Below are 1,058,671 nucleotides of genomic sequence, written 5' to 3' on the forward strand. Positions count from 1 at the left end.
CTGATATTCCATCCTGAGGACAGCAAAACAGTATTTTCCCAGCCCTTAGGAATCCTTTCTATTTGTGTAAGTCTTATTCGATAAGATGGTCCCCCGGTTTTACAAACGAGAAACGAGCTGTCGTTTGCCTAAAAAAAAATAGCAACGTCCAGTCTGATTTTTTAGACTCGGAGACCCAAGCCCTCTGCGGTACAGCTGCCTTGAACATTAATTTTTTCAAAGGTGCTTTTGCCTAATCCAACAGCTTGCTCTGAGCTCTCAGCTGAAGAAGGGGAGAATTTGCCTACCAGAAGTTATTTGGCTAAGCAAGACCTACATGGAAGCTTAAAAAACAGGAGAGCTGAGTATCTGCAAGAATTAATTTGTGCGATTCCCTCTGAGTAGAAGAGAGACACGGTGTTATAAGTTTTGCTCAACGAATAGATTTAAGGTGTCCCTTTAGCTAAGAGCAGTGTGGTCTAGTGTGTAGCGAGAAAAAAGGATAAGGTTTTTAATGGTTTGTCCAAAGTAGCCCCACTTTTATGTTCCACCCGAGTCTCCATAGGAAACGCAACCAGTAGTGAAAATGAACACAGCTGTGAAAACCAGGGTGGAACCGAATATTCCCATTCCCAGACCTTTGTGATCAAATTTATCTCTGAATTGGCCCCCATGGACTCTTCTAAAAATTAAACATTATTCCCATCCCATTTATTTTGACATTTATTTACTACCTTGCTTTAATTAAAATCTTGGCTCTATTTGTAAGGGATTTTTTGTCCCAACAAAACTAAAGAATTTCCAGAATGGAATGCTAAGATGTCTTTCCAGGAGTTCCGAGATCTTCTGAAGCGCCTTCTAAATAAGAATCATTCTCAGATCTCACCGTAGGTCTGCCATCTATATTTAAACTAGGATTTCAGAACTGTCTCTTGTCCAAAAGATGAAGTCATTTTCTTTCTTTGTGCTGTTGGAGCACATCTAAATTATTTGCAATCAACTATATTGAGTAACTTGCGTTCCTATCAGTAGCAATAATCATAGTGCAGAAAAAGCAAAGATTTTAGAAATCAAGAGTTCATTGATACAATGAATTTTTAAGTTTATTTCGTTGCTAAATGGTTTCCTTTCAAGATGCTGAGATTTTTATCATGCTTATGTTTTACTGCTATCTTCTTGACTGCAAACAGCATCTGTAAATGGTCATGCATTTCTTTTTTATATGTAATGAACAGACACAACTGAGCACTTGGGTGATGAAAACTTACCCCATTTTTTGTACCCAGATTGCCAGCTGCAGAACTAAAAAATGCTCTTAAGTGAAGGTGGACCTACTCAAAAAAATTATCTTGTGGCTTTAGTCTTACCCAACCTTTAGATTTATTTAATATGATTTTGGACAGTCGCTAATCTCCTGTAAAAATCAAGTTCCCTCAAAACCAAGTTTTACCACCTTGAAATCTTTTTCTGTATGCCTTCTCAAAATGGTACTCAGCCACACCGCTCAGCAACTCGACTTGAAATGAAGCGCTGCCAGCCCCATTTCCACAACTTCTTTGCTTCCAGGCCTTCTCTGCCTACCCTAACACCCAAACTGAAACTTTAAAAGGGGACATCACAATTGGAATGGGGTGTGATTCTTTTTTTTTTTTTTTTCTTTTTTTTTTTTGAAACGGAGTTTTGCTGTTTCGCCCTGGCTGGAGTGAAGTGGCGTCATCTCGACTCACTGCAACCTCCACCTCCTGGGTTCAAGTGATTCTCCTGCCTCAGCCTTTTGAGTAGCTGGGATTACAGGCGTGCACCACCACGCCCCGCTAATTTTTGTAATTTTAGTAGAGACGGGATTTCACCATGTTGGCCAGGCTGGTCTGGAACTCTTGACCTCAGGTGATGAATGGAGTATGATCGTTAAACACTAGAAGAAACATGTATACTGTTTAGTACACAAACCCATTTTGTCAGCTGGAGTTAAAAAGTTAACAATCGAGGGTTCTCTGAGAACTAAGGCCCTGTATACATCTGACAAAACTGAGGATCAAAATGTGTTCCTGAAACGAAACAATTTCTTCATAAAATGCTAAATTCTAAAGTCCATAAACTTACTTAGGGTGTTAAGAGTAAGGAAAGCAGTTTTCTGTTTCCGGTGTTGATCAGCGTATCCAGTTTCACAAAAATAACACAAATGGGTCTTAGTAGCATGATGCACTTTCACCCCTGGCAGGCACTATCCTTTAGCGTGGATCAAGAGGAGTCTCTGATTATCACATATTACACTTGGGTCAAAGCTCGTTATCCTTTGGCCACTCGTTCACATAAAATCATTAAAACCTGTGGCCCTGGAAAAAGGTTATACTGAATAGGTTTGCTGAAACCTTGTTAAGCTAATAATAGGGTTCCTACTAGTCTTCATACTGTCATAAAAACCTACAAACTGAAAATTTCTAAAGCTTTGTTCTTGCACCCACCAAAATGTGCCCTGCATTGAACGCTTAGTTGGGCAAAGTATGCACCAAGTACTGTGTAGAGATTTATTTTCCCCCAACGGTACCAAACTGACGGCTGCTAAACTCAATGCAAGGAGAAGCAACTCCCTTGCAAGAGATTTTAAAAAGAAATGGTTTAAATCCAGGAAATGTTTACAAATCCTGGGCAAATAAATGCTATATTAGTTCATGGCAGAATTACTAAGAAAGCTGTGCAAGGTCTAGCGAGTGACTGGGGTCCTCCCCAAAGGCTTTAACATGGTGGTCCCTGGGAATCTCCCAAGAAAAGTAAAGGCGTGGGGAGAAGCGCCATGAACTTTGACCCGAGAGCAGCACATACAAGACTGACCGCACCCCAGGCGGGCCCGTGGGTTACTAAAGTTGCAAAGTCTTCCGCGTCTGAGGAGACCCCGCCCTGCCCTGGCCCGCCCACCGACAACTCCGCCAATCTTCGGGCTCCATCGACCGCTCGGCTTCCCAGGCTCTATCAATCAAATACCTATATACGGCCCCGGCCCTGTGCCCCGCGATCAGGGAAGGTCAGTAGATTGCCTATTGGAGCTGAGCTGGGGGCGTGGTCCGGGGGCAGGGGGCGGGCGGACTGAGTCGGTGGGGCGGGGCGTGCTCGGCGCAGTCGGGTGCGATTGGCCACCCCTGGCAGGAGCCGCACCTCGGACAGCAGCAGCTGCGGCCGCGGGAGGGTCCGTGTGGCGCCGGGCGGCGGGGTCCTGCGTGTAGAGTGGGGCGCAACGCGGAGCTCGCGAGCAGAGGCTCTGCACAGCCTGATCCGGCACTCAGCGACCGGACCCAAGGATCCGCCGGGGAACAAGCCACAGGAGACCGACTCAGGAACAAGTGTGGGAGAGGAAGCGGCGGCGGCGGCGCCGGGCCCGGGGGTGGTGACAGCAGGTCTGAGGTGAGAGCACCGGGGCGCCGGGCGGTGACAGTGGGAGCCGAAGCGGCGGGACCCCAGGCGGAGTGAGGGCGCGGGGGACCCGAGTGAGAGGAGTTCCGGGAGAGGGCTCGACAGTGCAGACTGTGGAGAGGAGACCCCGGGAGGGACCGGGACTGCGGGTGAGGAGAGGGGACTCCGAGAGGTACCGAGGCAGTGGCTTTGAGTGGAGAGGACTCCGAGAGGATCCCAGACTGAAAGTCTGAAGGGAGAGGTCTCCAAGAGGGGCCGGGACAGTGCGCTTGAGAGGAGGGGACCCGGAGAGGGGCTGGGGTAGCGGGGTGAGGGGTGGGTGCCTCAGGAGGCACTAGGATAGGGGAATGGGAGGGGTCCCCCGAGGGACCAGGTCCCGGAAAGGGTCCGGGACAGCCCGGAGAGGAGAAGGGTCCTCGAGAGGAGCCGGCACTGAGAGTCTGAGAGATGGGGACCCCGAGAGGGGCTGCCCAGCACTCGGGGAGAGGAGACCCTGAGTTGAGGGGAGGGGACCCAGAGAGAAGCCGGGACAGAGTGAAGAGAGGGGACCGATCAGGGGATGTGAAGACAGGGGACCCCCCCCAAGAGGGCTTAGAACAGAGTTGAGAAGACCCCAGGAAAGGCCAGGACAGCGGGAGAAGAGGAGGGGTCCCGGAGAGGGGCTGGGCTGGGACAGCGGAACTGACAGCAGGACACCCCGAGAGAGGCAGGGACAGCGGGTGTGAGGAGAGAGACCCCGAGAGGGGCCAGGACGGCGGGGTAAGAGGAGGGGACCCCCAGAGGGCACGGGACAGCGCATGCGAGCGTGGGACCCCGAGAGAGGCTTTGAGCGTCGGTTGCAGGCGCGGACCCCGAGGGAGGAGCAGTGCGCCAGGGCTGTGGGTCGGGCCCCCAGTCAGCACAGCGGGGGCCCGGCGTGAGCAGCGAGGGAGCGGGCGGGGGGTCGCGCCCCCTAAGTTGCGGGAGCCCCCCAGGAACGGCCGCGGCGGGGAGCCTGGGTCGCGGTCGCGGCGTCGAGCAAGTAGGAGCCGGCGGCAGCGCAGACCAGTGGGCTGGGAGGTGCTCCCAGGGTCTGGCATCAGCGACCTCCCTGAGGGTGGAGAGTGAGCCCCCAGGACTCCGGGGGGACTCTGGAGCCGGATTATGTAATGAAACATCTCCGAAGTGGAATGCACGGGCTGGAGGAGCTGGAGGGGCTGGTGGGGCTGGCCGCAGGACGAAGATCTTGGAATGATCAAGAGACCTGCGCGGCCTTACTACCTCTTCTCACTGGCCCGCTGGCTTCGCATTCGTTCCTTAGAGTTTGATGTGGACGCCTTGAAAGCGAGGGGCTTCCTGATCTTAATGAAAAGGTCAGGTGAAAAGTTGGAAGGGGCTTCTTGAAACCTCCCCCACTTCCCCCACCGCAAGAAGTTGAAAGGGACAGGGATCCTTTTGGAGACCCGTGTTCTAGATGAATGAGAATGTTTCTTTGATAGACCACTGTGTTTTCCTGGACTACTGGTTTTTCATTTTAGCTCAAGGAGCTAAGAAACTTTTTCAGATTTGGCAGCATATCAGTATCAATGTTTATTTACCATGCAGATTTAAAGGAACTATACTAGTTTTGGAATCCGGACTGATTAGCTTTGATCTGTTGGAGATAGTTGGAAGGTCAAACTAAATTTTCAAAAGAGGTTTCGGAGTCGCATAACTAAGAGCTCTTTCCAGTTAGATTTCTTATCCTAAAAGCTGCCAGGATTGAGCTTAAGGCGTAATTCCAGGACAAGCTAAGGAGAGAGATAAACCTATTTAAACCAGACACAGTGTGTCCTGGTGGGAGGCAAATGTGTGTCTATTAAAAGGCTGAAACAAATAGTGGAAAGCAATAGGGGGTGGGAGTTAAGGGACAGCCTCCTACTCTGAGGGATGTGAAAATTAAACTAATGATCAGGCTAGTCGTTCACAGTACTTAGGATATGTTAATACTGCCCTACCTACTTTTCAAACTCAAATGCACATGCCTTATTATGGTTGTACCAGCAGTTTTGTATTTGAATTTTTAAAACCTCCTTTTCAATGTTTATAGATTGTGTCTCCTCACCTCTTCTCTTGGACTGGGTTCTTTTTTATAGACGCAGACATCGAAAATGATGGTTTCAGGAAAATAGTGAGGAATATAATTATTATATAATGTCAGTTATTTAGATATTACCTTTGTTTCAGGTTTAGAATATGTTTTATTAGAAGTCTTTTGCCAATGTTCCATATGGGCAGTTTCAACTAAGAGGAATAAAGGAATGTTGTATTATTTTCTGAAGATATAATGTAGATGCCTTACATATAACTGCTATGTAAATCCAAGACAAAAATTACTGAAGTTATTTTTATCAGAGTGATAATAAGTAGAGGAGATGCAGTGTTTAGGGATTTTATTTGACATTATCTGATACAGAGCCATTCTTATATGGCTTCAGAGATTGTGGAGCTTGATGTGGTTATGAAAATTCCACTAACATGGCCGGGCACAGTGGCTGACACCTGCGATTACAAATACCAGCACTTTGGGAGGCCGAGGCAGGCGGATCACAAGGTAAGGAGATGGAGACCATCTTGGCCAACATGGTGAAACCCCATCTGTACCAAAATACAAAAAATTAGACGGCCATGGTGGTGTGTGCCTGTAGTCCCAGCTACTTGGGAGGCTGAGGCAGAGGAATCTCTTGAACCCAGGAGTCAGAGCTTGCAGTAAGTCAAGATCACGCCACTGCACTCCAGCCTGGCGACAGAGCAAGATTCCATCTCTAAAAGAAAAAAAGAAAATTCCACTAACTAGAAGTCCTCTCCTGAGTTACAGAAATTATACAGATGAGAGGAACAGCAACAGCAAATATAGATTTAAAATATGAGACACTATATTTAAGATGTATTGAGTGTAATTTTTTTACATTAAATTTATTTTTTCAGAATGCTAGGTTGAATTCAAGTAAAAATAAGGTCAGTTAACTCGAAAGGGTATTTAGAACAGGCATATATTCATTTTGCAATGCATACAATGTATGAAATGGTCTATGGAAGGATTGAGAATCTTAACACCGATAATTCTACAAAGTAATGGAAATATTTGAGCAGATGCGCTGCCACCATATTTCTTAGCTCATTTCTGACTGGTACAAATGATCGTTTCTTAAGACAAAACATTAAATTTATTTCCTTGCAAGAAAAGAAGGTGCTCTGATACTCCCCTAAGTGATGACTAAAGCAGTCATTTCAACCACATGACGTTATGGTATTGATCCAGAGACGTTAAAGAGAGATTCTTTGCAGTAGAAGTTGTAGTGATAGTAAAGGCCTGTAATAACTACATTCCCTGGGGGTTATGAGAGTAGGGATTCTGTGAAAATTGTTTTCATTTGTTTCAAAAAACTAAAGCTATACTACGAGAAGCTATAAATATATGAAATCATTATACCTTTACTTGTTTATTTATTAATTTATTTGAGACAGGGTGTAGCTCTCTGTCACCCAGGTTGGAGTGCAGTGACAGGATGTCCTCTCACTGCAGCCTCTGCCTCCCAAGATCAAGCGATCCTCTTGCCTCAGCCTCCTGAGTAGCTGGGACCACAGGCAAATACCATCACGCCTGGCTTTTTTTTTTCTCCTTCTTCTTCTTTTTTTTTTTTTTTTTTTTTTTTTTTTTTTTGTATTTTTAGTAGAGATGGGGTTTCACAACCTTGCCCAGGACGGTCTCAAACTCCTGAGTTCAAGTGATCCACCCCCCTCCACCTCCCAAAATGCTGGGACTACAGGCATAAACCCACTATGCCCAGCCCCTTTGTTCATTTAAACTTTTTATTTTCTTTTTATTTCATTTTATTTTATTTTATCTTATTTATTTATTTTTTTGAGACGGAGTCTCACTCTGTCACTCAGGTTGGAGTGCAGGGGCACGATTTCGGCTCACTGCAACCTCTGCCTCCCAGATTCAAGCGATTCTCCTGCCTCAGCCTCCCAAGTAGCTGGGATTACAGGTGCCCGCCACCACGCCCGGCTAATGTTTGTATATTTAGTAGAGACGGGTTTTCACCATGTTGGCCAGGCTGGTCTAGAACTCCTGACCTCAAATGATCCACCCACTTCGGCTTCCCAAAGTGCTGGGATTACAGGCACGAGCCAACGCGCCCAGACATGTTATTTTTTTAATAGAAAAATAGGCATGGTGGCTTACGCCTGTAATCCCACCACCTTGGGAGGCCAAGGCGGATGAATCACCTGAAGTCGGATGAATCACCTGAAGTCAGATGAATCACCTGAAATCAGGAATTCGAGACTAGCCTAACCAACAAAGTGAAAACCCTTCTCTACTAAACATACAAACGTTAGCTGGGTGTGGTGGCGCGCCTGTAATCCTAGCCACTCCGGAGACTGAGGCAGGAGCATCGCTTGAATCCGGAAGGCGGGGCTTGCAGCGAGCTGAAATAGCGCCTTCGCACTCCAGCCTGGGCGACACAGCTAGACTCCGTCTCAAAATATAGTAATAAAATACATTAAGATGGAGCCTTACAGTTCCATATGAAGGCTTACAGCAACCACACATTGCAAGTTCTTTTTAATTCTCAAACTGTTTTCAGTCTTTGTTTAGCAGGATGCAAATACTGCCCAGTATATACAATAACACATTTTACACTTTCTATACTACTGGAGTCAGATACAGGCAAACTATTGTAATCTTAGAGACTACCTTGATATCTAATTTGGTGTAATGTTTAAGCCAACCTGAATAAACATTCTCATTGCCTGCCAGTATTCACATTTGTTGATATCAGTAGCATAGGGGAATAGATGAAAACTGTTGGTACTTTTTAAAAAAATAGATTCTTAGTTAAATGCCTCTTTTTTAAAAATAATTTTTTCCCTAGTTTTAATTTCTTCCCTCGCTGCGCCCCCCACCCCACCCCACCCCCCCCAGAAAAAAGACAGAAGGGAGAGAGGGAGGGAGGATTTTGTGACTCTCCGAAAAAAGACGACTTTTCAGTAATGGATAGTTTTTGAATTTGTACTTTTAAGTTGTGGGATATTATAAGATTGCATATCAGCATAGGGAATTTAATTTGTGACAATTTAGCTTTGTCACCCATTTAATTGGTTGCTTTATTATTTGTAAGCTGTATTAAAAGTTTTTTTTACTGTTTCTTAGGCTCAGCTAAGTAAAAGAAACATAAGTGATATTATCTATACACCTCTAATTATACATCAGTTATGTTGAATTTATGGGCCAAATGTGATCTCCCTCATTTCCAAGGTACAAGCACCAAATTAAAGAAAATAAAATATTTCAAATTTGTGTAATAACTGATAGAATTTAATTGATCAATTTTGTTCCAGACATATGTTGTTAAAGTTACCTGCTTTATAAATCAACTTAATATTTTTTTTTCCTGTCTGACTTTAGCTTTGTTAGGGATATTGAAGTATATTTAAAATCTTTCTAAGTTATTTCTACTTTTCTAGTTAAAGGGCTAATTCTCTGGCAAAAAGAATGACTTAGGGGCCAATTTCTTTATTTGTTATCGGAAAGTAGTCTCCTAACCATTTGTCAGCCTGTCTCACAAATAAACATTTTTAATCCCTAGAGTGTGTAAAAAAAGGAAGATGGCCTGGAATAAACATTTTTTTGTTGTTGTTTTCGAGATAGCCTCACTCTGGCGCCCAGACGAGTTCAGTGGCGCCATCTCGGCTTACTGCAACCTCCACCTCTCTCATAGCTGGGATTACAGGCACCCACCACCTCACCCAGATAATTTTGGTAATTTTAGTAGAGATGGGGATTTCATCGTGTTGATCAGGCTGGTCTCAAACTGCTGGCCTCAAGTGATCCGCCCACCTCCGCCTCCCAGAGTGCTGGGACTACCAGCGTGAGCCACCTTACCTAGCCTGGAGTAAACATTTTATACTTAGAAAAACCTAGTTCCATTAAACAAAGAGGTGTGGTCCACGTGACTTTAACTCCTAGCAGTAGGAGTTTACATGCTGGAGTCTAGTGTTCTGGGCCCTTTCACTTCACCTCTGGCCTCAGTGAAATGATGGGTGGTGAAATCAACCTCACATTGTATACTTTATATTAATGTTTTAGTCAGTTATCAAAGTACTCATTGAACGGATCAATTTTACTTTCTTCCACTATTTTTGAGTGTCAGTAAGAGAACCTTTTATTTCCAGTCAAATAGGGATGCTGTGCAGTACATATTTAATTTTATGTGTTTCACTTTCTAATATTGGCTTATGTCCATGGCAATCAAGGCTATGTATGACAATTCAAATATATTTTATTTACCCATTACAATAGATGGCACTAATCAAGACAGGATGCATTAGTCTTGGTAGTAGGCACACTAAACAGAATCATAGTTCGTGGCCTATTTTCTCTATTTTTTTTTTGTTTTTAATTTATTTTTTGAGATCAAGTCTCACTCTTTTGCCCAGGCGGGAGTGCAGTGGTACAATCTTGGTTCACTGTAACTTCCACCTTGTGGGTTCAAGCGTTTCTCCTGCCTCAGCCTCCACTGGGATTACAGGCGCCAACCACCACGCCCGGCTAATTTTTGTATTTTCAGTAGAGACGGGGTTTCACCATGTTGGCTAGGCTGGTCTGGAACTCCTGACCTCAGGTGATCACCCGCCTCAGGCTTCCAAAGTGCTGGGATTACAGGTGTGAGCCACTGTGCCCAGCCCATGGCCAATTTTCTATTCTGTTCTGAACATTAGCTTTTAGTTTCAGGGTCTGTATGTGTAAATACACAAATACTTTCAAAACCATATACATACAGTTTTTAAATGACCTAGGTCAAGATTTAAAGCCGAGATTTAATATTATAGTAACATGCCTCCATCGTCTCTTGGCAAAATTCTCTTCTGTTGTTTTATACCAGTTTCCTGTTTCTGCATGTTATTTACTAGCTGGTGAGGACAGAGATGGATTTTATTCATCTTTGCATCCCCCATGCTTAGTACGAAGCACAGGGTATGAAGGATGCTCAGTCAATGGGAATTGCATGAATTAATGAATGATCAAGCAAACTAGTAGGTTATATTTATATCCACACTTTGTTTCTTATCCTCATTGAGTGCTTTTTAAAATACGTATATCTAAAAGGTATTAAAGAGACGATGGGCACACCTGTAATCCCAGCACTTTGGGAGGCTAATGCGGGAGGATTGCTTTAGCCCAGGAGTTCAAGACCAGCCTGGGCAACACAGTGGAAATCCTCTCCCAACCCCCACCCCCCACTCCGTCTCTACAAAAAGTACAAAAATTAGCTGGGCATGGCATTGCATGCCTCTAATCCCAGCTCCTCAGGAGGCTGAGGTGGGAGGATCACTTGAACCTGGGAGATGGAGGTTGCATGAGCCATGATCACCCCTCTGCATTCCAGCCTGGGTGATAGAGCAAGACCCTATCTAATAAAAATAAAATAAAACGTGAGAGAGATAATGATTCCTTTGGAATGTAAGAATAAATGTTAGCATTATTCATCTGCTACATAAAAAACAGCAAGAGACAGTGGAAGGAGAGAGGGCCTTAGACTGGGAAAGATCTGGGCAGCTAAAGATTTTGGCTCCATTACTATGTCTGCTGCCTGACCCTGGGCAGTTACTTAAGTCTTCACTAAAGCTCTCAGTTCTCTGAACTGTAAAATAAGAATCCATACCTCTCGGGATCTGTGAAAAGAATAAATGAAGTGATTTTTTTAAAGTGCCAAGCACAGTGACACATAGGAAGTGTGCTTAATGGTAGCTGTTTATTGTGTTTTTTTGTTTGTTTGTTTGTTTTTTGTTTTTTTGTTTTTTTTTTTTGAGACGGAGTCTTGCTCTACCGCCCAGGCTGGAGTGCAGTGGCCGGCTCTCAGCTCACTGCAAGCTCCGCCTCCCGGGTTCACGCCATTCTCCTGTCTCAGCCTCCCGAGTAGCTGGGACTACAGGCGCCCGCCTCGTCACCCGGCTAGTTTTTTGTATTTTTTAGTAGAGACGGGGTTTCACCGAGTTAGCCAGGATGGTCTCGATCTCCTGACCTCGTGATCCGCCCGCCTCGGCCTCCCAAAGTGCTGGGATTACAGGCTTGAGCCACCGCGCCTGGCCTGTGTTTTTGAAATAGAGTCTTGCTCTGTCACCCAGGCTGGCGTGCAGTGGTGTGATCTTGGCTCACTGTAATATCCGCCTCCCAGGTTCAAGCAGTTCTCCTGCCTCAGCCTCTGGAGTAGCTGCGATTACAGGCACCCGCCACCACGCCTGGCTAATTTTTGTATTTTTAGTAGGAGAGTTTCACCATGTTGGCCAGGCTGGTCTCAAACTCCCGGGCTCAAGCGATCCTCCTGCCTTGGCCTCCCAAAGTGCCAGGATTACAGGCATTAGCCACTGTGCCTGGCCTCTTTATTATTTTAATCACTTGAAACAATTTTGTATTGTGTATGTGTGTGTTCTACTCCTACTATCTAATCATTTGCTGAATCTCATAGCTGGCTCCTGACTTTTTTCAAAAAGAATAATTAATAGATTCATACATAAGAAAATTGAAACTCAGAAAGGATAAATGACTTCCAAAGGTCACAGAGACAAGGTAAGGACAGCCGTGACAATTTTCCAGTCTCCTTTTCATTTTCATTCTTCCTAAATACACTGTTACTCTCCTATTCTCCCTAAAGTATGGCTCTGATTTTGACACTCACGTTTTCAAAACCTTTAGTAATTCCCCATGACCTACCAAACTCAGTACAGATTTATAAACTTGTTTTTTGTTTGTTTTTTGAGATGAAATTTTGCTCTTGTTGCCCAGGCTGGAGTGCAATGGCGCGATCTCGGCTCACTGCAACCTCTGCCTCCCGGGTTCAAGTGATTCTCCTGCCTCAGCCTCCCGAGTAACTGGGATTACAGGCATGCATCACCACACCCAGCTGATTTTGTATTTTTAGTAGAGACAGGATTTCTCCACGTTGGTCAGGCTGGTCTCAAACTCCCGACCTCAGGTGATCTGCCCATCTCGGCCTCCCAAAGTGTTGAGATTACAGGCATGAGCCACCGCACCCAGCCTATAAACCTGTTTTTAGGCTCCTATCAGCCTGTTTCTGTCTGTCTGTCTGTCTGTTCTCTCTCTCTCTCCCTCTCTCTCTCTCTCTGTCTCTCTCTCACACACACACACACACACACACACACAGAGTGCCTTGACCAGACTGGTCTTACTAGCCGAGTGCTTACTGATGTGCCCCATTCAGGATTTTGTTCCATTTCTTTTGCCTAGTATGCCTTCTGTTCCTCATTTTCCAGAACCACCTCTAATGCCATCTTTCATGAATCCTTCTCTGCTTATCCTCCTTGCTACTCTCTCCTTTGAATTCCCTAAGTACTTGATTTGTACTTTTTCTTATTATATAATATTCTCTCTAATACTAAATTATAGGATCCTTCTTAGATGTCCATATTCTTAATTTTAAAAGGACAGTGTTTTATACATCTAACCTAGTGTCTTGCAACTAGTATCTCGTCAAATTGTATGAAATTTAAATACTTTAGGTTCAAAATAATATTTAAATATAATTATACATACAATTCTGTGTTCTATTATAAGATATAATTATTGCTGCCAGTGGAGATAATGTGGATTCCTAGAGAAGAATTCACTTGTGATCCTGACAGTTGGTGAATTTGATGCCATTGGTAACAAGGATATGGAAACTTGTATGTTTGTTTTTAACATTGATAATATTCTCTAAAGTGGCCTTTGACTCAGTGTTTCGTATTTGTTATTTTATTTCCTTAAGTGGTATTTTTATCAGATTGGTATTTGGAAGTTTGTTTTCCTGTCTCTTTCTTTCTTTTTTTATTTGATACAGAGTCTTTCTCTGTTACCCAGGCTGGAGTGCAGTGGCACAATTCGGCTCACTGCCACCTCTGCCTCCCGGGTTCAAGCAATTCTCCTGCCTCAGCTTCCCAAGTAGCTGGGATAACAGGCACATGCCACTACACCCAGCTAGTGTTTTGTATTTTTAGTAGAGATGGGGTTTTGCCATGTTGGGCAGGCTGGTCTCGAACTCCTAACCTCAGGTGATCCATCCACCTTGGCATTCCAAAGTGCTGGGATTACAGGCATGAGCCGCCGCACATCTGGCCTGTTTTCCTTTCTCTAGCTATTAGCAACAATTGAAATAAGACTGTCATTTTCAACAGAAGGTAGATGTTCACTTGAGTCAGAGGTAGAACCTGGGAGAGGGAGGCTTAGCACTCTGGTCTTCCAAAGCAATTTTTCTTACTGTGTGATCTAGGCAATTTGCAACTATGAACAAATAAACTTATTGTTCCATCTTTCCTACCGGATCCTTCTCCATAGCACTTGCCACCTTCTCACATGCCAGATATTTTGCTTGTTTGTCTTATATTCCTACGTGCAAACTTGTCCAACCCGTAGCCCGCAGGCTGCATGCACCCCAGGATGGCTTTCAATGGGGCACAACACAAATTTGTAAACTTTCTTAAAACATTATGAGATTTATGTGAGATTTATGCACAGACTTTTTTTTTTTTAAGCCCATCAGCTGTTGTTACTGTTGGTGTATTTTATGTGTGGCCCAAGACAATTCTTCATCTTCCAGTGTGGCCCAGGGAAGCCAAAAGATGGGACACCCCTAAATTTTAGGGTGTATGAAAGCGAGGATTTTTGTTTTATTAATCGCTATATCTCCAACTCATAGAACAGTGCCTAGCAGTTGGCAGTTACACAATAAATATTTCTTGACTGACTAAACTAGAGAAATTTGGCTTTGAGAGTTCCTCCGATTTGTTGGCTAAAAAGGTTTCATTATTTTAAAAATAAGGAAGTCTCCAGACTGCTTTCCACAGTGGCTGGACTAATTTACATTCACGGCATCAGTGCATAAGCAGGCCCTTTTCGCTGAAGCCTCACCGGCATGTTTATTATTATTATTATTATTATTATTTATTAATAGTTTGAAAAACTACCTTTTGATGACTATGTCACTACCTGGGTGATGGGATCCATACCCCAAACCTCAGCATCATGCAATATTCCCATGTAGTAAACCTGTACATGTACCCCCGTATCTAAATAAAAGTTGAAATTAAAAAAAAATAATAAGGAAATAAAATCCTAGCCAGGTGCAGTGGCTCACACCTGTAATCCCACCACTTTGGGAGGCTGAGGCAGGTAGATCACTTGAGATCAGGAGTTCAAGACCAGCCTGGCCAACATGGTGAAACCCCATCTCTACTAAAAATACAAAAATTAGCTGGATGTGGTGGTGCACGCCTGTAATCCCAGCTACGTAGAGGCTGAGGCATGAGAATCGCTTGAACCCGGGAGGCAGAGGTTACAGTAATCCAAGATTGTGTCACTGCACTCCAGCCTGGGTGACAGAGTGAGACTCCGTCTCAAAAACAAAAAACAAACAAACAAACAAAAAAAAAACTAAGTAAGTGAATGATAGTTTGGAAGAATAGTATTCATCTGCAAACTCTGCTTTCGGGGTTTTACATTTGTCTGTGAGCAGCCTTGAATTTACTATATTTTTATTTCATTGAATACAAACGCAAGCCATTCCTACCACCACACCATACATCCAAGATGACTGTATCTCATTCTGGCTAAAACCTAAGAAAACTGTTCACTGTAATGAAGTCTAGTGGAAGCTTGATGACATGGCTTTTAGGCATTAAAGTCAATAAGATCAAAATAATAATAAAATTCAGTACAGGGGCATTATCCCTTGATAAGAAAACTTCACTACTTGTTTTGCTTAGATGCTGATATTGACCCTGAAAATTGGTGAAATCAAGCTTCTGATGTTAATTTAGGGTTGTTATCAGTTTTCTGCATGTACATGTAATTGGGTTTGAAATGTGTTTTAAGCCTGAATTAAAAGAACTTAGTCACTGATGACTCATAGTGAGAAGTTTTTCCTTTTCCCCGCTGGAACATATGCTTTTACCTCCAACATGCCCTTTTACAAACAATTAAAACATAAAGAATGCTACTTTTGTGTGACAGTTTCTGGAAAAGTTCTGTTTAGGTTTAAAGTGGTGACCACTTATTACAATGCTTCTTAGTAACTACACTAACTACAATTGAGTTTCCAAATTAACATACAAATTTCTTAGTCTCTGCCTTTATGGAAGTTTCCTCATTATGTATGAAATCCTCAGAAAGTATACACTAGATAGTATATGGATGACCACAGGGACTTTATTTTGTTCATTATTGTATTCCTACCTAGTGCCTAGAACAGTACCCTGCACATAGAAGCCAATTAGTAAATATTTGTTGAATGAAATCACATAATTTTTTTTTTTGAGACAGTCTAGCTCTGTCACCCAGGCTGGAGTGCAGTGGTGTGATCCTGGCTCACTGCAGCCTCCGCCTCCCGGGTTCAAGTGATTCTCCTGCCTCAGCCTCCCGAGTACCTGGGATTACAGGCGCCTGCCACCATGCCCAGCCATTTTTGTATTTTTAGTAAAGATGGGGTTTCACCATGTTGGCCAGGCTGGTGTCAAACTCCTGACCTCAAGTGATCCGCCTGCCTCGGCCTCCCAAGGTGCTGGGATTACAGGCATGAGCCACTGCATCCAGCCCCATGCATTCTTAATAAACATGCATCTTAGAAAAATAATGAAAGTATTGAAATCAATTTTCTCCAGCTTTTTTGCATTAGGTAATCATCAATTCACAATCAGTCTAGTTTGGGTGTCTCTCGGTATTAGCCCAAGGTAGTTCTGTTCGAATAGTTCCTAGCATTGCTTGTGCCAATCTTAAATCTCCTTTAGTGGATCTCTAACAAAAGGAAGGGTGAATTGCCGCCACCCATAGGCACTTGCACCTGTGGGAACCAATGGGCGTTGTAACAGGAAATACTTCAGCTTGCAATACTGATAGTAATGTGTGGCACCCAGGTCACGCTGTTTTTATCTGCAGTTCCTTTTTAGTATTGTACAAAGTTTCTTGATAATTTTTTAATATATAAGTTTAAAAGAGAATTAACTTTCAATTTGCAAATTAAAATGAGAATGGTTGCCTTTTCTTATCAAGAAATGGTGAGTTGTCCTCCTGTAAGTAAATTGGCTCTTTTCTTTCTAATATTGTATTCCATGAAACCTTACTCTGGTATGCAGGGAGAGTGGAGGGTGCCTAAGTTGTAAAATAATTAAAACTTAAGCTGATATAATTATCAATAATAGTAACCAGTTCTGATATCTACTTGATACCATAACGGTGAGCATTGATAGACTTTCGTATATTTTTTATATAAGATTAGCTTGAGCAAGTTTTCCTCTTTTGTAGGTACTGGGGGGAAATTCTGGAAGAATTTTTAGAGAGTTCTTTCTAAAATGTCGAAATGCAAAGCTGTATAAATTGCTGTTGACGTTAGCTGTCTGACCAGGAAGTACTCTCTTTAAGCCTCACTTATAAAACTAAGTGTCTGTAATAACTTCCTTTCTCGGGATGAAGGTGCTGATAGCCTGGGGTGTTCTTATAACTTAAGTTCAGTTTTTCCTGTGAGGAAGAGGCAGTTTTTTAAATGAAGCCATCTCTGGGGAAATCGTATTGATTGTTGCAGCTAAATACGGAATTTGTAAAGTCTTAATTTGTTGAACTGGAAATATAGGACATGCACTTGAGATCTACTGTGAGTAAGTGTCATTGGTATTTTATTTTACATTTAATGTTTTATTTTAAATATGGTTTGTGTCTAAACACTGTTAAAAAATGAGTAAACTCTGTTGAATTTCATGTGAAATATTTATGGCCTTAGCTCAAAATCCAGCTGAGAGTAATCAACCTCAAAAGTCATTGGATTCATGTGCTCTATTTAATTTGTAGTTTGATATTCTACAAATAAAAGTGGCATTTTTGCTTTCTCCTGATTAGGCAAGGTAAATGCTGAGCATCAAATAAAATACCAAAATTTTGTCAGAAGAGTCTTTTAAACAAAAAACTTGAAATATGTTAAAGGTCATCTTAAATGGATGCAGTTTATGCTAATGGATGATATTATTACTTTAAAACAATATTTCACAATCAAGTTACTCAAAGTGGCAAACTATTCATGCTAGAGATCTTTAAAAGTAACAAGCCTGCCTCCTGTTTTTCTTCATTCACAGAAAGGGAAAATAGTATAGAAAGCAGAGCAGTTTCTTGAATGTAACACTAAATTTAGAGACAGAAAAGTCAGAGGGTTTAGTCACATTTATTTTGTTTTGTAACTTTTAAAATCAATTTAATACATAGGATTAGCTACTTATTACAGTATAAAAATAAAACATGTTGGCCATTAGGTTATTAACAATTTACATGATTACTTTAGTCCCATAAAATGAATTTAGTTAAAGTAGGAAAACAGATACTTTTTTTTTTGACATGTCATCATTTGTATGTTAAACAGTTAATGCAAAATATGTTATAAATCAGGAAAGCTACCTTAATAATTTCTTTACCAACTTCACTAGTCTCTTGGAATGAGGTTTAAATGAAATGCATAGGCTAACATGTGACTGTGATATCCAAACTCATAATACTGTGCAGGTTAAATGCGTAAATTAAGTCTTATAATTATACATAGGATGTTTTCATTTAAGAAGCATTGCAGTGGATATTACTAATGGGGGCGCTATTCTTTCTAATGTATGAGAAAGGAAATTTTAAGTGTCAGATAATCTTTAAAATGTGATGTCTTATAGCATGTGCTTTTTCCTTAAGATGAATGTTTAGAACTTAAAAGTACAAATTATGTAAATTTCAGCTTTCATAGAGAGGCCTTTTATGATTGTCTGAATGTTATATTAGCAGTCCAGAAATATCCCAGTCATAGCCTGGATGGGGGTGAAGCAGAGGAAGTGGGTGGTGCTTCATGATGACAGATTATTGCAGATTATATGGCTGCCTGCCAAAATGACACTCGTTGAAGGAAAAAGTAGAAGTTACAAACTGCATCCTATTAATTTGTACATGTTTATTTAACCACTTATAACTGTTTGCTTGTTTTATACACAGATGACAAGTTTTAAACTCCTGAATTACTTAAAATGTGCTTAACCTTCTATAGTTTATCGTGGCCATATTCCTTATATCTGATCTGCAGAGATCACACTGACCCTTTTGTGGAAAGCCACGTGTTAGCAGAAAAAAAGACGGGGGAAGGATGACAGAATTTAAAACTACAACTGCTTTATTTTCTAGTTAAAAATAGTTCTGAGTTAAAATGTAAGGATGTCCCATCACATGTGGACAATTTATATAAAATATAGCATACTAATACAAATAATCATGTCTTATGAAAAAGTTTATAGTTCTCGATTGTTCTGGTTTAGCTTGAAATTGAGATTCTTACTGTTGCAACATAAAAGGAAGCTTTGTGAAGGAAATATGACATCTCTGCCCAGATGCATAAGGAGGGAATTACAGTGGGGAGTTATTTTTAGAAGTATCTTATGAATACATTTCATGTACTAAGAACATTTTTTAAAGGTTAGTTTCACTGGTAGGAGTTACGCAAGTTGCTCGGGTCACTGGATATTCTATTAAGAAATCATTTTTATGTCACCAACCTAGTTAGTCTTAAACTGGCTGATCTATAGTAGCTTGCTTATTTATTTATTTGAGACAGTCTCACTCTGTCACCCAGGTTGGAGTGCAGCAGCACAGTCATAGCTCACTTCAGCCTTGTACTCCTGAGCTCAAGTAATCCTCCTGCCTCAGCCTCCCCAGTAGCCAAGACTACAGGCATGTGCCACCATGCCTGGCTAATTTTTTAAAGTTTCTTTTTTTTTGAAAAGAGGGAGTCTTGCTGTGTTGCCCAGGCTGGTCTCAAAATCCTGGCCTCAAGAGATCCTCCTGCCTCTGCCTCCCAAAGCTCTGGGATTACAGGTGCGAGCCACTGCACATGGCCATAGCATTTTTTTAAATGTGACCAAATTGAGGCTGGGCATGGTTGCTGACGCCTGTAATCCCAGCACTTTGGGAGGCCGAGATGAGTGTATCACTTGAGGCCAGGAGTTTGAGACCACCCTGGCCAACATGGTGAAGCCCCGTCTTTACTGAAAATACAAAAATTAGCTGGGTGTGGTGGTGTAAGTCTGTAATCCCAGTTACTCAGAAGGCTGAGGCATGAGAATCACTTGAACCCGGGAGGTGGAGGTTGCAGTGAGCCAAGATCGAGCCACTGTACTCCAGCCTGGGCGACAGAGCGGCACTCCCATCTCAAAAAAAAAAAAAAGGGACCACATTGAGAAGATATTGAGGTCCTGTCAATACCATCAAATAGTAATGCAAGTTATCCTACTAAAAGAGGGGAAGGGACAGTTAAATTCCCAGTGCATAGTAGTGTCCCATTCTCCTTCAGGCATAGAATGCCATGTTTTCAGTTCAAGGAAAGGTTGGAAGTGAGTCAAGGAATCTATCATTTGTATCTCACAATTCTTAGAATTGATGCCCTTCCCTAATCCTTTTACACGATCAGCAGCATGTCCAGGTTTCTTATATTTCTTACTTTCGGTTTCTGTCACATAGGTTTGGGATTGGCAGGGTAGTTTAATGTTTAATAAGAGTGTGGCAGATAAACATGTCTGCCACCTACTAGCTTTGTGACTTTGCACAAATCCCTTAACCTCCCCGAAACCTCAGTTTCTTCTTCTGTAAAATGGATATAATTATAGTACCTACCACACAGGATTGTTGTGAGGATTAAATGAAATAATGTATGAAAAGCATAATTTTGGCCGCACACTGTAAAGGAGGAGCTCAGTGTGCAAGAATAGTTATGCTTATTTTTGCCATTTTTGGATATTTCAGTTCTCATTCATAACTTCACCAGAAAATGATCCTGGAAAGAGATACAACAACACATGGCATTATGTATAGATAATAAAATCAACATTATAATAATAGAAGTATTTAGAAAGTACCAGAAGAAGGAGGCAGGGATTGACTGTAGATTTAATAATTATTCATCAAAATGATTATATACTCTGACAAATTTCACTTTAGTAACATTTTTCATTTTGTTTCAAGTGAGATAATTTCCTCCCAATTTGATGGAACAACTCAGGAAACAACATGGTGAAGTGTTGATTTCTTAAAATGTCATTTTCTCAGTAGAGTGTGTTTGTTTTCTTCTGAGTGCACCCCTCAGATAAAGTTAGGACTATGTCTTAATATTTTAGATCAGCTAAAAAAATTTTTTTTTGTTTTGGTGACAATAAAACATGGATATTTACATGTATATTTGAATACGATAGTCCCCTCTTATCCTCAGTCTTGCTTTCTGTGGTTTTAATTACTCATGGTGAACTGTGGTCTGAAAATACTAAAGTGGAAAATTGCAGAAATAAACTATTCATGAGTTTTATTTTATTTTATTTTATTTTATTTTATTTTATTTTATTTATTTATTTTGGGACAGAGTCTCACTTTGCCACCTAGGCTGGTGTGCAGTGGTGCGATCGTAGCTCACTGCAGCCTCAGACTCAAACTCCTGGACTCAAGGGGCCCTCCTGCCTCAACCTCCCAGATAGCTAATTAAAAAAAAAAAAAAAAATTGTAGAGATGGGGTGTATTAGTCTGTTTTCATGCTGCTAATAAAGACATATCTGAGGCTGGGTAATTTATACAGGAAAGAGGTTTAATGGACTTACAGTTCCATATGGCTGGGGAGGCCTCACAATCATGGTGGAAGGCAAGGAGGAGCAAGTCACGTCTTACATGGACAGCAGCAGGCAGAAAAGAGAGCTTGTGTGGAGAAACTCCCCCTGATAAAACCATCAGATCTCATGAGAACAGCACAGGAAAGACCCCCATGATTCACTCACCTCCCACCGAGTTCCTCCAACAATGCTTGGGAATTGTGGGAGCTACAATTCAAGATGAGATTTGGGTAGGGACGTAGCCAAACCATATCACAGGGTCTTGTTATGTTGCCCAGGCTGGCCTCAAGCGATCCTCTGACCTTGGCCTCCCAAAGTGCTGGGATTACAGGCGTGAGCCACTGTGCCTGGCCCCATTCATGAGTTTTAAATTGCTTACCCTTTTGAGTAGTGCGATGAAATCTCCTGCTGACCTACTCCTAGCCAGGGAAATGAATTATCCCTTTGTCCAGCCTATCCACACTGTAGATGCTACCTGCCTGTTCGTCACTTAGTAGCTGGTTGTCTTGGTTATCAGATTGACTGTTGTGGTACCTCAGTGCTTGTGTTCAAGTAACCCTGATTTTACTTAATAATGGCCCCAAAGTGCAAGAGTATTGTGGCTAATTTATAAATTAAGCTTCATCATAGTTATGTATGTATAGGAAAGGAAATAGTATATATAGAGTTCTGTACTATCTATGGTTCATAAATCCACTGGGTGTTCTAGAACATATTCCCCACACATAAGGGCAACTACTATATAAAGAATGTTTTCTGTTCTCACCATCTGAGACTCTAGGGTTCGTATCTTGTAATGGGTTAACTTTGTTGATGTATTGAAAATATTAAAACTAATTCTTACAGAAGCAGATTTTCATGGGGATGTGTTAGCAAAACAGATGTGAAATTTAGGGGACACCCGCAGTAAATTCACTAAACCAAACAGGGAAACTCCTTATAGGATACTTGAAAAAAAATGTTTAGCCGTTGTGAATATACTTCTAGTGTTTAAAATTTCAGGGCGTTAATCTGTGGTGTAACCCCTTTGTCTCCTAGCCAACTCCTGGATTATTCCATGTTTTTCCTTGTTTCTGAGAATTCCTAACATTATAGTCTCAAGGCTCATTACATCGCTGCTAAAATGCATTGTACCTCTGCACCTATCCTATTCAGACCCTTGTTGCCTCATTCCTGGACTACCACAGTGGCCTGCCTTCATTTCAGTCTCTTTTCCAACTCATCATGATGAATCTTTAAATGCTACTTCTAGCATGTCACTCCCTTTTCAGAGAGCTTCAGTGGCTCCCTGTTTTCCACTATGTTAAATCTAACTTCTCCTTAACTTTCAACACCCTTTCTAATTTGCCCGTACACTGTTTATCCAGCTTCATTTCCTATGATCTTGGGCCTATTCTTTCTGTTCTGTTGAAGTCAGTCTCTCAAACACAACAAACTCATTCAAGTCTGTGCCTTTTACTTCACCAAAAAAGCCCTTGCTTGGAGCTTGTCGCTGCCTACTCAGATTTTACCATTCCTTCAAGATCCTGTGTAAAGTGTACTTCCTGTTGGATGCTTTTCCTACTCCTACTATTTTCCTGCAAATTCTCAGGTGACTTTTAATTTAGCAAACCAACGAACAAAAATGTGTGTAGTGTCTTATATCACACACTCTTGTACCTTCACTAATGTAAACATTTTGAATACAAACACCATATCTTTTAGCTAAATCTTTCACAGTTCCTAGCATAATGTGGAAGAAACTGATTTTGAAGAGAAAGAACAAATAGTAAATGTATTTCATCATGCTTGTCTAAAGTCAACTCAGGCCAGGCATGGTGGCTCCCTCCTGTAATCCCAACACTTTGGGAGGTTGAGGTAGATGGATCACCTGAGGTCAGGAGTTCAAGACCAGCCTGGCCAACATGGTGAAACTGTTTCTCTACTAAAAATACAAAACTAGCTAGGCATAGTGGCGCACGCCTGTAATCCCAGCTATTTGGGAGGCTGAGGCAGGAGAATTGCTTGAACCCTGGTGGTGGAAGTTGTAATGAGCCGAGAATGAGCCAAGATCGTGCCACAGCACTTCAGCCTGGGCAACAGAGCGAGACTCTGTCTCAAAAAATAAATAAAATAAAAATAAATAAAATAAAATCAGTAACCCTAGTAATATGGTAATGTTGAAGGTACCTGAATAGTTTTCCTATTTGTGTCCAGTCTGTCACCTCATTTACAGAAAAATGTGAGACAAATGAAGACAGTTTTGTAATTGGTTACAGATTGATATGTTTGCTTTTCTTTTTGAGAAACTATATATGTGTGTGTATCTATACAGATACACATACATACATATATTTGTATATATGATTTTTTTTTTTTTTGAGACAGAGTCTCGCTCTGTTACCCAGGCTAGAGTGCAGTGGTGCAATCTGCAGAGGCTCACTGCAACCTCTGCCTCCCGGGATCAAGTGATTCTCCCTGCCTCGGCCTCCTGAGTAGCTGGGATTACAGGCGCATGCCACCACACCCAGCTAATTTTTGTATTTTTAGTAGAGACGGGGTTTCACCGTGTTGGTCAGGCTGGTCTCAAACACCTGACCTTGTGATCCACCTGCCTTGACCTCCCAAAGTGCTGGGATTAAAGTGATATAGCCAGCTGCCATTGGAGAGGTGTAGTTTTGATATTAACAGCTTTTCATCTTTAACTATAGATTAAATAAAATCATTTAATTTTACACAACCAAGAAGCATTTTTACCCAATTCTTCAAGTAACCTAAGTACAATTAAGTGCCTGTTGTGTTATAAGGTGAGGCTCTGTGAAGGTGTGCCCTGCAAAAACTATTAGGGAATTCTGTTAGGCAAGATGAAGTATTATTCAGATGCTTAAAGATAGGAATACTTATTACTTCAATTGGGTGTTATAATCAGTCTCCTATCTTTTTAAATAATATATACTTTGCTTTGTATTAATGCCAAGGAGCTTATAGGACACCGAAATGAAAACTTTTAAAATGTTAAATGTTTTATATATGTAAGAGTATGGATATTTGATAATGTCTGCTTAATGCTTTGAGTTTGCTTTGATGCTTGGCTGTAAATATTCTCTGTCCATTTATTTACTCAAATATTTGCTGAGCATCTACTCGGGTCAGGCCTTGGACTAGTGCTGAATAGGACTATGTTTCTTCCTTAACTAATAAGGAAACAATTAAACTATTTAGGTACAGCAATGCTGCAGAGACCCATATGATACTAGAAAAACACAAAGGAAGGGCACTGAATCATCCCCTGTTCCAGTTACCTAAACAAGTATACAAACTACTTCTCGATTCCTAGTTATGCCTCAGATTTCCTTTTTTTTTTTTTTTTTTTTTTTAATTTCTTTTCTTGAGGCAGAGTTTCACTCTGTCACCTAGACTGGAGTGCAATGGTGCAATCTCAGTTCGCTGCAGTCTCCGCCTCCCGGGTTCAAGCGATTCTCGTGCCTCAGCCTCCCAAGTAGCTGGGATTATAGGCATGTGCCACCACGCCTGGCCAATTTTTGTATTTTTAGTAGAAACAGAGTTTCACCATGTTGACCAGGCTGATCTCGAACTCCTGACCTCAAGGGATCCGCCCGCCTTGGCCTCCCAAGGTGCTGGGATTATAGGTGTGAATCACCACACCCAGCCTTTTTTTTTTTTTTTTTTTAAGATGGAGTTTTGGTCTTGTTGCTCAGGCTGGAGTACAATGGCACGACCTCGGCTCACTGCAACTTCTACCTCCCAGGTTCAAGCGATTCTCCTGCCTCAGCCTCCCGAGTAACTGGGATTACAGGTGCCCACCACCATACCCAGCTAATTTTTTGTATTTTTAGTAGAGACAGAGTTTCACCATGTTGGCCAAGCTGGTCTCGAACTCCTGACCTCAGGTGATCCACCCTCCTCGGCCTCCCAAAGTGCTGGGATTACAGGGGTGAGTCACCATTCCTGGCCTCAAACTTTTCTTGTAGCTGAAGACCAGTCATTTAAACTTGTTGCTTCACAGGATGGACTACAGCAGTAACAATTACTGAATGAGTGCTTGTTAGGTGCTAGGTATTACAATATATGCTTTATATAATGAGTATCTCGACGAACTTCTATAATGGATATTTTTGTAGATTCACACACATATTCTTACATAGACTTTACAGGGGTGTATACTAATGTTCAGAGAAGTTAAGTGGTTTGTTCAAGATCTGTGGCAGAACCTGGACTTAAACTCAGTTCTATGCCTGTGTTTATAACTGTTGTGCCATGCTACCTCTCATTGTGAAGATTAGAATTAAATAACTCTCTACTGTTCTATTAGTGCCTACAGGATAAGTGCTACATAGCCCCAAGATGTCATTCATATATGACAATAAAAAAGCTGGTTAGATAACATAGCAACAATAAAAAGTTGTGGACTATTCAGTGAAGTTACGGGCTATTCAATACAGTTTAGGATTTTTAAAAAATCATTTTAGGCATACGAAATAACTAAAAGGTTTTGTTCATTTGAAATAATAATTTTATGTTATATTGTGAGTCTCACAGTGACTTTGTAAGGCATTATGTCCTCACTTCGTAGATGAGGTTATGAAGGCTTAGAGAAGTTTAGCCACATCCTAAAGATGCCACAGTTAAGTAAGAGAGTTAAGTGGCAGATTTGGCTTAAACCTAGATTTGCTGATTGAAAAGGTCAGAGCTCTTTTCCATTATACCACAAATTGAAGCTGTCATATGGGGGGTGAAACTCATAACTGTGTTTTTGTTTTGTTTTGTTTTTGTTTTTGTTTTAGATAAAATTGTATGGTATAAAATGTACCTTTTTAAAGTATAAAATTCATATTTTTAGCATATTTGTGATGTTATTACAACCCTCACCACTATCTAACTCTAGAACATTTTCATTATACCAAAAAGAATTTTGTACCTGTTACCAGCCACTCGCAGTTATCCCCAACCCCTGGTAAGCACTAATTTACTTTGTGTCTCTATGGATTTGCCTATTCTGGATATTTTGTATAAATGGAACAAGACAATACATGTCTTTTTGTGTCTGACATCTTCACTTAGCACAATGTTTCAAGATTCATCCACATTGTAGCGTACATCAGTGATGATTCCTTTTTATGGCCAAATAATATTTCATTATATCTGTATGCTACATTCTGATTATTCAAGAGTTGATGGATATTTTGGTTGCTTCCACTTTTTGGCTATTAATAATGCTTCTTTGACTGTAAATATACAAGTTTTTACATGAACGTATTTTTCCATTCTCTTGGGTATATACCTAGAGTGGAATTGCTCATAATTACTTTTTGTAAAATAACTAAAATGAAACTGCTTTGAAATGATTTGAATCAGCCAGCGTAGTGGCTCATGCCTGTAATCCCAGCACTTTGGGAGGCCAAGGCGGGCAGTCACCTGAGGTCAGGAGTTTGAGACCAGCCTGGGCAACGTGGTGAAACCCTGACTCTACTACAAATACAAAAATTAGCTGGGTGTGGTGGTGAGCACCTGTAATCCCAGCTACTTGAGAGCCTGAGGCAGGAGAATTGCTTGAACCTGGGAGGCAGAGGTTGCAGTGAGCCAAAAACATGCCACTGCACTCCAGCCTGGGCGACAAGAGTGAGACATGTTTTTTTTTTTTTTTGAGACGGAGTCTCGCTCTGTCGCCCAGGCTGGAGTGCAGTGGCCGGATCTCAGCTCACTGCAAGCTCTGCCTCCCGGGTTTATGCCATTCTCCTGCCTTAGCCTCCCGAGTAGCTGGGACTACAGGTGCCCGCCACCTCGCCCGGCTAGTTTTTTGTATTTTTTTAGTAGAGACGGGGTTTCACCGTGTTAGCCAGGATGGTCTCGATCTCCTGACCTCGTGATCCGCCCGTCTCGGCCTCCCAAAGTGCTGGGATTACAGGCTTGAGCCACTGCGCCCGGCCGTGAGACATGTTCTAAAAAAAAAAAAAAGAAATTATTTGAGTCATTTATTTAGCACTTATCCCTCCCCCACCCCTCACAAAAACACATATAATACTGTGTATTTAGCTAATTTGTTATCCCATATCTCTTCTTCAGAAATAAGACAGAAGCAGACTTTAGCTCAGATGCTGGACAAGTAGTCTTTAATTCCAGATGAACAGTCTGTGTTTAATACTTCCTCCTCCATTGAAGGCAGTATGGAAAGCAAATAATCCTGATGCAAGTTGTGTTCAATTAATGGAATTAAGAAAGGTCCATGTCCTTTAAAAGCAAGACAGAATAACATCAAGGTCAACAAGAAGTTGTCAGGTACTTTCTATACATGAAGAAGGAAGAGATTACTTCCGTACTAGGGAGATGGGGTAATATGGAGATGGAGTTTGAACTGAGTCTTGAATGCTGGATACTTTTTCAGCAGGTGTGGTGGACATAATGTATTTTTTGGCCTAGTTCAGACATTGTGAACAAAATGTAGGATACTCAGGGATAGTGGCAAATCAAAAGCCTTAGAGCCACATAACAAGAGGTTTGAACTTTGAACAGTAGGTAGTGAGGAACCATTTAAGATATCTGAATAGAAAAGACTGATGCAATCAGAGCCTTTGAAAGATTACTCCATCAATAGTTTGTAGAATGACTTAAAGGAAGAAAGAAATTGAGAATGAGAACTTGGACTAGTAGTGAGGTTCTGGAAGTAGGACAGCCTCAATGGAAAAGGAGAAAAGCAGCTTGTGAGAGATTTATTGAGGGCATTAACGACTTGGCATAGAGAGCTAAAAGAATAGGAGTGAATCAGATAAATGAGAGAAAGTGTAGGGTAGAGAGAGGAAGCTCAGCACAGTTTTGTGCTAAGAGGTCGAGAGAAGTAGGATAAGCCAGAAGAGGTGGGTTGGAAAGAAACTCCTAGAGGACAGTGCCACACAAACCAAGAAACAACCTTGTAAGGAGATGCTGCATAGGGGTTATGGAAGGATATGACCTGAGAGGCCTCCTGTTGGATTTGGAAATGAGGAGGCTGGAGCTAGTGAGTTGCCAGAGCATCTTCCTGTCAGGAAAAGCTCCCTCTCCTTGAGCACGCTATAGGCCAAAAAGAGGATTTGGGAGAGAGGAGGCAACTGTGGATTAAAGACAAATGGGAGGGGTGCATTAATGAAGTAAGAAGGTAGTAGGATAAAGAATTAAGAGCCTTGTGGCTCATACCTGTAATCCCAGCACTTGGGAAGGCCTAAGTAGGAGGAATGCGGGAGCCCACCTAGCCTGGGCAATAAAGTGAGACCTCATCTCTACAAATGATAATTTTTTTAAAAAAAATTAGCTGGGTGTGGTGACACATGCCTGTGATCCCAGCTACTCAGGAGGCTGAGGTGGAGGATCACTTGAGCACGAGCAGTCAAGGCTTCAGTGAGCCAGGATCATGATCATGCCACTGTACCCTAGCCTGGGTGACAGAGCAAGACCTGGTCTAAAAAAAGAAAAAAGGCCTATTGTTGGAGAGAAGTGCTTGACCTGATAAAGGAAAACTGAAGGATGAAGACAAATGCATATACAAAGAGATTTTAAAATTGAGGAAGCTTACATAATGGCTTCAATGTAAAATTTATAGTAGTATTGCTTATTAGGAGTACCTCCAGATAGAATAGTAACTACATACACATAGACAAGTTAGAATTAGAAAATACCGTGAGTTATCTCAGGCATATGTAGAAAGATGAAACTTTCTGTTCTGTATAAATGTTTCATTCTTTTAGCTATGTATTGAACATATCTTTTCCTGTGCTTTTAAGTGCATTTGCCTGCCAAAAACATAGCGATGTGATGTAATTATATAGGCTACCAGTTAGGCCTGTTGAGTCCACATTTCAGCTAATTATTCAAGCTGTGTATTTTGAGTGTTAATAATAGTGGGAACTCAAGTACAGTATTTTGTTTAAAAATTAGTTTATAACCCTCAGTTTGAAATTTTTATTTAAATGTTTTATTCTTTCTAAAAGATGCCAAAAAACAATATTTTGTATTTTCTATAGGATAGAAATTTATTAGTAATATGTTCTATAGCTTAGCAGGCACACTGTACAATTATTCATTTCACTCAAAGTAATGACAAATATATGTCACTTTGAAGTTATAATTTCCCTATTTTAAGATGTTGCCAAATCAGTTCTTTATCAGTCCTGATCCTGGGAGTTTCCAACTAGAAGTCTTATTAGTAAATGAGTAGATATGGAAGCTAAGACCTCCTTCGTTACCCTTAACACTTTCTCCTCTTCCCAACAAAGTGGTGAGAAGTCCCTGACCCAAGACAGTTCTTTTCATATATTTTTAATAGCTATATAAGTAATACATACTTTTGGCTTTAATAAATAAAAAATACATGTGAGTAGTTAGAACAAAATAAAATTTATATTCTATACCTAGATATATTTTGACAGCCTTTCAGACTTTTTTTTCAGGTAAAGTATTTTTAGAAATAGTAATTAGGACAGTTACAGTACATATATTGTTTTTTATGCTGCTTTTTTTTTTTTTTTACTTTAACAGTATATCATTACCATATCAATATTCATCTGTCTCTAACTATACTTCTTCCACTTCATTTTCAAGCCTGCATTGTTGCATGGATTTTTCAAGGTGGATTTTTTTTCTTAGTTTTTATTCTTATAAAGTGTTCTAAGTCGCTCCTTAATCAATATCTCTGTCTCCAATACAACTCTTGGTTTCTTTCCAGTTAGAAGGAGATTCTACAGCAGGTAGACCATAAGAACTTGGTTTCCAGGAACATAAGTTCATTTTTTTTTTTTTTTTCTTCAAGCAGAATGGGTGAGCAGCATTATTATATTGTATGTCCTAACAAAGACACTCATGGCTTGAGAACATGTCTGTTTTTTTCTCCACCAGAAACATAAGCCAATGTCTGACATTTCTTTCGAGCGGCCAGGGCTTGAAAGCATGCACACTTATCTCACCAAACACATGGCTTTTTCCTTGGTCTTCATCTGCTCTACAGGAGCTCCTGCTACAAATCTTCTCTTAGACTATCACCAGCCTTCCTTCCTCTTCTATTCCTGCCTATTCAGGATTTTTTTACTTTGTTCGTTTTGCATTCAAACGTCTTGGTTACGAACCCTTTTAAGATCATCCTTAAGAAAGGAGAAATGTTGAATTTGTCCAAAGTAGCCTGTTATTACAGGAATTAATGAATATTTCTTGTCCATTCTAAGGACTATATTTCAGCCTTCTTAATCTATTCTACTTTGTATTATTTTTAAAGTTTCTATCCTGATCTGGCCTTAAAAAATAGACATTTTCATTCCCATCTTAGTAAAAGTCTTCAAATTTATGTCGCTACACTAAATATAAATACAAGTTTAGTGGAAGCTGCTTCGAGAAAGTGGATATGGTTCAGTAAGATTGGTTTTTTAACACTTTACTAAATAAGTAAGTGATTCAGTAGACTAACCTCATGAAATTTGCTAGTGATCCTTTAACTGGCTAACACCTTGGAAAAACAGATTAAGGTTCTAATTAGCATTGACAAGGTGAAGAGGGGCATGGGTATTAACAGGAGGAAGTTAACCAAAGGCATGCTGGGTGATTCAATAAAGAACTGAAGAAATAAAGTGTAAATATAACAGGGGGCACCAGACTTTGAAAAAGCATGAGAAAAAGAAAAATAAATGTTATTAATTATCAGAAAATAAAGTACTATTATTTTTAAAGCCATAATACTGTTAATAGCATTTTTAACAGTGATATTATTCATTGGTCATGATTTATTTTGCAGTTAAGAGGAAGCTTTTTTTGTTGTTGTTACTTTTGCAAAAGTTTTCCCATTCGTTTCAAATATGAATTGAGACAGTGGAGAGAGAGGCAGATGCAAGTGATTAAAAAACAGGACTGTGAAATCAAAAAGTTCCAATTGCCGTGTATTTTTTGCATTATCGAACATGCCATAAAGTGGTATCGTTGATGTCACAGTTTCTTAGGTGGGATTTCCATCATTCTCAAAATATGAATAGGTATTGTTGATATGAACACTGCTTCTCCCCTGTGAGCCAGGCAAGATGAATGGATGTGTTACAATGTAGTCTTCTGTCTGTTCTGTATATTAACAGAGATTTACACCTGCACTTTTATATAGTAACTGAACACATCAACTCTGTAATTGCCTTACCTGAATCAGGTGGAATGTATTTACTATGACACATGCTTTTGCCTTGTTTTAAAATAATCAAGAGCTTGAATCTTTGTATTTTGGTAAATCAGGAAAAATATTCAGGCAGCATACAAAATAAAGGAGTCTTAGTACATTAGGGGCTCTGGGAGAAAATGAATGGAGTCAATCTAAACAATAAAAGAAACAGGATTGAAGTCAGACCATTGTCAATGTTCTAAATTTGCAAAATCCACACAGGGTTTTGTTTCTTAATCTTGTAGAGCTTGGAACAAATAAATTCTAGTGGATTATTACTATTATTTTTCTTTTTCGAGACAGAGGCTTGCTCTGTCGCCCAGGCTGGAGTGCAGTGGCACCATCTCAGCTCACTGCAGGCTCCACCTCCCGGGTTCACGCCATTCTCCTGCCTCAACCTCCCGAGTAGCTGGGACTACAGGTGCCTGCCACCATGCCCGGCTAATTTTTTGTATTTTTAGTAGAGACGGGGTTTCACTGTGTTAGCCAGGATGGTCTCGATCTCTAGCGGATTTTTTATAAGACTCATAGAGTTAAAAATTAAATCTCAAAAATTCTCGTATTTAAATTACTGACTTTAAGTACTTCCTTTCAACTAAATGTATTAATGATTTAATTTAGTATCAGTCTGATACTTTATTCTGCAGTTTGCAGATGCACCCCATACAGTTCCCTGTACATATCAAACACTCAACTAGTATCTTAAATTGTTTTACTGGGCATTCTGATTTCTAGGTTTAATGTAAAGGGTCACTTACATAGACTGCACTGAAACTTATGAATTTCTTTTTTTTTTTTTTTTGGAGAAAGGGTCTCACTCTCACCCAGGCTGGAGTGCAGTGGTGTAATCTGAGCTCACTGCTATCTCCGCCTCCTGGGTTCAAGCGATTCTCCCACCCCACCCTCTGAGTAGCTGGGATTACAGGCATCTGCCATCATGCCTGGCTAATTTTTGTATTTTTGTAGAGACGGGGTTTCACCATGTTGGCCAGGCTGGTCTTGAACTCCTGACCTCAGGTGATCTGCCCGTCTCAGCCTCCCAAAGTGCTGGGATTACAGGCATGAGCCACTGCACTTGGCCATGAATTTCTATTAAAATTTTTCATTTTGATTGATAAAGTTACTCCACAATGAAATGCTATCTAGAAGTCGCCTGCCGATAATGTAGCAGGAACCACTGATAATTTTTTTTTAAGCCTAAGAAACACCATCTGAAGTTGATATGCAAATATTGGAAGACTTCTTAATTTCTTTCTTTCTTTTTTTTTTTTTTTGAGACAGAGGCTTACTCTGTGGCCCAGGCTGGAGTGCAATGGCGGGATCGCCACTCACTACAGCCTTGACCTCCCAGATGCAAGTGATCCTCCTGCCTCAGCCTCCCCAGTACCTGGGACTACAGGCACGTGCCACCTTGCCTGGCTAGTTTTTGTATTTTTTGTAGAGGCAGGGTGTCTCCATGTTGCCCTGGCTGCTCTCGAACTCCTGAGCTCAGGCAATCTGCTTGCCTCAGCTGTGAAAATTGCTGGGATTACAGGCATGAGCCATAGAGCCCAGATGACCTTTTTTCTAGTTAATTTCTAACTGGAGTTTCGAATGTCCCGAAACAGAGTACCATGAGATATTTTATACTGCATGTTTTATTTATGGATAGTACACAATTGTATATTATCTCATCATGGCATAGTGAAAAGTCTGACTTTAACTAGTGTTGATTCCTGCATGCTTCTGTGGATGACAGGTTTCTAACCTTTATTGTTTCAAATTTTAAATGAAATGTGCTACTTTATTACTTGTATAACAAGGTATTTTCAACATGTCAAAGGAAATATTAGCTTTACCAACCTTTATGAAAGGATCAAATTCAAGGTTATTCCATGTTGTGCTAATAAAACTTTTCCTGATCATACTTACATAGTAGTATCTGTTAACAAATTAGAACACAGCCTGTAGCTGTGAGCAGATTGCTTCCTCATGGTAGCTTTCTCACTGAAAACACCAATATTGCAATAATACCAAAGCTGCCTACTCTCTGAGATTAGGAAGCCACGTAATTGCTCCCAACTCTGAAATCCTATGATTTCAAGTTAATTTCAAATGATGGAGAAAGTAGTTGGTCAAAGTAAAATAGTGAAAATGTTAAAAAAAAAAAAAAAAAAGAATGAGAGATCACATAAGGTTTTGGTTTTTTTGTTTTGTTTTGTTTTTTGAGACAGAGTGTCACTCTGTTGTCCAGGAAGTAGTGCAGCGGTACAATCATAACTCACTGCAACCTTGACCTCTGGGCTCAAGCAATCCTCCTGCCTCAGCCTCCCAAGTAGCTGGGACTACAAGGTATGCCAGCCACACCTGGTTAATTTTTTAATTTTTGTAGATATTAGACCTCGCTATATTGCCCAGGCTGCTCTCCAACTCCAGGGCTCAGACAGTCCACCTGCATGGGCTCCCAAAGTGCTGGGGTTATTACAGGCATTAGCCACCACACCTAACCAACACAGAAGGGTTTTGTTAGCATGGTTTAGTGGACTTCCTTGATAAAAATCATACTAAAATTTGTGAATGAAGGAAGTGTTTTGATAAAAGGCAAAAATGCAGTCAACCCTCCCCTCCTTTTCTCCTAAGTGCTTAACTTGATCATGTCCATACATTTGTAGTACACACGATCAACACTGCTCTGCTAGGGCAACTTAATCTGGTTATTCACCCTTTTTATATTAGATTTAATTATTTAAATTTATTAAAACTTCTAAGTTTAATTTTTAAAATACATTGCATTATTTCCATTAAAATAAAATTTGGACAGAACAACTGATCACAATGTATGGACCTAATTTGGACTTATATGGAAAAAAATAGAATAAAAGAAATTTATGGGACGATTTAGGAAATTTGAAAATTTGACCTTGTATTTTATGGCATTAAAAATTATTGTTAAATTTTTAGGTTAAAAAAAAAAATTTAGGCTAGTGCTGTGGCTCACTCCTGTAATCCCAGCACTTTGGGAAGCCGAGGCAGGCAGATTACTTGAAGTCAGAAGTTTGAAACCAGTCTAGCCAACATTGCAAAACCCTGTCTCTACTAAAAATACAAAAATTAGCCAGGCGTGGTGGCGGGTGCCTGTATTCCCAGCTACTTGGGAGGCTGAGACACAACACAAGAATCACTCGAACCTGGGGCAGGGCAGCAGAGGTTGCAGTCAGCTGAGATGGCGCCACTGCACTCCAGCCTGGGCAGCAGAGTGAGACTCTGTTTCAAAAAAAAAAAAAAAAAAAAGTAGGTATACTAATGGTATAATTCATGTTTTTTTGTTTCTTTTTGTGCTTTCGAGACAGGGTCTCACTTGTTGCCCAGGCTGGAGTGCAGTGGTGTGATGTGGCTCACTGCAGCCTTGACTACATGTGCTCGAGCAGTCCTGCTTCATTGGCCTCCCAAAGCACTGGGATTACAGGCATGAGCCACCATGTGCAGCCAATTTTTTTTTTTTTAATAGTTCTTATCTTTTAGACATACATTCTGAATATTTATAGATGAAATGATTTATTTACGATTTGTTTCAAAATAACAGAGTGCTGTGGGAAGTAGGTGGGTATGAGGCAGTTTATTATATTCTTGATATAATTGATAACCGTTAAAGCTGGGTATGAGGCAGTTTATTATATTCTTCTGTTACTTTTTTATTTAACATTTTCCATAATTAGAAAGTCCAAAAAATAATATTTAATAACCATCTATGAGGTTTATAAAAACCATTTAGATGTCTTTATTCCTTGTAAAATGATACAAAAGCATTACCTACAATAAATTCCACCCCATTTTCTTTTTATAAAAAATTTTTCTTTTCATAATCCATATTCCTTATTCTCTACTGTGAGAAAAGAGCTATTAAAATTGTCGAATGATGTCAAAAGAAAACAAGGCGGAGAACGAGTCACTTTACTGTGCCTACAATGAATTTTCTGTAATGCCTTTACTTTTCTTCCCTTTCCAACCTGATTAAATTTTTTTTTTGCTCTTGGGAGGGAAGGTGGGGTGGCCATAGGCAAGTTATTGTTATATTATAGTTAACATCCAACTGTATCTGCAGCTTATCACAAACAAATACATGTATATATACAGAGAAATATATGGAAAGTACTTAGTTACTCTCTGTATTTCAGGCATATGGTTTATTCTCTCCAGAGATCAATATCTCAGTTACTGAAGCTCTATCTAACTTTTTGCTAAAAGAGTTATTTTGTGTTTTAAGAGAAATAAGTGTAATTACTCAATAGCTGGAATGTTATCTGGAAGTGATCGTTTTTTGGTGGTTAAGATATTAATAATTTGACACTAACATGCAAGATTTTGTGAGGTATGAATAGTAGTTTATTATTTCAAACTTATAAAAGTTGGGAAAAGAGGAATTTCAAATTAAAATCTATAAAGTAGCATGCTCATATTGGAAGAATCTATAGAAAAGAGCAACTAAAGCCGGGCGCGGTGGCTCACGTCTGTAACCCCAGCGCTTTGGGAAGCCGAGGCGGGACTATCCTGGCCAACATGGTGAAACCCCGTCTCTACTAAAAATACAAGAATTAGCTAGGCATGGTGGCCCGTGCCTGTAGTCCCAGCTACTTGGGAGGCTGAGGCAGGTAGAATCGCTTGAACCCGGGAGGCAGAGTTGCAGTGAGCCGAACGCACCACTGCACTCCAGCCTGGTGACAGAGCAAGATCCCGTCTCAAAAAAAAGAAAAAAGAGCAACTGAAATGCTCAATAAATATCTCTCTTTCACAGCCCTCTGATATGATTCATTACACAGATTTAAAGATAACAATGTTATAAACCGTTCGGGACAGTAGTTTTGAAGACTTAACTTCCGTTAACGCAGTGTATTTGGGAATTAAGTTTTCTGGAAAGTTGAGGCTGAGGCAGGAGAATCGCCCGAACCCGGGAGGCAGAGGTTGCGGTGAGCCGAGATCGCGCTACTGCACTCCAGCCTGGGCAACAAGAGCAAAACTCCGTCTCAAAAAAAAAAAGAAAAAAGAAAAAAAAAAAGTACAATGAAGAACTGAGAATTTTCATTCACTTCCTACTCTTGTGTTGGCTTCTCAGCTTGTCTCTTCTCCCTGCTCTGAATCCTATCACTGCCTTTAGAGTTAACTTACTGACAAATCTGATTATCATTCACTGGCTTCAAAAGTCTAGTGTCACCATGTTGTTCATGTGAAAGTCCAAATCTCCTTCCGCATCCACAGTCAAACTTCTAGCTTCATCCTTTGCCTCTCTCAGCAAAGAACTCAAGCAGCACACCAGACTCTTTGCTGGGCCCAGGGTACGCAATGCTTTTCTTATCACATTGTGCATTTGAATGTTCTATTCTCTTTGCTTGGAGTGGTTTTTCTCCACTTCCCATCTCCTGTCTTGTAAGACCCAGCTAAAAGAACACATCTTTGAAGCCTCATCAGTTCCCTCAGACAGGGCTAGTTCTTCACTTGCTCTGTTTTCTCGTTTGTTTTTTTTTGTTTTTTTTTTTTTTTTTGAGACGGAGTCTCACTCTGTCGCCCAGACTGGAGTGCAGTGGCACAATCTCGGCTGACTGCAACCTCTGCCTCCCAGGTTCAAGCGATTCTCCTGCCTCAGCCTCCTGAGGCACGTGGCCACCACGCCCGGCTAGTTTTTGTATTTTTAGTAGAGGTTTTAGTAGGTTTCACCACATTGGCCAGGCTCGTCTCGAACTCCTGACCTTGTGATCTGCCCACCTCAGCCTCCAAAACTGCTGGGATTACAGGCGTGAGCCATGGTGCCCGGCCCACTTCTCTGTTTTCATAAACACTTTTTGTACTGTATTGTAACCATTTGGTGGTAATCATCCCTTCTATTGATTGATGCAATCATTCATTCATTTGGAGGTATTAATCTAAAAGGTACTATGTTCTAGACACTGTTTGGTACTGGAATAGAGTTATTAAAACAGTCACTGTCTCTTCCCTCTGTTAGTGGAGGACACATATGTCAAAGAATGACAAAAACATCCATATAATCACAATTGTGACATCTGTGAAGGTGGGGTCTCTGTTCAGGATCTCTTTGTGTATTGCCCACCTTCCATCTTCCCACCCCCATCCCACCAGCACATAAGCTAATGCTTCACACAAAAGAGCAACTCAATAAATGCTTGAAGAAGTGAATGATGAATATATAACTGTACATGAGCTACATGGATTTTTTTTTAACTTTTTATTTTGAAATAATTGTAGATTCACACACACTTGTAAGAAATAATACAGAGAGGTCCGGTGTACCCTTTACCTAATTTCCCTTAATAATAAGAACATACAAAACTGTAAGATGGTATCACAGCCAGAATATTGATATTGATACCATTCCCCATCCTTGTTCAGATTTCCTCAGTTTTACATGTGTGTGTGTGTATTTAGGTCTATGAAATTTTCCCATGTCGGTTTATATATCCACCACAATGGTCAAGATTAAAGAAGTGTTATCACGAGGCTACATTATCACACCTACTTCCCTCCCATCCCCCTTCCACCACCCTCTATCCTAAATCCCTGGCAACCACTAATCTGTTCTTCATGTCTATAATTTTGTGATTTCGAGAATGTTATACAAATGAAATCATTCAGTATGTAACCTTTGCGGATTTTTTTTCCACCCAGTGTAATTCTCTGACGATTTGACCAAGTTGTGTGTGTCAATAGTTAATACCTTTTTGTTGTTGAGTACTTTTCCATGGTATGGATGTATTATAGTTTGTTTAATCCTTTATCCATTAAGAATATCTGGGTTGTTTCCAGCGTTTGGTGATTAGGAATAAAGCTGCTATGAACATTCTCGTACAAGTTTTTATGTAAACATAATTCTCCATTTCCCTGGGACAAATGCCCAGGAATGCAACTGCTGCGTTGTATGGTAATTATGTGTTTGGTTTTATAAGAAACTGTCACACTATTTTCCAGAGTGGCTGTACCATTTTACATGTAAGAGAGTAGTTGGGCACTGGAAACATCCAGTTTCTCCATATCCTCACCAGCATTTGGTTTTGTCATTATTTTTTATTTTAATCATTCTGATAGGTAGGTAGTAATGTTGTCTTGTGGGTTTAATTTACATTTCCCTAATAGTTAGCAAAATTGAACATCTTTTCATATGTTTATTTGCCATTTCCATTTGTAAATCCTCTTTAGTGAAATTCCTGTTTTATGTCTTTTGCCCATTTTCTTTTTTCTTTATTTTTTGAAACAGAGTCTCCTTCTGTTGCCCAGGCTAGAGTGCAGTGGTGGGGTCTTGGCTTACTGCAACCTCTGCCTCCCAGGTTGAAGTGATTCTCATGCCTCCACCTCCCCAGTAGTTGTAATTATAGGCGGGCAGCTAATTTTTATATATTTAGTAGAGACAGGGTTTCACCATGTTGGCCAGGCTGGTCACGAGCTCCTGGCCTCAAGTGATCCTCCTGCCTTGGCTTCCCAAAGTGCTGGTATTATAGGTGTGAGCCACTGCCCCCAGCCTCTTAGCCCTTTTTGTAATTGGAGTTTTTTCCTTTTATTTACTGTTGGATTTTGAGTTTTTGATATTTTTTACATACTAGTCCTTTGTCAGATATGTGGTTTGCAAATGCTTTCTGTCTATAGCTTGCCTTTTCATATTTTTAATGGGTCTTTTGCAGAGCAGTGGCTTTAAATTTTGATTAGGTACAATTTATCAATTTTTTTTCTTTCCCTGAGTCATGCTTTTGGTGTCTCAGAATTCTTTGCCTATTCCTAGATCCCCAAATTTCCTCCTGTACTTTTTTCCTAAATGTTTTATAGTTTTGTGTTTATATGTAAATCTGTAAATCTGTAAATTGAGTTAATTTTTGTATAAGATAAGAGGTTTAGGTCATGGTTTATTGTTTTGCCTATGTTTATCCCATTCTTCCAGCACCATTTGTTGAAAAGGAATTTTTTCTCCGTTGAATCACTTTGTAAATAATAATCTTTGTAAATAAATCAGATGGACATATCTGTGTATGTCTGTTTCTGGGTTCTTTCTTCATTCTGTTCAGTAGACCTGTATTTTTATCTTTCTATCAGCACAAACTGCCTTGATTACTGTAGCTACATAGGAAGCCTTAATATTGAGTAAAGTACGCCTGTAATCCCAGCACTTTGGGAGGCCGAGGAGGGTGGATCACAAGGTCAGGAAATTGAGACCATCCTGGCTAACATGGTGAAACCCTGTCTCTACTAAAAATACAAAATATTAGCCGGGCATGGTGGTGGGTGCCCTGTAGTCCCAGCTACTCCGGAGGCTGAGGCAGGAGAATGGCGTGAACCCAGGAGGCAGAGCTTGCAGTGAGCCGAGATCGCACCACTGCACTCCAACCTGGGCAAGAGAGCGAGACTCCGTCTCAAAAAAAAAAAAAAAAAAAAAAAAAAAAAAAAAAAATTGAGTAAGCTGATTCCTCATATTCTTCCTTTTCAAGATTGTTGAGTCATTCTAACTCTTTTGCCTTTCCATGTAAACGTTAGATTAAGCTTGCCTATGTCTACAAAAATCCGTGCTGGGATTTTGATAGGAATTGTACTAAAACTATATACAATTTGGGGAGAATTGATGTCTTTTCTATGTTGAGCTTTCAATCTATGAATATGGTATGTCTCTTCATTTACTTAGATTTCTTTAATCAACATTTTGGAATTATCAGCATGAATATTTATAGACATGTTTTTAAAGTTTATACCAAAGTATTTTATTTTGCTTAGAGTAATTATAAGTGATAGTTTTTGTTGTATTTTTGAGGTAAAGTCTCACTCTGCCGCCCAGACTGGAGTGCAATGGCACCATCTCTGCTCACTGCAGCCTCTGCCTCCTGGGTCCAAGCAATTCTCCTGCCTCAGCCTTCCAAGTAGCTGGGATTACAGGTGCGCAACACCACGTCCGGATAATTTTTTGTATTTTTAGTAGACATGGGGTTTCACCATGTTGACCAGGCTAGTCTTGAACGCCTGACCTCAAGTTGATCTACCCAGCTCGGCCTCCCAAAGTGCTGGGATTACAGGTGTGAGACACCATGCCTGGCTGTGTTAATTCTTCTTTAATATTTGGTAAAAATTTTCAAGGAAGTCTCTGGGCTTTGTGAATTCTTTTCCAGGAGGCTTTTCATTACAAAGTCAGTATCTTTCATGGTTAAAGAACTACTCAAGATACTAGTTTGTGGTTTTAGAGAAACTGAGAAATTGGTCGATTTCTTCTAAGTTGTCAAATTTGTGAGCATAAAGTTGTTCATAGTATTCCCTTACTATCCTTTTAATAGCTACGAGATCTGTAATACCTCCTGTCTCACTTCTGATATTAGTGATTTATCTCTTCTTTTTTTTTTTTTTGAGACGGAGTCTCGCTCTGTCGCCTAGACTGGAGTGCAGTGGCCGGATCTCAGATCACTGCAAGCTCCGCCTCCCGGGTTCACGCCATTCTCCTGCCTCAGCCTCCCGAGTAGCTGGGACTACAGACGCCCACCACCTCGCCTGCCTAGTTTTTTGTATTTTTTTTTTTTAGTAGAGACGGGGTTTCACCGTGTTAGCCAGGATGGTCTCGATCTCCTGACCTCGTGATCCGCCCGTCTCGGCCTCCCAGAGTGCTGGGATTACAGGCTTGAGCCACCGCGCTCGGCCATCTCTTCTTTTTTTATGTTACTGTGGTAAGAACATTTAACTAACATGTGATTTACTCTTGAAACAGATTTTTTTTTTTTTTTTTTTTTTTTGAGACAGAGTTTTTGCTCTTGTTGCCCAGGCTGAAGAGGGATGGCGCAACCTTGGCTCACTGAAACCTCCACCTCCCAGATTCAGGTGATTCTCCTGCCTCAGCCTTCTGAGTAGCTGGGATTACAGGCATATACCACCACACCACACCTGGCTACTTTTTTGTATTTTTAGTAGAGACAGGGTTTTACTATATTGGCCAGGCAGGTCTCGAGCTCCTGACCTCAGGTGATCCAGCTGCTTCAGCCTCCCAAAGTGCTAGGATTACAGGCATGAACCACCTAGCCCAGCCTTTGAAACAGAATTTTTTTTTTTTTTTTCCTTTGGAGACGGAGTCTTGTTCTGTCACCCAAGCTGGACTGCAAGGGTGCAATCTCTGCTCACCGTAACCTCTGCCTGCTGGGTTCAAGCGATTCGCCCGCCTCAGCCTCCATAGTAGCTGGGATTACAGGCTCGCACCACCACGCCCAGCTAATTTTTTGTATGTTTAGTAGAGACGGGGGTTTCACCATGTTGGCCAGGCTGGTCTCGAACTTCTGACCTCATGATACGCCCACCTCAGCCTCTCAAAGTGCTGGGATTACAGGCGTGAGCCACTGCGCCCAGCCTCAATTGTTTGTTCATTTGTTTGTTTGTTTTGATAAATACCCAGAACTGGACTGATGAATCATATGGTAGTTCTATTTTTAATTTTTTGAGGAAAAAATATTACCTCTGTCTTTATTTTTGTCAGTCTTCCTGAAGGTTTACCAATTTTATTGATTTTTTTTTTCAAATAACTAGTTTTGGTTTCATTGATTTTTCTCATGTTTTCAATTTAATAGATTTATGCTCTTTATTTTTTCTTTCTTTCTGCTTACTTTGGGTTATGTTGCTCTTCCTGTTCTAGGTTCTTATGGTAGGAACTTAGGTTATTAATTTGAGGCCATTTCTCTCTCCTAACGTAAGTATTTAATAGTATGCATTTCCCTCCTGGCATTGCTTTAGTTGCATTGCACAAAGTTTGATATGCTGATTTTCACCTCCATTCAGATCTATGCATCATTCTTATTTCCTTTGAAACTTCTTTTTTAACTCATGCGTTGTTTAGAAATATGTTAATTTCCAAATGTTTGAAGATTTTCCTGTTGTCTTTCTGTCATTGATTTCTAGTTTGATTTCATTATGATCAGAAGACATATTCAGTATGATATTTAGTTGTTTTAGATTTGTTGGAGTTACTTTTCTGACCCAGAATCTGCTTTATTTTGGTGAATATTCCATGGCACTTGAGAAGAATGTATATTCTACTGTTGTTGGAAGGAGTGTTTATTAAATATCAGTTAGATCCTGTTGATTGATAGCATTGTTCAATTCTTTTGTCTTTGTTAATTTTCTGTCTAGTAATTCTATCAGTTGCAGAGAGTGGAGCGTTCAAACCCCCAAGCATAACTATAGCTTTGTCTAATTTCTCTTTTAGCGCACACACTCGCTCTCTCTCTCTCGCTCTCTCTCGCTCTCTCTCGCTCTCTCTCGCTCTGTGTGTGTGTGTGTGTGTGTGTGTGTGTGTGTGTGTGTGGAAACTGTTGTTTGGTGCATGTACATTTAAGTTTACTATATCATCTTGGTAGATTGGTTCTTTTATCACTATGTGATGTCTCTTTTTCTTGCTAATAATTTTCTTTTCTCTGAAGTCTACTTTATCTGATATTAATATGGCTACTCAAGTATCTATATTTTTAAGAGATAAGGTCTCCCATGATTTCAGATGGTTAATTTAAATAAAGGAACTGCTTTAAGTTGATTACGTGATCTACTTCTACACCACCAACCCACACTATTGTGTATGAGACTGTTTATGGAAAATTATGTCATCCTGCAGTTGGGAATGGCTAATTGACTTAATGAATGTCAGGACAGTAACATGGCTTCTTTCTGTGTATCCTAAGGAAAGAATGCAGCAAAATAAAGATTTAATCTTCTTTATTTATTCTTATGTAACTTATTCTATCTTCTTTATTTATTCTTATCTAACTTTTTTAGTACTTCCTACTAAAAAAGAAGTATAAGATATAGGTGCTATGGAGATGTCCGTTAGCCTGCAAAAAGAAGAAAAAGATTTCTGTATTGGTACTTTTAGAAAATGATGAATTCTTAAAAAAAAAAAAAAGACTGAGAAAAAAGAGAAGCTTCAGGATAGGTTTATTAATGAAAAACAAAAGTGGAACAAGAGAAGAGTATCTGAGAAAAGATAGCTTTATATTTAAGTACAAAAAAATAATGTAATGGAAACTGAAGGCTGGAAAGTGGATGTGGGTGGGGGTTGGGGGAAGGGTGGAGGTGGATAGGGAGAAGAAAATACATAAAGACTGTCTGTCTTTCTTAAGAAACAAACTATTAGTATAAACTCTAGAAATACTTCCTAATTTTCTGGCCTATTCAGAGGTATCATAGGTGTTAAAAACAAATTCATATCTGGGCGTGGTGGCTCATACCTGTAATCCCAGCACTGTTGGAGGCCAAGGCGGGAGGATCACCTGAGGTCAGGTGGTCGAGAACAGCCTGGCCAACATGGTGAAACCCCTCCTCTACTAAAAAAACAAAAATTAGTAGGGCATGGTGGTGCACGCCTGTAATCCCAGCCTCTAAGGGGACTGAGGCAGAAGAATTGCTGGAACCCATGAGGCGGAGGTTGCAGTGAGCTGAGATCGTGCCATTGCACTCCAGCCTGGGCGACAGAGCAAGACTCCATCTCAAAAAAAAAAAAAAAATTCATGTATTTGTAGTGTGATAATCATACTTTACCTTCATAGGTTTCAAAATGCTTTTATTTATTAATACTAATAGTATTTTTATAGCAATTTGCAAAGCACTTTTACATGCGTTTTTAAATTTCATTCTTAAGACTATTGTAAAGTCAGATATTATTCTTTTTTTTTTTTTTTTTTTTTTTTGAGACAAGAGTCTCGTTCTTCTGTCACCCAGGCTGGAGTGCAGTGGGCAGTGGAGTGTTCTTGGATCACTGCAACCTCAACCTCACCAGTTCAAATGATTCTTCTGCCTCAGCCCCTCAAGTAGCCGGGATTACAGGCGTGTGCCACCATGTCCAGCTAATTTTTGTATTTTTAGTAGAAATGGGGTTTCACCATGTTGGCGAGGCTGGTCTCAAACCTCTGGCCTCAAGCAATCCACCCACCTCAGCCTCCCAAAGTGCTGGGATTACAGGTGTGAGTCACCATGCCTGGCCATTATTCTCATTGTAGAGTAAGCAGTGGCCAAAGTCACAGGGTTGGCAAATGGTGCAGCTGGGGGCAGAACCTAGCTCCTTACTTCCTGATTCAGCATGGTGTTAGCATTTTCTGGGACTCTATGCTGTCTGCCTCTTACATTCATTCCCTCTCTAAGTTGATTCAGTAATCAAAGGTTAAGCATTATAGATCTTGTTCTAGAGGAAATGGAATTGAATTCCAAATTATATTTATTTTCTCTAGTAATTAGTCACTGTTTAAAAGTACTAATCATATGTAGTATATGTTGTTCTAGAATTTCTGCCCTCTAATATAAAATGAGACTGCAGACCTGTGTGTGCCATAATCTGGAGTTTTGTGTTACTTGTTTTTCTTTTGATTGTTTTTGGTAGGTGGCAGTTGGGCATAGATGAAATAAATTCTATATTCTTGTTCTTCATACCAAAGGAAACAGATGTCTCACATTTTCACACAGTTTATGGCAGTTTCAGACTTATGAACCTCATAAAGATAAATGGGTACTGTCAAGGATCATCGTTCACTGAGATTGCGTTTGTAACTTCTTTCTGCCACTGTCTGGCTGCTTCTTGTTCTTCTTCTTGTTCTTCTTCTTGTTCTTCTTCTTCTTCCTTCTTCTTCCTTCTTCTTCCTTCTTCTTCTCTTCCTTCTCCTTCCTTCTTCTTTCTTCTTTCTTCTTCTTTCTTTCCCTCCTCTTTCTTCTTCTTTTTCTTTTCCCTTTCCTCTTTACCTCTTTTTTTGAATTATTTTTTTCTTTTTTTTTTTTTTTTTTTTTTTTTTTTTTTTTTTTTTTTTTTTTTTGAGACGGAGTCTCGCTCTGTCGCCCAGGCTGGAGTGCAGTGGCCGGATCTCAGCTCACTGCAAGCTCCGCCTCCCGGGTTCACGCCATTCTCCTGCCTCAGCCTCCCGAGTAGCTGGGACTACAGGCGCCCGCCAGGTCGCCCGGCTAGTTTTTTGTATTTTTAGTAGAGACGGGGTTTCACCATGTTAGCCAGGATGGTCTCGATCTCCTGACCTCGTGATCCGCCCGTCTCGGCCTCCCAAAGTGCTGGGATTACAGGCTTGAGCCACCGCGCCCGGCCTGAATTATTTTTTTCTTGGTTTCTTTTTCTTCTCTTTTTTAATCAGTCAACACATTTAAAGTTTTATTAGCAGCTATCTTCTTTTGTAACCTAAAGGAGCTGCCATGCAGTATACTTCCTCTTTGTGATGGTTTCCTCTTTACCCAACTATCAACTGCAGCCAGACACACACATACACTTACACCATATCTTAACCATCTGGAGAGTGCCTGAGGCCTGAGTTATGATAATGTAGTTTGGGTCAGGAATCTGAACACTATCTAAAAATATACAAAGCTGCTTTTGCACATTTTAAAACTCGCTTAGAAATGAGACTTTTGTTTCTACCACCAATAGATATACTTATATTGGCATATATAAAAACACAACTGTTCATACAGACAAAAGAGGTAAAGACCTGTCAGACCTCACTGTTCTAATATAACTTAAGCAAACAACTTTGAAACAATTTCATTTATAGACTTGAATGGAATCTTAACTTTTATTTTCTCATCTGTCACTTTGACTTTTTATAGTGAGGGTTCTATTTTGTTTCTCATCCTCACATCTCCAGATATAAATAAATTGTGAAAAAAGAAGACAGGAAACGAGAGGTCAGATTTTAGGACTTCTGCCATTATTTTCTAGAAAGCATACATCATTGAACCCCTGATATATTTTTCCTCCAAAATATTGAAGATATCCACATGTTTTGTGTGTGTTGTTGTTGATACGTAGTTCTGACTGAATGGAAAGATTGATGGTATATTATCATTCTCTTGTCATCACTTATGAAACTTAAAAGGCAAATAACCAATGTTTTACCTTATGTTTTTGGTTATACCAGAGTTTCATTTCTAAGTCATGGCAGAAGTGGCTATATACAAATCTTTATGCAAATCTTAAGTTTTTATCACTATTATATCAGAAGTTATCATGGATCTATATATGAAATAATCAGAATTAAGGGAGTATTTTGTGTTCCGTGTCCCTTGTTTTTATTTAGCTTTGCAGTAGTTAATTCAATGTTACTTTCCATTTTAAGAAGAGGGCAGAGAGAATGACCTTCCTAGAAAAAACCAAAGTCATAGAATATAACATGTTTTATATTTTGATATAAATCTTGCTCTTCCAACCCCCCCATAAGTATGGGACATATGGAAGATAACTCATGATATAAAATATAGTCCTTTTTCTCATGATGGTTTTGACAGATGTTTAATACTAATTTTAATAAATTATTCCTTTTCTCCATTTTATCTTTCCTAATTAGACTTCTGAAATGGATATAATATTTTTGACATTTTGTTGGATTTTAAAAGTTTGAGAATCAATTTGAATTGCTTTGCAATTCATATCCTTCATTCAGGACACAAATCCTGGCGTGTTCTCATGTTAATTCTGGAGAAAATAATCCAAACTCTAGCAACCAAGTCGCCATTCCTAGTAGAATGGGCTATCATGCCTTTTCTTTCAGGAAACATCATGTAGAGTTTAAAGGAAGTTTAAAGAGCCAAACATCTATAGTCTCTTATCCAGTCTGTCCATCGTGTTTATTAGTCGTGAAGCATGTTTCTATCCTTTTGCATTAACTGCCCCCCTTCCTCAAAGATCTTTTGGCTTCTCTAGTACTTCTTTACTTCCTTTCCCTAAGAGACTGGGTTAAATACCCTTTAAGTGTGCTACATTATTCTGTTATTGCCTGTATTTCAGGCCTGCTTTCTCACTACATGTAATCTCTTTAGGGACAGAGACCTTAACATGTTCAAGGTAATATCTTTGCTGCCTGTCATGAAGCCTGGCACGTAATAGATTTGCCAAATGAATGAGTAGAATTACAGGCAAAATAGTTACTTTCATATTTCAGATTTAAAAACCATTATAAATCCCTCATGCCAAAATATCCACTTGTTATGTTGATTAACATTGCACTTTATACAAGTGGAAAGTTTCAATTATTTGGTTAGATTTTAAATTTGGGACTGGCAAAATGAATTCTTTAGTAAGAGATCCCAGTTCTACTTGAAGAAAAATTGTAACTCATATCCCAGAGGAAATAATTAGCATAAAATGTTACCATTAATGTGAATTTCTGAAATAACTGTGGTTTTTGTTTTTTTAATAGTAAAATACAGTTTGCTATACTCTAATTGTAGAGTTTTGAGCTTGAGAGTGCAGTAAGATTGTGTTCTCCATTGCCATGTAAGTTGGGGTAGAGGATTAAATTTATTAAATGTATGTTTCTTTAATACATTTGTTCTATAGACTGCAAGCTCCCTGAAAGTAGCGTTTGTGTTACTCATGTTTCTGTCTACTACCTAGCACAAACTCTGGTCATTTTAAGAACTCAATAAGTATTTGTTAGGCCAGGCGCAGTGGCTCATGCCTGTAATCCCAACACTTTGGGAGGCCAAGGATCACTAGAGGTCAGGAGTTCGAGACCAGCCTGGCCAACATGGCGAAATCCCATCTCTACTAAAAATACAAAAATTAGCCAGGCGTGGTGGCAGGTGGCTGTAATCCCAGCTACTCGGGAGGCTGAGGTAGGAGAATTGCTTGAACCCAGGAGGCAGAGGTTGCAGTGAGCCAAGATTGCACCACTACACTCCAGCCTGGGCAACAGAGTGAGATTCTGTCTCAAAAAAACAAACAAACAAAACAAAACAAGTATGTGTTGAATAAACTCGTGAAAGGGAAAACACGGTGGAGATCTTAGTTCTGCATATGAACGCTATGTGGTACAATACATTTATGACTGATTTAATAAGTGGAAGTTACTATCTAAACATAATATGCTTTCTGAAAATAAGAAAAAGGGTCCTATTGGGATTCAGAATATTATAACTTTGTAATCAGTTTTATATAATAGTGTCACTGTTTCAGTCAAAATGGGTCTAAAATTAATTGATACAGAGCAAGTGGACCTTTCAAATTTTATTTAGCAATAGGAATTAAGAAGGATTGTGTTTGTGGTCTGTAAGTAGATCTTTTTCAGGAAGACATAAAATGGAAACTCTACATGCCAATAATCCTAAGGCTTATTTATGAACATTATATTTTAGGATTTTTATAGAAGTTCCTCTTCTGCCAGAAAGGAAACTTGAGTTTAAGAACCAGTCTCCAAGGACTTGATATTGAATGAACTTAACTCTGTCTAACACAGATTGATTTTAGTATTTCTGGCAGAAGATCAAAATAGCTTACACATAGCGTTTATAAGAATATTTGAACATTTTCCTTCACTATTATTATTTCTTAACATATGTGTTTTTCTTTCAAAGTGAATATACTTACATTATATAAATAAGTGTTTCAAACTTGTTTCAACTTTAGCTTTCATACTATGATTAGAAAGTTAAGAAATTGAACTTTTCACTAGTTCTAGTTCTTAACATTTTCAGAACTTCAGCTTCTTCATCTGTAAAAGTAGGATAATAGTGCCTACATCTTGGGATTCTCGTGAGAATTACTCAACATAATATACATAAAGCCTCCAGCACAAAGTAAGCATATTGTAGATCGTGGTGATAGGGTGGAGTCAGTAGTGGCTTTTATTATTAAAACCAGATGCAGGGATTAACTTTGTTATTTTGCTTCCTTGCTTATTTTTTATCACTGTGATCCCAAATTAGCTCAAATGTGTCTTTTAAATAAGAACATTGAGATATTTTGCAATAATCGTGTAGTTATTTAGACTGATATATACAGATGTATGTCAGCAAGTTGCAGATTGGTATTAAAGTGTGACTCCATTTGGGTAACAAAAAGGGAATGATCATTATACATAGTTATAGAAAAATTTCTGAAGAATACACAATAGTTTCTTAGGAGTAATTACCTTTGAGAAGTCAGAATGGGGAGGCTAAGTGCAGAAGAAAACTTTCTATCTCTACCCCTTTGTATCACTGGAATGTTGTTGAACATGTATTACCTTTATAATAAAAAAAACAGAGCACTGAATGTTTTACCAGTAACTGATATGGTGACAACTGTAAGTGGAACTAATAAACTGCCTAGTGTGCTGGTAAAATTCAAGAGGAAGTTATTTTTTATCATTACCAATAAGTAGAATTATATCCATGATTACAAAAATTAATTAACGTAGAGGGGTTGCTATTAAAATTATAATTAATCCTAAGTGCCTGACAATGCTAGATACATTAAAAATGTATCTCTGATAATTTTTAATTCAGAGTCATTTCTTTTCTATAAAAAATGCAAACAATTTATATGGAGCCACTAAAGATCCAGAATAGCAAAAGCCATCCTGAGCAAAAAGAACAAAACTGGAGGAATCACATTACCTGACTTCGAATTATACTACAGAACTATAGTAACCAAAACAGCATGGTATTGCCATAAAAATAGACACGTAGACCAATAGAACCCAGAAATAAATTCACATATCCACAGTCAACTTATTTTCAACAAAGGTGGCAAGAACATACATTGGGGAAAGGACAGTCTCTTCAATAAATGGGAAAACTGGATATCCATATGCAAAAGAATGAAACTAGATCCTTATCTCTCAACCATATACAAAAAATAAAATCAAGATGGATTAAATATTTAAATCTAAGACCTGAAACTATGAAACTACTAAAAGAAAACATTGGGGAAACTTTGAGTCTAGGACATTGGTCTGGCAGAAGCACAGGCAACCAAAGCAAAAATGGACAAATGGGATCACATCAAGCTAAACGGCTTCTGCACGGCAAAAGAAACAATCAACAAAGTGAAGAGACAGGCTGGGCGTGGTGGCTCACACTTGTAATCCCAGCACTTTGGGAGGCCAAGGCCTGCAGATCACTTGAAGTCAGGAGTTCGAGACCAGCCTGGCCAACATAGTGAAACCCCTGCCTCTACTAAAAATACAAAAATTAGCTGACATGGTGGTGGGCATCTGTAGTCCCAGCTACTCAGGAGGCTGAGGCAGGAGAATTGCTTGAACCTGGAAGGCAGAGGTTGCAGTGAGCCGAGATCATGCCACTGCACTCCAGCCTGGGCGAGAGAGCGAGACTCCATCTCAAAATAAATAAATAAATAAATAAATAAATAAAGAGACAATCCACAGAATGGGAGAAAATATCGGCAAACTACCTATCTGACAAGGATTAATGCCCAGAATATATAAGGAGCTCAAAAAACTCGAGAAAAAAAAAATCTGATTCTAAAATGGGCAAAAGATCTGAATAGACATTTCTCAAAAGAAGACATAAAAATGGCCAACAGGTATATGAAAAAATGCCCAGCATCATTAATCATCAGAGAAATGCAGATCAAAACTACAGTGAGATATCATTTCACCCCAGTTAAAATGACTTTCACCCAAAAGACAGGCAATAATGAATGCGGGCAAGAATGTAAAGAAAGGAGAACCCTCGTACACTGTTGATGGAAATATAAATTAGTACAGCCACTATGGAGAATAGTATGGAGATTCCTCAAACAACTAAAAACAGAACTACCATACGATCCAGCAATCCCACTCTTATTATAGTCCAAAAGAAAGGAAATCAGTAATCAGAGATACTTGTACTCCTATGCCTGTTGCAGCACTATTCACAATAGCCAGGATTTGGAAGCAATGTTAAGTGTCTATCAGCAGATGAATGGATAAAGAAAATGCAGCACATTAGCACAGTGGATTATTATTGAACCATAAAAAAGAATGAAATTCTGTCATTTGCAGCAACGTGGATGAGAGTGGAGGACATTATGTTAAGTGAAATAAGCCAGGCACAGAAAGACAAATTTTGCGTGTTCTCGCTCATGTGGGAACTAAAAATTAAAACAATTGAACTCATGCAGATAGAAACTAAAATGATGTTTACCAGAGGCTGGGAAGGATAGCAGGGAAGGCAGGTGAGGAGGAAGAAGTATGACCCGTGGTTGGTTAATAGATACAAAAATGTAGTTACATGGAATGAATAAGATCTAGTATTTGATAGCACAACAGAGTGATTCCAGTCAACAATAACCTGTTGTATATTTTTAAATGATTAAAAGAGTGGAATTGGAATGTTCCTAACACAAATGATAGATGCTTGATCTGTGTATGTATTACATATTTCTACAGTTTAAAAAGTCAAAATTTTCAAGTCTTATAATGAAAAATGACTGTCTTCTGCCTCTTATCTACATTCCTGCACCCAATTACTGTTTCTCAGAAGCAATCACTTTAAAGTTATATAGATTTTTAAAAATTTTTTCTCCATATTTCGAAACACCATATTTATACTGCTATCTGAATATTTCCATTTTTGATGAAAGATGAGAAATTGACTTTTACACATACACATTTCCCCTCCATCTTTCAGATATAGTTATATCATAATTTTTTGTTAGTTCAGCAGTCAGTGCTTACATTATTATGACTGTATTATTCACAGCTGTGATTTTTAGTGGACTATTGTACTTTCTCTGTGTAGCATTTTGTTTTCCCCAGGGTAAACAATTGCTTCATTTCTTTTATTAATTTGTATTAATTCATTCCCATAAGTTATTCCTCTTAATTTGTTCAGATGTATCAGGTAGTCTATTAATCTCATCTTTTTCATGAAGACCTCCCTATAAGATCCCTGTGATCTCCTACTCCAGACCACAGTGAAATACTACATCACCTACATAAACCCATATACGATTATATGCATATCATATCTTAAATAAAAATGAGATTTTATGACATATACTGTTCTGCAACATGCTTTTTCCACTTAATATTATATAAGGTCAGTACATATATACCTATCCTATTCTATTTGAGTACTAAACTGTTGTTCTCTGCACTTCTGCTGAAGTTATCATCTTATTTCCCCCCAACATCATCCTAGAGGTTTACATTTTTTTATAGCAAAATTAATAAGTATTTCTTTGGGTTTCTGCATTTTGTGTTATACTTAAAATCTGAAATTCTAAAAATATTCCCCCATATTTTTAGTGGCTTAATGGTTTTATTTTTTTCCTATGTAAAAATCAAAATTATTTTGGTGTGGAGAAGGAGTGTACATTTTTTTACTTTGACTACTCACCTGTCCTTATGCCATTTTATTTAATAATTAATTTATCCTTACCCTGATTTGAAAGGCAATATATATATTAAATATCTGTATGTATTTGGTTCTGTTTTTGAGACCCTGTTCTGTTTCATTGATCTTTCTCTCTATTTCATTGCCAGATGTCAATATTTGATATGTTGTTGGTTTACAATTTGTTTTACTACCCAATAGGACAAGACCTTCTTCATGACACATGTTTTCTTTTTACCTGAATTTACCTGGCTGTTTATGGGATGTTTATTCTTCCAGATCAGGAGTTGGCAAACTATAATCTGCAGACTAAATCTGTTGTGCTGCCTGTTTTAGTATCACCTGGATGCTTAAAATGGTTTTTAAGGCCAGGCGGGGTGGCTCATGCCTGTAATCCCAGTACTTTGGGAGGCTGAGGCAGGTGGATCACCTGAGGTCAGTAGTTCGAGACCAGCCTGGCCAACATGGTGAAACCCCATCTCTACTAAAAATACTAAAATGGCTTACACCTGTAATCCTAGCTACTGGGGAGGCTGAGGCAGGAGAGTTGCTTGAACCTGGGAGGCGGAGGTTGCAGTTAGCCGAGATCATGCCACTGCACTCAGCCTGGGCAACAGAGCGAGACTCCATCTCAAAAAAAAAAAAAAGAATTTAAAATTTTTTAATGTTTGGGGGGAGAAAATCACAAGAACGACAGTTCTTGACATGGGAAAATTATATGAAATTCACATTTCAATGTTCATAAGTAATGTTTTATTGGAACACACACTCATTTATTATTATTACCTATGGCTGCCTCTCACACCACAACACAGAGTTGAATAGTTATATCAGAGACTGTGTGGCCCACAAAGCCTAAAGGATTACAGGAGCTTTATAGAAAAGTTTTCTGACCTCTGTTCTGTATCAAATTTTAAGCAGTTTAAAAGGAAATCTATTGGAATTTCATATAATATATAGATTAATTTAAGGAGAAATAATTATTCAGTATTGAGTAATCATCAAAGAACAAAAGCAATGTCTTCAATTTTTTTTTTTTTTTTGAGACAGAGTTTCACTCTGCTGCCCAGGATGGAGTGTAGTGGCGCAATCTCAGCTCATTGCAACCTCTGCCTCCCAGGTTCAAGTAATTGTCCTGCCTCAGCCTCCGGAGTAGCTGAGATTATAGGCATGAGCCACCACACCCAGCTAATTTTTGTATTTTTAGTAGAGACGGGGTTTTGCCATGTTGGCTGGGCTGGTCTTGAACTCCTGGCTTCAAGTGATCCGCTTGCCTGAGCCTCCCAAAGGGCTAGGATTACAGGCATGAGCCACCACACCGGCCCAAATTTTCTATTATATCTTTTGTGACATTTTGTAATTTTCTTCCATCCCAGTTCTTACACATTGCTTTTAAATTTATTCCTGGATTTTTTGGGTTGGTTGTTGTTAATGCAATTGTTAATGGTATCTTTTCCACCACCATATACGTGTGTGTCTGTGTGTGTGTGTGTTTTTCTTTTTTAAAACTTACGGCCGAGCATGGTGGCTCACACCTGTAATCCCAGCACTTTGGAAGGCTGCGGCAGGCGGATCACAAGGTCAGGAGATCGAGACCTGGCTTACAAAATATTTTGTATTTGTATTTGTATTTTGTATTGCAAAATACAAAAAATTAGCCGGGCTTAGTGGCGGGCACCTGTAGTCCAGCTACTCGGGAGGCTGAGGCAGGAGAATGGCGTGAACCCGGGAGGCGGACCTTGCAGTGAGTGGAGATCGCACCACTGCACGCCAGCCTGGGAGACAGTGAGACTCCGTCTAAAAAATAAAAAAAATACACAAAAATAAAATATACTCACAAAAATAGCGATGACATATTATAAGGTCCTTTTGTAGCAACACTGCCATCTCAAATAAGTGAAACAACAAAAAAATGGAAATTATGTACTTGGTAAAAATATACATGGTGGTAGAAAAATTATTTTTCTGAAATTTTAGGTTCTCTTTTTTTGAAATGTCTTGTAATCTAACTTCATTCCTGAAGCATACATTTTAATTATGAGTCGAAGGCAAAATGATTAGTTTTCTTTTGTTTGAACTTTTTTGTGAAAAACATACTTGCAGCCAGGCGTGGTGGCTGTAATCCCAGCACTTTGGGAAACCGAGGTAGGAGGATTGCTTGAGCCCAGGAGTTCAGGACTAGCCTGGGCAACATGGCAAAACTCCATCTCTGCAAAAAATATGAAAACTAGCCAGATGTGGTGGCGTGCACCTGTAGCCCCAGCTACTCAGAGTGCTTAGTTGGGAGGATAGCTTGAGCCCGTCTGGTCGAGGTTGCAGTGAGCCGTGATTGTGCCACTGCACTCCAGCCTGGGCGAAAGAGTGAGACCCTCTCTCAAAAAAAAATGTGTGTGTGTGTGTTTGTGTGTGTGTGTGTATTTGCATGTATACATGTTAAACAATAACAGTGTTAAACAATGTAGTAATATACAACATAGAAAGGAGATGTCCCCAATCAAATATAAAAGTTAGAAACCATACCAACCTTTTCCCTAACATATAGCCACTATAAGCAGTTTGGGTATGTTCTTCTAGATTTTTCCATGATCTTTTTTAATGTTGTTTATATTAGTAAAATTATTTTAAAACATAATCACAATGTGCATATACATATGCACATTACATACTGCTTAATAGTACTTTAGTAGGACTTACTATAGATCTGCTTCTTGTTATATTAGCTACACATTAGAAAACTGTGTAATTGTGCCAGTTCCTTTTTGATGGACATTTGGGTTGTTTCCAGTTGTTTTCTATTACAAACCATGCTGTAATTATCATTATAAATAGCAGCATGATTCATTTTCAATTATTCTACTCTGACTCTAAAATATTCAGCTTGGGGACCTTCTTTTTTCACAAACTTCTAGCGGTGTAAAGGTTCTTTTAGTTTAAACAGCATTGTTTAAGCAGTTGTATAAAGCAGCAGGCTAACCAGAAGTCCTTTTTGTTTTTTGTTTCTTTAATAATAAAATAACCCTGGTCTCAATAGCTTGTAGTCCAGTGTGACTGGCCAGTATGTATCCAATCAATTATAACTATTACTAATTAATTATTTTGTTTGTAAAATGTTAGTAGTGACTATAAACTGATACATTTATTTGCCTTGGACTTTCAGCAAATTACCCAGAGATGGATTGATAATCAAGTACATTAGAGTATTGTTCAGTATCTTAATTATTATATACTTTTTTTTTTTTTTTTTTTTTTTTTTAAGAAATGAGTTCTTGCTACATTGCCCAGGCTTGTCTCAAATACCTGGGGCTCAAGCGATCCTCCCAACGTGCGAGGGTTACAGACAAGAGCCACCATACCCAGCTACTTGTAGGAACTTGTCATAAGGAAATAATTATGAGAACGTCACCACTATCTATTTCCAGAACTTTTTCATCATCCCAAGCAGAAATTCCGTACCTATTAAGCACTTACTCCCCATTTCCTCCTCTCTGCCTAGCCCCTGATAACCTTTTATCTATTTTCTGTGTGTATGAATTTTGCCTATTCTAAATATTTCATACAAGTGGAATCATATAATATTTGTCCTTTTTTGGTCTGGCTTTTTTCACTTAGCCACCATGGTTCATGCATGTTGTGACATCTATCAGTACTTTATTCCTTTTTATGACTAAGTAATATTTTGCTGTATCTATTGCCCCCATTTTGTTCATCTGTGTATCTGTCTGCTGATGGACACTTAACTTTGTTTCCACCTTTTGGCTATTGTGAATAATGCTGGTATGAACACTGGCATACAAGTATCTGTTTGAGTTCCTGTTTTCAATTCTTTGGGGTATATAAATGGGAGTAGAGTTGCTGAGTCATGGTAATTCTATGTATAACTTTTCGAGGAGCTGCTCAACTGTTTTCCATAGAGGCTGCATCCTTTTATATTCCCACCAGTAGTGTGCGAAAGGGTTCCAGTGTCTTCACATCCTCACCAACACTAAGTATTTTCTGGTTTTTAAAAAAATTATAGTCATCTTAATGAGTATAAAATGATATTGTGGTTTTGCATTTCCCTAATAATTAATGATAAGCATTTTTTCATGTGTTTATTGGCCATTTGTACATCTTCGTTGAGTAAATGTCTATTCAAGTCCTTGACAATGTTAAGTTTTCTAGTTCTCATTTCAAAATTGGGTCGTTTGTCTTTTTGTTGTTAAGTTACAGACGTTCTTTTTTTTTTTTTTTTTTTGAGACGGAGTCTCGCTCTGTCGCCCAGGCTGGAGTGCAGTGGCGCGATCTCGGCTCACTGCAAGCTCCGCCTCCCGGGTTCCCGCCATTCTCCCGCCTCAGCCTCCGAGTAGCTGGGACTACAGGCGCCCGCCACCGCGCCCGGCTAGTTTTTTGTATTTTTAGTAGAGACGGGGTTTCACCGTGTTAGCCAGGAGGGTCTCGATCTCCTGACCTCGTGATCCACCCACCTCGGCCTCCCAAAGTGCTGGGATTACAGGCTTGAGCCACCGCGCCCGGCCCAGACGTTCTTTATATGTTCTAGATTCTTGTCAGGTTTCTAATATAATAATTTTAGATTATTATCTAAATTCTTATCAGGTTTATGATTTGCAAATATTTTCTCTCTCACTCTTGATAGCGTCCTTTGATACATAAAAGTTCTTAATTTTAGTGAAGTCCAATTTATTTTTCTTTTGTTTCTTTCCTGTAAAAGCTTTTGGTGTCATTTGATTGTTGAGGGGTTTTTTGCTTTTAAAATAGTTATTTTATAATTGACAAATGAAAAATTGTATTTGTGGTACACAATGTGATGTTTTGATACATGCATATATTGTAGAATGAATACATCAAGCTAGTTAACATATCCATCACCAGATTTCAGCTGATAATTTGTATCTTCTGACCAATAATTCTCCAATTCCTCACCTCTCCAGGCCCTGGAAAGCACCATTGTATTCTCTGCTTCTGAGTTGTGTTTTTTTTAGACACCACATATAAATGAGATCATACAATTTCTGTCTCTCTGTGCCTGCCTTATTTTATTTAGTGTAATGTTCTCTATGTTCATCCATGTTGTTGCAAATGACAGTATCTCCTTCTTTTTTAAGGCTGAATAGTATTCCATTGTGTACATACGCCACATTTTCCATTCATCCACTGATGGACACTTGGACTGATTCCTTATCTTAGCTGTTGTGAATAATGTTGCAATTAACATGGAAAAGTAGATACCTTTTTCACATATTCATTTCATTTCCTTTGGATGTGTATCATTAGTGGGATTACCAGGTCATATGGTAGTTCTAATTTTAATTTTTTGAGAAACTTCCATACTGCTTCCCATAATGGCTGTGCTAATTTACATTCCCACTAACAGTGTACAAGGGTTCCCTTTTTTCTACATGCTCACCAAAGCTTATCTTTTGTCATTTTGATAAAAACTATTCTTACAGGTGTGAGGTGGTATCTCCTTGTGGTTTTAATTAAGAAATCATTGCCAAATCCATGGTCTTGCAGAGTTTTGGCCGGTCGTGATGACTCACACCTGTAATCCCAGCACTTTAGGAGGCTGAGTCAGGCAGATCACGAGGTCAAGAGATGGAGATCATCCTGGCCAACCTGGTGAAACCCCGTCTCTACTAAAAATACAAAAATTAGCTAGGCTTGGTGGCGCATGCCTGTAGTTCCAGCTACTCGGGGGGCTGAGGCAGGAGAACCGCTTGAACCCGGGAGATGGAGGTTGCAGTGAGCCGAGATCGCGTCATTGCACTCCAGCCTGGTGACAGAGCGAGACTCCATCTAAAAGAGAGAAAAAAAAGAGTTTTATAGCTTTATCTCTTATTTAGGTCTTTGATCTATTTTGAGTTAATTTTTGTATATAGTATAAAGTAAGGGCCCAACTTCATTTTTTTGCCTATGGATATCCAGTTATCCCAGTACCATTTGGTGAAAAGACTGACCTTTCCCTGTTGTCTTGGCACCCCTGTTGAAAATCAATTTGCTGTAGATATGAGTGTTTATTTCTGGGCTGTTAATTCTATTCCGTTGGTCTGTATATGTCTATCCTTAGTCCAGTAGTAAGCTGCAGGAAATGTGAGTCCTCCAACTGCTTTTTATTTTTATTTGTTTTTTAGATTATTTTTGCTATTCTGGGTCCTTTGAAATTTCATATGAATTTTAGGACAGGTTTTTCCATTTCTGTACAAAACACCATTGGGATTTTGATACAAATTGTGTTGGATCTGTATATTGTTTGGAGTCGTATTGTTACCTCGACAATAAGTTTTCCAGTTCTTGAACACATAATGTCTTTCTGTTTATTTAGGTCTTTAAAAAATTTCTGGCTGGGCGCAGTGGCTCATGCCTGTAATCCCAGCACTTTGGGAGGCCGAGGTGGGCGGATCACGAGTTCAGGAGATCGAGACCATCCTGGCTAACACAGTGAAACCCCGTCTCTACTAAAAATACAAAAAATTAGCCGGGCATGGTGGCAGGCGCCTGTAGTCCCAGCTACTCAAGAGGCTGAGGCAGGAGAATGGCGTGAACCTGGGAGGCGGAGCTTGTCGTGAGCCGAGACTGCGCCACTGCACTCCAGCCTGGGCGGCAGAGCGATACTCCGTCTTAAAAAAAAAAAAAAAAAAAAAAAAAAAAAAAAAAAAAAAAAAAAAAATTCTCCCAGCAGTTGTTTTTGTTTTTTTTTTTTTTTTTTTTTGAGACAACTTTCACTTTGTTGCCCAGGCCGGAGTGCAGTGACACAATCTCGGCTCACTGCAACCTCTGCTTCCCAATTTCAAGCAATTCTCCTGCCTCAAGCCTCCCAAGTAGCTGGAATTACAGGCGTGCACCACCACACCCAGCTAATTTTTGTGTTTTTAGTAGAGACGGGGCTTCGCCATGTTGGCCAGGCTGATCTCGAACTCCTGAGCTCTAGCAATCCGCCCACGTTGGCCTCCCAAATGCTGAGATTACAGGCGTGAGCCACCGCACCCGGCCCCAGCAATGTTTTGTAGTTTTCATTGTGCACGTTTTTATGCTTCCTTGGTTAAACTTGTTCTAAGGAGGAATAATTATTCTTTTTGCTCTTATTATAGATTGTTTTCTTAATTTCCTTTTCAGATTGTTCATATAGTATGAACAGTATATAGAAATACAACTGATGTTGTTATTTGTACCCTGCAACTTTGCTAAATTTATTTAATAGCTCTAACAGTTTGTATGTGTGAGTTATTTAGGGTTTTCTAGATATAAGATCATGTCATTGGCCAGCCACGATGGCTCATGCCTGTAATCCCAGCACTTTGGGAGGCGGAACCAGGAGGATTGCTTGAGCCAGAAGTTCGAGACCAGCCTGGACAACATTGTAAGAGCTTGTCTTTACTAACAATCTAAAAAAAACCCAAAAAACTAGCCAGGCAGGGTGGCACACGACTGTGGTCCCAGCTACTCAGGAGGCTGAGGGTAGGAGGCTGCAGTGGTCCGAGAATGCACAACTGCAATCCAGCCTGGATGACGGAGCAAGACCCCATCTCTAAGAGAGAGTTAAAAAAAATGATGTCGGGCCGGGCGCGGTGGCTCAAGCCTGTAATCCCAGCACTTTGGGAGGCCGAGGTGGGCGGATCACGAGGTCAGGAGATCAAGACCATCCTGGCTAACACGGTGAAACCCCGTCTCTACTAAAAATACAAAAAAAAAAAAATTAGCCGGGCGTGGTGGTGCGCGCCTGTAGTCCCAGCTACTTGGAGGCTGAGGCAGGAGAATGGCGTGAACCTGGGAGGCGGAGCTTGCAGTGAGCCAAGATCGCGCCACTGCACTCCAACCTGGGTAACACAGCGAGACTCCGTCTCAAAAAAAAAAAAAAAAAAAAAAAAAAAGATGTCATTGAGGCAAAATATTTTTTTACCATCCCATCTTTTATGAATAAGACCAGAGAAAATAATTTATGCCAAATAGAGTAGGAGCTCTTTCAGTAGGGCAGTATGTAAACTAGTATATTTAACCAGACTCTTATGAGTAGCATGTATGCTATGGTTAAAGGGAAGTTAAAAGGTAAGATTTACATTAACAAATCCATGATCATTAGGCCATTTTTTAGATTACTTTACTTGAACATTTTTAAACCAGACACTGCGCATAAATATATTTAAGAAGGCAGAATCACCCATTATTAGGAATAAATTGAAGGGAGATATAAGAAATCAAATAATTAGAGGCAGTCTCTAAGTCACATGTACATGATGTCCCATTACATAAATTCCCCTTGGGATCTTTGCCAGTATACCTCTTGGTATCAGTACCTCCTGATAACCTCCCTACTCCTTTTCGCATTGTAAAAATATCCCAGCAGCAACCAAGCTGTCTTGAGTCAATGCCATTTACCTCATGGTGAGCCTGGAGAACTATCTGATCCAAAATTCACAATCTCCTTTATTTACTATCTGTTTCAATTTTCCTTTGTCGTTTATACTTGCATTTGACTCCTTTTACCCCAATCAATTTTTTTCTCTCATGTGCGTGTATGTATTCCCTCTTTCCCAAGACTGTCGTAATTACTTCAAACAATTGTTCAATCCTATCGCTTTTATTTTTAGATTTTCCTTTTTAGGGGGAGGAGGATTATTTTATTTTTAAAAATATTAACAAAATATTTTGAACTTGCAGAATATAAGCAATATCTATGATCCCATCTCTCAGAATTAATTTTTTAAAGAAATAAAAACGTACATTTGGAGTCTCCTTTGTACTTCTTTGCAATCCCATTCTTTTCCATCCACCCCAAATCCATCTACTCTCCTGAAGGTGATGCATGTTGTTCTTTTTACCATTTGTACTCTTATTTATGTGCACTACAAACAATACATTTTTGTGGGTGTGTTAAAATTTGCATCAATTTGAATATATCCTGCATATGATTCTTCAACTTGGTTTTTCCTTTATTGTGTTTTTGAGATATGTCTATACAGATAGATTTAGCTCATTGATTTCAATTACAACATGGCATTACCTCAGATGATTATATCAGTTATCCTTTCCCCCAATGATGGATGTTTAATACATTGCTCATTTTTTACCATTATGAAAAAACTCCTGCTGGGTGTGGTGGTTCATGCTGTAATCCCAGCACTTTGGGAGGCCAAGGCAGGTGGATCACTTGAGGTCAGGAGTTCAATACCAGCCTGACCAACATGGTGAAACCCCATCTCTGCTAAAAGTATAAAAGTTAGCCAGGGATGGTGGCACATGCATGTAATCCCAGCTACTAGGGAGGGTGAGGCAGGAGAATTGCTTGAATCTGGGAGGCAGAGGTCGCAGCAAGCTTAGGTCATGCCACTGCACTCCAGCCAGGGCCACGGAGAGAGACTACATCTTAAAAAAAAAAAAAAAAAAAAAAAAAAAAAAAAAAAGAAGAAAAAACTTCATGTGCCCGTGCAATAGTCATGCACATCTTCAACTTCACTAGATATTGCTAAATTATGCTGATAACACGGTTGTAGTAATTTTTTTCACCTAATTCTGAGCAAAAACCTGGTCTTGATAATAACTGATAAGCATTGTTATGGTGGAAGAGACACAGGATGGGATTTCAGCTCCAGAACTAATTAGTTGGATAACTTCTGTCAGGTTAGTCCATCCATATGAGTCTCAGTTTCTCCATCTCCAAGTTAAGGTCAGATTGAATATGATCTCTGAAGTCTTTTCCAACCTTGGATGTTCTGTGGTTTTAGTGCTAATGATTTATTGTATTTCAAGAGAAATAAGAGTCATACATTTTAAAATGAAATTAGATCTAATAAAGAACTAATAATAAAGGACTAATGTCCCCAAATCCTCAAATAATCCAAAAGTTAAGTTCAGGATATCCTCAAGTCTCCATTTACCATGTCATTTTTATGCACTCCATCTTAATTCACGATAGTGTTTTAAGAGTTATTACTCAATATTTTTTGATTTGCATAATTAGTTGTATCTCAATAGTATTTTTAAAAGATCTTTTAAAATGCAAAATAAGATAATGAATTTGCTTGAAGGACAAACCCTTTGTGGACTAACCTGAAAACCTAAATTCCATATGAAACATTGATTTTGGATAAAAGCATATTCAGAGTTACAAATACTTAGCTGAGAAGTGAACTTTTGGAACCCAACTCTTTTGCAAGTTGGAGGCTTCCTGTAATGTTAATTTCAGGAAATCCTAGCAAATATGCAGTTACTGCTCTGGAAGATACATAGGTAGTGTGTACTGTGATGGAAATTAAAATGTCACTGTTAAAAGATTTGCATTTTGTGGCCTTGGAAAGGCCTAGGACTTCCTTGTTAGGCTTTTGTTCTCTTCACTAATGGGCTCTTGCATTTTACTACTTCCAGAGAAAGGCAGGCAGGATTAGAGGCATGGCAAGGAGAACAATTTGAGAAATACTGTACTGTGCAAAAGAGCAAAGACGACTTCAATGGCGATAAGGATAAATTAACTTCTTTGACTCAGTCGCCAAATAAGATAAATCCATAATTACTTATTCCACTTTGACTTTTACATAAGAAGTTCTTCTGGTTATTCTTTAATATAGATTTGATTTTCTTTTTCCTAAATTTTAGCCTTAGATTACTGGACAGTTTGGTCATTTCTGTAATGTAAAAGTGTACTATTCAGGTGTCTTGTACAACCTTACCATGAGGTTACTTTTGACAAAATAAAACCCTTTTAAATATTAGACGGTCTCAGTCTTAGGTGAAGTTATAAGAACAGCCTTTCTCGGCCTGTGCAGTGGCTCACGCCTGTAATCTTAGCACTTTGGGAGGCTGAGGCGGGTGGATCACCTGAGATCAGGAGTTTGAGACCAGCCTGGCCAACATGGTGAAACCTCATTTCTACTAAAAATACAAAAATTAGCCAAGCGTGGTGTCAGGTGCCTGTAATCCCATCTACTTGGGAGGCTGAGGCAGGAGAATCACTTGAACCCAGGAGGCAGAGGTTGCAGTGAGCCAAGATCATGCCATTGCACTCCAGCCAGAGCAAAAACTCCATCTCAAAAAAAAATAAAAAATAAAATAAAAAATAAAAAAGAAGAGAAAAGAAAATAAACAACCATTCTCTTTCTTTGTAAAAGAGTTGAAAATGTCTGTCTTCTGTAATGTCTTGCCTGACTGTCCTACTAGGATCTAGCATTATCCCTAGTTGGATAGCTGTCTCTTTATATATGATTTTTAAATTTTCAGTTTTTAAAGATTTCATTTTGTTTGCTTTTAACTCTTTTAAAATAGCTCTTTAGCCTGTTTTCTGCATTTTTCCCTCTTTAGTGTTAGGGATTTTTGGTTCAGTTTTATTTTCACTCCAGACTTTAATACAGGGCTCAGCAGAATAGAGCCTCAGCAGCAGATTAGCATTTTTGATTGATGGAATTCACATCTGTTGTGTTTCCCCAAATGTATTTTTTTCTCCACAGTCTTTCAACATTCATTATAGTTTTGTTGTGTTAGATCATGATACTACAGGCCCCTAGTTAAGATCGGTGTTACCCAGTAGCCAAAAATAATGTCAGAGTGCAAGGTTGTGACAAAAGCTGTTAAAGACAAACAAAAAATTGTACTAGAAGTGATACTCTCCTGTTTCTGATGATTCAACGTGCAACTGTGGACAATTAATTTCCTTTAGCTTTGCTTTCATTTCTTCATGTGTAAAATCAGGCTAACATAAGCTGTCTTGTGGATTTTGTGAATAATTCTATTATAAAACATTTGTAGGTTGTGATGCTTATTGAATTAAATATTAGTAATAAGCCTTTAATAAATAATTTCAAGAAATATCCTCGCTACCTCGCTACCGTCTACTTCCCCAGACCAAGAAAAATCTTAATTTATTTTAATTGTCCAATGTATGGTTAGTTGTAGGTTATAGGAACATTATGGATAACTGTTATCTAAAATCTTAGCATTGTTTATTTTAAAAATTATACTTGCTTATATAATTTAGCCATATTTTTTCTATAGGCTTTAAAGTAGTCTTAAATTAAGAGACTAGAATTTTTTTAATGTTGAGCCCTTATTTTAATCTTTGGAATTTAGTAACTTAATTCGGCTATGTCTCAATGTTTAAGTATTCTGTGCCCATTTCCCCTGGGTTCTGTGTGCCTTTTCAGTCTGTAGCTTCAAGTTTATTTTCATTTCTAGAAAGTTTTTTAAAATTATAGATTTAAAATTATATTTCTGTTTTTCAAGGATACTGATTTTGAATATATTCATCTTTCAAATCTATAATTTACTCTAGTTTTTAAAAACTTTATTCAAGGTGCTATTGTTGTGCTACTTTCCTCAATTCTCCACCCATGTCCTTTACCACGTCTTCTTCACCACTGCCAGTTCTTTGTGCTGCTTCTTGCCAGCTTCATTTCATTAGTGGTTTTATTTTTCTCCCCACATCTCTCTTGACTTCTGCCAAATCATGTTTTATTCCCTGTTTTGGCTCACGATATCTTCCATTAACTCTTACATCCCTGCTATGAGCTCCTGTTTTGTATAACAGTAACTTCATTGAGTTCCTTTTTTCTTAAAGTTTATTGGCAGTATGTTCTGACACAGCATCCATTGCTATATGACAACTTTTATTCTCTGAAAAGAGTTCTTCACCTGCCATTTCTTTTTCCTATTTCTTAGTTTTGTTTGGTTTTTAAATACTATCTTTACATAGCTGTAATGCTGTTTTTTTTAAAAAAAATTATTATTCAACTCAAAATGAGATTTATTCTTTGTCTCTTGGGATTCCTATGAGGAAGGGCCGAAGGCTATGTTTCAGGCTAATAAGAGTTTTCCCTATCTCATGGTGGAAATCCTTATAACAAACTTATTTATGAATTCTTTCTTTTTTTTCTTTTTTTCTGAGACAGAGTCTCTCTCTGTCACCCAGGCTGGAGTACAATGGCACAACCTCGGCTTATGGCAACTCTGCCTCCCAAGTTCAAGTGATTCTCCTGCCTCAGCCTCCCGAGTAGCTGGGATTACAGGCGCCCACTACCACATCCAGCTAATTTTTGTATTTTCACCATGTTTGTTAGGCTGGTCTCGAACTCCTGACCTCAGGTGATCCACCTGCCTTGGGTGCTGGGATTACAGGCATGAGCCATCGTGCCCGGCCCCTATTTGTGAGTTCTTTATGCCTTTATTTTTACTGAGACAACAATGTATAGTTTTATTGCATTAATTTTGAAGGAAAGGCCAGTACAAGCCTTTGCTGGACACAGTTCATTAATTGTACTTTAAAAGTACTACATGAATACCTATGAAACACTTGTAAGAAAAAGTTGGGCCATAGAATCTGTAGATATCTACACAAACTTTGTAGATATAGCCAGTAACTATTATTTGTAGATATAGATTAAAATAACTATTATTTGTGGGGGAATAATGTAGTTGCAAAATATCTTATGAATGTGATTAGTTTTCCCACTGCCCTAAAACTCTAAGTCCAGAATATATTAAGGCTATCTATACTATACAGTTTATACATTCTTGACTCCATTCGACCTCCTGTACTTTAAATCCTTCCTCCATATTCTCCCTTAGAAGAAAAAAGCTACCAACATCACCAAGCAGATGTGGTAAACCTATTTATATAATAGAAGGATGATTATAAACATTTAATAAATTATATAAAATAGATATTATATATTAAATGGGCAGATAATAGAAATCTGTCCAAGCAAAACTGTGGATAATTTTTATGTTGCTTTTTTTTGTTTTCTGTGAACTCCAAGAAAAATGAGATACCAGTTTGGAACAGATGTAATATTGCTGATTTAACAGTATAGGGATACTCCCCAAGTTCAATAATTTTGCCAAGATACAAATTTAAATGGAACCTTTTGTGAAGCTTCATAGTGTGTGAAGAACTTACCTTATTTATACATTTGAAGATGTACATATTTCACATTTCAGAAGAATCTATACATATATCACCAAATATCAAAACCACCTTGTTAGAAAATGTTAAGGTCTGTCTTATTTATTTATGAGACACAATCTCACTCAGTTACAGAGGTTAGAGTGCAGTGGCACAATCAGGGCTCACTGCAACCTCCACCTTCCTGACTCAAGGAATCCTCCCACCTCAGCCTTCCAAGTAGCAGGGACCACATGTGCACGCCGCTATGCCCAGCTAATTTTTATATTTTATTGTAGAAATTGGGTTTTGCCGTGTTACTCAGGCAGATCTTGTGGCCTCAGATTCCTGGGCTCAAGCAATCCTCCCACCTCAGCCTCCCAAAATGCTGTGATTACAGGTGTGAGCACCACGCCCAGCCAACATTAAGGTCTTAAGCTAATTATGAGAAGGGAGGGAGGTGCCCATGGGGGGAAAGAATAAGAAAATGGTAAAAGAAGAGAAACAGGAAAACTCAGGTTTTGAGCTACAATAATAATTGTGGATAATCAGCTACCCAGCACATAGCCAGGAGGAAGATAAGGAAAACCACCATGTGGCCAGGCGCGGTGACTCACGCCTGTAATCCCAGCACTTTGGGAGACCAAGGCAGGCGGATCACCTGAGGTCAGGAGTTTGAGACCAGCCTGGACAACATGGTGAAACCCCGTCTCTACTAAAAGTGCAAAAATTAGCCAGGCGTGGTAGCAGGCGCCTGTAATCCCAGCTACTTGGGAAGCTGAGGCAGGAGAATCACTTGAACCCGTGAGGCGGAGGTTGCAGTGAGCCAAGATCACACCATTGCACTCCAGCCTGGGGGACAAGAGCAAGACTTCATTCAAAAAAAAAAAAAAAAAACACGATTTGAGCCAAGAAGGGAGGGTAGATTGGCAGGGAGGAGGGCAGTTGTTTCAAGAAATAAAATTGAAGAGATGCAACTTAGAGCTATAACTTGTTTATATATCTGAGAACTTAGGATGTCCGTATTTTGGTTTTTACAGAATCTACCCTAGAAGGTTGGGTTTTTGTTTTTTGTTTTTGTTTTTTGTTTTGTTTTGTTTTTTTGCTACAGAGTCTCACTCTGTCGCCCAGTCTGGAATGCAGTGGCCCAATCTTGGCTCATTGCAACCTCTACTTCTGGGTTCAAGCAATTCTCCCTGCCTCAGCCTCCTGAGTAGCTGGGATTACAGTCACGCACCACCATGCCCAGCTTATTTTTGTCTTTTTAGAAGAGATGGGGTTTTGCCATGTTGGCCAGGCTGGTCTCAAACTCCTGACCTCAGGTCATCCACCCACCTTGGCCTCCCAAAGTGCTGGGATTACAGGATTGAGCCACCGTGCCCGGTAACATTTAAAATAATATAATTCAAAGAGTGGAAAGAAAAAGTTTTAGGAACTAAGTTTGAGAACTCAATTAATTACAACCAAACAAATATTATAAAGAAGTAAATTACAGACTTTTTTTTTTTTTTTTTTTTTTTTTGGAGACGGCGTTTCGCTCTTGTTCCCCAGGCTGGAGTGCAGTGGCGTGATCTCAGGTCACTGCAACCTCCACCTCCCGGGTTCAAATGATACTCCTGCCTCAGCCTCCCAAGTAGCTGGGATTACAGGCGCGTGCCACCACACCTGGCTAATTTTTGTATTTTTAGTAGAGACGGGGATTCACCATGTTAGTCAGGCTGGTCTCGAACTCCTGACCTCAGGTAATCCACCTGCCTCGGCCTCCTAAAATGCTGCCATTACAGGTGTGAGCCACCGTGCCTGGCCAAATTATAGACTTTTCTACACTGTCTACTTTCTCCCCAGACCATTTTTGGGTGGCACCCTTGCCAGGTAGAAGTACTGGCATACTGGGAAACATGCTGCTATCCTAGGAGTCAGATGGCACTCATAAGAAATCAGAATAATAATAACTGATTTTCCTGCCTTACTGGGTTGTTAAAATAATTGAATTTGATTAGGTATGTGAAAGTACTTGATACAAATGTAAATGTTTAATTTTTTTTTTTTTAAGTGAAAGCAAGTTTATTAAGAAAGTAAAGGAATAAAACAATGGCTGCTCCACAGACAGAGCAGCCCCGGGGGGCTGCTGGTTACCCATTTTTATGGTTATTTCTTGATAATATGCTAAACAAAGGGTCTATTATTCATGCTTCCCCTTTTTAGACCATAGAGTAGATTCCTGATGTTGCCGTGGCATCTGTAAACTGTCATGGCTTCGGAGGGAGTGTAGCAGTGAGGACGACCAGAGGTCACTCTCGTTGCCATCTTGGTTTTGGTGGGTTTTGGTTTCGGCTTCTTTACTGCAACCTGTTTTATCAGCAAAGTCTTTATGTCCTATATCTTGTGCCTACCTCCTGTCTCATCCTGTGACTTAGAATGCCTTAACCTTCTTACATTTGCAAATATAAGTGTTTAATGTTGTTATTTTTTAAATGTAAAAAAAAAAAAAAAAAAAGGCGGTCAAACTTGCCAACAGCTTCTTTTAAGCAGCTATTGGGAACAAGTACCAGTAACTATCATGTAGTGTCAAACCCTTTTTCACTATGGCCGGTACAAATGGTAACAAGTCTGCAGACTACTCTTTGGAGCAGTATGCAGCTTAACATTTTTAGTGTTTTGGTAATAAGATACCATTTCCGTGGTTAGAGAGTCAGCATTCAGAACTTTTGTTTTTTAAGGAAAGAACTTCCGGAACTTCATTAACAGTTCATAGAGGATACCATGACCTCTAGCTAGCTAGCTAGTGGTATAACTCTACTATCCAGTGCTTGGAAATTTGTCTGACAGTGGGAGGAAAGAAGGGGTAGCTACAGCTGCTGTCCTAAACCCTGAGAAAACACTTAACACATACACAGTCTCATTTTTCCCATTGCGACCTGATAACTTCATGCAACAGTTTCTGTTTCCAGTTGTGGTTCTCTTTCATTCCTGTTTAAAACAAAGGCAGCAGGTCAAGAAACTAACTAAATGTGACTAGTCACAGGAGAAGATGTGAGGGCGGGAGGGGGAGTCAGGGAAGAAGGAGGACACAGAGATAGCAAATCCATCATCCCTTGGAGGTTAGGCCAACAAAAATAATTGAATTCCCATGGGAGCCTAAGGTCAGCGTTAGACTACTGGTTAGATCTGAGATCTTTGCTTTCTGTTTTACAAATGATTTTAAAGAGAAAACTATGAGGACTCCAGAGATGGGGGGGAAGAGGAGGTGGGAAAGTTGATTCATAAAGTGGTAAAAAACAGTGCTCAAAACCTCATTGCTTCTTGCACAATTAGTCAAGAGATGTGTCAGCAATTCCTGAGGCAATGATATAACCTGTGTAGTTTAGTTATGCGAATCATTATTATTCGATTTCCACATAATTACTGATGTTTTTTGAACTATCTAGAACTGTGTTGTCCCACATGGTAGTTGCTAGCCGAATAGCTATTTAAATGAAAATTAATTAAAATTAAACACTTATACATTCAGTTCTTCTGTTGCACTAGCCACATTTCAAGTGCTTAAGAGCCACATGTTGTTAATGGCTACCATTATTGGATAGTGCAAATGAAGTGATAGACAATTTTCTTCATTATGGAGCATTCTATTTGAGTGCACTGATGAAGTAGAACAAACTCTGAGAGCAAAAGTTTAATGTTACAACTTTACAATGGAATGATTACTTTAAGTCCAAAGTAACATATGTAAAATTATCTTTTAACTGTGGAACCTACCATTGTGGCTTAGTTACTCTAAGTATCAGTAATATTTCTTCAGTGAACATGAAGGTCCACTAAATAAAAGTAAGGATAGATCTGTGTTAATTTTAGACTCAAGAACTTGAGGGAAACATGTATGGATTTATTTATTTATTTTATTTTATTTTTTTCTTTGAGACAGGGTCTCGCTCTGTCGCCCAGGCTGGAGTGCAATGGTGCGGTCTCGGCTCACTGCAAGCTCCGCCTCCCGGGTTCACGCCATTCTCCTGCCTCAGCCTCCCGAGTAGCTGGGACTACAGGCGCTCGCCACCACGCCCGGCTAATTTTTTTATATTTTTGGTAGAGACGGGGTTTCACCATGTTAGTCAGGATGGTCTCGATCTTCTGACCTCGTGATTCACCCGCCTCCGCCTCCCAAAGGGCTGGGATTACAGGCGTGAGCCACCACGCCCGGCCATGTATGGATTTTTATAAAAATTATGAAAAATTTCACATCCACTTCCAGTCATGAAGAATATAAGTCAAAAAGAAAAATTTAGACCAGGTGTTGATATAATTAAAGTTATCAGCTGGGTGAGGTGGCTCACCCCTGTAATCCCAGTACTTTGGGAGGCCGAGACAGGAGGATCGCTTGAGCCCAGGAGTTCAACACCAGTCTGGGCAACATAGTGAGACCCTGTCTAAATTCTAAAAAAAATTAAATAAAAACATAAAAAATAAAGTTATCAGTAAATAGGAAAAGAATAAGAAAACTCCAAATGGAGGGAGAGGGTCAGAAAAAATAACTATCAGGTACTATACTTAGTACCTGGGTGACAAAATAATCTATACACCAAAACCCCATGACACCAGTTTACCTATATAATAAACTTGTATGTGTACCCCAAACTTAAAAATAAAAGTTAAAAAACAAAAACTAGCAGTGATCGAGCTTTGAGAGAAAATAAATTACTCTGTCTAAGTATCCAGAAAAAATGACACAAAATACTTTCTACATTCTTTATTATTTTATGAAACATGGTGTCCTCTTGTAAATATCTGAAAAGTGACTTCTATCCTATGATAGAAGACTAACCTCTCCAAAGCAGCAGAGGAGAAAATCAAATGGCAGTTGAGCCAACTTTTTTTTTTTTTTTTTTTGAGACGGACTCTCATACTGTTGCCCAGGCTGGAATACAGTGGTGTGATCTCAGCTCATGCAACCTCTGCCTTCCAGATTCAAGCAGTGCTCCTTCCTCAGCCTCCCAAGTAGCTGGGATTATAGGCACCCGCCACCACCCCCTGCTAATTTTTGTATTTTTAGTAGAGATGGGGTTTCACCATATTGGCCAGGCTAGTCTTGAACTCCTGACCTCAAGTGATCTGCCCGCCAAAGTGCTGAGATTACAGGCATGAGCCACCACGCCCAGCCACCAACTTTTTTTTTTTTTTTTTTTTTGAGACGGAGTCTCGCTCTGTTGCCCAAGCTGGAGTGCAGTGGCCGGATCTCAGCTCACTGCAAGCTCCACCTCCCGAGTTTACGCCATTCTCCTGCCTTAGCCTCCCGAGTAGCTGGGACTATAGGTGCTGCCACCTCGCCCAGCTAGTTTTTTTGTATTTTTTTAGTAGAGACGGGGTTTCACCGTGTTAGCCAGGATGGTCTCGATCTCCTGACCTCGTGATCCGCCCGTCTTGGCCTCCCACAGTGCTGGGATTACAGGCCAACTTTTTTGACATACATAAAATAGTAAAAAATTAACAGTTAAATACTTGACAATTGATCTATATATTCTCTATAGAATATCACATTTAATTATGTCATTTGTTAGTAGTTGTGGATTAAGTTTATTTTTATCATTTTTTTGTTTTTTGAGACAGAGTCTTGCTTTGTCGCCCAGGCTGGAGTGCAGTAGCACAATCTCAGCTCACTGCAACCTCCACCTCCCGGGTTAAAGGGATTCTTCTGCCTCAGCCTCCCTAATAGCTAGAATAACAGATGCATGCCACTGCGCCCAGCTAATTTTTGTATTTTTAGTAGAGACAGGATTTTACCACGTTGATCAGGCTGGTCTCGAACTCCTGACCTCAAACGATCCACCTGCCTCAGCCTCCGAAAGTGCTGCGATTATAGGCATAAACCACTAAGCCCGGCGGATTAAGTTTATTGAATGCTTATTCTATGCATGCCACCTTGTTTAACACAATTACATATACTATCTTATTAAATCCTGACAATAAACAATCCTGTGTTCGACACATTTGTATATATATATATGTATATATGTATTTTTGTTTGTTTGTTTGTTTTTTGAGACAGAGTCTCGCTCTGTCGCTCAGGCTGGAGTGCAGTGGCACCATCTCGGCTCGCTGCAAGCTCTGCCTCCCGGGTTCACGCCATTCTCCTGCCTCAGCCTTCCGAGTAGCTGGGACTACAGGCGCCCGGCACTGTGCCAGGCTAACTTTTGTATTTTTAGTAGAGATGGGGTTTCACTGTGGTCTCAATCTCCTCACCTCGTGATCCGCCCACCTCGGCCTCCCAAAGTGCTGAGATTACAGGCGTGAGCCGCCACGCCCGGCCACGTTTATTATATTATGTCCTTTGTACAGATGAGGAAACTGAACCTTAGATTTGAAACTTGCCTTATGGTTAGTTAGGATTAGATCTGGGATTTGAACACAGTTCTACTTTAATCATAACCCATGTTCTTAACCATGGTTGCTTTTCCAGGTAGCAGGCTAAAGACTACACTATTAAGCAGAGGACTGCAAGCTCCGCCTCCCGGGTTCCCGCCATTCTCCTGCCTCAGCCTCCCGAGTAGCTGGGACTACAGGTGCCCGCCACCTCGCCCGGCTAGTTTTTTGTATTTTTTAGTAGAGACAGGGTTTCACTGGGTTAGCCAGGATGGTCTCGATCTCCTGACCTTGTGATCTGCCCGTCTCGGCCTCCCAAAGTGCTGGGATTACAGGCTTGAGCCACCGCGCCCAGCCGCCATTTGCCTTTCATAGCAATGGAAAATGAGGGAATAACTGTAATTTTATAATATCTAATGAAATTATTGACATCCCTATAAGCACAGTCGATTTTCCTAAGTTTAGTTCATACCAAGATTTAGGAACATTATCTGAAAAAATTGCTAAAAACACCACAAATGAAGACAAACTCAAATACAAGTTGTACACATATAACATTCAAAAATCAAAAGCCTTAAAGCAGTATAGATAATATTTATCAGTGACTTATTTCAGATTACATTTTTTTTTTTTTTTAGAGAACATTGTAGCCATACAAACTTGTTGAAGAATATTTAGGGATTTCCTTAGTGTAAGCATAAATTGTGGTAATTTTTCTAAACTGCGGTATGAAGAAATAATCAAATATCATATGAAGAAGTCTAGGAAGAGGTAATTAATAATTCAGCACCAATTGGTGAAGGCTTCTTTTTGGTTACTATTATATATTTTGTAGTTGGCCTAGTTCAAACAGCCTGTGTCTCCTCCCTGAGACCTTTGAGGGTTGTAGTGCTCGGTATGAGAAATATCACTAAATGAGAAATTTCTAGAGAGCCAAAATTAAAGGGGGGAAGTATGTGCTCTTTAGTTTTCTTTAGTGGAATTTACCTCTGAGTGAATGAAATGTAATTCAGCCAGTTGAATCACTGAGCTATTTTACTGCATTGGAACTCATAAAAGAATTTCTTCTGCAAAACACTGCTTGCCTTTTCAACAACTTAAAACCATAGTCTATTCATTCACTCATAACCAAGTAGTATAGAAAATGACTTCACTGAAACAGTGCCAGACTCTCTTCAGCAAAGTGTTGTTGGCATGAGGGAGGCAAAAGGAAGGGCAAGACCAGGAGTGTAAAGAGAGAAGTTAACTGAACTTTATTTATTAGTATTTCAAATATGGGACCAGGCATGGTGGCTCACACCTGTAATCCCAACACTTTGGGAGGCCAAGGCAGGTGGATCACCTGAGGTCAGGAGTTAAAGACCAGCCTGGCCAACATGGTGAAACCCCATCTCTACTAAAAATACAAAAATTAGCTGGGTGTGGTGGCGCCTATAATCCCAACTACTCAGGAGGTTGAGGCAGGAGAATAGCTTGAACCCGGGAGGCAGAGGTTGTAGTGAGCCGAGATCATGCCATTGCACTCCAGCCCGGGCGAGAAGAACAAAACTCCATCTCTAAAATATAAAATAGGAGAGCAGTAAGGGAAAAATTAAAGAATAATATGGAGTATTCCCCTTCAAGAAAGTTATGGCCTAGAGAGAAACCAATTCTTAGGACATAATATGAAGTTTGTAAATGGACATTAACATGGGGAAAACAGTGCACAGATAAAAGTCAGTGCAAAAGAAATGTCTCATAGCATTGTTCTATTGTAATGGAGTTGATTAGTTTATTCAGGCTTTTGGCAAGTGCTCTTTGCACACGTACAATCTGCCAAACATTGTTTCAGGCATTGAAGATGCAACAGTGAACAAAACAGACTGAAAATCCTGTCCTCATAGAGTTTACATACTAGCAGGGAGAGAGAGAAAATATGCAAATTAAGTGAAATACCTGTTTTATTAAAAGGTGGCAAATGCTGTGAAGCAAAAAAACAGAGAAGGAAGATAAGGAATGGGGACTGGTTTCAATTTTAAGAAGGGTAAGTAGGGTTTATAATACATCTTTTATTAAAATCATAGTAATCTATAGAAACTGAAGTTGAAATAGGGCCAAGCTGAAATAGGGCCACTTAATTTCTCTAGTGACATAATAAGTGAAAGGAATTCAGTAAAGGAAGAGAGTGGTGTCAGGTACTTTATTTATCCATTTCCTGGTCTGGAGATTTTGATTGTTTGGGTGGGTGTTGAGTAGTATATTTGGTTTTTGGGTAGGGTCAAAATAAAGTGGCGGTACTAAAGACAGAATAGTGCACGGTTCCACTCATCTTTCCCTGAGATCTGTGTGCATTTATGAAGTTCACAAAATGGTAGTTGTAATGTTGGAATTTTCACTTGTAGAAAAAAATGCTCTGTTTTCCAAATATTTTGAGAGGTCATCATAGTTAAGGAAAATTGATCTGTTCCCATATCTCCTTTTAATACCAAATTTATCAGTTATTAGCATTGAATAGTTGTTCTTCCATTTTTTAATTCATTTATCCAACATGCCTTGAGTGACTAATATTCTGCACTGGTATGTGCAGAAGATTTTTTAAACATACCTAAATATTTTTTGCTTTGTCACAGTTAAAAACAGTGCCTATTAGCTGTTCTGTCTCTTTCTTACCTTTGACCTCTTACCTCTCTCCAGCAAAGACCTCTTCTTTATTTTATTTTATTTTATTTTTTTTGAGACGGAGTCTAGCTCTCTTGCCCGGGCTGGAGTGCAGTGGCCGGATCTCAGCTCACTGCAAGCTCTGCCTCCCGGGTTCACGCCATTCTCCTGCCTCAGCCTCCCGAGTAGCTGGGACTACAGGCGCCCGCCACCTCGCCCGGCTAGTTTTTTGTATTTTTTAGTAGAGACGGGGGTTTCACCGTGTTAGCAAGGATGGTCTCGATCTCCTGACCTCGTGATCCGCCCATCTCGGCCTCCCAAAGTGCTGGGATTACAGGCTTGTGCCACCGCGCCCGGCCTAGATCTCTTCTTTATAAAAAACTTGTACCTGACCCTGCTATTCTCACTTTATTTTATTTTCCCTATTATACCCGTAAGAAAACTGAGCCTTAGAGAGGTTAAGTTACTTGACCAAAATACCACAAGTCAGAGGCAGAAGCAAAATTCAAACACAGATAATCTTGCATCTGAGTAATGTTCTTACCTAGCACGCTAGACTGCCTTCAGCAGTTGGCGAGAGAGATGAGGCAGTGCCAAAACCCTCCAGGCTGTACTATCGTTCATTCTGAGCACCTGGGGCTCTTGACCTAATTTTCCCTCTTGCCAACCTTTTTGCTCTGCCTCCTGTTACTGCCAACAGAGTATGGATGTGGTCAGTATGGTATGGATAGTACAGGTCACCCTGATTTCCTTCCTTGATCTTTGTAGAAATGCATGCTGTACTTTCCCCACTTAAAGATGAGTGGATAGGGACAGAGAAAGACAAAAAAAACAAAACAGACCAAAAACCCCACCATACTGGACAAGTATCTGAAGCATACAAATATTCTAAAAGAGGCATTTTGAATTAAATTTTCTTCACAGTTAATGTAATTCTGCAAAAGTTAAAGGGGAATAGTCTGAGAAAAAATATGATCATAATTTGATAACCCCCAGCCTTTCTTGCTTTTGATGCACTTAACCCTTATCATGCTTTGAAGTTTGCTTTTTTTTTTTTTTTTTGAGATGGAGTCTTGCTGTGTCGCCCAGGCTGGAGTGCAGTGGCACGATCTCAGCTCGCTGCAACCTCCACCTCCCAGGTTCAAGTGATCCTCCTGCCTCAGCCTCCTGAGTAGCTGGGACTACATGCAAGCGTTAATTTTTGTATTTAGTGGAGACGGGGTTTCTCCATGTTGGTCAGGCTGGTCTTGAACTGACTAATTTTTGTATTTAGTAGAGACGGGGTTTCTCCATGTTGGTCAGGCTGGTCTTAAACTCCTGACCTCGTGATCCACCTGCCTTGGCCTCCCAAAGGGCTGGGATTACAGGAGAAAGCCACCATGCCCGGCCGAGGTTTGAATATTTTGACTATTACTTCAGGCTTTAATGACTGCAAATGTAAATGGAAAAAAAAGAAAGTATCTTTGTTGGATCTTCATTCATGAATTCTTCTAGTTTTGAGGAGGAGAGTAGCTACAAAATACCGGGCTCCTTGAGAAAGGTCCTTAAAATTTCAACAAACACTTAAGCAAACTTTTATTATCAAGTTCCCTGTGTACCGGGAACTGTGCTAAGTTCTAGAGATTTTGGTTTTGTTTTTAGCCTCCCTTAACTATTTTGCTTGATGTTTCCACCTCTTTGCAGCTTTAAAGGAGCCTTGCTTGACGGTGACATTTGCAGCTGCTTATGGCATTACACTGTCTAACATTTATTAAACACCAAGGAAACCCAGGCAGGTATGTGTAGAGAGGGCAAAAATTGTAGAACTAAATTATCACTATTTGAAAGCGAACCAAATTTGATATTTCTGGCTGTATTAGGGAGGTAAAAATTTTAAAAATAGGCAAGACGCAGTGGCTCACGCCTGTAATCCCAACACTTTGGGAGGCTGAGGCAGGCAGATCATTTGAGGTCAGGAGTTCGAGATCAGCCTGGCCAACGTGGTGAAACCCCGTCTCTACTAAAGATACAAAAATTAACCAGGCGTGGTGGCACATGCCTATAGTCCCAGTTACCTGAGAGGCTGAGGCAGGAGAATCATTTGAACCCAGCAGAGGTGGTAGTGAGCCGAAATTGTGCCACTGCACTCCAGCCTGGACAATAGAGCAAGACTCCGTCTCAAAAAATAAAAATAAATAAAGGCCGGGTGCGGTGACTCACGCCTGTAATCCCAGCACTTTGGGAGGCCGAGGTGGACAGATCATGAGGTCAGGAGATGGAGACCATCCTGGCTAACACGGTGAAACCCTGTCTCTACTAAAAAAATACAAAAAATTAGCCAGGCACGGTGGCGGGCGCCTGTAGTCCCAGCTACTTGGGACGCTGAGGCAGGAGAATGGCGTGAACCCCGGAGGCAGAGTTTGAAGTGAGCCGAGATTGTGCCACTGCACTCCAGCCTGGGCGACAGAGTAGACTCCGTCTCTAAATAAATAAATAAACAAATAAATAAATAAATAAAATTAAAATTAAAAAAATTAAAAAGGAAGGGAAAGGAAGGTCCTAAGAAAGGAGAGAGATGAGCAAAGAATAAGGAAATAATTAGGCGATAGACATATACAACTGTTGAAGAACAGAAAGAACAATAGAATTCAGGAAGAAAAGAGTACTTTGCAAAATATCCTTCAGTATACTAAAGAGTATGTGTGTGTGTATGCGCGCATGTGTGTGTGTGCATGATATAGTGAGATTATTTAGAAAACTTGCCCTGAGTTCATTTTCTTTCACTTAGGGTTGATTTTAGATTTGTGAGCTTTCTTGACTATGCTAATCCTCGCCTCTTTGGTACTCAACACCCAACCCTCCCACACAAACAGAGTCTGTCAGAATTATCTGTTTTATCGCTTGATATTCAGCTCACATTTACTTTCTCAGACTTTTGGAAGTTACCACTCAGACAGATGCAAATTCAGTGCGATGCCTGCCAAAGTGCTGAGCAGAAAAGAGACTTTCTTTTACACCTTCCATCTTTTGAGCTTTTGGTCCTAGTCTTTCAATTTTTGCTAAATAGTAAATGGGGATATTGTTGTTTTTCAGATGAACACGCGAGTACATTTGCATTACTGAGCTTGCTGTCTCTAGTTCTAAAGAGATTCTTTACAATTTCCGTATCAGCAAAAGAATCACCTTTATTTCCTTTGATGATGTTTCCCTGCTGATATTCGAGACCTAGCACAGAAGCAATTCGTACCCTTGTGAAAATGGCTCTTGCCCAGTAGTCCTGCTTTATTTGTACATATTCAGCTTTAATTCCAGGGGTAAGGGGGTGGATGGAGAAGAAAGCAAAAAATACCCACTGCCCCCAAGTGGAAGAAGAAGCTTGACTCCCCCAACTTACAGGAATACAATTATATTGTAACTGAGGTTGTTTTCCTAGATGTCAGCCAGAAAGATAAACACTCAAAGTTGTTTTTTTGTTTTTTGTTTTTTTTTTTTTTTTTGAGACGGAGTCTCGCTCTGTCGCCCAGGCTGGAGTGCAATGGCCGGATCTCAGCTCACTGCAAGCTCCGCCTCCCAGGTTCACGCCATTCTCCTGCCTCAGCCTCCCGAGTAGCTGGGACTACAGGCGCCCGCCACCTCGCCCGGCTAGTTTTTTGTATTTTTTAGTAGAGATGGGGTTTCACTGTGTTAGCCAGGATGGTCTCGATCTCCTGACCTCGTGATCCGCCCGTCTCAGCCTCCCAAAGTGCTGGGATTACAGGCTTGAGCCACCGCGCCCGGCCAATCAAAGTTTTTTTTAAAAAAAATAACCTTTAGTGGCTGGACATGGTGACTCACGCCTGTAATTCCAGCACTATGGGAGACTGAGACGGGTGGATCACCTGAGATCAGGGGTTCGAGACCAGCCTGACCAATATGGTGAAACCCCGTCTCTACTAGAAATACAAAAATTAGCCGGGCGTGGTGGTGTGCACCTGTAGTCCCAGCTACTGGGGAGGCCGAGACAGGAGGATTGCTTGAACCTGGGAGGCAGAGGTTGCAGTGAGCCGAGATCAAGCCACTACACTCCATCCTGGGTGACAGAGCAAGACTCCGTCTCAAAAAATAAATAAATAAATTTTAGTAATTTAAACAGACCACAAATAGAACTCTGTTAATAATTCACAAAATTATCAGAAACCTTAAGTACCATAGACCCATAAAAAACATCTCAAAACACACTTTGTGTCTTCAAAGGGTATAATTTACTGATTTTTTTGAAAGTACTATATTTGAACTCAAGATAGCTATAAATGGCAAAAGGTGATATGAGTTTGCTGAATGTTTTTTGCAAAATTGAGAGAAGTTTATATAGGGAAGAAAAACAGTGTTGAAACAAGTGAATGTTATTCAAAAGTTTGGAAGATTTTAATATTTTGTGTATTTGAGGAATCCTAAATTTTGTTTAACTTTTTTTGTATAATTATCTTTTCAATTTAATCTTGTATTTTTAATTAACTGGTCTTAAAGAGTTTAGGACCAGTGTAACTTATGTATTTGTCATTGCATAGATTGTGCAAGTACAAGAGGAACCCAAGAACCATGGAAGAAATTTGCCAGCTTAGATATCAAAGAGAAGTATGAAAACAAATGGCTTTCTTTCTAACAAATACGAAAGCTAGGGAAGTAGTAGTTTCTGGGATATAGATTATGGGCTCTGGCACAGATTTAGGTTAGAACAATGAAGCCCATCTGCCTGAATATAAGGTGATGACAAGTACAAGGATAACCTCAACTTTTCATAACAAGATTATTATTATTATTATGGTTTTTTTTTTTTTTTTTTTTTTGAGACGGAGTCTCGCTCTGTCGCCCAGGCTGGAGTGCAGTGGCCGGATCTCAGCTCACTGCAAGCTCCGCCTCCCAGGTTTACACCATTCTCTCGCCTCAGCCTCCCAAGTAGCTGGGACTACAGGCGCCCGCCATCTCGCCCGGCTAATTTTTTTTGTATTTTTTTAGTAGAGACGGGGTTTCACCGTGTTAGCCAGGATGGTCTCGATCTCCTGACCTCGTGATCCGCCCGTCTCGGCCTCCCAAAGTGCTGGGATTACAGGCTTGAGCCACTGCGCCCGGCCAACAAGATTATTTTTTAAAGTTTATTAGCCACCTTGAATATACCAACTTCTGGAAATGTAAACAAAAAAGTCAAATATCTATATGGAATATTTAATGTGTTGGTTTATATCCAAGTTTATAGTAACAATTTAGAAACATTGCATGTTTCATTCTCATTTTATTTTCTTCATAGGTATCTTCAATATTGGTATCTTTGTCTTCATTATTGTTACTTTTTTCCCCCATAACATATCATCACTTCTATCCAGCTCTTTTTGAACCTGTATATAATGCTGTCACAGAAATTTTTATCTCAAAACACAAGAATCCATTCTCATAACATTAGGACAGGTGTGTGTTTTTATTTGTTAGTTTTTTGTCTATATGAGTCTTTATTTGTGATCTTGACAATATAACTTACTATTTTGCTCTCGGTGATTTTCTAAAGGTTATTTACAGCTTCATCTTGAGCCTGGCAATTCAATATAGTCCATAGACCAGCAGCAGTGGTGTTACCTGGAAGCTTGTTAGGAATGTAGGATCTCTGGTGTCAGACCTATTGAAACTAAGAATCTACATTTTAACAAGATACCCAGGTGATGCATATACCTTAAAGTCTGAGAACTTCTGATTTGTTACTTACAATTTGGAGTTGATACTGTCAAGATTAATTGTTAAATCTCCCCTTTGTTTTTAGTGACCTCTATAAGCATCCAAAAGTAGAATCAACTAGGTCATTTCAGACTAATATGTCTTCTCCAATTGGTAACTTATTGTTCAAAAGAAATTGTAGCTAGGCATGATGGCTCATGCCTGTAATCCTAGTAGTTTGGGAGGCCAAGACAGAAGGATCACATGAAGTCAAGAGTTTGAGACCAGCCTGGGCAACATAGTGAGAGCCTATCTCTACAAAAAATTTAAAAATTAGCTGGGTGTGGCAGTGCATGCTTATAGTCATTATTGTTACTATTTTCCCCCCATAACATATCGGGAGGATTGCTTCAGCCTCCTGAGAAGCTGGGAGTACTACTAATATTCAGTGTAAATACTATTATCTGAATAGATACTAGTTCTTTTGGATTCTTAGGAAGACTTTGCAGATTACTTTTTACCATGTAATTGATTTTAGTACAGAAACGTAATTTGGATATCTCCTTTTATTCTTTTAAAAAATATTTGCGATTTCCTATGATGTATGAGGGGATATAGCAGTGAATAGGACAGACAGGAGAGAAACAACAAACATATAAGGAACATATGAATAAAATAATTTTAGATAAATTCAGGTGCTATGATGAAAACATCTGGTGCTGGTCGCTACAAGGGAGAAAAGGCACTCTAGATAAGGGTAGTCCCGGAAGGCCTCTCTGAGGTGGTGACGTTCAAACACAGATCTGCAAGTAAAGAAGGAGCCAGCCCTGTGAAGCTCTGAGGAATGAAAAGAAAGCCGGTGTAGCTAAAGTATGACAAAAGGTAGCAGAGAATGACATAGAAAGCAGTGGTGAAATTAAGTAAGGAAGGGCCAGATTACATAAAATTTAACACTGTAACATTTGACTAATAGTTGTCATAGTATATCTCTGTATTTGGCTATTGACTGGTATCTGGGGTTTCAAAACCTCTTTGCTTAAGCCCTTAAGCCCTTCATCTTGCATTCTAATTCTCAGAGCACCTTTTACCTTGATCTCTTCTGATATGACTGAGGCCTATATCCATCCTTTAAAAAATTCTTATTAATCATGAGAAAGAAGAAATCTTTCTAGGAGTAGCAAACTCAGGACCGGAGAGATAAGATAAAGATGTAAAGCTTCAGGGTATGAAGCCATACACATAGTAGAAACTGAAGCAAAGGAAAGAGTTCATGTCCCACCTAAAGGCAGTCAAATCAGGTAGTTGTTTGTCTATTTTCTATAACTATAGTAGCCAGTGGCTCTATTGGTTGGTAAGTTTTGCCTTTTATATTATGGTTGTTTAAAATCCATATACCTATACAATGACCCAGTTCCACCTACCTATGTTATGTGAGGTTTATTGCAGCTGCTCAATAGCTAGATGTAACAAGCTAAATGTGATTTGAAATATTGATTCTTTTTAAACATTTTAGGTGAAAATACTTTGGCTTTGGTAAAAGTTTGAGAATGCACATATATCAATTAAATGTCATGTAGCTTAACTGTTAAGACAACGAAAATATCACCCACGCTACAGGAAAATAAAATGAGGTACAGAGGTTACATGGACGGCCTAGGTGTTACATTGTCAGTCAAAAATTATACTCTTTAATTAAAGAGAGGTGACTGCCAGTCTCCCCGTCCCATTCTTTTTTCACAAAACTTACAGAAGTTATAAGAATAATTCAGAAAAGCTGTGTTCATATTGTTCTGTCCATTAGAAAAAACTCAGGCCAGACCTGGTGGCTCATGCCTATAATCTCAGCATTTTGGGAGGCCAAGGTGGGTGGATCACCTGAGCTCAGGAGTTTGAGACCAGCCTGGCCAATACAGTGAAACCCTGTCTCTAAGAAAAATACAAAAAAGGTAGCTGAGCGTGGTGGTGCATGCCTGTAATCCCAGCTACTCAGGAGACTGAGTCAAGAGAATCACTTGAATCCCGGAGATGGAGGTTGCAGTGAGTTGTGATCGCACTGTTGCACAAAGAAAAGAAAAAAAAAATCAGAAAAATCCCACATATGTTTTACCTATATTGATCAAATTTTAAGTGTTTGCCACATTTAACGTTTTATTTCTTCCCCACTCCCTGGATCTAACTCACTCAGATACACACATATGCATACACATACACACGGGTGATCTAGTCATTTGTCAGTGTATCATCCTAGGACTTTCTAGGGGATTTGAATAATTGGCACATGAGTATTATGTATTAGCTACTGCCTGCTCTAACCATAGCTTGCCCATTCTTCCTATTTTTTATACTAGAACAATGATTCCTAATGCCTAGTAAATGCAGTGTTGCACTCAGAATGGATGTGGGTGAGATATTTTGAAATTTTATATCATTTATAAAGAGAAGATTTTTATGTTTATCAGAAATGGGTACAGATTTTTTAAAAGATTGACAAACAGGACTAAAACATAGAGACTGGACAGAATTATTCACATTTTTGACAATTTGTAGAGGTTTCTTCTGATATTATTGAAACAAATTAATAGAGTGTTTATTGAGAAACTGTTTCAGTCAAGAACCTTGTGCTAAGGAGCATAAGGCCAAAAGACCATTATTGCCTTCAAGAAGTTTATAATTGAGAAAGAAAACATGTACATTTTTAAATATTACAGATGAAATGTGGTTACTTTCATTTTAAGAGTTATAGATGAAGAGAGGAAAGAGAGGGCAGCTAACCTGTAATGAGTATATTGACCAAGGTTAGACACATGTTTTCTAGTTTCATCCTCTCTGAAACACATTTTCAATCTTCATTGTCAAACAAGGAAACCAAGGCTTAAAGGGACTAAGTAATAAAAAGCTAGTAGAGGCCGGGCGCAGTGGCTCACGCCTGTAATCCCAGCACTTTGGGAGGCCGAAGCAGACAGATCACGAGGTTAAGAGATTGAGACCAGCCTGGCCAACATGGTAAGACCCCATCTGTACTAAAAATACAAAAATTAGCTGAGCGTGGTGGTGTGCACCTGTAACTCCAGCTACTCAGGAGGCTGAGGCAGGAGAATCGCTTGAACCCAGGAAGCAGAGGTTGCAGTGAGCCGAGATTGTGCCACTGCACTCCAACCTGGCAACAGAACAAGACTCCCTCTCACAAAAAAAAAAAAAAAAAAAAAAAAAAAAAAAAAACGCTAGTAGTTAACTTTCTATGCCTCCTTCAAAAGCTAATCCTTTATTGGTACACTGGCTCCCACCCTCTCTGGTCCGCTCAAGGACATTGCTTCAGCAATTCTGCCTTTTCTCCTACACCAATTTTTCTTCCTCCTGGTTCACTCCTATCAACCTACAAACATGTTCTTATTTTTCCCATCTTAAAAACAAGCTAAAACCTTCTCTTAGCTCTTCTTTTCCTCCCAGCTACATCTCCCTTTCTTTGCTCCCGTTTACAGGTTAACTCACCAAACTATGCTTGCTGCCTCCAATTTCTTTTCTGCCAATGGCTCCTTAGCATAGCCCAGAAAGCATGTGTCCCTGCCACTTCACCAAATTTTCTTTTATCAAGGTCAACTTTTATCTCTAATTTGACCTATCAGCAGCATTTGACACAGTTACCGCTCCTCTTCCTTGAGACTTTACACTTGACTTTCAGGATACCGCAATGTCTTCATTTTCCTTTTATCTTACTGGAGGTTTCTTCTTGGCCTCCTTTGGTTCTTCCTCTTATCCCCAATCTCTTAAAGTTGGAATGTTTCAGAGATTGGACCTTGGTCTTCTCTTTTGACCACGTGTCCTTGGTGATCTCATTCAGTACTGTGACTTTAATAGCATTAACAATATGCTTGGCCTGGAGTGGTGGCTCACACCTGTAATCCCAGCACTTTGGGAGGCCAAGGGGGGCGGATCATCTGAGGTTGGGAGTTCGAGACTAGCCTGACCAACATGGAGAAACCCCATCTCTACTAAAAATACAAAATTAGTCGGGCATGGTGGCACACGCCTATAATCCCAGCTACTCGGGAGGCTGCGGCAGGAGAATCACTTGAACCCAGTAGGCGGAGGTTGCCATGAGCTGAGATCACGCCACTGCACTCCAGCCTGGGCAACAAGAGTGAAACTCCATCTCAAAAAAAAAAAAAAGAAGAAATATGCTGACCATTCCCAAATTCATATTTCCAGTCTACACCTCACTTTTGAACTCCAGATTTATATCTAGCATGCAACTCAATATGTCCACCTGGATCATCAATATATCAAAAGCTTAATTCCTAATCTTCTTTCCCCAGCTTCTTCACCTGGATCATTCTCTATCTCACTTGATGTTAGCTCCGTTTTTCCAGTCACTCTGACCAAAAACCTTAAGGAATCATCCTCAGTTACGTTTTTTCAAACTCGAAATCTACTCTGTCCACAAATTCAGTATCTTTCCTACAACCATGTGCATGAATCTCAGAATCTTTTTTTTTTTTTTTTTTTTTGAGACGGAGTCTCGCTCTGTCGCCCAGGCTGGAGTGCAGTGGCCGGATCTCAGCTCACTGCAAGCTCCGCCTCCCAGGTATACGCCATTCTCCTGCCTCAGCCTCCTGAATAGCTGGGACTACAGGCGCCCGCCACGTCGCCCGGCTAGTTTTTTGTATTTTTAGTAGAGATGGGGTTTCACCGTGTTAGCCAGGATGGTCTCGATCTCCTGACCTCGTGATCCGCCCGTCTCGGCCTCCCAAAGTGCTGGGATTACAGGCTTGAGACACCGCGCCTGGCCAATCTCAGAATCTTAATACTGAATGACCAAAAGCCAGATACAAAGAAGTATATATAGTGTATGCTGTGTAATTGTATTCATATGAAATTCTAGGCCAGGTGCAGTGGCTGGCGCCTGTAATCCCAACACTTTGGGAGGACGAGGTAGGTGAATCACCAGAGGTCAGGAGTTTAAGACCAGCCTGGTCAACATGGTGAAACCCCATCTCTAGTAGAAATACAAAAATTAGCTGGGCATGATGGCGCATGCCTGTAGTCCAAGCTACCAGGGAGACTGAGACTGGAGGATCGCCTGAACCCAGGAGGCAGAGGTTGGAGTGAGCCGAGATTGTACCACTGCACTCTAGTCAGGGCCACAAAGCGAGACTCTGTCTCAAAAAAAGAAAAAAAAAGAAAAGAAAAGAAATTCTGGAAAACGCAAGCTAATCTGTAGTGAAAAAGAGTGTATCAGTGTTTGCCTAGGAAATGGATTTAGAGAGAGAGACATTTACTGACTGCAGAGGAGCAAAAGGGAAGTTTGCGGGGGGTGAAAATCTTCCTTTGATTGTGTTGATGGTTTCATGAGTACATACATCTGACAAAACTCATCAGGTTGTACATTTTATATGGGTATAGTTTATTATGTAAATTATACCTCAATAAAATTGATACACATATATAAATATAAATACATAAAATAGATTCTGTACACCTCCACTGCTGTCTACTTGGTTCGTGACACTACCTCAGTTACTATAACAGCCTTCTTTTTTTATTTTTATTTTTGAGATGGAGTTTCACTCTTGTTGCCCAGGCTGGAGTGCAATGGCGTGATCTCGGCTCACCACAACCTCCGCCTCCCGGGTTCAAGCGATTCTCCTACCTCAGCCTCCCGAATAGCTAGGATTACAGGTGCTCACCACCACACATGGCTAATTTATGTATTTTTAGTAGAGATGGGGTTTCTCCGTGTGGGTCAGGCTGGTCTCCAACTCCCAACCTCAGGTGATCCGCCCACCTCAGGCTCCCAGCGTGCTGGGATTACAGGTATGAGCTACCATGCACCTCCTATAACAGCCTTCTACCTGGACTCCCTGCTGCAGTTTACTCTCAACATAACAGAGTGACCCTTTAAAATACGTGGATTGTGATGCTTCTCCCCTGAAGCCCTGCAATGGCTCCCTGTCTCAGAGGAAGAGCTGAAATCCTTACAAGAGGATTCTATAAGGCTCTATATGACCCACACTTTCCATTTTTCACTCTGGCCTATTCACCTGCTCACCCCTGTGCTCACTCTGATTCAGCCACAGGGTCCTCCTTCACATGTTCATCTTGGAGCCTTTGCACTAGCTGTTCCATCTTCCCAAAAAACTCTTCCCCTAGATATTAGTACCTCCCTCACCTCCTTCCAAATTTGAGGAGGGTCAAAGTTCACCCTTTTTTCGTAAGCTCTATCCTGACTGCCCTGTTTAAAATTGTAACTTGACCCCACACTAGTGACATTCTTTTTTTCTTTCTTTCTTTCTTTTGAGACAGAGTCTTGCTCTGTCTCCCAGGCTGGAATGCAGTGGCACAATCTCGGCTCACTGCAACCTCCGCGTCCCAAGCTCAAGCGATTCTCCTGCCTCAGCCTCCCGAGTAGCTGGGATTATAGGCATGCGCCACCACACCCTGCTAATTTTTTGTATTTTTTGTAGAGACAGGGTTTCTCCATGTTGGTCAGGCTGGTCTCGAACTCCCGACCTCAGGTGATTTGCCCCCTTCGGCCTCCCAAAGTGCTGGGATTACAGGCATGAGCCACCACACCCATCAGAAGAATCACTTTTGTATGAAGGAAAGATATTTTTCAGTTGAGGGAACAAATATCTCCATAGTAAACTATTAATATAGTTCAGGAGCTGGGCGTGGTGGCTCATGCCTGTAATCCCAGCACTTTGGGAGGCTGAGGCAGGCGAATCACAAGGTCAAGAGTTCGAGACCAGCCTGGCCAATATGGTGAAACCCCATCTCTACTAAAAATACAAAAAAAAATTAGTTGGGCGTAATGGCAAGTGCCTGTAATCTCAGCTACTCAGGAGGCTGAGGCAGGAGAATAGCTTGAACCTGGGATGCAGAGGCTGCAGTGAGCCAAGATCACTCCACTGCACTCCAGACTGGGCAACAGAGCGAGACTCCATCTAAAAAAAAAATATATATATATATATATATTTAAATATATTTTTATTTATATATATTTATATATATTATATATTTTTATATATAATACATATATATTTATATATTTTTTTATTTATATATATTATATATATATAGTATCAGGTAAGGATGAGCCATGTTATAATAAGAATACAAATAAAGTGCCATAGTAACTGAATTCTGACTATCAGAGGTAGGGAAATGAGGTGGAATGTAACATCTTTTTTTTTTTTTTTTTTTTTGAGACGGAGTCTCGCTCTGTCGCCCGGGCTGGAGTGCAGTGGCCGGATCTCAGCTCACTGCAAGCTCCGCCTCCCGGGTTTACGCCATTCTCCTGCCTCAGCCTCCCGAGTAGCTGGGACTACAGGCGCCCGCCACCTCGCCCGGCTAGTTTTTTGTATTTTTTAGTAGAGACGGGGTTTCACCGTGTTAGCCAGGATGGTCTCGATCTCCTGACCTCGTGATCCGCCCATCTCGGCCTCCCAAAGTGCTGGGATTACAGGCTTGAGCCACCGCGCCCGGCCGGAATGTAACATCTTAAAGGAGCATTAGGATTTTGACTTCTAACAAAGGGATAAAATATTTTAAGGTAAGTATAAGACCCAAGCAGAGAGCCCAGAGGCTATGAAAGTATCCAACACATTCAAGGAATTAACTAAAAAAAGTTGGTAAACTTGAATGTAAACTACGTCTTAGCAGCCTAGAATACCTGGCTATTGAGTTTAGATGACTCCGTCAAATATTTTTAAATAGTAAATTGATATTATTAGAGTGCTATGTGTTAAGAAGTTGACATTTTGAGCCATGTGTGGGAGAGGTTGGAAGCCAAACGATTAGGAGGTGATTGAATTTACTATAGGTATCATTATTTGCTTATGTGGCTCGTTTCCTTTTTTTTTTGAGATGGAGTCTCACTATGTCACCCAGGCTAGAGTGCAATGGCGTGATCTCGGCTCACTGCAACCTCTGCCTCCCGGGTTCAAGCGATTCTCCTGCCTCAGCCTCCTGAGTAGCTGGGATTACAGGTGTGTGTCACCACGCCCAGCTAACTGTTGTATTTTTATTAGAAACGGGGTTTCACCTCGTTGGTCAGGCTGGTCTCGAACTCCTCACGTTGTGATCCACCTGCCTCATCCTCCCAAAGTGCTGGGATTACAGGCATGAGTCACTGCACCTGGCCAAGTGGCTCGTCTCTCCTTCTATGCAGTAAACACCTTAAGCATAAAACTTGACTGTGTGGATTGCTAACATTCGTCTGCATATTAATTAAGCTTCCTACTTTTTACACTTTAACCCCTCAAAGTCATTTTAAGAACTTAGAGGCATCCCAAGTCAGTTGTTATAGGACTGTTTACTTTTTAAAAGCAATGAAATATTGACTTGTATATTAGCTGGAATAGATACAGTCTCATATGCTTTTGAAAAAGGCAGTTTCTCCAGTTCCTGTGAGAGAATTGCTGAAGCAGTGTGAAGCAACTTTCAATAGGAGTAAACTGCTCTAACATGCATTGTGTCAGCATGTATGGATGCTTGCCATATCTGCTAGTGGCAAAGCAAAATTGAAAGTAAGTAAGAATGCTGAATTGTCCTTTCGACATTAGAAATTAGGCAAGAGTTTCAAGTTTTAAATGCTTTCTAGGGTATAAAAGCATCCCCAAAAGTCCCATTACAGGATTACTTGAAAAGATTTTGGAATAAATACTTAGGCTTCCCTTGTCTTGAATTGGTACACCACTCTTCATCGAACAGAAATTCCCAATGACGACATTGCCTTTTATTAAAGCACAAAATGAAAAGAAAGTTTTAGATGCAGGGGCTTAGTATTCAACAGGCTTGGAGGCTAGATGGAGTTCTTTATAATTTATCAAGCCACTATTTTCTGAAATCCTTCATGTCATGATTTAGCTGAAAGCTATACCATAGTTGTTAAAAAGACTGGGCTTGAGATTAGACAGCTTAGATTTGCATCCAGCTCTACTGTACACGCTCTGTGAAGTTGGGCGTCAGATTTTTATCTGTAATAAGAGATCAGGAATAGTAATTCTTTCATAGTGTTAAGGGTAAAATGAGATAATGTATAGTGCCTGGCTCAGAGTGAACATTCAGTAAATGTTAGTATGGTGATGATGATGTTGATTACATTAAACTAGGCACAACTGAGAAAAGTAACTCTTAGTTCTTTCTGTCTTCAGTGCCTATAATAGTCTAAGATAAATGCTTATGGATTTTCCCTTTTCTATTCCAAGATTAGTTCACTTACCAAAGGCAACAATAAGTGAATATTCCAAAAAAAAAATCCTGAGAAAAGACTGAATGAAGCCATATAAATCAATATAAGTGATATTTTAGACTTGTCGATGGAAGGCAGGCCCAAGTAATGGGTTCTAAACTACTTAGCACGAGGCCAGCATGTATTATGACTGTCCATGGGAAAAAATGTCATATAGCAGGATTAAATTTTTGTTTCATGGGGCTGGGCTCAGTGGCTCACGCATGTTCCCAGCACTTTGGGAGGCCAAGGAGGGCAAATCACAAGGTCAGGAGATCGAGACTATCCTGACTAACACGGTGAAACCCCGTCTTCACTAAAAATACAAAAAATCGGACCGGGTGCAGTAGCTCACGCCTGTAATCCCTGTATTTTGGGAGGCCGAGGCGGGCAGATCACAAGGTCAGGAGATCGAGACCATTTTGGCTAACACAGTGAAACACCATCTCTACTAAAAATACAAAAAATTAGCCGGGCATGGTGGTGGGCACCTGTAGTCCCAGCTACTGGGGAGGCTGAGGCAGGAGAATGGCGTGAACCTGGGAGGCGGAGCTTGCAGTGAGCCGAGATTGTGCCACTGCACTCCAGCCTGGGCGACAGAGCGAGACTCCATCTCAAAAAAAAAAAAAAAAAAAAAAAAAAATCAGCCAGGTGTGGTGGCATGTGCCTGTAGTCCCAGCTACTCGGGAGGCTGAGGCAAGAGAATTGCTTGAACCCGGGAGGCAGAGCTTGTAGTGAACTGAGATCATGCCACTGCACTCCAGCCTGGGCAACAGAGCAAGACTCTCAAAAAAAAAAAAAAAATTCATTTCATATGTAGTATACATTTTATTTCACTTTTTAAAAATAACATAGACTAGACTCTGACTGCAAGGGGGTTTATAAATGTTTAAATCAAATGATCTCAAATGCCAGGTCCTTAAGATGTCCATTTAAATAGATTCTTGAACAAATTAGTTGAGAGTGCTGATAATTCTGAGATTATTGGCATTTGGATATCATGTAGTTTAATAACATAATGAACTTCCAGAATAAAGGTCAAGTTACTTTTAAGTAAAACAATGTATGGAAATAGTAATTCAAAACACCACATGAAGTAGTAATGGTTACTTGGTTTACAAAAACATTTAGTATAATTCCTTTAAAAAAGTAAAAACCCCACTGGGCACGGTGGCTCACACCTGCCCAGCATTTTGGGAGGTCGAGGCAGGCAAATCACCTAAGGTCAGGAGTTCAAGACCAGCCTGGCCAACATGGTGAAACCCTGTCTCTGCTAAAACTACAAAAGAAATTAGCTGGGCATGGTGGCGGATGCCTGTCATCCCAGGTACTAGGGAGGCTGAGGCAGGAGAATTGCTTGAACCCAGGAGGAAGAGGATACAGTGAACTGAGATCGTGCCATTGCACCCCAGCCTGGGAGACAAGAGCAAAACTCCCTCTCAAAAAAAAGTTAAAACCTGACTGGGCACAGTGGCTCACTCCTGTAATCCCAGCACTTTGGGATGCCGAGGCAGGCGGATTACCTGAGGTCAGGAGTTCAAGACCAGCCTGGCCAACATGGCGAAACCCCATCTGTACTAAAAATACAAAAATTAGCCGGGCATGGTGGCAGGCACCTGTAATCCCCGCTACTCGAGAGGTGGAGGTTGCAGTGAGCCGAGATCACGCCACTGCACTCCAGCCTGGGCGACAGACTCCGTCTCAGAAAAAAAAAAGTAAACACCCTAATACATTTGACATATGACGGTATAGTTCAACAAGCATTTCTTAACCACAGGCAATGTATCAGCCACTGTGTTAAGTAGTGGTAATATAAATAGAATTCCTCCAGCCTGGCCAACATGGCAAAACCCCATCTCTACTAAAAATACAAAAATTAGCCAGGCGTGGTGGCATGCCCCTGTAGTGCCAGCTACTTGGGAGGCTGAGGCAAGAAAATCGCTTGAACCCAGGAGGCAGAGGTTGTAGTGAGCTGAGATCTGGCCACTGTACTGTAGCCTGGGTGGCAGAAATAAATAAATAAATAAATAAATAAATAAATAAATAAATAAATAAATAAATAAATAAAGATTCCTGACCTTAAGCAGCTTATGGTCCTAATGGAGAGATAACTTAACCTAAAATAACCTAAATCTTGTGTGGTGAATTCCTGTGTCTGAAATAAATGTTTACAGTACACTTCTACAGGAGCATAAAGGAAAAAAAAACCTGCCCTAGCTTAGGGGACAGTCAGGAAGATTTCCCTGAAGGAAAGCAGATTCTTGAACAGATTCTGGTTAGCTAGGAAGGCAGATAACTTTTCTTCCTTTCTTGCCAACTGGTGTTACTTGATATCTCAGGGAAGTAGCTGGAGATAGCTGAAGCATCCAGTGTGAGGCCCTGGAGTTGCTAAGGACAAGATCCAAGAGTAGACAAGGAACAGATTGCAGAGGATTTCATATGCCCTCTACAAGGAGTTTGGATCTTACATCCTGTACATGATGAGGATTAAAGGGTTTTAAGTTAGCGAGTGGCATGGTCAGATTTTACTTTCAGGTTGATAACACTGGCAGTAGTATAGAGGATGGGTTCCATTAACAGCTTTAAAGAGTATTTAAAATCAGATGGTATATAAGGACAGATAAGATTAATGTTTCTTTTTTTTTTTTTTTTTTTTTTTGATGGACAGTCGCTGTTTTTTCCCAGGCTGGAGTGCAATGGTGCGATCTTGGTTCACTGCAACCTACACTCCCAGGTTTCAGTAATTCTCCTGCCTCAGCCTCCCAAGGAGCTGGGATTCCAGGCACCAGCTCATTTTGTACTTTTAATAGAGACGTAGTTTCGCCATGTTTGCCAGGCAGGTCTCGAACTCCAGACCTCAGGTGATCTGCCTGCCTCAGCCTCCCAAAATGCTGGGATTCCAGGTGTGAGCCACCATGCCCAGCCAGGTTCATTCTATTTCTAAATTTTAAATAAATCTTTGAAGGATAAAAAAACTGCCTTAAATATCTAAACAGGAAAGTACTTGTAATTACTTGTATCTTGAGGAATGTAAACATCTGTGTTTGTATTTAGAGGAAGTATTGTTGAAAGATCAAATAAATTTACAGTCTTTGGAAACATATTTTAGGTCAAGATTTTATACTTAAGAAGGACGTATACTCTTTTTTTTAAGTTATTGGGTATAGACAAATATAATTGTAAACTTTTTCCCTCTATTTCAAAGAATAATTTTTACCCAATTCTTGGAATTATCAGAATGTATTTTTGAAAGAAAAAGGATCATCAAAAGATTGGTTACTCCAAATACCTGAATAAGAATAACACTCTTTTTTTTTTTGAGACAGTCTTGCTGTGTCACCCAGGCTTAAGTGCGGTGGCGCAATCTCAGATCATTGCAGCCTCAACCTCCTGTGTTCAAGATTTTCCTGCCTTAGCCTCCTGAGTAGCTGGGATTACAGGCGCATGCCACCGCAACCAGCTAATTTTTGTATTTTTAGTATTGACAGGGTTTCACCATGTTGGCCAAACTGTTTCTTGAGCTCCTGACCTCAAGTGATCTACCCACCTTGGTCTTCCAAAGTGCTGGGATTACAGGTGTGAGCCACCATGCCCGGCCAAATTTTGACTTCTAAATTAGTAGCCATATGAAAATTGTCCAAATAGTTCCTAAGCATGCTGTTTTTCTTTTTCTTTCTTTCTTTCTTTCTTTTTTTTTTTTTTTTTTTTGAGACGGAGTCTTGCTCTGTTGCCCAGGCTAGAGTACAATGGTGTAATCTTGGTTCACTGCAACTTCCACTTTCCAGATTCATGCAGTTCTCCTGTATGAGCCCCCCATGTAGCTGGGATTACAGGTGCACGCTGCCACACTCAGATAATTTTTCGTATTTTAGTAGAGACAGGGTTTCACCGTATTGCCCAGGCTGGTCTTGAACACGTGAGCTCAGGCAATCCACCCACCTCGGCCTCCCAAAGCACTGGGATTACAGGCATGAGCCACCGTGCCTGGCTTAAGCATTCTATCTTAGTCCGCTTGGGCCACTCTAACAAAATACCACAGATCGAATGTCTTACAGTTCTGTGGTGAAATACAATTTACTTTCTCACAGTTTTGGAGGTTGGGGAGTCTAAGATCAAGGTGCCAGCCAGTTCAGCTTCTGGTGTGGGCTCTCTCCCTGGCTTGCAGATCTTCACCTTCCCACCGTGAGCCCATATGGGCTTTTCTTACCACTACCTATTCCTCTACTTACAAGGCCACCAGTTCTACCAGATTAGGGCCCCACCCATATGACCTCATTTCACCTTAATTATGTCATATTGTATCTCCAAATACAGTCGTATTGGAGGGTTCGAGTTTCTACATATGAATTGGGGGAGGGAGGGAGATACAATTCAGTCCATAGCAGAAGCTGAGCAAAACTTTTCCCAAAGAAGTAAATATAAATGTATAAATTTAAGTATATACATTATAATTTTGAAGTTTTTGATTCTCTAAATCTGATAATACTTATGGGAAACTTTTCAAGGCAACAAAGTAGAGACGGGAGAAACAGTCCCAAACAAAAAAATAACTTGCTAATAGCTGTGACGTTTTAGAAAAATTGCGCACTACATAATCCTTCATTAGCTGTAAGAAGGTTTATTTTCAAAGCTTTTATTTCTGCATGTTCTATTATCTCCAGTGCCTGGCATTGTAATCCTGTAGGAGGGAGTCAAAAGTTATCAATACAGAGCTCTTACAGTGCTGTTGTATATTTGGTGATCAGTGGTGGGTAAAATTTGTAGAGGCTAAAGGTGTTTACATCTTGGATTTTTCTTTTATTTGGCTTTGGAACGATTAAACTGAAGAATGCTGGGAATTTTGGTTATATATTGAACTCAGGGTGTGTTATGTGTCTGTGTGTATCTGAATAAAAGATTTTTAAACTAAGTAACATGGCAAAATCATAGACTTTTAGATTTGAAATGAAACTTAGAAATTGTCTTGACTAACTCCAAGACCAGGAAAACTGAGGCTTAGAGAAGTTAAACAACTTGATCAATACCACAGAGCCACTCAGAGCTGCTGTGAGACTCGGACCCAAGACTTCTGTTTTCCAGTTTAGGGTTGTTTCCACTATGTCATGATGCTACCCAATGGCAAGTGTTTTTTGATGAGGAATTCAGTTCGTGACCCCCCTGGCCAACATGGTGAAACCCTATCTCCACTAAAAATACAAAGATTATCCGGGCATAGTTGTGTGCATCTGTAATCCTAGCTACTTGGGAGGCTGAGGCAGGAGAATTGCTTGAACCTGGGAGGTGGAGGCTGCAGTGAGCAGAGATTGCACCACTGCACTCCAGCCTGAGCAGCTCCAGTTCAAAAAAAAAAAAAAAAAAAAAGGAATTCAACCTAGGTTTTTTTGTTTTTGTTTTTGTTTTTGTTTTCGTTTTAATTTTCATAGGTTATTGGGAGCAGGTGGTGTTTGGTTACATGAGTAAGTTCTTTAGTGGTAATTTGTGAGATTTTGGTGCACCCATTACCTGAGCAGTATACACTGCACACAATTTGTAGTCTTTTATCCCTCACCCCCTTCCCATCCTTTCCTCCTGAGTCCCCAAAGTCCATTGTGTCATTCTCATGCTTTTGCATCCTCTTAGCTTAGCTCCCACTTATGAGTGAGAACATACTATATTCAGTTTTCCATTCCTGAGTTACTTCACTTAGAATAATTGTTTCCAGTCTCATCCAGGTCACTGCAAATGCCATTAATTCATTCCCTTTTATGGCTGAGTAGTATCCCATTGTGTATATATACCACAGTTTCTTTATCCACTCATTGATTGATGGGCATTTGGGTTGGTTGCACGTTTTTGCAATTGCGAATTCTGCTGCTATAAACATGCATGGGCAAATATCTTTTTGTATAATGACTTCTTTTCCTCTGGGTAGATTACCAGTACTGGGATGGCTGGATCAAATGGTAGTTTTACTTTTCGTTCTTTAAGGAGTTTGCACACTGTTTTCCACAGTGGTTGTATTAGTTTACATTCCCACCAGCGATGTAGAAGTGTTCCCTGTTCACTGCATCCATGCCCGCATCTATTTTTTTTATTATGGCCATTCTTGCAGGAGTAGGGTGATACTGCATCGTGGTTTTGATTTGCAGTATCATTATGATGTTGAGCATTTTTCGTATGTTTGTTGGCTATTTGTACATCTTTTGAGAACCGTCCATTCATGTCCTTAGCCCACTTTTTGATTGGGATTGTTTGTTTCTTTCTTGTTAATTTGTTTGAGTTTGTTGTAGATTCTAGATATTAGTCCTTTGTCAGAGGTATAGATTGTGAAGATTTTCTCACACTCTGTGGGTAGGAATTCAACCTAGGTTCTAATGGCACAAGTACTAAGTCATTACTATTAAACTACTTTGAAGCAACTTAACCTCCTTGAGCCTCTCTTAGATTCATTCAAAATCTAAAATTCGAATTATAAAGACCGTGAAAGGAAAATGTATCTTGGGGCCCCCAAATCACTAAGCTAAAGGGAAAAGTCAAGCTGGGAACTCCTTAGGGCCAATTTGCCTCCTATTCTATTCAGGGTCACTCCTCTGCTCACTGAGGTAAATGCATATCTGATTGCCTTCTTTGGACAGACTAATGAGAAACTCAAAAGAATGCAACAATTAGTCTCTTATCTACCTATGACCTGGAAGCCACCTTCCCGCTTGGAGTCTTTCTGCTTTTTGCTTAGAGTTGCCCCACCTTTCCAGGCCAAACCAATGTTCATCTTGTGTATGTTGATTGATGTCTCATGTCTCCCTAGAATGTACAAAACCAAACTGTGCTCTGACCACCTTGGGCACATGTTGCCAGGACCTCCTGAGGCAGTGTCATGGGCGTACATCCTCAACTTTGGAAAAATAAACTTTCTAAATTAACTGAAACCTGTCTCAGATTTTCGGGGTTCACAAGAGAATATTTTAAAGTTATATAACATACATAGATTATGGCCGAGCACAGTGGCTCACGCCTGTAATCCCAGCACTTTGGGAGGCCAAGGCGAGTGGATCACCTGAGGTCAGGAGTTTGAGACAAGCCTGGCCAACATGGTGAAAACCCATCTCTACTAAAAATACAAAAATTAGCCAGGTGTAGTGACGGGTGCCTGTAATCCCAGCTACTTGGGAGGCTGAGGCAGGAGAATCACTTGAACCCGGGAGGTGGAGGTTGCAGTGAGCCAAGATCGTGCCATTGCACTCCAGCCTGGGGGAAAAGAATGAGACTTGGTCTCAAAAAATAAAATAAATAGGCCAGGCGCAGTGGCTCAAGCCTGTAATCCCAGCACTTTGGGAGGCCGAGACGGGTGGATCACGAGGTCAGGAGATCGAGACCATCCTGGCTAACACGGTGAAACCCCGTCTCTACTAAAAATACAAAAAACTAGCCGGGCGAGGTGGTGGCGCCTGTAGTCCCAGCTACTCGGGAGGCTGAGGCAGGAGAATGGCGTGAACCCGGGAGGCGGAGCTTGCAATGAGCTGAGATCTGGCCACTGCACTCCAGCTTGGGTGACAGAGCGAGCCTCCGTCTCAAACAAAAAATAAATAAATAAATAAATAAAATAAATAGATTAGGCCTGGCACAGTGGCTCACACCTGTAATCCTAGCACTTTGGGAGGCCGAGATGGGCAGATCATTTGAGGTCAGGAGTTCGTGACCGGCTTGGACAATATGAATAAACCCCGTCTCTACAAAAATATAAAAATTAGCCGGGTATGGTGGTGTGCACCTGTAATCCCAGCTACTCAGGAGGCTGAGGCACGAGAATCTATATATAAAGATATAGATAGATAGATAGATAGATAGATAGATAGATTAGGTTAGTTTGTTCATTTTATTACTGTACTGCACAGATTTCCCCTTTAAAAATATATATTTCCATAGACAGAAAGACAAGGGGCTTTCTTTCTTTCTTTTTTTTTTTTTCTTTTTTTACAATGAAAAAAGCAGAGTAATCTTTAAAAAATATAATAATCTAAATTTTATTTCTGGTAGTAATCTTTTGACTACTCATCTCAATTTGTTGCTATTAAGGAAGTCATTTTAACCTTTTGACTATATATTTAATAGGTGAATGTGAATGCCTAATTATAGAATTATATTATTATACTTAGCATTCATCTGACATTCGCTAAGAATTCAACTTACCCTCAAAGTTGAATTCTTAGTTTTGTTCTTAGCCTTCTCTTTTGTCTGCAGTCTTTGCCTGAGTTACCATAGCTGCTGCTTGAGCTTCCTGTCTACCTGATACAAATGACTCCCAGATCCGACCTTGCGCCAACATTTCTCCTGCACACCAGTCTCCGTTTCTTTCTACTTTCTGTACATCTCTACCTGGATGTCCATCTATCACCTTCAATACAGTTTTACTAGAAAACAGTCATTATCTTTCTCCCATTAAACTTAGTTTCTTCTACTAAATTCCCCATTTTTATTTCAGAGAACAAACATCTTCCCTGTCTCTTGCTCTTAGGGCCTCAGAGCTAATACTCCCATGTGTTTTCTAGGCTCTGTAGTCAATCAACTGCTGACTCTTCACTGTGTTACTACCGTGTTTCTCTTGACATCTACACTCAAGGAATCATGGTATGGTAACTGCCTTCTGCTTTCAATTTTATTGCCAACATTCTAGAATAAGATTATCATTCTTTCTTATTTGGTAGCCCTAACCTGACCTCCCTGCTCTAGTCTCCTTCTATTCCAATTCAGTCTTTAAAAAATATTTTTAATTTATTTTTTCATTACAAAAGTGATACATGTTCAATGTAGAAAATATCAAAAACAAAGATAAACAGAAAATGTCTTTATACCCAAAGATAATCATTATTAACATTTTGGTTTATATTCTTTCAATTCTTTTTCTGTGATGTGTGCACAATATTTTTAAACAAAATGTTCTTAGTCCAGCCTGTATATTACTCCAGGCAACTATAGTATTAGTCTTAAAGATGAAATGTAATTGAAAATGTTTTCATCAGTAGAAAAAAGGCTTAAAAACCTTTCTGTGGTATTAAAGTTCCTTGACAGTCTAGACCTGATAGACTGTTCCAGCTTTGTTTCCCAAATCTGCAGAACAGACATTTAAGTAATATGCCATTTCCTAATATGCTACAACCTCCAAATCTTTGTGCACACCGTTTCCTATAAAAAATTCTGCCTGTTCTTTTTTTTTTTTTTTGAGACCGAGTCTCGCTCTGTCACCAGGCTGGAGTGCAGTGGCGCAGTCTCAACTGACCGCAACCAGTGCCTCCCAAGTTCAAGCGATTCTCCTGCCTCAGCCTCCCGAGTAGCTGGGACTACAGGTGTGCACCACCACACCCAACTAATTTTTGTATTTTTAGGAGAGACGGGTTTTCACCATGTTGGCCAGGATGGTCTCGATCTCTTAACCTTGTGATCTGCCCTCCTCGGCCTCCAAAGTGCTGGAATTACAGGTATGAGCCACTGCGCTTGGCCGATTCTGCTTGTTCTTTACAGAACAATCAAAATGCTGTCTCTTCCATTAAAGCATTAATCGGCCGGGCGCAGTGGCTCACGCTTGTAATCCCAGCACTTTGGGAGGCCAGAGCGGGCAGATCACCTGAGGTCCGGAGTTCAAGACCAGCCTGGCCAACATGGAGAAACCCTGTCTCTACTAAAAATGCAAAATTAGCCAGGCATGGTGGCGTGTGCTTGTAATCCCAGCTGCTTGGGAGGCTGAGGCAGGAGAATCACTTGCACCCGGGAAACAGAGGTTGCGGTGAGCTGGGATCACGCCATTGCACTCCAGCCTATGCAACAAGAGCAAAACTCCATCTCAAATAAATAAATAAATAAAGCTTTAATCACCTACCCATCTCCATCCCCTGCTTCTTAGAGAGTGAGAAATGCTCCCTATTTTGAACTTTCATAGTACTTGCAACACTCACTGATTCTAGGTAATGAGTTTCTGGTGAACACATATCCGTGTATGTATTTTATGTGTTACATATCTTTCAGCACCTAACACAATATCTCAAGCATAGCAGGTATCCAATAAATGTTGAAAGAATGAATGAATACGTGAGCACTGCTTCAGCTACTGCACCTCTTATAAAACTCATGAGAAGAATAATATTTTGTAGATATGGAAGAAGCTTAAACAGGTTATAAAACTTACTCAGGCTGCAGGGAAATAAGGAGACAGAATTAGAAACTGGAACACTGTAAATCCAACTTTGTCACTTATCCTTTGAGCTGTGCTGTGACTCTTGATCATTAATAAGTTATATATCGTGTGGTTGCCTATTGCTTGAACACTATCCTGTTTGGGATAGGTGCAAGCCAGTGTTCTTCCTTCTGCTGTGGAAACAGCGAAAGGAGTACAGGTCAATATTCCATCTTCAGTTACCGGCAACTTGCATGCGGGCATGTGACTTTGGTCAATCAGATACTGCTACCCAGAACTTTGAATCTTGCAAGCTCAGGGCACAGCAGAGATTATTGTGGCAGTTGTGAAGATGATAAGAATCCAATAGAGCAGAATCGAGTGATGATGGCATCAACAGCATCCTAAGCAAATGACATGACCTTGATTGTGCCTTTCCTCCCTAGGGGCCTGCCCATTTTTTGAGCTTCCCAATTCATTCTATGAGATATCTTAAGAATACAATTATTTTCTGCCTAAGTTAGCCAGGGTTGGTTTCTATTATTTGCAAATAAAAACCGTAACAGTGATGATTTTCATTAGTACTTACAGTGGAACAGCCTCATCAGTACATTTCAATGAACTTCCACAACATAAGATGAAATTCTATAGTAAGGGAACTACCAATGCCAAAAGGCATAGGACTGGAATCACAGCAGGAAATGCCAAGGTAATTCTCTGTAACTTTTTAAATAACAATGTGTATTATATCAATGTGATCAAGTAAGATTAGATTCACATCTAGCAGAGGTTTTGTTCTGTACCTACTACATACTTGGAGTATATTATCTCATTTAATCCTCACATTTTATGAGTTTCTACCAAAAGAGGTTATAGAGGTTTGGTAGAAAACAGAATGGAATATACTCTACATGTAAGAAGAGCTTTTAGAATTCCTCACCAATACCCATTTATACTGGTTATCTGAAAGAGTGAGTGGTTTGTATGCCCAGGTTTCTGTAGATCAAGGAAGCTGTTAGAAAACATTCCATTTTTGTTTTTACTAAACTCTGACTGAAATTTAGCATTTTCTATAATTATAAATGTTGGCAACAAACCGCAAGAGTATTAGCAATACCTATAACTTTGTCACCAATACAAATCACAAATATTTTATATCATTAGTTGTTACATGTACATTAAAATATTTCTTATGCTCATCATTCATTGAAGTTATTGTAGTCATTAGACTCCTATCCCTTATTACTAAATGCATTAATAAAGAAACACATATATTACTATGTGACAAATTTGCTTTTTAATTTTAATTTTATTTATTTATTTATTTAGTTTTTTTTTGAGACAGAGTCTCGCTCTTGTTGCCCAGGCCGGAGTACAGTGGTGCAATCTTGGTTCACTGCAGCCTCAGCCTCCTGAGTATCTGGGATTACACGTACCCGCCACCACGCCCGGCTATTTTTGTACTTTTAGTAGAGACGGGGTTTCGCCATGTTGGCCAAGCTGGTCTCGAACTCCTGACCTCAGGTGATTTGCCTGCCTCAACCTCCCAAAGTGCTGGGATTACAGGCATGAACCACCGCGCCTGGATGCTTTTTAATATTTTTATAACTTTATTTCAGTATAACTAGTTGCCTTCATAATTCTAAGTGGTTAATGTTTTCATGTAAAACGTTATTCTGAGAAGGTGTCAATAGGCATCCTTGAACTGCCAGAGAGGTCAATGTCACATAAAAGGTGACAAATCCCTTTTATAGGGCCAACTATAACAAACCCACAACCAGCATCATACTGAGTAGGTAAAAGCCAAAGCATTCCCCTTGAAAACCAGAACAAGACCCTATCAGCACTCCTATTCAACATAGCACTGGAAGTCCTGACCAGAGAAGTCAGGCAAAAGAAAGAAATAAAAGGTATCCAAATAGGAAGAGAGAAAGTCAAAGTATCCCTGTTTGCAGGCAACTTGATTCTATACCTAGAAAACTGCATAGTCTCTGCTCATAGTCTCAAAACCAAATGCTCTTTGATCTAATAAATAACTTCAGCAGTTTCGGGATACAAAATCAATGTAGAAAAATCAGTAACATACCTATATATCAAGAGCATCCAAGCCGAGAGCCAAATGAAGAATGCAATCCCATTCAAAATAGCCACAAAAAGAATAAAATACCTAGGAATACAGCTAACCGGGGAGGTGAAAGATCTCTGCAATGAGAACTAGTAAACACTGCTTAAAGAAATCAGAGATGACAAAAACAAATGGAAAAACATTTCATGCTCATGGATAGGAAGACTTAATGTTGTTAAAATGGCCATACTGCCCAAAGCAATTTACAGATTCAGTGCTATTCCTGTCAAACTACCAATGACATTCTCCACAGAAGTAGAAACTGCTATTTTAAAATTCATATGCAACCAAACAAGACCTTGAAAAGACAAAGTAATTCTAAGCAAAAAGAACAAAACTAAAAGCATCACGTTACCTGTTACCAGACTTCAAACTATACTGCAAGGATATAGTAACCAAAAGAGCACGGTACCCGTACAAAAACAGACACATAGACCAGTGGAACAGAACAGAGAGCCCAAAAATAATGCCGCACACCTGCAACCATCTGATCTTTGACCAAGTCGACAGAAACAAGCAATAGGGGATGGACTTCCTATTCCACAAATAATACTGGGATAACTGGCTAGCCATATGCAGAAGAGTGAAACTGGACCCCTTCCTTACATCATATACAAAAATCACACCAGGCACAGTGGTTCACACCTGTAATCCCAGCACTTTGGGAGGCCGAGGCAGGTGGGTCACTTGAGGTCAGGAGTTCTAGACCAGCATGGCCAATGTGGCGAAACCCTGTCTCTACTAAAAATACAAAAATTCGCTGGATGTAGTGGTGCATGCCTGTAGTCCCAGCTACTCGGGAAGCTGAGGCAGGAGAATCACTTGAACCCGGGAGATGGAGGTTGCAGTGAGCCGAGATGGCGCCACTGCACTCCAGCCTGGCGACAGAGCGAGACTACATCTCAAAAAGAAAAAAAAAAAGCATTCCCCTTGAAAACCAGATAATCCCTCACGCCTATAATCCCAGCACTTTGGGAGGCCAAAGCGGGTGGATCACGAGGTCAGGGGTTCAAGACCAGCTTGGCCAACATAGTGAAACCCCATCTCTACTAAAAATACAAAAAATTAGCCGGGCATGGTGGTGGGTGCCTGTGATCCCAGCTACTCAGGAGGCTGAGGCAGGAAAATTGCTTGAACCCCAGGAGGCGGAGATTGCAGTGAGCAGAGATCAAGCCACTGCACTCCAGCCTGGGTGACAGTGCAAGACTCTGTCTCAAAAGCAAAAATAAAAACAAAAGTTAGCTGGGCATGGTGTTGCATGCTTGTAACCCCAGCTACTTAGGAGGCTGAGGCAGGAGAATCACTTGAACCCCGGAGGCAGAGGTTGCAGTGACCCAAGATTGCACCACTGCACTTCAGCTTGGGTGACAGAGCAAGACTCCCTCTCAAAAATATCAACTCAAGATGGATTAAAGACTTACATGTAAAACCTAAAACGATAAAAACACTGGAAGGTAACCTGAGAAATACCATTCTGGACATAGGACCTAGCAAAGATTACGTGATAAAGACACCTAAAGCAATTGCAACAAAAATAAAAACTGACCAATTTAGACTTAATTAAACTACAGAGCTTCTGTACAGCAACAGAAACTATCAACCAAATAAACATCCTACAGAAAGAGAAAATGTTTGCAGGCTATGCATCCAATAAAGATCTATTAACAATATCCAGAATCTATAAGGAACTCAAATCAACAAGCAAAAAACAATCCCATTAAAAAGTGGGCAAAGGACATGAACAGACACTTTTCAAAAGAAGACATGCACACAACCAACAAGCATAGGAAAAAATGCTCAACATCACTAATCATTAGAGAAATACAAATCCAAACCACAATGAGATGCCATCTCACACCAATCAGAATGACTGTTGGTGGCTTATAAGTGAGAGCTGATACTGAGTACATAGGGATACAAAGAAGGGAATCGCAGACACCAGGGCCTACTTGAGGTTGGAAAGAAGGAGGAGGGTGAAGATCAAAAAACTGCCATATTGGGTACTATGCTTATTACCTGGGTGGTGAAATAATCTGTACACCAAACCCCATGCAATGTGCCTATATAACAAACCTGCACATGTACCCCGAACCTAAAATAAATGATTTTTTTGTTGTTGTTGTTTGTTTTTTGTTTTGAGATGGAGTCTGGCTCTGTCACCAAGGCTGGAGTGCAGTGGCACCATCTCAGCTCACGGCAAGCTCCGCCTTCTGGGTTCACACCATTCTCCTGCCTCAGCCTCCCGAGTAGCTGGGACTACAGGTGCCCACCACCAGGCCTGGCTGATTTTTTTGTGTTTTTTAGTAGAGATGAGGTTTCATCATGTTAGCCAGGATGGTCTCGATCTCCTGACCTCGTGATCCGCCCATCTCAGCCTCCCAAAGTGTTGGGATTACAGGTATGAGCCACCACTCCGGCCCTAAAATAAATATTAAAAAATAAATTCAAATTCTACTTTTTTAATTGCTGGGTGAAAAAAAAAAATCCCTTTTTATACATAGGCTTTTGGGGTGGGGGCAGGTTTGACTTGCTCAGTGGTTCCCAAACTTGACTGTGTGTGAAAATTACTTTAAAGAGTTTTGTAAACAAAACTATAAACACTGGAATTTTCTAGGGTAATTAGAGCTGAATGCAGTTTTGGCCTTGGGTGTTGACTGTTGTACCCAGCCACCTTGGGTAAGATAAGATTCTATTCCCTAGTGTTTTCAAGTAAATCTATAGACCCCTGGGAACTTAAAGGTATGAAAATAGGTCTAAAAGTTCTCCACAACTTTTTTAATGTTATGTTTTCATTTTTATGATGATCTTTTAAAAAATACATGGTGGACCCTGGCATGGTGGCTCACACCTGTAATCCCAGCACTTTGATCACAAAGTCTGGAGTTTGAGACCAGCCTGGCCAATATGGTGACACCTCGTCTCTACTTAAAAATTCAAAAATTAGCTGGGCGTGGTGGTGCACGCCTGTACTCCCAGCAACTCGGGAGGCTGAGGCAGAAGAATCGCTTGAACCCAGGAGGCAGAGGTTGCAGTGAGCCGAGATTGCACCACTGCACTCTAGCCTGGGCGACAGAACAAGATGCCGTCTAAAAAAATAAATAAATAAATACATGGAGGATCATCTGGATGACCGCATTATCACTAAAGAGTCCTTTGGTTTGCTGGGATTTCAGGGCCTGTGTTTGTGTTTACCATAATGCCAAGTGGTGCCACTTGAATTGTCTTAGACAAATGAGAAAAGAATAGAAACGGAAGTGGAATTAATGTGTAACTGTTAAACTCGCACCTTGTGAAGGCCAGATGATACCAAGCCAGGTTATACAAATGAAGTATTCCTAGGAGTACAGGTACAGAAAAGTGGTCTAATGGTGAGTGAGCATGCCACACTGAAACATAAGAAACACAGTAGAATGGGCCATATTTGTTTTGGAAGTTATTGTATCAACAAAATAATAACATCTGTACTATCAAAGCAATTGTTGAGTTTGGTTTGGAGAGAGGTTGTGAATTTGTTTCATATAAGTTATATAAAAGCCATAAGAGGTTTATTACAGTTTTGTTTATTTGAGACCCAGTCTCTCACTCTGTTGCCCAGGCTGGAGTACAGTAGCATGATCTCAGCTCACTACAACCTCCGTCTCCTGGGTTCAAGTGATTCTCCTGTCTCAGTCTCCTGAGTAGCTGGGACTATAGGCGTGAGCCACCATGCCCAGCCAATTTTTGTATTTTTAGTGTTTTGCCTTGTTGGCCAGGCTGGTCTCGAACTCCTGACCTCAGGTGATCCACCCGCCTTGGCCTCCCAAAGTGCTGGGATTACAGGCATGAGCCACTGCGCCCAGCCTATTACAGTGTTATAAATGGGCAATTTCATCTTTCGGTAGCTCAGGCCCTAAGGCTTGGAGTCATCTTTGACTCCTCTCTTTCTTTCATATTCCAATCAAAGCAGCAAAGCTCATTTGATTGTTCCTTCTCAATTATTCTGGAATTCTACCAATTCTTATTACCTCTACCACCAGCACCTTGGTGCTGGCTGCCATCATTTCTTTCTGAGAGTTTTGCAATGGCTTCTTTCCGGTCTCAGTGTTTTTAACCTTGCTTCTGTACAGTCTGTTTCCCACAGAATAGTCAGAGTGATCCTTTTAAACACAGAAGTGGCATCTCTCATGAAATGCTTCAGTGGCTTCCCATCTCACTTATAATAAAATCCAAAATCTTCATCCTGTTATGAAAGGCCCTATCTCTTCTCCTAGTACATCCCCATTGTTCACTTTCCCTTACCCACGCTGGCCTTCTGGCGTTTTCTGGAGTACACAAAACAATCTTGCTTTTCCCTCTGCCTGTACCACTCTTCCTTGCCAGGACCTTCAGGGCATACTCCTTCACTTCCTTCATCCTTCAGGTCTCTGCTCAACTCTTACCTTATCAGAGAGCTCTATCCTGCCTGCTGGCCCTGTTTCATTTTATATTTCTCTTTATATTTATTAATACTTCCTGTATAAATATTTCTATCTCTCTCTACTAGAATATAAGCTGTATGAGAACAGGAAAGAACCCAAAGCCTTGTTCAGTGCTGGACGAATATTAGGTACTTAATAAATATTTTCCAAATGAATGATAGATGAATAAATGAGTAAAGTAAATGACTTAAAGTGACTTCCGAAAATGTTAGGGATCTGTGAGGATTTTTAAAATAAGAGATATGAATGATTATTAATCATGTTTGAGAATTCGTAAGAGCAAATTACTGCATATTACAGTTACGCAAAGTTTTCACATTATGTATTCAATACATAACAGAATATTGGGGCATAAGATTGAATAATGGGCTGGGCGCGGTGGCTTATGCCTGTAATCCCAGCACTTTGGGAAGCCGAGGTGGGTGAATCACAAGGTCAGGAGATTGAGACCATCCTGGCTAACATGGTGAAACCCCATCTCTACTAAAAATACAACAAATTAGCTGGGCGTGGTGGCAGGTGCCTATAGTCCCAGCAACTCGGGAGGCTGAGGCAGAAGAATGGTGTGAACCCGGGAGTCAGAGCTTGCAGTGAGCTGAGATGGTGCCACTGCACTCCAGCCTGGGCGACAGAGCAAGACTCCGTCTCAAAAAAAAAAAAGACTGAATAATGGGGCAGCCGGGCACAATGGCTCATGCCTGTAATCCCAGCGCTTTGGAAGGCTGAGGCAGGAGGATTGCTTGACCCAGGAGTTGGAGACCAGCCTGGGCAACATAGCAAGACCCTATCTCTACAAAAAATAAGTTAGCTGGGCATGATGACACATGCCTGTAGTCCCAGCTAATTGGGAGGCTGAGACAAGAGAGCTGCTTAAACCCCAGAGGTTGAGGCTACAGTGAACTGTGGTCACACTACTGCACTCCAGCTTGGGTGACAGAGTAATACCCTGTCTCTCTAAAACATAAAACATTTTTTAAAATGAAAAAAAAAAAAGTTATAGTGCAAAATGAAGACTTTAAAAACCTGGTCAAATATTTTAGAATAATTTGGGATTTATATAGACACATCACCACCATTTTTATACTGGTCTTAATTTTCAGATTCATGTGAGGTGCCATTTTTTCTGAAGTAGATGGATAATTGATTTCAAATTACTGGCCTCATATCAAAGTATCAGACAGAACAAAGATATTCAGTGTTGCTGGATGTGGTGGCTCACGCCTGTAATTCCAGCACTTTGGGAGGCCAGGAGTTTGAGACCAGCCTGGCCAACATGGTGAAACCCCGTCTCTACTAAAACAAAAAAAAATTTACGGGGTGTGGTGGCATGCACCTCTAGTCCCAGCTACTTGGGACATTGAGGCACTAGACTCTCTGGAACCTGAGAGGCAGAGGTTGTAGAGAGCTGACATGGTGTCACCGTACTCCAGCCTAGGCAACAGAGCGAGACTGTCTTAAAAAAAAATAAAAGAGATATTCAGTGTTAAAGTTAAGAGATCCAATGGGGCCTCTACTTTCTCATCTGTCTCTTATCCTAAACTTCTTTTTTTTAAGGGAAGAAGAAAATAATACTCCATGAGAAATCAAAATAATTTGCTTTTGAGCCTACATAGATAAAGTCTTAAAGAGTGACTAGAAGAATCTTCATATAATGTCAGTTGACCCAGGAGTAGTCTGAAGGTTATCATTATTATGATCCTCAAAACCCCAGCTACTTCTGCATTATTTGCCAAGTAGAAATTAGATGATCACTACAGTCCTTTTTCAGCTCTTAAACGTGAGGATATATGTTCACAGTTGGGCTATAGAATCATAGTGGCATAAAAAGCAACTATCATCTAGTTTCATTTTCAACGTGAAAGTAGCTTAAAAGCAGTTTTCTTACCTCAGGATAATAGTTAAATATTGGTGGCAAACAGGAACAACAACTAAAACAAAATTTGCTAGTTTTTTTTTTTTTTTTTTTTTTTTTTGGACAATTCTCTTCAAGTCTTATGGGAAGTCATGTGGAAGGAAGCGGGGGAAGAAACCAAATACTCAACTAGTCCTAACTATGGGACTTCGACTGTGAAGCATGTTTCAGAGCTTTGTACCAGCTTCATCTAAGGCTCTATACTTAATTTTAAGTGAGAAATTTATTTATTTATTTAGAGACAAAGTCTTGCTCTGTCACCCAGGCTGGAATGCAATGTCACAATCTTGGCTCACTGCAAACTCCACCTCCTGGGTTCAAGTTGTTCTCCTGTCTCAGCCTCCTGAGTAGCTAGAATTACAAGCATGCACCACCATGCCCAGCTAATTTTTTGTATTTTTAGTAGAGACAGGTTTTACCATGTTGGCCAGGCTGGTCTTGAACTGCTAACATCAAGTGATCTACCTGCCTCGGCCTCCCAAAGTGCTGAGATTATAGGCATGAGCCACCATGCCTGACCTATTTTTTTTTTTTTTTTTTTTTTTTTTTGAGACGGAGTCTCACTCTGTTGCCCAGGCTGGAGTGCAGTGGTGCCGATCTCGGCTCACTGCATCTTCTGCCTCCTGGGTTCAAGCGATTCTCCTGTCTCAGCCTCCCGAGTAGCTGGGACTATAGGCGTGTGCCACCATGCCCGGCTAATTTTTTGTATTTTTAGTAGAGATGGGGTTTCACCGTGTTAGCCAGGATGGTCTGGATCTCCTGACCTCAAGTGATCCACCCGCCTCAGACTCCCAAAGTGCTGGGATTACAGGCATAAGCCACCGTGCTGGCCCTGTTTTTTTCTTTTCTTTTTTTTCTTTTTTTTTTTTTTGAGACGGAGTCTTGCTCTGCCGCCCAGGCTGGAGTGCAGTGGCCGGATCTCAGCTCACTGCAAGCTCCGCCTCCCGGGTTCACGCCATTCTCCTGTCTCAGCCTCCCGAGTAGCTGGGACTACAGGCACCCGCCTCGTCGCCCGGCTAGTTTTTTGTATTTTTTAGTAGAGACGGGGTTTCACCGTATTAGCCAGGATGGTCTCGATCTCCTGACCTCGTGATCCGCCCGTCTCGGCCTCCCAAAGTGCTGGGATTACAGGCTTGAGCCACCGCGCCCGGCCTTCTGTTTTTTTCTTAAACAGGCCCTCAAATTTGTTTACTCTGCAGTCCCATAAGAACCGAATCTAGCACCATATATTTAAGTGTTCTGAGATCCTTGGGAGGAATAATAACAGAAGTTCAATCTTACATTAAATTTAAAATTTTCTTGATTACCCTCCAAAATAATAAAGTGTGACTTAGGGCAGCATGGTTCAGGAGAATGTTTCCTGTAATGGAAAATCAGAAGTCCTGAATTTTTTTTTTTTTTTTCAGACAGAGTTTTACTTTGTCACCCAGGTTGGAGTGCAGTGGCACAATCTCAGCTCACTGTAGCCTCAGCTTCCTGGACTCAAGCAGTCCTCCCACCTCAACACCCAAGTAGCTGGGACTACAGGCACGTGCTACCACGCCCAGCTAATTATTATTTTGTATTTTATTTCATAGAGACGGGGGTCTCACTGTGTTGCCCAGGCTGTTCTCGAACTCCTGGACTCAAGCAACACTCCCATCTCAGCCTCCCAAAGTACTAGGATTACAGGCGTGAGCCACTGCACCTGGCCAGAAGTCCGGGATTTTCATTTGGGGATAATGCTGCCACATAGGTGTCATGTGATGCTTCACTTTTCTGAGATTGAATATAAAAAGAAAGGAGTTGAAATGATGTATCTTTAAAATTCTTTCCAGTATGAAACATTCTAATTCTTATTTACTTTATTAATACTGAAATATTGTGGAGTTTTCAAATTCACTGGCTCCAGGATAGTGCTGCTAGAGAAAAACATTGTTGAGAAGAACATTATTGTTGAGAAAAATATTGAAACACAACTAAGATCTTCCATGAGTCATCTTTCTTGAAGTTTCTGGGAACGGAAAAATTATTTAAAATATTTATATTTCCACTCTCTATCAAGTGTTTCTTTCTTTCTTTCTTTCTTCCTTTCTTTCTTTCTCTTTTTTTTAAATTATATTATTATTATACTTTAAGTTCTAGGGTACATGTGCACAATGTGCAGGTTTGTTACATATGTATACATGTGCCATGTTGGTGTGCTGCACCCATCAACTCATTTTCTTCCTTCCTTCCTTCCTTCCTTCCTTCCTTCCTTCCTTCCTTCCTTCCTTCCTTCCCTTCCTTCCTTCCTTCCTTCCTTCCTTCCTTCTTTCTTTCTTTCCTTCTTTCTTTCTTTTCTTTCTATCTTTCTTTCTTTCTTTCTCTTTTCTTTCCTTTCCTTTTCTTTTCTTTTCTTTCGCTTTCTCTTTCTTTCCCTCTCTCTTCTTTCCTCTCTCTTTCTTTCTCATTTTTTTTTAATGGAGTCTTGCTCTGTCACCCAGGCTGGAGTGCAGTGGCGTGAGTGACTCGGCTCACTGCAACCTCTGCCTCCTGGGCTCAAGTGATTCTCATGCCTCAGCCTCCCAAGTAGCTGGGACTACAGGCATGCGCCACCAGTGTTCTTTCTTATGCTAAGTTAGAATGTCTGTGAGAAATAATTTGCTTGATTACCATTGTTAGAAGGTTTCCATTTCTTAGAATAAAGAAGTGTTTGTGAAGATAATTATTTCAATTGCACATCTCTGATGAAATCTTCTACTCCAAGCTAGTTGGATTGTTTATTTGGCCCAAGGGCCTAAAACCTGAAATACTACATTCTTGGCGCAGTTCTGCATTCTCACTATAAATGTAATACTTGAGGTTGCAGGAGGTCAAGGAAGAGGGAAAAACTTATTTTATGCCTGTTATTTCATCTTATCCTCTTAGAAGAAAAAATGTTCTTGTTTATCTTTTGGGGAAAGGATTAATTTGAATGATCATTTTAATTCTAAGATTGAAATGGAAAAGGGAAGGTGATTTCATCAGATTTTTATGGAATATCTGCTACTTAAAGAAGCCGTAGGGCCCAGCATTTCCACTCGTAGGTATATGCTCAAGAAAAATGAAAACATATATCTGCATAAAAACTTATACATGAATAATTGTAGTAGCACTATTCATAATGGCCAAAAGGTAAGGCAGTCCAAATGTCCATCACCTGATAAAATGTGATATATCCATACAATGGACTATTATCTGGTAATAAAAAGAAATACTGATTCATGCTATGCGTTGGATTTGAAAACATGCTGAGTGAAAAAAGCCAGTCATGAAAGACCACATATTGTTTGATTGTTAATTCCCAGAACAAGGAAATCTATAAAGATGGAAAGTATGTTAGTAAATTGCTTAGGAATGGAGGAAATGGGGTGGGGCGAGGGTGGGGTAATAGCTAAAGGGTATGGTTTTGTGTGTGTATGTATGGTGATGAAAATGTTCTAAAAATAACTGGTTGGTAATGGTTGTACATATCTGTGAATATCCTAAAAACCACTGAATTGTACACTTTAAATGGGTGGAGTGTATGTAGGTGAATTATATTTCAATAATGCTGTTTTTATTTTTAAAACTGTCAGGGGTTACTATGATTAATCCAAATGTGGACTTAGACAATTATCCTTCTCTGAAGAAGCACTTGCCATCCAGTTTTAGAGTACTATGTGTGTTGAAAACTGAATCAAAGGGAGAAAATAGTAGGTTTTATAGAGGTGACATTGAACTGGACTGTGAGAATAGTTGGGATTTGGGCCTTATAAGCAGAGGAAACAACTTGGACAAAGACCAAGTGAGAAATGAAATACAAAGTATATATAAAAATGTAACTGAATGGAATTTATTTTTTCCTGATTTTATAAAGTTTAAAAATTTAGGTTAGACTAGTGGTTTGAAGCCAGCTTTGAATGTTCATTAGGTAAAGTTATTATTATTATTATTATTATTATTATTCTTTATCCCATAGTAAGTAGTGAGATTTTGAAGGATTTTGAGCAGAGCTATGATATTATCTGAACCATGCTTTAGAAAGATGATTATGGTAATAGTGTTTTTCGAATTCCAGAAAAGATAGAGGCTGTAAGAGGAGGAGAAAAGGAGAGAGCATATGATGCCAGAGAAATGGAAAAACAGGCCAAAAGAAATATTTGAAGCAGAAATTGGGGATTAATTGAATGTAAGGGACGGGGAAAGAGAACAGAGTTAATGGGAGGTGTATGTGAGCCATTTAGGGGAGAAGCCAAATAGATATTTGAAAATATGGGACTGGGGCTTAGAATAATTGTCAGTACTGTCTAGTGACACAGTATTACTTAAAACCATTAAATGGGCAGAAATTAAGATAGCAGCTTGCAGTCACACAGGGGACTTGGGAAATCCTTAGAGGAACACATTCATTTAGACATCAGAAAGAAGAGGAAGTGTAACCAGAATAATTTGGAAAAACAGAAGACAGTTTCATGGGATCCAAGAGACATTTATAAAGAAGGAAGTGGGGGTAGTAAAATGGAAGAAAATTGAAAATATCCTTTAGGTTTAATGGATGAACTTCAAGAATACTATCTTCAGCCTCAATAGCAATGTAATATTGTAGCAGAAAAGCAAACAAAGAAAAGATAAAACTGAGAAGGCTTAATTCCTAGAAGTCTTAGATAATTTTAGAACATATATAGAGCTTGGCAACCAAAGATGAAGAGAGTATGCATGCATTTTAAGAAAATTATGTAAAAGTGGGCCGGGCGCACTGGCTCACGCCTGTAATCCCAGCACTTTGGAAGGCCAAGGCAGGTGGGTCATCTCAAGTAAGGAGTTCGAGACCAGCCTGGCCAATATAACAAAACCCCATCTCTACTAAAAATCCAAAATTAGGCGTGGTGGCACATGCCTGTAATCCCAGCTACTTGGAAGGCTGAGGCAGGAGAGTCGCTTGAACCCGGAAGGCAGAGGTTGCAGTGAGCCAAGATTGTATCACTGCACTCCAGCCTGAGTCTCAAAAAAAAAAAAAAAAAAAAAAAAGAGAGAGAGAGAGAGAAAGAAAATTAATTATGTAAGAAGAGTTAGTAACTATTTAGACTATTTAGAGAGAGGATAATTAGCCCAGCATGGTGGCATGAACCTGTCATTCCAGCTACTCAGGAGGCTGAGGCATGAGAATCGTTTGAACCTGGGAAGGTTGCAGTGAGCTGAAATCTTGCCACTGCGCTCCAGCCTGGGCGACAGAGCCAGACTCTGTCTCAAAAACTAAAAAAAGAAAGGAGAGAGGGAGAGAGAGAGACAGAGAGAGAGAAAGAGAGAAAGAGAGAAGGAAGGGAGGGAGGTAGGGAAAGAAAGAAAGAAAACTATTTTATAGGAATGAATGTTTCCTGATTTGTAAGATACCTTATTTGAAACTACTTTATTTTTTCTGAGATGGAGTTTTGCTCTTGTTGCCAGGCTGGAGTGCAATGGTGTGATCTCGGCTCACTGCAATCTCCGCCTCCCAGGTTCAAGCGATTCTCCTGCCTCAGCTGCCCGAGTAGCTGGGATTACAGGCATGTGCCACCGCACCTGGCTAATTTTGTATTTTTAGTAGAGACGGGGTTTCTCCATGTTGGTCAGGCTGGTCTCGAACTCCTGACCTCAGGTGATCCACCCACCTTGGCCTCCCAAAGTGCTAGGATTACAGACGTGAGCCACCGCACCCGGCTGAAACTACTTTCTTAGAAATTTAGCAACTAGTGTTCATATGATGTCATAAGGAATATTTTAGTTTATTGGTGCTATAGTCAGACTACATTAGCAGAGTAGACATGCAAACATTGCAGTTATTGATTGTTTAGAGGTTAGGTGAAATGTGATGCTGAATTCAAGCAAGTTTTAGCTACCAATTAATCTAAAGCATTCCACAGCCACAGACAGAATTGGAAGGAGTAACAAAAATAATGAAAACGTTCAGTTTATAAGTATAGGCATGAGACAAGAGTGGGATATTCTCAGCAAGAAAAATGTGAAAACGGAAGTCCATAGTTTTTTTCTAGTTTTTTCCTGTAAGGCCTTCATCTACAATGTTAGTCAAGCATCTAAAAATTATTCCAATAGATGTAGGTTTTAAATTGTTATATTCTTTGACCCAATAATTCTACTTCTAGAAAGCCATTCTCAAGAAAGCCCCCAAAATGTAGATAAGTAATAGGCACCAAGATCTTCCAGACACGATAATTTTCAATAGTTCAACACAAGGTTGAATATAGCCTTGGTTTCTGATTGTGGAGAAATGGTTGTGAATGAATTACAGCTCTTCCATAAGGCAGACATTAAGCAGTCATTAAAATGACCTTTGTGAACAGTATTTGGTGACATGGCAAAATAGTCATAGGGTTAGATAAAAGAGGTGAACTATGAAATTATACATATAATGTGATCTTAGCTGCATTTTAAAAATGCAGGCAGAAATAAATACGTGCATGGAGAAAAGTATGCCAGATTGTTAATGGAGTTTTGCCTGGATAGGATTATGGATTTTTTTCTTCCCTTTTTTTTTTTTTTTTTTTTTTTTTCTTTGAGATGGAGTCTCACTCTGTCACCAAGGCTGGAGTGCAGTGGTGCGATCTTGGCTAACTGCAACCTCTGCCTCCCGGGTTCAAGCGATTCTCCTGCCTCACCCTTGTGAGTAGCTGGGATTATAGGTGCCGGAATTTTTTCTTAATAGTGTGTATTTCCCAGGTTTTTACATTGGGCATGTACTTCTTTAATAGATAATTTAAAAATAATCATGCTCATGCCTATAATCCCAGCACTTTGGGAGGCCAAGGTGGGCGGGTCACTTGAGATCAGGAGTTCAAGACCAGCCTGGCCAACATGGTGAAACCCCATCTCTACTGAAAATACAAACATTAGCCAGGCGTAGTGGCAGACACCTATAATCCCACTACTCGGGAGACTGAGGCAGGAGAATTGCTTGAACCTGGGAGGTGGAGGTTGCAGTGAGCTGAGATCACGCCACTGCACTCCAGCCTGGGCAACAGAGCGAGACTCCGTCTCAAAAAAAAAATAATCATCATCATCACCCGGAAAATGTGGAAGATTGGTTATAGGAGAGCCTAGGAAAGGAAAGGTAGAGTAATCAATGCTAATCATCATGTCTATTGGAAAAGCAATTCAAAATAGAAGCCTTACTGACAGAGAATCGGTAGCATTACCGCATGCTATCAGATTAGTGCTGTCTACTGGTAGCCTCTATTAGGTTACCCTGGACACAAACAAACCAGTGGAAGCCTCAGTATAGATTCTTAAATCTAACAACACATTTGTTTCCCAGATACTGCCTGTGGAAGAGTAGTTTGCGTCTTTGTTTTGAGCATCTTACCTTTTAAATTTGCCATCCACTAACAGATGAAGATAAAATTTTAACTTTGTAATATTACATTTGTAAATATGTAAAAATACCACATGAGCAATTATTGATTCTTTAATTTTGCTGGTAATTATGTATTTTGTTCTTCTTTTTCCATAGGTTGCATCATAAATACAAAGGACTGAAGTTATAAAAGAGAAAAAGGAAGATTGCTGCTAAAATGAATCTGAGCAATATGGAATATTTTGTGCCACACACAAAAAGGTATTGTCCATACAACTTAGCTTTCTCCTAAGAAATGGAAAAAAATAATATTTTCTGGGTTTTTGGATGAATTTTTATCTTTGAAAGAAAAATAAAAGGGAAAGTAAAAATATTAATAAAATTGGGATAAAATATTCTTTTATAAAAATCTTTGGCCAGGCACGGTGGCTCACGCCTGTAATCCCAGCACTTTGGGAGGCCAAGGCGGGTGGATCACCTGAGGTCAGGAGTTTGAGACCAGCCTGATCAAAATGGAGAAGGCCCGTCTCTACTAAAAATGCAAAAAAAAAAAAAGATTAGCCGGGCATGGTGGCGCATGTCTGTAGTCCCAGCTACTGGGGAGGCTGAGGCAGGAGAATCTCTTGAACCCAGGAGGTGGAGGTTGTGGTGACCTGAGATCATGCATTACACTCCAGCCTGGGCAACAAGAGCGAAACTCCGTCTCAAAAAAAATAAATAAAATAAAATAAAAATAATAATCTTTGAGCTTCTATTTATTTCCTACAATTTTTTTTCTTCTCAGTTATAGTTTACAATATGGAGAATTATTTGGTTAAAAGAAATGAGCTTACTTAAACTTTCTTGATTCCTATTGTCAAATTATTTTCTGGAAATATATATATTGCGATTTTTTTTTTTTTTTTTTGCAGTACTTTATAGTTAGATTTGAAATTACCTAAAAGGTTTTGTATCACTTTTCTTCTAATTACAGAAGTAACAGACTTTGAAAAAAATGTTTTAGAAAATACATAGAAACAAAAAGAAGGAAATAAAAAATTACCCAAAATTTCAACACCTAATTTCAGATAAAACACAAGCTACAAAGAAACCCAAACTTATGGGTCAAAGAAGTCACGTTTCCCATATGCACTGTCGTATTCCCTCTGTGCTTTCCCTAATTATGCCTCGCCTCTTTTGCTAAAACAAAACAAACAAACAAGAAACTGCCTTGTATGAATTCCCAAAAGTGTATTACTAGGTCAAAGGGCATACCCATCCTGTTCTTCAAGCAATGTATAAAAAACTATTTCCTTATACCCTTACCAAAAAAAAAGTATCTTTTTTCCTCTTATTTTGCCAATTTGGTTGGTGAAATGAGGTGTCATATTATTTCCGTTTTTACTTATTTGATCATTAGTGAAGTTACATGTTTCATATTTTAAATGGACACTACTGTTTTTTTTTTTAATTTCCTACCTATCTCTTTTGAGTTTGTAGGTAAGTGTATGTGTGTGTGTGTTTACCCTTCTGATATTCAGAATACCTTTTTTTTTTTTCTTCCTGAGACGGTGTTTCATTCTGTCCAGGCTGGAGTGGAGTGGAGTGGTGGCGCGACCTCAGCTCACTACAACCTCCACCACCTGGGTTCAAGCAATTCTCCTGCCTCAGCCTCCTGAGTGGCTAGGATTACAGGTGAGCGCCACCATGCCCGGCTAATTTTTGTATTTTTAGTAGAGACGAGGTTTCACCATGTTGGCCAGGCTGGTCTCGAACTCCTGACCCCGTGATCTGCCCTCCTCAGCTCCCAAAGTGCTGGGATTACAGATGTGAGCCACCGTGCCTGGCCCTGAATAGCTTTTAACTGGCAAATATTTTGCAAAAATTTTCTCTACTTCTTTTAATTTCTTTTTTTTTTTTTTTTTTTCCTTTGAGATGGAGTCTCGCTCTGTTTCCCAGTCCAGAGTGAAGTGGCACGATGATGGCTCACTGCAACTTCTGCCTCCCGGGTTAAAGGAATTCTCCCACTTTAGGCTCCCAAGTAGCTGGGATTATAGGCGTGTGCCACCACACCCAGCTGATTTTTGTGTTTTTAGTAGAGACAGGGTTTTACAATGTTGGCAAGGCTGGCCTGGAACTCCTGACCTCAAATGATCCTCCTGCTTCTGCCTCCCAAGTGCTGGGATTACAAGCATGATCTACCACACCAAGACTCATTTCAATTTGGTACATTACATCTTTCTACAACAATAATGTGAACATATTTAAAGAGCATAATTTGTTTTGACAGGTATATATCTATGAAACCACCAACATAGTGGAAATAAACATATCCACTATCACTCTCAAAAAGCCTCATCATGCCCCTTTTTAACCCCTCCTACCTACTCCTTTTTACCTGCCATTGCCACCCGCATCCCCCAGGTAACATTTGATGTGATTTCTATCTCTTTAAATTAGTTTGCAGTTTCTAGAATTCCATATAAATGAAATCATAAAGTATGTACTATTTTTGTCTGACTTGTTTTACACGGCATAATTATTTGAGATTCATTCATATTGTAGTGTATATCTATAGTTTATTTTATTGCTGAGTTACAGTCCGTTGTATTCATCACAGATTATCCATTTATTTGTTGAGGTACATTTGGGTTGTTTCCAATTTTGGCTATTAAAGCTACTGTGAACATTTGCATACAGGGCTTTGTATTGATGTATGCTTTCATTTTTCTTGGGTAAATACTTGAGTATAATGGCTACATCATATGATAGGTGTATGTTTAACTTTTTAAGAAACTCCCCAATGTTTTCCAAAGTGTTTTACCATTTTACATTCCCACCAGCAGTGTATGAAAGTTACAGTCACTCCATATGTTAATGGCTAACATTAAAAAGACTGAGTTTTGAGACAGAGTTTCACTCTTGTTGCCCAGACTGGAGTGCAATGGTGCAATCTTGGCTCACTGCAACCTCCACCTCCCGGGTTCAAGTGATTCTCCTACCTTAACCTCCCAAGTAGCTGGGATTACAGGCGCTGACCACCACACACGACTAATTTATGTATTGTGGTAGAGATGAGGTTTCACCATGTTGGCCAGGCTGGTCTTGAACTCCAGACCTCAGGTGATCTGCCCACCTCACATGGGTTTTAATTTGCATCTCCCTAATGAGTAGTGATAGTATGCATCTTTCTTTTGCCATCCATCCATCTCACTTGGTAAAGTGCTTGTGTTCAAATCTTTTGTCCATTAAAAAATTTGGGTTTTCTTATTTTCTTATTATTAAGTTTTGACAATTCTTTATGTTTTCTGGATCCAGGGGTCCCATTATGAGACATAATTTGCAAAGATTTTCTCCCAATATGTTGCTTGTCTTTTGATTTTCTCAAGTATCTTTCAAAAAGCAGACATTGTTAATTTATGAATTTTTCCTTTGATGGATTGTGCTTTGGGTTATTAACTAAGAAATTTTTATCTAATCCGGGGTCACAAATATTTTCTCCTGTACCTTCTTCTAAAAGTTTTATTATTGTAGATTTGCATTTAATTCTATAATCTATTTGGAGTCAGTTTTTATACAGGTTGTTAGTATGGACCAAATATATCTGTTTTCTTGCATATTTGCATGCAATTTTTCCAGTACCATTCATTGAAGACAATTATTTCTTCATCGGATTGCCATTTGTCTATCTCTGTGCCAGTAATGCACAGTCTTGATAACTGTAACTTTATAATAAAGTTTGAGATTATTTTATGCTAGCTCTCCAACTTTGTCCTCCTCCTTTTTCAAAGTTGCTTTGGTTATTCTGGGTCCTTTGAATTCTCATATGAATTTTAGATTAAACTTCTCAACTTCTATTTCTAAAGAAAAATGTTAGAGTCTTCTGATTTATAAACACTGTATATCCCTTCATTATGTCTTTATGTCATTATTATTTTGTCATTTTCAGTGTACAGGTCTTATATATCATTTGTTGGATTTATCCCTAAGTATTTTCCTTTTTTTTTTCTTTTCGAGATGGAGTTTTGCTCTGTCACCCAGGCTGGAGTGCAGTGACACGATCTCAGCTCACTACAACTTCTGCCTCCCAGTTTCAAGCGATTCTGCTGCCTCAGCCTCCCAAGTAACTGGGATTACAGGCATGTGACACCACACCTGGCTAATTTTTGTATTTTTAGTGGAGACAGGGTTTCCCCACGTTGGCCAGGCTGGTCTCGAACTCCCGACCTCAAATGATCCACCCACCTCAGCCTCCCAAAGTGCTGGGATTATAGGCGTGAGCCACTGCACCCGGCCCTATTTCACATTTTTTATGCTACTATGATATTTAAATTTGATTTTCTTTTTCCTTTTTTTTGAGATGGAGTCTCGCCCTGTCGCCCCAGCTGGAGTGCAGTGGCACGATCTCAGCTCACTGCAACCTCCACCTCCCAGGTTCAAGCAGTTCTCTGCCTCAGCCTCCCAAGTAGCTGGGACTACAGGCACCCACCACCATGCCTGGCTAATTATTTGTACTTTTAATAGAGATGGGGTTTCACCATCTTGGCCAGCTGGTCATGAACTCCTGACCTCTTGATCCACCTGCCTTAGCCTCCCGAAGTGGTAGGATTACAGACATGAGCCACCATGCCCGGCCTTGATTTTCATTTATTCATACACAGAGACATAATCATTTCAGGCCAGGCACAGTGGCTCACACCTGTCATCCCAGCACTTTGGGAGGCCAAGGTGTGTGGATCGCTTGAGGCCAGGAATTTGAGACCAGCCTGGCCAACGTGGCAAAATCCCGTCTCTACTGAAAATATAAAAATTAGCCAGACATGGTGGTGCATGCCTGTAATCCTAGCTACTTGGGTGACTGAGGCACGAGAATTGCTAGAACCCGGGAGGCAGAGGTTCCAGTAAGCCAAGATCGTGCCACTGCACTCCAGCCCAGGTGACAGAGGGCAGAGTGAGACTCTGTCGCAAAAAAAATAAAAAAGAAATGTAATCATTTTATGCATTGATCTTCTGTACTTTTTAATAAACTAATAAGTTCTAGTAGCTTTTGTAGATCCCATTGAATTTTTTTACAGATGATTATGTTGTTTGACAGTAAAAAGTCTTACTTCTTCCTTTTCAGTCTTTATGCTTTTTTGTTTCTTTTTTGTTTACTGCACCTGTACGGCATCTGGCACAATGTTTTTGTTTGGTTTGGTTTGGTGTTGTAAAGAGAGAGGATCTTGCTATATTGGTCAGGCTGGTCTCAAACTCCTGGTCTCAAGTCATCCTCCCGCCTTGGCCTCCCAAAGCATTAGGATTACAGACATGAGACATCACACCCAGCCCCAGCACAATGTTGAATGTAAGTGTTGTTAGTAAACATCCTTGCCTCCTTCCTGATTCTATATTTAACATGCCTTTTTTCTCTGGTTACTTTTATGATTTTCTCTTTATCACAAGTTTTGAGCAGTTTATTATGATGTACCTTGATATAATTTTCTTCGTATTTCTTGTGCTTGAGGTTCAGAGACCTTCTTGGATCTGTGGGTTTATACTTTTCATCAAATTCATAATTTTCTCCACTATTACTTCCTCAAATAATTTTTTTTGTCCTGATATCTTTCCTCCCCTTCAGGGGCTCCACTTAGACATACAGTAGGCCACTTGAAGATGTTCCACAGCTCACTGTTTTGGTTTCTTTTTGTTCTTTGTCACAGGTTTGGTTTTTTTGTTTTTTGTTTTTTGTTTTTTGTTGTTGTTGTTGTTGTTAGTCTTTTTTCTGTTTTATTTTGGATAGTTTCTGTTGTTGTGTCTTCAAGTTCAGTAGCCCCTTTTTTGGCAGTCTCCTCTGCTATGCTTCCCATGCAGAGGATTTTTAAATCTCAGACATTATAGCTTTCACCTCTAAAGGTCTAATTTGAGGGTCAGGTGTGGTGGCTCGCACTTGTAATCTCAGGACTTTGGGAAGCCGAGGCGGGTGGATAACTTGAGGTCAGAAGTTTGAGACCAGCCTGGTCAACATGGTGAAACCCTGTCTCTACTAAAAATACAAAAATTAGCTGGATGTGGTGGTGCATGCCTGTAATTCCAGCTACTTGGGAGACTGAGGCAGGAGAACTGCTTAAACCTGGGCGGCAGAGGTTGCAGTGAGCTGAGATTGCACCACTGCACTCCAGCCTGGGCGACAGAACGAGACTCCATCTCAAAATGAATACATATATATATGCATAAAATAAGGGTTTACTTTGAATCTGTCTCTGCTTTATATTTTGTCTGTGTCTGCTTTACATGTTTGATATTTTCCCCAACCTTTTCACTGTATGGAATACAACTATATTAAATGTTTTAATGTCCTTGACCACTAATTTTAACATATATCATCTACATCAATTATGGTTTGGTTTCAATTATTTTTCTCCTCATTATGAATTATATTTGCCTGCTTTTCTGCATACCTGGTAATTTTTTGTGGAGTGTTAGATATTATGAATTTTACCTTTTTAGATACTGGATATTTTTATATTCCTTTAAGTATCCTTGGACTTTGTTCTGGAACACAGTTAAGTTACTTGGAAATAATTTCATCCTTTTAGGTCTTGCTTTCAAAATTTGTTAGAGCCAGGCACAGTTGGTCATGCCTGTAATCCCAGCACTTTGGGAGGCAGAGCCGGGAGGATCGCTTGAGTCCAGGAGGTTGAGGCTGCAATGAGCCGTGATTGTACCCTTGCACTCCAGCCTGGGCAACAGAGCAAGACCCTGTCTCACAAATAAAAAACAGATAAAATAAAATTTGTTAGGCATCACAGACCAGCATTTAGTCTAGGGTCCCTACTATGAAGGCAAGACTCTTGTGAGTAGCCTCCAGAATGCTCTGTGAATTATGAGATTTTTTATCCTGGCTAGGGGGAACGAGTGCTATTCACAGCCCTTTTTGAGCTGTAGGTACTGCAGTCTCTATTCCTTTCAGATCGTTTTTTCCCCTGGTCTAAGGTAGCTTTCTCATATGCATACACTTATCAGTGCTCAGCTGAAGACTTGAGGGGAACCCTATGCAAATCTCCATATCCCGTTTCTGTGCTGCTCTCTTCTACTTGGCAACTCTACCCACCTTGGTCAACCCAGACTATCATCTTTGTCTCCTCAACTCAGGGAGTTCACCAGGCTCTAACTGGATTTCCCCTCTTGGCACCATGGCCTAGAAATTCTCCCGGGGCCTTAAGCTCAAACATTTGATGGCTTACATCATTTGCTTGTCTTCTGTCAGGGATCATTGTCTTTCTTTGCCTGATATCCATTGTCTTCAAATACCATCATTTATATGTTCTATCCAATGTTTTTTTGTTTGTTTGTTTTTTGAGATAGGGTCTTATTCTGTTGCCTGCGCTGGAGTGCAGTGGCATGATTTTGACTCACTGCAACTTTGACCTCCGGGCTCCGGTGGTCCCTCCACCTCAGCATCCTGAGTAGCTGGGACTACAGGCGTACACCACCATAGCCAGCTGCTAAGGTTTTGTATCTTTTATAGAGATGCAGATTGTTGCCCCAGCTGGTCTCGAACTCCTGGGCTCAAGCCACCTGCCCACTTCGGCTTTCCAAAGTGCTAGGATTACAGACATGAGCCACCGTGCCTGGCCTTGTCCAGTGTTTTAATTGTTCCCGGTGGCAGGTAATAAATCCAGCCCCTGTTACTCCATCTTGGCTAGAAGCAGAATTCCCTTCATTACATGTTTAAGATAAAGAAGTTATTAATTATATATAGTCAAGCTTATTGATTTTTAGTTTATGGGTTTGCCTCTGGTACCTTGCTAAGTAATTAAATATTCACGTGTAATTTATTCTACAAGTTTTTATGGTCTCATTTTTACATTTAAATATTTATTTCTTCATAAAATGATTTTAGTCTGTAATCCGTGTTTTCCCCCAAATCCATAGCACTTAGCTTTATTCACATGGAAGCCAAAATATTCTAAAGTTTATAATGTGTTTTGGTGATTGAAAATATTTTAATTATCATAAGTTTAGTTCATAGATCTTTTTGGTTTTCTTAAACACAGTCTCATAATTTGCGTTTTATGCATAGTCTCCAAAAAGGCGTATCTTTGATTTAATCCATTGTGTCTTTTTTTTGTTGTTCTCAGACATAAGCAATAAAATCAAAACACTTTTTGAACTTTTTGTTTTTTGAGATGGAATCTCGCTCTGTCCTCAACAGGCTTGAGTACAGTGGCACGATCTCGGCTCACTACAACCTCCGCTTCCCGGATTCAAGCAATTCTCCTGCCTCAGCCTCCCTAGTAGCTGGGGCCACAGGAACACCACCACACCCAGCTAATTTTTGTATATTTTTAGTAGAGATGGGGTTTTACCATGTTGACCAGGATGGTCTTGATCTCTTGACCTCATGACCTCATGATGTACCTGCCTTGGCCTCCCAAATTGCTGGGATTACAAGCGTGAGCCGCCACTCTCGGCCAATTTTTGAGTTCTTATTTTGTGCTTTCCTTCACCTGATTGACAAATAGCTGGATTTCAGTTACTTTCCCAGTAGTATTGATGTAGTAACTTCATGCTTGATTATTGGCATCCATGGATTGGCAGGATGACTGCCTAGGACAGGTGCTTTGTTGGCGGAGGGATCCTTTTTCCCATATAAACCTTCAGTGGTTCCCCTTTCCCTCAGGATAAAGTCTAAACTTCTTAATATGGTTTAAAGGGCCTTTTGCAGTTTTTCTTGGCTCAACACCAGCTTCATGTGTTCTCCTTCCAGCTCTCCTGTACAATTCATATTGAAGGAACTAATTTTATTTTCCCTAAAAAGGCATGCTTTTTCACGTCTAAGTCAAAAATAGTCTGGGTCACCCTATAATATCCTTATATTAAAAAATAATTGCTTTCCCCTCATAATCCAATCAGTTGCAACCATTTTACCATTTGTGTCCTTATAATTTAGTGTCTATAAGTCCATTTGACTCCTAAGCCCTTTAAGGACAGGGACCACATCCCCTTCTACCTCCAAAACTCAGTACAGGGTATGGCAGATAGTGAACATTCAACAGTATTTGTTGAATGAAAGAATGAGTTGGGGAAAGGGGTAGATCCTTAGGTTGATGATCTATGTATACTAGTGAAATGACTAGACTAACTCTATGAAGTAATGTATGTTGTCACCTATGGCTGCTGTGTCTCAAGAAAAAAATACCTCTTATTACTATCAGTTTTACTTCTTTAATTAATTACTTTCTTTTTCCTCTTCTCCTAGCATGAGACCCACTGGCCCATGTTTTGAAAAATAGTTTTATTGACCAAAGCCAAATTTCTATCTTGGTTATCTAGCTGGTCAAGGAAGAAATACAGACTATCCTGTGATAAGTTGAAATGTTGGCGTAAATAAATGATTATCTGGGTATGAGGGCAGAGGTTATTTAAAATGAAAAATATAGATGATTTTTAACATTTCTATATTTTTCAAAAAATAAAAAATCTATGTCAAATAAATGTATGTAACTATTGGCAGATCAATATGAACATGTCAAAATGATACCCTTTTATTAATAGAAACTTTGATTTCAGAATGTTTTATGTAGCAGCAGAATAGCTTGCCTCTTTACATGGGCATTTAGCCTAGCCTACAAGTGATAGTAATTTCTTCTAGTAGTCAGTAAAGAATTGTTTAATTGCCTGTATTTCTATATGAATATACCACATGTCAATCAAGAGCATGGGCTTTGCTGTTAGATCTGAGTTTTAATTGCGGTCCTGACAAATACTGGCTTTCTGACCATGTGGAAGTAGTTTAGCCCATGAAAGTCTTAGCTGGTTCTATAAAATTAAGATAATAAAGTCATTATATTATGAAGCTATTGTAGGGATTAAAGGAGATAATATATGTAAGGATTTAGTGCTGTCTGGCACATAGTATCAAGTAATAAATACCAACCATTATTATTTCGACATTAATTACACCAAAATGAATTTTAGTAATATCTCTATAATATAATTTACATTCTATACCCTTCACTCACTTAAAATGTATAATTGAATGAGTTTTAGTATAGTCACAGTTATGCAGTCATCACCACAGTCAATTTTAGGACATTTTCATCACCCTGAAAAGAAAGCCTGTACCTTTTAGTTATCACCCTCCAAACCCCCCATCTCTAAGTAACCAATAATCTACTTTCTGTCTTTATAGATTTGCCTATTCTGGAAATTATATGTGTGTGTGTGTGTATGTGTATGGAATCATACAATATGTGGTCTTTTGTGACTGCTACTTTCATTTGGCATAATTTTTACAAGATTCATTCATGTTGCAGCCTGTACCAATACTTCATTCCTTTTTATTGCTGAATAATATTCCATTATATGGATATACCACATTTTGTTTATTCTTCCACCAGTTAATGGACATTTGGGCTTTTTCCACCTTCTGGTTATTATGAATAATGGTGCTATGAACATTTGTGCACAAGTTTTTGTGTGAACATATGTTTTCATTTCTCTCAGGTGTGGAAACTGGGTCAAATGGTAACTCGATATTTAAGTTTGTTATGAACTGCAGGGCTGTTTCTAAAATGGCACAGCCACCAGTAGTGTTGGAGGGTTCTACTTCTCAGCATTTTCATGAATACTTATCTTACTTTTTGACTATCACTATCCTAGTGAGTATGCAATGGTATCTCACTGTGGTTTTAATTTTCGTTTCTCTAATAACTAATGATGTTTGAGGATCTTATCATATGTTAATGGTCATTTGTGTATCTTTTTGGAGAAATGTCTATTCAAATCCTATGTCCTTTTTTTTGTGTGTGTGTGTGACAGAGTTTCGCTCTTGTTACCCAGGCTTGAGTGCAGTGGCGCAATCTTGGTTCACCGCAACCTCCGCCTCCCAGGTTGAATCAGGTTCAAGTGATTCTCCTGCCTCAGCCTCCCAAGTAGCTGGGATTACAGGCATGCGCCACCACACTCGGCTAATTTTTTGTATTTTTAGTAGAGATGGGGTTTCTCCATGTTGGTCAGGCTGGTCTCAAACTCCCAACCTCAGGTGATCTGCCTGCCTCAGCCTCCCAAAGTGCTGGGATTACGGGCATGAGCCACCGTGCCTGGCCGTTGTCCATTCTTTATTTGGGTTTTTTTGTCCTTTTGTTATTGAGTTGTGAGATCAAGAGGCTTTTTAACATTTGCATGTATTTGTATTGCCATCAAGTAAAACGTGTTAGAAATAATTTAATGGCAAATCTTATTTTTCTACAGGTACTGAAGATTTACGCCCCCCCAAAAAAAATTGTCAATGAGAAATAAAGCTAACTGTGATATCAAAAAGCAGAGTGCCTGCTCTACTGGCCATCATGCGTAAAGGGGTGCTGAAGGACCCAGAGATTGCCGATCTATTCTACAAAGATGATCCTGAGGAACTTTTTATTGGTTTGCATGAAATTGGACATGGAAGTTTTGGCGCAGTTTATTTTGTAAGTACTTAAAAGAGTTGTTTAGATAGATCAGATTAAGAAAGGTTGGACTCTAGGCCTGGCATGGTGACTCACACCTGTAATCCTAGCACTTTGCAAGACCAAGGTGGGAGGATCGCTTGAGGTCAGGAGTTCAAGACCAGCCTAGGCAACATAGCAAGACCCCGTCTCTACAAAAAACTAAAATAAAATAAATTTTGAACTCAACATGTTCTGTATACATAGCTATTGCTCGTAAAATAAGCTTGGTTTCAGTGATTTTTCTATAAATTAAATGATATCTACAGTAGAAGCAAATAGTCATTGCTGAAAAGCCAGTTCCAGAATCCTAGGCTTTATTCAATTCAGTGGTATTTATATCAACTGACTCACCTATTAAAGTAGTATAAGAAAGTTAAGAGCTTTGGTCAGGCGTGGTGGCTCATGCCTGTAATCCCACCACTTTGGAAGACCGAGGTGGGCAGATCATGAGGTCAGGAGATCAAGACCATCCTGGCTAACACAGTGAAACCCCATCTCCACTAAAAATACAAAAAAAAAAAAAAAAATTAGCCAGGCGTGGTGGCGGGCGCCTGTAGTCCCAGTTACTCAGGAGGCTGAGGCAGGAGAATGGCATGAACCCGGGAGGTGGAGCTTGCAGTGAGCCGAGATAGTGCCATTGCACTCCAGCCTAGGCAACAGAGTGAGACTATGTCTCAAAAAAAAAAAAAAAAAAAAATGTTAAGAGCTTGAAGTTGAGTTTTGTGCATTTCCACTGTATGCTAAGTTCTTTCCTGCCTCAGAGCCTTGTATATGCTATTCCCCCCACCTAGGAAACTCTGCACATTACATCCCCATCCCTGTCAGTTCATCCTACAAGTTTTACCTTAAGTGTTACTTTTGCAAGATACCCTTTACTCTTCAAGCCTCCACCCCTAAATCAATACGTTATGATTTCATAACATTTTGTGCTTATATTTTGTTGCATTTATCACAGTTGTAATAAAACAATTACATATATGATTTTTTGCTTTATATATGTCTTTTTCCCTAAATGACAAGTGTCATGAGGACAGGGGTTATGTCTATCTTGTTCATCGTTATATTCTCAAGAACTAGTATATGCTTACTACCTAAAAACAGTAGTAGGAATTTGATAAATACTGGGTGGCTGGGTGGATGGATGGATGGATGGATGGATAGATGGATAGACAGATAAACAGGTGAACAGACAACTATTCAGAGAAAGGAACTAACTATGATTTTTAGTGGCAATCATGTCAAGTCAGTATTTTCGGTTAAGGGGTACAAGGCTGTCCCCCTGGAATCAGTTTTAGTTACAAGAATGTGACTGTCTTCTGATGAGAAAAACAAATAGCCAAAATTTTAACACAGCTTATTCACCTGAAATTCATTACATAAAATATAATTGTTTGTTTGTTTGAGACAAGAGTCTCGCTCTGTAGCCCAGGCTGGAGTACAGTGGCACGATCTCGGCTCACTGCAACCTCCACCTCCTGGATCCCGGTTCAAACAATTCTCCTGCCTCAGCCTTCCGAGTAGCTGGGATTACAGGCATGTACCACCATGCCCAGCTTATTTTTGTATTTTTAGTAGAGACCAGGTTTCACCATGTTGGCCAGGCTGGTCTTGAACTCCTGACCTCGTGATCTGCCCACCTCGGCCTCCCAAAGTGGTGGGATTACAGGTGTGAGCCATTGCGCCGGGCCCTGTTTTTTGCTGTTGTTGTTGTTTTTAAGACAGTCTTGCTTTTTAAGGAGTCTTGCTCTGTCGCCCAGGCTGGAATGTGGTGGCGCAATCTCGGCTCACTACAACCTCCACCTCCCAAGTTCAAGTAATTCTCCAACCTCAGCCTCCTGAGTAGCTGGGATTACAGGCACCCGCCATCATGCCAAGCTAATTTTTGTATTTTTGTAGAGAGGGGGTTTTACCATGTTGGTCAGGCTGGTCTGGAATTCCCGACCTCAGGTGATCCACCCGCCTCAGCCTCCCCAAAGTGCTGGGATTACAGGCATGAGCCACCGTGCCCGGCCAGAATATATAGTTATTTAATTTAATCTTGATAACCTTAGTTGCTTTATTAAAGTAACAGATACTTCCTTAAGCATAATAGTCCATTAAAACAAATAATAAGTTAAGTACTAATTATTGCCTACTTCTCCAAACTTGTAATCAAATAATTTCTTTGTAATCAAACAGTATTGCCTCTTCCTTTTAAGTCGTCCTTTATGTTCTGCCATCTGGATAGGGCTTATCTTTAGTTGTCCTTCCAAATGAGATTTTATGAATTGCATCTTTACTTTGTCCTTTTGCTTCTAGCCAAATCTTCATCCTGGATTTTCTCTAAACTGTTTCTTAACCGTTGTGTCTATGCTCAGCCCTACCATTACTTCTGCTTCCCTCACTGCCATCAATAACTTGGCTCCCACTGAAGTATATTTTGTCATTAAATACGATAAAAGATTGTTTTGGCTGGAAAGGGTGCTAATTTCCTAGTTAACACTCCCATGTTAGTGTGTAGTCAGGATAGCATTTAAGGCCCAAAGTTCTGTCTTCTTTAGTCACAGACCCTCTTGTTACAAAGCGTTTGTATCATAAGTATACATAAAGAAGTATACACAATATACATATATATTTTAATATATAGCTTAAGAAAGAATTTAAAGGTAAATCTCTATGTAAAAACACCACCCAGGTCAAGAAATAGAATACTGCCAGCATCCCAAAAGCCCCTCTTTATGTCCTCTTCAGTCAGAACCCTCTCCCTCCCCTTAGGAGTATCCACTATTCTGATTTTTATGGTGATTATTTTCTTACTTTTCTTTATATTTATAACCCACTTACTCTGTACTCCTAAACAATGTGAATTGGTTTTGCTTAGCTTTGGAACTTTTTAAAAATGTAAACATTCTGTATATATTCATTTGTGACCTGTTTGTTTTGCTTACAGATGTATTCTTCAGTCATCTTTGCTTTCTTTTCTTCTATTACTTTAAATCTAATTCATCTTCTCAGAATCTCTCCTGGCAAAAGTCAGTCTCTATTCGACTCTTCTCATTTAAAAAGCAGCCAAACCCTTCTTAAAGTGCTAATACTTCAGAATGACTACAATAAACCACACATGCTTTGAAACTTACTAAAAGCCATTTATAATAGTGGCAAAATGAAACCTACCTTGTAGTAGGCTGCAGAAGACCTAGTGATTTATTTGCTTTTTGGGCTAAGCCCTGTCTATTTAGCTAGAATATGTGCTTTTTTGAAGATGAGGACTATTTCTAATGTTTCTTTACAACTCTAAAGGCTGGCATGATCCCATTTACAGTGGGCACTAAATATATATTATTTGTTGCTAATGATAGACTAGAGAAATGATACAGGTACCAGGGTGGCATTGATAAACGTAATCATTAACTGTATAGGGCCCGTATATAAATGTGAAAGGTACAGGCCTATGTATACCCATAAAGCACTAAAAAACAGATTAAAAGGGAATTAACTGACACTGTACTATAAAACTTACAAAAAGCTTTAACGTTTTATCTGTAGTGGTCACATCGGCAGTATCCTAAAAATGGATTTTCCTGTTGGCCAAAGTAATATTTATATATGTTGCTTCTTACTCCCTGCTAATAGATTTTTCCTTTTGTTACTTTTACCATTACAAACAGGAAGAACTCTGTTATCTTTTTTTTTTTTTTTTTTTTTTTTTTGAGACAGAGTCTCGCTCTGTCTCCCAGGCTGGAGTGCAGTGACGGGATCTCAGCTCACTGCAAGCTCCGCCTCCCGGGTTCACGCCATTCTCCTGCCTCAGCCTCGGGAAAAGCTGGGACTACAGGCGCCCACCACCACGCCTGGCTAATTTTTTTGTATTTTTAGTAGAAACGGGGTTTCACCGTGTTTGCCAGGATGGTCTCCATCTCCTGACCTTGTGATCCGCCCGTCTCGGCCTCCCAAAGTGCTGGGATTACAGGCGTGAGCCACCGCGCCCAGCCGAACTCTGTTATCTCTTATTTGGACAACTATGGTTGCCTGCTTTGGTGTCTCTTTAGTCTGTTGTGCATACCTCAATGGCTTGAAAAAAAAAATGTAAATCTGACCACATCCCCTTTCCCTATAAAGCCTTTAGGGGCTCTCCCTCGCTCTTAGGCCAAGATCAAAATCCCTACTATAGCCAGCCCACAAGGTCCTTCATAGACCCTATCTCTACCTGAACTATCTTCTCTCTCATTCTCATTGCTATAGCTCTGATTGCTTTCTTCTGATCATCCTTCCTGGAATCTTGCATAAACTGTTCTCTCTCGAACAATTTCTCCCTTCTATTTTCACCTTCTTAACTCCTGTTCATCATTTAGCTCTCAGCCTAAACCTCATTTCTTCAGGGAAGGCTTTCCTGACCTCCCTAAGTCACATCCACCATTGTTGGTTCTCAAAGTAACACATACCCTTCTTTGTGGCACATATCACAAATGCAGTTTTACATTTTGTCTTTTATCATTTTATTTTTGTTACTGTCTATCCTCCTAGAGGAGAGATAGGTACTGGGCATATTAACTCACTATCTTAGCCCTAGCACTTAACCCAATTCCTGATAAATTGTGGGCAGCTAGTAAGTATTTGTTGAATGAATGAATGATGAAGAACTCTGAGAACTTGGTACTGCTAATTAGTGCTTTTCATAAGTCATAGTCATGCTGGCCATAAACACGAGAGTCTGGCTGCTTGTATTTTTATACCTAAACACTGTAATTCTGTTAGCCTCCGTAGGTCACAGCTTTTACACTAAATGCTGCCAGGTAATAAACTTAGTGTGAATTGTAAACTGGAACAGCTCTTGTAAAATCAATCAGCTGAGAGTATATGTTATGTTCAGAGAAAATATAAATTATTAACTTGATGAAATATTTCTGTGTGTTTGGATTTACATAAGTAATTTTGAATTTGCATCATTGGCTGGGCGTTGTGGCTCACGCATGTAATCCCAGCACTTTGGGAGGCCGAGATGGGAGAATCACTTTAGCCCAGGAGTTTGAGACCAGCCCGGGCAACATAGTGGGAACCCATCTCTAAAAAAAAATTAAAAAAATAAAAAATAAATTAGCAGCATTAACACATGAAATAGTAAGAAACTGTACTAAAGGAAAACAAACCAAAAAAGGACTGAGCATATTCATTTTTGTATTCACCTAAACACAACTCTAAAGTTTGTAGGTTTCTAGATCACCTTTTTTGAACTCAGTATATTATGCCGTAACCCACCTAAAGCAAATAGTTTAGTTCTGTCTTTCTAGATATAATTACCTTTTAGTTGGGGATCAAAAAATAGGGCAAAAAGAAAAGCTTTTTCACTTTTTAAATTTTTATTTATTCATTTATTTAGAGACAGGGTCTCTTACTCTGTCACCCAGGCTGGAGTGCAGTGGTGTGATCATAGCTCACTATTACCTTGAACCCTTGGGCTCAAGCAATCCTACTGCCTCTGCCTTCTGAGGAGGTAGCTAGGACTACAAACGTGTGCCACCACACCCAGCTAATTTTGGTTTTAATTTTTTTGTAGAGACGGTTTTGCTGTGTTGCCCAGGCTGGTTCCAAACTCCTGGGCTCAAATGATCCTCCTGCCTCAGCCTCCTTTTTTTTTTTTTTTTCTTAGACAAAGTCTCACTCTGTCACCGAGGCTGGAGTACAGTGGTGCAAACTTGGCTCACGGCAACCTCTCCCTCCTGGGTACAAGCAATTCTCCTGCCTCAGCCTCCCAAGTAGCTGGGATTACAGACGTGTGCTACCACGCCCTGCTGATTTTTGTATTTTTAGTAGAGACAGGCTTTCACCATGTTGGCCAGACTGGTCTCGAACTCCTGACCTCAGGTGATCCACCCACCTTGGCCTCCCAAAGTGCTGGGATTACGGGAGTGAGCCACCACGCCTGACCTGCCTCCTAAATTAACATAATTTTTTATATTTGTGTATAAAATAGCAAAAGGTATAGCTATAAAATGTTTAAAAATATCAACACATAATAGTAAGTTCTTAATAAGTATTTCTTGCATCAATGACCTTGGTAATAGTTACTGAGACCATTGAGACTATTGGAATAGTTACTGAGACCATGACTGTCAGTTTCAAGAAGAAAACTTGAAATGATAGAGGCTGTAGTCATTCATAATACTATATGCAGTGGAAAGCTGAGACCCCATTGATACTTTCCTTTTTCTGTACTAAAACACTGATTTTTTTTGTTTTTTAAGTTTCAATCTAGCATGTTTTGACTTTTAGCCAGTATAAAAAGTTCACATCTATAGCATAATCAACATTTGCACTAAAAAGTTCACATCTATAGAATAATCAACATGGAAATGTTTTTCAAATTTCAAGTCTCTGCCTATACATTAGGATGTATAAGTGAGTGGAAACGTTAAGTTCTAGTCAGTGATTATCCTATAAATGTAAGAAATATATTTTCATTTTAGGGTGGTTATTTTTTCATGTTTTTAGGTCCAAATATAGCATTGATTATAAATAATCTTAATAAGCAATTAAATAATACTATCTGATTTTATTTCATGGGCTTTTCTTTTTTTTTAGTAATGGTTAATTATTTTTTAAAACCTCACAAGGTAAAATTTCTCATTGCCTCAATATTTCCTAAATCTTTCCCAGGCTCCTTAAGCTGCACTATATATATTGATGCCTCAAATATCTACTTTTCAGATATAGTCCCTCTAACCTTCATTGTAATACTGAATTTACATCAGCTTTTATTTGTGATTGCTGTATAAGCACAGTTTGGTGTTAAAGTTTAAAAGCCAGAACAGTGTGAGAGATTTTTATTTTTAACAAAAGTCAGTCTGTACTTTCTAAATCCATAAAATATCTAAAATATGCTTTTGTGGAGTTCTGCATATCTGAAAATTATGACTAGTGGATAACTCATTAATATATAATAGGTACTTTTAATGCTTGTTTAAAAAAATGTCTTGTAGTATGTTATTGTGGGTTTTTTTTTTCATTTTGACATTCCATAAGAATCTGTGGTCAAATTATTTTTACATAGTACATTATTGTTTATTGTTTGAATTAACCGTTTTTAAAAATCATAAATCATTGTTATATCTGAGGAGGTTCATTTTAAATTAGTCGTATTTAAGAAAATGATTATGAATTTTTCTCTAAAATTGTTAACCTGACTTTATCAGTGAATGAATTCCAATCTTTTACTTCAGAACCACTGCGATAGCTTTATTGGTCCACAATGATAATAATATCACAGAAGCAAAATAGCTTACCTACATTAGGGTTATGGCACTGATGCAGGGGTAGTCTTTTAATGTCTTGTATTTATTTTTATGAAAATTTTAAGAAAACTAATAGTTTTAAATATTTTAAATAAGTTGAGGCTGGGAGCAGTAGCTCACGCCTATAATGCCAGTACTTTGGGAGGCTGAGACGGGCAGATTACTTGAGGCTAGGAGTTTGAGCCTGGCCGATATGGTGAAACCCTGTCTCTACTACATATATAAAAATTAGCCTGGCGTGATGGTGGGTGCCTGTAATCCCAGCTACTCAAGAGGCTGTGGTGGGAGGATTGCTTGAGCCTGGGAGGCAGAGGTTGCAGTGAGCTGAGATTGTACCACTGCACTCCAGCCTAGATGACAGAGCAAGATCCTATCTTAAAAAAAAAAAAAAAAAAGTGTGTGTGTGTGTGTGTATATACATACGTATGTATATCTTGAGTAAGTTGAGAGGAAAAGACTATTACTTGAATTATTAATGGTTTTCATGTGTACTTTCAATGAAGTTATATTTGGAGTATGAAGAAGACAAGTAGACATAATTGTGAGACAAGGCAACCTCTATAGATAAAAAATACATATATATACATACATAAATGTAGATATGTTTATATGTAATATAGTCTTATTATAAAATGTAAGTAATCCTGAAAACGAGAGTCCCCCTTAGGATTAATCTTACTTTCTGCTATACTGTTCAATACAGTAGCAAGTAGGCACATTATTCAAATTTAAGTTAATTAAAATTAAATAAAATTTTAAATTTATTTTCTCAGTCACGCTGGCCACATTTCACATGTTACTCTGTTGGACAATCTAGAAACAGAACTGTTCCATCATCATAGAAAGTTCTATCGGCCGGGCGCGGTGGCTCAAGCCTGTAATCCCAGCACTTTGGGAGGCCGAGACGGGCGGATCACGAGGTCAGGAGATCAAGACCATCCTGGCTAACACGGTGAAACCCTGTCTCTACTAAAAACTACAAAAAAAACTAGCCGGGCGAGGTGGCGGGCGCCTGTAGTCCCAGCTACTCGGGAGGCTGAGGCAGGAGAATGGCGTGAGCCCGGGAGGCGGAGCTTGCAGTGAGCTGAGATCCGGCCACTGCACTCCAGCCTGGGCGACAGAGCGAGACTCCGTCTCAAAAAAAAAAAAAAAAAAAAAAAGAAAGTTCTATCAGATAGCACTGCTCCAGGGATTATCATTGATATATATTCTGGTATAAATTCTTTTATGATTTTTTCTACACATATACTCACATTATTACTATTTTGCAAAAATTGAATTCTACTTTATAGCTTGTTTATGACAAAAACGTTTTTAACATCCTTTCATATTACATTGCACATAGATTACCTCATTCCTTAAGTGGTTATTTCATTATATGGTCATATCATATTTATTTATTTAACTGGTTCTCCATTTATGGACAGTCTACAAGGTGAAACCAGTATGGATAATTTGGGAATATGACATTTTTTGTTTGGTTTGATATATTAAACCCTGATCATTTTTTATATTACAATCTTTGCATGTATCCAGAAAAGGATACAGAAAAACTATACATTAAAATGGGAGTGGAAATGTCTATTTAGCCTATCAAAAATTGAAGCATCTTTGAACTGTGATACTGCAGTATGGAGATATTATTTTAAATAATAGTATCAGGCCAGTTACAGTAGCTCACGTCTGTAATCCAAGCACTTTGGGAGGCTGAGGCAGGTGGATCATGTGAGGTCAGGAGTTTGAGACCAGCCTAGCCAACATGGTGAAACCCTGTCTCTACTAAAAATACAAAAGTTAGCCAGGCGTGGTGGTGGGTGCCTGTAATCCCAGCTATTTGAGAGACTGAAGCAGGAAAATAGCTTGAACCCGGGAGGCGGAGGCTGCAGTGAGCCGAGATTGTGCCAGTACACTCAAGCATGAGCGACACAGCTAGACTCCCTTCTCCAAAAATAAAATAAAACAAAAAAGTCTCTAGCTGCCAGGTGCAGTGGCTCACACCTGTAATCAATCCCAGCACTTTGGGAGGCCGAGGCAGGTAGATCATTTGAGGCCAGGAGTTCAAGACCAGCCTGATCAACATGGTGAAACCCCCTTTCTACTAAAAATACAAAAAACATTAGCTTGGCATGGTGGTGCGTGCCTGTAATCCCAGCTACTTGGGAGGCTGAAACAGGAGAATCGCTTGAACCCAAGAGGTGTAGGTTGCAGTGAGCTGCACTCCAGCCTGAGGGACAGAGTGAGACTGTCAATAAATAAATATATAAATAAATAGTCTCTAGTCAAATATTTAAGTTAAATTGGCTGAAACATCACTAATTCTTTTTCTTTTTCTTCTACCCTCTTAACACAGGCTACAAATGCTCACACCAATGAGGTGGTGGCAATTAAGAAGATGTCCTATAGTGGGAAGCAGACCCATGAGGTAAGATAGAGACAGTTGTATACCTAAACTGAAATAAGCAAGTTAGTATGAAATTAACAAAATTCTTTAAACCTTTTTTGAAGCAATTTTTTTTTCCTTCTTGTGGAGCATATAATAAAAGATTCTGGAGTTTTTCATACAAATGTGTGAACATTCATAATTATTTTTAAAAAGGCTAATGTTCTAGCTCAATTAACTATTTTGCAGGCTGGTTGAGGTGGCTCAGGCCTGTAATCCCAGCACTTTGGGAAGCCAAGGCTGGAGGATTGCTTGAGCCCAGGAGCTCAAGACAAGCCTGAGCAATGTGGTGAGACCCCACCTCTACAAAACATCAAAAAAACTAGCTGGGTGTGGTGGTGTGTGACTATAGTCCAGCCATTCGGGAGGCTGAAGTGGGAGGATTACTTGAGCCTGGGACATGAAGGCTTCAGTGAGCCATGATTGCAACACTGTACTCTAGCCTGGGTGCCTGAAAAGAGAAAAAAAAACTGTTTTGCGGACCAGAACATAGGTATGTGTAATGGCTTTTTGTAATGTTTTTGGTGATAGGCTTGTGTTTACATGTATTCAAACTAAAGAAATAGCATGTTTAGGCCAGGCACAGTGTCTCAAGTTTGTGATCCCAGCACTTTGGGAGGCTGAGGCAGGCAGATCACCTGAGGTCAGTAGTTCGAGACCAACCTGGCCAACACAGAGAAACCTCGTCTCTACTAAAAATACAAAAAAATTACTTCGGTCTGGTGGTGCACGCCTGTAGTCCCAGCTACTTGGGAGGCACGAGAATCACTTGAACCTTGAACCAGGCAGCAGAGGTTGCAGTGAGCCGAGATCACGCCACTGCACTCCAGCCTGGGCAACAGAGCAAGACACTGTCTCAATTAAAAAAAAAAAAAAAAAGGCCGGGCGCGGTGGCTCAAGCCTGTAATCCCAGCACTTTGGGAGGCCGAGACGGGCGGATCACGAGGTCAGGAGATCGAGACCATCCTGGCTAACACGGTGAAACCCCGTCTCTACTAAAAATACAAAAACTAGCCGGGCGAGGTGGCGGGCGCCTGTAGTTCCAGCTACTCGGGAGGCTGAGGCAGGAGAATGGCGTGAGCCCGGGAGGCGGAGCTTGCAGTGAGCTGAGATCCGGCCACTGCACTCCAGCCCGGGCGACAGAGCGAGACTCCGCCTCAAAAAAAAAAAAAAAAAAAAAAAGAAAGAGAGAGAGAGAGAGAGAAAGAAATAGCATGTTTAAATAGCTTCTTCATTTATTAAACGTTTACTTTATGTCCATTTATAATAATATAAATAATATATATGTATGCTTGATAGGAAATACTATTTTCCTATCAAAAATTAAATTAAAATGTTTCCTTTCTGACTTCAATAGAAATGGCAAGATATTCTTAAGGAAGTTAAATTTTTACGACAATTGAAGCATCCTAATACTATTGAGTACAAAGGCTGTTACTTGAAAGAGCACACTGCTTGGGTAAGTCGAAAGACCTCTGTTATCTTTCTTTTACTGTTACATTGTTTTTCTTTTTTTCTATTATCTATTTGATAATAGAACTATTAATTTCTGTTCCATTTAACTTTTGTTATCAGTATTTAATGTTTGTTAATACCTTAGTGTGTCATATGGTATACATTCCATAAGATTAAATGATATCTAGCCTATGGAAATTCCATTCTATAAACACTCAAAAAGAGATGGTGAAAAGTTGACATCATTTTATAATTATATGTTTGTAAAAGCAAAAGGCCCAGCCTTATATTCTCATCCTAGAATTTTTATCTTTGTCATTTCTCATCCTCCACTCCAGTTCCCCCATATTTGGAATTGTCCTTGATGTTTTAATTGCTATGTGATTTTTACCAAACAGGGGCCACCATATGATTAAAATAAGACTTTTGTTCCACTCTGTCATCTTAGTGTGATATATATATGTGTGTGTGTATGTGTATATATATGCATGCGCACGCACACACACACACACACATATATTTTTTTTTCTTTTTCTTTCTTTTTTCTTTTTTGAGACAAAGTTTCACTCTTGTTGCCCAGGCTGGAGTACAGTGGTGCTATCTCAGCTGACTACAACCTCTGCCTCCCGAGTTCAAGTGATTCTTGAACCTCAGCCTCCCAAGTAGTTGGCACTACAGGCACACGCTACCACACCCAGCTAATTTTTTGTATTTTTAGTAGAGACAGGGTGTCACCATGTTGGACAGGCTTGTCTTGAACTCCTAACCCCAGGTGATCCACCTGCCTCAGCCTCCCAAAATGCTGGGATTACAGGCATGAGCCATTGTGCTCGGCCCTTAGTATATTTTTATACGATTGTATTTCTGGCTTTAGGTTGGCACATTAGGCACATTTAGGACATGAAAATGTTATGTTTTCTACTTTATCAAATTGTACATTCCTACTTAAACTCCAATTTAACTAACATTTATTGTTTACCATGTACCAACTCCTTTCCTGTATGTGATCTCTAATTATGGAATGGAATTTTTGTTCCTAAATAGACTATCAAACAGTATACAAACATACACATTTCTGTTCAAGCAACTCTTATGTAGAGCTATTGCTTCCATTCCGAAAATAAGAAATTAATCAAAGAAGTATCTCGTTATCTAGAAATCAGTTCTCTGGCAATCTCAGCTGTCTTGAAGGAGTTAAGAAAGGGATTTCAAGCAGGCAGAATAAATGTTACAAAATCCAAGTGCTAAAATCTCATGTATTTCAAGTCTTCAGAAAATCCTCCACACTGTTACTTGAAGCTTGTTTTCTCTCTTTTTTTTTTTTTTCTTTTTTTGAGACAGAGTTTTTGCTTTTGTTGCCCGGGCTGGAGTGCAATGGCGCGATCTCAGCTGACCACAACCTCCACCTCCTGGGTTCCAGTGATTCTCCTTTCTCAGCCACCCGAGTACCATGCCTGGCTAATTTTGTATTTTTAGTAGAGACGGGGTTTCTCCATGTTGGTCAGGCTGGTCTCGAACTCCCGACCTCAAGTGATCCACCCACCTTGACCTCCCAAACTGCTGGGATTACAGGTCTGAGCCACTGCACCCAGCCACCCATTTATTCTTAGATTATATAGACTGCTAATAAGCTTGGCTACCTGGTTTCTGTCTACAACTGATCTGATAGACCAATCAGAAACAGCTCTGAGGAACTGAGCTGTTAGATACATGCATACAAGCAGGCACAAGAATAATTTGACCATACGGAAAAAGTCAGGGGAGCTAGAAAGCAGACCTAATAATTTAAAGGCAGAGCAGCCAGAGCTGTTTAGTGTCAGGAGCAAACAACCAGCTCAGGTGCCTTTGTGTTATAGAATAATAGGGGAAAAAATATTTGTGACAAAAATGCTGAGTTTTTAAACATGTAATTTAAAAAATTTAATGCAGCTAGAAACATATTCATTCTATTCAGTTTTAAAGTTCTATATTCACATTTCATATACTCGGTTTAAGGAGGTTACATATGCATATTCCGTTACTTTTAAAAATTAGAAAATTATGTGATAAAATTTAGAAATGCTTCCATCAAAATTGATTAAAGAAAAAGTAGGGCACATAAAGGCTAGTGTTCATTATAACATTTACTCATGTGGAATCTTCCATTTCATAATAAGAAATAAGTTTAATGTTTCTGAATCTGTTTAATGTCAAGCCGAAAACTATATATGGTTTCTAAATTTTAAACTTCTAAACCTTTCATTGTTCTAAATTATTCCAGAAATGCAAGGTACATACTACATAAATATATAACTGTAAAACTATAACATATAAGACATAATTTTATGTAATATGTAACTATTATAGTATTATAAGTATGTTATATCTAATTTAATTGCATTCCATATAATATAGAGATAGTACACTTATATTTATAATATTAATATGTTCATATTATGTATTGATATTGATATTTATAATATATAACTGCAAAAGTATAATCGTTTCTAAATTTTAAACTTCTAGACTTCTCATATTCTAAATTATCTCAGTAATGCAAGGTACATAATATAAATATATTTTCACATTAATTTTTTTAATGAAAGGAACCAATATGTTGATATTGGTTTTGTCTAGTTTATTATAGGAAATTTATATTGCATAATAAGCATGTACTATTCTTTTAAATAATAAAGTAATAATTTGTAGGAGTGTGAATGCTTGCATGTGTGTGTGGAGATTGGTTGCTGAGCCATGATAGTTTTGACCTTGACTACAAATCAGTAGTCTTGGACACCTAAAAATCTAGGATAAGAGTAAAGAAAGAGGCCAGGCGCAGTGGCTCATGTCTGTAATCCCAACACTTTGGGAGGCCAAGGCGGGCAGATCACCTGAGGTCAGGAGTTTGAGACCAACCTGGCTAACATGGAGAAACCCTGTCTCTACTAAAAATACAAAATTAGCCAGGCGTGGTGGTGCATGCCTGTAGTCCCAGCTACTCAGGAGGCTGAGGCAGGAGAAGTACTTGAACCCAGGAGGCGGAGGTTGCGGTGAGCCGAGATTGTGCCATTGCACTCCAACCTGGGCAACAAGAGTGAACTCCGTCTCAAAAAAAAAAAGAGTAAAGAAAGAGGTTTCTCATTTTTACTTTTAGAAAACCTCCACAGATTGCAAACCCAGTAACTATCGATAACCTCCACCTCTTGAGTTCCAGCGACTCTCTGGCCTTAGCCTCCCAAGTAGCTGGGACTACAGGTGCAAGCCACCACACCAAGCTAATTTTTAGTATTTTTAGTAGAGATGGGATTTCACCATGTTGACTAGGCTGGTCTTGAACTCTCGACCTCAGGTGATCCGCCTGCCTCAGCCTCCCAAAGTGCTGGGATTACAGGTGTAAGCTGCTGCACCCAGCCTATCAATAGTATTATAATATTATTCTGGAAATATTTTAAGATCTAAATTTAAATAACACATATATCTCAGGGATTCAAGGTAATGTAATGATACATAGCAGGCTACATCTTCAGATTAAGTTAAAAATTATATCTGTTTCTTGTTTAAAACTTTTTAAAGTGTGAGAAAAAGGAATTTACTACTTACTGGTTTGTTTTATGTAACTGGTATAACCCCAATATAGATTTTACTGGCTCACGTATTTGTTTGCCACTTTCTGAGTTACAAATTTTTAGTACAACATAGTCACCTGAATCCTTTTTGAAATACAGTAGTGAAAGAGTTAATAAATAAATTGGCAATCTTGGCTTCACCATTTATAGTAAATATTTCTATATCTAGTCCCCCAATAATCTTTAGGCCAATTTCAAGCAAGAAATAATAAAAAGTGGGATGATGAAAATTATAAAAATCAATTAGTGTCAGATGATGAAAATTCAGTCCAAGTGGAGGTAGATCAGAATATTTATTCACCTAGTATTCTTAGTTCCTTGGTTGGTTGGTTAGTTGGTTTCAGCGGTTTTTTAATTAACTTTCATTATTCTGAATATTATTTTAATCTCTTATAGTTGGTGATGGAATATTGCTTAGGCTCAGCCTCTGATTTATTAGAAGGTAAGAAAGAAGGAATTAAACTCTCCTTTCTGTTTTACTTTTATCAGAATATTACCTACCACCATACTAAAGTGTAGTTTGGGCAGACTAATTGAACGATGGCTTGGGCTTTAGGGTTGTGTGGATAAGCTGTGCACACTTCATCTCTTCAATGCCACTGAAAGTGTCTGAGTGATGTTAGCAGTCTTCCTGCTGTTTTAGTTCATGGCCCATCCAGGGCAGGTCCTACCAAAATGTTTGGCTAATGTGATACGGTATGTGTAGCCAAAAACATCATATTCATGGATATATATGAAAGAGAGACAGTCTCACATTATATTGATATTACTCCCTTTCAGAAATCTTTACTGACCCAGTTCCTCCCTGCAGATGCTGCTATAACCAGAGGCTGTGTTAAAAATTTACTTAAAAAAAAAATATCTTGAGCCAGGCACAGAGGCTAACACCTGTAATACCAGCTACTTAGGAGTCTGAGCCAGGAGGATCACTTGAGCCCAGAAGTTCAAGGCTGCAGTGAGCTTTGATTGGAACCCTGCACTCCAGCCTGGGTAACAGAGTGAGACCCCTGTCTCAAAAAAAAAAAGAAAAAAAATTAAATCACTGTTGATCTCTGAATAGAAATTGCTTATTAGCTGCTTTCACAAATAATGAAAACCTGTAGTTTGAAGGGGTAATTAAAGATGGCTTTGAGGCAGGGGAGAATAATGTAACTTAGAACACTCCAGACATTTAAAATGTTGGAAGGAACTGGTTAATTTGGGCCTGGTTAATTGGAATCAGTGTGACTTGGCTTGCAACTGATAAGTAAATTAACAATACATCATTTAAGGAATATCAGGCTTTGTTTTATTTTTGTTTTGAAGGGTCATTTGTGTTGATGCACTTGGGTTTCCTGTTGTCTGATCACTTATTCTCTTCTGTAGAAAATCTGTATCCTATATATTTAGGTGAATGTGTTCCCAAATTGTCATGTGAGAAAGTATGTAACTCAGTCTGGTATAGCTGTATAAAATAATAAAATGAGGAATGAAACTGATCATCTACTGACTTTTTTTTTTTTCCCCCTTCTTCAGTTCATAAAAAACCACTTCAGGAAGTGGAGATCGCTGCCATTACTCATGGAGCCTTGCATGGACTAGCCTACCTACATTCTCATGCATTGATTCACAGGTAAGATTAGAGACCAGTTATGTTTCATTTCAGTTACAGGACTGTCTATTCCAGGAACCTTGAAAATTAGTGCATGCTCCAATTTAAGTTGCCTAAGCATTTATGGGAAGCAAATAGATTGCTGCTTCTGGATATAAAGGATAAAGTTGCCAGAATTCAGCTTCTGTCTCTTATTCTCTCCTATGTATCCACAATTATATCATCTTTGTTCAGTAGGTAACTGTTCTCCAGGCTGAGTGTTGCAGAGAAATTTGAAAAGGGGCCCAGCGATCTTCAGATACTGTGTCATGAAGAAAAGAAAAGAAAATTAACCTTCCCTGCGTATATTTATCTCCTAGCAGAGTTATTGTTCCTTCCTACTACAAATAACAAGCTAATCTTACATAAATATATGCTATTTTGTAACTTTAAAATATTTCATATTTCTGTATAGTTCATATGGATACTTAGGAAGATATTATCCTTACTGTATTTTGGCAGATGAAGAGACCAGGGCTCAGAAAGACTGAACTTGCCCAGAGTTTCACAGAATTTAAGTAATATGTTAAGAATTGAAACTCAAGTTTCTTAACTCCTATTCTAGGGCTTTTCTCTGCCTTGTATTTTCTCTACCACAACACCATTCTCCTCCCTGCAACCTGCCTCCCTCCATTAACTTCTAGAGAAAGATGTTACCAATCTTTCCTCCTCTCAGTAATGAACTTTTAGTACAGTTACATTAGTGAATGAGGGGAGGAGCAGTGAAATAATAGGTAGGTATAAAGAATCTGAGATGCCTCACAAATGAAAGAAAACAACTGGCATTTACTAGGAAGAAGTGAAACTATTGGGTTATGGTTCCTCTTTTGCTTCTGTTTTAATCACCCCAGTGTAGCCATGACCACTTTACTGGTACCACAAAAGCAGAACTTCCTAAAGATAGGCAGACTGAAATCCTGCTGGGAATTAAGGACAAAGAGTGAACCTAATCATGTTAATAAATACTGATGAAATAAAATTATCATATTGTCTATGGATCTGACAACTTTTTGTAAATATATGTCTTTGGTACCAAGGTGTTAATACTACTGCCAACTTGCTTGTGATTAGTTTGCCTGCTCTTTTTTCTTTTTTTTTTTTTTTTATATACTTTAAGTTCTAGGGTACACGTGCATAACGTGCAGGTTTGTTACTTATGTATACTTGTGCCATGTTGGTGTGCTGCACCCATCAACTCGTCAGCACCCTGCCTGCTCTTATTTAAAGCTACAGTTCAGTTTTTTGTGCCATTACCTTAATCTACACATTAACTTCATGTTTTAGTCTCTATTATACTTTATCTTCTTTAGTATGTAAAATAATTTGTTGGCCGGGCGCGGTGGCTCAAGCCTGTAATCCCAGCACTTTGGGAGGCCGAGACGGGCGGATCATGAGGTCAGGAGATCAAGACCATCCTGGCTAACACGGTGAAACCCCGTCTCTACTAAAAAAAATACAAAAACTAGCCGGGCGAGGTGGCGGGCGCCTGTAGTCCCAGCTACTCGGGAGTCTGAGGCAGGAGAATGGCGTAAACCCGGGAGGCGGAGCTTGCAGTGAGCAGAGATCTGGCCACTGCACTCCAGTCCGGGCGACAGAGCGAGACTCCGCCTCAAAAAAAAAAAAAAAAAAAAAAAAAAAAAAAAAAAAAAAAAAAAAAATTTGTTGAAGAGTCAAAATACTTATAAAGAATGTTTTTTAAAATTGAAAGTAAATACTATGTCTCAGATTTTTATTGTTTTGATTTAAAAGGCAATTCGATCTCCTAATTAAAGATAAGTAAATACATGTTTCTGTTGTGAAGAAAAATAAATAATGCATTTTTTTTTAGTTCTGTCTGCCAATGCCTAATGTCACCATGAGGAAGGAAACTGAATTTTCAAGGGAAGTTTTTACAAAAGTTATTTTGAAGCATTTGAACCTTATCATTTTCAGCTTGACATAAATTTTCCTCATCTTCTCTGTTTTATCTTTTCACTGACCATCAACTTCCAATTCATGGTTTCTAGTGCTCGCTACACCTCATGCCTTTTTTTAAAAGAATAAGGAATCCATCCACACCTTCTCATTCTCAATTACCATACTGAAAAATGAATTTTTTCAATTATATTTTTAAAACTTTTTACTATATAATACCTGTATTAGCTTTAGTAGTAAGCACGTGCAATTCTTTGTGGTAATTACAATAGACATGCAATTTCCTAACCCCTAATCCTTGTTTGTTTTGATCTGTCAGGGTCTTCTTTTTACTATACAGAGTAATTTTTAAAATATCACCTTCTATATAACATGTACCTCAAATGCCTTAGAATTGCAGTTACAATTAAAGGCAGAGAGAAAGGGTCACAGGCAAGAAAGAAAAGGTACGTGTGTAGTTGAGGTTTATTGGTAGGTGGTCAATACGGAATCACTGCAGGTTTGTTTAGGCTCCAAAAATGTCCCATAATTTGGAAAAGCAGAAAAAGCAGTTACAATTGGCACCGATTTTCTCAGCACAGGGAATACTATTGATAACTGGATTTAGCCTTTAAGAATATGCCTTTGTAAGTATAGCAGCTGAATAGGTTTCCTTGTTCCCCACGTCTGCCTTTTTTCTCATTGTATTCCCTCCCTCTGAAGAAAGCTCTACCGTTAAGTAATTACTGTGACCTACCTGCAAGTACAACCAGGAATCTGGGCCCCTTACGACATACAGTAATTACTAAATCTCCTGGCCATCTGAGCAAGGTGTTTTTTTGTTTTTTGTTTTTTGTTTTTTAATAAACTTTTTGTCTTATTAATTGCATGCTCTGACCTATTCCATAATCAAAATTGAAAAGTAATTTTCTAACCCTTTTATTTTTTCCTATAGGGATATTAAAGCAGGAAATATTCTTCTAACAGAGCCAGGTCAGGTAAAACTAGCTGATTTTGGATCTGCCTCAATGGCTTCTCCTGCCAACTCCTTCGTGGGCACACCTTACTGGTATGTAGAATTAGGCTGTATGACATAGTTTTAAAATCTGCATACATGAACTCATGGTACTGGTTTGGCTCGATTTTGTGACAGTGTCTTACCAATGTGCCTCAAAATGAGATTTCATTTGAGAAGGATAGAAAACCCACTGGCATAAAAAGAAACACTCTGGCTTAGTATAAAATTTACAGTGACTTTACATTGTGTCATTAAGGTTGGTGTCACTGTGTGTAAACTGAGCAGGATTATCAATTCGCTGACCAAGTTCAGGTTTTCGATTTCATTTGCAGTTTCTTTTGAACTTTTCTCTTGAGGCAAAAGCCTCCAGGTAAGGACAGGGCAGCTTCTTTCACCTTCCCTCATTAGCCAACAAGCAGAGATGGTACCTTTCAGTGAAAGAAATCCAAGTTCTTGTCTTTGTTGAGTTCTCTGATAGGTTACCTAGCTTGTCAGTCTGGCTCAAGAGTTTTTCACCCTATTCTTTTCCAGATTCTTTTCCTTCCTTTCCTAGACACGTTGGAATTTCATTATGCCTTACAGAATGACTTAGACCTCTGCAAAATTACTTGCCTACTAAAAATAGTCAGTCTTTCAATTTTTTTTCTATCACCAAATAACATTTACCAAGCAACTGCTTACACATCATAATAGAGTACAGTTCTGTTCAAAGCATATTAAACGGATAGGGCCCCTGCCCCCCCTAATGAAGATGCATTATAGACAAACAAGTAAAGTAAAATCCATTACCACAACCTGGGGTTTTTGTAGGTTTTAGTATCTTTGGAACAGCTGATTATATTGCTTTATATGACTCCATAAAGTATTTTTCATGTTGTTTAATTATTTTAAAAGAATATGGCCAGGCATGGTGGCGCATGCCTGTAATCCCAGCTACTCGGGAGGCTGAGGCATGAGAATCACTTGAACCTAGGAGGCAGAGGCTGCAGTAAGCCAAGATGGCGCCACTGCACCCCAGCCTGGGCTACAAAGTGAAACTCTCAACAACAACAACAAAAAAGAGGCCAGGCGCAGTGGCTCACGCCTGTAATCCCAGCACTTTGGGAGGGCGAGGCAGGTGGATCACGAGGTTAGGAGATTGAGACCATCCTGGTTAACATGGTGAAACCCTGTCTCTACTAAAAATACAAAAAATTAGCCAGGCATGGTGGCAGGCACCTGTAGTCCCAGCTACTCATAGTCCCAGCTACTTCGGAGGCTGAGGCAGGAGAATGGCCTGAACCCAGGAGTCGGAGCTTGCAGTGAGCTGAGATCGCACCACTGCACTCCAGCCTGGGCAACAGAGCCAGACTCCATCTCCAAAAAAAAAAAAAAAAATTCCTGCTTTATTTAATTACTTTAAACAATATGAAAAATACTTTATGGAACTATATAAAGCAATATAATCAGATTTTGCAAAGTAATTATTTAAGTATTTTATGTATATTCATCCTTCACAAATATCTGTAAAGTTGCTATGAGAATTATCTCCATTTTACAGAAGAGGAAACTGATGTACAGATAGGTTAAGTAACTTGCCTGAGATCAAACTGATAGTAAGGGGTGGAGCCAGTCTTTACTGAAAATAATGTATTGTGTCATGTAAATCACCAAGTAGATTATACTTTGAATAATGGTTTTCAAAATTATTTGTGTAAGGAAATAATCTCTCTAGCAGATACAATTTCAGAATACCCTTAAGAACAGCTGTTTCTGGCCGGGCGCGGTGGCTCAAGCCTGTAATCCCAGCACTTTGGGAGGCCGAGACGGGCGGATCACGAGGTCAGGAGATCGAGGCCATCCTGGCTAACACGGTGAAACCCCGTCTCTACTAAAAACTACAAAAAAAAAAACTAGCCGGGCGACGTGGCGGCGCCTGTAGTCCCAGCTACCCGGGAGGCTGAGGCAGGAGAATGGCGTGAACCCGGGAGGCGGAGCTTGCAGTGAGCTGAGATCCGGCCACAGCACTCCAGCCTGGGTGACAGAGCGAGACTCCGTCTCCAAAAAAAAAAAAACAAAAGAACAGCTGTTTCATTGAATCACTTTACTGGAGAAATTTTTATTTTCAATCTACAACTTGAGTTTTGTACCTTATGTTTGGTAGGATGGCTCCAGAGGTGATCTTAGCTATGGATGAAGGACAGTATGATGGGAAAGTTGATATTTGGTCACTTGGCATCACTTGTATTGAATTGGGTGAGTAAAGAGTTATTTGTTTTCATTGTATTTTTAAAAATTATATTTTGCAGATTAATTTTCGTTGTATTTTTAAGAATCATTATAATTAGGAGTTATTCATCTGGCTATTACTTAATGAGTTACTGGTATATGTGTGCTAGGCAATGAATTTATTACATTTTTTATACTCTATAACACAGAAAATTGCTTTCTCTCTGCTACATTTTCATGTTATTAATTTTTTTTTTCTTTTTTTTTTTTTTGAGACAGAGCCTTGCTCTGTTACCCAGACTGGAGAGCAGTGGCGCAATCTCTGCTCATTGCAACCTCTACCTCCCAAGTTCAAGCAATTCTCCTGCTTTAGCCTCCTGAGTGCAGGATTATAGGGATTATAGGCGCCTGCCACCAAGCCTGGCTAATTTTTGTATTTTTTTTAGTAGAGACAGGGTTTTGCTGTGTTGGCCAGGCTGGTCTCAAACTCCTGAGCTCAAATGATCTGCCTACCTCTACCTCCCAAAGCACTGAAATTACAGATTTGAGACACCACGCCCAGCCTCATGTTATTAATTTAATTGAAGGAGTTGAAGCAGATATGGCAGTTAACGAATGAAATACAAAATAGTACACAGTAATATATGAAAAATACCCATTCTCCATACTATGAGTGATAATATATGTCCTACCTTTATGGGAGTTTCCATTACCTTAATTTATACTCCAACTTGTATTAGAGAAATCTGAAAAAGTAATAGAAAGCTTATCAGGGATCTGACTCTAAAATTATATTTGACCCATGTAGAGCACAATTGTGAAGAAAACCTTGTGTTAGAAGATAAACCTCAGCCATGAAGTTATTCCCCAAATATTGTTGCAGTTATCTAAAATTGCCTAAAGTGCCACAGAATCTCTCCTTTGGTTGTATATTTTGAACTTTAATATATCTTAAACTTACTTCTATCCAGTGGTATACTGGTAAATTTAACAAATGAATCTCTTGTGGAGAGGGGGAAAGGCCTTGATTTGTAGCTTTGCCAATTTCTAGGGTGTAGATACTCTACTATAGCCAATGCTATCCACTAAATGTGAAACTGGGGAAAGATGTGCACAATGGGCCTTCCAAAGACAGTATGAGCTAGCTACAGCATAATACTGCCTTTATCTACATATTTTTGTAAATTTTAAATCAAAAATGTTAAAACTTTTTTTAAAATCTGTTTTTTAAAAATTCTTTTTTTTCTTTTTTTTTTGAGACAGAGTCTTGCTCTGTCACCCAGGCTGGATTGCAGTGGCACAATCGGCTCTGTCTCCTGGGTTCAAGCAGTTCTTCTGCCTTAGCCTCCCAAGTAGCTGGGATCACAGACATGCACCACCACACCTGGCTAATTTTGTATTTTTAGTAGAGATGGGGTTTTGCCATGTTGGCCAGGCTGGTCTCGAACTCCTGACTTCAGATGATCCACCTGCCTCAGCCTCCCAAAGTGCTGGGATTACAGGCATGAGCCACTGTGCCTGGCCTACAAAAATTATTCATCTAATTTTTGAAGATATTAATTTCATGTAATTCTATTCAGGTTTCCAAATTGATCCTATAAGAATTTCTGAGTTCTAGTTTGATTCACAGACTACAGTTTTCTCTCTTCCTAAAATGTTAGGCCAACTTTGGATACTTTATATTACATTGCCAATGTTTCATTGACCCCTTCCAACAAAAACAACATATGATAAAAATGCACAATTTGTCTGGATTTTTTTTTTTTTACATTAAGGAAGTATTAATTTACAAAAAAAACAAACAAAGAATTCCTGGAGGAAAATTTGAATATTTACTTATTTTTTTCAATTAGGTAGCAGAATCACAAGGTTTGTAAATCAAAAAACATAAAAAGACATACAGTGAAAGGTATTCTTCCACCCCTGCCCTATCTACACAGTTCCTACCCCACCCCTGCCAACATACATAGGGAACCACTTTATTAACTTGTGTGTCCTTCCAGATCTTCTTAGTCAATATACAAACAAACATGAACATACACTTCCTATATTCCTTTTCACACCCAAGGTAACGTATATATGTGGTTCTGTACTTTGGTTTTTCACTTAATAATATCTTGGAGATCTGTTTTATAGGACTAACTTAGACATGTTTTTCATCATTTTAATAGCATCATATTATTCCATTACATGGATATACCATAGTTTATTTAACTCGTCTTGTATTGATGGATATTGAGGTGATTAATTTCTTTTTTAGGTTATAATATGGTGCTACTCTTTATTTCACTCCAAAGGAAATTGATCAAAGTTATTCATATTGATTTTGGGGGCCACTCAGCAGAAATATTTGCATGTTTTAAAAAGGGCTTATAACGAACTGCCAGCAATACTATGTAAAACTTCACAAGGCAGGCCGGATGCGGTGGTTCACGCCTGTAATCCCAGCACTTTGGGAGGCTGAGGAGGGCAGATCACGAAGTCAGAAGATGGAGACCATCCTGGCTAACACGGTGAAACCCTGTCTCTACTGAAAATACAAAACGAATTAGCCGGGCATGGTGGCGGGCGACTGTAGTCCCAGCTACTCGGCAGGCTGAGGCAGGAGAATATGCATGGCGTGAATTCAAGACGCGGAGCTTGCAGTGAGCTGAGATCGCGCCACTGCCCTCCAGCCTGGGCGACACAGCGAGACTCAGTCTCAAATAGATAGATAGATAGATAGATAGATAGATAGATAGATAGATAGATAGATAGATAGATAGATAATAAAAAAGAACTTCACAAGGTAATCCCAGAAGTCATAGGACCAAAATTAGCTAAAACAACTTTGAAGAAATAGAATTTGGACAGAAGAATCACTGCCCCAAAACCCATACCATAATAATTAAATCCATATGGTATTGGTGTGGGAAAAGACTAGTATCCAATAAACAGACTGGGAAACTCTAGTATGAGTCAGATTTTGAAACTCTAGTATGAGTCAGAAAAGCCATTACAGATCAATGGGGAAAGGATGGCTCATTTGATAAATAATACTGAGAAATTTGTTAATTATATGATAAAACTAAAACTGGATTCCTAGCTATGTCATACACAAAAATAAATTTTAGATTGATTAAATGCCTGAAAGTAAAACTTTAAAACATTTAGAAGAAGCCCCCCAATGCCTCAGTTTCCTCATCTGTAAAATAGAAATAATGATAGTACCCACTTTGTGGGGTTGTTATGAAGATTAATTCGTATCTATAATATGCTTAGAACATGGCCTGGCATATAGTGTTATTATTATTATTATTTTTTTTTTTTTTTTTTGAGACAGAGTCTCACTGTGTCTCCCAGGCTAGAGTGCAGCGGCGTGATCTTGGCTCATGGCAACCTTCGCCTTCCAGGTTCAAGTGATTCTCCTGCCTCAGCATCCCTAGTAGCTGGGACTACAGGTGCATGCCGCCACGCCTGGCTAATTTTTGGTATTTTTAGTAGAGATGGGGTTTCATTGTGTTAGCCAGGATGGTCTTGATCTCCTGACCTCGTGATTCACCCACCTCAGCTTCCCAAAGTGCTGGGATTACAGGCGTGAGCCACCACTCTGGGCCTAGTTTTGTTATTATTATTACTCTAAAATACCTTTACAAGTATAATGAAGAACTTTTCTAATCAGTGTTTTTTAAAACATAATGACAAATATGATAACTTTTCCTACTTTAAAATATAAAACCATGTAAAGCACAAACATTAAAAGATAAGCCATGGACTAGGAGAAGGTAGTTGAAATACATTTAACCAACAAAGTATTGGTCCAAAATTTATAAAGAACTCCTACAATTTCTTTCTGAAAAAGAAAAAGCCGGCCAGATGCGCTGGCTCATGCCTGTAATTTCAGCACTTTGGGAGGCCAAGGTGGGCAGATCACCTGAGGTCGAGTTTGAGACCAGCGTGGCCAACATGGTGAAATCTTGTCTCTACTAAAAATACAAAATTAGCTGTGTGTAGTGGTGCATGCCTATAATCCCAGCTGCTAGGGAGGCTGAGGCAGGAGAATCACTTGAACCTGGGAGGTGGAGGTTGCAGTGAGCCTAGATCGCGCCACTGCACTCCAGCCTGAGTGACAAGAGCAAAACTCTGTCTCAAAAAAATAGGAAAAAAAAAGAAAAAGGAAAAGAAACAGTAGAGAAATGGGTAAGGAATATCATTAAGTGACGCTAAGGTAGGAGAATCACCTGAACCCAGGAAGTCAAGGCTGCAGTGAGCCATGATCACACCACTGCACTGTAGCCTGGGTGATGGGAGTAAGACCCTATCTCAAATAAAAATAAAAAGGAATATGATTAAGTAATTCATTGAAGAGGAAACCTAAATGGACAACAAATATCAGAAGACACTAAGCCTCATTAGTAATTAGAGAAATGCAATTTGAAACAATTTCACATTGATGAGATTGGCAAGAGTTTCAAGTCTTCAAATACTAAATTTGGAGAAACTGCTAAGGAAGCAAGAACTCCATATGCATACACACTGGAAAGTGCGTACAAGGGTGCAATTGTTTTTATAGTAGCCAGAAAAGGTAGAACTAGCCTAAATTCTTATCCAAAAGAGAATGTATAAATAAATCATGGAATACTGTATCATAGTTAAGAATGAACTGGATCTACATGTTTCATCATGGATAAATCTCAAAACCATAACATTGAATATTTAGTGAACAAATAAAATTGCAAAAGTAAAGGTACGGTATGATGCCAGTTATGAAAATTTTATAAGTTCTTTTATATACTGTTAGAACTATTTATATACTGGCCAGGTACAGTGGCTCACGCTTGTAATCCCAGCACTTTGGGAGGCCAAGGCAGATAGATCACCAGAGGTCGGGAGTTTGAGACCAGCCTGACCAACATGGTAAAATCCCATCTCTACTAAAAATACAAAAATTAACTGGGCAGTGGTGGTGCTTGCCTGTAATCCCAGCTCCTTGGGAAGCTGAGATAGGAGAATTGCTTGAACCCAGAAGGTGGAGGTTGCAGTGAGCCGAGACCGTACCATTGCACTCCGGCTGGGCGACAAGAGCAAAACTCCATCTCAAAAAAAAAAAGAAAAAAAGGTATATATACTAATAAAACATAAGAATACAGTTGTAAAGATATAATTCTAGAACAGTAAACTCTCTGGAGAAAGGAAGGCAAATAGAGCTATATCTACTTTCTTATTTTTTTAAGAAGAAAAAGGACCCGAAACAAATATGACAAGATTATAGTAAATCTAAGTGATAGGTGTCTGTTATAATATTCTGCAAAATTTTATGTATTTTAAATATTGAATAATTGAACTTTTCAAGAATTAGAAATAAATATATATTCCTTTGGGGGAACAAAACTATTCTGTGCATAGCATAGAGTTAGCAGTATGGAGTAAGTTTTAGAATTAGACACCCTGGATGTGAATCTTGGCTTTACCAGCACTTAGCTGGCAGGACCACCATGTGTGGCTGTAACATAATGCCATCAGGCATTCACATAGTCTAGGATGCAAATGATCCCTCCTGGAGCTGTGTAGCATGTTGATTCTGGCTGTGTGATGCAGATCATTTTGTTAACTTCCCTAATCCTCAGTTTCTCATCTAAGTAAAAATAACAATGAATATATCATAGATATTTACAGACTTCAATAAGATAACTTAGGTAAAGTATTTAACATAGTGCCTGGCATATAGCAAGTGCTCAGTAACAGCTACTTGTATTCATATATAGGATTATTTTTGGTTTTTGTAATTTATATTTTAGGCCATATAAAATTATGCTTTTAGAGGTCACAGTACCTCTAAAGGGCCATAACTGAGGAGTTCCTACGATGTCTCAGTGTTATAGTAAAATATAAAGTAAGTAATATTTTATAAAAATAAACCAAAATTGGCCGGGTGCGGTGGCTCAAGCCTGTAATCCCAGCACTTTGGGAGGCCGAGACGGGCGGATCACGAGGTCAGCAGATCAAGACCATCCTGGCTAACACGGTGAAACCCCGTCTCTACTAAAAAATACAAAAAACTAGCCAGGTGAGGTGGCGGGCGCCTGTAGTCCCAGCTACTCGGGAGGCTGAGGCAGGAGAATGGCGTAAACCTAGGAGGCGGATGTTGCAGTGAGCTGAGATCCGGCCACTGCACTCCAGCCTGGGCGACAGAGCGAGACTCCATCTCAAAAAATAAATAAATAAATAAATAAATAAATAAATAAATAAGTAAATAAACCAAAATTTTACTTATAACACTGAGACCATCGTAGCAACACCTCCATTATGACCCTTTAAAAGAATGTGCCACCTGCGTTGAACTTTACAGTTAGTGCCTACCCGTGGTTTTAACCAGATTTTTCTTACCAAAATCTTTCTGAAATTTGACATGGATTCTTCCCTTTCCAATCTTCTTCAATGGAACAAGCTACATATACCCTTTTAAGATGATTCAAGATCATCAGCACATCAGGTTTTGTACCATGTAGGTGTAAATGACTAAAATGTCAACAGCAATTGACACTGGACACAGGTACAGACCCCATGAGATACCTTAGTACTTCTCTTAAGACAGCCCCTTATATGTGCTTTCTGATTTTACCTTCTTATAAAAATGAATTGAAATATGTATAACTACATGTTCTCTATATCAGCCTAACTTTGATTGCATTTTGTAAAATGATTTACTGAATTAAAGGACAAAGTAGCCTTCTCCCAAATTGTCTAATCCTCTATGACAGCTATTTCTGCAAATTGATCAAAGTGGTAGTATCAAACTGTGCTAAAGAGCATAGACTCTGCAGTCAGATAAACTTCAGTTCTTGTTTTGCCATTTTGTAGTTGTCTGACTTTGGTCAAATTATCTCAAGTCTGTAAATTTTTTTTTTCTTTTTTTTTTTTAGACGGAGTCTTGCTCTGTCACCAGGCTGGAGTGCAGTGGCACAATCTTGGCTCACTGCAACCTCTGGTTCCTGAGTTCAAGCGATTCTTCTGCCTCAGCCTCCCAAATAGCTGGTACTACAGGTGCCTGCCACCACACCCAGCTAATTTTTTTTTTTTTTTTTTTTTTTTGAGATGGAGTCTCACTCTGTCACCCAGGCTGGAATGCAGTGGCGTGATCTCAGCTCACTGCAAGCTCTGTCTCCTGGGTTCATGCTATTCTCCTGCCTTAGCCTCCCAAGTAGCTGGGACTACAGGTACCTGCCACCATGCCCGGCTAATTTTTTTGTATTTTTAGTAGAGATGGGGTTTCACCGTGTTAGTGAGGATGGTCTCGATCTCCTGACCTCGTGATCCGTCTGCCTCAGCCTCCCAAAGTGCTGGGATTACAGGCATGAGCCACCATGCCTGGCCTAATTTTTGTATTTTTAGTAGAGATGGAGTTTCACCTTATTGGCCACGCTGGTCTTGAACTCCTGATCTCAAATGATCCACCCACCTCGGCCTCCCAAAGTGCTGGGATTATAGGCATGAGCCATCGTGCCCAGCCCATTTTAACATCTCTTTAACACTAGGAGGCAACATGGTAAAATGCATTGAAAGTTGAAATTGCCGAGAGAGTAAATGATGTTAAATGTTCTTACAACAACAAAAAAATAGTAAATCTTATAGTTGGCAGCATTTTTTCTGTTAATACATATTATGAAATAGTGGTGAATATTAAATAGTAGTACACCTTACAGTCAGTGACATCTCGAACTCAAAGAAATGTGATAGTAGATGCTTAGTAAATATTCACAAAATAAAATTATTACCAAGAACATTTAATTTATCTGCAATTTCTTGAAAATTATTATATCTGTAATGTTATAAGTCATACAAGTACCTCTTTGACAGCTTTACCATACATTTTCATCTCCCTAGTATTAATTTTGCTAATGGACATGTAAAAGAAGGGTTGTTTTTTTTTTTTTTTAACATGCAAGATGAAGGTTAAACTGTTTCAGATATTCCGTAAGCAATGATTTTGCTATTTTCTTTATATTTGGGGCATAATGAAATTCTAAACGTTAATACAAATAGTATATTTTTAAGTTGTACTTTTTTTTTTTTTTTTTTGAGATGGAGTCTCCCACTTGTCACCCAGGCTAGAGTGCAATGGCGCCATCTAAGCTCACTGCAACCTCCACCTCCCAGACTCAAGTGATTCTCCTGCCTCAGCCTCCCGAGTAGCTGGGATTACAGGCACCCACCACCACACCCGGCTAATTTTTATATTTTTAGTAGAGACAGAATTTCACCATGTTGCCCAGGCTGGTCTCAACCTTCTGACCTTAGGCGATCCACCCACCTCAGCCTCCCAAAGTGATGGGATTACAGGCATGAGCCACCTCGCCCAGCCCAAGCTGTACTTTTAATATCGAAATTACATGGAAAGTTGTGGATAGTCCTGTCCCCTTCTGTTCTGGTATCTATCTCTTACATAATAGCCCATTATCCCCTTTTGTTATGGTGTCTATCTCTTCTACAATAGTATATATATTTTTAAAAACACCCTAATCTAGAAGTTGAATTGCTGGGATGGCATCAAAAAGCAGGATGATAATGTTACTGACACTGTCCCTCTTTCCTAAAGATCAAACTCTACAGCTCCTAAGTGGTTAATCCTGTTTAAGAAATTATCTTTGGGTAAAGGATTATAAATCATGCTGCTATGAAGACACATGCACATGTATGTTTATTGTGGCACTATTCACAATAGCAAAGACTTGGAACCAACCCAAATGTCCACCAATGATAGACTGAATTAAGAAAGTGTTGCACATATACACCATGGACTACTGTGCAGCCATAAAAAAGGATGAGTTAATGTCCTTTGTAGGGACATGGATGAAGCTGGAAACCATCATTCTGAGCAAACTATCTCAAGGACAGAAAACCAAACACTGCATGTTCTCACTCATAGGTGGGAATTGAACAATGAGAACACTTGGACACAGGGTGGGAACACCACACATCGGGGCCTGTCGTGGGGTGCAGGGAACAGGGAGGGACAACATTAGGAGATATACCTAATGTAAATGATGAGTTAATGGGTGCAGCACACCAACATGGCACATGTATACATATGTAACAAACTTGCACATTGTGCACATGTACCCTAGAACTTAAAGTATAATTAAAAAAAAAAAAAAGAAAGAAATTATCTTTGGGTAAATTGATCTCCTGTTGACAGAACTAGTTAAAACTCTTGGAGGCTGAAGTTGTCCAGTCACCAGATAGTTTATTTTTCAGGATTATATTCAGGAGAAGTTAATCTTGGTTCTCTTCTGTTTAAATTACAGGCATTTAATTCACCAGCAAAGGTCATGGTAGAAAGTGGCAAATAGTCTGTCGGCACTGTCAGGGAATGAACTGTGTCCAGAAATAAGTTCTTCAGGAAAAAACAAAACACAAATATAAATGTTATAGGTTCTCTGCCTGGAATTTTCTTCTTATACATTAGCCCCTTATAGTTTATCTATTAATAAATGAATATTGTGATCGCCGTTGGGGAGAAGGGGTTATATATAGTCTTCTAAAGCTTTTTCATTTTGAAATACTAGTGCTATCTACCTTAAATGTACAGAGTTATTGAAGAGGTACCATGACCTAGTAAAAAGAACACAGGCCTTGGAGTCTGATAGGATTGGGTTGAAATTTCAGTGTAAACACTATGTGATTTGGTTTCATTATTTAGCCTAGCTGAGCCTCAGTTTCTTCAGTTGGGAAATTGGAAAAATCATACCTATCTTGCCAAGCTACTATTTTGAGAACTATGAATAACATATATAACATGCCTAAGGCAGTGAGTGCCTGGCATACAGTAGGAATTCAGTAAATGGTAGCGATTATTTTGTTATCATTAGTTACTATGGTTGTCAACCATATTTGTTCATAAGAAACCTTATGGGCTGGGCGCGGCAGCTCATGCCTATAATTCCAGGACTATAGGAGGCCAAAGTGGCCAGATCGCTTGAGGTCAGGAGTTCTAGAGCAGACTGGCCAACATGGCAAAACCCTGTCTCTATTAAAAATGCAAAAATTAGTCAGGTGTGGTGGCACACACCTGTAGTCCCAGCTACTTGGGGGGCTGAGGCATGGGAATTGCTTGAACCCAGGAGGTGGAGGTTGCGGTGAGCCAAGATTATACCACTGCACTCCAGCCTGGGAGACAAAGTGAGACTCTATCTCAAAGGAAAAAAAAAAAAAGGCCAGGCATTTTGGCTCACGCCTGTAATCTCAGCACTTTAGGAGGCCGAGGTAGGCGAATCACGAGGTCAGGAGATCGAGGCCATCCTGGCTAACACGGTGAAACCCCATCTCTGCTAAAAATACAAAAAACTAGCCGGGTAGGGTGGCGGGCGCCTGTAGTCCCAGCTACTCGGGAAGCTGAGGCAGGAGAATGGCGTGAACCCGGGAGGCGGAGCTTGCAGTGAGCCGAAATGCCACTGCACTCCAGCCTGGGCGACAGAGCGAGACTCCGTCTCAAAAAAAAATAAAGAAAAAGAAAAGAACCCTTATGCTTTTTCAGGTAGTGTTTGTCTAAAGATAGGTGTACTCTTTGATTTTTCTTAGTAAAATTAAGCCCATTAGACACTGATTTATTTTATTTTGTTTTTTAAATTTTTTTATTTCAATAGCTTTTGTAGTACAAGTGTTTTTTGTTTACATGGATGAATTATATAGTGATGAATTCTGAGATTTTAGTGTACTTGTCACCTGAGTATTGTACATTGTACCCAATATGTAGTTTTTTATCCCACACCTGCTCCTACCCTTACTCTTCTGAGTCTCCAAAGTCCATTTTATTACACTGTATGCCTTTGCGTATTCATAGCTTAGCACCCACTTATAAGTGAGAACATAAATTATGTTTGGTTTTCCAATCCTGAGTTACTTCTCAGAATAATTGCCTCCAGCTCCATTCAAGTTACTGCGAAAGGCATTATTTCATTACTTTTTCTGTCTGAGTAGTACTCCATGGTGTATATATACCACATTTCTTTCCTTCCTTCCTTCCTTCCTTCTTTCCTTCCTTCCTTCCTTCCTTCCTTCCTTCCTTCCTTCCTTCCTTCCTTCCTTCCTTCCTTCCTTCCTTCCTTCTTTCCTTCCTTCCTTCCTTCCTTTAGTTCGTTTTTTTTTTTTTTTTTTTTTCCCCGAGAGGGAGTCTCGCTCTGTCACCAGGCTGGGGTACAGTGGCGTGATCTCAGTTCAGTGCAACCACCGCCTCCCGAGTTTAAGCACTTCTCCTGCCTCAGCCTCCCGAGTAGCTGGGACTACAGGCACGTGCCACCACACCCAGCTAATTTTTTTATTTTTAGTAGAGACGGAGTTTCACCCTGTTGGCAAGGATGATCTCGATCTCTTGATCTCATGATCCTCCCGCCTTGGCCTCTCAAAGTGCTGGGATTATAGGCGTGAGCCACCACGCCTGGCCACCACATTTTCTTTATTTACTCATTGGTCAGTGGACACTTAGGTTCATTCCATATCTTTCTGATTGTAAATTGGGCTGCAATAAACATATGTAGGCACTCTAATTTAGTTTAATCTTTACCAAGCAGAACAGTATCCACAAACTTGATTGAACTGACCTTCCTGAACCTTGATCTTACATAACAGATTGATCATACACAAAAACTTGATCATTGTCTCTAAGTTATAAGGGAAACTACTGTTTTTTCTTTTAATGTAGCTAGCTCAGCATTTTTATGCTTCTACCTTTTTCCTTTCATTTAAAATATATTTATTCCACTGGGCGCAGTGGCTCACGCCTGTAATCCCAGCACTTTAGGAGGCAGAGGCGGGCAGATCATGAGGTCAGGAGATCGAGACCATCCTGGCTAACATGGTGAAACCCGGTCTCTACTAAAAATACAAAAAAATTAGCCAGGTGTGGTGGCTTGTACCTGTAGTCCCAGCTACTTGAGAGGCTGAGGCAGGAGAATGGCGTGAACCTGGGAGGCGGAGCTTGCAGTGAGCTGAGATCACACCACTGCACTCCAGCCGGGGTGAGAGAGCCAGACTCCGTCTCAAAAAAAAAAAAAAAAAAATATATATATATATATATATAGTATATGTATTTCATATCACAAGGTGACTTCAGAAGCACTCCCAATACCTATTCTGCTGTGTATGTAGAAGAAGCTTTATTCAAACTACTGTATTTGACCAGGCACAGTGGCTCACGCCTGTAATGCCAGCACTTTGGGAGGCCGAGGCAGGTGGTTCACCTGAGGTGAGGAGTTTGAGACCAGCCGCCTGGCCAACATGGTGAAACCCCTTCTCTACTAAAAATGCAAAAATTAGTCAGGCATGGTGGCATGTACCTGTAATCCCTGCTACTCAGGAGGCTGAGGCAGGAGAATCTCTTGAACCTGGGAGTCAGAGGTTGCAGTGAGCCCAGATCATGCCTCTTCACTCTAGTCTTGGCGACAGAGTGAGACTCTGTCTCAAAAAAAAAAAAAGAAGAAGAAGAAGAAAACTATATTCTACAATAAGTATTGAAAAACTTTCTGTGAGGGAACATATAATAAGCATTTTAGGCTTTGGAGAATATTCAATGTCTATCATAACTACTCAACTTTGCCATTGGAGCATGAAAGCAGTCATAGACAAACATTACTGAACAGGCATGGCTGTGTTCCAATAAACTTACAAAAGCAGGAGCTGATAGCTGAATTTGGCCCGTGGGCCATAGTTTGCCAGCCCTTACTCTGTAGTGTTCTGGCTCAGCAGTGAGCCTTGTCACCACTGCTCAGAGGATTTATTTGTTACATCTAGCAAAGACTTGAACATAGATGAGATCACTTGAAGCTAATACTCAGAGAATGCTCCCCAGACTATGGAGCTGTTCTATGGTAAGAGTACCTTTAGTCATGTGCTTCTCTATTAGAATTATTTCTTCTACCATCACATGGTCAGCCATCTTTTCTGCTTGTTCCTGGGCAGAACGCTTGCTACTTATAGGCTTTCTCATTCCTGCTTCAAATCCAAGCTACTGCCTTTTATTGAACTGAGTTGTTTTTTTGTTTTTGTTTTTGTTCTTTCGTCCTTTTCTTTTCAAATTTGGTTTTCTCTTGCTTCAGTCTCCTTTCCCTGCCGTTTCACTGTTTCTCCTATGCAACTCAATGTTCTGAGAAGCTGGGATTTTTTTTTTTTTTAACCTTTTGCCAGTAAGTGGGAGGGTTCCAGTCCTTCTAATAGTGAATGAAGCCATCACATAGTATCTTTCATGAGCCCCGAGACTCAGTGTCTTCTCAGTCATTTTTGTAATGACTTGCTGAACAAAGATTCTTTGTTGACAGAGTTTATTGTGTGCTTTAATTTGCCTCACCTTCATTTATTTATTTAAAAGTATTTGGGGCCACCTGCTGTGTACCAGATACTGTTCTCAGCACTGAGAATGCGGAGATGAACATAATAGATGTTGCTCCTGCCCTCATGAAGTTTAGCAAAGAAGACACACATTAAATAAAGAATTAGGCTAAGCACAATGGCTCATGCCTCTAATCCCAGCACTTTAGGAGGTGGGAGGATCGCCTGAGCCCGGGAGTTTGAGACAAGCTTGGGCAATATAATGAGACCTCATCTCTACAAAAACCTTTAAAAAATTAACCAAGCTTGGTGACATGTGCCTGTAGTCTCAGCTACTAGGGAGGGTGAGGTAGAAGGATGGCTTGAATGAGAGAGAGAGAAGGAGGAAAGGAAGGAAGGAAGGAGGGAGGGATGGAGGTAGGAAGAAAGAAAGGAAGGAAGAAAATAATTATGCAAATAGGCCAGGCATGGTGGCTCACGCCTATAATCCCAGCACTTTGGGAGGTTGGAGCGGGCAGATCGCTTCAGCCCAGGAGTTTGAGACCAGCCTAGGCAACATGGCAAAACCACATCTCTATAAAAAAAAAAAAAAAGGCAAAAAAATTAGCTGGACTTGATGACCCATGCCTATAATCCCAGCTACTCAGGAGGCAGAAGTGGGAGCATCACGTGAGCCCAGGAGGTCAAGGCTGCAGTAAGCCCAGATGCACTCCCTCCAGCCTGGGTGACAGAGTAAGAGTCTGTCTCAAAAAAATTACACAAATAATTAGGGCTGTGATATGTGGAAGAAAGGAAAAAATATAATTTGCAATGACAAAATCTAATAGGAGACCTAGTCTGAGAGGTCAGGGAAGGCTTCCCTGAGGAAGTGATTATAAACATATAATAAATCCTGAATACATACTTATTAAATTCATGTAGAAATGAAATTATATTCGAGATGAAACCTGAAAGGATTGTCGATAATTAGCCTGTAATACCAGCACTTTGGGAGGCTGAGGGAGGAGAATCTCTTGATCCCAGGAGTTTGAGGTTAGTGAGCTGATTGCGCCACTGCGCTCCAGCCTGGGCAACAGAGCAAGACCCTGACACATACACACATACACAAAAAGATTTACCCAGATAAAGTTTAGGGAGCAAAAGGGAAAGGGGTGTCCAGATCAAGAAAACAGCGTTTGTGAAAAACACCAAGCTTGGTTCTTTGAGTGAAGCACTCGTAAAGCATGAGAGAGGGAAAAATTGGGTACTTCTCAGAATTGGGCTCCGGAGGTAGCCAGACCCATGATAATGAAGTCCAAGAGACTGAACGTTTTCTTGTCACAAATGTTTAAGGATTCGGACTTTGTCCTAAGAATGATGGGAAGCCATTAATGGTTACATGATGAGTTCCTAGTTCCACATGGTTTTATTTATTTATGAGATAAGGTCTCACTCTGTCACCCAGTCTGGAGTGCAGTGGCGTGATCTTGGCTCACTGCAACCTTCACCTCCCAGGTTCAAGTGATTCTCCTGCCTCAGCCTCCCGAGTAGCTGGGACTACCGGCACAAGCCACCATGTCTGGCTAATTTTGTATTTTTAGTAGAGACGGGGTTTCACCATGTTGGCCAGGCTGCCATGTGGTTTTAAGTATGGTTGGTCCTCCCAATCTGTGGTTCCACATCCATAAATTCAATCAACCACAGATCAGAAATATACAGGAAAAAAAAAAAAGGAGAGTTGAGTCTATATAGGAAGTTGTTTAGGAAAGAATGACAAGAAAACTATACAAGTCTGAACATGCGTAGACTTTTTTTCTTCTCATTATTTTCTAAACAATGTGGTATAACAACTATTTACATAGAATTTACGTTATACTAGATATCATAAGTAATCTAGAGATGATTTAAAGTATACGGACAGAAGTATGTGTGCAGGTTACATGCAAATACTATGCCATTTTATATAAGAAAGTTGAGATCCATGGATTTTGGTATATGCAGGGGAGAATGGGAACCAGTCCCCCACAGATACCTAGGGATGACTATACTTGAAGTTGCCAGAAATCCAAGCTCTACAAACTTCCTAAAATCTGCCCCCTGAAAAATAAACCCAAACCAGATTTTTTTTTTATCTTTTGCATTTGAAACAGAAATCCATTTGTCCACACAGCAACTTCCAAATTTCCACTTGTTAACAGTTCATATCACTGTAATACCAGTATCTGTTTGATAAGTATAAAGTATCCTATTGAGAGGTCAATAAAAAATACTTGGGAGGCTGAGGCGGGCAGATCACGAGGTCAGGAGATCGAGACCATCCTGGCTAATATGGTGAAACCCTGTCTCTACTAAAAATACAAAAAATTAGCTGGGCATGGTGGCATGCGCATGTAGTCCCAGCTATTCGGGAGGCTGAGGCATGCTGCACTCCAGCCTGGTGACAGAGTGAGACTCCGTCTCAAATATACACACACACACACACACACACACATATACACATATATATACACACACACACACAATATATATATACATAAAATACATATATATACACAATAAAGTAACTGTCTAGATATATATATATAGACTACTATATTTCAATTTTTTAAATTTATTTTTGAAACAGAGCCTCACTCCATCACCCAGGCTGGAGTGCAGTGGCGTGATCTCAGCTCACTGCAATCTCCGCCTTCCGGGTTCAAGCAATTCTCCTGCCTCAGCCTCCCAAGTAGCTGGGATTACAGGCGCACGCCACCACTCCTGGCTTTTGTATTTTTAGTAGAGACAAGGTTTCACCCTGTGGGCCAGGCTGGTCTCGAACTCCTGACCTCAGGTGATCCACCGACTTGGTCTCCCAAAGTTCTGGGATTATAGGCATAAACCACCTTGCCTGGCCTAGACTACTATATTTCAGAGATGCAGAAATCACTTAGTCAAGACTATAAGATGCCCCTCCAAAACATAACAAATGAATAGGTATAGCTGTCATCTGTTTAAGTGCTACAAATGACTCAAAGTTTACTACTTTTCAACCTTGTCCATTCTGATTTCTTGTTTTGTTTTTTAACTACTCTGGCTGTGCACAAATTTTTCCTTCTGTGAGTGAAAATGTCTTTTCTGTAACTTCACTTCTTAGCCTTGTTCTGTTTTTTGAACTGCACAGAATAAGCCCAATTTGTCATTTTAGAAGTGGTTAATAGAAGAGCCTTTACCTAAAAACTAAGGTGCTCTGATGAAACTAGAGATCAGATTATGAATTAGAAAGTGGGACTAGATAAAAAATCCATTAGGGTAAGCACAGTAGTAAGAGATAGTGATTCTTCTTTCTTCTTTCTTCCTCCTCCTCCACCTCCTCCTCCTCCTCTTCTTCTCCTTCTCCTTCTTCTTCTTCTTCTTTCTTCTTCTTTCTTCTTTCTTCTTCTGTTTCTTCTTCTGTTTCTTGAGATGGAGTCTCACTGTGTTGCCCAGACTAGAGTGCAGTGGCACGATCTCGGCTTGCTGCAAGTTCCGCCTCGCAGGTTCACGCCATTCTCTTGCCTCAGCCTCCCAAGTAGCTGGGACTACAGGGGCCGGCCACCATGCCCAGCTAATTTTTTTTTTTTTTTTTTTTTTTTTTTTTTTTATTTTTAGTAGAGACAGGGTTTCACTATGTTAGCCAGGATGGTCTCAATCTCCTGACCTCGTGATCCACCCGCCTCGGCCTCCCAAAGTGCTGGGATTACAGGTGTGAGCCTCCACGCCTGGCCTGGTAGTGATTTATCTTCTATTCCATAACAACTAATAAATAGCATAAAATTAACTGTACTCAGAACTAGAGACTTGTTTCTTTCCTTTGATCCACAAATGGAACCCCTAATGTGTGAATCGCATTTTATTACAAATTCTGGGGGAATAAGTAAAAGAAAAAGAATATTCAGGTTATAAGATCTTGTGCTCTTAGAGCATATGATTTCTTTTGAGAGAAAAGATTTGTATGATGATGTAGATGTAATAGGTGAACACATGCCAAATGACCAGTATGCCAAGGGAGAGTTGGAGGAGTTCCAATAAAGAGATCATGGTGGGCTGCGGAGGAATAAATCCTCTACCAAGAAATACCTGGCCAGATGCAGTGCATCATGCCTGTAATCCCAGCACTGTGGAAGGCTGAGGCAGGAGGATAGCTTGAGCCCAGGAGTTCAATACCAGTCTGGTTTAAGACGGGGTCTCACTCTGTTGCCCAGGCTGGAGTGCAGGGGTACGATCTCAGCCCACTGCAACCTCCACCTCCTGGGTTTAAGCAATTCCTCTGTATCAGTCTCCCAAGTAGCTGGGATTACAGGCTTGTGCCAACATGCCTGGTTAATTTTGTATTTCTAGTAGAGACAAGTTTCACTATATTGCCCAGGCTGGTCTCGAACTCCTGGCCTCAGGTCATCCGCCTGCCTCGGCCTCCCAAAGTATTGGGATTACAGATGTGATTCAATGCGCCCAACTGCTATACAAAAAAAAAAAAAAAAAAAATTGTTTAAATTAGTCCAGCGTGGTGGCACACACCTGTAGTCTCAGCTACTCAAGAGGTTGAGGATCTCATGAGCCTGGAAGGTCAATCCTATAGTGAGCCATGATTGTGCCACTGCACTCCAGCCTGGGCAACAGAGCAAGTCCTCATCTCAAAAAGTAAATAATTAAAAAATCAATGCCTGACTCACTGAGTTTCTCTTTAGAGTGGGATGGACCAGACTTTATTTATAATTTATACTCTTCTTCCTCCTTCCCATTTCTCTCTCTACTGTCACTCTTAGCAATTATTTGGCCTGAATGAGAAGTCAAACAGTATTTACTGAATAGAATTGGCTTATCTCCCCTGCTCTGTTAGTAATTTTATTTATTTATTTATTTATTTATTTATTTATTTATTTATTTATTTATTTGAGATGGAGTCTCACTCTGTCGCCCAGGCTGGAATGCAGTGGTGTGATCTTGGCTCACTGCAAGCTCCACCTCCCGGGTTCACTTCATTCTCCTACCTCAGCCTCCTGAGTAGCTGGGACTACAGGCACCTGCCACCACGCCCAGCTAATTTTTTTAAATTTTTATTTATTTATTTTTTGTAGAGACGGGGTTTCACTGTGTTAGCCAGGATGGTCTCAATCTCCTGACCTTGTGATCTTCCTGCCTCGGCCTCCCAAAGTGCTGGGATTACAAGCGTGAGCCACCGCGCCCAGCCACTCTGTTAGTGATGTTTAAGATGTTTCATTTTGGGGCTGGGCACAGTGGCTTATACCTGTAATCCCAGCACTTTGGGGGGCCAAGGCAGGTGGATCACGAGGTCAGGAATTCGAGACCAGCCTGGCCAATATGGTGAAACCCCATCTCTACTAAAAATACAAAAATTAGGCCGTGCGCAATGGCTCAAGCCTATAATCCCAGCACTTTGGGAGGCCGAGACGGGCGGATCACGAGGTCAGGAGATCAAGACCATCCTGGCTAACATGGTGAAACCCCGTCTCTACTAAAAAAATAAAAAAACTAGCCGGGCATGGTGGCGGGCGCCTATAGTCGCAACTACTTGGGAGGCTGAGGCAGGAGAATGGTGTAAACCCAGGAGGCGGAGCTTGCAGTGAGCTGAGATCTGGCCACTGCACTCCAGCCTGGGCAACAGAGCGAGACTCCATCTCAAAAAATATATATATATATATATTGCATTTTATAGTAATCTTTTTTCCTTATTCAATGTTACTTTACTTTCTGAATTTTTTAAGTGAATATGAATTTTTTCTTTTTCTTTTTTACCAAATACCCAGACTTCAAGGAGAGAATACATATTTTTGAGCTAAAACGCACATACAAAAATCTTCACACCTATTGTGGGAAAATATGCAAAAGCCAATTTTTTCAAGATATGTGAAAAAAAAAAGAAAGAAACTTTTCTTTCACTCTTTTGAAATGGGTTCTGTTAGGAGCTTTGCCAATGTACATTTAATGTCCAGCAGCTTCTGAATGGCTATCTTGGGCCAACCTTAGAGATTAAAATAAGTGGATTATGTGGCATGATGACAGTAATGAGCTATTGATTTAGCAGCAAAGCTTTGCTTATCATTTCTTATTTCTCTGTCTGCCTGATTTCCTTCAAGAACTACTTTATCGTGTTTCTTTCCTCTTCCAGCGGAACGGAAGCCCCCCCTTTTCAACATGAATGCAATGAGTGCCTTATATCACATTGCTCAGAATGACTCCCCAACGTTACAGTCTAATGAATGGTAAGATTCTGCTATCATTTTAAATCTCTAAGAAAATCATCATATGTATTTGGCATTTTTATTACCTTACATTTTAAATATCTGACCTAGAAAGCATTTCTTTCCTTCACTGTATGTTGTTATAGGTGACACTGATGCCTCACAAGCATCAACTGTCTACACATGAACACATGCATAGATTTACTTATTTTTGCCTTCATCATGGCTTGCACTGTGTTCTTAGTGTGACTAGTAACCGAAATCCTGCAGGGAAGATGCCCTGCTACCCTCCTAACAAGTCTACTGTCCTAGGCCGTGATGGTCTTGTATTGATCATCTCAGCTGATACCACTTCTCAGCAGAGATAAGGGGCCCTCTATGATGTCATTATTTCTCCAGTTGTCTTTTGTTTTTTTAAACTACATGTACACTTAAATGTGTTGAGACAGAACATGCATTATCTATTCAGATACATTGTGCCTTGCTGAAAAGTATGATATTTGTATAACTATTTGGGCCACAAGAGTTATTTTAAAAGGGGCAATATTAAAGAAGAGTGGATAAAATGGAACTTTTAAGATAGGAAGTGTTTTTATTCAGGCAGCCTACTCCTAGGTTCTGCATCGCTCATGCTCCAAATTGTACTACTTTGTTATAGATTGTGGGTAATAGAGGAATTAACAATTGGTAATTAAGAATATAGAGTTGAGGCCGGGCGCGGTGGCTCAAGCCTGTAATCCCAGCACTTTGGGAGGCCGAGACGGGCGGATCACGAGGTCAGGAGATCGAGACCATCCTGGCTAACACGGTGAAACCCCGTCTCTACTAAAAAAATACAAAAAATTAGCCGGGCGAGATGGCGGGCGCCTGTAGTCCCAGCTACTTGGGAGGCTGAGGCAGGAGAATGGCGGGAACCCGGGGGGCGGAGCTTGCAGTGAGCTGAGATCCGGCCACTGCACTCCAGCCTGGGCGACAGAGCGAGACTCTGTCTCAAAAAAAAAAAAAAAGAATATAGAGTTGAGACTATAAGAATTGTTGTCTTTGGAGAGAAAAATGTGCATAAAACTATTTTGTATAAATGTAGTATTTTTGTTTTCTGGTATATATTATGAGTTGACCTTCCTTGTATGTTAAGATGTGTTTGTATGTTGACTGACTTGAAACTTGTCCTTACTCATTATCCAAAAGAATTAATTTTAGATATCGTAACTTGAAAATGCTCCAGTTCTCCTGATATTCCAAAGTGTTTATTTTTTAAAATCTCCTTAAATGCAAAATTTTCTCTTGAATGAACATTGTTTTAAGTAATCAGTGTGCTCTGCAGACCCTGAGTTTATTTTCTTTTGTGTATTTGCACACACAGGACAGACTCCTTTAGGAGATTTGTTGATTACTGCTTGCAGAAAATACCTCAGGAAAGGCCGACATCAGCGGAACTATTAAGGGTAATTTTTCAAATTTATATTTGAGGAGGGGGATTTAAAGTCGTGTTATAGTGGAATATAATAAATCATTGCTGTGGCAGCTCATCATGACAAAGTGGTTTAGAACGTGCTGTCTTGTCATTTATCCAGAGATAAGTAGCTAGGCATAGAAATAACAAGATTATTGCAACGTATGTGCTATGTATTCCCTGTGGATAGTTTTTCCCCCTATCTTTTCCATTTTTTTCCCTTCCCTCCCTGTTCCTTTTTTGCCTTATAACAAATAATATTTCTCCTCCTTGCTCTAGTCATCATTGCGATGTTCCTGGGCCTAACATCTGCATAAATATTAATCCCGTGGTCTCAGGACAGAGCTGGCCAGTAGTTCAAACACCAGCTCTGGGATTTTCAGTTACGTTGTTGCCAAATCCTCAGGCAGTGAAGGTATATGATAACTATATAGAGTAGACATTTACATAGTATTATGACATGTTAGTGATAAGAGTATCACGTTAACCACATTTATTTGATTTAACTGTCACCAAGCATCTCTTGTCATGTAATATTTTACTGTGGACTTTATACATAGGCAGTGTGTTGCATCAATATCAGTGTAGTATGTGGAAATCTTTTACAGTAGAAATGTTTTATTTGGCACACAATAGTCCAGATTTCTTTAATCCTTTTTTTGCATGTATGTTTTTCAACCCTTTCTGTTTCTTCCATCTCTAGAATGGCTGACTTTTATTGTGTAGCAATTTTGTTTGTTCGTTTTTAAGAAAAACTCAGAAGAGTCGTATTGTCTCAATTTGTAAAGCTTTAAAATGTCTGCCTTTATAATTGAAGAACACCTTGGCTAGGTGACAAGTAAGTTTTTTCTTCTTGTGAGCGGTAGGCCATAGGAGTATGGTAAGAGAAGCAACAGGACAAAGGGCTTGATCTTGTTCTCCTTTGTTGTGGAGCCCTTACATGTTTTAAACATGAACTACGTAGCAACATTTCCATGTTTCTTTAGGGGAAAATAGCAACCAGAACGAAACACCAGAAACACACAATAATATCTTTATTACCTTGAAATACACGAAGATCTTAAAAACAAACAAACAAAAAACCAAGACATAAAAATTACTACCATAAAAGGGAAAAAAATGTGGAGCTGGGTTTGGTGACTCATACCTATAACCCCAGCATCTCAGGAGGCTGAGGCAGGAGGATCACGTGAGCCCAGGAGGATTTTGAGGTTATAATGAGTTATGATTTTGCCACTGCACTCCAACCTGGGCAATAGAGTGAAAATACCATTTCTTTTAAAAGAAAGAAAGAAAGAAAAAAGTGAATAAATTTGGGCTGTGTTAAAGTTAAGGATTACAGACAGCAAAAGGATATAAAAAGCAAATGGGTAGAGGTAAAGAAAAAAATGGAAGAGAAAAAACATAACAATTTAAAAAATCATGTTATAAGCAATGAACATGTAGTAAACCAACCCATTTAGGATGTTTTCAGTGGTGAATAGGCTTAAGGAAATAAAATAGAATTAAGTGCAAATAATAAAAGTTATAAAGATGAGTATAAAGAAAACAATACATTTGGAAGACACAGGAGATCTAATATATGCCAACCTATTATTCCTGAAAAAGAAAACAAAACACATGGAACAGAAGATATTTAAAGATATCCTTGAAGAAAACTTTTCTGGAAATAAATGTTTTGATCTTTCTTTGATTTGATTCCATCTTGATTTGATGGGCCAAATCAAATGAGCCAACTATTCATCAAATATGTACTGATTGTCTGCTGGGTGTCAAGTACTATTCTAAGCACAGAGAATACAGTAGTACACAATAAAAACATAGTGCCTACCCTTATGCAACTTACAAGAAAGGGCCAGGCGTGGTGGCTCATGTCTGTAATCTCAGCACTTTGGGAGGCTGAGGCGGGCGGATCACGAGGTCAGGAGATCGAGACCATCCTGGCTAACACGGTGAAACCCCATCTCTACTAAAAATACAAAAAATTAGCCGGGCGTGTTGGCAGGCACCTGTAGTCCCAGCTATTTGGGAGACTGAGGCAGGAGAATGGCGTGAACCCAGGAGGCGGAGCTTGCAGTGAGCTGAGATTGTGCCACTGCACTGCAGCCTGGGCAACAGAGCAAGACTCCGTCTCAAAAAAACAAAAAAGAAACTTACAAGAAGGAGTAAGAAATCAGTAGGCTGGGCATGGTGGCTCACACCCGTAATCCCAGCGCTTTGGGAGGCCAAGGTGGGAGGATCACGAGGTCACCAGTTCGAGACCAGCCTGGCCAACATGGTGAAACACATCTCTACTAAAAATACAAAAATTAGCTGGGTGTGGTGGCAGGTGCCTATAATCCCAGCTACATGGGAGGCTGAGGCAGGAGAATTGCTTGAAACCGGAAGACAGAGGTTACAGTGAGCAGATTGCGCCACTGCACTCCAGCCTGGGCAACAGGGCGACACTAAGTCTCAAAAAAAATAAAAAGAAAAAAGAAAAGAAATAAATATATGTTATAGTGCCAGTTGATGGTAAGTGTTGTGTAGAAAAATAAATTAGACAAGCATCAAGATTGACAGGTGCTGCTGTTTTAGGTAAGGAGAAGGCCATTCAAGCAGGTGACATTTAAGCAGATCCCTGAAGAGTGGGGACCATGAAACTGATCTTCGTTGACCAATAAATCATGTCCTGGTGAAGTCCCTGAACTCCAAGAATAAAGATTCATACAAACAGACTGAAAAAGTTTATTTTGGGGTGGATAAACCAGCTGGCTCCAGACCTACCTCTTCAGGAACAGTCAAAGCCAGAAAACAATAGAAAAATGTTTGCAGAGTTCTAAGGGAAGTAAAATAAAAGCCAAGAATTGTGAGCCAGCCAAGGTGTTCTTAAATTATAAAGGCAGCTGACATCTTCAAACCCCACAAATTTAGGCAATGCAACCTTCCAGTGCTTTCCTTTTAAAAACTCATCAATAACAGAATCTAGCCAATATAGAGATGAAGCAAAAAGAAGAAAAAGAGGGAGGAAGGCAGGGAGGAAGAATGAATGAGGGACTACAGAACTGGTTAAAGGGCTGGCGGTAAATATTGAATTTAAAGAGGCCCCTTCCCAAATACTTATTTATTTATTTATTTTGCATGGCTAAAGAAGCTGTATGTTCTTCATTTTGAATAGGTCATACAAATTTCCAAAAGGAAAAATATAGTAGAAGGTAGAACATGGAGCTGGGCACAGTGCCTCACACCTGTAATCCCAGCACTTTGGGAGGCTGAGGCAGGCAGATCACTTGAACCTAGGTATTCAAGACCAGCCTGGACATGACGAAACCCCGTCTCTGCAAAAATTAGCCAGGTGCAGTGGCATGCGCCTGTAGTCCCAGCTGCTTGGAAGGCTCAAGCAGGAGAATGACTTGAGCCTGGGAGGCAGAGGTTGCCGTGAGCTAAGATCCTGCCATTGCACTTCAGCCTGGGTGACAGGAATGAAACCCTGTCTCAAAAAAAAAAAAAAGAAGAAGAAGAGCCGGGTGCAATGGCTCACACCTATAATCCCAGCACTTTAGGAGGCTGAAGTGGGCAGATCACCTGAGGCCAGAAGTTCAAGACCAGCCTGGCCAACATGCAGAAACCCCATTTCTACTAAAAATACAAGTATTAGCCAGGCATGGTGGTTCACACCTGTAGTCCCAGCTAATCAGGTGGCTGAGGCAGGAGAATCGCTTGAACCTGGGAGGTTGCAGTGAGCCAGGATCGTGCCCCTGCACTCCAGCCTGGGCAACAGCGAGACTCTGTCTCGAAAAATAACAAGAGAAGGTAGAACAGGAAAAAGAAATCTCCCTCCCATTTCAGGCCCCCTCACTAGCAACCACTGCACCTATTTTGTACCTCTCCTTCTAGAGATATTTTATGCATATAAAAGTAAATATTGTTTTTATTTTTTGCACAAATGACAGCAAACCATTAAAACCGTTCCACCCTGATTTTTCTTTTTACTTTACAGTATGCTTAGGATATTGTTTTGTATTACTACATGCAAAGCTACCTCATTCTTTTTAATGGCTCCATAATATTCTCAGATGGACCATAATTTGTTTAACCAACCCATTTAGGATGTTTCCAATCTTTTGATATTACAAACTGTGCTGCAATTAATGTCCTCATGTATATGGCATTTTGTACCTGTGTAAGAATATCTTAAGAATAAATTTCAGGGCCGGGCGCGGTGGCTCAAGCCTGTAATCCCAGCACTTTGGGAGGCCAAGGCAGATGGATCACGAGGTCAGGAGATCGAGACCCTCCTGGCTAACACGGTGAAACCCCGTCTCTACTAAAAATACAAAAAACTAGCCGGGCGCGGTGGCGGGCGCCTGTAGTCCCAGCTACTCGGAGGCTGAGGCGGGAGAATGGCGGGAACCCTGGAGTCAGAGCTTGCAGTGAGCCGAGATGGCGCCACTGCACTCCAGCCTGGGCGACACAGGGAGACTCCGTCTCAAAAAAATAAAAAAAGAATAAATTTCAGCCGGGCACGGTGGCTCATGCCTGTAATCCCAGCACACTTTGGGGGGCCAAGGTGGGCAGACCACGAGGTCAGCAGTTCAAGACCAACCTGGCAAACATGGTGAAACCCTGTCTCTACTAAAAATACAAAAATTAGCTGGGCATGGTGGCATGCATCAGTAATCCCAGCTACTCGGGAAGCCAAGGCAGGAGAATCACTTGAACCTAGGAGGCAGAGTTTGCAGTGAGCCAAGATCGTGCCACTGCACTCCAGCCTAGGCAATAGAGCAAGACTCCATCTCAAAAAAAAAAAAACAAATAAAAATAAAAATAAATAAATTCCTAGAAGTGGAATTGCTCATCAATGTAGATTTTAAATTTACATAGATATTGCCCATTTGTCCTTCAAAGCATTTGCACCAAGTTATAGTCCCACTGTGAAAGTATGAAGACTGATACTTTTTGAACTTTGTCAGATCAGTGAAAACTTTTCTCACTATAGTTTTAATTGGTATTTCTCATTATGGGAGATGTCGATCATCTCTCTCATATGTTGAAAAGCCATTTGTATTTCCTTTTTAATTTATAGTAGATCTTGTTTTTTTTTTTTTTTTTTTTTCCTATTTCTCTTTTGACATTCTTTACGCTGATGTTTTGTGGAGAAGAGGTGAGGAGAGTTATGCAAAAATTTGTTACGAGGAGTAAGGTAAAAATCTACCTTTTCCCCCCCCAGTTAAGCTATCTACTTACTCCCAAATATTTTTCAATAATCCATCTTTTCCACACATTTTTGCCCTGACATTAAAACATCACTTTCACACTTAATCCATTTAAATAAACAACTGAGGTAAAATTATTGAAATGGTTGAAGGACAGATGTAAATGTTATAAACATTTGCAATGTAAAAATAATGTAATTAGAAAAATCTAAGGCAGGAAAAACATATGTATACTAATTTCCTTATCTTTAGGAGTAGATGGACAGTAATATTTCTTAAAATATATAGGACAAAAGAACTAAAGTAACTTCAATCTCATAAAGCCTTTAATACTTTTTTTTAACTTTAAAAGATCTTTTAGGAACAGATAACTCTTTTAGTGAAGAAATTACAACTAAAGTTAAGCAGTTGTTTCATTTTTTAATTTGTGTGTGTGTGTATGTGTGTGTGTGAGTGTGTGTGACAGAGTCTCATGCCATTGCGCAGGCTGGAGTGCAGTGGTGAGATCTCGGCTCACTGCAATGTCCGCCTCTCAGGTTCAAGCGATTCTCCTGCCTCAGCCTCCTGAGCAGCTGGGATTACAGGCACATGCCACCATGTCTGGCTAGTTTTTCTATTTTTAGTGGACAGAGGGTTTCACCCTGTTGTCTGGGCTGGTCTCAAACTCCTGACCTCAAGTAATCCACCCGCCTCAGCCTTCCACAGTGCTGGGATTACAGGCATGAGCCACCATGCCCAGCCTACGCAATTGTTTTAATTCAGTCTCTTCTAATTCTGTTAAATACAAGTATACCTTAATTTAATCGATTATACTTAAAATTAGCTTGTATAATAAGATTCCCATGTAAAGCGATTTATAGTTATTCGTTGTTCTGAGAGAAAGAGAGGGACATGTCTAAAATGATATTCTGTAACTTAATATTTATGTATTTATTTTGAGATGGTAGAATTTCAGGTGATTTTTTTTTTTTTTTTTTTTTTTTTTTTTGGAGACGGAGTTTTGGTCTTGTTGCCCAGGCTGGAGTGCAATGGCACAGTCTTAGCTCACTGCAACCTCCGCCTCCCAGGTTCAAGCGATTCTCCTGCCTCACCCTCCCTAGTAGCTGGGATTACAGGCATGTGCCACCCTGCCTGGCTAATTTTGTATTTTTAGTAGAGACAGGGTTTCTCCATGTTAATTCAGGCTGGTCTCGAACTCCTGACCTCAGGTGATCCGCCCTCCTCGGCCTCCCAAAGTGCTGGGATTACAGGCGTGAGCTACCACGCCCGGCTGATTTACTTTTTTTTTTTTTTTTTGCATTTTTCTGTGTTATTTTAATGTGGAAAGTAAACATATTTTTGAGAACAATAAAATCGTCCTTTTAAAAGAGTCTGAGGACATTCCAGTTGTAGGGGTTTGGAGAACAGTGGGCTTTTAAAAACAATGAGGAGGCCGGGTGCAGTGGCTCACGTCTGTAATCCCAGCACTTTTGGAGGCCAAGGGGGGCAGATCACAAGGTCAGGAGATTGAGACCATCTTGGCCAACATGGTGAAACCTCGTCTCTACTAAAATATGAAAAATTAGCTGGGCATGGTGGCGCATGCCTGTAATCCCAGCTACTTGGGAGGCTGAGGCGGGGGAATCGCTTGAATCCAGGAGGTGGAGGTTGCGGTGAGCTGAGATCATGCCACTGCACTCCAGCCTGGCGACAGAGCAAGACTCTGTCTCAAAAAATAAAAATTAAAAAAAAAAATTGAGGAGATGAGATTGCAGGCAGAGAGAACATAGAGATGTGAAGGCAAAGGCCTAGAGGTGTGAAAGGTATGCACGGGTTTAGAACTACCTGGAATGTACTATTGTATAGGAAGGAGGAGTAGCAATGGCTAGATTTAAACCTAAAAATACAAGCAGGAACCTGGTTATAAAAGGCTACACTTTATCTAAGGGACAGTGAGATATTAAGATGTAGAGTGTATCTGTTTGTAAAAGGCTTAAACAGGTAAGAGTTTATCTCATGTAATAGGAAGTCCAGGACGTTGGAAAAGGAAGTGGAGTAAGCAGTCCAAAGCTGTAAGCAGCTCAACAATGTCATCATCGACCCAAGCTCTTTCTTTCTACTTCACCATGCTTAGCATGTACCTTTTATTGTCTTTGTTATAAAATGGCTGCTACATTGCCAGGACTCAAGTTTTAATTCCAGGCAGGAAGAAGGAGAGAGAACAAAGAGTAAAACACCTTCTCCTTATGTGTCTTGCCTTTTTATTCTAGAAAATAAAACCTTCCTCAAGAACATCTGCCTACCTCTCACTGGCCAGAACATAGTCACTTTGTAATCTGTAACCACAAAGGAGGCTTGGGTTCAGTTCCTTTACTTTCTCATGTTTAAAGTAAGGCAAAAAAAAAAAAGAGAGAGAGAGAGAGATTTGGGCTGAAAGCTGTGGCTCATGCCTGGAATACCAGCGCTTTGGGAGACCGAGGTGGGCGGATCACCTAAGGTCAGGAGTTTGAGACCAGCCTGGCCAACACAGTGAAACCCCATCTCTACTAAAAATACAAAAAGTAGCCAGGCGTAGTGGCGCACGCCTGTAATCCCAGCTACTGGGGAGGCTGAGGCACAAGAATCGCTTGAACCTGGGAGGCGGAGGTTGCAGTGAACTGAGATTGCGCCACTGCCCTCTAGCCTGGGTGATAGAGTGAGACTTTGTCTCAGATTAAAAAAAAAGAGGTTGGAATGGGGGATTAGTGGCATGTGGTATCTGTTGCAATGAATGATCATACCTGTATTTTAGAAAGATAATTATGGTAGCAGGACACCAGAAAATCACCACCACCACCCACACCCCCTGCAGAAAAAAAGTTTTAAAGCCTGAGTTGCAACTGTAGCTCTTCCACTAATTAGCTGTGGAAATCACCTAACTTCTCAGGGCCCAAATTTCCTCACTTGAAAAAGAAAAATTTTCTTTTCTCTTTTTTTTTTTTGAGACAGAGTCTTTCTGTGTCACCCAGGCTCAATTGATTCTCATGACTCAGCCTCCCGAGTACCTGGGACTATAGGCGGGCACCACCACACCTGGATAATTTTGGTATTTTTTATTTTTATTTATTATTTATTTATTTATTTTGAAACAGAGTCTCTATCACCTAGGCTGGAGTGCAGTGGCATGATCTAGGCTCACTTCAGCCTCCGCCTCCCAAGTTCAAGCAATTCTCCTGCCTCAGCCTCCTGAGTAGCTGGGACTACAGGGACGTGCCAACACGCCCTGGTAATTTTTGTATTTTTAGTAGAGATGGAGTTTCACCATGTTGGCCAGGCTGGTCTTGAACTCCTGACCTCATGTGATCCCCCTGCCTCAGCTTCCCCAAGTGCTGGAATTACAATTGTGAGCCACCATGCCCAGTCCCTAATTTTGGTGTTTTTAGTAGAGATGGGGTTTCGCCATGTTGGCCAGGCAGCTCTTGAACTCTTAGCCTCAGGTGATCTGCCTGCCTTGGCCTCCCAAAGTGCTGAGATCACAGGCATGAGCCACCATGCCCAGCCTTGAAACAGAAAATTTTCTAAGAGGCATTCCCATTAGAAAATTCTGTGACGTTAAGTCATATCTTTAAAAGTTTACTAAAACCCTATTCGCTCTTTATAATTGTAAGCACTGGAGGAGTGAAACGAGGTTTCACTATGTTGCCCAGGCTGGTCTTAAACTCCTGAGCTCAAGTGATCCACCCGCCTCAGCCTCCCAAAGTGATGGGATTACAGGCGTGAGCCACCGCACCGCACCTTGGTCTATTCTTATTATAACTTGCCTCAATCCTCACCCCCATATGCATTAGCCCTTGAAAAACAGACTTGTGAATATTTTATTTTCTATTTCTGTGGTCATATAGCGTATGCTTGAAAATATGCCAGCTGTTCAATTTATCCAGAGGTCAAAATTCTGGCAACTTCATTTCCCCAATAAGAAAAAGGGTCTCTGAGGAGTGAAAACAACTGCTCTAAAGTACATAAATTATTCTTGATACAAACGTCCCTCACTTTCAATATTATTAATGATTGTTACATAATCTGGTTTCCTAGTTTCTCAGCCCATAGCAGGTTAGACAGAGAATAACAGTGGAGAAGTAGGCCTGGCGTGGTGGCTCACGCCTATAATCTAGCACTTTGGGAGGCTGAGGCAGGTGGATTGCTGGAGATCAGGAGTTCAAGACCAGCCTGGCCAACATGGTGAAACCCTGTCTCTACTAAAAATACAAAATTAGCTGGGTGTGGTAGCGCGCATCTGTAATCCCAGCTACTCGGGAGGCTGAGGCAGGAGAATCGCTTGAACCCAGGACTTGGAGCTTGCGGTGAGCCGAGATCGCGCCACTGCACTCCAGCCTGGGCGACAGAGCGAGACTCCATTTCAAAAAAAAAAATTTAAACAGATAGGCTGGGCGCGGTGGCTCACGCCTGTAATCCCAGTACTTTGGGAGGCTGAGGCGGTCGGATCACAAGGTCAGGAGATCGAGACCACGGTGAAACCCCGTCTCTACTAAACATACAAAAATTAGCCAGGCGTGGTGGTGCATGCCTGTAATCCCAGCTACTCGGGAGACTAAGTCAGGAGAATTGTTTGAACCCAGGAGGTGGAGGTTGCAGTGAGCAAAGATCGCACCACCGCACTCCAGCCTGGGCAACAGAGTGAGGCTCCATCTCAAAAGAAAAAAAAGAATAGACTATACTCTGCATTGCTTTGGCTTATTATATAGTTTCAGATTTAAAAGTTACAAGCCTACCTACTACTTTTTAAAGTTCTGGTGATTTTTTTATTACTTATATGATAAAGTAAACCTCAAGAATTCTCGTATGAAAAGATACTCAACATTCACTAATCATTAGGGACATGGAAATGAAAACCACAATGAGCTGTCACCTCACACCTGTTAGAAAGGCTATTATCAAAAAAGATAAGCGATAACAAGTGGCAAGGGTGTAGAGAAAAGGGAATCCTTAATATGCTGTTGGTGGGAATGTAGATTGGGGTTGCCATTAAGGAAAACAGTATGGAGGTTCCTCCGAAACCCAAAAATCAGAATGTTATTCATTCCAGTAATCTCGCTGCTGGTTATACACCTGAAGAAAATGAAGTCAGCACCTCATAAATATATCTGTGCCCCCATGTTCATCACAGCATTTTTCACTATATCCAAAATAAGGAAACAGCCTATGTGTTCATCAGTGGATGAAAGGATAGAAGAAATTATGGTGCATGTGATATAGATATTTAAGACTCAATCATATATATGACTGAATAATATTATATTTATTACATATTTATTTATTTATAATATTTATTACATATATAGTCTTTAAAAAGAAAGTGGTCCTGCCATTTGCAGCAATACATGTAAACCCAGAAGACATTATTCTAAGTGAGATCAACCAGACACACAAAAAAATAGTGTACAGTCTCACTTATATGAGGAAACTAAACAAAAGAATAAAACACAAAATTAAAGGTGGTTGAAAGAGATGGGGAATGGAAAGATAAAAGTCAAACGGTACAAAGTTTTAGTTACGTGGGATAAATAAGTGTAGAGATCCAGTGTACAGCATGAGGACCATAGTTGATAATACTGTATTATATCTGAGAAATTTGCTAAGACTAAAGATTTTCGGTACTTTCGCCACCAAAAAGTAACTGTATGAGATCACAGATATGTTAATTTGCTTAACTGTAAAAATCATTTCACTATTTGTATGTGTATCAAAACATCTTGCCATATACTTTAAATATAAACAATTTTTTTTTTTTTTTTTTGGAGACCAAGTCTTGCTCTGTCACCCAGGCTGGAGTGCAGTGGCGGGATGTGGGCTCACTGGAAGCTCCGCCCCTCCAGGTTTAAGCAGTTCTCTGCCTCAGCCTCCGGAGTAGCTGGGACTACAGGCACGTGCCACCACACCTGGCTAATTTTTTGTATTTTTAGTAGAGATAGGGTTTCACTATCTTGGTCAGGCCGGTCTTGAACTCCTGACCTCGTGATCCACCCGCCTCGGCCTCCCAAAGCTCAGGGATCACAGGCATGAGCCACCATGCCTCGCAATGTGTACAATTTTTAAAAAGAATTCTCATATCCGCAAAACGGGGCTTAAGGAAGAAGAAAAAAAAGCATAGCTATCTCTTTATGAGATTTACAAGATACGAAAGGGCACATGACATGAAAATCATATTTTGTTATTTCTGTAATATCCATAGAACTATTTTATGATTCTCTATTTCCTTTGATATCTGTACCTTGCACCTAAGGATGTTTCTTCATTATCAATTTATTTTTTTCTCCTCCCTCAATCAGCATGACTTTGTTCGACGAGACCGGCCAATACGTGTCCTCATTGACCTCATACAGCGGACAAAAGATGCTGTTCGTGAGCTAGATAACCTACAGTACCGAAAAATGAAAAAAATACTTTTCCAAGAGACACGAAATGGACCCTTGAATGAGTCACAGGAGGATGAGGAAGTAGGTTTAATTTATTTTAGCAGGTACTTTTAGAATGCCCACTATGTGAAAAAGTTCTAGACTGGGCACTCTGAAAAACTTTTGAGGATAAAAATTAATTGATGCTGTCTGCCTTAAGAGACATGAAGGGTTTTACAAGAGATGTTCATAAAATAACACTTATATAAGGCAAAGTATGAAAAGTGCTACAGAGGTGTTCCCCATTGCAGGGGTCCATCATGGGGAGAAAATAAGTCTGCTGGTGGGATTAGTGAAGGTTTCCTGGAGGACATAATGTGGGTGGTTTCTGACAAATGGGCATAGAATATTCTAGACTCAGAAAGGTGTGGTGCTTTAGGAAGATTATTCTGGCAACAGAGTGTAACATGGATTTGAATGGGCAACATCCTGGCTAATAGTCCATGCAAGAGGTAATGAGGGCAGTGTCAATGCGAATGGGGAAAGGGGAACACTTTTGAGAAGCATCGTAGAGGTAGATTTGATAATCCATGGCTTCCCATTGACAGTGACAGATGAGGAGAAGTTTAAGGTGACTCTGAGCATTTGAGCCTGGGTGGCTAGGAGCATGTCAATACCAAGAACAGAGAAAATGAACCAGGGAGAAAGAGTAGGTTTAGGATGATTTCAGTTTCGTGCCTTTTGAGTTTAAGGTCCTGGCATTATATACTCTTGCTGGTATACAGATGAAGTTTTCAATTAGAGAATCCTTAATGACCTTAGTAAAAGCAGTTTTACAGGACTAGGTAGAATGAATAGTAGATTACTGGGGTTGTATAATTCATGGGATTTGATAAGGGGGAGACAGCAAAAAAAGTAATTATGTTAAGATTCCGAAATTGGGTTAAAAAGGAAAAGTAAGAGTGGGCAGCATGTAGAGAGGTCGATAAATATAAGACAGGCTTCTGGCCGGGCGCGGTGGCTCAAGCCTGTAATCCCAGCACTTTGGGAGGCCGAGACGGGCGGATCACAAGGTCAGGAGATCGAGACCATCCTGGCTAATACGGTGAAACCCCGTCTCTACTAAAGAATACAAAAAACTAGCCGGGCGACGAGGCGGGCGCCTGTAGTCCCAGCTACTTGGGAGGCGGAGGCAGGAGAATGGCGTGAACCTGGGAGGCGGAGCTTGCAGTGAGCTGAGATCCAGCCACCGCACTCCAGCCTGGGCGACAGAGCCAGACTCCGTCTCAAAAAAAAAAAAAAAAAAAAAAAAAAAGACAGGCTTCTTCATCTTTAAATGCAGTAGAGATGGAGCCAGGGCAGAGTCAGAAGGTAGAAGAAAGGGATGTAGTTAAAGAGGCAGGATTTCAGAACGTAGACAGAATAAGAACAAGAGTATTAGTGGAGGAATTAGCCTTGAATGAGAGAAAGGACTCTTCTCTCTCTAAGTTGAAATACAAAGGAAGACAAGAATGAAGAAGGAATGTATTTTAGCTTTTTAATAGAAAATAAAACATAAAAGTATTTTATCAATAGTTCTAAAAATGAAGCTCAGAAAGTTGCATTGAACTATAAAATTTCTTGATTGCATATTTAGAAATGATCCCCTTTAATTGGGAAAATAAGCCTATTAAAAATATAATGTATTATCTTCCATTTTATATTACCCAGTAATTTTTTATATTGCCATGGCTAAGTAACAGTTTATTGAAGTTATATGTGTACAGTATGGTTCTTTGAGAACAAGGTTTATTTGTAGCTAAATGGATTTAATTATATTATTCAATCTTATATCAAAAGATATCCCACTGTGATGGATAAATTATATGTTCTGATTATTTTACCACTTTTCAAATAGTAGTCTTTGGGCCAGTAGTGATGAATACCAGTATTATTTAACAGATACATTTAATAAGATTACAGAGATAAGCATGATAGAATTGCTTGAGGGAGGCAGACTAATTACCTGTCCAGGAAAGTAGAATTAATATCCCTGCTTAGATATGAAGTTACTCAATAATAACTTGCCGAGGAAGCATATTGCTTGTCAAATATCTGAAAACTCTTTCCACTCTACTTGTTCAAGTCACCACTGCTGTATTTGCAGATATCCTAGAACTCACCTGTGTAGTGGCCGGCAGTCTTCCTCTAGCTCCTTGATGTTCTAGAAAGTCCCTTACAAACCTGGCTTGATTTTGCTGACTGAATAGCAACACGATAATATGGTAGTGTGTATGACAGGGGAAAGCCCTGGGATGGCAGCATTTGGAGCCTTATGACCAGATGTCCAGAATGGCCCCTGGGGAAGGTATAAGAAGCGAATTTGAGATGTCTGAAAACGGTGGAGGAGTAGTGGAGCCAGTACATAAAAAGTTCATCTTTGCAGATTTGGCAGAAAAGCAACTTGACACTACAAAATTGAGTGTGCTTGATACTTTAGTCAACGGATTGACTCTTTATCTTCAGTCTTTTCTAACCTCAATGCCCCATTTTTATAGGACAGTGAACATGGAACCAGCCTGAACAGGGAAATGGACAGCCTGGACAGCAACCATTCCATTCCAAGCATGTCCGTGAGCACAGGCAGCCAGAGCAGCAGTGTGAATAGCATGCAGGAGGTCATGGATGAGAGCAGTTCTGAACTTGTCATGATGCACGACGATGAAAGCACAATCAATTCCAGCTCCTCTGTCGTGCACAAGAAGGTACGTTTCATGATACCCTCCACAGAGGTGAGCTTTGTCAATCATAGTGAATCCAGTTCAAGTCACTTAGTTTCCAGATGTTTCAGTTACCTTTTTGCAACTGCAGTATGGGACCACACCTGGCATGAGACAGTTTTCTTACAGTCAAAAAGTAACAAAGGACTACACAGCCTACATCTGTGCCTGTTTCTTCATATCCCTCTCTCATTACTCTGATGTCCATCATCATCAATATATAAGTTGAAGAATTTGGTAAGTCCTTCTCTAAACCAGTAATCTTAATACTGTAGACCTTAAGTCTTCCTGAGCGTAACCTGTTGGTTGTGCCCTTTTAGAAGTACGTTCTTTCAAAAGTATGTTTCTTGGCTGGGCGCGGTGGCTCATGCCTGTAATCCCAGCCCTTTGGGAGACCGAAGCAGGCCGATCACCTGAGGTCAGGAGTTCGAGACCAGCCTGGCCAACATGGCAAAACCCCATCTCTACTAAAAATACAAAAACTTAGCCAGGCACGGTGGCACACGCCTATAATCCCAGCTACTCGGGAGGCTGAGGCAGGAGAATCACTTGAACCCAAGAGGCGGAGGTTGCAGTGAGCCAAGATCGCGCCATTACACTCCAGCCTGGGTGACAAGCGAAATTCCATCTCGAAACCAAAAAAGTATGTTTCTTAATCTTTATTCCCAACATACCATTTGTTTTAGAGTCAGTTTCTACTATTTTCTACCATTTCTTGGATTGACGGTTTATAGTTCTTCTAAGGCTAGCTCTCTACCAGCTTAAATAATTTTTATTTTTTATCATGATGCACAATGACAAAAGCATCATGATAGGGTCTTGTTCTGTCACCTAGGCTGGAGTGCAGTGGCATGATCATAGTGCATTATAACCTCAAACTCCTGGCTCAAGCCATCCTCCCCACTCAGCCTCTCAACTAATTAGGACTACTGGTGTGTGCCACCACACTTGGCTAATTTTTTAAATTTTTTTGTAGAGATGGGGGTTTCACTATGTTGCCCAGGCTGGTCTTGAACTCCTGGCCTCAAGCAGTTCTTCCACCTTGGCTTCCCATGCCTGGGGTTACAGGCATTCACCACCATACCCAACCTTAAATTCTGACTTGTGAGTGAATTATTCTGTTTTTTATTTTTGTGCTCTTTTCCAATTAAAAATTCTCATTTCATACAAGGCTATGAGGATTCATAAGTTGAAATACTTTATGAAAAATATAATTCTTTGTAGGAATTCTTCAAAGATATTTTGAGAGACCTTAGATAAACAGTCCATAATATGGAATTATAGAAGAGAATCCCTTATAATCTTTTTTATTAAGTATATGTAAGAAATGTATGCACTTGTTTTAATGAGTGCCAGTGATCACATTCTAACTCCAGTGAGACAGCATGTTTAAGAATTATTTTCACTTCTGTTGGCTGTACTTTTTTTTTTTTTGAGATGGAGTCTTGCTCTGTTGCCCAGGCTGGAGTGCAATGGCATGATCTCGGCTCACTGCAACCTCCGCCTCCCACGTTCAAGCGATTCTCCTGCCTCAGCCTCCCGAGTAGCCCTAATTATAGGCACATGCCACCAGTCTCGGCTAATTTTTGTATTTTTAGTAGAGACGGGGTTTCACGACGTTGGTCAGGCTGGTCTCGAACTCCTGACCTCGTGATCCACCCACCTCAGCCTCCCAAAGTGCTGGGATTACAGGCGTGAGCCATCGCGCCTGGCTGTAGTTTTTTCTTAGGAGAAAAAGTAAAAAAGGAAAGGTAGGAAACAATATATTGATGCCCAGTCATGAATAATGGAAGACACATGTTTATTTTCTGGAACCAAGTAACTTATTCATTTATTCAACAAATAAAGGGAGGGAACCTCTACTATCTGCCAGGAAATATGGTGGACCCTGCAGATCCAGAGGAAATGAAACAGACATTGTGCCTGCATGGAGCTTATTGTCTGCAGGGGAGATTAAGCAAGTAAACACACACGTAACTATATACAATATGTAATTCTGAAACTTGTAGCCGGGCATGGTGGCTCCTGCCTGTAATTCCAGCCCTTTGGTAGGCCTAGGAGGGTGGATCACTTGAGGTCAGGAGTTCAAGACCAGCTTGGCCAACATGGCAAAACCCTGTCTCTACTAAAAATACAAAAAAATAGCCGAGTATGGTGGCATGTGCCTGTAATCCCAGCTACTTGAGAGGCTGAGGCAGGAGAATTGCTTGAACCCAGGAGGCGGAGGTTGCAGTGAGCTGAGATCGTTCCATTGCACTCTAGCCTGGGCAACAGAGCAAGACTCCGTCTCAGAAAAAAAAAAAGAAAAGAAACTTGCTTCAGGTAAGAGGACTTACTCCAGCAGAGAGTAAGGAAAGCCTACCTGATGAGGTGACATTTAAGCAGAAATTTCAAAAACAAATAGAAGCTAGCCAGCTGGTGCAAGAGATGGGAATGAGTGAGAAAGCAACAAGTACAAGAGCACTGAGACAGAGAGAACTTTATATGTTCAAGGAAAAGGGGAAGGCCATAGAAGCTATGGCTGGTGTGCTACGTGGACAGTGCATCAGGACCAGAGAGACAGCAAAGGATGCAGATTACCGGGAATGCATGGAAACAATTTGAGGAAAGCAAAGATAGCAGACAGATGCAGAAATCTACCAAGAGATCGCATTATCAGCTGGTGTCCTTTCAACATGGGCAAGTGATCATGTGTTTGAAGATTGAAAAAGAAGGTTTTGCTGGGCTGTCTTTTCGGAGGAAGCGATCATGAGTGCTGACAGGTCTGGCACTTTCCTTTCTATTACCCCTGGGGCTCTATGAGTATAGGGAGCAAAAAAGAGGAATTCAGTTGGATCTTTTTGCTCCAGGATTTCTCAGATAGGCAACCAGAATTAGAAGAAAGACACCACTGGCATAATCAACAAGAAAGAAAACCCTGGTCTGGAACTCATGGGATTTTAATTTTATTTTTGGCATGCTGCCACAGACCTACCTTGTAATAATATGAGTGTTTCAATACTTTTCTCTCCCTGATGTGATGAACAGATCAGATAGAACAAGAAGAACAGATAAAATTTATATTCTGAAGTAGAAGATAATTGTATTTGATGCACAAAAAATACATAGGTCAGAAAGAATTTAAGTTATATCTTTCTATTTTATTATGAAATATGTAGAGGAAATATGATGGAAGAAAATCAAAACACATTTGCAAATAAAACTTTGGATGAGTTACCTTTAAAATGTAAGAGAGCTCAAAAAATAGAATATTTATGAAAACTTAATGTTAAATATGGTATCTTTTCATGAACTCTATTGAGTTCTTATACCTGAGCTTTAAAATATGTTATCTTTAAAAACAATAGAAATAAAAATTATTCATAAAGTTTATAATGGGTGGTTTACTCAAATTCCTAACACTTTTTCACTTGGGAACATAAATAGGTTTTTTAACTCTCAATAGAAAATTTTGTGTATTAAACTTAGGAATGAGGAAATTAATTTATAGTTATATCTGCCTCTGTTAGTTTTATTTTACTTTGGACAAGTAACAAACCCAATACCTAGAATAGTGCCTGGCACAGCATAGACACTCAGTAAATAACTGTGGAATGAATGAATAGACCAACAAAACCAAAAAAAAGGCAGGGAATAAATTAATTACCAAATATTAAATATCATACTCTACCGGTTCATTGAACATAATGGATCAAAAGGGTTAAATAATCTTACTATCTTTACAGTTTGAAAAAGTTAAATGAAAGTTAAATGAGGGCCGGGCGCGGTGGCTCAAGCCTGTAATCCCAGCACTTTGGGAGGCCGAGACGGGCGGATCACGAGGTCAGGAAATCGAGACCATCCTGGCTAATACGCTGAAACCCCGTCTCTACTAAAAAATACAAAAAAACTAGCCGGGCGACGAGGCGGGCACCTGTAGTCCCAGCTACTCGGGAGGCTGAGACAGGAGAATAGCGTGAACCCGGGAGGCGGAGCTTGCAGTGAGCTGAGAGCCGGCCACAGCACTCCAGCCTGGGCGGCAGAGCAAGACTCCGTCTCAAAAAAAAAAAAAAAGAAAGAAAGTTAAATGAATACCCAACACAATAAGAATGTGCTTAATGAATGCCAATATATATGAATATGGGAGAAGGAATCTTTTGTCCCTTGATTGTTATAATCAAGCAGACATATCTTTTCTTTTCTTTTTTTAATTTTTTGAGACAGAGTCTCACTCTGTTGCCCAGGCTGGAAGTGCAGTGGCGCAATCTCGACTCACAAGCAGACATATCTTAAATTAGTCAAATTAATTTGACTAATCAAATAGTCAAAACAGATCTGAAACAGATTACCATTTTAGATAGGAAGTAAATTTGCTTTATCAAAGAAGAACCTTAAAAAAATAAATAAAATGAAATCCATGAGTAGCTAGTGAGAGCATGACTTGCAGTTAACTGCTCTGCATCCAGAATAAAGATGGCCTGATTTTAGCAGGACGGTTCTACCACAGATAAGCCCCCAAAATGTAAAGTGGGACAATGAAAATTTTCCTTTGACATCAGAATGCCAGGTTACTTACTCTCCAGTCCTTGCCTCTGCTCTGGTCTTTCCCGGGCCCTGAGGGGATTCTAATCCAATCTTTTTTTTTTTTTTTTTTTTTTGAGACAGAGCCTTGCCCTGTTGCTCTGTTGCCCAGGCTGGAGTGCAGTGGCGCGATCTCGGCTCACTGCAAGCTCGGCCTCCGGGGTTCACACCATTCTCCTGCCTCAGCTTCCTGAGTAGCTGGGACTATAGGCGCCCGCCACCACGCCCGGCTAATTTTTTGTATTTTTAGTAGAGACGGGGTTTTACCATGTTAGCCAGGATGGTCTCTATCTCCTGACCTCGTGATCCGCCTCTGCCTCCCAAAGTGCTGGGGTTACAGGCGTGCGCCACCACGGCCAGCCCAATCCAGTCTTCTTTTTGAGCAAGAATGATGATTTGATAAGGCTAAAAGCATATTCTGACAAAGTAAACTTCAGGTACTTATTTTCCCCCTGGCTAGTGTTGCCACGCTACTTCTTTCAATAACAAGAACATCGCCACATCTCTAGACTAGTAGTTCTTCAGGAACCTTTTTTTTCACCTACCATGTAGCACAGTGTCTGTTACATAGTAAATGCTCAATAAATGTTCTGTGAACTAAATTGAAAAAATTGGCCTAGGACACAACTCCACACCTCAATTCTTGATTATTCACAAGTGACTCTGGTACAAATTTTTAATCCAGATTGTTTCCTTGTTGCCATCTAACCTGCTTCTGAGCCTCCATCCATTCCTTTTTTTTTTTTTTTTTTTTTCCTGAGACGGAGTCTCGCTCTGTCGCCCAGGCTGGAGTGCAGTGGCCGGACTCACCTCACTGCAAGCTCCGCCTCCCGGGTTCGCACCATTCTCCTGCCTCAGCCTCCCGAGTAGCTGGGACTACAGGCGCCCGCCACCTCGCCCGGCTAATTTTTTGTATTTTTAGTAGAGACGGGGTTTCACCGTGTTAGCCAGGATGGTCTCGATCTCCTGACCTCGTGATCCGCCCGTCTCGGCCTCCCAAAGTGCTGGGATTACAGGCTTGAGCCACCGCGCCCGGCACATCCCATTCCTTAAAATCATTGTGTATAGAGCCATAGCAAATAATATTTTAATATTGTCCTAAGCAACAAAGTCTGTCTTTTAAATTTGTTAATCAAAAGGTGTATTTTTATTTTACTAAAGTATAAAATTAATTCCCTTTGCCTGTTGCTGCCTTCTATTAGCATAGATCATAAGACTTTAATATATTAAAAGCATTGTTCTTGAATCAGTGTTATTTTAGGTATGCTTATTGAACTCCAGTCATAAGGGTCTCTTTCTAGGGATTATTTAGAGAACATAGAGAACATTTTTTCCTTTTCTTTTCTTTTTTTTTTTTAAATGGGGCAACACTTCATTCTATAAAATATAATAAGTGTTCCAAAAACTATTGTTTTAAAAAGTCATTCTACTGGCCAGGCACGGTGGCTCACACCTTTAATCTCAGCACTTTGGGAGGCCAAGGCAGGTAGATCAAGAGTTCGGGAGTTCGAGACAAGCCTGGCCAATATAGTGAAAACCTGTCTGCTAAAAATACAAAAATTAGCTAGGCGTGGTGGCACGCGCCTGTAATCTCAGCTGCTCTGGAGTCTAAGGCAGGAGAACTGCTTAAACCTGGAGAGGACGGAGGTTGCAGTGAACCAAGATGATGCCAGTGCACTTAAGCCTGGGCGACAGAGCAAGACTCTGTCTGGTTGTGGGGGAAAAAAGGCCATTCTACCCTGACTCCTAAAGCTTTATTTGACCCTTCCTATTGCCAGTGTTAGTTCTTTCCCGCTCCTCTCTTTTAAAAAAGGAACAGCTTTCACCATCTTTGCGGGATTAAAAAAAAGAAAGAAATGTCCTTGAGGGAATAGGATATTCTGGTTTATTTTCACTTGCTTCAGTAGCCTTTCCTATTATTTTTGCTGAATAGAGGGGTGGGTTCTTTGACTCTTCAACTCACATTTGGCAAAGTAGAAGTAAATTAACAGATGAAGGTAATGTTTCTTAAATGGAGCTGTTACTTCTCTTTCTTTCTCCTCAGCCTTTTGCTAGTCATCTTTTCTCTCCAACTATCCTTCCAAGTTAAAAGACGCTTTTTCATCTCCTCCCCTTCCTCCAGCCCCAGCTTTTGATAGCTACACCTGCTTTGGCAATTATTTAATAATTTTGAAATGAACAAAACAAAGGAGAGTGGTGGGTCTGCTGATCCCTTCTCCACAGCGTAAAAAGTGTGGGAGTCTATAAAAAGGTTTCTCATCATCGGATAAAAGCCATTTTTAGATACATCCCCACACACCCCGCTGTGTAAAGGTGTGCTTATGTGTGTGTCACTATTTTACGACTTTCTTAGAGTACAGAGTGGCAGGTTTTTATGAAATACAAATTTGAATTCTGTTAAATAATCCAAAAGAAAATGTCATTTGCTCAAAATCTCCTCAGACCTATATTCTTGTGTTTGTTTATTCAGCAAACATTTACTGAATGCCTACTAAGTATCAAGCACTATGCCAGGTGCTAGGGAGACTGAGATTTTTCAAACGACATTTACTCTGCCTTCAAAAAGCCCACAGCCTTATGCAGAGGCAGACAAGTAAGTGTGATGAGTACTGTGATAAAGGTAAACCCAAAGCACAACTCAGTCCAGAGGAGTGACTTCCTAGGTTAAAGTCAAGTTCATTTAGAAACTATAGGCAAGTGGCTGGGCGCTATGGCTCACGCCTGTAATTCCAGCACTTTGGGAGGCCAGGGCGAGCAGATCGCTTGAGCCCAGGAGTTCAAGACTAGCCTGGGCAACATAGTGAGACACCGGCTCTATTAAGGAAGAAAATATATTTAGAAAAAGAAACTCTAGGCAAATGCCTACACCAGGAGCCTTCATTTCAGAAGTGAAGTGAAGGTCAGACACCTAAAGGAAAGACTTCCAAATAAAAGAAAAGCCCCTTGTCTAGGGTATAATAGTAAAGTTTGTGCCTCATGCTTCACATATTTCATTCTTCTACAGAAATTCAATTCTTTTACCAAAGATTTTGAACAAACATTATGACAGCTTCCTTTTCAATCTGAAGACATTTATTTTTCATGATGAAACAGTGTTGTGGGCTGGGCACAGGAGCTCGTGCCTGCAATCCGAGCACTTTGAAAGGCCAAGGCAGGCAGATTGCCTGAGTTCAAGAGTTTGAGACCAGCCCGGGCAACATGTGAAACCCCGTCCCTACTAAAATACAAAAAAATTAACTGAGTATGGTGGTACGTGCCTGTAGTCCCAGCTACTCAGGAGGCTGAGCACGAGAATCACTTGAACCCAGGAGGTGGAGAGGTAGCAGTAAGCCAAGATAGTGCCACTACACTCCAGCCTAGGCAACAGAGCAATACTGTCTCAAAAACAAAAACAAAAACAACGTGGTAAATTTACCAGGTTAACATAGGTTTACTTAAAACTGGTATTTCAAGGACTTATTTTTGTTTGTTCCTGGACGATTATGTTTTAAAGATAAATTATAACCATGCCATATATTTTGCCTTGGCAAAGTAGATTTATTCTTCTTAATCATCTAAAATCATTCTTTGAAGATTTCAGCCTTATCATTTGTAAATAATCTGTATCTAGTGCATAACTGCATAAAAATAGAAATTAACCCTTTCCGTTGTTAAATCTTAGGATGTGTGCAGTTCAGAAACTCTGGAAGCCAGGTATAGTGGTCTTTTACAAAGGCACTGTTACTTAAAGGGGCAGTATAACCAACAGAAAATACTTCCAGTAAAGTTGATACTTTAATTTCTTTGAGCTTACTTCTCAAGTTACATTCTCCCATTTTTAAATAGCTTCATAAGCTGTCTTTGGAGTTTTGAACCTGTTTTATGCAGTGGAATTGAATATTTTAAAATTCATTTCCTAATGTACTTGAAATGACTATCCACTGTTAGACTAAAATTTTGTTCCATTTTGTGGTCTCTTGTATAATATTTGAAGACTTTTACTGATGGTGATCTCTATTATGAAAATGATCTGGAAAACTGAGAATGATTTTATAAAAGGAAAAAAATTTAGGGGAAGCAAAGAGTTATACTATTAGCATTATTATATTTAAAGTGAGTTAAAAATTTGAAACTATTCTTTGGACTACAAAAATAGCATTATTTTAAAATATATTGAGTTATTAATTATATATGTGTCAACGAAAATCAATGTCATTTCAAGTTGTTTTTTTTTTTTTTTTTTTTTTTTGAGACGGAGTCTCGCTCTGTCGCCCAGGCTGGAGTGCAGTGGCCTGATCTCGGCTCACTGCAAGCTCCGCCTCCCGGGTTTATGCCATTCTCCTGGCTCAGCCTCCCGAGTAGCTGGGACTACAGGCGCCGGCCACCTCGCCCGGCTAGTTTTTTGTATTTTTTAGTAGAGACCAGGTTTCACCGGGTTAGCTAGGATGGTCTCGATCTCCTGACCTCGTGATCCGCCCGTCTCGGCCTCCCAAAGTGCTGGGATTGTCATTTCAAGTTTTAATTTTTCCAGTGTACTTCAACTTCCTCAAGTTTAGTAAACTTAGAAAATATATTGTGGTTTTTAATTGGAGAAGCAGAACCCTAAACCATGTTTCTAAGGAGTTAATTTTTATCAGAGATAAAATAATAAAATTGCACCTATTTGTACATGAATAAATTTTGTTCTGGTCTGTCATGTGGAGAATGTGGATTCTAGTGTCGTTGGTTATCCTTATAAATCAAGTTATTACAATGTGAAACTGAGTTGTTGCCCACATATTTGAGGTCTCCCTCTCAATCAATATACTTGATAAGTTAACCAATTCACCAAAACTTGGTAAGTTAGCATATTCACCAAAACTATGACTTGTTAAGACCTCATATAAAATCACAGGCCTCTACCTAGCATATCTCTTCTGATTACTGGCATTTAAGAGCTGCTTGCTTTTCTGGCACTGTAATATTAAGTTAAATTTTGGACATAAATTTATTAGCAAATATGCAGTAATGTAAATGGTAGCAGGTCTCAGTGCCTTCCTCTTTAGAACCTTAAACCTAGTGCATGAATCCCAATTACACACGTTCTCACTCTTCCCTGTAAAATAAGAGTTCAAATTTCACAAGAAATCATGTAGAATAATTTTAACTGACCCTTCAAATATTTTCTTTTACGTTTTAAAAACTTGTAAGTTTTATAAGCCACCAATATGGCACCACTAACTATGGCTGCTAAGTGCTTGAAACATAGCTAGTAAGACTTAGGAACTGAATTTTGCACTTAATTTTGTTTTCATTAATTTTAATTGAATTGAATTTTTAGCTAAAATAGTCATATGTGGCTGGTCACTGTCTTGTTGGACAGCATGGCTGTAGAATATACTTGAATTTGATATATATGCCCTCAATGGCAAGTTTATTAAAGATCCCTTCGTTATTTGAGCTATAATACATAAATTTTAAAAAATTCTCCAGAGAGGTGTAATGGTAGATACCTTCTCAATACATCGAAGCATTTTAAATGTATAAAAGGAAAAAGAAAATCAGCCCAATTTAATCTTGGGTCTTGGCTTTTACATAAAAATCTGGATGTAAAATTTAATTTCTCCCAAAATTTTAGACTATAATAAAATGTTGTATTTTCTAAACCTCTTTAATTTTTGTTTCCTGATGAAGAAAAGAGCCATTATAAAAAATTTCAAGTGGTCATGGATAAAATGCAATACTGACTTCTCACAAATGGTTTCTCCTAAAACCCTAGGGAAATAAGGAATTAATTTCTCCTTTTCCACCCTGAACATGTACTATTTTAAAATCCCCCATGGTTGTACATGTTTTTGAGGTACAAATTACTATAGTGTCCTTTTTTCTGAAGGGTTATAGCCACTTAATGACTGACCACTTCATCTTTATAGAGAGGAACATCGTCCTTTGATAGCATTTTCCCCTTTAAAAGTCATTTCAGTTGCATTTAAGAAACATCCATTATTATCCTTCCAGGGAATGCTATTTTTTCACTGGGCGTTAGAACAAGATTAATTATCTTTGCCTATCAAGAAGCACAGGCTTGATTAAATCAGTCAAGGACATTAAATTCCAGCTTTACTCAGTCTGGTGACCATACCAATGCTGAGTTGAAGAAGAATTTGTGAAAGTGGCATTTGGTTAAAATTGTACGCCTGTCGCTTTAAATCTAAAAAAAAAAATCCTTTCAGAAGCTGTAGAGAGAAGGTGCTAGAACTGTGTACGATCATGACTGGAAAGCAGGATCCCTCAGTGACTGCCGAATCTTCCCAGCACAAGATAGAGAGGCAGTTCAGCACAAGCCTACATTGGTTCTAGGCAGAACGATGATCCTACCGAACAGATCTCAAATAAAATTAAATTGAGAAAGCAGATCTTTCAAGGGAATGAGGCGGAGGCTCGCTTTTATGTTAAAAGCCACCAGCATCCTCCTTGCTAGACATGGACATGACATTTTTAAAGGAATTATCTGGTTACAGCGTTTTAAGCAAACTGTTCTAAGGAGTCTGTACATTGCATTATTTTTTCTATTCTTTTTTTCTTTTGCATATATGTAATTCTGGAGGTAAAGAAAAAGCCTGCCAGGGATTCAGAAGGCATCCCACTAGCGATCAGCTGACATTCCTAACTGAAGGCTGCAATGTGTTGCTTATTCATTTTGTACCGTGGGAGCTGCGGGGACTAGCAGAGAGCTAAACTATGCATTTCAAACAGCAGTGCTTGTGCAGAAAGAGGGGTGAGAGAGAGGCAGCCGGCGAGGAAAGAGCACAGCTGGACTTTCTCCTTGTTTTTATCCATTTCTGCAGGATCATGTATTCATAAGGGATGAGGCGGGCCACGGCGATCCCAGGCCTGAGCCGCGGCCTACCCAGTCAGTTCAGAGCCAGGCCCTCCACTACCGGAACAGAGAGCGCTTTGCCACGATCAAATCAGCATCTTTGGTAAGCAAACACCCCTCTACCCACCTTCCCTTCCTTCCCCTCCTCCCCATCTGGCAGCCTCTCGCCCTCCCTGAGCCTCTCTCGGCTTCATGGATGGGAGGGAAGGAGTCAAGAATGTTTTCTCTCTCCTAATAATTTTATTCATTTTAGGAAAAAAATCTGTTGGCATAGCAACCTGATTTCAGATATTTTAGCATTGTCTATGGCATGGAAAAAAAAAAACCTTTGTGTGTGTGTGTGTCTGTGTGCGTGTGTGTCTGTGTGTGTGTTTGTATATGCTGTATGTGCAAAATATAAGGCCTTTGAGATGAAGTTGCTAGCCTGTCCGGTTTTTTAAAAGCTATTTATCTTTTCATTGAAATAAATAATGCTAAAATTTTTTTAAGGTATTGATGTATATGTATGCAGGGCACTGTGCTTCTTTTTGTATAGATGCATGTGTGTCTATAATGTATACACACACATCAAAAGATAAAATATAATTTTTAAAAATATATGGTTACCAGCTAATGTATATAATTGTAGAAAATAAGATACTTGTTTCTCAGGGATGGATTGCTGGTTTGTTCTGGTTCATTCATTTATTTATTGCAACAATGGTAGTGGCTGCACTTCCCCATTTAACCCCTGAAGAATTTCCTGGCACCAATAAAGCAAGAAGGGCTTTGTAGGAGAGGATAGGGCTGATTGTGGAAGAAAAGAGACTGTAGGATTCTTCAGCATTTTTACTATTGCAAATGTGATTGCTGGATGCCCTTGTAGTAGCAAAAGGGGTGTGTGCTGGAAGAGTTAGTTTTCATGCCTCCTCCCCTCGGCCCCCCACGCGTGCGCGTGCGCGCTCACGCTCACACACACACACACACACTCACATCGTTTCATCCTTGGCACTCTAAACTCTCTTTAATCTTTTGCTTCTGAATCTCACTTCTCAACCAAAAAATTATTGAAATATTAGTTGTTTTGCCCAAATGGATGTTAGAGGTCACATGGGCAGGAAGAGTTAGTGTACACTGCTTGGCTATTACATTTAGAACCTATGATGACATCATCCGAGGCCGACCCAGAAATGATCATTTTTCTTGTCCTATTTTTCAAACCTGATTTCTACTTTTATTTCTCAAGTCTTTTAAAGGCTTCGATTATACTTGAAATTTACAATGGATTATAACCTTTAAAAACCCAAATACAAGGAAAAATGGAAGTTAAAGCACCTACATATTGCTATGCCTGCTGCTGTCCAAAAGCAAGCAATTTAATTTAAACTGCTTATAAATAAGCCCACTTTTAAGTTCCTTTATATAGAAGTTTCTTATGATCTCTTTGATGAGCAATTTTTCATTTTAAAGGAATGCTACACTATGTAATGGAGATCTTAAAATGTCCACTATGTACTTGCTAATGATTGTTAAGCACCTAAAAATATGCTTTTGCGTCTGGATAAAGCATCATGAGATTACCAAATAATCATTATTTTCATGCCATGATATCTGACAAAAGAAGAAATATGGTGCTTTAGAGAACTATGACTACTTACCATCGACTCTGGTGAGACTTGTACCTTTATCCAGACCCGTTCATGTTGAAATGAGTGGAGATATAATAACAAGCTCTGAGCATCCGAGCACCATCAGCGGTTTTACATGTGAAGCAGACATTACACCAAGTGGCTTTCCCCCTCTGGGACAGGTTCTCTTTTCTCTCTTGCCACACCCTCATTCCCACATCATATATTCATGACCCTCTCCTACCTCCCAGCTAGAGATTACTACAGCCATGCCAGAATAATCTCACGCTCGCATCTGTGAACTCACCCAGGGCTACTCTGTGTGTATATCAGCCATCACAGTCTTCTTTTCTGTGGATGATAAAAGCTGCTTCCCTACTAGGCCACCTCAGGGCTTCGGGCAGTGTCCTCAGGAACCCTCTGAATCCTACAGGCTTCCTAGTGCCCATCCAGAGAACAGCTGCAACCAGTCTCTCGAATGAAGTTTTGATTTGCTAAAAGGCCCCTGCCCCTATATTAAGTTAAAAACAGAGTAGCTGATATGCTGTTGCTTTAGCCGCAAAATGAGTCGTTTTTTGTGGTGCGCCCTCTCTAAACGTAGTGCTTTGGGAGTCATGGTTGGGATTGACGGAAGTTTACCAGAGTTCAGTGGTATTTGTATCTAATGGCTTTTAGGGAGGGAAAAAAAATGGAAGGCAAAAGGTATGGTGTTTTGTGGTTCCATGTCCCATTTTGAACAATCTAACTATTGGTATGGATTTTTTAATGTATATTACCAAGTACTACAATTCTACCCACTATATTGTTTTAAAGCCTAATGCCAATAGCAGTATATAAATCAGGACACTGGAATATCATAAAATATTTAATTTTTAAAAATATATTATGAATTCTGTTGTGTTTTATGGATCCCAGCTCAAACGCAAATGACTAACATGACATAAAAGTAAGAGCAAGATCATGGGAAAGTGAAAGTCCAGTATAATAAAGAATCAAGTCATTGTTGAAATCTTGCCTTCTCATAGTTGGTGGCAATACTATATTTATTTATTCATTTATTTTGATTTTACTCTTTCTTTAACATCTTCTAGTAGAGGCGCTAACAAGTCACAAAGAGGTCCAAAGGTCAACAGGAAGGAAAAAGGAAATTAGAAATTAGTTTTTCAGGCCGGGCGCGGTGGCTCAAGCCTGTAATCCCAGCACTTTGGGAGGCCGAGACGGGTGGATCACGAGGTCAGGAGATCGAGACCATCCTGGCTAACACGGTGAAACCCCGTCTCTACTAAAAATACAAAAACTAGCCGGGCGTGGTGGCGGGCGCCTGTAGTCCCAGCTACTCGGGAGGCTGAGGCAGGAGAATGGCGTGAACCCGGGAGGCGGAGCTTGCTGTGAGCTGAGATCCGGCCACTATACTCCAGCCTGGGTGACAGCGAGACTCCGTCTCAAAAAAAAAAAAAAAAAGAAATTAGTTTTTCGATAACTACATAAATAAATGATGAAATGCATATTTTAAATTGACTTGCAAACTGACAAAGATATTAGTTTTCCTAAAATTTGTTTATGAGCCTACCTCTTCAACATGAGCCTAAAAGAGGCCTGGCTTTGTGCTTTTCCCCCTTAGTATTACTTTCAACATTGTACTTTTGAATGAGGTTACTGACAAGTGTATGAAGAAGCCCATGGGCTTTGGGCCTGTATTGCTACATGCCTTTATTGTTTTGGCACCTTCTAACTGAGATTTTTGTATTACGCACTGCTGCACAGTTGCATTTGTAACAAAGGATAAGGAACGACTATAAACTTTGATACCAGATGAAATCCTGAGAAAACTTTAGCATTGTAACTTTTTATTACAATTGTACAATTTTTATTATAATTTTCTAAGGACAGAGATTATTGCCCTTATGTTGAAGAATTAGGAAAAGGAAGGGTATTTCACGGCATCTTTATTTTAACCTTTCTTTTCCTTCTTCTGTAAGGAAGTTCATATTGAGCTCATGTGTTATCTGGAAAAAGGAGTTGTTTATGTAGTTCTGCAGAATCACTAATCTGATTTCTTGGGCCCTTGAGATGTGCCTTCCTTGAGTTTTTATGGAGAGCCTCATGTTTTAATTATATTAGTGATTCATGAGGGTGTTTTCAGCTGTTGCTACATCTGATGTCATTTCTTCTGAAAACTTTGTAATGTCCGGAGCTCTTGGCTGTTTCCATGGTAGAGATATTCATATAAAGAGCGCTGTATCTATTAGAGTTCAGCTTTTGACTTTGTGAAGGAATTCTCACTGCCCCTCTTCACCTGTGACTGCATTACATAGGCGAATTTATGTTAGAACACATGTCGGGGAGAAGGGCATGAGAGGGGAATTCCCAAGGAGGCATGTAGGAGAAAAGTATTATTGTTCTATTAATGCAAATATCGATTCTTTTACTTCGCTTTGCCAGATTATAGAAAAACCCATAAAAAGAGAATCTTTATTTGGAGTTTTTAAAATGCACCCTAATAATTCAGCTAATTGTGAAATTGGATACCTGGATACCTGAATGAATTTGGTACATAAGAATAAAACTATGAGAGCCTCATCAGTAAGTGCTACTGTTTCAGCTCTCATGAGCCCAGTCCTATTTGTAAATGCTTGAAAATGTGTTCTCTTCCTGGGCAGTATACCAGAGAATGCTTATCAAAATATTGCATATCTCTTCACTTATTCTTGACTTCTTAACTCACTAAGGTCATTGCTGATACCATTTCTCACTTATGCTGTCCAATCTACATGCCCAACCCATATGGTCAAAGTCTCTCAATAAATGTGTGTTGAATAAATGAATGAACGAATGAATGAGGTCACCTCCAGCCCTGCTATCAGATGAGAATTTGGATTTATAAGTTTGCATTTCAGAATTCTTCATGTAACATATTCTTTTCTAAATGCAGAATTGCCTGTTATCAGTCATTACTTTTAGCAAAAACTTAAAAACAGTTTTTCCTTAGGTATTCTAAAGAATAGAATGTTAAGTTTCTAATGCCAAAATGTGACTCACTGTATTCTTTTTAAGAACTTGCTATAAATTTCATTTGTTCTAAGTGCTAAGGTGGCCACTTTTATCATATGCATCATTTTGATTCTTACATATTATTAATCTTGTAAGTTGGCTTTGATCACTTCAGAGGGTAACGTTATCTGCCACCATGCTCTTGTTTTGTGTTCAGGAAGTTGCTTATTATTTGTGTTCAGGAAGTGCGGTGTTTTGTACACGGGAGGGACACTCTGCACTTCGGATGAAGTGGTTTGTTTTAGGGCTGAATTTTGCTGGAATTAAATAAAGTAGCATTGAACAGCTGTAGGAACCTTTAGAAAACAAGTTTTGGTCTTCCTTTTCATGGTACATTATTTATTATTTATTTGTTTATTTTACATATTCTAGATACATGAAATGAGTAATAATTCAGATTCAGAAATTATACATAATCTTATAATCCACAACCTGGATACAGATACAGTTGTTTTTGTTTTTTTTCTTTCCCTTAAATGTGCCCTTTCTTCTGGATCCACTTCTTCTGATCTATGTCTCCATCACCAGAAATACTAAGTGGAGGGCAAAGGGACATGCTTCGCAGAGCCTGGCATCAGAAGGAAAGAAACCAGCATACGTTGAGTATTTCCTAGGAGTCAGACACCCTGCTAGGCACTTTCACATGAGAAAGTCCTCTGACCCTGAGGAAGATAATAGTAGTTGCTCTCCCTTTACACATTAAGAAACTGAGAGACTTTAAGAGGTTAAGTAATTTGCCCAAGGTCAGTTATATAGTAAGAGATAGATGAGGTTTTTCTCCACGCAGTCCACTGGGTACAGCAGGGTGGTACTGCCCACTTTTAGTTGACTACATTTTCGAGACTGCCATTGTAAAAACTACATTCACTACATCTTTATAACTTTCTCCCATTTCAGACTTACTCGATTTGTAATTTAGACTTACCACTCTCTCTAGCTTTGACTTTTTTGAGTGTTGATTCCCTTTATTACTTTATAACAGAAAATAGTCATTCTTTTTCTGCCTTGGTGATAAGAATTTCCTCAGGCAATTCAAGAACCCTAGGAATCCAAGGCCTTATAAAAATTAAAGAGGTAAATTATATGTGAAAGCACTTTTTAAACCATATGCACTGAAAAAGTTGTGGGCTCTTATTTTTTATTTTATTGACCAAAAAATGTATTCTTAAAACTCATAGTGTACACTTAAGACACAGACACACATAACTCTAAATATCACATTTTTTGTATATTTCATGTTACACTTTACAGCTGAAATATCTGGTTATACTTTTATTTAAATTCATCTATCCAGCTTGAGCATGGAATTATAAAGCTTAGTATCTCTCTATATACCCAAAAAGACAATTTGAAACTTAGAAAGTTTAGTTGTGACAAATGAAAGGTGATATTAGGAGTTTAAGAAGGTAATTATCCACATTATGGGAAGCATTCAAAAGCAAAATGTCTCTCCTGGAATCCAGTGATGTACAATGATAGCAGATCGAGCTCTGTAAATATTCTTTGCCCCATCCTTGTACCAGGTGTGATCTGGTACAAGTAGAAAGCCACCCTCTTTACAGAGACCCACACACCAATTAAAATAGAAAATTTTCTTGACACAACTCATTTCCCTTTTATCTTTAGGCCTCCTGGTTTAGGAAAATGACCATCCTGAGAATATTTTATTGGCTGTAAGCCAATGCTTATGGCAAGTTTTAAATGTGTCATGATAGCTTAGAGTGTGCCATGCCTCCGCTTTGGGAATCTGATTAAAGAAGGAATGCTAAAATAAGAAAAAGTATCTAGCTAAAACATATCTAAAATGCATTACCCTAGCCCTGATACTTTACTGCCATATTTTTCTGAAAAACAGTTGAATTCAGAAAGGGCTAAATAGTATCCTTTCTATTGATTAGAGTTGTTTCTTCCTTAAAGTTGTACTTCAGAAACATATAAGCATGAAGAAGTAAAATTGACACATATATGTCAAACTACGTCTTTTCCTCCTTTTATCTTGACGTATGTCCATTAAAAAACACATTTTCTGATAACAAAATAGATCATTTATTTTCTTTAGAGGGTTAGGTGCCTTTTGGGTGATGCTATCCTTTTTTGGTCTTAAAATATCCTCTGCTCTTATTCTTAATACTTTAAAGAGTATTATCCTTCAGAAAAGAGAAATGAATATGAAACCCAGTATTAGTGTCAGCTGGAAAGGTTTCAAAGTTTGGCTAATGTTTAATGGTGCACTTTGATAATACTGTCTTGTAACAGAACAGCACTCTCTTGATAGTAAGGACTCAATTTAGTATGCAGGGCCACCTTCTGAAAAGAGCAGAGAAACAAACTCTTCTTTGTATAAAATGTATTTTAACCCATAAACTGAAAATAGTACAGACAATTAATAGCAGTATGAGAATGTCCTGTGTAAAACTTGTTTGGGTGGTAGGCTGGAGAGATGGGCCTTACAGTAGATAGGAGTGACCAAGTCACTTAGTGAAGAACAAGACTAAAGTTAAAATCCTGGAATTAAGATTTTTTTTCTAAAATAGGAAAAATTAGGAGGAAGTGATCAGGAAAATAAAGAGAGAAGATAAATTGAAGGAAGGGCTGGAAAATCACAAAGGATTTAATAGAAAGAAGCAAGAGGTGCTGAAATGTACATATTTACAAGCTTTAATTTGTTGGATGTTTACTTGAAAATGAGTTAAGGAAAAGTTACTAAGAACAGTAGCCTTCCAAAAATCATAGCAATGCTTTATCCTTTATCCTTTAGGAGAGCAAGTGAATGTATTATAATTTGGTAACTTTTTTTTTTGTAGAGAAGGGGCTGGGGGAGACATGATTTAAGAGATCTCTTGATCTCATACTCACCTCTTCATATTAGGAATAGGAAATAAATCTTGTTCAGACTAGTTTAAAAAGTCCATGACTGTTAGAGACATGACCCTTAACAAAATAAATATACGTATGTATACACACACACACACACACACACACACACACACACACACACAAAACAAACCAGTGTAGTAGTTCTCAACTAGAGGAATTTTTTTCCTAAGGGAACATTTGGCAATATCTGGAGATACTTTTCATTGTCATGTCGTGGGAGATGCTACTGGCATCTAGTGGGTAGAGGCCAGGGATGCTGCTAAACATCCTGCAATGCACAGGATGGCCCCCACAACAGGTAATTAGCTGGCTCATTGTTGGTAGTGTTGGTGAGAAATCTTGGTATAGTAGAAATAACATGGCTCTGGAATTATAGAGATGGGCCTGATTCCCAATCCAGTCCTTATTAGCTATGTTACTGTGAACATATAATATGTGTGATGGTATATCAAAAATACGTAAACATATTTTGACTGAATAATTAATTTCTTTTTTTCTCTTTTTTTTTATTTTATTTTATTTTATTTTATTTTTTTTTTTGAGACGGAGTCTTTGTCGCCCAGGCTGGAGTGCAGTGGAGTGATCTTAGCTCACTGCAGCCTCTGCCCCGCCTCTCGGGTTCCAGCAATTCTCCTGCCTCAACCTCCTTTGTAACTCCTTAGATTACAGGTGCCCACCACCATGCCTGGCTAATTTTTGTATTTTTAGTAGAGATGGGGTATTACCATGTTGGCCAGGCTGGTCTCCAACTCCTGACCTCAAGTGATCTGCCCGCCTCAGCCTCCCAAAGTACTGGGATTACAGGCATGAGCCACCGTGCCCGGCCTGAATAAATAGTTTCTTTCAAGACTCAATTTCTTCAACTATAAAACTGAGATGTTATCGCCTACCTCATGAATGAAATGAATGAGTGAATGAGATGGTTTTGAGGACTAGGGATAAAATACATAGAGTATCTATCTAGCACGGTGCCCCGTACAGGTGAGCATTCACTAAACAGTAGGTAAATTGATGGTGAAGGTGATGGATAAAATTATGCCACAGGGCCCTTCTACTTCGCCTGAAAGCTTGTCTCCCATGAACCTGGTTACCTGAGTTCTGTTTCCTAACCCAATTCAGGTTACACGACAGATCCATGAGCATGAGCAGGAGAACGAGTTGCGGGAACAGATGTCAGGTTATAAGCGGATGCGGCGCCAGCACCAGAAGCAGCTGATCGCCCTGGAGAACAAGCTGAAGGCTGAGATGGACGAGCACCGCCTCAAGCTGCAGAAGGAGGTGGAGACACATGCCAACAACTCGTCCATCGAGCTGGAGAAGCTGGCCAAGAAGCAAGTGGCTATCATAGAAAAGGAGGTCAGTATGTGCACACACGCCTTCATGCCACAACCAAGCCCAACCTTTGGGGTCAGTGGCAGGATGTTAGCAGGAGGCAGGAGTTGGGGATGGAGGAAAATTGTTGTTTGAGGGGTGGCAAAATTGGGTTTCTAGATTTTATGGGGCTATGTAAAATTATTGTTCAGAGTTCAAATAGCAACTGAAAATGTATGTTACATTCTTGTCCATTCAAATATATTCTGCGGCCAGGCGTGGTGGCTCACGCCTGTAATCCCAGCACTTTGGGAGGCCGAGGCGGGCAGATTACCTGAGGTCAGGAGTTCGAGACCAGCCTGGCCAACATGGTGAAACCTCATCTCTACTAAAAATACTAAAATTAGCCGGGCTTGGTGGCACATGCCTGTAATCCCAGCTACTCAAGAGGCTGAGGCAGGACAATCACTTGAACCTTGAAGGCAGAGGTTACAGTGAGCCAAGATCGTGCCATTGCACTCCAGCCTGGGCAACAAAGCAAGACTCTGTCTCAAAAAAAAAAAATATATATATATATATATATGTGTGTGTGTGTGTGTGTGTGTGTGTGTGTGTGTGTGTGTGTGTGTGTATGTGTGTATATATGTGTGTGTATATATATATATATTCTGACTATCCGTCTCTTGATGGTGGCCTGGGTACAAGTAAAGGGAAACAAGATGCTGCCATCTTCTGAGAAAGTGCACAACACAAGTTTGTTACTGTATCTGCCACACCCACAGTCCTCTTCAAAAGAAAACTGCTCTACAAATAGTCTGTTATAGTGGTGATAATCCCTGCCTACAGCTGATGGGCCCCTGAGCAAAGGGAGCAAATAATGAGTCCAGCAATTGTTTGGGTTTTCTAGGGAATGTGTGTCTTCCTCATCCAGGTTCTAAGCTAATTTTAAAAGCAGACAAGGCCAGGTGTGGTAGCTTACACCTATGATCCCAGCACTTCAGGAGGCCAAGGTGGGTGGATCTCTTGAGCCCAGGAGTTCAAGACCAGCCTGGGCAATGTGGCAAAACCCCATCTCTACAAAAAATGCAAAAATTAGCTGGGTGTGGTGGCACGTGCCTGTAGTCCCAGCTACTTGGGAGGCTGAGGCGGGAGGATTGCTTGACCCCAGGAGGCAGAGGTTACGGTGAGCCAAGATTGTGCCACTGCACTCTAGCCTGGGTGACAGAGTGAGACCCTGTCTCAAAAAAAAAAAAAAAAAAATGCCAAGCACGATGGCTCACGCCTGTAATCCCAACACTTTGGGAGGCCGAGGCGGGCGGATCATCTGAGGTCAGGAGTTCAAGACCAGCCTGGTCAACATGGTGAAACCCCGACTCTACTAAAAATACAAAAATTATCCAGGCGTGGTGGCAGGTGCCTGTGAGGCAGGAGAATTGCTTGAACCTGGGAGGTGGAGATTGCAGTGAACTAAGATCATGCCATTGCACTCCAGCCTAGGTGACAAGAGTGAGACTTCCTCTCAAAAAAAAAAAAAAAAAAAAAAAAACAGCCGGGCATGATGGCTTATGCCTGTAATCCCAGAAGTTTGGGAGGCTGAGGTGGGTGGATCACCTGAGGTCAAGAGTTCGAGACCAGCCTGGCCAACATGGTGAAACCCCATCTCTACTAAAAATACAAAAAATTAGCTGGGTGTGGTGACAGGTCCCTGTAATCCCAGCTACTTGAGAGGCTGAGACAAGAGAATCACTTGAACCCGGGAGGCAGAGGTTGCAGTGAGCCAAGGTTGCACCATTGCATTCCAGCCTGAGCAACAAGAACGAGACTCCATCTCAAAAAAAAAAAAAAAAACAAAAAAAACAGCAGAAGGGTAAGGCAAATAGTCATAATATCATCTTTATTACTAATACATGTTAGGTACAAAAGGTAATTTATGTCTGCAGGAAAACAAAATTAAGCACACTTGCCTGCTCAGGCAGTGCTAAAACTGAGTCACCTTTCCTGCCACCCCCATGAGACTTCCATAGTGTTGAAAAATGTGGTGGACATGTGCTCCCTGGGGATGCAGTGACTGGGGACCCGGTTCCAGGGTGTTTCCATAATTGAGCTCACTCGCTCGCTCTCTCTGTCTCTCTGTCTCTCTATCTGTCTCTGTCTCCACATGGAAGGAACCATCAGGTTGTAGAAAGATTTCCCCAACAGCCATCAATCTGTGAGGCAGTCTGGCATGAAAACCTCTGCCCAGACAAGGATGATGTTGATTAAATCGATCAGTCAGATTCTTTCTTGAGATTTGACTTGGTAAATATGTTATGAGAATTGTTCATAATGGAAGAATTGTCCATAATGGAAGTTGCAGGTGAAAAAGATACATAAAAAGAGCCATGAGCCATGAAGCATAATTCCCTCTCTATCTCCCAAGTCACTTGTCTTACATATATCCTTCACCCAATGGTTACCAGAAAGAGATTTGGTCACTTTCAGGAGCCAGTATTTATTGGGTTACCTTTTATATAGTATGTGTTTTATTCATTTAGGACCCCCAAAAATGTCATGACGTGTGACTGTTGTGGATTGCAGCAGGTGCCTAAGAGAACAAAATGGCTCACGCCTATAATCCCAGTACTTTGGGAGGCTGAGGCAGGTGGATCACTTGAATTCAAGAATTGGAGACCAGCCTGACCAATATGTTGAAACCCCGTCTCTACTAAAAATACAAAAATTTGCTGGATGTGGTGGCGTGTGCCTGTAATCCCAGTTACTGGGGAGACTGAGGCTTGAGAATCACTTGAACGCGGGAAGTGGAGGTTGCAGTGAGCTGAAATCATGCCACCGCACTCCAGCCTGTGTGGCAAAGGGAGTGTCTCAAAAAAAAAGAAAAGAAAACAAAATGTCATTAGCTTTCCAATTACACTTGGGATGATACCACTGGAAAACGAGATAGCTGGAATAATTAATCAGTTAGAGTTTGATTCTTGGACTATAACTGGCCAGGCATGGTTGTTTATACATTTTTACAACTTAACCTTTGGCCTATCAACAATATGATTTTAAAACCTTTATTATAATCCTTAGTTCTGACCAGGCATTGGTGGTTCATGCCTGTAGTCTCAGCACTTTGGGAAGCTGAGGAGAGGATAGCTTGAGGCCAAGCATTTGAGATGACCCTAGGCATCATAGTGCGACCCAGTCTGTATGATCATTTTTTAAAAATACTTAGCCAGGACTGGTGTTGCATGCCTGTGGTCCCAGCAACTCAGGAGGCTGAGGCAGGAGGATCACTGGATCCTGGGATTTTTAGGCTGCAGTGAGCTAAGCTCGTGCCACTGCACTCCAGCCTGAGCGACACAGCGAGACCCCATCTCAAAATAAAAAGAAAATTCTTAGGTCTCCTTTCATCCCATGAATGTTTTTGTGTTCGATAAAGTATGTTTATGGTTTACCTTCGTATTTTTCCCATAATTCAGAATGTATTTTTCTTTTTCTTTCTTTTTTTTTTTTTTTTTTTTTTTTTTTTTTTGAGACAGAGTTCTGCTCTCGTTGCCCAGGCTGGAGTACAGTGGTGCGATCTCAGCTCACCACAACCTCCGCCTCCCAGGTTCAAGCAAATCTCCTGCCTCAGCCTCCCAGGTAGCTGGGATTTCAGGCATGCACGACCATGCCCGGCTAATTTTGTATTTTTAGTAGAGACCAGGTTTCACCATGTTGGTCAGGCTGGTCTTGAACTCCCTACCTCAGGTGATCTGCCTGCTTCAACCTCCCAAAGTGCTGGGATTATAGGCATGAGCCACCGTGCCCGCCCCAGAATGTATTTTTCAATGGTGAAAATTTCTGTTTTGTTTTTTGTTTGTTTGTTTAAGATACAAAAAATTCAGAAAACAATTATCTTTTATTATTTGTTCAAAAATGTCACTTTATTAGCACTTATAGACTCTCTTATTGCATTGGAGTATATAAACCACTGAATTCTGTGTAAAGAACAGATTCATCTTACATTTGTTATTTTATCAGGCAAAGGTAGCTGCAGCAGATGAGAAGAAGTTCCAGCAACAGATCTTGGCCCAGCAGAAGAAAGATTTGACAACTTTCTTAGAAAGTCAGAAGAAGCAGTATAAGATTTGTAAGGAAAAAATAAAAGAGGTAAGGATACCAATGTTTGTTCTCACCAAGTTGCCATTAGAATGGTTGGAACGTAACATTCACTCATACTGCATTGTGATCAATATTCTAGTCCAGCGAGTCTCAAACTTTACGTTAGAATAACCTAAAATGCTGGCTGGGCACAGTGACTCACACCTGTAATCCCAGCACTTTGGGAGGCCGAGGCGGGCAGATCACCTGAGATCAGGAGTTGGAGACCAGCCTGGCCAACATGGTGAAACCTCGTCTCTACTAAAAATACAAAAATTAACTAGGCATGGTGGCGCGCACTTGTAATCCCAGCAACTCAGGAGGCTGAGGCAGGAGAATCATCTGAACCCAAGAGGCAGAGGTTGCAGTGAGCTGAGACCACGCCACTGCACTCCAGCCTGGGAGGCAACAGCCAAACTCTGTCTGAAAAAACAAAAAAATTGGCCGGGCGCGGTGGCTCAAGCCTGTAATCCCAGCACTTTGGGGGGCCAAGACGGGCGGATCACGAGGTCAGGAGATCGAGACCATCCGGGCTAACAAGGGGAAACCCCGTCTCTACTAAAAATACAAAAAACTAGCCAGGCGAGGTGGCGGGCGCCTGTAGTCCCAGCTACTCGGGAGGCTGAGGCAGGAGAATGGCGTAAACCCAGGAGGCGGAGCTTGCAGTGAGCTGAGATCCGGCCGCTGTACTCCAGCCTGGGCGACAGAGCGAGACTCCGTCTCAAAAAAACAACAACAACAACAACAAAAAAATTACCTAAAATGCTATTAAAACAGATCGCTAACCCACCCCCAGATTTTCAGATTTTAAAAATCTATCTGTAGATTTTCTGGGGTAGAGTTTGAAAATGTGTGTTTCTAACAAGTTCCCAGATGACGCTGCTGCTGCTGCTTCAGGGACCACATTTCAAAAACCATTGATAGAACTCTAAACCATTCTTGTCTTCTTCCTGTGTATTTTCCACACATCAGTCAAAGTGATCTTTTCAAACCATAAATCTGGTCATTCTACTGCATAGTTTTGAAATCCATTGTCTTCTCTTTGCTTTTAGGACAAGTCAAAATCCTAGAAGTCCCTACACAGTCTTTTCCTAGCCTACTCGTTCAGTGGCATCTCACACTAATGCTGCCCCCACCCTCAACCCACTCTTCGCTGCACCAGCCACCATAGTCACCTTTCAGTTCCTCAAATTTATCATATCAAGCTCCACCCTTCCCCAAGGTCTTTCCACATACTGTTTCTTCCGCCAAGATGTTCTCCCTACCCCCAAGCCCTCCCTGACCACAATTCTGCTCGGTTAATTCCTACTTCTTCTCTTCGTATGACATGGGATCGGTTATTAGAATCTTAACTTAAATATCACTTCCCTAGGGAAGCCTCTTCTAACTGCCTCAACCAAGACAGATGTCTCTGGTTTCCTAACACTAGAGCTTTTAATTATACATTTGTTTAATGATTATTTGAGCTACTTACTCTACTAACTGGTCAGCATCATAAGAGCACATACCATGTTTTTGTTTGCTCACAACTGTATCCCTGTGTCCTGTACATGTCAATATTTGATAAATGAATGATTGATTCTGGAATATTTGGTTGAAGACCACTAGTGGACTTAAGAAGTTCTTGAAGAACTGCACTTTGATCTGAAAGCTCAAATTTCTTCAGTTCTCCTTTTACCAGTACTTACAGGTGAATCGTCTGCAGCTCCATGGACTTTTCTTCTCATAAACCTTAGTATTTCTAATTTGTAGACTTACTAAGTGTATTAAGGTTTAATAAAATTCAATATGGGGCATTGTTTTAGTATATATAAAATCATGTGTTTGAGCTCATGTTCTTTTTTTTTTCTTTTGAGACGGAGTTTCACTGTTGTTACCCAAGCTGGAGTGCAATGTCACAATCTCAGCTCACTGCAGCCTCCGCCTCCCGGGTTCAAGAGACTTTCCTGCCTCAGCCTCCCAAGTAGCCGGGATTACAGGAGTACGCCACCATGCCCGGCTAATTTTTTGTATTCTTAGTAGAAACAGGGTTTCACCATATTAGCCAGGCTGGTCTTGAATTTCTGACCTCAGGTGATCCACCCACCTCAGCCTCCCAAAGTGCTGAGATTACAGGCGTGAGCCACCCCGCCTGGCCTGAGCTCATATTCTGATTTGTAGGTTAGCAGTAGAGGACTTAGCAAGGTTCTCCTCCAATTCTTTTTTACTTAGGAAGTGAAACCAAGGACGATGGGGTGGGCCTAGGGGTTTTTTGCCCTGCCCAGGTAAGCCACTGGTAATTGTTAGACCTAATAGAAAATTGTATTTGATTTACACTGGCTGAATGGGTAGAATCTCTGACACCATAAAGTCTAGAAAACCTGGGTGTAGAGAGAATAGTCCAACTCAGAAGGTTCACATTCTTTCCATTTACTCTGAGTTATTGGCTTGAGCTTAGTTTTTATATCATAATAGGATGTTGCTGGATCAGAGATAGCCTAAGAAATTTTGAGATTTTTCTCCACTCTAAATACCTTCCTTGGCTGGGCACAGTGGCTCATGCCTATAATCCCAGCACAGAATGATAGATGGTCCAGAACTAATTTATTCTTGCTTTTATTTTTTTTATTTTTTATTTTTTTTTTTTTGAGATGGAGTCTTGCTCTCTCACCCAGGCTGGAGTGCAGTGGCACGGTTTCGGCTCACTGCAAGCTCTGCCTCCCGGGTTCACACCATTCTCCTGCCTCAGCCTCCTGAGTAGCTAGGACTACAGGTGCCCACCACTATGTCCGGCTAATTTTTTTGTATTTTCAGTAGAGACGGGGTTTCACCGTGTTAGCCAGGATGGTCTCGATCTCCCGACCTCGTGATCCACCCTCCTCAGCCAGAGTGCTGGGATTACAGGCGTGAGCCACTACGCCTGGCCTATTCTTGATTTTGGAGTAAATTTTTGTGATTATATTTGAATCGGGGTCTGCAGGCTAGTGGTTAATGGCAGACCAAGTAGTGACATCACGGCATGAAGAGATGAATGACCCAGCCTTCCTCTTGTGATCCCAGCTTACTCCAGCTTACTCTGAAAACAACACTTTCTCTTGTCGATTCTAAGATTTCACTTACAGCTTCACTGGAACAGAATAGTTGAAAATTGATTTATAGAGACTTCTTGGCTAAGAGATAAAATAGTCTATGATATCTGCATCACAAAACATTAAGTAAAATAGGTGTTAGCAATTGAAGGAGATTTTAGCTGAGTGAGTAGCTAATCAAATGAAGAAAGAAGAGTAGACTGTACTTTTTTTTTTTTTTTTTTTTTTTTTTTTTTTGAGACGGAGTCTCGCTCTGTCGCCCAAGCTGGAGTGCAGTGGCCAGATCTCCGCTCACTGCAAGCTCCGCCTCCTGGATTCACGCCATTCTCCTGCCTCAGCCTCCCGAGTAGCTGGGACTACAGGTGCCCGCCACCTCGCCCGGCTAGTTTTTTGTATTTTTTAGTGGAGACGGGGTTTCACCGTGTTAGCCAGGATGGTCTCGATCTCCTGACCTTGTGATCTGCCCACCTCGGCCTCCCAAAGTGCTGGGATTACAGGCTTGAGCCACCGCACCCGGCCGACTGTACTTTCTTAACAAGTAGTCTTTTTCTTTTCACCATCGTTTAGTGTCTTAACTATCTGATTCACTGCTTTGTTTCCTTTGCTCAGATATTCTGGAAAAATTGTGAGTTTTGTCCTTTTGAAAATATAGATGGTTTATTTACTCTGTAATCCCAAGTGAAGAATGCTTTGTCCTAAAATTCAAACTAGTGACATTTGCATAGTCACCTCTTCTCTTTGGAATCTGTCTACTTCTCTCAGTCTTGTCACTACTTCCTTTGTCCAAGCTATTATCATCTCTCTTGCCTGGACCTTTCCAGCAGCCTCCCAACTATCTTCATATGTTCTTGCCTCCTTCATTCTCTTCTCCCCATGGCAGCCAGAGTAATCATTTTGAAATGCATCTCATTATGACACTCTCACATACATGAAATCCATTTCTCCTATACTAAAGATCAGTGTCCTTATATTGGCCTGTAAAGCCTCAATGGTCCCACCTACCTGGTCAGACTCATCTCATGTTACATTACACCAGCCACTCTGACCTTCTTTCAACCCTTGATGGCACCATGTTTCCTCCCCCACCCCTAGGGCTTTACACATGCTGGTTGCTCTACTGAGAGTATTCTTCCCTCTCCTTTTCCACTGGTTAACTCCTACTAATTTTTCTTAGTTGTTACCAAGATTAAATCTTGTCTATTAAATTCTTATAGGACCCAGTACATCCTCTTCAAAGCAGTGATCACAGTAATTTTTAGTTCATTTCTGCGGTTCTTTAATTTTTGATTCTATAATGTAAAGACACATGGTGGCAAATATGATGGCCTTTTACTCACCTTTGTATTGTGTATCTTGCACACTGCCTGTCACATGATAGGAGCTTATTAAGTTTGTGTTGAGTGAATGAGTGAACAAATAATTTCTGAGAGTGAGAAGCCAAAGATACGGAAACTCACAAGTGTCCCTCTCACTTAATACTCAATTAAAGGGCAAATAAAAAAAAAATGGGGGAAGGATATACAACACCAAGTTTTTCTGTGCTTACATTTGCATTGGCTTTCCAAATAACTTAATCTTCAGTTGCAGTAAGCTGTTACAGTCCCTTTCATTTAGTGAGACCGGCTCGGTTTTTGTCTTTTCTTTTTAGGAAATGAATGAGGACCATAGCACACCCAAGAAAGAGAAGCAAGAGCGGATCTCCAAACATAAAGAGAACTTGCAGCACACGCAGGCTGAAGAGGAAGCCCACCTTCTCACTCAACAGAGACTGTACTACGACAAAAATTGTCGTTTCTTCAAGCGGAAAATAATGATCAAGCGGCACGAGGTGGAGCAGCAGAACATTCGGGAGGTATTTATTACGCTCATAACTATTGTCATTGACATAGGAGACAATAAGCTATGTGAGGCTTGTGACCACGTCTGCCTGGTCCATTCCTATATCCCTAGCCTTTATAGCCTTTAGCACAGTGGCTAACACAGAGTAGGTATACAAAAAAAGTCAGGGAATGATAAAGGAAGCCCCCTCACAGAACAAAGAATCAACTCCATCTAAATACATGTAATAGAATTTTATTGAACTCCCGTTATAAGCCATATCACACAATGAAGAATCAAAAGAAGTAGAATCGAGAATTTTTGTTTTCAGCCTGCTTGTCAAGGACTTGTGTTTTTGTGACTCCACATAAAGCATTTAAGTGACATTATGATGCTCTATAACTAAGTTTATTTATTCAGTCATCCAGCACTCTCAGAGTGAGTGCTAGACACCAGGGATACCAAGCAGCTGTACTCCCTGCCTTCAAATGGCTGCGAGTCTAAGAGCAATAAAAACATGTAACAGACTAATTATAATACAATATGTTAGGTAACATGTTAGACATAGAAATAAAGTATCATTGGCATACAATCATGAGAGGGCTTAGAGGACTCTGCGATTAATAAAAAGATGAGTGTGACCAGAGTTCTGTGTATATGGAGTGGAGGGCAGAACAATATTAGTTGGAAGCAGAATGTAGAGACCCTTGTTTAAGGCAAGGCATTTCACTTTTAGCCTGAAGGCAGTGGCTATCAGAGATTTCTAAGCAGGGTAATGACATGATGAGGCATTTCTTTATTTTGAAGACTTAGTATATCAGCCGGGCATGGTGGCTCACACCTGTAATCCCAGCACTTTGGGAGGCCAAGGCAGAAGGATCACTTGAGGTCAGGAGTTTGAAACCAACCTGGCCAACATGGTGAAACCCCATCTCTATTAAAAATATAAAAATTAGCTGGGCGTGATAGTGCACACCTATAATCCCAGCTACTTAGGAGGCAAGGCAGGAGAATCACTTGAGCCCAGGAGGCACAAGTTACAGTGAGCCAGGATCATGCCACTGCACTCCAGCCTGGGTAATAAACTGAGACTTACCTCAAAAAAAAAAAGGAATTAGTGCTTCAGTATGAGAGAGAGGTGGAAGTCATGAAAAGCAAAGTGCAGTGAGGTCAACCAGGATGCTCTTTCTCCAGTTGTAACCTGGAAGAGGCTGTGGGGATAGAGACAATTAGATCTGAGTGACTATTTCTTACTCAGAACTGATAGTTAATCCTGACCAAATAGATACGGGAATTTCAGAAGAGGAAGTCAAAAGTGACTTCCAAGTTTCTACTTTGGGAGGTTGGAGGGATATGCTGGCGTTCACTGAGATGAGGAATACAGAATACTGTGTTCAACAGAAAATCATTGTGACCTGGAGTAAGCAGAGAAAACTTTATAAATGATCTAGCACAGTGATAACAATATCAAAATCCGAGAAAAGCCCAGTGCTGGCCTACATGAGGGAAACGAGCACTTCCGGCACAGTTAATACAAAAGTGAATTGATAGAATCTTGTTAGAGAACTGCATTGAAATGAGAAGGAAAAGGAGTGAAGCAGACTAAAATGTATTGAACACATGTAGGCCAGGCTCGGGCTCTTTATGCATGCTCTCTTATTAGAAGAGGGAGAGCTGTGAGCTGCTGAACATTTTTTTTGGAGACAGAGTCTCGCTCTGTTGCCCAGACTGGAGTACAGTGGCGCAGTCTCAGCTCACTGCAACCTCAGCCTCCCAGGTTCAAGCGGTCCTCCCACTTCAGCCCCCCCAGGTAGCTTGGATTACAGGCACACACCACCAAGCCCGGTTAATTTTTATATTTTTAGTAGAGATGGGTTTTTACCATGTTGCCCAGGCTGGTCTCAAACTCCTGAGCTCAAGTGACCTGCCTGCCTCAGCCTCCCAAAGTGTGGGGATTACAGGCATGAGCCACCGCATCCAGCCTGCTGAACATTTTTGAGAAGGGCAGTGATATGGGGGGGGGAAATGGTACTTTAAAGAGATTAGCCCAGGTTGACAGTAATACCCAGAATGATTTGAACATGAATTCTCAGTGGGGGTGATAACACCCCCAGTGGGTGAAAGTGAATTCTTGTTGGGGTGGGGTGACTTAGATATTATTACAGTTTCAAAGGACAACAGTGCATAAACAGATACACAGTCTACCTGTGGTATTAATATTTCAGTGATGGGGATGATTAAGGGAGAAAAAGCCTAAAAAGTCTCCTTATAGGGGCAATAATGAAAAAAAAAAACAAGATTTTTTGCTTGCTTGAGAAGCACAAGATTAGAGAGAAAAGACTAGAAGCAGGAAATAGGGTATGGACAAGGCTGGTGGTAGTAGCTGTCAGAGCAGTAGATTCGAAACGCAACTTGAAGTTTAAAGTAAACAGGACTTGACATATACTAAGATATGAGAAAAAAAGATGAAGACAGAATCAAAATTATTTCTAGGGCTTAACACTAGGGAAAATGAAGATGTGGTAGAAACAGAGAAGAGATTAGAGAGAGGTTTTGGTAAGAAGCTGATTCAGGCCGGGCATGCTGGCTCATACCTATAATCCCAGCACTTTGGAAGACTGAGGCAGGCGGATCACTTGAGGTCAGGAGTTCGAGACCAGCCTGGCCAACGTGGTGAAACCCCATCTCTACTAAAAATACAAAAATTAGCCAGGCATGGTGGCAGGCGCCTGTAATCCCAGCTACTTGGGAGGCTGAGGTGGGAGGATGGTTTGAACCCAGGAGGCAGAGTTTGCAGTAAGCTGAGATCATGTCATTCCATTCCAGCCTGGGCGACAGAATGAGACTTTAAAAAAAAAAAAGGCGGGGGTGGTGAGGGGTGGGCATGGCGGCTCACGCCTATAATCCCAGCACATTGGGAGGCCAAGGTGGGTGGATCATCTGAGGTCAGTAGTTCAAGACCAGCCTGGCCAACATGGTGAAACCCCGTCTCTACTAAAAATACAAAAATTAGCCGATGTGGTGGTGGGTGCCTGTAATCCCAGTTACTTGGGAGGCTGAGGAGGGAGAATTGCTTGAACCTGGGAGGCAGAGGTTGCAGTGAGCCAAGATTGCACCATTGCACTCCAACTGGGCAACAAGAATGAAATTCAATCTCAAAAAATATATAAATAAATTAAAAAATAAAGAAGCTGATTCAGTACTGCACATTTTGCATTTATCAGAAGTCAAAAACTCAAAATGAAAAAGGCTAATGGCCAGTTGGAAATAAGTCATTTGGGAGTCTTTTCATGTAGCATTTATTGTTATTCTAATAATAGATATTTGGAGGAAGTCTGAGGCTAAGAGGACAATTCGTGTCAATAAAAGTTACAGAAGATAATTACTCCCCAAAAATGATAGAAACTATATTGGTGACTTCATTAGTATAAGGTTCTAGCCAGTTGAGCAAAGAATAACTCTGTGAGAGTATTTTTCGTAAAAGTCTAGATTTTCCTTTGTTTAGTCTTATTCCAGAGCCCACCTTCATGAAAATGTTCAAAGCTTTTTTATTTACAAAAGTAACTCAAGAACATTGAAAATAAACAAAAACAGAAAAACATAAAGCTAAGTAGTGAAAGTTCTTTTTTTTTTGAGACGGAGTCTCGCTGTGTCACCCAGGCTGGAGTGCAGTGGCCAGATCTCAGCTCACTGCAAGCTCTGCCTTCTGGGTTTATGCCATTCTCCTGCCTCAGCCTCCCGAGTAGCTGGGACTACAGGCGCCCGCCACCTCGCCCGGCTAGTTTTTTGTATTTTTTAGTAGAGATGGGGTTTCACCGTGTTAGCCAGGATGGTCTTGATCTCCTGACCTCGTGATCCGCCCGTCTCGGCCTCCCAAAGTGCTGGGATTACAGGCTTGAGCCACTGTGCCCGGCCTGAAAGTTCTTTTTAACAGCTTTATTGAAATATCAACATATAAAAATTGTATGTATTTAAGGTATACAACTTGATGTTTTGATATATGTATATACTGTGAAATAATCACATGAAAGCTAACATATCTGTTACCTCCACATAGTTACATTTGTGTGCATGTGTGCATAGGGATGGGTAGGGAGATTTAATTTAGGAATTGTCCTCTTAGCAAATTACAAGCATGCAATACAACATTGTTAACTGTCGTCACCATGCAGTGAGTGCATTAGATCTCCAGTAATTATTCATCTTACATAACTGAAACTTTCTACCATTTGACCAGCATCAGCCCATTTTCACCTTTTCGATAATCCCATTCCACCCAATCTCTACCCTCAGTCTCCATTAATCTGGCATATATATTTCTAGATTTTTTAATATACATATGTACAGCTGTATTATATATGACTATAAAAAATGAGATTACTTTTGTATCAGTAGGGTTATTTGATTTGCAAGCAATAGAGATAAACTCTGGCTGACTTAAGCCTGGAAAGGAATTTATTGGAAGGAAATGAGGTAGGTACAGAGCTGAAGAACCCAGCTGGAAAACATGAAGAGCCATGCTGGTGAAGCAACTTCCATGACAGAGACAGCAAGAGCTCATGTGCCGTTTTCCAGGCACTGCCATTTGGATGTACCTCTTCCGACCACTTTTTGTCTTTGTATCATTTCTGTTCAAGATTAAAATTCCTAGGAGAGATAGAACTTGATTGGGTCATGTGCCTATACTTACTCAACACTCTCTCTGATTCCAGATAAGGGGGAGTCATTTTGCAAAAAAAGGAAAAAAAAAAAAAAGAGCCTATAAAGAGAAGCAGGAAAAATGGATGCTGAGTTTACAAAAAGTAACAGATGTCCACTCTACTGTTTTGTAACTCTTCTTTCCATTTACCTTCTAGCACATACAGCTCTGCTTCATTCTTTTTCATCTGATAGTATTTTGTTATATGGCCTCAATACCATTTATTTAATGAGACGCTTCTCAGTGGACATTTTGTTTAAGTTTTACAGTATTATTAATAATATAAGAACATTTTTGTACATAGATATTTTTACATGTAAACAAGTATTTTGGGGGATATATTTTCAGAAGTGGAATTCCTGGGTCAAAGAATGCATACATCGAGCCCGGTGCTGTGGCTCACGCCTGTGATCGCAGCACTTTGGGAGGCCAAGGCAAGCAGATGACGAGGTCAGGAGATCGAAACCATCCTGGCCAACATGGAGAAATCCCTTCTCTACTAAAATACAAAAAATTAGCCAGGTGTGGTGGCGCATGCCTATAATCCCAGCCACTTGGGAGACTGAGGCAGGGGAATTGTTTGAACCCGGGAGGTGGGGGTTGCAGTGAGCTGAGATCACGCCACTGCACTCCAGCCTGGTGACAGAGCAAGACCCTGTCTCAAAAAGAAAAAAAAAAAAAAAAAGAATGGGTACATCTACATTTTTAAAATAAATATCGCCAAATTGCCCCCTAAAGGAGTTTATACTCCCACCAACAAAGCATAAGAATGCCCGGTTTCCTATGTCTTTGCCTGAAGGATTGAATATTAGCAATCCTTTTAATTAGTAAAAACACTTAAGAGGATCACTGAAACTGGGTTGAGCCTCTTTCTCTATCACCAACACATACAGACACTCAGCATTTTCTGACCAGTGTTGAAACTAAGAACTGAACTAAGATGGCATTAAATAGCATCTCTATTTAAAAGTTAGAATTCTCGTTTTTACTCAACCTCAGTGAGCCTCAGCATAAAAATTTGGCATGAGTGAAATCAGCTGCTTTTAAGGAAGTCAATACTACTTCCATTGGAAGTTAGAACGCTTGGAACACACTGGACATTGACTCAGGGAAAGGAAACTGCATGTCTCTTCCTTCCTGCACTCCAGGGCCTATACGTATGTGTATGTATATGTGTGTACATATGTACACATATGTACACATATACTTTCTACCATTTGACCAGCATCAGCCCATTTTCACCTTTTCGATAATCCCATTCCACCCAATCTCTACCCTCAGTCTCCATTAATTTGGCATATATATTTCTAGATTTTTTAATATACATATGTACAGCTGTATTATATATGACTATAAAAAATGAGATTACTTTTGTATCAGTAGGGTTATCAGATGAAAAAGAATGAAGCAGAGCTGTATGTGCTAGAAGGTAAATGGAAAGAAGAGTTACAAAACAGTAGAGTGGACATCTGTTACTTTTTGTAAACTCAGCATCCATTTTTCCTGCTTCTCTTTATAGGCTATATACATATGTACATATGTACACACATATACATACATTGAGTACATGGGTGGGCAGAATGACCTGTACCATTAAAATTGGTTTTTTAATTTTTGCTCAGCTTATTTTGTTAAATTCGTATAAGCTGAAGGTACACATGATGTGGCTCTAGTATGTATATTGTGTCATTTGTACAAATAAATTAACCATTGTATCATGTCTAGCTAGAGCAGAATTCTTCAAAATATTATATCACAGACTGAAAAAGTATAAAACAGGAAAGTATGCATTTATTAGAACATTTCTTCTTTTTATTTATTTATTTATTTTATTTTTTTTTTTTTTTTGAGACGGAGTTTGGCTCTTGTTGCCCAGGCTGGAGTGCAGTGGCGCGATCTCAGCTCACTACAACCTCCGCCTCCCGAGTTCAAGCAATTCTCCTGCCTCAGCCTCCCAAGTAGCTGGGACTACAGGCATGTGCCACCACACCTGGCTAATTTTGTCTTTTTAGTAGAGACAGGGTTTCACCATGTTGGCCAGGCTGATCTCGAACTCTTGACCTCAGCTGATCCACCTGCCTCGGCCTCCCTAAGTGCTAGGATTATAGGCGTGAGCCACCGTGCCTGGCCTCATTTATTGGAACATTTCTAATGGAAAATACTGAGAAGCTAAATACCTGAGTTTTAGCCTTAGTTCTCTTTATAGATGTTGTATCACTTTATGTTAGTCCTTCAATTTCCAAATGCTTACTAACACATATAAACGGGGGAAATCCTTACAGTCTTACCACCTCATAGGGTGGCAATTTGGATTGAATGAGATGTATGGAATAACTTTTAAAAATGGAAAGCGCATTATACATTATTATGTAGGCACAGCACTGGCCTCATAATAAGGTGAATAATTTTTCCCCCATGTCTCAAATATTAAAGGTAGCTTACCATCTTACACCTCAGCAACTCAGATGTACAAATTAAAGGTAAAGGCAACAACTTGTAACAGAAAAGCCATTTCAGTATCATGTTTTTCTTACTCTTCTAATAGTTTATAAAAACTAGATTTAAGATATATGCCACATATTCACTTCTGAATGGAGAAAAATAATGACATTTATGTATTCTGAAACACTTTCCTATGGTCTTTCATTTTATCTTTACAATTACAATAGTTCACAATGCGTACTGCTATCCTTATTTTACACCCGAAATATAGATTGAGAGACTTGCCCCAAGCCATACATGAGACTTATAGAGGAGCTGAAACTGACTCGTGCCCTTAGCACTTTTCCATTGATTCTCAAACTTTCATATATATCAGAATTAGCTGCGTAGCTTGTTATACAGACCAGTCGCTTATAACACAGGTAATTCAGATGTAGGTATTCTGTGGACAATATCGTGAAGCATTTCATCAAGCATGAAGAGAAGCACTTGATTTCTTCTGAAGGTGTTTGCTTGCTTTGTGTCAAGAACCCATGAGTTTCAGGGCTCTTAGTAACTCAGACTCAGTTTGCATTTCTCAATTTAGGAAAGTGTGGGATGAATAAATGCCCGGTATTGGGACTCCTGGACCCCAATTAAAACCCTCATTTGAAGGGCTTTCCTTGGCCTGGGAGAGCTTTCATCTGTGGGAAGGGCTCTCTGTCCTTTGGTGCCACCTAGGGGTCAGTTACTGATTTGTAAAAAAGAAATTTGATGGTCTAAGAGCAAAAATAAAGGAAAACACAGGAGGAGATGAGAGAGATAACTCTAGGGGCTTATTTTTTATTCCTTAAAACAAATTTAAATTGTATTTATACTTTGGGTTTATTCTCCTTATAAGGTCCCTAAGGGGGTGTACGTGTTCACTGTTGTATCCCTAGTTCCTACAACAGTGCCCAGCACATAGTAGGTGCTCAGTAACTACTTGTTGAATGAATAAGTGAATGATTAGTGAATATGCTCTAGTACTAGATGCTGTGCTATTAAAAGGATTTCTCTTCAAATCAATAGGGAGCCCAAGTGTACAAGATATTTCCAACCACGCCAGTATACAAATGTTATCAATATATCTATTAAAATAAATAATTTGCATTTTCTCCCATAGTGGATGCCATCAGAGAAGAGAGCACTCTATTGTTCTAATTTAAAGTACAGCTGAAGCTGGGGCATGGTGGCTTACGCTTGTAGTCCCAGCATTTTGAGAGGCTGAGACAGGTGGATCACCTGTGGTCAGGAGTTTGAGACCAGCCTGGCCAACATGGTGAAACCCCGTCTATACTAAAAATACAAAAATTATCCAGCCGTGGCGGTGGGTGCCTGTAATCCCAGCTATTCGGGAGGCTGAGGCAGGACAATTGCTTGAACCCTGGAGGCGGAGGTTGCAGTGAGCCAAGATCACACCATTGAACTCCAGCCTGGGCAACAAAGTAGAAACTCCGTCTCAAAAATTTAATAGATAAAAATAAAGTACAGCTCAAAAGCGTTCACCTTTCCCTGACCTTCTTAATAGTAATACCGCTAGGTTGAGCACAGTGGCTCACGCCTGTAATCCTAACACTTTGGGAGGCCAAGGCAGGCAGATCACCTGAGGTCAGGAGTTCGAGACCAGCCTGACCAGCATGGAGAAACTCTGTCTCTACTGAAAATACAAAAGTTAGCCAGGCGTGGTGGCATGTGCCTGTAGTCCCAGCTACTCTGGAGGCTGAGGCAGGAGAACTGCTTGAACCTAGGAGGCAGAGGTTGTGGTGAGCCGAAGTCACACCATTGCGCTCCAGCCTGGGGGACAAGAGCGAAATTCTGTCTCAAAAAAAAAAAGTAATACACCCTTTTCAGAAATCTTACAGCATAAAATCTTTTATAGCATTCATCACTTATCCAACCTCACTCACTCTCTTTTTTTTTTTAATTTGCACGTAAAACTTATTTCCTGGCTAAGCATGGTGGGGTGGCTCATGCCTATAATCCCAGCATTTTGGGAGGTTGAGATGGGAGGATCGCTTGAGTCCAGGAGTTCGAGACCAACCTAGGCAACATAGTGAGACCCCCATCTCTACCCGCCCCCCCCAAAAAAAAGGTATGTCCCTGTATTAATTAAGATTTTTTTGTTTGCATGTTAACTGAAATTTATTTGAGCTAGCTTAAGCCAAAACCAGGGAAATTACTATAGAAATATGGGAATGTCTTATAAAATCAAATAGCAGTAATACAGCTGGACCTACTGGAGGGCTCAGAAGCAGTAAGCAACTTAGGCATCAGTATATTCCCTGCACTTCTCTCTTTTTCATTTCTTCCTGGTCTGAAGCCCAGCTTTCTCTAATCCTCAGCCCTCATAGCAGCAGATGACTACCATATATGCGGTTTTTATATGCCTCAATTCCAGCCACACATAGAGATTAACTGGTTCTGAATATCAATTTCAAATTCCGAGTAGAGAAAATAAATTGACCCAGGTTGGGCCTTGTATCTAAATCTGATTCAGTGAGCTTTGAGCAGAGCATATACTTCATTAAATGTTTAGCGCACTTCCCTATTGGAGTGTCAGTTGAGGACAGAAGTCATGGTTTAATAAATATTTTTATGTATTGAGAGCACATTGTTCAGATCTTCATATATAGTGCTATTTAAGAAATATTCTTCAGGCCGGGCGCGGTGGCTCAAGCCTGTAATCCCAGCACTTTGGGAGGCCGAGACGGGCGGATCACGAGGTCAGGAGATCGAGACCATCCTGGCTAATATGGTGAAACCCTGTCTCTACTTAAAAATACAAAAAAAACTAGCCGGGCGACGAGGCGGGCGCCTGTAGTCCCAGCTACTCGGGAGGAGGCTGAGGCAGGAGAATGGCGTAAACCCATGAGGCGGAGCTTGCAGTGAGCCACTGCACTCCAGCCTGGGTGGCAGAGTGAGACTCCGTCTCAAAAAAAAAAAAAAATATTCTTCAATTGAGGAATGAAAAGATTTCACCCAACTTCCCCTTTTTTTCTAGTTTGCTTTCCTTTCCTCCTTCAACAACAAAGAAAGAAAGAAAAGGAAGAAAGAAAGACACGAGTAGAACGGAAAAGAACAGAGTGATTAGATCTATAAATGATTAAACAGATTGTGATGTGGAAGATGAAAGAGGATAGATGTCATCTGTTTTTTTTTCCCCAACATGCCTTGAACTCTGAGATTTTAAAAAATAGATAATTGGCCTACTTCTGATTCGTGCAAAAACAAGGTATTTCCCAGAAAGCTAAGAACATTGCAGATATTATCAATTTAATTCTCAATCTTGATTGCATATTGGAACCACCTGGAGAACTCTTACCACTACTGACATCAGGCTTCCACCCCAGACAGTTATGAGAATTTCACCCTGTGAGATTCAAGCATCTTATGTTTGAAAAGTTTCCTCACATGATTTTTATGGGCAGTCAGGGTGTAGAACCACTAGCTTCACTGAAGAAATATTTATGTAGACCTATGCATAGCACATCACCTAACTAAGGTTCACAGCAGCTCTGTGAGGTAAAAGGGAGTCAGGCAAAATTAATCCCATTTTACAGATAGTGCAGTAGTGATTGCTGTGAAGTTGCCCATTTTGTAAGTGGTGGACCTAGGAACAGAATCTAAACCTGAAGAGATTTTTAATTTAATCTCATTAAGTCCTGCTGCCAAACACTAATGGGTTTAATTAAGAGATGGTTAGCAGTGCCATTCCTTGCCATCCCTCATTAGTTGTGCATTCCTTCCAGTTCCTCTCCATTCACCTCTCTCTGTTTATCTTTTGTTCCTGGACGCAGGAACTAAATAAAAAGAGGACCCAGAAGGAGATGGAGCATGCCATGCTAATCCGGCACGACGAGTCCACCCGAGAGCTAGAGTACAGGCAGCTGCACACGTTACAGAAGCTACGCATGGATCTGATCCGTTTACAGCACCAGACTGAACTGGAAAACCAGCTGGAGTACAATAAGAGGCGAGAAAGGGAACTGCACAGAAAGCATGTCATGGAACTTCGGCAACAGCCAAAAAACTTAAAGGTAAGAGGAGATAGCATTTCCCTATTTGTGCTTCTGGACAGTGTTGGACCAGATCAGTGGTTTCTCTCCCTGAAGTGTCAGAGTCACCTGAGCAACTTTTCAGAATCACAAATTTCTGCGCCCCACACCTATTGCATCAGAATCTCCAATTGTAAAGCACAGAGTCTGTATTTAGGCTCCCGAAAAGGAGATGTTGGGCAAGCTGGTTTGGAAACTATTAGTATACTACATTATCTATCAATTTGTCCTCATATCCATTACGGAATTTCTCTGAGCACTTCATGACCTGCCCTCTTCAAAACTGGACTAATAGCAGTTTATGGTTCTAATCCCAGGAAATAAGGAAGTTATATTGGTGTTAGATACTTTGAGCACCGCTGTATTGAGAAAGACTCTAAAGCCACATCCAAGCTTAGGAGGAAAGAGTGTCATTTATTAGTGATGTCTGTCATGGTCATCAGGAATGAATCTACAAGTGCCTGACATTTACCGCTTCTGCACTAGAGATGCAGAGATGTGAAGGAACTCCTGTGGCCCTCACTGCCTCCAGCTAATTTTAGCTGACTGCTAATTAACGAGTTCTGTGTACTAAGCCATTGCTATATATCCAGGAGGACATTGTCAGTGTTGGCACAGATGTGAGGCCAACCTCGATCACCCTGGCTGTTCATCTCTTCAGTCAAATCCTAAGCTAAGCAGTGATTTCTGTCACCATTAGTCCTCAGAGTGTTTGTGAAGTGCACACATGACTATGGGGCAACCTGATGGAATGCCTTCTGGGCTTAAAATGATATATTCTACCTTCTCTTTGCCCAAATGCTTATTTGATATTGCTACATGCAAGCACAACCTCTTAATGGGGAAAAAATTCTAAATCACTTTTCTCTTTCAGTTTACGCTGAAATCCAGTGGAAATGGGTTAGGATATGAGGTACTATCCATATGCTCTCCTTTATGGAGTTGATAAGAAATTGCTATAAACCAGAGCAGTGAGAGCTGGCTTATATAATGCTATCCCCTCTCTCACTTGGAAGCAGGGTGAAACACAGAAGAAAAAAAAAGGAAAAAAATAATGAACAGTGGAAGACACTGAAGTGTCTATCTGACTAGGAAAGCATGAAAAGAGTTGCCACTCTTTCAGCAAGCTAAGCTACATAATATCCCTCAATCTGCTTAGAGTTGTCATCCCCTTGTAACAGTCCATATTTTCTTTGGAGCCATTTGTAAATTCAAAATTACTTACAGTCATTCAATATGAAACCAAAAGTATAGATGGAGTTAACTTTTGCTGTGTCATACATACTGCTTGATTTTTATTGATTAGCAATGTGGGTCACTGCACCAAAAAACAGATGCTCTCAGCACTTGTATTATATCATTATGGTAGAAGGCTTTCTGCATTTACTGATGTGCCTTTATTTTTCCTTTGTCACTTTTTCTACCCAGGCCATGGAAATGCAAATTAAAAAACAGTTTCAGGACACTTGCAAAGTACAGACCAAACAGTATAAAGCACTCAAGAATCACCAGTTGGAAGTTACTCCAAAGAATGAGCACAAAACAATCTTAAAGACACTGAAAGATGAGCAGACAAGAAAACTTGCCATTTTGGCAGAGCAGTATGAACAGAGTATAAATGAAATGATGGCCTCTCAAGCGGTAAGTGGTTAGGTTTGGTGCCACGGCTTCAAGAGCTTTGGGAATCGAGAAAATCCAAGATCCAGCCTGTTGTTCCCAAGATGATTCTTGCACAAATTTAGGATATTGATGTTTTTCTGCCCAAAGGACTGAGGAAAGGACGACGCTGAATAAAGCCAAGCCAATGTGGATACTTGCTGGAGTGCCTTATAAGATGGAACTCAAGGAGTGACATGCCACATCAGACCTGTGGCACATAGGGACTTTGAGGGCAAATGTGATAGATACCACATATGATATCATGTGTTCATTTATCAAAGATTTTACTGACTGCCCTCTCCCCAACTAATATCAGGCACAAATGAATAAGACAGTCCCTGTCCTTAGGGAGCCCACAGTCAAGTGAGGAAGACAGACACACAGACACACTCATGCATTAAACTTATAAAGCATCAGTGTTCAGCATTCTGCTGGACTCAGGGTGAGCTAGACAGACAATTTGTCAGTCAAGCCAGGTGGTCAGATAATGAAGCGGTAATAGTAAAACATGGTAAGTGGGGCCGGGCGCGGTGGCTCAGGCCTGTAATCCTAGCACTTTGGGAGGCCAAGGCAGGTGGATCACAAGGTCAGGAGTTCAAAACCAGGCTGACCAACATGGTGAAACCCCATCTCTACTAAAAATACAAAAATTAGCTGGGCGTGGTGGCCGGCACCTGTAGTCCCAGCTACTCAGGAGTCTGAGGCAGGAGAATCGCTTGAACCCGGGAGGCGGAGGTTGCAGTGAGCCGAGATCATGCCACTGCACTCCAGCCTGGGTGAGAGAGCGAGACTCCATCTCAAAAAAAAAAAAAGTAAGTGGTTTGAAATGGGAGGTACTGGGGGTCAGGGGAGAACAAGTAGGACTAACTAAGCTGGTCTAGGGAAATCTTCCTGGAGGGAGCCAAGAAACTTTAAGGAATTGATTGACATAAACCGATTCCTTGAAACTGGAACCTACATAGGCAAAGGTTCAAACAAAGGAAAGTATATGGAGACAGAAAGAACTTTGGTGTGAGCCCAAAGTTCAAGAAGGAAGATTGCAGGAACCTAGAATGGAGAGGTCAGAAAGGGAGCTTGGGATGGAAGCTTGCCTGGTAATTCGGTGAAGATTTCCCAAGGAGATGAGTCTTAAAGAGTAATAGTTTACCAAATAGGCATAAGAGAAAAAGTTATTCCTGACAGAGGATACAATATATGCAAAGACTCTGAGGCCTGAAAGAGGATGACACATTAGAGAAACAATGAGTAATTGCTATGGCAAGAGTATAGGATGCTTGCTGAGGGAAAGTGGGAGAATAGTCAGGGTCAGAGCCTCAGAAGCCAGGAGTTTGGACGTTATTTTGTAAGCAATGGAGAGCTGTTGAACCCTGTTTTAAGAAGGAAAGTGTAACTGGATCAGATTTGTGTTACAGAAAGATGTTGGCAGAAATGTGGCAAATATAGGTAAAAGGACCTGTTAGGAAGCCATTATAATAGTCCAGGAAAAAGATGATGAGAGAACATGCTAATGGAGATGGAGAGGAGTAGGGAAGGTTTTAAGAAATATTTAGGAGGCCGGATGCAGTGGCTCACGCCTGTAATCCCAGCCCTTTGGGAAGCTGAGGTGGGTGGATCATGAGGTCAGGAGATCGAGACCATCCTGGCAAACACGATGAAACCCTGTCTCTACTAAAAATACAAAAAAATTAGACTGGGTGTGGTGGCTCACACCTGTAATCCCAGCATTTTGGGAGGCTGAGGCAGGCAGATCATGAGGTCGAACGCCTGTAGCCCCAGCTGCTCGGGGGGCTGAGGCAGGAGAATGGCATGAACCCGGGAGGCAGCGTTTGCATTGGCCTAGATCACGCTGCTGCACTCCAGCCTGGGCGACAGAGCAAGACTCTGTCTCAAAAAAAAATTTAGCCAGGCGTGGTAGCAGGCACCTGTAGTCCCAGCTACTTGGGAGGCTGAGGCAGGAGAATGGCGTGAACCCAGGATTCGGAGCTTGCAGTGGAGCTTGCGAGACCACACCACTGTACTCCAGCCTGGGTGATAGAGCGAGACTCCGTCTCAAAAAAAAAAAAAAAAAAAAATTAGGCGGCAAGAATGGAAATAACTTAGTGACCAATTTGAGAGGTTTGACAACAGAGTAGAATAGGTCATTATCTTGCCAAGCTAGAACAATAAAATAGTGAGTTTGTATGCCTGCAAGGATAATTGACTAAGCTGTAGACATGCTATCTGAGTTTCGTGATTGTCCAGGTAGAGAGGTACAGAGGTACAGATAATGGAAACCTGTAGTTTAGGAGCAATTTCAAGATTAAAGGCAAAAAGCTAGACTTCATTGTTATGTGGGTACACTTGTGGCTGGTAGGAATAGATGAGATCTGCTGGGGATGGGAGATATTCTTAGAGAGGAAAGAGCTAAGGACAGAGTCTGGTAGGCACCAACATTTGAGGGCTGAGTAGAAGTAGAACAAAAATGAATAATCAGAGACACAGGAAGGGAACCCGAAGACAGCGTGTCACAGGAGCCGGAGCAGGGGTTTCTAACTGGCAGCGTCACATGTTGCAGAGATCAATTAGAAGAATAAACTTGGAGGTGTCCATTGGACCTAGCACTGGATTCGTCCATTGCTTGTCTCAGAGAATCAGTGGAGTGGTGGGACTGGGAAACATTATAGAGCATTGGATGAGGGATTATAAAGTGAAATCCAAATGGTAGGTGAGACCGCTTTTCCCAGATCCTCATCAATGAAGGAAAAGAGAACAAGAGCTGTAGCAAAAGGAGGAGATAGTTGAAGGAAGACTTCTGTTAGTTGGGAGAGGCTTAAGCATGCATGTTCTTAGGTGGAGGATGGAAGCTAGTGCATTCATCTATTCATCCATCCAGCAAGTATTCATTGAGTGCCTACATGATGTACCAGGCATCTGGAGATACTGTGGTGGATAAGACAGTCATGGATCACGTCTTCATGGAGTTTATGGAAGCATGGAGGAAACAGACATTGGAAAAGTCTACTCCATGTAATGGCAGAGCAAGAGCAAGGTGCCAACAGAGTACAAACAGGAGAGCTCACCTGGTCTGGAGAGTCAGGAGAGGCCTCCCTGGCACAATGGCTGTGTAGGCTGAGGAACCTACACATGAGGAACACATGTGTGAACATGGGGAAGGCAGTGGCACTTCGGAATAATTCACAGAAATCTATTATGTTTGGGATGTAGGGAACTAGGAGAGGACCAACGTGAGAACAAGACTGGAGGGGTAAACAGGCTGGGTCATGTAGGGGCTTTCAGGCTTTGGTAAGAATATTTGTCTTTATCCGAAACAGTGAAAAACCGTTGGAGAGTTTTAAGCAGGGAGTGACATCAGATTTGTGTTTTTGAACCATCACTCTGGTGACATGGAGAATGGCCTGGGAGATGGGAAGATTGGATATTAGGAGATGATTTGTGAAGTTACTTTTACCCGGGGTACGAGGCAGTGGGAGCTAGACTAGAAAAGGGGCAGTCGGGATGAAGGGGAAAGTTACTAAATTTGGTGGGAGGTAGAATTGAGAGTACTTAATGACAGGCTGAATGTAGAGAGTCCAGTATTCCGGATGACTTCCAGTCTCTGGTTTGAACAAAACAGTAGATGATGGGTGGGGCATGGTGGCTCACGCCTATAATCCTAGCACTTTGGGAGGCCAAGGCTGGCAGATCACCTGAGGTCAGGAGCTCGAGACCAGCCTGGCCAACATGGCGAAACCCAGTCTCTACTAAAAATACAAAAATTAGCCGGGCATGGTAGTGCACACTTGTGTAATCCCAGCTACTTGGGAGACTGAGGCAGGAGAATTGCTTGTACCCAGGAGGCAGAGGTTGCAGTGAGCCAAGATCATGCCACTGCACTCCAGCCTGGGTGACAGAGTGAGACTCTGTCTCAAAAAAACCAAAAATGCCGGGCGCAGTGGCTCACACCTGTAATCCCAGCACGTTGGGAGGCCGAGGCAGGTGGATCATGAGGTTAGGAGATCGAGACCATCCTAGCTAACACGGCAAAACCCTGTCCCTACTAAAAATACAAAAAATTAGCTGGACGTGGTGGCGGGCACCTGTAGTCCCAGCTACTTGGGAGGCTGAGGCAGAAGAATGCCGTGAACCCGGGAGGTAGAGCTTGCAGTGAGCCAAGATCACTCCAGTGCACTCCAGCCTGGGTGACAGAGCGAGACTCTGTCTCTTAAAAAAAAAAAAAAAAAAAAAAAAAAACAGTAGATGATGGTCTACCTATATTTACCTATATGGTAAAAAAAGGAAGTGGAACAGATTGGGGAGTGGGAAGGAAAAGGTGATGTGTTGGCTGTGTGGAGCCTGAGAGCCTGGGAAACATCCAGGGGAGGATGTCTCTAGTAGACTAGAGGAGCTCGTCTGGACCTCAGAAGGAAAGTCTGAAATAGAGGTTTAGTGTGGGAGTCATTTGCACATATGTAGATGGTAAATGAGGCTTTTGAAATAGATGAGATTCTTAGGAAGAGCGGTTAGAGGAAGAAGAGGGTCCAAGACAAAGACCTTAGGAACCCCCGCATTTAAGGGCCAGGTAGGTAAGGACTACTGGCAAGGGAATAGTCAGGGAAGACAAAAACCAAGAAGTTATGGTATCTCAGAAGACAAAGATTTCAAGAAGGAAGGGGCAGTCGGCAATACCAAATGCTGCTGGAAGGTCAGGTAACGGGCCACTTCCAGACCATCATGGGTCACCTTAACGTGAGCGGTAGAAGTAGAGGGTTAGGATCAGAATGAGTGCAAGGAAAGGAGTGGAAAGAGAGGTGAAAGGCAAAGAGAAGGAAGAAGTTGATAAGAGACGTAGAGGTTGATAGGGTTTTTGTCTTGTTACTCTTTATATTCTCAGCATCTGCAACAATGCGTGGCATACAGCCAGCATTCAGTGAATGTTTGTTATATAAAATGGGAGAGACCAGGCATGGTGGCTCATGCCTGTAATCCCAACACTTTGTGGGAAAGGTCACCTGAGGCTAAGAATTCTTGACCAGCCTGGGCAACATAGCAAGACCCCGTCTCTACAAAAAATACAAAAGTTAGCCAGGCATGGTGGCACATGCCTGTAGTCCCAGTGACTTGGGAGGCTCAAGCCCAATAGTTCAAAGCTGCAGTGAGCTATGATCACACCACTGCACTCCAGCCTGGGCAACACAACAAGACTGGGACTCTTAAAAAAAATAAATAAGATGAGAGAGAACAGGATCAGAAATAGAGGTCAATGATTACCCTCGAATAAAAGGAGAGAAATGCCCTTTCTTCTGAGACAGGGAGAAGATAAGTGTGTGACCATTACAGTGTCCTTCACTGACTACTTACCATGTGGCAAGTACAATGGTAAATATCTCATAAGTGTTATCTCATTTCATGTTTGTGAAACCCCTTTGAAGTAGTTACTGTTTTGACCCTAATTTACCTGTGAGGAAACTGAAGTTCATTGAAGTAAAGCAACTTGCTTAGAACAGGAGTTGGCAAACTTTGTCTGTAAAGGGACAGATAGTAATCAACTTTGTGGACCACAGGGTCTCTGTCACAGCTACTCAGCTTTGCCATTGTAGCACAAACGCAGCCATAGACAAAATATAAATTAATGAGTATTATCAGTGTCCAATAAAACTTTATTTACGGCCGGGCGAAGTGGCTCATGCCTGTATTCCCAGCACTTTGGGAGGCTGAGGCAGGGGGATCGCCTGAGGTCAGGAGTTCGAGACCAGCCTGGCCAACTGGTGAAACCTCGTCTCTACTAAAAATACAAAAAAATTAGCTGGGCATGGTGGCACATGCCTGTAATCCCACCTACTCAGGAGGCTGAGGCAGGAGAGTCCCTTCAACCAGGGAGTTGGAGGTTGCAGTGAGCCAAGATCATGCCACAGCACTCCAGCCTGGCGACAGAGCAAGACTCCATCTCAAAATATATATGTATATTTACAAAAAGAGGCACCAGGCTAGATTTGGCCCATGGGCTGTAGTGTGCCAACCCCTGGCTTGTGGGTAAGGGGGAAGGTCACATAGCTAACTAGTGGTGGAGCTAGGATTTGAACCCATCTTGAGGGGAATCCTGTACGCCTGTATGCTTGGCTGCTACTATGTTATATTGCCTCTTCTATCTTTTTCCTCAGTGTAAGCCACTGTAAAGAACAGAAATATTTACCTATACTCTTATAAAACTTTTTAATGGAGCCAGGCACGGTGGCTCACACCTATAATCCCAGTATTTTGGGAGGCCGAGGCAGGCGGATCACCTGAGTTCAGGAGTTTGAGACCAGCCTGGCCAACATGGTGAAATGCCATCTCTATTAAAAATACAAAAATTTAGCTGGGCCTGGTGGCACTTACCTGTAATCCTACTCAGGAGGCTGAGGCAGGAGAATCACTTGAACCTGGGAGACAGAGGTTGCAGTGAGCTGAGATCACACCACTGCACTCAGCCTGGGCAACAGAGTGAGACTGTCTCAAAAACCAAGAAAAAACAACTTTTTAATGGATTTGATGTGTGTAACCTTGGGTGATAAATACTAAATGCTGGAATATCTGATTTCTAGCACTGGGCCATCAGAGTCAGAGCTGGTACAGAACAATGGTACCAGTTACTGATAATAATAATAGCATGCCAGAAATAAAAGGAAATGGAGATGTTCTGAATGTTTAAAAATATTTCGATGGTCTAAACTGACCACAGAATGAACCTCTCACCCACTTAGCCGGGGCGTACAGCAACTAATGCAGACAAGTGGAATAGGACTTTCACTTCCTTTACTGATAAGGAACCTCCCATATCAAGAAGGAATCGATAACAGCCCTCACTGGGAGCCAGTAAATCCTTTGGCATTTACCTGTGAGTCTGTTCCTGCCAAAGACTATGTATTGTGTCTAATGTCTCTTATCCCTTCATTCCTTACTGGGAAAATGAGAACTATCTGTCCTCTTTAAGGGTTTTAATGAAACCTAGTTAGGATTAATTTTTAGATGGTACCTTGGAAATATTACATAATTTATTTTATGTTCCTTTAATCTCTATAGTATGTTTCTACAGAAGTATTAAAAGAAGACACATGCAAATAACTATCTAAAACTATTTTCTTTTTTTTTTCTTTTTTTTTTTTTGAGGCAGAGTCTCTCTCTGTTGCCCAGGTTGGAGTGCACTGGCACTATCTGGGCTCACTGCAAGCTCCGCCTCCCAGGTTCACACCATTCTCCTGCCTCAGCCTCCCGAGTAGATGGGACTACAGGCACCCGCCAGCACACCCGGCTAATTCTTTGTATTTTTGGTAGAGATGGGGTTTCACCATGTTAGCCAGGATGGTCTCGATCTCCTGACCTCGTGTTCCACCGGCCTCGGCCTCCCAAAGTGCTGGAATTACAGGCTTGAGTCACCACGCCCGGCCCCTCTAAAACTGTTTTAATATAACATTTCAAAAAGTAATTTTTCAATCAAGATATGTATATTGTCACAAACTGTACATAAGGTGGAGAGTAAGTATCTTGGAAAAGTGGTCAATATGGAAACCCAGATAAGCTTAGGGTAGATGGACTGATTCAAGGGTTCTAATCTCAGTTCTCAGCCAAACTGAGGGCCTGCCAAAATTGGACCAAACCAAGCCTGTGACCAGGGGTCATCATTCCTAAACACTGTCCTGCTGATGGTCCGAAGCCTTCAACTCGGCTTTGAGAAGTTGGCACTTCTACTTGGTTCATTCTCCATGCAGGATCTGGGTATCTTGTATAAGACAAAGTTCAGGCATTGCTTCAAAGCAGTTATGCCTCTTAAAATTATCAAGGGTACCTACCCTCTGTGGGGAAAAGATTTTTTCTTTTTATGAGACAAAGTCTCTGTCTCCCAAGCTGGAGTGCAGTGGTGTGATCATAGCCCACTGCAGCCTCGAACTCCTGGGTTCAAGAGATTCTTCTGCCTCAGCCTCCCAAAGTAGCTGGGACTACAGGCACATGCCACCATGCCTGGCTAGTTTTTTAAAAAATCTTTGTATAGATGGGACTCTCACAATATTGCCTAGGCTAGTATTGAACGCCGGGCCTCAAGCAATCCTCACACCCTGGCTTCCCAAAGCAGTGAGATAACAGAGGTGAGCCACCAGCCAGGGAAGAGATTTTGAACCACTTGGAGTTTTGGATTGGCTGGCTAGCAAGGTAACTTTTATAGCCGACAATAGGTGCCAACATTACTACTTGGAGCGTTAACAGTACTGTGGTATATTCCTCAAGTTTTATGGAAATTGGATTCATTTTTTTACAGTTAAGCATATCTAAATGATTTTAGGGTTAAAGATCTTGAAATAAGGACATGATCAGTTGAAACCAAAATAATGATAACTGCTACTATTTCTTTTTTGTTGTTGTTGTTGTTTTTTGTTTTTTTTTTTGAGGCGGAGTCTCGCTCTGTCGCCCGGACTGGAGTGCAGTGGCCGGATCTCAGCTCACTGCAAGCTCCGCCTCTCGGGTTTACGCCATTCTCCTGCCTCAGCCTCCCGAGTAGCTGGGACTACAGGCGCCCGCCACCTCGCCCGGCTAGTTTTTGTATTTTTAGTAGAGACGGGGTTTCACCGTGTTAGCCAGGATGGTCTCGATCTCCTGACCTCGTGATCCACCCGTCTCGGCCTCCCAAAGTGCTGGGATTACAGGCTTGAGCCACCGCGCCCGGCCAACTGCTACTATTTCTTGAACACTTGTAATGCATTGAGAACTGTGCCTAGGATTTTACATGAATTCTTTCATTTAATCTTCCCACCAATCTCAAACAATAGGAACTATTCTTGTTATTTTCTTGAGGATGAAACACATGAGATCTAGAGAGGTAGGTGATGTGCCAAGGTGTAACACACACAAGTGGATGGTACAGCTGTAATTCAAGCCCAGGAGCCTACCTCCAAAGCCCATAGTCGTAGCCTTCCTGACACCTGCTGCTGCTGTGGTTTCAGACCGTACTGAAAGGAATGGGTTTAGTACATTGTAGCCCATTGGGCAGACTTGACTGTTTTTGATTCCTAACTCTGAATGCACCCAGAGCATCTGTGTTTTTGAGGGGGGAACCAATTGCAATCCAAGTGAGGAAGCCTCTTCCAGTGGTCACCAGGGGCTGTAGGCCACCAAGGGCTGTAGGCAAGGGTGCATGACCGTGTGTGTCTTCTGTGCCCGCAGTTACGGCTAGATGAGGCTCAAGAAGCAGAATGCCAGGCCTTGAGGCTACAGCTCCAGCAGGAAATGGAGCTGCTCAACGCCTACCAGAGCAAAATCAAGATGCAAACAGAGGCACAACATGAACGTGAGCTCCAGAAGCTAGAGCAGAGGGTGTCTCTGCGCAGAGCACATCTTGAGCAGAAGGTATGAGAGCATTACCGGGGGTGCCATGCCACTGGGTGGAAGGGGGCGTGGCTGAGGGAACTGCCGTATACGCAGCCTTCCTTAGTTGGAGATGAAACTGGGCACTTTTCACTTATCTGCTTTTTGCTACTGGTACCTTGCGAGGTGGGCATTGTTCCCATTCTGCAGGCCGAAACACCAAGACACGCATGTCTGACCCCACATCCTAAGTCTTTCTGCTACTCTGCTAGGAAACCCTCAACGTTCCCAGCCAGAGGAATGACGTGGGTTGCTGGGGGGATTGATGTGACACCTGAAAGTTACTGTGAGCTGGTAGCAGGGCTGCCAAATGGCACGAGGAAGCCAAATGTATAATAGATTTGACTTTTCAGCTATTTTTAAACCGAGAGAAATCACCAGCAGGGCTCTTTAAAAAAAAAATTAAAATGATGATAGACTGATATTGCCATGCATAATAAATGTTATCCCAACTGAAATATGCATTGCTTTAGATATTCTAAGGAATATGAAGTAGAAAAGATTTCATAAGGCATCTCAAAGCTGTTAAGCATTTATTTGCTTAACCAGTTATTTGCACTTTCTTCCAGTAGTTCCCTGAGACCAACATAACAGACTATTTTCCCAGCTCCTGTTCTAGAACTAAATTACTAATGACCCAGGAGGCATTTGGCTCTTTGTGGGAAAGCAGCACAATCCAATTGTGCTTGAGTGTCTTTTAGCTTCTCCTGAGCCATCCCTTAACACAGGACACTGACCTAGATCCACCCAGCTGCTGGGCTTGCTAGAATGGCATTGCCAGACCCAGGTGGACCCCAAACATTTTTATTCTTGTGAGCAAGTTTTAAATATAATGATTTGCCGGGCGCGGTGGCTCAAGCCTGTAATCCCAGCACTTTGGGAGGCCGAGACGGGCGGATCACGAGGTCAGGAGATCGAGACCATCCTGGCTAATACGCTGAAACCCCGTCTCTACTAAAAAATACAAAAAAACTAGCCGGGCGACGAGGCGGGCGCCTGTAGTCCCAGCTACTCGGGAGGCTGAGACAGGAGAATGGCGTGAACCCGGGAGGCGGAGCTTGCAGTGAGCTGAGAGCCGGCCACAGCACTCCAGCCTGGGCCGCAGAGCAAAACTCCGTCTCAAAAAAAAAAAAAAAGAAAAAGAAAAAATAAATATAATGATTTAAATGCATTGATCACAGGACTCGGCCAGCCTTCCTCGGTCCTCCCTTAGTTCCTGTGTGTGTGTGCACTTCATATGTGTGCCTATATGTGTGTGCATGTCATGTGGGTGCCTGTTAGGAGATGCTTTCCATTAAGAACTGCATTGTGCTTGTTTCAGATTGAAGAGGAGCTGGCTGCCCTTCAGAAGGAACGCAGCGAGAGAATAAAGAACCTATTGGAAAGGCAAGAGCGAGAGATTGAAACTTTTGACATGGAGAGCCTCAGAATGGGATTTGGGAATTTGGTTACATTAGATTTTCCTAAGGAGGACTATAGATGAGATTAAATTTTTTGCCATTTACAAAAAAAAAAAAAAAAAGAAAACAGAAAAAAATTCAGACCCTGCAAAACCACATTCCCCATTTTAACGGGCGTTGCTCTCACTCTCTCTCTCTCTTACTCTTACTGACATCGTGTCGGACTAGTGCCTGTTTATTCTTACTCCATCAGGGGCCCCTTCCTCCCCCCGTGTCAACTTTCAGTGCTGGCCAAAACCTGGCCTCTCTTCTATTCATAGTACACGTCACAGTATTGATGTGATTCAAAATGTTTCAGTGAAAACTTTGGAGACAGTTTTAACAAAACCAATAAACCAACAAGAAAAGTGGATGTATATTGCTTTAAGCAATCACTCATTACCACCAATCTGTGAAAGTAAAGCAAAAAAATATAATAATAAATGCCAAGGGGGAGAGAGACACAATATCCGCAGCCTTACACCTTAACTAGCTGCTGCATTATTTTATTTTATTTTATTTTTTTGGTATTTATTCATCAGGAATAAAAAAAAACAAAGTTTTATTAAAGATTGAAAATTTGATACATTTTACAGAAACTAATTGTGATGTACATATCAGTGGTGACATATTATTACTTTTTGGGGGATGGGGGGTGGGTGGGGTGAAGAGATCTTGTGATTTTTAAGAACCTGCTGGCAAGAGTTTAACTTGTCTTCAGCATATTCTGATTGTATCATAATCATTTTCTGCTGTTGCAGAGGATGTGAATACACTTAAAGGAGCTCACAGAATCCCAGTAGCACAAATTGGGCTTTGGCAAATCGTGTATTTTGTGTATAGAAGGAATTTAAGGAGAGGTATTACTTATTTTCATATTGTATTTTAACTGTTTCTCTGATCAAATTTTTTTACTTCCTCCTCCTGTTCCTCCCCACCTCCCTCCTTTTCCAATTCAGTATTTGGAGTTCAACACTGTCTCTCAATCAGATCATCTTGATCTTTTTCTTTACTTCCCTTCCCCTTCCTAAGTCCCATTTCTTGGTCATAAATATTGCATTATTCACACTTTCAAACTGTGTATTTTCTTACAATAAAAAATGATGAAAAAAAAAAAAGGCTTTACTTCTTTTGCATGCACTTTAAAAACAAAACAAAACATTTTTCAGGTTCCAAGGAAGAGCATGATTAACTGTCAGAGCTTTTAATTATATTTGTAAATAAAAGTGTTCATCACATCGCCTTGCTGTGTTATTGTAGCAGGAGGTTTCCCTTCTAGGTTCCCCAGTTCACAATTCAGAGGGACAGCCACCCTCCTGAAACTGTTCTCCATAGCCTCGGTCACTCAAAGAAGAGCCATTCAAGACTTTCAGGTAAAGCTGCGTCTTCCAAGTTCTTCTATGGGGCCGAAGATAGCATTGCACCATTCGATGTGGGTTCATGGTCAACTGCACCTTTCTGTCCTAAAGAATAGAAGGCATCCATGCACACACATACACACACAAAACCCCCCACGTGCCAGTTGTGCATAGAAGCGTGCATTGCTGAAGAGAGAAATTGGGCACCCTTAAAGGAAAGCAGGCTGTGGAGAAGGCACCATAACCAAATATTTGAAATGATCCCATGTAATATTAGACCCCCCTCCCCTCATATTCTGCTTGTATTAGTATAATTTTACATGTAAAACAATGAGATAGTAAAAAATACAAAATTTCAGGGATATGATTTGGGGGTCAGGACAATCTCAGTAAGATCCCATATGCTTAAGGCTGTATCAGGCTTGTCCAACCCACCTTATTTTGTTGTTACTCTGTTTTGTTTTAGGCTTTTGGCAGCCTGAGGCTATGGTTTTTGGTTTCCGTGTCTGGTGATACATGGAAAAGGGGGATGAGGAAGGGGCTTTACTGGCCCAACCAGAAACAGAAGCCAAGAACCCATGACTGTGTTCTCTCCCTTGGACACCCCTGGAAATTGCTCTTTAGAATATGATGACCTGGGGTGGGCCCAGCACTTTGGGCGGCCGAGGCGGGTGGATCACCTGAGGTCAGGAGTTCAAGACCAGCCTGGCCAACATGGTGAAACCCCCGTCTCTACTAAAAATACAAAAAATAAGCTGGGCGTGGTGATGGGCGCCTGTAGTGCCAGCTACTTGGGAGGCTGAGGCTGGAGAATCACTTGAACCCGGGAGGCGGAGGCTGCAGTGAGCCAAGATCGCGCCATTGCACATCAGCCCGGGCAACAAGAGTGAAACTCCATCTCAAAAAAAAAGAAGTGGCCGGGCGCGGTGGCTCAAGCCTGTAATCCCAGCACTTTGGGAGGCCGAGACGGGCGGATCACGAGGTCAGGAGATCGAGACCATCCTGGCTAACACGGTGAAACCCCCGTCTCTACTAAAAGTACAAAAACTAGCCGGGCGAGGTGGCGGGCGCCTGTAGTCCCAGCTACTCGGGAGGCTGAGGCAGGAGAATGGCGTAAACCCGGGAGGCGGAGCTTGCAGTGAGCTGAGATCTAGCCACTGCAGTCCAGACCGGGGCGACAGAGCGAGACTCCGCCTCAAAAAAAAAAAGAAAAGAAGTGCGATGACCTGAAGATCATTCTTGTTTCCTACAGGATGTTCATGTGTCAGAGACAAATGTGACCAGTCATGTTCACAATGATAGGCTAAAGCAGAAAGGTATACTCATAAAATTAAAAAATAATTACCAACATGGGTTCATCCCAACCGTAAAACCTTTTGTAACTCACACTCAGTGATAATTGTGTTTCCTAAATAGCTCTGTTCATTGGAGTTTCTATATTAGGTACATCTGAAAATAATACTGGAAAGGGCTAGAAAGAAGACATGTAATTAAGAGAAACAGATACCGTGGATGGCGTGCTTATGCTTGCCACGGGACAGAACACTAGGATTGCACAGATGAAGGAATAAGCTCACGCCAGAGTAAGTGGCAGGGTGGGGTCTGAATCGAGACCTGTCTGATCTACATCCAAAGGGGTATTCCATCTTGAGTAGGGTAGGAAAGCTTCCTGTAGCCTATTTCATCCATTTCTCACTGTGGTGAAAAAGTCTAGCTAGTTTGGGAAAGGGCCCTGTGTCTGAGATTGTAGGTGCTATCTTTAGAAAAGGTCTCGGTGGGCCGGGCGCGGTGGCTCAAGCCTGTAATCCCAGCACTTTGGGAGGCCGAGACGGGCGGATCACGAGGTCAGGAGATCGAGACCATCCTGGCTAATACGGTGAAACCCCGTCTCTACTAAAAATACAAAAAAAAACTAGCCGGGCGAAGTGGCGGGCGCCTGTAGTCCCAGCTACTGGGGAGGCTGAGGCAGGAGAATGGCGTAAACTCGGGAGGCGGAGCTTGCAGTGAGCTGAGATCTGGCCACTGCACTCCAGTCCGGGCGACAGAGCGAGACTCCGCCTCAAAAAAAAAAAAAAAAAAAAAAAAAAAAAAAAAAAAAAAAAGAAAAGGTCTCGGTGGCTCACAGCTGTAATCCCAGCACTTTGGGAGACTGAGGTGGGTGGATCACCTGGGGTCAGGAGTTTCAGACCAGCCTGGCCAACACGGTGAAACCCTGTCACTACTAAAAATACAAAAATCAGCCGGGCGTGGTGGTGGGTGCCTATAATCCCAGCTACTCGGGAGGCTGAGATGGGAGAATTGCTTGAACCTGGGAGACAGAGATTGCAGTGAGCCAAGACTGTAGCACTGCACTCCAGCCTGGGCAACAGAGCGAGACTCGGTTTCAAAAAAAGAAAGGTCCCACTGCACAGTTGTCAGGGATGTGTCCCAGGGCAGTTACAGGAAGTAAGGATGTGGGTCCCTGTTCCTAACACCTGCTATGGACAGAGTTGTTCAACTCCTCCTAGTACTTGCCTGAGGAGGCAGTAAGGAAGGCAGGGGGACTAGGAAGGCTGAGGCAGGAGAATCGCTTGAACCCAGGAGGTAGAGGCTGCAGTGAGGAAACAGGCCTGAGGAAACTGGGCTTTTGTACTTTATTCTTATATGACAATCAGGCCAAGTTTAGTCATTTACATACATTAACTATTAATCCCAACAAAAGATTATTTTGTCCTCCAACAACCCTGTGAGATACATAAGGCAGACTGACAACCCCCTGCAACCCTGATTTTTTTTGAAATGAGGAAGCTGGAATTTGTGACCCAGTGGGCCTGGTGGTTATAAGCTGGACTTGAGGACAGAGCTGAGTTCAGAATGGGGGTCACCCACTTCCTAGCCACCCTTGGGCAAGTTCGCATCACATACCAGTTGAAGAAGGGAAACGTGGCATCACCTTTCTTTCTAAGATGACTATTGCCTTCTCATATATACGCATTTTTTTTCTCTTTAGTACCATGTTAGTATTAATGTTTTTCTTTTTTTCTTTTCTTTTTTTTTAGATGGAGTCTCACTCTGTCACCCAGGTTGGAGTGCAGTGATGCGATCTTGGCTCACTGCAACCTCCACCTCCCAGGTTTAAGCAATTCTGCCTCCGCCTCCCATGTAGCTGGAATTACAGGCACCCACCACCATGCCAGGCTAACTTTTGTATTTTTAGTAGAGATGGGGTTTCACCACGTCGGCCAGACTGGTCTTGAACTCCTGGCCTCAAGTGATTCACTCGCCTCAGCTTCCCAAAGTGCTGGGATTACAAGTGTGAGTCACCGTGCCGGGCCAGTATTGGTAGATTTTTCTTTTTGTGTTAATTTCTTTTGCATTTACCTTCTTTGGTTGGTTTGTTCACCTTATTCTGAATCATTTGAGTCTGTACCTGTTTTAGACAAGGAAGCAAACAGATCCTTATAGTTCCTCATTAATCTGCAGACTTCGAAACAAAAAGGGCTTGTGGTTATCAAAATGTCTCGTTAAAGCAGAAGCTTAGAGAAAAACTGTATGATTTTAAATATGCATAAATATCGAATTGTCAAAATGTTTAAGTTTGAGAAGACTGAAAAGAATATGAAAAAGTAGGTATTTTCTTTTTTTTTTTTTTTTGAGACAGAGTCTCGCTCTGTCGCCCAGGCTGGGGTGCAATGGCGCCATCTCAGCTCACTGCAAGCTCCGCCTCCCGGGTTCACGCCATTCTCCCGCCTCAGCCTCTCGAGTAGCTGGGATTACAGGCGCCCGCCACCTCGCCCGGCTAGTTTTTTGTATTTTTAGTAGAGATGGGGTTTCTCAGTGTTAGCCAGGATGGTCTCAATCTCCTGACCTCATGATCCACCCGCCTCGGCCTCCCAAAGTGCTGGGATTACAGGCGCACGCCACCACGCCCGGCCAATTTCTGTATTTTTCAGTAAAGAAGGGGTTTCATCATATTGATCAAGCTGGCCTCGAGCTCCTGACCTCAGGTGATCCACCTGCCTCAGCCTCTCAAGTGCTAGGATTACAGGCGTGAGCCACCGCGCCCGGCCAAAAGTAGGTACTTTCATACGCCACTGACATGAATATAATCAGTGTGATCTTTGCAAAGAATGGTTTCTCAGTATCAGAATTGAAAATGAGCCTGGGCAACACAGGGAGATTCCATATCTACAAAAAAAAAAAAAAAAAAAAAATGAACTGTATATGGTGGCACAGACCTGTAGTCCCAGCTACTTGGATGGCTGAGGTGGGAGGATCCCCTGAGCCCAGGAAGCAGAAGCTGCAGTGAGCTGTGAGCCACTGCACTCCAGCCTGAGCAACAGAAGAGACCCTGTCTCAAAAAAAAAAAAAAAAAAACTGAAAATGTATATATCCTTTGACCTAATTATTTCAATACTTGGAATTCGCTCTACAAAATTACTTGAAAAAGCATTGTATACATATAAATGGTCACTGAAGCACTGTTTATAATAGCAAATAACCAGAAATAACCTATCACCCAAGGGGGCTGGTTAAATATATCATAGAACATTCATAAGATCAAATATTTGTTTCAAATAACATTTGTAGTGAATGCCAGGTAGAGTGACTCACACCTGTAATCCCAGCACTTTGGGAGGCCCAGGCGGGCAGATCACTTGAGGTCAGGAGTTCTAAGCCAGCCTGGCCAACATGGCAAAACCCCGTCTCTATTAAAAATACAAAACAAATTAGCCAGGCATGGTGGTGCAAGCCTGTAGGAGAATTGCTTAAACCCAGGAGGTGGGGGTTGCAGTGAGCCGAGATCGTGCCATTGCACTCCAGCCTCAGTGACAGAGCGAGATTCTGTTTCAAAACAAACAAAACAAAACATTTGTGGTGACTTGTTAACTTAAGATTCATTAGTTTGGGGAAAAAAAATTAAAAAGGCAGAACAATGTAAGCCAGTATGTAGAGTAAGACTTATTTTTTAGAATAAATATGTAGATATATGCTGATACATATATTTTTATTTACCAATAACTAAATGGAAGGTAGGAGACATTTTCTTCCTATAGCGCACAACTTGTCTAACCATGTACGTGTATTACACTTTACTTTTTTTTTTTTTTGAGACAGGCTCTTGCTGTGTTGCCCAGGATGGAGTGCAGTGGTGCAATCACAGCTCACTGCAGCCTTGACCTCCTCACCTCAAGTGATCCTCCCACCTCAGCCTCCCTAGTAGCTGGGACTATAGGAGCAAGTCCACACATCGGGCTAACTTTTGCATTTTTTAGAGACAGGGGTTTCACCATGTTGCCCAGGCTGGTGATCTGCCCCACCCTGGCCTCACAAAGTGCTGGGATTACAGGTGTGAGCCTCCATGCCCAGTCTTTACATTTATTTTCAAGGTCGAGGTCAACAGGACAGTTGTTTTTTTCTTTTTTCTTTTTTTTTTTTGAGATGGAGTTCCACTCTGTCGCCCAGGCTGGAGTGCAATGGCGTGATCACAGCTCACTGCAACCTCGCCTCCCAGGTTCAAGTGATTCTCCTGCCTCAGCCTCCTCAGTAGCTGGGATTACAAGCGCCCACCACCATGTCCAGCTAATGTTTGTATTTTTAGTAGAGACAGTGTTTTACCATGTTGGCCAGGCTGGTCTTGAACTCCTGACCTCAGCTGATCCACCCACCTCGGCCTCCCGAAGTGCTGGGATAACAAGTGTGAGGCACGGCGCCCGGCTGACAGTTGTTTTCTTTATAACTTGTGTTCAGCAAAATCTTATTATGTAAAAAATGAATTTTAAAACTCTAAAGTCAAAAAAAAAAAAAGAAAAAACTTCCAGGCTTGGCATGGTGGCTCACACCTGTAATCCCAGCACTTTCGAAGGCCAAAGCAGGTCAGGAGGTCAGGAGTTCGAGAGCCACCTGGCCAACATGGCAAAACCCCTTTTCTACTAAAAATACAAAATTAGCTGGGCATGGTGGCACATGCCAGCTACTCAGGAGGCTGAGGCAGGAGAATCACTTGAACCCACCCAGGAGATGGAGGTTGCGGTGAGCCGAGATCCGCCTGGGTGACAGGGCAAGACTCCATCTCAAAAAACTAAAAAAACAAGAAAACTTACATCTACCTTATGTGCTTCCAGCGAGGCAACATTTCCAAGTTTTTTCAGAAAAAAAAGTACTACAGTAAAAGATGGGGAAGGGCCAGTCATTAGCACCTGTCAGGCCTGATTCAGGATACCCCCTGTCCATTGCAGAGACCAAATCAGTGATTTGCACCTTCAAACACCTCCTTTCCTTTCTTTTGGTACATCAGATGGCATGAGACCATGACCTTCTCACCCTCCTACCCTGCGCACCTCTTTGGTGCTGGTCCTCTGTGGATAACACATAAGAACGGAAAGTGCAGGCTACTTCTTAGGCATTGTTACAGTGTCCGCACCAGACTTCACCAAGGGGGAAGGTATTCAGCCGGCTTCTTCAGAACATCCTACTCAGGTCAAAAGGACCACTTGAAGCAAAGGTGCTTTTTGGGCAACATGACTCAGCCTCACGTTTTATGATTTTTTTTTTTTAGAAACCTCAAGTCTAACGGTTTGCTCCTACTGTGGGCTAATGGCACATGTAGAGGCACTGACCCTCTGTATGGCCCCTGAAACAAGTCCCAGCCATTACTTGCTGGTCACGGAGACGACTCACCCTGAGAGACTTTGACTTCCCAGGCTTATGAAACCCACACCCAACAGGACAAAACATCCGGGGACTCGGGTCCTTCATTCAGGTTTCTATTTTTATTCAACTATAAGCAAACAGCACAATTAATGCAACACTCAGCAGTTCCAGACCAGCTTTTCTGACCCCCAAGAAGAACGATCAATTTAACAGACAAAGATGTAAGGATTCCTCCTAAGCTCTCAGCGAGCGCTGCTGCTGGTCTCGATGGCCACGTCCCAACAGCAGCAAAGCCACTCTTCCTCCTGCCTCTTCCAGGACTGCTCTTTAAAGGGGTCACAGCAGCATGCTGATGCCTGTTGAGGCATCTGAGATGTACCGTGTTGGGGGTCAGCCTCAATGCCAGCCTCTGCTTGTCTAGGTGAGCAACATCACCATAAAAACACATTGTGTACCATTCTGGACTCAGGATCACAAAGGCAGAGGCAACCAATCTTTTTTTTTTTTTTTTTAACTTCCCTTAAAGATTATTTGATGCTTTGCTCTGTCACTGTACAACTGGTCTTTCCCCACCCCCCCGATTTTTTCTTTTTTACATTCTGGGTTGCTATTTTCAGATGAACAATTTGATGACCCCCTCACAGTACCAAAATATCCCCCAAAATGAAGTTCAAATTTGATCAAAACATACATCAGAGTGAGTGAGTAAAATTATACAGGTCAGGCAGCAGGAAAAGTCACCCTCAAACACCATCTGACTGGTCAGGTGTCGTCTGTGCCAAGGGGGCAGGAAGAGGAGAAATCTATTATACATGCAACACTGAACTGGCGAACAGGGCTTGGGGCCTCCAGGACACTTCAGATCCCCAAGCTAACCCCCTACTTCCCAGACAGCTGCTCGTACAGTTTGGGCACATAGTCGTCCCACTCGGCCTGGTAACACGAGCCGGCCACCGGGGCCCCAAGCTCGTACTTTTTACGGAAGGACGCCACCTTGAATTTGCCACGGTGGTCTCCAGATCGGTTGCTGAGGATGGGCTCGTCACACTTTAGTGGCCTGGCCTGCTCGTAAACCAGCCAGACATAGCGGTGGAGGCCTGTGGGGAGAGGCAGAGGGAAGATGTACACACAGCCCAGCACTTGAGATGGGGACATCATTGGATTTTATAAAATGTAAGACCAGGTGTGGTACAGAAATTTCTGGAGTTGGACAGGCACGGTGGCTCACGCCTGTAATCCCAGCACTTTGGGAGGCCAAGGCGGGCGGGTCACCTGAGGTCAGGAGTTTGAGACCAGCCTGACCAACATGAAGAAACCCCGTCTCTACTAAAAATACAAAATTAGCCGGGCATGGTGGCACATGCCTGTAATCCCGCCTACTCAGGAGGCTGAGGCAGGAGAATCGCTTGAACCTGGGAGGCAGAGGTTGTAGTGAGCCGAGATGGCCCCACTGCACTCCAGCCTGGGCAATAAGAGTGAAATTCTGTCTCAAAAACCAAACAAATAAACACAAAGATGGTAAATTTTATATGTTTTTATGAGAGTTAAAAAAAATAGCTTTCAAAAAGCAAGTAAAGCAAGTTACAAAACAAGAATGGTCATAAGGACATTAAAACCTCATTAGTCATCAGGGTGATGAACAGTAAAACCACAAAATGGTTTTTTTTTTTTTGAGAAGGACTCTCACTGCCGCCCAGGCTGGAGTGCGGTGGCGCGATCTTAGCTCACTGCAAGCTCCGCCTCCCCGGTCACACCATTCTCTGCCTCAGCTTCCTGAGTAGCTGGGATTACAGGCGCCCGCCACCACGGCTAGCTAATTTTTTGTATTTTTAGTAGAGACAGGGTTTCACCGTGTTAGCCAGGATGGTCTCGATCTCCTGACCTCGTTATTCGCCCACTTCGGCCTCCTGAAGTGCTGGGATTACAGGTGTGAGCCACTGCGCTCGGCCTAAATGGCACCATTTTACACACACTTAAGTGTTTAAAGTCAAAAAGACCAGGCCGGGCACAGTGGCTCACACCTGTAATCCCAGCACTTTGGGAGGCCAAGGCGGGCGGATCACGAGGTCAGGAGATCAAGACCATCCTGGCTAACACAGTGAAATCTTGTCTCTACTAAAAATACAAAAAATTAGCCGGGCACGGTGCCCGGCGCCTGTAGCCTCAGCTACTCGGGAGGCTAAGGCAGGAGAATAGTGTGAACCCGGGAGGCGGAGCTTGAGGTGAGCTGAGATGGCACCACTGCACTCCAGCCTGGGCGACAGTGCGAGACTCTGTCTCAAAAAAAAAAAAAAAAAAAGAAAGACTGACAACACCTCAACACCTAATGCTGGCATGAAGCTACAAAGATGTTATATGCTCTACTGAAACTTTCAGATATTGCTGATCAGAGTATAAAGTTTTCGTTTTCTTTTTTCTTTGAGACAGGATCTCTATCACCAAGCCCCGAATGCAGTGGTGTGATCACAGCTCACTGCAGCTAGAGTGTAACATTTTCAACCATTTGGAGAACCTTGGGGAAATTTCCATGACTAACAATTCTACTCTTCAGTATTCACCCAAGAAAAATGGAAACACCTGCCTACAAAATGACAAGAATTTATACATACAAGAATATACGGCGGGCCAGGCACAGTGGCTCAGCACTCTGGGAGGCCGAGCCAGACAGATCATCTGAGGTCAGGAGTTCAAGACCAGCCTGGAACATGGAGAAACCCCGTCTCTACTAAAAATACAAAACTTAGCTGGGCGTGGTGGCATGCGCCTGTCATCCCAGCTACTCAGGAGGCTAAGGCAGGAGAATCATTTGAACCCGGGAGGTGGAGGTTGCAGTGAGCTGAGATCGTGCCATTGCAATACAGCCTGGGAGACAGAGTGAGACTCCATCTCAGACAAAAAAAAAAAAAGAAAAAGAGTAGTGAAAGTGATTTATGGAGACAGGAGTCAGAATATGGTTAGCTCTGGGGGAATTTAAGTAAAAAGGTCACGTGAGAACTTGTTGGGCGATGGAAATGTCATCTATCTTTCCAATGGCTGGTACCTTCCATGGGTGTAGGCATTGATCACATTTGCTGACTGAACCCTTCTGATCTGTGCATTTTGTTACATGTAAATTACACCATACTACAAGAATATGGAAAAAGCAACAACAAGAAAATGAGTTACTGAGGCTTTTTTTAAAAATGAGAATACAGCTCTTACTTGAGAGAACTGCTTTATTCTCATGGGTAAGCTTCCCATAATTAAGCTGCCTAATTTTATAACTGCCCTAAACAACTTAATAGGTCCCTGGGAAATCGGTCCCTTTACCGTCTACTATGCATACGTGAGAGGGTTTAAAGGTATCTGAAGCTTCCGGGTCTACAGAGAAAACATGAGCCCGTGACCAACTGTCCATGTCAGGGATGTTCTTGTACCTCTTCATGTTAACTCCTGGCTGGATAAGCTGTACGAAAGCTAGAATTGTGACAGCTCCACCCAATGGAAACATCCTGAACTGAACACCAGGCAATAAGAATGCATCTCTCACCATCAGCTTAGGCAGCTACCCAACCTGGAAAATTTCAACATGGTGGTCTTTCTCTTTCTGTCTCTAGATGTCTACATGTGTTTTATATGTAATAGCTATAACACGATACAACACAATACAATGTGTGTGTGTGTCTGTGTCTTCAATATAGTTCTGCTGAAGTCTTCCAAATCTTTTTTCAATATACCAAGCTCGACTTTTTCAGAAAGAGGGAGCAAAAAATAAATGCAGAAGACAACCTTATATAGCTAATTTGGAAACTGATCATTTCTGAAATTTTTTATAGAATTAGCAACTCAAAGATCACCCCGGGCAAAGGCTTGAGATAGTTTAACTGTGTATTCCACCCAGTGCAGCCCCAAAAGGCCATGCTAAGCTTTCCGCAACAGTGATTCCCTCTCACCGACTTCCCTGCTTGCTAAAGGGCTTGGGATGCAGAGGCAATTCCACACAGAGGGTCCATCTGTCCAGAACCCAAGGCTCTAGCCACCTGACACTCCTGCAGGTGTGAATGTGTGCCCTGAAAGCAGCTGCCCTACAGGTGAGCTGAGATGCTATTTCCAGCAGGGTTAAGGACTTTCAAAAGAAAAGTAAAGAGGCCGGGCGCGGTGGCTCACGCCTGTAATCCCTGCTCTTTGGGAAGCCGGGGCAGGCAGATCATGAGGTCAGGAGATCAAGACCATCCTGGCTAACACGGTGAAACCCCATGTCAACTAAAAGTACAAAAATTAGCCGGACGTGGTGGCGGCGCCTGTAGTCCCAGCTACTTGGGAGGCTGAGGCTTCAGAATGGCGTGAACCCGGGAGGTGGAGCTTGCAGTGAGCTGAGATGGCGCCACTGCACTCCAGCCTGGGCGATAGAGTGAGACTCCGTCCCAAAAAAGAAAAGAAAAGAAAAGAAAAAAGCACTGAGCCAATCCGAATGTGCACCCGAGCTCCCTCCCAACCTCCCACCAAAAACAACCTTTACTAACCTGTTCCCTTGGGAGGTCCTGAGCCCACATAATCGGAGAGGACTGTGCCACTGCTGATGTCATTGCCCTTCATGTTGACCACCAGGAAATGATGCCATTCCCTGCATGAAGAAACACGGGATGTCAGCACCACAGAAGATCAGCAACACTCACTGCACAGCCAGCAACTGGGCATCGAGAACATGCTGGGTGCCAGAACACAGCCACAAACAATAGTCCTCACTTTCTTAGAGGCTGGCACGAACCTCATGGGTTTGCAGAAGAGCAGCCCCAGCCCCTCCCACCCTCTTTTTCTAGAGCAAAGGTCAGCAAACTTTCCATTAAAAGCCCAGAGAATAAATGTGTTAAGCTTTGGGGGCCGCAGTCTCTGTTGCAACTATTCAACTTGGCCTTGGCAGCACGAAAGCAGCCACAGATGACACATAGCTGTGCTCCAATAAAACATAACTGATGGACACTGACACGTAAATTTTGTATAATTTCCACATCATAAAGTACTATTCTTCTTTCAATTTTTCACCAATCATTTAAAAATGGTAAAACCAGGCCGGGCGCGGTGGCTCACACCTGTAATCCCAGCACTTTGGGAGACTGAGGCGGGCAGATCACCTGAGGTCAGGAGTTCGAGACCAGCCTGGCCAACATGGTGAAACCCTGTCTGTACTAAAAATACAAAAATTAACCAGGCATGGTGGTGGGTGCCTGTAATTCCAGCTACTCAGGAGGCTGAGGCATGAGAATCACTTGAACCCGGGAGGTGGAGGTTGCAGTGAGCCAAGATCATGCCACTGCACTGCAGCCTGGGTGACTGAGTGAGACTCTGTCTCAAAAAAATAAAAAATAAAAATGTAAAAACCATTCTTAGCTCATGCGGCTGTACAGAAACAAGCCACAGGTAGATATGGCTCTCGGCTGTGAGTTACAGACACCCGCTGTAGGCGGCGAAAGGGCAGGAAAGGCACTCTCTGGCTTAAGCATGGGTGGGGGGATCCCAAACCAAGTCTATCTCTCCATGTCCAGCAAGGGACTTACACCGGAAAAGTCATGTCTGCATGACCTGCTCTTCCTCGTCTTTCCCAACTCTCACCTGTATTTGGGATCCTTCCTGCTGGGAGCATCCGGGTCTGTCAGGACCAAGGTGTAGAGCTTCCCTGAATCAACACCATCCCACGAAATGCTGGTGGGTCTATTCTTAACCTGTATGAAGGAACCAGTTTGGAGTAAAGTCAGAAATGCTGAAGAAACTGGCTGGGTGTGGTGGCTCACGCCTGTAATCCCAGCACTTTGGGAGGCCCAGAAGAGAGGATCACTTGAGGTCAGGGGTTCGAGACCAGCCTGGCCAACACGGTGAAACCCGTCTCTACTAAAAATTCAAAAATTAGCTGGGCGTGGTGGCGGGCACCTGTAATCCCAGCTACTCGGGAGGCCGAGGTGGTGGGAGGATCGCTTGAGCTGGGGAGGCAGAGGCTGCAGTGAGCCAAGATCACCCCACTGCACTCCAGACTGGGCGACAGAGTGAGACTCTGTCTCAAAAAAAAGATAAATCCTGAAGAAACCGATACTCGTTCTTTGATCTCAGACTCTTCAAAGACAAAACAGAATAGATTTTTAATAAAATCAATGACCCTGTATTGACTCTTAAGAGCCAGGAGCTGGAGTTTTATATACATCATTTATCTTATTTATTTATTTTGAGACTAGGTCTCCTTCTGTCCCCCAGGCCGCAGTGTAGTGACGCTATCAAGGCTCACTGTAGCCTCAACCTCCAGGGAGGGCTCAATCGATCCTCCCACCTCAGCCGCCTAAGTAGCTGGGAACTACAGGCTCACATCATCATGCCTGGCCAATTTTTTTTTAGAGTTGGGGTCTTGCGATGTTGCCTAGGCTGTATATTATTTCAGTCCCAACACCATGGGGCTAGTGTCCCAGCACACTATTAACAGAAACAGATGAGGCTGGGATTCCAACCCTGGCACTGAGTCCCCCTCCCAAGGACACCCTTACATTGTCTGTCCGGAATTACAGGGTTTCTGGATTTGGTGATCACGAGCCTACCTGGGGCCTGCTAAAGTGAAATCTGCATTAATGTTTCAAAGTGCAACGTTTCAAACTGCATTAACGTTTCAAAGTACAAAGAAAAGGAGAAAGCCAAGGTGGTGAGAGGGGTGCAGGGAAAGGGAGGCTGTATTAGATGGCCACTTCATATGTAAACATCCAAAAAATTTAAATTCTGTGAACATCAAAAACAATGTAAGGTCGGGACAGTTTATTTAACACTGTTGCCCGGAGCTTCATAACCAACTAGCAGTGGCGTCTGAAAATCTATTTTCTTCACTTTCAGCAGCCCCAGCCGTGGGCGTGGGAGGTCAAACAGCAAAACTAAACCGTCGCCCTCCAGCGTTCCGGCTGCACGCTGTTGACCGGCTGCACGCTGTTGACCGATTTAACAAAAGAAATCGGCCGGCGCGCTCATCGCCAGTTACATAATGCGTCACAGGCTCTCAGCCCTCCAAAACGAGGCCTAAAATGCTGACGCCCTAGGGGAAGCTCTGGGGGCGTCCGAGCGGCCAGTCTACTCCGTCTCGGGGACGTCCCTCTCCAGCGCCCTGCCCCGTTGAGGGAGAGGGGGATCCGGCCTGTTTCCTGACCTAGACCCCTCTCGGGCCCGAAGCCCGGGAAAAGTGAATGAATTTCTGCTGCAGGCCGAACCCGCCTGGCCACGCCACAGGCCAGGTTCCCCGTGCTCGAGGTGGCCCCCAGGCATGGGACACGGACCCCGGTACCTCTGCCCTGGGGGGCCTCGACACACGCAGGCTGAACCTCCCCACCGCCCCTGGCCCTGTCTCCGCTGGGTCCCACCCAGGCGGCTGGCACAGGCCTCCGCGCCAGGCCGCTCCCTGCACGCCCGCCACCCGGTGTACCTGAGTGGGCGTCAGCACTTTGCCCAGCTCGTCCAACACCGCCCCGGCGTAGGTGACATGCAGCGGGTGCTGCGGCTGCTCGTCCACTTCTTGCAGGCTCAAGGGCCCGGACCACTTGCTGACGTCCACCGGCATGGCAAGGCCAAGCAAAGCGTGCAGCCGGGAGTGCCGCGGCAGGCTAGGCGCGGGCGGCAGCGGCGACACGGAGGCCTCAGCGCACTGGCCCGGGAAGGCGCAGACCAGCAACTAGGCGAGAGCACGCGCCCCAGCCACCGCCCACCCCGCGCAGGGCCCCACGCCACGCCCACCGCTGCGTGGTCTCTGATTGGCCGAAGCTGGCAGAGCAGGGCCGCTCGCGCTCCTGGGTCCATGCAACCTGCTCCGGGTGGCAGCCGAGTTCTTCGGAACCGCGGCTTGGCTGTTGTTTCGAGAAATGAAAATGAAGGGCGCCCTGGAATAGGTCCGCCTAAGAGAGAGGTTCGTGCCTTACAAAGTGTCGCAGTGAAAAAAAAAAAAATGCAATTGAGTTCGCCTTGGTTTCGTTTTGGTTTTCTTAATTTTTTGCATGATTCTTTGCTCCACTTTCCAAGTTCAGCAATGTGGCCTGGCTCATACCTATATCGTCAGCACTTCGGGAGGCCAAAGCAGGAGGATCGCTTGAGCCCAGGAGTTTGAGACCATCCTGGACAATGTAGCAAGACCCCATCTTTACAGAAAACTAAAAAAAAAAAAAAAAAAGCCAGACATAGTGGTGCATGTCTGTAGTCCTAGCTACTCCGGAGGCTGGGGCGGGAGGATCACTTTTTTTTTTTTTTTTTTTCCTGAGATGGAGTCTTGCTCTGTTGCCCAGGCTGGAGTGCAATGGCACTATCTCGGCTCACTGCAAGCTCCGCCTCCCAGGTTCATACCATTCTCCTGCCTCAGCCTCCCAAGTAGCTGGGACTACAGGCACCCGCCACCATGCTTGGCTAATTTTTTGTATTTTCAGTAGAGACGGGGTTTCACCGTGTTAGCCAGGATGGTCTGAATCTCCTGACCTCGTGATCCACCCGCCTCGGCCTTCCAAAGTGCTATGATTACAGGCGTGAGCCACAGCGCCCGGCCGATCACTTCTTGAATCCGGGAGTTTGAGGCCACGGTGAGCTACGATCTTGCAACTGCACTCCTGTCTGCGCTTCAGAGTGAAACCACATCTTCACACACACCCCAAATTCAGAAACTGTAAGGCCTTGCTTTTCTCTTGCACTTCTTAAAACGAGCCAGAGTCTCTGTATTTTCACACGTGATCACTTGTCATGGTAATTGCCTGGTTGAGATCACCTGAGTGAACTTTTGAGCATTTAAATATATGGGGAAATGTATTTGTCCGTTTTCTCCACACAAAATTCGTCCTCACAAAAGTCCTGAGAAATGTTTGGGTTTTATTAAAAAAAAAAAATTTTTTTAAACCGTATTTATTCCTACCAAAACTGCTCTTATTGTGACCACCAACTGCTTGCTTTTTGGTTTTTGCTTTTTGCTGAATATGATAAGCACTATTTTTTTTTCTTTCTTTCTTTCTTTTTGTTTGTTTTTTGTTTTTTGAGACGGAGTCTCGCTCTGTCATCCAGGCTGGAGTGCAGTGGCCGGATCTCGGCTCACTGCAAGCTCCGCCTCCCGGGTTCAAGCAATTCTCCTGTCTCAACCTTCTGAGTGGATGGGACTACAGGCATGCGCCACCGCGCCCAGCTAATTTTTGTATTTTTGGTAGAGACAGAGTTTCACCATGTTCGGCAGGCTGGTCTCAAACTCCTGACCTCGTGATCCGCCTGCCTCAGCCTCCCAAAGTGCTGGGATTACAGGCGTAAACCACCGTGCCTGGCCAATAAGCACTATTTAATAGTTCTTATCTATTTTGACGCTTGACATTGATAATTCCTCCAATGGAATAAAAAGTCTCTTGATTTCCATTCTTACTAGGAAATAATACGAGTTCATTGTAGAAAATCAAAGGAAAAAACTCAAAGAAGTAAAAATCCCCTTCTGTCCCACTACTTTGATATAAATGTCAGTAATCATTTAGGGTATATCTTTCCTACGTAAAAATAATATGAGTATAGATCATTTTGTTGTTTATTCACCAAAAGATTGCATTCTATCCTACCATTATAAAATAGCCATATCAAAAATTGGTCATCAGGCCAGGTGCGGTGGCTAAGGCCTCTAATCCTAGCACTTTGGGAGGCTGAGGCAGGAGGATCACTTGAGTCCAGGAGTTCGAGACCAGTCAGGACAACATGGTGAAACCCCATCTCTACAAAAAAATACAAAAATTAGCCCGGTATGGAGGGATGCGCCAGTAATCACAGCTACAACCAAGGTTGAGGCAGGAGGATCACCTGAGCCTGGGAGTTTGAGGCTGCAGTGAGGCGTGATTGTGCCATTGCACTCCAACCTGGGGGACAGAGTGAGACCCTATCTCTACAAAAACAAAACTAAACAAAAAAGTCTTCAACATTTTAATGACTTATTCTTCTATAGATGCACCACCATTTATTCAACCATCATTTATTCAACAAGCCTCTTGATGTACTCTGTTTTGTTCATTGTTTTCCTTTTACAGTATCACTGAAGTGAACCTCCTTATACATATATCTTTAAAAACTTGAAAGACTGTTTTTGGAAAATTTTATTACATGGGAGCTTTTATTAGGTCAAAAAATACACACTTTATTTTTTGTTTGTTTGTTTTGAGACAGAGTCTTGCTCTGTCGCCCAGGCTGGGATGCAGTGGTACAACATGGTGAAACCCCATCTCTACTAAAAATATAAAAATTAGCCAGGCGTGATGGCACACACCTATAATCCCAGCTACTCAGGAGGCTGAAGCAGGAGAATCACTTGAACCTGGGAGACGGAGGTTGCAGTGAGCCAAGATCGCACCACTGCACTCCAGCCTGGGTGACAGAGGGAGACTCTGTCTCAAAAAAAAAAAAAAGAAAGAAAAAGAAAAAAGAAAGAAATGTTTACAATACAATATTAAATGTTAAAATCCTACTTGGAGGTTTTTTTTTGGTGGGGGTCTCCACAACTCCTTATTATAACCCAGACGTTCCTTTCTATTGATAATAACTCTTTTAACCAATTGTGAATCAGAAAATTTAAAAATCTACCTATAGGCCGGGCGCGGTGGCTCAAGCCTGTAATCCCAGCACTTTGGGAGGCTGAGACGGGCGGATCACGAGGTCAGGAGATCGAGACCATCCTGGCTAACATGGTGAAACCCCGTCTCTACTAAAAAATACAAAAAAAAAAACCTAGCCGGGCGAGGTGGCAGGCGCCTGTAGTCCCAGCTACTGGGGAGGCTGAGGTAGGAGAAAGGCGTAAACCCGGGAGGCGGAGCTTGCAGTGAGCCGAGATCCGGCCACTGCACTCCAAGCTGGGCGACAGAGCGAGACTCCAACTCAAAAAAAAAAAAAAAAAAAAAATCTACCTATAACCTGAAAGCCCTCCCACTTCAAGTTATCCTACCTTTCTGAACCAATGTATTTTTTTTTTTTTTTTTTTTTTTTTGAGACAGGGTCTCGCTCTGTCACCCAGGCTGGAAAGCAGTGATGCAATCACAGCTCACTGCAGCCTCAACTTCCCAGCTCCAGCAATCCTCCCACCTCCCACAGGTGTGTGCCACCACACCTGGCTACGTTTTGTATTTTTAGTAGAGACAGGGTTTTGCCACGTTGCCCAGGCTGGTCTCGAACTCCTGAGCTCAAGTGATCCACTGGCCTCCGCCTCCCAAAGTGCTGGGATTACAGATGTGAGCCACCACAGCTGGCCCCAATATAGATCTTAAATGTATTTAATTGCTGTCTCATGTTTCCCTGAAATGTATAAATCCCAGCTGTGTCCAACCACCTTGGGCACATGTTCTCTGGGTCTCCTGAGGGCTGGGCCACAGGCCATGGTCACTCATATTTGACTCGGAATGAATCTCTTCAAATGTTTTACAAAGTTTGACTCTTTTCATTGATGCTATTTATTCTGCTGTCCTCTTGTATTTCTGCCACGTGTGCCTCTTCTAGGCCAGGAGCTTGGGCAGGTGCTGGTTGAGGATAGACTCAAATGAACCAGCCTGGAAAACCACGAGTTGTTTTTGTTTGTTGAAAGAGGACCAGGAAATTCACTGATGTGGTTATTCAATGGAATGGCTTCACGCCAGTTTCACTCATTGTGCTTCTGCAAGAGAAATCATTTAATAAGGAAATTTGGGGCTGGGGGCGGTGGCTCATGCCTGTAGTCCCAGCACTCTGGGAGGCTGAAGCAGGTGGTTCACCTGAGGTCAGCAGTTAGAGACCAGCCTGGCCAACACGGTGAAACCCCTGTCTGTGAAAAATACGAAAATTACCCGGGCGTGGTGGTGAGCGCCTCTAATCCCAGCTACTCAGGAGGCTGGAGCGGAAGCATCATCGCTTGGACCTAGGAGGCGGAGGCTGCAGTGAGCCAACATCGTGCCACTGCACTCCAGGCTGGGCGACACAGCAAGACTCCGTCTCAAAAAACAACAAAACAAAACAAAAATAATTATGAGGGAATTTTGGACAAAAACAAAGTTCTGTCCTTAGCTCGAGTTCAGAAACTGTTATGGCCATGCTGGTGACTTGCAACTGCCACTCCAGGGGACTGAGGTGCTGGCTGCTGGCCAAGGATATGCACGGAGACACTGTTCTGAGAATTAACCATTAACAGGTCACCAGGATTCCACTTGTCAGATTTTTCCTATTGAGACTTTTTTTTTTTTTTTTTTTGCCTTTTCTCTTTGAGAATTTTTTTGCCTTTTCTCTTTGAGAAAGCATTTGAAAATACCCTCTATGGCCGGGCGTGGTGGCTTACGCCTGTAATCCCAGCACTTTGGGAGGCCGAGGTAGGTGTATCACGAGGTCAGGAGATCAAGACCATCCTGGCTAACATGGTGAAACCCCATCTCTACTAAAAATACAAACAAATTAGCCGGGCGTGGTGGCGGGCTCCTGTAGTCCCAGCTAATCAGGACGCTGAGGCAGGAGAATGGCTTGAACCCGGGAGGTGGAGCTTGCAGTGAGCTGAGATTGTGCCACTGCACTCCAGCCTGGGTGTCAGAGGGAGACTCCGTCTCAAAAAATGAAAAAAAAAGAAAATACCCTCTATGTTCTCACTTAATCTCCTGCAGTCCTGAGTCGATGCAGACAACCACACATCCAAAAGGAAACCAGGTATGTCAAATCATGTGTAAACTTGGGGAAGCCTCATCATGCAGACTTTAGCAATATTATAGTAGTTATCATTCAGGCCAGGCGCAGTGGCTCATGCCTGTAATCCCAGCACTTTGGGAGGCCAAGGCGGGCAGATCGCTTGAGGCCAGAAGTTCAAGACCGGCCTGACCAACATGGTGAAATCCCGTCTCTACTAAAAATAGAAAAATTAGCCAGGAGTGGTGGAGAGCACCTGTAATCCCAACTACTCAGGAAGCTGAGGCAGGAGAATGGTGTGAACCCAGGTATGGTGGCAGTGAGCCGAGATCACGCCACTACACTCCAGCCTGGGCAACAGAGTGAGAACCTCTCTCAAGAAAAGTAAAATAATTAGTGATCATTCAAACCAGAATCCTGACCATCTTTGTGAAGAATGGCTTGCTTTGTGTCTTAGAATACCTGCCACACCCATAGCTCCTAGGACATCCTCAGGGGCCCATCCACTGACACTCCTCCCACCTTCAGCCAATTCAAAGGCTTCTCAAACCACTTATGAAATGGCCTGACTCAACAGCCTGACCTGGACCAATCAGATTTGAGCTACTGCGGCTGTACAAACTGGTATTTTAAAAGAAGAAGGCTGGGTGTGGTGGCTCATGCTTATAACCTCAGCACTTTGGGAGGCCAAGGCAGGAGATCACTTGAGCTCAGGAATTTGAGACCATTAAGAGCCTAGTGGCCCATGCCCAAGCTCAGGAGTTTGAGACCAGCCTGGCCACATGGTGAAACTCCGTCTCTACTAAAAATACAAAAATTAGCCGGGTGTGGTGGTGGGTGCCTGTAATCCCAGCTACTTTGGAGGCTGAGTCAGAACTGCTTGAACCTGGGAGGCGGAGGTTGCAGTGAGCTGGTATCATGCCACTGCACTCCAGTCTGGGCAACAAGAGCAAGACTCAGTCTCAAAAAAAAAAAAGAAGAAAACTAATTTGTTCATGTACTGAGATGCTGGTAGGTGATTGACTTCAGGAGTGTCTGGATCCAGGGACTTAACTAATACCTTAGGTATCTGTCTTCCGTGTTTCCACCTGTGGGGTGGTTTCAATTTCAAGTAGACTCCCCCTTCACGTTTCCAGATAACCATTCTGGTAAGCAGTTTCTAAGATGGACCCAGTGAACCCCACGTATTCATGGCCCCACATGCTTCCCTCCCTTTGAGTAACTTGCTTCTAATCAATAACATGACATGTAAACGGGATGCCCCTTCTGATTAAGTTATGTAAGGCTGGGTCAGGTGCACTGGCTCACGTCTATAATCCTAGCACTTTGGGAGGCCGAGGCAGGAGAATTGCTTAAGCCCAGTAGCTCAAGACCAACCTGGGCAACATGGTAAGACCCCCATCTCTCCAAAAAATTTAAAAATTAGCCAGGTATGGTGGCACACCTGTAGTCCCAACTACTAAGGAGGCTGGAGGATAGCTTGAGCCTAAGAGTTCAGGGCTGCAGTAAACCATCATCATGCCACTGCACCCCAGCCTGGGTGACAGAGCAAGACCCTATCTCAAACAACATATGACGTGCAGACAGGATGTCACTTCCGATTGAGTTGTATTAGGCTGTGGCTTCCGTCTTGCTAGCTCGCGCTGTCCATTGCTTTCTCAGCTCGCAGGCCTCTGGGAAGCAAGCCATCGTGTGGCAGCAGGCCCATGTGGCAAGAAACCAAGGGCAGCTTCTGGCCAAGAGCCAGCCAGGACTTGAGGCCCTAGCCCAACAACCCCTCCAGGAACTGAATTTTGCCAACAACCACTGAGTGACCTTGAAAGCGGATCCTTCCCCCAAAAGCCCAGCTTTCGGGTAAGTGTGGAGTACAGGTCCTGGCTGAAAACCTAAGTGAGATTCTTCAGGCCTGCCTGACTGTGGGCAACGACGAAGGCTTTCCCTGGCTGGCTTTGGGGAAAGCTGCCCTCCCCACACCACATTGGGTGCCCAGCCTATGCACTGCAGTGTCTGAAGGGAGCTGGAGTCAGGAGCTCCAGCGGTCCTGGCCAGCCATGCTTTTGAACACATATGCATTCCTAACCAGGCAGCACCTTTGATCCTAGGTCTCTTTATCTGGGGCCTCCGGCAGAGGTCCTGGGGCTTCTGCCAAGACCTCCTTCTGGGGATGGGAGGGGAAACCTTGAACCCACTGTTTCCCACTCTGATTTCATATCCAGTACTTTTCCACTCCTGGCCCTTATACCATCACAATCAAGTGATAAAGCCTTACCTCTTTCATTTTGGCTTATTGCTTTTTTTTTTTTTTTCCTTTGAGACAGGGCCTTGCTTTGTCACCCAGGCTGGAATGCAGTGGTGCAATCATGGCTCACTGCAGCCTCAGCCACATGGGCTCAAGTGATCCTCCCACCTTGACCTCTTGAGTAGCTGGGACTACAGGTGTGCACCACCATGCCCTGCTAATTTTTCTTTCTTTTTTTTTTTTTTAGAGACAGGGTCTCACTATGTTGTTGAGGCTGGTCTCAAACTCCTGGGCTCAAGTGATCCTCCTGCCTTGGCCTCTCAAAGCGCTTGGATTACAGGTGTGAGCCCAGTGCACCTGGCCGATGGCTTATTGCTTAATTGTCTACTTGGACACCTGACACCTCAGCTCGCTCTCCCAGCTTGAGTAAGGTTTTGACAATGAGACGCGAGACCTGGCTGACACTTATTGAAGCCTCGTGAGACCCTGGGTCAGCAGAAGACCCAGCTCTGGTATCCCCAAACCCCTGATCTATAGAAATTATAAGATAATAAAGTCCAGGTGCGGTGACTCACGCCTGTAATCTCAACACTTTGAGAGGCAGAGGCAGGCAGATTACCTGAGGTCGGGAGTTCCAGACCAGCCTGACCAACATGGAGAAACCCCATCTCTACTAAAAATACAAAATTACAGCTGGGCATGGTGGCTCACGCCTGTAATCCCAGCATTTTGGGAGGCCAAGGCAGGCGGATCACGAGGTCAGGAGCTCAAGACCATCCTGGCCAACAGGGTGAAACCCCGTCTCTACTGAAAATACAAAACAATTAGCTGGGCATGGTGGCAGGTGCCTATAATCCCAACTACTCGGGAGGCTGAGGCAGAATTGCTTAAACCTGGGAGGCAGAGGTGGCAGTGAGCCGAGATCATGCCTCTGTACTCCAGCCGGGGAGACAGAGCTAAACTCCCTGGGCGGCAGATCGAGATTTTGTCTCAAAAAAAAGAAATAAAGAAAGAAAGAAAAGAAAAAGAAATACAGGTAGGAACCGTAAAAGCAAAAGATGTCTTCTGCAAGTAGCAAATGAGTGATGCACACACCAATGCAGAGATCTTGTTAATCAGCTTGAGAGAGCACCATCTAAGCAGCAGGTGAGTAAGCCCCTTGCATGTGTACACAGCTCGTATTAATTATGTATGATATTGGCCACTTAATTAAAACAGATTCCATCTCTACTTATCAAAATGTTATGAGTTTCTGCAAGCTCCAGAATTTTCTGCAAGCTCCAGAAATTGAGAAACTGTATTCATTAAAACACATCAACCTGGAACTTATTTCTACTTCCCCAACTGTTTTGACTTAGAGTCATGTTTATCTGTAGTGAACATTTGACCAAAATTTCAAGGTAAGTAAAGAAAGAGATTCGATTAAAAAGGGTTGCCAAGCCAATTCCCTAGAGTTGGATCAAAGTTCTAGAAGGGCAAATGTCACATATACAGAAATGTGACTGGGCACCATGGCTCACACCTGTAATCCAGCACTTTGGGAGGCTGAGGCAGTTGGATCATTTGAGGTCAGGAGTTTGAGACCAGCCTGGCCAACATGGTGAAACCCTGTCTCTAGTAAAAATACAAAAAAGCCGGGCATGGTGACACACACCTGGAACCCCAGCTACTCGGGAGGCTGAGGCAGGAGAATCGCTTGAACCTGGGAGGCGGAGGTTGCAGTGAGCAGAGATCGCGCCACTGCACTCCAGCCTGGGTGACAGAGTGAGACTCCGTGACCAAAAAAAAAAAAAAAAATTCAAAAATTAGCTGGTGGGGTGACGGGTGCCTGTTGTTCCAACTGCTTAAGAGGCTGAGGTGGGCCGGTCGTGGTGGCTCATGCCTGTAATCTCAGTACTTTGGGAGGCCCAGGAGGGTGGATCACCTGAGGTCGGGAGTTCGAGACCAGCCTGACCAACATGGAGAAACCCCATGTCTACCAATAATACAAAATTAGCCGGGCGTGGTGGTGCATGCCTGTAATCGCAGCTACTCGGGAGGCTGAGGCAGGAGAATCGCTTGAACCCAGGAGGGGTGGAGGTTGCGGTGAGCCCAGATCGTGCCATTGCACTCCAGTCTGGGCAACAGGAACAAAACGCCATCTCAAACAAGACAAAACAAACAAACAAACAAAAAAAATATATATATATACGCACATACATACACACACATACATGCCTGGTGCAGTGGCTCACACCTATAATCCCAGCACTTTTGGGAGGCCAAGGAGGCCAGATTGCTTGAACCCAGGAGTTTGAGACCAGCTGAGCAACATGGCGAAACCCCATCTCTACAAAAAATGCAAAACTTAGCCAGGTGTGGTGGCCCTCACCTGTGGTCCCAGCTACTCCAGGCTGAGGTAGGAGGGTCACTTGAGCCTAGGAGGTGGAGGTTTCACTAAGCCAAGATCACGCCACTGCACTCCAGCCTGGGCAACAGAGAGAGGCTCAAAAAACAACAATAACATACAGTATGTGACCTTATTTATGTCTTTAAAAATATATGTATGGGCTGGGCACAGTGGCTCATGCCTGTAATCCCAGCACTTTGAGAGGCTGAGGTGGGTGGATCACCTGAGGCTGGGAGTTTGAGACCAGCTTCCACATGGAGAAACCCCATCTCTACTAAAAATACAAAATTAGCCGGGTGTAGTGGTGCATGCCTGTAATCCCAGCTACTCGGGAGGCTGAGGCAGGAGAATTGCTTGAACCCGGGAGGCGGAGGTTGTGGTGAGCCAAGATCGTGCCATTGCACTCCAGCCTGGGCAACAAGAGCGAAACTCTGTCTCAAAAAAATATATATATATATGTTAATATGTCATATATAATGCATATAAATGCATATCTGGAAGAATAAACAACAAATAGTTAACTGTGATATTTCTTTAGAGTGAGATTAAAAAATGTAGAAAGATTTTTTTTTTTTTTTTTTGAGGCGGAGTCTTGCTCTGTCGCCCAGGCTGGAGTGCAGTGGCCGGATCTCAGCTCACTGCAAGCTCCGCCTCCCGGGTTCCCGCCATTCTCCTGCCTCAGCCTCCCAAGTAGCTGGGACTACAGGCGCCCGCCTCGTCACCCGGCTAGTTTTTTGTATTTTTAGTAGAGACGGGGTTTCACTGTGTTCGCCAGGATGGTCTCGATCTCCTGACCTTGTGATCCGCCCGTCTCGGCCTCCCAAAGTGCTGGGATTACAGGCTTGAGCCACCGCGCCCGGCGAAAGATTTTTTTTTTTATTTGGAGACAGAGTTTCGCTCTTGTTGCCCAGGTTGGAGTGCAGTGGCGCGATCTCGGCTCACCGCAACTGCCACCTCCCAGGTTCAAGGGATTCTTCTGCCTCAGCCTCCCGAGTAGCTGGGATTACAGGCATGCACCACCATGCCTGACTAATTTTGTATTTTTAGTAGAGACAGGGTTTCTCCATGTTGATCAGGCTGGTCTCAAACTCCCAACCTCAGGTGATCCGCCCACCTCGGCCTCCCAAAGTGCACAGATTACAGGCCTGAGCCACAGCGCCTGGCCTGCTGGGAGCTTTTTTGAGTAAAGTATGCAGAAAGAGAGAGCCCTGGTGATCAAAGCTGCTTGGGTTTCTGGGCCGATCAAACTTCTGGGTGCCATCAAGAAACTAAGAATCGGCTGGGCACGGGGGCTCACGCCTGGAAGGCACAGACAGGTGAATCGCTTGAGCCCAGGAGTTCGAGACCCACCTGGGCAACATAGTGAGACCACATCTCTACAAAAAATACAAAACATTAGCCGGGCATAAGGGCACTCACTTGTGGTCCCAGATACTCGTGAGGCTGAAGTAGGAGGGTGGCTTGAGCCAGGGAGGTCCAGGCTGCAGTGAGCCGTGATCACACCAATGAATTCCAGCTGGGTGACAGAGTGAGCCCCTGTCTCAAACAAACAAAAACTTTAACAACTGCCAGGCGCAGTGGCTCACGCCTGTAATCCCAGCACTTTGGGAGGCGGAGGCGGAGGCGGGCGGATCACCTGAGGTTCGGAGTTTGAGACCAGCCTGACCAACATGGAGAAACCCTGTCTCCACTAAAAATACAAAATTGGCTGGGCCTGGTGGCACATGCCTATAATCCCAGCTACTAGGGAGGCTGAGGCAGGAGAATCGCTTGAACCTGGGAGGTGGAGGTTGCAGTGAGCCATGATCGTGCCATTGCACTCCAGCCTGGGCAAACAAGAGTGAAAGTCCGTCAAAAAAAAAAAAAAAAACCTTAACAACTGTTCATCCTGAAGTAATTTAGTGTGCTACCTCCTCCAGAGACTTCCTCTTTAAAAAAATAAAAATACGCCAGGCATGGTGGCTCATGCCTGTAATCCTAGCACTTTGGTAGACCAACGCAGACGGACCGCTTGGGGTCAGGAGTTTGGGACCAGCCTGAGCAACATGGCAAAAATCCATCTCTACCAAAAATACAAAAATTAGCTGGGCATGATGGAGGGCGCCTGTAATCCCAGCTACTCGGGAGGCTGAGGCAGGAGGATCACTTGAAACTGGGAGGTGGAGGTTGCAGTGAGCTGAGATCACACCACTGGACTCCAGCCTGGGTAACAGAGCGAGACCCTGTCTCAAAAAAAAAAAAAAAAACTAAATAATTAATTAAAAATAAAAATAAAATAAAATAAAAATAAATCCAGGAAGCACAATGTTTAGCCAAAAGAATAAATCTACAGCTGCAGAATTTTGAACAGAAATAGGCCAGCAATAAAAGTTATTTGCGGCCGGGAGCAGTGAATCATGCCTGTAATCAACACTTTGGAAGGCCGAGGCAGGTGGATCACAAGGTCAGGAGTTCAAGACCAGCCTGGTCAATATGGAGAAACCCCATCTCTACTGAAAATACAAAAATTAGCCGGGCATGGTGGCGGGTGCCTGTAATCCCAGCTACTCGGGATGTTGAGGCAGGAGAATCCCTCGAACCCGGGAGGCAGAGGTTGTGGTGAGCTGAGATTGCGCCACTGCACTCCAGCCTGGTGACAGAGCTTTTGTCAAAATGGGGGTCTCACTATGTTGCCCAGGATGTTCTCAAATTCCTGGCCTCAAACCTTCCTCCCACCCCAGCCTCCCAAAGTGCCAGGATTACAGGTGTGAGCCAGCCAGCCTTATTGCAGTTTTGATTTACATTTCTCTGATGATTAATGATGTTGAGCATTTTTTCATGTTTGTTGGCTGCTAACATGTCAAGAAGTGTATTTATATTAATAATTACCAATTATTGGCCGGGCGCGGTGGCTCAAGCCTGTAATCCCAGCACTTTGGGAGGCCGAGACGGGCGGATCACGAGGTCAGGAGATCGAGACCATCCTGGCTAACCTGGTGAAACCCCGTCTCTACTAAAAAATACAAAAAATTAGCCGGGCGAGGTGGCGGGCGCCTATAGTCCCCGCTACTCGGGAGGCTAAGGCAGGAGAATGGCGTAAACCCGGGAGGCGGAGCTTGCAGTGAGCTGAGATCCGGCCACTGCACTCCAGCCTGGGCGACAGAGCGAGACTCCGTCTCAAAAAAAAAAAAAAATAATAATAATAATAATAATTACCAATTATTGATTATCTCCTTCCTGCTGGCAACTTTTATTGACTGCCATAAACTAAAGTTCAGAGAAGGGAAAAATATCTCTTCCTAAAGACACAGAGATACATAAACAAACCTGACAAATAGGAGGACCAAAACCTATGCACAGTGCCTCACCCCTTGGAGGAATTAACAAAAATGTAGGTAGCTGTTGGAACAAAGAAACAGTCCAGGGTCATTTTGTGTGTGGGATAAAGGTCCTCTAATCTATCTGGTTCCCACAGATAGCACAGCACAGACACCGGTGTTCATACACAAAAGTCCATTCTTTGATTTATCACAAGAAAATATTGCATTGTGCATACTGTGCTCTGTTGAAAGGGTCAGGGAGCTATATGTGATACATTTTAGAAATATCAGGATTAGACAAGCGGGAGAACCCTGCCTTTGTCCATGAGCTGTGACCTTAAGCAATCTGTTTAACAACTCTGGGACACTTTTCCTCGCTTGGAAGGTGAAGGCTATTGGTTGAACCAATAATCTCTGAAATTTTTGGAGTTCCATGAAGCTTGAGCCAACTATTATCTTTGAGATGACCTTGGCTGTGGAACCCAGGTTCTGTTGAGGGCCGAGAGCGCCACCTGGTGATTCCAGTTTGTAAGTGAGTTATTATTACTATTTTTTTTCCCACTTCCTGGGCCAGACCCACCCATTTTAGAATTCCAGTTTAGACCAGCAGGATTGGCTTTTTTGTTTTGTTGGGGCTCAGAAACGGAGGCTTGGATACACTGAACTGAAGAAGGATCTCTCTGATTTTCCCTCCCCTCCAAAAGCACAGGAAGTTCCTTTATCTACCTAAAATCCAGACACCCCCAATTAGAAACAATTGTCCTTTCTTTCCCTCCCTGTTATCTCTTTATCTGTTGCAGGAAGGAAGACCCAGAAGGTAACCACACCTGAACAGATCCTTTCACAAGATAATGTCAGGCTCATTCACATTTCAAAGACATCTATTTACAAGTTAATTTCTCTTCTAGTTCCTGACCCATTCATTTCCCTAGTAATCCTTTATTTCCCCCTAAATTTCGTTTTTCCCTCCAGTAACCCATTTTGCCAGGATGGAAATCCCTGTCTTTCTGTCATCTCAAAATGATATTTAGTGTTCCAAATTCCCTTGAGTTGTGGGTAATTCCTCTGTAGTTTCCCCGCTTGTTCACGTTAATAAATCTACATGCCTTTTCTCCAATTAGTCTGCCTTTTGTTGAGTTGATCGTTCTTCCGTTCTTTCTTTCTTCCTATTTATTTTCTTTTTATTTATTTTTTAATCTAAAGCTGGCATCTGGTTCCAGGCTTCTTTCCTCAAAAAATTTGTAACCAGAATTTCATTTCTTTTCTTTTCTTTCTTTCTTTCTTTCTTTTTTTTTTTCTGAGTGAGAGCCTCTCTCTCTGTCACCTAGGCTAGAGTGACAATCCAGTGAACTCCTGACCTCAGTTCAGGACCTGATCTCAGGTCACGATCTTGGCTCACTGCAACCTCCATCTCCTGGGTTCAAGCAATTCTCCTGCCTCGGCCTCCCAGGTAGCTGGGAATACAGGCGTGCACCACATGCCCAGCTAATTTTTATATTCTTAGTAGAGACAGTGTTTCACCATGTTGGCCAGGCTGGTCTGCTGACCTCAAGTGATCTGCCCACCTCAGCCTCCCAAAGTGCTGTGATTACAGGCATGAGCCACCGTGCCTGGCCTGTAACTAGAATTCCTATACATCTCTGAAATGCATGCATATCAAAACTCATTGTGCAAACCCTGGCTGACATTAAGGGATCAAAATGTCTACAAGTGTAATCATGTATCGTGACCTGCACAGCTAATGTGGTCCAAATTACCCTTAAGCTCCCGCTTTTAGGTCCATAAATACCTGGAAGGAAAATTCACCGCAGGGCACTCAGTCCTCTCGTGCTGAGGAGCCCCGCTGCACTTTTATGCAGTGTTCTTTCTAATAAATTTTTTTCTTTTTCAAACCTATACTGACATCAGTAAATTCTTTTTACTAACCTACGACCTGCGAGCCCACCACTTGCCAATGCCGGGCTCTGACATCTTGTCCAGCAGAGATGGTCTCGCTCTGTTGCCCAGCTAGAGGGCAGTGGTGCAATTATAGCTCACTGCAGCCTCGAATTTCTGGGCTCAAGTGATCCTCCCATCTCAGCCTCCTGAACAGCTGGGACCACAGGAAAGCATCACCACACCCAGCTAATTTTTTTATTCGTTGTAAAGATGGGTCTAACCATGTTGCCCAGGCTTATCACAAAGTTGTTTTTTTTGTTTTTGTTTTTTTTTTTGTTTTTTTTGAGACGGAGTCTCACTCTGTCGCCCGGGCTGGAGTGCAGTGGCCGGATCTCAGCTCACTGCAAGCTCCGCCTCCCGGGTTTACACCATTCTCCTGCCTTAGCCTCCAGAGTAGCTGGGACTACAGGCGCCCGCCACCACGCCCGGCTAGTTTTTTGTATTTTTTAGTAGAGACGGGGTTTCACCGTGTTAGCCAGGATGGTCTTGATCTCCTGACCTCGTGATCCACCCGTCTCGGCCTCCCAAAGTGCTGGGATTACAGGCTTGAGCCACCGCGCCCGGCCTTATCACAAAGTTCTTAATGTCCCCACCCCCCTACCCAAGTTTAAGAACAACTACTGGCCAGGCATGGTGGTTTATGCCTGTAATCCCAGCACTTTGGGAGTCTGAGGCAGGTGGATCACCTGAGGTCAGGAGTTCAAGACCAGCCTGGCCAACATGGTGTAACCCCGTCTCTACTAAAAATACAAAAATTAGCCAGGCATGGTGGTGGGTGCCTGTAATCCCAGCTACTTGGGAGGCTGAGGCAGGGGAGAATCGCTTCAATCCAGGAGGCAGAGGTATCAGTGAGCCGAGATCGCGCCACTGCACTCCAGCCTCGGAGACAGAGTGAGATTTCTTCTCAACAAAAAAAAACAAACAAACAAACAAAAAAATCACTACTGTAGGGAATGCTATAACCCAGGGCAGCATTTTTTTTTTTTTTTTTTTTTTGAGACGGAGTCTCGCTCTGTCGCCCAGGCTGGAGTGCAGTGGCCGGATCTCAGCTCACTGCAAGCTCCGCCTCCCGGGTTTACGCCATTCTCCTGCCTTAGCCTCCCGAGTAGCTGGGACTACAGGCGCCCGCCACCTCGCCCGGCTAGTTTTTTTGTATTTTTTAGTAGAGACGGGGTTTCACCGTGTTAGCCAGGATGGTCTCGATCTCCTGACCTCGTGATCCGCCCGTCTTGGCCTCCCAAAGTGCTGGGATTACAGGCTTGAGCCACCGCACCCGGCCTATCTTTTTTATTTTTTATTTTTTTGAGACAGGGTGTCGCTCTGTCACTCAGCCTGGAGTGCCATCACGCCATCTCTGCTCACTACGACCTTCATCCCCCAGGCTCAAACAGTCCTCCCACCTCAGCCTCCTGAGTAGCTGGGACCACAGGCGCACCCCACCATGCCCGGCTAGTTTTTTTGTATTTTTGGTAGATATGGAGATTCACCATGTTGCCCAGGCTGCTGTCGAACTCCTGAGCTCAAGTGATCTGCCTGCCTCAGCCTCCCAATGTGCTGGGATTACAGGCCTGAGCCGCCGCGTCCGGCCAGAAAACCCACTGTAAATAAAGAGAGGTAGGCTTTTTAAAGTGTCAATCTGTTCACAGTAAAGGAAGGCAAGCAAGGGAAGCAAAAATCAATGTCTTTCTAGAGGTGGAATGATGGGTAGGGAAGGGAGGACTTTAGGAAAGAGGTGCCCCAGGTTCTGAGTCACTTCATGGCTTAAATATTAATTGAATATCAATCAACAGATGAATGGATATAAAAAAAGGTAGTATCTCTGTTGCAGTAGGTAGTCAGACCTAAGCAGGGAAGGAGAGGCCCCTCCGCCCCGTCAGGAGATGGTCAGGCAGTTGTTAAACTGTCTCTCTAAAATAATCATTGGTTGCAGCCGATACCAGGGAAAAACAGTCTCCCAATAGTTAGAAATGCCAGAAACTGGTGGTCAGCAACTTCCCAGTAAGATCTCAGGAGCTGGGTGAGTGGGCTTAAGCATGTGCATGAAAAGGGAAAATGGTGGAGTTTAACTGGTACATGACCTTTCTCTAGGAACACTCAACTGATAAGGGAAGAACACCTCAAGGGAGCACGCATATCGCTTCGGTAAACATTCAAAGGCAGCCCCTCCCAAGCGCTGGCAGGCCATTGTACATGCAGACGGCCAACATATAAAACCCCAAGTCAAAGGTCAAACCACACACTTGAATCTCTCAAGTTCCCTACTGGCCCTCTTCCAAGTGTACTTTATTTCCTTGCATTCCTGCTCTAAAACTTTTTAATAAACTTTCACTCCTGCTGTGAAACTTGCCTTAGTTTCTCACTCTGCCTTATGCCCCTTGGTTGAATTCTCTCTTCTGAGGAGGCGAGGATTCAGGTTGCCGCAGACCCATATGGATTCACTGCTACCAACATCTCCATACAATGGAATCTAATTTGGCCGTAAAATGAAATGAAGTACTGATACAAGCTACAATGTAGATGAACCTTGAGAACATTGTGCTAAGTGAAAGAAGCCAGTCACAACATATATTGCTTGCTTCTGTTAATATGAAATGTCTGGAATAGGCAAAACCATAGAGACAGAAAGTAGATTGATGATTGCTGGGGGGTTGGAGGGGGTAAGGAAATTGGGAATGTGTCTTAGTCCGTTTTCTGTTGCATATATACCACAGACTGGGTAGGGTAATTTATAAAGAAAAAAAGTATATTTAGCTCATGGTTCTGGAGATGGAGAAGTCCAAGAGCATGGAACAAGCATCTGGTGAGGTATGCTTCTTGACGTATCATAACATCGCAGAGGACATCACATGGCAAGGGGACAAAAGCAAGAGAGCCAGAGGCTGCTTGCTTTTATGACAAAACCACTCCCACAATGGCAACATTAATCCATTCTTGAGGATAGAGGGACTGAGTTTCCAACACATGAATTTTGGAGGACACATTCAAACCATAGCAAGGTGATAGCTAAAGGGTGTGGGGTGTCTTTTTGGAGTGATGAAAATCTAAAATTGATGGTAGTAATGGTTGTACAACCTTGTGACTATACTAAAAGCCATTGAATTGTACACTTTGAGATAATTCTGTGGTATGAATTATATCTCAATAAAGCTGTTATCAGTGGGGGGTGATGGCTCATCCCTGTAATCCCAGCAATTTGGGAGGCCAGGGCAGGTTGATCACCTGAGGTCAGGAGTTCAAGACCAGCCTGGCCTATATGGTGAAACCCTGTCTCTAATTAAAAAAATACAAAAATTAGCCAGGTATGGTGTTGGGCACCTGTAATCCCAGCTACTCGAGAGGCTGAGGCAGGAGAATCACTTGAACCTGGGAAGCGGAGGTTGCAGTAAGCCAAGATAGAGCCACTGCACTCCAGCCTGGGCTACGAAGCAAGACTCTGTCTCAAAATAAAAATAAAGCTGCTATCAAAAAAACTTACTGAATGTTCCAGATCTGAATAATCACAATAGAGGGATCTTTATTCTTATATAAACTTTAAAAATACAAGTTGCCAGGCGCAGTGTCTCATCCCTGTAATCCCAACAGTTTGGGAGGCTGAGGTAGGATTACTGCTTGACCTAGGAGTTTGAGAGCAGCCTGGGCAACATACTGAGACTCCATCTCTACAAATTTTTTTTTTTTTTTTTTTTTTTGAGACGGAGTCTTGCTCTGCCGCCCAGGCTGGAGTGCAGTGGCCGGGTCTCAGCTCACTGCAAGCTCCGCCTCCTGGGTTTATGCCATTCTCCTGCCTCAGCCTCCCAAGCAGCTGGGACTACAGGCGCCTGCCACGTCGCCGGGATAGTTTTTTGTATTTTTTAGTAGAGACGGGGTTTCATCATGTTAGCCAGGATGGTCTCGATCTCCTGACCTCGTGATCCGCCCGTCTCGGCCTCCCAAAGTGCTGGGATTACAGGCTTGAGCCACCGCGCCCGGCCTACAAATTTAAAAAATTGGCCAGGCATTGTGATGACGGTCTGTAGTCTCAGCTACTCAGGAGGCTGACGTGGGAAGATCATTTGAGCCCAGAAGTTTGATAAGTGTGCCATGGCACTCCAGCCTAGGCAACAGAGTGAGACCCCATCTCTCTCTAAAAAAAAAAAAAAAGGGAAAACCCAAGTGTTAATGGCTGTATAATATTCTGACGGGGGCATATTAGGTAACCAGTAAAGACTGTAGTCTACAGAAGTTGGTGAGACAGCTCGTCCATGGGGAAGAAGACTAGGGGTCTGGGGTGGGCAAAAGGGTTTCTTTCTCTCTCTTTTTTTTTTTTCTTTTTCTTTTTGAGACAGAGTTTCACTCTTGTCACCCAGGCTGGAGTGCAATGGCACATTCTTGGCTCACTGCAACCTCCGCCTCTCAGGTTCAAGCGATTCTCCTGCCTCACCCTCCCGAGTAGCTGGGATTACAGGCACCCGCCACCACGCCCAGCTAATTTTTTTGTATTTTTAGTCGAGACAGCATTTCATCATGTTGGCCAGGCTGGTTTCACACTCCTGTACCTCAGGTGATCCTCCCGCCTTGGTCTCCCAAAGTGCTGGGATTACAGGTGTGAGCCACTGCACCCAGCCAAAAGGCTTTCTTTCAAGGAGAATTTCACTATAAATTGCTTGGATTTGTTTGTTTGTTTGTTTGCTTCACTTACTGTTTTTTGTCTTTTGAGACAGAGTCTCACTCTATTGCCTAGGCTGGAGTGTGGTAGTATGATCATGGCTCACTGAAGCCTTGAACTTGTGGGCTCAAGTGAGCCTCCTGATTCAGCTTCCAGAGTAGTCAGGGCTACAAGCATGCACCACTATGCCTGGCTAATTTTTAAATTTTTTAATAATCTATTTATTTATTGGCTTATGAACAACATAAATGTATTTCTTACAGGTCCGGAGGCTGGGAAGTCCACGATCAAGGCACTGGCAAACTTGGTATCTGGTGGGGGTCCACTCTCTGGTTCACAGGTGGCTGTCTTTTCGCTGTGTCTTCACATGGTGGAAGAAGTGAACAAGCTCCTTTGGGTGACTTTTATAAAGGTACTAATCCCATTCATGAGGGTTCCACACTCATAACCTTATCGCCTTCCAAAGGCCCCTCTAACTAATACCATTAACTTGGGGATTTGAATTTCAACATATGAGTTTTGAGAGGACACAAATATTCAGATCATAACACCGTACACAAAAAATAATTTGGCCGGGTGCGGTGGCTCATGACTGTAATCCCAGCACTTTGGGACACCGAGGCAGGTGGATCACCTGAGTTCAAGAGTTTGAGACTAGCCTGACCAACATGGTGAAACCCCACCTCTATTAAAAATACAAAATTAGGCCAGGTGTGGTGGTTCACGCCTGTAATCCTAGCACTTTGGGAGGCCGAGGCGGGTGGATCACCTGGGGTCAGGAGTTCGAGACCAGCCTGGCCAACACGGTGAAACCCCATCTCTACTAAAAATACAAAAATTAGCTGTGCATGGTGGTGGGGGCCTGTAATCCCAGCTACTTGGGAGGCTGAGGCAGGAAAATCACTTGAACCTAGGAGGCAGAGGTTGCAGTGAGCCGAGATCACGCCATTGCACTCCAGCCTGGGTGACAGAGAAAGACTCCTTCTCAAAAAAAAAAAAAAAAAAAAGCCGGGGGTGGTGGCACATGCCTGTAATCCCAGCTACTCAGCAGGCTGAGGCAGGAGAATCACTTGAACCCAGGAGGTGGAGGTTGCAGGGAGCTGAGATTGCACTACCACACTCCAGCCTGGGCAACAAGAATGAAACTCCATCTCAAAAAAAAATTTTTTTTTGTATAGGATTACCTACCTAATGATAAAACTTAAGCCATATGGTCCGGTGCAGTGGCTCGCGCCTGTAATCCCAGCACTTTGGGAGGTCAAGGTAGGTGGATCACGAGGTCAAGAGATCAAGACCATCCTGGCCAACATGGTGAAACCCCGTCTCTACTAAAAATACAAAAATTAGCTGGGCGTAGTGGCATGTGCCTGTAGTCCCAGCTACTCGGGAAGCTGAGGCAGGAGAATTGCTTGAACCCAGAAGGTGGAGGTTGTAGTGAGCCAAAATCGTGCACTGCACTCCAGCCTGGCAACAGACTAATCTGTCTCAAAAAAAAAAAAAAAAAAAAAAAACTTAAGCCATACAAATTTTAGAAAAACACAGGAGCATATCTCTATGACCTGCAGGTGGGCAAAAGTTTCTTAGACAGGACACAGAAGTAATCATCTAATAAAAAAATATTTATTTATTTTTTGAGGCGGAGTCTTGCTCTTGTCGCCAGGCTGGAGTGCAGTGGCGCAATCTTGGCTCACTGCAACCTCTCCTTCCTGGGTTCAAGCTATTCTCCTGCCTCAGCCTCCTGAGTAACTGGGATTACAGGTGCCCGCTACCATGCCTGGCTAATTTGTGTACTCTTAGTAGAGATGGGGTTTCACCATGTTGGCCAGGCCGGTTGTCGAACTCCTGACCCAGGTGATCTGCCCACTTTGGCCTCCCAAAGGGCTGGGATTACAGGCGTGAGCCACTGCACCTGGCCTATTGATTTTTTTGAGATGGAGTCTCACTGTGTCGCCCAGCCTGGAGTGCAGTGGCATGATCTCGGCTCACTGCAACCTCTGCCTCCTGGGTTCAAGTAATTCTCCTGCCTCAGCCTCCCGAGTAGCTGGGACTACAGGCACATGCCACTGTGCCCCGCTAATTTTTGTATCTTTAGTAGAGACAGGGTTTTACTATGTTGGTCAGGCTGGTCTTGAACTCCTGACCTCATGATCCACCTACCTTGGCCTCCCAAAGTGCTGGGATTACAGGCGTGAGCCACCGCATCTGGCCCTTTTTTTTTTTTAAGTAGAGACAGGGTTTAGTCGTGTTGCCCAGGCTGGTTTTGAACTCCTGATGACTGGCTCAGTTTCCTGAAGTGCTGAGATTACAGGCATTAGCCAATGTGCCCAGCCTACATTAATTCTTTTACAGACATACATTTTCCCACCAATTCTTTGTTCTCCTCCTCTTTAAGAAGTGGGCTTGGCTGGAAGCAGTGGCTCCCACCGGTAATCCCAGCATTTTCGGAGGCTGAGGTGGGTGGATCACCTGAGGTCAGGAGTTCGAGACCAGTCTGGCTAACACGACAAAACCCCATCTCTACTAAAAATACAAAAATTAACCGGCTGTGGTGCGGCGGGGTGCGCCTGTCATCCCAGCTACTTGGGAGGCTGAGACAGGGAGAATCGTTGAACCTGGGAGGCGGAGGTTGCAGTGATCCGAGATCACGCCATTGCACTGCAACCTGAGTGACAGAGCGAGATTCAGTCTCAAAAAAAAAAAATCATTTAGATGATAGATTTTATGTTATGTTAATGTTACCACAATTAAAAATTGTTTTAGGGCCAGGCATGGTGGCTCACACCTGTAATCCCAGCACTTTGGGAGGCTGAGGCAGGTGGATCAGGAGGTCAGGGGTTCAAGACCAGCCTGGCCAACATAGTGAAACCCTGTCTGTACTAAAAATATAAAAATTAGCCGGGCATGGTGGTAGGCGCCTGCAGTCCCAGGTACTTGGGAGGCTGAGGCAGAATTGCTTGAACCCGGGAGGCAGAGGTTGCAGTAAGCTGAGATTTCACCACTGCACCCCAGCCTCGGCAACAGAGTGAGACTCCGTAAAAAAAAAAAAAAAAAAAGTTTTAATGCAGAAGAAAACTGTAAAGTGAAAGAATAATGAGAGACACATTTAGAAAACAGAGACTGGAGATACTTCATTGGCTGGGTGCAGTGGCTCAGCCCTATAATCCCAGCACTTTGGGAAGCCAAGGCAAGAGGGTTGCTTGAGCCCAGGAATTTCAGACCAGCCTGGGCAACATAGTGAGACCCCCCCTACCACATCACTACAAAAAATAATTAACTGAGGTAGTAATGTGTGCCTGTAGTCCCATCTCTACTAAACAAACAAACAAACAAAAAATACAAAAATTACCTGTGTGTGGTGGCACGTGCCTGTAGTCTCAGCTACTCCAGAGGCTGTGGCAGGAGAATTGCTTGAACCTGGGAGGTGGAGGTTGCAGTGAACCGAGATTGTGCCACTGTACTCCAGGCTGGGAGACAGAGTGAGACTCTGTCTCCAAAAAAATAAAAATAAAATAATAAAATAAATAAATAATACAAATACAAAAAAGTTATCCATGTGTGGTGGCTGTGCCTGTAGTCCCAGCTTCTCTGGGGGCTGAAGTGGGAAGATCATTTGGGCCCAGGAGGCAGGTGCAGTGAGCTCTGTTCATACCACTGCACTCCAGCTTGGGTGACAGGGGAAAACCCATCTAAAAGGAAAAAAAAAAAAGCTACATGTAGCACCCTGGAAAAAAAAAAAAAAAAAAACTACATGTAGCACCCTGAACAGAGAAGTGTTTGAGCCCCATGGTCCCGACAGGACTGTGGGATCAGTGGCATATCAAATGACAGGCTCCAAAACCATGCCTTAAGTCTATAAAGATTTTTGTTGACTCTCTTCATACAAGTCAATCCAGTTTATCCTAATTATTTTTGTTATTATTTTCTCAGAGACAGGTCTTGCTGTGTTGCTCAGGCTGGAGTACAGTGGCATGATCAAAGTTTACTACAGCCTCCACCTCCTAGGTTCAAGCAATCCTCCCACCTCAGCCTCCTGAGTAGCTAGGACTATAGGCGTGCCACTATGCCCGGCTAATTTTAAAAAATCTGTAGAGACAAGGTTTCACTATGTTGCTTAGGGTGATCTTGAACTCCTGGGCTCAAGTGATCCTCCAGACTCAGCCTCCCAAAGTGCGGAGATTATGGGTGTGAGCTACAGCATCTGGCCCTGGCTAATTAAAAAAAAATTTTTTTTTTTTGTAGACATGGGGGTCTTGCTGTGTTGCCCCATGGTGGTCTTAAGCTCTTGGCCTCAAGAAGTCTTCCAGCCTAGGCCTCAAAACCCAACCTAGTTTATCTTTACAACATCCCATGTGATAAATATTAGGTCTATTTTGCTGATAGGGAAACTTATGCTTTAAAAGGACCCTACATTGCTGGGGACCCCATGCCAAACTCCCAACTCACTGAACGTTGTTCTAGGCAGGGTACTTTGTCCAGAGTGGCCTGAAATGCAAGTGGACATCAGGGCAGCTCCTTACACAGCTTCTGACTCAGGGCTGGCCTGAGACCCTGCAGTCAAAACAAAGAGGGTGGTGCTTTCCAGGCCAGCTCTGCTCAGGTGAAGGCTGGTGTCTGATCATCCAGTGACACACAGAACATTCAGATGCATGTCCCCTTAGCCCTGGCAGCCTTTGCACATGTGACAAGGTTGCAACTTTGTGGGGCTGGAGTTGCAGTCAGTCAGTCAGTCGGTGGCTTTACCACCAGCCAGCTGTGTGACTCGGAGCTAACCTCGCAGAGCTGTAGGTTTGTCACTTATAAAACCGGATGGCTGGCCAGGTGCGGTGGCTCACACCTGTAATCCCAGCACTTTGGGAGGCTGAGGCAGGCGGATCACTTGAGGTCAGGAGTTCAAGACCAATCTGGCCAACATGGTGAAACCCCATCTCGACTAAAAATACAAAAATTATCCAGGTGTGGTGGAGTTAGCCTGTAATCCCAGCTACTTGGTAGGCGGAAGCAGCAGAATAGCTTGAACCCGGGAGGCGGAGGTTGCAGTGAGCTGGAATCATGCTACTGCACTCCAGCCTGGGGGACAGAGCAAGACTCCATCTCAAAAATAAATAAATAAATAAATAAAACCGGATGGTGTGTGGCACTGCACCTTAGGTCCAAGGGTTGCAGGGAGGGTCCAGTGAGATTAGAACTATGAGTCGACTTGGCCGCTATGTCAGGAAGGCTGGCCTGTGCAATCCACCATGAGACCATGGAGAATTCCAGGCCCTCTGCTGAAAACTGGCCAGTTATTGGTTTTATTTTTTTAATTAAAAATATTTATTTATTTATTTAGAGCAGGGTCTCTCTGTGTTATCCAGGCTGGAGTGCAGTGGCACAATCTCAGCTCACTACAACCTCCGTCTCCCGGGTTCCAGCAACCCTCCTGCCTCAGGCTTTCAAGTAGCTGGGATTATGAGCTGGGATTACGTGCGCCACCACGCCCAGCTAATTTTTCATTTTTAGTAGAGATGGAGGTTCACTATGTTGGCTAGGCTGCTCTCGAACTCCTGACCTCAAGGGATCCGCCCACCTTGGCCTTCCTGAGTGCTGGGATTACAGGCATGAGCCACCTTGCCTGGCCCAGTTACTGATTTTGTTTATAGCTTGTTGAGGTGAGGATGTAAGGTGTTTGCCAGAAAAGCTGAGGAACTACAGTATCAAAACCAATTAACTCATTTGTTTACTCAACAAATGTATGTTAGAATGGCAACTAGCTGGCAGGTACTGAGGACATAGGAAACAGGTCTGGTAAGTATAGGATCTGCCGCAAGGTCAAACATGAAAAGCAAGAACCAAGCTGAGTGCAGTGGCTCATGCCTGTAATTCCAGCACTCTGGGAGGATCGACTTAACCCTAGGAGGTCGAGGCTGCAGTGAGGTATGACTGTACCACTGCACTTCAGCCTGGGTGATACAGGGAGACTCTGTCTCAAAAAAAAAAAAAAAAAATCCTATCAAGAATCTGATGAACAGTTATTTTATTTTATTTTATTTTTTTTATTTATTTTTGAGAGTAAGTCTCACTCTTCTCCCCGAGGCTGGAGTGCAGTGGCACAATCTTGGCTCACTGCAACCCCCGCTTCCTGGGTTCAAGCGATTCTCCTGCCTCAGCCTCCTGAGTAGCTGGGATTACAGGTGCTTGCCACCACACCTGGCTAATTTTTGTATTTTTAGTAGAGACGGTGTTTCACCATGTCGGCCAGGCTAGTCTCGAACTCCTTACCTCAGGTGATCCGCCTGCCTTGGCCTCCCAAAGTGCTGGGATTACAGGCGTGAGCCACCATGCCCAGCCAATGAACAGTTATTTTAAAATATTTGAGCAAAGAATAAAAAAGGGCTGGGCGCAGTGGCTCACACCTGTAATCCCAACACTTTGGCAAGCCAAGGCGGGTGGATCACTTGAGGTCAGGAGCTCAAGACCAGCCTGGGTAACAGAGCAAAACGCTGTCTTTACTAAAAATATAAAAATCAGCTGGGCGTGGTGGTGCACACCTGTAGTCCCAGCTACTCGGGAGGCTGAGGTGGGAGGATCACTTGAGACTGGTAGTTTGAGGCTGCAGCGAGGTATGGTTGTGCCACTGCACTCCAACCTGGGCAATTGGAGTGAGACCCTGTCTCAAAAAAAAAAAAAAAAAAAAAAAAAAAGTAAAAAAGGCAGAACTGTTCAGCTTCATGGCACAGTTCACCAGGAGAAACACTTTTTTTTTTTTTTAAGTGGTTTCAAGAGGATTTCCTCATGGAAGAAGCATTTCAATAAGGGGGCCGTTGGACAACAGAAAGAATGATTTTATTATTTTAATTTTAATATTTATTTTGAGACGAGTCTCGCTCAGTCACCTAGGCTGGAGTGCAATGGCAGGATCTCGGCTCACTGCAACCTCTGCCTGTCGGGTTCAAGAGATTCTCATGCCTCAGCCTACCCAGTAGTTGGGATTGCAGGCGCCAGCCATCATGCCCAGCTAATTTTTTTATTTTTAGTAGAGACCGGGTTCCACCATGTTGGCCAGGCTGGTCTTGAACTCCTGACCTCGTGATCCGCCCACCTGGGCCTCCCAAAGTGCTGGGATTACAGGCGTGAGCCACCATGCCCGGCCATGTTATTATTATTTTAAACAGGAAGTTTCTCCTAGGGCTGTTTTATGGATGGCTCTTCCTGAGGATATCAAAGCCGCATTTCCCCCAGGACAGAATGGGATGAGGGCATGGCAAGGAAGAGAGGAGCTTAGCTTGGGAATCTGACTGGGTAGGGGATGGGAGAACGAAAAGGGGAAAAGCAAAAACAAAACTCTTGAGAAACAGATCCTGGGGACTCCTTGGCGCTCGCTCTCACTGTGTGGTCCCAGCCAGTTCACTGGAGAACCGGAGTCTCGTGGCTGCTTTGGCTGAAGGTCAGGGGATCATCTTTCTCCGGCTCTCTTTTGCAAAGGGTAGAGAAAGGAAGCGATGGAGGCCTTGGCGCCCGCCCCGCGCCCAGGGACACAGACGGGAATCCCTCGAGACCCTCAGCGGGGACTGCCGGGGGGGGGGGGTCCTGCGTTCTGCAGCTTGGCAACCGCCTCCTCCGTGTTCTGCAGCTCGGGGCAGTGGCGGGGGGTGCGTCCTGCGGCAGCTGCAGGGCTCCGTCCCGCCCGCTGTCCCCGCCACTCCGTACTGCTGTCCCGGGCAGAGTGGACTCGGGGAGGGCCCAGCCTCCGTGCTCCGCCCCTGGCCCGGCAGGACCCGGCTCGGCGCGCCCTCGGCAGAAAGCCCTCCTCCCCGGCCAAGGTAGAGGAAGTTGGGCTCCCGCCTGGCTGGGAGGCGGGAGGGAGCCCGCTCCTGTTGTTTTCCGCCGGCGGGAGTGGGCAGGCAGGCGCAGGGGGCGGGGTGCGCCCTCCCTCGCCGGCCAGGGCGCTCGGGAGCCGGGACCCGAGCCTGCAGCCGAGCGCCGCTCCCGGCCGCGGACACCCGGCTCAGCCAAGCATCCTTCCTGGGGGCTGAGAAAGTGGGGCCACTCTGCCGTTCCGAGGACCTGAGAGGAGCCCTTGGTCCCCCGGGCCCCGGTGTCCTGGGGCGCACACGTCCAGCCCAGCCTGAGCCTGCATTTCCTGAGCCGGGATCTGGGGCGAGATGGCCGCAGGCGGCGGTGCGCCAGAGCCCCGCGTCCTCGTCTGCCTCGGGGCGCTCCTGGCCGCCTGGGTCGCCGTAGGTAAGGGGCCGCGATCTGGAGGGAAAAGTTGAGTTTTCCCAGTCAGCGGTGGGGAGGGGACAGCGAGGGACCGAATTCCCTCCGACTCCGCTTGGATCGGTGGTGGCCGCAGCCTAGAAGCCGCCCCAGGAGGGTCTTGGTTTCCTGCTTGCAGCTCGGCTGTCTTTGCAGGAAGGAATTTTCCCGGGCCCCGGTGCGGGGCGAGATACCCCTGGCCTCCTGGGGTGGGCAGCTGGTGAGGCTGCAGAGGACCCGAGCCGAGGTGCAGGGGAAAATAAAGAGGCACGTGTGCCGGCAAAATGATTTTTTTTTTTAAGCGTCGGATGTAAATTCGCTTTCTGGTTTTATCAATACCTGATACGCTGGTGCTCAAACTCGAGACTCCCACTTTACTTTTCTCCTCCCTCTGCCCGAGGTTGAACTCGCCTTACACCTGTAGCCGGTGGACCTCCCTACACACCTTTGCAAGTCTTCCTGTGCTGACCAGCGCCTTCAAAGCGGGGTCTTCCGACTTTACTTTTGGAAAAACTTTTTATTTTGAAATACTTGGCAGACTTACAAAAGACTTCCCCTCACACTTGACATGATTGACAAAAGGTCTGAAATGCTTCATCTATGGTCTGCTTTGCTACGAAAAAAGAATTGGGGGGTGCTTACAAAAATATGTAGAATGTAAAAAGATTGAAATATATATATATATATGAATTTAATTCACCAGCATGCCTACTGTGCATGCCTACTGTGTGCTGGGAGTGTGACAAGCTGGGAGGTGGCTGGGGTGCAGGGAGAGGAGGTGGAGCCAGGAGGTGGTGAAGTTTGCCAGGATGCAGGCAGAGCCCTACTTTTTGTGTTCCCGGGTCTGCTCCACCCAACTGGTCTCCTCTTGCACGTTTCTGGAGATGAGTTGTAAATTATGCTGGAGCTTCCTAGCAGCAAGTACCAAAAGTTCCTAATTGTTAGGCTCCTACAATTTTATTTTGCTTTTTTTTTTTAAACCAACCGTTTAAAAACAATAACATCTCTAGGTTTCCAGTTTATCTGGAAAAATCTGAAGGTCTGACAACATGGGGCCTGCCTTCCCAGTTGGAACTGGGCAGTGGTCATCCTTTTATCTAGGGCACGTGAGCCCAAATTTGTTCCACCTCTCCCTGTTGTAATATTTGCCCCCCCACCTTCAGTCATGGGTGTTACCTGCTGGCCCTCCAGGAATTTGGCTGAGTAATCACTGTGCTGGGGTGTGTGTGGCAGGGGAGAAGGACAGTTCCCAGTTGGTCATCTCTGGACGTGAAAGGTGGTCATCAAGTATTCCCATCTCCCCAGCTGTTGGCACTGTTTCCTGCAAGATGAACACCAGGAACCTGGGAAGACAGAAGAACCCTGGGATTAAGTCATCCTGCTGGAATGACCTGGCATTCAGGCTGACTGCCGCCCGCCCCATGGGGAACCTATCTCCACTGCTATGGCCAGCTATTTTTTTCGAGCCAGGCTCTCTGTTGCCCAGGCTGGAGTGCAGTGGCGCAATCACTGCAGTGATCCTCCCACCTTAGCCTACAAGTAGCTGGGACTACAGGCATGCGCCACCACGCCTAGCTAATTTATAAAATTTTGTTGTAGAGATAGGGTCTCTATAATTGCTTGAGCCCAGGCTGGTCTTAAGCTCCTGGACTCAGGCGATCCTCCTGTCTCCGCCTCCCGAAGTGTTAGGATTACGGATGTGAGCCACCATGTTGGGCCTTTGCCCAGCTATTTTGATGCCCAGACCTGCTTCACCTTTGTGTATGGTGCCAGGGGGCTTCCTGAGCTTGGTGTATTTTTGTTGTGTGTGTGTTTTTTAAGTTGGGAGTTGTTTGGGGTGGGGGGGAATTGTCCTTCTCCTGACATTCAACGCCAGACAACTTATATGCATCCACTAGCTACCTTGGATTGTAAATCCTAGGTTATTCTTGGGAAAAATTGCTTAAAAGAAATAAATAAATGTTTGGGTATAACTCTTACTCTGTAAATAATAATACATGGGCAGCATCAGGGAGTTTATATTACTCCCTCTTCTGTTCCCTATTATGCATTTAAGGTTGGGGGCAAGAAGGACCCTCTGGACACCGTATGAATGATCTCTAAAATTGTTACTATATTTTATCATTGCATCCTATCTGGAGACCAGAGTAAAGTGACCTGAGTGACAATCCCACATCTCCCCGTGATTTGCTTGGGACTTGAAGTGAATAATTTAATCTTCCTAAATCTCAGTTTTTTCAATGGTAAAGTGAGGAGGTATAGGATTGCCAGGCAAGAACTACCCCTTCCATGTCTATGTCAGACATCACTAATCGATGACTGTGTTCTTTTCCACTGAGCCAGGACTCAAACTCATCTTCAACCCAGCCCATAGGACAGCCACAGATCTGGACTAGATGATCTCCAAAGGCACCTTCAGATACAGTGGTTTAAAAAAGAATGGAGTAAGCCAAGCCAGGAGAAGTGAATGGTTTCTTTTGTGATCATGTCATTCTATGCGTTGGAGGAGAAGACAATGTTAGCTGAAGTTCCAAGACTAAAGTTTCACCAGGGCTTTTTTCCAAGCCCCTGTTCCTGTATTTCCTTGCCAAGGAGTTAGGCAAGGGGCAGGTCTGCAGGTCTCATGTTGCATCTGTAACTCTAAAGTTCATCTTCCTTTCTATCGTGGGGGTTGCCACTGGAAAATTTGAGTTCTCAGTCCTAATAATTTTTTTTTCTGTTTGTTTGTTTGTTTTTTTTTTTTTGAGATGGAGTCTCGCTCTGTCGCCCAGGCTGGAGTGCAGTGGCCGGATCTCAGCTCACTGCAAGCTCCGCCTCCCAGGTTTATGCCATTCTCCTGCCTCAGCCTCCCAAGTAGTTGGGACTACAGGCGCCCGCCACCTCGCCCGGCTAGTTTTTTTGTATTTTTAGTAGAGACGGGGTTTCACCGTGTTAGCCAGGATGGTCTCGATCTCCTGACCTCGTGATCCGCCCGTCTCGGCCTCCCAAAGTGCTGGGATTACAGGCTTGAGCCACCGCACCCGGCCAGTCCTAATAATTTAAAAAGAATTCTTGGCCGGGTGCCGTGGCTCCCGCCTGTAATCCCAGCACTTTGGGAGGCTGAGGCGGGCGGATTACCTGAGGTCAAGAGTTCAAGACCGGCCTGGCTAACATGGTGAAACCCATCTCTACAAAAATTCAAAAAATTAGCGGGGCATGATGGCGGGTACCTGTAATCCCAGCTACTCAGGAGACTGAGGTGGGAGAATTGCTTGAACCCGGAAGGCAGAGGTTGCAGTAAGCCGAGATTGAGCCATTGCACTCCAACCTGGGCAACAGAGTGAGACTTCATCTCAAAAAATAAATGAAGACATAAAAAGAATTCTTACCTGCTCTTTTTTTTTTTTTTTTTTTTTTTTTTGAGACAGAGTCTTGTTCTGTTACCCAGGCTGGAATGCAGTGGGGTGATCTTGGCTCACTGCAACCACCGCCTCCCTGGTACAAGCGATTCTCCGGCCTCAGCCTCCCGAGTAGGTGGGATTACAGGCATGTGCCACCACGCCTGGCTAATTTTTTGTATTTTTAGTAGAAACTGGGTTTCACCATATTAGCCAGGCTGGTCTTGAGCTCCTGACCTCAGGTGATCTGCCGCCTCGGCCTCCCAAAGTGCTGGGATTATAGGCGGGAGCCACCGCACTCAGCCATTCAGCTAATATTTGTGTTTTTAGTAGTGATGAGGTTTCACCATGTTGGCTAGGCTGGTCTCGAACTCCTGACCTCAAATGATCCACCTGCCTCGGCCTCCCAAAGCGCTGGGATTACAGGTGTGAGCCATCGCCCCCGGCCCTCACCTGCTTTTTAAAGTGATTGTTCAGAAGCATTTCTTGCTGTTTTGGAATCTCTATCATTAGATGACATTCTCCACCTTTCAGCAAGTGGCTTAGTTTTTAAAATTTGTTTTTTTTTCTCCATCCTGACTTGGCTCAAAAGTCTTTTGGGAATGGTGTGGCCAAAATGGTGAGAGAATCAGAACTTCTTGGGGTCCAGGCTGGCTTCAGATCTCTCAAAGGGAGCCCTTCTAACCAGACAAGAGGCCAAATACAGATAATGATTACTCTTTCACTTAAACGGGAAGGATTGCCAGGGGCAGGTGGCAGTTTATTTTTTCTATAACAGCTGTATTCAGATACAATTTACATGCCACAAAATTCACCCTTTTAAAGTGTACGACTCAGGGGATTTTAGTGTATTCCACGGTTACATGGCCATCACCACTAATTCATCATTTTTATCACCCCAACAGGTTCTGCCCGTCTTCCTATTCTTGCAGCCTCTTTGTATTTGGGTCTTGATTGTGGAGGGGGCTGGACAATTGTGAAACTTCTCAGCAAAATGGGTTGCATTTGCTTCTTGTTACCTAGTGACAGTCTAATGCCTGTTAGCACCTGTCAGTCTTTTTTTATGAGACAGAGTCGGTTGGAAGTGGTGGCTCACGCCTGTAATCCCAGCACTTTGGGAGCCCGAAGTGGGTCCGAGTGGAATGCTTGAGTTCAGGAGTTCAAGACCAGCCTGGGCAACATAGTGAGACCCGCCCCCCCACCCCCCGCCCCATCTCTAAAAAAGAAAAAAAAAATTATTTTTATTATTTTTTTATTTTTTTTTATTTTTTATTTTTTTTTTTGAGGCGGAGTCTCGCTCTGTCGCCCGGACTGGAGTGCAGTGGCCAGATCTCAGCTCACTGCAAGCTCCGCCTCCTGGGTTTACGCCATTCTCCTGCCTCAGCCTCCCGAGTAGCTGGGACCACAGGCGCCCGCCACCTCGCCCGGCTAGTTTTTGTATTTTTAGTAGAGACGGGGTTTCACCGTGTTAGCCAGGATGGTCTCGATCTCCTGACCTCGTGATCCGCCCGTCTCGGCCTCCCAAAGTGCTGGGATTACAGGCTTGAGCCACCGCGCCCGGCCAAAAAAAAATTATTTACATTAAACAAACATAAAAGAGACAGGGTATCTCTCTGTTGCCCAGGCTGGAGTGCAGTGTCACAATCGTGGCTCACTGCAGCTTCAGTCTCCTGGATTCAAGTGATCCTCCCACCTCAGCCTCCCAAAGCCCCGGGATTATAGGCCTGAGCCACCACACCCGGACACCTGTCAGTCTTGAGTGGTCGTCAGAATCACCTGGAGGGCTTGTTAAACCACAGATGCTGGACCAGGTGTAGTGGATCACTCCTGTAATCCCAGCACTTTGGGAGGCTGAGGTGGGAGGATTGCTTGAAGTCAGGAGTTCAAGAGTGTCTAGGACAACAGAGTGAGACGCACCCCACCCCCCATCTCTTTAAAAAAAAAAAGTTAAACAATTGCTGATTTGTTCAAAATAAATAAATAAAACAAAAAGGGCTGCTGCTCTCCCACAGTTTCTGATTTGGGTGTTTTGGGGTGAGGTTTGATCATTTGTATTTCTAACACTCTGCGGCCGCTGATCTGGGCTTTTGAACATGTTCCGTTTGCCTGGGAACCCATCCTCACCTTTCCTTGGCAGATTCTACTTGTCCATCAGATCTCAGTTTGGCTTCCTGGGGGAAATGTTTCCTGACATTTGTCCTAGTTGGACTAAGGAGCCCTTTCTCTGAGGCCTTATCTTGGTGTTTATCACACTGCATTGTAATTGCCAGTTTATTGTCTCTTTTCTTCACTAGACTGTGAACTCTTGGAGGTTTCTGTGTGTTGTGTCTACCATGGGGTTCCCAGTGCCTTGCCCAATGTGGGCACACAGTCCCTACTGCCAGCCCATTCTTGCATGGAGCTTCTGAGAGAACTTGAACTCTAGGGCCGTTTGAGATGTGGGGAGAGGCAGAGAGACCAGCAGGACAGTGGAAACAAAGCCAAAGTCCTCTTCTTTCTACCCCTTCTAGGTTTCTAGGCAAATAAAGCCACTTGGGTTCTGTATGAATTATTTATCACCACAGTAATGCTGTGTAAGAAACAATCCCCAAAATGACACTAGTGCTTATTACCCACAGGCCTGGGTGGTTGGTTAGGTGGTTCTGCTGATCCGCCTGGGGATCGATGACTAGCTGAAGGCTGATCTAGAATGGGCCAAGCTGGAGCCACTGAGACAACTTGGGTCTGTACCATGTAGTTTATTTATTTATTTATTTGAGACAGAGTTTCGCTCTTGTCACCCAGGCTGGAGTGCAGTGGCACGATACCGGCTCACTGCAACCTCTGCCTCCTGGGTTCAAGTGATTCCACTGCCTCAGCCTTCCGAGTAGCTGGGATTACAGGTACCTGCCACCACGCCGAGCTAAGTTTTTGTGTTTTTAGTAGAGATGAGGTTTCACCACGTTGGCCAGGCTGGTCTGAAACTCCTGAGCTCAGGTGATCCGCCCGCCTCGGCCTCCCAAAGTGCTGGGATTACAGGCATGGAGCCCGGCCTTTTGTTGTTGTTTTTTTCTTGTTTTTGAGACAGTCTTGCCCTGTCAACCAGGCTGCAGTGCAGTGGCACAATCTTGGCTCACTGTAATCTCTGCCTCCTGGGTTCAAGTGATTCTCGTGCCTCAGCCTCCTGAGTAGCTGGGACTACAGGTGTGCGCCACCATGCCTGGCTAATTTTTGCATTTTTAGCAGAGACGAGGTTTCACCGTGTTGACCAGGCTAGTCTCAAACTCCTAGCCTCAAGTGAAACCATCTCCCTTGGCTTCCCAGAGTGCTGGAATTACAGGCATGAGCCACTGCTCCCGGCCTCATTGTAGTTTTGATTTGCATTTCTCTAGTGATTATAGACAAGCACTTTAAAGCCTCTGCTTGTGTCACATTCCCCAACATCCCATTGGCCAAAACAGGTCTCGTGGCTGAGTCCTCACTAAGAATGGGATGGCCCCCCCCAGTGATGTGGGGCATGGATGGTGAGGGGCATGGATGGTGAGGGGCATGGATGGTGGGCAGGCTGGGTGGGCAACTGGGGCTATATTTGTTACCTACTACAAGTTCATTATTGTCAGTGACTGGCCAAGAGTCAACATACCAGAGGTTCTGTATGTGTTTTTTGTTTGTTTTTGTTTTGAGACAGAGTCTCGCTTTGTCACCCAGCCTGGAGTGCATTGGCACAATCTCGGCTCACTGCAACCTCCGCCTCCCAGGTTGAAACAATTCTCCCACCATAGCTTCCCGAGTAGCTGGGATTACAAGCATGCACCACCACACCTGGCTGATTTTGTATTTTTAGTAGAAACGGGGTTTTGCCATGTTGGCCAGGCTGGTCTGGAACTCCTGACCTCAGGAGATCTGCCTGTCTTGGACTCCCAAAGTACTGGGATTACAGGTGTGAGCCGCTATGCCCAGCTGCTCTGTATGTGTTACTGCATCTTAAGAACACGTACGGTCAGGTGTGGTGGCTCATGCCTATAATCCCAGCACTTTGGGAGGCTGAGGCGGGCGGATCAAGCAATTCTCCTGCCTCAACTCCCAAATAGCTGGGACTACAGGTGCACGCCACCACGCGCAGCTAATTTTTTGTTTTTGTTTTTGTTTTTGAGACAGAGTTTCCCTCTTGTTGCCCAGGCTGGAGTGCAATGGTGCAATCTCAGCTCACCACAACCTCCGCCTCACAGTTTCAAGTGATGTTCCTGCCTCAGCCTCTCTAGTAGCTGGGATTACAGGCATATGCCACTATGCCCAGCTAATTTTGTATTTTGAGTAGAGGCAGGGTTTCTCCATGTTGGTCAGGCTGGTCTCGAACTCCCAACCTGAGGTGAAACACCCGCCTCGGCCTCCCAAAGTGCTGGGATTACAGGCGTGGGGCACCGCGCCCAGTCACAATTTTTTGTATTTTTAATAGAGATGGGGTTTCACCATGTTGGCCAGGATGGTCTCGATGTCTTGACCTTGTGATCTGCCCACCTCGGTCTCCCAAAGTGCTGGGGGCATGAGCCTGACCTTTCCTGAGGTCAAGAGTTCCAGACCAGCCTGGCCAATGTGGTGGTGAAACCCTGTCTCTACTAAAAATACAAAAATTAGCTGGGCATGGTGGCACGTGCCTGTAATCCTAGCTACTTGGGAGACTGCCCAAGAGGCGGAGGTTTCAGTCAGCTGAGATCGTGCTATTGCACTCCAGCCTGGGCGACAGAGTGGGATTCCGTATCAAAAAAAAAAAAAAGAACATATACCTGATTAAAAAAAAAATCCTAATACAGGAGGACTGTCCAAAAAGGGACATTGTTTAGAAATTAAGAAGGGTAGTAACAGCTTGATCTTGCCTTGTACAGGATTGGAGGCTGTTGTCATTGGAGAAGTTCATGAGAATGTTACTCTGCACTGTGGCAACATCTTGGGACCGAGGGGCCTGGTGACCTGGTACCGGAACGACTCGGAGCCTGTCTTCCTTCTCTCGTCCAACTCTAGCCTCCCGCCAGCTGAGCCTCGCTTCTCTCTAGTGGATGCCAACTCCCTGCACATCAAGTCGCTGAGCCTGGGAGATGAGGGGAATTACACCTGCCAGGAGATCCTGAATGTGACTCAGTGGTTCCAAGTGTGGCTGCAGGTGGCCAGTAAGTGGGGCTGGCAGGGACCGGGGCTGGAGAGGTACTCAGAGCCTTGGAAAGGAGGAGACCATGGTCAGGAATGTGGGTTTTGGGTTCCGATGGCCTGGAATTCTTTCTGGGCCCTGCCACTTGCAAGCTGAGGGACCTCTCATACCTCTATTTCCTCACCTGTAAAATGGGGATAAAAATAATTCCTGTGGCTGGGCGCGGTGGCTCACGCCTGTAATCCCAGCACTTTGGGAGGCCGAGGCGGGCGGATCATGAGGTCAGGAGATCGAGACCATCTTGGCTAACACGGTGAAACCCTGTCTCTACTAAGAATACAAAAAATTAGCCAGGTGTGGTGTCCGGCGCCTATAGTCCCAGCTACTTGGGAGGCTGAGGCAGGAGAATGGAGTGAACCTGGGAGGTGGAACTTGCAGTGAGCCAAGATTGTGCCACTGCACTCCAGCCTGGGCGAAAGAGTGAGACTCCACCTCAAAAAAAAAAAAAAAATTAGCCAGGCATGGTGGTGCACGCCTGTTATCCCTGCTACTTGGGAGGCTGAGGCAGGAGAATCGCTTGAACCTGGGAGGCAGAAGTTGCAGTGAGCCAAGATCATGCCACCACACTCTAGCTTGGGCGACAGAGTGAGACTCTGTCTCAAAAAAGTAAAAATAAAAATAAAAAATTCTTGCTTCTTAGAATTGCTGTGAAGAATAGATACCAGTTTATAAAGTGTTTTAGGCCAGGCATGGTGGCTCATGCCTGTAATCCCAGCATTTTGGGAGGCTGAGTGGGCAGATCACCTGAGGCCAGGAGTTCGAGACCAGCCTGGCCAACACGGTGAAACCCTATCTCTACTAAAAATACAAAAATTAGCCAGGCATGGTGGTGGGTGCCTCTAATACCAGCTACTCAGGAGGCTGAGGCAAGAGAATCACTTAAATCCGGGTAGTGGAGGTTGCGGAGATCCGAGATCATGCCGTTGTGCTCCAGCCTGGGTGACAACTAGACTCTGTCTCAAAAAAAAAGAAAAACAAATAAAGTGCTTTAAAAGGCTCCTGGCATATTAATAAGCTTTTATTTTTAGCTTGTTGTTAATATCATCTTTGCTATTAATATCATTTTATTATGTAACAAAGTTACAGTATATCATAATCAAAGCCAGGTGCTGTGGTGTGGGACTGTAGTCCCGGCTACTCAGGATTGCTTGAGTCCCGGAGCCCCAGGCTGCAATGTACCATAATTGCACCTATGAAGAGCCACCGCACTTCAGCCTGGGCAACACAGGGAGACCCTGCCTCTAAAAAAAACATACAGAGTCAAGTCAGACTGCCTGAATCCCAGTGCAAAGGTTGTCACTGAGTTCTGTGTCACCTTGAGTAAGTAGCTTCATATCTCTGAGCTCCAGTTTTCCTCATTTGTTAATGGGGAATAATACATTGCCTGCTTTGTCGGGTGTAGTGAGCACTCTATTTATTTATTTATTTATTTATTTATTTATTTATTTATTTAGAGACGGGGCTGGAGTGCAGTGGCCAGATCTCAGCTCACTGCAAGCTCCGCCTCAGCCTCCGGAGCAGCTGGGACTATTGGCGCCCGCCATCTCGCCCAGCTAGTTTTTTGTATTTTTAGTAGAGACGGGGTTTCACCATGTTAGCCAGGATGGTCTCGATCTCCTGACCTCGTGATCCGCCCATCTCGGCCTCCCAAAGTGCTGGGATTACAGGCTTGAGCCACCGCACCCAGCCTATTTATTTATTTATTTATTTTTTGAGACGGAGTCTCGCTCTGTCGCCCGGGCTGGAGTGCAGTGATGCAATCTTGGCTCACCACAACCTCCGCCTCCTGGGTTCAAGCAATTCGCCTGCCTCAGCCTCCCAAGTAGCTGGGACTACAGGCGCCCGCCACCTCGCCCGGCTAGTTTTTTGTATTTTTTTTTTTTTTTTTTTTTTTTTTTTTTTTTTTTTTTTGAGACGGAGTCTCGCTCTGTCGCCCGGGCTGGAGTGCAGTGGCCGGATCTCAGCTCACTGCAAGCTCCGCCTCCCGGGTTTACGCCATTCTCCTGCCTCAGCCTCCCGAGTAGCTGGGACTACAGGCGCCCGCCACCTCACCCGGCTAGTTTTTTGTATTTTTTAGTAGAGACGGGGTTTCACCATGTTAGCCAGGATGGTCTCGATCTTCTGACCTCGTGATCCGCCCGTCTCGGCCTCCCAAAGCGCTGGGATTACAGGCTTGAGCCACCGCGCCCGGCCTTTTGTATTTTTTTTTAGTAGAGACGGGGTTTCACCGTGTTAGCCAGGATGGTCTCGATCTCCTGACCTTGTGATCCGCCCGTCTCGGCCTCCCAAAGTGCTGGGATTACAGGCTTGAGCCACCGTGCCCGGCCATTTATTTTTATTATTATTATTTTTTGAGACATAATCTCACTCTGTTGCCCAGGCTGGAGTGCAGTGATGCAATCTTGGCTCACCACAACCTCCGCCTCCTGGGTTCAAGCAATTCGCCTGCCTCAGCCTCCCAAGTAGCTGGGATTACAGGCGCCTGCCACCTCGCCCAGCTAATTTTTGTGTTTTTAGTAGAGATGGGCTTTCACCATATTGGTCAGGCTGATCTCGAACTCCTGACCTCATGATGTGCACACTTCGGCCTCCTGAAATGCTGGAATTACAAGCGTGAGCCACCAAGTCCGGCTATAGCGAGCACTCTTATACTGCGGTGCTACGTACAGGTCTTGCCATGAGCCACCCTTCCTATTGCACTTTCCTAAAATACTCTATCATATCTGCTGATATATACGTATGAATTTACAGCAGGCCGGGTGTTGTGGCTCATGCCTGTAATCCCAGCACTTTGGGAGGCTGAGGTGGGAGAATCACTTGAGCCAAGAGTTTGGGACCAGCTTGGTTAACATAGTGAGACTCCACATTACAAAAAATTATTAAAAAAAGAATTTAGAGTGGGAGGTTGTAAACTACAGCCTGCTGTTGTATGGCCTGCAGATTATGAATTTTTTTTTTTTCTTGAGATGGAGTCTCACTCTGTCGCCCAGGCTGGAGTGCAGTGGCACGATCTTGGCTCACTGCAAGCTCCGCCTCTCGGGTTCACACCATTCTCCTGCCTCAGCCTCCCAAGTAGCTGGGACTGCAGGTGCCTGCCACCATGCCCGGCTGATTTTTTTTTTTTTTTTTTTTGTATTTTTAGTAGAGACGGGGTTTCATTGTGTCAGCCAGGATGGTCTCAATCTCCTGACCTTGTGATCTGCCCGCCTCGGGCTCCCAAAGTGCTGAGATTACAGGCGTGAGCCACCATGCCCAGCGAATTGTGAATATTTTTTATATTTTTAAATGGTTGAAAATAAAAGGATATTTGTGACATGAAAATCATATGAAAGCCAGGTGCAGTGGGTCATGTCTGTAATCCTAGCACTTTGGGAGGCTAAGGCAGATGGATGACTTGAGCCCAGGAGTTTGAGACCAGCCCTGGCAACATAGCAAGACCCCGTTTCTACAAAAAGTGAAAAAATTAGCTGGGTATGATGGTGTCTGCCTGTAGATCCAGCTCCTCAGGAGGCTGAGGTTGGAGGATTGCTTGAGCCCATGGAGGTCGAGGCTGCAGAGAGCTGTGATCATGCCACTGCATTCCAGCTTGGGTGACAGAGCAAGACCCTATCTCAAAAGAAGAGAAAAGAAAAGAAAAGAAAATCATACAAAATTCAAATGTTGGTGTTCGTAAATAAAGTTTTATTGGAATATAGCCACATTCATTCATTTACATATTATCTCTATCTTTGTTGCTAACTATGGCAGAGGTGAGTGGCTGTGACATAGGTCCTATGGGCTTCAAAGCCAAATTTATTTGCTCACTGGCCCTTAACAGAGAGAGTTTGCTGGTTACTGGATTAGAAGGACATCCATGCTCTAGATTCGGGGCATGTAATTTAGTAGACATGGATACATGGGAGGCCAGGAATGGTGGCTCATGCCCATAATCCTAGCATTTTGGGAGGCTGAGGTGAGATGATTGCTTCAGCTCAGGAGTCTGAGACCAGCCTGGGCAACGTAGTGAGACCCCAGCTCTACAAAAAATATAGAAAATAGTAATTAGCTGGGCATGGTTTCATGCACCGGTAGTCCCAGCTATTCAGGAGGCTGAGTGGAGAGGATCGCTTGAGCATGGGAGACAGAGGTTGCAGTGTGCCAAGATGGTGCCACTGTACTCCATCCTGGGCTCTAGAGTGAGATCCTGCCTCAAAATAAAAATAATAGGCCAGGTGTGGTGGCTCACGCCTGTAATCCCAGCACTTTGGGAGGCTGAGGTGGGCAGATCACCTGAGGTCAGGAGCTCACGACCTCACGACCAGCCTGGCTAACACGGTGAAACCCTGTTTCTACTGAAAATACCAAAAATTAGCCAGGCATGGTGGCGCACACCTGTATTCCCAGCTACTCGGGAGGCTGAGGCAAGAGAATCGCTTGAACCCGGGAGGCGGAGGTTGCAGTGAGCCGAGATTGCGCCACTGCACTCCAGCCCGGGCAACAAGAATGAAACTCTGTCTCAAATAATAATAATAATAAAAAAATAGAGAAATACCCATGTAATCACTTCATTGTTCTGGATCCAAGATTCCTCATCTGTAAAATAAAGAACCTACTAATTCCTTTATTCAGCATAGATTCATTGAGAGCTTGATGCCAGACACTGGTCTGGGCACTGGGCCACAGGTGTGAGCAGCCCAGTGGGGCGGACAGATGAGAAACAAGTTAATGTGATTTTTCTGAAACATTTTAAATTGGGAGGCCACAGGGCAGATTTGGGAAGTAGTGACTTTTTTTTTTTTTTTTGGACGGAGTCTCCCTCTGTCACCCAGGCTGAAGTACGGCAGTGCCACCTTGGCTTACTGCAACCTCTGCCTTTCGGGTTCAAGCAATTCTCACACCTCAGCCACCTGAGTAGCTGGGATTACAGATGTGCGCCACCACACCCGGCTATTGTATTTTCAGTAGAGATGGGGGTTTCTCCATGTTGGCCAGGTGTGTCTCAAACTCCTGACCTCAAGTGATCCACCTGCTTTGATCCCCCAAAAAGCTGGGATTACAGACATGAACCACTGCATCTGGCCTGGAAATAGTAACATTTAAACTGATTGGTAAATATGGCTGGGCACAGTGACTCATGCCCAGCACTTTGAGGGGCTGAGGTGGGAGGATTGCTTGAGCCCAGGAGATCAAAGCTGCAGTAAACCATGATCATGCCACTGCTCTCCATCCTGGGTGACAGACAGAGACCCTGTCTCTGAAAAAATAAAAGGAGAAGAATTCTGCCAGTTCTCTTTTCAGGTGGAACAAGACAGGTTGAGCTGAGCGTGATGCATTCACAGATAGGGAGAAGGCTGGCGTGGCAGGGGCCTTGTGTATAAGAGGGCAGGCTGTGTGAAATATGGGAGGCCAGGCCAGACTGGGGCCAAGTAGGACCTGTGCTATGGGTTGAATTACGTCCCCCAAAAAGATAGTTGAAGTCCTAACCTTTGGTATCTACAAATGTGAGCTTATTTGGAAATAGGGTCTGTGCAGATACAATCAAGGTAAGAGGAGATTATTGCGGTGAGCACTAGCCCAGGTTGACTGACATCCTTATTTTTTTATTTTTTATATTTCTGAGACAGAGTCTTACACTATTGCCCAGGCTGGAGTGCAGTGGCGTAATCTTGGTTCACTGCCACCTCCATCTCCTGTGTTCAAGCGATTCTCCTGCCTCAGCCTCCCAAGTAGCTGGGATTAAAGGCTCACACCACCACGCGTGGCCAATTTTTGTATTTTTAGTAGAAAGGGGGTTTCACCATGTTGGCCAGTCTGGTCTTGAACTCCTGACCTCAGGTGATCTGCCTGCCTCAGCCTCCCAAAGTGCTGGGATTACAGGCGTGAACCACTGTGCCTGGCCAGGAGTTGTGATTTTATTCTGTGTGCAGGAGAAACTCCTGGAGCTTCCCGCAGGGGTGTGGCACCATTTCATTAGCACATGGAAAATGTATGTGTTTGGTATCAAGTAGAGCTGATGAAATAAAATAGGGAAGACAATTGGAGATATACAAAGTCGGTGACCAGAACCAGGGTGGTGACAGTGGCCTTGGTGAAAATGCACAGATTTGGAAAATATTTTGGAAGGAGACCAGCAGGACTCGCTGGTGGATCAGAAGTGGAGGATAAAGGAAAGAGAGGCCTCTGGGACACCTCTCAGTTTTTGGATGATATCTAAGGTTTCTGCCAGTTCTCAAAGATGAGGGCATCATCCATCAGGGCAGTGTTTCTGTGTCTGGAGATGCCATAGATAAATTCCTGGGTGATGCCAGGAATGAAGGGGGTGCATAAAAAATGCCACCCATCTTGGCCCCACTGTTTGTTTCCTACTGTGAGCCTGTGGCAACTACTGGCTGGTCTCCCTCAGTCCTCCTGCCCAAAGTAATTAGTCATCCCTTCCTGTCCATCTTGTCAATGAATAACTTTATCTTTTATCCACAGTGGAGTAAGGTGACATTGCAACTTTTTGTTTCTTTATCATCACTCTCTTTAGTTTTTTATTTTTTATTTTTTAATTTTTTTGAGACGGGATCTTGCTCTGTCACCCAGGCTGGAGTGCAGTGGCACCATCTCGGCTCACTGCAAGCTCCATCTCCCAAGTTCATGCCATTCTCCTGCCTCAGCCTCCTAAGTAGCTGGGACTACAGGCGCCCACCACCACGTCCGGCTAATTTTTTGTATTTTTAGTAGAGATGGGGTTTCACCATGTTAACCTGTATGGTCTTGATCTCCTGACCTCATAATCAGCCCTCCTCAGCCTCCCAAAGTTCTGGGATTACAGGTGTGAGCCACCGCGCCCGGCCACTCTCTTTAGTTTATGATGACTTGAACGGACACTGATTTGTTAATAATTGGCTAAGTTTATTGGAGGATGGATTAGTTTCGTTATTGCCCTGTAGGGAGATAAAGGCAAGGTCTTGTTACAATGAATGTGAACTTACATCTTTAAAAATGTCACTGAACTCTTGGCTGGGCGCAGCAGCTCATGCCTGTAATCCCAGCACTTTGGGAGGCTGAGGCGGATGGATCACTTGAGGTCAGGAATTGGAGACCAGCCTGGCCAACATGGTGAAACTCCATCTCTACTAAAGATACAAAACTTAGTCAGGGGTGGTGATGCGCACCTGTGATCCCAGATAGTTGGGAGGCTGAGGCACAAGAATCGCTTCAACCAGGGAGCTGGAGGTTGCAGTGAGCTGAGATTGCACCAGTGCACTCCAGCCTAGGTGACAGAGCAAGACTCTGTCTCAACAACAACAACAACAAAAAAGAAATAAAAACGTCACTGAATTCCCGTGGCACTTTGTGCTCCCTCCAGGGAAGTCCTGTGCATGTCTTCGTTACTGTGCTGTGATGTATAGTATGGAAATCTCTTCACTTGGAAATACATGGGATCCTTGACTGATGTACGGCTTGTTTGTGAAAACCAGACACAGATACCTTTTGGTTCAAATACACCAGAGCCCTCTGGGGTTGGTCTCCTGGTTCTCATCTTAGGAGGTCCCTGGACAAAACACCAGACCCCTCTCTGCCTCAGGGAACCCTGTGTTGCTCCCCGACAGTGGCCAGAGGGAAGGGCATGACATCTCTGATTGGAGTTGGCCCTCATTTTTGCGTAGATTTGGGAAAATAGATTAGGTTTGATTCAGCCTGTCTTTCTGGGATGGCAGTGGTATTGTGGAGTGGTCCAGATACCTAGGTTCAAATCCACGTTCTACTAGTTGTCGTCTGTGTGACCTTGGGAAAGTCCCTTGAACTCCAATGTTAGTTTTATTGTCTGTGAAATCGAGAGTAACGGTGGAACGAGTACAGATTTGTGGTATGCACTAATGAGACAAACTCATGTAGCCCTCAGCACACTTGAACTGGATCCAGTGGTTAAGCCAGTAATGGGGACTCCCATGGGGCAGTCCATCTCAAGTTCTCAACAATCAACCAGTTTCTATCTGGTTCCTTTTTCTTTTTGTTTTTGAGACAGAGTTTCACCCTGTCGCCCAGGCTGGAGTGCAGTGGTGTAATCTCAGCTCACTGCAGCCTCAGCCTCCCAGGTTCAAGTGATTCTGCTGCCTCAGCCTCCCGAGCAGCTGAGATTACAGGCATGTGCCACCACGCCCGGCTGATTTTTTGTATCTTTAGTAGAGATGAGGTTTCACCATGTTGGCCAGGCTGGTCTCGAACTCCTGACCTCGTGATCCGCCCGCCTTGGCCTCCCAAATTGCTGGGATTACAGACATGAGCCACCGCACCCGGCCTCATCTGGGTCTTTTGAACAGGTCTTGCTGTGAGTTGGGGACTCTGTGTGCCCAGATCTTTTCACTGATGTGGTTGCTAGCTGGGTCACATTACCTCCTTCTCTCTCTCTCTCTCTCTCTCTCTTTTTTTTTTTTTTTTTTTGAGACAGGATCTAACTCTGTCACCCAGGCTAGAGTGCAGTGGTGTGATTTCGGCTCACAGGAGCCTTGAAATCCTAGGCTCAAGTGATTCTCTTATCTCACCTTCCCGAGTAGCTGGGACTAACGGTGTGTGCCACCACACTCGGCTAACTTTTTAGTTTTTTGTAGAGACAAGGTCTCACTATATTGCCCAGGCTGTTTTTGAACTCCTGGGCTCAAGCAGTCCTTCCTCCTTGGCCTCCCAAAGTGCTGGGCTTACAGATGTGAACCACCTCGCCCAGCCCCCTCCTTCTCTTAAGGAGAACAATTTGGAAACATTCTAATATGGCCTTGGAATCTAGGGGGAACAAGATATGACAGTTTGTTATCTGCAAGTGACCGGGGATGTGTGACTGGACAGAGATGCTGTAGAAACATGGAAATGGCAGTAGGGGGTTGCTAGATTTCTCCCTCCTTACCCCCTGGTCCTCTGCTTGGCCATCGGTGGGCATTTGGTGTCTCTGTCTTGTAGGAGGTCAGGTTTTCTGTAGGCCCAGGGCAATTCAACCTGCCTGGAATGGGTGCCTGTGGTGTCCATTGATCACTCATCCCACGAGAGTGTGCACTGCTCCCTGTTCATTGAAAGGTGAGGTTGAAGGGTCTTGCCATCGGGATTGGAACTCTGCTTCTAAATGTACAGAAATCCCTTGGTCCAGAGCAGTTAAGGGCTGCCAAGGCCATTTTTCTTTCTTTTCTTTTCTTTCTCTTTTTTTTTTTTTTCAATTTTTAAATTTAGGCGGGAGTGGTGGCTCATGCCTGTAATCCCAGCACTTTGGGAGACCAAGGTGGGCAGATCACCTGAGGTCAGAAGTTTGAGACTGCCTTGGCCAACATAGTGAAACCCCATCTCTGTTAAAAATACAAAAAAATTATCTGGGCGTGGTAACACAGACCTGTAATCCCAGCTACTCTGGAGGCTGAGGTGGGAGAATCACTTGAACCCAGGAAGCGGAGTTTGCAGTGAGCTGAGTTTTCGCCACTGCACTCCAGCCTGGGCGACAGAGTGAGACTCCATCTCAAAAAAATACGTAAGTAAATAAATTAATTAATTAAACAAATATTTTTGCAGAGACAGGGCCTCATTATGTTGCTCAGGCTGGTCCTGAACTACTGGGTTCAAGCGATCCTCCCGTGTCAGCCTCCCACAGTGCTGAGCTTACAGGCATGAGCCACCGCACCCGGCCACACAGCTGTTTATTTAATCAATTGACCCATCCCTGCTACCTCCAAATTGGAGTGGGTATGACATTGGAACAGCCATGTGTTTACCTGCAGACAGGCTGGTCAGATAGGGAAGGTGTCACAGCCCTTCCCATATCCTGGTACACTTTTTTTTGAGACATGATTTCACTTGGTTACCCACACTGGCATGATCTCAGCTCACGGCAACCTCTGCCTCCTGGGTTCAAGCTATTCTCCTGCCTCAGCCTCCCAAGTAGCTGAGATTACAGGCGCCCACTACCATGCCTGAATAATTTTTGTGTTTTTAGTAGAAACAGGGTTTTGTTTTGCCATATTGCCCAGGGTGGTCTTGAACTCCTGACCTCAAGTGATCCGCCTGCCTCGACCTTCCAAAGTGCTGGGATTACAGGGGTGAGCTACCATGCCCGGCTGACTTTGTGCTTTTTTTTCTTTTTTTTTTGAGATAAAGTTTCGCTCTTGTTGCCCAGGCTGGAGTGCAATGGCGCAATCTCAGCTCACTGCAATCTCTGCCTCCCGGGTTCAAGCGATTCTCCTGCCTTGTCTCCCAAGTAGCTGGTATTATACACATGTGCCATTACGCCTGGCTAATTATTTATATTTTTAGTAAAGACAGGGTTTCACCGAATGTTGGCCAGGCTGGTCTCGAACTCCTGACCTCAGGTGATCCACACGCCTCGGCCTCCCAAAGTGCTGGGATTACAGGCGTGAGCCACTGTGCCCGGGCTCGACTTTTTTTATTATTATTTTTTAAGACGAAGTCTCACTCTGTTGCCCAGGAGTGGCGTGATATCGGCTCACTGCAACCTCTGCCTCCTGGGTTCAAACAATTCTCCTGCCTCAGCCTCCCAAGTAGCTGGGACTACAGGCGTGTGCCACCACACCTGGCTAATTTTTGTGTTTTTAGTAGAGACAGGGTTTCACCATGTTGGCAAGGCTGGTCTCGAACTCCTGACCTCAGGTGATCCGCGCACCTCGGCCTCCCAAAGTATTGGGATTATAGGCGTGAGCCATCGTGCCCAGCCAACTTTGTGTTTTTCTTTTTTAAAAAAAGATATTGTCTCATGTATGCATTTGAGGAGCTGAGCTATCAAGAGATAGATCAGCCCATGAAAGACCCCAGTTAGATTTCATGGTACACAGTGCCAGGCTCTCCCTGTGTCTGTTTTTCTCAGGCCAAGCAAGTGTTTAGGGAACAATGGAACCAGCTAGCACGTGAGCAATGAGGAAGCTGGTCTGTGTCGAACTCCAAGAGGCTTAGGATTCAGTTGGGTTTGGGGGATGGGGAGCTCCTCTCTAGCCACTCCAAACTTCCAAGAAAGGGAATCTCAGGAAAGATGCATGTTTCCTGGCTGATGGGCCTGTCTGATATGGACCCACCAGCAGTGCTTTTGTGTGTTGGTGGTGGTGTCACTATGTCTTCTCACAGTGTAGACTCCTAGGGAAGGGGAATGTTGGGTACACTGAAGAAAACTTGTGTGTGCCTGCTCAGAAGGTGGGGTGATTCTTGCCCAAGGATTGATTAATTTGGGTCTTGCCAAGCTTATCTGTTTTTGTTTGTTTGTTCGAGACGGAGTCTCACTCTGTTGCCCAGGCTGGAGTGCAGTGGCGCGATCTCAGCTCCCTGGATTCAAGTGATTCTCTTGCTTCAGCCTCCTGAGTAGCTGGGATTACAGGCGTGTGCCACCATGCCCAGCTAATTTTTGTATTTTTAGTAGAGACAGGGTTTCACCATGTTGGCCAGGCTAGTCTCCAACTCCTGACCTCAAGTAATCCACCCACCTCGGCCTCCCAAAGTGCTGGGATTCCAGGCGTGAGCCACTGTGCCCGGCCTGCCAAGCTTATCTGTGGCAGAGATTGGTGCTTACAGGAGCCTGCAGATCTCTGGGATGGGCTCTGAGTGGCAGTCACTAGGGAGATCAAGAGGCAGTGGGTTGTTGATTTTGCCTGTAAAGGTGGTATCACAGTCTTTAAGTTTTCCCACAGACCTCATCCCATTGGAGAAGTACACATTAACTGATTAGCACAGACTGTGGGGTGCATTATGAAGTCATTTTCTTTTTCTTTTTCTTTTTTTTTTTTTTTGAGATGGAGTCTTGCTCTGTCGCCCAGGCTGGGGTGCAATGGCCGGATCTCGGCTCACTGCAAGCTCTGCCTCCCGGGTTTACACCATTCTCTTGCCTCAGCCTCCCGAGTAGCTGGGACTACAGGCGCCCGCCACCTCGCCTGGCTAGTTTTTTGTATTTTTTAGTAGAGACGGGGTTTCACTGTGTTAGCCAGGATGGTCTTGATCTCCTGACCTCATGATCCGCCCGTCTCGGCCTCCCAAAGTGCTGGGATTACAGGCTTGAGCCACTGCGCCCAGCCTGAAGTCATTTTCAAATAAGATTGCTGATCTGAAGAGTAAATGGCTGAAGATAAGGTAACTTTTCCTGTTAGCAAGGAACTCAAGATACTGAGATGTAAATGAACCTTTTGCAGCTCTTGACTGGCCAACCTATATTTGTGGTGGGTAAGGAAAGAAGTGAATTTTGATGTCAAAGAGGACAGCAGAGAACAGGAAGGCAGCAGCCGTAGATTGTTCCAGAACAGGATTCAGCAAAACTTTTCCTTTCCTTTTTTTTCTTGAGATAGGGAGGGTCTCATTGTGTCACCCAGGCTGGAGTGTACTGGCGCAATCACAGCTCACTGCAACCTCCACCTCCTGGGCTGAAGCGATCCTCCCACTTCAGCCTCCCAAATAGCTGGGACTGCCTGCCTGCACCACCACACCCGGCTAATTCTTTGGTGTTTTTTGAGATGGGGTTTTGCCATGTTGCCCAGGCTGGTCTCGAACTCCTGGGCTCATGTGATCTTCTGCCTCAGCTTCCCAAAATACTAGGATTATAGGCATGAGCCACCGTGCCTGACCAGCAAAACTTTAAAAAAATTTTTTGGCCGGGTGTGATGGCTCATACTTGTAATCCCAGCACTTTGGAAGGCCAAGGTGAGTGGATCGTTTGAACCCAGGAGTTCAAGACCAGCCTGGGCAACATGGCAAAATCCCGTCTCTACTAAAAATGCAAAAATTAGCTGGGTGTGGTAGAATATGCCTGTAGTCCCAGCTGCTGGCGGGGCCTGAGGCAGGAGGATCACCTGAGCCTTGGGAGGCTGAGGCTGCAGTGAGCCGTGATCACGTCACTGCTCTCCAGCCTGGGTGACAGAATGAGACCTTGTCTCAAAAAATAAAAAATTAAAAAATTAAAAATAAATTTTCTTTTTAATTAATTATTTTATTTTTTATTTTTGTTTATTTAGTTTTTGAGATGGAGTCTACTGCTGTCGCCCAGGCTAGAGTACAGTGGCATGATCTTGGCTCACTGCAACCTCTGCCTCCCAGGTTCAAGTGATTCTCCCGCCTCAGCCTCTGGAGTAACTAGGACTACGGTTACTTGCCACCACACCCAGCAAATTTTTTAATTTTTAGTAGAGATGGGGTTTCACCATGTTGGCCAGGCTAGTTTTGAACTCCTGACCTCAATAAAATATATATTATTTATTTTGGGTCTTGCCTAAAATTGGGTCTTGCCAAGCTTATGTTTTTGTTTGTTTGTTTGTTCAAGATGGAGTCTTACTCTCTTGCCCAGGCTGGAGTGCAGTGGCGTGATCTCAGCTCACTGGATTCAAGTGATTCTCTTACTTCAGCCTCCTGAGTAGCTGGGATTACAGGCATGTGCCACCACGCCCAGCTAATTTTTGTATTTTTAGTAAAGACTAAATATATAGTCTTTATATATTATAAGCTATATACTAAATATATGGTCTTTATATATTATAAAAAATATATATTACATTTAAATAATATAATATTTAAATATATTTTATATAAATAATATATGTGTATAAATATACATTACATATTATAACTAATATAATATTTTACATAAAATATATAATTTATATATTGTATACATAAAATATTTGTATACATAAAATAGTAATTGATAACTTTTTTTGCAGTACAGATCTGTTAATGAGAAGAATGGAATTCCTTTTTCGGGGAGGATAGTATTTCACTTAATTGGGATTCACAGGTAGTGTTCTCTCGTCAGATTGATCAAAAGTGCTCATCATTAAAATCCATCCTTAGCTCTTGGGTTATACAAAACAGATGGTGGGCTAGCATTTGCCGACCCCTGTGGTAGAATCAATCTACAAGTATATGCTGATAACATATCAGATGACACTTGCTGAATATTGACCAGGCTAAGTGCCCTGCTTATGTTACCTTATTGGATCCTTCAATAACCCAGTGATATAAGTCATTAGCACTCTTTTTATAGGAAGGACAGTGGAGGCTGAGGTTTGAGAATCACTTGAACATGGGAGGGGAGGTTGCAAAGAGCCAAGACTGCACCATCGCACTCCAGCCTGGGCGACAAAACGAGACTCCATTTCAAAAAAACACAAAAGACTCAAACCCCAGGGGTTTAGAGATGAGCTATTAATTTTGAACACTGAACAATTCGGGAGGCCCCTTTAGGCTTTCTCATTTGCTGGTTTTTCTTTTTAAATTTTGAATTCTTCTACCTGTTTCCTTCTCATTTACTCCCTGTAAACCAGCTCCATTTCTTCTTGAGAACTGTGCTTGGCAAAAATCTCTTCCAGCTGGTGTCTGGGGGTCCACACTGTCCATGCCGGGTGACTGGGACCCCTCTGGGGCCACAGTGTGACAGACTTGTCCGAGCTGAGACAGTACCTGGCGTTGGCTACCAGTACCTTGGACGTGCCCGGTGCTTGATTGGCTGCGTACCAGCTGTTGGTATGCCCGAAGACCTGCTGATCCGCATACCTAACCAGCTAGCCAGCAACGGCGAATGGGACATTTGAGCACCTCCCAAACCATGATCTAAGTTTTCCCCTGGAGGCAGTGTGATTCCAACAGATCCCTGAAACTGTTAGGAGCCAGCTGCAACTTCATGAGAACATTGTCCTTTGAAACCCATGATTTCTATAGTTATACAATGGGTTTGGACATAGGCAAAGGAGGTACTGTTCTTCGAGGAGGTCTATCTGCAAAAGCTGTTTCCTGCCACAAAAATTTTTTTTTTTTTTGAGACGGACTCTTACTCTGTTGCCCAGGATGGAGTGCAGTGGCGTAATCTTGGCTCACCACAACCTCTGCCTCCCGGGTTAAAGCAATTCTCCTTCTCAGTCTCCAGAGTAACTGGGACTACAGGTGCATGTCACCATGCCTGGCTAATTTTTGTGTTTTTAGTAGAGATGGGGTTTCACCGTGCTGGCCAGGCTGGTCTCGAACTCCTGACCTCGTGGTCCGCCCACCTTGGCCTCCCAAAGTGATGGGATTACATGTGTGAGCCACCACGCCCAGCCAATATTTATTTTTTATTTTTTATTTTTGAGACCGAGTTTCGCTTTTGTTGCCCAGGCTAGAGTGCAATGGCACAATCTCGGCTCACCACAACCTCTGCCTCCTGGTTTCAAGCGATTCTCCTACCTCAGCCTCCCGAGTAGCTGGGATTTCAGGCATGCACCACCACGCCTGACTAATTTTGTATTTTTTTTTTTTGAGACGGAGTCTTGCTCTGTCGCCCAGGCTGGAGTGCAGTGGCTGGTTCTCAGCTCACTGCAAGCTCCGCCTCCTGGGTTTACGCCATTCTCCTGCCTCAGCCTCCGAGTAGCTGGGACTACAGGCGCCCGCCACCTCGCCCGGCTAGTTTTTTGTATTTTTTAGTAGAGACGGGGTTTCACCGTGTTAGCCAGGATGGTCTCGATCTCCTGACCTCGTGATCCGCCCGTCTCGGCCTCCCAAAGTGCTGGGATTACAGGCTTGAGCCACCGCGCCCGGCCCTAATTTTGTATTTTTAGTAGAGACAAGGTTTCACCATGTTGGTCAGGCTGGTCTTGAGAAGTCCCAACCTCAGGTGATTTGTGCGCCTCAGCCTCACAAAGTGCTGGGATTACACGTGTGAGCCACCGCACCCGGCTGCAAATAATTTTTGTTGCTGGCCTATTTCTGTTCAAAAATCTGCAGCCATAGATTTATTCTTTTGGTTAAACATTGTGCTTCCTGGATTTATTTTAATTTTAATTTTAGTTTAGTTTAGTTTTTGAGACAGGGTCTCGCTCCGTGGCCCAGGCTGGACTCCAGTGGCCCAATATCAGCTCATTACAACATCGGCCTCTCAGGTTCAAGCAAACCTCCTGCCTCAGCCTGCCGAGTAGCTGGGATTACAAGTGCCCACCACCACGCCCAGCTAATTTTTGTATTTTTGGTAGAGATGGGTTTTTGCCGTGTTGCTCAGGCTGGTCTTGTACTCCTGACCCCAAGTGATCCACCTGCCTCGGCCTCCCAAGTTGCTGGGATTACAGGCGTGAGCCAGCATGCCTGGCCTACTTTTATTTTTTTTAGAGAGGAAATCTCTGGGAGAGGTAGGACACTGAATTACTTAAGGATGAACAGCTGTTAGGTACAGTCTTTTAAAAAATGTTTAATTGGTCCAGGTGCAGTGGCTCACATCTGTAATCCCACCACTTTGGGAGGCTGAGGTGGGAGAATTGCTTGATCTCAGGGATTTGAGACCAGCCAGGGCAACATAGCGAGATCCTGTCTCTATAAAAAATTTAAAAATTAGCTGGTGTGCTGTTGCATGCTTGTAGTCCCAGCTACTCAAGAGGCTAAGATGGGAGGATTGCTTGAGCCTGAGAGTTCGAGGCCACAGTGAGCTGTGATTGTGTCACTGCACTCCGGCCTGGGTGATAAAGGGAGACCCTATCTCAAATACATAAATATGTAATTTTAAAAAGTAACAAAAACTAAAATAGAAACATTTGAATTGACAAGTAATAATTATATATATTTTGGGAGGAGATATATTCTTCAAGAGGATGTGGAATCTTAGAGGTCCTGGGTACCAACAGTGGAGGGCATTTCAGGGGACAAGAAGGAAGTTCAGAAATGTGAAGAGAAGACTGGGCACGGTGGCTCATGCCCATAATCCCATCACTTTGGGAGGCTGAGATGGGCAGATCATTTGAGGTCAGGAGTTCGAGACCAGCCTGGCCAACATGGTAAAACTCCGTCTCTACTAAAAATACAAAAATTAGCCAGGTGTGGTGGCAGGCACCTGGAGTCCCAGCTGCTCTACTTGGGAGGCTGAGGCAGGAGAATGGCTTGAACCTGGGAGGCGGAGGTTGCAGTGATCTGAGATAGCCCCACTGCACCCCAGCCTGGACAGCAAGAACGAAACTCTGTCTCAGAAAAAAAAGGAAACGTGAAAAGAACTGAGATGAGGCCTAACAATTCATCAGGTGTTTCCGACATGCCCGCACTGTTCCCAGTGCTTCACTGCACCCACTCGTGTAGCTGTCACCGCAACCCCAGGAAGTGGGAACTGTCATCACCCCATTTTATAGACGAGGACATGGAGGCTGAGGAGGGTAATTTGGCCAAAGTCAGACTAGTTCATTTCTTGCTTTTTTTTTTGAGACAGTCTCACTCTGTCGCCCAGGCTGGAGTGCAGTGGTGTGATCTCAGGTCACTGCAGTCTCTGCCTCCTGGATTCAAGCAATTCTCCTGCCTCAGCCTCCCGAGTAGCTGGGATTACAGGCACGTGCCACCACACCCAGCCAGTTTTTGTATTTTTAGTAGAGATGAGGTTACACCATGTTTGACAGGCTGGTCTCAAACTCATGACCTAAGGTGACCCACCCACCTCGACCTCCCAGAGTGCTGGGATTACAGGCGTGAGACACTGCATCCGGCCCCGTTTCTTTTTTTTTTTTTTTTTGAGACAGAGTCTCACTCTTGCCCAGGCTGGAGTGCAGTGGCCGGATCTTGGCTCACTGCAAGCTCCGCCTCCCAGGTTCACGCCATTCTCCTTCCTCAGCCTCCCGAGTAGCTGGGACTACAGGCGCCCACCACCATGCTCGGCTAATTTTTTTGTATTTTTAGTAGAGACAGGGTTTCACCGTGTTAGCCAGAATGGTATTGATCTTATGACCTCGTGATCTGTCCGTCTCGGCCTCCCAAAGTGCTGAGATTACAGGCTTGAGCCACCGCGCCTGGCCTCCAGCCCCGTTTCTTGCTTTTCAGTGTGATATTGTGCTGGGGGTCCCCAAGGTTTGACTTGGGGACTAAGAGGACTCACAGGACTCAGCACATAGGATGATTTATTCCAGCAAAAGGATACAAAACAAAACCTGCAGAGGGAAGACGCGCATGGGAATAAACCCAGGGTAACGGGGCGCAAGCTTCCGAGTTTTCTGAAATCTTCCAGAAATGAGTTGTGGCTACGCACATCGAATGTCTACTAGGGAAACTCATTGGAGACTCAGTGCTCAAGGTTTTTTGTTGGGGATTCATCATGTGGGCACCTTCTGCCTTGCACTTACTGAATTCCTGACTCTAGAAGGAAAGCAGGTGTTCCGTTTCAACCACTTTTTTTTTTTTGAGAGAGAGAGTTTTGCTTTTGTTGCCCAGGCTGGAGTGCAATGGTACGATCTCGGCTCACTGCACCCTCCACCTCCTGGGTTCAAGCGATTCTCCTGCCTCAGCCTCCTGAGTAGCTGGGATTACAGGTGTCCACTACCACGCCTGGCTAATTTTTTGCATTTTTAGTAGAAATGGGGTTTCACCATGTTGGCCAGGGTGGTCTCGAACTCCTGACCTCAGGTGATCCACCCACCCGGCCTCCCAAAGTGCTGGGATTCCAGGCATGAGCCACCATGCTAGGCCCAATTTAAACCAGATTGTTTGCATAGTTTAGGCACAGCAAGCCACTCTTCTCAGTTCTAGGAATGATGGGAATTCTCCTGAAATCCAAGTTCCCGGACAGCAGCCAATGGCCAACCTTGCAAGCAGGCCTTTCTAGGAAAGCCAGAGTCCCAGGACTGCTGTGTTAATTCTTCACTGCACAGATATACTTTCCATTCTGCAGTGTTTTGTTTTGTTTTGAGACAAGGTCTTACTCTGTCACCCAGGCTGGAGTGCAGGGGCAAGATCATGGCTCACTGCAACCTCAACCTTCCAGGCCAAAGCCAGATTCCCACCTCAGCCTCCTGAGTAGCTGGGACTATAGCATGTGATACCACACCTGGTTATTTATTTATTTATTTATTATTTTGAGATGAAGTCTCACTCTCTTGCCCAGGCTGGAGTATAGTTGTGCGATCTTGGCTTACTGCAACCTCCGTCTCCCAGGTTCAAGCAATTCTGCCTCAGCCTCCCGAGCAGCTGGGATTACAGGTGTGTGCTACCACGCCCAACTAATTTTGGTATTTTTTGTAGAGACACAGTTTAGTCATGTTGACCAGGCTGGTCTCGAACTCCTGACCTCAAGTGATTTGCCTGCCTCGGCCTCCGAAAGTGCTGGGAATTCAGGAATGAGCCACCGTGCCGGCACTAATTTTTAAATTTTTTGTAGAGATTGAGTCTAGCTATGTTTCCTAGGTTGGTCTGGAGCTCCTGGCCTCAAGTGATCCTCCTACCTCAGCCTCCCAAAATGCTAGGATTACAGGCGTGAGCTACTGTACCTAGCCCTTGCAGTGTTGGTTTTTTTTTTTTTTTTTTTTTGAGACGGAGTCTTTCTTTGTTGCTTAGGCTGGAGTGCAGTGGCGCAATCTCGGCTCACTGCAACATCCACCTTCCAGGTTCAAGCGATTCTCCTGCCTCAGCCTCCCTAGTAGCCGGGATTACAGGCACGCGTGACCACGCCCAGATGATTTTTGTATTTTTAGTAGAGACAGGGTTTTGTCATGTTGACTAGGCTGGTGTTGAACTCCTGACCTCAAGTGGTCCACCTCCCTCGGCCTCCTAAAGTGCTGGGAATTCAGGCATGAGCCACCGTGCCAGCCCTAATTTTTATTTTTATTTTTTATAGAAATGAAGTCTTACTATGTTTCCCAGGTTGGTCTGGAACTCCTGGCCTCAAGTGATCCTTCTACCTCAGCCTCCCAAAGTGCTAGGATTACAGGCATAAGCTACTGTGTCTAGCCCTTAAAGTTTTTTGTTTTTGTTTTTTAAGGAGCAGTATATACTTTTGCTGTTCTGTAAAGATTTATGCCCCTAATAAAATCTCACATAGTCACCCAGGATTAAATGAAATAATGTATCAGGGCACTTGGCATAGCATTTGTCACATGGTATTAGATACCATACTTTTCATTGGCTGTTTCCTGTTCGTTTATGTATTAGAGTTGGTAAGGCAATCGAATGAACTCTTTTTTTTTGAGACGGAATCTCCCTCTGTCGCCCACCCAGGTTGGAGTGCAATGGCGCGATCTCGGCTCACTGCAACCTCTGCCTCTTGGTTTCAAGTGATTCTGCTGCCTCTGCCTCCTGAGTAGCTGGGATTACAGGTGTGCGCCACCATGCCTGGCTAATTTTGTTTTAATTTTTTAGTAGAGACGGGGTTTCACCATGTTGGTCAGCCTGGTCTCGAACTCCAGACCTCATGATCCGCCCACCTTGGCCTCCCAGAGTGCTGGGATTACAGGCGTGAGCCACCACGCCCAGTGGCACTCTTACATAATTAATGCCATCCTATTCCCTCTGTCATTCCCAGGCGGCCCCTATCAGATTGAGGTCCACATTGCAGCCACCGGCACACTCCCCAACGGCACCCTCTACGCAGCCAGGGGCTCCCGGGTGGACTTCAGTTGCAACAGCAGCTCCAGGCCACCACCCATGGTTGAATGGTGGTTCCAGGCCCTGAATTCCAGCAGTGAGTCCTTTGGCCACAATCTGACAGTCAACTCTTTCTCACTATTACTGATGTCGCCAAACCTCCAAGGGAACTACACCTGTTTGGCCTTGAATCTGCTCAGCAAGAGACATCGAAAGGTGACCACCGAGCTCCTGGTCTACTGTGCGTAAGCAGCACTGCTCTGCCCTACTTCTTCCCTTTAACCCTTTATGAACTTATGAACTGCACGTTTGTGCCTCTCTCATTTGTCTTTTTTTTTTTTTTTTTTTTGAGATGGAGTTTCGCTCTTATTGCCCAGGCTGGAGTGCAAAGGTGCGATCTCACCTCACTGCGATCTCTACCTCATGGGTTCAAGCGATTCTCCTGCCTCAGATTCCCGAGGTAACTGGGATTACAGGCATGCCCCACCACACTCGGCTAATTTTGTGTTTTTAGTAGAGACGGGGTTTCTTCATGTTGATCAGGCTGGTCTCGAACTCCCAACCTCAGGTGATCTGCCTGCCTTGGCCTCCCAAAGTGCGGGGATTACAGGCATGAGCCACTGTGCCCGGCCTCCCGTTTGTCCTTAAAGGCATGCCTGCTACGTGGTTCTTCTGAAGATGTATCTGTGGCTCCCCCAATACACACACCCGGGGCTGCTACACTCAGGGAGGGAATCATCCCTTCTAGAAGCTTGCTGCTATGCAGGGGTGCAGGAGAGTGCTTGGGAGCCATGGAAGGACACTAATGCATTCTTTTTTTTTCTTTCCGCTAAATTGAGGTGAAAGTACATAGGAGTAACCATTTAACAACATACAGTTGAATGGGTGCAATGGCTCACGCCTGTAATCCCAGCTACTTAGGAGGCTGAGGCAGGAGAATCACTTGAACTTGGGACACAGAGGTTGCAGTGAGCCGAGACTGTGCCACTGCACTTCAGCCTGGGCAACAGGGTGAGACTCCGTCTCAAAAAAAAAGTAAAAAGAAAAATGTATAATTCAGTGGCATTCAGCGCTTTTATGCAACCATCACCTGTGTCAGATTCCAAAACATTTGCTTCTTTTTTTTTTGAGACTGAGTCTCGTTCTGTCGCCCAGCCTGGAGTGCAGTGGTGCGATCTCTGCTCACTGCAGCCTGCACCTTCCAGATTCAAGCCATTCAGTTCTCCCACCTCAGCCTCCAGAGCAGCTGGGACTACAGGCATGTGCCACCATACCTGACTAATTTTTGTATTTTTGGTAGAGACAGGGTCTCCCCATGTTGCCCAGGCTAGTCTCAAACTCCTGAGCTCAAGTGATCTGCTCACCTCAGGCTCCTAAAGTACTGGGATTACTGGCATGAGCTGCCACGGCTGGCCCTCCAAAAATATTTTGTCATCCCAAATGGAAACCCTGTACCCAATAAGCAGTCACCCTCATTCCCTCTTTTCCCCAGACCTGGGCAACCCCCAATCTGCATTCTGTCCCTGTGGGTTGGCCTGTTCTGGACACTTCATATGAATGGATCATACAATGTGGGGCTTTTTGTGTCTGACTTCTTTCACCTGTCATCATGTTTTTGAGGTTCATCTATGTTGAGGCATGTATCAGTAATGCATTCCTTTTAATGGCTGAATAATAGTCCATTCCTTGCATGGATGGACCACAATTTATGTGTTCATCTATCCATCTATATACATTTTTTTTTTTTTTTTGAGACGGAGTCTCGCTCTGTCGCCCAGGCTGGAGTGCAGTGGCTGGATCTCAGCTCATTGCAAGCTCCGCCTCCCGGGTTTACGCCATTCTCCTGCCTCAGCCTCCCAAGTAGCTGGGACTACAAGCGCCCGCCACCTCGCCCGGCTAGTTTTTTGTATTTTTTAGTAGAGACGGGGTTTCACCATGTTAGCCAGGATGGTCTCGATCTCCTGACCTCGTGATCCGCCCGTCTCGGCCTCCCAAAGTGCTGGGATTACAGGCTTGAGCCACCGCGCCCGGCTATACATTCTTTTTGTGGACCCAGTGTGACTGTCACAGGCACCAGGCCCTCTAGCACTGTTGTGAACAAGTGGTCCATGAACCTTTATCTCAGGGGTGGGGAAACACCAACCAAACACTCCCATACACAAGTATCTTGGACCAAAACCACTGTAGAAATGCAGAGCGGGGCTGGGCGTGGTAGTCACGTCTGTAATCTCAGCACTTTGGGAGGCCGAGGCAGGTGGATCATCTGAGGCCAGCCAGGAGTTCAGACCATCCTGGCCAACATGGCAAAACTGTGTCTCTATTAAAAAAAAAAAAAAGATTAAAAAATAAATAAGAAATGCAAAGGCGAGGCTGGGCGCGGTGGCTCACACCTGTAATCCCAACACTTTGGAAGGCTGAGGCAGGTGGATCACCTGAAGTCAGGAGTTCAAGACCAGCCTGACCAACATGGCAAAACCCTGTCTCTACTAAAAATACAAAAATTAGCAGGGCGTGGTGGCGCATGCCTGTAATGCCAGCTACTTGGGAGTCTGAGGCAGGAGAATTGCTTGAACCTGGGAGGCAGAGGTTGCAGTGAGCCGAGATCGTGCCACTGCACTCCAGCCTGGGCGACAAGAGTGAAACTCTGTCTCAAAAAAAGAAAGAAATACAAAGGTGAATGAGACCCAGGTCCCCAGAGATTTAACACGCAACAGAGGAAACCTGACTGTTGTCAGGCATGAATTTGTGCTAGGAGCTATTAGACACTGACACTAACTGGAGTTGATGTCTCTCTGAGACCCTGGTTCTGCCATCCTTAGAGTCAGCCAAGTGGCTGATCCTAGAGTCTGTGATTCAGCCCATGCTCTCCTCTGGTGTTTTGCAGACCCCCCTCCATCAGCTCCCCAGTGCTGGGCACAGATGGCATCAGGATCGTTCATGCTGCAGCTCACCTGTCGCTGGGATGGGGGATACCCTGACCCTGACTTCGTGTGGATAGAAGAGCCAGGAGGTGTAATCGTGGGCAAGTCAAAGCTGGGGGTGGAAATGCTGAGCGAATCCCAGCTGTCGGATGGCAAGAAGTTCAAGTGTGTTACAAGCCACATAGTCGGGCCAGAGTCGGGCGCCAGCTGCGTGGTGCAGATTAGTGAGTCTGTTTTGCTTTGTCGTGGTTGGGAGTTCACCTGCCTTCCTTTCTCCTGGGAGAAGCATTTGAGAGTTCCTCTGAGGAAGAAATCCCAGGATGTCAGAGTGGACTGAATTCCCTCCCTTTCTTCCTTTCTTTTTCTTTATGTTTCATTCCTTTCAAACTTTAGAGATGCTTCAGTCAAGCTTCTTCGTTCTAGTCCAAGCTATTTTCCACTTGACAAATACTAACTGGGCACGTGCTATGTGCCAGGTACAGTTTCTAGGTGCTGAGGATGGAGCAGTGAACAAGACAGATGAGGTTCATCATCTTTTGTGTCTGTCCATTTACTGTTACTGTAAAGGAATACCTGAGGCTGGGTAGTTTATAAAGAAAATTGTTTTTTGTTTGTTTGTTTGTTTTTGTTTTTTTTTTTTTGAGACAGAGTCTCGCTCTCTTGCCCAGACTGGTGTGCGGTGGCACAATCTTGACTCACTGCAACCTCCACCTCACGGGTTCAAGTGATTCTCCTGCCTCAGCCTCCTGAGTAGCTGGGAATAAACGCATGCACCACCATGCCTGGCTAATTTTTGTATTTTTAGTAGAAATGGGGTTTCATCATGTTGGCCAGGCTGGTGTCGAACTTCTGACCTCAAGTGATCCACCTGCTTCAGCCTCCTAAAGTGCTGGGATTGCAGGTGTGAGCCACCGGGGCTCGCCGAAAATTAATTCATCTGCTCATAGTTCCATAGGCTGTGCAAGAAACATGGCACCAGCATCTGCTTGGCTTCTGGTGACAGCATCAGGCCGCTACTGCTCATGACAGAAGGAAAAGGGGAGCCAGCTTGTGCAGAGATCCATAGTGAGAGAGGAACCAAGAGAGAAGGGAGGTGCCAGGCTCTTTTTAACAACCAGTGCTTGCTGGGCGCAGTAGCTCACACCTGTAATCTCAGCACTTTGGGAGGCCAAGGCTGGTAGATCACTTGAGGTCAGGAGTCTGAGACCAGCCTGGCCACATGATGAAACCCCATCTCTACTAAAATTACAAAAATTAATCAGGCGTGGTGGTGCGTGCCTGTAATCCCAGCTACTCGGGAGGCTAAGGCAGGAGAAACGCTTGAAACCGGGAAGCGGAGGTTGCAGTGAGCAAGATTGTGCCACTGCACTCCAGCCTGGGTGACAGAGCGAGATGCCATCTCAAAAAAAAAAAACAAAAAAACAACCAGCACTAATATTAGATTGGTGCAAAAGTAACTGTGGTTTTGCCATTGAAAGTAATGACAGGCTGGGCATGGTGGCTCTTGCCTGTAATGCCAGCACCTTGGGAGGCCAAAGCAGGCGGATCATGAGGTCAGGAGATCGAGACCATCCTGTCCAACACAGTGAAACCCTGTCTCTACTAAAAATACAAAAAAAAAAAAAAAAAAAAAAAAAAAAAAAAAGCCAGGCATGGTGGCAGGTTCCTGTAGTCCCAGCTACTCGGGAGGCTGAGGCAGGAGAATGGCATGAACCCAGGAGGCAGAGCTTTCAGTGAGCCGAGATCACACCACTGCATCCCAGCCTGGGCAACAGAGCAAGACTCCATCTCAAAAAAATAAAAGAAAAATAAAAGGAAATAATGACAAAAATTGTAATTACTTTTGCACCAAGCTAATAGAATGAGAATTCACTTATCCAAATACCTTCCATTACGCCTTACCTCTAACATTGAGGATCAAATGTAAACATGAGATTTGGAGGGGACAAACATTCAAACTATAGCATCTAGTTATGTAACAAATTACTCTCAAACATAGTGGCTTAAAACAAGAATAACCATTTATTTTTTTATTTTTTTATTTTTTATTTTTTTATTTTTTTTGAGACGGAGTCTTGCTCTGCCGCCCAGGCTGGAGTGCAGTGGCCGGCTCTCAGCTCACTGCAAGCTCCGCCTCCCGGGTTCACGCCATTCTCCTATCTCAGCCTCCCGAGTAGCTGGGACTACAGGCGCCCGCCTCGTCGCCCGGCTAGTTTTTTGTATTTTTTAGTAGAGACGGGGTTTCACCGTATTAGCCAGGATGGTCTCGATCTCCTGACCTCGTGATCCGCCCGTCTCGGCCTCCCAAAGTGCTGGGATTACAGGCTTGAGCCACTGCGCCCGGCCTGAATAACCATTTATTATCTGACTATTTCTGTGGGTCAGGAATTCAGACAGGGCACAGTGGGCACTGGGGATGGTTTGTCTTAGCTCTATATGTCTGGGGTGTCAGCTGAAGATTTGAAGGTTGCGGGGCTGAAATCACTTTTGAAGTCCTCACTCCCATGCCTGGCAACTATTTCTTCTCCATGTGGGATTCTCCATAAGGCTCCTTGAATGTCCTTCCAACATGGCGGCTGGCTTCCCCCAGAGCAGATGATCCAAGACGGAGCGAGACAAGCTGATGCTATCCTTTCTATGACCTAGCCTCAGGAGTTACATGGGATCCCTTCTGCCACACTCTGTGTATTAGAAATGAGTCCAGCCCACATTCAAGAGAACTGGGGAGAATTAGTTACCACTTTTTGAAGGGAGGAGTGTCAGACAATGTCTGTACATATTTTTAAAACCATAACTGTTCCTTTTTCACAGAGCTTATATCCTGGGTGGCATGGAGGTAGAAGGAAGACAGAAAGTACAAAAACAAGTAAGATAAGTCCAGATATGATAATAATTATGAGGATAATAAAATGGTATATATAAAAGAGAGGTCTTTATAAGAAGAGGGACACTTTTCCTAGGGTGGCAGGGAGGTCTCCTTGAGGTGGTAATCATCCTTAGAATGAGAAGGAGCTGGCTAGGTGAAGACTGTGGTCTGAATGTTCCTGGCAGAGGCAATAGCAAACGCAGAGGCCCTGAGGTGGAAACAAATTTGACATTTGAGGACCCGAGAGAAGACCCGTGTGGCTGGGGTGTTGTGTGTAAAATACTGATAAAGCTGGATGGAGGTTGGGGGTTCAGTTGTGTCCCCCCAATAGGTATGTTCAAGTCCAAACCCTAATACCTGTGGATATGACTTTATTCGGAAAGAGTCTTTGCAGATAGAATCAAGTTAAGATAAGGTCATACTGGATTAGAGTGGGCTGTAATTCAATGACTGGTGTATTTCTTTGTAAGAAGAGAGAAGGCCCAGCATGGTGGCTCACGCCTGTAATCCCAGCACTTTGGGAGTCAGAGGTGGGAGGATAGCTTGAGGCTACAAATTCGAGACCAGCCTGGGTAACACAGACCTTGTTTCTACAAAAAATAAAAAATAAATAAGGTAGCTGGGCGTGGTGGTATGCACCTATAATCCCAGCTACTGGGGCGGCTGATCTAGGAGGTTGAGGCTGCAGTGAGCCAATATTGTGCCACTGCACTCCAGGCCTGGGTGACAGAGTGAAACTCTGTCTCAAAAAAAAAGGGAGGGAGGGGGGAAGGTAAGGGAGATGAGAAGTGCCAGGATCAGTCAGGCTCGGTGGCTCATGCCTATAATCCCAGCACTTTGGGAGGCCGAGGACGGGCAGATTGCTTGGGCCTAGGAGTTTGAGACCAGCCTGGGCAACACAGTGAAACCCCATGATATAGTTTGGCTTTGTGTCCTCACCCAAATCTCATGTTGAATTGTAACTCCCAATATTGGTGGAGGGACCTGGTGGGAGGTAATTGGATGATGGGAGTGGATTTCACACAAACACTAACACTAACGATAGGTGATGAGCGAAAAAAAAAGGGTCTGTGCATAATTTTCATGATATCCACCACCATAGAGAAGCAGACATGTCCTCACATTCATAGCCATCCTGGGCTGAATTTGGCCCACAGACTGCGGGTTGCACAAGCTTACTCTAGAGTGTCCAGAAGGAACCAGCTCTGCCAACACCTTGATGTTAACCTTGGTGTAAGATCATTCCAGACTCCTGGCCTCCAGAACTGTAAGAGAATAAATGTGCTTCAGGCTACTAAGTTTGTCACAATCTGTTACATTAGCAATTGGAAACAAATACAGCTGCCCTCTTGTGCCCTTGAAATCCTTGTTAGATATGTGTCCATTTTTTATATGATCAGTACAGTTTTTATATGTAGTAGTGTATAGCATAGAAGGAAAGCTTGTGGATACAGGAACCAGTTTATCCTGGTTTGCCCAGAACTCTTCTGGTTTTAGGACTGAAAACTCCACATCCTGGGAAAACTCCACGTCCTGGACAGACTGGGACAGTTGATCACTCTGTATCCTAGCTGCATTTCCTATTTAGTTCTGTAGCATTGAGCAAATTACTTAACTTTCTCTGTGCCTCAGTTTCCTTATCTGCAAAATGGGCATAATAGGGTTGCTGTGAGAGTGAATTGGGTTAATATGTGTAACAGTGCCTTGCCCGCACTAAATGCTTAGTTAATGTTAGGCTTATTATTATGTAAGACCAGGTGTGGTACAGAAATTTCTGAAGTTGGCCAGGTGCAGTGGCTCATGCCTGTAATCCCAGCACTTTGGGAGGCCAAGGTGGACAGATCATTTGAGATCAGGAGTTCGAGACCAGCCTGACCAACACGGTGAAACCCTGTTTCTACTAAAAGTACAAAAATTAGCTGGGCATGGTGGCGGGCACCTGTAATCCCAGCTACTTGGGAGGCTGAGGCATGAGAATTGCTTGAATCTGGGAGGCAGAGGTTGCAGTGAGCCAAGATCATGGCACTGCACTCCAGCCTGGGCAACAGAGCAAGACCTTGTCTCAGAAAAAAATAAAAACAAAAAATAAAAATTTTCTGGAGTTGCTTCATTAGGAAGGAAAGGTAGTGCTCCTCCCTTATCCATGAGGGATATGTTCCAAGATCCCCAGTGGATGCCTGAAACCATGGGTAGCACTGAACCCTATATGTACTATGCTTTTTCCTATACATAAATACTTATGATAAGGTTAATTTATACATTAGGCACAATGTATAATATTGTATATTATTATACAATATATATACAATAATATACAGTAATAAAAATTATGTGAATGTGATCTTTCTCTCAAAATGTCCACTCAGCCTTCTTGTGATGAAGAAAGGCTCATTCAGGATGGTGCGAGATTTCATCACACAACTCAGAACAGTGTGCAGTTTAAAACTCAGGAAATTGTGAATATTAGAAGTACTGCAAAAAAAGAAAAGATAAAAAGTTTATGAATTGGCCGGGCATGATGGCTCACACCTGTAATCCCAACACTTTGGGAGGCTGAGGCAGGCATTCGAAATTAGCCTGGCCAATATGGTGAAACCCCGTCTCTACTAAAAATACAAAAATTAGCCGGGCGTGGTAGCTTACGCCTGTAATCCCAGCTACTCGGGAGGCTGAGGCAGGAGAATCTCTTGAACTCAGGAGGCAGAGATTGCAGTGAGCCGAGATTGCGCCACTGCACTCCAGCCTGGGTGACAGAGTGAGACTCCATCTCAAAAAAAAAAAAAAGTTTATTTCTGGAATTTTCCATTTAATATTTTTGGACTGTAGTTGACCGTGGTAACTGAAACCTCAGAAAGTGAAATCATGGATAAAGGGGACTGGGGCCGGATGCGGTGGGTCACGCCTGTAATCCCAGCACTTTGGAAGAGGCTGAGATGGGCAGATCACCTGAGCTTGAGAGTTTGAGACCAGCCTGGGCAACATGGTGAAACCCTGTCTCTACTAAAAATACAAAAATTAGCCATGTGTGGTGGCACACGCCTGAAATCCCAGCTCGGGAGGCTGAGGCAGGAGAATTGCTTGAACCCGAGAGGGAGGCAGAGGTAGGCAGAGGTTTCAGTGAGCTGAGATCGTGCCACTGCCCTCCAGCCTGGGCAACAGAGCAAAAACTCCATCTCAAAAAAAAAAAAAAAAGACTACTGTAGTTTTCTTGCAGATCTCATTTCATGACTTGAATCTCTAACATTTGTCTTTCTTTAACTTCTGATCACCAGGGGGTCCCTCCCTTCTCTCTGAGCCCATGAAGACTTGCTTCGTTGGGGGCAATGTGACACTTACCTGCCAGGTGTCTGGGGCCTACCCCCCTGCCAAGATCCTGTGGCTGAGGAACCTTTCCCAGCCTGAGGTGGTCATCCAGCCCAGCAGCCACCATCTCATTACCCAGGACGGCCAGAACGCCACCCTCACCATCCACAACTGCTCCCAGGACCTGGATGAGGGCTACTACGTCTGCCGGGCTGAGAGCCCTGTAGGGGTGAGGGAGGTGGAAATCTGGCTGAGTGTGAAAGGTGAGTGGTGGAACTGAGCCTGAAGGAGGAGGGTTCAGAGCTTAAGAGCACCCAGCACCAGCATGAGGACAGCCTGGTGCCTCCCTGCATGTGGGTCACTGCCAACTGGGAGAAGGCATATCTGCTTGCTTATGACTTGACAAGGTGGCTGGAATAAATTATTATCCAACCCTAAACTCACTAATATTTACATAGGTAGCAAAAATTACATACTATCTATACACACCAAAGAATAGGTATCTAGTGTGTATCAGTTGTGAAGCATAACAGCAAAAGGAACACCTAAGAAACTGTCATCCCATTTAGGATCTAGAATAGTACCAACGTGCATTAGGTTACTTGTATGTCTCAGGGCCAGATTTGGAAACAACAATAGGACTGGGTGTGGTGGCTCACGCCTGTAATCCCAGCACTTTGGGAGGCCGAGGCGGGTGGATCAGTTGAGGCCAGGAGTTCGAGACCAGCCTGGCCAATATGGTGAAACCCCATTGCTAGTAAAAAAAACAGAATTACTTGGGAGGCTGAGATGGGCAGATCACTTGAGGTTGGGAGTTGGAGACCATTAACTGGGCATGGTGGCAGGTGCCTATAATCCTAGTTACTTGGAAGGCTGAGGCAGAATCACTGGAATCTGGGAGGTGAAGGCTGCAGTGAGCCAAGATCGCGCCACTGCACTCCAGCTTGGGCGACAGAGCAAGACTCCATCTCAAAGAGAAGAAAATAACAAATAGAACTTTAAAAACAGGATGCCTGCTTAAATTTGAGTTTAGAAAAATAATAATTTTTTTTTTAGTATAAGTGTGTTCCAGATATTTCATGGGACATACTTACACTGAAAAACTATTCATTATTTATCTGAAATCCAAATTTCACTGGGCATACTGAATTTTACCTGGGAGCCCTCCCTCTAGGCCTAGTCCTGGGCCCCTCTTGAAAGGTAACCATGGTCCTGAATTTTAATTTTTACTATAGATGTCTATGCTTCTTTCTTTTTATTTTATTTTTTATAGAAATGTGGTCTCTCCATGTTGACCAGGTTGGCCTTGAACTCCTGGGCTCAAGTGATCCTCCCATCTCAGTCTCCCAAAGTGTTGAGATTACAGGCATGAGCCACCACATCTGGCCTCTTTCTTTCTTCCCTTCCCATCTCCCTTTCCCCTTTTCATCTCCCTTTTCCCTTTCCTGCCTTCCTTCTTTTCTTTCCTTGCCCTTCCCTTCCCACACCTCCCCTCCCCTTTCTTTCTTTTTCTGAGACAGAATTTCACTCTTGTTGCCCAGGCTGGAGTGCAATGGCACGATTTTGGCTCACCGCAACCCCCACCTACCGGGTTTATGCGATTCTCATGCCTCAGCCTCCCGAGGAGCTGGGATTACAGGCATGCACCACCACACTTGGCTACTTTTGTATTTTTAGTACAGATGGGGTTTTACCATGTTGGTCAGGCTGGTCTCAAACTCCTGACTTCAGGTGATCCGCCCTCCTCAGCCTCCCAAAGTGCTGGGATTATAGGTGTAAGCCACCATGCCCAGGCTCTAGTACCAATTCTTAAATAGTGCTTCCTTTGCTCAATACCCTGTCATATATCAAGTATATTTACGTGTGGACCTGTTCCTGGATTCTCTGTTCTGTTCCATTGATCACTCTGTTTATCATGGCATTGATAACTCTCACACTCTTACTTACCATGGCCTTATAAATAGTCTCAATGTTTGGTAGACAGAGAGATTTTAACTTTCCATTGTTTTTTCACATTCCCTGCTCCATCTCATCCCCACAAACTCTCTGAGGTTGGGTGATAAAATATTTATCTGGCATTACAGACAGGTCATAAACCGTACCCAAGGTCAGCAATCAAGATAAGACAAGAACTGGATCCACGCAGAGAAAGGGAGGTGTTGTTCTAATTGCACACATATCTGATGGAAGAATCAACGGTGTGATTTGTCTTTACAGAACCTTTAAATATCGGGGGGATTGTGGGAACCATTGTGAGTCTCCTTCTGCTGGGACTGGCCATTATCTCAGGGCTTCTGTTGTATTACAGCCCTGTGTTCTGCTGGAAAGGTAAGGGCTCCCTGGGTCCCTTAGCTTCTCTTCCAAGCTTTTGAAAAGGTGCGGGTTGGGGAAGGTTGGCCCCTGTCATGCGCCCACCGGAAGTTCTGTTCTCTGGGCTTCTTCGTTGGGTCGAGATGTACAGTAATAAGTCATCTAGGTACCATCCCGGGACACCCTATCACCTGTCACATTGAGTCAGTTTTCTTATTTGTTCCTCTAGTAAATGTTAGCCTGAATAAGAACCTGTGAGGTTGAAGTGGATGTTACTGGATATTAATGGTTTTTCCTTTCTCTCTTCAGTAGGAAACACTTTCAGGTGAGTGTTCCCTAGACTCAAACCCATTCCCACCATCTGTCTTCACTTCTGTTTTGTTCCCTTCCTTTCATAAGAACAATAATAGTGCCGGGCGCGGTGGCTCAAGCCTGTAATCCCAGCACTTTGGGAGGCCGAGATGGGCGAATCACGAGGTGAGGAGATCGAGACCATCCTGGCTAACATGGTGAAACCCCGTCTCTACTAAAAAATACAAGAAACTAGCCGGGCGAGGTGGCGGGCGCCTGTAGTCCCAGCTACCCGGAAGGCTGAGGCAGGAGAATGGCGTAAACCCGGGAGGCGGAGCTTGCAGTGAGCTGAGATCCGGCCACTGCACCCCAGCCTGGGCGACAGAGCCGGACTCCGTCTCAAAAAAAAAAAAAAAAAAAAAAAAAAAGAACAATAATAACAACTACCACTGAGGACCTACAATGTACTAGACACTGGTGTAGGGGTTTCATCAGGTATTCTTTTTTTTTTTTTTTTTGAGACGGAGTCTTGCTCTGTCGCCCGGGCTGGAGTGCAGTGGCCAGATCTCGGCTCACTGCAAGCTCTGCCTCCTGGGTTCACGCCATTCTCCTGCCTCAGCCTCCCGAGTAGCTGGGACTACAGGCGCCCGCCACCTCGCCCGGCTAGTTTTTGTATTTTTAGTAGAGACTGGGGTTTCACCATGTTAGCCAGGATGGTCTCGATCTCCTGACCTCGTGATCCGCCCGTCTCGGCCTCCCAAAGTGCTGGGATTAGGGGCTTGAGCCACCGCGCCCGGCCCATCAGGTATTCTTATAAACCCTTTCATCATCTCAGGGTGGTGGTGACGTCTCCATTTTCCAGATAAGGGGATGGAGGCTCAATGAAGTAATTTATGCAAGCTCATTCTGGAAGAAAGCAGCAGTGCCTTCCTTCAGGTCCAGGTCTAATCAATTCCAAAATCTGTGTTCTTTTACAATGCCAAACCTCAGGGCTGGACACATTGCAGGTCTGTCATTGAGACAGAAAGACAATGTGTACATTTTGAGCCAGTCATTCATGCATTTGTTGTATTTAATTTTCTAAAAACAGCTAAAAGAAAGAATCAATCATGGTCTTAGAGTTGTTTTGTTTTGTTTTTTTGTTTTTTGTTTTTTGGGACAGAATCTTGCTCTCTTGCTCAGGCTGGAGTGCAGTGGCGCGATGTCGGCTCACCGCAGTCCCTGCCTCCTGGGTTGAGGCCATTCTCCTGCCTCAGCCTTCCGAGTAGCTGGAATTACAGGTGCGCACCACCATGCCTGGCTAATTTTTGTATTTTTAGTAGAGACGGGGTTTCACCATGTTGGCCAGGCTAGTCTTGAACTCCTGGCCTCAAGTGATCTGCCTACCTCGGCCTCCCAAAGTGCTGGGATTACAGGCATGAGCCACTGCACCCAGCCAGTTTTACAGTGTTTTGGAAGACTACTATGAGCATGGCTAGAACCCCCTCCCAAAAGGAAACCCCAGTAGGGGCAAAGGAACCAAATGGAACTTGTGTATTACATTTCCTAAGGAGATTCTGGGTGGGAGCAGAGTACTCTTCTTTATGATCCTATGGAAAAACAGTTCTTTACCTATTCATAACAACAGGATGTTATTGTTCTGGGACCATCTTTCGTAGCAAAACATTACCTTTACTGCCCTGTATTGGAGGGCCATTCTCTCAGTAAGTCTGTCATTCCCTGGGCTTGTTTCTCACCGGAGGCATCAGTGTGGTATAGGAGGAGACGGCATTGACACTATTGGACCTGGGTTCAAATGACAGCTGTGCCATTCCCAAGCCCTGTACCCATAGAAAATCCCTGATCCTCTCTGAGCCTTAGTCTCCTGATCTGTTTCACCAAGGGGTTTGTGAAGATTAAATGAGAATGTAACACAGCTCCTCGGGCAGGTGACTGACCTGTGACTTTCATTCTTTCTTCCTCAAGAAATGCATAGTCCAGGCTGGGTATGGTGGCTCACGCCTGTAATCCCAGCACTTTGGGAAGCCAAGGTGGGCAGATCACCTGAGGTCGGGAGTTTGAGACCAGCCTGACCAACATGGAGAAACCCCGTCTCTACTAAAAATACAAAATTAGCCGGGCGTGGTGGCACATCCCTGTAATCCCAGCTACTCAGGAGGCTGAGGCAGGAAAATCGCTTGAACCCAGGGGGCGGAGGTTGTGGTGAGCCGACATCGCGCCACTGCACTCTAGCCTGGTCAGCAAGAGTGAAACTCCGTCTGAAAAAAAAAAAGTTTGTTTCGCCGGGTGCGGTGGCTCATGCCTGTAATCCCAGCACTTTGGGAGGCTGAGGTGGGTGGATCACCTGAGGTTGGAAGTTCGAGACCAGCCTGACCAACATGGAGAAACCCTGTCTCTATTAAAAATACAAAAACTCAGCCAGGTGTGGTGGCGCATGCCTGTAATCCCAGTTGCTCGGGAGGTTGAAGCAGGAGAATTACTTGAACCTGGGAGGCGGAGGTTGCAGTGAGCTAAGATTGTGCCATTGCACTTCAGCCTGGGCAACAAGAACGAAACTCTATCTCAAAAAAAGAAAAAAGAAGAAATGCACAGTCCAGGCCGGGCACGGTGGCTCATGCCTATAATCCCAGCACTCTGGGAGGCCAAGGTGGGTAGATCACTTGAGGCCAGGCATTAGAGACCAGCCTAGCCAACATGCTGAAACCACGTCTCTACTAAAAATACAAAAATTAGCCAGATGTGGTGGCGCACGCCTTTAGTCCCAGCTACTTGGGTGGCAGAGGCAGGAGAATTGCTTGCACCCAGGAGGTGGAGGTTGCAGTGGGCCAATATCGCGCCACTGCACTCCAGCCTGGGCAACAGAGCAAGACGCCATCCTGAAAAAGAAAAAAAGAAAATAAAAAGAAATGTATAGTCTGAAATGCAAAGTCTGGCTGGGTAGGCAGAGCTAGTGAGCTGACAGTAAATAAGCTACAGTGTGGACTCTAAATGCAATCATTAATTTAGGTCTTTAGCGGGAGACAGAGGACTTTACCTCTGTCTTCCAAAATGAGGAGGGGGACAGATTTCGGTAAGTAGAGCAGAACGAGGGCATTTCAGAAAAGGAAAAACATTTGTCTGTCTGCTGTAAGGGGACATGAAATGGTAGATGCCTGGGACATGGTCACCTGCCTGAGGAGCAAGGGAGTAATAAAACAAACCCAGCATGAGATACCATCATCTGAAGCAATTTGTGGCAGCATCTCTCTCTGCGGTTACCACACCATCATCTCATTACTTCACCAAGCTGAGTGCATGAGGAATTTTCCATATTACTAATGGGGTCGCAAAAAATCTAGTGTTTCCTATTCAGTGAGGGCTGAAGTTGGGAAAAATAGGAAATCTTCTTGATTATTTTTTCCCTTTGGAAATTAGGGGACAAAACATGGATGATGTCATGGTTTTGGTGGATTCAGAAGAGGAGGAGGAGGAGGAGGAAGATGCTGCAGTAGAGGAAGAGGAGGAAGCACATGAGAGAGAGGAGTTGCCAAAAGAAGTACCTAAGCAGGACCACATTCACAGAGTGACCGCCTTGGTGAATGGGAACATAGAGCAGATGGGAAATGGATTCCAGGATCTACAAGGTAAGCTCTTTTTCCTTAAACAAACAAATAAACAGAAAACAAACAAAGGCATGTTGGCTCATGCCTATAATCCCAGCATTTTGGGAGGCCAAGGCAGGAAGATTACTTGAGCCCAGAAGTTCGAGACTAGCCTGGGCAACATAGTGACACTCTGTCTCTACAAAAAAAAAAAAAAGAAAGAAAGAAAGAAAGAAAAATTAGCCAGGCATGGTGGTGTGCACTTGTGATCCCAGCTACTTGGGAGGCTGAGGCTGAAGGATCGCTTGAGTGTAGGAGGTCCAGGCTGCAGTGAGCTATGATAACGCCACTGCACTCCAGTCTGGGCAGCAGGACACCTGTCTCAAAAAACAAACAAACAAACAAAAAAAAACAAAAAAAGCCCACAAACCTCTGAACTGCTGCAGTGAGCTTCTCAGCAGGAAATCTCTAAGGGGTGAGTTTGGTTTTGTAAAGGCTGGGGAAGATAGCTAAACTTTAGTCTAGAACCTGAGACTACTATCAACTACCAACATGAAAATCAAATTGACAAACTATCAAGGTCCTGGTCTAGGGTAGGCACAATATTGGCATTGTGGAACAACAGAAAAGAGAAACTGGTAGTGTCTTCATGCAGGGAGCTTTACAAGACCAGTTCAGGCCGGGTGCAGTGGCTCACGCCTATAATCCCAGCATTTTGGGAGGCTGAGGTAGGTGTATCATTTGAGGTCAGGAGTTTGAGACCAGCCTGGCCAACATGGTGAGACCCCCCATCTCTACTAAAAATACAAAAATTAGCTGGGCATGCTAGGTGCATGTAATCCCAGCTACTTCGGAGGCCGAGGCAGGAGAATCACTTGAACCCGGGAGACGGAGGCTGCAGTGAGCCGAGATTGAACCACTGCACTTCAGCCTGGGTGACAGAGTGAGACTCTGTCTCAAAAAAAAAAAACAACAAAAAACCAGTTTAGGTGAACAAACTAAAACCCACAGGGGAAATGGAAACAGGAGCAAGACTGAACCAACACTTTGAGAGAGCAGTAGAAGAGCTGTTGCAGAAAGATATTTGATTAATTGCCTGATGGACAATATTTAAAAATTATAGGCACGGTGGCTCATGCCTGTAATCCCAGCACTTTGGAAGGCCAAAGTGGGCGGATCACTGGAGCCCAGGAGTTTGAGACCAGCCTCAGCAACATGGCAAAACCCGTCTCTACTAAGAGTACAAAAAATTAGCTGGGTATGGTGGCATGTACCTGTAGCCCCAGCTACTTGGGAGGCTGAGGTGGGAGAATCCCCTGAGCCTAGGAAGTCTAGGCTGCAGTGAGCTGAGATCGTGCCACTGAACCAAAAATTATAGGACCTTAGAGAAAGATAAGAGCCTGGAGGGGTGCACTGGTCAGGGGAAGCTTTATGGAAGAGGTGGACATGAAGCAAGGCTTTAGGACAGCTGAGCTGGAATAAGCAGAAAGGAGAGAGGTTGTTTCAGGTGAGGGCAGGAGCGTGAGCAGAGGACATGAAGGATGGCTGGTATCAAGCATGCCTAGAGGTTTTGAATGTAGAAAACAGGTGAAAAGGGGAAAACATACCCTACCCCACCTTCTTCTCCATGAGATCCCATTCTGTGACTCACCAGGAAAGGACTAGAAATCACTGAGATGATTGATGACTGATGGTTGAAATAGAATCACACTCTGATTACAAAGCATTGGGTTTATTTCCCCCTGTGCAGATGACAGCAGTGAGGAGCAAAGTGACATTGTTCAAGAAGACAGGCCAGTCTGAAGAAGAGGATGGTCCATGGTTGTCTTGCTCTGAAAGCTTGGAAAGCTACACTGAAGATGAGCTCTTCATTCAGCTTTGACTCGACCTGCACACCCCTGGCCGGGGCTTGCACTAGCAACATTTGGGTCTCAGCAAAAAACAAAACCAAGCACACACATCTTTCCTTCCATTTATTGAAAAACGTTGGTTTGATTTGCTCTAAGTTTTCCCGATGATGTTTAAAAGCTTTGAGAAGGAAGGCTGCTTTGGTGTCTGAGGTGCCACTTCTGCTGTGAACCCTGGCTTTATCCAGGTTGATCTACTGTGATAGATGCTTATTTGGAGGGAGCAGAGGTCAGGGAAGCACTGGGTCTTGGTGCCTTTTGCCACTTTTTTTTTTTTTTTTTTTTGAGACTGAGTCTCCCTCTATTGCCCGGGCTGGAGTGCAATGGCACGATCTCGGCTCACCACAACCTCCACCTCCCGGATTCAACCGATTCTCCTGCCTCAGCCGTGCCACCATGCAAATATCAATTCCTTGGAACAGGTGAAGTTCCAGGTACCAATGCCAATCAGAGGAAGGCAGTTTGGTTCAGGCTTTGGAGTTAGAAACACCTGAAGTCGAATCTGGGCTCTGTTGCTTCCTTCTTTCGTGGGCTAGGGCACGATTCTTCACCAGTCTCTTGGCCTCAATTTCCTCACCTATAAAATAGATGAGGAAATTGCTCACTTATTGTTGTCTTGTTCGGAAAGCTTGGAAAGCTACATTGAAGATGAGCTCTTCATTCAGCTTTGACTCGACCTGTACCCCTGGCGGGTGCTTGCACTAGCAACATTTGGGTCTCAGCAAAAAAACCAAGCACACACATCTTTCCTTCCATTTATTGAAAAACATCTTTGTAAGATCTATTCATTGAAAAACATAATCCATTTATTGAAAAACATCTTTGTAAGATCACCTGCTAAATATGAAAATCTGACTTGAATTTGTACTATTTAATATTGAGTATCTGCTCTAGTGGGCAGGACCTAGGGCTTAAAGGGGAACTTCCTTTCTCCAATTCTAGGAACTGGGACTCTAAAATGAGAAACTGGTTGTCTGAAGTAACCCTGCAGGTGTGGTCAGGGAAGGTCTGTTTTCTTGGATGAAGGAACTAAACTAAGCATATCAGCACTGTCTTAACCATTTTTATTTCCCTGGAGATAGAATTCTTTTAAAAAGAGTTAGGGAGCTGGTAATAGGAAGTGCCTTTCATTATAACCACATTTTGCAGAGCTTCATATTTATATACAAGCCTCCTAGGTGATAACACTATTAGCTTGCAGACTTTCCTATGCTTCATTTCTCCTGTTGCTTTCAAAGAAGGCAGGAGACATGTTTAATAACGGAGTTATCTGGTGATAAGAACTGCTTGGGCAAGCCAGCTCATCTGGACTGTTTCTCAATCTTGGAAATGGGAAGAGGAAAACTTGTTTCCTTCCTGCTTCTTAAGGATATTCTGAGGGTACACTGATCAATAACACTAAATTTGGAATGAAAATACCATGTGATGAGTTTAGCCTGCTGATGCTTCCAGTAGATCCTTGTATAGTTTCAATATTTAAGTTTTCTGATTTCATATACATTTCTTAAAGTCAAGGATCTTTTTTTTTTTTTTTTTGAGACGGAGTCTCACTCTGTCGCCCAGGCTGGAGTGCAGTGGCCGGATCTCAGCTCACTGCAACCTCCGCCTCCTGGGTTCACGCCATTCTCCTGCCTCAGCCTCCCGAGTAGCTGGGACTACAGGCCCCCGCCATCTCGCCCGGCTAGTTTTTTGTATTTTTTAGTAGAGACGGGGTTTCACCGTGTTAGCCAGGATGGTCTCGATCTCCTGACCTCGTGATCCGCCCGTCTCGGCCTCCCAAAGTGCTGGGATTACAGGCTTGAGCCACCGCGCCCGGCCAAGTCAAGGATCTTATAAGGGTGCAGTGGATATTTGCTAAATATGAAAAACTTACTTGAATTTGCACTCTTTAATGTTGCGTATCTGCTCTAGTGGGCCAGACCTAGGGCTTAAAGGGGAACTTCCTTTCTCTAATTCTAGGAACTGGGACTCTAAAATGAGAAGCTGGTTGTCTGAAGTAACCCTGCAGGTGTGGTTGGGGAAGGTCTGTTTTCTTGGATGAAGGGACTAAACTAAGCAAATCACTAGAAGTATGCCCTGTCCCCTGCTCAGAACATTGGGGAGCTCAAGAGTGGGCTGCAATGTGCACCCCTCAGGAATAGCTGTGAATTGCAGTTCTACTGGCTTTTGGCTTTTTGTCTTTTGCTGCAAGGCACCCACGTACTTAACCATTCTCAACAGTGTAAATCAGTGTCATTTTAGAATGAGATACTCGGCTTGCTCCTAAAGTCACTGAATACTGAGTGAGTCTCTCCTTTAGAGTCTTTGGCAACCAAATTCCAAACTTAAGAGTCTACTACTCAGAGGCAACAAGATTAAAAAAAGAAAACACAAAAACTGTTGAGGTGGAAAAAAAAAAAAACTCTAACTGGGAACACAGAGAATGTTTTGTAAGATCACTGGGATATTTTCCACAACTTCCTCTTCTCTTGCACACACATCTGTTGATAGGAAATATTTGAGGGTTTTTCCACTACCAAATGGGAGCTTCATGGTCCTGGTGCCAAACACTATAAACCTTTGACCAGCTGAGCTGTGACTGCCGTCACATATCTGAATCCTGTGTGCACATTAATATCCTGGGTCAGGTAAAATCCAGGTCTTCAAGTTTTAAGGATTTTTGAAGAATTCGGGCTGCTTTAAGACGATCCAGTGCCCAAATCCACAAGCTTGTTGACAGCGGATTACTAGTTTGTGTGGCAAAGTCCGAGTTGTTACACTGTGCTTTAAAAAAAATCTTATCGGCATGTATTGTTAACTTAGAGACTGTGAGATCTATTTATCAGGACCAGGAAGATAAACACTTCAGGTCCATTGCAACTGACTTTTTTCTTGTTTTTCTCAAAACCTGGTGGACCCAGGGAAGGGAGCCGCCACAATTCTGTGGCTTTGATACTGGCTCCAATTCTCACAAGCACATACAAGCCCCATAATTGCCGCAGGAAAACACAAGATGGAAAATTGCAATAACCCATGCACTGAGACTTAGAAAATCATCCTTACTAGGGTAAAATGTATTACGATGCAATAAGGGCCAACTGATATTTCTCACGTTGGGACTGGCCAGGAACTGCTGCAAAGAAAAAAAAGCAGCTCCTTCTCCATTATTTACATTTTAAGATGTGGTGGGGGGAGATTGGGAGAAATTAATCCTGAGGTTATCATATGCATTTTTTAAAAGATAATGGAATAAAGCTATTTTTAAGTAAGTGCTTTTGTGATCTTGATTGAGACCTGCTTAGTAAATTGAAAGACTTGGAAAAACGAACTTGACAAAAAAAAATTTTTTTTTACTAGCTTTTTTAAAATTGGTAACAATATTCTTCTCCTCACCTCAGCCCCACTTTTTTTTTTTTTTTTTTTTTTTTCTTGAGACACAGTCTTGCTGTATCGCCCAGGCTGGAGTGCAATGGCAAGATCTCAGCTCACTGCAACCTCTGCCTCCTGGGTTCAAGTGATTCTTCCTGCCTCAGTCTCCTAAATAGCTGGGTTTACAGGCGCCAGCCACCATGCCCAGCTAATTTTTGTATTTTTAGTAGAGATTGGGTTTGGCCATATCGGCCAGGCTGGTCTCAAACTCCTGACCTCAGGTGTTCTGCCCGCCTAGGCCTCCCAAAGTGCTGGGATTACAGGCATGAGCCATCGTGCCCTGCGCCCTTACCCTTTTATTCTTTTCCATGATGTGTACATAAAAATGAGGCCTGTAAGACTCCAGGAATCGAAGGAATTTGGAAGACAAAAAATGGAGACTCAGAAAATTAGAGAAAAGTGGGAGGGGGGAGGCTGGACAATAAAACGGGGGTCCTCAGGAGGCAGGAAATTAGCGATTAAATGGGAGCAGAGGTGGAGGAGGCCGACACTGGTGCCAGAGATAGAAAGTGGAAACCCAGAGGAAGGGGTGTGCTGGTCCGTTTTTAAAATTAGGAAGCATAAAAAATACCCAGTGGAAAATGAAGGGTGAGAATGGGGCAGGCTAAAGTTAAAATGGGCGGCGAGGAAGGGACAGGTAGCCAGCGGAAAACGGGGAGACTGAGAAACCGGCAGGTTCAAAAAAAAAAAAAAAAAAAAAAACCGGCCAAGCGGGGTGAACAGGAGTGTAACGCAGGAGGCCAAACGGGACACAAGAAGGACGGGACACAAGAAGGAAGTACCCAGGGCTCATAAAACAGGGGCCTGGGTAAAAAAACCAAAACATCGGCCGGGCGCGGTGGCTCAAGCCTGTAATCCCAGCACTTTGGGAGGCCGAGACGGGCGGATCACGAGGTCAGGAGATCGAGACCATCCTGGCTAACACGGTGAAACCCCGTCTCTACTAAAAAATACAAAAAACTAGCCGGGCGAGGTGGCAGGCGCCTGTAGTCCCAGCTACTCGGGAGGCTGAGGCAGGAGAATGGCGTGAACCCGGGAGGCGGAGTTTGCAGTGAGCTGAGATCCGGCCACTGCACTCCAGCCTGGGCGACAGAGCGAGACTCCGTCTCAAAAAAAAAAAAAAAAACCAAAACATCAGAACGGAGAGACCATGGCGAAAAAGAACACGGGAACCTCAGTTATCGCAGAAAACACAGGTTGCGTTAGAAAGCAAAAAAGTTTACAATGGAACCACTGCGATCCGGAGCTCTGGGACCAGTGACCGGGAAATGGAGAGGGCACTTGGAGGGAAGTGAAGAAAGGCGGGAGAAAGGAATGAGAAGCGCGAGAGTGACCTGAATGAAGCTGACACCAAGAACCGCGGGAAGAGCTTGGACGCAAAGCAGGAAAGGGAAGCGCTCGAGTCGGGGGTAAAGGGAGGCATTTTGAGGACAATGAGCTGAGCTCAGTAAGAAATCCTCAAGCCAGTGACACTACTGGGGACCGGACAACTAAGAAATGGGGTCTTTCAGGCAGGAAAAGCCTCCATGATGACTCCTGCCCTGGCCCTGGAATGTTAGAAAGGGGGCGTCTGACCCAAGCGAGCCATTTCTTGAGGCTATGCAGGTACACAGGGAGCAGCTTTCTCAGGGGGACGGGGACAGGAGAGGCTGTCGCAGTAGGTAGTTAAGGGGGCAGTCTTCTTCCGAATCGCCCCTGCCCCGTTTTTTATCTCGTTCCCACCTCCACCCCCAGTTTTCACCCTGCGCTCCTCTTCCCACTGCCCCGTTTTCTCCTCACTTCCCTCTCCCATTACCAGAGCCATTGAGCGGCCCCCCTTGTTTTACCCTAGCCTTGACCCTCGCCGCACCCCCCCATTCTTATCCATGTCCTCCCCCAAGCCCCAGCACCCGGTTATTACACTTTCCTTCCACCCCCTCTCCCTCCGCATTTTCGCCTAAGCCCAGCTCTCCCCCAGGTTTCTCGGCCAGTGTTCCCTCCACCCTGTTTCTCCCGCCCCCATTTTTACCCGTTCCCCCCTCATCGGGCTTCGCATGGCTCCATTTTCACCTGCCCCTCCCCTCGACTTCGCTTCAGCCCCTTTGGTTCCCCTTCCCCCCACCGCCCTCAGTCCCCCTCTCTCCGTTTTCCCCGGATCGCCGCTTCCCCCGCTTGGTTTTTCCCTCAGCCTGGCTCTACCCACTCTCCAACACCCCCTTTTCCCCTGAGCCCGGCTTCCCCTACTCCGGTTTCTGTCGCTCCCCTTTCCCCGGTTTCCCTCAGCCCAGTTCACCTCCCTCCCTTCCCCGTTTTTATCCGGCGCTGGTTCCCCTCAGGACCCCGCACAACCCCTGGGTTTTATCCCGCTCGCGCCCCACCCCGTTTCCGCTCACCTCCCCCCACCCCCTGCCCCATTTTTATCTGGTTCGCGCGTCTTCCCCGCCCCCGTTTCCCCTCAGCAACCCCTGGGCTTTTATCCCGTCAGCGTACCGCCCCCCCGATTTTCCATCTTTTCCCCCAGCTGCCTCCCCACCGTTTTTATCCCGTCCGCACCCCCCCTCCGTTTCCCCAGCGCCCCGCCCCCGCGCGTCTCCGCCCGCGCCCACCGCCATGTGACGGGAAGCAGCTGATGGCCTCTCCGGGCGGCGGCGGCGGCGGCCGGGCCAGGGCGGGCGGCGCGGGGGCGGCATGAGGGCCCGCGGCCCGGGGGGCTGAGGCGCCCGCCGCCTGCCGCGGGGGCCGCGCGCGTCCTCCATGGAGGCCGGAGGTGAGTGGGGCCCGGCGGCCAGTTCCCGCCCGGCGGGGCCGTGGCCCGTTCTCCCCGGGGAGGGGGAGGCGACCCCGGGGCTGGCTCGGCGGGGCGGGGCGGGGGCTGGACGCGGCGGGGGCGTCCGGCCTGGGAGATCCGCGCGGGGCCGGCGGGGGTGCGCGCCCGGCGACCAGCTTTGTTTCACTTTCGTTGTCAGTGGCCGCCACCCCGACTCCCGCTGGCGACAGGATCGGGAAGATCGGGCTTCTGCGGGAGGGGATCCCCCGACCGGGACAGAGGGGCTCCTGGGTGGGGAGCCCAAGCCCTAAAACGGAGATCCCCAAGGGGGTGGGTGCCCCGGTGCCAGGGGACGCACTCGCATGTCTAGATGGCAGTCACCTCTGCCCCTCACAAGCTGTGTGATGGTGACAGTGGACGAACCACTGAACCACCGCCACCCACGTCTCAGTTTTCTATCTGCAAAATGGGATAATTCTAGTACCTGCCTCGGAGGGTGGTTGGAACCCGGTAAAAATGGTGTCTGGGTTCCCTGTTGAAACAATCTATCCCCAGCCTCTCCCACTGGAGATTAATTCAGTGGAGGTGGGGCGGGACTGGAGATGCTGATCCCTGGCGATACTGTATGATCAGGCAAGTTTAGGATACATTGATAGGTCAGGACCTTGCCTCTATTCTTGTTAACTGTCATCCCCATCAGAAGACAGCGTGGAAGTCAGGATATTGGATATACCTCAAACCAGCTCAGATGAACATTTAAATCTCAGTGGGAAAGGTGTGTCTCTTATGCAAGGGGGAAAAACCTCAAGACGCATGCACGCCTCAGCCCTCTCCCCTCCAACGACCTTCCCTCGGAACCCCACCTGTATAGAGAAACTTGGGATAGATTTAGAATTGATTCCTGGAGTCCCACCTCTTGAAGGACCCGAGTTTAAATGCAATTTCCTTAGGAGAAATTTTCAGAACGGGGTCAAGGCCCAGGGCTCAGAATTTGTTCCAGAACTTCATTGTAATCTTGCAGCCAAGTTCAAGCTTCATCCTGGTCTGGAGGATTCTGATTGCTGATGGCTTGTTATTGTGGGTGGGAAGGTTGAAATCTGGGTATTCCCTGGGGTGGTGTTACTTTTTAATTTAGGAAATGACATTTCTTTGTTTGCTGAAGTCAGGCATTGAGTTAAAGGCAGCTCTCTCCCCTTCCCATCTAGATAAGGGCTTTCTTTTCAGTGAGTGTGTTACCCGTAGAATTCTTTTTTAAAGGGCCCCTACTGTTTGTGTAGATCCTGTGTGAATCTTTTTATAGCTTCCGTTTCATTTCCATTGCCTCCTTACAGTTCAGTCTGAAAGCAATCTGTAGCTAGCCTCCCTTTTTAACAGAAATCTGTTTCCAGTTCTGGGGTTTTCCTAAAGATTGACAACTTCGTTTTGAGGGTGTGGGCAGGGTTGTTGAGAGCTGCCAAGTTACTGTACAAAAAAGGCCAGAGTTTTAACTTCTTTTCAAATGGAATAAAGCCCATTGTAAAGGAAATACAATGGGCAACAGTTGAAATCTTCAGAGCAATGGTTAGAATTCATTTATTCATTCAACAAATATTTGTTGAGTGTCTACTATGTGCCAGGCACCCTCTAGGCCAGCCCTGACCAACACAAGTTTAATGTGAGCCACATATGTAATTTAAAATGTTCAGGTAGCCACATTAAAAAAAGAAAAAAGAACTAGGTGACAATTTAAAAACTCTTTCAATCCAACATGTCTAAAATATTACTGCTACATGTAATCAAATAAATTGTAATGTTTTAGATTTTTTGTGTGTGCTAACTGTTCAAAATGTGTTGTGTATTTTATACTTTCAGCCCATCTGAATTCTGACTTGCCACATTTCAAGTGGCTGGTAACTACATGTGATTTCCCTATTAGAAATCACAGTGTAGCCCAATAGCAGTGAACTGGCAAGTTTGGGTACATTGAGAAAGAGATAGACAATAAATATGTAAAAATGACAGGCAATCAAGAAAATATCAACCAAACGTGCTGGGGTGGCTCACGCCTGTGATCCCAGCACTTTGGGAGGCTGAGGCGGGCAGATCACTCGAGGTCAGGAGTTCAAGACTAGCCTCACTAACATAATGAAACCCCGTCTCTACTGAAAATACAAAATTAATTGGGCGTGGTGGTGCGTGCCTATAATCCCAGCTACTCAGGAGGCTGAGGCAGGAGAATCGCTTGAACCAGAGAGTGGGAGGTTGCAGTGAGCCGAGATTGCACCATTGTACTCCAGCTTGGGCAACAAGAGTGAAATTCCATCTCAAAAAAAAGAAAAAGAAAAAGAAAATATCTAAGTGATGGTTATAAAGAAAATCAAATGGTTAAAGGAAAGTGAATAGTGCCAGGCGCAGTGGCCCAGCAGTTTGGGAGGCCAACTTGGGTAGATCACTTGAGCCCAGGAGTTTGAGACCAGTCTAGGCAGCATGGCGAAACCCCATCTCTACAAAAAATACAGAACTATAGGCGCTTAGAATGCGGCTGTAGTCCCAGCTGCTGGGGAGGCTGAGATGGGAGGATCATCTGAGCCTGGGGAGGTTGAGGTTGCAGTGAGTCATGATGGCGCTACAGCATTCCAGCCTGGGCGACAGAGCAAGACCCTGTCAAAAAAAAAAAAAAGAAAATGAATGGTCACTTTAGATAGTGAGGCCAGGATGGTCTCTTGAGAAGGTGACATGAGGACTAATCCCTGAATGATAAGATGGAGCAACCGAGGAAAGCTTTTGAGGCCGGTGGAATATCTAATGTACATGTCACAGGAAAAATCACCTAGCTTCCTGCTGGCTGGGGTCATAGCTTTCATCTCTGTGTTAAGGCTAACTGCTTTGCCTAGAAGAGGCTTATAATATATACCTTTCCACTCAGCCTGATTGTCCAAACACGTCCCATTGTTTAATTAGCAAACCCTGATCCAGGGCCAGGTGTGATGGCTCATGCCTGCAGGAGGATCGCTTGAGCTTAGGAGATCAAAACCAGCTTGGTGAACATAGCCAGACCCCCATCTCTACTAAAAATTTAAGTTAAAAAAAAAAAAAAATAAGCTGAGTGTGATGGTACGCCCCCGTAGCCCCAGATACACAGGAGGTTGAGGCCAGAGGATCACTTGAACCTGGGTGGGAGGTTGAGGCTGCAGTGAGCTATGATCGAGCCACTGCACCCCAGCCTGGGTTTCAGCATAAGACCCTGTTTCAAAAAAAAAAAAAAAAAGAATATATATATATATATATATGTATGATATACTTGAAATTTGCTAAGAGTAGATTTTAAGTGTTCTCACCACACAAAAATAAGTATGTGAGGTAATGCATATATGGTAATGAGCTTGAGCCATTCCACAATGTATACATATATCAAAACATGTTATATGCCATAATATATATGATTTTTATTTATCAATTTAAAAAAGAAGAGGCCGGATGCGGTGACTCACTCCTGTAATCCCAGCACTTTGGGAGGCCGAGGTGGGCAGATCACCTGAGGTCACGAGTTTGAGACCAGCCTGGCCAACATGGTGAAACCCTGACTCTACTAAAAATACAAAAATTAGCTGGGTGTGGTGGTGAGCACCTGTAATCCCAGCTACTCAGGAGGCTGAGGCAGGAGAATCACTTGAACCCAGGAGGCGGAGGTTGCAGTGAGCTGAGATCGCGCCACTGCACTCCAGCCTGGGCGGCAGAGTGAGACTCCGTCTCAAAAAAAAAAAAAAAAAAAGAACGAGAAAACAAAGAAACCCTGATTCATAGGCCTTTTCACCAAGAAGGGCCTGCAAGTACCATACCAGATGAAGCTAGATACCCCACCCCCAGCTCTGTTTTTGTTTTTTTGTTTTGTTTTTAAGTTCTGCACTAACTAGGGCTTTCTCTCCCTTTAGCCAAGTTTAGTTTGGGCCCAGACTCCAAGAGACAGGAGTCACTGAGTTTGTTCTTCTTTTAGCTCCTGGATTCCTGAACCTGAAATAGCAAGAGATTAAATCCCTAAATCACAGAAATAGAGTGTGAATTCTGAGTAGGGCTTGTGTTTAAGAAGCATTTCATGTGAAGTGTTTGGCATAAGCATCATCAGAGTTTAAGGGGCTTTATTTTTTATTTTTGGGGGACAGAGTCTTGCTCTGTCGCCCAGGCTGGAGTGCAGTGGCGCGATCTCTGCTCACTGCAACCTGTACCTCCTGGGTTCAAGTGATTCTCCTGCCTCAGCCTCCCAAGTAGCTGGGATTACAGGCGCCCGCCACCATGCCTGGCTAATTTTTGTATTTTTAGTAGAGACAGGGTTTCATCATGTTGGCCAGGCTAGTCTTGAACTCTTGACCTCAAGTGATCCGCCTGCCTCGGCCTCCCAAAGTGTTGGGATTACAAGCATGAGCCACCATGCCCGGCCAGCTTTATATTACTTTTTTGTTTAAAGAGTTATACCATATGTATTTTTTAGACAAATATTTACTTACTGCCTGCCCTCCACCAGGAACTCTGCCAGGTCTGGGGATTAATATACAAGGTTCCTGCTCCCTGGAATTGATGTCCTAGTAGAGGGGAGACAGATGACAATCAAATGGTGATAGGGCTGTAAAGAAAATAAAGTGAGGGGTTGGGAAGGAGGTTGACAGGGGTCAGAAGACTCTCTAAGCAGTTGTCATTTGAGCTAGACCTGAATAAGAGTAGATGCCAGCCGAGGAGAGGCATTCCAGATGAAGGGAATGGTTGGTGCAAAGGCCTAGGGTCAGAACTAATTGAGCATTGGCAGAGGGTAGAGAGAAGGGCAATGTGTTGGAGGCAGGGGCAGGGAGAGAAGTACAAGCCCAGGGAGGTTCAGATTATGCTGGATTTTGAGGGCAGGGTGAGTAGCTAGAGTTTTATTCTAACAGTGAAACTGATCACTCTGGAGGCAAGGAGAACTGATGGTGCGGGGCTAGAGGGGAAGCAGGGAGAGCAACTGGAAGGTTGTCTACTGGGCCAGGTGGGAGATGGTGCTGCATAGATGAGCATAGAGATGGAGAGGGGTTAGATTTGGCAAGTCTTTTGGAAACAGACTTCAAAGAACTTGCTAATGGATTTGGTTTGGGAGATTAAAAAAAAAAAGGTCAGGCATGGTGGTTTATGCCTGTAATCCCAGCACTTTGGGAGGCCGAGGTGGGCAGATTGCTTCAGTCCAGGAGTTTGAGACCAGCCTGGCCAAGATAGCAAAAACCTGTCTCTACTAAAAATACAAAAATTAGCTGGGTGTGATGGTGCATGCCCGTAATCCCAGCTTCTTGGGAGGCTGAGGCTGAATTGCTTGAACCCAGGAGGCGGAGGTTGCAGTGAGCCGAGATCGTGCCATTGCGCCATAGCAGTCCAGCGTGGGTGACAGAGCGAGACTCCATCTCAAAAAAAAAGAAAAAAAGAGGATAATGTAGAGGAAGTGAACCAACTGTGAATGTTATCAGGATGGAAAAAAAAAAAAGATATTTTCATTCTGGTCATTTGATCCGGAACTCCTGGTCTCAAGCAATTCTTCCACCTCTGCCTCCCGGAGCGCTGGGATTACAGGTGTAAGCCACATCCCAGGCCATCCAGGTCATTTGAAAATGTTTCTCTACATCAGTCAATGTCATTTAATACTTGACTACATCTGGGTTTCTTAGCCTCAGCATTGTTGACGTTTTGGGCCAAATGATTCTTTGCTGTGGGCTGTCCTGTGCACTGCAGGGCATTGAGCAGCACCCCTGGCCTCCACCCACTAGACGGCAGTAGTAGCATCTCCAGTTGTGACAACCAAAAATGTTACTGCCAAATGTCCTCAAGGGGCAAAATAGCCCCCAGCTGAGAACCCTGGGTCTATACAAATAGCTATACACATGTGATTGTATAAATGAAACTATCACACGTACAAATGTAGATTTCTAGGAGGATTTACCTGGGTCTATACAACAAGCTATTTACACAGACCATATATATATATATATAAATTTCTTTCTTTCTTTCTCTTTCTTCTGTTTCTTTCTTTCTTTTCTTTCCTTTCCTTCCTTTCTTTTCTTTCTTTTCTATCTTTCTCTTTCTAGAGATGGAGTCTATGTTGACCAGGCTGGTCTTGAACTCCTGGCCTCAAGCGATCATTCCATCTCAGCCTACCGAAGTGCTAGGATTATAAGTGTGAGCCACCATGCCTGGCCAGCCCTAATACATTAAAACCCAGATCTACACGTAGAACCTCTGAGAATGAATATTCTCTTTACAAAGGCTTGATATGATTTATTAACATTATATTTAAAGACAGAAGTTTCAGCAACACACACCTATTTTATATAACAAGATATACCTATGTTATTATTTTCCTATAAATGCATATACTATAATTTATTTATTTATTTGAGATGGCGTTTCACTCTTGTTGCCTAGGCTGGAGTGCAATGATGCCATCTCGGCTCACTGCAGCCTCTGCCTTCCACCTCCCGGGTTCAAGCAATTCTCCTGCCTCAGCCCCCTGAGTAGGTGGGATACAGGCATGTGCCGCTACGCCTGGCTTATTTGTATTTTTAGTAGAGATGGGGTTTCTCCATGTTGGTTAGGCTGGTCTCGAACTCCTGACCTCAGGTGATCTGCCCGCCTTGGCCTCCCAAAGTGCTGGGATTACAGGCATGAGCCTATTTTTTTTTTTTTTGAGACAGAGTCTTGCTCTGTCACCCAGGCTGGAGTGCAGTGGCGCAATCTCGGCTCATTGCAGCCTCCGCCTCCTGGGTTTAAGTGCTTCTCCTTCCTCAGCTTCCTGAGTAGCTGGGACTACAGGTGCCCACTACCATGTGTGGCTAATTTTTTTTTTTTTTTTTAAATGTATTTTTAGTAGAGACATGGTTTCACCATGTTTGCTAGGCCGGTCTTAAACTCCTGTCCTGAAGTGATCCACCTACCTTGGCCTCCCAAAGTGCTGGGATTACAGATGTGAGCCACTGCACCCAGCAAAAATATTTTATAAATATACACATATGCATCTCTACCATCTGCTTTACTGAATCCAAGATACCATGGATTGTATTATCATCATCTATAACTGAGAAAAAAATACTACGTATTTAACTATGAAAAGTCATTGATTGTAAGATACATCCTGATTTCAGCAAGGTCAAAATGTAGAAGATGTATAAAGATGTGTCTTAACATATATGAAATATGGGTTTTAAAAATGAGTATCTTATCTGGTAACAGCCAGGGTCAAAGTCTTCCACATTCCACATTCCTTGTGTGGAATGCACACATCAGGAACTGACCTCATTCAGGATGGAAGCCAGTTTTTGTATTAGTAAGTATCACAGTCATAATGGTCAAAAAATTCATTCTGAAGGCCTTTAATTTATGAGCTTCCTCAGCCATTGAGAATCTTCCACCGGAGTAAAGAACTGAACTAGGAACTGTGGGTCAGTCAATGAAGAAGCTCCAATCTGGTGCCTACTCTTTCACAAAATGGTGTGCTAGGTCCTGGGAGAAACAAAGAGGAAATGATCTGGGTGTTGGAACAAGGTATTTAGACACTGATAAGGAGGGCCGGGGGCAGAGGGAAATTGGTTACACAAGAGAGAACGAAATAAACAAGGTGCGACTTATTTCCGTTTTAATAGTATGAGATCAGGGTACGCTTCTTACTTGTGAATCTAGGTGGGATTATTACTTTTTCTTTCTTTTTTGTTACTTTGAGAAGCTAGGGATTCTCATAAGCAAAAGTGGGTCCAGGTGTGAACGTAAATAAAGCCCCTTGCATGTCAAGGAGATTTTGTGGCCAGAGTGTGGCCTGCAGGGAGGGGATAAGGGAAGGAGTCTGGACCGATGGGCTGGGGCAGATGGCATGTGGTGGAAGGCCTGGGCTCAGTTGCCTTTATGATGTAGGCAGGTGGGAGCTTTCAAATGTATTTGAAAGAAATGATGTGATGGTATGTGTATTTCAGCTTTAGCAGCGTCTCTAGGGGTAGGAAGACCGATCAGGAGACTGTAGCAAAAGATCTGGGCAAGATGAGATGAAGGTTTAACGTCGGAGAGAGGATGTGGAAGCAGGAGAGATGGGGAGATGGAATCTATACTTCTGAGTGTGAGGAAGCAAGGCAAGGGCTGAGCGTTTTTAGCCTTAATGATGGGGAGGATGCAGGCGAGTGAGAGGGAGCCTTTGAGTTTCATATATTCCTTCTTTGACAGCAGCAGGTTCTTTTTTTTTTGAGACGGAGTCTTGCTCTGTTGCCCAGGCTGGAGTGCAGTGGCGTGATCTCAGCTCACTGCAAACTCTGCCTCCCAGGTTTACACCATTCTCCTGCCTCAGCCTCCCAAGTAGCTGGGACTACAGGCGTCCACCACCACGCCTGCCTAATTTTTGGTATTTTTAGTAGAGATGGGGTTTCACCATGTTAGGATGGTCTCGATCTCCTGACCTTGTGATTCGCCCACCTCAACCTCCCAAAGTGCTGGGATTACAGGCATGAGTCACTGCGCCCGGCCCTAGCAGCAGGTTCTTTTGAAGAAAACTGAAATGCATTGGAAAGCCTTGCTATTTTGGCCCCATAATCAGCACTATCTAGCATATTCCTGGTCTGGCTATGTCTCTACTTTTCTCCCCTTCAAGTATTCACAGAAAAATGAGGCCTCCATTCACTGAGTTCACGGGCACAAAGGTTACTGTGAGTCATGGTTAACCAGCAGTGAGGAGTGCCAGGATTGAGTAACCATGGTGGAATGTGGCCTGTGGCTGCTGTTACTGCCCTGGGTCATTTAAGTGACAACTCCCTCTGGGAATGGATAGTGTCGCTCTTTGCCACAGGGAGACGGTGGCTTTCCTGTGTCTGGGTGGTCAGGGAGCAAGGGGGTATGTATTCGAAGCATGTTGTCTCCTGCCCCAGAGGAACCGCTGCTGCTGGCCGAACTCAAGCCCGGGCGCCCCCACCAGTTTGATTGGAAGTCCAGCTGTGAAACCTGGAGCGTCGCCTTCTCCCCAGATGGCTCCTGGTTTGCTTGGTCTCAAGGACACTGCATCGTCAAACTGATCCCCTGGCCACTGGAGGAGCAGTTGTAAGTGTTCTCTCACTGGGGCCCCATCCAGCGCGTTTCCAAACACCCCTTGTTCTTTTGCCATCTCCCTGCCCGAGAACCAGAGAGAGGGAAGGTGGCTCATGGTTCAGGAATTGATCATGGGGGTTTCCAGAGCCCCAAGTTCTGTATATGTGAAAGTCAATTCGGTCAAGATTATGTTAGCCCCAAGTTGGCTTTTTTTCCCATAGCTTTATTGAGATGTAATTTATATACCACACAATTTGTCCATTTAAAGTATACAATACAATGGCTTTTAATCTATCCACAGAGTTGTGCATCCATCACCATCATCAATTTTTACTTTATTTATTTATTTTTTGAGACAGTCTCCGTCTCCTAAGCTGGAGTGCAGTGGCGCAATCTTGGCTCACTACAACCTCTGCCTCCTGGGTTCAAGCGATTCTCCTGCCTGCCTCAGTCTCCCGAGTAGCTGGGATTACAGGCATATACCACCATGCCTGGCTAATTTTTGTATTATTAGTAGAGATGAGGTTTCGCCATGTTGGCCAGGCTGGGGTCGAACTCCTGACCTCAAGTGATTCACCTGCCTCGGCCTCCCAAAGTGCTGGGATTATACATTTCTCCCATGAGCCACTGCACCCAGCACATAATCAATTTTAGAATATCTTTATTTCCTCAAAAAGAAATCCTGTACCCCTTAGCTTAGGTCCCCTAACCCCCCTGCACTCTCTAGGCAACCACTAATCTACTTTGTCTCTCTAGATTGACCTATTCTAGATGTTTCCTATTCATGGTTCATACAACACGTAGCCTTTTTTGACTAGCTTCTTTCATTTTACATAATGTTTTCACAATTCATCTGTGTTCTAGCATATACTAGTATTTCATTTCCTTTTATTGCATCATATGGAGATGACAAATTTTGTTCATACATTTATCAGTTGATGGACATTGGGTTGTCTTCGTGTTTTGGTTGTTACAAATAGTGCTGCTATGAACATTTATATAGAAAACTTGTGTTTTCTATGTTTAACTATTTGAGGAAGTGTCAGACTGTTTTCCAGAGTGGCTACACCATTTTACTTTCCCACCAGCAATGGATTCAAGTTCCAGATTCTCTACATCCAACCCTTGTTATTGTCTGTCTTTTTTATTATCCTAGTGGGTAGCCATCCTAGCGGTGTGAAGTGGCATTTCATAGTGGTTTCGATTTGCATTTCCCTGATGGCTATGGATGTCAAGCATCTTTTCTTTTCTTTTTTTTTTGAGGCAGAGTCTCACTCTGTTGTTCAGGCTGGAGTGCAGTGGCATGATCTCGGCTCACTGCAACCTCCACCTCCTGGGTTCAAGCAATTCTCCTGCCTCAGCCTCCCAAGTAGCTGGGACTACAGGTGCACACCACCATGCCTAGATAATGTTTGTACTTTTAGTAGAGACGAGGTTTCACTGTGTTGGCCAGGCTGGTCTCAAACTCCTGACCTCAGGTGATCCACCCGCCTTGGCCTCCCAAAGTGCTGGGATTACAGGTGTGGAGCCACTGCACCTGGCGGAGTATCTTTTCAGGTGCTTACTGGTGCTTTGTATACGTTCTTTGGATAAATGTCTACTCCGAGCCTTTGCTCGTTTTTGTCTCTTTATTATCAACCAAGTTTATTTTATTTTATGTTATCTTTTGAGAGAGAGAGAGAGGGTCTTGCTCTGTTGTCCAGGCTTGAGTGCAGTGGCTCAGTCACGGCTCACTGCAGCCTCAATCTGCTGGGCTCAAGCTATCCTCCTGCCCTAGCCTCCCATGTAGCTGGTACTACAGGCACACCACTATGCCTGCCTAACTTTTAAATATTTTGTAGAGACAGGGTCTCGCCTAGGCCTGGTCTTGAACTCCTGGCTTCAAGCAGTCCTCCTGCCTCAGCCTCCCAAGTAGCTGGGATTACAGGCGTGAGCCATGGCACTTGGCCAAGTTTAGTTTCTGATACTAGTTTTTCTTTCTTTGGGATGGACAAGCCCTGGTGTCCGAATGCTGTGAGCTCCCATACAGATGGTCCAGCATCTATATGTTTTCATTTGTCCCAGGGCAACTCTATGTCTGTATTCATTCATTCAGCCAGCCTTGGGTGCGTAGGTTCTTTCTTTTTTTTTTTTTTTTTTTGAGATGGAGTCTCGCTCTGTCGCCCAGGCTGGAGTGCAAGGGTGCAATCTTGGCTCACTGCAATCTCCGCCTCCTGGGTTCAAGCAATTCTCCTGCCTCAGCCTCCTGAGTAACTGTGATTACAGGTGTGCACTACCACCTCTGGCTAATTTTTTTGTATTTTAGTAGAGACGGTGTTTTACTATGTTGGCCAGCCTTGGTTGCATAGTTTCTTTGCGTAACACTGAGTTAGGGACTGAGAGTCCTGAGATAAATCAAACATGGCCCTTGCCCTTGAAGCTCTCATTTATTTTGCTTTAAGCATTTTTTATAAATAACATTAGATTTAAGGTTTTTATAAGTTGGATATGAAATCTGCCTTGATAAGAGGGAATGTTGACAGGAGTTTGTTGAGATGGGTACTCTGCATGCTGCTAGGGTTGAGGGGGATAAATTTGTGCAGTTTCTGGAAGGAAGGCTGGCAAAACGCATCAAAGACCTGAAAAATGTACTTCTGAGCCGGGTGCAGTAGCTGATGCCTATAATCCCAGCACTTTGGGAGGCCGAGGCAGGCGGATCCCTTGAGGTCAGGAGTTTGAGACCAGTTTGGCCAACATGGTGAAATCCCGTCTCTACTAAAAATACAAAAAGTTAGACAGGTGTGGTGGTGTGCACCTGTAATCCCAGCTACTCAGGAGGCTGAGATAGGAGAATCGTGTGAACCTGGGAGGCGGAGGTTGCAGTGAGCTGAGATCGTGCCACTGCACTCCAGCCTGGGTAACAGAGCAAGACTCTGTCTCAAAAAAAAAGAAAAAAGAAATCTCAGAAATGGTGTCATCTATTTATATACACTGATCTTCGTTATGAAATTAGTTGTATATTAAGAAAATTGGAAACAGTTTGAAATCCAGGAATGAGAGGACGGTTAAGAAAATTTTACCATTTCCATATGATATTTTTGCAGCCATCAGATTTTGTTATGTGTTTTTAATCAGGGTTTTCAGTTCCTTCTGTGGTCAGTTTAATGATAATGCCAAGGTCATACATTGTTTACTAATTCCCCACTTGAAATACAAGGGATGCTCCTTCATTTCAAGACTTGACATATAAGTAAATTTACTATATGAATTTATAGTCTGTTTTTTTTTTTTTTTTTTTGAGACGGAGTCTCGCTCTGTTGCCCAGGCTGGAGTGCAGTGGCGCAATCTCAGCTCACTGCAAGCTCTGCCTCCCAGGTTCTTGGCATTCTCCTGCCTCAGCCTCCTGAGTAGCTGGGACTACAGGCGCCCGCCACCACACCCGGCTAATTTTTTTTTTTTTTTTTTGGTATTTTTAGTAGAGATGGGGTTTCACTGTGTTAGCCAGGATGGTCTTGATCTCCTGACCTTGTGATCCACCTGCCTCAGCCTCCCAAAGTGCTGGGATTACAAGGCGTGAGCCACCGCGCCCGGCCCTAGTCTGCTTTTTTTTTTAAAAGCACAACCTGAAAGATCTGTCAGTTTCCTGAAAATCACTCTTGTTTTCAAATACATGCATTTCTATAGGTAAATATATCCTTTCACTATTAACTAAGGAAAATGGAAAAAGGTATTTGAGTATTAACCATTTTTTCATATTTATTATTTAACATAATGAGCTAAGTGTTATTTTTTCCTGTGTTGAGTGAGAAGTTACTGGTTTTGGAGAACAATCACACTTTTTTTTTTTTTTTTTTTTTTTTGAGAGAGTCTTGCTCTGTCGTCCAGGCCAGAGTGTACTGGAGCATCTCGGCTCACTGCAACCTCCGCCTCCTGGATTCAAGCGGTTCTCCTGCCTCAACCTCCTGAGTAACTGGGATTACAGGCGTGTGCCACCACACTCAGCTAATTTTTTTGTATTTTTAGTAGAGACACGGTTTCACCATGTTGCCCAGACTGGTCTTGAACTCCTGGCCTCAAGGGATCCACCCGCCTTGGCCTCCCAAAGTGCTGGGATTACAGGTGTGAGCCATTGCACCCGGCAAAATCACATATTTTGAAGAACAGTATTCTGAGAAAATGTTTGCAGTATGAAGCTTATTGAAAAAAAGAGGCTATATGGCCGGGTGTGGTGGCTCATGCCTGTAATCCCAGCACTTTGGGAGGCAGAAGTGGAAGGATCACTTGAGGCTAGGAGTTCCAGATCAGCCTGGGCAACATAGCAAGACCCTGTTTCTACAAAAAAAATTTAAAAATTAGCCTGGCGTGGTGGCACATGCATGTGGTCCTAGCTACTCAGGAGGCTGAGATGGGAGGATTGCCTGAACCCAGGAATTAGAGGCTGCAGTGAGCTCTGATCATACCAGGCCACTCCAGCCTGGGCGACAGTGAGACGCTGTCTCTTAAAAAAAAAAATAAAAAGCAGTTTGTAAAACCATGTATGCAGTATGATATCAGATTTGTTTTTTTGTTTTGTTTTGTTTTGTTTTGAGACGGAGTCTTGCTCTGTCGCCCGGGCTGGAGTGCAGTGGCTAGATCTCAGCTCACTGCAAGCTCCGCCTCCCGGGTTTACGCCATTCTCCTGCCTCAGCCTCCGGAGTAGCTGGGACTACAGGCGCCCGCCACGTCACCCGGCTAGTTTTTTGTATTTTTAGTAGAGACGGGGTTTCACCGTGTTAGCCAGGATGGTCTCGATCTCCTGACCTCGTGATCTGCCCGTCTCGATCCGCCCGTCTCGGCCTCCCAAAGTACTGGGATTATAGGCTTGAGCCACCGCGCCCAGCCTCAGATTTGTTTTTAAAAGACATGTGTATATACACAAAAATTTATAGTGAGATGTTTAGAATGGTGGTGTTAGGATTATAGGTAATTTTTACTTTATTTGTCTCATTTGCACATTTCTCCCATGTTTCTCTACTATTTTTATTTATTATTTTTATAATTTAAAATAATTGGATTTTTTGGGGGGCAGAGACAAGGTCTTACTCCGTCACCCAGGCTGGAGTACAGTGGCATGATCATAGCTCAATGCAGCCTTGAACTCCTTGCCTCAAGTGATCCTCCCTCAGCTTCCTAAAGGCGTAGCCACCACACCCCGCCCACAATTGCTATTTTAAAAGTCTTTTAAAAGAGAGAATTTGGGGCATTTATATTCTAGTTAGGGTAGTTTTACATTTTTTAAAAATCATATTATGTAGTGCTTTTGATATTGAGCAAATAATTGATATTAACCAAATAATTGTACTACTTTTCGAAATAAAGTTTTTAGAAACTTTAACTTCAGTGAAGCTAAATTCTGCCAATGAATCTGTCTTGCCTCATCAGCCCTTTCCCACGGTACGATCTCCCTGCATTTCATGTAACTCATCCCTTGATTCATTAGCAAACTCAAAGTATTTTTTAAGCATTAGGCCAGGATACCCAAGACCGTAGTTCCAGTTCTGCCCCTGATTTTGTGACCCCGGGAAAGTTAATAACCCATAAAATGGAGATTTTAGTATCTCGTTCTAGAAAAATTAAATTTAGGATATTAAAATGAAATGACAAATATGCCTTAATTCTTTTGGAATAAAGTAGCTACAGGTGTATTCCTTAATTCAAATACAGAAATTAGGGCCAGGTGTGGTGCCACACGCCTATAATCTCAGCACTTTGGGAGGCTGAGGTGGGATGGATTGCTTGAGGCCAGGAATTAGTGACTAACCTGGGCAACACAGCAAGACCCTGTCTCTGCAAAAAATTAAAAAATTAGCTGGGTATGGTGGCATGCACCTGTAGTCCCAGCTACTCAGGAAGCTGAGGTGGAAGGACTGCTTGAGCCCTGGAGTTCAAGGCTGCTGTAAGCTATGGTCACACCACTGCACTGCAGCCTGGGTGCCAGAGAGCGACCCTGTCTCTAAAAAAACCAAAATAAATAAAACAAATACAGAAATCAGGATTTTATAAGAAATAAAATAAATTTAACTGGTGGCTCCAAGCTGTCTTAAACCTCTTCCCATAGCCTGCCTCTTAAGTGCTTCTTCTCGTGACAGCAAACTCAGTGGCCAGTGCCAGGGCCAGAGCCAGGTAGGTCTGGACAGTCTGTGGAGAGGCAACCGATCGAAATGACATTCGTGGTCACATTCAGATTGGCCAGAATAACAAGTTTCAGCCTATATTTGGCCATTTAGACCCAGAGGTTGGCAAACTTTTTCTTTTTCTTTTCTTTTCTTTCTTTTTTTTTTTTGAGATGGAGTCTTGCTCTGTCATCCAGGCTGGAGTGCAGTGGTGCGACCTCAGTTCACTGCAACCTCTGCCTCCTGGGCTCAAGCGATTCTCCTGCTTCAGCCTCCCGAGTAGCTGGGACTATAGGCACCCCCCACCATGCCCGGCTAATTTTTTGTATTTTTAGTAGAGGCGGGGTATCACCATGTTGGCCAGGCTGGCCTCAAACTCCTGACCTCAAGTGATCCACCCACCTTGGCCTCCCAAAATGCTGGGATTACAGGCATGAGCTATGGCGCCTGGCCAACTTTTTCTATAAAGCAAATAGTTTAGGCTTTGTAGGCTATAAGGTCTCTGTCTTGACTGTCGAACTCTACTGTCACAGTGTGAAAGCAGCCTCAGACAATACCTAAACAAATGCGTATGACTGCGTTCCAATACAACTTTATTGCCAAGAACAAAATCTGTCATTTGCTACAACATGGGTGAACCTGAGGGACTTCATCCTAAGTGAAATGAACTAGGCACAGAGAGACATATACTGCATGATCTCACTTACATGTAGAATCTAAAAAAGTCTAACTCATAGAAATAGAGAGTAGAATGGTGGTTACCGGGGGTGGGATAGGGAGTGGGGAGATATTGATCAAAGGTATAAAGTTTCAGCTAAGCAGAGTAAGTTTGGAAGATCTGTTGTACAGCATGATGACTGTGGTTATTAATAATGTACACTTGACAATTGCTAAGAGCGTAGACCTTTTTTTTTTTTTTTTTTTGAGACAGGGTCTGACTCTGTCACCCAGACTGGAGTACAGTGATGTGATTTTGGCTCAGTGCAACCTCCGCCTCCTGGCTCAAGCAATCCTCCCATATCAGCCTCCTGAGTAGCTGGGATTACAGACGTGTGCCACCAGGCCCCTGCCACCACACCCAGCTAATTTTTGTATTTTTAGTAGAGACGGGGTTTCACCATATTGGTCAGGCTGGTCTCGAACTCCTGACCTCAGGTGATCCACCACCTCGGCCTCCCAAATTGCTGGAATTACAGGTGTGAGCCACCGTGCCCGGCCCCTCCCTTCTAATTTTGTGAATGAGCTTGGTTAAAATTCTTTCGTGTCTTTCACCACACAATTGACAAAAATGTGATTTAGTTAGAATTTTTTGGGAACATCTATAATATTGGGTTGGTGCAAAAGTAATGGTGGTTTTTACCATCTGTAATATTGGGTTGGTACAAAAGTAATGGTGGTAATTGCAAATAGTGCAATTATTTTTGCACCAATTAATACATAAAGTTGTCAACTACTTATGCATCGAGTTTAGGATTTCTCATGGAACCAAATCTGGCGTTCAGCTTTCTCGTCTCCATTTCCCTCAGTTTAACCAACCAGAGTGTGGTCAGGTCACATGGAGACCTTTGTGCTGTGTACTGCAAACAGTAAGCTTCATGTTTTCAGGCTCAACCCCAGGGCAGGCCAAGTGCTTGTGCATTTGAGACATTGTTTCCTGGGCGCAGTGGCAGCCAGGGCCCCATGTTTTAGCTTATCTGGGCCTGTTTCACTGTAAGTTGAATTGTAGGAGAGGGTCGGGTTAAGAGATCTTCCAGGACAGGCTACCTCTACGCAGCCCTGTGAATTCCTTTTCTCTCTTGACTACCTTGCTGTTTGATTCTTGTGCGGGTTACCATCAGGTAAGTAAATGAAGGAGCCTCATTAATCAGTTGGAACATAGTGAGTAAAGATGGAAATTAACATGTACCAAACAAATGGTGTTGGCAAGACAGGGGTTTATTTTCCAGCTCCTTGAGGATTTCTAAGCTAGAGATAAGGGAACTCATCAGGCAGGAGAGTGGTGGCTATTCAGGCTCTATAAGTTCTGCCCTAGTTCCAAACCTGCATTGCGCTTTCTTACTCATGGGAAAAACTGAGTGTCTTTTTCCTTCCACTCACCAAAACCCGAGAGAACTTTCTGAGCAAGCATGTGACTCCCTGGAGCATCTGTGATTTAGTTATCCCACAAGGCAGGTCACCCCATTGCAGGGCTGTTGCAAATAGATTGAGCCATGGCCAGTATAGCCTGTGTTACATCAACTCTTTTTTTTTTTTTTTTTTTTTTTTGAGACAGAGTTTTGCCTTTGTTCCTCAGGCTGGAGTGCAATGGTGCGATCTTGGTTCACTGCAACCTCCGCCCCCCGGGTTCAAGCAATTCTCCTGCCTCAGCCTCCCAAGTAGCTGGGGTTACAGGCACCCGCCACTATGCCCAGCTAATCTTTTTTTTTTATTTTTAGTAGAGATGGGGCTTCACCATGTTGGCCAGGCTGGTCTCGAACTCTAGAACTCAGGTGATCCACCTGCCTTGGCCTCCCAAAGTGTTGGGATTACAGGCATGAGCCACCATGCCCGGCCTACATCAACTCTTAAAAAGAAACAAAAAGAAAAGTCACAGCAAATTGCACCAAAGGCCAGCTTGTTTCTAGGATTTAAAATCTTACATGGCCCGGTGGGGTGGCTTATGCCAGTAATCCCAGCACTTTGGGAGGCCAAGGTGGGCAGATCACTTGAGCTCAGGAGTTCGAGACCAGCCTGGGCAACATGACAAAAGTCCGAGCTACAAAAAATACAGAGTTAACAGAGCCTAATGGCACATGCCTGTAGTCCCAGCTACTTGGTGGAGGCTGAGGTGGGAGGATCAGTTGAGCAGGGAGGTCAAGGCTGAGTGAGCCATGATTGTGTCACTGCATGCCAGCTTAGGTGACAGACCCTTCCCTCCACTCCCCAAAAGTCTTACATGTCCCAGGATGAAAAGTTGATAGACTTGGTAACAATTGCAGATTCATTAAGAAATCTCTGCTTCTCCCAGCATCCCTAAAGGGTTTGAAGCCAAAAGCCGCAGTAGCAAAAATGAGACGAAAGGGCGGGGCAGCCCAAAAGAGAAGACGCTGGACTGTGGTCAGATTGTCTGGGGGCTGGCCTTCAGCCCGTGGCCTTCCCCACCCAGCAGGAAGCTCTGGGCACGCCACCACCCCCAGGTGCCCGATGTCTCTTGCCTGGTTCTTGCTACGGGACTCAACGATGGGCAGATCAAGATCTGGGAGGTGCAGACAGGTAGGTCATTCCTGGCTGGCGCAGGGTTCTGGGAGGCTCGGGTGCATGTTCTGACTGTGTCGCCTCCCTGCTCCACTCATGTTGGCCGAGGGGTGTGGCTTGGCAGGCACACCTTGTGCCCCCTCTCTGGCTGACTGAGTGCCCCTGCTCTCATGCCAGGGCTCCTGCTTTTGAATCTTTCCGGCCACCAAGATGTCGTGAGAGATCTGAGCTTCACACCCAGTGGCAGTTTGATTTTGGTCTCCGCGTCACGGGATAAGACTCTTCGCATCTGGGACCTGAATAAACACGGTATGGGAAGAGAAGGAACTACTTGGCGACTCCAAAAATACTGTATTTGCTTTCTCCACTTTACCAGTTTCATTTTGATCTAAAACAGTGTTTCTTGATGTTTTTTTTCTGTGATTGCCCCTTAAGGAGCCTTTTTAGACAGTTTTTTCCTAATTGCCCCTGCCCGCCCCAAAGATAATACTGTACCAAAGAGAGTTTGATACCAGACATATACTGTGTGTCTATTTAGGCTATTGTAATATTGAAGATCTATTGTATATCTGCTTATGTGCTGAATGCATGTCTATGCTTTGTATGTAAAAAAATGTTAAGATTTTTTTTGGCTACCAAGAACTAGTTTGTACCCTCTTGGGGTGAATTGCCCCTGTTAAAAATATTTGATCTAGAACAGGTTTTCTCATCGGCACTATGGATATTTTGGGCTGGATAACCCTTTGTCGTGGGCTCTCCTGTGCATTCTAAGATGCTGAGCAGCATGCCTGGCCTCTTCTCTTTTGATGCCAGTAGCATCCTCTCCAGTTGTGACAAGCAAAAAAGTCCCCATGTCCTGTGAAGGGCAAGGTCTCCCCAGGTTGAGAACCACTGATGTAGAAGTCCCTGTTGGGTGCTTCCTGTTAGACTTTCTTTTTGAAGCAGACTCTAAGCCTAGAATAATTCTCTCAGGCTACAGGGTGTCAGGTTTGTGAAATTCTGCCTTGAGCAAACTATATATGGGGGTGGCCCAGTAAGGAATTCCATACATCTCTGGTTTGATCCTTAACTGGAAAGGTGATATAACAGGCCAGGCACAGTGGCTCACGCCTGTAATCCCAGTACTTTGGGAGACTAAGGCGGGTGGATCACCTGAGGTCAGGAGTTCAAGACCAGCCTGGCCAACATGGCAAAACCCCATCTCTGCTAAAAAACCACAAAAATTAGCTGGGCGTGGTGCTGGGCGCCTGTAGTCCCAGCTACTCGGGAGGCTGAGGCAGGAGAATCACTTGAACCCAGGAGGCGGAAGTTGCAGTGAGCCGAGATTGCATCACTGTACTCCAGCCTGGGCGACAGAGCGAGACTCTGTCTCAAAAAAAAAAAAAAAAAAAAAAAAAAAAAAAAAAAGTGACATAAGAAAGGGGAATTGATTGCAATGCCATTTTTCCAATCCCTCCAGCCCTGGATGGGGCTCAGGGGCTGGAGGGATTGGAAGGAGGCAGTGGTAAAGGGTCATGAAGAGGATCAGGGGCGGGAGGGATTGGAAGGAGGGTCATGAAGAGGCCACTCGTCCCCATGGTGTGAAGGCACTGGCACTCTCTCCCAAGTTATGACTGTCCAGCTCCACACAGCCATGGGAGGAACCTTTCTCCTGCTCTTTTAGCAATGAGCCCAAAAACTTGTATCTTAGTCAGTGCCAGAGACTGGGTGGCTTAAACAACAGACCTTTATTTCTCCCAGTTCTGAAGGTTGGGAAGTCCATGAGCGAGGTGCTAGTAGTTTTGGTGTCTGTGAGCACCAGCTCTCTGGTTTGTAAACAGCCACCTTCTCTCTATATCCTCATCTGGCAGAGATCTCTCTCTTTTATGTCTCTTCTTCTAAGGGCACTAATCCCATTCCCGAGGCTTCACCCTCATGACCTATTGACTTCTCAAAAGCCCTGCCTCCTAAGACTATCACACTGGGGATTAGGGCTTTATGTGTGGGGGACACATTTAGTCCATAGGAACTTGTCAAACAAACTAAGGCGGTATATGTGCATCCTCATCTGAAGGCATCTGATCACAAAGATAACTCTAGGTGGTTTTTGTTGTGTTGTTTTGTTTCTTGAGACGGAGTCTCACTGTGTCACCCAGGCTGGAGTGCAGTGGCACGATCTCAGCTCACTGCAACCTCCGCCTCCCGGGTTCAAGTGATTCTTGTGTCTCAGCCTCCCAAGTAGCTGGAATTACAGGCATAAGCCACCACACCTGGCTAATTTTTTGTATTTTTAGTAGAGCCGGGGTTTTACCATGTTGGCCAGGCTGGTCTTGAACTCCTGACCTCAAGTGATCCGCCCACCTGGGCTTCCCAAAGTGCTGGGATAACAGGCGTGAGTGAGCCACTGCACCTGACCTACTCTAGTGGAACCTGTAATCACACAGTGTAAGATACGCTGCTGATCAGGGCACCTTCTCCAAGGCAGTGCCTTTTTTTTTTTTTTTTTATTTAAAAGACAGAGCCTCCTACAGGTGTGTGCCACCATGCCTGGCTACTTTTCATATTTTTGGTAGAGATGGGGTTTTGCCATGAAGGTAAGGTCAGGCTGTTCTTACACTCCTGACCTGAAGGGATCCGCCCACCTCAGCCTCCCGAAGTGCTGGGATTACAGGTGTGAGGTACCACGCTCGGCTGGCAGTGCCTTTTTAAATGCTGGCTTAATGCATGTACTAAGGCAGCTTGCCACCATCTCAGGAAGGTCCATGCCGTGGCTCTGGAAATCACTTGATGACTTGGAAGAAAAGACCAAGTGAGAGTGACCAAGAGTGGGCAGGATGGAGCAGGCCAATTATGAGAGCTTTTCAAGGAGAGGAGGGGAATAAAGTTGCGTTCCCAGCTGCTGGGCGCTGCCCCACTGACCTAACAGGCCTTAATTTATTCAGTACTCACAGCACCCTGAGATTTGACAGCTGAAGAAACCATAATTGACCTTTATTTTTTTTTTGAGACAGAGTCTTACTGTGTTGCACAGGCTGGAGTGCAATGCTGCGATCTCAGCTTATTGCAACCTCTGCCTCCTGGGCTCAAGTGATCTGCCTCAGTCTCCCGAGTAGCTGGGACTACAGGCACCATGACTTTTTAAAAATATTAATTAAAGCACTTTGGGAGGCCAAGGCAGGCAGATCACTCGAGGTCAGGAGTTCGAAACCAGCCTAGCCAACATGGTGAAACCCTGGCTCTACTAAAAATATATAAAAATTAGCAGGGCGTGGTGGCAGATGCCTGCAATTCCAGCTACTCGGGAGGCTGAGGCAGGAGAATCACTTGAACCTGGGAGGCAGAGGTTGCAGTGAGCCGAGATCATGCCATTGCACTCCCGCCTGGGCAACAGAACAAGACCCTGTCTCAAAAAAATAAATAAATAAAAATAAAAAATAAAAAGTACCAATTTTTGTAGATCCATACATCCGCATAAACTTCAATAAATTCATATATATGACCATGTACAGGCATATAACAATTCTTTTTTCTTCTTTCTTGCTTGGCTCTTTCCTTCGCAGTTCTCTCTCTTGCCCTCCCTGCTGTCGTCATCCTCCCCTCTTCCCCTGCATCCTGGTACCCCGTGTTAGGAGCCTAGTATATACCCTTCCATATTTTTCTCTCTGCTTATATAATCCTGTGCACACACATTTGCATTCATGGCTTTTGGGTCATTGTTTCACAAAAATAGAATCATAATATCATCACGATTTTCCCCTGCATCTCGCATTTTTCATTAAACAGTAGGTACCCCATGGAAAATCTGTCTCTAATTCCAACTGCATTAATGGGGTAGATATACTGCCATTTATTCACCCATCCCCTATATGGACGGGCTTTTTTTAAAGCAAGAGCTGGAGACATTGTGTGAGTCGCCCTGGGTTATGTGCTGAATTAGCAGGGGAGTCAGGATTCACACCCAAGCTGTCTGACTCTAGAATGTGTGCCCCTAATGACTCCACAACACTGCTCATCCGGACATCCTGGCAAGGCTGGCAGGGTGACAGTCTGCAGCAGGATCCTTGTGATTACAGAGAAACCTTTACAGTTTAAATGAGGGAGAATTGAAGACAAACTCTCTCTCAAAATTGGGAATGATGCTTCAGGGTCCTCGAGGTGGTTGGGGAGCCGAAAAAGAACATCCTCTGCTATCAAATGAGGAAACCTTTAAGGCAATTCAAGATTATATTAAAAAAGTGATCAACACCTGAGGTCAGGTGTCCGAGACCAGCCTGGCCAATATGGTGAAACCCTGTCTCTACTAAAACTACAAAAATTAGCTGGGCGCAGTGGTACGTGCCTGTAATCCCAACTACTCAGGAGGCTGAGGCAGGAGAATCACTTGAACCCGGGAGGCGGAGGTTGCAGTGAGCTGAGATTGCGCCACTGCATTCCAGCCTGGGAGACAGAGCGAGACTCCATCTCAGAAAAAAAAAGTGATCACCATACCCCTTCGCCTTTACTGATCTTATAGATTGTGTTGAAGCCATAGATAATGGTTTCCGTGGGGAATTAGAATATCATATTCACAGATGACAGGTGTTTAAATGACAAATCTGGTCATATTTCTTACTCTGAATTGAAAATTGGATCCTTGGGCCCAGCTGATAGGAGCTGATAGGTATACTGGGCGGGGGCTGTTACCACCCCAGTTCTCCCAGTTCTCCAGTCTTCCTGCTTTGTTGTTTTGAGGATTGGCTCATCGTTTGCTTCTTTTTTCTGCCAGGTAAACAGATTCAAGTGTTATCGGGCCACCTGCAGTGGGTTTACTGCTGTTCCATCTCCCCAGACTGCAGCATGCTGTGCTCTGCAGCTGGAGAGAAGTCGGTGAGTTTCCAGCATTATTGCTTTAATTCACTGAGACGTGGAGGTCTGAAGTGGTGGCCTGGTGTGTGTGAGTGTTCTCAAAATGGTCCGCAAATCCACCCCAATAAAAGGCATGCTGGTGGGCCGTGGCTGCCACCTGCAAAACTCCCTTGTGACTTGCACTTTAACATGAACCCAAAGACAGGAGGGATTTGGAAACAGGTTGCTCCTGTCATCAGAGGTCTGTTTCCCTTTACAAAATGGGAAAATGATTGCTTTTTAAATTTCTTTTCTTCTTGGGTCTGAGATTTTAAAAGTTGCAGCCCAGATGTGAGTCCAAATTTCCTTTGAACCATCAAATTTGAATCTCTCTAATCTGGATTTCCAATTCAAATCATGTCAGTGCAGTTACTTGTTGAACTTTGTCCTGAAATCCTGTTAATTGAAAAAACAAACAGGTATTAGAAATCCAAGAACAATTTGAGAACAGTTTCTGTTTGAATTTTGTGTCGCGTTGAGCCGCTTGCGGTGACTGAAGGGAAGGTTGAGAGTTCACCATTTGGTACAGTCCAGGTGGCTCATCATTTATTTGTGGTTTGGAACTATGAGGGTTTTCTTTTTTTTCTTTTTTTCTTTTTTAGACAGAATTTTGCTCTTGTTGCCCAAGCTAGAGTGCAGTGACACAATCTCAGCTCACTGCAACCTCTGCTTCCCGGGTTCAAGCTATTCTCCTGCCTCAGCCTCCCGAGTAGCTGGGATTACAGGTGCGCACCACCACGCCTGGCTAATTTTTTGTATTTTTAGCAGAAATGGGGTTTCACCATGTTAGCCAGGCCGGTCTCGAACTCCTGACCTCAGGTGATCCACCCACCTCGGCCTCCCAAAGTACTGGGATTGCAGGCGTGAGCCACCATGCCTGGCCTGAGGGTTTTCTTAAAGGAATGAAAATAAAATCCTCTTAATGCTTCTCACAAAGGTTTAAAGTGATGAGCTAGGTCATAGGCACAGTCTTGGGACAGATTTCCATGGTTCCATACACAAGGTGGGGGGTGTAAAATGCCTTGACAGGCTGCCACTACTTTGTGGGGTGGCCGCAGATTTCACTTCTGACCCTTTAAAAAAAAAACTGGAGACAGTCTTACTCTTTCGCCCAAGCTGGAGTGCAGTGACGTGATCTCAGGTCACTGCAGCTTCCACCTATCAGGCTCAAGTGATTCTTCTGCCTCAACCCCCCAAATAGCTGGGCTTACAGGCGTGCACCACCATGCCTGGCTAATTTTTGTACTTGGGGTTTTGCCATATTGGCCAGACTGGTCTCAAACTCCTGGCCTCATGTGATCCACCCACCTTGGCCTCCCCAAGTGCTGAGATTACAGGCGTGAGCCATCATGCCTGGCCACCAACTTTTCAGTGGAATAAGATAGCACTTGGCTCAGGTCTTCATCAGCACGTACTGCCCTATTGGCAAACAGGACTCAGAAGCAGACTCAGAAGTCTCTGCACATGCGTTTCAGCGAGGGTCTTCCTAAGGCTGTTCTGGTTTATTCTCTCTTATAGTGAGCTCCTTGAGCATGTCTGTTGATTTAAATCCTCAAAAATCCAGACCAATTACCTTATTTAAACCTATACGACAGGTTCTGGAAGAGCTGTAGGAAAGGGATAGAGAATCAACTTGACCTGGCCGCAAGGCCTGCAGGAGATTTGGTGGTGGTACCTTTCCCTCCCTCCATTTGAGTCCTAAGCACTTCGCTTCTGCCCCAACCAGGCACTTCTTGCTTTCCACAGGTCTTTCTATGGAGCATGAGGTCCTACACGTTAATTCGGAAGCTAGAGGGCCATCAAAGCAGTGTTGTCTCTTGTGACTTCTCCCCCGACTCTGCCCTGCTTGTCACGGCTTCTTACGATACCAATGTGATTATGTGGGACCCCTACACCGGCGAAAGGCTGAGGTCACTCCAGTAAGGACTGAATCCTGCTATGACTTTTTTGTGGGGGGACTGATGAGGAACCTGCCTGGGATTAGACATGTCTCTTTTAGAGTCTGGGACATGGGAGGGGGAAAAGCTGGATAAAAAGGCACAGTGGGTCTCTTTTTCTTTTGAGATGGAGTCTCGCTCTGTCACCCAGGTTGGAGGGCAGTGGCGTAATCTTGGATCACTGCAGCCTCCACATCCCAGGTTCAAGCGATTCTCCTGCCTCAGGCTCCTGAGTAGCTGGGACTACAGGCGTGTGCCACCAGGCCCGGCTAATTTTTGTATTTTTAGTAGAGATGGGGTTTCACCATGTTGGCCAGGCTGGTCTCAAACTCGTGACCTCAGGTGATCCACCGCCTCAGTCTCCCAAACTGCTGGAATTACAGGCATGAGCCACTGTGCCTAGACTGGTTCATTGCTTCTAAGTGATGCCTTGTCAGTTAAGCCCTCTCAAGTAGCTTTGAGTGTCTTCCCGTCTCCCGATTCAGGCAGCTGCGTGTACTTCTTTGGAATCAGCATTATGAAGCCTCAATATGACTCTTTATTTCCATTTACTAATAACTGTAGTAACAAGTTCAGAAAGAGCCTCTTATCGAAACTGTGCTTTCCAAAATGAGTTTCATGTTCTCATAAACTTGGTCTCCTTTTTCCTTTTGTGTCTGCTGTTTTATGAAGCAAATAATAGGCAGTCCTATAATTATCATGTATCTTAGCCTAAAAAAGACTTGCAGTTTCTACTGTGGCATTAAAGTGAGGGCTGACCTACTTTGCATAAGCAAATTAGCACAAGGAAGTGTTAGTAACCCTTCAGTCCCTCCACAGGACACCTGGAGCCTTCTGAGATATCCTTTTTTTTCCCCAGTGTGCAAATCCCAAGCTTTTCCACGAGGGGCACACAAGTGCATCTTGAGTCCTTTTATAGCCACGGCAGTTTGGCTTCCTGCCTGGGGTGACGATGGAGGGTGGAGAGCAGCCATCACTCCAGGCCTGCCATCCTGTTTCTTTCCTTCTCAGCCACACCCAGGTTGACCCCGCCATGGATGACAGTGATGTCCACATTAGCTCACTGAGATCTGTGTGCTTCTCTCCAGAAGGCTTGTACCTTGCCACTGTGGCAGATGACAGGTAACAAATAGAACTCTCTTTACGTGACCTCAGAACAAGTGCTTGCAAGTAATGGCAGCAAGGCCCTCCTGGTCTTGCCCTGGGTCAGCTAATGTGTGGATGTTCTCTCTCCCCATCCAGACTCCTCAGGATCTGGGCCCTGGAACTGAAAACTCCCATTGCATTTGCTCCTATGACCAATGGTCTTTGCTGCACATTTTTTCCACATGGTGGAGTCATTGCCACAGGGTATGTATTTGTTAGCTGAACAGATGGGTGGTGGTTTCTGCTGAGTATACCATGGAGCTTTTTAAGGAAAGAAACCATCTAGAATTTTCTTGCCTATGAGGAAACCTTTAAGGCAATTCAAGATTATATAAAACTCAAATGATCGATTTTGCTAATATAGTGTACCATTTTCTCTGAATATTTAACCTAAATGTAATTAAAGACCTGTAAGTCATGCCACCTAATGGGCCAAGTTCACAAGGGAGAATAAAATTGAGATGATGCATAATATATGGGAAACCATTTAGGGCTAAAAGACCACTTTACAGGTAACATCTATAATTCAGTAGGTGGCACTCTTCCTCCTATTACTTTTGAACTAACTGTGGTCAGATTTAGAAAGGGCTGTGCGGAGAGAGAGCACTTTGGTATCAAAGGTGTCTTGAGTTTTTCTAATCCTATCAGCAGCCTTAATTATTCAGCACCACAACTTTTACATCCATTTCCACGGTCAGGGTTACATTTCACTCTTTGAAGACTCCTGCTCTTTCTAGTCAAAACAGAAACTTGAGTATCCATCCTCATGAAAACATGAACATCCAAGCTCTGTCTTAACACAGCATCGGTTTGTTTCATTTCAGGACAAGAGATGGCCACGTCCAGTTCTGGACAGCTCCTAGGGTGCTGTCCTCACTGAAGCACTTATGCCGGAAAGCCCTTCGAAGTTTCCTAACAACTTACCAAGTCCTAGCACTGCCAATCCCCAAGAAAATGAAAGAGTTCCTCACATACAGGACTTTTTAAGCAATGCCACATCTTGTGTTTCTTTGTAGCAGGGTAGATGGTCCTGTCAAAGGGAGGTGCTGGAGTAATGGGCCAAACATCTGGTCTTGGATTCAAATAGCATTTCTTCGGGATTGTGAATAGAATGTAGCAAAACCGGATTCCAGTGTACTAGTCATGGATCTTTCTCTCCCTGGCATGTGAAAGTCAGTCTTAGAGGAAGAGATTCCACTTGCATGGCAACAGAGCATTACCTTAAATCTTCAGTCCAGTTACGAACAGCAAGTGTTGAACTCTTTCTAGTCATTTTGATTCAAAGTGCAGTTACTGATGTTTTGATTATACAAGTAAGTAGGCCTCCAGAGCCTCTCTAGTGGCAGAGCAGCTCACACTCCCTCCACTGGGAAGGATGGCTTCTGCCTAGTACTTATCCTTGTGTTACTGATGCAGTGGTAGCATTGGTTCAAGTTCTCTCCTGCTGTGGTCAGAGTTGCTTCGACATTGGCCAAGTGCTTTTCTTCTTGGGCTCCCTTCTGACCTGCAGGACAGCTTTCCTGGAGCCATTTGATATGAGGTATTAATTAAGCTTAACTAAATTACAGGGGAATCAGAGGCCGTGCTCCTGACTGATCCAGACACTATTACTGGCTTTTTTTTTTTTTTTTTAACAATGGTGTGCATGTGCAGGAGATGACAAAATTGTATGTCAGATTATACAAGGATGTATTCTTAAACTGCATGACTATTCAGATGGCTACTGAGTTATCAGTGGCCATTTATCATCATCATATTTATTTGTATTTTCGCAATAGTTTTGGCCAGACCTCAACAGATGTTAAGGTACAACTGTGTTTTTCTCGATTATCTAATAACCGTAGTACTTAAATTGAACAGTTGCAAAGATGTCTTAATTGTGTAAAGACTTGGTGTAGTCATGACTTTAGCTGATACTTTTATGTACGAGATCTGTCTCTGCTGTTTAACTTCATTGGATTAATCAGCTGGTTTCAACTCTACTGCGAAACAAAAATAGCTCCTTAAAAGTACTGTTCTCCTTCAGTGGCATGTAGTTATCTAATCAAGACACCTCATTCAAACAAAACCTGCCTTAGGAAAATTTAATATATTTTAAATTATTTTAAAAGAAATGCAACATCTTATTCTTTAGCTTTCTTAATCGGTGCTTTATGGAGGCCAGTGTAACATTACATGACTTGTTGAGAAAGTTGAGGAATTTCCTCTGCCACCTTTGTTGCTTGAAGAAAAACATGTCTTTTCAAAATGAGAGGCTTTCATTGAAGGAAAGAAAAAAAAAAGCTTTTGGCTCTGTTTCATTTTTTTCTATTAAGAAAAAAAAAGGTCCCTTTTTAAAACAAGCAGGGCTGGGTGTGATGGCATGCCTGTAATCCCAGCACTTTGAGAGGCTGAGGTGGGAGGACTGCTTGAGCCCAGGAGTTCAAGATCAGCCTGGGCAACAGAGTGAGATGGGACCCCATCTTTATTTCAAAAAAAAAAAATAGCCAAAAAACGTAGTGTGGTGGTGGTATGCACGGTAGCCCCAGCTACTCACGGGGCTGAGGATGTGGTGGCATGTACCTGTGGTTCTGTGGTTCCAGCTACTCAGGAGGCTGAGGTGAGAGAACTGCTCCAGCCTGGGACATGGAGGCTGTAGTGAGCCATGATCGTGTCACAGTATTCCAGCCTGGGTGACAGAGCATGATCTTGCCTCAAAAAATAAACAGATAAAACAAGTAGTACAGTGGAAGAGCTGGGAAGCAACTGGCCAACGTTTGCATTTCATGGTTATCTTGAAGTTCCAGGTACAGCAGAGGCTGAGCCTCTGGGTGGTTTGAGGCCTGGTTGGCCATCAGATTTAGCTTCAAACTTTGCCACTGTCCTTAAGGAGGTGAGTCCTCCATGAATAAAGGGAATAGTGACTTTTTCCATTAGACAGTTTAAGAATTTGACACTTATATAAAGAACAGCATCCAAAGAAAGTTTATTCTGTGATATTAGAGACGGAAGGTTTTCATATAAATGCAAGTTTGACAAAGTCAGCATCTTTCTACCTGTCTAAGGAAGAATCAGTTGTAACACAGCCAGCCAGCAGGCTGCTTTGTCTTTTATTATAAAGAACACTAACACAAATGCAGTATGATTGCTATAAAATAAATGTGAAATTTGTACAAAAGTCCCAGTCCTCCCGCAGTTCTAGGTTTATAGTCAGGCTCAATCTTCCTTGTCCCTCTCCTGCATGAAAACAAGTGTGTTTTATATAGCCTCTGCCCCTCAAAAATGGCATAGTTTAAGGCTGTATATTACATTTAAAATTAAATTTTTTTTCCTATCATCCACATCAATTTGGAACCTGCTGGTAACTCTTCTACCACAGAGGGTAAATAAAAAGACCAGTTTTTAAAGTCAGAGAATTCAGCTCATCTTATAAAAGTATAATAGTTTTGGCCAGACGTCCGTTAACATCTGTTTAAATTAGATAAAGACACAATGCCAAATATTAGAATCGTAAATGTAATTTTGGAGATGATGTTTACCTTGAGTAGGAAGACACTTGGACCATATTAGATTTTAAAGTCTTCTGTTCCAGACCAAAATGGGGTAGGCTAATTCCCTGTCATCCAAGCAACTAAAAGGTAAAAGCCTTATAACTTTAAAATAAAAAAGGTTATTTTTTCCCCTATAAAAGATGGGCAGTATGAGTTATACATTAAAAGTATTTTGTACATCCCTGCTCCAAACCACCACAAAAATGGTACTTTTAAACATGCCTGCCCATCCTGTCCTGGAAGGGAGCTTTTCCAAGATTAAGGGTGACTGGTTCATCCCACGACCCCAGGCTGCAGTTCATCCCGGAACTGTCCTCTGTTCTTCCATCACTGCGGAGCCCTGAGAATTGTGAACAGCCCTCGGAGCATCTAGGCCTCTGCAACAATCAGGTCTCTGGTGACTTGAAATGCAGCAATGAGGGAGCTCAGCTGGATCTTCTCATTGGTGCCAACAGAAAGCCTGTACCTAACAGAAACCAAACACACAGGGTAAGAAAAAAGACACCACACACAGCTGCCTTTTCTTAAGGGAAAAAGAGATCTAGGACTGAAAATCTGTTGAAGGAGTGGGGATGGGAAGTGATAAAACAAATTTACCCTGGACTGCAATCTTGTATGTGTCCCCCTAACATTTTCTTCTTTGCCCTCCACATTGATTTATAAATGTGATGTTTCAAACTCGTAAGGACAGATTCAATTTTAAAAATTATTAGGTATCAGACCGGGCGCGGTGGTTCACACCTGTAATCCCAGCACTTTGGGAGGCGGGCCAATCACTTGAGGCCAGCCTGGCCAACATGGTGAAACCCCCATCTACAAAACAAGCAAACAAACAAAAAACAAAAATTAGGCCGGGCGCGGTGGCTCACGCCTGTAATCCCAGCACTTTGGGAGGCCAAGGCGGGCAGATCACAAGGTCAGGAGATCTAGACCACGGTGAAACCCCGTCTCTATTAAAAATACAAAAAATTAGCCGGGTGCGGTGGCGGGCGCCTGTAGTCCCAGCTACTCAGGAGGCTGAGGCAGGAGAATGGCGTGAACCCGGGAGGCGGAGCTTGCAGTGAGCCGAGATTGCGTCACTGCACTCCAGCCTGGGCGACAGAGCGAGACTCCGCCTCAAAAAAAAAAAAAAAAAAAAAATTAGCCAGGCGTGGTAGTGCATGCCTGTAATCCCAGCTCCTCAGGAGGCTGAGGCAGGAGAATGGCTTGAACCTGGGAGGCAGAGGTTGCGTCACTGCACTCCAGCCTGGGCGACAGAGCGAGACTCTGTCTCAAAAAAAGAAAAAAAGAAATAAAGTATTAGGTATCAACAGTGGTGTTCTGAACTTAAGTTTGTCCTAACTATACAGATACACAAAATTTATGTAATGAAGGATTATTTTGTCAGCAAAATACATTAAGAGGGAAACAAAACGGAGATTTCCTTCCTCTTAATTAAGCCATTTCACTGGGAAGTTTGGCTGATACATTGGTGGGTCTGTGGTCTAGTCAGTAAAGCAGGACACTGGAGTTCCCCTCGCTACCTTTTAAATGCCCAGCCACTGAGAGCAAAATCGTCATATTCACAATGCAATGAAGAGAGGTGACCTAATTTGTGCCTGTGAAAGCCAATGCCACAAATCAGAGTTGGCCTTTGCTGACGTCTCTGTTGAACCCAATGCTGTCTACTTAAATGATAGCTGCCAGCTTCGCTGGGGGCTAATAACAGTGTTTACGGAACCAGGCAAAGCAGAAAATTGAGTTTGTGTTTACTTTTCCCCCCAATATGCTTTAGTATGCCAAAATGCCTTCATAACAGCTGGGTGGTTGAAGTGAAGCAGGCCTTCCAAATAACAAGGGCATTTTCAGAATCAATGTGGGCCGAGCCTGTGAGGTCCAAGGAAAGGCCTTCATCTCAGATATGTAACTGATCTGTACTTGACCTGTGAGTTTATCCCCATGTTCTTTAAGCAGCTCACACCCTTCCCCACATTCCATTCAATATCACCAGACTGGATTCTACTGTATGTGAATGATTTAGGAAAATTAAAAAAAAAAACTGAAACCAATAAAGTTGAAAAAAATAACTCACAACAGGGAGAAAAAGGAGGAAAGGAATGAAAACTGGGAGAAGTACTCACTCAATATCTGCCATTTTGGTCAATAAATGTATTCGAACTGAAGATGGAAAGTCAACTGAGGGAAAAACAAAATCAAACAAGTTAGGTCTGTCACTCTCTACTGTCAAAAAACCCACAGAGGACAAACGAGTTTCAACATCAAATCCTTAATACTGAACTAGTCCTGAGGCCTCAGCCTGCTCACTAGATACCACACCTCTAAGAGTAAAAACGGTGCTGGTTTCATACTTTTTACCCACTCGATTTTGTGCTGCTTTATAGGGTAGTCAAAAAGGAAAATGAGCAGATACCAAAGTGATCCTGAGAACACCAAAGATCACACCGTTTTTAGCAGCTGGGTAGCTCTACAAGTTAACCTGAATGCTGAGATCCCACTTGCTGTTTTTATTCTATATTTTACTTTATTTTGAGAGGGGGTCTTGCTCTGTTGCCCAGGCTGGAGTGCTGTGGCATGGTGTGATCATGATTCACTGCAGCCTTGACCTCCTGGGTTTGAGGGATCCTCCACCTCAGACTCTTGAGTAACTGAGGCTACAGATGTGCACCACCATGCCTGGCTAGTTTGTGTTTTTTGTAGAGATGGGGTTTCACCATATTGCCCAGACTGGTCTCGAACTCCTGGGCTCAAATGATCTGCCCATTTCAACCTCCCAAAGTGTTGCGATTACAGGCGTCAGCCATCATACCCAGCCTGTCCCCATTTAAAAACCAAGCACAAACAACAGATTTTTTTTAAAGTTGGTTTATGCTCAGCTTCCACAATCAAGGTACAGAGCAGGGCCTCAGCCAACCATACCTTGGGCAGAAGGCATGGCATGGGCCAGCCAGGAAGAGGTCTGTGAAGGCCTGGGCAGAGCCAACATTCATTGACCCAGTTAAGTCTCCATCCGCAGTTGGCCACTTTGGAGGGAAGAGCTTCTCCGAAAGCCTACACAAGTCACCTGGGGAGCTTAAGAGAATACGGATGTCTGGTTCTCCTCCGAGAAGCTGACTTAATTTGTCTGGAGTGCCCCTATCTGCTGCCAAGGTTGAGAACCAATTCTCTGTGTAGAAGGTACAGGCAAGCGTGGAACTTAAGATGTTTTTCTTAAGCCTGCTTTGGTTTACATGTTTACATGTTTTCTCTTTCTTTTCTGGGAATATATATCTAGATAGATACATAGATATAGATAGACAGAGACTTTTTTTTTTTTTAGAAATGTGAATTAATATATACTACTTACTGCTATAAAATACAAACTCCTACAGGAAATAAAGTTAGCCTCCAGGAGTTTTCACTCTCCCCAGCAGTTCTAGATATTAAAAGAGGGTTTATGGAACAGTTTTTTTTGTTTGTTTGGTTTTTGGAGACAAACTCTAGCTCTGTGGCCCAGGCTGGCGTGCAGTGGCAAACCTTGGCTCACTGCAACCTCCACCTCCCAGGCTCAAATGATTCTCCCACCTCAACCTCCCAAGTAGCTGGGATTACAGGCGTGTGCCACCACACCCGGCTAATTTTTCATATTTTTAGTAGAGATGGGGTTTCACCATGTTGCCCAGGCTGGTCTTGAACTCCTGACCTCAGGTGATCTGCCTGCTTTGGCCTCCCAAAGTAGTAGGATTACAGGCTTGAGCCACCCTACCCAGCTCTGGAACAAAATTTTAAACAGTGGCAAGACAGAACTGCTAACAAGAAGGGGTCTGATTTACACTTCATTCGTTTCTTTGCTTCAAGAATGAAGCCTCCTGTCCTAACCATCCTTAACCCCAAAGCAGGCTCCTTTCTCCACAGCTTCTTAGCTGGGGGCTAATGTCAGTTACCTCTATGCACAAACAAGTGTATCTCTGTCAGGATATCATGCAGTGCCAACCCCTTCAGAGTTTTCAACTCTGTAATATCTAGAGGAGCAGTTAAGGCAAAGGGAACAAGTTCCAGAACAAACATACTGCAGAGAAATTTGAATCCAAACCCTGGCAAGTGACTTTTTAAAGTAGGACTTTTAATCCCAACAACTGTTTCTCTTTCAACTTGAAGCTGCACGTGTTGGACTCCAATTCTTTATTTTTCTTTGTTTCATCTTCAGTAAGGGCTTTCTGAAAGATAAGAGTTGTACCTCCTTCTAGTAGAGAATAAAGCCAACTACATTTTCTTTTTCTTTCTTTCTTTTTTTTTTTTGAGATGGAGTCTTCCTCTGTCGCCCAGGCTGGAGTACAGTGGCATGACCTCGGCTCACTGCAACCTCTGCCTCCCGGGTTCAAGGAATCCTCCTGCCTCAGCCTCCCAAGTAGCTGGAACTACAGGCACCCACCACCACGCCCGGCTAATTTCTGTATTTTTAGTAGAGACAATGTTTTGCCATGTTGGCCAGGCTGGTCTCGAACTCCTGACCTCAAGTGATCTACCTGCCTCAGCCTCCAAAAGTGCTGGGATTACAGGCATGAGCCACCACACCCAGCCCCAAATGCATTTTCAAAAAGGCTTCATATCACCATTCCCAGCCTTTAATTTCACAGCACAAGAGCTATCACTATCACTGACCACTTGAAAATTACTGCATCTTCGATGCCAAGGCCTAAGCTTTTCTCCCATCTGGGAGTGAAGCTGCTTCAAGCCTTACCCTGACTTGAAGGTCAGAGCCCCCCAAGCAGAACTCTGGAGTGCTAAAGACAAGTACGCACTCCACCTACAGACGTCTCACTCCCACAACAAGCTGACCAGAGTCGCCTGCAGTCGGTTGTGCTTTGCCAGCAAGGTGTGGGTGCTGGCTGCAGCCTGAACTCCTGGGGCCACCTTCAGGTCTCGTTGGCCAGGAGGTTATGAGAAAGGATACTTCTGTAGGCTGTGGTGAAATCTTGATTCAACATCCAGTCCAGGATGTTGGCGATATCTGACTTGAGTGGGTGCCCGGTGCAGGTGTAGACAGTCTCCTCTGTCACCTTCCCAAAGGCCATATTGGTGCTCTGTGCAGACAGGGGGAAGGGGGAGATCACAGTGGCTGTCACAGCAGCCACCAAGCTGCAGGGAGCCAAGAAGAAATTGCCAAGGCAGCAATACGGGTGGGCAGCAAAGTTCCGTGGGCACAAGGCAATTAGAACCCCACACGTTCTACACCGGGAAGAGTCACCTCATCAGAGGACGCCACAGCCTGTTGGCTATTCCAGTGCCAAATCCTTTTCTCCCTTTGCCTTCTTTTTTTTTTGAAACGGAGTCTTGCTCTGTCGCCCAGGCTGGAGTGCAGTGGCGGGATCTCAGCTCACTGCAAGCTCCGCCTCCCGGGTTCACGCCATTCTCCTGCCTCAGCCTCCCGAGTAGCCGGGACTACAGGCGCCCGCCACCTTGCCCGGTTACTTTTTTTGTATTTTTTATTACAGATGGGGTTTCACCGTGTTAGCCAGGATGGTCTCGATCTCCTGACCTCGTGATCCGCCCGTCTCGGCCTCCCAAAGTGCTGGGATTACAGGCTTGAGCCACCGCGCCCGGCCTCCCTTTGCGTTCTTTGCCAACAAATGACTCCTTTTGTTTTTAAAACATTTTCTTTTGCTCTTTGTTTTTTGAGACAGGGTCTTGCTCTGTTGCCCAGGCTGGAGTACAGTGGCATGATCACGGCTCACTGCAGCCTCGACCTCTTAGGCTCAAGTCACCCTCCTGCCTCAGCCTCCTGAGTAGATGGGACTACAGGTATGCACCACCACACCTGGCTCATGTTTTTTTAGTGGAGAGAGTCTCACCATGTTGCCCAGGCTGGTCTCCAGCTCCTGGGCTCAGGTGATCCACCTGCCTTGGCCTCCCTAAGTGCTGGGGTTACAGGCGTGAGCCACCATACCCAGCCCTGCAACAAGTGATTTTTTCAATTAATCAAAATACAAAGTGAGGAGGGGGAATCCAGCAGGTTATAAGATCAAGGTCTTACCAGTTGTAGATTTCTAAATTTACAGATTGATCATGCCTTTGCGTAGGTCTTTCTTAAAAAACTATCGCAAAACAATGACTCAGGATTTGCTGGGACCAGGCCGGGCACGGTGGCTCATGCCTGTAATCCCAGCACTTTAGGAAGCCGAGGCGGACGGATCACTTGAGGTCAGGAGTTCGAGACCAGCCTAGCCAGCATGGCGAAACACTATCTCTACTAAAAATACAAAAATTAGCAGGGCGTGGTAGTAGGCGCCTGTAATCCCAGCTGCTCGGGAGGCAGGAGATTCGCTTGAACCCAGGAGGCAGAGAGGTTGCACTGAGCTGAGATTGTGCTGCTACACTCCAGCCTGGGTGACAGAGCAAGACTCTGTCTCAAAAACAAAAGGATTTGCTGAGACCATACCTGCAAAATGTTCAGAGCCCTGCGCATGTCTCCGCTGGAAAGAGTGACTAGTGCTTTCATTCCATCTTCACTTATATCAACTCTGAAAGAAAGAAGCAGAAGGGATTTGTGAGGTCCCCTGAGAGCACCAGCATTCACCAAAGGAACAAGATGGCCTGGAATGATTAAGCCTTTAAAGGAATGAAGGAAAGAGAGGAACAGAGTTAATAATCTCCTGATCTATATGATCTAGAATTCACTCTGGTTTTTAGGGACCTGGGCTTCACATTAGTAGTCACAGCCAACCAAAACCGAGAACAGCCTGCATTTAGGAACAAGCATTCTCCCATGGAGCCAGTCGCCTTGAATTCTGCTCTCTGGGGAGCAGAGGCCTGGCACAAGCCATGATCACACAGCCCAAACTCCTCCTTTACAACAAGCAGCTGCTCAGGTCGGCTACTTGCTTGGCATCTGATTACACAGAATGTGATGTCTCAGAACCTTCCCTTCTAGTCTAAAAGGGCTGGAAGCATCTTTGCAGAAGGGACTCAGCAGCCTGCAGTTTCCAATGACAAAGAAGAGTAGGAGGAAACTGGGCAGCTTCCAGGGGAGGAGGATGGAATCAAGAAAAACGAAGCACCAAAAGACTTTTATGAGGAATGGCCTTGAGACAGCAGAGAAAATGATAGCAGTAGACGCTCCCCAGTGCCTCCCCTGTGCTAGGCACTCTGCAAAGTCGTTTTCCAACATCCTCTCCTCTACAAACGAACCATCAGTCATCCCACAAGCCTGTTTCCACTACACTGCATCCCCAAAGACCCGCAAAATACTCACTTCTCTTCTTCCACGACATGTTCCAGGCGGGGAACCATGAGTTCAGGAGTCAGGGGACCGAACCGAAACCTCGTGCAGCGGGACTGCAAGGCAGGGATGATCTTTGACAGATAGTTACAGATGAGGCAGAATCTGGTATTCTCTGTGAATTTCTCGATTACTGGTAAGAGAAAATAAAACCACCTCATGTCAAAGTCCATTCTGATTTTTCAGAGTCCAGAAAACTTGAATTTTTCTGTTGTCACAAGGGTATAGGAAAAGATTCAAGACTGCAAACAAGTGAGGATGTTGGCCGGCCGTGGTGGCTCACGTCTGTAATCCCAGCACTTTGGGAGGCTGAGGCGGGAGGATCACTTGAGGTCAGGAGTTCGAGACCAGCCTGGCCAGCATGGCAAAACCTCTATTGAAAATACAAAATTTAGCCAGGTGTGGTGGTACGTGCCTGTAATCCCAGCTACTTGGGAGGCTGAGGCAGGAGAATTGCTAGAATCCAGGAGGTGCAGGTTGCAGTGACCCAAAATCATTCCACTGCTCTTCAGCGTGGGCAACAGAGTGAGACTCTGTCTCAAAAAAGAAAGAATGTAAACAAAAGAAGATGCAGCCGGCAACAAGACAGGGCAGCTCTGTCCTCTTCAGATCAGAGATTAGTCACTCCTCTTTTTTTTTTTTTTTTTTTGAAACAGAGTCTTGCTCTGTCACCCAGGCTGGAGTGCAATGGCGTGATCTCAGCTCACTGCAACCTCTGCCTCCCGGGTTCAAGCGATTCTCCTGCCTCAGCCTCCCGAGTAGCTGGGACCACAGGCACGTGCCACCATGCCAGCTAATTTTTTATATTTTTAGTAGAGACGGGGTTTCACCATGTTAGCCAGAATGGTCTCGATCTCCTGACCTTATGATTCGCCCACCTCGGCCTCCCAAAGTGCTGGGATTACAGGCATGAGTCACTGCGCCAGGCCAATTTTTGTATTTTTAGTAGAGACGGGGTTTCATCATGTTAGCCAGGCTGGTCTCAAACTCCTGAACTCAAGTTATCTCCCCGCCTCAGCCTCCCAAAGTGCTGGGATTACAGGCATGAGTCACTGCGCCAGGCCAATTTTTGTATTTTTAGTAGAGACGGGGTTTCATCATGTTAGCCAGGCTGGTCTCAAACTCCTGAACTCAAGTTATCTCCCCGCCTCAGCCTCCCGAAGTGCTGGGATTACAGGCATGAGCCACCGCACCTGGCCTAGCCACTCCTCTTTCACAAACTGGTAAACATGCCTCCGTGGGATTTTACAAAATGCTTCCTTTTTACCATTTACCATGATTCTGGCACTTTTGCCATGTAATCCCATTAAGATTATGAGATCTCTTCTTGTCCTTTTACATAAAATTATATTTGGCAGGTTGATGATTCTTCATCTTCTATGGGCAGGGAGGGGGACGGCTTTTTGCAGACTTTTCCATGGAGACTGTCTGGAGGCCTCAGAGCACTCAAGGGAGCAATAACCCGAACAAAGAGTTGCTTATGACACCAGTTCCATTCTGTAGGTACCCAATGTTCTTACATGGGGATCTGCCCAGAATGACAGTCACTCGGCAGAACAAGATGCCGAAGAAAGGCTGCCAAGCTTCTAGGACCAGAGAGATTCTCACTGTCCTCCTCAACCTTCTCCTCCTCTGCTTCCTCCTCCTCCTCCTCCCCCTCCTCTCCTCCTCCACCTGCCCCTACCCTTCTCCTCCACCTCCCCCTACCCTCCTCCTCCCTTTCTCCTCCCCATTCTCCTCCTCACCCGCTTCTCTTCCCCCCTCCTCCTCCTCCCCCTTCCCCCATCCTTTCCTTAAACATGTGCTGCCATCTACTCCCTCCCCACAAACTCCTAAAGATCGTTCTTCTCTCAAAGCTGATTCACTTGGAATCTTAATGAGAGATGACAAGTGTCCTTTAAGAGAAAAGAACTGCACTGGGTCCCCGAAGACAGACAAATCGCAGGGTGCTCTCCCTCCCCCTGCCAAATCATTCACTTGGCAAGCAGTGAAGTAATGTCAGCTCTCTGAGCACCTCAACTTCAGATATTCTTTTCCTAGCTATTGTGGTTCAAAGGGTACCATTAGCAGAAAGGACTATCCGATAGTTTAGGGAGGAAAGATTTTCCACACCCCATCCCCTGGAAAGATATAAATTCTCAACCCTGAAATTGAACCCAGTGTCAAAGGAGGTTGAATACCAGTGATCGGCCAGACTTAAAAGTCCCCACAGGGCTTAGTCCTTAGGCTGCTGAAGGGGAAGGTCCCACTACAGAGGTATCTCGCCTGTATCATCAGATAGGAGACACAGAGAAAGGCATAGAGATTTCTCTGGGCCAGAAGATGAAAACTGAAAACAAGTCATGCCATATCTCACGTCCAAAGTTCCTAATTCTCCTGTAATCCCAGCACTTTGGGAGGCTGAGGTGGGCGGATCACCCAAGGTCAGGAGTTCGAGACCAGCCTGGCCAACATGGCGAAATCCCATCTCTCCTAAAAATATAAAAATCAGCCGGCTGTGGTGGTGAATGCCTGTAATCCCAGCTACTTGAGAGGCTGAGGTCGGAGAGTCGCTTGAACCCAGGAGGCAGAGGCTGCAGTAAGCCGAGATCACGCCACTGCACTCCAGCCTTGGTGACAGAGCAAGACTCTGACTCAAAACCATCCCCTCCCCCACAAAAAAAAACAATAACAACAGCAACAAACACAAAGTTCCTAATTCTCCTTCCAGTGCGCGCGCCAGCCCACACACTCCGCAGTGCCTCTGCTTACCTCTTCTCAAGGCATTCTGGGCGTCCTGAGTCATGGCGTCTGCTTCATCCAAGATCACTAGCTTAAAGCCTTTCCTAGAAAAACAAATGGTGCTGTCTAAAGATTTCTTCAGCCGGGCGCGGTGGCTCAAGCCTGTAATCCCAGCACTTTGGGAGGCCGAGACGGGTGGATCACAAGGTCAGGAGATCGAGACCATCCTGGCGAACACGGTGAAACCCCGTCTCTACTGAAAAATACAAAAAACTAGCCGGGCGAGGGTGGCGGGCGCCTGTAGCCCCAGCTACTCGGGAGGCTGAGGCAGGAGAATGGCGTAAACCCGGGAGGCGGAGCTTGCAGTGAGCTGAGATCCGGCCACTGCACTCCAGCCTGGGCGGCAGAGCGAGACTCCGTCTCAAAAAAAAAAAAAAAAAAAGATTTTTTCAATCTCACGTCAACATCTGGGCTCAAACCTACATCTTCCCATTTGTGCCATCGGGTCCTGTCTCGGAAAGGCTATTTCTTCTAGAACTTTGGCCAAGACAGACATCTTTGGTCACTCAGAGAGGAAGTGCCCCATCACTCCTTCAACACTTGGTGGGAATGGAGGACTGACTTCTCTACTTCTATGCGCTGTGTCCTCTGGCATCTTCACTTTCCCCCACATACCACCCTACCATGCTACTGCTTTCCCCATCTCCCTCACTCACACCGGAGTCTCTCACCCTTTTGCTTTTTTTGAGACGAAGTTTTTGCTCTGTTGTCCAGGCTGGAGTGCAGTGCCGCAATCTCGGCTCACTGCAACCTCTGCCTCCCCGGTTCAAGCGATTCTCCTGCCTCAGCCTCCCGAGTGGCTGGGATTACAGGCGCCCACCACCATGCCCAGATAATTTTTGTATTTTTAGTAGAGACGAGGTTTCACTATGTTAGCCACACTAGTCTTGAACTCTTGACCTTAGGTGATCCACCTGCCTAGACCTCCCAAAGTGCTAGGATTACAGGTGTGAGCCACTGTGCCTGGCCCTCACCCTTTTTCTTTCTTTCTTTTTTTTTTTTTTAGCCACCATCCTAGTTGTCTTTCCTGATCTCAATTTATTTTAAAATTCAAACTAGCTCATCCAGGCTTAGGGTAATCTAACCAGTTCTCAGGAACTAAAAATGAAGAATGCTTCCCTAAAGAACTTGGTAATACAGGCTGGGCTCACGTCTGTAATCCCAGCACTCAGGGAAGCTGCAGTGGGCAAACTGCTTGAGCTCAGGAGTTTGAGACCAGCCAATGCAACATAGCAAAACCCCATGTCTACTAAAAAATACAAAAATTAATTGGGCGTGATGGTTCACGACTAGTCTCAGCTACTCAGGAGGTTGAGGCTGGAGGATCGCTCGAACCCAGGAGGTGGAGGTTGCAGTGAGCCGAGATCATGCTACTGCACTCCAGCCTGTACGATAGAGGGCAATCCTGTCTCCAAAAAAAAAAAAAAAAAAAAAAAAGAACTTGCTAATACAAGTGTAGACAACATTTTATTTTAGCAGTTGCATTATAATACTTCTTACTACCATCCCTCTCCTTTATCTCTTTTCCATGGTTGCTTTGGACAAAGTCAGTTTTTTTTTTCAACCCATATAAACTGGCTAAGGAGAGGATTAAAAAATTAGGCCATGTCATCTTACTAACGAAAATCAAGGGAGCGAAATTACACAAATAATTCTTACTTAAATATTGTCCTTGTGCTAGCAAAGCTCAGGATTGGTCCTCGAACGATGTCTATTCCTCGGTCATCTGAAGCGTTCAGCTAAACGTGGAAGACAGAAGCCAAAACAAAAAGCATGTTGCTATGCTATCTGTGAGTTCTTGGTTTTAATGTATCTCCTCATCAGTCCAGCTCAGCAGGTTAGCTCTCTATGTCTAATGATGGCTAAGAGATCATCACAAAATAAAAAATCAGTTTTATACACAACTCACTAAATCAATAAAGATGGCTATATTGCCCCCACCGTTTGAGGGCAATGACTGACATAAACTGGAGAAATGACTAATTGGTATGGTTACACTGAATAGCACCTCTGGTATGAGCAGAATGATACAAATTTCAGCTACCACAATCCCAAGGTTACCAAGTTCTTAATAAACTGAAATAAGGACAATAGAAGCAGCAAAGTTCTGAGACCCGCGTCTAAAAAGTAAATTAAACTTTTCTTGCAATAGACAATATTCAGATTTTTGAATCTAAGTATGTTAGTCAAGGTCGCAGCAATATACAGATGGCATACTCAAACGCAGCCATTCGAAGAGAATTAAACAAGGAGATCTTTTTAAAGGAGCGATATAGGAAAACCATGGGGCTATGCAATACCTGTGACCCTTAAGCCTGAAGGGGTTCGTGAAGGGAGTGGCTGTAGGCACCTGGAGAGGGCTGCACAAAAGGTACCACCTGTGAGATGTACCCTACAGATGGGCCATGATGCCAGCCTGTCAGCCCCCAGGGAGGGTCTTGGCATCACTCACTTCCTTCCCCTACCCCTGCCAAGGCCTCTATTGGCCAAACCCAACTAGGAGCCAGAGGGTAAGTAAGCTTATAGTCAGTAAAGCTCAGCCTTCCAGACAGGAATAGGGTGGACAGATGTGGAGAATTGATCTGGAGGGGCCATGGCAGACAGGCAGCAACCAAGTAACCATAAAGGAGGGTTTGAGTAGAAGTTGGCAACACCAAAGAAGAAGGTGCCTAGCCCTACAACTGCCCTCTAGCTGACCAACACTAATCCAGACTACAATGACCATTATAGGAAAAAGGGAATTAAAATATCTTATTTCGAATTTACTTCTTTCCTAACTGTCCGTGGGGCAACTTACTTTTAAAGTAAAATAAAACCAGCAGAACTGAAATTCAGAGACTGGAGTCCTAAGTTATTTGTAGAGTAAGAACAATCATATTTACCTCCAAGACCATGGAGCCAAATTCTTTGTCTTTATACAGCTGTTTCGCACAGGCTAGGATGGTAGATGTCTTGCCTGTCCCTGGGGGACCATAGAGAAGCAAGTGTGGCAGTCGGTCTTCACTGATAAACTTCTGAACTGAGGATCAGGAAGGAAGAAGGGCACCATCAGTCTTTGGGAGCCGCCTCATTCACCCTGGGCCCGAGTTGGGCTGAAAGCTCTTCAACCCAATGCAATGTCCAAATCAGAGGCAGATGCAACTTGATGTAGGGGCCTTGTCTCTGCATTCCTGGGGCAACTGGAATTCACTCAAGAGTGCAGCCAGCCAGCAAGTATTTACTGAGTGCCTACTGTGTTACAGGCACCTTTCTGGGTGCTGACAACATCTGTGAACTTAAATGATTCGCTGTAATGCTGTTTTTACTCTACTGTGTTGCAATTTTATGCTCATGTTTGTGACTTACCCACTAGACTGCAGCTATCTGAAGAAAATGAATGAATGATCTTAAAGCCCCATTCTACAAAGCTCAATCAGATTCTTTGAAGTTATTACTTAGGAGAGACATCACCAAGAAATTTACACAGGTCCCTCAACCAGGACAAGAGCAACTGACACATGGATACTTACTGGTACTCAGAATGTCCTGATGAGAAATGAGATCATTCAGGGTCTGTGGCCGGTATTTTTCAACCCTGAAATACAATTTAGTATGTATGATGACATATATACATGCAAGAATATTTTATGTGTAAAAGAATCCTTGCAGGTCAGGCACAGTGGCTCACACCTGTAATCCCACCACTTTGGGAGGCCGAGGCGGGTGGATCATTTGGGGTCAGGAGTTCAAGACCAACTAGACCGACCAACATGGCAAAACCCTGTCTCTACGCCCACCTCCTAGGGTCTTTGTAAGGATCGAACATCTAACAGGGTGTCTGCTAACCCAATAATATGCCATTCAATAAAAAATACCCCAAAATACAAAAATTAGCTGGGTATGGTGGCATACCAATACAGTCCCACCTACTCAGGAGGCTGAGATGGGAGAATTGCTTGAACCCGGGAGGTGGAGGTTGCAGTGAACCGAGACTGCACCACTGCACTCCAGCACTCCAGCCTGGGCGACAGAGTGAGACCCTGTATCAAAAAAAAAAAAAAAAGAATCCTTTCATATCCTAATTTAAAAAGCAAGAAAAACAAAGCACTTTAAGTTTGAACACAGACCAGTGGTTCTCAACCAGGGGTGATTTTGTCCTCCTAGGAACATCTCATGATATCTGGGAACATATTTAGTTGTCACAGGTGGGCGGAGGTCCTATGGCACTCAGTGTGTAGTCTCTAGGAATGCTGTTAAACATGTTACAGTGCACAGGACAGCTCCCCCAAACCCACCCAGAGTATCTTGCCCAAAATGTCAATAGCGCCGAGGTTGAACTCTGTTCTAATTTCATCTTTCCAGCTGTTTGTCTATAATCTCAACCTGATGGGCACCTACTATTTCAAAGTGCATTTGAAACTGAACTCCTACCCAAATAGCCTTCAACAGAAGAATGGATAGGTAAAACCTCTTCTGTCCATACAATGGAATATGATTCAGCCATAACAAGAAATGAACTACTGATACAAGCTGCAACATGCATGAACCTTGAAAACATGATGCTGAGTGAAAGAAACCAGACACAAAAGGTCACATAGTGTAGGATTCCACTCACATGAAATGTCCAGAATAGGCAAATCCATAGAGACAGAAAGTAGATTAGTGGTTGCCAGGGGCTAGAGGAAGGGGAGAATGGGGAGTAACTGTCAATGGGCACAGGATTTCCATTTGGGGTGGTGAAATTTTGGAACTAGAGAGTGGGAAGACTCCACAACAGTCCACTGCATTCTGAATGTACTTAATGCCGCTGAATTGTACATTTTAAAACGGTTACAGGATGGGCTTGGTAGCTCGCCTCCAAAAGTCCCAGTTCTTTGGAGGCTGAGGCAGGAGAATGGCTTGAACCCCAATGTTTGAGGTTACACTGAGCTGTGATCACGCCACTGCACTCCAGCCTGGGCGACAGAGCAAGACCCTGTCTCTAAAAAAATAAATATGTAAATACATGAAACAGTTACAACTGTCAATCTTTTGGGCTTTTTTAACCACAATAAAAACAAATTGGCCGGCCACGGTGGCTCAAGCCTGTAATCCCAGCACTTTGGGAGGCCGAGGTGGGTGGATCACGAGGTCTGGAGTTCAAGACCAGCCTGGACAATATGGTGAAACCCCGTCTCTACTAAAAATACAAAAATTAGCCGGGCGTGGTGGCGGGCGCCTGTAATCCCAGCTATTCAGGAGGCTGAGGTAGGGAACTGCTTGAACCCAGGAGGCGGGGGTTGCAGTGAGCTGGAATCGCGCCACTGCACTCCAGCAACAGAGGGAGACTCTGCCTCAAAAAAAAATTTTTTTTTGAACTAGTTACTAGACAATGACAACTTGGAGCTTTCCAAAGCCAAGCCAAATTGCTTCAAAGTCTTGAAAGCATTGCTAGAACATAGTTGTTGAAGTAGGATGGTTAAGAGTACAAGCTCTGAATTCAGACTTCCTAGATTCACCTCCAAGCCAATGTTCTAGCCTTGGACCATAGGGAAGTAATTTAACCTTTCTAAAATGCAGTTTCCTCCTGTGTAAAATGTGAAGCGGTGCCTACCTCTTACGGTCTTTGTAAGGATCGAACATCTAACAGGGCGTCTGCTAATCTAATAATATGCCATCCAATAAAAGTTGACCAGGGAGCCTCATTACTAGTTTAAAATGTGACCAATAGTCGCATCGCAGGTTTTGAAGAGTAGGAAGAGGGCACTTTGGCATGGAGGCCATTGCAGGTGTCAGGAGACGCGGGATCGAACCCCTGTGCTGTCACCAGGTGCGAAAGCCGACTTCTTCTTCGGCAAATGGAGCTGGGCGTCAAAGGGTGAGAGCTGGCAAAAGTCCTAAACAGAACGGACGAGTCTGGGGAGCTGGGGGGTGTCGGGGGAAACCTTTGCGGCTCGGTCCCGGCTGCAGGCCCGGGGAAGACGGGAAGAGGTCGGGTTGGGGTCCGATCACCTGCCCACTCCAGCCACCTCCTCCCCGCGCGGCCGCCCGGCCCCCTCTGCCCACAGCCGCCGCTCGGCCTCTTCCTACCAGGGCAGGTTCCTGATCTTGGCCGCCACGGGCTGCTCCTGCTGCTTGAGCGCTGAGGTCTCCATGGCGGGGAGACGATGGTGACCAGATCAGCTGAGATCGTCGCGTCACCCAAGCGCCTGCCCAGTGACCAGCCGCGACCTGGCCCTGAGACCCTGGCACTTAGAGTTCGCGCGCAAAAGCAACTATCGCGAGCTGTGGCCACCAGTTTCCGACTTCCTCCCTCGGTCCCGTCCCCCTCGCGTTGCTAGGGCGCCGGTTGCTAGGTTACCGGGAGGCGCGGGCCGCCGGCGTCCCTCCAAGCTCCGCCCCTCCAGCCTGCTCCGAGCTCTCAGCTACCCAGGCGCTTTCAGAGCAGGGAAGCGGGAGAGGCAGGGCCCCCTGCAGCCTCAGTCATCATTACATATTAAGATCTCAGGGCCAAAGCCAATTCCTCCATCGCCAAGCTTCAAACACATTCAAAGGAACAAAAGCTGCCGGGGCTACAAAAAAAAAAAGAAAAAAGAAAAAAAAAGAAAAAAAAAATCTAGGAAAAAAACAGCCCGGAGTAACACGGTTGGGTCTTGAATATAGACGCCCTTGTGAAAAAAGGCTCGCGATACCTCTTGGCCCCAAAGCTGGGAGGTGAATATTTGGAAACGAAAACAACCCCAAACAAACACAACTGCAACCTACCTATCTCCGGAATCCGTGTCCCTCACCCAACAAAATTTGGATAACCAACCTCCAGAAAATATCTCCAGAGAAAAACAAACAGAAACTTCCAGTTGAGTTAATCTGTGTCGCTGGAAGGATCTGGTTCATGAACACAGAGGAAAGGGTCCCTGTGATCTGAGATACTGAGGAGAATCGATATCAACATTTTAGTTTTCTTTCCTGAAGTGAGGAGAATTCTAGATCGGTTTTATTTTCTTCTTTTTTATCGGTCTGTATTTTCTTTTCTTTTTTTGGAGTCTCGCTTTGCCACCCAAGCTGGAGTGCAGTGGCACGATCTTGACTCACTGCAACCTCTGCCTCTCAGGTTCAAGTGATTCTCTGCCTCAGCCTCCGGAGTAGCTGGGATTACAGGTGCGTGCCACCACGCCTGGCTAATTTTTGTATTTTTAGTAGAGACGGGATTTCGCCATGTTGGACAGGCTGGTTTCGAACTGCTGACCTCAAGTGATCCACCCGTCTCAGCCTCCCAAAGTGCTGGGATTACAGGCGTGAGCCACCATGCCTGGCCTGGTCTGTATTTTCCAGCAATGAGCATGCAAAGCATCCATACTGAAGTCTTTTTTTTTTTTTTTTTTTTTTTTTTTGAGACGGAGTCTCGCTCCAGGCTGGAGTACAGCGGCGCGATCTCGGCTCACTGCAACCTCCGCCTCCAGGGTTCACACCATTCTCCTGCCTCAGCCTCCCAAGTAGCTGGGACTACAGGTGCCCGCCACCATGCACAGCTAATCTTTTGTATTTTTGGTAGAGACGGGGTTTCACCATGTTAGCCAGGATGGTCTCTATCTCTTGACCTCGTGATCCACCCCCCTCGGCCTCCCAAAGTGCTGGAATTACAGGTGTGAGCCACCGCGCCCGGCTTTTTTTTTTTTTTTTTTTTTTTCTTTTAACATGATGAGGAAGACAAAAATCCTGGGAGGAATTTTGAGGCTGGCCTGGGGTCAGCAGTGTTCTGATTAGGAGGTAGCAGTACTCCTTGCATTGGATTACATCACTGTCACCTGCTTCAGGAACACAGCAGAGGGACAGTGGCAAGTATATGATGGCAGTTACGGCTTCACCCTAGCCCCTGCCTGGGGACCTCGAAGAAGGGGATCAGCTAGGGCTTGTGATGTGACAGTGCCCCTACTCTGCTTTCTCCCAGGAAACTTTAACACTGGGGGCTTAGATCATTAGCATGTAATTTTAAAATTTTTCTCTCTTTCTTTTAAGATAAAACTGGTTTTATTCATTTTTATCTCCAGGAAAGGAATCATAAGTGATTAACAAGTTTTTTTTTTTTTTAAATACTAAGGCTAAAAATCAGCACATGTTTACAATTAACTTGCTGACACATGCTGAGGTGAGATACAGATGCTTCTGAATTAAAGTCACAGAAACACATTAAATATTTGTCATGTATTGCCAAATTCTGGGGTCTCTGGACACTCCTACGGTTTTGTTTTGTTTTTGAGAGAAGGTCTCACTCTGTCACCCAGGCTGGAGTACAGTGGCACGATCATGGCTCACTATAGTCTCTAACTCCCAGGCTCAGGTGATCTGCCTGCCTTGGACCTCCTAAAGTGCTGGGATTATTGGCGTGAGCCACCACACCCAGCCCACTCCTGTTTGTTAAAAGGCATAAAATACAAGTGATGGGTGTATAAAGGAAAACAGCTGATACAATTTTAGAAAACAACTGATACGATAACTAAGCAAAATTATGAACGATTACTAAAGAAATAAATGGTGCTGTACCCTCCTCACCAATGATCTAATTGCTGAGAGGCAGGCTTTACACTGGGGTAAAATCCTAAAGGGTGGCTGATATGGTTTGGCTCTGTTTCTCCACCCAAATCTCATCTTGAATTGTAATCCCCAGGTGTCGAGGGAGGGAGGTGAGTGGATCATCGGGGCGGTTTCCCCCATGCTGTTCTTGTGATAGTGAGTTCTCACGAGATCTGATGATCTGATAAAGAGCTCTTCCTACTTCGCTCTTTCTTCTCTCTCCTGCCTCCTTGTGAAGAAGGTGTCTGCTTCCCCTCCGCCTTCCACCAGGATTGTAAGTTTCCTGAGGCCTCCCCAGCCATGTGGAACTGTGAGTCAGTTAAATCTCTTTTCTTTATAAATTACCCAGTCTCGGGTATTTCTTTATAGCAGTGTGAAAATGGACTAATACAGTGGCTTTTGAAACTAAAGAAGTCATCAAGAAAGCATTGCTTTGGGTGTCAGAAGACCTGCCTCGAATCAGTTCAACTCTAAAAATCTTTACACAGCCTATGGAGAGAAAACTAAGCAAGTCCCTGAATCCTCAAGTGTTCCAGGAGAATGAAAAGGATTATAAAGGCTGAAGAACTGTTAGAATCAGTGCAGTGAACATGTAGACCAAAGCATTCCTACATGCCAGGAAAATGGTGAGTTGAAATGTTTTTGATTCTCACGAGAAAGGCAATTTAAGTTACAAGGCAAGGGCAAACTTTTGAAGATGGCCACGTGGACTCTGGATCCTTCTCTCTTTGTTCATGATTTGTTTTCCCTTCAGTGGTTCTGCTCCTTGCCAAACATTAGGTACCCTTGGGGTGAGATGCCACTTTTTCCACTTAGCCTTAGGCAGATTGCTTCTCTCCTTATCCAGTAATATTTACTCAAGGATGGTTGTAAGGATTAAATGAAAGAACAAATGTGCAGCATCCAACACACTGCCACCCTACTCTTCCCTTCCCTCCTAACACTCTCCACCCAAACCGTTCTGGTTTCAAATTTGTCCTCTCAAACAAAACCCAAAGGATTGGCTACTGGAACTATGCCATACATAACCTGCCCTTACTGATGGTTAGAGCCATCCTTACCATCATGGTACGAGCCATTCATGGTAAAAGCCATCCTTCTAAGGACCTTTGCATTAGAAGCATGATGCTGCCACCTCTTTGAGCTGGAAGATTCAAACAAGACCAGAACAACTTATCATAAAACTCTGTGTGCATCTGCTGTTGCATTAACTTGGAATGTAGAGTTCTCCTGTGTTGACATTAGATTATATGTTGCAAAGTCATCTATTGTAAGCCTTCCCAGTGGAATGTAAGCTTATTGAGAGGAGAACCTTTGACTTACTCACCACTGTACTTCTGGTGCCTGAAACATTACCTGGCTCAAAGGAAGTACTCAATTCATAACTGTTTGATGAATGAATGAATGAATGAATGAATGAAAATGACTCATATCCATTAGGCAGTTACTATGGCTGAGACACTGTTCTGAGCACTTTACATTTATTATGATCACTCAATTGTTGCAAGAAGCCCAAGTTACTATCATTGGCCCCATTTTGTAGATATGTTAGGTACCTTCCTTAGGTTCTCATTTGTACGGGGCAGAACTGGATCTTGCTAATATAGTCTGATTCTATACAGCCCATGCTGGAACAACAGCATCAACAGCAGCTCCTGGGAACTTGTTAGACATCCTAATTATTCTTCCCTCCACCTCAAACCCAGGAAATCTTAAACTTTGCAGGTGGGGCCCAGCCATCTGTGTTCTGACAAGCCCTTGAGGAGATTCTGAAGTGCTCAGGTTTGAGAGTCATATCACTACGCTACCCTCCTTCTCAGTCCTCAAGCATTCCAGGAATTTGATTTCCCTTATTTATTTATTTATTTATTTATTTATTTAAGAGAGGGATCTCACTTTGTCACCCAGGCTGACCCAGGCTGGAGTGCAGTGACACTGTCGTGGCTCACTGCAACCTCCACCTCTAGGGCTCAAGTGGTCCTCTTGCCTCAGCCTCCCTAGTAGCTGGAACTGCAGGCGCATGCCACGATGCCCAGCTAGTTTTTGTATATTTTGTAGAGACAGGGTTTTGTCACGTTTCCCGGCTGGTCTTGAACCCCTGGGCTCAAAGAATCCACCCACCTTTGCCTCCCAAAGTGGCTCATGCTGGGATTACAAGCAAGAACCACTGCGGCCAGCCCCAGGACTTCACTTTCTAAGGAACACAATGGATGCTGTCTAAAAACAAAATTTTATCAAACTGAATTTAATGATCTCATTGTCTGTTATTTTATTTTTTTGTTTTTTTGTTTTGTGTTGTTTTGTTTTTTTGAGACAGAGTTTCACTCTCGTTGCCCAGGCTGGAGTGCAGTTGGGCAATCTTGGCACTGCAACTTCTGCCTCCCAGGTTCAAGCGATTCTCCTGCCTCAGCCTCCTGAGTAGCTGGGATTACAGGTGCCTGCCACCATGCCCGGCTAAGTTTTTGTATTTTTAGTAGAGACAGGGTTTTGCCATGTTAGGCAGGCTGGTCTCCAACTCCTGACCTCAGGTGATCTGCCCACCTCAGCCTCCAAAAATGCTGGGATTACAGGCATGAGCCACCGTGCTGGGCCGTTTTTTATTTTCAATTCATGAATCGGGCAGTATCCCATTTGTAAAACAGAAAGGTGCTCCAGTGAGCTGCGCAAAGGATGGGTTTTATATGCAGAAGAACTAAAGATGGCAGAAACACAGGCTAGAAAGTGAACTGATCATTTCAAAGCTACTTTCCTTATAAGATTAAAGCAGAGGAGACATTCTTACGCTTGTTCAGCTTGGCTGGGCCCTTTTGGATTGGTTGCTATAAATCTGGTTTTTTGACTACTGGCATTTTTTTTTCCTTTTTTTTTTTTTTTTTTTTCTGAGATGGAGTCTCACTTTGTCATCCAGGCTGGAGTGCAGTGGTGCGATCTCAGCTCACTGTAGCCTCTGCCTCCTGGGTTCAAGTGATTCTCCTGCCTCAGCCTCCCTAGTGGCTGGGATTGCAGGCACCTGCCACCTCATCCAGCTGATTTTTGTATTTTAGTAGAGTCAGTGTTTCACCATGTTGGCCACACTGGTCTCGAACTCCTGTGGTTCACCTGCCTTGACCTCAAGTGGTCCACCTGCCTTGGCCTTCCAAAGTGCTAGGATTACAGGCATAAGCCACTGCCCCTGGTCAAAAACTGGCCCATTTTAAAGTTCCATTTGATTGCATGGCAGTTAGCACAGGTGACTCCATTTTGGTTTGGTCTGTTCTATCAAGGCCTAGTGTAGGAACTTAGTCCAAACAATACCTCTCATAAGTTTTATTTAATTTTTAATTTTTATTTTCTGAAAACATGTCAGGTTCATACCATAAATTTTATTTAACAGTACTCACATGTATATTCTGGAAACACAAAGTTGTTCTATTATTATTACTATTATTTTATTTTTATTTTTATTTTCGAGACAGAGTCTCGCTCTGTCGCCCAGGCTGGAGTGCAGTAGTGCAATCTCTACTCACTGCAAGCTCCGCCTCCTGGGTTCACGCCATTCTCCTGCCTCAGCCTCCCGAGTGGCCTGGACTACAGGCACCCACCACCACGCCCAGCTAATTTTTTGTATGTTTTAGTTGAGACAGGGTTTCACCATATTAGCCAGGATGGTCTCAATCTCCTGACTTCGTGATCCGCCCACCTCAGCCTCCCAAAGTGCTGGGATTACAGGCATGAGCCACCGCACCTGGCCTAGTTCTTCTAGTATTATTATGATTAAAAAAATTTTTTTTCGTACAGACGGAGTCTCATTGTATTGCCAGGGCTGCTCTCAAACGCCTGCCCTCAAGGGATCCTCCTACTTTGGCCTCCCAAAGTGCTGAGATTAAAAGTATGAGCTACACCGCCTAGCCAAGTTTTCCTACTAAATGTAATTTGTGTGTGTGGTTTTGCTTTTTTCTGTTTTTGCTATTAATTAAAGGTATAGGCCTTTGGGCAAGTTACTTAACGTGTCTTTGGACCTCAGTATTCACATCTGTAAAATAGGCAGGGGTGGGGACTGGACTAGATCAGTGACTTTTAGCCCTGGCTGACACTAAAAGCACCTGCAGAACTTAAAAAAAAAAAATCCATTATCAGAAGTTCAGCAAGACCAATTAAACTTGGCCTCTGGGAGTGGGACCCTTCATTGACATTTTATTTAATTTAATTAATTTATTTATTTATGAGACGGAATCTCTGTTGCCCAGGCTGGAGTGCAGTGGTGCCATCTCGGCTTACTGCAAGCTCCGCCTCCCGGGTTCACGTCATTCTCCTGCCTCAGCCTCCTGAGTAGCTGGGACTACAGGCGCCTGCCACCACGCCCAGATAATTTTGTTTTTGTATTTTTAGTCGAGATGGGGTTTCACCGTGTTAGCCAAGATGGTCTCGATCTCCTGACCTCGTGATCCGCCTGCCTCAGCCTCCCAAAGTGCTGGGATTAAGGGCGTGAGCCACTGCGCCCAGCCTATTTATTTATTTTTTCATTTATTTTTTGGAGATGGAGTCTTGCTCTGTCGCCCAGGCTGGAGTGATCTCGGCTCACTGCAACCTCCGCCTCCCAGGTTCAAGCGATTCTCCTGCCTCTGTCTCCCAAGTAGCTGGGATTACAGGTGCTGGCCACCATGCATGGCTAATTTTTTTTGTATTTTTAGTAGAGATGGAGCTTCACCATGTTGGTCAGGCTGGTCTTGAACTCCTGACCTCAGGTGATCTGCCTACCTCGGCCTCCCAAAGTGCTGGATTTACAGGACTGAGCCACCACGCCCAGCCTCCATTGGCATGTTGAAGAGGCTTCTCAGGTGATTATAATATTCAGCCACAGTTGAACTACTGTGCTAGATAAAGCCAATCACAGCCATCCTGGACCGCTTGCTCGTGATTGGCTTAAGAGATGTGCACGTGACCCAGTTCTGCCCAATTTTGATGTAAGAAGAAATGATGGGAGGGGCTTTCGGGAAGCTTTTTCTCATTACTTTGCTGATTCTTGCACTAGTGGTCTTTGCTTTCTCTCTAAGTATGGAAATGCTTTCACTGTAAAGAGAAAGACAGAGAAAGGCTGGAGTTGCAAACTCACGTCTCTAAGTAGCCTGGAAGTTAATCTATAAAGGAAGAGGGTTGGGTGGAAGCTATGCCGTGCCTCAAGGGGGCTGAAGTTTTAGATATAAGATTTAAGCAGAAGGGGAATGTGATAATAAAATATTGGATAGCTCGTATAAGCCCTCTTTTTTCTTTTTCTGAGATGGAGTCTCACTCTGTCACCCAGGCTGGAGTGCAGTGGCGCCATCTCGGCTCACTGCAACCTCTGCCTCCTAGGTTCAAGCAATTCTCCTGCCTCAGCCTCCTGAGTAGCTGGGACTACAGGTGCCCGCCACCACATCCAGCTAATTATTATTATTATTTATTTGTTTATTTTTTGTATTTTTAGTAGTGACAGGGTTTCATCACGTTGGCCAGGCTGGTCTTGAACTCCTGACCTCAGACAATCTGCCCGCCTTGGCCTCCCAAAGTGCTGGAATTACATGCATGAGCCACCGCACCCAGCAATATAATCACTATTATAAGAGGCTAGAGTACTGAGCTTGGAAAATGGGCAGATAGGCTGCGCAACGGAAACCATGATCAAAATTACTCCCCAAATCAAGCCAGTTAAGAAACTGTTGCTGCTGCCAACCATGGAATACCACTGCCCCTACCGCCCTCGCTGTTCCTAGAAGCTGAATTTTGCTTTCACCATCGACTGCCAGAAATAATTCACCAATTCTTTCTTGTCCTGGATTCTTCCTAAAATTAGCACCCCATTTATAAGCCTGGGAGACACGCTTAATTGGCCAAGCCTGGAGCATGCTGGTAAGTATCGGGTATATTGCTTGAACAGTGGGAAGTGACACCTGCCTCTGACCAAGACTTGTGAATTGGGGACATCCTTGAATAAAAGAGAGGGGTTCAAAAGCTGGTGACCGAAGGTATCACAAGTGTTTATCACACCAGTATTCCGCCATGAGGGACGATAGTCAAATATTGCCAGTTCTTTGGATTTTTCAAGCAAAATCAGAAATTTGGATTTTATCTTATTTTTGAGACAGGGTTGTGCTCTACTGCCCAGGCTGGTCTCGAACTCCCGGGCTCAAGCAGTTCTCCTGCCTCGGACTCCCAAAGTGCTGGGATTACAGGCATGAGCCACCTCACCAAGCCTATTTATTATTTTAGAGACAGGGTCTCACTCTGTGGCCCAGGCTGGAGTGGAGTGATGGAATCCTAGCTCACTGACGCCTTGAACTCCTGAGCTCAAGCAATTCTCCCCGTCAGCCTCCTGAGTGGCTGGGACTATAAGGCATGCACCATCACACCCTGCTAATTAAAAAAAATTTTTGGTAGAGATGGGGTCTCACTATGTTGCCGAGGCTGGTGTTGAACTCCTGAGCCCAAGTAATCTGCCCGCTTTGGCCTCTCAAAGCATTGTGATTACACGTGTGAGCCATGGTACCTGGGTGAAATTTGGATTTTATATGAAATCCTTGTATATTAAATGTTGGTAACTAATTAAAAACAAACTGCTGGCCAGGCAAAAACACTATACGGATCACTTTGTGACTCCTAATTTGTCAAAGACAGATGATCAGGCAAAGATGTCATTTCTTCTTACTTTCCCCTTCTGCCTGTGGTTTAGTCCTTCTGGGACATTACTGGCAAGTAAAGGTGATATCTCTGTGTGAATTGTACCATTAATTAGCACAGGTGCAAACTTTTCTTATATAATCACCATCAGATTTGGAAACAATTTAATAAAACATCAAGTGATGGAGATGGCAGGATCATACATTACAAGCAAAATTACCAACACAAGGCATTTGCTCTTAAAATTGGATTAGAGAAAGGGAGCCCCGGATTTTGCTACTCTCAGCTTTGGAACAAGCTTGGGTTTGGACACAGCGCTTACTGCCTTTGTTTATCTTAATTTATTTATTTTTCGAGACGGGGTCTTGCTCTGTCACCCAGGCTGGAGTGCATGGCGCAATCTTGGCTCACTGCAACCTCTGCCTCCCAGGTTCAAGCAATTCTCCTGCCTCAACCTCCTGAGTAGCTGGGATTACAGGCACCCACCACCACACCTGGCTAATTTTTGTATTTTTAGTAGAGGCAGAGTTTCACCATGTTGGCCAGGCTGGTCTCGAACTCCTGATCTTGTGATCCACCCGCCTCGGCCTCCCAAAGGGTGGGGATTACAGGTGTGAGCCACCACGCCGGGCTGCCTTTGTTTATTTTTAAGACTTCTTCTTATGAGAGAATGGGATTGAAGGCTATCTTTGGAAGATGCTGGCAGAAGAAAATCAAACTGGGTCTTTCTCCTGAGCATGTTTATACTGGTGAAATCATGTTTGAATAGAGGGAGGACTTGAAGGAGAAAAACATCTTAAAGGGCGACTGATCAGGACTCCAAGGTCTTCTTTCCCCCAATTACTTTCTCTTACCAGAAGCCCCAAATCCCCCATGTTAGAGTTTAGGGACTTCATTCATCATCCTCTAACATGTGTTGATTAAATAACTAATAGATGGTTATTTATCACATCCTGAATCTGATTCTAATTTTCAGGTTGGAAGGGTTAACTCCTATGAATTTGCTCCATATACAGGGCTCAAAAAAGTTCACATTTCATTATTTTTCTAAGTTAAATATATCTGGCTTAATGTCCTTCACTGTTGCTCTCTCAAGCTAAGGTAGTTTGGAGATTCATTCTGTTGGGAATGGAGGGTTGGGTTTCTTCCCTTCTCTGGGGCTATTCAAGATGCCTAGGTGGTTGTAGAAATGGGCCGGAAAATTTGGAAAAAGGGCTTTTGGTCTTCAGTTCTTTTATTATTATTATTACTATTTTTAAATTTTGGTGACAGTATCTTATTCTGTTGCCCAGGATAGAATGCAATGGTGCCATCACAGCTCACTGCAGCCTCAACCTCCTGGGCTTAAGTGATCCTCTTGCCTCACCCTCTGGCATAGCTGAGACTATAGGCATGTGCCACCACACCTGACTAATTTTTAAATTTTTTGTAGAGATGGGGTCTTACCATGTTGACTAGGCTGGTTGTTTTGAAATCTGAGCTCAAGCGATCCTCCTGCCTTGGCCTCTCAAAGTGCTGGGATCACAGGCATGAGCCCCTGGGGCCCGGCTGGTCTTCAATTTTTTTTTTTCTTTTTTTTTGAGACGGAGTTTCACTCTTGTTGCCCAGGCTGGAGTGCAATGGTGCGATCTCGGCTCACTGCAACCTCCACCTCTCGGGTTCAAGCGATTCTCCTGCCTCAGCCTCCTGAGGAGCTGGGATTACAGGTGTCTGCCACTATGCCCAGCTACTTTTTTGTATTTTTAGTAGAGACAGGGTTTTACCATATTGGCCAGGCTGGTCTCAAACTCCTGACCACAGGTGATCCACCCGCCCCGGCCTCCCAAAGTGCTGGGATTACAGGTCTTCAGTTCTTTATATCGTCTATTGTAATAGATGCTCTTTGTGCAGTTGGAACAATCCCTTTGAAGGTCAGCAGCACTGTGGGTAATAGTGTTGGTTTTCTCAGTGTACAACTTAGCCACCCGCAACGTTTGTCATCGCACCCAGTGCCACAAGAGTTTGGGGTTTAGAATTCCCTGTGCTCATTCTTCAAAGTCCTTCTTATCACCTCTCCCCTCCCTTGCCTCCAAGAGAAGTATTGATCTATGAAGACAGGACATGATCTGCACTCTTTTTACTCAAAGCAAGGTCCAGGGACCGGCAGCCTTCACACAACCTGGAAGCTTGTTAGAAGTGCAGTCTCTGGCTCCACCCCAGACCTCCTGAATCCAAATCTCCATTGTAACAAGGTCTCCAGGCAATTGGTAAGCACACTTCAGTTGCCAAACCCTGGATACCACTGCATTGTATTATGTTGGTGCAAAAGCAATTACTTTTGCACCAACCTGATATCTCTATCCTACTGTCCTGCCTCTCCAGCCTGTTCTACACCCTCACTGTGAATTCTTCAGGGACTTGGGCCACTCTGCTCTCATACAACACTCCCACCTCCTCCCCTCGAAGGGCCTGGCGTTTTGACAATTCAACTCTAAGTCCCAAAGTTTCTAGGCATTCAAGTTCCCCTGGACTAGGCAAGCCCAATATTTCAGAACTCTAAGGCTTAATTGCTTGGGGGGGAAAATCCTCCTTAGTCTTTTGTATTGAGTCTTCAGCAGTAAATATTAATGTCCAGTTAATTTCTCAACCATATTATTCTGTCATGCTAATAATAGGCCCTCTAAGCTGGTAAAATTTAAAAAAGATCTATTTTGAAATTTTCCCTTATTTTCCCTACATGGAATCCCATGTAATTGCCCTAGGCTAGAAACCCCAAAGTCATGGGGACTGAGAAAGATAAAAAGGTATTAATAAGGATGTGGTCAAAGTGTACTTACATTATCCTGGCTGTGTTTGGCAGTGGTCCAGCCTGGGACCACACAGCTTTTGGGTTTGTGACACTAAAAATGCAGAGATGTGCTGGGCACGGTGGCTCATGCCTGTAATCCCAACACTTTGGGAGGCCGAGGCAGGTGGATCACCTGAGGTCAGGAGTTCAAGACCAGCCTGGCCATCATGGTGAAACCCTGTCTCTACAAAAATACAAAAATTAGCCGGGCGTGATGGCAGGTGCCTGTAATCCCAGCTACTCAGGAGGCTGGGGCGGAAGAATCACTTGAAACCGGGAAGCAGAGGTTGCAGTGAGCTGAGATCATGCCATTGCACTCTAACCTGGGCGACAGAGTGAGACTCCGTCTCAAAAAGAAAAAAAAAAAAAAGTAAGTAAATTAAAAAAGAAAATGCAGAGATGACAAAGCAGTTGGGTGCATACCTATTGTAAGCTCTGTGTTCACAACAAGGGGACAATTTATTGCCCCTCTGCCATCATACTAGGGACCCTGGGGGATATAAGGAAGTGAGAAATAGACCTCAATATTGGCAAAAAACTGTAGAATTTATTCGAGAATGCCAAGTAATAAGAAAATGCAAATCACTAGCATTATTTATGTTGCATGGCAGAGGTACACAACAGTTTATTATATAGTAGATGCTACACAAAGCATGGCTGTTTATAGACATTTTGTCCCATTCCTCCAGTTCCCCTAAACTCACTCTTTCAAAGCATTTGGCCCAAGTTTAATGGCAATATGATTTTTTTTTTTTTTTTTTTTTTTTTTTTTTTTTTTTTTTTGAGACAGGGTCTCACTCTTGCCCAGGCTGGAGTGCAGTGGCTCTATTTCAGCTCACTGCAACCTCTGCCTCCTGGCCTCAAGCAACCCTTTCACCTCAGCCTCTCGAGTAGCTGGGACCACAGGTACATGCCACCATGCCCGGCTAATATTTTGGTATTTTTTGTAGAGACAGGGTTTCACCATACTGCCCAGGCTGGTCTTGGACTCTTGGGCTCAAGAGATCCACCTGTCTCAGTCTCCCAAAGTGCTGGCATTACAGGTGTGAGCCACTGTACCCGGCCAGGCAATGTGATTTTTAAAATATATACTTTAATTTTTATTTTTTTGAGATGGAGTCTCTGTCGACCAGGCTGGAGTGCAGTGGTGCAATCTCGGCTCACTGCAACCTCTACCTCCCAGGTTCAAGCGATTCTCCTGCCTCAGCCTCCCAAGTAGCTGGGATTACAATTGTGCACCACCATGCCTGGCTAATTTTTGTATTTTTCAGTAGAGATGAGGTTTCAACGTGTTGGCCAGCCCAGCCTGGTCTCGAACTCCTGACCTCAAGTGATCCACCTCTCCCCCCAGCCTCCCAAAGTGCTGGGATTACAGGCATGAGCCACCATACCTGGCCCTGAAAATGTACATTTTAAATAAATGCAATGCTGAAAATTACAGCAAGAGAGTAAGCACTGAAAATTGGGCCAGGCCGTGGTGGCTCATGCCGGCAATCCCCGCAATTTGGGAGGCCAAGGCAGGTGGATCACCTGAGGTCAGGAGTTCGAGACCAGTCTGGCCAACATGGTGAAACCCCACCTCTACTAAAAACACAAAAATTAGCCGGGTGTGGTGGTGCACACCTATAATCCCAGCTACTCGGGAGGCTGCAGCAGGAGAATCACTTGAACCTGGGAGGCGAAGGTTGCAGTGAGCCGAGATTACACCATTGCACTCCAGCCTGGGTGACAGAGCAAGACTCCCTCTCAAAAAAAAGAAAAAAAAAAAAAAAAAGAAAGAAAATTGGGCCAGGCATGGTGCTGCACACCTGTAATCCCAGATTTTGGGGAGGCCAAAGCGGGTGAACTGCTTGAGCCCAGGAGTTCAAGACCAGCCTGGGCCACATGGCAAAACTTCATCTCTATTAAAAAAAATAAAAATAATAAAGAAAAGAAAACAAAATTGAGGCACCAACGTTGCCCCAAGTCAATATAGAGGAGAATTTTTGAGCTTGAAGATATTTTTTGTGGTTCAAATATAGACTATCAAAATATATTTTAAAAAATGCTTTAAGAGAATTCTTTTAAATGAGAAGCACCTTAGAGTAAGTCTTGCTCTGAACTGAAGCAACTTGGCAGATCTGCAGGAAATTAAAATACCTGGCACATTCATTAATATGAAGATTGCACAATTGTGTCATGAAAAAGTCTTGAAATATTTTTTTTTTTTTTTTTTTGCGACAGGGTCTTGCTCTGTCACCCAGGCTGGAGTGGAGTGGTGGTACCATCTCCCAGTCTTGCTCCATCCTCCCACCTCAGCCTCCCAAGTAGCTGGGACTACAGGCACGTATCATTACACTCAGCTAGTTTTTGTTTATTAGGTCTTGAAATGTAAAGATCGTTTAAAGTACAAGTTTGAACAAAAGCAAATTTCTTTCTTAAAAGAGTAAAGTTTCCTGAGTCGCATGAGAGTAAATCATTTCATATCCTCCGCTTTAGATTTTTTCTTAATTTAAGAGATATTGGACAAAAATAACATATTCAATATGTCATATTTTGGGAAATGTCAACCAGAACTGGCTTGTTGAATACGGGTTATCGTCAGTTTGAGCCAATTAATTAATTAAAAATCTTAATGCTAAACTCGAATAAGTTCTTGGTTTTGATACAATTTCTAATTTTCTTCTGTTGCTCAGGTGATTTGAAATTATAATTGGAATAAATTTTGCAAAATTAACACATAAAAGGGCATCACTGAAAACATTTTCTATTGCATAATTCCAAATGCCATGGAAGAAGCTGGCATATTTGGATAGTCACAGAACTTAATTCCATACGTACATATTTCAAAATTATCCATCTGCTTAACACCAGGAAGGGTTTCAATGGTAAGATCTTGGTGTACCCAACTGTGGGGAACTTGGTGTGATAAAATTTGCGAAATCAAAATCATGTTATTTCTTTAAAAACAATTAGGGGGATTAGAAAGTTATTCCAAGTCTGCAATATGGTATTATGAGAATGAGAAAACAGGTTGGGCACGGTGGCTCACGCCTGTAATCCTAGCACTTTGGGAGGCCAAGGCGGGAGGAGGGCTTGAGCCCAGGAGTTCCAGATCAGCCTGAGCAACAAGGTGAGACCTCATCTCTACAAAAAATTAAAAATTAGCCAGGCGTGGTGGTACATGCCTGTGGTCTTAGCTACCTGGGAGGCAGAGGCAGGAGGAATGCTTGAGATCAGGAGGTCAATGCTGCAGTAAGCTGTGATTGAACTCCAGCCTGGGCAACAGAGCAAGACCCTGTCTCAAAAAACAAACAAACAAACAAGATAATTTATTCATGTCTTCCACATTCCTAAGTGACCACCAGGCAGAAGACACACACAGAGGTAAAAACTAAAGGTAACCCCTCAGATCCTAAAGACTAGGAGAATTTAGCTTAAGCTTTAACATTAATTAAGTGAGATTGCTCCTTCTCACGTAAAATTGTGTTAAAAAATAACAGTGACATTCAAACACCGCTCTAAATCTATTTTTTATCGGGAAAGTACCTTGACGTCTCTTTAGTCAAAGTAATATAAACTGGCCGGGCGTGGTAGCTCAGGCCTGTAATCCTAGCACTCTGGGAGGCTGAGGTGGGTGGGTCACCTGAGGTCAGGAGTTCCAGACCAGCCTGGCCAACATGGTGAAACCCCGTCTCTACTAAAAATACAAAAAGAAAAAAAAAAAAAAAATTAGCCCAGCATGGTGATGGGCACCTATAATCCCAGCTACTCGGGAGGCTGAGGCAGGAGAATCGCTTGAACCTGGGGAGTAGAGGTTGCAGTGAGCTGAGATCGTGCCACTGCACTATAGCCTGGGCAAAAGAGCAAAACTCCGTCTCAAAAAAAAAAAAAGTACTACGAACTACCCTAATACTAGTACTAGACTATGGTTAGTAAACATCCCCTTTGATTGGTAGCAACTTTTTAATAGAATGGCTGCTACTCGGAAGGCTGAGGCTTGAGAATTGCTTGAACCCCGGAGGTGGAGGTTGCAGTGAGCTGAGATTGCGCCACTGCACTCTAGCCTGGGCGGCAAAGCGAGACTCTCTCTCTGTATATATAAAGCAGGTAGATTGTAGAATGTTAATTGACCCAAACTGACATAACATAAGGAAGTTTTTTTTTTAAGGTCCTTTTGAAAAAGCTTTATAAATGCACTTACAAACTGTTTCAGCTGCAAGTGTTTCTGTCATGAAGAGGAATTTCTTTGTAAGTTAGTTAATGTGTAACTTTGATGATAGCAGTAACAAAAGCAGTCACTGCAGTACTTAACTAATTTTCACTTGGTGTCATGTAAATGAGAAATTCCAAGTAAGCTATGTGTAAGAATGTGCAGTGTTAATAACTGGGTGCTCTACTATGGCACTCTTAGACTGCAAATACGATCTGTATGAAGTACGCTTGATATACTTATATAACAATAGAAATATTTGTATGCATACATTCTTAGATCTAAGAGCAAAAGAAACTTATCTAGGCCCAAAAGAAAGTTTTAAGCAAGTCAAAATTTTCATTAGAATTATAAATATGACTTGTGGTCTGGCGCGGTGGCTCATACCTATAATCCCAGCACTTTGGGAGGCTGGGGTGGGTGGATCTCTTGAGGCCAGGAGTTCCAGACCAGCCTGGGAAACATGTCGAAACCCAATCGCTACTAAAAATACAAAAACTGGCCGGGCATGGTGGTGCATGCCTATAATACCAGCTACTCAGAAGGCTGAGGCAGGGGAATCGCTTGAACTCTGGACTGGGAGGCTGCAGTGAACCGAGATCGCACCTGGGCGACATATGAAATTCTATCTCAAAAAATAAAATTAAAAAGAATTATAAATATGACTTGCAATACTGGTATTGAATTTTTAAAAACTTAGCTACCTAGTGCTACCAAGTTTGTCAGCATTTTGACAATGGTATTATGGAAACACTGCTAGCAGTTTTGTTGATGTCAATATGTGTGTGTGTGTGTGTGTGTGTGTGTATATATATATATATATTTTTTTGAGATGGGGTCTCGCTCTGTTGCCCAGGTTGGAGTGCAATGGCACGATCTTGGTTCACTACAACCTCTGCCTCCCAGGTTCAAGCGGTTCTCCTGCCTCAGCCTCCCAAGTAGTTGGGATTACAGGCATACACCACCATGCCTGGCTAATTTTTTGTATTTGGTAGAGACGGGGTTTCTCCATGTTGGTCAGGCTGGTCTCGAACTCCTGACCTCAGGTGATCCACCCGCCTCGGCCTCCCAAAGTGCTGGGATTACAGGCGTGACCCACTGTGCTCAGCCAATATATGTATTTTTTTAACGTGCAAGATTGGGATAGTATTTTCTTTGAAAAAAGGCAATTTTAGCAGATCAAATACAAGCTATATTAGGTGCATGTTTACTAGAAATTACATAAAAGCATTGTTAGGAAAAGATGAAATAAACCAGTAATGATAACCATATACGAAGGGGGAAGAAAGAATAGTTTATACAAGGAATATGATTAGCATGGACATTTCATTCTATAATGTAACTTGTAAATATAAGAGGAGAAAAGTGGTAGATATACAGAAAATAAGAGGATAACAAAGTGACATTTTATAAAAATAGACTCATGAACACAGAATGAAGAGAAGCCTAAAAATTAGTCTACTGGGTTTCTATTTTTGGCAATATTTTGAGCCAGATAATTTTAAAACTCTCATACAAATAATCATCTACAAATGCTGGATAAAATAGAGCAAACACTTTTATTTTATTTTATTTTATTTTTGAGATGGAGTCTTGCTCTGTCACCCAGGCTGGAGTGCCATGGTGTGATCTTGGCTCACTGCAGCTTCTACCTCCAGGGTTCAAGCAGTTCTCCTGCGTCAGCCTCCCTGATAGTTGGGATTACAGGTGCGCACAACCACACCTGGTGAATTTTTATATTTTTAGTAGAGATGGGGTTTCATCATGTTGGCCAGGCTGGTCTCGAACTCCTGACCTCAAATGATCTACCCACCTCGGCCTCCCAAAGTGCTGGGATTACAGGTGTGAACCACCATGCCCGGTCAGATATAGCAAACACATTCTTAAATGCCAGAAAATGGGGACAATCCTCAGGAATCAGAAAAAGAGGCTATGAAAACCAGAGCTGGGTTGTGTGCAGTGGTTCACGCCTATAATGCCTGCACTTTGGGAAGCAGGGCTGGGAGGATCTCTTGGCCCAGGAGTTCAAGACCAGCCTGGGCAACATAACCACATCCTGTCTCTACAAAAACATTTTGAAAAAAACTAGTCTCAGCTTTCAGGAGGCTGAGGCAGGAGGATCACTTAAGCCTAAGAAGGTTGAGGCTACAGTGAGGTATGATTCGCAACACTGCACACCAGCCTAGGTGACAGGAGACTCTGTCTCTACAAGCAAACAAGCAAACAAAAACAGAATTGTGAGGATGAACTGGGTCCTTATGGAGGTGAAAGGGGTTTGAATCTCTTTTTTTTTGTTTTGTTTTGTTTTGTTTTTTGACAGAGTCTCGCTCTGTCGCCCAGGCTGGAGTGCAGTGGCGCAATCTCTGGCTCGCTGCAAGCTCTGCCTCCTGGGTTCACGCTACTCTCCTGCCTCAGCCTCCCAAGTAGCTGGGACTACAGGTGCCTGCCACCACGCCCGGCTAATTTTTTTGTATTTTTAGTACAGACGTGGTTTCACTGTGTTAGCTAGGAAGGTCTCGATCTCCTGACCTCATGATCCACCTGCCTTGGCCTCCCAAAGTGCTGGGATTACAGGCATGAGCCACCGCGCCCAGCCAGGGTTTGAGTTTTAAAGGTTCCTAAAGGGAGGGGACAAGGCTTTGGTGGAACTGGAACTACAACCTCCACACAAGTAAGAACCCTCAAAGAGTTACACCCTTAAGGAAAATGGTCGTAAAAATCTGTCCACCCAGTGTAGGGAGATGACAAGGAGGCTTATCTGTCTTATTCTGGGTCCTACGTGGAGAAAACTCCCCCTCTACGTTTGTCACAATATGATTGTACTCTCAGTTATAAATTGAGCAAGTTCTGGGCATCTAATATGCACCATGGCTGGTGAGGGATGTGTTAATTAATTTGATTGTGACAATCATTTTATATCATATACATACATCAAATCATCATGTTGTATGCCTTGAATATGTATGTACAATCTTGTTGTTTTTTGTGTTTTGTGTGTGTGTGTGTGTGTTTTTGAGACAGGGTCTCTCTGTCACCCAGATTGTAGTGCCATGGTGAGATCTCAGCTCATTGCAACCTCTGCCTCCTGGGTTCAGGTGATCCTCCCACCTCAGCCTCCCGAGTAGCTGAGACCACAGGTGTCTGCCACTATGCCTAGCTAATTTAATTTTTCTTCTTTTTGCCTGGGCGCAGTGGCTTACACCTGTAATCCCAGCACTTTGGGAGGCCAAGGAGGGTGGATCACTTGAGGTCAGGAGTTCAAGACCAGCCTGTCCAACATGGCAAAACTCTGTCTCTACTAAAAATACAAAAATTAGCCAGACATAGTGGCACATTCCTGTAATCCCAGCTACTTGGGAGGCTGAGGCATGAGAATTGCTTGAATCCATGAGGCAGAGGTTGCAGTGAGACAATATTGCATCATTGTACTCCGGCCTGGGTGACAAAGTCAGTTCTCACTATATTGCCCAGGCTGGTCTGAAACTCCTGGACTCAAGCGATCCCCCTGCCTCAGCCTCCCAAAGTACTGGGATTACAAGCGTGAGGTACCACACCCAGCCAATCTTTATTTGTTAATTAAATATTTTAGAATGAGAAAACAAGACTATACTCACATAGATTTGGAGTTCAAATTTATACTATGGAAAACCCAAGCCAAGAAATTAACTAAACACAAACTCGGGAATGACAAAGCTTCAGCCTAGATGTGTGGGATTCCCACAGGTAGAGATCTACATGTTTGAAATTACAAAGCACACAAGGAAACACTCCACCATGAACAAAAGGCAGTAGAAGTAAACATCAGGTCTCAATTACTTCAGATAACTGGATTATAAAAGACTCATTTAAATGGGTTGACAATGATAGAGCCACAAATAAATTAATAAATATGAGAAAAAAATTGCAACTCTTAAAATGTGTAAGGCACTTTTGAGAAAGAAACTAGAATACTTTGATTTTGGTGATTTGTGTGTGTCTTATCATTGTTACTGGAACCAAATATTCAACATGAGACTTCACCTACGTGCTTGGGTATTATCTAGAAGCAGTAAAATTTCCCAGTGAGTCACTCGGCATCACTGGTTCAGCAAAAAAAAATTATTGACATCTGCAATGTGCCACCCACTCTGACACATTGCCCTAGGGATATAGCGAGTAAAGAAGACAGACCCTCCTTTTGTCTGCATGGAGAATTGCAGACAAAACACACATTGAGTAAGTTAATTACAAGTGTGAAGATGCATGAATGAGGGTGAAGGAAAGTCAAGGAAGACCCTGGGGAAGTGATATTTCAATGGAGACTTGAAGAATGAGTAGAATTTAGCCTGGTGATGAGGGAGTAGAGAAAGTTGTCCAGACAGAGAGGAGAGAGTGTTGGAAGATCCAGATTCAAGACAGGCTGGTGCATTTGAAAGTCTAGACTAATAGGGTTGAGTGAAGAGACCCTGTGGGTTGTTGGATGTATGTGTAGATTATCACAATGCAAGGCTTTTGGGGCCAGATTCTGAACAACCTTGTATGCTAGGCTGAGCAGTTTGATTTGAATCTATCCTGTAGGCAATAGACAAGGGGAAAATTTGGGATAGAAGAGATGGTCGCACTTATGGTTTTTGTTGTTGTTGTTGTTGTTGTTATTTTTTTGACACAGGGTCTCATTCTGTCACCCATACTGTCACAATGGGTGCAGTGGCGCAATCATAGCTCACTGCAGCCTCAAACTCTAGGGCTCAAGTGATCCTTTCCCCTCAGCCTCTTGAGTAGCTGGGACTACAGGTATGCACCACCACACCTAGCTGTTTTTTAAAAACGTTGTTGTAGAGACAAGGTCTCCCTATGTTGCCCAGGCTGGTCTGGAACTCCTGGCCTCAAGTGAGCCTCCCACCTTGGCTTCCCAAAATGCTGGGATTATAGGTGTGAGCCACTGCACCTGGCCCAGATGATTTAATAAGGGGTAGACCTGTCACTCTTCAAGGTTGTTGTAACCAGGACTTAAACTGCAAAAGGAAGTTAGTACTCTGCAAATTTTGGGGGGAAAAACTTGAAACAATTTTAATGGACATCAATAGGGGAATTAAACAGTTAAAAGGAAGCAAACTTGAAACTAGATCCACTGTGCATTCCTAAATGGAAAAACAAGAGTATACTCCCATTTCTAAAAAGTAAAAATAGACCAGGCATGGTGCACAACTGGTAATCCCAGCTACCCGGGAGGCTGAGGCAGGAGAATTGCTTGAGCTCGAGAGGCAGAGGTTGCAGTGAGCTGAGATTGCACCACTGCTCCAGCCAGGGTGACAGAGCAAGACTGTCTCAAAAAAAAAAAAAAAAAAAATTGATGTCAAGAAATTGCAGTATAACTTTCTTATTTAGAAGCATGGGCCGGGCGCGGTGGCTCACACCTGTAATCCCAGCACTTTGGGAGGCCGAGACGGGCGGATCATGGGGTCAGGAGATCGAGACCATCCCGGCTAACACGGTGAAACCCCGTCTCTACTAAAAAAATACAAAAACTAGCCGGGCGTGTGGTGGGCGCCTGTAATCCCAGCTGCTCGGGAGGCTGAGGCTTGAGAATGGCGTGAACCCAGGAGGTGGAGCTTGCAGTGAGCTGAGATCGCGCCACTGCACTCCAGCCTGGGCAACAGAGCAACACTCTGTCTCAAAAAAAAAAAAAAAAAAGAAAAGAAGCATGGTGGAAAGTACCAGGTGAAAAGGTATAAGGTTTGAGGGTGGCTGCCTCTGGAGAGCAGGACATGAGAGATAGGCTGGGGAAGGATAGGATTGCAGGGTCTTTTAAATAATGCACTTTGCAACCATGTTATTACTATTATTGTTTTGAGATGGAGTTTCCCTCTTGTTGCCCAGGCTGGAGTGCAATGGCGCCATCTCAGCTCACCGCAGCCTCCGCCTCCTGGATTCAGGTGATTCTCCTGCCTCAGCCTCCCCTGAGCAGCTGGGATTACAGGCGCCCACCACCATGCCAGACTAATTTTTTTTTTTTTTTTTTTTGAGACGGAGTCTCGCTCTGTCGCCCAGGCTGAAGTGCAGTGGCGCAATCTCGGCTCACTGCAAGCTCCGCCTCCCGGGTTCAGGCCATTCTCCTGCCTCAGCCTCCGGAGTAGCTGGGACTACAAGCGCCCGCCACCGCGCCCGGCTAATTTTTTGTATTTTTAGTAGAGACGGGGTTTCACCGTGGTTTCGATCTCCTGACCTTGTGATCCGCCTGCCTCGGCCTCCCAAAGTGCTGGGATTACAGGCGTGAGCCACCGCGCCCGGCCCATGCCAGACTAATTTTTGTATTTTGTATTTTTAACTGACCTCAGGTGATCCCCCTGCCTCAGCCTCCCAAAGTTTTGGGATTACAGGCGTGAGCCACCACACCCAGTCAGGAACCATGTTATTTTGAATACATCATTTAATACTTTGAAGATAGTAATATATACTATATGTGACTATAGTAATGAGCTAGTAAATAACATATACATATATATATATATATATATAGAGAGAGAGAGAGAGAGAGAGAGAGAGAGAGAGAGAAAGTCTCACTCTGTCACCTGGGTTGGAGTGCAGTAGCGTGAACACAGCTCATGGCAGCCTCCACCTCCCAGACTTAAGTGATCCTCCCACCTCAGTCTCCTAAGTAGCTGGGACTATAGGCATGTGCCACCACACCTGGTTGTTTTTTTTATTTTATTTTTTTTATTTTACATTTTTTGTAGAGACGAGTTTTGCCATGTTGTTCAGGCTGGTCTGAAACTCCTGAGCTCAGGCAATCCACCCTCCTTGGCCTCCCAAAGTGTTAGGATTACAGGCATGAGCCACTTCCCCTGGCCAATAATATTTTCACATTTAAAAAATTAATTAAAACTTGCTTTGGTGCACGTTTATCAATGGTTAGGATATTCTCAGGAAATCAAAGATTTGACAAAATGTTTTCAGCATAGTGGTCAAGCATGTAGACATTGGACTCTGACAGCTTGCCTTTTAGCCTCAACTCTGCCATATGCTGTGTGAACACGGAAAAATCACTTAACTTCTCTGAGCTTGCTTTTTTTTTTGCCTGCAGAATGGGGATAACAATAGTCATATTGTTATAACAATGTCATAGGAATGTTTTGATAATTGAGATAAAAATAACAATACCTAATTAATTGTGCAAAGCACTTTATACATGTTGTTATTATTATTATTATTATTTTGGAGACAGTGTTTTGCTTTGTCTCCCAGGCTGGAGTGCAGCAGTGTGATCTTGGCTCACTGCAACATCTGCCCCCTGGGTTCAAGCGATTCTCCTGCCTCAGCCTCCTGAGTAGCTAGGATTACAGGCACCCACCACCACGCCTGGCTAATTTTTGTGTTTTCAGTAGAGACGGAGTTTCACCATATTAGCAGGCTGGTCTCGAACTACTGATCTCAGGTGATCCCCCCGCGTGGCCTCCTGAAGTGCTGGGATTACAGGCGTGAGCCACCACGCCTGTCCTTGCCCAGCTAATTTTTGTATTTTTAGTAGAAACAGGATTTTGCTGTGTTGGCCAGGCTGGTCTCCAACTCCTGGCCTCAGGCAATCCGCCCACCTTGGCCTCCCAAAGTGCTGGATTATAGGTGTGAGCCACTGTGCCTAGCCTTATATGTATTATCTTATGTAATCCTCATAATCTGTCAGCTTTGTGAAGAGCATAGTTATCACAGTGTCTAGTTTATAAATTATTAACTGTTTAATAAACATTAGTAGAGTTCTGTTTGTATTTTTATGGAAATGAAGATGAATAGGAGAAACACTGAAAAAGACAAACCCAGTAACAGTCTGCTTATTTTCGAGACCCGATTTCCAATATCGTTCATTTTCTTTTTGTACATAGTGTTGAACCTGCAATTAGAAGAAAAATATTCCCAGATCATCAAAGTTCTGTTTAAAAGTAACATTCTTCGGTGTATCTTTTTTTTTTTAAATTATGGTAAAATATAATTGACATGAAATTTATCATTTTAGGCTGGGTACGGCAGCTCACGCCTGTAATTCCAGTACTTTGGGAGGCCACGGTGGGGAGATCGCCTGAGGACAGGAGTTCAAGACCAGCCTGGCCAACATGGTGAAGCCCCGTCTGTACTAAAAATACAAAAATAGCCGGGCGTGGTGGTGGGCGCCTGTGATCTCAGCTACTTGGGAGGCTGAGACAGGAGAATCACTTGAACCCGGGAGGCAGAAGTTGTAGTGAGCCGAGATTGTGCCACTGCATTCCAGCCTGGGCAACAGAGCAAGACTCCGTCTCAAAAAAAAAAAAAAAAAAAGGAAAAAAAGAAAAAAAAAAAGAAATTTACCATTTTAATCATGTCATTATTTATTTATAATTTCAACTTTTATTTTAGATTCAGAGGTACATGTGCAAGTTGGTTACGTGAGTATATTGTATGATGCTGAGGTCTGAGGCACAAACGATCCCATCACCCATGTGTGAGCATAATAGCCAACAGGTAGTTTTTCAGCCCTCACCCTCCTTGTTCTCTCCCTCCTCTAGTAGTCTCCAGTGTTTATTTTTCCCATCTTCATGTCTATGTGTCCTTGTTTAGCTCCTGCTTATATGTGAGAAACTGCAGTATTTGGTTTTCTGTTCCTGCATGAATTCACTTAGCGTAACGGCCTCCAGCTGCATCCATATCACTGTAAAGGATATGATTTTGTTCTCTTTTATGACTGTGTAGTATTCCCCGGTGTATATATACCACATTTTCTTTATCCAGTCCTCCGTTGATGGGCACCCAAGTTGTGTCCATGTCTTTGCTATTGTGAATAGTGCTGTGATGAACATATAAGTCCATGTGTCTTTTTTTCCCCATGTTAACCAGGCTGGTCTTGAACTCCTGCCCTCAGGTGAGTCCGCCTGCCGCGGCCTCCCAGAGTGCTGGGATTACAGGTGTGAGCCACCATGCCCGGCCCTGTACTTTTTCACAGTAGCCATTGTGACTGGAGTGGGATAGTATCTCCTTGTGGCTTTGATTTGCATTTCTCTGACGATCAGTGATGCTGAGCATTTTCTCCTATGTTTGTTGGCTGCTTGTATATCTTCGTTTGAGAGTGTATGTTCATGTCCTTTGCCTACTTTTTAATGAGGTTGTTTTTTGCTTGTTGAATTCTTTAAGTTCCTTACAGATTCTGGATAGTAAACTTTCGTTGGATGCATTTTAACCATTTTAAAGTACATTCATGGCCAGGCATGTTGGCTCACACCTGTAATCCCAGCACTTTGGGAGGCCGAGGCAGACAGATCGCAAGGTCTGGAGTTCAAGACCAGCCTAACCAACATGGTGAAACCCGTCTCTACTAAAAATACAAAACTTAGCTGGGCCTGGTGGCGTGCACTTGTAATCCCAGCTACTCAGGAGGCTGAGGCAGGAGAATCACTTGAACCTGGGAGGCGGAGTTTGCAGTGAGCTGAGATCACGCCAGTGCACTCCAGCCTGGGTGACAGAGCGAGACTCCGTCTAAAAAGAAAAAAAGAAACAATATAGTGCTGGGTCCGGTGGCTCAAGCCTGTAATCCCAGCACTTTGGGAGGCTGAGGCAGGTGGATCACCTGAGGTCAGGAGTTTAAGACCACCTGATTAATATGGTGAAACCCCGTCTCTACTAAAAATGCAAAAATTAGCCGGGTGTGGTAGTGTGTGCCTGTAGTCCCAGCTACTCAGGAGGCTGAGACAGGAGAGTTTCTTTTTTTTTTTTTTTTTTTGAGGCGGAGTCTTGCTCTGTCGCCCAGGCTGGAGTGCAGTGGCCAGATCTCAGCTCACTGCAAGCTCCGCCTCCCGGGTTCCCGCCCTTCTCCTGCCTCAGCCTCCCGAGTAGCTGCGACTACAGGCGCCCGCCACCTCGCCCGGCTAGTTTTTTGTATTTTTAGTAGAGACGGGGTTTCACTGTGTTTGCCAGGATGGTCTCGATCTCCTGACCTTGTGATCCGCCCGTCTCGGCCTCCCAAAGTGCTGGGATTACAGGCTTGAGCCACCGCGCCCCGCCCAGGAGAGTTTCTTAAACATGGGAGGTGGAGGTTGCAGTGAGCCAAGATTGTGCTACTGCACTCCAGCGTGGGTGACAGAGTGAGACTCCATCTCAAAAATAAATAAATAAATAGGCCGAGTGCAGTGGCTTATGCCTGTAATCCTAGCACTTTGGAAGGCTGAGGCAGGTGGATTGCCTGAGTTCAGGAGTTCGAAACCAGCCTGGGCAACACAGTGAAACCACGTCTCTACTAAAAAAAAAAAAAAAAAAAAAAAATTAGCCGGGCATGGTGGCATGTGCCTGTAATCCCAGCTACTCAGGCAGCTGAGACAGGCAAATCTTTTGAACCCAGGAGGTGTAGGTTGCAGTTAGCTGAGGTTGTGCCATTGCACTCCAGGCTGGGCGACAGAGAGAGAGACTGTCTCAAAATAATAATAATAAAAATAAAATAAATAAATAAAAATAAAATAAAATAAAGTACATTTATGATGTTGTGCAAGCATCACTACCATCCACTCCAGAACATTTTCATCTTCCCAAATTAGACTCTCTTAAACACTAACTTTCCTTCATTTTCCTGCCCGTTCCTGGCCACCACCATTCTACTTTCTGTCTTTATGATTTTGACTACTCTAGTACCTCATATAAAAAAAATCATACAGTATTGGCGTTTTGTGTGTGTGTGTGTCTGTGTGTGTAACTGGCTTATTCCACCTAGCATAATGTCCTTGTATTAGGCCATTCTTTCATTGCTATAAAGAAATACCTGCGACTGGGTAAGTCATAAGAAAAGAGATTTATCTGGCTCATGGTTCTGTAGGCTATACAGGAAGCATGGCAGCCACTGCTTCCGAGAAGGCCTCAGGAAGCTTCCAATCATCTGGAAGGCAAAGGGGGAGCAGGCACATCACAGGGAGAAAGCAGGAGTAAAAGAGAGAGTGAGAGAGGGACGGGAGGTGCCACACACTTTTAAACAACCAGATCTCAGGAGAATTCACTCTCTGTCACACAGATAGCACCAAGGGGATGGTGCTAAAGCATTCATGATAAACTGTTTTCATAATCTAATCACCCCCACCTGGCCCCACCTCCAACATTAGGGATCTCATTTCTTTTTTGGTGGGAGGGTTACATTTCAACATGAGATTTGAGTGGGACAAGTAACTATATCAGTCCTAAAGGTTTATCCATGTTATAGCATACTGTATAATTTCCTACCTTTTTAAAGGCTGAATAATTCCATTGTATGTGTTTTATATATTTAATCCATTGATGAACATTTCAGTTGTTTCCAACTTTTTGTTTTGTTTTGGTTTTTTGAAGTGGAGTCTTGCTCTGTCACCCAGGCTGGAGTGCAGTGGCACGATTGTAGCTCACTGCAACCTCCACCTTCTGGGTTCAAGTGATAACCTGGACTACAGGCATGCACTACCACGCCTGGCTAATTTTTTTGTATTTTTAGTAGAGACAGGGTTTCACCATGTTTGCCAGGCTGGTCTCGAACCCCCAACCTCAGGTGATCTACCCGCCTTGGCTTCCCAAAGTGCTGGGATTACAGGGGTGAGCCACCGCACCTGACCGTTTCCAACTTTTGGTTCTTGCGAATAATGCTGTATGGACCTTGGTGGCTGGTGCACAAATATCTGTCCAAATCTTTGTTTTCAGTTCTTTTGGGTGTGTACCCAAAAGTGGAATCATATGATCATAGATCATATGATAATTCTATGTTTCATGTTTTGAGGAACTGCCACACTGTTTTTTATAGTGGTTGTACCATTTTACATTCCCATTGGCAATGCACAAAGGCTCTGATTTCTCTGCTTCATCAACTAACACTTGTGTTTTTGCCCATACATTCTCGTGTCCACGTGGAACAGACCCCTTTGCACAGATTTTTAGAAGTGGAATTGGTGGCCGGGCGCGGTGGCTCAAGCCTGTAATCCCAGCACTTTGGGAGGCCGAGACAGGCGGATCACGAGGTCAGGAGATCGAGACCATCCTGGCTAACATGGTGAAACCCCATCTCTACTAAAAAAATACAAAAATCTAGCCGGGCGAGGTGGTGGGCGCCTGTAGTCCCAGCTACTCGGGAGGCTGAGGCAGGAGAATGGCGTAAACCCGGGAGGCGGAGCTTGCAGTGAGCTGAGATCCGGCCACTGCACTCCAGCCCGGGCGACAGAGCGAGACTCCGCCTCAAAAAAAAAAAAAAAAAAAAAAAAAAAAAGAAGTGGAATTGGTGGGTCAAATGTTATATACATCTTAAATTTTGATGCATCTAACAAATTGCCCTCCAAAATGTCTGTATCAATGGATACCCCCACTATTAGTGTAGGGGAGTGCTTATTTGCCGTAACCTCAACAACCTTAAATAACATTACACTTTTTAGTATTTGCTATGCTGATGGATAAAAATATCTTGTTGCTTTAATTAATATTTTTCCGATGACTATTGAAGCATATTTTGCATTTTTATTTGCCACCTATGTCATGTTGCCATACTTAACTTAATTCGTTCTCTATTGGTGAACACTTAACTTGGTTCTCAGCCCACTGTGTATTCAAGATGGCCAAGAAGGAGGGCGAGTATGGGAAGCTGTTTGAAATATGTCCAAATGACAAGAAAGTGACTATGGAAGCATTCAAAATGATAACCGTGAGTCATCCAGTAGTTACACTGCATTTAGGAAGTAGAACAGTGCTTTACAAAGAGTACTAGTAAAAGTGGTTAAAAATATAAAGCCTTGGTAATTTTTAAAAGCTGCCATTTGTTGAACATTAACTATGTGTCCTCCACTGTGGTAGGGCTTTTCATACATCATTTTATTTCATCTTGGCTTGAACAAGCATCAGCTTATTTTATAGCTGTGAAAAACTAAGGTTTCTGGAGACTTGCTTAAGTTCACAGTGAGTAAGTGGGTGGTCAGATCCTAACCCAAATCCTTTTGATGCTGTCACCCTTTGAGAATGACATCTGAGGGAAGTTCTAAATTTTCATGGCAACAGAATTATGGACTACAGGAACCATGTCTAGCAGTGGTGTCTCCAATTGCCTGGGGTCATTTTTAGTTTTGTTCTTGTTTTTTTTTTTTGCAAATGCAGAGTCAGTAAACTTTCAAAGACTTTATTGAAGATCTCCACAAAGCGTAAGCTGTGACTCACTAGGAAATGATTTTAGATGGTGCTTAGACCCAACATTAAATGACATTGAATCACCCAAGGGGGAGGTAATTCCCCTTTTAATTCCCTTCCAATCATTTCATCAAGGAGAAAGTCTCCATGTGACGTTAGTGAGCCTGTAACATCTCTCTAGCACTTGCTGAATTTCTTTTTCTTTTTTGAGACAGAGCCTCACTCGGTCGCCCAGGCTGGAGTGCATTGGCGTGATCCTGGCTCACTGCAACCTCCGCCTCCAGGTTCAAGTGATTCTCATGCCTCAGCCTCCTGAGTAGCTGGAATTATAGGCATGCATCATCATGCCTGGCTAATTTTTGTATTTTTAGTAGAGATGGGGTTTCGTCATGTTGGTCAGGCTGGTCTCAAACTCCTGGCCTCAAGTGATCTACCCGCCTCAGCCTCCCAAAGTGCTGGGATTACAGGCATGAGTCACCATGCCCGGCCAGCCATCTTCTTACTGTACCCTCACATGGTGGAAGGGGCAAGGGATCTCTCTGGGGCCTCTTTTATAAGAGCACCAATCTCCAAGCTCCACCCTCATGATCTAACACCTCCCAAATTCCCCACCTCTAATATACCATCACCTACGGGGCTTAGGATTTTAATATATGAATTTTGTGGGAACATAAACATTCGGACCATAGCTGCTGGATTCAGTAGGTCTGGAGTGTGTCACCTGCGATTCTGCAATTTTCATATGCAAGCCAGGTGCTTCTGGTACAACTAGCATGACGTTTTAAGAAATTCTGAGGCCAGGTGCGGTGGCTCACACCTGTAATCCCAGCACTTTGGGAGGCTGAGGTGGGTGGATCACCAGAGGTCAGGAGTTCGAGACCAGCCTGGGCAGCATGGTGAAACCTCATCTCTACTAAAAACATAAAAAATTAGCCAGGCGTGGTGGCAGGTGCCTGTAATCCCAGCTACTCCTGAGGCGGAGGCAGGAGAATCGCTTGAACCTGGGAGGCAGAGGTTGTAGTGAGCTGAGATTGCGCCATTGTACCCCAGCCTGGGCAACAAGAGTGAAACTCTGTCTCAATTTAAAAAAAAGAGAGAGAAATTCTGAACCAGACCTTCCCATTTTAACCCAATTCAGATTTTTTTTTTTTCTTTTTTGAGACAAGGTCTTGCTCTGTCACCCAGGCTAGAGTGCAGTGGCACGGTCTCAACTCACTGCAACCTCCATCTCCCAAGGCTCAAGCCATCCACCCACCTCAGTCCCTGGAGTAGCTGCGACTACAAATGTGCACTACCACTCCAGCTAATTTTAGGGTTTTTTGTAGAGATGAGCTTTCACCATGTTGCCCAGGCTGGTCTTGAACTCCTGGGTTCAAGCAATCTGCCTGCCTTGGCCTTCCAAAATGCTGGGATTACAGGTATGAGCCACAGCACCCGGCCAAATTTTTTAATAGATTGGCAAGAATGCTAGCTGGATATAAATCTGTCATGCCACAGATATCGCTTCTGCTTATATAGTGGGTTTTGTTGCCGGGGGCAGTAGTTACATGTAATTTTCAGGCAGTGTTCTAAGCACTTTACACATGTTTAATCCTCAGTACAACCCTTTGAACAGGTACTATTAATACCCTCAATTTACAGGTGAGGAGACTCAGACGCAGGAGGTGAGACCACTAGCCTGAGGTCACAAAGTCAGGAAGTGCAGAGCTGGGATTTGAACTCAAGTCCTCTGGCTTAGAGCCAATATTCCTACCTGCAATGCTCAACTTCCTCTCCTGGATCCCCACCTCTATTTGTGATGATGAAGGTTCATCACCCCCTCCAATTCTACAGCTTCTTGTCATTCTAGCCTGTCAGTCTGCAGATGACAATCCTATCATTGACAATCAGACTATTTGCAATCAGAAATTTATCAATGTTTGAATTGGATGAATTAATGAATCAGTGACATCCCAAGATTGAGGACTATAAACTTTCTAGTTCAATGGAAATCATGGACTAGGTCTGTCTTGAAAAAAGAAAAGCCAACATGTGTATTTCCCATGCTGAAAATAAAAAGTGTTCTCCATTTACCAAGAAAACTAACCGGGTAACTGATTTCTGATTCTGTGCAGAAAAGCACAAAACAGGAAAATCTGTGACCTGCTCAGCTCAGCATTTCTCAGTTTCCCCCACCTCATTTTTTTTTCCAAAGAAAAGGAAAATTGAAAACTTGCAGAAGATCCTTGTAAAGGACCTTCAGTTCATTTTGTCAGACTGGAGTACCAGGAGAGTTCTTAATAAATCCTGGGTCTGTACCTCTCAGAAGGCAAACAAATTTGGGATGATTTGAGCTCATCTGGGACTCCATGGGCTCTTTTGTCCTCACACTACATGCATTTCTTTTTTCTTTTTCTTTTTGCCAAGTCACAGATGGGTGCTGGAAGCCGAGTCAACGCTGTGCCACAAGGCGATATGCAGACAGCTGTGAGGTGGGGTGCAAAGAGGAGGCACTTTCTGCTTTCACCGACCAGACAGACAACCCACATGGGAGCTGCAGGGCAGATGCAGGCTTCCTCTCTGACCAGGGCACAGCTGGCTGCAGGAAAGGTCTGCATTAGAGTAGAAAGCATACCTTGAATATGTCCAGACTATAGCACAGATTTTGCTTTTTCTTCCAGCAGTTGCTATCATGTACCGTGGAAGAGCTCTGGTGTGCTGGGAGAGAGCTCACAGGCAGGAGCACGTGGAAGATGCATATCCAGGGTATCAGCCATTGTGTCATGGTTATACTTTAAGAAGGGGTGACCACTTGGAAGAGCACACGTGTATTTATGTGACAAACCATGTAAATGACATGGATCATGCCTGTAATCCCAGCATTTTGGGAGACTGAGGTGGGTGGATCATTTGAGGTCAGGAGTTCGAGACCAGCCTGGCCAACATGGTGAAACCCTGTCTCTACTAAAAATACAAAAATTAATACCAGCTCCATGAGAGGCTTTGGCAGGAGAATCTCTTGAACCTGGGAGGCGAAGGCTGCAGTGAGCCAAGATTGTGCCACTGCGCTTCAGGCTGGGTGACAGAGTGAGACTGTCTCAAAAAAAAAAAAGAATATAGCACACTGTGGACTAGAGTCGTTCACAGCAGTTAAACCAGTGTGGAGTAACATTCAGATTTTATGAGAAGCTTTAGATGCTATTTTTCTTAAATAATTGAATAAATAAATAATATATACTTTTTAGAGACTGGGTCTTGCTCTTTTGCTCAGGCTGGAGTGTGGTGGCATGATCATAGCTTATTCTAGCCTCAAAATCCCGGGCTCAAGCGATACTCCCGTCTCAGCCTCCTGAGTAGCTGGGATTACAGGTATGCACCACCATGCCTGGCTAATTTTTAATTTTTAAAATTTTTGTAGAGAGAGGGGTGGGGAGGTCTCACTATGTTGCTCAGTCTGTTCTCAAACTCTTGAGCTCAAGTCATCCTCCTGCCTCTGCCTCACAAAGCACTGGGATTACAGGCATGAGCTAGAGCCAAATGCTGTATTTGATAATGAATCAACAGATTCTCCTCCAAAAAAAAAAAAATCTGAAAATAGATTATTCATATGTTTCTTGTATCTGCCAAGATGCCTGGTGGGCAGCTGAAGATAGAATGTATCTGTAAAGGTATATACCAAGAGCAACAAAACACACTTGAATTGAAACTAGAAAGATTCTGTTTGTGTTTTTTTTTTTTGAGTCGGAGTTTTGCTCTTGTTGCCCAGGCTGGAGTGCAATGGCACAATCTTGGCTCACTGCAACCTCTGCCTCCCGAGTTCAAGCAATTCTCCACCCCTTCGGCCTCCCAAAGTGCTAAGATTACAGGCGTGAGCCACCACAGCAGCGAAACTACAAAAATTTTTGTATGTAGTTGGGTCCTTGGCATCTGAGGCCCACAGAAGATAATTTTTTAAACAGAAGTTGGGGCCAGGTGCGTGGCTCACGCCTGTAATCCCAGCACTTTGGGAGGCCGAGGCAGGCGGATCACTGGAGGTCAGGAGTTCAAGACTAGCCGGGCAAACATAGTGAAACCCCATCTCTACTAAAAATACAAAAAATTAGCCGGGTGTGGTGGCGGGCACCTGTAATCCCAGCTGCTCAGGAGGCTGAGGCAGGAGAACTGCTTGAACCTGGGAAGCAGAGGTTGCAGTGAGCTGAGATCGCGTCACTGCACTCCAGCCTGGGGGACAGAGTGAGACCCTGTAAGTAAGTAAATGTATAAATAAGTAAATAAAAGGAAATTGGCCGAGTGCTGCTGCTGGCCAACATGGAGAAACCCCATCTCTACTATAAATGCAAAAATTAGCTGGGCGTGGTGGTGGGTGCCTGTAATCCCACCTTCTCGGGAGGGTGAGGCAGGAGAATTGCTTGAACCTGGGAGACGAAGGTTGCAGTGAGCAGAGATGGCGCCACTGCACTCCAGCCTGGGTGACAGAGCAAGACTTTGTCTTAAATAAATAAATAAATACATAAATAAATGGAAGCTGTAAAGTGGTAGTTTTCAAGTTTGGCTGCACATTAGAATCACCCAGGGAGTTATGAAAAATTCTGATGCCTGGATTGTACCCCAGACCAGACAAATCAGAATCTTTAGTGGGTGGGATCCAGGCATTGATAGTTTTTAACGTTTCGTTGGCTGGGCACAGTGGCTCACGCCTGTAATCCCAGCACTTTGGAAAGCCAAGACGGAAGGCCGCTTTGAGTCTTGAAATTGGAGACCACTCTGAGCAACACAGGGGAGACCTTGGTTCTATAAAAAATAAAATAATAGGCCGGGCGTGGTGGCTCAAGCCTGTAATCCCAGCACTTTGGGAGGCCGAGATGGGCAGATCACGAGGTCAGGAGATCGAGACCATCCTGGCTAACACAGTGAAACCCCGTCTCTACTAAAAAATACCAAAAACTAGCCGGGCGAGGTGGCGGGTGCCTGTAGTCCCAGCTACTTGGGAGGCTGAGGCAGAGCTTGCAGTGAGCCGAGATTGCGCCACTGCACTCCAGCCTGGGCAACAGAGCGAGACTCCGTCACACACACACAAAAAAATAAATAATAAAAATAAATAAATAGCTAGGCATGGTGCCACACACCTGTATTCTCAGTTACTTGGGAGGCTGAAGTGGGAAGATCACTTGAGCCCAGGAGGTCGAGGTTGCAGTGAGCTGTGATCACGCCACTGCACTCCAGCCTGGGCGACAGAGCAAGACCCTGTCTCCAGAAAAAAATAAAAAATAAAAATCAAGTTTCCCAGATGTTGGCCGGGCGCGGTGGTTCACACCTGTAATCTCAGCACTTTGGGAGGCCGAAGTGGGCAGATCACGAGGTCATGAGATCAAGACCATCCTGGCTAACACGGTGAAACCCCGTCTCTACTAAAAATACAAAAAATTAGCCGGGCGTGGTGGCGGGCGCCTGTAGTCCCAGCTACTCGGGAGGCTGAGGCAGGAGAATGGTGTGAACCCAGGAGACAGAGCTTGCAGTGAGCCAAGATTGTGCCACAGCACTCCAGCCTGGGTGACTGAGCGAGACTCCGTCTCAAAAAAAAAAAAAAAAAAAAAAAGGTTTCCCAGGTGATTCCCGTGTGCAGCTAAAGTGATGAGCCGCTGCTTTAAGGGGAACTGTTCTTACCCCTTACAGGGTAAGGACTTCAACAGTCATATAACATTTCGGGCGAAATGGTAACCCACTGACATCTCATTTAGAAAGGAATAAAAATGGAAGTCACCATGTGTTTTGTATCATTTCCATACTTGATTATCTATCTGTCTTCTAATTGTTTTGTGCAAGTCCTGGAAATTCTACACTTTAGTGCCTATGGGAACCAGGCAGTCACAGCAGAGGTGGGAGGGAGCCAAAGTGACGGTTAGGGGAAGGGGATTAAAAGAACTGGAAAGTGTCCCCAAGCAGAGAAGCCACTCCACCCCCATCCTGATGTTGCCAGCGGGAAAAGGAGCTCAAGTGGGGCCTGGTTTTGGGAGTTTTTCAAAATAAACTGGTGGTCAGAAGTTTTAGGTGAAACATCCCATTTTCTAAATGTTAGCAGCAAACTCAGACTCTTTTAAAACTCTGTGTAGCCAAATGAAACTCATATGTAGGCTAAATTTGACCCTGAGGGCTGCCTGTTAGTGTATCTAGTTAATAAACCCTTTGAGAGGCAGGGTTCACTCTTTTAAAAATTATTCTTACATTTTTATTGTGGTAAAACACACAAAATTTATCATTTAACCGAAATATACCATCAGTGGCATTAAGCACATTCATATTGTGTAATCATCACCACTATATAGTTCCAAAAGTTTTTCATTACCCAATACCCATTTAGCAGTCACTCCCCACCCTCCTTCCCCTGACCCCTGGCAACCACTAATCTGCTTTCCGTCTGGAAGGATTTGCCTATTCTGAATATTTCATATAAAGAACTATACAATGAGGTCTTCTGTGACTGGCTTCTTTCACTTAGCATAGTGTTTTCAGGGTTCATCCATATGGTAGCATGTATTCATCGACGGACATTTCTTTTTCTTTTTTCTTCTTTTTTTTGAGACAGTCTTGCTCTGTCGCCCAGGCTGGAGTGCAATGGCATGATCTTGGCTCACTGAAACCTCTGCCTCCCAGGTTCAAGGGATTCTCCTGCCTCAGCCTCCCAAGTAGCTGGGATTAGAGGTGCACACCACTATACCCAGCTAATTTTTGTATTTTTAGTAGAGACGGGTTTTGCCATGGTGGCCAGGCTGGTCTCAAACTCCTGACCTCAGGTGATCCACCAGCCTCGGCCTCCTAAAGTGCTGGGATTACAGGTATGAGCCACTGTGCCCGGCCCATCGATGGACATTTGGATTGTTTCCACCTTTTGGCTGATGTGAATAGTACTGCCATGAACATTCATGTACAAGTTTCGTTTGCATGCTGAGATCATTCATACATAACAGTGTGTGCTCCTGTAGCACTGATCCCAACTCCATGCACACTCTAGGTGCTCGTGAACTGGGGACTTAACTCTAGGATGATGAAGTTGTCCCAGTTTGCCTTCATCTGTTCCAGCTTTAGCACTGGAGGTCCCACATCTTAGAAACCCCCTTAGTCCCAGGTAAACCAGGATGATTGGTCACCCTGTAGTGTCTTGGCTTAAGCTAATCAGCGAAATATCCCAGTTCAGAGTCAAGGTATGAGACTGCCACATGTGATTCACCAATATAATTCTTCTTAAGCTAGAACCTGACAGATTAGTATTTCAGTTGCAACTTTAAAAATAATTGTGACAAGGCTGGGCGCAGTGGCTCATGCCTGTAATTTCAGCACTTTGGGAGGCCAAGGAGGGTGGATCACTTGAGGTCAGAGTTCGAGTTTGAGACCAACCTGGCCAACATGGCAACCAGAAACTCTGTCTCTACTAAAAATACAAAAAATTAGCCAGGCATGAGGGGCATGCCTGTAATCCAGCTTCTCGGGAGGCTGAGGCAGGAGAATTACTTGAATCCGGGAGGCGAAGGTTGCAGTGAGCTGAGACTGTGCGGCTGCACTCTAGCCTGGTGACAGAGCGAAACTCTATCTAAGGAAAAAAAAAAAAGTGGCAAGTGTATGTTTCTTGTGACTCACAAGCCAGGTCCTCTATGTGTACCTGAACGATTCCCATTCCTTTTTAAATCTTAGCTTCTGGATCATCTCATCAGAGCCTTCTCAGAATCTTCTCCCTTTTCCTTTCAGGGTTAAAGGACTCCTCTCCTTTATTCTCAGAATTTGCTATAATTACAGGCTCTGTTTACACGGGTCCCACAACCAGACTATGACTTCCCCAAGAATGGTGGAATATTGCTGATGTTTTTGCCTTTCCGACATGCATCCATGCTTCTTTTTTTGAGACAGAGTCTCTGTCACCCTGGAGCGCAGTGGTGTGATCTCGGTTCACTGTAACCTCCTCCTGGGTTCAAGCAATTCTCCTGCCTCAGCCTCCTGAGTAGCTGGGATTACAGGCGTGCACCACCACGCGTGGCTAATTTTTTGTATTTATAGTAGAGACAAGATTTCGCCATGTTGGCCAGGTTGGTCTTGAACTCCTAAGCTCAGACAATCTGCCTGCCTCGTCCTCCCAAAGTACTAGGATTACAGGCATGAGCCACCGCGCCCAGGCATCCATGCTCCTCCTGATAACAGCAGCCCCACCTTTTTGGAGGGAAAGACCAGCCCTTTCCTGATCTCATACCACACGGTTTGAGTAGCATCAGTACCACTCCCTAGGTTCCAGGGTGGCCCTACAACCCAGGCCAGGCCCATCCATCCACACACACATTCCATCCCCTTGGTTAATGTGGCTGACTCAGGAGTATATGTGTCCGGAACAGGTCAGTGCAAGTTAATTGTACAATTTCTGCTAGAACTAATGGGAGAGAGACTGTATCCCTGATAGGGTTGCTCAGCATTCTGCAGTTGTGCTTCTTACATCTGGGAAAAAGCCACCTAAAAATGATGCCAACAACAAAGTAGTGCTGAGAGATGCAGACAGAAAAGAAATGTCCTAGACCAGAGTAAGAGTCATCTTTAAACTTCTCGATTATATGAGTTACTTTCTTTTGCCTAAACTGGGTGTGTTGGGGTTTTGTTCCTTGCAACTAAAAGAATACTAATGCATACACTTGATTAATATTTTAATCTTATACATACAGCATCATATCTGGCACATTGTAGCCACTCAAGAAATGTGTAAGTCAATGCATGCATGTCTTTTTTTTTTTTTTTTTTTTTTTTTTTTTTTTTTGAGACAGTCTTGCTCTGTTGCCCAGGCTGGAGTGTGCAGTGGAACAATCTCAACTCACTGCAACCTCCTCCTCCTGGGTTCAAGCAATTCTCCTGCCTCACCTTCCCAAATAGCTGGGATTACAGGCGCACACCACCAAAACCAGCTAATTTTTGTATTTTTAGTAGAGATGGGGTTTCACCATGTTGGCCAGGCTGGTCTCAAACTCTTGACCTCACGATCTGCCCGCCTCCGCCTCCCAAAGTGCTGGGATTACCGGCATGAGCCACCACACTTGACCAGGATTTTCTTTCAGGGTAATAAAAACATTCTGGAACTAGATAGTGGCAATAGTTGCACAGCATTGTGAATGCACTAAAAGTCACTAGTGGTAAATTTCATCTTATATATGTTTTACCACAATAAAAACAAAAGAATCGGGAATTCCATCAGGGCTGTCTCTGCTGGATGCCACACAGCTTGTTGCCTGCACAGGGCGCCCAGATTGGGGTGCAAATCTGAAATCTAGATTGTGCTCTGCCCCCTGGGTTGAGACCTTTGGTACTTTTGCAAAGTGGATGCCTTTTTCTGATTCATACAAAGACACCGTTCAGGCTAATGCTGATCTTGAACTTCATAGATGAGATGGCATAAGAAGTGAGTGAGTTGTGCTGATGGCATTACTTTACTGCAATTTTCGATGGTATTTCTTTGCTATACATCTTTAAGTACTTGGAGAGTACCACAGTACACATCCTCTCCCATCCTGAGGGTGCTATATTTGAAAATTCACAGTGCATCGTTGAGTACTTAATTTGTAAAGCTAGCATAAATCACTGGACTAAATTGTCCATTACCGTGAGCTCAAATTATCTCACCATCAAGAGAGTGATCTGGTTGCCTTGCTCACAATGGAAATTAAGAGACAATGAGGCAAAAAGCCAAAAGGAGAAGAACTCTAGAAAAATAAGTTTTCTGATATTGTAAAGAAAACCTTACAAAATTCAAGATAGGAACATTTAGCCTATCCTCATCAATAGTAATTTCTTTTCTGGAGATGGGATCTCACTGTGTTGCCCAGGCTGGAGTGAAAAATCTGTTTTCTGATGTTAGAAAAACCTTACAAGGTTAAAGATAGGCACTTTCTGCCTGCCCTCATCAAAGGTAATTTTTTTTTTCTAGATATAGGGTTTCACTGTGTTGCCCAGGCTGGAGTGCAGTGGCTATTCATAGGCACAGTTATAACACATTACAGCCTCGAATCCCGGGGCTCAAGTGATCCTCCCACCTCAGCGTCTCAAGCAGAATGGTGTTTTGTTTTGTTTTTTCTTGTTTTTTTTTTTTTTTTTTGAGACGGAGTCTTGCTCTGTCTCCCAGGCTGAAGTGCAGTGGCACGATCTTGGCTCACCACAACCTCTGCCTCCCGGGTTCAAGCGATTCTTCTGCCTCAGCTTCCTGAATAGCTGGGATTACAGGCACTTGCCACTATGCCCGGCTAATTTTTGTATTTTTAGTAGAGATGGGGCTTCACTATGTTGGCCAGGGTGGTCTCAGGTGATCTGCCTGCCTTGGCCTTCCGAAGTGCTGGGATTACAGGCGTAAACCACCGTGCCTGGCCAGCAAGTAGAAGGTATTTTTAAAAAATCATTTACGTTTCGAGGATCAGTGAGTTAGAATGAAACAATAATAATCCTCTAACAGCTATGGAAGATTTGGTCGTATTTTAGGGGATAGCATTGTGAGATTCTTTTTCTCCCCACAAAAATCAGTAGAAAAAGACAAAAGGAGGCCAGGCGTGGTGGCTCACACCTGTCATCCCAGCATTTTGGGAGGCCAAGGCAGGTGGATCACTTGAGCCCCGGAGTTTGAGATCAGTCTGGGCAACATTGGCGAGACCTGCCTCTGCAAAATTTATTAAAAGAAAAAAACGAAAAACTTCCCTGGGAAAGCAATGTGGTGAACTCTTCAAGGACAAGTCAATATTAGTTTTGTTTAGTTCCAGGGGCATCGGTAGCCCCCTCTCCTCCTAATCTGCCATTTCCCCGTTTGCGTCCTCACAATGCAACTTTGAAAATACTGGGGCCAGCTCATAGCTAACATAACTGGATGTGGAATGAGACTTTTCTTGTTGACCCAGAACTTCAGCTAAAGCTTCCAAGGTGAGGGCAGTGGGTGACAACACTTCCTCCTTCTATTAAGAGGTAGCTAGACTGGTCCTTTGACCATCAATAACCATCAGCCTCCAGCCTATGTAAGACAAGATCAAGATTTTGCCCAGAAGAGGTTTCCTTGACAGGTCTTTGTAGGGGATTTTCTTTTTCTTTCCCAACCACAAGCCAAGAGAAGGGGGTTGAACAAAAGGTCACTCGTGAGACTTGGGTGCACCAAGCGGAGATGCTGGCACCTCACTGCTGGCTGAAGGCTGCCTGGGGCTGCCCAAGATGGCAGGGTGCGGAGAGAGGGCAGCAGGAGGAATAGCCTGCAATTACCATTCTGCAGGGCAAAGGTGTGTCCTGTTTCCTGTGAGTCAGGTGACTACCTCTGAGCACACTTGGGCTTGAGCCATCCTGAAAAGACTTACCCAAGAGGGTATCCTTTCAGCAAAGGGACCTCAGAAAGAAGATGTGGGGTACTTGCTGGAGTATGAATGGAAAACTGGTCTGCAAAAGACCACCCAGTGTGTGCACTGAGTCCCGATAAGGTCCCCATGAGGGTCTCCAAAGATCCCCCAGTGTGCCCCATGTTCAAAAGCCAGCCTGCAAGTGCCTGGCAGGACATGGTAGGACATCTGACTCCCTTCACCTGCTCTCAGTTGAGGGTACTTTTTCCACTTAGCCCTCAGCTCCTGCTCTCCTGCAAGGCAAGATGGAGATCAGGAGAAGGACACACACACCCTAGTCTCCCCTGCAGATTCCTGAGCCACCCATGGGTCAGGCTGGAAGGGGCAGGGAACGAGGTATTAAACTGGATGGGAGAATGAAGTTTTGATTGGACTGAACTTTTTTTTTTTTTGGCTGAGTCTCGTTCTGTCTCCCAGGCTGTAGTGCAGTGGCACAATCTCGGCTCACTGCAACCTCCACCCTCCAGGTTCAAGTGATTTTCCTGCCCCAGCCTCCCAAGTAGCTGGGACTACAGGTGCCCGCCACCACACCTAGCTAATTTTTGTTTTTTAGTAGAGATGGGGTTTCACCATGTTGGCCAGGCTGTTCTCGAACTCCTGACCTCAGGATCAGGTGATCCATCCAAATCGGCCTCCCAAAGTGCTGGGATTACAGGTGTGAGCCACTGTGCCCAGCCTGGACTGGACTTTTAATGTCTGATGAGATTCTTAGTTGAAACTAACTGAAAAGCTAAGAGATTTTCTAAGATAATGCTCAGGGCAGAGAAGGGAGCCCTGGCAGTGGATCTTAAGGTTGATAAGCAGTGGAAGAAGGAAAAGAAAGCCAGTTCTTGATTCCCACCTGTCTCTCCTCCTGCCAAATCCAGCTCATTCAGTTGCCCAGTAACAATAATTTATTGCCACTATTAATAAAGTCACTCTGAGACGTCCGGCCTTCAGAGTTAGTATGCAGTTTCTAGAGTGAAATACATCAACAATAACAACAGCATCATCATCAACAACAAAATTATCATCCATCAGCTTCCATTCTTTGAAATTGATGACATTCTTATTAGTTTGAGGTGCAAAACCCTTCACCAGAGGCATCAAACTCAAATGCCTACAGAAGCCAGGGAGGAGATATCAACAATGAATGTAGAGGCCTGGGTGGGACTGTAGTGGAGAGTCTGTGCCCCATCTGAAAGAATAGTTACCTCTCTTCCAACCAATTGTTGCCCAATGTAGCCGGCTCTTCCCCTTTTTCCAGAAAGGCCAGAGATCTGCATTTTTGGGGTCGTATCTCTTAATTTTGGAACTACTGTTGAGCATTAGTCAGGGTTCTTTGTTGCCAATGACACAATCTACTCTAGGTAGTTTAAGCAGAAGTATTTTAATAGGGTGGTGAATTGTGGTCCCTCTTCCCTGCACCAAATCATATGTGGAAGCCCTAACCCTCAATGTAGCTGTATCTGGAGGTAGGATCTTTAGGAGGTAATTAAAGGTTAGATGATGTCTTAAGGGTGGGGGCTTAATCAAATAGGACTATAGCCTTATGAGAAGAGGATGAGAGAGAAGAAGAGAGAGAGAGCGATAGATCTTTCTCTCTCTCTTTACATGTGAGGACACAACAAGAAGGTGTCTGTCTGCAAGACTTTAGAAAGAGAGCCCTCACCAGAACCCAGAACCTGACCATGCTGGCATCCCAATTTCAGAATTCCAGTTTCCAGAATAGTGAGAAAAATTTTTTTGTTTTTTGAGATGGAGTCTCGCACTGTCCCCCAGGCTGGAGTGCAGTGGCATGATCTCAGCTCACTGCAACCTCTACGTCCCAGGTTCAAGTGATTCTATTCTCTTGCCTTAGCCTCCTGAGTAGCTGGGATTACCGGTGCCTGCCACCACGCCCAGCTTTTTTTTTTTTTTTTTTTTTTGTATTTTTAGTAGAAACGGGTTTTCACCATGTTGGCCAGGCTGGTCTTGAACTCCTGACCTTGTAATCTGCCCGCCTTGGCCTCCCAAAGTGTTGGGATTACAGGCGTGAGCCACTGCGCCCAGCGAGAAAATAAATTTCTCTTGTTTTTCTTTTTTTTTTTTTGAGACGGAGTCTCACTCTGTCGCCCAGGCTGGAGTGCAGTGGCCGGATCTCAGCTCACTGCAAGCTCCACCTCCCGGGTTTACGCCATTCTCCTGCCTCAGCCTCCCGAGTAGCTGGGACTACAGGCGCCCGCCACCACGCCCGGCTAGTTTTTTGTATTTTTTAGTAGAGACGGGGTTTCACTGTGTTAGCCAGGATGGTCTTGATCTCCAGACCTTGTGATCCGCCCGTCTCGGCCTCCCAAAGTGCTGGGATTACAGGCTTGAGCCACCGCGCCCGGCCTAAATTTCTCTTGTTTAAGCCATCCAGTATTTTGTTATGGCAGCCTCCAAGACAGGTGCTTGAAAACTCTGTAGAATCTCCAGGAGGACAACAGAGCCAGGTTCTGTCTGTGCAGCCAGAAATGACTCCCAAACCAGCTGTGGGGCTGCCCCTGTGAACACGTGACATGCTTTTCACCATGTATACCAAGCTTACACAGGGGTGGAGCACCTGGAAGCAGATGCCTTGGCTGCCAGGCTCACTATCAGATAGATTCCTCCCTTTTGTTGCTCACTTCCTGGTAGAAATCTCATGTGATCTTCTAATGGCACAGCCTAGATCACATGTGACCTGTTTGCAAGGAAGGTTCTGGAAAAGTGCTTTCACTTCTCTGAGGGAAAGGTGGAACTCATAATGTGAGGCGTTTTCCAAACATAGGAAGAAGATGCATTTGTGTGCTGCTTACAGCCCTGCCAATTGATGACCTTTGACCCATGGGCTACTTTCATTGTTTAAACTTCCACTTCTGAGAACAACTAGAAAAGCCAGATTAAATAATCATCATCATCATCATCATCATCACCATCTGTTAAAACACATTCAGAGAACTGCTGAAATAACCAGGACTAAAGAGACCAAGATTCTGGAGACAGGGACACTCTGGTGTGTCTGACATTCTGCAGCTGATTTTTCCCTGGGGATATTTGCACATTTGGGCACAGGGAAAGAGGCCGAGTTTCTAGACTCTTCCCAGGCATGAAGGCTGCTTTGGGGGAACAGAGAAACTGACAAAACTTTTAGCAACCTCATAGGGCTAGAAAGACAAAACTGGAGACTTGAGAGGCTATTATCCCAGGGAGAAGAGAGGGGCAGGAAAGTGAGCCTGATAGATGGTGGTTTTCCCCTCAAGATATTTGGCAAAGTCTGAAATAGTGCAGGGCAAGAAGCAAAGATGCCAAGCAGAAGGTCCCTGAAAAACAGAGCCATTTCCACAGTCTTGTCGTGCTGTGAAGATAAGGGTTAGAGCCCAGGACCAGAGAGAGGGGACTTAGTGAACACCCAAGGTTCCTAGTTGGAACCCTGGAAAGGCAAAGCATTAGAGGTAGGGGACAGAGTGAAGTGGTGTCTTATCAAAACTATAACCCAGTCTCCACCCAGCTCAGCCCCTGATTGGATTAAGATAATTGATCTGTATGCAATTTGTCTTGCAGAGAAAGAGTGTGTCCTCTCCAGACTTAGATATTATCTAAGTCTGTACATTTTTTCATACACAATGTCTGACATTCAATAAAAATTACAAGGCCTGCCAAGAGACAGGACCATATCACTGAAAATAAAGGGAAAAATAGTCAATAGAAAGAGACCCACAGGTCATCAAGTTTTTGGAGTTAGACAAACGCTTTAAAATAACCATAATTAACGTGCTTAAGAAAAACTAAACAATGGAGAAAATAGATGAAAAGAGATAATTTTACCAGACAACTGGAATTCATAAACTTCATGGTCCAAAAGATTGAGAACCTAGAGAACTTGCTTCATCTGCTCATTGACAGATGTTGAAAATACTCAGTTCTGTATAGCTATAAAATCCCATGGCTTACAGTATTTTTTTTTCTTTTTCTTCTTCTTTTTTTTTTTTGAGACAGAGTTTTGCTCTTGTTGCTCAGGCTGGAGTGCAATGGCACAATCTCAGCTCACTGCAACCTCTGCCTCCTGGATTCAAGCAACTTTCCTGCCTGGGAGTAGTTGGGATTATAGGTGCCTGCCACCACGCCTGGCTAATTGTTTGTATTTTTAGTAGAGACGGAGTTTCACCATGTTGGCCAGGCAGTCTCAAACTCCTGAGCTCAGGCTATTCACCTGCTTTGGCCTCCTAAAGTGCTGGGATTACAGGTGTGAGCCACCACGCTGGGTCAGCTTACAGTCTTAAAAAAAAAAAAGTGTGTCAAGGGAGAGCATCAGGAAAAATAGCTAATGCATGCTGGGCTTAATACCTAGGTGATGGGTTGATAGGTGCAGCAAACCACCATGGCACACGTTTACCTATGTAACAAACCTGCACCACCTGCACATTCACCCCAGAACTTAAAGTTTGTCATTCAACTTGGCCACCACTGGCTCCTGTTCTTTCTGCTTTTCAAGTGGCTTCATTTAAGGGTGCTATATTATACCATGTGTTCTGAGTATCACTCCTTACTCAGTCCTCAGCACAGGGCTCTGTTCACCTGGAGAAAGGTGCCTTTTGCTAATTATTCTAAATACATCTGTTGGGCAACGTGTGTTGGGAATACTATTAGATAAGGTGGTTAGGGAGATGAGGCCTCTCTGAGATGATATTTGAGTTACCAGTGTCAAGAAGAAACCCACCAGAAGAGGATTGGGGTGAAGTATGTTCTGAGCACGGTGGACATAGAGTGCAAAGATTTAATCAAGAGTCAGCAAACCTTTCTGTAAAGTGCCAGGCAGTAAATCTTTCAGGTGTTGTGAACCACTGGTCTCAGCTGCAGCTACTCAACTCTGCTTTACAAGGCAAAAGTAACCACAGACAATAAACAGAAGGATGGTGGTATTCCAACAAAACTTTACTTGTGAACACTGAGATGTGAATTTCACATAATTTTCACGTGTCACAAAATATTCTTTTGATTTTTTCCAACCATTTTATTTACATTTTTAATTTTTGAATTTTTAGTAGCGACAGGGTCTTGCTATGTTGTTGCCTAGGTTGGTCCGAAACTCCTGGTCTCAAGTGATCCTCCTGACTCCGCCTCCCAAAGTGCTGGGGATTACAGGCGTGAGCCACCGCGCCAGGCTTCCAACCATTTCAAAAAGTAAAAACCATGTTAACTATGGAGCCATCGTCTGCTGTTATAACGTCAGTTAGGTATGCTGGGGTCAGGCCACACAGACCCTTGTAGGACATGGGAATACTCAGAATAAGGCGAAGGCCCTTTCCCCCTCCAAATGGAAAGCCATCAGGGCGGGCCAGGGTACCAAGTCTAGGAGGCAGCTTCCTGAAATTCACGGAAGATCATCAGGTTCGCTTTATTTTTTCCCCAGTAACAAGAAAGGACAAACGAACAAAAAAGGCACTCACACACACACACACCGAGCCAAAGACAGAGAAGACGTGCCCAGGTTCATGCCGACGCCTCTCTGGCGCGCACCGAGGGTTTCAAAGTTGGGCGCACACCTGCTCCCAGCCGGAGCGCACCTGCTGAGCAGCACTCCAGCTCGGTCTCGCGAGAGCGGTGCAGGAGTAGTGGCCCCCACCCCTCCCCGCCACCGAATCCCTCTCCCCGCCCCCTCGCCCAGCCTCCAGGCTCGGGCACACTCCCTGCCTCCTCCGCCGCCCCCGGGAGCAGGCTGGGCCCGATGCGCGCTCTGTCTCCGCGTCCCCGCCCGCCGATCGCTCGCTTGCTCGCTCGCACGCACTCCCGGTAGTAATTTCACTTTGCCACGCGAGCCCCGCAGCCCCTAGAAATCCCGCCCCCCGGCCCTGTCCCCGGCCAGGTGCGCGAGCCTGCGCGCTCCTCCTCCGCCTCCTTCGGCGGGTCCCTGGCGCGCCGGGGCCGGGGCCCGGCTGGGGCGGCTGCGCGCACGGCGCCTCTCCACCAACCCGCTCCCCTGCAGGTTCCTCGCTCGCTCTCCATCCCTCTCCGGCGCTCCCTCGCTCCCCCCGCCCTTTGATTGACAGGCAAGATGTCGGTGTGGAGCGAGGCAGGAGCTATTGCAGCAACCGTCACCCCCGGAGCCTGGCGGCGGCAGCAGCAGCAGCAGCAGCAGCAGCAGCGCGGGGAGGAGACAGCAGCCAGCCGCAGTAGCCGCCGCAGCCGCGGGAGCAATGCAGACAGAACCTTGAGAACGCGCTAAAGCACTTCCAAACCGTGGACCATGCCGTGTCCCTGCAACTGGGAGGGGGGCAAACCAGATTTTTTTTGACATAAAAGCAAGCCAGCTAAAAATATATAATTTTGTCCTTCAAGGAGCCGGTGTGTAAAGAGTGAGCGCTATTTTCCTTCTCCTCCTCCTCTCCCTCCTCCTCTCTCTCCTCCTTCACCTCCTCTTTTTCCTCCTCCTCCTCCTCCCTAAGTATACAGACAGCATCACATCACCTGGTTTGCTTCTGAGAAACAGCATCTCTCCTTTTCAGGGACCAGAGACTCAGAGAGGAGACATTCTAATGGAGTCCGCTTGATACCCCAAAATAAAATAATAAATTTTGGCTCTTGTCCCCTCCTCCCACTCCCACCCCCTCAACCCTGTGTGAGATGTTGGATTTCTTCTTCATGAGACATTGTTGAGAAGTCGCAGTGGTTGGAGAGGCGGAGGGGTAGACTACCTCTACTCCCCCCCCCCCTTTTTTCTCTCTGGGAGGAGGAGGAGGGGAAGGGGGTTGCAGAGCAAGCGATGGATGAGGAAAACATGACGAAAAGCGAGGAGCAGCAGCCTCTGAGTTTGCAAAAAGCCTTACAGCAGTGCGAACTGGTCCAAAACATGATAGACTTGAGCATCTCCAACCTGGAAGGTCTTAGGACCAAATGTGCTACCTCCAACGACCTCACACAAAAAGAAATCCGGACCCTGGAGGTAGGTGTTTTGCCTACGGGGAAAAAAAAAAAAAAAGCAATCCTTCTTTTCCCCTCCTTTCTCCCCACAGTCCCCTTTCCCTCTGACTGTTTATTGGGGGCTGGGGGTGATGGTGCGGGCAAGCAAGGTGGGCACGGTTTGCTTTTCTGTGATTTCTCTCCTTGCAAAGCCTGCATTGGATATCCTTTTACTGTGCTGCTGTCGTCTGCGCTTGGCTGGGTGGTGGTAGTAGTAGTAGTAATTGTTATTCTTTATTTATTATTATTGTTGCGGCTGTTACCGTTATCATTCGCTTCCCGGCTGAGGAGGGAGTTCTTTCTTTTTTCCGCTTGTGGATTTGTTTATATGCCACGGGGGCTTGTGTGCCGGGTAATACATTAAGGAGCTGCAGAGAACCCACGTGACCTTGCGCATTCTGCAGGTGGTCAAAAGGTGGTTTTTGCTCGCAGAATGAGGCCGCCTGTCATTGTAGACCTCTTCTTTTCTTGGCCTTCTTCCCCGCCCTCCTTTTGCTCCTTAGATTTTTTTTTTTAAATCAGTGATATACATGTCAGGAGGCAAGATGCATGGAAAAAAATCCCTATGGAGCTATCCATTTCCAATCCAATCGTTTTGATGCAGTGAGCTGTTGCAGGCCTAAAACGTATAAAAGGAAAAAAAAATATGCCTCAATCAGCACACATAGGTGGTGTAGGAGAATACTCCTGAATCTCAGTGGGGCTGTGAGGAAAGAGGAAAGGGGTCGGGGAGGAGGAGTTATCTTTGGCTTCTTGTAACATTCTCCCGCAGAACTTGAGGGGGAGTTTGAAACAGTTTTTTGGGGGAGTGGGATGGGATGAGGGATGGATGCAAAGTTACTCAGAAAGAAGATGGCAGAAACTATTTTTTTCTGAAGGCCATTTGGTCAAAGGAGGAAGGTTTAAAGAGCCTTAGGAACTGCCAAATGCCTGGTGTTCATGAGATCATTGGATATCTGCATTGTTCAAAATGTTTGAAGGGTTCAACTCACTTCCTTCTCTCAAACTAACCCAGCTATACACATGGGTTGATTAAATTTCAGAACTTCCATTAGCTGGCATCTACCAAGGGTGGGGGCAGTGGGGCTGGGAGAAAAGGGGTTCCCCCTGTGGTGGAGTGGGCATGAGCAATACTGAGACGTTCATCTTGCTTCTGGCACATGAGTTCCCAAGGCCTGAACTCGTCAGTCCCTAGTGAATCTTGTAGCCCTCCTGCCCCTGTTCTAGCCTGGATAGGTGCTTTTCTTGGATTCACTTTGGGTCTTTCTTTTTCTTCCGTGATTTTAAATTTGGCCGGATGTCAACATGCAGGAGGTCATCCCTTCGAAAGGAGAGAGAGAGAGAGAGAGAGAGAGAGAGGGAATGCTGTTTGCTACCCTAGGATGCATGTCTGTGTGCACCTGTCATCTGGAAATGTGATCCTCAGAGACGAAATAAGATCAATGTCAAGGTGTATTGGGAGAGTGGGACTTGTGTTGGGAGGCACAGGTATTGCCTTTCCTGGAGCTTGGGAGAGCAGGTGAGGCCAGAGCTCTGCTGCTGGAAGAAAAAGTGTGGGATGTTCTGATCCAGCCCTTCTGTCTCTGCCTGAACATTACCCAAGAGCAGACTCTTCAGACCTGCATGCAGTCGATAAATAACCCCAAAAAAGCCGTCCGAGCTCTCTTCTGTTCCTCTGAGTCAGGAGTCCCAAATGCTAGTTTGTGTATTCCTGTGTAAGTTTCTTTGAAGTTTTCTTTTTTTTTTTTTTGGTTCAAACATGCTCCATCCTCTGATAGCTTCCTGGATGGGGATGTGCCGCAGTGGGCATTACCTTCTTTCTGCATAGTGGTTTTCCTTTTAAACTGGGGGGATGGAGGCACTGGTAGGATGGCTGTGGGGGAGTTGCAGTTGTAGGAAATGCATCTGTTTTCAGTTCCTCGTCCCAGTATGCTACAGAGCATGCCAACCACTTTCATCCATCTTGCCCAGGGAATGGTCTTGAGCAATGATTCCAATTTCTATTTCCCAGATTTGTAGGGTTAGGGAGGGTCCCTGCAGAGGGGCTGGTAACTCAGGGTCCAGATGAGTCCAGCCAATCCTAACATTTGGGTGCACGGAATTTTCTACTTTTGTATATCAGAACCATATGAGGGTGCTTGTTAAAATGCAGATTCTCAGCTTCTCTAACCCTAGAGATTCTAATTTAGCTGGGTTTAGTGAGAGGGCCAAGGAATCTGCGTGTAATGAACAGTCCAGGTATTTCTGATACATGTTTTCAAATGGACACTTTGAGATGCTAATTCATTAGGAGAAAGATGTGATATTTCAGCTATTTAATGGTGAAAACTCACTGCTTGCTAACACTAATGCAAGTAATGAATAGATGATCCCTGAAAAGGGTGATAATGAACAGTATTTAATAGCATGTATACACTTCTGTAGAAACAAAAATATGCAAGGTGGACTTGGCCTTCAGGACGCATACTTCATGACAGAATAATGTGTATATGAAATAATGATAAAGTCCAAGTGGTAAATAATATGGGGGACAACGTGTGGGCCCATTAGGCCTGTTTTTGTTCAGCTGCATGAAATAGAAAACCCAATCACTGCGGTAAGGCAAATAATGGTTTCTCTTCATGTAACAAGAATTCTGGAGACATATAACTGCTTCGGTTGGCTCAGTAGGTCAGTAATACCAGGGCTGATGTCTTTGGGAATTCTCATGGCTTTTCTCTTGTGGTTGCAAGATGGTTCCTGCAGCTTCAGCGATTACATCTGGGTGCAAGGTAGCAAAGAGGAGGACCTGGTGAGTGTGAAGGAATAAAGGGTTTCCCAGGACATCTCTTCCTCCTCACCTTGCAGATGATTTGATTTTATCTCTTGGCCAGCACTGAGTCCTAGCTGCAAGGGAGCCCGGGAGGTGGGGAAGTGGGAACACCACCATGATCGGCTTAGATGGATCATGATCCATTGTCTGAAATGACATGTTGCCACTCTATGCAAAATCAGGGCTCTGCTAGTGTGGAAGGAGGCCCAGGTAGATATTAAGTAAGCAGACAGCCAGCGATGGCAGCCATGGCACATTATCAGAAGATATTTTGGTGGAAAAGAAAGTTCATGAACTTTGAGTCAGACTGATATAGTTGTAAATTCTAGCTCTTCTTTTTACTTTGTCTGGGCTAGTGATTTAAGTTTTCTGATTTATAGTTTTATGTTTTTGGCAAAACAGCAATAATTAAATAATATTCCCTGCTTCAGAGGGTGGTTATAAGGATTGAAAGAGATAATGTTTTCAAGGGTCTAGCACTGTCTGGAACAGAGTGGCTGTAGGTGCTAAATGAATGACAGCTGTGATGATGATAACAATTGGCATTACGTGGTGTTGACTAGATGGCATGGAAGGGAGCAGTTCAGATTAGAGAGAAGGAGGAGCTTGAATAACATTTCCAAGGTATGTTCTGTAGAACCCTAAATCTGGGATGTTAGCATTTTTCATTCTTTCAACAAATGCTGACATCTAGGCACTGTACTTAATGCTGGTAGTTAATAAGTGTTCTGTGGACAAAACAAATTCTATAGTTAATAAGTTTGGGAAGAGTTGAGCTAAGCAAAGGGAAACAGGCATCTTTACTGCAGGACTTCTCAGAGCCTTTAATATGCTACCTATGTGTATTAGGCCTCCAAGAGAGGATAGAATGGAGTCTTGCTCTGTCACCCGGGCTGGAGTGCAGTGGCGCGATCTCGGGTCACTGCAGCCTCCGTCTCCTGGGTTCCAGTGATTCTCCTGCCTCAGCCTCCCAAATAGCTGGGATTACAGATGCCCACCACCACGCCCAGGTAATTTTTGTATTTTTAGTAGAGACGGGCTTTTGTCTTGTTGGCCAGTTTGGTCTTGAACTACTGACCTCAGGTGATCTGCCCGCCTAGGCCTCCAAAAGTGCAGGTGTGAGCCACCGCACCCAGCCCAAGGATTTCTCGGTGTGAGCCACCGCACCCAGCCCAAGGATTTCTCTTGGGATTTTTGTTCCATAGAATACACCTGGGAAAACATTTGGCAAAGCAGGGAAACCTGCTTGGTTGGGGAGATGGGGATTTGGAGTGAAGGATGAGGAGGGTTTAGATTGCAGCAAAAGGGGAGAGCTTGCTGGACAAGAACAACGAACCGGATGAAGGTATTTGAATGCCATCATGGGGCAGCCTAGAGACCATTTTGCCCAGAATGGAGGGTACCTGGTAGCCTGTCATAGGAAATGAATTTAGGCCACTAACTTCTGGGATCCAGCTAAAGATTAGACAGTCAGACCAACAAAGTTTCATCCCTTTGCGGAAGGAGATAGAAGTCTTCAAAGCTTTTGGAATGAATATAATAGAAAAGTATAAGCTTTTTTGTTTTGTTTTTCCGAGGCAGGGTCTCATTCTGTAACTCAGGCTGGAGTGCAGTGGTGCAATCATGGCTTACTGCAGCCTTGACCTCCAGGGCTCAAGTGATCCTCCTGCCTCAGCCACTTGAGTAGCTGGGATGACAGGTATGCACCACCATGCTTGGCTAATTTTTTGCATTTTTTAAATAGAGACAAAGTTTTGCTGTGTTGCCCCAGCTTGTCTTGAACTTCTGGGCTCAAGCGATTCACCTGCCTTGGATGGCAGCCTCCAGCAGGGGCTGGCAAACTTTTTCTGGAAAGGGACAGATGGTAAAGAGTTTAGGCTTTGTGAACCCTGCAATTTTCTTTCTTTCTTTTTTTTTTTTTTTTGAGGCGGAGTCTCGCTCTGTCGCCGGGACTGGAGTGCAGTGGCCGGATCTCAGCTCACTGCAAGCTCCGCCTCCCAGGTTTACGCCATTCTCCTGCCTCAGCCTCCCGAGTAGCTGGGACTACAGGCGCCCGCCACCTCGCCCGGCTGGTTTTTGTATTTTTAGTAGAGACGGGGTTTCACCGTGTTAGCCAGGATGGTCTCGATCTCCTGACCTCGTGATCCGCCCTTCTCGGCCTCCCAAAGTGCTGGGATTACAGGCTTGAGCCACCGCGCCCGGCCTGAACCCTGCAATTTTCATCAAAGCTACTCGACTCTGTGCTGTAGCATGCAGCAGCCATGGGCAGTACATACATGAATGGGTGGGGCATTTTTCTTTTTCTTTCGAGACAGAGTCTCGCTCTGTTGCTCACGCTGGAGTGCAGCGGTATGATCTTGGCTCATTGCAACCTCTGCTTCCCAGGTTCAAGCGATTCTCTTGTCTCGGCCCCCTGAGTAGCTGGGATTACAGGCCTGCACCATCACGCCTGGCTAATTTTTGTATTTTTAGTAGAGACGGGGTTTCAGACCAGCCTATTGGCCAGGCTGGTCTCAAACTCCCAACCTCGAGTGATCCGCCCACCTCAGCCTCCCAAAGTGCTGGGATTATAGGTGTGAGCCATCAAGCCCAACCTAGGGGGAGGCAGTTTTCTAATAAAACTTTATTTATGGACCCTGAAACTTGAAATTGATATACTTTTTGCATGTCATGAATATTTTTCTTTTGTTTTTTTAATATTCATAGTTGTACAAACTGTAGTTTCTGGGCCTTACAAAAAAAAGGTGATGGTGGCCAGGCACAGTGGCTCACACCTGTAATCCCAGCACTTTGGGAGGCTGAGGTGAGTGGATCACTTGAGGTCAGGAGTTCGAGACCAGCCTGGCCAACATGGCGAAACCCCGTCTCTACTAAATATACAAAAATTAGTGGGGCATGGCAGCGGGTGCCTGTAATCCCAACTACTCGGGAGGCTGAGGCAGGAGAATCACTTGAACCCGGGAGATGGAGGTTGCAGTGAACCAAGACTGCGCCACTGCACTCCAACCTGGGTGACAGAGGAAGACTCCATCTCAAAAACAAAAAGCAAAACAAAACACCAAAAAACAAAACCAAACCAAACCCAGGTGATGAGTCATATTGGGCCCATGGGCTGTAGCTTGCTAATCCCTAGACTCTAGGACGGATGGGAGGGAAAAAACTCTGAAAGACAGAGACCACCCTAACATGAGCAAGTGACACTAGAATGGGAGAGTACTAGCCAAGTAGAAGTAGTTCTGAGCTGGATTCTGTTTTAGTTAAATTGCAAGGGGAAAAAAATATTAGGATTTGGGGTTGGACAAGTATGGAATCTCCTTGTATAGCAAGGGTATCATAGCTTTTTTTTTTTTAGAGACAGGGTCTTGCTCTGTCACCCAGGTTGGAGTACAGTGGTGCGATCATAGCTCACTGCAGCCTTGAACTTCTGGGCTCAAGCCATCCTCCTGTCTCAGCCTCCTGGGTAGCTGAGACTACAGGCACATGTCACTGCACCCAGCTAATTTAAAATTTGTTTTATAGAGACAGTGTCCTGCTTTGTTGCCCAGGCTGGTCTTAAACTCCCAGCTTCAAGCCACCTTCTTGTCTTGGCCTCCCAAAGTGCTGGGATTACAGGTGTAATCACCACACCCGGCCTCCTGTCGTTTTTTTGCTCTTCATATATTCCATCTCCATTTTCTATTGCTGTGTCATGAACTGTCTTTAAACTTAATTTCGTTTGGAAAACTTTGGGCTTAAGACAACAATTTGTTATTTTCATGATTCTGTGGGTTGGGCTTGGCGGGAGGGTTCTGCTGGTCTTGCCTGAGCTCCACTCATGTGGCCACATTCAGCTGGAGGAAGGGGAGGATAGGAAAGCTGAGACTTTCTCTCCCTGCGGCCTGTTGGTGTGATAGCTTGGGTTTCTTACAGGTCTTCAGTATTCCTAGAGAGCAAGACGGAAAGTGGCAAGGAGTCTTAGTATTTGGAAATCACAGAATGTTACTTCCATTGGAGTAGTGAGATAATATAAGTCCCATGGCCAGTCTGGGTATAGAGGATGGGGAAATAGACTCCCATCTTGGTCGGAGAAGCTTCTAAGTTAGTGTATTTTTTTTTTTATTTTTTTGAGACGGAGTCTCGCTCTGTCGCCCAGGCTGGAGTCTGGAGTGCAGTGGCCGGATCTCAGCTCACTGCAAGCTCCGCCTCCGGGTTCCCGCCATTCTCCTGCCTCAGCCTCCCGAGTAGCTGGGACTACAGGTGCCCGCCACCGCGCCCGGCTAGTTTTTTGTATTTTTTTAGTAGAGACGGGGTTTCACCGTATTAGCCAGGATGGTCTCGATCTCCTGACCTCGTGATCTGCCTGTCTCGGCCTCCCAAAGTGCTGGGATTACAGGCTTGAGCCACCGCGCCCGGCCGTTAGTGTATTAATTAGGACAGATGTAAGAAATAAACCCCTAAATGTCTTTTTCTTGTTCGCTAAATAGTCCAAGGAGGGTGTTCTTGGTTGGCAGGTGGCGGGCCATTCTCTCATGCTCCAGACCGCTTCCCCTCTGCAGCATTATCATTGGTGCATCTAGAAGGGGGAGAAAGTGCAGAGAAGACAAAGCCTTATTTCCCAAAGTTGCCCTCATCAGTGCATTCCCTTATGCTTGCATTTCCTTAGCGAGCATTCAGTCACAGCACTGCGAAGAAGATGGAGAATGAAGTTTAGCTGTGGGCTCAGGAAGAAGAGAGAATAGGCTGGTGTGGTGGGTCACGCCTATAATCCTGGCACTTTGGGATGCCAAGATAGGAGGATTGCTTGAACCCAGGAGTTCGAGACCAGCCTAGACAATGTGGTGAAGCCCTATATCTACCAAAATACAAAAATTATTCAGGTGTGGTGGCACGTGCCTATAGTCCCAGCTACTTGGAAGGCTGAGGTGGGAGGATAGTTGGAGCCTGGAAGGCGGAGGTTGCAGTGAGCCGAGACTGTACCACTGCACTCCAGCCTCGGTGACAGTCAGAACCTATCTTAAAAAAAAAAAGGAAAGAAAGAAAAAGAAAATAGTGATTGCTGAATAGCTAGTAGTCTCTGCCACAGCTAATGATAAGCTGTCATATCAGTTATGTATTGCTAGAGAACAAGCCACCTCAAAACTTAGTAGCTTAAAACAATCATCATTTGCTCAGGTGCCTGCAGTTAGGTATGGACTCAACTGGCCAGTTCTGCAGGTCTTGCCTGACTCACTTGTGATTGTGTTCATCTGATGGCCTGACTGTGGCTGGAGAGTCCAAGATGGCCCTGCTCACATGGCTGGTGGTTGGCTGCAGTGCCTCACTTCTCTGCTCCCCCCATGGCTTTTCTGGCAGGATAGCCCGGGTTTCTTACATAGTGGCAGCAATGGTGTTCCCAGAGGACAGGCCTCAGTGCACAAGCCCTTCCTAAGCCTCGGTTCTGCAACCTTTGCTAATGTCCTCTTTGCCAGAGCATGTTACATAGATAAGCCCAGAGTCACTGTGGCTATGGATTCCAGGAGGTGTGGTCTACTGGGGGGCTAGCGAACAATCCAGTGTCACAATATACCACAGCCATGAAAATTAACCAAAACAAAAAGAGCATAGGAGAGCAAGGGAAAGATACGGGATGATCAGCAAAGGCTCCTTCATGGAGGTTTTACTAACTCCAGGAAGCAAGCCATGAAATATTTGGGGGAAGAGTGTGCCAGGCAGAGGGAACAGCAGATGCAAACTTCTTCGGTGGGAACATGCTTGGCATGTTATTGGAAGCTCAAGGAATCCACTGTGGTTGGAGTGCAGGGAGTGGGCAGGGAAAGGATGAGGAGGACAGAGTGGGAGACAGAAGCTGGTCATCGGGGGCTTTGCTAAGACACTAAGGTACTTGAAGTTTTTTTTTTTTTTTTCTTTTGAGACAGGGTCTCACTCTGTCACCCAGTTTGCAGTGCAGTGGCACCATCATGGCTCACTGAAGCCTCGACCTCCCAGGCTCAGTCCTTCCTCCCACTTCAGCCTCCCGAGTAGCTGGGACTGCAGATGTGCATCACCATGGCTGGCTACATTTTACAATTTTTTGTAGAAATGGGGTCTCCCTATGTTGCTCAGGCTGGTCTCCAAGTCCTGGGCTCAAGTGATGCTCATGCCTCAGCCTCCCAAAGTGCTGGGGTTACAGGTGTGAGCCATCATGCCCAGCCTTGGATTTTTGTCCTGTCATAGAAGCCCTTTGAACCAGGGTTTTTTTTTTTTTTTTTTGAGACGGAGTCTTGCTCTGTCACCCAGGCTGGAGTGCAGTGGCCAGATATCAGCTCACTCACTGCAAGCTCTGCCTCCCGGGTTTATGCCATTCTCCTGCCTCAGCCTCCCGAGTAGCTGGGACTACAGGCGCCCGCCACCTTGCCCGGCTAGTGTTTTGTATTTTTTAGTAGAGACGGGGTTTCACCATGTTAGCCAGGATGGTCTCGATCTCCTGACCTCGTGATCCGCCCGTCTCGGCCTCCCAAAGTGCTGGGATTACAGGCTTGAGCCACCGCACCCGGCCAAGGGTTATGTTTTTAAATGATCTTCTGATTGCTGCCGGGTAAACAGACTGTAGGAGGTAGGCATGAGAGCAGGGAGACAGGTTGGTAGTGACTGTGGAAGTCCAAGCCCTCAATGACTGTGCTTTTGACTGGTATGATTGTTTTGGGGTGGACGGGGCAGGTGGCTGGATTCAGAAGGTCAAGTGTGTGGATGGTGCTGATGGATCTGATGTGGAGGTGAGGGAGAATCAAGAATCAAAGATTATTCCTAGGTGTTTGGCTCAAGGGCTAGGAGAATGGGGGTCCCCTTGTTTGAAATGTGTAGACTGGAGGTGGGATAGATTGGGTTTGACAGTCAAGTCCTGTTTGACATGCTACATTTGTCAGGTAGACAGCTGGGTGTGTGAGCTTGGAGCTCTGAGAAAGGCCAGAGATACGAAGTTCACTTAATAGGCCGTGAACCAATTTTTCAAATTGTTAAAGTATTATTATTGTTTAATTAGTACATAATGTACATATTTTCAGGGTACATGTGATATTTAAATACATTCATATAATGTATAATAATCAAATCTGGGTAACTGGGCTATCTGTCACCTTAAATGTTTATCTTTTCTTTATACTGAGAACATTCAGATTATTCTCTTCTAGCTATTTTGAAACATACAATAGATTATTGTTTACTATAATCACTCTACTGGTTTTTTCAACACTAGGTCTTATTTTTTCTGTATATCTGTATAAACTATTATTTGTAATGGCTGTATAGTATGGCACGGATGCCCCATCATTTCTCACTTTATTTTATTTTGAGACAGAGTCTCACTCTGTTGCCTAGGCTGGAGTGCAGTGGTGTGATCTCCGCTCACTGCAACCTCTGTCTCCCGGGCTCAAGCAATTCTTGTGCCTCAGCCTCCCAAGTAGCTGGGATTACAGGCACGTGCCACCACACCCAACTAATTTTTGTATTTTTAGTAGAGACGGAGTTTCACCATGTTGGTGAGGCTGCTCTCGAACTCCTGACCTCAAGTGATCTGCCTGCTTAGGCCTCCCAAATTGCTGGGATTACATTTCTTTAACCAGAATTCTATTGTCATGTGCTTATGTTCATACTTTTATGTTTTTATAACAATGCCACAGTGGATTCCTTGTGGCTAATTCTTATTTTCAGCTCCTAGAAATGGAACTGCTGGATCAAAGTATATGCAAAAATTTAGGACTTTCCACAGGTTTTGCCCAGTTGCCCTTCACCAGCAGTGTTGGAAAGGTTCATTTCCCCATACCCTCAGCACAGGAGTATATTTTATTTTATTTTATTTTATTTTATTTTATTTTATTTTATTATTTTATTTTATTTTGTTTTATTTTATTTTATTTTTGAGACGGAGTCTTGCTCTGTCGCCCAGGCTGGAGTGCAGTGGCCGGATCTCAGCTCACTGCAAGCTCCGCCTCCCGGGTTTACGCCATTCTCCTGCCTCAGCCTCCCGAGTAGCTGGGACTACAGGCACCCGCCACCTCGCCCGGCTAGTTTCTTGTATGTTTTAGTAGAGACGGGGTTTCACCATGTTAGCCAGGATGGTCTCAATCTCCTGACCTCGTGATCCGCCCGTCTCGGCCTCCCAAAGTGCTGGGATTACAGGCTTGAGCCACCGCGCCCGGCCTATTTTATTTTTTGAGTGTGAGTGTTTTGATGTCTAAGAGCTCAGGGTTAAGGAGGCTTTTGTCTCAGGTCAGAATGTGGTCTTTACTGTTTTTAACTGGGTAGGGCCTGGGTACCTGGGTTAATGGGGAATGCTTGGTTTTCTGCACCAAGTGGTCAACCTCAGCTGGATGCAGTGGCTCACGTCTGTAATCCCAGGACTTTGGGAGGTCAAGGCAGGCAGATCACTTGAGGTCAGGAGTTCAAGACCAGCTTGGCCAACATGGCGAAACCCCATCTCTACTAAAAATACAAAAAATTTAGCTGGCATGGTGGCGCACACCTGTAATCCCAGCTACTGGGAGGCTGAGGCAGGAGAATCACTTGAACCCAGGAGGTGCAGGTTTCAGCGAGCCGAGATTGCGTCACTGTACTCCTCCAGTCTGGGCAACAGAGTGAGACTCAGTATAAAAAAAAAAAAAAAAAAAAAAGCCTGTGAGGACCTGGCCTTTACCTTTTGCCTTGTGTTCTTAAAAGGGTGTGTGTGTGTGTGTGTGTGTGTGTGTGTAACTCACAATTCTAACGCATGATAAATGTTATGTCTGAAGGGTTCACTCCTCCCTCTGGGTTTGGAAGTGGATTCTAGCAGGGAATTTGTAATCCATCACCTTTCAATAGGTAGGAAACTAGGAAGTCTTTCCACCCCCAGAGAATGGATCATTTCCTGGGCTTCTACCCATGTGGTCCCAACTGTTGGGAAGAGGGATAGGGCCTGGCCTTCCTTCTTGCCCACCGTGTGCTGCTCTGGGTGTGGGGACAGGGGAGGTGTTGAGAGGCTGAGGACGACAGGAGATACATGGCAGCCAGGAAGGAGGATGGAGAAGCTGAAGGATGGGAAGGGAAAAGGGACAAAAATAGGAGAAGAAAGTGAAAAAGTAGAACGATTTTCTTCAGCAGGGCTTCTGTGATGCTTGGAATGTCTTTCCAGTGGGTCGTGACCTCAACCGTGGTGGTTGCTCCTTTATAGGCAGGTTTATTGAAGTTTAGAGTCACCAATTTGACCCAAACTGACTGAGTAAGGCAGCCGCGGACACAGGAACAGACGGAGGTTTACTGCTCTCCTGTGGACTCCCCAAAGGTGAAATGACCCGAAAGAGAAGAAAGAAAGATGAGGATAAACGGAGGGCAAAGGGGAAGTGTAGACGTTAATGGTGATGATGTGATTAGAGGTGGCAGCCATAGGATTAATGACAGTCATGATGATGGAATACTTACTCTGTCGCTAAAATGCTTTCTTTGGTGACTATTGTGGATGACAGTTATTTGAGAGAAACAGAGGACCGATAGAAACAAAGTAGGGCATTCATAGAGACGGGAGGATGAGATAAAGAGAGGGAGATATTTTAGACCTGAGCTGTCCAGTGTGGTAGCCACTTGCTACATGTGGCCATTGACCAATGGAAAGACGGTGAGTCCTAGTTGAAATGTGCTGTTAGTGTCAAATACACACCAGATTCCAAACGCTTTTTTAAAAAATTGAATGTATGTTTTAAAAGAGATGGGGTCTCACTATGCTGCCCAGCCTGGCCTTGAACTCCCAAGCTCATGTGATCCTCCTGCCTTGGCCTCCCAAAGTGCTGGGATTATAGGCGTGAACCACCACCCCCAGCCCAAACTCTTAGTATGAAGGAAAAAAAAGTAAAATATTGCATTGATAATTTCTCTTTTCTCTTTTTTAAAAAAGAAATTTTTTAGCGAGACAAAGTCTCGCTCTGTCACCCAGGCTGGAGTGCAGTGGTGCAATCACGGCTCATTGCACCCTTGGCCTCCTGAGCTCAAGCAATCCTCCCACCTCAGCCTCCCAAGCGACTGGGACTACAGGTACATGCCACCACACCTGGCTAATTTTTAATTTTTTGTAGAGATGAGGGTCTTGCTATGTTGCCCAGGCTGGTCTCGAACTCCTGGGCTCCAGCAGCCCTCCTGCCTTGGCCTCTCAGAGTTCTGCGATTACAGGCATCACCCACCATGCCCAGCCTTGATACTTTTTATACTGACATATTAAAATGATAATATTTTAGATATACTGGGTTAAATAAAATATATTAAAATTAATTTCACCTGTATGCTCTTTCCTTTTTTTTCCCCCTGAGGCTACTAGAAAATGTTAAATTACAAGAGTGGCTCACTGTATATTGCTGTGGAACAGATCTGTTTTTGAGCACTGAAGCGATTTCTCTGTTTTGCCATAATAGAAATCTTGGTCTTGATGAGGACTGAAAATCTGATCACCCGAGAGTTACCAGGCAGCCATTGATTAAAGCAGTGGATGCATTCCAAAGATGGATGTGTTTGATTTTCCTGAACCAGAAAAGTGAGATCAAGACTCAGAAATAATAACCTGACTCCCTGCAAATTCAAATGGGTGCTTTAAGCCATATAGACTAGCAGTTAGGAGGGCTTGAGCTCTGAGGTGAGATTGTTTGGGTTCCAGTTTGGTTCAGGACTTAACTAGCTAAGTAACCCTGTGCCAAATGATCTCTCCTTTACAAGCCTCAGTTTCCTTATTTATAAAATCAGGATTGTGGCTCACACCTGTAATCCCAGCACCTTAGGAGGCCAAAGCAGGAAGATTGCTTGAACTCAGGAGTTTGAAATCAGTCTGAGAAACATAGGGAGATAGCGTCTCTACAAAAAATAAAAAATTAGCTGAGTGTGGTGGTGCATGCCTGTGGTCCCAGCTACCTGGGAGGCTGAGGTGGGAGGATCGCTTGAGCCCAGGGAGATGGAGGCTGCAGTGAGCCATGATCATGCCAGTGCATTCCATCCTGGGCAACAGAATGAGATCCTGTCTCAAATGAAACAAAATGATCATTTTACATGAGGTTGTTCTGTGATTAAATGGAATCACGCATTCAGGAGCTGGGTAGAGCCGAGTGCCTGTCACATGGCAATTTTTTTTTTTTTTTCTTGAGACAGGGTCTCGCTCTCTTGCTCAGGCTGGAGTGCAGTGGTGCAATCTCAGCTCACTGCAACCTCCATGTACTGGGTTCAAGCGATTCTCCTGTATCAGCCTCCCCAGTAGCTGGGATTGCAAGCGCATGCCACCACACCCAGCTACTTCTTTGTATTTTTAGTAGAGGTGGGATTTCACCGTGTTAGCCAGGCTGGTCTTGAACTCCTGACCTCAAGTGATCCACCTGCCTTGGCCTCCCAAAGTGCTGGGATTATAGGTGTGAGCCACTGTGGCCGGCTGCAAATTCTTAATAATTCTTGACTTTGGAATTTTTGGTGATCATCCCTGCTGTAGATTTGCAGGAGGGAGCTGAGGGTACTTCAGCCCTGCATACTGCTGAGCTCTGCATTGCCATTTGGGGAGATACCGTCCTTGCAGTATCATTCATTTATTCAGTAAATGTTAGCTAAGCCCCCAGTGTGTGAGAAGAAGAAACCCATAGAAGGCCTTTATAGCATAGTGGCACACCCACTAGGCTGCAGGTGACAGAAGGAACAAGATTCCTGACACTCCATCTGGATCTTTGAATTTGCCCACAGATGACACACCTCCCCCATCAGTGGCTAGCAGGCCTTAGTCTTTAAACCACATGCTCATCCTAACTCTAAGTTGGATAACGAAGTATGGAGTTGGGCCTTGCAACTTCTGTACTTGTCTTAAGCTTGCATGGTGGAGAGTTAAAAACTCTGATGTCTGAGCATCTGAAAAGCACATCCTGTAAAGGTAGGGGGAACCTTCAGAGGTTGTCCAGCCCCATCTTTGCCCAGTGTCCAGATTTCGGGTGAGTGCTACCTCATCAGGCTCACCCTAAATGATTTTTTAAAATCAATTTTTTTGTTTTGGAAAATATACATAAAATTTACCATTTTAATTTTTTTTTTTTTGAGACAGGGTCTTGCTCTGTTGCTCAGGCTGGAGTGCAGTGGCGTGATCACAGCTTGCTGGAGACTTAAACTTCAGCATTCAAGTGATTGTCCTGCCTCAGCCTCCTGAGTAGCTGGGACTACAGGTGTATGCCACCATGCCTAGTTAATTTTTAAATATTTTTGTAGAGACTGGGTCTTACCATCTAGCCCATGCCAGTCTCAAACTCCTAGGTTCAGGTGATTTTCCCACCTTATCCCCAAAGCGGCATTGAGAATTACATGTAGGAGTCACTGTGCCCCACCCATTTCAACTGTTTTTAAGTGTACAATTCAGTGGCCTTAAGTACGCTTACAGTGTTGTATAACCATCACCACTATCAACTTCTGAAAGGTTTTTTATTGTTTTAAACAGAAATTCTGTATCCATTAAGCAATAACTCCCCTGTACTCGCATTCTCTGGCCTAGTACATGGTAACTGTCATCTTACTTTCTCTATGAACTTAATACTCTAGGTACCTCATGTAAGTAGAATCATATGATATTTGTTATTTTGTGTCTCACTTAGCATACAATTTCAAGGTTCATCATGTATCAGCACTTCATTCATTTTTATGGCTAAATAATAGTCCATTGTATGCATAGTTGGCATTTTGTATATCCGTCTGTCAAGTTGAACATTTTTTAGGTTATATTCACCTTTTGGTTATTGTAAGTCATGCTGCTATAATACTGATATACGAGTATCTGTTTGAGTTCATGTTTTCAATTCTTTTTGGTGTATACCCGGGGGCGGAATCATGGGGTTATACGGTAATGCTATTTTTAATTTTTTGAGGAACCACTGTAATGTTTGCCACAGTGGCTGCAACCCTTTTACATTCCCACCAGCAATCCAGCAATTTCTCTACATCCTTCATGACTTTCGTTAGTTTTCATTTTTAAAATTATAGCCCTCCTGGTGGGTATGAAGTAGTATCTCATTGTGCATTTGATTTGCATTTCCCTAATGACTAATGATGCTGAACATCTTTTCATGTGCCTGTTGGCCATTTGTATACCTTCTTTGGAGAAATGTTTGCTCAAGTCCTTTCACAAGGCAGCCTTTAAAAGTTTTTTTTTTTTTTTTTTTTTTTGAGATGGAGTGTCACTCCATTGCCCAGGCTGGAGTGCAGTGGCACAATCTCGGCTCACAGCAACCTCTGCCTCCCAGGTTCAAGTGATTCTCCTGCCTCAGCCTCCTAAGTAGCTGGAATCAGGCATGCACCACCATGCCTGGCTAATTTTTGTATTTTTAGTAGAGGTGGAGTTTCACCTTGTTGGCTAGGCTGGTCTCGAACTCTTGACCTCAGGTGATCCTCCTGCCTCCAGCTCCCAAAGTAATGGGATTACAGGTGTGAGCCGCTGTGCACGGCCAAAAGTTTTTTTTTTTTTTGAGACGGAGTCTTGTTATTGCCCAGGGTGGAGTATCCGGTGGGGCAATCTTGGCTCATTGTAGCCTCTGCCTCTTGGGTTCAAGCGATTCTCCTGCCTCACCTTCCCAAGTAGCTGGGATTACAGGCACCCACCACCACACCAGGCTAATTTTTATAGTTTTAGTAGAGGTGGGGTTTCACCATGTTGGCCAGGCTGGTCTTGAACTCTTGGCCTCAGGTGATCCGCCCACCTCGGTCTCCCAAAGTTCTGGGATTACAGGCATGAGCCACAATTCCCAGCCCTAAAAGTTTTTTAAATTAAATTTTTTCAGCTTTTCTGAAGCATATGTAACAAATAAAGTGCATGTATTTAAGGTGTACAATATGGTGATTTGATATCTATTGTGGAATGATCACACAGTCAAGTTAGTTAACACATTCATCACCTCACAGTTGCTGTGTGTGTGTGTGTGTGTGATGAGAACATTTAAGATCTACCCTCAGCAAATTTTAAGTATGCAGTATAGTATTATTAACTCTAGTCACCACGTTGTATGTTAGATCCCCAGAATTTATTCATCTCATAACAGAAAGGTTGTATCCTTTGACCAACATTTCCCCATTTTCTCCTCCAGCTCCTGGCAGCCATCATTCTTCTCTATTTCTATGGGTTTGACTTTTTTAGATTCCACATACAAAATAATACTGTATTTGTCTTTCTCTGTCTGCCTTATTTCACTTAGCAGAATGACAAGGCAGCCTTTTGATCTCCTTGTGATGGTCAGAATTGTCCTCCTTCTGTTGAGTTGGATTCACTCCCTGGGAACCTCCTTCCTTTGATTTTGCTCTCTGGAGAACAGGGAATGAGGCCAGTCCCTCCTTTAGTTGAGGAAATAGTCTTAAGAAGACTAGATCTGGAACCTACCAGGTAGAGACAAGAGATGGCCACTCCCAAAGACCTCTGATGAGTCTCTGATCCAAACTTTGCAGCCAGCATCCCCCTGCTCTCCCCTGCTCTGTGTGAGTTCCATTCTTATCCATTTGGAGGGGGGGGGTCTGGAGTTGTTGAAATGGTGAATTTCCCTTTGTCTGTCCACCTCCCCTACCCAGAGTATCACACCAATCAGAAATAGTCATGAGTGTTCCTCTGTGTGCCCACCCACAAAGGCACTGGGGTGATCCTTGTTCAGGATTGGTGGCTTGGACTTGAGCACTGAAGCCAATAGGTATAGAAGAAGAACTTGTTTTAAGTGGGTATTTAGGGACGTTGTTTTTATCAGGAGGCAGAGCAAGTTTAGATGCCACCGTTTTTATCTTTATCTGACTTGGAGAAGCAGTGTTTTGTGATAAACTCAAAAAGAAATATGCTTAAAACCTAAGCTGCAAGAATGAGTTTCTACCACCAGCTCCAAAGAAAGCCCTCTTAGAAGAACCGCTGGTGGCCGGGCGTGGTGGCTCACGCCTGTAATCTCAGCACTTTGGGAGGTCGATGCAAGTGGATCACGAGGTCAGGAGATCGAGACCATCCTGGCTAACACGGTGAAACCCCATCTCTACTAAAAATACAAAAAATTAGCCAGGTGTGGTGGCGGGTGCCTGTAGTCCCAGCTACTGAGGAGGCTGAGGCAGGAGACTGGTGTGAACTGGGAAGGTGGAGCTTGCAGTGAGCCGAGATCATGCCACTGCACTCCAGCCTGAGCAATAGAATGAGACTCCGTCTCAATCAATCAATAAATAAGAAGAACCGCTGGTTGGCAGGACCTTCCTTAATTACTCTCATGCTTACCTTGTAGCAGGAGAATAGAAGCGAATGCTAAATAATTTTGTTTTTACCCAATATATTTTTACTTTTTTTCTTTATTATTATTATTATTATTATTATTATTATTATTATTATTATTATTTTTACAGAGTCTTGCTCTGTCACCCAGGCTAGGATGCAGTGGTGTGACTTTGGCTCACTGCAACCTCTGCCTCTCGGGCTCGAGTGATCCTCCCACCTCAGCCTTCCAAGGTTGCTGGGACTATAGGTGCATACCGCCACCCCTGGCTAATTTTTTTTGTTTGTATGTTTTGTGGAGACGAGTTTTGCCATGTTGACCAGGCTGGTCTCCAGCTTCTGGGTTTAAGCGATCCACCTGCCTCAGCCTCCCAAAGTTTAGGATTACAGGCGTGAGCCACTGTGCTTGGCCTCAACATTTATGTAAGATTTCAAACATATAGCAGTTGAAGGTACTTTACAGTGAGCATCTGCCACCTGGTACCATTAACATTTTGCTCTCTTTGCTTTATTACATATCTATTCATCTATCCATCCCTCTGTCCATGAATCTATCTTATTGTTTGATGTATTAAAAGTAAACTGCAGTCCAGGCGCAGTGGCTCATGCCTGTAATCCCAGAATTCTGGAAGACCAAGGCGGGCGGATTGCCTGAGCTCAGGAGTTCGAGACCACCTTGGGCAACATGGTGAAACCCTGCCTCTCCTAAAATACAAAAAATTTGCTGGGCATGGTGGTGTACACCTGTAATCCCAGCTACTCATGAGGCTGAGGCAGGAGAATCTCTTGAGCCCAGGAGGCAGAGGTTGCAGTGAGCCGAGATCTCCCCACTGCACTCCCGCCTGGGCAACAGAACGAGACTCCATCTCAATAAATAAATAAACAAATAAATAAATAAATAGCAGACATCAGTGCATTTCTGTCTGTATATGTCTGTATATTTATCATTAATTAGAGTTCAATATTCATTCTTTTGATGTGAAATGGACAATGAAACACACAGATCTTAAGCGTATACTCACTGAGTTGTGGCAAAAGGATACACCACTGTAACCTAAACTTCCATCAAGATATAGAACATTTACCATTATGTAGCTAATTCTCCCTCTACCTTCAAATCAACCAATTTTCTGATTCTTTTTCCACCATAGATTAATTTTGCCTGTTCTTAGGCAAAGAACTGTATATAAATGCAATCATACATCATGTACTTTTTTATTTTTGACTTATTTTTGGGTGTACAGTCCTGTGAGCTTTAATTACTGTATATATTTGTGTAACTACTGCCACAATTTAGGATACAGAGTAGTTCTTTTATCTACAAAATTTCTTTCATGCTTCCCCAATATATTTCTACTCTTAACCCCTGGCAACCACTGATCGATTCTCCATTACCATAAGCTTTGTCTTTTTGAGAATTCTCTTGCCCATGAAACAAAATTGTGTTATTTATTTTCTTACCATTGAATGTTGAGAATTATTTATGTATCCTGGATACAATCCTTTGTGAGATATGTGAGTTGCAAATATTTTCTCCCATTCTGAAGGTTGTTTTTTCTCCCCTTTTAACAGTGCTGTTTGCAGAGCAAAACGTAAAATATGATAAAGTCCAATTTATCACTTTTAAATTTATTTTCTCATAAAATTTTAATTTTTTTACAATTTACATTCAATCTGATTCATTTTGTGTATTAGGTTGGTGTAAAAGTACCTTTATATATAAAAAGTACTTATATATAAAAAGTATATATAATACATAAATATATAATTACTTTTATATATAAAAAGTACTTTTTTTATATAAAAGTAATTATATATTTATGTATTTTATATATACTATATTTAAACTTATATATGTATTTATATATATATAAATATATATATGTTTTGGGCTGGAGTCTCGCTCTGTCACCCAAGTGGGAGTGCAGTGGTGCGATCTCAGCTCACTGCAACCTCCACCTCCTGGGTTCTAGCAATTCTCGTGCCTCAGCCTCCTGAGTAGCTGGGATTACAGGCGCTCGCCACCATGCCTGGCTAATGTTTTGTATTTTTAGTAGAGACGAGGTTTCACCATGCTGGCCAGGCTGGTCTCAAACTCCTGACCTCGTGATCTGCCTGCCTCGGCCTCCCAAGTGCTGGGATTACAGGTGTGAGCCACCACGCCCAGTCTTTGTCATTACTTTTAAAATGGCAAAAATTCCATTTACTTTTGCACCAACCTAATACATTTTGGTATATAGTATGAGGTTTAAATTCAGGTTCATTTTTTTTGTGTGTGTGCTTTTGTATGTACAATTTTTTTCAACACCATTCATCGTAAAGCTGATTTCTATCTCCACTAAATTGCCTTTACACCTTTGTAAGAAAATAATTGTCTATATTTGTATCTATTTCTGGACTCTGTCCTGTCCCACCAATCTATGTGTCTATTCCTTTGTTAATATCACATTTTTGTGATAACTGTAGCTTTATTGTAATTCTTTTTTTTTTTTTTTTTTTTTGTATTTTTAGTACAGATGGGGTTTCACCATGTTGGCCAGGCTGGTCTTAAACTCCTCACCTCAGGTGATCCACCTGCATCAGCCTCCCAAAGTGCTGGGATTGCAGGTGTGAGCCACCGTGCCTGGCCTATTGTAATTATTAAAATTGATCAGTCAAATCTAGGTAAGGGATGAAAAAAATTGAATAGTGTGAGTTTCACCTTTATTATTCTTTTTCAAAAATTGTTTTAGCTATTTAGTTCTTTTGTATTTTTATATAAATTTTAGGCCAGCTTGTCTATCTATATCTACAATAAAAATCTGATTTTTATTGCAAGTGCATTAAATCTGTACCTCAATTCAGGGAGAATTGACATCTTAACTATATAAAGTTTTCCAATCTGTGAACGTGGTATGTCTCTCCATTTATTTAAGTCTTCTTTTCTTTCTTTTATCAGCATTTTATAGTTTTCAGCATATAGATCCTTAACATGTTTGGTTAGACTTATACCCAAGTGTTTGATATATGTAAATGTATTTACTTTAAAAATGTTGATTTCCAATTATTTTTAGTATTAAAAATATAATTGATTTTTGTTTTGACCTTGTATCCTGTGACCTTGATAAACACACTTATAAGTACTAGGAACTGTTCTCCCCTGGATTTAATGGATTTTTCTACATAGATAATCATGTTGTCTGATAATAAGGATAATTGATTTTTAAAAAATTTTATGTTTTTTTTTTTTTAATTTTACTAGCCAGGATTTCCATTATAATGTTGGATGGGAATAGTGGGAGTAGATATCCTTGCCTTGTTCTCAGTCTTAAGGGGAAAGTGTTCAAATATTCCACCATTAAGAATGATGTTAGGTTTGTTTTTTTGTTTTTTGTTTGTTTATTTGGGTAGATGCTCTTTTCTCTATAAGGTTAAGAAGCTTCTTTCTATTCTTGGGTCCTTGAGAGTTTTCCATAATGAATAGATACTGAATTTTGTCAAATGCTTTGTCCATATCAATTTTATTCAATTGGTATGGTCATGTGGTCTGGTCCTCCCTCTTCTCCTCTCCTCTCTCCTCTCCTCTCCTCTCCCCTCCCCTCCCCTCCTCTTTTCTTTCTTTTCTTTTTCTTTTTCTTTTTTTCTTTCTTCAGAGTCTAGCTCTGTCACCCAGGCTGGTATAGAGTGGCATGATCTGGGCTTACTGCAACCTCCACCTCCTGGGTTTGAGCGATTCTCTTACCTCAGCCTCCTGAGTAGCTGGGATTACAGGCATGCACCGCCACAGCCCAGCTATTTTTTTTGTATTTTTAGTAGAGTCAGACAGGGTTTCACTCTATTGGCCAGGCTGGTCTTGAACTCCTAGCCTCAAGTAATCCATCTGCCTCGGCCTCCCAAATTGCTGGGATTGTAGGTGTGAGCCGCTGCACCTGGCCCATTCTTTAAACTATTAATATGATTTATCTTCTGTAGACTTTTAATATGTTTGATTTAAAATTTTTGAACTAGCCTTGCATTCCTGGGATAAACTCCACTTGGTTGTGTTATATTATTTTAATATACTGTTAAGATTTGATTTGTTAGTATTTTGCGGAACATTTTTTTTGTCTGTATTCATGAGGGATATTGATCTGTGGTTTTCCTTTTTTATACTGCCTTTGATTAGTTTAAGAATCAGGATAGTACTGGGCCTAAGTAATTTTTTTGTGTTTGTGGAAAGCTTTTAACTACAAATTCAGTTTCTTTAATGTTTTTAGGATTATTCATGTAGTGTATTTATTCTTGGTGAATTTTAGTAGTTTGTGGCTTTTAAGGAATCGGTACATCTTATTGAAATTGTTGAATTTACATGCATAGAGTTGTTCCCAGTATTCTCTTATTATCCTTTTAATGTCGTGGGCTCTAGGGTGATACTCCCCTTTTCATTCTTGATATTGGTAATGTGTGTTTTTTTCTCTTTTTTCCTTTGTTAATCTGGCTGGAAGTTTATAATTTTAATTCAAGTTTTTTTCTTTTTTTTTTTTTTTTTTTTTTGAGACAGAGTCTCGCTCTGTCGCCCAGGCTGGAGTGCAGTGGCCGGATCTCAGCTCACTGCAAGCTCCGCCTCCCGGGTTCCCGCCATTCTCCTGCCTTAGCCTCCCAAGTAGCTGGGACTACAGGCGCCCGCCACCTCGCCCGGCTAGTTTTTTGTATTTTTTAGTAGAGATGGGGTTTCACCGTGTTAGCCAGGATGGTCTCGATCTCCTGACCTCGTGATCTGCCCGTCTCGGCCTCTCAAAGTGCTGGGATTACAGGCTTGAGCCACCGTGCCCGGCCAATTCAATTTTTCAAAGGACTAGTTTTTGGCGTCATTTATTTTCTCTAATGTTTTCCTGTCTTCAGTTTCATTGATTTTCATTCTTATTATTTTTTCTTTCTTCTGCTTACTGTAGGTTTATTTTGCCCTTTTCTTCCTGTTTTGTTGAGGCAGATACTTATTAATAGATAAGACTTGAGAACTAGTTGACTTGAGAACTCTCTTCTGATATAACTATTTATTGCCATGAATTTTCCTCTAAGAACTACTTTAACTGTATCCCATCAATTTTGATATATTTTCATTGTTTTCCAGTTCATAATATTTTCTAATTTCTTCTGAGGCTTCCTCTTTGATGCGTGTTTTCTTTTGAACTCTGTTGTTTAATTTCTAGGTGTTTGGACGTATTTTATTATATTTTTGTTATTGATTTCTAGTTTCTTGGTTTCTCTGCTGGACAGGACCAGACTCACAGCTGATCCCGGGCCCAGGCTGTACACTGTTGGGGTTGTTGTGTTCGACCACTCATGTGGGCTTGGTGGAATGAAGATGGAGCACCAGTGCTGGAGAGGTGCAGTGGCTTGTGTCCTCCAGAGCAGGGGGCATTCCAGAGGTGGCTCTGGTCTCAAGATGGTGCTGTGCTGCAGCAGCCTGGCTCATGGGGTGGGTAGGGGAGTGGAATGTCCACCTTGTGCTCCTAATCTGGGACAAGGAAGCTGCTTGAATTCCCAGCACCTCTCCCAACTGGTCTCACCTGGCTTGCAAGTACTGTGGGATTCTTCTGTAATAAGAACTATAGGTGTTTTCGGTGGCAAGTGGGGCTGGTTGGGTTCTTCTGCTTACCTTTCCCCACAACAGGAAGCCTCTCTGGTCTCCAGGCTGATCTGGGTGAGGAAGGTGGGGCTGCAGAGGCCAGTGACCTCCTCCCTGCCCTGCTGGACTTCCAATTACCAAAAGTATATCTCCTCTCCTTTTTTTTTTTTTTGCACACCAGCACTCTCCCTTTGATATGCCAATCAAATCTTAGCTATTATTTCATTGCCTTGGTCCATCCTTGTGGGAAGATGAGTGCCAAGTGTCTTTAGTCAGCCATCTTGCTGACATCCCTCCTCTAGTTTTATTCAATTATTATTGTTGTTGTTATTATTTTTTTGGAGTCGGAGTCTCACTCTGTCACCCAGGCTGGAGTGCAATGGCATGATCTTGGCTCATTGCAACCTCTACCTCCTGGGTTCAAGTATTCTCCTGCCTCAGCCTCCCAAGTAGCTGGGTAGGAGTACGTGCACCTGCCACCATGTCTGGCTCATTTTTGTATTTAGAGATGGGGTTTTACCACATTGGCCAGGCTGGTCTTGAACTCCTGACCTCAGGTGATACACCTGCCTCGGCCTCCCAAAGTGCTGGGATTACAGGTGTGAGTCACTGTGCTCAGCCAGTTTAGTTCAATTATGATCAATGAACACATTTCGTATGGTTTCAGTTCTCTTAAGATGTTTAAGATTTCTTTTTTAACTCAGGATATGTTCCTTCTTGGTGAATGTTCCATGTGTGCTTGAAAAGAACACATGTTCTGCTGTTGATGGGAGGAGTGTTCTATAAATGTCAATTATATCCAGTTGGTTGATGGTGTTTAGATCCTTGATATCCTTGTTGATTTTCTCTCTAGTTGTCTCATTGATTACAGAGAGAGAAGTGTTGATGTCTCCTACTGTAATTGTGGATTTGTCCATTTTTCTTTTTCAGTTCCATCTGTTTTGCTTCATGTGTTCTGAGATATTTTGTTAAGTGTGTACACATTTAGGATGGTTATGTCTTCTTGGTCAGTTCATCCTTTGTTGTTACTTAAAGTTCTCTTTAATCCCTGGTAATTTTCCTTGCTCTAGAAACTATTTTCTCTGATATAATATAGTCACTCCAGATTTTATTTTTTTAGGTTTTAATTATTTATTTATTTTTTGAAACAGGGTCTCACTCTGTTGCCCAGGCTGGAGTGCAATGGCGAGATCACGCCTCACTACATCCTTGGCCTCCCAGGCTCAAGCGATCCTCTCACCTCAGCCTCCTGAGTAGCTGGGACTACAGGCGTGTGCTACCACACTCAGCTAATTTTTAATTTTTTCTGTACAGGTGGGGATCTTGCTTTGTTGCCCAGGCTGGTCTCTATCTCCTGGGCTCAAAAGATCTGCCTGTCTCGGCCTCCCAAAGTGCTGGTATTGCAGGTGTAAGCCACTGCACCTGACCATTTTTTTTCAGGATTTTACAAACTGAGATAACATTTCACATAAACTTCAACCTTTTAACCATTTAAACTGTACAATTAAATGATTTTTAGTATATGCTCAATGTTTTGCAATCACTACTATCTAATTGCAGAATATTTCTATCACCACAAAAAATATTTTGTACCTATTAGCAGTCAATCTCAATCCCTTTGCCCTCTATTCTCTGGCAACTACTAGTCTGTTTTCTGACATTATTGTTTTGCCTATTCTGGACATCGCATATAAATGAAATCATGCGATATGTGGCTGTGTTAGTCTGTTCTCATGTTGCTGATAAAGACATACCCGAGACTGGATAATTTATTTATTTATTTATTTTTGAGCTGGAGTTTCGCTCTTGTTGCCCAGGCTGGAGTGCAATGGCGCGATCTCGGCTCACTGTGACCTCCATCTTCTGGGTTCAAGCAATTCTTCTGCCTCAGCCTCCTGAGTAGCTGGGATTACAGGCATGCACTACTGTGCCTGGCTACTTTTGTATTTTTAATAGATATGGGGTTTCTCCATGTTGGTCAGGCTGGTCTCAAACTCCTGACCTCTGGTGATCCGCCCGCCTCGGCTTCCCAGAGTGCTGGGATTACAGGCATGAGCCACTGCGCCAGGCCAAGAGTGGGTAATTTATAAAGAAAAAGAGGTTTAATGGACTCTTTAGACCTCGTGACTGGGGAAGTGTCGCTATCATGGCAGAAGGTGAAAGGCACGTCTTACATGGCAGCAGGCAAGAGTGAATGAGAGCCAAGAGAAAGGGGAAATCCCTTATAAAATTATCAGATCTTGTGAGACTTATTCACTACCACAAGAACAGTATGGAGGAAACTTTTCCCTTGATTGAATTATCTCCCACTGGGTCCCTCCCATAACATATGGGATTATGGGAGCTACAATTCAGGATGAGATTTGGATGGGGACACAGCCAAACCATGTCAATGGCCTTTTGTTTACAACTTCTTTCACCTAACATAATGTCTTCAAGTTTTACCCATGTATCGGTACTTCATTTTTTTAATGACTGAATAATATTTTGTGGTATGTCTATGTCCATTTTGTTGATCCGTTCATCAGTTGATGGACATTTGGGTTGTTTCCACCTTGTGGCTCTTGAGAATAGTTTTGCTATAAGTTTTTTTTTGGCTAGGTGGATAAGGACACATAAGGAGGAATGTCCTCTACAGCACTCTAATGTCCCCAGGTTCAGGCTGGTGCACAGTTAGGATCTCTAGAGTCAGAAGTTTCTTCTATAGCTTTTGTAGTTGTACATGATGGTTCAATGTGACAAGTTCCAGGGAGCTCTTAAAGGCATTTGAGTGGCTATTCAGGTTATATAGACCAGGTTATGAATTGTTCATACTGACTTCAGAAATGGAGAAATTAGTCATTTTAATAAATTAATAGTCATTAAGGCAAAGTACTTTACTGTAGAAAAAACAGAATATGTACTTAGTCAAAAAGAAAAATGAATGCTGTTATGATCCTACTGCCCACATATCGACATTGTTGCCACCTTGTTACAGGGTCTTACAGGGTTTTCCTCATGCAAACATGTATTTTTATGGGTCTTAAGAGTAACTGTATGATATGTATTTTGTAGTCTCCGCATTTCCCCTGAAAAGTTGACTTAAGACATGAACGTCTTTCAGTGTCAAAACTATATTTTACAGCATTTCTCATGGCTATATCACATTCCAGCATACGATACAGCATAATTGAGTTGAAAGACACCCTTTAGTGACTTAGATTGTTTCTAGTTTTTCACTCTCATAAACACAGCCTTAATAAGTATTTTTGAAATGGAGTCTTTGTAAAGCACTCTTATTTGTTTCTTTAATAAATATAGGCTGGGCAGGGTGGCTCATGCCTGTAATCCCAGCACTTTGGAAGGCCGAGGCGGAAGGATTGCTTGAGCCCAGGGGTTCGATTGAGACCAACATGGACAACATGGCAAAACTCTGTCTCTACAAAAAAATACAAAAAAAATTTAGCCAGGTGTGGTGGCATGCACCTGTAATCCCAGTTACTTGGGAGGCTGAAGTGGGAGGATTGCTTGAGCTTGGGAGGTTGATGCGGCAGTGAGCCATGATCCCACTACTGCACTCCAGCCTGGGTGACAGAGCAAGACCCTGTCTCAAAAAAATAAAAGAAAAAAAAAAAAAAAAAAAAAGAAAAAGGGAAAGAAAAAGAAATATACCTAGAGGGAACTTGAAAAATTGATCTTATGGAGATAGTGAATAGAGTGGTGGTTACCAGAGGCTGGGAAGAGTTTTGGGGGAAGGAGAGATGAAGTGGGTTGGTTAATGGGTCAAAAATACAGCTAGACAGAAGGAATAAGATCGAGTGTGTGACAGCGCAGTAGGCTGACTACAGTTAGCAATAATTTATTGTATATTTCAAAATAGCTAGAAGAGAAGATTTGGAATGTTCCCAACACAAAGAGATGATAAATAAATGATAAATGTTTGAGGTGATGAATATTCTAGTTACCCAGATTAGATCATTACACATTGTATGCTTGTATTAAAATAGCACACGAACGCCATATATGTGTACAACTATTATGTATCCATAAAAATTAAAAGTAAGCAAAAAGAGAAAGAAATATACCTAGAAGTGGCATGAATACATGCACGTAAGACTTTTGTTCATCTATGGCCTAATGATCCCTTGGAAAGAGCATTCTACTTCATAACCTTCTCAGAGTTTAAAAGAGTGGGCTGAGCACAGTGGCTCATGCCTGTAATCTCAGCACTCTGGGAGGTCAAGGCAGGTGGATCACTTGAGATTAGGAGTTTGAGAACAGCCTGGCCAGCATCGTGAAACTCCATCTTTACTAAAAATGCAAAAAAAAAAAAAAAAAAAAAAAAAAAAAATTAGCCAGGCATGGTGGCACATGCCTGAGTCCCAGCTACTTGGGAGGCTGAGGCACAAGAATCATTTGAACCAGGGAGGTGGAGGTTGCAGTAAGCCAAGATCGTGCCGCTGCGCTCCAGCCTGGGTGACAGAGCAAGACTCCATCTCAAAAAAAAAAAAAAAAAAAAAAAAAAAAAGTAAAGCCTGTGATTTTATAGCTTCAGGAATGACAACTGTAGAGGCAAATGTTTCAAATAAATCTGAAAGTTAATAAAAATATGTAAAGTCATTTTACTACATCTGTGCATCAACTGATCATGATGAGCTAAGAGGCTGGAAGCAGTCTTGGTTTTTAAAAAAATGTACACTTTGAGTTGAAATAAATAGATTTTGAATCATGTCAATGACAAGAAAGCCTAATTTAAGATGATTTTTCCCCACCAAATGGCATCAGAAAGAGGTGTGAGTTTTATGGATGAGGCTGCTTGATTTCTAGGGGGTCGCACAGTGATTCTGGGGGCTAGGCAGGAAACCCACAGGAGGAAAATGGGGCCGGAGTGGAATGTTTGTGGGGTGACATGGAGGGGAGGTCATGGTGAACTGGGCAACATCCATTTAGAAATGTCAGGTGTTGACAATGAATAGGATTTGGACCTAGTACTGTCAAGTATTTCCATTTTTCAATATAACCCCAGAAATAAAAATCTTTTTTTTTCCTTTTCTTTTTTGAGACACGATCTTGCTTTGTCACCCAGGCTGGGGTACAGTGGTGCAATCTTGGCTCACTGCAACCTCTGCCTCCCGGGTTCAAGCGATTCTCCTGCCTCAGCCCTCCGAGTAGCTGAATTACAGGCGACCACTACCATGCCCGGCTAATCTTTGTATTTTTAGTAGAGATGGGATTTTGCCATGTTGGCTAGGCTGGTCTCAAACTCTTGGCCTGAAGTGATCCACCCACCTCAGCCTCTCAAAGTGCTGGGATTACAGGTGTGAGCCACCGCGCCTGGCCCACAAATCAAAACTTTAAGTGTGAAAATTTTCATTGCAAACAAAAAATGCTATCAAAGTTTAAAAAAACATACCCGTAGGTTGGATTCAGCCCATGAACACTTTGTGCTCTTTGCCATATTCCTTAAAAAACAACAAACAAAAATTTATTTTAATTTCAGCCTTGACTACTTGACTGTTTTAAATTGGTATTGAATGTGGTTGGTGAAAAGTGGCAAAAGGTTTACGCATTATGTTTGTGAACACTGCAGTACACAACTGAATTCAATACCTGGGAAAAATAAGAATTGTTCTCATTCTTTCAAATACAGATGAAAATAAGGCTGATTGCGCCCCAAGTTCATGTACCTCACAATCAAAATTGTGCCTCACAATCAAAATACATGGGTTTCTATAATATATGTTACACATATGGATAGTAGAGAATAGGTATAAGTTGAATAAATAAATGGCTTGCAATTGCTGTGAGATACCTACAAAACAAAGAGTTGGCTGGGGTGTGAATAAAAGTTACCTAGAAATTCAACCTTGTCTTGTCACTGAAGATATGGCATTAGAGAGACCTCCTGTTAGGTTGATTTTCCAAGTAATGATATCTGTGATATCCTTGGTGAAGTTACCTTGAGGCTAGAGCAACAATTTATAATCAGTGGTTCCTGAAGGACATCCAGTATCGATGTTTATAAGGGAATGTGACCGAGCCTTTGTTTCTGGCATAAACTGGTAATTATATTCGTGGTATTTCATAAAAAGCAGACAGTACCTCGTTACCATCTGATCAAGAACCTCACCATCATGCCTGTTAATTAAAATGTGTGTGTGTGTGTTTTTGAGATGGAGTCTTACTCTGTCACCCAGACTGGAGTGCGGTGGCGCGATCTTGGCTCACTGCAACCTCCGTCTCCTGGGTTCAAGCAGTTCTCCTACCTCAGCCTTCTGAGTAGCTGGGATTATAGGTGCTCGCAATCATGCCCAGGTAATTTTTCCATTTTTAGTAGAGACGAGGGTTTCACCACGTTGGCTGCATTTCAAATCTTTTTTTTTTTTTTTTTTTTTTGAGATGGAGTCTCGCGCTGTCACCTAGGCAATGGCGCGACCTCGGCTCACTGCAACCTCCACCTCCCAAGTTCAAGCGATTCTCCTGCGTCAGCCTCCCGAGTAGCTGAGATTACAGCCGCCCGCCACCACGCCCAGCTAATTTTTTGTATTTTTAGTAGAGATGGGGTTTCACTATGTTGGTCAAACTGGTCTTGAACTCCTGACCTTGTGATCCACCCGCCTTAGCCTTCCAAAGTGCTGGGATTACAGGTGTGAACCACTGTGCCCGGCCCAGCCACGTTTCAAATCTATACAAAAGTAGAGAGAATTGCAAAATGGACTCTTATGGCCCCATCACACAAATTCACCAATGATCAAATCATGGTCAATCAATGCCTCCCCATGTCAAAAATCTCCCTGGATTATCGTGAAGCAATTCCCAAACCATCATTACATCTCATCTTCAATACATTTCAATTATATATTTCTCATAAACAGCAAGTACTATGTTTTAAGCATAACCGGTGCTATTGTCACACCACCAATTCCTCAATCAGGTATTTCCTGGAACAACAAAATGAAATATACACAAAAGAGGACTGTATTTATTGAAGTCATCACTGTGATTATATCTGCCTTGCCCTAGCTCTGCTGGCATTACTTAAAATATTCTTGCACGCTGTCTTCAGTCACTTTACAGGAAAACAAGTCTATTTACTTTTTTTTTATTTTTTTTTGACCCCAGATGGTAGCATTTACTGTGTCTGCCTCACTGATTCCCAGTGATTTTTGTTGATTTAAGATGCATAAATAGTCCAGTCCGCTCTTACCAAGATGTGCTGCCGTTGACGAGGATCATGACAATGTTCTGGACACAGTATCTGAAAGGGAATTCAAGAAGCAGGGTCATAGCTTTGGTGTTGGGACAAGTATTCAGCCATTTATAATATCTACTTGGTGGTTATTTTTGTTTGTTTGTTTAGAGACAGCTTTGCTCTGTTGCCTAGGCTGGGGTTCTGTGGCATGATTATGGGCTCACTGCAGCCTTGAACTCCTGGGCTCAAGTGATCTTCCTGCCTCAGCCTCCTGAGTAGTTAAGACTATCGGGGTGCACCACTGTGCCCGGTTAATTTTTGAATTTTTTAGAAATGAGGTCTGTCTATGTTGCCTAGGCTGATCTCGAACCCCTGGACTCAAGTGATCCTCCCACCTCTGTCTGTCAAAGTGCTGGGATTACAGGCATGAGCCACCACACCTGGCCTATGATGTCTGCTTTGAAAGGCAACCTGGTTGATGAACTCAGCATTTGTTCATTCCTTCATTTATTCCACTTTATGTTGAATGCATTAGATACACAAATGCAAGTCTGGCATGTATGGAAATTATGATGTACAAATATGTATTGCACATCAGGCACTGTGCTGGGTACTGGGACACAGAATACATGCCTTCATGTCATGGATCTGGTGACGTGATGCTAAAGCTAAGACCTGAAGGATGACGGAGTTAGCTAGAGATGAGGAAAGGACGTTCCAGGCAGCAGGAACAGTATGCACAAAAGCCTAGAGTTTGGAAATAGCATGGGGGCATTTGAGGAACCAAATGAAGTCCAACATGGGAGGAGACTAGTATGTTTCAGGCTTTTTTGTTTTTCTTTTCTTGAGACAGAGTGTGTCTTTGTCACTTAGACTGGAGTGCAGTGTCATGATCTCGTCTCACTGCAACCTCTGCTTCCTGGTTCAAGAGATTCTCCTGCCTCAGCCTCCTGAGTAGCTGGGATTACAGGCGTGCCTGGCTAATTTTTTTTTTTTTTTTTTTTTTGCATTTTTAGTAGAGATGTGGTTTCTCCATGTTGCCCAGGCTGGTCTCGAACTCCCTGACCTCAAGTGATTCACCCACCTCAGCCTCCCAAAGTGCTGGGATGCTGGGATTACAGGGGTGCGCTGCTGTGCCCAGCTCAGGCTCATCTGGAGACAAAAGGATGGGACCACACATTTTCCTGTCTTTAAACTGGGTTCCTTTGCGTCTCCTTCCTGCCTCATCTCCTTATTATAGGAAAATAAGGCAGTCTCATTTGCCAAATTGAATCAAACTCTCTAATATATGATCTCCACTTCTCAAATATGATTTGAAAGTATAACATTAATTTATTGGTCCCCTAAGGTAGAGGCAGGTTCTTTAACACCAGAACAAACACAAGCCACTTCATGATGATGATGATGATGATAATGATAATAATAATAATAATAATAATAATGAATGGGCAAGATCTTGAGAAGGGTAGGGTGGTGGAGGGAGGGGAAATAAAATCAGGATAAAAGAGGTGGTGAAATGGAAATACATTTGAAATCTCCTGCTTTGTGGTTTATGATTAACAGCAGGGCAGAACATGTCTCCGCAGAGTTATGAAAAATTCATTAGCAGCATGCTACAGGTCTGAGAAGCTGGTCATTGTTTGATCAGATTAACAATAATAAGAGCAGTCTTAAATTAACTCAGATTAAGAGGAGAACTTTCCCCTGCTACTATTTAGTCATATGTTTATAATCACATTTCCTCGCAGCCAGTTGCCCTTAGTTGTCTGCTAAGATGGTAGCTCGGGTCTTTATTAAGATGGAACCAAGAGGGGAGAGGGTGGGCTAAGCCCAAACGTCACCTTGAGGCTGGAGGCAGATGGAGGAGGTGTCTTTGGGCACCCTCTGGGCTCTGGCTCATGTTTGTCTAGTCTCCCAGACATCGTCCTTCTGTTTTTCAGACCTGTTTCCTTTTTCCTGGGTCAGCCTCATCCCAACTCATGGTTTCCCAGTATGGGGCACCTGCCATGTGGCATGCAGTGTTCTAGGTGCTGGGGATATACATCCGAGAGCAAAACAGGCCAAGAGCCCTGTGCTCTTGTAGCTCATATTCTAGGTGGGGGAGACCAACAATAAACAAATAAAAGCTGTTTTCACAGTCACTGAATGGGGAAGCTGGCCAGGCATGGTGGCTTACGCCTCTCATTCCAGCACTTTGGGATGCCAAAATGGCAGCATCTCTCAGGAGTTCAAGACCAGCCTGAGCAACAAAGCGAAGCCCTGTCTCTAAAATAATAATAATAATAATAATAATAATAATAATAATAATAAACTAGCCAGGCATGGTGGTGTACACCTGTAGTCCCAGCTGCTCTGGAGGCCGAGGTGGGGGGATCATATGAGCACAGGAATTCATGGCTGCAGTGAGCCATGCTTGCGCCACTGCATTCCAGCCTGGGCAACAGATTGAGACCACGTCTCAAAAATAAAATAATTTAGGCCCAAAGTGGTGGCTCATGCCTGTAATCCTAGCACTTTGGGAGGCCGAGGCAGGCGGATCGCTTGAACTCAGGAGTTCAAGATTAGCCTGGACAACATGGCAAAACACCATCTTTATGAAAAATTAACTGGACATGGTGGCTCTTGCCTGTGGTCCCAACTACTCAGGAGGCTGAAAGTGGGAGAATCACTTGAGCCTGGGAGGCAGAGGTTGCAGTGAGCCAAGATCACACCACTGCATTCCAGCCTGGGTGACAGAGCAAGACCCTGTCTCAAAAAAAAAAAAAAAAAAAGTTTAATAAATGGAATAAGGAAGCCATCAAGGATGATAGAAGGTGACAAGTACTATGGAAAAAAGAAAAAATGTAGAGCAGGCTTCATGAAAAAGGTGGCATTTAGGCAAAGACTTAAAGGAACCGAGGGAGTGAGCCCTGGGACCTCTGGGGCAAGCGCACTCAGAGAGAGGCTACTGCACATGCCAAGCCCCTGAGGTCTCCGAGGAACAGCCAGGAAGCATGAGTGACCAGAGTAGAGTGTTGAAGATCAGCTCAGAGAAGTGGAGTCGGACCAGATCATGGGAGCCTTTATTTATTTATTTGTTTGCTTGTTTGTTTGAGACTGAGTCTCACACTATTGCCCAGGCTGGAGTGCAGTAGCATAATCTCGGCTCACTGCAATCTCCACCTCCTGGTTCAAGCAATTCTCATACCTCAGCCTCCTGAGTAGCTAGGATCACAGGTGCCCACCACCACGACTGGCTAATTTTTATATTTTTAGTAGAGGTGGGGTTTTACCATATTGGCCAGGCTGGTCTCGAACTCCTGACCTCAAATGATCTACCCACCTCGGCCTCCCAAAGTGCTGGGATTACAGGCATGAACCACCACGCCCGGCCCATGAGAGCCTTTTAGACCAGCGTAAACATTTTACCCCATGAAATGAGCACATCGGAGGGTTTTGAGCAGAGGAGGAGTGGGATCTGACTTGAGTTTTAGCAGCATCTTTCTAGCTACTGGTTGAGTACAGACTCTAGGGGCCTGAGTAGAAGCAGGTGGATGAGTTAGAAGACTGCAAGCAGGGTGTGGTGGTGCATAACTATGAATCCAGCTACTTGGGAGGCTGAGGAGGGAGGATTGCTTGAGCCAGGAGGTCAAGGCTGCAGTGAACTGTGATCAGGCCATTGCACTCCAGCCTGGGCCACTGAGCAAGACAAGATCCCATGTGTAAAAAGAAGAAGGCAGGGCAAGGTGGCTCAGACCTGTAATCCCAGCACTTTGGGAGGTTGAAGTAGGAGGATCACTTGAGCCCAGGAGTTTGAGACCAGCCTGGGCAGTGGAACAAGAGCCTGTCTCTACAAAAAAATTAAAAAATTTTGCTGGGTTTGGTAGTGCATGCCTGTGATTCCAGCTACTCAGGAGGCTGAGGTGGGAGGATCCCTTGAACCCAGAAGTTTGAGGCTGCAGTGAGCCATGTTCATACCACTGCATTCCAGCCTGGGTGACAGAGCGAGACCCTGTCTCAAAAAGAAAAATTTTAAAAAATAAATAGAAGAAGAAGACTGTGGCTTGCACCAGGCTGGTGAGCCATGGTTGGATTTTGGGTATATTTAGAACTTACAGTGAACAGGATTTCCAGATGTTTTTGACCTTGCCTGTTGACTGATAGAAAATGTGATGATATTCACTGATTGTATTAACCTGAGCCCCTTTGTTGCGAGTGTGAGAAACTTAACCTGATTCAACAAAAATGGGGAGTTCTTTGGCTTGTGGGACTGAGATGTTTATGGGTAGCTGGCTTCAGCATGGCTAGATCCAGGTATTTAACAAAGCAAAGTCTTGTCTCCACCTCTCAGTTGGGCTTTCTCTCTGGATTGCTTTCATCCAAACAGTCCTTACGGTGGCCACTTGCATTTTATCACCTTGCTTGTAGGAAGAGCATGATTATTTCTCAGTGGCTCCAACAAATTTCTGGGGTATCCTATTCACCAGTCAGGAGTGGTTCATTTCTCTACTCCTGGAGTCAAAAGGGAGCGGTGTTCTCATGGGTCAGTTCTGGAGCCAGGGAGCGAGATCAGTCGCTTCCAAGCCCTGTGGACCAAGCAGGGATGTTCTCCAAACAAAAGCTGGGATGCTGTTACTCAAAGATAATAAGCTTGGCTGGAGGATACAGTAGATTCTGTTGTTCCAATGTAGCTACAATTCTTAATCCAGAATTCCAGCAAATGCAGAAAATTCTAAGTAGGACATAAGGATCACAAGGGTAAAGAATATATTACTAGGAATGTCTGGATATTCAGAGTGGGATGGTTCAGAGTTTGCAATGTCGGCTGAATTTAAATAATAGCTTTCGCTCCACTCATCCACTCCGAAGCCAAGTGTGGTCATACATCTGCCCTCCCCTTTAAGAGGCGCCATGTATCTTTTTTGGGATGGTGAGTGGATGGAGAACTGGAGCACGGTGCTGGATCCCAGTTCTGCCACCCTCTTGCTGTGTGTCACTTGGGCAAGTTACATAACTTGACTGAGCCACAGGATACTGGGAGGATCAAGGGTAAGAAGCTTTTGGAAGTACTTGGGAAACTGTGGCCCTGCAAGTTAGGGCTTGGCTGTAGTGTGCCATGACCAGGAGTACTTTATGACTTTGCTGCTTATCGGGTTGCCTGATAAAATATAGGATGCTCTTTTAAACTTGAATTTCAGATAAACCATGCATACTTTCTTAGTATAAGTATGCTTGAATACTGCACAAAACATACTTGTACTAAAAATTATTTGTTGTTTATCTGACATTCTCATTTAACCAAATGTCTTTTTATTTGCTAAATCTGGCAAATCTAGGTGATCATAACAAGTGGAATGTATTATCACCGACCACTCACTGCTAACCCCTGATAGTCACTTCATGCCAACATTGGGAAGAACCCCCAGATGGTAGACATCACTAGTATTTTCAGATTGGGTGTGCATGATCTTTTTGTTCTTATTTATTTATTTATTCTGAGATGGAGTCTCGCTCTGTCACCCAGGCTGGAGTGTGATGGCACAATCTGGGCTCACTGCAACCTGTGCCTCCCAGGTTCAAGCGATTCTCCTGCCTTAGCCTCCTGTGTAGTTGGGATTATAGGTACCCACCACCATGCCTGGCTAATTTTTGTATTTTTAGTAGAGATGGGGTTTCGCCATGTTGGTCAGGCTGGTCTCAAACTGCTGACCTCAGGTGATCTGCCCGCCTCAACCTCCCAAAGTGTTGGGATTTACAGGTGTGAGCCACCGCACCCAGCCTATTTAGTTGAGACAGGATCTCACTCTGTCACCCAGGCTGGAGTGCAGTGACGTGATCACAGCTCACTGCCGCCTCGACCTCCTGGGCTCAGGTGATCCTCTTACCTCAGCCTCCTGAGTAGCTGGGACTGCAGGTGTGTGCCACCACACCTGGCTACTTTTTTTGTATTTTTTGTAGAGATGGGGTTTTGCCGTATTGCCCGGGCTAGCTTTGAACTCCTGGGCTCAGGTGATCCTCCCACCTCAGCCTCCCAAAGTGCTAAAATTACAGGCATAAGCTTCTGTGCCTGGCCTGTTCTTATTTTTGACTGTAGTGTTATGATCAAGTGTGAATTCTGGAATTTGGCTTTGTAAACATATGCTACTTTATAACACCAGGATTATCATTTTGAGATAGGTTTAATTAATTGATTAATTTTTTTGAGACAGAGTCTTGCTTTCGTCACCCAGGCTGGAGTGCAGTGGTGCTCTCTCGGCTCACTGCAACCTCTGCCTCCTGGGTTCAAGTGATTCTCTTACTTCAACCTCCTGAGTAGCTGGGATTACAGGCGCCTACCATCATGCCCAGCTAATTTTAGTATTTTTAGTAGAGACAGGGTTTCGCCATGTTTGCCAGGCTGGTCTCAAACTCCTGACCTCAGGTGATCCACCTGCCTTAGCCTCCCAAAGTGCTGGTATTACAGGCATGAGCCACTACACCTGGCCAGGTTTAAGTTTTAGATAGCAGTGTTGTCTCCCTAAGTTACAGAGCCATAACCTTGGGCATAATGTCCTCCATGTCTTTCAATCCCCATCTGTAAAAATAGGATGTTTGCTCCTAATGTTGGCATGAGGATTAGACAATAGGTGCAAAGTGCTCAGCTCAGCGTCCTGTATGTGACAAGCACTCAATGTTAGCCACTGCAGTTATAGTAAATCTATAGAAATTAATCTGGCTGGTCTAGAATAACCTGGGTTTGGTTTTCCAAATGAACTTCTCAGCTCTATTTGGAAATGTTCTGGTTGTATTGTTCCTATGGGTTGGGCTCCGTGCCTAGCAGATTGAATTCCTAAAGCAGAATAACAAGATGCAGTCCTGAATCTTGACACGTATGAGCAGCTTTCAGCTCTAAATTGTTGGAAAGGGTGAGGGATGGGAAGAGAGAATGTCTGGCAGTGATTTGGACTGGGTTGTTCCTAGAATTGGTGGGCATGATTGTGGCAGTCTTGACTCAAGATTGTGCCCTACATCCGGGTGGGCATGACCTCATTAGCAAGGCAGATTGGATACAGGAGTATGACCTGAATCCAAGCCATGGTGATGTCCTTCTTTTTGAGTCGTTCTCTGAAGCCCTGGTCCCTAACTATTCTTATCTATTCTTCACCTGCAGGCCCTGAACGATGGCTGAGATAGTTAAAAAAATGAACTCCCAGGGCATAAGAACTGTTTGAGGGCTGCTCAGGAACAGGGCGTGGACTGGGCTAGGCCAAGGTGCTATCTGTGTCTTATGCATGCTTCTTTTTGGTTGAGATCCTTTAAAATGAAAATATTTTTCAAGCTTGGTGTTTTTATCCATATGACACTTTGAGAGAAATGTTTTTAGATGTCTGTGGGAGACACAGCCGCTGAAGTCCCTGCTCTGCACGACTCTCTTGGAGTTTCTGTAAAAAGAGTGTGCTTGGGGGTTTTGAGATTTCAGAGCAGATCAGAATGTGCTGCTTTCTTCTTGAAATGAGCATTTACCAGTGAAAGACAAAATGTTTGAAAGATCCACATCAACCTTATTTGTTTATTTATTTATTTGTTTGTTTTCTTGAAACAGGGTCTTCCTCTGTTGCCTAGGCTGGAGTGCGGTGGTGCAATTTTGGCTCACTGCAACCTCCACTTCCTGGGTTCAAGCGATTCTCCTCCCTCAGCCTCCTAAGTAACTGGGACTACAGGTGCACATCATCACGTCTGGCTAATTTTTGTCTTTTTAGTACAGATGGGGTTTCACTGTTGGCCAGGCTGGTCTTGAACTCCTGACCTCAGGTGATCCGCCTGCCTCGGCCTCCCAAAGTGCTGGGAATATAGGCATGAGCCACTGTGCCTGGCCTACATCAACTTTAGTATTAATCTCATAACTACAGTGAGAATTTATCTCGTGTTTACTATATGCTGGGCACTCAGTGAAGTTTTATGTATGTGGCTACCCAAAGTGTGGCCCGTGGGTAGGTAGCATCTGTGCCACCTAGGAACTAATTAGAAGTGCTACATCTCAGGACCTGGCCCAACCTCATGGAATTACATTTTAATACAACTGGGTGATTTCTGTGCATATTAAAGTTTGAGAACACCAGTTTAGTCCTCAGAACAACTCCGGTATAATGAAGAACAACTTCTTTAAAAATAGTTTTTTTGGCTGGGTGCAGTGGCTCATGCCTGTAATCCCAGCACTTTGGGTGGCCGAGGCAGGCAGATTATTGGAGCTCTGGAGTTTGTTACTAGCCTGGGCAACATGCCCAAAACCCTTCTCTACTAAAAATACAAAACATTATCTGGACGTGGTGGTGGGTGCCTGTAATCTCAGCTACTTGGGAGGCTGAGGCACAAGAATCGCTTGAACCCGGGAGGCGGAGGTTGCAGTGAGCTGAGATTGTACCACTGCCCTCCAGCCTGGGTGACAGAGTGAGACTCTGTCTGAAAATAATTTTTTTCTTTTAAATTGAGGTATGCGTACGTAATATTTATTACTTTATCATTATTATTTAATTGTAAGTGTCCAATTCAGTGACATTAAATACATTCACAATGCTGTGTAATAACTTGCCACATCATCACCAGAAGTTTTTCATCACCCCTAGAAACTCTATCCTCATTAAACAAGAACTCTCCATTTCCCCTACCTCCTGCTCCTGGTAACATCTATTCTATGTTTTGTCTTTATGAATTTGCCTGTTGTAGGTACCTCATATGAATGGAATTAAACAGTATTTGTCCCTTTGTGTCTGGCTTCTTTCACTTAACCTAATGTTTTTGAGATTCATCCATATTGCAGCACATATCAATACTTCATTCTTTTTATGGCTGGATAATATTCCATTGTATAGATACACTGTGTTTCATTTATCCATTCGTCTGTTGATGGACACTTGTGTTTGTTTCACCTTTTGGCTATTGTGTATAACGCTTGTATTAGTCTGTTTTCATGCTGCTCATAAAGACATACCTGAGACTGGGCAATTTACAGAAGAAAAAGGTTTAATGGACTCACAGTTCCATGTGGCTGGGCAGGCCTCACAATCTTGGCAGAAGGTGAAAGGCACGTCTCACATGGCTGCAGACAAGAGAAGAATGAGAGCCGAAAGAAAGGGGTTTCCCCTTTTAAAACCTTCAGATCTTGTGAGACTTATTTGCTGCCATGAGAACAGTATGGGGAAACCAACCCCATGATTCAGTTATCTCCCAGTTGGGACCCTCCCACAACATGAGGGAATTCAAGATGAAATTTGGGTGGGGACATAGTCAAACCACACCAATGCTGCCATGAACATTGGTGTACAAGTATGTGCTTTCAAATCCTAGAGTATATTCCTACAAGTATTAATGCTGTTTCTAACCTGAAGTAATTGAGATGCAGAGATGTGAAGGGACGTGTCTGAAGTCATACAACTATTTGGTGATGGTGCTGGGCTTCTGGGTTTATTTGCTCCCTTCCATTGATCCCAAAGGACACATGCGAGACTGCCTTAAGGCGAAGGATCAGTGTTTTCCATCCTTTTTTGAGATGACAGTGTCAGCTTGTGGGAAAGGTTGGCATTGAAGTCTGCCAGATCTGAGTTCAAATCCAGGCACTTGCCTTTGCGAAGCATGATGTCATAGGCAAATTACCTACCCAATCTCTGGCTCCATTTGCGATGCCTACCTCATGGGGATTGTTGAGATGATTAAAGGTGAAAAAATTAATTCAAGTGCCTGGCTTGTAAATATTCAACAAATATTGGTTTCCATTAAATATAAGGAGGTTCTTCAAAAAAATTAAATGTAGAATTGCCATATGATCTAGCAGTTCTGCTTCTGGGTATATACCCTAAAGAATTGAAAGCAAGAACTTGAACAGGTATTTGTTCACCTGTGTTCATGATAACATTATTTGCAATAGCTAAAAGGTGGAAGCAACCAAAGTGTCCACGAGCAGATACATGGGTAAATAAAATATGATCTACCCATACCATACCATAGATATACCCATATTATGTAGCCTTACAAAGGAATGAAGGCCAGGCGTAATGGCTCATGCCTGTAATCCCAGCACTTTGGGAGGTCGAGGTGGGCAGATTGCTTGAGCTCAGGAGTTCAAGACCAGCCTGGGCAACATGGTAAAACCCCATCTCTACTAAAATTACAAAAAATTAGCCAAGTATGGTGGTGCACGCCTGTAGTTCCAGCTACTCAGGAGGCTGAGGTGGGAAGATTGCTTGACCCCAGGAGGCAGCAGAGGTTGCAGTGAGCTGATACTGCACCACTGCACTCCAGCCTGGGTGACAGAGGGAAACCCTGTCTCAAAAAAAAAAAAAAAAAAAAAAAAAAGAAAGAAAGAAAGGAAAAAAAAAGAATGAAGTGCTGACACATTCTGCATCATGGATGAACCTTGAGGACATGATGCTGAGTGAAAGAAGCCAGATCGAAAAGGACAAACACTGTATGATTTCAATTAAGTGAAACATCTAATGTAGTCAAAATCAGAGACAGAAAGTAGAACGGTGGTTGCCAGGAGCTGAGAGGAGAGGGCAGTGGTGAGTTATGGCTTAGTGGGTACAGAGTTTCAGTTTGGGAGGATGAAAAGGTTCTGTGGATGGATGGTAGTGATGGTTACACAACACTGTGTATGTGCTTAATGCCACTCAGCTGTGCACTTCAAATGGTGTATTTTATGTTATATATATTTTATCAGAATAAAAAATAAGGGGGCAAGGAGGGCAGAATGACTTTCTAGATGCTAATTTTATACTAGTATGACTTTGCTTTCAAATACCAGCATTTAGTGGGTGCCTAGGAAAGGCCTGGTTCCTTTTATATTTTTTATTTTTTTTGACAGAGTCTTGCTCTGCCGCCCACGTTGGAATGCAGTAGCGTGATCTTGGCTCACTGCAACCTCTGTCTCCCAGGTTCAAGTGATTCTCCTGACTCAGCCTTCCAAGTAGCTGGGATTACAGGCTCATGCCACCACACCTGGCTAATTTTTGTATTTTTTAGTAGAGACAGGGTTTCACCATGTTGGCCAGGCTGGTCTCGAACTCCTGACCTCAAATGATCCACCTGCCTTGGCCTCCCAAAGTGCTGGAATTACACACGTAACCACCGTGCCCAGCCAAGGCCTGGTCCTTTTGTTTTGTTTTGTTTTTTTGAGACAGAGTCTCGCTTTGTCGCCCAGGCTGGAGTGCAGTGGCGTGACCTCAGCACACTTCAACCTTCATCTCCCGGGTTCAAGTGATTCTCTGGTCAACCTCCCAAGTAGCTGGGTTTACAGGCATATGCCACCATAGCCAGCTAATTTTTGTATTTTTAGTAGAGATGGGGTTTCACCACGTTGGCCAGGATGGTTGCGAACTCCTGACCTCAAGTGATTCGCCCGCCTTGGCCTCCCAAAGTGCTGGGATTGATTACAGGCCTGAGCCACCATGCCCGACCATGGTCCCTTTTATATATATATATGACAATAAAATCATTACCCAAAAATGATCTGCGTTGTGATTGGGTGCCAACGGTGTGCCAGAGACTGAACTAAGCACTTTCCATATATAGTTTCATACCTACAACAGTCCTGGGAGGCAGGAACATCACATTTGACAAATGACAAAACCCAGGCACAGAGAGATCAAGTAATTCTCCTAAGGACACAAAACTAGGAATTGTTGGAAGCAAGATTTCAGAACCTCAGTCTCTGCTGTCCTGTAGGCCATGCTATGCTGTGCCATCTCCCAGGATACCCGCTAATAGGCAGTCTAGCAAGGCCACCCTTAGAGTTTTAATTGTGCCTCCACATTGCAGGGACAAAGGTGGGTGGTGAAGGTCATTGGGCCGTCTCCGCCAAGAGCAAGGCCATCTGGGGCTGTCAACGCTGGGGGCTCCTGGGTGATTTTTCTCCGCTGGATGCATGTAAACATATCACAAGGAGAATGGATCTTTAGAGAAACTTCCAAAGTGCCGAAAAGAGCTCTTAGAAGGGCCACCCACGGAGTCCCTCCAGAGAGAGAGGCCAACCGTTTTCCTCATCTGAAGCAGGCCTGATACCTGCAAGTCAGACTTGCAATTCACCTCCAGAGCAGCAGCTTCCAGCTTCCTAATTGAGAGATGCTAATTAGGAATTATGGAGCGTCCATCATCCTTGGGGGTGCTTTGCACGTAATGTTTGGTGCTTGCAGCATCTCTGTGAACACGTTCTCAGGACGTCTGTTTTTGGAGCAGAAAACAAGATGGGCTAGTGAAGATTCACATGGTTCGCTAAGTAGAAAACCAAGGCTGGGATGGGGAGAGAGCTGGGTTTTCTTCTCCTCTTTTCTCTGTTGTTATTTTTTTCTGAGACGGAATCTCACTCTGTCACCTATACTGGAAGTACAGGGGCGTGATCTCGGCTCACTGCAACCTCCGCCTCCTGGGTTCAAGTGATTCTCCTGCCTCAGCCTCCTGAGTCGCTGGGATAACAGGGGCATGCCACCACGCCGGGCTAATTTTTGTTTTTAGTAGAGATGGGGTTTCACCATGTTGGCCAAGCTGGTCTTGAACTCCTGGGATTACAGGCTTTTCTCTGTTGTTTGACTGCAGATCTACATGAAGAAGAGCCATAGGCACCCATTACTTTGTTTCTGAAAAGGCTACATTGGGCCATGTCCCGTACTAACTAAACCCCTGCCCCAGCACACGCTTTGGAATCAGTCCTGGGTTCAAATCTAATTTGCTGCTTACTAGCCATGTGTCTTTGAACAACTGTGTACCTCAGTTTTTTCCATCTGTCAAATATAGATCATACTAGACCTACCTATCAGAGTTAGGATTTAATAAGATAATACATGTAAAATGCTTAGCCTTATATCAGACATGCAATAAGTAATAATATTAATAGCCATTGCTGCTGTCATTACTATAATTATTATTATGTAAAATACCACCATATATTAAAATAATAGTGAACAACTCTGTAATTGATTAAAAACTGTCAGCATTAATGACCTTCTCCTTTAAAGAGTAAGGTCAGTAAAAGACTATTTAAAAAGTTTTCTTAAATGGAAAATTTAAATATGAATGAAAATATAAGCTGGACATGGTAACTTATGCCTGTAATCTCAGCACTTTGGGAGGCTGAGGTGGGTGAACTGCTTGAGGCCAGGAGTTCGAGACCAGCCTGTGCAACATGGTAAAACCCCATCTCCACTAAAAATACAAAACTCAGCTGGGCGTGGTGGCGTGAGCCTGTAGTTCCAGCTACTTAGGAGGCTGAGGTGGGAGGACTGCTTGAACCTGGGAGGTGGAGGATGCAGTGAGCCAAGATCAAGTCACTGCTCTCCAGCCTGGGCAACAGAGTGAGACCCTGTCTCAAAAAAAAAAAAAAAAGAAAAAAAAGAAAATATAGTATAACAAACTTCCTTGTACTTACCACCCAGATTCAACAATAATCAGCATCTTGCCAATCTTGTTTCATTTGTTTCTGTCCTACTTGTGTGTGTGTTGGAGTGTTTTGACACAAATCCCAAAGGTCATAGATTTTTATCTGTAAATACTTCAGTATGTATTTCAAACAGGTAAGGCCTTTTAAAATAATGTTACAGAAAGCTATTACCACAGCTTATAAAACAAAACATTAATTTGTCAATATCATTTATATCCAGTCCATGTTCAAATATCTCCAGGTCTTTAAAATGTCTTGTTGCATTTGACTTGTTTGAATTGGGATTCATACAGGGGTCTTATGTTGCATTTGGTTCATATGTCTCTTAAGTTTTTAATTTCCATAGTTCCACCTCCCTCTTCCCCACATTACTTATTTGTTGAAGAAACTGAGTCATTTGTCCTATAGATTTTTTGTGCCTCCTTAGGGACATGGTTTAACTTCTTCCCCTCCAAGCCCATATTCTCTCTTTTTTTTTTTTGAGATGAAACTTTGCTCTTGTCAGCCAGGCTGGAGTACAATGGCACGATCTCAGCTTACTGCAACCTCTGCCTCCCAGTTCAAGCGATTCTCCTGTCTCAGCCTCCCGAGTAGCTGGGATTACAGGCGCCTGCCACCACACCCCGCTAATTTTTTGTATTTTTTTTTAGTAGAGACGGGGTTTCACCATTTTGGCCAGGCTGGTCTCAAACTCCCCATCTCATGATCCACCTGCCTTGGCCTCCCAAAGTGCTGGGATTACAGGCATGAGCTACCGTGCCTGGCCTAAATTTTTTTTCTGTATAGTTATGTCACTTGATATCTACAATAGATTGATTTATTTTAGTTTTTCAGTTTTAAGTTTTAACCTATATTAAAAAAGCAAATATAGGCCAGGAACCGTGGCTCTCACCTGTAATTCCAGCACTTGGGGAGGCCGAGGTGGACAGATCACCTGGGGTCAGGAGTTCGAGACCAGCCTGACCAACATGGAAAAACCCCGTCTCTACTAAAAATACAAAATTAGCCAGGCATGGTGGCGCAGGCCTGTAATCCCAGCTACTCGGGAGGCTGAGGCAGGAGATTTGCTTGAACCCAGGAAGTGGAGGTTGTGGTAAGCCGAGATCACATCATTGCACTCCAGCCTGGGCAACAAGTGTGAAACTCCACCTCAAAAAAAAAAAAAAAAAGCAAATATATATATAATGTCAACCCCTTTGTTACACAAAACATAGAATACTACATATACTGAATACTCTAAAGTAGCACACCCCTGTTTACTTCTTTACTTAGTTGTTTGTTTCATTGTGTTTATAGATTTGGATTACAGTCAATTCTCATTATTCATGGCAGTTATACATACATATATACATATATATACACATATATTTTTAAGACAGTATCTCAAAAGTCTGTAGAGTGCAGTAGTGTGATCATAGCTCACTGTATCCTTGACCTCCTGGGCTCAAGTGATCCTCCCACCTCAGGCTCCTGAGTAGTTGGGACTACTGGCATGTGCCACCATGTCTGGCTAATTTTTAAAATTTTTGGTAGAGATGGGGTCTTGAACTCCTGGCCTCAAGCGATCCTCCCACTTTGTTCTCTGAAAGTACTGGGATTACAGGCATGAGCCCCTACACCCGCCATCATGGCAGTTATATTCTATTAAGTTTCCATGAACCCTGAGTTAACGAATATCGAATCTGCAAGGGAGATAAGAGGGTTAGGTTTCTGCAAGCCTTTGGCTATAAATTTACAAACCGATTAATACATACCATCATTTTATATGTGTTTCTGTTTAAAGACACCTTATTTTATAGGTAGATGGATGTAGATAGATAGATGATAGACAGATAGATGATAGACAGTTGATCCATTAACATTGAGCTCATAGCCAACAGCACTATAACTCATGCCTGAATGAAGCTTATCTAACACATACGTTTTCTCTATAAGGCAGATTCCAGCCTTTTTGTGCTTAGGAACACACTAGATAGCACTTTATCCCTAACTGGGGGTATTCTAAATAGTGAAATCACCAAAAAAAGTACAAAAACATGAAGTAAGGCAGAGCGTCACCTTTCTGGACCTCAACTGGCATCATGTACAGCAGGCAGCTCATGTTTTTCACTGTATGTGCATATGTCCCCAAATGACGCATGAAAAGACCACGCATATTGATATTGGGGTTACAAATAAATTTCAGTGAGTAGACAAATCTGCAAATGGAATAATCCACAAATAATGAGGACTGACTCTTTATTTTCTTTCTTCTCTGTTCTCCACTCAATTGTGAGCTCCGTGAGGGGCAAGACCATGCTGTTGTGCACCTCGTTATGTGGTAGATGGATGAGTGCATCCCTAAGGAAGAGTGGATATTTTTTGCTTTGGGTCTTAAAGCTCTAAATATTTGTGTTTGGCTTAGGTGTGTTTCCCTTCTTTTGAAATGTAGTTGTTTCTCAGCAGAGCACTGGTCAGGCACAGATCCGTCAAATCTACTGGGTCATCAGATCTATCAAATCTACTGGTTCTGGGTCTTTAGAAATATTTAACATGAACTCAACCTGATATAAAATGTCCCGAAGTGCTTTATTTATGACTGTTATTCACCCCACCATGTGATCGACCCAGATTTTCTTTAAATAGGGAATTCTGTTAATATATGTGAACGGTGCTTGCCTTTACCCCAAAGTTGACTGACATGCACTTTTCCAGCCATGCAGGCTTTGACCAAGGGGCTCATTATGTTGTCCTGATAGCTGATCTTGAGCCATGAACTTTAGCCTATTAGGGAGAATTTCTCCCAGAATTTCTCTGGGAAGAAGTTAAAGCATTTGCATTAGATTGGCTGATGAAAATTTTGTAGGATGTTGCTAATCTGAGACTTGCTGGGTTTGCCCTGTCTTCAGATAGGTGGGAACGCTTCTGGGTATGATTAACAGACTAAATATACCGCATCAACACGCCTGCAGAGAAGCCAACCTTCCAGAGAGCTTGGGAAGGAGCCCTGGCTTCTGTCTGGGGACTGCTTCTATTAGAGTCTTCATCATGCTTTGTTTACATTTAGTGCATCAAATTCTAGGCAAATAAAAGTATACAGCCTCCATAAATAGCTGTCACACAAACATACATTTGCTAAACTCTTCAGGGATTTGCATTTATATATGTAAGAAGAGCATCTACTATTTACCAATTACTTCTTTTTATTTTTGTCAAACCATTTTACTAGCTATGCATCTTCTTGTGGGTGCATTATAATATTATCTGGGGTAGAAAAGGGGTAAGTGAGCCCAATGCAAGGGGACTGAGTTACTGGTAATGATGGCTGTCATTTAATGAGCACGTATTATGTGCTGAGCATGGCACTAAGAGCTTTACATTGATTGCATTGATTGCATTTAGTTCTTCACAGCAGCTCTGAGGGGGGAGTATCAACATCTCTCTTTTACAAATCAGGAAGCTGACATTCAGAGAGGTGAAGTAACCTTCCTGGAGTTACACAGTCCATTAGTGGCAGAGTCTAGATCTGCTTGACTCCAAAGCTTGTGTGTTAACTGCCTTGGTTAGAAGTGTCCCGGGAAGCTGAGGCAAGAGGATCCCGTGAGGCCAGGAGTTTGAGATCAGCCTGGACAACGTAGTGAGACCCCATCTCCGGGGATGGGGGTAGGAAAGAAGTGTCTTGAAAAGCTTCTTTATAATAAGATCTCACTGTATGTCGCTTCAAAGACAGCTTTATTCAATTTGCTTAATATTTACTGAACATTTATCATATAAGTATATATGCCACCATGGTTGACATTTGTGGAGTTAGGAATAACAATAGCATCTGACAGTCATTTAATATTTAATGTGCCTGACATGGAGGCACATGTAAAGTTCTGAGGACTTTATGTATATTGGCTCATGCAGTTATTTTAATAACCTTTGAGGTAGGTCTGATTATTACCCTTATTTTACAGATGAGGAAACTGAGGCCCAGAGAGATTAAATAAGAAGTTAAAGTCACATAAGTGAGCAAATTGCAAAGCCTGGGTTCAAATAAATATGCAGGTGCTGGGGTCTCTGAACCAGACCCTTACACTGTTATTGCCTCTCAAAGATAAAATACTAGTATTGAGACTGAGAATGGTATGCAGGTAGCTGTAATTTAGAATGAGGAGGGTTGTGTTTCTACCTACGGCGAGTCCACATTTTCTCAAGTTTGCCACCCAGGAGTTAGCCATCTGTTGGCCACAAACCCACTTTGAAGCCAGGTGCGTGCCAAATTCAGAAACTCTTGCATCTTTATGCCTGAATCCTTCCTCCCCTCCACCCTGTTGTGTAGCGTGGGCAGCCACACTGGGAAGCTACTGGCTCTACCCTAGGCACCGAGTTTACTTAGAGAAGTTAAGAGACTGGGTTATAGAATATACTCTTGGGAAAAAGGTTTCGCCTCTCTGAGCCACAATTTCTGTATCCAAAAACCGAAATTGTAACTGTATCTCCCCCATGGGCCTATTGTGAGGTTTCAGGTTAATTCATGTGAAGTAGCTGGTTTAATGCCTGACATATAGTAAATGCTCAACAAGTGGCATCAATGTATTAGCGTTATTTATCTGTTTTAACTTAGGAGATGGTCTTGTTCTGTTCTTATTCCAGGTCAAAGCCGCCATCATAAGACCTATATTCTTTTTCTTTCATTAAAATTGTTTAAAAATAAATAGACCAGGCATAGAGGTTCAGGCTTGTAATCTCAGCACTTTGGGAGGTTGAAACAGGGAGACTGTTTGAGCCCAGGAGCTCGAGACCAGCTTGGGCAACATAGTGAGATACTCATCTCTACAAAAAATAGAAAAAATTAGCTGGGCATAGTGGCTCCTACTACTTGTGGCTCCTACTCCTACTACTGGAACTTTAGTTCCAGCTACTTGGGAAGCTGAGGTCAGAGGATTATTTGAGCTTGGGAGGTCAAGACTGCAGTGAGCCTTAATTGTGCCACTGCACTCTAGCCTGGGTGACAGAGCGAGACCTTGTCTCAAAATAAAATAAATTGTTAAAAATTATTACAGGCATGAACCACCATGCCCAGCCTTTTCCTTTAATTTTGTGGATTTTAATTTCATGTATTTTGGTGCTCTGTTGTTAGGTACATATATGTTTACAATTGTTAGTCCCATCTTTTAAAGTGCTGTATTGTAATCTATAGAATGTGTATGGATCAGCATAGGCTAGGATATGCTGCAGAAATAAACAACCCTCAAATTTCAGTGACTTAACATAACAAACGTTTATTTTCTTCTTATGCCACGTATTCATTCCAGGTCTATGCTAATCAGAGTTACCCATGGGCTTAAGCTAATAGAGGCTTCAACTCCACAATTGCCGAGGCAGAGAAAGGTGATGGGGAGACTCCCATGCTGGTTCTTAAAGGCTTCTACTTGGCTGTGACATGTGTCATTTCTGTTCATGATTTATTGCCCAGAATAAGTCACATGACCATGCCTTACACTAAAGGATATGGGGAATTATAATTTCTTGTGAGAAACAAAACAGGAATTAGTGAGTAGCATTAGTGACCATGGATGTTCCATAGTTTATTTAGCCATTTTCTTATGAAAGATCATTTTAGATATTTCTAATCATTTTGTTATTACAAACAGTACTGAAACAAACAACCTAGCATATGTTTCCTTGAAGAGTCACGTTCTGCCGGGTTGTGTTCAAAGCTGATGGTCCCTCCACTTATTCCTTGGAATGCTCCTCTTACCTATGATCCTGTATTCAAAGCAGTTGACAGCTCCAAAAAGATGCAGAAGTCCTGCAAAGCAACCTTATGCTTAGGGCCAGAGTAGAAATCTGGACTATCTCTTCATTGCTAAGGGTCTGCACAGCCTAGGGACTCTCGGACTTGTTCACTAACAAGCTACGGTTGAAGCACAGGAGTTGTTCCAAGCAGGGCCAAGAACATGCCTAGTTTGAAGGACTAGAAAGGGTTTGTTTGTTTATTTATTTATTTTGAAATGAGGTTTTGTTCTGCGGCTGAGACTGCAGGGCAGTGGCATGATCATGGCTCACTGCAGCCTTAAACTCCTGGGTTCAAGCGATCCTTTCACCTCAGCCTCCTGAGTTAGCTGGGACTACTATAGCGTGCACCACCATACCCAGCTAATTTTTTAAATTTTTATTCTTTGGGGGGTGGGGGGCTATGTGTTTCCATGTTGTCCAGGCTGGTCTTAAAGTTCTGGCCTCAAACAATCCTCCCACCTTGGTCTCCCAAAGTGCTGGGATTACAGGTGTGAGCTACCCCACCTGCAGAAAAAGTTTAAAAGATACTTTTTTTTTTTTTTTGAGACAGAGTTTTGCTCTTGTTGCCCAGGCTGGAGTGCAGTGGCGCGATCTTGGCTCACCACAATCTCTGCCTCCTGGATTCAAGCAATTCTCCTGCCTCAGCTTCCCGAGTAACTGGGATTACAGGAATGCGCCGCCGTGCCCGGCTAATTTTGTATTTTTAGTAGATACAGAGTTTCTCCATGTTGGTCAGGCTGGTCTCAAACTCCCGACCTCAGGTGATCCACCTACCTCAGCCTCCCAAAGTGCTGGGATTACAGGCGTGAGCCACTGCGCCCAGCCAAGAGACAATATGTGAAATAGGTATTAAAAGATAGGAGATAGTAGAGGAGAAGGAATAGGGCAGGCAAGCAGGTGATGGGGCAAGGAAGTTCAGAGCTTGTTGCTGTAGTTTAGGGAAGTTGGCTATCAAGACTGGGGCCATATTGTCACAAGCTTTGAATACTTTGATGGAAGTGGGAGCTAGTGTTCTTGAGCAGAAGAGTGGCAGATTAGAGACATGTTTTAGGATTTTGCACAAACACCATGTTGGGTTTAGGTTTGCAAATGAAATGCACAGAGGTGCCAGGGAAGCCATAATGAATGAAGCTGTGTCCCCCCAAATAAACATAGTCTGAAAGGCAACTGCCTGTTGGCTAGGTCAAGGAGGTCAGGTCAGTTCTCAGCCTCCTCTTTCAATTAGAAATACATTTCTATTGCAGTTGCCATGGTCTGAGTTCGAGGAAATAAGCAGTGGGAAGTGGGGAGTTAGAGATGGGATGAACTGAGAAGTGGAGACAGCCACTACTGAGTTCCAGCCGAGGTTTTCATCTAGAAATGTGGGCTCAGCATGGTTGGATCTTCTGCTTGGTTTTCAAGAGAAGCCAGTCATTCAGGTTTTGTTCTGTCTCCTAATTTTCAGAGTCTAGTAACTAAAGCAAAATCCGAAGGACTCTTTTATGGGCTGGATCAGGCCTGTGAGTTGCCTATTTTCATCCTCGGGTGCTGGGGGAGAATGGAGCACGGCTCAGTCAGGTACAGTGGGGCTTCAGAGTATTGACCATATTGTAATATATCCACAGGTGAATATATTCATCCGTGGGTGCATGCATTATATTGACAATTTGAGGCCAGGGCTTTAAGACCAGCCCGGACAACATGGCAACACACAGCTCCCTACCTCCCGTGCCATGCCCTGGTATTTCTTCAACTTGAGACATGTTCCTTTTATAAAGAGGAAAGACTTTTTAAATATTCACTTATTAAACATTATTTTAGAGACAGGGTCTTGCTATCATCCAGGCTAGAATGCAGTGACATGATCACTGTAGCCTCAAACTCCAGGACTCAAGTGATCTTCTCACTTCATCTTCCTGAGTAGCTAGCGCTACAGGCATGCACCACCACACCCAACTAATTAAAAAAAATTTTTTTAGAGATGAGGTCTCGCCATGTTGCCCAGGCTGGTCTCAAACTCTTGGCCTCACTGGATCCTCCTGCCTCAGCATTCCAAAGTACTGGGATTACAGGTATGAGCCACTGTGCTCAGCCTGGAAAAGACTTTTAGATATATTGTATAGTCTTAATTTTATTATAATGTTACTTAAATATCTATCAGCACAAGACTGGTTCTTAACTGGGGGCAATTTTGCCCCCTCCCAGGGGACATATGGCAATGTCTGAAGACATTTTTCATTGTCATGACTTTGGGGAGGATGGTGTGCTACTAGCATCTCATGGGTAAAGGTCAGGGATGCACTGGATGAACTACAATGCACTGAATGGCCCACCACCGCAAAGGATTATCCAGCCCTAAACATCATTAGGGCCCAGGTTGAAAACCCATGCACAAACCTAGCTTTAAATGTCTTATGTTTATAGATATCAAACAATTATGCAGACAAAACAAATCTGCAAACATTAAATATGATCTATTTTGCAAAACCAGTATATTCTAGTAGATGACATCAGTGATGGAAATGATACTTTGGTGAAAGTAATTGGTGCATTGAAACTTGAATGGGGCCGCTTCTATTCTTGTGAGCATTATTTTGTCGTTGGTGAGCCTCAGGTATGTCTCTTTGAGGAAGAAAGAGTGGTAGGAGTGACTTCATTGGTCTTCACTAGGGGGGACCCATTATAGAACAAAGTATTAAATGTGCCTTGGTTCTACTCTGATTAGGCAGTGATTATTAAATCAGTGCAACTTAGCACCAAAAGAATTATAAATTATAACCACTGAAATTACCAGGCAGTGTTTCTTTATAAAGTGGGCATCCAGATGATCCAGCAGGTGCATATACTGTGTTCCGTTTAAAAAAACTACCTTTGAAATAAACACTCACAGTTTGGCTGGGTGGGGTGGCTGATGTCTGTAATCCCAGCACTTTGGGAGGCTGAGGCGGTCAGATCACCTGAGGTTGCGAGTTTGAGACCAGCCTGCCCAACATAGCAAGACCCCGTTTCTACTAAAAATACAAAAATTAGCCAGGTGTGGTGGTGCCTGTCTGTGGTCCCAGCTACTCAGGAGGCTGAGGCAGGAGAATCGCTTGAACTGGGGAGGCAGAGGTTGCAGTGAGCTGAGATCGTGCCACTGTACTCCAGCCTGGGTGACAGAGTGAGACTCTGTCTCAAACAAACAAACAAAAGAAGAAATAAAGAAAAACTCAAAATTTAAAAAGTCTTGTACAGAACTTTTTTTTTTGAAACGGAGTCTCGCTCTGTCGCCCAGGCTGGAGTGCAGTGGCCGGATCTCAGCTCACCGCAAGCTCTGCCTCCCGGGTTTATGCCATTCTCCTGCCTCAGCCTCCCGAGTAGCTGGGACTACAGGCACCCACTACCTTGCCCGGCTAGTTTTTTGTATTTTTTAGTAGAGACAGAGTTTCACCAGGTTAGCCAGGATGGTCTCGATCTCCTGACTTCGTGATCCGCCCGTCTCAGCCTCCCAAAGTGCTGGGATTACAGGCTTGAGCCACTGCGCCTGGCCTGTAGAGAACTTTTAGACCCCCAAGAATTCATCTGCAGCCCCGCAAAGTTTCGTGTGTCCTAGTTTGAGGAGTATGAATAAGGATATCAGAATGCAATGGGCTAGGAAAAAAGCAAGATATGGAAGTAGAATGATTTGCTAGGTTTTTAGTTGGAAAAATGAAAAATTTCCTCAAAGTCTGCTTGAGGGTAGAGTAGGTTTTGTTAATTCTGGGTGTGGGGAGTTGGTGGTAGGGTGCGTTGGGTGTAGCTGGGACTACAGGCATGTACCACCATGCCCAGCTAACTTTAAAAAATTTTTTTAAAAATTAGTGGGAGGACTTTAATCTTCAGGTCTTAGAGAAGGCTTCAAGGCAGAGGTGATATCTGAATCAGCTTTTGAAAAAGGTGATATTTTTAGAATATATTTTGAGCCAAAGTTTTAAAACTTGTCGGGATCCATGGAGGATATGGAGATATGACTGTGTTCCTGGGATTTCCTGGGATTTTGTCTGTGATCAGCCTGATGGCTGGGGCCCCATCTGTGTTGTCACTCTTTCCCTGCTGCATGGCCTGAATGAGTATTCAGTTAAATATCAGTTAAAGGAACGAATGGACTGTCGTCGCAGCTGAAAACTGCCCCAATGTCTTCTTAAGTGCAATGGACTGAATGTTTGTGTCTTCCCCAAATTTACATATGGAAATTCTAACCCTTAATGTGATGGCAGCAGGAGCTGGACCTTTGAGAGGTGATTAGATCATGAAGGTGGAGCCCTCATTTAGAGAGATTAGTGCCTTTTACTGAAGGACCCCCAGAGAACTCACTTTCCCTCTTCAGCCATGTGAGGGGGACCCTCACCAGATCCTGAGCCGCTGGCCCCTGATCTCAGACTTGTGGCCTGCAGAACTGTGAGAAACACATTTCTGTTGTTTATAAGCCATCCAGCCTATGGTAGTTTGTTATAAAAGCCTGAACTAAGATAGTAAGTATCTTGGGGCCTATCAGATCTTGAATCTTCATTTTGGGGTAAGAAAAAAAGTTAATACAGACACAGACTGCTGCTGGTACAGCTTTAGGTGACCTCGTACCCCCACTAACATTTGGTGTTGCTGACCCTCATTGCATAGCTGAGATCTTAAGTACCTGAGTGTGTCCTTTCTTGGCCTCTTTTCTCTGAGATGCTCTGCTGCCTACAGCCTTTCATAGTTTCAGGTCCCTCAGCTCACACTGTATGCAGCCTCAGTTCACACTGTATTCACTTATGCATACAAAAACTTATTGGCCAGGCGCAGTGGCTCATGCCTGTAATCCCAACACTTTGGGAGGCCAAGGTGGGCAGATTACTTGAGGCCAGGAGTACAAGAACAGCCTGGGCAACATAGTAAGACCCCCATTTCTACAAAAAATGTAAAAATTAGCCATGTGTGGTGGCACACGCCTATAGTCCCAGCTACTTGGAAGGCTGAGGTGGGAAGATGGCTTGAGCCCGGGGTTTGAGGCTGTAGTGAGTTATGATTACTGGCACTGCACTCTAGCCTAGGTGACAGTGAGATCCTGTCTCGTAAAATAAAATTACTGATTATACAGATAAAACCAGTTGAGTATTTTCTAAACAGTAAGTGGTATGCTGGAGAGCTTTGCATAGATGACTTCTTTTTGTTGTTGTTGTTTGGCTTTTTTTTTTTTTTTTTTTTTTTTTTGAGACAGAGTCTCACTCTGTTGCCAAAGCTGGAGTGCAGTGGCATGATCTCGACTCGCTGCAACCTCCGCCTCCCAGGTTCAAGCGATTCTCGTGCCTCAGCCTCCCAAGTAGCTGGGATTACAGGTGTGTGCCTCCATGGCCGGCTAATTTTTGTATTTTTAGTAGACACGGGGTTTCACCATGTTGACCAGGCTGGTCTCAAACTCCTGGGCTCAAGCAATCTGGCCACCTCAGCCCCACAAAGTACTGGGATTACAGGTGTGAGTCACCGCACCTAGCCATAGATGACTTCTTTGGTCCTCCTAATAACAGTGTACACCCAGAATATTATTCTTCCCAGTTTTCAGACGGAATATTGGATACACAGAGGCGGAGGTGTACTGTTTCCATATTGCATGACCAGTAAGTGGTGGGACCCCTGGGAACCCTTCTGGAGCCAGTTGCCCCATTGAGAGTGAAGGGAGGGACAGAGGAGAAAAGTCACGGGAGAGGTTGGTGTGTAGGATGCTGGATTCAACGTGGGCAGACAGTAAAACATGCCGCAGAGTTATCTGGCGGGTCCTGAGACGCCAGGGTGGAGAACTTGGGAGAGAGGTATGTGTGCTAGTTTCCTAAAGCTGCTGTACTAAACTGTGTGGCTTAATACAACTGAAATTTATTCTCTTACAGTTCCAGAGGCCACAAGTCCCAAATCAAGATGTCAGCAGGGCCATGCTTCCTCTGAAAGCTGTAGGGGACACCCTTCCTTGCCCCTTCCAGCTTCTGGGGGCTCCCCACATTCCTTGGCTTGTGGCTGCTTCACTTCAATCTCTGCCTCTGTCCTCAGATGGCTTTCTTCTCTCTGTCTCCTATTTCTGTCTCTTACAAGGATGCCTTCATTGGATTTAGGGCCCACCCTTTTGAGTATGATCTCCTCTTCACTCTTACCTTATGACATGTACAAAATACCCTATTTTTCAAATAAAGTTACATTCTGAGTTTCTGAGTGAACATAAATTTGGGGGAGATGGCATTCAAGCCACTATGGTGGGATGGACAGGGGGAGAGGTGAGATACGTGGAAAGGTAGAGGACAGATAAGTCCAGGGGTCATTACGGTTCCACGGCACTTGGCAGTGATGTCTGCTTCCTTGGAGTGAGGACCTCTTATGCCTGCCTTAACACACTGACACGTGAACGGCTCGCAACAGCCTAAAGAAACTAGGTCCCTGAGTCCTGGTCTAGAAACTCATTGTGCAAATCCCAGGAGATTTCTCCTCTGGGGCCACCTGGGGGTGGAGCACCCTTCTTCTGAAGCCAGCTCGGGAACGGACAGGATACGCCATTGATTTTCTAGTTGGAGATGTCACGGTTTCCCTGTCCCCACCTTCCTGTTTCCTGCCCTGGGTAGGGCCTCTCACCTCTGGGTCTGCTGGAGACTAATATCAAAAGGTTAATTTGGAACAAACTGTTTTCAGAACTGGCTGGAAACAGTGTCTGCCCTGAGGGGACTGGCTGCCAATGATTTGTTTTTTTAACTAGGTAAGCTTCCCTAGTTGGCATTTCACTATCTTTACGGGGCCCTACTTGCTGTCTTCCTAAAATACAGCATCGGAAGAGCTGTGATCAGAGAACACTGTCTTCTCTGAAGTGTTAAGATCAAATCACTCTTTTTAATTTATGTTTTCCTTTTTTATATTTTTAAATCCAGCTCCTTGTTGAGCATTTGGACAGGATGTAAAAGTGTTACAAAGTACAAAACAGAGTCCCATAATCCCACCACACCAAGGCATTTGCTGAAACATTTTTGGTATGTTTCCCCCTTATGTATTGAGGACATCTGGATGGAATACTTTACATCTTCCTTTTCATGCTTAATCTTAGACGATTATTTGTAAATGTAATTTTTCTTCATTTTCAAAACTCTCAGACAACTTTAGACTACTTGTGGACAAACAGAATTACGGTTTTCCATAAAGGCGTACCAATTATAACATGGTTCTTTACTGGCAAAGGTTTGCTGTACGTTTCTGTAGTTTCAAATGGTCTTAAGGTCACAGGTACATTTTTTGTGTCTCCCAGAGGAATATAACATACCATCATTTGAATCATATAATTCTGTTTTAGCAAGGAAGCCAAGACAGAGCATTAAGCAAGGTCAGAGATCCAAGTAGCTAAATACCAGTGAAGTAGCTTTTCCCATTGACCTTGGCTATTACCAATCATGGCTTAATTTGGTCTTGGGAGAACTTGATTTTCATATTTAGTACATAATGGCTCTGAAAATCCAGGAATTTTGTTTATCACAACACCTCTTGGAGGTTGAGAGAGCCCTACGCCACTTTCATTCTTTGAGTTTCCTGATATATTGGAAATAAAAAAAATTGTTTTTAAATGCCAAACCAGAATTATGCAAGTCGGTGATATGTTTTCAATGTTTTCACTTAGGAGATCAGCATGTTTAACACACACGTTAGTGACTGATGATTCACGTCCTTTGGAGAGAGCATCAGATGTCTAAATTTGAGGTCCTTTCTGGATTTGAGGCCCAGGGCAAGTGGTTCTCCTGGCCCAGAGAAGCATAAGCCTTGGCTTCTTGCCGAGCAATATGTTGGAGTGTTTAAAATGCTCTTTATATATGTTACTTATGCCTGTAGCGATTGAGAGTTTTTGATCCTCATGAATTGTGGTATTTGGTCAACACTGTCATTTATTCAGCAAGTATATTGAATGCCTGCCATAAAAGAGATGGGAAGAGATACGGTTCTTGCCTTCAAGGAGTAAGTGTCTGGTGAGGACATGGGCTTCTAGGGAAAAAAAAATAAAAGTAGGATGAGAAGTCCTTGATAGAGGTATCAGAGTGCCATCAGAGTAGAGGAGGGAGGTTTTGTTTGCAGAAGGTATTAGTCAGCTATTGCTGCAGTAACAATCCCCAACTTCAGTGATTTGTGGCAACAAATCCTTTATTTCTTGCTCATTAGTCTGTGGGTCACTGAAGCAGCTCTGTAGTAGGTTGCAGGTTGGGTTCAAGTCTTCATAGGATGATCCTTCTTGACCCAGGAGGAAGGAACAGCAGCTCCCTGAACATCCTCTTCTCATGACAGATGACAGGAATGCAAGAAGCCAAACCAAGCTAAGTATTTGGCTCAGATGTGGCAAACATCAAGTCATCTGATAGTCCATTGGCCAAAGCAAGTCACATGACCAAATCCACCATCAGTAGAGTAGGCAGGATTATTTTCCTTTCGCACGCGCGAGTGTGTGTGTGTGTGAGAGAGAGAGAGAGAGAGAATGTGTGCAAGTGAGAGAGGGAGAGAGAATATTTGCAGAACAGTAAAACAATCTGCCATAGATAAGGTTTAACAGAAGAGATGACTTTGAATTGGGTTTTGAAGGATGCGTAGAAGTTCACCAGGCGTGACTTATGTGTGGAAATTTAGAAACATATGGTATCTTAAAGGCAGAGTAGTGAGTACTATGACCTACAACCCTGCTCTAGTTGGTCTAGTAGTGAATTTCACACAGGATCAAGTTGGGAGGCACCAAACTGTGGTCTTTGTGAGCGATAGCTTTTCGCTTTGCTTGTGACAAAAGAACAGAGTCGAGCACACATATGCCCTCTTCTTAGGACTGCGCTATGGTGTGCCACATGCTAGATTCATGCCTGCCTTCTAAACTGACATTCAAACAAAGTTTCCAAAGTAACATACTCCAGCACTCTTTGAGGATCCCATGATGCTATATATTACTGCACTATAACAAGAGGGTACAGGTGAGTGCCTGGCCCTGCTGTGCTACTCCAGGCATTTCTCTAGTTGTCTCCAGAGGAACTTGTGAAATCTTGAAACTTTTCTAAACAAAGTAAGTTTAATTGTGGTAACATAGAAAATAGTGCCATGATTTGGGGCTCTTTGAGGGGAGGGACACTTTTATTCAACTCTGATTTCCTGATCCTTATACAGGAGCAGGTAAAAAGCAAGCCTCTCGCTTGCCAATGTTGGCTATTTTCTATGCCAGGTACTGTGCTGAGCACTTTTCATACTTGATTGGAACCTCAGAACCAGTCTGTGAGGCAGGTGTTTGTATTACAAGTGAGGAAATGGGCACTGTCTCTCGGTTAATAGGGAGAAGGTTAGCAAGCATTGGGAAGTCATTAAGGATCTAATGGCACTAAACTGAGACTTTCTTGGCATATTCTTTTTTGTTTTCTTCTTCTCTGAGACAGGGTCTCACTCTGTCGCCCAGACTTGAGTGCAGTGGTGTGATCATGGCTCACTACAGCCTCAAATTCCCAGGCTAAAGTGATCCTCCTGCCTCAATCTCCAGAGTAGCTGGGACTGCAGGCATGCACCACCATGCCTGGCTAATTTATTTTTATTTTTATTTTGCAGAGACAGGGTCTCCCTATGTTGCCCAGGTTGATTTCAAACTCCTGGCCTCAAATGATCCTCCTGCTTCAGCCTCCCAAAAGTACTGGGATTATAGGCATGAGGCACCATGGCTTTGCTTTGGGATAATCTTTTTTTTTTTTTTTTTTTTTTGAGACGAAGTCTTGCTCTTGTTCTGTCACCTAGGCTGCAGTGCAGTGGTGTGATCTCGACTCACTACAGCCTCCACTTCCCAGGTTCAAGCGATCCTCCTGCCTCAGCCACCTGAGTAGCTGGGACTACAGGCATGCGTCACCATGCCCAGCTACCTTTTTTTTTTGTATTTTTAGTAGAGATGGGGTTTCACCATGTTGGCCAGTCTGGTCTCGAACTCCTGACCTCAAGTGATCTGCTTGCCTTGGCCTCCCAAAGTGCTGGGATTACAGGTGTGAGCCACCACACCCTCCCTTGGTATAATCTTGATGTAACTGAAAAAGAATTGGAAAAGACGTGACTTATGTGCTATGGGATTCAAAGTTATTTAATACCATATCCGTGTACCAGCTAAGATATTCCGTGAGATTAACAGGCAGACACGTATGTATACTTTGGTAAACAATATATTGGATAATTGTGCTGGAGGATAAAGCCAGTGTAAAGTCATAATAGTTGGGGGGCAGTGGAAGGAAAACTGAAGCGCCAGTGTGAGCATTGTTTCCAACCTTACCACCATGCTTTTGGCAAACAATGTCAGGTGACTTTTAGACCTGGTAGGGGGAAGATAGCTTCAGAGTGAATTTGTTTTAAAGGACACAATAGTGAGGTAGTGAAGTGATGTTCAAATTTTAGTCAGGTGGAAGAGCCCCCTTTCCAAGAGAAATCTTACTGAAGACCCTTATATGTAAAGTAGGTAAAAATAAAGTAATTGGGTTGAAGCAGTTGGGAGTGTTGGAATGCTGCCTGCTGGATTCTAGCATAGGACCCTAAAGTTCAAAAACCACTGGTATAAGGACATGCATATTGGTTTTGGGAATCAAAACTAAGTTTGAGTCTTGGTGCTGGAACTAACTCGCTGCTTAGCTGTGCCTAGTGAAGTTACCCCTCTATGTCTTAGTTTATTCACCTGCAAAATTGGATTGGTCTAGAGATCTTCAAAAGCTCACTTTCGGTTTCAATACTCAATGTAGTGATACAGAGTAAATTAAATACTGAAATTGAGTAGGACATTTCATTGCCCAACTACCTCATTGCCTTAATAACTCAAGAGAGCATCCTGCGACTCACTGTGGAAACTTGAGTGTGACATATTTGAAGTATTAGGTTGGTGCAAAGGTAATTGCAGTTTTTGCCTTGGATGCCTTTGATGCGTTTTGCCTTTGATGGCAAAAACTGCAATTACTTTTTGCATCAACTGAGTACTTTTTTTTGTATTGTGTTAGAATGTTGGCGTATTTCTTGCAGTTGTATGACTTCACATGCAATGCACTCTCTTTCTTGTAAGAGTGACAGCACATTGAACTATCTTTGGCCTTAGAATCACTGTGGATTCTCCGTTCAGATCCCAAAGATTAACTTTGCATGTTTGTGTCACAGAGATATGTAAAGATCTAAGCTGTGGACATTCTCCAGATAGTAGAAAGGGCAGCTTTCACAAATTGTGCTTTGGTTTATTGTTCTATTCCTGTGGCTGGTTGTTTAGGAATATTTTATTTTGATGAGGTTCCTTAAAGGTGAAGGTGGGGGTACGTTTATACATTTGTTTAGATTTCTCACAAAGCAGCCTTGCTCAGTACACATCCCAGTGGATTCTACAATGTAATCCAGAAGAAAGCCAAACTTGGTAAATAATTAGCCTTAAAAAAAGGCACAAATAAAGTCAAAGTTAATGAGTTTTTAAATTATTTTTTCCTGAGTTTTTCAGAAATATGTGTAAATAGATATGAGATATGTGATAAGTTCATTTAAATATCTTCTCTGTTTAGCTTTTCCATATATAAATCATTTTCATTTCAACACAAAATATGAATTAAAGATACTGATGCTATATTGTATATTGATCGCTGTCAATCACCTTCTTGCAAGTAACCACCCCAAATATTTCCTTTTCTTATTTACATTCTTCCTTCTTGGAAACTAATTATCCCTTTAGTTTTACCCAACCTGAATCTTCCAATATATTCCAGCTCTCAGTAGAAACTTCTAGTTGATTTTTTTTCTTTCTAGAAGACAAGCAGTGTGATTATTTTGAATACCTTTTCAGTAAATTGGCAGCTCTCAAAGAAGGGCAGTGAAAAGATGATTATGAAGCTCGTATTATTAGCTTTATAGAAAGAAAAAAGAAAAAAAAAAAAACTAAAAAAATTGGCGTGGTTACAATTCCCCCTTCAGATACTTCTGGAAAGCCAGCACATTAATTTCTCTTCATTTGCATTTCATGACTAAATAGTGTAAGGTTAACTCACTTTAGCCTTGTACTCTTACAGGTGGCTGGTTTCCTTACAGATTTTTCCATTCACATTTTCTGATATTCTCTCTCTCTGTGTTCTGTGCTCTCTTAATCTCTAAACAGGTCAGGGCAGGAGAGCAGTTTCCACTGTGGCTGACGTCAATCCAGCCCCGTAGATTAGTTAGTGGATGGTGTTGGGAGAGGGGTGCAGCTGTTGTGCCTTCACCTAGAGACCAGATCTCACCTGAGATACCTGCTTTGTGTCGTCTTGAGCACGCAGACCCAGCACACCTGGATTCACAGGATGGAGGACTCATTTCCTTGAGCTTTATAAATCCTGGCTCAAAGAAAGTGCACCCGTTTTGTCTCTGCAAAGTCGGCATGTCAGGACGCCCCCATCCAGAACAAAGGCAGTTTGGTGTCATGGCTCATCTAGACATTGGGTCAGAAAGAACCAGGTGTGAATCTTGGTGCTGTCACTTACTTATGGTGCTCATGTGAGCAAGTAATTTACCCTTCCTGAGCTTCAGCTGCCTCATCTATCCAAAGAGGGGATAAGAAAAGTATCTCCCTCATAGAATTGTTGAAGGGCAGAGGTTCCCAAAGTGGGTTCCTGACCAGCAGTAGCAGAAGCAACACACAAGCACTTGTTAGAGATACAGATTTTTGGATCTTTTTGGGCACAGTCTCACTCTGTCACCCAGGCTGGAGTGCAGCAGTGCGATCACGGCTCACTGCAGCCTCCACCTCCCTGGGTTCAAGCGATCCTCCTGCCTCAGCCACCTCAGTAGCTAGGACTACAGGCGTGTACCACCACGCCTGGCTAATTTTGTTTATTTTTTTGTAGAGATGGGGGCCTCATTATGTTGCCCTGGCCTCGAGTGATCCTCTCACCTTCGCCTCCCAAAGCGCTAGGATTACAGGCATGAGCCACCATGCCCGGCCAGTGATGTGTACTTTAACAAGCCCTCCAGGGGATGTGATGCTCACTGAACATTGAGAACTGCTGCTGTAAGGAATCAACGAGAGAATCCTGAGCACATCAAAAGCTTGTACCTCCCTAGAGTAGAAACTGTGTGAAGGCAAGCAGTTTTTTTTTTTTTTTTTTGAGAAGGAGTTTCGCTCTTGTAGCCCAGGCTGGAGTGCAATGGTGTGATTTTGGCTCACTGCAACCTCCGCCTCCCGGGTTCAAGTGATTCTCCTGCTTCAGCCTCCCAAGTAGCTGGAACTACAGGCATGCACCACCATGCCCAGCTAATTTTTGTATTTTTAGAGACGGGGTTTCACCATATTGGCCAGGCTCGTCTTGAACTCCTGATCTCAGGTGATCAAGGTAAGTGTTTTGGTTTGTTCGTTGGTTTGTTTTTGAGACAGAGTTTTGCTCTTGTCACCCAGGCTGGAGTGCAATGGCCCGATCTCGGCTCACTGCAACGTCTGCCTCCAGGGTTCAAGTGATTCTCTTGCTTTGGCCTCCCAAGTAGCTGGGATTACAGGCGCACACCACCATGCCCGGCTAATTTTTTTGTATTTTTGTAGAGACGGGGTTTTGCCATGTCAGCCAGGCTGGTCTCAAACTCCTGACCTCTGGTGATCCACCTGTCTCGACCTCCCAAAGTGCTGGGATTACAGGCTTGAGCCACTGCACCCGGCTGGCAAGCAGTTTTTTTTTTAATGTTTCTCATCCATGTATCTCTTGCACCTGGAACAGTGCCTGGCTCATAGTTGGCACCCAACAAATATTTGTGGAATGAATGAATCAATGAATATTAAGTAGTATCATGATCACCATTATAATCTTTTTTTTGTTGTTGTTAATTATTATGTACTATCTTCCTACTTTTTTTTTTCCGGATCATGGAATCAAAGCAGAAAAAAGGGAACTTGGTGTAATTTAGTTCAACTCTTTTCAGAAAGACAAGGGTATACAATTGCTCCTTTGTGGTTATTTTATTATTTTCCTTGTGTCACGGACTAGTGTCTTGTCCCCAGGCATAAGGCAGAGCAGTGATTTGAACCCTCGTCACTTGCTTCTCAGGCAAAGTGTTTTCTCCTGCTGCACCACACCGTCCTTCAGGGAGGCAGGTACAATCACAGCTGTTCTTAGTTCTGCATCTTTTTTCATAGCCTATATATCATAGCTGTGGAATGTAACCTGCACACTTTATTAGCTTTTCTTGTTTCTTCCTCTGAACACCTACCTCCTTTCATTGTCTTTGCTGGCTCTAGAGGTGAAGGTGTCCCAGAATGTGGTGCATTGATCACCAGTGGTGCACGAAGTGATTTGGAGCTGGAGTGGAGTCCGCGGGCAAAACATTTTGCATTTTAATAGGTACATGCTTATTGTATTTGTATTATAACAAACATAACTATCAAACATATGGGTTCCCAGATATTATTGTTTAGGACAAAGCTAAAATAAATAGTGATAGTAGGTCAGTGTTAGCTTGAATACACGTTTTATTTTTTATCATAAGCTGTCTCCTACAGGAAGAATACACATTATATTTTGTTTTGTTACGTTATTTTTGAGATGGAATCTCGCTCTGTCACTCAGGCTGGAGTGCAGTGGTGTGATCTTGGCTCACTGCAACCTCCGCCTCCCAGGTTCAAGCAATTCTCCTGCCTTAGCCTCCTGTGTAGCTGGTACTACAGGTGCCCACCACCATGCCTGGCTAATTTTTGTACTTTTGGTAGAGACAGGGTTTCACTATGTTGGCCAGGCTGGTCTCGAACTTCTGACCTCAGGTGATCCACCTGCCTTGGCCTCCCAAAGTGCTGGGATTACAGGCATGAGCCACCATGCCTGGCCAGAATACACATTTTAAATAAGTAACAATTGCTGATTTTAAATTAACAGCAGTGGTTTTGGCAAAGGTCAGAAGGAAGGTGTGCAGGTGGCAAGTTTTGGAAACACCAAGATCATCTTCTTGGAGGCTAAATACAGCGGGGTTTGGGTTTGGAATCTGCCACTAATCAGCTCTGTGACCTTGGCTAAGTGATTCAGCATGCTTAAAGCCACTATGTTTTCAACCATAAAATGGGAATAACAATCTTTCTTCTCTCCCAAGGTGATGGGGAGAATCGGGCAAGTAAGAGTATATAAAACACTTAGTAGGGTACTGGCACACAGTGGGTGTCCAATATTCAGAAGGGACTGTGATTTTTATTTGGTGTGGAACAGGGGTTATAAGGCCACTGAAATCCATTTTCTAGTTTCTTAAAGACAGTCTGCATTTAAACCAAGTGTTGATGTGGAAAATGTTAATACGAATGGTGCATGCTGCACTTTTGAATTCTCCTGTAATGTCAGTCTCCACCTGGTTGGCTGAGAACTGGTGGAAGTCGATACCAGACACTTCCAGTGACACCATTCTTAGAAGTTCAATCTCATTCGATGGGTTTAGATACTGACTATATCAGAAGCACCTCCAGGTATGGAGGAGATTCCTGTGAGGCTGGTGTCCTGGATATGAACCCCTGAGGGTCTGATTAAGGGGCCGGATGATCACCGCTCTTGCTTCTTTGTATAGCATCAGGGCTGCAGACATATTTCTTGTTCATCCACCTAACAGGTGATGTTTTCTCTTTCAGGGACTATTGTGTGAACCATTTTTTAAAATTTTGTTTTCTTTATTTTTTTTTAGAGACAAGATATCACAGAATCTTTTTTGACCAATCCATTCAAAGATGGATTGATTGATCGGTTTTTGAGATGGAGTCTTGCTCTGTCACCCAGGCTGGAGTACCGTGGCATGATCATAGCTCACGGCAGCCTTGAACTCCTGGCCTTAACCGGTCTTCCCACCCCAGCGTCCCAAGTAGCTGGGACTACAGGCATGCTCCGTCATGCCCAACTAATGTTTTTGCAGAAATGGAGTTTCCCTGGCTGACCTCAAACTCCTGGCCTCAAGCAATCTTCCTGCTTTAGTCTCCCAAAGTTCTGGGATTACAGGCATGAGCCACAGTAATCCCAGTCTTATTTTTTAAATGTACAATTTCAAAAAATATGTTGCTTCTTTAAATAGATAAGATTATGTAAAACATTGTTCTGGTCACCATCAGTGATACAGATTGCAAGCGTTCTCCCGCAGTGATATGGTAGGGGTTTGACTGGGATATTAGAGCTGTTTGCCCCTAGGCAGGACTGCCAGATAAAATATAGGAAGCCCAGTAAAATTTGAATTTCAGATAAACAATGAACACTTAAAATAAAACATAAGTATATCCCATGTAATATTTGGGATGTACTTTACACTAAAAAGTATTTGTTTATTCAAAAATCAAATTTAAGTGGACATCCTCTATTTTTATTCGCTAACTTGGGCGACTCTATGGCCATACCCTATTTGTTACTATACCGTTAGATGCAAATCCACACTTTCCTATTGCTTCGCTGTGTAACCCACAGCCAGCTGTGGGCCAGCCCTGATTTATGACTCCAGATGGTCATAAAGTATGAGAGAAGCTCTTATTTTCACATGTACTTTGTTTATGATTTATAGTTATTCTTACCATAATTCTCTCAAACCTGATGACAAAATGTAACTGAAAGAAAATCAAATGGAAATAACTTTATAACTATGCATTCAGTATGGAAATCAAACTCTCACCTACATTAGCACGACTCACATTTGTGGGGGGTCTTGCTATGTTCAAAGCTGTATTCTAAGTGCTTAAAATGTATCAATTCATTAAGCCCTATGAAGTAAAGGCAATAGTTATCTTCTATGTTTCAGAGACTCAGAGAGGTTAAGGAACTTGCCCAGGGTCACACAGCTCATAGGCAGTAAAGACAGGATTCGCATACAGGGGATCTGACTCCAGAGATGGTGCTGTCATCCTCTCTGCATTGTTCCGTGTATGTTTCTGGTGAATTCATAAATAAAATGTTTGCACTTTTGGAGAAATGTTTTTACTGGAGCTGGCTTAGCAGATACTTTTTTTTTTTTTTTTTTTTAATACTTTAAGTTCTGGGATACATGTGCAGAACGTGCAGATTTGTTACATAGGTATACACATACCATGGTGGTTTGCTGCACCCATCAACCCATCACCTACATTAGGTATTTCTCCTAATGCTATCTCTCCCCTGTCCCTGAACCCACAGAGACATCTTAAAATATGAGTCTAATGACATTTGTACTGAAGGTGGTTCCCTTTTCCTTACCTGGTAATTCTCCTTTTTTTTTTTTTTTGAGACGGAGTTGCCCAGGCTGGAGTACAGTGGCGTGGTCTCAGCTCACTGCAGCCTCCGCCTCCCAGGTTCAAGTGATCTCCTGCCTCAGCCTCCCAAGTAGCTGGGATTATTAACACACACCACCACGCCCAGCTAATTTTTGTAGTTTTAGTAGAGACGGGGTTTCACCATGTTGGCCAGGCTGGTCTTGAACTCCTCACCTCAAGTGATCCACCCGCCTCGGCCTCCCAAAGTGCTGGGATTACAGGCGTGAACCAGCGCGCCTGGCCACCTGGTCATTCTCATTTAGCAAGCATAAACATATTTTACCGCATCAAGCATTTTCAAACTTTCAAACTGAGTTCAAAATCACATTTATTTAGTTAGAAATTGACCATTCAGGATTTATGAAGATGGAAGTCCTTGACTGGTGACTGCCTTCTGGCTGAGAGAAAGGTTGTTTTGACAGTGTCTCCTAGAGCCAAGAAGTCATATTGGATCACGAGGCCAAATAAAACGTAGTTGCCCCTCTGTACACCTATTAAAATATCCTCCCATATTTTGAACTGAGTGGAAAAGGTAATAAAGCTCTACAATTAAAAAAGTGACTATATATAAAGCCCTGTTTCGTCTAACCTGTTTGTACGCCACCGTGAACCCTCATAAACCCACCCAGCGGCATATGTGATGGCCTCACAGGTCTAGGAATAATGGGCTGATTGGAAATGACGGTTCTTATTGCATGGTAACACAAGATCTTAAAACAGCCAACCAACCACACACCCCACCTTTAAAAAAAATGGAATATTTTGTTTGTCATAATTTTTTTTTTTTGCATGTTAACTTTTAAAAGTATTCCATTAAGGCTAGGCACGGTGGCTCATGCCTGTAATCGCAGCACTTTGGGAGGCCTAGGCAAGCCAATTGCCTGAAGTCAGGAGTTCGAGACCAGCCTGGGCAATATGGTGAAACCTCATCTCTACTAAAATATAAAAAATTAGCTGGGTGTGGTGGCGGGCATCTGTAGTCCCAGCTCCTTGGGAGACTGAGGCACAAGAATTGCTTGAACCAAGCAGGTGAAGGTTGCAGTGAGCTGAGACAGAGCCACTGCACTCCAGCCTGAGTGACAGAGTGAGATTCTGTCTCAAAAAAAGAAAAAGAAAAAAGAAAGAAAAAAAAGTATTGCATTAAAATCTCACATAGTTTATTTGTATTTTGATGTATATTTATTATTGTATCATATGTTTATTGTCTATTATTTATTTATCATATTCCTGAGTTTTTTTTGGCACCCCTCACATTTTGCACCCAAACCAAGTGCCTCACTCGTGTCACCTGGCCCTGGTTCCTCTCCTTCCATGACGCACTGTGCACTGTTTCATTCATGAGCGTTTGTCGCAGTGCTAATCTCCTCTTCCCCAATGTCAGGCTGACTTTTTTTGGAAGAGCCCTTGATGCTGAAATTATTATGCCACCAGGTTCTCTGCTGGGAAAGATGAAACCGTGTTTTGGTCTTAATGGTTTGATGTCTGGCCACGCTGTTCTAAGGATTTTGAAGAGAAAAGGTGTCTTTGCCAAAACCACTGCTTGGTTTGGAGGCATGTGACTTGATTGTATCCTATCAAATATCCATGCAATCCAGAACTTATCCGCCTTACACGTCATGCTTGCTTTTCACAGTTAATAATATAGCGGCACTAGCCGCTGTAGTGAGTGTGTGACTCAACACATTGTCATGTTGGGTGCATTCTTACATATGAGATTGGGTCATGATGCAGATGTCTTAAGAAAGACAAGTTGTAAGTTGAGTTTGCCTGTTTCTAATATCTTGGAAACCCAATTAATAATAATTAACTTGTTATGCCTACTGTGATGATGAAACGTATATATAAAGTCTCTAGCATTGTGCCTGGCACACAGTACATTTTCAATACATGGTAGTCAACACTATTGTTAATTTTATGTCTGTTTTCTTGTTTTGTTCTCCTTTCCCTTGAGGCATCTATCTAATGTTCTTTGAGGACCCACTGTGTGCTAAAGACTGACCATAGCACCTTTCCTTTAGCTGCTGTCAAGGCTTCTTTCTTATAGGGTCTGTTCCTGATGGATATGTCTTGCTAGTATTATGATTCTTATTAGCTGAGTTCTAGAAAAATATACAGCTGAATTTATGTATTCAGTAAGAATCAATAGCCTCTTTGTTGGGTACCGAGTAACAGTCAATGAGCCTCTGAATAAGTAGTCAGGGGCCTCTGTATTAGTTTTCTATTGCTGCATACAAAGGATCACAAACATGGTGGCTTAAAACAACACACATTTATTATCTCACAGTTTCTACGGATCAGACATCCAGGCATGGCAGAGTTGAGTCCTTTGCACAGTGTCTCACAAGGATACAGTCAAAGTGTTGGCTGCATTCTCATCTGAAGGCTGGACTGGGGGAGATCTGCTTCTAAGGTCATTTGAGTTGTTGGCAGATTTCATGTCCTTGCAGCTTTCTGACTGAGGGCCCCAAGTTCTTACCGCTGTTCGGTGGAGATACACTTCATGTCCTAGAAGAAGTCTTCTCAAGTTGCTTGTTGCTGTGTAGCTGTGGCTCTCTTTGTGTTCACAGTGTGGCTGTTTGCTTCTTCAAGGCCAGCAAGAAAATCTTTCTCTCCAATGTGTTAAAACAGAGTTTTAGATAATGAGTTGTAATTATGGGAGTGATATCCCATCTCCTTTGCCATATTCTATTGGCTAGAAGGAAGTCACGTGTTCTGTCACACTCAAGGGGAGGGGTCGTATAAGACAGAATACCAAGGGCAGCGTTAGAGATCATGGGGCCATCTTAGGCTTCTGCCTAGCACAGCCTCCTTGAAGAAAACACTTACATGTTGGTGCATGGGCTTCGGGAAAACTATTTAACTTCTTCTTTTTTAAAAATGCTTTATTCATTTTTTATTTTTCTAATTTTTTTTTGAGACAGGGTCTCTGTTGCCCAGGTTGGAGTGTAGTGGCATGATCATAGCTCACTGTAGCCTTGAACTCCTGGGCTCAAGTGATCCTCCCACCTCAGCCTCCTGAGTAGCTGGGGCTACAGGTGTGCACCACCATGCCTGGATAGTTTTTTTTTAGTTTTGTAGAGACAAGGTCTTGTTATATTGCCCAGGCCAGTCTCAAACTCCTGGCCTCAAGTGATCCTCCAGTTTCAGCCCCACAAAGAGTAGGATGACAAGCATGAGCCACCGTGCCCAACCCCGTTTAACTTCTCATGGGCCTTTATCGACAGTTTATTTCATGGTTGTATCCCAAAGTGGGGTGGGAGTTGCTGGAAGCTTGACTTTGGGATAAGCGGAGATTTTTAGGTATTTTTCACATGCTAAGTATCAGTGATATATCCATGATGTACATACCGAAAATGTAATGAGATCATCTGTGCCAAGAGTCTATGAAGGGAGGGACTTTAAATAAATAGTCTAAAGAGCAAGAAGAAGCTTCTAAGGTTGTCGGGCCCTGCTTCCTGCCTCCAAGTAGGAATGTATGTTAGCTAGACCTTACCCCACCCAAACAAAAACAAACAAAGAGTTCAATTATTTTGATTTTTAGATCCCACAAATAACTGAGAACATGTGATGTTTGTCTTTCTGTGCCTGGCTTATTCCACTTAACATAATCTCCAGTTCCATCCATGTTGTTGCAAATAACTGGATCTCAATGTTTTTTTTTGGCTGAAGAGTACTCTGTTGTGTATCCATACCTCTTTTCTTTCTTCATTCATCTGTTGATGGACACTGCACCCCATAAATATATACATCTATGTACCCACAAATTTTTTTTTTTAAGTTAAAAAAGGGCAGGCGTGGTGGCTCACATCTGTAATCCCAGCACTTTGGGAGGCCGAGGCAGGTGCATCACTTGAGGCCAGGAGTTCGAGACCAGCCTGGCCAACATGGTGAAACCCCATCTCTACTAAAAATACAAAAATTAGCTGGACGTGGTGACAGGTGCCTGTAATCCCAACTACTCGGGAGGCTGAGGCAGGAAAATCGCTTGAACCTGGGAGGTGGAGGTTGTGGTGAACTGAGATTGTATGACTGCACTCCAGCCTGGGCAACAAAGTGAGACCCTGTCTCAAAAACAAACAAACAAGAAAGTTAAAAAAAAAAAAAAAAAAAAGGAGACAAACAGCCACATAAAAACCTCCTACTGTTTTCCTAAAGAAAGTGGAAGACAAAATGCTTCACTGACCTCTTCTCAAACCAGAGGGCTTTTGAAATGTGATTGCATTTAACTCTGTACCAAGACTGTTATTTTTTTTTTTTTTTTTTTTTTTTTTTTTTTTTTTTTTTTTTTTTTTTGAGGCGGAGTCTCGCTCTGTCGCCCGGACTGGAGTGCAGTGGCCAGATCTCAGCTCACTGCAAGCTCCGCCTCCCGAGTTTACGCCATTCTCCTGCCTCAGCCTCTCGAGTAGCTGGGACTACAGGCGCCCGCCACTTCGCCCGGCTAGTTTTTGTATTTTTAGTAGAGACGGGGTTTCACCGTGTTAGCCAGGATGGTCTCGATCTCCTGACCTCGTGATCCGCCCGTCTCGGCCTCCCAAAGTGCTGGGATTACAGGCTTGAGCCACCGCGCCCGGCCCCAAGACTGTTATTTTAAGGGGAAGCTTGACCATTCGCTGTAAGTGTTCATGATCCCGTTACTCTTTTGAAGTGCCTTTGAGTCGCCTAACTCTCAAGATGGGTAACCGGTTGGCAGGCAGTTGATGGGCAGGAGGCTGGAAGCATTCACAGGAAGCTGTTTGGTGTGTTTCTTACTGTTGAAGTTGGCCAGGAAGTCACCTGGGAGTGGTGTTAGGTTGCCGATAGCATATACCATATGACTGTGCGTGTGTACGTGTATGAGTGCACGCAGACACACACACAGACGGTGTGTACAATAGACTGCCAACCCTTTCACGTGGGTGGCTGTATTCTCAAGCCAACTAAAACGTCTGTGGGGGTGTTTTCATAGGAAAATAAAACAATATTCCCAACAATTTGGGGAATTAAGCCCATTATATTTGTACGGCATCTGCTTGGTGGTTTCTGCTGCATTCAGGATCTCGTATCAGCAGGTTTCTTAGCACTGCAAAGAGCTAGCACCCAAGTCACCTAGCTCACATTTAAAAAAATAGGAAAATTACCAACCTCATACTTATTTTTGTACCAAAGGGGATTTCCACAAGGGGAGAATTTTCCTTCCCCGCTCCAGAAGGCCATTGTTACCTCAAAGACGTGTCTGTTCAGCCAGGTAATGGGGACAGCATGAAGACAGAGTGCGGCCCCTCGCCTGGGAATCACAGGAGACACCACTAAGCTTTGATTATATTTTTGGATGCTGCAAAGCTGATGTGGTTTCGTAGTCAACCTTTCATGCCTCTTGATAATGGAGGGTGCTGGGTAGGCTGGAGTGCTTTCTTTTTTTCTTAAAAGAAGCCGAGATCTCAGACTTGCTGGGTCAGTTAAAGAAGCCTTCTCACCTTTCAGCACGGCGTGCTGACTGCCAAAGGTATTCTTAGTTGGCAAGTATTTCCTTGGCACCCCTGCCCTGGTATGTTTCCCCCCTCCAGATCATTTCTGCTGTGCATAATGTGGCCCGAAACTGGCATCTGTCACAGCTTGGGAGTTGGATGTTAATGAAACAATAATTCCTGTTGATGAATGTGTGACCGCTCCATTACTCCCTCAAGCTGAGCATCAGTCCCTGGAGACTTGGGTGAAGAGGAACAGGGCAGAGAGGAAGAAACCTCTTCACTCTAACACCTCCTGGTTAGGCGGATGAAGTGTCACTGCCCTGCTTGGCACAGCGCCTGTCTTGCCAGGCTTTTCCAGTGTGAACACTGGATCGTTAACCTCAGAGAAGCCCTCACCTAACAGGAGGGTGATGACTGCCTGCCCATTTTATAAAGATGGAGCCTGCATTCCTCGACTCCATATTAGAATCACCTGGGGAGAATTTTTTGAAAATGAGATATAGCTCATACACCATTAAATTTATCCTCTTAAAGTTTTCAGTGGTTTTTAAATATATTTATAAGGTTGTGCAGGCCAGGTGTGGTGGCTCATGCCTATAATCCCAGCACGTTGGAAGGCTGAGGCAGAGGGATCACCTAAGGTCAGGAGTTCAAGACCAGCCTGGCCAATGTGATGAAACCCCATCTCTGGGCATGGTGTTTAGCTGGGCATGGTGGTGCACGCCTGGAATCCCAGCTACTTGGGAGGCTGAGGCAGGAGAATCACTTGAACCCAGGAGGTGGAGGTTGCAGTGAGCCGAGATGGCGCTGTTGCATTCCAGCCTGGGCAACAAGAGCAAAACTCCATCCCCCCCACCCCCCCCAAAAATGTTGTGCAAAACCACCACTAATTCCAGAACATTTTCATCGTCCTGAGAGGAACCTCACATTAGCAGTCATTCCCTAGTCCACCTCCCACCAGCCCTTGGCAACCACTAATCTATTTCTTGTCTCCATATGTTTATCTTTTCTAGACATTTTATTTCAGTGGAATCATACTATATGTGACCTTTTGTGTCTGGCTTCTTTCACTCAGCATAGTGTTTTTGAGGTTAATCTATGTTGCAGCATGTATCAGTACTTCATTCCTTTTTCATAGCTGAATAATATTTCATTGTGTGGCTCTGCCACATTTCATTTATCCATTTGTTGATGGACATTTGGGTTGTTTCTACTTTTTGGCTGTTATAAATAGTGCTACTATGAACATTTATATACAAGTTTTTTTTTTTTTTTTTTTTTTTTTTTTTTTTTTTTTTTTTTTTCCCACGGAGTTTCACTCTTAGCCCAGGCTGGAGTGTAATGGCATGGTCCTGGCTCATTGCAACCTCCGCCTCCCTGAGTTCAAGTGATTCTCCTGCCTCAGCCTCTGGAGTAGCTGGGATTACAGGCACCCGCCACCATACCTGGCTAATTTTTGTATTTTTAGTAGAGGTGGGGTTTCACCATGTTGGCCAGGCTGGTCTCGAACTCCTGACCTCAGATGATCCACCTACCTCAGCCACCCAAAGTGCTGGGATTACAGGCGTGAGCCACCATGCCCAGCCTCATGTACAAGTTTTTATATGATGTTTTTGGTTTACTTGGGTATATACCTAGGAGTGGGATTTCTAGGTCATATGATAACCCTATGTTTAACATTTTGGGGAACTGCCAAACGTTTCCACAGCAGCTGCATGATATTATATTCCCCCAGCAATGCAGGAGGGTTCTGCATTCACCACATCCTCACGGATACTTGTTACAGTCTGTGTTTTTGATTATAGCCATAATAGGAGGTGTGAAATCCTAATAGGTGTGAAGTCTAGAGGTCTTTAAAAAAATGCCAAATTCCAACATTGCCCCTACATCTCTCCATTCTGAGTAATTGGTTTTATTGTTATTATATTTTTAATTCCCCTGGTTGAAGTCCATGTGCAGCCAAGTTTGAGAACCACTGGGCTAGGGGAACTTACTTGTGCAAGTGAGATATTTGGTAGGCCTCTACCCAGAGCCTGGAGTAGGGTAAGGCCAGTGAGGCACTCCCCTTGGGCACAATGTTTGTGTAGAGGCATCAAAATGTCAGTAATATATATTTTATATAGATGTTTAGAGACAGGATCTTGCTGTCACCCAACCTGGAGTGCAGTGGTATGATCATGGGCCACTGCAGCCTCAAAGTCCTGGGCTCAAGCAATCCTCCCAGCTCAGCCTCCTGGGTAGCTGGAACTATAGGCACGGGTGTGTGCTACCACACCTGGCTAATTTTTAAATTTTTTTGTAGAGACAGAGTCTGACTGTATTACCCAGTCTGGTCTTGAACTCCTGGCCTCAAGTGATCCTCCTGCCTCAGTCTCCTGAGTAGCTGGGATTTCAGGCATAGTGCCACCATGCCCGGGATATTAGTCCATTCTCACACTGCTATAATGACATAGCTGAGACTGGGTTATTTATGAAGAAAAGAGGTTTAATTGACTCACAGTTCCATAGGCTGTATAGGAAGCATTGGCAGGGAGGCCTTAGGAAGCTTACAATCATGGTGGAAGGCAAAGGGGAAGCAGGCATGGTCTTCACATGGCCAGAGCGGGAGAGGGAGATGGGGAGGGGGAGGGGGAGAGGAAGATAGGGAGAGGGAAGGAGGGGAGGGGGGAGGGGGAGAGGGAGATGGAGAGGGGGAGAGGGAGATGAGATGGAGAGGGGGAGAGGGGGAGATGGGGAGGGGGAGAGGAAGAGGGAGATGGCGGGGAGAGGGAGATGGAGAGGGTGAGGGGGAGAGGGAGATTGTCGGGGGAGGGGGAAGTGCTACCCACTTTCAACCAACCAGGTCTTGTGAGAACAGCTGGGGAGAAGTCTGCTCCCATGATTCAGTCACCTCCCACCAGGCCCCTCCTCCAACTTGTGAGGATTACAGTTTGACATGAGATTTGTGTGGGGACACAGAGCCAAACCATATCACCCAGCTAATTTTTATTAATTTGTTTTTTTAGTGATGAGGTCTCTCTATGTTGCCCAGGCGGGCCAGGAACTCCTGGCCTCAAGTAATCCTCCCGCCATGGCCTCCCAAAGTGTTGGGATGACAGGGATGAACCACTGTGCCCAGCTGTATAATATTTTAATGCACTATTTAAAGATAAAAATTATTACAAAAGTTCATGATAAACAAAATATCGACATTTTACAAAGAGACAGCCTGTGACCTGGCAGCTGTACAATTCATCTCACAATCCTCATCCTAAATGCTGGCACTATTAGATCCTGTCTTTATTTAAGAATTTTGAATTTTGTTCATTGTGGATTTTTCTGGCTATGAATTTTGACATTTTAAAATGCTGCATGAATATACGCTTATCTTGGTTACGGAGTTTTTGGAGCCTCCTTAAATTTTGCACCCAGAGCGAATGCCTCACTCTCCTTACCCTATTCTGGGCCTTGATTTTACCTCTCTCCCAGATATTGTGAAAAGCAAGCGCCTACTATGTTCTGGGTACTCCTAGGTGCTCTCTTGACCTTGTTTTATCCCACCTGAGTCTCAGAACAGTTCATCTGGAGTGGGTGACAGAATTCTCAATTTATAGATGAGGATACAAGGTTCAGAGAGATGTGGGACTTGACCCAAATCACACAGGTAGTGGGTGGTGAGTTGGATTTGGACCCAGATCTTCATGCAGAGAGCTTACGTGCTTTGCACATACTAGGGTGTATGACACTTTCGGGTTCATGGGCCACAGCCTACGCTCTAAAGTACAAAGGGTGGAAAATGTTGGTTTTCACCTATAGATGAGAAAACTGAGCCTCACTGATTCTTTGGAGACTTGGTCACTTTTTTTGAAAAGACATTTTTAGTCTATATATGGTCTCGCTGAGCACAGTGGCTCACGCCTGTAATCCCAGCACCATGAAGGCCGGGTGGGAGGACTGTTTGAGCCCAGGAATTTGAGACCAGCCTGGGCAACATGGCAAAACCCTATCTCTACCAAAAATACAAAACTTAGCCGGACATGGTAGTACACGCCTATAGTGCCAGCTCCTCGGGAGGCTGAGGTGGGACTTGAGCCTGGGAGGTTAAGGCTGCAGTGAGTCATGATCATACCACTGCACTCCAGCCTGGGTGACAGAGTAAGACCCCGTCTCAAAAAAAAAAAAAAAAAAAAAAAAAATTACGTAGGGTCTCATCCCAGTTTCCCCCTTCGTTTCATTGGTAATTCATTCATTTGGCTCAGCAAATAATTATTGAGTCCAGCTGGGTGCCTTGTCTTGTGCTGATTATGGGACATGGGACAAGGCAGCCACAGCCCTGCATTTGGAGGAGAGATGCAATACTATTTATAAAAATTCGTTTAAAAGCAACTTCTCATGAAATTGATTTTTTTTTCATATAGCACAGATGTCAGCAAACTTTTCTTTAAAGAGCCATATAGTAAATATAGTAAATATTTTAAGCTTTTTGGGTCATACAGCCTCTGTGGCAGCTACTCAGCTCTGCAGTTGGAGCACAAAAGCAGCCACAGATGATATATGTACATTAATGGTTGTGGTTGTGTTCCAATAAAACTTTATTTACAAAAACAGGCTGAAGGCCAGATTGGGCCTCTGGGCAGTAGTTTGCTGACTCTTGGTATATAGGAATTTCTACCTTTTCCCAGAAGGCAGTATGGGAAAAAAATGCTTTGAAAAGTCTGAAATTGGCCTATGAAGATGGAATCTTGAAGGGCTGGAGACAAAAAGAGAAGAGTTCTAAAAGAAATGGAGATAATATGTTGTGAGAGCTCTTTGTTTGAGAGGCATAAGGACAAATGAGAAAGACAAAGATATTCCAACTGGTTTTTGGTGTGTATTGTTTTTCTGTTTGTTTTTGAGGCAGAGTCTTGCTCTTGTTGCCCAGATTGGAATGCAGTGGTGCGATCTCAGCTCACTGCAACCTCTGCCTCCCGGGTTCAAGCGATTCTCCTACCTCAGCCTCCTGAGTAGCTGGGATTACAGGTGCCCACCACCACGCCCAGCTAATTTCTTTTTGTTTTTTTAGTAGAGACGGGGTTTTATCATGTTAGCCAGGCTGGTTTCGAACTCCTACCTTCAGGTGATCCATTTGCCTTGGCCTCCCAAAGTACTAAGATTACAGTCATGAGCCACCACACTGGGCCGTGTGTGGTTTTTTTTTTGAGAGAGGGTCTCACTCTGTTACCCATACTGGAATGCAGTGGCACGATCACTGGCTCACTGCAGCCTCAACCTCCTGGGCTCAAGTGATCCTCCCACCACAGCCTCCCAAGTAGCTAGGACCACAGGTGTGTACCACCATGCCTAGCTAATATTTTGTTTTGTTTTTGTAGAGACAGAGTCTCCCTATGTTGCCCAGACTGGTCTTAAACTCTTGGACTCAATTGATCCTCTCTCCTCGGCTTCCCAAAGTTCTGGGATTGCAGGCATGAGCCACCACACCCAGCCTAATTGTTTTGTTTTGTTTTTTTTTTGGTTTGTTTGTTTGGTTTTCATCCCATGCTTCCTTCCAAGCAATTTATTTTTTTTTAAAGTCATATTCGGTGTAATAAAACATTTTGTTTTTTAAAGAATTTGATATTTATTATAGAGATGGAGTCTCTGTTGCCCAGGCTGGTCTTGAATTCCTGGGCTCAAACAGTCCTCCCACCTTTGCCTCCCAAAGTCCTGGGATTTACAGGCATGAGCCGCCACACGTGTCTAATAAAACTTTTCTTTTCTTTCTTTTTTTTTTTTTTTTTTTGAGATGAAGTCTCGCTCTTGTCGTCCAGGCTGGAGTGCAGTGACACAATCTCGGGTCACTGTAACCTCCATCTCCCGGATTCAAGCAATTCTCCTGCCTCAGCCTCCCAAGTCGCTGTGATTGCAGGCATGCGCCACCATGCCCAGTTAATTTTTTGTATTTTTAGTAGAAGACGGGTTTTACCATATTGGCCAGGCTGGTCTTGAACTCCTGACCTCAAATGATTCGCCCAGCTCGGCCTCCTAAAGTGTTGGGATTACAGGCGTGAGCCACCACACCCAGCCATAAGAAGACATTTCTAATAAAGGGATTATTGTCTAGTAATTTGAACTAGAGGACTAAAAATTTGGGAATTTCACTTTTTTTTTTTTTTTTTTTTTTTTTTTTTTTTTTTTTGTCCCCTGCTGCCTTCATTCTGCCATTGACATCTTATGTGACCTTTGAATGATTTAATTTTTCTGAAGGGAGGGATGGCAGTGATGAACCATGTAGCAAGGTGACCCCATGGTAATTCCTCATCAGCAAGGGAATCCAGCAGCCCTTCTCGGGAGAATATGGGATGTTGCAATATTCCACTCACAGACTTCTTTTTCCCTTCTGCTGGAACCCAAGTCTCCTGACTCCCAGTCTAATGTTATTTCCATTACACCATCCAAGTGTGATGCAAGATATGGCAGAGAGATGTCCCATGGTGCATCTAAGTGGGAAGGAAAAAATTCTAGCTTATGGGTACATAAACAATGCAATAAATGGATCAGATGCAATCAGATGGATCTGCCAAATGCATAGGTCTTCCCATTAAGTAAATTGGGCATGGAAGCCTGGATAAATATGGTTCTTCCATGAAAAGTTCTTAGAACCTGCAAAAGGCTTTAACGCAGAGAGGATCTTTAAATAGTGAGCTTATTTAAAAAGACTAGACTTCTAAGCAGTGTTTCTAGGAGAGGGCTACTGTAGAATTCTAACGTTGTTTCCTTTAGTTTGGAGCTCATCATTTGTTGAGGATGGTAAATGTCAGAGAAGATTCACACCAAAGGTGCTCGCTGGTGCTCCCTGGACATGTGGCTGAGCATTAAAGCCCTGAGGACACCCCTAGAGGCTAGAGATTAGACTGATCTTGGTATAAAGATCAAACTACTTACTAGCTTATGGGACCCAGTGTGACTTGGGTAACTTTAGGTAACACTTCTCCTCCTTCAGAGCCTTAGATCTCAAAGACATAAGATAAGAAGAACAGTACCATTGTCTCAAGACCTTTTCGAGGATGATCCAATATAGTGCTGTTCAAAATGCGGTCTCTGGACCAGCAGCGTCAGCGTCACCTGGCAACTTGTTAGAAACGCCAAGTTGGATGGTTCCCCAGACCTGCTGAGTCAGCAAATCTGGTAGGGAGTAGGGGTTGAAGGGAATCTAGCAATCTGTGTTTTCACAAGCCCTCCAGGGCTTTCTAATGCATGCTCAAGTTTGAGGACTCTTAGAGTAGAAGAGGGTGTTTCAACCTCGGTACTACTGATATTCGGGGGTGAATACCTCCCTGTCATGGGATCTATCATGGATCTGTCCTGTCTATCGAAAGATGTTGAAGAGCAACTCTGGTCTCTACCCACTAGATTTTAGTAACAGTTCCCCATCTCCCAAGTTGTGACAACCAAAAGGTTTCTAGACATTGCCAAAGTCCCCTAGAGGACAAAATCACTTCTAGTTGAGAATTGCTGGTCTAAAGCAAGTCTAAAGCAAGTTCCTTATATTTGGCAAGCTCTGAATTAAGTGTTAACTTCCCATATTTTCTTCTGCAGTCTATCCATCTGAATTGAAGGGGAGGGTGGAAGAAAGCAAGATACAAATGTTTTTTACCTTTTCGAGTGTGCTGACACTATGGCCCCATGTCTCATTATTTAAAAATAGTCACACTCTTTCAACTTTCTAACAAAATTTTCCTTTGGGTTGAAACTAAACATGGAACATCTCAGCCCTGCGACCTGTGTTAATTTTCCCCCAAGAGCTAAGAGGCTGCAAGTGAGGATTATTGGTGGAAAGTTTGAGGTCTCTGTAACTGCAGAGCTTGCTGCTGTGATGTGGGGGCATGAGTTCCCTCCACTTCACCTTGGCTTCCCCTCCCGTGAGAGTTTCACAGCTGGTCCCCTTCACACCTGGCTGTTCGCCCTGCTAATAATAACCACAAGAGATCTGTTTTCCGTTGCTGGTGAACTGTCTCTCATGCTTGGATTTTCCTTCTACATGTGGCCTGAGTTGGGAGAAGCATCTGAGCTGCGGAAGGGGCACGGCATCCTTGGAGTTAGATGACCTGGGTTTCAATTCTACCTCCACCCATAACTTGCATGGAAGATCCTGGACACATCATTCAAGTGCCTGATTGCACTTTGGTTTCCATACCTGTAAGACAGACACTATAAGACCTGTGGGAACATTCATTTTTAAATATTGTGGTAAATTATATGTAACACAAAATTTACCATTTTAATCATATTTGAGTGTACAGTTCAGTGGCATTAAGTGCATTCACATTGTTGTGCAGCCATCACTGCTATCCATCTCTAAAACTTTTTCATCACCCCAAAATGAAATTCACTAATTCCCTGACTTAGTCAAATTGGACTGCCATAACAAAACACCATAGACTGGATGGCTTAAGCAATAGAAATAAAATATAAATTTATTTTCCCATATATAGAAAAAATAGAAATTTACTTCTTACTGTTCTGGAGGCTGGGAAGTCCAAGACCAGGTTGCCAGTGTGGTCAGGTTCCTGGTTCTGGTGAGGGCTCTATTCTTGGCTTGCAGATGGCCACCTTCTTTCTGTGTCCTCACATGGTGGAGAGAAAGTTCTGGTTTCTTCCCCTTCCTAGAAGGACACTGATCCCATCATGGAGGCTTCACCCTCAGGTCTTCATCTAAAGCTAATCATCCCCAAGGCCCCTGTCTCCAAATAACATCACACTGGGAGTTAGGGATTCAATATATGGCTTTTGGGGAGACACATTCATGACACTCCCCATCACTCCCACTCCTAATCTCTTGTCTACTTTCTGTTGTGAATTTGGCAATTCTAGGCACCTCATGTAGGTGGAGTCATCGAGTATTCGTCCTTTTGGAGAGCATACTTTTGATATGGTGGAACACTTATTTGTATATTTGAATATAAATAATACACATTTGTGTTTGTGTCTGATTATCCCCAGAAGCATTGTCCAGGGTTTTATCTGGCCTCCGATAGAATGGTTGAAAGTGCCCTGGGTAAAAACCGAAGATCAAATATCTAAATGAAAACTGAAAAATGCTGGCAGTTTGATGGTTATTCTCAGTAGGGTTTTGGGGCTGGAGAAAAGGCTACACTTGGAAATATTGTTCCCAAGCATTAAGCCCTTCTTCAGGAAAGCACTGGGAAGACACTGGAAGACAGTGGAAAAAGCACTGGAAGACACTGTTTTCCTATCCAAAGTCATCCTTGCTTCCTGAACCCAGTTTTGTTCTTGCTCATCTGAGCAGCCTGCTCTTGAGACAAGGTCGCTCATGACTGGTCTAGGCCAATGACGTTCCCTTTGCAATCAATGGTTGATCATAGCCATGTGGCTACCCACTCCTGGCCAGTGGGATATGAGGGGTGGCCAGTGGAGGAGAGATTTTTTTTTTTTTTTATGCATGGAAGGAAACACTGGTGAAAATGGTCATCTTTTGCTGATGCCCACATGGAAATGCCGCAGCCATCTCAACCCCACCAGGGGAGAAACCACCTATGGTCCCTTGATACCGCTGATGAGTCACTGAGTGAAGCAACCCTGGCAGCTGCCATGCTGCTGGATTCTTGCTATGTAACTAAGCGATTCCTTTGTTGAAGCCACTTTTAGGAGGGTTTTTAGTTCCCTAAAGCAGAACATCCTGTTGAAACACTGGATTCTCAGGACTGGTCAAGGGCCTGTTCTGCTCCATGTGGTTCCACCAGGCCTGGGTACGCTGGATTTGACCTAGTTGGGTTTGCATGTAAACTTCACCTGAACCTCTCCCTCCTGGCCTGATTCTTAGTCTCTTGATGGAAAAGAAGTCACGGGGCCAGGTGTGGTAACTCATGCCTGTCATCCCAGCACTTGGGAGGCCGAGGCAGGAGGGTTGCTTGAGCCCAGGAGTTTAAGACCAGCCCGGGCAACATAGAAAGACCTCATCTGGGCCGGGCGCGGTGGCTCAAGCCTGTAATCCCAGCACTTTGGGAGGCCGAGACGGGCGGATCACGAGGTCAGGAGTTCGAGACCATCCTGGCTAACACGGTGAAACCCCGTCTCTACTAAAAAATACAAAAAGCTAGCCGGGCGAGGTGGCGGGCGCCTGTAGTCCCAGCTACTCGGGAGGCTGAGGCAGGAGAATGGCGTGAACCCGGGAGGCGGAGCTTGCAGTGAGCTGAGATCCGGCCACTGCAGTCCAGCCTGGGTGACAGAGCGAGACTCCATCTCAAAAAAAAAAAAAAAAAAAAAAAAAAAAAAAAAAAAAAAAAAAAAGAAAAGAAAAAGAAAAAAATCCGAGGCCGGGCGCGGTGGCTCAAGCCTGTAATCCCAGCACTTTGGGAGGCCGAGACGGGCGGGTCACGAGGTCAGGAGATCGAGACCATCCTGGCTAACACCCTGAAACCCCGTCCCTACTAAAAAATACAAAAAACTAGCCGGGCGAGGTGGCGGGTGCCTGTAGTCCCAGCTACTCAGGAGGCTGAGGCAGGAGAATGGTGTAAACCCAGGAGGTGGAGCTTGCAGTGAGCTGAGATCTGGCCACTGCACTCCAGCCTGGGCGACAGAGCGAGACTCCGTCTCAAAAAAAAAAAAAAAAAACAAAAAAAAAAAGCAAAAAAAAAAACAAAAAAAATCCAGTGGGGCATGATGACTCAGGCCTGTAATCTCAGTACCTTGGGAAGCTGAGGTGGAAGGATCACTTGAGCCCAGGAGTTTAAGACCAGCCTAGGCAACATAGCAAGACTCCATCTCTATAAAAAATAAAAAATTTAGCTGGGTGTGGCAATGAGCACCTGTAGTTCCAACTACTGGGGAGGCTGAAGTGGGAGAATTGCTTGAGCCCGGGAGGTCTAGGCTGCAGCAAGCCGTAATCACACCACTGCATTCCAGCCTAGGTGACAGAGTAAGACTGTGTCTCAAAAAAATGTAACAACGAAAAAAGAAGAAAAGGTATTCTCTCTCTTTCATAGGCGATGACTATTTTTTTTTAATATGCCAGGTAATACATGCACATGAGATAAAATATACATAGCAAAAAAACAAAAAGAAGGATGTTACAATTACATATCAACATCTATGTGTGTGTATGTATATTGTTATGTATAGATGTTATGTGATAGACTTGTGTATATTATGTACATTTACATATGTGATTATGTTATATATAATTATATGTATATTGTCATATGTCACTAAATGACGGGGATACGTTCTGAGAAATGCGTTGTTAGGTGATTTCATTGTGTAAACATCAGGGAGTGCACTTACACAAGCATAGATAGCATAGCCTACTCCACATCTAGACTATACGATAGAGCCTATTGCTCCCAGCCACAGACCTGCACAACATGTTACTGTACTGAAAACTGTAGGCAATGGTAACACAATGGTATCTGTGTATCTAAACATAGCAAAGGCACAGGAAAAGTACAGTATTACAGTTTTTGGGGACCACTATCATATATATGATTTGTCACTGATGGAAACATCGTTATGGGGTGCATGACTGTATAGCTATATAAATTATGTATATGAAATATATACTACATATATTTGTGGGCATATACCTATATAATTACATATATTTATAGGTATATAAACATACACATATAATATACTTATAATACCTATACATATACATAAATATATTTTTATTTGTTATATATACCTATACATATTATTTATACCTATACAAATATTATAGATACACATATATACATACATATAATATATATATACATGTATATTTTTATTTTAGGTTCCAGGTACATATGCAGAATGTGCAGGTTTTTTGTTTTTTTGAGATGGAGTCTCGCTCTGTCACCCAGGCTGGAGTGCAGTGGCGCGATCTCAGCTCACTGCCACCTCCACCTCCCGGGTTCATGCCATTCTCCTGCCTCAGCCTCCCGAGTAGCTGGGACTACAAGTGCCTGCCACCCCACCCGGCTAATTTTTTTGGTATTTTTAGTAGAGATGGGGTTTCACCATGTTAGCCAGGATGGTCTCGATCTCCTGACCTTGCAATCCATCTGCCTCTGCCTCCCAAAGTGCTGGGATTACAGGCGTGAGCTACCGCGCCCGATCAGGTTTGTTACATAGGTATATGTGTGTCATGGTGGTTTGCTGCACCTGTCAACCTGTCATCTAGGTTTTAAGCCCCGCATGCATTAGGTATTTGTCCTAATGCTCTTCCTCCCCTTACCCCCTGCCCCCTGTAGTGTTCCCCACCCTGCGTTCAATACATATGTATATATTATATACATATAATTACATATAATACACATATATAATTATAGGTATATAAGCATACACATATGTATATATTACATATGTGTTTATACACACCTATAAATATGTAATTATATGCATATTATAAAATACACATATTACAAACAGACACACACTTTTCCCCAGAGATAACCCCAGCAGGGTGGCACAGTGGCTAGGAGCTTGGTTTCTCAGCTAGACCTGATTTCATTTTCTGGCTCCACCTTTCCTGGCTGTGTGATCTGGGGTAAACTGCCTAGCCTCTCTGTGTCAGTTTCCTTATCTGAAAATGTGCTAAGTGAGCATGAACCCTACTTTATAGGGTTAGTGTGTGGATTAAATGAGATCTGCATGGAAAGTGCTTGGCATCATGCTCTCTATGTAGAAAGCACTCAATAAATAGGGGCAGTAGTGACTCCTAGGATCTCTGTTGGAAAGACCTGGATTTCAGGTCCAGCTGTGTCACTCTCAGCTGTGGAACCCCAGAGGGGTCACTTAGCCTCTCAGAGCCTGGGCTTCATCATCCACGTGCAACAGGGCTGTTGTGAGTGTCCCCCGGGCAGTGGAAACTGAGGCCCAGGTGGGTGAAGCGGCCCAGGTGGGTGAAGTCACATATCCAAGGATATTCGGCTTGGATCTGTGCTCCCTCCTCTGGGCAGGAGCATCCTCTGGTGTTACCTGATGCATGTTGGTGGAGAAGACAGAAAGGTGTTAGTTCTGCACAGTTTTCCTACACGACAGGTGCTATGGTTGTTTCTAATCCATTTGTTTCTGGTGAGGTTTAAAGTAAAGAGGAACGGAGCAGATGGTAGAGAAGAAAGAAACAGAGATGGCTGGTGAATTCTAGTGCCTCCTTCCCCAAAGCAGGTTTTATGGAGGTCTCGGCAGTGCAGCACTTAGATAGACTCTACATCACTCCTTTCCACTCGTTCTACCACAGCCACAGAGGTCAAAGGACATCTACTTTGAGTCTGTAATGCTCTTGCTAGATTGCTTTTCATAATGGTATAGCAACTTGCACATCCACCAGAATTAGAAGATTGTGTGTTTCTTTGGTCTCAAGGCAGTGTTTTTGGCATCTCTTCTGAGTATCAACTTTTGGTGGAAACTTAATATATGGAGCTTGCTGGTCAGGATTCCAAGATGCTTCTCCCCCTTGCTGCTACAAGTAAGAGAACTTTAGAAATTTCCCTTTCAGAAGACTGTGTTCAGTTCTAGTGAGAGCTGGCATGGTGGAGGATTTTGTCTCTCTGATGCAGAGCTGAAAAGGTTCGTGCCAACTTGAGTATATGTCACAGAGAACATTGTGCTGAGACCTGGCAAGGAGGCGGGATTTTTTCTCATCCTCATTCTCGTGTCCTTTTTTTTCTCTCTTCCTTTTGCTTATGTTGTTTTGCTCTGGGACTGGAAATTGTGCTGAGGGTAATCTGCAGGAGAGGCGCTACCATTTAGAGGCGGGAGCTGGGAGCAGACCTCCAGCCTGGGTGAGTTCAGAGTTTGAGGTCCTGAAGACATATTTGTAAGATGGGCACAGTGATATTGGCCAGACCCATCTCTCATTAGGTTGCTTTGCAGGACAGATGGCATTATTTTCCTGTTTTATCAGATAATGTCACTCTCTGTTTAAAAAGCTTCTTTGCTCCCCATGGCACAAGAATGAAATTCACCTGCTTTCTGTGACTGCAGCAGGTTCTACTTGACCCAGCCCCTGTCTGCTTCTTTGACTTCATTCCCCCCCCCCCCTTTTTTTTTTCCTTAAGATGGAGTCTTGCTCTGTCACCCAGGCTGGTGTGCAGTGGTGCCATCTTGGCTCACTGCAACCTTCACCTCATGGGTTCAAGCAATTCTCCTGCCTCAGCCTCCCAAGTAGCTGGGATTACAGACGCCTGCCACCACACCTGGCTAATTTTTGTATTTTTAGTAGAGATGGAGTTTTACTCCTTTTTATCTCTCTTTTGCCCATAATATTCCAGCTCTCAATTCCTGAAACATGCCAAGTGCTTTCCCACCTCAGGGCTTTTGCACACCTTTCTGTGCTTGGCTGCCTGATCCCTTCTGTAGTGAGACTTTCTTTGGCTGTTCCAGGTAATAAACCGTCTTTCCCTGTTATGTGTTCTGAGCTATTTGCTGCAACCATAGCACTTATCAAATAGAAGTTCCATGAGGGCAAGGACCAAGCCTGCCTTGTTCATAATTTTATCTCAGGACTTAGCACAATGGTTGACACAGGAAATCAGCTCTTCATCACCTACTGTGTGCCAGGCACTGTGAGAGGCAGTTTAGAAACATTATCTCATCTGATTCTACTATGTGTTTGGTTACAAACTATTTTTATTATTAATAGCAGTAATTATAATTTGTATCACTTGGATGTAACAGTTCTGCATAGCCTGATATGCCTGATGTGATGTAATTGGCTTTTAAGATGATAGTCAATCTCAGTCTCCTTATGTTTTTAATATATGGTGCTAGGTGGGTACCAGGAGTGAAATTCTTTTATTTGATGGATGCATAGATAGGTGAATGGATGGATGGTTGAAGGGATGAATGGATGGATACATGAATGGAGCGGGGGATGGATGGATGGATGGGTGGTTGGATGAATGGATGGATAGTTGGATGTATGGTTGGATTGAATGGATGGTTGCTTGGATGTACGGTTGGATTGAATGTACTGGTTGCATGAATAATTGGATGGATGGATTTTTGGATGGATGAATGGATGGGTGGATGGATGGATGGATGGATGGATGAATGCCTGCATGGACGATTGGATGGATGGATTGTTGGATAGATGGATGAATAACTGCATAGATGGATGGATGGATTGTTGAATGAATAGATTGTTGGATGGATGGATGGATGGATATATGGATGTATGGATAGATGGTTGGATGGATGGATGCTTGCATGGATGATTGGATGGATGGATTGTTGGATGGTTGGATGAATAAATGGATAGATGGATGGATGGATGGATGGATGGATGGATGGATGGATGGACTGATGGATGGATGGGTGGATTGTTGGATGGATGGTTGGATGAGTGGTTAGATGGATGAATGGCTAGATGGCTAGATGAGTGGATGGATGGATGGATGGAAGAATGGTTAGTTCTCAGATTCCTGTAACCATAACATTCCAGGGTTAAAAGGAACCTCAAGGTTCATGCAGTTCAACATTCCGATCCAAATGTGACTCATCTCTGCTCAGGTGGAAGCCAGTGTGGGTGTGTTTGTGTGTGTAGATGGTAGTTGAATGGCAATTTGGAAATGGGAAGTTATGAGTGCTTGTCAAGGCCTGGCTTATATGCCACCTCCTCCAGAGAGCTTTCTCAGATTGTCTCTCCCAGAAGTCATCTCCCTGTCCTTTGAACACTTGGCCTGTGCTACTACTATGGTGCCTATTGCCCCCTGCAATCTGTTGAGGGAGCTGTGCACATCCCTGTCTGCTCCACTGGACTCTGAGCCCCTTGAGAGCCTTGTTGGAAAGCGCAAGGTGCTTTCCTCTTGGAATGGTCTGTCCTGTAGCTGCCATAGCATTTCCATCCTGAAACTTACAGTTGCTTTTGAGATTTCAGGGAAATGTATATCCTTCTGTAAATATGCACAGGACACTCCAACATCCCTTTGGAGGAGCCCTGAATAGGAGGACTTTGGTATCGAGTGTGGGGCCCTAAGCCATTCGGTCTTCTGTTCTCTCTTCTCACAACCTCGAGAAATATTAATATTAATTGGGAAAAGATGCATTGAGTCACTAACAGACCCTGCTGGACTTCAGTTCTCAACCTTGGCCTACGGCTCTGTCTCTTCCCAACTCAGATGGTCGCCATGGCTTGTGGAAAGACAGCAGCTTTGGAGCCAGACAGCCTGGGGTCAGCTCTGCCGTTGTCCAGCCAGCATTGTGCAAGGCGAGTCAGCTGACCTTCTGTTTCCTCATTTGTAAAATGAGGATAATGTGGCCAAGATTATAACTTCATAAGAATTTCACAAGAAGAATTCAAGATTTTATACATAAAGAGCCTGAGCAGAATGGGGAATGTTGTTGTCACTTAGTAGCTGTTGAGATTCTTGGGAGAAATGACTCAGCAGGGGTTATAGCACAGAGTTAGTGGGACGATCACCATATTAACAAGGGTTACATGGTGAAAAGGATCTTTCTGTCCTTTTGGAAAGAATTGCTTTTCACTTGTCTGCTGACAACACCTCATCTCTAGGTAAAAGCAGCTGGTTGGAGTGGCTGGTCTGTAGCGTTTCTATCTCTTCCTCACCAAGCCCCCTCTGTACCCCCAAACAAACCAAAACAAACACTAACAAAAAGTAACCCAGAGTTGAGACCATGAATCTGAACCCTGGACCAATTAGGCATTTGTGGTTGTTGCTTATGGAAAAGGCCTTTCCTTTGTTCATTCTTGCACATCATTCATTCATTCATTTATTCTTGAATCCATTCCATAGTTTTAATTATTCTGGGGAAACTCACCATGTTCATTGTTGAGAAGATGCAGAGATGACAGAAACAAGGCCTCTGCCCTTGAGATACTTGAAATCTGGTGTAGGTTGAGTATTCCTGATCAGAATGCTCCAAAATCTGCTCTGGGTGACAGAACGAGACTCTGTCTTTAAAAATAAAATAAAATAAAATAAAAAAATAAAAAAAAAAGACCAGGCATGGTGGCTCACACATGTAATCCTAGCATTTTGGGGGGCCAAGGCGGGTGGATCACCTGAGGTCAGGAGTTCAAGACCAGCCTGGCCTAACATGGCGAACCGCCATCTCTACTGAAAATACAAAAAAGTTAGCTGGGCGTGGGGGCGGGCACCTGTAATCCCAGCTACTTGGGAGGCTGAGGCAGGAGAATCTGAACCCGGGAGGTGGAGGTTTCACGTCTCAGAAAAAAAAAAAAGAAAGAATCTGGCAAAATTCCATCATAAAATAATGTGAGGAGGGGTTAATGGATATTTACAGCTTCCTCCTGCAGGTTTTCTGGGTCGTCTTTGGTCTAGGGTAAATTTCATGGTCAGTATTCTCTGCCTTGTTTTCCATCCCTCCCAGGCCAGGTCGCCTCATAACTTGTCTCATTTTCTTCAGGAGCCTGTATTATCCATTAGGACAATTCTGAATATAATAGAAGAGTTAAATTGTCTCTTTGGCGGGGTCTTGAGGTACTTTTTCCTAAGAGATCTGCTAAAAAATTGTCTCCTGATTTGGAAGAAACTCTCCATGAGATGATGGCTATATTCTGTGTCTAGACTGTCTAGTACAAGAGCCACTGGCTACAAGCAGCTATTGAGCATTTGAAAGATAGTTGGTGTGATCAAGGAACTGAATTTTTACTTTTATGTAATTATATTTTGGTTTTAGAAATTAATATTTAATTTATTAAAGCAAAAAATTCATTCTATTTAGTCCTGTGCTTTCACACAGTATTGTTCTATTCATATAAATCTTGTTTGTTTGTTTGCTTTTGAGATGGAGTTTTGCTATTGTTGCTCAGGTCGGAGTGCAATGGCACGGTCTCAGCTTACCACAACCTCCGCCTCCCAGGTTCAAGCGATTCTCCTGCCTCAGCCTCCCAAGTAGCTGGGATTACAGGCACACACCATCATGCCTGGCTAATTTTGTATTTTTAGTAGAGATGGGGTTTTGCCATGTTGGTCAGGCTGGTCTCTAACTCCTGACTTCAGGTGATCTGCCTGCCTCGGCCTCCCAAAGTGCTGGAATTATAGGCATGAGCCACCGTGCCCAGACCTATTCATATAAATCTGACAAAATCTGGCAATCAGGTATAAGGAGATTTTGTATACTGTGTGCTCCCAATTACAATGTTGGTTAAACATCTTCAAAAAATTTAAACTGCATTTATAAATTTGATATACAGTTTTTTCTTTCTTTTTTTGTTTTTGAGACAAAGTCTCGCTCTGGCGTCCAGGTTGGAGTGCAGTGGCGCAATCACAGCTCACTGCAGCCTCCACCTCCTGGGCTCAAGCAATCCTCCCACCTCAGCCTCCTGAATAGCTGGGACTACAGGCGTGTGCCACCACACCTGGCTAATTATTTTTTATTTTTTGTAGAGAGTAGGTTTTGCCACGTTGCCCAGGCCAATATACAGGATTTTTAAAACTACTCTTTAATTGTTGACAGACAAACCTTCTTAACTATTTATATAACCCACAAGCCTGAAAAATTAAACTTATAAATACGCTGAGCTGTTTTCTATTAATAATATTGTATATAAATTGAATAGAATTTCAATTTAAAATACATGTCTAAATTAGTTATTCAGTTACACATTTCAAATTAGGCTTAGAAAGATGAACTCTTACTCTAACTGGCTAAATTATATAACATTAAAAGAATATAAAATAAAATACCCAAAATGTATGATCTCTTTAATTCAAATATTAATATCATGGGGTTATTTATCTGAAGTATGCCTATATTCATTGTGGATCTTCCTAGAACTTAAAGATGCTACCCCATTAAGAATACTGGGTTATGTCACACAATTCCACGGTTAAATTCTAACGAATTTTTTTTTTCCAGGCAGTGGGAGGGGAGTTGAATTGCTGATTGCCTGAGGTCACATAACCACCAGTGATTTTGGCAGGCGTGTTATCCAGATGTTTTATCCACGACCCTGATAGGATGCATGTTGATTCACTATGCATCTACGACCCCTGTTTATTCACTATGTTGATTGTTTATGTAACTTTAGTTAATTCCAGCGTGACCGTAAATAGCCGTATGTGGTAAGTTGCCTCTCTGTTGGGAGGAGTTCTCTGCAGCTCTAAATGGAACAGCCTCTGTGGCCAAAGTGGGAAGCTGCTTAGCAATTGCTGCAGTGAGACCTGCTTTCAGGGCATGTGTATTTTATCCCAGATTCATCTGCTCTTACCTCGAGTCTGGAATCTTAACTCTGCTTGCTTCTTAGTTCAGCCATAGCTACTAAGGCAACGTATAGCTTACAGTAGACCCAGCAGCATGTCTCTCTGGCTGCTACTTGGGGTACAGCTCTCAGTACTCCTAGCAGTGCAGGGGCCACAGGCATGGGGTCTCAGAACTTCTGCCTACCTCCTCTTAGCCTTGCCTCCCCTATTACACTACCTGCCACCAATTTTTATTTTATTATTAACAACATCATCCATCTTTGTCACTTGCCAGGAGGTCCCATGGTTCAAAATGTGGGTGCCGAGGGTGGGTACCCACCCTGCAAGCTGATATTTCTCTGTCCAGCTTGGCCCCTGGTGAATGATTAGGAGGAGGCAGGTAGTGTGTGTGTTATGTGGGGTGGTGACCAGTGGGAGGGAATTTAGGCGGATTGGCTTTGCCCCGCAAAAGCCAGCCCCGGATGAAAGCGTGTGCTGTTACTGATTTACTTTTCACGAAGGGCTCTTTGGTTCCAAAAAGGCTGGGAGTGATTAGTGCAGGTTAAGTTTGCCTGAATTCTTATTTTGCCTCTTGCTTCTCTTCCTTCTTTTTGGGATTCTTGGTCTTGCATATCCGACTCAAAGCTGCCCTCTCCACATCTCAGCCCCTCAAGACTCATTCATGTAATCAGATCACCCAATGGGAACTGTGATTTTACAACAAATAAAGAACCCATCTCTCATAGGGCCGGGCGGCAAAGCCCCATGCAGTGGTTCTGAACTCTGCCTCTGTCTGAGCTATCTGGGGACCTTGTTGAAAAGAAAAGAGAAGCCCCTGTCCCCAGGAGTGCCTGATTCTGTAGGCTTGGGTTGGGGCTGAAGCTGGGGCTCAGCATGTGTATTTTTAACAAGCTCCCCAGGTGATCTTGCTACAAGCTCAAGTTTAACACCTTTGAACTGTGCTATGGAAATAAGGAAGGGGACAGGCTTGGGGGCAGCCTCCCTCCTTGTGTTTTATCTATGTGACCTTAGGCAAGTTCCGTTGTTACTCTGTGCTTCTTTTTCTCATCTCTGAAATGGGAATAATATGGTTGGTTCTTAGCCCTTAGGGTGCATATGACAGTTAGATAATATTCATAAAGCACTTAGCACATAGTAAGTGCTCAATAAGACTTAGCTATGATTGTGATTATGAATATATTGTATAATAATTTATCAGTAACAGCATTATTAACACAAAGCAGTAGGCACAGGGCTAGCATATAAAAACAATCAACAAATGTCAGTTTTCTTATTATAAATATATAATACAGGTTGAGCATCCCTAATCCAAAATTTAAAATCTAAAATGTTCCATAATCGGAAACTGTTTTTTGAGATGGAGTCTTGCTCTGTCGCCCAGGCTGGAGTGCAGTGGTATGATCTTGGCTCACTCCAACCTCCGCTTCCCGAGCTCAAGCCATTCTCCTGCCTCAGTCTCCCAAGTAGCTGGGATTACAGGCACCCACCACCATGCTCGGCTAATTTTTGTATTTTTAGTAGAAACAGGGTTTCACCATGTTGGCCAGGCTGGTCTTGAATTCCTGAACTCAAGTGATCCACCTGTCTTGGCCTCCCAATAATCAGAAACTTTTGAGCAGTGGCATGACATCACAAGTGGAAAATTCCACACACAAAAGCTTAACACAAACTGTTTAATGCAACACATTAAAAATATTGTACAAAATTACCTCCAGGCTATGTGTATAAGGTGTATATGGAACATAATTGAATTTTGTGTTTAAATTTGGGTCCCATCCCCGAGATATCTTATGATGTATAATGCAAAGATTTCAAAACCTGAAAAAAATCTGAAATCTGTAACATGTCTGATCCCAAGAATTTCGGATGAGGGATACTCAACCTGTATATGTTACATAATATAAATATTGTTATATTTCAAATTATATTATGTATTATATATGAATTATCACGTTTGGGAGATGTATGCCTACACCTATGATGACATTAGACAGATACATGTACAGTATAAATATTGACATACTGTATTATTGTGTAAATGTTAAAATTGTAAGGATCGTGTAAGGAAGTTATTACTACTGGACCTGCTGTCTAGTAAGTACTCGTTAAATATATAAATCCTTTTTTCTATTGTTTGTAATATTCATTAGCAGTAATAACATAGAGAAAAGGAAAAACCATCAGCAATAGTGAGGCAGCGGACAGGGGGCTCTTCCTTCCTGCAGAGGCAGCTGCCTGTGTTCCAGCATTCACGGAGGACTGCCCCAGACTGTAGGGTTCCTTTGCCTGGCCTAGGGATCTGGTTCTCACTGGGATCCAGAACTGGGGAGAGAAGGAAGGGCGCCTCTCCCAGGCCTCCAGCCCTCCCTCAGCAGGGGATTTTCCTGTGGATGTAAATTGGCCGGTTACTTGAGACGTTCTCCAGTCAAATAATTCTCTTCCCCCCTCAGCTGGGCCGCTAAGAGCCAGGGATGTTATGACAATGGTCGCCCTGGCAACGGCTGGAAGGCGTCGGGGCTGCTGGCTGTGGCTGCCGCAATTTCATTACCCGCATGGGGTCTGATCACCGGAGAACCTTAATAACACAACCAGGGACCCGGTCCTGCAGGTGCACTGTGCCTGCTTGAAAAGGACTTGGGATTCATTTTTAGTGGCCTGGTGTTTAACCACCAAGGATGTTGGTTTATTGAAAGACCAAGGAAAATGTATTGAGCACCGACTGTATGCCAGGCACAGATCTGAACGCTGGGGAAAAGACAGGCAAAGCCCGTGCTCTCTTGAGCTGACATGATGGGTGTGTGGTGGTTGGGGGGGGAGACGTAACCATGGAAACCAATAAACAGGATGATTTGTGAGATAGCAAAGTGCCACCAAGGAAAGAAAGCAGGGCGGCGTGACGGTGGCATTGAGGGGGGCTCGGGCAGAGGTGACACCTGAAGAAATGGAAAGGGCCATTTATACCTAAAGCTGACAGAAGAGCTCCGGCCGGTGGGACAAGCAAGTTCAAAGGCTGGAACTCTTTGCTGCTCATCTGTACCTTTTAGGGAGAAGGTAGCGATTATGGGGTGCTGATGGGCAGTCCTGAGGGACACAGAGGGCTCTGGAGCCTGCCTCTTTATGTGTGTGACCATAAGGCCAGCCCTGTCCCATTCCTGAGCCGCAGTTTTCTCGTGTGTAAAATGGGCTGAGAGCCAAGCCCCTTCCCTTGGCGCTGCTGCGAGGTCTACACCAGGGATGGTTCTTGCAAGGGCCCGGTCCGTAGAAGGCCCCCACGGTGTCCTGCATTCCCTCCCAGCTTTCATGGACTCCGCTTTCGTTTTATATATATGTAAAAAAAAAAAAAAAAAAAAAGCACCTAAAGGGTGAGGATTTGGGGCTCTGTCAAACCCAACGGCCAGTATGTTCCCGGAGGTCTCCAGGTTTGATTTGGGTTTAGATTTGGAGTGAAAAGTTCCCCGTTTCACATTAGGGATTTCAGACACGATTATTTTTAGCTCTGTCACATGGCTTGACTTTTTGATTTTGTGTGTGTGTGTGTGTGTTTATGCTGCTAAATTTACCGCCATGCTAATACAGAGTACAGTAATAAGGCGCTGCGGACGCTCGGATGGGCCAAGGCCTGAAAAATTTTCCATCTGTCGTGGAAGGTGCCAGGCTGCCCCCTGGTGTGAAGATGGAAAATTACACCTTCGGGCTCCGCTTTGTCGGATTTCCGCAACCTGTGATCCCTCTAACCCCAGGCCCGGGGAACCTTAGCCTACACCTGGGCAGTGCAGAGTCAGACGGTGGGCTCGACTTGGGTGTGCTATTTCCAAGAGGCCTGTGTTTCTTTATTTGAAGATGGAAGCTTTGTTTTTTTTCTTCAGTTCGGCTCTGCATGACTTGAATTGAGGTCGACCTAAAAATCAATTAGGCCGCCTGGCAGGGTGAAGCCATACAAAGGCCCTTTTCCAATTGTGCTTCTCAACCGTTGATGCTCTGTTTCAGCAGAGAATTGCGAAGAGGGCACGGCACTGGGAACTAGAGGTCCTGAGTTCAAATCACGACCCCAGTGCTGCTCTGTCTCTGTGATCATGGGCATGATTCCAGCAATTCCAAGGCCTGGTTTCCCCATCTATAGAATGAGATTCACAATCAGGCCAGGCACAGTGGCTCATGCCTGTAATTCTAGCACTTTAGGAGACCAAGGCAGGAGGATTGCTTGAGGTCAGGAGTTTGAGGCCAGCCTGGGCAACATAGCAAGACCCCACCTCTATAAAAAAATGAAAAAATTAGCTGGGCATGGTGACACACGCTTGTAGTCCTAGGTGCTTGGGAAGCTGAGGTGGGAGGATTGCTTGAGTTCAGGAGGTTGATGCTGCAGTGAGCTACGATTGTGCCACTGCACTCCAGCCTGGACAATAGAGACAGACCCCGTCTCAAAACAAGATGGAAAAAAAAAAATCTACTCACTCAGCATTGTCATGATACATGAACCATTCTGGAAAATAATTTATTTAGAGATGTTGGTAGATTAAGATGAATACATGGAAATTCACCAAGTAGAAGGGCAGTGCCTTTCCCACCTTCTGTGGTGAAGAATCAGCTTTATCTTTTCTGACATTTTGCAGCCAATACTTTTCTGAAATAGAATAAAGAGGATTTATGAGGGAAATGAAATGGAGAAAGCCCCAAACAACATCCAGTGCTCACTTTGAAAAAATGAGATTGAACAGACAGAAGATGACTCCATCAGATAGCTATAAAAGTATCTAAATGCTCTCTCTTGATTTCTGTACTTATCCAAAGGTACAGAAAAGGCACCTGTCTTCAAGTCCTACCTGAAATAGCCCACCTTAAAGGCAGGGGTGGTGTGTAGGTGATTTTTGTATCCCTTGCTGTCTGTATTTTGAAAGCACCTCAGCCAGGCGCTGTGGCTCATGCCTGTAATCCCAGCACCTTGGGAGGCCAAGGCAGGTGGATCATTTGAAGTCAGGAGTTTGAGACCAGTCTGGCCAACATGGTGAAACCCCATCTCTACTAAATATACAAAAATTAGCCAGGCGTGGTGGCATGCATCTGTAATCCTAGCTGCTGGGGAAGCTGAGGCACGAAAATTGCTTAAAACCCGGGAGGCGGAGGTTGCAGAGAGCCGAGGTCATGCCACTGCAGTCTAGCCTGGGCAACAGTGAGACTCTGTCTCAAAAAAAAAAGCACCACGAACATCTTCAAATGAATGAATGAGGCCTTACTTCTCTTAGAATAAATGTGGAGCTCCCATTATTATTGTCCTAGGATATGGAACATGGCTTTTTTTTTTTTTTTTTTTCTTTTGAGACAGAATCTCGCTCTGGTGCCCAAGCTGGAGTGCAGTGGCGCATCTCGGCTCACTGCAACCTCTGCCTCCCAGGTTCAAGCGATTCTGCTGTCTCAGCTTCTGGAGTAGCTGGGGTACAGGCATGCGCCACCACGCCCTGCTAATTTTTGTATTTTTAGTAGAGATGGGGTTTCACCACATGGGCCAGGCTGGTCTCAAACTCCAGACCTCAGGTGATCTGCTTGCCTTGGCTTTCCAAATTGATGGGATTACAGGCGTGAGCCACTGCACCCAGCGGGAACATAGCTTTTTAAAAGGCATCTCTCTTGACTTGGCATCCTCAGCTCACTGTAGTGCCTGTAGTCCCAGCTACTCGGGAGGCTGAGACAGGAGAATGGCTTAAACTTGGAGGTAGAAGCTGCAGTGAGCTGAGGCCGGATCTCAGCTCACTGCAAGCTCCGCCTCCTGGGTTTAAGCCATTCTCCTGCCTCAGCCTCCCGAGTAGCTGGGACTACAGGTGTGTTCTACCACACCCAGCTGATTTTGTATTTTTAGTAGAGACACGGTTTCACCATGTTGGCTAGGCTGGTCTCAAACTCCTGACCTCAGGTGATCCACCCGCCTCGACCTCCCAAAGTGCTGGGATTAAAGGTGTGAGCCACCATGTCTGGCTGAGAATGCCTCAGCAGGCCTGCGAGGAAAGGTGAAAGACACCTGTTCTACAGATGAGAAAGTGGAGGCTCAGAGAGCTGAACTGACTGGCCCAAACCTCAGAGCTAGAATTCAGGAATTCACTTAGAAGGCTTCCTGAGATGAATAAGGCCCTCTCTCTGCCCCTGAGGGGTCGATGCCCAACTTTTGCACTTCCAGTCAGTGGGAAGGCGCCGTGAACAGCTCCTAGCATAGTGTCCTGGTAAAGAGACAGAGCTTTCGGATCACACCCTGGTGCTCCCACTTCAATAGCTCTGTGGATCTCGGCAAAGGATTCAGCATGTTGAAGTTTCGGTCTTCCTGTTTGTAGAATGGGCTGAAAGTACCAGCCTCACAGCTAGCATTGTCGCATGGATTAAAAGGAACAAACACGGCCGGGTGCGGTGGCTCAAGCCTGTAATCCCAGCGCTTTGGGAGGCCGAGACGGGCGGATCACGAGGTCAGGAGACCGAGACCATCCTGGCTAACACAGTGAAACCCCGTCTCTACTAAAAAATACAAAAAAAAAAAAACCAAAACAACAAAACAAAAAAACAAAAACTAGCCGGGCGAGGTGACAGACGCCTGTAGTCCCAGCTACTCGGGAGGCTGAGGCAGGAGAATGGCGTAAACCTGGGAGGCGGAGCTTGCAGTGAGCCGAGATTGCGCCACTGCACTCCAGCCTGGGCGACAGAGCGAGACTCCGCCTCAAAAAAAAAAAAAAAAAAAAAGCAACAAACGCATTCACAGCACTTGGCTCATGATGCCAGGCATACTGTAAATGTTTAGTACATGGCAGCTGCGATGGTGGCTGTTATTCCTGAAAATGCTTTATTGTCATTGACAAAGATGTCCCAGCAGACATCACAGAACTGCTCACATCATGGGCTTTTCACCCAGGTATCAAAGGAATCCTCCATGCAGAAGATTAAAAAGAACGAGGCAGATCTGTATGGATTAACATGGAAAGATACTCAGGGCTTACTACTGAGTGAAAAAAGCAAGTGCACAAAAGTGCATGCTGTGTGATACCATTTATGTGAGAGGAAAAAAGAAATCGTACACATAAAGCCACATTGCAGCATTTCAACAGATCTGTATGTATTTGTGAAAATTCACAGATCAACGTCTGGAAAGAGGGACACCTAACTAGTCTCAGCGATTACCTGCTCTACCTCCAGGGACGGGATCTGCATTTGTGGGAGTGGTCGAAGCGAGCTCTGGCCTAATCTGAAATGTTCAAACTTTCTTTTAATTATTTTTATTTTTTTGAGATGGAGTCTTGCTCTGTCGCCCGGGCTGGAGTGCAGTGGTGTGATCTCGGCTCACTGCAACCTCCATCTCCTGGGTTCGAGCAATTGTCCTACCTCAGGCTCCCGAGTAGCTGGGATTATAGGCGCCTGCCACCACATCCATCTGATTTTTGCATTTTTAGTAGAGACGGTGTTTCACCATGTTGGCCAGGCTGGTCTCAAACTCCTGACTTCAGGTGATCCGCCCGCCTCGGCCTCCCAAAGTGCTGGGATTACAAGCATGAGCCACCGCGCCTGGCCTGAAATGTCCTAACTTTCTTACAAGGAAAATATATGCGGCTGGGCACAGTGGCTCACTCTTGTAACCCTGGCACTTTGGGAGACTGAGGCAGGAGGATCATCTGAGGTCAGGAGTTCGATACCAACCTGGCCAACATGGCCCAAAACCCCGTCTCTACTGAAAATACGAAAATTAGTTGCGTGTGGTGGCACACACCTGTAGTCCCATCTACTCGGGAGGCTGAGGCAGGAGAATTGCTTGAACCTTGGAGGCAGAGATTACAGTGAGCTGAGATCATGCCACTACACTCCAGCCTGGGCAACAGAGTGAGACTCTGTCTCAAAAAAAAAAAAAAAAAAATGCATGCATTTGTTAAATAATTGAAGTAAATTAAATTGAGGTTATCCTTTCTGTAACTTTGGAGTGTTTGAATTAGACTGGGTTTGAATCTTGGCTCTGCACTTACTAGCTGTGTGATTGTGAGCAAGTGGCCTAACTTCTCTATGCCTAGTTTCTTCTTTGGTACAATGTAGATGTTAATAGCATCTAGTTCCTGGGAATGTAAGGATATATTGAAATAATGCATGTGTGACATTCAGCATGGGCCTGGCCCATGGGGGAAGTGCTTAGAAATGGTACTTCTATTTTATTTATTTATTTATTTATTTATTTAGTTAGTTAGTTAGTTAGTTAGTTAGTTAGTTAGTTTTTTGAGACAGAGTCTTGCTCTGTTGCCCTGGCTGGCGTGCAGTGGCATGATCTCAGCTCACTGCAACCTCCACCTCTTGGGTTCAAAAGCTTCCTGCCTCAGCCTCCCGAGTAGCTGGGACGACAGGCGTGCACCACCATGCCTGACTAATTTTTGTATTTTTAGTAGAGACAGGGTTTCACTATGTTGATGAGGCTAGTCTCGAACTCCTGACCTCAGGTGATCCACCCACCTCGGCCTTCCAAACTGCTGGGATTACAGGCGTGAGTCACCATGCCCGGCCATATTTTTATTGTTATATTTATTTCATTTACTCTTCCAAATCTAGCAAGGACATCTTAGCCCTTTAAGGGATCTAGTGTCTTCTTGGTCAGTTATAATGCAAGAAAAATTGTGAATAATTCTATAATACAGTGTGTACAAATAAAGTCCCGAGAAAGAATTTATAAGGTCCTGCTGGAGCAGGTGGCATTTGAGGTGGGCTTTGGAGATCATGCATTGATGTGGTGGTGTATCAGTTAGCTACAGGTATAACATATGCTATAACTATAATGCTGTATAACTATAATGCTGTATAACAAACACAAAACCCCTGTGGCACATGACATAAGCATTTATTGGCCATACCTCTGGGATCAGCAGTAGATTGGTGGCTCCTCTGATCTGGGATGGCTTCACTTATAGCCAATAGCCAGGCAAGAGTTGGCCGTCAACTGAGCTAGGATGGTTTTGGCTGCAGTGTCTGGGAAGACTTGACTCTGCACCATGTAGTCTTTTATCCTTCAGCTGACTAGCCTGGACACATTCTCATGAAGATGACAGGGGTCCAAGCCAGCAAGTAGAAGCACACAGGCCTCCTTCTATTGGCTGAGGCAAGTCACATAGCCAGCATCATTGAAAAGGCGTGGACACAGACGGCACCCCTTTGGTGAATCAACTGCAAAGTGACATTGCAAAGGGTGTGGACACAGGAGGGGTGTAAAGGATTCAGGTCTTTTTTTTTTTTTTTTGAGACGGGGTTTTGCTCCATCTCCCAGGCTGGAGTGCAGTGGTGCAATCTCGGCTCACTGCAAGCTCCGCCTCCCGGGTTCACGCCATTCTCCTGCCTCAGCCTCCCGAGTAGCTGGGACTACAGGCGCCCGCCACCACGCTCGGTTAATTGTTTTGTATTTTTAGTAGAGACGGGGTTTCACCGTGTTAGCCAGGATGGTCTCGATCTCCTGACCTCGTGATCCACCCACCTTGACCTCCCAAAGTGCTGGGATTACAGGTGTGAGCCACCGTGCCCAGCCTCAGGTCATTTTTATACCCTTCCTCAGGTGGGTATGGAAAGGACTTCCAGGTAGGAGGAAGCAGGGAGGTGACATTTGAGGTCCTGCATGTGTTTAGGTCATTTTCCCTTTTTTTTTTTTTTTTTTTTTTTTTTAAATACAAGCTCTCGCTTTGTTGCCCAGGCTGTAGTGCAGTGGCATGAACACAGCTCACTGCAGCCTCGACCTCCTGGGCTCAAGCCACCTTCGCACCTCAGCCTCCTGAGTATCTGGGACCACAGGCACGTAACACCATGCCTGGCTCATTTTTGTATTTTTAGTAGAGATAGGGTCTTACCATGTTGGCCAGGCTGGTCTCGAACTCCTGAGCTCAAGCGATCCTCCCACTTCGGCCTCCCAAAGTGCTGGGATTGCAGGTTTGAGCCACTGTGCCTGGCCCTGTTTAGGGAATTACATGGAAATGAATGAGGCAAGGAAGGAGAAATGGAGTAGGGTTAAGCCCCAAGTAATAGTTTAAGGAGTCAGAACTGTATTTTGTAGGACAGTGTTTCTCCAAATGCATCAGTTTGATACTACCATCATACTTTTTGCCACATCTGTGTTTTCTTTAAACCAACTCCATTTTTTAACATGCGTGTATTTAAAAATTAAACCATGTGCAGCTATTGTAATGGAAAACTAGTGTCACTTGCCATAAATGGAAGACAATGAAGAAAATAAATACAATGTAAACACAAGTGTCATGAAATTGTGTTTCATATTGTTACCTGCCGAAGGCTCTGAGACTGTCCTGTGCTCTGTTATAAAAAGAGCAGTGGCTCCTGCCTATCATCCCAGCACTTTGGGAGGCTGAGGCAGGAGGGTTGCTTGAGTCCAGGAGTTAGAGACCAGCCTGGGCAACCAAGTAAAGCCCATCTCTACAAAAAATAAAAAAAGGCATGGTGTGTTGGCCCATGCCAGGCATGGTGGTACATACCTGTTGTCCCAGCTACATGAGAAGCTGAGGTGGGAGGATGGCTTGAGCCAAGGAGGTCGAGACTGCAGTGAGCCATGATCACACCACTGCACTCCATCCTGGGTGACAGAGTGAGACCTTGTTTCAAAAAAATAAAATAAAATAAAATAAAAAAAAGAGAGAGATTAGCAGAGGTTAGAGAGTTGTTAAAGACATAGTATCATTCAACAGAGACTGTCTCCTTGATATAGTCAGATGGCTGGAGAAAAATTTGGATGGAGAAGAAAGTGCTCACCTTATGATATGATGTTATTTAACACTACGCCTGGGTACCACCTCTCAAGTTATCAGTGATACCCGCAGTTGGGAAACACTACTATTCTCCAGCAGATGTTTGCATAAGACAGTACCATGGTTCCAATGGTCCTGCCATTTAACTTCTGGTCTTAGCCTAGTTTTTCAATTTTCTGTGACTTTTTTAAAGGTATGATGCATGACATCACTGGCTTCCCAGTTGACATTACCTCTTTTGTTTAAGAAATTGAGGCTGGGCACGGTGGCTCACACCTGTAGTTCCAGCATCTTGGGAGGCTGAAGTGAATGGATTGCTTGGGTCCAGGAGTTCAAGACCAGCCTGGGTAACACGGTGAGACCCTGTCTCAAAAAACAAAAGAAGAGAAGAGAGGAGGGGAGGGGAGGGAAGGGAAGGGACGGAAGGGAAGGGAAGGGAAGAAATTGATAAAGCATGCTCATTTATTATTATTTTTTAAAGGGGCCAGATCCTTCTTTGTTTTGCAATATTTGAAATACAACATAAGCAGGCATACATAGATACAGAATAATGAACAGTAAAACCTCATTTATTCAGAAGAAAAGGCTGAGGAAAACCACTTGGTACAAAGCCATATTTGCAGATATTGCCAATGATGTAGGTTTGTGTATCTTTCACATAATTTCTATAAATAGGATGGATTCAATTAAACCCTACTAATTTCAAAATCAGAACTTAAATTACGAATTAGGAAGACACAGTTTTCTATCCGATTAAAAGTACATTCTCTTGCAGTATAACGGTAACCTGCACTTAAAAAAAACTAGATAAATGATATATTGGGCTTTTAAAGAATGTTTAGTGATTTAAACCTGATTAGTTTTTTATTTTATTTTTTAAATTAATTAATTACTATTGTTATGTTTTTGAGATGGAGTCTCGCTGTGTTACCCAGGTCCCTGATCTAGGATGAATGCAGTGTCTTTGCAGACAGATGGTCAGATTGGGGTGGTCAGGGGGTCATTCTTGCTTTTGGGTTTCAAAGGTCCGTGTTCTGGTTCCAGTTGTGATACCCCAAGATTCATATGTTGAAATCCTAATCCTCAATGTCTCAGAATATGACCTTATCTGGAAATAGGGTTGTTGCAGATGTAATTAGTTTAGGTGAGTTCATACTAGTCCAAAATGACTGGCGTCCTTGTAAAAAGGGCAAATTTGGACACAGGCACACATATAGGGAGAATGCTGTGTGAAGACTGAAGTTTGGCTGCCACAAGCCACGGGATTCTCAGAAGCGAGGACAGAGGTCTGTCGCAGGGCCTTTCCCAGTGCCTTCAGGGGGAGCATGGCCCCACTGACACCTTGATTTCAAACTTCTAGCCTCCAGAACTGTGACACTGGAAATGTTTCCTGTTCGAACCATCCAACTTGTGGTCCTTTGTTACAGCAGTCCTTGTAAACTAATATAGCCCAGAACTCACCTTTTGGAGTAAATCTGAGTCCCTTCAGTGGACAATATAGGCAACATATATATATATGTGTGTGTGTGTGTGTGTGTGTGTGCAGTGCATGTATGTATACATACACACACATACATTTATATCAGCATTTATTTTTATATCTATATGTATGGAGTAACTCTTCCCAAACCAATACCACAGGATTTAGTCTAGCTTTTCCCATCCCACATCCGTGTCACTCTTCTCAGACAGGAAGAAAAATAATGCTCAATAGATTTGTTTATTTGCTCAATTTTCTGTATTTACCTAATCTCCCAACTTCACTGGGCCATTGCTATTTCTGGATGCTCTTCTTGGATGGTCGTCTCATGGGCCCTGACCTCTGCTGGGGGTGCCTTTCCTCAGCCCCTCCCCTCTCCTCCAGGTAGAGTTGAACCACTTGCCCGGGTAAGTGCACAGGTGTGGTGGGCTAAATAACAGTCCCCCAATAATTTCTACCTCCTCCTCCCCAGAAGTTGTGATTGTGTGACCATACATGGGAAAAAGGACTTTGCAGATGTAAGATAAGGATCTTGAAATGGGGAGATTGCCCTGGGTTGTCTGGGTGGGTCCCAGATCATTGCAAGGGTCTGTATAAGAGGGAAGCAGGAGGATAAGAGGCAGTAGCAGGAGATGTGGTGATGGAGGAAGTGGTTGGAGTGATGTGGGGAAGGGGCCAGAAGCCAAGGCATGTGGGCAGCCTCTGATCACTGAAAAGGGAAGGAAACTGATTCTTGCCTGGAGTCTCCAGAAGTAACCAGCCCTGTTGACACCTTGACTTTAGCCCCATGAGACTGATTTAGGACTTTTGATCTCCAGAACTGCGAGATCAGTATGTTTGTGTTGTTTTTAGACACTTAGTATGTGGTTATTCATGACAGCAGCCACAGGAAACCAGTATAGCAGGGATGCCAAGACTCCCTCAAGGAGGTGGACTCCATGTTTTTTAATTTCCCTATGAGTCAGGAGGCTTTAGCGACAGAAATCCAGCTCACTGCAGCTTAAGCAAAAGAAGAGAATTTATTGGCGCACATCACTGCAGAGTCCAGGGAGATCTGGTTTCTCCGCTCAGTGCTGGGGCTCAGATGATGGCTATGGCTGAGAATGTGACTCCATCTCTTGGCTCTGCTATCTTCCAAATGGGCTTCAGTGTCAGGAGGCTCCCAGATGGCAGCAGGGACGATGGCCCAGGCAGCTCCTGTCTTCCATGACACCACCTGGCAGCCCTGGAGGGTGTGCTATGGCTATGTCCTGAGTGCTTAGAAGAGGTCCTGGTGGGGTCTCAGTGGCCCAGCTGGATCCGTGATTGCCCTTGACCCAAGTACGGCTGTTTGATGGGGCCTGGGTTACGTGCCCACCCTGCAGCTGTGGTGGGGTGATGCAGTGGGAACAGCCTTACATCAGCTGGATGGACTGTGGGCCAAAGAAGGGAGGTTCCTTGAAAGAAAGTTGATGTGTTCTTTTCAGTAAAAGGGGAAATGGAGACCAGGTAGCAAAAGCAATAGAAGCCCATGACAGCCATCCCAGGCTCCAAGTTTTGCTTTGTGTTGTTTTGAGTGATGGTCTCACTCTGTCAGCTAGCCTTGAGTGTAGTGGTATGATCATGGCTCACTGCAGCCTCCACCTCCTGGGCTCAGGTGATCCTCCCACCTCAGCCTCCTGAGTGAGGATTTTTTTTTTTTTTTTTTTTTTTGTAAAAACAGGATTTTACCACATTGCCCAGGTTGGTCTCAAACTCCTGGGCTCAAGCAGTCCTCCCGCCTTGGCCTCTCAAAGTGCTGGGGTTACAGGTGTGAGCCATGGCATCTGGCCCTCTGAATTTTTTGATCCTAGAATTCAGACTTTGTTCTTGATAAATGTTGGTTGATGGTTTTGAAATGCCACAGACACCTCCATACCGAATTCTAATTTTGTTCTATTTAATTATCTTTATTAAATACATTTTAAATTGCAAATATGATAATATAGGCTGGGTTTGTTGGCACTCACCTGTAGTCCTAGCTACTTGGGAGGCTGAGGCAGGAGGATCTCTTGAGCCAGGGAGTTCGAGGCTGCAGTGAGCTATGATTGCATCACTGCACTCCAGCCTGGGCAATGGAAAAAGACCTTGTCTCTTTAAAAAAAAAAAAAAAAAGATGATAATGTATTATACATCGGGTAACTACTGAATGCATACAAGAAATGTATATAAAGAAATACTTGACCCAAGTCAGAGGCCTGGAGTTTATTCTTCCAAATTGTTTTCTCTGCTCAGACACACAAGTATTGCCTTTCTTTGGTTAATATTGTGAGATTTTACAAACCCAGCAATAAAAAACTTTCTTTTCTCATGTCATGGGATCTCTTCAGAAGCCTGGGTTCAAGTCTGTCTCATTTTAAAAGAATTAATGTTTGGATGTTTCTGTAGGACTTACAGTTTAAACAGCACAAAAGAGTTTAAATAAAATGTTTCCCCGACTCTTTTTTCCCACCTTCCTCTTCCCTCCCCTAAAGAATTGGGAGTCCTTGGCCGGGCGCGGTGGCTCACCCCTGTAATCCCAGCACTTTGGGAGGCCGAGGCGAGCAGATCCCGAGGTCAGGAGATTGAGACCATTCTGGCTAACACGGTGAAACCCTGTCTCTACTAAACATACAAAAAATTAGCCAGGCGTGGTGGCGGGCGCCTGCAGTCCCAGCTACTTGGGAGGCTGAGGCAGGAGAATAGCTTGAACCTGGGAGGCAGAGCTTGCAGTGAGCTGAGGTCGCGCCACTGTACTCCAGCCTGGGCAACAGAGCGAGACTCCGTCTCAAAAAAAAAAAAAAAAAAAAAAGAATTGGGAGTCCTTGTGGACAGAGTTTCTACATTTACAAAGATATATACAGGGAAACGTTTTCCTTATGAATGGGAGAGTATTTTTACTTATCAGTGTACCCTGGAGACTGTTCTTTGTCAGTACAGAGCCTGCTTTGTGGTTTGATTTTAGAGCTGCATAAGTTTCTTTGTTGGCTGTAGCGTCATTTATGTAATGAGTCTTCTACTGATGGACTCTCAGAATGTTTGCAGTCCTTTGCTGTTGCAAACAGAACTGTAAGGAAGTAACCTTGTACAGTCATTCTGTACAGTATGGGTGTCTGTTGGAGGAGTTCCTGCAGGTGGAATTGTTGGATCAAAGGATGTGTGCAGACCAGGTGCAGTGGCTCATGCCTCTAATTCCAGCACTTAGGGAGGCCGAGGTGGGCAGATCACCTGAGGCCACGAGTTTGAGACCAGCCTGGCCAACGTGGTAAAACCCTGTCTGTACTAAAAATACAAAAATTAGCCAGGCATGGTGGTGCACACCTGTAATCCCAGTTACTCGGGAGGCTTAGGCTGGAGAATTGCTTGAACTTGGGAGGCGGAGGTTACAGTGAGCTGAGATCACACCATTGCACTCCAACCTGGGTGAAAGAGTGAAACTCCATCTCAAAACAAAAGAAAACAAAAATAGAAAAAGATGTGTGCAATCGAGGTGTCAATGGATGCGATCAAAAGGCCCTCCACTGAATTGGTACCAATGTGCGCCACCTCCTCCAACCCCAAGCCAGATGCTAGAGCCACCTGTTTGACCATCTTCACCAACGAGGTGGAAAGGTAGGTGCCAAACTGGATCTCACTGTAGCAGAACCAGTCTTTAAAGTACAGAGTTGGCTGGGTTTAGGGTGGAGGTTTGTAGGGGATTCTTGTCTCTCTTCCTTGTGTCAGTGCCTCTGAGATGTGTCCTCTGTCCTTGTCTGTGTCTCCACAGAGCAAGCTGGTGAAGTACTTCAGCCGGCAGCTGTCCTGCAAAAAGAAGGTGGCCTTGCAGGAGCGCAACGCGGAGCTGGATGGCTTCCCTCAGCTACGGCACTGGTTCCGGATCGTCGATGTGCGCAAGGAAGTCCTGGAGGTGACCTGGGGGGCCCCTGCGTCCCCTACCCCTTACTGGCCAGCAGCTACCCCCTGGGTTGCTCTTGGGCTGCAGGTTTCTGGCTGTGCACAGCACAGTCCCTGGCACATAGCAGGCTTTTAATAAATATGTGCTGGATGGAAACATTCAGGATGACTGGTGCTGTCTGAATGAGGTCATTGAGAGTATGCTTCCCGAGTCAGTCAGAACCCTTCAGCTCTGCCACATATTCACAGAGTCACCTCAGCTAAATCACTTCACCTCTTAGTCCAGCGCTGTCCAGTGGAACTTTTTGCTACGATGGGAATATTTTCTACTTGTGCTGCCGTATGTGGTAGTCGCTTGTGGTTAGGATATGTGATTAAGGAACTGAATTTTAAATTGTGTTTAACATGAATTAATGGAGCCCGTGGAAGCCATATTGAACAATACTGTCTTAGAGCATTAATATTCTTATCTGTGAAATGTGCATAATGATTGTCATCTCTTCTTAAATAGCCAACATCATAGAATGACATGATTTTTATACAGTGTTCAACTCAGCTGGACACAGTGGTTCATGCCTGTAATCCCAGCACTTTGGGAGGCCAAGGCAGATGGATTGCTTGAGCACAGAAGTTTGGCACCAAACTGGGCAACATGGTGAAACCTCTATAAAAAATACAAAAATTAGCCAGATGTGGTGGTGCGTGCCTGTGGTCCCAGCTACTTGGGAGGCTGAGGCAGGAGAATCACCTGAGCCTAGGAGGTTGAGGTTACAGTGAGCTGTGATCATGCACTCTAGCCTGGGTGACAGAGTAAGACCCTGTCTCAAAAAAAAAAAAAAAAAAAAAAAAAAAAAAAAAGAAAAGAAAGGCCAGGTGCTGTGGTTCATGCCTGTAATCCCAGCACTTTGGGAGGCTGAAGTGGGCAAATCGCTTGAGGTCAGGAGTTCGAGACCAGGCCAACATGGCGAAACCACGTCTCTACTAAAAATACAAAAATCAGCCAGGTGTGGTGGTGCACACCTATAGTCCCAGCTACTCGGGAGGCTGAGGCAGGAGAATTGCTTGAACCCAGGAGGTGGACATTGCAGTGAGCTGAGATTGCACCACTGCATTCCAGCCTGGGTGACAGCACAACATTCTGCCTCAAAAAAAAAAAAAAAAAAAAAAAAATGTTTAACTCATATTCTGGCACCAAATAGCATTCAGTAGATGCCAGGCTATTAACTGTTGTGGGCATCTGACATCTTATGTCCACCCTCAAAGATTGGACCACATTCTTAACATCTTGAGGATAGTGAGATTTTCTTACCCCCTGGGATCCCAGAGACTGATCCATTTGCAGTGACAGGGCCAAGCCAAACCTAATAAAACCAGCAGACATCACTGCATCTTTCATGCTAGGCATTGTGCTAAGGGCTTTGCACTTAGGATCTCAACTGCTGAGACTGTTCAGCCTCCTCGCAATGACCTTTTCAGTAGGTGTGACTGTTATCCCCCTTGTACAGAGCGGGAAACTGAGGCTCAGAGCTAAGTGACTAGTCTAGCTGGTAAGTGGATGGGGCTGGCAGGATGTCCAGCTCAGATGGACAGCAAAGCTTTAGGTTGGAAGGACTGTGCCTTAGCCTTGTTTTCCTGTTGCCTGGGCCTCCCTGAGCTGGCCAGAAGAGGAGCTTGCCCCCCTGCCAGTGAAACCAAGAGTCCTCTCTCAACGTGCTCCCTGCCTCCTGCTTGAAGAGGCTTCCTGTCTTTTTTAGACCTTGTCTTCAGGGGCAAGAATCTCACCCAGCCCCACCAGATCTAAGAATCCCGAGTTAGATGCAGCATCACCCCGCTCCATTCCTCCAGGCCCTCACCCCAGCCCATCTTGCATATGCACATCAGACCATGCACAATTCCATATTTCCTTATTTCATTCTCAGCATGGCCAGAGAACCCAGATGAGTTTCTTGCAAATATCCTTAGAATGCATGGTCCTGTATAAGGACAGATGGCGTTGTATTTGCATGGCTCAGGGAATTTTTTTGGGAGGCTTCAGGATCATTTATCTATCAAGTGCTACTTATGGGGGCAAATAAGGCAGAAACGATTCTAGACCAGGGGCTGAAAACTGGTGGCCCTCAAGCTGGATCAGATATGCAGACATTTTTTTCTTGTTTTTTGGCTAATATGATGCCAGGACATTTATTTTGAGCCAATACTTAAAAACCAAAAGAGTCTGCCTGAAAATCCCAGATCTCTGGCTTCACTCACAAAATCAGAAATGTTGACCATGGAACTGAGCTCCTGTCTGGCAGCGACTTGCTCATTTACATTTACCTGGCCTGCAGGTACCTGAGTTTTGGCTGTTGCCTTAGTCAGTGAGCATCTTGAGTCCAAGGTCACCACCCAGGGAGTGGGCGGGAGAAGACGAGGGGTTTCCGCTCTTTGTCTGCAGTTCAGCTATGTGTCCACCAGAGGTCCCCTTTCTGTAAAGTGACTGAAGTATGGAGAAAGCTCCAAAGTAAAACCGCTGGGTTTGAATCCTGGCTCCACCAATTACTTGCTGTGTGACCTTAGACAAGTGGTCTAACCTCTCTGAATTTTACTGTCCTAGTCTCTAAGTGGTGGTGATAAAAGTGCCTACTTTCAGTAGTCTTTGTGATAATAATCTATCAAAAACCTTAAAACTGTTCCATCCATTTCAGCTATTGTTACTACTATTATTTTATCAAACAGAGGTGTGTCTGCCCTTTTAGCCCAGATTGTTAAGAGTTTCTCCATTTTTGATGTTATAAAAATGTTACTTTTATGATTTTTTGTGATCTTAAACTTGAGAGTAAATTGAAATTATATATATGTAAATCATAAGGTTAAAATGCACAAGTGAATCCTGAATCAAAGAGGTGAATCCTTTTATGTTATGAATCACCCCCTTCAAATGTGAGTCATTCTGTACCTTCAGATCCTGGACCGGGTGCAGTGGCTCATGTCCGTAATCTCAACACTTTCGGAAACTGAGGTGGGAGGATCGCTTGAGGCCAGGAATTCGAAACCAGTCTGGGCAATATAGTGAGATCCTGTCTCTACAAAAAATTTAAAAATTAGCCAGGCATGGTGGTGCCTGCCTGTAGTCTCAGCTACTCAGGAGACTGAGGTGGAGGGGGGATCGTTTGAACCCGGGAGTTTGAGGCTGCAGTGAGATACGATGGCACCACTGCACCCCAGCCTGGGTGACAGAGTGAGCCCCTGTCTCTGTTTAAGAAAAACAACAACCAGAAACAGGTCCTTGATCATCACCTTTCTTAAAGGGGCTCATCTGCAATGTGCCCCTATTTGAGAAAGCCTCTAAGTGACTCCACTATTGTTCTCTCTCTGCTGCCTGCCTGCCCTGGTGAGTTGAAAAGGCACTGATTGGGCTTCGACTTTTGCACCATAGCTCATATTTTTGAAGGTAATTTTTTTGTGCTGAGACAGTTTTCTTCTTTCTGGCTATCAGTTTAATGTGGGAGCTGTATCTTGTAATACACAAACATGTAATACACAAACATGACCACAAGAGGGTAGATGTATTCTGCAATACTGCCCTAGAATCACCATCCATATGCTACACCCTTATTTACTTTGGGAGGCTGAGGTGGGCGGATCACCTGAGGTCAGGAGTTTGAGACCAGCCTGGCCAACATGATGAAACCCCGTCTCTACTTAAAATACAAAAATTAGCCAGGTGTGGTTGTTGGTGGCTGTAATCCCAGCTACTTAGGAGGCTGAGGCAGGAGAATCGCTTGAACCTAGGAGGCGGAGGTTGCAGTGAGCTGAGATCATGCCATTGCACTCCAGCCTGGCAGACAAGAGTGAGACTCTGTCTCAAAAACAAAAAACAAAACAAAAAACCTTTACTTAAGTAATAATATATGTTAAGATGTTGAGTAGTAAGTGCTATAAAAGAAGACTCATATATACATACAGATACATATGCATAAATATAGAAGCTTGACAAATTTTGAGGTGTCTCCATATGATGGTGGCTGGGGAGACACTGTTTTGGGAACATGGGGTGGCGGTGAAAGTTCACTTGCCCAGCACGTTAAGCTGAGAATCCTATCTTTTCTAGGTCCCTTTCCCCAACTCCACGGTAGACTCCAGCGTTTCTGCTTTGCCTTAGGATGCAAAGCCATGCCCCATGGGGCTCAAAAACAAACCTAGTTTCATTTCCAGCATGGAGCATGGACTTTCAATCCCTTTCCCATTAGATTTTCTGAAGATCAGTGTGAGGCCTAGACTCTGCAGCCAGAGAAGAAAGGAAGCAGAGTGGGGCCCAGCCATCAGCGCACCTGCCTTTTCCTGTGCTTGCTCTGGGTTTGTGCTGGGATTTCAGATGGGTCCCTGCAGAGCAGGAGGCACTGGGAGCCATGCAAACGTGAAAAAACGGGCCCTGCCTTATAAATATTCGAGAGACAGGCACAGTGTTGACGCCAGACAGGGTAGTAATTATAATAGCACTAAGCACCTGCGCTACCATGCCAAGTGTGAACACTTAGGATTCCCACTTTATAGATGAGTAAAGTGAGGCCCAGAGAGGTTGAGCAACTGGTCAGAGGTTATCTAGCTAATGAGTGGCAAACCGGAGATTCGGAGACCCCACTGTTGTGCAAAGCGTTTGCACGGCGGAGTGTTCTCCTCTAGGCACCACTAGAGGGCGGGGTGGAGGCAGAGATGCTGTTCCTGCCCCACCGTTGACAATCCTCTCTCCCCTCCCCTAGGAAATCTCCCCGGGCCAGCTGAGCCTGGAGGACCTCTTGGAGATGACGGATGAACAGGTGTGCGAGACTGTGAAGAAATACGGAGCCAACCGGGAGGAGTGTGCCCGCCTCAATGCCTCCCTCTCCTGCCTCAGGAATGTCCACATGTCAGGTGAGCAGGCCCTGGGGTCGGGGATGTGGCGACTTGTCCCCAGAACAGCTGCCACGGTCCCTCGGCATCCTGTGCCTGCCATTGCAGGCCAGGACGAGACAGAGTCAACCCTGGGGGACAAATGTGGCATGCAGGAAGAGGCAGCATGGACCTGGGATTTGGAGGCCGGAAGACGCCGACAAGGGCAGCTCTTGGGTTTGAACTCTTGCCCCAGGACGACCTGCTGAGGTTTAGGGTATCTGGTGCTGGATAATTAGGGTCTGGACATGAAAATGTTGAGTGTGCGTAGGAGACCAGGGTCTTTTTACTTTAGACATGTTGAAGTGCCTTTGCATTTTGGGTCAATGTCTAGCTTCTATTTTTTTTTTTTTTTACAGAAATGATTTGCATTCATTGTAACATAAACCAGAAAATAGATTTTTAAAAAAATCACCATAAGCCCCACCCTCTAGGTAACTGCTGTTATCATTTTGGTATATTTTTTCCTGACAAATGGATATATGTATACTTTAAAAAATAGAATTAGAATTACCCATACATATTGCTTAAATTTTTTTTTCACCTCATAAAATAACCTCTGTGACTTGTATCAGTTTGGGGGCCAATATATTGTCATCCCTCCTGGATGTTTTCCATTAATTGCTCAGATACCCGTTTGTCTTTATTAGCAGAACATCAAATATCATCTTCCTGAGGCTTCCTGCTTCTCTCTAGCCTCATGATTTATCTGCAAATTCTGGGGCCTTTCTGTCCCAAGGGATGCGCTCTGCAAACGCCAGCCACGGAGAAGTGTTAGTGACCATCAGCACGGTTGTTTCAGTTCCCACCACAAGGTGTCACTGTTGAGCATCAGTCTGGGAGAGTCAGGTGGAGGCTCACGGATGCCCTTGCTTGATTCAACCTGCTTTTTTCAACAAGCATTTGTCGAATATTGTTCTAGACCTGGAGAAGTCTTCTAATCTGAGTGGCTATGGGGTGCCAGCAGGGCTGAGGAGGCAGCAGTGAACAAAATACAACATCCTTGAAACAGGTCATTGGCCTAGTCCTCCATGCGTGACCTTTTGTATTTTTTTCTTGCTGGCAGATCTTGATTCAGGTACAGTCAGCATGAAAAGGGATCATGCAGCCGGGCACACTGGCTCATGCCTGTAATCCCAGCACTTTGGGAGGCCAAGGCAGGAGGATCTCTTGAGCTCAGGAATTCCAGACCAGGCTGGGCAAATGGTGAAACCCCGTCTCTACAAAAATGCAAAAAAAAAGTGCCGTGTGTGGTGGCACATACCTGTAGTCCCAGCTACTCGGGAGGCTGAGGCTGGTGGATCACTTGAGCCCAGGACATTGATTGAGGCTGTAGTGAGCCATGATCACACTGCTGCACTCCAGCCTGGGTGACAGAGCAAGATCCTGTCTCAAAAATAAAGTGGGGGTGCGGACCATGCACTGGGGGCTGTCTTATGCTTTGAAGGATGTTTGGTTAGAAGCATCCTTGACCTCTGCCCGTGAGATACCAGTAACATCCCCCAAATCAAAGTCATGACACACGGAAATATCCCCAGATATTTCAAAATGTCCCCAGGGAGGCACAATCACTGCTGGCTGACGAGCTGTAAAGGTGATGTTACTCTTTACCTCTAGCACAATGGTGTTGACTCACCGAACATGAGTGTGGCTGACACGGAGGGGCCTCTCAGTCACTCAGTCTATACAAAATCTACTCCAAAGGTGACTTTCTCTCTTTACCCACAGTGAGAAGCAGATGAAAGTTTTCTGTCTTTAAAAAAAAAATTGCAGGCCAGGCATGGTGGCTCACACCTGTAATCCCAGCACTTTGGGAGGCCAAGGTGGGAGAATTGCTTGAACCCAGGAGTTTGAGACCAGCCTGGGCAACATAACAAGACTCTACCTCTACCAAAAAAAAAAAAAAAAAAAAAAAAAAAATAGCTGGGTGTTGTGGCATGCACCTGTAGTCCTAGCTACTTGGGAGGCTGAAGTGGAAGGATTGCTTGAGTCCTGGAGGTGTCAAGGCTGCAGTGAGCTGAGATGGTACCACTGAAAGCCAGCCTGGGTCACAGAGTGAGATCCTGTCTTAAAAATAAATTGCACCAAATTACAATGTTATATCATAAACATCTTCCTTTGTCACCAAATGCATTCACTTCTTATTTTTAATGCCTGAGTACTAACACAATTTATTCAACCAATCTCCTATTTTTGGAAATTTGAGTTATAGCCATACTTTTCCTATCATAAGCAATGCTGCCTGATACCCCTGAGTGTTGTCTTTGGGGACCCCTGTGGCTATTCTTTTAGAGTGAATTCATAGGAGAGGAGTCTTGCAGGAAAACATTGGCATATTTTGGCCAGACGGGGTGGCTCACACCTGTAATCCCAGCACTTTAGGAGACCGACGCCGGTGGATCACCTGAGGTCAGGAGTTTGAGACCAGCCTCACCAATATAGTGAAACCCCATCTCTACTAAAAACACAAAACTTTAGCTGGGCATTGTGGTACACACCTGTAATCCCAGCTACTTGGGAGGCTGAGGCAGGAGAATCTCTTGAACCTGGGAGGTGGAGGTTGCAGTGAGCCAAGATCATGATGCTGCATTCTAGCCTGGGTGACAGCAAGATTGTCTCAAAAACAAAAAACAAAAACAAAAACAAAACACATATTTTAAGAATTGTGGTGAACATTGTCATATTGCTTTCGAGAAAGTTTGTACCCATTTATGCCCCCAGAATACCTGACAGTGAGTGTTTGAGGTGAGGTTTTTAATTACTTTTCAGAATTCACATTGCCTCATCAGAGAGACCCTACTGAGTTTGGCAGCATCCTTAGAAGTAGAGTGAGGTTCCAGTTTCTGTGAGAGAGGCATTTATGTCAGCCTTATGGGGGCAGAATAGTCATTTTTTTGTAAGATTCTGGGCTGCGCGAGACCATGAAAGGTCTTGTACTCTGATTGAGACAGAGTCTCACTCTGTCGCCCAGGCTGCACTGCAGTGGTGCGATCTTGGCTCATTGCAACCTCCGCCTCCTGGGTTCAAGCAATTCTCCTGCCTCAGCTTCCCAAGTAGCTGGGACTACAGGTGCATGCCACCACGCCCGGCTAGTTTTTTTTGTATTTTAGTAGAGATGGGGTTTCACCGTGTTGCCCAGGCTGGTCTTTAACTCCTGAGCTCAGGCAATCCACCTGCTTTGGACTCCCAGAGTGCTAGGATTACAGGCATGAGCCATCACACCTGGCCCTGTCCTCTGATCTTTTTCAAAATTTGTTTGATCCAGATGGACAGTACAAGTACAATTTATATTGTGACCCCCTCCACACACGTAGGTATACATACATGCACACCATGTAGCTACACATACATATACACAATTATAGCATGTTTCATGAAAGAATACTCCTCCTTCCTATGCATGATGGAAGACGATGTTGTAAGTCCATTCCTGTTCTAGGCTATATCATTTAGCAGATGCGGGTAATGTCCACTTTCTTTTCTTTTTTTTTTTTTGAGATGGAGTCTCACTCTGTTACCCAGGCTGGAGTGCAGTGGCATGATCTTGGCTCACCGTAACCTCTGTTTCCTGGGTTCAGGTGATTCCCCTGCCTCAGCCTCCTGAGTAGTTGGGACTACAGGCATGCGCCACCACACCCAGCTAATTTTTGTGTTTTTAGTAGAAGTGGGGTTTTGCTATATTGGCCAGGCTGGTCTCAAACTACTGACCTCAGGTGATTCATCTGGCTTAACCTCCCAAAGTGCTGGGATTACAGGTATGAGCCACCGTGCCTGGCCTGCCACTAATTTTTGTTTTTGAGACAGGGTCTTACTTTGTCACCCGGGTTGGAGTACAGTGGTGTGAACACAGTTCACTGCAGCCTCGACCTTCTGGGCTCAAGCAATTGTCCCACCTCAGCCTCCCCAGTAGCTGGGACTACAGGTGCACGCCACCACACCTCTCTGATTTTTGTAGAGACTGGGTTTCGCTTTGTCATTGCCTAGGCTAGTCTCAAAATCCTGGGTTCAAGCAGCCCTCCTGCCTCGGCCTCCTAAAGTGCTGGGATTGCAGGCATGCGTCCCCATGCTTGGTCAAGCAGCACTTTCATTACACACCTCACTACAGTTTGAACCTACACTGATCTCATTGATCCTCCTGCCTCCACATAGGCCTCCCTCTGGACTCTTCCCAGGCTGCTAAGACTCAGTCTTCTATGTCCTGCCTCAGATGCCAGCCTTAGGGCCACCGGCACGTTGAAAGCAATGGCCAAGTGCTCCCTGTTTTCACATGTTCCTACAGCACTCAGCACCGGAGTCAGCTCAACTCAGACTTCTTAGTAAAGAATTGTGTACCCATTTCTGATCCTTGACACTGTACTTCACCTATGCTGTTCCTGCAGGTAATGGTGCCACTTAAAACATTTACGCCGGGCATGGTGGCTCATGCCTGTAATCCCAGCACTTTGGGAGGCTGAGGCGGGTGGATCATGAGGTCGGGAGATCGAGACCATCCTGGCTAACACTATGAAACCCCGTCTGTACTAAAATAAAAATAAAAAAAATTAGCCGGGCGAGGTGGCGGGCGCCTGTAGTCCCAGCTATGTGGGAGGCTGAGGCAGGAGAATGGCGTGAACCTGGGAGGCGGAGCTTCCAGTGAGCTGAGATCGCACCACTGCACTCCAGCCTGGGCGACAGAGCGAGACTCCATCTCAAAAAAATTTTTTTTTTTTTTTTTTTTGAGATGGAGTCTCGCTCTGTCGCCCAGGCTGAAGTGCAGTGGCCGGATCTCAGCTCACTGCAAGCTCCGCCCCCTGGGTTTATGCCGTTCTCCTGCCTCAGCCTCCCGAGTAGCTGGGGCTACAGGCGCCTGCCACGTCGCCCGGCTAGTTTTTTGTATTTTTTAGTAGAGACGGGGTTTCACCGTGTTAGCCAGGATGGTCTCGATCTCCTGACCTCGTGATCTGCCCGTCTCGGCCTCCCAAAGTGCTGGGATTATAGGCTTGAGCCACCGTGCCCGGCCCCCCCCAAAATTTTTTTTTAATGCTTACCTTTTTTGGAGAGCGATTTGTTTTTAAATGAATGCCTCTCTTTTCCACTAGACTGTAAGCTGCGAAAGGGCAGGGATCATACTTGTTTCTGCGCACTGTTTGATTCCCAGGATGAAGATCAATATCTAGCACATAGTAGCAGTTCAATGCATATGTATTTTTTTTTTTGAGATGGGATCTTGCTTTGTTGCCCAGGCTGTAGTGTGGTGGCACAATCTTGGCTCACTGCAGCCTCTACCTCCTGGGGTCAAGCAATCCCCCCACTCAGCCTCCTGGGTAGCTAGGACTACAGGCGTGTGCCACCATGCCTGGCAGTCTTTTTTTGTACTTTTTGTAGATACAGAGTTTTGTCACGTTGCTCCAGCTGGTCTCGAACTTCTGAGCTCAAGCAATCCGTGAAAACTTACTAGTGGCTTAAAGAACACAGTCTTCCTCATGGATTGCAAAACATCTCATGGTTTGGCTCCACTTGAAGTCCTACCATTCACATTTTCCCTTCAAGCCCTAAATATCTGAGAAATCTATGAATTACTTAGCGTTTTCTAGATGAGGCTTGGATTTCACATCTTGGTACTCACATCCCTCTGCCTAGAATTTTCTTTCCCTTTGTCCTTCTGGTGAATCCCTGCTCTTCCCCAGGCCCAGTGCAAAGCCTGCTTCTCTATGAGGACTTTCCTGGGCTCTGCAAACTGAGCTGACCGCTTGCCCTTGGCTACCGGAACACCAGATACTTCAGTGACTGCAAGATCTACACCGCGGAGCCCCTCCCTACCCCTGAAAAGCTGTGTGATGTGCTTGCTATTAATGTCCACCAGAGGGAACCAGTGAGCCATCGTCAAAGTATCTTTCATGTTTAAAATCCTTTCCTCCCTCAAAAATAGTAATTGGTTCCTTGAAGCTTCTAACCATCTTGGGAGTTGGATGGCTTCCCTTTACTCTAACTAAAAATGTTATCCCAGACTGAGGAATAAACTAGTATCTTTCCCATCATACTCTTACTTCTTGAGGGTGATATTGTATTCATCTTAAAAGCCCAGCTCAACCCAGAGCTGGCGTTTCCTACAGTGATGAAATCAGGTTTTTAAAATTCTGGCCCAAAGTGCGGACTGGATGCATGTTTGTTAAATGACAGAAGACAAGTTGTATTGAGGAACTCACATAGAGACCAAGGATATGGCAGCAAGGCTGCTTTGTGCCTGGCCAAGAATATGTCATCTCTCTCTCTGTCCCTCTCTCTCTCTCTCTGTCCCTCTTTGTCTCTCTCTCTCTGTCTCTCAGAGGATGGAAGTAGCTTTATTTTAGAGATGTTAATGCTAATCTTAGTTTTCTCCTTGGGCTTTAGGGATATCTTTATTTTCCAGTGCCCGAGGAGCCCAGAAGATAGGAAATCTTAACTCATTTTTCTCTTCTCATAGCTTGTTAGATCAGCCTTAGCCTAAAACCAAAGAATACTCATCCATTCATTTAGCAAGATCAAAGGATCCCAGAGCCAGGATAACTTAACCTTTCCTTATCATGGTAACTATGGCCTGAAACCAAAAAACCATTATTCACTCATTCAATGAAATTTGTCGCATGGTTATTCTATGCCAGGTGCTCTTCTGATCTCTAAAAATGCATGCTGAGGTGTGTGTCCCCATAAAGTTTACTTTCTATTGTGGGGGGCTGGGGCGCAGACAATGAATTATTGTCCTAATGAGCACGTACCTTATGCAGTGTATGAGAATAAGTGCCGAGGATTAAAGAAGACGTGCAGCAGGCTAAGCGGGGTTGGTAGTGCCCTCTGGAATGGAGGAACTGGTCATCATATTAAATAAGGCGGCTAGAGCAGGCTCCATTCTCATTCTCCTTTCTCCTTCTTAGTCCTCAATCATTTTCTAAGAGTATGGAATCTGGAGTCCAACAAACTTGGGTTCCAGTTCTGGCTCTGCCACCCATTAGCTGTGATTGTGGGTAGGACATATTATGATTCTGTGCTTAGTTTCCTAAGCAGTAGGATGGGAATGATGATCATTTGAGCCACATTGGTTGTTGGGAGCATTACATGAGATGATACAGGCAAATCACCACCACTACCATCACAATTATTAGCACCATCACCACCAATGCCACCATCACCATTGTTACCACCATCACCACCCACCACCATCACCAATACCACCATCACCATCACTAATACCATCACCACCACCACCATCACCCACCACCATCTCCACCACCCACCACCATCACCACCATCACCACTACCACCATTGTTACCACCATCACCACCCTCCACCATCATTACCACCATCATCACCATCACCACCCACGACCATCACCATTGTTACCACCATCACCACCCACCACCATCACTACCACCACCACCACCACCACCACCCACCACCATCACCACCATCACCACCACCCACCACCCACCACCACCACCACCACCCACCACCACCGCCACCATCACCACCACCACCACCACCAATACCACCATCACCACCCACCACCATGACCATTGTTACCACCATCACCACCCACCACCATCACCATCACCATTGTTACTACCATCACCACCCACCACCATCACCAATACCACCATCACCACCCACTACCATCACCGTTGTTACCACCACCACCCACCACCATCATCATTACCACCATCACCACCCACCACCACCACTATCATCACCATCACCACCACCACCAATACCACCATCAGCACCCACCACCATCACCATTGTTACTACCATCACCAATACCACCATCACCACCACCACCATCACTACCCACCACCATCACCAATACCACCATCACCACCACCACCATCACCCACCACCATCACCACCCACCACCACCACCCACCACCATCACCATCACCACCACCACCATTGTTACCACCATCACCGCCCACCACCATCACCATTACCACCATCATCACCATCATCACCACCACCAATACCACCATCACCACCCACCACCATCACCATTGTTACCACCATCACCACCACCACCATCACCCACCACCATCACCACCCACCACCATCACCACCCACCACCACCACCCACCACCATCACCATCACCACCACCACCATTGTTACCACCATCACCACCCACCACCATCACCATTACCACCATCATCACCATCATCACCACCACCAATACCACCATCACCACCCACCACCATCACCATTGTTACCACCATCACCACCACCACCATCACCATCACCATTGTTACCAACATCACCACCCACCACCACCACCAATACCACCATCACCACCCACCACCATCACCATTGTTACCACCATCACCGCCCACCACCATCACCAATACCACCATCACCACCCACCACCATCACCATTGTTACCACCATCACCACCCACCACCATCACCAATACCACCATCACCACCCACCACCATCACCATTGTTACCACTATCACCACCCACCACCATCACCATTACCACCATCATCACCATCACCACCCACCACCATCACCACCCATCACCACCACCAATACCACCATCACCACCCACCACCATCACCATTACCACCATCATCACCATCACCACCCACCACCATCACCATCACCATTGTTACCACCATCACCACCCACCACCACCACCACCCATCACCATCACCCAACATCATCATCATTACCACCATCATCACCATCACCAGGCTTCTCCAGCCTTTTTCTTCCCCCAGCTCACTTTCTCCACTTCTCCTCCTCCTCCTCCTCTCTTTTTTCCTCCAAGGGCCCCTTCCAAGGGGCTTCAGCCTTTCTAATCCAGCTCTCTCATTGTTTGTTTCTCTTCCCTCTGAGCCACGGTCTCCCTCAGCACTGCTGCTGCTTTTGAGACTACTTCCCTTCTGTCTGGCTTGATTATTCTCTAGAGGTAACCATTCCCTGGCCACAAAAATAAAGGCCACAAACCATTTCTCTGTGGACCCAGCCCCAGTTTCCCCTGTGGTTACTACAGACTGAGGTCCTGGGGTGAAATTGATTTGGCTGCAGGAAGAGCACATTCTCACCATTTGCCTCTACCTCCCTCTCCATTCCAAGACTGGGGACTTCAGCATCTGAGGACAGCAGGGTCCCTTCCTAGACCTTCCTCTCCTGGGCCACAGCTGTCTTATCAGAAGAGAGCCTGGCAGAGACATGGCCCAGCTCTCAGAGTGCTGTTGCTGTGGCCGCCTTCCTCTTTTCTGCTGTTCTTTTTCTCTCTCTCCTCTTCTTTTTGGCATTTTGATGGTTTTCAGCCTCATAATTTGTGGTCATCTGCATCTTTCCTTTCCCAAGGAAAAGCCTCTGGTCAAGATAATGGAAGATCTTTGCTGTGGTTCTTGTTTTCCTTTTTTAAAATGAATATGCTTATGTAAGGATAATGGGAGATCTTGCTTTCCTTCCTCCTCCCCTTCCTTTTCTACCTTTCCCTCCTTTTCCCCCTCCCACCCGTGTTTATCCAGCACTTTCTCTGCATCTGGCACACAAAGTATTGGGTTCCAGGGCTCAGGGACTTTCTCAGGACTTCAGGATTGAACTGAGACCTGAAGGGGAGGGGAAGTCTTAATGACTGGGAGTGATGGGAACACTCAGAAGTGCCTTGGGACGGGAGGGAGGGGAGCATCCCAGGTGCAGAGAGAACAGCATGGCTGCCCAGTGGGGCTGGGGAGAGCGGTGGGAGCTGGTACCAGACAGGTGGGCAGTACCAGCCCCCACAGTGGGCCACGGTAAGGAGCTTACACTGCAGAGTAAGCAGGTTAGGCTGAACAGAAGGTGCCTGGATCTCTTGTCTGGTTTTCAAATAACACTCTGACTGCAGAGTCGGTGGGTGGCTTAGAGCAGGTGACAGATGCTGGGAATCCTTTGGGGGCTCAGGGAGCCACTGAGGGGAGAGAGTGGAGGCCAGGGTGCTGCAGGCAGGCAGGTGCCCGTGCACCCCTGCAGCCTCCCGGGAACTTGCCTGCTTGGGCCCTCCTCTGGCTTCTCTTGAGTATCAAGGGGGAGAAGAACTGGCAGTCAGGAGAAAAACAGGATGCAAAGTGGTCCCCGAAATAGGACAGCCTCAGATGCCCTCTGGCTTCTTCCCAGTTTGGGCTTTGAATGAAGCCCCCCAGAATGCCGCCTGCCACCATACCGTCTTCCTTTGACTGAAACAAAGAGTAAGAGTGGGTCTTGATTGCCCTATTGTTCTACTCGCTTCTAACTTGGGAAAGGCTGGGCTGGCAGAGGAAGAGCTGCTTCTCCCGAAGCCCACAGGGTCTCGTATGTTCTAGCATTGACACTGATGTCTTTCGTTTCCCCTGTAACTGCTCCAGCCCTCCTGTTCTGTAGGCGCTCAGGAATCCCTTACATGTCGAAAGCATCAAATTAGGTCTCCTGCTTTCAGGCGGCAGAAACCTGATGCAAACACGCTCAGGCGCAAATGGCTCATTCATTTATTCTGTAAACACAGATGGAACTTCCCCTGTGTAAGTTGCTAGGAGGGTTTGGGGATACAGTGGTGGGGAAGGCTAGCTGGCTGTGGGCTCTCATGGGTCTGTGTCCCAGACCTGCACTATTCAGTACTGCAGTCACCAGACTTGTGTGACCAGGTAAACTTATATTCATTAAATAAAGGTTAAAATTCCCTTCTTCATTCTCAGGAGCCATGTTTCAAGTGTTCATTGCCGCACGTGGCTAGCAGCTGCCCTGTTGCAACAGCACAGTTCTAGAATATCCCCACCATCGCAGAATATTCTAGTCGACAGTGCTGCTCTAGAATATGTTGGAAGGACCAATAAATAAGAAAAATACCAAGTTGGGCGCAGTGGCTTATGCCTGTGATCCTAGCACTTTGGGGGACTTGAGGCAGGAGGATCGCTTGAGCCCATGAGTCCAAGACCAGCCCAGGCAACATAGCAAGATCCCATCTCTACAAAAAATCTAACTGGGTGTGGTGGCAGACACCTATAGTCCCAGCTACTTGAGGGGTTGAGGCAGGAGGATTGCCTGAGCCTGGGAAGTCAAGGCTGCAGTGAGCCAAGATCATGCCACTGCACTCCAGTCTGGGCAACAGAGTGAGATTCTGTCTAAAAAAAAAAAAAAAAAACCAAATGATAATAGGTTTTATGCAGATAATTAAAACTGAAATGGGCCGGGCGCGGTGGCTCAAGCCTGTAATCCCAGCACTTTGGGAGGCCGAGACGGGCGGATCACAAGGTCAGGAGATCAAGACCACCCTGGCTAATACGGTGAAACCCCGTCTCTACTAAAGAATACAAAAAACTAGCCGGGCGACGAGGCGGGCGCCTGTAGTCCCAGCTATTTGGGAGGCGGAGGCAGGAGAATGGCGTAAACCCGGGAGGCGGAACTTGCAGTGAGCTGAGATCCGGCCACTGCACTCCAGCCTGGGCGACAGAGCCAGACTCCGTCTCAAAAAAAAAAAAAAAAAAAAAAAAAAAAAACTGAAGTGAAACAATGGTGGCTTTGTGGTTGGCTTTGATAGGGTGATCACAGCAGGTCAGTCAGGGTTTAGCCAGAGAAGCAGAACCAATAAGATGCATTGTATTAAGAGATTTATTGGAAGGAATTGGCCTATGCAATGGTAGGGGCTGGCTGGGAAGGTCTGAAATCTGTAGGGCAGGCTGTTAGGAAGGGCAGGCCTGAATTGAAGTTGCTATCTATGGGTGGAATTTCTTTTTTTTTTTGAGGCGGAGTCTCGCTCTGTTGCCCGGGCTGGAGTGCAGTGGCCGGATCTCAGCTCACTGCAAGCTCCGCCTCCCGGGTTTATGCCATTCTCCTGCCTCAGCCTCCCAAGTAGCTGGGACTACAGGCGCCTGCCACCTCGCCCGGTTAGTTTTTTTGTATTTTTAGTAGAGACGAGGTTTCACCGTGTTAGCCAGGATGGTCTCGATCTCCTGACCTCGTGATCCGCCCGTCTCAGCCTCCCAAAGTGCTGGGATTACAGGCTTCAGCCACTGCGCCCGGCCTATGGGTGGAATTTCTTTTTCTTTGGAGAGGTCTCAGTTCTGGGTGGGCACGGTGGCTCACGCCTGTGATCCTAACACTCTGAGAGGCCAAGGAGGGTGGACTTCTCGAGTGCAGGAGTTCGAGACCAGCCTGGGCAACATAGCAAAACTCTATCTCTACTAAAAAAAAAAAAATTCAAAAAATTAGCTGGGTGGAGTGTATGCCTGTAATCCCAGCTACTGGGGAGGCTGAGGTGGGCAAATCACCTGAGCCTGGGAGGTCAAAGCTGTAGTGAGCTGAGATCGCACCGCTGGACTTTGGCCTGAGTGACAGAGTGAGATCCTGTCTCAGGAAGAAAAAAAAAAAGAAAAAAGAAAAAAGAAGTCATCTCAGTCCCGCTCTTAAGGCATTTCAGTTTCAATGGGTGGAATCAGCTCACCCAGATTTAGGGGATATTTTTTACTTAGAGTCAGCTGATTATAGACTTTAATCACAGCAACAGAATACCTTCACCTGATGCCTAGATGGTTGTTTGATTGAATAACTGGGGCCTATCGCTTAACCAAGTTCACACGTAAAACTGACAGCGAGCCTCTCTGGGGAGATGACATTTAGGCTGAGACTTGAATGACAAGAAAGTATCAGACAAGAGAAGATCTGGGGGAAGAGCATTTTGAGAGCACACACGTCTCAAATGCATGTCTTGGAAGCACTTTTAAGAAGCAGAAGGCAGGCCTACATGGCCAGTGGTTCTGGGGACCCATGGCTGCATGGGTCTGTGTCCCAGACCTGCATTTCAAAACCTAGTGGCTCAACAACTGCCTTCTTATCTCTCATTGTTATCGAGCAAAAGGGGTTCACTGTCTGATGCACTAGAAGCCAATACTATGACAACAGGTTTTTGAGAAAAGAAAAGCTTCATATTGAAAGTTGACTCCCAAGGAGACAGGAGTCAAGCTCACATCTGTCACCCTGGGCTGGATTCAAGGCAGTATTTTTATTAGGAAAGGTTTAGGGGGTAGATCCTTGGGTAAGCAGGTAGTTGGTGGAGGGAAAGGGGAAGTCTGGAAAGTCCTTGGGTATGTGTAGTTATTTCTTTATGCTACCTCATAGGTTACATGTGCAAATTTGGGAGGAGTTAGCATTAAATATGTGGTGGAAATTTGGGCTGTGGTGTCAGTAAACTTGTGCACAAACTCCAGTTGGTCATCTTGGTTCCAACTGATATTTGCCCACTGCCAAATCTTTTTTAAAAACTTGTGAGTTTTTTAAGAAAAAAAAAAAACACAACCCCCCCCCCCCCCCCAAAACTCGCAAGAGGAAGGAGTTTCAGCATCTCAGCGAGTTATTTTTTTTTCTTGTCTGTTATCCTGCAAACTCAGTAATTTCTGTCATTGGTTCCATTAACTCTTTAGGGCCTAGTTTCATCATGATTCCCTGGGCTCAGGGATTGGCTGGGCTCAGCTTGGTGGTTCTTCTGTTCTGTGTGTTGTTGGCTGGATCTGCCATCATCTGGGGCTTGACTGGGCTGGAACATTCAAGATGGTGCATGCTCATGGATAGCAGTTGGTGCTAGTTGTTGAGTGGGGGTTCAGTTGGGGTTTATATGCTGGGGTGCCCACATGTTGCCTTTCATGTGACATGGGCTTCTCACAACACACATCCCAAGGAGGAGGAAATGGAGGCTGCTAATTCTGGAACAGTATCCCTTCTGCTGGTGATGGTCTCAGTGATGGGTCAATCAGGGAAGCCAAACTACTGTGAGTATAATGGAAAAAATGGAATTTATTAGATGTTAGACTTCTATGACCGTAGGAAAAGCTGGGGAAGTACAAGCTCAAAAAGGGAAGCTTAAGATTCAGAGAAAGGTCTCGAACCTACCCTGACATAGGTAAGGCAGCCTACGGATTCAGGGATATCTGGCAGCCAATACCTCCGACTGTTGGAAGGGACCTTGCAGATGGGCTTGGACAGATGCCCAGGGAAAGTTATTAGCCCTTTGTGGCTATTGCCTCTGTGAGTTTGTCATGAAGCATCTGGTGGTGAAGTTGAGGTCGCTGTTGGTCATCGAGGGACTACTGTCAGGAAGAAGAGCTGGCTGTGAGGTGGGGAAGATGGAGGATAAACAGGACCAGCACCCCAGCCTCTGTTCTCCATTGCCTTCAACCCGTGTTACTCTTCAGGGCATGATGGCTGCTTCTCTTTTGTCACCCAAGTCTTGTACAACTTCACTTTTGGCTAACTCTAATCTGGAACCACACAGAGAAGGGGATTCTGGAAACGTGGATGCCAGGGAAACGTGGGTGCCAGCGTAACTGAGTTGTCAGTGGGCTAATCTATGGCTGGGAGAGGAGGCAGAAGATAGGAGATGAGGTCAGAGACATGGGCAGGGCTCAGTTGCTCAGTTCCTGAGGGCCTTGATTGGATTTTACTTAACTCGTTCTAGGCTAAATTAATCCATCAGTCAATTTCCCTTCCTCTCTCCCTCCTTCATCCCTCAGCGTTCCCTCTCTGTCTAACTACCTTGCTTTCCTCATCTGTAAAATGGGGATGCTAGTTGTATCATTCTCATGGAGTTGTTGTAAGTAAATAAATGAAGTCATATAAACACCGTGTTAATGTAAACACTTGTCTGGCAAATTTGGCACTCAATATGTACTGGGCTATGATTTTTATTATTTTTAAAGTCAGCTTCCCTCCCTCGTTCCTCCTGCCTCCTTCCCAAGCTGAATCTGAACCAAGGCAGTCTTCCTACAGAGCCACTGGCTGGTCCCCACTCAGGCAGGGGTGGAGGGAGAGGCAGGACGTTTTCCTCTCCAGCCTTTGTCTTGCAGCAGCACCCCTGTTGAGCAACCTGGTCCAAGGCTTCATCCACCTGTCCTGTCCCCCTCCAGCCCACTTTCTTTTTCTTGCAGGCCATCCCTGGCCCCTCTGTCTTGCCCACCTGCTGCTTCATGTGGCCAGCATCTGGCTTTTGTGGAACCCCCCAATGAGAACAAAGAGAACCTGACTCTCTGGCTGTCATCTCTGATCAGCGCTGTAGTCACTTTCTCTTTTTATTCCTGGCACCCACAAGGTGCTGAGCAGAAGAATTGGGTGCATAATTGACACTGAACTTGTGCTTGGCAGGGACTGAACTCTGAGGTTTGTGGGTGCCATGAAACTACATGAACTGAGTCAGATCCAAACAGACTGTTACATCTTAGAATGAGACCCCCAGTCCTGTCCTTAGGCTCCAGATCTGGTCCCTATCTGCTGATATTTTCACTGGCCCATTGCACCCAGCTACCCTCTCTTCTTCACACTGTCTGCCCCAGGGACTTTGCATGGCTCTTCTTTCTGCCTGGAACACCCTGCCTCAATCTTCCCCTGGCTGATTCCTTGTCATTTTGGACTCAGCCCAACTGCCAGCTTCTCAGTCCCACTTCCATCCTGTCCACTCTCTGTCCTATCATAGTCTCTAGCACATCTAAAATGATTTTGTTTGTTTTCATACCCCTTTCCACAAGAACAGTGGTGCTCAAAACCTCAACATGCATCAGAATCCCGTAGACGGTTCCACCCCCAGAGTTCCTGCTTCAGCCAGTCTGGGGCAGTGCCCAGAAATCTGCATTAACAAGTTCCCAGGCAATGCTGGTGCTACTGGTTTGGGGAACACGCTCTGGGAACCCCTGTGTGGGAATTCTCCCAGCATCTGGTTCAGAGTTGGAATGCAAGAAGTAGTCACGGAGTGACTGAGTGAATGCTAGTGGTTGATGATAACAGCAACAACGAATATTGATTGAGTTCTTCCTGGGCTAAGTCACGCAGCATCTGCTCATTTAATTATTCAACAACCTCATGAGGTCCATAGGATTATTATTTCTATTTTCTGGTAAGAAAACTGAGGCTCAGAGAGGTAGAGTCCTTGCCGCAGTGTCGCACAGCAACTAAATGTCAGAGGCAGGGTTTGAACTCATTTCTGTCTGACTCCTGTTAAACGGAGGCTTCCCACGTAAAAGACTGGTGGAAATGAATGGCTTTCTTCTTAACTCTGGGTGGTTCCTGTGTTTCCATTTGCTCAGCTTGAGGGAGCAACCCTTTGGGGCTTTTGTAGCAACTTACACTGGAACTGAGATAAAAAGAAATTATTTAAAGTCTGCATGTAAATATCAAATAATACCGCACATTTGCAGAGCACCTTCAGTTTTAGGACGCACCTGCATGCAGGTGATTTTGTTTTAGCCTCACAACCATATGAGTGGTGGGCAGATTAGGCTGTGTGCCCAATTTCACAGATGGGAACATTCCCAGCAGATTTGACTCTCCATCAGTATCTCTGTCCTTCCCAGCCATGGTCCTGAGCGAGGATGGGAGGCTTCCTTGGGCGCATGAATATGTTTGAAACTTGCAGGGAACATGCAGGGGGAAGGCAGGAAGGGCAAGGAGGATGAAAATATTTTTTATTATTTGGAGCGAAATTATTCTTGCCTTCCTCTAAAATATTCCGAGAGGAAATGGTTCCAGTTCATTATAGTCATGATTTTTACTCAGGTGGCCTTCTGCTTTCTCTATTTCCCTGATTACCAATGTATACTCTTGTACCCAAGCTATTGTTTGAGAGAGAAAAAGAAAGCACTGTATTGACCATAATTTGCATCCACATTGGCATGTTACTTAGTAATTTTTTTTTTTTTTGAGACAGAGTCACTCTGTGGCCTGGGCTAGATTGCAGTGATGCAATCTCGGCTCACTGCAACCTCCGCCTCCCAGGTTCAAGCAATTCTCCTGCCTCAGCCACCCAAGTAGCTGGGATTACAGGCATCCACCACTATGCCCAGCTAAATTTTTTGTATTTTTAGTAGAGATGGGGTTTCACCATGTTGGCCAGGCTGGTCTCGAACTCCTGACCTCGTGATTCGCCCACCTCGGCCTCTCAAAGTGCTGGGATTATAGGTGTGAGCCACCTCGCCCAGCCTAGTATTTTTTAAATGGTTGCATGGGGCCAGGCGCGGTGGCTCGTGCCTGTAATCCTAGCACTTTGGGAGGCCAAGGCGGATGGATCGCTTGAGATCAGGAGTTCGAGTCCAACCTGGCTAAAATGGTGAAACCCTGTCTCCACTAAAAATATAAAAATTAGCTGGGCATGGTGGTGCATGCCAGTAGTCTCAGTTACTCGAAAGGCTGAGGCAGGATAATTGTTTGAACCCAGGAGGCGGAGGCTGCAGTAAACTGAGATCATGCCACTGCACTCCAGCCTGGGCAACAGAGCAAGACTCCATCTCAATAAATAAATATATAGGCCAGGTGTGGTGGCTCACACCTGTAATCCCAGCACTTTGGGAGGCCAAAGGAGTGGATCACCTGGGGTCAGGAGTTCAAGAACAGCCTGGCCAACATGGTGAAACCCCATCTCTACTAAAAATACAAAAATTAGCCAGGCGTGATGGTGAGCGCCTATAGTTCCAGCTACTCAGAGCACTGAGGCAGGAGAATGGCTTGCACCCGGGAGGCAGAGGCTGCAGACAGCCGAGATTGTGCCATTGCACTCCGGCCTGGGTAACAGAGGGAGACTCCATCTCAATAAAACAAAACAAAATAAAATATATGGAAGGAAATCCACTTGGATATTTAGCATAGCTGTTCTTTGGTTAAAGTCGATGATTTTTTTTCTTTTGCCCTTTGGCACTTTCTGTCTTTCTGGGTAACAAATATATAGTTGTGTAACTTGAATGAGAAAGTTTGAAGGAAAAGAATCCTCCTCGAACCCCGTTTGCTTACTTTCATCTGTACTGTGATACCTTCCTCTCTGCTGCTGGTGCCTGGTGGGGCAGGATGCTCTGACCTCCCAGATTTCAATGGTTTTCTCACTGATTCACCGTCCCTTTGCATCTGTTCAAAAGGAAAAACTTTCTGAGCTGCATCTTCCTAAAGTAAACCTTCCCATGGCTTAGGCAACTCCTGACCACTGCGGGGAGGATTTCCTTGATTGCACCTGCGTCAATCTTGTGCCATAGTCATTGGGCAGTTATCTTGTAGTTGCTTTGACATCTAAATCTCCTATATTAGATTGGAAATTCCTAGATAGCAAGAGCTATCTTTTAATAACCAAAATAATCACAAAATATTGAAAACATACTGAGTGTCAGGCGCTATTCTGAGCTGATTTTGAGGGTTATTTCACTTAATCGTCAGCTAGCCCCATGAGATAGGGACTTTCGTATTCCCCAGTTTTCAGAGAAGAGAATGAAGGCACAGAGGGGTGAAGCATGGTACCCAACCAAGGTCCGTGGCTGGTAAATTGCAGGGCACCAGCGCTTGAGCTCGGGCTGATTCCAGACCATGCACTCTAAACGCAGCACTTCGTTCATTTCCTACAAACGACTTAGCACAGTTGCGAAAGTATCATTGAATGAATTAACGAACAAATGAACTGTCATAATCTAATCACAGAAATTATGCCCTTGGAGGGGAAGGTTGAAGCATTTATAGGTTTGCCCTAGGGGAGAGAAGTAAAGCCAAAGCACTTTCTGTCTGTGTATCAGGGATGAGATCGTGTGGGAGGGATAATGGTCAGATAATGAGAGATTTTCTCTCTTAAAGAGGGGTTGACCAAGGAATGCCCACGGGCCAAAGTCAGCCCTCCACCTGCTTTTGTAAATAAAGTTTTATTGGAACACTGCCATAGCTATTTGTTTTCACTTTGTCTATGGCTGTTTTCATGCTGCAACATCAGAATTGTGTAGTGTGACATAGATCGTATGGCCCACAAAGCCTGAAATATTTACTGTCAAGATTTTTGGAGAAAATGTTTGCTAACCCTTTTTGTAAAAGACCAAGCTAGAAATAGTGAATGTCAATTAAAACAAATACATACATGTCTAAATCAGGGGAGATTTTGGTCTGATGTAAAGGAGAGCTTCCTTTTGGAGGAGGGCAGTAAATACATGAAGAGGCTGGGGAGGCATTGACTGTGGAGAACTCTGCAGTGGGGGTGAATGAATATTTGTACAAGTAGTACAACATTTCTAGGGGGCTGTAATTGATCAAGAACTTCCCATAGTAAGTGCTCTGGGGAAGGCAGGAAGAAGGCATACGTCCAGAGAGGGTAAAGATGCCTAGGGTCACGCAGCTCGTACCTGGTAGAGCTTGTGCTCAAACCCACATCAGTTTCACCCAAAACACATGCTTTCATTATGCATAGCCCTGGCTGAGCATGATGGCTCACGCCTGTAATCCCAGCACTTTGGGAGTCTGAGGTGGGTGGATCACAAGGTCAGGAGTCCGAGACCAGTCTGGCTAACACAGTGAAACCCCATCTCTATTAAAAATACAAAAAATTAGCCGGGTGCAGTGGTGTGCACCTGTAATCCCAGCTACTCGGGGGGCTGAGGCAGGAGAATTGTGTGAATCTGGGAGGCGGGGGTTGCAGTGAGCTGAGATCTCACCATTGCACTCCACCCCAGGTGACAGTGTGAGACTCTGTCTCAAACAGACCCAAAACATTATGCATGGTCCTTTGTGCTGACTTTTTGGGTTTGTTCTGCATCAGACTGAGTTCTTTGGGGGAGTGGGGACCACATCTTGTTGTCTTTAGAGTGTGTACACAAGATGTTGTCTGGATAGTACTCGCTGAAGGTCACGCCTATATAGGAGTCTGTGGCTTTCTTTGGGTGAGTGTGACCACCATCCCGATGGGATTCAGAAATGTGGGGTTGCTCTACACTCTAAATTTTCCCCACTAACTTCACTCTTCAAACAGGAAACCCTAAATGGTCCTCCTTTCGCCACACAGAACCTGTTGCTTTGAGTTGGGAGGGTGGGAGACGGTACTTCCCTACCCCCGACGTCAGCCCTGTCCTTGGGAACAGAGCTCAGTTTAGCTTCATCATCTGATCATTTTCTTTCCTTAGCGCCTTTGTTTTTTTTCTTCTCTGTCTGGTTTGCAGAGGAGAAATGAGGTGGACAAGCTTTGTAATCGGATACCAGGATGCTCTCAGTGGCTAGGGCTGACGGATTTTTCAAGCTCAACTTGTAAAGACCTTGTGCCTTAATGATCACGGAGGTGGAGGAACTGAGTGCCAGGGCTGTATTGTTGCTTTCAACCCTAGGCTCCTTGCTTGAAAAAGTTAGGGGCATGTAGCTGCTTGGGTATAGACACTTGGATGCCTTTTCCTGCCAGTGTTTCTTTTCTTGGGCACCATCGGACCCGGGCCACCTCTTGATGGCTCAGTATCACGTTTGGCCACCAGGAGGCGCTGCCCGATAAGCTTCCTTTAGCGGAGATGTCAAAATTGACTTGAAATCGGTGCAAAAGATGCACAGTAATGTAGAAACTGGCAGGAATCTCGGTCTGATCATCTCAACTTTCAAAAAAGGAAAAACTGAGTCTCAGAGAGGAGAAGGGCTTGACTCAGCTACAGCAGGGACGAATGCTAGCTTAATTCTGTTTCACAGACCGAGCATTCTCCGCGGGCAGGCTGCAAGCCAGGGGAGAGCCTGGGTTTCTCTCGGCTGGCCCGGAGTGAACAGCAGAGGCAGCTCTCAGAGCAGCCTACTCCGACGGGGCCTTGCTGCCACTAACCTTCCTTCTGCATTCATGTCATGATGCTCCTGCGTTGGTCTCCCTGCCACACTGCAAGACCAATTAAGAGGAGAAAATGAACCAAAAGAAGGAACATTGAAATGTAGCTTCCAAATAATCACTAGTGGAGATGCAAAGGGAGCTCCGAAGAGACAGAAAAAACTCTAGGCAGTGGCTTCATTCTCTTGGGAGACATCTGGAAAGAGCTTGGGGCCCAGTCTGGGGCACCCCCAGCTGCATAGGAGCCCTCCGAGAGGCTGTCTAAAGAATGGCTACGATGAGAAGTAGCTGGATTTGCTTCAGTTGAAATCAGTGTTTTAGTGCTTGCCACATTCCTTGTACTGGGTGCATGGATCAAAAAGACATGGGCCACAGTTGGCAAGGGGCTGGGCCTCCTGGCTGTGTCATTCAGCTGCCCTGGTCGGTTTGTGGCACAGTCAGGAAGGCATGCGAGTCCTGAGCCTGGGATGTGAGTCCTGCCTGGGCCATAAGTCCAGCCTCTTCCCTATTGGAACCTCTGTCTTTGAAACGGGCATCATGATCCTGAGGCTTTTAGTGTTGTGAGGATTAAGGGAGGTGATGTGTGCCTTTGACTCTGTCTGGGACCACTTCTCCATCTGAACGAGACTTCGCTGTGCTCCTTTTGGCTGGGGTGAATTGGAAATCATACAACCCAAAGAGAATGGTGAAGTGAAAGGTTTCTCTCTGTTTCCTGAAAAGTGTGGTGTTGGCGTTGCCTGTTCTGCCTCCAGCATCTTTCTGGAAGGTAGATTCCACAGGAGCTGAATGGTCACGGGGCCCCAGAGCTGTTGAAGTCCACTTCGTGATGGGTACCGACGGTTGAGGGTGTTGGCTGTGACTTCCATCAGGGTCTAAACTTGGTGCTACTGCCCTGTGGATGGAGGACAGTGTTCTGACCCCTTTTAGTATTTTGGAGCAGAAAAAAGGTAGCGCCCAATCACAATCTTCTTTTAACATATTTGGGAGGTTGGGAAAAGTTTCCCAATAGTGTTTTTTGGAAATATATGACTATATTTATTCCCCAAGAGTGGGCAAGTTTCTAGACTAAAGGGCTTTTCTGTAGGCAACTGTTGGTTTACAGAGGGTACTTCCTAACTACAGAATGTCTGGAGGCTATAGGGTAGGGGGCTTTGCATAAGAGCAGTGATCATTGTTAATCCTCTCTGATGTCAGTCATTAGACCTCAGGTCCCAAGTAGGAGATTTTCTTGGTGGTCTCCAATTACAGGACAAAAAGGGCTAGCCCCTCGGGTTTCTCAACCCTGGCACTATTGACATTTGGGACTGGAAAATTGTGGTGGGGGCTGTCTCGTGCCTTGGAAGATGTTTAGCAGCATCTCTGGCCTCTACCCACTAGATGCCAGTAGTATCCAATCCCCCAGCCCCTGGATGTGACAATTAAAAATGCCTACAGACACTGTCAAATGTCCCCTGCAGCAAAATCACTCTGGGCTGAGAGCCACTGGCTTGACTTACCCTCAGTGCTCCAGGAACATAGCTGCTGTGGTTCTAAGGAGGAGGAGGATGATTATGGCGACACTGATGACAACTTCAGTATTCTGAGGCCAGATGAAAGCCAGGAGTTTCTGTGAACACTGAGGTTCTATAAAGCGCAGAAAGCCCTAATTGAGTTGGACTTTGGCTTATCAGACCCAGAGCATGGTTTTCCCAGGGGTCTTTAGTCCAATTAACAGGAACCAGATGAAAGCGAGGAGCCGTGATATACCATCCTCCCTCCGACTCGCCACGCACACACATACTCTCCCTGTCTCCCCTGGGACCTTGTTAAAACTTCTGTCAGTTTTGCCGATAAACAGCTCCTGATCACCCATGAAAGGAGACAACAGCGGGCAGAGCTCAGGGATGGAGGCAGGATGCTTGGGTTCTGGCTCTGCCCCTGACTTCTCTGGTTATGGGAGCCTGGATCAGCCACATGGCCTTACCGAGCCTGGTGTCCTGGTCTGCCAAATGCCTGAGGACAGGATGGACGCCCCATAAGCCCCTTTTCCCCTGGACTCTGTGTCCCAGGTTCGATTTTCATGCCCAGCCAACGAGCTGCCAGCAGTAACCACATCCCTGCCCTCAAAGACAGCTCTCCGGTTTACCCCCACAGCCTCTAACTGTTACTACTATTACTGCATCGATCCCTATATCCGCTCAGTTTACACCTTTTTTAGATTCTTTGAACATAAAAAAATTAATTCCCACTTTTGCATTTGTTTCTTCTGCCTGCAATACTCTTTCTGGTGAGCCGGCTCCTTTTTGTTATTTGGCTCTCAGCTCAAATGCTGTAGGAAGTACTCAATGCATGGTATTACTGTGGATATCGTATATTACTATTAGCATCATGATCATTGCTCTTCTTAGGCTGGGGAAGCCCAGGGCTGGGAAGCCCAGAGGAGGAGGCTTAACGCAGCCTGAGCAAGCTCAGGGGAAGTTTTCTAGGAGAATAAACCCCTCCATTGAGTTCAGAGGCTATGTTCGGGCTTCTCCCGTTGCCTCCTGGGTTGATTATTTTATTTTATTGCCCATCAAATGCCAAATCTCCAATGTACTCAGGACAGTTTCTTTTTTCACTCAAATCATCATAGCTCAAAAAAAAAAAAAAAAAAATCCGTCCCCACCCCACCCCAGTATCTTTTTGGACATTTTGTGATGTCAAAGCTGCCTGCACACTTTCAGTATTGAGGTCAGTAACGTACCGTGTTCTGGGAAAGGTGTACTTGTTCTGTTTGGATTTTGGAAAGAAGGACAGAGTCATACTCAACAACATCCACTTTCCTCTGATCTTTGTACCCAATAGCCAGAGGGTGGAAGCAGAATCTACGTGAAACTCCTTTTGACTTTGGATAACAGTCTTTGTTCAGCCGCGTCCTTCGGGTTCTCGGGTGATGCCAGTTCTGTTTTTTTTTTTTTTTTTTTTTTTTTTTTTTTTTTTGAGATAGGGTCTCACTCTCTCGCCCAGGCTTGAGTATAGTAGCATGATCTTGGCTCACTGCAACCTTTGCCTCTCAGGCTCAAGCGATCCTCCTCTCTCAGCCTCCAGAGTAGCTGGGACGATAGGGGCATGCCACCATACCTGGCTACTTTTTTTAAATGAAAAACATTTTTTTTTTTTTTGTAGAGACAGGGTTTCACCATGTTCCAGAGGTTGGTCTTGAACTCCTGGGCTCAAGCAATCCACCCGCCTCGGTCTCCCAAAGTGCTGAGATTACAGGCGAGCCACCATCCCTGCTGGGTGATGCCAGTTTAAGACAAGATACTGATTTTTTGGGAAATCACCGTAGGGGAATTATGACATCAAGGTGGGTTCAAAAAGAGGTGGAGATGAAAGAGCTTATAGATTTCTTCATGAAGGAAGGACTTAGTGTCCAGTAGTCTTTTCTGAATATTCATGATGCCAATAAATGTGGAAAAAGGATTTAAAATGCACCCCTGGCCAGGCACAGTGGCTCATACTTGTAATCCCAGTGACTTGGGAGGCTGAAGCAGGAAGATTGCTTGAGGCTGAAGGTCAAGACTAGCCTGGGCAATGTAGCAAGACACCTTCTCTCCAAAAAAAAAAAAAAAAAAGAAAAAATCAGCTGCACTTGGTCGTGTGTGCCTGTAGTCCCAGCTATTCAGGAGGCCAAGGTTGGAGAATCTCTTGTGCCTAGGTGTTTGAGGCTGCAGTGAGCTATGATCATGCCACTGCACTCCAGCGTGGGTGGTAGAGCAGGACCCTGTCTCTAAGAAAACTCCAACCCTCACCCCCAAATGCACTCCTGTCCCAAGGGTTTCTGCACAGATGTTTAACATTCCTCTACTATGTATAAGGCATTGGTCCACGTTTACAGTGTGCTAGACACATCATGTGTGAGGAATGTCCATGGATGACTTCCTTTTATTTTTATTACAACTTTCTAAGCTATGAGTTGCCCTGTCCCTTGTAAAAAGGGAGGAGATAGAATTCAGAGAGGTGCCTGGGCCTAGCAAAGGCCGCACAGGTTGGGTAGGTCACAAAGCCAGCATTGCGCTCAGGAACTTAGCGTGAAACCACCGCTACATACCGCCCCACCTTCCCGCCTCCCCCTGCCCTCCCGAAGGCTCTGAATGAGCAAAAGGAAGGCGGCGTATTTGCTGGGAGCTCACGTGTTGTGCAGAAGCCGCGTGGCCAGGGTCATCCCACTGGTATCTGCTGGGTCTGTCTGAAAGCCCGTGGACTTCAAGAGTTCAGACTGATTTTCAAGGGACGTAAACCCATCACATGGAGTGACCTGTTGTTCCAGGCAGCAGTACCTTGGCCTGTGCCCAGGTAAGGCTGGTGGATGGCTTCATAGCCTAGGAGTAGGTTGGATCCAAGGCAGAGGGTGAGAAAAGTGAGATGACCTAGGAAGGGCTGGAGACAAGGCCTGGGGTCTGAAGGAGCACCCCGCTCTCTAGGGCTCTGGAAAGGGCCGATTGGCATGCCGATGCCATGTCCAGCTTGCTCTGTGACATCAGGCAGCTACTGGCCTGACCTCCGTGGGTCTCTGTAACAGGAACGCTGTGACAGTACCTGCATCTTCCTTAGATGTTGGAGTTGAGGACGCAGTGAGGTGATGCAGATAAAAGCTTGCGGCTCAACCCTGCTGTATTCTCTGTGCTCAACAAATGTCAATTGCTACTTTTGTTGATGACGCTGGGTCCGTAGCTTTATCTGCAGCCATTAGCAAAGAAGAGGGGGGCATTTCTTTGTTGAAATAAATTGCCTTGTAGCTCTGGTTTCCTCCCCTAAAACATGTGGATGTGGACACGGTACAAGGTTTTTTTTTGTTGTTTAGTTTTCGTTTTTGTTTTTTGAGATGGAGTTTTTGCTCTTGTCTCCCAGGCTGGAGTGCAATGGCACGATCTTGGCTCACTGCAAACTCTGTCTCCTGAATTCAAGCCATTCTCCTGTCTCAGCCTCCCCAGTAGCTAGGATTACAGCGCGTGTCACCACGCCCGGCTACTTTTTGTGTTTTTAGTAGAGACGGGGTTTCACCATGTTGGCAAGGCTGGTCTCGAACTCCTGACCTCAGATAATTCACCCGCCTCGGACTCCCAAAGTGCTGGGATTACAGACGTAAGCCACTGCACCTGGCCACAGTACAAGTTTTATATTCGGGGGAAACCACCCTCAAGTATCTTAAATTATGCTCCTTTGAAAATAGAATGAGGTTAGCTGTCTCTAGAGGTTATGGCAGTCAAGAGATGATGACATCTTAGTGTGCAGTTGACCTATGCATTCAGCTTTAACCAGCATTTATTAAGTACCTCCTGTGTTCCTGGACTGTGTAGGGTACTGGTGGTGTGGCCTTTGGCAAGTGAATTCACCGCTCTGAGCCATCACTTCCGTGTGTGGAAATTCAGATAATAACTGTCCCTACCTCTTGGGTTGTTTGGAGGATTAAGCAAAATCAAATATACAAAGTCCAGTGTCTTGCATGGAATTGTTGTGGGTGCCTGATAACCAATACCTTGCCGCTATTATTATTGGGTAATAATTATTGTTACTAGTAGGTGTCTTCATCTATATGATTTCATTTAATCCTTCCAGCAGTCCTGCAAGGATTTTTCTCCCCCTTGCTTTCAACTTGACTTCATTTTCCCAAGCTGTCTCCTGTGTGAATTAAGTGCCTGGCGTTCCTGCCCCCAATTTATAGATGAAGAAAGAAGGGCAGCCGCCAAGCAACCTGGTTCAGGTCTGAAAGAGGCAAAGAAGAGGGGCCCTGGGCTGTCCTGCCGCTGCTTCTAGCAAGGTGGGCCAGGTTGGAGATTTCTGCCCACATGGAACAAGCAGGAAACTTCTCCTTGAGGGAAAGAGATTGCTCAAAGCTGTTGGAGAGAGAGCATCAGTTAAGAACCAGGATGGAAAAAGAAAGAGCTAAAAAATAATCCAAACTTCCTTTCCAAGTACATTTATTGAGGAAGAGAAAGAGTGAAATGAAGCAAGTTCTGCCCAAACAGACATGATTTAAAGCGGCAAGGGCATATTGATAATAATATCAGCGTTTCTTGCTCTGGGGGAGGTATTTGGATTTTTCATGCTCTGCCGGTTCCCCAGGAGACAGGAACATGGAGGAAGTTGGATTTGGGGACATGTCACATCTCTTTTCTCTCACAGCCAAGAAATCTATTTATTTAATTAAATTTCCTTGGAGTTTGGTTTTTCCTTTGAGCTAATTTTCTCATCTGTTTTCCTTCTTTCTCAAGGAAAATGAGGCAGAATTGTATCAGTAGGCAGACTTTATCAATAGAAATGACAGTATTAGTAATAATGATAGTAAAAATCATCATAAAACCCAAACAGTATCATGTCTTCCGTGATCTCTGGTTTGTGGCTGGAGTTGCAGCTGTCTTCTTAGAGGAATCGGTTACTAACTCACAGCTTATATTTGCTTCTCTCCACATCTGCCTCAAGGGCTTGGGGCTTGAGGTCTGACAGAGTTCTGAGAAAATCTTTTTAATCATCTGGAAACGATGCAGGCTTTCTTAGGAGATGGTATATTCTTTCTCTCTCTCCTTTTCAATGTTCCTATTCTATTCTAGCCTGGCTGGCTATTCTTTTAATTTAATTTAATTTTTAATAATTTCAACTTTTATGTTTTGACTCGAGGGTACATGTACGGGTATATTGTATGACACTGAAGTTTGGGGTATGGATGAGCCCATCACCCAGGTAGTGAGCATAGTGCTTAATAGTTAGTTTTTCAGAACTTGTCCCCCTCCCTCCCCCTTCTTTGAGGAGTCCCTGGTGCCTTTTGTTCCCATCTTTATGACCATGTGTACCCAATGTTTAGTTCCTACTTTTTTTTTTTTTTTTTTTGAGATGGAGTCTTGCTCTGTTGCCCAGGCTGGAGTGCAGTGGCTTGATTTCAGCTCACTGCAACCTCTGCCTCCTGGGTGCAAGCGATTCTCCTGCCCCAGCCTCCCGAGTAGCTGGGATTACAGGCATGTGCCACCATGCCTGGCTAATTTTTGTATTTTTAGTAGAGGCGGAGTTTCACCACATTGGCCAAGCTTGTCTCGAACTCCTGACCTCAAATTATCTGCCCATCTTGGCCTCCCAGAGTGCTGGGATTACAGGCGTGAGCCACTGCACCCGGCCCAGCTCCTACTTATAAGTGAGAACATGGGATATTTGATTTTCTGTTCCTGTGTTAATTTGCTTAGGATAATGCTGGCCAGCTATCTTTAGAGGAAAATAGAGGATGACTTGCTAAGCATGAGCCTCTCTGCTTTATGCCACTTTAACGTGTGTTGAATAGTCTAATCCAGGAGCCAGTGAACTAGAGTGCGCTGCCTAGTTAAGGTTTTACTGGGACACAGTCACACCTAATCATGTATGCATTATCTGTGGCTGCCTTTCTACCAAAATGGTTGAATTGATTAGTTGCAACAGAGACCGTGTAGTCCATGAAGTCAAGATCTTTACTGTCTAGTCCTTTACAGAAAATGTTTGTGGACGTCTGTCCTAGGCCTTGACTGTGGCCCTCTGTTGTTTTTCATCAGTTTCTGATCTGAGTGCTTGTAAACAAGTAGGCCCATGTACTTATTCATTCATCAAGCGTTTTGGGAACCCTTTCTTTGTGCCAAGCCCCATGTTAGGTATAAGAGGTTTAGAGATGAGCGCATGTACTTCTTGTCTTTAAGGTATTATCATGATGCAATAAGATACAGAGGACTGTGTCAGCTGCAGTGGTGGCACAGAGGGTGAAACAAGCACTGTTTTGGAGGCTGAGCATAGGAAAAGGTTAGGGAAGCTTTTAGAGTGAAGGAGATATTTGAGTCGGGTATAAAACCAGAACATTACCAGTTGGTTGGGGGAACATGTCTGCTCAGGCATAAGGAAAAGCCTAAAGTGAGACATGTAGTTGTGATAAAGCGTGAGTTGGAAGTCAACCTGGATGATGATTAGGAGAAGAGGAGATGAGGTTGGGGAGGTAAGTGAGAGGTTATATGGGAAGGATTCTAAGGACAGGAATGGTGACTCTTATGCCTTCATCTTCCATGCTGATTAGCTTCAAGGAGCAACTTAAGGGGTGGTGTGTGGTTGACTGAGTTCATCATACTGGAGTTACCCCAGAGTCACCCTATCTGCAGGTAGCTTTGAAGCTGGCTGACCTGGACCCAGTTGGCTGTCCCAGACTCTTCAGAACCACTTCATCTTTTTGGAATTGACTCCCCACCTTCTGAGGCCAATGGGAATGTGAGCACTAGACTTCTCCAAGGCACGGTTCTTGTTTTCACAGTGCGACACAGATGGCAGTTGGGAGGCTAGCTAAGAGATGAGGACCTAGAGTCTGGTGCATCCCACAGAGGGTCTTGGAAAGTTTCAGAGGGACATCCAGGTGGTATGGATACTGGATGCCTTTTGGGGGCCTAAGGTCAGGGCTGAGAGGCCCCCGAATTAACAAGATAGAGACCAGTTGGCCTTGGGTGCTGTCTGCCCTTGTAACTCAGGACAGCCTGGCCGCAAGGGTAGGTCCAGGGTTTGTAGATTTGCTTTCATAAAAGGGCTTAGTGATCTGTGCTTCCTTATCTGGGAGTGGGGATCATTATAACACACACTTCTTAGGATTATGTTAAGTATGTAATGAGTTATAATATATAAAGCAAATACTTGATATACAGCACTCAATAAAAATGGTTTAGTACTCATTTGTATGGCTACTAATGGTTTACTATTCAGGATAGCACGTTCCAAAGGATGTTGAGGGATTTTACTTGCTGCCGTGTTCTGGATATTACGTAACACCAGGATTCTACCTAAACTTGGCTGTGGCTTTCTGTTTTTGCTGATCATATGTTGAGACAAGTGATTATGAAGCAGGCTGTGGGATGTATTGTTTCAGGGAAGAGTTGGTGTTGAGGTGACACTTCCTGAGTGTTACTGCATGCCAGATACTGGGTAAGCACTGGGGACACAGCAGTGAACAAGTAGTGCGTTGTCCCATCCTCATGGGGTTTGGTGATGGCTCTGGAGTTAATACAAGAAGTAGCCAGAGCCCTGGGCTGCTCTGCTTCTTGGTGTTCAAGTCTGTGAAATAGAAATGATGTGAGTCCCTGCTACATTTTTTCTCCCCAGGAGATAGGGAAGATAATATGAGATAATGGTTTGGGTGGGGATTTAAAAAGCTGAATTGTGGAAGGGTCATACGTAAGAATAATGCCAGAGTGATGAACACAGACTCTGGAATTAGTTGGCTGAGGTTTGAGAACCAGCTTTGCTGCCTAGTAGCTGTGTGACCTTGTGCAAGTTACTTAACCTCTCTGTGCTTTCATCACCTTCTATGACATGAGGATGCTACTACTACCTCATAGGGTTTAATGAGTTTACACCTCATAGAATTTAATGAGTTATAGGACACGGACATATCAAAGTGCCCAATATTTAACACTTACATATTGTGTTAAATATTGTAAGTGCTAAATAAAGAAATTATCCACAATATCATTAGTAGCAACCAACATCATTGATCAACTATTTGATTTGTGATCAACTATTTGAAACCACTGTTGACATTGATCAACTATTTGATCTGTGCCAGGCACTTTGCATGGGTTGTCTAATTTATTCCTCATGATGACTTTATGTGGTAATTATGATTATCCTGATTGAATGGATGAGAAGACTGAGGCTCAGAGGTACAGCCAAGGACACACAGTGAGTAAGTATTGGAGCCAGGTCGTTTGACGACAGCGCCTGAGATCTGAACTCCCATCCCAGCCCTGTGTAGATGAGGTGATTTTAGAGGCAGAACATGTTTACCAGGTGGAGGTTCAGCTTATAGATGGGAAGGGAGAAGAAAGTCCTGTGGCTGCAAAGGGGATCTGGCTGCATTTGGTTTAGTTTCTCCGAAGATCACCCAAGTCCAGTCTTTCTTCCTCAGACTTCCGGGAGCAGGTACGCCTTCCTTTTTCATCTCAAAAAGGCAGACTTCATTCTCTTTTCCTCCTCCTCCTATTCAGTTTTTACAATGGCTTTTGGCAGTCAGGAGCAGAGCTCAGAAATCCTAAGAACACATCTATAAAGGGAGAACTACTGCCCACAATTAATGCTTTTTTTTTTGTTTTGAGACAGGGCCTCACTTTTTGGGCCAGGCTGGAGTGTGGTGGTGTGATCTCAGCTCACTAGCTGAGACTACAGGCACATGTAGTCACCATGCTGGGCTGATTTTTTTGTATTTTTTTGTAGGGATAGGGTTCGCCATGTTGCCCAGGCTGGTTTTGAACCCCTGAGCTCAAAGCGATCTGCCCACCTTGGCCTCCCAAATTGCTGGGATTACAGGCATGAGCCACTGCGCCCAGATGTCCATGATGTTTAAACAAAAAGTGCAGGAAAACTGGAGCCCTCATCCTGAGTCAGTTCTCTCTCTCTCGGTGTGTGTGTGTGTGTGTGCGCGCGCGCGCATGTGTGTATATTTTTAAAAAGATCTTGCTAAATGCTAATACCTGAGTCTGCTGATGTCAGGCAGTGCTTCACAGAGGTCACCCTTCACACTTCATGTGTCTCTTGCTTGTCATTCTCTGAATATTTTGAGAGTGGAAGGCTTGACCCTCTCTCTAAGCAGCAGTGTATTTTAAATGGTTTTTTTCTTGTTGTTTGTTCTCCTATTAGAGTGTTTTTTCCCCTTAGTCTTCAAAAAGATCTTTTTTTCCCTCCTTCCCATTGCCCAGTAGCCTGACCCTGCCTTGCTTATCACAGACAGTATAAAAGGAATAGCTAACGTCAACCCCCAGGAAAGGGATGTTGCTACAGCTCTGGCTGAGGCTGCAGAGCAGAACTGCTGTGGGCTTTGCAAAAAGAGAATTTAAGTCCTTTAGCACCTGGGAGGGTATACGTCTTCTTTGCAAGGCTTTGTGGGCTTTGACAGATGGTAGCTGAGCAGAGGTGGATCCAGAGAGGTCAACATGGTAATTTTCCTGAGCATGGATCAGAAGGAAGTGGGGTGAATTCATTCATTCATTCATTCATTCATTCATTCATTCATTCATTCATTCCTCCCTCCCTCTTATTCTCTTCTGTTTCCTTTGCTCTTTCCTTCCTTCCATCCATACACCCACCCATTCATGCATTTATCCATACTCCATCCATCCACCAACCCACCCACCCACCTGCTCACCCATCTACCCACCCACCCATCCACCCACCCACCCATCCACCCACCCATCCACCCACCTGTTCACCCGTCTACCCACCCACCCATCCGCCCATCCATGCATCTATGCATGCATGCATGCATGCATGCATCCATCCATCCATCCATCCATCCATCCATCCATCCATCCATCAACCCACCCACCCATTTATCCACCTACCCATCCATCCATCTGTCCATTCTTTCATCTGTCCATCCATCCAACTAATATATAGACACTGAGCCCCTTCTATATCACAGGCACTCTGCTGAGTGCTGGAGATTTAGAAATGATGAGCAAAGCTCCTGCCTGTGGGGACTGAACCATCTAACAAGGGAGACAGACAATAAACCATTCAGCAGAAAAATGAGATGATTTGAAAATCTGACAAACACTGTGAAGAAAATAGTGAGGGAGCCATGTTAGCTAGCTAGGGTAGTTAGGGAAGGTCTTTCTGACAAAGTAACACTGAACTGTGATCTGAGGATTGCAAAGGAGAGAAGGGATGGCAGAAAGAGTGCTCAAGACAGAGGGAATTGGTTACATGAAGAAGTTTGCTTGGAAAACTAACCAGAGTTCTCCATGGCTGGAACCACTGCATTTATGCCCTGACCCATGCACCTATCCATCCCCACACACATTTACCCACCCATGCCCCCAACCATGCACCCCCCCCATCCATCCATCTGCGTACCTACCAATCTTCCATGCGCACACCCATCCGCGCACCCATATATACAATCCATGCACCCATCTTATGTCCATCTGTGTACCCATCAATCATCCACTGACAACCTAATATGTGTCAGGCACTTTGTTTTGTTTTGAGATGGAGTCTTGCTGTCACCCAGGCTGGACTGCAGTGGCGCAATGTTGGCTCACTACCGCCTCTGCCTCCAGGGTTCAAGCAATTCTCCTGCCTCAGTCTCCTGAGTAGCTGGGACTACAGGTACGCGCCACCACCCCTGGCTAATTTTTTTTTTTTTTTTTTTTTTTTTTGTATTTTTAGTAGAGACAGGGTTTCACTATGTTGGCCAGGATGGTCTCAAACTCCTGACCTCAAGTGATCCACCCACCTCAACCTCCCAAAGTGCTAGAATTACAGCTGTGAGCCACCGCTTCCGGCTTTGTCAGGCACTTTGTTTAAAATTCTTTTAAAATAATTTTTTATTGATGCATAATAGGTGTACCTAATTTCAGGGTACATGTGATAATTTAATACATTCATATAATTTGTAAAGATCAAATTAGTGTAGGAGTATCCATCACCTTAAATATTTGTCTTTTCTTTATGCTGGAAACATTTCAATTATTCTCTTCTTGCTATTTTGAAATGTACAATAGATTCTTGTAGCCTATAGTGACACTACTGATTTATTGAATACTAGGTCTTATTTTTTCTATCAAACTGAATATTAGTACCCATTAATCAACTTGTCTTCATACCCCCTCCCCCTGCCCCTTCCTGGCCTCTGGAAACCACCAGTCTACTCTCTATCTGCATGAGACCCACTTTTTTTAGCTGCTTCATAGGAGTAAGAATATGTGATGTTTGTCTTTCTGTGCTTGGTCTATTTCACTGAACAAAATGACCTCCAGTTCCATCCATGTTGCTGCAGATGACAGGATTTCTTTCCTTTTTATGGCTGAATAATATTCCATTGTGTATATATACCATATTTTCTTTACCTATTCATCCATTGATGGGTACTTAGGTTGTGTCCGTATTTTGGCTACTGTGAATCATGTTGCAATGAACCTGGGGGTGCAGGCATCCCTTTGATATACTGACTTCCTTTCTTTTGGATGTATACCCAGCAGTGGAATTGCTAGATCAGATGGTGGTTTTATTTTTAATTTCTTGGGGAAACTCCACACTGTTCTCCAGAATGGTTGTCCTAATTATGTGTCAGGCACTTTGGATATCAAGGTGAATCAGAGAGACATCTCTCTTCTCTTACTTGATCTCCTATCAGTATGTGCAAGGAGATCACTGACCACTTCTTCCTTTTGGAAATGATATATTCTCTTGGTTTCCAAGAAAGCACACTCTCCTGGTCTTCCTCCTACCTCTTTGTCCTCTCATTAGATGTATCACCTGCATCTTAAACTTAGCATCATGCCTAAAACTGAAATGCTCCTCTTTTCCCTGCAGTTGCCCTTCCACCTGATGTTTTTTTCTTCTTAGTAAATGGTAGCACCATCTCTCTAGATGTTTAAGTTGGAAACCTGGGAGCCTCCTGATTCCAGCCCAACCCTCGCTCCTCAAATGCTATATGTACTCAGCTCACATTCATTTCCTCTTCAAATTGTATCTCAAACCTGCCTATTTCTCGTGACTACCACCCCAAGCTTTTGCCTGGATGACTGCAGCAGCCTCCTGTCTGGCCTCCTTGCATCCATTCTTGCTCCCCTTCAATGTCTTCTGGACTTGGAACCAGATTCATCTCTTAAAATCCCAAAGCAAATCATGTGACTCTTGCTGGAGACCCTCTATCTACAAGACCCAGTCCACTCCTTCCTACCTCGGCAGCCACGTTTCCTGCTATTTTCTGTCTTACTCCACACCCTCCAGCCACACTTTTTTTTTTTTTTTTTTTTTTGAGTTCTTGAATGCCATTCTCACTTCAGGACTTTGCATATATTGTAGCCTCTGTCTGGAACATTCTTTTCTTTTTCCTTAGCTGATTCTGATTGGACTTTCATATTCTGGCTTAAATGTGTTTTTCTTTGGAAAGCCTTCCTGTCCCCTGGTCCAAAATAGCACTTCTCTGTTTTCTCTTGGGATAACCCTTTTCCTTTTCTTGGTAGTACATGTCCCAGTTTTTAATCACACACAGACGGTCCCTGACTGTCAACTTAGGATTTTTCTACTTTACGATGGTGTGAAGGCAATACACATTTAGGAGACAATGTCCTTGAAATTGTGAATTTTGATCTTTTCCCAGGCTAGCAATATGCAGTATGGTACTACTGTCTCATGATCCTGAGCCAAATCATTTAACACAAACTCCACTTTATAGTCAAGTGTTGAATATCTCATGTAGTTTAGGGATTACTGTACTGAAAGTGTTCTGAGCACATTTAAGGTAGGCTAGGCTGCGCGATGATGTTTGGTAGGTCAGCTGTATTAAATGCACTTTTAACTTAGGGTATTTTCAACTTATGATTTGTTTATCTGGACATAATCCCTTTGTAAGCTGAGGAGCGTCTGTATTTGTGTGTTTATTTAACATCTGTGTCATAATGTTACAGGAAAGGGGTCTGGGTCCACACCCCAAGAGAGGGTTCATGCATCTTGTGCAAGAAAGAATTCAGGGCGAGTCCATAGAGTAAAGTGAAAGCAAGTTTATTAAGAAAGTAGAGAAAGAAAAGAATGGCTACTCCATAAACAGAGCAACCCCAAGGGCTGCTGGTTGCCCGTTTTTCTGGTTATTTCTTGATGATATGCTAAACAAGGGGTGGGTTATTCATGCCTCCCCTTTTTAGATCATGTAGGGTAACTTTCTGACGTTGCCATGGCATTTGTAAACGGTCATGGCGCTGGTGGGAGTGTAGCAGTGAGGATGACCAGAGGTCACTCTTGTCGCCATCTTGGTTTCGGTGAGTTTTAGCCGGCATCTTTACTGCAAACTGTTTTATCAGGAAGGTCTTATGACCCGTATTTTGTGCCGACCTCCCATCCCATCTTGTGACTTAGAATGCCTAACTGTCTGGGAATGCAGCCCAGTAGGTTTCAGCCTCATTTTACCCAGCTTCTGTTCAAGATGGAGTTGCTCTAGTTCAAACGCCTCTGAAAATAATACTTCAGACTCCTTGAGACCAAAGACCATGTTCTTTTGTTCACCACTGTGTCCCTATTGTCTCTCCCAGAGCCTGGCTTCCAATTAATATTTGTTAAAATAAAATGAAATGTTATCAGGCAGCTTAGATCTTATAAAAATATTGTATGTCCACATAAAAAGTACAGTTGACCTTTGAACAACAGAGGGGTTAGGAACACCAACTCCTCACACATTGAAAATCCACATGTAACTTTGATTTCCCCCAAAACTTTACTAATATCCTACCATTGACTAGAAGCCTTACTGATAATATGAAGTCAGTTAACACATCATATATATGTTATGAATATATGTATTCCTATAATGAGGTAGAGAAAAGAAACTATTATTTAGAAAATCATAAGGAAGAGAAAATATATTTACTGTTCATTGAGTGGAAGTAGATCATCATAAAGGTCTTCATCCTCATGCTCAGTAGGTTGAAGAGGAGGAGGAAGAGGAGGGGTTGGTTTAGCCATCTCAGTGGTGGCAGAGTCAGAAGAAAATCTGCATATAAGTAGAACCATGCAGTTAAAGTCTGCATTGTTCTAGGATCAACTGTGTACTAGGTGGGAAGTTCTATTAAAAATAATTCAGACAATAATAGTATCTAACATGGATTAATCATTCTAGGCCAGGCGTTGTGCTAAGTGTCTTATAGGCATTATCTCATTTAATCTCCCAACAGCATTATGAACTAGGTGCTATGACTATGTCTATTTTACAGATGCAGAAACAGGCACAGAGAGGCTGTCATTTGCCCAGAGTCTCACAGAGAAGGAGTGACAGAGGATCTGAACCTAGACCTGTCTGGTTCTCAAGTTTTTGCCCTTTAACCTTGAGTCTTCAGGGCTTTAATGTAAGAAAACCTCAGGAACAGAGACTCAGTAAAATGGCTCTTCCAGAGGTCTTGCCTGAGAACTTGAAAGTTCTCTTGCTTTGAGACAGGGAGTAGAGCAGATGGACCACATGTAGGCTTCTAATATTGGTGTGTTTTGAAAGGTCCTGAATTGCTGGTAGCACCTGGATTTTTTTTTTTCACACTGACTCTGCTGCCAGGTTTTGTTGCATATTTGAGGTCATTGTAAGTCAGTGAACCTCTGGGTTGTCGGGGAAGGAGGGAGGTTCTTTGGTGTTGGGTGATGTTGGGTGGTGTTGGGTTGGAAGATGACCTCGACATCTGCCTGAAGTCTCCCTATTTCTTCCTTTTCCTCCTTCCCCAGGGTCTGGATCCAGAGCCTGGTTTTCAAATTGCAAGATAACGATCTGATTTAGTGATTTATCTAATTAGGCTTAAATGTATTTATTACATGCTTAAACATATTCCAGTGAGCTCTGAAAACGAACCGCAGGTCTGTCCTGGGCTGAATTTCCGGGACCCACTGGAGCAAGTTCAAGAAAAGCGTAATCTACTTAGAGGAAAACAGAACCAGACCCTAATCCGATCAGCATCTGCATTAGGCAGAACATCCCCCACCTCCTGTTGATAACCTCGGTGCCCCCAAACCTTTATCTGGAGTTTAGAAGAGATTGCAGGGGGCAGTCTTCAGGGGGTCCAAAGTCACCTCGACTTCAATGCTCCTTTGGTTTCTCCCGCTCATAGAACTGGGTAGAGGGGAACCCTTAGCTGTCTTCTAGTTATTTTTTTAAAGTAACATTTCTTTCTCTTTTTGATATTAAAATCATTTTTGTTTGGGAAAATTTTGAAAAATGAAGAAATACATAAAAAAAAGAAAACCAAATCACCCGTAATGTTGTTCATATTCGCATTTTCTGGTGAGTCTTTTCAATATTTAAAAATGCTTTCAAAATTACCCAAGCAAAGGGATTACATTTTAATTATAATACCTTTCAGGCTTTTTTCCTATGCATTTTAAACAAAACAGAAATGGTATAAAATTATATTGATTATCTTATGCCCTTTTTCCTTCTCTTCTTTTTTTTTTTGGAGGGCCATGTCATTAATTTTTGAAAATATCGCGCTTAATAGCTACACCCTGTTTTCTTCCTGTGAACAGGGGAATTTGCATAAGTATTGGGTTTTGGTTATATTATGGTTTTTGGTTTTTCTTTTTGCTATTGTTTTTTGAGCGAGTGATTATTTTTGCTATTACTGACACTACTGCTGTGAATACTTTTGTATTACCTATTCTCATTCCACTTCTTTTGAACATGAGATATTTTTTGACAGCTTAACTGAGATATAATCAACATTTAATAAACTGCCCAGATTTATAGTATGCAATCTGATGAGCTTTGACATATGTAGATACCCAGGAAACCATCACCATAAATCAAAAGAGTGAACATGGCTTTTACCCCCACCATGCCCTCCAGCATCCTTGTTCTGTGTGTTGAGATAACCTCACCAGGTCTAGGAGGCTCTCAGTAACCCTGCATCCCTATGAGGTGCCTAGGACACCCTCTAGGGCATGCCCCTCACTTGGAAGATGCCGTAGTAGATGTTTGCTGGATGAAAGAATGCAACTTAAACTCTGCTGGGTATGTAGATACCTACCTGGTGTACACCTGCAGTGATGGGGAACTTACTCCCAAATAACTCAGTCCCCTTCCACAGCTAGCTTGTTCTGGGTGGTCAGTCCTTCATTGAGCTCAAACTGGCCTTGTTTCCTTGAGCCTGATGCTACATATTTTGGCCACAGTGAGGGAGTAGTACAGACCTAGCCCCTGATCTCATGGAGCTCACGGTTTCTTGGTGGGGATGGACATTGAACAACTAATGATGTAAATCATGATTGAACACCAGGGTGAGCAATGCTCTGGAAAAAAGGGGTGTAAGAGCTATAGGAACTTGTGATGGGGAGCTGGTGTTTTGGGGGCTGCCCTGGTCAGCAAAGCCTCCATATCATGCTTCATGATAGCCTTTTATGCATCTTTGTGATTTTCTCTTCCCTGGTGTAAACAGTTTCAGTTGCTTTGGCCATGTCTCCATTGGGCAGGATTTTCAGATTCTTCATCTCCCGCCTGCTCTTTTGTCATCCTTGCACCTGCACCTGGGGAACACTAAGATCCCCATCTCCAAGGACATTTGCCTAATCATGCAGCCAATGACAGCAGGCGTTCCTCCTCCTCCAGCCACAGAATGTTTTCAGCAGGATCAAAGGCTGGTTTAGAAATGACAATAATCACAATGAAAACACCGCCACCCACGAACATTTATGACATGCTTCTCAGGTGGCACGCTCTGCACTAAGCACTTGCCATGGGCTCATTCACTGCGTTCTCCCTGCCGCAATATGAGCTCAAACCTCTGAGCCAACCTTTTACCCATAGGCTGTGCTGTGAGTTGTTTGTGTCTCTTAGCTCCCTTCTTTCTCATAGCAACCTTGCCAGGGAGCCATTTTTATTCTTCTCACTTTACAGATGAGGAAGTTGAGGCAGAGAGAGGTTAAGCAATGCGCCCTGGGCCACACAACGTGCCCTAGGTCACACAAACCCTCAGAGTCCTTGGTTGCAGCCTCTGAGCACATACTGTCTCTGCCGTGGTTCCCATTTCCCAGGTGAGGGGATTAAGGATCCGTGATCAGTGGGTCAGGAAATCTTCCCAGGGCCAAATGGTGACATTAGGATTTGGCCGTAGCAGTGTGACCCCAGAGATTGCCCTTTGATCCCTATTCTACTCTCTACCTCTGATTTGGGGGATGTATTGGACAAACCATTGGAACTTTTCTTTTCTTTCTTTTTTTTTTTTTTTTGAGACAGAGTCTCACTCTGTTACCCAGACTGGAGTGGAGTGGTGTGATCTTGGCTCACTGCAACCTCTGCCTCCTGGGTTCAAGCAATTCTCCTGCCTCAGTCTCCCAAGTAACTGGGATTATAGGCACACTCCACCATGCCTGGCTAATTTTTGTATTTTTAGTGGAGACAGGGTTTTACTCTGTTGGCCCAGCTTGTCTTGAACTCCTGACCTCAAGTGATCCACCTGCCTCAGCCTTCCAAAGAGCTGGGATTACAGGTGTGAGCCACCGCGCCCAGCCTGGAACATCTTGAAGAAGGGATTTGGATGGGGGAGATCCCAGCCGCTGTGGGGAAAAGGAATCTCTCTTTATCCATTGTCATAGCCTCCTGAGGTCTAATTCAGGTCTTCTGTATAGCATGTTTTTAATCAATATTGGCACACAAATATGGGGCCAGGGGTTAGGGGCCATTAATAGCAAGAATTAATAATATTACATTATTAGTATATATATAAATAATATTATAAGGTAATATTATCATAAGGTCAGATCCTGGAGCGGGGTCCTTTCTTTAAGGAGGGGTGAGCTGGCTGTGGGAAGGTAACTTGTTATCAGCCGAAATGTGTGATCTGGAGTAAGTGTCCTGCCAACCTTTTCCTTTTCTCTCTATTTATTGAGTCATTAATTAGAGCCATCTAATTTCCCATGCTGTTTTTACTTGGGAACATCGGTGTTGGGGGGTGATAGAGAGAGAGAGAGAGAGAGAGAGAGAGAGAGAGAGAGAGAGAGAGAACAAATCATTATCTCTTATGACACACTCAAAGTCTAATGAAGTTTTGCTAGAATGGTTTTGAAATTCAGATGCAAATAGACAGTAGGTCTTAAGGGACTGCTCTTTGTCAGCAAACTTTATTTTCCGGAGGAAGAGAGACTTTCACGGAAAGGCTGTAACAGTCCTTAAATGGCTTATTGAAACTTTTTCATGAATAAGAGTTGAAGTTGGTTGAAAACTGAGTTCTGGGATTTCTGGAAAGATTTGGCAAAAGGACATTCCCGTCCCCTGGCCTGGTCGTTGCAAACAGAAATGCAGCCATCCAGCTGTTCATCTTTCCATCGACTTCTTTGGAAAGCCAAATGGAAAGAAGAAGCCAATGGAAAGATGAACAGCCAGAAGGATGTGCTGCCTTGTATAATGGAATCACATGGGAATCCATCCAAACAGTCCTGGGTTGGAATTTCAGCTCTTTGCCACTTATGAGCTAATCAACTATGGGCAGACCCACTTTACTTCTGGAAGCCTTGTTGCCTTATCTGAAAAATGGGGGTGATGATTGTTCTTTGCCACAGGATGGTGGTGTGAATTAACCAAAATAATGCCCTGTCTTCTCGTAAACACTTAGTGGTGGCAGCTGTTACCCTGGGTCAGTTTCTGTGGAGGAATGCGGTTTTACTGGAACATTGGGGAGATGAGATCTCCAAAGGGAACTTCTTTTTACCTGGTTGGGAATATTTTGAGGTATCTGTTGTGCAGTTTGTTTAATCTCTGCCCTTTGTCAGGGGTCTTGGTGTCTGGGAGGGGTTGTCACAGTGAAAGGGGCAGAGCCCCCCACCCCTTTTATCCTGGTGGCAAGATGATTGGCCACCACGTCTCCCACCCCCATCCTCCCATGCTCCAGGCTCTTATTGATTTATTTTTAATTGACATATAATAATTGTAGATATTTATGGGATTTCGACATATACAATGTATAGTGATCAGGTTAGGGTAATTAGCATATTCATCATCTCAAACATTTCTCATTTCTTTGTCTTGGGAACATTCAATATCTCTTCTAGCTATTTATTATTAACGGTATATACTATTGTTAACTGTAGTCATCCCACAACGGTATGGAACACTAGAACTTATTCCTCCCATCTGGCTATAATTTTGTTTATTTTAATAAATCTCTCCCTTTACCACTCTTCCCCCTACCCTTCCCAGCCTGATATCCTCTCTTCTACTTTTTAGTTCTATGAGATCATCTATTTTGCTTCCACCTGTAAGTGAGAACATGTAGTGTTTATTCTTGGCTTATTTCACTTAATATGATGTCCTTCAGTTCTATCATGTTGCCACAGATGGCAGTATTTCATTGTTTTTGTGGCTAAATAGTGTTCTGTTGGGTATATATACCACATTTTCTTTATCCATTCATCTCTTGTTGGACACTTGGGTCAATCCATACCTTGGCTATTGTGAATAGTGCTACGATAAACATGAGAGTGTAGATATCTCTTTGATAAGCTGATTTCTTTTCCTTTGGATAAATGCTCAGTAGTGGGATTGCTGGATCATATGGTAGTTCTATGTGTTGTTTTTAAAGGAACTTCCATACTGTTCTCCATAGTGACTGTACTAGTTTACATTCCCACCAACAATGCATGAGTTCCTTTTCCTCTGCATTTGTGATTTTTTGTCTTTTTGGTGGTAGCCATTCTAAATGGTGTGAGATGATATCTTATTGTGGTTTTAATTTGTATTTCCCTGATGATTAGTGGTGCTGAGCATTTCTTCATATACCTGTTGGCCATATGTATGTCCTCTTTTGAGCAATGTCTGTTTAGGTCTTTTGCCCATTTTTAATCAGATTATTATTATTTTTTGCTAATAAGTTGTTTGAGTTTCTTAAATATTCTCGTTATTAGTCCCATGTAAGATAATTGGCAAATATTTTCTGCCATTCCTTAGGTTGTCTCTTTAATTTGTTGATTGATTCTTTTGCTGTGTAGAAGCTTTTTAGTTTGATATAATCCCATTTGTCTATTTTTTGTTTTGCTTTTGTTGCCCATACTTTTGAGGACTTATTCACAAAATGCCCTCCGAGACCAATGTTCTGAAGCATTTTGCCTATGTTTTCTTCTAGTAGTTTTAAGTTTGAAGTCTTACATTTAGATCCTTAATCCATTTTGATTTGATTTTCGTATTCAATGAGAGATGGGGGTCTGGTTTCATTCTTTTGCATGTGGCTATCCAGTTTTCCCAGTACCATTTATTGAAGAGACTGCCCTTTCCCCATTGAATGTTTCTGACACCTTTGTCAAAATCTGTTGTCCATAGATATGTGGATTAATTTCTGGGTTCTCTATTGTGTCCCACTGGCTTATATGTCTGATGTCTGTTTTTATGCCAGTACCATGCAGTTTTGGTTATTGTAGCTTTGGAGTATATTTTGAAGTCTGGTCCTGGTGTGTGTGGTGCCTCCAGCTTTATTCTTTTTGCTCAGGATTTTTTAATTTTTTTTTAATTTTTATTTATTTATTTATTTATTTATTTATTTATTTATTTATTTTTGCTATCTGGGGTCTTTTGTGGTTCCACATAGATTTTAGGATTTTTTTTTTATTTATGTGAGAAGAATGTTATTGGTATTTTAATAGAGATTGCATTGAATCTTTAGATCACTTTGGGTACTGTGGACATTTTAACAATATTAATTTTTCCATTCTATGAACATGGGATATCTTTCCGTTTTTCTCATGTCTTCTTCAGTTTCTTTCATCAGGGTTTTATAGCTTTCCTTGTAGAGAGGACTCTTCTTAGCTAGTAAATGATGATGCTGGGAAACAGAGAGTACAGGACTATTTACTATCTGAAATTCATTATAATAAATTCAAGAGGAGCTGAAGGCGTCACTTGAAATGAATTGGACTTGGCTCTCCTGTGTGCTCAACTGTCTAGATCAACTCTCTAATAGAAATATAAAGCAAGCCACAAATAGTTTAACATTTTTCTAGTAGCTACATTAAAAAAGTAAAAAAGAAACCAGTGACATTCATTTTAACAGTATGGTTTTTTTAGCCCAGTATATCCAAAATAGAATCATTGCAACATGACATCAATATAAAATATTTTTACGGAGATATTTTATGTTCTTTTATTTTGTGTTAAGTCTTAGAAATCTGTGTGTATTTTATACTTACAGCCCATCTCCATTTGGTTAGCCACATTTCAAGTGCCCAGTAGCCCTATGTGTCTAGTGACTACCCTATTGGACAGGGCAGCTGTAGAGCTCTCAAAGGCAGATAGTTGTTGAAAATGAATGCCAGCAAGAATCTTCTCACATCGGGACCTTATTTTTTTCCAAGAAAAATCCTGCCTGCTCCTTGAGCCCAAGCTCAGTGGTCTAACCCCCAGCAGAGACTGTCCCTTGGCATTCTCAGCTGGCCTGCTGAAGGAGGCAAGAATAACCACACTTTTTTCTAAGCTCAGGCAGCAGGTGGGTTGTGAACTTCTAAGTGCTGCCTGGGAGTTGCCTCAGGTCCCTGCAGAACCTCCAAAACATCTCCTTTTCTAAGCAGGTGAATCTAAGTAGAACTTGACCAAATTTAGAGCGGTCCTCTCTATAGCTATCAATCCTTAGCTAATTGTAGTGACAACATTAGCAACTAGTATTATCTTTTAACCTCCTCAGTAAGCTCCAGGCTTACCAGAGTCCCGGTAAACTCTGTCACATACCTTATCTCACTAATTTCTTACAATTACTCTGTGATGTGGGTACTTCTAATTGCCCCATTTTATGGAGGGGAAGTGGAGGCAGAGAGAGTTTAATCTGCTAAGTTCTGTCTTAATGGGAAGCAGTTCTTCTCAAACTTGAGTGTGCATCAGAATCTCCTAGAGGGCTGGTGAAAACACAGATCACTTGGCTTCATGCCCGGAATTTCTGACTCCATAGGTCTGGGGCGGGGCCTGGGAATCTGCATTCATAGCAAATCCCCAGGTGTTGCTGATGCTGCTGGACAGGGGGCCACACTTGGAGAAGCACTGAACTAAAGTTATTCCTTCCCCCAAATTGTACCCCTTCTAGTATGGTTGAAGGAACTAGAGATAGTTTCCTGAAGCAGAAGCAGGGAGGGATATAGACACATCCCATTGTCACCTATGAGAAGGGCTCTGTGGGGCAGAGGAGGCTGTATTGTGTGGGTGTAGAGGACAGAGCAGGGCCAGGAGGGCAGCAGTCACCCTGACCATAGTTTGGGCTTCATTAAAGCAAGAACTTTCTATTTGCCAGGCCTGCCCTCCAAGTACAGGACTTCTGAAGCACCTGTCACCAAAGGGTTTCATCTGAGACCCAGGCATTGGTTGGGAAGCAACCAGTTGATGGGTCTTTTGATGCAATTGATGAAGACTCATCAATTTATCAAGTTTGAGCCTCTGTGAAAGATATCACAGCACATTTTAATTTCAATTTAACTTAATTTTATTTCATTCCACAGTCATCATTCTCATGTCTTCATTTATTTTTAGCTTTGTTTTTATAAGCTCATTAACTTTACTCATCTCTCTTCATTTCTATTTTCCCTTTTCTAAAAGCAACCAAAAATAATACTACCACCCCCAATACAAAACAAAACAAAACAAAAAAAGACAAGCTGGAGGTCTGGGATGGTTAAATAGTTTAACTGTCTTCATATTGCAGCAGCTGTCTTTCATTTCTTCTGCACATTAGCTTGGAATGTTAGGATGAGGGCTAAGAAATGATAATTTAATTGCCAGTCGGATATCACCTTTAAAATTGAGAAAGGGCTGGATGTGGTAGCTCATGCCTGTAATCCCAGCTCTTTGGGAAGCCAAGGCGGGAGGATCCCTTGAGCCCAGGAGTGTGAGACCAGCCTGGGCAACATAGTAAGACCCCATCTCTACAAGAAATTAAAATAATTAGTTGGGCATGGTGATGCCTGCCTGTAAGTCCCAGTTACTCTGGAGGCTGAGGTGGGAAGATTGCTTGACCTTGGGAAGTCAAGGCTACCATGAGCTATGTTGGTGCCACAGCACTCTAGCCTGGGTGACAGAGCGAGACCCTGTCTCAAAAATAAATAAATAAAATAAAATTGAGAGAGGATTTATTTTCATATTAAAGTGTCAGTTGATGGAGATACTGTAGAGTGCAGATTAATAGAGTGATAGTTCCTGAATTTTGTCGTTCTTTGTTATATGACTGCAGTGATGCAAAACAACAAAACAAAACAAACAAAAGAAACCCAAAAAAACAAACCCAGATCCATTTGTTAGGTTCCATTGGTTAGCAGCTCACTGGTGGCCAGTCCTTGAGGGGTGCCTCAGCAAAGGCTCATTCGGGCTCTACTTCCTCCCAGCTGAGAGCTGCTGTTGACAGAACTACAGAGACTGAACCCCACAAATGCCAACGGCCTTCAAAATTCATCTTTACCCTCTCTTCAGTCACTGGAATCACTTTCTGCTTTCTGAATCACTAAGTAAATTGGGGTCAAATTATACTGTCCATCCCCTGAGTTCTAATCCTCCCATCCCCATCCATTTCTCACTGCTGGCATCTGATTTGCCTCTCATTCATTAAGTATTTATTAGATTATTTATTTTTTAGCTCCTGCTAGGAGCTGGGTGCTGGGCTGGGCATGAGGGATACAGCAGAGAACAAAATGGACAAGGCCCCTGCTCATGTGGGACGTATATGGAAGCTGGGGAGAGAGCTAGCAAACCAGTAAACTGATTCATAATATAATTTCAGTGAGCGGCATGTTCTATGGACAACCACAAACAAGTGGGGCAAAGCAACAGAGAGTGATGTTGATGAGGCAAGCGGGTTATTTTAGTTTAAGTGGCCAGGAAAGTACTTTCTAAGAAGCTGACATTTATGTAGATTGGTGAATCTCAACTGGGGGTGATTTTGCACCCCTCTTTTCTGCCTTCGTGGACATTTGGCAATCTCAGGAGATATGTTTGGTTGTCACAGATGGGGAAGGGGGTGCTACTTCCCCTTTCTAGTGGGTAGGAGCCAGGGATGCTGCTTAACATCCTTCAATACATAGGACAGCGCAACCTCCATCAACAAAGAATTAGCCAGGTCCAAAAGTTAACAGTGTCGAAGTTGAGAAACCTTGGCATAGAGGTATGAATAGGGAAGAAATTTCCAGGAAGAGGGAACAGCACATCTAAGCCCCGCCGGTGATGTACTAGTTAAGGTAGTGCTGATTATTGTAAAAGATAAACCTTAAAGTCTCAGCAGCTGAATATGGTAGAAGTTTAATTCTAACTTAGGTAAAGTCTAAAAATGGATGCTCTGGATTAGACGTGGGGGGTGGGGACTCTGCTCCACATGGTCATTCAGGAAGCCCAGGACCCATGCTGTACCATCTTCAATGTGTAGTTACCAGGATTGCCCTGGATATTGACACCCAGAAGGTAGACTGGGGAGAAGGAGAGGGGAAAAGGAGAGGATGTGTAAGATTGCACAGGAGTTTTTACTGACCATGTCTAGAAGTGCTCTAATTTGCTGCATCCATATTCCATTGGCCAGAACTCTAACTGCGAAGGAGGCTGGAAACGTCATTTAGATGTGGCCTAGGAGGAAGGAGCTTGTTGTGGTCAGCTAACCAGAGTGGGAATGAGCGGGTTTCTTTGGAAGGATGGCAAAGAATTCACCAGGGCTGGAATGGATGGGAGAGGAGAGGAGTGTAGGAGTTGAGGATGGAGAGACTGGCAGAGGCTTCAGATTGAAATGTAATTAAACATGCTACGTTTTCTTAGTGATCATGGAAGTAATCATGCTAGTGAGATCTAGCAGGGATTGGGTTCCAACTGTGGACCAGGCCCGGGACTAAACCTCTTCCAAAGGAAAATGTCATTTAATCCTCATACCAACTCTTTGAGGTAGTCACTATTACTACTCCCATTTTAGAGATGAGGAAATTGGGGTTTAAAGGGGTTAAATAACTTCCTCATTTGATTTTCCAAACTTGATTTCCTACTTATCAAAGTTGGAGCTGGGATTAAATCCCAGGATCTAGGAGGCGGGAGTAGATACTGTAGGCTAAGAGGTTCTCAAGCTTGCCTGTGCATTAGAGTCCCATGGAATGCTTGCAAAAACACTGATTTCTGGGCTCCGCATTTGTGGTTCTGCTTTGGTAGGTCCAAGAGGCCTTGAACAGGGCCGTATATGACATCTAGACTCATTATAATCCACCCAGAGTGGCCTAAGGAAATGCCATACTTTGGGCTTGACACAATTGGAGTCAAGAGGGGAGAGAAACAGAGACTCCTTTCCTTCCTCCAAGGAACATGCAATGTGGCTGAGAAAACAAGACATAAAGCCTGGAACTTCATCAATCCAAGAGATTATGAAAGTTCAACGTAATTATTTGGGAGCTGTCATAGGCAGAGCACAATGTATTACCTCCTGAATGGTGCAGGCCATAAATTTGTAGGAGCTCAAAGAAAGAGACATGACTCTTGATTGGAGGGGGCTGGAAAGGTTTGAATGAAGGGAACTTTGAGGCCAGACACTGAAAGAGCGGATTTCAGGTGTTGTTATTCTTGTTTACTTATTAGTTTGTTAATTACCCATCTCCACTTACTAAAATGTAGATTTTTTTGGGATGCAGGAATCACAACTATCTTTTCCACTACCACATTCTCAGTCCCTGAAACCGTGCCTGGCACATAGTAAGTTCTCAATAGATATTTGTTGAACAAGGAATTCAAGATGTGTAGGGATGTTTATGATGCATTTATAGGTCAGTGAGTTTCCTCCCCTAGAAATATTTCCTTGATAATAAATGAGTATAGTTTTCTTTCCTGCAGGACTTCTCAGAGCCTTTAATTTGCAGACTTGCTTGGAGAATCTCCAAAAATGGGAGCTGATATTTGGTGATAACCCAAACTTGTTAGAGCATGGGGTCTCTCTTTCCCATAGAACCTGTTAACACTTTGTGGAATAGTATTATTTGGTAGAACTCAGTTTACAGAAATGTCCGAAAGTGACAGTAGGTTTCTTATGTCTCTTCTCTCCGTCTCTATCTGTTTTATATGCTGCATCCAAGCCCTTGCTCTGGTTTTCTAGATGGAGGGGGCATACCCTGGTGGTCGGTGGAATTTGGAGGTGGGTTTCTAAAATACACTCGGTTTCCAAGAAGCCCGGGAATCGCCTGCTTCGTTTTCTCCTGGCTTTGTTTCTTGAGCAGGTCATCGGGTTAGAGTGAGGCTGTCTCGCTGCTCAGCTTCCCTCCTGTCAGGTTTGATCGGGGACTCACAGCTTCCCGGTGGCACTGCAGACTCCCCACCATGAAAAGGAAGTGTCACGCCTGCTCCAGCTGACGCTGAGCGGAACAGGCGCCTGTGTCTCCATCCTTGTCCCTCCGTAATGGATCCTGACAGGGGACGGGCGTGGGGACAGGCACTCTGGGAAGTGAGAGGCTTGTTCTTGAGGCCCCAGCCTGTACAGCAGATGAATTGGAGTTTCAATTCGATTCACTGAACACTAGTGTCTCAATGTAACTTAAAAGAAATGAGATAGGCATGCATGCTGCAATGTGGACGAACCTCAAAAAGATTAGACAAAGTGAAAAAAGCCAGACACAAAAGGGCTTGTACTGCAAGATTCCATTTCTATGAAATGTCCGGAATGAGTAAACCCATAGAGACAGAGCAGATTGGTGTTGCCAGGGGCTGAGAAGAGGGGACATGGGGAGAGACTGTTATCAGTGGGTCTGGGGTTTCCTCTGGGGGTGATGTAAATGTTTGGTAAGTAGATAGAGGTGGTGGTTGCACCACATTGTGAGTGTAAATGCCGTTGAAGTGTCTGCGTGAAAGTGGTCAATTTTGTTATGTAAATTTCCTTAAGATAATTCTATATTGAAGTCCTTAGTCCGATTCTGCCGACTTAGAGAGAGGGAAATGGAGCCCTAGACGAGTTTTAGGATCTGGTCTAAGCTGGAGCCCTGAGTCTCGCTCCTGGTTGCAGTTAGTCGCCTGGGGAACTTTGAAACTCTGGCTGCCTGGCCTTCACTCCTAGAGCTGATTTAATTGGGCTGGGGTGGTGTCTGGGTACCAGGATTTACAAAAGCATCCTGGGTAATTCTAACTTGCAACTGGGATGGAAGCAGGGAATCTGAATATGCCACATGTGAGCAGCAAAGCCCCAGGCCAGAGCAAGTGCCTCCGGAATCCCATACTCCCATCCTGTGATCTGTCCTTATACTCATCTCCCTCCTGAGTCTTAACTTTTAGGAAATGCCAGATGTTGTTTAAAACAGCACTCCGCACACTTAATGTTCACGTGCCTCAGCTGGGGATCATATTACATTAATTCGGCTGCAGCAGGTCTGGGATTGGGCGTGGAAACCTGTATTTCTTTTCTTTCTTTTTTCTTTTTTTGAGGCAAAGTCTTCCTCTGTCACCTAGACTGGAGTGCAGTGGCACAATCTTGGCTCACTGCAACCTCTGCCTCTTGTGTTCAAGCAATTCTCGTACCTCAGCCTCCCGAGTAGCTGGGATTACAGGCACGCACCACCACACCCAGCTAATTTATGTATTTTTAGTAGAGACGAGGTTTCGCCATGTTGGCCAGGCTGGTCTCAACTCCTGACCTCAAGTGATCTGCCTGCCTTGGTCTCCCAAAGTGTTGGGATTACGGGTGTGAGCTACTGTGCCTAACCTGGAAACCTGCATTTCTAACCAGCTTCTGGGGGATGCTGCTGCTGCTGGTTATGGACCACACTTAGCCAGGGTCTAAAATATAAGCAAATCTGTACAGTGCAAATTCAGGTTCATAGATTTTGAAGCATAGCCAGCATAAAACAGTTATTGGGTACCAGGCTCTGTTGAACGGGCTCTGATTGTCTGATTGTTTAACTTATTTCATCATGACCTGAACCCTTTGAAGCAAGTATTTCTATTGTCCCCATCTTACAGATGAAGAAACTGAGGCTCAGAGGCGGGAAGTAACTTGCCCACGTTTATATGACTAGCGAGTGTAGAATCTGTGTTCTCAATTTCTACCTTTCTTGGCCTCTAGAGAAGTTACCAGGGAAGGCCACACCTCTGTCTTGGCCCAAGGTGGTTCAAAGATGGCTTGAGTAATATTCAGAGTCTAAATTCAGCACAGCCAAGCTAGTCCCTAAAAAGGTGTGTGTGGGAGGTTGGGTTTGACAAGAAGTTCCCCCAAATTAAAAGATCTGTGGTTGACTTCAGCTGGGCTTCCCATCTGTTTCTGGTGGAGTGAATGCCAAATGTCTTGGAGAGAGGGTGATCAACTCATCCCAGTTTACCCAGGGTGTTCCTGGTCTTAGCACTGAAAGTCCCACTTCAGTGGAAATCCCTCAGTCCATCCACGATGGTTGGTCACCCTACTTAGAGCTCAGGAATTCTTTCATGGCTTCCAGGGATGCTGAGTGGGCTCTGGGCAGCCCTGGAAAGATGGGCTAAGATACACCAAGCGGTCTGACTATTCCCATCCATATCTTGGTAAATAACTTGGACCTTTTCCAACCGTGTGCCTTTGGACATCTCTAGAATTGTTCTGTAATGAGAGGGAGAGCAGCTTACATTTTCAGAAGAGCTTGTTGAAGGATGCGGTTGCAATTTAAATTCTCATTAAGAAGCTGGAAATATTGAAAGACCTAAGATATGATTCAATGTGTTTAAGGATCTTATGATTTACTGCAGGAAACACAACACTTATTATCTTGAAGGCCGGTTCCTTAATGGGGTGGCTGGAGAGATTTCTTTGTCTTTTTCAAGGAGATAAATATGATAAAAGCAGTATAATAATAGCATGATACTAAAACAACAACAGCGACAATAGTAATTATCGTTTGGCTGACATTTACTGGGTAATCAGTCTAGGGTCTCCAGGTGAACTCTAAACTTGCTGGCAAATGGTACAGGAGCAGGGGTCAGCTAACTTTTTCTTAAAGGACCAGGTAGTAAAGATTTTAGGCTTCGAAGGTCATATAGTCTTTGTTGAAACTACTCAGTTCTGCCACTGTAGTGTGAAATCAGGTATAAACAATCAATGGCCGGGCGCGGTGGCTCACGCCTGTAATCCCAGCACTTTGGGAGGCCAAGGCGGGTGGATCACCTGAGGTCAGGAGTTCGAGACCAGCCTGGCCAACGTGGTGAAGCCCTGTCTCTACTAAAAATACAGAATTAGCCAGGCATGGTGGCACATGCCTAAAATTCCAGCTACTCCGGAGGCTGAGGCAGGAGAATCACTTAGAACCCGGGAGGCGGAGGTTGCAGTGAGCTGAGATTGCATCGCTGCACCCTAGCCTGGGTGACAGAACAAGATCCTGTCTCACAAAAACCTCCAAAAACAATAAATGAATGCATATGGCTATGTTTCAATGAAACTCAGTTTACAAAAATAGCCCATGGACTATAGTTTGCCAACCTCTTATAAGTGGAAAGAGAACTGTCTTTGGGAGTCAGAGTTAGGTTCCAGATGCAGCTCTGCCAGTTTCAAGCAGTATCGCCTTGGATGAGTATGATCTTAACCTCTCGGAGCCCCAGTGTACTCATCTGTAAAATGGGGACAATGATGGGCCCAGCCTCTCAAGTTTGTAGTGAGGATTAAAGGCATGACCAGAAAGACAGAATCGTAGCTAGTGCTCCATAAATTTCAACTCTTTTCTTTTTTAAATTTAATGTAATTTAATTTTTTTGAAACGGGGTCTCGCTCAAGGAGTCGCCCAGCCTGGAGTGCCGTGGTGCGATCTCGGCTCATTGTAAGCTGCACCTCCTGAGTTCATGCCATTCTCCTGCCTCAGCCTCCTGAGTAGCTGGGACTACAGGCTCCCGCCACCATGCCTGGCTAATTTTTTTTGTATTTTTAGTAGAGATGGGGTTTCACCATGTTGGCCAGGATGGTCTCGATCTCCTGACCTTGTGATCTGCCTGCCTCGGCCTCCCAAAGTGCTGGGATTACAGGTGTGAGCCACTGCGCCCGGCCAATTTCAACTCTTTTCTATGAGCTCCCCAGCATGGGATCAGGTATACATAGGAAACATCTTGGCACTCCTTGGAAGATACCTTGGCAAAAGGTGAATATACTGTATAAACTCTTTTCTCTATGGCCTTCAAATGCCACCTCTCTGTGGTCCGCTCCCAGCTCTGGAATGGAATGCTGTGTTCCTTCCCCTAGGTGTTGCTTAATAAAGGAGAGGCTGAAGTCCTCCTCTCTCTTCATTTTCATGCCCAATAAATCACTCTGACAAGGGCTTGTTATTACTTAACTCTGTACATTGTTTCAGCAGTCCCTGGTAGGAGAGAGAAAGGCATCATTTTGCCCGGAATCGCTTCAGGAATGGAAATATTTTTTTGTGAATTAATATTCATCAAATAGATCAGGTAAACATCCAGTAATGACAATGCATGGGCAATTTATCAATTCCAGCTTCAGAATGCAATTATCAGTCAAATGGCACCGAGGCACAGTAATGAAGCCTGCCTGAAAAATCCCATTACTCCCAGATCGGGGGGTGTGAAGATTCATTTTTCACTTTTATATGAAGAATGATACCCTCTTGTCAGTGCCGGGGCTGGGAGTCAATATGTCACTCTCTCCTGAGCCTCACACTTGAACAAGGAGTTGGCAAACCCTGATTCCAAAGATGCGATAGGCCTCCTGGGTTATCTGTGGGGAAAAGGTAGTGGGTGGGGAAAGAAAGAGTTGGACCCTGACCAACACCCCCCGCCACTTGGTTTTTCCCAGGGGCCCTGCTAAGAGATCATTCTACTCCTGGTGTCATCCTCAGACAAACCCCAAATGTCAGTGCTATTATTATTGGCCCCATTCTACAGATGAGAAAGTTGAGGCTCAGAGAGGAGGAGGGAATTCTTTGCTGTAGTAGTCAGAATAATGACCCCCTTTCCCCAAAGATGCCCATACCCTCATCCCCAGGGACATCTCTGAACGTGTGATCTGTGAGTATGTGACCTGTGAATATGTGACATTACATGGTAAACGGACTTTGAAAATGTCATTAAATGCAGGATCTTGAGATGGGGAGATTATCATGGATGATCTGGGCGTGCTCAAAGTCGTCCCAAGGGTCCTTAGAAGGGAAAGATGAAGGCAGGAGGGTCAGAGGTCAGAGTCAGAGAGGTCTGAAGATGCTACGCCAATGGCTTGGGAAAGGGAGGAAGGAGCCAGGAGCAAAGTATACTGATGGTCTCTAGAAGCTGGAAAAGACAAGGAAACAGACTCTCCCTTAGAGGTCCTAGAAGGAATACAGTTTTCTTGACACCTTGATTTTTGCCTTGTAAGACCTATTTTGAAATTCTGATGTCCAGAATTTTAAGATAATGTATGTTGTATTAAACCCCTAAGCTTGTTGTCATGGGAAACTTATACCCTTGCTTGAGGTTACATGGCTAGTGAGTGGCACTGCTCACCATGCCTTTTGACAAATGTATCCCACGCGCCTTCCATTGCCTTTTCAGTCACCCTTTTCTTAGGGACAAGTTTTTATGGTGAACAACCCTGGTCATATAAAATTCTTCAGCCCAGGGCCTCTTGGGAATCCCAGGCCACCTGCTGTTCTTCTTCCCCCAGCCCACGGTACTTCCTGCTTCCCTGGACCTCCCCGGCACCTTCTCCATCTGATATGGTTTGGATCTGTGTCCCTGCCCAAATCTCGTGTCAATTTATAATCCCCAGTATTGGAGGTGGGGCCTGGTGAGAGGTGATCGGATCATGGGGGTGGATTTCCCTCTTGGTGCTGTTCTTGGGATAGTGAGTGAGTTCTCATGAGATCTGGTCATTTGAAAGTGCATGGGACCTCCTCCCCACCCAACCCCACTCTGGCCACGTGAAGTGCTGGCTCTCCTTTTGCCTTCTTCTAGGATTATAAATTTCCTGAGGCCTCCCCAGAAGCTGAGCAGATGCCAGCCAGCATCATCCTTCCTGGACAGCCTGAGGAACTGTGAACCAATGAAACCTTCTTTCTTTGTAAATTACCAAGTCATGGCCAGGTGTGGTGGCTCATGCCAGTAATCCTGGCACTTTGGGAGGCCAAGGTGGGTGGACACCTTGAGGCCAACAGTTTGAGATCAGCCTGGCTAATATAACAAAACCTTGTCTCTACTAAAAATACAAAAAAAAAAAAAAAAAAAAAAAATTAGCTGGGCATGGTGGCAGATGCCCATAATCCCAGATACTCAGGAGGCTGAGGCACAAGAATCACCCGAACCCAGGAGGCGGAGGTTGCAGTGAGCTGAGATCGTGCCACTGCACTGCACTCCAGCCTGGGTGATAGAGTGAGACTCAGTCTTAAAAATAAATAAAGTAAAATAAAATATTTATACCCAAATGATTATAAATCATCCTAGTATAAACACACACACACACGAATGCTTATTGCAGCACTATTTACAATAGCAAAGACTCGGAACCAACCCAAATGCCCATCAATAATAGACGGGATAAAGAAAATGTGGCACATATACACCATGGAATACTATGCAGCCATAAAAAATAATGAGTTCATGTCCTTTGCAGGGACATGGGTAAAGCTGGAAACCATCATGCTCAGGAAACTAACACAGGAACAGAAAACCAAACACCACATGTTCTCATTTATAAGTGGGAGTGGAACAATGAGAACACACAAACACAGGGAGGGGAACATCACGCACCGGGGCCTGTTGCGGGATGGGGGAAAAGGGGAGGGAGAGCATTAGGACAAATACCTAATGCATGCGGGCTTAAAACCTAGATGACGGGTTGATAGGTGCAGCAGACCACCATGGCTCATGTATACCTATGTAACAAACCTGCACGTTCAGCACATGTATCCCAGAAATTAAAGTAAGATAAAATTTAAAAATAAAAATAAATACATCACCCAGTCTCAAGTATTTCTTAATAGCAGTGTGAGAATGGACTAATACACTATCCTGTTGGAATCACCCAGTCTCAGGTATTTCTTAATAGCAATGTGAGAAGGGACTAATACACTATCCTATTGGAATCTGCTTTTCTCCAACTGAACAGCCACAGAGCTTGGCCTCTCCAGCTCCCCACGGCTTCTTTTCCCCAGGGGATAAGCACCCAGGCCTCTGTGACTCTTGGAGTTTTTAAGCTTTTGGGGGCAGAATAATTAAAAATAGCACATGAGGAACCACCAACAGGAAACTGGCCACAGAGACCCCCCAGGACCCGCCCAACGTGTATGGTGGGCTCAATAAACCTGCTTAAAACAGCAGCCTTGGTCCCTCGCTCCTGTGGCCATCTGAGATGGTGTCCAGCAGGCCCCTTTGGCTTCTGCCCTTCTTCCTCCTGGCCCTGCCCAGAGGTGAGCCATAGGCCCCCAAAGCAGCCTTGTCACAGGTGGTGTTTGGGCAACACACATACAGAAGGCCTTCAGAAAGGTTGATGTTCTCCTGTACCCAACCTTGGAAGATGGCCTTTCGGTGTTTCTTTGAAGTCTCTACGAAGAGCCATTGTCACTGAATTATCGCCTCTCCTGTCATCTTGCAGGTGCACAGCCTCGTCTCATAGGGCTAAGAGCCTGAGTCTTTTTTACACTCAACCTAGCACAGCTCTTGGAGGTGGAAAAGAATTTTGGTGCCTTTTAGGTGCCCCAGAGTCTTAACAATCATCGCTATGTAGTCAACGCTAAGAGCCGGGGACTGTGGTTTGCATCCATTATGTTCACAACCACCCTTAGTTGTGGGTACTATTATAGATGAGAAAATAGTCTCAGAGATGTTAAGAGAGTTGTCCAAGATCACTCAGCTTGAAGTGACAGTGCTGAGCTCAGCACCAGTCTGCTGCATCCCTGATCCCAACCCTCTTAATTTTGCTTTTAGAGAGAATAAGGACAATGTCCATGCATCATTTATGATTAAAGAAAAAAATTTTTTATTATGGTAAAATAGATACAATATAAAATTATGCCATTCTTACTTTTTTTTTTTTTTTTTTTTTTTTTTTAATGGAGGCTTGCTCTGTTGCCTGGTCTGGAGTGCAGTGATGCGATCTTGGCTCACTGCAACCTCTGCCTCCCAGTTCAAGCTATTCTCCAGCCTCAGCCTCCCGAGTAGCTGGGATTACAGGTGCCCGCCGCCACGCCTGGCTAATTTTTGTACTTTTAGTAGAGACAGGGTTTCACCATGTTGGCCAGGCTGATCTTGAACTCCTGACCTCAGTTGATCTGCCCACCTTGGCCTCCTAAAATGCTGGGGTTACAGGCGTGAGCCACTGTGCCCGGCCCATTCTGACCATTTTTTAAGTCTACAATTCAGTGGCATGAAGTATATTTACAATGTTGTGCAATCATCACCACTATCTATTTCCAGCACATATTCATCACACCAAATAGAACCTGTACCCATTAAGGAATCACTTAATACCTATTCTTCTCTTTTTCCCAGCCCCTGGCAATCCACTACGGATTTGCCTCTTCTAGATATTTCGGATAAGGGGACTCCTACACTGTGTGGCCTTTTGTGTCTGGCTTCTCTCACTCAGCATCATGTTTTTAAGGTTCACCCATGTGGCGGCATGTGTTCGAATGTCATTCCTTTTTAAGGCCGAATAATATTCCATTGTATGCATATAGTACCTTTTGTTTGTCCATGTATCCATTGATGCACACTTGGGTCGTTTCTTCCTTTGGGCTGTTGTCAATAATTATTCTGTGAACATGGATGTACTAAGATCTGTTTGAGTCTCTGTTTTCAGTTATTTTGGGTAGATACATATATATATATATGGAGAACTTTTTGCCTACCTCCCCCTTTTCTTCCTCCTCTATTTCTTTAGTAACTTTTGTTTTGTTTTGTTTTTGAGACAGAGTCTCGCTGTGTTGCCCAGGCTGGAGTGCAATGGTGTGATCTCAGCCCACGGCAACCTCCACCTCCCAGGTTCAAGTGATTCTCCTGCCTCGCCTCCTGAGTAGCTGGGATTACAGGCGTGTGCCACCACGCCCAGTAATTTTTGTATTTTTAGTAGAGACTATGTTGCCCAGGCTGGTCTTGAACTCCTGGCCTCAAGTGATCCTCCTGCTTTGGCCTCCCAAAGTGCTGGGATTACAGGTGTGAGCCACCACACCCAGTTTCCTCTGTTTCTTTAGGAACTTCTTAGAGCCTTCTCTCATGACTTGATTAGCCTGCAGCTGGAACAGGAATCAGTCCAGACAGAAGCACAGATACGAGAGATTGAGTAGCTGGCACCAGGCAGGGCAGCTTCATCTCCACTTTTCCCTTCTCAGGACAGGTAGCCCCACCCCTGGTGCCTTTGCTTTCTTAGGAATGCAGTCTTCAGACATGGGCTGTAGGAAGATCCCATCTGATACTTCAAAGGTGAGAAGAAAAAATTAGCTTTTGAGATAACTAGTCAATCTGGTCAGTGACACGGGATTAGGGCCCCCATGCTGCCCACAGCACTTCACACTTTCCTGTCAAAGCATTTACCTCTGTTCTACATCATCCAGTCTTTTTAAAAAATCGAAGTGACAGGCTGGGTGTGGTGGTTCACGTCTGTAATACTCGCACTTTGGGAGACTGAGGCAGGAGGATTGCTTGAGCCCCGGAGTTCAATTCCAGACCATGAAACATAGTGAGACCCTGTCTATAAGAAAAACAATTAGCCAGGCATGATGGTGCACAACTGTGGTCCCAGCTACTTGGGAGGCTGAGGTGGAAGGATGGTTTGAGCCCAGGAGTTCAAGGCTACAGTGATCCATGATTGTGCCACTGCACTCTAGCCGGGGTGACAGAGCGGGACCCTGTGTCAAAAAAAAATTGAGGTGAAATTTATATAATATAAAATTAATCATTTTAAAGTGAACAATTCAGTAGCATTTAGTACATTCACAGTGTTGTGCCATTATGCCTCTGTCTAGTTCCAAAGTATTTTCATCACACCAAATAGAAACCCCATAGCCATGAAACAGTCGCTCCTCATTCCCTCCTTCCCGCAGTCTCTGGCAACCACCCCTCTACTTTCTGTCTCAATGGATTTGCCTGTTCTGGACATTTCCTGTAAGTGGAATCCTGTAAGATGTGACACTTTGCATCTGGCTTCTTTCACTTAGCAAAATATTTTCAAGATTCACCCAGTTATGGCATGTATCAGTACTTTATTCCTTTTTATGGCTGAATAATATTCCATTGTATGGATAGGTCACATTTTATTATCCATTCCTCTGTTGATGGATATGTTGGTGGTTTCCACCTTTTGGCCATTGTGAATAGGGCTGCTGTGGACATTTGCATACCAGGATTTGTTTGAGCACCTGTTTTTAATGTGGGGGTATATGCCTAGAAGTGGAATTGCTGAGTCCTGTGGTTATTCTAGCTTTCACTTTTTTGAGGAACCCTAACCCAGTCTTTGTGTGATGATCTTTTCACCATCTGCATGGTGAGCTCTGGGGAGCAGGGGCTGGATTGGCTTTGTTCTTTGTTATGTTCCCAGGCTCCAATTCAAAGCTCGACGCTCAACAGGCACTTGGTGAATGCTTGTTAAATGAGTGAGCAGGGGAATTAAGAGACTTTGGGCTGGCCTCCTTGGCTGTGGAGTTGCTGGGCATTTTGGAGGCTGGGCAGCAGGTCTGGGACTGAATGCCATGGGGGTTCTATCAACGTATGGGTTGAGCTGGAGGTCTACAGGGATAATTGAGCCATAGTGTTGTGAGCCCTTCCTGCATCTTGTGAGCCCTTTCTGGCATGGTTATCATCCCCTCTGCTCTGGGAACGCCACATCTGTTTCACAGCTGTGGAAACTGAGCCTTGGGGAAATCCAGGGTAATGGATTGGGGAAATGCCTGGTAATGGGCAGAGCTGGGATTTGAACCCAGGCCTGTTTGACTGTGAAGGCCACAGTCTTTTCCCAACATGAGATTCCTTTGGGTGTGAAATATCACTGGGAGCTTCCAGGAATGTAGCATGGGTTTGGAAATCTACAGGGCAGCTTATGTCCCTTCCACATTTGTCTAACGTCATGCTGACGATAATGACAACTTGTTTTTTTACCTTATACCTGGGATGTAATTTCCTGAGATCATTTCGTTTAGTCCTCACCATCACCTTATTAGGTAGGTATTTTCCCCAATTTACACACTAGGAAACTGAGGCTCACACATGCACTTGCTTACAAAGGCCTAACTAGTAAGAGGTGATGCTTGTATTTAAATGCAGGCCAGCTGGGCTTGGTGGCGTCCGCCTTTAATCCCAGCACCTTGGAAGCCGTGGCAGGAAGATTGCTTGAGTCCAGGAGCTCAAGACCAGCATGGGAAAGATAGCGAGACCCCCGTCTCTGCAAAAAAAAATTAAAAAATTAGCTAGGCATGGCGGCACACACCTGTGGTCCCAGCTACACAGGTGTCTGAGGTAGGAGGATCACTTGAGCCCAGATGGTTAAGGCTGCGATGAGCTGTGTTCATACCACTGCACTTCAGCCTGGGTGACAGAGTGAGAGAGCTTGTCTCAAAACAACAACAACAACAAAAATTCAGGCTTTGGCCAGATGTAGCGGCTCATGTCTGTAGTCCCAGTACTTTGGGAGACTGAGGCCGGAGGATCACTTGAGCCCAGGAGTTTGAGACCAGTCTGGGTAACATAGTGAGACCCTGTCTCTACAAAAAATTGATGGCACACACCTGTAGCCTCACCTACTCGGGAGGCTGAGGCGGGAGGATTGCTTGAGCCCAAGAGTTCAAGGCTGCAGTAAGCTATGATTGTACCACTGCATTCCAGTCTGGGCAACAGAGCAAGACCCTGTCTCAATAAATAAAAACCACAGGCTTCTGTCTCCAACCTTCACTCAGTCTGAATTCCTGCCAGCAAGCTGTCACAACCTCTTTCCTGCATCTTGGAGGCAAATGTCATTCTCTGGAAGCTGGGGACATCTGTGAAGATTCTGGGTCCCTTCCAGAGGGTCTTGGTGTCCCGACAATCCTGAGCCACTTCTCCGAATCTTGTGGTCTTCTGGCATTCCAGTCTGTTCCACTTGGCATGCTGAGCTCCGTGTGAAAAGGTGGCATCATCTTCCAGAAGGCTGAGGTGGTATCTGCCAGGAGGAGTCAAAGATGATGTCGCCAGGAAGGTGCCACCATTGGCAAGTTGGGCTTCATCTATTTCTAAAAAGTCCAGAGGTTTTTCGAACCTTGTGCCCATCATTCCTGAAGTGTACAGGGAAGAAGAAAATGGTCCCAGCAATAAAGAATGAATTTCTTCCGAGGCACTGTCAACAGCATGGGACCCGTTTCCAGAGGCTGGAAGAATGATGAGTCGCTGTCCTTTGCCGTGCAAGTCAGAATGATATGTCTTGGGGGCATTTCTCTGCTAAAGGAAAGCAGCATGACACCAACTTAGAATGAGGGGTGCTCTCGTGGCAAATGAAGTCCTGGAAGTTACTGGGGCTGGAAGTCAATCACTTTGCTGCAGCTTGGGGAAAACCATTAGCAGTGTTCTCTGATACTGTAGTTAGGCTGTCTCATTCTGTCCCTTGCTGGGCCGCCTCTGGACAAGAGCCCTCTAATCAGCTGTCACCATCATCAGCTGACTGTGAGAGTGATGGGGTGGTCGTAGCGACGCTTTTCTCCCCGTTGATTAAAGTTGGAGTATTTCCCCATCCTATTTAAAGTGACTATTCTGTGTGTGTGTGTGCACATTGGTGTGTGTGTGCATGTTGGTATGAGTGTGTGCATATTGGTGTGTATGTGTGTATGTTGGCATAAGGGCATGTGCATGTTGGTGTGTGTGTGCATGTTGGTGTGCGTGTGTGCATGTTGGTGTGTGTATGTTGGTGTGTGCATGCTGGTGTGTGTGCATGCTGGTGTGTGTGCATGCTGGTGTGTGCATGTTGGTGTGTGCCTGTTGGTGTGTACATGGTGTGTGTGTGTGCCTGTTGGTGTGAGTGTGCCTGTTGGTGTGTGCATGTTGGTGTGTGCATGTTGATGTGTGAGTGTGCCTGTTGGTGTGAGTGTGCCTGTTGGTGTGTGCATGTTGGTGTGAGTGTGCCTGTTGGTGTGTGCATGTTGGTGTGAGTGTGCCTGTTGGTGTGTGCATGTTGGTGTGAGTGTGCCTGTTGGTGTGTGTGCATGTTGGTTTAAGGGTGTGTGCATGTTGGTGTGAGTGCATGGTGTAAGGGAGTGTGCATGTTGGTGTGAGAGTGTGCATGTTGGTATAAGGGTGTATGCATGTGTGTGCACATTTTGAATGTGTGCATGTTGGTGTATATGTGTGCATGGTGTGTGTGCATGTTGGTGTAAGGATGTGTGTACACATGTTGCATAAGGGTGTGTGCATGTTGGTGTGTGTGCCTGTTGATGTAGAGTGTGTGCCTGTTGGTGTGTGTGTGCCTGTTGGTGTGTGTGTGCGCATGTTGGTGTGTGTGTGTGCCTGTTGGTGTGTGTGTACATGTTGGTGTGAGAGTGTGCATGTTGGTATGTGTGCATGTTGGTATGAGAGTGTGTGCCTGTTGTGTGTGTGCATGTTGGTGTGAGAGTGTGCATGTTGGTGTGTGTGCGCATGTTGGTGTGAGAGTGTGCATGTTGGTGTGTGTGTGCGCGTGTTGGTGTGAGAGTGTGCATGTTGGTATGTGTGCATGTTGGTGTGAGAGTGTGTGCCTGTTGGTGTGTGTGTGCACGTTGGTGTGTGTGTGTGCATGTTGGTGTGAGGGTGTGTGCACGTTGATGTGAGGGTCTGCATGTTGTGTGTGTGTGCACGTTGGTGTGAGGGTCTGCATGTTGTGTGTGTGTGCATGTTGGTGTGAGTGTGTGTGCACACGATGCAAACCAACATTTGCCTTGGTGCCTTCACTTCCACGGTGCTCAGTTATTTTTAGGGATGACGCACCCCACATCAAAATAACTAGTTATTTTTATGATTGGGTGCATCAATCACATTATGACATATCCCAGGTCTGGAGAAATAGCAGCCAACCAGCAGTCAAGACAGGGAAAGGGAGTAGGATGATTCAGACACAGGGACAGAGGCAGAGGGCAGGGGCCGCGGGGCTGGGAGAGGCTGCTGATTTGATTTAAGTGACTGAAATTCCTAATAATAGCTCCTGTGGACTTACTCTGTGCCTGGCACAGCGCTGAACACTTTTCATGTAGGATCCCTTGTAATTTTGCAAGAATTCTCTGAGATGGAAGCTCCCAGTATCCCTATTTTACAGATGAAGATGCTGAGGTCCAAAAGCTAAGCAATGTGCATGCAGTGTAACCAGCTCTGTCTGAGTCCAGAACTGCAATTCTTTTTTAAAAGGGTCTCACTCTGTCAACCAGGCTGGAATGCAATGGCACGATCTCAGCTCACTGCAGCCTTGACCTCTTGGGCTCAAGCAATCCTCCTGCTTCAGCCCCCTCGAGTAGCTGGGACTACAGGACAAGCACACACCACCATGCCCAGATAATTTTTATTTTTTTTGTAGAGACTGTGTCTCACCATGTTGTCCAGGCTGGTCTCCTGAGCTCAAGCGATCCACCTGCCTTGACCTCTCAAAGTGCTGGGATTACAGGCATGAGCCACTGTGCTTGACCAGAACAGCAATGCTTTATCATTGCTCCCCCTTGCATCTTATGGAGGGAATGTCAGATCTTTCACCTTCTAGAAGCTCCATGTATTTATACAGTGGGCACTCATGGTGGGCATAGTGCTGTGCAATCTATCTTTTGCGAGTAGAGAGAAATATGGAGAGAGAGAGGCAGAAAAGAAGTTTCTGGTTCTGAAATACACAGAGTACATTTAGTTAGTGAATTAAAATGTTGATGTCTGTTGCAGCACAGTCCATGGGTCTGGGTAGTGTAGGATGAACTGCAGTGAAGTTTTTGATCGCTGATACCTCTGTTCCTCAGCCTCCTGTGTGTCTCACTCACCACCACGTCCCATTCAAATGTCCTTCAAGTTGGTATATGTCTCTGCTCCCCTCCCACTCCTCCAGCAGCCAGAGTGACCTTTCTAGAAAGCACCTCTGATCATGTCACTCCTTGGCTGAAAACCCCTCAGTGTCATTTCCACAGCCTGGATATTCAATTATACTGAGCTATTTTTTTTTTTTTTTTTTTTTTTTGCCATTCATTCATTCACTCACTCAGTAAATATTAGAGGATCCATTATCATGTAACAAGCTTCATTCTAGGAAGTAAACAAGATAGACAAAGTGTCTGCCTTTAAGGAGCTTATATTCCAGTTGGGGGAGACAGACAGTAGATGAATAAACTGGAAAATATCAGAGAATGACTCAGGGCTGTGAAAAAGAATACATCTTTGATATAATCGGGAGTGACTGGGAGGTCAAGGGAGGCTTCCTTGAGAAGGTGACATGTAGGCTAAGGATCTATGTGACAGGAAGCAAGCTCCTGAAGGGTCTGGAGGAAGAGCTTTGCAGATAGGGAGCAGCAAGTGACAAGGCCCTGGGGTGAGTTGGTGGGCTTAAAGGAAAGAAGGAAGGTCAGTGTGGCAGGAGATGAGAGTTGGGGAAGGGTGGAGGTGGGTGAGGTGGGAGAGATGTGGGCTATGCTCTGATTAGGGAGAGACTTGTAGGCAATTAGAAAGAATTTGGATTCTAGGAGTAATAGGGAGCCATTTAGGTTGACAGGAGGGGAGTGAAGGTCTGATACATGATTATAAAAGATCCATTGTTCTAGTCAAACGGGTTATAGAGGAGCTAGAGGGGAGTCAGAGAGACCAGTGGGGAGGCTGCTGCAGTTGTCCAGGTGTGAGGTGAGGGTATCTGGGACTGGGTCACAGCAGTGCTGATGGACAGAATAGATGGATTCCAGGAATGTGCACAGAGGTAGTGTGGATGGGGTGGGAGGAAGGAGATTGATCAAGAATGACTCTGTGGAAGGAAGATAAACCGTGGGCTACCAGAATCACTAAGTTAGGGCAAAAGTCAAGCTGGCAAACCTGCCTCCCATTTTATTCCGAAATAAGATAGCTACAGAGAGCAAAAAGCGACATGCCTCTCTCACAGTTTGCCCCCAAGGAAATTCCTTGTGGGCCTCAAGATCTTTGCCCTACAACGGTTCTGTTGAATTTCACCCTGGCAATGTAAATGGATAGCTGACGTTCACAGGCACAGGACAGAACGTCATCCCTCTGCTCACCTGAGACACATGCATAGCTGATTGCTTCCTCTGCCCTATTGTTTATGTAAAAATGCAGATTCACAGAGCCAGATTGAGTTGTGTATTTAGTGGAAGGCCGATCGAGAACTCAAAAGAATACAACCTTTTGTCTGTCACCTACCTGCCCCTTGCCTCGCGTTGTCCCACCTTTCTGGACAATGTACCTCTTACACATGCTGATTGATGTCTCCTGTCTCCCTGAAATGCATAGAAGCAATCTGTATCCTGACCGCCTTGGGTACCTGTCCTCGGGACCTCCTGAGGCTGTGTCACAGGCATGTCCTTAACCTTGGCAAAATACACTTTCTTTTTTTTTTTTTTTTTTTTTTTTGAGACGGAGTCTCGCTCTGTTGCCCAGGCTGGAGTGCAGTGGTGCGATCTTGGCTCACTGCAAGCTCCGCCTCTCGGGTTTACGCCATTCTCCTGCCTCAGCCTCCCGAGTAGCTGGGACTACAGGTGCCCGCCATCTCGCCCGGCTAGTTTTTTGTATTTTTTAGTAGAGACGGGGTTTCACCGTGTAGACCAGGATGGTCTCGATCTCCTGACCTCGTGATCCACCCATCTCGGCCTCCCAAAGTGCTGGGATTACAGGCTTGAGCCACCGCGCCCGGCCGGCAAAATACACTTTCTAAATTGGTTGAGACCTGTCTCAGATATTTGGGTTCACAACTCTTATGTTTTGGTTCCATGCAGTGGAGCGGAAGGCAGTGCTATGTATGGAGTGGGGGAAGCTTGGGAGGTTGGCAGGGGTCCAGGTGTGATGGTGGAAGCGTCAGCCCAGGGCGTTGGTCTAGGGTCCAGTGTGTCTTCCTCCAGATACCTCTAAGATTTAGCAAAAACGTCATCTCCCAGAAACCCTTCTGACCAGCAACACATGCTATGTGTCTGTGTTTGGAGAATACTTTGCAGGCTGTATGAGTTGTCTGTTTAGCTAATTTTGCTGTGTACTCAGCAGGGATGGGGACCTTGTCTGTTTTGTTCCCGGCTGTGTCTCCAGGTACCTGACACTCAGTAGTGCTTTGTGCAACTAAATGGAATTGCTTCTAGGAGGAATTGGTGGAGCGGAGGGGCTTCCCTCAAGCAGTATGTTTTGACCAATGTGAGGGATAGGGAGGGACTGAAGGATCAGAAAGAGGCCGGCATGCAAGTTGGCAGGAAGAGTCATATTACAGAAAAAGATCCAAACATGGGTTTAAATGATCTGGGTTCAAACCCTAGCTTTATTTCTTTCTACCATGTGACCTTGGCCAACCTACTTTGCCTCTCTGAGCCTCAGTTTTGCCACCAGTTAAAAGGGAATCGTGGTAGCTGCCTAGTAAGGTTTCCCTGGTGGATACATGATTGCCTGGGGGAAAACTAAGTATGTGCCTGAATTTGAATCTGAAAGGTCTGAACAAGGCTGGCTCCATACAGCCTCCCCTAATAATACCACCTGGGTCTTCTCTGGTCACAATTACTGACAGGAGAGGGCTTTGCAGACTGTATCTACTTCATTAAGGATCAGATTTCTCTTTTGCCTTACAGAAGGCATCCACCTACCATTTTATGGGGTGAGAAGAAAAGATCAGAATAACAGGACCTTGGAGACTAATTCGCAGTGAGGTATATGAAGTTTAGCTAGTTCAAGTTTTTAAAACCCTGAACGTTCTTAATCTTGAAGGCTAGATAAATTGCAAAATGAGATCACTGGACCAGCAGCAACAGCACCATCTGATAACTTGTTGCAAATGCAAAATTTCAGACCTCACCCCAGATCCCAGCTATGGGAAATTTAGGGGTGGAGCCTAAAATTGTTTTAATAAGCTCTCCAGGGAATTCAGATACATACTCAAGTTTGAGACCCACTGGCCTAGAGCTTCCTTTTTAATGGAGAGAGAATCATAAAATGTTCAAGTTGAGAAGGTCAGCGTTGTCTTCTAGTTCAGGTCATTTGAAATGTGTTTTGGAGGCTGGGCAAGGTGTTCACACCTGTAATCCCAGCACTTTGGGAGGCCAAGGCAGGTGGATCATTTGAGGTCAGGATTTTGAGACCAGCCTGGCCAACATGGTGAAACCCCATCTCAACTGAAAATATGAAACAAACAAACAAACAAACAAAAAAGTCAGGCATGGTCGTACGCACCTGTAATCCCAGCTACTCGGGAGGCTGAGGCAGGAAAATTGCTTAAACCTAGGAGGCAGAGGTTGCAGTGAGCTGAGATCATGCCACTGCACTCCAGTCTGGGCAATGGAGTGAGACTCCGTTTCAAAAAAAAAAAAAAAAAAAGCGTTCAGTACAACATCGGAGCTCAAGTCCTATCTGCAGGATTTTTCAAAGCTTATAATATGCTAATGTGCTTTCTTAATCTCCGTGGAGGGTTATAGCATGTAGTCTTTTTCAGATTTCCTTTCAGGACTCATATCCCATGGTACAGTGTGGAAAACACAGATCTAGTCCAATCTCCTGCCAAGTGGACAGTTTGAAGTTACCTTCTGTAAATTTCTGGTTATTCAGCCTTTTCTCCAAGCCTTCTAGATACAAGGAGTTGCTGACCTTATGAGGTCATCCATTTCTTTTGTTTCAGAGGAGATCTTGATAACTATTAGCATTTGCCTTATAGTAAGCTAAATCTGTTTTCCTTTAATTTCCTCTTGGTTTTACCTCTGAGTCCTGGAACCTCCTAGAACAAGTCTAATTCACCTTCTGCCTGGCAGCAGCAGGAAGACCACTGTTCATTCTTCATCTCTTCCCAAGACATCTCTTTTCTGGTTCCCATCCCATAGACATGGTCTGACTTTTTTGGCTAGTGAAGTATTTAGAAATTGCTTCTTTAAAGTGGCTTCTTTCCCATGTACAGTTTCAAAGAGTGATTACAAAGAGCAAATATTTATTATTGAGTCAAAAGGTATCTCGAGAGTCTTCTGGCATGGTGTAGTTTATCTCTACTTCATCTCTCTGAGACAGATGGTAGTTCATCCTATTAATAAAGATTGGGGGGGATCACATAGTCCTTCTGGTTGGTCTGTTTTGGTGAGTCCAGTGATTTTGCTCATCTGAAAGCTCCTTCTTTTGCCTAGCCACATGGTTTACTTACCCTTCCACTCCTAAACTATATTTGCACTTCGCTTTGACCAACCAATTGACTGGCTTTCTTTTTGTTTGAGATGGAGGCTCGCTCTGTTGCCAAGGCTGGAGTGCAGTGGCGCAATATCGGCTCACTGCAACTTCTGCCTCCTGGGTTCAAGCAATTCTCCTGCCTCAGCGTCCCGAATAGCTGGGATTACAGGCATGTGCCACCATGCCTGGCTAATTTTTGTATTTTTAGTAGAGACGGAGTTTCACCATCTTGGCCAGGCCCGTCTCAAACTCCTGACCTCAGATGATCTGCCTGTCTTGGCCTCCCAAAATGCTGGGATTACAGATGTGAGCCCCTGCACCCGGCCTACTGACTTTCTTCTTGTTTTTTATTTACCCATTTGCTCATTCATTCCATGCACCTTTGAGTACCCATTCTGTGCCTGGTATCTATAAGATGCTACAGAGCCAAGACTGAACAAGACCAAACTAATCTGCACAGATCTTACAGTCTCTAAGGGAGAAGAGTAATGATCATATAAACACATAAATACACACTTTAAACTTGTGCTGATTGGAGAGGCAGTGGTAGAGAGTAGTGGGGTAGGGACAGACTCAGATGAGATGGTCCGGGAAGGATGCTTGATGTTTGAGCTGAGAGCTGATATACATAATTTTTTTTTATTTTATTTTTTTTTTTTGAGATGGAGTTTCACTTTTGTTACCCAGGATGGAGTGCAGTGGCATGATCTCAGCTCACGGCAACCTCCACCTCCTGGGTTCAAGCGATTCTCCTGCCTCAGCCTCCCGAGTAGCTGAGATTACAGGCATGCACCCCACGCCAATTTTGTATTTTTAGTAGAGGCAGGGTTTCTCCATGTTGATCAGGCTGGTCTCGAGCTCCCGACCTCAGTGAGTTTCACTCTTGTTGCCCAGGCTGGAGTGCAATGGTGTGATCTCGGCTCACTGCAACCTCCGCTTCCTGGGTTCAAGTGATTCTCCTGCCTCAGCCTCCTGAGTAGCCGGGATTACAGGCACCCACCACCACACCCAGTTAAATTTTGTATTTGTAGTAGAGACGGTTTTACCATGTTGGCCTGGCTTGTCTAGAACTCCTGAGCTCAGGGGATCTGCCTGCCTCAGCCTCCCAAAGTGCTGGGATTACAGCCATGAGCCATCATGCCCAGCCAAAAGATGTTCTACATAGATACTGGGGTCTGCTTAAGGGTGGAGGGTGGGATGAAGGAAAGGATGAGAAAAAAGAACTATCGAGTACTAGGCTTAGTACCTGGGTGATGAAATAATCTGTACAATAAACTCCCATGACACAAGTTTACCTCTACATCCAATCTGCACATGTACCACTGAACCCAAAATAAAAGTTTTAAAAATAAAAATATCAAAAATATGTTAGTATCATGGGTAATATATGAGTGAGTGTGACAGCTTGAATGTCTGCTTAGTAAAAAGTGGAAAATATGATTGAAAAAATATACTTCTTTCTTAAATGTTGTTAAAATGGAATAAATGTCAAACTTTATCTGCAAAAAAAAAAAAAAGATGTTCTAGTAACTTTTGGCTTTCATAGTTTTGATAAGAAATCTCCTGTCATTCAAGCTGTTGTCTTTTTATCTATAATGCATCATTATTATCTTTTAAATGGCTACTTTCAAGATTTTCTTTGACTTTCAACAGTTTGATTTTGATGTGCCTAGGCATGGTTTTCTTTGAGTTTTTCCTATGTGGGGTTTACTCAGCTTTTAGAGTTTGTGAATTTATGTTTTTCACAAAATTTGTGAATTTTCAGCCATTATGTCTTTAAGAGTTTTGTTTTGTTTTGTTTTTTGTCGTTTTTATTCTGCACCAATCCTCAATTCTCCAGCGACATGAATGTTAGATCTTTTGATATTGTCTAATTGCTCCTTGGGGCTTTTTATAAGAAATTAATCTTTTTTTCCTCTCTGTTCTTTGGATTTGATAATTTCTATTCACCTAACTTCACATTCACTGACTCTTTCCTTTGTCATCTCCATGTTGATATTGAGTTCATCCAGGAAATGAGAACATTTTCCACTGAATTTTGGATAGTGTATTTTTTGATTCCAAAATTTTCATTTGGTTACTTTTTAATAGCTTCTGTTTCTCTATGAGAATTGCTATCTCCTCATTTCAAGAGTGGTTACCTTTATCTTATGGAGCATGGTCATAATGCCTGCTTTAAAGTTTTTCTGGTAATCCTAATATCTCCTAATATCTGGCTCATCTCAGTGTTGCCACCTGTTGATTGTTTTTTGTTTTTTTTTTTTTGTTTTTTTTTTTTTTTTTGAGATGGAGTCTCACTCTGTCACCCAGGCTGTAGTGCAGTGGCAGGATCTTAGCTCACTGCAACCTCTGCCTCCTGGGTTCAAGCAATTCTCCTGTCTCAGCCTCACAAGTAGCTGGGACTACAGGTGCCTGCCACCATGACCAGCCAATTTTTGTATTTTTAGTAGAGATGGGGTTTCACCATATTGGTCAGGCTAGTCTCAAACTCCTGACCTCAGGTGATCCACCTGCCTCAGCCTCCCAAAGTGCTGGGATTACAGGTGTGAGCCACCGTTCCTGGCCTGTTGATTGCTTTTGCCTTTGAAAATTGGTCAGGATTTTCCCAGTCTTTGGCATATCACACAATTTTGGAGTATCTCCTGGAGATTTTGAATATTTTTGTGAGACTCTGGGTTTCCTTCTGGAGAATATGATGTTTGGTTTGCTTGTTTTGTTTTTCTTAAACAGTCAGTCATTCTGGTTAGATTCAGACTGTTGGTTCTGTCTTGCCTTCTATAGGTGGTGATCCGATGCCAGTTAAGTTCCTAAAGCCTTTGCTATGCTGCTTTGGGTTTATTCTGAGTGTGGGCAGCATTTCACATACAGATTACGGCTTTGCTTCTCCAGCTCTTTTCTTTTGGAGATAACTTCCACGTTCTCTGGCTTTCAGGGGCCTCTTTCTCCAGTTCTTTTGACCAAAAAGATAGGGTTCTGTCAGAGTTTTAGCCTCTTGCCCTGTTGCACAGATCTGAATGACTGGCGCTCTCTGTGGGGGTGAAGTGGTGAGAGAAAAGAGAGAGAAAAAAACCCATGGGTGTAATGGTCTTAAAAAAGATGATGCAAACAGCAGATACTGGGGACCACTAGATGGGAGAGAGCAGGAGAGAGCAAGTGCTGAACAACGCTCTCTTTGGTACTGTGCTAATTACCTGAGTGTATTAGCCTGTTCTCATGCTGCTAATAAAGACATATATGAGACTGGGTAATTTATAAAGGAAAGAGGTTTAATGGACTCACTGTTCCACATGGCTGGGGAGGCCTCACAATCATGGCAGAAGATGAAGGAAGAGCAAAGGGACGTTTTACATGACAACAGGCAAGACAGCTTGTGCAGGGGAACTCCCGTTTATAAAACCATCAGATCTTGTGAGACTTACTCACCACCATGAGACACAGTATGGGGGAAACTGCCCTTATGATTCAATCATCTCCACCTGGCCCCGCCCTTGACACGTGGGGATTATGACAATTTAAGGTGAGATTTGGGTGGGGACACAGCCAAACCATATCACTGACTGATGGGATCAATTCATACCCAAACCTCAGCGTCACACAACATAACCCTGTGACAAACCTGCACACGTATCCATAAATCCAAAAGAAAAGTTGAAATTATTAAATTTTTTTTAAATCTCACATACTCTCCCTTACCTTATTCATTCTGAGCTTCTTGGTCCAAAGGAATGGGATGTCTTTTGGGGTCTTTGGTGCCTGTGCTGTTTCTATGTCATATGAGTGCAGTTTTGTGTCTGGACTGATGTTGGGGCATGACTGGGAGAGAAAAAAGACACACACACACACACACACACACACACACACACACACAAAACTCAAGGATTCTGCCCATACTCTCCTATTCACAGAGCTTCCTTTCCTGGTCCTCTGGCCAGAAATATGGGATGCTCTGAAGTATTTACTCCTCATTTCCAAAGCACAGTTCCTAGATCCTGCCAACCTTTTGGCCAAAACTGAGAGATGAAGGAAACTCACCACTGCCATATTAGCCTTGCTTCAAAAGTGGACTCCCCTGCCCTACCCACCTGTTGTCAATGACTTGTAGGAATCCTCAGGTTGTTGCCTTTTGCATTTTTTTCCCCAGAATTTTTGGGAAAGATGGGCTTTGGTGAGCTTGCTCTTTCATGGCCAGAATCAAAATTGGGCTGGGTGTTTTTTAAGTATAAACTCACTAGATCCTCAAAACAATCCTGTGAGGTGGGTGACAGTATCCCCATTTTACAGATGAGGAAACAGAGGCTCTGAGAAGTGAATCAGAATCTAAGCCCTCACCTGATAGCTGTTGTCTTTCTACTTGGCACCTTGCTCAATGCGTTGACATGATGCAGAGGCTGTTTGCTTGCTTGCCTTATCTCCCCTACTCCACCATGGGACCCTTGGAGTCAGGGACTACATCCAACTTGTTCTTCATCCATGAAATTAAGAAAATATTAATAACTACCTTGTAGTGCCATTGTAAGGGTTGAATTAGCTAATATACGTATAGTATTTAGAATAGTGTTGCGCACACGGTACGCTTTCCAAAAAAGGGTGACCATGATCATTGTCATTGTTATTTTTTCCTTGGATATTGAATGCTGATAGCACAGCAATTGGCATAGGGTGGGGCTCAGTAAATATTTATTAAGTTCAGTCCTTGGTGAAACCATTTTTATCCTTAAACACCATGTATCTTACTTTGTTGTTTCTTTTAGAAACACATGAGCATTTTTTTGCCGTTACTATGTGTAGTCTTCCATTCTACCCACAGGATGTTGCTATGAGGGGCGGAGGGGTCTAGATGTCCTGATCCCATTCTTACCCTACAGCCTTTCCCATTTTCTTCTTTTTCTTGCTCAAGTTGAACTTTTCTCACGTCTCCTTTTTGAGAAATAAGAGGAGCTCTGGGTTCAAATTTTGGCTTTTTCACTTAGGAGGTTTATAGCTTAGAATGGGTAAAACACAGAAGCCTAAAATCTCATATGTACTTTGTGAAGAACAGAGTCTACCCCACAGTGTTGCTGTGAGGATTACAATGAGGTGGTACGGGCAAAATGTCTAGCATAATTCATGGCACATAGTAAATACTTTAAAAATATTTGTTTCTGGCTGGGTTCAGTGGCTCACGCTTGTAATCCCAACACTTTGGGAGGCCAAGACAGATGGATTGCTTGAGTCTAGGAGTTCAAGACCAGTGTGGGCAACATGGCAAAATCCTGTGTCTACAAAAAATACAAAAGATTAACTAAGTGTAGTGGCACACACCTATAATCCCAGCTACTTGGGAGGCTGAGGTGGGAGGATCGGTTGAGCCTACAAGGTTGAGGCTGCAGTGAGCCATGATTGTGCCACTGCACTCCAGCCTGGCCAACAGAGTGAGACCCTGTCTCAGAAAAACCTGTTAGTTTCCTCATTAGCATTTGATAATAAGATATTCAGCTGCAGTATGAGAGGAGTTACTCTAGATACAGGAGGGGAGTTCTGGTCCAGATACGATTGGCCAGAAGCTGACCAAGGCTTCTAGCATCTCAAAAGTACCTGCTTCATAGTACGTACTCAACAAAGATATGTGGAAAGAATAATAAATGGAACAATTCAAGTTTGATGCCCTGTCTCCCAGCACCAGACTGCCCTAGGGTTGGTAACTAGGGATGGAATGATGTTAAGCGTGAACATCTCTGTTGCTAATATCTAAACATGCTTAGTTCCACCTTACCCAATGATTTTTTTTTATCAGTTTCAAAGGTTTAATTGTTGTTTAGACCTGCAGGGATATTTTCAGTTTTGCATTTGTTCTTTATCTCTGGGTTTGGCAGCATCTCCTTTTAGAAATATCCTTTGGAAGCATTGTCAACCTGACGTTTGGGCTCCAGAGGCAGGCTGGGTGCCAGGTAGGGTTAGCTGCTAGGGGGACCCACTTGTGTTGGCTTCCTTCAGGTCAAGCCAGTAAAATATTTATTGGTGCAAATTTTGTGCCAGGGGCTGAGATGGTTTGAGGATATGGAAGAAACCAAGACGTGGTCCCTGAGCATCAGGAGTTCATCATCCAGTTGAAGACACAGACAAGTTTACAACTCAAATGCAGTGGGTTTGGTTCGTGAGGGGTGATCATTTGTGCCATGACATTGCACATGGCACTGTCCTCTGGATAAATCCTCAGCTCTCCACTTTGACCTGTCCACCTCTTCTCTGCTTCACTTTCCCCCTTCTCTCTCTCTCCATCATCTACACTCTACCTCCTCTGCCCCTCTGAGCCTCCTCCAATGGATCACATCTTTGGACAGACTGGTTCTGACTGGGACACTTGTTCCTCTTTCTTTGCTTAATGAACTGCCGCTCATCCTCTAGACCTGTATTAGTCTGTTCTCACGCTGCTAATAAAGACATACCTGAGACTGGGTAATTTATAAAGAAATGAGGTTTAGTTGACTCACAGTTCCACATGACTGGGAAGGCCTCATGATCATGGCAGAAGACGAAGGAAGAGCAAAGGGAGTTTTTTTTTTTCTTTTTCTTTTTTTTTTTGTGAGATGGAGTCTGGCTCTGTTGCCCAGGCTGGAGTGCAGTGGCACCATCTCGGCTCACTGCAAGCTCCGCCTCCCGGGTTCACGCCATTCTCCTGCCTCAGCCTCCCGAATAGCTGGGACTACAGGCGCCTGCCACCATGGCCGGCTAATTTTGTTTTGTATTTTTTAGTAGAGACGCGGTTTCACCGTGTTAGCCAAGATGGTCTCGATCTCCTCACCTCGTGATCCGCCCGCCTGGGCCTCCCAAAGAATGAGGTTTAATTGATTCACAGTTCCACATGACTGGGGAGGCCTCACAATCATAGCAGAAGACGAAGGAAGAGCAAAAGAGCAAAGGGACTTTTTTTTTTTGAGACGGAGTTTGGCTCTGTCATCCATGCTGTAGTGCGGTGGCGTGATCTCGGCTCACTGCAAGCTCTGCCTTCCGGGTTCACGCCCTTCTTCTGCCTCAGCCCCCGAGTAACCGGGACTACAGGCGTCCGCCACCACGCGCGGCTATTTTTTTTCTATTTTTAGTAGAGACGGGGTTTCACCGTGTTAGCCAGGATGATCTCGATCTCCTGACCTTGTGATCCGCCCGCCTCGGCCTCCCAGAGTGCTGGGATTACAGGCGTGACCCACCGTGCCCGGCGCAAAGGGACTTTTTACATGGCAGCGGGCAAGAGAGAGCTTGTGCAGGGGAACTCCCATTTATAAAACCATCAGATCTTGTAAGACTTATTCACTGCCACAAGAATAGCATGGGAAAGACTTGCCCCCATGATTCAATTACCTCCCACTGGGTCTCTCCCATGATATGTGGGAATTATGGAAGCTACATTTCAGTGAGATTTGGATGGGGTCACAGCCAAAGCATGTCAAGACCCCAGTGCAAATGTTCTTCCTTAAGGAAGCCTCTCTCTAGCCCTCAGCTCTGGATTACATTGCAACAACCCTCTATGACATTGTGAGAGGTGATTCCTTGTTTAGCGCCCATCTCTTCTTCCAGATCTGTGTAGACATTGTATGTCCAAAAGAAAGATCATGGGAACCATGGATGTAATTTTAAATTTTCTAGTGGTTACATTTAAAAACATTAAAAATCAGCCAACATTAATTTTTTATTGTAGCAAAACACATCAAAGTTTACCGTTTTAACATTTTTTAAGTGTATAGTTTAGTGGCATTAAACATGTTCACAAGGTTGTGTAATCATCACCACCATCCATCTTCAGAGCTTTTTCATCATCCCAAACAGAAACTCCATAGCCATTAAGTAATCTCAGCCCCTGGTAACCCCTATTCTTCCTTCTGTCTTTATAAATTTGTGTCATCTAGATACCTTATGTAAGTGGAAATACACACTTTTTGTCCTTTTGTGTCTGGCATATTTCATTTAGCATATGGTTTTCAAGGTTAATCCATGTTGTAACATGTATCAGAACTTCCTTCCTTTTTAAGGTTGAATAATAATCTGCTATATGGATATATCACATTTTGTTTATTTATTCATCCATCAATGGAAACGGAGCTGTTTCCAGCTTTTGGCTGTCATGAATAATGCTACTCTGAACATTGGTGTATAAATATCTGTTTAAATCCCTGCTTTCAATTCTTTTGGGTATAGACCTAGGAGTAGAATTGCCAATTGGTCATTCTGTGTTTAACTTTTTGAGGAATGACATTAGTTTTTACAATATATTTAACCCAATATTTCCAAAATATGATCATTTCAACATATAATCGATGTAAAAATAATCAATGAACTGTATTACTTTTTTCATGCTATGTGTTCGTAACCTACTGGGTAGGGTGTGAATTCTGTGTGGATGGAGAAACTGTCCATCTTCAGATCGAAGTACCTGGTGTGTAAGTCAGAATGTGTGCCTACATCAAAAGATGGGTAATTTATTAATCGAGACTGGGTAATTTATAAGGGAAAGAGGTTTAATTGACTTATAGTTCCGCATGGCTGGGGAGGCCTCAGGAAACTTACAATCGTGGCAGAAGGCAAAGGAGAAGCAAGTACCTTCTTCACAAGATGGTAGGAAAGAGAGAAGACAGGAGAAACTGCTCAACACTTTTAAAGCATCAGATCTCATAAGAACTCACTATCATGAGAACAGCATGGGGGAAACTGACTCCATGATCCAATCACCTCCCACCAGGTCCCTCCCTTGACACATGGGGATTGCAATTTGAGGTGAGATTTGGGTGGGGACACAGAGCCACATCATATCAAATAGTAACAAAGATAGCAGGCCCACTGCTTGCTTGGTGTTTCATGTTCACTAAACCTTTAAGCAACCCTAAGAAGAAGGTACTTTTATTATTCCATTTTCAGATGCGTGAACTGAAGTTCAGAGAGGTTAAGAAATTTACCCCAGGTCACACAGCTAGTTAGTAGTGGAGCTGGGATTCAAACCCAGCTCACTGGCCCTGCTGAGTTCTGCATCCTTGGCAAGAAGTTTTGTTGGCAGATATTAAATCTAGATGTCTTGGAAAAGCCCCCTGGTGCCTATGCAGTTAGTTAAGAAGAGTTAAAAAGATTGATAGACATTTACACAACACCTTTTTCTTAGAAATATACACATTTCTCTCTGCCTCTAGGTCAAGGCTATATGGATAACCTGAGCAAACTGACCTCCTGGCACACCTGGCTCTGAAGGCTTCACAAGCACTGTCTTTGCAGAGGGAAGTTGGGAGAGAAACCGGGGCAGGTGCTGGCCCTGCTGAATCTGTACAGGGAGGGGAAAGCCAAAGGGATTTGGAAAACCTGTGCCCCAAGTCAGTTGTTGGGAGATAAAAATAGGGCACCTTGCAGCACAGAAGGTCATCGAAGGCTACTTTTAGCTTTCTTGAATTTGCCAACACAAGAGGTTATAAAACTAATATAACGCCTGTCACTCAACGGAGGCAGAGCAATAGAGCAACAAAGCGTTCTGGAATTAGGAGCATCTCAGAGGTCATCCCTCTCTCATGTGGCTTTCCTGGTGTGGACCGTCTTGTGGAAGCATGCGTGGGAGTCAGCCTGAGCTGGATAGGTCTCCTCAGCTTCTCACCTCCTTCTCCCTCCCTCAGAGGCCCATGGGACAGCCCATTCTTCCCAGCAGGTAGAGGCACAGCTGTTTCTCAGAGGATGCAGAGCCAGAAGAGGCAGGGTCAAGATAAGGATGACCTTCCACCCTTTCTTTTGGTCACCAGGCCTTCATTTCTCAAGACTATCCATCTAGGGTAGCCCTATGCATGAATAGAATTTTGACTATAGCGAGTTGTCTCCCACTTAATTTCTTGCCTGAATTCAAGGTACATGATACAAATACTGTTATCCATCATGGCAGCTTTAATTTATGACTGTTTAAGAATTGTTTCGGCCGGCTGCAGTAGCTCACTGCTGTAATCCCAGCACTTTGAGAGGCCGAGGCGGGCAGATCACCTGAGGTCAGGAGTTTGAGACCAGCCTGACCAATGTGGTGAAACCCCATCTCTACTAAAAATACAAAAATTAGCTGGGCATGGTGGTTCACACCTGTAATCCCAGCTAACTTGGGAGGCTAAGGCATGAGCCAGGAGGTGGAGGTTGTAGTCACCTGAGATCGTGCTTAGATGACAGAGGGAGATTTCATCTCAAAAAAAGTAAAAAAGAATTGTTTCATTCCACAAATATTTATTAAAGCAACATATAATTTGTGCATTGAGACAAAAAATTGTATTTATTTTATTTATTTATTTATTTTTGAGACAGAGTCTCACTCTGTCACCCAGACTGAAGTACAGTAGTGCAGTCATGGCTCACTGCAGCCTTGATCTCCCAGGCTCAAGCAATCCTCCCACCTCAGCCACCCAAGTAGCTGGGACTACAGGTTCATGCCACCATACCCAGTTAATTTTTCATATTTTTAGTAGAGATGGGGTTTTGCTGTGTTGCCCAGGCTGGTCTCAAACTCCTGGGCTCAAGTGATCCACTGGCCTCAACCTCCCAAAATGCTGGGATTACAGGTGTGAGCCACTGTACCCGACCAAAAATTACTATTTATTTATTGCAAGGCAGTGGGTGATACAGTGGTGAGAAGGTGAGTCCAGGGTTCTGCCTTCTTAGTATATTCCAGTGGGAAAGATGGATGATAAACAGATAACAACAGTTGATCCTCATTCTTTGTGGATTCTGTATTTGTGAATTTGCCTACGGGCTGAAATGTATTTGTAGCCCTTAAATCAATACTTGCGTTTGCAGAGTGGTAAAAAAACTTTGAGTCACCTGATGTGCACGACCCTTGAGGTTGAACAAGGCAGCATTCTGCCCTCTCGTTTCAGTTCTCATGATGTAAGCAATGTCCTTTCTGTGGTCTTAAACAAAACTGAATGCTATGCTTTTCACATTTTGTATGTACTTTGTGTTGGTGATTTTGCTGTTTACAATGGCCCCGAAGCATAGTGCTGAAGTGCTCTCTAGTGTTCCTTAGAATAAGAAGGCTGTGTGTGCTGTGCCTTATGGAGAAAATACCTGTGTGAGATATGCTTGGTTTAGGTTTGAGTGATAGTGCTGTGGGCTGTGAGTTCAATGTTAATGAATCAGCCATAGATATATATATTTAAATACAGTGTCTTGAAACAGGAACACACCTAAAACAGGGTTATGTGTGGATGAGCGGATGATAATATGACCAGAGGCTCACAGGAACCTAACCTCATATCTCTCCTAGTCACAATGATTCAGCATTTGCCAATTCAGTATTTGCAGTGACTTTATGGAAGAGAACACAATTGCCACAAATAACAAGAACTGATTGTATAACAGAACAGTTCCACTGGGTGGTGAAGGCTGTGAGGAAATGAAATAGGAGGAGGAATGAGAGAGTGGCTGGGGTGGATGTGGGTGGGGAAGCCTCCCAAAGGTGGAGAATTGAGATGAGATCCTCAGAGCTGTGTGTGCCCAAGCCACCGTGGAACCCGGGAATCCTGATGTCCAGGGTATTGTGCCCTTGACCCTGCCCTAACATCCATATTAGGTTGTTTAGGGCTGTAGTGAGATGACAACCACCATCAGGGTTTGTATCCATGACTCCCAGGGGCCTGTGGTCTCCAATGTCAGATCCAGTTACCCCCAGCAAATGTGGATATGCTTGAAAAGGGTTATTGAGGATGGTGTCCTGAGTATTTCTTTTATCCTTGATCCCCCAAGTCTGGCCCCATGTGAGTCTGGGCCGCAGTTTATAATTTTATGACTTGTAGTAAATACCCCAGCTCTAAGATAGGGTTTATTTTATTGCAATATTGGAATACTGGGCAGTGTTTTATTGCAGTATTCCTGAAGTAGATTTTAACTGTGATTTTAACCAGGAAGGACTTTGTGTTTTAGTTTAAAATGTCCAATGAATGATGATAATCATTCTCTTTATTCCAGAGATTGGAAGCAGCTGAGTCCCAGGTTTAATTGCACTTGACAATTAAAATGCTAAATATTGTAAAACAATTGTACGCAATGGAGGGGAAGGAATATGGGGTTGGGGGTTGGATGGATGGATGGACCTGGAACTTTCTAGATGGATGGATCTTTTTTAAAAATTAAATTAAATTAATTAATTAATTTTGATTTCCATAGGTTTTTGGGGAACAAGTGGCACTTGGTTACATAAGTTCTTTAGTGGTGATTTGTGAGATTTTGGTGCATTCTTCACCCGAGCGGTATACACTGAACCCAATTTGTAGTCTTTTATCCCTCCCCCATTTCCCACTTTTCCCCGCTGGGTCTCCAAAGTCGATTGTATTATTTTTATGCCTTTGCATCCTCATAGCTTAGCTCCCACTTATGAGAGGGTACATACGATGTTCGGTTTTCTATTCCTGAGTTACTTCATCTAGAATAATAGTCTCCAATCGCATCCAGGTCACTGTGGATGTCATTCAGTCATTCCTTTTTATGGCTGAGTAATATTCTGGATGGGTGGGTTTTGGGAAAGTTTCTACTCCTCTCTCTGGCTCCGTTTCTCCATCGGAAACATGGGGCTGATGATTCCTATCTCCTGGGTACTTGTCTCCTATTCAGATGTGCAGTATGTTTATAGCAGCCAAGAGAACACGCTCTGTGGTCAGACTGCCAGGTTTTGCATTTCACTTTGAATCTTGGCCTTGGGCAAGTGACTCCACTTTTCCAGAGCTGTAATTTCCTCTCCATCTCACAAGATTGTTATGAGAATTAAATGAAAAAAGGTGTGAGAATGAGAGGAGACGCTGCAAAACCCAGCCCACAGTAAGTGCTCAATAAATGTTACCTATGGCTATTACTAAGAATGTGTTATTAAACACCCACTAGAATGGCTATGATGATGCTGATAATAAACAACGGAAAATAACAAGTGTCGTTGAGGATGTGGGGAAGTCAGAACCTTTATATGTTGCTGGGTGGGAATGTAAAATGATGCAGGCACTGTGGCAAACAGCAGGGTGGTTTCTCAGAAGGCTAACCACAGAGTCACCATCTGACCCAGCAATTCCACCCCTGGATATACGCCCTAAAGAACTGAAAACAGATGTTCAAACAAATACTCGTGCACAAATGTTCAGAGCAGCACTATGCACACTTCCCAAAAGGTAGAAGTAACTTAAATGTCCATCAGCTGAGGAATGGTTAAACAAAATGTGGTTTATACATATTATTCAGCCATAACAAGAAACGAAAGACCAATACATGATACCCTTGGATGAACCTTGACAACGTTATGTAAAGGGAAAGAAGCCAGACAAGAAAGACCACATAGTGTAGGATTCCATTCATATAAAATAGCCGGAATAGGTAAATCCACAGAGACAGAAAATAGCTTAGGGTTTGCCAGGGGCTGGGGGAAGAAGGGAATTGGGAAGGATTGCGAATGGGGATGGGGTTTTCTTTTGGGTGTGGTGAAAGTGTTTTGGAACTAGATAGAGGTGGTGGTTACACAGCATTGTGAACGTACTAAGTGGTGTCGAATTCTATACTTTGAAATGGTTACTGTGAATTTCACCTCAATGAATTTTTTTTTTTTTTAAAGAGCTTTGTTAAAACAGAAGAGCTACCCTAAAGTTAGTGACTGAAGGTTAATCTTCCCAGTCTCTTGGTGGGTAATAAAATCACGAATCTCATAGAGCAGGACCTGGAGGCATTACTGGGTCAGAGCCCGTGCTCCCTGCCCTGTCCCGTCTCCCAGATGACCTGCCCGGACTAGGGTCAGTGCATTTGTTTGGTTTTACTTGGGGACGTCCTAGGGCGGGGCTAGTGCCCAACGGGACCCAGGGTTCTGCTGAATGCCAAGCTCATTAATGAGGTCTTAGATTAAGATTCTTGCCAATGTTGAATTACTTTGGCAACTGCGTGTTTTTCATTTGTCCTTATTCACTTCTTTTTGCAAGGATGACAAACTCGAAACTCAAAACATTTTCCTGGATTTTCGGTTTCAGGCTTTCTGGGATTGTGGCTAAAATGAATGTCCTATTTGACTTTCGGGAGGTCAGAAGGAGCTGCCGCAGGTGCTGACCCACAAGCCTGTGTATAATGGCTCAGCTTTCCAAGGACTTTCTGGACGGGTCTCTCATTTCCTGAAGGGTTGAGGGCTCCAGAGGACCCTCCGATGGTACAGATCTGGATCAGAAACCCTGATCTACCACTTACCAGCTGTGTAACCTAAGGCAACTCAGTCTTTCAAATAATTCTCTGTTCCTAGCACTGTAACGTGGAGACAATAGCGGAGTTTTCTTCATGGGGTCTTGTGAGGATACTATGAGGTGATGCACGTGAATACTTAGAATAGTATCTGGCACATGGTAAGCACTCAGTAAACAGTAATTGTTATTTGTACTACTACTAATTATTATTATACTTCACTTTTCCTGTGATTCCAGTCAAATATTTTCAACCAGTGTCTAAAAGTTCTGTCTCTTGCCAGAAAGTTATGAGGATTTAAACCAAAAAACAGTTTTGTTCTTCTACCAGTGACTTCAGTCTAATATTGTCAGCCAGCATCTAAAAGTTTTGCTTCTTGCTAGAAAGTTTTGAGGATTAAACTAACAAGTGCATTGAAATATTCACAAAAGTTATAAGCAGTGTTGATCCTGGAACAGCAGACTCTCTGTCACTTCTGCCTCTGAAGAGCTGAAGAATCTACTGCGTAGATTCCAATGCTGGCTCCGAAATTCAGACAAATTTAAACTACACGATTGCCTGTTTATAAAATTTTAATGGGAGGGGACAAAGAAGTTAGACACTTGCTTAGACTTTCTGAAATCACTTTTTCCCTTGAGAATGGCTTTTATTTCTCTTAGCCCCTTATCAGAGAATGTCAAGCAAAAAACCCCTGCACCTTGAAATGTCTTTAATCAATCTTCAGACCTTTCAATGCTTAAAAACCTATTCCCTTCTCCCCACCCATTTCAAGACTTGAAATAAAATGATTTTCCAGAAACGAATGACAAGAGAGCAAGGGTGACAATTAATAACCCCCAGAGCCCCCTGCTACCACACCTTTCCTATTGAAAATGATAAATTACCTGTTTCCCTCAGACTTTATTAAAAAGAGGATCAAAAAAGAGAGGGAAGAGTTGATATAATACAGCTCATCAGTGAAGCGCTGTTGAAGCTTTGGCAGAGAGAAGCTGAATCTCTGTCAATTTAGAAGCCGGTAATTTGGATAATGAAATGAGGCTTTTTGCATTTTTAGCCCCAAACTTCTGGTTTTGAAGTGTAGGGGTGGAGAGGAAGATAGTTTCCTGGGAAAGATAATTTGGCAGAGGGTAAGGCTTTTCTTCCTCTCTGCTTCTGTCTCAGACTTTGAACAAACTTTAAGGAAGTAAAGTTAACTTGAGGGTGAGTCGATGTTCCCGTGGCCCCGGTGGAATGGTGTGTATGTGTGTGTGTTTGTGTGTCTTTGGGGGAATGGTGTGTATGTGTGAGTGTGTGTGTGTCTTTGGGGGAATGGTGTGTATGTGTGAGTGTGTGTTTGTGCGTCTTTGGGGGAATGGTGTGTATATGTGAGTGTGCATCTTTGGGGGAATGGTGTGTATGTGTGAGTGTGTGTGCGTCTTTGGGGGAATGGTGTGTATGTGTGAGTGTGTGTTTGTGTGTCTTTGGGGGGAATGGTGTGTATGTGTGTGTGTTTGTGCGTCTTTGGGGGAATGGTGTGTATATGTGAGTGTGCATCTTTGGGGGAATGGTGTGTATGTGTGAGTGTGTGTTTGTGTGTCTTTGGGGGAATGGTGTGTATGTGTGAATGTGTGTTTGTGTGACTTTGGGGGAACTGCAGGCTGTGGGGAGGGGTGGATCCCAGCTCAGCTGCAGGACACCATGTGATTAAGGGGAAAGTGGGGGTGTAGGTTACTACCAACTATAAGCCATGACCTGTCACTCATCCAGTACTTGTTGATAACATTACAGTTTCTTCATCTGTAGGATGGGGATGACAGCAGAGTTTTACCCCAGAATTATTCTGAAGATTAAATGAAATGATGCAATTAGAGCATTTAGCCCCATCCCAAGCACAGTAAGCACACAGCCAATGTTGTAAACCCTGCAAATCGGAGACAGGTCTCAGTTAATTTAGAAAGTTTATTTTGCCAAGGCTGAAGATGCATGCCTGTGACACAGCCTTAGGAGGTCCTGATGACATGTGCCCAAGGTGGTCAGGGCACAGTTTGCTTTTATACATTTTAGGGAGACATGAAACATCAATCAGTATATGTAAGATGTACATTGGTTCCATCCAGAAAGGCGGGACAACTCAAGCAGGGCGGGGGCTCCCAGGTCGCAATTCTTTTGAGTTTCTGATTAGCCTTTCCAAGGGAAGCAGTCAGATATGCATTTATCTCAGTGAGCAGAGAGATGACTTTGAGTAGAATGGGAGGTGGGTTTGTTCTAAGCAGTTCCCACCTTGACTTTTCCCTTTAGCTTAGTGACTTTGGGGCTTCCAAGATCTATTTTCCTTTCACAATGTTGTATAAATGTTCATGTATAAAGGGGGTAAAAGCATCTATTTCACAGGATCCACGGAGGATTGAATACATGCATAAAGTGCTTTATAACATTACTTGTTGATAACTTTTTTTTTGGAGATGGAATCTTGCTCTGTCACCCAGGCTGGAGTGAAGTGGCTTGATCTTGGCTCACTGCAAGCTTCGCCTCCCGGGTTCATGCCATTCTCCTGCCTCAGACTCCTGAGTAGCTGGGACTATAGGCACCCACCACCACACTCGGCTAATTCTTTTTTTCTATTTTTGGTAGAGACAGGGTTTCACCATGTTAGTCAGGATGGTCTCGATCTCCTGACCTCGTGATCCGCCCGCCTCGGGTTCCCAAAGTGCTGGGATTACAGGCATGAGCCACCACGCCTGGCCGATAATTGTCAATAACATCTACTTTACAGGGCATGTGAGATCAGCACCAGATCCTCTAACGCAGAGTCTGGCAGCTGCACTCCACGTGCAGGCTTTTATATGGCGATTCCGCAGTCAGTGTCCAGCAAATGCATGAGTTATCCAGGGCTTTTGTAAAAAAAAAAAAAAAAAAAGCCACCACAAACTAGATGGCTTAAACCAGCAGAAACATACTTTCCCACAGTTGTAGGGACTTGAAAGTCTGAAATCGGGTGTTGGCAGGGCCACACTGCCTCCAAAGACTCTGGGGGAGAATCGGTTCCTTGCCTGTCCTGCAGCTTCAGCAGGTGGCCGGCCATCCTTGGTGCTCCTTGGTTTGTAGCTGCATCACTCCAGCCCCGCCTCTGTCTTCACATGACGTTCTCCTCTGTGTCTTCTCCTCGTCTTATAAGGACACAAGCCATTGGACTTAGGTCCTGATCCGGTATTAACTCATCTTAACTTGATTGTAGCTGCAAATATCCTATATGCAAATAAGGTACAGGAAGCCACAGTTCAACCCAAAATAAAGGTTCAGTGGCTTCTAATACCCTGGGCTTTCTTTCTGTCAGAGTTAGCACCTGCCAAGACCAGGGTTAATGACTGGGTGAATCTTTGTTTTTTTTTTTTTTTTTTTTTTTTTTTTGAGATGGAGTTTCACTCTCAGGCTAGAGTGCAATGATGCAATCTCAGCTCACTACAACCTCCCCTTCCCAGGTTCAAGCGATTCTCCTGCCTTGGCCTCCTGAGTAGCTGGGATTACAGGCATGTGCCAGGACACCCGGCTAATTTTTGTATTTTTAGTAGAGATGGGGTTTCACCATGTTGGCCAGGCTGGTCTCAAACTCCTGACCTCAGGTGATCCACCTGCCTTGGCCTTCCAAAGTGCTGGGATTACAGGCATGAGCCACTGTGCCTGGCAGGACTGGATGATTCTTGAGTGCGAGCTCTGTCAGGCTCAATGAAAAGCGCTGTATGCATTTATTTAATCCTCAGTGGCATTCTGTGAAACAGATGGTGTTACACTCTTTGTACACGAACATTTATACAACATTGACTGTGTGCTAGGGAATGAAGCTAATGCTCTGCTTGCATGGTTTTGTTTAATCTTCAGAGCAATCCTGGGGGAAAGCTCTGTTGTTATCCCCATTCTACAGATGAAGAAATGGAGTCACAGTGAGGGGTGGTAGGGCAAATTCATGTCTAAGTGTTGGCGTTGACTTAGGAGAATTAACTCCTGTTCTTTCAATTCAGAAAGTAAGTCCTCCATATGCAGAGATATCTTCCCTTCTGGGGGAATTAGTCAGTGAGTGACAGGCTCATGACCCCCCTCCTCCAGACCTGCATTACTGGCATGTAATTCAGGGTCATGGGATGTTTACTCTGGAGATTCGGAGATCAGATGGGAGAGGTGAACGTGATGAAATCATCATGTCTTTGTAGGAAAAAAAAAAAACTACTAAGATGAGATTTTAGAATTTCATGATCAATCTTTTCAGGCTAGAAAAATAACTTCTTCCTGGGGAGTGATCCTGGGATTTCTGGGAGAAGGAGAAGTTGAGGTTCAGCTGCATCCCAGAATCTCCTCTTAGGTGTCCTGCAGGAACCTCAGACTCAGACTGTCTGACCCTGAGCTTGCCACCTTCTCTGTGCCCAATTTCCTTCTCCTGCATTTCCTATTGCTGTGATCAATGCCATCGGCCACTGTGTGACCCAGGCTAGCAACTGGGAAATCAGCCTGGACTTAGTGTCCTGGTTACGGGTCAGGTGAAGATCCAAACCTCACATGTCCTTCTTGGACAAGGCTGTGTGGCCTCGAGCAAGCCACTTGACCTCTTTGTGCCTCAGTTTCTTCATCTGTAAGATAGAGTAAATTCTACCCACTTTATTGGATGGTTCCATGGGTCTATAACTTATGTGTAAATTCAATAAACATTGGCTATTTTTCCTTTTTTCTCCTCTAATATACAGTCACTCCACCTCTCTTTATCTCCACTGCTGCAGCTATCCCAGGTCCTCGTCACCTCCCATCCAAATGTCTCCAGGAGCCTTAGTCTGGGCTCCTGCTGCCACCCAGGCTCTGTCCAATCCTATCTCTACTCCATGGTCAGAGACATGTTTCCATGATGCTCAGCTTCCCTACACAAAGGGGCCCTGTTGAGCCGCAAGGACGGATGCCCACACAGCCTGTGCACCAGGGTTTCTGGGACAGCTTTAATCACACATGGACAGGAGTGGCAGGTATAGTCCCCACTCACCATTGTCCTTTACACCCTGGTCCAGCACAGTGGGCTCCAGGAGGACTCCATGGATCCCATCCATTGGGCTGTGTGGCTTTTAAGCCATATGATGAAAGCAGCACCAGCCCCTCCCCTGGTATGATCAGGAGCTGGCATTCAGCAGCACTGTTGTGGGCAGATGCTTGACCTCCAGCTCCAAGCCACTTGTCTGCATTTGCCCATTGGGAGAGTCAGCCCTTCTCCCGCATGAGCAGGAGTTTGGGGCCCAAGCCTCAAGGATATAGCAATATATGCCCCTACAGAAAGTTAGCTTCCATCCCATTATCATTTATGATTAGGGGAGTTTCAGCCCCTCCCCTGGCATGACCATGGGACTAGGGTCTAAGCCATGAAGCAGCTGAGTGTGACCAGAGCTTCTACTACACCCATTACCAAGTTTGATTGCCATAAGCCCTCAGCTGCAGCAGGTCTCCAGGAGCTCTGGAGGAGACCGCCTCCCTCTCTGGGAGGCCGGTAGCAAGGGGATCAGTCACACTGGGCCTTAGTTCTCAGCGTCTCCTTCTGCCTAGAATAGCAGATCCCTGGGAAGTTCTCCCTTAACTTCTCCAGCCTGGCTCGATGTTTTCTTTTTTTTTCGAGACAGAGTCTCGCTCTGTTGCCCAGGCTGGAGTGCAGTGGTGCGATCTTGGCTCACTGCAAGCTCCGCTTCCCGGGTTCACGCCATTCTCCTGCCTCAGTCACCAGAGTAGCTGAGACTACACGCGTGGGTCACCACACCTGGCTAATTTTAGTATTTTTAGTAGAGACAGGGATTTGCCATGTTCAACTTCCAGCCTGAAGTGATCCACCCACCCTTGGCCTTCCGAAGTGCTGGGATTACTTTGTGAACCACTGCGCCCAGCCTCTTTAACTAGACTTCACAATCATCTTCACCAGAGCCTCATTTCTTTTTTGTGTTCCTGTTTGTCTCTCTCTCTCTCTTTTTTTTTTTTTTTTTTTTTTTTTTTTTAAGACCGGAGTCTCCCTCTCTCTCCCAGGCTGGAGTGCTGTGGCACGATCTCGGCTCACTGCAAGTTCTGCCTCCCGGGTTCAAGCCATTCTCCTGCCTCAGCCTCCCGAGTAGCTAGGACTACAGGCACGCGCCACCACGCCCGGCTACTTTTTTTCTTTCTTTTTTTCTTTTTTTTTTGTATTTTCAGTAGAGACGGAGTTTCACAGTGTTAGCTAGGATGGTCTCGATCTCCTGACCTCGTGATCCACCCATCTCGGCCTCCCAAAGTGCTGGGATTACAGGTGTGAGCCAACGCTCCTGGCTAAATTTTTTCCTCTCTCAAAATAACTCCAGCTTGGCCGGGCACGGTGGCTCATACCTGTAATTCCAACACTTTGGGAGGTCAAGGCTGGTGGATCACGTGAGGCCACAGTAGTCCCAGCTGCTCAGGAGGCTGAGGCAGGAGAATTGCTTGAACCCCAGGAGGTTGAAGTTCAAGTCTCAGTGAGCCGAGATCATGCTACTGCACTCCAACTTGGGCGACAGAGCCAGGCTCTGTCTCCCCACCTCCTCAGCCCGGAAAAATAACTCTAGTCATACTGAACGACTGGCAGTTCTCCAAACTCCCACGTCCCTCTTCCCCTGGCCCTTGACCCTGCTGTTCTCTGTGTTACCATCCTTCCGCTATCACCCACCTCTCTGCCACCTTTCCTAGGAACTCTTGTTCACCCTCAAGTTCTGGGCTTAGGTGCCACCTCCTCCAGGCTGCCTTCTCCTACCCACCCCCACCTCCTGGCCAGTGGGCTTCCTCTCTTCTGTGCCCCATATGCTCCTGCACTTTTTCTGACTTAGGATTCTGTGTTTGGTATTGTGAGTACTTACTGATTCATTTTATGGAGAGGAAATTCACATAACATACAATTAATCATTTCAAAGCGAACCAGGCTGTGACATTTAGTTCATTCACAAGATTGTGCAACCATCACCTCTATTTAGTTCCAAACCTATTTCATCACCTCCCCCAAAAACCCATGCCTATTAACAGTCACTCCCCATTCCCCACCAGCCCCAGCTCCTGGCAACCACGAATCTGCTCTTTCTCTATAGATTTGCCTCTTTGGGATTTTTTCATATAAATGGAATCATATGACATATGACCATTTGTGTCTGACTTCTTTTACTTAGCATAGTGTTTTTCAAGGTGGATCCACATGAATCAGTACTTCTTTCCTTTTTATGGGTGAATAATATTCCATTATATGGACATACCACATTTTGTTTATCCATTCCTTAGTTGATGGACACTGGGTTGTTTCCACCTATTGGCGATTGTGAATAGTGCTGCTATGAGCATTTGTCTGCAAGTATTTGAGTCCCTGTTTTCAATTATTTGGGATCTGTACCTAGGATGGAACTGCAGTGAGAGTTTTTTGATTATTGATCATTTTCACTAGACTGGGAGCATCTTGAGGACAGGGGCTGGCATAGTGAATGCCTGGGGACAAAGGGGATGGGTCACAAGGCAACCAGAATAGATGTTTTCACCCATCTTCAATCATCTGCTATTTGTTGGCATGGACATGATGGCTCAGTCTCTGTCTGATGGTTTGATCACTTTATCTTATTAATTCAGTCTTCACTTCACTCTGAGATTTGCTCAAATGTCCACCGTCACCTCCTCATCCTTTTCCAATTAAAATAGCCCCCAGCACTTTTTTTTTTTTTTTTTGTCTCTGTGCCCTGCTTTCTTTCCCTCTAGAGGACTCACTATCACTATATATATGATACACTTGTTCATCCACTTGTTTCATCTGTTTCCCTACTAAGAATGTGAGCTCTGCAAAAATAGGTTTGTGTGTGTGTGTGTGTGTGTGTGTGTGTGTGTGTGTTTTATTTATTGTTCTATTCTGGTGTCCAGAACGGTGCCTGGTACATAAAGGGTGTTCAAATATTTGTGAAATAAATACATTTAATTCTCACTGCACCCTCCAACAAAGCCATAATTATTCCCATTTTATGAGCCCCCAAACTGAATCTCAGGGACGTTAAGTAATTTGCCCAAGGTCACAGAGCTGGTCGGTAGTGTAATCAGAATTCTATTGGGTTCTTCTGGTTCCCAATCCCATATTCTTTCCATTTCATTCAGGATGGACAACAGCTTGTAATGATAATGAAAAAAGCACTACTTTGTGGCTTCATGGTGCAGTATTTGATTAAGACAGCTTAGAAAATAGATTGACTTTCTTAAACAGGCTTTACTTAGGCTAACTGGACAATGAGTTTATATTCCCTGATCTGATACATCAATCCAGAGCTTACTGCGTGATGGAGAAACTTGTCTTAACTTGATTCTCTGTTCTGTTCCTGACTCTCAGAGCTATTTAGCTTCAGCTAAATGTCAGCTTCCTCACTGTACGAGGGGTGAGAATAGTAAAGTTGTCAGAACCACTACACACTCTTTAAATAGCAGATATTGTATTACCGCAGTGTTGAGAATTACAATGCCAGTAGCTAGCGTTTATGGTGTACCTATTGTATGCCGGGAGCTGTGCTAAGCCCATTACTTGTATTTGTGCATTTGATCCTCATAGTAGTCCCTGAGGTAGGTTTTATTATTGTCCCATTGCACAGGTGACAAAGCTAAGACTCAGAGAGGTTAGATGAGTGCCTTACTCACACAGCCGTAAGTGGTGGGGAGTCAGATTTGGAGCCTAAGTCATCTGACTCCAGCGTTGACTCTCTTACTCACACATACACAATGTGTATGTGTCAATATTTGAGAGTAGATACTGTAATGATGGTGACTTTGGTAGAGTGTTCTTCTGGCAAGCCTGGGAGGAGGGAAAAGGAGACCCTTTTGAGAAATGAGCCTTTGTTTCGGTATCTTTTCCCGTTTGAATGATCTATGATGGCAAATGGAGCCCCCAGTTTTCTTCCACAGATAGCCTCATGCCCTGCTTGTTGAGGCGGCCAAAGTTTTGGGTTTGAGTCTGGCTGCCAGTTACCATCACTCTTGTGACCTTAGGCACATCTTCATCTCTTCGCATCAGTTTCCTTACCTACAAAATGGAAATCAGAATGACCCTTTGCACACAGAGTTACAAAAATTAAGTTAGATGCAAAACAGTCCCAATATAACAAGTGAAGAAAACAGACAATGAACCATTAAATATGCTCTTATGGAATTTTTTTTTCCTAAAAAAAAAAATCCACCCCAAACCATCTGGAAGGCTCTACCATCAGATATTGATAGGGATGATGGCTAGGCTGTAGAACAGCATTGCCTTTTTCTCTTATCTCAATTTTCTAATTTTTCTGTACTGAATATATAATAACAAAATGAGTTGTTTTAATTAAAAATGGAACAGTGAGTCAGTGTTCATGAAAGCACTCTGGAAGCCATCAAATGCGCTATATATTAGCTCTTGTTACAGTCGTTATAGTAATTATTATTGTTATTGCTAGTCAGCTAGGAATTTCTTTCCACCCCAAATCTCCTTCCTCGGCCCATCGTGGAAGTGCCCACGTGGTTACCTTCCTCTGGGCTCTGGTGGTTCTTCCTTCATTGACACCTGGCTGACTTCTCTCCATCTTTGTTGCCACCACCCAAGCCAGAGCCGGCATAATCTCTTGCAACTCCCTGAGATACCCCTTAATTGGGCTCTACTTTTCCCTGCAGCAGACTGAATGATCTTTGAGAAATGAACATTCAATACATGCCTCCTCTGCCTCAAAAATCCCAATGGCTTCCTGTTGGACTTGGTATAGAAGCCAGTCTGCACCTTAGCCCGCAGACCTGGCAGTCTGTTCTCACCTGTCCCTTCAGCCTCTCCTTGAGGGTCACCCCGTTGTCATCACACGGTTGTGAACATCACCTTCGTGCAGGCACCCAGGAAAGAGACCTAGGAAAGTGACTGCCCTAACTTAGCTGGTTTTGAAGCCTGTACATTTGGTATTATTGGATGTTTATGCATTTAGAGCTCTTAGCATGGAGGATGCAGAAAGGCTTTACATGGTTGCATGAGAATCTGTATCTTTAGACGGAATTTGTATTTGCACTGTCACTATGGCAAATGAATGAAAAATGTTAATACACCATTAGATTTGTTTTTTTTTTTGAGACAGAGTTTCACTCTTGTTGCCCATGTTGGAGTGTAATGGTGCAATCTCAGCTCATTGCAACCTCTGTCTCCAGAGTTCAAGGGATTCTTATTACCTCAGCCTCCCAAGTAGCTGGGATTACAGGTGCACGCCACCACGCCCAGCTAATTTTTTTGTATTTTTTGTAGAGATAGAGTTTCATCATGTTGGTCAGGCTGGCCTCAAACTCCTGACCTCAGGTGATCCACCTGCCTCGGCCTCCCAAAGTGCTGGGATTACAGGTGTGAGCCACCACACGCGGCCTACCATTGGATTTTTAAATTTCTCTCTCTCTCTTTTTAATTCAGTTTATACTAGGGATGAAAACCTCAATTCGAATTCATAACAGTGGGGATTAAAAAAAAAAAAAAAAAAACCCTTCCTACTTCTAGGCCTTAGCACCTATTGTTTCCCAGTCTGGTATGCTCTATCCTTGGTGCTTGGTGTGACCATCCGCTTCCTGTCCTTCACATGCCAGCAGGAATGTCACTTCCTTAGGAGGCCTTCCCTGATCACCCTACTGAAGTAGGCCCCCCATATTCTTGTATTTTATTTTTAATTTCTTAACAGAAATTTTTGATTGAGATACTTGTAGATTCACATGCAGGTGTAAGAAATAATACAGACATTCCTTGTACATTTTTCTTTCCAATGTTACATTTTGCACAACTATAGTACTACTGTACTATACAATACAATATCACAGAATATTGATATGGATACAATCCACCATCTTGTTCAGATTTCCCCAGCTTTATTTTCACTCGTGTGTGTGTGTGTGTGTGTGTGTGTGTGCCTGTGCCTGTGTGTTTATTTAGTTCTGTGTATTTTTCTTTTTAAGGCAGGGTCTCACTCTGTCATCCAGGCTGGAGTGCAATGGCACGAACATGGCTAACTGCAGCCTCAACCTCCTGACGCTCAAGCCATCTTCACACCTCAGCCTCCCAAGTAGGCTGAGACCACAGAGTGCACCACCATGCCTGGCTATTTTTTTTTTTACTTTCTGTACAGATAAGGTTTTACTATGTCACCCAGGCTGGTCTTGAACTCCTGGGCTGAAGTGATCCTCCTGCTCTGGCCTCCCAAAGGGCTGGGATTACAGGCAAAAGCCACCGCCATGGGCCTAGTTTTTTTTTGAAATAATACTTTAAGTTCTAGGGTACATGTGCATAACGTGCAGGTTTGATACATAGGTAAACTTGTGCCATGTTGGTTTGCTGCAACCATCAACTCATCATTTACATTAGGTATTTCTCCTAATACTATCCCTCCCGTAGTCCCCTACTCCCCCTACAGGCCCCTGTGTGTGATGTCCCCTACCCTGTGTCCAAATGATCTCATTGTTCAATTCCCACCTATGAGTGAGAGAACATGTGGTATTTGGTTTTCTGTCCTTGTGATAGTTTGCTGAGAATGATAGTTTCCAGTTTCATCCATGTCCCTACAAATGACATGAATTCATCCTTTTTTATGGCTGCATAGTATTCCATGGTGTCTATGTGCACCACGGGCCTACTTCTATGTAATCTGATCACCTGTGTAGGTTTGTATGTCTACCACAGTCAAGATGCTGGAGAGTTCCAGCACTCCAAGGTTCCCTTGTATTGCTTTTCTATCCCCACATCCATTTTTCTCCTACCTGCTTTTCTGTCATCCCTAAACCCCTGGCAACCATCAATCTGTCCTCTGTTTCAAAAATGTTGTCATTTCAAAAATACTATATAAATGGAGTCATATAGTATGTAACCTTTGGGGACTGGCATTTTTTACTCAGCCTAATTATCTGGAGATTCGCCCAGGCTTTTGTGTGCATTGGCACTTGGTGCCTTCTCCTGGCTGAGCTGTGTAGCACATGGTTTGTATGTAGCACTGTCTGGTTAACCATTCTGTTACCCATATTCTTTTTATTTTAGAGCGAGCTTGTAGCCTGGGCTGGAGTGCAGTGATGCAGTCTTGGCTCACTGTAATCTCTGCCTCCTGGGTTGAAGCAATTCTCCTGTCTCAGCCTCCGCAGTAGCTGGGATTACAGGCGCGTGCCACTATGCCTGGCTAATTTTTTGCATTTTTAGTAGAGATGGGGTTTCACCATATTGGCCAGGCTGGTCTTGAACTCCTGACCTCAAGTGATCTACCCACCTCGGCCCCCCAAATTGCTGGAACTACAGGTGTGAGCCTCCGTGCCCAGCCGCCCATATTGTTTTTATCACGTCATTCTGTTTATTTCCCTCCCAGCACCAATAACCATGTGAAATCCTTCAGTGAGCATGTTTTCTTGTCTATCATGACTCTGCTTTGGCAGAATGTAAGTCCAGGGACCAGGGTCTCGTCTGTGTTACTTTTGTGTCTTTTCCAAGCAAAGGGCATAGTTGGCACTCACAGGATGTTTACTGGACAAATGCGTGAATGAGAACATGGTGACACAGATCTGGAAGAAGTATGCGGTGGCCGAGGAAGTGGTCAGGGAGAAGGATGAACTTGACTTCCTTGGAATTTGTGTATCTCATGTGAGAGTTAGGTATTAAAATTTCCATGTAAGGGAAAAGTTATCCTTTAATATCCTTTAAATCACTTTGAAACTGCCAGAACTGGAACCTTGGTAGCTCAAAAGGTGAGAATTAACTTCCTTGCTTTTCTGAGCATTTGGGCTGTGGGGTCTTCCCAGCTATGGGGCGGTGGAAGACAAGGCTGTTGAATGGGGAATAGGGTAACAGGGTCAACAAAGGGATTTTATTGTCTTTTTGGAGGGGCCAAGTAGGGGTGGTTGGATTTATGTAAATGTGTTTTTGATGTAATGTGGGTATGATGTAACATGCATTTGATAGAATGTCTATCAGAGGTAATGGGCATATGAAATAGTATGCATATGATGTAATGTACATATAATGTGACATGCATATGATGTAATGTGCATATGATATAATGTACATATAACATGCATACAATGTAACAGATATATAGTGTAACATGCATGTGATTTAATGTGCATATGATATAATGAGCATATGTTATACATACGATGTAACAGGTATATAGCATAACATGCATATGATGTAATGGGCACATGGTGTAATGTGCACATGAAATAACATGCATAGGATGTAACAGGTATATAGTGTAACGTGCATATGATGTAATGGGCACGTGGTGTAATGTGTGTATGATGTAATGGTGTATGTAGTGTAACTCATCTGGCTTTCTCATGGCTCACCCATTGTCTCTGCTCTTCTGTTCCAACTTAGGAGGCAACCTTTCCAAACAAGACTGGACCATCCAGTGGCCCACGACAGAGACGGGGAAGGAGAACAATCCTGTGTGCCCCCCGGAGCCCACCCCGTGGATCCGCACCCATCTCTCCCAGAGCCCCAGGGTCCAGTCCAAGTGCATCCAGCACTATTGTCACACCAGCCCCACTCCCGGGGCCCCTGTGTACACTCACGTGGACAGGCTTACCGTGGACCCCTACCCGGGCTTGTGCCCGCCCCCGCCACTGGAGTCGGGCCACCGTTCCCTGCCCCCATCGCCCCGGCAGCGGCACGCGGTCCGCACCCCGCCGCGCACCCCCAACATCGTCACCACCGTGACCCCGCCGGGCACGCCGCCCATGAGGAAGAAGAACAAGCTGAAGCCCCCGGGGACCCCACCACCCTCCTCCCGAAAGCTGATACACTTGATACCGGGGTTCACCGCGCTGCATCGCAGCAAATCCCACGAGTTCCAGCTGGGGCACCGCGTGGACGAGGCCCACACGCCCAAGTGAGTGCGGTCGGTGGGTGCCCTGGGGCTGTCGAGTCCCGGACTGCGAGGGGCTGCCCCGTGGTCTCAGGAGCTGCCCAGGTCAGGGAAACCGGGAACAGACTTGTGTTCCAGACTCTGGCTGAATGAAAAATGGCTTTTCACAGAGGGTTCTGAGAAAATGAATAGAACAGACTTTCTCAGAATTGGCCATTTAAAAAATACGATTAATATCCTGTAGCCTAGGGGCTAAATCTGATACCCGGCCTGATTTTGTAAATAAAAGGTATTGGAACACACCCATGATCATTCCTTTATGTGTTGCCTATGGCTGCTTTTGTGTGACAATGGCAGAGTGAGAATGGCCCACAAAACTGAAAATATTTACCATCTGGCTTTTTACTGAAAACGTTTGCCAACCCCTGCAGAGTCTAGCCTAGTGCCGCTCCTAGAAATAGGATATGAGGCATATATTAACCTTCAACTTTCTAGTAGTCACATTAAAAAGAATGAAAAGGAACAAGTGATATTAATTATCATAATACATCATTCAACCCAATATATCAAAATGATAATATTTTAACATAGAATGAATGTAAAATATCATTACTGAGATATTTTGCATTTTTTAAAATACAAAGTCTTTGATATTGAATGTGTATTTTATATCCACGGCTCATTTCAGTTGAAGGTGGTAGGAAGCAGGACACATTGGGGAAATTGACAGAGGACCCCTTTGTGGGAGAGAGCAGGTGTGTGATGGAGGGTGACACTTGAGGATTGGGCAGGTTGCTGTGCTATTCACAGTAGCCAAAAAGTAGAAACAGCCTGTGACCATCAGTAGACAAATGAGTAAACACAATGTGGTCTATCCGTACAATGCAATATTATTTAGCCTTAAAAAGGAAGAAACTTATTTTTTTTGAGACAGAGTCTCTGTCTGTTGCCCAGGCTGGAGTGCAGTGGTGCGATGTCAGCTCACGGCAACCTCTGCCTCCTAGGTTCAAGTGATTCTCCTGCCTCAGCCTCCCGAGTAGCTGGGACTATAAGCCTGCGCCACCATGCCTGGCTCATTTTTTGTATTTTTAGTAGAGACAGGGTTTCACCATGTTGGCCAGGCTGGTCTCAAACTCCTACCCTCAAATGATCTGCCCGCCTTGGCCTCCCAAAGTGCTGGGATTACAGGCATGAGCCACCACGCCCGACCTGGGAGGAGCTTCTGATATATGCTACAACGTGGGTGAACCTTGAAGACAGCATGCTAAGTAAAATGTGCCAGACACATAAGGACAAATACTGCATAATTCCACCAATATGAGATACCTAGAGTAGACAGATTCAAAGAGGCAGAAAGTAGAACAGTGGATGCCTGGGCTGAGGGGAGGGAGAATGGGGAGTTATTATTTATTGGGTATAGACTTTGCGTTTGGGATGATGAAAACATTCTGGAGATGGATGGTGGTGATGGTTGTACAACAATGCAAATGTAATTAATACCACTGATCTCTACACTTCAAAACAGTTAAGATGGTAAATTTTATGTTATGTGTATTTTATCACCATTAAAAAAAAGGCAGGATTCTGTAAGTGAAGAGTTGGCACACTTTTTCTGTACAGGGGCAGATAGTAAATACTTTAGGCTTTGCAGGCCGTTTGGTCTCTGTTGCAGTTACTCAACTCTATCATGTAGCACAAAACCAGCACAGACAATAGGTAAACAAATGGGCATGGCAGTGTTCCAATAAAACTTTATTTATAAAAACAGGTACCTGGCCCAATTTGGCCCATGAACTGTGGTTTACCAAGCCCTGTCTGAAGCTGTGGTATAGAGAGTGATTCTCTTTTTTGAAGCATTGGGAATGCCCTAAAGTGATTGACGTGGAACATATGATTTTACAACAGTCATATTCAAGCTGCTGTGTGGAAACCTAGCTTGAAGACGTAGAATGCATGTTTGAGACCTCTGAGGGTGAAGCAGAGGATAGATGCTTTTCTGATTGGAGTTGGGTTTGATTTGCATGGTTTTGTGACAGCCACAGAGATTGGGGCCTGCTGAAACCTCAAGGTGAAGACATGGGGTAGAGTTCTAGGAAGGCTGGGAGTGCAGGTTGCTAACGTGGAAGGTGGAAGAGGCATTTGGGGTCTGCTTGCTACATTGTCCCCACACTTTGTGCTTCTTCCTGTCCCTTTCCGAGAGTGTACCACCTAGTAAGGCGAAACTTGATCATAAAGCCGACTCTCCAGACACATCATCTTTTAATCTGCAATATGGAGGCCAAGTGAGAGAGGCTGCCCTTTGGTTTTTAAATGCGGTCCTTTCCCTAGACCCCTGAAGGATTTATTCTGCCTGGATAGGGCTGAATGGCCCACTTCTTCAAGATCTTCCAAATTTTGGAATGTGTGTATCAGGACCCAGGTGGCGTTAAGCTTTGCCCTTCGGGTTTCTTCTGGCTGAGTTAGCAAGCTCATCACTTTCTCAAGGCTGGTAGTTCCCTGGCCCACCTTGGGGGATGCTGTGGTTCATGGCAAGGAAGCAGTAGAGGAGAGGAACAGAGTGGTCAGTTTGGTCAGTGGAAAGTGCTGTGGGACCACTTAGCCTGAGACCATGCCTCCAGGTTCACAGGGATATCAGGGCAGCAGGCCTGGGGGTGTTAAAAAAACTAAGACATAAACAACAGCAACCTGAATAATGTTGGCAGCAGGGGTCATGGGTAGAGGTGAATTCTGATCAGAATTTATAGAGGAGGTGTTAGTTGAGGTGAGTGCCAATTATTAGACTGGTAACAACAGTCATCATTTGCCTGGGTCTGAGGTAGTCCTGATTCTGTCAGGAAGTAGCCTTTTGACCGTGGATTTAACCTCTCTGAATCTTAGCTTTCTCAGCTGTGGACCTAAGAGGTTAGAATACATTTGTGTTTTTAAATTTGTGGTCATGACCCATTCGTGGTTGGTAGCATTATTTTAATGGCTTGTGACCAGCATTAAAAAAATGAAATAGACTAGCCTAGACTAGAGTATATTGGAACACATTGCATATGGGAAGCGTTTTAGTGTTGTTTTGTAAAACTTGTTTTCGGCCGGGCGCGGTGGCTCAAGCCTGTAATCCCAGCACTTTGGGAGGCCGAGACGGGCGGATCACGAGGTCAGGAGATCGAGACCATCCTGGCTAACATGGTGAAACCCCGTCTCTACTAAAAAAAAAAAATACAAAAAACTAGCCGGGCGAGGTGGCGGGCGCCTGTAGTCCCAGCTACTTGGGAGGCTGAGGCAGGAGAATGGCGTAAACCCGGGAGGCGGAGCTTGCAGTGAGCTGAGATCCGGCCACTGCACTCCAGCCCGGGCGACAGAGCGAGACTCCGTCTCAAAAAAAAAAAAAAAAAAAAAAAAAAAACTTGTTTTCAGTAAGTACGGGCATACTTCAGAGATCTTGTGAGTTTGGTTCCAGACCACCACGATAAAGATCCTAAAGTGAATGACACAAATTTTGGGTTTCCCAGTACATCGAATAGTTATGTTTTATACCATACTGTAGTCTATTAAGTGTATGATGGCATTATGTCTTAAAAAACAATGTACATACATTAATTTAGAAATACTTTAATGCTAAAAAACACTAATGATCATCTGAGCCTTCAGTGAGCCATACTGTTTGCTGGTGGAAAGTCTTGCTTCGATGTTGATGGCTGCTGACTGATCAGGGTGATGGTTGCTGAAAGTTGGACTGACTGTGACAATTTCTTAAAATACGACAACAATGCAGTTTTCTACATAGATAGACTCTTCCTTTCACAAAAGGGTTCTCTGTAGCATGTGATACCGTTTGATAGCCTAGAAGAACTTTCAAAATTAGAGTCAATCCTTTCAAACCCTGCCACTGCTTTGTCAACTAAGTTTAATATTCTAAAATGTTTGTTGTCAATTCAACAATATTCAAGGCACTTTTACCTGGAGTAGATTCCATCTCAAGAAACCACTTTCCTTGCTCATCCATAAGAAGCAACTCCTTGTCTATTTAAGTTTTATCATGAGATTGCAGCAATTCAGTTATATCTTCAGGCTCCACTTTTAATTCTAGTTCTCTTGCTGTTTCCACCACATCTGCAGTTACTTCCTCCATTGAAATCTTAAAGCCCTCAAAGTCGTCCATGAGAGTTGGAATCAACTTATTCCAAACTCCTGTTAATGTTGATATTTTGACCTCCTTCCGTGAATCACGAATGTTCTTAATGGCATCCAAAATGGTGAATCGTTTCCAGAAGATTTTTTTTTTTTTTTTAGATGGCGTCTCACTCTGTCACCCAGGCTGGAGTAAAATGGAGCAATCTTGGCTCACTGCAACCTCCACCTCCTGGGTTCTAGCAATTCTCCTGCCTCAGCCTCCTGAGCAGCTGGGATTACAGGTGCCCACCACCATGCCTGGCTAATTTTTGCATTTTTAGGAGAGATGGAGTTTCACCATTTTGGCCAGACTGGTCTTAAATTCCTGACCTCAGGTGATCCACCCACCTCAGCCTCCCAAAGTGTTGGGATTACAGGCGTGAGCCACTGCACCCAGCCTCCAGAAGGTTTTTATTTTACTTTTCCCAGATCCATCAGAGGAATCACTATCTATGGCAGCTATAGCCTTATAAAATGTATTTCTTAAATAATAAGACTTGAAAGATGAAATTACTCCTTAATCCATGGGCTGCAGAATGGATGTATTAGCAGGGATGAAAATCACATAATCTGTTTATACATCTTCATCAGAGGTTTTGGGTGAGCAGATGCATTGTTGATGAGCAATAATATTTTGAAAGGGATCTTGTTTTTTCTATACAGTAGATATCAACAGTGGGCTTAAAATATTCAGCAAACCATGCTGTGAACAAATGTGCTATCATCCAGGCTTTGTTGTTCCGTTTATAGAGTATAGGCAGAGTAGATTTAGCATAATTCTTAAGAGGCCTAGAATTTCTGGCATGATAAATGAGCATTGGCTTCAGCTTAAAAGTCACCAGCTGTGGTAGTCCCTGACGAGAGTCAGCCTGTTCTTTGAAGCTTTGAAGCCGGGCATTGACTTCATCTCTCTAGCTCTGAAAGTCCTAGATGGCATCTTTGAATATAAGACTGTTTCATTTACGTGGAAAATCTGTTGTTTAGTGTAACCACTTTCATCAATGATCGTAGCTAGATCTTCTAGATGACTTGCTGCAGCTTCTCCATCAGCACTTGCTGCTTCACTGTACTTTTATGTTATGGAGACAACTTCTTTCCACAAACCTTATGAGCCAGCCTCTACTGGTGTCCACATTTTCTTCTGCAGCTTCCTCACCTCTCTCAGCCTTCACAGAATTGAATAGAGTTAGGGCCCTGCTTTGGATTAGGGTTTGACTTAAGGGAATGTTGTGTCTGGCTTGATCTTCTGTCCAGACCACTAAAACTTTCTCCGTATCAGCAATAAGGCTGTTTTATTTTCCTATCATTCGTGTGTTCACGGGAATAGCACTTTTAGTTTCCTTAAGAAAAAGAACTTTTTCTTTGCCTTCACAACTTGACCATTTGGTGTAAGAAGCCTAGCTTTCAGTTCATTTCAGCTTTTGACGTATCTTTCTCACTAAGCATAATCATTTTTAGCATATGATTTAGAGTGAGAGATGTACAACTCTTCCTTTCACCGGAATGCTTAGAGGTAATTGTTGGGTTATTAACTGGGTTAATTTCAATATTGTTGTGTCTCAGAAAATAGGGAGGCCCAGGAAAAGGAGAGGGAGATGGGGAATAGCCTGTTAGTGGAGCAGTCAGAACACATACAATATTGACAGATTTATTTCACTGTCATATGGGCACGGTTTGTGGCACCCCAAAACAATTACTGTAGTTCCATGAAAGATCACTGATCACAGATAACCAAAACAGATGTAATAATAATGAAAAAGTTGGAAATATTGCTAGAATGACCAAAATGTGACACAGAGACGTGAAGTGAGCTTGTGCTGTTGGAAATGTGGCAGCGAGAGGTTTTCTCAGTGCAGAGTTGCCACAAAGCTTCAATTTGTAAGAAAATGTGATGTCTGCAAAGTACAGTAGAGTGAAGTGCAATACAACAAGATATGCCTGTATGTCCTTTTCTTTTTCCCCCGCTGGAGGCTTTTCCTACTCTGAACAGCTTTGATTGGTAGAATAAGCCCCATCAGGGAGTAGGTGAGAAGATTTGAGAAGCCTTTGCCCTCTATTCTGTGAAATGTAGCCAGAGACAGTTCCAGAGCTATTCTGTGCATTTGGGTTCCAGTTATCTCTCTTTCATGTCTGGTTTCTTCTCTCCTTCACCCCTGTAGTCCTGCTGGGACCCATCTCTGTGGCTAACTTGGTGGTATTCAGTCTGCTTTTATTTCCTCTGAATGGAATGAATCTGAGTTTCAGCAGTCACAGATCTTTGTGAACAGGTTCCAAAGCTTTCAAAACTGTTCCTTCCTGTGATTTTTCAAGTACACAATACCAAAGGAGGTCTTGTGTTGGAGGAAGGTTAGGATGGCTATTTTTTTTTTTTTTTTTTTTGAGATGGAGTCTTGCTCTGTTGCCTAGGCTGGAGTGCAATGGCGCGACCTCAGCTCACTGCCTCCGCCTCCCGAGTCAAGTGATTCTCCTGCCTCAGCTCCCAAGTAGCTGGGATTACAGGCACCCACCACCACACCAAGCTAATTTTTTTTTTTTTTTTTTTTTTTGAGATGGAGTCTCACTCTGTTGCCCAGGCTGGAGTGCAGTGGCACAATCTCAGCTCACTGCAACCTCTGTCTCCCGGGTACAAGCAATTCTCCTGCCTCAGCCTCCTGAGTAGCTGGGATTACAGGCACGTGCCATGACACCCCGCTAATTGTTGTATTTTTTGTAGAGATGGGATTTCACCATGTTGATGAGGCTGGTCTCAAACTCCCGACCTCAGGTGATCTGCCCGCTTCGGCCTCCCAGAGTGCTGGGATTACAGGCATGAGCCACCATGCCTGGCCGAGGAAGGCTATTTTTCAGGCCCTTTATCCTTGGCGCTCTCAGGCACACCCATGTTGGTGTTTATCAGATGATCTGTTTGGGTTTTCCTCCTGTCCCCAGTAGTATCTCACGCGTCTTTTCAGAATGAGCATGACAAGAATACAAGAATATATTAGCCATAGCATGTCTGTCATCTCCACTGGGAGATTTGCCATCTAGGTGTGTTGAAATATGTTAGAATTGCTATGATTAGTCTAATCAAAGCCATTTCCCCTGTTTTATGTTCATTCTCAAAGAACTGTTTATTTTCTTCTTTTCCTTTCTTTTTATTTTTGCATTTAAGTATGTGGTTTTATTCCTCTGGCATTCCTAAAACACACACACACACACACACACACACACACACACACACACACACACACACACACACACAGGCGCACACGCTCTATACTTTACCCGGTAAAAGTAACGATTGATTATTGTGGAAGTTGAAACAACTTTGGAAATGTGATGAAGAGAGTGGGAAGTGTGTGCCGAGGTTCTTGTTTTCTTTCTTCTTCTTCTTTTTTTCTTTTAACTTTCATTTTAAGGTCATGGGTACAAGGGCAGGTTTGTTACATAGGTAAACTTGTGTCATGGGGGTTTGTTGTACAGATTATTTCATCATCCAGGTGCCTAGTACCCATTGGTTATTTTTCTTGATCCTCTCCCTCCTCCCACCCTCTACCCTCCGGAAGGCCCTAGTGTATGTTGTTCACCTCTATGTGTCCATGGGTTCTCATCATTTAGCTCCCACTTAAAAGTGAGAACATACGGTATTTGGTTTTGTGTTCCTGTGTTAGTTTGCCAAGGATAATGGCTTCCAGCTCCATCCCTGTTCCTGCAAAGGACATGATCTTGCTCTATTTTATGGCCGTATAGTATTCCATAGTGTGTATATACCACATATACTTATATACATAGATACACATAGAGCATGAATTCTCAATGGGGCTGAAATCACCTCCGAGGGGACAAAAATTGGTTATTGGGGGAAGGCAGGAAAAATCTTGGATTTTTACAATAGTTTGTGCCTCTCCTTCACAAGGAGCCACCATATGTAAACAGAGATACACCATATCTGTGTTTATGAAAATTTCATTGGAGGTGGCGGATGGAGATTAGGAACCACAAAATCTAAAAAGGTTCCCAAAGGAGCCATAATAGAAAACAGGTTGAGAAACAGTGACATAGCTTATGGATTTAATCCTATAAATGTAGTTAGCCATAGGCGTGGGGAGTTACCAAAAATCTCTCTGATATTCTTATCAGACTTCGTTTTCCCTCTGGCTCTGTGGCCATACTTAGAAGGGCAAACAGGCACTGATTCCTTATAGTGAACTGTTCGGAAAATTAAGAGGAAATGATCTCAGGGATTCTGGTTATCTTGATCTTCATCCCAAGGATCCCACACCCACGACCACGTTGTTGGGGGAAGAAAGATCCTAACAATTCTTATGTGTGCAATGATTTGTATGTCTTCAGATTTTCTCGTTTGTCTGCCCATGACACAAATGGCTTGTTCTTTTCAGAAGATCTGAAAAGATAAACTGCATTGCTGTAAACTGAATTACATTTTAAATGTGCAGGAGAAGCTCAGTATTAAAAAGGAATCCTATCACATATATATTTTTTCAAATCCTTGTTAAAGGTGATTTTTCAATTATAATTTTAATTACAGAAGTAATTTGCAGATATATCTTTATTTTGAAAATACAAGCAAAATAAAATGTAAGCAATAGATGGTAAAATTCCCTGTTTCCCTTGTCATGGAGAACTACTATAACTGCTATTAATACTTTGATATAAATCCTTGTGTGCATTTATTCATGTTTGTAGGTACGTATGAAATATGTCTAGTTCCCTTTCTTCATTATTGGAACCACACTATATGCTTTTATTAATGTGACATGCCTTTATTAGTCCTGCACAAATACAAATATTCCATTGATGACCTTTTCACAATTTATTTTCTTTGGAAATTCTTCTGTTTTCCCCAAAGCACATCTAGAACATTCCTTGGTACATGTCTCTGTGTTCAGACCTGTGTAGTTTATGAGTGAACACATTTCACCTCCACACTTACGGAGCAGTATGTCAACAGCTTCAGCTGGCCTGTGAGCAGAGAGAACCAGGCTGGATAAGAGCCACAGAGTATGTGTTTATTACACCTTCACTCAAACCCCATTCTCTCTGTTCCAACTAATTCAGATTTTGTGCATGGCCTAGGCTATATCATTTGCTGTTTGCATGGAAACAGGCTTTGCCTAACAGATTCATTATGTAAATAAGATTTCAGAAGGTATATTTTTGTCTGTTTTAGAAAACGAATTAGGTTTAAGTGCTTAAACTCACTAGCACACACCTACAAATCATTGTGCTAATTATTACAACGATCTCTAATGTATTTATAAGGGCAAGAGAGGGAAGACTAGTCTGTGGGTAATAGCATATTAATTAAAATAGGAAGACTTAGGCCGTACTCATTTTGTAATTCCTTTTATGCTAACTAAGACACACTCAGCACTGTACTGACTTAAGAGGGTGCAGGCAGCATTGGGCATCTCTTCTGTGGGTCCTCAGGGGCCATTCTTTTTGTCCCCTACCTCCAAGTGGCAGTTCAGGTACAAAGACTCACATTAAGCACATGTGGGAACTATCCTGTCTTATGGGACAATAGCTGTTGTAACAACTCTGTCTTCATGGCTGCCAGGGTGTCTGCAGGGGACATGCCCTGTTACAACAGTCGTGCTGCTTAAGGACTCCCAAAGCTGTGGATTCCTCATCAGATATTTCAGATTCATTCCATGAGCTCCCAGTCCAGATGCAGTCTACCAACAAGAGGCAATTTGATGAGCACTGTGGCCCACTAACACAGTGATGTTTCCTGTTTATCAGGTTCAGCAGATCAGAGCTAGAAAGTTAACCCAGGGTTAAAGTCTCATGCAGAAGAGGAAGAGATTGTGTTAATCCTTTACATACAGTGTGTTAGTCCGTTCTCACACTGCTAATGAAGACATACATGAGACGGGGTAATCTATAAAGGAAAGAGGTTTAATGGACTCACAGTTTAGCATGGCTGGGGAAGCCTCAGGAAACTTACAATCATGGCAGAGAGGGAAGCAAACACATCCTTCTTCACATGGCAGCAGCAAGGAGAAGTGCAGAGCGAAGGTGGGAAAAAGCTCCTTATAAAACCATCTACTCTCATGAGAACTCACTCACTATAATGAAAACAGGATGGGGGAGACCGCCCCCATGATTCAGTTATCTCCACCTGGTCTGTCCCATGACACGTGAGGATTATGAGAACTGTAATTCCAGATGAGATTTGGGTGGGGACACAGCCAAACCGTATCACACAGCTTCACATGTACTCCTATGTTCATTGCAACACTATTCACAATACCAAAGACATGAAATCAATCTAGGTCCCCATCCATGGTGGATCGGATAAAGAAAATGTGGTACATATATGCCATGGAATACTATACAGCCATAACAAGAACAAAATTTCGCCCTTTGCAGCAACATGGATGCAGCTGGCGGCCATTATCCTAAGCGAATTAACACAGGAACATAAAACCAAATACCACATGTTCTCACTTATCAGTGGGAGCTACACATTATGTACACATGCACATAAAGATAGAAACAGTGGACACTGGGGATAACTAGACAGGGATGAGAAGGGAGAGGGACAAAGGCTGAAAACCAGACTATTGGGTACTATGCTCATTAACTGAATGACGGGTCAATCATACCCTGCACATTAGCATCACTCAATACACCCATGTAACAAACCTGCACATGTACCTCCTGAACCTAAAATGAAAGTTGAAATTATAAAAAATTGAAATTAAAATTAAAAAATAGAAATCTTATAATGTAGACTTGTCACCAGTTCATGTTGAATATCTTATTTTGAATTGATGAGATCTTTCACAAGGTATAATTTATATTAATAGTATTATATGTATATATACATATTCTGTAACATAACATAATTATTTCTAGTAAAATTTATGCTCCTGAGAAATTTTTGCTGCGTAAGAAATTCTTTTTTTTTTTGAGACTGAGTCTCACTCTGTCACCCAGGCTGGAGTGCAGTGGCGCGATCTTGGCTCACTGCAACCTCTGCCTCCTGGGTTCAAGCGATTCTTCTGCCTCAGTCTCCTGAATAGCTGGGATTACAGGTATGTGCTACCATGTCTGGCTAATGTTTTTGTATTTTTAGTAGAGACGGGGTTTCACCTTGTTGGCCAGTCTGGTCTCGAGTGCTAGGATTCAGGCATCAGCCATCGCGCCTGGGCAGAAAGTTCTATTTAAGCCCCCAGATTCCCATTCAGCATTGACCTAGTACCCCCTATCCTGGATTCCAGGCCCTCTTCCTTAGCTCTGGAGCAAGAATCGGTCCTTATCCTCTTAAAGACCCTGCCCTAGCCTCCCTTAAGACCATGCCACAACCCCCTAGCTGCTGAATCTTTCAGGCCGGTGATGAGAGATTTAGTCCAGTAAGGCTCATTTAAAGTATGTTTGGCTTTCTAAATATCGAATGGACTATCTTTTGGTGTTTGCCCCAGAGGCTTATACAGACAGCACTAATGAATCATCTATCGTCACATTCCTATTGAAACAGCAGCTCTGAAGTTCCACAATGGAAAATTAGCTCAAGAATGTGCTTCTTGATGAATTTTTGTGGTGAAGTATTCTGTGGGTTGGGTAACAGAGTATTTAGTTTGCAGTCCCTTATTATTTACAAGGAACAAACTGATGATATTATGCTGGTGAGATTTTTTTCCTATGTTGTGTCGAGTCCTTTGACTTACCCAGTGCCTGCCTTCCTCTCTTGTTATTTGTTTTCAAGGAGTTGAGAATTTCCTAGGAGGTGTTTTAGAAGGACCTCAGGGTGAACCCCACCTTGGCTACTAATTAGCCTTGTGACTGCAAATAAGTCACTGAGGAATTGATGCTCCAGCAGCGTGGAGACTGTGTCTGCCCACTTCTCAGAGCTGGTGAGGTCCCCTCATACTCCCGAGCCCTACTCAGGATGTCACCTGCAGCTGTGGTGGGCAGTTTCTGTACACACCGAGGACTTCCCATGCCAAGCACCTGTGTCTCAGCCTGGGAGGTTTTGTTTGTTTGTTGCCAGTGGAGCATGTTCAATCTGAGTGCAGGGCAGGCTGGAAATGTCAGGGGCTTGCTGTTGTCCTTGGGAACAATCTTCAGCTGGTGAAGGACAAGAGCTAGTGCATAAATATGCCCTCAGAGGGCCCGTTCTGCTGTGCGTTCTATACCCCTCCTGAAGGCTTCCCAGAGGGGCAGCCTCAATTGTCCCCAAAGGCGTTCCCCATAACACCCTTTATGGGCTATGTTTTCTCCCCTGCCTCACCTCTCCGTCTCCTCATCCTGCTGCTAGGATCACCTCTCAAATGTATTACATGGACCCCAAACCTTGCTTTAGGGTCTGCTTTTGAGGGAACCCAAATTAAGACAGAGATAAAGGTCATCATAAATATAATTGCATTAAGCTCTTACACAGCTATATAGACACATTTTCACTAACACAAAAGTTTTCTTGATTGATTGGTTATTAGAATATCAATGATAGCTGTCACTTATGGAAAGCTTATTGTATGCTGTTACTTTGCATGGTTTAATTTATTTGTATTTTTACTATTTTTATTTTAATTGACAAATAATAATTGTACATATTTATGGAGTACAGTGTAATGTTTTTATATATGTATACATTATGGAATTATGTAAGTCAAGCTAATTAACATATCTATCATCTTACATTCTTATCTTTTTTTTGTGATGAGAGTATTTCAAATTTACTCTCAGCGGTTTTGAAATATGTGGTATATTATTTTAACTAAAGTCACCATGCTGTGCAATAGATCTGAAAAACTTATTCCTCCTAACTGAAACTTTGTACCCTTTAACCACTATCTCCCCATTCCACACTCTCCTTCCTGCCAGCTCCCGGTTACTACCATTCTACTCTCTATTTTTGAGTTTGACTTTTCAAAGTGAGATTATGCAGTATTTGTCTTTCTGAGACTGATTTGTTTCACTTTGCCTAGTATCCTCCAGGTTCACCCACGGTGTCACTGATAACAGGGTTTCCTCTTTCTTTAAGGCTAAATAGTACTCCATTGTGCATACATATACCACATTTTCTTTATCCCTTCATCCATTGATGGATTCTTAGGTTGATTCAATGTCTTGGCTATTGTGAATAATGCTGCAATAAATATGGTAGTGCAGATATCTATTTGACATACTGATTTCAATTGCTTTTGATACATACGCAGTAGTAGGATTTCTGAATTTTATGGTAGTTCTATTTTTAGTTTTTTGAGGAACCTCCACACTGTTTTCCACAATGATTGTACTAATTTACATTCCCACCAACAGTGTACAAGGGTTCCTTTTTCCCACATCCTCTCTATGACTCGGTAATTTTGTCTTTTTGATAAAAGCCATTCTGACAGGTATGAAGTGAGATCTCATTGTGGTTTTAGTTTGCAATTCCTTGATGATTAGTGATGTAGAATATTTTTTCATAAATCTGTTGGTCATTTGCATGTTTTCTTTTAAGAAATGTCTATTCAACTTCTTTGCCCATTTTTAATTAATTTTTTTTATTTTACTTTAAATTCCGGGATACATGTGCAGAATGTGCAGGTTTGTCACACAGGTATACATGTGCCACGGTGGTTTGCTGCACCTGTCAACCCGGCATCTAGGTTTTAAGCCCCACATGCATTACATATTTGTCCTAATGCTCTCCCTCTCCCATCCCCCACCCCCCGACAGGCCCCAGTGTTGTTGTTCCCCACCCTGTGTCCATGTGTTCTCATTGTTCAGCTCCCACTTATGAGTGAGAACATGTGGTATTTGGTTTTCTATTCCTGTATTAGTTTGCTGAGAATGATGGTTTCCAGCTTCATCCATGTTCCTGCAAAGGACATGATCTCATTCTTCTTTATGGCTGCATAGTATTCCATGGTGTATATGTGCCACATTTTCTATGTCCAGTCTATCATTGATGGGCATTTGGGTTGATTCCAGGTGTTTGCTATTGTGAATAGTGCTGCAATAAACATGTGTGTGCATGTGTCTTTATGGTAGAATGATGTATAATCCTTTGGGTATATACCCAGTAATGAGATTGCTGGGTCAAATGGTATTTCTGGTTCTAGATCCTTGAGGAATCGCCATACTGTCTTCCACAATGATTGAACTAATTTACACTGCCACCAACAGTGTAAAAGTATTCCTGTTTCTCCACAGCCTCACCAGCACCTGTTTCCTGACTTTTTAATCATCACCATTCTGACTGGCGTGAGATGGTATCTCATTGTGTTTTGATTTGCATTTCTCTGATGATCAGTGATGATGAACTTTTTTTCATATGGTTTTTGGCTGCATAAACATCTTCTCTTGAGAAGTATCTGTTCATATCCTTTGCCTACTTTTTGATTTTTTTTTTCTTGTAAATTTGTTTAAGTTGCTTGTACGTTCTGGATATTAGACCTTTGTCAGATGGGTAGATTGCAAAATTTTTCTCCCATTCTGTAGTTTGCCTGTTCACTCTGATGCCAGTTTCTTTTTGCTGTGCAGAAGCTCTGTAGTTTAATTAGATCCCAGTTGTCAAATTTGACTTTTATTGCAATTGCATTTGGTGTCTTAGTCATGAAGTCTTTGCCCATGACTATGTGCTGAATGATATTGCCTAGGTTTTCTTCTAGGGCTTTTATGGTTTTGGGTTTTGCATTTAAGTCTTTTTTTTTTTTTTTTTTTTTTTTTTTTTTTTTTTTTTTTTTTTGAGACGGAGTCTTGCTCTGCCACCCAGGCTGGAGTGCAGTGGCCGGATCTCAGCTCACTGCAAGCTCCGCCTCCCGGGTTCACGCCATTCTCCTGTCTCAGCCTCCCAAGTAGCTGGGATTACAGGCGCCCGCCTTGTCGCCCGGCTAGTTTTTTGTATTTTTTAGTAGAGACGGGGTTTCACCGTATTAGCCAGGATGGTCTTGATCTCCTGACCTCGTGATCTGCCCATCTCGGCCTCCCAAAGTGCTGGGATTACAGGCTTGAGCCACCGTGCCCGGCCTGCATTTAAGTCTTTAATCCATCTTTAGTTAGTTTTGGTATATGGTGTAAGGAAGGGGTCCAGTTTCTGTTTTCTGCATATGGCTAGCCAGTTTTCCTAGCACCATTTATTAAATAGTGAATCTTTTCCCCATTGCTTGTTTTTGTCAGGTTTGTTGAAGATCAGATGGTTGTAGATGTGTGGTGTTATTTCTGAGGTCTCTGTTCTGTTTCATTGGTCTATATATCTGTTTTGGTACCAGTACCATGCTGTTTTGGTTACTGTAGCCTTGTAGTATAGTTTGAAGTTAGGTAGCGTGATGCCTTCAGCTTAGTTCTTTTTGCTTAGGATTGTCTAGGCTATAAGGGCTCTTTTTTGGTTCCATATAAAATTTAAAGTAGTTTTTTCTAATTCTGAGAAGAAAGTCAATGGTAGCTTGATGGGAATAGCATTGAATCTATACATTACTTTGGGCAGTAAAGTCATGTTCATGATATTGATTCTTCCTATCCACGAACATGGAATGTTTTTCCATTTGCTTGTGTCCTCTCTTATTTCCTTGAGCAGTGGTTTGTACTCCTTAAAGAGATCCTTCACATCCCTTGTAAGTTGCATTCCTAGGTATTTTATTCTCTTTGTAACAGTTGTGAATTCATTATTTGGTTCTCTACTTGTCTATTGTTGGTGTATAGGAATGCTTGTGATTTTTGCACATTGATTTTGTATCCTGAGACTTTGCTGAAGTTGTTTATCGACTTAAGGAGCTTTGGGGGCTGAGATAATGGGGTTTTCAAAATATAAAATCATGTCATCTGCAAACAGAGACAATTCAACATCCTCTCTTCCTATTTGAATACCCTTTGTTTCTTTCTCTTGCCTGATTGCCCTGGCCAAAACTTCCAATACTCTGTTGAATAGGAGTGGTGAGAGAGGTCTTTGCCCGTTTTTAAAATGAGCTATTTGGTTTCTTGCTATGGAGTTGTTTGAATTCCTTATATATTTTGGATATTAACCCCTTATCAGATGTATGATTTGCAAATATTTTCTCCCACTCCATAAGTCGTTTGTTCACTCTGTTGATTGCTGTGCAGAAGCTTTTCAGCTTGATGTAATCCCATTTGTCTATTTTTGCATTTGTTGCCTGTGCTTTTAGAGTCATATCATGGTTTATTTTATTTAGTCCTGAAAGTCCCATTTTATAGGTGAGAAAAGAGACTGTAAGAGAGTATACCTTGTCTAAGTTCATTTACACTAAGGATCAGAGGGGATTCTGTTTTACCCAAAGTCTATGGCAGCGTTGTGGTAGGGGTAGGGCAGGGGCTTTGGACCCAGGTGGCCTGGGTTTGCCTCCTCTTTTCACCCTTCCTGATTGTGTGACCCTGTGCATGTCACTTACCCTCTCTGAGCCTTGGTTTCCTCATCTATATAATGAGGCTCATGACAGCACTTAGTTCATAGTTTTGTTGGGGGGAGTTACATGACACAGAGTAAATGCTGAATTAGTGCTGCCAATTGTCATTATTTAAAAAATATTATTCCTATTTGTTATTCAGAATCTGTGAATATAACCTTGGTTTTTAGTAGGTTTCCTGCAGGAGAGTGATCAGTTAATCAATAACACTGTGGAGGATAGGAGAAAGGACCTGATAGAACCCCCAATGCTTTTAAGGAGCTTCAAGTCTAGTTTAAGAAAACAAGAGATATTTATTGTTAAGATGTGAAGTTAATAACGGATCAAGCATGAAAACAGATTTGGAAGTAGAGAAAAACTTACAGATTTGTTGCCTCCACCCCCAGGCTCTAAGTGCTTCCATGCAGGGCAGCTGTCAGTGGCCGCAGAGTGATGGATTGCTTTCCTTTGTTCCTGCCCTTCCTGCTGGCCAACTTAGAAAACCTCTCAGCTAGATCTTGGACCCTCTATAAACAAAGTTCTAGGTTGGAACCATGGAGAATCTCTTATCAGGCTTTAATTCAGGGATTCCTTTCATTTCCTTTCTTCGGGAAGGAAAGGCTCATAAAGGCTTATGTCTACCAGCCAACAGTTTTTAACCCAGTTACAGTTGTGATGGGTCCTGGTACCCAGAACACATGGGTACGTGGGAAGATTATCATTCTATGTTCAAGGAGGCAGGGAACTAAAAGTTTTTAAATACATAGGATGGGCCTGTTACTCCACGTATTTTAGGGTAATTGATTCTCACAGTAAACAGGAAAGGTAGTTATTATTAGCCCCATTTTATGGATGAGGAAACTGAGGCTCAGAAAGGTTGACCAGTGTCATGAAGCTTTTCAAACAGCAGAGGCAGGCACGATGGAAACCCAGCCTACCACCAGAGGTCTTTCCACTGTGCCATGATAGGTGGGGCTTATGCTAACTAGACAGCACAGAAATCAAATGCTATAGGAATCAGATGGAAGAGAGAGCATGCAGGGCTTGTGTGCTGGCTTGGGACCAGTGACAGAACCACCAGGAGTGGTGAGAATGAAGTGAAGGGAGCTGAGAATTCATGGGGTGCCCTTGGCACCTCCCTGATCATCATCTTGGCTTGGAATCTGGAGGCCAGGGATTGAAAGCAGCCAGGCATTGAAGAATCTTCTGCTTCTCTCTCTCTCCTCTAGAACAGAAAGGACTTCACCTCGCATTGTTTAATGTGCCTGGTGATTGGTTAAGTGCATCTGAGGTCCTTGCCACTAGAATGCATTTGTCTACCAATGACAGAAAAGCAGAGTAGTGTAAAGGTTCAGGGCATAGGCAATAAAGCTGAACAGATCCCAGCCATGCCACCCATTGGCCAAATTTCCTTGGAAAACTGACTTGTCTGAGCAATAGTTTCCTTCTCTGCAAGGTAGAGATCATTATAGCAGTTATAGTATAATTGTACTGTGATTCTTTAAGAGAATGTTGAAGATTTACTGCAGTGAGTGTATAAATGTGTGTGTGCGTACACGCCTGTGTGGAATATATTCACAGAAATCATTGTGCATATTGTGCCACAGCATAGTTCATGTTCTGGAAAACCTCAAGTCAAAGAAGGAGACCTTTGCTGCTTTCTCTCCATTTGTCATTTGGTTGTCCGTGTTTATGGTCTTCCCATTTCCCTCCAGGAGCACATTAAGCAAGGCTGCAGTGGCAGTAGAATGGGAATCCCAAGACAGATCGTGCCATTGCCATTTAAAGAAATGGAGGGTGATCAAAGTCCTGGTTAATGAAGACAAAGTACACTTGCTTCTTTGGGAAGAGTCAGTAATGGGGAGTTGGGCTGAAAGCCTGAACGGTATAATGAAGAGTTCTTGTTGGCAGGCTTATTTTTGTGTTTAGTTGTTTAACATGGATAGTGATTGGCGAATTGGATTGTATGAGAGCAGCAGGCCCTTGGCCTGATGAAGCTGGAGGTCGGATGCTCTTGGCAGGGCATGTTCTAGCTAGGTGGTCATCTGTGATGGGACTCTTTCAGTAGTTTATATAGGCAATGGATACATGGGATGGTCCCAGGAAAGCGCTCACCAGACTAACCACACTGTGTAGAGGTGGAGATGTTTATCATTCACATCCTGACCGCAGTTTTAGGTGCAGTGACTCAATGATGTGTGGATTTCTTCATGACGTAACTATTCTTGCAGAGAGGGTGGTGGCTTTTGCTAAGAGGAGAGGGTTTCTGAATGACAAGTCTTCTTTTTCTGCTCTACTCCTGTCTAATTTTTAAAGATTCAAATTCAAGGTTGGTTAAGCCTTCAAAATACTTAGCAGGGAAAAGTTTGGAACCCCTACCTCTTTAAAAATTGTTTTTGACATTATTTCAGACTTGCAAAAAAGTTGCAAAAACATTACAAAGAATTCCTTTCTAATTCCCTTCACCCAGATTCCCAAATGGTCATATTTTATTATACCCACTTTACCCTTTTATCTATCTGTTCATCTCTCTGCCCATCCATCCATCCACCCACCCACCGACCCACCCACCCATCCACCCACCCATCCATCCATCCATCCATCCATCCATCCATCCATCCATCCATCCATCCATCCTATCCATCCATATGTTTTCTGAACCATTTGGGATTCAGTTGCAGATATAATGCCCCCTTACTCCTAACTTCTTCAGAGAATATTTTCTAAAGTCAGGAACATTCTCTTAAAGAACCACAGTACAATTCTCAGAATCAGAACATTCACATTGATGAAAATAAAAATAAAAGACTGTGATCTAATCTCCAAACTTATTTAGATTTCAGTTGTCCCAGTAATGCCCTTGATAGTGAAAGAAAAATCCACATTATGCAATGCATTCAGTTATCCTGACCCCTCAGTTTCCTTTAATCAGGAACAATTCCTGAGACTTGCTTTCTTTTGTAGACTATCTTTCAACTTGTTTTTTTCCTTATGATTAGATTAGATTTCCTCATAATGATTCAGGTTATACAGTTTTCACAGGGATGCCATAGAAGCGATGTGGTATTCTTCTCAGTGCATCACAGCAGGGAACACCTGTCCATCTGACCCATAACTGGTGATACTGTGATCATTTGGTGAAGGTGTTGTCTGCCACATTTCTTCACCGTCCAGTTATTCTTTCACCAGTTGAAATGAATAAGTATCTTGTGAGGAGGTATTTTTAAACTACATAAATATTCTGTTACTCCTCAAAATTTCACTATGAGTTTCAGCATCCACTGATGATTCTTTCCTGAATCAATTATAAGTATGATGCTTTCCAAATGGTGATTTTCAAATTCTGTCATTTCTTCCACATTTACTAGTTAGTTCTACTGAAAGGATGACCTTTCCCTTCTCCCTCTTTATTTTTAATAATAATAATGATAATAATACTGTTTTTCTCAGAGACTGGGGTCTTTCTCTGTCAGGACCAGGAGTTTAAGATCAGCCTGGGCAACACAGGATAGAGTGCAGTGGAACAATCATAGCTCACTGTAATCCCCACTTCTGGACTCAAGAGGATGTTTGAGGTTTTTTGTAGTGATGTGGTTTGTATTGTGTGTTTGTATGTTTGTTTTTAAAAGATAGAGTCTTGCTCTGTCGCCTAGGCTGGAGTGCAGTGGTGCAATCCTAGCTCACTGCAATCCTAGCTCACTGCAGCCTCGACATCCTGGGCCCGAGTGATCTTCCTGCCTCAGCCTCCTGAGAGCTGGGACTTGACAGGTGTGCACCTTTAAGCATGTTGTCATCTTTCTTAGGATGTATCCTTTAACCTTGACCATCAAGTAAGTTTTCAGAGATAGAAGTGTGAATAAGTGGTATGACAGCTATATCTTTCCCTCCTCACTACTTCCTTTTAATCTCAGATGGATGATGAGATAGGGGATTCAATGAGTGGATAAAGAAATTGTGGTGTGTGTGTGTATGTGTATATATATGGTGGAATACTTCTCAGCCATAAAAAGGAATGAATTAATGGCATTCGCAGCAACCTGGAGGGAACTGGAGACTATTATTCTAAGTAAAGTAACTCAAGAATGGAAAACCAAACATTGTATGTCTCACTCATAAGTGGGAGCTAAGGTATGAGGATGCAAAGGCATAAGAATGATACAATGAACTTTGGGAATTCGGGGAGGATGGGTGGGAGGGGAGTGAGGGGTAAAAGACTACATTTGGGTTCAGTGTATACTGTTGGGTGATGGGTGCACCAAAATCTCACAAATCACCACTAAAGAACTTACTCAGGTAAGCAAATACCTCCTGTTCCCCAAAAGCCTATGGAAATAAGAAATTTTAAAAAATGAAAATAAAAGCTTTTCTAAGAGTGAAAAAAAAAAAAAAACCAGTAACACCCAAAATACATCAGTCCAACCACATGCCTGAGCTACCTCCTGCTACTCTTCTCTGAGTTTGTGCCTTGGCTGAGATTGGGAGGTCTATTTCAACTCCCAGCAACCCTATCTTACCTCATCCTGTCTCTAGCAATCTGTCCAGTTGTTTCTAGTCTTTCTTCTTCCCTAGTCTGTCTTTGCCACCAGACCCAGGCTCCCCAAGGATCCTGCCTGTCTTGCTCACTGCTGAGCTCTCAGTGAAAACACAGCAGATGCTATATATATGTTGGTTGAAGGAATGGATGTTGCTAGTGATAATGCATTTATGATGCTGTTAATAACATCATTATTGAGTGCCAGTGATGTGCCTAGCCCTAATTATACTCATGCACTGCTTAATGACATTTTGGGCAAGGATGAACTGCTTATCTCAACGGTGGTCTGTACGATTATAATGGAGCTGGAAAATGCCTATCACCTAGTGATGTTGTAGCTGTCATAACATTGTAGAGCAATTACTTTATTTTTTTATTTTATTTTATTTTTTTGAGACAGAGTCTTGCTCTGTCACCCAGGCTGGAGCGCAGTGGTGCCATCTTGGCTCACTGCAATCTCTGCCTCCCAGGTTCACGCCATTCTCCTGCCTCAGCCTCCCAAGTAGCTGAGACTATAGGCACCCGCCACCATGCCTGGCTAATTTTTTGTATTTTTTAGTAGAGATGGAGTTTCACTGTGTTAGCCAGGATGGTCTCGATCTCCTGACCTCGTGATCTGCCCGCCTCTGCCTCCCAAAGTGCTGGCATGAGCCACTGCGCCCGGCCAGTTACTTTATTTTTAAAACAAATTTAGTGTAGCCTAAGTGTATAGCGTTTATAAAGTCTACAGTACTGTACAGTAACATCATGGGTCTTCATATTCATTCACTACTCACTCGCTCACTCACCCAGAGCAGCTGCCAGTCCTGCAAGCTCAGATCATGGTAAGTGCCCTGCGCAGGTGCAACGTTTTTTATCCTTCACTTTTTGAGACAGAGTCTCTGTCGCCCAGGCCGGAGTGCAGTGGCGCGATCTTGGCTCCCTGCAAACTCTGCCTCCCGGGTTCAAGCGATTCTCCTGCCTCAGTCTCCTGAATAGCGGGGATTACAGGTGCGTGCTACCATGTCCGGCTAATTTTTTTTGTATTTTTAGTAGAGATGGGATTTCACCTTGTTGGCCAGGCTGGTCTCGAACTCCTGACCTCAAGTAGTCCACTGGCCTCGGCCTCCCAAAGTGCTGGGATTACAGGCATGAGCCACCATGCCCAGCCACATTTTTTGTCTTTTATATCATTTTTTTTTTTTACTGTACTTTTTAAATATTTAGATAAGTTTAGATCCACCACTACTTCCCATTGTGTTATAATTACCTACAGCATTCAGTAGAGTAACATGCTAAACAGGTTTTTAGCCTGGGAGCAGTAGGCTGCACCACACAGCCGAGGGGGATAGTAGGCTACGCCGTCTAGGTTTGTGTCAGTACACTCTATGATGTTTTGCACAGCAATGAAATCCTCTAATGATGTGTTTCTTGGAATGCATCCCTGTCGTTAAGTGATGCATGATGGTACATAGAATGCATTTTCTTATTTATCCCCACATTATCCCATATGAAGTGGATGCTGTTAGTGTCCCCATTTTACAGATAAGGAAACTGAGGCCCAGAGTTGGTAGAAACATTGCTTCCCGTTGCAGCTAGTATGTAGGAGCCAGAGTCTAAGTGCAGCTCTGACTCCAAATCCCTTACTCTCAATTGCTGAGTCCTTCTACTTCTGGGATAGTGTTGTCTTCTGCCCAGTAACAACGTGGGTTTTAATTCCTGTGATTGGAGCCCTGTGGAGGGGACAGGGTGTGCCTGTTGAACAGTTCTTGAGGGCAGTGACTTGCACACTTTGAGACTCAAACTGTTGCAGCTGAGGTTACTTTAAGAGGTATACCAGCCAACTTTAAACATTTAAAATTATGTTAACATTTTAGTGTTATTAGAAAAAAAGTGTGGCTGACGCATTGGATTCAGTATTCATCAGATGTGTTTGTTGCTTAAGATGAGGCTTTAACAAAAAGGTTTTTTTTTGAGACAGCATGTCGCTCTGTCACCCATGCTGGAGTACAGTGGCGTGATCTCAGCTCACTGCAACTTCTGCCTCCTGGGTGGGTTGAAGCCATTCTCGTGCCTCTGCATTCCGAGTAGCTGGGACTACTAGCATGCACCACCATGCCCGGCTCATTTTTGTATTTTCAGTAGAGACAGGGTTTCACCGTGCTGCCCAAGCTGGTCTCAAACTCCTGACCTCAAGTAATCTGGCTGCCTCGGCCTCCCAAAGTGCTGGGATTATAGGCATGAGCCACTGCACTCGGCCTCAAAAAGTCAGTTTAAAGAAATGACCAGTAAATAAGATGGTTCTTAGATATGACAGAGCATGAGAAGGTGGTTTACGGAATGACTGAAGTTTGGAAGGTACCATCTTAACCTATTTCCTGTTTAGAAAATAAAAAAATGTCGTGTGCTGCCAGCACTCATTTAATCTGACATAAACACACTCTTTGAGGCTGAAGCAAATCTGACTGATTTTCAGTGTGAAAATAAAATATAAAAACTGTTCTTGGAGTTATTTCTAAACAGACCTTGTCTCTAATCCTAATGTGATGGAAATGTATATGATGTTACATTAGGATTAGAGACGAGAGCATTCTCAGGGCAAATGCGACATAGTTGGAAGTCATATTCTAACCACAAAGGATTGGATTGAATTTTCCATGAGGAAACACTCATGAGGCCACACAGGTAGAAAATTGTGTTTGAAGTTGAATGTATTATAGAAGATTTCAGTGTCATTGGATAACAGGCTGGGAGCCATGTCGTTTTCACTGTGCTTCTTCAAGGGTTCATTCTCCCCTTTGAGCCATGGAGCCAGGTTCTTGGTAGGGAGAAGAAAACTCTCTCACTCTGGAATAAGCTCATTGCCATTGCAATTTCCCCTCTGGAAACTGATCTTTACTCTTTTTTTCTTTTTCTTTTGCTTTTTTTTGAGACAGGGTCTCTCTCTGTTGCCTAGGCTGGAGTGCAGTGGCACAATCTTGGCTCACTGCAGCCTCTGCTTCCTGGCCTCAAGAGATCCTCCCACCTCAGCCTCCTGAGTAGCTGGAGCTACAGGCATGCACCACCACACCCAACTAATTTTTGTAATTTTTTTGGTAGAGACAGGGTTTCGCCATGTTGCCCAGGCCGGACTCGAACTCCTGGACTCAAGCCATCCTCTTGCCTTCTTCTCCCAAAGTGCTGGGATTACAGGTGTGAACCACTGAGCCCAGCTGGTTCTGACTCTTTATTAGTTTTAAAAGTTTTTGGATGAGACGAGGATGGGATGAGACTTACTCAGATGAAACATAAATTCAACGAATAGTTACTGAGTCCTTATTATGGGCCAGGCACTGGGAGTTCAGAGATGGATGGGGCAGGCTCCTGCCAGAGGAGGAGATAGACAGAGAGGCTAATTCCTCCAGTCAGTTTATGAAGCACTAAAGGAGAGACAGCTGTGGAATTTACAGACTTGATCACTTTACATTTTTGAACAGGCAAGGGAGTGTTTCATTTCTCTGAGCAGAATGGAACAGTACCAAGGAAAACAAAGTGAATACATGACCTGGGGGACATTTTAACAGGGCCCTATGGGATGTATTTGAGTTGACTGGGCCTAGAGTAATGGATAAACATTTTAGTACTTATTTTGACTTGATTCAGCTATGGTCAAATGACCAAAAGTCAGGTTGGCATAGCTGGTGTGTATAAGGCTGACCATTTCTCTACCGTTCCTGGAGGCAGACATTCTTCATGGATACCGGTATGACTCCAGAATCCTTCTCAACACAACACTCTGGGAAAATTACTCTAAGTCATCCAAGAAAGGCACGTTCAATTAATCTTATTTCTATCCCTTCCGAAAGCCCTAAATTCTGTCATTTTGAGCAAATAGTTTTTCTCTTAATGGGGATGTGTCTTAGAAGATGAAATGTGGGGAGGTAAGAAAAGGCTTGGGGAAGAGTGTCATTTTTAAGCTGTTAAGCGTATTTCTTAACTACTATTACAGGGCACCCTGTGGTTTTATGGTGCTGTGACTATCTTAGAGATGCACTTTCTCCAAGTCACCCAGAAGTGTCATCCTACAGGCCTGTTGTTGATGCAAACCAAGAACTGTTTCACCATAAGTGGGATGATACATTTTGCATGACACTGGTATCTTAAATGTCTGATTACAGTTATGATTATTAACATGATAAAAGAAGGAGCATTAGAATTAGTGTCAGGGATGAGGTCCCTAGGAACAAAATAGCCAGTCTTGTGTACAGGAAAATGCAGGGTTTCCTGAGGGACATCATTAGTCCTGTAGAATTTATGGTTTCTTTTTATCTTTGTGATAATCGTGTTGAGTTCTTGCTTCTCCTCCCTTCTCTCTCCGCTTGGCCACTGGCAGGCGCCAGGCTTCTGGGAGGGAATGTCACTTGGTTGCCAAATTAAATGCCCCAGATCTATTCACCCTAGAGGGTGGTGTCATTTCTGGAAAACAGAAAGAGAAGGCTCTGCTCTCTATCTTGATATTTGACCTGTTTAATATAATTTGAAATGAACCTTTAGTGTGATAAATGGGGAGTCAGAAAAATTCCTTGCAGGGCCAACATCTCCACTGTGCTTTGGCCCCGGGGTGGCAACTTGAATTAGAGAGGGCAGGTGCCCAGCACTTTGATTTAGGGTAGTGGGGGCCAGGCTGGGGTGGAACAGTCACACTGAGGTAGGCAGGAACAAGTCTGGAGACAGCTGAGGCCCCAGAACCACACCCAGAAAGTGGAGGCCGTGAGGGCAAAGCTGTTCAACACCCAGTGTGTGACTTCGGCATAATAGACACAAAATAGCCACAAAACAGTCAAGACCATCCTTAAATGAAGCTCCTCTGTGTTCTCTGCTGGGTTGGAGACCAATCCTGGGTTCATCCCAGAGTGAAATCAGGCCCCACCTGGCACTCTGTACCACTGTATGCCAGATGGAAGGACTTGATGGTTGGATTCCATCCATCCATCCATCCATTCATCCATCCATCCATCCATCCATCCATGCATGCATGGATCCAACACACATTTTAGGAGGGCCTACACGAAGCCAGGTCTCAGCAGGGATTCTCTGGTGAGCAAATGACCCTGCCTTCCAGGAGCTTACAGTTTAGCAGAAAAGAATGGTAAGTCCGCAGACTGAAACAGCAATGTACAATGAGAAGGATCAAGAGGGAGGGATGGAGCTGACTTGGAAGCATCCAGAGAATTTGGAGTATGGATTGTAACTTGGAATAATCGTGGAGGACCCCGGGCCCCAGCTGTTAGTGAGATTTTCATCTCTTCTCCCTTGCGTTTGGTCTAGAAGAAGCTCCCCAGGAGATATTTTTGGGGCCTCTTTAATCACTGGATGGGCTAATCTTTAAGCCTTTCCTTTTCTCTCTGTACATTCCAGAGAAATAATGCCTCTGTGTAGTCTCTCTCTCTCTCTCTCTCTCTCTCTTTTTTTTTTTTGAGTCAGAGTCTCGCTCTATTGCCCAGGTTGTAGTGCAGTGGTGCAGTCCCAGCTCACTGCAACCTCCACCTCACAGGTTCAAGTGATTCTCCTGCCTCAGCCTCCTGAGTAGCAGGGACTGCAAGCACACGCCACCATGCCCAGCTAATTTTTATGTTTTTGGTAGAGACGGGGTTTCACCATGTTGGCCAGGCTGGTCTTAAACTCTTAACCTCAAGTGATCCACCCGCCTCAGCCTTCCAGATTGCTGGGCATCGGCGTGAGCCACCACACCCAGCCTATGTAGTCTCTTGCCATTCATCAATAGCCTGGGTTAGTTGAACTCTATTTAGTGACAGAATTGGGCTTTCCAGCACTGCATTCAAAGACTCCTTCATTCGTTCGTTCTTCCATTCAGCAAACTTATTTTTCGGTGCCTACGAGGGGTTCAGGGTTTGTGTAAGAGGCCTGGGGCACAGAGCTGCAAAAAACCAGGCTTCCTCATAAGGAGCTCAGAGTCTAGAAGAGAAAGATTGAAAATATCGTTATAACTCAGAGGGGAAAGGGCTGGGGTAGGGGAAGTAAGATTCGGGCACCTAAAACATTCTAGTGAGCCAGGAACAATATTCTGGAGGAATTAACATCTGTGACAAGGGCTGGCAAGTTTTCCCTGTAAGGGTCCAGGGAGTAAATACAGCAGGCTGTTGGCAGCCATATGGTCCCTGTTGTATCCACTCAGCTCTGTTGTTATGAGCAAAAGCAGCCATAGACAGTATGCAAATAAATGGGCATAGCTGTGTTCCAATAAAACTTTATTTACAAAAACAGGTGGTGGGCCAGATTTGGCCTGTGGGCTGCAATGTACTGACCCCTGATCTGAGATAAGACCTAAAGAGTGAGTGGGAAATGAATGGCCAGGTAGAGTGGGACGTGTTCAGGCAGGAGAACAGCAGGTATCATGGCCTGGGAGCTAGAGCTGGTTCGGAAGAAAAATATTAACTAAGAATGTTTGCATGGCTGGACTATAGCGTGCATGTGTGGTGCGGCATGAGGTGACAGGAGAATTAGGAGGGGCTGTTTTAGAGTTCTGAGTTTATCCTGAGGACAGTCAGTAGGAAACCCTCTAGAATGGCTCTCAGAGTGGAGGGACAGGACCTGTCATGCATCATTTAAGCCATGGTGCGTTGTGGCCTCAAGGCCTCAGTCTGGTCGCTCTGAGCCCCTTTCTTTCTATTTTCCATTAATTAATTCTTGCAGGTATGCAAGTGTGCCTCCCAGGACACAGCAGAGCATGGCTCTGATGACACAGCTGAGCAGAAGTCAATGGGAGGCGTTACCATCTGCTCCTGGCAGCTGATGGCAGAGGAGGGAGCCCTGGACCCTCTCGCAGGGCCGGGCACTGCTCTGCATACATCCCCTCTGATGGCCTCCTGGCCTACATCCCCTCTGATGGACCCCATTCGGACTCAGTAATTTGAAACGCATGTGGCCAGGGGCTGTCTGGTCGCTGGTAATGAGGCCTTCGCCTCCTCCTCCTGTTCCCCTTAGGCTAGAGGCATTTATTAACTCAAATTAATAGAGGAAGAAGAAAAATATTAACAACTCTCTAGGCCTCCAGCTGAGGCCTCCTTCCAGCATGATCAACTTCCCAGAAGCTTCAAGAAGAGCAGGTGAGGGTCACTTTCTAAGTGCTGCTCAGTAATTTTCAGGGCTGGGCGCCATAGCTCACACGTGTAATCCCAGCAATATGGAAGGCTGAGGTGGATGGATCACTTGAGGTCAGGAGTTCGAGACCAACCTGGCCAACGCGGTGAAACCCCATCCCTACTAAAAATACAAAAAAATAGCTGGGCGTGGTGGCAGGTGGCTGTAGTCCCAGCTACTCGGGAGGCTGAGGCAGGAGAACTGCTTGAACCCAGGAGGCAGAGGTTTCAGTGAGCTGAGATGGCACCATGGCACTCCAGCCTGGGTGACAGAGCGAGATACTGACTCAAAAAAAAAAAAAAAAAAAAAAAAAAAAAATTCAGGAGGCAGACGCCAAGTCATCCCTCCCATTCTAGTCATGTTTTTGGATCATCGCTCGTACATTAAAGAGGTGGACTTTCTGTGTCCATCAGCTGAATTAGGCGCAATTTTAGCAGTTACCACTTCACGACCAGGGTTTTACCTACTAACTCAGGGCAAGATGCACCTGGGGGTAGAGACAGAACTGTGGCGCCTCAGGGGATCTGAGCTTGACACCAGCTTTGATTTCACTTTTATTAGAGTAGTAATAATAGAGACAGGATATACTGCATTTTTTTTTACCATGTTATGGGCATTGTGCTAAGTGCCTTATATATAGTATCAGCTTATAGCATCCCACGAGGTAGGTTTTATCATCATCTGTTGTAGTGAATGAAACTGAGGTATGGAGGATTATGTAACTTGCTCAAGATCACATCTCCTTGCTCAAGGGTACAGGGATTGGCAGGCTACCACCCTACCACCTGAGGCCCAAATCTTGCCCACCACCTGTTTTTGTAAATAAAGTTTTATTAGAACAAAGCCACACCTATTCATTGACATATTTTCTTTGGCTGCATTCATGCTACTATGGCAGACTTGAGTAGTTGCAACAGACATGATATGGCCCACAGAGCCTACAATATTTACCATTTGGCCCTTTCAGAAATGGCTGCAGACTCCTATCCTAGCTAATAAGTAGCAAATGTGATACAAACCTAGGTTCCTCCGACCCAGAGGCTGAAGTCATGATCATCAGTGCTACGCTGCCTCTATATTACCATTTCTATGCTTATCAGTTGTTCGTATAGCAGGTTTAGGTATTAGTTTAGGTATTTTCCAGAATCCTAGACCATGAGTTCTTTGAGAGTAGGGACCCTGCCTTATTCATCTCTTTCATTTCTCAGTTTAACACAGCACTGGGCACATTGTTAAAGGCTCAAAGAATGTTTGTCAAATGAATGAATGGATGGGTGGATGGGTGGGTGGATGGATGGATGGTTAAATGGTTTTTGCAGCCTTCCCAGCATTGGAAGCCAACTCTCAGTCTAGTGCTCTCCCCATTACGGAGTGGACATGAGAGAAACTTCATAATGAGGGACCTTAGGTAGGGACGGAGGTGAATGACACTGTGCTGACTGAAGACACCAGCCGCATCTTTCCAGCCCTCATCCTGCCAGGCAGAGTAATGTGGAGGTCCCTGGAAGCCAGAGGAAACATTCTTTATCATTCCTTTTGACAGATCTCTTAGAGTTGTCCTTGCCTGTAATTTAGACTCTGAACATTACTAACACGCTGTTGTCGTACGCAACTAATATTTGTCACCCCCATGGCAAGCAGAGTCCTGAATGTAAATTCATGTGGTCCCTTCTCTCAAGCTAAGGCAGTCAATGCATGAGAGGGGTGCTCTTCCCTAGGTCAGCTGGGAATTCCATGCAAAAGCACCGGCAGCATCACCCTCCATGTTAGGTTGTAGACTCCCCGAGGGACACTGATTCTATTTCTTACTGATAAAAAAAAAGTGTCCTGCTGGTGACTTCATTTTCTGTAGCCATGGCATTTGAAAAACACCTTCATGCACAGTGCTGAGTTTGGCTGCCAAGCAGCGTTTTGAATTGGGTACCGCTAACCGCATTTTGCAGAAGGAAACTTGCATTTATGGAGTACCAGTTCCTTACATGCGTGTATCTCTTACAACAAATTAGCATTTCGCCCATTTGTCGGATGAAGAGATGGCATCAAGAGCCCAGGTAAGACGCAAGTCTCAGCACTTGAACTCTGGACTACCAGGTGCCAAAGTTCATGATATTCAACTCTTCATCACATTTGCGGTGACCCCCTGGCATGGCTTGGCCCTGGGTAAGGACAGCATAGAGAACTTTTGTCTAAGGCCACTTCTTCCCTACTGAGAGCCTGTGAGTCTGCAGCTCAGCTCAAGTCCCCGCATCGCCTGAGATGAGAGCTTAGTGCAGCTGAGTGGCGAGGTGGCACGGCCGTTATCTATGCTTGGCGTGTTTTGCAGCGCTAAGGGAACACACAGGTTGCTCATCAGATACAGCGTTCTGAGTTTTTCTCAGTTGTCCATTTAGGTTTTCAAGATTATTCCTGAAGTGTGGGGCAGCTGGGGGCTTTCTGGGAGCCAGAGGGGCCTCTCAGAAGTTAATGTTCCATTCCAGGTTATAATGGACAGCAGCTGGGATGTCCACCTGGGCCAATTTGCTTTGAGCATCTCTGCAAACTTGGCCTCCAGTGACGAATTTGTGAGCTTACTTAACCATAGCGAGCACAGGTGTAACAAAATGACAGAAGTCGTCAGTGTGTTGGTCTTTTTCTCATATGACCATTGGTCTTTTTCTCATATGACCCTTCTTTGCCTCTTATCTTTATGGAAGAGGACATGCTTCCTGATTTACCTTTCTCTTCGGCTTCTTTACCATTTAAAAAACTCAGGTATCAATTATATACAATAAAAACCACAGATTGTAACTGCAGTGAGTTAGGATGGAGGTATATCCCTAGATACCCACTGCCCCAATCAAGACAGAATATTTCTCCTCCATCCCAGAAAGTTCTCTCATGTTCCTCTCTAATCATCTTGCCCCACCCTGAAGGCAGCCCTTGTTCTGCTTTTTAGCACATAACTTAGATCTCTTGCAGAACTTCATGTAAATACCATCATACAGTGTGTACCCTTTTGTATCTGGTTTCTTTCACTGGACATGATGTTTTTGAGATACATCCACATGTTGTATCCGTGCATTCTTTTGTATTATTTTATAGCTACATATTACTCATGTTTTCTTGTGTGAATATAACACCATTGATTGGTCCGTTCTCATTTGTTTCCTTGGGTTGCTGTAACAAAGTATCACAAATGTGGTGACTTAAAACAACAGAATTCTATTGTCTCACAGTTCCAGAGGCCAGAAGTTCCGAGTCAAGGTGTGGGCAGGGACGTGCTCCCTGTGAAGACTCTAGGGGAGGACGCTTCCTTGCCTCTCCCAGCTTCTGATGGCTCCTGGCAATGCTTGGTGCTCTTTCCTTGTCTAGAGGCTACATCATTTTAAACTCTGCTGCACATGGCATCTTCCCTCACTGTGTTCCTCCTCCTCCTTCTCCTCTCGTTCTTCTTCCTCTTCTTCCTCCTCCTCCTTCTTCTTTCTCCTCCTCCTTCTCTTGTTCTTCCTCCTCCTCTTCCTCCTCCTTCTTTCTCCTCTTCTTCCTCCTCTTCCTCTTCTTTCTCCACCTCCTCCTCTTCCTCCTCCTTCTTTTTCTTTCTCTTCCTCCTCCTCTTGTTCTTCCTCTTCCTCCTTCTTTCTCCTCCTCTTCCTCCTCCTCCTCCTTCCCCTTCTTCTCCTTCTTCTTCCTTCTTTTTCTGCTCCTTCCTCCTTCTTTTTCTTCTTTTTATTTTCTTCACGGGGTCTGGCTCTGTCAGCCTGGCTGGAGTACAGTGGTGCAATCACGTGTCACTGCAGCTTCTACTTCCCAGGCTCAAGTGATCGTCCCAACTCAGCCTCCCAAGTGTCTGGGACTACAGGTGCTCACCACCATGCCTGGCTAATTTTCTTTTGTATTTTTTTTTTTTTTTTTTTTTTTTTTGTAGAGATGGGGTATTACCATCTTGCCCAGGCTGGTCTCAAACTAATAGGCTCAAGCAGTCCTCCCACATTGGTCTCCCAAAGTGCTGGAATTACAGGTGTGAGCCAGCACACAAGCCCTCTTTTCTTATAAGAATACTAGTCATTAGATTTAGAGCTTATCCTAATCAAATATGGCCTCAACTTGGTTACATCTGCAAAAACCCTACTTCCAAATGAGGTCACATTTGCAGTTACTGGGGGTTAAGACTTCAACATACCTTTTTTGGGGCTACGTTTCAACCCACTATACATCTGGAATGCTTCCAGGTTGAGGTTATTGAAAGTAAATCTAAATCTACTTAGAACATTCTTGTACAAGTTTGTTGTTGTTGTTGTGGACATCTATTCTCATTTCTCTTGAGTAAATAGCTATGAGTAGAATCCCTAGGTCCTAGTGTTGTGTGTTTTTATGTAGCTTTGTAAGAAACTGCCAACCTGTTTTCCAAAGTGCTTGCATATTTTACAATCCCACCAGCAGGTGTGACGAGTCAGTTTTTCTCTATCATCAGTAGTTCTCAATATGGGGCAATTTTGAATTTTATCCCCTAGACGACATTTGGCAATGTCTAAAGACAGTTTTGCTGGCCATAATTTGCAGTGGAGGGGACAGCGCTGCTACCATCTGGCACCTGGGGAGAGACCAAGGATGCCACTAAACATTTCACAATGCACAGGGCAGTCCCCATTCCCAGTCCCCAGTAATGGGTTATCCAGCTGGCTTTCCAGTTCTGGCTTTCCATTTCTCAACAGTGCTGAGGTTGAGAAATCTGCCCTATCTCCTTGCTACCATTTAAAACTGTCAAGCATCCTAACTTTGTTCATCCTAATAGGTATGAAATGTTGTCGTGTTTTGCTTTGTGCTTCTTTAATGACTAAATATGGTGAACATAATTTTTTGGACTTATTGGCCATTTCTCTCCCATTTTGTGTGAATACGTGAATTATCTATTCAAATCTCCTGCTTATTTTTAAATTGGGTTATTTTATTTTATTTTATTTTATTTGAGATGGAGTCTCACTCCGTCACCCAGGCTGAAGTGCACTGGTGCTATCTCGGCTCACTGCAACCTCCACCTCCCAGGTTCAACTGATTCTCCTGTCTCAGCCTCCCTAGTAGCTGGGATTATAGGCATATGCCACCACGCCCAGCTAATTTTTTGTGTATTTAGTAGAGAGTTTCACCGTGTTGAGCAGGCTAGTTTCGAACTCCTGACCTCAAGTGATCTGCCTGCTTCGGCCTCCCAAAGTGCTGGGATTATAGGCGTGAGCCACTGCACCCGCAACCTCTGCTTCCTGGGTTTAAGTGATTCTTGTGCCTCGGCCTCCCAAGTAGGGGGTGGTTACGTGTGTGCGCCACCATGCCTGGCTAATTTTTGTATTTTTAGTAGAGACAGGGTTTCACCATGTTGGCCAGGCTGGTCTTGAACTGCTGACCTCAGGTGAACTACCTTGGCTTCCCAAAGTGCTGGAATTATAGGTGTGTGAGCCACCACCTCCGGCCTAATAATTTTTTAATGTTTAGTGCTTTTTGTGTCCTAAGAAATCTTCGCCAATCCCAAAGTTGTCAAGATTCTGTTTTCTTTTAGAAGCTTTTTAGTTTTTAGCTTTTCTGATAGGTTTATTATCTATCTCACATAAATTTTTGCATATGATGTAAAGTAAGGATGGAAGCTCCTTATTTTCCACATGAATATCCAGTTGTTCCAGCACCATTTGTTGAAAAGACCACCCACTCCCCATTGAATGACTTGATATCTTCATCATATGTAAGTTGGCCGCATGTATGTGGGTCTACTTCAAGACTCTCCATTCCATTCCATTGATCCACTTGCCTGCTTTGAAGGCAATATCACACTGCCTTAAAGACACGTCTTATCTCTCTGGCTTCTTGTCTTTTCATCTGTCTCCTCTGCTGTTTCCTCTTTCAACCTCCCCTCTTTCACTGGGCTGGGGGTGAGTGCAGTTGGGAGACAAAAACTAAGCTATATTTTGCTTCTTGTTATTTCTCATGCCTTTTTGCAGTCTACTTCCATTGCCATCTTCTGTTTTTTGGGTGTGTGTGTGTGTGTGTGTGTGTGTGAGAGAGAGAATTAAGCCAGGGATAAAAAGTACCAGATGCCTGCCCCGAGCATCCCTGTTCTTGTTAACCAGTTTTCTTTCCTGTTTCCTGTTTTCCACTCAGCACCTAAGTTCTCACTTGCCCCAAGAGCCTCCAGTCTAAACAGATTGGCCAAGTCTGTTCCTCCCCTTGTCTTTGACTCTCTTGACTTCTTGAAATCCCTCCCTCCTACCCGAAGTCTTCCTGGAATCGATAGAAAAAAAAGTCATACTTCATTCCTAATGAGTGACTCATCAAGCCAGGACTAACACTCACAAACAACCCTTGCTACAAGGGATCAAAAATGTGCCTTGTCTCTGTTGATTCCTCCCATTTATTCTTGCCATGTTATTGTGCATCTGGGCAGATGCTGCTGGTTATGTCCTGGGATTGCACAGACCCCCTCTGCCTGTTTGATGTGGATCATGGAGAATCCAACAGTCCAGAACTGCATAGGGTGAGGGGTAAGCGGGTGGCGGGGGGCGGAGGGGGCAGGTTACGTTTTGCTGATGATCCAGAGGGTTGATGCTTGTCATGTGGCTACTAGCAGCAAAGCCACCTAAAGTCTCATGACTCTTCAGATCAAAATGGAAAGATTATATTGCCCATTGCATCATTATTTAGAAAAAGTGTAGTTTTTATATTTGTAAATGGTGAATCAGAACCTGGGCTAACACCTCAGTATCTGAGGAACATTGCTACTTATTTTTAGGTATAGTTTGATAGATGCATGTTATTTTTCTTTTCTTTTCTTTTCTTTTTTTTTTTTTTGGGACAAGGTGTCACTCTGTCATGTTGTCCAGGCTGGATCTCAGCTCACTGCAACTTCCACCTCCCAAATTCAAGCAATTCTCCCACCTCAGCCTCCCAACTAGCTGGCACTACAGGCACATACCACCATGCCCTGCTAATTTTTGTATTGTTGGGTAGAGACGGGATTTCACCATGTTGGCCCAGCTGGTTTCGAACTCCTGACCTCAAGTGATTCGCCCACCTCAGTCTCCCAAAGTGCTGGGATTACAGGCGTGAGCCACTACGCCTGGCCTGAAAGATACATATTTAATCCTACCTTTAAAACATATTATGTTTTAAAGACTAAATTGAAATAAATAGAACAGGATTTAAAGACAGCTTGAGTTTAAAATACTTATCAAAATGTGAGATTTTCTTGGTATCTATACTAGTACTTTATGTGAGAAATACACAATAAATGTTATTTGCATAACTTCAAAAATCCGATATTAGATTGTTTTTTTAAAAAATGATATGAAATGGCTGAAGACTCACAAGAAATAGTGCAGATGCTCCTTGTATCCTCCCCCCAACTTTCCCCCAGTAACAGTATCTTACATAACCACAGTATGAAATTGACATTGGTATAATACAGTTGACTTAGGTACAGATCTTATTTGGATTTCACCAATTTTTACTTTTTTACTTGCATTTTTTGAGCTTTTTTGTTGTTGTTGTTAATGTTGATCTTATTGTTCAAAAGATGGCCTAGCAATATCCAAGACAATTTTGGAGTGAGAAAGATACGAGTTTTCATTCCAGCGTTGTCACTTCTCTGTGAGATCGTGGATGATTCATTCAAGTTTTCTGAGCCTCAGTTTCTTCCTCTGTAAAATGGAGTTGATAACATCTGCCTCTTATGGTTGTTGTAAGGCTTAAATTCAATAACTTACGCAGGTATATCATGCTTGGGAATTGTTGTGATGGGTTGGTTGAAAAATCTAAACTCATGGAAGTATAAAATGAAGAAAGCAGTTTACTTTTAGTTTAGTTGAGATATGTGGAATATCTTCTTTTCCATTTTTAGTGACAACTTGGGCAGATGTATTCACTTTTGGCTGGAAGAGCTTAAAGCAGAGAAGGTCTCCCTGGTGTTGGTGTGATTTGATTTGTTCTTCTATTGTGAGTGATCTCTCTGTGAATGGGGAGGATGGATTCCTCTGACCTGTCTTCAGGGTCATCCTGATAACCTCCCCTGCCACTGAGGGGCAGCCTGGTCTCACTGACTCCCTGGATGGCACCTCTTTGGTCCCTTTTCTGGTGGTCACCTAGACATAGAGAACTCCTGCCATCCACTAGCCCTCAGGCTTTCCCTTGCAGCCATGGGAATACCCGATACTTCTCGTACTCTCTTTGTACGTAGAGATCTGGGATGGAGTGGGAAGTAGCCCCATTGCCTTCTCAGACTCGCTACTTCCGTGTCCCCTTGTTATAGGAAAGGGGTTCTGATCCAGACCCCAAGAGAGGGTTCTTAGATCTCGTGCAAGAAAGAATTCAGGGTGAATCCATACAGTAAAGTGAAAGCAAGTTTATTAGAAAAGTAAAGGAATAAAATAATGGCTACTCCATAGACAGAGCAGCCCTGAGGGCTGCTGGTTGCCCATTTTTATGGTTATTTCTTGATGATATGGTAAACAATGGGTGGATTATTCATGCCTCTTCTTTTTAGACCATATAGGGTAACTTCCTGACGTTGTCATGGCATTTGTAAACTGTCTCAATGCTGGTGGGAGTGTAGCAGTAAGGATGACCAGAGGTCACTCTTGTGGCCATCTTGGTTTTGATGGGTTTTGGCCAACTTCTTTACTGCATCCTGTTTTATCAGCAAGGTCTTGATGACCTGTATCTTGTGCTGACTTTTGATCTCATCCTGTAACTTAGAATGCCTTAGCTATCTGGGAATGCAGCCCAGTAGGTTTCAGCCTCATTTTACCCAGCTCCTACTCAAGATAGAGTTGCTCTGATTCACACGCCTCTGATGCCCTCAAGCTGTTTGGATGTAGGTCATCTAGTGTTCCCCCACCTGCAGAAATGTCTAGGCCTGCATTGTCTAATATGGTAGCCACTAGCCATAGGTGTTAGTTATCTAAATTTAAAAGAATTAAAATTAGTGTGTAGTGGCATGCAACTGTAGTCCCAGCTAATTAGGAGGCCGAGGTGGGAGGATCCCTTGAACCCAGTTCGAGACCAACTTGAGCAACATAGCGAGACCCTTAAAAATATTTTTAAAAAATTAAATTTAAATGGAATTAAACATTTAATTCCTCAGTTGCACTAGCTGCATTTCATGTGCTCAATAACCATATATGGCTGGTGGCTGCCATATTGGACAGCACAGATATAAAACATTTCCACTATCACAAAGAGTTCTTTTGGACATTGCTGGTCGAAATAATAGATCCCATATCTTATGGCTACCCATGTTAGTCTTTTCTAAGAACTGCCCCACCTCTGTCTGCTTAGAGGGTGGTACCAGTGGGTGACCATGGGATCCATAATTTCAGCAGACATCTACTTAGGAAATAAGGTGCCAGTTTCTTTTCTGGTAGACACCCCTGGGGAGTAGGAACACACTCTGTTTGTGAATCCTATGCCCTCAGAAGGTCGAAGACCAAAACTCAACCCATTTGCCTCCTCTTCTTCTGAGGAGGAGGCGGCAGTGGTCGTTGGGATGGGATGTAGGGCTCAAGCTGCCCCCTCTTTGGATCCTTGTGGGAAGGAGTTTGAACTCAGCTCTGGCTCACAGGTAGCTCTTTTTAGAAAGTAGAATTATTTTAATGTCTTATTTTTAGCTTTGGGTATAAACTATAATTCTGGGACAACAGTAGAAATCCCACTTGGTAGCCAATTACACTGTTATCATTAATAGTATTATTCTGACCATATAGCCTTCTGTACTTTTCTACAAGTATGGAAGTATATGACCTTCCATTTCTCATCTACATTCATAGATAGCTGTTCGTTATGTTGTAAGCATTTACCCACATTTCTGTTTCAACTGGGAGTTTCCATTTTTAGATGGGCACATAATGTTGCATTGCATTGGTATCTGTGGTTCTCTATTTCTCTTTCAGATAAAGATTTCCGTTATTTCTAGAGGTTTGGTGTTATCAGTAGCACTGCTGAGGGCATCTTGGTGCATAAAACTTCTTGCTTTTTATGACTTCTTTTCTTTGGAGAAATTTTCCTAGAGGTAGGAAAGGTATTGACCTTATGAACTCCTTAACTCTTTGTCAAAGTTTAAACTCCCCTCCCCTTACAGATTACAGGTCTGATGGCTGAATGGGACTTAAGAGGATCTGTAGTCAATACCTGTCCCTGTCATCTGTGTTCTATACACAACTCTCCGCTTTCCAGCTTCGTCTCATTCCCTCCTGCCTCAGGGACTTTGTTTATGCTTTCCTCTGTGCCTCTTCTTTGTGTTCCTTTCCTCCTTGTAATTAATTCCTATTTTTTCCCTGAGATCTCAGGTCTGGGCTCAAGGTGACTTCTACTGAGAAATATTTTCCCACTCTACTACCTTCAGATAAGCCAGAACCCCTTGTCAAGAATAGGAGGCTGTTCTTTCTTTCATAGCATTTATCGTGATGTAAGATTAGACATTCATCTGTGTAATAGGCAGTCTGATGTGTGAGCCCTTGGTTAAGACCAATGGGTGGAGCCTATCGTTGCCTGGCACACAAGTACTTAGACTTTGTTGAATGAATAAACACATCTGATGCAAAGTGACAGGGTTGCCAATCACGATGCTGGGTCTTGCATCCATCTTGCCTCTGCCTCGTGTTACTTTAAACAATTCCTTTTTAGGCCTGGGGCCAAATTAGGGGTTAAAAATATCTGGAGCCTATTAATAGGCTTCAAGGGTCAGTAAACACCATAACATCGTATATGCAAGTGTTGTGCAGACAGCTGCACCCGGGGAGGAAGGTGCTAGAGGATCCATGGCTTCCATCATGAGATTTTTAAAAGAGGGTAGCAAACCTTCTAAATGATAACAGCCATCAGCCTAGATCATTGGTGTGGTCTTTACAACACCTAAGAAACAACTCTGCTTCCCTATAATTGAAGAGAGTTACTCATCCAGTCCCTGGCTGCACCCAATCAGGATATACCTGGTTCAGCAGGAATGAACCATCTATAGAACTTTGACTCTGCACTTCCTCCAGGCACTTTGGCCCCTGTCTGAAGAAGAATGAGACATGAGAAATGCCCCCCTATACCCAGCTTCTCTCCCAAGCTTCCAGACTTCAAGTTATTCAGTCACACTCTCTCTGCATGGAAGGAGTGATGAAGGAGTGGAGAAGGGCTAGGAGTGGGATGCTGGCAGAATGTCTTTCACATGGAAAAAGACATTGAGGGTAAGGAGAAGCATTCCCCTTCGCCCCCAACACACTAACCTCAGAAGAGTCTTATAGTTCTAATATTCTCAGACTCTGTTCATATAGTCACACAAGACCAGTGTTTGAAGGAGGCTTAGAAGGGCCATCTTCTTTGTAATTGCTTGTTGGAATTTTGCCTAAACAATTTATTATGCAATTAATGCATGTTCATTTTGCGGAACTTGCAAACTCTAATACCTAATAGGGCCTGGCAGGAAACTCAAATGGTTGAAGAGGGCCTAGCATAAGATGACAAATGGCAACTGACGTTTGGCTTCAGGGTCAATGACTTACAATAGGGAATGGTGGGGAGTGGGGCACACTGGAACACCCATGCCTCATCTAAAGGAGGAAGCCACTCCTTGTTTCTAGCTGACTGTTGCCACATTGAATGCAAGACCTGAGCTGTTGGCCAGGTGCTGTGGCTTACACCTATAATCCCAGCACTTAGGGACGCCAAGGTGGGCAGAGCACCTGAGGTCAGGAGTTCGGGACCAGCCTGGCCAATATGGTGAAACCCCATCTCTACTAAAAGTTCAAAAAATTAGCTGGGTGTGGTGGCACATGCTTGTAATCTCAGCTACTTAGGATACTGAGACAGGATAATTGCTTGAACCTGGGAGGTGGAGGTTGCAGTGATCCAAGATCGTGTCACTACACTCCAGCCTGGGCTGGAAAAGAAAAAAAAAAAAAAGACCTGAATTGTTTCAATTTATCAAGAAAAAGTGGAAGCATGAATTTTTTAATGTGGAATTTTCCTATTTTTATAAATGTTGCCAATGAATATACGTTTAAGGTTTGTATGAGCCAAATAAAGTTTGTCTGCATTCCAGATGTTTCTCCACAGGCCATCGCTTTGCATAGTAAATTTTAAACCTTACAAATCCATGGAATCGTGTTTTCTTGGAATTCCCCCTAAACAGAAAACCTTCTGTATTCATTGATGAGTGGTTGTTTGGGAGGTTGGAAATCCTCTCCTTTCAGGAAGATGGTGACTCTAAATCATCACCTTAGACCTTGTCAGAGTCTCCACATTCATGATTGTATGGTAGAGGGGACATAGCGGGGATCAGCACGCAGCAGAAAGGCTGTGCCTCGCCAGAGCTGGTGTTGGCATGTGTATTCAAGCTCCATGCCGAAGAGGCTAAAAATAGTCCCAAGTGTTTGGGTGGCTGCTTTGTCTTAACTACCTCCAGGCCCTGGACAACTGTCACCTCATTAATCTTCATGGCAGGGTGCCCAGCTTAGAGGACAAAACTGGGCTTCCAATGCATATGATTTAATTCCAGCTGGGCACATGCGAGCCTCAGTTTCCCCATCTGCCTCTGAGCCACTCATTCACCAACGTCATGGTCTGCCTGAGGAGGTGACGAGGAACAGGACCTCAGGGTACAGGTGGAGGTCTTCTGGGTGGCATTCCCACAGGAAGTTTCTGCCAAGCAGCAAGAATAAAACCCTGAAAGCCACATTTATTTAAAGACCATTAATCCAGTTCTGGATCATTCCAACTGGAGTGACTTGTCTAAAATTTTGTTTTGCTGAGCAGTCTTTTTGCTTCCATGGACAGTGAACAACAGGGTTTCAGTAAAGTGGTTCCAGAGGAAATGCCTTTGTTATGATCCTCTTTGCATTCCCAAACTTTAGAAGAGCTTGTTTGTATTTAATTCATAATCTAGTTATAAAAGATTTTCAGCAGCACCTCTAGACAATACTCTGTTAATCCAGATGAAGTTACTATATGAATTGAAAGTCATACAAGTAATTTTCAAATGCATTATTTTTTCATCTCTTTCTAAGTGATTAAATCTCAACTTAAACTGGCTTCTCCCTCAAAATGTATTTGTTGGCTTGTGTAGCTGCAAAGTGCTTAAGACTGGTGGGTTTTAGGTACAGTTGGATCTAGGTGCTTAAACAAATGTTGAAGAAACTCTGTCTGTCTCAGCCCCATGCTCCTTGGTAGCTTTGCTTTCTCATTATGGCCAGCTGCCTTCCCCTCCCTCTGCATCTCAAGTAGTTCCAGAAAGAGACTCAATTGCCTCAGTGGAAAAAGAAACTTCTTTCTCTAAAGTTTCTGCAGAAGTCCTGAGATTGGCCCATTGTAAGTCAGCTTGGGCCTCTAGCCTATCCTGAAACCATCTTTGTGTCCAGGGGGATGGAGTAAGCTGATTGGGACAGGCGTGCACATGTACACACACACACACACACACACACACACACACACACATGGATGGATGGTAGACAGACTAAAGTCTGCCCCACACTTACCACATGGATGGATGGTAGACAGACTAAAGTAACAGATGTCATTTACATTTTGAAATAATGAAAACTTCAACTCCCAGTCAGCCTAAATCATATAGGGCCCTCTTATTTTTATTTTTATCTTTTATTTTTGAGATAGGGTCTTTCTTTGTCACCAGTGCAGTGGTGCAGTCTTGGCTCACTGCAGCCTTGACCTCCTGGGCTCAAGCGATCTTCCCACCTCAGCCTCCTGAGTAGCTGAGACCATAGGCATGTGCCAGCATGCTTAGCTAATTTTGCTTTTTTGTGGAGATGAGGTCTCACTATGTGGCCCAGGCTGGTTTCAAACTCCTGGGCTTAAGCAATCCTCCTGTCTCAGCCTTCCAAAGTGCTGGGATTACTGGCATGAGCCACTGTACCTGGCCTTGGGCTCTCTGAAAAGTGCAATTGGCAATGTGCCATTATAAGACAAGAGGAGTTTGTCTAAATCATCAAGTTACCTTGACATCGTTGTTAGTGGAAAGATTGTCCCCTAGGTGGGCTGGGAGAGTGGATCACACACAAACTTTGGTGAACTTGAGGAGTCTGACAATGGGCTTGTCTTGCCAAACACTTCAGCTTCTGCAATTCTGAAATTTACCTGGAAGAAGAATCGATATTGACTTCAAACATCAAACTATGAGCATCAGAAGTTGGGAAAGGTGGAGGAAGTTGGGTCATATCCAGGAACCAGCGTGGGAGGAAATAAAACACTTGGAGATTTAGAAACAAAGCCAGAAAATCTCATTACAGAAGAGCTTGCATTTGTATAGATTTTTTTCCCAGGCACTTTCATGTCCATTATCTCATTTGAGCTACATCACAACCCTGTGTGGTTGGCAGGTCAGAAATTCGTATATTCATTTGTTGCATAAAGAAACTGAGACTTACTGAGATTAATTGACTGGACCAAGGTCAGAGAGCTAATTAGTAAGAAGTCTGGGAATAGAATATAGGCAGTTCTAGACCAGCATTACCAAACAGACATGTAATACAAACACTGTATGTAATTTAAAAATGTCTAATAGCCATATTAGAAAAGTAAAAAGAAACAGTTGGAGTTGGTTTTAATAATTTATTTTATTTTACCCAATAGAACCAAAATATTATTTCAATAAGTAATCAACTGAAAAACTTGAGATGTTTTACATTATTTTTTTCCATATAGAATCTTCAAAATCTGGTGTGCATTGTATACTTAGAGTACATCTCAATTCAGACTGTCCGCGTTTTAGGTGCCCTCTAGCCACATGTGGCCAGTGGATGCCATATTGGGTGGCACAGTCTAGTCTGTGCTTGGTGTAATGGGTGGAAGCCATGCTTCGGAGTAAATTTTTCTGGGTTTCAATTTATTCATTTAGTTCAATAACTATTTATTGAGCATATACTATGTGCCAGATGCCGAGGATAAAATGGCAAATGAGAAAGATTTGATTTCTGCCTTCATGGAAGGCATGTGCTAACGGAAGAGGGTGACACAAAACAAATTTACAATGAAGTGAATACAATGATTTCAAAGTGTTCCAAGTGCTATGAAAGAAGCAGACAGGGTGCTGAGATTGAGACTGATAGAGTGATCATGAAGACCTCTCTGTTTTGCTGAAGCTGAGGTCAGAGAAGAGACCATACAAAGAGTGTTGAGGGGATAGAGGAGCATGTTCCAGGGAGAGAGAAGACATGTGCAAAGGCCCTGAGGCAGGAAAGCATTTGCATGTTCTAGGAACTTAATGAAGAACAGTATGACTGGGGCTATTTGGAGGGTGCCTTGAAAGAGACTCAGCTGCCTTGATATCCAATGTGCCAGATATGTGCCAGGTTGTTGATGAATATTTGTTGCATAGGTGGATGGGTGGATGGATAGACAGAGCTATGGACAGGCAGAAGGATGCATTCGTTTTGTGTTGTCTGTGGCTATTTTTGTATGACAGTAGCAGAAATGAGTAATTGCAACAGACATTCTATACCCTGTAAAGCCTAAAATATTTATTATCTGACCCTTAACAGAAAACATTTGCTGACCTAAGATCTATAAAACGAGGAAAATAATAACTTCTTTAAACAACCGTATGGGGATTAAATGAGAGGAGGACATCTCTTGCCTGTCCCAGCGGCTGGCCCTTAGTACAACATGCAACAAAGGTGAATTTTCTCCCTTGCGCTCTGCTCCGAACCTTTCTCTGGGCTCCGGCTCCAGTGCTTGGGCACCTTTTTTGTTCACAGGCAGCTGAAATGGGGATTGAGTTTCCTCTGTGGGTCCCTCAATTATTCCTGAATGTTGCATTTTATTTTCACGGGGGCTGTGAGGTAGAATGGAGTTGTCCGTAGCACATAGACCCTGCCGCAGGGATCCCCGGGTGGGTCGACTTAGGGGGTTTCATAAATGTTAATTACAGCAGTGCTTCATTTTGAGGGAGCACAGATTCTTATTGCCTCAGTGGAGAGAAACTTAGACAATGCCCTTTAATGAGAAAAGTGTGTCTCCCTTGCCACTGTGGAATTGTGAATGTGAGTATGAATTTAGATGAGAATTTATGTATCCAGGGGCAACACAGAGAGGCAAGAATCCCCAAAATACCTGCTCACTACCAGGTGAGTTTTTTCTGGGGCTCTGAAAAAAATACCAGAGCATTGGGTGGAATTTCTAGATTCCTATAGTGACAGCCAGAAGCGAGGATCCACGATGGGGTGACTGCAAATGCCCTCCACATAGCATAGAATTTCTCAGCCTTGGCACTGCTGAGATTTGGGGCTGCATAATTTTTCATGGTAGTGGCTGTCCTGTGCATTGTAGATGTTTAGCATCTTCTCCAGCCTCTCCCCACTAGACACCAGTTGCACTCCGCCCCCAAGTTGTGACACCCAAAAATGTCTTCTGACATTGTCCAATGTCCCCTAGAGGGCAAATTTGTCCCCATTGAGAACCACTGGTAGACAGGGACTTTATGAGTCGTGAGGCAGCTGTTACAGAGGACTGGGCTGAGAGGTCAGAGAGACTGGATTCAAATCCCCAGCATGCGTGCTGCTAGCTGTGTGACCTTGGGCAAGTCACTTCACCTCTCAGAAGAGAATTGTTGCTTCAAAGGTTGTTGTAAAGATGAAATGCTGTCAAAGTGGTAGGCACAAACTAGGTTCTCTGCCAGTGCCATTTCTTTCTCTCCCTGTGGCCCCTCTCCTCTCCTCATCTTCCTTTTCACTCTTATTCCCGGGCTCTGAGAATCTTTTCCCCTCTTTGCTGGTCCCTAGGGGGCAAACAGGTGCAATCTTCCCCAAGGTTTTTTTTTACCTCTGCTCTTTTTTTCTTGCCTTTCTTCAGGAGAATCAGTGTAAGAGGCATACATGTTGGGGTGAAGAAAAAGTTGCATTCGATTACTTAAAGTTCCTTTCAGAGAATGGTGCGGTTTTATCATTTGCAGCTTGATGAAAGAGTTCCACCTGCCGCTCCAAAAAGAATAATAGATCAGTAAGATTTGAACCTTAAATCGGCTCATCCTCCTGGAACAGTGACAGGCATTTGAATGAATATTTAACGAGCCAGACTTTATAATGAAGAGCTGCTGCTCCCCCCTCACACCATCCCGCCCCCAAATCAGGAAAGAAAATTCATCTTCTTCACTCTGACCTCTTAGATGAATGAGAAAAGGATGAAATATAATTTGGGGGAATAATTTGCACTCCTCAGCCCCCAAACATCACAGGTGATGCTGTGCTGAAGTCATTTAACTCTGACTTAGAAGCAGTGGGTTGCTGGCATCAGGGAGCTGGAGCCAGAGCCATTGAAATTGACTCAGCCTCAGGGAGTAATTTGTGTTTTGCCTCATCCCCTGGGGAGCGAGTCCACCTCACCTCTCACTTCGAAGCCCTTCTCCAGCTCTCATTAGGGCTGACAGAAAATAGGAGAGAGGAGAGGGTGAGAGGACAGAATTTTGGAGGCTCGAATGACTTTTTCTTTCCTGTCCTATTCTGTCCTCCCTCTTACTGTCCCTTGTCATCCCTCCCTTTTCCTATTTTAAATTATAAAAGTAATCTGTGCTGGTGTGACAAATACAAACTATACAAATGTAGATAGAGTAGAAGAGTGAAAGCCCCCCATTCCCTCCTGCCCCAATTTTAGTCCCGAAGTAATTGCTCTTAACATTAGTTATGCATTCTCTTAATATTTGTTGTGCATTCTTTTGAAGAATAATGACTAAGGTGCCAAAATCTGTATCTGTATCAGTCAGAGTTCTCCAAAGAGACAGAAGCAATAGGAGACATCTCTGTATCTATCTATCTATCTATCCATCCATCCACTGTCTACTTAGCTGTATCTATATATCTGTAGCTATTATCTGTAGATATGGATACTGATAATAGATACAGCTATATCTGCTTGTCATGTATCTATCAATCATCTGTCTACTTTGATATATCTGTATCTATTATCTATATAGACATATCTATAACTCTCCATCCAGATATATCTATATCTTCTATCTTTTATCTATCTAGATATACATATATCATCTAAATATCTACCTATATATATCATCTATCTATATAAGTATATGTAGATATATTTATGTATTTGTCTAGATATCTACATATATATTTCTCTCTCTGTGGATACATCTATATCTATTATCTATCTATATCTACTTACATAATATAGATGAATGAGAAAAGGATGAGATATATCTGTATCATCTATATAGACATATCTATAACCCTCCATCCAGATATATCTATATCTTCTTTTATCTATCTAGATATGCATATATCTATAAATATCTATTCAAATATCTATCTATATCTATCATCTATCTATATAAGTATATATATATTTGTGTATTTGTCTAGATATCTATATATATTTCTCTCTCTGTAGAGACATCTCTATATCTATTATCTATATCTACTTAGATAGTATAGATGAATGAGAAAAAGATGATGTATATCTGTATCTTGCTTCTATCTAAAGATATATCTCTATATAGATATGTCTATAGCTATCTATAATCTATCTATCTAGATATATCTAGATCTAGATAGATAGCTAACTAGATAAATAGATATAGATATGTCTGCATCTATCTATCTCTGAATGAATGAGAGAGATTGATTTTCAAGAATTGGCTCCTGTGACTGACCCAAACCTGTTAAGACCTGATGGTCTGCGAGTGGCCTGGCAGAAGTTGATGTTGAAATCTTGAGTCTGAAGGCATTCTAGAAGTAGAATTTCTTACCATGTGCCAGATGCTGTGTTAAGCCTTTTAAATGCATTCTATCATTTACTCCTCATAACCACTCTAGGAGGTAGGGACCAAGCTCATTGCCCCATTTTACAGGTGGAGGGAGTGAGGCCCAGGAAGGAGCAGGTGAGAATGTCTTGTTGCTGGGCGGTCATCTGGGCAGGGAGGAGCATCCGTTCTGACTCCGGCTAGTGGTGTTTCTGTCATGGCCGAGGGTCTCAGCAGCTGCCCCTCTGTCTTGTTCCTAGGTGTGGTCTTCGTGGCTTCCCCCCCATTTCCCCATCCGCTTCCTTGACCTGAGACCCTGTCCCCGGACTTCATCCCTTCTTGGGAAGATTTTCCACTACTTCCCAAATCCAAGGCTTCAGAGAAGTCTACCCCCTTGAGAGGAGCATGCGGGCATCTTGTTATTAGTAGAGATGAGGCTATTGCTGATGGAAAATAAGGAATGAGGCCACAGCTTGGGTTTCTACATCACCTGCCACCTCTTGCCTAGGAGGACAAGGACTAAGAGGCCTGGTCACTGCTGACATGGGAGTGAGACATGCATGAGCTTACTTGAAGCCCCTTTTCTGGAGCTGGGAGGGTTGGCTTGGGTGATTCAAACCTGGATATTGGGTGCCTCTCATGCAGGCAGTCCCCGTGGGATGGAGCCTTGCCCTGAGGCCAGCTCTGCTTCCATGCAGGACAGCCATGGGAGAACCTGAGAAAAGGGCGTGGCTCAGCGGTGTCTCCCTGATCCCCACACTTCTGGGCCAACTCCTCATGGCACAACCCAACCACAGAGGAGTCCCTGAGGCTTCTTTCTAACCACAGCATTGCCCTCTGCTTTGTATATTATAGCAGAGAGCTAAGGGCATCTCTGTAAGAGCTTAAGGTGATGATAACTACATAAAACGATGGAGAATTTCAGAAAGATCCTTCCATTAGAAATCAAGGCAAGAGGTGTAGCCAAAGTCCTCAGAGTTTCTGGCCTGTATAATCCATAGATCTTTCTGCATCCCAGACTCCTGTCTTCCCAGGAAGGATAGCAATACACGTAACGGTAATTAGCAAAGCCTGCCAATTTCACCTCCAAAATCTATTTCAACTCCATCCACCTTTGGTGTATCCATTCCCATCGTTGCTCCCAGGCCACTAGCATTTTCACATCTCCATGTGCTTCTCTCCAACCATGACTGCCTTCCTCCAAGCCGTAGTCCAGAGAGCTTCGGCCACACTGGTCTTCCATGAGTTCCTGCAGCCTGCAAGTGCTTCCTGCCTCAGGGCCTTTGCACATGTCTTCTCTCTCCCCATCTCCATTCTTTGCATGGCTGACTCCTTCTGATCCTTCTGATCTCAGTTTCAGCCACTCAGAGAGCCCATCCTGACCACCCTTGTCATCCTCAATCTCAGCTCCCGGTGTGTTTCCTTAATGGCAGATGAGGCACTTTAAAATTGTTTTATTTATCTCATGTCTTTGCCCTCTTGGAATGTGGAGTCTGGAGGCTGCAATAGTCTTTAAATAGATAATTACACAAAGAGATATATAAGTTATAAAATTGTGATAAGGGATAGGAAAGAAAATGAAGAGTGCAATGAGAAATGAAGACAGGAAGAGGATCTAACTTAGACTAATGGCTGGAGATGGTGTCTCTGATTAGGTGACATTTGAGACAAGCTCTAAAGAATTGTAGATATGAGCCAAGTGGAGAATGAAGTGAAGACTGTTCCAGGCAGAGGGAACAGCATGTGCAAAGATCTTGAGGCAGGAGTGATTTTAGAATGTTCATTGAAAGAAGGTCGGCGTGGATGAAACATGGTGCGGCAGGAATATGAAATATTGCACCAGGGAATTATGAAGGGGACAGAGTATGCGTTAAAAAAAATCACCATCATGATAGTACTGAACATTTATTTAGCCCTACTGTGTATTAGACCCTGAGCTAAAAGCTTTATATAGCTTCTTTAATTCTTCCAACCATCGATATGATTATTCTCAAGGAACCAATGAAGAAACCGAGTCCCCAAAGGTTAACTTGCATGCCCCAAACCCCACCCACACAGCTGGTAGAGGTGAAGCTCAGATTTGAACCCATGACTCCAAAGCTTTTAGATACCGCTAAACAGTTGCCTTTGTCTGCACTCTGCTCCAATATCATGCTCCTCTGCCAAAGCGTCCAAGGCATCCTGGAGTATAGGGAGGCGTGAGTACCCCAGACTCTGTGATAATCCACCTCAGGACAAAGCTTTCTGCCCAGCCCTAATACACACTTTGCTTTGTAATGCACTTGAATGTTTCATTATTTCCATGCCCCCAAGTGCACTGAAACTTTCCCATTTCCTTGTTAAATAAAAGATGAGAGGCGGATAATGAAATCCAGATGCCCTCGAGGCCTTCGATGTCACCTGCCAATTTTCCTGTTGGTAATTTTTCTTTCTTTAAACAAAACAGCAGCGATGTTCTGATGGTTCGGAGCAAGAGGTCATATTCAAATGGCATCATTACCTGTCGGGGCTCACTGTTTTTTTCACTCATTTCTCTCCTTATATTCAGGGCTCAGATTCAGTATTCCAACATTCTTGCAGCTGATTTTTCAAATACCAGTGGGATGCCAAAGGTCCTGTCCAGATCCACCCCCTCGAGAGCTGGGAGCAGATTCACTCCATGACCCTCTTTCTTGGGATGAGAACCAGTGTAGATCAAGAGTCTTTATAATCAAGTGCATTTAGTCTCTTCTCTCTCATAGTCCAGTGGTTCTCAATCTTGGTGATTTTGCCCCCTCCCAGGGGACAGTGGGCAATGTCTGGAGTCCATTTTGGTTGTCACTTGGGGTGGGAGTGCTACTGGCATTGTGTGGGCGGACAGCAGGGATGCTGCCCAATATCCTACAATGCACGGGACAGCCCCTCAGAACTAGGAATTATCTGGCCCCAAATGTCAACAGTGCTGAGGCTGAGAAAACCTGAATTTAGACTATGATTCCTGTGAGCAGCTGTTTTTCTAAGCCCTGTGTCCCCAGCCTGGCGCACTGAAGTAGATACAACAGAGAGCTACCAGGCACAGTGGCTCACGTCTGTTATTCTAGCACTTTGGGAAGCAGAAGGAGAAGGATCCCTTGAGGCCTTCTGAGCAGCCTGAGCAAGATAGTAAGACCCTGTCTCTGCAAAAAGTAAAAAAAAATAAGCCAGGCATGGTCGTGCATGCCCATAGACCCGGCTACTCTGGAGGCTGAGATGGGAGGACCACTTGAACCCAGGAGTAGTGAGCTATGATTGCACCACTGCACTCCAGCTTGGGTGATGGGGTGAGACCCTGTCTCAGAAAACAAAAATATAACATATAGCCTAGTGATTGTTGGGTGCAGGTCAGGTTCCCTGAGAAGCTTCTGAAATGAAGAATAGGATGCAGGAAGTTAATTAGGGGGTGCTTTGGGGATTAACAGTGGAAGAGAAATATGGAAGAAAATGGGTGTGAGAGGAACAATAACAGCTCCCCCAAAGATGTCTGCACCCCTGGAACCTGTGAATTTATTGTGTTGCTTTACATGGTAAAAGGGACGTTGCAGGTGGGTTTAAGTTAAGGATCTTGTGATGGGGAGATTATAAGGACAAGAGTCCTTATAAGGGGGAGGGTGGGGAAATCAGAATTAGAGAAAGGAGATCTGATGATAGAAGCCGACATTGCAATGATGGACTTTGAAGTTGGAGGAAGGGTCCATGATTCAGGGAATGCGAGCAGCCTATAGAATCTGGAAAAGGCAATCAAATATATTTTCCTTAGAATGCTTGGGAGGAATGCAGCTCTGCTGACACCTTGATTTTAGCCCCGTAAGACCTATTTTAGACTTTTGACTTCCAGAAGTATAAAGTCATAAATGTGTGTGGTTTTAAGCCGTTTTCCATTGTGGTGATTTGTTATAGCAGGAACAGGAGATGAATACGATTGGGAAGTGGTAAAACGCGAGCTGTGATGCAGTCTCAACAGAGGCCTTGGCCAACCTTACAGCCAGGTCTCCTGCTGGAGTGACCCTTTATTCCAGTGTTGCTGCACATTGAAACAATCAGTATGAGATGTGGGCGGCCCCTGGAAGGAAATTGGCCTTGGGAGAAGCAGTTTTTTTCAGCCTCAGTTAATTGTTGGAGAGGCTGAAGCAGAGAGATATTCCCTGGTCATACTCTCATCAGCTGGAGGTGTGAATCCTTCATTCTTCCAGGGGGACCTGGGTGGCACATTACAGTATCCACTACACTAGGTATTAGCTACTATGCGATTAGTAAGTAATGAGGCATGGTGATTAGAATCATTGGCTTTGGGTCTAGTCTGGCTTAGATTCAGGTTCTGGTACTACTACTAATTAACTGAGTCAGATCCCTTCATCTCTAGTGGGGTAAATCTCAGCCACTACCTCCTGGTTCTCAAAAGGTTCCCATGAGATAAGGCATGGAGAACCTGACACTCTAACCACTGGACTCCACTGGACCCGGGAGTCCTCAAGTTTAGGATCTGACTTAACAGTTTCAGTTATCACTATCTGACTTAACACCTAAAAGCAGAATCACAATGGTTTAATTAAAGCCATGGATCCGCTGTCTCCTGAAGTTTATTTTGCCAAACTGTCATACCACATGAAACTCTCAAGAATGGTTTGTCACTAAGTTAATTTTGAAAATTCTGGGTACTATATCTTTGTAGAGATATCCAGTGCACAAATAGGTGAATTAAAGGCTCTGACAAGGCTGGCAGCAAAGATGTCCATTTCACTTCATTTACACTTTGAATTTCCCAAGATAATTTGCCTTGGGGACTCCTTTTTCATGCAACATCTATCAGCATCTCTTGGAGCCAGTATGGTGAGGAGCACCCTAGGGGAGATACTACCAGAGATCGTTGATCCAGGAAGCCTTAGAGAGCAGGCTTAGGCATATTTGCAACCCCTATCTCCTCCCAGACAGCCATGCCCGGGTGCTGGTTTTGGAGTCGGAATACCAGTTGAAATAGATGGGTTACTGTGAGGCTAGTCTGGATGACTCTCTGTGTCCTCATTTTCTCTTGTTTGTCTTCAAGACTTTCCTCTGTTTCTCAAGGTTGGGGTGTGCACCTGGCTCACAATGCTTAGTACTCTGTGTTCAGTAACTTCGTTTTCTGCACAACCCACATGCCAAAGTACTCCTCTTACTCATACCCTACCGCTTTCTATATATTAGGAAACCAAGGCTCAGAGAAGCCAAGGCACTAGCTCAGGGTCATACAGCTAGAAAGTGATGCAGCTCAGCTTTGAACCCTGGCTGTCCAAGTCTACAACTAACCCTTCCATTTTATTCCATTCTTTTTAAAACAAGTTTATCAAGATATAATTTGCACACCATACAGTTCATCCATTTAAAGTCTAGAATTCAGTGGTTTTTTGTATATTAACAAAGTTGTACAACCATCACCACAATCCATTTTAAAACATTTTATCACCCCGAAAAGAAACCTCAAATATCTGAACTGTCACTTCCTATTTTACCCCCATCCCTATACCCCCCTGCTCCCAACTAGCCCCAGGCAATCTCTAGTCTACTGTCTCTGTGGATTTGCCCATTCTGAACATCACATATGAATGGAATCATACAATATGTAGTATTTTGTGCTTGACTTCTTTCATTCAGCATAATGTTGTCAAAGTTTATTCATGTAGCACACATTCCTTTCTATGGTTGAATAATATTCCATTTTGCACACACACACACACACACACACACACACACATACATATATACATACATGCATAGCACATTTTGTTTATCCAGTCCTCAGTTGATGGGCATTTCGGATGTTTCCATTTTTTAGCAATTATTGCTGCAATGAATATTCATGTACAAGATTTTGTGTGGACATATTTTTTCATATCTCTTGTAACCCTCCTGTTTATTACAATGTATATTTTATTGTTATAGATAATATGTTGACCAGGCCACTTTTTTTGAAGTATAATTGTATTTATTTATTTGCTTAACAGCTTTATTAAGGTATAATTTATATGGCCTAAAAATCACCACTTTAAGAAGTATAATTCAATGCGTTTTAGTAAATTTACAGGGTTGTGCAACCTTTGTCTTAATCCAGTTTTAGAACATGTCTGTCACCCTGAAAAGATCTCTCATGTCTGTTTACAGTTAGTCCCCACTTCCATCAGAGCTCCAGGCAACCGCTGATCAGCTTTCTGTCTGTCTACATTTGTGACTGAGATACTTTTATATCTGTTACCCAAGCAGAATGGCTAATGCGGAGAGAGAAGAGGTTACTGTTTCTGAATGTCCACTATGGGAATGTGGACAGAAGACAGGTGGCTTGGCCGAGTGATTTCACCTCTTTGAGGCTCCATTTCTCCATCTGTGAAGTGGGGTTGGTAATTGTAGGTGATTAACAGGATTGGAAATTATAAAGAGTAGCTGCATTCACAACACTCAGCCTAACACTTTGGGAAGCCAAGGCAGGCGGATCACCTCAGGTCTGAAGTTTGAGACCAGCCTAGCCAACAGGGTGAAACCCTATTTCTACTAAAAATACAAAAAGTATCTGGGTGTGGTGGCATGCACCTGTAATCCCAGCTGCTTGGGAGGCTGAGGCAGGAGAATTGTTTGAACCCGGGAGGCAGAGGTTGCAGTGAGCTGAGATTGCACCACGGCACTCCAGCCTGGGCGACAGAGCGGGACTCAGTCTCAACAACAACAACAACAACAACAACAACAACAACAACAGACCCAATAACACTCAGCCAACCACTCTGCACAGGGCAGGCACTCAATTAACCACAGACACCATCGTCAGCACCTCCCTTTGTCTGAACAGCTTGTGGGGCAGGTGTCACCAGCCCCATTTTACACTGAGGCTCACAGTGGTGAGTGAGGATACCGGGAATGCATTCCGGATTGGTGGATTCGGGAGCCTGAATCCTCTCCACCTCTCCAGCTGCCCGCATTTCCCAGTAAGAATTCCCAAAGAGGGGAGCATTCCCAGTCCATGCAGGGGCACCCCCTCTTCATCCTCAACTTGTCTGGCAGGTTCTAAGTGCTTCATTATGGCCCAGTCTATCAGGAACCAATTAGGGCCGAGAGCACTTAGCTACAAGCGTGGTTTCTGGGAACTGGCAGTAATGAAGCAGATGGAACCTGTCACCAGGCAGCACAAGGCGCATTCAGCTGTTCGATGTCAAGCCAAGACCACGTTGAGGCTGGGGCTGCAGGACCTGAAGTTATTGCCATAAGGACTGGATTAGAGACCTCTGCTTGGTGTCCCCTGGGGGCCCAATCAGTGCATCTGCTACTGTGCCTAGCAGGGTGAGGAAAGGGTGACCCTGAACCCATTGTCCGGCGTCTTGTGTCTCTGATTCCAGGCTCCTAATAGGCCCTCAGTAAATAAGTGGGCCTGCTGCATAACCAGAAGAATGTGGGAGCAAATGAATGGAGCTGGCATTTTTCAGTGCAGGTTGAGAGATCTTCTCCTCTGGGAGTGTCTGTTGCCTGACCAGTTCCTGCTCTCTAGTGTGGTCTTAGCTTCCTGGGGGAACTTCCCAGGATCCCTTCGCTAGGCTGTGGGCATCTTATCAGCTCTCAGAGTACCCAGAACTGCCCTTCTGTAGCATTTGCATTCACTGTAATGAGCTCATCTTCTATAGGATGGACTCTAAGTCCCTTGGAGGCAGCCCCTGGCCTGTCTAGCTCATAGTCATATCCCAGCATGTCCTAGCCCAGGGCCTGGCACAAAGGAGTCCCTTAATAAATATTTGTGGGATGGGTGACTGAATAAAGGGTCAGACAAATGAGTCCTTCTGACCTTGTCCCACTCTTTAAGCTTAGAGTTAGTAGCTCCAAATTAAAATAATCTCATCCCCAGATCCTTCTTCATTATGTATTTTTTTTTTTTTTTGGTAATGCAAATATAAAATTCTTTTTTTTTCCTTTTTATTTATTTATTTATTATTATTCTACTTTAAGTTCTAGGGTACATGTGCATAACGTGCAGGTTTGTTACATATGTAGACTTGTGCCATGTTGGTGTGCTGCACCCATCAACTCGTCAGCACCCATCAACTCGTCATTTATATCAGGTATAACTCCCAATACAATCCTTCACCCCTCCCCCCTCCCATGATAGGCCCCGGTGTGTGATGTTCTCCTTCCTGAGTCCAAGTGATGTCATTGTTCAGTTCCCACCTATGAGTGAGAACATGCAGTGTTTGGTTTTCTGTTCTTGTGATAGTTTGCTAAGAATGATGGTTTCCAGCTGCATCCATGTCCCTACAAAGGACACAAACTCATCCTTTTTTATGGCTGCATAGTATCCCATGGTGTATATGTGCCACATTTTCTTAATCCAGTCTGTCACTGATGGACATTTGGGTTGATTCCAAGTCTTTGCTATTGTGAATAGTGCTGCAATAAACATACGTGTGCATGTGTCTTTATAGCAGCATGATTTATAATCCTTTGGGTATATACCCAGTAATGGGATGGCTGGGTCATATGGTACTTCTAGCTCTAGATCCTTCAGGAATCACCATACTGTTTTCCATAATGGTTGAACTAGTTTACAATCCCACCAACAGTGTAAAAGTGTTCCTATTTCTCCATATCCTCTCCAGCACCTGTTGTTTCCTGACTTTTTTATGATTGCCATTCTAACTGGTGTGAGACGGTATCTCATTGTGGTTTTGATGTGCATTTCTCTGATGGCCAGTGATGATGAGCATTTTTTCATGTGTCTGTTGGCTGTATGAATGTCTTCTTTTGAGAAATGTCTGTTCATATCCTTTGCCCACTTTTTGATGGGGTTGTTTGTTTTTTTCTTGTAAATTTGTTTGAGTTCTTTGTGGAATTCAACTTACAAGGGATGTAAAGGACCTCTTCAAGGAGAACTACAAACCACTGCTCAGTGAAATAAAAGAGGACACAAACAAATGGAAGAACATACCATGCTCATGGATAGGAAGAATCAATATCGTGAAAATGGCCATACTGCCCAAGGTAATTTATAGATTCAATGCCATCCCCATCAAGCTACCAATGAGTTTCTTCACAGAATTGGAAAAAACTGCTTTAAAGTTCATATGGAACCAAAAAAGAGCCCTCATTGCCAAGACAATCCTAAGTCAAAAGAACAAAGCTGGAGGCATCACGCTACCTGACTTCAAACTATACTGCAAGGCTACCGTAACCAAAACAGCATGGTACTGGTACCAAAACAGAGATATAGACCAATGGAACAGAACAGAGTCCTCAGAAATAATACCACACATCTACAGCCATCTGATCTTTGACAAACCTGAGAGAAACAAGAAATGGGGAAAGGATTCCCTATTTAATAAATGGTGCTGGGAAAATTGGCTAGCCATAAGTAGAAAGCTGAATCTGGATCCTTTCCTTACTCCTTATACGAAAATTAATTCAAGATGGGTTAGAGACTTAAATGTTAGACCTAGTATCATAAAAACCCTAGAAGAAAACCTAGGTAATACCATTCAGGACATAGGCATGGGCAAGGACTTCATGTCTAAAACATCAAAAGCAACGGCAGCAAAAGCCAAAATTGACAAATGGGATCTAATTAAACTAAAGAGGTTCTGCACAGCAAAAGAAATTACCATCAGAGTGAACAGGCAACCTACAGAATGGGAGAAAATTTTTGCAATCTACTTTTTTTTTTTTTTTTTTTTGAGATGAAATCTCACTCTGTCACCCAGGCTGGAGTGCAATAGTACAATCTTGGCTCACTACAACCTCCACCTCCTGGGTTTGAGTGATCCTCCTGCCTCAGCCTCCCAAGTAGCTAGGATTACAAGGGTGTGCCACCACGCCTGGCTAATTTTTTTATATTTTTAGTAGAGATAGGGTTTCACCGTATTGGCTAGGTTGGCCTCAAACTCCTGACCTCAAGTGATATGCCTGCCTCGGCCTCCCAAAGTGCTGGGATTACAGGTGTGAGCCACTGCACCTGGCCCTTCATTTTGTCTTGAGCTTGGTATAGAGAAGAGGTCAGCACGCTTGTCCTGTAAAGGACCACACAGTAAATATTTTAGGCTTTGTGGGTCACACAGGCTCTGTTTCACCAGGGCTTTGGGGGATCCCTTCTCTCCCCAGTGGTCTGAGTTGCAGGTGAGGCTGTGTTGATCAATTATTAAAGAGACTGCAGAAGTAAGCTCTGAGATCAGTAGCAATTGGATTTTCTTGGCTTTACCCATTACCAGCTTCTCCTTCCACACTGAAAACGTGCTTTTCCGTTTGCCTACTTGGCCAGAGATAGCGGTGGGTGGGATACAATCTTAGTGGCTGCAGCTATTTGGAAAGTTGAGTTTCCATAACTAAAGACTGTTGATACGAAAGACTTTTCAGGGGCACCTGCAGCTCAGGAACCATTCACCACCAAGACATGAATATGCATTTCTTCCATCCACGAATATGAATATGAAATGTCCTCCCCAAATTCAGAAAATCTTGGCGATTATAGGTCTTCTATTGGAACCCCGTAGGAAACAGTGCATAGATCAAATAACGCCCTGAAAATAAGGCTAAGCTCCTACCCAGAAATTGCCCACATGCTTTCTGTTTATGTTAATGCATCCCGGTATATGCTTTTGCCCTTTTTCTCCGCAGTTTCTTTGCAAAGTAAAGAGACTCGCTGATTTCATCCTGTTTTGTTGACACTGCATGGAGAGGGGGTAATTTCAGGGCTCACAGTCCATACCTCATGCAGTGGGAGTTCTCAGCGTCCTGACTGGGAGGACGTATGCCCTGGCAGAGCAGGTCTGGAAGAGATTGGTATTGATGGCGTCTGTTTGCCTTAATGTTTTTTGGCGTGTAATCCGGCTCTCTGGGAGGATTGCTGGGTAGCTGTGTGTGTTTGATAAATTCCGCCTCACTTAAGTCACACAAGTGGTTTTTTCAGTGGGAGGTGGAATTGGCCTTTTAAGAACTCCAATGTTCAATTTCTTTGCTGTTTTTATTGTGACCAGGAGATCAGTGTCATGAAGTTTAGGAAAGTTTTCTCCTTTTAGCCTGTAGACTTCATAGCAGGGAAATGGCCTTGATGTTTTTCTTAGTGGATCCCAACATCCAGCACCAGGGCCAGGGGGAGGCAACTGAGGGACATTGGGGTAGCATTTAGGGAGGTGCCCACTCTGAAGGTTGGGTATGTCTCTGAGAGTATCAACTTAAATTTAGTATCCTAGGCACCTCATGCACCTTGCCCTGTTCACAGTCTTGCCTAGCACACTGTTGTTGCTCCTTTAGTATTTGTTGAGTGGACAAATTAATTCCTCTTCTATGTAAGGAAGTGAGACTAAAAGAGGTGAAATAATTTGCCTAAGATCTGGCAAATGACAACTTCTGAATGTGTGATTTGAACCCAGGCCTGACTCCGGAGCCATCTGCCTTTCTCTTTGTCAATCTCTCTCTCTCTCTAAACCTGGTTTGATCCTGGCTTTCTTATCTTCCCCCTCATTTCTTGGGTGGGCTTTTCCAAAGAGTTGATAAGTCTGAGTCTGGAGAGAATGAGAAGGAAACAAGTTTATTGCTAGAAAACTGTCCTTCCTCACTATTTTCCCCCTTGGGCTCCCTGGGAAGCTGACTGGCTTCTACTCCAGTCAGTTGTCCAGCTGTGAAAACAGAAAAATGGCCCAAACATGTAATAACTTAGCTCTGGAGGATTTCATTCTGAGCTAAGTATCCCATTAGCCAGAAAGGAGCTTTTGAAAGGGCCATGGTGCACGGGCCAGCAGCTCTAGCCGTTTCACTGAATTTCTGTCCATTTGAAAGTGGTTGGAGACTTTGGCTCGGTGTCTGGGAATATTCCAGCTCAGTGGGGGAAGAGGGGATCCGTGGATAAAAGTGATCCTTAATAGGGAAGGTGGTTCTGTCAGCACTGAGGAGTGTGTAAGTCAATGTCCCGGTTTGACACCATCCATAGGCACTGAAGTTGCTTCTGAAAACTTTGATATGATTTATGGGAAAATGAATCAGGCTAAATCACCTATTCACCCCAGGGACTTTTCTGTTTCCTTTCTTTTTCAGTTTGATGGATCTGATATTTGGTTAGAGACTCAATTTTTGAGGTTCACCAAATTGCACTTCCTTTGTTTCCAATGGTCATTCCAATATTTAGGTGTCTGTTACACATCAGGCACTGTGTAGGTAGCTCGGTGATGGAGGTGAAGAAGACAGACATGGTCCCCACCCTCGTGGAACAGATCTGATAAGAAGACAATTGAATCTCACACCTTTGCAATGAAACTGACAAAGGCTACCAAGGCGAGGTGCTTGGTGTTGGGAGGGCCTGTAATGGGGAATCACGTTGGCCCAGTGACACTGGGGAAGGCTACTGAGGGGAAGGAGGATAGAACTGCTGTCTGAAGTGTGGAAGAAACTACTGGGGAGCAGACAAGGGTTACAGCATGTGCAAAGGCCCTGCAGTGGGCCAGGGAGCATGTTGCAGTTGCATTCGAGTGACAAAGAAGGGCGGTGTGGCAGAGGGGAAAGAGTGAGTGGGAAGGGCCAGATCACATGGCAGCCTTGGACCAGTATGGGAAGGGCCAGATCACATAGCAGCCTCGGACCGGTATTAATTTCCTGTGGCTGCTGCAACAAATTACCCCAAATTTGATGACTGAAAGCAATAGAAATTTTTCCTCTTTTAGTTCTGGAGATCGGAAGTCTGAGCAAGGTGTTAGCAGGTCCGTGCTCCTTCTGAAGGCTCTAGGGGAGGATCTTCCCTTGCCTCGTGCAGCCTCCATGGCTCCAGAATCCTTGACGTTCCTTGGCTTGCGGCTGAATCCTTCCAGTCTCTGCTTCTGTCTTCACACGGCCTTCTTCTCTGTTCTGTGTCTTCTCCTCTTGTGTCTATGTCTGCCTTTCTCTTATAAAGACACCTGTCATAGGATGTAGCACCCGGCTGGACAATGCAGGTTGATTTCACCTCAATATACTTTAATTACATCTACAAGGACTCCCTTTTCCCCCCAAATAAGGCAGCATTCACAAGTCCCAGTAGCCTTTTTTTTCTTTTTTGAAGAAGCACCATTCAACCCACTACAGAGATGATGCTAAAGAATTTGGTCTTTATTTTATGTGCTTTGGGAAGATGCTAAAGGATTTTCAGCAAACATGTTGGCATGACCAGATTTATGCTTATATAAAGTTTTCCAGCCAGGCACAGTGGCTCACACCTGTAATCCCAGCACTTTGCGAGTCCGAGGTGGGCAGATCACCTGAGATTAGGAGTTCGAGACCAGCCTGGCCAACATGGTGAAACCCTGTCTCTACTAAAAATACAAAAATTAGCCAGTTGTGGTGGTGAGTGCCTGTAGTCCCAGCTAGGTGAGAGGCTGAGGCAGGAGAATCCATCCTCAGCCTAGATCGCACCATTGCACTCCAGCCTGGGTGACAGAGCAAGACTCTGTCTCAAAAAATAAATAAATAAACAAACAAGTTTTTCCTTCTATTGTGCAGATGGAGGATGGATGAACAGTCAGGTGGAGCTAAAAGGTTAGTTGGTTTGTGTTTTTCCCCAGTCATCTAGCAAGAGATGATGGTAGCTTATCTCCTGAGGAGAGGGGGTAATGTTGAGAAATGGATTCCATCAAGAAATACTTAGGAAATATAATGGGAGTTCCTTTTTACCATCTGGAATCATTTATTCGGTGTTGCCCTGCATGGTAGCACTGACACTGGGAGTTGTACAAAAACCTGCTAAGAGGATGTTTCGGTTGTCTGAATGAACCTTTGTCTCTTATCTGAGAGATACCGGCATTCGCTGCCACGTTGAGGATTCTCCTCATTACATGGCTTCCTTGTGAATAAATGTTTTCTTTACTGCAGTTAATAGCGTCTTCACCAAGTTAAGTACATACAGAGGCAGGAAGGCAATTATAGCACAGGCAGACTTTATATATCTCTATAGCATCCGTGAAGCATCATTCTTTTTCAGTGACTTTTTTGTTTTTTTTAATAATAACCAAACTTGTCCTGTGCAGGAAAAATACATGAGAAAGGCAATTTGGTGTTCGCTCTTGGTTGCACTTCATGTGCATTTCATTAAGGACCTCGTTCTACTACAATGCTGAGGTCAGATCATGGCTGGATAGGCAAAGTGGTAGATGGACAGGGACCTCGCTGTCACATGGAATGCGTAGGTGAGGCTGGACAAGGGAGCTAGGCAGGTGGTTGAGTCTGTGGGCTCCAGGATCTGAGGTCCTGTTGTCAGATCCTGCCTCCACCACCCTGTAGCTGTATAGCCTTGGGTAAGTCCCAACCATTCTGTATCCCATCTGTAAAATGAGGATAACAACACAGTCATGGGCCACATACCAACGTTTTGGTTGATGACAGACTGCATATACCATGGCGGTCCTGTAAGATTATAATGGAGTCCTTTGGGAGGCTGAGGCAGGCAGATCACTTAAGGTCAGGAGTTCGAGACCAGCCTGGCCAACATGGTGAAACCGGTCTCTACTTAAAAAAAAGAAAATAGTCGGGTGTGGTGGTGTGCACCTGCAGTCCCAGCTCCTCAGGAGGCTGAGGCAGGAGAATTGCTTGAACCTGGGAGGCACAGGTTGCAGTGAGCCAAGGTCATGCCACTGCACTCCAGCCGGGGTGACAGAGTGAGACTCCGTCTGAAGAAAAAAATCAAAAAAGATTATAATGAAGCTGGAAAAATTCCTATCACCTAGTGACATCATAGCTATTGTAACCTTGCAGTGTAGTTGCTTTATTTTTTAATTTAGTGTCACCTAAGTGTACGGTGTTTATGAATCCTGCAGTAGTGTACGGTCATGTCCTAGGTCTTCACATTCATTCACCACTTACTCACTGACTCACCCAGAGCAACTTCCAATCCTACAAGCTCCATTCATGGTAAATGCCTTATACAGGTGGACCGTTTTAATCTTTTATAGCGTTTTGTTTTGTTTTTTTTCTGTACCTTTTCTATGTTTAGATGTTTGGATACACAAATAATTAACATTGTATTACAGTTGTCCACTGCATTCAGTATAGTAACATGCTGTACTGATGTGTAGCCTAGAAACCATAGGCTACATAACCCAGGTGTAGTAGGCTCTCCCACCTAGATTTGTATAAGTACATTTTATGATGTTTGCACGATGACAAAAATCACCTAATGCATTTCTTAGGATGTATTGCTCTTATTAAGTGACACATGACTACTTGATTGGGCTGCTGGGAGGATTAAATGAGGATAATGCACGGATAATACTCAGTATTTGCCTACTTGACTGGGCTTCTGGGAGAATTAAATTAGATAATGCATGGATAATACTCAGTAAAAGGGTAACCATAATTCTCTCTGCCATTTTACATAAATGCCATACCATTGATTCATTTACAGGTATTTACTGAACGCTAAGCACATGCTATGCACTACCTTAGGAGCTAGGCTTAAAGCAGAACAGATCATCCAAAGGCCCTGTCTTCATATAGCTTGGTAACGGGAGATAGACAAAAGGCATATAAACCAATGAACAGACACAATGTCAGGTGATGGTTGTTGCCGAACACTAAATGAGAGCAAGGTCAAGAGGTAGAAAGTGTTAAGGAGAGAGCTGTTCTTTCAGATGAAGGGGATGGGATGGCCTCTCTGATGAGGGCTTATTTAGGCAGAGAATGAAGTCGTGGAGCAAGCCATGGGGATTTCTACAGGAAGAAGATTTCAGGCCATGGGAACTGTGTGTGCAAAGGCTCCAGGGCAGCCAGTAAGACTCTGATGGGCCCCGTCAGGAGACAATCAGAAGATGAATAAACAAGAAGAAATATAATGTCAAGTGGTGCTAGGAGAAAACAAGGAGGAAAATAAAGCTGATGAGTGGATGGAGCATGATACAGGGGACTGCTGGAGGCTTTCAGGGTTTGGAGCTCTGGACCCGAGTATATGTGATGTGGATGAAGCTAGGAAGGGGTGAGAGATGTAATGATTAAGAGAAAAAATCTGGCTGGGCACAGTGGCTCACGCCTGTCATCCTAGTATTTTGGGAAGCTGAGTTGAGCAGATGGCTTGGGCCCAGGAGTTTGAGACCAGCCTGGGCAATGCAGCAAAACCTTGTCTCTACAAAAAATACCAAAGGAAAAAAACGATTAGCTGGGAGTGGTGGTGTGCGCCTGTAGTCCCAGCTACTCGGGAGGATGAGGTGGGAGGATCACTGTAGCCGGGAGGTAGAGGCTGCAGTGAGCTGTGATTGCACCACTGCACTCTAGCCTATACTGAGATCCTATCTCCAAAAAAAAAAAAAAAAAAAAAAAATCTGAGAGACGCCCAAGAAACCGTTAACACTGGGATCTCTCAGGAGTTCCACTAAGAGAGGAAGAGATCAAAGGGATATATTAATTTCCTAGAGTTACTGCAACAAAGTACCATAAACTGGATGTCTTAAACAACAGAAATTTACTGTCTCACAGTTTTGGAGGCCAGAAGTCCAAAATCAAGGTGTGAGCAGGGCTGATCCCTTCTGAGGGCTGGAAGAAGAATCTGTCCTTCGCTTCTGGCCTAGCTTCTGCTTCTAGTGATGTGCCGGTAATCTTTGGTGTTCCTTGGCCTCTAGAAGCATCACTCTGATCTCTGCCTTCATCTGCACGTGGTGTTCTCTCTCTGTGTGTCTCTGTGTCCGAGTTTCCCCTTTTTAGAGGCACATCAGTCATATCGGAGGGGTCCACCCTACTCCAATTATGAACTCCTCTAAATTTAACGAATTACAGCTGCAATGACCCTATTTCCACATCATATTACATTCTTTGATACTGGGGGTTGGGGAACTTCACTATATTTTGAGAAAGCACAATTGAACCAACCCAAATAACAGGGGCCACTGAAACCTTTTTTTTGTTTGTTTTTTTGAGATGGAGTCTCGCTCTGCCACCCAGGCTGGAGTGCAGTGGCGTGATCTTGGCTCACTGCAACCTCCGCCTCCCGGGTTCAAGTGATTCTCCTGCTTCAGCCTCCTGAGTAGCTGGGATTACAGGCACGTGCCACCATGTCTGGCTAATTCTCGTATTTTTAGTAGAGACAGGGTTTCACCGTGTTGGTCAGGCTGGGCCTGAACTCCTGATCTTCTGATCTGCCCACCTTGGCCTCCCACAGTGCTAGGGTTATAGGCATGAGCCACAGTGCCCGGCCGAAACCTTTTTATTGAAGTCTAACATATATGCAGAAGAATGCATACTCCTAAGCAGATAGCATCTTGAACTTTCATTAAATAAACACACCTCTGTAACCAGCTCCCTGATCAAGAACCAACATTTTCTGCCCTCCAAAAGCCCTCTGGGGAGGAGCGGGAGCTTCTGTTTTTCTGTTTGTTTTTTTTTTATTGGATTATATTAAATTTTTATTTTTTTATTTTTTATTATTATGCTTTAAGTTCTAGGGTACATGTGCATAACGTGCAGGTTTGTTACATATGTATACTTGTGCCATGTTGGTGTGCTGCACCCATCAACTCGTCAGCACCCATCAACTCGTCATTTACATCAGGTATAACTCCCAATGCAATCCCCCGCCCCCCCCCACCCTTGATAGGCCCCGGTGTGTGATGTTCCCCTTCCCGAGTCCAAGTGATCTCATTGTTCAGTTCCCACCTATGAGTGAGAACATGCGGTGTTTGGTTTTCTGTTCTTGTGATAGTTTGCTAAGAATGATGGTTTCCAGCTGCATCCATGTCCCTGCAAAGGACACAAACTCATCCTTTTTTATGACTGCATAGTAACTAGTTCAACCATTATGGAAAACAGTATGGTGATTCCTCAAGGATCTAGAACTAGATGTACCATATGACCCAGCCATCCTGTTACTGGGTATATACCCAAAGGATTATAAATCATGCTGCTATAAAGACACATGCACACGTATGTTTATTGCGGCACTCTTCACAATAGCAAAGACTTGGAATCAACCCAAATGTCCATCAGTGACAGACTGGATTAAGAAAATGTAGCTTCTGTTTTTCAATACGTAACTTCCTATACTGTTTTAACATTTTTAAAATGGTGTGGATTTACTTTTACAATAAAACTTGCAAATTAAACTTGCAAATAAAGAGCTCATATTATTAAGTTTAGGGACGCTGTCCTTCCTGAGCTGATAGGGAACCTTCCATCTCCAGGGGGAGGAAAGCAGCTTCGTTTGTTCTCTGTGCTGGGTGCCTTTCAAAGAAGCTTCCCAGACCAGTGTCCTGCAAAATGGTTAAAGGTGCATTGAAATGCCAATGAGCTCAGAACTCTGGATGCCTGGGGCAGCTGGTGTCCCCTCATCTGTTCACCCTAGTGCATAAATTGTGTCACTTTCTGTGTGTGTCATGATGTGGAAAAAGATTGAAGAGCCCAGCTTAACACGTCCAATCTCAGGAAACCCTCCCAGCGACCCAGGGAGGCAGGTGCTTCTAGTTCCATTTTATAGGTACAGAGGCTGAGGATCTCCAAGGTAACTTCCTAGGAACAGTTTTTTAGGTGTTTCGTGGATGTCATCTGGGCCTGGCAAGGGGAAGTCACAGAAATCCTTGGATGCCTGGTAATCACTCATTAATGAACATAATAGGTAGTCTTAGGGTAGATTTGAGCTGAAAGGGCCCTTTGGGAGAATGGCACTATCTAACCCAATGCAATGCCTTTACAAGAAAGATTAACGTCACTAAAATATCACAGCTGGTCAGCCATGGAGCTGGGTCTGAATCCCCTTCCAACTCCCAAGCGCCTACTCTGCACAAAACCATGATACTCCCTTCACCAGTGCTAGGATGTAGGTCATCTCTTCTTGCAGAAGAGAAGTCTAAGGTGCAGAGAAACAAATTCCAAGTTTGTCTGTCTCTAAACCTGTTTTTGTCTTGGCATACACAGTACAGTTTATCCGTAAGGACAGCTCAGGGTACCTTAGGACACTTACTGCCATGATTACTTTTGAAAATGTGTGCACTTTGTGCTTCTGGGACATAGGCCTCATTCTCTTTTGGGGTTCACCGTCCACTGCTTTTCTTATGACCCAGGTAATGTGTGGATCATGGGCGGAGTGGGACCTCAGAGAAACCCAAGCTGGGGCCCAGCCGTCTCCCTGGAGTGGCAGGTGACAGGTGGCTTCGAGCTGTACTTCAGTGGCCCTGAGTTTTATGGCTCCTTTGCTAATGGTCATAAACTTGGCATTTACTTTTGGTACTTGGGGAGTCCTGAACCTCTAATTAAATTGACTCTGAGCAGGTGGAGAGCACACAGCTAGAAGCGATATTTAACAGCTGCAGAGAAGGTAGAAGGGAACCAGCCTCAGCTCAGCCCGCTGATGGCTTCTGTCACTGTGCTGGCTGTCAGCTTTCACTTGCACAAGTTCAGCTTCTATTTCCCAACGGATGGCAGTCCTGTCCCTGCTGTGGGTCTTGGTGACCCCCTCTTTGGCCTTCCTGAAGAAGGAAGAGCAGTGACCTCTCTGGTGTCTCTCTTTCTGTCTCTTCCCCACAGGACCCTTTTTCCCCATTTCAGGCCTTCATTATCGGAGGGTGGGTTATCCCCATGCCAACAGATCTCTTTTTCTTTTTTCTTTTTTGAGACAGGATCTCACTTTGTCGCCCAGTCTGTAGTGCAGTGGTGTGATCACAGTTCACTGCAGCCTCAATTTCCCAGACTCAAGTGATCCTCCCACCTCAGCCCCCCAAGTAGCTGGAACTACAGGTGTGTGCCACCCCATCCAGCTAATTCTTGTTTTTTTTTTTTTTTTTTTTTTTTTTTTTCTGTAGAGATAGGGTTTCATCATGTTTCCCAGGCTGGTCTCAAATTCCTGAGCTCAAGGGATCCACCCACCTCGGCCTCCCAAAGTGCTGGGATTACAGGTGTGAGCCATGGTGCCCAGCCCCAACACATTTCTTTTATTGCAGCAAAATATACATAACATAAAATTTGTTATATAAACCACTTTAAAGTGTACAGTTCAGTGACATTAAGTACATTCACATTGTTGTGCAACCATCACCATTATCCATCCCCAGAACTCTCTTCATCTTTCCAAACTAAAGTTCTGTACCCATTAAATTTCTCATTCTCCCTCCCCAGCCTGGGCCAACCATCACTCTATTTTCCATCTCGACAGTTTTGACTGCTCTAGGTACCTCATAGAAGTAGAATCATATGGCCAGGCATGGTGGCTCATGCCTGTAATGCTAGCACTTTGGGAGGCCGAGGTGGACAGATCACGAGGTCAAGAGATTGAGACCATCCTGGCCAACATGGTGAAATCCCATCTCTACTAAAAATACAAAAATTAGTTGGGCGTGGTGTGCACCTGTCCTCCCAGCTACTCAGGAGGCTGAGGCAGGAGAATTGCTTGAACCTGGGAAGCGGAGGTTGCAGTGAGCCAAGATAGTGCCATTGCACTCCAGCCTGGGGTGACAGAGTGAGGCTCCATCTCAAAAAGAAAAAAAAAAAAAGTAGAATCATACAACATTTGTCCTTTTGTCACTGGCTTATTTCACTTAGCAGAATGTCTTCAAGGTTTATTCATGTTGGAGCATGTGTCAGAATTTCCTTTTTGTCTAAGGCTGAATAGTATTTCATTGTGTGGCTAGACCACATTTTGTTCATCCATTCGTCTGTCAATGAACACTTGGGTTGCTTCCATTTATTGGCTCTTGTGAATAATGCTGATGTGAACATGTGTGTACCAGTATCTGTTCGAGTTCTTGCTTTCAGTTCTTTGGGGTATTTACCCAGAAATGGGATGGCTGGATCATATGGGGTATTAATCTGCTTTCATGCTGCTAGTAAAGACATACCCAAGACTGGTTAATTTATTAAGAAAAAGAGGTTTAATGGACTCACAGTTCTATGTGGTTGGGGAGGCCTCACAAACATGGTGGAAGGCAAAGGAGGAGCAAAGTCACATCTTACATGGCAGCAGGCAAGAGAGAGCTTGTGAAGGGGAACTACTGTTTATCACATCATCAGATCTCATTACACTTATTCACTACCACAAGAACACTATGGAGGAAATGGCCCCTGTGATTCAGTTATCTCCACCTGGCCCTGCCCTTGACCTGTGAGGATTATCACAATTCAAGGTGAGATTTGGGTGTGGACGCAGCCAAACCATATCATATGGTAATTCTGTTTTCAATTTTTGGAGGAACTTCCATGGTGTTTGCCACAGCAGCTGCGTCACTTCACATTCCCACCAGCCATGCAGTGGGGTTCCTGTTTCTCCTCCTCCTCCACACCTTTTTGCAGTGTCCTTTGGTTAACCCTTTCACTTATCACCTAAAACAAAGTTCAGGGGCCGAGTGATGACCCTTCAATCAGTGTTGTAGACCAAAGAATGTGGAATTGGAAGAAAGTAAGTTATTCAAGAGGCAAGAGCAGAGTGGTTCAGCTTAAGGGCATAGGCATCAGAGTATGTCTTGTAGAAGCCTGCTTTTACTGCTCAGTGGGCAGATAGTTTGACAAATGAGTCTCTCCTGTGAACCGCAGGTGTACCATCTGTCAGTGGGGATGACGGTAGGACCTGCTTCCTGGGGTTGGGAGAGCTCCATGAGATTGTGCATATAAAGCACCTAGCATAGGGCCTGGAAGGACACGAGCACTCCCAGAGCATCACTGTTATGGAAAGGAGGTATTTATCCACCCAGAACTTATCAAGCACAACTTACTGTGAGCTGAGGACCTTGCTAACATGCTAGACTTGGGCATTCACAAACATGACTGTTGTCTATCACGGTTGTTGCTTCTTCAGACCCAGACCTTGAGATGCAGGGTCTTTTGAAGCAGTCACCCATCTTCAGAGCAGAGATGTGGGGGAGGAGGATGTGTGGTTTTTGGAAAATGAACTTCCCTTTCTAGTTTAGGAATGTTCTACCAAGTCAGCACAATCCTCTGGGCTTCCATGGAGGGTGAATGGCAAGTCGTTTGTGGCCCACAGGTGGTTCATTGTAGATTGGTTCTTACTCTACAGCATCTTCTATTAATATTCTATCCTTATTCAATTAAACAAGGCCAACAGACACTTAGTATTTATCTCACACTGTGTTTTCATTTGTCTTTATTTATTTGTTCTGTTTCACTTCGGGGATCAGTCTTGGCTGCTTGAGGATGGGGTGGCAGGTTGGTGGTAAAGACCCCCAGGCTTCCCAGGCTTCCTCTTAGGTAACCATCCTGCCTCCTTGTTTCTTTGGATTCCACATTCTTTTTAAAAATTATTGAAGTGGAATTCACATAACGTGAGATTGACCACTTTAAACTGAACAATTCAGTGGCATTTGGTACATTCACACTGTTGCACAACCACCACCTCTAAATAGTTCCAGAACATTTTCATCACCCCAAAAGGAAACCCTATATCCATTAAACAGTTACTCCCAATTCCCCAGCTTCCCCCTATCCTCTGGCAACTGCCAGCCTGCACTCTGTCTCTGTGAATTTGCCTGTTCTAGACATTTCATACAAGTGGAAATCGGACAATATGTGACCATTTGTGACTGCTACCTCCTTCATTTGGCATAATGTTTTCAAGATTCATCGTGTCTCAAATTGTATTCTTTTTTATGGGTGGCTAATATTCCATTGTGTGGATATGCCACGATTTGTTTATTCATCTGTTGATGGACATTTAGGTTGTTTCCATATTTTAGCTACTGTGAAAATGCTGCCATGAACATAGGTGTACATGTATTTGTTTAAGTACCGATTTTCAACTCATATATATGTATGTATATATATGTGTATATGTGTGTATATACATGTGTGTACATATATACACATACACATATGAGTTCAAAATGTATATATGTGTGTGTGTGTGTGTATATGTATGTGTGTGTATATATATATATGTGAGTGAAGTTGCCAGGTCATGTGGTAATTCTATCTTTAATTTTTTGAGGAACCACCAAACTATTTCACACCAGCTGCAACATTTTATATCCTTACCTGTGATATGTGAGAGCTCCTATTTCTCCACATCTTTGCCAATGCTTATTATTTTCTATCTTTAAAATTATAGCCACCCTAGTGGTTGTGAAGTGGTATCTCCTTGTGGTTTTAATTTTTATTTCCTCAATGACTAATAATGTTGAGCATCTTTTCATACACTTGTTGGCCACCACTTATATATCTCCTTCGGAGAACCATCTCTTCGTGCCATTTGTCTGTATGTTAACTGGATTGTCTTTCTGTTCCCTTTCCTCTTTTTGATCCATATTTGTAACCTCCCCTTCTCTTAAGCCTCTACCAGCCTGATAGCATAGGAGTGACACCCTGCAGAGGCAAGAGAACACAGACTCATTGCCAGCCAGGTCTGGATGGAATGCCACCTCTATGTGCCCTTGTGCAAGCAGCTTCCATTATCTGTGCCTCAATTTTCTCATCTGTAAAATGGGGAATCCTCTATCACCTATATGGTCTCTGAAGATTAGAGGCAATGTAAGGAAAATGTTTATCCTAGTACCCAGTGTGGGGAGGGCCCCCAGGAGACATGAACACTTCTTCCTAGCTTGATTTTATTTCCTGCTCTAGGCTTAATTTGCAGCTACGGCATGGTCTATGAGACATACTACCTTGCTGGATGCCTTAGCATCCATCAGAGATCTGAGATAGATGCCGTAGATAGTGCTGAAGCCAGCCACACAGCGGAGAGATTCTGCACCATGGAGAACGGGAGGCAGGAGGGAGTCTTTTGGAACATCTTGATGTGATGGCTCTGGCCTGCACCCGGCATGGCCTTCGGTGGGCAGCCGTCTGTCTATGTCAACCTGCCAAACCTCACTGATGCATAATTCATTAATCTTAGTGCTGAACATGGCTTGGAACTCACACCAAAGGCAGCAGAAGACAGGAGAGTTTGCGTAAGTGGGAGGGAGAAGGGAGGCTCTTATCCAGTTTCCCAGGTGCCTGTGGCTCAAGGCAAGGGTCAGTGACTCGGTATCCCCTGGCCCATCTTTCTTTGCAGCAGTAAAGCTGTGGGTTGTGTCATTTCCCAAGGACCTAAAGGTCGTATTTGACATTGCTCCCTGAGTCCACCAGTTGAGATGCCCGTTACCCTGGATTCCAGGGCACTGTGGAACAAAGCATCCAAAAATGCAGCAATTTTGTTTCTCCTCTGAAGTCCGCTTGCACAGCTTCCCATTTCTCCACTTATTCCCTCGAAAAATGCAGCCCAGATTCTTTTGAAAGTCACTTTTGCAACATTGTCAACCCATGCTGGGTCCCACTTGAAGCCCTGTCCATGTTTGAGAGTAGATTTGCCGATTCTCTTCTACATTAGAATGTGTTTGCCTGTGATCAGAAGACACTGCATTGCATTTAGAGATGTGGTTTCCTTGGAGATGGGAATATTTGCCTTCAGATCTGAGAACCTGCAGGACCACTGACCAGCTTTTGTGCATGGTAAGAACAGAGAAATAGGTCTCTGGATACAGGGCAAAATGTTTTCTGAGCCACCGAAGTACCACAGAGTGAGCCACTTTTGATGTGATAATGTGAGGATGACAACTAGTTTTTGTTGTTGTTGTTGCTGTTTTTAAGATCACTGCCATTTAATTAACCTGTGTGCTAGCAGCAATTAGTTCAAGACATTTAAATGAGTAACACACAGCATATTCCTTTACACATGCTCATGACAAGGGTTTAGAATAATAGTTGAGTTAATTGCTTTCCAGGGTGATAGGGAAAGGTTTTATTTTTTCGCCATTCTTTTATCTTTTTTTTTTTGAGACAGTCTTCCTCTGTTGCCTAGGCTGGAGTGCAATGGTGTGATCTCGGCTCACTGCAACCTCCGCCTCCCAGGTTTAAGCGATTCTCCTGCCTCAGCCTCCTAAGTAGCTGGGATTACAGGCACACACCACCACACCTGGCAAATTTTTTGTATTTTTTAATAAAGACGGGGTTTCGCCATGTTGGCCTGGCTGGTCTCGAATTCCTGACCTCAAGTGATCCACCTACCTCGGCCTCCCAAAGTGCTGGGATTACAGGCGTGAGCCACTGCACCTGGCCAATAGACTTTTTTTTTTTAAAGGGAAATTCAGCTTTAAAGGTCTCGGAATACATTGGAGATGAGATCTTTGGTTGCAAACAACAGAAGCCAACTCTAGCTAACTTAGGCAGAAAATGAACTTGTTTGGGATATTATGGGATAACTCTGAGGACTGACAGGAAAGCTGGAGACCCAGGCTCAGAAAGGGGCAGGATCCAGGTGTCTTTGGGCTCTACGTAGCAGGAATGACTTGACAGCTGATTTTGGGAGGAACCACCACTAGATTAAACTGAGCTTCAAATCTTTTTTTCCATCGTGTGTCATGCTGTTCAAGATTCATATTCCCAAGAGAGATTCGGATTGGTCTGATTGGCACCTGGTGAGTTAGGGGAAGACATTGTCCCCTAGTTGACACCCCCAATAAGGTTATGCACAGAGTAGGAGAGAGAATTCCCTGAGGTGGAGTTGGGTGAAGGCTAGATGCTCACAAAACCAGTGTCCTCTGCAAGACAGCAGTACAGGCTATTGGCTCGGATATTGAAATACCTGAGTCTGACTGAGCAGGAATAAGTACATAGATGAACATGTTAAGTGACAAATTGCAGCGAGCCCACCCTCTATACTATTTGATCCCAAATAAGCAAATTTCCTACCCTAACAAGTTCATGCTGGATGCAAAAGTTGAAAGCAGATGAAAAGCCTGGCTTTGAAGAAACCCACTAATTTCAGGCAACAGTTCTTCAAACTCTCGTGGAAAAAGAGATTCAGACTTTGTTTCTTGGAGTCACGGTAGGAGAGCCACGACTGAATTATTAGAAATTCCACACTGGTGGGATCATACTTGCTGATGTTTAATTGCGCTCTCTGCTGAGCTCACACTGACTCATTTGCCCCCACAGAAGCAGGGGGCAGACAAAGAGGCAGGAGAAGTTATCCCGTTGTATAAATAAGAAGACCTGAAACCACACAGATTCTGACCTGCCCAAGGTCGTGCTGGAAGCTTGGAGGAAAGGGAGCAGCATCACAGAATCACCGCCTTGAGGGTGGATAAGCTTTTAAGGATGAGTTGCTCTAAGCCCCTCATTTTACAAGCGAGGAAGCTAAGAGCTCACTGAGGTTAAGCAACTAGCCCTGGGCACCCAGCCAGGCAGCCAGGCAGCCCCAGCATCTTCCAAGTCCTCTCCAAGCCCTCAGGAACTGGTAGATACTGTTTGCTGTCTGTCTCTTGGGCTCTGATGGATGGATTTCAGTGTGGATCTCATAGAATCATAGATTGAAATATATTCCAATAGGCATGCTTGTAAGGATTCATTCTCTGTTTATTTTTTCCCAGGATAAAGGAAGCATCTGTGAAATAATACATAGGTGGCAAAACTATCACTTTCCTTGAGTGAAATATTTCCAGCTGACCTCCTGCTGGCACAGAGGAGTCTTTTTACTGGCTTACCACCTGAGTAGACAGTGATGAATGCTGCATTTGCTTAGGACACTGACTCTGGGTGCTTTCCTATGGAGATGCCGGAGTGTTGAGAATCCAGATGACAATAAGCTTTTTTTTTCCAGGTGTTACAAGCAAATCCAGGTCTTAGGGAGTCTGTGACATATTTTAGGATTAAGACCTTTGGGGTCAGACAGAACCAGGTTCAAATCCTGGCTCTGCCCCTTATATACTGTGTGACCTTAGACAAGTCACCTAGACTCTCTGACCCTCTGTTTCTTCATCTGTAGATGACAGATCCCATCATAAAGAATAAAATAAGGCCAGGCATGGTGGCTCATGCCTGTAATCCCAGCCCTTTGGAAGACCAAGGCAGGAGGATCACTTGAACCAAGGAGTTCAAAACCAGCCTAGGCAACATAGCAAGACCTCATCTCTGCTAAAAATAAAGAGAAAAAAAATTAGCTGGGTGTGGTGGTGTGTGCCTGTGGTCCCAGCTACTGAGGAGACTGAGACAGGGGGATGGCTTGAACCCAAGAGATTTGAGGGTACATTGAGCTGTGGTCGCACCACTGCACTCCAGCCTGGGTGACAGAACAAGACCCTGTCTCAAAAAAAGAAAAAAAAAAAAAGAATAAAATGAGCCGATGCCTCTAAAATGCTTAGCACAAAGCCAGCATGTAGTAAGGGTGAAATTAACGGCAGCTGTCATAATTAGGACCAAGGTACCTGAAGCAAAAATGAATAGAAAGCGACCTTCAGCAAATCTTTGCTTTTTACAGGAGGGGAATCAGCATTAACGTCCAAGATAACTTAGGTAATGACAGAGCTAGGTCAGGAATTCATCCTCCTGCTTCTCCATCCAGTGAGCTTATCCACTCAACATGTGGCCTCTCGTGGTGGGTTGGGGGTGGGGCACCTGGACAGACCAAACCACTCCCTGCCTCATGGGTCATGTGGGCTGGAGGTGGCGATGCAGCTATTTCCTCTTCTGGGCTCCTCCCCTCTGCTGTCTTCTTTACAGCCTCTGATTTCAGGGAATGATTGCGAATCAAATGACTCCCTGTTCCACTCTTTGGCCCCAGAGGGAGGCCAGGAGATGCGGGCAGAAGCTAGCACTGGCCATTTCTCCGGGGGGCCATCACTTATCGGGCTGACAGAAGCCTGCCCACGTTCCATCGGCCCCGGGGAGACAGTGAGAGCAGACCTCTGCGCCAATTTATCTTGGAAATTGTCTGTTCTTCAGGCAAGGGAAGGAGGAAGGAAACCTAAAAGAAACCATCCAGCCACATGGCCGTGAAATCTCTGCCCAAAATCAGTCATCCTTTTTAATAATGAAGGCTGTCACAAGCTCTGGTTCAGTCGGAAATGATGACCTGTGTAAATATTTGGTCTGTAACTGATTTATGGGTTTGGGAACAAAAAAATAAGATTAGTCACTAATCACAGGGATGCAGGAAAATCAACGGGCCTGGACGCCAACACAGATCAGGCTTAAGAGGCAAAGTCCGGGTCGCTGTCTGGATGAGCCCAGGGGATGGTGGAGGAGGCTGGGTTGTGCTGTGCAGTTGTTCTTCACTGGAAGAGGGAGCCATGGGCTTCTGGATTATTCCATGGTGTGGAGGCAGCATTGTCAGTGTCCAGTTAAAGAACTGGCTGAGACCAGCCCCTACCCCTCCCCTCCAAGATTGCAGGTCTAAGATTGAGTCTCCTTGGCTAACCCTGAAACTGACAACCTGTTTGCACAGGTACCTCTGTAAAATGGGAATATATGTGATCAACTCTTACGGTAGAATTAATAGAGTGATTAGGAACTGGCTTTGAAATCAGCCGGAACTGCCATCACACTCCAGCCTGTGTTGAATTGTGATCTGCATACATTAATTATTGGGAACGCCGGTTACCTTAATTGCAAAATAGAAGTCATAATTGCTCCGATTCCAAATGAGGTAATGTGTCCTGAGCACAGCGCCTGGCCCCTGGCATGTGATAACAGAGAGATCTTGGTGCTGACATAGGCATTTGTGTGAGAATTGGAATTCCCTCCCCGAGGTGGGCTGGTACAGGCACTTACCTCTCCTGCCAGCTAAACCCCACATAGCCACTCTACGCAGTAAAAGCCTCCTGTTGGAAATATGTATAGAGGGTGGGTGTTGGCCTTGCCTCTCTCATGGCATCGAGAAAAATTGGATCCACTGGTGTGCCGCCCCCTTCCCGCTCATTTCTGTGGAAAGCCCGTGAGCGTTCATGTAATAATACAGTGGAAATACTTGGACTTCCATGTATTCGTTTAGTTAAACTGTTTTTATGGAGCTGTTACTATATGCCAGGCTTTAAGCTGGGTTCTGGGAGCCAGAAAGAAGTTAAACACAACCCCTGCCTTCCCAGCACTCCCAAACCAGTGGGAGAGGCCCATACTCATCAAGTCATCAGAAAAATCAATGTGTACCTCAGAACTGTGGTCAGAGCTGTGGAGGAGACCGAAGCCATCCCAGGAGGGGTGGGTTAGGATGAGGAAAGGAGAGACACTAGATAAAGTCCTAGTGGCAGAGATGAGGGCTCTCGGGGAACCAGTTGATGGGAAGTGGGGTTCAGGGACTACTCTTAGTGTTTTGTTTTCACTTCCCTACTTTAAGGTAAGTCTAGATCCTATTAAAACAGTGGTTGGGAAACTACCCAACCTACTATCTAGCCCAGGGGCCTAGTTCAGCCCGTTGCCTATGTTTGTAAATAGTTTTATCGGAACATAGTCATACCTGTTCACTTACACATTGTCTGCAACTGAGTTTCTGCTACAAAGTCAGAGATGGAGAGTTGTAACAGAGAGCAAGTGACTTGCAAAGCCGAATGTATTTCCTCTCTGGCCCATTTGGCAACCTCTGCCTCAGGACATCTCTCCTTTCCTCTCCCTATCTTTATCCCTCTCTTGCCCTACATCAGAAGCAGCGTCTTAGTGGACAAGAGGGGAATATATATTTAAGGAACGTTTCGTTCATTCTTCAAATCTAGCCTTCGTAGGAGGTCTGTAGGTATCAAGAGATGATTTGTCACTGAGCGAAGTTTAATCTCTAAATAAGCATTATCTAGCTGTTCTTAAAACATCTTGCATATTTTTCAGGTGTAAATGTTCCAATATACATATAACATATAAATTTACGTAGGTATAGGATATGTGTTTAATTTCTAGGAATTTATACACAACTACATTTTCGTATTTGCCAGCTAAATCCAAGATACCAGTTACCAGCTGACTTATAGCAGCTACTTAGGAAACAAAAATCCAACTCGAATTTGATCTTCATATGTAACTTCTTGAAAAAAAATGAAATATCAAAATATTAAAAGTTGACCCTGTTATTTTGTTATTTAATGTCTGTTTTTCTGTTTCTAGAACTTTTTTCCTTTGACAAAAATAAAAAGAAAACATTCTAGGCAAAAAAAAAAAAAAAAGTATATGTCATATACTATTTATATATGACTACTATATAACTAAAAATTATGTTTTATTTTTATAAAAGAATGCTTCTGTTACTAAATTCAAATGGCAGAGACAAGTCTAAAAGTAACAAAGTGTCTGCTCCCCAAATCCACAGCCCCCTCACCTGCCAACTGCCTCTTGCCTGTCTTTCCAGAAAATGTTGATACATATGTGCGTGCATCTAAGACTCAGTGCATCTATTTGAAGCTTCAACTGAGGAGGCATCTGACTCCTCTGCCTCTCACCCCCAACACACTGAAACTGCTGGCAAGTCCTGGGAGAGCTGTGTCCCAGTCAAGTCCCCTCCATCCACTCTCATGACCTCTACCCTGCTCCAAGCCACCATCCTCTCTTGCCTGGGTGACTCCGACACCCTCCTTTCCAGATCCCCCAATTCCATTCTTGTTGCCATTCTTGTTCCATTCTTGTTCCATTCTTGTTGGTCAACTCTCTATACATCTGGCAAAGTGATCTTTTTAGTTTGAATGTTAAGTTCTGAGGTACAGCCAGGCGCGACGGCTCATGCCTGTGGTCCCAGCACTTTGGGAGGCCAAGGCAGCGGGTCAGCTGAGGTTGGGAGTTCGAGACCAGCCTGACCAACATGGAGAAACCCCATCTCTACTAAAAATATGAAAAATTAGCCCTGGTGTGGTGGTGCGCACTTGTAATCCCAGTTACTCAGGAGGCTGAGGCAGAAGAATAGATTGAACCCAGGAGGCGGAGGTTTCAGTAAGCCAAGATTGCGCCATTGCACTCCAGCCTGGGCAATGAGAACAAAACTCCGTCTCAAAAACAAAACAAAACAAGTTCTGAAGTGCATGTGCAGGACACGCAGGTTTGTTACATAGGTAAACGTGTGCCATGGTGGCTTGCTGCACCTATCAACCCATCACCTAGGTATTAAGCCCTGCATGCATTAGCTATTTTTCCTAATGTTCTCTCTCCCCCGGCCCCTGCAATAGGCCTCAGTGTGTGTTGTTCCCTTCCCTGTGTCTACATGTTCTCATTGTTCAGCTCCCACTTGTAAGTGACAACATGTGGTGTTTGGTCCTCTGTTCTTGCATTAGTTTGCAGAGGATGGTGACTTCCAACTCAGTCCATGACCCAGCAAAGGACATGATCTCATTCCTTTTTATGGCTGCATAGTATTCCATGGTGTATATGTACCACATTTTCTTTATCCAGTCTATCATTGATGGGCATTTGGGTTGATTCTATGTCTTTGCTATTGTGAATAGTGCTGTAGTGAACATACGTGTGCATATATCTTTATAATAGAATGATTTCTATTCCTTTGGGTATATACCCAGTCATGGGATTGCTAGGTCAAATGGTACTTCTAGTTCTAGATCTTTGAGGAATTGCCACACCATCTTCCACAATGGTTTAATTAATTTGCATTCCTGCCAATAGTGTAAAAGTGTTTCTATTTCTCCCCTGTTTATCAAATAGTGCTGGGAGAAGTGGCTAGCCATATGCAGAAAACTGAAACTGGACCCCTTCATTACACCTTATACAAAAATCAACTCAAGGTGGATTAAAGACTTTAAAGTGATCTTTTAAAAGCAGAATCCAATTCCATTATCTTCCTTCTGAAAGTCCTCCAACAGCTTCCCAAGGTTCTCAGAATAAAATCCTACCTCCTAACAAGGACCTGCAGTGATCTGGCCCTGCTGCCTCGCGACCTCACCTCTGCCCCTCTCCTTGGCACTCACTCTGAATTTCCCTGACCTGGCCTTGCGCCGGTTCTGTGGGCTCTGCGACATTCCCCCTGCCTCAGGCTGCCTGATCCTTCTTCCTTCAAATCTTTCAAATCTGGCTTCTCCTTGACATTCAGGTCTCAGCCAAAATGCCAGATCTGCCTTCTCACCCAGTTACTCACTACCATATCACTGGATTTCAATTATCTATGTAGAAGCTCTTATTATTGTTATTTATTTATTTATTTATTTTTGAGACAGGGTCTGGCCTTGTCACCTAGGCTGGAGTGCAGTGCACGATCTTGGCTCACTGCAGTCTCCACCTCCTGGGCTCAGACGATCCTCCCACTTCAGCCTCCCTAGTAGCAGGGACTACGGGTGTGCACCATCATGCCTGGCTAATTTTTGTATTTTTTGTAGAGTTAGGGTTTCATCATCTTACCCAGGCTGGTCTCAAACTCCTGAGCTCGAGGGATCCACTTGCATTGGCCTCCCAGAGTGCTGGGATTACAGGCGTGAGCCACCACACCTGATGGTAGCTCTTATTCTTAAGTAGCATTTCTTCATTGCTATCTGTTTGTCTGTATTCCCCCATCAGGATATAAGCCCAGGGAAAGTATAGCTCTTGTCTGCCTCCTTCATTGCTGGAATCCAATTACTTTACTGTCCTAGTGATATTTATCAGGTCATTTTTTTTTGAATTAATATGTATATTTCAAAGACACAATGAGGCTATATCATATCCATTGTTTTTTTTCTTCTCTCACTTTCACTTTATAATAAATGTTGGTGTTCTCTCTCTCCTGATTCTTTTTTAACACCTACATAGTTTCCATCAAATGGAATTACCATAATTTAATCGACCAGTCCACTATAATGCATATTTCAGCTGCCTCCAGTCTTTTGCTAAGCACAGTTAATTTCACTATTGTTGGGAGGGGTGTGAAAACCAGACTTGGAGAGGAGAGAGACATGAGATGGAGCAAATGATCTAATTGCAGAACAGTGCATCATCTAATCCTTCAATGCTGGGGGCAGGGATTGTTTAGAGCAGCCATGTCCAAAAGAAATGTTAGAAATGATGGAAATGTTTTCTACCTGCTTTGTCCAGTGCAGTAGCCACTGGCCACATGTAGCTTTTGAGCATTTAAATCGTGGATATAATGGCTGATAAGAAAAATTTTAAATTTTGTCTTGTTTTAATTAAAATGTTAATATCTGTAAAGAACAGCATAGATTTAGACAAAGGGATTTATACTGATCATTAAAGAATGTTCCTGTTCACTTCACTCCCCATAACCCAGTCACAGTGGCACACAATTCAGGGATTTGGGGAGAGGAGTGAACAGGAATAGAGAATGTTCATTATTTAAACACAGAAGGTCAAGAGAGAAGCTGTATCTTGAGGGAAAATAAATCCCAGGCAGACCTTAAAGCAGGCTCTCTTACAAGTTTGCTCTTGACATCTGTGGACAGGTAGTCTAGAACAGGGATCAGCAAATTTGTTCCATAAAGAGTCAAATAATAAATATTTTAGCTTGGGGCTATGCCAACTGTGTCACAACTAACCCTGCTATTGTCAGGCAAAAGAAGCCACAGACAATATGTATATCAATGAACAGGCGTGAGTGTGTTCCAAGGAAACTTTATTTACCAAAACAAGGTGAGGGCCAGATTTGGCCATTGGTTGGCCCATAGTTCTTCTAGAATCCCTGTTCTGGAAGAACCTGGCTAGAGCTGCCCAGTTCAGACCACCAGGCAATCTTCCTGAGAACAAAGGGAGAACCATGCCCTAGCCATAACCCAGGAATTTTTTAGTTTTACACACCCAGATGGCCTAAAAGACAGCATGGATGACCTACTCTCAGGGAACCAGTTACTGAATCACCACATCTGATTTGAGATTTCTGCTGTGTCTTGAGACATCCATACCCTTATTGCAGGCATCAAAGACTTCTGCCTCATGGCCAGGTCTGTGCTGGTGCAGATGTGATACACAAGTCAGGGTTGCTGACAATGGAAGCTGTGTCTTCTATTTCCCTTTACACCCTGAAGTGTAAGAACACAGTGCATCATACTTAGAGAGTGTGTTTGGTTGGTGTGTGCTGAATGTTTTGCCAAGTGCCGTATAACCTCTCTGAACTTCAGTTTCCCCATCTATGAAATGGGTATAACTTGAGTACCTTCCTTATTGGGTTGTTGTAAGGACTGCATGAGTTAATGCACATGGAGAGCTGGTACCTGGGCCATAGGAAATGCTCAGGCATGGTGCTGACGCACATGGAGTGCTGGTGATAGCAACCTGAAATGGATGGTTCTGGAAGATTCAAAGGAGCTCAGACTTGAGTTCAGTCTTTAAGGATATGTGGAGAGAAGACAGTATTGAGTCTTAGGAGAGTGAAGGCACAGAGAAGCTGAGCCAGAGCAGGTTCAAGGTGAAAGCAGACAGGGGAAACAGAGTTTGGGCCATGCGCCTTCATGAAGTAGGAAATTTACTAGAAACAATAGGGATTCATGCCAAGAGGGTGATGCCAGTCTCTCCCACTGATGCCATGTCCCATCCCTTGCAGACCCCTCAGCAGACCTTGTCTCATGTACCATCACCACCCTTGGGTGATATCCCTCTTTAAGAAATGAGGAGGCAGGCTCAGAAAGGAGAAGTGACTTGTCCAAGACCACACAGCTGGTACAAGGGGAGCAGGACCATCATCCAGAGCCATTTGGCATTCAGTCCCTGCTGCCCACATCATGTTGTCCATTGTCCTCACCCACAGAAAACCTGCCTTTGCACTATAGAGGTCCCTTCAGGGTTACTTGGATCATTCTCTGAGAGCTGCATTACCCCCAAACAGATCCCATGACCATAGGGGAACCATATTCCTCCCAGGCCAGATCCTGTGTCATGCGAGCTTGGTTTGAGAGGACAGATGCAGGTAACACCTCTTAGGTACCTCAGCAGTTCTGTTTTGTACCTGGAGGAGAACTCCTTTGCTTCTTGCAAGAAATCTGTTCTTTAGTCCAAATCTCCTTGTGGTCAATGTCTTGGGTCATAGTGAGGAGGAAGTCATGTAGGTCTCACCTAGAGAGCGTGGGAATCCTAACTCCTAGTACGTGAAGTTGTCTGCAATCTGAAGCTTGGCAGGGGTTGATGGGGGCGGGGGGTAGTATCCTCTTTCTGGCACTAGAGTGGGATGGAGCCTCATGTAGCTGTGAGAGCCTGGGCTCTGGATCTGGACAAATTGGGTTAGAAGCCCGGCACTGGCCGGGTGCGGTGGCTCACTCCTGTAATCCCAGCACTTTGGGAGGGTGAGTTGGGTTGATCATTTGAGGAGTTCAAGGCCAGCCTGGCCGATATGGTGAAACACCATCTCTACTAAAAATCCAAAAAAAAAAAAAAAAAAAAAAAAAAAAAAAAATTAGCTGGGCTTTGGTGACACATGCCTGCAATCCCAGCTATTTGGGAGGCTGAGGCAGAAGAATGGCTTGAACCCAGCAAGCAGAGGTTGCAGTGAGCCAAGATCACACCACTGCACTCCAGCCTGGTCAACAGAGTAAGACTCTGTCTCAAAAAAAAAAAAAAAAAAAAAAAAGCAGCTCAGAACTTTCTGGACTCAGTTTCTTCATCTGTAAGATGGAACTGCCTGCAAGGCTTGATGTTAATATTCACTTGTACATTCATCCACAGTATAGTTTTGGAGGGCACGCTGTGTGTCAGACATTTTTCTAGGCCTTGGAGACAACATTAGTAAGCAAGATTGAGATAGAGCTCTTATTTTAGTTGGCAGAGATAGCAAACAAAGAAATTCAGACACTGCTAGAATAAGAATTTCATAGAGTGGCCAGTCCTATGTGTGGTCCCCAGTAACTATCCCACAAAAAGCAGTAGGTATTTTTCTTATTCTAGTTATGATGCCAAAGAATCCCTTGAGATGAGGGTACTGTCTGCTAGGGTTACTATAACAAAATACCACAGGCCGAGGGGCTTAAACAATGGAAATGTATTTTCTCACAGTTCTGGAGGCTGGAAGTCCAAGATCGAGGTGTTGGCAGGGTTGGTTTCTCCTGAGGCCTCTCTCTCTGTCTTGCAGATGGCCATCCTCTTGCTGTGTCCTTACATGGCGGCTCCTATGTAAGCCGGTGTCTGGTGTCTTGTCCTCTTCTTATAAAGACACCAATGATATTGGATTAGGACTCTCCCTTATGATGTCATTTACGCTTAGTCACCTCTTTAAAGTCTCCATCTCTAAATACAGCCACATTCTGAAGTCCTAGGGGTTAGGACTTCAACATAGGAACTTGAGGGGGCGATAAAATTCAGCCCATAACATGCATTGATGGTGAGAACCGAGAGAATGTCTTAAGACCAAAAACTCAGTGTGGGGAGAAGAGGCACTTCGGCCAAGTATTCCTTGCACATCTTTTCTCTGGATGCCTTTGATGATGCTATTGTATGCTCTCTTCTTCAAGGAGAGCTTCTTGCTTCCCAGGCCTGGCATCATCACCTTATCCCAATGATGGACACCCTCCTCCACTTGTTCACTGTCATTCTCAGACTTTGTGTGTTTGAGAATTCAAGTCATAGCATTTGTACACTATGACTTATTTAGCCCTTCTACTCTTGATGGTCATTGAGATGTTCCCAGTGTTTGTGTGGCCCTTATGAATAACGCTGCCATGAACATTCTTACAAAGGTCTTTTTTTTTTTTTTTTCAGACATGGGCACTCATTTTGGTTAGGTACATGCCTGGGAGTAAAATCGTTGGGTCAGAGCTTTTTTAGTAGATACTGCCAAGTCATTTTTCAAAAACGGTTGTACCAATTTACACTCCCACCAGGATTTTAGAAGAATTCTGGTTGCCTTATATCTTTGCCAACATTTGTAACTGTCAATCTATTTTTAGCTATTCGGGTGGGATCTATACTATAGTTTACTTAACATTTTTTTAGCCAACATCTTCTTTTCTTTCTCTGTTGTCTTGTTCTTCTTTTTCTCTTCCTTTTTCTCCTTTGTCTTCCTTTTTCTCATCCTTCTTTCTCTTCCCCCTCCCCTTCTTCTTTTTCTCCTTCTTAGTATCTTTTGCATATAGAAAATAATTACTATGAAATTATAGATTTGACGTGCAAAGTCTATTTCTTGAATTTTATTAAAATGCAAAAAGATGCATACATGTCTTCTTTAAAAGGACAGCATGCTCCTCCACACTTGGGGAAATGCAGCTTGTGCTATTTCACTGGCTCATCCATGCCCTCACCCCCCTTTTTTTTTTTTTTTTACCAGGGCCCTGGTTGATTAATGCCATGCTTGGGGAGTGCTCCAGCCAGAAATGAGGGCTATCGCCTGTGGCCAAGAACAGAGCAGATTCTCAATAAACATCCCTGTGGTGTTACACGTAACGGGGCTTTGCTTTTCCAAACTGCTCCCTTTCGTGGGCTCTGAGCAGCTGAGCCGACGGCTCGTAAGCTCTGCTGCCCCAGAACATTGTGCATTCTTTGATTTTGAAGAGTCTTTCCTGGAGGCCTCCTCTTGGGTCATTGGATCAGCCCAAGAGCAAAGGGTTTAAAAGGGCCACTTGATAGGGACAGCTCGTAGCCCTGTGTAAGACCAGTAGGCATTTCTCCTGTTTGGGGAAATGGTTACTGGATTAGCATTTTGCTGCACAGAGTGAGAATGTGTGCTCTTGCCTGTCCTCAAAGCAGGCTTGTGAGGAGCTTGCCTGTTCTCAGCCCTGCCATTTCCTCCCAATTGGCTGGGCCAGATGCTGCAGACACAGTTAATGAGATGCTGAGGGATTTGGCCGGGTGAAGGCTTTTGAGTTCAAGGGGACACAACCACATGATTAAGGAAGCTGAGGCCATATGAGCCGGCAGCTCTGTTTCACGCAGACCCCAGCACACTTTGGGAAGAGGAAATGGTGCAAAGATGAAACATCAGTTTGGGGCTTCCCTTGACAATCTCTATGATGAAGGCTGGGAGAGGTGGGCTGGCAAAAGGGTATCGATTCAGTTTTCTGAATGTGCAACCACCTGCCAGACCTAGGCCAAGGGTGGCCAGGGGCAGACAGAAGAAATTGTCAGAAAAAGAAATTGTGTTTCTGTCCTTGAAGAGCCCTTACTTGGGAATTAACTGGGAAGATGCTGCTAAACCAGCCCTCCTGACTTGCAGATGGAGACTGGGTCACGTTCCTTTAGAATTCCCCCCAAATAGAAGGTGTCACATCGTCCTTGCTTGAGGTGGGATACATGGGTTAGGGTGAGCATCTGTAGACCCAGCTTCTGGATCCCTGCCTTATGCTAGATGGTGAGGATACAGGCCCTTTTTGTGTCATGGGCACAGGCCCTAGGGGAGACAGATAGTCCTCTGGTAACCACATAAGTAAATGCAGAATTCCAGCTGGGATGCATTCTAAGAAGGAAAGCAGGTGGTGCTGGGAGCAGGTGTAACCAGGAGATCTGGCCGGTTTGGGAGTTAAGGATGGCATCTCTAAGGAAGTGGTACCTTAACGATGAGTAGGATACCACTAACAAGCAGAATGGGAAATAATGTCCCAGGCAGCAGGAACAGCATGTGCAGAGACCCTGAGGTGGAGCATTTAGTGTGGTCAAGGACCAGAAAGATGACCAGAACAGCTATAGTCCCAGATGACACAAGAAGTTGGAGGGTAGGTGTGGAGGGTCCTAGGAAGCTTTTACGCACCATAAGAAGAGAGAACAACAGGAAACATTTGTGGGGTTTTAAGCAGAAGAGTGACATGATACAATGTATACTTTTTAAAGCCTGCCTTTGGCTGCTGAGTAGAGAATACATTGTGAAGCATCCAAAGTGGGATCCAATTACTCAACCATGAAAAGGCATGTAGTGCTGATCCATGCTAGAACATGGATGAGCCTCAAAAACATTGTACTGAGTGAAGAAGCCAGGCACAAAAGGCCACATCTTGTAGGATTCCATTTCTATGCAATATCCAGAATAGGCAAATCCATAGAGAGAGAAGGGTGGTTGCAGGGGCTGTAGGAAAGGGGAAATGGGAGTGACTAATGCGTAAGGGATTTCCTTTTGAAGTTGTGAGCATTTGAAACTAGATAGAGGTTGTGATCTTCCAATATGATGAATGAACTTAATGCTACTGAGTTATTCCATTTGAAATGGTGAATTTTACGTTATGTGAATTTCACCTTAATATAACAAAACAGCAAAAACGGAACCAAATAAAAGTGAGTCTGGGATTCCAGTGAGGAGGCAGCAGCAGCCCAGGTGAGAGGAAGTTGGTGGCTTGGACCAGAACAATGGGGCTAGAGATGGAGAGTAATGAACTCATTCAAAGACAGTGTAAGATTTCTCGGGATCCTTTTAGTTTTGATACTCCATGTAAATTGGGCATCAGAAAAGTGAGAGGAGTTTTCCCAGATTCCAACACTGGAAGAGTCCTTTGCTGTACTTGGGAAACACATGCATTTTCCTAAGCATAGGTGATGGCCTGGAGCTGAGTGTCTTTCCCTAACATAGATGTGCAGCCTCGGCTTAGCCCAGCCCCTCTGCACAGCTTACCTTATCAGGGAGCCCTGACTTGCTGGCCCATCCAGAAAGCACCATGGTACACCCAGGGCTGATATAGCCCCAGAGGATGGGGCTTCCCTTTCCAATGTTTTGTGCCACCTCCTTTTGTTGATTTTCTCTGAATTGGCTTTATTTCCAGATGAGACATCTGTGTGACAGATATCTAATATCCTACAAAGATCACGGGAAAGAATGTCCTTTTTAACTGCATCTGTGGGATACACTGCAAACGTGGGATTCACTAAATCTTAAGTACACAGTCGCAGCCATTAGGAACAGTCATTTGTGTCTTTTTTTTTCCCCTCTGACCATGCCTTGGTAATGAGGGTGGATGGAAAAGGTGAATCCCACGTCTTGTCCGTGAAGGCTTCCTTGATGGGTAGGAAGCAATATGGGATTTCTTTCCACCCTACTCTAATCAAATAGCCATGTATTCTCTCGTTTTCTTTTACTCCCATTCTCTCTTCTGCCCTTCTTTCTCTCCATCTTTTCATCCTACAGTTCTTCCCTTCTCCATTCTTCCTTCCTGTTTCCATTTGTCTATCCTTCCATCCTCCTTCCATCTGTCCATCCTTCCATTCTCCCATTCTTCTCCATTCCTTTATCCGTTCTTCTGTCTTCTCATTCTCACTTTTATTTCATTTATGCTTCCATTCTTTCATCTTCCTCCCCATCCTCCCTTCCTTTTATCTGTGTTCCCATCCTCCCATCCTCTGTATCCTTCATCAATTCCATCCTTCCACTTTTTCACCCTTCCTTCCTTCTTTACATTCTTCCATCCATGCATCTTTTCATCCATCCTTCTGTCCAACTAACCCTTATTTAGATACACCCCTTCTCCCCTCCATCCGTGGCCATCTGTTGGTAAAACAGATTGACTCTGAGGTCATTGAGCTCCTGCTAAACTTGTGCTGGGTCAGACTTGGTTCTTCTTGCCAGAGGATCTGGTCTTATCACTTGGCTCAGTGCCTCAAGGCTCCTGTCAGGATTTCGGAGATGACAGTGGTTATCTATCACCAGAGGGTTTTGCTGTGTCCTCTTCACTCACTAAGGGCCGTGGTAGATTGAAAATGTTTTGGATATTGCTGGGCACAGTGGCTCACACCTGTAATCCCAGCACTTTGGGAGGCTGAGGCCGAGGCGGGCAGATCACAAGGTCAGGAGTTCGAGACCAGCCTGGCCAACATACTGAAACACCCTCTCTATTAAAAACACAAAAATTAGCCGGGTGTGGTAGCACATGCCCGTAGTCCCAGCTACTTGGGAGGCTGAGGCAGGAGAATCCCTTGAACCCTGGAAGCGGAGGTTGTGGTGAGCCGAGATCGTACCACTGCACTCCAGCCTGGGTGACAGAGTGAGACTCTGTCTCAAAAAAAAAAAAAAAAAAAAAAAAAAAAAAAAAAAAAAAAAGTTTGTTGGATATTTCGGGTGAAAATTGCAACTTGGCTTCAATTTTGGCTTCTTCCAGTCTATTTCTATAGCTATTCAGACATCTAATTTGACCTGGTCATTGTGACTTTAATAGCAGGTGACATCACCTGAACCCTCACTCTGTGCTGGGTCCTGTGCCAAGTTTGTTATCTCATAGAATTCTCACAATAGCCTTCTGAGATTGTGTTAGTATTGTCCCCATTGCCCAGATGAGGAAACTGAGATCACTTTCTCAAGGTCACAATCATGACTTAAGTCCCAATCTCTCTGACCCCAAGGCCTATGAGTTTAACCACTAAATTACACTGCATCTGTGGGATATGCTGCAAAATATTCACTAAATCTTAAGTACGCAGTCACAGTCATTAGGAACAGTCATTTGTGTCCGTGTATGGATGTTTCTTTGAATCTTCAACACTGAGCATTTGATTGGGATGAAATGATGAAATGGAACCACTCCCCCCACCCCCCAGCCCCGCCTTGCTTTCCTTTCTTCTCTGACCATGGGCAAGAAAGAGTCCGCCAGTATGTGCTGCTGTAGCTGGAAGCTCCTTTCTGGTCCTCGCCGTGAGCCCTGGGGGAGATAAGCAGAGCTGGCATTCCAGGCACTAAGGAAACTTTGCAGGCATGCTCAGACTCCCTCAAGCCAGCGAGCAGCAGGCCTCCTGCACAGTGGGACTTTTCAGCTGCTTGTGTGGGATGCCCCCAGGCTTAAACCAACAGACTTTTCTGAACTCTCCATCCAGGGATTCTGAAAATCTGCAAGGATGCTGTGCTCTAGCCACAAGAGGGCGCTCCACTCCCGGGCAGGCAGGACGGGAGTTTGGGGGAGGTGGGTAGGAGGAGCTGAGAGATTCCTTTTGGATGCAGCTTTGAACCAAGCGCTCTTAAGCACACTCCTTGGGAAGGGAAGAAATGTTTTCAAGCCCACTGAAAAGTTTCATTTCATTCAACTAGTACCAAGCTAAGGGATGAAGGATCCAACAGGGAAAACCACATGGTTCCTGATCTCAAGGAGCCTACAGTCACGTGTGGAAGGCAAAGAATTAGAAGGGAATGTGATGTGTGCCAGAGTCTTAATCCAGAACAGTCATTTAGTAAGCATTTAATGAGCGCCTACTATGTGCCAGGCTCTGTGCTGGTTGCCAAGAATAGGAAAATGAACCGCACAGAGTCATTGCCCTCAAAGACCACAGTCTACTTGGAAGACAGCAAATGTGAAAAAATGGGAAACTGTAGCCATCAATCTGTTTGTCTGTCTGTATATCTATCTATCTATCTATCTATCGATCAATCAGTCAATCGAGAGAGAGAGAGAACTGCGAAGGAACACCCAACCAAGTCTAGGAGGGAAGAGGGAGTATTAGGGAAGACTTCCTGACTCATGCTGGAGAAAGAACACCTGACTCATGCTGAAATGAATTAGGATATCAAGGAAGACTTCCTGGAGGAGAGGACATCAGAGCCAAGTCATAAAAGACAAATAGGGTTTAACCAGGCAAAGCAACAGAGGGTACTCCAGGTGGTGGAGAGAGCATATACAAAGAGTGAGAAGTCTCAGAGCCAGACCAAGGTATGTGTGTGGGTAGATATTGGGTACCATGTTAAGGAAATTGGGTCTTTTCCAGCATGTGATGGGAAAGCAGTTACTAAGAGAGTGAGGTGAGGGAATGATAAGTTACCCGACTCTGTGGGTTGGAGAGGGCATTATACACATGGTAATATCTGAACTGGACCATGGAGTATGTGTAGGGGTTCACCAGGTGGAGGAGGGAGAGAAGTGGTAGAAACATTCTGTAAGGGGCAGCTTTGCCGTTCCATGGGGGCCACTAAACAAGGACTCTCCAGGGTCCCCGCCCCGTCTCCTTCGTCTATTACAGCATTTTTCTCCTTAATTACTCCAGAGCAAAAGGGCTCAGTGCTAGAGACAGGGGGGCAAAGGGAAATATCTGTTTGGGGTTTCTGGGTGGTTCTGGTGAAAGGGTTCCAAGAAAAGAGGTGGATAAAGCGAAAGTAAAGATTTGGGGCTCCGTTCTTGGCCACCCCTGTGCCTCTGACCTGAGCATGTCCCAAATCAAACTTCTCAGTATAGCTGGGCTTGGGGTGGGTGATGATGTGGGGTTGGGACTGACACGCAGGGTCTGGTGTGGGTGCAGTTGAAAGATGCACCCTGGTGCCATGTACTGCCTGGTTTCAGGGCTGGGACCACCTTCACCGCATCCCTGATCTTCTCTTTGCTTTGGAGTCCTCATCGTTGGGGAGAGGATAATAACAGCATCTCCTACCTAGGGTTACTATGGCACTTAAGTGAGGTCATACACGAAAAGCAAAGCACTTGATATAGTCCCTAGGACACAGTCGGCACTCAAATCAAAGCAGCAGTAACACTGGCTGTTGTTGCTATTGTCATTATTGTGATGGAACCTCCTGTTTGATAAAGTTGAAAAATTTTAAATGTCCATGTTTTATGCCTATAATTTCAGAGCTGTATTCTCTCCATTTCAGATGAAAGCTTAATCAGCACCTGGCTGGAATCCTTGTTTTTAGTGTCTCCTTTCCATCTCTCTCTCAGTAGGAGAGGTCCTTTTGCAAATGGAGTAATTTCACCTCCCAATAATCTGTTGGCAAGGAAGATGCCTAGAAAAAAAGAAACAATTCTAAAAGAATCTTAAATACTCTGCTTTTTTTTAATTTCAGCAACAGACTGTGAATAATTGCTAAGCCCCTCACTTTCTTTATCATTTTTAAATTTTATTGTTATCATTATTATTATTTTAGAGACAGGGTCTCACTATGTCACCCAGGCTGGAGTACAGTGGTACAATCATAGCTCACTACAGCCTCAAACTCCTGGCCTCAAGTGATCCTCCCACCTCAGCCTCCTGAGTAGCTGGGACTGCAGGCACATGCCTCCATACCTAGCTAATTTTTAAATTTTTTATAGAGACAGGGTCTTGCTATGTTGCCTAGGCTGGTCTCAAACTCCTGGCCTCAAGTTATTCTTCTACCTTGGCCTCCCAGAAGTGCTGGGATTACAGAGATGAGACATTGTACTCAGCCCCCCCCCCCTTTTTTTTTTTAAATTTTAGCAATGTATTTTATTTATCCCAACATTTGATGCGTACAAAAGTATTGTTAGGTATTGTCCATTATTATTATTATTTTTCATTCTAAGCCTATTTCAGTCAAGCCTTGCCACAAATTCAAGTGCTAACATGGACGAGTAGCTCTGTTATTGGACAGGGTGGCTCTATACTAAGAAATGGCCAGCATGTGACAGATCCATTCCCAAGGGCATAGTTATTCCCAGCCTTCAGTATACATTGCACTTATTTTTGATAGTATCAGTTTGTGTCATAAGCTTAACTCTGATGGATACTAGCACTCATAACACATTTCTATTAACTGCTTAAATATCACACCATTACCTGTTTCAGTGAGTTACCTATGCATTACCTTTATGATTCTGTGTAAGGGAGAGCCCCTGGCTTTATTGCGCAATTGTTGCCATGAATGCACCATGTTGTAGGCAGAAGGCAGATGCTCACCCACTGGTGGGGTGAGACCAATGCCCATGTGTGGGATTGAGATCAGACATCACCCCTGTCTCTTCTCTTGAATGAATCTATAACTGACCGTGGATCAAAGGCTGTGAGCTGAGGGGTCCCTGGAAGAGCTCCTCTTTACCTTCCTTCCTTTTACCATTTAGAGATCATTCAAAAAATATTTAAGTTCCTTCTCTATGTGACTTGCTTTGCTGAGCACAGAGTGTACAAAGAATACCATTCAATCTCTTGGGTCTTGAAGAGTCCCCAAGAGAAGAACCACACTTTCCAGAAGCTTCTGCTTGGTTTTAGCTGCAGATTCTTTCTTCTGAAGGAACTATCAGACAGATCTCCATAATATAATAATAATAATTCACGTTTCTACTTTGTATTGAGTCACTTATGGGCATTTTTAAATTCGCTCCACAATTCTCCAAAGAAGGACTCTTTTGTAGGCAAGAGAACTGAGGCTTGAGAAGTTTAATGGACTTACCCAGGGTTGGTGAGACTAGTTATTTGAATCTGGGGAGTCTGGCCCTAGAATGGTGTAATTCCTATAAGCTGCACCTGCTCTCCTCCAGCAATGCTGCTATGGTGGGCACAGCGATGAAGGGTGGGGGCACCCAGGGTCCCTTTTCTATATCATTCTTCTGAATCTGGCAGCTGCCTGTGAGGCACCCCATCAGATCCAGCCTATGATCTGGGGGAGCACCCTCCCTCCTGAACTCCTAAAGTGGGCACCGTCTGAGACTCCTGGCAGGCACTGGACCAAGAGCCAGACAGAGCCGTGGGTGGGCTGAGAAGAAGGAGCCCAGCACTAGAAGTTCTGAGCAAGAGGAAGCGTTTCCAGAAGAGGCACTGGGATCCTACCGAAGGCTTAGTCTACTTAGATCTCTTGAAAGTCGTCAGGCTTAACATCTACAGAAATGCACTGATTATTGTTCCCTGGAGGAAGGGCAGTGGATTTGGAGATGAAACATGTAGATGGTGAATGCCACCTTGACACAGATCTGGACTCACTTGAGGACAGCCTGGGATTTGCTGTTTTTGTCAAATGGCCAAAGGGCAGCTTGGCCACAGGTTGGGGGCTTGAAGCTCTGGGGACTCGAGATGTTTAGGCAAAAGTTGTGGGATTGGAGTTGGAAGCTGAACTTGACCCTGGCTCTCTAGAGCTTCTCTAGGGAGCTGGGCAAAAAAGAACAGCTGAAGTGTTTGCTTGTGCTCCATGGCAGAATGAGCTTCTCAGAGGGACCTAGGGGTGAGAGGGCAAACCCTTGTTGCCCAGCCCTGTGTCTCTACCTAAAAGCCTGTGGGCTCTTCTAATTTCTCCCTGTGGGTTTTGGATCCCCATGGGAAACACAAGTCTGGGCCTCCCTGCTGTAACTTTGTGCACCTATGGATATATTTCCTTTTCCTCTTTTTCTGTCTCCCTTTCAGAGCCAAGAAGAAGAGCAAACCGTTGAACCTCAAGATCCACAGCAGCGTCGGCAGCTGCGAGAACATCCCCTCTCAGCAGCGCTCCCCGCTGCTGTCCGAGCGCTCCCTCCGCTCCTTCTTTGTGGGACATGCACCTTTCCTGCCTTCCACCCCTCCTGTTCACACTGAGGCCAACTTCTCTGCAAGTAAGTCACCCGCCGGGCTGCACTGGGGACGCCGGCCGCGCCACCTCCTTCTCCCCAGCACCTGCTGTCCTCTGCGCCAGGTGCACACTCTCTTTTCTTTATCTCGAGGGCTTGTAAAATGCTCACTGATAGAGCTTCACCCATGCTCTGCCTATGGCTTCCCCCCAACATCTGCCTATGCCAGTCACATCCATTTGGATGGTTTTGGCGGGGGGCATCGTTGACGCTGGGGAGGTTGACTGGGTGTTGTCATTGGTGCCTGGTTCCCGTTCTTTCCTCTGCAGGTGTGAAGGAAAGATAGAGGAGGGCAAGCAAGCATTCAGGGAGGCACCCGCCCTCTCTCTCCCTCCTCCCCGTTGTCTCTCAGCTGCCTGATTACAGGACTTTTCTTGGCCGCTGTGGCTAAGGCATCTATGATTCAGTTTTATATGTTTTTCCCCACTCAGGTCAACATATATAACCTTTCCATCTCAAAGATGTATTTGGGTTCAAATGGGGTTGAGCATGGCCTGGGGTGGTTTACTTTCTGCTCTTACGAATTTCTGCTGGAGACAGGGTGGTTATTACTTGGAGCAGAAATGGAACTTTTTGGTGATGAAGGACTGAGGTTTCAGAAGGTGTTTAATCTTCTCTAGCCAGAGGCCCGATTTGCTGAACAGGCACAGACATGGTCAGAGCAGCAGCCCCCTGAATAAAGCCCAGCCAGTCCTCCAGCCAAGACAGCAACTTTTACTGATTGATTGCTCAAGAAAAGGAAGGGCTCTGAGAATGTAGAAGACATAACCCCTGGCCCTTAATTCAGCCACAGGCTGTGCACGTTGTGTTGCTGCTCTGAGAAATGATGGACATGTTCACTGAGCACTGATACATGCTAATCACTCACAGGCAGGGCCCTGTTTAGTTCTTGCAGCAATCCCTTGTGCAGACGGATTATTCCCATTGTACAGAAGGGGAAACTGAGGCCCAGGGATGTCAAAGAACTTGCTCAAAGTCACACAGGTGTTGAGTATTTGAGCTGGGGTTTGAATTCGGTTATTCTAACACATTACGCATCATTTGATAACCATGACGGCTCAAATAGCCAGCAGAATGCTTTTCTCTAAATGTGGGGTTTTCTTCATTACTTTCACGTAAGGGTTCCTACATGTTGAGAATTTGACAAGATCTATTAATTCTTGCCTGGAAAAAAAGGCACATGTAATATCCAACATCCAGCTAGATGGTTAGGCTTGGGCCCGGATGGTGAGCTTGGTTTATAGTCCACGGGTGTATATGGCGCATCCATGGTAGGAATCAGCTGAGGGTGTAGACTGATAAACCATGTGGACATCATATAAGAGTCAATCCAGAAACTGCCTTGTCTCAGTGCCCAGGTTAGGCAGGCTCTAAATTGAGCAAACTAAAATAGCACCCACGACTCACAGGTCCACATCAGAAAGCCAATTTATTAATTTGTCCAGAGAAATCACTGCCAGAGAGAGCACCCTTCATGAGGGTGGGCCTGCGTGCTAGTCAAAGAGAGTGGCTGCATGAGCGTGGATGAAGAAAAGCATGATAGTGACATGTCCAGTGTGTAGCACCAGCCAGGTGAGGCAGATGTCATGACCAGGAACAGATGCCTGGGTTTGAACCCCAGTTATTCTACTTTTAAGCAATTGTGCGTGACCTCAAGTGAGTTCAAAGCCTCTGAACCTGTTTCCTCATCTGTAAAATGGGGACAATAAGAGGTTCACCTTGTAGATAGTTGTGAGGATTAGATAAGCTCATGAATGCCAAGCCTTCTGCACAGTTCCTGGCACACAGTAGATTCATAATAAATGGTGGCTTTTATGATGATGTTTTATTCTTGAAGCACTTACAGCCTGTGGTCTGATGGTTAATTTGGGGCTTCTGTGGCTAAATGCCTTGCAGTTTACTCCCCCTCCCCACTTACCCATGGCCCTAAGGGTGCTTGGCATTTGCCTTGGCATGACTCTGGGTGGCTGCCTCTAGCAGCCATCTGTCCTTGGTCATCACCATCCTATGAGTAAATGTCAACAGGGCCCCTCCAGGGGTTTGACCACTGCTCTGCATTTTAGTTTTGGCCAGAGTAAAAACATCTCCCTCCTGCTTTGAAAAAAGAAAACAAAAAACAAAAACAAACAAACAAAAAAAACCACCATGGATTTGAACATTTGAGCCCCTGTCCCTACCAAAGAGTTTTTGAGGATTCATTGTGGCTTCTAACTTTTTGTTCCCGCCCTGGTCTCCACCTAAGAGGAAAAGCTTTTCTGCTTGCCTGTGGACAGGAGCAAAGTCCTTAATTAAAAGGCAGCTCCCAGCAGTAAGAGGCACCAGGAGCACAACTGCCCCTTGGACAGTCTTGGTTCTTGCGTGCAAAGAAGTTGCTCTCTGATCTCCCAGAAAGAAGAAAGATAGCATTTGAGTCTCAGTGGAAGAATGAGTGTGTAACCCAAATATTAGCTGAAACCCCAGGGACCAGTTCCCTATCTGTTGATTGTAACAAGTAACAGAAACAGAGGCAGCCAGGTTCCAGTTTGGGAAATGAGATGCTCTCTGTTGGAATTTCAGTGTTGCTGCCGGTTGCCTGTGTGGCCTCTGTCTCTGCCTAGTGTGTCAGCTGCACTATTTCAGTTAAGACTCGCCCCAGTCCGTGAGGCAGGTGGTAGAATTCCCATGTTACAGATCAAGAAACTGAGGCTCAGAATGGTGCATGAACTTGTCCTGGGGTCCCTTCTGAATCCACACGCAATCTAGCCTGCATTGTATCACTTCAATGCAGCAAGTTCCTTTCTCTATCTGGGTCTCAGTTTCCCCAGGCGTATGCACTCCCTGAGGGTCCATTTCAGTGACTCTGAGGTCTACCCACTGAGTTTTCCTAGGCACATCTTTTGACACACTTAGAATGCTGGTTCTGGGGACTCTGGGTGGGGCTTGGGGTTGGGAGAACACAGCTACCGGGTGCCGGCTCCCCCTTGTTTGTAATCGTTCCCATTCCCCCGCCACTGTGAATTTCAGAAGAGAACTCCCTGCTTTTGGGCCCTGGTGGCAGCCTTCCTCCTGCTGACCCAGCCAAGGGGGCCCCTGGGGCTGCATCCGTGCCCGGCTCAGTCTATCTGCCTGTTTGTCACTGTTGGCTCTGGCTCTGGTCTGCACTGTGAAGGGTGGTGACACGCCATCTTGTTCCCCCATGATGGTAATGCCTGGGGACAGCGTTAGGCAGATCTGGCTGTAGTGTGGCCGAGCCTCACAACCTCAGGGTGCCCAGCCACCTCGCGTGGGGCATGAGAAGGACATCATCTTCTTGGGGCTTACCCTAGTCCTCTGGCCTGGGAGTGGCAAGTGGGGAAAGGGAGGGAGGGGAATGGCAGGATCCTTCCCTGATGGAGGAATCTGTCTCTGAGGTTCACCAGCCCTTGGGTTTCATAGCCTCACTCAGGAAGGGCTAGTATGAAAGACATCAGATGCTTCTGTTCACCACGGGAGATATTGACTCAAATGAACCTGCTTCCCAGAGAAATAGAGAGCAGTGGACTTATCTCTCCACCCTTGCTGTATTTAGTCTGTGTTGCGTTTGGGTGGGCCACCATGCTCTGGTGGTTTGGTTAGGTGCTCTTCACCAATGGACCATCTTTACTCCACCAGTCTGCAAGCTTGTGAGCTCCTTATTTTCTATCTCTGATCCCAGCTGATGGAGGTCAGGCTGTCTTAAATCCCCTAAAGAAAGCCTACTTCAGAATGAAAGAGTGCCACCTAGATGGAAGAAATAATTGTCATCATTCATTACTGGCTGGTAGAAGTGACTTTGGGTTTAAAGCAACTAACCGGATGCTGTTAAGTCACTGGACAAATCAACCTCTTGAGTCTATTTTCTACCCAGCAACGATGCAGTGAGGATACAGTGAGAAATGCATGTAAATTCCCTAGCATGGAGATTGGTACTTACAGCACTGAGTCTCGATAAAGGGTGGCTTTGGGAGCTATTGCTATATGTTACATGATGAAGTGGCTTGCAACAATGATGAAAACCATGATCACAATAGCAATCGGCATGTATTGTGTTGACAGTGTTCCAGGGATTGCACAAAGCAGTTGACTTTTATTATTTCATTTAAGCTCCACCATCCTCTCTAAGGTAGGTACTACTATTATCCCCATTTTACAGATGAAGAAACTGGGGCTGAGAGAGTTTAAGCACTTGGCCCAAGGTCACAAGGTTAGGAAAGAGGTGAAGTTTGCCATCCTTTTGAATCTTCCACTCTGCAATGCTAGGTTGTGAAACTGCAATGTCATCTTCATTAAAACTTGCTTGCTCATCAGGTAGGGAACTGAGCATGCTCAAGTTTTCTCTTCGATGCCTTTGCATCACTGGGGGAGTGTGTTGTGGGTGACAGCCTTGCTCAAAGGATGCCTCTTTGTCAGTGTGCTGTGCTCACTTAGGAAGCAGCCCCCGCATTGACTGACCTTTTGCTGCTCCACCCAGACTCTGTTGTTATTATTCTAGGGATCTGTTGTCCCAGGTTGTAGCCATCCCCGTAGGGGCCAGGCAGTTGCAGAAAGTAGCCAAAATTACAAGCTGCAGGAAACTCCTGCGACTCATCCATCCTGGACATCTCTGGTAGAAGATGAAGAATGACATAGTAATTTTGCCACCTGCAGTTTTCTGGGTGTTTCTTTATTAGCTGCCCATGACTCACTTAGAATGCTGGTTTTGGAAACTCTGGGTGGGGCTTGGGGTTGGGAGAACACAGCTACCAGGTGCAGCAGCTTCAGAGCAGCAGCTACCAAGGGGAACAAGTGACTGACAGGTTCCAGAACTTCCCCATCTTGGTCTTCATGACACCAGCTGGAGGACCCACTAGCCCTGGGTCTTATGAAATACTGTCCTTCATGAGGTGTCTTGAAAGACGGCAGCCCCTCAGCTCATCCCTGCTCTAAGCAACTCCTGCTCTTTGTCCTGGGGACAAGCTAAGAGAGAGTTGACCCTCATTTGATAGCCTGGCCTTGTGTGTACCTTGAGGCTGAGTCAGAAGCCTGGTTTGTCGAGGAAGGCAGCAGGTAGCAATAAAGACTGATGGAGCAGAACTGCCTGCTCCCAAGAAAGCCACTGGAAGGGTTATAAAGAGACTCAGGATGGGGGTGATTATATAATGGGGTTTAATGAGGCTTAAGGCCAAGGTTCATTACCCCCAGAAGAGAGGGAGGAGAGGCTCATGTCTTGACAGAAGTTTGCTGACTGAACCACAGTCTTGTCTCAGAATTGGAAGATATTTTGAGCAGTTGGGGTTTGACCGGACTCAGTGGTGCCAATTGCAAGGGGAAAATAGATATCCTATTGGAGTTACCCAAAGGGCTTTGCTCCCCCAAAAGGAGCTGGGGTAGGTGCTGGTATCTCCTCTTTCCTGGGGACTCAGCAGACACAGGAGGTACCACGTTGCCTGGCATCTTTTAGAAACTCAGGTCCCAGCAGTTTTTAAATGAGTACTGACCACCTGCTACATGCCAGGCGGATGTAGATGATTTGCAGGCATTACAATATATAAACCTGGAAATAGACAAAACGCTACAGAACAGTTCCTAATGAAAAGCACTGATCTCTTGCACTATCCCTCCTCAATCCCGCTTTCCAGAAGCAGCCAGCTTAACTCTTTCTGCCTGGTTATTTTGGTGGTCATGACCACAATTTAAACCAGGTTCTACCAGGGGTTCTCAAAATGTGGTTCAGACCACCATCACCAGCAGCAGCAGCATCCCAAAGCTTATTAGAAATGCAAATTCTTGCTCTTCCCCTCCAGCCCTATTCAATCAGAAGTTCTGGGGAGAGGTCCAGTAATCTGAGTTTTCACAAGCTCTCCAGGGAGTTCAGCAGGCTGGCATTTCAGAATCCCCGGGTTATGTGACAGTTGTTTTTAAAGCTTTCATTTTGAAGTAATTTCAAATTTACAGAAAAGTTGCAAGAACAACACAGGGAACTTCGAGGCCCCTCTTTACTTAGATTCATTGGTTTTTAACATTTTCCTACATTTGCTTTTTTCTCTCCTTTCTTTCTCTTTCTCTAATTTTTGTGAACCATTTGGGACTAGGCTGCATACTCTCTTACATAACCACGTAGGTTACCAATTTCAGGAAACTTGACATTGAATCAGTACTTTCATCTCCCCAGATTCCAATTTCATCTATCGCCCCAATAGTATCCTTTAGAGCAATTTTTTTTTCTGGTACAGGATCGAATCTGGGGTCACATACTGTGTTTAGCAGTTATGCAAGCTAGAACAGTTTCTCAGCCTTCTTTGTTGTTGTGTATGACTTTGGCCTCTTTGAAGAGGAGGGGTCAGTTACTTTATAGAACATCTCTCAATTCGGGTCTGCCCGATATTTCCTTCTGGCTGGACTCAGGCTAGATGTCCTTGGCAGGATGCCTACATAAGTGGCATTGAATCTTTCTTGGTATATCATGTCTTTATAGAAAACTCCACTGTGTGGGATCAAGAGACTTAAGGTCCTTCTGTGCCCTGCACACTTGCCCCGTGGATTTCCAGGAAGCCAGGAGCCCAGCCCTCAGCCTTCCTTGTGCTTCTCTGTGATGGGATGGGAGTTATTCCAGATGTAAGTTTCTCTCAATATGCAAGAAACTGACACGGAAGATAAAGCCTGGATGGAAGCAATTGGCCTTAAGGGACTGCACGTGTGTCAAATTGTCATGATTCCGTTGCAGATGTATCTATTGAATATCTTTATGTTTCAAAGGAGTTTTCAACCTCTTGTGTGTTCATTTCCACCGGTTTAATGAGGTAGATTTGACCTGGTCAAGGGTTGAATTGTGGCCTCAAAAAGATGTGCCCAAATCCTACCCCACAGACCTGTGAATGTGCCCTTATTTGGAAATAGGGTGTTGGCAGGTTGATCAAGTTAAAATGAGGTCATTAGGATGGGCTCTAGTCCAGTATGACTGGTGTCCTCATAAGAAGAGGGAAATTTGGACAGAGATGCCAGGATGGCACCAGGTAAAGATAGGGACAGATATTGGAGCAATGTGTCTACAAGCCAAGGAACGCCAAGGATTGCCGGAGCCCCCAGAAGCTGGGAGAGAAACATGAGGACATGCTGTCCTCAGAGCCTCCAGAAAGAACCAACCCTGCTTTGAAAATCAAAAGCCCCCTTGATCTTGGACTTCTGGCCTCTAGAACAGTGAGAGAACAAACCCGTTTTGTTTTAAGTCACCAGTTTTTGGTATTTTCTTATAGCAGCCCTAGGAAACCAACGCAGACCTCCTCCTCATTTTCCAAACAAGAATAAGGAAAGGCGGCACCAGGGCCAACCTGTATAATCATGGCAAGTCAATACCTGTTCCAAGTCTCAGTTTCACCTTAAATGCCAGCTGGAACAGGGCTTTTTCTCTGAGATACCTACTGGGTTCCAAGAAGTACCTGAAAAGAGTGTAGCAGCCTGATGTGGGGGAGAGAAGAAAGAGGTGAGGCGGGGCAGTTGCTCTCCAGCCCCAGCAGGTGTGGCCCTGTGGAGATGTGGGCCAAGCGCTGTGCTGCCAGATTGTTTGATTTGTTTAGAAGTTGGAGATCCTGACTTTTACAAGCACTCTCCCATTTAAACAATGTTAGCAACCAATTATACATCCTTCGACACTGTGTAAACCCATATTGGATAACTCCATGGGTTTGTGGGTTATATTTTGTTTGAGGGCTCCCAATTTTTAATCTCTGTTCTAAGATAGATGTCAGAGCTGGAAAGGGCCTCAGAAATCACTGAGTCCAGCCCCTTGTTTTACAGTTGGGGAAACTGAGGCTAGAGAGTAGAAAGGACTTGCCCAGGGCTATAGAGCTGGGACTTGAACCTGAGTCTCCTGATGCCCAACCAATGGCTCTCTCCATTATATCAAGAGGGTTGACAGCAGTCTCTGCTGCCACTCCAAGTGCTCAGCAACAAGGTGGTGGAAGTTCAAAGGAAGTTAGTATGTCTTTGTTTAAATGGTGACACTTTTTGTGTGTATGGAGGGCTGCTGAAGCATGTGGGCATGAGCTGTATGTATGTGTGCATGTGTGGGTGTGTATGTTCCATGAGAGGTGACTTCTGGGTTCTTATCATCAGTCTTCTCTTGTCCCTGCCTACACATTTTGTACTTCTTGCCCTAGCAAAAACAGTTTGGGTTCACCATGCAATAGACAACCTCAGACCTTTTGTTATGATTGCTCTCACCAGGAGTTGTGGCAAACAAAATTTGTAGGTAAGTGGTTGGCGTTAGAAACCAAGGGAGCCATTTGTGTCTGTTGGAGTTAAGTCCTGATCCTCGGTCAGGTATGTGCTGTCAGAGTGGGCAATGCCATTTCCCCGCATCGGGACCTGTGTCTGAGTGTTACTGCCTTTGTCTCAGTAACCCCTCCCTTGAGCATCAGCTGATTTCAAAGCATCAGCTGATTTCTCTATGCGATAGAACTGTACAGTGTATACAAGGCATTCGTATTCCTTATCCATGCCTCTGCATCCCCATTCTGTGGAAGAGAAAACTGACGTTCCAAGAGAGGAAAATTCCTGGCCAGCAGTTACATGGTGCATCAGAGGCAAGACTAAAAACCACAACGCCTTCAGACACCAGGTTGCACGCTCTTTCTGCACATAACTTGGCCTGACCTCATTTCTATGAAGTGGTAGGGTTGCAGTGGGGGTTGGATTTGTTTCCATCAGATTTACCCTCCTCCCCAACAAGCCTGATCCTCTTCTGGCAGCCCCGTCTTGCCCATCTATCCAGCTGGGTGAGCCTATATTTAGGTGTGAACTTTGACCCTTCTCTTCCATGATGCCCCATCTTCCATGTCGTGTTGAGTGAAGCTTCTAAATCAGGGCTCAGCAACATTTTTCTGTAAAAGGCCAGATAGTAAATATTTCCAGTCTTGCAGGCTGTATGATTTCTGTGACAACTACTCAACTCTGCCATTGTAACACACAAAGCATCCAGAGGCAATACCAAAACAAATGGATGTGGCTGTGTTTCAATAGAACTTGACTTACAATAACAGGCGGAGGGCCAGATTTGGTTCATGGGATGTAGACTGTGACCTCTGTCCTTCCACTTTTTTTCGTCTCTTCCTCCATCATCACCACCCTGGTCCAAACTATGCAACAGTTTCCAAATGGATCGTCCTGTATGCACTTTGACCTAAATCCAATCCATTGATGTAATCTTCCCAAAGTGAAAATCTGGGTCTCCACCCCAATTAAGATAAGATTCTACCACCATCTCCCACGGTTCATAGTCTACAGCCCAGATCCTTAATGTGTCACACCAGACCCTGGCTGGCTCCTGTGCTCTCTCTAGTTTCATTTTTCTCCCTCTGCCCTGTCACATGAATTCCTTCAGTGAACTATGCTCTCTCTTGACATGAACTCTTAGGCTAATAGACGCCCACTCATTATTATCACTTCCGTCTGAATTATTGTTTCCTTGGGAAAGCATTGCCTAATATTCTAAGTTAGATCAGTTACACCTTTTCTCATCTCTATACTTTTCTTTAGAAGCACTTAGCACAATGTGCAGGTATATGTGTACTTATATGAGAATTTGTTTTGTGCCTCATTCCTCTAATATCAGTTCCATGAAGGCAGTGACTACGTCAGTCTTGCTCATCCCTGTGCCTGGCATGGAGCTAGCACACACACAATAGTTTTGAATAGATAGCAATGAACATTTTTGAGCACTCACTTTGTGTCCAACACTGTGAACCTTCAGCTACTCAGGATCTAGATGGCAAAGGACAAAGAATTCTACTTGTTGCCCTCCAGAGCTGCAGGACTGGCTGGGCTTGGCATCACCCAGGCAGGAACTGAAGTCTCTGGATTTGGACGCAGTCTTTGGATTTATGGATGGTTCTCCTGCTTAACTGACTAGGGAGGCAAGTGTCCAAGAAAAACTGCCCCCAAAATCATTTTGTTGATTGAAAAATAAGCAGCTCTTCATCACTGCATGGGTGGTGACGGTGACTGGGATTCATGGTTGGTTACAAGTGACAGGTAACCCAACCTAAGTGTTTTTTTTTTTTTAATATAAAGGTAATTTATTGACACGTATAACTAAAAGGTCCATAGGCTGTGTAGGCTTCAGGTGCTTCAGGTATGGCTGGATCTAGGGGCTCTGTTCATATTGTGATTTAGTCTCTTACCTCTCAGCCCTGCTCTTCTTTAGGATGGCTTCACTTTTGTGTTCTATGTGGAGACAATATGGCCCCAGCAGTCTCCCCTATTCTAGTCTATAGCAGCAGAGTAAGATTGTTTAGATCTGAGATTCACTCTGAATCCACAGGCTTGACTGTATTCTCATCTCTGAACAAATCAGCAGAGCCAGAGAAATGGGGTGGATACTTACTGGCTTTATTTGGGCCATGATCTAACCTATGGGCTTAGAAATGGAGAATTTTGCTGTATTAGTCAGGGTTCTCTTAGAGGGATAGAACTAATATAATCCTATTATATATATACACACACAAAGGGGAGTTTATTAAGTATAAACTTGCATGATCACAAGGTCCTACAATAGGCTGTCTGCAAGCTGAGGAGCAAGGAAAAGTTAAATTTTTTTTTTTTTCTTTTTTTTGAGATGGAGTTTCACTCTTGTTGCCCAGGCTGGAGTGCAATGGTGCGATCTCAGCTCACCCAAACCTCCACCTCCTGGGTTCAAGCGACTCTCCTGCCTCAGCCTCTTGAGTAGCTGGGATTACAGGCATGTGCCACCACGCCCAGCTAATTTTGTATTTTTAGTGGAGGTGGGGTTTCTCCATGTTGGTCAGGCTGGTCTCAAACTCCCAACCTCAGGTGATCCACCCACCTTGACCTCCCACGGTGCTGAGATTACAGGCGTGAGCCACCATGCCTGGCCACAACTATCCTCCATATAACCAGAAACATACCAATCTGTAACCCAAATACTATTACATAAAGGTAACAATACTTAAATGCTGATATGCAGACAATAAATCTTATGTCACATGATAAAGGAAAAGGAAATAAAATGAAGGTATTTTCTTAGTACAAATGTATACATGCACAAACATGTTTTTAACAAAAGAAGGAGGAAATGCTCATGACACTTACAGTCCTCATTGCTGCAGCTGGTCACGTGGTCATAGCCGGTATTGATGACTACCTTCTACTACCCATTCTGTATTCCCTCTGCCTTCAGCAGGCACCTCAGCAAGTCATGCTTTTTTTCCTGGTGGAGTGACACAAACCTTCATTCTTGAAGTGTCCGGGTAATTTGTAGTCCTGCCTGAATTGGGCTATTATAGTTTCCCATTGATCTTAATCACAGGACATGGTAATACTCAGAGATGCCCTAATGGATCCCCTGCATTCCATGCGTACTCTTCCTTACCTCCATTGTGGAGTAGCAGACTGGTTTCATCTTGATAGTCTGGGTCATTCACTCCAGCTAACACTGTTGGCTTAGCCTGTTGACTTAAAGGTAGGAGGAGCTCAAAGTGTCCCGGTGGCAATTTTAACTTCCAGTTTAGTGGAATCATCGTGTCTCCTGGTGGCAGCATTCCTCTCTCTGGAACTAAGATCTCTAGGCCAGCAGGACGTAATGTCCTGGGATCAAGAAGCAAAAATGTTGCTAGTGGATCACTAAGGCTGATGGTGGATAGTGCCACTTCCACCCGCTTGATTCCTGGACCTGTGAATCCTGGCTATGGGAGAAACAGTACCATATATTGGACGCTGATTCAGAGCATACATGGCCTTCCAGAGAACTTTGCCCCAGCCCTGCAAAGTATTGTCACCTAGTTCATGTTGTAATTGTGACTTCAAAAGGCCATTCCACTGCTCTTTTCATCCAGCTGCTTCAGGACGATGGGGTATTGCCACCTAGTTGGTGTTGTAATTGTGACTTCAAAAGGCCATTCCACCGTTCTATCAATCCAGCTGCTTCAGGATGATGGGAAACATGGTAAGACCAGTGAATTCCATGAGCATGAGCCCATGCCACACTTCTTTAGCTATAAAGTGAGTGCCTTGATCAGAGGCAATGCTATGTGGAATACCATGATGGTGGATAAGGCATTCCGTGAGTCCACAGTAGTTTTGGCAGAAGCATTGTATGCAGGAGAGGCAAACCCATATCTGGGGTAAGTGTCTGTTCCAGTGAGGACAAACCTCTGCCTTTTCCATGATGGAAGAGGTCCAATATCATCAACCTGCCACCAGGTAGCTGGCTGATCACCCTGAGGAATGGTGACATATTGAGGGCTCAGTGTTGGTCTCTGCTGCTGGCACATTGGGCACTCAGCAGTGGCTGTAGCCAGGTCAGCCTTGGTGAGGGGAAGTCCATGTTGCTAAGCCAATGCCTAACCTCCATTCCTGCCACATGGCCACTTTGTTCATGGGCCCATTGGGCGATGACAGAGGTAGCTGGGGAAAGAGGCTGAGTAGTGTTGACAGAATGGGTCATTCTATCCACTTGATTATTAAACTCCTCTTCCACTGAGGTCACCCGTTGGTGAGCACTCACATGGGATACAAACATCTTCACAGTTTTTGACCACTCAGAGGGTTCCGTTCACATCTTCTTCCCCAAATTTCTTTGTCACCAATTTTCCAATAATGCTTCTTCCAAGCCCCTGACCATCCAGCCAAACCACTGGCTACAGCCCACGAATCAGTATATAATCACACATCTGGCCATTTCTGACTTCCATGCAAAGTGCACAACCAGGTGCACTGCTCAAAGTTCTGCCCACTGGGAAGATTTCCTTTCACCGCTGTCCTTCAGGGACATCCTAGAAACGGGCTGTAGTGCTACAGCTGTCCACTTAGGGGTGGTGCCTGCATGTTGTGCAGAACCATCTGTGAACCAGGCCCTAGTCTTCTCTTCCTCTGTCAGCTGATCACAGGAGACTCCCTATGAGGCCATCAGTGCAGCCTGGGGAAGAGAAGGCAGGGTGGCAGGAGTAAAGACTGTGGGCATTTGAGCCACTTCCTCGTGTAACTTACTTGTGCCTTCAGGACCTGCTCGAGCCCAATCACGTATTGCTGCTTCCATTTGATGATGAAATGCTGCTGTGTACGACCCACTTTATGGCTAGCTGGGTCAGAAGGCACCCAGTTCATGACAGGCAGTTCAGGTCACATTGATGACGCATAGCCAAATGTTCAGTTTCCACCAAAGCTTAGTAACAGGCCAAGAGCTGTCTCTCAAAAGAAGAGTAGTTATCTGCAGAAGATCGCAGGGCTTTGCTCCAAAATCCTGGAAGCCTCTGCTGTGATCCACCTATGGGAGCCTGCCAAAGGCTCCAGACAGCATCCCTGTCTGCCACTGACACCTTAAGCATCATTGGATCTGCTGGGTCATATGGCCAAGTGGCAGAGCACTTTGCACAGCAGCCTGGACCTGTTGTAGAGCCTTCTCCTGTTCTGGACCCCACTCAAAACTGGCAGCCTTTCGGGTCACTTGATAAATGCACTAGAGTAACACACCCAAATGAGGAATGTGTTGCCTCCAAAATCCAAATAGGCCCACTAGGCATTGTGCCTCTTTTTGGCTGTAGGAGGGGCCAAATGCAGCAACTTATCCTTTACCTTAAAAGGAATATCTCAACAGGTTCCACAGCGCTGAACCCCTAGAAATTTTACTGAGGTAGAAGATCCCTGATTTTGGTTGGATTTATTTCCCATTCTCTGGCATGCAAATGTCTCACCAGTAAGTCCAGTGTGTTTGCTACTTCTTGCTCACTGGATCCAGTCAACATAATGTTATCAATGTAATGGACCAGTGTGATATCTTGCAGAAGCGAAAAGCAATCAAGGTCTTTCCGAATAAGATTATGACACAAAGCCAGAGAGTTTCTATACCCCTGAGGTAGGACAGTGAAGGTATATTGCCGGCCTTGCCAGCTGAAGGTAAATTGCTTCTGGTGGGCCTTATGGACAGGAATGGAGAAAAAGGCATTTGCCAAGTCAATGGCTACATACCAGGTACCAGGAGATGTGTTAATTTACTCCAACAATGAAACCACATGTGATACAGGTACAACAGCTGCAGTTGGAGTCACCACTTGGTGAAGCTTACAATAATCCACTGTCATTCTCCAAGATCCATCTGTCTTCTGCACAGGCCACATGGAAGAGTTGAATGGGGATGTGGTAGGAATCACCTCCCCTGTGCCTTTCGTGTCCCTGATGGTGGCACTAATCTCCACAATCCCTCCAGGGATGCAATGTTGTTTTTGATTTACTATTTTTCTAGGTAGAGGCAGCTCTAATGGCTTCCATTTGGCCTTTCCCACTATAATAGTCCTCATCCTACCAGTCAGGGAGCTAATGTGGGGGTTCTGCCAGCTGCTAAGTATGTCTATACCAATCATACATTCTGGCACTGGGGAAATGACCACAGATGAGTCTGGAGACCCACTGGACCCACTGTACATCAGACCTGAGCTAAAACTCCATGAATTACCTGACCTCCATAGGCTCCTACCGTAACTGGAGGACCACAGTGACTTTTTTGGGTCCCCTGGAATGCGTCAGCTCAGAGCCAGTGTCCAGTAGTCCCTGAAATGTCTGATCCTTTCCCTTTCCCCAGTGCACAGTTACCCTGTTAAAAAGCTGGAGGTCTCCTTGGGGAAGGATGGGAGAAAGATTCACTGCATAAATTGTCTGTAATACAATGGGGTCCTTCCTCAACAGACCCAGCCTCCCCTTCATTCAAAGGGTTCCGGGTCTGTAAACTGGCTCAAGTCTGGAAATTGACTGAGGGGCTGTGATTCTCTTTTTGAGTAATTCAAATTAGTCTTTTGTCCATTCTACCCAGAAATTTTCCGTTTGTATAATTTAAGTAAGAATGCACTAGGCTTCCTATCAATTTCACTTCTAGGAACACCGTGATTAATTAGCCAATGCCAGAGATCTACATGAGTCAGAATATTATTTATTTTTTTAATTATTATTTTTTATCTTTTCCATAAGTTATTGGGGTACAGGTGGTATTTGGTTACATGAGTAAGTTCTTTAGTGGTGATTTGTGAGATTTTGATGCACATATCACCAGAGCAGTATACACTGCACCATATCTGTAGTCTTTTAATCCCTGGCCCCCCTCCACACACTGCCCCTGAGTCTCCAAAGTCCACTGTATCGTTCTTATGCCTCTGCGTCCTCGTAGCTTAGCTCCCACATATCAGTGAGAACATATGATGTTTGGTTTTTCATTCCTGAGTTACTTCACTTAGAGTCAGTGTATTCTGATTGCCACTGTGCCTCTGTTGTCCATTGCAGTATCTACGCTCACCTTACCTTTGACAGTTGAGTGCTGCCATTGGCCCCTGCCACCTTGGGATCCAATTATTCCCCTTGTATTTAAATTTTGTAGTTGAGTGACTGTGATTCCCACCATTAGATCTGACATGCAGAGAAGAGCAATTACGGCTCTTCTACAGTGTTCTCTATACTATTAGAAGTAGAGTCCTTAGCATTTTTGGGATATATGTGTGTATATATAAATGACTTTATTAAATATTAACTTATGCAATCACAAGGTCCCACAATAGGCTGTCTGCAAGGAGAGCCAGTGTTATTCCCAAAACTGAAGAACTTGGAGTCATATGTTTGAGGGCAGGAAGCGTCCAGCACGGGAGAAAGATGTAGGCTGGGAGGCTAGGCCCATCTCTCCTTTTCACATTTTTCTGCCTGCTTTATATTCCCTGGAAGCTGCTTAGATTGTGCCCACCAGTTTAAGAGTGGATCTGCCTTCCCCAACCCACTGACTCAAATGTTAATCCTTTTGGCAACACCCACACAGACACATCCAGGATTAATAATTTGTATCCCTCAATCCAATCAAGTTGACACTGAGTATTAACCATGACATTTGCTTAAAAGAGAGAATGAATGCTGGGGAGGCTGACAACCATTGTTCACTAGAGCAAACATGAATAAGGTGGGGTCCCTGTCTTCAAAGACTTTAAGGAGCACTCCTCCAACCCCAGGCCAGATCAGTTCATGACCTGAATTAGCAGGCTGTGTCTCCATCATTGTACAGAAAACCATTTCAGTTCTCTGTTTCTATTGGGCTGTATTCCCCAGTGATCCCTGGAAAGGAGTTTCTTTTTTCTCCCATCCCCTGACACTCCTCTAGGAAGCACACAGCCTTCTAGGGAAAGTTAATCATGGTACCAAGTAGAGACTCAGCCCCACTCCCAGGGCAAAGCCATGGCATCCTGGCTTTGGCCACACAGACAGTTAAGAGTTGGACAAACCGGGGTTCAGATCTTATCTCTGCCACTTACCAGCTCCAAGCCTCAGGTTCTCCGTCTTTAAAATGGGCCTCATATCCCTTTCTCATGGATTGATTATTGAGATGAAATGAAAGGATCCTAAGTAGTATGCCTGCTGCATAGGAAGCAGTACCTAGGTGTTGTGGTTGTTGATACTGTTGTATGGTGTGGATTTAGGTCAGCTTTAATCCTCATTGGTTTCTGCTGGATATTGCCCCACCCTACAGCATATCTGAATGCAGCGATCAGTATTGATTGAACATCTGAAATGTAAAATAAGATACTGAGTATCAGGGAGGAGTCAAATAAATGTACATTACAGTCCCTGACCTCAGTGCACTTGCAGTCGAGTGGTTAGAAACCCTCTAGGATGCAGGCAAAACTCTGGGCCAGGAGTTGGGAAATCTTGGTTTTCCGCCCAGGGCTGTTACCTCTGGCTGTATGGCTCTTGTTAAATCACTCAACATTTCAGAGCCTTGGTTTCTTCATCTGGCAAACGTGCATATTGATGCCATCTGCCTACCTCACAAAACTGTTGATTGTTGGGAGGTGTGTGATCACCATTTGGAAACTAGAAATTGTTCAGATGGACAAAGTATCATTATCTCTGCCTAGTAAGACAGCAAACAGACAGGCAGGGCAGACATTCAGATGTTGCGCATCTATAGCACTGTACAATCTGATTGGTTGGGCATGTTTTTGGTGTGTGTTCTGATTGGTTGAGTGTATGTTTTGCTTGACTAGGTGTATTTTCTGATTGGCTGGGCATATTTTCTGTTTGAGCATATTTCGTCATTGGCTTGGCATGATTGGTTGGATATGTTTCTATTTGGCCCATGCCACCCCATAAGGGTGGTTACATATTTTCAGTAACACCGCTAGACACAACTACCTACCTCACTAAGCATAAGAAAATATTCAAGCCTCAGTTTCCTGATGTATTAAGTGATAGCAATACCTTCCTGGCAAGGTTATGGTGAAGATTGTAGGAAATGAAATGCTAAGGATTACGGTCTGTCCCATCCACAAGACTGTGCTCTGTAAAGGCAGTATCTTATCTTTTCTGTTGACTGCCGTGCCCTCATATCTATAGCCTGCTACATCATAGGCCCTGAGCAAGTATGTTTTGAATGCATAAATGAAGCCCCAATGCCTTATGCTAGGGGCACAATGGTTACTCAGTAAATCCAGATTGAGGATATTAGGGGTCATCAGAGATGAAGGATACAGTTGGTGTCAGACAATAGGGAGGGGTGGAAATTGTGGTAAACTGAAGATCACCTCCTCCTTCACTTCTAAAGAAGGCACTCAATGCTCAGTCCCCATCAATCATTGCTGTATGGGAAAGGGAAAAATTGTCATCATATTATCTAAATTTTCTCAGGGAAGCCAGACATCTAGATTTTCGTAGATAATCTCATCATCTTAAAAATATTGCCAATGGATTAAAAAAAAATTGTTTTTATAAAACCATCACAGGTTAAGCAACATATATATAGGGGCCACCAGTTTGTAACCATTGGACCTGCCATAAATGATATGTCCCTTGCTGATTCTTGTAACTGGAACTTTTCTCTTTAAAAAGATAGGGTTAGGCTGGGTGTGGTGGTTTACACCTGTAATCTCAGCACTTTCGGAGGCCAAAGCAGGAGGATTGCTTGTGCTCAGGAGTTTGAGAACAGCCTGGGCAATGTACTGAGACCCCCATATCTACAAAAAAAAAGTAAAAAAAAAAATAGCCAGACATGGTGGTGTGTACCTGTGGTCCCAGCTACTCAGGAGGCTGAGGCAGCAGGATTGAGGTTGCAGTGAGCTCTGATCATGCCACTGCACTCCAGCCTGGGCGACAGAGTGACTCTGTCACTAAAAATTAGAACAAAAACGGATGGGTCAGCCTTCCTTCTCGTCCTTAGGACTGTGCTCCTGGCCCCTCTCCTGACCTCCAGCATCATTAACATGCCGCAAAAGCCTGTCCTCCCAGCTGTGATTGTGCCCCTAGGATGTAGCTTTGAGAACTCGGATTTTCACCCTGGGGACTTTACCTCTTTGTTACTCATTTTGAATGGAGGAACTCTTCCTTCTCAAAATAACAGACTCCTTCCTAGGCCTCAGGTGGATGTGCCACAGCCCCCGACCCATGGCACCCTGGGCCCGTGCTGGCTTCTGGCACACACCCGCACTCTGAGGCTTGGCCCCATCAGTCTCTGGGCAGGATCCGAGACCCTGCTTTTAATCTCAGGCCAAATTCTTCTTGGCCAGGGATAAAAGTGGCAAGTATTCTACCGTGCCCCATGCTGCTCTGTCGAAGGCCTTTGTTAAAGCCATTCTTCCCTCTGATAAAGTCAGAGCATGACCAGGCAGGCATAGGTGGGCACTTAGCTCCTGTGCCCCTCTCTCCCTCCTACCTGCCCTCCTCTGTTACTCTCTTTGCTCTCTTCCTCCATCACATCTGTCTTCAGGTCTGTGTGTCTGGATCATCCAGTCTCTTTTTCTGTTACTTTCTTCCTCTCTCTTTTCTCTGTATGGCTTTCACCCTCTCAGTCTCTCTTTCTCCTGGTCACCACATCTCTCATCTCTGCCTCTGTCTCTGCCTCTCCCTGGCTCTTTCTCCCTCTCCTCTCCCTCCTGGCTATAACCATCCACCCTTCACAGCCTCTTGAACGCTGGCAGCCCTTCTGTGCTGCATTCCTTAAACCCTGGCCGCTGACAGAGAAGACTTGGAGGTGGTGGCTGGGGGACTGCGGGAGGGAGGGAGGACTAACCCCCCTCAGAAGTCAGAGCATCTGTCTCTTTGGGAGCAATGCCGGGGCTTTGATGCTAAATACTGAGGAGTGAGAAGGAGGGGACAGATGGCAGAGGAGGAGCTCTGTAGGGCGGGTGCTGGTGCACCCCTTCAGGAGAAACTCAATGCTGACTCCATCATGACAAGCCTGGGGTCCTGGATCCCTGGGGTTAATTGGCACACCCTGGCCTGCCTCCAGCTGGAGTATTTACTTCCTGTTCCCCAAACCCTCCAGGCTTTGGCTACAGCGTTCTCTGGAAACCCCAGGAACCATTGCCTTGTCCTGCAGCAGCTCTTTCTGGGAGGCTGCCAGCCCTGGCAGGCACCCTAACTGGGCATATCAGGAGCCTCTGAGGTTAGGAGTCTGCAGGATGCAGTGGAAAGCACAGGGGCTCTGCCTCAGCCCAGTCCCGAGCAGTAGGGTCACCTTAGGCTGCCACCTCACCTGTCTGTTTGTCCATCTATAAAATGAGACTAATGATGTAAGTGTTCCCAGCCTCATAGAGCTGCCACGAGGACCCAGTGAGCCAGTACTACATGTTATGGGCTGGAAATGGCTGGATGGGGTCAGCTGCTGCTTCTGCAGAGGGCCAAATAGCAAGTATTTTCAGCTTTGCAGGACAATAGCCCTGGCCTTCTGTATTCATGGATTTTACATCCATGGATTTAACCAACTTCAGAACTAAAATATTTGAAAAAACATGGACGATTATGTCTGTAATGAACATGGACTGACTTTTTTCTTGTCATTATTTCCTGAACAATACAGTATAACAACTATGTGCATAACATTTACATTGTATTAGGTATCATAAGTAATCTAGAGGTGATTTAAAGTATACAGGAGGCTTTGTGTAAGTTATTAATATATGAAGACTATGCCATTTTATATCAGGGACTTGAACATATTGGAGTTTGGTATATGTGGGGTGTCCTGGAACCAACCCCCTATGGATACCGAAGGACAGCTGTACACACACACACACACATGCAACGCACGCACACACGCACATTCCAGAAGACATAATTGTTTTCAGTGCTATATTTGGAATTGTAAGAAGAGTTCAAGCAGAGTGGTTTTTGATGAGGCTTCTCCACCCACTGTATTTGATGAGAACATTTCACGCTTAGCCCTCATGAGAAGCCAAGGCGTTGATCTAAGATTGGCCACACTGTTCCATCACAACCCCTTCCAAACAGTCAGAGATTTTGCTTCCAGGAAAATTGGGTGGGGAGGCAGATAGTGAAATTGAGGTTTGCCCAAAGAACATATATGACCTCTACATGGGTGTAAACTTAATTCTGAGAGCAGGTAGGTTGTTGAGGATGGGATTCAAGGGTCTATAGAGAGGAGAAGATTTCTTACTTAGCCAACTTCTTTCCCTTTGGGAAATCCCATAGAACTTGGGCAGAGGAGTGGGGATTGTTATCAGCAGAGGGACACCTGGCATAGAGGCCTCCAAGATTGCATTTGTCAGAACTTTTTCTGATATAAGTAACAGAACCACCACATACTCGTTTCAGCAAATACAAGTGAACATGATGGTTCATGCACTAGAAAAAAAAAATCCATTTCTCGAATAAAGGCATCAGGAATGGCTGGATCCAGGAGCTCAGTGTCATTAGCACATGTTCTTTCTCTTTCTTCATCTCACAGCCTTGTTTTCCTCCTTGTGAGTTTTATTCCCAGTTAAGCTCCCTCTTCATAGTAGCCCTTGACTGCTCCAAACTTCCATCTTCACAGTTCTAAGTGTATCAGTAAAAGAGTCCTAGTATTAGCTCTGATTAGATACATGGGACCACATACATGTTTATCCTGAACTGATCACTCTAACCAACTGTGGCCCAAGTTATTGGTCCACTCTTGAAGCCATGGAGTGAATCAACTCCACTGAACCAACTGGGTTGCAATCAAGGGGGAGTGGATTTCCAAAGACCAGGGTGATGTAACTACCAGAATAGGGATGCTGAGCACGCGAGAACAACTGCTGCCTGTAAATACCAACTGGTTCATGGGTTGGGCACCTGTGATGCATGCTTTCATTTGTTTCTTCCTCCATGGAGTGGCCAGGGGGGAATATGAATGATTATTAATTCAAAAGAGGAGCATGAACCTGTTTGATGAGCATTTTTCTTTCTGATTACTCAAGATTGTACTTTTAGAGAGCGTCAGGAATCCCTCTTTTCTCCACTTTCACCATGGGCTTTCAGCTGACCATGAAACAAGAAGAAAGTGCTTCTTGCCTAGTGGTTTCCAAACTTGTTTTCACATTCAAATCACCTGGGATGCATTTTAAAATTCTGATCCATAGGCTGCACTCCGTTCCAATGACATCAGAGCCCCTGGAGGACAGGGTCCGGGGGGGTCAGTACTTTTTAAACCTCCCTGGGTGATTGCAACATGCAGCCAAGATGAAGAACCACTGATCCTGCTGGAGTGGCCTGCATATTCAGCAGCTGTCCTAGACAGGTGGAGCTAAACTCTAGTAGGATTTTCTGAATACCTATGACTTCAGTGTAGATGTTGCAAACTTTTTCTTCTCATCTCAAACCATATCCAAGCCCTAGAAATCAATAGAAGACAGGTTTGGGGCTGTGATATGATCCATGTAATTTACAGGTGCGGAGGCCTCGCTGGGGCCATAATTCACCAGTGCTGTTCCTGCTTACTAACACACTGATTACTGTCAGATTATCTGGGCTGCTTGCTGTATGTTCAGCTGAACTGGCACCAAGGCAGCTGCTCAGCCTCTTGAATCCACATGTGCAGAGGTGGAGACAGTGAGTGGCCAGGCAGGCATGAACTACAGACACAACTGTGCTTCCTGGGGTGGACAACAGACAGATCAGCCTGTGGGGACAAGGCCAAAGAGGAGGCTTCAACAGCTGTCCAGAGGGCCTAAAACATCTGCCACATGCCATCCAAGGATCATTCATTCATTCATTCAACAGATGTTTATGGGGATCTGCAAAGTCAGGCATCGTGCGGTAGTGTTAAGAGTAAAATTGTTGAGCCCATAGCTAAGATTTAGAGTGAGAGGAGGCTCTGGCGGTTCCTAAATGCTGGTTCTATGGATCCGCTGCCTTTGAATCTCTTTCCCATCTTATAACTGCTGATCCCGGTCTCAGGCTGGGCCCAGAATCGGGGGGCTATTTAACGAGCACTTGTGGAATTAGGATACAGAGACCAGTCTGCAGACCAGGGTTAGGACCTGGTGATGATTTTCACCAACTGCCAACCATCTGAGAAAATAATGGCAATGTAGCGAGTGTTTCCATGAAGTATGTTCGTGCACTTAATAAACAAGTTTTTAGTTTAAGATGATATCCTGTGTTCTTTTTTGGTGTTAAATGCCCTTTAAAAATGAAATGATGATAATGATAAATGGCTATTTTGTTGTTGTTGTTGTTGTTGTTGTTGTATTTTGTTTTTGAAATGGAGTCTTGCTCTGTTTCCCAGGTTAGAGTGCAGTGGCATGATCTCAGCTCACTGCAACCTCTGTCTCCCGGGTTCAAGCGATTCTCCTGTGTCACCCTCCCAAGTAGCTGGAACTACAGGCACCCACCACCATGCCCAGTTAATTTCTGTAATAGTATTTCTAGGAGAGATGGGGTTTCACCATGTTGGCCAGGCTGGTCTCATGCTTCCAGCCTCAAGTGATTCGCCCACCTCGGCCTCCCAAAATGCTGGTACCACAGGTGTGAGTCACCGTGCCCAGCTGATTGTTTTGATTTAGTGTCCTTATTGGGAAAGAAAAGTTGCTAACTCTAGGTAGTCCCCTATTTATTAATTTCACGGATGCATAAAATCCAAGTCAGAAACCATTTCTCTAGATTAGGCGTGTTAAAACTTTCTTCTTATTTAGCAATAAACCCTCTCTTCTAAAAAAAATCCTGTCTAAAACCTCAGCATATGAATGAGCAGATAAAAGTGGAATCATTCTGGGTTACATGGAGCCTGGAGGCTTGGTGTCCCATTGCATGGGTCTTCCCTTCCTTCCATTCCCTAACAACAGTGGCCCCTAAGACACCTCCTTAAAACTCAACTTGGAAACTGCTCTCCTATTTCTCCTAGAAATTTCTTTGAATGTTATAAATGGGAAACTCAAGGCTCTAGGAAGGAAAGTATTTTCCCTAAACGTCTAATTCCCATTTGAGTTCAGTCATCACAAGATCAGCAAATCATTGATAAATGAAAAAGGTCCACCCAAACTCCAGTATGGCTTAGAGCCTGGGAAGGTATCAAGGGGCATGGTCTTCTTTGTAACAACCTTGGGGGAAGGTGGAGTCTGATTTTCTCCTTTTGTAAGTGAGGACAACATGGTCCAGCTAAGTTAAGCGGCTTTCTCAGGGTCAACAATGAAGGAGGAAAGATTCAGGGACAGGTACGTTTACCTTGAGGTCCAGAGCTCTTTTCTGCTTTTTTCTGATGCTACAAAGTTGGCTCTGGAACCTTGAAGGAAGCCTTGAAAATATACAGGAACTCTGACTTTTCCCCTAGGACAACTTCCAAGCCTGTCTCTTCAAGAGTCATTCCTCCTTCTGTTCCTCCAATCACAAATATTTTTTGAGTGCTCACCCCCTGTGATGGACACCAAGGAAATGGATGCATTGATGTCCAAGATCTCCGTTCTCATAGAATGCCCAGGCTGCTGGGAACACAGATGCAAAAGGGCTGATTATGACGGTGTTAAGAGCTGCAAAGTGGAAGTTCAGAATGCTACAGAAATCTACAACAGGGCAGCAGCAATGGTGAGGGGACAGGGATGCCTAATCTAGCTGGGGATCAGGGGAGGCTTCCAAGAGTGAGTGCCATTAAACTGCAAGGCTTCAAGGCTGAGTAGGGCCAGCCAGATGATGAATGGGAATGGATTGGAAGTGCATTTAAGGCAGAAAGAATAGCCTATGCCGAAAGAACTTGGCAGGTTTCAGGAATGCAGAAGGTTCTGTGGATGAAGCAAGGGAGAGGGAATGTTAGAGGTGGGACTGCAGAGGTGGGTGGGAACCAGACCCAGATTTTAGTTCAGTATCCAGGCTTTCATCTAAGACCTGAGGGAAGCTCGCAAGCCTTAGCCTCAGGTACTCACTAAACCGTGCTGTTTCTATTCTTCTCTTCAAGGGCAACTTTTGCTACCTGACAGGTGTGTCTGCTATAGGTTAAATTGTGCCCCCCATTAAAAAAGATATGTTGAAGTTCTAACCCCCAATACCTTGGAATGTAACCTTATTTGGAAACAGGGTCCTTGCAGGTATAATTAGGCAAGTTAAGATGAGGTCATACTGGAGTAGGGCGGGCCCTTAATTCAATATGACTGGTGTCCTTATAAGAAGAAGGAAATTCAGACGCAGAGGTGCACAGGGAGAAGGTCATGTGACAACAAGGCAGAGATTGGGATGACACAGCTGCCAGTCAAGGAATGCCAACGACAGCCACCAGAAACTAGGAAGATGCAGGGAAAGATTCTACTAGTGGTCTTAGAGGGAGTGTGGCCCTGATGACACCTTGAAAAATAAAAACTTCTAGCCTTGGGAGGCAGAGGCAGGTGGGTCACTTGAGGTCAGGAATTCGAGACCAGCCTGACCAACATTGTGAAACCCCGTCTCTACTAAAAACACAAAAATTAGCTGGGCGTGGTGGCACATGCCTGTATTCCCAGCTACTTGGGAGGCTGAGGCAGGAGAATCGCTTGAACCTGGAAGGCAGAGGTCACAGCAAGCCGAGATTGTGCCACTGCACTCCAGTCTGGGTGACAGAGTGAGATTCCATCTCAAAACAAAACAAAAACAAAAAACAAAAAAAACCCAACAACAACAACAAAAAACCTTATAGCCTTCAAAACTGTGAGAGAATGCATTTCCATGGTTTGAAGGTATCCAGTTTGTGGTAGGTTGTTACAGCAGCTTAGGAGACTTAACACAGTGTCTATCATGGGCATGTCTTCAGCCTTGACTTAGCGAGTGGCGTGCTAATGAGTCCGTTTCCCAGTGACTGTATAATCAGTCTGGGAGTAAACTGGGTGCTTCTGGGGGAAAGTGACATGAGCTCTTCTCAGCTGTGAAATTGCTCATCAGTCAATGTGTTCGAGTGATCACCTCGCAGATGGCCCCCCAGTGTCCGTAAAGAGTTCCATTCTCTTTCCCAAAATGGCCCGTTGCTGTGGGCGGCTGTTTGCCATGGAGGGAAATCTAGATGTGCTGTCCACGGGAGTCCAGGGAGGAGGAAGGGTTGGGAGCCAATTAGACACGACTGTTGCAGCTGCTGCTGCCCAACCTCAAGTGCACGAATCTATACTGCCTGCCACACTGTGGGAACACGCTCTTTGGATGAAACTATTTTCCCAGTTAAAAGAGCTTCATCAAGGCTGGGCAGGGTGGCTCACACCTGTAATCCCAGCACTTTTGGGAGGCTGAGGCGAGTGGATCGCCTGAGGTCAGGAGTTTGAGACCAGCCTGGCCTACATGGTGAAACCCTACTGAAAATACAAAATTTAGCCGGGTGTGGTGGCGCATGCCTGTAATCCCAGCTACTGGGGAGGCTGAGGTAGGAGAGTCACTTGAACCTGGGAGGTGAAGGCTGCAGTGAGCTGAGATCGTGCCACTGCACTCTAGCCTGGGTGACAGAGTGAGCCTGCAAGGCCGAGTAGGGCTCCATCTCAAAAAAAAAAAGAAAAAAAAAAGAGCTTCATTGGAACCCCCTTTGCTTCCTCTTGTCACTCCAGTTTCTGATGTAATAGTAAACTAGGTGAAATATGTCTTGATTCAGAAAGACCGCCTGTCAGTTGGCCATGATGGAATGCGTATTGAATAGATTCGATACCACCAAGGAGCCGGGCTCTGCCACCCTTTGCTGTGCAATGTGGGCTGGGTTAGTCAACCTCCCTGAGACTCAGTTTCCCCGTCAGGAAAATGAGGAGTTTTCCACTTCCGCTGCAGCATTGTGACAAAGGTTAAGCTCTGGGATGCGTGACAGAGTGGCTTCTAAGTTGAAGCTATTCTACTGTCGGGGAGGTGGTGGAGAAGGTTGCTGCCCCAGGCTGGCAGAAGCTGGAGTGAAATCCCCGGACCCATCTGTTTGGAGTTTGTGGTGGGAAATGCCCCTTGATATTACTGGTATTGACGGGATACATCTGAGGAGGACATTTCTCCCGCCATGAGGGAGGGTGTCATGGGAGGGATCTCCCACCTCAAGTATTGTTTTGAGTTTTCTCACTGGCTTTCCCTTTCTGTAAAATATTAAAATAATAATAATAATATGGCTCGGTGCAGTGGCTCATGCCTGTAATCCCAGCACTTTGGGAGGCCGAGGTAGGTGGAGCCCTTGAAGTCAGGAGTTTGAGACCAACCTCGCCAACATAGTGAAACCCCGTCTATACTAAAAATACAAAAATTAGTCGGGCACGGTGTTGCGCACCTGTAATCCCAGCTACTCAGGAGGCTGAAGCATGAGAATTGCTTGAACCTGGGAGATGGAGGTTGCAGTGAGCTGAGATCACACCACTGCACTCCAGCCTGTGCAACACAGCAAGACTCTGTCTCTAATAATAATAATAATATAATAATAATAATAGTGTGTCTACATACACGCATATGTGTGTCTGTGCTTATATGTATATGTTTATAATCTATTAATATGTATACTTTAGAGATAAAATGCAGGGCCAGAACTAGGGTAGGGCTGGGAACAAAGGCTTGCCTTGGATGCAAAATTTAAGAGGTGCCCCAAAGCTCAGATGTCAAGATGAAAATATTTTAATACAACATTTTCAAAAACTAAGTGGGCAATGTACGTGAATCAGCTGCCTGTTTTTGTAAAATAAAGTTTTATTGGAATGAAGGCCGGGATTAGGGAGTGGCCTGTGAAGCAGTGTCAGGTAGGTGCAGGGCTAAATCCCGTCTTTATGTAAAAGACTTTATCGATCATACTTTGTTGATCATGGAGTTTTGGGGGGGGCATTCATTTTGATTTTTTAAAAATTATTGCATTACAATATTTTTATCCTGATACCTGAATTTTTTAGATTTCCCCTTAAATTTTGTGCTGGAGGTTTTACCTCACTTGCCTCACGGTAGTCCCAGCCCTGATAAAATGAACACTTGAGTGCTTAGTCCTGAATTTGAACTTGAGAAATCAAATATCACAAGCTCCTGGAAGCCCTGATGTGCATTTCCTGATTGCCTTCCCCTTCCTTTCCTCACAGAGATCGCATCACCCTGAGTTTGTTTGACCAGGTCTCACTTTCCCCTGTGCGAAACCTCATGTATGTGTCCCTAAATAGTATGTCTTTTAATTTTGCATGGTTTTGAACTTCATAGAAATGAGGTCATATTTCACATATTCTGCAGCTTTTTTGTTTTTCCTGAATATTGTTTTTGAGATTCGTTTAGGGCTATATGAACAGTTCAGCATCTCTGAAACAGGGCTGTGACTTGCACTGTGTGGCACCCCACAGTGGCTGTCTGCCCAGCATGATGGGGATGTAGCTGTCACTGCCTGCCTATCTAGGGCCCACGGACATGGCTCTTCATGTTATCACTTCAGTCCTGTTATTCGTTGTTGATCTTACTTGAGTTTAACTGGAATTTAAAAGGACTTCAAAACTGTTACACTGTAACTTGGCATTAAAACAAAAAATCACCTATAATATTGTCTATGCAGGAAGACATGGGAACAGAGCAGCATAATATATGATAAAATGTATCTAAATAAATGAACAAGATTTTAAGATGACACTTAGGCAAAAATGTTAAGTATGAGAAAGCAGTGTGTCCTAGATTAATTGGCAGCCTCTTTTTATCTTAGTGGTTCGTAAATTAGTGATGTACTTCAATCAATGTCCTATTTGAGTACAGGAAATATAGTAACACTTCATTCTATGAATAGACCACCATTAATGTAAGCATTCCTCTGTTGAAAGACATTTGGATTCTCTCCCGTTTTTTCTGTTTATGTATGTGTGTATGTATTTTTTACCTTGAGGCATTCTTGGACATTCTTCTTGCACACTTGAGCATTTAGGACAGTTTTGCAAGCTTCTCTGGTGTTACCAGTTACTTAGGCATTTATGTAAAAATACAGACGCTGAGGCAGGAGAATTGCTTGAACCTGGGAGGCAGAGGTTGCAGTGAGCTGAGATCTTGTCATTGCACTCCAGCCTGGGCAACAGAGTGAGACTCCATCTCAAAAAAAACCAAAAAACAAAAACTGATTGCTGGGTCCCATTTCTAGCCTCTTGAATCAGCCTTCCTAGGGACATGACTGAGATTTAGTCATTGATACAAGTGCCCTTCTTAATTTTTATCAGGAAAAGTGTTGGAAATATCAATCTAGGAAATACTCCTAGAAATAGATCTGCTTGGTCTGAGAGTCTGCACATCTGCAACTGGATGTGATCAGTTTCTCAACTTCAGAGCTATTGACAACTGAGATGGATAATTCTTTGTGGTAGGGGCTACCCTGAGCCTTGCAAGATGTGTAGCAGCATTCTTGGCACCTACCATTACAGGCTGGTAGCACTCTTCCCCTACCACCTACACACATACTTATGAAACCAAAATCTCCCCAGACATTGTCAAATGTGCCCCGGGGTGGGGGTGGGTGTCAGAATCACCCCCAGTTGAGAACTACTGGAGCAAATGATGTATAATTGGCTGACAAAGTTGTTGCATCAATTTATATGCTCACCAACTTTGTTTAGGTTGCTCCACATCCTTGCTAACTTTCATTTGGCCAGGCTGTTTAACTTTTGTGGCAAGGAGGCGAGAAGGAGATGGTGCCTCAGTTTAATTTCAGTTTGCATTTCCCTAATTGCTGATGAAGTTGGAGGTCTTTTCACAAGTTTATTGGCTTCTTAGGTTTCATTACCTGTGAAATATCTCTGTGAGCTGCCGTTTTTTCCTATTAAATTGCCTCTCTTTTTCTTATTGACTTTTAGAAACTAAAAAAGTATTCTGAATTCTAATGCTTTGGTATATATGTGGCAAATGTCTGCTGGTTTGTGGTGTGCCTTCTTATTTTCTTTATTGTCTCTTTTGATGTATAGGGGTTCTTAACATTAATGCAGTCAAATGTATAATTTCTTTCCTTTATGGTGTCTACTTTTCAAAAATGTTATTTAACAAATTCTTCTTCCCTGAGGTCATAAACATACTGTTCTATATATTCTTCTAAAAAGTTGTGAAGTTTTGCCTTTCACATTTAAGTTCTTAATCAATCTGGAATTGATTTCAGAATATGGTATAAGTTAGGGCATTATTTTTTTTCCAGATGAATAACCAGTTGCCTGGGGGCATTTATTGAATAACCTTCCTTCCTCTACTCATCTGTCATGTCAACCTGTCATTGATCAGGTGTCTACCTTCACTCAGGACTGTTCCTGTACTCCCTATTCTATTCTCTTGGATGTGACTAGTTTCTCTATTTCAGTTTTCCCCTTTCATATCTACCTGGATGATCTTAAATGTTTTCTTATAAAATTCATATATATATATCCATATATATATATATCAATGTATATATATTTGGAGTACATAAGATTTATTTTAATTTTTTTATGTTTTAACTATTTTTCCAACAAACATGGGAGTGCAGATATTTCATTGATATAGCGATATTTCTTTTTTGTTTTGTTTTGTTTTGGTTATATGCCCAGCAGTGGAATATTCCTCTCTTCAATGAAATGTAGTATCCTAGAATGGATCTTACAATAGACAAAGACATTAGTGGAAAACGAGTAAAATCCAAATAAAGTCTAGCGTTTAAAAGTAGTAACATACTGGCCAGGCGCCGTAGCTCACACCTGTCATCCCAGCACTTTGGGAAGCCAAGGCAGGTGGATTACCTGAGGTCAGGAGTTCAAGACCAGCCTGGCCAACATGGAGAAACCCTGTCTTTACTAAAAATACAAAAATTAGCCAGGCACGGTGGTGTGCGCCTGTAATCCCAGCTACTCAGGAGGCCGAGATGGGAGAATCGCTTGAACCTGGGAGGTAGAGGTTGCAGTGAGCTGAGATCACACCACTGCACTCCAGACTGGGCGACAGAGCGAGACTCTGTCTCAACAACAACAACAACAACAACAACGTAACATACCAATGTTGGTTTCTTTGTTTTGACAGATGTATTGTGGTTATGTAAGAGGTTATATTACAGAAAACGGGGTGGAGGGTATATGAGAACTCTCTTGTACTATCTCTGCAACTTTTCTGTATATCTGAAAGTATTCCAAAATGTAAACCTTGATTAAAAATATTTATCTCATTGAAAAAAATTATATTTTCTGTTCTTTTTTTCTTAATCCTTAAACCCATCGCTTATTTTGGCATTTTATACTGATCATCTCTTGGGTTTAAACCATTTGTCTTAACTTTTCATCTCTTTTGCCTTTTGTCTTTTAAATTTTGGCTTCATTGACTGGCAATCTTTGTTATTTTAAATTCCTTTTCTTTTATCTCACTAGTTAGAGGAAAAACAGTTAATGCCTTCTTTTTATTGGAATTCTAACTCATTTTTTAACTTCTAGGTTATTCATCTCTTTTAGTTTGCTCTTAGTTTTCATCACTTCATAATCACCTACCCTCCCTTTGTTATTTAAAATATATGGTGTTTCTTTCCTCTGCTCCTTTATGTATGTAGTCCATTATTTTTAGTGGTGTTTATAAGAGCAGAAAAAGTCTGGCTGTGGGGAAGACAGGAAAGAGCAAGTCCTTATCATGAATGAGGGGACAAGAGGCTTGTTTCCTTCTGCCCCTGAATTTTAGTAGCAAACTCTGACTTTTCCAGAGAACCTCCATGCTGGGAGACTGGCCGTGGGTTAACCTGCAATTTGCTGTGTGCGGATGTTTGATTGGCTAGAACAGCAGCCTCCACAATACCTTGGGCAGGTCTTGTATGTGGCATTGCCTCCTTGACAATCCAGGGCTCAGGTGTCTGGAGCCATTGCATTTGGGCCTCCCTAACCTCTGCTGGGTGGGCTTAGGCTGGATAACTTCTCTCACATCTCCATCTTCAGGGTAGCCAGAGGGTCTGCCTTCTGGACCCAACTCTGTTTTCCAGGAAGATGAATATGATTTTTCTCAACATTTACATTCTCCCTGCCAAGAAAAATGTCATCTACTCGGAAGTAATCCTGGTTGATTTCAGATTTCTCAGGGCAGGCCAGTTGTCTCTGGAGTTCTGAACGCTGAACAGGGCTTGTCTGATGGCATCCGGCCCTGATTCCTGCCTAATGACATTGCTTCCCTGTGGCCAGTTCTCTTAGCCATGGGAGTGCCACCCAAGAGGGCAATTCTTCCTCGCTTGTGTGTGTGAACCTGGGAAAAGGATGACTCCCATCAGGCTTTATCCTGGGGCCACCTCACTCTAGCCCTTTTTTGCTTGGAGTGAATTTTCTTCGTGTTTTAATTTTGGTCTGGCAACTGACTGAATTCATGGGTGTTGTGAAAGTTTGGTACTTGAGGAGTGCCACATAGACTCGGGGGCTTTCAGATTCTACAGAGGATCTGATGCATGCAATGGTTTTTTGAAGCTCTGTCTTGCACATTTTGTCTTTCTCCTCCATTAGATGAATAACAACTTCAAACCAGTTCAGTGCGTGTAGTTTTCCTTTAAATGAGGCTCCCTCCCTCTTCCTACCTGATCACAGCTACCTTTCTTTTTGGCTTCTGTGGACAGGGGTTTGTTATGGGATAAGCTAAGAGGTCAAGGCTGGACCTTGGTTGCTGACTCTTGGATAGAACCTGAACTGTCATTCATTCGATGTATAGTCATGGATCACCCACCACACGCTAGGGGCTGGGCTAGGCTCTGGTTAAGACAGACACAGCATCTGCCTTCATGGAGTGATTGCCAGATAGGAAATGGGAAAACAAATCATCCGGATAGTTCCAAAATTATGTGAAGCGGAGTCAGGCAGGGCTGCCTTGTCCATATAGCATCAGTTAGAAAAACATACTTCCCTGGACAGCATCACCCCACACTGGGGCATGTCTGGGGGAGCACAGTGCAGGTGAAATTCCACCCCCCAGTTTGTCTCCCTGTACTGGGTTGAGTAGCATCCTCCCAAAACTTATGTCCGTAAGGAACCCCAGAGTGTGATTTTATTATCAGAAATAAGGTCTTTGCAGATATGATAAGTTAGGGTGAGGTCACAATGGATTAAATGAGCCCTAAACCCAATAACTGATGTCCTTGCAAAAAGACACAGAGAGACACACAGGAAGGAGACCAGGTGAGGACAGAGACAGAGATTGGAGTTACACAGCCACAAGCCAAGAATTTCCAGCAACTATCAGGGGATGGAAGAGAGGCATGGGATTTATCTTTCCTAGGGCCTCTACAAAGAACCAGTCCTGTCAACATCTTGATTTCAGACTTCTCTAGAACCGTGAGAGAACAAATGTCTGTTGTTTTAAGGCACACAGTTTGTGGTTCTCTGTTATAGTAGTTCTGGGACACTGATATTCCCCAGACCCAGGAGGCTTTGGGCAAGGCACAACCTGCACACCTGTTCCTGGTGGCTCCGCTGAGAAGGAGACATTCAAGCTGAGACATGAAGATTGAGGAGGAGTCAGATGTGAGAAGAACCAGAAGAAGAGTGTTCTCAGCAGAGAGAAGTGGAACTTCCAGGGACTTGAAGCAGGAAAGAGGTTGGCAATATTTAGAGAATTGAAAGGAAATCCACATCACTGGAGGACAGTGAACATCGTAACTTAAGTAACATTATGAAGGCAGGAGTTGATGAAAAATATCTTTTGGTAAACCGAATCACTATTTCCAGTAGCCATGAAAAAGGGGTATGTTCCAGCCTGTTAACAGTTGTACCTGAATGACTTTATTCCCCCTTGGAATAATTGGATGAAAGCTCTCCTACAACTAAAAATAGAGCAGTTCATTACAGCACTGTTCACAATAGCAAAGACATGGAATCCACCTCAATGCCCATCAGTGGTGGACTGCATACAGAAAATGTGGTATATGTACACCATGAAATACTACACAGCTATAAAAATGAATGGGATCATGTCCTTGCAGCAACATGGATGGAGCTGGAGGCCATTATCCTAAGTGAATTAATGCAGGAATAGAAAACCAAATGCTGCGTGTTTTTACTTATACTTGGGAGCTAAACATAGAGCACCCGTGGACACAAAGAAGGGACCAACAGACACCAGGGCCCTACTTGAGGGTGAAGGGTGGGAGGAGAGAGAGGATCGGAAAACAACTTATCAGGTACTATGCTTGTTACCTGAGTGACGAAATCATCTGTACACCAAACCCCCATGACCCGCAATTTACCTATATAACAAACCTGCACATGTACCCCTGAACCTGAAATAAAAGCTAGAAAAAGGAGTAGGTGGCAGGGTATGGTGGCTCATGCCTGTAATCCCAGCACTTTGGGAGGCTGAGGCGGGCGGATCATGAGGTCAGGAGTTTGAGACCAGCCTAGCCAACATAGTGAAACCCTGTCTCTACTAAAAACGCACAAAAAAATTAGCCAGGCATGGTGGCGGGCACCTGTAATCCCAGCTACTTGGAGGCTGAGGCAGGAGAATCACTTGAACCTGGGAGGCAGAGGTTGCAGTGAGCCGAGATTGCTCCGCTGCACTCCAACCCAGGTGACAGTGAGAGACTCTGTCTCAAAAAAAAAAAAAAAAAAAAAAAAAAAGGCATAGGACTAGAGCCATAAGCACTCTCTTACAGCCTGGCATCTAACAGGACTCAATACTGGTTTAATGAAGTTGTTGAATAATGTAGTTTACTGCTATAAATTGAGAATGGTCTTAATAGACAGCTAGCCTCTCCTATGAATAATTCTAGCCAAAATTCCTGGACAGCTATGAAAAAAATTGTCAGAATTTTGGCAGCTGACTTCCTATATTTCTGACTTTTAGTTAATGATCTTTTGTACTGTATTACTCTGTCCTGGTACCAGTAATATATTTGCAACTAGTTTATTTTTGTGGGTATACCAGGAACTTGTTGCTGCTCAAAATAAATGTTTTATGGAGACTTATTACTTTGCAATTTTGTTTAATGAATGATAATAACAGCTTGCATATTGTATACTGCTTTTGGTTTAAAAGTACTTTTTTGTGTATTATTTCATTTGATAAATAATGATAATTATCCCTGCTGTACCCTGAAGTCATTTGATTCTTCCTATTGATCAGTACATGACCAACACTGGGTTTCATTTGGATTCTGGTTGTTAATGAACTCTTGGTATGCTTGAAAAGGAACCGACTAAAGATTATCTAGCTATATTATCATAATATTTAGCATAGTGGAATATGGATGAAGAAAAATAATTAGGCATGAAAAATGTAGATAAAAGTCAAGATTATTTCTCTGGTGGAGAAATAAAAGACCTAGATTTATGATAATCACAAAGAAGAATCATGAAATTGTAAAATAAAAGTCTAAAATAGTTTTGAAGCACAGAAGTAGTTACAGGAGGTCAGGCCATCATATAGGCTTCCTGTTTTAAAACTGCATCTCTCTGGCAGCAACTGACTCAGCCATTCATTTAATCACTCAACAAATTTTATTTATTTATTTATTTATTTATTTATTTATTTATTTATTTAGAGGCAGAGTCTTACTCTGTTGCCCAGGCTGGAGTACAGTGGAGTGATTATAGCTCACTGCAGCCTCAAACACTGGGCTCAAGTGATCCTCCCATTTCAACCTCTCAGGAGGCTGGGATTACAGGTACAAGCCACTATGCCTGGCTAATTTAAAATTTTTTTCTTGCAAAGACAGAGTTTCACTATGTTTCCCAGGCTGGTCTTGAACTCCTGGCCTCAGCCTCCCAAAGTGTTGGGACTATGGGTATGAGCCAGCACGCCTGGCTTACTCAACAAATATTTACTGAGAATCTTATTCTACAGCCAGTCTCTTGTCAGCTCGGGGAGCATTTTTATTTCTCACAGAGCTCACTGGCTTGGATTCTGAATCCTCAGGTCTTCAGAGAATCTATACCCACAGGAAACAGTACCATTGTCCTTTATCAGCAGGGTTCCTGCTTTTTGCAGAGGATGTAACCCCAGACCCCAGTTTCTCTACCCATCAATACCACCCATTGGTACCTGCTCGTTTGTCCCAATCTCTTTCATCTATTCAATGACTGCAACTCCCAGAGAACCTTGCGTCCCTACTCTCTGCCAGTTTGCACTTCCTAATTAGCTCTCAAATCACTTGTCTCCATCCAACTTTGCACTGCTGGGTCAGAGCCATCACCACTGCCCCGTCTCCTAACTCCTCCTTTCCCTTTGCCTTCTTCCAATTCATTCCCCACTATGCAGATGACAAGATCTTTGAAAAGGCAAATCCGATCAGGTAGCCTCTGTTTATAATCCTTCCATGGCTGTACAAAACTCAGTCCTTGGCACACTAGGCTCTGTATGCACTAGTGCCTGTGTTCATTTTGCACCATATCTCTGCCAACCTTCCAACTCCTCTTCCTTTACACATGTACACACGTGTGCACACACACATACACATGCACACACACATTTTCTTCCTTTCCTCCCCTACTGCCATTCCTCATACTGCCATATTGTCTTCAACCCCAGGGCTTTTGCACATGCTGTTCTCTCTGCCTAGAACGCCACTGAGCATCGAGCACCTACATGTGTCATCTGTTGGCCTGCAGTTTGGTAGATAAGTGTTCCCACAAGTGAGAATCACTGGGCTGCTGAGAGATGTCACTAGTGGGAGGACATTAGGCATGTGCAGCACCTGTTCCTTAGACCCTAGGGATTTTTCTTGCTCCTTCTTCTGTGGGGGGAGGAATCCAAAGCCACTTGAGAATTGTCCTGTTGGCCTGTCCATGAGCACTCCCATGACCCACTTCTGCATGAGTTCAGCAGGCTGAACAATAAAGCAGATGGTAGCATCCTTGGCAAAGCTCCTGGCAGGCCACTTGGTAGGGGACTTGCTGATGCTTGTTTTGCTAAAGGTTGACTGATGGGAGTAGACTTTATGGAGGATATGTACAACTATTCTTGTTATGCCAGAATTAGTTTTTGGGTGATGCCAGAGCTGCAATATTTTAACTTCTCATTGAACTATTTCCACAGACTTACACCTTGGTTCTTATATTCCTCACTATTAAAGGACATTTTAAGACAATTCCAAGAGTTGTTGAGGATGTTGATTGCTATAGTAACTAGTGTTCTGTTGAGGACATATAGGAGTAATTTATTTCTGATGTCAGGAACAGAAAGAGTTCTGATTCTCATGCACTCCTGTTTTGCACATTATGGAACTAGTGACTGAGTCAGATAACTGATGTTTTTTCCTTTTTGCTGTGATCATGAGGAAGCTCAAAATCAAATCTGTGGCAAACTTATTGCAGTTGTCAGCATAGATTTTGTGTTCTTTTCTCCTTTTGATTTCACATTTTTTCTTACTCTTGTTTCCTTCTTGTCCAGTTTTCTCATTAGATCATACAAAACCCCTTTTTTTCTTCTGTAATGTATGAATGTAAGCAGTTTTAAGTATATTCTGACATAAACCAAAGGCATAGAAGGACGTTCCAAGATGGCTGAATAGGAATAGTTCTGGGCTGCAGCTCCCAGCATGATCGATGCAGAAGACGGTGATTTCTACATTTCCAAATGAGGTACCTGGTTCATCTCATTGGGACTGGTTGGACAGTGGGTGCAGCCCATGGAGGACAAGCCGAAGCAGAGCAGGGCGTCACCTCACCCAGGAAGTGCAAGGAGTTGGGTGATTTCCCTTTCTTAGCCAAGGGAAGCCGTGACAGACTACCTGGAAAAATGGGACACTCCTACCCAAATGCTGCACTTTTTCCAAGGTCTTAGCAACCAGCAGACGAGATGATTCTCTCCCGTGCCTGGCTCAGTGGCTCCCACGCCCATGGGGCCTTGCTCACTGCTAGCGCAGCAGTCTGAGATCCATCTGCTAGATGGCAGCCTGGCTGGGGGAGGGGCGTCCACCATTGCTGTGGCTTGAGCAGGTAAACAAAGCAGGCCAGGAAGCTTGAACTGGGCGGAGCTCACCGCAGCTCAACAAGGCCTACTGCCTCTAGACTCCACCTCTGTGGGCAGGGACATAGCTGAACAAAAGGCAGCAGACAACTTCTGCAAACTTAAGCATCCCTGTCTGACAGCTCTGAAGAGAGCAGTGGTTCTCCCAGCATGGCGTTTGAGCTCTGAGAACGGACAGACTGCTGACCCCCGTGTAGCCTAACTGGGAGACACCTCCCAGTAGGGGCCGACAGACACCTCATATAGGTGGCTGCCCCTCTGGGACGAAGCTTCCAGAGGAAGGATCAGGTAGCAATATTTGCTGTTCTGCAATATTTGCTGTTCTACAGCCTCCACTGGTGATACCCAGGCAAACAGGGTCTGGAGTGGAACTCCAGCAAACTCCAACAGACCTGCAGTTGAAGGACCTGATTGTTAGAAGGAAAACTAAAAAACAGAAAGGAATAGCATAAACATCAACAAAAAGGTCATCTACACCAAAACCCCATCTGTAGGTCACCAACACCAAAGACCAAAGGTAGATAAAACCACAAAGATAGGGAGAAACCAGAGCAGAAAAGCTGAAAATTCTAAAAATCAGAGTGCCTCTTCTCCAAAGGATTGCAGCTCCTTGCCAGCAATGGAATAAAGCTGGACAAAGAATGACTTTGATGAGTTGACAGAAGTAGGCTTCAGAAGATCGGTAATAATGAACTTCTCCAAGCTAAAGGAGGATGTTTGAACCCATCGCAAGGAAGTTAAAAACCTTGAAAAAAGATTAGATGAATGGCTAACTAGAATAAACCATGTAGAGAAGACCTTAAATGACCTGTTGGAGCTGAAAACTATAGCACAAGAACTTCATGATGCGTGCACAAGCTTCAGTAGCTGATTCAACCAAGTGGAAGAAAGGGTATCAGTGATTGAAGATCAAATTAATGAAATAAAGCAAGAAAACAAGGTTAAAGTAAAAAGAGTAAAAAGAAATGAACAAAGCCTCCAAGAAATGTGGGACTATGTGAAAAGACCAAATCTGCGTTTGATTGATGTACCTGAAAGTGATGGGGAGAATGGAACCAAGTTGGAAAACAATCTTTGGGATATTATCCAGAACTTCCCCAACATAGCAAGACAGGCCAACATGCAAATTCAGGAAACACAGAGAACACCACAAAGATACTCCTCGAGAAGAGCAACCCCAAGACACATAACTATCAGATTCACCAAGGTTGAAATGAAGGAAAAAGTGTTAAGGGCAGCCAGAGAGAAAGGTTGAGTTACCCACAAAAGGAAGCCCATCAGACTAACAGCAGATCTCTCAGCAGAAACCCTACAAGCCAGAAGAGAGTGGGGGCCAATATTCAACATTCTTAAAGAAAAGAATTTTCAACCCATAATTTCATATCCAACCAAACTAAGCTTCATAAGTGAAGGATAAATAAAATCCTTTGCAGACAAGCAAATGTTAAGAGATTTTGTCACCACCAGGCCTGCCTTACAAGAGCTCCTGAAGGAAGCACTAAACATGGAAAGAACAACTGGTACCAGCCACTGCAAAACCAGGCCGAATTGTAAAGACCATCGATGCTAGGAAGAAACTGCATCAACTAACAAGCAAAATAGCTAGCAAACATCATAATGACAGGATCAAATTCACACATAACAATATTAACCTTAAATGTAAATGGAGTAAATGCCCCAATTAAAAGACACAGACTGGAAAATTGGATAAAGAGTCAAGACCCATCAGTGTGCTGTATTCAGGAGACACATCTCACGTGCAAAGATGCACACAGGCTCAAAATAAAGGGATGGAGGAAGATCTACCACACAAATGGAAAGCAAAAAAAAAAAAAAAAAAAAAAAAAGCAGGGGTTGCAATCCTAGTCTCTGATAAAACAGACTTTAAACCAACAAAGATCAAAAGAAGGCCATTACATAATGGTAAAAGGATCAATTCAAGAAGAAGAGCTAACTATCCTAAATATATATGCACCCAATACAGTAGGAGCATCCAGATTCAAAAAGCAAGCCCTTAGAGACCTACAAAGAGACTTAGGTTTCCATGCAATAATAATGGGAGACTTTAACACCTGACTGTCAATATTAGATCAATGAGACAGGAGATTACCAAGAATATCCAGGACCTGAGCTCAGCTTTGCAACAAGCAGACCTAATAGACATCTTCAGAACTCTCCACCCCAAATCAACAGAATATACATTCTTCTCAGTATTACATCGCACTTATTCTAAAATTGACCACATAATTGGAAGTAAAGCACTCCTCAGCAAATGTAAAAGAACAGAAATCACAACAAACTGTCTCTTGGACCACAGTGCAATCAAATTAGAACTCAGGATTAAGAAACTCACTGAAAACCACACAACTACGTGGAAACTGAACAACTTGCTCCTGAATGACTACTGGGTAAATAACGAAATTAAGGCAGAAATAAAGATGTTCTTTGAAACCAATGAGAACAAAGACACAGTGTACCAGAATCTCTGGGACACATTTAAAGCAGTGTGTAGAGGGAAATTTATAGCACTAAATGCCCACAAGAGAAAGCAGGAAAGATCTAAAATTGACACCCCAACATCACAATTAAAAGAACTAGAGAAGTAAGAGTAAACAAAATCAAAAACTAGCAGAAGGCAAGAAATAACTAAGATCAGAGCAGAACTGAAAGAGATAGAGACACAAAAAACCCTTCAAAAAATCAATGAATCTAGGAGCTGGTTTTTTGAAAAGATCAACAAAATTGATAGACTGCTAGCAAGACTAATAAAGAAGAGAAGAGAGAAGAATCAAATAGACACCATAAAAATGATAAAGGGGATATCACCACCGATCCCACAGAAATACAAACTACCATCAGAGAATACTATAAATACTCTACGCAAATAAACTAGGAAATCTAGAAGAAATGGATAAATTCCTGGACACATACACCCTCCCAAGTCTAAACCAGGAAGAAGTTGCATCTCTGAATAGACTAATAACAGGCTCTGAAATTGAGGCAATAATTAATAGCCTACCAACCAAAAAAGTCCAGGACCAAACGGATTCACAGCCGAATTCTACCAGAGGTATAAAGAGGAGCTGGTATCATTCCCTCTGAAACTATTCCAATCAATAGAAAAAGAGGGAATCCTCCCTAACTCATTTTATGGGGCCAACATCATCCTGATACCAAAGCCTGGCAGAGACACAACAACAAAAGAGAATTTTAGACCAATATCCCTGATGAACATCGATGTGAAAATCCTCAATAAAATACTGGCAAACCAAATCCAGCAGCACATCGAAAAGCTTATCCACCACGATCAAGTCAGCTTCATCCCTGGGATGCAAGGCTGGTTTAACATATGCAAATCAATCAACATAATCCATCACATAAACAGAACCAATGACAAAAACCACATGATTATCTCAATAGATGCAGAAAAGGCCTTTGACAAAATTCAACAGCCCTTCATGCTAAAAACTCTCAATAAACTAGGTATTGATGGAACGTATCTCAAAATAATAAGAGCTATTTTTGACAAACCCACAGCCACTATCATACTGAATGGGCAAGAACTGGAAGCATTCCCTTTGAAAACTGGCACAAGACAAGAATGCGCTATCTCACCACTCCTATTCAACATAGTGTTGGAAGTTCTGGCCAGGGCAATCAGGCAAGAGAAAGAAATAAAGGGTATTCAATTAGGAAATGAGGAAGTCAAATTGTCCCTGTTTGCAGATGACATGATTGTATGTTTAGAAAACCCCATCATCTCAGCCCCAAATCTCCTTAAGCTGATAAGCAACTTCAGCAAAGTCTCAGGATACAAATTCGATGTGCAAAAATCACAAGCATTCCTATACACCATTACAGACAGGGAGCCAAATCATGAGTGAACTCCCATTCACAATTGCTACAAAGAGAATAAAATACCTAGGAATACGACTTACAAGGGATGTGAAGGACCTCTTCAAGAAGAACTACAAACCACTGCTCAACAAAATAAAAGACACAAACAAATAGAAGAAAATTCCATGCTCATGGATAGGAAGAATCAACATCATGAAAATGGCCATACTGCCCAAAGTAATTTATAGATTCAGTGCCATCCCCATCAAGCTACCAGTGACTGTCTTCACAGAATTGGAAAAAACTACTTTAAAGTTCATATGGAAACAAAAAAGAGCCCACATTGCCAAGACAATCCTAAGCAAAAAGAACAAAGCTGGAGGCATCACGCTACCTGACTTCAAGCTATACTACAAGGCTACAGTAACCAAAACAGCATGGTACTGGTACCAAAACAGAGAGATAGACCAGTGGAACAGAACAGAGGCCTCAGAAATAACACCACACATCTATAACCATCTGATCTTTGACAAACCTGACAAAAACAATAAATGGGGAAAGGATTCCTTATTTAATAAATGGTGCTGGGAAAACTGGCTAGCCATATGTAGAAAGCTGAAACTAGATACTTATAAATTAATTCAAGATGGATTAAAGACTTAAATGTTAGACCTAAAACCATAAAAACCTTAGAAGAAAACCTAGGCAATACCATTTAGGACATAAGCATGGGCAAGGACTTCATGACAAAACACCAAAAGCAATGGCAACAAAAGCCAAAATAGACAAATGGGATCTAATTAAAGAGCTTCTGCACGGCAAAAGAAACCACCAGCAGAGTGAACAGGCAGCCTACAGAATGGGAGAAAATTTTTGCAATCTACCCATCTGACAAAGGGCTAATATCCAGAATCCACAAAGAACTCAAACAAATTTACAAGAAAAAAACAACCCCATAAAAAAGTGGGCAAAGGATATGAACAGACACTTCTCAAAAGAAGACATCTATGCAGCCAACAGACACATGAAAACATGCTCATCATCACTGGTCATCAGAGAAAGGCAAATCAAAACCACAATGAGATATCATCTCACACCAGTTAGAATGGCAATTCTTAAAAAGTCAGGAAACAACAGATGCTGGAGAGGATGTAGAGAAATAGGAACACTTTTACACTGTTGGTGGGAGTGTACATTAGTTCAACCATTGTGGAAGACAGTGTGGCAATTCCTCAAGGATCTAGAACTAGAATTACCATTTGAGCCAGCAATCCCATTACTGGGTATATACCCAAAGGATTATAAATCATGCTACTATAAAGACACATGCACATGTATGTTTATTGCAACACTATTCACAATAGCAAAGACTTGGAAGCAACCCAAATGTCCATCAATTATAGACTGGATTAAGAAAATGTGGCACATATATACCATGGAATACTATGCAGCCATAAGAAAGGATGAGTTCATGTCCTTTGCAGGGACATAGATGAAGCTGGAAACCATCATTCTGAGCAAACTATCACAAGGACAGAAAATCAAACACTGCATCTTCTCACTCATAGACGGGAATTGAACAATGAGATCACCTGGACACAGGGTGGGGAACATCACACATCAGGGCCTATCAGGGGTTGGGGGCTGGGGGAGGGATAGCATTAGGAGAAATACCTGATGTAAATAAGTTGATGGGTACAGCAAACCAACATTGCACATGTATACCTATGTATCAAACCAGCATTTTGTGCACATGTACCCTAGAACTTAAAGTATAATAATTTTTTAAAAAACCAAAGGCATAAGTAAGTAAATGTGTAAATGTGAGATATTGTTATGGAATTTAACTAGTATTCACCTCTGAGTGTCCATTGGTATATACCATGTGCCAAGCACATTATCAGATTTGCATTATGAAATTTAAGCAGAGGAAAATGAGGTTCAAAGAAGTGGGGTAGCTTCCCCTGAGCCTCATGCCAGCAGCTGGCAGAGTCTGGTTTTCACGTCAGCTCTGACTCTTAATACCTGTGCTTTGAGTCACTACCTTAAACTTCCTCCATTGAAGTGCACGCCTACCTCAATATGCTATAATTTTAGGGCTATTTGTCTTTCTCCCAGACCCAACAGTGCATTCCAAGAGGTCAGTATTCATGCTTTGCTTCTTATATTTATGGCATTCAGCGCCATATATGGACTATAACAGAGGTTCAAGAAATATCTATTGAGTGTGTAACAGCTTGGATGGGTTTGGGAAATTATCTCCTCTTATTCCTAAAAGTTGAGTAAATGACATTTCTAAACAATTCAAGATTCTAGACGTCCTATTGAATTGAAGCTTTATGGCATAGAGTGGACCTGGAAGTTTTGTGCAGAAAAATCTCTCCACAATATTTTGTGTGGAGAATCTCTCCAACCAGTGTAGGTTAGACCTGGTGTTACCTTTGTTTAAGGCAGTGGAAGGTGTTAACATGCACATCCTGCTTGACCTTGTCTGCCAGGGACAGGAAAAAAGAACCTTGATAACTAAATTGCACAACACTGAAATTGCACAAATAGGCTCATTGAGAATAAGATGCCAGTTGAATAAAGTAACTTTTATTGTCTTATCAAAGAGGTTCTCTGAGATAGACTCTTTCTTTTGCTTTGCAGATGTTTTGAGTACAGAGTCTGTGAAGGCTGATTGTAAATTTCAACAGTGTTGACTCTCTGAGTTCTTGAATTATGTAAAATAAGATGCAGGAAATGGTGATTTAATTCTGAGTGAATCACATCCCAAATCCTGGATTCCCAAAAGGATTAGGCACTTTTCCACCATACTCAAACAAAAAACAAAATACAGAAGTGCAGAGAGATGTGGAGATATGCCTAAGGTCACATTGGGAGTCACTGATGAAAATGGTCTCAAATTCTCCCATCAACTGCCCCATCAAGCATTTGCCAACTGGTGCCATCTTGCTTGTGAGGTCAAAGCAGTTACGTAATTTTCATGTGCTCAGTGAGATTATTCCTTAGCTCCCTAAATTAATGTAATAGGATGTGCAAATGCATCCATAAGGTGCCCATGGAATGTGGCTGGTCCCTTTATCTTTCATCATTTGCAAATTTGTGTTGTGCAGCTAAAGCATGGAGCTATAGGTGACAGTGGTAGAGGTTGGCTCATGGGGAGAAGGTCTGCATTATGATTATTATTTTTATATTTGGTTTTGAAATTTTTAAAAATATGTTTTATTTTGAAATAATTTTGGGCTCATAAGAAGTTGCAAAAATACTATAGAGTTCCTATGTATGTACTCTCCACCCAGTTTCTCCCAATGATACTGTCTTACATCATCACAGTATATTACCTGAACAGGAAAATGGCATTGGTATAATACCATTAACTAAATTACAGGAGAAGGTCTGTGTTGCTGACATGCACTTATATATGGATTCAATCACTAAATTCTGTACCAGCCCCTTTTCTGCCTATATCATTGAAATCCTTGTAACAACCCTATAAAGCACATACTGTAATTATCCTCATGCTACTGGTGAGGAGATTGAGGCACAGAGAGGTTAAATAACCTGCCTATGTGAATGCGGCTAGTAAGTGGTAGAGTCAGTCAAAATCTGATTCCAGATCCTGTGCTTTTAATCTTTCTTCTTTACTGCTGTATTATTCCATTTTCATGCAGCTATAAAGAGCTGCTAGAGGCTGGATAATTTATAAAGAAAAGAGGTTTAATTGACTCACAGCTCTACATGGCTGGGGAGGCCTCAGGAAACTTAGTTATGGTGGAAGGGGAAGCAGGCGTGACTTACGTGGTGGTAGACAAGAGAGAGCATGTGAGAGCACAGGAAAAACTACCATTTATAAAACCATCAGATCTCATGGGAATTCATTTGCTATCATGAACAGTATGGAGGAAACCACCCCCATAATCCAGTAACTTTCCTCTCTTGACATGTGGGGATTACAATTTGAGATGGAATTTGGGTGGGGACACAGAGCCAAACCATACCAACTGCCTCCAAATTCAATAATAAAATTCCTTACAAGTAGAAACTCAGACGATATATCCTCTAATCTTCCCACAGTAATTTATAGATGGAAGGGGCTTACTACATATTTAGGTTTTGTTTTGTGTGTATGTAGTGAATATATAAGTAGGATCAATGGAATATGACTGGAGTGGTCTCTCCCTGCTTTCCCAGAACTTATTGTTAAGTCTGCATCATGAGAACTAGTAATGGCATAATCAGAAAAAAATAAGAATGATAAATACCCACACATTGGTTATTGGTCACAGCTCACAGAGAAGTGTCTTGACCTGCATTCTGAGCCATGTAAGCAGACAATGAGTTCGCTCTTCCAGCCTTTGCTGCTGATATTGGAGCTAGGGAGAAACCTAATTCATCTCTATCAGGGCACAGATATCTGCTCACTGGGAGCTCTATAGAGTGCATAAACTTCAATAGTGGTAAACTACAAACCATTTGTGCTGCATGTACTTCCATAATGTCTTTATTTTTTGTTTCCTTTGTGATTTTCTTCCGTCAGCCATAACACAAATGTGTGGTCCCTAAGCAAACATCAACTAATGGCAGGCAACAGGAGGTCACTCAAAATGATGTTTGGGGATGGTGAATTGGGGTAGAAGCAGGAACTAATATAGGATAAATTTGTTTCAGTTTAACAAATAACTCCTGTGTATTCATGATGGGGTAGACCCTGTGCTCACCATCCAGGGTCTAGGAGCCCATAGGATGTGACTCTGACTCCCAGGAAACTCACATATGATGAAGGTGGTTTTGTAGGGAGAAAAAGCTTTTAGACGTGGGTCTAGATCTTGGTGTCCTTATCATTAACCAGCTGATTAACCTCAGGCAATTCTTTTAATCTCTCCAGTTCTCCATTTTCTCATCTCTAAAGTGAGGCTAATAATACCTACATTAAAGATCAACTATGATAAATTAAAGAAGGCAGATGTAAAAGACCACACGCTGTAGGGTTTCGTTTGTTTGAAATGTCCAGCAAAGGCAAATATATGGAGACACATAGTAGATTAAATGGTTGCCTGGAGCTAGGGTTGGGAATAGTGAGTAACTTTTGCACAAGGTGTCTTCTTGGGGAGATGGACATGTTCTAGAATTGGATTTTGATGTTGGTCACATTTCAGCAAGTTTACTAAAAATGATTGAATTGTGCACTTAAAATGAGTGAGTTTTATATGCACATCATACTTCAATAAAGCTGTCTTTATAAAAAGTATCAATTTTGAGGCTCACATGAGATGATTAATTGGACTCATATAAGACATTCTGACATACTGTATATGTGTGCGTTGTTATTACTATTTTTAACATCGAAAATTGACTGTTTCTTGTGGCTGACTGCACACAAGAAATGTTGCCAGGGAAGAGCAATTGCACCAGGTTGGTAGCCTGCCCATCTAGCAGATAGCATTGTAGTAATTCTTAAGGTCTCCTAAAAGGTTTCTTGAAGGTAGGAGTTATCTTTGGATCTGTGTCCCCCTAGGGTCCTGCAGAAATTTCTGCTTCCAGAAATGGTGAGTTGTTTTGCTGTAGACCAATCCTCCTACCGAGAATAACTGGAAAAGCTGGACAAAATATTTAAAAATGTTTGAAGGTATTATCAAGCTACCAAGAAAGTGAGGGCTTGAATGTGGCCACGTACTAGTCCATTTTCATGCTGCTGATAAAGATATATCTGAGACTGAGTAATTTCTAAAGAAAAAGAGATTTAATGGACTCACCTGGGGAGGCCTCACAATCATGGTGGAAGGTGAAAGGCACGTCTTACATTCTTACATGGTGGCAGACGAGAGAGAATGAGAGAACCAAATGAAAGGGGTTTTCCCTTATAAAACCATCAGATCTTGTGAGACTTACTCACTACCATGAGAACAGTATAGGGGAAACCAACCCCATGGTTCAGTTATCTCCTACTGAGTCCCTCCCACAAAATGAGGGAATTATGGGAGCTACAATTCAAGATGAAATTTAGGGTGGGGGCGGGCATAGCCAAATCATTTCAGACCATGACTCCAGAAAGAAAGGAGGCACAGAGGAAAGAGCTCAAAGTTCAATGCTGCATTTCCCCTCAAGATACTTGCTAATTCCAAAATGGCGGCTGAGAGACTAAGAAGCCAACAGAGACTAGGAAGCCAACCTTCCTGCACCTCATGTTGCTGAGGGACAAATGTTGGCACTCAAGTTCCATCAAGCAGAAGGGGACCTTGGTAAATATCAATGTGTTGAGTAGGGACTCTGAGGGGCTACACTCTGGGAGTAAGGGTAAACTAGAAATAGACCAGTGCTTGTAAAATTGAAGTCCAGTATCAAATCTGCTCAATCCTTGATTGAATTAGTGTTATTTTTCTCTTTTCTAACTGCTTGTCAGAAGCAAAATTTAAATCCTCTCTGGAGAAAGATAACATCATCCAGAAACTCAAATTATCTCCTCAAATTTTTATGCACAATTTTAAGAATTCAATAAAAGATTACCAGAAATATTAGGACATAAAATGACATGACTGGCCGGGCGCGGTGGCTCAAGCCTGTAATCCCAGCACTTTGGGAGGCCGAAACGGGCGGATCACGAGGTCAGGAGATCGAGACCATCCTGGCTAATACAGTGAAACCCCGTCTCTACCAAAAAAATACAAAAAACTAGCCGGGCGAGGTGGCGGGCGCCTGTAGTCCCAGCTACTCGGGAGGCTGAGGCAGGAGAATGGCGTAAACCCAGGGGGCGGGGCTTGCAGTGAGCTGAGATCTGGCCACTGCACTCCAGCTTGGGTGACAGAGCGAGACTCCGTCTCAAAAAAACAAACAAACAAAAAAAATGACATGACTGAAAACCAGGAGCAAAAGTCAGACCCTGAAGGTATCCAGATATTTGCGTTATCAAACACGGACTTGATCTTTTTTGATCATATTTTAATTTATTCTTAATTCTTGTGTTCTGGGATTTTCCAGAATTGGGAGCTATCTCCTCAACTCATCTAGGTTTAATCTGGGTTTTTTAAAGCAACGCTATTGTGGTATTGTACCCATATATAGTTGGATAAGTTTTGGCAAGTGCGTACACATGTATGCACTTGTACCCATATATAGTTGGATAAGTTTTGGCAAGTGCAAACACCTTTATAAATGCTACCACAATGAAGAAACAGAACCTTCTAATCACCTCAAAATGTTCTCTCATTCCTTGTGCAATCACTTAATCCTCCTATACCCATCAACTAATTATCTATCTTCTATCACTATAGATTACTTTACATTTTCTGGAATTTCATATAAATTGTTTCGTACAGTATATACTCTTTTGTATCTGGCTTCTTTCATTCAGCATTATGCTGTTGAAATACATCCATGTTGTTGTATTTATCAGTAGTTTGTTATTTTTAATTGCTGTATTTTATTATGACATGAGCTTTAATATGATTAAGATATATAAGACATTAAATGACAAGATAGAGAATTACAGCAGAGATCTAGAAATTATCAAAAAGTCAAATGAGTATTTTAGAAATGAAAATTTCAAAAACTGAAATGAAGAATTCAATACACGGGCTTAATAGAAGAGTAGACACACTTGAAGAGAGAATTAGCGAACTAGAGGAAGGATTAAAAAAAAATACCCAGATTGAAACAAAAAGTGGAGGGAAAGATGGAAAATACTGAAAAGAATGTGTGTGACTCATATAGGACCCATTGAAAAGGTCTTTTTGATTGAGATTCCAGAGGGAGAGGAGAGGAAGAAGGGAGAGAAGCAAAATTTGAAGAGATAGTGATCAAGAATTTTCCAAAAAAAAAAAAAAAAAAAAAAAAGACAAAAGATATCAAGCTTCAGTTTCAAGGAGTGCCTTGAACCCCAAACAAGATGAATACAAAGAAAACCACACCCACAAACATCTTCGTAAAACTGCTAAACCCAGTGCCCTGAAATGAATTTCTCATGAATGCAGGGCTCCTAGCTTTTGTTCATTACATTAATGCACATATGAATGAATGAATGAACGAACAAAAGAATGAAAGAAAGAAAGGAGAGAAGGAAGAATAAGAAGGTGAATCATGGAGCCTGGCTTTCTAGCCAAGAATTGCCAAATATTTCAAGTTGTTTCCTAGGAAGCAGAATCTGAGAAAGAAATGAGCATATCAGAAGATTGTTAGGGAACACTGTTGGAATCAACAGCAAGGGGAGTAAAGGAAGCAAGGTTGGGCAGAAGGAGAAGTTGGGCTGTGATACAGTCTCAGTAAAGACCTCATCCAACCTCACAGGGTGCTCAGGAGCTGGGCTGGCAATGCAGAGTTGTTCTGAATTGGGACAAAAAGCACAGGTCTTTATATGACCTCATTGACCAGTATTTAGTAGTGGACTGACCCCAAGGAGAGAGTGATTTTGGGCAAGGCTGTTTTCTTTAGTCAAGGGCAGGTACTTGGAAGGGATACCTGGGTGGTGCCTCATATCTCCAGAGAAAACAGCAGGCATAGGAACCCAGCATCCCAAGTTCTGTAGGCTTCTGAAGTTATTTAGTTATTGAACAACCATGCAAAATAACTTAAGCTCTCAAATATGTGAATGGAGAAAATGCAATTCCTCATGGGCCTTGGGGACTGGACAGCTACTTACTTATAGTGTTTGCTGATCTTTTTCTTCTCTTTTTTCCAAATTGATTGATTGAGTCATCATTTAAATATTTATAAAAATATTTTCAATTTACTAGGCACTGAAAGTTCATATTTATTTATTTATTTATTTATTTATTTATTTATTTATTTATTTATTTTTGGAGACAGGGTCTCACTCTGTCACCCAGACTGAAGTGCAGTGGTGTGGCGTGATTATGGCTCACTGCAGCCTCAACCTCTCAGGATCAAGCAATCCTCCTCCCACTTCAGCCCTCCAAGTATCTGGGACTATGGGCATGTGCCACCACACCTGGCTAAGTTTTGTGTTTTTTGTAAAGGTGGCGTTTCACCATGTTGCCCAGGCTGGTCTTGAACTTCTGAGCTCAAGTGACCCACCTGTCTCAGCCTCCCAAAGTGCTGGGATCTGTTTAAAATCTGTAGGTATTATCTGCTGCATAACAACTTATCTTAAAACTTAGTGGCTTAACATGCAATACACATTTATTATCCCACGGCATCTATGGGTCAGGGATTTTGGAGCAGCTTAACTGGGCAGTTTTGGATAAGGGTCTCTCATATCCAGTCAGTATGTTGCTTGGGGCTACAGTCTCATCTGAAGGCTTGACTGAGGCTGAAAGGATCCACTTCCAGGATGACATACTCATATGGATGGGAAGTTGGTGCTGGCTTTTGGCAGGAGACCTCAGTTCCTCTCTAAATGAATCTTCCTATTGGTCTCCTTGAGTGTCCTTATGACATGGGAGCCCTAGTTTCACAGGAGCTAGTCACCATCTTTCCACATTGCATTGGCTCTCATCTTCTTTGTCCCCAGGTGGACATAGTAATAAGCCGATTGTGTCATTGTCATGAGCTTACTGACGACTGAAGACTTGGAGATGGGTAGGTAATGGGGGCTGGTAGCAAAGAAAACAAAACATTTAACATTGGTTGGCAGATGTCATCCTTACTCAAGCCTTGAGCTAATGGGCAGGATTTAACTCCTGTGCCTGAGCTTCCCCAACATTTTTAAAGCAGTACACATTTTTCTTGACAAAAGAGGAATCTGATTTTGTGTGTGTGTGTGTGTGTGTGTGTGTAAGTGAAGAGAGAAGGAAACATGCTTCCTCAGGACTCTGAGTGTGTCTTACCAGGAGAAGAGAGTGGGTGCTTATCTCTACTGTCTTACAAAGATTCTTGCTCCCAAAGTGGGTAGACTAGAGAGGAGAACACCATAGGGGCCAAGGGTACCCTGGATATCTCTAGTGTGGCTGTGGTGGGAGGAGAAGGGATGGCATTCTAGGTCTCTGAAAGATAGAGCATGGAATAGATTTTCTTTTAAGATAATTTTTTTCCCTCAACTGCCACCATTATTATCAAATTCAGTCCAAGTCTTAGCACATCAAAAAAGATGTCAGGACAAAAAACAGGGAGCAGTTCTTTCCAGGCTCACATATTAATAGAGAGATAACACTCAGAGAATATCAAAGTAAATTCCAGAGGCAATGGTGACATTTCCAGAATAAACATTAGTTAAACACTTATGAACAATCATCAAAATTATTTCACAGGCGTAAATTAAAAGGCAGTCCTGTAATGTTGATTCATTTTCCTCTCCCCAAGTTGCCACAGTTGAATGCACAAAAGTATGACAGAAAACTGTTAAGGCACATTTCTCCACATGGAGATGTCGATGGCCTCCCCTTTTATTTTCTGTTAGGTTCCTTTTTCAACCAGATTCATCATTTACTCCTAATAGTGATATTAAATTCACATTTTATCAGCTAATGAACTGGAGTTCTGAACAGCCCACCCAGGGAGATATGGTCCAGAGAGTTTCAAAGCACTTTCCATTTAGCCCAAACAAATCAAATCAGTTCTTAACTATTCATTTGTATCCTTCCATATATCTTAGAATAAGCTTTCTCTAGATTTTAGGACTTACTCCTTTTTTAAATTATAAAAAGTAATTTATGCTTATTCCAACAAATTGAAACAATATACAATTATGTAAAGTAAAAAGGTCACATTCTGCCACCAGAATATGTCTACTTAGAAACCAGTCTGGGTACATCCTTTTTAAGTTTTTTTTTCTATACATATAGTAGTGTTCTATTAATTTAAATAATATGAAAATATGTCTTATTCTTCACTTTGCTTATTTTATTATCACCTACCACTATATCAAATGTATTTTTTCATATCAGTACATATATGTATATGGCATTAATAACATGTAATATTTCATACTGTGGATGTACCATCATTTATTTATTTGCTACTCTAATTTGCTGAACTTTTCATGGTCTCAGCGCCACAATAGCTTGCATATAGATCTCTGAACATCATGCTAATTGCTTGAGCTTGCCTCAGAATACAGAGCCTGAGGCAAGGATTAAGTGCTAATACGTTACTTAGGAGGTACAATTCAAGGGCATGGAGAGTGAAGGATGGAGAAGCAGGGAGAACTGTGTAAGATGATGCATTACCCCACTGGCCACCACTTCATTGTGAGCCACAAAGAGACACAGCCAGTCAATTAGCAGGTACATCTGTTCATCCACATGTGATGTCCTTAGGATAGGCTGTGCGGAGAAACCATGCTTCAAGAATAGTCCATTGAAGAGAGGAAGGGAAAGAAAATGGATCTGCCCAACTGCTTTTTACATCCTGCCTTCCAGGTGACCAAGGTTCACCCCACAGAGCATTAACTCTCCCTCACTTATAGGTTGTGTCAGCTAGCCCATGTGGCAGTAGTTCACAGAGCCCAAATCCCATTCCCTGTGGTTTCATGTTTCATCTGAGTCCAGTGCAGGAGGGGCCAGAGACTCTAGAAGTGCCACTGATCAGCCTCAGGTAGCAAAACCACATGGGCCACATGGAGTTGGGCTGCAGGGTGACAACTTAGACAGGGCCAGTAGCTGAAAGTCTGGGACTCAGTGAGGCTGGAGAATTCTGGGGAGGCCAATGGGGGAGCTGAGTCTGATACACTATTATTTCTATGTGATATAACAGAAGTAGAATTGTTAGGTCAAAATGTATGTGCATATAGAGCTTTGACAGATGGCAACAAATTGCTTTCCAGTAAGGTGAAATGGAATTACAGCCCCACTAGGGAAGTATGAGAGAGTCAGAGTTACCAACTCTGGATACTATCAGTCTTTGTCAGGATTTGCTAGCCGAAGAGCTGAAAAATGGTTTTGCTTTAATCTGTCTATGTTAGTCTGTTCCCACACTGATATAAAGATACTACCAGAGACTGAGTAACTTATAAAGAGGTTTAATTGACTTGCAGTTCCACATGGCTGGGGAAGCCTCAGGAAACTTACAATCATGGCAGAGGGAAAAGGGGAAGCAAGACACATCTTTCCATGGTGGCAAAAGAGAGAGAGAGCAGGGGGTACTGCCACTTATAAAACCATTAGGTATGGTGAGAAATCACTCACTGTCACCAGAACAGCATGGGAGAAACTGACCTCATGATCCAATTCCCTCCCTACAGGTTTCTTCCTCGAAACCTAGATTACAATTCGAGGTGAGATTTGGGTGGGGACATGGAGCCAAACCATAGCACTGCCATTATTATAGTGAGGTTTAGAATTCTTTTCATAGGTGTATTGGCCATTGGCTTTTCTTCTGCAAATTTGTTATTTGTGTATCTCAGAACAAGTTAAATTTTATATTTCCTAGCAACCTTCTGGGTTGCTTTTTTTTTTTTTTTCAGGGAGTACTAAAGCATTTAGGTATTGTTCTGGCTGACCTTTGAAAAAGGAAACTTTCTGTCAAGAAGAATTGCATCATGCCTTCCAAAGGCAAACACAAATGTGATTTAAATTTTTTTTTTATCGTGATGAAATAACATAAGATTTACCTTTTTTTTTTTTTTTTTTTTTTTGAGATGGAGTCTTGCTCTGTCTCCAGGCTGGAGTGGAGTGGTGCGATCTTGGCTCACTGAAATCTCTGCCTCCCAGGTTCAAGCAATTCCCCTGCCTCAGCCTCCCGAGTAGCTGGGACTACAGGGGCGCACCACCATGCCCAGCTAATTTTTTGTATTTCAGTAGAAACAAGGTTTCACCCTGTTGGCTAGAATGGTTTTGATCTCCTGACCTCATGATCTGCCCACCTCGGCCTCCCAAAAGTGTTGGGATTACAGGTGTGAGCCCCTGTGCCTGGATGAGATTTACCATTTTAACCAATTTTTTAGAGTACAGTTCTATGGCATCAAGTGCATTCATAGTGTTGTGCAACCATCACTACCATCCACCTCCAGAACTTTTTCATCTTTCCCAACTGAAACTCTGTACTCATTAAACACTAGCTCCTCATTCCCTCCTCCCCATAGTCTCTGGCAACCACCATTTGACTTTCTGTCTCTATGAATTTGACTAGACTAGGTACCTCATTTGAGTGGAATCATACAATATTTGTCCTTTTCTTACTGGCTTATTTCATTTAGCATAATGAACTCTAAGTTCATCCATGTTGTAGCATGTGTCAGAATTTCCTTTCTTTTTAGGACTGAAATCACAAAGGTGATTTTAAGTTATCACTGGTTAGGATTATCTGTACTTCTCCTGTAGAATATGGGTTCCAGAAGTGATTGTTACAAGAGGTTCCCAGCTGCTACTTGAATGCTGGGCTCAGCTGTCATTTCTACTTGGGACCTGTTCTTGGCCAATCGTGAATCTTGGCTCTTGAGTACCCCAGATGTCCACTTACTTTCCGCATCATATTCCCCATGAACATAAGCTTTCTATAACGTAAACATAACCATGCTATGTCCCATCCACTTGTCACCCTGCTTACTGATAGCAGGTAATCTGCAGTGGATACTGCGTGTGTGTGTGTGTGTGTGTGTGTGCGCGCGCGCACGTGTGCGTGTGCATGCATGTGCCTTTTCAAGTACTGACAAAATTCCATGAAGCTCAGATGCACACCTTGATTTGACTGCTTTGGAAACTGTCTTAGATCTCATATCCAACCCTGGTCTTGCCACACCCAGTGTGACTTGCTAAGCTTTCTTGAGTAAATCAGAACCAATCAAGCTTCATCCAGGAGCTCCCGCTTCTCCCAGAGTTCATCTCACAACTCCTAAGCCCACAGGTGTGCTGAGGTTAGGAGGAGGAGAAGAAAGAGAGATGATTGCCATATTCTTTTAAAAATTAGAATCAGAACATTTTTAAGTCATTGTCATTACTATTTTAGGTTTATAGGCAACAAATTTTTTTTTGCAAGAGATTATTACAACTTTTTTAAGGACTAAGGTGATACAATCTTAGACAGTAGCATAAACTATGCAGCCTATACAAATCATTGTTATTAAAACCAGACATATTTTAAAAATTAGAATCAGCAACATTGATGTATTTTTTACACAATACTAATGATTTATTGCAGAAGTAGTTTCACTAGGGTTCTTAATAATATATTGAGATATATATGTCTCCAGTGTTTTTCTCTCTATCTATATGTCTGTCTGTCTGTCTCTCTCTGTCTCTCTCTCTCTCTCTTTCTGTCTCTCTATCTACCTATCTACTTATACATGCATTCGGAATACTGTGTGTGTGTTTTATTTTCTAACTGGGATCTTTTTCTTTTTTCTTTTTTTTTTTTTTTGAGACAGGGTCTCACTTTGTCACCCAGGCCAGAGTGCAGAGGTGCAATCATGGCTCACTGCAGCCTTGACCTCCTGGGCTCAATGGATCCTCCCACCTCAGCCCTCCAAGTAGCTGGGACACAGGCACATGCCACCATGCCAGGCTAATTTTTGTATTTTTTTGTAGAGACAAGATATCACCATGTTGCCTAGGCTGGTCTTGAACCCTTGACCTCAAGAGATCTGCCTATCTGCCTGCCTTGGCCTCCAAAAGTGCTGGGATTACAGACGTGAGCCACCATGCCTTGTCATAACTGGTATCGTTTTTAACGGCTGCATAGTATCTCATAATACACCCTGTGTGTTATTACTCCTTCCTTTATTGTTTGAAATTTGGGTTGTTTTCTGATTTGGAAGCATTTTAAACAATTCTGTAATACTAAAATAATCTGCACAGCTACAGAGCTTTGTGAGCATCCGTGATTATTTCCTTAGGTGGCATTTTTAGAAGAGTAATTTCTGTATCATAGAGAATGCATATTTACAAGGCTATTGAATTATATTGCCAAATTATCCTATAAAAACTTCATTGATTTATACTTCCTAAAAGCCAAAAATCTTCTTACCCAGGAGGCTGAGTAATATCTAGAAAGAACACTCAGAAAAAAATATAGAAATAAGAAACTGATATAAGCAGACCCCAAGCTGCTGCCATCCAGGGTATATCTGGGTGAGTCATGCATGCCTCCCCGTGCCTCAGTTTCTCTATTTGTGCAAAAAGGAAGTTGGGTCAGCTCAGGAGTTGGCAAGCTTTTTCTATAAAGGGACAGGTAGTAGATATTGTAGGTTTTGTGGGCCATATGGCAGTAATTTCAACTGGGGGTGATTTTACACTCCTAGTATCTGGAAACATTTTTGGCCGTCACAGCTGGGGAGAGAATGCAGTGGAATGCCAGTGGGATGGGACCAGGGATACAGCTCAATATCTTACAATGCCCAGCACCGTCCTCCGACATGAAGAATCATCCAGCCCCAAACATCGCTGGTGCCACCCTTGAAGAACTCTTGAGAGCCCTGTCTTGATGGCCTCTGTCACGACTACTCACCTCTGCCATTGTTGTACGAAAGCAGCCACAGGCAACACAAAAGCGAACAGGTGCAACTGTGTTCCAATTAAACTTTGTTGATGGACACTGAGATTAGAATTTCATATGCATTTTCCATGTCACAAAATATGATTCTTTTTAAAAGTTTTAGGCAAGTCATTAAAAATGTAAAACCATTTTAGGATTGCAGCCATACAAAAAATAAAAAATACAGGTGGCAAGCTGGATTTGGCCTTGGTTTGTAAGTTAGCTGACCTCTGGGTTAGATTCTAATGCTTAGAGATTCTATGAGCTGGGGCAACTGATATTCTTCATCTTCATGGAGCATTTATTATAGGCCAGGCACTGTACACGGATTCTGATCTTGTTTCATCTCACATTAACCCTGTGGAACGTTGTTATCCCCATTTTAAAGATGAGAAACTTGAGGCCCAGAGAGGTGAAATCATTCGCTCAGTATCTCTCAGCGGCAAAGTGGCTGAGCTGGGATTTGAGCCAGGTTCAGCCCATTCTGGAGCCAGTGTGTAACATCTATAGGCCACTTGGTTCCAAAATTGTATGACTCTTCCCCAAGCCTGGATGTGTCTGTCTCAGGTTGGGGCCAAGGTGAGAAGTGGAGATGTGGTGAGGGATAGACCAAGGGGAATGTGAGTAAGGGAAGGGGCTGCTACCTGCAGACAGAATGTAGTGGGGAGACTCCCTAGCTGTGGACAACCGCCCGGAATTTGCTGTGTACCCTAAGTCTGAGCTATTACCCCCCAACTGTGCACATGTCAGTTCCCACAGTGCTTAACCCTACTCGTTAGCGCACCCAGAGCTCCATGCCATTTCCCATGGGTGTTTCCCCACAGAGGCCTCGTACTGCTCAGTGTGGGCCCAAGGTACTTTGGCTTTCATTAGTCCCTTCTCCATTAAAAAAGGAAAAAATTAAAAATTGTATTTTAGTCTATGTTGGTATAAAGATCATATAATCTACCCTAGATTCATTTTGCCATACTCATTATTATTTTATTTATCTTTTTCTTCTGTTTGTAAAAGAAATGAAAATGAAAGGATTGGCCGGGCGCGGTGGCTCAAACCTGTAATCCCAGCACTTTGGGAGGCCGAGACGGGCGGATCACGAGGTCAGGAGATCGAGACCATCCTGGCTAACACGGTGAAACCCCGTCTCTACTAAAAATACAAAAACTAGCCGGGCGAGGTGGCGGGCGCCTGTAGTTCCAGCTACTCGGGAGGCTGAGGCAGGAGAATGGCATAAACCCGGCAGGCGGAGCTTGCAGTGAGCTGAGATCTGGCCACTGCACTCCAGTCCGGGCGACAGAGCGAGACTCCGCCTCAAAAAAAAAAAAAAGAAAAAAGAAAATGAAAGGATATTCAAGGGCACCTGTATATAGGGTGGGCCCAGGCACTGTGCCTCCGGTGCCGATGAGAGAGGCCACTCTGATTCTATTCCCCACAGTTCTGGAAGCATGTAACAGCTGCAAAGCCCTGCATTCTGGAGCAAGTTTCTTTATTCTCTGAGCTGATATCTCCTTGTTTTAAAAAGTATAATAGTGATGCCTTATTAACCCAAAGTCTGGAGGTGACAATAAAATCATCTGTGGTTTTGTACATTTGTTTGCACATTTCTTTGTTCAGTGGATATTTTTTCTTAATTGAATAGCTACTGTATGGCTGATACCTCTTTGGGAACTGTGTAAGACACAGCCATATCTTCAAGGAGCCTGTGGGCTAGGCAAGCTCATATTAAAACTCTGGCAAGCACTTGAGATACTATTTTTGGCTCCACTCTACAGATGAAGGCACTGAGGGTCAGAGAGGTTGAGTACTGTTCCTGTTTATAAGCAGCAGAGCTGGGATTCAAGCCCTAATCATTTGCTCCAATGCCTTGCTGCCTTCTCTCCGCAGTTGGGTAAAAGCAACCAGTTTCCTAGCCTCAAGGAGTGGTTCTCTTACAGAGCTGAGTTGACCCCATGTGGGGCCCCGTTCCTGTTGGCCAGGCTGCAGTGCTGATTACCGGCAGGTGCCTGAGCAGCAAGGAGCTGCTGCTCACGCTTCAGTGACACTGGGGACAACCAAGCCTCTTCTGTACCCCTACTCTGCCCTGCTCTCTCCAAAAGAGTACCAGTGGTGTCAGAAACCCTGTGCCGTCCTGTCACACCTGTCTGTCAGCCTCAGATCCACAGAACCCCCAGGTTAATCTCCTGTCAGCAAAACGCCTGGCACTGTCACCCCTGCTCATCAAGGCTGCTCCCTGCTCCTCTGTGCTTCCCTCTCCTCTCCTCTCCTCTCCTCTCCTCTCCTCTCCTCTCCTCTCCTCTCCTCTCCTCTCCTCTCTTCTCCTCTCTGGGAGGTCTGTGGATGCAGGTGGGGTGGTGGAGCGTGAGCTCAGACAGTGCTGAGCTTTTCCTGATTCACTCTTGGAGATTCTCCCACTGGTGGAGAAAGGGGGCCTGTGGAGGCATGCAGAGTCCAGCGTTCCCAGTGGCAGCGCTGGCTGATGGGATGGAGGGCAGTGCAGACTCAGCAGTTCGGAGGCTGCCCAGTTTCGGTTCAGTTCTGGCTTTGCCTCCTACCAGCTGGGCATCTTTCTGGGCTCATTCTTTATTTGCAAAATGGGGAATAGGTATGTCTCTTTCCCCATAGTCACGGAGAAGACTAGAGGAGACCTCACAGCCCTTAGCACAGTGAAGGCATCTAAGTTCTTATCCTTAATTCATATTAGGGGAATTTCCTCTATATGTAAACTAGCCTTACTCTACCTTAGTTTAATGCAACTAGGTCTTTGTAAGTGACTGCTCTGAGCCAGACAGGCCCGGGGCCCGGCCCAGGGGAGGCTGAGATGAAACAGACACGTCCCTTGCCCTTGAAGAGCTCATCGTCATTGAGCTCAATGAGCCAGTGGACAAATCACACTGCAGGTTCCCCACAGGGACAGGATGGGCTACACCTGGTCCCATCACCTACAGAACTCCCCAGGGACTCCAGGGAGGTCAGAAGTCTGCAATGGCAAGCAGGAGTCTGCATGGGCAGAGAGAATCTTTCAGTGGTCTCTTCTCCCCTATGCCAGGGACTCTTTCTCCCCCTCTTCCCAGTCCTGTGTTTATTTGTGATTGTATCTTCACAGCCATCATCATTTTCTTCATTGAGGAAAACAGGGAGAGAGGGAGAGAGAGGAGGAAGGAAGGGAGGAAGAGAAGGAGGAAAGAAGGGAGGAAGGGAGGGAAGGAGAGAGTAAGGAAAGAAGGAAGGAAGAAGGGAAGGGAGGAAGAAGGGGAGGAAGAAAGGAAGGGAGGCAGGCAGGGAAGGAGGAAGGAAGGCAGGCAGGGAGGGAGGAAGGAAGGGAGGGAGGAGGAAAGGAAGAAAGGGAGGGAGGAAGGAAAAGAGGGAGGAGGGAAGGAAAAGAGGGAGGAAGGAAGGAGCGGAGGGAGGAAGGAAGGAGTGGAAGGAGGAAGGAAGGAGGGGAGGGAGGAAGGAGGAGAGGGAGGAAGGAGGGGAGGCAGGAAGGAGGGAGGGAGGGAGGGAGGAAGGGAGGGAGGGAGAAAGGAAGGAAGGGAAGGAGGAAGGAAGAAAGTAGGGAAGGAAGGAAGAAGAAAGGGAAGGGAAGGAGGAGAGGAGAGGAAGGAAGGGAGGGAGGAAAGATAAGCAATTTGAAAGTCATTAGGAGTCAATCACTAAGGAAACTGTGTCTGCTTGAATACCAGGTCCTTAATGCTGTATTTAAACTTTTTAACTGTTTATCTTTCACCTGTCTATTCCTGCATGCCAGGTAGGCCCTGTCCTAAACACTCTGCATGCATTATCTAATCACAGCATCTCCCATCAGCCGTGGTCACCGCCCTGGGATATAACACTTAAGAAGAGCCCTTCTTCCTTTTATGGGTGAATCTTTCTCTCTTTGGGCCCATTGTTTATTTCTTTGGTTTCTTTTTCTCGTTTCTGGAATCTGAGGCATAAAATAAGCCCTCTGTTCAGCTCCCACTTATAAGTGAGAATACGCAGTGTCTGGTTTTCTCTTCCTGAGTTAGTTTGCTGAGGATAATGGTTTCCAGCTTTATCCATGTCCCTGCAAAGGTCATGATCTCGTTCCTTTTTATGGCTGCATAGTATTCCATGGTGTATATATACCACATTTCTTTATCCAGTCTATCATTGATGGGCATTTGGGTTGGTTCCATGTCTTTGCTATTGTGAATAGTGCTTCAATAAACATACGTGTGCATGTGTCTTTATAATAGAATGATTTCTGTTCCTTTGGGTATATACCTAGTTATGGGATTGCTGGGTCATGGACACAGGAAGGGGAACAATACACACTGGGACCTGTCAGGGGAGGGTGGGGAAGCAGAGAGAACATTAGGAAAAATAGCTAATGCATGCTGGGCTTAAATTCCTAGGTCATGGGTTGATAGGTGCAGCAAACCACCATGGCACACATTTACCTATGTAACAAGCCTGCACATCCTGCACATGTACCCTGAAACTTTTAAAAATTATGTAATGAAAAATATTACCTCAATGTTGAGGTCGGAGATTTGTGGTCTTTGCAGCAACATTGGAGGAGACTTAATGAACATAAGAGCCTTCCTGGGTTGGAGAGAGTGTCCTTAAAACCCACACCAATGAGCTGGTCACAGCCACTCACTGAAACTCAGGATGCCTGTATCTGTCCATCCACAGACACTTGGGAGAACCTTAGAACACCCCATTCCTCACAGAGGCCCAAATCCCCTGAGAGCCCAGTGAATTCATTCCCTCTCTTCTTTAGAAAAAGCCACAAACACAATCACAAGAAAGCACAAGAGATTAGAATCCTTGGATATAGATTGTAAATATTTTTTGCTTGACTCAGGTAATTCATTTTTCCCCTGAATTAGTGGCTAATATTTAAAAATAGAGAAATTTTATATATAAAAATCTGAATTTCTGGCTTCTCTTGGAAAAACAATGAGAAAATACAGTGGCACTGGACCCCCATTCCTGCTCGGCCACAATGGACTAGAGCTGAGCAGTGAGCCACCCCCTTCAGATGGGTGCATGGTCTCCAACTTGCTGCAGTCCCACTCTTCCTGTAGCATCTCCAGTAATGAGGCAGAATGCCAGATACCAACCTAGCATGACATGCACACTGCAATTTTTAAATATATATTATATAAAAGATTATATATAGTTGAATTAACATATTCAGTAACAATTACCTGCATCTCTGCTTCTATAAAAATTAGGAAAACTGTGGGTAGATGGAGAGGATCCCCCTTTATCATGAAAAAACTTGCCTTTTTATTGTCTAACTTGTCTGTTTCATTTTTCTAGCTCATAGGCATTGAGATTTCTTACCCTTGCTCTAGGGCAAGGAGTAGCAAACTGTGTGGAAAACAGTTTGGTGATTCCTCAAAAAGTTGAACTTTGAATTACCATACAACACAGCAGTTTCACTCCTAATTCAATTCTTATGTACCCCAAAGAATTGAAAACAGGTTATCTTTTTCTTTTTGATTTGGAAAGGAGAGTTTTATTTTTCACAAAGCTTTGCAGCTGGCAGGGTGGCCATTCTGACATGCTGGGAAGTGTAGCCTCCAGTCAGAAGCTGGAAACAGACACTTCAAGGGAGAGGCAAAGGGAATAGGAATTTATGCTGAGTGGGGTGGCTGAATATACATATTCAATAAACTTAGGAGGAGTCATGAATATTTATGAAAGGAGAACTGTGCACTTGTGCAGTTGAGCCGCATGCCCCTTCAAGGATCTGATGTCAAAAAAATGGCAGTGTTTTATCTAAAGGTAGAGTTTTTGACCCTCTGATGTCAATAAGTGAAGCAGAAGACTTGGAAACCCCAATGTGCATTCTCCATAGACCAGGCAGAACCACTCCATGGTTGGTGATCTCTTATCAGGAAGAAATGTTGGTTGGTTGTTTTGTTGAAATTGCAAAAGGAGAGGGTAGCAGCCAGACAGCTGGTTGATAGCAGTGGAGTCTGTTGAAAGGGCTGGTTTCTGTTTAGCCCTTCGGGAAGAAAGCCTAAAACAGTTAGCAAAGCAGGAGTTTTAATGAGATGTGTCTGACCTCCCATCCTGTCCTGGCTGAGAACTCAGTTTTCAAGTTTTTTTGGGGGTCCACTTGGTCAAGAGGAAGTCTTTTCAGTTGGTTTTGGAGAGGGTTAGAATTTTGTTTTTATTTCTCATTTTGCCCCTTTTGGCCAAGTTTTTCCAGAGGCAGCATTGATGGCTAAACTTCTATTTCATCCCATATCATTGCCAGGGTGGTGTGGCTGCCTGCCCTGGGTCCTTCCTGGCCCTTGGTAGGTCCTCTGTGACCAATGGATTTAGAGCCAAAAGACTGATGGCCAATTTAAACATTCCAGGCCAGACAGGAAGGGTGGTGGGCAGACACTCATCAACCCTGAAAACCTTTTCATCAATGTAAGCAACAAAAATCAAAGCCAAAAATAAGGTTACAAAGTTGACTTATCTGTAAGTTCTGTGCATAGAACTGCTGTAATCTTGGTTTCAGTTAGACTTGTAGCAATTAGCTATATAAAACATTTGCTAAAATCACTTAAGCTAAGGAGGTTGGAGACTTTTGTTGTGTAAGGAAGTGAGAGATTTTTGTTGTGCTGCAATGCTTTTTGAAGTCACTTTAGTAATTTGTGCTAAGGTGGCTGAAAAATTTCTTATCATAGTTCTATTTGCATAAATTCCATAACTTGGAACAACTATACCCAGAAGGCTCTGTCACCAGGTATCTTGATATCCTCTTGGCAATTCTTTTTTAATTCTTTGGAAAGTAGGAATTTTTCCATGACTGAGATGGATGGAAAAGAGGTCACATAATGGCCAAGGAAGCAAAGTTCCTCAATTTGCCAGCTATTTAGGCATCTGTGTGTCCATCCTTGATTTGCAGACTGAACTAATTCTATCCCTTGAAACCAGCCCTTACAATCTCAACACCCACCTCTTCCAAGATAGTTCCTGAGCCTAGAGGGAGGGTGCTTCTATATAGTTTTAGCAACAGGGCTTTGGCAATGAAAAAGAGCTCAGGCCCAGTGGCATTCCAAATAAGGGAGGTTTGCAAGCTTCATCAAATCATTCCTAGTCTTCAGAATACCATAATTCTGGGGAAATAGGTTTTCAAACAAATACCTATATGCAAATATTCATAGGAGCGTATTTATAATAGCAAAAAGGTAGAAACAATACAAATGTTCATTAACAGTTGAATAAACAAATTGTGCTGTGTGTGTGTATCACACAATGAAATATTATTCAGCCATAAAAAGGAATCAAGTACTGATACATGTTACAACATCAATAAACCTCAAAAATACTATACTTAGTAAAAGAAGTCAGATGCACAATGCTTCATATTATATGATTCCACTTAAATGAAATATCCTGAACAGTAAAATCCATGTAGACAGAAAGCAGATTGGTAATTCCAGGGACTGGGAGAAGCTGGGGTGGGAGGAATGAGGAGTGATTGCTTAGTGGGGACAGGGCCTCCTCAAGGGGTGATGAAATAGTTTGGAACTATATAGAGGTGATGTTTGTGCACCACTGTGAATGTACTAAAGGCCACTGAATCATACACTTTTAAATAGTTAATTTTATTTTATGTGAATTTTGCTTCAATCGAAAAAAAAAAAAAAAAAAAAAAACCTGGCCCAGTGCCTGTTTTCATACAGACCACAAGCTAAGAGTAGGTTTTTACATTTTTAAGTAAGTGGAAAAAAAATCAAAAGAAGAATATCTAGTGACACGTAAACATTGCATGAAATTAAATTTTAGTGGCCATAAATGCAGTTTTATTGGAAAACAGCCATGCTCATTCATTTACATATCGCCTATGGCTGCTTTCATGTGATCACAGGAGAGATGAATAGTTGGGACGGAGACTGTATAGGCCGCAAAGTCTAAAATAGTTACTATCTGGCACTTTACTGAAAATGTTTGCTGGGCCTAGCTCTAGATCCTTCCCAGCCAGATGATGGAAGTCAGGTGGGAATTCTTGAGAGACTGGAAGCTTGGCAGGCTCTTGTCTGGAGGCAGAGTTGGACAAACTGGCTGCCTTTGATACTAGGTGTATTGGTCTCCTAGGGCTGATGCCAAAAATACTGCAAACTGCATGGCTTAGGACAACATTTATTCTTTCACAGTCCTGGAGGCTAGAAGTCCAAAATCAAGATGTAGGCAGGGCCATGCTCTCTCTGAAGGCTCTAGGGGAGGGTCCTTCCTTGCCTCTTCCAGCTTCTGGTGGTGGTCAGCATCCTTGGCATTCGCTGGCTTGTAGATGCATCACTCCAGTCTCTGCCTCCGTGGTCTCGTAGTGTTCTCCCTGTCTGTGTTCCTGCATCGTCTTCCCTCTGTGTGGGTGTCTGTGTCCATTTTCCCCTGTGCTGAGAAGACTTGGATTAGGGCCCACACAAACCCAGGATGGCATCATCTTAACTTGATTACATCTGCAAAGACCCTATCTCCAAATAAAGTCACATTTGGAGGTTCCAGGTGAATGTAAATTTTGGGGAAGGACACTATTTAATCTAGTAATTAGGTACCCCCCAAGATGTTTGATTCTAAACAAGTAAGCACAGACAATTTATGTCTTGTTAGATGCACTTGGAAGCTGAGTAGAAGTGAGCAGAGAGAGACAAATATTAGCTAAGCACCTACTAAGTGCTAGGCACTGTTCTAAGCACTTGTTTGATCCTATGAGGAACTTAAGAACTTGCCCAAAGTTTTATAGCTGACAAGTAGCAGAATTAGGATGCCAACGCCAGCAACTAGACTCCAGATGCTCATGTAATCCTATAGCCACCACGCAGAGCTGCTGCTTAAATTCTCATACTGCAGATAAGTAAGTAAACAGTCTTAAAGGGGGCAAAAGACTCATCCAGGGGCCAAGCTGAGATGTGACTTCAGGACAGTAACCTCGCTCTGTCCAGAACATAGGAGTCCCCAGCCCCTGCTCGACCCCCATGCCTTTAACATTTCTTCCTTGAAGTACAGAGAACATCTTTTGCCTGCCCTCTCCTTAGGGTAATATCTAGGGATGAAAGAAGCTAACATGCAAAAAGAGTCATCCGGAAGCTTTCAGTGGGGTTTGGAAAACCCTGAGCTGGCTCTAAGCATTCACCCATGAAAACACCTTTCAGCCTTTAGAGAATCAAGGTCCTATTGACAAAGTGCAAACATGTTGACATTCCCTTGGAGGCTGTACTTGCTGCCTGCTCCAAGGTGAGCGGCATAGATCAGGCCTGTGAATGTGCTTCTTTAGGAGTTCATCAATCCTGCCTTTGTTTTGTACATAAGTGAGAATGATCACATTGAACAAATCCATCATTAGGCTGTGTTCTTTTCTACAAGAATAGGAACACCAGGTAAAGGAGACGGAGGGCGTGGTCCAGGGACGCATTCGGAGCCAAACTTCTTGGAGAATGGGGGCAGGTGTCAGAGCACACTGGTTCTGAAAACACGTCTGATTGCATATGCACCCATCCATCAGGCCCAGATTCGACACCTCTTCCTTTCCCCACTGACTATCAATCCCATGGCTTTTGAAAAACCTGGGGAAGATTGCATGTTAGGATTTGGTTTGCTGACTTTGAGAAGTGGCAACCTGGGACTGCTTTGTGAATTTGTTTTCCTCTTGGATAGTTGCAATCAGATCATCTTTGAGCATTGGCCCTGAGTTCCTTTTTGGGCTCAGACCCATTTCTCAATGATTAGCCAGGATTGGCCATTTTGTCCTTAGGTATAGGGCTGAGTCACTACAGCTGGGAGTGGTGGCTGCTCTGAGAACTTGCAGGTCACTCAAAGAAGACAATGAACCATTTGTCTGGTAGAACCTGTGGCAGCTTGACTGACCTGGGAGGGTTATAGGAGTGACAGGCTTAGGCATTGTAGTACCCAGGCTCGCTCCAAGTCTGAACAACATTAGGTGGGATCTTCTGTGATATTTCCTTGTTCCCCATCTCTTTCCATTGTCTCCCCCACCGTGGTCACCGTTCAAGCCACCTGCTTAATAAATAGTTGGCAGTACAGTCAAGAGCTTTAAGATGTTGAGTCTTCTTCAGTGATCTCCCTCCTTCTTGTGCATTCTTGAAATCGTTGATCTAGGGCAGTGGTTTCCAGTCTGGGGAAACGTTGCCTCTCCACCCCCAGGGACATTTGGAAATGTTTAGATACATTTTTCTTGGTCACAGCTTGGGGAGGACAGGGCTCCTGGCATCTAGTAGGTAAGAGGCCAGGGATGCTGCTGACTGTCTTATAATGCACAGGATAGCCCCCACCAGAGAGAATGGAGTAACCCCAAATGTCAACAGCGCTGAGGTTGGGAAATCCTTGATTTAGGTCAGTGGATCTCCAAATTCAGTCCCAAGAGAGTGCCATTAGTATCAGTCATCTTCTAGAACTTGTTAGAAATGCAGATTCTTTGTCTCACTGAATCAGCAACTCTGGGGAAGAAATCCAGCAATTGATGTTTTAACAACCCACGCTTCCCCCAGAACTCTGATGCATGAAGTTTGGAAACCAGTGACCTGGAGTCATTGGTGCTATAAAAGGCCAAGAGAGGCACTTGCAGGTGGGGGTCTCATTAAATGGCTGACATGCAACTGACTTTGGAGTCCAGCTTCTCAATCCCGATTGTGTTTCCATCCCATTTGGAGTTGTGTCCAATTATTAAGTTGGCGCACAAGTTATTGCAGTTTTTGCCATTATACAAACAGCTAACACTCAACATCAGTGCCTCTTATCAGTCTGAGAGGCCAAATCATTTTCTAGGTGAATTAAAATGCCGGTGAATGACTGTTACAGGTGAGAGCATGCCTTTGGTTTTTGTCTGATGGCGCCTTCCCTTGTGGACTTAGTAGATTAAATTGTTTATTTCCAGGAAAGGTCGGGGGAGGACTTCATTTGTTTTGATTTTCATGGAGTATTGGATCTTATTCACAGATATTACCAGAGCAGACCCATCACTTCAGGCTGCTAGGTCACATATAGAATAAACAGACTTGGTTTTTTTTTTTTTTTTTTTTTTTTTTTTTCCTGTGGGAAATTCCTGATAAAGAAAGCAGCAAGAAATTCCTTACTCCTCTGCAAATGACATGAGTACAGTGTTCTCAAAACAAGATATACAGATGGTCAGCAAACGTATGAAAAAAATGCTCAACATCACTAATTATCAGGGAAATGCAAATCAAAACCACAATGCAATACCACCTCACTCCTGCAAGAATGGCCATAATAAAAAAATTTTAAAAAATAATAGATGTTAGCATGGATGTGGTGAAAATGGAACACTTTTATACTGCTGGTGGGAATGTAAACTGGTACAACCACTATGGAAAACAGTATGGAGATTCCTTAAAGAACTGTAAGCAGAGCTACCATTCAATCCAGCAATCCCACTAGAGAAGTCATTATATGAAAAAGATACTTGCACATGCATGTTTATAGCAGCACAATTCACAATTGCAAAAATATAGAACCAATCCAAATGCCCATCAATCAACGAGTGGATCAACAAAATGTGGTATATATATACACCATGGAATACTACTGAGCCATAAAAAGAAATGAAATCATGGTATTTGCAGAAACCTGGATGGAGTCGGAGATCATTATTCTGAGTGAAGTAACTCAGGAATGGAAAACCAAATATTGTATCTTCTCAATTCTGAGTGGGATCTAAGCTATGGGGATGCAAAGGCATAAGAATGATATAATGGACTTTGGGGACCCAGAGGGAAGGGTGAGAGGGGGCTGAGGGATAAAAGACTACACATTGGGTGCAGTGTCCACTGCTTGGGTGATAGGTGCACCAAAATCTAGAAATCACCAGTAAAGAACTTATCCATGAAACCAAAAACCACCTGTCCCCCAAAATCTATTGAAATAAAATTAAAAAACAGAAATTTCCCACTCCTCCTTGTGTTGAGAAAGTTACTGAACTTCTCTGATCTGCAGTTTTCTCTCCTGTGTAATGGGAGATAGTCCTGAACTCTCAGGTTGCTGTGAGGATCCTGGACATAGAACACCAGGCGTGGAATAGGAGCTTGATAAATAAATGTCCAGTTATGCCTGTTATTTGAAAGAGTTGGGAAGTATTAGACTGGTGCAAAAGTAATAGTAGGTTGATGCAAAGGTAACTGGTGAATATTTAATACATGGCTACATTGGTTTCCCATTGCTGCTGCAACAAATTATCATACAATCAGTGGCTGAAAACAACACAAACATATTTTTTAATCATTCCAGAGGTCGTAATTCCAAGACAAATCTTGTGGGGCTGAAATCAGGGCATTGGCAGGGCCGCTTCCTTGTAGAGGCTCTCGGGAAGAATGAGCCTCTACATCTTTCCCATCTTTCAGAGGCAGCGCTCCTTCCTTGTCTCATGGTTTTGCCTCCCATTTTCTCCCTTCCTCCCTGTTGTGGTCACATCACCCTCTTCTTCCTTTGATCCTCTTGCCTCTCTTTCATAAGGATCCTTATAATTACATCTTGGGCTCACCTGGATAATCCAGAAGGATTCCCCATAACAAGATCTTTTATTTAATCACATCTTCAAAGTCCCTTTTGCCATATAAAGTATTATGTTGGTGCAAAAGTAATTGCGATTTTTTGGCAATTACTTTCGCACGAACCTAATAACAGTCACTGATTCCAGCGATTAGCACCTGCAATCTTTGGCGGGGCTGGGCATTATTCAGTCTACCACAGTGACTAAAGTCATTAGCCACTCTATAAATAAACTCCTCAGGTCACCAAGGAAGAAGGATTGGCTTTGGCCCAAGAATTCAGCTGTCTCTTGTTTGGGACATCTGCTGCATACCACTATTACATTGATGATGTTTTCCATGCCCTTGTACAGGAGATACGTAGAAAAGAAAAAGGAGGCAGTACTGGCCATTGAGAAAAATGTCTAAGCGTAAAAACGGTGTATGGAAGAGGCTAAAATCACCATTCCAGAAAAAGAAAGATTCATTAACTTGAAAGGAAGATGTGAAATGTTTAACTGAGAACCACGATACTTTATCAAAGCAGTCCAGTAACACAGTGCTTTATCAAAACAACAGTGAGCCTGGTGCTTGCTCTTCCTCCTGTTATGACCCTTATTTTAGCAGTAACTGATTAGCAGGACATGCCTACTAGGAGATTTTAATGATGTGGTCTTTAAAGTATTGTTTCTTAGTTAATTATGATTCATAAACCCAGTGGAGCATTGTCTACTTTTAAATTGCCACATTAGAATTTGCCCTACCAAGCTTTTGGGTTCTGTTGTGCTGATGTTAATTAATTAATGTAAATTTGTTTATACCCAGGAGAATATGTAAAATAAATAAATACGTAAATAAATAAATGACTTGTTTGTAGGAGACCCAATAGCGAAAAGGCCCTGACACTGTTTCGCTACAAGGTGATGTCTGGGTAGGTGTTCATTGGTGCGTTATGGCAGGTGGGAAGTGGCAGACACTACCCATTGGTTGTCAGAGTGAGATGCTTGGTGATATGGTTTGACTGTGTCCCCACCCAAATCTCATCTTGAACTGTAGCTTCCATAATTCCCATGTGTCATGGGAGGGACTTGGGGAGAGGTGATTGAATCATGGGGGCAGGTCATTCCCTTGCTGTTCTCATGATAGTAAATAAGAATCATGAGATCTGATGGTTTTATAAAGAGGAGTTCCCCTACACACGTTCTGTCTTGCCTGCTGCCATGTAAGACATGCCTTTCGCCTTCTGCTATGATTGTGAGGCCTCCCCAGCCGTATGGAACTGTGAGTCTATCAAACCTCTTTTTCTGTGTAAATTACCCAGTCTCAGGTATGTCTTTATTAGCAGCATGAGAACAGAGGGAAGGGGAGGGGAGGGGAGGGGAGGGGAGGGGAGGGGAGGGGAGGGAAGGGAAAAGGAAGGAAAGAAGGAAGGAAGGAAGGAAGGAAGGAAGGAAGGAAGGAAGGAAGGAAGGAAGGAAGGAAGGGAGGGAGGGAGGGAGGGAGGGAGGAGAAGGGAGGGAGGGAGAGAGGAAGGGTAACTGGAGAAGCTCCAGGGGCTCAAATGATGTGTCAGCCCTTCCTTCCCGTGTCTTTGCCTGAACCAATCACCGTGGTCAGAATGCTGTGGCCTTACCAAGCCTTGGTCAAACACTCTCTTCTGAGACTGGAAGGGACTCAGCCTGCTGTGGGACATTGGAATGGTAGTTTCCCAGTGGAAAATCAGGCTGCTGCTACTTTCTTCAGAAGTAACTGATAGGAGGGACAGGCCTACTAGGAGATTTTAATGAGATGGTCTTCAAAGTATTGTCTCTTAGTTAATTATGATGTATTAACCCAGCGGAGCACTGTCTGCACATTAGAATTTGATCTAGCAATGTTTAGGGCTCTGTGGCACTGGTGTGAATTAATTAGTATAAATTTGTGTATACCCAGAAGAATATGTAAAGTAAATAAATAAACAAACTCCTTTGTAGGAGACTCAGTAGCGAAAAGGCCCTGTCATTGTGTTGGGCTATAAGGTGACATCTAGGTAGGTGTTTTGAAGAAAGAGGAATGGGCTCTGAGCTTGCGCATGTATCCAGAGCCAAAGAGCTCTGCCTCTGGATGGGCTGGGAGGGTCAGGCTCTGCCTCGCCTTTCATGGTGACTGAGCCTGTTTTTAGATCTGTCCATGCATTTAATGGATTGTATCAGGCTATGGAGATCTAGGTCCCTTCCTGTCTTTCTAGGCAGGGATTTCCAGTTAGGCACTATTGACATTTGGAGCTGGACAATGTTTTGTTGGAGGAAGCTGTTCTGTTCGTTTGTAGCATCCCTGGTCTCTACCCAGTAGATACCAGTAAGACTCCTCCCCATCGAGTTGTGACAACCAAAAATGTCAGCACACATTGCCAAATGTCCCCTAGGGGTCAACAGGGCTTACGGTTGAGAGCTGTTTCTCTAGGTTAACTTTGTTTATTTGTTAGGAGTTGGGCTGGTTTAACTCTTGTTGGGGGGGAATCCCTTCCTTATCACCAAGTTCTTGGGGGTATGGGGACTCTTTGTATCCTCCCTCTACTGATAACACCTCTCACTGATAAACCATAGCCCTATTGCCAGAGGTATCCTGCCTCAGAGGTCTCACTTTCAGGGATGCAATCAGCACCTGTCACAACCCTGTCGCCTCAGCAGGCTTCCTGGCCTCACTTGGGGATGCTTCAGAAAGATTGGCTTTGGAATATGGACACCCAGTCTTGAACTTGTACATTATTTATCATGAGACTGTCCCCACCATGTCTGCAAACTACAGACAGTGTGACATCTCTTCAGATGGCACTTTAAGTCTCAGGAAACTGAGAGAGAGAGACAGTCTATTGCCTGAAGTTCAGAGCCCCATGATGCCTGGTGTCTTGGGTTTCCGAAAGCCTGGCTGGGGTCTTTGGCAGCAAGCTTATCTGGTGTGTCCCCAGCAGTCCATCCAGGCAGTAAATTCCACAGAATGGTTCTGTAGGGGGAACTTCTCAGCAGCCCTTTGTTTTGTGGACAATTAACTTCCACTGAACATTAACTAGAGAGTGGCTACATAATGAGAAACATCATATTTCCATCAGGGGAGAATTTCAGCTCAGACAACTCCGAATGGCTCTGATTTAAGATCCATAAACTCAGTTCAAGGCGATAAATATGTAAGTAATTGATGATGTAGTGTGTGAGGAACTTAAGACCCATCCATCACACCCGGGCAGGCAAGGGCTGTGGACACGCTCTGAGAATAGGATGATAGAAGGGGAATAAATGGTAAGAAGGACCTAGACAGTTCTGTCCCCTGCATAACTCACCACAGCTTCTCTCTACGGTCATGGCTTCCTTCCCAAAAGAGCCTCTTCCCATATTTTGTCTTCTCCAGCCAGGAAGAGAGACAGCTAAGAAAAGCTAAAAGCAAGCAGCTGAATTGCTCTAGGGGCCATCTGCCTCTTAATGCATACCTACTATTGCCAGGTACCTGCTTCATTTCCCAGTGTCTGATCCTCAGGTAAACCCTGAAGGATGGATTTCATGGCCCCCATTTTACAGAGGAGGATATGCACAGAGGGAAAGAGTCAGATGACAGGACACACAAGCACAGAGCTAGAATTCTGACTCAGGCCTGCATCTGTAAATTAATTCCATTTTGCCCATTCCAACTCAGGCAAAAGAGGGGGTTTGCATCCCCTCATTTGCCAGGATTTGGGAACATGCAATCCACAAACAAGTCTTCACCAGTTTCTGGGTCTAAATGTCAAGCCCAACTTGCAGATTCCAGGCTGTGGTCTGAGTGTCTCCCATCTTCCCCTGCCCCACACCTGTCAAGCTACTACTGTTTCTGTTGGTTTATTTCAATGTGAGGCCATTTACAATGGAAATTGATGGAGCACAGGGCTGGCTGTTATTCTCCCTTCACAGGGACATTTGCGGTGATGGCAATGTGGGGTCTCTGTCAACTCTTGTTTTGTCCTCATTTAAGCCTGAGTCAGGCAGGGGAAGCCAACTTCTTTCAATTAGCATTTTCCTTTGGGTCAAGGAGACAGTCCTGTATATACGTGGGTTGACATGGCTCTGCACCGCTAGCCAGGCCCCATGCTTCTCCAGGTCTCCAAGCTGCCTCTGCACATGCTCAGGGCTGCTCTCCTCTTTCTAGACCATGTTCCCTTCCTCTTCCCAGACCATAGCGGTAAAATTATATCAAGGGGAAATTTGAAGGGAAGGTTTGGGGGTGGGGCCAGGAGAGGGAAGAAAGATACGTTTTCAAACATGTCTCATCTTTAGATTCAAATGAAGATTGATAATTAATGACACTCCCCTCTCTGATCCATGGGACGGTGTCTTGTGCCTCACCCCCTGATTGGCCACCAGTGTCCCCACGCCACTTGCATGCCTACCCGACCTACTGTTACCATCTTGGATTCTTCATCCATCATCAACACAAGGAAGATCATTACTCCTGTGGTACCCAGGTCTCCCATTGTTTGGTTACAAAGTTAAAAATCCCTGATGCACTTTAATAAATTCAGCAGTGAGCACATTATGAAACTGTAATTAAATGCCTCAGCCATCTTCTCTTTCCTTACTGGCAATGAAACTTAATTGAGGCCATCTGAGAAAGGCTGAAATAAATCACAGGTGATGACTCTAGGATCCACATTTCTCATTGGGAGAGGAAGGGATGTTATCACTGTCCCTACATTTGATTTAGGGCAAATTAAGGGGATCCCAGCTTGACGGTTATGTGCCAGGACTCAGACATGAGGTGGTGGTGGTCTTTTCAAAAAGGGGAAAGTGGACCCGGCACAGTGGCTCATGCCTGTGATCCCAGCACTTTGGGAGGATCACCTGAGGTCAGGAGTTAAAGACCAGCTGGCCAATGTGGTGAAACCCTGTCTCTACTAAAAATACAAAAATTAGCCAGGCATGGTGGTGGGCACCTGTAATCCCAGCTACTTGGGAGGCTGAGGCAGGAGAATCACTTGAACCTGGGAGGCGGAGGTTGCAGTGAGTGGAGATTGCTCCATTGCATTCCAGCCTGGGTGAAAGAGTGAGACTCTGTCTAAAAAAAAAAAAAAAAAAAGTTGGGGGGAAAGTGATTCTGAGGGTGAATATGTGAATATTAGAATGAATACATTCATATATCCTCACTAGATCCTGAAGGTGTTTCTAGTTTAGTATAACCATTTATTTATTTATTTATTTTGAGACAGAATCTCACTCTATTGCCCAGGCTGGAGTCCAGTGGCACAATCACAGCTCACTGCAACCTCCACCTCCTGAGTTCCAGCAATTCTCATGCCTCAACCTCCCAAGTAGCTGGGATTACAGGCGTGAGCCACCATGCCCAGCTAACTTTTGTATTCTTTTTTTAGTAGAGATGGAGTTTTGCCATGTTGGCGAGGCTGGTCTTGAACCCCTGACCTCAAGAGATCCACCCACTTCTGCCTCCCAAAGTGCTGGGATTATAGACGTGAGCCACTATACCATTTTTTTTTTTTTTTAACCAGGGGTGGGACCAGGTGGAATGGGTGATGGAAGAGAGTGGTGATGACAACTTTCCTGTGATGTCGTCCCTCACATCCTCTCCAGTGTCCTACCTCTAGCCCCCACATATCAGCCCTTCATCTGCTTTGCTGCCATTGGTGCAGTGCCTTCACCACTCACCGGTCCTACCAATATCAGCTGCTACCTGGAGACACTCCTAGCAGGGCATCTCCTATCTCTATCTCATCCGTGACCACCACCACTGCCTCCAGTTGTAACTTAGAGAGAAGACTCCCCCAGGTCTCAGCTGTGTCATGGTGCTTTATCAGATGCACGGGGCATTTCTTCCTCTTCTGCCTGGGATCAGCATATTCCTTCCCCTGGAGGAAGACTCCTCCAGGTCTTCTCTCTGCTTTGATAGAGTGACAACTAGAAAATCAAATTCTTTAATCCAGACAGAAGCAGTGAGAGGAGAGAGTTAATTTTTCTTTTCCTCTGCCACTATGAGTTGACCCAGATTTCAGAAGTTGCATATAGAGACATTGCCCCCTCATGGATTATTCTACCAAGAGACAGTGAGGGGTTGAAAGAACACAGCATTGGGCTATCATCTTGACTGGGCTGCTTGCAAGTCCTCCTTGTCTGGCTCTTCTCTTCTGCAAAATGGGGATCAAAACAATGCACCTCACAGGGTGCTAGGATTAAGTGGGCAGTGGGGTGACACCAAGTGGTTTTATGTATTTTGGCTTGGAGACTACAGACTGTTTATCTAAGGATTCCTACCATGTAAGTGGCAGAAGGGGATCCTGAACCCTGGTCTTCTGGCTCCATGGAAAAAAATCTGTCTGCTGATTAGCCAAGAAAATGAGTTTCAAAGCTGTAAATCAGGACTTGGCACTCATTTTCTTTAAAGGGCCAGGTAATAAATATTTTTCTGTTTGGTGGACCATACTGTCTCTGTTACAACTACTACTGCTGTTGTAGACAATATGTCAATGAGTGGGTGTGGCTGTGTGCCAATCGAACTTTATGAAATTAGGCAGTGAGTTGAATTTGGCCTGAGGGTCAAGTTTGCCAACTCAGGCCCTAAGTCATAGTCCGTACAGAGATTTGTCATTTTCTAACTGATGTGTTAAATTCAAGAGGCAGAGTGATGATGACAATGACAAAAACAATAATAACAATACTACATCAGACACTCAGTGGATCACTGTTCCAATTATGTCACCCCACTTTATCCTCCTACCAATTTTATGAGGGAGATACAATGACCTCTTTTTTTATAGGAGAAACCGAGTCTCAGAAAAGTAAGAGTACCAAGATTCCATAGCTCGTAAGTGGCAGAGCTGGTGTTTGTCACAGGTGTGCTCATGTCAAAGTCCCATGCTCTCTCTCCCACACTCCACTGGGCAAGTTGATTGCCCTTGAGGCCCTTCCTGTTCAGAAATATGCTACTCTGTCTCCAGAGGAGGTCCACACTCAAGGTCTTGTCTCTAACTTAAACTCCACACATGCATGGATTGCTTTGATCCTAATATTTGCATTCCTGCAATGGACAGGAACTGAGGCCATAGTCTCAATAGCTTAGCCATTGCCCATTGTTTTGTCTCAATGTCATGGGAGTCCCAGGAAACTTCTGTGAAATCCCTGTATATGATCCCTTCCATCGGGGATCCTTGCTCACCCCTAGCATCTCTTACCACTGTCAGTCCTCTCTGCCTTATTTCTTCCCTGATGACATGAAACCAAAGCCCACCCTGGTCTGTGCACTCACCAGTGCCAAGGGGTTCCATGGAAGCCTCCATAGCCATCAAGGGTCCCAGATGATGATGTTTGGATCTTGGGAGATGAGTGTCATTGTTTCAGGGAGAAAATTGTGTCCAACTCCATGAAGAAACGCAATTTGGCCCTGAAGCATCATGGAGCTGTAACCTTTAGAAACTGCACATGATTAAAATACTTTCAGATCTGATATATTTGAGCTGCATATTAAAGCAAATAGAGTTATCCTCTGCTATGTGAATGACATCATGAGCAGCTTTAATCTAGGATTGGTTGGCACCTTGGATAAATCAGTGGGATTTTAGCTGGTGATTTGCCTGTGACTCCGAAGAAAAGTTTAATGGTCTAAGTTTTATTAGTTTCAGTTACCTTTAGGCTCAATGAATTTGCTAGTTGATTTGAATGCAGCACCTCTGCTGAGTTCTCACTCAGTCTGTCATGTCCCTGGGCTGGAAGTTTAAGGGCAGTTTGGAACTTCCAGTTCTTTGTGTTACTTCTGAGGATGAGCTCTTGGGTTCAGATCTGAGCTTTAGCACCTAAAAGGGAATTATGGAGACTAAGTGAAATAATACATCTAAATCACATAATCTAGGTCCCGCTGTGTAGTAGGTGCTTAATAAAAGTTAGCTATTATGTTTAATAATATTATGTGCTCAGAGGTCTTTATCTCCATGGAAACATTTAGGGTAGAGTAGCTCCTTATTTATCCAACAGGGTTTAGATATTCAAAGACTGCAATAAACTATTTCTTGTAGTCCTTTTCAACTCTAGACTGGCATGGCTTTTAAGATAATTTTTACATTTATCTCAGAAGGGGACATAGTATGGAGCTGGATAGAAGGCTTTAATTTTATAGGAAACTGGGTTCAACTCTGGAGTTCACGATATTTGGTGAACTTTAGCTATATGACTTTGAACAGTTTAGTTATCCTTACTTTCCTTATCTGTAAACTGGGGATACAAACTCATAAGACTGTGTGGATTAAATGAAGACATAGCTGCAAGATACATGTAATAAATATGTCTGAGCATTGCTCTCATGCTCAGAATACAGAATACTCTTTGTGCATTATGCTACTTAGTCTTCAAACAACACAGTGAGGTACAGTGGGCACTATTATTTACTCACAGTTTTTGCCTGATGACATTGAAGCTCATGGGGTTGTCACTTGCCCAGAGACACACAGCAGATCACATCCCACATCTACCTCAATTTGCCATCTGTGAAATTGTTATAATGTGTACTTTCTTCCCTACCACACAGAGTATTTTGAGGATAAATCAGTTCAGATTTGCTCTGAGTCTGATAAAGTTATATCTAAGATCTCCCAGGGCCACGTAAGTTTCTCATTAACCAGAAAAACACCAGTTTCAGCCAGGACTTGACTACCAGTCCATTCATTTGTTCGTCATTCATTTGTCCATTAAACATACATTTAATATTCTTTGAGCAGATCCTGAGCTAGACACTTGGGGATACGGTGACAGATGAGACCCAGGCCCAAACCCCAAAATCTCCCAGCCTAGTATCATTTGTCCCCATAGCAGATAAATTGCAAAGAATAATTTTTTTAAATTGGCTTTGCTTTCTTTCTGTGGCTACCTCTTTATCCTCACCTGCTTGGGTTTGGGAATGCAAATCCCATGAAAATTTCTTCAGAAACTCTCCTCTAAGGTCAGTCTATGCCACAGCATAGTAAAAGTACTCTGTTAGCTTCTGAAAAATAATACAAACTCTGGGGCCAATGAGTACCCCCCCTTTGCTTTTCCCGGGGACATTGAGGAGTGATGGGATGTGGATTTTTTATGAGGGGCTGTGGGTGGGATCATGACAGCTCCGGTGGGAAAGGCCTGGGTTGGGAGAATGACCTTGGGAAGGAATGATCTTGTCAGGGTTAGGGCTGTAGCGCTGGACCTGGGTAGGGGTTGGGGTGATGGAGCATTGATGCGGGGATAGGGAGGTGGGGAGGCCCTCCCTGTTTTTTCCAGTTAACCGACCCCTCGACCGCCAGAGGGAGCTCTTAAATCCACACTGCCCAGCACAGCGTCCGCCTTCCATTCTAACGCACATCCGGGCTCCCATTGCCGTAAAACAACCCCAAGCGTCGGTACTGTTTCATTTTCCTCAGGGACTCTTATTTCTTGGCTCATTTACTTTCTGTACTTTCCCCCTGTAGACTCTAAGCTCAAAAAACATGGTTATCCTGTTCACCATATCCCCTTGAAACCATGCCTGGAATAAGGTAGGTGCTGTGTCAGTTTCCCATGGCTGCTGTGACAAACGGCCACCAACTCAGTGGCTGAAAACAACACAGATTTATTATCTTACAGTTCTGGGGGTCAGAAGTCCGAAATGGATGCCAATGGGATTAAGATCAGGGTGTCGGCAGAGCTGGTTCCTTCTGGAAGCTCTAGAGGAGAATCCATTCTCACCTTTTCTAACTATGTGCCTTGGCTGGTGTCCCACCTCCTCCTTCAAAACCAGCAATTGCATCACTCTGACCTCGGCTTTCATTGTCACCTCCCCTTCTCTGACCTCTGACTCTCACCCTCCTCCCTCCGTCTTATACGGGCCTATGGTGACATTGGGTCCACCCGTGTAATCCAGGGTAACCTCTCCATCTCAAGATAATTAACTTGATCACATCTTCAGCATCTCTTTTTGCTGGATAAGATAACATACTCCCAGGTTCCAGGGATTAGGACGTGGTCATCTTTTGAGTAGGACAGGAACATTATGCTATTATGCTATTACATCACCTCCCAGGCCTCCTGTGTCCTTCCCAGACAGAGGAGGCCTTGGCAGTATAGGATGGGTTGAGCAGGGTGTTGGAGGGAAGTCTGGACTAAAAGCATCCAGTTTGTTTCTGTCTGCAGTTTAAATCCCAACTCAGTCACTTATCAGCTCTAGACAATTGCATATTGCTTCTAAGCCTCAATATTCCCATCTGTGAAAGGGAGATGAAATTCACTTCCTTTAATTGAGCCATGGCTCAATTAAAAATCCCCATTCTGGCATTTACTTGCATTTACTTTGGGCAGTCAGGATAACTTTTTAATTTCCTTGTTGAAATGGCACTAATGATCATGGCTGATATGCTACGTGTGTGTATACTCTGTAGTGTTTGTATTAATGAGATAATGTATGTCAAGGGTCTGTTTGACAGTAGTGCTTGGCACATGGTAACACAACAGACAGCAAATCTACTATTATTTTTCTTCTTTCTTTCTTTTCTTTTTTATTATTATTTTTATACTTTAAGTTCTAGGGTACATGTGCACAACATGCAGGTTTGTTACTTATGTATACATGTGTCATGTTGGTATGCTGCACCCATTAACTCGTCATTTACATTAGGTGTATCTCCTAATGCTATCCCTCCCCTCTTCTTTTCTTTCTTTCTTCTTCTTTTTTTTTCTTTCGGAGTTTCGTTCTTGTTGCCCAGGCTGGAGTGCAATGGCACAACCTTGGCTCACTGCAACCTCAGCCTCCCAGGTTCAAGTGATTCTCCTGCCTCAGCCTCCTGAGTAGCTGGGATTACAGGTGCCTGCCATAAACAAAAATAATTTGTTTTGTATTTTTAGTAGATACAGGGTTTTACCGTGTTGGCCAGGCTGGTCTCGAACTCCTGATCTCAGGTGATCCTCCCACCTTGGCCTCCCAAAGTATTGTGATTACAGGTGTGAGTCACCACACCCAGCCATATTTTTCTTATATCTTATTTTCTTCTTTCTTCTCCTCCTCTTCATTGTCACCCATTTTTCCCTGTATCTCTGTGTATATCCTCACGTATTTTTCCCGTGCCTAGCTCATCCATCAGGGAGCTTTCAAATCCACCAGGTCAGAGCCTGATTTTTCATCAAGCAGCTCTGTGTGGTATGGATGCTTTGTTAATGTTGGTTCCTTCTGTTGGGCCTTCTGTTTGTCCCTCTGACTGCTGAGATGATTCCAAAGACCAGGGCTCCTAGCTTTTCCCTCTTCTGTGCAAAACCCCTTCTGGGCAGATGCATTTCTCAGAAGACATCAATAGCTAGACCTGTGCAAGGGGAGAAGAAACCTCCCTCCTTCCGCCTCTTTCTCTTTCTGTGCACTAGAAATGAAAATATCTATGGAGAAATGTCTATTATTCTACTCCTGAGACCGTAGGCACCAGGGATGCACGAAATTCTGCCTCTGTGTCTGCATGACTTGTTATCAGAAAATTAGAGTAGAAAAGAAGCTTTTGTTCAGCTATGGAGACATCTTAATAGGTGCTTTGATTGTTAAACAGTTTCTGTATTGGTTTAATTGCTGTAAATGTTGTTTGTCTTCTCTGTTATGATAAGGCCTGGATTTTCATATATTTTTTCCCCTTCCCTTTCAACAGTTTTCCATTGCTTTAAGGCTTGCATTGGCAAGTTTAATAAAATCCAAATGAAGAAAGCAAAGAAAGGATCTCAAAGTTCAAATCTTCACGCCCACAAAGGAAGCCGTGTAGAGGTTATTATTGCTTGAGACTAATGATACTGCAGCCGCTTAATGTAATTGACAGAATTCACCCCTTCAACCAGATATTGGGAAATGAGACCAAACTACTAAACTTAATTACATCTATTTTTTGAAAAGGAGCTATAATTGAGAATAACTGAATATTAGGCTATGAACCTAATAGTGAGATGTGCTTATAATAAAAGAGGATTTGTTCTCTGCTGAGTTGAGCCTCAGAAGCACCATCTGGGGGATTTTTGGTGGAGGGGTGGTGGTAGTAAGGGAAGGAGTTGGCTAGAGAAACAGAGAAACATCTAGATCAGGAATTCTCTACCTTGGTGCTATTGACATTTTGGGCTGTTTAATTCTTTATAATGGGAGTCTGCCCTGTGCATTATAAGATGTTAAACAGTATCCATGCTGTCTCTCCACCAAATGCTGGTAACACACACACACACACACACACACACACAGAGTGTAACAACCAAAAATGTCCCCAGACATTGCCAGATATCCCCTAGGGGGAAAAAGCACTCCTCTGGTTGAGAACGGGGGTGCAGGGGCTCCTGGAAGACTTTGAAACAATTGCAGAGTTCCTCATTAAGAATCTGCAGGTACCTGACTGTGTGGCCTTTAGCAAGTCACTGCACTTCTCTTAGATCCTTTTGTCTTCCTTTGCACAGTGGGAATAATGATAGCCTGACCGCACAGAGGAATAGCTTCCAGGTATAAAATGCATAGCATAATGCCTAGCACCTACTGAGTAATCAATAAACTCGGTGTTTTTATTATAATAATCTTGGATTCAGCAAACATGTATTAAGTACTTTGCTTCAGGCACTATGCTTTGAGGTGGTGATGGAAAGATGAGATGTGGTTCCTGCTCTTGCAGAGGTGGAAAATATAGGCGGACCTGTTGGTACAATCTTATTCTTCACTCGTGGCAGACATTGCGAATCCGTTTCAGTGCCCTTTCCTATTGAGCCTCAGAATCCATTTTAACACACTTCTTTGGGCAGCCACTACTAGTGGCCCCTGAAATGAAACCCATTTAGCACTCCTAGTTTTGTAGATTTCCTGGTGAGGACGCTGACCCTTCCTCTCCGGCGCAGTCCTCCCATTCCCACCCATCCCTGGCACTGAAGAAAGCACCTGAGGGAGTTAATGGTGGAATCCCTCCTCCCATGTCTGACTTCAGTCCCCAAAAGAGATAGAAATAGAAAAATGCTCTCTTAAAAATTTTTTTCCTCTTATCTTTTCTATTTCCCTCAGAAATGGAAACAAGTAGTATAATGGGCTTGAGGTTGATGACATTTAGTTTTTACTTAAACCAAAGGAATCCCACAGGCTGTAATTCTGATTGATACATCATGCTCTCTCCCTCCTAGGTTTTCTCTGCCCTTTGGAGCTTGGGAAATCATTAGCTCTCTCATAAAGGATCCCAGCTTTACAAGGGCAGAATTGGGATTTCTGGAAACAGCTTTCAGATGGCTGCCGACGGTGTCAGACAGAATAGAGGAGCAAGTAGGTTGGGGGTTAAATGCTCTGTGATAGGTTCTGACATGCCCGGCTCCCCAAAGAGAGTGCCACTCCATAACAATTGCTGTGAAAAATGAGGAACTTGCAGTGAGCTGAGATCCGGCTACTGCACTCCAGCCTGGGCGGCAGAGCAAGACTCTGTCTCAAAAAAAAAAAAAAAAAAAAGAAAAATGAGGCATGCATTTGCAGCTCCAAACACAGGGAGCCGGCTCCATCCATCTGGCCTGAGAAATGAGAACTGGCGTGTAGGGTCAGGCACTTGCTGCTTCTCTCCCTGTCTGGTGGAGATTCCACAGGCAACACTGGTTGCCATTGTTTTACAGCTCTCTGGGGCCTGCAGGCTCTGCCAGAAGGATGGTGTGGGCAATGGGGAGTAGGGCGGAGGTGGGACCTGGTGCACAGGGTCTGTGGGAGAACCAGAACTCAGTCTGTAATGGAGTGATAGTACAGTTCATTGAGATTTCGCCTAAGGGGTGAAAGAAAAGACCAGATGGGGACAGGCATCTCATCTGAAGTTTGATTTTGTTTTGTTTCTTCCTCATTCCCATTCATCATACATCCACCCACCCACCCACCTGTCTATCCACTCACCTATCCATCATTCCATTCACCCGTCCGTCCATCCATCCCTCCATCCATCCATCCATCCACCCACCCATCTATCCATCTATTCATCCATCCACCCACTTACCCACCCTCCTATCCATCCATTCATCCACTCACCTATCCATCATTCCATTCACCCGTCCGTCCATCCATCCCTCCATCCATCCACCCACCCACCCACCCATCTATCCATCTATTCATCCATCCACCCACTTACCCACCCTCCTATCCATCCATTCATCCACTCACCCACCCACCTATCCATCCATCCATCCACTCACCCACCCACCTATCCATCCATCCATCCACTCACCCACCTGCCTATCCATCCATCCATCCACTCACCCACCTGCCTATCCATCCATCCTATCCATCCTACCTATCTATTCACTCATCCATCCACCTACTTACTCTTGCATAACTTTAGGTGGTGCATGGTTGGACATTATTAAAATAATTATCTATAATGTATAGAAATTGATATGGCTTTCTGCATAGGGTTTGCTTTTGAAATAAGTGTATTTAGCCAAAAATATTGGAGTCAGCCTAAAATGTTAAATAAATAACTTGGCAGTTGTACAGGGGCATGGCAGAAATGAGAAAAGCGTCACGTGCCTGGCTGCCACTGGGAATCCACTGCACTCTAACTTTCATGCAAGGGCATGTGTTCATTTCAGTTTCCTCGAACCTGAAATCACAGCTGCTGTGCAGCCTCTAAGGTATATGACCTAGAGCAAGCGACTTCATCTCTCCAACCCTTAGTTTTTTCTTCTGTAAGGTGAAGATGCTAGCAACCCCTATTCTTGGGGTCATTTGGAGAATGTAGCAAGCTAAGGCATGTGAATCACTTAGCACATGCTTGGCCCACACCAAGCACTCCGTAAATGGAAGTGATACTCCCTCTTATTCATTCCACAGCTGGCTTCATTTAAGGCATCCCCTGGCAGCCCAGCCCAGGGGACCTTGCATGAGTTGAGGTAACAAGCTAAACCAGTGTTCCACTTGGCTTTGGTTTAGCAAGTGATGGCAACTGGTGTCCTTCCTGAGGGTGACGAGCCCCCCCTTTTCCTTCCAGGGCTTGCCAGAGCCCACCCCAGTCTCTGACCCTTTGTGTAACAGGTTGTTCTCTTTTCTCTGTAGACACACTGTCTGTGCCACGTTGGTCCCCGCAGATCCCTCGCAGAGACCTCGGCAACTCCATCAAGCACAGGTAGGCTGGATTCCTGTGTGCACTGGTGCCTACTTCACAGCCCTGTGAGGGGTGGGGGCTCTGGCCCCTGCCCTGGGGTGAGAGAAGGCTGGGCTATTGAGCTCCAGCACCTACATCACCATGTCCCTTTCTCCTCTGCTAGGCTAAACTTTAAAGTGGCAACCAGGGGACTGAGACATCTGCTTCCTACTAATCTGACCCTTATAAAATTAGCATATAGCAGTTAAAAGCCAGGGCTTTGGAATCAGACTGACCCGTGTTCCAATCCTAGCTAGTATAGCTTTGCAACCTTGAGGAAGTTACTTAACCTTTCTGAGGCCTCAATTTTTTCCTTAGATAATTCTGCCTACCTATAGGGTGACTGTGCAGATTAAATGAGATAATATATGTAAAGTACTTAGCATGGGGCCTGGCACATAACAAACACTTAATAAACAGTATCATTCTTAAATTAATGCTTTATGTCCTAATTTTTGGTCTCCTCACCCAGAATACACAAGATTGCAGGTGTCCATTCTCTGGTGTGGTGGAGGTCAGTCCAGAGCTCTAGCCCTGCTGGGTGCATGGAACAGGTGGTCCTCTCCAGGGCTATACCTGCCCTTTTGGGGAGGGGTGTTTGCATATACCAGGCATCCCTTATAAGAAGTCCTTTAACTCCCTGGATTTAGCTTTCCCCATTTCGTCTTGGTAGTTCCAGTCTCCTCACAAACTTAGCAGGGTGAGCGGGGCAAGTGTGCTCATGGCCATTGGACAGATAGGCAAACTGAGGCCCTGGGAGATTAAGCAATAGGTCGAAAAGCTAATTAGCCTCAGTACTTTGTGTTCTTTTGACACCCTGCTGAGTTTTCCTAGCACCAGGGCCTCTGTGAACTCGCTGGGGGACCTGTTCACTCATTCATGGATTCTTTCCACTTGCACCACGGTTACAGCCCTGACCAAGACATAAGGCCTGTTCCCTTGGGGAGCTTGTGCTCTAGGGCAGGGTCAGATAGTTAACAGACCACGACAGTATGGAGAGATCAGGGTGACAAGGTGGGGTGATAGCAGGGCCAGATGCATCACCATAGCTGGGGCTATGGTGGAGATGAGCATTCTCATGATGGGGACTCACGGAATGGCATCTCGTCAACAGTTTTTGAAAGAAGTGTGTTGACAGGATAGTTGTTAAGGCTTAAATGAGAAAACTTTGGAGGAAGCAGTGAGAAGTGTGTGATAGGCACGTGAATGGTCAGGCCTTGAGCTGCAGAGAGAAGGGCATCAAAGACGAGGGCCTTTTTTGTATTTTCCTCCTCACTGCTCTCTGGCTCTGCTCCACCCCTGGATTAGCCACGCCCCTTGATCGACCACGTTCCCTGGACTGGCCCTGCCCCTGGCTCATCCCCATTCTTGGATTGGCTACGCCCCTGGCTCAGCCACGCCCTTGGCTCGGCCACACCCCTGGGTCAGCCACTCCTCTGGCTCAGCTCGGCTCCTGGATTGGCCATACCCCTGGTTCAGCCCCACCCCTTAGATCGCCCAGCCCCCAGGCTCTCTGGTAGTCCCTAAGATTCAAAAGCTGATGCCCAGAGAAGGGAGACAACCTGTTAATTGTAGGAATGTCTTCCCAGAGGAGCTGAGACTTGGGATGACCTACTACTCTTCAGACTCTCCCTGTGTTTCTCCCTGGGCTTAATGCCAGGAGGTAGAGAGAACTGGACTCACCCCAGCCTTGGTGAAGAAATGAAATTAAAATCCCATCTGCTGCCATCAAAGTCACTTCAGCCAGAGCTGGGGAAGAGGCAGAGCTGATCCCAAGAGCAAGAGAGGGCTGGAAAGGAGAAAAAACTGTCACCCATTGCTTCTGACGCCTGCCCGCCATTCCTGTGTGGCTGGCTGATGAGTGAAATACACGCTCCTTCACTGCCATTCCCCGAAGCTGCCAAATTCTGCAAAACAGAGTCTGCTAAACTCACTGGCTCTGCCGAAGGGAAAGAAAGGGCTTTACCAACTCACAAATCCAAAACCAGAGAGGGAGAGTTTTCTTGGCAGTAAGCGTCTTTGCTCAGAATATTGCTATTTGTTTCGATTTGGAGGCTTTGGGCTGTGGCTTATTTTGTTTGGAGAGTGACTGACCCAAATCAGGCAAAACGGTCCAACAGAGGGATGCAACCTTTCCCTCGAAATTCTCCGACTCCAAGTTATATAATCACTTCCGATTTCTCTTTTGACACTCTGAGGCAGTGGAGATTAGATACAACTCCTGCTGACGGTGACACAAATTGAAAATTAAAATTAACTGTGACCTGGCAACCTTCAGTACTTTTCTTGGGCCCAGTCCTGCCGCTGCCTCCTATCTCTTGGGGAAGAAAGCACCCTGGCAATATTGAGGGGAGATGTGCCCAGGAAGTTAATCGAATGCACCTCTGCTCCAGTTGGTTTATAGCTGTACATGGGAGACCTCCAAACTGCCCATGTTTGCAGCAAGTGGATGGGGTTGGAGAGCAAGTTGAGCTGATGGTCTGAAATGGCTTTCACTTTCAAAGACTCTTCTCTGCCACTGAAGTTTGGGTTCTCAGGTCTTTTGGGAGGGGAGGGCTCCCTTTGATACTCCCCAGGTGGTGCGACTAGCAACTGGTGGGAGATGGTTCAGGGGGTCCCCCAGGAGGCTCCACCTTGCTTTGTAGCTTTCTGCAGGCAGTTCCAGCCCTATCCATTGCTCTGTCCCAGTACTGACCTTGGCATATAGTAGGCCACCAGGCAATATTTGTTGAACAAATGAATGACCCTTATGAATGTTCAAGGTAATAGTACAGTCACAACCCAATTTACTGAGTGCTTACTATGTACCAGGCACTGTACGGAGCCCTTGACATGCCTGACTGACCTCATTTAATCTCCCCAGTAACCTACGAGGTCAATACTACTATTATCTGGACTTTACAGATGGGGAAACAGAGGTTCCAGTGGTTTAAGCAACTTGAATAAGTCACACAGCTCGGAAGAAACAGGACTGGAATCCAGGGTTGGTGTGCTTGCTCTTCAAGTGCTTCATCCCTCTAGAGATAGGTCAGTTGCCGTTTCCTTAACCTTGAACATTTTCTGTCTCTTTTCCACAGGTTTTCCACCAAGTACTGGATGTCTCAGACATGCACAGTCTGTGGGAAAGGGATGCTTTTTGGTCTCAAATGTAAAAACTGCAAGTAAGTGACTGTGCCCTGTGGCGACTTTTTCCAGCACCCAATGTCAGCTAGAACTATATGCAGGTCACTGAAACAGCCTTTGGGAGTTTGATTTCTTCACTCTTGGGAGAGTTGTTTGCTTTGTTTTTCAGAAATAGATTTGAAATGCACCTCTACATTTCGGTAGGGGGTCACGGGAGGGCAATTCTGAATAAGAACCAGAGCTGATGGAAGATGCTGGAAATGCCTAATGCTGTGTGCTGAGGCACAGTGGTACTTCTCGTTTTCATAGCATCTAAGGCCAGGGGTTGGCACACTTTCTCAAGTTGGCCAGATAGCAAATATTTTAGGCTTTGCAGACCATAAGCAGCTGTAAACAATACAGAAACAGAAACAGTCTTGACAACTTCATTTATTCCAATAAAACTTTATTTGCAAAAACAGACTGCAGGCTGGCTGTGGCCCTCAGCTGTAATTTGCTGATCCTGAGTTAGAATTTGCCAAATCCTTTTCTCTTTCTCTGTCTCTTTTTTTTTTTTTTTTTTTTTTGAGGTGGAGTCTTGCTCTGTCACCCAGGGTGGAGTGCAGTGGTGTGATCTTGGCTCACTGCAACCTCCGCCTCCCAGGTTCAACCAATTCTCCTGCCTCAGTCTCCTGAGTAGCTGGGACTACAGGCCTGTGCCACCATGTTGGCTTTCTTTTTTGTAATGTTAGTAGAGACAGGGTTTTACCATGTTGGCCAGGCTGCTCTTAAACTCCTGACCTCAAGTGATCCTCCCCCATCGGGCTCCCAAAGTGTTGGGATTGCAGGCGGGAGCCACTGCGCCTAGCTCCCAAGTCTGTCTCTGCTTTTTCTTTCTCCTCATGGTACCTTTTTGAACTAGCATTGTAATTCTCCCCATTTTACAGATGTGAAGGCTGAGTCTAGCAATGAAAAGTCACTGTGAAGAAGTGACAGTCAGGACCTGAACCCAGATCCCTAACTCCTTTTCTGCTCACTTTCTGTAGTATCACATCGGTCTGGAATTTTGATAAGAAAGCCAGACCACCCAAGCTCTGCCTCCCCCAGCTTCCTTTCTCTTCCTCACACCCATTCAAGGTCATGGCTGACAAAAGGTAGGGAGGAAGAAGAAAACTGAGACACTGGATATGGGCTCTGGTTTCAAATCCTGGTGCTGCCACTTGTCAGCTGCCTGACCTTGGGCAAGTCACTTCACTTTTCTGTCCCTAGTATTTTCATCTGTGTGAAAGGAATAATAATTGATATGATTTGGCTGTGTCACCACCAAAATTTCATCTTGAATGGTAGCTCCCACAATTCCCACATGTTATGGGAGGGACTCGGTGGGAGATAATTGAATCATGGGGGCGGTTTCCCCCATACTGTCCTTGTGGTCGTGAATAAGTCTCACGGGATCTGATGGTTTTATAAGGGGAAACCCCTTTTGCTTGTTTTTTTTCTCATTCTCTCTTGCCACTGCCATGTAAGAAGTGCCTTTTGCCTTCCACCATGATTGTGAGGCCTCCCTGGCCACGTGGAACTGTGAGTCCATTCAACCTCTTTTTCTTTATAAATTACCCAGTCATGGGGATGTCTTTATCAGCAGCATAAAAACAGACTAATATAATTATCATGCCTGCCTTGGGTGGCAATGAGCTTTTGATAAATCTGCACACTTGAGGACATAACACAGTGCCTGGCTCAGTCCAGTCCTTTGTAAGAAATTGCGATGCTTTGCTGTCAGGCCTCAATCTCTCCCTCTCTCTCCTTTTGTAAACATGTATTACATACCCCTTCAGGTCCAACACTATAAAATAGTCATAACAGTCAACTTTATGTAATAATTACAAATGAACATGCATCTGTTTGCTTTATAGAAGTCATTTAGTTTAAAAGATTCTGAGAATTCCTCTTTCTGCTCTAGGCTTGCTCTTCCTTGTCTAGTCCAGGCAGAGGCCTCTCATTTAGGCCCTTTCAGGCCTCCCCACATCCCTGCCCCAAGATAGAAGTGAGATAGTGGCAAGGGCAAGCTCTCACTCTCCCCACTCTGCTCCACCCCTGTCCATACCCTCCACCTGGCAGTCTCACCTGAGTAATGAAGGTAAGGTTGAGCATCCTTTCCTCCTGGAGTTGTGGGAAGCCGTAAGCCCCGTGGTATAAAGGGAAGCACAGGCCAGATGCAGAGTCTTATGCCTGTAACTCCAGCACTTTGGGAGGCTGAGGCAGGAGGATCAGTTGAGCCCAAGAGTCTGAGACCAACTTTGGCAACATAGTGAGACCCCCATCCACACACACGCAAAAATAAAAAAAAATTAGTCAGGCATGATGGTACATGCCTGTTGTCCTAGCCACTCTGGAGGCTGAGGCAGGAAGATTACTTGAGGACAGGAGTTCAAGACCAGCCTGGGCAACAGAACTAGACCCTGTCTCTACAAAATAAATTAAGGTAAAAAATTAGCCAGGAGTGATGGCACATATTTGTGATCCTAACTACTTGGGAGGCTGGGGCAGGAGGATCACTTGAGCCTAGGAGCTTGAGGTTGCAATGAGCTGTGATTGCACCACTGCACTCTAGACTAGGGAACAGAGAAAGAGAAAGACCCTGTCTCAAAAAAAAAAAAAAAAAAAAAAAAAAAAAAATTTAAGGGGAAGCAGGGGCAATAATGACCAAGCATTAGTACTTCAAGGCCACCTTCCTTGCCTTGGTCCTCTGTGAACCTAGGCTCTCAGGTGGTCTTTCTGACAACACAAGGCATAAGGCTAGGCCTTTAGGTCTGGCCCCCAGGCTGGCTGATTTTCTCCGTACACCAGCAGCTCTGAAGACCCGTCTCATCTGTATCTAGTCCTACCACATTCCGAGGAGGTAGTGGCGACTCTTACATCCTCATACCTGCCGTGTGGAAGCTTTGAAGGTAATTAGGTGACAGGGATGCAGCTGGGGTAGCAAGGCTGACCACTTCCCAAGCCGTTTTCATTTTCAGCACTAGACGCAGAACTCAGAAGTAGCCTTTGCTAGTGCTCTCTGGTCTAAAAGTCATGAGCAAAGCCTTAGACCCTGCCAAGGGTTGGGAGAGGAGGTTGTGGGAAGGATAGGGATGGGATCAGGGGGCAGGCTGCAAGAACACAGACTTGGAAAGCAGTCAGAACTGAGTTTGGGTCCCAGCTCCATTACTAAACTCTTGCATGAGCTTAAGCAGAGGTGTGCCATCATGGGGCTCAGCATCTCTCTACAACGCAAGTGTGACAGTAGCGCCCGCCACAGGGCTGTTGGAAGGAGTCAATGAAATGTCCATGCTCCAGATTGCAATGTTTTATCACATTCTTCCCTATTCCATCTTGTGCAGAAATGACTCCTGGCATATAAGAGGCAAAATTCAAAACCAAAAATTCAAAACACGAAGATCTGACATGCTTCAGGAGTTTTGACATAGTGCTTGCAGAAACTACAACAGAATTGAGAGCAATCTCCAGTACATAATTATGAGCAGGCATTGCTAATATCACCAGTTGAAGTTGAGACATGTTCTACAATAAATTCCTGCAGTTTTCACATTAGTTATAGTGAGGATAGAGGGTTACTTGTATGTGTTTTCAAAGATTGGCAGAATTTTGGATGCACTTATGAGCTGATAAAAGGGTTGGATGAGGGATAGAAATGGGAAATGAACAGACCCCACTGTCAAGGGGTTTAGAGGAGACACACCTATGGAAATGGAGTGTCAATAAAATGAAAGTGTACACATAAAGAGTGGTGACAGGTGACATTTCAGAGAGGTGACACCAAGGATGAGGAGGCAGAAAATGAGCGGAACCATTTGTTCACTTATTCAACTAATACTTTTTGGGCACCTGCTATAGACTATGCACAATTCTAGGCACTGGGGAAACCACAGTGAGTAAAAGAGACAAAATCCCTTCCCTAGTTTCTATGCTGGGGCATGGGCAGGAGTTGGGCAGACAGTAAACAAAGTAAATTAGTAAATTAGGTCATATGATAAGGTGATGCAAAATGCTAAGAAGATGGACAAAGCAGAGAAGGGTCAGAATGAGGGCTGCAACTTCAATTAAAGTGTTCAAGGATGGTCTCATACCTGAGTGAGAACTTTGCAAAAATAGTAGTATGTGATCTGGGTCATTTCCTGTCCTCTGAAAGCCCCTCCAGAAGCCTGGATTTGAACCTTCCCTGAAGGGAATGAATTTTTTTTTTTTTTTTTTTTTTTTTTTTTTTACCCAGAGCAAATCCAGTTCTGTTACTGCCAGAAACTCCCTGGGTGACAGGGATTGGATTGGCCTCATGCTATTCTGCACATGGTCCCTGGACCAGCACCATGAGCGTCACCTGGCACCTGGCTGGAAATGTACATTCTCGGGGCCCACTCCAGACCTGCCGAATTAGAATTTGCATTTAAGATGGTCCTTGATATGGTTTGGCTGTGTTGCCACCCAAATCTCATCTTGAATTGTAGCTCCCATAGTTCCCACGTGTTGTGGGAGGGACCCAGTGGGAGATAATTGAATCATGGGGGCCGTTTCCCGCATACTGTTTTTATGGTAGTGAGTTAAGTCTCAAGAGATCTGATGCTTTTATAAGGGGAAACCCCTTTCGCTTGACTTTCATTCTCTCTTGTCACCACCTTTGGGCTTCCACCATGATTGTGAGGCCTCCCCAGCCACATGGAACTGTGACTCCATTAAACCTCTTTTTCTTTATAAATTACCCAGTCTCAGGTAAGTCTTTATCAGCAGCACGAAAGCAGGCTAATCAGTCCTGGTGATTCTTTTGCACATTAACGTTTGAGAAACGCTTCTCTAGGTGATCTCCAAATTTCTTTCCTGAGCTACTTTTCATTTTCTAGATGATGGTTCTCAAACTTGAGTGTTCACAAGAATCCCCTGGAGGGCTTATTTAAAAAACAGCTTTCTGGGCTCCACTTCTAGACTCTCAAGTTCAATGCCTCTGGGGCAGACTCCCACAATGTCTATTTCTATCAAGTTCCCAGGCCACGCTGAGGCTGCTGGCCCTCGGACCCCGGTTTGCAAACCACCGCTCTACATTAGAAGTACTAGTTTAAAAAACAAATTCAAACTGTATTGTCGAGCTGGACATTTTATAATGCAAGATGTTCGTGTAAGTCTTTGCTGATGGTGTTTCAGGCTCTTCTGTTCTTACACGCCTTAGCTGCACTCTATAGATAGGAATCTTTTTCATCATCATCTGCCCAGCAAATTCATCCAGTAAATATTGGAGTGATGAGCCTAAAAGATAACTTGTGATTAGGAGCCAGGCATGGTGGCTCATGCCTATAATCCCAGAACTTTGGGAGGCTGAGGCAGGCAGATCATTTGAGGTCAGGAGTTCGAGACCAGCCTGGCCAACATGGTGAAACCCCGTCTCCACTAAAACTACAAAAAATTAGCCAAGTTTGGTGGTGGGTGCCTGTAATCCCAGCTACTCGGGAGGCTGAGGCAGGAGAATCACTTGAACATAGGAGGTGGAGGTTGCAGTGAGCCGAGATTGCACTACTGCACTCCAGCCTGGGTGACACAGTGAGACCCTATCTCAAAAAAAAAAAAAAAAAAAAAAAAAAAAAAAAAAAAAAAGATAACGTGTGATTAGGAACACAAGCTGTAGGTCAGACATGCCTGTATTTGAACCTGACTCTGCTGCCAGCTGGTTGTGTGGCCCCTTGGAGCCTCAGGGTTTTTTTTTGTAGAATGGGGATAATAATATCCACCTTACTAGACTGCTTAACAACAACAACAACGACAACAAAACAAGGTAATTGTTCAATGACATGTTCATCCTAGTACCCAGTCCATTAGAAGTGTTTAATTAATGTAAGCTAATGCTATATTACTAACTTTATGAATTAACTTTGGGGTACCCCTCCACCCAGGAAGCCAGAAACATCTCCTTCATGTCTAACCCCCTTCCCTCCTGCTCCGATTTCATGCCCACTTCCTCCGGAATTATCATTAGCTGTCTTGTTGGCATTCTGAATAGAGAGATTAATGAACTAATAGGAAATTAAGACTCAGAAAGCAATTTGCAGTTATCTAAATTGAGGCGTTTTCATCTAATAGGTTCGTGAGAGCGGAATGGAGTTTAGCTCTGAGAGTAGAATGTCAGCACAATTCACATATTGTCTGATAACTGGATTCAGCTGGCAGAAGTTTGCTTTTGCAGTAAGATGCTGATGGGTTTCCCAGCCTTCAATCATGTGTTATCTGCATTCTTCCCCCTTCTCGGGGTCCTTCCACAAGTTTCTGCAGAGCTGAGATCTGGTTCCTTGGAGACCTCTCTACCGCTATCTGCATTTCTTGCGGGAAAATGCACAGCATGATTTGGGTGACACCTGCTCTAGAAGACGAGAGTTTGAACGGAGATGCTTTCTTTCTTTCTTTCTTTCTTTTTCATGGGCTGGAGTGTGGAAGAGAGGGGAACATCTTCCAGAACCACCGGTGGATAAGTAGCATTTTAGCTGTCTCCTATGCTTGTTTTCGCTACCCATTTTCTCTTCTCAGATTATGTTTTGGTTCTGGATAGTTCAGCCATCTCTGAGCGTGTGGGGATTCTTTGCTGCCACTCGGAGTATGAGGGTGAAGAAGACACACTTGTCCTGGAGATGCTCACAGTCACTGTCAGTTCTCAAGGTGTGCCCTGGCCCCACCTATCTTGGGATCAAGGTGCAAGCTTAACATTGCAGCTTCCAGAGCTCCTCTGCAGATTTCCGGGACCAGGCTGTGAGCATAAGGCCTAGAAACGTGCATTTTACTAAGCCTCCCAGATAATTCGTATTTGGTTTTAAGTGTGGAAGTGCTGTGGTGCCGCGTCAAAGTCAGGCGGATGCAGTAATGCACATCAGGGTGCTCTGCTGGAAGACCTTGAAGCTACGTCTTGAAGGAAGAGGAGTTAGCCAGGTGAAGCAGAGTCAGGGCGCTCTGGGCCGAGGAAACAGCCTGAGCAAAAGCTTGGACCGGGACGTTAAAGGCCTTGAGCATATTTTGCAATTGTTTGTACCAGGCAGGGACTGGGGGAGAGCGGAGATAGATTCTGCTTTGCAGCCGCAGGACTGAGCCTGGCTTGGGTGGGGCCAGTTATTGCCATGATTCAGGCTGCTGCTACCTGATGCTCCAGGCAGGGGACAGGATGGGGGTGGGAAGCATTGCTCAGTGCCCATCCAGACCCACTCCTGGAAAAGCAATCTTGGACTCAGGCTCTCGTTATCCCAAGAGTGGGTTGTTTGCCAAGTACAGGGCCATGGGGAGCAGCATGCTGGTGTCAAGATCACCCTTCCTGTGGGTGGCAGAGTGAGGAACGCATACTAGGAGTTGCGATATTCTCTGAGTCATCTGCTCTCAGGGCCTTAGATTCGAAGGGTCTGATCAACTAAGGGATTTCAGAGTACTTCATAGATGCTGGAGGCTTATTCTTCCCTAGGACCAAGGAGCACTCAGTCCTCTGCTTTGAAGACAGGATGTTATTATAAACTCAGCGGCCAATGGTCATAGTCTTACCTCACCCACTTCCGTCTTGTGTTCAGATCATATTTCCAGTGATCTCTTTGACCAGCTGCTGCTACAGAGGCTGCAGCTAATGGCTAGTACCTTGCAGCTGCGTCACCCAGGTACCTGGGACTAAACCCCTCCCCCTTCCCCAGGTAGTTCAGAGCCAGTGACTACCTTTTTCGGGGCTGCAAAATCCCAGCCTCCTTACCTTGAGACAAATAGATTTTTTTTTTTTTTTTGAGACGGAGTCTCGCTCTGTCGCCCAGGCTGGAGTGCAGTGGCTGGTCCAGCTCACTGCAAGCTCCGCCTCCCGGGTTTATGCCATTCTCCTGCCTCAGCCTCCTGAGTAGCTGGGACTACAGGCGCCCGCCACCTTGCCCGGCTAGTTTTTTGTTTGTTTGTTTGTTTTTTTTTTTTTGTATTTTTTAGTAGAGACGGGGTTTCACCGTGTTAACCAAGATGGTCTCGATCTCCTGACCTCGTGATCTGCCCGTCTCGGCCTCCCAAAGTGCTGGGATTACAGGCTTGAGCCACCGCACCCAGCTGACGAATAGATTTTATGGTACAGTTTTTCCAGCAGAGATCCCCATGGGATCAGGCTGAGACTGCATTCACCTGAAACCGCATCAATGCCTGGCTTCTTGCTACTCCCGACCTTGCTTCCTCCACAATGAAATAGGTTTCTTTTTTTCTTTTTTGAGACAGAGTCTCACTCTGTGGCCCAGGATGGAGTGCAAAGGCATGATCTCAGCCCACTGCAGCCTGGTACACCCGGGTTCAAGCAATTTTCCCCCTCTGCCTCCTGAGTAGCTGGGATTACAGGTGCCCACCACCAGGTCCAGTCAATTTTTGCATTTTTAGTAGAGACAGGGTTTCACTAAGTTGGCCAGGCTGGTCTCAAACTCCTGGCCTCAAGTGATCTGCCTGCCTCGGCTTCCCAAAGTGCTGGGATTACAGGCATGAACCAGCGTGCCCAGCTGGAATAGGTTTCTTCTGAGCATACTCCCTCAATAAATCATTTGCAAGAATATTCATTTCAGGATCTGCTTCTACAAAACTCAACTTATGACAGTGAAACAACAGCAAGGATACAGACTGCAGGCAGAGAGAGCTGAGTTCAGGTTCTGGCCCTGCCACTCCCTCACTGTGTGACTCTGGGAAGGTTTCTAAACCTCTCTGATGTACAGTGAGGCTAACACATTCATTCCATGTGATGAAATATGTTCATGCCCCAATAATAATGACTTGAGAAATCTTTCAAATTAGAATCTTTAAATATGTTGTTCAGCATTTATTTCATTGCAAAACTCAACTTTATATGAATGCGAAGTATAAAAAGAAACAGACCCACTAAATCGCTTCCATGGGTTGAAGCAACGTCGAAGTTCTGGAAAATTTTAGCACATTTTCGCCTTTTCTGTAGTTCTGGTTCTCTGCTCTTCTTTCAGAATTTTCTGAATCAGCCAACTTCTTGGAAGACTTGTTAAAGGGTTTATTTCAGTTTTTCTCAACCTTGGCACTATTGGCATTTGGGGCCAGATAATTCTATGTTGTGGGGGCTGTCCTGTCGTTGGAGGATGTTTAACACCATCTACAGTTTCTACCTGCTAGATGCCAGTAGCACCCCCTCCTCACTCCCAGTTGTGACCATGAAAAACATCTGCAGACATTGCCAAATGTCTCCTGGGGGTTAAAACTGCCCACAGTAGAGAGCTACTCATTCCTAAGCCATGGAACTATGCTGTGCATTATTCAGTTTTAGAATGGCAACTTGCAGTTGCTTGACCTGTGCTTGGACTCATTACTCAAGTAGTCAACTTGTAGGGTGAGTCCTTACATGTATTTCAGGTTATAGGGTGAACTACAGGGTTATCTACTCTATAATTATAGGGTGATATAGGCATTATAATCCCTATTATACTAGGGGGTGATCAACCATCCCAGTTTGTCTGGGACTTTCTGAGGTTTAGCTCTGAAAGTCCCAAGTGCCTAGACACCCTTCGGTCAGGCCTAGGTTGGTCACCTTATAATAGAGGTGGGTCTTTACTAGCTAAAAACATTTTATACGTTCCGGTTGAGGTCACTGCCCACTTCTGTAGGAGTGAGACCCATGATCATTCCCCTAGTAAGGTAAGACATGGTGTTTGGAAGCCTGAGTTAACCAGCACAAGATTTCCAGTGTATTTCAGTGGTGTTTTCATGGCCTTTATACGAGTCCTCTTTCCTCCTGCCTGTAGTAGCTGGCCAGACATGCTGGTACCTACTTCTTTTTATATAAGCAGTCACTTTACTAATTTTTGCTTAAATAAGCCACGCACTCCTCAATTGAGTTTTGCCATGTTAGTGGGTCTTTTCACTGGGATTCGTACACATCAAAATCCAAGTGAAAATGTCCAATAACACAGCAAAACCAAGCACATCTTGGGTTTCCCTCTTGCCCTGTGCATTCTGCTCTCCTATGTTCTTGCATCAAAATATGTTTTACCTAAAAATGTTCTATTTTTTTGCAACATGGCTGCAGCCACAAGTGATGAGGAGATAAAAGTGTGAAGTAAGCCATGGCTGGTTTGAGCCACCATTGCACTAATTTACCCAGACCTTTAAAAAGTGGGGAAATGATGAGTGCTGATGTCGCAGCTGCTGCCAAGTTCCTGGAAGCTTCGGGAGTTTGTACAACAGGCAGGATATTGGCAGGATATAATTATGAGCAAGTATTTCAGAGATCACCAGCTTGAATCTTGAACTTACTTTTCTATTAATAGAAACACTTCAGTTTTTGCAATAATTATAATGGGAGTTAATCATCCCATATATGCGTTTTTACCTATGATAAGCAAAAATTTAGGTCTAATTATAGTTGTATCTGAGGGATGCTTATAATTCTACTGGGGGCTGAGGTGGGATTAGATGTGATAATGATGATGATAATTATGATGATGCTATCATGTATTGGGGGCTCACCCAGGTGCCAGACATTTTTCTAAACACTTTACATGCATGATCTCATTTAATCCTTGCCACAGCTATCGAAAGTAGGTAGGGTTTGTTATTACCCCCATTTTACAGACAAGGAAACAGAGGCCTTCAGAAGTAAACAGCTGGCTCAAAGTGTCACGGTGAGTGGATCTGTTACTCAAACCCACTGATCGCCCTGATTCAAGATCCCAGACTTTTAACCACTTTACATGGGCAAAGGGCTGGCTACACAGTAGGCCGGCAATAAATGCGACGGGTCACTCTGCTTGCCCTTTAACTAAACAAGCAGAACAGAGTATAAGAATCTGGTCTCAATCCCAGCCTGGACCAAAGCTTTTCGTCATCCGTCCCCCAGCCTGCCCCACGCTCCCCTCATCCTTTGTTGAATTGAAAGACGACAAATGGATCTTTGTGTTCTGATGAACATCTCTGGGTTCAGAGAGCCAAGAAGACTCTACAGTCACTTTCTCCTTTTTCAGGGAAGGTGGGGGAGAGGAGAGGAGGGAGGGTACAGCAAGTAATCAATGTACAGCTTCCCTTAGAGTGTTCTCTTATGGAGAGAAAAGTGCTGGGGGGGGGGGTTCCTGGTGATTTTTCATGATGTCCCTGGAGCCTGAGGTCTGATTTATATGTCAATACTCCCTACCACCCGCCCTTTGCTCATTTATATTGTGGTTGGCTATAGGCTAAAGAGCTAGACCCCACCGAGTTGTTAGCAGTGAGGGAAAGGGTGTTTTGATATCCTGCACTTGGAGCCTACAGAGGCATTTCTAGAAGCATTGGTTCAAACAAGAGACCACAGGGGAACTCACATGAGACCAGAATGCTCAACTGGGGTATGCAGTGAAACAAGCCCTGCTGCAAAGGGGGCAAGGATTTGGTTTCGTGTTTTTTTTTTTTTTTTTTTTTTTTTTTTTTTTTTTTTTGCAAGAAGCCTTCAGGAACACTTAATGCAGTGACCTGGAAAAGGAAAGCAGGTACAGAGAGTAGGGAAGATAATGAGAGGGGAACTTTGCTGCCCTTTAATTGCAAGTTTCTGCTGCCAGAGGGGACCTTTTTAAAATGTTTAGCCAGCATTCCCCTCCCTGTTTAGAATCCTTCATTAGTTCCCCCTGGCTCTCGGCGAAATCCAGCTGCATGATGAGACCCTGCGCCATGTTTGCTTACTCCTCTATCCCCTTGTATCTCTCCTCTCTTCGTGCCCAGAGCTCCAGCTTCCCTGAGCCATCAATCCCTGCAGCAGGCTGTGTGCCCACTCACTGATATGTCTTTGCACCCCATTGCTACTGCCTGCATCTTTCTTGCACACCTCTCCTGGCTCTCATTTATCTTTTAAGCTCAGCTCAGCCACCACTTTCCTCCAGGAAGCCCTCCTTGACTCCTCTCAAATCTGAAGTGCCACCGTCTGCCCTTTTCTGTCACACCATATTACATACTACTATGTTGTATTTGTCTATTTACCTGCCTGTCTTCCTGACCAGACTTTAAACTCTTTGAAGGCAGGGCCATCTCGTTTCTGGACTGTTCACTGTTTAAACCTCTAGGGCCAGCACAGTGCTTGGCACATGGTAAATGCTCAGTAAATATTTGTTGCTTGAGTAGATCTCAGCAGGGACCTCTGGAGAGAGAGCGGTTCTTGCCAATATGAGGCCCCCAAAATCTGGTTCAAATCCAGATGGGCTCATTTCTAAGAGGCAATTTGGTGGCAGTAGGATGAGTAGAAAGATGTTCATGCTTGAAGCCACAAGAGACAGGTTTATATTCTTGGACAGTACATTTCTTGCTAGACTGTAAGATCTTTAAAGAAAGAATTCTTGTCTTATTTAATTATTATACCCCCAGTGCCGAGCACAACCCTTGGCACAGAGGAGGAACACAGTGTTTTCTTGTGGGCATGCATGGATGAATTGTCCCAATTCTGCCCATTACTATCTGTGTGACTGAGCTTGTTACTAGACCCCAGTCTTCTTGACTTAAAAATGGATGTACATGGAATACTATGCAGTTATAAAAAAGAACAAGATCATGTCCTTTGCAAGAACATGGATGGAACATCATCCTTAGCAAACTAACACGGGAACAGAAAACAAAATACCACATGTTCTCACTTATAAGTGGGAGCTAAATGATGAGAACACATGGACAGAAAGAGGGGGACAGGCCAGGCATGGTGGCTCAGTGCCTATAATCCCAGCACTTTGAGAGGCCAAGGCAGGCAGATCGCGTGAGGTCAGCAGTTTGAGACCAGCCTGGCAAACGTGGTGAAACCCTGTCTCTACAAAAAATACCAAAATTAGCCAAGATTGTGCCATTGCACTCCAGCCTGGGTAACAGAGCAAGACTCTGTCTCAAAAACAAAAACAAAAACAAAAACAAAAAACAAACAAAAAAAAAAGCACAGTTAAAAAGCAAAAGAAAATACTGGGGGAAAAGATAACAGTTAAAAAGAGTCTTAGACTTCAAGTCTTAAACTTGATTGCAGTCTAAAACTTAAATTGAGGTTTTAAAAACATGCACATAGAAGACAGAATTATACATCACATGATTACACAATGGGAGCACATCTATGAGGATTTATCACTTCTGTTTTCTGAAGAATGAGTGAGCAAAATGAATGTGTTAGATCTGCAGTGAGAGTAAACAAACAGACAAACAGAAGCTAATAAGGGTTAAAATATATGTAAAACATTTCACACAGTTTATCTCACATGGTAGAGGGAGATAATTATTATTCCTATTCTCGTGGTCAATATTGAGATTCCATAGCCATACATAAATTGATATCCACTATTTTATTAACAAAAGTAAGCCAACAAAGCTAGGTGTTCAGTACTTTTCACATGTTACATGGGTGTAACAATATCCACCTCTTATGAGATTGCTGTTCAAGGGACATGGGTTGTGGAATTTAGCGCCTGGCTCAAAGTTTGTGCTTATTGAATGTTTCCTCAATTGGATATTAGGAGCCAGGTTTTTAAAATGTTCCATTTGCACTCTGGAAGGAAAGACCAGGCCCTACTCAGAGAGATTATTGTGAAGTTAGCTGGTATGGTACAAGAAAAAGTAGGAGAAATGAGAGATTGAAGCTGATCGGAGCAAATTTTCATCCATTGGTTAGAACCGCCCAATGAATGGTGAGAAATTGACGTGACAGTCTTCCCCAGGAGGGGTCTTGCCTGTCCCTCCTGGGAACGCCAGCATTCCAATCCCAGCTCCGCGCCAGGCTCTAGGCTTGTGACTGCTTCACAGGGGGCCATGACAAATCTTCAAAGAAAACAGCAGAGCTGCTTGTGAAAGAGACCATGTGTCCCCCACAGTTCCCATGGAGATCCAGTTTGCTTCTGGTCAAATCCTTGCCCCCGAGCCCCACACTGGGAAGAAGGGAGGGAAGAAAGAAGGGGGCATGATTGCATTTCACAAACAAAGAGGGATACGATTGATAAGAAATAGAAATGACCTTTCAATAACTTTTTGATAGGGATTAGAATGTTTCTAAATCTCACAGATTTCCCCTTCCACCCATTCTTTTTCTTTCCTCCTCTTTCTCTCTCTGATACTTACCCACCAGATAATAAGCACCAGGCACCTTTCAATGAAGGAGGAAAGGAAAAGGAGGTAGAACATGAGGGAGACCTAGATTCTGCCCTCAAGATGAATTCACATATTTAATTTTCAGACAGAGACGATGTCTCATTTAGCCAGCAGTTCCCTTGGGGGAATGAGATGTTCCTCGTAAGCAACTTTTCCCGATAACTGAAGCTTGTCCTATTAAACCTTGGAAGTTAAAAGAAAAAAAAGTTAACTGTTTGCAATGAAAGTTTTAAATAAATCCTTTCCAAGTGTGCAGGCTCTATGAGGGTGGCAGGGCATTTCCTGCGCGCGTTCAGAGTGGGTCGTATCCCTGCCTGCTAAAGCATTGACCTATTTAGTGCCTATGTGGCACTACTCATTCTCTCATTAAATGCTCTCTTGCCCTGCTAGGAAGGGCAGACCTGTGATTTAGGCTTAGGTCAGCTTGATTCCAAAGTGCAAACTTTTGACCACAGCTGGAACCATATAAGACCTTCCCTGGTGCCTGGGAATCCTTCAGACTCACCATCTTGAAACATGGAGCTCCTCCTGGCCCACGTCTGGTGTGGAGGTTTGCCTTCTTTCGTGTTGTTGGAGGCAGTCTGCTGTGTCCACCCAACTCTTCCCTTCCTCCTTGGGGAATGGAGCACCTGGAGAACCAAATTCGTTAAGGACTGGCAGCTAGAGATGCACGAGGAGTCAAGGGGCAGAAGGCTTGGTTTTGGTGTGAGAGCTGTGTGGAAGGCCACGTTTATGCTCTGAATTTCTGTTAATAATCCTGATGTTTTAACTGGGCTTCCCTGTTTCCACAAACCCAGAGACAAGGATGTGAGGGCAAGTGGTTTATTTGAGAGATGATCCCAGGCCATACCAATAGAGGAGTGGGGAAGTGAGACAGAGAGTTAAGGCAGCTGGTAATGGGTGCATCAAAGAGCAGGTGCTTGGGGGGATTAGGGTACAGTCCTAAAATGAGCATGTCTCTGGATCATGCAAACCATGAGAGAGGGGGCTGGAATATCCATCAACCAGTGCCCACCTGTAGTTGGTTAAGGTCTCCAAGTGTTCTAGCCAGCCCATGTTTCCAGCCAGAGAAAGTCCTCCAGCAGAGGATCTTAGGGGCTTGCTGTAGAAAGCTGCTACACAAACTAGCCATAATTATGGTAACTACCATAATAAAAAAGATAGCACCTGCCACTTCTTGAGATTCTACTGTGTGCCAAGTATTTTTCTGGGCACTTTACTTGCATTATATCATTAGTCCTCACTGCCACCCAGAGAGGCAAGATGCTACAATTGTCCCCACTTTACAGATGGGGAAACTGAGGCTCTGAGTGTATCGGCAGCTTGCCCAAGTTATCACAGCCAGGGAGTGGTGGTATCAGGATTTGAACCTAGATTTGTTCTATATACTTTCCCCCTATTTTCCTCTCGGAGGAGAACATTGTATTCTGAAAGATTCAGGCTCCCATACATCTCTCATCTGGGAAGTAGAATGTATTCCTCTGATATGGTAGTTCTCAAGTTTCACGTGTGCTTGCTTAAAATTTGCCTTCCCAACAGACACTTACCCAATCAGGACCTTGGAGAGTGAGGCCTGGGACTCTAATTTTGAAGCAGGTGGTCTCCTGGTAAATTATATGCTAGTAGCTCTTTCTTCCATGGGTAGGGAAAAGGAAAAGTCATATTTTGGGAAAATGCTGCACACTTCCAGCTGGAAAAACAGTTTCTGTTAAGTGGGACATAGTGTGCTTGCAAAGTCTTGCTGTGGTCCCTCTTCCCTCGTTCTCCAGAGTCTCTGTAATTTCAGGGCTTGTCTAATCCTGCCGACTCTATTAGCAGATCCTGGATGTGCAGGCTGTCATTCTTGACATCTGAACCTCCATGCAAGGTTTAAGTGCCTGGGCATTGGAGATATTTCTCTTGGGGTTTTCTGCATGAGCAAGGCTGTGTTTCCACTGCTAATGCTGCCCTCTGAAGCCCCTGACTGGAAGGAAGAGTGTTCGGTCTCCCACTCCTGGGACAGAGGTCAAGGAGGGCTTTTCCATTACTGCAAGAGATAAGCAACAAGGGACTCTGGAGAGGAACAATGCCAAGGAGGAGTGCAGGAAACAGGCCAAGGTCGTGGGCAGCCTCACCTGCCCTGTCTTGGGTTAGCAGTGGTCTACAGGTGAAATTAAATTGCATGCCCCTGATTCAAAGTGCTACCCACGAGATAGCCACAGGGCTTCTTTGTATCCGCAAGGCACTCTCCCAGCGGGGTTTATTAGAGATGACTCATAGGTGGGGTATTGGAAAGGAAAACAATTCTTTCTTGAAATTTCTGGAGTGGAGTCCAGCTACTCCAAGTGCAGAAACTTCTTGGTCCGACTCCCCTTTAACATCAGATTCCCCAAAGCTCAGGGCTTCCCAAACATCTGTCTGACCATGTCATGGTCCTCAGAAACCTTCAGCGGCTTCACAGCACCTGCAGATTCAAATGCAGACCCTTTGTCTTAGCTTTCGGGGTCTCCGCCACCTCCCCTTCCTCATGTCCCCACCGTTCGTGTTGTTCTCTTCACTTTAAAAGTTCTCATCACTTTAAAAGCCTCATCGACCTTTAACTTTTGACCCTTGAACTCAGCACACATGTCCTGCCCTCCAAACCTTTGTGCTGGAACTCGGCTTCACCTACCCTTGACACCTACCCGAGGACCTCCCTCATACCCCATCATTCCCCCCATCCCACTTCCCTGAAATATATTTTTATGATCTTATGACATCTGCAGTTATTTGATTTATCTGCTTATACATTTATCATCCTTCCCCATAAACAGAGAGGCTGCATTAGTCTTGTTCATTGTGTATCTCCAGTACCTGGGGCACTCCAGGCCAAGCTCACTGTTGAATGAATAAAAGCCCAGTTTCACATTTAGCAGAGCTCTGCATAAGGGTTTTGAGACATTATGAGCTTTCCCATGGGGGCTGGGATATTTCCCATAAGTCTGAGAGTCTGAGGATCTTAGAAAAGGGAAAGACAAAGAAAGCCGGGTCACAGTGACTTGGGATTTCGATTATCCTTGTGAAGTCAAGCGTCTGTATTGGGAAGAATTAGGTGTTATCTTAGGCTTGTCTGAAAGAAGGGCGTTTTGACTCAGGCAGTCATAGCTCCCGGGAACTTTCTGCTTTACCCACACCTACACCCAAAATGATAAAGCAAAAAGTGTGCAAGTAGTGAAGGCGTCTAGCATCGTGGTTATAATGAAGGCATCTAGCATCTAGCCCCCAGTAAGGGACCTCTGTCTCTTACTGGCTATTTGACCTTAGGTAAGTTATCCAAATTTGATGAGCCTGAGTTTCTCACTCTGTAAAATGGGACTAACAATAATTGCTACTTCCTAGGGCTGTTACGAGGATTAAATGAATGATGTAAAGCACTTAGGATATTACCTGACACATCATACATGTTAGTTCTTGTTATTTTCAGTGCCCTACCTTTTTTATGTCCTTCATGACCAACAGCAATTCCAAATGTTTTTCAACCATCTTAGACTTCCTGGTGCCAAGAGCTGTGTCCTCTTTTTGTAGATTCCAAAATGTCTAAGTCAGCTTTTCCCAGTCTAACTCAGACATTTGTCTAACACTCTGTCACGATTTTATCATAATTACATATCCGCTCTACTATTTTTACTTTTTTTCTATTTATGGCCTTTTTAAACTTAAATTTATTGAAAGATGAAAATGTATCTCATTATCATAAATGAAAAATCAACATCACTTGCCATTAATATAAGGTGTGTTAGTCTGTTTTACATTGCTATAAAGGAATACCTGAGGCTGGGTAATGTATAAAGAAAAGTTTATTTGGCTCGTGGTTCTGCAGGCTGTACAAATATGGCACCAGCATCTTCTTGGCTTCTGATAAGGTCTCGTAGCAGAAGGAGAAGGGGGAGCAGGGGTGTCACATGGCGAGAGAGGTAGCAAGAGAGATAGAAGGAGGTGCCAGACTCCTTTAAACAATCAGATCTCAGGGTCTTTAATAGAGTGAGAACTCACTCATTACCATAGGGAAGGCACCAAGCCATTTGTGAAGGATCCACCCTCATGACCCAAACACCTTCCACTAGGTCCACTTCCAACTTGGAGGTCGTGTTTCCACATGAGACTTGGAAGGGACAAATATTCAAACCATCTCATAAGGCAACCTGGAAAAAATAAATTTTCAAATGGAAAAATCCATTGATAAAACTGCCTGTGGATACTGCTACCTGTCGAAATCTGGGACTGGACATAACACATGTTGGAGACACCTTCTCTCTGGTGCCATCAGATTGAAAGAGAATTGGAGAGGGGCTTATGTCTCACCCTGTGATTCAGCATTGTCTCATATTGCCCATGACCCTCTTTGCTCCCCTGCTGCACTCTTGGTGGTCCCAGGTCTAACTTTTTCAGAGAGGAATTCAGAGCCCCATCAGGACCATGAAAGACCAAACAAGAGAAAAACTGGGGAAATGTGCACAAATATTCCAAAACAATCAGCTAGGCTGGTGGTTCTCACCTGAGCATGCATCCAGTTCACCTAGAGGGCTCGTTCAGACCCAGAGTGCTGCCTGCCACAGCCTAGCCTCCGAGTGCTGATTCAGCAGGTCTGCCGTGGGGCCCCAGAAAAGTTCCCAGGTGGTGCTTATGCTGCTGTCTGAGGACGCTACTTTCAGAACCACTGAACTAGACTAATTGGAGGAATCAATGTTGAGTCTGTGCCTGCATATTCAAACCATTATTTTAAAGAGAACTGTCAAATCAGGAAGAGAGTAGGGGGCAACTGTAAAGTTCCTACTTCTGAGTTTAGTATTTGTGTCTATTTTCATACTAAATCTCCAAGCAGCCTGAGGGCCACCATCTGGCAAAGATGTTGGCTGCTGGAAATTAGGCTGGTATGTGCAAAATGGTAAGAGAATCCAAGGGGATATGAATGGGACACTTATGGCATCTTCCGCAGGGTGTATCTTTCCTATTGACATAAAACTCTAAAAGAGAAGGACAAAGCCAGGCTGCAGTAATTTGTGATTTTTATTATCCTTGTGAAGTCAGGCAACTCAAGGGAAAAGAGCAAGGTGTCCTCTTTGGCTCCTCTCAAAGGAAGACGTATTCATTCTAAACTCTTCCATTTTATGCCTCTAAAACTTAATGCCTGGCACCGATTTCATTATAATTAGAAGCCCTGGTTGAATGTGTCCTACAGCTTGAGGCTTTAAGAAAAATGAGCGGCCAGCTTTGGGACCAATGACCCGGGTTTTCTGTCAGGGCAAGTCAGTTAATCTCAGTTTTTCCATCTGTGAAATGGGAATGATAATGATGCCCATTTTGTGAGATTGTTACAAAGATTAAATGACATAGTATAAAATGAGTCTTCAAGTAAATGGAAGATGATGAGAAGAATTGTGATGATGATCATGGATACAGGCTGATGGGAAAAACATGATATTTGATATTTTTTTAAAACATGAAGTCCATGTGGGCAATGCTAATAAAACAGCTGCCATCCACTATTGGACCACCCAAGACTGACCTGAGAGGGTAGGATACTAGAAGCCTGTCTCCAGAGTTAATTTCCTGGTTTGCTGAGGATATGCCTTTGCAGTAGCTGCCCCATCTCATCTCACATCTTAGTATCCACAGCACCCAGAGCTTTCCGGACCACTGGGGGCATCCCATCTATCCACCTATCCATCTACCTACCCATCCACCATGCATCCATCCATCCACCCACCCACCCATCTATCCATTTATTTATCCATTCACTTCCCCATCTATCCATCTATCCACACATCACCCATCAATCTATCTGTTCATTCATCTCCCATCCATTCATCTATTCATCTATCTACCCATCTATCCACCCACTCATCCACCCACCCGTCCATCCACCTACCCATTTATCCATCTATTCATCCACTCATCCATCTACCATCGATCCATCTGTTCAGCCACCTATCAATCTATCCACCCATTCATCCACCCAGCCATGCATCCATCCATCTACCAATTTATGCATCCAACTACCCATCCATCCATCCGTGAATCCATTCACCCATTCATCTACTCACCCATCTATCCCCCATCCATCTACCCATCCATTCATCCACTCATCCACCCATCCACCCGTTCATCCATCCATCCATCCATCCACCCACCCACCCACCCACCCACCACCTATCCACTCACTCAGCCATTCACCTATCCATCTTTCTCTCTCTTTATCTTTCTCAGGTTAAAGTGCCACAACAAATGCACCAAAGAAGCCCCACCCTGTCATCTTCTGATCATCCACCGAGGAGGTAAGTATTTAACACTTACTGCCCTAGGGGTAGGGGTGAGGTGGGGCTCCTGCAGGTCCCGCACATAGCTGTCCCACTCAGGTTGGTTCTGAATACCTCCTGATCCCCACATAGTTCCCCACATAGTTTCTTCCTCTCTAACACCATTCTTCCTGACATCTGTCTCTTTTATCCTCCCCTATGCCTGTTCTCCCTATTTCTTGCCCCTCTACTGGTCCCTCTGACACTTTAGCCCCTTTTGTCTCCCCACTTAACCCCTGCTCTCTCATCCTGCCTCCTGTCCTAACTTCTAGCCTCTTCTGTTTACCAATCCCATTGCTTTTCTTCCCACCAAAAAGAGCACTGGCTGGGTGTTTTTCGATTGTGTGTTCTCTAGATTTAATCAATTGGCCTTGCAAAAGTAGGTATGAGGAGGGGTATGTCTTGGGCCTGTTGGATTGGGCCATCTGTGTCCTGTCTCCTGGGGCCTTAGGAGTGTCTGAGCCAACCTGTCCAGGCAGGGAAGTAGCAGCCCTGCGAGAGCCACTACCAGGATTCCACTGCAAAAGCAAGACGAATCTGGCTGGAAGGAAAGGCTTTTCCCTGACTGCCAAGGACTTACTTATAAGGGACACTGTCTTGGGAACTCTTGTAGTCCAGCTTTCAAAATAATTCCCCTGATCCTTGCCCAATGAGGTGATCACCCCCAAACTCCATTATCCATATAGAAATTTATCCCTGAGGGACTTTCTGGACCTGTGCTGCCCAATACAGTAGCTACTAGCTACATTTAAGTATTTAAATTTAGATTAATTAAAATCAAAAACACAAATTTAATTAATTACTCAATCACACCAGCCACATTTCAAGGGCTTATATTGGTACAAATATAGAGCATTTTATTGATTGCAGAAAGTTCTGCTGCACACCGTAGGCCAGATCCTTGCTATTCAAAGCATTGTCCATGGACCAGCAGCATCAGGATCGCCTGGGAGCTTGTTAGAAATGCATGACTTATGAGGCCGGGCACAGTGGCTCACGCCTGTAATCCCAGCACTTTGGGAGGCCGAAGCAGGCAGATCATGAGGTCAGGAGATCAAAACCAACCTGGCCAACATGGTGAAACCCCGTCTCTGCTAAAAAAAAAAAAAAAAAAAAAAAAAATTAGCCGGGTGTAGTGACAGACACCTGTAGTCCCAGCTACTCGGGAGGCTGAGGCAGGAAAATGGCATGAACCCGGGAGGTGGAGCTTGCAGTGAGCTGAGATCATGCCACTGCACTCCAGCCTGGGCGACAGAGTGATACTCCATCTCAAAAAAAAAAAAAAAAAAAAAAAGAGAAAAGAAAGGTATGATTTATGGCTCCACCCCAGACCTACTGAATGAGAATCTGCATTTTAAACAGGATCTGCAGGGAATTCCCATGCACCTTAAAGTTGAGAAGCACTCTCTAGAGCAGGAGTGAGACATAAACTACGATGCCTACGAGGGCCAAGTAGATGTCCTAAATGAGAGAAGTTGGCCAGATGGGGCTGTGGGACACTGGAAAACCCAAGTGCCATCTAGAGAGGGTAGCCAGCCACTCCAGCCATGTGGACCTACATTGCCAGCATTTCTGACATTTCCAACAAAGGCCCAGATAGAGAATTTTGTGTGCCATATGCTTATTTTTTATTTACTCAGTGTTTTTTGAGATGGAGTCTCACTCTGTCACCCAGGATGGAGTGCAGTGGTGCAATCTCGGCTCACTGCAACCTCCACCTCGCGAGTTCAAGTGATTCTCCTGCCTCAGCCTCCTGAGTAGCTGGGACTACAGGCACATGCCACCTCGCCTGGCTAATTTTTGTATTTTTAGTAGAGGCGGGGTTTCACCATGTTGGCCAGAATGATCTCAGTCTCCTGAGCTCCAGTGATCCACCCGCCTCGGCCTCCCAAAGTGCTGGGATTACAGGTGTGAGCCACTGCGCCTGGCCCATATGCTTATTTTTAAATGTAAGCAGTTTATTAAAATATTTTAAACTCATGCTGGCCACCTCCCTGCAAACCCCTCATCTATGGGATGGATAGAGCCTTCAAATCACCAGGGAGCAACTTTAGAGTAAAGCAGCTTGCTAATTGGACACTGAGTCCTCCTTCCCTGTCCTCCCACTTTCCCACTCCCATCTCCCCTGGCCTTGATCAGTACATATTCCGGGGAATCTGCCCTAATTCAGCATGAACCCAAGGGAAACTTAAAGAAGGAGGCAAATTGCTGCTGAAAGCACTGTAATGTGTCCCAAAGCCAACGGGCAGCTGATTTTCAATGATCTTTGCATTGTTTATCTCTAAAACACAGAAAATTGCAAGTGAAGGCAAAGTCTTCAGCTCCCTTCTCTTGCCCTTCCCACCCCACATCCTTAATTGAGAGCCATTTCTTCCTTGAATAACTGTATACACTCAATGAGGCTATTTTAAAGGCTGAATTCTCACCTCTCTTGAGACCCTGCCTTGGGTCAGCCTCATTGGAAAAATTGCCTCCCACCAAATTCTCCTCTGTAAAAGGTTCTGCTAGTGGTTGATTCCCATATGGACAGAACCAGCCTGTTGGAAGGTGATGGCTCTCAGAGGCTGACATTTGAAGAAGGGCTCTCTCCCACCCACCCTCAAGGCCATGCCTCCTTTTGTTCAAAGGTGGCAGGTGTCTGTACATGCAGAGCAAACTGAACTTTGCAGAAATCCACCAGCTTCTTGCTTTTTCTCTCTGTTGGTTGGAAGTTGAAAATATAGTCAGTTTCCATGGTGATGGCAGCTCAGGCTAAGCAGAGAAATGAAATCCCTGGGTCAATCCGGAGCTTAAACTTCTCAACCAACACCCTCCCATCACCACTGCAATAAAAACAAAAAACAAAAAACAGCTAACAAATAACAATACCAGGCATCAGATTTGATTTTGAGCTTCTCATTTTTGTCCCTTGCTGTGTTCCCCTGTGAGTAATAGAAATAACAGAAGGGAGAGGGGCTTGGGCGATGTGATTTGGATCAGGAAGCATTTATTTAGCATCTACTACGTGCCTAGCTTCCTGGAACAGCTGTCTTTCTTTCAGAGATCCAGGGTTGTTTAGGACAAAGTGTTTCAATGTGTGGCAGGCTGCTTAGGCCTGAGAAATCCCAAAAGTAATGAACGATGATCCTAACACAGAGGTTAGAAAGTTAGGGACAGGGCGCCGTGATGAGCTTTTCCACTCATCACAGGCCCTGAGAAATCAGGAACCTCGTGTATTTAAAATGAGTTTTGAGTCTGCCAATATGAAACAATTATGGTATTTTTAAAAACCTGATAGCTTTAGTTTTATTATTATCATCTTAATTGTCAAAAGTCATATATGGACAATAGAAATATGTTGCAAACCACAGAGAATACCCTGATCCCACCACAGAACGATGATCACTTTTAGTGAATTGTCCTCCAGGCTGGAGGCTGGGGCTAAGAGGTGGGATCTGAGCTATGCTCTCCTGGCATAACCAAAGACAAAGTGATACTTAAATTCCCAAATCAATGTTTTTACCCCTACGGATCCAGCAAGGTTAGTCCGGACAGAGTCCGTTCCATGTGACATCAACAACCCTCTACGGAAGCCACCTCGGTATTCAGACCTGCACATCAGTCAGACGCTCCCCAAAACCAACAAAATCAACAAGGTAAGGCTGGGCTTCCACTGGGTCTGGGCATGTGGGGCTGGTACTGCTGGGTGAGGGGTAGGAGGGAGGAAGGGTTGATCTGGGAGTATGGCGCTCCCTCCCAACCCGTCTCAGCTTCCCTAATTCTGTGATGTTTGTGTTGAGTAAAGCTTGAGGGACATCCAGCAATCAGTGGAGAGGTTTGTGTGCCAGAAATCTAATTTAGAGAGAGGCCATGTCGGAATGAGAATGGATGAGGGTATCCAGGAAGGCACAATGGATGGGAGGAGAGACTTAAAAGGAGTTTCCTTAGTGGTCCAGACCTCACTTGCTTTGCTCTGTGACAGGTTTTGCCATCTGTATTAGTCTGTTTCATGCTGCTGATAAAGACATACCTGAGACTGGGTAATTTATGAAGAAAAAGAGATTTAATGGTCTCACAGTTCTATGTGACTAGGGAGGCCTCACAATCATGGCAGAAGGTGAAAGGCACATCTTATATGATGGCAGACAAGAGAGGGCTTATGCAGGGAAACTCCCCTTTATAAAGCCATCAGATCTTGCGAGGCTTATTCCCTATCACAAGAATGGCACAGGAAAGACCAGCCCCCATGATTCAATTACCTCCCACTGGGTCCCTCCCATGACATGTGGGGATTGTGGGAGCTACAATTCAAGATGAGATTTGGGTGGCGACCTAGCCACACTATAACACCATCTTCCAGGACCAACTTTGCAGATGGTTCTGGTCTTTCTGACACATCTGTTGGATCAGACCTCAAGGAATAGTGGTCTATTTCTGAGCTTCTGGTAGAGGCTGGATGGATGGGTTTTCTTTGGGGCCCTGAGCTCTGAGCAACAGGCAATTTGGTTGGCTTCTACCCTCAGACAGAGGTCAGCACTAGGCCCCTCTGTGCATCTTTTTTTCAGTTGTGCCCTAGATTCTGGCATGATTTCCATATTCTTTATTTGATCTGCTGATGGGACTGTACCAAATCTATCCCAGGGGTATGCCCAGCCTCCCAGTAGGAAGCAAAGGTTGCACACACCAGCAGGTGATTTCCAAGCATCTCAAAGCTTTCATGCATTATGTCGAAGGTAGATGTCTTAGTCCATTTGCATTGCTATAAAGGAATATCTGAGGCTGGGTAATTTATAAAGAAAAATGTTTATCTGGCTCACAGTTCTGCAGGCTGTACAAGAAGCCTGACACCAGCATCTGCTTCTGGGGAAGCCACAGGCTGCTTCTACTCACGTTGGGCAGTGAAGGGAAGCAGGCATCACAAGGCAAAAGGAAGGAAGGAAACGCGTGTGTGAGAGAGAGAGGGAGGGAGAGGGAGAGGGGAGGAGAGAGAGAGAGAGAGAGAGAGAGAAGAGGGGAGGCAAGAGGAGAAGAGGGGAGGGAGGAGAGGGAAGGCAAGGGGAGAGAGGTGCCAGGCTCTTTTAAACCACCAGCTCTAGCAGGAATTAATAGGGTGAGAACTCACTCATTACTGCAAAAAAAAAAAAAAAAGAGACCAAACTCTTCATGAGGGATCCACCCCTGTGACCCAAGCACCTCCCACTAGGCCCTACCTCCAACGTTGGGTTCAAATTTCAACATGAGATTTGGAGGAGACAAATATCCAAACTATATCAGTGGAAAAAGCGCATTAGCCCAAGGATCAGGAGGGCACTGACCTGTGTTCACGTCCTAGAGGAACATCGTGATAGCTGAGTCACTATTCATTGGCAACGCACAGAGAGAGGACTGCCCCCTTCCCAGTCCATTTCCCACACATCAGCCAGAGTGATACTTAATGAATGCAATTTGAATTATGCCATGCCCTGCTTGAAAACCATCCAATAGCTTTCGATTGCATCTAGAAAACAAATCAGACTCTACTGCAGCCTGAAAGGCCATGCATCATTTGGTCCCTCCTCTATCTCTGACCTCTCCTTCCATGTCTCCCCACAAAGCTCATGTGTCCCCTTTCTCTTGAGCTATCTCACCCGCCATTCTTATCTCGAAGCCATTTACCATCTGGCTCCTTGTGGCATCATTTCAGCAGTTGAGTGAAGTTGGCTTCTGGAATCAGGCAAACCTGGCAGCCAGCCAGGGCTTCCTCTGCTTATTAGCTGTGAGACTGAACAAGTAACTTAATCTCTCTGAGCCTCAGTTTTCCTGTATGTAAAATGGGGGTGTTCCAGTTATCTTCTGCAGCACAACAAGCCACCCAAACATAGTGGCATATGACAATCATCCTCACAGAATCTGTAGGTCAGAAATTAGGACAGAGAGCAGAGGGAATGGTTTGTCTCTGCTCCATGATGGGAATCAACTGGGAAGATTCACACAGATAAGGGCTGGAGTCGTCTAAAACAGGGATTGACAAACTATGGCCCACAGGCCAAATCCAGCCCACCACCTACTTTTGTAAATAAAATTTTACTGAAACACAGTCGTACCCATATTTCTATGGCTGCTTTTGTGCTATAATGTCAGAGTTGAGTAGTCATGACAGAGACTGCATGGCCTGCAAAGCCTAAATTATTGACTGTCAGAATCTTTACAGAAAAGGTTTTCTGATCCCTGATTTAGAGGCTCTTTCACTCCATGTCTGGTGCCTGGGCTGGGTTGAGTCGAAGCATGGGTTCAGCAGAGTTGTCAACTAGAGCACCTGTATATGGACTTGCTGTAATGCTTGGGTGTCCTCACAATATGGCTGCCTCAGGGTAGTTGGGCTTCTTACATGGCAGCTCATGGCTCAAAGAGCAACTGAATTAGCAAACAGGTGGAACTTTGACAGTGTCACTTCTGCTGCACTTTACTGATGGAAGCAGTCACAAGGCTGCTCAGATTCAAAGGGAAGAAACACAGACCTCAACTCTTAGTGGGAAGAGTCCACAGATTTGTAGTCATATTTTAAACTGCCCATGGCAGGCAATAAGAACACCAACCTCAGACAGTTGTTATGAGGATGGAATTCAATAATCAACATTTAAATGCACTCAGTGTACTTACTGGCCCATAGATATTAATCCAGGAGATTCTAGCTATTATTATCAGCTTAAATTTAGGGGCCTTTGATCAAAACGTCAGGCCGGGTCCACTTTTCCTTTGTTATTCGCAAAAGATACAGGTCTCTAGGAGAGGGGATCCCCACTGCTGGGAGGGCTGAGTAAGTTCAAATAGCGAGGCTTCTGGGAACTATAGTAACTGTGCATCCCTTAGAACCCATTCTTTCCTTTGTGACATTTTGAGGGATGAGGAGCTCAGAACCACCTTGAGACCTTTCTCTCTGGCTTTACAGGCACCATAAGCCTCTTGGTGTCAGATGAGACTGAAACATAGGTCAGATAGATCAGTGACTGTGACATTGTTCTGCTTGTCTGCCAGCAGGAGAATTTGATAAGGGAAATAAATTAACCTCTATTAAGAAAGCAGCTTTGACATGAAGGTGGACAGGATCTATCACAGGGCTGGGTTATTTTTTCCCCTCTTTCCCTTCTCACTGGCTTCACACAGATTCTTCTTGTCAGGCAATGACGTGGTTAGTGCAATAAGTTTCTGAGCCAATTTGGTCTGAAGATTTTTTTTTACTGCTCTTTGTCTTGTCTCCTGTCTCGTTCAGTCAGTCCAGGTTCACAAAGGCCCTGCTTTTTCACCTAGCACAGTGGTTAGAGTGTAGATTTTGGAGTCAGGAAGTCTGGGCTTGCAACTCAGCTCTTTGACTTGCTGTGTGATTGTGGGCCAGTTATCTCAAGATCTGTCTGCCTTAGTTTTCCTTTATGTAAAATAGACACAATAGGAGGTATTGTTGGGGTTGCAGACAGGATTCTATGTATGATATGTATAAAGGATTTTAGTCCAATGCTGAGTACTCAGGGCACGGAAGTAGCTTGATGATGACGAAGACAGAGAAAGAGGAGAAGGAAGAGGCAGGAGGAACAGGAAGAGGGAAGGAGGAGGAAAGGAAGGAGGAAGAGAAGGAGAAGGAAGGAGGAAGAAGAGGAAGACAGAGTGGGGTGGACGAGGAGAATGGAGGAGGGGGAAGGAGGAGAAGCAGCAGCAGCAGCATCTGCCAGTTCCTTATGGGACCAATCTACAACCCTTGTACTTCAACATCAAGGCATTAAAACTACATCTGCAATAGTGGCAGAGGCTGCATCTCTGCCTGCTGTATTCAAGCTGTTTGAAGTGGCTGCATGCTGGCTTGCTTTTGTTGGTTAGTTGCAAGGTACAGAGACCCGCCTAGGCTGGCTCTGCAAAATGAGTTGTCTTTTGTAAAGGATGGACATGGGGCAATTCAGAGAAAGGGAAATCATCATTTAGGATCTGGACCTCATGAAACTAGGCGTGGAGGACAGTCTTGAGCTCAATCCAGCTCCTTGGACCCAAAGCAAGCCCATGGGCCATTGTTCTGGTCTTCCATCGTGTCCCTGACTAAGCTACTCTTTGTGGGTCTGCTCTGAGGTGTTGTTACTGTTGGCTGGTTTCCTCATCTTCTACTTTTGTCTTTCTTTCCTCTATCATTGCTTCTGCCTCCATATAGTTCCTACTCCTTATGACCTTTGGCTTCTTTGTTTTCTGGCCTGTTGTGGCTCCCCTGTTCTCTTTGAACCTCATCTTATCTCAGCCTTTGCTCCTAACGCTCTCTGCTCTTCTTCCTAATGGCATATCTCATCATTCCATCCCATATTATAGGTCACTGGTCAGCTGCCATTATGCTCTGGCCTATGGTCCTGTGTTGGGAGTGGTCTGTGGAGGTCACAAGACAAGTGTGTCTGTTTAGGACAGTCCATTGAACAAAGGCTGTTGGGTTGGAGGGTGAGAACAGTTTCCTTAGAAAGTTTCCATGGGAGAATAGTGACCATCACCGCCATGTCCAAATCAGTGCTCAGCTGAGTGAAGTGGAAACCTGGGTGATGAACGTGCTTCTATTTGAGTTCCAGAGTCAGATGTGAATTTCTTATTACTTCACAACCTTGTGTTTCTGCTTCTGGGCCAGGACTTGGGACCTGGGCCACTAATGCTCTGTGTGACTCCAGGAGGCCATTCCTCCCACCTTAGAGTCTCAGCATCCCCTCCTACAGAATGAAGTGGTTGGACTGGACGGTCTCTAATGGATGTTTCCAGCTCTCATCTGTGTTCAAAAAGAGGAATTATGCCATTAGCCTTTCCCTGCATGATCTGGTAGAGTTTAATAAGTTTCCTTCTGATGGAACACAACCGCCAGCTGCTGGTCCTATTCAGACACAGATCTGAGTTTGACCTGTGGAAGAGATTTTTCCCTCCTGTTGTAACAATTCTGCCAGGAGAAGTGAGTACCATATGTATTAATGAGTCTGTCCTCAAAGAGGTAGAGATACATCCTTCCACCATAAAGACAATTTTCTCTCCCTCTCTCCCTCTTTCCCTCTCTCCTTTCTTCATTTCAATTGCTTAATTCTTTCATTCATTCATATAGCATTGATTAGTTACCTCCTGTGTTTTTGTTTCTTGCTTAGTTTTACAGATTCCAAGATGAATAAGTAACAGTCTAGTGGGAGGAAATAGATCTTCCTCCTCTATCTGTCTCTCCTCTTCATTCATACAACCCTTCCTTTTTTCATTTCTTCCTTTCTTTTTTCCTTCATCCAGCACACATTTATTGAGTAGTGGCCACCATGTGACTGTGTGACTGGCACATTGCTAAGTGCTGATGCATATAACTTATTCCCTGTTCTCAGGGAGCGCCTAGTCTAGAGGATGAGACAGATAAGCTGACAAATGTCCATGCAGAAGCAAAAACCTATATGGTTTTTTTTTTTTTTTTTTTTTAAGTTAGACAATGACCATCTTTTTGCAGAGCATCTGTGGAAACTTCTTGAAATTTGCCAGCAGGTTCAAAGAGCAAGGCTTGGGAGGGTGGGTAGATATCTTTCTTTTCCTTGTATAATATAATTGGCCCCCAACTTCCTTGAAAAACCTCACCTGCCCCCTGGGCTGAGTGGGAGCTTCTCTCTATATCATAGTCATAAATGATAAATGTTTGCTCCACATGTCACTGACATATTATTCCTTATACCAATATGTCCATTGTTATGGAAATGCAATAACCGTTAGATAAGATAGAGTGAGAAGGCTTCCTGATGCCTTTCTACTAATGTTGGATCAGAGTTACTTTCAAGGTGGTCTTGCCTGGCAGGTGTTTAGAATGAACTAGAGCACAGCCTTGCCTAGAATAGTAAGATTATGTCCGAGTGGTCAGATATCCCGTGCCTTCTATTGGGACTCACATTTATTTCTCCCGCACGGGGTCAGAGATCAAATTGGGGAGATCTGTTATTCCAAGGAAAATTCTATAGCTTGGGAATGTTAATTGTCCATAGTAGGGCCAGTATCCGTTTCTCTGTCTACACAATCATAGTTGAGTCTCCCTTTCTTGGAGACTCTGGAGTGAGTCTAGAATCTCCCTCCAGAGATAACACCTAACTTGCAGGTTTGCTGCCAAGATTAAATGAACTAACAATATTAGTTACTCTGCTTCCAGGAAGATGGAGTAATTGTACTTTTCCATATTCCTCCCACTAAGTACAGTGGACCCTTGAACAATGTGGGGGTGAGGGTTGCCAACCACACCCCCACAGTTGAAAATCCACATATAACTGTTGATACCCCAAAAACATAACTACTAATAGCCCACTGTTGATCAGAAGCCTTACCAATGACACAGAGTTTATTAACATGTATTTTGTATGTTCTAGTGTCTTATATGTTACATTCTTACAATAAAGTAAGCTAAAGAAAAGAAAATGTTACTAAGAAAATTATAAGGAAGAAAATATATATTTACTATTCATTAAGTGGAAACAGATCACCATAAAGGTCTTCATCCTTGTTGTCTTCATGTTGAGTAGGCTGAGGAAAAGGAGGAAGGGGAAGGGTTGGTCTTGCTGCCTCGAAAGTGGCAGAGGTGGAAGAAAATTCGCTTATAAGTGGACCAGTGCAATGCAAACCTGTGTTGTTCAAGGGTCAACTGTACAGCTATAAACAAAGGACATTGTATATAAAATAAACATAAGACCACTCTGAAAGAGGGCAAGAAGGAGGCAGACCAGCTAGGGACCCAAGCAATGACACAGTGGCAAGTTCCCTGAGACCTCTTTTTTTGTTTGTTTGTTTGTTTTGGTTTGTTTGTTTTTTAAGACGAAGTCTTACTCTGTCACCCAGGCTGGAGTGCAGTGGCGCGATCTCGGCATACTGCAACCTCTGCCTCCCAGGTTTGAGCGATTGTCCTGCCTCAGCCTCTCAAGTAGCTGGGACTACAGGCACCTGCCATCACACCTGGCTAACTTTTTTTGTATTTTTAGTAGAGACAGGGTTTCACTATGTTGGCCAGGCTGGTCTTGAACTCCTGACCTTGTGATCCACCTGCCTCGGCCTCCTAAAGTGCTGGGATTACAGGCGTGAGCCACTGTGCCTAGCTGTCTGGGACTTCTTTTAGCTTCATGTATCCCAGACTTAGAACTGAAGAAGCTGGCAACCTGGATGTGTCAATGGGTTAAAAACAATAAAAGCCCCAACAAAAGCCTGCCCCATCTAGTCGAAGGCCCAGGAAAGGGACAGCTTAGCAAGAAAACTTTTACCCAATAACCAACCAAACGCCACAGCCAAACACCACAGAAAAATCTGTTGCCCTACCCACCCATAACAGCAAAGATCAAGTAGAGAATCTAGACTCCCATCCTTGTCAAGCGGAACCCTGGCATCCCAATCCTCCTGCCAGACTGGTGTTAGAGAAGGCTGAATAGGGACTGTCATCCCTGCTGGTGGGAATGAACACCGCCCTCCCCCAGCAATAATGCAGCACTCCTTCCCACACCTGCTGAGGGAGGATTCGAGGAGACCTAGTGAAGAGTCAGAGCTTTTACCACCACCATCATTAACAAGTCTGCTCCCTGCTTTTTAGCATTCTTACCCCTCCCAGCAAGAGTGGTATCAGCGAAGATCTATGGGGGAGCTGGATTTCTACCTCTCCCCAGCAATAATGAGAAACTCCTCCCCTCTTCAGGGGCTAACAGAAGCTGAATGAAGAACTTAGACACCCATCCTTCCCTGGCAATAGCAAGGCAGTACCTCCCCTTTCTCTGCTAGAGCAATGTCACAGGAATCCAGCAAAAACAAGAGGTTTAAATAAGATCCAGAGTCTCACAACATAATACTCATGTGTTCACGCTTCCATTGAAAATTACTTGTCATAGCAAGAAGCAGAAAGATCTCAAGCTGAATAGAAAAATAGAAAAAAATCAATAGAAGCCAATGCTGAGATGACTGGGATTTTAGAATTAGCTGATGACACTTTTAAAGCATTCATTATAAAAATACTTCAATAAGCAATTATGAACATTCTTGAGACTAATGAAAATATAAGAAGTCCCTGAAAAGAAACAGAAAGTGTCAGCAAAGAATCGGAAGATAAAAAGAAGAAGCATTTAGAAAATTTAGAACATACAATTAGAAAATATAATAACCAGATAAAAAATTCAGTGGATGGACTCAATAACAAGATGGATGGGGCAGAGGAAAGAATTTGTGAACTTGAAGATAGAGTGATAGAAATTACATAGTCTGGATAACAGAGAGAAAATGGCCTGAGCAGAGTAGCAAGGACCCTTGGGGATTATAATAAAAAATCTAACACTGGTGTCATTGGTGTCCTGGAAAGAGAGAAGAGGAGAAAGAGGACAGAGCTGAAAATGTTCTTAAACACATAATGGTTGAAAACTTCCCAAACTGGGCAAAAGACATAAACTTACAGATTAAAGAATCTCAGAAAACACCAAAGAAGATCAACCCAAAGAAATCCATGCTAAGATATGTCATGTCAAACTTCTGAAAACTGAAGACAGACAAAAGCATCTTGAAAGCAACAACAGAGGAACAATACTTTGCCTATGGGAGAAACCAATCAAATGACAACAAATTTCTCATCAGAACCCATGGAGGCCAGAAGAAAGTGGCACAGCGTTTTTTCAAGGCTGAAAGAAAAGTTTTCAATTCAGGATTCCATGCATAGTGAAAATGTTCTTCAAAAATGAAAGAGAAATCAAGAGATTGTCAGATGAAGGAAAACTATTTGTGATAAGTATATCTACCTTGAAAGAATAACTGAAAAGTATTTTCTAAACAGAAAAGAAGTAATAAAGAATCTTGGAAAATCAGGAAACAATAAAAAGTGTACAAATACTAGTAGATGCAATAGTACATATACCTTCTCCTCTTAAATTTTCTAAATTATGCTTGAGAGTTGAAGCAAAAATTATAACACTTTCTGATGTGGTTCTATATATATGTACAGGAAATGTTTAAGACAATTATTAAAGGGGGAGGGTAAGGACATAAAGAAACATTTCACTCAAACTAGTAAAATGTCAACACCAGTAGACTGCAATAAGTTATGCATATATAATATAATACCTACAGCAGCCATTTAAAAAGCTATACGAAGAGATACACTCAAAAATAGCTATGTCAAGATGAAACTCTAAAAAATGTTTAACTCACAAGAAGGCAGGAAAAATAAAACAGAAATTTAAAATGAAATTGACAAACCTGTAGCATGACCAACAAAGAGAAAATTCTGATTACAATTATCAGGAATGAGAGGGGACATCTCTACAGACTCTGCAGTCATCAAATGGACAAAAAGAGAATATACAAACAATGTTACACATACACATTTTTTAGCTTAAATGAAATAAGCCAATTTCTTGAAAATCACAAACTTCCACAACTCACCCAATATGAAATGCATAATTTGCATAGCCCTGTAAACATTAAGGAAACTGAATTTGTAATTTTAAAACTATCTTACTCCAAAAAAAGAAATCTCCAGATGGTGTCACCGGAGAATACTACCAAATGTCTAAAGAAGAATTAACACCAACTGTACACAATCTCTTCCAAAAAATAGAAGAGTATACTTTCCAATTCATGATATATGCCAATATTACCCTGATTCGAAAGCCAAAGTACAGAAAAGGAAAACTTCAGACTAATATTCTTCATTAATATAGATGCAAAAATTCTTAACAAAATATTTAGAAAATATAGGTCAGCAATATATACAAGTGGAGTTCATTCCAGGGATAACAGACTGGTTCAATATCTGAAAAATCAATTAACATAATTCACCATATTAACAAGCTAAGAATAAAAAATAACATGGTTATATCAATTGATACAAAAAATTGTTTGACAAAATTCAACAACCATTCATGGTAAAAGAAATCAGAAAAGTAAAAATGAGGAAATTCCTCAACTTGATAAAAGCACCTAAAATAATACTACAGCTAACATTATAACTAGTGATGAAAAACTGAATGTTTTCCTCTACAAGTGGGAACAAGCTAGGACATCCACTCTCACCATTCTTATTCAACACAGTGCTGGAAGTTCTGGCCAATGCAGTAAGGCAAGAAAAGGAAACAAGACGTGCAGATTGGAAAGGGGGAAATAAGAATGTCCTTATTTGCAAATGACATCATCATCTATGTAGAGAATCCCAAAGAAAATACAAAAATCCCAAAGAATATATTTTTTAAAAAGTTCTTAGAACTAATTAGTGAATTCAGCAAGGTCACAGAATACACGATCAATACAAATTAGTTATATTTCTTTTTTTTTTTTTTTTGAGATGGAGTCTTGCTCTGTCACCCAGGTTGGAGTGCAGTGGTATGATCTCAGCTCACTGCACCCTCTGCCTCCCAGGTTCAAGGGATTCTTCTGCCTCAGCCTCCCAAGTAGCTGGGACTACAGGTGTGTGCCACTGCACCTGGCTAATTTTTGTATTTTTCATAGAGATGGGGTTTGACTATATTGGCCAGGCTGGTCTTGAACTCCTGACCTTGTGATCTGCCCATCTCAGCCTCCCAAAGTGCTGGGATTACAGGCGCGAGCCACCGTGCCTGGCCCAAATCAGTTATATTTCTATATACTAGCAATTAACATATGGAAACCTAAATTAGAAACATGCCATCTACAATTGCTGAACAAAATGGAAACACTTTGGTGTATATCTGATAAAACATGTATAGGGCTTGTACGCTGAAAACTACAAAATGCTGGTGAAAGGAAACAAAGATCAAAAGAAACGGAGACAGATACCACTGTGGGTCTGACTGTATTCCCCACAAGGATATGCTAAAGTCCTAACCTCCAGGACCTGTGAATGTGATCTTTGGAAATAGGAACTTTGCAGATATAATCAAGTTTAGATGAGGGTATACTGGAAGGATGGTTCCTTAATCCAGTATGACTTTCGGCCTTATAAGAAGAGGAGAAGAGAAACAGAGACACACAGGGAGAGTACCATGTGACAACAAAGGCAGAGATTAGAGTGGTGCAGCTGCAATCCAAGTAATGACAAGGATTGCTGGCCACCACCAGAAGGTAGGAAGAGGCAAACAAAGATTCTACCTAAAGTCTCAGAGGGATCCTGAGACACGGCCTTGCCAATATTTTGACTTGGGACTTTTGGCCTCCAAAATTGTGAGATAATTAATTTCTGTTGTTTTAACCCACTCAGTTTATAGTACTTTGTCACAACAGCTCTAAGAAACTGATACCCATACCATGTTCATGGATTGGAAGATTCAACATAGTTAAGAAGTCAGTTCTCCTCAAAATTCGTATATAGGTTTAGCACAATTTATATCAAGATCCCAGAAAGATTATTTTTTATAAATAAAGACATGATTATTCTAAAAGTTATGTGAAAAGACAAAGGAACTAGAATATCTACAATAGCTTTATTCTTTTGAAAAATAATAAAGAGGAATCAGTCTACCTGATCTCAAGACTTCTTATATAGATACAGTCATTAAGACCAAAGTGGATATACAGATGGCAAGTAAGCACATGAAAAGATGTTCAATATCTTAGCTATTAGGAAATGCAAATTAAAGCACAATGAGATATCACTACACTCCAATTAGAAAGGCTAAAATAACAAATAGTGACAACACCAAACACTGGCTAAGATGCAGAGAAAAATCAATCATTCCTACATTGCTGGTGTAAAATGGTGCAGCCACTCTAGATAACAGTTTTTGCATTTCCTTTTAAAACTAAACATGTTATTACTATATTATCCAGAAACTACACTTCTGAGCATTTATTCCAGAGAAATAAAAACATATGTTCACATAAATCCTGTAAAGAAATGTTTATAGCAGCTTTATCCACAATAGTGAAAAATAGAAAACAACTTACATGTCCTTCAGTGGGTAAATGGTTAAACAAACTCTGATATATCCATATCATAGAGTACTACTCAGCAATCAAAACGAAGGAACTCAGCAATCGAAAGGAAGAAACTATCAATACACGCAACAACTTGGATGAATCTACAATTATTCTGAGTGAAAAAATGCAATCTGAAAAGGTTACATACTGTATGATTCAATTTATAAAACAGTGAAATGATAAAATTATAGAAACTGAGAATAGAGCTGGGCACCAGGGTGTCCAACTCTAATCCCAGCTACTTGGGGTTGAGGTTGAGGCAATGGGATTGCTTGAGCCCGGGAGTTTGAGACTAGCCTGGGTAATGTAGCAAGACTCCATCTCAAAAAAAAAAAAAAAAAAAAAAAACCCACATACAACTAGTGTTTATTGTACTGGACAGATGTGGAGAATAGATTAGAGGTGCCAGGGGTTAAATATGAGGGGAGGATGGTGAGGAGAGAGCAGGAAATGGGTATGGCTATCAATGGGCAACATGAGGGATCTTGGTTTTGATGGATCTGTTCTGTATCTTGACTGTATCAGTTCAGTATCTGGGCTGTGATATTGTACTATAGTTTCATAAGATGTTATCATTGGAGAAAACTGAGCAAAGGAAACATAAGATCTCTCTCTTCTTACAACTACATGTGAATCCACAATGATCTCAAAATAAAAAGTTTAATTATAGAAACACACTGTTGTTAACATAATGGCTACCATTTATTGATGATAAAGCACCTCTACTCAATACAAAGGATGTAGGTACATACATAACTCGTTTAAACTTCACAACAGACCTACAAGGTGGATGTTCTTAGCCCATGTTAAGGATAAGGAGTTCGAGTGCATTGACCCACACCTGTAATCCCAGCACTTTGGGAGGCCGAGGCGGGAGGATCAGATCGCATGAGCCCAAGAGTTTGAAACCAGCCTAGGCAACATAGTGGGACCCTGTGTCTACAAAAAAACAGTGTTTTAAAGCTGAGCATGGTGGTTCATGTTTATGGTCCCAGCTACTCAGGACGCCGAGGTGAGAGGATCTCTTGAACCCAGGAGGCTACAGTGAGCTGTGATCATGCCATTACCCTCCAGCCCAGGCCACAGAATGAGACCACATCTTAAAAAAAAAAAGGGCGGGGGGGATAAGGAGAGACTCACTGACCCAGAAGCAGTGTGGATCTAGTGGCAGTAGAGTGAGCTTTGGGAGGGTGAAATATACAACTTGGCTGGACACCCAGTAAGCCTGAGTAGACAGAGAATGTCCATTTCCCCTTCTGCCCTTGACCTCCTTTGCTATTGGGTGTTCACCACACCTACTCTTGGAGTTGGCAGATAAGCATACCTGTTGACCACACTAAAGCATCTTTGGGTACCTGGTCCACATGAGTAGTGGACCTCTGAGTAATGGAGGGATCAAGGGACCACGGTCCTGTGGGTGAACAGATGAAGGCTCCCCTGGGAACACTTAGCTCTGCTGGCTTTGAGAGGCAGGAATCCCATTTATGTCATGTGGAGGTTTGCTGCTTTTGCTCATCTCTTGCCATCTGGTGAAAGCAAAAAGTCCCAAAGAGGTGAAATGCTTTTCAAGCTTCAGGCAGCACCAATCTATCAGTTTCCAGGAGAACATGCCTGCAAATGCATACAGCTACCGTTCCTCCCATTCTTCCACATCATTTAATCTTCATGCAGCCCTGTGCACTTGATGGTATCATTATTCCCATTTTACAGAGGACAAAACCGAGGAATGGAAAGGTTGGGCATTTTGCCCAGGATGCACAGAAAAGAGGTGATGTGGAATTTGAGTCCTGGTTTTCCTGACTCCAGATCCTGCTGATACTAATTTCCTGGTGCTGCTCTAACAAAAGAACATAAACTGGGTGACTGAAACAACAGAAATTTATTCTCACACAGTTCTAGAGGCCAGAAATTCAATGTCAAGACGCCAGCAGGGTTGCCTTCTGGAGGCTCTGAAGGACAATCTGTTCCATGCCTCTCTCCCGGTCTCTGGTGGCTCCAGCAACCCTTGGCTTGTGTCTGCATCACTCCGATCTCTCCCTCCATCTTCATGTGACTTCCCTCTCCATGTGTCTGTCATTGGATTTAGGACTCACCTGAATCCAGGATGATTCGGATATTTGTCATTGGATTTAGGATATTTGTCATTGGATCTAGGACTCACCCGAATCCGGAATGATCTCATCTCGGGATTCTTACCTTAAATTATGTCTGCAAAGACCCTTAGTTTAAATAAGATCAGATTCAGAGGTCCTGAGTGGACGTCTTTTGCGGGACGCTGTTCAACCCACTACTCTGCTCCTAAGTCCGCCCCAGCAGGCCATTCCAAAAATGCACACATGGATTCTTTCTCTCTCCTTGTTTTTGAGCTGGTCTGGCATGAAGAGAGGCAGTGCTGGTTCCAGCTGTGACCCGAGCTAAGATGCTGAAGGCTCCCTCTCACATTCTCTCTGGAGCTGTCAGACTGTTGATTCTTTAATAAACACTTGGGAGGAGAGGTGTTGGTTTGGGAGGGGTACTCTGGACACCTCTGCATGGGGTTTATCAGAATCAAAGAGGCACAAGGTGAGTGGCTGTCACCTGTGTCGTTTTCATTACACGGTCATCTTTCACTCTGGGGTCCAAGCAGTGGACAGGAATTCGACTCCAGAGGCTGTTCCTTCCACAGCTGGATGCAGCCCAGTGGGGCTGATGAAGCAGGGGGGACTTTGGAAGGATCTGGTGGCTGAGGAAAGGGCAAGAGTTGTTGCAGGGGCTGGGGTGGGGGCCTCTCCTGCTCAGCCCACTCTTTCTGCTGTGTCTCTGCTTCCCTGCCTGTCCCTGACTCCTACCCTGTTTTCTCTCTGCAGGACCACATCCCTGTCCCTTACCAGCCAGACTCCAGCAGCAACCCCTCCTCCACGACGTCCTCCACGCCCTCCTCGCCAGCACCCCCACTCCCTCCTAGTGCCACACCGCCTTCTCCCCTACACCCTTCCCCGCAATGCACACGGCAGCAGAAGAACTTCAACCTGCCAGGTACCTCCATGCTTGGGGAGACATGGGGTGTGCAGCGTTGGAGGGGCAGAGATTAGGGAGGGGGTGGGTTCACGCCAGAGTCCTGATACAGCAAGTCTTTGCTGGAAGGCGATGGATTGATGACCAGAGAGGGGCAAGGAAGTATGAGGACTGACCCTTATTGTATCCTAAGCAATTACCCTATATCACTTATTTTATCTTTGGAACAGCCACAGGTAAGCATTATCAGCTCATTTTACAGATGAAGAAACAGAGGCTCAAGGAGGTGCAGGAACTCTTAGAGACTCTGTGTTCTGGCTACAACCCAGGGTCTTCGCCTAAGTCTAAGTCACAGAAGGGAGCCATTGACTCTGGAGCTGACAGTTGTCTTATGAGCTAAATTGGTTAAAACTGGCAGCGAGATCCTGTGCTGGAGATCTTAGGGGCACACGTCTGAGCAGGGCTGCATACTGAGTCTTAACCCAGATGTGAGGACAGGGCTGTCAATGAGCAGTCTGGACTCCTGGAGTCAAGATCCAGCTCTATTGCATTCTTGCTGTGTCTCACCTCTGAAAAGATGTAGTTGGACAAGATGATCTGGAAGGTTCCTCTAGCTCAGGAATTACAAGGCACCTAGGCTGTTGACCAGGGAGTATGCACTGGGCTATGAGATGATAGTAGAGAAGCCACTCATGGGACACTGTGACTTCTTGACCTTCTTTGTCATTAGACCTAAGAATGGGATATTTTTCTTCCTTCAGGTAGACCAGACCTAAGAATCTCCCCATCTATTCCAGGGTCCATCATAGCCCAGTTCCTGTGCTAGGGCCCTAAGAATGCTTCCAACTCAGCCATATTTGTGGCACTGCAGCTGGCCTCAAGAAGAAGGCTGGTGGGACTGGCGTGGCCAGTTGGAACTGAATCTATATCTGTGTTGTTCAATATGGTATCCGCTAGCCGTGTGTGGCTATTTATGTTTAAATGAATTAAAATTAAATATAATTTAAAAATTAGCTTATTGGTTACACTAGCCACATTTCAAGGGCTCAGTAGCCACATGTGACTGGTGGCGGCCATACTGAATGGCTCCGGTGTAGAGCATTTCCATCATCACTGAAAGTTCCCTTGGATACTCTGGTCTAGCTCCTGATTTCCTCCTGAGTCAACAAGCTTCACACTATGAAAAAAATCCCAGGTCCTTGGCCGTAGCTCACACCTCGAAGCTTAACCAGGCATGAGTGAATGGCCAGGAGGCAAATGGAGGCCCCGCCCCACACCTGGGCAGCACCCGCATGCAACCATCCATCTGAGGACAAGCCAATCACAGCACCTGCCCACACTGTTTTGATTCGGGCTATGTCCACAGAGATGGCACATATTTTGAATTCTTGGAACTTTGGGTTTTTTGTTAAGTTCAAGTCTGAATTTAACAGCCTCATATCCACCTTGTGTGGGGGCCACTCACCTGGCACCCACCAGGGACTGCAATGTGAGTCACCAGCTGAACCCTCTTAGTAAGTGCCGCTGGTTCATTGCCCGGCATTTCCACAAACAGAAGGCCCCCACCGCCATCTCCAGGGTTGTTCATTTTTACTTTTTCAAAAAGGGATGAAGGGGAAAAGAAAAGACCCTTAGACTTCCCATGACCACCCACACCTGGGGGAAGTGGGCCTGATGCTTTCCGGTAGCCACTTCACTCCCTGGAGACACTGACTTCAGGAGTATTTTCTCTCAAATTGTTTGGCACTTGTTTATGGACCAAGGGAAGGGGAAGGGCCATTTTATGGGAGAACTGTACACAAAAGCACCACAACTCTTCTCATCGCTTAAAGAATCTGCTGGCGTCTCCAGACAAGAGACCTGCCTAACCCGGAGTAATCAGGGTGTCCCTTAGCTCCTTCCTTCCCTCAGCCAGAGTCTTCAAGGAGGGGTGCCTGAAAATTTGTTGTTCTAGCATGCCACCTTATCCCCCCACCCCTGCTCCATGACAGGTCATGACAAGGTCCTGGCCCTCTTTGGGGGCTGAGCTAAGGGGTCCTTTGGGTAAAAGCACTTCAGCATGGCAGTTAGAGTGTCGGCTCTGCAGCCAAGCTACTTAAGTTCAAATCTCAGCTTTACCACTTAATGTCTGTGTGATGTTGGGCAGATAACTCGCCTCTCTGGGCCTCAGTGTTCTCATCTGTAAAATGGAGATTGTAATAGTACCCACCTTAGATAATTATTTTAGAAAGAAATGTCATAATACATGGACAAAGCTTAGCAGAGTGACAGTTTCATTGAAGACCTCAACAAATCTCAGCTCCTTGGATTATGGTTAAACACAATAATAATAAAGTACAGTGGCTACCTTTATTTGCGTTTCTCATTATCACTGTTGATTAATATGGGGGCCTAGACAGAATTATAGAATAAAAGATGAAATCCCAATATATCTTGACATAGGAGTATGAACTGAAGTAAACATTTGGGGAAGGTAATTTGACATTTTCTGTTAAAGTTTTTTTTGTTGTTGTTGTTTTGAGAGGGAGTCTTGCTCTGTCACCCAGGCTGGAGTGCAGTGGTGCGATCTCGGTTCACTGCAACCTCCACCTCCCGGGTTCGAGCAATTCTCCTGTCTCAGCCTCCTGAGTAGCTGGAACTAAAGGTGCACACCACCACGCCTGGCTAATATTTGTGTTTTTAGTAGAGGTGGGGTTTCACCATATTGGTAAGGCTCGCCTCGAACTCCTGACCTCAGGTGATCCACCCGCCTTGGCCTCCTAAAGTGCTGGGATTACAGGTGTGAGCCACCATGCCCAGCCCTGTTAAAGTTTTAAACGTACATTTCTTTGACCAGTATATCACTTCTAGGAATGTATATACAGAAACACTTGCACTAGGGTGCAGAGATCTGTGTGTAAGGACTTCATTGTAACAGTGAAAACTGAAATTAACCCAAATGCCCATCAAGAGTGGGCAGTGAATGGTTGAATACACACATATATCCATATAACCAAATATTCTGCAAACTTTCAAAGGAATGTAGTACTCTATATAGGTTTCCTGACATGGAAAGATATCCGTAATGTTTCTCAAGTAGAAAGTAAGTGATTTGCAAAGTCATCAGTATAATACTCTATTTATTGTAAAATATTTACATACATGTATATCTGTGTACCAGTGTGCGTATATGTGTTTGCATATGCGCAGTAAAGTCTGGAAGAACTTCATGGCAGCCATTGAGGAGAGGGACTTTATCTCATGCACTTACTTCTATGATGTATATAAGTGTGCATCCATTTTAGAATCGAATAATAAAATTCAGTGCTGAAATGGAAAACAAAATAGAACCTTTGGAAGTACAGTTGGACATACCTTGTGTCTTAGGCAGTTTTAGCAAAACACCCCCAGGGTCATGAGTACCTGTCCTGTTTGTACAAAGATCTGGCTGGCTGTCCCACTCTTGACTGGGAGCTTCTGTTAATAAAAAATGGAACTTAGCCCATGGGTTCCTGCCAGATGTTGAGTTTTCTGAAGGCTATTTCAGCTAAAGCTTAGGCATAACAATGTCCCCAGACTGATTCATCTAGAACATTCTTGTCCAAAAGGGGGTGGGGGGTTGACCAGCCATTTAACTCATCTGTTAACCTCAGGATATGTGGTGAAAAGGCTATTAGAACCCAAGCGTGGCATGTGCATCCTCAGTGGTATTTGTTACTGTGCACTGCCAGCTGGGTGGACCTCCTGTTAACCGCCTTTCCCTGAGTCCTGGGACCATGCTGGATATGGCCCAGTATAAGGTGATGTCAAGAGTGCTACATGGACAGACAGACCTGGGGTTGGATCCCAGCTTTGTTCCTTCCTAGCTGTGTGGCTTTGAGCATGGCACTGCCTCTGTTTAGGTCTGTTTCTCATCGGTAACATGGGGCTAACAATTCAGAGTTGTGATGGCAACCACCATGGCAAGATAGATGAAGAGGCTTTGGAAATGATTGTCTTATGGGTTTCTGAGACTGGAGTGTTCAAATACCTTTTTTCTTTGGAGCCACCTAGAGCCATCTTGAAACACACACACACACCCAACTCCAGGAAATGGAAAATTCTAATGGCTCAAAGGGAGAAGAAAGGAGGTGGAATCTGCCTTTGGTGGAGTTTGCAGGATTTTTGAGACCTCACTTGGGCCACTTGGACTCGTGGGAGTAATTCCTCCCTTCCCCTTTCCATCAATCTCTCCCGAGCCTCTCTTTTATGCTCATCACTCTGTGCCATGATCTGGTTTACGTACTCATTTGTTAAGTGTCTGTCTCCTCCATCAGAATGCCAGCTGCATGAGACTAGGCAATGTGTCTTCATTCCCCACTGCACACTCAAAGCCCAACACGTTGCCTGTGACTGAAGGCACTCATTAAGTGTTTGTTGAATGAATGAATGACCTGAATTTCATGCACTGCCCAGGGCTGCAGTTTTTTCTCTTCAAATTTTCTTCTTGACCCTCAGACCATGTTCATCCATTCATTTTGTTAATAGTATTTATGAAGCATCTACTCTGAACCAGCTACTGTACTAGGCACTAGGTTTGGAGCAGTGAACAAACCAGACGTGGCCCCTGTATTCACTTCCTATTGTTGCTGTAACAAATGACCACATACTTAGTGGCTTAAAAGCACACAGATTTATTATCTTACGGTTCTAGAGGCCAGATGTCCAAAACGGGCTTCACTGGGTTAAAAACCAAGATGTCAACAGGGTTGGTTTATTCTGGAAGGTCTCAGGGAGAATCCATCTCCTTGCCTTTTCCCAGCATCTAGGGGCTGCCCACATTACTTTGCCTGTGGCCCCTCCTCATTCTGGCCTCTGCTTCCTTGATCACATCTCCTTCTCTGACCCTGCCTCCCTCTTCTGAGGACCCTTGTGATGACATCGAGCCCACCCAGATGATCTAGGATAATCTCCCCACCTCAAGATCCTTAAGTAATCTCATCCAAAGAGTCCCTTGTGCCATGTAATGAAATGGATTCACAGTTTCCAGGGATTAGGACCTGGACATGCTGTGGGGGTAGAGGCAGGCATTATTCTGCCTACAACAGCTGCAGTTCTCATGAAAAGTATAGCTTAGTGAGAAAGAAAGGTGTTAACCAAATAAACATATGCATGAAAACAGGATTATAGATTGAGATGAAGGCTGTGATGGCTAAGAGTCTTTGCAAGAGTCCTTGAGCAAATGCAAGAGAACAGATTTAGGTTGGAGGGTCACTGGATGGCTGAGTTCTGCAGGTGGGGGAAGTAAGGCAAAGGCCCAGTCACAAGAAGGGGCCCAAGTGCCATAAACAAGGGAAAATGGCCTCCAGAGAGACTCAGGGCTGCAGGATCTGGGCCTAGCAGTATTTTAGATTTTATGTGAGACTCCATGGGATGCAGTTGAAAGGTTTAGGCAGAGAACAACTTGACCTTTCTTCCTTCCTTCTAGAAGACCACTCTGGCTGCCGTCTTGGGAGGCTTCAGGGTAGGCATGAGGGCTCCAGAGGGGAGGCTCCTTCAAAGTGGCCTGCTTGTCTCTTTGACTTCGTCTGCAACCTCCCAGGTCCTGAGTCATCTTGGATGCCAGAAAGCCAGGAGCCACTCGGCTCTCCTGAGCAGCCCACTCAAGGTCACCAGCTGTTCTTTAGAGCCACTTCTTGATGGTGTCTGTCATCAGCAGGAAGAACAGGTCTCCCAAACAATGTCTTTCCTCCTCTTCTGGCCACGTGTTTCCCTTTCAGTCACCAGGAACGAGTTGTTCCATGGCACATGGGGAGGAGTCAAGGAGGGCGTTGGCTTCGGGTGTGGAGGCATTTGCTGGTGTCCCGTTGCCTGACACCTGTCCCTTCTCGGACTCTCTGAAGCTGCTCCCACTCTCCATTGCCCAACAAGAACATAGCTGTCAGCGAACGTTTTCTACAGACACTGAATCCCCCATCACTGTCAGAGCTGGGGAGGGAAAAGATCAGCTAAGCCTCTTGAAAGTCTCGGGTATTTTTTCCTGTTTTAATTTTAGCCCCTTGTTGACTAATAAAATAGTTGCATGCAATGAAAAACTCATGTTATCTAACAGTAAAACGGTCCTTGAAATCATGGAGGGTGCTTTTCTTTTAAAGCTTTGCTCTGTGACCTCGAATAAGTTGCTTCTTGCCCTGAACATCCCATTTTCCAGAATCAAAAATGCATCCATCTGGACTCCAACTATTTGATACAATCTGGAATTGGACTCTAAGCCCAAGGTTTTTGCTGTTTTGTCTATGATAAAGAGAGTTGATTAATTCAACAAATGTATGTTGCATGCCGACTGGTGCAAGGCACAGAACCAGGAGTTTGAGGTCCTGAGATAGTAGGACTTACTCCGTATCCTGAAGGAATCTATCAGTAAATTTCAGCCTGAGGGAGAGTGTTCCGTCTGCTTCCCCAAGGCAAAACATTTAGTTAGCACTTGGAACTATGTGATTGTCTCTTAGTTATAAATCATTCTTGTCTATTAGTTAAGAGAGTTTAGAAATGTGTTTATTTATCTCAAAGCTAATACTAATTCAGCACCTTGAATACACTTTTATCTTGTAGTGATGGTCCTTGCCCTTTGAGGAAGGGACTGTTATTATCTTCATTTTACACGTATGGGCAGTGAGACTTGGAGTCTCCACAAATAGCCAAAGGCAGAACAAATATTTGACCATATAGGATCAGCTTCTAGACTCTAGGCTCTGAGCTACTGTGCTAATATTTGATGAAACAATTCCAGTGGTGGCTTGTCCCTGAATGTCACCCAATTGCTTCTGGAAGTGGATTCACCAATACAGACTCATCTGACTATATCCCTGCCCTCTTCATTTACTTGAGGACACAAAGCTCTGTGTCCCCTGCCCCCAACACCCCTTGACCCCCTATTCCAGGCACTGTTCCCCAATGAAGTAGTAGCATGTTAGAAACTTTTAAGTGTCCAAGACTCCTGGCCTCTGGCGAGTAGATTAGAAGTAAAAGGAATTGTCAGGGAACCAGCAGTGAAGTTCAGAAAATTTATTTTATGTAACTTTTTCCTAAATACAGAAGTTAATTCATACTTGTGGTAGGTAGAATAATTCCCAAAAGATGTCCATGTCTTGATCTCAGAATCTGGGAAGATGCTGCTTTAAAGGACAGTAGGAACTTTGCAGATGTAATTAAGTTATGGATCTTGAGATGAGACGATTATCTTAGCTTATCTGGGAAGTCCTTAAATATAATCACAAAAGTCCTTATCAGAGGGAAGCAAGAAGGTCAAAGGCAGAAGAAGGAGATGGCACAACAGAAGCAGAGGTTGGAGTGATGGAGCCATGAGCCAACAAATGCAGGCAGCCTCAAACAACTGGAAGAGAAAAGGAATAGATTTTCCTGGAGCCCTCAGAAGGAACTAAGCTTGATTTCAGCCCTGTAAGACTTATTTCAGACTTTTGTCCTCCGGAACTGTAGGAGGATACATTTGTGTTGTTTTACTAAGTTTGTAGTAATTTGTTACATCCACAAAAAAAAGAGAAAACTGATACGATGCTCATTGCAGAAAATTAGGAAAGTACAGAAAAAGCATAAAGGATTTTTTAAGCCACTGTAATCATTCTGCCAAAAGGGGGAAAAATTAATATTTTGGATTAGGGCTTTGCAGACTTCTTCTGTGTGTGTGTGTGTAATTATGCATTTCACAAAAATGGTATTGTCAGAATGTCTGTTTGAGTTGGAGCAGCCTGATTTTAGGGAGTGTGAGATATCAGATGGGAGGGTTGGCATGGATGTTTAGAGTTCTGGTTTCTTTACACTTGTTTGCAGTCCTTTGTCTGCAGAAGTGTGGAAACTCTTGAAGGTGGGCAGAGAATGACTGTGTGGTGGCCGTAAGAGCTCAATTTGGCCCGTGAAGGGACGTCTCCTTGGGGACACTCACTCTGATGTTTTCTTTCTTTTGCAAGCATCCCACTACTACAAATACAAGCAGCAGTTCATCTTCCCAGGTGAGTTTCATGTGCGCTGGAAGCAGCCCCTTCTGAACAAGCCCTGCTGTGTTGCAGGAGTTGCTGGGATGAATGGAGGCAGATGTTGTAGGAGTGCCTAAGATCAAAGAGGGTGGTAGTAGAGCCATCACACCTCAGGATAATGGCTGAACATGGAAGTGGAGAAGAAAGAGTGGGAAGTCCTAAGGGCACAGTGGGACCCAAGGAGGTCCCAAGGCACCATGGAAAGGCCTGAGAGGGTGGAGTGCCATGGAACAATGGGCAAGGGTGAGGAGGGGTCTAGAGCCATGTGGCAGGGAAGAGATGGTCATAGGGTCCTGAGCTGGGCACTGAGAAGATGTGAAACCAAGGGGCCTTATCATACCAAAGGGAACCCAGGAGAAAGGAAGATTCAGAGATGATCAGTCAATGCTTCAGGCTGGATGCTTGAGGGTTCTGGCAGACCCCTACTCAACAATGAGGAATTTTGTGGAGGATGTCATCCAGAACCCTGGTCCAGCTGAGCAGGTAGAGTCCAGGTGGTCCAGGAAAGGAGAAAGGAGTTTGGCCAAGGGCAGAGATCCAAGATCTGGTGAAAAATTAGCTACCCTGTCACCCAGGAATCAGGCCTTTGTGGGGGTTGTGGACTTCACATTTGTTTTCTGAATGTCCAATCTCTGGTTTTCAGATGTGGTGCCGGTGCCAGAGACGCCAACCCGGGCGCCCCAGGTCATCCTGCATCCGGTGACCTCGAATCCAATGTAAGTGGGACAGAGATGTCTTCCCCCTTCTCTGAGATTCCCAGCCCTGGCCCTACAATCCACTCCGGTTCCCTATCTTCTTTCCTCCTCTTCCTGGAACTGATGGAGTTGGGGGCAGAGGGAGATGTACAAGGGGTCCAGTGAGACACAGGGAATAACTTAGGCAAAGAGAAAGAACGTAAGAGCTCAGGCAGAGAGAGGCAGTGCTGTTCCTCACGAGCAGCTATGCCTTGTGTCTCTGCCCCTGCCTGTCAAATGCATTTTCCAGGGGCTGGACTGTTTCCTAAGGGCCCATAACACCCCTATGATTAGGAAGACAACTTTCCCCAGGCGATAGCTAGGGCTTAATGAAAGGGTAATTATTCCATGTCACTGAACATGGAATAACTTTTGAAAGTCTCATATAGGTTTATACCAGGAATCAGCAAACTATAGCCCGTGGGACAGATCCAACCTCCTGCTTGTTTTTATATAAAGTTTTATTGGAACACAGCATGCCTATTTGTTTACAATGTATTGTGCAGGGTTGCTTTCTCAGTATAACAGCAGAGTTAAGTAGTTGTAATAGAAACTGTAGGGCTTGCAAAGCCAAAAATATTTACTCTATGACCCTTTGCAGAAAGAAATTTGCTAACCTCTGGTTCATATTATTATAAAACTAGTATAAGCTAATTTTGGAAAATCTGGACTATTCATTAAAAAGGGAAAGGCAAAATAATCACTCATGATCTCACCACTGTTAGAACTTCTATGTGTGTTCTTTCCATTTATATTTTACATAGTTATGACCCACAAGATATGCAAGCAGTTACTATCCTGCTTTGTTATCTTTATGCTGAACATCACATTTTATGAATATTATTTTAGCCTCTCCATAGACATTGTTGGTTATTGGTTTTTGTTTGTTTATTTTTTGAGACAGAGTCTCACTCTCTCACCCAGGGCTGCAATGCAGTGGCACGATCACAGCTCACTGCAGCCTCAGCCTTCTGGGCTCAAGTGATCCTCCCAGCTCAGCCTCCCGAGTAGCTGGGATTACAGGTGTGTGCCACTACACCCAACAAATTTTTTATTTTCTTATTTTTGTAGAGACAGGGATTTGCCATGTTGCCTAGGCAGGTCTCAAACTCCTAGGTTCTAACGATCCTTCCACCTCAACCTCCCAAAGTGCTGGGATTATAGGCATGAGCCACCACACCTGTCAGACATTGTTTTTAATGGCTGTAAAATGACATATGATGTAGAATAATTTTCTTAACCATTTTCCTATTGCTGGATTTTACATTGCTTCCCATATTTCACTGTTGTAAATAATGCTGCAATGAACATCTTTGTGCGTAGCATCCTTTGGAAACAGACCCTCTTTCCAGGTGGTTTATTGCTTGTGCAGCAGAAGTGAAGGCACCTTGGCCGGGCGCAGTGGCTCACGCCTGTAATCCCAGCACGTTGGAAGGCCAAGGTGGGAGGATCACCTGAAGTCAGGAGTTGGAGACCATCCTGGCCAACCTGGTGAAACCCTGTCTCTACTAAAAATACAAACATTAGCCAGGAGTGGTGGCACACAACTATAATCCCAGCTACTCGGCTACTCGGGAGACTGAGGCAGGAGAATCGCTTGAACCCCAGAGGTGGAGGTTCAGTGAGGTGGGATCGTACCACTGCACTCCAGCTGGACAACAGAGGGAGACTCTGTCTAAAGAAAAAAAAAGTAATAACCACAAAGTCACCTCCTTAACTTCTTTGGTTGTGATGGAAGCCTGGGGCTTGCTAGGATTTGATCAGTTTCCCGACTCACCTTTTGCCTACTTAGTTTTTCTTCTGGGTCCCCTAACTGCTTCATCTTTTCTGACTGGTCTTAAGGACTTTATTAAAGACTTACATGGTACATCTCTGAAATCAAAGGAGTAGCAACTTGCCGGGGGATATGGTGCTGACATCTAGCTCCGGATCATTTCTCTGCTTCACATAAACCAATTCTACAATTTGTGCAAGATGAACTCCAGGTTATTAACTGACAGTCCAGAGGTACCAGCGAAAAACAGTCAATAGCTGCTTGCGATCTGCTTAAATGTGCGTGGAGTGAGTGATGGCAACTCTTTGCAGAGGGAAATAGTTGAATAGCCCTGGCTGCTGGAATCACGCCTTGATGCAGAGAGGAGGGTGGCCTGTTTTGGTTTGGGGCATGAGGAGGGACTCCAGCTGCATTGTCCCAGCCAAGTCTCCCCCAGGGCATCAAGTTCCCAGCATGTCAGCTGTCATCGTGCAGGTTCATTCCACTTTCCCAGGCTGTGCTATGAATAATTGGTTAATACCATGGCAAATGCCACTTTGGGATTGACCTTTCTTTCTCCTTCTTTTAGTTCTTGTGGTCTTTCAGACTCTCTGTCACCAGGACCCCCTCCAGCAAGTGGATTGACTCTGTGGAGTCAGCCACTTCCTGCGATCTGAGGGTCAGGATACGGGAGGTTCCCCAAATGAGGAGGGGGAAGGGGGGATCTACTGGGGAAATAGGAAAGGAGGAGTGGGGTATTCATTGTGACTCTTTTTTCTCACCTGTCTCAGCTCTTCCATGCCTTCAACAGCCCCATTCTGTCTCCCTGCTGCACTTCAAAAACACATACACATCCTCAAGTCTAAACCTCGCAACATACCTCTAATGCACACTGTGCCCAACATCCATGACATGTCAAATGTCACATGCATTTGACAGTCCGCTCACACCTCTAATGCACACCCAATTATACCATCAGCATACAGCATCCCCCTCGACATCCTGTGTGTACACCCAACTCACATGCACACAAGAGAACCCTGCACAAAGCACAACCCATAATACCTATGCAGTGCTCACACAAACACCTTGTGACGCCCTGCCAGCATCTATACCCAAAATGTTTGCTTACTAAGACCAGAACTGCAGCTCACGAGCTTGTGAATGCATCACACACACACACACGCACACACTTGTGTCTTCCAGTTCAATATGGTCTTTTTATTTTCATTCCACACGTCCTCATTCCATGTGATTGGCAAGGCCTACCTCAAACATTGGGAACTTTTAAATACACTCAGTAATTCTCTCATCTTGGAATTCCCACCACACTCCATTTATCCAATTCATACCTAACTTTTGGCCTTGTTACTTTTAGCCTCTCTGCATAGTATCTACATACTGGCTTTAGTTCCTTCAGTAGGAACACAATATTCCTTAAGGTCAGAAGCCATGCCAGTTTCAATTCTATATCCCTCCAAGGGCCCAACACTGTTCTTGGCACACACATCTATTCAATAGTCGCATGAATGCATGAATGAACAGACAAACAAGAACATTGAGATCCTTCCAAGAAATTCCAAATTTGTGTGAACTTCGGAGATCTGATTAATTCTTTCCTGGCAAACATATAGAGCTCTGAGGACTGACTTGTCTACCCAGGGCGTTTAGGCCAGTTTATAAGAAAGCTGCTAGATTACTTGAAACCAGAGCAATGAATAAAAATGAGCCCTGAGCGGCCCAGAAAATCAACTTAAAACAAGCTCCTTGCATACTGTGTTTCGTGTGTGTGTGTAGCGAGGCTATGGATTATTTCAGACACACGTATTGAAATGAAATGTGAGATAAAGGCTTGGTGGTGAAGACTTCCCATCTGCGGATTCTTCATACAAAGCTAAACTCAATATACAGACCTACCTTTTCACCTAGGGATCACGTTTCTTTTTCTTTCTTTACAGCTTGGAAGGAAATCCATTACTTCAAATTGAAGTGGAGCCAACGTCGGAGGTGAGAATCAGAGAGCAGTGAAGCGACATTTTCCAGGGGCTGCCCAGAACTTGGCAAAGCCGACTGACGTTTTGAATGACGCAGAGGGCTTGGGGTCAGATTGGGACTGTGGTGGCCCTGACCGATGGATGTTCTAACTCTGGGACATTTAGCAAGCGGTGGCCCCTCCTAGCACTGAGCCTAATGGGCCATTATATGGCATGCATCATGGAAAAGCCAGTTGTGCGGAAATTGTCAAGAGATTTGCATTCTTAGTTGAAAGATCAGCTCAGGGCCGGGTGACTACCGAGGGGGATATGCCCTGCTGCCTTCAAAAGAATATGTGGGAGGAGGTGGGGGCCTCAGGGATGCCGGGCTTGGAAGTATTGAAAATGCGCTGGGGCTTCTTCCCACCTGCCTAAGCGGCTGCAGAAATACATAAAATGCCCTGGCTGGAAACCGTGGAGTCCTGGCCCCTCAGCTCTGCCACTGCACTGTGTCTTATACTGAAAGGAATCGAGTCAGGGCTTCCAAGGAAAATCGTGTTCTTTTCTGGGACTATCTTGGTTGTTGAAATATGATCCTGGGAGAAACTAATGTCTCCTGTATTGTTTCTCCTGAGTGTGCCAAGGGGGGCAGTTTGTTCAGGTATTCTGGGTCAGGAAGACCTGTAGCCACTCAAGAGGCCACCTTCTCAGGCTGTTTCATCAGGTCCCAGGGGCTCTGGGAATCCCTGCTGACCCTGGCCCCTGCTGCTCCTACAATTCTGCAGGAGAATCCAAGAGGCAGTTCACCCCAAAGCACCCCTAGATATCATGCTGATAAGGTAGGTCCCTACGCCTTGAGCATTTAACTCTAGTGGTAGTCACGCCAAAGTATGCCTGAGTCATGTGGGTGTGCATGGCAAAAATGCAGATTCCTGGTCTTGGCCTGCTGATATTTTGATCCATTAGTGCTGGGTGGGGCCCAGGAATCTGCAGTTTCTCGGGCCTCCCACTGGGTGTTTAATACAGGTGGTCAGTTCTGTACAAAGAACTTATCAGGCCTTCATCTAAAACCTCACACCGCCCCGGGGCAGATTTTCTTACCCCCACTTTACAATGAGGAAAGGCAGCCTCAGGGAAGTAAAGCAACTGGCTGAAGGTCACACAGAGGCCAGATTTCAGCTTGCTTTGTCTGATTGTTAAGCCCATACTATAACCCCTCACTCTCATGTCTCCTACCTTCCCAGCTGCTGTAGGAGCCTCAAACATCTAGCTTGTAGCTCTGACCTCTCCCAATTTTTGAATCATCAATTCCAAATTTCCTGGGGGAAGCAAAAGCTACTCCATGTTGGCAGTTGTCACGTGTTACATGCAGATGCATGGTGTACCCGTTGTTTTAGCCTGTCTAGCCTGTCAACTTTATCACATGCACATAAACAACCAAACCAAAAGACTATGGAAGATTAGGAAGGGCCTCGGATATTCAAGTCCAGAGACCTGGATCTTAGTCCCTCCTCTGTCTGGCTGCATGACCTGGAGTGAGTCACTTCCCAGGGCAACACATGGGACTTTCGGTGCTAAAACCAGGAAGATTCCAGCAAACTGGAATGGGTGATCCCCATAACACTTCTCTCTGAGCCTCAGTATCCCCCCATTTAGCACAAGAGAGGTGGATGATCATGATCTCCCTTTCAGCACCTTCACTATAGTATGATTCTAGACCAGATTCTAGACCTGGGGAAACAGAGGGACGTGTGTCTGCACCAGCTCCAGATGCATGTAGAGATGTGGCCAGACCTACGCATGCACACGGGACCCAGCAGGACCATGAGGGAGGCTGGGGCAGTGGCAAACCCAATTCTGACCTCTCTCCCACTCCGGCCACAGAATGAAGAGGTCCACGATGAGGCCGAGGAGTCAGAGGATGACTTCGAGGAGATGAATCTGTCCCTCCTCTCGGCCCGGAGCTTCCCACGCAAGGCCAGCCAGACCAGCATCTTCCTTCAGGAGTGGGACATCCCCTTTGAGCAGCTGGAGATCGGTGAACTCATTGGAAAGGGCCGCTTTGGGCAAGTGTACCACGGCCGCTGGCACGGCGAGGTGGCCATCCGGCTGATTGACATTGAGAGGGACAACGAGGACCAGCTCAAGGCCTTCAAGCGGGAGGTGATGGCCTACAGGCAGACACGGCACGAGAATGTGGTGCTTTTCATGGGCGCCTGCATGAGCCCGCCTCACCTGGCCATCATCACCAGGTCAGTTCCACCTGGGCTCCCACCCAGGAATTGGCAAACCTCTGCTTCTGGCATGGTTGAGAAATGGTTTTCTGCTTACTTGACCACTCTGGTTAATAGACCATCTCCAGTTCTACCATGTACAGTTGACTTACATGGTTTAAGACTTAACAGTCCAGAAAATACTTAATTTATTTATTTGTTTTTTTAGAGGCAGGGTCTCCCTCTGTTGCCCAGGTTTAAATGCAGTGGTATGATCATAGCTCATTGCAGCCTTGAACTCCTGGACTCCAGAGATCCTTTCGCTTCAGCCTCCCAAGTAGCTGGCACTACAGGTGTGTGCCATCACACCTGGCTCATTTTTTAATTTTTTGGTAGAGATGAGGTCTCGCTATGTTGCCCAGGATGGTCTCAAACTTCTGGCCTCAAGCAATCCTCCTGCCTTGGCCTCCCAAGTGCCAGGATTGCAGGCCTGTAAGCCACCACGCCTAAACCCAGAAAATATTTTTAATGCTAAAACTCTTTAGTGAAACCAAAGAGTACTAAATGGAGAATCAGAAACATTGGGTCTTGCTCCCCCTGTATTCCAAGTATTTGTGTAACAGCTTCTCAAAGAGTCACTTTCTCCATATGTGAAATGAGTATATTCGACTAAATCAGGAATCAGCCAGCTTTTTCTGTAAGGGGCCCAATAGTAAATATTTTCAGCTTTGTGGGTTGTACAGTTTCTGTAGCAGCTACTCTGCTCAGCCACTGTAGTCTGAAAGCGGCTGTAGACAATCTGCAAATGAAATTGCAGAGCTGTGTTCCAATAAAAGTTCATTTACAAACCCAGGGAGTGGGCTGTATTTGGCCCATGGGCCATAGTCTGCAGACCCCTGATTAAGATTATTTTTCTTTTTGAGACAGAGTTTTACTCTTCTTGCCCAGGCTGGAGTGCAATGGTACGATCGCAGCTCACTGCAGCCTCCACCTCCCTGGTTCAAGCGATTCTCCTGCCTCAGCCTCCTGAGTAGCTGAGATTACAGGCATGCACCATCATGCCTGGCTACTTCAGTATTTTTAGTAGAGACAGGGTTTTGCCGTGTTGGTCAGGCTGGTCTTGAACTCCTGACCTCAGGTGATCTGCCCGCCTTCGCCTCCCAAAGTGCTGGGATGACACGCATGAGCCAAGATTCTGATAACTATTATTCTGGTTTTCATGAAAGTTGCAGAGCACATTTGCAGTCTTTACCGTTGTGGTTTGGAATATCCAGGATCTGTGGTCTTTGGGTACACAAAAGGGATAGTTCATAGAGAACTAACATTGTGAAAATGTTTCTTGAACTTTCTCAGATTTGCTCTCTGGCCTCTCCCAGAGGCTTGAGGCACTGGGGAAAAAAATAGCTTTGGTTTTGATGAAACAGTTGTGAAACAATCTTTTGGTTTGTTTTGAAACTCTGGCACTGGCTCCCCTGTAACATTAGGACTGGCCTCTGCAGTGGCATTCTTAGTATGACCTGTGATGCCAAGGGCCCGTTAGGAGCTCTCTCCTTCCTCTACTCAACTCAAGCAGTGAGACCCCAAATGCACAAGTCTTGCATCTTAGCAGGCCCAGAGCAGATGCTGTGGGCTCCGAGAAGAGCTGGTGTGTCTTCGATCTCCTCCCTTGTGAGACAAAACCTCCTTGAGTCCACTTATAAGAACTTGGTGATTGGTAGAAGGTGCATTATATTCGGTATCCATAGATGATGCAGATGGTGGGTTGACCAGGAGTGACTCGTGCTTTGAATGGTAAGCGCTGGTGAAAGATTGGGGATCTAGGGATGGGCCTCCAAGCCTCCTTAAATCAGGGTAAAAATGGTAGTTCTCAACGCTGCACAAGGCAGAGAGGTGGCTCTGAAGAAATCAGCCCAGGTAATCTTCAGGGGCTGAGCTGTTCTGAGTGTAAGCTTTTGCTGAGTAACTACTCCACAACTTGGTGGTTTCTCTGTATCCTATGGACAGTTCTGGGCTTAGCCAGACTGAGTAGCTGGGCTCTTGTAGTTGGCTGTGGTCAGCTCTGGGTCAACAAGGGGATAGTCAGTCTTAGTTGCCCTCATTTGTGTGTCTGCTGGTTGGCAGACTGTCGGGGGATATCCCCAACAGCCTAGCTCAGGCTCATTCTCATGGCGGTCTCAGGTTTCCAAGTGCAGCGAGAGGTCAAGACCTACATCTGTTGGCCAAAGAAACTCCTATTCTCCCCTAGATTCAAGGCATGGAGACACAGCCTCTACTTTTGAATGGGAAGATCTGCAATATCCCGCTGCAAGGACGTGGCTGCAGGATGGGGACAATCTGTGGCTATTTTTGCAATCTACTACAGAGAGACCCTTAGCTCCCTTTCCTTCCCTTTCTTACCCAGTATATATCCTCATCTTTTAGCAGCAGTCGATAGCCTATTACTTGGGATACACAAGTCTGGTTGAAGGGTGGTCTTTTCCCCACCCCTGGCCTTCTCCATTGCTCCCATCTTAAGCTCTTACCCCATCTTTCTCTCTGGTCAGCTCCTCACCACCCTCCTGCCTCCCGGTTCAGCATTATCTATGGAGCCTAATCCCCGTGCCTCCCTCACCCCCTTCTCAAAGGCTAGCAAGTTGGAAATAGACAAACTCAGCAGCCATCCTTGAAAAACTGAGTGGTCATTAAGAAAATGTGTTGCTCATCCTGCAAGCCAGCTGCATTTGCGGCCCTCTTCTATTATGTACAAAATTCTGAGCCCCCCTCCCCAAGCGCCATAACTGCCTACAGATTTCACAAATAGCCCAGCCTTTTCCTGGCACCACGATAAAGACTCTGCAGCTTTGGGACGTGTAATTGGTCTCTGCAGTGTTTTGGTATTTTGTGTGAGGATGCCAGATGAGCCCCAAAGAAGTGGCATTGATTCCATATTATTGTGTTGTTATATATTTATCTTAGGGAGGGCCTCTGTGCATCCCTCTCTCTGTTCAGTACTGTCCACTTGTTGGCTCTCCAGGTTTCTTATCTGCACGTTCAGTTTGAAACCAAATATTTGAGTAATTTGATTAATCACTTGCATTTGCACGATTGGCTGGCAGAGGTTGATGGTTGGACGATAGCCAACCAACTGGAACCATTTTTGGACCCTAGATTTATTTTACAGGGAACATGAGACCAGATAATTACCTGGCATATTCTGGATCAATTCACAATGGCACATTCTAGCCAATTACTTAGTAATTATCATCGAAGTTAACAAGTATTTCTAAGATTAGCTTCCTTGCAATGCAATATGTGTGACTCTTGGGGAATGAGTAATAACCAACTAGTTACCCAATTGCTATAGCCACAAATGCTATTAGCAGCAGGATTGCTAAATTGTTTCACAATTGGGTCATTATGGGATTATTGCAAAGCTATTGACAGTCTGCACAATCACTCATGTGAAAAACTCCAAGTGAAATCTGAAAGCCAATAGAGTTGAGTGAAAGTGTCTCTCACCCTTCTACCTTGCTATCTAGGGTTTCACAGGCCTCAGTTTCTCCTTCTGTAAAATGAGCAGGTGGAAGCAGATGTTTGTTGCAGTGTCCCGCCAACTCTGACAGTATTCTTTGCTTGTCTGATAACGAGCTGTGTTTGAGAAGCAGCTGGGAACAGGTCTGGAACGGAGCATCTCAAAGATGCTGTACCTGGACCTTCCTGCACCAGAGTCATAGGAGAGGAAAGTTGTAAAAATGCAGATTCCAGAAAAAAGATTGTGATGGTGGCAGGTGAGGACAAAGGGGAGAAGGTGAGGGTAGAGAAGCTGTCAGGAGCAAGACTGGAGAGAGCAGGGGTTCTCAAGCCTGGTGGAGGAAGGGGAGCTTTTCATACAGTAACAGTGCCTGGCCCTGCCCCAGAGCAAAATCTCTCATCTTCAGCACTGCTGATATTTGGGGTCAGAAAAGGCTTTGTGGTGGGGGCTGTCCCATGCACTGTAGGATGTTTGGCAGCATCCCTAGCCTCTACTCACTAGATGCCAGTAGCACCAAGCCTCAAGTTGTGACAACCAAAAATGCCCCCAAGACACTGCACTGGCAAACCCTGTGTTATGAAGATCACCAAATTAGGGTTGCTGTTTTGACAGTGGGTGAGGCTCTGAACCAGCAGAAGCCAAGCCATGCTAGGTGGCATGGCTGAGCCTTTTTGCTGAAATCGGTTCCCTGGTTGTGGGGTAGAACCAAGACAGAGCCCTCAAAAATAAACCAAAAAAGCCACAGATTCCAGCAGCTTTCAGCAAGTGCTTTTCTTCAGGCCAGGCATGATGAGGTTCTCCTGTTTATCCTTGTGCCTATTTTACAGGTGAGAAAACTGAGGTCAGAAAGTCAGGGGGAGCCCTTGCCCAAATCATAGAACAAATAACTGGCAGAACTGGGAATAAGCAAATGTTTCTCTGAATACTAGTCTAGTAGTAGTTTCCTTCTTTGCCAGTGACTGCCAAAGCTGGGTCAAGGGGAATGGGCTTCATCTGTGAGCACTTTTGTGGCACAGAGATTCTGCATGTTTGGTCATATCACAATCACCTGGAGAAACTGATAACAGTTCAGGGTGGAGGCCCATCCGACTTCGATTAGCTTGGACCGCTATCCTTTTTAGTAAGTGCCAGGGGATTTTGTTCACACCACAGTGTAAGAACCACTGGCTTATTATAACTGAGTTTCATTTGTGTAGCTTTGATCTTCTGGTGTTTATGTGCTTCTCCAATACCCTGTAAATTCCTGTGGCACCAGCATAACCATGCGCACACAGACGTGCGCACACACGTGCGCACACACACACGTGCACACACACACGTGCCGTGCGCGCACACACACGTGCACACACACACGTGCCGTGCGCGCACACACACGCGCACACACACGCGCACACACACGCACACACACACGCACGCACACACGCGCGCGCACACACGCACTCGCTCCTCTTCCATATAAACCCTAAATTACACACCAATTCTCTTCTTTCTCTCCTGTTCTCTTTCCCACATCCCCTCAAAGAAATGCACATACTCTATCTTTCCCTGCAAAACTCATTCCACAAATATTAGCAACTCACAAAACTGCTGTGCAGAACTCACAGCACATACAGTCCCTCACAGAAGCCCCCACCTCACCCCCTTCCCCACTCCCCAGATAATTTTGTTGAACTCTAAAATTATTTAAATCTGTGCTTCTTATCATGGGGTTCCCTAACCAGCCTTACCTGCGAACTTGTTAGAAATGCTAATTCTCTCTCCCACCCTCCCCCGCTGAATCAGAACCTCTGCGGGTGTGTCCAGCAAGCTGGGTTTTAAGATGCCCTATATGGAATTCTGGTTCATGCTCAATTGTGAGACCTGCTGCTTTAAAGAAAGCGGGTCCTTCTTCCCACCTGGAGCAAACTGCCTTTACGACTGCCAAGAGCTTCGGGCACACCTTGGAAACCTCTTCTCTCAGGCACTACTGAGAGGTGTGCAGCTGAGTCCACAATGGGTGAGGGCCTAGCGTGACCCAGTATCAGCACCTCCGGGGGCCTGAGAACCATCTGTTAGCTTCAGTGCTAGCACATTCCACTAACGTGCCTTCTGCAGACATTCATCGGACCCCGGCACAGTGCCAAACCACATGATAGACACTCAGAACACAGTGTCTACAGTTTGTACTGTGGCCTTTGCATTCCAGAAGAGACAGACAATAACAAGTTAAACAAACACATAAGATCATTAAAACACTGTAATAAGTGCTGCGAAGGCCACAGACAGGGCGGTCGATGGGTCAGAGTGATGGGAGGGCTACTTTGAAGAGGGGCTCAGAGCCGGCTTCATAGGGGAAGTGACATTTGAGCTAGGATCTAACGATGAAGAGGCGATGGCCATGCCAAGAGGCAGAGAAAGAGCAGTTCAGGTGGAAGAACTGCAGGTGCAAAGGCCCTGGGGTAGGCATGAGATTGGTACATTTGAGGAGCTATGGAAAGGGGCTGCAGAGGCCAGATAATTGCAAGGCTTTGAATGCCATAGAAAGGAATGTGGCATTTATCCTAAGACAATGGGAAGCCCGCGTAAGGTTTTAAATGGAAGCTGCCCACACTACTCTGGGGGTTTCCTGATGGCCAAGATCCTACCTCCTCTTGCACTCAGCTGGTTGGTTCAATGTGTCAAAATGCATATGGGTTAGAATAGTGATGGCATCAAGGAAACCCAGCACCGAAGAGCACAAGCTGAGAGAAAAGGCTCTGGGGTATCCTGACTGTCACTTTGCCATTTCCACCTGTGTGGGGCTCTCAGGAATGATACCAGTGAATTTCATCAGGATCCTTTCCCAGCGACTGGAGTAGGATGGGGCGAGGTATTAGGGGCATGACCTAAACATCTCGTAATTGAGGGGCTCAAACTGCGTGCCCCCAGAAAAAAGAGGAAGGAAGAACTGGATTTCCCCATGCCCCCAGGATGATTTTAAAAATTTCTCATTTGGCGCATGTCACCAATCCCCTTGCTGGGTTCCCAGAGTCTGAGAGGCATCTTCTCAGTTATGTGAGGTTAACTGTTGCTGGATATTTCATGCATGCGGGCAACATCTCCTGGGGACAAAGTAGTAATGAAATCCCTTAGGGCCTCATTTGCACAGCATTTTAAATCCAGTAAATATCAGGAACTACTTACTAGATTATTTATTTCCAACTCCAAATCAGTTCCTGTTTTCCATGCTTTCAAATATAATAGCACTAAGCTGCTATATTTGACAGACAGACGCATGGAGAACCCTGCCTTCTGTTAAGATGGTAACGCAATACCTGGGTGAGATTTCAACTTGCTTTTTCTGTAACTCCTGTAGTTGTGGTCTGATTTTTGTTTCCCTTCAGGCCAGTTTGATTGTCCTAAATATAACATACAGGAGTTGGGGGGCCTGAGCACATGAAGATGCCGTCCCCATCATCGAGTGGAATCGGCTTCCTTTTATGTTCAAAAAGCTGAATCGCTTTCCCTTTATAAAGCACAGCTGAAAAGGTTTTTTGTCTGTGGCTGCCTTTAATTGTGCTGAAATGTAAAGCACCCTGGGACTTTTGTGAAGGAAGCGCTATAAATGTACAGCATCATTATCATTATTATTATCAGCATCATCTCATGTACATTGCATACGCCTGTGTAATCCATCCAGTGAGCAGCAGAGGATTTGCGTGGCTGAAGACCTCACCACTGGCCACCCCTTTCCTCGAATCTCAAAGATCCTGAATTAGCACGTGTGACATCTGTCATCACTTTAAAACATTGTGTATCTTATTACACAAGCGAATGACTTGTTTGCAATTGCAAATGCAGATCAGCAGAAAGAAGAAAATGAAATTCACCCATACTGCCTCCAGCCAGAGAGAATGACATTAACATCTTAGTGTATATCCGTCCAGGCATTTGTCCCAGAATGTGTGTAAATTCACACTTTGTATTGGTCAGGGTAATGGTAGCTGCTGTAACAAATAAGCCTTAAAACATGAAGTGGTTTAACACAATATAAGTTTATTTCTTGTTCATGTAATAGTCTAAGATGCAAGTTTTTGGATGGTAGGTGGCTTTTCTCCATGTATGGGGGGATCCAAACCCTGTCCATCTTTTGGATTTGCCTTCTTCTAAGCTATACAGTCCTCTGCCTCTAGCTGGGGAAAAAGGAAGGGGCATGGAACATCCTATGCCGGTGGGGGGGGTGGGGGTCTGTGAGCCTCCTACAAGTGGTACACATCACTTCACTTATGTGCCATTGGCTGGTGCTGAGTCCATTGTCTATACATAACTGCAAAGAAGGCTGGAAAATAGCTAACTGTATTTCCAGGAGGAAAACAGTGGGCTTATGAACAGCCAGGAGCTCTGAGACACACATTCATCTTTATGGATAGATCTTCTTCTACCATGAGCAATAGACTCACACCAGCAGCCCTGTTTCATGACTTGCTATATTCACTAAACAGTATATGTATGGAACACTCCCCTTTGGCATTTGGGTCTATTGCAAATTTCTTCACTCCTGCTTGTCTTAGTTTCTCCACCTATAGAATGGGGATAACATTTATCTCTTTTGCAAGATGGTGATAAGAATTAGAGATGTATATGAAAAGACTATAGCATAGTGCCTCCTGTGACTGGAATGCTCAATAACTTTTATCTCCTATAAAATGATGCTATAATAATATCATTCTATAAAATGATGTTATAATAAGAATGATATAATAACAACAACAATAATAATAATGGTAGCAGCAAATCGTAGAAGTCATGTATTTTCGCTCAGGTGCCAAAACATCTTTGACATAACAAACAGCAAGTGTTTTGTGTTTATTATAATATCAAATGATAGGAGTCAGTGGCTGCAGTTTGATTACTTGGATTTGTGTCCCAGCTGTGCTTCTGGCTTGCACGCTGGCCAAGTTACACTGAACCTCTCAGCTTTGAGCCATCAAGAGGGAGATCTTGAGTAGGGAGCTAGATATCCTGGTCTCAAGCTTGGACGAAAGGTTGGGACTAGAAATAACCATATATGAGTCATCTGCATAGACGTGATGATGGAAGTCATGGACTTCTGCTGAAGCTGAGGTCATCTGGGGAAAAGAGGAGGGTTGCCTGAGGATGAAGCCCAGAGCACCTGAAGCCTGGAACACCTGCAGCGTTGTGGCCCAGTTGAGATGGCAGATTCTGCAAGGGGACCGAGGAGAAGTGGCTGGATGGTGGAGGCAACCAGAGAAGCATGAAGTCAGAAAGCCAACCCAAAATGGTTCCACTGTGCAGCTTCCCCCAGCTCTGTCTCTTCTTATTTCATCGCTGTGTTTTATTTTATTTTTGAGACAGAGTCTCGGTCTGTCACCCAGGCTGGAGTGCAGTGGCACAATCTCAGCTCACTGCATCCTGTGCCTCCTGGATTCAAGCAATTCTCTTGCCTCAGCCTCCCCTGTAGCTGGAATTACAGGCATGTGCCACCTCGCCCAACTAATTTTTGTGTTTTTAGTAGAGACGGAGTTTCACCATGTTGGCCAGCCTTGTCTCGAACTGCTGACCTCAAGTGATCTGCCTGCCTCAGCCTCCCAAAGTGCTGGGATGACAGGCGTGAACCACCGTGCCTGGCCCGCATTTTATTCTCATCAGGCTTCTCAACATAAGATAATAATTATTTTACTCTTCTATGTTTGCTCACTTACTTTTTCCCCTGCATCCCCTCCCCCACCTTAGAACATAAGCCCCAGGAAAGTAAGGATCTCAGCTATTTGACTCACCTCTGTATCCCCAGCCCCCAAAATACTATGTCCTCCATACATACTTGTTGAATGGATGAATACGTTTACAAAAATACATTCACATGCATTAGCACAATCTACTCCTCTAGGCAAGTGTAGCAGCAGACAATGAATGGTGCTATTTACTTAGAATCACTGAGAAATGAGTAGACTTAAGGAAAATATAGTACGCACTGGAGGGATGACTATAGGATGTGGGAGAAGTAACAGTGATGAAAAGAAAAGAGATGCCAAGTATGTGATGTAAGTTATAACAATGCAATAAAGGAGTATTTGCCCCACTCACTTACTGTGTATAGGGTGCCGTGCCTGATGATGGGAATAGAGAGAGGAACGCATGATGTCTGCCCTTCATGGAGCTCACAGACAAGGAAATTAACTGGATGATTCTCAACGGTGTTGTGATCTCTGCGATAAGATCCTAGGGGTACACAGGGACCTGGAACCCGCCCCTTATCCAACCAAGTAATTAGGCAGATGGACAAGAAGGGAGTGACATTCCTAATGGAGGGGACAGCATATGCAGAGGCTTAGAGATAGGAGTTAGCAAGTCCAGGGAAGGGGCAAGAGCTGGAATAGAGGATATATATGGGGAGTAGCAAGAAATATGAAACTAGAGAGATCTGACCAGGCGCAGTGGCTCACACCTGTAATTGCAGCACTTTGGGAAGCCAAGGTGGGAAGATCTCTTGAGCCCAGGAGTTCAAGACCAGCCTGGGCAACATAGGGACACCCCATCTCTACAAAAATTACAAAAACTCGCCAGATGTGATGGTGTGCTCCTGTAGTACCAGCTACTTGGGAGGCTGAGACAGAAGGATCACTTGATCCCGGGAGGCTGAGGCTGCAGTGAGAGAGCCATGATCATACCACTGCACTCCAGCTTGGGCAACAGAGTGAAACCCTGTCTCAAAAAAACAGAGAGAGAGAGAGAGAGAGAGAAACCAGAGAGATCTTTTTTTTTTTTTTTTTTTGAGAAGAAGAGTCTTGCTCTGTCCAGGCTGGAGTGCAGTGACCAGATCTCAGCTCACTGCCAACTCCACCTCCCGGGTTTACGCCATTCTCCTGCCTCAGCCTCCCGAGTAGCTGGGACTACAGGCGCCTGCCACCTCGCCTGGCTAGTTTTTCTTCGTATTTTTAGTAGAGATGGGGTTTCACCGTGTTAGCCAGGATGGTCTCAATCTCCTGACCTCGTGATCCGCCCGTCTCGGCCTCCCAAAGTGCTGGGATTACAGGCTTGAGCCACCGCGCCCGGCCGAGAGATCTTAAAGTACCTTTCAAGGCAGGCTGAGGAACTTGAACCTTTCTCCTAAAGGCAGTCAGGGGAGCCACTCAGGTATTAAACTAGAGGAGGGACACAGTCTGGTTTGCATTGTATAAAGACTACTTTGGGGCATTCCCTCTTCTTAAGAGAGCTTGCAGTAGGGTTGTAGATGTATTCCCCTCCTCCAAAAATGGTGTGGACAGTTAGTGTTGCTCCTAATAAGATATTAGCAGGAACAAATGCAGGCTTTAATGCCCTAGGTTCTAAGAGATTTTTGGCATGCCTCCCTTAGGGGAAAGCAACAGGGAGTTGGCAGGCCTTTGGAAACGAAGGCATTTTCAACAGCTTTCACTATTTACCAACGTTAAAAATAGCCAGCTGCATTTGCATGTTTTGAAGGCAAGTGTGGGCAACATCGGGCCCTTAACATGTGTTCCAGAAAGCAAAGGGACGGTTTCCTCTGTACTGCCAGCAGGCAGTGGTTAAACAAAGATTTGGGAGCAGGGGGACAGTGTTACATGGGGAGACAACTTTGTAATTAACCACTCTCTGAAATAGGTACCATGCAATCCATTTCCTTGTCTGTAAATGGGGGAATTGAACGGTACCTACTTCAAGGAATCACGAAAGGGATTCAAAAGACAGAAAAACCAGTAATGCATGCCAGTTGGTCAGATTGCAGGGAATCAGCTTTTAATTATGATTCTGCCCAAGGTCATAAGCTAGGAAGAGACTGTCTGATTCATACTGAAGCTTGTATCCAACCACCCTCTTTCCCTTTCCCTTCCTAGCTTTCCCTTCCTAGCTGTGCCTGAGTCCATCCCACTTTCTTAAGCCCCACGGACACCTTAGGAACTCCCCACTGCTGGGTCCCATTCCCTGGGGAGGACAACAACTGACCTACCTCCAAATCAGGTTCACTGTCCAAACCACCAAACCTGCCTGGCTTGTGACTTGTTGAGTTGGCAGCAGGCACAGATTGAAACCCTGCCTCTTGTTCCTTTCCCTCCCTTTCCTCAGCGGCAGATGCTGGGTTGGTGAGGGTGGGCAGAGCAAAATCAGTGTGTCTGCACTGTTCAGAAACTTGCTGGGCCCCAGGCTTTGGTTTGATGTATTCCCAGCCTGGCTCCAGTTGCTTGGTCACTGCTCAACTTTGGCCTTGTCCCCTGCCTGATCATGTTTAAGATAATTAAGTCCATAAATCAAATAATAAATAGATATTGACTCCTTGTCATGGAGTATATCAGGATTGATTGACCACTGGGAATACTGCTTTCCTCAATCAATGGGGAGCTGTGAGGATAAATAAATCTTGATAATGACTGGCAAGAGGAAAATCAATAGATGTATTAATATATGCATTGAGAGCATATATCTTTGTGAAATAAGAATTTGTTTGGCAGAAGAGGGGAACAAGATGGAGGGAGGACAGAGAGACAGAATGACTCAGCATCCCCAGACTCAAACACAGCACCTGCACAAAGTAGGTGCTCACTGATTTTTTTTTTTTTTTTTTTTTTTTTGGTGGGGGGCTGGGCAGTGAACTACAGAAATCCTAGGAGAGATTTTCCTCCAAGAGAAACTGTATTTAGTGTTTCCTTTTTTGTGTTGTCTAGATGTCCAGTGCCCAGAAATCCCTTCTGCCTATGGGCAGCAAGGTTCTGTTAATGTTTGGCCTTCTGGTGTTACTAGAAGAAAATAGAAGAGGGAAAGGTGGGACATGATGGCAGGTTGGAACTAGGCTACTGAAGTTAGGCTCAGGGAGCAAAATCAAGAGACTTTGGTTGGGGATGTTGAATGTGAGGTGCCTCCAAGTCTAAGTCTATTAAGAGGTGATGTTAAGTAGACATTTAGATATCTCACTGTTCAGAGGTGAGTTCTAGACTGGAGATATTAGCCTGGGAGCCATCCATGCTGGGTGGAATTAGAAAGCATGGGTATTAGAAGGTATTAGAAGACATGGATTTCACACTGAAACGTGCATCAGAAGCTCATGGAGGGCTTTTGAAAACACAGATTACTGGATCCTACCCCCAGAGTTTCTCATTCAGTAGGTCTGGGAGGGGCCTGGGAATGTGCATTTTAACAATGTTTAACAGTCATCCCAGGTGATACGGGTGCTGCAGTTCTGGGGACCCCACTTTGAGAACCAGAAGCTTAGTGGGGGGAAAGAAGAAGCTGAGAAGAGAAGAGGACAGAGCATTCCTGCAAGGAAGACTGATAGGAACCAGAGAATTGAGGAAAACCAGGAGAGGGTATTATCATGGAAGCTTGGGACACTCATTGTCCAGCAAAGGGGTGGTCAGCAGCTTAGAGGCTGGTGTTGCAAGGACAAATGGGATGCAACTAGAAAAGTGTCCCTCAGAATTCTTGCAGCCTTAACATCTTGTTAGGCTGTGGTTTTATCACTGCATGCAGACTTCCTTTATCCACCTGCCCAGTGACATTTGACAGCTCAACCTGTAATTTGACAATTCAACCTGTAATTGCGTACCATGTACATTTCCAGCGTAGGGCTAGGGTTCCGTTGGGAGTAAAGCTCTTCACCCTCTGAACCAGGTTAGTGGGACTATTTCAGTCATCAGAGTCATTGGAGGGATCAAGGACAGAACTAGAAGATCCTTTCCCAGCAACAGTTCGCAGCAGGAAAGAGCTAAAATTCACCAGAATGGCAGTGTGGGGTCGCTGAGACAGGAAATGCATTGACTTCCAGGAGACATGTCCTCTCTGGGGACTGAGCAGTATTGTTTTCCAAACGAATCATTGATGTTTGCCACCACTGTCCTTTAAAAATAAGGAAGGGAAGTTGGTCACTTGGGTGAATCATTTTTAATATGAAAGAGGGCTTCCTTGTGAAATGGCACTTGGATATTTATAAAAGGGAACAGATTCATTGAGCAACAGATTCATTGTGCACACTAAGCACTGTGCTAAGGACTTTGTAGATACTGCTTTTTAAAATCGTTATCCCTGTTTTACAGATGAGAAAGCTGGGGATTAGAGAGGTAAGGTGGCTCGTCCAAAGACATATAACTGGTGTCAGGCTAAGCCAGGGCATAACCTTGACCTCTGATTTCAGAGCTTGAGTCCTAACCCTGCCAGGCTGTACTGTGTTATCTTAAAGAATGCATAGGCCGGGCGCAGTGGCTCAAGCCTGTAATCCCAGCACTTTGGGAGGCCGAGATGGGCGGATCACGAGGTCAGGAGATCGAGACCATCCTGGCTAACATGGTGAAACTCCGTCTCTACTAAAAATACAAAAAACTAGCCGGGCGAGGTGGCGGGTGCCTGTAGTCCCAGCTACTAGGGAGGCTGAGGCAGGAGAATGGCGTGAACCCGGGAGGCGGAGCTTGCAGTGAGCCGAGATTGTGCCACTGCACTCCAGTCTGGGCGACAGAGCAAGACTCCACCTCAAAAAAAAAAAAAAAAAAAAAAAAAAAAAAAAAAGCATAAAATCTTTGTTTGGTTATTCTTTTTGGCTATTCTGCATGCCTTCCCAAGATGAATTTCATAGGTCACTGCCATAGTCTGGCCACTTCTCTTACTCTTGGGTATAAAGTAAAGTTTGTAAGAATTTTCTGCCTTATAGAAATTTTGAACTGCAAAGAACTGTTCTTCCACATCAGAGTTGAGCACCTGTGTGTCCACCAGTGCCTGGCCTTGTGGATCGTCAGGAAACAGAAGCCAAGTGGTCACCAAAAGAGTCTGTAGGGGAATTCTTGGTTTGCTAGTTGTTTTGGGTCTTGAATAATTGAACTTTTGTGCAGATTTGCTAACACAAGTTTTTCTTTTGTCTTGGTAATCACTTAGACTGTCTGAGCCTCAGTTTCTGCATCTGTTCAATGGAAGTAGTAATAGTCTAATAGTCCCTACCTGGTGGGATAAAGGTGAAGATTAAATGAATTAATAGACATAAGGCTCTGAAAATGGTGCCTGGCACACATCAAATGCTAGATTAGTGTTGACATCTGCTGCTGTTGTTGCAGATTTTTTGTTTTTTGTTTTTTGTTTTTTTTTTTTGAAACGGGGTCTCAGTCTGTTGCCCAGGCTGGAATGCAGTGGTGCGATCTCAGTTCACTGCAACCTCCACCTCCTGGGTTCCAACAATTCTCCAGTCTCAGCCTCCCGAGTAGTTGGGACCACAGGCATGTGCCACCACGCCTGGCTAATTTTTGTATTTTTAGTAGAGATGGGGTTTCTCCATGTTGCCCAGGCTGTTCTCAAACACCTGAACCCAAAGCAACCTGTCCGCCTTGGCCTCCCAAAGTGCTGGGATTACAGGCATGAGCCACTGCTCCTGGCCTGTTGCAGATATTGTTACTGCTAGCACTGCACCACAGGTACTCAATGGAGGTGAAGTAAATACAACACTCCTGTCCCTTGCTGCAGTAGAAAGAATATTGGGTATGGACTTGGATGTCCTGGATGAATGTTCTAGCCTTGTCATTTACTGGCTATATGACCTTGGGCAAAACCACTTCACCTCTCTGAGTCTTAGTGTTCTCATTTATAACACAGAGATAACAGTCTGCATTTCTCTAGGTGGTTAGGCAAAACCGAAAATTCTTCATAAAGTGACCAAGACTACAGAAATGTGGAATAATCTTTTAAATCATGTAGTAATAGTAATAGTTTATGATCACTGACTATGTGTCCAGAACTGTTCTAAGCACTTTGATTTTTTCCATATATCAGGTGGGCTTGATGCTTTTGGTAATGATGGAGCTAGGATTTGGGCTGAGGCCTGCTGTTGTCAAAGCAAGTATACATAAGCACCTTATTGCTGAAGAGAACTTTCTTCTTGAGTTGGCAGGTGTAGGTGACCAAAATTTAAAGTTAGAACTGCAACTGAGGGGACCCACAGTCAGCGCCCTCATTCTTGGTACTCAAGTCCTTCAGTGGTCTCCAGGGAGGTGTCTGTCTTTGCTCTGAGACTGAGTGATGAGAAGCAGAGGCCCCTTTCCCCAGCCCTCTTGTCATCTTCTCCCTTTGATGGCAGTAGAAAGTGCACAGCTGAGAAGTCACTCTTGCTTTAAATCAAAGATTTGACTTCGAGTCCTCTTCAAAAGAAGATTGTTTCTTCTAGGTGTTTAAAAGACTGAGAGGAACCTCGAGAAGGGAACAGATCAGGTAACTTCAGAGGCAAAGAAGGGGGTCACAAGCATCCTCAGCATTTCCCCAGCTGAGGCCAGTCCCTCCACGGCTGTTATTAGCACAGCCCTTCGGGACTGGGAGGCACAGATCAAGGATTCTCGGTGGACTTGTTTGGAGGTGTTTGTAGACCATTGAGGACTGTCAGAGCATCTCAGTTCCATGGGTCTGATCTCTCTCTGAGCAACAAGGGCTGCCTTTGACCAGCTCTCATAGCTAGAGACACAGCACTGAAGCTCAATGGATTATTATTCTACCTTGTCAATAAGCTGCAGTTGCTAGGCTCAGCTGGCCTTGCAGCCCTTCCTTCTGTAGTGTTTGTGTGCTCTCCCACCTCCCTGCTCTTTCTTTCTGTCCCTTTTCCAGTCTTGGTGCTGGCCTATCCCTGGCCTTATCTCACCATCTGGCTCCTGAATTGGAGGTGAAAACATGGTGCTGTTTGCCTGGTATTTGGAGGGTTGGGCCTTCCATCAGATGCTGAATACAAAGAGGGAAGGGGATGGAAGGAGGAGGGAGCCAAGAGTTCAGGTTCTTCTTCTACCACTATGTGACTCTAGATAAGCCTTTCAACCTTCTAGCTCCGTTTTCTTGTTTGTGAAATGATTATAACATTATCTGCTTCATCTTTAGCTGGGCCATGTACCTCCTTGTCTGGACCTGTTTGAATTAAGCTGAACCCTCAGAAGTGAATGACCACTCTTCCATCCATCCTCTTATCAATTCAACCATCTTATATCCCCCAGACCCCTTACCTGTCCCCCTGCCCATCCCGTCACCCTCTGAACCATCCGTCTATTCAATATAAACCCACCTGCCATCTATCCACTCATCCATCCCATCTACCCACCCACCCACCCTCTCATCCATTCATTCATTCAACATCCATCCACCCATCTATCCATCTACCCACCTTCACATCCACCCATCTGTTTAACATCCACCTATCCATCTACCCATTCATCCTGTCAGTTTACCTAAACACCAACCATCTATCCAGCCACCCATCCACCTACCCACCATTAACATACCCATACACTCATTTATCCACCCATGCACCCACCCTCTCATCCATCCATCTGTTTAACATCCACCTATCCATTTACCCATTCATCCTGTCAGTCCACCTATCCACTTCCTACCTATCCGTCTACTCATCATTAATCTAGCCATCCACCCATCCATTCACCTCCTCCATCTATCTGTTTAACATCCAGCTATCCACCTACCCACCCACCCATCTGTCTAATCACCATTAATCAATCCATCTATCCATCCATCCATTCATCTTCGCACTCTCCAACCCTCCTACCTATCCATTCGTGCACCCATCCACTCACCCATCATTACTCTAGCCACCTAGCTATTCAGCAAATAATTGTCGAAATCTTACTCTCTGACATGCAATCCCAGGTGCTAGAAGTTCGTGAGTGGGGCCTTTCTTCTGGGATGTGATGGAAGCAGCCAGTGTGTCACAATTCAAGCCAACTCCTTGAGGCAAGGCATGATGGCCAGTAGCATGGAAAGGCTGTGGTCAGCAGCATTCAGGTATCACATGTTTAGTGCCAACAACAAATAAGTCTAGGGGAGCATCAGTAGATGGGAATTTTAGCAAACTGGACATCTATGGATCACATTCCCAGATATAAACATAAAACAGACTCCCCCTCAAAGGAAAATACGGGCAGCATGACTAAAATAATCAGAATTGTCTTTTCCTGCAGGTTTCCTTCCCTTTGGATGTAATTTTTGTGGAACTCAAGGCTGCTGATGAGTGTAGAGATCTAAGACCCTGGGAAGATGACAAGGGAGGGTGGCTTTTTATCTCAGTCTGGGAGGTGATATAAATAGGGGGGAAGAGGATAGGCTTGGGCCACGGGGACAGGGAGAGAAAGTGCCAGTTTAGCAGGCCCTGAGGTAGTTCAGCCTGATTTCCAATAGGAGTGGGGGTAGGGGCTGCTCACTGCCTACTTTATACCCCATTAACTCCCAACTCATAATAATTTATCAGCAATCAGCAGCAGGCTGGAGTTTACTTACTCATTATTTATAGAGAAAGTGTTTGCTAAGCAAATCAGTAGTTCAAACAAGATCGCAGGGGGATCGGTTTAACCCACTCAAGAAAACCAACCAGAATAAAAGCCTCAGCACATTCACTGTCTGAAGGCAGATGGGGCTGCTGGTGACAGAAGGACACCATCCAGCCTTCACGGCCCCTGCTTTGCAACTCCAGAAGCCTTCACTTTATCTCAGAATGGTCTCTAAGGAGTACATCTTGTCCTCTTTCTGCCCCATCCAGTCTGAATTTGACATTTGGCTCTATGTTGCTGTTTCAGTAGCCTAGTAAAAGCCTTTGGTCAACCCTAGAAAGAATGAATGTCCTTTGGGGTCAAGTCTTAAAACCAGGACCCTTAATCTCATTCCTTTATGGAAGATGAATGGCCATGGCCTCCTTTAAGTGACTTAAAGATCTCTGGTCCTGGCCGGGCGCGGTGGCTCAAGCCTGTAATCCCAGCACTTTGGGAGGCCAAGACGGGCGGATCACGAGGTCAGGAAATCGAGACCATCCTGGCTAACACGGTGAAACCCCGTCTCTACTAAAAAAAAAATACAAAAAATACTAGCCGGGCGAGGTGGCGGGCGCCTGTAGTCCCAGCTACTCTGGAGGCTGAGGCAGGAGAATGGCGTGAACCCAGGAGGCGGAGCTTGCAGTGAGCCGAGATCGCGCCACTGCACTCCAGCCTGGGCGACAGAGCGAGACTCCGTCTCAAAAAAAAAAAAAAAAAAAAAAAAGATCTTTGGTCCATTCATTTCAGGAAAGTTTCTTGGATTTTAGGTTAGAAGACCTAGTTTGCCATCCTGGTGCTGAATGGCTTTGGACAAATCACTTGGGTTCTGTGATCCTCAGCTTCCTGCTGTGTAGAACGGACATGCTGCTGCCCATCCCACAGAGTTCAGGCAGTAGATTAAACCATGTAGGTGAAAGTGTTTTGTAAACAGAAAAATGCAAAGTGGATGTGAGGGGCAAATAGTTTTTCAGGTGAATTTTAATGAAAATGAGAGTTTTTTTCCTTTATTGAATCAAAATGAGTGTCTTCAGTTTTTCCAGTGGTTCCCAACCTTGGCTGAACATTAGAATTACCTGGGAGCTTTTGAAGTCTAAGTGATGCCTGGGCTCCACGCTCCACCCCAAAAGATCCTGAATCAGTCCATCTGGGGTGGATTTTATATATATATATATACACACACACACACATACATATATATATATATAATCATGTAGTATATGTGTATATATATAATCGTGTATTATGTATGTATGTATGATGTATGTATGTATGTATGTATGTATCGATCTATCTACTTACCTACCTACCTACCTCCAGGCAATCCTATTATGGAACCAGGACTGGGAACCACTGAACTATTCCCAGAAAGAGCCATGCCAAACCAATTTCTCTTTCCTCCCATCTCAGAGTCAGAACTGCATAGCACTCTGGAATCCTATAGACTTTGGTGCAGCCCCATCTCTGTCACTTCCTGGCTACTACATTTATTCTCTAAAAAGATGTGTGGTCTTGGCAGCTATGCTGGGAGGAAACAGACTTATGGGTGACCCAAAACTCTTCTGACACCCAGAGGATTTTATTTCTCAATCTCTGAAGCAAACAGACTGCCACATGCATACACCAAACAGGGATGGAAATTGCAACCTGAAATTAACAACTCAGGAAAAAAATATATCAATGTTTGCTAAGTAGAGAAAGAGGTGATATTGGCTGGAAACAGAAATGTCATTTTCAGGCTGCCAAAAAAGAGTATTAACATATAATATGGAGAACCAATAAAATCCATAGTCTAATTCTTCCAAGCTGCCTAGTTGAAATAATTTATGAAATTGCATCTGAGAGCCTTGACATTTAGCTCCTAATTTTGATAGAGAAGATGTTTTGTTGGGCCCAATACTGGTAACATGTGTATCAACTTTGAAGATTCTTTCTTAGTCATAGAGGATCAAGATCTGTGTCCCTGATCAAAATGTTCAGAAATGACTTTGTTAATAATTGGTGTATCCATTCATTCACTCGTCCAGTCATTCATCCAGCATAGCCAGGAGGTAGTAGGTACTGGAGCTGCGGTGCTTTATAAGACATGCCTGCCCTCAGTAGCCTCCCAGCCATGGGGAAGATAGTCCAAAAATTGAGGAATCATTATATAAGGAACGAAGTGTTGAAACAGAGGTATGCAAAGGCCATGAAGAGAACTCAGAGAAGGAGACTGCCTGACTGGTGAAATGGGCTGTTTCTTGTAGAATAAGACATTTTGGAAGAAATGGGGATTAAAGGAAGGGTGTTCTTTGGTGTGTGGAACAGCACAGACAGAAGCAAGAAGGTGACAGAAGTCACATTTGAAAAACTTCAAATAGCTCAGTTGAGTTGGAGCAAATGGTGCCAACTAGGGGAGGTGCAGTGAGGGACAGCAAAGCCTAATGTATCTTGACCCTCCTGGATGAGTAATCTTAAAAATAAGAGTGGATAGTTGAACCTTTCCAGGTGCTATGCAGTGTGCTGAGCACATTATACATACTTTACACTATTAGATGCTTGCAACCTGAGAGGAGAATACGATTGTCACTGTTTTACAGATCAGACTCCAGGAAATGTTACTATTTGCCCAGGGTTCCATGGGTGTAAGCAACAGAAGCACAATTCTGTTTGAGCAAGAGCCTGGGGTGATCTGGTTAAAAATACAAGGGCGTGAAAGCAAAACGTTTGGGTTTTGGTCTTGGAGGGAGGGCAACATCCACCATGTTCTGCCTCTTGGGTTTGAGTTAAACCTATTTCCTTGAGGGACAATGGGGCCAGCTATTCCCCACCCACCTTCAGTGTGGTCAACATGATGTGATAGCTTCCGCATTGGTGAGAGGACTGCATAAGGACTGACACAAAGTCAGGATTCTGGTGCAAGCCAATTCACAATTGCAAAGACATGGAACCAACTTAAGTGTCCATTGACCAATGAGTGAATAAAGAAAATGTAGTATATATACACCAAGGAATACTACTCATCCATAAAAATGAACTAAATGGTGTCTTTTGTAGCAACCTGGATGAAGCTGGAGGCCATTATTAAGTAACTCAGGAATGGAAAACCAAATACCATATGTTCTCACTTATAAGTGGGAGCTAAGCTATGAATATGCAAAGGCATACAGTGACATAATGGACTTTGGCGACTCAGAAGGGGGAAAATGGGAGGGGGGAGTGTGGGATAAAGAACTACATATTGAGTACGACATACACTATTCAGATGACAGGTAGACTAAAATCTCAGAATTTGTCACTGTATAATACATCCATGCAACCAAAAACCACTTGTACCTCAAAAGCTATTGAAATTTTAACAAAGATTTTTTTTTTTAAAGATTCTGGTGCTGGGCTGTTTGAACAGTCTGGCTGATCCTGACTCTTTTTGTATACACTGTGGCACCAGTCCCAGTCACCCCTTCCTACTAACTTTCCCAGAGCATCCAAAAGCACAGGAACCTTGGATATCCAGGTAGCTGGGCATTTGCTTATTAAGATCCCCATATCTTCACCCTCAAAACTTCACAGATAGAAGCTCGAGTTTCTATGGAATTTAAGGAGGCCTGAGAGGACAAGATTACCTAGGTGAACATTGGGCAAGAATTCTTTTAGTGCCCTAGAGTTAAGAGATTAAGGGAAAAAGGAATCCCAAATGAACTCAAGTGATGATTTTTGCCCATCTTTGAGAAGTTGGCACAAACTTATATTTTGTCCCTGCACCTTCTAAATTGGGTTTTGGGGAACGACAGGACTTTCAATTGAAACAGATTACCAAGGTAAGGCTTGGTGGCTAATGGAAATATTCGTAATAGGATTACATGGAGTTTTCATCTTTCCCATGAAGATGCAACATTGTCACATGACAACCTTTTGGGGCACAGAACCCATGTTTTTAATCTCTCTGGACATTTATTTTCTGTTTTTAAATGATTGAGAGGTGAGGTCACAAGCCTAGAGTGGCTTGCTTTCTGTGAGAAGTAGGAGAAAGCTGTTAACAAAAACATGAAATTGAATCTCACCAAGCACAGATTCCCATTTGCCTGTTGGTTTTTAAAATCATTGTGCTGGCCATTTATGTACAAATAGAGGTAAGTGTTTGTGGGCGTTTGGAAAAGAACTATGTTTTTTCAACACAAAGGAAAATACAACTCCCATCCCAGAGTTTGGTTTCCCAAAATAGTGATGTTTATTGTGGAAGTTTGATCCTAGCTACAGTATCTTATTTTTGTTGATTTTGCTATTGTCCCTGTCTCTCTTCTCTTCTCATGGTCTCACTCACTTTGTATTTTGGGGCCCACCAATCAGCCATAATTGTCAATATTTACTGAGTGCTTTTAATGATCCAACCTCTTTGCATGTCCTTTTAGGTAGGATGGGATAGGCTTATACTGCAATGACAAACAACCCTAAAATCTCTGTAAACATTTATTTCTCACTACTCAGAACATTTATTTCTCACTCTTGTAAAGTTGGCTGTAGGTTGGGCAATCCTCCAGGGCAGCTCTCTTCCATGCAGCCACTCAGGGATTCAGGCTGTTCTGATCTAGTGGGTCTGCATATCATCCTGGAGCCTCCTTGGTCATGGGTGGCACAAGAAAAGAAAGTGGGGATTGAGCAGTGCACTTTAAAATACCCCAACCAGGCCAATAAAAACATCCTACTTTTCATTGGCCAGGGCCAGTCACATATGCAACATAACTGCAAAGAGATTGAAAAGCGTAGTCTCCCGAGTGCCTAGGAGCAACATGGAGCAAGATCTGGTGAACACTGCTGTTGTTGTCTCTGGCACATAGATCTTCTAATTTAACCCTTCCAGACCTATGACATAGATTCTGGTCTGTCTACCTGCATTGATTTTAAGCAACTTTCTCAAAAGCTCATAGGTAAAGAGTATCAAGACTGGGTCTGAAACCTGGCTCTGACTTCAAATTCCAAGCTCCTAACCTCTAGGTGCTACTGTCTCCCCTAATAAGTTCTCTCCGCTCTCCACTCTCATTTCTGTTCCTCCTTCTAAAAGAAATGATTCCTGCCAGCACACTCCCCTGGCTTCGATTTTTCTCCATTCCTCTTGGGATAGTGAAATGATAGTTTGTTTTCCTCTCAATGTCCACCCCAGTATCTTGCCCCCACCCCCACCCCGAGGCCTCCTCAAATCTCGTAGGTCCTTCAAGTTCTATTTACAAAGCTTCAAGGGCAAAGCACAGAAATGTTCTTTGCTGTCAGGCCAGCAGAGGCATGGGTTGTTGAAACTGGAGGAAATTCCTTCCCTGGTTGACAAAGCTGTGAAATCAGGGTGTTTTATTTTTACCCATTGCCCAGCTCAGGGCTCCTCAGCAAAAGCAACAGGAAGAAGCGAGTTGGGATTTTTGTAAACTTCCTTTTGTTTTTTTCTTTTTTAAAACAACTTTATTGATATATAATGTATATACCCTAAAGTTTACTCAAAGTGTACACACAGTCAGTAGTTTTTAGTATGTTAACAAAATTGTGCCACTATCATCAAAATCTAATTTTAGAACATTTTATCTCCTCAAAAAACAGAATCAATTTGATACCCATTACCACTCATTCCCCACTACCCTCCTCCCAACTTTCCCCACCCCTAGGCAACCTGAAGTTCCAGTTTTAGACAAAGAATTGATTTTCTTATTGGAGCATTTCAAAGTCCAGGAAAAGTGCAGACCCAGAGTGCTTTCTGAGGGATGAGAAAGGTCAGTTCTGCAGTTGGCATAATGGTACCCATATTGCTGTCCCCAAGTCAGGTCCCAAAAATCATATAGATACATAGATATAGATGTACACATAAATGCAAAGACCCCTACACACGTGAATGCATACATATGTGCACACACTTGTGCCTACAGTCATGCACATGCATACATTGACATGTCTTTGCATGTGTTCATGTGTGCATATAGTCACAGAGGCAGGCATACACTTGCACTCAGAAACAAGAATGCCTATGTACATACCTGTGTGCACAGACATATGTCACACTTGTGGCTTTTGATTCAGTTACAGTGATTCCCTGTGTGGTGACAGTGGGTCAGGTCATTTTCTCCCGATGGCCGTTTTGAAGTCAGTGGTCTGTAAGAATGGCATTCTAAAGCAATTTTGGATTTGTCTCACTTGGGTGAACATTTGTCCAGCTAATTTAATGTCCAGGAGCTGCCTGGGAAGGCTCTGTGAGGGTGTGGTACAGGAGTATGGGCAGGGAATTAGGGAAAGGAAGAGGCAGAAAACATGGACTTGACATATGCTTCCACGTTTGAGTGATTGTGTGGCTGGGGCATATCTCTCCCTGATGGGTGGCAGTGGGTAGGTTAGTCTGTCTCCACCTTGCATAACACAGGCTTGCAGATAAACTCCCTTATTTGGCTGCATCTGCACTGGCCTGAGTTCAAGTTCCTTCTCCCTCTTTAGCCCAACTCAATCCTAAGCAGAACCTTGTCCCTGGACCTATGACACTTGCTGGCACTTTCTCAAGTAATGTGTGCCTGCCCACCAGACTCAGTATCCCCACACCTGGCACAGTGCCTGGCAGGGCTCTGGAAGTGTTAGCTCAGCACATGCATAGAGGCATAAATGGTTGACTGAGTGAGCAAGTGAATGAACGGAAAATCCATGTGACCTTAACCACACCCCAATGCAGAGGAGAATGGCTGAAATTGAAGAAAGCCCTTCTAGTTTAAGTAACCCAATTTCTATTGGCTCCACCCTGATTTCTTAGAGCAGGGGTCAGCAAACCTTTTCTGTAAAGGGCTAGATAGTAAATATTTTCAGCTTTGCCATATGGTCTTTGTTACAACTCCTTAACTCAGCTATTTTAACATGAAAGCATCTATAGACAATTTGCAAACAAAGGTATGGCTGTCTTCCAATCAAACTTTACTATGAACACTGACATTTGAATTTCATATAATTTTTACATGGCACAAGATATTACTCTTCTTTCGAAAATTTTCAACCATTTAAAGGAGTATCAAATCATTCTTAACTAATGGGTCATGCAAAAAACAGGCTTTGGGCTACATCTGGCCCATGGGCCATAGTTTGCAACTCCCGTCTCAGAATCTGGTTCTAGCAAGCCTCAGTATCGTCACTTTTGCAAATTCTACACTCTGCAAACCCTTGACCTGCAGCAGTCTGAATAGTGGGCTAGCTGGGCATGTGCTGGGGTGGCCCAGTGCTGGAAGCCTTCTCAGAAAAGGGGGAGGCAGTGGAAGGTCCAGTGGCTTTGGGCAAACTGGACCCAGCTCCTGCTGCATGTCCTGGCAGAGAAGATTACTGGGCAAGTCATTAATCCTCTTGAGCCACTACTTCCTCATTGGAGGGATGGGAGGATGAAAAGTTCCCCCTCGGGGCTCCTGTGTGGGTAGAATGAGTACAAGGCTTGTCTCAGGAGCTTGGAAAACTTCGATTTCCCTTGTTCCTCAGCCTTTGTTCCTTCCACTTCCAAAGAGGCCGTGTAGCTTAGTGGTTAAGAATAAGACCCTAGTATCAAATAGACTGAGGGTAGAATGCCAGTTCTGCCTCATATATCTTAGCTATATGACCTTGGCAAATGACCTGAACTCTTTGGTCTCAGTCTCCTCATCTGTTGAATAGGAATAACACCTGCCTCATGGGGTTAGGTTAGGACTACAACCTATGGAGATAATTTATGTAAAACCTTCAGCAGAGTCCTCATGGGGAGGTTCACAAATGCCATTATTATTCTGAGAAGGCGGCATAGCTCTATGTCTACAAGCATTGGTTCAGACAAAGCTGGGTTGCAGCCAGGCTGTGTCACTCAAAACACAACCTTGGGAAATTCCATCCCCCTTCTGCATTCTGGTTTCTCCATCTCCCCCATGAAAGCAGCAGATCCAGTAATTCCTAACGTTAGACTACAATCTGAGTTCAAAACATTTCTGTGCCTCTTCTCGTCTTCTACATGTGTTGTCTTACACCATGGCCAGGTAGTTTCCATGCTCAGATATCTTCCCAGCCTCCTCTTCCTCTTACCTCCATCTCCATCTCCATCTCCTTCTCCTTATCTTTCCATCTCCCTTCACCAAGGATCAGACCTGACCCACAGGTCCAGAGTTGACTCAGCCTCAATGACTGAAGGGAGCAATGCCCCCCACACGTCACCCTGGCTGACTGCCTTACACAGGCCCTCCTCCCAGTGTCCTCAGCCTCCCTTCCTGTGCCCTCTTGGGCTCTGGGGCCCATGGGTGGAAAGAACACAGCCATTTGAGGTGGAGGTTATGCCTACCACGCATCTATCTGCCCTTTTGTCTCTTACCAGCTACAGAGTTATTAGAAAGAAAAAAAAAAAATTGAACAGTAAACTCTCTTCCTCATTAGGGACCAAATTTTCCTGGGTCAAGAGTGTTAGGTTTTTCAGTAATCACCAAGCATTTGTTGTGTGCCCACTTCCAGAGGGGACCAGAGTAGGCTAAACCCTGTTGAAAAGATAGAAGGTGCAAAAATGCTTCCAGTCCTCAAAGAGTAACCACCATCAAGTGTCTAGAGCAAGGCTGAGCTACTTGGAGTATAAATTTGGTTCAGACTCCACTTTCTCATTTCAGTTCCCCACCGGCTCAATATTTTCCAAACTGTCTACAGAATAAACATATACGTCTGGTTTTACTCTAGTCAGAAATCAGAGGTGTTTTCATTTCTTCCTTTTTTTCTCAGTTTACAAAAGGAACATGCATTTATTGGCAGAAAAATTAGGAAAGACAGATAAGCAGCAAGAGAAAAAAAAAAAACCTTATAAAACCTCCTAATCCCAGTAGCCAGAGAGAGCTCTGCTAACACCCTGGGGGCTATCCTCTCCCTGGATTTTTAATGCATATGAATTAGGTGATATATGTGTACAGTTTTTAAAACAGTAATTCAGGCTGCTGTTGAGTTGAAACATAAGTGTGGTTCTGTGAGTCAACAAAAAGAACTCAGTGTTTTGCTATCCTTTGATGTCTAGCCCTAGAGTGAAGGACCAGGGGTCTATTTGGTCTTTTTGCCCCGTGGTACCTTGCTCATGGAAGAGGCTCAAAGTTCATCACTAATTTGATCTGGGCTTGGCTCATGGTCTATTTCATGTGTTAAGACAGCAGGTAAAAGCATATCTTGGTGTATTAGTCCGTTTTCACACTGCTGATGAAGGCATACCTGAGACTAAGCAATTACAAAAGAAAGTTTAATGGACTCACAGTTCCACATGGCTGAGGAGGCCTCACAATCATGGCAGAAGGTGAAAGATGCATCTTACATGGCGGCAGACAAGAGAAGAGAACTTGCGGAGGGAAATTCCCCTTTATAAAGTCATCGGATCTTGTGAGACTTATTCACTAACACGAGAATGGCACAGAAAAGACCTGCCCCCACGATTCAATTATCTCCCACTGGGTCCCTCCCACAATATATGGGGATTATGGGAGCTACAATTCAAGATGAGGTTTGGATGGGGACACAGCCAGATTGTATCACTTGGCGTGAAACACGGCCCTCCCCAGCTACAGGGGACGCCGGACGCATATCCCCAAGAAAACAGAGGATAGGAGTCATTCGTTCCTCTGTTTATCCGTGCACTCATTCCAAGAGCAGTTCCTCGGCCCCTCCCCTGGGCCAGTGTGGATAAGGATGCATCCAGCAGCTTGGAGACCTTCTAGCTCTAGCCACCTGCAGCCTGCTTTGCTTGTCTCTGGGTAGCAGCTGGGAATTCCCAAACAAAAGCAGCAAATGCATGATAAGGACTAACATGGCCCTGCCCTGAATTTGGAGGGTGGAAGGAAAGGCCTACAGTTGGAGTGGGGTAGTCTCAGCTGAGCTCAATGAACAAATGAGGGTTCAGAGTTCAGGCTCTCTGAATCTCCGGAGTCACCTGCTCTGCTTAGTCATCTTTTCCCGGGGATCTTATGAAATCCTGAAAAGAGGTGAAGGTTTGAGTCCTGAACTCAAATCCTGACCCTGTTGCCTACTCACTGGGGGACCCTGGCGCAGGTAATTTTTACCTTCCTGCACATGAATTTCTTCATTTATAAATCGTGTCTCTCTTACTAGGGGAGATGGTGTGAGAAGTTCTCAGGGCAGTCCCTTGCAAGGAGAAAACTCCATCAACAGAGACCATCATCTTATCTCATTTAACCTGCAAGTACTGCTGAGTAGTGGGTATTAAAATTGGACATAAAGATCACACGCACCTGTGCAAAAGACGGAAGTGGCAAGATGCTTATTTCCTGCCCTCAAAAAAATAACAGCTAGGGAATCTCCAAAGCAAGGCTGAGCCCCTTGGAATATGAATTTGGTTCAGACTGTACACCCCCACCTCAGAGGTTACAAAGCACTGTGAGTTCCAAAGGTTTTAGGTAACTTGCCCAAAATCACGTAGCCAGGAAGTGGCAGATTATGTCAGGTGGTTCTGATTCTGAAGTGTATGCTCCTAACTAGGCTGACTTATTGCCCCAGTCTCCTGGTCTGTACCCACTTTAGAGAGTTATAAGGAGCATATAATGAGATGCTGCCCAGAAAGCTTTCGCCTCTGTGCCTGGCATCCTGGTAGGCCCTCTAAAGATGGTCGTCATCCTGAACAGGATGGTGCTACCCTTTGTGGAGAGATTTGATAAGGAGTATCAGGCTAGAAGTTGTCACAAGTTAATGCAGAGTCTTTGCCTTGAAACAACACAGGGTGGTGGGAAGGGGGGCCCTGCTGCCTCTCCTGAGATACCTACCCCGGTCAACCTGTTAATGGAAGCATCTAGCACCCAGTTTGTTTCTCTATTGCCCTAATTATAATTTGCATTAATTATTATTTTATTTGCATATTGTCTCATGAGAATGTCAGCTCATTCAAGCACAGTGTCAGTCCTTCTTGTCACCTGCACACACCATCATTGTGACAAGGAAAACGTCTTTGGCCTGGCACAGTGGTTCATGCTTATAATCCCAGCACTTCTGGAGGCCAAGGCAGGTGGATCACCTGAGGTCAGGAGTTCGAGACCAGCCTGGCCAACATGGTGAAACCCTGTCTCTACTAAAAACACAAAAATTAGCCAGGCATGGTGATACATGCCTGTAATCCCAGGTACTTGGTAGGCTGAGGCAGGAGAGTCACTTGAACCCAGGAGGTGGAGATTTCAGTGAGCTGAGATTATGCCGCTGCACTGCAGCCTGGGAGACAGAGCAAGACTCCATCTCAAAAATAAAAGAAAGAAAAGAAAACATCTCTGTTCAGTGCTGGTACTTGATACCTTTCTAACTCTAACTTGCTAAACTAGTTTTGTTGTTTTGTTTTTTTACAAAAAGAAGAGCCCTCAACCTTAGGGCCTTTGGCAGACCACAGTGCCAAACTAGGATTTCACTTTGTTTTTAATACATGTTTGTCTTCATTGTATTTATTTTTACTCTTTACCTGGGGTTAGGGATTCTAGCTTTCCATCTGGCAATGATAGAAGGTAATGACAGAAAGTATCTCTTTAAAATGCACTGATATTTTCCCCCAAGGGCAGTACATTTAATAAAAGCTATGAAGTGATAAATAGGGAGTTGGCTGATCTGGCAAATTCATATAAATACAAGTGGGCAGATCTTGAATGACTGCAAGGTGAGGAACACTGAATCAGATGTGCAGCCTTAAGGAGATGCTGAGAAAATATGATGCAGGATTGGGGAAGAGCATGTCTCAGGGTGTCTTTGGACAGTGTCAACAAGAGCGGGTCCCAGGCTGGACCCCACAATGTGACAGGAGGTAGAGGAATGCCAGGTTACCATTTCCCTGCAATTCTTCCTGGAGTGACCTGGAGGCTCACACTCCCAGTTTGCGTCCTATGGGGTGGGAATACTCCCTCCCTATGAAGCCCAGACCGGAGAGGGCAGAAGGTCACCCAGATGCCCAGCAGCTTGGTGTCATACAGTCTGGGGCAGAAGGGATGGCCCCTAATGGGCAGAACCCCACATCTCAGTCTTTGAAGAGCCCAGAGCAGCCAGACTCTGACTTCTTTTTTTTTTTTTGAGACAGAGTCTCCCTCTGTCATCCAGGTTGGAGTGCAGTGGCGCGATCTCGGCTCACTGCAACCTCTGCCCTCCAGGTTCAAGCAATTCTCCTGCCTCAGCCTTCTGAGTAGCTGGGACTACAGGTGCACACAACCACACCCGGCTAATTTTTGTATTTTTAGTAGAGACAGGTTTTCACCATGTTGGCCAGGATGGTCTCCATCTCTTGACCTTGTGATCCTGCCCACCTCGGCCTCCCAAAGTGCTGGGATTACAGGTGTGAGCCACTGTGCCCGGCCGCCTCTGACCTCTTGACTTAGCAAAATCAGATTCAGTTATGGGGGGAAAAATTTAGCAAGACAGAAAGAGAGTCTATGCTTCCTTTTTCCCTCCCCACTTCTCTGCACCTTGCAGCAATATCAGAGGCTGGAGGAGGGGAGGGAGGGCCTGCATTAACAAGAGCTCAGTGCCCTCATGGGCAGCTAGGCTCTGTCTTTGCATATTCTGATGCCTGGCAGGCCATTGTCATCTTTCTTGTCTGGCTAGGATGTGAGCCTTCCCCAGCCAGCCCCTTACTTAATGGAACTCTATAACTCTTCATTTCCTGGACACACGTTGAGTTAAGCAGGTGGCAGACAGCTGGCATTTCTCACTTGCTTTCTGGCATGTCCCATTTTTATAGGAAGCTAACCTGGCATTTTTTATTATAAAGCCCCAGAGTCCCAAGGTTTAATATCTTGAGCGTTAGATTCATGAGCGACTTGGAAGTTAGAGATTGCCGGAGGCTGGAATTTGATGGAGTGCGTGACCTGTCACTTGGAATGTGATTTATTTGCTCAAGAGAGGGGGGAAGAGCATGGGACAATTAAATGGGATTTGAGTTTTGAGAAGTGGGGAATGCTTGAAAGGGAGTGGGTCGCAGAGGGGTTGTAAATCCATCCCTCTGACAGCTCGAGTGTTTTATAAAATAACCGCTGACTTTGAAACCAACTGCCTTGTGAGCTCAAGTCAGGCAGCACCAGGGACTATTTGCACCCAGCTATCTGTGTATTTTATTTGGAAGGTAAACACCTGTAGAGAGCAACCACTGGGAGACACTCTTTGGATTCCAGCCAGACGGCCTTTGCCGTGTTACTCAAGCACGCCACACGTTGTCCTACCTCAGGGCCTTTGCACTGGCTGCTTTCCCCAGCTTGGAGTTCTCTCCCCAGATTTCCACATGCCTGGCTTTTTTCTTCATTCAGCTCTCAGAATAAAGATTACCTCCCCAGAGTGGCTTTCTGTGGACACTCTGGCTAAAGATGCCCCCAACTCCATCTACTCTCTATCCAATAAGTCTCTGCATTCATTCTTTACAGCACTGGTACCTCTCTGAAGTCTTATTTATTTGCTTGTTTACCTTCTGCACCTAGAACACGGTGCCAGGACCGTTCTGGCACCCATGTAGTGGATTTTGAACTTAACAGATGACCTCTGGGCCTCCATAAAAGGAGAGTGGGCTTGAGCAGTGGTTCTCAAAGTGGGGTTCCCTGGACCCCCAGCATCAGCATTATCTGGAAACTTGTTAGAAATGCACATCAGAAACTCCATTGCAGGTTAAAGGTGGCTGGGGTAGGGCCACCTTTGTTTTAACAAAGCTCCCCAGGAGATTCTAGTGCCTGCTCAAGTTTGTTAACCATTGGCCTAGTGCTTAAACACCTACGGGATCTAGGTAGGTGCTGTAAATATAGGAAGTAGACCAGGTGTGGTACATTACAGAGTGGTGAGGACTGTGGCAAAGGAGACCGCAGGTGCGGACCCCCAAAGAAGCTGTTATGTTTTGTTGGTTGTCACACCATGGTGGGGATCTCACTCCCTGGAATACTAGAAGGAAAGGTCTGGCCGTGGGAAGCAGCCTAGGGCACTGCATCCATTCATTCATTCATTCATGTGTTCAGCACCTGTAACATTAACCAGATAAACCCAGTCCCTGCCTGTATTAGTCCATTTTCACACTGGTGACAAAGACCTACCCAAGACTGGGAAGAAAAAGAGGTTTAATTGGACTTACTGTTCCCCATGACTGGGGAGGCCTCAGAATCATGGCAGGAGGCAAAAGACACGTCTCACATGGCAGCAGCAAGAGAAAATGAGGAAGAAGCAAAAGCAGAAACCCCTCATAAACCCATCAGATCTCATGAGACTTATTCACTACCACAAGAATAGCACAGGAAAGACTCACCCCCGTGATTCAATTACCTCCCCCTGGGTCCCTCCCACAACACATGGGAATTCTGGGAGATACAATTCAAGTTGAGATTTGGGTAGGGACACAGTTAAACCATATAACTGCCCTCTTAGGGCTTACAGTCTGGAGTGGGGAGACAGTTCATCATCATAGGCTCCAGGCAACACCTGTTCAATTACAACTACAACAGGTGTTGCACAGGTAGAGTCCACAGTGCTTCAGGGACTTACTGGAGGGAGTGACCTAGTTGGAGAGGCCATGGGAGGCTTTTGAGGCAAGTGGGAAAAGCATTGCAGACCAAGGAAATGGCAGAGGCAAAGGTTCGGAGGTGGGCTGGTGTGATTGGAACTCCGTGAATGACAGGGAGAGTCATACGAGAAGAGGGAAAACGGTGTGTAGGAGCCAGACTACATGGGACCTCCAGGCACTGGGAGACTTGGGTGTCTATCCAGAGAGCACTGTGGAGTCATTGTAGCAGTGGAGTGACCGGATCAGTTTTGCATTTTGAAGCAGTTGCTCATAGTACCGGATGGAGAATGAACTGGGGAAGCCAGAGAGACAGTGAGGAACCGTTGTCATCATTCAGGAAGAAAAATCTTAATGGTAATATTATTAGTGATAATACGAGCAGCTGGTGAAGGAGTAGACGCTGTAGCTGGACACCGGATGAAGCACTTGTGTGCTTTCATCTCAACCTCACACCTGCTCACGAGGCAGCACTTACTGCCCCACTGTTTTAGTGGCTTGAAACAACAAACAACGAGAACATGGTTCTGAAAGTCAGAAGTCCAAAGTGGGTCTCATGGAGCTAAAATCAGGATACTGGCAGGGCTATGCTCCTTCTAGAGGTTCTAGGGGAGAATCCGTTTTCTTGCCTTTTCCAGCTTTTTAGAGGCTGCCTGCATTCCTTGGCTCATTGCCCCCTCCTCTATCTTCAAAGTCGGTGATGGTGGGTTGAGTCCTTCTTCCCCATCACATCCGTCCAGCCCCCTCTTCTATCAGATCTCCTTTTGCCTCTCTCTTTTGTCTCCCCCTTTGCAGTTTGAAGACCTTTGTGACATCCATCTGGCCCACCTGGCTAATCTGTCTGTCTCAATAACATCTGCAAAGTCCCTTTGCCATGTAGGGTAAATTTTCACCAGTTCCAGGGATTAGGATGTGGACATCTTTGGAGCCAGTTATTCAGTTCACCACACTCCTGGTTATAGAGGCAGAGCCTGTGCCCCCATGAGATACAGTGTGCCCCAAGGCCATGGGGGCTTGGGGTGACAGAGCTGGGCTGGGAGCCAGGGTGTCAGTCCTCAGAGGTGGCTGCTCCCAGAGAAAGCCCCTGCTGCCCACTATTCACGCCTGGCCCGGGTGCCTGGGCTTGGTGGTGAGGCGTTTGGAGGAGGGAAAGGGCATGGCTGCCACCGGCATCCAGACTTCTGTCCCAGCCACTGTTTTGGCAGAATGAGCCCGTCTGGACAGAGGCCCTCAGAGACAAACCTTCTAGATGGTTTTATCTCACTGTTTCTGACAAGCCCCTTTTAGGTTGGTTTATAATAAACATCTCGTACCCACAGTGCCATCTTAGCCAAAGGCTCTCTGTGTCACCTGAGATAGGGGCTCAAAGGGCAGCCTTGTGGGTACTGCCTGAGGCCAGGCTGGGAGAGGTGGGGTACCTGCAGATAGGATGGGGAATTCCCAGGCCTTGCCCCTCTTCTTGGAGAAAGATGATTTTTGGTGTAGAGAGATACCAAGAGGTGCATGTGTGTGTGTGTACTAGAAGCTAGAGAGGTACTAAATACACTATTGAGCCACTAAAACACTTTCTACTGACCTCCAGATGGACTGTACTACCAGCAGGCCTCATTAATCTTCATTGCCACAGGCGATGGGGATAGTGACGTTACAGCTACCACTTTCTGAGGGCTTATGACATGCCAGAGACTCAGAAAAAGTTGCTAAGAAGCAAAAGATGGGTTTTAAGAACATAGCCTCAGATCCAGATGGCCTGCATTAAAACCCCAGTTCCTGCAATTCCACAATTGGGTATTTATCCAAAGGAACGGAAATCAGCATGTCAAAGAGAGATCTGTGCTCCCTGGTTCATTGTAGACCTCTTCACAATAGCCAAGGTATGGAATCAACCCAAATCCATCAACAGATGAATGGATCAAGAAAATGTGGCATATAAATGCAATGGAATATTATTCAGCCTTAAAAAAAGAAGGAAATCCTATCGTGCATGACAACATGAATGAACCTGGAGGACATAGGACATTATGCTAAGTGAAATAAGGCAGGCATAAAAAGACAAATACCAGCCGGGTGTGGTGGCTCAGGCCTGTAATCCCACCACTTTGGGAGCCGAGACGGGGTGGGGGGCGGGGGGTATTGGGAATCACCTGAGGTCAGGAGTTCAAGACCAGCCTGGTCAACATGGTGAAACCCCATCTCCACTAAAAATACAAAAATTAGCTGGGTGTGATGGTAGGCACCTATAATCCCAGCTACTCAGGAGGCTGAGACAAGAGAATTACTTGGACCCAGGAGGCGGAGGTTGCAGTGAGCTAAGATGGTGCCACTGCACTCCAGCCTGGGTGACAGAGTGAGACTCCGTCTCAAAATAAATACATAAATTAAAAGACAAATATCACATGATCTCACTTATATGTGGAGTCTAAAACAGTCAGTCATAGAAATTGAGTAGAATGGTGGTTACCAGAGGCTGGGGAGTGTGGGGAGTGGAGAGACTTTGATCAAAGGACACAGAACCTCATTTAGACAGGAGGAACAAGTCAAGAGATCTATTGAACATCATGGTGATTATAATCAATAACAATATGTTATATACTTGAAAATTGCTGAGGGAGTAGATTTTAAGTGTTCTCACCACACACACAAAAATGTGAGATAATGCATAAATGAAATAGCTTGATTTAGCCATTCCACATATATACATACATCAAAACACCATGTAGTACACAATAAATATATACAACTTTTACACATTAAATTAAAATCATCCCAGCTCTACCTAACCCCTGAGCCTCAAGTTTGTCATCTATAAAATGAGATTGATACCATGCTTCATTGAACCATTGAAGATACCTTCAATTAGAATATTCACCATTTAGGCTGGGTGCAGTGGCTCATGCCTGTAATCCCAGCACTTTGGGAGACCGAGGCAGGAGGATCACTTCAGCCCAGGAGTTTGAGACCAGCCTGGACAACACAGTGAGACCCCATTTCAAAGAAAAGAATATTCACCATTTATTTTATGTGCTACAAAGAAAGAAATACAGTGCCAATGAAACTATGCTCTGTCAATGATTGCAGGACACATTCTGATTTTAGAGATGTGCATATTTGGAATCAATGAGATACAGCAAGAATACCCACTACGTAAGGCTCTTATCCTTAGGCTGCCTGGCACATAGAATGTGCCCAGGACATGTGAGCCTGTATTGTTTCTGCTGGACCCATTTTACAGACATGGAAACTGAGGTTGAAGTCACATCTGAAGGCCACCCAGCAGTAGTAAATGCTGGAGTCAGGATTTGGACTCAGTTTGTGCTCTGCTGTTCCCTTAGCTGTGATACCTGATTAATGGTTCAAGAATCATGTCCGATAACTGGGCACCCACACAGTGGAGGAGAGGATAGGAAGAAGATCGGGAGTGGGTTCCCATCAAGGCTATGCATCCACGAGCTGGGCCTCTGGGTGTCCATATCCTCACCCATAAAATAGATATAATAGGGTTTGCTATTATATATAGGGGTTGCAGCATTGCTAGAAGGAATCATGGAGGTGATATAGGTCCAAAGCACATGCTCAGTAAACTTTCATCCTCTTCTCCCTTCCTTTCCCCACATCCCACACTGCACGTGGCTTTTCAGCCACCATTATTAGTCATGAGAAATTCTAAGCTCAGAGCAGTTGCTGTGGACACTTGGACTGACTTGCCAGGACCATCCTAGCCTCAGTCATCCTGGACATCTGCCTGATGCCTGCTCATCTTTAAAGCTCAGCTTTCATCTTCAACTTATCTCCAGCTTAGCTCTTGATAAATACCCAGGTGGGCACAGCCAGGCCTGGATCCCCAAATTCCTCTGTAGACATTGCCCATCTGCAAATACTCTTCACTGTGTAAAGACTTTAGAAAAGGATACCTTGGGTATCAGTGCTGCTTTACATTTTTTACAGATTTCAACACCATATATTAATTATATTAATTATTAATTCTTTCCCTGCTTACTCTTTTTTTTTTTTTTTTTTTTTTTGAGACAGGGTCTCACTCTATCACCCAAGCTGGATTGTGGTGGTGCAATCACCATGCACTGCAACCTCGGCCTCCTGGACTCAAGAGATCCTCCCTCCTCAGCCTTCCAAATAGCTGGGACTATAGGCATGTGCCACTTCACACAGCTAGTTTTTTTGTGTATCCTTTGTAGAATTGGGGTCTTGCCATGTTGCCCAGGCTATGACTTTTTAAAACATGTTTTGGAAGGATAACATACCTGCAAAAGTATCCAGATCGTAAAAGAACAGCCCAGTGAGTTTCTGCTAAGTGTATCCATGTAACCAGCACCCAAATCAAAACACAGAACACTGCCTTCCCCCAGCCCCCTAATAATGCTCCTTCCGCCGCCCGCCACACACACACACAAGGGCCATCACTGTGCTGACTTCTGGCACCAGGTCAGTTTCATTTGCTTATGCACTTTATATAAATGGAATAGTATTGGGTGTCAGGCTTCCTTCACTCAACATTATGTTGGTGGGCTTTATCCATGCTTTTTGCAGTTAGCAGTAGTTTGGTTATTTTTATATAGTACAGCATGAACATATTTTGTTATATGTATATATCATATTTTATCCACTTTTCTGTTGACGAACATTTGGGTTGCGTCTTAGTTTGGACTACCATGACAAAGTACTGCACACTGGATGGCTTAGAAGCAACAGAAATTGTGCCTGTAGTCCCAGCTACTCGGGAGGCTGAGGCAGGAGAATCACTTGAACCCGGGAGGCAGAGGTTCCAGTGAGCCAAGATTGTGCCACTGCACTCCAGCCTGGATGACAGAGGGAGACTCTATCTCAAAAAAAAAAAAAAAAAAAGGAAAGAAAGAAACAACTAAAATTTATTTCTCACAGTTCCAAAGGCTGAAAAGTCAACAATCCAGTGCTAGCATGGGCAGATTCTGGGGAGGGCCATCTTCCAGACTGTTGACTTCTCCTTGTATCCTCATATGGCAGGAAAAGAGTGAGAAAACTGGCTGGAGTCCCTTTTAAAAAGCACTAATCCCATTCATGAGGCTCCGCCCTCATGACTTAATTATCTTCCAAAGCCCCACCTCCTCATACCATCACACTGGGATGAGGATTTCAACATACAGATATGGGGACACAAACATTCAATCCATTGCTGGTTGGTTCTAGTTTGGGATTTCAACAGACAGGTTGCTGTTAACATTCTAGTGCATGTGTAGGCGTGAATATGAGAATTCATATCTGTTGGGTACTTACTTAGAGGAAGAATTGCTGGTTGTAGATTTGTATAGTCCGTTTTCATGCTGCTAATAAAGACCTACCGGAGACTGGGTAATTTATAAAGGAAAGAGGTTTTATGGACTCACAGTTCTACATGGCTGGGGAGGCCTTACAATTATGGTGGAAGACCAAAGAGAAACAAAGGCACGTCTTACACGGCAGCAGACAAGATTGCTTGTGCAGGGGAACTCCCCTGTATAAAACCATCAGATCTCATAAGACTTATTCAATACCAGGAGAACAGTATGGGGGAAACTGCCCCCATAATTCAATTATCTCCACCTGGCCCTGATCTTGACACATGGGAATTATTACAATTCAAGGTGAGATTTGGGTGGGGACACAGCCAAACCATATCAGGTTATTATTTGTATGTATATTTCACCTGAGTAGCTGTGCCAAACTGGTGCAGTAGTTTCTCCAGAAGCTCCTGAGGGCATATGGGAGTGAAAGAAGCAAAGACCAGTAGCTGCTGAAGGGAAAGAGGACGTAAGGAGGGAAAGAAGACAAGGGGTGGAAATCTGAAGCTTGAGACTTTCCTGCAGTTACCCTGAGCAGGAGACTCCGGGGAGTCTTGGAGCCTTGTTGGCGGTGATTTGCTCTGCGGTCTGCAGTGGGGAGGGTAATTTCTGGGCTTTGGCCTGTGATGAGTGTAGGTGGCTGTTCAGGAACAAAGTATCCAGGGGAGGGAATCTGTCCACAGTCTCAAATATTGAAATGTCAACATGGAGTAATTGGCTGCTCTACCCACCCTTCCTCCACCTCTGCTCCAGCAGCCACAGCAAACGCCCTGCCTGGGACAGCAACCTAGGGGATGCGGGGTCAGCCCTGACTCATTCTGGGCTGCCTCCCGCCAACTGGCTGGGTGACCTCCTCGAACATGTGAATCAGACTTTCTGTGAGTCAGCTACCCGGGGACTTCACCTTAAGCCGATGAAGAAAAAAATGTTAAAGATCATGGGTGGCTATCAGTAGCATTTTAGAAGAGTATACAGATGGGTGGACAGATAAACAGTATGATATGTATATAGATATATCACTTATATATATTTGCGCAAGTGTATGTGTGTCTGTTTACTATTTTGTTAATCACTTACAACTTCTTACAATAGCCAGTGATCTCATGGAAAGTTACCATGAAATGTACTAGGCATAAAGAGGTGCCTATACCTTTACATGCCTGGTTTCATGTGATTCTCCTGACAACTCAGAAAGGCAGGAGCTGTTGGCCCCATTTTGTAGATAATAAAACTGAAACTCAGAGAGGTTAATGCACCCCCCCGCCCAAGGTCACACAGCCACTAAATGACAGATCAGGATTCTAACCCCTTAGTCCTACTCTAAGTCCCCATGCTCCTAACCACTGTGCTATACTTCCCACTGGATGCCAAGGCCTGTTTCCAACTCTGTATTTCATTCAATCCTCATACTCAACTACAGGGTTAAGTATTATTAGTTTCCTTTGGTCGATGAGGAAACTGAGGCCCAGAGAGGTGAGGTAACCCATCTCAAGACAGTAAGTAAGGAGCACAGCTGGGATTCTAACTGAGATCCCTCTGATACCAGCGTTCTTGCTTCAATCACAGGACATACAATCTCAGCAAAGCCCAGTACATGACAAGGGCTCAGTAAATACCAAATGGATGAACACAATGCCAGGAGTATTTTAGCAATAACGTCGTAGGTTAAAAGAGGAAGATTCAAACGGTGATTTTGATGGAGATGGAAAATTAATTTTCACAGTGACGTTCTTTCTTCTTTTGGCCCACATTGCATACTCTGAGCCAGTCACAGTGCTAGGGGCTGGGAGTGCTATGATGAATCTAGAATCCATTCATTCAATGACGGCTTGTGGGTGCCTGCTCTGTGCGTGCTGGGAATTGGACTCACTGCAGAGGAACGGGACGGATGAGCATACAGGCGACTAAATGAGAAGGTGTTACTTTCGCTGCATAATGTCTTTTTCATCCTGTCATTCATCTTAAACTACTGGTCCTGGAAATGAACTCAATGAGGCTGAAAATGGTTTGAAAAACTCTATCTAGACAGGCGTCTGGTTTGGGGGTGGTATTACTGGTGTTTACACATCGCCGTCCAAACAATTGACTGCATCGTTTGCTGATGATACTTAATACACATCAGCCACCACTTTACTGGTCTTTCATCACTGTCCTCACACACTGACTCCTGGCAAGTGCATGCAGCTGGCGTGAATGGCTAATAGAATGCTGTCTGAGTGGCGTCTGAGGACCCAGAAGTTGTTGATTTATGTGCTGCTTTCCACCTGTGAGCCTCTGGGATGGGCTGGACGTGGCAAACCCATTTCTGAACTAGGCTGGATTCTGTGGGTGTCCTTGTCGGTCAGCCACGTTAGCCAAGTTTCTAAAGAATCTACAAGAACTTCCTCCCAGATCTCCATCCCAGAACCAGATCTGAAGTCCAGTCCCAGACTTATTATCTCATAAGCACAATAGTGGTGTGTCCACGTGTCTCTTCCATCATTTGTCACTTGAAGTAACTGTCATGGGTCACCCTCTTCTGAACAACTGCCATTAATTTATCTTGTCCTTTTGCTTTTTAGCCTCTGTAAGGGACGGACGCTCTATTCTGTCGTGAGGGACGCCAAAATCGTCTTGGATGTCAACAAAACCAGGCAGATTGCTCAAGAAATTGTGAAGGTACTGTCGGCTCTAGGGCCTCCTACCTAAATCTCAGAAAGACCCAGTTTCCCCCAGAGAAGCCCCCCAACCCCAGGACTCCTAAGATTCATGGTTGGATTTCAGACTACCAATCTGGACTTAAATTAGACTTGACCTGAAAAATGCCAGGCCATGTGTAAGTAAGAATTCTGCCTCGATACGATCTTTAGGAACTATCCACCAATGGTTGCTTTCCATCTGGTGTCTCATTGCTATGGTACTTGGACCTATGCAAGGACCAGGGGGTCACATACAAGCTATTCAGCCCTCTTGGTTAGGATCCACCATCCCTCGAGGCCTTGAACTCCCATGAGTGGAAACCATCTCTCTCTACTGCTGCTAGGGAGACATCAAATTGTTGGGTGTTGTTTTGGATTAAAACAAACAAGAACATCCTGTGTTTTCTGGCAGGTGCCTTATTAGTCAGTTGTACTCAAGCTTTCATTTCTCATTTGGAGGTGTTAGGACCAAGCTATAAGAGGAACGATGCGACTGCTCACAAAGGCAAAAAAAAAAAAGAAACCACTGCAACTCTAGATGTTTGCCCTTGAACGAGGCTTCCAATAGACTCTTCTCTGTTCTTAATGGGCAGTTATGAACATCTCTTTAGGAACTCAGTGCCTTCTGCAGCAGCATAGATTAAGTAGGTCTGACTATCTAGTCTTGCAGAAGAGTTAGTCTTTAAAGGGGAAGTGGATGAAAATGGTTGGTTGAATTCCTTTCCCTGGGGATCTCTTTTGCTGCTTCTTCAGGAATCAGATGAGCAAATGGGGATGGCCTTTCTGTGGTCTGAGAGTGGCAATGGATTTGTGTCTTGGGGGCCCTGCCTGTTCCTGCTTGCCATGCCTTTCCCGACCTCACCCCCAGGACCCTTGGTCAGACCCCAGGCCCTACCACTGTTGAGTGTGGTCCCATTAGGGAGCCAAGTCTTCAGGACAAGGGATGTGAACTCAAGCCAGGGTGGCAGCGAGCTCTTAGGTTGTTCTCTGGCAACTCCCTGTTCCTTGCTTCTTGCAGGGCATGGGCTACCTCCACGCCAAGGGAATCCTGCACAAGGACCTCAAGTCAAAGAATGTCTTCTACGACAATGGCAAAGTGGTCATCACGGACTTTGGACTCTTCAGCATTTCTGGGGTGCTGCAGGCTGGCAGGTGAGAGGTGGTGGGAGGACCTGGAGAGTTTCCTAACAGATGATGGTCAGGAGGTGGGAAGTTAGTCCAAATGGCTTTAGTGACCTAGACTCAGGGTTGGGCCTGAGGTTGCTGAGCTGAGTGGGTCGGCTGCTCTACTGATGCGAGATGCCAAGGCCATGCTGTGTTTCCCCATGAGAAGGCCAGCACCTTGCTCACCTGTCTTGTCTTTGAGTGTGTGTGATTGGACACAGAGCATCCCCAGATCTTTCAAAGCCCCTACCCTTGAATTTAACTGGAGGGCTCTCCTCTAACCCTAAGTACTCACCTGGAAGTTGAGATCACCCAAGAGGCCTTGCTCAAAGTTTTCTTAGGAATTAATTGATTTTAGTACAGGAAGAGTACAGTTAACGGCAAGGGGTTTAAAGTCAGACGCAACCATGGCCTGACACAGCTCTTCCACTTATTAAATGTGACTTTAATCAAGCCGAACAACGTCTCTGAACTTTAGTTTCCTTGTCTGCAAGAAAAGTGGTAGGTTTGATGATGTCTTCCTCAATCAGTTCTTGTGAGGATAAAATGAGAACAAGCATCAAGCATCCACCCAATGCCTGATGCACCTCAAAAGCTCCACAAAGGGTAGCTGCTGCTGAGTTGTTGTAATTAGTATTAATTTGCATATACCTCCCAGTATCACCCAGGAGAATCATTAACCGTCGTTAAGTAATTAACTCTCAGCCACTACTCACCCTAGAGCAAGCCGCATTGAATTGGCCACGTGAAAAGCAGCTTGATCTCAGATAACCTGTAATTCAGAAAGTCTACCCTTGTGACTTTTAATTTGAACTGTGCTCTCTCTCTCTCTGTCTCACTCTCTCGCTGTCTCTCTCTCACTCTCGCTCTCATTTTAAACCTCTGCATGCTTTTTGTAATCCTGCATTTTGTAACGAATGGTGCATCTCTTCAGAAAGTCCACAGTTTCTCTCATTTTACTTCAGTTTCAGCTGCTTTTGAGAAGTGGCTCAAGCCTGTAATCCCAGCACTTTGGGAGGCCGAGGCAGGCGGATCACAAGGTCAGGAGATCGAGACCATCCTGGCTAACACGGTGAAACCCCGTCTCTACTAAAAAATACAAAAAAAAAAAACTAGCCGGGCGAGGTGGCGGCGCCTGTAGTCCCAGCTACTCGGGAGGCTGAGGCAAGAGAATGGCGTGAACCCGGGAGGCGGAGCTTGCAGTGAGCTGAGATCTGGCCAGTGCACTCCAGCTTGGGTGACAGAGCGAGACTCCGTCTCAAAAAAAAAAAAAAAAAAAAGAGAGAGAACTACGGATTTTTTTTTTTTTTTTTTGAGGAATGCCTGCAGGGACCCCGACAAAGTGAATCTTGTTTGTGCTGTATGATACCTTGAATCTGTTATAAGTTGGACCATTTGGAATCTGACAAAACTTCACGTAGCTGTTTCTGTGTGATGAGGACCAAACAGATGCTTAAGTTTCTTTTTCAGATTTTACTCCACCCAAGAAAGATTAACCATAGTCTACAAAACTGTCTGTAGTCCCTAAGGCAGTAAGTAGGCAGTAAATATATAAATATATCAAGAGATACTGGAGAGAGTCCCTCCAGTTGGAACCCAAGAAGCCCAGGAGGGCAAGACCGTGTAGAATCCCTTCTTCCCTCTGACTCCCCTGCAGCAGTTAAGTTCCTGGTTCGCTGGCAGGGAACTCATACCCTTCCCAGTTTCCCAGTGTCCCAGGAGAACTGCAAGGACGCAATGGTGGGTGACTTCACTGTGAACCCAAGTATTTGCATCAAGACAAAAGGAGGCCCAGTAAGAGTTTTCTCTAACTTGCTTCTGGGCTTTCATAAAAAGCAGACATTCTTCCCTCCTGGTGGCATGTCCACACTTCTCCCTTTCACCTCACCAGTGGCTTCTCCCTGTGGTGGAGGAAAGGGGTGCAGGACCTCTGATTTTCTTCCTTTAGACTCAGTTTTCTGAAGCCACAAGGAGAAGAGGAAGAAAAAGAAATGGAATGGAATGGAATGGAATGGAATGGAATGGAATGGAATGGAATGGAATGGAATGGAATGCCTTGGGCATCCCTTCCTTTAGCTCATTCATGGAGACCCAATGTCATCCAGGAAGTTAGTTCAACCAAGTCAAGGGCAATGTGGCTTCCAGTCTGCTTGTCCAGACAGCAGCCCCTCCCACCCCTGCCCCAGCCAGGTTGTCAACACAAACCCAGGGAGTGCCCTCAGCAACATCTCCCAACAAGAAATTCACATTTCCCAGCCACGCACAAGTAGCCATCAATCACTTCTTATGCTTTTATCCTTGTTCCAGTTATGTATTATCCTACAATGAACCATCTCAAAACTTAGTGGCTTAAAACAAGGTATTGTCATCCCTCATTGTTCTGTGGGTTGACTGGGCTCAGCTGAGCTCTTGTGCTCAGTTTGTCGTAGGTACAAATTGGATGGGGGGTAAAATTGGAGACAACTGAAGGCTTCCTCATTCACACAGCTGGGCTGGGCTGGCTGAAACATCTGGGGGACTGATGGGGTCTTTCTCATCTCCCTACTTTTCCCTCTTCATGCAGCCTCTCTGCATGACTACATTGGGTTTCCTCACACCATGGCAGTCTCAGGGTAATCAAACTTATGTAGCAAGTGGGTTCTACCAAAGCAAGCATGTTGCAAACCATGACAGGGAGGTGGAACTCTTGGGTGTCCCATGAATCCCAGGATGTTCCCCAGGTAGTAGATTTGCCTCAATATTTATGAATACCTCCAGTGTAGCTCTAGGGATCCACAGAGTCCCCTCAGAGGTTCAGGTCCATTTATTCCCTCTTGTTTATGCAAAGGCATGTTTGATAACTGCCCCCATTGCAGCCTGGAGCCCCCAGTGCAGCAGCCAGAGTCCAGGAGACACCCCTTGAATAAGGGGCATCTATGGCCCTAATCAACAACCTGGGGGCTGGATTATAGGAGTGGAGAGAGAAGGGAGCTGGCCAGGCTTTGGGCATTGCAGGAAGCAGGGCCAGTATCTCTCAGGAGATAGGCCTGGAAGTTCCCTCATTCATTATTCACTCAGCCAGTCAGCAAATAATTAGGGAGTGAATGTATTAGTCAGCTTGGGCTGCTGTAACACAATACCAGACTCAGGGGTTTAAACAACAGACATTTATTTTCTTACAGTTCTGGAGGCTGAAAGTCCAAGATCAAGGTGCTGGCAAATTTAGTGTCTAGTGAGGGCTCTCTTCCCGGCTTGCAGACGGCCACCTTCTTACTGTGTCCTCATATGGCCTCTTCTCTGTGCACTGAAAGAGAGAGAGAGAGGTCTTTGATGTCTTTCCCCTTCTTATAAGGACACCAATCTTACTGGATTAGGGCCCCAGACTTATGACCTCACTTAACCTTAATCACCTCCCTATAGGCTTTATCTCTAAATACAATCAAATTGAGGGTTAGGGGTTCAACATAATAAATTTGGAGGAGACAAAATTCAGTCTATAATACCTTGAGATAGATTCCAGAAACTTGTTTAATACACATCTAGGGGTTCCCTGATCCTCAGTTTCCTCACCTGTAAAATAGGAGTAGGGGCAGGCACTAATTAATAGCACCTACCTCATAAGGCTGTTTTGGTGATTAAATGGGATACAGATGAGGAAGGCTTAGTTTAGCATTTTGCTTTTTTTTTTTTTTTTTTGGAGACAGGATCTCTTGCTTTGTCACCCAGGCTGGAATGCAGTAGTGCCATCATGGCTCACTGCAGCCTCAACCTCTGAGCCGTCCTCCTACCTCAGCCTCTCAAGGTCTTGGGCTTATAGGTGTGCACCACCATACCCAGCCAGGCTTTTTAATGGTTCTCTCCAGAAATTCTCGTAGAATTGGAGTGAGGTGCCTAGTCCCTGGGGTTTTAAAGACTTGTACTCAAACAGATCTCAGCTCTGTCCCTTTGGACAGGTCACTTAAATGTTTTGAGCCTCCGTTTTCTTATCCACAGAACAGGATGATAGCTCTCAGAGTGTGGGCTTGTGAGGCCTAAGTGGGATGGGCACTCTGATAAACAGTAAGCATTCAGCAGGAGTCACTTGCCTTCCTGCCCTCCCCTCAGTTATTAGAGCTTGGGGTATGGATAGCCCTTGGTGCCCAGCAGGGAGAGACCACCCCTCAGCCTGAGGCAGGGATGGAGCAGCCCAGTGATGTGAGTGTGTTCTGCACATCCAGACAGACTCCAGCATACAGCTGTTCTGCCGTCGCCAAGAAAAGGTATCATTTTAGATGCCAGTGCTGTCTTGCCAGCCTCCCAAATCCTGTTATTAATCATAATAACCATAATGAAGATGATTTGGGTTTGCCACCAGTGGGCCTATCGCCATGGGAATGGGGCACCACAGGGTGTTAGTGCCAGGCCTGGCTCCTGGCCCCCTACCACACCGGCCCCAGGCTGATGGCTCTTGCGTGGCCACCATTCCACCTCCTGCCCTGGCCCCAAAATGCCAGTTCTCTGCTGACCCCATGAGTCAGGAAGAGGTGGCAGGGGTGTTTGCAAAAAGATGGGAGCAGAGAAGCTTCCCTTGGGCAGGAGCACCCCAACCCACTCCACCCCCAGTGGCCCAGTCATTGCAGGGGAATGTTGTCTGGCCTATACCAAAGACTTTCATGGAGGACATTCCTATTGTGGGCTCTAGTCTCAAATCCACTTCTGAGTCCTCAAGATAAACACATACACGTAAGCAGATATATACATGTGTAATGATTACGTCCAGTAATTGTGTGGCTCTGGCAGCTGACACAGTCCTGTGCCATGCACTGTCTCATTTTAGTCCTTGCAACAGCTCTGTGAAGTACAAATTAATGTGCCCATTTTACAGATGGGAAAATAGAAATTTGGGTCTGCTCAAGGTTCCATAGCTAGTAAGCACAGATGGAGCCTTCAACCTCTGTGGGTGTTCCTGATTGTAGAAGCAAGAGCTGATTTAACTCTGCTGACTCAAGAGTTTGCTAGTGAGTTTGAGTAGTAGTTTCTAGCACAGGATGTGTTGCATCATGTCTTTTGTGTAGAATGCAGGAGCAAGTCATGTGTTATTAATCCTGAAACACTGAGATTTGGACCATTTCCTTATCTTGTATAAATTAGGACAGTGATTCTCAACCAGGGCAATTTTTCTCCTCCAGGGGACATTTGATGATGTCTGAAGACATTTTTAGTTGTCATGATTGGGGGAAGGGGGTGCTAATGGCCTCTCATAAGTAGAGGTCAGGGATGCTGCTGAACATCCTACGATGCCCAGGACAGCCCCCGTGCCCCCCAATAACAAAGAATTGCCCAGACCCAAATGTCAATAGTGCCAAGGTTGAGAAATCCTAAATTAGAACAAATTTAATGGTGTCTGCCTGGCCACAGTTTTTTCTGTTGCATGCATGCCAATCTGCTCCTAGCCTGGGAATGCAGGAGGTGGGTGGGTGTGGGATACCTGTGGTAAGCCACCATCCAAATGCAACTGAGAGTTGCGATTGCAGCAGTTACCCAGATATGCTTCCTTTCCTACAGTCCCTGTTTTGGGTTCTACAGAAAGTTGAGTATACGCAAATGGATGCTACCTTCATGTGTAAGATGGAGGGGGAATGAAAGAGATCTTAAAGAACTACGTGTATGGGACACACCCAGCCCTACCCAGCTAGTGAATGTCACTGCAGTACTGGAACCCTGAGCCCCAAACTCTTGGAGTCTCATTCAGGGATCTTTCCTCCACCCAGTGTTTCTACGGGTGTTGATCTGCAAGTTGATTTGGGGGAGGACATGAACAAACATTTTCTATCTTAATTTTAACGTGTATTAGAAAATCACTAGTCTCCATTTATGGCCACACTAAAGAGTGACCTATTAAAATATATTTAAGTTAAAAATGGATTTCTTAGTACATGATAGTCTAGAACAGTGGTGTCCAGTTTGGTGGCCACTAGTCAGATGTGGCTACGTAAATTTAACCTTAATTAAAATGAAAAGTTCAGGGCTGGGAGCAGTGGCTCATGCCTATAATCTTAATGCTTTGCGAGGCTGAGGCTGGAGGATCCCTTGAGGCCAGGAGTTTGAGACTAGCCTGGGCAAGATAGCAAGATCACATAGCAAGACCACATCTCCTCAAAAAATAAAATAAAATTAGCAGGGTGCGGTTGCTCATGCCTGTAATCCCAGCTACTTCATAGGCTGAAGATGGGGGGGTCACTTGAGGCCAGGACTTCAAGGCTCCCATGAGCTATGATCTCACCTCTGTACTTTAGCCTGCGTGATTGACAGGCTGTCTCAGCAGACCCTATCTCTAAAATTAAAAAAAAAAAAAAAATTAAAAGTTTAGTTCTTCAGTTGTAAGCCACATTTCAAGTGCTCAATAGTTATGGTGGTTAGTGGCTGCCACATTGGACCATATAGAGGACATTTCTGTCATGATGGAAAGTTCTATTGTACAATGCTGCTCTTGAAGGTATTCAGATACGGCAAAAATCATGATTATGGGATATGAATGAGTACATTTGAGAGAGCAACATGTCACAACTTCTGCATCTCAGAAACTCTCCCTGGAAGAATCTAGCCAGCCCCAGGTCCCCACAGAGACCTTCATGCTGGAGGCTGTCATCCTGCATGACCTCACTTTTAATGATGATTCGAGATATGCACCCCCTTTCCCCCCGACTGCTCCCTTCCCCTGTGTTAATGAGCCAGTTCCTAGGAGTCTCGAGTCAATGAAGATCTCAGAGGGGGTCTGCTTAGATTTCGGACCCACCTGGAAAGCTCTGCCTTGCTAAGGACTTCCAGTGAAAGAAGGGAGCCAGCCTCCTTCCATGTCTGAGAATTTACCTAAGGAATAAATTAATGTGCGTGAAGGGAGATATTCCCACTATCTACCCAAAGATGTTCATGGCAGCCTTGTTCATAATGGTGGAAGAGGGAACTGCCCGCCCAAGGCCCATCAGCAAGGAGGTGGTTATAGACACTTTGATACATAGGATGGGATGATGTGTTCCAATTACACTGGAGTTCTTTAGGGTTCTGGAACACCCTGAATGGGGCCCTTGGTGGAACTTTGTCCTAGCTTCTCCTTCTGCCTAGATATTCTCCTTGTTCACGTAGCTGGATCCTTTATGTCACGTAGATCCTAGCTCACAGTTTACCTGCAGTAAGCTCTGTCTTGTCTTTGATGCATCCTCTATTTTAATTATTTGTACAATGCTTATCACGACTTTAGTTTTTCTTATTTATTGAACTCATTTATTGTCTCCTTTCCCTACCAAAGTGCAAGCTCCAGGAGGGAAGGGACCTTGTTGGTCTTGTTCCGTGCCAAGCGCAGAACCTAGGCATCATAGGTGATGGAAAAAAGTAGATTATCATTATTTGTGGATTACTGAAATGTATTTGTAATCCCCCAAATCAATACTCACAGCACTTTCACAGTTATTCATGGACATGCAGAGTGGGGAAAACTCTGAGTTGCCCGATGCACATGTTCCCAGCTTAGGTCAAACAAATGTTGCTCTGCCTCTGTTTTGGCCTCATACAGAGAAGCCTTGAGGACAGAGATTGAGCCAGAGTGGGCAGCACAGGGTAGCATAAGACGCTGCAGCTCTGGGGCCAGTTGGATGAGATTTGAATCCCAACTCTGGCACCTGTTAGTAGAGTTGCCTCAGACAAGTCACTTAACACTTCTGAGCCTTATAGTCTATTATGTAAAATAAAACAGAATCTATTAGGATAAGTTGTTTTCAGGGGTTAAAATTATAAACTATGTGAGGGATGTGTGCATGTGTACATATTTCCCCAGGAGCAATGATTCAGTATTCTACTAATTCCATGTTCCAGTGACTTTATAGAACATAACTGCCATGAATAACAAGAATCCATAGTGTCGTTGAATGAAGATGGGCAAGAAGGTGGGTGCCTCAGAGGCAACGGAATTCAATGATGGTTTGGATCTGAGTGTTTCTCTAGAGCAGCCTTCCCTGTACCTCCTACTGGGTCTCTGCCTCCAGTAGGTGGTCAGGCAGTGCTCAATGGAGGAAGCAAGAAGGGCAGCAGAGATGGCTCCAGGGACATGGGGTCAGTGCCAGGGGGGCTGGTCCTCCCTAGGCTATGAAACAGAGCTCATCCTGTGCTTTGCTTCTCCAGACGGGAGGACAAACTGCGCATCCAGAATGGCTGGCTGTGCCACCTGGCACCAGAGATCATCCGCCAGCTGTCCCCCGACACAGAGGAGGATAAGCTCCCCTTCTCCAAGCACTCTGACGTCTTTGCCCTTGGGTAAGTGGGCCCTGCCCTGGCCATTGAGAGCCACAGCCTGGGCAGAGGGGCACTTCTCAAGTCTTTCAATGCTTTTGGAAGGGCCAGGGTGTACCTGTCTACAGGGCCAAGGTGGCTGGATTTTGGGGTGAGAATGGAGGAATCTGAGTAGGGTATACTAGAAAGAATGACCCTAACAAACTTGTGTGCCTGGTTTCCAATGGATTATGTGGCCATAACAAGTTACCCAACTCATTTACTTATTCAGTAGCTATTTGTTGACTGCCTGCTATGTGCTAGGATTGTAGCAGATGCAGGGGATAGAAGACTCAGTGTTGTATTAGTTATGACTGCATAACAAATTATGCCAAAACTTAGCCACTGAAAACATTTCTTATCTCAAGTTTCTGTGGTCAAGAATTTGGGAATGGCTTAGCTGAGTGGTTCTGAGTGGGCTTTTATGAGGTTGCAGTCAAGATATTGGCTAGGGCTGTGGTCTCATCTGAAGGCACAGCAGGCTGGGGATCCATTTCCGTGGTGGCCCACTCACACGGCTGTTGGAAGGAGGCCTCAGTTCCTCAACCCTTGGGCCTGTGTATAGGAGGCCTCAGTTCCTCAACCCTTGGGCCTGTGTATAGGCTGCTTGAATGACTTCACAGCATGGTGGCTACAAGCCTCATTGTCATTTATGATCTAGTCTCATAAATTTACATATCGTTGTTTCTACCATATTCTGTTTGTTAAAAGCAAGTTGCTAAATCCAGTCCACACCTAAGGGGAGGAGAATTAAGCTCTATCTTATATATGATGGAGTATCAAAGAATATACTGGACATATTTAAAACCACCAGAGGCCCCTACTCTATCTTTCTAGTGGAAAGCAGATAAGGAAACATCCAACTTTAGCAAAGTATGATAACTGCTATTCTGAGAATAAACACAGGACTGTGGGAATAAAAGAGGAACCAAATCCAATCTGGGAGGTCAGGGAGGGCTTCCAGGAGATGATAATCCTGAGCCTAAGTTAAAGGTTGAGTACAGGGGCAAGGTAAGGTGTTCCAGATCAAAAGAATGTGCAAAAAGGTGCAAAAATAAAAGAACACATTGCCCACATGGAGGAATATATAGAAGGGTTGGGGGAGGAAAGGGAACTGATGGATGAAGAGTCAGGAAAAATTTAGGCTGGGGGTGGTGAGATAAGAGACTAGAGAGGGAAGCACAGTCAATCCTGCAAGGACTTAAAGGTTGAGTTAAGGAGGTTTCATTTCATCTTCAGTGCACTAAGGAGCCACTGATGGTTATTAAGCTCTGGGGGAATGGGGAGTGACATAATCCTAATTGAGTTTTAGATCAGTCAGATCACTCTGGCTGCTGTGTAGAGAATGGAATGAAGAAGGAGAGGATGGGAGCCGGGTGTCCAGTACCCAGGGAAATGCTGGCAGCCTTCACTGAATCAGAGCCTGTGGGTATGAAAGCTGAGAATGGACATCAGCAGCACACATAGGAGGTGGAAGCAATAGAGCTTGATCATGGATTGAATTTGGGTGGTGCCTAGATAGCTGCCTTAAGCAACCAGATGGAGAGTGGCATCGTTCACTGAGGCGGAGACTGTGGAGGTGCAGCAGGGTTGGGGCATGCCAGGGAGGCAAAGAGGTCAGATTTAGACACAGTGAGTTTGAGCTATCTTGGAGATGACAAATGCAACCACCAAAACACAGCTGTCTCTACATGACTAGTATAGAAAAGAGGAGTTTAGGACTTGTCAGCAAATAGGTAACTGCAGCCACAGACAGAATGAGATGTCTTTGGAAGTACAGAAGGAGAAGAAGGGCCCAGGACACAACCCCAGGATACAGGGCAGAGTGCCCTGAGAAAGTAGAGCCAGAAAGGCTTCTAGGCTCCCATGACCATGCAAATCCTTGCCTAATCTTGTCCACAGGTGGTTGCAATAGCTGGGGGAGATAACACTGGGGAAGCTGTTTGGGAAAGTTGCAGATGAGTTCAGTTAGACTTAATACCACTGAGAGATGTTACAGAGTCTTCCTTGGAAAAGGGCCCCCACTGCATCCTCACTGAAAAACCCTGAGGAGATATTTCTGGAAGATCAGAATTCTCAACATCTGTTGCTTGAGCCACTTTAGAGGAAGTCAGTCGGCCTGATTATTTTATGCCCAAATCTTTATCTAGTTAATATTGTTATCTGAAACCAAATTGCAATAATTACGTTGGTATAGTTTAGTGTAAATTTAGCAAAAGAAAAAAATGTGATTAACAAAATGTACCGGAATAATTGGTTTTCTGCTGGAGTTTTCATCTTCAGCAATTCTTTTTTCCTTAAAGTGAGTTTCTCTTGAAAGTTGGGTTTAAAAGGAAGTTTTAATGAGGCTTTTATTTCTGACACTGCTGAATTCTGAAGGACCCGGCGCTCTGGGTTTCCTGCCAATTAGGTGCATCCTGTTGCTTGGGAACCTTGTGCTCAGAAATGACTTAGAACAAACACGAATTTTTTAAAGAGGGTTGAGCACTGTGTTAAGCCTTTTATGTGCACTGTCTCACAGAATTTTTACAAGCACCCTTCGAAGCAGATACCATGTTGCTCCCAATTGACAGGTGAGAAAACTGAGGCTTTGGATGGCTCAGTGACATGCCTTACAGTGATGAATGGTGGTGCTGAGATTCACCTGAAATATCCTGTACTCTAGAGTTGGAGCTTTTAACCATAGAGCCCTGATGGGTTTAGGATTTCTTTTGCCACTCAAAGGCCTATTTCTCTCAACTGTAAATCAAGGATAATAAATCCATCGAGGTGTTCTAAGAATTGAGTGAGAAAACATTTGTAAGGTACCCAGCACAGGGAATAACTCAAGACATCCTTCCCCCTTTCACATGAGTGGTGGATGAGTCTGTTGATGCCTCCTTCACCAGACTCCAATCACCAACCACAAGCTTGCGCCTCCCAGATTGTGCATTTTCCTGATTACAAAGGACTCTTAAATAGGATGGAGTCTAAGCTTCCCAGTATAGCACGTTGGCTAGTGGCACCATCTTGGAGTCAGACAGACTAAGTTCAACTTCTGGCTGCCCTTCCTGTTTGCTGTGTTATCTTGGGAAAGACACACAACCTTTCTGGGCATCAGTTTCCTCATCTATGAAAGGGGGATACTATTAATAATAATGCCTTCTGTTTTAAAATTTAGGTTTTGTTATTATTCAGGCAGCATGAGGCCAACAGTCGTCATTGAAAAGATGGTTTGTTACTCACAGTTCCCAGAGCGGGTGTGCCACACCATGCAGTGTCCACAGAGGGCAGCACCAGGGTTGGTCTGGAGGCAGAGGAAATGTGAGGAAAATGTTGGGAAGAGCCTTTATTGTGGTTTTCTTGGGAAGGAGCAGGGGAGGCAGGGTAAGAAGGCTTATTAGGATTGGCTCATTTGAATGATTTCAGTAGGCTCATAGCATATAGGGGCTGGGGAATATTGGCCCAGAGCTTGCAAGCCCAATTAAGGAGGTAGTTGGCAGTATGAGTGTGAGCTCTGGATTATCTGATTAGCCTGTGAAAGGTGTGTTCACAGGTGAGCCCTTTACTATCTCCAGGAATTGACTGTTCCTGGAAGGGGCAGAATCTCCAGGGTCAGCAAAGCCCCAAGTAGTCAAAGCATCAGAATAAAAAGACATGCTTCATAGACCTCCCTCAGCAAAAAACTTGAGTAGTGTGTAGTGCAGAGTAAAAACTCAATAAGTATGATTATTTATTAGGATAACTATAATCTTTTAGTACCTTCTCTTGAGAGCTTTCTGATCACCTAAACTGACATTCCAACACCTGAGCATCACCACTCCTTACCCACCCCAGAGGTATAAGGTTGTCAAGTAGAAGGAAGATGTAACTATGAAGTGAAACCCTAACAATAGTTGATTTGACACAGTGCTCTGATCAGTAAAGAGGATAGCAGAGTGCTTTGTGTTCTTTAAAGCAAACTTACATGAAATCTTACAGTGAAGGAAAGATCACTTTCTAGAATTGTTTCAGATATTTCCTAAGTCGGGGAATCGTGTGCTCAGAGCACTGAGATCTGTCCCCATGGTACAGCTCAGTGACACCCCAGCATCCCGTTTCATCCACTGTGGTCCTCACTGCTATTCACACTTCATAGCATCATTTATGCACCACCTGGCCCATCATCCCATTCAAGACACATGCTACTCACTAGAGCAATCCTTTCTCCATTAATTACAATGTCACGATTTGTGAAACAGAAGATAATGTGGTAAATCACTCTAGAATAATCCTAGCATGGAGTTGTTTTGGGTTCAGAGTCCCAGATAAACATCCTTCCACTGCGATGTTATCATTATTCTCATTTATCAGGTAAGAAAACCTGCACTCACAGAAGTGAAGTGACATACCCAGGAAACCTACCCTATTATACTATTAGTATAAATGGAATCAGGACTTGAACCCCAGTCACTCTCAAAGCTCTTTTTATCTTTCCACCATTCCGCAGGATGGTTTATACTTAGAAAAAAAAAAGTATAAAAGAAAAAAATCCTAATCTGTCCCCCAGAGTTAGTTATTGTTAACATTTTGCTATGCTTTACTTTATTCTCTTGTTCATACACATATAATGATTTTTTAAAAAGCAATATCAAACTTTACATACAGTCTCATATCCTGCTTTTTTTTTTAACCTAAGGTTATGTACTGAGCATTTTTTGTGTCAGCAAAATTTCATTGAAATGTTTTAATAATAATACAGCATTTCATCTTATTTCATGGATTTAACATAATACATATAACCAATTCCTCTTATTGGACAATTGTGTTCTTACTTTTTTTCAATATTATATATAATTCTCTGGGAATATCCTTATAAATAAATTTTTGTACCCCTAATTATTTATTTGCAATGATTTTCTAGAATCATTGCAAGTAGAATCAGGGACAGAGATCCTAATCACATTGTATTTAACTATTCATTAGAAGATATCCTGGGATAAACATGACTTCTAAGACATTAAGAAAGCTTTAGGTGTGTCCCACGTGGCAAAATACCTACCCCATGAGGAAGAAACTGGGGAGAAGAATGGGTGCCAGGAGGCTGGCTAGGTGGGTGTGTGTTAATAATGGAGGTGCAAGATTGCAAGTGACACACCACACCAACACCCCTTTAACAACGTCTGCCAACAGCACAATCTGGTATGAACTCCACGCCAGGGAATGGCCTTTCAAGACCCAACCGGCAGAGGCAATAATATGGCAAATGGGCACAGGCATGAAACCCAACCTCAGCCAGATTGGCATGGGAAAAGAAATCTCGGTAAGTCCCAAGATAGGGCCAGACCTGGGGGATGAGGGGAGACACAGACCTTCTTTTTACTATGTGTTAAGGTTACAAATGCTTTCCCATAGGGTGACCAAAAAAATATGCATCGCAACCTTGTCAAACAGCAGTTTGAAGCTTAAAAGGCAAGGCTGCTGCACTGTGCCTGCAATTTCAGGTACCTGCCACCAGGGGCACAGTAACACGTGGTCAGGTTTTTCCTGACTATGGGTTGCTGAGTTAGGTAGAACCAATATATCCCTCTTTTTCTGCTATTTTTAAAAGACATGAATTAAAACATCACAAATATTAATGGTTCTAATTTTATTTGCATCTACATAATAATTTTAAGGCATTATCTAACTCAGAACAAGACATACAGAAACAGAGAAGCCTGGGTATATATTAATATTAACAATCTTCCTCTAAAACACAGCAGGAAGAATCCTCTCTTTTGATCAGAAGACACTCAAGTCAGAGAAGGAGTAATTATATGTTATGTTTTTAAGGATTACCTGCACCTAGGTGATGAAGAGATTACTAAAAGTAACTTTCGTCTCTGACTTTGAAGGGCTCTTAAAAGTATTGAGATATGGATGGAGACCCCAGGATTCCCTTTTATCCCTTCTGTTAAGAAAAATGTCAAGAAACTGGGAAGTATTGTTGATCTCAGTGTATCCTAGACCTTCTAGAATAGAGCTTACCTGGTTGTTATTTGGGCTCAGAAAATACATGGGAAGAAGGATGGATGGATGGTAATGGATGGATGGATGGATGGTAATGGATGGACGGATGGATGGTAATGGATGGACGGATGGATGGATGGATGGATAATGAAGGATGAAGAATGAAGGAGTGAATTGATATAGATGGGTGGATGTATAGATGCATGCATGATGGGTGGATGAGTGGATGAATGGATGGATGGATGATATATGGGTGGATGGATGGATGAAAGATGGAAGGGTGAATTGATATGAATGGGTAGATGTTTAGATACATGCTGGATGGATGGATGGATGGATGGATGGATGGATGGATGGATGATGGAGGAATATGGAAATGGGACAGATGAATGGACAAATTGGCAGACCAAATGTGATGCCAAAGAGTAATCAAAAAGTCACCATTTATGTGTAATCACCACACATTGGTTTCATTTAGGACATTCTTCTCTTCTGCTGGGCCTTTGAACAAGAAGAGAGACCTACCTTCACCAAGCTCATGGACATGCTGGAGAAACTGCCAAAGCGAAACCGCCGCCTATCTCACCCTGGACATTTCTGGAAGTCTGCAGAGTAGGTTTTTCTCCCTTAGCGTCTCTCCCCACTGCCTTGTCCTCTGCCCTTTGTCACCTTTTTGATCCTCTCTGCCCCTTTTTTACTTCTCCCCCAACAAGCTCCTGTCCATGTGCCCACCCTTTGGCAACCACCCTTCCCTACTAGGTTTCCATTCAATGGAGTCTGTTTGGGGGTTTGGGTCCTGGAGTCTGTCCTGTGGGGTCTTGGTTCCTGCAGCTACCCTGGGTTTCTCATTGTTTATCTCTTCCTGATGAAGACTGATGCCCTGATGAGTCTGAGCATCATGCAGTGAGGTGATGCCTGAACCTGCTAAGCTCCCCACATGTCAGGTATTCAGAGTACCCCTCCACGAGGCCCAGCTTTCTGGAACTCTTCCTTTTGGGCCAGCAGCCTGCCCCTGTCACGGCAGATCACAGCTTCCAGCATTCTCCATTGCATGAATGCCAGAGCAGGAAAGGGTCTGAGCTTCTTGCCAGAAGTATCTCTAGCTTCCTCATAAGAGGCTCCAGACCATGCTCCTCCCTCTTGTTTCTGGCTGGAGATCAGTAGTTCTATCTGAGATAATGAGTGTGGCATCTCTTTTTGGGACCTCCCTCGCCAACCCCAGCTTCTGTGACTGAACTCTCTAGAAGGTAAGAGGGAGACAGGCCCAGATGAGGCTACTGAGGGCTCCCCATGGTTCTGCCAGGTATTCATGGCTGTGCACACTCAGACACTCTCAGGTACTCACACTCATGCAGACCCGGGAGCAGTACTTAAAAACGTACCTCTCTACAAATTCATTCACACACAGCTACACTCAGATCTATACACGCACACATCCATATACAAAAACATTCCATGAACGCACACCCCCACATGGAAACCTGCATACATAGGCAAACTCAGGCACATACACACACAGGTACACAATCACAATCATATTACATGGTACATGAAGACATGTGTATATACACACTTGTACTACCATGGCTTACCCACTAAAGAGAAGCAGTACTCACAGATATAGATACCCCCACCTGTGGGCGTGGTGTACCACAGCCATTGTCAGAGTCTTCCCATGAAGTTCCCCAAGGCAGCGTCCTGAAGAACAGATGTTCCCGGGGGCTGTGGACATTAGGAGGCTTTTTTTTCATCCCTTCCCCTGCCATTTGAGCTTGCTGAACCTGCAGGATGGAATCTCTTCCTTCCCCAGGGGCTTATCCTTTCCCCAGACCGTGGGAAGGAGCATACACTTTACAGACAGACGTAGATTGGAATTCCCACTCCACTGTGTAATCTGTGTGGCCTTGGGCACGTCACTCAGCCTCTTTGAGCTATAGTTTCATGCTCTGAAAGGTGAGGGCAGTGAAACTGCTCTAGCAGAAGTGCTGTGCAGGTCCCATGTGGCCACGTGTAGAGCACCTGGTGAGCAGGTGCCTCCCACATAGCAGGCACTCACTGTAGCTCAGCTGCCGTCATCTGCCGGGAGGGAGAACGAGCCCTATGCTGGCAGCCTGGCAGGATTTACAATGGATTGGATATGAAAACAGACAGAAGGAAGCTTTAACAAGCAAAAACTCTGCCCAGCTAAAGGAGTGCTGGCAAGTTAGAGAATTAGTGTTGGAGCTCCAGGCAGAACCCAGCAGTTCAACTGAAGAGAGGGACTTAAAGTTTACTGGTTGGAGGGAAAGGCAGGAGGCTTCTCTTTCTATATTTTATTGTGGAGTTGGGCTGAAACAAACAAACACAGGACCAGAAACTTTGTGGTCTAGCAGAATGGGATGTTGGGTTCAGTGGAATTTTCCATTCATTCCCTCTTCCATTCATTCTTTTTTATTCAGCCCATGTGTACTGAACATCTTTTATGTGCTAGACACTGTTCTAAGAGTGAGAATACAGAGGTGAACAAAATAAATGAGTTCCTTTTGCTGCAGTGGACATCAAAGTCTGCTCATCGCAGGAGGCTATGGTGTGGATCCCAGTCCCACCCCCTCTTCCTGCATCTCTAGCTGTTATGGAGCTTTATTCCAGCCCCACACACTGGATGACCATTCCTAGTCCATGCCCAAGTGGGGAAAGTTCTGAGTTCAAATCCTGACCCTGCTGCTTCCTGGCAGTGTGCCCTTCGGCAAAACACTTAACCTCTCTGAGCCTCAGTGTTTTCATCTGTGAAACTGTATGATTCTGTCATAGAAGTTCATCACTGATTATTTTCATCTTTGAAAATATTCGTAGCCTATATTGCAGGCTCATCTCAGGCTTAAATGGGATCAGGTATGTGTGGCACTTGGCACAGAGCCCAGCATATAGTATGACCTCAATTAGCAGAAATCTCTTCCACGTCTTCTTGCAGAAGACAGAAACTGTTCATCTGAAGCCACCTGACCCTCTGAGAGGGTGTTCATTCACAACAGATGACATCATCATGTCCTTGTGACCTCTCACTACTCTCTCCCTTCTCTCCCCACTCCAGGCTGTGACCTTTGGACACCGGGACGGCATCCAGCTGCCTGGGCTCCCGTCACCTCTCCCTCCCTGCTCTGTCCTCTGCCAGCTCAGGAGGCCAGAGACTCAGCATCAGAGGGTACAAACCCTGACCGACCTGGGAGCACTGGACAACAGCTTGGCGGTCTCCCTGCACCTCAGACTTGAGCCCCTTTCCTCGGGCAGGGTTGGGGACCCCCAAGCTAGGACTGAACCGGACCAGCCAGGGTGATGCATTATTGATCAGTGCGGCCCAGGGAACAGCACAAATGAGAGCACTGCAGGCTGCATGTGGTGCCTTTGGGCTATGGGACTAAGACAGGAGGCCCCATGTGGGCGGGCTCGCAGATGGGGCTATGTGTGTGTGTGTCTGTGTGTTCGACACTGTTCACTCTTGTTTCACCTTGACAAGCAAGAGCCAGACTGCCCCAGTGATGGGGCACCCCTCAGTTCTGTCTTTGTGTGGTGGTTTCCAGCTGTGCCATCTGGGAAGCTAAGAGGTGGGGTACAGAGCCAAGCGGCGGCTTAGTCAAGGCTACTGAGCCAAGATCGAGTAGGGAAGGTCTGGAGTGGCTAAGCTCGTTCCTTTGGAAATATCTGTTTTCAGACACCCCAACCCAAGCCTGTCATGGCATGTGGCACCTTTGCATAGAGCTCTGAAGTACAGTAGGAAAGTTAGAACGTCTTTTGAGTGCTGGGTCTCTCTGGGGGACCTATTCCCCCATTTCTGCTGTTTTCTCCTGTTCTCTGAGAGTAGCACCCCTTTTCACCTCACTGCCCCCACCTCCTTGCCATTTGGAAAGCCAAGATGACTTCTGACGGGCTCCTTAGAGCTCACCATCATTCAGGGCACCCCCTGAAGTCTGGTCCCTGAGAATCAGGGCTCTGGGCAGGGAGTTCTAGGACATTCCTTTTCTTCCCTCTTCTCTGCTACTCATACCAGTGAAGCTTATTCCCCAACCGTGGTGGATGAGGGTCCTTGGGATACCTCCATGTTGGGTTATGTGGTTGTACCTATGATAACACGTTTGCAAAAGATTTCCCTGCCTTTCACCCTTAAGCAGTCCTGTTGGGGGAGCACAAAGGGGGGTGTTGTTTGTTACAGTTCTGCGTTCTCCACTCTAGCCTGGTGCGGGGTCCTGGAGTGGCGGAGCCTGTGTCCCTCACCTGTGTGTATTCCCTCAGTGCCCCACCTTTCCTCCCTCCTCTTACTCCCAACCTGGGCCGGTGACTCTTCCTGACCGTGTGGGGGAAACCCCTGGTGTTCTGCAGGAAGGATGCCGGGAGCAGGCTGGGCATGCAGATGGGAGAGGAGAGCCTCTGGGTCATTTGCCCATGTTTTCAAAGCCCTGACCCCCTGAATGTGACCTGGTACAAAAGGGAAATCTGTCCCCAAGCAGAGCAATAGCAGGAGTATCTAGGCAGTGAACAGGAAGCCCAGGGCGGCCCACAGCCCCTCTGTATTTCCTGGGTACTGCCTGGGCCTTAGTCTTCTTGTAGCTGCTATCTATCCAGGCATCTCCTTCCTAGAGAGCCAGAGAGAGGAACTAGAACTTCAAAAACCTTACCTGATCTTACTCTCAGAATCCTAACAGACCTATAGGGATCTCTTCCCCACCTTGGGTGGCTCTCAGACTGGTTCATGCTCTGGGGGCCAAACCTGCTTCCACACTGGGAAGAATGATGAGACCAGTCATGCTTCGCAGAAGCCTGGCTACAGGAAACCCCTCTGTTTCCCAAAGGGCCCTCCTGAATTGCCTTTCCAACACTCCCAGCTATCTGGGACTACAGGACTAAAGACCCCGGCTTGGGCTGCTCCTAAGTGGACATTGCTCTTCTGGGGACATCTGTGGCTCTTGGCTTGACATGTGTGTGTCTTGGAGGCATTTTATACATGTTTGCCTGAGCCCCAGCCACTCTGGGGTTGCTGGGAATGGCTCTTGTCAATGGACACCTCCCCATCCCAACACAACACTCTGTGTCCCAGCCCTTGACCTGGACTTGCACCTGCCTTGGCTCTGCCCAGCAGCCTACTGAGTGCCTGAAACCCAACCACTCACTTCTCTTCCATCACACCAGGACTTCTTGGGTCCACGGACTCCAGTCCTTGTCATGTTCCCTTGTGCCAAGAGAAAGGATACGAGGAAGGAAAAGGCAGCCAGGGTCTACTACCCTGCAGCTGAAATGTCCACAAGAACTGGCACCTTCTCACTCTTGCCTCTTCTGTTTCCAGAATTAACTAAAATATCCAGCCACAGCCTTTGGCAAGGCCTAGCATGGTCTCCAACAATTGATTTTTCCATTCATTCATGAGAACCAGTTTGAGATTAAGGACAGGGCCTGAGTGATCCAGGGGGAAAACCCAGCCCTTTGTGGAACAGGGTGCCTTGGGTCCATCCCTGAATTTGTGTCACCTTCTCTTGACTTCTCGATCTTTCCCCACTTCACTACTCTGTCCCCAAGTGCATTGGTCTCTGCTGCAGCCAGGCCAGGCTCCTGGCCTTCAGTCCCTTCCTGACACCCCTACCCTGTCCCCCCTACACTTCCCTGACTTGTTGAGAAGCCAGCTCTAATTTGCACACATTTAAATCCAGGAAGAACCAGACCACTGCTTTCCCTGCTGGCCTCCATCTTTATTTACTGATGAAGTTTTGGGAGGACATTATATTCATCTTATGCAGGGAGGAAAAAAAGAGGAAAGAAGCTGTATATTTTTACATCATAATTACCAGCCTTACCTTCAACTCATTCTATACAATCCACATGACCAAGATTTGTGTATTTGCCCTTGTCCCGTCACAGCTGCACACAGGTGCCCAGTACACACAAGTCACTGACTCAACAGCAAGTTGTTCCAATCTGTCTTGCTTTTAGCAAACCCTCATATACATGGGCTTCCCAAGGGGACCAGTCCACAGGGTGAAGATTCACCAGGAAGCCTTGGCTTTGCAGAGAGAAACCTCTCAGCTTTCTTTAAAGGGCATGTGGATTTGCACATAAATTTCACTCAACTCTGCCAGAGTACAGGTTGTTCATAAAACCAAGGAGTTTCCTTCTTGGCCTCCTGTGGGAGGACATGCTCCTTGTGTCCCCATCCCCAGAGCCAAGCTGGAAACCCAAAGTCATTGCTTAGATCCATTTCGTCCTGGTATTCCTTTTACTGATCAAAGAGAAAATTTTCATCTTGCCCTGGACCCCCCATCCTCACCCCATCCATTTGTCTCCACAGCTACCTTGGATTGTCAGTCAACAGAAGCCCTTGACTGATATTGATCACTAGACTTTTGTATCCAAAAAACCTAGTTCTTGCCTTTTTCTCACCTCCCATGCAATATACACACATCATGCCCCTCCCCACAAACACACAAAACCAGCCTTCCCTCACCTTCCACCATTCCTATCCCCACCTACAGCTGATCATCAAAGGCACATGGAGGAAGTAGTAGACACAGAGCTCAGGCCAATCATTATCTTGAGAAATCTAAACCCAGGGCTGGCAGCCTATGCCCCATAGGCCATATCCAGCCTGCTAACTGGTTTTTACGTGTTTTAATTCAGGAAAAATCAAAAGAATAATATTTCATGACATGAAAATTCAAATTTCATGTCAATAAACAAAATGTTATTGGAGCACAGCCACCTCTCCATGTACACAACCACGGCTACTCCTGTGCTACAGTGAGGGAGCCGGCTATTTGCAACAGAGACAATGTGGCCCCTGTAGTCAGAAACATTTACAATCTGGCCCTTTCCTAACTTTGCTAGCCTTTGATAGAGAGGGTGGGATATGGCTCTCAGGGGAAGAACAGGAAGTTGGAGGGGGAGAGAACTTGTTTCAGTGGAAGAAGGCCAGCTTGCCCCAAGATTCATCAGGCCGCCTCGGGCAGTAGAGAACTCCCCGTCCTTGGATAGGGTGGAGCAGAGGTTGACTTCTTGGCCTGTGTGATATGGAGGCAATTCAGGCCCTGAAGGCTGGATTGACTCCCTGGACTTTAATACTCTTAGTTTGCTAAGGGTGGCTATAATTACAAAATACCACACACCAAGGGGCTTAAACAACACGAATTTACTCCTCACACTTCTTGAGGCTGGAAATCCCAAGATCAAGGTGTCAGCAGGATTGGTTTCTAGTGAGGGCTCTCTCTTTGGCTTACGGGCAGCTGCCTTCTTATCATGACCTCACGTGGCCCTTCCTCTGTGACTGCACATCCCCATTATCTCTTCATCTTCTGATAAGGACAATAATCCTATTAGATTAGGGTTCCAATGCTCTGTGATTTTATTCCCATCCCTGGCTTTCTTTCCCCACACTGGTTCTCAATCTTGAGTTCTCAAATATGCCCTCCCTGTCCTCATCCTATGCGCACCTTCACTTCACACATCCATCCCCTGCAGGCTGGTCTTGTTCCACTGTGCCACCAGTATCCCCAAGCCCTCCTCAGCTCTGTGAGGCTCCTAGGACTGCTGCAGCAAAACACCACCCACTGGGGCCTAAAACAATGGATATATCATCCCTCACCCATCTGGACACCAGAAGTCCAAAATCAAAGTGTTAGCAGGGCCATGCTCCCCCTGAAATCTGTAAGGAATCCTTCCTGGTGGCTTCTGAACTGCTGGTGCTTTCCTGGTCATCATTGGCATTCCTTGGCCTGCAGCCATGTCAGGCCAATCCCTGCCCTCATCATCTCTCTGTGTGTCCCTATCTTCATATGGCCGTCTTCTTTTAAGGACACGAGGACGTGAGTCATATTGGATTAGGGGCTCACCCTCCTGAAGTATGACCTCATCTTAACTAATTATATCTGCAAAGACCCTCTCTCCAAATGAAGTCACATTCTGAGGTACTAGGAATGAGGACTTCAACATGTCTTTTTTTTTTTTTTTTTTTTTTGGTGGGGAAAAGATGTGGGGAGACCGCAACTCATAACACCCTCTAAGACATTTTCTCTTGTGCCTTGACTGGTCCTCCACTGTAGAACCCAGGTCCCCTGGAAGATAGATTCCCCAGAATTCCTGGTCTACAAGGTCAGGCTGTTGCCGTCATGCTTACCAAGCTTGCCCTAATCAACAGGTCCCATCACTGAATTCCCACAGCTCTGGATCTCAGTTCCGTGGCTGTGTGGGAGCAGCCTGTGTGTAAGTGGCTTGTCTGTAGCAGGACTGTCACTTGACCCCTGAATGTGCTTCATGGCCCCATCTAAAGCGGTTGGTGACATAGCATCTGATTTTCTCTGTACTCTTGTCATTGACAAAGGAGTGGGTTTTTATGAGCTACATTTTGCTGTTTCCTTTTTTGGCTTTGCCTATGATGTGGGGAAGTTCCCAGGGCAGACTCACGCGGCCACTCTCCCTGGCTCCCAGCCTCGCCTCCTCCCATACCACCTCACCCTTACCTGCACACACCTGCAAGGGAATCACTTTGAACTCCAAGGGGAGTGACAGGCAGCAAATGTCAGTCTGGGTCCTGGAATGTGGAGCCACAGTGAACCTCTGTCCTCTCTGCTCAGTGCGTGACTATGATATTAACCCAAATCCCAGACTCCTTTCTTGAGGCCCTGTAATCCATACCCATTCTGTTACCAGTTTAATTTTGAAACCGGTAGTGGGGCAAGTGGAAAATCTGCAGTCTCAGTGACCTATTGGACTTGTCTTAGTAGTGCCTGGCACATAATAAGTGCTCAAGAAATGTTTACAGAATGCAGACAGAGAGGGTTGCTGGGTAAGAGTAAGACCCGGGCACAGGGAGTTAGAAGGGCACCATTGGCGGTTATCGGGATTCCCCTTTGCCAGACCGTGTTGTGGGTGCCATATCAACCCCAATGAGTTTGTTAGGTTTGTTGTTGTGGTTTAGACTTACAGTCTTGCTCTGTCACCCAGGCTAGAGTACAGCATGATCATAGCTCACTGCAGCCTCAAACTCCTGGCCACAAGCAATCCTCCCACCTTAGCCTCTCAAGTAGTTGGTACTATAGGTGCACACCATCATGCCTGGCTAATTTTTTACTTGTTGTAGAGACAGGGTCTTGCTATGTTGCTCACGCTGGTCTTGAACTCCTGGTCTCAAGCAATCCCCCTGCTTCAGCCTCCCAGAGCACTGGGATTACAGGGGTAAGCCACTGTGCCCAGCCAGTTCGCCAGGTTTAATATCTGTGACTTATGAAGTGACCCATTGGATCAGGTGGCCCAGGATGTCTAGGAGGCAGAGTAACAATCCACCCTGAACAGCCTCTGTTCACAGAGCACTTACTACATGCCAGGCTGGAATTCCTATGATGGTTTGGGGAGATAGGTAGCCTTACTCTCATTTCAGTGAGGCAACTGCAGTACAGGGACAGAAGCCAGCCTCCAAATTGCAGACCCAACATTTTAAAAACGAGTCATTGGGCTCATCCATTCCCGGGAACCCACCCCCAGGTCCAGGGGTTCATGCCCAGCTGCTCATGGGGATGTCACAGTCCCAGCCTCTGAGACTTATTGGCAACTTGGAACCAGGAGAGAGAGAGAGAGAGGAAAAGCAGGAAGTTGTAGAGGGGAGGGTGCAGGGGCCAGCAGGGACCCTCCTGGGAATTTGCACGGAAACTTGCACTTATGTTCTCAAACTGACAGGCTGCCCGCAGCAGCCCGGATTTCCAGGAAACATGTGTCTTGGTTGGCAGAGCCCCTTCTGGGTCCCTCCAGCATCCCTGCTCCAGGCTTCCCGTCCCCTCCTTCTCTCATGCCGGACGTTGAACTGTGGTCCTGTGTTCCCGAGACGCGTACATCAGTGAGTGCTCTTCCCTCTCGGGGGTGGGAAAGGGCCCTTGCTTCCCAGTCATTGGGATCATGCAGCTCCCATTTCCTAACACCAAGAATATGAACGATTCATCTCATGGGGTTGAGAATGGCTGCCCTCCTTCCACTGAGGACTGAGCTGGCGGAGATGGACTCTGTCTAGAATGTGCCTGATCTAAATAAGACCTTGTTTCCCAAGTGTGTTCCATAGACCTTTCGTTCCATGGCAAACTAGCTGGACATTGCATTATTGAAAGGGTCCTGGGACAAGTATGCATTGGAAATGCTTAGGTAAAATGAAACTAAATCTCTTGATTGCAGGACTTATCAGAACTTTTAAGACACTATTGTGTGGTTGAATCTCTAAATGACTGATAGGATACTGTTCTTCCCAAGCTTTCCCAGGCCTGTTTCTGAATCTCCAACAAGGTCAACCTCTGTGAATACTTGATACCTTACATTGTACTGAAGGAGGCAATGTCAGTGTACTGGCGTACAGAAAAATGCTGACCACTAGCATTCATAGACCCTGCTAGGAGATGAGACAGGTAGCTTAGACCCTGATTCCATGCATGTGGACAGTAGTTCCATGAACAAGAACACTACATCTGGCTGATGGTGTCTCCCAATGGAGGGGTCAAATTTGCTGTGTGTTGGTGGCTTCTCCAGCATACCATGGCTTGGAGGCCAATGTGAAAATTATTTTAAGATGTAACACCCTCAGAAGGGTTAGTTAAGTTTTCACCTGGGTTTTTATCTTCAACCAAGTCATTGCAATGACAATCTAGAAGGACCTCTATCTATAAGATCTAGAAGGATAAAGATCTGGTCCAAGGAGTACAAGTATGTAATGGATCTACCACCAGCGTCCCCTCCTATACTCTTGGCAGACATCATTAATCTATCACAGCATGTCTTCCCACTGATCACAGATGTAGCTTCAGGGCATTTGAGTTACCACTTAAGATAGATATGAGTGACCCTCCCTTATCTCACACTTCTCCTTTTGCAGAAGCAGGATCTGAGGCCCACAGGGGGAAGCGATAATAAACTCAGCCCTAAGTCAGGTCCCTTCTAACAGGCAGAAGTAGGTTTAGAACTCAGGCCTCAGAAGCTTCCAGAAGCCAAGCCATTTGGGCTGTAGTTGGTGGACAGTCTATCAGCGCCCTGCAGATGTTTCTTCTTAGTTAGGGAACTTGGAAAATGCAGAAAGAAAGATTCTGTCTTTAAGACTTTGTGTATGATCCTACTTGGTAATCTGCCTGCTTGGAGAAAAATCATTTCTTTTCTGGGACGGCTTCACCACAAGGCCTGAATGCTACCCCCAGTCTAGTAACATCTGGGCTGGAAGTCATGGCATATAGGGGCCTTAAGGAATAACAGTGTGCATGGTGGTGTGCAGGAGAGCTGCAAGGGCTTTTCTTTCTTGAGTAGGTTTGTAAAATTTCTGCAGTTCAGTCTGGGCTTCTGGGAAGTCAGGGGGTGTTGCATATAAAGGGCAGGAAAAGGAGCCTGACTCCAGTTACTCTTTGGTTTCTTCCCTGAATGGAAGGCTCAAAATCAAGTTTCCACCCAGATAAGATCTTGAGGTCCTAGTGGACCACCAACTCTACTCCTGAGCTCTTGAAATACCTCTAATCACCAGCTCAGTGGCTGAGAATACCTTCTTGTCCACTGCCTCTTCTTTTCCTTCTCCTCTTCACTTATCCCCCATCCACCTTCTGCCTGATAATATCTCCCCTGTATTGTAAATGGAGGAGAAAGTTGCACAATTGTAGAGATGAAAAATAGCTGCCATGTATTTAGCTTAAATTAGCTCAGAAGAACGGCTCCCTCCCTCCATTGAGCGGGCAGCAATTGTTTATGCCAACATGCTATTTGCATCGCGCCTTCTTAGATTTGAAAGTCAAATGATTAAAAACAAATCTTAGTTTTTCTTTTCCACCACTTAAAAAAAATACCAGCTTGGCTAGTTGTTCTAGTTTAAAAATACCTTGACCTCCAGCACTACCGTGAGAATTTTGGAAAGGCTGGTATCAGGATATCAGGAGGAAATAAATACAGGCCAACAATAACCAGAGAGGCCTTTTCTGAGTGGTGGGCGATGGGGTGATCAAGGTAGAAGAGAGGTCTTTGTGTCCTCACACAGATGCTGGCATTCTGGGTTTGTTTGGAATTCAGTGAACCTCTGTCCTCTCTGACAGAGATTTCTTCACAACCATTCATTCAATGGGTGATTTGTTGAGCATTTACTATGTGTTAGACTCTGGGCATTCAGTGATGAGTGATACAAAGTCTCCCGTATTCTGAAGCCTAAAGCCCAATGGGGAAGAGAGACAAGAACCAAGCCAACAACAAATATATAAATTTGCAACTCATGTAGATCTAACGAAAGAAAACTCTTGGGGGACCAGAAACATGGCAGACGGTGCTACTGTGGGAGAGCTGCTGGCAAAGGTCTTTGTGAGGAGGTGACATTTAAGTCAAGATCTAAAGGAAGAGAAGGAGGAAGAGATGATCATTGTAAGCCAGGGTTTCTCAACCTCAGTACTGTTGAGCTATTTGGGGCCAGATAATTCTTTGAGGTGGCGACTGTCCTGGGCATTGGAGGATGTTAAGCAGCTTCCTCAACTCTCCCCACAAGATACCAGTAGCACCTGGTACTGGTGACATCCAAAAACATCCCCAGACACACCCTGACTTTGCTGTCTGGGATCAATCCTCATAAAGCCCCAAGCCTGGGAGCACAGAGGCCAGAAGCCCATATGGTGGCATGTCAGGCATGGTGTCACCTGAGCTCTGACCCCAACTTCTGAGATGGCATACAATTTGGAGTCTGTTTTCTCTATGAGCTCCCATAACTGTCCCATATTCCACAAGGCATTGCTTCTGGGCCGCGATCCTCTCGTTCCAGCATGGCCCCTTTTTTTGGGTACATTGGTGGATTTCAAAAGCCTCCAGTTGACATCCGAAGTGTGACGTCAAAAACCATCTCCAGACATTGCCAGATGTCCCCTGAGTTGTCTCCAGGCCACACGACTAGGAATCAAATCCAGCATCCTGCCATCCGCAACCTTCCATGGGAGAAAGGAAATCAGAGGGGAACAGGAAAACAGCAGGAGGAGACTCCTCGAGTGAACTTGGCAGGGAAATAGGATTTTAAAGCACTGGTTAGCATCACCAGTGGTTTGAAGGCTGTCTAGGTAAGGAGAATGTGGACTTGCCTTTCGCCATCTGCATGGACAGGGGCTGAAATCTCCAGTCATTCTCTCCATCCTTCCACAGCCCTTCTAGGAAGCAGACCCTCTTGCTGAGCTGAAATCTTGAGACTTGCATCCGGCAATCCTGGTATTGCTTTCTGAGGCTACTCAAGGAAAGCCCTCTGTATTCCCCAGGAAGGAAAGTCCCCCAGATAGTGAAGGGCCTTTTCCACCTTCCTTGCAATTCCCTGTTCACTGTGATGAAGAGAGTCAGGCCAACTTAGAATGGCTGTCTGGTAGCAATGAAGCAGCAACATAGACAGTGTGGACAAGATGTGGCAGTTCTGTCCAGTCCCGTCTGACTGATTTGGGCATGGAGACAGGCAGTGGGTGAGGATGGCCTCTGCAGGTCCTGCTGTTTTACCCCTAGAATCGAATCCCTGGGGCTTCCAGCAGTCCCAGGATTGGGAAGGGTAACAGAGGAAGAGTCGGACATTGCAAAAGACCAGATCTTGGAAAACTGCTTTGGGGATTGGGACACCTTCCAAGAAGACAATTGAGTTGGCTGGGGTTCTGCCCGGAATGGGGTCAACCTCTCCCCAACACAGCCCTTCCCAGGTTGGGGCATTGGAAGCTTAAGTGCATCCTGGACAATTAATGTCACGTATTGGTCCTGTGAGATTCTAGCCATTTTCCTCTGCTTATTTTTCTATATGCGTTACAAGTGATAATTTTTAAATGGGTACATATGACCTTGTGTAAGTTCAAGTAACTGCTATGTAGCTACAGCATGGACATCAGGGTACTCTAAAGTACTTGCCCTGCCACACCAAGGTCCCCTGCCCTGGCCCCCTTTCCCTCCTAGCCAGCCTTCTAGGGAGCACTGCATACCCTGCCCCTTCAAAGCTATCTGGACAGTCCTGACTCGACTGGAGCATTAAGGGAGGGGCTGCCCTTGGTCAGGGCTTCTGCACAACTGTGAGATGCATAAATCTTTGCCTGGCCCCTTCTTCCTTCTTTTCAGAAGTCTATCTCCTCCTGAGGACCCCTGTGGTCCCTACCTATCAAGGAATATCATAAATTGTACTCCCCACCCCATCAAAGCACACCCTGACTTTGCTGTCTGGAATCAATCCTCATAAAGCCCCAAGCCTTGCAGCACAGAGGCCAGAAGCCCATATGGTGGCATGTCAGGCATGGTGTCACCTGAGCTTCTCTGACTCCACTTCCAAGATGGCATCCAATTTGGAATCGCAGTTCTCCATGAGCTCCCATAGCTGTCCCATATTCCACAAGGCATTGCTTCTGGGCCATGGTCCTCTAGTTTCCTCATAGCCCTATTTTTGGATACATTGGTGGATTTCAAATGCCTCCAGTTGAGCAGCCAAAGGATTCTAAGAAAATCTTCCCTGTATCTCAAAGGCTCGTGTCCCCAGCCACATTCACTACACCCTCAGCAGAGCCTTGCATGGAGCAACGCTTATCCCTTCATTCCCCAAATCTTCATTTTATATAGTCATTTAGTAAATATTCATTAAGTGCCTCCTGTGATTCTGGGAAAAAAATGGAGAAAAGTGGGTGCTGCCTTCAGGGTACTGGGAGTCCAGTGGAAGGGAGGGAGGAGTTCCAGTAGGGTCCTGAGGCTCCAGAGGAGCTCCCAACCCAGAAAAAGACCCTCCAGGAAGGGTTCTCAGAGGAGGAGACTTCTGAACCCTGTCTTGAAATTTGAGTAGAATGGTAGCGAACGGTGTGTCAGGCAGAAGGGACAGCCTATGTGTGGACTCAGAGGCAAGATCATGATTTATTGAGGGTAACTGCAAGTGGCTAAAAGCCTGCCCCCTGGCACTTGCCTGCCTTTCCCTGCTTTCCCCAAAGCCTGATTTTGAGACCCTAGAGGCTCCATCTCCGAACAGAGGGTGCCGTGGCTCAGACGTGGAGACCTTGACTTCTCTCCCCAGCATGCTCTGGTTCCTACTGTTAACCTCGGTGTCCTGTGGGGGAAGATGTCTGAGGAGAGTTTTGTGCTTGCTGGAGTCAGACCAGTACTCAGGCCACCTCAGGCCTGCTCTGCATCCCTCTCTGGCTCTACAGACCTCTCTCTGTCTCCGTCTCTCTCTCTCTCTCTCTTTCTGTGTATGTGTGTGTGTGTGTGTGTGTGTGTGTGTGTGTGTGTGTGTCTGCCTGCCTCCACACAGTGAAGGATATGTCTCTATTTCTTAGTGCCCTGCATTGGGTCCTGAAGTCCATAAGCATCTTGGCTATAGATGGGTTGGCCATGAGCCCTCCTCTCTAAAGCATTTTCATTCCTGTTCCTCTTTTGCTTCACTTTCCCTATATCAAGTCTTGCAACCTGTGTCTCTGTTGTCTCTGGGGCCCCCACTTCTGTCTTGCCATACCAAAAAACCTCCTTCAGCAATCTTACCATGTCCTCTTTCTTGGACAGTTCATATCACTCTATGAATAGGCCCCTGGAGTGTTGAGGTCAAGGACGTGCATGAATGTGGAAATGTATTTATGGAAAGACCCTACACTGAGGGTCTCTGACTAAACATTACAGGTATGATGGACAAAATGCTGGTTTGTTACAGAAATGACTGAAGAAGACCTAGGGGCCATAGTGGGCCACAGGCCAAGTCTGCAATACAGTCTGAAGTGTGGGAAAGAATGTATCACTCCTGTTGGTGGAATGGCGTGTTTGCCATCCCTATAAATATATGTCAGGGTTTGAAAGACAGAAAACAAAGCATCTTTGCTGACCGTCAGACTCCCAGGGTGTATGTGGCTACTGCAAATTAGTGAGGCTTGTTTATCTGCTTCAACTTGACTCAATTTGCCTTTCTTGAGCCACTGTCTATTGTGGATAATGATTTCATCCACACCTTCTCAGCATCAGCAGCCCCTCCAGAGTATTCCTTGAATTTTCTTAGCTTTGTGCAGCCCACGAGCACTTAATATATCACTAACCCTTGAGTTTATTGGAGGGAGTGAATAAAATAATGAATGTCAATAACGTTACGCAATACCTGGCAAACAGTAGGTGCTTCATCAATGTGGCTTTTCTTCTCAATCACCCAAATGATCTTCCCCCAGAATCCCACCTCTAGGGGGACATTCCTGAAAAAAATAGGGGACTAGAATAGAGAGGTGGTGGGTGTTACCCATTTATTTAGATGCTTGTGTCCTGCTGAACCTGGGGAGGGATGCCCAAGTCTCATAAGGACACCCGCTGCCCCCGTCTACAAAGCAGAGGCCTCTTAGGATTCGAGAGAGTCTCTTGCAAGACCAGCCCCCACCCCACCAAGGTCCTCATAGAAACAGAACGTTCTTCCTTCAGATCCCAAAGCAGAAGTTCACTGGGGCAGACAAGGCAAGTCACATCATGTCTGTGCCCTTGACCATACCTGGACCAGGCGGAGAAGATCCCAGACTTAGGTGGTCAACGTTTCCACCCCAAGCCTCTCATTTCTCTCTCTCTCTCTCTCTCTCTCTCTCTCTCTCTCTCTGAGACTTGATCTTGTACCAGGATCCACTCCACAGACTTAACGCATGATTAATTTGGTTGATTACTCTTGAAGTTACTGACTTTAGGAAAACTCCTCAATTGTAAAAAGGCTTTCTCTATATGTAAATTATGCTGTTATCTTTTTCTATACACAAAGTATATAGACCTATAAATATTATACATATATATTATATATATAAAGACTAATTCTTGTACAGACCAACGCGGACTGATGGTCCACATTCTTTTCTCCATGTTTGTTTGTGTTGACTGTTGCAGAATGAGTTGATGTAAGAAGGTGGTTTCATGTTTTCTTTTTTTGGGGCCACTTCTTTCTTTTGCTTTTTGTTTCTCTCTCTGTCTGTCTCTGTCTCTGTCTCTCTCTTTCTCACTTGTTGCCAATGTCTTGTTGCTGAGAAATAACACTCTATTCAGATGCCATCCAGGAAAGAAAGGCCAGATGGATGGAGGGTCCACTGTGTATATTTGTACAGAATCATTTATAAAGTTTTCTACACTTCTAAAAAAAGTATTTCTAACTTGGGCTGTTGGACAGTTTGTGTGCCTCTGAGCCGGCAAGCCTGTTGTTTCTTGTGTTTAGTGCAATGTTTAGTGAGAAACCAATGTCTGAATTATTTACGCCAATAAAGAATTTGAGAATTACTGCATTGCACTGCCGCCAAGACGGTCTGAATTCTGTTGTTGTCTGTTGTACAGAAAGAAGCTTGAATTATGACATTGGCCAGTGTATCAGCCAGCTATCACCACAGTAATGCTGTGTAACAAACCTCCCCCAAACTCCATGGCTTATAACAGCTAACATTTATCCTTGTGCCCATGGGTCTGCAATTCTAGGTTGGGTTTACCTAAGAGGCTCCTCTTCAGGCTTCAGGTCAAGTTCAAGTCAGCTCCACATGTCTCCCTGTTTCAGGGGCCAGGCTGAAGAAGAAACTCCCTGGGGCATGCTCTTCCCATGAAAGATCATCAGAACATATGAGCCAAACCAGGCTGGGTGTGATGGCTTAAGCCTGCAATCCCAGCACTTTGGGAGGGTGAGGCAGGCGGATTGCTTGGGTTCGGGAGTTTGAGACCAACCTGGGCAACATGGTGAAACCTCATCTCTACAAAAAAAAAAAAAAAATGCCAGGCATGGCAGCACTCACCTGTAGTCCCAGCTACTCAGGAGGCAGAAGTGGGAGGATCACTTGAGCCTGGGAGGTTGAGGCTGCACTGAGCCATGATTGTGCCACTGCACTTCAGCCTGGGTGACAGAGCAAGACCCTGTCTCAAAAAGAAAAAAAAAAAAAAAAAAGAGCCAAGCCAACCAGCGTATAGAGACACATTCACGACATCAACTCAAACCATATGCACTAACATTTCATTGGGTCAAGCAAGTCAAATAACTGAGCCTTTCAATAGGACAGGGCTGTAAACTCCACCCAGAATGGGAGGGGGAAGGAAGTGAATGTTTCCTGCACTGTAATCCAAATTATCAGTCTGGCCAAGTATTCTTCCAGCCAGCCAGGCAAAAATGCATCCTCTTCCTAGGGACGAATGCAGAAATTCGTCTGTGAATTCGTCGTGTGAATGCAGAAATATACACGGATGTGCACACAACTACGGCTCTCCACATTGAGCATGTGATCGGTGCCCATGTGAATCCCCACAACCACACAATTCCATTTTATAGATGAGACGGCTGGGTGCAGAGGGATGAAGTAACTGGCCCACCCCAAGGTCAGAACCCAAAGCTCATAGCCCTCTTGGGGCCACACACAGCATGACGGGCTTCTAAGTACCTTGGATTCTTAAAAGCCACTTTATAAAGCGCTTTTATGAAACAAGATCTCACCTGACCTGGAAAACCAGTGAGGCTGGGACTATTCAACTCATTCAACAGCAGAATAACTGAAGATGGAGAAACAGGCTCTCCGGCAAATCTGACTGGAACTCCCAGGCCCCTCCCTAGAGGAGCTGCTGCTGAGAGATGGAAGAACTGACCTCATCTGTCCTGGTAAGTCCTTCTCAATATGTGCTAGAAGGGAGCAGATTGACAGGCTGGAGTCTAATTCTATTAAATAGCACTGCCACATGCAAGCTATGTTGCCCTGGCGAGGTCACTTAGCTGCTCTGAGCCTCCATTGTCTCATCTGTAAATGGGCATAATTGTTATACCTGTAGTACCTACCTCCCAGCGTTATGAGGCTTACATGAATTAACTTCAGTACTTGGAGCAGTGACTGGCGCCTAGTAAGTGTTCTTAAATGTATGAGTTGCTAGTTTGGATATTTATTGCTAGGCTGGGCGTGGTGGCTCACACCTGTAATCCCAGCACTTTGGGAGGCCGAGGCAGGCAGATCGCTTGAACTTAGGAGGAGGTCAAGACCAGCCTGAACAACATGGTGAAACCTCGTTTCTACTAAAAATACAAAACAATTAGCCAGGCATGGTGGTGGGTGCCTGTGGTCCCAGCTACTTGGTAGGCTGAGGCGGAAGGATCTCTTGAGCCTGGGAGGTGGAGGTTGCAGTAAGCCAAGATCACATCACTGCACTCCAGCCTCGGCAACAGAGCGAGACTCTGTCTCAAAAAAAAAAAAAAGTATGACTGTGGTTCATTTCTAACAGTGCCTAAAGACTAACTCCACCATGAGTGACCGTCTGCACCCTAGAATGCCAGTCTCCACTGAGTTAACCCAGACCTGTCTCACCCTCAATCTCTCTCTCAGAGGATAGCAATTGGTATCTAGCACTGTAAACTTTTCGACCCACCTTCACAAGCATGATTTCTTCCCACTCACCACATTCAGATGGGGTGGGTGTATGAGCTGGCCCATTTTACACAAGGGAAAACTGAGATTGCAAAAAGTGAAAGTCTCCTACAGCATCTGCATGTCTGTCCTGGCCTATCTCACTCAGACCAGCTGGGTGACCCAACTGGGCAATGACATAAACTCTCAGAACGTCAGTTTTTTTTTTTTTTACTGTAGAATTGGGATAATAATTACATTCATTTCAGAGAGTTGTGGTTAGGATTAAAAGCAGGTAAAACATTTAGCACAATTCCTGGCATAAACAACCAATACACATTAGCTATTTCAAGCCCAGATCTGACATTTAGCTCTGGGAGAGTGTTGACGTGGGGAGGCGGTGTGAGACAATACTAGAACCTTCCATCTTCCTCTCTCCTTTTGCAGGAGGAAGAGAAGGGGAAGAGTCTTTCCTGGGGCCTGGAACTAATTGATTATCCTGGTTCTGGCTTGTGGTCTTCTGTGGCCGTGGGGTCACCATCAATCAGGCACAGTAGTACTGAGCTGAGTGAGGGAAACCTTGCAAGTAATCGGAACTAAACAGCTCATTAACCTCTGTGCACTGGCTTCAGGGCAAGTGCCTGGTAACCAGAAACACAGGCACAGATGAGGTGCCTTCCCAGCTGCCTGGGTGGCAGGGAGAAGGCCTCTGAAACCCTTCTAGTCCCGGACTCCTCTTCACCTTTGCCCAGAATGTGACTCTCCAGAGCCCACCCACATCTCCCATTTCCCATCATTTCAGTTCCCAGGAACAGTGCTAAGCACGTTACATCTGTCATCTCATTTAACCCTCACCATGGTCCCATGCAGCAAATGCTGTATTGTTTTTGTTATGCAGATGAAGCTCCTGAGGCTCAGAGAGGTTAAGTGACTTGCTCAACATCACACAGCGGGAAGTGTGGAGCCAAGATTCATACCCAGACCATTTGAATCTGGGGCCCATGCTCTGAACTGCAGTTCATTTTTTTTTGGTTTGTTTTGTTTTGTCTGAGACAGGGCCTCACCCTGTTGCCCAGGCTGGAGTGCCGTGGTACCATCTCAGCTCACTGCAGCCTCAATCTCCCGAGCTCAGACGATCCTCCCACCTTAGCCTCCCAGGAAGCTGGGACTACAGGTGTGTGCCATCATGCCTAGCTAATTTTTTAAATTTTTTTATAGAGACAAGGTCTCTCTGTGTTACACAGGCTGGTCTCGACCTCCTGGGCTCAAGTGATCCTCCTGCCTCAGCCTCCCAAAGTGCTGGAATTACAGACATGAGCCACCTCTCCTGGCCTGAATTGCAATTCTTGATGACTTCCAGGGAAGACAAGAGGCAATGAAAAGCCATTGCAATGAATCAATGCTTCTCAGCCAGGGACAATGTTGCCTCCCGGGGAACCTGGCAATGTCCGACTGAGGGATGCTAATGGCATCTAATGACTAGAGGCCCAGGATGCTGTTCAAACCCCCTAATGCATAGGACAGTCCCCCACAACAAGAACGATCCAGCCCAAAATGTCAGCGGTGCTGGGGCTGAGAAATCCTGCAAGTACAGGGCATGGTGGGGCCACTGGCTTGGGTTACAGCGGGAGCAATTGGACAGTGTTCACGGAATAAGAAAGACCTTGGTTGGAGAGCAAGTCATCTGCTTTCACTTTACAGACGCAGCAAGAGAAGTGATGTGAATTGCTAAGGGACAGAGTGAAATCCAAGCCAGCATTCTTAAACACCTTCTATGCACTGGGCATAGGGCCAGGAATACCCCCAGCTCACGCATTTAATGATCATTCATTCAGTCATTGCCCAGCTTAGTCAAGACCCTTGGAGTTGAAAACAGTCATCCCCATTCTGTAATTACAGAGGCCAAGGCTCAGAGACACGTGCTATGTGCTGAAAGCCACACAGCTAGAAAGGGCCAGAGCTGGGATCTGAACCTGGGTCTCCTGACACTTGCACAGTCACACTTTCAGAAAAGCAAACCAAAGACACTAACCTCAGGGAGTCTGCCACCACCTCTGAGCAGGAGCATCTCGTATGCATAGTCAGGAAACCCCCGATATGAGTTTGTGTCGTGGCCAAAACACCACTTAGCCACTGTGTGACCTCGGGTAAGTCATTTCATCCCTTGGAGACTTGCCTTGCTCATCTATAAAATGGAAATCATGAAAGTGCCTATTTCAAAAACTTGTGAATCCTTATTGACTTGATATAAAAAATTTTCAATGTTTAGCACAGAGTAAGACTTCAGTGCATGTTTTAGTTCAGGGCATTCTGGGAAACAGGATTGGCACTTGGATGCGGGACTTTTGTTGAGGGCCCCGAATGCCAGGCTAAAATTTGGGGCTTGGGCTCATAGGCAGTAGTGGTCCAGAGATGGCCAATCAGTTGATGTGGTCAGCCATACAAACCCCACGTGTGGTGCAAGCAGTGCTTCCCCCCATTCTGAAATGAGCTCTGGGGGAATGTCCATGTCGCCCCGTTGAACATTTCATACACCTTCCAAGAGGCTCCAGGGGGTTCACATAGGGTCATGTCCAGGGTGAGGCTGGTATGGCCTGTGCAGGTGACTGGAGCTCCAAGTAAGGGTAGGGTTGGCCAAAGTGGGGACTCTCACTCCTGGCTGGGACCCTCTTCTCATAGGCCTACAGGTTCCAGAGGTGGCCCCACCCTCAAGTCCCTGCCTTACCTTCCAGGAGCTCACACATGCACACACACATGTGTGCACAGAGATACACTATCGTCCACATGCACACCCACATCCACACTTGCCCAACTTTAGGACATGTAAATTCCTACTGCTCACGCCACACACTCTCACATGCCAATCCCTCCCCACTACCTCTGCCCACCACTGCCCTCTGGTTGGGGCTGGGTCCCTGCAGGCCTCACCTGACATTAACATTAGTTTCCAAAACATGCCCAACAATACCCGTTTGTCTAAGCAGTCTGCAATGGTTGCTCCTGGGGGTGAGTTGCAGGTTCCACGGCTACAGTCAGGTAGCTGGGAGTGCCCAGGATCCAGCTCTAAATGTGAGGCCCTGCCCTTCCCAGGGCTCCAAATTACAGTAGTGTTGGACAATTGGGTCATTGTTTTTCCTGCACCATTTATAACTCCTGGAGCTCCCCTGGGGGTTTATGAACATGGAAAATGTCATCTCAGTGGCTAACAAGCCAAACAAGGAAACACACATCCTTAAGCTCCAAGATTAGTGGCTTCAGCCAGGACTTGGAGTTTTCCTGAAATGTGTTCATGGGAGGTTAGTGATTATGGTCAAAAAGCAAAAGGGGCCGGGCACAGTGGCTCACACCTATAATCCCAGGACTTTGGGAGGCCAAGGCTGGCAGATCACCTGAGGTCAGGAGTTTGAGACCAGCCTGGCCAACATGGTGAAACCCCCTCTCTACTAAAAAATACCAAAAATTAGCCGGGCGTAGTGGTGGGTGCCTGTAATCCCAGCTATTCAGGAGGCTGACAGAGTTTCACCATATTGGCCAGGCTGGTCTTGAACTACTGGCCTCAAGTGATCCTCCCAACCCAACCTCTCAAAGTGGTAGAATTACAGGCACGAGCCATGAGCCTGGCCACCAAGCGCTTTTTAAACATAAATTCCATTGCATTCCATTGCAATCAAACAGCAGTAATTGCTACAATTTATTGAACGCTTTGCTGAGGGTTCACTGAGTCCTCCCAAAGGCCCCATGAGGTAAGCACTGTTGTTATGCATGCCCATTTGAGAGGTGAAGAAACAGGTTTAGAGAGAACCGACTTGCTCTAAGTCACACAGCAGGTAATACAGAAGGCAGAGCTGGGACTTGAACTGGGGTCTGAACACCAGACTGCGCTCCTAAATCATTGCTTTTAAGATGTGTTAGACAGACTCAGAGCTGCATTTCATTTAGGGCTAATTATTTCCCACTACTCAGGCAAGACCCTTCTGAAGAATCTGACCAATGCTCTGTGAATTATGAGGCTTTCCGATCTGGCTCGTAGCAACAGGCACTCTTCCCAGGACTGTGTGAGAGGCTGTTTCCTCTAATCCCCTCAGACGGTGTACCCAGCCTTGGGTGATCTCCCAGCCACCATCAGCGGTCAGCTGAGCCCTCAAGGGGACCTCCACAAACAATCATTGAGGACCCACCTGCCAGGGGAATAAGGCAGCAGGTGCTGAACGCCTTCTCTGTGCCAGGGGCTTTATGCTTAATCCTCCAATGACTCTCTGAAGCTGTGCTGCCCTATGCAACAGCCATGAACCACGGGCAGCTACTTCCACTTAAATTAATTACAATTAAAGAAAATTTGAAAATCAGTTCCTCTGTCACACCAGCCATGTTTCAAATGTTTAATAGTCATGTGTGGCTAGTGGCTACCACCTTGGTTTCCATGTGTCCATTATGGCAGAAAGTTCTAGGGAATAGCAATTCGTCCCCAATTCACAGATGAGGAAACTGAGGCTCTGGCTCAGGCACCTGTGTGATAAAGCCAGGATGGGGCCCTGGCCTCTGATTCCAACCACTCTGATTCCAAACTGCCTCTCCTACAGAGGCCCACCGTGGAGCTCAGCTCCAGGGACAGAAAGATAAATACAGAGGAGTCCAGCGCAAAGTGACAGTAGAGTGTGGCGACCCTCAGGATCTGTGGGCTCAGGGACACCTTGCCCATTTTGCTGAGAATATCCTGCCTCCTATCTTCATTCCCTCAGTCAACACAACTTTCCATATCTGCATTCCCCAAACGGGAACCACTGACCACACGTGGCTACCGAACCCTTGAGATGTGGCTGCTCTGAATGGAGCTGCAAGTGCAAAACACACACCAGATTTCAATGAGGTGCCAAAAAAGACTAAACTATCTCATTAATAAATTTTAATTAGTTACACGGCAACATGATAGCTCTCAATGATACTGGATTAAAGTGTATTAATTATTATAATTAATGCTGCCTGTTTCTTTTTACCTTTTGAATGCAGCTGCTAGAAAACTTACAATTATATCTGCAGCTTGCAGTATTTTTCTAGTGGTCGCGACTTCTCTGAAGGCCCCAATCCCTGTGCTCTGCAAGAGGCCACAGAGTAGAACCAGAAGAGAAATCTGCAAAAGTCCAGGAAAGAGACACCCTGCTCTAGGCTTGGTCTGTGCAGCTGCGCATGGGCTCAGCATGGGAGGTGCTGGAAGCTGCACGTCAGAGGGCTAGGTGCACCGACTGGGACCCAGCAGCAAGTGGCTGGTCTTTTCTGTTTCCTCCTCTGTAAAATGGACATAGTAATTATCCCTGCTTCCTGGAGTTATTTGAGAGATTAAGTAAATTAATGAATGCAAAGTGCCTGTCGCATAGTTGGTGCTTAATAGATGACTAGGATTTCCAACCAGGGACAATGTTATTACTCCTTCAGGGCCGCGGGCAATGTCTAAAGACATTTTGGGATGTCATAAGTGGAGACAGAAGGGAGGTTATTACTGGCATCTAGTGGGTAGAGGCCAGGGATGCTGCTAAAATCCTATAGTGCACAGGACGGCCCCTTGCCACAGTTATCCAGCCAAATGTTCACACGGCCAAGGTACAAAAACCTAAGGCAATGCCTGTCATTGTGATTAATATGATTGACACCTGTGGAATTACCTCGTTAAAAGCCCAGTCGTGAGTGAGACCCCATCTCTGAAAAAGATGAAAAAAAATGTGGCATATCCCTATAGTCCCAGCTACTCAGGAGGCTGAGGTGGGAGGATCACCCAGGAGTGTGAGGCTGCAGTGAGCCATGACCACACTACTGCACTCCAGCCTAGGTAACAAAGCAATACCCTGTCTGATGTGGTTTGGCTGTGTCCCCACCCAAATATCATCTTGAATTGTAGCTTCCATAACTCCCACATGTGGGAGGGACCCGATGGGGGGTCATTGATTCATGGGGACAGGTCTTTCCCATGCTGTTTCCCTAATAGTGAGTAAGTCTCATGAGAGCTGATGGTTTTATAAAGGGTAGTTTCCCTACACAAGCTCTCTCTTGCCTGCCGCCATGTCAGACACGACTTTGTTCCTCCTTCACCTCCTACCATGATTGTGAGGCCTCCCCAGCCATGTGGAACTGTAAATCCATTAAACCTCTTTCCTTTCTAAATCACCCAGTCTCGGGTATGTCCTTATGAGCAGTGTGAGAGCAGACTAATACCCCATCTCTAAAAAATAAAATGAAAGTCCAATCATGAGATGGTAGACTTCACGAAGGCAGAAATTTTTATCTGTCTTGATCACTACTATATCCCCAGTGCCTAGAAGAGTGCCTGGCACATAGTAGGTGTTCAGGATATATTTGCTGAGTGGAGAGACAAATGAATAAAATAGCAGGGCTACTTGTTGTCAGTCTCATGTGGTCAAAGCCAGAAAGAACATTCTGATCTGTACATATATGAATATAAGAAATATTTGCCAACTACCATGTGATGTGCTCTGTGCCACACACTCGAGTTATGATGGTGTAAACAAGACCTAGAAGGTAGAGCTCAGTCTTACGGATACATCTGACAAATGAACAGGCAATTCTGGATTCCCCTTTATAGTATCCTGCTGGAGTTACTTGATTGATGAGGAGCTCATTCACTCACAAGGCAGCATACTCTGCGATTCTTATAAGAATATTCTTGGCCAGGCGTGGTGGCTCATGCCTACATTCCCAGTACTTTGGGAGGCTGAGGCAGGTGGATTACTTGAGGTCAGGAGTTTGAGACCAGTCTGGCCAACGTGGCAAAACCCCATCTCTGGGAAAAATACAAAAAAATTACCCAGGCATGGTGGTGCATGCCTGTAGTCCCAGCTACTCGGGAGGTTGAGACTGGAGAATTGCTTGAACCTGGGAGACAGAGGTTGCAGTGAGCGGAGATCATGCCACTGCACTCCAGCCTGGGCAACAGAGCGAGACTCTGTCTAAAAAAAAAAATTCTCTTTACTAGAGACAGCCACCATCACCAGGGGCCGGGGTGCAGTCACTTGACCTTAGAGTCCATCCCTTGTCATCCCAAAGCCCCACTCTGTCCCCCAGGCACCTGCCCTATGGTTTGGGAGGGCCCCATGGCTAACAGCCCAGCCAGCTGCTTGCTCCCTTCTCATCTCTGCTTGACAGGCCAGGCTGGCTGAGTCACAGCTTCAACTTCTCCCAACCCACATGGGTTCTGGGTCTATGCCAGGGGGATGAGCTGCCTGCCAGAGTGCCCACAAGTCAGACCAAAAAGAGCCCATGAGCTTCACTGAGGATCAGACCTAAGAACATTCTGGAATCCCATGCTCCAGCTTGGAGCTCCCAGAGGGCCAGATGGCAGCAGACAGGTATGTAATTCTACCAGTGAGAAAACCAGGGCATCCCGTGTGTTGGGGAGAACGTGTGTTGCCTGAGAATAGTAATACAATAATTATTATTGCTATATGTTGTCATGGTTAAGTATTGCTATTTATTGTCATAGTTAATTATTAGAGTGGACAGCCTTGTCTGTATTGGTCACTGCTATATCCCCAATGCCTAGAAGAGTACCTGGCACATAGTAGGCGCTCAGTGAGTTCTTTTGTGGAATAAATGCATGAAAAACAACAATAATAGCTACTTCCGTTTGTCGAGCACATAACACAAGGTATTACATATTTTTGGTGGGGTTTTTACATTTGTCTGTCTCCACCACAAGGGCATGAATGACTGACTTTGTTTTTTTGTTTTTTGTGTTTTTTTTTTTTTTTTGAGACGGAGTTTCACTCTTGTCGCCCAGGCTGGAGTGCAATGGCAAGTTTTTGGCTCACTGCAACCTCCGCCTCTCGGGTTCAAGCGATTCTCCTGCCTCAGCCTCCTGAGTAGCTGGGATTACAGGCACCCACCACCATGTCCAGCTAATTTTTTTTTGTATTTTTAGTAGAGACAGGGTTTCACCACCTTGGCCAGGCTGGTCTCGAGCTCCTGACCTCAGGTGATCTGCCCGCCTCAGCCTCCCAAACTGCGTGAGCCACCACACCTGGTCAACTGACTTTGTTTTTACGAGAATATTGTTCCTGTAAAAATTATATCGCCAGCACAGTCACCTGTGTCTAGTAGGTGCTCAATAAATGTTGTTGACTAAAGAAGCAGGTGCTAAGTATTATCTCATTCATTTTCATGCAGCCCAGGCAGGGCGGGAGTGCCCGGGAGCACATTTTTAGAAAGGAGAAATTGAGACTAGAGAGTGAAATGACTTCTTAAGGTCACGCAGTTTGTGAGACTCAGATCAGAGCTAGGATCTGAACCCTGTGCACTTGTGGAACCTGCGTGCTCCTCCCTACTGGGTCCCGCTCCTGGCAGTAAAGAGAAAGAACAGGGTTGGGGGCCTTTGGGAAGGGCTCCTGGGGCAGAGTGGGGTTACTTTGGTACTCCCTCATCCTGCCCTGTGAACCCAAGTCAAAAAGCCTTTTCCATGTGATGTCCCATTTGGGGCTCACAGCAGCTGCAGCAAAGCCCAGAGAGCTGGAGTAACTTGCTCAAGGTCACACAGCAAGCTGGGCACAGGTCTTCTGACTCTAAGTCCAGTGCTCTTTCTCCTAAACCCCAAACTGTGGCTCATAAGCAGGAACACATGTGGGTCAGAGAAGATCGCTTGTATTTCAGCTGTGGACTTTACTTTCCCTGGCAACCTGGCCCAACACACCTAGTGGCAAATCCACATTCCGTACTTTGCTGTGTGATTTTGAAAACTGACTTCCCTTCTCTAAGCCTCAATTTCCTCATCTCAAAAATGGGGATGATATCATCTACTTTGCAGGTGGCCATGAAAATCCCTGACTCAGTATCAGATACAGCTGGATGTGTGTTCAGGTTCTTCTGCTACGTGACCTTGGAGAAGCTTAGCTTCTCTGAGCCTCCGTTTCCTCATCTTGCAAAGTGGGTTAATAAATGCCCACCTTTTGGGGGCACATGAGATTTCAGAGGGGACAGTGTGGGCACCATGCCTGGCCTGGTGCATAGTAAGTGTTCAATAAAAGATAGCTCATGGGATCCTTTGTGACTGCCGTGGGTGGCGTCACTCAGGATCTGGCAGGCACAGCCTAATCCCGGCAGACACAGTGAGCTCGATCCTGGCTGCCCCCAGCCAGCTGGGGGGAAACCTGAGCCACCCTCCTCCTGGGCAGACGCTGCCACTGCCACTGCCACCTCTAAACGAAAGAAAGGTCAGAGCCTATGGAAGCCAGGGCCGTGCCATGGAGGCAGCCGGCAGGAGTGGAAGGGGGGGTGGCCAGCGACTGCCTGACTGCCCTTGTCTCTCCCGGGGAAGCCTGAACTGGCCTGGTCTGGGTGCAACCCCCCTGCCCAAGGCTTGGCCTCCCAACCCGGCAGAGCCGCCTCCCAGACTGCCCCTGGGGAGGGGCCACCTGGTGTCAATTAAACCCCAGTTGCTCGGCCTGCACCACGCCAGGCGGCTGATTAGTGCCGCTGGCCTCTCCAGATGGGGAGCACTGTCTGAGAGGGGGTGACCGCCACCATGCCAGGGTGAGGCCTTGCCGGAGCTGGTGAGTACCCAGGCGGGGGCTCAGCTCCCCAGGCAGGAGGACCTGGTGTGCCAGAGCTGGGCGTCGTGGGGTGGGGGCTCACTGTAGGGCTCATTTTCCTGAAGCGTTACAGGGCCTCGCAGCATCTCTGACCCCCGTCACCTCGCCTTACAGGAAGGGTACCCAAGGGGACCACAGGCCAGTCCCATGTCCTTCCCCTCCGGTCACGCAGCCGCAGGGGCTCCCCCCAGACAGTGTCAAGAGACCTGATGGGTGAAGGAGGGATCAGTTAGCACAGATGAGGCTTTAGGATTTCGACTCTGCTCTCATCACCCTCAACAGAGCTGGTTCTCCCTGCCGGCCTGTCTGGGACCCTAAGGCTGGGTCCCTCCAACCTGCCAGCCCCAGAGCTCATGCTGTGGGTGGTACCATTGCTCGGCTGGTATGAGACCCCTGTGGGAAGCAGGCATGGAGAGGCTGCTGTACTGGAGGCTGGAGCTGAGGGGAAGGCCACGCGCTTCAGAGGGCCACATGTCCTGGAACATGACTGAAGGCCAAGGAGGGCCCGGGCCAGGATCTGCAGATGCTTTTAGGGATAGCAGTACAGCCTGCACACCAGGCCACGCTGCAGGATCTGAGCCACCTCTTGGTTCCTAGTGGAGAGTTGATCCCAGCAGGGACAGAGGAGGAGGTGGCTGCCTGCTCATGGGACAGACGTGGGTGGGGGGACGCAGACAGGGAAAGCTCGCCAGTACCTCCAGGAAGTGGGGGGACACATGACTCGTCCTTGAGCCTGCACTGGCTGTAAACGCTGAGCCTCAGCTCCTGGCTGGGAGAGGTTCCATTATCCATGAGAGGGTCCCCCGTGGTGACAGACAGTGTTATCACTTGGTGGTACCACCTGGTGGTCTGTGGCCACTGCCTGCTTGGGGTGGAGGCAAAGTGTGTTTGAGATAGGATGGCAGGGCCTGGCCTGGGGAGATGGAACATTGCTGAGTGTCCATCCACATGCACATGCTGTCTGGGGTGCATTTGCCCATGCATATCCCTGTAGCCCATTCTGTCCAGCAGGGTATAGTGCCTGCTGTGTGTGTGTGTGGGGGGGGGGGGGGGTATGTGTATGTGGTTGCATTCAATGCCAAAGCCATGCAGAGGAGGGCTCCTTGACAGTGTCACAGAATCACTGTAGATGGCTCTTTCCAGCTCAGTCTATCTCAGGGGTGTTTCCCGAGGGCAGCACCCCCAGAGCTTCCTGGAGAGCTGGCTAGAGACTCTCCCAGTGGTGCATCTTGGGGAGCTTCACTTGCTTTGTCTCCCAGATTCCTTTCCCAGCTGGCTAACGCCAAGCCAGGCTGGCAGCTGGACCCGAGGACTGTGAGTATGAGACAAGAGGAAAGGGATGGGGGCAACTCCAAGGGAAGCTCAGCTGCTTTCTGGGAAATAGTGGATCTAGTTCATTTCTGCTATAAATATTCATCAGAGGCCTCTGTGCTAGGACCTAGGCCCAACGCTGAGGATATGATAGCAAACCTAGAATGCATTCATTCATTCCCAAAATGCTTATCAAGAAACATCTATTGCTAGATGCTGAAATTACATGGGAGATCTCAAATTCCTGTATTCCTTTGTTCACTGCACGGCATTTATTGAGGATTCACTATGAGTGAGCCCTGTACTAGCTGCAGCAGATACACGGGCAGATCTGGGATATGAGAAACCACGGCCTCTTCCAATTTTCTCAGCGGTCTTTGCACGCTATGCCTGGATCTAGTGGAAATCTACATGCCTAAGAAACAGTAGGACATGGGATTCTTTTTGTGGCAAAGGATGAGGCCCCACGTGGCAAAACCGTGCAGAATGTCCCCAATGTCCACCCAGAATTAGTGGCTTTAGCTAGAGGCCAGGGATTATGCCTATCACATACCCCCTTAGGCCTCTGGGAAGTAACCACACCAGAGCAAAATGAGCTTCACATACATCCATGGTTTAACTTCCTTTGCCAAAGGAAAGTATGATAATTTTGATAATTAATTACTAGGCATGCCCAAGGCACTTGCTTGCGTAATTTAACAAATACTAGAAGGTACCATTTATTATTTGCCATGAGCCAGGCACTGTGTTTAGCACATGAGATGATTCATTATTTTTGTTTGGTTTTGTTTTGTTGTTTTTTTGAGATAGGTTCTTGTGCTCTTGCCCAGGCTGGAGTACAGTGGTGCGATCACGGCTCACTGTAGCCTCAATATGACAGCCTCAAGTGATCCTCCCACCTCAGCCTCCTGAGTAGTTGGGATTACAGGTGCACACCACAATGCCCAGCTAATTTTTGTATTTTTTTTTTTTTTTTTTTTTTTGCAGAGGTGGGGTTTCGCTATGTTGCCCTGGCTGGTCTCTAACTCCTAGGCTCAAGTGATTGTCCCGTCTTGGCCTCCCAAAGTGCTGAGATTACAGGCGTGAGCTACCGAACCTGGCCTGAGATAATGAACCTTGTTGAACTCTTGCCCAGTGCTCATTTACTAGTTCTATTACTTTCCCATTTTACTGCTACAGAAACGGAGGCTAGGAGGGGTGAAATAACTTGCCCAAGGTCTTTGTGACTCCAGAGTGCACACTTTCACCCTCTAGGCTGCAGCCCTCCTTGAGGAGTTCCAGTCTAGATGGGACAGAAACAATTTTCTACAAAATTTGGATGGGGCAGCATGAGGGAGGGTGTGCTCCCCATCACGGGAGTGGGTGGGACAGAAGGAAAACACAACATGTCAAACGGCTTCTCAGTCTTTTCAGGCACAGAGCACTTTTGTCTAAACAAAATCTTGTGGAAACTGATAAAAGCAGAGTGCTCCAGGTTGAGCTAGGGTGGGAGTCTCACCACCTCCCTCAGCTCAGACTCCCTCTCACCCCCTATATGCAGCTGAATTCCTGAGGTGTACAGACAGCTGACAAAGCACTTTGCTATGGAGTCAAGGCCTGCCAGGGTGAACCTGGCAGGTGAGGATACCTGGCAGGTAAGGAGAGGATGGCCTTGAAGATTTAGAGAAGACCTGGATAGGAATTGAGAAATGCAGATGTCTAGGTAGGGGGAAGAAGAGACATTCATTTATTCATTCAACAAACATTCACTATGCTCCTGCTATGTGCCAGGCATTGGTCTAGGCCCTCATGATGAAGTGGTAGACACAGAAAACAAAAGGGGGCCAGTTTTTTGTATGCCTGTGTCAATCAGTCATTGACTTAGGCTGTCCTCAGTTGGGGAGGTGGAGGAGGTGTCATCATCTCCCAAGCAAGCCAGCTTCCCTACCTAAGGCAATTCCCAGCTGGGGCATTGCCCTAGCCTAGCAAAGACACCACGGTTGTCCACACCACTGCCCCTGAGTAGTTTCTGGATCAGTGGGGGAGACAGGTGAGGGGACAGATGAGGATAGCAAGGAAGGTGCATTGCTTGGATGGGGAAGCCCAGAAGGGGGTGCCAGACCCCGTGTGGGAAGTCGAGGAAACTTGGCCAGGAAGAGCTGGGGGCCCGAGTTCAAATCCCAGAATCACCACTTGCCCGTTGTTGACCTTGAGCCAAAGACTTGCTCTTAGAGCCTCTGTTCCCCTAACTCTAGGATGTGGCTGCCACTAGGGCCTTCCTTCTAGATGGTTGGGAGGATTTGTGTGTAAATCACATAGCCCAGTTCCTGCAAGTAGTAACTACTGGGGCAATGAAGATGGTGGTGTGGGTGTATTGAGACTGGGTTGGATCACAGAAGGCCTGGGTTTCCAGCGAAGCCAGATCCCTTCCCACCAAACTCTCTGGGAAGCCCTGAGAGGTGAGTCAGAAATGGCTGCTGGAGGCAGGCTCCAAATAGTACCAGAACTTTGGGTCATTCAGGAGGAGGCAAGGATGGGATGTATGTGGGGAGGAGGATCTGGCTCAGGAGGGGCCTAGGGCTTAGCTGAGAGCTGGGGAGAGAAGGAAGCCTTGAAATTGGCTGAGAAGGGCACCCTTACATCCTCTCCCTGCACCTCACTCCCAGAGCCCCGAGCCCTGGCCTAGGTAAATCGTCTCCTTCTCCATGCCTCACACCCTCATTCCGTCTCATTCAGCAAATATTTCTTGATTGTCGGGCTCTGAGGATATACACGTGAATAAGGCAGAAAAGGCCCCTTTGCTTGGGGAGCTCAAAGTTCATGATTGGGGTCATCAGATACCAAGGATGGGGAAGAAAGAGAGACATCACCCAGGGGTCAGGAGAATGAGAGCATGTGGGTGTCCATTCAAATTTGGTTCCATGCGGTCATTGGAAGCCCAGAAGGAGCAGTTTCTGGGCATCCATGGGTCAGAAGCCTGGTGGCAGAGTGAGCAGACACTCTGATCCCCACCATAGCTTGGTTGAACCTCTCAAAATGACTAATTTGAAGGACATGATGTGTGTGAGGCTGTGTGGGGGATGACTGTGTGGATGTGAGGAGTATGAGTGTGTGTGCATATGTGTGAGAGGTGTGTGTGTGAGGTGTGCATATGTGTGAGAGGTGTGTGTGTGTGAGGTTGTGTGCATATGTATGAGAGGTGTGTGTGAGGTTGTGTGCATATGTGTGAGAGGTGTGTGTGAGGTTGTGTGCATATGTGTGAGAGGTGTGTGTGTGAGGTTGTGTGCATATGTGTGAGAGGTGTGTGTGTGAGGTTGTGTGCGTATGTGTGAGAGGTGTGTGTGTGAGGTTGTGTGCGTATGTGTGAGAGGTGTGTGTGTGAGGTTGCGTATGTGTGAGAGGTGTGTGTGTGAGGTTGTGTGTGTATGTGTGAGAGGCGTGTGTGAGGTTGTGTGCATATGTGTGAGAGGTGTGTGTGTGAGGTTGTGTGTATATGTGTGAGAGGCGTGTGTGTGTGAGGTTGTGTGCATATGTGTGAGAGGTGTGTGTGTGAGGTTGTGTGTATATGTGTGAGAGGCGTGTGTCTGTGAGGTTGCGTGCATATGTGTGAGGGTATGTGTGAGAGTGAACACGTGAGGATTGTGGGTCATCTGTGTATGAGAGTTTGTGTGCATGTGACGGATTGTTGCGGAACGTGTGTGGGGTTGTGTGTGAAGGTGTGTGTGTGAGGGCTGTGTGCATGCAAAGATGTGTTTAAGGGTGTGTGAGAGGCTATGTTGAGCATTTTACGTATGAGGATGTGTGTGTATAGAGTGTGTGTGCGTGTGTGAAGGTGTGTGTGGGGGTTGTGTGTGTGCAAACGTGTTTAAGGATTTGTGAGCAGCTATGCTGAGAGTGTGCATGTGAGGGGTGTATGTATACGGGGTATATGTATGAAGGTGTGTGTGAGGGTTATGTGCATGCAAAGATGTGTGTAAGGGTGTGTGTGAGAATGGGCACATGAGGGGGTGTGTGTATGGAGCGTGTGTGAAGGTGTGTGTGTGAAGGTGTTTGTGTGAGAAGTTGGGGGTGTCTGCATGACGGTACATTTAATGGTGTCTATGGGTATGGGGTATGGAAGGGTGTGTATAATGTCTGCATGTGTGTGAGGGTGTGGCTGTGTGTGAGATGTGTGAGAATGCGTGTGAGAGTTGTGTGAGAGTGTAAATCTGTGAGTGTGATACACATCTATGTATTTTCATCACTTAGGATTCTTAGACTGACCTGGGAGAGTCTAGAAGCTCGCCCCCCCCCCCGCCCACCCTACATGTAGCACCCTACATGTGTGTATATGTAGAGTGTGTGGGGGTGTGTGTGTGTGTGTGAGGGTTCTGTGCATGCAAAGATGTGTTTAAGAGTGTATGTGAGAAGCTATGTTGAGAGTGTGCATGTGAGGGTGTGTGTGTGTATATGGAGTGGGTGAGAGGATGTGTGTGCATGTGAGGGGTCTGTGCAAGCAAAGATGTGCTTAAGGGTGTATGTGAGAAGCTATGTTGAGAGTGTGCATGTGAGGGGGTGTGTTTGTGTATGGAGTGTGTTGGTGTGTGTGAGGGTGTGTGTATGGAGTGTGTCTGTGTGTGAGGGTGTGTGTGTGAGGGTTCTGTGCAAAGATGTGTTTAAGGGTGTAAGAAGCTGTGTTGAGAGGGTGCATGTGAGTGTGTGTGTATGGAGTGTGTCTGAGGGTGTGTGAGAGAAGATATGTTGAGAGTATGCATGTGAGGGTGTGTGTGTGAGTGTTATGTGCGTGCAAACGTGTTTAAGGGTGTGTGTGAGAAGTTATATTGGGATTGTGCATGCGAAGGTGTGTATGGAGTGTGTGAGAGGATGTGTGTGTATATAAAGTGTATGTGAGGGGATGTGTGTGTGTGTGTGTGTGTGAAGGTGTGTGTGTGAGGGCTGTGTGCATGCAAAGATGTGTTTAAAGGTGTGTGAGAGAGGCTATATTGAGAGTGTGCATGTGAGGGTGTGTGCGTGGATGGAATGTGTGTAAGGGTGTGTGTGTAAAGGTGTGTGTGTAAATGTGTGTGAGGATGTGTGTGCGTGTGAGGGTTCTGTGCATGCAAAGATGTGATTAAGGGTGTGTGTCAGAAGCTATGTTGAGAGTGTGCATGTGAGGGAGTGTGTGTGTATGGAGTGTGTGTAAGGGGATGTGAAGTGTGTGTGTGAGGGTGTGTGTGTGAGGGTTCTGTGCATGCAAATATGTGTTTAACGGTGTGTGTGAGTAGCGATGTTGAGAGTGTGCATGTGAGGGGGTGTGTATCTGTGAAGCATGTGGGAAATGTGTGTGTGTGAGGAGTTGGTATCTGTGTGAGGGTATGTGTATTTAATGGTGTGTCTATGGGTGTGGAAGGGTGTGTATAATGAGTCTGCATGTGTGTGTGTGAGAGGGTGTGGCTGTATGAGATGTGTGAGAATCCATGTGAGAGGTGTGTGCATGTGTAACTGTGTGTGAGAGAGTATAAATCTGTGAGCATGATACACATCCATGTATTTTCATTACTTATGGACTCTTAGAGCTAGGAGAGTCTGGAAGCTCACCCTACTTTCTTCACCCCACTCATGCCACCCACCCACCCACCCCACATGTAGCACCATACAGCTTGCATTTTCCCATTCATTATTTGCTGAGACCCTCAGCAGCCCTATGAAGATGGATTCATCCCATTGACAGATGTAGAAACCGAGGCCCATGGGCTCAGAGGGAGATGGTGGCAGTGCCTCTGAGTCACAGAGAATTGGTCTTTGGCCAGGTAGCAGCTCCGACTTTTCGTTTCTCTATTTCTTCTAACTCGAGTGCTTAGGTACAAAACAAGATGCCTATTCAAAGCCCACTCACATTCATTGTATTCTTTCTTTCCTCCTTTGGTTCTATTACTTTCCAGTATTCTTTTTTTATCCTGTTCCTCCCCTGGGTTCCATTTCCCTTCCCCTTCATTAGGAATAAATAAGACTGTAACTTTTACACATCCCCTGTCCCCCTCTGCCGAATGATTTTAAAAATCACTTTTCAATTAAAAGAAAAAATATTATAAAAAGGTTTAAATCAAAGTAGAGTTCATCATTCAAGAAAAAAAAAAAAAAGAAAAAATGGGTTTGCAATGCTCACCATGACTCCTCCAGAACAATGAATCATAAAGAGACATTTAATTTGCAAGAGAAAACAAAAGATCTCAAATAAAGACCAAATATTTTTACAGAGTCAAACCCCAAACTAGAGAAAACAAATTCAGGCCTCGGATGCTGGTAGTGCTGTTGGCCAGTAATACCCACAGATTTGGGAAACCAGATGCATTCTTCTACCCTCTTTGCTCCTGCATTCTGAGCGTATGCCCTCAACCAACCTTCCTATTCATCACGGGCACTACTATACATATAGTTAGTCCTCCAGGTACCCATATGCATATATAAGCAGTGACCATATTAAATTCTGATCCTGCCAAGCAAAAATCCCCCAGGCGCTGACTCATTCCTGACAAAGAAGTTAGGTGTGAATAGTCTTGAGCCTTTGAGGAACTCTTGTGGCCATTAAAATCTGTGGCCTTTAGAGCATCTGAAAGATTTAAGTCACTCCTAACCCTTCACACACACACACACACACACACACACACACACACACACACACACACATATCATCCAAACACCCATGCATCTATTCATGCATCCATCCATCCACCCATCCATCCATTCTTGCACACATACCAACCATCCACCCACTCATGCATCCACCCATTCATCTATCCATTTATGTATGAAACCATCCATCTATCTATGTATCTATCCATCCGTCCAACCAGCCATCCATCTATGCATCCATGCATCCATCCATCCATCCATCCACCCACCCATGCATGCATGCCAACCATCTATCCATGCATGCATCCATCTGTCCATCCATCCAACCATCTATTCACCTGTGGAATCATCTATCCACCCATCCATCCATCCAACCATTTATCCACCCATGCATCCATCAATCCATCCATCTATCCATCCATCCATCCATGCATCCAGGAATTTGTCCATGCATCCATCCATCCACCCATGCATGCATGCCAACCATCCATCCATTCATGCATTCATCTATCCATACATCCAACCATCCATCCAGCTAACCCTCCATGCATGCCACTCATCCATCTATCCATACATACATCTACCCATCCTATTAGTCATTTGTCTGTCCATCCATCCACCTAGTCATTCATCTGTCTCTCTATCCACCTATTCATCTACTCATCCATACATTTATCAATAGCTTATCAGACATCACTCACCTATATACCTTTAATTTATCCATTTATTAGTTTATCTGTCCATCCATCTATTTGTAATTGGGGTCCCCAAGAGCACTCCCAGGTTTAATGATTCTCTCAGAGGACTCAGGGCTCAGTATACAGTTGTACTCATGAATTTATTCCAGTGCAAGATACAAAGTAAAATCCGCAAAGGGAAAAGATGCATGGGGTAAAGCCCAGAGAAACCAAGAGCAAGCTTCCAACAATCCTCTCCAAGTGGAGCCACACAGGACACACTTAATTCCTGGAGCAATAAGTTGTGACAAGACGTGTGAAATGTTTTCTGCCACAGAAGCTCATTAGAGACTCTGTGCCTAAGATTTTTATGGGGGTGGGCCATGTAGGCATACTCTGCCTAAAACATACCAAAATTCCAGACTCTCAGAAGAAAAATGGATGTTTAACATAAATCATAGTGAGCTACTCTTATCAATTCTAGGAACTTTGGAAACCCTCCCAAAATCCAACTTCCCAGTTGTGAGCCAAGGGTCAGTCTTGCAAGGAGGGCTCTCAGGGGAGTTGTCTCAGAGCTACTGTATTAAAGTTTTCCTTCACTCCATCCATCTCTCTGTCCTTTTATCTATCTGTCCACCCTCTCATGCAATTATCCATCACCCGTTCATGCACCCATCCATCTGTTGTTCTGTCCATCCATCTACCCATCTATCCACCTTTCCATCTACTTATTTATTTCACCCAACATGCATTGAACATTTACTCTCATCCTGCCTTACTGGGCTCTGAGACTGCAGAAATGGATGAGACATTCCCCACCCACTCCCATCAAGTTGCTCACATTCTGAGTGCCTTTAAAAAGAGCATCTCATTCCATCTCCTCCTCCATAGAGGAACTGAGACATGTGGAGAGAAGGGCCCTCCTGGGGCACATGTCTCTGGGATGAACCAAGGATCAATACTGAGCTGCAGGCCCTCAGTGAGCCCAGTGTGGTCTGAGCTGAGCACAACTCAGCCATGGTCACCCTTCGCCCTGAGCAGCCATGCCCCTTGCCCGTGTCATCCCTCTTTTTCCTATGGGGCTCCAAGATAACTATTCCAGCTTCTCTATCAGGACCTCAGCTGCCACCAAGGCAGCCTAAGACTCCCTAAGAGTCTGTGTGAGCTGAACCCAGTTGAGAGAAGAGGCTGGGAGGAAAATTTATAAGAACTGTGTGTGCCTAAGTTAGCTCTGGAGAAAGGACAGACAGTAAAGGGAATAGAGTTACTCTTCTCTCTCTCTCTCTCTGCCTTTCCCTCCTTTGCCAGCTCTTTGAGCATCTCTCCAACTCTGCCTCATCACTGTCACTCTAGCAATAATAATGGCAGCCCCTCAGGTCACTGTCACTTCCACCTTCCACATCCCTGACCTCATTGATCCTGCTGCCTGCCCCATGAAGTGAGCAGGGCTAGAATGATCCTTTGTCCTATTCAACATAGCAGAGCTCGAGGCTCAGAGAGGCTAGGTGTCTTGTCCAAGGGCACACAGAGCTGGGCCCTACCCTTAAGTCTTTGTATTTCCTAATCCAGAATGTTCTTTCCCACAACATGATGGAGCCTCCCAAAACTCATTCCCAGGTATTTCTCTACTTAGGATAACACATTTACCTTAATTTTTCTTCTGTTCTCATGATCCGGCTGTAAGATGCAGAGACAGGAACATCGGGAGAGGTGGGTTTATGCCAGCAGATGTGACATCTCTTTCCGCAGTCTCTTGAAGAGGCAACAGTGCTCATATTAATAGTGGTTATCATTTAGCAGGCACTGATCAAGGTTGTAGGTGCTAGTTTGAGCACTCGGCACACCCCATCCTTAACTGTAGGTGAAAGTACTGCACAGACGACTCGAAGGATGCTTTATCTACCCTATCTACCCATTTGACTGAAGCAGAGGATCTGTCCACCAACCTGGCAGGATACAGAGACCACAGGTGAAGCACGTGAAGCGTTAACTCCAAATGGGCAATAATTTGAACAGTAAATGTAATCTGCAAAGTGGCAAGCAGGACAGCATCTTTCAAACATGGGATGCTTTTAAAATTTTTTTTTAAAATTAAAAACATTTTTTTTGAGACAGGGTCTTGCTCTGTCACCCAGGCTGGAGTGAGTGCAATGGCATGATCATGGCTCACTGCAGCCTCAATCTCCCTGGGCTCAGGCGATCCTCCCACCTCAGCCTCCCCAGTGGCTGAGACGATAGGCATGCTCCACCATGCCTGGCAAATGTTTTAATTTTTTGTACAGACAGAGATTCCCCATGTTGCCCAGGCTGGTCTTAAACTGCTGGGCTCAGTCTACCTACCTCAGCTTCCCAAAGGGCTGGGATTACAGGCATGAGCTACCACGTGGCTTCTGGCTGTTTTGTTTTGTGTGTTTGTTTTTCAATTGAGACTGGGTCTTGCTCGGTCACCCAGACTGGAGTGCAGTGGCATGATCACAGCTCACTGCAACCTCAACTTCCTGGCCTCAAGCCATCTTCCTGCCTCAGCCTCCCAAGTAGCTGGGACTACAGGCGCGATCACCATGCCCGGCTAATGTGGGATGCCTTCAGCAGGTACCTATTCTCACAGACACCTCCCCTTTGCCAATGTCGCCATAAAATCTTTCTATTATGATGTTTTTTAAACGTACATTGGCATAAAAGCAGATATAAGTTCTTCACTTGTATCTCATCTACTGCTATAAAACCAAAACAAATCTACAAATTAAATATGATCATAATTACAAAACCAATAAAATTCAAATTCAAAACATGTCTGCGGTGGGCACAGTGATGTTTTGGTGACACAAAACCGCCGCTCACAATCTAAATGGTGGGCACACACCCCAGATGGTTCTTTTTTCAAGAGCTTGATCAGCACATATCATTTTTAAAATGTATTTATTCCAGAGAGTTCTTTTGATTTTCCTCTGCCTCTGTGAGGACCTGATTTTCCACTTTCCCCTTCTCAGACTTCTGTGAACCTTCTGTTCATACAGCATGGCTTTCCATTCTTGAGCCTTTACCAGGCACAAAGAAGATCATTTCTGTATCATGCCCATGGTATTTTCTTGTCATTGTGCAGTAATTAAAGTGAGACAGTTCAGCACAGTTGTCATCACTAACACAAATGCAGAACAGACACCAGCATCATGTGGCAATGCATGATGATAAGATAGTGATCAGTTAATTCAGAAAAGGATGATGGTAATATCCTACAACTTAAAGCAATTACAACATGATCATAGTGTATTGTGAACCTCCAGGGGACCCCAATTTGAGAAACTCATGTTCAGACACATCTCACATTCATGGGGAGCATGGATTAGAATTGGGGAGCTGAATTAAGAGGTTATGATGTTATTTAGGCCTGATAGCAGGAGGGCTTCAATGGCTAAAACGGGAAGGAAGGGCCAGGTGTGGTGGCTTATGCCTATAATCCCAGCACTTTGGGAGGCCAAGGCAGGAGGATCACTTGAATCCAGGAGTTAGAGACCAGGCTGGGCAACATGGTGAAACCCTGGCTTTACAAAAAAATAAAAATTAGCCAGGTGTCGTGGCATGCTCCTGTAGTCCCAGCTATTCAGGAGGCTGAGGTGGGAGGATTGCTTGAGCCCCAGGAGGTCAAGGCTACAGTGAGCCATGATCATGCCACTGCACTCCAGCCTGGGTGACAGAAAAAGAACTCATATTAAAAAAAAAATGGAAGGAAGAATCTGAGTCATGTGTTGTGTTAAAGGAAGACTAGGCAGGATTTGAGCTTTGATGGTGATGCCCAGAGAACTGGCACGAGGTTCCTTGAGCCTCCCAGGTCCTGGAGGTGCCATCAGAGATGAGGAAGGAAATTAGCAGCAGCTGAGCAAGGGAGACACTTCGGCTGCTTTTCCTAAGCATATTGAAATCCTGGGCTTGGCTTCACCTTACTTGTTCTGAGCCTTGGTTCTTTCATTGGTTAAATGAGAATAACACCTTCCCTGCGCTTGGCAGAATGGACGAGTGAGTAAGGGCACAAGCTGGGGAATCAGGCAGTCCATGGCTTGAATTCTAGCTCTACGACTTGCTAGCTAGGAGACCCGAGAGTAGACCCTGGACGTATCCGGAGCTGTGTTTCCTAGGCTGTAAAAGAGAAATAGCATTCACACCTTTGTACAGTAATTGTCAAAAGTGAATGTGATCATGTTTGCAAGGGGCTTAGTCAGCGTCTGAAACGTTGTGAGCACTCAGTAAATAATAACTGCTGTGTTACTGTTACCATCAACCTCATTCATATTATCAATGATGATGTGTCACCATCATCATAGTTCGCTCATCAGCTTTCTCTGTCTCTCCATCGTTCTGGGTCCCAGCTTCTCTCAACATGTGAATCCTGCTTCTCTGCCTATGAAGACTTTGTCCAGTGCCTTAACCTCACAGCTAGTCTCCTTTTTCTTTTTTCTTTTTTCTTTTTTTTTTGAGACAGAGTCTTGCTCTGTGGCCCAGGCTGGAGTGCAGTGGCCGGATCTCAGCTCACTGCAAGCTCCGCCTCCTGGGTTCACGCCATTCTCCTGCCTCAGCCTCCCGAGTAGCTGGGACTACAGGTGCCCGCCACCTCGCCTGGCTAGTTTTTTTGTATTTTTTTAGTAGAGACGGGGTTTCACCGTGTTAGCCAGGATGGTCTCAATCTCCTGACCTCGTGATCCGCCCGTCTTGGCCTCCCAAAGTGCTGGGATTACAGGCTTGAGCCACCGCGCCCGGGCTAGTCTCCTTTTTCTAATGCAGGTTCTCAACCTGTTTTATTCTATAGACTCTTGGTAGTCTGGTGAAACCTACAGACTCTTTCTCAGAATAATGTTTTTCTTTCTTTCTTTTCCTCTTCCAACTTCTTTTTTAGGTTCAGGGGGTACATGTGCAAGTTTGTTATACAGGAAAATTGTGTGTCACTGGGGTTCAGTGTACACATGACTTTGTCACCAAGTAGTGAACATAAGTACTCAATAGGTAGTTTTTTGAACCTCACCCTCCTCCCACCCTTCACCCTCAAATAAGTCTCGGTGTCTATTGTTCCCCTCTTTGTGTCCATGTGTACTCAATATTTAGCACCCACTTATAAGTGAGAACATGTGGTATTTGGTTTTCTGTTTCTGCATTAATTTGCTTAGGATAATGGCCTCCAGCTGCATCCATGTTGCTGCCAAAAAAAAAAGGTGATTTCATTCTTTTTTATGCCTGTGTAATATTCCATGGTTTATATGTACCACATTTTTTCTTTTCTTTTTTTTTTTTTTGTTTTGTTTTTGTGTTGTTGTGTTTTTTTGTTTGTTTGTTTTTTGTGGAGACAAGGTCTCATTCTCTTGTCCAGGTTGGAGTACAGTGGAGTGATCTCAGCTCACTGCAACCTCTGCCTCCTGGGCTCAAGCAATCCTCCTGCTTCAGTATCCTGAGTAGCTGGGACCACAGGTCCTTGAGCCACCATGCCCAGCTAATTTTTGTGTTTTTTGGAGAGATGGGATTTCACCATGTTGTCCAGTCTGGTCTCGAACTGAGCTCAAGCGATCCTCCTGCCTTGGCCTCCCAAAGTGCTGGGATTACAGGCATGAGCCACTGCTCCCGGCCCAAACAATATTTTCTTTATCCAGCCCACTGCTGGGCATCTAGGTTGATTCCATGTCTTTGCTATTTTGAAAACAAATAATGTTTTTAAATGCATAAAACATAACACATAGGATTGCAAAGGAAGTAATTATACTGAAATATAGTTACCAAGTATTTCTTTTAAAGAAACCAGTGTGATATGGTAACATGTGTGGAGTTTTTTTGTTTTGTTTTGTTTTGTTTTGTTTTTGTTTTTGTTTTTGAGATGGAGTCTCGCTCTGTCACCCAGGCTGGGAATGCAGTGGCATGATCCCAGCTCACTGCAAGCTCCACCTCCCGGAGTGATTCTTCTGCCTCAGCCTCCTGAGTAGTTGGGACTACAAGCGCATGCCACCACACCTGGTTAATTTTTGTATTTTTAGTAGAGACAGGGTTTCACCATGTTAACCAAGCTGCTCTCAAACTCCTGACCTCAGATGATCCACCCACCTTGGCCTCCCAAAGTGCTGAGATTACAGGCGTGAGCCACCGCGCCCAGCCAACACGTGTGTTTCTTTATTAACACATTAACTAACAAACGAGCTAGCTGTGAGTCTAACAGATTCTATAATTTTGAAGTAGTAATGAACATAAACATTTCAAGATATTTGTAACAACTATAAGGTGGTATGAAAATACTTATGATTTCTTTTAGTGATAAAGTCACAGGTCCTGATAATACTACTGTGGCTATTGGTCTATATTCGTAATGAAAGCAAGTGCTACATTTCAGTTAGAGGTTAATGTCAAATAAAGATGTAATTTTTTTCCCATCCAGGTTCACAGCTTCTCTGAGTTGTATCCACAGACCCCTTGCTACAAATCAAATGGTGCTGTCTGCCTCATGCTACCAATTCCATTTAGTTAAGGCTTATTTCTATTTGAACATTTAAAATTCTTTTTATCTACCAACATGCACATGGTGAGAAAAAGAATCAAATGAGAGAGAACCCCATACAACAGGAAGCAGTTCTCCCCCTACTTCTTCCTACTTTTATTCTGCTTCCCAGGGGCTACCATTCTTAAGTTTTCTAGCTGTTTCCTCTGTGGTTATCTCCAAATCTCTAAGCACCGTGCTAAAACATGGTATTGATTGATTTACAGACCTTAGACCTCATCTATTGATATTTCTTGCCCTATTCTCCCAAAATAGGTTTATCACTATTTTTAGTTCTACCTTGGTTACCTTGGCAACTCTAACAAATGCCTTTACGATTCCATTTCTTATTGCATCCACTACAGGTGTTATATTTTGACTCCACACTATTTCAGATGAGATATTGGTGCTTCAACTTCCTTTGTTCTTCCCCTTTCTCTGCATTTCAAAATATTGACAACTGACTGGGTACAGTGGCTCACAGCTGAAATCCCAGAACTTTGGGAGGCTAAGGCAGGAGGATTGCTTGAAGTCATACATTCGAGACCAACTTGGGCAACATGGCAAAATCCAATCTCTACAAAAAATATAAAAAATTTTTTTACCAGGCATGGTGGCGTATGCCTGTAGTCCTAGCTATTCAGGAGGCTGAGATGGGAGGATCACTTGAGCCTGCAAGTGAGATGAGATCGTGCCACTGAACTCCAGCCTGGGCAACAGAGCCAGACCCTATCACAAAAAAAAAAAAAAAATGTTGACAACTTTCTTTTTATGCATAGATCCTGTACACTTAATATAACTATAAGCTCCTGGAAAGCAGGGACCTGGTTTGATTTCTCTTATATCTCAAGTGGATCTAATGGCACATAGTCCGTGTGCAGTAAATCTGTGTCCCGTGCTCTGCCCCTTGGCTGTAGTATGTGCCCCCTAACCTGGCTGCCGATCTGGAAAATAAGCCCCCAGCCACCACTATAGCCAGGGGAAGGAGTGGAGCTGATACGATGCATGCAAGCCCATCCCCACTGACTGGCCAAAGCATAGTCATGGGGGCTATTATTGCCCACAGTTACGTACTACAGAAATTCGCCTGGCCTTGGGGGTCTGCCTTCCCCATTAGAGCTTCAAGGAAGCTTCTTCAGGGAGAATATTAATGACTGTCTGAATCATTAGCTTCCCTCCCACCAGCATCACTAGATTTTCAGCCAGCATAAAATGGTCCTGGAAAAGGAGACAAGGCCAGATGTCAGAAGGAAGAAGGCTTTTGCTATCATTCCCAAGTTTGATGACTTGTTTCCCAGGTGCTGTTCCTGGTTCATAAAGATAATCTAGTTTCCTACAAGAGAAATCTCCTGTGTGAGAGATCTTTCTAAAGCCTGCTCTCTTCACTCAAGCCTCTTTGATATCAATCCAAGTTTCCCCAATCCCTTGGGATAAAGTCCAAAATCAAACTCAACCCAAGGCCCATTGTGACCAGGCACTGGTCTCTAATCAACCCTATTCCTTCCAGCTTCACCTCCCATAATTCAACCAAATATAACCACTTGCAATTTTCCCAGATCAGTACACATCCTCTTGCCCTTGCTGTTCTTCCACAGGGAAAGCTGTCCTCCCCAGCAGCATCCCTACATGTCTTTCCTCCCTTGGCGTAGACAGCACCTCTGCCAGTCTTCCCTGAGCCTCCAAGTCCTGTGTCCTCCCACAGCCTCTTGAACTCATCCCTATCATAATCTGCATCATTGAATTGAGATGATCTATTTACTCAATGGTCTCCCCTCTAGCGTATAAATTCCTTGAAGGTGAAATTCATATGATGTTCAGCATTAGGTCACAACAATGCCTAACACAGTGCCTGGAAGCTAGAAAGTGTTCAATAAAGATGTTTGTGATGAGTGTATGAGTGGAAAAATGTATGAATAGATGGTGGATGGGGATGGTTGTTTGAATGCATGGATAGATGGATGAGTGGATGAGGGGATGGTTGCCTAAGTAACTGGAAGGTTGGAACGGATACACAAGGGGTAAAAAGGTTATTGGTTGGAAAGGTGGAAGGCACATAACCTTTGGTCCCTGATAAACTGGACAAGTGCCATCAAAACACACATCATGGAGTAATAGTTGGCCCTATTGCACATAGCCCTGAGGTTAAGTTCATGCCCTAATTTTCCCCAGCTCTCCCAGTAATTCACAGAGGATCTTTCACTCAAAAGTGTCTCTGGGCTGGGCACAGTGGCTCACGCCTAATCCCAGAATTTTGGGAGACCCAGGAGAGTAGATCACTTGAGCCCAGGAGTTCAAGACCAGCCTTGGCAACATGGTCTCAAAATCTCATCTCTACAAAATATACAAAACTTAGCCAGGTGTGGTGGCATGTGCCTATAGTCCCAGCTACTCGGGGCTGAGGCTGGAGGATTGTTTGAGCCAAGAGGTTGAGGTTGTAGTGAGCTATGATTGTGCCACTGCACTCCAGCCTGGGTGACAGAGCAAGACCCTGTCTAAAAAAAAAAAAAAAAAAAAAAAGCAAAAGTCAGTGAACCTTCCTGGAACTTGTACTTTTATGGAGCAGATTTGGAGCTCTGAATGTTACATGTATATTATCAATTGTGTAAGTGGGAATTTTTTTCATTTCTTATTCAGCAACAAACATTTCCTAAGGACATATTATGCTCCAGCAACTATGGCAGGTGCTAGAGATATGGAAATGAAAAATCACTGCCTTCCGGGAGCTTAGGGTCTGGGGGAAGTGGTGAATGTAAATGTGCAGTCAGCTAATAATAACACAGTGACAATAGCTGAGACCATTGCTGCCATTTATTGAGTTCTAACTAATAGGAGAATAGGACATAGATGGAGAATGAAGAGAGGATGCCCCTGATAGAAGAGAGTACAAGAGAAAAATATTGTACCCTATCATGTGAGGTAGGTCCTATTAGCTTCATTTCATAAGTGTAGAAAGTGAGGCTCAGAGGGGTTAAGTGAATAATTCAAGGTCACATAGCTGATAAGTGGCAGAGCCAGAACTTCACCTGCCTCCAAGACCCAGATTTTTAACCACTCCATGGCCTCTGACATAGCACACAGCCAGACCATGAGAGAGGAACTAAGAGGTGTATAAGCCACGTACCAGAGGAACGTGGAGGAGAGAGAAATGGACTCTTCTTGGAGGAGAGGCGGAGACTTTCCCCAGGAAGGGATATCAGAGTTTGGGTGGAACATTCTGTGTACTTGAGAGTAGTTACTCATAGATTTAGAGAGGGGTTGTCTCATGGTCTCTGATACTTCAAAGCCTGGTCTCCTGAGGGCTCTGACAGAAGACAGGGCATGCATTTCCTGGCTAGATCACCTCCATTCCCGAGAGGCTGCGTGGCAGCAAGGACAGGACCCAGCTTGGGATCACATAGACACAAGCTGAAATCCCAGCCCTGTACCAGCTGTAGGGTAAGTGGTAGAGCTCAGTGTCTGTCTCCTAATTTGAGCTCTCCAAGCCTCAGTTTCCTCATCTAGAAAATGGGAGTAATGATGCCTACATTGTCTGATTGTTGTTAGTGTGGGGATAGTGTATGTCAGCCTGGCACTTAGGAGGGTCAGTAAAGAGTGGGTCCCTTCTCCTGGCTCCTGGACATAAGCAGCCTGCTCAGATCATCCTCACAAGCTGATCCCTTTGTGGACGGAGAATCCCTTTGAGAATCTGGTAACGGTGAAAGCTTCTCTCTGCAGAAAAACACACATGTACCCTGAATTGTTTCTCACATCTTGCAGAGGATGTTTGCAGACCTCTGCAGGCCCAGGGTCAGACCTCCTGGTCTTAGGGCTAAAATTGGAATCATGCAGTTGTTCACATTAACCTTTGAGTGATCTTGGAGTTTGGAAACCAAGGGCAACATGGATGCTCTGGTTTGAAAGCCTCTCTATGGACAAGCAAGAAAATGCTCTAAATTATCTGTGAATTGATTTTTTAAAAAACCACCACCATTGCATGGACATTTCCTGTGTTTCTGGCACTATGCTAAGCTATCTATATATATGAGCATTTTTTTCAAAAAGTTTAGTCTATATATTTGAAATGTACAGCCAGATTCAGTAGCTCAAACCTGTAATCACAGCACCTTGGGAGGCAGAGGCGAGAGGATTGCTTGAGCCCAAGAGTTCAAGACCAAACTGGGCAACATAGTGAGATCCCATCTCTACAAAAGTAAAAATTTAGTCGAGCATAGTGACGTGCATCTGTATTCCCAGCTACTTGGGAGGCTAAGGTGGGAGGATCTCTTTAGCCCAAGAGATCAAGGCTGCAGTGAGCTGTGGTTGCACCATTGTACTCCAACCTAGGCAACAGAGTGAGAACCTGTCTTAATAATAATAATAATAATAAAGTGTACAGCATGATGTTTTGATATATAGAGAGAGACTGAAATAGTTATGATAGTCAAACAGATAAACACATCCATCATCTCACACAGTTACCCTTTTTATTCCTGTGATAAGAACACCTAAAATTTATTATTTTAGCAAAAATCCCAAACACAATACAATACAATACAATAAATACGATACAATACAATACAATACAATACAATACAATACAATACAATACAATACAATACACCATAATCAGCATGTTGTTCGTTAGATCTCTAGACTTCATCCCACATATCTATCCCTTTTTATCCTTTGACTGACATCTCCCTACTCCCTACCAATTTCACCCCTGGTAATCACTGTTTTTTTTCTCTATCTCTGTGTATTCTACTTTCTTTTAGATTCCACATACAAATGAGATCGTGGGGTATCTGTCTTTCTGTGCCTGGCTTATTTCACTTACCATAACGTCCTCTAGGTTCAACTGCATTAGTATCTTTGAAGAGATGAGGCAATCTCCCCTATAATCCCCATTTTACAGATGAAGACCCTGAGGCTCAGAGAGGTGAAGTTACTCTCAGGGTCATTCAGTAAGTGGCACAGCCGGGATTTGAACCTGGGTCCATTTAATTCTAGAAGTCATGGTCTTAATGTGAGGGATTCTACTTAGGGCCAGTTGTCACTCACACCCAGAGATAAACATAGTAAGATGGCTCTTGGGGCTAGATCAGAAGCCATTGGATATGGTAGGACTCCCCAGTGAGATCCTAGAGGTGGCTGTGGTGATGCCGGCTGATGCTCTGTGCTCAGCCTTTGTACACATCATAGGGGTGGCTGCTGAGCTTCACCTCTTTGAAGCCATCACTCTCAAAGTCCTTCAAGGTTTCCAGGGTAGGACACTCCATGCCCGTGATAAGTGTCACACTGCTTTTCTCACAGTGGCAGAGAAAGGTGAGACAAACTCATTAATGACAGCACATGGGCATCCCATAATTAGATGGCCAGTCTCATTCCTAGAATTCTGAGACTGTCTAATAATAGGAGGAACCAGCGGGCCATAGAATCATTTTGGTAATTGTTGCCCAATGGCTTTGTCTCCTGAAAGTGATGCTTCAGCGGGTTTTCTCCACTGTGACTTTGATGGGCAAAGAAGTACCAGGCTGACAGCCTAATGGAGATGTCCTCCCATTCACAAGACCCCCTGTAGTGGGTGACTTTGGTTCAGGGCTCCTCCTGGGAGCCTGGCTGCCAGCCACAGGGGAGTTCACCTGAACAATTAGCTTATGCCAATTACAGCCTTTGCTACTGGATGCTTTGTTCGCACTATTGTCTACACCTATGGGGACATAGGGGATGCATCAAAGCAGAAAGGCAGAAAAGAGGCAGCCCCCACCCATTCCAGGCTGTTCCTGCCCAGACATGCTCCAAGCCTAACCCTTCCTCAAGCCTGGAAGTGCTATGGGACACCAGACATGTGACTGGCATTTCCGGGTGCCCGTGGTACCACCTCTGAAATGTGTTGGACAGTCACAATCCACTTTGCAGTTGGGATGTGAGATATTGACTGTCTTAGATAAGAGATGTGTTAATTTCCTAGGGTTCGCCTAACAAACTACCACAAACTAAGTGGCTCCAACAACAGAAATTTCTTCTTTCACACTTCTGGAGGCCAGAAGTTCAAATCCAAGGTGTCAGCGGGGCAGATGCCTTCAGAAGGCCATGAGGAAGAATCTTCTCCAAGCCTCCCTCTTTGCCTCTGCAGCTTCAGGTGTTCCCTAATTTGTAGGGTTCTTTCTTGCTGTGTCTTCACATCCTCTCCACTCTATGCATGTCTGTCTCTTTACACGGTGTTCTTCTTATAAGGATACTCATCATATGGGATTGGGGTCCACCATACTTTAGTGTGACGTCATCTTAACTAATGACATCTGCAGTGACCCTATTCCCAAACAAGGTCACGATCTGAGGTACTGAGGTGAGGACTTCAACATACGAATTGGGGGTGAGGGGACAGAATTCAACCCATAGCAAGCGGGGACTTCACAGCAATTCAGGAATGTGTAAGAATGGCCTTAGAATCTGCCATCCCTTCCTTAAGTGGTCAGGAGCTAGATAAGGAGAAAGGAGGATTGGAGAGGGGAGAGAATGTGATTATAAGTGAACGTACAGGTTGGGCATGGTGGCTCACACTTGTAATCCCAGCACTTTGGGAAACCAAGGTGTATGAGGCCATTCTCATGCTGCTATAAAGAACTGACAGAGACTGTCTAATTTACAAAGGAAAGAGGTTTAATTGACTCACAGTTCTACATGGCTGGGGAGGCCTCAGGAAACTTACAATAATGGCAGAAGGGCAAGCAAACATGTCCTTCTTCACAGGGCAGCAGGAAGAAGTGCCAAGCAAAGGGTGAAAAGCCCCTTATAAAACCATCAGACCTCATGAGAACTCACTCACTATCATGAGAACAGCAGCATGGGGATAACTGCCCCCATGATTCAATTTCCTCCCACCTCATCCCTCCCATGACATGTGGGGATTATGGGAATTACAGTTCAAAATGAGATTTGGGTGGGGACACAGCCAAACCATATCACAAGGCAAGTGGATTGCTTAAATTCAGGAGTTCAAGACCAGCCTGGGCAACATGGCAAAACCCTGTCTCTACAAAAAAAATATATAAAAATTAGCCAGACATGGTGACACGTGCTTGTGGTCCCAGCTACTCGGGGGGCTGAGGCAGGAGGATTGCTTGAGCCCAGGAGGTGGAGGTTGCAGTGAGCTGAGGTCATGCCACTGCACTACAGCCTGGGCAACAGAGTGAGACCCTGTCTCAAAAAATAAATAAGTAAAATTTTTAAATTAAAATTAAACAAGTGAACATACAGAACCTAAGTAAAGGACACAAGGCTTGTCACTAGAACTCTGCTGTGGTTCCTCTCCCCCTCTTCCCCTTTCTCTCCTTCCCTCTCTCCCTCCTCTCCCTCCTCTCTTTCCTCCTCCTCCTCTACCTTCCCTCTCTTCAAATAAGTGGAGCATGAAGTACTTGAGCATTTCGAGGCTGATTCCTTTATATGAAAGAGAATATATAACATATATATGGTCACTGTTGCTGCCACAGACCAGGGAGTTGAGTAACCAGGGACAGGTGGGCAAAAGGAAGCTGCTGGAAGTTTTGAAAAACAAACAAACAAACAAAAAACGGTGTTCAATTTATTTTACCTTTTTCAATGGGAGAATTTAAAAGCTCCTTTTTTTTTTTTTGCCTACTGTAGGTTCCCCAGAGCAGTAGCTCTTAAATTTTAGCATGCATCAGATTTACCCGGCAGCCTAGTTTAAAAATAAATAAATAAATAAGGAGCTTTCTGATCGCCACTTCCAGAGATTCTAATCAGGACGGGCTACCTAATTTGCAGGGCCCTATGCAACATGAAAATGTGAGGCCTGTTGTTCAAAAACTAATAAGAATTTCAGGACAGCAACAGCAGCTGCACAGGTCACAGGCTGGTGATTCTGATTCAGAAGATCTGGGTGGGGCCTTGGAATCTGTATTTCACCAGGTCCTTGGGTGATTGTGGTGCAGGTGGCTGCAGACCATCCTTGGCAGATGATCTGGCACAGAAGGTGAGCTAGGAAGTTTCTGGGAGGTTTCTGGGTAAGTGGGTTTGGGCTGTAGCTTCCTGACCACTCTCCCTCCCCACAAATCTCTTAAAAGTAGTTCTGAAGACTTTGGCCAGAAAGATGTAAGAGCTACTTTCAGAGTTGAGCATGGCCATGCTGTGGAAGAGGGTCCCTTCTTCTTCATGTCCTGGAGGCAGCTGGGGGAAGGATGATACCTGAAACCCAGCCTCTGCCTCTACCACCTCTGGAGAGGGATGTGGCAGAGTCCAAAGGACAAATGTCTATGCCCTTCACCAACCACAAGTCCGAAACCAATTTGTGAGTGGATTTGGCCTAGGTCCACCACAGAGGGTTATCAGGAAGGTCAGCTTGACTTTTCTGTACAATTTTCCCACGTGGGAAGATGGACAACAGCTGGTATCCCCTATGAAATCAAGTCAAGCAGGCATCACAGGTGGCAGGTGGCATTGCAGGCACCATTTTTAGAGAGACCCTGCACCAGGACACTCCAAGGAGGAAACAGTTCCCTGGAATTTCAAGAGGATCCATGCCTAAGATTGGGTCTGAAAATCACCAGTCCTCTTTCCGGAGCCTATGGTTGCCATCGGATCTCTCCCGGTGCCTGGCGCATGGAAGGAGTGGGTAATTAGCATGAAAGAATAAAGCAAAAGGAGGCAGATGGACAAGGGGTGCTTCCTTAGGATCCTTATCTCCCAGTGCTCGAATTAGCCAGCAGTAGTCCAGCCCGATGCCAGAAAATGAAGAAGGGATTTTCTCAGGTTTGTTATGGGGGATGGCGGGGGAGGTTGAGCAGTGACGAGTCTCTGCATCCTGACTGCTGATGCTGATGCTGGAGGTGTGCAAACCTTTGATACCTCCCAGGTAGCAAGGAATGCTGAGTCTCCCAACCACCACCCCAGCCTCAAGCCCTGACTCCAGAACCACCTGCTCAGCATGCAGCTGGACCCTCAGGGGGGCACTCCAGCTCTTCTTGACCTGATCTTGGACCACAGGAGAAGTTCAAAGTTGGAAACCAAGTCATTCCAAGGTCCCAGCCTCTACTATCCAGGAGTCTGTAGCCGTGTCAGTGATATTTGATTCTGTAGGAAACTGCCAGGAAATGAGATGATGTAATTGGCACTGAGGGGTGCAGAGTAGAGAGGGAAGGCTGGTGTGAGCTGGACCCACTACTGTTGGTGAAGCTGGGGGTCACCTGAGGCTGTCACCAAGTCAGTAGGCTTCAGAATTGAGTTGGAAGTTTTTTGATTTTTGTTTTTGAGACAGAGTTTTGCTCTTGTTGCCCAGGCTGGAGTGCAGTGGCGCGATCTCAGCTCACCGCAAACTCCGCCTCCCGGCTTCAAGCAATTCTCCTGCCTCAGCCTCCCAAGTAGCTGGGATTACAGGCATGCACTACCATGCCCAGCTAATTTTGTATTTTTAGTAGAGATGGGGTTTTTCCATGTTGGTCAGGCTGGTCTTGAACTCCCGACCTCAGGTGATCTGCTACCCTTGGCCTCCCAAAGTGCTGGGATTATAGGCGTGAGCCACCACACCTGGCTGAGTTGGAAGTTTTAAATTCTATTTCCTAGCCCCAACTCCTGCTGAGAGAGGCTGTAAATGGGTTGAACAGTGTCCTCAAAATCAATGCATCTAATGCCTGGTGCCTGCGAATGTGACCTTATTTGAAAACAGGGTCTTCGCAGATGTGATTAAGTCAGGGATTTGGGATGAGATTATCTGGACTAAGGGTAGCCCCTAAATCCTATGACTGGTATCCTTATAAGAAAGGAGAAGGAAATTTAGGACACAGAGAAGAACAGAATGTGAAAATGTAATCAGAGATTGAACTGATGCATTTACAAGCCAAGGAACTCCAAGGCTTGCTGGCAACCACCAGAAGCTAGGAAAAGCGTGGGATGGATTCTCCCATGAGCCTTTGCAGGGAGCCTGGCCCTGCTAACACCTTGGTTGAGGACTTCTGGCCTCCAAACTCTTAGAGAATAAGTGTCTGTTGTTCTAAGCCACAACGTTTGTGACAATGCATTAGGACAGTCCTGGGAAGCTAAGTCAGAGGTCACGGACATGGGCCTGCCTGGCTGGTCTGGGACATAGTAAGTTCTCAATAAATGTGTGTTGATTTTAGGGAGTTACTTTTCATTACACAGACTTTTAAAGAATCTTTTTTTTTTAGACAGAGTTTTGCTGTGCTGCCCAGGCTGGAGTGTGGGCTCGCTGCAGCCTACCAGGGATTTTAAGATCAGAATATTGGCATTCCTCAGACACATAGGGCATAAGACTGCGTTTGAAAAAGGGGGCTTTGTTGCTACATTTGAAAAGCACTTAGCTCGTGCCTTGCTCCTGAAGCAGGAGCCATAGACTCACAGCGTTGGCATCACCTGGGAATTGGCTAGAAATGCAGAGCTCAGGCCCTGCCCCAGACTCACTGAGTCAGACCCTGCCTGTGAGCAAGACCGCCATGTGGCCGGTGTGTACATCACTGTTGGAGAACACCCCAGTTCCAATCGTGGCCATGGAGGATCCTGCTGTGTGACCTTGGGCAAAACGCTTAAGCTCTCTGAGCCCTGGCTTCCCCATCCGTAATCTAGATCTAGAGCTATCATCCCCCTCAGCTGAGACCAAAGCGATTCCCATGGTGGACAGTCAGGTGATGTCCAACCCCCGATCGAGGCTACACCTTGATAGCAAGAACCAGACCCTCCTTTTGGTGAGAAACCAAGCAGCAGTCAGGGGCAGGGAGAGGTAGTAAAATGCTGGAGGCTGTGAGCCAGGAAGAGGAGGAGGAAGGAGGGGCCACTTGGGTCACTGGGGCCTAAGAGAATGGGCTTGCAGTGGCATTTCTAGGAGTTAGGGGGCAGGGATAGGCGAGATGGAAAGGATTGAACTAAGCTACCCAAGCTCACCCAGTTTCACTTTCCTGGGCTCATGCCCAAGAGTTTAATTTTTTACTTAGTCATTCACTAAATATTAGTTGAATGCCTACTATGGGCCATGACCCATGATCATGAATATCTCTGTGTGGCTTTTATTTTATTTTATTTTTATTTTTGAGAAGGAGTCTCACTCTGTTACCAGGCTGGAGTGCAGCGGTACCTCTGCCTGCAACCTCTGCCTCCTGGGTTCAAGCAATTCTGCTGCCTCAGCCTCCCCAGTAGCTGGGACTAAAGGCGTGGGCCACCATGCCCAGCTAATTTTTGTATTTTTAGTGGAGACGGGGTTTCACCATATTGGCCAGGATGGTCTCGATCTCTTGACCTTGTGATCTGTCTGCCTCGGCCTCCCAAAGCGCTGGGATTGCAGGCCTTCTGTATGGCTTTTAGCAGCCCCTATCTACAGTGGGGTATTACCATAGAATGTGATCAGTGCTGTGCTTGAGGTACCGGGGCACCACATCAGTCTAGGGGAGATCGAAAGGGCCTCTTAGAGGGCATGGTCTCTAAGCTGATATCTGAAGGTTGAGTCAGCAAAGGGAAGGAAGGAAGAGTGCTCTAGGCAGAGGGAACAACATGTGCAAAGTCCCTGAAGTGAGGGAGTGGGAAATATAAGTGTTGAAGGCAGAATTGAAGGCAGCTGGGTGTGGCTGGACCACGGAGGCTGGAGGGGGCTGGTGAGGAGAAATGAGCCTGGAGACAAAAGCAGGTCTGGGTCAAAGAGGGTTGTCAGCTGTCTTTAGGAGGGTGAGCAGTAGGGAGCCACGGATGGAATTTGAGCAAGGGGAGACAGATTCAGACTGACACTACAGAAAGACCATGTTGGCTGCTGTGAGGAACTTCAGTGGGGGTACAAGAGCAGGCATAGACCAGCTAAGAGGCATTCACCATCATCCTGGGCAGAGTTGGTGGTGGTCTAAGGCTTTCAATTAGGGCTGAGGAATTGGGGTTTAAAATGATGCCCATCTTACCTCTGAACTCCCAAACTTCACCTAGTCACCAGCGGAGGTTAGGCACACTCTAGTTCAAATCCTGTCCACAGACGTACTTGCTATGTGACCTTGAGCGAAATTCGTAACCTCTCTGAGCCTTGGTTTTCCCAACCACAAAATAAGGACTATTTTACTACCTCGCAAGAACTGTAACAGCAATATAAAGCCTTCTACTCATAAGGCCATGTAAGAATTCAATGAGAAAATACACAAAAACTATGGTGCCCAACAGAATAAGGACCCCACACAGAACAGCTGTGTTTCATTGATCAATTATTAATTCTCCAATGACCCAGAACCTCCTCTGTGCCAAGTTCTGGGCACCTGGTGAGAAAGATGCTGTCCGTACCCTCAAGGATATCACAGGCTAGTTGGGGAGATAGACACTGATTTAAAAGGAAGAGGAGAAACAGCCATGCCTGGCATACCTCCCAGGCTGGGGCAATGGCCAAGGGAATGCTTTTGGGAAGAGGAAAAACTACCGGTGTAGACAGAGAGTGGGAACAGCCCCTGGTATCCCCAGCTCCAGCTGCCAGCCCAGGGAATACAGAGCAGGGTAATATGATCGGGCCTGGAATTCTCCCATTGGCATGGAGAGAACAAGGGATGCAGTATGTGTGTGTGTGTGTGTGTGTGTGTGTGTGTGTGTGTGTGCACATGCATGCATAATTACCTAAATAGCACAGATCCCAGGGCTCATGGCATAGGGTTAGTGACAGCCACATGTGAGGGTCACGGGATCTGCCGGAGGTGCCACCAGAGTTGAGAAAGGCATCCTGGGCCTGACCTGGCCCTGGGCCATCATGGAAAAGGACAGGGGTGAAAATAACCCTGGAGTAAGAGAAGCTGCAGGCTGGGATGGCCTTCAGGAGGGCGCCTGAAGGGCTCTATTAAGCTGAGAACTATGTCTGCCTCTGACCTTTCCATGTGTAGAGAAACCCTACCCCAGGGACACATTGTAACAGTGAAGAACCGGAAATAGCCTGAGTGCCCATCCAGGAGCAAATAAGTAAAATGTCTCTATCGTGAATATTGCAAGTTAAAAGAAAGAGCTAGATCTATAAGCATCCACATGACCCGAACTCAAACACATCCTGTGGAGTGAGAAAAGGAGGAAGTCGAATAAGGTTAAAAGGTGATAATATGTAGATATACTTGAACATTTGTCCATCTACAAAATGATGCTATCTTATACGATGCTGGTGCACATATTCATACGTATCAGTAGAAAGCAAGCTTGGAAAGCTACATAGGAAACTTACAGCATAGATTACCTCTGGGAAGCAGTGACATTGGAGGACACCTGGAGAGGATCATTTTTTAACACTCCCCTCCTCTCTAAGACAAAATTGTTTTCAGTAATAATCCTCTAATAATAAGTATTCTTTTCACAGTTTCTTGTTCCTTGGTTTTAAACCCAATTATTTAAAAATATTACATTTCTATGTTAAAGTTATACTCAAATTCAGTAAAATAGATTTTGTGTAAACTATAAATTTGTGCTTAACAAAAAACCCCAAAAATTTCTTTGGAGTTGGTTGAAAGTTAAAGAAAAAAACAAAAAACAAACAAACAAAAATGCACAGTTTGTACCCCATTTCACCATTTTAAATTTTAATCACAAATAAATGTCAAACAGCATTCCCAGTGGTGGCAAAGAATGACAGAATTAACTCAAGTGCTACTTCATTGTGTCTATAATCTCTGTTGTTTAAACAAAGGAAGATACATTATTCTAGAGGTTGAAGACACAGATTGGGCCCTCAGTGACTTTGAAAGATTCCAAACGGTTCTGAACTTTCCAACTTTTGAAATAATCGCATGTTGAATCTGCCTGTGCATAACTAGGGGGTTCTCTGAATTCACTTCCATGTAGAATAATGTACTGTGTTCATTAAAGAACAACTAGGCCAGGCGCAGTGGCTCACACCTGTAATCCCAGCACTTTGGGAGGCTTTGGTGGGTGGATCACCTGAGGTCAGGAGTTTGAGACCAGCCTGGCCAACATAGTGAAAACCCGTCTCTACTAAAAATACAAAAGATTAGCCAGGTGTGGTGGTGCGCACCTGTAATCCCAGCTACTTGGGAGGCTGAGGCAGGAGGATCACTTGAAGCTGAGAGGCGGAGGTTGCAGTGAGCTGAGATTGCACCATTGCACTCCAGCTTGGGCAACAAGAGCGAAACTCTGTCTCAAAGAAAAAAAAAAAAGAATAATAAAAATGTGCTAATTAAGTAATATGGATTGAACTAGAGGTCATTGTGTTAAGCGAAATAAGCCGGGCACAGAAAGACAAATATCACATGTTGTCAATCACATGTGGGAGCTGAAAAAGTTGACCTCAGGCCAGGCGCGGTGGCTCACGCCTGTAATCCCAGCACTTTGGGAGGCCGAGGCGGGAGGATCACAAGGTCAGGAGATCGAGACCATGGTGAAACCCCATCTCTACTAAAAATACAAAAAATTAGCCAGGCGCAGTGGCGGGCGCCTGTAGTCCCAGCTACTCAGGAGGCTGAGGCAGGAGAATGGTGTGAACCCGGGAGGCGGAGCTTGCAGTGAGCCGAGATTGAGCCACTGCACTCCAGCCTGGGGGTCAAAAAAAAAAAATGGTTGACCTCGTGGAGGTAGAGAGTGGAATGATGGTTATCCGAGACTGGGAAGGATGTGTGAGTTGGAGAGGTAAAGAGAGGTTGGTGAGATACTGACCTATAGTCCAATAGAAGGAATAAGTTCTAATGTTCAGTAGCAGAGTGGGGTGACAATAGTTAACAGCAAATTATTGTGTATTTCAAAATAGCTAGAAGAGAGGACTTGAACTGTTCTCAACATATAGAAATGATAAATACTCCAGGTGATGGGTACCCTAAATACACTGGCTTGATAATTACACATTCTATGCACTTAACAAAATATATGTACCCCATACATACGCACAGATATTATGTATCAACTTTTTAAATGTACTAATTTGAAGCTTATTAGTAAAACTTAATAGTAAGGCAGCAATGGTTTAGAATTTAGACAAACAATACTTTCTCAGGGTGAAATATTTGATCCCTGACATTGGTTAGAACAGCCGGTGCATGGTGATAAGAAAAAGCAGACTGACTTTTGTCAGTTTTATGATTGTGGTAAATTTTTCTACTGACAGCCCAGCCCCTTATTACCTGCAACCAGGGTAGGTTACTCCCTCAGCCCCACCCTTGGTGCCCATTTCTGGGGAGGGGATACAGAGATCAGAGTCAGAACTGGGAGTTAAAAGATACTTTAGCTTTACCTACAATATCCTATTTTTTTTTCCAGTAGAGTGGTTAAGAGCGTGGGTTCTGAAGGCAGACTGCCTGAGTTCTGATCCTGGCCCCAAGGCAAGTTACTTCATTTCTCCCAACCTCAGTCTCCTGTTGTGTAGAATGGAACTAATAATACCTATATCACAGAGTGGTTGTGAGGATGACAAGAGATAATTTATATAAAATGCATAAAACACTTCCTGGCATAGGGTAGGTATTCAATTAATACTAGTCATGTTTTTAGAGGATAATGTGTTCAGACACTAATGATGTAATTTTAAAAAGCATAGGCCTAGGAAAAAAGCTGGATGCAAACATGCACAATATTAACCCAGGTTAGTGCTGAGGTGGGACCACGTGAGGAGTTATTTTATTCTTTGTACATTTTTTTACTTTTGAAAGATTCTAGACCCTCCCCAACTTTGAGGCTGGAAGGCAGGGGTAGGGTGGTTCCTTGGGGCCTCAGTGGCTGAAATGAGCCCTGGCCCCCAGCCACTCTTCAGCTTTGAGGTCTGATGCTTCCAGACCTGCTCAGGACACCGGGTCTTGGCCTCCAGAACTCTCTGGCATGACCCCAGGGGTCAGCTTTTCTCTCTGAGTAGATTCTTTGTCTGGAAATGGACAAGGGAGTGACAGGCTGCTGGGGAAGTTGGAGGGATTTGGGCCAAGTTGGCAGAGGGAGTGGAGGCAGCCTCAAGGCTCCAAGGGCCCCTCAGGATCCACCCATCCACCCATCCACCCCTCTATCCACTCACCCATCCATCCACCCTTCCACCCCTCCATCCACCCATCCATCCCTCCATCCACCCATCCATCCCTCCATCCACCCAACCATCCCTCCATCCACTCATCCATCCCTCCATCCGCCCATTCATCTCTCTATCCACCCATCCACCCATCCCTCCCTCTATCCACTCATCCATCCATCCACACCTCCACCATCCATTCACCTATCCATCCTTCCATCCACCCATCCATCCATCCATCCACCCATACATCCCTCCATCCACTCATTCATCTCTCTATCCACTCATCCACCCATCCACCCATCCATCCCTCCGTCCACCCATCCATCCCTCTAGCCACCCATCCACCCACCCATCTCCCCTCTATCCACCCCTCCACCCCTCCATCCACCCATCTGTCTCCCCTTCCACTCATTCATTCCTCTATCCGCTCATCCATCCATCCACCCATCCATCCCTCTATCCACTCATCCCTTCATACACCCATCCACCCATCCATCCATCCACCCATCCATTCATCCCTCCCTCCATCCATCCCTCCATCCACCTTCCACCCCTCCATTCACTCATTCATCCCTCTATCTACCTGCCTGTCTGTCTGTCCATCCTCTCACACATCCATTATTTTATTCATTCACTTATTCCACAAGTATTTATTGAACACCTATTATGTGCCAGGCACTGTACTAGTCCTGGGATATAGCAACAAACAAGTCAGACATAGTTCCAGCCTCCCGGGGCTGACATTCTAGTAGAGGGCACAGCAATAAAGTAAACAAATCAATAAGTGTATCATTGCAAGTAGGTCTAAGACACAGGGAAACCAACCTGGCTGGCTGGTTGTCCACCAGCTAGTCCCCACTACCCTCCTCTCTTGACACTTTTCTGTCTAGCTAGCAGCCTGGGCCAGCCCCCAGGATTTCAGGGTTCAAGGCTCCTTCCCGGAATTTTCCTTCACCATTGCCCAAATGGTCAAATTGTGAGAATTGCTGGTACACTTGTTAAAAACACAGATTTCTGGAACCCTCCTGGAGACACCCATTCAGACTGGGAATCTGTGATGGGTGGATGAGCCTTGGGGTGAGTAAACCACGTCTCAGCTCCACTTTCTCCCCAAGCCTCATGTGCAGCCCAGGAGCGTGTGGCAGCTGGGCGCAGGTGACGGGGCCCTGGGATGCACCTGGGCTGATTCTCACGGCCCAGAGCCCTGGAAGGGGAGGGCTTGCTGAGGTCAGGGGTCAGACCTGCTCAGCGCCAGGCTGCCAGGAGCCTGAGAAGGCCAGGCCTCTGGGAGAGCAGGCAGAGGTGACTTCAGGATCTGCCCAGATCCTAAGAAGGAGGAGGAGGAGGGAAAGGAGGAGTCTTGGAGGGACTCAGCGGCCTCAGCCAGGTAGGAAGCCTGGGCAGGGAAGATTCCAGTCATCCTGTCCAGTAGGAAGGGGCTTTCTGCCAAGACCCTGTGCAGTCCCGAACCCTCGGTGAGGCCTGCCCTGGCACCACCACTCTTATGATCCTGGGCAGGGTCTGTATTTGGTTAGGCAGATGCCCATTGTGGGCACTGGAAAGATCAAGAGCAGCTCCTGCAGGAAGAGGGGAGGTTTGAATGGAGAGGAATTGGAAGCAGGAGCCAAGAACAGGGCCTCTCCGAGTTTGAAAGAGATCCAGACCGCTCCCACTTCCTGAAGCTCCTGGTATAGGAAAAAATGAGGGAGTTTCAAACCAGTGTTTTAAAAGTCGCTGCTATATTTTTAATCCTTGAAATGCACTCATGAGACTGCACTGCACACCTTTCCACAACAATGCAATAGGAGGACGCTTGTCATAAGAAAGTGACAGGATTCACTTTAAATATTAATTCATAGTGCATTTCAGCTGGCAAAGTCTGGGGCAGGGCAGAAGTTAAAACTTGTTTGGAAAATGTCATCTGCTTGGGACCCTACTGCTGCATTTTGGTGACTGCATGAATAACCACACTGGGAGAAAATTTCAGGTGTCTGGGCTTGAGACCCCCATTCCCTGCAGTTGGCAAGACCTGTGGGCAGGTCATGGAAAGACATGAGGGACTTCTTCTGGTCGGGGGACCCAGGAGATGTGACTGGATAAGGCAGTGCACTGCGGCAGCATGGAGGAAGCCTCTCACCCACCTGGGAAACCCAGGGGGACTTCTTGGAGGAGGTGGATCTAATCTGGGACGTGAAGGATAAATGAGCATGAGCCAAGTGGAGAAGGGCAGATAATGGACAGATAAGTCTGGCGCCTTGGTATGGGGGCAGCGGGTGGAGAGGCAGGTAGGCAGATACAAAGAAGGAAAGACTCTTAGTTGTATTTGGGGATTGGAACCTTCATTCCTGAAGTCAATTCAGTCAGACTTTCTGTACTTACAGTCTATCAAGACTTTGTTTTTAATTGCATACATGTGTATTCTTTGTAAACGAATTAGGAAATACAGAAAAGCAGAATGATCAGGGATGTTTGTTATCAGTAGTCTGAGATAACTTCAGGGCTCCCTTGAGGTTTTAGCTACCCTGACATAGGTTCCCAAGGATGTAAGGAAGAAGTGAAACCTTGGCCTCGTTAACAATACGATCAGTCCCTGTGCCAGCAGCCACAAGAAGCCACCGAGAGGGGGTCACAGTTTCGGTGCACACATGCCGTGTGGCAGGCACTGTATTGTTACTGCCCTCCTAAAGCTAAGGCTGGGGAAAACAGAGGGACTCAAATCCATTAAACAGCAGGTTACAATAACAGGAATGATGTTCTGTATTAGAGGTGATGAGGGCTGGGCCCAAGAGCTTAACACCTGAGTTCCTCTTTAGAATGAACAGAGCCAGAGAAGAAGGGGTGACAGAGGGCACTCCAGGCAGGGGGAACAGCATGTGCAAAGGTACAGAGGTATGAAATGACTACAGTGTGTTTGAGGTTAGATGAAAAGTTCATCAGTTGCAAAATTTCTGGCAAAAGGAGGTGGCAGGGGTGGAGTGGGGCCGGCTGGAGAGAGGAGAAGGGAACGGAAGAGAGAAAGAGGTACTGGTTTTCTTAAAGTTAGGGTCCTGTAAAGTAAGCTTTACCATTATGGTCTCACCATTTCCACTGCCATCTAACTGTCCCATTTCTTCACCCCGATAAGCCAGTTGTCGTCACATGTAAGTAGCTCTCAGGTGGGCATGTTTCATGTAGACTGTCATGTTTTGCCTGATTGGGTTTGCTTTCTGAGGTTAGCCATCAAGATTTATAATTTGGGATTTCACATTTTTAACAAAATAATCTAGATGTCCAGCTTCTTATGAAAAATCAGAGAGCCTGATGACACTGAAGGCTCCATGTTCCCACCTGGGGACAATCAGTCAAAGTGGAAGGGCAGCAATAGGTGCCCACCTATTGAGGTCATAGGCTCTCCAGTTCAATCCAGCCCCTAACCTCACCCACTTTCTCATTTAGACCCCAGTGTAAATGACCTCAGACCCCAGTGCCTCCGAGGACCATGCAGCCTGGCTCCCAGAGGCATCGGGGTCTGGGGTCCCTGCCTTGGGAGCCTCCATGACCCCACAAATCACCCTATTTCCGGCCACCCCAAGTGCTCATCCAGCCTCCCCTAGGTCCTAATCCTGAGGACTGCGGGGTTGGGGGTCAACCATTCCTTACAACTCCTTCACCTAAAGGAGCTGGTCTCAAGCTGCTCTGCATGGGCCAGGCTGGCTGACACTGGTTCAAGGCAGTTTTTAATTTTTCCAGACAGAAGGAAGCAAGGGCAGGAGAACGGGGACGTGGAAGGAAAGGCTGGGATCCCAGCAGCCCCAGCCTCTCTTTTTGCCTCATCTAAGACATACTTCTAGGTTCCACTTCTTCATCTGTATCTCTCTTTCTCTTCCCCATAGCCCAATAGTCAGAATTATTGCCAGGGCCCAGGCACGGTGGCTCACGCCTGTAATCCCAGCACTTTGGGAGGCTGAGGTGAGAGCATCCCCTGAGGTCAGGAGTTAAGAGACCAAGCTGGCTTCTAAAAACTACAAAAAAATTAGCCAGGCATGGTGGCAGGCACCTGCAATCCCAGCTACTCAGGAGGCTGAGGCAGGAGAATCGCTTGAGCCCAGGAGGCGGAGGTTGCAGTGAGCCAAGATCATGTCACTGCACTCCAGCTTGGGCAACAGAGCGAGACTCTGTAACAACAACAACAACAACAGCAAAAAGAATTTAGTGCCAGGAAGAGCTGAGTTCAAATCCTACTCTGGCACTTTACAGAGGTGTGACTTGAGCGTCATTTATCCAGAAGCTCATTTATAAACGGGAACAATAACAACCAACTCATTGACTTACCATGGGCATGAGCTGGGGTCATACATTAAGTGACAGGCACAGTACCTGGCGTTTAATATGGTAAAAGGCAGCTGCATATGTGTTCTTGCCCTTTGGTCTACTTCTTTCTCTGGATGTCCACAGCAGACACTGTCATTATCCTGTGCACAGTCACTAAGATTTCTTCACCATGTTTGCATACCATACCAGCTCTTGGTGCATTTTTACTCCCAACAGCTGGCCGCTGCATCTCTCTGCAGCGGACTGTCCTCAGGCTTTGCCTGAGAGAGACCCTGAGTTCCTGGGAATGTGCATTCTTCTATGGGTGACCCATAAAGGGTGAACCTCAGTGACAGGGGGAGTGCAGCTCCCCTGCCACTAACAAGAACATCTCTAGGATATCGCCTACGCAGTCTGCAGTACTGCCCTCCAGGACTGAGCCTCCAGGGGACTTTGCTGATATCACAGGCTTGCTTGGCTGTCTTCCCTTTGTGGTTCTATTTCCCCCTCTTCTCTGTCATTTTTCCTGAGGACATTTCCCAGTAAATCACAGTGGCAGGAATCTTCATCTCAGAGTGTGCCTCTGGGGAAACCACCCCAAGACACTCTCTCTTCTCATCTCAGCCTTCTGAATCCCCCTCCCTCCCACCTTGGTTCCACTTATTCCCCACTTTCCCCATCTCTTCCCTGTTCTGCCTTCCCCTCCAGGCCAGCTTACCCGGGCACCTCCACCACCAACTTGGAAACAGATGGCATCATCTGGGTGAGAGCACTCCCTTCACGGTGATTTATAATTCTTGATTGGGCAGCGTTATTTTTAGCTGCCTCTCTCCACCTTCTGCCATCCTCAGCCATAGAAGAAGTTCTCCCCTGTTTCTTGGGCATCAGAGGGTGGCTATGTCAATGGTTTTCAACCAGAGACAATTGTATCCCCCAAGGAATATTGAGCAATGTCTGGACATATTTTTGGTTGTCACAACTTGGGTAGATGGTGCTACTGGCATCTAGCAGGGAGAGTCCAGGCATGCTGCAAAACATCTGTTCATTGTGCAAGAGGCATTTGTGGTCCTAACTTTGGAAGCAGACTGGGGGCTCTCTAAGAAGGCTCTCACAAGATGGCAGGTATTGAGGCTCTGACCTCCCAAGAGTGGAAGGTCCTATCCCTATGGATACTCCTAGTCTGACATGTTGGATCAGTGATGGTCCTTTGAAACTGTCTCTCCTTGCGATTTATCAGTTAGCATTTGCTGTGTAACAATCCACCCCAAAATGCCAATGCTTGTTATTTGAAGTTATTTAAGTTCACAGTTCTGCAAATTGGCAGTTTGGGCTGGGTCAGATGAGTGGTACTTCTGATCTCAGATAGGCTCCTTCATGCGCTTGTGATCAGCTACCAGGTAAACTGCAGCCTGGCTGATCCAAACAGTTCTTAGCTGAAATGGGTCATCTCTGCTCCACGTGGTCTCTCATCCTCCAGCCATGTCCAAGCTTGTACATGTGATAGTGGCAGCATTTTAGGAGCATGAGAGCAGCTACACAGTCTCTTGAAGCCAAATTGGGAACTGAGAAATATCATTTCTGCTGTATTCTCCTGGTCAGAGCAAGTTCTGTGACCAGCCCATATTCAAGGGATGGCGAAACATACTTCCCCCCTTAGTGGGAGGAGTCACAGACTATTGTCATCATTTTTGCAATGTACCACAGTGACATTTTCCTTGCAGGCTGAGGTCGTGCACTTATTTAGAGTCCTCACAGTTAGTGGCACCAGCATACAATTTGGTGCTAAGAAACTGTCAATTACTTAGCTATGTGGCCTTGGGCAATTCCTTAGCTTCTCTGGGCTTCAGTTTCATCATTTATAATTCAGGCAAATTATGCCTAACCTGCCTGCCTCACAAGTTGTCAGAAAGCTCAGATAAATAGTAGAGGTAGAAGGGTCTATTATTTTATTATCAGTCCTTGAAACAGAATGAGGCTCGACTGCTCCTGCTGAGCCAAGTTCTCTGTAATTTATCAGTAGCCAAGGTCTGGCAAGCCCCCGGTGGATCCTCCATCAATCCTCCTGTCTATTTTCCCAGGAAAAACCCAAGTGATTTTGCCAGAAACTCTCACGACCCTTTTCTTTCGAGCTTAAATACTAAGCATCAGCCAAATGCCCCTTCAATAATTCTGTTAGCTGGTCTAAAAGCAAACTTTGAAATTTCTTGGCCTAAACCATTCTCAATGAACCCCTTTCCCAGGCAAAGGCTCGCTTTCATTCAATAAACGCAGCCTGTGTGCTCTGAGATGTCTCATAGCCACAGATTCGAAGATGCAGGAAACAGATGTGTCCTCCGTGAATGGGGCCAGGTTGGTGGAGGAGTCTCAGGCCATCTTGGTGCCTGGTGACCTTCCTACAAGAGTGCCAGTGGTCAGCCACCTAGCATCTCACAAGCCTGCGGAAAACTGAGGTCAGAGGTGTTCAAAGAAAAGGATAATTAACCCAGCCTTGGCTATTTGTATTGTTTGGGGCAGATGCAAGAGAACAAACACCATCATTTAATTATTATGATTGGTGAGGGTTATTGAAAGCTGACCGTGACAGTGTCCCCTGTTCAAGGCCAGGGACCATACCTGTCCTATTCATGGATGTTCCTTGGTGCCTTCCATTAGCCCTAGCCCATAGGAGGTGCAGGCAGTGTGGAATGATCTCATTTAATCCTTCACCAACCCAACCAGACAGGCACCATTATTATCATCCCCATTTTACAGATGAGAAAACTGAGGACCAGAGGAGTGAGAGGATTTGTCCAAGTCACACAACCAGGAGACAGCAGAGTCAAGACTCAAACTGGATCAGTCTGGCTCTGAAGTCCATGCTCTCTGTGGCTGCACTGTGCCCCCTTCAACTCTGCTGACTGCATAACAGTCTAGGCCTGTGGGCAGGGTGTGGGAAGGTTACAAACAGATATGTGCAAAGCAGACAGGTCACTCCAAGGGGTTCTTTCCACAGCGGGGGGCCCAAACCACCACTCTCTCCACCCTCCTCCAGGTCAAATGGCCTCTGCCCTACCTCTTCTGGTGTCAGTGTGGCATGAAACACTGGGGGGAAATTTGTCCTTTTCAAAAAATGTTTTTAATTTTTTTTTTTTTTTTTTTTTTTTTTTTGAGACAGAGTCTTGCTCTATCACCCAGGCTGGAGTGCAGTGGCATGATCTCGGCTCACGGCAACCTCCACCTCCTAGGTTCAAGCAATTCTCCTGCCTCAGTGTCCCAAGCAACTGGGATTACAGGTGCAGGCCACCATGCCCAGCTAATTTTTGTATGTTTCGTGGAAATGGGGTGTCACCATATTGGCCAGGCTGGTCTCGAACTCTTGATTTCAAATGATCTGGCTGCCTTGGCCTCCCAAAGTGTTGGGATTACAGATGTGAGCCACCACGCTCAGCCGGCCTTTTTGTACTGATTTCACACTTACTACTTTCTTATATTAGGCCCTCTTCCAAATACTTCCCCTGAATTATTTCACTGAGTCTCCAACGCCCCTAAAGAAGAAGGTTCTATAACCTTCCAGTCACACAAAAGTAAGTGGCATCACTGGGATTCAAATTCAGGCAGATTTAGCAATAATAATAATAATAATGGCAGTTACCATTTTGTCTTATCATCATATGCCAATTACAAGGCTAAGTATTTTATGTGCACAAATCTGTCAGCTCTACGAGGTAGGTACCATGAGGATCTCCATTGTACAGAGAAGGAAACTGAGTCACAGAGAAGTAAAGTGACTTCCCCAACATTACCCAGGGAGTAAATGGTAGAGCCAAGATTCGAACCCAGGGCTGGCTGAGTCTAGAGTCCATGGTCTTCCCCATTGCGCCCCACCCCTTCCCCTGTGGGAGTTAAACCTGTTGAGTTTGCGCATTAGATGGCATTGACTAAATAAATTAACGAATGAGTGAATGAAGGAAGAGAGTACTTCCAGGCATCCCCCTGACTCCTGTCCCCAGGGACAGCAAGAGAGGAAGCAGGGGTCTCAGTTAAATAAGTCTCAGCTCTACAGCAGCTAGGCTTCAAAGGCTGGACAAAGGGGTTGGACCCCTGGAGAATCCCTAGGGGAATGTTTCATGACACAGCATCCTCTTCTCACCAAGCCCCTGGGGAGGGGTCCTAGTTGACCAGTACTCCTGGGGCATTGACACGTTTCCTGGTGAGGCAGGGAAGAGCAGGGGACTTCAGAAAAGTGTTGTCACCCTTTGCCTACAGAAAGGTCATCAGAGGCTATGTGGACAAGAACTTGGTAATGACCCTTCCGTCCATTTCTACCAATGGAGTTGTAGAGAGTGTGGCAGAAGCCACACAGAGCAAATCATACCATGTCCACTGGGCCTTGCAAACAGTCTCAGCATAGCCAGAGCCCTGTCTCTGGAGCAAAACTAGAAAACAATGGACCAAATCAAGATTTTAGTTGCCTCCGTTCCCATCCCCCACAACAGAAAGAACTCTACTTTCTCCTAGGTGCAAGTGGAGTTTCAAATATAATCTTTCAGCCGGGTGTAGCAGCTCACACTTGTAATCCTAACACTTTTGGAGGCCAGGGAGGAAAGATCGTTTGAGGCCAGGAGTTTGAGGCCAGGCCGAGCAACATAGCAGGACCCTGTCTCTACAAAAAGTTTTTTTTTAAAAATTAGCCAGGCATGGTGGTGAATGCCTGTAGTTCCAGCTACGCAGGAGGCTGAGGTGAGAAAATCACTTGAGCTCAGGGGTTCGAGGCTACAGTGAGCTAGGATCCAGCTACTGCACTCCAGCCTGGGTGATGGAGCAAGACCCAGTCTCAAAAAACAAAAACCAAAACCCTTATTTCATGATGGTTGTGTACCATATTCTGTCCATCCCTTAACCCCTGTTGTCCATGAATCCTTGAGTGACCCTACATTTATGATCCCACATAGAAGGATTCTATTAAAATAGGAGTTAGATGATATCATTCCCCTACTCAAAGCCTTCCAAGGGCTTCTCATTTTCTCAGTTTCTCCTCTCTGTCAGGTCTCTGATGAAGTGATTCTTCTTCAAAGAGGCATTTGCTGACCACCCCAGCATATCCTGTCCCCCTCTGTTTCTCTACCCTGTCGTAATGTTCTCTGCAGCACCATTACCTCCTTACACACTAGAATGTGAGCTACATGAATGCAGAGCCCTGCTGTGTTCATTTTGTGTTCTGGGGACCTTCCACAGTGCCTGGCGCTTAGTAGGTGCTCAGTAAATATTTGTTGAATGAATGAATGACCCTATTTTACAAATGAGGAATCTGAGGCTCACTTGAGGTCATCTACCCTATAATTGAAAGAGTCCAGATGAGAAAAAGGACATAATAGTATGGACTGTGTAATATGCTGTCATATAGTCCTCCATTATGAAAATTTAGATCATTTCTTCTGTCTCATCAATAACTCCATAACTCTCCTTGAACATTCATCTTTTTTTCCTATATCTGTTTATTTCTTTAAGATTTATTTCTTCTCTCCCTAGTTTCAGAATTTCTTTTATCATGTTCTAGGAGCTTAGATTCAAATTATTAGTATTAATAAAATAGTTTTATTTAATAGATCCCACTTCAGATAATTATTTTTATATTTGCATTGTCAGTAACTATTAACAAAAATATACATAGATTTATATTTTTGTTTTTCTGGTTTTGTTGCTCACTATCAGTTCTTAAAATCCATGATCTCCCCATTCTTGGATTATTTGTTTTGATTTATTGTTTGGTCAAAAAGGGCTTGCATTTGAGTTTTTCATTTTGTTTTGTTTGAGGGCACACAAGTGACAGACTTTCCAGGTTTTTGTCTGAGAATACATTCATGGTACCTGAAAGGTAAATATAAGAGTGGAGAATTCTTGGACCACAATAAGAATATTCCTGATATGGTTTCACTGTGTCCCTACCCAAATCTCATCTTGAATTGTAGCTCCCGTAATTCCTACATGTTGTGGGAGGGACCTGGTGGGAGACAATTAAATCAGGGGGGCATTTTCCCCCATATTGTTCTTGTGGTAGTGAATAAGTCTCGTGAGATCTGATGGTTAGCTCTCATTCTCTCTCTTGCCTGCCACCATGTAAGACATGCCTTTGTTCCTCCTTTGCCTTCCGCCATGATTGTGAGGCCCCCCAGCCATGTGGAACTGTGAGTCCATTACACCTCTTATTCTTTATAAATTACCCAGTCTAAAGTATGTCATTATCAGCAGCATGAAAACAGATTAATACAATTCCATGACCCAGGAATGTCCCCTTATTCTCCTTTGCAGGCATTCTTCCACCCCCAGGTGCAACTACCCTTAGGATCATAGCAATTTAGTTTTATCTCTTCTTGAACTTCATATAAACGGAATCACACAGTCTGGACCCTATATGTCTGGCTTATTCTACTCCACATTAAGTTTTTCTTAATTGATACATAATAGATGTACATATTTTCACGTATATGTGATCATTTGTTACATTTCATACCATGTGTGAATATTAAATCAGGGTAATAGAGATATTCATCACCTTGACTCTTTATTTTATTTTTGAGACAGGGCACTCTGTCACCCAGGCCAGAGTGCAGTGGCATAGTCATAGCTCACTGCATCCTCAAGTCTCCTGAGCCCCAGGGGTCCTCCTGCCTCAACCTCCCAAGTAGCTGGGACTACAGGCGCATACTACCATCACACCTGGCTTATTTTATTTTATTTTATTATGCTGAGACAGGGTCCCACTATGTTGCCCAGGCTATATCTTTTCTTTATGCTAGGAACATCTGTTTTATTCCCTTCTAGCCATTTGAAGTGTACAATAGTATTATTGATAACTATAATCACCCTACTGATCTATCAAACACCAGGTCTTATTTCTTTTAGATTCACCTGTGTTGTGTATATCACTGATTTGTCCCTTTTAATTATTTTTTTCTGTCTGAGTATTAGTCCACTGAATGACTGTACTACAGTTTGTCTATCCATTTTCCTCATGATAGATATTTGGGTGGTTTCCAGTTTGGGATTACTGTTATTATACAGGTGTTTTCTGTAGACATTGAATTCATTTCCCCAGGTATGTACGTAGGTGTGGGATTGCTCGATCATATAGGAGGTGAACACTGTAAGAACCTGTCAAAGAGTTTCCCAACATGTCTGCACCATTTTCCACCATCCATGCATGAGAGTTCTACTTGCTCCATGTCCTTGTCGACACTTGGAATTTGCCAGGGTTTAAATTCTTATTTTGTTTGCTTTGGGCCATTCCAGGTGTGTAGAGAGAGCTCACTGTGGTTTTAATTTGTATTTCTCTAATATCATGACTTTGCACATCTTCTCACAGGCTTACTTAGCGGTCGTTTGGAAATCTTCTTTCATGAAGTGCCTGTTCAACTCTTTTGCCTGTTTGCTTCTTTCGCTTGTGGTATCAAGTTTTAGAAATCTGTGGCTAGCCTGATTCTGTTCCTTTATAAAGATCACCTGGGTGGTGGTGGTGGTTGTTTGAGGTTTGGGGTTTGGTTTTGCTTCATTTTTTTTTTCTTAAATACTTGCAGAAATTTTTTCTTATTCTGAAATTCCTGATATTGATGTTTGTTAGATTTGGCTAAGATACTCACTCGGCTCAGCCAATTATAGACTGAAACCTCAAGAAAGTTTTCTATTTTTTCAAATTATTTTTCTCTTTGTTTTACTCCCTCTTTGGTAATATCTGAATTGATCCTCCATGTTTCTAAGGTTACATGAGCCCTATTAATCCTATCAAAGCCAACAAAAACAAGAAGGGGAAAAATTGAACTTATCGCAGTTGAACATTTCCAGTTGGGGATTCCAGCCACCCAGGAGAGGAGAGTGAGGGATGGTTATCATGGGCAACCTCAGCAGGTGGCTCAGCCTTGGGCCAAATGGTGTCTTTTCTCTGGTGATTGTGGAATCAGAGAAATAATGAAAGCAATGCCCTTACTGTCTGCCGAGCCTGGCTTCCCTCAGTGGCCACCAGTCAAGGATTAACACCCACCTGGGCTTCACCACAACATGGTGGCCCATACTACATCCTTCCCAGAGGCACCAGCTGGATTTAAATGAACCCATTTGTTACTTCCCATTCCTGACAGTTGCATGCTCTGGGGTCTGTTCCACTAACTGGAAGGTGACTTACTCCTTCATGACCTTCTATAAATCTGTTCAGACCTTCTTTCAGTCAAATCTCATCCACACTCTATTTTGCATAAATTATATGAATTTATATGGATGCCAATCTCCCCTAGTTTCCAGCACTGATAAAGGCTTTCCCTGATTTTTATATTCCTTTGGTCATTTCGACAGATACCCTAGAGAGGGACATAGTTAAATCTTACTGCAAAAGTCATCCCCTAACACATAAGTCCTTTTCTCATTCCCTGAAGCCACATGAAGCTAGCATCTAATTAAATAAAAATCAGGCCTCACCTGGTAACATGCTCATTGTATTTTATTATACAATCCAGGAGCCCTCTTATTAAATCTAAATTGCACACATAACTAAGCATATCGTAGATATTTAATCATGGCCTAGGGCCTGTTTTTCCTCCAGACCTCAGACATCTTCAGGTTTTGAGAAAAGAGATAGATGTCCCTGTATAGCTTTGGAAGGGCTTTTGTTTATATATGTCAGAAGGGTCTGGGGCTGGCCACTGCCTTAGAAATAGTTTCCTCCTTCCCTAAGTACCATGCAGTTAATGCAGCCAGGGCCAGTTGTCTTCTACACAGAATCCTCCACCAGGTGGTCCTCCCCACCAGCCTTAAGACCTGTAAGTCTTCTGCCCACACTCCTTATATGCTCATCAGGCTGAATATGCAAGTCCTAGAACTTGAGTTGCTCCTTCATCCCCATGCCTTTGCACACACTGTTCGGCCCATCTGGAATGCCACTGCCCTTACTTACCCTAGTAAACACCAGGTCAGCCTTCACATTTCATCCAAGATATCAACTCCTCTGAAATACACATCCCTTTCCCCAGACTCTCTAGCTGTAAACACAGGGCTCCATTTCACCCCTGTAGCACTTTCCATGGTGCATCGTAGAGGTGGATTTGGGTTCTGTCTCCTGACCTGAACTGAGAGAGGGCAAGGATGGTGATTTCTTCATTGTCGTATCCTCCTAGTTGAGTTGGTTCAATGCCTGGCATATTGTCGGAGCCATTACTAGTTTCTGAATGAGCAAAAGGATGGATGAAGGAAGAAAGGAGGATAAATGGATGAATTGGTGAATGAATGAATGAATGAATGATGAATAGAAGGATGGATGGGTGGGTGGGTGGATGAATGGACCAAAAGACAAATGGGTGTGTGGGTGGAAGGAAGAAAGGGAGGAAGGGAGTAAGAAGGAAGGAAGGAAGGAAGGAAGGAAGGAAGGAAGGAAGGAAAGAACGAAGGAAGGAAGGAAGGAAATATGGATGGAGGGTGAATGATTACATGATGGATAGATTGATGAGTGAATGAATGGATGGTTGGATAATGGAAAGATAGATTGATGGAAGGAAGGATGAATGGGTAGATGAATGAATGGTGAATGGAAGGATAGATGGATGAATAGATGGACAGATAGAAGAAAAATAACTGGGTAGAGTGGGTAGATAAGGGGTTTGATACCAAGAGTTATAATGAGAGTTATAGACATAACTTATACCCAGATAAGTGTGCTAATATTAAAGGTACACCCTTGCTGGGTTTTAACAAGGCTTCTGTGTATCTGCCACCTGGATCAAGATGTAGGGCATTTCCAACACACCCTACAATATCCCTGTGCCCCTCCCAGTCAATAACCCACCCCTTGACCAGGTGCAGTGACTCACACCTATCACCCCAGCACTTTGGGAGGCCATGGCGGAAGAATTGCCTGAGCTCAGGAATTTGAGACTAGCCTAGACAACGTAGTGAGACCTCATCTCTACTAAAAAGTCAAAACAATTAGCAGGGCATGGTGGCACATGCCTGTGGTCTCAGCTACTTGGGAAGCTGAGGCTGGAGGATTGCTTGGGCCCAGGAGATTGAGGCTGCAGTAAGCTATGATTGTGCCACTGCACTCTAGCCTGGGCAACAGAGTGAGACCCTATCTCAAAAAAATAGTAAAAAAATAACCCACCCTTATGGGTCACCACCATTCTGACATCTACCACCATCAGTAGTGTTCTTCTTCTTGAACTTCATAAGATGGAATCATACAATATGTTCTTTTTGTGCCGTAGGCCCCTTCTTGAGAGTTGACCAATTTATTTTTTATTTCTCATCCCATCTGAAAACTCAGCTTGAGTGACCATGTCCACTGACACTTGCTGATGTCTATCCCTCTTCCTCTGTGTAAAGTACATTTCCCTCAAGATCTCATCACCTATGGCTAGACAATGGCTTCAATAGCATCCATTTCAATTCACAAAGCAACCCTGTAAGTAGGGTGTTTGTATTCCGCCAATTTACAGATGAGGAAACTGAGGTTCAGAGTAGTTAAGTCATTTGTCTCAAATTCCACCAGCTGTAAAAAAGCAGCCTCAGGCAGTTTGAATTCAGAACCTACCTTTAGTTCTGTCCTATCTCCCAGCGGAGGCCTGTGACCCAGTAGACATGTTTGTTGATTGACTGAATGATAGCACCTGTCTTGCTGGTTTTTGGAGTTGCAACATTAGAAGTGCCTAGGATTACTGCACAGGGAGTGGGTCAAGGCCAGCCCAGCTTCACTTGCAAGGTGAGCAGTAGCTTCATGTCCCCTGATGGTCTAGTCTTGATTTGACTCATGCCTGAGCAGGCCACTATGGGAGGCTGAGACCTGGAGGTTTCGCTCAGTGATCAACGCCCCCAAAAGCTATCAAAGGCTGGAAGCACAAAGCTGTTCATTTGGGCTGCAGAAGAAACCCTTAAGCAGTTGAGCAGCCAACAGCATTTGTGCTCGCAAAAGAGATAAAGAAAGGATGTCAGAAAAGTGTAATTTTTTAATCCCCCAGTTTTCTTGAAGAAGAAAAAAAGAGAGAGAGAAAGAGTGAAATGGGCCTAATTCTAAATGAAGAGTGGCATGCAGTTAATGATGACTCATTTTTTAAATGGGTGTTTGACAAGAACAAGAAAGAACTAAAATCAGGACAATTAGGAAGTAATGAAGAGCTTAAAAACACAGAAAAAAGCAGGTAAGGAAATCACCCTGGAAGGCTATAATTGGATATGACTCAGCGCTACGCAGGGCCAGGCTGGGGGGTGGGCATCCCATAGGGTATCTATGAGAATGATTCCAAAGAGTGGGTGCACATGAGAGGGCCTCTGAAAATTCAGCTGGACCACAGTCCTTGCCTCTGCCTACTTCTTGCCTTGTCCAGCATCACCATGCTCACCCAGTCTTCTCTCATCAGAAGCCCTTACGTCCTCTTTCACCCTGTGTCCCAATGCGTTTGCCTTAAGCTGGCACAGGAATCTGTCTAGACAGGAATCTTGTCATTCCTTGTTCCAGATCCTTCTGTCACTTTCCAGGGCACATCAGATAAAATCTAAATGCCTCACCTTGATCTCCAAGCTCTAGGCTATGATATGTGCTAATGTCCAACTCTGTCTCGAGCCAGGTGTTCCCTCACTCTGTACGTGCCAGGATTCTGGCATCTTCACACCTACCAAGCTTCCTCCAACCTCGGGGCCTTTGCATATGCTGTGTCTTCTACTTGGAACACCTCCTCTTCATTGGAGGGGCAGGGGTACTTCTCAATCTTCAAGATTTTTGGGTTTTTGTTACTGGTTTTTTTCTGAGACAAGGTCTCACTCTGTCACCCAGGCTGGAGTGCAGTGGCACAATCATAGCTTACTGCAGCCTCAATCTCCTGGGCTCAGGTGATCCTCCCACCTCAGCCTCCCAGAGTGTTGGTATTACAGGCCTGAGTCACTGCACCTAGCCATCATATGATATTTCTTTACAGCCTTTATCATGGCTAATGATTTTGGCTTTTGTTCATTTGCTTGCTTTTATGCTGTCTAGTTCCTCCTCTGGAATATGAAGGCAGGGATCATGGATGTTTATTTGCCAAAGTATTACCCAGCACCTAACATGTGAATTACTCATAGTAGAATAAATGAGAAAGCAGCCATCTAAGCAGTGGTTCTAGTTCTGGCTTCAGACACAGCTGGATCCCAGGTGACCAGCATTATCAGGAATCTTTCTCTGTTCACCTCTCAGGTCTGCTTTCTTCTGTGCAGTCTTCATTCATTCTCAGGCAGGCTCTTCTCAGGGCAGATTTTTGTTCTATCCCTTTAACAACACCAGCGGAAAGAAAGGCTCTCCTTTAGACTCTCTTTTGCCAAAGTCAAGTCACCATTTATTCATTTGACAAGTCTTTATTGAGCACTTACTATATTCTAGGCACCATTGTAAGAATTGAGGCATCATGAGTAATCAAAATGGACTGAGTCCTTGCCATCTTAAAGCTTACATTCTAGTGGGCAGACAACAATCAGACCCTAATAAGCGCTCTGAAATAATTATAATTGAGGTGGAAGTGGAGAGTATTGGAAGTGGTGCGGTAGAACTCAGTTAGTGTGTGTTGCCTCTGATTGCCCTGCCTGGAGGCACTTGTTTCTCCTCAATCAATCCCATGGCCATGAGAGTAAAAGCCAAATTGTTTTCCCAAGGAAAATGGGGTGCTGTTATCAGAAGGAGAGGGGATAGAGCTGGTCAGGAAAACCCAGGAACTGTCTTAAGCAGACTGTGGAGGCAACAGGCTCATGGACTCAACATTTCACTTCTAGACCAAGTATTCACAGTGTGTAGGACTCAGTACCAGCCATCATGGAAGAGGCTCTGGGCACTAGAGAGGGGAGTGGTCATTTCTGGCCTCCTGGCTTAGGGCAATGGTTCTCACTGCTGGGGTGGGACACTGGTGTGTCAGGACCAATCAAGAGGTACCAGAGCACACAAGTCTTGATACTTGCTTGATATACAAATACTGGATTCTAGAGAAATCAGAGCAGATTCCAGGACGTCCTTGAAAGAAATGTCACTTTCAGTCATTGACAAACTTTTCTGAGCAGGAAGAAAGGACGTGGGCTCCCCATAGGTAGATACACGGGGGTCTGCGCCTACCTTCTGTCCTATTTCAGCCACAACATGCCTGACGCCATTATGGTGGGAGTTGGCAGCCCTGGTGGCTACAAGCTACTAAACTGCTTTACTTCTCTGCCAAATGTTTTTCCAACCTTGAAATCTAGGGATGCCCATGAGAATGCTTAGCCTCGTCTGTCTTTGCAGGTCTCTGAAGAGGAAAAGTTGAGAGTTGCAATTTAATAGCACTGAGGTAATATTTAATACAGAAAGGGCAACTTCCAAAACTAGTTGTGTTTGGGGAGGAGGCTAAACTTTGGGTTGGGTTTGTTTTCAGCAAGATTGAGGGGTTTCTTGGTTCTCCCTTGTGACTGGTAGGCATTTGAGGTTGAGATTGGAGAGCAGGGAATCAGAAGTTATTGCCTTTTCCTCAAGATGACCATCACAAGAGTGGCATCTGTTTTTTTGTGGTTTTTGATTGTTTTTTGGTTTTGGTTTTGGTTTTTGTTGTTGTTGTTGTTGTTGTTTGGGGTTTTTTTTTAGAGACAGGGTGTCTCTCTATCACCCAGTCTAGAGTGCAATGGCACGATCATAGCTCACTGCAGCCTTGAACTCCTGGGCTCAAGCAACCCTTCCACCTCAGCCTCCTGAGTAGCAGGGATTACAGCCATGCACCACCATGCCTGGCTAATTTTTATTTTTATTTTATTATTTATTTATTTATTTATTTATTTTGAGATAGAGTCTTACTCTGTCGCCCAGGCTGGAGAGCAGTGGCACGATCTCAGCTCACTGCAAGCTCCGCCTCCTGTGTTCACGCCATTCTCCTGCCTCAGCCTCCCGAGTAGCTGGGACTACAGGCGCCTGCCACCACGCCTGGCTAATTTTTTGTATTTTTTAGTAGAGATGGGGTTTCACCGTGTTAGCTAGGATGGTCTTGATCTCCTGACCTCATGATTCACCCACCTCGGCCTCCCAAAGTGCTGGGATTACAGGCGTGAGCCACCACGCCCGGCCTAATGTTTATTTTTTAATGTTGTAGAGATGGGGCCTTGCTTTGTTGCCCAGGCTTGTCTCCAACTCCTGGACTCAAGAGATCCTCCTGCCCTGGCTTCCCAAAGCACTAGGATTACAGGTGTGAGCGACTGCACCCAGCCTGGTTTTTACGTCAAATGTCATCTCAAAGGGTTTGGTAATGATGCCTAGACCACAGTGTTGAGAGTAGATCCAGGCTCAGCAGGAGAGTGTACTGTGATCCACTAGTAATGTCTGCCAGGGACATGAGAAGGGCAGGTTGTGCACACATGATAGATATTTGCCACACATGATCAAATGGTTAACACTGTGAAAAATGCCCAGCTAGAAATGGATGCAAAGCATTAACAGACTGCTCATCCTGAGGCCACATGTCACGATGAAAACAGACTGAGGTCAGACCATTCCTGGCTCTACCACTTGTATAACTGGGTAATCTTGGGCAAGTTAAACACCTCTCAGTCTCAGTTTTCTCATTATCTCATTATAAAAATATATATATTTTTTTAAGGATTAAATGAGATCATTTTTGCAAAATTATTCATAGGTATTAGGGACTCAGTAAGCTTTACTTCCCTCCTCCCCACTCTCTTCTAAATCCACCCAACCTGAGGAGGTGGGAAGTCAGGAAGGAAAGGGAAAAGGCCCTGGAGTAACTGGGATAAGGGAAGTGCAGAGGGGCTGACCTGGAAATGAATGGAAATTGGAACAATTAGAAAGCAGTGGGGGCCAGGCACAGTGGCTTATGCCTGTAATCCCAGCACTTTGGGAGGCCAAGGCGAGCAGATCACCTGAGGTCAAGAATTGGGACCAGACTGGTCAACATGGTGAAACCCCGTCTCTACTAAAAATACAAAACTTAGCCGGGAGTGGTGGCGGATGCCTGTAGTCCCAGTTACTCAGAAGGCTAAGGCAGGAGAATCGCTTGAACCTAGGAGGCAGAGGTTGCAGTGAGCCGAGATTGCACCAGTGCACTCCAGCCTGGACACAGAGTGAAAAGAAAACAGTGGGGAGTTTAAAAAGCCACAACCCCAAAGCTTCTAGAACTGGAGATACAAGCTCGTCTGGCTGACATAGAGCCCCCTGGAGAGACTCTTGGTGTGGTGGTTAAGAGCGTGTGTATTAGAGTCAGACTACACAGGGTTAAAAACCAGCTCCACCACCTACTGGCTAGGTGATGTCACCTTTTTGTGCCTCAGTTGCCTCACTGTAAAATGGCAGTGGAAAGAGTACCTTCCCTATAGCAATGATGCATTAAATAAATGAGCTCTACGGAGAGGTCTGGCATAGCTCTTAGCACGTAGTAGGTGCTATTGTAAGGTAATGATGATGATGTTGATGATCTAGCAAGCATCTGCTTCCTCTGTGGCCTGAAAGTGCATCACTAGACCCCTTTCTGTCTGTCCCATTATCACCACAGGATAATGGGGGACAGCTCCTTCCAGGAAATGTGCCCCTCTCATGACCAGGGGTTGGAGGTGTCCCAGCCTGCTGGGTGACTGTGCCACGTGGGGAGGTCTCTCAGTCTCATCCGGGCAGATGGCATCCCTGGGGTCCATCATTCATTATCACAACAGCAGAACCTTGCCACTTTCCACTCTGATGCCCCTGTAATCAGCCAAGAAAACTTGCAATTTGATATTTGGAAACAATTAGTCCAGTTCACGGCCTCTGCAGCATCAATTAATGCAGACATGGCCATAAATTACAGGGAAGCAGGAACTGGCACAAGAGGATGAGGTCACAGCAACCACAAACCTTTGGCTCGGAGGAGGTTCCCTGGGAAGAGGAATGACCACGGGGGGTCCTTGTCTTCTTCATTCACACAAGTGGGGCCCCTTTCCCCCAGGAGTCGCCAGAGACCTATAGCCAGAAGCCTGTGCCCAGAGCCTCTGAGTTCAGGAACAAAAATGCGTGGCCAAGAAACCTGGAGTGTCCAAAGCTCAGGCAGGCCAACTCAGCCATCCTGCTGCCGCCACACAGACCTGCCCCCATGCTCTCCTCCAACTAAGAGGAAGGTGCTGCAAACTCCCAATCTCTGAATCTCTCCAGAACAGTCTCAGCTCTGCATGACCCTCGGTGCAAAACAACACTGGCACCCCCAACAACCCTGCCGCGGGCAGAGGGTGCTCTCTGGAGTGCATAAAGGGCCTCTTGGGGCTCCTCTCTCAGAAGCCTCAGCCTACACCTGTCCAGAAGTAGGTGCTAAAATGTCAGGCTGACTGCTTTGTGCCCCTGCTCAGCTACGTGCTGGCTGTGTGACCACATGCAAGACTCTTAACCCTTTCAAGCTGCAGTGTCACGTCTGTAAAAAGGAATTAAAAAAAAAAGTAGACAAATGGGCCGGGCGTGGTGGCTCATGCCTGTAATCCCAGCACTTTGGGAAGCTGAGAGGCAGGAGGATCACCTGAGGTCAGGAGTTCAAGATCAGCCTGGCCAACATGACAAAACCCCATCTCTACTAAAAATACAAAAATTAGCTGGGTGCGGTGGTGGGTGCCTGCAGTCCCAACTACACGGGAGACTGAGGCAGGAGACTTGCTTGAGCCCAGGAGACGGAGGTTGCAGTGAGCCAAGATCGTGCCACTGCACTCCAGCGTGGGTGACACAGCGAGACTCTGTCTCAAAAAGAACGTAGACACATGGGCTTAACACAGCACCTAGCACAGAGAAAGCATGTGGTCAGTGGGGCTTGCTGCTGGCAGTTGCTAAAGCAATAGTTAACAGAAAAATAGCAAAAACACAGAGGGTTTCAGAGCTTAGAGAATACCATCTATTCTCCCAACGGTGGGGAAAAGGAAGCAGATAGCTCACTTCATTTCCAAGCTCGCCCACGAGGCTCTTGGCAAGCCTCAGGTTTGTGCTCTCTGGCTGCAGGCCTGAGGCATCAGCTCTGTGCCACGTGGACCTCTCCCTAGGGCAGCTCACAACCTGGCCTCTTGCTTTTCCAGGGCTCTTAGGAGAGCAATGGCAAGAGGAAAGGACAGAAGCCACTGCCTTTTTGTCACCTTATCTCAGAAGTGCCAGCCCCTTGCTTTTGCTGTATCAATTCATTAGAAGCAGCTCACAGGGTCTCACCCACACTTGAAGGGAAAGGAGTCATAAGGGTCTGACTGTGAATACCTGGCTGTGTGACCAAATACAAGACTGAGCTGGGGCATCCTGAAGTCTGCCTACCCGTGAGGGACAGTTGATGTCCATACCAAGTGCCAGGCCCTGGGTGAATGCTTTTCAAAATCACTGTAAGGGCCAGGCGCGGTGGTTCACACCTGTAATCCCAGCACTTCAGGAGGTCAAGGCGGGCAGATCACCTGAGGTCTGGAGTTTCAGACCAGCCTGGCCAATGTGGTGCAACCCCATCTCTACCCAAGATACAAAAATTAGCTGGGCACAGTAGCAGGAACTTGCAGTCCCAGCTACACAGGAGGCTGAGGCAGGAGGATCGCTTGAACCCAGGAGGTGGATGTTGCACTGAGCTGAGATCACACCACTGCACTCCAGCCTGGGTGAGGGCGACAGAGCAACACTCGTCTCGAAAAAAAAAAAAAAAAAGTTGGAAGAAAGGTTTTCAAATCTTCCCACTGCAGGCATCACCCTGTTTAATCCTCTCTATGACCTCATGGGGTGAATAGTACCTGCCTCTGGATTGGGAAGAGCAGAATCCATGATCATCCAACAGAGAAAAAGGTGAATTCTCTCCTTAAAAATATGGGGAGAGGGAATGCTGGCCGAAAAGCAAAATGGACACTAACAGACAGAAAGAAAAGGAAAGGAAAAGTCTGCCAGACACCATGACTATCCCTATTTTGTAGGTGAGAAAGTTGAGGCTCAGGGAAGTTAGATAATTGCCTACAAATTGGCAGGAGCTGTTGGAATTCAAACCTGATTTCAGCATTAGCATCTCGCTCCACAAAGGTCAGGCCGTGGTCCTTGGGACAACTACCATGGACTGGGTAGGCCGCCCTGCACTTGGAAAGTTGAATCTCTGATTAATGGGGTCAGGGAGCCAGCATCCTGGCTGGACAGGGGAACCTTGCAAATGAACCATAATTCAGTAATGTGATTTCCTCACCTGGGGCAGACTGGGTGTTCTGGGCTAGGAGAGCAAACTCCTTGGCCTGTCTGGCTTGGTGTCATTGGAGACTGGAAGGGCCCTTAGTAATTGTAGCCAGAACTTTCCATTTGGGTTAAAATCAGAACAGAGCTAATCCCATTGGGAGGAAAACAGCCTTGAACCCCCAAAGGTAGCAAAGCTAAGTAGGGTAACCCAGGAGGCAAATGAAGAGGCCCTGCCCATCCTGACCCCAGCTCAGACCAGGGCAGTCTTCCATATGTGGGTGGAGATCATGCCCAGAAGGGATAAGGACTTATGCCCCAGCCAGGCCTAGGTCCCCATCCCACCCCTGCCACTATCTGATTGCAGGACCCTGATCAAGCCACAAAACTCTTCCAAGTCCCAGTCTCCTGACTTGTGAAATAAAAGTGATAATCATCTAAACTCACAGGACCACCAAGAAGATAAGGAAGTGTCGAGTTTGCAAAGCCACTCAACTCATAGTAGGTGCTTTAAATAGTCACTCTTCTCGGTGAAGGGACACACCAGGCAGAGATCTCCACCACCGCCGTGCCTTCATGTTTGTGTTCCTCATGCCGGGCTCAGACTTGGTCCACAGTCACGTTCAGTTAATCAGGGAGACAATCAAGGAAGAATGCAATTTCTGAACCGGGTGAAGGCTTGGAAGATGCAAATTCAAGAATTTGAGCCATTCTCAGATGTGGAGTCCATATGAAGTGGGTCATGCTCCTATTTTTAAAGAAAGTTTTGACCAAATGAGTCAACAATGTTTACTTCCTCTTTACTTGACAATAAGAGTGTGTTTTAACCACTGCAAAAAGCCACATGCTCCCCAACACCTGAGAGGCAGCCTGGTGTGAGACCGGTTATGAACAGCTCTTGTCTGTCACTGAAGAGGGTTCCCTAATCCCCTACAAGGACATAGATGGATCTGGGGTGCCTGCCATATGCCCTGCTCTGCACTCTTCTGCCTGATCTACAGCGAGTCTCAACTTCCTAGAAAACCCTGAAATAATGTACTTTGCTCTGTGACCTTGGGAGAAAGGCTTCACCTCTCTCAGCTTCAGAAAATGGGGTGTATGTCAATATCTCTCAGAGCTATCACAGCAGTTGGAGGTGACATGTGCATCACAGTGCCTGGTGCCTGATTTAAATCCTCAGTGAATGGTAGTTCTCATTGTTCTAGGGTGATTCTGGAACTCATAAAGACTCTCTCGGGTCCCAAAAACTGAAGCTGGTTGTATTTCCTGGGAAGCAGATCAGAGAGGAGAGGAGCACTTGCTGAAGACTCACAGGACTGAGAGGAGAACAGGTATTCTGAAGGCACAGGGTAGACTGAGGACAGGTGAGGGTGACCTGCCCCCTTGCCACCCCGCATGCCCTCCTGAATGCATCGTGCCTCCACTCATAGCAATCTTGATGTTTTCCCTTCTGCTTGGCACAGGGGGCAAAGATATCCTCCACTGCAGGTAAATCCTGACCAGTTTCCTAAGGAGAGGCACAGAGACAAGAGCAGGCATGTGACAGAGAGGCGGATGGTCCAACAGTTGTGGTCGCCCATGGTCTCAGGGCCCGTCAGAGCCCCTGGCACCTGAAAGGTGGAGGCTGTGTGCAGGCATGTGTCTTGTGTGCACATGAGTACGTGCATGTATCAATTGCATGTGAGACGCTCTATTCCCTAAAGTCTAGTCGTCCTAGACCAGCAGTGAATCCAGCACACAGGGTTCCCAGAAGAATCTTCTTATCTGCCAGGAGGGGCTGCCTGCTGCATTTGGGGGCTACTGGCTGCAGATGGCTAGATATTACATTCTGCTCGGTCTCCCATCTGGTGGTTGCTCTGGCCAGCCAGGAAAATTCCCCACAGGCTGTCTCTGGGCTCTGGACAAGCCACTCTGCCACGCCCCGACCCTCCAGTGACCCTGAGACAGGACTGTGTTCAGCAATCCGGAGGATCCACGCCCTCCAGCAGAGTGGCCCCCCTGCCCCTGCCCAAGGCAGCCTCTCTGCCCTCATCTCCCAGTCGGCTTCCCAGAGCAGGGGCAAAGAGCACGGGATTTGACACCCGATCGACCAGCAATCACGTCCTGGCTCCATTGAGCATTTGCCTAACCTCTCTGACCCTCAGTTTCCTCTTCTGTGATCCTACATCATGGGGCCATTGAGAGGATAAAATAGGAGATGATGCATATCATGTAGGGTCTCCCCACCTCTGCACTGCTGACATAGCGGTCCAGATAATTCTTTGTGGTGGGGGCAGCCATGCGCACTGTAGGGTTTTGAGTAGCATCCCTGGTCTCCACCTCTCCCTCAGTTGTGACTACCAAAAATGTCTCCAGGCATTGCCAAGTGTCTCCTGGGGCACAAAGTCATTCTGTTGAGAATTACTGGGGTAGACTGTTTCCTGGTGTGTAGTGTCATGTCAGCAGTGATGGATGGAGGCTATCTGGGGCTGGCAACCATTTCCTGAGTTAAAAGAAACTGCACTGCTGTAGGGTGCTTAGAACATTCACAGGCACACAGAAATACTCAACAAACATTAGTTATTATTGTTGCTGTCTTGCCAAAAGACCTTTCTAGTCCCCCCTAGACTAGAGAGTCAAATGAGGCTTTGAAACTTGTAGTGTGGTTCAGTGTTCATTCATCAAACATGTGTGGAGAGCTACAGGGCAGCCTGGGAAGGATACAGATACAGACCCAGTTCCTAAGTAGGCAACAGGAAGGGGTGCAGGAAGAGCAAACACCAGAGGCTGGAAAAGACCCCGCTTTCATCCCGCAGGGCAGCTGATACTTTGGAGGAGATGTGCAAATATGGAAACAGCTCGAGGACGGTGGCTCACACCTGTAATCCCAGCACTACGGGAGGTCGAGGAGGAAGGATCACTTGCTCGGGAGTTCAGGACTAGCCTGGGAAACATAGGGAGATCCCGTATCTACAATAAAATTAGATAAAATTTAGCCGGGCATGGTGGTGTATGCCTGTGGTCCCAGTTATTCAGCAGGCTGAGTTGGAAGGATCGCCTGAGCGCATGAGGTCCAGGCTGCAAGGAGCCCTGGTTGTGACACAGCGCTCCAGCCTGGGCAATAGAGGGAGATCCTATCCAAAAAAAAAAAAAAATAGAAAGAGTAGCAGCAGCCCTTCCCCTCCCCGCTACTTTCTTCTTCGCTTTGCTGAGACCGTATCCCACCTCCAGGTACCCCCAACCAGCAGTGCCAGGTACGTTGGGCAGCCCCTCCCCAGCCTCCAGTTCCTGTCCCAACCTCATAATCCCCAGATCATTTTCCCAGAAACATGATGATCCTGCTCAGTGGACATCTATTGATCCCAGAACAGAGAGGGTACCCAGAACATGGAAGTTTCAATGCTAAAACCAGGAAAGTCCTGGGCACATCAGCAAAGCTGGTCACTCCACCTACGACCTCTCAGCTTGCAGGCCCTTTACCCATGCCCTCTGTGCTTCTGAAGGCAAATCATCCTGGGATGATTCAGGTCCACTGCCCACCTTCTCATCCGCCACAAAAGAGCAGGCTCAGGGCCAGGCAGTCCAACTGCCACTTCACAGCTGCTCAGTAAAGCCCACTCATCTGAAGCTCTGAGGCAGGAGAATTCGAGAACACAGGGAGAAGTACAGAGAGGGAAAAGGACTTATCCAGGGCCATCCATAGGGTTAGCAGCAGAGCTGGGACCAGATGCCAGGACTTCTGGATAAGCAGAATCATTTAAATTTGAAGGAGAACAATGATAATAACTGAAGTCTACTAAGTTCTTACTCTGCCCCAGCTCTATACTGAACACTTTACTGGCATCGTGTTGCTGAATACCCTCATCCTGACCCCAAAAGTTAATACTGTTATTATCAAGACCATTTTACAGAGGGAGAAACTGAGGCACTGATGCATTCAATGACTTACCCTAGGGTACCCAGCTGGGAAGTTGTAGAGTCAGGATTCAAACCCAGGAAGTCAACACCACAGTTGCAGGAGACAACCACTGTGCCACACAGCCTCCTATGAGCAGCCTTTCACCCTGGGCCCTGGCAGTACTGATGTTGGAAAGTAGGAGTTTGGGACCCTTGCAAAGTGCTGCAGTGAGGAGCGTGCGCGTACACACACACACACACACACTCACACACACCTTTCACTTACTGTGAGTCTCTATCTGAGGATCCCTCAGACACCACCTAATGGTGATGGTTCAGCTACTGTGGTAAGCTAGAGCTATTGCAGACAGGGGCCCCTCCCAGAGTTGTTCATCCCTACTGTAGTGGAGTCATTAGCTCTCTTTATAATTCACAGGGTCCTGAGGGATGGAGGCAAGTGACAGGAGACAGAAATGAAAGGAGAGATAGTATCCATTTAAAACTCTTTATTGAGACTCTGTTAGGTGTTGGAGAACCAGACATCAATATAACACAGAGACAGAAAACAGACAGGCAACCAGGGAGCCAATCTTAGTGTGATCTGTGCTGGGCTGGAGGTGAGCCCAGGGGACTCTGGAAATACCAGAGAAGCGATTTCACCCAGTCTTTGGAGGTAGGAGAGGCTTCCTGGAGGAAGTGATGTCTCCACCGACATCTGAAGGAGAAGTAGGATGGAGCTAGGTAAAGAGCAGGGGTGGTGGGCGGCGTATTCCAGGCATAGAGAAGAGCTTGTGCAGAGGCCTGGCAGGGAAGACAGTGGCCCATCCCAACAATTGTCAGTCACTCTGTTCAGCTGGGTCACACTCTATTCGGTTTGAGGGTAGTCAAGAGATGGGAGAGGAGAGAGGCAAGGCTGGAGAGGTGGTCAGGGGCCATATCAGACAGAGGCCTTCAGCTCATTCTATCATGAGGGCCATGGATGACCACTAGTGGCCTTGAAGTAAGGAGGTGACAGGATTATATCTGTGTTAGAAAATTATTCCAACTGTTGGATGGAGAATTGGATAGGTGGAGTGAAGCTAGTGTGGACATGCACTGTATCTTCTTGATTCTCCAATTTCCTTCAGTATTTACCTCAGTAGATTGATGGGTACAAAAAAGGAATGAAGAAAGAAAAAAAGGGAGGGAGGGAGGGACGGAGGAAGATGGATGGATGGATGGATGGATGGATGGATGGATGGATGGATAGATTGAAGGATGGATGAAACCCATGGGAAGCTAGGTACAGTGGCTCCTGCTTGTAATGCCAACACTTCGGGAGGCCAAGGCAGGCAGATCACTTGAGGTCAGGAGTTTGAGACCAGCCTGGCCAACATGGTGAAACCTCGTCTCTACTAAAAAATACAAAAAAATTAGCCGGGTGTGGTGGCATGCGTCTGTACTTGGGAGGATGAGGCAGGAGAATCACTTGAACCCAGAAGGTGGAGGCTGCAGTGAGCCGAGATTGCACCACTGCACTCTAGCCTGGGTGACAGAGGGAGACTCCATCTCAATTTAAAAGAAAAAGAAAAAGAAACCCATGGGGATAAAATAGAATCAATGAACACAAGCCTAAGGAGAAAATATCTCAACTTGGAATATGAAAAACTTTCATAATAATCAAAATAGTCTAAAGGTGGCAAGAACTGCCTTGAGAGACAGTGAGTTCCCTATATGTGGGAGTATGGAGGCACAACTGAGATGAGGCATAAGTAAATAATAGTATTAGTACATTACTTTATATAGGGCTTTATATGTCTAAGACAGTTTCATGTACTTTATCTCCTTTAATTGTCATAACAATTTTGTATCTTGAGTATTATCCTCTTTTCACAGACGAGGACATTCAAATACAGAGACATTGAGTGACTGACTTTCCCAGCTAGGAACAAACAGAACTTCCCCTAGAAGCCTCCTGATTCCACGTTCCCTGCTCTTTCCAAAGAACCTCGGCTGAACTCTGAAGTTCCTTCTAACCCTGAAACAGTAGATTTCTTAGCTGGGGAGACATTCCTGCCCTACAGGAATAATAATGATATTTTTTAGCTGTTGTTAGCTTGCTCTAACCCAGACAACTGGTTTATCAAGACAGGCAGAGCAACACAATGGAAATAGAGCATCCAGAGTCATCAGACCATCCTGTGTGGCCTTGGGCAAGTCACTTCACCTCTCTGAGCCTTAATTTCCTAATCTATAAAATGAGGGTTATTAATATCAGTGTCACAGGGTTCTTAAGACAGTTCAGTATGACAAAGTATATAATGGGCTGTATCCGTCAGGATTCTTTTGGTTGTAAATGACAAAAACCCCACTCCAAGGAGACAGATAAAGGAATGCATTGCATCCACAGTTTCCTCTGTTCTCTGCTTGTCTCATCTCTTGATTTGCATAAACCTCAGTCTCTTCTCCTGCAGATAAGCCTTTCCCAAGAGGCAGTAACAACACCACTAATAGCTTCGGCTTAGCAGCCTCAGCACAAAGACAGCTTCCTTCACCCAGCAACAGTATATTAGTTCCAGGGAAGAGGCCTGATTGGCTCTGCTTGAGTCACTTGCTTACCTTTCAGACCAATCACTTTAGGGGAAGGGTATGAGGTGCTATGACTGGCCAGGCCTTAGTCATGTGTACTCACCACTATGGCCAGGTGTCTAAAATGTTATCATTACAAACATCCAGGACAACGTTTAGCAGGTAGTAGTTGTCCATTAAATGGGACTGTTATTGCTGCTATTATTGTCTGGGGGAATCAATAAAAACTTCATATGTGGCATAGTCTGGAGCTACAATTTAAAGGTTGGAGGGGAATTCTAGCGGGGAGAGAAGGGAAAGGAGAATGCCAGGTCAACCACACAGACCTTGGTAATACTAAGTTCATGTTCCTCAATGGGAGCGATCATACATTCATGCATTGCACCAGCATCTTATAGATGTCCTCTTCAGAGAATAATTTGGATGTAACAGAACTAAAATGTGGGGCTTGGGAAACTACTGGGCCACCCTTCCACACCCTGAAACATGCAAACTTGGCTCTGTGACTTTGCTACTTTTATTCACCTTTCCTTCCTGTGACTTTGCTACTTTTATTGACATTTCCTTTCATTCAATACTTTATTCAGCAACATTTTTTTGTGCACCCAGCCCTGACTTACAGCAGTAGATAAGACATACATAGCCCCAGTGTTCAAATTCTAGCTCTTCCTTGAATTCTAGTTCTTTCTCAGTCTTTATCTTTTCTTTTTCTCACTTGTTGAAAAACTTTAAGTGTTTACCTAAATAAAGGAGGAATTAAAAGAACCATAATTATAGTTCACTATTTCTGTGGCTGAGTCAAAGAGCATGTGTCGGTTCAATCACAATTCCCAAATGGTATGTCCCCTTGGACAACTGATTGAGAAGGAGGCACATGTCTGCTCCACAGCTCCCCAAGGGTTTCAAGCTGGTTGCAAGCCCAGGTGTCACTGGCACCATGTACAAATTATTTGTTTGGCCCCCAGTGCACTTTTAAAATGTAACCCTTTACCAGCATTTAAAGCTCAGAAAATTTCACATCAAATCTGAATTTGGGGCTTCTTTTGAAAATTCAGAAGACCCACCAATACTGGACTTGTGTTCCATGTGGTAACAAATGGGCTGGAGCCAAACTGTACCAACCCCTTTACCCATGACCTGAGCTCTCTGGTTCTTAAGGTCCCCATGTGACCCATTTCTCTGACTCATTGACTAGTTGACTCCTGCAAGCCTCTGAGTTTACTACCCTGGGATTATAGGCCATTTGGATGACAACGTCAACTTTGCCTGGAGGTCTCTTCCTAGACACACTGCCTCCTGGCCTACCCAGAATCCCACCAAAACCCCTATGGAGTAAAGTATCTGTAGCCTGGGAAGTTGGACAAGAGGCCTCAACAGAGGCAGGTGAAGCCAAGCCTTGCCTTTTTTACACTGTTTCAAATCCTGGCCTACAAGGTGAAGCTGTTTGAAGGAATAAAAGGCAGACATTCAAGTGGTTTTCATTGCATCAAAGATGAGTGTTTTACCCAATGCAGCAGGAAGGCGGTTTTAAACATCATCAGCATTACCTTCATTCAGCCGTTGAATAGCTTGATTCTCAGGCTGCTCTGAGCTCAGAGAGGCTCCTCAATGAGCATACAAGAGCAAAGCAAGGAATGGATGGTTCTTCAGCTTGCTGCAGGGTTTTGGGGGCTTTTAAATTACTTTTGGATGATTCTTGCCCACCTACTTCCACAGGCTCAGTAGAAGTGAGGAAAAGATGATTTACATCATCTGATTCAAAGAAGGTTTATTGAGTACCTACAAAGTACTTTAAATACTACCTACAAGACAACAAATCTCTAAACTACGTCACCAGCCCAGACCTCTTTTGAATCCTTATATCTTTCTACTTGACATATCCACTCAGATGTCTCCCAGACACTGCAAACATCCGTGTTCTAAACTTGACTCTTGATTCCCATAAAAAAAGTAAAAGCGAATTCTCTGATGTCATCTTCAGCTCAGAAAATATCAACTCCATCTCCACAGTTGCTCAAGCTAAAACTTAGAAGTTATTCTTCACCTCCTTGTTCATTCACAATAACCAAGTCCTGCTGGTTCCATCTATTCAACTAACCTGTCCATAGGTTGGTTACAGTAGGGCTAGCTGCTGTAACAAACAGACCCTGTAATCTCAGTAACTCAATATAATAGGAGTTTATTCTGCAAACAAATGAAATCTAATGAAGGGTTCAGGTGGTGATTCAGGGATGTATGGAGCTCTCATCTATGACTCTGCCATCCCCTATGGCCTTTGCCTCCAACCAACACACAGGAAAACAGAAGGCAGGGAAGACACACCTGTTCCTAACCACTTCAGCCCAGAGATGAGGCCATCACTTCTGCCCTTATTTCATTGGTGACAACCAGTCACATGACCGCATCCAGATGCAAAGGACTCTGGGAAATGTAGTCTCTGGCTGCTTCCCATCCACAACTATAAACTACGGAAATAGAGAGTATGAACCCTTGCGAGACTGACAACCATCTCTGCTTCAGTTTATTTCCTCCACCTTCACAGCCAATACCCAGGTCTAAGCCACCATCAAGTCTCACTTGGGAGACTGTGGCAGTCCCTGCTGGTCTCCCTGACTCTGTTCCTGTCCCTTCCCTAGTCTGTCCTTCACATACCCACCAGAGTAGTCCTTCAAGCCACAAATCAGACCTTGCACTCAGAATAAAATACAAATCCCTCACTGAGGTGTACAAGGCCCTGATTGGCCTGGTTCCTGCCACCTGTCCCACCTCATCTTCTACTTCCCCATCACTCATGGTTCCTCCTACAATCACCTCCACCTTGGGATGTTCTGTTGTCTATATGTGGGTCACCTTTCCTACCTGGCTAACCTTCCTCCTCCTCCAAGACTCAGCAAACATCTGTCACTTCCTCAGAGAGGGCTTTTCCATCCAATGGAGCCCCTCGCAAGAGTGTTTTTCACAGTGAATAATTGGATATTTATTTGTGGCTCTTTGCTTACTTATATCTCTTTCCCTGAGGGTAAGAGCAGCACCTGTTCTCTTTCCTACTGTGTGCCCAGCACCCAGCACATTCCCAGACACATAGGCAGACACAATACATATTTGTTGAATTAAGGAATAATTGAATGAATGAATGACCTGATGTCATTGACTCCCCAGTAAAACTCGATACTGTAGGCTCTGTTATCATTTCCATTTTACAGATGAAAAGATAAGACTCAGAGACAGGAGGTGATTTTCTCCAGGGCCTCACAGCAAGGAAGTAGTGGGCCCTTGTCCTCTGACCTACATACAGCTCCAAGCTCTTTCCAGTGGAGCTCTTCTTAGTGCTTCCCATTGCAGGTACTTTCAGAGACTTTTTGTCTGATGCTTGTGCTGATTCTATTGCTTCTATTCTATTGCTACCTCCAGAACTTCTGTTCTATTGCTACATCCCAGAAGACTGGGAGACTCACCACAGCTTCCCATCTCCTCTAGATCCTAAGCAGGCAGAGATCATGGCAGAGACCTTCCCCGTATCAGTCAGGGCCCTGGCAGGAAAGGGATATGCACTCAAACCATGTAACTTGAGGACAGATGAATGAAGGGCTAGTTTACAAAGGTGTGGTCGGGGCAAGGGAAACCAACAAGGAATAGTGCAAGACCCAGGACTATGGGGAGCCTCAAAAAGTGAGAGGAAGAGAGCAGCTAGCAGAACTTGGGAATGAGCTATGTGGCGAGGACAGCCTCTAACAAAGGGACAGAGCCACTACTCTTTCTAGCCCAGGGCAGCCACTGCTCTTTCTAACCCAAGAGGGAATAAACCCAATCTTACTCTCCTCCCACCCCCCATTATCCTACCAATGTGTTCTATTGACTGAATCCAACTGGAAGAGAGGTCTATGCATTGGGTCAGCCTCCAAGGGCACCTAGCATAGTGCAGAAGTGTAGTGAATTAACCTGGATGGGCAAACCAACAATTGCCCATGCCCCTTCCAGGCTGAAAGATGAGAGGTGGACCCATTCATTAGGATTTATTTGGTTTCAAGCACCATAAACTGACTCTGGCAAAATTCCAGCAAAGGGAAAAAGAAGTGTATTGGAGAAATTTGAGGTAGCACCAAGATGTTGAGGAAAAGCCGAAAAATTGAGCCTCAGGTACAGGAACCAGAGTCCCAAGACTGAGTGAAGGAGGGTGGGGGCACCCCAAAGAAAGTTAGGGTGCAGCTGCAGAAGGGATGCAAATGCTGAGGCTGAGAAAATAAGAAATGTTCTCACTAGGCTCCTTCCTACCAAAAAGAACATGAAACGAAGTCAGTTGAGAAGCGAATGCCTCATCAAACCTAATAAGGGTCATCTATTGGTACTCAATCATCTTTTGTGGGTTGGAAGAATAAATGAACCAAGGGATGTTAAAGAATCTGGGCTTTATCTAGAGGTCACTGGGGACTCTGAAGTACTTCCAGATCTGGAGATGGCATGGTCAGATTTGCACCTTGGAAAGATCTTGCTGACTCGGGCTAGGAGATTGGATTGTAGGGATCAGGGAAGCCTGTTGGGGCTGGTAGCATGGTCCAGGTGAGGAAGATGGTGGCTCACACTGCAGAGTGATTATAGAGAAGGAAAGATGGGGTCAGAGCCTTTGGGACTTTATATGTGTGATAGTTAATTAAATTGCTAACCACAGGTCAGAGCCCTGTTGGTGAGCTTGGGTGAGAGGCTGCAGCCCTCGGTGGAGGTTGAGGTGCTCTAGATGCCAGCATCAGCATCAGCATGTGCTAAAAAATGTGTCAGACCCTGCAGCCACCCTTAGCCCACCACAGCTGTTGACTCCAAGGCCCCCAATAACCCAGGGATCCAAGCCAATCCCATAAGCTGATATAAAGACCCCTCTAACTGCCAGAATGATGGTAGTCCAGTCACTGACCCCAAAGATCTTCCACTCTGTTGGCCCTGGGAGATGGGCACAAGGCTAACCTTGCCCAAAGAAGGAACAGAGAATCACCTGGGAGATGCCCACACCCTCCACACAGCATTTCCCTGGGGTATGGGGAAGCCTAGGACTACACTATGGCTCCAGAAACGTGACTTTCATCCAGCCAAGCCCTGAGCTGTGCAAACTCTTGGACAAGGGGTTAATTTCACCTTCAGCAAAATATAAGCTCCTGGGGGTTTCTAAAAGTGCCAACACTACCAGATCTTTGCATTTCTCTAGAATGAGTTCCTTTCCCTCCTCCCTGCTCACCTTCCCTGGGCCAACCCCCATCCTTCTCCAGCCTTCAGCTCAGAAGTTATGCCCAGGAGGTAGGCGTTGATTTGCCCCAGGCTGGGTAGGCATGCCTCCTCTGTGCCTCCCTCACCACCATTCTCCAACGTGGTCCTGAACACACTACATGGTCACTGTGCAATGTTGAGCAAGTTACTAATCTCCTCATCCTCTGGAAAATGGGGTTATAATAGTAGCTGCCTAACAGGGTTATCAGAGCCTTAATGGTGTGTCCCTCATACGGTACTTACCATGAGGCCTACAGCAGAAGAGGCAGACATGAAGTATCAGCTGTTGCTGGCCTGAGCCACTTCTCAGTCATGAGACTTACTGCAGAATCTGTTGCAGACTGTTTTTACCAGCACCTGTGGTTTTCTGACACCTCAGATGGCCCCTTTGTTGATTCTGACAGCTCTCCTACTAGTACTGATCAATTATCAATGCCGCCTTCCTCTGGTGGTGGTGGTGGGGGGTGTTAATTGGCACAAAAACTGTGTGCACTGGAGACCCAACAGATTTCTGAATGACTGGAAAATTCTACGTGGTCTTTTCCTATTTATTTATTTATTTATTTATTTATTTACAGAGTCTCTCTCTGTCGCCCAGGCTGGAGTATAGTGGCACCATCTCAGCTCACTGTCTGCCTCCTGGGTTCGAGTGATTCTTGTGCCTCAGCCTCCCAATTAGCTGGGACTACTGGCGTGCTCCATCAAGCCTGGCTAATCTTCTTGTATTTTTAATAGAGATGGTGTTTCTCCACGTTGGCCAGGCTGGTCTCGAACTCCTGGCCTCAAGTGACCCGCCCACCTCAGCCTCCCAAAGTGCTGGGATTACAGGCATGAACCACTGCATCTGGCCCCTTTTCCCTTTTCTATCAAGGGTGTTATCCTCATCTGTCATATTATTCACTGGCTGGATAGTTAAAGATGATACTTCCTGTATTTAACAACACTTTATGGAGCACCAACTGTATGCACATCCTCCAAGGGGCCTGCCACGTTATCTAAAATTGGCTCCAGCCCAGTCCCCTCTTGGCCCCTTTGTCCTGGTGTTTTTGCCAGAGTCCTCATCATCATCTGACATCATATTATCTGTTTACTGGTGAACTTTTATATTATTGATATCTTCACTTGTGTATGTTCTGCTTCCCTAGCTAGAATATCAACTTCATGAAGGCTGGGGCCACTTGTTAGCTCAGTGTGTTCCCCTCAGGGCCTAGGACATACAGTTGTGCTCAATAAATATTTATCATATGAATGAACACAAAGCGATGGGCCAGGCATTTTGCAGGGAAAAAAAATATGAACAATGAGACATGATTCTGGCTTCAAAATACTTATTCATTGAGTGGTCAAGAAAAGGCATGAAAAGTTATTACAATTCTGGAAAGAATCAGATGCATCCTAAGACGGGGCCTTAACATTCTCTGAGAGGCAGAAAAAGGGAAGAAAAGGGGCCTCATATCCTGCAGTGAATTCTTTTTTTTTTTTTTTTTTTTTTCTTGTTTGAGATGAGTCTCACTCTGTCGCCGAGGCTGGAGTGCAGTAGTGTGATCTCAGCTCACTGCAACTTCCACCTCCCAGATTCAAGCAATCCTCTTGCTTCAACCTCCTGAGTAACTGGGATTACAGGCGCATGCCACCACACCCAGTTAATTTTTGTATTTTTAGTAGAGATGAGGTTTCACCATGTTGGCCAGACTGGTCTTGAACAACTGACCTCAAGTGATCCTCTTGCCTTGGCCTCCCAAAGTGCTGGGATTACAGACATGAGTCACCGTGCCCAGCCTGCAGTTAATCCTTTATGAGTTTCTTCATTTAGTAGTTGATTCTTCTGATGGCCTGAGTCTTTGCATCCTGACAGCAGGGACTGTATCTGTCTGGTTAATCCAGGCACAAGATGGAGTTCAGTGGGTGGTAAATGATAGGAGTTTAGTACATGTCTTAGCTTCACTTTTGTTTGAGTCCTCCAGAAGCCAATTCCAAGACAAGGGTTGGGATGCAAGGAATTTCTCTGGGAGGTGATCTCAGGAAACACAGATAGGAGAATGGAGAAATGAGACAGAGAAGGCAAGGAGCCAATGAAGGATGAATTATCAGGCATGGGAACCAATGTAGAAAACACATCTCAGAGTTAGTCCACTCAAGGGGTGTATTAGTCTGTCCTTATGCTGCTAATAAAGACATACCCAAGACTGGGTAATCTATAAAGAAAAGAGGTTTAATTGACTCACAGTTACAGATGGCTAGGGAAGCCTCACAATCATGGCAGAAGGCGAATGAGAAGCAAAGTCATGTCTTACATGGCAGCATGCAAGACAGAGCTTGTGCAGAGGAACTCCCCGCTATAAAACCATCAGATCTCATGAGACTTATTTATTGTCATGAAAACAGCATGGAAAAGACCCATCCCCATGATTCAATTACCTCCCACTGGGTCCCTCCCATGACATGTGGGGACTATTACAATTCAAGGTGAGATTTGGGTAGGGACACTGAGCCAAACCATATCAAGGGGCAAGGAAGTATTCAGGTATTTGTACCCCAAATCTTGTCAGTCATTGGTTAAGTGTTCCCGGGTGAGGCGGGGAGTGGGTGGGTATGAATTCCCTGACATTTTTTTAGCAAAAGAGTTGCAGATGCTGACAGCTGGCAGCTAGATCAGCATGCATGGGAATGGTAGGTGTCAAGGTGATATGGGTGGGGCACCACCAGAAGGTGCTTCAGTAAATATTTATTGAATAAATACAGGAATGGACATTGGTTGGGTGCCTAGTACATACTAGGTACCTTGGAGCTGTTAGTTCACGTGATTTTCAAGGTTTTTGACAGGCAGGTGGATTCTGGGGCTCAGAGACGTTAGGTGACTTGCCCAAGGTCACACAGCTAGCAGGAAGCAGAGGCTGGATTTGGGCTGAGTCTTGCCTGGCTTCAGTGCCCACCTTCTCTCTCTTTTCATAACATTGATCCGTTGGATACAACAGTGATGTGGGCACCCTGGGCTGGAAAGTTTTAGAAGGGCACCCATTTTTCTCATTTTCTTCTCTTTGGCTCCAGACCTAGGTCAGCTTAACCTCGCCTCAAAGTCCAGTCAATAGAACCCCTTGCCTTAAGGTCACCCCAACCCTCTAGGGCTTCACCTCAACCAGACTTTCCCCCTTAAGATTACTGGGCTCTGGAGCCCAACCAACCTGAGCTCCAATTCTGCAGCTGCCACTGCTCAGCCAGGTATCCTTGAGCAAGTAATTCTACCTCTCTATGCCTTAGTTTCCCCCCAAAACAGGCCAATAATACCCAACTAATAGGGTGGCTATGAAGAATAAGGAAGATTCGCGTGGCCTATAGTAAGTGCTCAAGAAATGGTAACCATGGTGATCTCGGTGAAGTGATGCTTAGCTTATTTTTTAGTTGCTACCCCATGTTCCTGTATCCCAAGCTGCCCCTTCTAATCATTGCCTCTTCAACTTTAGCAATCATTGTGTAGCATTTAAGTGCACAGACCCTGCAGTCAGTCTTCCTGGGTTCAAATCCTGGCTCTGCCAGTCATTAAGTAGGTGAGAACTAACACACTAATATATCGTTCACCAAGTATGTGACAGTGAATATACCAATATATGAATATAACACTTCCCATGTGGGTGAGAGCTTAGGATCTTGCCTGGCATATAGTGAGTGCTAAAGTGCTACTAAGTATTTCTGATCATATTTCTTTTATCGTCATCATTAATATTACCTGAAATTCTTCCTGTGAGTCAGCAAACCTTTTCTAAACACCTAGTGTGTGCCAAACACTGGGTAGAGTTCTGGGGCCCAAGAGATGAAGAAAATGGGGTCTCTGCTCCAAAGAGTGCTCAGACAGATAGAAGCAGAGACAGATGAGAGTGAACACATAGCAGTGCAGGGACAGAGGGAGGTGCAGAAGAATGCTGTTGTCCCGTCCAGAGACCTTCCCTGTGGACTCCTCAGTCCTTCCCTGTGGACTCCAGAGATGTGCCCTCCTCTGGACATTCTGCTGTCTCCCAAGTCCAGACTTCTCATTCTTCCGAAAAACTCCCACTTTCTGCCTGACAGCATGGCTAGAGTGATCAGTGGGTCTCTATCTTTCACCTTGACAAGCCGACTGCAAGCCCTCTGAGGCTAGGACATGATTTTCTTTTCCATGCCATGGAGTAGCCAACACACTATGCTGAAACAACAAAAGGGTGATGCGGGGGAGGCTGACTAGTGTCAAGAACAGTGAAGGCTTGGAGGCTTTACTCTACATGCAAGCCAACAATTTAGCTGCCGAGTTTTATGGATGTTGGCAGAAGACATGAGATTCCTGGGTCAGAGACATAGGATTTTATTACTCATAGCAATAGTAATAACCAGAGTATCAGCATTTGTGCCAGTTCCTCAGTCCCCAACAGAAAGAGGATTAGATGACATGGATTGGATTACAAGAGAGGAAACCCCATCCTGTATACTGGACAAACCTGCCCCCTTTTCCTGAGATAGTATATTTATCATACTGGATAGTACACATGCCTGCCCTTTGCTCTGAATTGAAACATTATTTCTGTCTTCCAAAGCTGTTCTCTATATAAGCATCCTTAAAAGGATAGTCTGAAGAAAAGGCAATCAGTACCTCTGCTGGTAAGACAGAGAGAAATGCAAGAGACACATAATCTCCCAACAGATATGGAGGGATGGATGGATGGACGGATGGATGGATGGATGGATGGATGGATGGATGGATGGGTCAGTGGGTGGCTGAATGGATAGGTGGGTAGATGAGATGAGTAGGAGGATGAAAAATTGTAAGGAAATGCTTTTTAAGCTTTGTTCCTGGAAGTCCTAAGTGCTCCAGGGGCTCCCTGGAGGAGGACAGCACAGTCAAGAATCTTGCCCCCTGCTTCATGATTCTGCAATAGTCCCCCTTTCACCTATTTTATATACTGGCTTTTGCATACAATCCCATTAGAATATTTTTTTAATACCCCAGCTAAAACAAGTTTGAAAATTATTGATATAGATAACTGATTCCCAAATTTGAAAGTGCACCAGAATCACTGGAGTCTTCTCCAAATGCAGATTGCCAGGCCCCACGCCCAGGGTTGCTGATTCACTAGGTCTAGAGTGGATTCATAAAATTTGCATTTCTAGCAAGTTCCCAGGTGATGCTGGTCTGGGAAAAGCACTTTGAGAGCCACTGGTCTAGAGAAATTGTCCTAATTCCTCCATGCAATTGAATTCAGTAGTTGAATGCCCGGGGTGCACTGGCAAACTGCTAGGCATTCTAGAGAATGTCAGAATAGATTCGGACATGGCTCCTACCCCTCAAAGGGCTCCTAATCTCAAAACAGAGGCAGGACCCTCACGTTAGTAATAATAGGAGGAGAAGGAGCTACCATTTGTTGTGCATGTACTATGTGCCAAATACTGTGCTAAGGGCTTCCAATCCACTATCTCATTTAATCAGCACAAGCCTATGAAGTAGGGATTATCATTTTCCCCAGTTTTGCCAGATGAGAAAGCCGAGGCTCAGAAAGGGTAATTACCTTGTCTAAGATTGCACAGCTAGGAGGTAGCAAAGCCCGGGACTAACTCCAAAGCTTTTACATCACACCATATCATTGTGCCCTCCCCTCTTCCACACAATTAGAGAAGAGTCTAAGACAGTTTGCTTGCATGTCTGTTTGAATAAATCAAATGTCAAAGCATATGAAGCTAACAGAGCTCTAGGCTGTCAGGCTGTGGAGAAGAAAGTGGGTTCTCTCATTAAAGCTTTAAAAGTCAGGGTGAGGCCAGCAGGATCCCTTTCCATGGTTCTGGGCAGTGTAGGCTGCAAAGCGTCAGCACGCCAGCAGGCTGGGTTGTTACGGCCTATGGACTATGAGCTCATCTGACTTTCTCATTGGCACTGAGCACTTCATGAGCCAGAAGCCTGCCTGGGGGTCTTGGTTGCCCCAGCCCCCTGACATAGTGCCAGGCATGTGGACCACCAGAAAGAGGGGGAAGTGAATGATTACATGTATACTAGAAGATGCCAGGCCAGTAGCTCTCAATGAAAGCTGAATGAGGAAGCCAGATACACAGACAGACTAAAAACAGAACAGGTCTGAGTGAGCTCAGAGCTCAGCTCCCCAACCTTCCCGGAACCTTGACCTACATGACAGGGAGACCCCAAGACACTACTGGAGAGCCCAAGGTGGTCCTAGAACAGAGGAGGAAGCTATGTTCCAGTCTACCACTTTTTAATTTTATACATGGTGAAGTTAAGGCCCAGGAGGGGGAATGGTACTTGCCCAAGGTCACACAGCAGATGGACGATAGAGTCAAAGAAGTCAGGTACCCTGGCCCTGGTTTGGGAGCTTTCCAGAACACTGAGCTGGAATTTAACCTCTTCCTCTTTCAACCACCTCCCCACTATCCTCCCCTAGGGACTGGTCTCCGAATTTGCTTAATTCTTAGAAATAAGTCAACCCATGTCATCTTGTTTGCACATGTCTGTGGTATGGTGGGGGGTGGGGCAGAATTATAAGAGATCTTTCTTTTTGAGGGGATGCTTTCATTTTGAGGGGATGTCATTGGTGATGAGAAGCTCTGTCATTGAACTCCAGTTATCTGCTGAGCAAGGGTAAGGACCCAGCCCAGCACACTGGGGTGGCCTTACCAGCACAAGGTAGCCAACTTAGAACCAGAAGACAACCTGCCTCAGTTTCCCCTTGAGAGCTTATTAAAAATACAGCCTTTTGGGTACCACCCCAGATCTAGACTCCTAATCTTTGGAGGCAGGGTCAAGAAGTTGGTGTTCCCCTTCTCAGTGAATTCTTACACATCTGAGAGTTTGGGAGCCACTATTTTACATTCTGATTAAGACCTCCTTTGCCGCTCAAACAGCTCCACTAACCAGGCTGAAACCCATTTCCTTGGTCAGAGCTCTTATACTATTGGCCCAAGTGATTTAGTTGGGCGCAACGCTACTTAGGAAACATCTGAATGTGAATGCCTTTAGGAGGGGCATGTGCTCCAGTTAGCCACAGGCTCCACTACTCCCTGATGTCTCCTACCCAGCCCACTTCATGTTCCCTGGAAGTATGTACATTCGCAACCCCCCATTAGCACTGGGTTCTCCCTAACAGTGCCTTCAAAATGCAAATACTTTGACCAGCCCTTCATACCCCAGTGCAATTTAGACCATCAGAATTCCAGGCTTAGAGAATTTTTGCAATGTGTTGCCTTTAATTGGGGCAAGACGACCAGGGAATTCTGTAATGTGGGTGAAGGGAAGAACTGAAGGACTAAATTGAGGGTATGAAAAGCAAACTTAGGACTCCTCTTAATGTTTTACTTGGTCCTCTGGTACGCTTGCAACCCCCACCCAGTGTCCTGCCTACGCCCTCACATTCTTTTTAGTGCCTTCTCTATGTGGACAGATGCTGGGAACCAGGAGATGCAGACAGTTTCTGGGGTGATCCAGGATTTTCAACCCACCCAGGCCCAGCTTAGCGGGGACCTAGGTTCTGGTCCTGAAAGGTGAGTATAGGAAGCCATGGACTACCTGACTGGTCTCCGGGAAAACAGGAAGGCTACAGCGAAGGTTTAGCGCGCCATCTGTTGGTCATTTTGGAAACTGCATCTTTGCCAAACGGGCTGCAGAGAGCTACAGGCATCTGCAAATTTGCCAGCTGGTTCTCCGGCAAGAAATTGCTTTTAACCTTTCCAAGGTCTCACACCCTTTAAAAAGCCGCTGCACACTTGTGAACCTTCCACCTCAGCAAAACGCACTTGCAATTGGTTTTGCATATAATTCCAGGGACTTGGCCATCTTCAGGTTAAGATCTTCTGAGACCCAGAGATGCCAAGGAGTTTCCTTGAGCTCACATAGCACGTTGGTGGAAGTGTCAGGTCTGGAAAGCAGGTGTTCCAGCCACAAATCTAGTGTTTTTAATGCTCAGACTGCCTCCTTAAGCCTTAAAGGGCTCTTCCCTCTTTCTTCTCTGCCAGAGTCCTGCAAATATCTGTAGGAGTCTTTGACATGCCCAGAAACTGTAACGCTCCTACCTCTCCTGGGGGTTTTGGGCTCTCAGACAACCCTGTTCGCTGTTCATTGTTCCTGGGTCCTACAGAAGCATGCCCCCAGGGCCACTTTACTGGCACCCACTTTGCTCTTAGGAGTCTCAGACCCCGCATCCTGAACTGGGAGTTAGGACAGGAAACCAATCTGTCACTGACAGGCTGCTGCTCCAGGATGGATTGTCAAACCTTCCTGGATCTTGGCCTCCCTAGTGTAAAATGCTAGGTTGGAGGCAGCCATCTCCAAGGGCTCTTCCTTACTCTAACTACAAAACTGACCAATGGGTGCCGTCCTTCACAACAAGCAGGTCCAAATCACTTTCCCAGCCAAATACCCAGAGACAGGGTCAAAAGCTAACTTCCTTTCCAGAATCAGAAGCCCTGGGTGGACAGCGCTGCTGAAGGGCGGGAGGGGACCTGCACACCATGGGAACAGGAAGGACACAGAGGTGGCACCGCATGAGTCTTCCAACACCTCCAACAGGCCCGCAAGGCAGAACAATGAGGCAGACCAAGGGGCGTTTCTTGGGGATGAAGTAGTGCGGGATATGGTGAGTAACGGGTAAAGGGGTGGCTTGGTGGGTTCAAGGGGATAATGCACAGGGCTGGGTATATAGTTGGCGTCTAATAAGGGAGACTTACTGTCATCACATAGCTGAACCCCAGCTTAACAGCAAATTCTTCTACTTATTTAAACAAACATTTGTTCGGTTTTTGGTGGGAACAGAGGTTCTCAAACTTGAGCAGGCATCAGAATTACCTGGCTGGCTTGTTTAAAATGCAGATTGCGGGGCCCCATCCTGAGTGTCTAATTCGGGTGGTCTGAGGTGGGGCCCTGGAATCAGCATCACTAACAAGTTCTCAGGTGATGCTGATCTCATCATTCAGGGAACACGCTTTGAGAATCCCTGCCTTGGAGTAACAGATGAGACAGATCACCCCGCCCTCATGAGGGCATTGAATGAGTAAATATCACAGAACTTGTATGTTCTGAAGTGGGACATGCAGAGCGCTTGGGGCTGCTCCCATGAGGGGGAGTTCACGCTAAGACTTGAAGGCCGAATAGAGCCAGCCCAGGAAGTGGAAGAGGGGTGAAAATTTCATGAAACACTTACTTAGAATGTGCCAGGCTCTCTCTCATATCATTCATCCGCTCCTCCCAGTCAATGTCAGGAAGGTAGGATTAACGTCCATTTTACAGATGAGGAAGGTGAGGCTGAGAGAGGGAAATAACTGGCCCGAGAACTCATGGCAAGAAAGAAGCCCAGGTCTGTTTGTGCATAGGACGCCTACCAGCAGCTACATCCCCTCTGCTGTAGCCCCAGGAACCCCCTTCTTCCCAGGGGAGCTGCTACCTGGACACAGCTGCCGGACCTGGCCAGCCGCACTCCGTCCATTTCCCCCACTGGAGCTCTTCAAGTGTTTTCACTGCTGGGTGAATTCAGCAGATGCCTTTCGATCGCAGCCTATTAAATTAGCCCCTCTCTGCAGCCAAAAGAAGATAATTATGTTTTCATTAGCCCTGGATAATGTATTACCCCCTCGGTGACAGCCACATCAGTGAGACCAGCCTCCTCCCTTCCTCCTCCTGCCCAGGGCTCCACCAGAGCACTCCACTCCCCTGGGGTCCACCTCTGCACTAAGGGGTAGGCACCAGTGAGGGTCCAGAGCGGCTGGGAGGTGGGGGGAAGGGACACCCTTTTCACCCATCCACCATCCACGCACGGGTTGAGGCGTGTGGTCCTGAGAGAAATGCCAAGAATAATTGTTATCATGGTGACCATTTATGAAGTGCCTGCCCTGTGCTGATGCCAGGACGGGTCGCAGCTGGTTTGATCTTCCAATAGCTCGAGAGAAGGGTGGCACAACCCTCATCTTCCCCTGAACCCCAAAGGGGTCCTGGTGGAATCAGGTTATTGTGACAGCCCAGAGCAGCTTCCAAGGCACTACACCCAAGGGGCATTTGGGGGACTGTCACTGTGCATTATCCCAAGGCCACCTGGTTGACGGTAAAAGTCTCTTCCCTCCACTTGCTGGGGATCTCTGGAGACAATGCCCAGTACTCACGTGGTAGGGGTCCCCAGACACCAGGAGCCACTCTCCCCAAACCTGAGACACTCCCCGGATGGCTCCGACATCCTCACTCTCCCTCTTTCTCCACAAGACAGGCGAGGAGGCAGGAAAAGTCCCACTTTGGGGTCCCAAGTTCTAATATCTGCTTTACCACCGATTACCTGGGTGACCTGGAGCAAGTCACTCAGCCTCCAGAGCCTCTATTTTCTCCCTCTGTAAAATGGGAATAAGAAAGGGAGTCATCTCTTACCATTTTTCTGATGGTTCAGTGAGATATACCTATTAAATGCTTGGCTCAAAACCAGCGAAATGAGAAGTGCTCAATAGAAGATGGCCATTGTTGTCTTTACCACCACAACTAGTGTCCCTAGTTCCCGTTAATCCTGGGGAAACCACCAGAGGGAGGGAAGGGAAGTCCGGCTCTGTCACTGTCCATCTTTCTCTGTATCTCTGTCTTTCCTGTCTCTGCCAATCTCTCTCTCTCTCTCTCTCCCTCTCTCTCTCTCTCTGCCAGTCTCTCTGTCAATCTGCCAATCTCTCTCTGCCTCTCTCTTCTCTTACTCTCTCTGTCTCTCTTTTTCTCTCTGCCAATATATCTCTCTGTGTGTTTTTTCTTTCTGTCTCTGCCAATCTGTCTGTCTCTCTCTCTCTCTCTCTCTCTGCAAATCCCTCTGCCTCTCTCTTCTCTTACTCTTTCTGCCAATCTCTGTCTCCCTCTGTTTTCTCTGTCTTTCTCTCTGTCTCTGCCAATACCTCTGTCTTCCTGTCAATCTTTCTGTCTCTCTCTTTTTCTGTGTGCTTTTTCTATCTCCATCTCTGCCAATCTCTCTCTCTCTCTGCCAGTCTTTCTGTCTGTTCTTATCTGTCTCTCACTGTCTCTGCCAGTCTCTGCTGTCTCTGTCTCTCTGTCTATATACCTCTCTCTGCCAATCTGTCTGCCTCTCTCTTCTCTGACTCTGTGTGTGTGTGTGTGTGTGCGTGTGTGTGTGTCTGTTTTCCTCTCTCATCTACACACACACACAGAGGGCCCCTCATGGTCCCTGGCTCCACCCATGGGCTCTGAGGCTCTGTCTTCCCAGATCTCTGTCTCAAGAGCTACATTCTAAGGCTTTGCTTTTAATTGCACCAAGGCACCTGGAAGTGAGGAAAGAACTGAGGGGAGTGGGGTTTCTGTCCCCCTCTCCCCAAATCCAGCCAACTCTGCCTTCTGCAGGCACAGCCAGCCTTGGCCCTGACGCCACTATCTCCACCATCTCGTGGCCGTGCATTCCCTCCCAACCACCCTTCTCCCCAATTTCAAAACAGCCTGTGCTCCCAGAGGAAGTGCCCCTACTCTGAGCTTCTTTTGGCCTCGACCCACACACAGGCAGACGTGGACTCTGTTTTGAGCAGGTGAACCGCCAGCCCAGTGGAAGAGCAGCTTCCCTTCCCCTGGCTTCCTGATTTTCCCCAGTTGCCATGGTAATTGAGGGAGCAGTGTTCTGAGAACGACACCACTGAAACCCAGCACTCAACTTTGAAACGGTTCAGGCAAGGGACACTGGACCCAAGACAGGAGGGGACCAGACTGCAAGGACTCAGCTCCAGCCTCAATTTTCTGGGACCCGCCCCCCATCCAGCCTGTGTGCCACTGTTCTTACTCTCATCATCATCAAAATCATCATTATTGTTGGAAACTGTTTCCTGAGCATTTACTACATGTCTAGCACTATGTCAAGGGCTTCACCAACATCATCTCATTGTGTATATCCTCACGACATCCCCAGGCCCATCCATGGCTCAGGAAACAGGCTCTGAAACTTGCCCTTGTGGCAGTCAGGAAGCGACAGAGCTCTGGGGCTGGCGGCATTTCTCCAGGCCTCCTTCCAGTGTGTGGAAGACAGCATAGACCTCCATGCACCCTCATCAGCTTATTCTTTATTCCTTCCTCCCCTCCTCATCCCCCACACCCCTCTTCCTGCCCCCTAAGTCACACCCCCCTCCCCTGCTGGATGTGCAAGACATCTGAAAAGCATTTATTAGTGACAAAGGGGGTGGTGGTTTTCCTCTTTGCCTCTTCTCTGTGCAACTCGAAGCCTGAGTGGGTTTGCTCCACTTGGCAAGGCTGGGGAGGAAGAAAAGATCAAATCACCCAGAGCCAGGTGCCAAGTTTGTGTGTGTGTGTGTGTGTGTGTGTGTGTGTGTGTGTGTGTCCCCGTCCTCTCTTTCCTTGATTTTCCCCTGTTTTCCCAAGACTGTGTGAGCAGCAGCAACAGCAACGGGGAGATGCAAAATCCTTTGCAATCTGCCCAGGAAAAGACAGCTTTTGAGTCGGGTTTATATGGTTACCCATATGTTAGGGCCCCTAAGAAAGGAAGGGAAGCTGCGTTCTCTGTGTCTTCCCCTCCTCCAGCCCAGACCTTGGCCTCTCCACACCTGTGGCGCTCCCAGGCCACAGATGAACATGTACTCTCCATCCTTCCCCTCCCCAGATGCCAGGCCTGAGTGTGGCTCCAGAAAAGACCAGAACCAGGCAACATTTCCTGAACAGGCTGCCTTTCTCCGTCTGTCCACCCAAGAGCCAAGGCCAGAACCCAGGCTGCGACTCTGCGGGCTCCCGGGAGGGGCTCCCAGCACTGCCCAACCTGGGGGGCTGTGTGTTCCACTGTCCCATTAAGGAATGCTATTCCAACACTGATGTAGAGGCAGAAATAACCATCCCTGCCTCCCATGGGGCCTTCTCTGCCCAAATAGACCTGCCCTCCCCTGCGTGGCTACTACATTCAGCCCTCTCCAGGCTCCCAGAAATTGTCGTTGTGTGTGTGTGTGTGTGTTTCCTGATAGAAAAAAAAAAAAAATGGAAATTAGGTTATATAAAAGATGTATGCTTTGGAGCCCAGAGCGGCTCTTTTAATGAGGGTTGCGACGTCTCCCTCCCCACACCCATAAACCAGTCGGGTTGGACGTCACTACTAATTCGTTTCAGCGATGATAGGATAAAGGAGGGACATTAAGAAATAAATTCCCCCTCACGACCCTCGCTGAGCTCACGGCTCAGTCCCTACATATTTATGCCGCGTTCCCAGCGGCTGGGTGAGGAGCTACTTAGCGCCGCGGCTCCTCGGAGGGGCGGCCGGGCAGCGAGCAGCGGCGGAGTGGACGGGGTGAGCCAGGGGCGCGTGCGGGGCGCCCAGCACTGCGCCGGGGAAGCTCGCAGCCTCCGTCCCGAACTTAGGTTCGCTGAGGCTGAGGGAGGGGACGCAAGGGGAGGGGAGAAGAGAAGGGAGGAGTGGGGGCTAGGGGAGAGGGGGTGGGGAGGGATCTTGGAGGCACAAAGCGGAGGGGAAGGGGAGGGACGCGCGCGGCTCCTACCAGGAGGCGAGTGGGTGCAACCGGCGCCCTCCAGCCGCGCGGGGCGGCGGACTCGGAGGATTCAGAACCCGGAGCGCGGCGGCCGCGGGCGCCCGGGAGGAAGAGGAGGAGTAGGAGGCGGGCGGGCGGGTGCGCAGCGCGAAGAGGAAGCCTCCGCGCTGCCTGGCTCGGCGGCAGGTGAGTTCCTGATCCAGGCGTCCCGCGCCCCTTCTCCGTCCCCAGGGCTCCCCGCTCCCGCCCGAGTCCCTGGTGTGCGCGGAAGGCTCGGGCTTTGCTGCGCGTCCCAACTTGGTTCGGGCGGCCTCATTTTCCTCCTAGCGGGCGGCCCCAGGCCGGGGGCTCCGGTCCGGGGATCTATGCGCCCAGGCTCCAACTTTGCAGGACCTCAGTCGCTCCCCAGCCGCGCGCTCGGCTCCGAGCTGTGCGCTGGCGGTAATGGCGGAGCCGTTGGCACGCTCGCTACCTTCCCGCGGGCAGCCCTGGCTTGGGGATGCCAGTCCCTGGGGACCGTTGTACCTGCCCAAGCTCAACTTTACGCCTTCCTCTGTGACAGACTCTGCGGCCGAATCGCAACTGCGAGCCGCAGGTAATGGCGGAGTCTTTGGCACCGCCAGCCGTCCGCGGCTGGGGGCCCGAGGCTGGGAGGGCTCCGCTCCCCGGAACATCGCCTCGGCCTGGCCTCCAACTTTGTGAGGAGCCTCCTTGCGCTCTCCTCCCGCGGTCATGGCGGGGCCGCCCGCACCTCTCACTTCTTCGGTCTGGGAGAGATTGGGGTGTAAGAGCGCCGTCTCCAGAACCTGGGAAAGTTGTGCCTCTCCCGCGAAGGAAGCTCTAGGGAGGCCGAGGGGCGCGCTCCGCCGCGGTTCGGGGCTGGGCAGTGGAACCAGAGCTCGGTGAGGTTGCTTCCAGGTGGCCAGGGGTCGGAGCAGGGTCCCCAGGAGATCTAACTTCCAGGGCCACTCAGGGACCTTGCGTCCGCGGTCCCGGAAGGGGCTCTCTCGGGACTGCGCCCCAGAGGAGGCCAGACACTCGCCCCCACCCCCAGGGCACTGTGACCAGAGAGCTCGTGGCTCTCCAAGCTCCGCATCAGGCTGTCTGGGGTAGACATCCAGAGAGGAAAGGCTCTCACGGAGAAGGCAGCCGAGGAGGGCAGGAACCTTTCCAGCGACTCCCCTGGGTTCTGGTCCTAGATCGACCCTTTACTTGTGTGACCTTCGGTAAGTCTCTTCATCTTTCCCAGCCTCAGTTTCTCATCTGTAAAATGGAGAAACAGTACCTTTTTCGTGGGGCTGTCGTGAGGACCTTAAAAAATAATAAATGTGAATATGAAGTCAGGGTAAGTGTTCATAACGCAGGAAGTGTTGCTGATTTTTTTTTTTTTTTAACCATTATTGTAATGCTCTGGGACCGGATCTGGGAGACTTGCACGCAGGTCTAGGGTTTCCCGCCAGTAGGAACTAGGGGGTCTACCCCACAGGCTGCAGAAGATTGCCCTCGCCTCCATCTCTAACCCGGTAATCCTGTGGAAGACGCATGGGATTCTTCCTTCTACTCCCATAACCCAGCTCAAACCTGCGCTTAGGCCTGAGAAAAGCGCGCACGGCCACCACGGAGGGAGGGTCCCTAGGGATGCCGCTAGGCAAGGGTGCGGTGCAGGCGAGCGCTCCTCTAGGCGCCTCATCTCACCTCTGGCGGCCCAGGACCTTGGGAGACAGCAGAAAGGAGCCCCCAGACCGCTCCTACCGAGAGGAATGAGGGAAAATTGCTCCCTTTCTTCAGTGCTAATTGGGGTCGGGGCAAACGCAAGAAATTCATAAACACACCAGGGAACACTGACGCAGCTCTCTGGAGCGTAGAATTTTCCCCCGTTATTTCTTCAGAACTGAAGATAAATCCCCCCAAGTGCGCATGGGTCGCGTCCATTCTCCGCCCTCAAGGCATCTCAGCGGATGGTTTGAGACGCCTCGGCAGGTCTCTGAAGGAGGGGGTCTCTGTCCCACCAGCACCACCACAGCGGCCCCGGCCCCTTTCCACTAGCCTGGATTTCAGAGGCGCCCTGAGGGGCGCACAGCTCTGTCACTGACAGCTCCAAGGCACTGTCACACATATTATTCACCTGGAGCCTCTTAACAGCTCTCAGGTTGCGAGCACAGCCATCTGAATTCCATTTTGCAGCTGTGGAAATTGAGGTGGGGCAAACCAAGCTACCTACCCATAGTCACCTAGCTGGTAAGTGACACTACCCAAGACCTCAACCCCAATTTTCAGCTTCTTAATTGGGGGCATTTTGCATGCATCTGGGCACCTACGCAGTCTGACATGTACCGGAACCTTGGCACACATAGCTGTATTTCCTGATACATCTGCTCAGCCAGAGGCCAGCCATCCCTATGGTCAGAGGCATGGCTTTGTCTCCACAAATTGTGTGATTTTTTTTCCCCAGAGTCCCGGATCATGTAGAGAAAGAGTGAGCAGTGTGGTAGAGACACCTGGTGAAGACCTCAGCTTGAGGCCAAGCTTAGCTCACTCCATGGCTGTGTGACCTCAGATTGTTCACTTAACCTTTCTGAACTTCAGTTCTGTTATCTGTAAAATGAGAACAGTAACTCCCACACGGGGCTGTTTTGAAGACTTTGTGATTATGTATGTGAAAGGTGTTCTAGAAACAATGCTGTTATGCCAAGATTGGTGATTGTAAGGCAGGAAGGCCTTACAATCCGAAACAAATGGAGCCATTTGGGGCCAGTAGTGTCATCGTGGCTTTCAGAGCAGCCTGCTTTTTGTCCTTTCTGTCTCCTCTTTATTTTTCCCAAATGGCCAAAGCCAGTCCCCAGGAGCCTGTGTATTCCATGGGGAAGGACCTCACGGAGAAGAGTGAGAGGGTGGGGGTATTGTGACAGGTTAGGCTGCTCCCAGTGGGTCTCTGTGAGTAAGATGCAAAGAGTTGTCCAAGGTACCACTCAGACAGTTGTCCAGAAATTTCCCCGCTGGCAGGGTTGCTGATTTCCCAGGAGGCAGGAAGATTGGGAGGTCAATTTGCCTGCATATTGTGAGCACAGACAGGTTTGGCTGTGCCTGTTGCGTTCACAGTCTGCTGATGTTTTGGGGTGTCTTATGACAAGACTTCGTGTGTTGCCTGTCACTCAGGTTCTGTGGGTCTGTGCAGGGCTTGGAATGTGGTTAAGAGCCACAGGCAACAATCAGTGCTCATGAGAACTGGGGCTTTTTTCCATTAGAAAATGGAATTTGTAGGCTGGGTGCGGTGGCTCATGCCTGTAATCCCAGCACTTTGGGAGGCTGAGACGGGCAGATCACGAGGTCAGGAGATCGAGACCATTCTGGCTAACACGGTGAAACCCCGTCTCCAGTAAAAATACAAAAACTTCTCTGGGCGAGGTGGCGGGCGCCTGTAGTCCCAGCTACTCAGGAGGCTGAGGCAGGAGAATGGCGTGAGCCTGGGAGGCGGAGCTTTCAGTGAGCCGAGATCACACCACTGCACTCCAGCCTGGGCGACAGAGTGCAGCTCCATCTCAAAAAAAAAAAAAAAAAAAAAAAGAAACCGGAATTTGTAGAAGTTGAATTTGGCATTTCAGGACCCTTTTAAATCTGGATTGTTTGAACAGGGGGGCATGATTCCTGCCACGGATCAGTGTGGGTTTGTATGGTTAACACCACACAAGTTACAGACATGACCATTTTCCTTGTTCTAATATATGATAACATTTAAACATCATCTAATCCAGCAAACGCCAAACATCAGCCCAGTGGGCCTTTAGTGTCAGAATACAGCAAGTCACTGGTTAAAAGCAAAGATGCCAGACCCCACCCTAAATCTACCAAATCAGCATCCCTGGGGGAAACTGGAAGTATCTATATTTTTAACAAGGCTGCTCCAGGAGATTCTAATACCCTCAGTTTTTGTCTGTCACCCTCCTTGTACAAATTGGGAAACTGAGGCCCAGGAAAGGCATGTGACTCGATGAAAGTCACACAGCACATTACTGCCAAAACTGGGATAGAACTTCAGTGTCTTGACTCGTTGTCCAATCCTCACCGATGATAACTTCATGTTTCCTTTGGTACAAGCCCTGTAAATGCCGGAGTTTAAAGAACTTTAATTTCATCTTTCTGATTGTCATTCTAACTTAGACCAACTGCTCAGAGGAGACTGAAAATAATTCCTCCCATCTTGACCTGGCTGGGTGTCAGCACTGAGTTCCCATCTAATCTTGGACATTAGCCCCACTATTTGATCTACCCTTTCAGAGGGAATATTCTTTTTTTTTTTTTTTTTTTTTTGAGACAAGGTCTCTCTCTATTGCCCAGGCTGGAGTGTAGTGGCATGATCACAGCTCACTGGAACTTCGACCTCCTGGGCTCAACTGATCATCTCTCCTCAGCCTCTCCAGTAGCTGGGACTATAGGCATGTGCCACCACACCTGGCTAATTTTTTTATTTTTGGTAGAGACAGGGTTTTGTCGTGTTGCCCAGGCTAGTCTCGAACTCCTGGGCTCAAGCCGTTTGCCTGCTTCGGCCTCCTTAAGTGCTGGGATTACAGGTGTGAGCCACCACGCCAGGTCTAGAAAAATTCCTTTTATAAGTGACCTATCAGGTATAACTTCTGCAAAGAAGTAGTCACAGAGCTAATAAACCCAGTTTAACTACCATTGGTTTCACCAAAGCCATTGGTTTGAGCTCATTTCAGCAGCCCTTCGGCCTTGCACCTAGCCTTTGCAAATGTGTTTGTGCTGCTCACATGCCTGTTCTTAAGGTAGAAGAATGATGAGCAGCACCCGGCAATGCTGGAAAATTGAGCCCATTCGAATCTTTTAAATGAAAATGATGTATCAACAGAAAGTGCCCCTAAGTCTCTAATTCAAGTATGGTTAACAGGGTATAGTGGACGTGGGTCTTGGCACAGTCGTATGATGCTAAGGATGAACAGCAGTTACCATGGACCGTTCGGCAGCAGACGTCAGCGCATTTATCGTATGTGTCATGATGCGTGTTAAATGGCAAGGCCAGTGCTGGGCCCCAAGGGCAGATGCCCAGATAAAGGTGGTGTGAGCCCCACTCTAATGGAGCCTGCAGTCTGGCTAAGCGGTGAGCAACAGACAAGCCCTGTACCTGGCGTGGAGTTTCTGCAAGAGAAGTGGAGGTGAGGTGCTGTGGTAGCACCCAGGGCAGGTGGTTGAGGGAATCAGGAAGGTCTTCTCAAAGGAGGTGGCATCGAAGCCCGTAGCCTGATTTGTGGCACCCTCTCAGGGATAGGGTCCCCAGTGCCAAACGGCCAGCAGCAGCCAGGTTGAAAGGCAGGGCCTCACACTGAGAATCATCTCAGGAAACGTGAGAGGCCAGCTTGGGCACTTGTGGATTCTGTGACTCAGAGTGAGAGTTAACATCTCTGACTCTCCGGCATGTCATTCATGCAGCGGAGATTATAAGTACTACAGGGGATTGTTAGGAGGATTTAATGGGATAGTGTGTGTGTAACTCTAGAAGGGAAGCAGCATTGGGCCCATCTCAGTGATCATAACAAAGAAAAGAAATCGTAAAAAGAGTTAGCCAGCCAGACACAGTGGCTCATGCCTGTAATCCCAACACTTTGGGAGACTGAGAGAGGAGGATTGTTTGAGCTCAGCGTTCGAGCCCAGCCTGGGAAGCAGAGTGAGACTCCATCTCTACAAAAGAATTAGCCAGGTGTAGTGGCGTGCACCTGTGGTCCCAGCTACTCAGCAGGCTGAGGTGGGAGGATAGCTTGAGCCTAGGAGGCGGAGGTTGCAGTGAGCCGAGATTGTGCTGTTGCACTCCATCCTGGGTAACAGAGCCAGAACCTGTCTCGAAAATAAATAAATTAATTCATCAATTAATTTTTTAAGATAGCCAGTTGGTGTAATCTGAGCCCCTTTCTCTTGCTCAGCCTCCGTTTTCTTATCTGTGAAATGGAGTTGGAATTAAAGGGCATCTCCCGTCAGAGACCTGCAGATGTGTTCTGTTAGTCTGGCAGAGGGTTTTTTTGTTTTCTGTTTGTTTGGATTGGGGGGCATTGTTTCGTTGGATTTTGTTTGAAGAGTATTTTTTTTTTTCCTTTAGGTCACCAGCCTCACCATTCAATATTGTTTAATTCACTTGTCTGGCCCTTCAAGGCATTTTAGTTTATAACCCCAGGACTAACTTCCTTCAAAGACCTTTACAGCTTTAACATCCTCTGCCTTACCTAGAGCAACATGGGCCCAATTGTCATCCAGCAGTTGCATTTATGATTTCTGCTGACATTTCCTAAGAGAAAGGTGGCCCTATTCAGGTGGAAAATACAGAAGCCCTTTGCAAGGGGCAAAGTTCCCATTTCCAGCCTGGGCATTTCCCACCTCTGATTTGTATGTTCCGTTTCCTGCTAAGACTGGGATTTCCTGGGAATGATAAGCCTTTACTTTTTGACCATCCATGATGCTTCAGGAGCCTACAGGTTTTCAGAGGTGCCCTGAAAAGCATCTCAGCTTCTGCTGGGAACATTTGCCCACTGGCATTAAATAATACTCAAGAATCTCTTCTTTATTCAAAACCTGACAGCTAAATTTTACTACCATGAGGATTAAAAAGGTGGGCCTTTCTGAAACCCATTTCCAGTTGGAAATGAAGAAGGAATCTTGTGAATTCAAAAAGCTTATGCAGCTTCAGGTAGTATCCATGTACAGCCGTTGTTTCCCAGCTAAAGTGTTTCTTGTCATAAACGAGAGTGAAGTTAACCACTTCTTCATTTAACAAACACACCCTGAGTTTCCAGCTCTGTGCCAGACCCCACAAGAGAGGCTTCTGCGTAAAGAAAGGGAAGACAGAGTCCCTACCCTCAAGGTGGCTCATGGTGTCCAAAACAGGCATCCACTCACCAATAACTAGACGTAGTGGGGTAAATGATGTGGGCAGTCCATCCTATTTAGTCACTAAAACAGCCACATGGATCACATTGGGCTCTATGTCATTCCAGGAATTTTCAGCATAAAAAAACGTAACCTCCGGGGATAAGTCAGAATAGTACTCGATCACAACTGACATATTTTGGGCATATTTTTCTCTCTAATTTTTTTGAAGCAGTATATCAGCTCTGGAATATTCAGTAACAAAAATGAAAGCCAGTCATGTTCATGTGCCAGAAATCAGGTAATGAACACAGTTGATAGCATCTATGTGCTTGTTTGTTATGTCTTAGCTGGCAATACCTTCAGTTATCATTTTGCCTCTAATATCTTGGTAGTCACTGAAATGAAATCTCTTTCTTTCTCCCAAAGCACGGTATAAAATAATGGGACTGGATGGGTTTCCTGACTTGATATTTTTATTGATTTTGATGATCTTTTTAACAAACATGCCAAACTCCTACATGTAGATAAATATTGTTTTGCTTCCGGCTGCCGTCAAGGTCTAGGATTTCTTGGGGGTCCCTTCTTCAAGACTTGCCTTCAGAAAGCATGATATTTCTTTCTGAATCTCCCTACTAGTGATATCTTATTGGGCTTTTGAGGATGCAGTTGAATTTCAGAAACAGCAAGAAGTCATTGAGAGCCACATTTTTTTTTTGGCTAAAATGGGTGATGACATTGGATGAAATGTAGAGATTTGGTGTTTGTTTGTTTGTTTCCTTGTTTTTTTTTTTCATCGTTGTTTTGTTTTGCTTTTATGGAGATGGATTCTCACCATGTTGCCCAGGCTGGTCTTGAACTCCTGGGCTCAAATGATCCTCCTGCCTCGGCATCCCAAAGTGCTGGGATTACAGGCATGAGCCCAGCCCAAAATGTGGAGATTTAGTTTAGAGGAGGGCTATTTTAAAAAAATATATGATATGATCAGGATTGCCTCTCTGGTTCAAAACTGACATCTAAGTCAAGCATTGTGCGCCATGTACTTCATCTTGTGACTCTGACAATGGGAGCCAGCCTCCATGACGCTTAAACTCTTTCCTCGTGAGAACCCTTGACACCTATTTCTGCGAAGCAGCTTGTCTGCTTCTCTCTCCTAACCAACAGGGATGAGATTTATGACTTGAGTTGTCATTGTTTAGGAAACAGCCTTAACTGAGTATTTGGTGAAGTTGTGCAAGTACAGTATGTAGTTAATTTTCTTAGGTGTAATAATGGTACTGTGGGTTTTGTGGGAGTCTGTCTCTGTGCTGAAGGCATATGTGCTTAAGAATTTAGAGCGGAGACATTATGATTCTGCAACTTATTTTAAAATGGTTCATTTTAAAGGTAGGTAAGTAGGTAGGTAGATAGATAATAGATGGAGAGCTGGGTAGGTAGGTAGGTAGATAGATAATAGCTAGAGGATAGATAAGTAGGTAGATAGATGATTGATAAATACATAGGTAGATAGATGAATAGATAGATAACAGGTGATAGATAGGTAGGTAGATGGATTGGTAGATAGATAGATGCATAGACAGAAGATAGGTACGTAGGGAGGTAGATAGATAGGTATGTGAATGGATGGACAAATGGATAGGTAGATAGGTAAGTAGGTAGGTGGGTGGATGGATGGATAGATAGATAGATAGATAGATAGATAGATAGATAGATAGATGACTGACAGAGAAAGACAAGTCGGTAAATATGAAAATGCTAATAGCTGTTGAATTAAGTTGAAAGTTTATGGGTGTTTTTACAACATTCTTTTACATTTTCTCTTTAAATACTTTATCATAAAAAAGTTGGGAGACAAGAATGGCTTTCAACTTTCCTCCTTGTTAAATTTTTCCAAGTTTCTTAGGAGAATAATATTTAGCCATCTCGTTTCTATCCCCTCACCTCCCACACATGAATACATGTGCACACGCATATACGCACACATGAACACACACATCTCTCTCTCTCTCTCGCTCTTTTTTCCTGGAAGCAATAATCCTGCAGTTTAGCAGAATGTCACTGTTTTTCATGGCAGTTTCTCTTTACATTTTTCCCTCAGCATTTTAATTAGGGCTGTGAGTCACCATGCTTTATGAAGGCTGGTGACAATGTCATTTACGGCTGTTTAGCATCCCAATCGAGCCCTCTTTGGCGGTGCTCATTACATCAGGGGCATTGAGCAGTGAGCAGGCGACAGTTCCCTCTGTCAGCAACAGAACAGGCTCAGGGCCTCTTGAGGGACTGAGAAATGAGCTTGAGGTTTTGTTCATGGACTGAATGCACTTGAGCTTGAGAGGGTTGTGCAAAACTGAAGCTCTGATCTCCTTCTCAGTGATAGCGAGCTTTCTCCCAGGCCCACGCCTCTCACCTCCAGATATCAGCTCTTGAACACTTATTTATTTATTTATTTATTTACTTACTTACTTGCTTACTTACTTCTGTGACAGGGTCTTACTCTGTCACCCAGGCTGGAGTGCTGTGTCGTGATGACAGCCCACTGCAACCTCAACTTTCCTGGCTCAGGTGATCCCTCCCACCTCAGCCTCCTGAGTAGCTGGGACTACAGTTGTGCACCACCACACCTGGCTAGTTTTTTGTAGAAACGGGGTCTCACCACATTGCCCAGACTGGTTTCAAATTCCTGGGCTCAAGCAATCTGCCTGCCTGGGCCTCCCAAAGTGCTGGGATTACAGGCATGAGTCACCATGCCCAGCAGGTTCTTAAACACTTTAGACCCCTCCGGATGATGGAGAAGAGGCAGGATTCTGAAGCCCATCAAAGCTGGGTTCAAATCCAACCACTGCCATTGATTTACTCTGTAACCTTGGCAAGTTATTTAATCTCTCTGTAAATCTCATTTTCCTCTTCTGTAAACACAGGAATAATTCCACTTCACTGCATTATTGAGACCATTAAATGCTTGGCGCATGCAGGCTACTCCATCAGTTTCTCGGCAAGGATGAGGTTGGTGATTAGGATGACTTGGCTTAGACATGTCATGCCCTTGACTATCCATGTTCCTTCTGATATTCCTCATCCCTCGACCCAAGGGGCAATGGAGGTGAAGATTTGTCAGTCAGGGTCTAAGCAGGAAACAGAAGGCAGCTGCACCTGGGACTTCCAAGATAATTTAATTAAGGAGCAGCTTATGGACACAGGTTAAGGCACCAACAAGAGGGTGCTGAAGTACTCAGGGACTAGCAACCAGGGCAGCAGTTGCCACTCCAGGCCTGAAGGAACAGGGGGAGGCAACAGTGTTACTGAAGCCCTTTGGATCGTGGAATGGAGCGGGGATTGCTGGCCAAGGGAAGGGTCCCTGTAGAAGCTATACTCAGAAGGGAATGCAGACCCTGCCAGACTACAGCACTAAGAGAGGGAGAGAGCAGAGAAAGAAATACCCTGGCCTCTCTCTGCTTCTCCCTCGTCTCCTGTCTCCACGTCCCATTGGCCAAACCCAATCAGATGCCAGAGAGCAAGAGACTTTTTTTTTTTTTTTTTTTTTTTTGAGACAGAGTCTCGCTTGATCGTCCAGACTAGAGTGCAGTGGCATGATATCAGCTCACTGCAAGCTCCACCTCCCAGGTTCACGCCATTCTCCTGCCTCAGCATCCGGAGTAGCTGGGACTATAGGCGCCCGCTACCACACTTGGCTAATTTTTTTGTATGTTTAGTAGAGATGGAGTTTCACCGTGTTAGCCATGATGGTCTCGATCTCCCGACCTCATGATCCACCAGCCTCGGCCTCCCAAAGTGCTGGGATTACAGGCTTGAGCTACCGTGCCCGGCCAAGAGACCTTTTGATGTCTATAGAGGTCAGTCTCTTCGGAAGCCCAGATAAGTTTGGAGAATGAATCTGGGGGCAAAGGATGGAGCACAACTAGCACAGATCGGGGGAAAGAGGAAGAGCTCACCAATAATGGTGAGTGAGACCAATCCCGGTTCATCAGCTCTGAGCAAAAAGAAGTTTCCCTGAGTTGGGACGTTCTGGAATGTCTCCATTTTGCTTCCCGGATCCAGGACATGCTGGTGTGTCTTCAGTTTTCTGTGGGGTCCTTATGAAATCCTCAAAATAAATCAGGCGTTGGCTTTCATTTCAAACACCCAAGGTACTTTGAGAAAATGGGAGTGGGTACTGTAAAATCAAGTGAACAGTGCCAGGGCATTGCAACTTAGCCTGCAAATTGTAGGGTGGAGTCCTAAATAAAGCACCCAATTAATTGAGGAGGTGTGGCTCTTCGAATAATCTGTTAAAATGGTTTTGGTGTGCAGTCAACAGGTAACAAGTAAGTACCTGTTGAATGCCCACTCTGCATTGTCCCTGAGCACATCACACATCGTCCCATGACAATGGCGCGCTGTGCCCTGCCAGCCAGGCATGCAAGTCTTATCAAAGTGCAAAAGGTTCTTAGATTTCAAAGCAAGGTTTTCTAATGATAGCATCTCAGGAATCCTGAGATTTTACTGCTGACTTTCAAGGGGAGTTGTAGATTAAACTTGGAGAAACTTTCTTGGTGGAAATGACAATGATGCTGTAGAAAAAACTCTGAAGTGGGAGCTGAGAGTCTGTGTGTCTCTGGCAATGGTAATAACACCAGCCAGCCAGACACAGTGGCTCACGTCTGTAAACCCAGCACTTTGGGAGGTTGAGGAGGGAGGATCGCTTGAGCTCAGGAGTTCGAGGCCAGCCTAGGTGACATAGCAAGACCCCATCTCTACAAAAAAATAAAAAATTAACCAAGTGTGGTGGCTCATGCTTGTAATCCCAGCTATTCACAAGGCTGAGGCAGGAGGATCCTCGAGCCCAGGAGTTTGAGACTGCAACTAGTTGTGATCGCACCACTGCACTCCAGCCTGGGCAACACAACAAGACCCAGTCTCAAAATAATAAATAATAACACCAGCCAATGTTCTTCATGTACGTGCTACAGACTAGGTACCATGCTAAGCCCTGGGCCTGTATAAGCACAGGTTTCCAAAATATGGTGGTTACTCCACTGGTGGGACCCATTTTTTATTGTTTTATTTCATTGAGGTAAAATTCACGTAACATAAAATTAACCATTTTAAAGTAGCATTTAGTACATTCCCAGTGTTGTGTGATCATTGCCTCTATCTAGTTCCAAAACATCTCCATTACCCCACAAGGGAACCTTGTACTTCTTAAGAATTGAAAACAAGTATTCAAACAAAAACTTTTCCATGTGTGTTCCTAGCACTATTCACAATAGCCAAAGGGTGGAAACAACCCAAATGTCTGTCAGTGGACGAGTGGATAAACTAAAAGCGGCTTATCCATCTGTATAATGGAATATTACTCAGCCACTGAAAGGAATGAAGTGCTGATCTATGCTGTAACATGGATGAACCTCAAAAGCGTGATGCTGAGTGAAAGAAGCCAGACACAAAAAGCCTCATCTTGTAGGATTTCATTTATATGCAGTATCCAGAATAGACAAATCCATGGAGGCAGAAAGCAGATTAGTGGTTGCCGGGGGCAAGGAGAGGGGAAAGGGGGAGCAACCACTTTACTGATACTCATTGTTTTTAAACTTTTATTTTGAAGTAATTTTAGATTCACCAAAAAGTTGCAATATGGTACGAGCTTCTTTATACCCTGACCTAGTTTCCCCAATGTTAATATCATACATAACCATAGTCTAATTGTCAAGAACAGAAGATTGACGATGGCATGATATTAACTAAACGACAGACCCTATTCGAATTGCACCACTTTCTCTGCTGCTGTGCTGTGTCTCTTCCAGGATCCCACATTGCTTTCGGCGCTGATTTCTGTCTGCCTCCTCTGATCTGTGACAGTTTGTCAGTCTTTCCTTGTCTCCCATGGGCTTGACACTTTTGAAGATGACTGGTCAGTTACAGTGCCACTTCGTGTGAATTTGTTCCACGTGTTTTCATGATTAGATCAAGGCACCATTTTTTTAAAAATTTACTCATTAAATATTTGTTTTGATAGATCATAGAAAAAAGCAGCTAGCAAATTTATACCATGATTTTGTGGATTTTAGCTTTTAGGATGAGGCTATAGTAAGTAAGATAGGAAGTGAGTTCATTGTAAGGGAAAATATTAAATAAATAATTGCATAGGTGGGACATGGGTATGATGCAAAGATATGATGTTGGTAAGAGCAGCATGGGAAACATGACATTACCTCATGGAATCCTCAGAAGAGGATTCAGGACTATTGTTTTTCTCCATTTTATAGATGAAGAAACAGAGGCACCAAGATGCTGAAGCCCTTGACCGAGTCACATGTCAGTAAATGGCAGAATCAGGATTTGAATCCCGTGCCTGTGATCTTAAACCATGACATTCCCCCATAATCCTTCCTTCCAACCTCTGCGACATCAGCTTATAGACTGTTGAAGGTGACGCCGTTCTCTTCTGTGATTTGATTTCGGGGGATATTTGCAGAGCTCTGTTCAGTAAAGCTAACTCAGCTGGGGATGTGTCCCGCGGTGCCGAGGTAGGGAGTCCTCCAGGGGCTTCCCAGGTGTACGGGTGCAGCATGAGATAAAGACCAAGCCAGTTCAGGTAACCCCCAGGTAGAGTCACTAAAAAAACTGTAGGGGATCTAGGACTGAATGTTCCCTCGGAATGGAGGAAGGAAGTTGCGTTCCACTCAGCTCCTGTTAGAATGAGTACGCAAGGACTGGTTTGACGTCAAAAGAAAAAGCCCAATTTAGATAGAAAGGTGTCACTCCAGGAAGGGCTTTGGTGCACACCCAAGATGAAGGAAGAAACAGATACAGACATAAAGATGATGATCGTGCAGAGTGCTGCGTCACTCTCAGTAGATTTAACCCAGGGAGAACAAGGTCAGGGTTGAGCATCAGCGCCAGGGCACAATCCACCCATCTGGGGTGGATGCTGTGATCTCCTGCGGAGGTGGGGATCCTATCAAACACCTGGATCGACTGGGACCACCTAGGACAAGACCCCAATCACTGAGCCTGCCTTGTTCCTTCATTGAGTAGCTTCTGAAGGTGACCTTCCTTGTTGCCCTTTAAAACTCACTCTCTAGCAGGGGTCCCACAGTCAAAGGCCTGTAGTCAAATACTTATTGGCAAGAAACGAATGATGGGGGCCACAGGGTGGTTCTGGGGAACCAGAGAGCTCGTGCCCCACCTAAAGGGGGTACCGCCACCTACTCCAGCTGTTTGGAGTATACTCAGGAACACAAGCCCAGTATAAACGTATCTTCCACAGTTCCAAGAAAGGCAGAGATTTTTATCTTTGATGAAACCTCCAGTTTTTTTGTTTGTTTGTTTTTCTTTTTTTTTTTTCCCTTTTTATGAGACAGGGTCACACTCTCTTTCACCCAGTCTGGAGTGCAGTGGCGTGATCTTGGCTCACTGCAACCTCCGCCTCCCAGGTTCAAGCAGTTCTCCTGCCTCAGACCCCCAACCAGCTGGGTCTACAGGTGTGCACCACCACACCCAGCTAATTTTTGTATTTTTAGTAGAGACAGGGTTTTGCCATCTTGGCCAAGCTGGTCTTCAACTTCTGACCTCAAGTGATCCACCTTCCTTGGTCTCCCAAAGTGCTGGGATTACAGGTGTGAGCCACCACGCCCAGCCTGAAACCTCTAGTTTTTAAATGGTGGTAACAAATTTGGGGGAAAAAAAATTAACTGTATGAACCAAATGTAATTCATCTGTATACCTATGGGCTGTCTTTGATAGAATCTGATCAGAACCTGATTGAAGCATATGATATCCTGGATCTGAGGCATTTTTTGTGCAGAACAGGTGACAGTTTGAGTTGAAATCGAAATTTCCTTTGAAATGACCATTTGTGTAGGTCACAAAAAGTCACACAGGGCTTTAGAAGTAAACTGTACCGGTGTTTCTCAAACGCCAGTGTGCACATAAATCCACTGGGGATCTTCCTAAAATGCAGAGCCTGGGTCGTAGGTCTGGGCTAGGCCTTGGGATTCTGCATTGCTGACATGTTCCCAGGTGATGGTGATGGTGCTGGCGCATGGACCACACTTTGAGTAGCAAGGGACTAGACCATGTTCATCGCTGGTGATTTTGCAAACTCCATTAAGACCCACCCCACCTTGTCTTTCCTTTTTCTGAATCCAAGTTTTGTTTCTGTTTTTGTTTTTTGAGACAGAGTCTCACTCTGTGGTCCAGGCTGGAGTGCAGTGATGTGACCTTGGCTCACTACAACCTCCGCCTCCCGGATTCAAGCCATTCTCCTGCCTCAGCCTCCTGAGTAACTGGGATTACAGGCACGTGCCACCACGCCTGGCTAATTTTTGTATTTTTAGTAGAGACAGGGTTTCACCATGTTGGCCAGACTGGTCTCACACTCCTGGTCTCAGGTGATCCGCCCGCCTCAGCCTCCCAAAGTGCTGGGATTACAGGCATGAGCCATGGCGCCTGGCCTGAATCCAGGTTTTGTTAACCAGGTGTCTAAAGTTTCATTCATTTGTAATGGGCTGTGCCATCACCTCCCTGCAGCTGCTTTCAGGAAGTGAAGTGAGACCAGTTTGGCTTTCTGCATGGCAACCACTGGCTAGAACTGCCCTCCAGATGTGGCATGGGGCCCTGCAGTTCTCTACAGTCCCCTCTGCTCCCTCTCACTTCTCACAGGGCTGCTTCATTCAGTAGCTGTAGACTTAGAGATTGAGACCATGATTCACTGAGCACCTATTATGTGCCAAGTCCTGTGCTATGCACAGGTGGTTTTTTGGTTTTTGGTTTTGAAACAGGGTCTCGCTTCGTCACCCAGGCTGTAGTCCAGTGGCACGATCATGGCTTACTGCAGCCTCAACCTCCTGGTCTTGATAATCCTCCTGCCTTAACCTCCCAAAGTGTTGGGATTACAGGCATAAGCCACTGGGCCCAGCCCTAAGTAGTTACTTGATAAAAGCTGAGTAAATGAAGGAATCATAGCAGACAGTCTCTGATACTATAATCATTATTTTTATTTGATTTTTTATTTGAAAAAGTACATTATCATCTATGGTTCCCTTACAGCACTAAATGTATATTTTAAGCTTCTTATCCTAATTATGAAATTGTTTAAACATTTACTTTGACAAGTGACTAGAATCTGTTAGCCTTGCCCCCTCATCTCACTTTTAGTGGTATCTTCAGATACCCTGTTATCGATCCTCAGGAGGCAGATGATTTTTGGAGGTATTTCACCAGGAAGGGAGGTGAGCCAATATTTGACTGCTTGGGCAATAATTTAAATTGTTAAGCTCCAGCATAACAAGACAGAAAGAGCATCTTGCAGCCGGGCGTGGTGGCTCATGCCTATAATCCCAGTACTTTGGGAGGCCGAGGCAAACGGATCACATGAGGTCAGGGGTTCGAGACCAGCCTGGTCAGCATGGCAAAATCCCATCTCCACTAAAAATATAAAAATTAGCTGGCAGGCATCTGTAGTCCCAGCTACTCAGGAGGCTGAGGCAGGAGAATTGCTTGAACCCAGGAGGTGGAGGTTGCAGTGAGCCAAGATTGTGCCACTGCACTCCAGCCTGGGCAACAGAGTGAGTCACTGTCAAAAAAAAAAAAAAAAAAAAAGCAAGCAAGCAAGAATGAATCATATAGCCTGAGTTTGAGCCTCGTTCTGACTCTGTTTCTAAGAATCTTAGGCAAGTCCTTTCCTAACTATTAGCCTCTAGCTCCTCATCCACAAAATGTAATGTTAAACCAGTGACTTCTACCCTTATTATTTATTGTGTAATGGAATACTTGGGGAATCATATTAGTGCCATAGCCTGTTTTCCCCATATAAATGCACGTATCACAAAAGTTGCACCCACAATTTCAGGATTTTCAGGGTTCCCTGAGCCCTGGAGGAGGTTTATGAAAATCAATGTTGTGAATTGGAGTAGAAAATCCCTAGCATCTCTTTCAACTTTCAATTACTAAAATTGTAGAATTGAACTAAAAATATATAGCAGTACTTAGAACATTAGAAAAGCAAAGACTTTGAGTTCAGACAAACTTGACTTGAGTCCCCTCCACTGAATTTAGCTGCATAACCTATGACTTAATGTCTTAGAGCCTCGATTTTAACATCTATAAAATGAGAATTATAATGTCATATCATGTTCATATCATGTTGCAAGAATGAAAATGAGATCTTCCAATAAAGTGTTTACATATAAAAATGTTCAAAATATTAAGTTGAACCATATGAAATCAAAAAATTTGATCACTTGCAAAACTGTTAATTTCATATATTTCAACCTAATAAGTACGTATTCACCAAATACTTATTTCATGCTTACTAGGTGCTAACATATTCTAAGAAGAAAGTCAGTTATATTGTGCAGATGAAAGCAGACCTTTGGTGCTTTAGCTCCAAGTGGCCAGCAAATGTATACTAGGCTCAGGCCTGCCTTAATGAATATTTCCCCTCCTGTCCTTAGTACTAGTCTACACATTCATGCTAAGGTAGGGCAACTGCAAATACATTTCATATAATTGAAGAGTCTTGATCTTTTACTAAAGTTTGACCCAATTACATTTATTGTTATTACTGGTATATTTGACATGTGTGGAATTATTTCTGCCACTGTAGTTTGTGTTTTCTATTTAACATGTTTTCCCTTTACTGAAATTCATTTGTAACTGATTCAGGCCTGTGTGGATGCTGTGGATCTATTTAAAGGGAACTTTCGAGTGAAGGGAACAGATATTATTACTCCTCTCTTAAAATAGTTATTCTTACTTCTTTTTTCTTCCCTGAGCACCTTTTGTCAGCCTTTTAACTCAGCTCCCCTACCCCCAGAAAGCACCCAAGGATGCCAGGCATGAGAGGAGAAATTTGGTTGAGCCTCAAGTTAACATTGATGTGCAATTTGGAGAAAACAGTTACTGATGTTCCCTGAAAAATAAACACTCAACATTGTCATTATAGTTGACATTTACAGTTTATAAAGTGCCTTTTGCTGTGTCTGTCTTGCTTAATCATTACAAAATCCTTGGCAACTAGTTGTTATTACCATTTCAATTTCACAAAAGGAAATTGAGAGTCAAAATGTTAAATGACTTATCCAAGATCAAATAGCTTATAAATGGCAAAGCTTGGAATTGAGCCAAATTGAGCATATTTTTTTGTAGCTGAATTCTCAGAATTATGGAAATGACGTTATTAGGAAATGTTGATTCTTGCAATATACTAGACCACAACTAAATTACTTATTACTACTCATGAAAGACAATTCTATGAAATGAGTTTCATTCATTCTTATTCTTTCTTTCACCCCCATTTTCCTCCCTTCCTCCCTTCCTTCCTTCCATCCATCCATCCTTCCTTCCATCCATCCATCCTTCCTTCCTTCCATCCTTCCTTCTTTCTTTTTGACAGGGTGTTGCACTGTCACGTAGGCTGGTGTGCAGTGGCACAATCGTAGTTAATGGTTTTGTTTTTTTTTTTTTTTTGTAGAGATGGGGGTCTCACTGTATTGCTCAGGCTGGTCTTGAACTCCTGGCCTCAAACAATCCTCTTGCCTCAGCCTCCCAAAGTGCTGGGATGACAGGCATCCAGCCCTTTCACCCTATTTTTACCCCATTGTTCAGGTTTCCCTCTCTCAGGAAATCCTTCACACTCCTTCTACTAGTGGAAGCCAGGAGCTGGGAGGTCACTGCAGACACCTCCTTCTCTGTTAGCTTCTGTATCCAATTAGTCGCCAAATCTTATTGACTCAATCTTGTAAACATCTCTTAAATCGACCCACTTCCTTCCTTCCTCCCTTTCACCACCTGTTCCTTAACCACCATCATCGCTCATCTCTGGCCTGCAGCAGTCTCCTAACCAGGCTCCCCGTACCCAGCCTTGCTTTTCCCAACCATTTCCATCCAGCAGCAGCCAGAGTAATCTTCATGAAATCTAAATCTGACCACTGTACTTCTTGTCTGAAAACCCTCCGATGTTTGCCATCGCTCTAAGAATAAAGTCCAAAATTGTTAACTTGCCTTTCAAGAGACCTAATGATCCAGCCCTGATGACCTCTCCAGCTTTATCTCATGGTGTGGCTTTCTTCTCTCACCACAATGCCAGCTCCATCCTACCACAGTGCCTTCTCACATGCTGGTCTCTGTCCTCCACTTCTCACTTCCTCCATCCACCTTCTTATCTGGCCAACTCTGGATCCTGACTCTTCCTCCAGGAAGCCTTCCCTGACCACCACCATCCAGACCATGTTATGTCCCTTATGCAAGCTCTCATTAGTACCCTGTATTTTCACTTTTGTTCTACTCATTGTTTTTATCACTAATATTTCTCTCCAACTACCTTCACCCTAGGTTGTAAGCTTGAGGGCCGCGATGCTATCTGTCTTACCCATCCCTGTAATCCCAGTGCAAGGTCCGCACTGACTGCCCTGACCTGGGGAGAGCTGTATATGAGTTAGCAAATGAATGGTTGGCATGAATGAAAGAAAAGGAAAGATGAGAGGAGGCAAAGGAGAGAAAGAGGGAGGGAGGAAAAAAAAGTAAAAAGTTGAGTATAAGGTTGATGGGGGGTAGAAAATATGTGCCATCTTATTTTAATGATTGTTAAGAAAAGTTTCTGAGACCACTGATAATATGTTTCCTTTTTATAGTAATGAGGCTGTCCTCTTGGCCGTGATTATGTTTGCATATCTAGCCTGAAATGGTTCAATTTTCTTGATGTGTAATCTAAAGTGACTCTAAAAATAATAGTCAACAGCACATGCTTTAGATGAATTGTCCCATGCTGTAGAGGAATTGTCCCCTCTAATGCACTTCCATTTAAATTATCCCATGTGATTTATTGGTTTCCATATTTAAGGCAGAAACCAGAATTGTTCCCACTTTACAGATGAGGAATCTGAGGCTAATAGGCAGGAGAGGTGGGTCACAAACCCTGGTTTTTCTAGCTCCAAATTCATGCCTTTGACCCCCACACAGCATTTACAGCAATGGAGCATGTATGTAGGGACAAGGATGGGAGGCAGAAGTGCATCTGTGGGAACTTTTTTTCCCACTGAAGGGTCCATGGATAGAAGGAACTTAAGAACCTTAGCCCCAAACCCTGAAATTTTCTGTCATATGATTGATGGATATATTGGTCTCCTGTCGGCCGAACTAGCTCATGTAAATGAGCTCTGCAAAACGAAGCCAAAATGAAGACTCTGTGATTTCCCAGAACCACTCTGACATCGGAATGACAGCCCTGCAGCTCTCTCCTTATGATGAACCAGACCATCCTCCTCATCCCGCCCTAGTGGTGTTGACTCACCACCAAGTTCTGGGGTCTCAGTGCTTCTGGATGCACCTCTCATGTGCCGTGTTCCCACAAACTGAATTCTGCTTTTGCAGCATTCCAAAAAGGAGCCAGTGACAGTCATCCACTCCCATGGGAGACAGGACCGGTCCACGTGTCCATACCTTTTACCTGGTCCTTCAACACAAAGTGCTTTAAGCAACACATCCACCAGACACTACAGATGCTCAATAGAAAAATGACTGCTTAAGTGATGATAATTAGTAACAGTGGTGGTAAAAGGATCCATTTCCTGAGCACTTACCTAGTCTATGGTGCATTGTAATAACTTAGAAAACATTAACTATTGACAGGGCACAGTGGCTTATGCCTATAATCCCAGCACTTTGGGAGGCCGAGGCAAGTGGATCACTTGAGGTTAGGAGTTCAAGACCAGCCTGGCCAACATGATGAAACCCCATCTTCTCTACTAAAAATACAAAAAAAAAAAAAAAAAAAAAAAGGCCGGGCGCGGTGTCTCAAGCCTATAATCCCAGCACTTTGGGAGGCCGAGGCGGGCGGATCATAAGGTCAGGAGATCGAGACCATCCTGGCTAACACGGTGAAACCCCGTGTCTACTAAAAAATACAAAAAACTAGCCGGACGAGGTGGCGGGCGCCTGTAGTCCCAGCTACTCGGGAGGCTGAGGCAGGAGAATGGCGTGAACTCGGGAGGCGGAGCTTGCAGTGAGCTGAGATCTGGCCACTGCACTCCAGCTTGGGCGACAGAGTGAGACTCTGTCTCAAAAAAAAAAAAGAAAGAAAGAAAAAAAAAAAGTCAGGTGTGATCTCAGCTACTCAGGAGGCTGAGGCAGGAGGATCATTTGAAACTGGGAGGCAGAGGTTGCAGTAAGCCAAGATCATGCCATTGCACTCAGCCTGGGCAACAGAGCAAGATTCCGTCTCAAAAAAAAAAATAAAAATAATAGAAATTTAAAAATTAAAATGCAAAAATTAGCCAGGCGTGGTGGTGAGTGCCTGTAGTCCCAGCTACTCAGGAGGCTGAGGCAGGGGAATCATTTGAACCTGGGAGGCAGAGGTTGCAGTGAGCCGAGATCGCGCCACTGCACTCCAGCCTGGGTGACAGAGTGAGACTTCATCTCAAAAAAAAAAAAAAAGAAAGAAAAAGGAGAAAACATGAACTATTATCTCCTTCTATCCTCAGACATCCTATCTATATAGGCACTATTATCACCCCTATTTCATAGATGCAGAAACTTTGACTCAGAGAGAGTAAGTAACTTGCCCACAATCACAAAGCCAAGTAGAGAATCAGACAGTCTGACTTCAAAAACCCTACTCTTTTCTTAAAATTGATGCAAAAAGCATTGTTAAAAAATAATAATGTAGTCCAGGCACAGTGGTTCGTGCTTATAAATTCAGCACTTTGGGAGGTCGAGGTGGGAGGATTGCTTGAGGCCAGGAGTTTGAGACCACCCTGGGCAACATAGTGAGACACTGTTTCTACAAAAAGTTAAAAAATCCGGCCGGGCATGGTGGCTCATGCCTGTAATCCCAGCACTTTGGGAGGCTGAGGCAGGTGGATCACAAGGTCAGGAGATCGAGACCATCCTGGCTAACATGGTGAAACCCCGTCTCTACTAAAAACACAAAAAATTAGCCAGGCGTAGTGGCAGGCGCCTGTAGTCCCAGCTACTCGGGAGGCTGAAGCAGGAGAATGTCATGAACCAGGGAGGCGGGGCTTACCATAGTTGATTTAATAGTCTTCTCTTGATGGGTACTTAAGATTCTCAATCTCTTGATATTCAGATATTGAGAACCCTGCAAAGAAGAGTTTTGTGTGTGTTTAAGGATGTTCCTTTCAGGTTACCTGTAAGAGAAAGTCCTAAAATTTGAATTGTCAGGCTAAGGTTTATGTATTTTAACTTTGGAGGTAGATATTGTCAAACTGCCATTCAAAGAGGTTGTATTTAGCAGCAATGTAAGAGAGTGGGGTTTCCCAAAGCCTTGGCAACAGAGTGTGTGTCACATTTTAAACAATCATTAATGCTCATGCTTGTAACTCTAAGCTGAGCCTGTTACTACCTCTAAGATATTGACATCATCATAGGCAAACTGTAGCCATGAAACTCGGGGGATTCCATGGCTGGGGAGACTCAGGATGCTTGTGTCTTTGGGATCCCCAAGGCACAGAATGCCAGCTTACCCCCCGGATTTGTGAGGACTTGTGGGTTTCCAGCCATGACTTACTAGCGTAGGAGAAAGCACTTCAGCTTGATTCCTGGGTGGTGATCTCTCTGGGGAAAGACTGCAAATTAGCAGTTCAGGAGATGTAAAGAAGTTGGTGATTTTGCATTTTTAAAAAGAGCACAGTTGGGTTTACGCGTTCAGTCTTTTGTTTGTGTTGGGGGTGGCAGTATTTTGTTTTGTTTTTGGAGACTTGGAGGACTTGGAGTTTGTTTTTAAATGAGATTGCAGGGAGATAGGAAACAGGGCTGAAACTCCATCAGTGATTTTGTGGGTGTACAAACTGAAAACAGTCAAGACTTCACAAGCAGGCTGGGTTTTGTTTTCTTTGATATTATTCATGTAAAAGGTAATACACATGTGATTTCAAAAATTTGCATGATACTCAAATAGAAAAAAAGGTATTCAATACAAAGTATATCTCCCTCCTACTGACTTCTAACATTCATCTTAAGATGCAACCATTGAGATCCGTTTCCTCCAGAATAATCTTTGTATTTACATATACAGAACCAACTTGCTTGCACCTTAATGGTGTACCTTGGAGTTCATTTCTTATTCGCAGATAGAGATCTGCCTCATTGTTTTTAATGACACATTTATTGTACAGATGAGTTAGATTTTTTTTTTTTTTTTGAAACAGGGTCTCGTTCTGTCACCCAGGCTAGAGTGCAGTGGTGCTCTCTTGGCTCACTGCAGCCTCAACCTCCCAGGCTCAATTGATCCTCCCACCTCAGTCTCCAGAATAGCTGGGACTACAGGCATGTGTCACCATGCCTGACTTTTTATTTTGTTTTGTTTCGTTTTTGGGGTTTTTTTTTTTTTTTTTTTTTTGAGACAGAGGTCTCACTCTGTCGCTCAGGCTGGAGGACAGTGGCGTCATCTGGCCTCACTGCAACCTCGGCCTCAGGTTCAAGCCATTCTCCTGCCTCAGCCTCCTGATCAGCTGGAATCACAGGTGCCTGCCACCAAGCTGAGCTAACTTTTTTGTATTTTTAGTAGAGATGGGGTTTCACCATGTTGGCCAGGCTAGTCTTGAACTCCTGACCTCAAGTGATACACCTGCCTTGGCCTCCCAAAGTGTTGGGATTACAGGTGTGAGCCACTGCACCTGGACAAATTTTTGTATTTTTTTGCAGAAATGGGATATCACTATGTTGCCCAGGCTGATTTCAAGCTTCTGGCCTCAAGCAATCTGCCTGCCTCAGCCTCCTGAAGTGCTGGGATGACAGCCCTGGGTTAGATTTCAATTGACACTTGGAAACAAGATTTTGGATACTGGATTATTAGCTCAGGTGACATTCTACTGAGACCTCTTTCTTCGTATGGTTCTGGGTGGGTTTTCTCTCTCCATGCTACCGCCACCATGCCTATTCCCAGAGGTCAGTTTCAAAAGGTGACATGATATTTGCAAACCCTCTTTGTCATTTTTCTGGTTTCTTTAGAAGGAAAAACTTTAAGAAATGTCTTCTGCCTGGCTGTTACCAGTAGGTTCTTCAGGAGATCCAGGGATGGTAGGCTACAGAAGGAACAACAGTCACACTCTAGACCCATGCTGCCCAATGGCAATATAATGCAAGCCACGTGTGTAATGCTTGGCTTTATAAGTCACATCAAAAAGAGTGAAAAGCAGCTGGGTACAGTGGCTCATGCCTGTAATCCCTATGCTTTGGGAGGTTGAGGCAGGAGGGTGGCTCAAGCCCAGGAGTTCAAGACCACCCCGGACAGTATAGCAAAACCTCTTCTCTACAAAAATATAAAAATTAGCTGGACATGGTGGCGTGTGTCTGGAGTCCCAGCTACTCAGGAGGCTGAAGTGGGAGGATCACTTGAGCCTGGGAGGTGGAGGCTGCAGTGAGCCGAGATCATGCCACTGCCCTCCAGCCTGGACGACAGAGTGAGACCCTGTCTCAAAAAAAAAGAAGAGTGAAAAGCGATGGGGACAATTAACTTTCATAATAATTGTATTTACCACAATGTATCCATAACAGCGTCACTTCAAATGTAATCAGTAAACATTGTGGAGATGTTTATGTTCTTTTTCTCATGCTAGTTTTTGCTTTTTGTTTTTTAAATTTTTTTATTTCAGTAAGTGTTTTGGGGAATAGGTGGTGTTTGATTACATGACGAAGTTCTTTAGTGGCGACTTCTGAGATTTTGGTGCACCCATCACCTCTTATACTAGTCTTTGAAAGTCAATGTGCACTTTACGCTTACAGCACCTTGCAACTGAACCAGCCACAGTCCTTGTGCTCAATGGCCATGTGTGGCAAATGGCTGCCATACTGGACAGCACAGGTCTGGACACTCTAGCTATGTCTGGTCCATGTTGAATGAGCCCTTTGCTTCTCCAGGCCTCTGTTTTCTCATTTCTGAATGAGGAAGCTAGACTAGACAGGCTTGGTGGCTCCTCTTCATCCTAACATTCTTCATCTTTCAATGCTGAAAGTGGAAAGCACGGGCAAACCAGGACAAGCAGGCTTCCCTGTAGGAGCTTTGTTTTCTCGTCTATAAAATGGGGACAATCGAATATGACCCAGATCCACAGACGAGGATGTGCTTTGTGGAGGAAAAGGAGGGAGGCATAGTGTTGTGGGATTATTTTCAGGACTGTGATTGACCACAGAGAGTGCTCAGAACCCACTCGCTTAGACCCACATCTACCTCCTTGATTTATGTCCCTGAACCTCATCTGCCTCAGCCATCCATAAGGTGCAGATAAAAATGGCACTTACAAGGCCCAGCATGGAGGCTTATGCCTGTAGACACAGCAACTCAGGAGTCTGAGGCAGGAGGGTCACTTGAGCCCAGGAGTTCGAGAACATAGTGAGACCCTGTCTCTACAAATATAAAAACAACTAGCTGGGTATAGTGGCATGCACCTGTCCTAGCTACTCGGGAGACTAAGGCAGGAGGATCACTTGAGGCACAGAGTTTGAGACCAGCCTGGGCAACATATCAAGATCCTGTCTCTCTCTCTCTCTCTCTCTCTCTCTCTCTCTCTCTCTCTCTCTCTCTCTCTCTCTCTCTCTATATATATATATATATATATATATATATATCCTATGGTGTCTGTAACGATTAAATAAAACCCCTATGCAGAGGGCTCAGGCACCAATGCTTAGCACACAGTAAGCTTGCAACCACAGGAGGCTGCTGCTGTTCCCTTTCCTTCAGTTGCAGAAATGAGGTTCAGGGTGGAGAGGGGCTTGGCCAAGGTCGCACAGAGAGGAGGGAGTAGCAGACGCTGGCCTATTTGGGCTTCCTCCCTGTCACTGGCAGGCATCCCCGATAGTCAGCTACTAATTTCCTCAAAGCAAGGTAAATGAAATAAATACACCCGAAGCCACTAAACTACTTGAATGAGGCTTGGGTCTAAGTATTGTTTCCATGGTATGTACCCTGGCAAGCATGCATATGTGATTTGTTTAAAATCCCTGTTCCCGAGGGTGGAGGCAGGGTTGTCAGGGGATTCTGTCCAGCGGCCGTCTCTCCGTAGACGGTGCCCTCCCACCCAGACCGGCATGAGATGGCTCAGTGTGATTTCAAGGGAAGGGCCCCCTTCTACATGGAGCCCGAAGTACCTTTGGCTGGACAGTGACAGAGTAGAAAGTGCACTGAATTAAAAGCCAGGAAGTCCGAATCGTTATCTATTACATAACAATAATAGGAAGCCACTTTTCTGAGCTCTCACTACTCTATGACATTGCCAAGTTCCCTGCATTTACTGTTTAATTTAACCCTCCCCGTTACTCAGAGACGAGGTGCTTACAAATGACCGCATTTTACAGATAAGGGAATTGAGGTTCAGAGAAAATAAAGAACTCACCCAGAAACACCCGGATAGAGCCAGGAAGGACTTTAAAACTCTTCCCTGGAGCAGGAGGCAGCCAGCTCTCCCTACAGAGCCTCACAGAAACTGGACATTCAAAAACCGGGACAAGTGGGTGTCCTTATAGCAGCTGAATTTATTCATCTGTAAAGTTCGGTGACAGCTGAACCTGATGTTGGTCGGGACAAGGATGAAAAATATGATAGATGAGGATGTTTTGCGGGAGGAAAGGGAGGCAGAGAAAGTCATGTGGAATTGTTATTAAGATAATGATTGACAGCCAGGTGCAATGGCTCATGCCTGTAATCCCAGCACTTTAGGAGGCCGAGGCAGGCAGATCACTTGAGGTCAGCAGTTTGAGACCAGCCTGGCCAACATGGCAAAACCCTGTCTCTACTAAAAATACAAAATTAGCCAGGTGTGGTGACAGGAGCCTGTAATCCCAGCTACTCAGGAGGCTGAGGCTAGAGAATCGCTTGAATCCGGGAGGCGGAGGTTGCAGTGAGCTGAGATCGCACCACTGCATTCCAGCCTGGGCAACAGAATGAGACTCTGTCAAAAAAAAAAAAAAAAAAAAAAAAAGAAGAAGAAGAAGAAGAAGATGATTGACAATGAAGAGCACTCAGAACCCAGAGCTCAGACCCAGGGCTTGCTGTCTGCCTCCCTCTCTGTGTCTCTGTCTCTCAGCAGACAAAAAATATATCTGCCTCTCCCCAGCCCAGCTTCTTTCCAACTCCTTCCAAAGATCAAGTTTCCTTTCTATGGCCAAGGTGTGAGAGAGAAACAGCACACCAATTTCCCAAGCACCAGCCCAGAGCCCTCCTTGATTGTAGGACACAGCAGAGAAAGAAGAACGTGCTGAGAGTGGCCAGGGGCCGTTGCCAATTGCTTCATTTCTGTTTTCTTTTTTCCTTAAGCAAAGTACACCAAAGGCTAATTCCCACCTCTGTCCTTTAGTAAGGTCTGGCCCAAGCCAGAGTCTGGAGGAAGTGAGCTTGGGGGCCTTGCCTCCCCAAGAGGTCACCTTTCAGTTGCTTCTTTTAATAAAGAATTAAGCCCTGATGCCAAACAGGATGCTCAGGAGAGCTCTGGAGGTCCCGGCTGTCTCTGCCACCAACTGAACAGTGAGCATCCTGGGTTTGGTACCTGGAGGACGTGGGGCTCAGGGAGGGTTAAGGAAGCAAGGAGAGAGAAGGGCGCAGCACAGTCCTGGATGGGTTTCCCTGCAAACCAGAACCCCAGCAGCAAGATGCCAAAAGACACTCAGCCAGTCAACACCCGGGCCACACACAGCAGAGAAATGACACAGCACACAGGCGACGCATGGATACACAGAGAGAAACACACACACACAGCAATGCCAGATGGAGAATGTAGCCCGGGCTGGGCCTGGGGATTCATTATTTCCTCACCCACACAGAGGGGCTGGCGGAGTTACGTAATGCAGGCTGCAAAGGGGAGGCTGAACTTGCTAATTATCCCCCCCACACACACACCCCCCATTGAGGGGCTCCAGGAGGTGGCACCTCCTTCGGGGGGGGGGGTCTCTGCACCCACCTCCTGCTCTTAGAGGCAG

General features: G+C 44.3%; 6 protein-coding genes across 13 annotated transcripts; 4 read left to right on the forward strand and 2 right to left on the reverse strand.

Annotated features, from left to right (window-relative positions):
- The first annotated feature begins 3,083 nt into the window (after positions 1 to 3,083).
- Positions 3,084 to 238,425, forward strand: TAOK3 (TAO kinase 3). Of its 7 annotated transcripts, none has more exons than XM_010368266.1 (21): positions 3,084 to 3,378; positions 116,155 to 116,259; positions 127,213 to 127,427; positions 137,067 to 137,138; positions 138,514 to 138,615; positions 142,613 to 142,658; positions 143,732 to 143,828; positions 146,695 to 146,808; positions 148,901 to 148,992; positions 168,392 to 168,485; positions 169,828 to 169,909; positions 181,418 to 181,585; positions 184,021 to 184,227; positions 195,609 to 195,743; positions 204,295 to 204,531; positions 208,495 to 208,623; positions 213,331 to 213,534; positions 224,460 to 224,699; positions 226,146 to 226,358; positions 235,548 to 235,730; positions 237,070 to 238,425. In XM_010368266.1, the coding sequence occupies exons 3-21, from the start codon at positions 127,308 to 127,310 to the stop codon at positions 237,229 to 237,231; spliced, it is 2,697 nt and encodes an 898-aa protein (XP_010366568.1). In that variant the 5' UTR covers positions 3,084 to 3,378; positions 116,155 to 116,259; positions 127,213 to 127,307; the 3' UTR covers positions 237,232 to 238,425. The 7 variants fall into 7 exon arrangements, with proteins under 7 accessions (XP_010366568.1, XP_030795837.1, XP_030795833.1 ...); XM_030939973.1 differs by lacking the exon at positions 3,084 to 3,378 and adding an exon at positions 16,268 to 16,473 and having other exon boundaries at positions 237,070 to 238,305; XM_030939974.1 differs by lacking the exon at positions 3,084 to 3,378 and adding an exon at positions 16,270 to 16,458 and having other exon boundaries at positions 237,070 to 238,305.
- Positions 238,426 to 245,277: 6,852 nt separating this feature from the next.
- Positions 245,278 to 252,894, reverse strand: PEBP1 (phosphatidylethanolamine binding protein 1). Its single transcript, XM_010368267.2, has 4 exons — positions 252,602 to 252,894; positions 250,768 to 250,877; positions 249,681 to 249,781; positions 245,278 to 246,275 (listed from the first exon to the last, which is right to left on the reverse strand). Exons 1-4 carry the CDS (start codon positions 252,734 to 252,736, stop codon positions 246,058 to 246,060), a joined length of 564 nt encoding a protein of 187 aa, XP_010366569.1. The 5' UTR covers positions 252,737 to 252,894; the 3' UTR covers positions 245,278 to 246,057.
- Positions 252,895 to 280,119: 27,225 nt separating this feature from the next.
- VSIG10 (V-set and immunoglobulin domain containing 10) lies at positions 280,120 to 327,606 on the forward strand. Its single transcript, XM_010368265.2, has 9 exons — positions 280,120 to 280,532; positions 288,787 to 289,068; positions 309,319 to 309,621; positions 312,265 to 312,525; positions 318,440 to 318,733; positions 320,688 to 320,798; positions 321,090 to 321,105; positions 324,486 to 324,694; positions 326,403 to 327,606. Exons 1-9 carry the CDS (start codon positions 280,454 to 280,456, stop codon positions 326,453 to 326,455), a joined length of 1,608 nt encoding a protein of 535 aa, XP_010366567.2. The 5' UTR covers positions 280,120 to 280,453; the 3' UTR covers positions 326,456 to 327,606.
- A 4,933-nt stretch (positions 327,607 to 332,539) lies between these two features.
- Positions 332,540 to 361,563, forward strand: WSB2 (WD repeat and SOCS box containing 2). Of its 2 annotated transcripts, XM_030938933.1 has the most exons (9): positions 332,540 to 332,713; positions 341,602 to 341,770; positions 350,897 to 351,141; positions 351,301 to 351,432; positions 355,868 to 355,968; positions 357,733 to 357,905; positions 358,935 to 359,045; positions 359,166 to 359,273; positions 359,894 to 361,563. In XM_030938933.1, the coding sequence occupies exons 1-9, from the start codon at positions 332,701 to 332,703 to the stop codon at positions 360,054 to 360,056; spliced, it is 1,215 nt and encodes a 404-aa protein (XP_030794793.1). In that variant the 5' UTR covers positions 332,540 to 332,700; the 3' UTR covers positions 360,057 to 361,563. The 2 variants fall into 2 exon arrangements, with proteins under 2 accessions (XP_030794793.1, XP_010366566.1); XM_010368264.2 differs by lacking the exon at positions 332,540 to 332,713 and having other exon boundaries at positions 341,568 to 341,770.
- A 447-nt stretch (positions 361,564 to 362,010) lies between these two features.
- On the reverse strand, positions 362,011 to 378,947 carry RFC5 (replication factor C subunit 5). The gene is made up of 11 exons (XM_010368263.2): positions 378,684 to 378,947; positions 376,145 to 376,209; positions 375,518 to 375,654; positions 374,295 to 374,374; positions 372,606 to 372,679; positions 369,828 to 369,987; positions 369,015 to 369,096; positions 367,530 to 367,659; positions 366,520 to 366,597; positions 364,720 to 364,774; positions 362,011 to 363,065 (listed from the first exon to the last, which is right to left on the reverse strand). The coding sequence occupies exons 1-11, from the start codon at positions 378,746 to 378,748 to the stop codon at positions 362,969 to 362,971; spliced, it is 1,023 nt and encodes a 340-aa protein (XP_010366565.1). The 5' UTR covers positions 378,749 to 378,947; the 3' UTR covers positions 362,011 to 362,968.
- Positions 378,948 to 426,037: 47,090 nt separating this feature from the next.
- On the forward strand, positions 426,038 to 923,978 carry KSR2 (kinase suppressor of ras 2). The gene is made up of 19 exons (XM_010368261.2): positions 426,038 to 426,217; positions 533,946 to 534,086; positions 538,813 to 538,963; positions 633,702 to 634,215; positions 726,602 to 726,786; positions 810,540 to 810,609; positions 813,705 to 813,788; positions 834,070 to 834,135; positions 837,667 to 837,793; positions 852,890 to 853,058; positions 860,981 to 861,022; positions 861,690 to 861,762; positions 865,492 to 865,540; positions 867,391 to 867,758; positions 907,832 to 907,928; positions 908,967 to 909,100; positions 917,246 to 917,377; positions 922,544 to 922,673; positions 923,841 to 923,978. Exons 1-19 carry the CDS (start codon positions 426,038 to 426,040, stop codon positions 923,976 to 923,978), a joined length of 2,850 nt encoding a protein of 949 aa, XP_010366563.2.
- Positions 923,979 to 1,058,671: the final 134,693 nt, after the last annotated feature.

The sequence above is a fragment of the Rhinopithecus roxellana genome, chromosome 10, assembly GCF_007565055.1.
Source record: "Rhinopithecus roxellana isolate Shanxi Qingling chromosome 10, ASM756505v1, whole genome shotgun sequence".
Lineage (NCBI taxonomy): Eukaryota > Metazoa > Chordata > Mammalia > Primates > Cercopithecidae > Rhinopithecus > Rhinopithecus roxellana.

Bases quoted from the DNA above. Each gene is read 5' to 3' on its own strand.
- TAOK3 (XM_010368266.1), top strand. From the start codon at position 127,308: ATGCGTAAAGGGGTGCTGAAGGACCCAGAGATTGCCGATCTATTCTAC. The intron at 137,139-138,513 runs GTAAGATAGAGA...TGACTTCAATAG, and splicing joins GTGGGAAGCAGACCCATGAG to AAATGGCAAGATATTCTTAA. The intron at 169,910-181,417 runs GTAATTTTTCAA...TCCCTCAATCAG, and splicing joins CATCAGCGGAACTATTAAGG to CATGACTTTGTTCGACGAGA.
- PEBP1 (XM_010368267.2), bottom strand. From the start codon at position 252,736: ATGCCGGTGGACGTCAGCAAGTGGTCCGGGCCCTTGAGCCTGCAAGAA. The intron at 249,782-250,767 runs GTGAGAGTTGGG...TTCTTCATGCAG, and splicing joins AGGAAGGATCCCAAATACAG to GGAATGGCATCATTTCCTGG. The intron at 246,276-249,680 runs GTTAGTAAAGGT...CTCTCCCCACAG, and splicing joins AGGACCTCCCAAGGGAACAG to GCCTCCACCGCTATGTCTGG.
- VSIG10 (XM_010368265.2), top strand. From the start codon at position 280,454: ATGGCCGCAGGCGGCGGTGCGCCAGAGCCCCGCGTCCTCGTCTGCCTC. The intron at 280,533-288,786 runs GTAAGGGGCCGC...TGCCTTGTACAG, and splicing joins GGCCGCCTGGGTCGCCGTAG to GATTGGAGGCTGTTGTCATT. The intron at 318,734-320,687 runs GTGAGTGGTGGA...TTGTCTTTACAG, and splicing joins AATCTGGCTGAGTGTGAAAG to AACCTTTAAATATCGGGGGG.
- WSB2 (XM_010368264.2), top strand. From the start codon at position 341,583: ATGTTGTCTCCTGCCCCAGAGGAACCGCTGCTGCTGGCCGAACTCAAG. The intron at 351,142-351,300 runs GTAGGTCATTCC...CTCTCATGCCAG, and splicing joins GATCTGGGAGGTGCAGACAG to GGCTCCTGCTTTTGAATCTT. The intron at 359,046-359,165 runs GTAACAAATAGA...CTCCCCATCCAG, and splicing joins GCCACTGTGGCAGATGACAG to ACTCCTCAGGATCTGGGCCC.
- RFC5 (XM_010368263.2), bottom strand. From the start codon at position 378,748: ATGGAGACCTCAGCGCTCAAGCAGCAGGAGCAGCCCGTGGCGGCCAAG. The intron at 374,375-375,517 runs GTAAATATGATT...TTCCACGTTTAG, and splicing joins TTGGCTCCATGGTCTTGGAG to CTGAACGCTTCAGATGACCG. The intron at 366,598-367,529 runs GTATCCTTTCTC...CTGCTCCTCTAG, and splicing joins TTTCACCACAGCCTACAGAA to ATATTACAGAGTTGAAAACT.
- KSR2 (XM_010368261.2), top strand. From the start codon at position 426,038: ATGGATGAGGAAAACATGACGAAAAGCGAGGAGCAGCAGCCTCTGAGT. The intron at 861,023-861,689 runs GTGAGTTTCATG...TCTGGTTTTCAG, and splicing joins GCAGCAGTTCATCTTCCCAG to ATGTGGTGCCGGTGCCAGAG. The intron at 917,378-922,543 runs GTAAGTGGGCCC...GTCTGCCAACAG, and splicing joins TCTGACGTCTTTGCCCTTGG to CACAATCTGGTATGAACTCC.